General features: G+C 42.5%; 4 protein-coding genes, 1 long non-coding RNA gene, 1 other non-coding gene and 1 pseudogene across 8 annotated transcripts; 5 read left to right on the forward strand and 2 right to left on the reverse strand.

Annotated features, from left to right (window-relative positions):
• Positions 1–205: 205 nt before the first annotated feature.
• LOC126175173 (D-glucuronyl C5-epimerase B) lies at positions 206–132,021 on the reverse strand. The gene is made up of 9 exons (XM_049921763.1): positions 131,827–132,021; positions 121,701–121,868; positions 121,446–121,598; positions 104,967–105,138; positions 95,992–96,219; positions 84,677–84,849; positions 68,541–68,675; positions 34,716–34,903; positions 206–1,022 (listed from the first exon to the last, which is right to left on the reverse strand). Exons 2-9 carry the CDS (start codon positions 121,854–121,856, stop codon positions 488–490), a joined length of 1,740 nt encoding a protein of 579 aa, XP_049777720.1. The 5' UTR covers positions 121,857–121,868; positions 131,827–132,021; the 3' UTR covers positions 206–487.
• On the forward strand, positions 114,397–114,514 carry LOC126177798 (5S ribosomal RNA; annotated as a pseudogene).
• A 1,101-nt stretch (positions 132,022–133,122) lies between the features above and the next one.
• On the forward strand, positions 133,123–731,989 carry LOC126176736 (uncharacterized). Of its 2 annotated transcripts, none has more exons than XM_049923905.1 (4): positions 133,123–133,393; positions 417,211–417,326; positions 696,870–697,043; positions 728,980–731,989. In XM_049923905.1, exons 2-4 carry the CDS (start codon positions 417,212–417,214, stop codon positions 730,197–730,199), a joined length of 1,509 nt encoding a protein of 502 aa, XP_049779862.1. In that variant the 5' UTR covers positions 133,123–133,393; position 417,211; the 3' UTR covers positions 730,200–731,989. The 2 variants fall into 2 exon arrangements, with proteins under 2 accessions (XP_049779862.1, XP_049779863.1); XM_049923906.1 differs by having other exon boundaries at positions 417,230–417,326.
• Trnal-caa (transfer RNA leucine (anticodon CAA)) lies at positions 194,099–194,173 on the forward strand. The gene has a single exon. It is a non-coding gene; the product is annotated as a tRNA-Leu (tRNA).
• Positions 731,990–751,634: 19,645 nt separating the features above from the next.
• On the forward strand, positions 751,635–752,054 carry LOC126176354 (uncharacterized). The gene has a single exon (XM_049923507.1). The coding sequence runs from the start codon at positions 751,635–751,637 to the stop codon at positions 752,052–752,054; it is 420 nt and encodes a 139-aa protein (XP_049779464.1).
• A 12,137-nt stretch (positions 752,055–764,191) lies between these two features.
• LOC126175174 (uncharacterized) lies at positions 764,192–767,151 on the forward strand. Its single transcript, XR_007535533.1, has 2 exons — positions 764,192–764,820; positions 766,940–767,151. It is a non-coding gene; the product is annotated as an uncharacterized LOC126175174 (long non-coding RNA).
• A 51,631-nt stretch (positions 767,152–818,782) lies between these two features.
• On the reverse strand, positions 818,783–956,476 carry LOC126175175 (uncharacterized). 2 transcript variants are annotated; one of them, XM_049921765.1, is made up of 6 exons: positions 956,337–956,476; positions 877,152–877,285; positions 851,927–852,146; positions 843,451–843,632; positions 824,894–825,065; positions 818,783–819,297 (listed from the first exon to the last, which is right to left on the reverse strand). In XM_049921765.1, exons 1-6 carry the CDS (start codon positions 956,425–956,427, stop codon positions 819,023–819,025), a joined length of 1,074 nt encoding a protein of 357 aa, XP_049777722.1. In that variant the 5' UTR covers positions 956,428–956,476; the 3' UTR covers positions 818,783–819,022. The 2 variants fall into 2 exon arrangements, with proteins under 2 accessions (XP_049777722.1, XP_049777723.1); XM_049921766.1 differs by lacking the exon at positions 956,337–956,476 and adding an exon at positions 859,626–859,659 and having other exon boundaries at positions 877,152–877,287.
• Positions 956,477–1,153,433: the final 196,957 nt, after the last annotated feature.

Raw genomic sequence — 1,153,433 nt, forward strand, 5'->3', positions numbered from 1 at the left:
ATGCTACAATTAGGTTACCAATATCATTGGTAAAAAAAGTAAATATTACTTATTGATGAAATAATGACACTTACTAAGAACCTACTATGGGATCAACATTGGTGTGGTAAGGCACACATCTGTAATTTTTTTTTAATTTTTTTTTTTTTTTAGAGCTGACTGGGAAAATTAGTCTTGAATAACTTCACACCAAAAAAGACTGCCACACAATAAAAGATTTCTTTTTTCCAAATGATAATGAAGCTTCCGATTTATCATCCTAATGTATAAATCTATTAAAACTAACAGAAAATAAAGTCATTTACCATGTAATGTTACCAAGAACAAATCATACTGTAAACTTTCTTACCATAATGCAGTGTTATGTCTCTTACAGTCATGCATAGCATCGAAGAGAAGTTTAGCATGACAAACATAAGTACAAACAACAAAATAAAGCTGATTACCAAGTAACATGTTTCACATGCTGTAAAGAAATTGTTCAGCTTCAGTTGTGTGCTGCATGCTTGCCCATCATGTAGCCTGCCCAACGATCTGCTGTTTCTGCCAGAAAGGTATCCGAATCAATGGTAGCAAGCAACAGCAGTTGGTTGACATGAGTGGCATGGTAGTCCCACCGTGCTAGATTAGGTGCTGTTCCCAATGTAAAATGTCGTAAATCATAAACAGACCCAAAACCTGCGTCGAACAGTGGTAGCAATGTCTTGAGTGACCTCATACCACGCTTGAATAGATCTGCTGCCTCAGCAGCTGTGTCAGATGGTGCAATTGTCTGCAAATCATACAGTCCTAGTAACGAATAAATGAATCCATTTAACACAAAAGAGGAGGGCTGTGTAGGATATTCTTCATACCAAGGTAGTTGGTCAAGAAACATTGCTAGCACACCTCCATTCTGACTTGACACACGAAATGGTTTGAGTCCAGCGACAGCAGCTTGGAGATACTGTGGGTCTCCTCCTGAATGGTGGTATGCACGTGCCAGGACAGAAATTGCGTGGCCCTGGCCCATTGCTGAGTACCTGCACAGGACATTAAAAGCATGTAATGTTTATTGCAAAATATATTTCATCAAACAGTTGTTACAAGGGAGCTTTTGGTTACACAAATAAAATATTTCTAAAATGAATCGTGCTAGTTACTAACTACAAGCTGTATTACAGCTTAGTACAAAAGTTTTGAAATTAATTTTCTATTTGAAACTTCAGTACTGGAGCGCTGAAAAATTGCAATTATGTTACAATTAATTTTGACTATTTCTTGGTATCTTGCTTTCCTCAACTATACCAAAAATAATTTGGTATTATTAATAGGTAATCATGTCTTCTGCAGCACATTTTAAACTAATTAGCATTGTGTGCATTATGATATCAAATATTCACCTTGTATCACTAAATTAATACTAAGATTCACTGTGCCAAACCCTAGAGAAAATCTGTTAATTCTGTAAATTTCTGCAGAGTCAGTGACAAGCAAACTGATAAATTCTACATGATATGCTGCAGATATCTCACAGGAAACCAACTGCAGTCACCGCTAACAAAATTTTGCCACTTAACTGCTACTTCAAAGAATTACAATAGATGTCTACAATGCAAGTTTTCATGGCCAATATAAATCCATCATTGGTGACTTTTGTTACATTGCCATTAGACCATGCTCAAAGCCATGTTCATATGTACAGCATTTTGTGTCCTAATGATAAATCTTGACAGCCTCTGATGATGTCTCCAGCATTAGGATATGAAACATGCCTTAGATCATGGTCTAATAACCCTGTACCAAAAATCGCTAAAATTAAAATCACATGGTTGCTTAAGAAACAAGGTGCAATTCCAAAGCTAAGTTTGTTATTTGTACCAGAGATCTAGAAAACTAAACGTATCAATTCCTATCACATTATTACTACCCTTTCCCTAACATGCATCTCCTTAAATATTACTAATGTTGGTGATTCAGTTAGACCACACTGACAATCAATATTATTTTCTCTGGGTGATTCAGTTAGATCACACTAACAATCAACATAATTTTCTCTGGAATGGATGTAAGTTAACAGATATAAAACTAACGTGCAATGATGTCCTAAAGCACCTTGTTACTTTCCAAAATTTTATTTGAGTGTCCTTATGATGAAAACAGGCATCTTCCACTTATAAGGTTGAAAGGACAGTTTTATGTAGTTCAACCATTTAAAATGAGATACTAGAGTCTTCATCAGATCACAATTTTTTCTCCTTGTGATGGTCAAGATCATGTATGCCAAAAGGTATTAATACTGTTTCCACAAAATTCCTCATTTTGATTTATCATTGTTTGTACGTAGCTTCTTGGTCTCATCACCCAAACTCACTGTTTAATTCCTTGACAAGAGGCAGCTATATGTGTCCCTTAAAAATTGTACTTCTGATGTAATTCTGTTAGTGTATATTTTTCATAGATATCTGAGCTGCTTGGCAGCCTGTTCAACTGAACTAACTGTTTAATGCAGCAGTGAGCAACAAATGTCCATCCACTGTATTGAGCCCTTCCAATATATAATTCAATGTAATACACAAAAAGAAATTCAGACAAGTAACATTCAAGGTTTGAGCAAGACTAATAATGTAAATGTAGAGTTACACATCACAACTCCTTAAAAATATTCTACAATTAATATAAATAATATGTTGTGATTCCTGGAACACTTCACACTGTTGGCACATAATTAGATGGTCAATTGCTAACATGTGTAATCCAGATAGCATTATCATTGCCACATCTCTACATGAACCACATGCAGTCAGTTATTGCAAAGGTGAAGGAGACTCATACAGGCTGATACACAATGAACAGTACATATCGTCTTTGAACCTGTATTCCAGTAACACTGATTTCTAGTCTAGCTGTCACATACTTACAGCCACTACGCATCTTATTATTTAAATATTTGTTTATTAAGTTTGTCTGCAACACTCCACTGGTTTGATTCACTGTTCACGGAATTTGTGTTAATGTAACAACTACGATTAAGGGTCTCTCTCAGCCTCGTGTCTGTGTAACCTGTGCTTCCATTTTATATCCTCTCACCTCTCCAAGGAAGGAACTGTAGTTCTGAATGCTAGGAAGTGTGTCAATCAGCAGTAAATTTCAGCTCCTGAAGGTAATCAATAGTCAGCGATTCTGTTTCATAATTTACCACACTTTAAAAGATAAATAAATAAATAAAAATAAAATAAAAATGAAAGAAAGACAGCTAAACCAGTGAAATATGAGAGAGCAGTGTTAAAGAACCACAGGAGGAGAAGATATACTTGGAAAAAAGCTGTGGCTCAACATCTCCTCTACATGATGCTTAGCAATTTGTCCTTTTCATAATACTGGGATAAAGTAATTAGGTACCAAGATAAATCTAATGACTTTTATGGTCCTAACTTTCATTAGTGGTGACCCTAAATTTGAGGAAAGTGGCTACTGCTGCCAAACGCTAGTCTCACATGTAGTGTAAAACCACAGCTCACGATTTGCAGTGTAAATCCCAGAACTGATCTGATTGTTCTCTTATGTTAGCAACTCCCTCTCTTCATTTCTGCAAAAATTGTATAATGTTGCAAGAATATTTTTTTGGGAAAGAATTAATTTTCTCATCTCTGTATTCCCTTGGTACACTGCTTCCATTATTTGTCCAGTAAGGTATCTCTGAATGCTATGACTGAGCCATCATTTATGATTCTGTGAAACTACACCTCTCATCATAGCTAAACCCGATTGCCTGGTATGCTTTATTGCTTCTATTTGATCGCCATGGTCGGATAAACTGTTTGCTATAGGACTTATATATATTGTCTGAAAAACAGCTGAAATTACAAACAAATTAGCAAATGCGTGTGCACTAAGTCCTCCTGTTCTTGGAGGAAATGTTAACACAAGGCAATAAACCAATGATGTACATCAGTACCTCTAGATGCATTCGTTCAGTACTATCCAAGATGAAATCAATATTGAAATTACCACATACATTAGTGCCCGTATCATTTTTATTAAGTACTAGCGAAATGGGCAATGCTTCACATTTGTTAAAGACGTATGAGAATTGCATGTATGTTCTAAACAGGGTATCCCTGGGATCATTCTCAGGAAAAAAATTTCTGCCCCTTGTTACGACTGTGTGCTTTGAAGGCATGGAATAAAAAATTATAATAAATCATATAGCATATGAATGAAAATGCTTCTTTGTTTTAGTTTTTATTGTTTTTAAAAATTTTTATACACAATATAACTACAAAACTTCAGAATATACAACATTTTTCGTTTTTTTTGTTTACTGTTGTGTAACACCACGAATTGGTCTTATGCACTACCAGTTCATGAAAGGACAGCATACAACTGGACACACAAAACATTTGTCTAATTGTTTAAATAGTTAAAATCAACTGTGAAGAGGAAAACAAAACAGCTACATGTGTAAATGTGTTCTGGCACATATATTGCACAACACACAGCTTCCTTCCCCCCCCCCCCCCTCCCCCTTTCCCTGGGTCTCTGCCAGCCACATCCTCCCACCTCCGTCTGTCTGCCCCCTCCTCCCCCTCCCCATTTTTCCTGTCTCTCCATCTCCACTTCCCTCTCTCTCTGTACAACTCCATACTCTCCTCCTGCTCCACACTCTCTCTGTCCATCTCCCCCTTTCACTCTCTGTCCATATCCTCCTCCTCTCTGTCTATGACCTCCTTCCACCTCTGTCCACCTCATCCTCCCCCTTTCTCACCCTCCACCTACTCCCCCTGCTTATCTGTGTCCATCTGTACATGTAGTCCCTATAAGGCATCCCAATACTCCCAGCACAACATGCCTCCTCCCTCTCTATATGTCCAGCTTTTCCTCCCTTCTCCCTGTCCATTCTATTCTCCCCCTCTCTCTCTGTCCATCCTCTCCCCTTCCAACTGTTTCACTATCCATCTCCTCAACCATGCTCATCCCCACTTTTAAAAGGCTTGCCAATACTACCTGCCCAACATCCCCCCTTCCCTGTCCATCCCCTCCTCTCCATTCTTTCTGTCCACCTGCTCTTCCCTCTTCTCTCTCTATCCATATCCTCCCTCTCCCCCGTCTCTGCTCAGCTGTAGCCACAAAAATGTGTAGCCCATGCAAAATAGATATATAAAGCAGGCCAATACCACTCTCACAACATGCCTGTTCTGAAGATTAGCCTGCAAGCGAGGGGCTTGAAAAACTGGTTTTGCCTTCCACGTGTAGGCTGCCCTGCAAATCAGGTCAATAAGTTGCGCCGATACTACTCCAGCGCATCACATCTGTCATGCAAGGCAGTCTATATGGCAGTGGCTGAAAAAAAGAGTCACATATCTTTGCTTCTATTGCAACTAGGAGGTTATTAATCCCACAGTGGTAATACTTATGAAGTTTGCAGTTTGTAAGCAAAATTTGGTCGAAAACAATCCAGACACTTGGGATAAGATCCCGACATACAAATGTAGATAAAGTCTGCTTTACACACACACACACACACACACACACACACACTAGCCTTTTCCCTGTAAGTTTCACCTGCATGCATGTATGTTGCAAACAACACGTATATCTCTTCGTCCAATTCCTCCTCTCCTCTCTCTCTCTGCTCAGCACCTTCTGACGTCCATGTCTGACCATCTCATCCTCAAACCTCTCTATCCATGCCATCCCCTCTTTCTGCCCATCTCTTTCTCTACCCTCTCTCCCTGTCCATTTTCTCCTTCCCTCCTTCTCTGTCTTTATATCTCCTCCTGCCCCTCTCTCTCCCTATTCATACCCTCCTCCCCCCCCCCCCCTCCTCCTCTATCCATCTCAACCTTCCCACCAGGCATGCCCATCAGCATGTGTAGCCCCTGTAAAAGAGAAATGAAGCAGGCTGCCCTGCAAAGCAGGTCGACACTATTCCCACACAACAAGCCTGTCGTGCAGGGCAACCTGTATGGAAAGGGCATGAAAAGCATGCCTAACTGCCATGCTGGTCCTCTCAGGGCAAGGAGTTGTGGGTCAAATTTGGCCCACTTCAGTCCAGGTGGCTGGGACAAGTTCTTACATATAACTACAAACAAACACTCAGCCTATATTGGTGTATAAGGTATGGAGGTATGGAATGGGGTCACTGTGGCAAGGTTTGTAGGTGGAAGTATCTGACAGCTGGTGAATCCTTCTGCCAGGTAATCCTTGCAGTTGAAAACAACAGTGGTGGAGCCTTTATCTGCAGGTAGGATTATCAGTTTTCAGATGGTGGACTACTGTTCTTTCTGTGGAAGTAAGATTAGTTTGCATGTTGAGGGATTTGGGGAATGATGGTGAGGCACGGTTAGAGGTTAAGGAATTCTGGAAAGTTAACAGAGGGTGATTTGAGGGCAGTGAGGCTGGATCATGATTGGATGGAGGAGTGAACTGAGTTAGGCAGGGTTCAACATTGGTCTTTGGTTGAGTCTGATTGGTAGGACTGGTGAAGAAAAAGTGTTTCCACTGTAGGACTGGGAGTAGGAGAGAAGCTCTTTAACAAGTCCTGCTTGACTGAATTTGGGAGTGGGGCAAAAGGTGAGGCCTTTGGAAAGGACTGATATTTCTGTGGGGCTAAGGCTTCTCCCACCAACTCCCAAAATCCCACTGCCTGGCCACAGAGGAGCATTCCCCTCATAACTCAGTACCACCCAGGACTGGAGCAACTGAATTACATTCTCCGCCAATGTTTTGACTACCTCTCGCCGTGCCCAGATATGAGAAATGTCCTGTCCATTATCTTTCCCACCCATCCTACTGTCATATCCCGCCATCCACGGAACCTACACAATATACTCGTCCATCCCTACACAACCCCTGCTCCCAACCCATTATCTAATGGCCCACACCCCTGTAACAGACCTAGATGGAAGACAGGTCCCATACATCCTACCACCACCACCACCACCGCCACCTACTGCAGTCCAGTCACAAACATCACCTATCCCATCAAAGGCAGGGCTACCTGTGAAACCAGTCATGTAAACTACAAGCTAAGCTGCAACCACTGTGCTACTGTGGGCATGACAACCAAACAAGCTGTCTATCCGCATGAATGGGCACCGACAAACTACGGCCAAGAATGAATGGAGCACCCTGTTGCTGAGCACACTTCCAAACATGACATCCTTCATTTCAATGACTGCTTCACCGCCTACGCCACACCAGCTTTCCTGAATTGCGCGGGTGAGAACTTTCCGTGCAATATATCCTATGTTCCCCTAACCGTCCTTGCCTCAACCCTCATTAGTCATTGTCTCTCCCATCCAGCCCCTTCCCGTTCAGATTCCCGCACTACACAACCCTAATTCCACCATTGCACCCAGTCTTCTTACTTCTCTTCTTTTCCACTACACCCCCCCCCCCTCCCATGCCTCGCGTCTAACCTCCCGACTGCACATACCTGTCCTACCCTCTCTCCACCTTGCCCTCCACACTCCGCAGCAGCACATAACTGTCTGCCACCCCTATCCTACTATCCCTCCCTCTCCGCACCCCAGCCTCCTCCTTACCCCCCACCCAGTTGCCACTCCCATCATGCACTGCTGCTCACTGTGTGGACTCAATTTCCTGAGGCTGCAGTCACGTGTGTGGGAGGGAGGGAGAGGGGCTCTCTCTCTCTCTCTCTCTCTCTCTCTCTCTCTCTCTCTGTGTGTGTGTGTGTGTGTGTGTGTGTGTGTGTCACTAACACATACTCTCACAAATTTTTGCATTATGACATATTTGAGGTAAATGAAGAAGTGGTATTAAGAAAATATTTTGACATAGCATCTGTTGAGTGACTGAATAGCAAGTGAGATCTGTGGTTACAAGCACAGTAAAAGCAGAAAGAAAGTAAGTCTTCAAATATTTTCAGTACTCTATCTAGGTAAAAATACTCTGCAAAAACCTGCAATGTACATTGAGATTCTCCTCCGTTACAACCACAAAGGATATATTGCAAAAATGATTCCTTATGTGCTTCCATGTAATCAGTTATTAATGTTACTTAATCTTCACAGTCATTATAGGAGCTCAAGATTATTCACAGATTTTACTAACCACGGGGTTCGTAGAATTTCTATTAAAGTTTCCACAAGACACTTCAAGTGTTTCCGTGAATTTCCCTACTGCCAATTTTTGTGTGTAGCTCATGGGCACCTATGGGCAGCACCCTGGTGTCTGCCACTATTTCTTACTAACCCAGTGATGTGACAGGATATACCACTCTGTTATTTAGTGCACTGAAGCTCTCCTTTACGTGCTAAATGGGCTGTAATGGGCTGAAGGATCTTTGTAACCACGTGGCACTGATTGGACAGCTTTATCGCTAAATTGGATTCATCACAGAGATGAAATTTTATGATTGCATGCTGTTTTTGTTTAGTCACAACCTTTCTTTCTTTCTTTCTTTCTTTTATTTACATTTTCTTTGAATTGAGCCAATAGAGTGATGGCTCTTACAAACATCAGTATGACAATAATTAGACTTAGAAAATATGTTTTCTACTGCAATTGTTGCATCTTATATCTATTTTATACATTTATTACATTACAGCCAATGTGCTACTGGTCCATGTTACAATCCCTGTCTTAAAATTCATTGAATGAAGGTAAGCATTTTTTCTATCTGAAAAGATTTGAATTTTGTATGAAAATCATTCCTCATACGAGAATTTGGTAGTTTGTTAAACTTAATCAAGCCATTGATGTATGGCCTTCAATCTGATGTAATTAATGTTGTTCTTTTTCAGAAATTTTTAAAATTTCACCCAGCTGTTGTGATCATGTAAATCACTGCATTTGATACCGTCTGTTGACTGACTCATTAAAAACGTAACTAATTTAAATATGTACATAGAATATGTTGTTAGGTATTGGTGCTGCACAAACACTTAACAACATGAAATTCTACAGCCTATCCCATGTATAAGTCTTACTGATTTTTTTTTTCTATAATATTATTCTTTTTAGGTGTACCTCAGTTCCACAGTCTCATAGTTCAATCCCGTAACTGAGAAGGGTGAGAGTTGTTTCATAACACACTATTATCAATGTCTGGCTAGGAACTATGTTTGCAAGCTACCTAAGGAGATACGTGGCACTGCTGACCTTTCCGCATACAAAATTCGTATATCAAGACACAAAGGAATTAAAGACATAAGCTGCCTATAGGCATTGATTTACATTAATGGGACACGTTGAAAATTTATGCCGGTCCTTGATTTGAACTCGGGCCTCCTGATTACTAGGCAGATTCTCTGACCACTACACCATCTAGATACATCAGTCACCACAACTGCATGGACTACTGTAGCATGCCTCCTGTCAGACCCAAATTCTCAACTTATACCACACACTACAGATGTAGTGCTCCTGCTCTTAGCCTCACTATTTGCAGCATCTCGCAGATTCCCATAAGAGTTCGAGCTTGGTGTACATCTGCATTGAAGGGATCACTCACCATAATCATCATAATTGTATAAAAATGGTGTCTCTCTCCCCCCCCCCCCCCCCCTCCAAAGATGCCCGAGAAAACAGACACCACATTTAAAATACATGTAGTTTGTCCACCACAAATTTTCAACAACTTACACACTCAAGAATACAGCTCCCAGTTTCTGTTGTTGAGGTGTTGCATACATTATTTACTTTGTTGTGGTGGGGACTGCCTATTTTAAATGCCAGTAATTGAGATTTGGTGACATTCACCTCGAAACCATAACAACTGAAGTATTTCGTAACTTCTGTTACAGCACTAGTAGCGAAAGATTCTGGCTCCTTACATTTCCTACTATAGAATAATATTGAGGTGTCACCTTCACAGATTACTATACGGGAGTTAACGAATTGTGCAGTGTTTTTGAGATGTATGAGGAAGAGAAACGGACCAAAGATTGAGCCCTGAGTAACCTTGTATTGTTGTCTCAGTGATGGATTGAAATTTCGTAATTTTATTATCTACTTTGTATGACAGTTTAGTGCACTGTTTGTGATTCAACCGGTATGTAAATAGAAAGTTCATGGATGGTCCTGAATACAATAGGACTTCAGTCTTTTTTTAGAAGTTATCTCTGTTTTACCATGTTGAATGTTTTTGTCGGATCGAAAAGTATTCGTGCACTCTGCATTCTCTGCTCCAACAGATAGTAAATTTTTTAAAGGAACTGTATAACTTTGTAGTTGTACTTAGCTCTTTTCTGAAGCCACAACCAACAAGCACTTTGCATTTTGTGAAAAAGACACTTAGCTAGGATAGGATAATAAATTTGAATATCTTACTAAAGATGGAAATTATGATTTTGGTCTGTAGATGGAGACATGCTCCTCTTTTAAAACCTAGTTTCACTACACTCATTTTTAGAACAGCTGGATACATGTTTTCTCTAATGCTGCATTTAATCAGGTAGATAAGAGGTTTTGAGATTCCCTTTAAGCACACCTTAGTAATTTCACTTGATATGTCATCCTATCCAGGTGAAAAATTTTTCTTTAGCAAGTGTACTGCCTTATGTGGCTCCTGCTCAGCCACTTCCACAAATTCAAACTCAATACACTGAATGAGGTGACATAGGGTCTCTCCCTGCGTATCTATAATACGTGTTCACTGGTCGACAGAAATGAAGCAGCTATTAAAAATATTACATACAGTATTTGCATTTTTTATAATGTTTCCATCATGTTTTATGCTGCTGAATGGTTCCATGTTCATCTTCTTGGGACTCTCATGGTGTATCTCAATTAGCTCCCAAGATGCTTTGCTTATGTTGTCAGACTGTTCTGTACGTCTGCTGTTAATCTGATTAGATTAGATTAGTACTTGTTACATAGATCATGAATACGGCACTTCATAATGATGTGGAATGTGTCAGGTTAATAAAAGGTGTCTATACAAGATATTACACTACACAAAATATTACATGACACTTAATTTTTTTTTGTGGGGGTGGGGAAATTACCCACTTACTACATCCAAAAATTCATCTAATGAGTACGAGGAGTTGCAATTCAGAATTTTTTTTAATTTTCTTTTAAATGCTACATGGCTATCTGTCAGACTTTTGATGCTATTAGGTAAGTGACCAAAGATTTTTGTGGCAGCATAATTTTACCCCTTCTGAGCCAAAGTTAGATTTAACCTTGAGTAGTGAAGATCATCCTTTCTCCTAGTGTTGTAGCCATGTACACTGCTATTACTTTTGAATTTGTTCGGATTGTTAATAACAAATTTCAATACTGAAAAACAGTTAAGATCCCAAGTTCTTTAACACTTTCGCTGTGGCATCGGTGCAGACGCGCAACTCTCCAGTGCGGCCCGGCAACGTACGAGTGTGGGCCAGTAACACTCTGAAAGGGCAGGTACTGTCATGAGACAGATTCGAAAGCTATGCTTCCACGCTATCATCACTCTGCAATTCTTCTGCAGCCTCTAAATGATAATCTCCGTGGTATGCCTCATCCTCACTACACAGAAAATCACTGTCGTCTAGTACACTAAGTAACTGTTCCTCTGTCAATTTAACACTTTTTCTGCTCCTTTTCACATTGGAAGGTCCAGGTGTCTGTTCATTAGTCTCCATTACAAACAATATATGTTCGATAACTGACCACACAAAGGTGTACACACTTTAATGCTAGCTTAGCCGCTGCAACTAGACTGCGTAATCTGACAGTGAGCACGGACGCTTATAAGCGTCAGCCGCACTGGTTCGTGGCTTGTTGTGGCGCTTATAAGCGTCAGCCTCAGCGAAAGTGTTAAATAAGTGTTTGCAAGATGATCTTGGATGAGCTCCAGCAATTATTCTGATTACATGCTTTTGTGCAATGAACACTCTTTTACTCAATGATGAGTTACCCCAGAATATGATGCCATACAAAAGCAGAGAATGAAAATAGGCGTGTTAAGCTAATTTACTGAGATGTATATCGCCAAAATTTGCAATGACCCTAATAGCATAAGTAGCTTAACTCAAACGTTTCAGCAGATCTTCAGTGCATTTTTTCCAGTTCAACTCCTCATCAATGCATACACCTAGATATTTTGAATATTCTACCTTAGCTATTGATTTCTGATCGAAGTCTATATTTATTAATGGTGTCATTCCATTTACTGTGTGGAACTGTATATACTGTGTTTTGCCGAAGTTTAATGAGAGCCCATTTGCACAGAACCACTTAACGATTTTCTGAAAAACATCGTTTACAATTTCATCAGTTAATTCTTGTCTGTTGGGTGTGATAGCTATACTTGTATCATTAGCAAAAAATACCAGCTTTGCATCTTCATGAATATAGAATGGCAAGTCATTAATATATACTAATAACAGCAGAGGACCCAAGGCCGAACCTTGTGGCACCCCATTCTTGATTGTTCCCCAGTTTGAGAAATCAGCAGTTTTTTGTATATTATGTGAACTGCTTATTTCAGCTTTATGCACTCTTCCAGTTAGGTATGATTGAATTCCATAAGTTAGCAATTTCAATTTTAAAAGTTTTGTTTGTCTGAGTGTGTGTTTCCTCGAAAACCTGCAGAGTAGCAGCTTCATACAGCAAGTTTACATCATGTATACTCTGCTTGAGTCTAAGCAGATTTGGTGGGAGCTTTAGTCTAGGATAATGTCCATACTGACAGCGTATAATTACTGTCTGGTCTCTGACTGGACAGCAATAGTAATAATGACTCAACAGGGTTGAGTAGAACTCATTCCATTTATCATCAGACCCATTCACCAGTGATACTTCCATTCATAAACCAATACAAATAACGGTACACTATTTGGGATTAGTAATTTTTTAGGAATTTGTTACTAATTAGTAATTATTAGAAATTTATGTAGTATTTGTCATTGAACCCACATCATAAAAATGGATGTCTGGTAGTTTCCAAGATTTCTTGAGAATGGATATGGTGACTGTTGAAACATTTACTTATCAGGTTACAAACAAAAAAAAATTAAATTTCGATGGAGTTATTTGGATATTGTGTTCAAATGTCCTCAGAAGAATTTTTGCATTTACAGCAAATCCCTTAAAACTGTATTTATCAAGTCACAGTTTGTCTTGCTGCGAGATGCTTTGTAACGTATTTATTTCCTATCATTATTGAGAGTACAGAGATATGACCATTTTCTTTAGAAAGCTCACACATCTGGAGAAAGTTCAAACGAGTTCCCAAAGCACAAGTATTAAACACTAAATCTTCTTCATACACAAATGACATTTTCATTTAATCTTATCAATGAATTAGAGCCTGTCATTTGCTTAACCAAAAACTAAGCCTGTACTATTTCTTTCAGTTCATATTCTCAAACTGTCAATCTGTACCCGTTATCACATTCTTGGTTCATGTTGAGATTCATCAACTGTGTGATCAAAAAATCTATATTTTTACATTTTGGGAAGTTGACAGCTGGATTTCTCTACATTTACAGCCATTTGCCAGTCATAGCAACAGGTTGATGTCTTGTCAACATCTGGCTGAATATTACAATTGTTACCAGAAAAGATTTCACCACAGTAAAGATTTCCTCATACATAATCATGTCACTGAGAAAAAGTGAGACACTGTAACTAATACTAACTGGCATGTCGTTTATTAATAATACAAACAGTTGTAGCCCTATCACACTTACTCTAGCACAACCTGTTCTCGCTCCAAGTGCCAGTCCAATGGCAGCCGGACACCAAGGGTCAGTGGTGGGCAGCAAAGAGTGAACAGCTGTAATGGCTGATATGTGGCAGTCAGGCAGCTAGGTCAAAGCCTATGTGATCACATTGCCATAGTCAAATGCTTACAGGCAAGGGTGAAGTGGCTTGCGCAAACGCAGAAAGTGGGCAATGACACTGCCTGGTGGATAGCTTATCCTAGCTATGTCTACCCACAAACGAGCTGATGGATGGGTGCTGATGGCTGCCAGTGCCCCATGGGGGATAGTGTAACAGCTCTAGGACACCTACTTCATTTGCATTAGTGGATGGCACAATGCAAAATAGTGTGTTATGTTCTATCTATCAAACACTGCAAACATTGTTGTTAGCCATAAAAATAATAGTAATGTCATGCTGAGACTACCAGAGTTAGTACAACAGAATGGAAATGCAATAATGTGATGCATTTTCTTGAGACTTGTCTAGCACACGTACTGTTACACTTGGGCTTGAGATGAGCTGGATTTCCTGGGGAAAGAAAACCAGCTGGAAATGCTGCTGTAAGAGGGGCTACTGAATCATTTTTTATTTTTTGTATTTATACAAACATTTAATCGCATTTCACAATAAAATTATCTAGACGAAAACTTGCAGTCTGCTGGATCGCAACACTGGTTGATGACTTTTCCACATACGGAAGTAAAGCTACTTACGTTAAGCGAGTTCATTATTCTTAAGCCCAAACTCCATATATACCAGGTGATCAAAAAGTCAGTATAAATTTGAAAACTGAATAAATCACAGAATAATGTAGATAGAGAGGTACAGACTGACGCACATGCTTGGAATGACTTGGGGTTTTATTTAAAAAAAAAAAAAAATTCAAAAAATGTCCGACAGATGGCGCTTCATCTCATCAGAATAGCAATAATTAGCATAACAAAGTAAGACAAAGCAAAGATGGTGTTCTTTACAGGAAATGCTCAATATGTCCACCATCATTCCTCAACAATAGCTGTAGTCGAGGAATAATGTTGTGAACACCACTGTAAAGCATGTCCGGAGTTACGGTGAGGCATTGGCGTCGGATGTTGTCTTTCAGCATCCCTAGAGATGTCGGTCGATCGATACACTTGCGACTTCAGGTAACCCCAAAGCCAATAATCGCACGGACTGAGGTCTGGGTACCTGGGAGGCCAAGCATGAAAGTGGTGGCTGAGCACACGATCATCACCAAATGACGTGCAAGAGATCTTTCACGCGTCTAGCAATATGGGGTGGAGTGCCATCCTGCATAAGCATCGTACGTTCCAGCAGGTGTTTATCAGCCAGGCTGGGGATGATGCGATTCTGTAACAATCGGCGTACCTCTCACCTGTCACGGTAGCAGTTACAAAACCAGAATCACGCATTTCCTCAAAGAAAAAAGGCGCCATAACGGTAGATGTGGTAAATCCAACCCATACCGAGACTTTCTCGTCGTGCAATGGAGTTTCCACGACAGTTCTAGGATTTTCGGTAGCCCAAATTCTGCAGTTGTGGGCGTTGACAGACCCTCAGAGTGTGAAATGAGCTTCATCGGTCCACAACATGTTACTCAACCAATCGCCATTTTCCGCCGTCTTTTGAAACGCCCACACTGCAAATGCCCTCTGCTTCACTAAATCGCCAGGTAACAGTTCACGATACCGATGGATTTTGTGCAGATAGCATCAGAGGGTAAGCCTAAGTGCCAACCAAACAGTAGTGTATGGGATGCCGGTGCGATGTGCGACTGCACGAGCACTGACTTCCCCGTGCATAGATGAACCCGCTAGAGTCTCCATTTCTTCCTGAACTGTCTCAGCAGCATTACGCCTTGTGCTCGGTCGGCCACTACGGGGTCTATCGTCTAAACAACTCGTGACTTCGAACTTCAAAATCATTCTCGCCACAGCTGCATTTGTCAACGGACCTTTATCTGTTCGAATCCCCTTCCTATGGCGATAGGATCGTAATGCTGAACTAGCACATTCCCCATTCTGATAATACAGTTTCACTAAAAGCGCCTTTTCAGGCAACGTCAACATGCTGCGACTGCTGGCGCATCTGATTCTCTCTCTCATTACAGCTCCTTTTATACACGACTGTCATGCGCAGTCACTGACGTTTTGCTGTCCAGCGCCATCTGTCGGACATTTTGTGAACTTTTTTTTTTGTTCTAATAAAACCCCATGTCATTCCAAGCATGTGTGTCAATTTTTACCTCTCTATCTACATTATTCCATGGTTTATTAAGTTTTCAAATTTATACTGACTTTTTGATCCCCCGTTATTATAAAAATGAATGTACATATGTGTGTATGTTCCACAACTCTTCCTAAACCAATAGTCTGATTTCAACCACAGTTGGTACACATCTCCCTTACTGTCAAGGCAACAATCACTGTGGGCTATTATAGTTCAGGAGATATGTCAAATAATGAAATGTGTGAAAAACTACCACAACATGCACGATGTTTAAATTTATTACTTCCGTGTTACTAACTCTATTTGTGATAAATTTCGCAGACAGTACCCTCGTATGCTGCTAAATGCACCCACAACATTATACCACAGTACCATACATAGTTCAGGAGATATGACATCATAAACACTGAGATGCTTGAAAAAATGTCGCATCACGAATGAAGTTTTAATGCATTTATTGTTTATCACAAACACACTCCTACAGTTGCATTAACTTTAGGAATTTTCTGATACCTGGCAGCACCGTTGACATTTTCCAACTGCAAAGTGCAAATGGCTGCAAGTGAAAACAACAGTTGTTTATGGAGCTATGAAGAAGTGTTGCCATAGAGATGTTTACAAAATCACCTTGTTGACATGTGAAGCAGGTGCACCCAGCACCCAGGAAGTTGCACCCAGCACCCAGGAAGTGTCCAGGATACTGTTCTTACACATTTGTAAATTACGCATATTTCTTTGTACGATTGTTTCTTAATTTCAGAGGTGTTTTCATGAATACTCACATTGGAAATGTTTTCAATATTATGCTACAAATGAGTTTCATTTTTGTTTCTGTTTCTACCAGAAAAGTGGCAAAATGAATATCAAGGTAGTGATGGTTTTGTCAGCTACTTATTTTACAAAGCAAAGTAAATTAGATGTTGACAAACCTCAGTCAAACCTGGCAGCAGATTTTTACCTTTTAGGTGGGACATAAATTATACTGAAATTCAACAGTAACAACTAAAATTAGTCTATTGTTCTAAGAAACAATGTTAAATGGTTCCTACAGCATGATCTTGTTACCTCATTTGTAGTCCATCCACATCATTGAATTCTAAAGAAAGAAAATTCTGCTCAGATGAGAACAACAACATAACTCATCATCAACAATTATTATTATTATTATTATTATTATTATTATTATTATATTCCTTTCTCAGACGTTATGTCTGGTTAAAAATGGAAAGTGACGCAGACCTTGATCAAGCGTGACTTCCTTTTAACTGTGTGGTATATGTTACATTGCATTTAGGAACTTTTGGGTAATTGAACATGTATCAATAATTACAGATTTCTGTAGTTGTATATATACATTTGGATGTAGCTGTATTGCATTGATGTACTGGTGGATATTGTGTGGTATGACTCCTGTAGTTGATAGTATAATTGGTACAATGTCAACTTTATCCTGATGCCGCATGTCCTTGACTTCCTCAGCCAGTTGGATGTATTTTTCAATTTTTTCTCCTGTTTTCTTCTGTATATTTGTTGTATTGGGTATGGATATTTCGATTAGTTGTGTTACTTTCTTCTTTTTATTGGTGAGTATGATGTCAGGTTTGTTATGTGGTGTTGTTTTATCTGTTATAATGGTTCTGTTCCAGTATAATTTGTATTCATCATTCTCCAGTACATTTTGTGGTGCATACTTGTATGTGGGAACGTGTTGTTTTATACGTTTATGTTGTAAGGCAAGTTGTTGATGCATTATTTTTGCTACATTGTTGTATCTTCTGAGGTATTCTGTATTTGCTAGTATTGTACATCCGCTTGTGATGTGATCTACTGTTTCTGTTTGTTGTTTGTAAAGTCTGCATTTATCTGTTGTGGAATTGGGATCTTTAATAACATGCTTGCTGTAATGTCTGGTGTTTATTGTTTGATCCTGTATTGCAATCACGAATCCTTCCATCTCACTGTATATATTGCCTTTTCTTAGCCATGTGTTGGATGCATCTTGATCGATGTGTGGCTGTGTTAGATGATATGGGTGCTTGCCATGTAGTGCTTTCTTTTTCCAATTTACTTTCTTTGTATCTGTTGATGTTATGTGATCGAAATGGTTGAAGAAGTGGTTATGAAATTGCAGTGGTGTAGCCGATGTATTTATATGAGTGATTGCTTTGTGTATTTTGCTACTTTCTGCTCGTTCTGGAAAGAATTTTCTTAAATTGTCTACCTGTCCATAATGTAGGTTTTTTTATGTCAATAAATCCCCTTCCTCCTTCCTTTCTGCTTAATGTGAATCTTTCAGTTGCTGAATGTATGTGATGTATTCTATATTTGTGGCATTGTGATCGTGTAAGTGTATTGAGTGCTTCTAGGTCTGTGTTACTCCCATTTCACTAGTCCAAATGCGTAGGTCAATATTGGTATAGCATAAGTATTTATAGCTTTTGTCTTGTTTCTTGCTGTCAATTCTGTTTTCAGTATTTTTGTTAGTCTTTGTCCATATTTTTCTTTTAGTTCTTCTTTAATATTTGTATTATCTATTCCTATTTTTTGTCTGTATCCTAGGTATTTATAGGCATCTGTTTTTTCCATCGCTTCTATGCAGTCGCTGTGGTTATCCAATATGTAATCTTCTTGTTTAGTGTGTTTTCCCTTGACTATGCTATTTTTCTTACATTTGTCTGTTCCAAAAGCCATATTTATATCACTGCTGAATACTTCTGTTATCTTTAGTAATTGGTTGAGTTGTTGATTTGTTGCTGCCAGTAGTTTTAGATCATCCATGTATAGCAAATGTGTGATTCTGTGTTGGTATGTTCCAGTAATATTATATCCATAATTTGTATTATTTAGCATGTTGGGTAGCGGGTTCAGAGCAAGGCATAACCAGGAGGACTTAATGAGTCTCCCTGGTATATTCCACGCTTAATCTGTATTGGTTGTGATGTGATATTATTTGAATTTGTTTGGATATTAAGTGTGGTTTTCCAATTTTTCCATTACTATGTTTAGGAACTGTATCAATTTAGGATCTACTTTGTATATTTCCAATATTTGTACTAACCATGAGTGGGGTACACTATCAAAAGCTTTTTGGTAATCAATGTATGCATAGTGTAGTGACCTTTGTTTAGTTTTAGCTTGATATGTCACCTCTGCATCTATTATCAGTTGCTCTTTACATCCTCGTGCTCCTTTGCAAAAGCCTTTTTGTTCTTCATTTACAATTTTGTTCTGTGTTGTATGTGTCATTAATTTTTGTGTAATGACTGAAGTTAATATTTTGTATATTGTTGGTAGGCATGTTATGGGGCGATAATTAGCTGTGTTTGCTGTGTGTGCTTGATCTTTAGGTTTCAGATAAGTTATTCCATGTGTAAGTGTATCAGGGAATGTGTGTGGGTCTGCAATGTAACTGTTAAATAATTTAGTTAGATCTGAATGTGTTAAGGTGAACTTCTTTAGCCAGAAATTTGCTATTTTATCTTTTCCAGGGGCTTTCCAATTGTGAGTAGAATTAATTGCTTGGGTGACTTCATGTTGCAAAATTATCACTTCAGGCATTTGTGGTATCATCTTGTATGTATCTGTTTCTGCTTGTATCCACCGTGCATGCCTGTTATGTTGTAACAGGTTTGATCATATGTTGCTCCAGAAGTGTTCCATGTCTGTTATGTTTGGTGGATTGTCTATTTTAATGTGTGTGTCATCTATTGTCTGGTAAAATTTCTTTTGGTTTGTGTTGAATGTTTGGTTTTGTTTCCTTCTATTTTCACTTTTTTTGTATCTTCTAAGTCGTTTGGCATTGCTTGTAATTTCTGCTTCTTTTCATCTAATTGCTCTATCGCTTCTTGTTGTGAGATTTTACCTAACATTTTTCGTTTTTTTTTTTTTCTGACATTTCATTTCCTATAAATTGTGTTAGCTGTCCGATGTCTTTTCTCAGTTTTTCTATTCTTATCTGTAGCCTGTGTTGCCATGCTGGTTTTGTGGGTTTCTTCTGTGTGTTGGTTGGTTCTGATCTCTGCCTAGTGTGTATATTTAGTGTAGTGAGTGCTCCTATATAAACCAGTAGTTGTAACTCTTCCATATTTGTGTTTTCATTTATTTTGTTGTGTATGATTGTGTTGATAGTTTTTATTGTTGTTTCGACTTGTGGGTTATTTGGCGGTCTATGCAAGAATGGTCTAATGTCTGTATTTGTGTCTTTGTATTCTATATATGTCAGCTGAAATTTTTCTTCTATATCTAACATGTGTGTTACTTCGAGTTCTATTTGTGCTTGTTCTGGTGGCTGTCTTAAGATTTCATTTTCCTCTGATTGTTTAATTGATGCGTGTTGATCTTTGTTTGTTTGCTCTGGGATGTTTTGAGTCCATTACTGTATTTTCTTCTTCTTCTGATTGCACATTATTTTGTTCCAGTATTTGTTGTACTTGTTGTTTGATGTTTTCTAATTCTGACTGGGGTATCCTGTTATTTTTGATTATTACACGGATCTGATAAGCTAGTCGTTGTTCTGTTAAAAATTTTAATTCTGGGTATCTGATAATAAATGTTGTGTATACTTGTGATCTGTATCCAGTTGTGTTGGTTCCTAGGTTTGTTGCTTGGTAATAACAGAACATGAGGTGTCGATTAACTTCATCTGACCATCTCATCCTCTGTCTTTGTTTTCCTTCTAGGGTGGTTGTAGGAAGCATATCCTGCAAAACACCTCTATTTGGATTTAAATCATTTTCCAGTTGGCTAGCAGCGTCGTTACCATTGTGGGCGGGCATAGGGTTCAAACGTCGTCCCTGACCATGACGGCACTTGTCCGAGGCTTCTTTAGTTCTGTCCTGAACCAACTAATCGCACTAAAAGGGGGGTTAGCCCTATTAGTGGTTTGTTCTTTTCGTCGCCTTTTACGACTGGCAGAACATACCGGAGGCCTATTCTTTTCCCGGACCTCCACGGGGTTTATTATTATTATTTACATTTTATGGCCTTCATTGGACCACTCTAGCCAATTTTATACAAAGAATTTTCCAGTTTTCTGTCAGCCCAGTGCTTCATTGGAAATCACCCTTCCTTTTGTCTGTTTGTTGATTTTCGTTTGCAGTCTGGTTTGTTTGTCTGTGAGTTTCCTGGTTTTGTCAGTTTTGTTTCTTAGGTCTTCCACTGTACTCTGTAGCTCATCCATATCTTCTTTGATTTCTGTAACCCACTTAATGTTGTACTTACTATTCCATAATTTTTGTATTATTCTCCTGATGATCCTGTTCTCTGGTGTTCTGATTAGATGTCCAAAAAATGAAATGCGTTTCTTCCTGATTGTACTCATTACCGGTTCTATTTCCTTGTAGACTGTTTCATTTGTAGCTACTCTCCAGTGTCCATCTTTCTGGTACAATTTGTTGATCCATGTTCTGATGATTCTTCTCTCTATTTTGAGTATTTTGTCTACTTGTGCAGTGTTAGTTGTTTTGAAGATGGTTTCACTTGTGTATATTATTTCTGGTTGAGTGACTGTTTTGTAGTGTTTTAATTTTGTTGCTATTGACAGGCTCTTTTTGATGTAGGTGTTCTTGGTGATATATCATCAACAATAATAAGTTCCAGGGTAAAAAAACTGTATGGGAAGACAGAGACAAATACATCCAACAAACAGATGCAAGTGCTACTCTGAAATGAAGAGGTTAGCACAGGACAGGCATGGTATGCAGAACAAAAATCTCAAAATCAGAAAAAAGGCAGAGATGGATGCATCTGCAGGTGTTTTAAACCTGATGGAAGTCTTCTTGAGCAAAAGACTACATAATTTAGGTAGACTTTTTTTATAATTCTGTAGCACTGAAAAAACTTGTTGTCTACTAATAAAACCTATGTTTATGAAACATTACATAACAACCAAAATAAAATTAGTAATCCAAAATTATTAGTTACTATATAACTAAAGAGACACCCGAAGTTGTGGAAAAGAAATGCCAAGTAGTTTGCAATTTGAGACAGGAAAGAGCCATTACTTTACGCATTGTAATCAAAATTGCAAGTACAGTCAGTTTTACATTTTAGTTTCTTTGCCTTTTTGGATGTGGACCAGCACACTTGGGTATTGGTGAACACTATTTTTGGTGTTTTTGTGATGCTGTTTACACAGCACACATGAGACACAATGAACAAGACACAATGAGTTGTAGTTGGACCAAAGTATGCCTGTCATACAGTTTCCATTGGTGACATTAACCCAGGTCAGTATCAGATTGAGAAGTAGTTTTAGACTCACAATATGTATTATTCATCGAGAAATCTCATACGAAAAAAGAAAAAAACCTGCATGATTTTGTAATCAGTGACTGGACATTTACTGACAAAATCCAGTATGAAATACATCTAATGATCAAACATTCATTTCACATCACATCTGCACAATTTTGTGGCTTCTGTGAAACATCACATCAATAACCTGGCATGTATGAATAACTAACTTTGCAACATGTGTACAGAGGAATAGTGTGCATGTTAACTATTTTAAAAGTACAATTATGTGCGCTTATTTATGGAATATAGTTCAGTGACTTTGATTTGGATTGTGGAATAACTGTTATTCAGACACCCTCCATACATGTTCATGGATGTACCTACTTGTTGCTACACTGCAAATGCTGTGCTGGGACTGGAAGCGCAATGATATGACTGATCATCCCATTTTCACCATTTACAAAATTGCAAAGTTTCTTTGAAACCTAAAACAGTAATGGATTACAACAACTGCATGCTGGGTATCCATTAGTCTCATCAAATGCTTACCTACTTCAACTCTCTAAAAAATGAAATAAAAAATAAAAAATGTTGCAAAAAGTCTGATTTAGAAGTTACAGGAGTACAGGGTGTTCAAAACACTCCATATCCCTCTTGACTTTGTACATTTGAAGAAATAAATAGTTGTTCTATTGGTATCTCTGGTTTGCAGCTGGGGGAAAAAATGTTACCAGCATTGTATTGTTGTTTCAGCAATCCACTGTTTCAGCTAAGAAGTCTTGGCTGATGTGAGCGTACAGTTATACTATTGAGGATGACTGTGAATGAAATGTCTGACAATGACACGAAGCAGCGAGTTGCAGCCTGCCATGTTTTGTTGGCATGATTTCCAAATGCTGTGTCTCACTCAAAGACGTTATTTTCTGATGCCTGTGCTACATATTACTGTCCACACAGGAGGAATGTGCTTTACTGTGCACAACAGTTGGAAATGAAACCTGCCTCTTGTTATTGTATGGGTCAGGATGTTATCATGATATCTGTTCAAACCATGTTTTCTTGAAGGGTGTGTGAATGGAAACTCCTGCCTGGATGTGCAGCATACGTGGTTAATACCTCACGCTGAAGATACGGCAATCTTGGATCATGTGTGGTTACAGCAGCATTGAGTTCCAGCAAACTTTGCTATTTGTGTTCTTGCAATCATTCATCAATAATTTAGAGCCAGTTGGAATGTATTTGGTTTGGTTGGCTGGTTAATTTGGAGGGGGTGGGGGGTGGGGGTAAACAGAGGTCAGTGGTACAGTGATTCAAATTGGCTGCACTTCCAAATCGAAATAAAGTTGGTCCATTGTAACATGAGAGACAATTTAGGTCGAATGGATGAAGATACAGCTACAGTAGTTTGGTTCAAGTCGACAGTTAAGCAGTTAAGCTTTATCATGTAGCCATTGCTATGCATCAGGCGCCCCGTCCGTATTTATACGGGTACCCTTCCTTTTCATGTGCTTCGTCTGGTTTGAATCGACTGCTTATTTTGCTTTGATCTGATAAGTGCCGTTCTCTTTGTTATAGGTGTTTACGTCACTCTAAGCTGAAAATGCATTATTGTACTGTTTGTCTCATTCTGATAATGAGTGTTTACGCCCTGTCACCGCTCGCGGCATGCCTGTCTTTTGTGTGCGCTACCGCCGCTTACAATAAAAAAGAGAGAGAGGAATTGTATCATTAGTGAAACAATGGCAAGAGACTGCTATTTGTTGTTACTTACACTGCTGCGTTCTTTGATAATGATCAACAAGAACCAAATAATAGACTGGATATGATAGAAAATGTTCTGAACTAGAGTTTAGCGAAAATTTTTCTCCATTTGAAAATCTTTACAGACGCCTCTTTAGCACATTACATTCTGCACAGAAATTAGAGTCATCTTAGATTTAAAAAATCTAGTCAGTTGTTGTACTTCATTTCTGACTGTATCACTATTCAGCATAAGAATAATACAAATATAAACATGACATGATACGTATATTCTCCTGCATTTGCTGTTGTCTCACTCTAGTTTCGTAGTTTATTAGGCAGACACAATTTAAATGAGATAGCAGCAAACATGAAAGAATACATGGCGTAATGTTTACATTCATATTATTCTTATCGTGAAGAGAATACTGCATGTGATTCACGATTCATAAAAGTTCCTATTAGCAACGATCTCTTGTCACAGGTAGGAAAAAATTCAGAACATAGAGTTGGCCATACTGACATACATCCCAAACAGTCTTGCCAGTCGGATTTTCGTAGTAGATTTTTAGTCATGACTTCAAATGCAGAGTGTGTTGTTGTTGTTGTTGTTGTTGTTGTCTTCAGTCCGTAGACTGGTTTGATGCAGCTCTCCACGCTTTTCTATCCTGTGCAATGCAGAGTAGCAACACTTATAAAATAAGAATGAAAATAACTTAGAAATTAAACGCTGAAATTTAAAAGAAAATGTTATTAAGTTTGTAATACATCTTATATGAAATGTTTAAAATATCAGTCATGATTCTGAATCACTATCACTCAATTCTTTGTTGCTCATTTCTTCATACAGAGCATCGTCCTCTGTACCATCTAGTGCACTGCATAATGAACATTTTTTAAATGCTTGTTGCACAGTCTGATATGGAACACACTTCCATGCATCATAAATCCACTGGCACACTTGCGACAAACTTTCACGTTTTACACGTACTGTTGGTGTCAATTGTCCGTTGCTTTTGGAAAGCCAGTCTGTGTACATGCGTTTAACCTTGTCTCATCTTCTACCTTTTTTTTTTAAATGTATTTACTGACGCAGAGGTATTGGCGCCAGTCTTTATCATTGTGCCTGCAAATCATGCCTGTGTAGCGCTACATATATCCAACGTCAGAAGTTAGTTGTGGTGGCACCTACCAACATTTTTCAGAACTTCCGCTTACTATGTACTCGATTCCAAGCCGCAGGTTTTTTGGATTACAAAAACCGGAAAAAAAGTACGGCTTGGATTTGAGTGAGTACGGTAAAGAACAAGGAGGGGTGGGGGTAGGGAGTAGCGAGAGCATGGGAGCATGGGGCACTCCAGAGGCACTACCCATGACAGGACATCATGAATGCTGTGGACTCATCCAGATCCCCATATCATACCATGACCATGACAATGGGGACAACACCATGGGAAGAAGACACAAGGAAACAGGGAAAGATGGGGCAAAACCTGGCCTGCACGAAGGCAAGGCCAAATTCCTCCCAAAGTAAAACAAACACTAACTGGTAGACAACAACCGTAAGGAAATTTAGGTACTTAAACCTGGGAGGACAAACCACTTTCAGGAAGAAAACATAGGATGGGTGTAAACATGTGGTGGTTGTCTGCTAACACCTGAGAATGCAAGCATCATCCGCTTACAATCATGACATGGAGTGTGGGAAGGCATATTTTGGGTGAAGGGCCAAAAGGAGGGGAAGTCTAACAAAATTTGGACCACCAAGAGGGAGGTCACGCAACTACAAAAGGGGAAGGAGGCACCTCATTACAAAGTAAAAAACCATGGGATCAACCTGGTATGGCTGGCAAAAGGACGGCAGAGGATGGTAGATTCCCACTGCAAGATGCAGATGGAGGAACGCCATGTGGTAGAAATCTCCTTCATTGCACGAAATTTAATGGACATGGGGCAGCCCCCAAGAGTTGACCAACAATTGAGCAAAAAAGAATTTAACGTAAAGTGGCAAAACCTGTCCCCAAGTAGGTCACAGAAAGGGGGGGGGGGGGGGGGGGGGGGAGGTGCAAATATACAAACAAAACAATGCCAAGGCATGGATGATGAGTAATATATTTTTACGTTTCCTCAGAGAATTTGACGCCAAAATGGGGAGTGCTGCAAGAAAAGTGCTGCTGTTTGTGGATAGATGTGCGGCACATCCACCAGACGTATCCTTTCTGAGAAATGTGAAAGTAATTTTCCTGCCACCCAACTGCACTAGCCATCTGCAACCTTTGGACTTGGGAATAATACACACCCTTAAGGTTAAATACAGGACAGCCCTTGTATAAAAGGCCTTGAATCTGATGGACCAAAGAAACCCAGCAGAGCTCACAACTGAAGCTGCATATTTTACAGGCAATGAATTTAATTATGTATTCGTGGAGGGGAGTCATGGCTGAAACTATTAAAAACTGTTTCACAAAAGTGGATTCTGTGAGAATGAGATGGCAGCTCTGGTGGAAGATGTTGCAAGTGATTTGCAAGAGTTTCAGGTATTAATAGGCAGTGCTTCTGACACTTTTGAGGACTTTGTGGCTGTGGATGACAATGTGGTAACCACAAGAGTACGAAGTATTGAGGAGCTGACTGCAGAGAGAAGCTTGGAGAATAATAGTGGTAGTGAAAGTGACAGTGACAAGGAAGATGACCCTGTGCCCCCAACACTAAGGCAGCTGAAGCCTTTGAAACATTCAGGAGATATATGATGGCCAATAGACTTGAGGACAGAACGAGCAAGAAATGATTGCCATAGAGTCTAGAAGAAATAGAAAACAAACATTCTTGCTTGAATATTTAAAAAAATCATAGGTATGTGATTTTCAGATTGCATAGGTTCCTAGAGTTTAGTGCAAATTTAAGTTCCATTCATAATTTAATTATTAAAGTAATTTTTTTGTAACTAATTATTTTTTAATCTGTACCATTTACTGTATTTTTATGTAATATGTTGAGTATATCATAAACAAAATTTGGCTCATATCCTATAATTGGGTCAACTGAAGAACGGGATACCACCTGTAAGCTTTGGACAATGATGTCATATCTTAAGAATCTGTTATAACTTTTTACAGTGCAAACTGATCCATTTACATTCACCCATCCACCTACTGGCCCCATGTTTTAATTACAAAAAACTAATCATTTGATACATTGATCATTTGCAATGAATATCATATTACGGTGTTGTGAAAATTTAAAATGTCATCTATGGCACTATTTGTCAAAGCTGACTAGTGGTACCCCGATCTTCAGTAATGCCCTATAATTATTATTCGGAAGCCTTCCTCTTTATAGTGTTTTCTCCTACACAGTGTTCAGAAATTGTGGTCCCTTGAAAAACGTTATATAGAGGTTTCACTGTATGTTAAACTGCTTGACGAAGGGCTGTACTTTTAGTTCACAGCTCCCTTGACCAGATATTATTGTTCAGACTACTCTCAATATCATCACACTGGGACTTTGGCAGTCTGCAGTGTTGATCAAACCAACAGACAGATTGCAGTCACGATTGTAAGGTCAACACATACAAAAGCTGAAGTGGAATATATTATAAACATTACATTTTGCTTCTTAGAACATAATAATGGCATTCACAGGTCTATTGTGTCCAATTAGTTCATGGTTTCTGAATAGTGGAAGCCAATACAATGCCACTGCAATGCCTCAGAATCGAGGGAATATTTTGGATCAAGGTGTGTAGTCTGTTACAACAATGTGAACAAGATTTGAGTCATCCCACAATGTGCAACACTGCATGGCCCAGTACTCACCGTCTGTGGAAGACTCAGTGAGTAAGTATGATTCTTCCATAGCCACTGGTTCCACAAACTCAGCACTGCCAAGTCCCTGCAGTCAGTTATTGCAGGTACACTGTTCCACACAAGTTTGTTTAGTAGGCAAATTCTTATTCCCTCAAATACCAGCATCAATTTTACCTGATTATATTTCCCATATCCTTCCCACAACACTTATGTGTAAACTAATACTATTACACCAGATCATTAAAATAATCACTGTGCAGTTAATATACTTTTACATAATAATGTAATAATTGGTCATCACAATTTACTACTCCATCATTGTTCTCAAACAATGGCAATGTTCATATTTGATTGTATCATCATTTGACAAAGTAATAGGCTATTTTCCAATGTTAAAAATATGGTTCATATTATTGTTATCCTGATTCATTATAACATTTAAATACCATTTAAAGTCAATATTCTCACAGTATATCTATTATTTTTACATAATTAAAACTTAAAAATCATTAAATATCAAGTTCTGTTATGGGATCAAACCGTTCTGTTACCGGCTGATGCTCTGGAGACGTCACAGACTAAGAGTATGACAAAACTATAGAAGTATTAAAGGAACATTAGCTAAAGTTATAAGGTTTTTATGTACTTTTACTGCAAACAGTTTAGCTATTAATGATGGAAAATCCAATTACAACTTTTAAGTAACAACAGAAACGAATTTTGTAAATGGTGATGGAAGCCTTGCGAAAGTTGATGCGTTATGCTCCTCCCCTTTTACAGCGGCGATGTGTGCAACAAGGGACATTCTTTTCCCTGTTTCCTGCAACATCATTGAACTCGCTCAAAACTAAGGAACTGTAGAACTTTTGCATAACTAGGTTGTCTATCAACAGTCTTGAGCTGCAACTCAAAACATAACAACATTATTCTTGGCCAAACTTAGTGCCGATTTTCTTTATAGAAGATACTCAGCAGATATTATGCATTCAGCAAGAGTTTGGGGACGCAACAGATATGCATCTGACTGCACATTAAGGGGCCACATGTTTGATTCCTGGAAGGGTAATACTTTTTATAAGTTTTACATTAAATACGAAAACAGCATTAGCAAGAATTGAGTGTAGCAGTTGTTTCAATTGTGGGATTTATTGTACATAGCTTCACATTAGTCTCAGTCTGAGAAATGGATGAAACGAGGATAAATGCATTTACTTTGCGAACAAACAATTCACTTTTTTTGGAAAGCAGTTCTAACAGTGAAGATATCACAATAAGCCCACAGTACATCAAGATGTAGGATGATGGGTTTATATGGAAAGATATACAACATGCAGGTGACACGAACAAAAGGGTTGTGTTGTTGGTAGTGAAAAGCATTTGAAGCAGACTTACTTCATCATTATGTACGACGATGAAACTGCAAAAGTTTAAACAATAAGGAATCTAATGGACAGTGCAAAGATAAAAACATTGTTTCTAATAATGTAGAAAGTGTGTGGTCAGATAAACTAGAAATATTTTTCCGAATGCGACCTGTGAACAGCGATTGCAAATGAAAGTGCATGTAAACAGCAAGGAAAACACAATAACATTCTGTTTCTGATTTATGTGGTGAAGTTTTGTAATTGTGATTTGGTTTTCATATCAGAGGACTGTAAAAAGTAAGTTAAAAGATTTTTTGGGTTAACTCAAACCAGCAATCAACAGATATTACCTCATAAAATTCAACAGTATATCACTCTAAAACTGTCCTACTAAATAATTCAGATGTAGGTGGGTAAAACAACAACTTTCACCAGGAGTTTAATTTCACTGAACGATACCATCCTTCGTTACAACAGTGGGAAAGCTAATCTTGGATGTAAGTTAATGTTAACTTCACAGTGTAACACACTTTTAATTGAGGTAGTGAAATTGCGCTTTGATGTGGTGGCAATTTGCTGGTACAGTGCAACCACATTTTACCCATCTTCTCATTCTCTGGAACACTACAAAAACTTTCCAGGGGTTTTTATAGATGTATTTGTACAGTATGAATACAGTATAACACATTTTCTGAAATGTAAATTTCAAACCCAGACATCACTGAAAATTAGCATTACAACATTAGGAGGCGCGAGCTCACCAGTGATGTTACAGGCATCACATGACTCAAATGGAGCGTTTTAGCGGGCTTTCAAATTAATTGAATTTCATTTTCATAAAAGAACAGGGAAATTGAAGAGGAAAAAAGCATGCTACGAACATAAAATGGCATATTTAATCATTTAAGACAATTTCAGGAAAACAGCTGAATTCCTTACTATACCAAACTTTTCCCCTAACCAGAAAGTATTATAACACAGGGAAGATTTGGACTCCCTCTGAAATAAATACTTCACTTCATAAAACTGCAAAATCTGGTGAGAAAATGCTTATTCAAAAGATCATACTATGTTATGAAACTTACTGTAACTATGAAATCCAAAACGCTATAATATTGTTGAATAGTTGTCACAGTCTCTCATAAAAAAATTGTTATGCTGAAAATTCTTTATAAATCCAATGAGTATGTTAGCATTGTGGGTTTTATCTTCTCCTTCCTAGGTTAGGGCTTTCTAGGTGCTACACTCCAATTTCAATTTTTCATCTTTCATTGTTCCTTCTAATATGCCTCCTGCATTTTGTTTCTCTCACTCACCTCCCCCCCCCCCCCCCCCCCACCACCACCACCTTCCTCCTCCTCCATCCCCTTCCAGGACCACTGTTTTCTTTTCCTTACATTTGTGGAAAATTTTCATTTAAAAAAAATTCTGCTGCACATCTGTCTCTCTATCTATTCCTCCTCCTCCTCCTCCTCCTCCTCATCCTTCTTCTTCTTCTTGTAAAGGAAACACTAACGCTTGATTTACTCACATGGAACAAATGTGGAAGCGTAACACTTCTGAATTCCTAGAGCTGACACAAGTGATGTCCTATAACAGCATGGTAAAGGATGGAGATAAACAAGACAGAGTTAAACTGAGTAATATGGTCCATGTGACCTGGCAAGGACATGGCAATAAATTTTAATAATAAAATATCCAGGGGTGGCTCATCCTAAAGGGCCAGCGGGGCCCAGCCCCACCAAAAATTTTGTGATGTATTTTTTTCAGTTCTATATCAAACAGTTCAAGTAAGACAACTTTCACATAGTATGACTGACAGAAACTCTATGTAATCAGGTCCAGTTCTTTCTGTTGTAAGTGCACACAAAGTGTAACATTCTGCAGTGGCGAACCAGTTTTTCTTTCCCCATCCAAAGCCGAGAGCCAAGGGCAGCTGGCCCATAGCCCCATACTCCCTCCACACTCCTGGCTCGCAATCACAGTGATGTGACCATTAACTTTCCCTTCTCCACTTCCTTCCCACCACAGCATAACTGTGGGCCAGCAAGCAAGGATCCCAGTGGATATGCATACGTGTACCCCTCAATCCCCGCACCCAAGCCACGACCGCCCTTACTCCCATCCACACCTCCAGATCTGAAAACTGCAGTCGCAGTGACATGACCAAGCTGCTTCCCTTTCTCCACACTGGCCCTCACTCTAGTGCAGCTTAGGGCCAACTCGAGTAGACCTGGTGGACAGATCACCTCACCCGTACCCCTCCTTCCCCTGCACTGCCCAGCCGCATTCCCACTCTCCTCCCTTTGGCCAACTGTTCACAAGTCTTCACAATGTTTGGGGCCAGCCACCTCTGGCCTGCAGCCCCTAACTGTAGTTTCTGTCATGTGCCTTACTGCATTCCTTTCCCCACCTACTGTCCTTCTTTAAAGAGAAATGTGAAAACAGCGAACAATGTGACCTCTCATTCATGTCTCATATTCTAGAGCTGTGTGGTTAAATTTGACCCTTCATACAGTGATTTTAAAATGAATAAAGTAGATTGATTGTTTAAAACACCCTTTCATTTATTCGGTACGGAAGAGAAGCTGGAAATTGAGTGGTAGGCACACATCAACCAAAAGTAATAATCATCATCTTGTGGTGTTGCAGTTCTTCTTGTTGTGTCCGTGATTTCTACGAAAATAGGACGAGGAATTTCCCTTATACAAGACAGCTTTTTTCTGTTTTGTTGCACCTACACATGTTTCAGCACTTTTTGTGCTATCTTCAATGGGTTACTTTTTATTTTCTAACTTACATGATGCAATTGGACATTTATTTTGGTAGCTATTCTGCTACACAGTCTACAACTTCTCATGGTTTTGATATTGTGGTGCTTTCTCATATGTTGTTGGCAAACTGAATAGGCTGATTTTGTGACCTATGCTTGCTCAACACTGCACTTTCTCTGATTTTTCAAAACATAGGGCAGAGTTTTCGTCACCATTACGTGTGGTATTCATTTGAAATGAATACTCTGCCTATGTTTTGCAGAATCAGAGAAAGTGCAGTGTCAGGCAACCATAGGTCATGAAATCAGCCTACTCACTTCGCCAACAACATATGAAAAAGCACTACAATATCAAAAGTATGAGAAGTTGTAGACTGTGTAGCAAAATAGCTACCAAAATAAATGTCCAATAGCAAACAAAAAATAACCCACTTAAGATATCACAAAAAGTGCTGAAACACATATGAGTGAAACAAAACAGAAAAAAGGCTTCTTGCACAAGGTGGAATTCCTTGTCCCATCAACGAAAAGATTTCTTGATGTCTCAACTCGATGGAAAGGAGAAGAGAACTTTTTGCAACACATGGTTGTGAAAAAAGTCTTGGTTAACAGTAAGTGAAGAGAAATAAAAAATATTTCATTTCTACTGTGTTATTTGGTACTGAAGGATTGTGGGAAACAGTCAGTGGCAATGATGTAAAACATTTAAGTGAATGACTTAAGGAAATGAAGAAAGTGCACTACATTTAGAAAATGCTTGTAAATACAAAATGATTGGCAAAATTAACATTGCTGCTCAGTCTGACTTGGTTTATAAAATGTTAATCCAGAAACATAACATATTAGTTATGAAGCACAGACACACATTAAACAGAATAGTAGAGGGCTTAATGTTTTGTGGAATTCGTGAATTGGCACTAAGGGCTCACAATGAAAAATGGAAGTCAACAAACTATGGCAAATGCCTAGATTTGTTGCCTCGTCTAAGAAATCTTGGAAGTGTGTTAGATGGCCACTTAGGCAGTTCTAGTACCTTCTGTATGTAAATATATGTCACACATGACACACAACGAACTTTTAGACTGTATATATCAAGAGCTGGTTAAAGAGATTAATGCTGCCACTTTTGTTTCTGAGCAGGCAGAAGAAACAAGAGACATTAAGTGCAGAAGATAGTTCATCGTTATATTATGGTATATTAAGCAGAAGAAAACTGTTAAAAGATTCTTTTGAATACGTTAATGACAGGACATCATGTGGGCTTAGTGAGGTTCTAAAAAAGTCTAGAATCTTTCAGTGTTCAAGAAAAATCATCGCTCAGGTACACATGGTGCCCTAGTAATGAGTGGCACTTGTGGTGTACAGAATCTGATAATTTCCCATATGTCACGTACATTCATTGTTATATACACCAAATCAATTTGGTTATTCCGAATACCTATAGTAAAGATCAAGGAAAAAGATTCTTGGGATGATATTACAATAAGAGAAGCATTTGCTATACAAAATTTACCTCACAATCCATATTTTTTGTTTCTTCTAAATTTTTTCAATGAGATTATGAAACATGTTGGTATTTTGCATAACACAGTTCAGATGCACAGTGCAAATGCCATTACTATATTCAAAGCATTATGCCACTTTGAGTCAGTAGTTTCTGAAATACGAGAGAATAGTTAAAGGTATCAGGTTTCTGAAGATGAATGTTTTTCTCCTTCAAGAAAATGTTCCAAATATAGCACTGAACTTGATCTGACAACAGATGCCAAAGAAGTGTGTGACACTGTGACCAACCATCTGAAAGGAAGATTCCAAAACTCTCATGTATTCATAGCTTCGAAATTATTGATCCAAAACAGTTTGTTTCTTGCACAGAACATTTCCAAGCCACTTTAGTCAATACTTCTTCATTAAATTACAGACCCTTTATTTGCAATGATAAATTGAAAAATGAACTGTCAGTAATTTATCACAAAGATACGCTTAAAGATATTACGTCAATTTGTGAACTGTTCACCTTTCTTGTGGAACATTCCTTTGAAGAATCATTTACTGAAGTGCACAAAACACTGCAAATTGCCTAACTGCACCTGTTTCAAAGGCAGAAACAGATAACAGTTTCTGTACTTAAAAAACAAAAAAATAAAACGTCCCTCACAAACAGTATGTATCAGGAAGGGCTGAACTTACTGGCTGTTTATTCCATTCATAAGGAGGAAATAAGTAAAATTCCAAACTTCAACAACAGAGTAATTGAGTCAAAAGAACAGGCATGCACAACTACTACACAAGTAACCTTACGGAATAGAAACCTCATTAGTTAACGTGTGACTTGGGTAAAATACGTGTGATACCACTCCTACTCAAGGTTTTTCCAAGAGTTTGTGCCCTCGATCATAAGGCAAAAGCCTTACCAATATTTGCTCTCCAGAGCATTCTCAATGGGGAAAAATTACTTGCTTCCTCTCACAGTTACACCATTTTTCTTCTTATACCACAACCAGACTACAGAAACACAACTAGAGTAAGTATAAACATCAGTCCAGAAACTTTGCAGTCCACAGCAGAGGGTTCTATGAAAAAACTTTCTGAGTGGTTCACAAAAAACAAACTAATTACAAATACTGAAAAAGCTGTGTGTGTAGATTTTCATTTAATTCCTCCGACTAACCAAATGTCTATTCCAGCACAATTAAAAAATGATCCCCTAGAAAATGTAAGTGTCACAAAAATTTTGGTCCTATAGGTTCAGCAAGACATACACATACAAATAAATTGTCTAGAAAACTATCATCTGTGTGCTATGACCTAAGAACTTTAAAGGCTACCACAAACAAAACAACAGAAATGTAGTATCATATCCCAAAATCATCCAGAATATTTGTGAAGTGTACAAAAATCACAGTTCAAATAAACACTTACCAGCCTGGTTCAAGATCTAACATTCCAGACGACAGCCTCCTGCGTACAGCATTAGGCCAACCACCCGTATTTGAGTCTTGGTGGTTAACAAGCCACCGGGCAGCATCATAAAACTGAGCAATGTGTTGACTGGATGAGAGAGTTATATTATCCACACACCCAGTTCCATGAAATGTCAAAGCTACAACCTACAACAGAACAAACACGAAACTACTACTACAACTTGCACACTTCAGTAGCATGACATTACCACTTCCTTTGTGTTATTAACCACCAACAAAACAGCAATCTATGGATTTGATATAAAAGAAACAAGAGTGCTCATTGTTAATGAACAATTTGTCATAGCCTGTACATGTGGAACTGTTTTTTGACTTTGGAATCAAAAACAATCAATTCAAAAAAAGTGGACGAGTTGTTTACTACAGACCAGTCCGTGAGATGTAAAATAAAATCTACGTATAAAGCCACAAATTTATGTAATTACTGAACACGTCTATCATTAGTGGTTGTTACCTTCAAACTAAACTCCTTTGGGTCTATAGGTCTGCCTTAATTCCCTCCAATGCTCAAAACATTTCTGCATCTACAAGGGGTACAATTTTGCTTTGGACATTTTTCCCCAACATTTGAGGCTTTAATGACACAAATTGGTTACACATGAATCATTCAAAGTATTTTCCATCGCTGGCCACTACTTTGTCCCACCTTTTGGGCGGTGTACGAATCCCGTGTCGAAAAAATTTTTCATCTTTTGAAGCGATCCACGAATCGATCCAATTTGTGAAATCTTCACGAGATTGAAAGTGCTGGTCTGCCAGGCCCTGCACAACTATTCACAAACACACAAACGCCGTTCAACGTCTCTTGGTTTCAGCTCACACAAGACCTAAGTTCCTTCTTTCTGAATCATGCCCATAGCCTTGAGATGTTTTGAAATGGCTTGCTGTGTCACCCCCACTACTCGTGACAATTCTTCTTGAGTTTCACGCGAGTCTTTACTCAACGTCTCCAATTCTGCATCTTCGAAAGCACTCTCTCTTCCACCACTATACCGGTCCACGGCGTTAAAATAACCGTTATTGAAGTGTTGAAACCACTCACAGCTTGTTCTTTCACTAATAGCATCCTTACCATATGTACTTGAGAGCATTTGATGAGACTCAGCAGCTGTTTTCTTCATACTGAAACAAAACAGTAACATGTCCCGCAAATGATGAGAATTAGGCTCATGAACTGACATTTTCAATCAAGAACAACTTTATGATGAATACACAAATTTATTAATGTTTGAATGAGGTTATGTTGACCGAGGTCCAAGCTAACTGCCCTACGTTGTCACCACCTATCGGCAAACGACGGAAGCAAAGTTGTACACCTTGTACCATTCTACAGCAAAGAACTGAAGAAACTGGTACACCCAACTAAAATCATATGTCTGAAGTACTGCTGGAGGGAATTCACACCATGACTCCTGCAAGGCTGTCCATAAATCTGTAAGAGTATGAGGGGATGGAGATCTATTCTGAACAGTACGTTGCAAGGCGATATGCTCAATAATGTTCATTTCTGGGGAGTTTCGCAACCAGTGGAAGTGTTTAAGCTCAGAAGTGTGTTCCTGGGGCCACTCTGTAGCAAATCTGAACATTTGCAGTGTTGCATTGTACTGCTGGAACTGCGCCAGTCTGTTGGAATGCACAATGGACATGAATGGATCAGGTGATCAGACAGAATGCTTACGTACGTGTCATCTGTGAGAGTCGTACTAGACATACCAGGGGTCCCATATCACTCCAAACTGCATGCCCCCCCCACACCATTACAGAGCCTCCACCAGCTTGGAAAGTCCCCTGCTGACATGCAGGGTCATGGATTCATGAGGTGGTTGTCTCCATACCTGTACACATCCATCCACTCAATACAATTTGGAACAAGACTCGTCTGACCAGGCAACATGTTTCCAGTCATCAACAGTCCAATGTCGATGTAGATGGGCCCAGGTGAGGTGTAAAGTTTTGGGTCATGCAGTCATCAAAGATACACGACTGGGCCTTCGGCTCTGAAAGCTCAAAAGTCCAACATTTGATGTTTTATGGGATTCCTGATATTCACAGTGCACTCGTGAAATGGCCATACGGGAAAATGCCCACTTCATCACTGCTCTGTCGCATTGCTCGTGCGCCAACTATAATACCACGTTCAAACTTACTTAAATCTTGATAACTTGCCATCGTAGCAGCAGTAACTGATCAACAATTGCGTCAGACACTTGGCGTCTTATATAAGCGTTGCCAACCGCAGTGCTGTATTGTGCCTGTTTACGTATCATTGTATTTGAATATGCATGCCTATACCAATTTCTTTGGCACTTCAGTGTAAAAGGTTGTGCAAGAGCTCTGCCTTTTTACCTTTCAGCAGAGAGCAAGAAAACCGTGCAATAAACTCTTTGTCCACTGAAAACTGAGCTGATCCATTCTAAACAAACTTGTCACAGCCAAAGCACACAGTCCAAAAAGTCCGAGTCAGAAAGTAACTGCATGTCTATAAACTTCGGCAAATAGTTCCTCAGTAATTTAAGCATTTAACTGAGTGGAGGTCATCATCATCATCATCATCATCATTTATGCAATGCTGCTAAAATAGTAGGTGATCATCATCATCATTATTTATGCAATGCTGCTAAAAATAGTAGGTGAAACAAGTTCATAGCTTTGGCTATTCCCCGTATTCAGTTAAGTTCTTTTGTTTGCTTTCTGAACTACAACTGAACCAATCAGTTTCAAAATTCCCATCTTCCAAACTCAGAATACACTGCAAGGTGAGCAGCAGTTACAGATAGAATGTGCAACTTGTCACCAATACAGTGCTGTATAAAAAGTATTTGGAAAGGCTTCAGAAAAATAGATTTATTTGAAATATTGCTACTATCCCTTAAAATTCTTCAAAGTACAGCCCTTGAGCATCAACTAACTTTTGCCAGCAGCTTTTCCATGACTAAAGATACCCTGGTAGGTAGATTCTGGAAGATTTGGGTATACATGCAAGCTTCTTTGATGGCACTTAGGGTCCCAAGGTGGTGTCCTCTAAGGGAGGACTTTACTTTTGGGAATAGTAAATAGTCTGCTGGTGATCAGTTGGGACTATAAAGGGATTGGAGAATCATCACAATGTCACTATTGTCAGGTAGTCTCTGACCTTGAAGTAGGTGTGATTGGGTGCATTGTCATGATGCAAATTCCAATACAGGGTGATAATTAGCCTCGCCTGGTAGACCTTCCTCTTCAGTCTTCTTAGTATTTCAAAGCAAAAAGCACCATTCACTGTCTACCCCCCAGGTACAAATTTGTAGTGGACAACTCTCTAGGCACTGAAGAAAATTATTAGCTTGTTTTTCACTCTGGATTTGCTCATTCAATAATTTTTGGACAAGGTGATGCTACAGTGTCACTTGGAACCTTGCTGCTTTATTTCCAGGTCATAATCGAATTCCCACATTTCATCTTCCATGATTATGTTATCCACGAAGCCAAATAGAGGAGGAGATTGGTGTTTAACGTCCCGTCGACAACGAGGTCATTAGAGACGGAGCGCAAGCTCGGGTGAGGGAAGGATGGGGAAGGAAATCGGCCGTGCCCTTTGAAAGAAACCATCCCGGCATTTGCCTGAAGCGATTTAGGGAAATCACGGAAAACCTAAATCAGGATGGCCGGAGACGGGATTGAACCGTCGTCCTCCCGAATGCAAGTCCAGTGTGCTAACCACTGCGCCACCTCGCTCGGTCACAAGCCAAGGTCTTCTACAAAGCACTGCAGATGGTCTTCACAGGCAGACACTTGCCTCTGCTTTTGGTCATTCTTCAAGATCTTTGGAATGAGTTTAGAGCAGATCTCTTGCATCACCAAATTTTCAGTCATATCGCCAAATTTTCAGTCATAATGATATGCACTGTTATCACTGCAACAGCATCTGTGACTACACACATATTTAACTAATAGTCTCAATTTAGCACTTTATGCATATGCTGCATGTTGTCATTGGTTCTTGACGTCAGTGCCATCAAATGTGGGGCACGTCCTCCAACTCTGTGGGCCATCTTTGAAGAGCTTGTGCCATTGGAAAACTGCAGTTTGTGACATGTTTTTATCCTTGAACACTTTGTGAATCATGGCCAATGTGCCCTTACTACACAAAATTTTATGGTGTACCTCTGTTCATTCATTCACTGCATTTTGCACCTGCAATGAGTCATTGAACAGGGCACAACTAAAAACACAATCTCACTTGAACAAATGCTTGCAGGCGATTGGCACTTGGCAAGTGTTGATGGTCACACCCCCCACCCACCACTGAGTAAGTGCAGTGCGAGTGCACTGTGACAAAAGGTCACATCAGGAGAAAGTTGTTCCCAATACTTTTTATACGGACTGTGTCAATAGACCCATAAAACAAAAAAATCTCTGGAAAGAAATTTACCTGTACCACTTACTACAAAGTTTTTTCCCCCCTTGGAAACATCCACTTATTGTTAGTAATGGGACTGAGCAGACTGAATATGACGAGGATGCAGGAGGGGAGACAGCGACACATAAAACCAATCTTGAGGTCACATTACATACTGGTTTTACAGAACAAAAAATATGGGTTTTGCGGCTTGGTGTCATGCTGCTTCCTCTCACAGCCTGAGAATACTGATTTTGATAACAACAATATCTTCACCTACTTCCTGCAGACTAAAACTTGACTTCAAAGCAGGTAACGATTTTTGCTCGCTTTTCAGTTCCAGCGTACTAACTTATATAACTGCTATTCAGTCAGTCATTCGTGTAAACGAACTGTGCTGAATGTGTACATAGTAGGCAATATGTATCTAATCACCACACATCTAGTTGTCAGGCTATACTCCTCACTGCTACTTTGGGCCAGACTACTGACTGCTTTTGTGACTTCATAAGTTCTCCTCTGACTGCAAGCTTATAATTTTCATAATCTACATCAATGTACCAATGTGAAATAATGTTGCAAATACAATGTCCAATAAAAAGTGAAGCATTCAGAACACATAGTCAGATGTTAATGCAACTTTGTAAATGCACACACCATCAATAAGTATGTAAATGATTATCACTGCAACTCTCTGTGACAAGTAGAATGGCCGCTGAGTGCTTTAGTACTCTTAACATTTAGTTTTGTTAATATGCCTTGTGGAGTATATAAAAGACATAAGCCATGTCAGATTTTCAGTGGTCACTGTGGAAGACATGGAAGATGCCAAGTACTCGAGGAGCCTCACTGTGAATCTCTATTTGACTGGCTGGTGGAACTGTGATACTTCAATTTGTAAGGCATTCATTCATATGTCACAGTGGCCCAATGTTGGACTGCATGAAAACTTTAGGGCAGACATACTTGTCAACAATATTCTAGTCGATCAAGTCTGATGACCATGAGGGAGGATAACTGTACTGAGCACCAAGCACATTGTAATCCATTCACATTTGTCACATCTACATCTGCCACCTGAGAACAAGTAATAGATTCCCTATAACATTCAGTGTCATCCCATATCACTGGGCTGAGACTAGCAGCACCTGGGCTACCAAATATTGTTCAATGTGTAGGATGCCTTCAACACCACTACACAAACAGCTGAGTACTTTGGAGTGGTAACATGACCAGGAAGCATGGACTGCTGGCAAATGGCATCACATTGCGTTCAGTGATGAACCACAGTTCTGCACTAACCCGAATGACCATTGTCGGTGAGTATGGTGGCAACACTGGGAGAGGTCACATGCTTTCCATCTTTTGGAGAAACACAGTGAAGTTATACTTGGTGTCATGGTGTGGGGAATCATCGGGTATGCCTTCAGGTCACAGTTGGTAGTGATTGAGGGAGCTCTGATGGGGAAAATGGTGCATCATGGACATCCTGTGTCATCACAGTTGCGTCTTATGGGGCACTACTGAGGTGCTATTTTTCAACAGGACAATGCTCTTGCACACACGACACATGTCTGTGTGAACTATCTATCTGATGTAGATGTACTCCCACGGCCAGCAAGATCCCCAGATCTTTGCCCAATAGGACATGAGAAGGATCAGTTAAAACAGCTGTGTCAGTTATAACAGTTGTGCACCAACCTGCCTCACAGGAGAATACAACAGTTTTAGGCACCCATCCCAACCAAATCAATGCACACATCCAGGCTACAGGAGAAGCAATGCCATACTGAGAAGTGGGTTCATACCGCCAAGTTCTTTGTAAGTTTGACGCAATTTTGTAATCACTGGCATAACATCACGTAACCTCTAAATCCCTTAAGTTTAATTTCAATTTCCTCTGCCCTTCTGGGTGCTCCACATTTTGTCAGGAAGTATAACAGCAATACACATCGCATATCACAATTTAAAGCAATGCACAGGATGTTACAAAAATGAAAGGTTTGTTACAAAATGATCTCACACACACACACACACACACACACACACACACACACACACGCTCAAATCAAAAAACAGCGAGAACAGTTTTCTGACTGGTCTGATGCAGGCCAGACAATTTTCTTTCCTCTTCCAGTCATTTCATCTCACAATAGTACACCAAATCTGAAATGTACTCAATTATTCATCACACGTAGCACATATTTTCTAATCCTTTGCCTTTCCACGAAATTTGTTGTGTCTACAGCTCCTAGTATTATGGAAGCTATTCCTTCACATCTCGGAATACAGTCTACTGTCCTGTTCCTTCTTTTAAAAAGCGTTTTCTACAAATTCCTTTCCCTGCTAATTCTGGGAACTTTGTTGTTCCTTACTTTATCAGTCAACTTAATTTTCAAAATCCTTCCACAACAGAACACCTCAAATACCTTCACTGTCTACTTTTCGGGTTTTCCAACAATCCTTGACTCACTTCCAAACAATGTTGTGCTCTAGACAAAATGATCACAAAAAATCTTTCTTACATGCTTCATTCTAGCAGAGTTCTCTGGCACTAAATCCTCTCTTTGCCTGCACTTGTCTGCTTCTTATGTCCTCCTTCCTTCATCCATCACACATTGCATTATTTCCAAAGTACGAGAATTCCTTCACTGTTTATTATGTGGCTGCAATTTTGATGTTAAGTTTGTTGCTAACCTCACTGCTGCTGCTCCTTAACACTTTTTTCTTTATTCAGTTTCTTTTCATTTCATATCTTCTGCTAACAAGACTGTTAATTTCATTCAACAAATTGCTGTAATTCTTCTTGTACAGTTAAAAGCTAACATCACATTATGTGTGTGTTAATTCATCCTTTTACTGATTTTTAAGATCCTTTTGTGACCAGCAGTTAACTGTTTGTGGTGTATTACCTACATCACATATCTATTAGAGCCGTAACTCGATCTGCTGGCTGTCATATTCTGAAAAGCTGAGAATTGAAAAAACTCCAGTAATGAACAGTAAAAATTTAATGCTCAAATGAAAAATTGGTGCAACCTCACAACCCTTTCACTAATGCACTATGCAATGAACACCTATACTAAGCATATTACTACCCATGCAAAATATGTATTCTACATCACGTTTTTCTGAGACGTTTCAGGTCTAACAAGGGCACCTTATAGTCTGACCCCCTTCCATTTTCTTCGTACTCACTTATTTTTAATTATTAATGGCACAAAAAATTTGTATATTTATTGTGAACTAAAATTTGATACAAAAATGCTATCCAGCAAATAGCAAATAAAATACTTCTCTTTTTGTACCAAAAAAATATAATTCAGTATTTGTTAATTAATATTTCCACTCAACAATAAATAAATAACTTAAATAAAGGAAACAAAAGTTTCTGCTAATAAGAATCACACCAGTGACTTCATGATTGTACATCACGTACTCAGCTATTGGTTATGTTAATGGGCATGAGATGTTTTATACTTAACAGCAATCAGAAATATTCTAATCTTCAAACACAATTTTTTCAATGTACTCCTTTAGGAAAGGTATGTAAGTATGAAGAAAATGAAATATTGCAACCATGTAATGTTTTCTTGTAAGATTATACCTTATTAGGTCTATGTACTGAACAATCTAATATCTATGACAATATGTCTTTCTTGGTCAAAACTAGGCTTCGATGCACAAATACTGAAGCGTATGTAGGTAATGGGGCATTGGCAACTACCTTAAAGAAATTATTTTATTCTCATATTAATCCCATTCCCAAATGCAATGCACCGATTCAGATATTGAAAATGTAAAAAATAGCTACTAAGTTAACCAGTGTTATGAAAGGAAATGAATTGAGTCAAAGCTAATAGTATCAAATTAGCAGTGCACAGTAAGAGTACAGGACAACATAAGCAATTGCCCTGAAATTGATGTGGATGGAGCTTGTAATGAGACTCTCAGTCAATTAACATGTCTTTTTAATTGAAGGTGCAGCCAGACAAAATAAGAGAAGAACAACATATAATGAAAAGATGATAAGGTGACCCAACTACATAGGCAGAAATTACACTGTCAACAAAGGCAAAGGATTGTGATTAGTGACAGCAGTTGGGAAAGTTATCTAATACTAGTTGTTTGACGGTCAGCAACAAAAACAACAGAAAGGATAGGACGGACGAACTACATATTTTAAATAAACTTTTCTTTTATTCAATTAGAAGCTAAATAAAGGTTTAATAAACATCTACTTATAAAATTTATGTACACCACCACGTAGGTCACACAGCGAATTTCTAATTACTTGTTTAACATGATGTTAGTGACACACTGTAAATTTCATATAAAATAAATTATTTAGCTGTGCATTGCAAAACACTTTGGTGTAACAACAGACATTTTTTAAAGAGTTTTTATTTTATTTCAAGGAGTAAGAAGAAAAAAAGATGAGGGTTTAGCATCCCAGTGACGAGAACTAAGAGACTAAGCATGAGCTTACTGATCATGGTTAGAGAAGGTACTTAAGTCACGTCAACTTCAAAGCAACCATTCTGGAATTCACATTAATCAATTTAAGAAAACCACAGCAGACCTTATACAAGATGGCTGTATGGCAATTTGAAAGCCACTCTCTCTAGAGCGAGACGAGTGGCTGACGTAGGATATGGATGATGCTTTTGCTCTAACATCACCACCATCCTTAACTTAGTAGATAATGTATGAAAAGCAATGTAGGATTTGTTTAGGCCAAATCAGCACTTCGAAGTTGCCACAATGGTCTGTAAATGTGTAAAATTCAAACTAGATATCCTACAGTGTAGCTTACAGGTCAGTGACTGGCATTATAACATCCATACTTCTCATACTGATGTCCAGGGTCCATTCTGGTGATGATCTTTTTCACATTGTCTTGCAAGTCATCATGTTGAAAAAGGCACAAAGTACCAATTTTAGCAAAGCCTCTCACACATGATGAGAGGAAATACTATAAAACCTGTAGTACTTTGCTTCACTATGTTATGTGTTACTGTAATGACAGCAATGATGTATGTAGAAGCTTCAATGGCCATTTACATCAAAAGCATGTCTAACCGAATCTTATTAAAAACTTCCATAAAGTAACTTCTCGGTGTGTAGTATGCAGTTGTCATCTTGTGCATGATGTCATATGGTGAACTTACTTCTGATAACAATCTTCACTAGAACCCTTTTCCATGATCCAAGATCACTACACGTGGTACAATATTCTTCAACAATAAACCTAGCAAATTCAAAGATTCAGCCTTGGTGACAGTGCAAGAAGTAAGACAGTAAGTGCACATCACTATCTGTTTCTTGCTGTTTCTCAACTTTGGAAATCTCTCCGAGAAGTAAATTCCGATTCAGTGAAACACAGCAACTGCAGGAAGAACTGGAACCAGATGTTCTGGGGATAAATGAAGCACACTCTTCTGTCACACCATTGGCATTCCCTAAAGCTGTTTAAATAATGTCTGACAAATTAGTACAGAATGGCCACTGGTATCTGATTCTGATATAATCATGCATCTACCACATCCCAGCCACCTGATGTCAGAATGACGTAGAAATACTTCAGTATAACATGGGATGGTATGCAACCATTTCTGTCCCATTTAGTTGTAATTATTTTTAAACAATATTACATTTATTAATTTTAATTCTCTTTTGAAAGTTTCTTCCACTTCAGTAATACAGGATTTTTCCTTTGTTTGGCAGCAGTGTTTGTCAGAGCAGTGATGACTCAGATATCACCAGTGTTGTAATGTTACTCTAATGGATTATGCAAAAGCAGTCAGCATTTTTGCATATCCATTTTTGTATATTATTCATACATCTTATTTCTGAAGCTTTAGTACCTATTTTATCAATCATCCTCATGTATCCTTCAGGCTTCTAAACCAGCATAAAGAATGGTCATTAGTCACAACTCTGAATGAGCTGCCATATAAAAAGGATCAAAATTTACTGGTTGTCCAAATAACTGCATGACATGCTTCCTCAGTTGTAGAGTAATTTTCCTTGGACTTGAGAGAGCATTCTCTAGGTGCATGCAATCCCTCTTTCAGTGACATTCTGGATTTGCACTAGCATCAACGTGTTATTCTGCCTGAGCAGTCTCACCAAAAAGCATTATGACTGGTGAATATGGTAGTGCTATGTTAAGAGTACAGGAAGCTGTATCTTGGATCTCAATACATGAAAATTTGGCATCTCCATTTAACAGTTCTTGTACTGGCTATGACTTGCAATTTAAATACTTTATGTGGCAGCACATTGTAAGGAAGGTTCTCACACCACGAATGGGCCAAGGAATTGGAAAATCCATCATGTAGCTTACTTTTATGGACCAGGGCAGATGGTGTGTTAACTAAGCGCTCCAAGATTTTTATTCCATGTATGATTAAGATGTTTTTTGTATTCAAGCGAAGACCTGTGTCATGGACACACTTCAGCATGGTTGTCAAGCAGCTACATGCTCTTCAAATGTCTTTGAGAAAAGAACAATGTTATCACACAGGAAACATACTTCATCCTTTTAAGATGTTGAATCATACTGTCCATGTGTGTTCAAAGGTGGCAGGAGCATACATCCATTAGCAACTTTGAACTCAAAGAAGCCACAAGATGTTATTAAAACAGTGTTTTCTCAGTCAGCTTCATCACTTTCAATCAGTCAGTAGCCAGTCTGCTTAATCCTATGGAGAAATACTTCATTCCCTTCAGACAGTCTCCAGTTCTTACCAGTGGTTACGCTCCCTTTCTGATTCTGCTCAGCCACTACAATCCATTCACCATAAGAATAAACCTGATGTAAACACTGCATTATGTATTCTTGTGCATTTGCTGGAACCTCATTGGTTTTCTGTTTCATGTGGGACTGAAGCAAAGCTGTCTTGAGTACTGTCAAGTACGATAATAAGGGTACATTTTGTGCTCTGCTTTACTCGCACATTGACTTAGCTATAATACGGGACAACAGCTTTACCGGCACATTTAACTATAACAGCACTGGCCGTTCAGCTGGTATGGCTAGCCTGCAGTGATGTGGCCAGCCGCAGTTCACACGTAAAAAGAGATGAGCAGAGGAGCAATACAGCTTCGATGTCATTTAATTCTTAAGCAGAATGAAATAATACACTGCAAATCGCCCACAATACGCTCCTTAGACGACTACATGAAAATAGCAACACATTATCATTTTTAGTTAATGTACTACTGAAATTAAAACAAGAATGATGAGAATTCCTGGCTTAACCACAGGGTAATTTTTCTGCATAAGCTGTGGGTAACATAAGAAAGTATTGAAGGATTTACCGTCAGTTGTCTGGTTTTTTTACATTACGTTACATTTATCGTTTTCCATGGATCCCTTGGAGAGGAGTCTCTGGGATGTGGATAGAGTCAAGCCCCCCCCCCCCCCCCCCCCCCCTTCTGATAGCATACATGGCTATTGTAAAATTCTAATGCACACAGAACTATGAGCTATAATCCTTGTGAAGATATTCATCGATGGAGTAGGAGGAGTTGGCCAACAGGAAGTTCTTTAATTCACTCTGAAACTGATCTTTATCACTTTACAAGACCTCTGATATGCTCTGGTAAGTTATTGAATATATGAGTACCCATGTATTTGACTCCTTTTTGTACTGATGTCCTTATACAGATTGTTAATAGGAACAACAAGGGACCTAAAACAGAGCCCTGGGACATCCCTTGTCTGATGGTTTCATATTTTGTCCTTATACAGATTGTTTTTGGTTCTGGTATTATAACCATGTTTTGCACTATTTTGTGTAAAAAGAGACACAAAAGGACATCAATGAGTATACATACTGAGAAGTAGTAGTTAGAATACCAAGTTTCTTAAAGAGGTCTCTGCCTGACGATCTAGGAGTGACACCAGATATAATTCTAATGACTTGTTTCTGAATTTTGAAAATTCTCTCTTTGTGAGAGGAGTTTCCCCAAACGATGATTCCATAACGCATTGGTGAATGGAAGTAGGTCGAATAAACTAACTTCTTCATTTTTAAATCACCTATTTCTGCTATCATACGTGCTGCAAATGTAGCTGAACTAAGGCATTTTATTAAGTCTAGAGCACAAGTTTTCAATTTAGGTTGTCGTCAATTTGTAGCCCTAAAACTTTGACACTGTCTACAGCTTTGATTTCATTGTTTGAATACATTATACTTATAGGGTCAGGTATTCTTTGTGAGGTACTAAACTGTATGTACTGGGTCTTGTCAAAATTCAGTGACAATCCATTTTCTGTGAACCACTGTAATGGATCTGGGAGATGTGTTATTTTCTACCGGATTTGTTGATACCAAATTGTAAATGTTTTCTTATATTTTTGTCAGAATATTTTTTATTGTAATTTGCCTTATTATATGCTAATTTACTTATATTTTTGAGAGCGAAAGCATATTGATTACTATTAGTAAATGTGTCTAAGAATAGCAAAGACACTGATTACAAGTGGAAGCTTGTGTGTTGTGTAAAATGTCTTTGACGCTGGAGTCGTCTTTGACTGTACTCAGTTGGCAGTGAACTCTTGGTGTGTGTTGACGGTAGAACAATGTGCAGGTCGCCGTCATAAATAATTTTGAATTATGTTACTATTTTTTTATATTAACTTTAAGAAGAAACTACATTCGAAGAAATGGTACTTGAAGCACCAAAAATGAGGCGAACACATTGAACCAGGTCATTTCTGCGGCCGACAAAACTGCAATTGTGGAATCATACTTCCACTAGACAACTGAAGCCAAGACCAATATCGCCTTGTAAACATCTAACGGAAAAGGTACTGTCATGAAATATGCCAAATTTAAGTAAATAAAAATAGTGAGCATATTTCAACTTTGTGTCTCAGCCAGGATACCATATTTCAATTGGGGACTGTAGCCGGGATATTGCGTTCACGAGATCTTCAATAGTGCTACGAGGAAGAAAAGTTTTGTGTGTTAATACCAGTTTTTTCAGAATGTGTGTTACAGTATTTGTGTTCATCGGGAAGTAAAAGTTTTGGAGAAGAAATGTTTCGGCAAGAAATATAATTTTCGACAGAAGAAGTAATTTCAAGAATTTTGGTCAACAATCACATGGATGGAAAATGTGGATTTGCAACAGTAGAAGAGTCTTCCAGATAAGTCACAAAACCCTCATATTTTGTTAAAACAAAATTTAATAGACTTCGAAAATCAGGACAGGTCAAATGAAATAGAAAGAACCGATCAATTTGATTTAAAAAGTTTTCTTGTAAATTTCACGAAAGAAATTAAACAATCAGTTGACGACAATAAGACTTACTGGGATGAAAAAATTGATAACATTTTGTTGCAAGTCCAAGCAGTCAATACCCAAGTGGGTGATCTTACGAACAGAGTTGGCAGTGTTGAGGAAAAAATTGAATCTGTGGAAGCAAAAGTAAATGAAATTGATGCTAAATTGAGCGATGAAATTAATACTGTAAAAAATGAGTTACTGGCAGAGAGAGAAAGAAATTTAATTGATTTTAATGAGATAAAAGGGGAAATTAAAAATTTGGATGAGAACACAAAAGTTTTAGTAAAAAATGTACAAGAAACTGACAATCGTTTGGTTACTCTAGAAAAAAAAGTAGAGTGCAACGATTTAGAAAACAAAAAATCTGTCAAAGAACTTAGCGAAAAAATTGAAAGTTTTGACATTGAATTTCAAAGCAAAAATCACAATGTCAACACATGCAATCTTGTATCTAATATTCCAGTGAAGCACTTTTCGGTAGATGGACCCTTAGATCCCGTTGATTTTATACAGTATTGTAAGGATTGTTTTTTACCTCACTCACCAGATGATATGAAAATTAAATTTGTGAAAAAATTCTTGGAAGGGGAAGCTTTGACTTGGGCAAACCAGATTGTAACTTTGGGGATGTCCTTTTCAGAATTTGAATCAAAATTTCTGGAAAATTTTTGGGATGATCTTAAACAAACTAGAATCAAAAGTGAATTTTTGAATGGGAGAAACTATAGAGAATCAGATGGGAGCATGAAACAATTTTGCAAAAGTGAACTTCAAAAACTTATTCATTTAACAAAACCTTTGGATGACTTGATCAAAATTGATACCTTAAAGAGAAGATTGCCATCAGCAATGCAGTTGAGTTTAGTTCATTGTCCTGATAGTTATGTTGAGCAGTTTCTCAATTATATTGAAAAGTTGGATAGGGTAACAACAAGAACACACAGTGGGTTTACTCAGAAAGGTAACGGTCAAAATTGAGGAAATGACAACTTTCAAAAAAGGGAACAAAACAATTATCATGGTGTCAGTCAAAATTCAGGGGGATATAACAATTTTCAAAAGAAGGACCATAATTTTTATCCAAAACAAGAACAACATTTTTGCAGAAATAATCAACAAAATAGAGAACACTTTAGGGATCAAAATCACAGAAATTTTGATAGAGATCAGTACAATAGAAACTACCAACAGTCAGGTAATGTTTGGCCTAGGAATGGGAACAGAAATGTTGATCAGAGACATTGGCAGAACCACAATCAGCAGTTCAAACAGGAACCAGTTGTAATTCAGGAAATAAAAAACGAGTAGACACCCCCTTGAAGGTTTGCAAGGTTGAGGCAGAAGGTGAGCATGATGAAAGGACCAATGGATGTGACTATCATAAACCCAAACATAACAGTTCCAAACCTAATCTATCACATGAGGTCATTAGTTGTTACTTATTGAAGAAATTTCAAGAGGAAAATAATGATGATATTGATAAAGATAAAATTTTCAGTACACAAGAACATACAGTAGATAAAAGTAATTGTGATTCATTTAATTTGACAGAGTTTTACACTTGGGCAGAAAAGAACAACACTTTGTCAGATGATGTAATTTGTAGTAGTTCAGAGACGTGTGTGAATGAAAGAGAGAATGCATGCTGTGAGAATGAAAATATTGGTGAAAGGGATCTGGTAACTTTAGAAAGGGGAAATTATATTTTGGGGAATAATTTGAATGTGTATGACCTGAATATGTATAATGATAATGATGTTGATGATAAAGTTGATTATGATAGTAATGGTATTGATGATGATGTTGAGGAAAGGTGTTTCATTAGTTTAAATAGGGAGTTGGGTATACACATGGTTGAAAATGGATTAAATAGTGAGAATATTATAGAAATTCCCAGGGATGTTACCAGGATGAATAAGGCTCACAAGCTGGGTGTATGTGAAAGTGTGAATTTTGATGTTGTTGGTAAAGAATCTGACTACACAAATAAAAATGACACATGTATAACTTCTAGTCTAAGTGAAACTTTTACAGATACTAATGACACACACATATTTCTTATGAATCTATGGTTGAACAGTGAAACTATTTCTTTTGACAAGAACTTTAGAAAGATGCTTATTAATGTATGTGAAACTGTATGTCCTGAGTGGTGGAAAAAGATGAGATATTTTATTTTTGAAAAGCTGAAAGATAAGTACTTCAATAGTATACAATGTGATTTGGATGAAAATTCTTGGCTGTTTGAGATAATAGAGAGTACTAATGACAATTTTGTATCTTGTGCAAATTTTATAACTGTGACAAATAATACATGTAATGATATACCATATGATTCTGGTAAGTATAGGTTTGGAGAAATTGAAAGTGATTTATTACATGAGGATACAGGTTCTGAGAAAAGTGATCAACTTTGCAGTCCTTATATAAAAGTTCAAATTGGGTCATGGATTGGTAAATGTTTAATTGATACAGGAAGTGAGATCTTGGGAATATCTGAAAGGTTAAGCAAGAAATTGAAAGCGGGGAAAAATTATGTTGAAATGCCAGTTGTTGGGGCAAAGATAAAAGGTGCTACTGGGAAGAGCAGTAAATTGGTAAAAAGCCAGGCTTTAGTGACATTTTTAATTGAAGGCAAGTTGTTCACGCATGGATGTTTTGTAATTCAGGAATTTAATGAGGATTTTCTTTTGGGTATGAATTGGATAGTGAAAGTAAATACAGCATTTGATTGGGTTGGAAGAAAACTTTTGATGGAAACTAGTGAAAGGGAATACATTCAGACAAATTTTGTGAACACACTTGGTGATCAGAGTAATGGAAATTTTGACAGTATCAATTTATTAAAAGAAAATAGATTGGAGAACATTGAAACTCATAGATTTGATACTGATGAAGTTGAATTTAGGAATTTAGTAAATTTGAAAATTTCAGAAACACAAAATTTATCTGGGGAGCAAAAACAACAGTTAGAAAATCTGCTGTGGTAATACAGCGATGTTTTCAGTGACATACCTGGTAGGGTAAAGGGTTATCAGTGTGAGCTTCAGGTAAAACCTCATGAACCATTTTTCATAAAACCATACAGTATTGCAATATCAAAAAGACCTGCTGTTGAGAAAGAGCTGAAAAAGATGGAAGGATGTAATATAATAGAAAGGAGTATCAGTGCATATAATAATCCTCTAGTAGTAGTTTCGAAAAAAGATGGTGGAGTAAGATTGGTTTTGGACTCTAGACACTTAAACAAAATTTTGTTCAGACAGACAGACCATCCCGAAAATATTGATGAGTTACTCTATAAATTTACAGATATAAAATATATGTCAAGTTTGGATCTAACTTCGGGTTTTCATCAGGTACCACTTTCGGTTAATTCTAGGAAATATAGTGCTTTCTTTTACAATGGTAAGAGTTACCAATATTGTGTTGTGCCATTTGGGTTAAATTCTTCTGTTTCCGAATTTATAAGAGCTTTGGATCATGTACTGGGGCAAGAACTTGCATCTAAACTGATAATTTATGTAGATGACATTTTGGTTACAGGGCAAAATTGGGAGGAACATTTTTAGATTTTGAAGTCAGTTTGTGAAAAACTTAGAAAAGGGGGGATGACATTGAAATTAGAGAAATGTAAATTTGCAGTTTCTGAATTAAAATTTTTGGGTCATGTTGTCACAGACAAGGGAATTTTGGGAGATCCAGAAAAAATTAAAGCAATTTCAGAAATTTCTATTCCTAAGACTAAAAAACAATTAAAGTCGTTCTTTGGGTTATGCGGTTATTACCGAAAACATATAAGTGATCAGAGTCTGAAGGCACCATATTTAAGTCAGTTACTTAAGAAAAACACTGTTTGGGTTTGGGATAAAAGTTGTCAGGAAGAGTTCGATAAAATTAAGCAAGAGTTGAGGAAGCAACACTTATTACACAGACCTGATTTTAATTTACCATTTTGTTTGAACACTGATAGCAGTAATTATGGGCTTGGAGCAGAGTTATTTCAAGAAAGAGTAGAGAATGGAGTTAAGATACATTGTACCATAGCATTTGCAAACAGAATGTTGCTCAAGCATGAGAAAAATTATACAGTCACAGAGAAGGAACTTTTGGCAATTCATTGGGCTTTTACAAAATTTAGAATTTACCTTATTGGACATAAAACCATAGTATTTTCGCATCACAAAGCTTTGAGTTACTTACAAGAGTGCAAATTATACCACAGTAGATTGACCAGATGGGCAATATTTCTGCAACAGTTTGACTTTGAAATCAAACACATAAAAGGTTCTGAGAATGTAGTAGCTGATTCACTTTCAAGATTACCAATTGGGGGAGAAAAGGAGATTTTTGAACAAGAGGAGGAAAAGTAATTTAAAATTAGATACTTGAAAGGGGTGGAAAATGAGAAAACAATTAGAACTATGTGTAACAAAATTAGAAAAAATCAAAATTTAGATCAAAGTTGGAAATTAATCAAAGAATGTTTAGGCAAGAAGGGGTATGAGAAACTTGATAAATTTTACAAATTACATAATGGGATTTTATTTCAGAGAACAGATGTAGATTCTGATAATTGGACACTGTGTTGGCCAGAGGCAGATGCTGATACGCTGATCATTTACATACATGAAAGTTTTGGTAACTGTGGGATACAGAAGTGCATTCAAAAGATACAAGAAAATGTTTATTTTTAGAATATTGGAAAGAAGGTAAGAAAAGAATTGGCAACCTGTGACAAATGTCAGAGAGTTAAAGTGAGTAATCAAAGATGTGGTGGAGAGATGCAAAACATTATTCCAGAAAAACCTTTAGATCTTATCGCAGTGGACTTGTATGGAATGTTACCAAAGAGTAAAGGTGGTCACTGTTACATATTTGTTATGGTAGATGTATTTTCAAAATTAGTTAAACTACATCCAGTGAAAAAAGCTACTAGCCATGAAATTATAACAAAAATTGAAAGAGATTATTTCGCACAGGTGGGTAAACCAAAAGCTATATTATCAGATAATGGTTCACTGTTCACCTCTAAAATTTGGAAAAAGTTTATTGAAAGATCAAAATTGAAGCATATACTTATATCTGTTTATTCTCTGTCCACCAATCCTGCAGAAAGATATATGAGGGGAATTGGGAGACTTTGTAGAACCTATTGTAGCCATAAACATCCAACCTGGTTTGAGCACATTCGAAATTTTGAAGATATTATGAATAGCCTACAACATAGTTCCACAGGATTTTCACCGTATGAGATTATGTTTAATATTAGACCTCCAAATCTTATATCAGAACTTACTGAATTTCCTAAATGTACACCTTTAGCTATGCAAGAGAGAGAAGATATTGTCAGGGAAACTACGAGGAAACAAGGGGAAAAGAGGAATAAAAGACATAACAATAGGGTAAAATTAACCACTTTCAAAATTGGGGATCTTGTTCTGGTCAAATCTCATGAAAAATCAAAAATGTTAACTCATCATCATCATCATCATCATCATCATCATCATCATCATCATCATTTAAGACTGATTATGCCTTTCAGCATTCAGTCTGGAGCATAGCCCCCCTTATAGAGTTCCTCCATGATCCCCTATTCAGTGCTAACATTGGTGCCTCTTCTGATGTTAAACCTATTACTTCAAAATCATTCTTAACCAAATCCAGGTACCTTCTCCTCGGTCTGCCCTGACTCCTCCTACCCTCTACTGCTGAATCCATGAGTCTCTTGCGTAACCTTGCTTCTCCCATGCGTGTAACATGACCCCACCATCTAAGCCTGTTCGCCCTGACTGCTACATCTATAGAGTTCATTCCCAGTTTTTCTTTCATTTCCTCATTGTGGACACCCTCCTGCCATTGTTCCCATCTTCTAGTACCTGCAATCATCCAAGCTACTTTCATATCCGTAACCTCAACCTTGTTGATAAGGTAACCTGAATCCCCCCAACTTCCGCTCCCATACAACAAAGTTGGTCGAAAGACTGAACGGTGCACAGATAACTCAGTCTTGGTACTGACTTCCTTCTTGCAGAAGAGAGTAGATCGTAGCTGAGCGCTCACTGCATTAGCTTTGCTACACCTTGCTTCCAGTTCTTTCACTATGTTGCCATCCTGTGAGAATATGCATCCTAAGTACTTGAAACCGTCCACCTGTTCTAACTCTGTTCCTCCTATTTGGCACTCAATCCGTTTATATTTCTTTCCCACTGTCATTACTTTCGTTTTGGAGATGCTAATCTTCATACCATAGTCCTTACATTTCTGATCTACCGTATTTACTCGAATCTAAGCCACACTCGAATCTAAGCCGCACCTGAAAAATGAGACTGAAAATCAAGGAAAAAAAATTTTCCAGAATCTCAGCCGCATCTGAAATCTGAGACTCGAAATTCAAGGGGAGAGAAAAGTTTTAGGCCGCATCTCCAAATCGAAACAAAGTTGGTCCATTATAATAGAAGACACAATTTAGGTCGAGTGAATGACGATACATCTACAGTAGTTTGGTTCGAGTCGTAACCTTAGCAGTTAAGCTTTACCAGGTAGCCATTGCTATGCGTCAGGCGCTCCGCCCGTATTTATACAGGTACCCTTCCTTTTTCACGTGCTTGGTCTGGTTTGAATCGATTGCTTATTTTTCTTTGATCTGAAAAGCGCTGTTTTCTTTGTTATAGGTGTTTACGTCACTCTAAGCTGAAAATGCATTACTGTACTGTGTCATACATTGTTTGTCGCATTATGATAGTGCGTGTTTATGGCCTGTCGCCGCTCGCGGCATGGCTTGCTTTAGTGCGCACTACCGCCGCTTACAATTTAAAAAAAAGAGAGAGTAATCGTCTCATTAGCAAAACAATGGTAAGAGACTGCTATTTGTTGTTACCTACACTGCTGCCTACTTTGATAATGATCAACAAGAACCAAATTATATACTGCGTATGATAGAAGATGTTCTGAACGAGATTTTAGCTAAATTTTTTCCCCGTTTGAAAATCTTTGCAGATGCCTCTTTAGTACATTACATTCTGCACAGAAATTAGAGTCATCTTAGATTTAAAGATCTAGTCAATTGCTGTGCTTCATTTCTGACTGTATCACTATTAGGCATAAGAATAATAGGAATATAAACATGACATGATATGTATATTCTTCCGCGTTTGCTGTTGTCTCACTCTAGTTTCGTAGTTTATTAGGCAGACAGGATTTAAATGAGATGGCAGTAAACACGAAACAATACATGGCAAAATGTTTATATTCGTATTATTCTTAAGGTGAAGAGAATACTGCATGTGATTCACAATTCATAGAAGTTCCTATTAGCAACCATCACTTCTCACAGGTAGGAAAAAATTCAGAACGTAGAGTTGGCCATAGTGACAAACATTCCAAACAGTCTTGCCAGTCGGATTTTCGTAGTACATTGAAATCATGGAGGTCCATGATTGAAATGCTGCTACATTCGAAGATGAACAATACGGAATTTGTATTTACTTCGTTGGATAATGCATGAAAATGCAGTGGTCGAAACTCGGGGCGGAGAAAAAAAAGCTCGTCTTCCACCTTTTTTTTTTTAAAATTTATTTACTGACGCAGAGGATTTGGTGCCAGGATTTATCTTTGTGCCTACAAAGCATGCCTGTGTAGCGCTACATATATTCGACAGCAGAAGTTAGTTGTGGCAGCACCCAGCAACATTTTTCAGAACTTCCGCTTGCTTTGCACTCGATTCTAAGCTGCAGGCGGTTTTTTGGAATACAAAAACCGGAAAAAAAGTGCGGCTTAGATTCGAGTAAATACGGTAGCTCTGAAATATTACTTTGCAAACTTTCAATCGAATCTGCCATCACAACTAAGTCATCCGCATATGCAAGACTGCTTATTTTGTGTTCACATATCTTAATCTCATCCAGCCAGTCTATTGTTTTCAACATATGATCCATAAATAATATGAACAACAGTGGAGACAGGTTGCAGCCTTGTCTTACCCCTGAAACTACTCTGAACCATGAACTCAATTTACCGTCAACTCTAACTGCTGCCTGACTATCCATGTAAAGACCTTTAATTGCTTGCTAAAGTTTGCCTCCTACTCCATAATCTTGTAGAACAGACAATAACTTCCTCCTAGGAACCCGGTCATATGCCTTTTCTAGATCTATAAAGCATAGATACAATTCTCTGTTCCACTCATAACACTTCTCCATTATTTGCCGTAAGCTAAAGATCTGGTCCCGACAACCTCTAAGAGGCCTAAACCCACACTGATTTTCATCCAATTGGTCCTCAACTAATACTCGCACTTTCCTTTCAACAATACCTGCGAAGATTTTACCCACAACGCTGATTAAAGAGATACCTCTGTAGTTGTTACAATCTTTTCTGTTTCCATGTTTAAAGATTGGTGTGATTACTGCTTTTGTCCAGTCTGATGGAACCTGTCCCCATCTCCCAGGCCATTTCAATTATCCTGTGTAGCCATTTAAGACCTGACATTCCACTGTATTTGATGAGTTCCGACTTAATTTCATCCACCCCAGCCGCTTTATTGCACTGCAATCTATTGACCATTTTTTCCACTTCCTCAAGTGTGATCCTATTTCCATCATCATTCCTATCCCATTCTACCTCGAAATCTGAAACATTACTGATCGCATTTTCACCTACATTGAGCAACTCTTCAAAATATTCCCTCCATCTGCCCAAGGCATCCACAGGATTCACCAGCAGTTTTCCTGACCTGACCAAAATACTTGTCATTTCCTTCTTACCTCCCTTTCGAAGACTGCTAATTATACTCCAGAATGGTTTTCCAGCAGCTTGACCCATAGTCTCCAACCTGTTTCCAAAGTCTTCCCACGATTTCTTCTTCGATGCTGCAATTATCTGTTTGGCTTTGTTTCTTTCTTCAACATAACTTTCTCTGTCTACCTGGGTTCTGGTATGTAGCCATTTTTGATACGCCTTCTTTTTCCTTTTACAGGCTGCCTTGACTGTATCATTCCAACAAGCTGTTTGCTTAATCCTACTTTTACACACTACTGTTCCAAGACATTCTTTAGCCACTTCTAGTACTGTGTCCCTGTACCTTGTCCATTCCTTTTCCAATGACTGTAACTGACTACATTCAACTAACTGGTACCTTTCTGAGATTGCTGTTATGTACTTGTGCCTGATTTCCTTATCCTGAAGTTTCTCCACTCTTATCCTCCTACATATGGACCTGACCTCCTGCACTTTCGGCCTCACAATCCCAATTTCACTGCAGATTAAATAATGATCAGTGTCATCAAAGAATCCCCTCAATACACGTGTGTCCCTCACAGCCTTCCTGAATTCCTGATCTGTTATTATATAGTCAATGACAGATCTGGTTCCCCTGCCTTCCCAAGTATACCGGTGAATGTTCTTATGTTTAAAAAAGGAGTTTGTGATTACTAAGCCCATACTGGCACAGAAATCCAAGAGTTGTTTCCCGTTCCTGTTGGCCTCCATATCCTCTCCAAATTTACCCATAACCTTTTCATACCCTTCTGTTCGATTTCCAATCCTGGCATTAAAATCACCCATGAGCAGAACACTGTCCTTGTCCTTTACTCTAACAACTACATCACTGAGTGCTTCATAAAAACTATCCATCTTATCTTGATCTGTCCCTTCACAATGGGAATATACTGACACAATCCTAATTTTCTTGCTAGACACTGTCAAATCTATACACATCAGTCATTCGTTTACATACCTTATTGCAACTACGCTGGGTTCCATTTCTTTCCTGATGTAAAGCCCTACACCCCATTGTGCTATTCCTGCTTTGACTCCTGACAGGTAGACCTTGTATTCTCCCACTTCCTCTTCTTTCTCACCCCTTACCCGAATGTCACTAACAGCTAAAACGTCCAGCCTCATCTTACTTGCAGCCTCTGCCAGCTCTACCTTCTTCCCAGAGTAGCCCCCATTGATATTAATAGCTCCCCATCTCATTACCATTTGTTTGCCAAGTCGTATCTTAGGAGTCCCTGGTTTGTCAGTTAGAGGTGGGACTCCGTCACCTCCAAAGGTCAGAGGCATTTTGCTCTGATTATTGCCAGCATCATATTTAAAGTACCAGGGAAGCAGGTTGCTAGCCTTACTTGCCCCGAGTCCCATTGGGTTTTACCCCTAACGGCTGAGGGACTAACCGGTGGATTTGGTAGTCTTTGCCGTATGAGCACAAAGGTGACCACGACTCAGAATATGTCCGAGATGCCCAGCCTTATTCCAAAGTAACTGGTATCCCGACTGTCGGGACCACTTACTTGGCCACTCATACGTTGCCCGTGGTTCATGAACTAGGACATGACTCCATGACTAACTTCAGAAATTAAAAAATTCTTTGATATCTATATTGGGCCTTTTGAAGTCATAGAAAATCCACACCCTAATGCTTATCGTTTGGTGTACCCTAAATCAAAGAAATTATTTGGTCTCAGGAATGTTGTCTCTTTGAAACTGTATAAACAGAAATCATAATTTCAAAAATTTAAATAACCTATTATCATCTAAAACAAAAGTCCTCCACTGGAATATGCTTGTTAGAACAAAACTACCTGTACAACCAAGTATGTATATTTGCATGTATAAATTAATAATTTGAAGTCACATGTTAATTGAAACTGATGAAAAAACACTGTTGTAACAAAGAATGAGAGAAAGATTTATTTTTACTTTTTTACAAAAAAAAAGAAAAAAAAAAGAGTCTCCCTAGTGAGGATTTCTGAATTTTTCTGATTTTTGGAAGCTAAGTCTTCCCTGTGGGTGAAGGCATGCATGTGAGGATATGCATGCAAAGGTATAAGTTTCAAAACCAATTTTAGATAAAGCCTCATGATATATGAGCAATTTATTGTTGTTTATACTGATGTTGTGGGGAGCGAAAGTACTCTTCACATGAATGTGACTTGTAGTAATATTGTAGTAGAGAGGCAAGTGTACATAAATAATTGAAAAAAAAAAATTAGATAATACTGATGTATCTTTAGCTGTACCAAAAGAAAAAAATCATAAGGAAAAAAATACAAAACAAAAAAACATGAGTAAAAAAATTTAAAAAGAAAATCATAAGCAAAAAAAAAATACAAAAAACATAAGTAAAAAAATAAATTCAAAAAGAAAATCAGAAGTAAAAATATATATATAAAAGGCAAATATATAGAAAAAAAAACACTACACTATATATGTCCAGTATCATTTTTATTGTACAATATGTAAGCAAAATGAAATTAACATTAATATAAAAAAAAATTAATCTTATTCTAGGAAATGAGTTTTACCTTTCTATTATTTTTAATGTGTATGCTGTATGTTAGAATATTTCTCATGTATATTTTATACCATGTATATTTGTCATGTCAAATAATTTCTTTACTTGAATTTTTTGTGTATGAGATTGATGGGGAAGTATCATTGCAACAACAGCCAGTAACAAGTCCACAGATTCAAAGAGTCCAAATTTGGAAGACGTTATCAGACTGCATCATTAATGTACTACTTGTGCAATAAAGTTCCATTACTGAGTGTGGTCGGGATTTTGTTGTATATGTTCATAACAACAAAAGCGCTGGGGAGTAGTTGTAATGGATCTGGGAGATGTGTTATTTTCTACCGGATTTGTCGATACTAAATTGTAAATGTTTTCTTATATTTTTGTCAGAATATTTTTTTATTGTAATTTGCCTTATTATGTGCTAATTTACTTATATTTTTGAGAGTGAAAGTATATTGATTACTATTAGTAAATGTGTCTAAGAATAGCAAAGAGACTGATTACAAGTGGAAGCTTGTGTGTTGTGTAAAATGTCTTTGACGCTGGAGTCGTCTTTGACTGTACTCAGTCGGCAGTGAACTCTTGGTGTGTGTTGACGGTAGAACAATGTGCAGGTCGCCGTCATAAATAATTTTGAATTATGTTACTATTTTTTTATATTAACTTTAAGAAGAAATTACATTCGAAGAAATGGTATTTGAAGCACCAAAAATGAGGCGAACACATTGAACCAGGTCATTTCTGCAGCCAACAAAACTGCAATTGTGGAATCATACTTCCACTAGACAACTGAAGCCAAGACCAATATCGCCTTGTAAACATCTAACGGAAAAGGTACTGTCACGAAATATGCCAAATTTAAGTAAATAAAAATAGTGAGCATATTTCAACTTTGTGTCTCAGCCGGGATACCATATTTCACCACCCACTGATACTTACAAATATTTAATTAGCTGATTGCTCAGTGAGATCACAGGTACTGTTTTTCATACCAGTACTTGTATCATCTGCAAATAAGACAAAATTTGCATTTTGTGACACTGCCTATGGAAGGTCATTAACATATAATAGGGACAACAAGAACCTAAAATAGAGCCCTGGGGCATCCCTTGTCTGATGGTTTCATATTTTGAATGACTATTGTTATGTGATAAGCCTGATGCAGGCACACACTGTTTTCTATTAAAAAGGTAGGATGAGAACCATGAGACTGCTACTCCTGTTATCCCATAATATTTTAACTTTTGTGTAAGGATGTCATGCTGAACACAATCAAAAGCTTTAGCGAGATCACAGAATATTCCAAGTGGTACTATATTTTGATTTATTGATTCTAATATACCATCTGTAAAAGTGAATATAGCTTGATCAGTTGACAATCCTTCCCGAAGTCGAAACTGATTGCGAATGAGAATATGTTTCTGTACTAAGTGTTCATAAAGTCTATTGTACATAACCCTTTCAAACACTTTTGAAAATACTGCCAATAATGAAATGTGACAGAAGTTTTCCACTGATGATTGTCTCCTTTTTTGTGTAATGGTTTGACAATAGCATATTTAAGCCTATCTGGAAAAGTACCACTGTGGAGGGATTCATTACATAAGTAACTCAGTATGTCACAAAGTTCTGAGGAGCAACATTTAATTATGGTAGTGCTGATTTCATTGTAACCACTGGTACATTTGTTTTTAAGAGAGCTAATAATATTAGAAATCTCTTTCGGTTAGGTATGATATAGTTGAATTTTGTCACACTTCTGCGGAAATGAATTTTTATATATTTTAAGGTGTCTTCTGAGGAACTATGCAAATCTAAGTTGTCTGCTACTGAAAGGAAAACGTTGAAAGTGGCTGCAATTTTGAAGGTATCTCTAGTCAACTCACTATTTACATTTAACATAATTTCCTCATTTGCCTGATTAGTTTTTTCTCTTTCACTTTTTACTATGTTCCATATAGTTTTTATCTTGTTATTAGAGGCATTTATTTTTTCTCGAAAATAAACACGTTTTGAAGTTCTGATTACTTTGTTCAGAATTTTACAATATAATTTGTAATGTGATTCAGCTCTGTAGTCATTGTTTTCCCTTGACATTAAGTAAGTCTTCTTTTTGTTTTGCAGGACACTTTTATTCCAGTTGTAATCCAAGGTTTTGAAACATTTAATCTATTTGCTTTGATTACTTTCTTAGGGCAGCAGTTTTCAATGTGACCTATGACCGTATTAGAGAAACAATTATATTTTTCATTTATCCCGAGTGAATTGTATACATCTTTCCAGTCTGTATTCCTCAAACAGATTTTTATACCTTCAATTCCTGTTTCATATATTATTCATAGTTTCCCACTTCCTGTTATTAGTTGAATCAGACCCCACTATATTAAATGTAAGCAACTGGGCATCATGATCTGAAAGGCCATTAAATATTGGGTTTATACTATGATTTTCTAGTGTGGTAGTATCTTTGAAAATGTTATCAATAGTAGTGCTGCTGGTACCCATACCCTGTTTGGGAACTGTACAAAGGGAATGAGATTATAAGAAGTGGTAAGAGACTATAGTATGGATCTTGAGTAGCTATCCTCCAGAAAATTTACCGTATTTACTCGAATCTAAGCCGCACTTTTTTTCCGGATTTTGTACCCTTAGAATCGAGTGCAAAGCAAGTGGAAATTCTGAAAAATGTTGGTGGGTGCCGCCACAACTAACTTATGCCGTTGAATATATGTAGTGCTACATAGGCATGCTTTGTAGGCACAAAGATAAATACTTGCACCAAATCCTCTGCGTCAGTAAATAAATTAAAAAAAAAAAGGTGGAAGACGAGCTTTTTTTCTCCGCCCCGAGTTTCGACCACTGCATTTTCATACATTATCCAACGAAGTAAATACAAATTCCGTATTGTTCATCTTCGAATGTAGCAGCATTTCAATTAACTACGAAAATCCGACTGGCAAGACTGTTTGGGATGTTTGTCAATATGGCCAACTCGACGTTCTGAATTTTTTCCTACCTGTGAGAAGAGATGGATGCTAATAGGGACTTCTATGAATTGTGAATCACATGCACTATTCTCTTAACCATAAGAATAATATGAGTTTAAACATTTTGCCATGTATTGTTATGTGTTTGGTGCTATCTCATTTAAATCCTGTCTGCCTAATAAACTACGAAACTAGAGTGAGACACAGCAAACGCGGAAGAATATACATATCATGTCATGTTTATATTCGTATTATTCTTATGCCTAATAGTGATACAGTCAGAAATGAAGCACAGTAATTGACTAGATTTTTAAATCTAAGATGACTCTAATTTCTGTGCAGAATGTAATGTACTAAAAAGGCACCTGCAAAGATTTTCAAACGGAGAAAATTTTTCACTAAACTCTCGTTCAGAACATCATCTATCATACGCAGTGTATTATTTGGTTCTTGTTGATCATTATCAAAGAAAGCAGCAGTGTAAGTAACAACAAATAGCAGTCTCTTGCCATTGTTTCGCTAATGAGATGATTCCTCTCTCTTTTTTTATTTTAAATTGTAAGTGGCAGTAGTGCGTACAAAAGCAAGCCATGCCGCGAGCCGCGACAGGCCATAAACACGCACTATCAGAATGCGACAAACAATGCATGACACAGTACAGTAATTCATTTTCAGCTTAGAGTGATGTAAACACCTATAACAAAGAAAACGGCGCTTATCAGATCAAAGAAAAGTAAGCAATCAATTCAAACCAGACGAAGCAAGTGAAAAAGGAAGGTTACCCGTACAAATACGGACAGAGCGCCTGACGCGTAGCAATGGCTACCTGGTAAAGCTTAACTGCTAAGGTTACGACTCGAACAAAACAACTGTAGCTGTATCGTCATTCATTCGACTTAAATTGTGTCTCATATTACAATGGACCAACTTTGTTTCGATTTGGAGATGCGGCCTAAAACTTTTCTCTCCCCTTGAATGTCGAGTATCAAATTTCAGGTGCGTCTTAGATTTGGGAAAATTTTTTTTCCTTGATTTTGAGTCTCATTTTTCAGATGCGGCTTAGATTCGAGTGTGACTTAGATTTGGGTAAATACGGTAAATTAAAATCTCCACTTAGTACGAGTGCATTATTTTTAGAAGTTAAGAAATTTAATACTGCATCAAGCTGTTTAGTGAATAGCTGCAAATTACCAGTTGGAGCCATGTATATTGTGACTATGATTATTTTTCTTTTGTGTGTCTCTACTTGTGTGGCACATGCTTCAAAATGCTAATCACTACAATATTTAAGAATGTCAATGTTTTTATAATTGTGACCCTTTCTAATGTAAGTGGCAAATCTTCCTTTCTCCATCTCTCTTCTACAATATTCTGAAGCTAAGGTATACCCTTCCATAGTAAGCATTTCAATTTCACTAGCTAAATGATGGTAATCTCTTAGCTCCTTCCTTATCCAAAACAAAGAAATACATTTCAGTTCTGGAAGTGTCACTTGCTATGTTGTTAACGAGCCTATCAACAACAGAATCCACGAAGCCAACCGGGTGCAGCATTTTCTCTTCTTCTTTTATGACGAGCTGTTCTATATCCTGCCAGTGAGCGGCAGTGACGTGTGAAAAAAACTCTGTGTGTTAGTTCCAGTATGTCTGGCAGCTTAACAGTCTTGTTACTTCCTGGGCCAGTTCCGGATCAGTTCTGTTGCATTCATATTGTAATGGTGCAGTAGCAACTGTAAAACTGCAGCGTTTGTACGATGTATTCGATGCTGTGAAAATGATTGTTTTTCATGTTTCTAAGATACGTATCTACCTCTGTGGTCGATAGGCATAGTCCAAATAAAGAGGATTTGGTTTTTTTCATTTTTGCTTTAAAAAATTAAACTGTTATGTTTTCTTAATTTCAACAACTTTTATGAACAGTCTTTCATAAAACATCGATAATTAAGAATTTGTACTGGAAAGGGAAACAGGAATTTCACGTCCAATATGTAATTAGAAACAAGAAGTCGTGCATTATTCTTAAAAAGGATTAGTTTTATAATTACAAGATGTAGAGTATTTGAAATTGGATAAGGAAAAAAAAAATGATACTGTGGAGGTTTGAACGACAGCATGAACAACTGCATTTGGTTCATATTTAATTACGCTACCGACTGCGCTACAGTTTCAACATGAGTCTGTTTATCAACTGCAATATATACACCACTGAGAAAACTTCAAAGCCGATTAACTTCGTTAATTGATGAAAAACATTAAGAATGGCCTATTTCTCAGCACTTTTTAACTGTGTTCCACATGCATGTTTCACTACGGAAAAGAAAGCAGCCTCAGTCATTTTCATACTGCACATTATCAGCGCGACAACCAGAGCACAACGCTGCAGAGGCTGTGACTGTACACAATTTTTGAAATAAAAACCATGTACCTAAAGCGTGATTCAGAAAAACATTGATAGCTGTTAGTACATTTGAATATCTTTAAGTTTCATTTAATGTAACTTAGTAATAAGGTATCTAATATATAAGTAGGATCTACTTCCAAGAGCGTAACACCATCAGTATATGTGTGCTGCGGCTTCTGACATATCATCCCGTTTGTGTTTGTTTACTTCAGGTTTATTCTTATGCTGAACAGATTATAGTAATTGATGCAGAAATGCCATTTTCCACCTTTCTTCTTCACAAAGATCACAGGATAGAAAAATAATTTTTTAATAGTTTGATGATTTCACCTCACAGCATCTCTTTCACTTCCTCCTGAATTATTCATCATTCAGCTGCAAACACCCTATATATGAGCACTGACATATGAGAGATGATACCCAGCACTGATTTAGTGTACCACACGGGGTCATCTCATTTGCCTTGTCTCATTTCCGGACTTGAATTTAACTGAAAATTGTTTTAGAACAGTTGACATTCAACAACATCATTCTTTAAGTGAGCCCACACAATTGGCGGCTGGACAGTAGATTCCTCCAGTGAGCATTTCATAATCACAGAATAACATGATTCTGCATCAATGGCACTAACCTGACCATTCATGGACTAGTTTGACTGTCCCTGTGTAAATAAAATTAGGGGCAGGTTGGGCTGTTAGTGGAAATTGGTGATGCAGAACTAATCATGTCCACTTGAAATGGTTATCACGGTTGCTGTTATGTAGGTTCCTGTTGTGTTGTTGAGCACCATTTTGCTCTTGGATCAAGCATCAAAGTTAAATGGTGACACTGGGGTGAGTGGTACACCGGGTCTCTGCTTCTGTAGTAGAAGTTATATGCTCGGAAGACTATTGCTATCACTTCTTAGCTTAATACTTGTGCTTCCTTAATGCCACCCATATTGAACACAATAGTGGCTAAGTAACTTCATTATACCTGCACTAACATGTAAACCAACATTAAATGTTCTAAGCGGACCCTGAAGTGCATGCTACAGTCAGACAAGGCAGAATGATGCTATTCATTGGAACAATCATTTGGTACACTGCCCCTTGTCACAATGCATCCTCCACCATCTGCCTTCTTATGTGTATGCCACTATAACATTACACATTGAAAGCACATTCATTAAGTACAAAAATATGGACTGAGCTGACATGCTTGCCTCAGGAGTGTATGCTGAAATTAAGACACACACAAGGTGTTCTACCAGATTCCAATATTTCATAAATAATGAAGTCCAGAAACTTCCAGAAATCACAAACATGAAATGATACATGACTGCAGGAGTGCAGGAATCAAAGTAGTGACCTGAGCATGACCAGCCAGCAAATATAATCACTACACCATGGTGGATGACAAACGACATATGGTAATACTGTCTTAACAAACATTTTTTATGACCACACTACAATGAATGTGTAGTTCAGAAACTTAAATTTTCGTTCATTTTTTCCTATCAAAAATAAAATATTCAACTCAAATAACCTCTTCAGTTTAACTGAATCTACACCTGTGACTGAAAATTTCGTAGCCCTGAAGTTCATCACAAATCTTCAGATATAAATGATTTCTTCATGACTTCATAGCTGCCCTAATGATCTTAGTTCCAAGTTTAAACTGAAGAATTGTGTGCAAGTACATCCGGTAAATACCATAAAGAAGACAACGACACACCAAGAGTACATACAATAATGAACCAAAAGGTTCTGACCAGCTGCTTAATAGGGTGTTGGTTCACCCTTGGAATGCAATACAGCAGTGATTCAGCGGTACAAAAATCTGACAAGTCTTTGACAAGTTTCCCCCACAGGTATGTGCCACTAGATGTCTATGCACAGGTCACCCAACTCCCATAAATTATGGACTGGTGATTTCTGGTCATGGAGCTGGTGCCCAACAGTCTACCAGACTGCCATAGCCACTGGAGAAGACCTCAAGCATGAAGTGATACAGGTGGTCCACAATAATGTTTGTGAAGTCCACAGCTCTCCTGGTATCTTTCTTTATTACCACAGGTTCCCTGGGAGCCCTGGTGAATCTCCCCCATAGCATAATACCTCCACCACCTCTGGTTGGCACCTGTGACTCAGTGCAGTTTTCAAGTAGCAGTTCATCTGGATGATGGTATATCTGGACACAACCATCAAGGTCGTGTAAGAAATCTACACCTATATCGACACTCTGGAATCCACCGTATGGCGTGCTGCCGAGGGTACCCCATACCACTACTAGTCATTTCCTTTCCTGTTCCACTCGTAAATAGAGCAAGGAAAAAACTACTATCTATATGCCTCCATATGTGCCCTAATTTCTCTTATCTTCATGGTCCTCACTTGCAATTTATGTCAGCGGCAGTAGCGTGGTTCTGCAGTCAGCTTTTTCTGTTTCTTAATAATGTGCCTCGAAAAGAATGTTGCCTTCCCTCCAGGGCTTCTGATGTGAGTTCCTGAAGCCTGTCCGTAACAGTTGTATGTTGTTTGAACCTGCCAGTAACAAATCCAATAGCCTGCCTCTATTGTTTCAATGTCTTCCTTTAATCCAATCTTGTACGAATCCCGAACATTAGTGCAGTACTCAAGAATAGGTTACACTAGCATCCTATATGCAGTCTCCTTTACAGACGAACCAAATATTTCTAGAATTATCCCAATAAGCCAAAGTGTGATTCCTCTGCCCAGGTGACACATTTCCACTGATCCATGGTCCAGTCTCTATGGCCCCATACCCATTATGTTGATGACATCATTGGGTCAACATGGGAGCACATACTGGTCATCTGCAGCAGAGGCAACTGTTCAATCATGTGTGCTGAATGGTATGTTCCAAAACATATGTGCCTGCACTAATATTGGATCATCTGAATCCCAGATCTGCTACAGATTGCCACCTATCCTGTTTTACACAGTAGGTAAGTGTCTGACTTCCATGTTCGGTGATGAGGTGGGATCATCCAATACCCTGCCACCTACTTTTGGTTTCACTGTCCTTCAACCTTTCCATGGACACTCCTCACAGCAGAACAACTGCTGACCAGGTCTGGAGTTTCCTTGATACTTGTTCACAAGTACCAGGCATAAAATTAAGCCCTTTATCAATGTGACTTACGCCACTGCATTTCCCCATTTGCAGGCCATATCGTCACTAGTATGGATCTCTACTTCACTTTTCTTATCGATTCATGTGGCCACAATGCCACCAGGTGGCATTAGATCTCGCTAAGGGCAGTGGTAGTAATGTTTTGGCTGTACAGTGTATACTGTACCTAAAAAAGCTATTCAAAGTATTATGTAAAAAACAGGTACAGACAGTCAAGTTGTAGCAGTTCCACACAAATACAAAAGATGCTTGGGTTACCTTTATTTTGGATCTGAACAGCTTTCTTTTGGGCTTCTTCTGATATGCCAGACCTTTCTGTAGGTCAATGATGAGATCACGTGTCAGAAGGCGCCATTCAGATTGATGACCAATACCATGGTACGTGTGCTGATCCTAGAAAACACACACAGTTTTTTAATATGGAAGACCTGAAAGAAAGGTCTGTGTCTTTGATTTCAATTATGGTAAAATGCAGAGATCAATTATTCTAAATGAGATTTACTATTCTGACAGCTTAAAAGGGATGCAACAGCAGTTATTTGGAATCCTTCCATTCCACATTACACGTTATTATTTTTCTTACTGGAGGATAGCGCAGCAAAAGTTGTTGTGTTGAACTCTTGAGCTAGAAGAAAGGGCTACCATGGTATGAACAATTTAAAAGTACAATAACAGAAACATTGGTAGGATACAGAGAAGTAGAACGTTACATTTGCTCAGTGTTGTGTTTAGTCCCCCTGTGTCAGTACTGCAATGTGTTAAATAAATACTAACAATATAATCTGTTTTGGGTATCAGTTAATACAACTTCTATTTTTATTGTGACAGCTACAGCTTCCAATTGCAGTGTTCGTTTACCTGAGGCACGAAACTAAAATAACTGTAAACACTTAAGATAAAATAAAAATTATGCAATAGACTGAGTTTTTGCACTCAGATTACTGCTTTACATAAGTAAGGCTCACAGGGGGATCCTCCATATTGTAAATCATGGATTTTGATGTGCTTCAAATATGTTGTAGAGGCACTTACCCTGAGTATCTGACTATCTGGTTTTTTAGCAAAGGGTCTTGGTTTTTAAGAAAACCGATTTTGAATTTCATTGTGTGATTTGTATACCTATAACATAAGATGTATTCTGAGGAAGTCAGAGTAGCGCAGTGGGAAAGGTTAACGGCTACTGCTCTGGAGGTATCGTGTTCAAATCCTGCTTGTGCAATTTTTTTCCCCCCAAAATAGACATAGTTTTCAATTTTATTTCAAAGAATATCAGCAAACAGTGTAAGGTGTGCGAAATTATAAGATTATAAAGATATATTAAGTTGTTAATTTTTTCTGTCATACAATATTATAAAATCTTATTTTTCATCGTCCACATTGCTCGATGTGCCAGATCAATATTGTGGATGATACTTATCAAAGAAACAACCGAAGTACAAATTTTCGCAGCATCACGCGCATTTTATGAAAGCAACCGTCTTGCAGGCGTATGGTTTCATCATGAGCGATACTGGGAAACAATTCTTTTGCATTCAAAAGGATTTCTCTTTCAATTGCTAATTTCGATATGAACCATGCGTATCTAATCATGCTTTCAAAATTAGGTGCCCTGAGTTGATGTAGGATTAGTGAATGTAATTTTATAGAATCTTCCCTAGAAGCGATCTCCCTATTGTCTTCCATCAAGTCGGGACCAATCTGAACAATTGTCGTGAAAATTTTCACCTATTGGTAAAAATAAACATCGCAGGGCTGCTAATAAGGAGTGCACTTTGGTGGGACCACTTTTAGGGTGCAGGTACTCGCCTTCCTTTCATCAGTGAATATCGTATAAGTTGAATCAGTTTGCCCTCCCCACAAATCGATAATGCACAAAAAAATTTTCTGTCCCACGTACGGAAGAATTACAGAATGCAAAAATTCTTCATATACCAGTTTCGTGAACTTCCCGCATTTCACACAGGACAAGACCACATTTCTGTATTTCCCAGTTAATTTGTCTACTCGTTTTTGAACGTTAGGATGAAATTGGTCTGCATACGTAAAAAAACATAAGGGAGCAGGATTCGAACGCGGTACCTCCTGCGCGGTAGTTGTGCACCTTAACCAATGCGCTACACTGACTTGCTCAGGTTACACGTAATGTTACAGGGATACAAATCATGCAAAGAACTTCAAAATCATTTATCTCAAAGCCGGCCGGAGTGGCCAAGTGGTTCTAGGCGCTACAGTCTGGAACCGCGCGACCGCTGCGGTCGCACATTCGAATCCTGCCTCGGGCATGGATGTGTGTGATGTCCTTTGGTTAGTTAGGTTTAAGTAGTTCTAAGTTCTAGGGGACTGATGACCTCAGAAGTTAAGTCCCATAGTGCTCAGAGCCATTTGAACCATTTATCTCAAAACCCAAGGCCCGTTGCTAAAAAACCAGATAGCCTGCTACTCACGGCAAATACCTCTACAACATATTTGAAGCGCATCAAAATCCGTGATTTACAGTGTGGAGGGTCCCTTTGTCAGATCCAGATTACTACGTTCCACGAGCAATGTGCTACAAATTGCACTGTGAGTTCATCCTTATCGATTGGTACATAACTGACTTTTTTCTCATTCCCCAATACATTTTCCGGCTGTGGGTTAGTCCATGAGACATGCAAGGATAGTACAATTGGTAATTTGCTGCCAGTAAAAGGCAGTGACCTTCCAAGTCTCCATATGATTAATTCATCACGAAGTTTCAGCACTATAAGTCATCTTCAGTTTCCCTGTAACAAATATGCTAGAACTCACCGGTGGGTGTCCATGAGAGAGATTCATTGTGATATAGTTTATCAGTTTTTATGAGACAAGGAATCATTTACAAAGTTGTGGAAAGTCCATGTTGTTCAGTACTTATTTAGGTTTTTTTACTTTTTTGCGAAAAAAACATGGTGTGAGCAGCAAAGAGGATTACTGAATGAGTACAGTAGTGAGAGCAGGGTTAAGAGAAATTCAAGAGAGTACTGCATAACAAAAATACTACCTTAAATACACACTTCTGTGTGGAGAAACACTTTCCAACAACAGCAAGTGAGCTGCACATGTTGAACACTAAAGCTGAATATCTTCGTAATGTGAGAAAAGTGACCCTTTTGGTGTGTTATGCAAAAACTGAGTTCAGATACAAAATATTCAGAGAACCTGTACATATGGAAAACGATGTAATAATAGTTATCGAGGGAAGAAAGGTATTTTGAGTGAACAATTTACTACACTGTTGAGATGTGCTGTGATTAAAATTATTTCACACAGTTTGAATGGCAGAACGAAAAATATTTGAGCCATCATGAAATGGATACGATTGTCACAGAGGCAATATGCTAGAGTGGAATGGGTTGTAAAAGTGAATTAAAACAGCACCAGGTTGTGCAAAGATAGTTGTAACGTGCCAAACTGTAAGAAAGATCAGTTCATGTAAACTGCTGGCCTTTTTTCCTCAAGGCAAAAAGGTAATTCCAGTTTACCAGCACATCTGCAAATCAGATCAAATTCACCCCATGATAAATCCACCATCACAAATTCGAACTATGGAATGGTAGAAGAGCTCCAATGAGTGGCTTTGAAAATAAAATTTAGTACTTCTATGTAACGCTAAGCCTTAATATAATTTATAAAGGAAAGTCCGTTGGAAACAGGCAACAGCACTTTACAGCACAAGACTTCCTTTTAGAGAGTTTATTGCTCTAAATGGGCAAATAAATCATAATTCTGCATTTGCCCATGGAATACAGCCAATTCAACCCTATTCAAATCACAACAGCGATCACTGTCAATGAAAACAGCTGACTGCAAGAGTAGTGAGATGTCAGGTACATGTGAAAACAAGTAAGGTTTTTATTTCTTGATTCATCATTCAGAAAAAAAAAAAAAAAAAAAAAAAAAAAAAAAAAAAAAAATCCGGCAAATTACTGCATTTTTGGCTGCAAATGCACTACGCATTTCACACTTGATTTGCTAACAACTGTTTGCATGTACAAGAGTCAAAATGATGTTTCACATTTTACTACTGCTTGAAAAGTAGATTTCTCACTGGCTTCAATGATGAACAATGAATCCTCCAGTGAAGCTGAAGGACATAGTACCACACATCACTCAAGAATAAACACTTACTATACATGACTACAGCAGCAGCACGCTGGTTTGAATACTACAACTGACTAAAAACTCATATAGATGTTTGTCAGTAAGTCTTTGATTTACAAATTAGTAGCTCTAAAAATATGGTGATTCTTCGTAACTAAGAATATGTGATGTACTAACTAAATATCAACTTATATAGTGGTTTTCCTCGTCACATAGAAGGTCAACAGTGTATGTCTTCTGTAGCTCTAGAAGGTTGACAGATGTTTAAAAAAAGCAGGTCACTTTCTAATAAATATTTACATCTAGATCAACCTCTTTGCAACCAACATATCATATTCATATACAAAATTAAATCCTGGTGAAGTGTGATACAGCAATTTTCATCATATGACAAAATCAATGAAATAGATAATGTTTACAAGAGGGAATTTAGAGCAGTTCGATTTACAAATTTCAGAAAATATGTGGAACTTGACATCTAAGGGGTGGGAGGGGAGAGAGTGAGAAGTAAGGTTGATTCTGATCAAAGGTTCTGAGATGCAATCCCTGAAGAGCGGACATGGTACACTGTTGGTGGAGACTTTCTACCAAATAACCACAGTAGGTCATCATAACAGGGATGTAGCCTTCATCTTTAGGGATGATGGTCAATTTGAGCCTGTTCTAACAAGGGAACCTCCCCATCGCACCCCCCTCAGATTTAGTTACAAGTTGGCACAGTGGATAGGCCTTGAAAAACTGAACACAGATCAATCAAGAAAACGGAAAGAAGTTTTGTGGAACTATGAAAAAAATAAGCAAAATATACAAACTAAGTAGTCCATGTGCAAGATAGGCAACATCAAGGATAGTGTAAGTGCAGGAGCGCCATTGTCCCGTGGTTAGTGTGAGCAGCTGCGGAATGAGAGGTCCTTGGTTCAAGTCTTCCCTCGAGTGGAAAGTTTACTTTCTTTATTTTCGCAAAGTTATGATCTGTCCGTTCGTTCATTGACGTCTCTGTTCACTGTAATAAGTTTAGTGTCTGTGTTTTGCGACCACACCGCAAAACCGTAAGATTAGTAGACGAAAGGATGTGCCTTTCCAGTGGGAACCAAAAACATTTGATCGCAAGGTCATAGATCAACCGATTCCTCCACAGGAAAACACATCTGATATATTTTATACGACACTGGTGACGGCATGTGCGTCACATGACACGAATATGTTGTAGTCCCACCTAACTTGTACACTTGGTGAATGGGTAAAAAGATTCTTCTACCTTGCCCGATTTAGGTTTTCTTGTGGATGTGATAATCACTCCCAATAAAGTGATGACGGACAGATAATAATTGTCTGAAAATAAAAAATTAAACTTTTCATTCGTGGGAAGACTTGAACCGAGGACCTCTCATTCCGCAGCTGCTCACACTAACCATGGGACCACGGTGCTCCTGTGCTTACATTGTCCTTGATGTTGCCTATCTTGCGCATGGACTACTCAGTTTGTATATTCTGCTTATTCTTTTTGTTATATCCTAGCCAGTAATGCCAACCGAGCCCGCTGCCAAAAGGTTGGCAGCATCAAAGTCTGGACGCCGTCCGCATAAGCAGCGCCAGCGATACAGGAAATCGCCGCAAGTCTGCGCGCGCCACCGCTGGCTTCTGGCTTCTTAAGCGCTGGAGTCGCGAGCGCTAGGACAGTTCTGTATTCACCGCTCAGTTGTATACTCGCCACTGATTTGTGTACTTGCTGGTCAGTTGTGTGTTCATCGCAGCAGAGTTGTTGGTTGTCGTCAGCCGACGCTGATCTAGCCGCTCCGACTCGAACTAGACAGATTTCTGTAGACACGGAGTTCACTATTGTGTTTCTGTATCTTAGTTAATAAAGATAAGTACCGACTTTTATGTAATCAGAGTGTTTGGGTTTTCATCTTCTGTTCACTGTTCCAGCGGACCGGTCGGCCCGCTATTAAAAGTGTGGCGGTGACTTCGTAAGCCGTTTCTACAGCGAAGTGTTTGTCGCTACGAACGCTGCCACAAAACTTTTCATAGTTCCACACAACTTCTTCCTGTTTTCTCAATTGATCTGTGTTCAGTTTTTCAAGGCCTATCCACTGTGCCAACTTACAACTAAATCTGACAGGGGTGCGATGGGGAGGTTCCCTTGTAAGGACTTGGATGGCTGTTTCAGGCATTAACTAGTTCTTTTGTTACTAACATGGGCAAGTCAACTATAAACATTATTATTTGTCTCCGTTATTCTTGTCTGATGTATTTCTTCATTAATTCATTCAACATCCATGAAAGTTTTTTTTTCCCATGCTTGGATGAACAAAGAATTCTGTAATAATGAATGGGCATGTGAGCTGCCAAAGGTGCCAGAGCTCTGTAGTAAAAGTATTTAATGACACAATTCAAACTGTCAAAATTAGCTGACACTTAGAAGAAAAGCACCACCGGAAACAATTTGTACACAAGAACAAATTATGATGTCGGTAATTCATAATATAATCACATTTAAAGCCTGAATCACAATATGAGTTTTGTGAGTGTATAAGTAAATAGCTAGCACATTCTCAAATACTTACATAACTCTACACAAAAAAGTAGTTTTCAAGTCAAAGACTTCTGGAGGGGAAAAAAAACGCTACTCTACTGGCTTGATGTTCCAAATAGGGCTGTGTGATATACTCAGAATGTTCCTATTCCATAAAATTCTTTCGAGCTGTGGTCTTTGTCGAATTGTAAAATGATGAATCGATGTTTTGGGCACAGTTGTAAGTGGCAGTTATCAGGTACGTTCCATTCATAAAGGTTTGCCTACAAAAGGCTATGGTTCAGTTATGAGTTCTGGCTCAGTGCACAATTTTATTGAATGATGAAACTCACAGTCCTGGAAGCCAGGGTGTGTATTGGTGTACAGTAGGGATGTGAAGTCACATAACTAGCTATTTAATACATTCAAAACAGTATTCATGGTATAGAAAGAGCTATCAATAAGAAACAATTTGTACCTTCTACTTAACATATCTCTCTTGTCTATCAGTCATTTTGTTTATATTTTTCATTACATTAGCAATCATCCATAAAAATTTGAAGGTATTCTTTCCATGCCAATTCTGAGTCCAGTGTACACGAAGATCTTCATCTAATCTGATCACTTTAAATTAGCAATTAAAAATTTGAGATTTTGAATCTCCTCTCCTCCCCCTCCCCCCTACCACCACCACCACCACCTAAACCCTCTGTGGATGGCAAATGTACAGATACAGTAGTAGTCTTATTGTCACACCAGCTTAGGACTGTACGGGTACGTTTTCTCTCTTTTCTGTCATGTTATGTACTGCTGTATCAGTACGATTGCTTCCTTTTATGATGGAATGGACTGCCATCTGTTGCAGCAACATCTGCAACCACTTGCATTTTTAGGAAGTCTTGCATACATTTGATCTATGGGAACTAAATCTAGTACTTGCATTTGTAATTTCTTATTTGGTGAGAATGATGCACTCTAAAGGTTTGAGTGGTGATGAAATTAGAAAAATACTGCTAAATGAAGGCTCAGCTGTGGAATCTGGTAGTGATTTCAAAGGCCATGAAGACTGTAAGGTACTACTAACCAGAAAGTGAAGATTCATTGAGTAAGATTGAAATTATTCATCAACTGGGCCCTTCACAAGGGAGAAAGATGCAAAAGGTTGGAAAGAGGGAGTACCAATGGCTGACAGACGGCATGTTTATGCCTCAGAATTATGCTTTTTCTAATGATAATTCTGATGTGAATCCTCATTGTGGACTAAGTGAGGATCCAAGTGAAAGTGAATGTTTTTTGCTTACATTTGACAGGCAACTGATAGGATATACTGCCAATGAAACTAACAGTTTCTACAAAGTATTTTTTGCAGTCTGCGTGCTGATGGCACACATACAAAAGAACAGAATGAAAGACTACTGTTCTACTGACCCATTGACGGAAACACCTTTCTTTTCAAAAGTAATGCCTAATCACAGATTTCTGACAGTTCTTTGAATTGTACATTTTAGTAATGCATGCATTTTGGGAGACACAGAGAACGAATAGGCTTTATAAATTACAGCATACTGTGAATTTTTTGACAGCAAAATTGAAGTCAATATTAAATGCATTCAGAGATTTATGCATTGACGAGTCTTTGATGTTGTGAAAAGGTAGCCATGTTTTTAAATAGTATATACCAAACAAAAGGCACAGGTTTGGGATAAAACTGTTTATATTGTGCAAAGTTGAAACTACATTTATTTTAGATATTACAGGGTACACAGGAAGAGGAACAGAAATTGAAGACACTTGTGGCCTTTGTGTTTCTTGCACTGTTGAAATCTTATCTCAACAAAGGACGGACACACACACACACACACACACACACACACACACACACACACACACACACACACACACACACACACAAAATTGTTGAAACAGAGACGAACAACAGAGAAACACGCTAGAAAATCAAGAGACACAGTATTGTTGTATAATGTAGCCAAAAGATGGGGACAATACATAAAACTGACAGGCGAGATCAGTTCTACTAAACATATGCAAAGTCAATAAATGGTACAACATGTTTTTCTTTCACCTCCTGGTCTTGTCTGGACTAAATGCCCCTATTCTTTATAAAATGAAAACTCATAAAAAATCTCAGCCTCGTGGATCTCATGGGATAGTTGCTTGGAAAATACAGCATTCCCAGGAAGTCTGCCAAGGGAGGAAAACCAAAATTGTATGAGACCTTACTATGTCTCACACAGAGGCACTTTACTTCCCCAGTACCACAGATTGCAGCACAAGGATCTTGGACCCAAAGATTATGCCATGTATGCAGTCATACGACACAAAGAGACAAGAGAAGACAGAACACTAGGTTTAAGTGTGTAGAAAGCAATATCCCTTTATGTGTAATTCTATTTTTTAAAGTGTACCACACCCTGAAAAAAAATCTGAATAATTTTATACTTCCATATAACACTTATCGTGTAATTAAATACAATAAAATGAGTTGATGAGGAAAAAGCAAGCCAATAACTTATCTATTTTGAAATGCTATGTAATTCAACTTCCCAAAATAACTCAGTCCAGAGAAGCAAGCAAGTGCTTAGCCTTCAAAGGGTTAACAACTGAAAGTCAGGTTGAAATTGGTATGCTCTGTTCTGGCACATATACTAAAACAAGCAGAGTCAAAGTTAATAGCTAGTGAGCCGATATAAATTTATAAGATAAGAGAAAAAAAATTTCAGGCTGGTAATGCAAGATATTTGTCTCAGCTATATTGTCTTACCAAAGGCATCTTCAGTGACAGGTGGAAAAGTTTGTATGTTTCAGTGAAGTCTAAGGCTACATCAATGGTAATACAGTTATCAGAAGAGTTATCACAGCCAAGCAGCCTCTGATGGAGGAAACAGACTAAGTGTCCCTTTCAATACAAAGCCTCTGTAAAGGCACAGCAAAGACAACATCTCTAGCAAAGAGCAAGGGAAATTTATTGCAAAAATGCCCACAATCAACTATTTGAAAGGACCTGTAGCCAAATGAAAAAAATTGCAAAACAAACTGGTTTAAGAATTAGAACATAAGAAGTTTATATCAACTGAGATTTGCCTGGGCACTCAATGCAAAAAATGAAATATGCAGAATTGGTATTATGGAGATAAGATGGTGTAGTGAGAGGATGGTATGAGAAATTACTCATATCTGGAGCTTGGAAATTACTTGCATCAAATTGAAGTCTTTGGGGAGAATGCAAAGAGAACAATTAGAAAGGTAAAAACAGCAAAGCATCATGGGAAGACAGAATAAGGGTATGGATATTTAATGCAAGATAACAAAATCTGTAGACAAAAATCTATAATCTTCTTTTAGACAATACTGATGTGTGTGAAATGCCAGAAGTATGGCTATCATCTACAATTATCCCCAAAAACAAAAATGGCAAACATAAATTAACAAGTTGAGGGATATCTCAGTTCAGTGTGCTTTATGATGTTTTTTTTCCTTTCCTTCCACTAATCTAGTTAAAATTAAGGCATTTTTTATGAAGTGGATATTGGAGTCATCAGGCAGTGTTACAGTTGGGGACATCAACTACAGACTAGTCACATACTATAAGGTACATTTGGGTAAAGTATTGAGAAGTTTTGAAAAACCCATTATGGGAACATTTACTTGTTTTCCCATGGCATATGACCGAGCGAGGTGGCGCAGTGGTTAGACACTGGACTCGCATTCGGGAGGACGACGGTTCAATCCCGCGTCCGACCATCCTGATTTAGGTTTTCCGTGATTTCCCTAAATCGCTCCAGGCAAATGCCGGGATGGTTCCTTTCAAAGGGCACGGCTGACTTCCTTCCCCGTCCTTCCCTAATCCGATGAGACCGATGACCTCGCTGTCTGGTCTCCTTCCCCAAAACAACCCAATCCATGGCATATGGCGTTACAGCTGAGCCTGCAGAATAGCTCGAGGGGAAAATGGAATAGCAAGAAATGTAGTTGTCATTGTCAAAGTAGCCACAAGAAGAACAAGACCAAACATAAAATAACAGGCAGAGGCATACAGCAAATTTAACATATGTGCAGATTGCAGGATTCCACTCTTGAAGGTAATTCTGTCTCATAATTAATTCTGTGATTGAATTTTTCTTTTGATATTGGCACATGCAGATAAAAATCACAGTCTTATCAGAGTCATAAATGGTTATGGAAGGGACAGAAGAATCTACCCTACAATGCCAGCAAAGACAGCCTTGAAAATCAATGTAAGAGCGTGTTTTTCAGTTAAGTCTATGGATACCATTCAACAGAGTAGAAGGATTTGGCCACTAGAAAATTCCTTAATTTGTTGTTAAATCCTCAACACACATAATTGCTCAGGCAGATAGCTTAATACCATGTCTTGGTAAGTGTGTTTGTGGTTCTTTCAGTACTTAAGCGAAGTCCAAGGTCAGCGCTAGCACAACGAGTTGTTCATGTGATATTCATTGGACTGGTGCCTGTAAACATGTGTCATATTAGTGCTCTTTGAAGAGAGCTGTGACGGTGACATGGCTCTGTTGTTGTTCCGGCGTAATGATTTGCGAAGATGGAAAGGGGGGGGGGGGAAATAATAATAATAATAATAGAGATTTGAGCAGTGGTTAAGTACTTCATAAAGAAAGGTATGAAAGCAAAGGGCATTCATGCCCATTTCCAGAATACACTGGGAGACTCTCCTCCTTCATATTCAATTGTTGCCAAGTGGACAAATGAACTTAAATTTGGTCAGGACAGCTTAGATGATGAGCCATGCAGCGGTCGGCCAAGATGTGACACTACTCCAGAAATCATTGCAAAAGTGCACAAAATGGTCATGGAGGATCACTGATTGAAAGTGCGTGAAATTGCTCATGCATGCCAGATTTCACCTGAAAGGCTATATCACATTTTAACTGATGAATTAGAAAGGAATTCGAGTAACTAACATAAAAAAACTTAACTTCGACAATTAACAAAGTCTCAATCTCATAATGTGTTACAAACACAAAGAGGAAGAAAATATTTTCATACCCAGCAGTATGTGAACCTAACACTTTTGGCACTGCAGTTTGTTGCCTTTCTCATTTTTGGGAAGAGATGGAAGTCTGACGGAGTCATATCAGATGAACAGGGAGGATGTGGCAACAATTCATATCTTAGTTCGCATAATTTTGTTACGGCGACGGCACGTGTGTGTGGGCGTGCACTGTCTTGATGGAAGATGACTTTCCTCCTTGCTAAACCTGGCGTTTTTTTGTGTAGCTTTTGTTGCAATTTGTCCAGGAGGTTAGCATAGTATTCTCCAGTAATTGTTTGCCCAGTGGGGAGATAATCTACCAACAGAATCCCCTTCACATCCCCGAACACTGATGCCACAACCTTTCCCGCAGAAGGAATTGTCTTTGCTTTCTTTGGTGGCAGAGAATCAGAATGTTTCCACTGCTTTAGCTGTTGTTTTGTCTCTGGGGTATAGTGGTGCACCAAAGTTTCATCTGTCGTCACAAACTGGCCCAAAAAATCTTGTTCATTTCAACTAAAATGGGCCACACATTGTTCCTATATGTCCATTCTCATGCATTTTTGATCCACCATTGAGAGTCACGGCACCCACCTTGCAGATAATTTTCTCCATTTCTAATTCTTCACTTAAAATGTGACATAGCCTTTCAGATGACATCTGGCAAGCCTGAGCAATTTCATGCACTTTCTATCAGCGATCGTCCATGACCATTTTGTGCACTTTTCCAATGATTTCTGGAGTAGTGACACATCCTGGTTGACCACTGCACGGCTCACTATCTAAGCTCTCCGAACCAAATTTAAATTCATTTGTCCACTTGACAACAGTTGATTATGAAGGAGCAGAGTCCCTCAGTGTATTCTGGAAATCGGCATGAATGCCCTTCGCTTCCACACCTTTCTTTATGAAGTTTCTAACCACTGCTCGAATCTCTATTTTTTTTCCATCTTTGCAAATCAGTACACAGGAACAACAACAGAGCCATGTCACTGCCACAGCTCTCTTCCAAGAGCATTGACATGGCATGTGTTTACAGGCAATGAATATCACATGAGAAACTTGTTGCACTAGCGCTGATGTCTTGTGATGATTCCGAAGACTTTTCAAACCACCCACGTAAAATGACATAATGTGGCATTTTTGACAGTATCCAGAACACAGTCAATATCCTATCACCATCATTCATTCATGGAAGCATGTGATCAGTGACATTTGAACAGTATTACATACTCTAACCAAACTTTTCAGTACTGTGAAGAATGGTGTGCCTTTGTCGCCTGTTGGCTGCTTCGGGTTCATGCCATTGTGGCATTGCTGTGTGCATGTGCAGATCTGAGGCAGATTGCTTTCAATTGGTTGGCATGAGGAGAACTGACAATGGCACCTAGATTTGCTAGAACTGTTCGGTATCTCTTTCAAAATGCTTACAGAATAATGTTGGGGCTCTCCTTATAAAACGATCACCAAAATGGTGGAAAGATACAAAAAATAGGGCCTCTGGGCATCTCCAACAGCCATACTACTTGAAGTGGCACTCCCTTAGCCTACATCTGGCACTTGTGTCACCACTAGGAGGCACAGTGAGCATGGCACCATTCGCTTCCTCTCTATCATGGGCCAGCAAGTACACTGTGCCACATCCATCTGTCTATGCAGTGTCACACAGCCTCGGCAAGCCAGTTCCAGTTGCCACCTCTATCAGGACTATGCCCCTTCACCACGACAATGAGCAGCCATCGGTCAGTGATGAGCCTCTGCCTCTACAACTTGGCCTATGTGGACTCGAGTGCAAGGAATTGGTATCAGCTGGTTTATTGAATGTAGTCTTTGTAATTAATGGAAAGCCACTCCCTTGAGGTCTACCTGTACTTTGAATCTGTTGTAATTTTGCTCAGTGGTGACAGCAGTCATCACTGGAAATGTAACTTCTAGATTTATCAGTTTACCAGACACTCTCAAGACAATTCGTGAAATTTTAGGTGACCTTTATGTTCTTTTGGTTAATTAGTAACACTAGTGGACTTAATGTGAAGCAGACTTATATATTTGTTAAAATAAAGTTGATATTGTTTTATGTCTGCCTGGAAACTTTGTTTGTTTGTAGAGTCTGTATTATACTGCTGAAAAATGGCACAATGATACTAGTGCACAAGAGTTAACATGTGAGGACACAGGATGTCCATGGTGTACTGTTTGGCCATCAGAGTGTCTCAACCATTACCATCCACAACCCGATTTCACACCCAATGGCTCCCTAATACTGTAACACCAGGAGTAACACTGCCATGCTACATCAAAATATTGGAAAAAAGGGACCTCTACCCAGATTGCTGCCATACTTGGCGATAATTATCAAGCACAGTAGTGAACAAGTGCGATTCGTCGCTGAACACAATGTGAAGCCATTCGGCAGCAGCCCACATTTTCTGGTCACAGGACAAGTCTAAATGCAGCTGATAGTGTAGTGGTAATAATGACAGCCTACGAATGGGATGTTAATTTCCTAGTCTGGCTATTGTTAGTCTCCAACTAATGGTGTGAAATGACACCATTGTTTATTCTCGGATGGCGTGTGCAGATGCTTAGGGATTATGAAGTGCTCTGTGCACAACACGGTAACATGCCTGCCTAGCCTCACATTCTCATGCAGTCCAATACTGGGCCACAGTCACATCCAAATGCCCCAATAATGATGATATTGTATGATTTGACCAGCCGGGCAAATGGAAACCCACAATGAATATCCTTTTGAAACACTGTCAAGTGGCAATAGAGTTGTCTTACGCAAATGCACAGCATTTCTGTGCTCTTCACATTGATCACTCAATATTCAGCACTGTTCTTGCCACTTACACATTATACAACACTTGACATGAAAAACACTCAAGTCCCCTGATGGCCATCCCACCTGTCAGAGAGAATTTCAAGTCTAATCACTTACATACCTGCCCATGGTGTGTACATGTACAAAGTTACATCAACAACTGACTATGTCGTCTAGGCATTTCGCTTGTTTTGTCATTCTGTGTCTTTACAAACATTGTAATTTGCTAGAAATTTCCTTGTATCTATAAATGGGAGCACCTTTTGCTGATGCAGGCTGTTCAGCTCCGCATGTACTTCGTGTATGCTCAATACACACAATTTCAGTTTGAAGTGTTAGTTCTCATAAATGACGCTTTATTCCAGATTCTATGTGACAATAATTTAACTTCTAAACATGGATATCACAATTCACACAATCAATATACTTTCTTCCTCCACCTTCTCCATCTTATTTCCACAGCTGGATAAGGGTCTCAGCTAAACTTTCCATTGCATTACAGTCTTCAACCATGCACACATTATTACTTCTGGATTTTTTTTATTTTTATTTATTTATTTTTTTGCTTTTTGTTTTTTACTTCATCTGCTAACCTTCCATGATCTCATTATTTTAGTTTATTTTTATCATTTGGAATATAACAAATAACAACCCTGGTCCTCCTACCATCCTTTAGCTGTGACATTTGAAAAAAAACAACGATCAGTACATTTCATACAAACAACATTTACTTTTATGTCTTTCTTGTAGAAGCATTTCCACTCTTCATAACATTAACATTTTATCACTATTTTCTATGCTACACAAATGTTACTTGTTTAACATACGGTGGTAGTTCACTCAAACACATTCTGACAGTTGTAGAAACACCAACTGGTGATATTTTACCATTTAAATACTATGTCATGTTAATACGTACAGGGTGCTGCACTTAAACTCAGACAAATAAAACTTTTTTAAAACCAAATTTATTAAAACAAAATACAAATTCTTTTACATGTAAGTAGTGGTACCTTTCAAGAGTAACATTACTCGATGTAACTCCCTTCAGCTGCAATGACTGCCTCCAATCTTGTCCTGAAGCGATCAAATGCACACTTTGAAACAGCGCTGTCCATTTCGGAAAATGTTGCTTCGATAGTGGTGTGTAGAAGTACGACAATAGGGTGCCTCGTCTTATTTGTAGCTCTTTCGACTGCGCTCCAAGCGAAGTAGAAAGGGTTAAAATTCGGGCTATTTGGGGGCCAGAACATGTCAGTGTTATCCAAGAGCCAGTTTTGGACTAAATGGCTTGTATGAGGTCCTTCTCTGCCATACGATGTATTGTATGTTTGCCGATATTCAATGCTGATGCCAATTTCCTCAGCAATTGCCCACGGTTCTCAGAAAGCAGCACCTGAGCCTTTTCGATGGCTGCCATGTTCGTGACACACTTTTCCTTGAATGAGGTTTCCTCACTGGGTTAGCAGAACATTCCCCAGACTTCTCTGAAGCATTATACCTTGGCCACTATATCAAACAGTTGATCTCAGGCACCTGAAGATTCAAACTATTTCACGCCCAGCATGAAGACTTTCAATAGCCGCTGATCTTTGGTTGTGCTTGCAGTTGTCTGTAACATCTCGACCATTTTGAGGTTCTGACTGTTTACCAGATGCCTATGGCTTTCAAGAACATGAATCACGGCCTCTAACAGAACTACAATATGGCGGGTAATCCAAACTGAAATCTGTCCAGATTTAAGCACCGCACCCTGTATGTACAGAAAGTAGATTTGTTTCTTTCTGCTAAGCACAACAACAACTCAAATTAGTATACATTATTTGTATAATTATTTTATTAACTGTTATATTGTGCAGCCAAAACAGAAGCAAACAAATATCTCCAAGCTAAAAATTTATTACCTGGGCAGATATGAGGAGGTCAGAGCTGATGTAGTGCAGATAGAACCACTCATGCTTCTCACGATTCTGCAGTGTCACTGTGAAACTACCATTGCCCTCGAGTTTGAAGTTAAGGCTCAGTACCAAATCCATAACATGATCAAGCTGTATTGTGACACCATCTACAATGTTTTCTACAACAAAGAGTAGAATTTATTCATAAAAAATAGTCATAAATAGTTTATTTCCTATAACCTAAAAATCACAGTACAATAACTGGTTAACGATTTAAGTGTGCCAACATAGAACTATGTGGTTGATGTACTATTGTGAAAATTAGATCTGTAAAAGTTAAACAAATTTTGTCTTCTCTGTTCTTTTCTAATAAAATTGTGCAGTGGGTGCTATCTTTCCTAGGATGCAATGTATTGTACAGGTGGTACACTATGAGAAATGTCATGCTAAATAACAATATATTTCCAAGTATTATTTTCAGAAATATTACTTAGTACTTATTACACAAGTTTTTTAGTTAATTTTCTCACTAAAATTACAGTAGAAAGCAGTGGCGAATTTTCTGACATATGCAATTAATTTTTAGTGTTTTCAGGTGCCAAATTACGACATCAACTTTTTTTTTTTTTAAATGGAATTATGTACTTTTTTCTGTAGCATTGAAAAGGGGGTTTGAAGAAGACTCCAAGATATTTTAAGTGTGAAACTTGATTAAATAGTTACAAAATAGTACTGCAAATACCATCCCATCATCAGGAAAAGTGGTGCCACAAATATCTGCCCTAACATATAAAATGCAAGCAAATGCCAAACACTTACCTCTGGTATGGTTTGTGTGTTTACCTATGCATTTGAAGCCAATTAGTCTGTGCTCTGCTGTTAGAGCAGTGCTCTGTGTGTGTGTGTGTGTGTGTGTGTGTGTGTGTGTGTGTGTGTTCGCTGAAAGGTGTCTAGATTGTGTTACAGAACACCAAAGTTTTAGCAGTGGTAACATACAATCCACACAACACTCCAACACTACTAGGAACGTTGAACGTGCGACTGGGATCAAATAAAGAAGTGTTTTACTAATACCAAGTTTCAATACATTTAATCCTTTCCACATAATCCCACATGACTCAAAATCCATTACAGTTCTTCAAATGGTGTCTGCAAAAACTGAAAATTGAGGTGGTATTTCTATACATGATTTTGTTCACTGATGAAACATCATTATAAACTGTTGGAAAATCAGTCTTCACTCTGTGTACTACTAATCAGTTGAAAATCGACACTTACTGAAGAAAGAAGAATATTAAACCATTCTCAGTTTGCCAACCTATGATGCAGGCTTTTGAAGAATTGCATCATTGATCTTTGTGGGAATTTAAGAGTCCCATAAATAAAACCAATATCCACGGATCTTAAAGGTATACTGCTTCAACTATTGGAAGACATCCCACTGAATGTATGGCAACCAGTGTAGTACCAACATGACTTGTGTCCCACCAATTTCACACAGATAATTACAGACATTGTTAACAGAATACTGAGAGATCCTCTGATCAGTCATTATGTGATTATGGAAACACAGAATGGGCTTTGCACACACCAGACCTAATATCTCAGGAGTTTTATCTGTGAGGAAAATTAGAACAATCTACATCTACATCTATATGGATATTCTGCAAATGGCACTTCAGTGCCTGACACAGGGTTTATTCTCAATTATTCCACTCTCTAACAGTGTGCAGAAAAAATGAGCACCTACATCTTTCTGTGTGAGCTCTGATTTCCCTTATTTTATTATGCTGATCATTTTCTCCCTATATAGGATGCTGTCAACAGAGTATTTTCGGATTTGGAGGAGAAAGTTGGTGATTGAAATTTCGTAAAATGATTCTGCCGCTACGAGGAACATCGTTATTTTCATGATGTCCGCCCCAAATCCTTATTGTGCATGTGACACACTCTCTCCTATTTCTCGATAACACAAAATGTGCTGCCCTTCTTTGAACTTTCTTGATGTAATCCGTAATCCTAGCTGGTAAGGATTCCACACATTACAGCAGTACTCCAAAAGAGGACACACAAGAATAGTGTAGGCAGTCTCTTTACTAGATCTGTTACATGTTCTAAGTGTTCTGCCAATAAAATCCACTCTTTGGTTCACTTTCCCAACAACATTTCCTATGTTCTTTACAATTTAAGTTGTTTGTAATTGTAATTCCCAGGTATTTAGTTGAATTTATGGCCAGTATATTTGACTGATTTATAGTGCAACTGAAGTTGAAGCATTCATTTTAGCACTCATGTGGCTGACCTCACACTTTTCATTATTTAGGGTCAGCTGTCAATATTCACACCATACAGGTATCTTGTCTAAATCATTTTGCAATCGATTTTAATTTTCTGATGACTTTACTAGATGATAAATGACAGCTCATCTGCAAACAACTGAAGACAACTGCTCAGATTGTCTCCTAAATCATTCATATATATAAGGAACAGCAGAAGGCCTATAATACTACCCTGTGGAATGCCAGAAATCACTACTGTTGCACTCGATGACCTTCCATCAGTTACTATAAACTGTGACCTCTCTAACAGGAAATCATGAACACAGTTGCATAACTGGGACAATATTCGAAGTGAACAGTCAACAGACACACATTGAACACGGATTCAGAATTCATAATTCTTGAGGCACACAACTATCTCTTTACGCACACGAAGTGCTGAGTGCTAATAACAAGGGTTTCAAATCGATTGCATATGTCTAGATTTGCAGAAGGCTTTTGACACAGTGCCTCACAAGTGGCTCATAATCAAATTGTACAACAGTTGAATATGAAGGAGCAGACTCCCACCGTGTATTCTGAAAAGCAGCATGAATTTCCTTTGCTTTCATACGTTTCTTTACGAAGTACTTAATCACTGCTCGAATCTCGATTTTTTCCATCTTCGCAAATCACTATGCGGGGACAACAACATAGCTATGTCACCACCACAGCTCTCTTTGAAGAGTACTGACGTGGCACATGTTTACAGTCAACATGTCCAATGAATAACACGTGAACAACTCTTTGTGCTGTCACTGACCTTCTGCGGTGATTCTGAGAACTTTTCAAACCACCCTCTTAATTCATAATGTTCAAACACAGCATACATTCTAAAATCCTGCTACATATTGACATTAATGATATGGGCCAACATTTAGTGGATTACTCCTATTAGCTTTCTTGAATATTGGTGTGATCTCTGCAACTTTCCATTCTTTGGGTATGGATCTTTAATCGAACGAGCAGTTGTATGTGATTGTTAAGTATGGAGCTATTGCATTAGCTTTCTCTGAAAGGAACCTAATTGGTATACAGTCTGGACTGGAAGAGTTGCTTTCATTAAGTGATATAAGTTACTTCACTATGTCGAGGATCTCTACTTCTAAGTTACTCATATTGGGAGCTGTTCTTGATTCAAATTCTGGGGTGTTTACTTTGTCTTTGGTGAAGGAATTTCAGAATACTATGTTCAGTAAAACCGCTGTAGCAGCAATGTCATCAATAATATTTCCATTGCTGTCAAGCAGAGAAGGCATTGACTGTGTCTTGCCACTAGCATACTTCACATATGACCAGAAGCTCTTTGGATTTTCTGCAAGGTTTCAAGACAAAGTTTCATTGTGGAAATTATTATAAGCATCACAGTCCACTAAGTTTCGATCTTCTGCAAAATATCGCCATTCTTGGAGACCATGCATTCGTTCAAATTTGGCATGTTTTTCTGTTGTTTCTACAACAGTGTTCTGACCCATTTTGTAAAACACGAGAGAGTTATTTGGTATAAATCTCTCTATTGCTGTTGATACTATTTCTTTGAATTTAAGCCACATCTGGTTTATACTTACACCGTTAATTTGGAAGGAGTGCAAATTGTCTCTAAGGAAGGTTTCAGGTGAATTTTCATCTGCTTGTTTGAATACATATATTTTTTGTGTATTTTAGGAGGATTTTGAAGTTATAGTATTCAGTCTCGCTTTGACAACCTTATGTTCACCCTGTATCTGTTTTGATGCTCATTATTAGCACAGGATTACTTGCTTCTAAGAGGTCGAGTGTGTTTTCACAACTGTTAAACATTCAAGTGGGCTCTTTAACTAAATTCCCGAAATAATTTTTATAGAATACATTTCACACAATTTCAGATGATGTTTTACACATACCTCGAGATTTAAACATGTATTTTCACCAACACATCAAGTGTGAATCGAAGTCACCACCAACTGCAATTGCCCGAGTTGGGCATGTGTTTGAAATTGGACTCAAGTTTTCTTTGAACCTTTCAGTAATTTTATCACCTGAGTTGGGATGTCAGTAAAAGGATCCAATTATTATTTTATTCTAGTGCCAAGAATCACCTCTACCCACACTAACTCAGAGGAACTACCTACTTCAATTTTACTACAAGATAAATTACTTCTACATGCAGCAAACACACCACTGCCAATTGTATTTACCCTATCCTTTCCGAGCACTGTTAGGCCCTTCGCAAAAATTTCAGCTGAACTTATCTCCAGCTTTAGCCAGCTTTCAATGCATATAACAATTTGATCATAAGTGCTTTCTATTAGCACTTGAAGCTCTTGTAGCTTCCCACCATAGCTATGAAAATTTAGAATTGTTAGGAATCTGCAGCCTACACAGTCGCAGAACCATCTGAGCCTCTGATTCAGCTCTGCACCAGAGGTCTGCAATCGTTCCTACTGACTATGCTCCAAATGGTGAGCTCTGCTTTCATCTCAGCTCTGATAGCCCTCTAAACCAGGGAGAATCTCTTCCGATCCAAAGCAACACTCATCACTGTTAGCAATGTGAGCCACCACCTGTTGTTGGCTGCACCCTGTGCTCTTCGTGGTATCTGAAAGATCTGTTCCACATCTGGATTGATTCCAGCTGGTGTGCACACAGAATGCACATTGGCTTTCTTCCCCTCCTTGGCAGCCATGTCCCTAAGTTGCCCCCTAATGTGCCCAACACTGGAGCTCCCAACTACCAATAATCCCACCCTTTATGACTGTGCAGATCTTGCGGGCTGAGAGGTTTCCTCTGAAACAGGACAAGCAACAGTATCTGACTGAGCAACAGTGTCAGCCACAGACAGCACCTGGAATCTGTTTGTCAGACTAACCGAGGAGACCTCATATTCGGCCTCTTTGGGAAGTCTTTCGCAGGCTGCCATACCTCGAGGCGACCTCCCATGTGACAACAGTATGGGGCCAACCTCAATGTGAGCAGTAACTGGGCTGGCCACCAGTGTGAATCGATTGGCAGACTCGTGGGTTGTGCTTGATGTCCGTTGGATCCCAATGGAATGCCCACAACAGTGACACCCGTGTACCTCAGCCTCAAGCTGTGTAACCAAATCCAAAACAGCTTCGAGCTGAGAGCAAAGTGTTACTAACTCAGCTCACATCAACACACAGCAATCACAGTCCCTATCTGTATTAAAGTACATGGAAAACTACACAGACAAACAAAGGACTATCAAAATGTGCTGCGGACCTCTACTGTAGACCCTGCCAAAAATGCTAGAACTGTGTCTAGTAAACATTAAATTAACAATCAGAAATTCAAAAATAATCTGCAAAAGTATGCAGATGAAACTACGTAATTCACTCTAAGTTAGGAACTCATAAAATGACACAAAATTGGTTACTTACCTGTCATTGCTCTGCCTCGGCTGTCAGCGGCAGCAGCTGACTGACTGACTACTGTCAAATGGCAATTACTAGTTTTCAAAACAAATGAACACATGACTATCGACACATGGGTTGAAACACAATTGCGCACACTGTTGAAAATGCAAGAACTGTGTCTAATAAACTAGATTAACACCCAGAGATTCAATAACTAAACTACCAAAGCACACAGGTGAAAATGCAACAAAGACCTGTGCTGTGATAAATCCTACATGAAATTGAATTAGCAGTGTCGTCTGCCCTGTGATGCTGAAGGTTAACATCCTGAGCCCTGATAAGAGAGTCTACAGGTGTTTTTTACAACAGGGCCGACAGTTGTGGGAGCTCTTCTCCTGATGGCAGGGCAGCAATCTGAGGTGCTTTTATCTTGTTTCTACTTGATGAAGTTCCATTTGTCTTACATTGTTCCCAGTCCTCTCCAAAGGCTCTATCTAATACCACGGAAAAATTATGAACGTCCATAAAACACATCTATGTCATAATTTGGCAGCTATGAATGTTAAAAATGATTGGCGTAGGTCACAAAATTTACAACATTCGGCTTTATAACTTGATGAAACCTGCCCACTGATGTATTTGGAGCAAATAAATCTAATTTTGGTGACCAGTCTTAGCCACCCCAACCTTGTGCAGTTTTACTGCTGTGGTGGGTTATGGCCTTTTCTCTATTTTGGGTATGATTATTCATTCACTATGCTATCCATAGTAGTGCCCAAGCAATCATATTTCCTTATTAATTATTGGATCTACTCTTGCACTGGCCCAAATAGATTTTGTGTTGACAGCCCCATGCTTGCTCACTGTTTGTTAACTATAATTCAGCTGAATCTTACTATACAGGGAGTAAATACCCAACCATGATATTACTGCACTCAGCCTTCAATGGCTGTTATCAGGAACACACCATGACATGAAAGTAAACAAGTGTAGTGGTGAGTAAGGAAAACACATTACAATGTCCATGCTTTCAGGTCAGTTCTGCACGTAGCAGCGAGTGATTCAGTGGTCCTCGCATGATATTGTCAGTGGTGCAGTGCAGTGTTATCCGCAATCGTCAATACCCCTGAAAGTGGGAGACATTGGAAGATGAACAATTTTGCCAGGAAGAAAAAAAAAGAGATTCAGGTAACAATAACTCAATAGAAAGCAATCTTGTTGGAGGCAAAAATGGTAGGGAAGTGACAAAGACGTGTAAAATAATTTTTTAAAGATTTTAACAAAGTGAAGAAACCAGAGAAAAAGTGGAAACTCCTAGAAAATAAAGGCATTCTAGAAAAGTTGTTTCTCTAGACAACTTTGATAAAGCACTTATTCTAAGAAAATTTTTAGAGTATTATGAGCATAAGAAGGAAATACCAACATTGAGTAGACTGCTTATGTTTTCAAAAAACTGAGAAATTTTCATGGGGGAAGGGGAAACATTTCAGAAAATTTTAAAAGAGATAGGATTTCATTTCAAAAACTGTAAAAATATGAGAACCATGCTATCTGAACTTTTGAAATTGTTGCAAAACATGGGGAATTACTTGAGAACAATCACAAATTATGAAAAGGGACCGTGTAAACCAGCAGAGTTCATGGATGAAATGTGGATGCATATGCATTATACTATGAAAAAGTGTTGGCAGTTTGAAGAAATTCCGGGTGATGACCATGATATGAATGGGGATGCTTATCACAGTTGGTTAGAAGAGAAACTGATTCATCACATCCCAGCTGGTAGTATTGTTGGTCTTAATAATGCACTGTTATCATACTGTTCAGACAAATAAAGCCACCACTACTGCAACTCTCAAAAAGTACTTAACTGAATACCTCATTCCAAACAAAATCAGTTTTGAAATGGATTAACAAGAAATGAGCTTTTACAAATTATGCATTATAATAAGCCAAAGTGTGTTTCTAAGACAGATGCAGTTTTAAAGCCTAAGGGATATACTGTTCTGAGGCTCCCACCACATCACTGGAATTTGAACCCTATAGAGATAATCGCACATAAAATGAAACAAGAAATTCCAGGGGAAAAAAATTCCTTTCATTAATTTAACTACCCTAAAAAAAATAACTGCAGACTCTTTATCTAAGATTACCCAATATGATTGGCTAAAAGCTTGCAGAAATGTAAAAGGATCTGAAAATGATTATTGGCACAGAAATGGGTTAATGGAAGAACTAACAGAGAATATAATAATCAGTGTTGGTCTGGAGAGGGAAGGCGAATTTGTGGCATGACAATGACAGTGGTATAGAAACTGAGACACCAGATGAAACTGGAAAGGATTCCACTGATAAAGATACAGCAGATGAAGTGTTTGGCACCTACCGTATTTACTCGAATCTAAGCCGCACTTTTTTTCCGGTTTTTGTAATCCAAAAAACCGCCTGCGGCTTAGAATCGAGTGCAAAGCAAGCGGAAGTTCTGAAAAATGTTGGTAGGTGCCGCCACAACTAACTTCTGCCGTCGAATATATGTAGCGCTACAAGGGCATGCATGTAGGCACAGAGATAAATACTGACGCCAAAATCTCTGCGTCAGTAAATAAATTTAAAAAAAGGGTGGAAGACGAGCTTTTTTTCTCCGCCCCGGGTTTTGAGCACTGCATTTTCGTACATTATCCAACGAAGTAAATACAAATTCCGTATTGTTCATCTTCGAATGTAGCAGAATTTCAATGTACTACGAAAATCCGACTGGCAAGACTGTTTGGGATGTTTGTCAATATGGCCAACTCTACGTGTTGAATTTTTTACTACCTGTGAGAAGAGGTGGTTGCTAATAGGAACCTGACGAAATGTGAATCACATGCAGTATTCTCTTCACCATAAGAATAATATGAATGTAAACATTATGCCACGTATTCTTTCGTGTTTGCTGCTATTTCATTTAAATCCTATCTGCCTAATAAACTACGAAACTAGAGTGAGACAACAGCAAACGCGGAAGAATATACGTATCGTGTCATGTTTACATTCGTATTTTTCTTATGCCTAATAGTGATACAGTCAGAAATTAAGCACGGCAACTGATTAGATTTTTAAATCTAAGATGACTAATTCCTGTGCAGAATTTGACGTACTAGAGAAGCGGCCGCAAAGATTTTCAAACGGAGAAAAATTTTCGCCTAACTCTCGTTCAGAACATATTCTATCATATGCAGTCTATTATTTGTTTCTTGTTGATCATTATCAAAGAAAGCAGTGTAAGTAACAACAAATAGCAGTCTCTTGCCATTGTTTCGCTAGTGAGACGATTCCTCTCTTTTCTTTTTTTTTAATTGTAAGCGGCGGTAGCGCGCACAAAAGCAAGCCATGCCGCGCACGGCGACAGGCCGTAAACACGCACTATCAGAATGAGACAAACAATGCATGATAATGCATTTTCAGCTCAGAGTGACGTTAACACCTATAACAAAGAAAACGGCACTTATCAGATCAAAGCAAAATAAGCAATCGATTCAAACCAGACGAAGCACGTGAAAAGGAAGGGTACCCGTATAAATACTGACGGAGCACCTGATGTATAGCAATGGCTACCTGGTAAAACTTAACTGTTAAGCTTACGACTCGAACCAAACTCCTGTAGCTGTATCGTCATTCATTTGACCTAAATTGTGTCTCGTATTACAATGGACTAACTTTGTTTTGATTTGGAGGTGCGGCCTAAAACTTTTCTCTCCCCTTGAATTTCGAGTCTCAAATTTCAGGTGCGGCTTAGATTCGGGAAAATTTTTTTCCTCGATTTCGAGTCTCATTTTTCGGGTGCGGCTTAGATTCGAGTGCGTCTTAGATTCGAGTAAATACGGTACTCCTTGTGCGATGGACTATTCACTCCATAACTCTAAGCACTAACATTGGTGCAGTTTTCATTGCATAACTGTAGTTGCACCACTCTTCCTTTCCTCTGCAACCTCGATTCCGCACTGACTCATGATAAGCTGACTGAAGTCCCCTACTCACAGGTGCAATAATACTGGGGGCAACAAACAGAATGCTATGGCGTTTAGTTTTGGGATTTCAAAATGGCTCTGAGCACTATGGGACTTAACTTCTAAGGTCATCAGTCCCCTAGAACTTAGAACTACTTAAACCTAACTAACCTAAGGACATCACACACATCCATGCCCGAGGCAGGATTTGAACCTGTGACCGTAGCGGTTGCGCGGTTCCTTTGGCATTTCACGTACAGAGATATAGATGGGGAATTCAATTGAGCTATTCTGCAGATTCAATTAATTTCAATCTCAGTTTTAATATGTGGTCATCCAGAAAGTAATTCACCACATTTTTTTCCTTCAACAATTCTTTATTTAACATAATAAGAATTACACACATGAAAGAATAGTGTTTTATCTACACACCCTATTTTCCATGTAATTTCCATCCCATTCTATGGCCTTCCTCCAGCCCAAAACAATAGCGTGTATGCCCTGTCGGTACCAAACCTACTCCTGGTGGTGGAGCCAGTGCTTCACTGTGTGAATCACTTCATCATCGTCCTCAAAATGTCTTCCATGAATGGCATCATTTAGTGGCGTTTGTCCTCACGAATGACATCAGCAGCTCACTGCAACATGTCAGGTTTGACAGTCATGGATGGTCTCCCCAACTGCTGCAAATCGTGGAGCTCCACCGAACCGCCTTCTAATGACATCATCCGTGCCTAGCAACTAACTGTACTTCTGTCCACAGCGGTTGCTCCATAGACTTTGTACAAGCGTTTGTGAATACTCCCCACAGTTTATTTCTCTGCAGTGAGAAATTCATACAGATGCCATTTTGAAACTGTCCTGCAGGTATGTTACGTCGGAAGTGACAGCAACTTGGCACACTCACTCAGGAGACTTCAAATAATACATACGTAACATTTCGCACCCATAGCAATTTTTTCAGCTGAGAGAGAGAGAGAGAAAAAAAAAATGCTGTGTATTACTTTCTGAGCAACCGTTGTACTTAAATATCCTGTAACATAATACTTGGACTTTTTTCAAATTTTTCTGTAATACTAGCAGTTCCCCACACTAATACAGATCAGAAGTTAATAAAGTACATAAAAGTTTCAGCTGAAACATTGTGCGACTTTGTCTGAGAGGAACTTACTACCCAGATAAAACATGTAAAGTTTTTCTAAACTGACAGTACTAAAGTATGAAAGTTAAGAGATGTTTCAATGGCACAGGAAATTCAGTCATCAAATAAAGGAAAGAAAAGCACAGAGTTCCTTATTTCATATTGCCAGCAGTTATCTTTCCTTTTACAGTGTCTTACCCTCTAACTGTGAACATTATCCACCTTTCTCAATGTTCAAAGCGCAGCTCATGACAAGTAGTCATATGCTTATTTCATGCAATGCATAGAACTGAAATAAAAAGTTAGGGATGGATTTCATTTATTTTATCCTGAACCTAGTAATATTGCAGCAACAGTAAAATTCACTGGTGTTATCTATGTCAAAATATTTGGATCCATGTAAGTACTGATGCTACATTCACTTCTCAATGTTCACTCTTTAAGAAATAAAGCACTTACAAGCTTCTGAAAAGAACATCAAATGTAAATATTAAAAGCAGTTCATATCTGGGCTAACCTTGGCTCTTAAAACAGACAATATAGTTCCCTGTGCCATTTTTTATATAATTAAGCTCAGCGTCTTTAGGAACTCTCCAACTTCCTCTCTCTTTATCTCCATCCTCCACAACCACTTGATGAGGTTCTGGCTCGGTCATGTTTTTACTATAATGTGCTAAGCCAAACTGTGCTATCTGTGTGGGATAGAAGTAACCCTGAGGTTGCCACTGAGTTGACACTGGTACTCCTAGAAGAAAAGAAGCAACAACATATATTTTATTCAGTTGTGTTTACAAAATAATGTCTCAATTATTATTTGCAACTCTGAATCAAGCCCCCCAACAAAAATGGAATAATACGGTGAATAATTCAGACACAAATGGACATTATTTGAAAGGTATATGATGCATAGTTAAGATCATTCAGTAAATGGTAGTTAGCACATATGCAAGGTTAACATAATTCTAATGAAACTTTACTACTTTCCACAAAATGTGACTGAGTAGCTATGCTTTCTTGTGAAGAACATACACAGGTGCACAATTGTTCTGTCAAAAATTTACATAATTTTAAATCACCTACTTTTCTTGATTATTAACAGAATGGGTTGTGAGGAATGGAGGAAGCAAGCTCTGTACATCCCAATGACTGTTGCAGAGAGAGAGAAAAGATAAAGGGAGAATAAGTTAGGTGTATCTTCCTCATGTAATGCTAGCACTACATGTGTATTTGCTGCTTTGTACCAAGTATCTACAAAAACAAAAGTGACACATAAAAGTAAGAAATATTTTACGGTTTGGTGAAAGTAAAGACACAAAGTTAACAGAACAGAGCCACACTGGGCTGATCCTGTGCCCCCTGACAGAGCTGCCAAATCTGAGCTCATCCCCTCTCACCAGTTCTAATAACCACAGCAGAAAAGCGAGTTATAAATTAATTTTCATGTATTTCCTAAAAGTAATGCCACAAAATGAAAATGGATAAGTACTTGTAATTGTGCTAATCCATTTCAAGTTGAAAATGCTTGTATGTGCTCAATGCATAGTACTGGTTCAGATTGTGAAAGAGATTTGAAAAATTAACTGTTGAATATTCCTTCCAAACACAGTACGAATACTGATCCTGTTCCAAATCAAAATCTACTATCCTTCAGTGCTGATTTTGAGCATTGTAATGAGCCTATTGATGAGAGAAATATCCAGGCACAAGATCAAAGCTACTGTACAGAAGTAGAAGAAATTTTACAGGTAAATATATTACCAACTAATGAAGAAATTACTACTAGGCAAAATGTTAACTGTGGAAACAAACACTGCCTGAATGCAACAATGCATGCTTACACCAATAATTAGAATTTACAGAACAGAAATAAAAGAGATTAGGCAAAAGAATGCAGAGTCATCTCTCTCAATGTAGCGCTGAGTTTTTGAAATCAAAAGGCCTTCAAACAGTGATTCAAGCCTCTTTCTCAGATTGTTGACAACAAGTGGTTACGAAATGATGGTGTACAAACTGGTCATCTGAAGTTATTGCGAAAGCTGCAACTTTACGTTGTCTATCTTATCAAGTGTTATCTTTTATCAGGGATGTATTTAAATATCCTCTTACTAGTGAAGTCACTATTAAAAGAATCAGGCAATTTTCTTGTTTAGGTTTTATTGATTTAGGCCTCAGTGTTTTGAAAAATCAAAGTTATTAACTAAATGAAAAAAAAAAATATAATTATTGAGAATAGAATAATAAAACCCGTCAATACAGTTAAGAAAATAAAATGACATTATAGGGGGTTTCTCCGTACTACAGGTCTTTGTAGTCTAAACCTGTGTGAGCCTCTTACACCAGAAGAAAAGCAGCACACTCCAAGATGATGAAAGAGACTGACGTCATTTGGAGGCTTTGGACCTGCATTTCACTGACCATAGCAAAAATAGGACAACTAATATAAAGCCTAATAATAACAACAAAAATAACTACAATACACTAAAACATGGAAAACCTGGGTTACATTCATAGCTACATATGAGTTAAACATGTGTGCACCATATGCCAATAAGCTTTCAAAGCAGTGCAGTGCAGCGAGAGTTCACAGTGACACCACAGCTCACAGCCCACCTGCGCATGACCCCTACCATGTGTTCTAGTAGCCATGGTGTGAACCAAGAGCACTGTTCTCACATAAACCACATTAAGCCATCTGCTCAGTAACAATCATTTCTTTATGACACTAGTTGGACAAAATTACACTGTGACAACAGTGTTTTAGTAAAGTTGTGGATCTATGGAAATGCTTCTTCTCACAGACAGAAGAAGGGAACACGAGGGGTAGAACTCCCATACCTCTCTGGGTTAATTTTTAAACTGTCTTTCTTACTTGTAATTTTTTTCTGGTAAATTTTATGCACCCTATCCTTGCCTTCGCCATTCGTGGGGTCCCCTCTCACTATCCAATCAGTGTGGCCCATCCAAGCAATTCCACCTCTCATTATGAAGAAAGAAGTAACCAGTTAACATGACAGTCACTTATGTAATTGCTGCTATAATGCTACACATATTACTGTTATCATCTTGTCATTAGATCACTAATGTTGGCTGTAGGCAGACACAGAATCCTAGCTGTACAAAGTCTTCAGACTTTTACCACTTCAGAACTAGGGAGCCCAGTGATCAGGTAAAGTATGACAAATAGTCAGGAAGTTATGCAAAATAAAGTTGTTTAACACATACTTTGCATTACATTTGAAGTATCATGAAAAGTTCCACATTATGGCGCAACATATCAAAAACTGTGGGCAGGTGGATTATGGGGAAAGTTGAATTTGGGTACCAACCAACACAAATATTTGCTGAAGTGTAACACATGAACATCTGCTCTAGGTTCAAGGTAATTCCCCCCTTACTTAAAATGAAGTCACTGAAAGGAATTACACGGCAACAGAACAGTGCAAATCACAGATAGATAAGGTGTTGCCGATTCAATAATGTTCGTAAAGCCTGCATGAGTGCATAACAGGACAGCTTGTAGCACAATGGCGATATTCTGAGTCATGCTGGGTGTTGAGTGTGTACAGATTTCCCCATCCTCCTTGTAGAAGCCGATGTGCAATAGGATGTGTAAGCTCACTCCCAAAGCTTTACAAGATCTGAGTGTCTCTCTAATTGTTGGCAATCAGACAATGACTATAGAGATTTACTTCAGCCATGACCGCATAAAAAACTGAACTGTAGCCTAACTGTACTTGGTGTAGCTGTAATTGTATCTACCAAATTAATCATTTCGATGATACTGACAATACAGAAGATCAATCATGGGGAAAAAACGCACCACCACCAGGGACAAGTCAACATTCCTATTCCAGTGAAATATTTCTCTTAATGTGCTATAACACACTTTATAATTCAATTTCAAATATTTACGATGCACAGTTTTTTCATTATGTACTCAATCAACTGAGTCTGACCCACTTCTGCATAATGCTCTTGGTACCAACTCACATCGTCACCAACCCGTCTGCCAGAAAAGGTGGGAAACTGCAGAAGGTTCTAGAAGCTAAGGCTTGCCAACGAGCACCTGCTGCTAGGTAGTTTACTGGCAAGGATATCTATAACTGTGTCCTTACAAACATCATGATAACTATGATGTGTTGTGTTGTGTTCAAATATATACCGAAATAAAGTACCCTGAGAAGGCAGTACAATTAATAGCTTAAGAGAAAACTGAGGATTCTTTTCTCCTTATAATTTTGAGTGCCACCAAAATACAGAAGCTACAAGGCTAAAATTAACAGTACTGTATTTCAGTTAGAAACCTGGAGTCATGATGTAAAAACAGTAATGCACTACAAATTAGCATTCCTTTTGGCTTAATTTATAAGATTAGAATTTCAGCACCATATTTATTAAACAACATAATAAAGCTGTTCCAGTTTTCATGTTTTTAATTATAATAGTGTGAACTGGCACTTTCAGAACCAAAAGACTGCAACAGTCCCACTTGTAAAATTATTGTTTGTATGATACTCATTAATGTCACTGTATCAACCTTCCTTACCTACAGAAAAAATTGTATTAACTTAGATTCCCAACTGTGAGGGCTAGTTAGATGTTTGTACAACAAGGAGACTTTTTCATTTTCCAGTAGAAGGCTTGCGGCTAGAAAGTTGAATGTCACACACAAAGTCCATATGGAAAGACAATTTTTTCCTTGTTTCTCTGGTGCAATCAGTGAGTGCAGTCCATGAGATGCAATCAGTGCAATCAGTATGTGCTAAACAGTGTGAATCTATAATTATATAAGCTATAACCACGTGCCTCAGAAGCCTGTTTTTGGTAAATAACAAGTCGTGAAAATGACGATGTGATTTTTTTAATGGAAATTTAAGAAACTGACTGATTTGAAGACATTTTTATAAATAGACAGAAACTGTTTAGCAGAATTTGTTCATGCTCTTGTTTGCTTCCTGCTTGAGATATTGCATGGTAAGCAGAGTATTAAATGTTTCCTCTTTCAGGGCAGCCAATTATACTTTTGAACTAACTGACCAATACTTATTTTAGCAGAGATGAAACTGCAACACTATCAGACTTTCAACTCGGAAATGTACCAGTTGCTGCTTGTCTGTATGATAAAGACTGACTACATTTCACATAATGAATAAAACTTCCGCATTGGCTGTTAAAATACTTTTATTAAAAAAAGTCACTACCAGTTTTATATCAGTAGAGATGCATCTTCTGGTGACAATTTTTTTCAAAAGTCATGGTGTGGCAATGTGGTTGCTTACAGCCAAGCCCCACCATTCATCTAGATAAAACCAACAGCATACTAAAAGTGGTTGCTATGATTAAACTGACTGGCATAGCACAGCACCATGCTGTACACAGTATACAAGTGTACACAACACCAGCATAAAATGTACTGATCGGTACATCAGTACAGTTTATGCCAGCATTGTGCACACTTCTGCGATATCTGTGGCATGATGCTGCACAGTCCCACTCAATTTAAGCACAGACAACTGCTTTTAGTGTGTTATTGGTTTTATCTAGACAATGAACAATGGGACGTGGCTGTAAGCAACCACTTTGCTTGACAATGATTTTTGAAAAGGCCGTCACATGAAGCTGTATCTCTACTGATGCAAATCTGGTAGTGACTTTTTATTAAAAGTAGTATTTTAATAGCCAGTGTGGAAGATTTTATTCACCTTGTGGAATTCGCACTGCCTTTCCCCAACCTGTAAAACAATATGTTGAATGTACACTCCTGGAAATTGAAATAAGAACACCGTGAATTCATTGTACCAGGAAGGGGAAACTTTATTGACACATTCCTGGGGTCAGATACATCACATGATCACACTGACAGAACCACAGGCACATAGACACAGGCAACAGAGCATGCACAATGTCGGCACTAGTACAGTGTATATCCACCTTTCGCAGCAATGCAGGCTGCTATTCTCCCATGGAGACGATCGTAGAGATGCTGGATGTAGTCCTGTGGAACGGCTTGCCATGCCATTTCCACCTGGCGCCTCAGTTGGACCAGCGTTCGTGCTGGACGTGCAGACCGCGTGAGACGACGCTTCATCCAGTCCCAAACATGCTCAATGGGGGCCAGGGTAGTTGACTTACACCTTCTAGAGCACGTTGGGTGGCACGGGATACATGCGGACATGCATTGTCCTGTTGGAACAGCAAGTTCCCTTGCCGGTCTAGGAATGGTAGAACGATGGGTTCGATGACGGTTTGGATGTACCGTGCACTATTCAGTGTCCCCTCGACGATCACCAGTGGTGTACGGCCAGTGTAGGAGATCGCTCCCCACACCATGATGCCGGGTGTTGGCCCTGTGTGCCTCGGTCGTATGCAGTCCTGATTGTGGCGCTCACCTGCACGGCACCAAACACGCATACGACCATCATTGGCACCAAGGCAGAAGCGACTCTCATCGCTGAAGACGACATGTCTCCATTCGTCCCTCCATTCACGCCTGTCGCGACACCACTGGAGGCAGGCTGCACGATGTTGGGGCGTGAGCGGAAGACGGCCTAACGGTGTGCGGGACCGTAGCCCAGCTTCATGGAGACGGTTGCGAATGGTCCTCGCCGATACCCCAGGAGCAACAGTGTCCCTAATTTGCTGGGAAGTGGCGGTGCGGTCCCCTACGGCACTGCGTAGGATCCTACGGTCTTGGCGTGCATCCGTGCGTCGCTGCGGTCCGGTCTCAGGTCGACGGGCACGTGCACCTTCCGCCGACCACTGGCGACAACATCGATGTACTGTGGAGACCTCACGCCCCACGTGTTGAGCAATTCGGCGGTACGTCCACCCGGCCTCCCGCATGCCCACTATACGCCCTCGCTCAAAGTCCGTCAACTGCACAAAGGGTTCAGGTCCACGCTGTCGCGGCGTGCTACCAGTGTTAAAGACTGCGATGGAGCTCCGTATGCCACGGCAAACTGGCTGACACTGACGGCGGCGGTGCACAAATGCTGCGCAGCTAGCGCCATTCGACAGCCAACACCGCGGTTCCTGGTGTGTCCGCTGTGCCGTGCGTGTGATCATTGCTTGTACAGCCCTCTCGCAGTGTCCGGAGCAAGTATGGTTGGTCTGACACACCGGTGTCAATGTGTTCTTTTTTCCATTTCCAGGAGTGTATTTCAATTTTATCAAACCCAACTTTATATTAGTAATCAAAAATTATACCTTACTGTGCACAGTATGCTGATGGTGACCCTACACCCAATGACTCAATTCTGTTTACCTAGGTCGTTGAAGTTTTTATACCATTTGATGGTGCCTATCTTGCTTACTAGATTTTCATGTTTTGTATACTAGTTTAGGAAGAAAAATGTGTCTGAAGATTATCAGTGATAATCATATAGATCTAAACAGGTCATAAAACAATGGAAAAAAGTTTTTAGATCAAAGACTGTTCTGAATTGTACAAAGTTTAAACACTGTGTCACTGGGTACTTAAGGGAGAGGGTAAGGAGTCATTCCAATCCCGGGAACGGAAAGACTTACCTTAGGGGGAAAAAGGGACAGGTACACACTTGCGCGCGCATGCACGCACACACGCACGCATGCAAACACACACACACACACACACACACACACACACACACACACACACACATATGTAAAGGCAAAGAGTTTGGGAAGAGATGTCAGTTGAGGCGGAAGTACAGAGGCAAAGATGTTGTTGAGTGACAAGTGATGAACGAGGGGCGGCCTGGCCTCAACCACGGCTAATTTCAAGTTGCCGCCTCTCGTATATATATATATATATATATATATATATATATATATATATATATATATATATATATATGTGTGTGTATGTTTGTGTGTCTATCGACCTGCCAGCGCTTTTGTTTGGTAAGTCTCATCATCTTTCTTTTTATATATATAATAGAAGGAAACATTCCATGAAGGAAAAATATACCTAAAAACAAAGATGATGTGACTTACCAAATGAAAGTGGTGGCAGGTCGACAGACACACAAACGAACACAAACATACACACAAAATTCAAGCTTTCACAACAAACTGTTGCCTCATCAGGAAAGAGGGAAGGAGAGGGAAAGACGAAAGGATGTGGGTTTTAAGGGAGAGGGTAAGGAGTCATTCCAGTCCCGGGAGCGGAAAGACTTACCTTAGGGTGAAAAAAGGACGGGTATACACTCGCACACACGCACACATATCCATCCACACATATACAGACACAAGCAGACATATACAGAGGCAAAGAGTTTGGGCAGAGATGTCAGTCGAGGCAGAAGTGCAGAGGCAAAGATGTTGTTGAATGACAGGTGAGGTATGAGTGGCGGCAACTCGAAAATAGCGGAGATTGAGGCCTGGTGGATAACGGGAAGAGAGGATATATTGAAGAGCAAGTTCCCATCTCCGGAGTTCGGATAGGTTGGTGTTAGTGGGAAGTATCCAGATAACCCGGACGTTGTAACACTGTGCCAAGATGTGCTGGCCGTGCACCAAGGCATGTTTAGCCACAGGGTGATCCTCATTACCAACAAACACTGTCTGCCTGTGCCCGTTCATGAGAATGGACAGTTTGTTGCTGGTCATTCCCACATAGAATGCGTCACAGTGTAGGCAGGTCAGTTGGTAGATCACGTGGGTGCTTTCACACATGGCTCTGCCTTTGATCGTGTACACCTTCCGGGTTACAGGACTGGAGTAGGTGGTGGTGGGAGGGTGCATGGGACAGGTTTTACACCAGGGGCAGTTACAAGGGTAGGAGCCAGAGGGTAGGGAAGGTGGTTTGGGGATTTCATAGGGATGAACTAAGAGGTTACGAAGGTTAGGTGGACGGCGGAAAGACACTCTTGGTGGAGCGGGGAGGATTTCATGAAGGAACGGTTGGCTCGTCAGGAAAGAGGGAAGGAGAGGGAAAGACGAAAGGTTGTGGGTTTTAAGGGAGAGGGTAAGGAGTCATTCCAATCCTGGGAGCAGAAAGACTTACCTCAGGGGGAAAAAAGGACAGGTATACACTCGCACACACACACATATCCATCCGCACATACACAGACACAAGCAGACATTTGTAAAGGCAAATAGTTTGGGCAGAGATCATTTGCACATTTGATCTCTGCCCAAACTCTTTGCCTTTACAAATGTCTGCTTGTGTCTGTGTATGTGCGGACGGATATGTGTGTGTGTGCGAGTTTCTTAAATTTCCATTAAAAAAATCACATCGTCATTTCCACGACGTGTGCAGTTGGATATGGGTGTGTGTGAGAGTGTATACCTGTCCTTTTTTTCCCCCCAAGGTAAGTCTTTCCGCTCCCGGGATTGGAATGACTCCTTACCCTCTCCCTTAAAACCCACATCCTTTCGTCTTTCCCTCTCCTTCCATCTTTCCTGATGAAGCAACCATTGGTTGCGAAAGCTTGAATTGTGTGTATGTTTGTGTTTGTTTGTGTGTCTATCAACACCTGTACAACTTGCAAGTATACGAGATCAACATACCTTCCACAGCACTGACACATTTGACCCTCTCCCGAACTTCGACATTGTAGTTCTCAAAATACATGAACACTCCTTTTGGATCATATTTTCCTTTAGGTTTGTAAATCTTGGAATAACTATGAGACCATTCAAATCTTTCATACCCATCATAGGTAGCAAGTTTCCCAAAAACCTAGAAATACAAGAGAAACTGTAAATTTTTAAGACAGTTGTATTAAGCATGTGAACACTTCATAAATATTTATATCTCAGGAAACAACTAAGCATATCCCTGGCAATGGTACATAAGCCAAGCCATGGTTTTCACACCATAAATAGTGTCATGTTGTGACCACAGTAAAGTCCAAATCTGAGAGCAGGGTTGTTATCATCAGTGAAGTACAAGTCTTAGCACTGAAAGCACGTTTATTACAGACACCGACAGGACAGAACTGAACTCCTGGACAGAGTGTGCTTTTATTTATACAAACCTTGAATATCTAGAATATGCAGATGGTACAAACATAAATTTTGAAACTTTCTGGAAATGATAAATATTAAATAACAAATATTTGCTGGTAATGGGATTTTAACTGGTGACCCACAGCACACCAGCCAGTGACACTAAGTGCTACTCCACAAGATAGGCAGCACAGCTCATGACATTGCTCCTTCTCCAGGAGAAACAGCTATCTGCAATTTCAGCAGTTGTTACTGGAGCTGACTACAGCAGCTTGGATCTTGATCACTGCATTCTAGTCAAGTTACCACAGCATAATTTCATGACCAATGAGCAGATCAGCAGTTTCCTTGGACGAGAAGACCTAATTATCTATCAGCACCTGATGACTGTAGTAGGGCTTCATATAGAGGACATAGCTGACCCTTGATGAACTTCATATGTGACATCCACCAAGCAACAATGGATACATTATGGTCGAAAGTAGCACTTTAGTCACTTTTCTGCAAGTCCCACTTTTCACACAGTCACGAAAAGCTGCACCAGATCTGCTGGTCTGCACGTCACTGGCTGGTCCAAAACATTATAATGCTCTCAGCCCTTCCCCTGGGCACCCAAGATCCACATGCAAACCAGCTGTCTTACATCTTCTGTTCCTGTGATGAGGTGTTTTATGTAGTCAACCTAAATATCCTCCAGTTGTAACAGGAATGGTGTATCCATTGTCACTTCGGCCTTATGACCATGATGTAGAATGAACGGTGTGAAGCCAGTAGTGTCTTGCTTTGCTGTACTGTATGAGAATATCACAATGGGTAGTATGATGTTCCAATCTCTCTGTGCAGTAACAACGTACACTGAAAGCATATCTGTCATTGTCTTTTAAAGTGCTCAGTGAGGCCATTAGTCTGTATATGATAGGTAGCTGTCATCCTGTGGGTGATGTTGCCAATGTGAAATTACCTGTCATTAGTCTCATGTAAAATTTTTTCATGATCAAATATATCATACGAGTGCCCCACACTACAAAATAATGTCTTCTACATGTAACCTTACTATTTCTAGAGGTATAGTAGTCATCATAGTTTTAGTGACAGCATAACAGGTGAAGAAGTTAGTGCAGACTATTATCCTTCGATTCCTGTTGGTTGACTTCGTGATCTTCCCCAAGAGGTTGATTCCAATGTGGAGGAACGACATTGCTTCCTGCAGAACTGGTGACAGGTTCCCTGGAGATAATTTTGACAAATACTTCTGTCACTGCCATTACTCAGAGTGGCACACAGAGTGTTTAATGGGCCAGTGACACATGCGTCTGATTACTAATACATCCGGAGATTCATGAATTCCAGATGAGCATGGCAGAAATACTTCAAGAATGCTGGCCACAGATGAGCAGGGATGACAAGCAACGATTTCCATCCCGTTGGATCATCGTTCCTCTTATACAAAGTTTTGTGTATTAATTGGTATTCCCTTTTCTCGGTTCCTCCTCCTTCAAGGCTCCTATCATTTTCAGCAATGCTAGATCTTCTCTCTGTTCAGCTGCAATGTCATTTAGTGCAGCGATGACCAAAATTTTGTCAACACTAGCATGTCCCGCCAAAGGACTCTTCGAAAATCAGTTGACATCCTTGTGTTTACATCCATTTTTATATACCACTGTGACATCACACTCATGAAGCCTCAGCACCTGCCTTACCAGTTGACCCAATGGATCCTTTAGGCTAGTCAGCCAGTATAGAGAATAGTGGTCAGTTACGAGGAGAACGGTTTGCCAAATAAAAATGACCAGAACTTGCTGATGAACAAACAACTGCATGACACTTTTTTGTTTGTTGAGCAGTTCATCTCAGACTCAAAATATTCAGGAACTATAAGTTGCTACCCTACCAACACCTTCATGAATCTGTACAAGAACTGCACTTATCCCACACCAGACAGTGTGAGCGTGAAGTTCTGTCTTGGTACTCTTGCCATATAATGCTAAGACTGGCAATGTTGCACCTCCTTAAGAAATAATAAAGATCTTTCTTGCACCTCATTCCTGGGAAATATGGGGTCCCCGTGCAGTAATTCTTGCAAGGGATGTGCCTTGATATAGACATCCTTTATGAATCACTAGTAGTATGAGCACATTCCAAGGAAACTTCTCATGTCAAAATGTGCCGAGGAGTAGGAAAATCTACGACTTCTTATTTTCTCTGGATCGGGATGGTCTCACCTGCCATTCATTAGGTGCCTTAAGATTTATATTTCCTGGGCAAAGTGGTTCTTTATTGGTTTCAGGCAGAGGCTTGCAATCTGAAAACACTTCAACACAGTTGTCAGGTGGTTTAGAGATATTCTTCAAATGTCTTCAAAAAATAATATCATCCAGACAGCACACAATGCCATCCATTTAAGGTGTTGAAGCAGATTGTCCTTTATATGTTATGGCTAGAGGGTTACACAGTCCAAACAACTTAACTTTGAACTCACAGAGGCTATCAGGTATTAAAGTCATCTTTTCCTGGTAAGCTTCACAACTTCAACTTGCCATTCTGCATAGCCAGATTTGACTAATACTTTGCCCCTTTCCAACGGTCCAGGGAATCATTAATGTGTGGCAATAAGTAGATATCTTTTTTCATTATTCTGTTCACTCATCAGTAGTCGACATCCTTCCCCTTCATAAAAACCACAGGAGGAGGACCAAGGACACTCTGAAGGTTCAATGATGTCATCTTACAGCACTTCTCTCTTCCCTGTGAATTATGTGTCATTCAGTCGGTGACACTCTACATTAGCGCTGGCTAATTTGTGGATGATCCCCAATGTTGACACAGCGTTTTACCACAGACTGCTTGTTCTGGCTTTTCTCCAGTCCAGATTTGGAAGTATCTGAAAATTGGTGAAGAATAGCTAACACTCATTGACATTGTTTCTCATTCAGAACAGATTCTATTGGCAGTTTGACAGTAGCTTTCTCTACTGCTTGGTCCGCAGCTGTAGTGGAGAACAATCTTTTCAATGGTATTGGACTGCCCATCCTGAACTGGTTCACCTTCTGTACACATATACTTTTGGGGTGACTTGTGGCTGCTTATGACTATTATTGACCTAAATTTCTCCTTTACCACCCACAGTGCTTACGATGATTGTTGGTATGCAGATACCTTTTGTGAGCCCAATAAGCTTTTCGCAACTGACAAAAGATTCACAATTTAACTGTGCCTCTAGACTGATTAATGCAACTCATCCAATTGATGACAGCAGTCTAACAATGTCTTCAGCAGCAAACAAGTGCCAAGAGCTATCTTTGTTATGTGTGCTTGTTGGAATAGCTTCATCACTCTGGGGTTCTGATCTTCCACAGTCTCTGACTGCTGTGATGTCTGCAAGAAGTCTCATCCCCGAATAATGTAATGATCACAATCTGTTAAAATGACAAATTTGAAGAGATGTGTTCTGTTACTGATAGTCATTTTTGCAATGCATGTTCCTGCTGGGTGGACGTATTTCCCATATGTGACCTTAAGCAGTACTGTTTTTACATCACAAAATATAGTCTTCTTTAGACAGTGACAATAAGTTTTTAACTTTACTGAAAAAGAAACTCCAGAGTCGAGTAGTGCCTGGATAAGCTGGCCATCGATGACATTTCCTGTCGTCTTGGTAACTGTCATCCAAGGAGGATTTTCATCTTTGTTGAGCTCACCTCCATAGATGTTAATCTCAGGTACCCTGAATTCAGTGGCTATGTGAGTGGCTGATACCCCAGTACAACAATGGGGAATGGCTACAGAGTGCTGGGGAGCAATCTCGTCCATGGTGTGGTGATGACCATTGTTCCACAAGTCGACTAAGAAATCTGTAATTGACTGTTGTGATGGTTGACATCTTGGGGTATTATAGTCACTTTACACTCACCATCTTTCTCTACAGTAGTGTAGTGTGCAAGGTATCCACAGTTAAAACAAACCAGTGTGTAATCCTCTGTTCTCCAAACGTCTCTTCTTCTGTGAGGCATTATACTTTTCGGAGCAGCTGATTCTACTTGCACTGGCTAGATATTGAGTAGACATTTGACAGCTGCGGCATAAGTCCAAATTGGCCGAGTCCATTCTTCAAGGTGTCTTTGACTAATGGCGTAGATTGGTGCCAAAGATCATTACACCTCTCCAGGAATGTTCTCTATTACCTTCTGACATACAGGATTGATATTCATTGTGCTGTCTCTTGAGTACTTTGTCCAACATTCCTGGGTGCCATAAACTGTTTTATTTCTTCTCTTACTACCTGGTGAATGAAAAAGACTAGATCATGGGGGTGTACTGGCAGCCGTCCCTTTGACAATTTCTGAAAAAATTACTGCAAATTTCCTTTGAATGTAAGGCTGTTCCTTTAGTATCCCATGGTGATTCGGATTCCCTGCATAGCCTGAGTATTGATAAGAGTGAGTACGTCAGAGATACTTAGGGTCCATGTGACAGCCACTGCTTGCACCTGTACAAAGTGTGGCCACCGCAGAAAGGAGCACCGCCCTCTGACGAGTGTTTGCCAATATACCACAGCCTGGCAGTTGCGGCCAATCTCTTGCCAGTCACTGAAGCCTTACATATGTACCACTGGATAGCAAAGTATTCTGACCATGTTTTGTGATTTGGATTGTGGTACACGCTTAGACAACTCGGATACTCTAGGGACTTGTCTTGGTTATTAATTCACCTCGTGACCTCCACATGTTAGTCACCTCCAAAGCTGCTTTTTTCAGTCTGCCAGTTTCTTTGTGACCACCAGCATGAGTAATCACAAACATGCGTTTCTACTTACACAGAACAGGATAGAAAATTGGTGATGAGAATTTTTTCACCATTCAGCTATACCAGTATGGCTTGGTTCATGAGTTTCTCGAGTTGTGGCAGCAGCAGTTGTTGCTACAGAACACCAGCAACAGCTAGACAGGCAGTCGGCATTTCACCAACAACACCACACACAGCTGTTACAGCTACTGCTACACTAATAGCAGTCATCAGCTGTGTCTGGCTCACCTCCCCACCTGACCTTCACTTGTGCTGATGAGACAAATGAAGATTGGGAGATCTATTTCTGTCATTTCAGTGTGAGTCAAATTATGGACACTGGGCATCAGTGTGCACTCTTACTGTCTTCCAGTAGGAAACTGTATGAAGTGGTGCGAAAACTCTGGCCAATCCCAGATCCTAGTAGTTTGACTTTTTCTGATTTTTGTAGTTTGTGGACTGACTATTATGGTCACCAAACTCACATTGTTGTGGCTATGCTCAGGTTTAAGGAAACCACTCCTGCACAGTGTGGGCTGCTAACTTACGAAGCTTGGCAGACAAGTGTGACTTTTCCTGTAAACAGTGTGGTACATCCAATGCGGACTCCTTTATCTACAATGTTATTAGCCATCTCACTCTGGATTGAAACATTAGTGCAAAACATTTAGAGGTGTCTGATCCTGTCTTGAGTGGTGTGTTAAAAAAATACCAAGGCTCAAGAAGTAACTGCGTCAGTGCAAGAACTATTTCACAATTATTCAGGTGTCAGTGTTGTTAGCAGTCTTAGTAGACATTACACTCCAAGATCAACGGATGACTTCCAATCATCATCCAATTTACTGAGAACCCATTTGTCTGGTGACACACGTTTTAGTAGTTAGTGCAGTAATTAACTATTCTCCACCCTCACCATACATAAACGAGCACAAATGGAGGTGCTTCGTTCAACGCCCGTGTGTCCCAAAGCAAGCAGGCACTCATACAACATTTTCCTCCCCATTATTGTCAAAGGACCCCAAAAATGTTTGTGCTATCAGATCATGTCCAGATTGTAGTCTACAGCATCAATGATATCACTGCCCTTTCCGCAACATCTGTTTTTTATGCTGCAAACTGGGCACCTCGCAGGTGTCTGCCTTGGCCAGTATGTGCCAACAACTTCAGCCATTAAAAGGCTGCAAGCTATCTTGTCGATATCTGTGACAGCAGCGACTGAGATGCAGTGATTAATGTTGCAACTGGACTTTTGTGGCATGAAAGTAGTTGTATCTGGTGACTCAGTTGAATCTTTTTAGACATTTTGTAAGCTCCCAAACAGTTTCTCCAGAAAACACTGATGGATGGTTACTGCTGAGTTACTGCTGGCTTGGAATTCATTGCTCTCCTGAAAGTACAGACCTATGGAACAATGTACTGCTAGTATACCACCTTCCATTAGCATAGGTGAAGGCTTTAATTGCATCTAATTGGAGCCACAGTGTTGGAGATGTTAAGAAATACCAGGCGTCTCCATCAAACAATCCACATTGTTACCACAACCAAGTCCAAATACAAAAGCAGAGTCATCAGTGAAGTACAACACTTAGCACTGTAAGCACATTTATTACTGACACAAACATACAGATATAACAGAACCCCTAAATGGAGGGACAAACACTAAATATTCCAGAATGTGTAAAGGTTACAAACAAAAAAAAAATTTGAGAACTTTCCAGGAATGGTAAACACTAAATAAAAAATATATAGCGGTGATGAAATTTGAGCTGGCAACCTGCAGCATGCCAGCCATCAATGCTAACCATTACTCCACAAAGCATGCAGCACAGCTCACGGCAATATTATTTGGGTTCTTTCAGGGCTAGAGTTGACAGTCATTTCAGTGCACAACAACAAAGACGGGGGGGGGGGGGGGGGGGGGGGGGGGAGAACAAAGGCTGAAGCTCACATTGGATTATGGTAGGGAAGGAAATTGGCTAATTCATCTGAATATTTGCAAGTTAAGAAAACTATACAATCAAAACTGTAAATGCTACAATATTTGTTCAGTTGGAGTAAGAGATATGCAACTATAGTCAACACAGTGTAAGAAGACCACTAACAGATGGCAGTGTTGTTGCCAGCTTTCAACTCCAAGGCTCAGATGACTACAGACAAAAACAACAGCCGCCTATAGAGCTGTGACATCACTGAAGCATTGCCATAGAGGCTTTTACAAAATCACATTAAGCAATTGGCTCCAGCACGCACACAAAGCTGTCATGCCCAGCCTACTGCAGTTGTCAGGGATCAATTCACACCACTCGACTATAGCTGTTGAAAGAAATCTATTACAAATGTGGGTGTGCCTTCTCTGTTCGACTGTGTATACAAATCCTTTTTCACAGCCTTCACTCACGCAAAGATCTACGAGTTCAAACTGTGGAAATCAAATGATATTTTATCATCCCTTCACAAGCCACAAGATGCAAAGTTCAGCATCAAGGAACCTGCTAACTTCTTACATCAAAGTACACATGTATTGTTATTGGCAAATTTAACGGTATCCTGACCAAAGAGATATACATACATAATGATCAGAATGGTGAGCAATCCAAAATTCAGCAGTGTTAACACCTCAATCAAAACACAATATGCACTGCAGAGAAAACACATAGTGTCACCCCAAATGAAGCTTAATTTCAAGGACATTAATTGTTCAAAGTTTAGAGATACTCTTGATGCTACAGTTTTCATCCTTGAACCAAGGCCAGCAGCTGCTAGGAGAGCAGCTGGTACCTCTTTATAATGACAGGGAACAGTTACAGCATGTTGCGGAGTGATCTTGCTAGGGGTATTGCAACGGGTATGAACCCACAGACACTACAATTGGCTGTAGTCGACTGGTGTGAACAGGAATGTTGTGATGGTTAATGTCTTGCCCAGTAACAGTCATCAAACACTAATCACCTTTTTCTACAGTAGAATACAATGTGCCCTGAGTGGTGTGCAGAGAGCAATCATAGATTTTCTTATTTCCCGGCACATTCATTCATGGTGTGAGAAGTTCTCACAATGTGCTCATACTACTTGCAATTCATAAAGGGCTTCTGTACAAAGGCACATCCTTTGCAAGAATTACTGCTGGGAGATCTCAAATTTTTCTGGTGCAACAAGTTCAGGTCACTTATTTGGCAAACCAGTCTCCATTGTAACAGACCACCATTTTCTATGCTAGCTGACTAGTGCGACAGATCCCTTGGGTCAACTGATGAGACAGCACCGAGACTTCATGAGTATGATGTCACAATGCATACAAAAACTGATGTAAACACAAAGACACTGACTGCTTTTCAAGGAATTCTTTGGCAGAACATAACAGCATGGACAAAATCTCTGTCACTGCTGTAATAAATGACGCTGGCATTGAACAGAGGGAAGATCAAGCACTGCAAAAATCTATAGAAGCCTTGAAGGAGGAGCGTCCAACCAAAGGAGAATTCCAATTAATAAACATAACACTGTATGAGAGGAATTATGATCCAATGGGGTTAAAAAGGTTGCTCATCATCTAAGCTCATTTACAACCAGCAATCTTTAATATTTCTGCAATTCTTCAACATCTGGAAATTTGGGATTTGTGAAGATTCCAGACAGTCAGACACAGGTATCATTGCCTTGTTTCTACCAATCCCTTAAACATTGTGTGAGTCACTAAATGATGCCAGTGGTGAAAGGATGTGTTGCAGTTACTTCCAAGCATCTGATAATTCAACCTGAAGCAGTGACATTCCACTAGACTGAACTGATCTCTTGTGGAGTTTCACAAAGTCAATCAGCAGGGATCTAGAGATAATAGTCTACACCCACTATCTCACCAGAAGCTCAGAGCAGTGCGAAGTTCCTTGTAAAGGACATAATTTTGAAGCATGGAGCACTTCGTATGATATTTCTGACCATGTACAGCTTTTCCATTTGAGACTAGTATCAGAGGTAATTTCACATTTCAGTGTCACCCACAGAATGACAGCAACCTATCACACAAAGACTAATGGCCTTAATGAATGCCGTAATGGGACATTGGCAGATATGCTTTCAATGTACATTGTTGTTGAACAGAAAGACTCAAATACAATATTGCCACATCATGACATTTGCATGTAAAACAATGAACTAAGACACTACATGCTTCACCCTATGCTTATTGCTCCACAGTAGTGAGGCAAATGCCAACGGCTTTGCCATAATGGTAACACCGGTTCCAATCAGATCACCAAAGTTAAGCGCTGTCGGGCTGGGCTAGCACTTGGATGGGTGACCATCCGGTCTGCCGAGTGCTGTTGGCAAGTGGGGTGCACTCAGCCCTTGTGAGGCAAACCGAGGAGGTACTTGACTGAGAAGTAGTGGCTCCGGTCTCGGAAACTGACATACGGCTGGGAGAGCAGTGTGCTGACCGCATACTCCTCCATATCAGCATCCAGTGACACCTCTGGGCTGAGGATGACACGGCAGCCAGTTGGTACCATTGGACCTTCATGCCCTGTTTGGGAGGAGTTTAGTTTAAGTGAGGCAAATACAACAATGGATATACTGTACCCATTTTAAACAGACAATACACAGGACGACTATGTGAAACACCTCATCACCAAGGCTGAAGAAGCAAGGCAGCCAGCTTGTATAAAGAGTGATACCCAGAAGACAGACAGAGATCATTGTAATGTCAAGCAAAGGTCAGCGATATACAGTTCAGGAGACTTGATATGAAATTTTACTTATTTGTGGAAAACTGGACTATCAGAAATGTTACTTTGGGCCACATTCATCGCTTGCTGGGCATCACACAATAAAGGTTTGCGCCCTTCAGCAAGAAGATAAAAGTGCACAGTTGTTGTCTATGTCCTCCATTGACGGAGGCACAAGCTGATGATGGGAGCTTCTTGTTCAAGGAAGTGAGTCTGCTTGAAAACAACAAATCTTCGACAGGATAAAAAGCGAGGGATTGTGCTTTCCTCCACAGAAACGATTGTTGTAGTCACCTGCTCAACCATCACATCGATGTTACCATGTGGAGGAGAATCAATGGTGACAGCAGAGGTGAAAGTTTCCCAGTCCGCCTTGTTTAACGCCCATGGGTCTGATGCTGGAGCAGTGACAGGGAGATGGGAAAGTGATCACTACCACACAGGTCGTCATGTGCTCTCCAGTGGACTGATGGAACAAGTCCTGGGCTGCAAAGTGATAAATCAATGGCCGAGTAACTGCCATGAGCCACACTGAAGTGTGTGGCGACCTCAGTGTTTATGAGGCAGAGGTTGAACTGAGACAGTGAAGTTTCGACATCTCTGCCCTGGCCATTAAGCATGGTGCCACCCCGCAAGGGGTTACGAGTGTTAAAATCTCCCAAAAATAGGAAGGATTTAGGGAGTTGAGCAATCAGTGCAGCCAATGCGTTTAGGGGTACTGTTCCATCTGGAGGAAGATACATGCTGCAGACAGTTATTTCCCACATTGTCCTTATCCTGACACCACAGTTTCAAGAGGGGTTTGAAGGGGCACCATTTCACTACAGACAGAGTTTAGGACATATAACACAAACTCCACCTGACACTCGATCATAGTCGCTACGGTTCCTGTAATATCCCTTACAGCCACATAGGGCAGGGGTCCGCATCGCCGGGAACCTGGTTGCGCGGGGGAGGGGAGGGGGAGAGGGGACAGTGCAGAAAGCAGATGTAAATCTTAACAGTTGCCGTAACTCAGCCAGGTGGTGGAAAAAACAGCCTCAATTCCACTGGAGGATGACGTCATCGTGAGACTGGGAAGGCATGGAACATTCAATGAGGTAGTTTACACCTCACAGCCACCTGCTGCCACCGACTTTTTGCCTGAGCAGTCTATATCCATTGTATTTGAGGGTCCGGGGAGATCTAGGTCCTCAGCAGATGCCAGAATCTCCACCTCATCCTCAGACACAGAGCTTGTAGGTAGCAGTGGTGTGGGTGCTACCACAATTTCCTTGTTCTTGGGGGTCTTCTTTTTCGATTTCTCGCACTGTTCATTGGTTTCTCTAGCTGGGACGGCGTCTTTGATTCAGTCTCCGGGACTAAGGAGGAAAGTGAATCCCTAAGACCAGTTACTTGTGGTTACTTCAGCCACTGGTGGGTGTCCGCTTTGCCACTGGTAGGAACCTGGGAAGGGAGTGGCCCAAGGGACCCCTTCCTAGCGAGAGGAGCCGAAGAAGACTTATGCTTCTCCAGCTTAAAATTGGGGACTGATGTCCCCTATTTTTTTTTTTTTTTGGGGGGGGGGGGGGTGTCTGCTCCCGAAGTAGGTGGTGCAGGAGCAACAGGGAGGGAAGGGCCGCCGCCACCCCCCCCACCATCAGGGGGACGTGTGTAGTTTATGGCTCTTCCGAGAGCTGACTCGAATTGGTGAAACATATGGGGCTGTAACAGTAGTTATAGAAGCGGCGTAAGATATTGTCATGCACATGGGATGGAGCCTTTCAAATTTCCTTTTAGCCTGAGTGTAGGACAGTCAGTCCAGGGTCCTGTATTCCATTATTTTCCTTTCCTTATGTAGACTCCTACAGTCAAGAAACTGTAGAGGCAAGGCAAGATGACAGCAAAATTAAATATACAGAAACGATAAAGCCAGTACTAAATATAATAATGAAAATTCTAATGGAATTTATGAAAAAGCACAAAAATTTCTACAGAAATATGAATGAAAAATTCAACAGACATGCTAAGACAATGAACAAAATGGGAGAAAATACTGCAACTGAAATAAGGCAGTCAAGGGATGGACAAGAGAAGAAATTTGATGAATTAAAAACAGAGGTGTTATTGGATCTAAAAGTAGTAAGGAACAATACTGAAGAAGAAGCAATGAACGTGAAGCAACATTTAAGGACAGGAAGATGAAAATTACAGAAAAACAGCATGAAACTATATTGCAGGACGTATTACAGGTAGAAAAAAAGCAGCCAGTGTGAGCCAAATTATATAGAATGTGCAACAGTCAATTCGAGAACATGCAGAGCAAGCAGGAAGTAATGAACTGCAGTCCACAATGATTTCTATTGAGAAGCAGACAGCAGTAAGTGCTAGAAACAAAATGTCCATCGAATTTCTACCTAACTGCAAAGCTAAAATTTCTGTTCAAAAGAAAGTGCATTGTTAGAATGACAGCTTGAAAGAAATCCACTTCTCATTGGACAGGGTGACTTGGTGAGGTGGATAGTGCAGGGAGTCTGACACAATATACACAGCCAGCAGACATGAAAGATACCAGAAACAGAAGAAATGGCAGCAGACCAAGAACCTGTATTACACGCACTAGCTGAATGTGAAGCAGACAGCTTCCTAAAAGGCAAGGATGTGGGAATGGTGAAACACATAAAACTAATGTTCATACAGCATAGATACATAAAAAGATAGCTGGATAAGAAGAGAAATGTTTTTGACACAGGTAGACAGAAGAAGATAATGGAGTAGAAAGAAATTATAGGTGATGGGATATCACTATGGCTTCAGACTTAAGAGAATAAGTGGATGAGAAGAGGGAGTCGCGTGCCCGAGTGTTACTGTCAAGCAGATCTGCCTAGAACGGGGAGCAAACCAGCAAGCAAATGAGACAGCAGGAATCTCCTGCTAGTGTTAAGATCCAAAATCTGAAGGCAACAGCAGCAGCTACTGGTGCAAAAACCATGTCAGTCATGAAAAACAGAAGGTTAAATGAAAAACAGGGAAGTTTACTAGAGGAATGAAAAAGAAAAAAGAAAGAAAAAAGAAAAAGAAAAAAAAAAAAAGAAAAAAGGACTGGAACTAACCCAATTATTACAAGAGAACTATATATCCAAACAATGAAATTAATAATAGATTCTGGAAGTTCCTGTGTACCATAACAAGTAATGTTTACAATAAAGTACTGAAGGAAGGAATGGAAATATAGTTTTCCAGCTAGTGGATTTAAAGTTAATGGCACTTTGCAAATGCAAGAAATCTATTAACTGCCAAGTGCCGTTGGAGTTAAATCAGTGGATGTGTGTGTCACATCACAGGGAATTAAATACTTCATGTGTTATATGGTCATTTACATCATTTGCAGTTGTTAGGGAGAAGTGTATTGCTTGCACGAATTGTTGTGTCGTACTTATATTAGGAATCTATGAGAGAAACTAAGTGATGTTAAGAAGAATTACGATGAAATATTCAGGAGAAATGAGAGAAAATGAAGCTACACTATGTGATCAAAAGCATCCAGACAACCCTAAAAACATACATTTTTCATATTCGGTGCATTGCACTGCCACCTACTGCCAGGTACTACATATCAGCCCCAGTAGTCATTAGACATCGTGAGAGAGCAGAATGGGGCGCTCTGTGGAACTCTGACTTCGAATGTGGTCAGGTGATTGGGTGACACTTGATGTCATACGTCTGTACACGAGATTTCCACACTTCTAAACATCCCTAGGTCCACTGTTTCTGATGTGATAGTGAAGTGGAAACGTGAAGGGACACGTGTAGCACAAAAGCGCACAGGCCGACCTCGTCAGTTGACTGACCGAGACCACAGACAGTTGAAGAGGATCATAATGTGTACTAGGCAGACATCTATCTACACCATCACACAAGCGTTCCAAACTGCAACACAATCCACTGCAAGTACTATGACAGATAGGCGGCAGGTGAGAAAACTTGGATTTCACAGACAAGTGGCTGCTCATAAGCCACACATCATGCCAGTATATGTGAAACAATGCCTCGCTTGGTGTAAGGAGCGTAAACACTGTACAATTGAACAGTGGAAAAACATTGTGTGGAGTGATGAATCACAGTACACAATGTGGCAATCCGATGGCAGGATGTGGGTAGGGTAAATGCCCGGTGAACGTGTGTAGAGCCAACAGTAAAATTCAGAGGCGGTGGTGTTATGGTGTGGTCGTGTTTTTCATGGAGGGGGCTTGTACCCCTTCTTGTTTTGCATGGCACTATCAGCAAAGAATGTTTTGGAATGCCAACTTCATGCGAGGCCTCACTGACCAACATTGATACCACTCCTCAGTGCAGCACTCCATGAAGAATGAGGTGCCAGTCCCCAAGAAACCTCCCAACACCTGACTGAACGTATGCCTGTGATAGTGGAAGCTGTCATCAAGGCTAAGGGCAGGCCAACACCATATTGAATTCCAGAAGGGCCAGGTGTCTGGGTACTTTTGATCACATTGTGTATGGTGTATGAAAAAGAAAGGAGGTGACTTTAAGGGAAGAAGGTAGATAAATAGCAAATGTGTTTTTTGGAAGATGACGTTGGAAAATAAGTACTGTGTTTTTCTCTTAGATAAGCAATAGCTGTATATGCAGCAATGAGTACTAATGGACACAATGGAATTCTGATGTACAAAGAAGAATAAAAAGATACTGAACTTTCCGAGATATGATTTAATATGAGATAAACAATATCAGGAGAAAGAAAAAAGTCTGACAGAATTATTAGCAGAAGTATAAGAAGTTTCGCCAAATAACCACAATATATATATATAAAAGATATTGAAAAGAAAGTAAAATGAAACACCTTATGCTCTTATTGCACATCTTCATCAAATACCAGCAACAAAAAAAAAAAATAAATAAATAAATAAATATGAAACTAAGCATACTAGCTGCAGGAGTGGACGAAGGCTATGAAGAAAATATAATTTAAAAAAATTAGTGGAGGAGATATTCCAAAGGACATTAACGAATGAAATTAACCACATTATCAAGTGTTAAAATAATATATGTGTGGCTGTCAGGAAAGAACAGTGTTTAGTTTTTGGATTAGGTCTGTATATGTGGAAGACAATGCTATGCATTTATAATAATTATGTTAATGAACAACATTAAAGAAGTGTTAAATAGTATATTTGTAGTACTTCAAAATGTTTATACTTTCAGATCATTAATGTGAATTTCTGGTGTACTTTCATTAAATTTTGGGGTAAATCATGCCTTACTTTTCAAAATTTTGGTAATCTTTCATTAATTTTTCAGGATTTTTTCTTTTATTTCCAAACATCCTTGTTGATTGAAGATTCTGGAAACTATTAGTAAGGAGATGTAACAATACAGAGACTGAGACTGTATCCAAAAGATCACATCCACCCTTACTTGCCTTTACTCTGGCAAAGTAGCATTAAAGATGTAGTGATGACCCTTACTAAAAGCAGGGAATAGTTTTTCACCTGCCGATAGTTTTGGCGCTTATTAGTTAGTATGACTTTGGTCATTATCTCAAGCAGGTTGCACGAGTGAGTGCAAACTGCATATAAAATGGCATGATTTGAAGACCGGATTTAGTTATGTAACTGATGAAAGTATATTTAATTAAAAGGTGACTATAAAATATCAAACAGTAATGGCAAACTTACATAGAACTGCACTAAGTGGGTGAGTGTGACTGTAGAGAATAAGGAAATACTGGTTGTAACTAATAAACAACCAAGTCAGTGTTTAAATAAACAATTTTGTCACCATTCCAAGGTATTAATCATATTTTATTACTTTGGTGTGAACTTTTGAATCAAAGTATTGGAAGATTGAGTGTCAGCAGGCACACGGTTGGCAACTTTAATAGCTGGAATATTTACTTTGGGTGTATGTCTGCCCTCCTGTGGTGTCATCGAGCTGTTAGTCTGTTATCTACAAATTTAGACAGCAGATAACTTATCTCTTTCCAACCAGTAGAGTTGGTGGCTTACAATGGTATTTTGTTATTTAATATATGTAATATAATAGCATTGCTAATGGTATGAAATACATAGTTTACCATTACTTTAAAAAGAGATAATAAAAACAAACCAAAATATTTATTGCTTATGGTATTGATGAAAGCCTATAAAAAATTTATAAGTATATGACGTACTACAGAATATGAGAATAGTACACAATAAATATGTTTAATGAAACAACTGTTCTTCTAGCACTTTCCTATGGTAGCAAAAACTTAGGTGTCAATAAAAAACATGCAAAATCCAAGACAGGCTGTAGGAATGAAATATATGGAAACTGCAACTGGAGTAACTGGAAATAAAATGAGTATTAAAGCACCTCATACAAATAAATTGAACAGCTCTCAGCGTCCCAAATCAGCTTTAGAATATATGTCACATAGCAGAATTCACATATAAAGATCTGAACAGAAATGAGAACAGATAACTCATAAAGTGAAGAAAATGATTATTATTTCTTGAGTTATGAGATTAAGGCACAGTGCATTATAAAAACATACCTCATAATATTTATTGAGAAATGAAAATGGTACATATACTTCTCCCCCTTCTTTCCTGCAGCTCACTGTATATTCACCGTTAATACTGCAGTCAATTTCTTCAAAGCCCTGTATGTCGGTACCATGATCCAGCAAATCACCTGCACCTAGACCCTGGAACAGTGACAACATGTTCAGAAGTTACAAAATCACTACACAAACCCACAAGACAAAACACTTAATAAGACACCAAACACAGTAACAAAAGGCACTTACTGGAACACTATTTGAAGGTTTCTTGTTGTTCCAATCAACAGAATGAGATTTTCTGGCATATACAGCTTCCCCACACTTCATCCACAAAGGTAGTATCATACATATCACAATAATACATAGGAGGAACAGCATAAGTTTCAGGTTCACCCGTATCATAACGATTAAGTCCTGTAAGAAAAAATGAACAACATATGGTCTTCCATCAAACAATTATCCACATTATGCCCAAGATGGCTAAGACAGTGCCTCTCTGCAATCAATTTTGTATATTTATTACTTTCACAAGCAAAGTGTGCTTAAATTTGCTTTACTTGTGGCAACCACAACAGGTATCCACGAGTGAAAATCAGACAATAACACACAAAATTTTATTACCAGAAAGTTTAAGAGCAACAAAACCAAAATCACAGATGAACTTATATCTTTTACCTACTATTCTACACAATCACCAATCCTCTCAACACATTTCTCCTATCATGGTACCAATTTCAATATGCCCTCTTCACAGAAGTCCATTTTGTTGGAGTACAGCCATCCGCAGACTGCTGATTTCACTTCCACATCCATCGCAAAGCACTGGCCGATGAAATATCTTCACGGGACCAAACAGATGAATGTCCAACAGTGCACAGACCGGACTGTATAGTGGATGCTAGAGCATCTCCCGCTCAAATTTGGGGATTTTCTCATGAACAGGAACAGCAACATGGGGGTGAGCATTGGCATGAAGAAGTTTGACACCATCAGCATTAATGTTGCTAAGCACTTTCCTACCAGACTAAGTCACTTTTTTTCCATATTAGAGAACCAGCACATTTCCACTCCATAGAGGACCACTTGGTTTCGGGCATGTAGTGGTACACTTACAACTCATCATCAGTGACGATTCCTTTCAGAAAGTCATGCCCTTCTGTGGGGGGGGGGGGGGGGGCGAGGGGGGGGGGATAACTTGATCCAAACTTGTGATCATTCACTGGCCCTTGTGTTTACAAAATTTCAATTTGTCATGAACAATATTGTACATTGTGTCATAGAAAATGTTGAACTGCTGTAATATGGTTCACAGTTGTACACACCAGTCATTCAAAATTGCTGCCTCAATTGCTCTGCTACTCTGCAGGGTTGCAGCTGTTGCCAGCCGCCTGGAGCGTGTTGAATCACTAAGATTCACACAGGCCTCTTGGAAGAATGAACACAAGCTGGAGACTTTGTTACAGTACATACGGTCATCCCTATACACGCCATGCATGTCTCTGTGAATTTTGCACAGTTCATGTCCTTTGTCCCACATATATCTAACTACATTTCGCTCCTCTTCGCAAGATGACAACCGTAACATGTGTGCCATGCTTGTTTTGCAGTGCAAGCTTCTCTCACTACAGCTGCACATGAAAACAAAATACCCTCTGTAGTGCAAAACTTCCATTATATTTGTGCTAAAATTGCAACATTCCAGCTAGAATATCAAGACAGAAAAAAATGGTTGTATATTACTTTGTGTTCATCCGGCGTATATATATTTTTCCTCGGCATACAAAATCAATTTTACATAAGTTTCACCAAATATTAATGTTCTTTTAACAACATGGCTCCTATATTAGACAGGTTTGTTACATGTACAGGCTGCAGTATATATATATATATATATATATATATATATATATATATATGGTTATAATAGAAGGAAACATTCCACGTGGGAAAAATATACCTAAAAACAAAGATGATGTGACTTACCAAATGAAAGTGCTGGCAGGTCGACAGACACACAAACGAACACAAACATACACACAAAATTCAAGCTTTCGCAACAAACTGTTGCCTCATCAGGAAAGAGGGAAGGAGAGGGAAAGACGAAAGGATGTGGGTTTTAAGGGAGAGGGTAAGGAATCATTCCAGCCCGGGAGCGCAAAGACTTACCTTAGGGGGAAAAAAAGGACAGGTATGCAGATGGATATATGTGTGTGTGTGTGTGTGTGTGTGTGTGTGTGTGTGTGTGTGTGTGTGTGCGCGCGAGTGTATATCTGTCCTTTTTTCCCCCTAAGGTAAGTCTTTCCACTCCCGGGATTGGAATGACTCCTTACCCTCTCCCTTAAACCCCCCTTCCTTTCGTCTTTCCCTCTCCTTCCCTCTTTCCTGATGAGGCAACCGTTTGTTGCAAAAGCTTGAATTTTGCGTATATGTTTGTGTGTCTATCGACCTGCCAGCACTTTCGTATATATATATAAAAACAAAGATGTCATTATAATAGAAGGAAACATTCCACGAAGGAAAAATATATCTAAAAACAAAGATGATGTGACTTACCAAATGAAAGTGCTGGCAGGTCGACAGACACACAAACGAACACAAACATACACACAAAATTCAAGCTTTCGCAACAAACTGTTGCCTCATCAGGAAAGAGGGAAGGAGAGGGAAAGACGAAAGGATGTGGGTTTTAAGGGAGAGGGTAAGGAGTCATTCCAGTCCCGGGAGCGGAAAGACTTACCTTAGGGGGAAAAAAGGACGGGTATACACTCGCACACACACACATATCCATCCACACATATACAGACACAAGCAGACATATTTAAAGACAAAGAGTTTTTGTCTTTAAATATGTCTGCTTGTGTCTGTATATGTGTGGATGGATATGTGTGTGTGTGCGAGTGTATACCCGTCCTTTTTTCCCCCTAAGGTAAGTCTTTCCGCTCCCGGGACTGGAATGACTCCTTACCCTCTCCCTTAAAACCCACATCCTTTCGTCTTTCCCTCTCCTTCCCTCTTTCCTGATGAGGCAACAGTTTGTTGCGAAAGCTTGAATTTTGTGTGTATGTTTGTGTTCGTTTGTGTGTCTGTCGACCTGCCAGCACTTTCATTTGGTAAGTCACATCATCTTTGTTTTTAGATATAAAAACAAAGATGATGAGACTCACCAAAAAAAAAGCGCTGGCAGGTCGATAGACACACAAACAAACACAAACATACACACAAAATTCAAGCTTTCGCAACAAACGGTTGCTTCATCAGGAAAGAGGGAAGGAGAGGGAAAGACGAAAGGATGTGGGTTTTAAGGGAGAGGGTAAGAAGTCATTCCAGTCCCGGGAGCGGAAAGACTTACCTTAGGGGGAAAAAAGGACAGGTATACACTCATGCACACACACACACACACACACACACACACACACACACACACACACACACACATATATCCATCCACACATACAAAAGCAGACATTTGTAAAGACATAATGAAGTCTGTCCCACTTCCTTTTCTTTATGAGTGAAAGCTCTTAATTAGGAAGGGTTAAGGAAACCAATCAGGAGACATCAAAGCGTGCAACCCAGATATTCATGCCATGTAGCTGTTACTGCTCAGTTGGCAACAATCTTCCCGCATTTGTTTATACAAAACAATACAGATTAGCTGTCACCAACCTACAATGTAGGCACAATATGGCAAGTCAAAATCTGCTATCCCTTGCACTAAACGTGTTATGGGTGACAAAAAGACAGACTGATTGTTTAACAACAATACTGAGACAAGCGCCTACTGGCACATCATAAGCCTGCAAACTGGTTGTGATGCTCCCATAATCTGTGATTTAAAAGCTGTCAGACCTGGGTGAAGACTGCTATAGATACTGGGTGAAGACTGCTGTAGATATAACTCTGCTGAGGTTCAGCACTGTTCACACATCTCTCCAAACTCTTTATGCTTTAGAAGGTGAGTGAACCATGAAGTCAGAGAGCCTGTCAAAATAGCAAGTTCCAGGAACACAGTAATTTTGAGTCTAGTAAATGAATACTGGGAGTGCAGAGTTAGGGAACTCAGTATGCACACACGTCTCCCCATTTTGTGTGTCTCCCCATTTTCCTATACCCTCCCATAGCTATTTTTTCATCCCTGTTCCGTTAATCTCCTTTTCTCCACATATTCTCTTCTACTGCTTCCAACTAAACATCCCTTGATCTGCTGCCTTCGAGCCTTAATTCATGCATCTTCCTTGGTGTTCTACCACATGGCACTCTCTTTACATGTCCGTACTACTAAAGTCTTGCTGCTTCTATCTTTATTTGTAAAGGTGGCCAGTTCTTATTCTGTCCAACCTCATTAGTACCACACTGCTTTTGTGAAATTCAGTGTCACATGCCTATATCTCTCTCTCTTTTTTTTTTTTTTTTTCCTTCACTGTCCAGCTTTCAGAACCATAGGTCAGGATAGACCACAGTATTATTTCCTTGGTCTTCTGCAAAATATCATCAACCCACACTATGCTCCTGACACTTCTCATAAACATGCTACTGCTTATCTCCCTCCCATCAAATTCCTAATAATTTCTTCCACTTGTTTCCAGCATGCTTCCAAGACACTTAAAGTTATGAATTTCTTTCAACTGTTCCCCTGCCATCATGTTTCCTGAGGTAGCCTTCTCCCACTTTGTGCATGCAATAATTAACTCATTCCTCACCACATTAAATTTAATATTATATAATCCAACCACCTATGCCAACATATCTAATTACTGTGATGAAGTCTCCCTACGTTGTCAGCCAAGTCAGGGTGTCACCCTGCGGCAACATTTTGACAAGTTTCCTATTTGTCATCTTTAGACAAAGTTCGATCAAAAATGATGAATAGGAAATTTGTCAAAACATTGTTGCAGAACGATGCCTTGACTCAGCTGAAAAACCAAGAAGACTTCTTCACTGTCATTAGACGTGTTGGCATAGGAGGGTGGTTTATACAATATGAAATTTAATGCAATGAAGAGTGAGTTAATTATTGTGGGCAGGAAGAGGGCTGCAGTATTCCATGTAGAAATATTTGGTATCAGAGTGTGCCACAAAGGAGAATTTGCACAGATGCTACAAGGATTGTAATATACACTCCTGGAAATGGAAAAAAGAACACATTGACACCGGTGTGTCAGACCCACCATACTTGCTCCGGACACTGCGAGAAGGCTGTACAAGCAATGATCACACGCACGGCACAGCGGACACACCAGGAACCGCGGTGTTGGCCGTCGAATGGCGCTAGCTGCGCAGCATTTGTGCACCGCCGCCGTCAGTGTCAGCCAGTTTGCCGTGGCATACGGAGCTCCATCGCAGTCTTTACCACTGCTAGCATGCCGCGACAGCGTGGACGTGAACCGTATGTGCAGTTGACGGACTTTGAGCGAGGGCGTATAGTGGACAAGCGAGAGGCCGGGTGGACATACCGCCGAATTGCTGAACACGTGGGGCGTGAGGTCTCCACAGTACATCGATGTTGTCGCCAGTGGTCGGCGGAAGGTGCACGTGCCCGTCGACCTGGGACCGGACCGCAGCGACGCACGGATGCACACCAAGACCGTAGGATCCTACGCAGTGCCAGCAAATTAGGGACACTGTTACTCCTGGGGTATCGGCAAGGACCATTCGCAACCGTCTCCATGAAGCTGGGCTACGGTCCCGCACACCGTTAGGCCGTCTTCCGCTCACGCCCCAACATCGTGCAGCCCGCCTCCAGTGGTGTCGCGACAGGCATGAATGGAGGGACGAATGGAGACGTAAAGTCTTCAGCGATGAGAGTCGCTTCTGCCTTGGTGCCAATGATAGTAGTATGCGTGTTTGGCGCCGTGCAGGCGAGCGCCACAATCAGGACTGCATACGACCGAGGCACACAGGGCCAACACTCGGCATCATGGTGTGGGGAGCGATCTCCTACACTGGCCGTACACCACTGGTGATCGTCGAGGGGACACTGAATAGTGCACGGTACATCCAAACCGTCATCGAACCCATTGTTCTACCATTCCTAGACCGGCAAGGGAACTTGCTGTTCCAACAGGACAATGCATGTCCGCATGTATCCCGTGCCACCCAACGTGCTCTAGAAGGTGTAAGTCAACTACCCTGGCCCCCATTGAGCATGTTTGGGACTGGATGAAGCGTCGTCTCACGCGGTCTGCACGTCCAGCACGAACGCTGGTCCAACTGAGGCGCCAGGTGGAAATGGCATGGCAAGCCGTTCCACAGGACTACATCCAGCATCTCTACGATCGTCTCCATGGGAGAATAGCAGCCTGCATTGCTGCGAAAGGTGGATATACACTGTACTAGTGCCGACATTGTGCATGCTCTGTTGCCTGTGTCTATGTGCCTGTGGTTCTGTCAGTGTGATCATGTGATGTATCTGACCCCAGGAATGTGTCAATAAAGTTTCCCCTTCCTGGTACAATGAATTCCCGGTGTTCTTATTTCAATTTCCAGGAGTGTATATACTTATTTGGACTGCCTAGCTGCTCTGAAGTCTCTCTCAGGCCCTACATTGAAATAAAAAATTGTTCTGGAATGCTACGAAGCCCTTGTGAGACTAGGGGAAAGCCACAGAGTAAGGCTGCTGTGGGTCCCTGATCACTCAGGAATTAGTGGGAATGAACAAGCTGATAGAATGGACAGGACAGGCATGACAACTTGATTTATTGGAGCAGAGCCTGTCCTAATCATCACTAGGGCAATGGTAAAGTCACAACTATATAGCTGGAACAAGAGGCAGCACACAGAATATTTGACTACAAACCAGAAACAAAAACATCACAAACCAATTAATCTAAAGGGCCATGTTTCAGGAAAAGTTCTGTAATTCTGAACTTCAACAGGGAAGAGACTGAACTCATGATAGGACTCATGACTGGCCACGGGAACTTTAAGAAACACCTACACACGATGGATATACAAGAAGACTAAATCTAGAATATGCACTGAGGAGGATGGAACCACACCCCATTTAATCTTCTAATGCGAAACCCTAGAGGACAAAAGACACAGAATATTTGGATCAGTGAAACCTGAAGATATCTGTCTAGTAAGGAATTAGTCAAGTGTCTACTTCTTCTGTTTTTGTATCATTAGTGATCCTATTCATATACCCACCACATTAATGATGCTTCAGGGTTCAACATGGTATCACACTGTTTATGATTCACTTTCTTTTCAATTGTTTAGCATTATGTTGGTGTAAGTTGTTCTCGAAATCTCTCCAATAACATCTAGAATTCTTGTTCAAATCAAAAGCTATTATTGCAGCAACTGTAACCTAACACAGAGCACTCTTTCTTCCGTGAGATCTAATATTTATTACTCTTTCACCTACCCTCTAGTAAGCAAGGGGGAGACAATGGATTTTTTTTGACTCAGTGGAGATGTGTTATACTGCACAGGGGCAGACTTACTATACTTACTGACAGCCCTAATTTTACCATTTACACGTGAGACAAATTTACACGTGAGACAAATAAGGATATTTTCAACATGACAATACTTCTTTACAATCACAGTAAGAACCTCTCATACACTTTGTTTTGCATTAATGTCAGTTACTGTAATCCACACGACACATCAAGTGATACTTCCACTCATAATCTCATATGATGCCCTTTTGCTGCAGAATATTTTTGGACTGAAAATGATTGCATGTGTTATCTTTAATATCGGATCTCTCCCTGTGTTCTCTAAACAATTTTGATAAGAGTGATCCATTACACAACTCTGACAAAAATGAATATATAGAAGAACCATGAAATACAGTAATTGTATTATTCTCAATATTGGGAAACTTTCATCTTTGTCGCTGATAAGACATTCGAACACCTATAAGATTCCTCACATATTGTGAGCAGAATAGGCTAACTACAGTTAGAATAAGTGGACAATTTCTTACAACATAGTGTAAGAAAACAATAGTATTTACTGCTTCCACCTATGTGATCAAATGTGTATCTAGAAATTAATTAAAAATTTCCCACATACCTACACACAGAAGTCAACACAAGATTTTTCCAAGGTAAAACTTGCTGCAACCCCCCTCCTCTACCCCCCCCCCCCCCCCCCACACACACACACACACACAATCCAGTCATGAATGTTGCTTGATACCTCATACGATTGTACTTTTGATAGCAAGTGTACATGTGGTACTGAGACAGATTCTTTTCCAAGATCTAGAAATACTGCAGCTACCTGACTGCCTTGATCGAAAGGATTCAGCATGCCACACGAGAAAAATGTGCGCCGGGTTTGACATAATAGATGTTTTCGGAATCCATCCTGGTTGACATGGAGGAGGTCATTCTGTACAAGATATCTCTTTATGTATGAGCTCAGAATATGTTCTAAGACTGTACAATAAATGGATGTCAAAGATATTTGGCTGCAGTTTTGTGGAACACTTCTGTTACCCTTCTTGTAGATGGGTGTAATCTGTGCTTTCTTCCAACCACTGGGCACAGTTTTTCATCAAGGGGTCTACGATATATTATTATTAACAGAAGGGCTAACTCAGCCACAAATTGGGTGTACAATCTGATAGTGATTCCGTTGGGCCCTGGTGCTTTGATCAATTTCAATTATTTCAGCTGTTTCTCGACACAACAGAGTTAAGCATTCCTGCTTTTGTTTTTCTGCCCTCAATTTCTCTTCCTGTTTTGTCCATAACCTGACACTAACTTCGGTGCCACAAACAGCCCTTACATACAAACAGAATTCATTTAGGTTTTGCGAAAGATCTTTCAACAATATTTTTCTACACTAGTCACTAACGTCTTCAGGCAGTGCTCTCTCTTGACGGATAAATGTGTTTCATTCAACACCTCTCTTTATGTAGGCATATGCTTTATCTATACCTGTTACACAGTAGCCACCGTTTCTTTACAATGACTATACCAAGGAGGGTTCCATCATGAAATGTTCTACTGGGCAAATACCTATCCAGTGCATTGTCAACTTTCTTTTACACTTGAGCCATAGTTTCTCTACCACTCCTGTCCACAAGTCCTTCATTGGGATGTGAGACTTTCTTCTGTATCTAGTTTGCAGAATATATAATTCTTTTTACTTGTTTTAGTTGTCCTTTGTAATATGGTATTCATTGTTGGTATAACTGCCTCACCACTTCTTAATATTTACATAGCTTGTGCTTAAGTATTACATAAATGTTGTCAAACAGTACTCTGATGCAAACCATGTTCAAAATAAGGAATGTCATAGCAGTGCAAAAATTTGTTTCTTTAATGACATCATCTTGATGTTATATGAAAGTCTACTGCCGTTTTTATGCTTATCACCCCAGCTGCATTGCAGATTAGTTTTTCCACCACAATCATGATTTCAGGGGTGGGGTGCAATACACAAGTTAAGCCCAAACACTTTATAAGGAAATATTAATTGCAGCTTTGAGAAGTTTTATGTTCCTTCTGCAGCAAGAAAGGAGTAAATGCTTGGGTCGGTGGAAAGACATAGTTCGGGGGGGGGGGGGGGGGGCTTGGTGACTTAAGTCACACACATCTTAAGTTCTCATGGACTCACTTGTTGCAATGATAGGGCTATTCAACAACAATCTTCAGACTAAATGTACGCCTACAATGACTCAAGTTTTACTTTGCAAAAATCTGGTTATGGCCTGTGTGTGTAGATGTCTGGGATACTTTATTTAATTTCTAAGACACATATTCGGTCACTCTGGTGGATGCTGTAATAGAGGACAATACTAACTATTGTTTTCTTACATTATGTTCTAAGAAATTCCCCACTTATTGTAACTATAGTACAGCCCCTTCTGGTCACAGCATGCGAAGAATCTAATTCAATTATTAATCAGATAATTATCCAAAACAAGAGATTGGTGTGATGATTCTAATGGTTCTTAACCTCGATTTTATAGCCTAAAGTCAATGTTGTATGTCAAAGTATTAAAACACCTTCGATCAAGAATTGAATTTTTCCACTGCTACACAGTTATAAAATCAGAAAATGCCTATCATGATGGGACAAAACATTCAGCTTCAGATAATGTCATTCGTCAGTTGCTATCCGTAACTGTAAGTCTTACATTACAGGAGGATAGTTTGTTCAGATACTTCTACATCATATATCTATATGTGGTTTCATAAAATTTGAACTTGGAATCAGAAAAACAAGCTTCAAAATTTTCGAAGTAATTTCCCTCGAACCGATTAAAAATATCCACCTATTCCTGCAATCAACCAACATGTCATTATGTTTCTCATACGACAGTATACTTACCGGCAACGTTCCGTGAAAATAGCATTATAACTGTATAGTAACACTAAAAGTTGGTACATACGTCAAGCTACTGCACCTGTTAGATACGGTTGAGTTTTCCAGCTCCCATTTGGGATGCGGACTAACTCCTACATTTTAAAATTGAAGCTGCCAGTCAACCACACTTCATGACGCTCAACAACAGTTTACATTGTTATCATTTCTTGTACTGCAACACCACGCCTCTCAGTATCATATTTTGACACATCGTACTACGCAACCAATCACAACATCCCTGCAGGTCAGGTTAAAAACAAATCCAGAACCAAAGATCTTCCGACACCGGATATTGTTCCAATGGTCTTCGTGCGAAGAGTATCTAGACAACAGAGATATACAATGTTTGTACATATAAAATACTACAGTAACATTGCGTATCAATAAATGTATTCCAGCTCATAAAACCGTATCTATTGGAGAAGGCAACATATTACCCACTATATTCACACGAATTTTAATTGATTGACGCAGCTCACAGTTGAAGGGCAGGGAGGCCTCAGTACAGAAATAGAAATACTACTCTAGATACCTATATAGGACACTAAAATTGAATAATGTAGCTGTTACAGAGTAAGTTAATATGCAGGAAATTTTCACCGGTCAACTGGGGATCCCCGCTTAAAAATTTAGATACACCGCAAAGTATTTGACAATTGTTTGTCTATACTATTTCTAAAATGTTTTCAGTATTATTCGTATTACCGAAAAATTTTGAACTTTACTTCAGAAAAAACGTAGTTCTCTAAAGGAAGGGAAATGATTTCCATTACTGTGAGAGATCTTGACACCGTACGGCAACTTCATCCACCGTAAATAAACAAGATAAACAATGTGTGTACTTAAAACATTGTTCGGACGCTCTATCTCAATTGAGGTGGCTTACTCGTAGCAAAATGGTATTGTCCATTATGAAATTTCTCGTTGTAAATGAAAATCAACACAGGAATGAAACGGCGACATGTTACGAAGGAAGTGAGATCTCATAGCAAGGACGAGGGAATCCCCACAACACTTTCTTGAACAAAGTCTCCCTCGGATCGCCCCTCCACTGCCAGTGCGTGTGCGGAGCGCACTCTCGCGGCAGCTAACCCCTCCTTTCCCAACCCCGCCCGAACACGTCTTAGCGGAGATGCGCCCCGAGAATCGATCGTCCGGCAGATGGCAGTCAACTCGCCGCAAACCAACGCAAGCAGGGTTGCCTGCTTCGCTGAGGGGGGGGTCTCTTCTAGTATGAAGGCAACCTAGTTCTCGGGAAGATTTCAATGATGGATTAAGTGAAGGGGGCAACTGTGTGTGTGGTGTGGTACGGGTGCTTTTTTTTTAATTCGAGGGACTGGTTTTTTGTGGGAGTGAGTGTATTTTTTCTAGTGTTTGGTGTGCTTTTTTTTTCCTTGTTTCGCCTCTCTGTCCGCCGTGATCACGTTGGCGAGGTAGCACTCACCATGCGGAACGAAAGTACTATCGCGTCATGAGACGCAAATTTCGGCGGTAGGCGTGCGCGGGACTCGAACAAGGAGCCTGAGTGGAGAGTGTGCTGTTTAGGCTAGGGGGTGCAGCATCCTCGGCCTATCCCCAGCGGAGGAGATGCCGTGATGGCAAGGGAGGTAAGCAAAGCATCAGCATGTTACTTTGTGTGTTGTTAGATAACTAGGCGGTCAGACGCCGGCCGGGACACCCCTCGTGGTGGCCTCGCTCGCCGCCTGACAGCTCCCAATGTGGGGCACCTATTCGGGTCGAAACTCACTCTAGCCGCCCCTTATTTTTCTCTGTCATGATGCTTTCAATTCCTAACACAACTTACAGTTCGTAAAACCTTACCGCGTCTGTGTATCCGACGTACTCCGGCTTTCTAAGATTGACCCCGGAGATTTTAGGTTCCAGTGCTATGCCTCTTAAAATTAATAATAGGAGCTGCGGATTCAAGTTTCCTGTGCGACTAGCCACTGATATTTGATAATAGTGTAAGACGATATTTGTCATTTACTTGATTCAGCAGCATTTTGTAATCGTGCCTCCTGCAGACAAATAGATCCTTACGATGTATAAGCGCTGTACTACAGAGCTCTTTATGATTTTTTTCGTTGTATTTAATGTCTGTTATAATTACTTATTCAAGTCCGCCTTATTATTATGAGTACAAAGACACAGTCGGGCACTTAGTTGTATACACTACGGAAAGAGAACGAAAGCGTGATGTCATCGTGTACAATCTCTCAAGAAGCTCTAAAGAAGTTCTTATACTTGCATAACCTTCTAAAAATTCTGTATGTAAGCCGTCTGAAATTGGGGGGAGTCGTTTTAAACTTTGTGAGCGGTTTTACTTTGAGCGTGTTTCTTGTAGGATGTCTTATTCTAGCTCACTGGAACGATTTTCTCAGTAATATGGCCACCGGTAGCATTTTTAATGCCTTTTCCGAAACGTGTTTTGTCTTGATAACTTAGGAACAGTCATATCTGGAAGCTGTGCAGTGCTTCAGCTAGGAAAAAAAGTGGACAGAGCAGATGCAAGCCATTCCTCGAATAATTCCTTAAAAACTGCAAACTGTAATCCATAGTGAGCTGCTATATTCGGCCAGTAAGGCTGTCGATCGCATGAGTAGAGAAATAGGTAGCTCTTGCAGATATTAACATTTTGACACATTAATATCTCTAAAGACAAAAGGAGTGATTTTTTTTATATAAAAACGGAAACTGTAAGATAGCATATTTTCATTCATCGAGACGATGTTTATGTATGTATGGGCGTCAATACACAGCCATGGTTACAGCTATCTCTCATAAGCTTAGCGTATCTACATGCAATTCAGTGAAAGTTATCAATTAGAAAAGAAATTTTATATTGCACTAAATTTTGTGATTTCTTTTGCAGTACAACGTACTTAATGGAGATACTTTGTTAAAACGTTTAAATGGCGTAAATGCGTCTAGGTATGGAATGTTACATTGCTGTGTGGCTGAGGAAGGTGTGATCGCACCAAACTGTAATTCTTCACGTACTTATCTGTGACCGCATAGTAAACAGATATTTGCTGTAGATCAGGTCATCAATCTCGATAATTATTTGAGTTTGAAGGCGAAAGAAAAGAGTCTTTGCTATCCGATTTTTGTCCGGAGACTGCACGTCGTGAATTAGATAGACTCAGTGACGTCGGAAAGCGGGCGATTCTTGGAGAAGCTACGTCGTCAGTATAGTTGTCACTCAGCAAAAACAAAGCAATTTTAGTACGAGAACTATGTTATTAAAGCAAAATTAGACTTTATTTTATGCAGCGCATTTACTCGGCGTTGTTGTCAGAAAGAGTGGGTTTTACTGTTTTTGTGTCCACGTAACATTTGTTACTTGTTTCGGACCTCAAATAGAAGACAGATTATAAACTGTCTTTGCAAACGAAGCATTGGTTCGTAGTAGATAATGTGCTGAGCAGAAATACGTGGCATTATATAAATCATAGCGCAGTAAAATTTACAAGTTTCAAAATTGTAGCCAGCATAGTGTACCGTAGCGCTGGTAAGAGAGTAACAAGCGCGCATCGGGTTACGCACGCTACGGTAGTAAGCACCACGTTTATTTACTTGTTATTCACTCGTTTTTATGATACTTTATTTCCGGTTTCTGAGATACTATATGATGCTGCCTATTTTATTTCGAACAACGCTTCCACAATTTCTCATTTTAGTAGCGATTTTCTTTTATCTTTTGCGTCCATCCACGGAGCGCGTTTGACCTAATCTAGCATCAATTTTCTTTAATCCTTTACAATATCTCGTCATCCGTTCGTGCCTTTTTATTACCGTGGTAGTTGAACGTTTGTATTTTATAGAGGAGACTTCTGAGCAGATTTGCGTTTGTTAATTATGCTTCTGAAATTTTGTTCTCCCTCTCGCTCGAATGGTTTATTTATGAATGACAGTTTCTGTTAGGTTCCTGTTAGCTCGTTAGTTCTATTTCAACTACGTTCACTCGGAGTTTTTCGAACTTTCGTGTTACGATATGTGCCTGACAATCGTTTTCTTTGAGATGGCGGTGTTCCTACTATTGCCAGGAATGTGTTAAGTGTTCGCGCGGTTGCTGTTTTGACAATGAATGGTATCTTCGTGTAGCACTCCCCCTGTACATGCTCGACCTCTATATGTTGTTGCCATTAGTATTGTTGACAAAGAATGTTTGTTCGTCTCTTGTAGCGTGTGCGTTATACGTATAATTATATTCTTTTACGTCGTTATTCGAATAGTTGGTAGACGTTATAGAATCTGCAATGATTCTTGTTTCCTTCTTTTATCAATTGACAATGTGAAGACGAGCACTGGCTGGTCGAAATAGGTTACCGCATTGTTAAACGCTCTTGTGATCGTAGCGTATTGAAAAATTAAAATAAATAAATAAATGTGTAGTGTAGGCGCTTGCGAGAGTAGTACCACGCGGTGAAGTAGTTTGCGAAATTCAGTGAGCACAGTATACTCTGGCGATAGGAGGGCAGCACGCAGGAAAGCGCGTGGGCGGAGTGCGTATGCAGTGCCGGCGTGTGTGCGTGCGCGCGCGCGCGGCCTGACCCGCAGCGGCGGGGGCGGACGCCGTTTTGGGCGGGGTGGTCCGGTCGCAGAAGCCAAGTTCCCGCGCCGTTCGAGTCGAGCCATTTTGGAGAGAGGAAAAAAATTTTTTTCGGGTTTTTCGGGAGCGGAGCGTAAGGCGTGCGGCGGCGGCAGCAACGGGATCGATGGTGTGGGCCCGTCCGCGCGGCGTGGCGCGCCGAGTAGGTGTGGTGTGCCGCGCCGCGCCGCGCGCCGTGTGGGCAGGTGCGCTGCAGTAGTCGCAGCGGCGGGCGGCCCCCGCCCTGGCGCCACCGCCGCTGGGAGGGGCACATGGCGCTCGCCTCGCCATTCATTCAGCGCCCAGATACATGTCGGCCGTTACGTGTTTATGATTCGCTACGGCAGCCGGGCCACGCGCCTCCGCGCGCGGACACCTCGCTCCGCTCCACATGTCTCGTCCGCTGACGGAGCCGGAGCCGCAGTCTCTTCTCCTCGCACCGAACCGACACTGTTGAATCAAACTACCAATTTTTTTTAATCGAAATCAACACACACACAATCGGTCCAATAAGTTTTGTTCGCAGATGATGCTGTAATTTACCGTCTAGTAAGGTCATCCGAAGACCAGTATCAGTTGCAAAGCGATTTAGAAGATTGCTGTATGGTGTGGCAGGTGGCAGTTGACGCTAAATAACGAAAAGTGTGAGGTGATCCACATGAGTTACAGAACAAATCCGTTGGAATTCGATTACTCGATATATAGTACAATTCGCAAGGCTGTCAATTCATCTAAGTAAGAAGTAAGAGTGATTTCAGGTGTGCCGCAGGGGAGTGTCGTGGGACCGTTGCCGTTCACAATATACATAAATGACCTTGTGGATGACATCGGAAGTTCACTGAGGCTTTTTGCGGATGATGCTGTGGTATATCGAGAGGTTGTAACAATGGAAAATTGTACTGTAACGCAGGAGAATCTGCAGCGAATTGACGCATGGTGCAGGGAATGGCAATTGAATCTCAATGTAGACAAGTGTAATGTGCTGAGAATACATAGAAAGATAGATCCCTTATCATTTAGCTACAAAATAGCAGGTCAGCATCTGGAAGCAGTTAATTCCATAAATTATCTGGGAGTACGCATTAGGAGTGATTTAAAATGGAATGATCATATAAAGTTGATCGTTGGTAAAGCAGATGTCAGACTGAGATTCATTGGAGGACTCCTAAGGAAATGCAATCCGAAAACAAAGGATGTAGGTTACAGTACTCTTGTTCGCCCACTGCTTGAATACTGCTCAGCAATGTGGGATCCGTACCAGATAGGGTTGATAGAAGAGATAGAGAAGATCCAACGGAGAGCAGCGCGCTTCGTTACAGGATCATTTAGTAATCGCGAAAGCGTTACGCAGATGATAGATAAACTGCAGTGGAAGACTCTGCAGGAGAGACGCTCAGTAGCTCGGTACGGGCTTTTGTTGAAGTTTCGAGAACATAACTTCAGCGAAGAGTCCAGCAGTATATTGCTCCCTCCTACGTATATCTCGCGAAGAGACCATGAGCATAAAATCAGAGAGATTAGAGCCCACACAGAAGCATACCGACAATCCTTCTTTCCACGAACAATACGAGACTGGAACAGAAGGGAGAACCGATAGAGGTACTCAAGGTACCCTCCGCCACGCACCGTTATGTGGCTTGCGGAGTATGGATGTAGATGTAGATGTACCTGGGCGTTAAAATTACGAACAACTTCAGTTGGAAAGACCACAGATAATATTGTGGGGAAGGCGAGCCAAAGGTTGCGTTTCATTGGCAGGACACTTAGAAGATGCAACAAGTCCACTAAAGAGACAGTTTACACTACACTCGTTCGTCCTCTGTTAGAATATTGCTGCGCGGTATTGGATCCTTACCAGGTGGGATTGACGGAGGACATCGAAAGGGTGCAAAAAAGGGCAGCTCGTTTTGTATTATCACGTAATAGGGGATAGAGTGTGGCAGATATGATACGCGAGTTGGGATGGAAGTCATGAAAGCAAAGACGGTTTTCGTCGCGGCGAGATCTATTTACGAAATTTCAGTGACCAACTTTCTCTTCCGAATGCGAAAATATTTTGTTGAGCCCAACCTACATAGGTAGGAATCATCATCAAAATAAAATAAGAGAAATCAGAGCTCGAACAGAAAGGTTTAGGTGTTCATTTTTCCTGCGCGCTGTTCGGGAGTGGAATGGTAGAGAGAGAGTATGATTGTGGTTCGATGAACCCTCTACCAAGCACTTAAATGTGAATTGCAGAGTAATCATGTAGATGTAGATGCATTTTTTGCACGGGAAAAATCTGCTACTATTAATCGAAGAAACATGCAACTACAGTTCATCTACGGCTGCATCTACATGACTGCTCTGCAATTCACAGTTACGTGCCTGACAGAGACTCCATCGAACCATCTTCAAGCTATTTCTCTGGCGTACCATTCTCGAAAAGCGCGCGGGAAAAATCAACACGTAAATCTTCCCCTGCGAGCTCTAACTTCATTACGATGATCATTTCGCCCTATGCAGGTGGTCTCCAACAAAACATCTTCACACTCTGAGTAGAAATTTGGTGATTGAAAGTTCATGAGAAGATCCTGCCGCAACGTAAGACACCTTTGTTTTAATTATTGCGATCCCAATTCGCGTACTATATCCGTGGTACTCTATCCAAAAAATGTTCAAATGTGTGTGAAATTTTATGGGGCTTAACTAAGGTCATAAGTCCCTAAGCTTACACACTACTTAACCTAAATTATCCTAAGGACAAACACACACACCCATGCCCGAGGGAGGACTCGAACCTCGGCCGGGACCAGCCGCACAGTCCATGACTGCAGCGCCTTAGACCGCTTTTTTTTATCTCATTTTGTTCGCTTTTGTTCGTTGCATGCATCTGTTTGGGGCGGACGTTGTAAGACATCCGTTTAAGTTCATTGTTGATCGATTAACTCAGTTTTTTTTTTTTTATTACGGACGGCATCTAACCCTCTGACCGAACACGCTGAGCTACCGTGCCGGCTAGACCGCTCGGCTAATCCCGCGCGGCGTTACTCTATCCCCTATGTCGCGATAGTACAAAACGAGCGGTAAAAAACTAACACTTAAATATTTCCAGTTTGATGTAGAAAACAGCCAGATTTGCTTAATACTGTTCTTTTTATTTAATCGATGACCGGTTTGGGGCATCAGAATCCATTCTCAAATAATCCAAACAGAAAAAATGGTGCATCCCGTGATACCACACAAACCATGTTAATATTGTATTGCGTGCTGCAATAATTTTTATTTTATTGCTATACGAACCAGATTTCGCCCTCGACCATTTTCAGATTCCAAAAACTGAAGTAAACAATAGAAATATAAATCACAAAAACAAGAAACAGGACACCATGAATCTTTCTTTGCCTTATTTATATGTCAAGTGATATCAGACTGATATGAAATACAAGTCCTTGTCGAAAAAAGCATATCTGGTCGTACAGGCCAGATCTGTCATTAGTAAATACATTGCAGATTTTCATTTCTGAACTCTATAGTAGGGACCGATGGCCTTTGTAGTCTGGTCCCTTCAACCCCCATAAACCAACCAACCAACTCTCTAGCACAGCCGTTATATGAAACAGCTAACAAGTGAACATCTATGGGCCACACTATTTTGTGTGAACAACTTCTGATATGAACATAATGAAAAGATCTTCCAAAGATCGTTTGGGAGACATCACAGTCTGCTCATGCGATCTGTGGTGTATCAGGGAACTATGTAGCTGAACTGTTTATTTTGCTTGATAATATAATTATTTTTGCCTTCATAGGTACATGACAGTGTTTACACTATATGGAATGGATGTCCAGTATTGAAGTTCACATGTAAATATTGTGAAGTGTCTTATCGTAATATATTTGTAACAAACATGGAATTTCTACCTTGTAATACAGTTAATTATATAAAACATGGTGCACTATATAAGGGAGTAGTTATTTTACGATAAGACACTTCACGATGTTTCCTTGTGAACTTTTATAGTGGACCTCCGTGTCATATAATGCAAACTTTATTATGTACCAACGTATGCCAAGATAATTAATCATCACGCAAAATAAACAGTTAAGCTATCTTTCCCCTTACACAACCGATTGCATGCCCCTTATACAACACAGATTGCATTGTTCGGACTGTGATATCTCTCAGGCGATCTGTGAAACATCTATGTCCATATCAGTTGCTCAGATACAGTAGTGTGGCGCATACTTGTTTACTGGTGAGCAGCTTTATTTAACAGCAGTGTTGTAGGGTCCAGAAATGAAAGTCTGCAATACAAATGAGCATTTGGGCGTTTTAGAGGCGTTTTCATTTTTACTAATGGCAGATCTGGCCTATGCGACCGGATTTGCTTTTTCGATAAGGGCTTGTATTTCATACCAATCTGATGTCTTTTGTCACGTAAATAAAGTAAAGAATCTTGGTATTTATACACTATTTTCTATGGTTGCTTTGCTATTATTATTTGTACTTCTATTGTTTATTCCAGTTTCTGTTCTTGAAAATGGCCTAAGGCCGAAATCTGGATCGTATAACAATAAAATAAAAATTATTACAGTCAAATGCTGGCAGTGTATTCAAAAATTTGTCATGAATGTGGCTCCAGCCAAAACAAAAATTACCATTTTTTTTGTTTGGATAATTTAAGAATGGGTTCTCATACCATAAACCAGCCCTTAGTTAAATAAGGACAACTAAATTTCGCAACTTTAGCTGTTTTCTACATCAGACTTGTTAACCACAAACTGCTATCCTGCAATCAACCCAGCTTGCTGTAAATGCTTAAATCTTTCTGTAGAAGCACTGATTTCTCCTATCTTATTACGATGATAAATTTTCTCTATGCATGCGGGCGCTAACAAAATATTTTCACGCTCTGAGTAGAAATTTGGTGATTGAAATTTCATGAGATGATCCTGCCTCATCGACAAACGCCTTTGTTTTAATTAATGTCAGCCCAATTCGCGTATCATATTCGTGTAAATCTCTCCCCTATTTAACAATAATACAACACGAGACGCCCTTTTTTGAACTTTTTGGACGTTCTCCGTCAATCCTATCTGGTAAGGTTCCCATACAGCATAGCAGTACTCAACAAGAGGGCGAGCTCTCGATAAGTCAAAAGCTTATATTGTATATTTGTCTGAGCTGTTTATCGTCCACGTTTCATTTCCGTGCTGGATTACATTTTATAGAAATACTTCTATATCTACATCAACACATTTAATCTACAATCCACAATTAAGTGCCTGCCAGAGGGTTCATCGAACCACCTTCAAGCTGTTTCTTTACCGTTTCACTCTCGAACAGCGCGCGGGAAAAACGTGCTAGCTCTGATATTCTTATTTTATTATGATGATCATTTCCCCTTATGTAGGTGGGTCCAAGAAAATACAAGGTGTCTCAAAAGGTATGGTAAAACTTTAATGTGTCACAGCATCCAAACTAATTAAGATATTCACACCATGTCTGGCTTACGTGACACCCTGTCTCCCAAAGTTTTTATGTCATTCAGTCAATGTCAACATGTGCGCATTTGGTGTCCACGCACGACACCGTCTGTGTTCAAGCTCTATCCATACACGGCGGTCTATCCACATAGGGCGCAACATATTCACATCAGCTGTGACAATGGCAGCGACGATTCGCTTCTTTAAATCGTTAATGTGGTTAACGGGCCTTTGGTAGAATCTGTCTTTGGCTTATCCTCGTAGAAGTCCACCGGTGTAATGTCAGGCGGCCTATGAGACCAAAGAATTGGATCACCCTTGCAAATCCGTTCTGTGTTAGCTTCATTTATTCCAAGTCATCCAGTGTGATGCTGCATATCAATGCTTCCTGTCTGCATAAAATTCCTGTATCACCGGCATATCGAAATCCGCTAGGGTGGTTGCTTCCTATATCATGTTTCGAAGTTCCTTTGAAGCTGCGTCTCCGGTTTGGTCTGAATAAACTAGTCCATACTCTCAACCTTTTCTTGAACCGTTGTCATAATGCTTCAATCACGACAAGCTGGAACACACGCAAGTGTGTTTCTCACATGAGCCAAATATGGTGTGAATATCTTAATTGTGGGCTGTAAAAATTCGTTATAGCGCACCTTTTGAGACATCCCGTATTTTCACATTCAGAGAAGAAAGCAAGATGATTGAAATTTCACAACGAGATCCTACCGCGACGAAAAATGCAGTTGTTTTAATGATTGCCACTCCAATTTGCGTATCATATCCGTTGCACTCTCTCTGCCCTTCTTTGAACTTTTTCGATGTCCTCAGTCAATCCTATCTAGTGCGGATCCCACACCGGGCAACAAAACTCCAAAAGAAAACGGACAAGTCTAGTTTTTCATTTTCTGAGTGTTCTGCCAGTAAACTGCAGTCACTGATTTGCGCTCCCCACAACAATATCTATGTGATCATTACAAAGACCGAGCACTAGAACCGCCGAATTTTCGAGCAACCTAAACAACTGTCGGGACACATGTCCCATCTCTAATCGATGCGTTTACAGTTTGTTCTTATCCTTTTTTATTTTAGGGAATGAATTTTCCTGTAACAGATAGTCACTCTTACTGTCAGTTATTTAGTTTTAGTTCTAAATATTAGTTAAAGTCATACGTTCACTACCAGCACGAGTTTCATTCTTACGAAGATGTGGGAAAGCATTCAGTATACGCTGAGAATCTTAATTGGCAGTCATCCCGTATTTCTGCCCACACTTATTGGGTTTTGAAATGAGTGAACCGACATCTAAACTTGAACAGGAACACTGCTTATCGACACAGGTATACGGATCATGAGTACTTTTGGCAGTTTCTTATGACTGTATCATATACGTGTAACATGAGAGCAAGTTTTAACTTTTTTAGCCACTCGGACCGTGTCGACAGTAAATCAAACACGAGATACATCATAAATTTCCTGAAGCAGTTACGTGACACCAGAAAAGACAAACATTTACGCTTATGGAGAAGGACCAAAATTCTCCTGAAGAACATTTTGCTTTCCACTGCTCCTAGGAGTTCCAATATTAGTAGCCACTTACGTCCGTCAGGAGATTCAGTCTCTGTACCGACAAACAAATTACAGAGAAAGCATTTTTACCTGATTTATGGCACCTTGTAGCATCTGAATAGCTCAGTTTTGCACCATTTCGCTGTACCTACACTCTGTGCATTATTGTTATCTTGAAAAATGCCAACCGTAGCAGTCCTGGCTGCACAACCACAAATCATTGTGACAGAACCGTCTCTACTAACTTTTCTGTTATCGTGATGATGTGGTTGCCCTTTGAATGAGGCGGCTCCTACAGATCAGTGAAATGAGCATCATTCGTGAAAAAACACAATCGCAACAAAAACTGGTTAAACAAAAATATAAGTCTCAGAAACGTTTCGTTTCTTACTATTTCCACTACTGTGTATACATGGAAACTCATTGGCATCTTCATAGCTCCTCTCTGATTCATACGAGTTCCCAGTTGTAATTAATTTCGCATCATAATCAGATTCAGCTGAAATACGTCCACATGCTCTCCCTCCTATTCAGCTTCTTCAGTATCATTTATCAAGGCTGACATCTGCTCATTCGCTAGAACGTGACTACGAGTGACGTCACAGCGCCTGTTTGTGCTAGTCATATGAAGTTTTATTCTATCAGAGACGCCGCACTTAGTTTTAGATTTGCATTGCAGCAGCGGGCCAAATAAAGGAAGCCAACAACGTGTGGCAGTCGGCACCGCTTAGTTTATTCAGTGGGACAAAAATGTCACGTCGGCTCGTCTAGGTATTTCTCGTTTTTTCTCTAAAACTGTGCAACTGACGGCGTTGATTTGTAATTCGAAATATTAAGTCGTAACACTCACCCACCTCCTAAAACAATTAGGGGAGGGAGAGTAGTTAAAATTTTGCTATGGGACAAAAATGCCCCCTCAGCGCTTCTAGTGTTAAATTTAATTCGACATTGACAAATTTCTCTTTCTCAAAAACGCATTTCTTGCTATTGCCAATCTGCATTTTATACCCTCTCTATTTCGGCTATCGTCAGTTATTTTAGTGCCTCAATAGCAAAATTCATCTCTATCATTAGTGTCTTCTTTCTTAATCTAATCCCGTCAGCATCAACTGATTTAATTCAACTACATTCCATTATCCTTGTTTTACTATATTTGATCATCTTGTAACCGCTTTCCAAGACAATGTCCATTCCTTTCAGCAATTCCTCCAAGTTCTTAGTAGTCTCTAACAGAATTACAAATGTTATCGGCAAACCTCAAAGCTTTTGCTTTTTCTCCAAATGTTTCCCTGGTTTTCTTTACTGCTTGCTCAATGTACAGGCTGAATAAAATTGAGTAAAATCAAGGTAGGCTACAACCTGGTCCCACTTCCTTCTTAACTACTGCTTCCCTTTCATGCCTTTCACCTCTTATAACTGCAGTATGGCTGCAGATAACTCTTCGCTTACTGAATTTTGTCCCTGCTACCTTCACAATTTGAATCTTTTAAGGGATGTCTTAGGGTCAGTATTGCAGTGAGTGTTGCTACATTTCTCTGAAACCCAAAGCTCGAATTATCGCCGAAATATCGGCGGTCGCTGAAAGTGTTACCTGGCTGAATTCCCGGAAGTTATTTGAATGATGGACTTAGTCTCAGGACAAAGTCGAAATAAAAGTATTCGCTACAAAAATAAAGTTAAAAATTAGTACTGTAGTTTCAATAACATTCGTATTTCTTTCCAAAAGTAAGCTGAACGTAACAACAACAACAGTTTTATTTATTTTAACGTTTTGTTAACCACGCCTTTTTGTGGCTCCGCTCAAACAAGATTCCTATAAATTACACAGTGGTCTTCTGTCTGGTTTTTCATACCCAAACGAAGAGTAGGCAATGAACAAAAGGATTGTCAAATTGACCAGCGTGAAGTCTAGTTTTGCAAAATAAAAAAAATTGCTTGAAATTAATAGGGATATTTAAGAAAAAATTAATTACAAATTTGAGGGAAATTTTTTTGTCCCATTTTCATAGCCAAACGAAGAGTGGGAGATGGACAAAAGGGGTCTCAAACTGACCAGCATTAAGTCTAGTTTTGAAAAAAAAAGTATTTAATTGCTTTCAAGTAATCGCGACAATCAAAAAATTAATTAGTGATTTTAAGGAAAGTTACACAGTGAATTTTTGTCCATATTTTCGTAGCCAAAGGAAGAGTGAGAAATGGAGAAATAGGGTATCAAATTGGCCAGTGACTTAATTAGTAATTGGAGAGAAAAATGAAATATTTCACAAACAGCTGCGTAAACGAAATGCCAAAGGTTTTATCTCTTCAAGCTCATAAAAAGTGATATTGATGTGATATTTATCAAAAAAGGTTCCTTCGAATGAGGTACTAAAGTTGCGTCCTTTCAAAAGCAAAAGACTCTAGGACGGCAAATGGGATGTCGAAGAGTTCATTTGTTCAAGGCGTGGCTATTTTGCGTAACTGGAGTGATATTTCATTATTAAATGGCTTTCTTCGAATCATGTACTAGTTTAGAACATTTCGAGAACTGCACACATTAGGAAGACAAATGAGGTTTCAAAAAGTGTATGTTTTCGAGACCTAGCTAAAAATGCGCGCAAAAAGCTGCAATGATGTGATAGTTGACTTTCAGACTTGTTTCCTTCGAGTCAAGTACTAAATTTGGGGCATTATGAGAACTGAAGACGCTAGGATAGCAAATGAGGTGTCAGTATCACGTTCTCTAAACAAAATTTGAAAATAAAAAAAATTGAAAAACTGGTCAGATGTTTTGTGAAATTATGTGTGTAAAAGTAAGAAATAAAATAGATTGCAGAAATATTTGACGTGCCTTTGAATGATGCTCGAACTCATGTACAGCAAATGACATGCGTCAAATGCTTGTGTAACCTGTTTTATTTCTTACTTGTAGGCGAATCATTTCGCAAAACATTTGAACGATTTTTCATTTTTTAAAGTAACAAGGACAGCAAGCAACAGCTTTAGACTTTCTTTGCTATATTCTCCATCACGACATTTCCAGTCGCGAAGACACTTAAAGAAAAATCCTGTTTCATCAGTAGCGAACACGTGTTGTGTGTCGTAATTTACCAGCAATAATCCTTGTTCATTTTTCTGTGCCGAACGAACTAAGTCATCAGTGCTCGCACTCTCTTCACTAATCTTCATAAATACGGCGTTATGCCTTTTTAAAGTTGGTGAGCCAGCCCTCACCAGCGACGAACCCTTCGGTGCCCAGACTAATATATAATCTCCGACAGTTAAGTTTTGTGCTCTAGATCGAGTAAGCCATTTCAATAAATTTTCGTCAAGGCGGTGATACTCACCTAACTGAGCTTTCAGCAGTCCGATGTTCCTGCTTCAGAACTGTCGCTAGTGTGGATGACGAAATCCCGAGCCGGCCGCAGTGGCCGAGCGGTTCTAAGCACTTCAGTTCGGAACCGCGTGACCGCTACGGTCGCAGGTTCGAATCCTGCCTCGGGCATGGATGTGTGTGATGTCCTTAGGTTTAAGTATTTCTAAGTCTAGGGGACTGATGACCTCAGATGTTAAGTCCCATAGTGCTCAGAACCATTTGAACCATTTTTGAAATCCCGAAATTTTTTGGCACATGTTTTTTGACTTTTCCATTTCACAGCCCACGGGCTCAATAACCTGTTTCTTTTCCGCGAAAGTCGAAAACTTGCGCTTCTGTAAAGTCAATTTTACATATGATTTGTCGAGGTCCGAGTAAGCGAGATTGTACTGTATTCTTTTTAGGGCATCAGACGCCGTTTTCTTGCGGCAAGATAATATTAATTTCCATTTCAGAAGCCTTTCGACTTGTTTAAAGGTTTTTTTCTGGGATATTGCAGTATTTTTTTACTTATAGATTTGAAAATTTCATACCATTGTTTTTACTCATCCATCCCGCCAAAAACTTGCTTCTATAAGTAGAAAATAAATAAATATTATAATAAAAATAATATATAGTAAATTTTTGTTGCTGAGAATGGCCACATTAACAAATTTGAAATATGGAACTATGTAGACTGTAATTTCTTGTACAATGGAACATTGTTTATTCGGGCTAGGTGGTATTGTAGGTAATTCGAATAATCGAAAAAGTGCATAAAACGAAAAAGTCATGAAAATAGAAAGACATAGGTTAAATGTTAGATAAACAAACGTTATTCTCATTTTCACCTAAAGACACAAATCATACATTAATTTCACATTAATGTTGACCATGTTGAGGAAGGAAAAAGAAAAACAGTGAGCCTTATACCTCGAGATATCAGTAAATTTCTTTGGAATCGCATTCGTATGTCATTTATGTACAGCATGGTCAAGTTAAGTTTTTCACCAACAGAAGTTCGGCCGGAGATTTTACTCTTGGCGTTCCGTATCAACCACTATTTTGTCTGACTTCGTTGTTGCCTGTGTGTGTGTGTGTGTGTGTGTGTGTGTGTGTGTGTGTGTGTGTGTGTGTGTGTCATAACGTCTTCAGATACATCGCCAGTTTTCTTAGCTAATTCACCACCTCTAACGTCACTGTGTACTGACGAACAAATGGCGATAATTTCATCATCAGAAATCAAATGTAGCTAGTGTCATTGTCATTTGGCAGCCAATCATTTACGTTTATAACACCTATGTCTGAGCATCGTGTAATATTTGCAAATGCGTCTACATCAAATTCAGTAGAAATGTTTTTGAACAGTTCTTCTTTATTCATTCTAGCAGAGCATCTGTCCGTGGGTACTATCACTCTCTTTCTGTGTGAGGTAATTTTATATTCGCAACAAACAAGGCAGAGTAATACAGTATTGTAGAACTCAAGATCAGCTTGTTAAATGACAAGTTACCAGTATACGTCTAAAACAGTTCACTTTATCTCTGTTTTAACGATTGGCTATGAACTGCTAAAAGTACACGAGAAATTCGATGGTATATATTTATACTTTATGCATTGTTTTTCGACCCAGAGTAGCGTTCTTGTGCATTAGGTTTTTGTCAAGAAGGGGGTAGGAATCCTCGAACAGCTCCCTCCCTATTCTCCTCGGCGTGCTTTATATTCTTTGCGAACTTAAAATCTGTTCTCAGGAGAGTAGTATTTTGAGGAAGTAGAATCGATTCAACGGAATATGACGGCGACTCTGAACATCATTCTGGTTAAGAGCTTTTGTAAAGATGTTCGAAAAAAATCTCGGTGATCGTTGCTGTAGTGTGTGGGTCGCGAAAGCATGTACTGTATCCTGAAAGCTAATACGGAATTAAATATTGCTCGGTCTGTTGTCTCCGTGTCGTACCGAACGAACACCATTGTTGCACTATTACACTAACAAAATGGCCAGAAATAGTCTGAAAAGCTTGTAAGGGTGTTGGAAGGTAGGTTGTGCTGAGAAATGATCGTTGAGAAAAAAATCGATACGTTGCGCCGTTCCCGAGTTAATTAGCATTGCAGTTAGCCAATAAGGGCATCGCGCGCACAGATGCAAGTGACCCGCCAGAGACGGTGTCACCAAGCGTGTTCTTCCTTTGGTCTACTAAAACCGAGCAAGAGAGTGATACAAAAATTAGACATATGAAGGTAGTAAGGATCGAACACGAGCCAAAGGCTGAGCAGTCGCGTGCGCAATCACCTACGCTATGAAAGAAAACTGCCACTAATTGTATCTGGTGGCAGCTTGAATTTTCGCGCGCAATAGTCTGACTGGCTAACTTCAATGCTAATTAACTCGGAGACGGCACAACGTATCGAATTCTTTCCTTAACAGTTATTCCTCAGCACAACCTACCCTTAACACCCTTACAAGCTTTTCAAGCTGTTTCTGACCACTGTATAGGGGGAAGTAAAATGAAAACGAGACATACGGAGTACTCAGGCGTGTACCTCTTCATCCGAAACAAATCCTCGGCACGAATGTCTTTCTCCAGGGTTCCAAAAACATGGAAATCCCATGAGGAGAGGTCGGGACTGTATGAAGGATGTGTGAGGGCTTTCCAGCTAAACTTCTGTAGCGTACTTCAAACAACCTTTGCAACATGTAGGTCCGGCCACTACGCTCTGCAGAAATTTCCCTGGGAAGCCCTTACACATCATCTATAAAGTCTCCATCTCTCCCCAGGCGATTTCCATATCTTTGGAGCTTTGAAGAAAGACGTTCGTGGCCATCGAATTTCTTCGGACGAACAGGTGCACGCTTGGGTATAATCATGGCTCCGTAGGTAACCGCAAAAGTTCTCCCGCGAAGACGTTGACCGTCTTGTCTCACGGTGGGTAAATGTTTTAGGAGCTCGGATGATTAGTTATGAAACAGAAAGTTTACTTCCTTTTTTCCATCTGTCTCGTTTTCATTTGACTGTCCTGTAGTTTCTTGTACAAGGTGGTATCCAACATTTCCCGAAAGGTCGTTGTTGTGATCTTCAGTCCGAGGACTAGTTTGACGCAGGTCTTGATGCTGATCTGTTCCGTGCAAACCTGCATAGCTACTGCGACCTACATGCTTACTGTACTCGTCGCTTGGTCTATCTCTGCAATTTTTATCTCACATATTTCCTTCCATTATCAAACTGACAGTTCGTTTGATGTCTAAGGGTGTATCCTGTCAAGCGATCCCTTCTTTTAGTCAAGTTGTGCCATAAATTTCTTTTCTTTCCAATTCGATTCAGTTCTCCTCATTAGTTATTCGGCCCACCCCCTTAATTCACAACATCCTTCTGTAGTGGAACATTTCGAAAGCTTGTATTTGTTTTTGTCTGAATAGTTGATCGTCCACGTTTCACTTCCGCACTATGCTATTATCTCGTACAAATACTTGCAAAGCCTTAAATATATATTCGATGTTGACAAGTTTCTCTTCTTCGGAAGCATTTTTCTTGCTTTGCCAATCTGCATTTTATATTATCTCTGTTTCCGCTATCTATAATCATTTTTCTGCCCAAATAGCAAAACTCATCGACTACTTTTAGTGTCTCATCCCCTAGTATAATTGCCTCTATATCATATGGTTTGATTATACTACATTCCATTATCCTTATTTTGCTTTTGTTGATAATCTTATTACCACTTTTCAAGACAGTATCCATACCTGTCAGCTGTTCCTCCAAGTTCTTAAGAGTCTCTGACAGCATTACAATGTCATCGGTGAACCTCAAAGGAATTGTTTCTTTTCCATGAACTACAATTGTCTTTCCAAATTTTTCCTTAGTTTCCTTTACTGTTCGTTCAATGTACAAACTGAATAATGCAGGCGTAGGGTACGACTATGTCTCACTCCCGTCTCAACTCTTCTCCGTCCTACTTTTATAACTGCAGTCTGGTTTCCTTAGAAGACGCAGGTAGCCTTTCGCTTCCTGTGTTTTGTCCCTGCTATCTTCACTATGCCAAAGAGCGTATTCGAGTCAACTTCATCAAAAGCTTTCTTTAGATGTATAAATGCTCTAAAGGTAGGTTTGCCTTTCTTAAGTCTGTCAGGGTCAGTATCGTCTTGCGTGTTCCTATATTTCCCTGGAATTCAATCTGATCTTCACCGAGGTCCGCTTGTACCAGTTTTTTTCATTCTTGTGTGAATAATTAGCCAGCAAGGATTTATTAAACTAATGGATCGATATTATTTATACTTGTCAGCTCTGCCTTCTGGAATAGGAATTATTACATTTTTCTAGAAGTCTAAAACTGCTTGGATTGTCTTATACGGGGCGAATCGGAGGAAAGGTACAGGGTTTTAGGAGTGATAGTGTAAGTGATTCTGAACAAAAAACTTCATATGGACATACGCCCTATTGCTAATGGTTTCCGAGATAGAACGTATGTAATAATACTTGTTACTTATTTTCCGTGTTATTCAAACATCGTTATTGTTCACAGCGTACGACGGTAGTGTAGAGGAAGCTGAGACGAACAGTTTGATACAGGACAGTTGTGTTCCATCAGGTCGGGAAACTACTTCAGATTGGGCTACAAAGAGTACCTAAGCTCCAGCGCATGCGAGTCGCGCCAGGTTTTCCGTATCGTCGCACTGTCTTTGGGCAGACTGTAAGTCCCAGAGAAACACGAATAGGTCTTTTTTTTTTTAAATTAAATGTAATTTTGTACTGTGACATGTTTTCGCTGGAGGGTGCGGGTTTCGAGTGATTCAAGAAATCGTACGAAAGTGAAATTAGTTGTTTGCGATTTCAGTCTTTCTCAGCGTATATCACTGATGAATTCTTCTCGGGTTATCAGCCGAGTGGTGGCGTCGTCTTGTCGCAACGTTTCAATGAGTTTCGTACCCATCATCTTCGCCAGCAGATGATGGGTACGAAACTCATTGAAACGTTGAGACAAGACGACGCCACCACTCGGCTGATAACCCGAGAAGAATTCATCAAATTACTTGTGTTCTATCTCGGCAGAACGTCAGAACATTGCATTTGGTCATATGAAGTTTTTAAATTCAGAATCACTAATGCTATCACCCCTCAATGCGTGTACCTTTCCTCCTGACTCGCCCTGTATATGTTGCACACCAGTTCGAATAGTTTTATCAAATTTGGCTCTGCCGAGGATCCCAATAATTCTTAGGGAATGTCATCTACTCCAGGTGCCTGGTTTCGACGTGCTATAATATGTTAAAAAATTATGTCTTGCTTAGATCTTGTTCTAAACAATCACCTTCAGAGTAGTTCCCTTTGGAGCAGATATACGAATTCCAATATTTCTGCCACTTTTGAAAGGCATTCTAGAAGTCTTCCTTTGTTAGAGTGCTTAAGACCTTTTGCGATTCAGCTTGAACTCCTCCACTGTATCAAATCATCGCTCCTTCAAACTGATTGTCGTTTTGGGGAAGAGGAAGAAGTCAAACGGAACAAGGTTTGGTGAGTATGGTGGGCGGTGAACAACTGCTATCTTGCTTTTAGTCCAAGATTCTTAACTCTAGGGAAAAAAAGACGCACCATGAAGGAATTATCCGAATGGGACGGAAATCGGTAGATGTGATGTACATGTACAAACAAACGATTACAATTTCAGAAAATTTGATGATTAATTGATGAGAAAGAGCTTCATAAACTGAGCATGTTAATAACGCATTGCTCGACCTCTAGCCCTTATGCAAGCAGTTATCCCGCCTGACATTGATTGTTAGAGTTGTTGGATTTGCTCTTGAGGGATATCGCGCCGAATTCTGTCCAACTGACGAGTTAGATCGACAACATTCCGACTTGGTTGGAGGGCCGTGATCATAATGCTCCAAAAATTTTCAACTGGGGAGAGATCCAGTGACCTTGTTGGCCAAGGCAGGGTTTAGCAAGCATGCAGTGGAAACACTCGCTCTGTGCAGGGAGGGCATTAGCTTGGTGAAATGTAAGCCCAGGATGGCTTGCCATGAAGGATAACAAAACAGGCGTAGGATGTCGTAGACTTACCGCTGTGCTGTAAAGGTGCTGCGGATAACAACCAAACGGTTGTTGGCTCCCCAGACAATCACTCATGGTTGTCTGGCTGTATGGAGCACAACAGTCAGGTTGGTATTCCACTGGTGCCCGGGGCATCTCCAGACACGTCTTCGCTGGACGTCGAGCGTCAATTCGAATTGGGACTCATCACTGGTGACAATTCTATTCTAGTCAATGAGATTCCGGAGAGAAGGCGTGTCTGGAGACGTCCTGGACAGCGGCGGGAAACCAATCTGACCAGTCGCCCGCCATATGGCCCGACAACCAGGAATGATGGTCTGATGTGTTATTTCTTTTCATCGCAGGACCCCTTGGTTCTCATTCGCGGCACCCTTTTAGTACATCCCGTTTGTTGTTCATCCTAGGATTACATTTCAGCAAGATAATGCCCGCCCGCACACGCTGGGAGTTTATACTGCTTATCTTCGTGCATGCCAAACCCTACCTTGGCCAGCAAGGTAGTCGGATGTCTTCCCAACTGAGAACGTTTGGAGTATTAAGGGTAGGGTGCTCGAACCAGCTCGGTATATTGACGGTCTACCGCGCCAATTGGACAGAATTTGCCGGTTTCCCTCAGGAGGACATCCAGCGACTCTATCAATCAATTCGGAGCCGAATAACTGCTTGCATAAGGGCCAGAGATGGACCAACGTATCGTTGACTTTGCTGAATTTGTTAAGCCTTGTCTCTTGAACAAATCACCCAATTTTTCTGAAAGTGTAATCATATATTTGTCTGTACATGTACAATACATCTACGGATTTCCGTCTCATTTGGATAATGCCTTCATTTCGTTTGTAAGCCACCTCTGTGGACGTTTTCTTTTCATCTCCTCTCCTAAGTTCAGAACATGGTGATAGGATACTTCATTGATCGTCTGAGCAGGAGGTACGAACTCTTTACGAACAATAAAAAAGAGAACGAATCAACAATGACTTCATGTCTGTCATGACTTGTTGAGCTTTTTTGGGTCGAGCTAAAGAAGAGCTCTTCCATTGAGACGATTGCTGCTTCGTTTCGGGCTCATAGGCGTAAACACAAATTTTGTCACCAGTGACAACCTTTGAAAGAACTTCGAATCATCTCGAAGCAGTTCCCTTGCAGACCTCCATGCGATGTTTGTTCTGATCGTCTTAAAACAGTCGTTGAACAAACTTTGTTGCAATCGCTCTTATGTTCAATTCTTCTGACAGAAAACGTTCATATGTACCACCAGCAGAAAAATTCGCCTATACGGTACAAAATAAGCAGGTTTGTTCCTGTTTATTTAAAAGACACTGAGTGAAAAATGGATACCAGATACCGCAGTCTACCTTCCTCAGCACCTTTAAAAATTTAGACAAAAGTTTTGGCACGCGAACATATTCACGATTTTTTTTTTTTTAAATGCGACTCACCTGTGTCTCCCACAAGTTCTCCTAACGGTAACTCACTCAAACTCACTTGTCCACCGCTGTAAGTCGCTCATACCGATCCACTCCCAGTTGCCCTTTCTCACTCACTGATTCAGCCCAACTCATTTGCCATTATCGCTTTGTATCTCTCTGTCATTATCTTCTGTCCCACAGCCACAGTCCACTTCGTTCTGTCCTACCGTTACGGTCTCGTCTCACTGTCACTGTCTCCCTCTTGATCCCTCTTAATGCTAATATCTCATTCCTTCAGTCCTACTGCTGCTGTCTCTTCTCTGTATCACTATCTCTCTCTTCCTCGCTGTCGTTGTCATAGACTCTGTCTCTCATTATCACTGGTTCTCATTCGCTTCCACCTTCTCTTTCTCTTTATTCCTCTCCTCTGGCGCTGTCTCCTTCACCCTTTTCCTAACACTGTTCTGTCACTGTTAAGTATGTTCCACTGCCACTGAGTTCCTCCCTTTCTCTCACAGTCCCATTGTCTACTTCGCTTTTTCTATAACACACCCACTGTCTACTACCTTCTGCTATTTATTAGTTCTTTTTGTCAATGCCACTGCCTTCTTCTCTCTCAGCATAAAAACGCGAATATGATCGTATGCTAAAATTTTTGGGAAATTTTTTAAAGTTTCTAAGGAAGGTAGAATGAAGAAGCTGGTACCCCACACGTCGGTCAGCGTATTTTAAATAAACGTGAACATATTCGTATTTCTTTGCTCCGATAGGACCATTTTTACGATGATTCCCTTCTTTTCCACGCTGTAACAGGGTATGTAACTCATTCAGAAATGTTTAGGTCAGTAATATTTAGATATTTTACGTAGATGAAATTGAATTAACGCAAAACTAATTTTACTCATCAGACCGTATTTTACGACCAAAAAAATGTTGCATGTGTTTCAGTACTACTACATGGGGTTCCCGGATGATAACGGAGATACTTTACAGCATATTTCTCCGTGTTAAGTCGCTTTAAAAACTACATTTTCGTCTCACACCGCATTTCACTATACAAGTAGGGTAACTTCGTGCCTCTGTGTCTCGGAAGCGGATAAAGATATGACGAAAATTTCAAGGTTGTTCGAGATCGGGATCTTAGGATTATAATTTCAGCCATTTTCTGTGCATTGCCATCTTGGAATCCTCGGTTGGGTTTTTTGGTCCGTCGGTGACGGGTTTACGAGGAACCGGCCACGAACTACTGGTGCCTCCAAAAGTTCCATCAAGGCCACCGTAGACAACATCAAATGCAAGAAGAACCATCCGGTTTGCTCGATTTGCCTAAGCAGGAGGAAGTGCGTAATATCCATCCTTTGACCTTTCATTGTAGGATAGTGATACTAAGACGATTCTTTGTTGGGTATACAAATGGACCCTAGCCCAAGGGCTACCGAAAAAACTTGACCCTGCATTGTTATGGCTAATAGGTACGAGCACCGGAAAATCCTGTTTCTATGCGAGGTCATTTTCGAACATATTAGGTACGCATGCTATTGTACGGATGCCGATAACTTATTTCCAAGGTGTTGCAGTGGTCTTTGATGGCCTTTATTACGATCCTGAGGACTCATATCCCTCACTTTCTGAACAGTCTGTGGTGACTCGAACGTTCGTCAATTTCAGTCGGCGCGTTTCCGCAAGTTTAAAGCAAAACTTAATCAGACACTGTGTTCTTTCAAGTTAGCCATCGCTAAACCGCAAGCTCACGAAACACAACAATGGAAAAACGTCAACAAACAGCTAAACATCTCAGCTCGGAGCCGCTTGCCACACTGATTCAGAAGGATGTAGGGAGAGACATCCAGCGATATTCCAGTTTACTTGAAACCATTAGCGTGAAAAACTGCAATTTCGGGAACTTTTGTGTGCCACGTCGTACTAGTACTACTTCTTTTATATCGTTGTCAATAATTTGTTCTGAGTGCAAGAGATAGTGTTTTTATTCACTGTCACTATTTTCCGGCCTTCGGCATCGTTTTGCGCGTCAGTTTTTGCCAGAAGATGGACTATATTTTCGAGCACCCAGCTTATCCGCCCAATTTGCCCCCAAATCTCAAATCTGCCCTCATGAGGGTGGGGGAGCTGTCTTTTGAGGATGTTGAATCGCTTCAGCCGAATGTGAAATAGATTCTGAACCTTATTCACCTGTCAGAAGATTTTTCAAGGTATTCCGGAAGAGTGTCAAGGGAAGGGATGCATGATGAAAACTAATATTACGATAAACTTTTTTTAACGTCATGTCTCAAGGTAATCGCCCCCACTTATTGAACCCACTCTTTATATAAAGACTACAGAAAAGTAATTTTACAAAGCACACACTTTCACACTGCACAAAGACATTCTAAACGGTATTTGATTTAAATATACCAGTACATACAATAATGCTGCTGAAAATTTTCTGGCTCTGCACAGAAAAAATAATCAGAGTTGTGACGCTAAACGTTCAGTCAACATACCTCATACATTCCCAGAGTAATGTAGTACTTACATCATTGTTTCAGCTTTTCTAGTCCATTAAAAAATATGTCATGCGATAGATGATCAAACCGGCTATCTCTTCAACGTCGTCGTGATCTCTCATCTTATTAAACAGACAGTGCTCCAAAGGAGCCACACTAGCTGAACTGAAATAAGCGACCAACTGGAAACGAACGGCTTTCGATCTGGTATCCACGACTAGGGGCGTGTATGACCGTACATTATTCTGCAACAGGAGGATCCCTTTGGTTAACGTCCCGCACTGTTTCTTCTTCATCGCCTTCTTCAGACAGTCGAGGCAGGAAGATAGGGTTTAACGTCCCATCGATGACGAGGTCATTAGAGACGGAGCGCAAGCTTGAATTGTGGAAGGGTAGGAAGGAAATAGGGCGTATCCTTTCAGAGGAACCATCCGTTTATTCTCATGAACCTCCGTCCTTCCGAATACTGACCCATGGTATTTCCATCCCTCGGTCGTTACTGGTCGAGGACGCTGGCATAATCCTCTTCGATAGTATTACAGCTCTCAGGCAGTTAGTCCAGCAACACAATACAACATTCACTCCATAAAATGGACGCCGTGACATTCTCGTCCGATATTTGGTTGCGGAACGTCTCCGTCCAAGAGGAGCCATTGTGCCACCATTTCTTGGACGCTCTTCGGTTTCGGGATCATAAATGAGGATCCATGTTTCATTCTCAGATACTAACGTAGCGACCAAATTCTCTGTTGCATCAAAATTGGCCGAAACAGATAACTTAACTTGTGCCTTCTCCTTTTCGCTACTGAAACGCTTCGACACTTCGCTGAAAGCTTCCTTATATGTAGAATATTGTAAGTTACGAAACCAATGCGCTCACAGAAGATGTCTAGTATTATGAGTCAGTTTTTGGCGGATTTTCACTGGTCCTTAAGAATCGTCTTACGCACAGCATCGCATGCCGACGATGGGGGCAGCCCACTGCGGAGTTCGTATTTATAAGTAAATTCCCCGATTGAAACGAAATACCCAGTGACGTAGAAAGAACACTTCTCGACTAGTTTTTGAGACCTCTCAGTGCGAATGTCCTTTGCACTCTTGCCCTGCAGAATCAAGAACTTTGTGACGCCCCGTAACTCCACGGAAATGAAACTAGCTTTTGGCTCTGCCATCTCATGCTCTACCTGAAATGAAAAACAATTACAAGAATACGAAACATGTAATATTTGCACAGTTAGTTAACAAGATATCTAGCTTTCATATGTTACCAAATTGATTTTTAAATTTTAAGTAGAAGGGACCAAAGTCAGAAAGACTCTCTCCCTTGGGTAAAACAAATCTTTGATCTTACGTGTTGCTATTCTTTGTATATATTCAATATTCCTTGTTAATCCTGTTTGGTATGGTCCTCACAAACTTCATCAATAATTATTTGCACGAGGTTTCTGTCAGTTGTCTGCTTTATCGCTTGATAGTGTTTCCCAGTATCCTGCTTATGATTCGAAGTCTGCTACCTGCTTTACCTACAACTGAGCCAATGTGATCATATCCCGACAAATCGTTGCATTCTTTTATTTATGAGTGCGTTAAGGATTCCTTAATATTATATTCATAAGATGCAATGTGTTTGTGTTTTGTGAAGTGCACATTGTACATTTCCAAACATGCGATGTGACTTGTAAACGTTCGTACCACTCTGAAACCTTATCAAGATCTGACTGAGTATTGTGCATTCATCTACGAAAATCGGAGGCTACTATTGCTATTATCTGACAGAAGATTAATCCTACAACATGAACAGCGAGATCTCAATCCATGTTAACTGATTCTTCCGTCGCTTCTTGGTAGAACGATATTGTGTATGTTCTACAAGCTCAATTTGTTTAACTAACCGGTTTTCGGCTTACAAGGCCATCGTCAGACTTTAACTTACTGTTGTCGTCAGAGAAATTACAATAAATGTTAACAACATTACAAAAGATGTTACTCAATTTGACGCACGAACACACAGTAAATGTCAACTTTCACACTGCAGCGGTGGGGCAATTAAACAGGTAAAAATTGAGCAGTAAATAAGTGTAAAGAGCAAACCAGGAAAAACCAGTGCCTATATAACAGTTTAAATTAACAAACTCAGTGAATGAACTTGGTACTTGGTGAGTATACTAAAGAATGGTAATGCATATGCAAATTGATACATAAACAGAGTAAAAGATAGCACTCACAAATGCAACAGCAGTATATGTGGAGTACATAGGCAATTCCAATAAAATAAATAAATACAGGAAAATGTAGGAACAGAAAGGAACAGACGGAGTGGGAAGCATCTGGGACCTTGAGGATTAAATGAAGACTAGAAGAGGGGAAGTATTGAGATCAATGCAGCTCAGTACTCCCCCTCTTCTAAACTGCACTATCAAAGATGACATTTACTGTGTGGGTAACATCTTTTGCAATGTTGTTTACAAATAAGGTAGCTTCTTTGACGACAATAGTCAGTTATATATATCCGTCATCTGATGGTAATAAAAAAGAATTTTTAGAGCCAAATGGCGAGAGTATCATTCAAACATTGTATTTTTCGTTTAGATCTCAACAAACCTCCATGGGATATGCTGAAATTACTTTTCGATTACTCTCCACTGAATGTAACATGAAGCTCTCTTCCTACCAAGAAATCAATCCAGTCAAAAACTTCCTTTGATTCCTCATGTGCTCGCACTTTTAGTAATAAGCATCGGTTTGGTACCGATTCAAATGCTTTTCGGAAGTGAAGATGTACAACATCCATCTGACTGCTTTGATCAATGGCTTTCGTGGAGGACTGATAAAAGTATGGGTTGGGCTTCGCATGACCAATTGTTTCGGAATCCATGCTGGTTGGCATGCTACATTACGTTTAAGTTCTGAGTACGTTCTAAGATTCCATAATAGATGAATGTCACAGATACTGGACAGTAGTTTAGCGGAGCACTTCTACTACCCTTCTTGTAGAGAATTGTGACTTGGGCTTTCTTCAACCGTTGCGCATAGTTATCAAAGGTATCTACAGTACTTTATGGTTAAAGTGGGGCGAACTCAGCTGCAAATTTCACTGCAAGTATTTTTTGATGACAATTCACAGCTACAGTGAGCCGACTCTCAACGAGCCATACATGGCTGTGGATACCGCTGAGATTATTCGGTCTCTGGTGAAACAGGCTACACCCGAGCAGATAACATACCCAATGGAACTGGAGATCGACTGTACTGCATTGCAGCACCCATTGATTTATCACAGAGCAAGGCATGAAGTCAGCAGGAGCTAAGGGTTGTACTCTCTTTGAAGGTAGGGATGTACTCGTAGCTACGATTCCGCATTATTTTCCACACGGTACTGTCTTCTACACCCCTTTTGCGTGCAGCAAGCAAAGTGCTAATTGAAGCGAGTGATCACTGCTGCTTCCAAGTTGGTTGCCCTCCTCGTTGTTTATGCTGTGTTGCCACTTTTCCCTTAATGTTAGATCAGTCATCGAAACTTGATATTCGTAATGTGTCTCCTGCGTGAATACATGGCTCCCTACTACATTTAACTTTCCCTGCAGTTTGTTTGTTTGCCCGTACACGAAAATAATGTCCGCTAATTCCGTGACATGGTGCAATGCCATTTCTGAAGGCTGATAAGACTCTATTAGTCGACAACATTGTTACTGTACCTGCGAGTGACGGCGCTTCGATCGACTCGGTGCTTGCCTGTGCGCTAGATGTCTATCAGAATGTGCTTTGCTGTTCTAACGACCAGACAACTTGCTCGTCAAGCTATTCGGACTGCCGCAGTGTATACGACAGTCGAAGAAAATGGACATGGTTTTCGCTTACTGTGACGTCATCGCGTGTTTCCAATAACGGCCACGGGAGGCCAAGTGCAGATATCCAAGGTGGACAGTACACTTTTACTTGTAAACACAGACTGCAGTCTTACAGGTCTTTACATAAGGGCCGACCATATTAGCGTATACAGCCACAGCGTATGTGTATATGGAGTGAGCATGGCCTACTGCGCATGTTCTCAACACCAAACTAAGCCAGTTGCGTGATTTTGGGACGACGCTGCTTGTCCACAATTTGCGGTAATAGCGAAACTTTAATATTAAGCGTATTCGCTTCATTTTTATACGTTTCTGAATGTTTGAGTTTTAGTAACAACTATGGTGCAGAAGTATGTGAGAGGAGAATCAGTTACTTTTCGTAGACAATGTACAAAAAATCTATAATTGTAAGTGTAGTATTGATATGAGGCACTTTATATGTTAGAGAATATCGAGACGCGGTATGCTGAAGTCTTGCAACGTAGAGATAATTTCTGCGATTTTATCACCATCTGTTTGTGAGACAAGTGCTAGATAAATTTCCAAGTGTGTTTGAGTAGACTGTCCGTCAGTATATACACATTGGTGCAATGTTCATATTCAGATAAAATTTATGCACGTCAGTCTGATTAATTTCCTCCAGTTTATGCAGGTTCTAAAACCCCTGCGCGTATCTGAGTATTTCTGCATGAGACATTTTCCTATCCAGCGTCATTGTAACGTAGTTAACTACAACAGATTCGACAATATGAATCGTGCAATAGAAAACCTAAAAGGAAATATTGTTGGCTGTCACTTCTTTTATTACTCCAAAATTCGAGCACTGATCTTGCATTTTTTTTGTGCGTAGTGTACGGCAAAAAAAAAAAAATGGTATAGATATTTTACGTGTCTATAAAACGCAGAAGGGTAAATAAAGAAAAATTGAAAATAATATTGGACAAGCAGGTAGGGCAGATCGCTTACGGTGTTAGATGCGTTGGGTTTTCGTCACACTTTGACGCCGCTACAGTGACATTGTAATGTAATTGATTAGAACAAAGATTCGACAATATGAGTAACTGGAATAGAAAACGTAAAAAAATTGTTGGCTGCCATTTCTTATCCCCGTCACCGAAAAAACGTAAATTAATTCGAATCTGCTTTATTATAATGTGGCGAAAAAATACAGTAACAATGCTCTTCACGTCTTCAAGCCAACTTCTTTCGGTTCCAGGTATCAAATTGTTAAGTTGTCCGTAAAACGCAATAAAGTTTCACGGTATGTCTTAAGCTAATCTCTCTGTAGCAGTGAAGTAATGACACTCAAAATACGCTAAGCGCTGTAAGGGCCAAAATCCGCGTTCCAAAATCACGTGACCTGAGCTGCAGGAGATGTTCCGGACAGAATTCTCCATCTGTGCATCCGAATGCCCAGTCCAAAGATATTTACACTCTTTGCACGCCGTACATCATCTGTAGTTCAGTCTCCTGTCCCTACCGCCCACAATAAACATCTACATGTTAGTCAGTTTTGCAACCATACAATGTTGGTAACTGCACTGTAGCGCCAAAAAACAACAACAGCGCGTTGCTTCACCTTTGGAACACAATCTAGCAGCGATTCTGCGGGACATAGATCCAGCAGGGCCATGATTGGTTTCCGGAGGTTTCTGGCACCTGATGTCTTCGCACTGGTTACGCAATTCCTTTAAAATGCGGGCAGTTGGTCTGTGGGCGGGGAGCTGGCACCCGATTGCGTCCCACACAAGTTTCATCGGACTCAGATCAGGCAAATTTGATGACCAAAAATTAACGTGCGGTCATTGTACCTGCATCAGCATTGCACTCTGTCGCCAGACCTGCCACAGATCACCGTCCATCCTGTTTTACAGATCGGGCAAGCCTCCGACCTCCACGTTCTGTGATGAGGTGTGGAAGTCCAGCACTTTCTCCCCCACTCGTGGTTCACCGTCCTTCGACCACTCTCCATAGATGCTCACGACAGAATACGCAAATGGCCTACCAGCTTCGTCCTTTTCGACCTGCTCGTTCCCAGACACCGGGCTGTAACAACTCGCCTTTGTCAAAGTCGCAAATGGCAGGGGATTTCCCCAACTCCGGCACTTATCATCGCCAGATTGATTGCCCATTCGTCACTGTTCCGATTATATACTTTCCTCACTATATCGCGTGTCTGCAACGTCACCAGGCGGCATTCTGTCTCGGGATGGGCAGTAGTCATAATAATTTTTGAAAACATTGTTGGAGAAAGTCAGTGATCGAAACAGAATATTTGAAATTAATTATAAAACAGTGTAGATCACAAAGGCACGTTTATTGCAATGTGTTGGGTTTGGTTCAACACATGGTTATCTTCAGACTTTCAAAACTGTAATGTGGTACAGGATGTAAATTAGAGGTATACATAAAAAGAGCTTAAAATTGTCTACAAAATTATAAAACATAGATCTACCCGTATTGATGGACAATCTGAATGACGATAATGAACTGCTGGGGAGGACAGAGCAGCTATTTGTTAAGTACTGGATGCTCCGCCTACAGCTAGCAGCATGATATCAATGGTAGCCAATCAGGTATAAGTCGAAAGAATTATGTACAAAAATAGTGGTTATTAGTAAATAGAACATCGGAATTGCGTAGAATAATTTTATAACAAAGAAGAAACAGGTTGTTAATACAGCTAATATCAAATAAATATACTAAGAACTTCAAGAAGGAAACAAATAAACTTCGCATTTGTTTCGTATAGGTTGCCAACAAGGATCATACTGGAAACTTTAATTACGGTGTTGTTGGTTTCTATGGAGATGCTGGACGTCGTTCTAAAAGTGTAGCAGCGGAACGATTTCCAGAGATGGCGGCTAGTATCGATAGGCGATGACCAACAGACAATATTCCATAGATGTACGAAGTATGGTTACTATGGAGGTGGAAGACACTGTTTACGAGCGGTTTCCATGGAAGCGGCCACAAACATCGATAAATTAAGCTTGGTAGAGAACGCGCCATGGATTTAGTCCCTAGATGTAAATAAGCGGTACTTGTTAATGTATGTATTGACCTGTAGTAAATCGTTGTTGATCGTTAATGCTAGAAGATAATAACAAAAAGTGTGAGAGGCTAGCAGTATTTAAGAAAAATATGTGCCCATATTTGAGAAAGGCAGATAAACAACTTTTTTATATACGGGCACATGTACAGGATGACGTAAAATAATTTTAGGCATCATTCAGTTTCCCGTTTTAGGCAGGTAGTTCGCACCCTTAATCCACTGTAAGGCGTGACACGGAGCATACATGATACTTTCTTTGGTATATCTATTTTGTGACTGTTATAGGATATATGCTCTCCACTTTCCTATGTCTTGTATAGCTTTCTTAATCGTATGGTAACTTCATCCTTTTTTAATGTCGTCCAGCATTCCATGTCTTCTTCTTTCTCTCCTTCTCTTACCTGCAATCTTTTCTTCAACGACAGTTGCAGACATTTTCTGTGCAGAATGTGCCCAGGTCGAGATGTTTTCATCATCTTTAAAAGCACTCCTCCATTCATCATACTGTCAGCCCATTCCATTTTTGACTAAAATCTTCTCGATTTTCAAGCCAGGTCAATTCGAATAAAATTTTAGAGCTTTCGGCAGCTATCTCCGCCATCATCGTCAGGAGCAAAACCAGTCGCTGCTGGGGCAGGCACGGTTTCTCGCTCATATAGCCACTTCAGCGGCCTCTGCCACTGATCAGACAGGGCCGAAACGACGTGTGCGCGGAAGGTGAGTTAGGTAACTCATAGCACCTCCGCGCATGCGTCGTCTCGGCATTTACTAATTGCTGCCAGAGACCGCAATCGTGACTATAAATGGAAAACCGTGCCAGTTCTGGCAGTCAAAGGTTTTACACCTGACGACGATGGAGGGAATATACATTGACACCTCAAGAATTTTACTCAAATTGGCGTGACTTGAAAACCGGGAAGATTGTATTCAGACATGCTGGTGTGAAAGACGCTGAGGACACATCTCATTTTTAATATTTTTCTTTACATCTTTAGTTGGATATCAAAACTATCCAATTACGCACCCGTTTTGTTGTTCACTGCCCATGATTCGCTTCCGTACAATACTACACTCAGGTAAAAGTTTTGGCGAATCTCTATCTTAATTCTAACAGATTTTTTTTTTTACTTTTTTGCTAACAGCAAACATTTCACCTTTTCAAAACCTCTTTCACTCATAGGTGTTCTTATTATTTGCCAAAGGTTTTCCTTCCAGTGACATTTTTATGGAGCCTACAAGATTGCTCGTTCACATCTCTCCTACATTTATGCTAATTGCATACTCCTTGCTGCTTTTAATATCCTCTCCATCATAAACTGTGTTCATCCTCTGATTTAGCCAACAGTGACTGATCATCTTCATGCTTAGTTGTGTTTACCCTTTCTCTTCCTCCCATTATTTTTCTTTCTTCTTCTGATGCTTTGTTTATTAGCGCCTCAAAGCAAACACGACAGTGTAACAGCATACGTAATGTAACAGTATACCTCCTTGCGACATTCACGCGTCATATGCATCAAGAACGAGTGTCGATGAATCAGTGGGTGAGACGGAATCTTCGAAATTAGCCCATTGCGGTAATTATGCAAGGTGTACACTATTATTTATTTATTAGCAATTGTCTTTTATGTTGTTACCTACATACAAGAACACACCAAATATTGTATGTAAATTGACACACACACACACACACACACACACACACACACACACACATAAACACCTAGCATTGTAACAAAAAAATAAATCAATTAGTATAACTGAGAATTACGGCGTTAACAAAAAAAAATCTACATAAAATATTTCCTTACAAAAGAAGATAATAAATCTACATACTACCCTTTGTCCATCTGGCGCACAGGTATGTGCTCATCCGGAATAAAGAAGGCACGTATTAATGGTCTGCCGTACTATACCCCATTTTAGAATAGAATTATTTTCATCTAGAGTTAATATGTAAAAAGGAGGAGTTGCAACATACATAAAAGTTGGATGTGAAGTCAAAAATAATGAAACGGTTTTCGTGAATATCAAAACGTAGACACATGTGCTCGTGAGTTGTTACTGCAGAATACTTCTCGTTAACTGTAACAGGCTACAGATTACCCCTACGAAATTTTCCGCTATTTATGAGAAATCTAGACACGTTATTGGGCTGTCTTCCAGACCAGAAAACACAGTTAGTAGTTTGTGGTGATTTCAGTCTAGATTTCTTAAAAGATGTGGATGTGAAAAATGAACATATACCATCACAAGTATTTAGCTGCAACAATATAATTTGATTAGTTAAATTTGCAACTAGTACGCAGCGAGGTAGTGGGACCCTAATTGATACAATTTTTATAGGCAGTACTTAGGCTGAAACAATTAATGTTTACCCAGTTAATGGTCTATCTGATCGTGGTGCACAATTCATGGAAATAAACAGTATAGCACATTAGAGCTCAGAGGCAGGTTCATAGGAAGCAGTAATGTTTCTTAACAAGAACAGGTTACAATGTTTACAAGTTAAAAGAGGTGATATGTAATCAGGTACGTGCTAATGGCAAATTCAGTTTATTCCACAATACATTTGTGTAAATATTGAAAGGCGCTTTTCTAAAAAGTTACCCAGAAAATCCATTACAAAAACAAATAAATCTGGAAAAATAAGGGAGTTAAAATAAGTAAGAGGAAGGGGTAAATTTACACATGGTGAACCAGAACACCACCGACAAATTTTCAGAGATAGTTCAGGGATACATTCTGGTATAACGGATCCACAGGGTCTGGCGGTTCATTATACAGTAGTAATGTAATTATAATTTATAAGGTTTGTTACAGAAATCATCCTTGCTTCTACGAAAATACGTTCACAACATTGAAGAAGCTGTAATATTGAATAATCAAAATATACAACACCCAACACAGAGTAAATCCAGTAACCTCCAGACGATACTGTGCTGTGGTTACTGTTGTTGCGGGAACAGCTCACCATGGCGTCATTATGCTGCTCTTCCATTGCATCCAATGAACCCATACACAAAGTGTACATTGGGCAGCTATCCGTCAGTAAACCTACCGATGGTACAGCTTTGTATCACTATTAACCCACAACAAACCCTGCCAGAAAACGGAACCCTAGGCGGGACCAAGCAGTACAGAATGCAAACTTGAGAGCAACGAGTTAAAATGGGTTGCTGTTGGCGGCAGCAGCAGGTTCTGTGAGTGAACGGAAACAAGACACACAGTGCATACCGTCTACATTTTTACTGTTCAGAGCAATTCAAATACAAAGTTGCTTGGCGACAAGAAACCAAAATAAATGCAATAACGAACTGCAGGCGACTGCGGTTCTTATATCAAAATACTCAGAAGATATTCCTAAACAACCTCAGGAAGTTTGAGCTTGGAATTCTGGTTCACCTGTATAAAGGCCAGAATAAGTCAAGATATGATGTTACTTGCATACTACCAAAGATATTGTTATATTTTATGGAAGTCATTAAACTTTCCAGAAGTGTGCACATCCTGACTGAAATTAATAATCCAAATAATAAAATTATAATTATAAGGGATATTGTCAAATGGCAGACAAGGCAGCCAGTCAGTGAACGAGACACCACAACAATAGAGCTAAATGACAATGCTATGAGTGCTAACTCAAAAACTGGAAGTATTTTTAACAACTGCTTTTAAAGTGTAGCAACAACACAGGATTAAATGGTTCATTTGAAGAAGCAAGAGCATGCATTAAAGATGTCATTCCCTAATACTTAAAGCACCAACATCCTTCTTCAAAATTTATAGAATTATAAGAATTCTAAAAAATTTAAGCTCATATGGTGTTAATGTAATTCCAAGTATGATTCTGAACAGTTATTCTAACTTAACAAGTAATGCTCTCAGTGGGATTTGCAATGCATCACAAGGACAGGGAATTTTTGCAGACAGATTAAAATGTGCAATTGTTACCTCTTTATAAGGAAGGTGACAAGAAGGACTTAAATAATTATTTCCCAATATCCTTACTGCCATTCTTTTCTAAAGATATAGAAAAATAATATTCTCAAGAATAGTCCCACATTTAAGTAGAAATAATTTGCTTAGCATATCACAGTTTGGATTTCCAGAGTTAGTTTCATACTCTGTGGATTAGTTACATGCTTAATTGTAACAATGTGGAATGATTCATTTTTCATTCATGTTACACATTCATATATAAATATGGTCACATGCTGATCATGTACAACTTTTTTTAGTATTGTTTTGTGTTAATAATTCTTACCTATCACTTTTTACACATTACAAAATTAGAAATTCGTCTTTGGGATGGAGGGAGTTGTCAGAGAGAAACTTTTTCAGTTTGGTTTCAAATTTCATTTTGATGTCTGTCAGACTGGGGAAGTGGCCAAAAATTTTGGTGGCAACATTATGCACTGCTTTTGTGCTTAAAACAACTTCAATCTGGAGTAATGAATGTCACCTTTTCTTTTGGTATTGTAATTAGTCCTATGTATGTCAGTGTTCCTTAAATGCAGTGAAGTATTTACAACAAACTTCATGAGAGAATTATCATACAAGAAGCCAATAATCAAAATGTCCAACTTCTTAAACAAATGTCTACAAGATGATTTTGTTTGAGCACCACATATTATTCTTAAAGCATATTTTTAGGCGATGAACACTTTCTTTTTTGAAATTGAGTTCTACCAGAAAGTTATTTCATATGACATTATTGAATGAAAATACAATTTCCTTATTTGTCTTTCCCAAACATTTGAAATGATTCACAGTGTAAATATGAGTGATTTAGGAGCTCCAAAATGTGTTTCTTCCAGGTTAAATTCTCTTCAATACGGAAACCTAAAATTTTTAACATTTCCACCATAGTCATTTTTCTTTACCATGTGTTACACCTAACATAGTCTAGTACTTACAATTGTGCAGAACTGAATATCTTGTGCGTTTTGAAATTAAAAGTGAGAATATTTGCAGAGAACCACTCAATAATACTTTTAAGAAATTTATTTACCGTTTTTCTGTTGCTGTTAGTATTTTTTAGATTGATTTCAATACTAGAATCATTCGCAAATAGAACTAATTCAGTTTGTATATTAGACAGAAGGTCTTTAACGTATCACACCCGCTGACACAAACCGAAAACGGAAAGTTTTTGAGTCTGTCACTGAAAAATACATGTAAAGTGCACCAACATGCATGAAAAATATAATGAAATTGACTGCCAACAATACTTATTTAAAATTTAAAGAGAACTTATACTATTTCGATAAAAGTCCTTTAGAATTAATTCTTCAATTCGAGTTGTCTCCAGTTTTTCATTTTAGAGTTGTGGTTCTGTTCTTGCTGGGATTTGATATATGGGAAACAACAGTGGACCTAAGATTGAGCCTTATGGAAACCTATAAGTTATTTCTCCACATTCAGAAGAATGTCTGCTGTTTACATTGGATGAATTATTAAGTGTAACTTTCTGCATTCTTTTAATTAAATATGACATTGGCTTGTTATAGCATCAATTACATAAAACCTCAGTTTATCCAGGAGGAACTTGTGATATAAGCAGTCTAAATTCAGAAGGGTGTCTCAACTGAGAATGTTAATTATGTGTTCACTCACCGAATATTACAAGCCTTGAATAATAAAATATTGCCATTGGGTATTTTTGTGATCCTTCCAAGGCTTCTGATTGGGCAGATCACTCTTAGAGAAACACAAGTTTTATGGGCCTGAAGGGTATACACACACCTTGTTTAAATTATACTTAACAAACAGAATGAAAAAAGTTGTGCTGAGTAATTGAAACAAGGTCAAAGGGAGATAAATTTTAATGACTGATCAGAAATCACAAAGGAATCTCACAAGATTCTAGTTTGGGTCCACTCCTATCCCTTATGTATCGAAATGACCTTCCACTTAAAGTTCAACAAGTATGATTGGTACTTTTTGCAGGTAAACTAGTTTAACCTTAAACCCCATTAGAGAGAAAACAATGAAAGAAATTGTTAATTACTTTTTCAAAGATTCAGTAAACAGTTATCTGAAAATGGGCTCTTCCTAAACTTTGATAAAACATTCATTCATTCCTGTACCAAAACACAGTCAAACCAACAACTGATGTAACAAATGAACAGGAGTCAGTAAACAGGCCAGACAGCTCCAAATCTCTGGGTGTTTGTATTGATTTTGAACTGTAAGAAGCCTATTACTGTGCTCCTGAAGCAATTAAGTTCACCTCCATTTTCTCATCATATAACTGCTAGTCTCAGAAACAAATGTATCAATCTCCTGACATATTTTCCATATTGCCAATCAGTAATGTCTTATGAAACAATTTTCTGGGGTAACTCATCGCTTAGAAAAAAAGTATTGATTGCACGAAAGGGAGCAGTAAGAATAATATGTGGTGTTTACCTGCTGGTGTCATGAAGGTACCTCTTGGAGGAGTTATACATTTCAAATGTGTGATCACAATACATTCATCAAAGAAATTCGTCCTAAATAATCCATCATAATCCATACCCACAATACTAGAGGAAAAAATGACCTTTATTATCCATTACTAAAGCTGTCAGTGCCTCAGAAAGGACTTCATTTTGCAGCAACAAAAATTTTGATCACTTTCTCAGTAACATAAAAGTCTGACAGGTAATAAAGCAAGTTTTAAATTTATCCTAAAATCATTTCTCCTGGACAACTCCTTGTGTTCTGTGGATGAATCTTTTTATATACTGATAGCCTGCAAGAAAAATGGTGTAAGTGTAGCTGCATAAGTAGGACTAAAAATGGTGTGTTCATTAATGTTAACACTAATCACATATTCTCCTACATATCCTGTAAATTGACTTGTTCCTCATCATTTAGACAAAATAATAGTTCAAATGATGTATGGAACATGTAACTAACTGACTAGCTAACAACTAATTTGCCACATGACATATTTTGCAGTTAATAATTGTAGTCTATTCTATATAATACTACATACATTACACTGCTCCACTGTTCTTGGTATCAGAAACAAACCCATATTTCCTCATTTTGTCTGGTTCTATGGCGCAACTCAGGATTCATAAAGGCTGTGCTGCTGGTCACCCAAGGTGTAGAGATTGGGGGGCAGCTGTCAGGAATGCCTCTCTGGGAAATGATTTCCATGTGTGCATGAAAGCTTTAATTTCCATCGATACTGTACTGAGATACCTATCTACAAAGTTTCTTTTCACATATTGATTATTTATTCTGATTCTGGAGGTTGTCGATCTTGATAATTTTCCTTTTAGTAACATATAAGCTGTTTGTTCGCTCCTGTAATAAATTTATTTTCTATACAATAATTTCTTTGTGTTTCAAGAACTTTCCCGCTACGTTCCTCTAATAAAGACCTTATTTTGACAGATTCTATAATTAGTAGATCGTTTGCGTAGGCGAAGCAGCCTCTAGTGCTTGTCATGTTGTGGAGCTGGTTCGGTAGTGGCTGCATGCCAACATCTCAGAATGTTGGCGCACGAACAGAGCCGTGTGGGTAGTCTTTGGTGATGCTTTTCACAGTTTCCCTTCCGGAGCATTTCAGTTTCATCTGCCTGTCAGTGATATAACCTTGTAGGCTGTTATACACACACCTGAGACAGTGCATCTGCTTCAGTCTTTTGAACAAGGCAGGCCACCATAAATTATCGAATGCCTGAGCTATTCCATTCATTATGCCTATAGCGTACTTGTCGTTTGAGATGTTCACAAATTGCACTGCATGTTTTACCACATATCAGTGGATTACCCCGGCCGTAAACCATACTGCAGTTGGCAGCACAGAAGCTTTACCTGTGCATCGGTTGGAGTGTTTACCAAATAAATCGGCCTATTAGATTTTGGGTCTCTTGTATATTTGTGTTTCCTATTTTTAAAAATATAATCTTATTCGAAAATTTTCCAGATTCTGAGCACTCGTCTCTGCAAAAGAAATTCGTTTAGTAACACTGTCAGACATGGAACAATTTGGCATATTAACTGATGCAAGACTTCTGGCAAAATTCTATCTGGCCTAGCCGCTTTCTTTTTCTTTCACTTCACTATTATCAGCCTCGCGTTTTCCACGTTTTCTTCAACAATACCTTATTGAACATATTACATAACGAGAATTACACACACGGAAGAATGGTGTTTTATCTACACACCCTATTTTTCCACGTAATCTCCATCCTGTTATATGGGCTTCCACCAGTGCGAAACAAGGGCGTGTATGCCCTGTCGGTATCAATCCTTGTCCTGGTGGCGGAGCCAGTGCTTCACTGCGGGAATCACCTCCTCATCGCACTCAAAATGTCTTCCGCGAAAGAGTCTGTCTTCGCGAATGTCATCATCAGCTCGCTGCAACATGTCTGGTATGACAGCCGTGGATGGTCTCCCCGACCGCTGCAAATCGTGGAGCTCCACTGAACCGCCTTTCGATGACCTCACCATCCATGCTCCGCGACTAACTGTACTTCTGCCGACAGCAGATGCTCCATAAGCTTTGAACAAGCGTTTGTGAATGTTCCCCGCAGTTTCTTTCTCTGCAGTGAGAAATTCAATGACCGCATGTTGCTTGTAACGTACGTCACTTACAGACGCCATTTTGAAACTGTCCTGCAGCTACGCTATCTGTCGGAAATGACGGAAACTTGGCGCGCTCACTCAGGAGACATCAAATAGTAACGTTTCGCATTCGTAGCATTGTCTTCGGTTGAGAAAAAAATGCGATGCATTTTATTTTCTGGGCAACCCTCGTACTACTGGTTCTTTGTGTCTTCCATCGTTATATCGTTCGGTAGCGGAGTTCTCGCTAGGAACTGCATTGATGTCTTCCAGTCTGTCGTCATCGTGTTATCGGATGGTCTCACAGTGAGCGATGGAACCTTGTTTGCTGCAAGTTTGTGTGGGAAACCCCGTTCCCTCCTTGCCTCTCATTTTTCTGCTCTTGTTTGATGTAATAGTTCGTTATATTGCTGCTTGAGTATTCGACAGTATTCGCCCTTCATTGTCGCTCTGTTTCCCCTAAGAATCTCATGTAGTATCTTACCGCATGTCTTGATGTGTGTCTTTGAGACTGTAAGGAGGGATTCGAAGAATTTTAAATCCTTTTGACTTTCTGTCAAATGTTGCGATAGAAAAAATGGCTCTGAGCACTATGGGACTTAACATCTATGGTCATCAGTCCCATAGAACTTAGAACTACTTAAACCTAACTAACCTAAGGACATCACACAACACCCAGTCATCACGAGGCAGAGAAAATCCCTGACCCCGCCGGGAATCGAACCCGGGCGCGGGAAGCGAGAACGCTACCGCACGACCACGAGCTGCGGACAAATGTTGCGATAGCTTTGCCTTGCGCCGTCTGCGATGTCCGGACCAAATCATTGTCTTTGGTGTCAACATGAATTCCGCTTCCTTACAGTGGTTGGAGTTCCGTTTCCTTGTATTGGTTGCTACTTGAATTCTGCCTGTAAAAGTTCCCAGTTCGCTTTAAATAGACTTTATACTCGCTGGGGCTGGGTGTTAGCGTCGAAGTCATTATCTGCGTATGTAATTGCGGAATAGATGAAATTATAACCACCTGTTGTAATTCTGTCACATATCTGCCAGTTTGCCATGCAGCCAGTGAATTCAAAGTTTGCAAGGGTGATATTTTTATTTGTTGCCGCCACTGCTTGACTTTGGAAAGTAGATGTGTTATGAGCCCTGCCCTGAGACAACATGCATGGTGAAAGTAAGTGGAAACATACCAAAGAAGTTCAAGGTGAGGATTGTAGTGCGACATGGAGACTGCCTCTTCTGTAACCTGGTACTGGAGAGAGCCCTGAGAGAGGTAGCAAGCCTAGAGGCAGGAATACAGCTGGGAACTGGGAACACCGTGGCCTATGCAGATAACGTAGTTTTAATAGCAGATAAAGAGCAATACCTGGTTCAGATGACAAGAACATTAATGGAAGAGGAAATGAGAGCAGATCTGAAGTTGAATATGGATAAGACAAAATACCTCGTAGTTAGCAGAGAAAATGCTGACAGACCCCTGAAGATGGAGGAAAAAGTCTTTGAAAAGATAAAATACTTTAAATATCTTGGATATACTCAATAAAAGGAACGAGATAAACCAGGAAATTACCGCACGAATACAAGCAGGAAACGGGTCAAGGTTTGCTCTGGGAAAGCTGTTAAAGTCCCGGCTTCTATCGCGATCCTCAAAGACCAGGATCTACAATAGAATAATACAACATGTAGTCTTATATGGAGCAGAGACCTGGACCATCACCCAAAAGAAGAAAAGAAAACTCATGACATTTGAGAATGCTACACTGACAGATTTTTGGGCCAGTGAAGGATGGAGATGAATGAAGGAAAAGAAAGAACTGTGAATTGCAGAAGCTATACAAGCCGATGGACATCACGGCAGTGATCAAAGAAAGAAGACTGAAGTGGTATGGACATGTAATGCGTCGAGAAGACCAGATCATCAGGCAGGTAGTGGAGGAAGATATTAGAGGCAAAAGACCAGACCACGGGGAAGACCACGGCTCTGGGGCTGTCTGAAGAAGAATACATGGACCGAGGACGCTGGAGGAGGCTGATTGGTGAGGCCAAATATCGACTGCGGTTTGCGTGGCCAACGCAGTAAGTAAGTAACTTTTCCACTGCCCGACAACGACCTCTTTGTGTTTCACAAACGTAAGTAATAGGCAACTTTAGTAAGTCAGGCGTGACGCCATAGCAACCAACTTTCACTCCCGGCTGCAGTGTGTTGCTTGGATTCAAGAACCTAGGCCCCATCTGCTGCTCTTGCCGGAATGATGCCCTGTGTTGACAGCAAGCCACCAACAGCCTCGACCCTCCATCCATCAAACTGTCTCGCTGCTCTGATCCACATTTCCGGGTTCGCCTCTCCAGGCAGCGGTTCCTGTAATCCAAATTGCTGGTAGTGTTCTCCTTTGGAACGGTGGTCTGATCATTTAATATTAAAACACTACGACCAAGGTGTGGACGGGACCAAGGAATTGAAATATCAGACGCGATTTAACACATAAATAATTTATTCATAACATACAATACATAACACCAACTACGTAAATCCTGCTTCAATGCTTACAATTGCCCAAAATGGGAGGGCCACCACTTTCGAATTGGAAAGGCTTTAATTTAAGAAATAAAAACGCCTAATATAATTTTTTAAAAATAATAATAATAATACAACACAAGTAAGCGCTAAGTGAACGCACTCTTAAATCTTTAATTCTTAATCACGAAGTATGGGTTTACCACATTTAAATTCTCATTGCAATATAAAAACATAAATACATGAATTCACAACACAGCATGGCTTCAAATATCTATCTGGACAACCTATGGTCCGAAAACTTTCGTATTACATTCCAACCAATCACATTAATAACTTATAAACACGGTTGGTAAAATACAAACGTTTGCACTATAATGAATTTTAATAATCCACAATCACTCAAGAAACAACATCAGAAGTTCGATACGGAGCATGTAAGCCATTTTATACAATCTTTCGGACCAAAATAGGCACGAGGGCCACCATAACAGAATTGCGCTAGTTGCTTTTAGGATAGGTGCTCCCATTAGCTTAATCACTGAGCCGATATTTACTTACGCGATAGGTAAGATAATGCAAAAAGAAGGTATTTCTAAAGTTTTTTTTCCCTTTTAACAAAGGGGTTTTAGTAAGGTGGAAATTACACTTTGAGGAGACGCAATAGCAATCTAGCAGGCACGCCTTCACGAGGACGCCATGCCACTACACACGTACTAAACTAGCCGCGTGTCCGCTGTTTAAGCCAAACATTAATAACACAGTTCCATATTCCTGACACCCAAATAGTCGGGATCAAAACAAAACCGAAAATACCAAGAGCGCAAGATCCAGCATAGCTTCAGAACAGATCTTACTTCATGCGGTTGCCTTCACAAATATAGATATCGAAATGAAAACAAGAACGTGTAACAACATTCCCCAATCAGCACAATGTTCTTCGTTAGGTCCCGGTAGCGCTAGACAACGCTGACATGCCAATGTTAACAAACCTCTAAGGCAACACCCTCCAACTGACAAGCCGAAACCAATGTGACCCCTTATCAGCTCCGTGACAGGACTCGAACCCCCAACTACTGTCAGTGCAACTCACTTAGAATAAATACAGCGCAAATAGTATAGCGGACACACTCCCAGGGATTAACAGAACACTAGACTGAACTAGAATTAACCTTAATAGTAGAACACTAGATATTGGGAGACAAGGAACTAACTCCCCACCCGAAATTCTGCAACCACAGGGTGGGAGGATGAACTATCAAAACATAGAAGTGCAAACGTACACAAATAACTACCAAAATACACCACTACACCGGTTAGCAACGAAGCGTGGAGGAATCTGCACTGTCAGAATTGCACCAGTGAACAGAAAAGAGGATTGCCACGGCGGTGGCCACAAGGCGGGAAAGACGACCGGATGAACTCAATCCCAAAGGACGATCAACTTGAAACATTCACACTCAACTTCTTTTCTCCTTTCTCTCGGCGCACTTCGTCGTTTGTCCGGGACTGCTGTGCACAATTCTGAGCCGTCCCCAGTCGTCCCGGCAGACACCGACCCAGCCGAACTGCTCCCGGACTCAAACACTCGCCGAACCGCGGCTCCACCGCCCCATGATGGTTACTGTTTGTTTGCCTTCGTCGACGCAGGCGATGATTAGACTGCCATCCGCCTCCCGCGGATAACCAGTGAAGAGCGGACAGAGGGGCCTCAACCAGGCCGGCGTTCCTCCACGTGTAGAAGTGCGGGTTCGATAACACCCGTACGAGAAGACAGGATGTCGACGTTACCAGAGCAGACACGAAGGACACTGCGCAACAACCTTCCGCGCGACTGCTACGGTCGCAGGTTCGAATCCTGCCTCGGGCATGTATGTGTGTGATGTCCTTAGGTTAGTTAGGTTTAAGTAGTTCTAAGTTCTAGGGGACTGATGACTACAGATGTTAAGTCCCATAGTGCTCAGAGCCATTTGAACCATTTTTGAGCGACTACCTCCTCCAGCGTGACGCGCTCGCCTATAAATAGTACAGGCCAAAGAGAATGCTGCAGTAAACACGTGAGTCGGTCGTGCTACCAACCTACGGTTTCTAAGTACACCAAAGCCAGAACTCGCAATCGATAGCGGGTACACTACGGGCGGGAGTTCAAACGAAAGAGCTTCATAAAAGACCAACCCTGAACAACCACGGAAAAACGAAATAGAAGCGAAGCAATAAAAGACAGCAACGAGATGCTAGAGCCCGATCGCACCCAAACACTGTCGATTACCAAAAATATTGGCTCCACACGACGCTCAGGAAACGAGCCGTGGAAAGATGGAAGTACACATGGCTCATCCTTCGCTGGCCGTTCCGAACCGCCTTCCGTTCCACTGTGGCTGGCAAACCCATGAGACGGTGGCTACCTCATCCTCTGTTTACACAGAGCCGCGCTGACACCGGCGACTACCTGGGCCCGCCACCCCAATACACAAGCAAGCTTTGCAGGTACACCATGCGTGGCCCCGGCGCCACGCCGACAACTTGTCCGCTGCTGTCCTTGGCCCCCAGGCATTGGCTCTAAGATGATGATGTCCCTTCAGTTCCAGTCAGAAGACTGCCTTCCGTTGTTTCACTCGGCCACGTCTTGCCTTAGCATGGCACTACGTCCATGATCCATGCCCCTGGAAGGCACACAAGACCCACCGTGGCGCCACATTCCAAGTGAGACAGGAATTGTGCCACGAATTGCTAATGCACCACACAATGTGGTTATAACTCATGACTGTATTGATGAATATTGATAGGTTACGTATAATCTTACCAAGCCATTCATTATTTCCTTTCTCTTTCTGTTTTCGTCGCAGTGTACAGTACTGTCCCAATGTTAAGCATGTCCGGGAACAATGGAAAATATGAAAAGAAATTATGAGCAATCACTGTAAATTAAAGTCAAGAGTCACTCACAAATAGGAGTTGTGTGTGAAGGAAAAGAGTACTCCCTGCATCTAATAAGTGCACGATTCCGAATGAAGAGCATTGCATTAGACCTATGAGTTTCGGTTGTGTTGGCACTTTTGTAGCGAGCGGAATGTAATATCTTCGAAAATTTTGCGACATAACATAATAAATAGAGCGTTTGGTCTCTCATCGCAGTTCAGTCTGCTCTGACTGTTCCGAGAAGTATCATTTCAAGGCTCCGCCAGCGTTCTGGGACACAGCAAATATTTGTTGTAAGACAACTCAGGGTCGACCAAGAATATTCCTCAATAAGACAGTCACTGAAGACCCCTACAGCGTGTGCCCAAACAATCTAGTCATCGTCGTCTGCACAACGTGACCTGTATCTGGTCTGAAGTACAAGACGAAATTCATCGATGTTTCCAAGAGAATTAGCTGCAGAGCTCACATCTATCTCAGGAGTGATATTTTTCGATAAACTATGTATCGGAGATGAGATCACGTGGTACACAAGCCAGGCGGCATGCACTTTGTGTGCAACTCATGGCTTTTCCCCCCCTTAAGTTTCGAGGCTTTCCACGCAAATTCTGAAGAATTCCCTTGGGCCTTGGTAACACAAACCACAACCAGTCCTGTGAATTACCCAAGCTCGCATTGCCTTTTAAAGTCTCCACTCTCTAAAAGGGTTCTCATCATAGAATCTGGCACATAGGACATTCCGCTAACCATTTCCAAAGCGTCCGCCGCTCGTGGTCTCGTGGTAGCGTTCTCGCTTCCCGAGCACGGGGTCCCGGGTTCGATTCCCGGCGGGGTCAGGGATTTTCACCTGCCTCGAGATGACTGGGTGTTTGTGTTGTCCTCATCATTTCATCATCATCCAGGAAAGTGGCGAAATTGGACTGAGCAAAGATTGGGTAATTGTACGGGCGCTGATAACCACGCAGTTGAGCGCCCCACAAACCAAACATCATCATCACAACCATTTCCAAAACATGTTTTCTGCACTCCTGGTCCACCACAGCGTCTGACCTATCGAGAGAATCGTACTTAACTACACCATAAAATCAATCTCCGATCACCTGAATGGTTCTGAACTATGAACTATCTCTTCTCCTTTATTCAGTTCTCAATGCAAAGAAACGTACAATGAATTATTTAGGTTAGCACATAGTAAATGTCTGATGGTATAATGTCAACGTCTACACCCCTTACAGTTCCGTCACCGGCCAGCGACTTTTTCCGTGTTCTTGTCATCGATTACTTTTTCTGTGGCCTGATTCCATATCATGTGATTTTCTCATCAAAAACTTACCTCTGTAAGAGCAGCAATATACTCAACTTCTCTAAAACACACAGTTCTACAAGATCTTTCGTTTTTATGGCACCGTTTCTCAGTTCACACAAACTACTCGAGCAGATCACACCACTATTATTTCATATAAATACCTCTCTATTGTCAGTACTCCCTTGACGTATTTAGTGCCTTTCTGGCACCGCCAACAAAAAACTACACTGGTGCTCTCATACTCACAGCGTTCCTTGGCGTGTATTCTCAACACCTGCTACCTCAAATTAACACAGAAGTCATTTATGAAAGTCTGTTATGCTTCCTACGAAGCCACATATCGTAACTTTGTTCTTCAGTTACGGCTACACAGCAAGAAATCCAATCAGGAATTGCTTTCGGTGACTACGAAGCATTCATCCATACAATACAAATACAACTACAAGCTAGCCATATAAAATCACAATGATTAGCAGCAAGGACAATTTTTGTCTCGATTAACATACTTTCTAACAAAAAACATCGTGAAAGGGAAGTAATACATACTAACTGCTACTTCAAACGACACATATTGCAATATGAAAGAAACTATACTCACAAGATTTACATACATTGATTTATTCTTTAAAGATTTTAAAATTGCATGTATGATGTAATCCACATGACTTCTTCATGCGCCATATCTCGATCTCATCTGCATCTTTATGTGTAACTCTCCTCACACGAAAAGGAACAGCATAATTATCAAACAATTTGTTGCACAGAAATCTGAGTTGCTTCGATAGCTTCTGGAAACCCACTAACACTTTATCTCTTGCTTTCAGTCCCAACTGACGCATTTATCCCTCGTGTCTGTGTCTTCCTCCATATGCTTCTGTTTTGATGTGGTTAATTATGAGTTGAACGATCTCCATGTGCCTATGTCTTCCGGTAGGTAGAAATTTCACAAATTCTCGTATGCAGAGTGGTGGTGCTGTGTTTTTCAAGAGTGTTTTGAGAGTCTTTCCAGTTGATCCGTGGGGCAACTCATCCATTACTGCTGGAAGATCACTTAAAATGATTACACAATTACGGTGCTGCCCTTTGAAATACACTCAATTTTCCTAATTCCACCACAGTGCTTTCAATCATGTTCAAATCTGGATGGTAGCATGAACTGAAGACTGATTTTATTCCTCGCCGCTTAAGGATGGTTTACTAAGACCCAAAACTGCAGTCCGTTGCCAGAGATAACTTTCTCAACGTGTTCTGCTTCCTTCAGGAAGTGATCTGTGAATTACATCACAACGATTTTTGCTGTCACGCTTTGCAAACGGTTAACAGTAACAAATTTAGAAATGAGTTCTACGGTAACAAATACACGTTGAAATCCCCACATGGTGAGCAGCAGTGCTTCGAATAATAGGAAACAAGGATGCCTTGTCTGAGGTAGAGGTTGGTTTCACCTTCTAGCTCACTTTACAAGCAGTGGGTATTCTCCTAATGTGCCTCTCCATATCATTAAAATGGTCTGGCTCCTGTAGTTACGTGAAACATTTCCATGGCCCAAAATGGCTATTAAGTCCGGTGTTCGTCGTTTCGGATAGACACTTCGCAGCTTGTATTTTCAAAGGTACATTTTCATCATATCAAACGTGCACAGCACTGTTTCTCCCTGGTCTTCTAGTTTTGATTTTATTAATCTCAAGGCACTGTCTTTATACTGTTTCCTTGCAAGGGTTGAAAGGCTGAAGCTATGTAACTCCCGAAAGCTACTCATGGTATATTCATAACATTATACTCATTCTCCTTCAGTATTTTGTCTAATCCTCAAGTGAGCCCTATCGGAGCATGGAAAAGTGTATTAGCCGTTACATTACATGGTCCCGGTACATAAATGATCTCAAATTTAAATTCCTGCGGGTAAAGTGCCCAGTGTGTTATTATTTTAGTGTTAAATTTATGGACATTGGAAATTGCAAGGCTCTGTGATCTGAGTACACCTTAGTTGCACGAACAAAAATATAGTTCAAGAGTGTGGTGAAGCCTCATACTATATTTATGCTTCATGTTTGATACCTGAGTAATTCTGCACCGTTAAGAACTTGCATTCCAAATGAGATTGTTTGTGGTACATGCATTCCATCTTGTTCATGCACCTGAAAGAGTGTCATGCCTAACCGTTTTGGGAACTGTCTGATGAGAGATAGAATTCTTTTTTCAGGTAAGGTGAACCAATATCGGAGCTGATATCAGTGCTCTTTTGATTTCCTCTAACTCTGCTTCTCCTCACTCCTATTCCAAGCTATTCTTTTTCCTGTCAGATTACATAAGGGAAGGGTAATTAAATTTTCCATCATAATAAATATTTTACAAAAATTTATGAGGCAGAGAAATACTTGCATTTTGTTTTGTGCAGAGTACAGGAAATTCTCTAATCGAATACAGTTCGTCTAGGTCTGGACGAAAGCACATGGACAAGACTGTCCAAATAGTTTACTTCCTGCCAACCAAATTCTGATGCACTTAGATTCACGATACTACCATATGTGTGATATGTCCACAGCAAGATATCTAATGTTCGGTTGTGTTCTGCCCATTATTTTCTTGGAAATAAGCACATTGTCAACGAAGAGTGTGACCTTATGCAGTGAAATGGACATTGCAGTATCTACTCCTCTAATAATGCTAATGAGGACGTGTTTAAATCGCAGGGCACCTTCTTAAACTGAGTTCAAAAGCTGTGTATTTCTGACAGGAGGAGTGCAGTCCTTTATACGACTAATATGCTGTTTGACTGACTGAAGTTAACACCTCAACTTCGTTGAACCATTGGTGTAACTGGTTGGTCCTTTCCAGCTTCAGTGATAGGGAGTATTTGTCTCGAATCTAGGACTAGTCTTATTGAGTCCTCCTTGTTTGGAGCACAAAGCAGTGGGCTGTTGTACTAACTCACTTTGTTCTAATACTGACTGACTCTCAGCCTTAACTTTTTCTCTGTATGTGAATGGTATGAATAGAGTAGCACGGAAAACTTACTATCTTGCTTTACTCGAAATTTGTACATGAAGTTTTTAATTGTTCACAGTGAATTAGAAAACACACTCATGTTTGCTTGCAATATCTCACGTAACTCTTCTCTCTCAGCTTGCGCTACTATATGATGTACTCTTTCTTTGATAATTTCATTCAAATATTTCACTTCACAATTTTTCTTTTGTGAACTTATGGCATTGTCCAACTCACTCACCTTCGAATTCACTACTGTACTAAGTGATTCATTCACCAAATCATCTTTATCGACACATTTCTCGAAAACTAGCGTCACTGCTTGCTCATCCACGTTGGATCTTGCACATCTGACATTCTGTCAAAAATAGTACAACCTAGTAACGATTCAAAAATTTCATCAATGGCTAACGCTGGGACAATTTAAAAAATTGTGCTAAAAGAATGCATTTAGCGTACAAAGACTAATCACATTTGCCATATCACTTCCACGCCTCTGCCATGAACTGCTTCTTGGACCTTGGTCTTCTGCAACGGTAGTACTGGCCAAGATTTGTTAGCACTGCAGCAGTTATACACATCTTCTCTGATGGCTGACACCTGGCACCCAGGATCAAGGATACACTGAATAATGATAATAGCTATATTCAGATGAATTATGAGACACTTAATTGCCTTTGTTTCCTCAGTTTCCTCAAACAGTGTGTCTATAATACCTTCATAGTATTTGTACAACATTCCTGTTTCTCCCTTGTTCCTATGAGTTCCACATTGTTCTCTTTTCCTTTAGCCACAGCCGTGGGTTTTGAACTCCTCTCCCATCACATTCGTTATGTCGAGGATCGGATGATCGTATTTCTATGATCCATCAAAGAGGCACATTGTTCATTGGTGATATATTTTCATTAAACCGCCATCAGTCGTCATTGTAGGGATGCGGACCTCACGAACTACATCCACAGTTTCTGTTCCATCTCCCATTCTTTCATTTTTGAAAGTAATTTGACTGTCAATTTTTCCGTTCACGGCTCTCAGCATTTTATGGACTACCTCCTCCTGACTATCTGACGTGATCTTGGCTGTCTGAATTTGGATCGTAGCCCAGCTATTGCAATAAGTTCTCAAATGATTTTACATCTTGCATACTTTTTCCTGTACGTTTTCTTATTGTCATCGATGGGGTAACTTTGTAAGTCAAATCTGCACCAGTTCTAGGAGATCATAGGCGTTATCTAGGTATTAACTGCACTTCCTCCTTGAAATACGAAACGGTATTATGGAGACAAGTGTTGTTATAATTTTTCACCATAAGAATTTTAAGCCTGAGTTATCTTGTATGCTCTTTGATCCAGATTCATTGACGAAATGTCTCCTACATTCATCGAACTTCCTGCAGCCGTTAATTGAAACCTGTTCCCTCGTGGCCGCTTCTTCTCTATAATGACTACCTTTTCAATAAGGGTCCCCACAAGAGTGGTAACATGTGTCCAAACTGATCCAACCACATCCACGGTCGTTGTTCATTTGTTGCGTCCAAGAATAGATATTAATTATATAAGGATACAAAGTGCCGCCTACACTTACCATTCTTAGGCTTTCGTTCCGACCCGTTTGTGCCACAAATCTTGGAGTTCGGTGACCATTGTACAGACTATCTTATAGATTGTATAATTCTTCTGAGTTTGCCCGTATCCATTTATTGCTTTCATCAACATATTTGTTTCCAGGAGCACTATCTACACAAATTTTTCCCTCACCTAAATGAGCTAGCTGCAACTGTGCTACCATCTCACGACTAAGCTGTTGATCTCAAGCTGCGTCTGCCTAAAATGCAGCAGTGATCGTATGCAGGTTGTGTGTAGTCCGATTCGCCTTCACTCTGTGAAGAAATTCGCTTCACACGAATGGCGAGTGCATCTACACACATAAAAAAAGTTTTGCATCACCTCGGTTCCGAGAGTTCCGTAACGTACACAACATTGGAATAGAGATCAACATAAACATCATTTACGCTCTTTTTATTGCTCATGAAAACCACACATTGTATGTTGTACCACCATGCAGCGAGACCTTCAGAGGAAGTGGTCCAGATTTCTGTACCCACCGGTACCTCTAATACTCAGTAGCACGTCCTCTTGCATTGATGCACGCCTGTATCCGTCGTGGCATACTATCCACCAGTTTATCAAGGCATTGTTGGTCCAGATCGTCCCACACCTTAACGGCGATTCGACGTAGGTCCCTCAGAGTGGTTAGTGAGCCACGTCGGCTATAAACAGACCTTTTCAATCTATCATAGGCTTGTTCGATAGGGTTCATTTCTGGAGAACATGCTGGCCTCTCTAGTCGAGCGATGTCGTTATCCTGAAGGAAGTCATTCACAAGATGTGCACGATGGGGGCGTGAATTGTCGTCCATGTAGACGAATGCCTCGTCAATATGCTGCCGATATTGTTGCACTATAGGTCAGAGGATGGCATTCACGTATCGTACAGCCGTTATGGCGCCTTCCACGTCCACTAGTGGCGTACGTTGGCCCCACATAATGCCATCCCATAACAGCAGGGAACCTCCACCTTGCTGCACTCGCTGGACAGTGTGTCTAAGGCGTTCAACCTGACCGGCTTGCCTCCAAACATGTCTCCGACAATTGTCTGGTTGAAGGCATATGCGACACTCATCGATGAAGAGAACGTAATGCCAATCCCGGGCGGTCCATTCGGCATGTTGTTGGGCCCATGTGTACCGCGCTGCATGGTGTCGTGGTTGCAAAGATGTACCTCGCCATGGACGTTGGGAGTGAAGTTGCGCATGATGCAGCCTATTGCGCACAGTTTGAGTCGTAACACGACGTCCCGTGGCTGCACGAAAAGCATTATTCAACATGGTGGCGTTGCTGTCAGGGTTCCTCCGAGCCATAATCCGTAGGTAGCGATCATCCACTGCAGTAATAACCCTTGGGCAGCCTGAGCGAGGCATGTCATCGACAGATATTGTCTCTCTGTATCTCCTCCATGTCCGAACAACATCGCTTTGGTTCACTCCGAGACACCTGGACACTTCCCTTGTTGAGTTCCCTTCCTGGCATATAATAACAATGCGGACGCGATAGAACCGCGGTATTGACTGTCTAGGCATGGTTGAACTACAGACAACACGAGCCGTGTACCTCCTTTCTGGTGGAATGTCTGGAACTGATCGGCTGTCGGATCCCCTCCGTCTAATAGGCGCTGCTCATGCATGGTTGTTTTCATCTCTGGGCGGGTTTAGTGACATCTCTGAACAGTCAAAGGGACTGTGTCTGTGATACAATACCCACAGTGAACGTTTATCTTCAGGAGTTCTGGGAGCCGCGTTGATGCAAAAAATTTTTTGATGTGTGTAGTTTCTCCACTACTTTACTCTGAAGAAATCCTGGCTACCATCTCTCTGATTTGACCGCGGACTGGCTGGTGTTATACTGTATTAATGCCCCGTTAAGTCATATTCAATCGCTGTCAAACAGCTTTCAAGTTGCTGATTTAATTCCTGCTGATCTTCCTGATCTTCCTTGCTGTTTCATCTTTCCACTGATCAATTACACTGCTCTCCTGTCTTATTTCAGTCACTTAATGTCGAACAGAGTTAGTTGTCTCCATCTACATGATTACTCTGCAATTCACAATTAAGTGCCTAGGAAATGGTTCATCGAACCACTTTAAAACTTTTTCTCTCCCAGTCTATTCTCGAGCAGCGCCTGGGAAGAACGAACACTTAAATCTTTCCCTGCGATGTCTGATTTATTTTACTGTGATGTTCATTCCTCCCTATGTAGGTGTGCGCCAACAAAATATTTTCACACTGTGAGTAGAAGGTGACTGAAATGTCATGAGAAGACTTTTGGCTGCCATAGATCTAACCTACTTCTTAGTTCATCAGCCTTTTTGTTTAACTCCAACTGACCGTCGTTTTACTCGTCAAATCTCTATCAAAAATATCAAACTTTTATTCGTTTCCTGTTGAGTCTTGGCGAAACCTTCAAACTTCTGCAATAGCAGCGCGAGTACATGAGCTTGTGGGTGTGATGAACCAGCCTTTATTTTCTCTACCCTAATGAGAGCTAGTGACGCCATACCGAGAGTATCCCCTCGTTCTCCATATGTGTTTACACACTCCGGATCCACTGAGGGTCTTGCGCAGCAGAGCCTGGCTACAATGACATTCTCCTAGGAAGCGAGCAGTCTACCTGCTATGCCATTTCCCTTTAATTACTCCCCTCCAGTTGACTTAAGGTCGCTTGTGCCTGTCCTAGCAGACTAGCGAAACTGCACGCTTTCCTCAAACACGGTATTTTGTTCACTGTCCATAACGACTAAACTTTTTGCCCTGGGCCTGGTAGTGGCACCCGTTCGTCCTGACTATTGTCTTCAATTCTACTTATTCGAGTACACTAACCCTCACGAACACTGATTAAAATGAAGTTTTATACAGCTGTCAATTACCGAATGAAAGCCTAATAAATCCTTTAAAAATAGTTGACATGGATGTGTACAGACAAATAGATTTTCCTCAAAAGATACAACATAAATTCAATGCTAACAAGGTGGAAACGGCCTGTCAACGTTGATTCAATGCAAAAAAAAGTTGTCTGAACTCTGAAAGAGAAGAACAGTTGACGAACATTCTAAAATTTGTGCATGTGCTGGTGAGTGCCATGCACTTCTGTGTATATCACATTCACTGCCTATCAAGCTTGTTTTTCTTAACAATCAGTGCACTTCAATAGGCCTGTCAAACATTAATGATTTTGGGTAACATATAACTTGAATCTAAGCAATCATGAGGTTACACTAAAATTTTCTTCATTGCATGTCTCTCAGTACGAATCTTCGTCTCTTTCAAGACACCTCTGCATGGATCTTTCAGGGTTAGGTGTATGTGACTAGATGAAAATCATGTGTGGTATGAAAATCATTTGAAAATGTGAAAGGATTCTTTGATCATGACTCATGACAATTTATTCAAAATAACTACTATCATTGCTGATGACAAACACTTCAAAACACATCTATAACACAAAATATTTCAGGTACAAACAGAGTTACACAATCTATTCCACTTCAGAAATGTTTATTAAACTGAAGGTCCCACATACGATTCAGAGGAGACATTAATTCTACTGTGAATGGATCAGCCTCATGTCCGAGACATTAAATTACAAATCCTGGGACAAGACCCACTTAATCCCCAATCATTCATGCAGTGATGAAGCGGGCGAAGTTTAATTCTACAGCCCACTCCCATTAATGCAAGCAAAAATTGAACAAGGGAGGTGGTGAGTGGTATCATATCAGAGACGCGTGATCACAAAAATTTGGTTAAAAATTGAAAAATGTGTGTTGGTGCTCATTGAGTACATAATTTCATGCCCTACAAAATGATTTGCGACTTCGTTGAAAGTTATAACATCACGAACATATGGGCATCTAGCAGACAAAAGTAACAATATCAGGCACAATTGTTCATCAGTCAAAATAATAACGAAGTCTTTGCCATACGATTCATGAGGTAATGCCTAATCAAGTTAGCAGAAAGAGAGATCACATCGTCTAATGCCCGTCTAATGTTTCGGACAAAGTTTACATTTGGTGGTAGTTCATAAGGGAGAAAGCACACACCATCAAGCTATACTTAATACGCGAAATTAAATAAATGAATAAAAAAAGGACCACGAAACGTTTCCCTAACATAAGGAAGCTGAAATAAAATTATATTAAGCACATCTACAATTTAAACTGTGATATTCAGATACCTGCTTCCTCAGATGGGCAAGCCTGCTGAGGAGAGCGCATATCCACTTTCCAATTCGCCACAAGAGTGGCGAAAAAGACCGCATGACAGAACGTGTTCCTCTTTCGAACTGATGGAAGGAAGGAGATCTCATTACGTGTTGCCAGCCACACACCAGTGACAGCATGACCTAATGTTTATCTTTGACACTGCTCACTGCTTTTTGCGGTCACCGGTTTTCTTTTCCTCCGGGTGAAGTTGGTAAGCCCTACTCGCTACTAGGGTCAACTCTGCTTGTCCGTGGAAACATCTGACAATGAAATGCACTCACACGCGCATTCACTCATTGATAATCACTTATAGAATAAGTTGGTAGTGGAAGGGATTTATATAAATGAAGTAAATTAACAGATTGGCTCATCCCTTCTCCAGCGACTGGTTATTCGCGTTGAAGATTAATGTGAATCGTGAATTCAGCACTGTGAGCACGCTATATGCGTTCTAGATACGAGATTTATCAATTGAGTCTGATTGATCCGTTTAAATAAATCTAACATGCTGACGCAGCGTACTCTCTGTTGTTAGTTATTACGCCATCTTGACCCATTAAATGTATATCTATTCAACGTAAGTTCCCGTTTTTTTATTATTCTCGATAGTTTTTTCAATAAAACTCGCCTTATGTGTCGACACATCTTCCCGTAAACATTTATGGATAATTTTGTTTAATTCAGTATATTATAAAATCTTCCTATTATATAACATCTTCCCATTATCATTCACAGAGAACTGTCACCTTCTTTTTTTTATAGTTAACTTGTTCAATTTCAGATTTTGTATTCTCATTTTTTTATTCTTCTTAGCTGCTACAACTTTCGCTATTTGCATAAGCACCTTTGCTAGATAATTTCCTCCTTCCTCTATGTTCGTAAATTTTCGTTTTCTAAGATGCCGAAATCGTTGTTTAAGTTAATCGGTTGTACCTTCCTGCTTTCACTCTGTATGTGTGGCTTCCTGCCTGATGAACTTATTGCTTTGTAACTGTATTCTGTTTCTGGAATGCATGTTACGATTCTATGATTACTTGAAATTGTGGAGTGATTAAGGCTGTTACACTCTGTACAATTCGTTTGTCATAATTTTTAGTGTCATTTGGCCATTGGCAAGTTCTTTCCTATTTGTTATATTCTGGAAGGTTGTGTTAAAGACAAATATGTTGTTCTTATCGATTAATTTCACTACAATATGACCTGTGTAATTTCTAATATATCTAAATTTTCCCACTGAAGAACTGTTTCCTTAGTTTTTGTCCCACTTTCGCATTCAAATTCCCCATTATCACCAAGTAATAGGATCTGCTGTCATTGATCAGTTCCAGGAACTCGACGTAGAGTTCTTCTACCTACTCATCGAAATATGACTACATTGGTACATAGAGTTGAATAGTGCAATAGAATATCTGTCATTTATTTTTAAGACAAGTCTTACTATTCTGTCCGAGTTTTCATCCACGTTTATTATACTTTATTTTTCTTGCTTGCAATTAAGCTAACACCTGAGTTTCCTCCCTGTTCTGTCCCCGTAGGAAAAAAAAAACATTTGTTTTGGTTTAAATTGTATTTTGACTCAATTTTTTCGCCGCGCTTCTGATTCACTACTCCTGGTTGGTGCAGTATACCATTTGATTTAGTATAGCTCCTCTTACAAATCCACTAACCTATCTTCGGAGCCCAGAAATGTGCAGTTTATAGGCCCTAAACAAATAGTAATACACGCACTTAGATTTCTAAGGCTCGAATTATAGTCTTCGCGTAACAAAGTGTGGATGCAGGAGTAGTTCAATGTACTCCAAGGCCTGATGTCATTGACTAAGTCCTCACGGTCCACTCCCAATATTCTTTCACCAGGTTCATCAGTAGGGCATCAGAATACCCTAACCATCGTACACTAGTCTACTAAGGTCCGAAGCTTTTGGCAGGACACGTAAACAACGCTACGCTTCCGCATACCAGTGCCCGCATGAGGCCTGGTCTGGTTGCTTCCAAAGCTCACGTCCTGTAATCAACACGTCAATTCGTGTGCTAATCATGTATCAATAGCGACCTAAGGTCTACAGTCAGTATCGTTGTTTTGTCATTTTCTTATTTGTTTAAGCCGTCGCAAATCATCTCTCTTCACTTTTTTCTTCAACGATGTGTGTGTTACGTATCTTTTTGTTCCATAATGGAGTAACCTACAAAATTATACTTAAAACCCCCCAAAAGCGGCAATGGGCCACTTTACAGAGAGCATGCCACGCCTCTTACGAGCATGTGTCGTTGGTACAGGTAATCATAACCTCCATAAGCTGTTTAGTTTTAGAAACAGCTTTCCCGTTTTATTACTTCTCTTGAAAATATGTGTCATCGGTTTCTGTAAACTGTTGATTAAAGATTTTTGGGCATTTATCTGGCGTTCTTGCACAGAATAAACAAACTCAAACTCGAGAAGAATCCAATGTATCATTTCTTTGAATTGTTTGGCTCTCTCTTACGTTATTTCAGCTTAAAAATTACCTCGGATTAACTAATGATATTGAAGTATCAGTCAAACGGCAGTTCAGAGAGATTCCTATTTCGCGGATCAAAATATTTTCTTAATATCCTAAATGAATATCTTAGTGTATTACAAGCCTTCCACACAGCTAGATTGGGTTATATCATCTTAAATTGTTCCGCGTTGTTATTCCATGGCACCAATGATTGTGACCAGTTCCTGTAACGGTTTGGTTGTGGCATGATAAAATAATTAGTGGCCTTTCCCTGTCTACACCGTTGGCATAACATGGGGTTATGTCGATAGCCATCTGCACTAAGTGTTGATCATCTGGGGGACTTCTTACATCTGCTAGCAATTTCCCCATTATGCTGCATCCCTGTAATCAGTCCATTCGTTCGCGAACAATCTGCGAAGTCTATCAATGTTATCTACAGCTACAAGCCAGAAGCCACCTAACGGTGCGTGGCGGGAGTGTACCCTGTACGACTACTAGTAATTTCCTTTCCTGTTCCAATAGCAAAAATGGCGAGGGGGTCGAACCGCACAATAACCCTGGATTTCATGTGGGACGGCGGTGGGGTGGGTGCACTGCTTTGGCCTGTTGTGCGGTTGTGAACCACTGAGAGCTACAGCGGGATGAAGTCTTTCCGTCGTTGCTATGTCCTTGGTTTATTACAATACAATACAAGTATCGATATCAATAGTCCTTTGTTTCGTGTATGACAATCTCTGGCGCAAATATAAGCATTCGAATTCTGTAGAGAGAAATACGCTTACGTATGACAGAATAATGCTGTGCAAAGGGGTGTGGCGCCGCATCTTGGTACACTTACGGTCAAATAACGCGCCTTATAACCTTTCATATATATATATATATATATATATATATATATATATATATATATATATATATATAACTATTCAGGAAGATGTGCGCTACAAGATGGACATATTTTTGAAAAATCGATTTTTTTAAATTTTTACGCCCTACCCACCCCTTAATCCGACTTGGTACGGATCCCAAACAGTCGAGAAGCATTCAAGAATAGGTCGCACCAGCGTCCTATATGCGGTTTCCTTGACAGATGAACCACACGTGCTCGTAGATACTTTATGGAAGTAAATGCTTCCAGTGGTTGTTCTGCTGTTTTGTAATCATACAATAAAGCATCTTTCAATCTATGTATTCGCAGTACGTTACATTTGCCACTCCCTGCACCTAGCGTCGATCCTCTGCAGGTCTTCCTGCATTTCGCTACAATTTTGTACCGTCGTTGCTTCTCTGTATACAACAGAATCATACGCGAAAAGCCTCTTGTAACTCCCTACATTATCGACCAGGTTGTTCGTATTACAAATAAGAATTTCTGCAGCCAAGATCGAGTATTAAAATATTCTGTCTTCCTCAACGACCGGTTTTGTCATAAGTCTGGGTGTCATCTTCGGACCTACAATTTAACAGGAGAAAAACATTACTATTGCAGTCTGCATGATTGTACAACCAATATACAAGTGGAAAAAGTAATAATCAGTTCACAATATAAACACTGATGAAAAAAGTCGCAACATCAAGAAAGACTTGGGTGACATAAACGAAAGCTGATAGGCGTCTTTCTCCATCTGAAAGATGATGCCTACTCAAATTTTGCGGCAGTCGCGTAAGAGTGGTGCTAGTAGCGCAAATAAGGTTTGCTTTAAACATAGGCGCTGTAACGTTCGCGATCCTTTGTTACCTGTAAGAATGGATGTGGTGAGTTGACGTCAGTCAAGAATACCTTTAAAGGGACCTGGTCGTGAGCGAATTTCCTATGGTTGATCACACTAACGTTGGTACACTTTTCTCAAAAACTATTTCTTGAAATCAAAATAAATTTAAAATATGCATAAGCTGTCACGTCTTCTACATGGAATATTGCTCATATGATAGTAGCGTTGGTCTCACAATAAAAATTCCAAAAAAAGGTATGTGACAAAAAATAGAATTAAAAAAAATCTAGTTGTTTGTCAAACCTTCAATGTGACTTCCATGACTCTAGACATTTTAATGAAAATGCCATAATTAATCTCTGTACCAAGTTTCATTGACGAAGATTTATTAGTTACAGAGAAAATTGGAACTAAAGCTAAAAATTTCACACTTTCTGGAAAATGCATTTAAAGTTTTTCTTAGAGTCTTTTTAATCTTCGTTCAAAGTAAAAGACTCGCCATGTACAGATCTCTCATCGTTGCGGATTTCTGTATCCTCCAGCTTACGTCTGGAGGCCCTCTTTTGTTTTAAATTTGTAGGACACTTTTCTCAGCCTCCCGCACTCTCAGCTGGTCAACTGACACAAGCGCATTCTTCATGTTCACCCCAGGCTCTGCGCCCACATCACCAAAAACTTTCAGCCTGCTGGCTTACTGGGGATTGGAATACAGCACTGCATCCGTGACACTAATTGTTAGTGCCCTGAGGCTCACAGACAATGTTTTAGGCAAGCGTTCCCACACACCATTACTGAAACTTGTGTGCCGGCCGGTGTGGCCAAGCGGTTAAAGGCGCTACAGTCTGGAACCGCGTGGCCGCTACGGTCGCAGGTTCGAATCCTGCCTCGGGCATGGATGCGTGTAATGTCCTTAGGTTAGTTAGGTTTAAGTAGTTCTAAGTTCTAGGGGACTGATGACCTTAGAAGTTAAGTCCCATAGTGCTCAGAGCCTTTTTTTTGAAACTTGTGTTGTGATTTTGAGCTCTTCCATGGACGCATTTCGCATGCATGTTTTTGTAACCTAGGTTTTAAAATATTTGCTACTGTCAGTGGTAGGGGATGGTTATGTCTATATTCATCACCAGTTGCACAAAGTCTCTGATATTTACACCATGACTCTGTGCCCCTGGTCCAAAACGGAATGACAGGGGTCCTCTGTTACCTTTAAACTTATTGTTACTATTAAACTTCCTTATTCTGCCCATATTTACGAAATGCACGGATAAAGTGTAACTATAAACACAATAATATTACTTCCATAAAATCAATTACTTTTTCAAATCATTACGACGAGTAAATCTAAAACAGATCGCTGAACTGACGTTCAACTCTTACCTACGCTCGCTTGAATGATGTAAAGACAAGGAAAGTCTTCTGCAGCAGGAATAGACACAGTTAAATTGACAGCACACAGAAGGGTGTGTGTGCCGTTCACAAAATGCTCTTCTTTCCCATTAATATGGCCCAAACTAATAAAAACCATACATATTCTGTTTCAGGATTAGATGAGACGTAACACAACAACAAAAAATTCTTCTTTTCGACAGATTTTCACTTCTTGGTTCCCTCTTGAGGCGACAATTATCAACACCCCACCGAGTTTGAACGAGCTCGTGCAGTAGGGCTATGAGAAGCGGGATGTTCCTTCTATGATACTGCAGAGAGATTTGGTAGGAATGCAGCCACTATACATGAGAATGTACGGTCGCAAGAAAAACGGGCTCCGAACGGCCATGTGGCACTACTGATCGTTCGACGTACGGCCACGTCGCATCGTACTGCGTCTGCAGCACATGTCTGAGCAGCAGTTGGCACCACAGTGACACAACAAACTCCAGAATGAGATTTTCACTCTGCAGCGGAGTGTGCGCTGATATGAAACTTCCTGGCAGATTAAAACTGTGTGCCCGACCGAGACTCGAACTCGGGACCTTTGCCTTTCGCGGGCAAGTGCTCTACCAACTGAGCTACCGAAGCACGACTCACGCCCGGTCTCACAGCTTTACTTCTGCCAGTATCTCGTCTCCTACCTTCCAAACTTTACAGAAGCTCTCCTGCGAACCAGGTTCGCAGGAGAGCTTCTGTAAAGTTTGGAAGGTAGGAGACGAGATACTGGCAGAAGTAAAGCTGTGAGACCGGGCGTGAGTCGTGCTTCGGTAGCTCAGTTGGTAGAGCACTTGCCCGCAAAAGGCAAAGGTCCCGAGTTCGAGTCTCGGTCGGGCACACAGTTTTAATCTGCCAGGAAGTTTCGACACAACAAACTGTTACAGACGGGTTACTTGAAGGACAACTCCGAGCCAGACGCCCTGTAGCGTGTACTCCGCTCTTACCCCAACCACCGCCATTTGCGACTTCAGTGGTGTCAAGCGAGAGCTTATTGGAAGGCGGAGTGGAGATCTGTAGTGTTTTCTGGTGGAAGCTGGTCCTACCTCGGTGCCAGTGATGGCCAGATGTTTAGGAGGAGGCCAGTTGAGTACCTGCAGCCAGACTGTCTGTGTGCGAGACACGGTGGACCCACACCTGGAGTTATGTTCTAGGGTGCTATTTCGTATGACAGCAGGAGCACTCTCATGATTATCCCTCGCACCCTGACTCCAAATGTGTGCGTCAGTCTGGTGATTTGACCTGTTGTGCGACTCTGCACCCAGGGGCAGGAACGCTCGCCCACATACCGCTGTTGTAGCCCAACAAGCTCTGCAGAGTGTCGACACGCTGCCTTGGCCTTCTCAATCAGCAGGTCTGTCCCCAGTCGAACACCTAAGGGACATCATCGGACAACTCCAGCCTCATCCACAGCCATTAACCGTCCCTGTGTTGACCGACTAAGAGCAACAACCATGGAACTCCATACCACAAACTGACATCTAGCACTTGTACAACACAATGCATGCACGTTTGCATACTTGCATTCAACGTTCTGGAGGTTATATTGGTTATTAATGTACCAACATTTCACATTTGCAATGACCTATATCACGCTTACACTAACCTGCGAACTTGCAATTTTAATCATTTAAATATTTTACCTAGGGAAATATATTTACGAAATTTCGTTCTTCCATGGAGCCGTTATAGGCACGGCCTGTCAGAAGACACTTGAGCAAGCATTCAGTGGTAGCATTGCCGCGCAGTTACACACTGTGCTAACAGGTGGTGTAAGTCAGCCGTTACAACGATTATTAAATATTCTTTGAAATACTACAGTGTATCCACTAGACGCATTGATACAGGAATGGTTATTTTATAATGAGAAAATTATCTATTGGTCTAAGTGAAAACAACGGTAAGCATTTATATAATATCCCAACATAAGCAAAGACTGTCAGTTCACCTGAATCACCAATACAATTATATCACTACGTACTACATTTATAGCAGATGAATGCAGATGAATTATCCCCCACGTAGATCTTCTATGACTTGATTCCATTCCCCATCCACTCCTTTTCCTCGAACACATCCACGTCCTCTACACCTCCCGCAGACTTGACCCCCCCATCTCCTGGCTACTCCTCTCTTCTCCAACCCCCGCCCACTGCTGCGCCTTCACTGTTGTGTCCCCCCTAACCTCCACCTCTACACCCTTCATCTCTTTTCCCAAGGTGCCCCCCCCCCCCCCCAGGGGGTCCACAACTCTTTTGTGGATACGTGCGTGGCGAGCACGGGCCCCGAGCTATTGCAGCCTTCTTTCTCTCCAAGGCTGCATTTCCTTCCCCTTCCCCTCCTTTCCCCTCCTTGCTCCTTTCCCGTCGCCCTCTCCTCTCCCTCTCTTGGTGTCCTTGCTTATGTTGGCCCCCCCTATCTTCCTGGTTCTGTTGGTTTTACAATTTGGCTTTGTTGCGTAATCATCTCCTCCTTTTGGCATTCCTTGGTCCCCCTCTGGGGTTTGACCTCCATTAAAAAATTTCTCCTCTGTAGTGTGAGCCAATTGGGGAAGAACACCTTACCTAGTGTCTCCAACGTGCACCCTCCTAGTACATTCCACCTTTTCTTTCACATTGTTGTCTGATGCTAGGGTGCATAGCCAGCACAGTAGCCAGCCCGTGTGGTGGGGTCGCTATGTACCCTTTTGGTTGAGCCCCCTGAACACACAGGGATCACACTTCTGATACCTGAGCTGTGACTTCCTCATGCATGCCTTGGAGTGGTTGCTCGTCATCATGGAGCACCAGAACTCCCAGCAATGGCCGCCGTGCCAGACGGCCCTTGCCGTGGCTGGGTGGCGCCCGTGAGGAGAGCCCCTGATTGGAGTGGGTGGTATCAGGGCGGACGCTATGCAAATGAAATGCATACGGGCCCAGAACTCTGGCCATTCTTCTGCGGCCGTCTATCTGCATGGAACTGATTCCTCAAGTGCTGCTTCTCTTGCTCCTTCGGCCTTCCCTTCCATGGCTACCCCCTGGGAAGAGGATCAGGCCCGTCGGCTAGGGGTGAAACCTTTCCCCCTTTATCTAGTTTGCACCAGGACTGATGGAGATACTTTCACCAATACCAAACCTTTATTCTTTGTGGAACACATTGAAGACAAGTTTGGCGAAGTTGACTACCTGAGCAAGATGCGGTCGGGTTCGTTGCTGATCAAAACTGCTTCAGCTGCCCAATCTGCGGCCCTTCATGCCTGTACCCATATTGGCACAATTCCTGTGTCCATTACCCCCCCCCCCCCCCCCGCCCCACCAGTCTCTAAATATGGTACAAGGTGTGATTTTTCACAGGGACCTCATCCTTCAAACTGATGAGGAACTTCGGGACAATCTCGGACGGCGGGGTGTTCAGTTTGTTCGACGTGTTCAGAAGGGTTCTAAACACAATCGCATTGATACTGGTACCTTTATCCTGGCCTTTGGAGGGGATACCCTCCCTGAGAAAGTTAAGATTATGGTTTATCGATGTGATGTGAAGCCGTACATCGCACCTCCTATGAGGTGTTTTAAGTGCTTGCGTTTTGGACACATGTCTTCCCGCTGTTCCCAGGCCCCTCTCTGTGGTAACTGTGGACGTCCACTCCATGAGAGGAGTCCCTGTGTTCCCCCTCCTGTGTGTGTAAATTGTCATGGTAGTTGTTGTGGGTTGGCAGGAGAGCCAACACCGGTCTGAGAGGAAGCCGAAAGGCACGCGTTTTAGCTCACGCAGGCTGGCGTGAGGTCTGGAACAGGACAAGGAAATTAGACTGTCGCAAAAAAGGAAGTAGCTGTTGGAATACTTAACTTTAATCCGTAAATGGTGAACGTCGCTCTTGACTGCGCATGTTTTACAGCATCAATAGTAACTGGTAATGGCGCCTTGCTAGGTCGTAGCAAATGACGTAGCTGAAGGCTATGCTAACTATCGTATCGGCAAATGAGAGCGTATTTTGTCAGTGAACCATCGCTAGCAAAGTCGGTTGTACAACTGGGCGAGTGCTAGGAAGTCTCTCTAGACCTGCCGTGTGGCGGCGCTCGGTCTGCAATCACTGATAGCGGCGACACGCGGGTCCGACGTATACTAACGGACCGCGGCCGATTTAAAGACTACCACCTAGCAAGTGTGGTGTCTGGCAGTGACACCACACTAGTCATTCTCCACGTTCACCAGATTGCCCAGTATATAAGAAGATACAGGAGTATAAGTCCCTCGATCGTTTAACCTACACAGAGGCCCGTAAGAAATATACACGTCTTCACCCTGTGTCCATGACATCTAGTTACACCTTGGTTACATCTTCACCCCTTCCTCCCCCTTCCTTACCCCCATCCCGGACCCCTCTCCTCCCCCCTCCCCTGCGGCTCCCACACCTTCTCCTCTGGGCGCTGCTCCCCCTCCCCAGCCGGAGAAGTGTCCCACTCCTTCGGCGTCTGCCGGTCAAGGGCGCCTCTCCCGGGATGCCCCTTCCCGGCACCTTCCAGGCCAAAGGTCTGCTGCCGCGCGACGACCGCGAGAGCCGCGGTCTGTCGGCCCCCAGGTCGCCCGGTCTCTTTCTGTTCCTGATCTTGCTGCAGCTGGGTCCTTTATGCCACACAGCCCTCCTCGATCTCAGCCTGAAAAGAAGAAGAAACTTAAGTCCCGGGACAAAGAGCCTCTGGTGTCACCGGAGGTCCCTTCCCCGACTTCACAACCGGATTCTGACCTGTCGTTCATGGATGTCGCCCCCTCCTTGTCGGTGACGTGTGGGGATCCGGCGGTATGACTGGCTTAAGCGTGTTCAGCCCCCATTTAAATCATCGTTCTGTGGTTCTCCAATGGAATTGTAATGGATACTATCGTCACCTTCCGAAACTGAAATCCCTTCTTTCGTCTTACTCTGCAGCTTGTGTGGTTCTCCAGGAATCTCATTTCACTGATGCTCACTCACCGACCCTCCGTGGGTTCCGTGTTTTCTGTCGAAATCGGGTCGGACCCCTGTGGGCTTTTGGTGGCGTTTGTACGTTGGTCCGTACAGACATTGCTAGCACGTGGATTCCTCTTCAAACTACACTGGAAGCAGTTGCTGTTAGGGTCCACCTAGACTCTGCGGTCACAGTTTGCAATCTTTATCTCCCTCCTGACAGGACTCTTACACCTGCTGCCTTAACTGCCCTTCTTCAGCAACTTCCTCCTCCCTTCCTCCTCCTTGGGGATTTTAATGCTCATCATCCCTTGTGGGGCAGTGCCTTTCCATCTAGGCGAGGTCTTCTCATTGACCAGTTAATTGCAGACCACGACTTGTGCCTTCTTAATCATTGCTCCCCTACTCGTTTCAGTGCCGGTCATGGTACCTTTTCTGGCATTGATCTTTCTCTTTCTTCTCCCTCTCTCCTCCCTTCATTACACTGGTCGCCACACGACGAACTTTGTGATAGTGACCATTTCCCATTGATTATCTCGCTTCCTTCCCGCTCCCCGATGGACAGGTTACCTCGTTGGTCTTTCCAACGCGCCGATTGGCCTCTATACACTGCACAGGTCGTGTTTTCTCCCTCTTTGTCGGGTTGTATTGATGACGTCCTACGTGACGTGTCTGACGCGATTGTTCGCGCTGCTAACCTTGATGTCCCGCGCTCATCTGGACCATTTCGTCGCCGGCAAGTCCCATGGTGGAGTATGGCCATTGCCATTGCCATCCGTGATCGCCGTCGAGCTTTGCAACACTTTAAGAGGCACCCATTCATAGCCAGCCTTACTACCTTTAAACGCCTCCGCGCTAAAGCCCGTTATTTAATCAAACAGATCAAGCGGATATGTTGGGAACGATTAGTTTCTTCCCTTGGTTCTACTGTCCCTATGTCACGGGTATGGGCTACACTTCGCTCTCTCCAAGGTTGCCATCGGCAGTCCACCCTCCCAGGCCTTCACCTCCCATATGGCCTTTGTACAGACGCATTAGTTCTTGCAGAACATCTTGCGACCCATTTTGCAGTGGCATCAGCATCAGCCTCCTATCCAGCTGCTTTCCTTCATCAGAAACAGCGGGCTGAAGCTTCCACCTTATGTTTTACCCCCCGTGAGTCAGAATCTTACAACGAACTTTTTACTGAATGGGAATTTCTTTCTGCTCTATCTTCTTCTCATGATACGGCCCCTGGCCGAGATTCCATTCATAACCAACTGCTTCAACATCTCAGTGCTCCACAACGACAACATCTTCTTCGGGTGTTTAGCCGTATCTGGCTCCAGGGTGACTTCCCTTCTCAGTGGTGGGATAGCATCGTGGTTCCTGTCCTTAAGCCTGGTAAGAACCCCCTGTCTGTTGCCAGCTATCGGCCAATTAGTTGGACCAATGTTGTTTGTAAGTTACTTGAATGGATGGTAGCCCATCGGCTCCATTGGGTCCTCGAATCTCGGGATCTATTGTCCCCTTACCAGTCTGGCTTTCGAGAGGGACGGTCTCCAATCGATCATTTACTTCGCTTGGAATCCGCAGTTCGGCAGGCTTTTTCCCAGCGCCGCCATTTGGTTGCAGTGTTTTTTGACCTTCGCAAGGCCTATGACACGGCCTGGCGCCATCACATCTTACTTACCCTTCATCAGTGGGGTCTTCGGGGCCCATTCCCGATTTTTATCCGCCAGTTTCTGTTCCATCAGTCATTCAGAGTTCGAGTTGGTACTGTTTTTAGTTCTCCACGGACCCAGGAGACGGGCATTCCTCAGGGTTCTGTCTTGAGTGTCCTTCTTTTCCTCATTGCTATCGATGGACTTGTGGCCTCTGTCGGTCCGTTGGTCGCCCCTGCCCTGTATGTGGATGATTTCTGCATTTGTGTTAGTTCCTCCTCGATGGTATCTGCAGAACGGCAGCTCCAGGGAGCTATACGGCGTGGCTCTGCATGGACCCTCTCACACGGGTTTCAATTCTCTCCTTCAAAATCGCGGGTGATCCACTTCTGTCGCTGTACTACGATCCACCCTGATCCAGAGCTCTATCTCGATGCACAACGATTGCCTGTGGTCCCACAGTTTCGTTTTCTGGGTCTTCTTTTCGACAACAAGCTCACTTGGCTGCCCCATATCAGACTTCTGAAGGTAGGATGTTTTCATAAACTCAATGTCCTTTGCTTCCTTGCCCACTCCTCTTGGGGTGCGGACCGTTCCCTCCTTCTCTGTCTTTATTGTGCTCTAGTTCTGTCTCGCTTGGACTATGGTTGTCAAGTTTATGGTTCAACTGCTCCTTCCACACTGCACGTGCTGGATCCAGTCCACCATCGTGGTATCCGTTTGGCCACCGGTGCCTTTCCTACTAGCCCTGTTGATAGTCTCCTGGTTGAAGCTGGGATCCCCCCCCCCCCCCACCCCACCCTTTTTGTTCGGCGGTCCCAGCTTCTGGTGTCTTATGCACTCGCTATCCGTTCCTCTCCCACTCATCCTTCCTATTCTATCCTGTTCCCAGACCATGGACGTCGCCCACCCGACTCCCGCCCTCGGGCGGGTTTACCGGTTGGGCTCTGCCTTGCGTCTCTTTGCCATGATTTTCAGCTTCCTTCTTTGTCCTGTCTTCCTCGCTCCCTCCCCTCCACCCCCACTTGGTTAGTTCCTCGGCCTCGAATTCGGATGGATCTCCGCCGAGGTCTGAAAGATTCCATCCCCCCCAGTGGTGTTCCGTTCCTTTTTCCGCCAAATTTTATGGGAGTTTCGGGATGCTGTTGTTTTTTTACACTGATGGCTCTAAATCTGCTGATCATGTGATGTATGCCTTCACGTCCTCTGTTGGAACGGAAAATCATCTGCTGCCACCTACATGTCGGGTGTTTACTGCGGAATTGATGGCAATTTCCCAGGCCCTTACCTTTATTAAACAGTCCCAACACAACCGCGTTTTGTTATGTACAGACTCGATGAGTGGCCTTCTTGCTATTGACCGGTGTTTTTCGCGCCATCCCTTGGTCTCTGCCATCCATGACCATCTCGCTGATATTCACCGTGCTGCTTGTTCCATTGACTTTCTTTGGGTCCCTGGCTATGTGGGTATCCCGGGTAATGAGCTCGCTGATCGTTTGGCTGGGGGAGCAGTCACTTACCCCCCGTTTTCTGTAACCCCTCCTGCAGCGGATTTACGGCTTCACATCAAATCCCACTTCGCACAGTCATGGGCCACTTCTTGGGAGGCTACTCCCCTGTCTAATAAACTTCGTGCGATTAAGTTGACACCAGGCCCATGGCGTTCTTCCTTTCGCCTCTCCCGAAAGGACTCGACCAGACTGTGTCGTCTCCGCATCGGACATACCAGGCTGACCCATGGTTTTCTTTTGCGTGATGAGCCACCCCCACTTTGTGGTTGTGGAGCCTTCCAGTCAGTAGCCCACATTTTGGTTGAATGCCCCCTTCTTTTGGCTCTGCGTGCTAAGTAGAGACTCCCCCACACTTTATCTTTGATGTTGGCTGACGATTCCCGGATGGTCTCTCTGGTTCTAGGTTTCCTCCGGGAAAGTGGTTTTTATTCTCAGTTTTAATGTTTTTAATCCCTCTCTGGTGTTGGGGCAGGGCGGTGAGTGTCCCACTGTAAGCCGTGTTCGGAGATTCCCGATTCACCTCCCTGACCGAGATCCTCTTTTCTTCCCCTTTTAGTCTGTTTTACCCTTTTTTTTAAAGGATTGGTTAGTCTCCTTTTCCCATACGTACTTCTACATTCTAGCGGTTGCACCTTTTAAGTCACAGGTGGTCTTGCCTATGCTGCATCAGCATAGCGTTGGGTTCGTTCTCTTGCTGACTTCCCTCATTTTGTTTTTACCATTGACAACATGACTGCCCTTTTACGTGTTTAGCCTTTTCTCTTTTATTGTTCTGACTTTCCTGAGATGTCACATTAGCGGAATGGACCACATTTGAAACAAGGGACTGATGACCTTGCTGTTTGGTCCCTTAAACTTCAAACAACCAACCAACCCAAGGTGGCTTCCGTCAACTCCCCCTCCCAGATGATGCCCTCTCTCCCTCCATTTATCCCTCCTATCAATCTGATCCTCACCTCCTCCTCCCTAACTCTGTCCTTTTCCCGGGCCCCCTCTTCCCCCCCCAGTCCCTCCTGTTTTTCCCTGCCTACCCTCTCTTTGACTCCATTCTCTTCCTCGAGTCCTTTTTCTTTCCCCTCCTCTGCCTTCCCCACTCCTTTTCCTATCTACCCTGCTCCCCTTTTTTATGTGTTTTCTCCATTTATTGGCTCCCCCTCTTGATTTTCCTCCCCCCCCTTTCTGTCCCCTTATCTGTCCGCCCCCCTCCCAATCTGCTTTAGGCTGTGATGCATTATCTTCGTGTCTACTCGATAGTGCAGTGTTTAAGTGAGTATTAAGTGCTGTGCATCCCCTTTTTTATGTGTTGCAAACAGAAACCATACTCTCGCTAGGTAGTTTTTTATTTCATGCGAACAGAAACCAGACTGTCGCCTTGTTCATTAAATTGTACCTGTCTACTTACGGTGTGTGTTCATTAGCATCGTCAACCCCGTGTTTCTCTTTTTTAACTTCCACAACGTTCCGCCATTTTGCAATTATTAAAAAGGTCACCGTTTTATCTCCTGTTTTTTATTGTTTTGTTATCTTCTCATTATGTTTTTTAACTCTTCTGTAGGCTGTAGAGTGGCATAAACGAAAAAAATTATCTTGTTGATGGTGACTATACATACAGTCCTACTTCCAGCATTTACAAAATCATCCACAAAACTATACCAACGACATTCTCATGCAGACGTTTAAGTGTAATGTCAGCAACAGTTGGCTAAGGATATACTTGCAGGCCAGCATGCCTTGGAAATACAGCTCCAACATTCAAACATTCTTGGGAAAATAATATAGACAGTAAAAATAAAAAATATATAATATGCTGAAAAACTGTAAACTGCAATATGAAGCACCTATGGGTAAATATTACACCTCTTTTATGACAAATGGCGTATCAAATTTAACAAGAACATGCTTAACAAGTAGTATAAATGTAATGTGATCTCGTTATGGTTGTGCGATTCACACACAGTAGTACTATTTACAGAAGATATGTAAAAATTATTGTGATCAGGTTGTTACGCTTTTCCACTTATATATTGGTTGTACAGTTACGCAGATTGTCATAGTAATGGAATATTGATATTGTAGATCCTAAGATGACAGCTAGATGCTGTCGAAACCGGTCATTGAGGAAACAAAACTATTTCAATACGCAATCTTGACTGCAAAAATTCTTATAGTTGCAAAAATTCTTATTTGTTACCAAAGATCAGATCACGTACAGCCAACATGTGCAACTTATGTAAATATATGTACTGAAAGGTAATGGCCCTGTAAGACTGTCTTGTGCCACGCCCGAAGTTACTTTTTTGTCTGCAGACTTCTCTCCGTTCAGAATAGGGTGTCATGTTCTGTTTACTAGAAACTCTTCAGTCCAGTCACACAGTTGTTCTGATAATCCGTAAGCTACTGTTTGGCTCATCTGGTGGCAGTGCGGAACTGTCTCGAACGTCTTCGGAACCCGAGGAACACAACATCTACGTGAATGTGTTTGGCTGCTGCTTTCTGGATCTCTGGACGAACAGAGCGAGCCGGGTTTCACACGATCGTTGTTTTCGCAATCCGTGTTGATTCCTACGGAGGACACTTTCGATCTCCAGAAATGTCATTATTTTCGAGCTTAAAACGTGTTCCAAAATTCTACAATCAACCGACGCCACATATAGACCTATAGTTTTGTACGTCTTTTCGACGACCTTTGCTGAAAACGGGAATGATATCTGCTTGTTCTCAATCATTAGGAACGCTTCGCTCCTATAGAGACCAACGATGCACTGCTGCCCGAAGATGGGAAGTTCTTTTGCGTACAATGTGTAGAATCGAACTGGTATCCCGCCAGATTGAGTGGCCTTTCCGCTGTTGAGCGATTTCAGTTACTTTTTTATCTCTTGGTCACTTATTTCGATATCTGTCAATTTGTCGTTCGTGCGACGATTTTCAAGGAGGAACTACAGTGCGACCTTCTTTTGTGAAATAGTTTTGCGAAAAGACTTTTAGTGGTTCGGACATTTATTAGTCACTGGTATTACGGCCACAGAGTGTCTGGACAGAAGACAGTGACCAATTCAATGATTTAACAAATGAGCAAATCTTCTTAGGATTTTCTGTAAAATCTGTAGACAGAATTTTACTTTCGAGTTCGTTGAACACTTCACGCATAGACCGCCTTACGCTGGTTTTAGCTTCATTTAGCTTTTACTTGTCTGTAAGGCTTTGGCGGCGTTTCAGTTTGCTCCTGACTTGTCAGAATGGTTTGATGAACATGGAAATAATATCATCTGAAACCTACTGGCAGATTAAAACTGTGTGCCGGACCGCGACTCGAACTCGGGACCTTGGTCATTCGTGGGCAAGCGTTCTACCGACTGAGCTACCCAGGGACAACTCAATCCGTGTCGTCACAGCTGTACTTTCGCCAGAATGTCGTCTCCTACCTTCCAAACTTCACAGCAGCTCTCCTGCGATACTGCAGAACTAGCGCTCCTGGAAGAAAGAATGTTGCGGAGACATAGCTTGCCAGAGCCTGAGGGATGTTTCCAGAATGAAATTTTCACTCTGCAGCGGAGAGCTTCTGTGAAGTTTGGAAGGTAGGAGACGGGGTACTGGTGCAAGTAAGGCTGTGAGGATCGGGCGTGAGTCGTGCTTGGGTAGTTCAGTCAGTAGAACATTTGCCCGCGAAAGCCATAGGTCCCGAGTTCGAGTCGCGGTCCGGCACATAGTTTTAATCCGCCAGGAAGTTTCATATCAGCGCACACTCCACTGCAGAGCGAAAATTTCATTCTGATAATATCATCTGTCTGTCCCCCTCCGCCGGCCGTGGTGGCCAAGCGGTTAAAGGCGCTACAGTCTGGAACCGCGCGGCCGCTACGGTCGCAGGTTCGACTCCTGCCTCGGGCATGGATGTGTGTGATGTCCTTAGGTTAGTTAGGTTTAAGTAGTTCTAAGTTCTAGGGGACTGATGACCTTAGAAGTTAAGTCCCATAGTGCTCAGAGCCATTTGAACCATTTTTTTTGTCCCCTTCCCCTTTCCACGTCACCTACCTGACCTCAATCCTACTGCTGTGAGAGCATCTATGTCACCACTAAACCTCAGGGCGATGCTCTGAGGTCTCTCACTGTCGTTGAATCCAAGCTATGACATGACGCCATCTTCATCTGAGCTAAACGAAATTCTCCTCGCTTCTAGGTACGCGTCTCTAATTTAGTTGCTCAAGAATTTACTTCCTCGTGATACCACTTGACGACATTTCTCCCTAAACTTTTAAATCTCTTTGATTCAGCGCTTGCTCTGAAACTTATCGATTTCATGAGTGTTATTGGCAACTACGGTTCAACTAACTTATAACCGGCTGCTTTAATCCGTCTCTATGTAACTACAGTACAGAAGTCATGGGATACCTAATAATGTCATGTCGGACCTTCTTTTGCCCGGGATAGTGCAGCAACACAACGTGGCATGGACTCCACAAGTCGTTGAAAGTCCCCTGCCGAAATACTGAGCCAGGCTACCTCCACAGCCTTCCATAATTGCGAAAGTGTTGCCGGTGCATGATTTTGTGCACAAACTGGCCTGTCGATTTTGTCCCCTAAATCTACGATGGGATACATGACGGGCGATCTGGGTGGCGAAATCGTTCGCTCGAATTGTCCAGAATGTTCTTCAAACCCATCGTCAACAATTATGGCCCGGTGATATGGCGCATTGTCAGCCATAAAAACTCCATCGTTGTTTGCGAACATGGAGGTCATAGATGGCTACAAAGAGCCTCCAAGTAGCCGTAAATTACCAAATCCAGTCCATGATCGGTTCAGTTTGACCAGAAGACCCAGTACATTCCATGTAAACACTGCCCATACCAGAATGAAGACATCACCAGCTTGCACGGTGCCTTGTTGACAACTTTGGTCCATGGCTTCGTGGAATCTGCGCCACTCTCTAACCCTACCGTCAACTCTTACCAACTGAAGTCGGGGCTAACCGGACCAGGCCACGGTTTTCCAGTCGTCTAGGGTGCAACCGATATGGTCACAAGCCCATTGTAGAGGCTCAGTGGGCGATGTGCTGTTAGCAAAGGCACTCGGGTCCAACATCTGCTGTCGTAGCCCATTAACGCCACATTTCGCCGCACTGTCTTAATGGGATACGTTCCCTGCACTTATTTCATGCAGTGTTGCTTGTCTGTCGGCTCTGACAACTCTACGCAAATGCCGCTGCTCTCGGCCTTTATGTGAAGGCCATGGCCACTGCGCTTCCCGTAGTGAGATGTAATGACAGAAATTTGATATTCTCAGCACACTATTTACACAGTGGATCTCAGAATACTGAATTCTCTAGCGATTTCCGAACTGGAAAGTCCGATACGTCTATCTCCAACCACCAATCCGCGTTCATAGTCTGTTAATGCCCGTCGTGCGACCATAATCGCGTCGGAAATCTTTTCACACGAATCGCCTTGCCTGTGTACGGTGGCAGTATTTCTACTCCTGTAAAGAATAAAAAATCTGCACATCAGATTTCAGTGCCACCTCTTGCCCTCCTCCCCGCCTCCCCACTCCCTTCGTCCCCCTCCTAGATGTCATGCCACCGTACAAACCATAGGCGATAAAAAGCTTCAGTACAGCGCAGGCCGATGTTTTGGACCTTCTACCGAAACTATTCATGGTTCCCAGTACATCAATGTCTACATCTACATCTACATCCATACTCCGCAAGCCACCTGACGGTGTGTGGCGGAGGGTACCTTGAGTACCTCTATCGGTTCTCCCTTCTATTCCAGTCTCGTATTGTTCGTGGAAAGAAGCATTGTCGGTGTGCTTCTCTGTGGGCTCTAATCTCTCTGATTTTATCCTCATGGTCTCTTCGCGAGATATACGTAGGAGGGAGCAATATACTGCTTGACTCTTCGGTGAAGGTATGTTCTCGAAACTTCAACCAAAGCCTGTACCGAGCTACTGAGCGTCTCTCCTGCAGAGTCTTCCATTGGAGTTTATCTATCATCTTCGTAACGCTTTCGCGATTACTAAATGATCCTGTAACGAAGCGCGCTGCTCTCCGTTGGATCTTCTCTATCTCTTCTATCAACCCTATCTGGTACGGACCCACACTGCTGAGCAGTATTCAAGCAGTGGGCAAACAAGCGTACTGTAACCTACTTCCTTTGTTTTCGGATTGCATTTCCTTAGGATTCTTCCCATGAATCTCAGTCTGGCATCTGCTTTACTGACGATCAACTTTATATGATCATTCCATTTTAAATCACTCCTAATGCGTACTCCCAGATAATTTATGGAATTAACTGCTTCCAGTTGCTGACCTGCTATTTTGTAGCTAAATGATAAGGGATCTATCTTTCTATGTATTCGCAGCACATTACACTTGTCTGCATTGAGATTCAATTGCCATCCCCTGCACCACGCGTCAATTCGCTGCAGATCCTCCTGTATTTCAGTACAATTTTCCATTGTTACAACCTCTCGATACACCACAGCATCATCTGCAAAAAGCCTCAGTGAACTTCCGATGTCATCCACAAGGTCATTTATGTATATTGTGAATAGCAACGGTCCTATGACACTCCCCTGCGGCACACCTGAAATCAATCTCACTTCGGAAGACTTCTCTCCATTGAGAATGACATGCTGCGTTCTGTTATCTAGGAACTCGTGATCGTAGACAGGCTAGAAGCCGGTGTACTGAAACATCTAAACCGGTAATCACAGCTCATAGTGCTATCCTTAGTGCATACACTGAGGTGAATAAAGTCACATACAAAGATGGCGGCAGTGTCGCGTACTCAGGATATAAAAGGGCAGTGCATTGGTGGAGCTGTTAGTTGCACAAGTGAAGTGTTGATAGCCTGCTTTTAATCGTCTGCGATGTTTGTTGCAGCTACACCTGCCTCTTGGGTGATGACAAATGGGGTTCACTTCAGAGATCCCAGTGATTTTACACTTCGTCAGGGATCGGCGAGTCCCGAGTGGTTAAATGTATACGACAAAATGGTGCTATACAAATCTGGCACTGAGGCAACTATAGTACGCCACAGCCATAGTTGACAGTGGTGAACAACGGCTGCAGAAATGTGTCCGGCGAATAGATGTACAACTGTCGAGCAACTGACCGTCCGGATGAACCAAGGGGATACCAACCATCTCTCCTCAACGACAGTTCAGCGAACGTCGTTACGTACGGGCTTCCGCACCCATGCTGCCTGTCGTTCACTGACGACGAAGACAGGGATTCGCACGCCAATACCACAGCTGGACGTCCACTGAGAGGCGATAGGTGGCCTTTTCAGATGAACCACGTTCTATGCTCCATCGGCTTGAAACGTCTGAAAGCAAACATTGTGCAACAATCGTCGGAAGGGACCGGGCCAGACGAGAGAGCGTTACGGTCTCGGGATGATTTCGTGGCATTCCCTGGGAGATTTCGTCATTCTGGAAGGCACAATGGACCAACACAATTATGCATCTATCCTTGGGGATCATGTTCACCTCTACATGCTGCTAGCATGAGTTTCTTAGAAGTAGATATCTTAGGGGTTGCGAAGCAACTCAAATCGCTTGATACGGGCAAGTCTTCAGGTCCAGATTGTATACCGATTAGGTTCCTTTCAGAGTACGCTGATACAATAGCTACCTACTTATCACTCATATACAACCGCTCGCTCACCGATAGATCTGTACCTACAGATTGGAAAATTGCGCAGGTCGCACCAGTGTTTAAGAAGGGTAGTAGGAGTAATCCATCGAACTACAGACCTATATCATTGACATCGGTTTGCAGTAGGGTTTTGGAGCATATACTGTATTCAAACATTATGAATCACCTCGAAGGGAACGATCTATTGATACGCAATCAGCATGGTTTCAGAAAACATCGTTCTTGTGCAACGCAGCTAGCTCTTTATTCGCACGAAGTAATGGCCGCTATCGACAGGGGATCTAGATTTCCGGAAAGCTTTTGACACCGTTCCTCACAAGCGACTTCTAATCAAGTTGCGGGCCTGTGGGGTATCGTCTCAGTTGTGCGACTGGATTCGTGATTTCCTGTCAGGAAGGTCGCAGTTCGTAGTAATAGACGGCAAATCATCGAGTAAAACTGAAGTGATATCAGGAGTTCCCCAGGGAAGCGTTCTGGGACCTCTGCTGTTCCTGATCTATATAAATGACCTGGGTGACAATGTGAGCAGTTCTCTTAGGTTGTTCGCAGATGATGCTGTAATTTACCGTCTGGTAAGGTCATCCGAAGACCAGTATCAGTTGCAAAGCGATTTAGAAAAGATTGCTGTATGGTGTGGCAGGTGGCAGTTGACGCTAAATAACGAAAAGTGTGACGTGATCCACATGAGTTCAAAAAGAAATCCGTTGGACTTCGATTACTCGATAAATAGTACAATTCTCAAGGCTGTCAATTCAACTAAGTACCTGGGTGTAAAAATTACGAACAACTTCAGTTGGAAAGACCACATAGATAATATTGTGGGGTAGGCGAGCCAAAGGTTGCGTTTCATTGGCAGGATACTTAGAAGATGCAACAAGTCCACTAAAGAGACAGCTTACACTACACTCGTTCGTCCTCTGTTAGAATATTGCTGCGCGGTGTGGGATCCTTACCAGGTGGGACTGACGGAGGACATTGAAAGGGTGCAAAAAAGGGCAGCTCGTTTTGTATTATCACGTAATGGGGGATAGAGTGTGGCAGATATGATACGCGAGTTGGGATGGAAGTCATTAAAGCAAAGACGTTTTTCGTCGCGGAGAGATCTATTTACGAAATTTCAGTGACCAACTTTCTCTTCCGAATGCGAAAATATTTTGTTGAGCCCAACCTACATAGGTAGGAATGATCATCAAAATAAAATAAGAGAAATCAGAGCTCGAACAGAAAGGTTTAGGTGTTCGTTTTTCCCGCGCGCTCTTCAGGAGTGGAATGGTAGAGAGATAGTATGATTGTGGTTCGATGAACCCTCTGCCAAGCACTTAAATGTGAATTGCAGAGTAGTCATGTAGATGTAGATGTAGACATGAAGTATGTTTTTCGTCGTCACGATGGCATCTACCAGCAGCCGTATGCAACGTGTCACACAGCTCACGGTGTACGTTCGTGGTTTGAAGAGCGCCTAAATGACTTCATTGTACTGCCCCGGCCACCAAACTCCCAGGATTTAAACCCAATCGAGAATCTATGGGACCACCTCGATCGGACTGTTCGTTCCATGGATCCTCAACCGAGAAACCTAGCGCAGCTGGCCACAGCACAAGAGTCCTTACGGATGCCGAACCCTATCGGTACCTTCTAGAACCTCACTGATTCTCTTCCTGTACGTCTTGCAGCAGTACGCGCTGCAAATTTGGTTATTCAGTCTTTTGACAGGTGGTCACATTAATGTAACAGGACACTGTAAAGAAAAAATAATAACAGTGGAGTAAATGAGAAACGTGTTCAAGTTAGAAAGATAGTAAAGCGCGGATGCAGTCTTTGTTCTTTGCTGCACAAGTTGTCGAAACCGAAGCAAACAAAACAAAAGTTCAGAAATGGGATTAAAATTCGAGGTAACCGTGAAGCAAACAAAATAAAGGTCAAAGGGGGTCAAACATAAGATTTGATTATATTTCGATCATTTGCGGAAGTGATGAAGAATTATATGACCTGCTGAATCGAATGAGTAATCTACCAAGCACAGAATATGGATTGAGAATGAACCAAACATAGACGGAAGTGTTGAAGAGCAGCAGAAATTAGTGACGAATTGTCTCTTAGATTTTCTCAGTGATTAGTAGTCATGTCGTTGAAATTGGACATTCTGCTGGTGGTCCGCGTCTTCCCAACACGACATTTCGACGCCGTAATGCGGCCACCGGCAAAACATCCGATTTCGAGGAGGTTACAGTGACAAACGAGCTGACGAGGTAAGGGAATTGTGCTGCGTTGGAGACAAAATAACACGTTACAGACGAAGCTAAGAGAACGTAAGAAGCAGACCATCACAAGGAAACAGCATTTACCGCCAAAAGAAATCAAGTAATGTCAAACACAGGCCTCGATTTTAGGAAGAAATTTTTGAGAACGCACGTCTGTCGCATGTCACATGAGTCCCTTACTCAGAGAAAACAGCAAAAGAGGAAAATCGAAGTACTTGAGATTTCACGCTACTACAGAAGGGTGCTAAAAATTAACTGGACTTTAAAGCTGGAAAAGAGGAGATTTTCTGCAGAATAATCGATGCTAGAAATGTGTGGAAAACACTCTCCATAAAAAAGGGGCAGGAAAAAATTGTTAAGCGATGGATGTTGGCTGTAGATGATACCCTATGATTCGTACAAGACAGAAATCGCAGCGAGTGGCATCAAACCAGTAAGAAGTCCAAGCTCCTCGTCCTCCTTCAAAAACTGCTTTTTCCATCACTGGAAATGATTTGTTAATGTGAAATACCAAGCGCTACCATAGTTCTAGTGTCCACATTAAACTGCAGTCTACCCATCCACTAGTTGGGTAGATCATTTCAAAGGTCACAGGAGGGCACGTGCAGCTCATCGCCAATAGGACCACCTTTAATAAAGTGTTGTTGTGTTTGGAACAATCGTGCGTTTGATTTTGTCTTATCCTACTAACGTATATTTTTCCTATTTGTGGTGCACACCGTTTCATTCTTTGTAAACAGTATATTCTTCGTAGCCCTTTTATTTCTTTCCAGTAGTTTCGTTAATTCTAAAAATAAACGAATAAATTTTCCATCACATTGCGTTAGTGCGACAGCCTTTCGAAATCCGACAAAAATCTGCCTCGGTCATTAAAGATTCGTTTAGTTAGTGTTATGAAAATTATCAAGGGTTTCGTTTCCTTGAAATTGAAAAAAAAAATGTTCCTGGCTCGTCCAAATTAACACGAAAAATAAGAATAACAATCTGTGTATGAAGTTACAACTGTTAGCTTCGGATGTTGTATAAGAACATCACAACATTAATATGTGAACATCGAAAATTGAAGCTCCGGCTTTTAACATTAATTAATCAAGGAGGCCAAAGAACTTGCATAATTCGAAAGGTACTTTGGCATGGATGTGCACAAAAAGTAATAATGTGTGTACGTAGCCAATAAGAGAGGTAAAAGGAAATACACATGCACACATGATAAAAATTTTATTCTGACTCTCACACTGCTACCAGCTTCTGTCCCACGTAACGATCAGGTTCTATGGCAAAAATGACACACGAAACGAAAATAACAACGTTTCTTGAAATCACATTTTAGGGACGTTCATGTTTATATGTTGCAGATGATTCATCTGCTGTAACGCCTGCAAACCGGGCAGCTACAAAGCCACAACTGCTAGATCATCGATGTTGTCGGAAGTGGAAAACAATACATCGTAGTAAGATAGCCTTCGGTGGCAACACAGGTATAGGTATCTCTTTATTTTTTGCCTAAGAGTGTACGGAACTAATTTTGTGTTCATTTGCTGCCGTTACTACGAAGTATCAACTAAGTTCACAATTTTCAATTTCTTCATTTTGAACTGCTACGATTTCCTTATTATACGGAAACTATATTTGCCTTACGCTATGCCTTGAAGAAAGAAACATATTTCGTAAGTGAACTTAAAATGCGACCGCCAGCATGTAACCAGATGGAGGAAACGCAGATGCCAACCAAAAACGCGAGGAACAGGAAGTAATCATTTATTTACGTAAAAAAAAAGAAGACGTGAACTATTTTATAATCTACAAATTCACACATAAAAACAAAACAGCCTCAATCTAGATTCTACTGAAGATACCTTAAAGCAAAAGGCGAAACGTGTCTGGGAGAAATAAAATACATTGAAGCAAGAAAATGCTGTTTTTATTTACTAACGCGGTTTGATGAATTTACAGTACAGGTATTGGGCATGCATTTGCAAAAGTACTATGTATTCAAACCAGATAGATGTGTGGCTCCACACTTCAAGAAGAAAGAAACACGATAGGCCGATCGCTGCGTTCCTCTTGTTGGTCGGTTGCGTGTACCTGCCAACAATGAGCCTTCACCAGCCCAGAGGAGTTCCCTTAAAAAGAAACAGAAGAGAACCGAAGCAGACCTGCGCCTGAAATCTGAACGTCCTCCTTATTTTCAAGGGCATTAACTAAAAAAGAAAGCATCAGGAAGGCGAGAAAGCTGTGAACGGAACTGTATCGTTTCGTGCTTGGGTAGCTCAGCCGGGAGGGGACTTGTCTGCGAAAGGCAAAGGTCACGAGTCCCAGTCTCGGTCCGGCACACAGTTTTAATCTGCCAGGAAGTTTCATACTATCGCACACTCCGCTGCAGAGTGAAAATTTCATTCCGTATCGTTTACAGTCATACCCCGAAGCAGCAAACGCGATCGTGTGTCGATGAAACCTAGAATAAGACACAAACATCAAACGACAGTGATACGTCTTTTACTTTTCACATAGGGGAGGCAGCTCTGACATCATGCTTGATAACAGAAGCCAGTAGTAAGAAAAATCAAGACACTTTCATACGACTTGTTGACCTATACAAAACGGAAAACGAATATTGACGTCCCGTGGTAAAGATAGTACCTCACGACGGAACCACAAATTAACGACAGTCGCACTCAGACGCAGCCACGAATGAGAAACGTCGACGAATACAGGCCCTCTAGAGGTTCAGTACGCCACCGCTGCTGGTAGTCTACTGCTGCCTCACTCTTTGATAGCAGAGGCTGACAGCAACATCTTCGTAGCTCAGTTACAGGCAACGAGCTAGTATCATTAGTCAGACTTTGCACCAAAGTTTATAGTTCAATGCTATGTGACTGTCATTCAAAGTTCAAAGTAATAAACAGTTATAACCGTGTTCTGCGACAGTATTAAATATGTATTGTAATATATGTGGACATGGATTGCTCAGAGGTTAAGTATTCTGTATTACCGAGTTTTACTAGACTGAACTAACATGCTGCATACACTATGTGATCAAAAGTATCCGGACACCCCCCAGAACATACGTTTTTCATATTAGGTGCATTGTGCTGCCACCTACTGCCAGGTACTCCACTTCACCAACCTCAGAAGTCATTAGACATCGTGAGAGAGCAGAATGTGGCGCTCCGCGGAACTCACGCGCTTCGAACGTGGTCAGGTGATTGGGTGTCACTTGTGTCATACGTCTGTACGCGAGATTTCCACACACCTAAACATCCCTAGGTCCACTGTTTCCGATGTGATAGTGAAGTGGAAACGTGAAGGTACATTTACAGCACAAAAGCGTATAGGCCGACCTCGTCTGTTCACTGACAGAAGACCGCCGACAGTTGAAGAGGGTCGTCATGTGTATAGTGCGCGCAAAATGTCGTGGCCACTAGATGCGCAATCGGCTGTGGAAGCGTGGGAAGAGTGGCACTGACCCCTCCCCCCCCCCTCCTCCGGTCACTGAGAGTGCTGTAGGGGATATGCCGAATGTTGGAGGGTTGGTAAACGCCTGTCGGCCTCCCGTTCTGAACAAACGAATGAGCTCTCCAAGCTCTTTGGACGAAAACTGGTAACAGCGCATCGGCCACCGTATCCTGTGCTATCTATAATACGCATACATATATCCAGACCATCACACAAGAATTCCAAACTGCATCAGGATTCACTGCAAGTACTGTGACAGCTAGGCGGGAGGTGAGAAAACTTGGATTTCTTGGTCGAGCGGCTGCTCATAAGCCACACATCACGCCGGTAAATGCCAAACGACGTTTCGCTTGGTGTAAGGAGCGTAAACTTTGGACGATTGAACAGTGGAAAAACGTTGTGACGAATAGCGAGTGACGAATCCGATGGCAGGGTGTGGGTATGGCGAATGCCCAGTGAACGTCATTTGCCAACGCGTGTAGTGGCAACAGTAAAATTCGGAGGCGGTGGTGTTATGGTGTGGTGTTTTTCATGGAGGAGGATTGCACCCATTGTTTTTTTTGCGTGGCTCTGTCACAGCACAGGCCTACATTGATGTTTTAAGCACCTTCTTGCTTCCCACTGTTGAAGAGCAATTCGGGGATGGCGACTGCATCTTTCAACACGATCGAGCACCTGTTCATAATGCACGGCCTGTGGCGCCGGAGTAGTTACACGACAATAAGATCTCTGTAATGGACTGGCCTGCACAGAGTCCAGATCTGAATCCTATAGCACACCTTTTGGATAATTTGGAACGCCGACTTCGTGCCGGGCCCCACCGACCGACATCGATACCTCTCATCAGTGCAGCACTCGGTGAAGAATGGTCTGCCATTCCCCAAGAAACCTTCCAGCACCTGATTGAAAGTATGCCTGCGAGAGTGGAAGCTGTCATCAAGGCTAAGAGTGAACCAACACCATATTGAATTCCGCCATAGAGGGAGCCACGAACTTTTAAGTCATTTTCAGTCTGGTGTCCGGATATTTTGAACACCTAGTGTATCTGTAGCTTCCTCTCGACCTCCTACAGAAGTAAAACTATTGACTGTCATCTAGGCTTGCTACGAAATACGTAGACAGCCCAGCCATATTAATGTGACAAACCTCTTATGGTCGACGTCAATGTGGAATGAACACTCACAAACGGAAGGTGGCAGCACCGGCAGTGAAGGGTATATAAAGCATGTCGCGGCGACGCCGAAAACAGTACAGTCGTTATCTTAAAGCGTAAACGGAGCGATTTATCTGACGTACAAAAGGGGACGATTATCGGCTTTCGGGCCAAGGGTGGAAGCATTTCGAAATGGCTAAGTTTGTAAACGGTGTTTCTTTCTTCTTGAAGTGTGGAGCCACACTGGTTTGAATACACAGTACTTTTGCAAATGCATGCCCAATACCGGTATTATCATGCAGCTGGGAATACACAAAGTGTCAGTACAGAAGCATGAGCAACCCGTTAATTTCAGCTTCTTATCTAAATTATGTCGAGACTTCATTTTATCAGAGGACTTGGGAAGATGATTTGAGAACGTTAAACTTCGATTTAGATAAACTGAAGATACTTATGATGTGAGCGGAATTCAACACTATTACTCGCCAACTGCGGATTGTTTTTAAAGAATGCTTGTCGGCTAGGACGGTAAGAACTAGATAAATCTGGTTTTGACGCGTTTTTTTAAGTGCAATATTATATAAACTTGGTTGAATCTACCTGTCAGTTTACTTTCACAGTATTTATGGCTACGGCTTTGGAAGACACTGAAGAGATCATCAGCATATTAAAATTTTCTTTAGCCACTGTCTTGTACCCCTTGAACGTACATGTTTTAAAAAAGGGCGATGTTCTGTCTGCCCCTCTCCCCGGCTATTCTTGTTTCTTGATCCCAGTTAACTAGATTAGTATTGACTTGCTGCGGTTCAAATCGTTCTCAGCTAATCGTAGTACCTGTTCTATCTATCTTCGCATTTTTATTCACCACTCGCCTTCACTAAGCCTACGTCAGTATGAGTGGTTTGTCTCGAACGTTATTAGCGCTATTCGTGTTACGTAAGAAGGCACGAGGCCTCAATTTGCTGTTGCCTTTGTAGATTTCCAACAGTATTTCAGAGGGAATATTTACAAAAGAAAGTGTTATCACCAGCGATATGTTGATCTTGTTAATCTTTTGATTTCAAAGAAAAATTGGTTTTTGTCCTTCGTGGAGTATTTCTCAGTACACAGAGCGAAATACTATTTCGCAGAATATGAACTTCATAGTGAAACAAAACGATCATATCGCATTACAGGCTAGGTGACCCCTTCTGGGGCCATTCGGCTGCCTGGTGCAAGTTTTTCTATTTGATACCTCCTCGCTGACTTGCGCGTTGATGAAGATGAGGTAGAATGATTAGGATAACACAAACATTCCTATTCAAAATAAGGAATTGAAAGAGTCAAAAGTTGTAAACGAAAATCAGCGAATTAAAAATTTACTGTCTGTCTGCTGATGTCGATAACAACCAAGTACAGACACTTATGTAATTATTTAATTTATCTGTTCAGATTGCGCTAGATCAGGTTGGCTTTAGGAAAGGTAAAGGCACAGAGAGGCTAATCTGACGTTGCGGTTAATAAGGGAAGTAAGACTTAAGAAAATTCAAGACACGTTCATAGGATTTGTCGACCTGGAAAAAGTGTTCAACAACGTAAAATGGTGCAAGATGTTCGAAATTCTGAAGAAAGTAGGGGTAAGCTATAGGGAGAGACGGGTCATATACAATATGTACAACAGCCAAGAGGGAATAATAAGAGGGGACGACCAAGAACGAAGTGCTCATATTAAAAAGGATGTGCCCCCTACTGTTCAATCTTACATCTAGGAAGCAACGATGGAAATAAAAGAAAGGTTCTGGAGTGGAATTAAAATTCAAGGTGTAAGGATATCATGATACGATTCGCTGATGACATTGCTATCTCGAGTGAAAGTGAAGAAGAATTACATGATTTGTGGAACAGAATGAACAGGCTAATGAGTACAGAGTACGGATTGAGAGTAAATCGAAGAAAGATGAAGTAAATTAGAAGTAGTAGAAATGAGAACAGCGAGAAACTTAACATCAGGATTGATGATCTCGAAGTAGATGAAGTTAAGGAATTCTGCTACCTAGGCAGTAAAATAGCCAATGACGGACGGAGGAAGGAGGACATCAAAAGCAGACTAGCAATGGCAAAAAGGGAATTCCTGGTCAAGAGAAGTCTACTAATATCAAATGTCGGCCTTAATTTGCGGAAGAAATTTCTGAGAATGTACGTCTGGAGTACAGCATTGTATGGTAGTGAAATATGGACTGTGGGAAAATCGGAACAGAAGAGAATCGGTGCATTTGAGATGTGTTGCTACAGACGAATTGTTGAAAATTAGGTGGGCTGTTAAGGTAAGAAAAGAGGAGGTTCTGCGCAGAATCGGAGAGGAAAGGAACATGTGGAAAACACTGATTAGGAGAAGGGACATCTGTTAAGACATGAGGGAATGACTTCCATGGTACTAGAGGGAGCTGTAGAGGTCAAAAACTGTAGAGGAAGACAGAGATTGGAATACATCCAGCAAATAATTGAGGACGTAGGTTGCAAGTACTATTCTGAGACGAAGAGGTAGCACAGGTGAGGAATTCGTGGCGGGCCGCATCAAACAAGTCGGAATACTGATGACAAAAAGAAAAAAAAAACAGGTAGCAATATTTACAACAGTTGCACAAAGTGTTACCTCCGGCCGCCCCTGTAGCCAGCACACACACACCGCACCCTGCGCAATGTACAGTCTGCTATTCCCCCTTTTCTGTCGGCTGCTATGGATGTCACTATTCTGCTACCGCTTTCGCTTTTACGAGTGTAAACACATACATGAACATCCCAGATACGAATGTGTGAATTTCGCTTGTTATTTTGTCGTGTCATCAATTATTAAAAATAATGCCGCGTGAAATTCATTCCTCTGCGTTCTCGTTCTGATTCGAGGAAGAAGAAAGGCGCTGCATTAACTAACCACGTGTTTCTACGAACTGTCATTTCATTTACTCCTGCTAATATTTTCGCACGACAGACAATTTTGGAGACAGCAGAATAATAATATGAATATCACTGTAAAATGAAACATGGATTAAAGTATGCAAATAATACCATATGAAAATAGAACTCTAACATACACGTAAACGGATTCTGAGAGAAGCTTTTCCTGATGTGTTAGGAACTTATTCCTATTCTAACAACCACCCTATTGTTCAAACAACATCACAGACAGCGAGAATTCTTGCCAGCAGATCATTTTCGTTGCGGCGAGATGTTTCATGAAATTTCAGTCCCCAACGTTTTCTTCTGAATGCGAAAATATTTTGATGACAGCCGCCTGTGTAGGGAGAAATGATCGTTGTAATAGCATTAGGGAAATCAGAGCTCGCACGGGAAGATTTACGTTTCCTTTTTTTCCCGTGCCACCCACAAGAAGAAAGTATGTGGTTTGGAGTTCCATCACGCTGCAATCGTATACGTACGCGAATATGTTCAATGTGTTAGTGGACTTCCTGTGCCCATTCCACATGATGTACATCTACACGTTGTCGGTTTGCCTACCCTACAATATTAGCAAATGTGCACGTAATAAATAAATTCATTACATTGTACGAGTAATTATTTGTAGGCGCTCGTACTCCACTGGCAGAATTCTCTCTCTACAAGCTTGATTCCATTTTTTAAGACTCAGCTTGTTTCCTGAACAATATACCTCATTCTAAATAGATACATTTGCATCATTCTGCACTATAATGCATTTGGAGTCGCAATTGCGACTCCTGTATTCGCTTTTCTTTCCTTAACTAAAGGAAAAAAAATCAATTTACATAGCTGTCTTTGGCTATTTGAAATACTGCAGAGTCACTACCCTTGTTCACTTAACTTACAGACATATTTGAAGGATTTCGCTGAAGTGCAGTATTCAATGTTTGGTGCTTGGAACATTTTGGAAAGTAGTGTGTTATATGGTGCTATACATTGATTATTTCCAGTTCGTCGCTGCCTCATATTCGTATTTTTGCTGTGAAACCACCGTTTTCTACTGATCGTCTTATGTGTTTGGGATTGCCATCAAATCCGGTTTTTAGTGTTGTCCAAGTATGGTTTTGGGTATTTTTTTGTACATTTTCCGTCACTCATACATGGCGAATTGGGGTTTAATGACCCTCAGAGTCCTTGAATCATGTTTTTCACTACTATGTCGTACAGTTTCGGATCTTCTTGTGGGTTGGGAAATTCAGCTTGGATGATTCTGTCGGTATCCGTGGGATGAATTCTGTTGTGTAGCCATATGAGATTGTGTGTGTGAGGCAGTCCTCGTTTTTGCCGTTCGATTGTGTAAATCCAGCATCTAACGGTTCCAAAGATGTATTTTGTTATGACTTCAATAAATCTCTTCTTTTTTTTTCGAAAAACTCGGGGTATTACGTCGTGTCGATGTACGAGGACTTGTATCTTTGTTCTTTGATTTCTGGCCACGACGAGTTGCATGTGAACATTATAAAGAGGTCAGGTCGCCCATATTTTCTTATGTAGGTCATGGCATCTTGCGTGTATTTGCGCATGTCTCTCGAACTTCCTATATATGATGAGGGTAAGATCACCATTGTTCCAATGTCGTCAATGTTCCCTCATTTATTATTGCCTCTTGAAGGTGGATGTATTCGTCCGTGATTAGTTTCCTGTGATTCAGTCTTATGTAAGGCATCCGTTCCGGGAACTGTTCGAATAAACGGCGATTGTTGAGAATGTGACTGTATGTTTCATTGTCTCTGATCATTATGAGGAAAGCATAGAACTCGTTGGAAGTGACTTTTTTGTGTGTTTCTACGCCTGTTTCAGGTTGAATTTGTTTCACATTAAAATTATATCCGTCCTGTCTGTGCAGAAATATTGATGGATATTGGAGGGCTCCATATGAACGGGATGTCTGTGCAATCCGTTGTAGTCCCTCTCTTCTTCGTTGTACAGTTATGTCACGGTTTGTGTTTTCATAGTCCACAATTATGATGGCGATTTCGTCTATCTGAGGTGCATTAAATCGGCGTTTTCGTGTTCCCATGCGGTCTTTTGTCGGCTTGAATTATAACTTTATAGTCATCAGAAATCATTTGGTCAAGTGCTGTGTTGAAAATGTGAATCAGTTGATTGTATTCATGTAAGATGCTCTGTACATCTCGGACTACTTCTCGTCTCAGTCCACCGGTATTTGTGCATCGCTGATCAGTTTCTGTTTCTTCATTTCCGATAAAATATACTCGCAGAAATTTATGGTCTTCGTTGAATAGTGGTAGTAATGATCCCATATTGTGATAGATATGTCCTTGGAAGGATAAAAACATAACCAATTTCATCTCTGTTAGAGTGTATCGAAGTGACACCGAAAGAAGTCATTTGGAAGCAGGCGTTCTACGCTTTTATATTTTGAAAAAAGTGTTTTGATTCTGGAGTTTCCCCTGTCATGTAATGTAAAAATTCCTGCGGAGGTGCTTCTAGTGGTGGTAATCGATTTTTTCCATTCATGCAGCAGAATCCTGGTGTTTCTGTACTGATGTATTTCGCTTTGCATAATTGGCAGATGTTATCCTTTTTTCCGATGACGACGTGTTTCTATGTGTTACATTCTTTCGTCGTATGGTAGTGGAATGCGACATTTGTTAGATTGTTCTGTTTACTTGTCCTCGTCCGCTCTTCTCGTAGGTGATATTTTTGTGGCTAACTTGAGATCGCAGTCTTTTATTATAAGATCGTGTCGCAGTTCTTGATTCTTCAGTCCGTTCATTTCAGTGTTCTTCGGCTTCCCTGTTTCTCACGATGCTTATTGTAGTTCATTGGGAACTCAACCCTCCGTCGCTCGCGCGGATGACACTCGTCATGACTTTCCCGCTCAATTTTGTCTGACAGAGCAGTATTGAGATCACGCCATTTTCGGTACCTTTCTGTTAACTCTCCAGCAGTTGGCTCCAGTCATTGTTGGCTTTCAGTTACGAAAGATACATTGTTTATGAAACATAATTATAGTCTGGAGGACACCAGTCATCCGCGCGAGCTCTGCTGCCACAATCTGAAACAAAGTACTTCTGTATTACTTTATTGCTTTCCTAGATTCAATCGATCTTTCATGTGCATTAATTTGGACTTATTGAAACAGACCTCAGTTACCTTCCGTGTTACATAGTATTCACTTTATTTTTAGACTGTAGAAGAAATGTCAAAAGCAGAAAAACCTCGGACAGAGTTTAGTAGAGACCCTAATGTATGGTTGGAATGATTCAATGAGCTGAGTGATGAAGATGCTCATAGTGATGACCGAGAGACTGAGGACTGTGTTCATGATTCAGGAACAGAACAAGAAGTGCCAGAGCATGATGAATATGAGTCACAGGAAGAAGTTACTCAAGAGGATGCATTTCTTTTAGCGAAAGATGGAATAACCAAACGGAGGAAAAATAAATATCCTACCATTGTTAGAAGCAGTTCTTGTAATATTATTACGCATTTGTCTGGACCAAAAAATCAAGCTCGTATAAAAAAGACAGAAATAGAAATTCTGAATTTGTTCTTGGATGAAAACATAATAAGCATTATCGCAACATGCACTAATGTATACATCAGTGAAATTCATGGTAAGTTCTCTAGGGAAAGGGATGCTAAAGAAACAGATGCGATAGAGATCAGAGCTTTCATTGGTTTGTTATATCTGTGTGGATCTTTGAGATCTTCTAGGAAGCATATATCGAAATTGTGGGGTAACTCAAAGGGAAACGGACTTGAATCATGTTATTTATGCATAAGTTAATACCGATTCAGGTTTCTGCTGAGATGTCTCAGGTTTGATAATATCCGTGATAGAGGTGGTCGCAGAGAGACTGACAAGTTGGCTCCTTGAAAAAAGAGACAGCATTGGTCGTATATTTTTCTATTGCAAAATCGATTTTCTGTCACTGAGTGACCATCTTCAGTGCTATAGCACTGAAGATGGTCACTCAGTGACAGAAAATCGATTTTGCAATAGAAAAATATACGACCAATGCTGTCTCTTTTTTCAAGTATACCTGTTACCTGGTCGTAGTGCACAAGACAACATGGAGTCGCCAATCAATAAGTTGGCTCCTATCAGACAGGTACTTGAACTATTCACGAACAATTGCCAAAAATATTTTTCACCTAATGAATATCTTACTGTTGACGAACAGCTTTTGGCGTTTAAAGGAAACTACCCATTCCATTCAGGCAATATATCGCTAGCAAACCAACAAAGTATGGGTCAAAAGTGTTTACTTTGGTTGACATAAAAACAGCTTACATTTTGAATTTAGAACCGTACGTCGGTAAGCAACCAGAGGGACCATGTAATGCCAGTAATTCAGCTGAAGATATTGTTCTTCGAATGGTCGAACTCAAACGTTAGAATATATTATAATGTGTACGAATATTAAATGTATTATATTTAGATGTAATAAAAAATCATAAAATCAGTCGTAAAGACCGTTCAAAGTATACAAATAGACCGCTTGCTTTGTGGATGACACCTGTCATCCGCGCGAGTAGCAATGTCACGAATTTTCGCGCGAGTAACGGAGGGTTAAACATGCTTCGCGCTCTTCTTCTGTTTGGTTTTTTCGTTGTTCTTTTTTGCTTTCCCCTTTTTGCTTCAAAACTGGCAAGATTTTCTCCTTTTTTTTACGGCTGGGAATTGTCTAAAATACCAATAAAATCAAATTTTTATTAACAAATACTCTAAGTCCACTTTTCACACTTCATTTTCGATTTACGAGGGTTGGAACTTTAATAGTGGCAACTATTTATTTACAGCTCGTATAAAATAGATACGTGTTTCAAAGTTTTACTGACCTTCACAGTAGTCACCAGCATTGTGTATAACCCGTTGCCAGCGATGTTGGAAGTCGTAGGATACTCTTAGCAGTGCCAGTTGTGTTGACAGTTCGAGCGGCGCGGTATAGCGCCCGGCGAATTTGTAGCAGTTCTGAAGCGAATGCCGTGAAGTGTTTCCTTCAGTTTATAAATTGAGTTGAACTCAAGAGGCCTTAAGTCAGAGGAGTGCAGTAGATGGTATAGCACTTTGCAGTCCCATCAGTCAAACAAATCAGTAACAACTTGCACTGTACGTGCTTGAGCATTGTCCTGCAAATTGATGGTCAGGCCCTGCAGAAAGTGTCTTCACTTCTGTCTCTAATCTGGTCGTAGATTGTGTTCCAAAAATAAACAGTATAGAGACAGAGGTGATGACACTTCATTTCTATATATACCGCTACCAATGGGTAGCCCCCACAAGTGGCGAATTCAAGAACATACCAAAAAGGCTACGAATGGTCCACAATGTTCCAGAACATTCGAGAGTGTTCTGGAATTCTCTCTAATGTTCTGGAATTTTCTAGAAATTTCTAGAGTGCGAAACTTCCCTGGCCTCATATCTTCAAAAGCACATCCTTCAGGTAAAAAAGGGAACTTTCTTCATGGATGGGGGGTAGAGGACTACCTCACCATACCACCCTTAAAAGAAAGAAGGATCCTCTATTGTAAGATAGCGGAACAAACACTGGTAGCACTTACTTCTGTAAAATACTGCGAGTATGTGTACGGAACGATTTGAAGTGGAATGATCATATAAAATTAATTGTTGGTAAGGCGGGTGCCAGGTTGAGATTCATTGGGAGAGTCCTTAGAAAATGTAGTCCATCAACAAAGGAGGTGGCTTACAAAACACTCGTTCGACCTATACTTGAGTATTGCTCGTCAGTGTGGGATCCGCGCCAGGTCGGGTTGACAGAGGAGATAGAGAAGATCCAAAGAAGAGAGGCGCATTTCATCACAGGGTTATTTGGTAAGCGTGATGGCGTTACGGAGATGTTTAGCAAACTCAAGTGGCAGACTCTGCAAGAGAGGCGCTCTGTATCGCGGTGTAGCTTGTTGTCCAGGTTTCGAGAGGGTGCGTTTATGGATGGGGTATCGAATATATTGCTTCCCCCTACTTATACCTCCCGAGGAGATCACGAATGTAAAATCAGAGAGATTCGAGCGCGCACGGAGGCTTTCCGGCAGTCGTTCTTCCCGCGAACCATACGCGACTGGAACAGGAAAGGTAGGTAATGACAGTGGCACGTAAAGTGCCCTCCGTCACACACCGTTGGGTGGCTTGCGGATTATAAATTTAGGTGTAGATGTAATCGTACTGGAACTCGTTTCTGAGTTTTAACGACACGCTTTGTACACTTACTTTTGTAGTATAATATATTGATGATTAGCACGTTTCCTACCGTCCCGTCGTAACTGTGAAGAAGATACTGGAAGGTGAACCAATTGCAGCTAAAGCACTTTCAACAATAGTTCTCCTTTCTTTCTCTAAAATCTTCACCATTTTCTTTCAGACTGTTATTATCTATTTAAAAATTCTGATCTACAGGTAATTACTGTAATTCATGTTCAAAATTGCCATTTTTAGTTATACAAGGATTGGAGAAAAATATGGAAACACTGCGAGAAATACATGTTTGAACATAAATGCAGATGCTAGCCACGCCTACTATTTGCGCTGTTGTAGAGCATGACACCTGTGCAATGTCCTCCATACGTTGCAAGTGTCAATCGCGGCCAGAACACAGTTCTCAGTAGTCGTAAGTGCGTTCTGTCGGAGCTGAGTGATTGCGATCGTGGGCAAATTGTTGGTGTTCGTATGGTGGATGCTTCCGTAACCAAGGTGGCTGAAACGTTTGGAGTTCAAAGAGGCACCGTATCGAAGGTTTATACGGCACATAATGAAAGCACAAAAGCATTACCCGCTAACTCACAACTCGATCGAAATTATGTTTTGATTGATCGTGACAGACGGTCATTAATGAGGACTGTGACAAAAAAGAGGGGACGACAGCTGCAAAAGTCACTGCAGAAATCAAGGTCGCACTCTCAGACCCTGTCAGCACCAAAACAACACGAAGGGAGCACCAGCAGCAGGGAACTATAGGGCGACAGGAATTCCAAAACTATTCCTCAGTGATGCAGATACAAGTAACAGGAAAACGTGGTGCCAAACCCACGAAACCCGGGCTATGAACGATGGAAGAAAATTATTACTCGGATGAATCTTGTTTCAAGCTGTTTCCAACTTGCTGTCACGTTGACGTTCGAAGAGTGAAACTTGGCGGGAGTTTGACGACGTTTGAGCACTCACACTATGGTATTCCACGGACGCTATTGTTACTCATCAACGTCGCTTTACTGCCAAGGATCAAATGACCATTTTGGCTGATCAGGCCCACCCCACGGTACAATGTTTGTTCCCCGATGACCTTATTGACGCAGCCCGTTACGTTGAGGCCTGGTATAGTGAGCACGCGGATGAATTGTCGCATCTATCCTGACCAACACTGTTATCAGATCTCAGTATTACTGACTCTTTGTGATCTACTTGGGAGAGAAAGGTGTGGGATAGCTGTTCACCTCTGTCCTAATTACAACGGCTTGCCACTGTTTTGCAGGAAGAATGGTGTAAGACACTTACACAGGACCTGTATATAACCATTCCGAGAGGACTGGAAGCTATCTCTCATGCCAACGGTTTTCCTGCACCGTTTTAGGCATAGTAATGTGTTTTGCTGTAGATTTTTCCATGTTTTTGTCCATTCCTTGTACATCCTTACATCCCTGGCGTTTTTTCTGAGACCAAACTAACACTCCTGCTGTGTACTATAGCCGAACAAACTCACTTACATGGTCGGATAATACACTACTGGCCATTAAAATTGCTACACCACAAAGATGAAGTGCTACAGACGCGAAATTTAACCGACAGGAAGAAGATGCTGTGATATGCAAATGATTAGCTTTTCAGAGCATTCACACAAGGTTGGCGCCGGTGGCGACACCTACAACAAGCTGACATGAGGAAAGTTTCCAACCGATTTCTCATACACAAACAGCAGTTGACCGGCGTTGCCTGGTGAAACGTTGTTGTGATGCCTCGTGTAAGGAGGAGAAATGCGTACCATCACGTTTCCGACTTTGATAAAGGTCGGATTGTAGCCTATCGCGATTGCGGTTTATCGTTCGCGACATTGCTGCTCGCGTTGGTCGAGATCCAATGACTGTTACCAAAATAAGGAATCGGTGGGTTCAGGAGGGTAATACGGAATGCAGTGCTGGATCCCAACGGCCTCGTATCACTAGCAGTCGAGATGACAGGCATCTTATCCGCATGGCTGTAACGGATCGTGCAGCCACGTCTCAATCCCGGAGTCAACAGATAGGGACGTTTGTAAGACAACAACCATCTGCACGAAGAGTTCGATGACGTTTGCAGCAGCATGGACCATCAGCTCGGAGACCATGGCTGCGGTTACCCTTGACGCTGCATCACAGACACAGCGATGGTGTACTCAATGACGAACCTGGGTACACGAATGGCAAAACGTCATTTTTTCGGATGAATCCAGATTCTGTTTACAGCATCATGATGGTCGTATCCGTGTTTGGCGACATCGCGGTGAACGCACATTGGAAGCGTGTATTCGTCATCGCCATAATGGCGTATCACTCGGCGTGATGGTATGGGGTGCCATTGGTTACACGTCTCGGTCACCTCTTGTTCGCATTGACGGCACTTTGAACAGTGGACGTTCCATTTCAGATGTGTTACGACCAGTGGCTCTACCCTTCATTCCATCCCTGCGAAACCCTACATTTCAGTAGGATAATGTACGACCGCATGTTGCAGGTCCTGTACGGGTCTTTCTGGATACAGAAAATGTTAGACTGCTGCCCTGGCCAGCACATTCTTCAGATCACTCACCAATTAGTCAATGGTGGCCGAGCAACTGGCTCATCACAATACGCCAGTCACTACTCTTGATGAACTGTGGTATCGTATTGAAGCTGCATGGGCAGCTGTACCTGTACACGACATCCAAGCTCTGTTTGACTCAATGCCCAGGCGTATCAAGGCCGTTATTACGGCCAGAGGTGGTTGTTCTGGGTACTGATTTCTCAGGATCTATGCAGCCAAATTGCGTGAAAATGTAATCACGTGTCAGTTCTAGTATAATATATTTATCCAATAAATACCCGTTTATCATTTGCATTTCTTCTTGGTGTAGCAATTTTACTGGCCACTATTGTAGGTTCCCGTATCGCCATAGGCAATAGTCGATGGCGGCAGTATTAGGTGTCACACTTTAGGCCTTAGATACATCCCTCATATGATGACACCCACCATCACTTACCGCAACGGTGCCCTATGCAAGCCTGGCGCATCGTCTCATGTTTTCATTGTACCCTTGCTCTGTCATTAATATCCATCAACGTGTACCTTGGCTCATGAGTCCAAGCGACCTTTCTTTTCAAGAAACGGCCCTTTGCCACGATTTAGTTTGAACACATGAAAGTCACCAACTGCAATAATACAAAGAACAACTTGGAGTGTTAGTACAGATATAAGGCCGAAGCCGTTCATAAGTCAGTTAACTGCAAGTCATTAATAGTGCGGTTACTGTCAGTCCATATAGTATGAATGTAGTTCAGGTAACACAGGAGCTGTAGTCAGACGGGTAGATTGTGTGAACAGCTTGATGTGCGATGAGAAGAAAATTAAGTATTCCGGGATTTTTATTTCTTTATTGATCATTTCATTCTCCCCACATGGTGGGGGTGCTGGCAGTAGCCAAATTCTTGATTTTCAGCCAGATTGTGTTAAAATATCAGTACCAGAAATATAATTTTAGGATTTATTCTGAAACAAAGATAACGATAGTGTGACTGATACCAAGAGATGAGAACGATGATGAGTGTGACACATCTAGTAGATCCCGCGAGTTCCATGCCAGTAGTTGGGCTGGCGGTCTAGTGGCAGAGTGCGTACTTGGAAACCGAGAGGTCACGGGATCGCATTCCGGTCGGACCACGGAAATTTTCGGCCTGCCTTTAATCTAGCTCTCGCCTCTCAACAGTGTGATTAGTCGCCAGAAACGACACGCAGTTTGGATTCCAAGTTACACTGTTGGCCCGTGCCCCGGTTGGATAACTGGGATAGACTGGGACACGCAAGTCACCGAAGTGGCGTCAAAATATACTCTAAGACAAAAAAACGACGCATTGCGAAGGAATTGTCCGAATGGGACGGAAATCGTAGATGTGATGTACATGTACAGACAGACAAATGATTATAAATTCAGAAACACTGATTGATTTATTTAAGAGTTAGAGCTTCATAAATTGAACAATTCAATAATGTTTGGGAAACCTGAGGTGGACCAACGCGTTACTGACTCGCTTGATTTCTGAAGATCATTCTCTTGAATAAATCATCCAATGTTTCTGAACCTGTAATCATTTGCTTGTCTGTGCATATACATCACATCTATCGATTTTCGCCCCGTTCAGCTAATTCCTTCGTGTTGCGTAGTTTTTTTTCCGTTTCTTCTCATCTTAGAGTGTATACACGTATACATACATCTTCTAACTGTAATACTTGCCTTACTGAGTTATATCTTAACATAAGGTTAGAACTCTTAATAAGAAGATTATGACAGCATTTTAAATTTTTTATTTCCTTCAATAATCACATGAAACATTGAAAATTAAATTTTTGTAGCTCCTGAAAGCCGTTAGATGTTTAACCAGCAACTGGGACCGGGTTTCCGTGCATCAGTTTACTCGTTTAGTAATATAGATTGCTTCCACTAACGCTGTGTCGGAAGGAAGGAAGGAAGGAAGGATGGATAGAGGGATCAAGGGAAATAGGAAAATAAAGGTAAATGAGTCACTATGTTGGAAGCGGTGGATGATCTGGCTCGTTAGTGGGATGTCAACTGAAGACCAGAGTAGGAAAGAGCGAGAATGGGTCAGGAGGTTAGGAGAGGTGTTGGAGCCTTGAAGAAGGGAATGAGTGTGTGGTATAGGGCTATAGCTTGTAGGACTGGAAGACGCCGCTGCTGATTTCTGGTTCAGGAAAAAGGAAACTGTCGAAACTGGCGTGGAAATGGATGTGGAAGGTGTGGAGGTGGAAGGAGTGTGAGACGCATTGGTATAGCACCTGAAAGCAGCCCAGAATAGAAGTGGGTTGGGTAGGAAACTGTATTTTGATCTTCGAGGCGGGGGGATGTGTAGAATATGTGAGGATGTTCTAGGGATTTAAATACAGGAGGAAATTCTGTTATCTGTCGGAGAACATATGTAGCAGGGGGAAGGCGGATATAGTATGCGAAGTGAAGTGCATGGCGTTCTAAGACTTGTAAGTTGTGTTGAAATTATGGGGGTGTGGAAACTCATGCTGCGGTGACAAAGGTGGATTAGGCTTTTGCAGCAATCTACATGAACAGCCTGTTGGGAGTTTTCGTAATTTTTAGCTATTGTAGGATTTTTGTTGTGTGGTTAGTAGGCTAGGGATGGTCAATGACAGTGGTCAACCAAAGACGGCCCACAGGCCGCTTGCGGCTCGAATCAAGTATTCGAGCGGCCCGAGGTTCTTAGCCGTATTTTGTAATAATATCCATCTACCAACTAACAGCTAAATTAGAAAATGTCAACTAGCGTTAAGAACTTCTTATGAGTGTCCTTTTCCTGCTCGATAACGAACGGAAATACTTACAGAGACAGTAGTATTTAATGCTTAATTCCATTTGACATTGGTGAATTTGTCCTCGGGCTAAGTGATTTTGACCACTGACCTCAGCGGCAGAATAAGTTGTTCTAAGGATGTGAGGGGGGAAACGTTTCATTGTTTGTATTCGGTGACGACTTATCATGGGCGTGACCGCGTCGCACGGATCAGTTGCTTTGGTACAAATTTCAAACAGGACAGTTCAAAATGTGCGCTAACCACGACATCAAGTACTAACATGGTCTCATTTAGATTGTTGTTGTTGTTGTTGTGGTCTTCAGTCCTGAGACTGGTTTGATGCAGCTCTCCATGCTACCCTATCCTGTGCAAGCTTCTTCATCACATCAACCTACATCCTTCTGAATCTGCTTAGTGTATTCATCTCTTGGTTTCCCTCTACGATTTTTTCCCTCCACGCTGCCCTCCAATGCTAAATTTGTGATCCCTTGATGCCTCAGAACATGTCCTACTAACCGGTCCCTTCTTTTTGTCAAGTTGTGCCACAAACTTCTCCCCAATTCTATTCAATACTTCATCATTAGTTATGTGATCTACCCATCTAATCATCAGCATTCTTCTGTAGCACCACATTTCGAAAGCTTCTATTCTCTTCTTGTCCAAACTATTTATCGTCAATGTTTCACTTCCATACATGAAAATGGTTCAAATGGCTCTGAGCACTATGGGACTCAACTGCTGTGGTCATAAGTCCCCTAGAACTTAGAACTACTTAAACCTAACTAACCTAAGGACAGCACACAACACCCAGCCATCACGAGGCAGAGAAAATCGCTGACCCCGCCGGGAATCGAACCCGGGAACCCGGGCGTGGGAAGCGAGAACGCTACCGCACGACCACGAGATGCGGGCACTTCCATACATGACTACACTCCATACAAATACAGTCAGAAACGACTTCCTGACACTTAAATCTATACTCGATGTTAACAAATTTCTCTTCTTCAGAAACGCTTTCCTTGCCATCGCTAGTCTACATTTTATATCTTCTCTACTTCGACCATCATCAGTTATCTTGCTCCCCAAACAGCAAAACTCCTTTACTACTTTAAGTGTCTCATTTCCTAATCTAATACCCTCAACATCACCTGACTTAATTCGACTACATTCCATTATCCTGGTTTTGCTTTTGTTGATGTTCATCTTATATCCTCCTTTCAAGACACTGTACATTCCGTTCAACTGCTCTTCCAAGTCCATTGCTGTCTCTGCCAGAATTACAATGTCATGGGCGAACCTCAAAGTTTTTATTTCTTCTTCTCCATGGATTTTAATACCTACTTCGAATTTTTCTTTTGTTTGCTTTACTGCTTGCTCAATATACAGATTGATTACATAGGGGAGAGGCAACAACTGTCTCACTCCCTTCCCAACCACTGCTTCCCTTTCATGCCCCTGGACTCTTATAACTGCCATCTGGTTTCTGGTTTGTAAATAGCCTTTCGTTCCCTGTATTTTACCCCTGCCACCTTTAGAATTTGAAACAGAGTATTCCAGTCAACATTGTCAAAAGCTTTCTCTAAGTCTACAGATGCTAGAAACGTAGGTTTGTCTTTCCTTAATCTTTCTTCTAAGATAAGTCGTAAGGTCAGTATTGCCTCACTTGTTCCAATATTTCTACGGAATCCACACTGATCTTCCCCGAGGTCGGCTTCTACCAGTTTTTCCATTCGTCTGTAAAGAATTCGTGTTAGTATTTTGCAGCTGAGACTTATTAAACTGGTAGTTCGGTAATTTTTACATCTGTCAACACCTGATTTCTTTGGGATTGGAATTATTATATTCTTCTTGAAGTCTGAGGGTATTTCACCTGTCTCATACATCTTGCTCAACAGATGGTAGATATTAGGCGTTGTTCAAGCAACTTATATGTTGGGCAGTTCCTCCCGGTTGTGCCGCAGGTCTTTTTGCCCCTTCGTGTACATGGTATGCATACAGCGGATTTTCTGCATTCCTTTCTTATATGGTTCTCCTCTCCGCACCTGGAGCAAGCCGGCTTCCTACTACAATATTTATGTACATGATCAATGTCCCCACAATTGTGGCAACGGGGTACGATTAAGTAGTCTTTCACGTTTATGGCGTGAAAACCTATGTACACCCTGCCCATAGCTGTTAGTTTCCTCCATAATCCCCCTGTAACTTCGGCAACATGGTGAACAACGTCTCTGTCCCTAGGTCCCGTCCTAAATCTGAGTTTGAAGTCTTTTAGAAAAGTTTCCATGCTTATGTCAGAGTCCTCAAGGTTTTGCCGATATAGGGTCTCACATAGGCCCTCATCTGTCATTGATTTGGGGACGTCATATAAGATGACAAGTGGATTTCTCTTTCTGGGGGGTTCACATTTAACTGACTTACATAGCTTTTGGTTTCCTAGCAGCTTGTTCTTGTCATCCTCTGAGGCTACGTCTACAATAACTACATTTTTTGTCACTTTAACCTTGTTAATTCTAATCTTTTCCCTGACGGGATTTACGGTGGTGGCAAAAACTTCCTGCACCTTCTTAATGTCCTGGCCGGGTAATGGTCTTAAAAAGACTGCAGTGTCTGGTCGTTTAGAGACCTTTGCAATAGTCTCTTTGGTTGTTTGGGCCTTTGGTGCAGCCTGTGCTGCGACGCCGGACCATGTCTTGCCTGGTTGTTTCCTAAGCCGTTCATTCTCCCTTTCGAGCTCCTCAATTCTCCCTTCAAGCTTTGCATTGGCTATCGCCCATGCTGCTAATTCGTTTTTAATAGCCTGCACTGCGGCCTGACTAATTTTTCCGTTTTTAACGTTTTGATCCAGAAACTGAGTGATCCTCATATGTCTATCTAAATTGCTCTCTTCCATCGTCTGACCCAGGCCGTCCTGTGGAGAGGGGTCAGATAGCATCGAAGCCCTTGTGGGCGCACTTAGGTCGCTTGTCTCTTCAGTGGCCATCATTATTAGACAAGCCAAAAAAAGGGGTTGGAAGCCCGTCTCTTACCCCGGACCCGCTCCTCTGGCATGGGGGGGGGGGGACTAAGATGCAGCTCGCCCACCAACCTCGTCCCTAGGTCAAGGGCATCCCTAAGCCGCCGAGTTCAGTACACCGTTGCCAGTGTCCAGGTCTCCTTCAGTGGCCTCGTCACCGACGATTTCTCCCAGTGTTCATCGGCAAGTGCACCCCGCACTCCGGAGAAGCGGATGCACTTCTCGTCCTTTGCCGCCTACTAGCCCGAGCTCCCACCTGCAGGCCAAGGGACCCGCTCCTACTCAGGTGGCGGGCCGGTCGCCCAGTCGTTCGACGGTCTGGACCCAGCTAACCTGGCCCAGGCGATGTCACCAGGACTGGCTCTCCCAAGGCCGTCAGTAGTTCTAATGGAATGTTGTCTACTCCTGGGGCCTTGTTTCGACTTAGGTCTTTCAGTGCTCTGTCAAACTCTTCACGCAGTATCGTATCTCCCATTTCATCTTCATCTACATCCTCTTCCATTTCCATAATATTGTCCTCAAGTACATTGCCCTTGTATAGACCCTCTATATACTCCCATCTTTCTGTTCCCTTCTTTGCTTATGACTGATTTTCCATCTGAGCTCTTGATATTCATACAAGTGGTTCTCTTTTCTCCAAAGGTCACTTTAATTTTCCTGTAGGCAACATCTATCTTACCCCTAGTGATATATGCCTCTACATACTTACATTTGTCTTCTAGCCATCCCTGCTTAGCCATTTTGCACTTCATGTCAAGCTCATTTTTGAGACGTTTGTATTCCTTTTTGGCTGCTTCATTTACTGCAATTTTATATTTCCTCCTTTCATCAATTAAATTCAGTATTTCTTCTTTCACCCAAGGATACTACTAGCCCTCGTCTTTTTACCTACTTGATCCTCTCCTGCCTTCACTACTTCATCCCTCAGAGCTACCCATTCTTCTTCTACTGTACTTCTTCCCTCCATTACTGTCAACTGTTCCCTTATGCTCTCCCTGAAACTCTGTACAACCTCTGGTTTATCCCTCCATTACTGTCAACTGTTCCCTTATGCTCTCCCTGAAACTCTGTACAACCTCTGGTTTAGTCAGTTTATCCAGGTCCCATCTCCTTAAATTCCCACCTTTTTGCAGTTTCTTCAGTTTTAATCTACAGTTCATAACCAATAGATGGTGGTCAGAGTCCACAGCTGCCCCTGGAAATGTCTTACAATTTAAAACTTCGTTCCTAAATCTCTGTCTTCCATTATATGATCTATCTGATACCTTCTAGTATCTCCAGGATTCTTCCATGTATACAACCTTCTTTCATGATTTTTGAGCCAAGTGTTAGCTATGATTAAGTTATGCTCTGTGCAAAACTCTACCAGGCGGCTTCCTCTTTCATTTCTTAGCCCCAATCCATATTCACCTACTATGTTTCCTTCTCTCCCTTTTCCTACTCTCGAATTCCAGTCACCCATGACTATTAAATTTTCGTCTCCCTTCACTACCTGAATAATTTCTTTTATCTCATCATACATTTCATCAATTTCTTCATCATCTCATTTAGATTAAAGTTATATATTGAGTGCACAATGCACAGTGTGATGAACAATTTTTTATCTTGATAGACAATAATGATGCAACATATATTTTTCACTTATGTGTGTTACTTATGGCCAACGGCCTTGCCGCAGTGGTAACACCGGTTCCCGTCATATCACAGAAGTTAAAGGCTTTTGGGCTGGGCTAGCACTTGGATGGGTGACCATCCGGTCTGCCGAGCGCTGTTTGCAGGCGGGGTTCACTCAGCCCTTTTGAGGCAAACTGAGGAGCTACTTGATTGAGAAGTAGCGGTTCGGGTCTCGGAAACTGACATTCGAGCCGGGAGAGCGGTGTGTTGACCACATGCCCTTCCATATCCGCATCCGATAATTATGCCTGTGGGCTGAGGATGACACGGGGCCGGTCAGTACCCTTGGGGTTTCATGGGCTGTTCAGGGTGGAGTTAAGTTTTAGTTTTTATGTTATTTATGTAGGATAATTTTATATGAAAGTATATGTACACGGAAGATGACATCCACTGCTTTTAAATGCTTAAAAATGGATACTAAATAAAATAAAAGTGACATGGATTTGTAAATGTGCATTATAGAGACGGTCGGCTTCAAACGTGGTGCATATTTGTAGCAAGGAATGTGCAATTAAGTTAAGACTATTGTAATGTAACGCCAAAAGAAGAAAAGAATGGTATTCATAACATTTAGTAAACATATGCGATCGTGTCTCATATTCCATAATACATTTAAATATAGGTCCATTTACTGCTGTTAATGAATTAATCTTCTGCTCACGCAAACAACACTTTGTCAAGCAATTGCAGCGTCACAACTCTGGCGTCACTGAGAGTGGCAGCAGTCTGAAAGAGAACTGTCTATGCTAAGTGTTCCAAATGGTGCCGACTTTCAACGATAAGTAGTTGGGGATCAGTTGCTGAATGGTAACACCGGTTTCCGTCAGATCACCGAAGTTAAGCGCTGTCGGGCCTGGCAAGCACATTGATGGGTGACCTTCCAGGTCTGCCGAGCGCTGTTGGCAAGCGGGGTGCACTCAACCCTTGTGAGACCATTTGAGAAGCTAAATGATTGAGAAGTAGCTGCGGTCACGAAAGCTGACGACGACGGAAGAGCGGTGTGTCGGTTATATACTCCTGCATGTCTGCATCCAATGACGCTTATCGGCGGAGGATGACATGGCGGTCGGTCGGTTCCGTTGGGCCTCCCGAGGGCTATTCGGACGAAAATTTACTTTAGAGTGAGTGGTCATCGTATCCCGCCGTTACTGGAGGAAATGTATTGCGGGCTCATAACATATTAATTTACTAAGATTACCAATTAATAATAAGGTCGGTACACATACGGTCGTAGATACTGCCCCACAATACCAGTTTTGGCGCCTTAGCAAAAAAGTTTAGCGACCACTGGTCTCGGGTATTGGTGACATGAAGTGCCCCGGTTGCGACGGCGCCATTTAAGGGAAAATGGTCCGCAGCTCGTGGTCGTGCGGTAGCGTTCTCGCTTTCCGCGCACGGATTCCCGGGTTCGATTCCCGGCGGGGTCAGGGATTTTCTCTGCCTCGTGATGACTGGGTGTTGTGTGATGTCCTTAGGTTAAGTCCCATAGTGCTCATAGCCATTTTTTTAAGGGAAAATGGCGCCACATGGCACACGTAGCACAAGTGGTGTGGCCTATTCTTTCGTGACAATAGGCGTGCCATCAGTTTTTAAAAGTTGCATGTCCATCTTTAGCGAAATATCGATATCGCTACGTGAAACCATAGTTTCCCTTGCTTCACTCACCTAATGATGATCTTGTACTAATTTCAGTCTTCGTGTCTATGTGATACAGCACACTACACAAGCACTTTCACGCCACCGCAGTATTTGTCAAACCGTTCTGGATCCATTTTCCGTGTTGAATTTACACCTAATGTGTTTGGTGCTGTACGCCAACTAATGGTTCAAATGGCTCTGAGCACTATGGGACTTAACATCTATGGTCATCAGTCCCCTAGAACTTAGAACTACTTAAACCTAACTAATCTAAGGACATCACACAACACCCAGTCATCACGAGGCAGAGAAAATCCCTGACCCCGCCGGTAATCGAACCCGGGAACCCGGGCGTGGAAAGCGAGAATGCTACCGCACGACCACGAGCTGCGGACAGCCATCTAATGGATCCGCATAGACGGACAGTAGGTTCCTGTATTGTTCGCTGCTAATAGAGGATTGCAGACTTACAAGGGTGCCCGATTTCCTGACATGGAAACAATCCCATACGAGAAACTTTTCCGAACCTCAGCCTGTTATCAAGACGGCCGAATCACCTTACGGTAATTTCAACGTACTCGGGCCACGAGCAGACATATCTGCTGTCGCCAACGCTACTGTCTAAACTGTCAGCATTCGCTCGTTTACCACACTGACAATGAGATTCCTGATATCTGCCGCTTGAACTTTGCTACTCGTGTTGCGCGTGTTCACAGGGCACTATCCTCTTGTCGTTCCCCACGCCACTTTGACGGTGGGCATCTTGTGACACGACGAAAGTCCTTGCCACCGGCGAGTACAACCGTGTACCGCGACTCATCCATGCTTCGATGTCGGATTCCTGCATCGAAGTTAATCACTGTGCTCTGTGACGTGCTGTGAGCAGAATTTCATTTGTGGAGGGCAATGGCTTTGTATCCAATAAGCGATGAGATTGTTGTGGACATTACGCCAGTTAACCGGTTGCTGTTGTCCAGCATTGAACTAACGTGTAATTTTCTGCACAGTGGCTCGTCTATCCTCTCTTACAACTCTCGATAGTCGATAGCGACCCATATCGGCAATTTATTGCCCTCAGCAGTTGAGTATGGCGGCAGCGGTTTCCTCTGAATCGAGATACTCGCAGTACACTCTCGACACGGTGGCACGTTAGAAACCCGGTACTCCACAGTCTCGGGAGCTCTTATATGGAGCTTCTTGCCCAACTAGCGCTCGACTTTCAAATCAATGTATAGTAAAAGATCTGACGACATCTTAATTACGAGACGTGCTGCCAAATTATTCCTCTTTCTCTCTCTCTCTCTCTCTCGCTTTGTCCGCCGCTCGTTTTCTGGCGGTCGCGTTCTCCCTTCCCGAGCACGGGGTCCCGGGTTCGATTCCCGGCGGGGTCAGGGATTTTCGCCTGCCTCGCTCGAGATGACAGCGTGTTTGTGTTGTCCTTCTCATTTCAACCTCATTCATGAAAGAGGCGAGATTGGGCTGAGCAAAGGTTGGGAATTTGTTGTATGAGCGCTGATAACCGCGCATTTGAGCGCTCCACAAACAAACCAAACATCATCATCGTCATCTCTCTCTCTCTCTCTCTTTCCGGCAAAGGAACTCTGTCTAATTCATGTGATCACGAACAAGTGTATAACGAACCCAGTGCTTGTTGCGACCGTGCAATATAGATAGGTCAGACTGGACTGTTACTTTTGTTACGTGAACGTCCGTACTCCATGCTTACAACGTAAGTATGGAAATGGCCATTGACAACTGTGGACCGACGAGAGCGGCAGCACCGCTTTGATTACGTCCTAGAAAGACATGCGGATTGAAGCCACGTATAGCTCATCGTTATCAATGGCACCGCTGGCGATAATGAGGGCAGCACTGACAAGGGAACCGCACCTAGTAGTCATCATCTATTTCTTTCAAATTTATGGTATATGCAAGGTTTGCCAGAAATGAAAGTTACGAAAGTGGGACCTCCAGATAGTTAAGCGTTTAGACAAAATAGCAGTTTCGGTGAGGATTGGGCGAGGCATGAGCCAGTTATGGTAACGTAGTTTCAATGCCGCGATTGGCGCAGCTGAGAGTACAGAATGGTGATCTGAAGGTTGTGGGTTCGAATCCCCATGATAATTTTTTTTTATTTTCAATATTTACGTTGGTTACACTGCAAATAAATCGAAATAATGCTCCATATTTTGTGTTTATTAACATTTTCATTTTTTTTATTTGGTCATCAGTCTAATGACTGGTTTGATGCGGCCCGCCACGAATTCCTTTCCTGTGCTAACCTCTTCATCTCAGAGTAGCACTTGCAACCTACGTCCTCAATTATTTGCTTGACGTATTCCAATCTCTGTCTTCCTCTACAGTTTTTGCCCTCTACAGCTCCCTCTAGTACCATGGAAGTCATTCCCTCATGTGTTAGCAGATGTCCTATCATCCTGTCCCTTCTCCTTATCAGTGTTTTCCACATGTTCCTTTCCTCTCCGATTCTGCGTAGAACCTCCTCATTCATTACCTTATCAGTCCACCTAATTTTCAACATTCATCTATAGCACCACATCTCAAATGCTTCGATTCTCTTCTGTTCCGGTTTTCCCACAGTCCATGTTTCACTACCATACAATCCTGTACTCCAGACGTACATCCTCAGAAATGTCTTCCTCAAATTAAGGCCGGTATTTGATATTAGTAGACTTCTCTTGGCCAGAAATGCCTTTTTTGCCATAGCGAGTCTGCTTTTGATGTCCTCCCTGCTCCGTCCGTCATTGGTTATTTTACTGCCTAGATAACAGAATTCCTTAACTTCATTGACTTCGTGACCATCAATCCTGATGTTAAGTTTCTCGCTGTTCTCATTTCTACTACTTCTCATTACCTTCGTCTTTCTCCGATTTACTCTCAAGCCATACTGTGTACTCATTAGACTGTTCATTCCGTTCAGCAGATCATTTAATTCTTCTTCACTTTCACTCAGGATAGCAATGTCATCAGCGAATCGTATCATTGATATCCTTTCACCTTGTATTTTAATTCCACTCCTGAACCTTTCTTTTATTTCCATCATTGCTTCCTCGATGTACAGATTGAAGAGTAGAGGCGAAAGGCTACAGCCTTGTCTTACACCCTTCTTAATACGAGCGTTTTTGATCGTCCACTCTTATTATTCCCTCTTGGTTGTTGTACATATTGTCTATGACCCGTCTCTCCTTATAGCTTACCCCTACTTTTTTCAGAATCTCGAACAGCTTGCACCATTTTATATTGTCGAACGCTTTTTCTAGGTCGACAAATCCTATGAAAGTGTCTTGATTTTTCTTTAGCCTTGCTTACATTATTAGCCGTAACGTCAGAATTGCCTCTCTCGTCCCTTTACTTTTCCTAAAGCCAAACTGATCGTCACCTATCGCATTCTCAATTTTCTTTTCCATTCTTCTGTATATTATTCTTGTAAGTAGCTTCGATACATGAGCTGTTAAGCTGATTGTGCGATAATTCTCGCACTTGTCAGCTCTTGCCGTCTTCGGAATTGTGTGGATGATGCGTTTCCGAAAGTCAGATGGTATATCGCCAGACTCATACATTCTACACACCAACGTGGATAGTCGTTTTGTTGCCACTTCCCCCAATGATTTTAGAAATTCTGATGGAATGTTATCCATCCCTTCTGCCTTATTTGACCGTAAGTCCTCCAAAGCTCTTTTAAATTCCGATTCTAATACTGGATCCCCTATCTCTTCCATATCTTCTAAATCGACTCCTGTTTCTTCTTCTATCACATCAGACAAATCTTCACCCTCATAGAGGCTTTCAATGTATTCTTTCCACCTATCTGCTCTCTCCTCTGCATTTAACAGTGGAATTCTCGTTGCACCCTTAATGTTACCACCGTTGCTTTTAATGTCACCAAAGGTTGTTTTGACTTTCCTGTATGCTGAGTCTGTCCTTCCGACAATCATATCTTTTTCGATGTCTTCATATTTTTCCTGCAGCCATTTCGTCTTAGCTTCCCTGCACTTCCTATTTATTTCATTCCTCAGCGACTTGTATTTCTGTATTCCTGATTTTCCCGGAACATGTTTGTACTTCCTCCTTTCATCAATCAACTGAAGTATTTCTTCTGTTACCCATGGTTTCTTCGCAGCTACCTTCTTTGTACCTATGTTTTCCTTCCCAACTTCTGTGATGGCCCTTTTTAGAGATGTCCATTCCTCTTCAACTGTAATGCCTACTGCGCTATTCCTTATTGCTGTATCTATAGCGTTAGAGAACTTCAAACGTATCTCATTCCTTAGTACTTCCGTATCCCACTTATTTGCGTATTGATTCTTTCTGACTAATGTCTTGAACTTCAGCCTACTCTTCATCATTACTATATTGTGATCTGAGTCTATATCTGCTCCTGGGTACGCCTTACAATCCAGTATCTGATTTCGGAATCTATGTCTGACCATGATGTAATCTAATTGAAATCTTCCCGTATCTCCTGGCCTTTTCCAAGTATACCTCCTTCTCTTGTGATTCTTGAACAGGGTATTCGCTATTACTAGCTGAAACTTGTTACAGAACTCAATTAGTCTTTCTCCTCTTTCATTCCTTGTCCCAAGCCCATATTCTCCTGTAACCTTTTCTTCTACTCCTTCCCCTACAACTGCATTCCAGTCGCCCATGACTATTAGATTTTCGTCCCCCTTTACATACTGCATTACCCTTTCAATATCCTCATACACTTTCTCTATCTGTTCATCTTCAGCTTGCGACGCCGGCATGTATACCTGAACTATCGTTGTCGGTGTTGGTCTGCTGTCGACTCTGATTAGAACAACCCGGTCACCGAACTGTTCACAGTAACACACCCTCTGCCCTACCTTCCTATTCATAACGAATCCTACACCTGTTATACCATTTTCTGCTGCTGTTGATATTACCCGATACTCATCTGACCAGAAATCCTTGTCTTCCTTCCACTTCACTTCACTGACCCCTACTATATCTAGATTGAGCCTTTGCATTTCCCTTTTCAGATTTTCTAGTTTCCCTACCACGTTCAAGCTTCTGACATTCCACGCCCCGACTCGTAGAACGTTATCCTTTCGTTGATGATTCAATCTTTTTCTCATGGTAACCTGCCCCTTGGCAGTCCCCTCCCGGAGATCCGAATGGGGGACTATTCCGGAATCTTTTGCCAATGGAGAGATCATCATGACACTTCTTCAAATACAGGCCACATGTCCTGTGGATACACGTTACGTGTCTTTAATGCAGTGGTTTCCATTTCCTTCTGCATCCTCATGTCGTTGATCATTGCTGATTCTTCCGCTTTTAGGGGCAATTTCCCACCCCTAGGACAAGAGAGTGCCCTGAACTTCTATCCGCTCCTCCGCCCTCTTTAACAAGGCCGTTGGCAGAATGAGGCTGACTTCTTATGCCGGAAGTCTTCGGCCGCCAATGCTGATTATTTATCAAAATTTAGGCAGTGGCGGGGATCGAACCCGGGACCGAAGACGTTTTGATTATGAATCAAAGACGCTACCCCTAGACCACGGGTACGACGCAACATTTTCATAAAAGGCATTAAAAGAAAATAGAAATAAAAATTTGGAATTGCAAATAAATTTCCAGGAGGGGAGTGTAAGGCGTACACTAGAATTTCGTATAAGTTGTAAAACTGAATACTTTTATTGTTTTTCAGTTGATGATTTACACACGCTGCGGTTATATTCGTCGTAAAAGAGGAGAAGCAGTAATTTTGCGCACGTTATAAACGCAGTATTTTTGCAGTGATATGGTTGTAAGGTTTCATCGCATAAAATACAATATTTTGAGCATTATCTCAGTTTATTTGCAGTGTAAGTAACGTAAAAGGTGAAAATTAAAAAAAAAAGCGTCCACATGGGGACTCGATCCCACGACCCTTGGATTTCTGCTTTGTACCCTTTCCGCTGCGCCATCCGCTGCCTGTAAACTACGCCAACATAAGTGGCTTATGCTTCTCCCGACCCACGCCAAAACCGTTTGTTTTTTTCCCTTAAACGCTTGGCCATCAGTAACTCCCACTTCTGTCACTTACATTTCTGGCTAAGCTCTCGATACACGAAAAATTTTAACGAAATCGGTGATGACGAGTAGGTGCGGTCCGCTTGAGGTTGTTATGCCTGGGAGGGAAGCAAATGGAGCTGTTCGCGTACTTGCAGGACATGAGGAAATTATGCAGGAGTAAAATTTTTTATTGTCTCTGTAATTTTCTTCTTGCATAAGTAGTGCAAAAGAATAAGCAATCATTATTCCCTGTGAATTTCTCACTTCAACAATTCTAAAATGCCACGCTGTCCTAGACACAGTATTGGTCGGAAGGGGGTGCCTATCACAGGCCAGAGGGCCATGAGGTGGCACTTACTCCAATCCCCGCCAACTCTCTTTCCGCTGGAAAACAATACTCTCATCCAGTCTCTCCGCACAGGCAGGTGTATCTGTTTGAAGATATCCATTTGTCTTGAAATCTCAAAACTATTTCACCGTTAGCTGCTATTGTCCTTGCGACTCAAAATTCCACATTCCTCTGGGGTCTAAAAGCTTCCTTTAGAGTTGTACCTACAAATCGCAATTTCATTTCCTCTTACCAGCAAAGGAAAAAATTATGAAAATATGAATATAAAAAGTAACAAGTGGAAAAATGATTGTATCGGGATGCTAAAAAAGGGGAATATGCTGCTGTTTAAAATAGACTGAATAGTGGGGTACCAACTGCCTCATTCTACATCCATGATCAGCTTTAAAAATTTTACCAAAACATATCCGTGCTTAACGTGCAACTCACCCTTCAGTCCCAGAAGCTCTCCTAAATGTTACCGCTCACACTCACTAGTCCATCGCTGTAAGTCGCTCATACAAATACACTCCCACTTGCCCATTCTCACTTACTCATTCAGCCCAACTCATTGTCATTATATCTTTGGATCTGTCTACGTGCCAGAGTCGTCTCCCATCTTACAGCCACACTTTCCTTCGTTCTGTCCTGCTACTACGATCTCTTCTCACTGTCACCATGTCCCTCCTCTCACTGTCACCATGTCCCTCTTCCCCTCTCTTACTGCTACTATCTAATTCATTAGTTCCACTTCTACCGCCACTACCTCTCTCTTACTCGTTACTATTGTCATACAATCTGTCTCCCATCATCACTGGCCTTCGAGCACTTTCTTTTTCTCCTTCTCTTTATTCCTCTCGCGGTGACACTGTCCCCATCACTCTTTTACTAGCACTGTTCTGTCACAGTCAACTATGTTCCATTTCGACTGTATCCCTCTCTTTATCTCACACTCCCAGTGTCTTCATAACTCTTTCTCTATCACAACCGCTGTCTGCTGTCTTCCAGTATTTATTACTTTTGCGTCTCTTTCCCACTGCCTCTGTCTCTTTCTCTCTCAGCATAAGAAAGCGCCAATACACTCGCATGCCAAAGTTTTTGGGAAAATTTTTAAAGGCGCTGAAGAAGGCAGAATAAGGCATCTGGTACCCCACTTCTCAGTCAGTCTTTTCAACACGAGCATATTCGCCTTCTATGTGCTCCAATAGCAGCATTTTTCCGGTCGTTACCCTCGTTTCCTGCCACAGAACGGCATCTCATTTATATGAAAACGGTCAGTGAAATCTTGATAATTTATTTAGGTGAAACTGAAATAACGCAAAACTAATTTTGCATCTCAGGCCGGATTTTAGGTGCACAAAAATTTTGCTTGTACCCCAGTACCGCAACAAGAGGTTCCGAGAACCCTTTTGATGATAACGTAGACACTATATAGCATGTATCTCCGTGATGCGTCACTTTATGAAGTACGTTTTCGGCTCACACCGGATTTTACATGCGTATTCTACGAGTACAAGAAGGATAACTGTGAACCTCTTTGTCTCGGAAACGGATAAAGATATCAGTCAAATTTTTAACTTTCTTCGAGATTGGTATCTGAGGAATATATCGTAAAAATTTCAGCCATTTGCTGTGGGTAGAAGTCTTGGAATCTGCGGCTCAGTTTTGGTGTCCAAAAACCATGTTTTTGCGTTGTTTCTCAATAACGCTTAAAGATGTTTGAAAACGGAAAAACGGCACTTCTGCATAATTCCTTGAGAGTATAAAGCTAAAATTTTAGCAATTTTCTGCAGTTGGTTATGTAGATATCCGTCACTGACGGGGGGACATGGTGAAGAACGCGTTTTTCGTCTTTTCTGAGGAACCGTTCCTGTGTATTTGAATATTGTCTGCCTGATAGCAAAATAAAGTGGACAAACCTCTTATAAACTACACTCTCCAAATTACGTACACTGAACAGCGGTGGTATTAGTACGCTTGCTTATTAATAAACACATTCCCTCAGTAGTAACAGGTTTTATACTGTAAGAAATTGTGATTCGTTTCTTTCACCCTTTCGACTTCCACGAACCCCCCTCCCTCCCAACCTCCCCCACCTTTGCCCCCACACCCCATCTCCTGGAATTCAGATTCTACGCACTCTCATGCTTTTCCATATTGTAATTTTAGAAGTGAAGCGTTGTCAACTACTGCTTCAGGAAAATGGTTAGGTGGACCTCCACTGCACTACAGAACTGTTTGTGATCGTGTTTCCAAGTTACTGCTATGTTAGTGACAATTTGTGAACAGTGACCAAGAGAGCCACGGAAATGGAAACACCTCAACGCATCACAACGAGACTGCCACGCCAGAAGAACAAAGATGACCACAGCATTTACGAAAAGACTATGTAACATCAGTATGACCTTACTATAAAGTTGTTTTTGTAACGCCATTTAGCCTGAAGATGAGGTATAACCCTCGAAACATGTCTCTAAATAAATAAGTAATAGAATAGTTGACAAAGTTTGTGACTGGTAGCGGTAATTTAAAAAAAAAACCTTTACATATTTCTTGAGACAGTCACGGTCTAAAAAAAGTCAAAATGGCTTAAAAAGCAGAAATCTACTCATGCCAGTATTGCTGGTCCCTGTTTTGACCAGAACCGAAGTGGAATCTTCCTACACGTCGGACAGAGGCTTGTCGAATCTGAAAGCCAAATAAAAGAAGTTTGGAAACTAGACGGCTGAAAGGTGTTTGATTTGACATCCTTATTATCTCTGTGGTCGAGTGTCGTTTCTGTCATCTTAACCTGAAGCGGGGAATTTCCTGTGAACAGAGCATATTCTGCACTGCACTGAGGCGGCTAAAATAGGCCTGAATTTAGTACGTTTATACGAGGTAACTATCTCTTTGGGCGCCGGCCGAAGTGGCCGTGCGGTTAAAGGCGCTGCAGTCTGGAACCGCAAGACCGCTACGGTCGCAGGTTCGAATCCTGCCTCGGGCATGGATGTTTGTGATGTCCTTAGGTTAGTTAGGTTTAACTAGTTCTAAGTTCTAGGGGACTAATGACCTCAGCAGTTGAGTCCCATAGTGCTCAGAGCCATTTTTTTTTTATCTCTTTGGGGTTAGGGAAGGGGTGGTAGTGCGGTGGGAACGGGTGGGGGGGGGGGGAGGAAGGTATTCATCTTCTCACTGGTTTGATGCGACCTACCACGAGTTCTTCTCTTGTGCTAGCTACTTCATCTCAGAGTAGCACTTGCACCCTATGTCCTTAATTATTTGTTAGATATGTACTGATCCCTGTGTTCCCCCACAGTTTTAGCCCTCTCCAGCTCCCTCTAATACCACGAAAGTTATTCTCTAATATCTTAATGCTATCTTATTATCCCGCATCTTGTTCTTGTCATTGTTTCCATATGGTCTGTTACGACCCAGGGAGCTGTGGCCACTTTATCTGCACAAACAGAATTAAATAGAAGGCAAAATTTGAAAGGCTCTACAAGTATACTGGATATACTGTTCCCTGAAAAACAATTTCATTACTTCCAATAGGTGTTGATACACCACCTTCGTAAGCTGTATGAAACAAAAGTCACACAGCATGCACATCAATAGCTAGCATGGTCACAAATGTAGTTATGGAATGATAGTATAATCCGTTCGACGCGCAAGTCCCCGAAATGGCGTCAAATCGAAAGACTTGCACCCGGTGAACGGTCTGTCCAACGGGAGGCCCAAGTCACACAACGTTTTATTTAGTATGAACAGTAGTAACAGCAAACAGTAAAAAATCTATAGATAACAAGCAATAGCAAGTCAAACCTAGGACTTGGATTCACAAATTACGCATGCTCAAGGCTGCTTGTAGTTCAGCCTCGTGTGTAAAGGCGTGCGCAGGAAAATTTGAAACTGATTGTCAAAGGGTGTTGCGTATGAAGATCTTAAGGTATCATAGATAAATAATTCCAAAGGACATCTTTCGTTGTAAGCTTATAGTATCTATGGTATTCTAAAATCCTCTGATTGTATATCCTGTGACAGACAGTTCCAAATTTTCCTGCACACACTCATACACAAGTAGCGGAACACTTATTCCGCGGTTTATCTTTCCGTTGTTTGAGGTTAACAGTGACTTTTTGTTGTTGTTTGTTATTACTGTTGTTCTCGGACCTAATATTATTCCATGCATATTACTGTTTAGGTCGTCTAGATTGGTAACCATCTAGTACATATCTGGGCGTAGAATGTGTTTTTGTTTTATATAATTCACTCTAATGTAAATAATGACACGGTTTTTGAGAAAACGTTATATGAAGTGCAGTTTTATTCCCTTTTGACTATCATTTACTTTCGTTTGTTGTTTTGGTTACAGATGCAGTTCAGAATGAGAAAAGCTGAAAAGTAGTCAGTAGTGCTTACTAAAGTACAACTGTGTTTTAAAATAACAACTTGATAGGAACGATTTCATCCCCTAAATATATCGATACTGTGATTACCCCCGGTAGAAGTCAACTAAAGAATTCATTTGTACCTTTATAGATTATCACTGGGCCAGTTCAAAATATCCATATTCTATATGTATTATTTCTGCTGTATGCTAATAATGTTCCAACAATTTTTTTTCCAATACGAACTGTTTACCTCTATTCGTCAATACGGTAGAAAAGATGAGTCGAGTAACAGCGAGCGGTTGCAGGTTTTACTTTCAGTAAACGTGCAGGCGTGGTATCCGCAGTGCGCGCCTGGTCGTACGAGCGACGCAGCCCAGCGAGCAGGTTAGCGCGGCGGGTTGCGTGCACGGCAGGGGCGCGCCCGGCCTTGGCTGGCGCAGCTCGGCGCGTGGCAGCTCGGTGCGGCTCCCCCTGCCCTGCTTTCCGCACTGGACTGTCCCGACCGACCCAGCCCGGCCGCCACCGCCACCCGGCAGACGCCCCGCTGCCGCCGCCACCGCCGCTCCGCCCCCGGCGCCCGCCCGCGTCTCCGCTGCATCAATTACGACGCCGCCGGCGTTGTATGTCGGTCAGCGCGTGCGTTGCTCGAAATCGATCACTCACCGTGCCGATGACACGGCTGCTCGCTTTGCATTGCGCCAACACTTGGTGTCGTTCCGGGGTGCCACCTCTTCCGGTTACATCGCCTTCCTCTATAAGTATCCGACACAGTATCGCACAGCTTATCAATATGATTCAGTGCGATCTCTCGGGTTTTTGATTAATGTTGTACTTGGAACACCTTGAAGCAAACGTACTAGAATCTTCTAAGGGCTACTTGTTTTTGTCGATACATCGGACGACACTTTTGAGGTATGAGTAGATGGAACGAAACAGCTCGAAGAGCTCCTGGAACATTTAAATTTCACCCTTTCTGATATAGAACGTACTACTGAACTTCAAAAGGATAGCCACCTAACAATCTTGGACATGTTAGTTAAAAGAAGAGCTGACAGATCCCTGGGTCACTTAGTATATAGAAAATCCTTGCACTCAGACCTCAATTTCCACGCTTTGAGCCTTCACAGATATGTTTCGTGCTAAGACTCCGATCCATAAAATTCGAACGCTGAGCCGTTTCAAAGAATTAAAACAACCACGAATAGTGTATCGAAGAAATGGCTACTCAGATCTACAAATTGAGCGGGTGTTGCACTGAGCGTCAACCACGCATGAGAGAAAGAAAAGCATTATGCTGGCCCGATCTCCTACAGAAAGATGTTATCCAGTGTATTTCATTCATGTCAACAAGGGAAAAAGTCTTCTTTGCTATAACAAGGTGGTTCAAATGGCTCTGAGCATTATGGGACTTAACTTCTGAGGTCATCAGTCCCCTAGAACTTAGAACTACTTAAACCTAACTAACCTAAGGACATCACACACATCCATGCCCGAGGCAGGATTAGAACCTGTGACCGTAGCGGTCGCGCGGTTCCAGACTGCAGCGCCTAGAACCTCTCGGCCACTCCGTCCGGCTTCATCAAGGTGGTCTAGATATCCGAAAGGCGGGTATGTATCACATTGCATGTGGATGTGGCATGTTTTACCGGGAAGAATATTAGCTCAATAGAGGAGAGCGACACCAACGACATAACTGAACGAAACAACGAAGTAAATTCGCTGTCACCGAGCACTACGTGCGATGCAAACGCCATGTTGCTGAGATAGCGTAGTTAAGGAGTAGGTGCAATCAAGTTAAAGACGTCGAGAACATGATAAACTGCAAAGTTTCCACTTAAGTAATGCTCGAGATCTCGCATCAGTTTATTAAGATATCACCGGCCACAGTATCCACCAGATCTGGGATATACTGAGGCAACGTGTGTTTCACGGAATATTAGTGCAGGGTCTGAGCACCAGAGGACATAGAAGGTGCCGAGACTCTAAATCTGTTATAAATAGCGAAGCGACATCAACAATACCACACAGTCTTGTTGGAGTCCAGTCTGTAAATACACGTAACAGCACAGCTTACAGCATCTGAATAAGACAATGGGGACGGTCTTCGAAATATGGAACCAATAACATAGCCGAACACCAGAAGGCACACCATGAATATGAATTCAGTCAGTTTTATGGTGCATACTGCTGTTCATACTACCACTCCGTAACTACATTTATAACCCTGCTACCCATTACTGTGCACGACGTATGACTTTTGTTTTGTACAACTTGTGAACGTGGAGTAGCAAGATCTATTGGAAGTAATGACACTATTTTTGATGGAACACTGCATGCAGTGCAGTTGTAGAGCCTTTGGTATTTTGACTTATCCTTAATTTTGGCGTGATATTGTGTTTCTGCACACAAATGGACCACAGCTCCCTGGGTCACAACAGCTGTAGAAGGTTACAACTTTAGGGAAACACAGAGATCGGAATGTGTCCAACAATAATTGAGGATTTTGGGTGCAAGGGCTACTGAGATCAGTAGGTTGACACAAGAGAGGAATTAGTGTGGCGGGCCGTATCAGACCAGCCAGAAGACTGAATCCCCCGCCCCCAACAAAAAAGGCACTATACTTATATACACGTAGTTAAATTCAGGTCCATTTCACCCATCTCACTGCAGGGCAGACCACTTTTTTCCCTTACATCCTTGTTCCATTCGTAAATAGTGCACAGGATGAACGAATCTTGGTAAGCCGCTGGATGTGCTTGGATGTATCTGATTGTTGTGTTATGATCATTATACGGGATTTGTGTGGCAGAAAGTAATATGTTACCGGACTCTGATTCGAACATATGATCTCGAAATATTGAGAGTACTATTAAAGCTGCAAGAGCGTACTTTCGTGGAAGATTCACCGTGTAAATTGCTTCCCCCCTATGTAATCTCACGAGAAGACGATGAAAATAAAATGGCACTTTCGGGCTCACGCAGCGGCTTGCCAACAATAGTTCTTCGGTGCAACATTCGCAACTGGAAGAGGAAAGGGAGACAAGTGACAGTGGTACACAAAGCACCCTTTGCAACACACCATAAGGTGGCTTACGACATATAGATTTAGATGTAGTAACTGCTTTGCTTACTACTTGTTTAATGTAGCAGTTTCACGTTCTCCCTCTCGACTTACGCTCCTGAGTGATTTAAGGTTATTCCTGTTTCCAGTGACTGTTCGCCAATTGTGAAATCGAATAATAATAGCTGTTTACGCCTGTTTATACTTGATAGGGTACATTTAGTTTGGTTGAGTCTTAACTTCCATTCCCTGTACCAAACGCAGATCTTTTGCTGTTCTTACCGAATTTTGTAACAATTTTCTGGCATTGCAACTTTACTATATAATACAGCAATACGTCTCCCCGTTGAGAGTGATGTGTGGAGATCTGTGTGAATTGAGTTTCATAAGGTCTCTGTTTGCTGAAGCAATGTTGATTGCTATAGAGGAAATCTCGCTTCACAGCAATACCGAGAGTCAGCCTCGCTGGAGAAGGTAATATTATCATAAATAGGTGGTATTCTTAATCCCGAGATCGCCAACCATACAAGGAGTTTCAAAACGAATATTCGGGTTTTAAGGTTTTGTAGCATATATTACACTCACATTACAATTATAAATAATACTCGAAATGAAAGAGAAACACAAACAGTTATTCTTACAATTATTCAGTGTGAGCACCGATTACACATCGACTCGATAGGCTAGTTCAGCTGGTATCGGAGACACATACCTATGATCGCGTCAGGTCGTGTGTGAACGTGGAGGTCATGCATCAAGTGCTGTGTCAACCGGCCCCTTGCGCTCGATCCACCGGTCGGATACAACGTCGTTTAACCAGTCACGTACTGAGTGATGCCAGTGAGGCGGCGCACCATGAAGATACGTTGTTCAGCTTCTTCCCATTGAGGCACGAGCCGTAGCTGTAACACATCAAGATAAGAACCATCAGTTACAGTTGATTCACCGAAAAAGAAATGCCCATAAACTTTCCGCGAGGATATTTCTTGAGGTTAAGCGTGAAAGACTCGCACTCGTTCAAAACGTTTTTCAGTCCCTTTTTGTCATTCCATACTCTTACCATTGCGCACAGGTATACAAGCAAAACTGTTTGAGTTGCTTTTTCATTTCGTGTATTACTTACGATTGTAAGTTGAACGTAATAAATGCTACAACGCCTTAAAACCGGTATGTTCATTTTTAAACACCCTGTATATTGAAAACTTGTGGTTGACAGAGCGTTACTTTTCCGTATTCAATCAACAGAAGGCAGCTTGTAGTCTGCCACCGTGAGAACATCCCATTGCAAACAGTTACTAGCAGCCTTTGCGTCGGTGAGTGGGAAGAGCCCAGACCCATGCATCGAAAGTGCTTATAATTCGAGATGCATAATAGGTAAGATATATATATATATATATATATATATATATATATATATATATATATATACACTCCTGGAAATTGAAATAAGAACACCGTGAATTCATTGTCCCAAGAAGGGGAAACTTTATTGACACATTCCTGGGGTCAGATACATCACATGATCACACTGACAGAACCACAGGCACATAGAGACAGGCAACAGAGCATGCACAATGTCGGCACTAGTACAGTGTATATCCACCTTTCGCAGCAATGCAGGCTGCTATTCTCCCATGGAGACGATCGTAGAGATGCTGGATGTAGTCCTGTGGAACGGCTTGCCATGCCATTTCCACCTGGCGCCTCAGTTGGACCAGCGTTCGTGCTGGACGTGCAGACCGCGTGAGACGACGCTTCATCCAGTCCCAAACATGCTCAATGGGGGACAGATCCGGAGATCTTGCTGGCCAGGGTAGTTGACTTACACCTTCTAGAGCACGTTGGGTGGCACGGGATACATGCGGACGTGCATTGTCCTGTTGGAACAGCAAGATCCCTTGCCGGTCTAGGAATGGTAGAACGATGGGTTCGATGACGGTTTGGATGTACCGTGCACTATTCAGTGTCCCCTCGACGATCACCAGTGGTGTACGGCCGGTGTAGGAGATCGCTCCCCACACCATGATGCCGGGTGTTGGCCCTGTGTGCCTCGGTCGTATGCAGTCCTGATTGTGGCGCTCACCTGCACGGCGCCAAACACGCATACGACCATCATTGGCACCAAGGCAGAAGCGACTCTCATCGCTGAAGACGACACGTCTCCATTCGTCCCTCCATTCACGCCTGTCGCGACACCACTGGAGGCGGGCTGCACGATGTTGGGGCGTGAGCGGAAGACGGCCTAACGGTGTACGGGACCGTAGCCCAGCTTCATGGAGACGGTTGCGAATGGTCCTCGCCGATACCCCAGGAGCAACAGTGTCCCTAATTTGCTGGGAAGTGGCGGTGCGGTCCCCTATGGCACTGCGTAGGATCCTACGGTCTTGGCGTGCATCCGTGCGTCGCTGCGGTCCGGTCCCAGGTCGACGGGCACGTGCACCTTCCGCCGACCACTGGCGACAACATCGATGTACTGTGGAGACCTCACGCCCCACGTGTTGAGCAATTCGGCGGTACGTCCACCCGGCCTCCCGCATGCCCACTATACGCCCTCGCTCAAAGTCCGTCAACTGCACATACGGTTCACGTCCACGATGTCGCGGCATGCTACCAGTGTTAAAGACTGCGATGGAGCTCCGTATGGCACGGCAAACTGGCTGACACTGACGGCAGCGGTGCACAAATGCTGCGCAGCTAGCGCCATTCGACGGCCAACACCGCGGTTCCTGGTGTGTCCGCTGTGCCGTGCGTGTGATCATTGCTTGTACAGCCCTCTCGCAGTGTCCGGAGCAAGTATGGTGGGTCTGACACACCGGTGTCAATGTGTTCTTTTTTCCATTTCCAGGAGATTTGCGTCAACGTCGTCCTGAAAATGTTTCCTGTTAAGAGATGATAGGGTGCATGCAGCGCGTGTTTTTCGCTGAGGAACATGTCCTCTGTAAACTCTAAGTTGTGTTAGGATTAAAGTGAATTGGTAGTGATTGGCACTGTAGGCAACTTGAGGGTATTCGAAGATGGTTTTTCTCTCAAACCCGCAAATTTTAGAAAATCTTGCGGCCATTTAACTCCTATTAGCCGATTTGGACAAAGCTGTTTTCAAGAGGTCCTATGAAACACCACGAATTATTTCTAAGAAGCACATCGAACTGATCCACAATGTACGTTACATTAAGTAACCATCAGTTTAAACATTACGTGAATTAGTTAAGGGAAATTGACATTATTCACCTGTATGTGGTTACACTGTACGTCAACAGTCATTACTGATGTTCATTGTCGACCCGAATACGCGACACCTTTCAATACAAATGTGACCTTGCAACCGAACATGAAAAATCTAATTCTGATTAATTGTTTTTCGATTTTAGGCCTTCAGTGTGCCTTATTAATAGTTGTAGTAGTTTCTGTTGCTTACATTTGAGGTTCTGAAAGCATCATGGGCTGAGAATTTTTTCAGGTAATTTCGCGTCTTTTAGTTTTACGTTATAGGAAGGTGCAACTGAAGGGACGTGCACATCACATTACCTTTGCTTCACTTTGTCGACACTGACGAGGTACGGGGAGTCTTTGAATATGTTGCCGGTAGAAGCCTTGATGTGAAACGTCCCGAATTGGTGGATGTTGTGGTGCAACCAGTACACGTGCTGTAGCATCTTCTGAGGGCACAGTAAACTGGCGCCTACATGTTTATTTTTAATTTATTCGTTTTTTTTAAATTTATGTATCAGGTTCCGTGGGACCATGTAAACCAAAGCTCGTTGGTTGTGGAACGAGTCTGTGCAAAAAAAGTCGGTTAGAAAATTTAAAATCAAGAGAAGAAAAAGAAGGAATAAAAAACGATAAAAAGTTGTACAAGAGTGTATGAATAAATAGGACATTACAGAGAAAAGTTCTCAATAACTGCGACATAATCTTCTGCAGAATAAGTGTGTGACCAAAAACACCTTTCAACTTAAATATGAAGACTTGATATTCATCACCCCTTTTTTCAGTTCAGTTGGAAGTCTATTGAAAATGAAACTTGTTGAATGGCGCACAATTTTCTGTTAAAAGCCCAAATCGTTTTTCCGTCTACTGTTCACTGAACGAATGTTGCAATTTCTTCTGAATGAGTCAGTATTGTCAACAGTAATGATGAAATATATGCACAGGAATGGCAGAGTTACAACTTCAACTCTCGTCTACAGCCTTCAGAAGTTCTAGGCACTAGCTCTACAATGACTCGTTGCTCGTATGGGATTTGCACAATTTTATCAGATCTAATGTTATTAGAAAATTTTTCGAATGTAGAGTCGCGTCACGTTGTATAATAACTGTCATCACATAGACAAAACCAACTTTTCGGTCACGCTTGCAGTGGCTCCATAGAGTTTCTCCATTAGTAGACACAGAAGACACTGCAATCGTGGCCGAAATGCAGATTTCATTGTTTTACAGACTGTTAACTACTCTGGCTGCGGAAGCCTACGCACTTTCAAGTGAAGCCTGTTTTACAGGTGCCACTGCCGGAACTGTCACGTCTGAAAGAATGAGAATCCATATGCCACTGCTGTTAGAGTTCCGAAAATCTTTAGGCTCGGTTGATCTTTTATCATCATCTAGAATGTATACCTCTAGCAGCAAACAATTATCTGGAACAACGTACTACTCGTATCAGTTTCCGCACACCACATGGAACAGCTGGACGAAGTGGAGGTTGATGTGCGCAGAAGAGACCTCTAGTTCCACTGTAGCAGAACCCTAGCACATTTCACTGCTGATGCGCGGACGCGTTCAATTATCGACTTTGGGCATTACAGCATTGGTTTAGGAGTATGCGTAATGTAACCACAGCCGAGAAGGCGTAAGTTGATACCTGACAGGTGCACTGGATTCGGCGCGACAGCGAACTCAGCCAGTCGCGTAATACGATTTTGTAAACGTCTCTATGGCAACGCTTTAGTGTTGTCGTAACTATATAGACGACTGCTGTTTTCGTCTGCAGGCGTTAGATCTGCGCATCTGGGAGGTGGCATTAACGCTACCAACCGTTAGGGATCTTCTTACGCCGTCTCCACTAGAGCACGTTCGCATGATTTAACGACCTTGACTTTCTTCATTGGTGGCACGGCAAAGATTTCTTTAACGTTATTTCAGATGCTACCAAAATTGAACTGAATAGCCACGACTTAAAACAATCTCCTCACTTCTAACACTTCTTTATAAACGTTTATAAAGGGTGATTCAAAATTCCTATTACAAGCTCCTAGGGGATGTAGGTGAAGTTTTGATGAGGAATACATGTATGGAAATGTAACGTTTGGATGTAAAATTACAGGATCGGATCACTTTAGGGTCCCACTTCACGGTACACACACAGTGGAGACAATGTCTAACCTATGCGCTGCATGAGTACACGGCACGAGCAATGCTTCGAATACTAGTCCTCGGGTTTTCGTCTGTTGGGCTGGTGCATACGTTGTATCGTTTTTCCATAGGTTTGTTAAACACAACATATAACAGAGAATTTAGTCATCAGTAATATAATCTCCTTCGCTATTTACAACAGTCTGCCGAAGCTGGGATAACTTTTCTATTTCGCGACTGTAAACATCACGTGATTTTGAGGCGAAGAGGTCATCGAGCCATGTTCGGAGCGCATCTTCGTCCGGAAAGGAAGTTCCTTGAAGGTTGTTCGAAAATGATCGGAAAAGGTGAAAATTGGCGACGCAAGATCAAATGAAGGTGGGTGTGGAATGACTTCTCAACCCAACTTCTATAGCGTGTTTTTTTGTCAATCTAGCAGAACGCAGGTAGGCTTTATTGTGGAGTAGCGTAACATAATGCGTCTTCCTGGTCGTTGCGCCAGAAAGATACCTCAGTTGTCGACAAAACAAGTCAGCAGTGATGGTTACATCTCGGGAAAGCGACTAGTATTACATCACACCATCGCTGTTCCACCAGGTGTGGGCGTCCCCTCTGCAACTCCCAGAACCTTGTAATAGAAATTTTGAATCATCCTGTATACGCTGATCAGCCAGAATGTTATGGCCATCGGCCTACTATCGATGTAAACCCATCCAGGCCATAGCAGCATCACCGCGCGGTTCTAGGCGCTACAGTCTGGAACCGAGGGACCGCTGCGGTCGCAGGTTCGAATCATGCCTCGGGCATGGATGTGTGTGATGTCCTTAGGTTAGTTAGGTTTAATTAGTTCTAAGTTCTAGGCGACTGATGACCTCAGAAGTTAAGTCGCATAGTGCTCAGAGCCATTTTTGAACCATAGCAGCATCTCCTGATGAGGGATGACTGCTAGTCAGACGCACACACGGTGTATGTAGTATCGGTGAGCATATTGTCCGTGTATACAATCAGGAAAGCACATGACCTATCTGAGTTTGACCGAGGACAGGTTGCAGAGCATTTCGGAACTGCACGATTTGTCGGGTGATCGAAGAGTGCTGTGGTGGGTGTCTTCAACACGTTCCGAAACGAAGGTGAAATCACGTCCACACGTTTGTGGGGTTGGAGAGAAACTCTTCATTACAGATGTCGGACTTCTTAGGCTGGGCAGACTGGTAAAACAGGACAGGTGACGAGCTGTGGCGGAACTTCAGAGTACAAGTGTGTCTCAACATACCAGTGCACCGAACACTCCTAATGTTGGGCCTTCGCAACCGACGACCCACGCATGTGCCAAAGTTAGCACTCAGACATCGGCAACTACGAGTATGACTGGAATGGGCACGTGACCATCAGCACTGGATGTTGGGGCATTGGCAGAGCTTTGAACAGCCTGGTGAATCCTGATACCCTCTTCATCACACCGGTTGGAGGACGCGGATCCGTCGTCTTCCAGGGAACAGCTCTTTGACATAGGTACGGAGAGGAACGGAGACAAGCTGGCAGCGGCTCCATTATGCTCTGCTAAATATCCCCGTGGGCATCCGTAGGTCCAGTGGAGCTCGTGCGAGGCACCGTGACGGCTAAGGAGTAATGTACACTGGTTGCAGACCACACACACCGCTTCGTGACGATCATATTTCCCGACGGCAGCGGCATTTTTCAGCAAGATAATGCACCATGTCACAAGGCCAGGAGCGTGATGTAGTTGTTCGAGTAACACAGTGGCGAATTCCAATTGATGTGCTGGCCCCCGAAGACGCCAGATTTGAACCCTATCGAACACATCTGGGATGTAACTGAGCGTGGTGTCAGAGCTCAAGACCCCCCCCCCCCCCCCTTCGGAATTTACGGGAATTAGGTGACTTGTGTGTGCATATGTGATGCCAACCCCCTACAGCGACCTACCGACGCCTAAGTAGTTCAATGCTACGACGCTTCGCCGCTGTTAACCGTGCCAAAGATGGACATACCGGATATTAAGTAGCTTGTCATAATGTTCTGGATGGTCAGTGTATATAGGGTGAACTGCAACTCCACCCGCAAATTTACAGAGATTGTTGTGGATAAGATCTGAATATTTTATATATCCACGGCTGCCCCCGTCGGAGGTTCGATTCCTTCCTCGGGCATGGGTGTGTGTGTGTTGTCCTTCGCGTAAGTTAATTTCAGTTAGATTAAGTAGTGTGTAAGCCTAGGAACCGACGATCTCGGCAGTTTGGTCCCATAGGAACTTACCACAATTTTCCAAAATTTTTAGTATAACCCAAGTATCTAGCGGCTCATTACACAGTTGTTTTATTTCGTTTAGATTCTTGCCCCAGTTAATTGTATCTTTGTATCTCCACCGGAGTAAAGTAGTGCACAACATTGCAAATGTCGGCAGTATGCGCTTTGTATCCTGTTTCGGTCCGCTCACGGTACCGGCTGTTGACAGCAGTAATTCGATCTTTAACTTGTTGCCCTCAAATTTCCATTCAGTACTTCTCGGTTCTGGCTGGGGTCTGTTTTCGGTCAGAGGTAGTTGTGCGTTAACAGTGATACACAGCAGTACTATGGGGAGGTCTATTGATAAAGAGCTGGCCGATATGCATCTCGAGTATGGATTCATTGAATGTAATGGAAAAGCACCAGAACAACGCTGCACACAGGGGTGCCAAACGCGCATCACAGCACCTTTGCATCTAAGGGTCGCTGTATTACTCTGTGTGGTGTATTGTACGGTTTGGCTACTACATACTGCAGTCTTCTTCACTGTTGTGAAGGTAATCTCACAGAAACGACGGTGACTGCAATAACAAACCGATTAAAAAATAATTTCTTCATTACTCGATAACAAACCGCCGGACGCTGCGGGTCCCTTTTACAAAAATACTCAAAAGGTATCCCTGCACGATACCACAGTTCCTCAAAAGTAGTGAGTGACTGGCGTATTGTGACGAACCAGTTGCTCGGCCACTACTGACTAGAAGTTTTCAGTTGGTGAGAGATTTGGAGAATGTGCTGGCCAGGGCAGCAGTCGAATATTTTCTGTATCCAGAAAGGCCCGTGCAGGACCTGTAACATGTGGTCGTGCATTATCCTGCTGAAATGGGTTTCGCAGGGATCGAATGAAAGGTAGAGCCACGGGTCGTAACACATCTGAAATGTCCACTGTTCAAAGTGCCGTCAATGCGAACAATAGGTGACCGAGACGTGTAAACAGAGGCACTCCATACCATCACTCCGGCTGATACGCCAGTATGGCGATGACGAATACAAGCTTCCAATGTGCGCTCACCGCGATGTCGTCAAACACGGATGCGACCATCATGATGCTGTAAACAGAACCTGTATTCAACCGAAAAAATGACGTTTTGCCATTCGTGCACCCAGGTTCGTCGTTGAGTACACCATCGCAGGCGCTCCTGTCTGTGATGCAGCGTCAGGCGTAACCGCAGCCATGGTCTCCGAGCTGATAGTCCATGCTGCTGCAAACGTCGTCGAAATGTTCGTGCAGATGGGTGTTGTCTTGCAAACGTCCCCATCTGTTGACTCAGGGATCGAGACGTGGCTGCACGATCCGTTACAGCCATGCGGATAAGATGCCTTTCATCTCGACTGCTAGTGATACGAGGCCGTTAGGATCCAGCACAGCGTTCCGTATTACCCTCCTGAACCCACCGGTTCCATATTCTGCTAACAGTCATTGAATATCGACCAACGCGAGCACCAATGTCGGGATACGATATACCGCAATCGCGATAGCCACAATCCGACCTTTATCAAAGTCGGAAACGTTATGGTACGCATTTCTCCCCCTTACACGAGGCATCACAACGACGTTTCACCAGGCAACGCCGGTCAACTGCTATTTGTGTATGAGAAATCGGTTGGAAACTTTCCTCATCTAATCAGGTTGTAGGTTTCGCCACCGGTGCCAATCTTGTGTGAATGCTCTGAAAAGCTAATCATTTGCATATCACAGCATCTTCTTCCTGTCGATTAAATTTCGCGTCTGTTGCACGTCGTCTTCGTGGTGTAGCAATTTGAATGGCTAGTAGTGTATTTATTTTTCGCTTTGTAACAAACACTCACTCATAATTTCAAATTACAAAAAATTAAAAAAATTTTTATAGACTAATTAAGTATTTGACTTTGATTTAGCAATAAAGAGAAACTTTATGAATTATATCTAAAAATAACAGATACTGTCTGACTCTAAAGTTTAATTATGGAATAACTGTTTTAACCATTCAATACAATTTTGAAATGATAAAAAAGGAACATAACTCGCAGCTAATACTCAGCAGCATGACAGTTAAAGCTCACTGAAGGATTGGGAACCGAAACCTGTCTCGGGCAGTATGCATTAAAAAATTCATTACCCACAAACACTGAACACAGTACACTGAACCCAAAATAAGAACACTTTCAAAGAGTGTCATGCTTTGCACAATACTAAATCAGAAGTTTTTCCGGAGGTGGTGAAGTGAAGAAATTGTTCATCGCTATCGTCAGTTGTACCAGGTGCACATTTCAAGCACTAAATAGCTTATGAGTGGCTCTTCTCAATATTTGCAATATCCCGTGGACGTTACGTTGCCTTTTCCATGCTCGAATGTAAGACTCCTCGAATGTACTCCATTGGCGCGCGCTCCTGCTTTTCCTTTCATTCTCTTCTGCCTCAGTACCACAGAGGGTCTTACCTTCGTCGTTTCCCTGTGTATTCGAACATTTTTGCTTATCTATCTCTACACAGGGTCTCTCTCCTAAGATTTTCTCCGGTTTTCCGGCAAATATCTACCATTTCATGTTTGCAATATGTAGTTTTAGCCAACCCAAACAAACATCATTCATCATGTCTTTCATGTGACTCCCTGCGTCGACGGAAAGCGTCGGTTTGTTTCCCGTAAAAAAAAAAGGAAAAAAAAATTGTAAAGTGGAATTTTACGAGTTCATTCGATAGAGTGATCCCTAAATTGTCTAGTGCCATGTTCGTTTTAGCGATGCGTATTAACAGGTGCAATAAAACACGAAGAATAACCAGTGCTCCAGCATCGGTTGTGCAGCGCTACTACATGGAGCCGACCGGGGATGCCGAGCGGTTCTAGGCGCAACAATCTGGAACCGCGCGACCGCTACGGTCGCAGGTTCGAATCCTGCTTCGGACATGGATGTGTGTGACGTCCTTAGGTTTGTTGGGTTTAAGTAGTTCTAAGTTCTAGGGGGCTGATGACCTCAGCAGTTAAGTCCCATAGTACTCAGAGCCATTTGAACCACTTTTTTGAGCTACTGCATGGAGGTGGCAGTAAGCGCGGATATGTATGGTGCTGCCGCTGCTAGCTCTGCTCGAGCTCTAATGTCTCTTTTAATACGCATCAATAAAAGGAATATCGCACGAGACTAATTTGGTTTTCTGTCGAATGGGCGTCTAAGATTCCACTTTAAAAATAATTTGGTTTATAGCCGAAAACAAACCGTCGCTTACCATGGTCGCTTGGCGTCACATGAACGATGTGAGGGCGAGCAGTACTTGTTTGGGCTGATTCGAACTACACACTGAAAAAGCGAAACCGCAGATGTATTCTGAAACACCAGAGGAAAAGCGCATGGTGACTCTTACGAGAGACTGTCGGTGTTCAAAAATGGCTCTGAGCACTATGGGACTTAACATTTATGGTCATCAGTCCCCTAGAACTTAGAACTACTTAAACCTAACGACACCACACAACACCCAGTCATCACGAGGCAGAGAAAATCCCTGACCCCGCCGTGAATTGAACCCGGGAAGTCCGCAGCTCGTGGTCGTGCGGTAGCGTTCTCGCTTCCCGCGCCCGGGTTCCCGGGTTCGATTCCCGGCGGGGTCAGGGATTTTCTCTGCCTCGTGATGACTGGGTGTTGTGTGCTGTCCTTAGGATAGTTAGGTTTAAGTAGTTCTAAGTTCTATGGGACTGATGACCATAGATGTTAAGTCCCATAGTGCTCAGAGCCATTTGAACCCGGGAACCCGGGCGCGGGAAGCGAGAACGCTACCGCACGACCACGATCTGCGGACAGACTGCCGGTGTATAGACCAACAGTATCCCAATTTATAATATAAAATGGCAGAATATCTGTATAGCAATTCAATAAAATACAAAACAGCATCATTCATTTGCAAGAATCATCAGTATAAAAAAATTAGCCTACATCGATAAAAATATTACTTATGCATTAGTGTACGTAACATGTGACCGTAATTTTATTTTTCAGAGGCCCAGAAAGACTCTATAGGCATATAAATCAATAAATCACATTGAGCCAAGGTACCTTTTATTTCCCCACTCTCTATGTGATCCTAGGCTGTTAATATACGCTCATAAGCATAAAGGAAAATATACGGGAAACCGGCTCTCAAAAATCGAAATTACTTATTGTCATTTCAAGCGCACTTATTTGTAAAATGAAATTTGATAAATACAAATGCGATGATAATTTTTCGAGATATTGACAGATTTCCGACACATTGCACTTAAAGTCCCATGTCCTCTTCCGTGTCATTATAAGATTTAAGGGTTATTAAAAGCAACAAGCAACACAGCCTTCGCTCCAGCGATCCCGAAAGCTGATACAAAAGTGAAATAGCATTTGTTCTAACGAAAATCACAAGCATATAAACTCTTTACCTGTGGCAGTTAGCCGCGCGGGGTTAGCCGAGCGGTCTGGGGCGCAGCAAGTATGGAGTGTGCGGCTGGTCCCGGCGGAGGTTTGAGTCCTCCCTCGGGCATGTGTGTGTGTGTGTTTGTCCTTAGGATAATTTAGGTTAAGTAGTGTGTAGCCTTAGGGACTGATGACCTTAGTAGTTAAGTCCCATAAGCTTTCACATACATTTGAACTTTTGTGGCAGTTATAAACACAATAAAACCTAAGGTAAGGGGCCATGCTATTAATGACGCCTTAATTTTTTGGGAATGAAAATATGGTCCAAGTAGGCTGTATTCTTTTTATTATCTTACACGGTAAACCCACAATCAGAAGGAAAGTTTTCACACTGTGATTTGAAATAATGTAGCAAGGATGGTATTTGTGCACAGTGGAACATGAAAACTGAGTGTGTTAGACACTGTTTTATGTTTGAATGATTGGGAGTCAAGAAAATTCCAAGTACTTGAGGAACTAGGAGCCAATCCAAGGGCAAACACATGACGGATGTTACGTAATACATATTTTTCAAGAGTCCATAAGGCAGATATATTGTTGGTGCACTCAGCTGCACACACGAACTCAGGAAGCAAAGAGTCGTGAGTGAGAAAAGGAGACAGAATGCCTATGATTCAGATGTTGCTGAATAAGAGACTGTGGAATATTAACTGTAAAAATAATGAATAAAATTTGTAAGTTAGAGGGAAATAATACCACAGTATTCCTGCTTTACGTACCAGCATTTTTAGATCCAAGCATCAGAAGTATTTTACTTTTGTAACACAAATTTTTGAATAAATATCAGCAGGTATCTGCACCCTGTATGTATCTATATCTGCGTTAGATCAAAATGTTCAAATGTGTGTGGATTCCTAAGGGACCAAACAGCTGAGGTCATTGGTCCCTAGACTTACACACTACTTAAAGAACAACACACACACCCATGCCCGAGGGAGGACTCGAACCGACGGCAGGAGGGGCCGCGCAGTCCGTAACATGGCGCCTCAAACCGCGCGGCCGCTACACGCGGCTGCGTTAGATCGAAAGAGTGAATGCACACAGTGTCATTTCCTAGCTTGATCTGAAACAATGTGTAAGTACGACTGAAGTAAGCTTCTGCCACCTGATAAAAATATTAATGTCAGTCCACAAGATGTGACGCATGGCAATTCATACCCCACAAGCACCACAGAAGGGGGCAAAACACCGCAGCGTGCATGGCCAACTTGCATCCGAATCACGGTAACTTCGTCTCGTCCGATAATCCAATACGACTTAACACACAACTGGACATTTGGCTTCATTGGCTCCTCACCCAGCCATTCCTCCTCCTCCCACACAGGGAACACCACACTGTGTCACAATGTTTTTCCTGCAGTCCTCCTTCGCTGCCTGGTCTGTTTGTTTGTTTTGTGGAATCTCCAAAAGCTCGACAACTTTATAGACCGTGTTAGGCCATTTTGAAATTGAACGATAAAATACAGCCCTTCTGCTACCACCAGTGTCAGCTGAAACAGTTGTATTATTTAACAAAACGTGATTTAGAATGTTTTGCTGATCACTGGTATCTCCTGCGAGCTATTTCCTTGTATTGCTTGTCAGGTAATAAGAGTCTCCTAGGAAATTATTTTTTCCCGTTTTATTTAAAAATTTGAGTTACAACTTTATAAAAATTAATGAAGCTTTTATACCTGATGCATCATTTCAATGCAGTTCTGTACCAAATATTATTTACTCGCTGGGAAGGCGAATCATGAAGACATGATCAGGGAAAATGACGTAACAGCGATAATATGCCCATCAAGGGATATTACAGTACAATTGTTGTTCTAAACTAAAATACTGAGAAGAATAGACTTTTAAAACTTATCAGTCTAAAATAATTTGTGGCATTGTTGCTCTAAGGCGATTATTCTTTGGTGGGAATGATGTAAGTTCAATTTCTGATGTTAAACAGGAGTCATCGATACCTTTCCACTTGTAGGTTATTTATAAGCAAATTTCTACAAGTTAACCAAAAATGCGTAAAATATTCTTCCTGGTTAAATTATTACATCCTCTTGCTCAAATAAAATCGTCACTATCCCCTATAAGAGAGTCTTACGACACCATTTTTTCTCTATTTCTGAACATACAATCATCCTTTTGCTCGAAGAAGAGAGAATTTGATGTATTGGTGGTTGTCTGTGCGTGGACAGCACTTCTATAGGGTTGTCGAATCACCCCTGTGGTCAGTTTAGGTTCCTCACAGCGTAGAATGTTCAGGCAGATCCCTAGACTCTGCATTCCTGAGCAAGTTGCGATTCGGCAGTAGCTTTTGTAGACCACCATATAAAACTTGCAGAATGTCTCACAGAAATCTCTGTGCATTCTTTGTTTTGGTGGGACTTAGTGATTAGAACAGGTTGCAAGGATAGAGATTCCAGTGATTTTGTACTAAATGTCTTATCCGAAAAATACCTTAAGCAATTTATAAGTGTAACTTCATGATTGTCTTGGTGAGAGACAGAACAGATTATTTCACTTCAGTTAACGCAAACGATGTAATCAGATGCTCTAAGGCCGTATGGCATTCCAGCCAATCCAGGCCAGAGTCATACTGATAAGTGGGCACATACTACCAAGTTCTTTGTAAATTTGCTTTCATTTTTTAATCATTGGAATAACATCACATACCCTCTCAAACAGTGAAGAGTCATTTCGTTTCTTCCACTACTTCTGCGTTTTTCATTTTTTCTTGCCGGGCAGTGTATAAAATGAATCGTGAAAATTTTAGGAAAGAGTTTGGGGAAAACGCATAAACTAATCACATAGAGCTATAAACCAAAATTATTGCCTCTAATTTATTAACTGAATATAGTTCATTTTCCTTAAAATTTAGCCAGCTATGCCCAACACAAACAATCGTTTTTATGTTGTTAATTTCTTTTGTAGTCCTCAGTGTAATCTTATTTGTGAAAGGCTGCTGTAAAGGGGAATGGATAAAATTTGCGACAACTGAAGTATTATGATATCTTTTAATGCTGTCTTTTGTGGCACTTATTTCGACGATGCTTATTAATTGCGCTCTTTACTGAATATCTTCATATCTATCGTAGGTGCGATGCAGTCAATCCGTTGCATGTACTTTACATAGAGTCCACAAGTCACTAAGTGACCGGTGATCATTCTGGAAATAACTGCTACAACAAACAGGATTACAAATTATTATAAATCTTCCCATTAGTGTCTACAACTTTCTGGAAGCACTTTTACGCTGTTACAGGTGTGCGTCACGAACCGTGAAAACAAAAAAACTCAGATTCGCATTCTAGTTTCTATAACAATTACACTCAGATCTTCTATCATTTTAATATAATATAATTTTCAACTTCAGTTTAGTCACCATAGGTGAACACGAAGTTTCTTATAGTAATGATTCACGGTACTACAACAAACGTAGGAGCTAGCAAGATAAATATGAGATATATTTTTTTTTCCTGTGGCTGCATGGGGTGAAGTGAGGCGGTGGCGGCAGTATTTTCTGATAGGTTTGATGTGGCCTGTCACGACATCCTCTCCTGCGTTAAATTCTTCACCTCACTTGTTCCCAAGTCCTCAGTTATTTGTTCTGTTCTTTCCTCCAGTTTTTGTGCTTTGCGACCCCTTCTTTCACCACAGAGGTTGTCCATTGACGTCTTAGCTCTTATGCTATTATCTTTCTTTTTATAGACAGTGTTTGCCACGTACTCCTTTCCTCGCTGGTTCTGCGGAGGGTTTCCTTTTTTTCATCTTATGAATTTGCACAATTTTCAGGATCCCTCTGCAACACGTCTGAAACATGTCGACTCTTTTCTTTCCTGGTTTACCATAGTCCACGATCTACTACCGCACAATGTTGTGTTCCAGACGTACATTCTCAGAAATTTCTTCTTGAAATTGAGGCCTATGTTTTACACCTACAGACTTCTTTCGGCGAGGAGTGTCCTCTTTATGCTGGTGTGCATATGTTCTTGCTGCGCCCGTCATGCGTTATTTTGCTTTAATAGCAGCAGGAGTCCTTCACTTCCATGTTAAGTATCTGGAAAGATAATCAAAATTTGCGCTCAAAGAAGAGCCACTTTGACAAAAGCTAACCTCACTTCTCATTTGCTTAACGTTGCCTACCATTTATTCTTACCCTGTTATCTCAGTATAAACACTGGAGTCAAATTCGTTGGAACTCTTTCTTCATCTTACAGTTTCTGAGGGTCCTTACAGTTTCCCTCCATTCACTGTTATTCTGAATATAGTGTCAACAACTGTGATAGGAGAAGTTCTGAAATCGTAGACTCGCGCTTCATAACAAATAAATGTAACAATTTCGACAAAACAACATCCACAATAACAAACGAATTAATAGTGTGTGTGGTTGATTGCAACAGTCGCAAATGCTAAGCAGCGATGAGGCGTGCTGTCTACGAGGCGGTTCGTGGAATCTGTCAGCAGTCGCAGGCTTTCCTGAGAAGAGATTTTTGCCATTCCCATGTGCGTCTTGACACTGAAATTAGGATCCAGACCCAGAAACCATGTTGGCCAGCACTAGGTCATGTCGATTCTGTCGGGCATTGTCACCGTTGAAGAGAAAGTTTCGACCGACTGTGTTCCCTGAAAAGTCTCACCCGTAGTCGAAGTTCCTCTCGTCAGTCCCTCTTAGCGTTAACAGTATTCGTCCAAGCGAAAATATGAAACTCCGTACGACAATCCAACTAGACGTTTCTCCAAATTAGTACCCCACCATCAAACTTGAATTCTGCTTTGATTTTCATGGGATCTGCCGGCTACTCTTCTGCTGTAGAAAAGTGTGCGACAAAAACCACTCTCCAAACAAAGGTGAAAGTCATCTGTGGAAAGCTGACTTCCCAATAAACTGGTACGCAAACCGAGCGAGGTGGCGCAGTAGTTAGCACACTCGTCCGGCCACCCAGACTTGGGTTTTCCGTGATTTCCGTAAACTGCTCCAGGCAAATGCCGGGACGGTTCCTTTGACAGGGCATGGTCGATTTCCTTACCCATCTGTGAAACAAACCGAGCATGCGCTCCTCCTCTAATGGCCTCGATGTCGACGGGAATTTAAACACTTACCTTCCTTCCTTTCGTCTGCACTTCGCACGACGTCTGGAATATACACTGAGACTGAGGTGACAAAAGTGCGATATGCACGTATACGGATAATGGTAGTATCGCGTACACAAGGTATAAAAGGACAGTACTTTGGCAGAGCTGTAATTTGTACTCCTTCATGTCAAAAGGTATCTCAAGTGGTGATGATCGCACGACGATAGTTACCAGACTTTGAACGGGGAATGGTTACTGGAACTAGACGCATGGGACATTCGGTTTCGGAAATCGTTAGGGAATTCAATATTCCCTAGCGTCAAGAGTGTGGCAATAATACCAACTTTCAGGCATTATGTCTCACCACGGACAACGTAGTGGCCAACGGCCTTCACTGAGCGACTGAGAGCAGCGGCGTTTGCGTAGAGTTGCCAGTGCTAATACACAAGCAGCACTGCGTGAATAACTTCACAAATCAATGTGGGACGTAGGACGAACGTATCCGTTAGGACGGTGCCGCGAAATTTGGCGTTAACTGTCTATGGCAGCAGACGACCGACGCGAGGGCCTTTGTTAACAATACGAAATCACCTGTAGCGCCCTTCCTGGGCTCATAATCATGTCGATCGGATGCTAGAAAACTGGAAAACCGTAGCCCAGTCAGATGAGTCCCGATTTCAGTCGGTAAGAGTTGATGGTAGGGTTCGAGTGTGGCGCAGACCCCAAGTTGTGAACAAGGCATTCTGCAAGCTGGTGGTGGCTCCATAATGGTGTGGTCTGTATTCACATGGTGTAGACTGGGACCTCTGGTTCAACTGAACCTATCATTGACTGCAAATGGTTATGTTCGGCCGCTTGGAGACCATTTGTAGCCACTCATGAACTTCTTCTTCCCAAACAAATGGTCCAAATGGCTCTGAGCACTATGGGACTTAACAGCTGTGGTCATCAGTCCCCTAGAACTTAGAACTACTTAAACCTAACTAACCTAAGGACATTACACACACCCATGCCCGAGGCAGGATTCGAACCTGCGACCGTAGCAGTCGCGCGGTTCCGGACTGCGCGCCTAGAACCGCGAGACCACCGCGGCCGGCTCTTCTTCCCAAACAACGATGGATTTTTTGTGGTTGACAGTTGTTCACTATCAGTTTGAAGAATATACTGAACAATTCGAGTGTATGATTTGGCCACCCAGAGCGCTCAACATGAATCCCATCTATGAATTCTGGGACATAACAGAGAGGTCAGTCTGTGCACAAAATCCTGCACCGGCAACACTTTCACAATTACGGATAGCTAAAGAGGCAGCAAAGCTCAATATTTCTACAGTGAACTTCCAACGACTTGTTGAGTCTATGCGCGTCGAGTTGCTGCACTACGTCGAGCAAAAGGAAGTCCGACACCTCAATCTAAAGAACTGCTCTGAGCCCCCGATGCATGGTCTTTCGGGATACAGCAGCTCCTGAGGCAGTTTTTTTTTTTATCATGTGCACGACATGTCTACTGTTCCAAAATACATCAACAAGGACGTCACGCTGCGTATCCGAGGTGCTGACAGTAAGCACCTGGATGTTATTATTCGTGCCTCACATTTTTACCCACGTCGTCACATTGTCAAAGTACGGTCAAGCTCTACTCCACGGACGATGTTCACATTTCAGCACCTTTCTCTTGCGGGCAAGCATTTCTCCTTCATAAGTGCAATCGCGTTTGAGCAGACGGCGCGTTTCCCAGACGCTGGCGTGAAGCCACTGTCACACCCGCGCCTAAGCCAGGCAAGGACAAACACTTTCCTTCTAGCTACCGCCCCATTTCTCTCACTAGCTATGTTTGCAAGGTGATGGAACGTATGAATTATGGGCGGTTCGTATGGTGGCTCGAATCTCGCTATCTATTCAACATTGCACGATGTGGATGTCGAGCGCGTCGTGCTCCAGTTGACCATCCCGTCACTTTGTCAACCCATGTCACGAACGGTGTTTTTGCGGAAATACTAGACTACGACCGTGTTTTTTGATTTGGAGAAAGCCTACGACACCTGCTGGAGTACTGGTATGCTCCGTACTCTATATACGTGGGGCTTTTGAGACCACCTGCCCCGTTTCCTTCGGAAATTTTAAAAGAGCGAGTTTTCAAGATACCTGTGGGTTCGGCCTTGTCGGACACCTTGATCCAGGAGAACGGGGTGCCTCGAGGCTCCGTCATGAGCATCATCTTCCTTGCTAAAATCATTAACTGTATTATGACCTCTCTCCCGCCAGTCATCTCCGCCTCTCTTTTCGTCGGCGACTTTGCGATCTATTACAGTTCTCCACGGACTTGTCGCCTTAAGAGGCGTCCTCAGCGATGTCACGATCGTCTTTACTCGTGAAGTATCGGCAGTGGCTTTCGCTTTTACACTGATAAAACTGTTTGTATGAATTTCTGGCGGCGCAATCGGTTTCGCTCTCAGTCTTTACATCTTGGATCTCTTGTTCTTCCATTCTATGAAACTACGAAATTCCTAGAGCTCAAGCTTGATAGGAAACTTTGTTTGTCTTCTTACGTGTCTTGCTTGCCCGCACGCTGTACCCGGTGTCTCAATGTCCTACGTGTTCTAAGCTGTACTTCCAGGAGAGCGGAACGGGCTGCCCTCCTCCGTTTGTGCCGACTATGGGTGCTTCATTTATGCATCTGCACGTATCAGTTTGGCCATTAGCGCCTTTTACACTAGGCAGGCTGAGAATCTCTGTGCAGAAGCTGCCGAACTACCTTTGTCATACCGGCGTGATGTCCTCATCAGCGGCTACGCATGCCGTTTGTCTGCCATGCCCGGCCACCCATTCTATGCCCTCTTTCTCAGTGACTCCCTTGACTATCAGTATGGGGCGCACTTCTCTTCTCTGTTATCTCCCATATATCCCTTTCGGCTACTGCTCCAGCAGCTTAACTTCACGCTACCTGCCACGTTTCCGATGGCTGTGAACCTTGATCACCTTGGTTTCGTGCGGTGGCACGTGTTCATCTTGGACTTCATTCGCTTCCTAAGGCAAAGTTTCTCGACATTTGCACGGGATAGTACCTTCATGTACACCGATGGCTCTAAGACTGACGTGGTGTCGGGCGTGAGTTCGTCATTGGCACCGACCATTTTTGGTGTCGGCTTCCAGAACACTGCTCAGTGTTTACAGCAGAGCTCATCGCCTTTTATCAGGCCACCCAATACATCCGGTGACACAGCCTTTTCAACTGCGTCATCTGCTCCGACTCTCTCAGTGTCCTTCGAAGCCTCTGTGCCGTACACAGTCCGTCCTTTAGTACAGAGGGCCCAAGAAAGCTTCCATTTGTTCGCTGTTGAGGGAGCCGCTGCGATGTTCACGTGGCTTCGTGGTCACGTCGGTCTTTCGGGAAATGAGGCTGTTGATGCTGTGTCGGCAGGATGTGTCACTTAGCCATCACCAGAGGTCTCTCTTCACGGGAACAAGCTCCGCGGAATCAAACTTCTATTAGCGGCTTAGCCGACTTCATTTCGGCCCTCTCGTCGTGAGGAGATCATTTTAGATAGGTTGTGTGTTGGGCGTTTTAGCAATCGCCATTTGTTAAGTCATGATCCCCCACCACTTTGTGCTCATTGTCGTCAACTTTTGGCTGTTCGCTATTTCCTCACTGAATGCCCTTTTTTTAACCACTTACGTTCTTATATATGTTTGCCATCTGAGTTATCGGCTGTTTTTGCGAACGATGCGCGTGCTGTCGACCATGTTTTTCTTTTTATCCAATGTAGCAATGCAGTGAAGAACATTTAACCTTTGGTTCGGGACCTCCGCTATCTCTCCCGCGTATTTTGTAGACCTTTCTCCACTAGGAAGTCTCCTTGTTCTTAGCTCGCTTTCCTTTCGTTACTTAAGCTTGACGTATAGTCGTGTATAAGTTCTTTTATTTCTTGATGATCTAAGGTTATGACATGAGCGCTTATGAACTTAGTTGTTTTCGCATCCTAAAAGAAACAAACCAACAAGTTGTACTCCACAGTACTGGTACAGGTTTACCCAAATTAGATTTATTTGATTCTTAATTTGTGATTATTCTGCCACGGTTGAGTTTTAAGTGGTTTGCATCGCAAAACGCACACCAAAAAAAGTTTTGCATCACCTTGGTTCCGAGAGTTCCGGAACCTGTACTGAAAATTGGATTAGAGATCAACATAAACATCACTTCCGCCCTTTTTACTGCTCATGAAAACTACACGTTGCATGTTGTACCACCATGTAGTGAGACCTTCAGAGGTGGTGGTCCAGTTTGCTGTACATACCGGTACCTCTAATACCCAGTAGCACGTCCTCTTGCATTGATGCACGTCTATATTCGTCGTGACATACTATACACAAGTTCATCAAGACATTGTTGGTCCAGATTGTCCCATTCCTAACGGCAATTCGGCGTAGATCCCTCAGAGTGGTTGGTGGGTCATGTTGTCCATAAACGGCCCTTTCCAATCTATCTCAGGCATTTCGATAGGGTGCTGGCCGCTCTAGTCGAACGATGTCATTACCCTGAAGAAAGTCATTCACAAGATGTGCTGGACAGTGTGTCTAAGGCGTTCAGCCTGACCGGGTTGCCTCCAAACACGTCTCCGACGATTGCCTGGTTGAAGGCATATGCGACACTCGTCGGTGAAGAGAACGTGATACCAGTCCTGAGCGGTTCATTTGGCATATTGTTGGGCACATCTGTACCGCGCTCCATGGTGTCGTGCTTGCAAAGATGGACGTCGCCATGGACGTCGGGAGTGAAGCTGCACATCATGCAGCCTATTGCGCACAGTTTGAGTCCTGTGGCTGCACGAATAGCATTTTGCAACTTGGTGGCGTTGCTGTCAGGGCTCCTCCGGGCCACAATCCGTAGGTAGCGGTCGTCCACTGCAGTAGTAGCCCTTGGGTGGCCTGAGTGAGGCATGTTATCGACAGTTCCTATCTCTCTGTGTCTCCTCCATATCCGAACAACATCGCTTTCGTTCACTGCGAGACGCCTGGACACTTACCTTATTGAGAACCTTTTGTGGCAGAAAGTAACAATACGGACACGATCGAACCGTGGTATTGACCGCCTAGGTTTGGTTGAACTACAGACAACATGAGCCATGTACTTCTTTCCTGGTGGAATGACTGGAACTGATCGGCTTTCGGACGCCCTCCGTCTAATAGGCTTTGCTCATGCATGGTTGTTTACATCTTTGGGCGTGTTTAGTGACATATCTGAACAGTCAAAGGGACTTTGTCGGTGATACGGTACCCACAGTCAAAGTCTATTTTCAGGAGTTCCGGAAACTGGGGTAATGCAAACCTTTTCTTGGTCCCGGCCGAGGTTCGAGTCCTCCCTCGGGCATGGGCGTGTGTGTCCTTAGGATAATTTAGGTTAAGTAGTGTGTAAGCTTAGGGACTGATGACCTTAGTAGTTAAGTCCCATAAGATAAAAAAAAACCTTTCTTTGATATGTGTAATATGCCACACATTCAAGTAGGGGAGAGCCGGGCAAAGTGGCCAGGGTAAGGTATTCATATTTTTTAAGCTATCAATAGACAAAAATGAATATAAATCAGTGATTATAGTCTGCATCTACTGAAGTATAATATCGAATAGTTTAATTAATATTTCAAAAATTCAATTTTCTCAACGTGTCAAAAGACCATTTAGTTTGAAACTCAAAAATAAAGGATAAAAACAGTTTTAACAAAGAATTTAATACATTTTATTGTAAAACATGATCCGAATTAAATTATTTACACTTTTCACAAATAAAAGCTGATTTGTGCTCCTCAGCTCTTGTACAGAGTTCGTGACCCCAGAGAGACCACAATTGATACTTAATGCGCTGCTTTGGCTTTGAATTTGAAAATATTTCTTCGCAGTACATGCACTCTGGGTGCAACATCGTTGCCATCGAGAAGAGTTGTTCTAGGGCTAGGTTTCCTGCTCTTAGATCCTGTTTTTACTGCCTTTCTTCTCTTCGGTGCGTTCAGTTTTTCCTTCTATTAACTTTCTTTTTCTCCGCTTTTCTTATCAGCCGCTTCTAGATCATTCTTATAAGTACTTGCTGTAAATATCGCTGCAGAGCCCTTCTTTCGGACGCTGCTTTCAGGTATCCTTACAAAATGGCTAAAAGCCACCGCCAAGAACGCCACTTTTCCGGCATTTCTTTTTTGACGCCATTACGCAAAAGCTGAATACCGTCTAATAGCATGACCGAAATTTCAGTAGCTAAAGTAGGATTACGGACTCAACATATGGCCCTTTCAACACAATTTAATTAAAAAGTCATAATTTATATTCTCTCTCCACGACAAATACAAAGACTGACGAATTACTTTACATCATGGTAAATAAAATTCACAAAAATTATTATAACTCTGGGGAGCGACTCAGCAAACAGGTTATACTTCATGGCATAATGAGGCCTCCAGGAAGAATAAAGCGTTCCCGGCGCCCTGCCAGCACCTTATAGCTGCCAGGCAACTTTGCACGGATGTCCCTTACTCTTCACAACTTCTTTCTCACTTCGTCAAATATTTGGTCTGTGACAGCGAGTGCTGTGTCATCTACATAGGTGAAGCATTTTACCTCAGAAATGACAGTTTAGTCGTCTTACACGAGATCTATTTGCTGTTAAGGACAAAACAGAACCACTTATGATGCAACATCTACATCTACATCTACATCCATACTCCGCAAGCCACCTGACGGTGTGTGGCGGAGGGTACCTTCAGTACCTCTATCGGTTCTCCCTTCTATTCCAGTCTCGTATTGTTCGTGGAAAGAAGGATTGTCGGTATGCCTCTGTGTGGGCTCTAATCTCTCTGATTTTATCCTCATGATCTCTTCGCGAGATATACGTAGGAGGGAGCAATATACTGCTTGACTCTTCGGTGAAGGTATGTTCTCGAAACTTTGACAAAAGCCCGTACCGAGCTACTGAGCGTCTCTCCTGCAAAGTCTTCCACTGGAGTTTATCTATCATCTCCGTAACGCTTTCGCGATTACTAAATGATCCTGTAACGAAGCGCGCTGCTCTCCGTTGGATCCTCTCCATGTCTTGTATCAACCCTATCTGGTACGGATCCCACACTGCTGAGCAGTATTCAAGCAGTGGGCGAACAAGCGTACTGTAACCTACTTCCTTTGTTTTCGGATTGCATTTCCTTAGGATTCTTCCAATGAATCTCAGTCTGGCATCTGCTTTACCGACGATCAACATTATATGATCATTCCATTTTAAATCACTCCTAATGCGTACTCCCAGATAATTTATGGTATTAACTGCTTCCAGTTGCTGACCTGCTATTTTGTAGCGAAATGATAAAGGATCTATCTTTCTGTGTATTCACAGCACATTACACTTGTATACATTGAGATTCAATTGCCATTCCCTGCACCATGCGTCAATTCGCTGCAGATCCTCCTGCATTTCAGTACAATTTTCCATTGTTCTCGATACACCACAGCATCATCTGCAAAAAGCCTCAGTGAACTTCCGATGTCATCCACCAGGTCATTTATGTATATTGTGAATAGCAACGGTCCTATGACACTTCCCTGCGGCACACCTGAAATCACTCTTACTTCGGAAGACTTCTCTCCATTGAGAATAATATGCTGCGTCCTGTTGTCTAGGAACTCCTCAATCCAATCACACAATTGGTCTGATAGTCCATATGCTCTTACTTTGTTCATTAAACGACTGTGGGGAACTGTATCGAACGCCTTGCGGAAGTCAAGAAACACGGCATCTACCTGTGAACCCGTGTCTATGGCCCCCTGAGTCTCGTGGGCGAATAGCGCGAGCTGGGTTTCACATGACCGTCTTTTTCGAAACCCATGCTGATTCCTACAGAGTAGATTTCTAGTCTCCAGAAAAGTCATTATACTCGAATACAATACGTGTTCCAAAATTCTACAACTGATCGATGTTAGAGATATAGGTCTATAGTTCTTCACATCTGTTCGACGTCCCTTCTTGAAAACGGGGATGACCTGTGCCCTTTTCCAATCCTTTGGAACGCTACGCTCTTCTAGAGACCTACGGTACACTGCTGCCAGAAGGGGGGCAAGTTCCTTCGCGTACTGTGTGTAAAATTGAACTGGTATCCCATCAGGTCCAGAGGCCTTTCCTCTTTTGGGCGATTTTAATTGTTTCTCTATCCCTCTGTCGTCTATTTCGATATCTACCATTTTGTCATCTGTGCGACAATCTAGAGAAGGAACTACAGTGCAATCTTCCTCTGTGAAACAACTTTGGAAAAAGACATTTAGTATTTCGGCCTTTAGTCTGTCATTCTCTGTTTCAGTACCATTTTGGTCACAGAGTGTCTGGACATTTTGTTTTGATCCACCTACCGCTTTGACATATGACCAAAATTTCTTAGGATTTTCTGCCAAGTCAGTACACAGAACTTTACTTTCGAATTCATTGAACGCCTCTCGCATAGCCCTCCTCACACTACATTTCGCTTCGCGTAATTTTTGTTTGTCTGCAAGGCTTTGGCTATGTTTATGTTTGCTGTGAAGTTCCCTTTGCTTCCGCAGCAGTTTTCTAACTCGTTTGTTGTACCACGGTGGCTCTTTTCCATCTCTTACGATCTTGCTTGGCACATACTCATCTAACGCATGATGTACGACGGTTTTGAACTTTGTCCACTGATCCTCAACACTATCTGTACTTGAGACAAAACTTTTGTGTTGAGCGAACAGGTACTCTGAAATCTGCTTTTTGTCACTTTTTATAAACAGAAAAATCTTCCTACCCTTTTTAATATTCCTATTTACGGCTGAAATCATCGATGCCGTAACCGCTTTATGATCGCTGATTCCCTGTTCTGCGTTAACTTTTTCAAATAGTTCGGGTCTGTTTGTCACCAGAAAGTCTAATATGTTATCGCCACGCGTCGGTTCTCTGTTTAACTGCTCAAGGTAGTTTTCAGATAAAGCACTTAAAAAAATTTCACTGGATTCTTTGTCCCTGCCACCCGTTATGAACGTTTGAGTCTCCCAGTCTATATCCGGCAAATTAAAATCTCCACCCAGAACTATAACGTGGTGGGGAAATCTACTCGAAATATTTTCCAAATTATCCTTCAGGTGCTCAGCCACAACAGCTGCTGAGCCAGGGGGCCTATAGAGACATCCAATTACCATGTCTGAGCCTGCTTTAACCGTGACCTTCACCCAAATCATTTCACATTTCGGATCTCCGTCAATTTCCTTCGATACTATTGCACTTCTTATCGCTATAAACACGCCTCCCCCTTCACTGTTCAGCCTGTCTCTGCGGTATACATTCCAATCTGAGTTTAGGATTTCATTACTGTTTACGTCTGGTTTCAGCCAACTTTCTGTCCCTAGTACTATATGGGCGTTGTGACCGTTTATTAATGAGAGCAGTTCTGGGACCTTTCTATAGACGCTCCTGCAGTTTACTATTAGCACATTAATATTGTTATTCCCTGTTGCATTTTGCCTACTCCTACCTTGCCGCGTCTCAGGAGGCGTCTTGTCGGGCCTAGGGAGGGGATTCTCTAACCTAAAAAACCACCATGTGCACTCCACACGTACTCCGCTACCCTTGTAGCCGCTTCCGGCGTGTAGTGCACGCCTGACCTATTCAGGGTGACCCTACATTTCTCCACCCGATAGCGAAGGTCGAGAAATTTGCACCCCAGATCTCCGCAGAATCGTCTGAGCCTCTGGTTTAAGCCTTCCACTCGACTCCAAACCAGAGGACCGCGATCGGTTCTGGGAACGATACTACAAATAGTTAGCTCTGATTCCACCCCGCGAGCGAGGCTTTCCGCCTTCACCAATTCCGCCAACCGCCTGTACGAACTGAGGATGACCTCTGAACCCAGACGGCAGGAGTCATTGGTGCCGACATGAGCAACAACTTGCAGATCATGTGCTGATCATGTGCTGAGTTTGTTAAGCGGTACTCTCCGGTGGTAACGTGTAGATCCGTATACAACTTCCTACAGCGTTACACTCCATTGTTAAACAAATGTCCTGCTTGTAATTACGTAACCCTGTTCTCAATATTATAAGAACGACGGGATATTGCAAAATCGTGTGGGACTCACACGAAGTAGGATTATCATTGAATAGTGAAAGTATACAAAGAAGAACAGTACGAATGAGCAAAGGTTTGTTTGACTTGCAGGAGAACGTTACCGAGATGCCGAAAAACCTGAACTGCCAGAAGCTTGGATATAAGCAAGGGCTTACCTACAAAGTTTGAGGAAGCCTCAAGTGAATAATTTAGGAATATACTACAACCTCGCTACGTATGGTGAATACAATACATGACTGATTAGAGCGTGCCCAGAGGCCTTTATGCGGTCGTTTTTCTCGCGTTCCGTACGGGAATGGAACAGTAAGTGCTACAATTTGAAGTACCCTCTGACATGTACTTCACAGTGGTTTGCAGAGTGTAGTTGTAGACGATCTAAGTGTTGCAGTTTGAGCAGAATTCTTGAAACTGCTTTAAAGGAGTCTGATAATCAAGAGTAACAGACATTCTTGGTTGACTGTAAGACAGGTATTATCACTCTATGTGAATGCCAACGCGTTTCGTTTAGCACGAACAAGGACGATTTCGGTTGCTCCTACTCAAAACAGCAATTGTCGAGTGATCATTTACTGTGCTACTAAGAACATTAAACATTCTCAAATAGCGACTTTTTAGGATCCATTCCTTTGCTGTCTTTCTGTCAGACACCTTTTTATCTGGAGCAGGTAGGTGCCTCACGTTGAAATCTGTCACATACTAAGATCTACGTTTCCTTGACCGTGCAAAAAAATTAAGCTTACAAGACAACATTCAAAAGAAATATGTCCCATATTTCGATACTCGCAAACTCACTCATCAAAACCTGTAAATCAATTATCTACATACATTTTGGACCTGGTGGTCCATCGGTAAAGCGGATGCTGGTAACCGAGAGGTCTCGGTATCGAATCTCAGTCAGACCACGGTTATTTCAGTCTTCGTTTTAGCCTAGCCTTCACCTCTCCACGGTGTGATGAGTCTCCAGAAACAACACGTGGTTCGGAGCCCACATTAAACTCTAGGTCCCCTTTCCATGGTTTGATAAGGCAAGTCGTCGAAGTGGCGTCCAATAAAAAGACTTGCACCCGGTATTGAGCCACAGGAAATTTTTATTGTTATCTATATACATAACTAACTGTGCATGGAACGCCCAGAGCGCGAATCCTAGTCATACAGATCCGGTTTTTTTACGTTTCCAACACACTGATCATCATGTCTTTAGGACTCACAAATCGCGGGCCAGGAATATGTAGAACTAACATCAATATTTGTAAAAAGAAAAGAAATTCCACCAGGTAGTAAATAGATTTATTTGTTTGGAAAATGACGTTAAAGTATAGCAGCTTCGTTGTTAACGCGGAAAAAATCATCTGTGATTGTTCGGTGAGCCTAAACACGCCTAGTCAGGCCTTTGTAATGTCACAAACATGAAGGAATACAAGCGTTAGGTTTTCGGTTGGACATGGCTCCGACTAGGCGTGTTTACACACCTTTATAATCAAAAAAGTTGTTTTTATTGAAAATAGAGTTTTCTATGCTTTGAAATCGATTTGCAAAAGAAGTACGTACAGTAACTACATGGAGCATTTTTTTACTGTTGCCACCTTAGAGTGTGTGTTTAATAACGTATAATGATGTAAACATAGATTCGAAGATGGTAACACAGAATTGCTGAAATAATCGATATGAATCAATGATTGTAACGACCTTCGCAGCTGGAAATTTATTCAGTGTTAAAAACGGTTATACAATGTTTTGACTATATATAGGCTTTATTTGCCATGGAAGATCCGTAGTTTAATTTTAATTTTCATAACACATGCTTGTCAGCATAGACAAATTTAAGTAAACAAATAATCCTCTTCCTTTTACTGAGGATGTGATTTTTAGTGTTTCTGTTTCCTACACTTACTCATCCATGTCATGAAGAAGTTCAGTCACTGGAGTTACTGACTGTGGGTAGTACAGTCATACTTCTTATTCATTAGGAGCAGTCAACGGAGCTTATTGACATGCGCGGTTAGCACTTACTTTTGGTGCTATTTAAAGTGTACCTTGTCATTGTGCTTATTTGTTCATTAGCTTCTCTCCATAGATAGAACTAGTCTTTCGGGAAAATTTTGGATATTTGTGGTAAGTCCCTATGGGACCAAACTGCTGAGGTCATCGGTCCCTAGGCTAACACACTACTTAATCTAACTTAAACTAACTTACGCTAAGGACAACACACACATCCATGCCCGGGGGTGGACTCGAACCTCCGACGGGGAAAGCCGCGAGAACCGTGGCAAGGTGCCCAAACCGTGCGGCTTCCGGGAAAGCCATTATTTGTAGAAGCGAGTACACTCACTCCGGATATACAAGGGGTGATCAAAAAGTTTCCGTAGAAGGCCATACAGTCGAGAATCGGTGTGCCGATAAGGCAGAACTGCCGTGAGCATTGAGACAATCAATGCCACGAACGCACACAGATACCCGTTTGTTAAAACACCGTGTCCCACTGCGGGAAGAAGTGCTAACGCCTGCTGCACGTCCTTGTCCGACAGGAATCGTCGACCATTTAAGGCCTTTTGAAAGAGACGGAATGCGTGATAATCGCATGCGGAGTGATCGGGACTATAGGGCGGATGCTCGAGTATCTTCCACTTGAATTGCCATAACTTCTGTGTTGCGACGTTTGTGATATCAAGGAAGTGTCTTGTGTCGAACTGCGACCAGCACGGAACTCGGCTCACGATTCCGCAACGCTGGTTATCGACAGAAGTGCTGCCCAATGCACGTTCTTCACTCACCGATGGATATCTACAGTGTTCGTGCTTCAGCATCCAAGAAAAGTAACAGTACATTGGTCCTTTTAGACGCATTTAGTATTAACGTCACCATAGTTCACTTTACCGCACAACGTCGAAAAGACACGAATGCCACACTAATACCTGCCTGTCGTTGCTTATATATCCGAATCGGAGTCACACTACATTATACACTACTGCCCGTTAAAATTGCTACACCAAGAAGAAATGCAGATGATAAACGGGTATTCATTGGACAAATATATTATACTAGAAGTGACATGTGATTACATTTTCACGCAATTTGGGTACATAGATCCTGAGACATCAGTACTCAGAACAACCACCTCTGGCCATAATAACGACCTTATTACGTCTGGGCATTGAGTCGAACAGAGCTTGGATGGCGTGTACAGGTACAGCTGCCCATTCAGCTTCAACATGATACCACAGTTCATCAAGAGTAGTGACTGGCGTATTGTGACGAGCCAGTTGCTCGGCCGCCATTAACCAGACGTTTCCAATTGGTGAGAGATCTGGAGAATCTGCTGGCCAGGGCAGCAGTTGAACATTTTCTGTATCCAGAAAGGCCCGTACAGGACCTGCAACTTGCGGTCGTGCATTATCCTGCTGAAATGTAGGGTTTCGCAGGGATCTAATGAAGGGTACAGCCACGGATCGTAACACACATGAAATGTAACGTCCACTGTTCAAAGTGCCGTCAGTGCGAACAAGAGGTGACCGAGACGTGTAACCAATGGCACCCCATACCATCACGCCGGGTGATACGCCATTATGGCGATGACGAATACACGCTTCCAATGTGCATTCACCGCGATGTCGCCAAACACGGATGCGACCATCATGATGCTGTAAACAGAACCTGGATTCATCAGAAAAAATGACGTTTTGCCATTCGTGCACCCAGGTTCGTCGTTGAGTACACCGTCGCAGGCGCTCCTGTATGTGATGCAGTGTCAAGGGTAACGGCAGCCTAGGTCTCCGAGCTGATAGGCCATGCTGCTGCAAACGTCGTCGAACTGTTAGTGCAGATGGTTGTTGTCTTGCAAACGTCCCCATATGTTGACTCAGGGATCGAGACGTGGTGAAACGTCCCCTTAGAAATGTTTATGAATTACTGTGCTGGTAAACCCCTTACGTTATAGATTTTCAAACAGCTGAGCAAAACTGAACGTACTCAGACATTTCGCTCTTTACCTATTCTGATCAACACTAAACTGACACACAATATTTTTAGCGCAACGTAATCTGACTTTCAATCATCTTTACAAGTGAATGGCCCTGACTAACATTAATCTATACGTTTCACAAATCACTTACCTCACAAAAATCTTCATTCCTCGAACTACTGCAATACAGCGAGCGCCACTACTGCTAGCTAAATAAAAGATTCTAACTACTGAAGGCACTAACTACTGATAGGCATAGTTAGCAAATGAAAGATTTTGGTAGAGAATAAACAATGTATTTACCTTAATAGTGTTCAAAAGTCATAGTATATATAGCAGTTCATGGCATCCAGTCTTACAAATTTACTGTCTCTGATGTACACACGTCCAGATAGTCTACTCTCAATATTCCGTCTCTCTCCCCACATTCACCACTGCTGGCGGCTCTCCTCTAACTGCCAACCTTGCAACTGCCCAACGCTACGCGCTAACAGCCAACTGCCCAACACTACAATAGCGAATATTACTACAGTGCCTACTAGCCACAGACTGCACACAGCACAGCCAGTGATTTTCATACAGAGCGCTACGTGGCGTTACCAATAGAAAAACCTAAACAGCCTACTTACAGTGGCTGCACGATCTATTACAGCCATGCGGATAAGATGCCTGTCATCTCGACTGCTAGTGATACGAGGCCGTTAGGATCCAGCACGGCGTTCCGTATTACCCTCCTGAATCCACCGATTCCATATTCTTCTAACAGTCATTGGATCTCGACCACCGCGAGCAGCAATGTCGCGATACGATAAACCGCAATCGCGATAGGCTACAATCCGACCTTTATCAAAGTCGGAAACGTGATGATACGCATTTCTCCTCCTTACACGAGGCATCACAACAACGTTTCACCATGCAACGCCGGTCAACTGCTGTGTGTGTATGAGAAATCGATTGGAAACTTTCCTCATGTCAGCACGTTGTAGGTGTCGCCAACCTCGCCAACCTTGTGTGAATGCTCTGAAAAGCTAATCATTTGCATATCACAGCATCTTCTTCCTGTCGGTTAAATTTCGCGTCGGTAGCACGTCATCTTCGTGGTGTAGCAATTTTAATGGCCAGTAGTGTATATACGCTGCTGCAACGCCCTCAAACTAAAATTTTTGGACCGCCCCTTCGTCGCGACTGCTTGTTCTGCGCCAACTTCTTCAGCTCGGAGTAGCTCTTATGCCCTACGTCCTCAATTATTAGTTGTATGTAGTTCAATCTCTGTCTTCTCCTACAGTTTTCACCCTCTACAGCTCCGTCTAGTATCATGGAAGTTATTCCCTGGTGTCTTAATACTTGTCGTACCATTATGTCCTTTCTCGTCTTTGTTTTCCAGATAGTAGTTTCCTCGCCAACTCGGCAGAGAATCTCCTTATTCCTAACAGTCCACCTAATTTTCAGCATTATTCTGTAGCACCACATGTCAAACGGTTCGATTCTTTACTTCTAGGGTTTTTCCACAATCCGTGATTCACTTCCATAAAATTTTTGCTCTAAACGTACAGCCTATGAAATTTCTTCCTCGAACTAAGGGCGATGTTTGATGCTAATAGACTTTGTTTGGTCAGGAATCCCTCATTGGCCGGTCGGTGTGGCCGAACGGTTCTAGGCGCTACAGTCTGGAACCGCGCGACCGCTACGGTCGCAGGTTCGAATCCTGCCTTGGACATGGATGTGTGTGATGTCCTTAGGTTAGTTAGGTTTAAGTAGTTCTAAGTTATAGGGTACTGATGACCTCAGATGTTAAGTCCCATAGTGCTCAGAGCCATTTGAACCATTTGAATCCCTCTTTGCCTGCACTAGTCTGATTTTTATGTCCGTCTTTCTTTCCCTGTCGTGTATACTTTGCATCTAAGGTAATAGTATTCCTTCGCTTTGTCTACGTCGTGGCTCGTAATTTTCATATTTCACCCTGAATTTTAATGCCACATTCAAACCTTTCTTTTGTTTCCTTCAGTGCTTCTTCGACAAAGAGATTTAACAGCCGGGGAGAAAAACTGCATCCCTATCGAAGATCCTGTCTTACACTTCATTCTTGATATTCCATTCTCTTTGTTCCATCTTCGTTGTCACACCTTTTTTTCTGAGAATGTCGAACGCTTTCTCTAGGTCGACAAATCCTACGTTTATCCTTACTTCCTTTGTCAAGTGCAACGGCAGAGTGATCTCTTTGGTGCCTTTTCCTTTCTTAAAACGCTAATTCCTCCAATGCTTTTCACTTCCATGTCTGACATCACTCTGAGTAAAAAAATGAAGTAACTTATTGTTTGCGATATGGGATTGTCCGTGGCATACTTTACCGTGCGAAACTAAACGATTTCCTTGCGATCACTGAAACACGTGTATGCTGCAACGGTGGTTCTCTGCAGTTTTCAGTAATTTGGCAGATGTTCAGGGCTCGTTGGTGAGTTCCTTCCCTTCCTGGCATAAGGCCAATGTGTTTCTGCGGTATCCGCGGCAGTACGTGTGCCTTAAGGCTTTCTAGATCAATGTAGAACACTATTTTCGTATGGTGAGATAGTATGAGTGGTGTTTCATAGTTTTGGTAGATGTTACCGGATTGATCATTATGAATTGGAACATAAATTGGTACCTGCAAAGTGATGTTGCCTTGTCTTAGGATTCAGTTTAAAGTATGGCAACTTCTGTGGATACATACTCAGCAGACACTTCTGACTGCAATAAATCCATAATTTTTTCAATCTTTTCTTTTTTTCGCTGTTGACTCTTTGAATATGTTTTGGTGGATAAGGCTGTAGGTCCCAAGTTTGTGGCTTCAATCCGCAGTGAGTCTTAGGATATTTTTCTTTCACTTAGTGCTTGGTTTACATTTGGCATTTCATTGTATAGTATGTAGACAATTCCTAGTTGCTCCGTGCGTTGTAGCCAACGTTAAAACTGTAGGTCCACCTTAGCGGAATGGGCAATTCAGTGCAGACGTCAGTGGATGCCAGGAACATGCTCAGTAGGACCACATATAGTTAAGTATTGTGATGTAAAAAATCAGTACCGTTTTCAGATAATTTTATCATGTTTAGGAGTTCTAATATTATTAACCTTGTTGAAAACACAAGTTTTGCGGCAATTTTCTCGTTTTACGTCATTTTTCTTAACAGTTTTGTATATCTGTCACTGCTTTTCAATTCTCTCTTTGCTCTTTCTCTGCTGAAGACAAGGCTTGCTCTCATGTCTACATATGCATCTGCATGATTAATCTGCAATACACAATTAGATGTCTGACCACCTTCTAGCTATTTCTCTACCCTTCCACTGTCGAATAGAGCGCGGGAAAAACGAACACTTAAATCTTTCTGTGCGAGCTCTGATTTCTCTTATTTTATTATGATGACCATTCCTCATGATCATTATGATGAGCATGTGGGCGCCAAAATAATATTTTCCCATTCGGAGGAAAAGGTTGGTGATTGAAATTTCGTGAGAAGATCCTGCCGCAACGAAAATCATCTTTGTTTTACTGACTGTCACCTGTATTCTCGTATCATGTCCGTGACGTTTCCTATTTCACAATAATGAAAGCTAACTGCCCTTGTTTGAACTTTTTCGATGTCCTTTGTCAATACTTTTTGATGCGCATCCCACACCGCGCAGCAAGAGGACGGGCGAGCGTAGTGTAGGCATTCTTTTTAGTAGACCTGTTGCATTTTCTAAGGGTTCTGCTAATAAACTGTTGTCTTTGGTATGCCTTCTGCACAACATTATCTATGTGATAGTTCCAGTTTGAGTTGTTCGTAATCGTAATTCCTAGGTGCCGGCCGGAGTAGTGGGCGAGCGGTATCGATCAATCCCTAAAGAAGAAAAAAGGTCTAATGAATTTATGTGCGGATATGCTTGCTTTCCATGCTAAAGACCATTCATTCAATCATACATTGTTATAGAGACTGCGGTCTAATACGCGCTGTACCATACAGCCACAGTTACAGTATGTGTCGAAAATGGTTTTATGTTCCTCAACGCAGGCGTGTACATGCCGTAGCATGTTCTGTCTCACCGGTTCACATCGACAAGGCTGCATCCGAACAGGACTAAGGCAGCATGAGTACGCTGCTCCAATGTCTCCATATCTGGAATGAGATTTGCATACACAATACTTTTGAGACGGCCCCGTAAACAGAAATCGCGCAGGTTGAGATCCGGTGAACGAACAGGCCATGCAACAGGATCCCCTCGTCCGATCCACCGACCAGGGATAACACGATTGAGATACGTCCGGACGTTAACGGCGAAGAGGGATGGAACACCATCATGTAGCAGTCACATAACCCTTCGAATCATCAGTGCCACTTCTCCCAGCAGGGGAGACAACGTCACCCACAAAAAATGTCGGTAGTTCCTACCTGTTAGGCGCCGTGGAAAGAAGACTGGTCCCCAAATACGGTCGCCAATTATCCCAACTCTCACATTCCGGGTATCAGCATACCATGGGATACTGCATACTATACCACAGATGACAGTCATGAAAGTTGAAGTCACCACTCCATGAAAGGTGGCCTCACCTGTGAATAGGATGGAAACCACTGACACAACGGCTCCCGATGTGGAAAGCCTGTCGCTGAACGCGCAGTAAGTGATAAGGGTAGTAACAGTTGTCAAGGAGAATGTTCCACACGGCCCTGTACTGGGGGCCCAACTGCCTGGTACTGACACGGCGGTCGCCTTCCACAGTGTTAATCACATTTTCCTCCAAGTCTGGTGTCGAACTTACGGGTACGTCCATCATGATTTCCTATTTCCTGAAACGACCCTGTCTCAGACAAACGGAGAAACATTGTTGCGAACATTGAGTGCTGTGGTTCTTATCGGCCCGGATAGGTCTCCTGATACAACCTTACTGTCCGCCGCCGTTGTCATTTGCCTTTCTGTAAATAAGCACCGCGTCAGCAAGCTCTAGATTCGAATACGGAACCATTGTGTACAACGCTGCATAGCATCCACTACAAGGTGAGTCAGCAGAACACTTGAATCGGACACAACATTATTAGTTACTATGGCAGGAAACGGTGCTAGGGCATGACGTATGAGTAACTGTACCACCGTCTAGGGGAAAATCATGCTGTTGTAACTGTGGCTGCATGATACAGCGCATATTAGACGGCAGTCACTGTAACAAGGTATGGTTGAATAAATGGTCTCTAGCATGGAAACCATACATTTCCGGACATAAGTTCGTTAGACCTGTTTTGTTTCGTATCCTCTCATCGATCAATTCCTAGAGTTTGTACACGATGGAAAAAAATACCCTATTTAATTGCTAGCGGTAAGTATGCAGTTATTGTATCAGCATACTTTGGTGTACAATCTGTTTTGCAACACCGAGGATATCTATCTCTAACTACTCATATTTTTACAAAAAATGTTTCCTGACTCCACGGCAGAATATTTAATTCACTGATTACAGATTCACTTGAAATATAAATACATCTGCTGCCTTGGGCTAACTTCTGCACACTGCCTATACCTGTAAATCGCTCTTGAATGGGAATGTTGATGGTAGCGCCAGCGACATGGCTCCTCTCCCGCCCCTATCAGTCCGTGTACCCTTTGATGTCCTTATTAACAAAGACTGATGTCATTTGGGTAGATATTTTTGTACTAGGTAATTATAAAAGTAATCATACTGATTAATTAATTTAGAGGGTTACTAGTATACGTTGCATGTTTCCACTCAATTCTGCTCTATGCCATAACCTTCTACGCCATTTCAGCTCAGGTGAAAAAAGTTTTTTCTGTAGAAGCGTGCAATAAGAATATTGTGTAACGTTAATCACCATAAATCTTGCAGAAAGCTCTTCAATGATCTAGCGATGCTCCCACTAGCATGATAATGCTCATATGGTATGGGAATGCAGGCTTTCTCGACAAATTTCGTCGATGAATTGTTCGCGGGTTTCAACCGAGTGGCGCCGTCGTTTCCTAGCAGTGTTTCGACGAGTTTCCTAGTGGCCTACCTGGCTGCGGTAATAGTGTGGGACAAAACAGTATACTGCCATACAAAAGTGCGCAGCAAAGTTTGCTGTTGCTGCTACCTGTTAAATGTAAACTCCACTCGTTACACTTCCTGGAAACTCTCCTTTCTCATGGGATCGGCGGAACACGAAGTGTGATTGAATGAAATAATGGGTGCATGAGTGCGGTAAAATTTTCAGGTTCGGAGATTTATTTTTCAGTTTATTCTTCGAAAAAATTTCAGGACAGTAAGAAAGGAAAATTAGACCTCAGCGAAGAGGGAGATCCAACTAGACAGCGAATGGGGTTTTTCACGATTCTGAAGACGAACATGAGGCTGCTGACTTGTGGTCAGAAGGACTGTCACTTGCGAAAGTTATCATTAGTTTCTGTCCCCTTGCACTTTTATTGCTCTCCCTAAATTTTCTTTTACTGCCATCACTTCTTCGACGTAGTATAAGATGAACGCAGCGAGGAAGAATTGTGCCACTGTAGAGAATAGCCACCCTAGTGCTGACGAACAGCTCTTCATTGAACGGTTCGCAGTAATAAAACCGCCTAGCAGCGCCCACGGGAAAACAACCTATGACGATACTCCTAAGGCATCCATACACAGCATCTGTAGCCTAGGCCAGGTTTGGTTTGCCCACGTTACACTAGGAAACTATGGTACTTGTGCATGCAAGATTTCTCTCATTGCGACTTACGTGACGTTCCACACCTTTACTTAGTTACCTAAATGAAGTCAATTACTTCTGGCTGCCTTTAATATTACCGGTCGCGGCACCGATAACTAAGTAACTGGGTCTCCAGCCTCACTGTATAATGTTGACACTTTAACACAATGGTAGTTTAAGTGATGCAATGGACCCTTCTGACGACTCATTTCCCGAAGACAAATTCAATTGAAAGGTTCGGCGAATCATAGGGATATCAACGCTGGAAATAACAATGAATGGAATTAATTGAGCATCTATTCATTCCGCCACACTCAAATGTAACACAACACACAGGGATGCAGTGACAGCACAAAATACGTGAACAAACAAACTACTGGGCATGCTGAAAGGTAATGCCTGCGAATTTTGTATTGTGTTCTCAATATCTGTTGAGGTATTACATCTCATGTATATTACTCGGTCGACTTTCCGCTTCACTGACCCAAAATGCAACCCTTTGTCGCTTCGGGGCTCCGAATCTTAGCGTGTAACGTGGCGTTGTGTAACGTAACTATGCCGGTGTTTGAGAAACGGCTTGGTGTAATCGAGTTTCGAATTCGGAGTTCGTCCACACAAGGAGCACCACATCCTTCAGCATGACAATGCCAGACCACACACGGGCACTGTTACATCTGCAACAATCCGACGCCTTGCGTTCACTGTCATCGACCATCCTTCATACAATCCCGACTTGGCCCCATCCGATTTTCATCTGTTATCAGAACTTACAGAACACTTTCGGAGTCTTCTCTTCGATGACAAAAAACTGGTCTCTCGTTGGGAGAAATGTGTTCTTCGGCAAGGTGTCTATGTTGAGAAATAAATATGTAGACATAAAGAATAAAGGTGTAGAATGTTAACAAAGTTTGTTTTACTTGAAAAGCTTCAACAGTTTTAAGATAAAAGAATTCGGAGACATTACTTTTCACTACGCCCTCATACCGATAAGGACAAGTGTCTATAAAGTGAGAGTGAAAATCTTTTATTAAATTTAAGTTCAAAGTAGCACTATTAGGGGAACGCCCTGTAATTCCTGGCTTAACTTAAGTAGTTATCAAAACTTTGTTAGTCTCATTCAAACCCTAAGAAACTCGTAGGTTTTCCTCGAAACTAGCTACAGGTACAGAAAACTACAGGTCCTCCAGCCCTTCACCGAAAAGATCACGTCTCCCCTTCTGCACTGTACCTTGATTTACGTTGACGGTGTCTCCCCGCTATCCGCAACTCCACGCAGAACTCGGTGCCACTTTCTTCGTCTACCGTAGCCGCTGTTTATTTAAAATCTCTCGTCGCACTCTTCGCCACCCTTGGGCGTTCAATCTCAGAGTGACGCTCACAGGTGTCGCCTCTTTTCCCGCTCCCGTATCCCGGCGCACGCGTCTGGCCTCCTCCCTCTTGTGACTGGTTGTTTCATAAACAACGTACTGACATGCGCTCATTGGATGTTCGATCCTCTACACCCCACCGTCTAGCTTGCTCGAGCCAGGCCAATTTCTCGGTGTAACTGTGGTATGAAAACCTCAGCTGTTACCGTTAACGCGGAAGTTACACTTCGCCGTTCCCGTCGCACATCAGTTCTCTTCTCCTTTTTCTGTTGACTGGGCTGCCCCTGTTTTTCTGCCTCATTCCGTGGATGTACTGGACCAACTGCTGTCTCATGTCTTGGGTGGTCGTCGTCCGTTCTATGTTCGCAAAACACACTGCGCTCCAAAATTGAAGGATCATTGTGGCGGATAATTTTGAAATTTGGCTCAAAAGTGCCTACAACCTTTCTCCGTAATGCTGCAAAAGCGTGCCGCCCTGTGACGTCACCCTCTGGCACGGCGACGCTTCAACAGCAAGGTGGTGATACATGCGAAGATAGGCCACAGCTCAGAAGTTCATATGAGTTTTAAGGCGGGTTAATGATGTCACATTGGCACCAGATTTTACAAAGTTTTTTCCACCGCCACAGTGGACGTGTCGCACGATGAGAAAGTCGTCACAGCCCCTCCTACCTACATTTTATCCCTTCTTTTGAAGTCTCTGCGATGGAGGTCAGAAACGCAACATCCACTGATGAAATCAGGCGGTTTTCGCATGGTATGGGCGGCCCCGGAAAACATTTCAGACTCACCGCCGCTCAGAATCGACTCGAAAAGACCTCAGGGGGGGGGGGTGTCCTAAATGGCAGCAGTGAAACGACCCCTTTCTGGAGTGCGCTGATTGCCACGTATTTCGCTGTCGAAAACGACAGTTCGCAGAGCGATGAGCGTCAGGATGATGTTATTACATCTTTTGACACCGCTGAAACCGTCTGATGTTTCAGCCCTTCTGTAAGGACACTGCAGAGCTGCATCCACGTTGAGTGTGATCGTATCAAAAAATGGTTCAAATGGTTCTGAGGACTATGGGACTCAACATCTAAGGTCATCAGTCCCCTAGAACTCAGGACTACTTAAACCTAACCAACCTAAGGACATCACACACATCCATGCCCGAGGCAGGATTCTAACCTGCGACCGTAGCAGTCACGTGGTTCCGGAATGAAGTGCCTAGAACCGCACGGCCACTACGGCGTGATCGTATCCCTTTAGAGTGCACCGCGAACGCAATTTTTGTCCTGGGGCACAGGTTGGAACCACTAGGGACCAATGAAAAACATTAGACTTAATTTGAACGTGATCCAAAGTGGTAAAAGGTGCTTATACTTTTCCAGCCCTCCTGTTTTCCGCTCTTCTGTGGCGTCATCACCTGGGAGTGCAACAATAACATATGTGTAAATAAAACGGCAAAGGATCACTCTCGTAAGACCCCCCAGTTCGGCAACACCATCTGTGCCACCCACGCAACTTTATTAAACACGTTACAAATGTACGTGTCATAAATTTCGACTCTAAATCAGCCTGGCGGCTGCTTTAGCACCTGAGGGCTAGGCAAACCTTTCGACACCCCTGGGTGAGGTTTGCCTACTCTCAGGCGCTAGAGCATTCCGCCAGGGTTATATTGCTTGTAATACCTTTTGAATATTTACTCTTGTTGACTTTCGTTAATTACGCTTGTACTTATAGCTCTGTTCGGCACGGGCATAAGTCTCATCAAGTTTACGTCATTGTCACAAGCCTTGTGTAGGACTTCGCGTCACACCTTTAAGTCAGTTCGTAACGTCATTCTGGCTACGCCCCCATCGGATCTGGAATGATGATTAAGTAACAAAGTTGTTTAACATTATCAAGTTACGAAAAGTGAGGTATTAAAAAATCAAATTTAAAAAAGTTTCGGTGAAGTAAGTTCTTAAAACTTTTTAACTTCTTATTTTTCATCTTCTATAGATTAATAATGTATAAAAAACGTGTCTCCATCTTTACGTTCCTTTAATCTTAATAAAAAATCCGCTGCAGCTAGATTGTTTTATTCACGAAAAAGTTGACGCTCGATCCTCTGTTTAAAGGAGAAACAGAAATGCGATCTTCCTTACTGAGACATTTTGGAAACAGGAATTTACCATTTCGGCCTTCTCTCTATAATCCCTCTATTTGATGTCGTTATGGTTACAGGCTGTCTGGACAAATTGTTTTGATAGGTTTACTGATTTGATATACGACCGAATCTCCATTGAGTTTTTAGTCACATCGGGGAGGTAGAATTTTACTTTAGACTTATCTGAACGCTTCACTGTCGAATCTTGTCTAACTTCAGTTTTTGTTTGTCTATGAGGTTCTGATTACTTTTAAATCTGCGCAGATGCTTTCTTTGCTTTCGAAGGAGCTTTGAAACTAGGTTGACGAAAAATGATTGGTCTTCCCCAACCCTGACAACTCTAATCAACACGTAACTGCCTCAAGCGTATTGTCCATTACTCTTCAACTTCGTCCATTTATACTGAACATTTTCAGTTTCCGTGGACATTGTATCATCTGAATCGGATTTTTACACTTTTTAAGCAGTTATAAATACCTGACAAAAACACGTGAAACATCCAGAAGGATGTGAGAAAACTAAATGGAAACTTTGGTAACTGGGCAGACATGTGATGTCATTTCATTGATTACAAAATCGATTCAAATTTACAAAGAACTTGGCAGTTTGAGTTCACTTATTAGTATGACATTGAACCACTGTGGCCTGGGTGTATGCACGGATTCGGTTGGGAATTGTGTCAGAAAGCCATTGTACCATCTGACGCCATCTGGCCTACAAGTGCTGTATCTGGTCCTTGATATACTGAATAGTAGCACTGGGATGGACTTGAAGCCAGAGCTGATCCCACAACTGCTCTACTGGGGAAAGTCTGAGGATCTTGATCTCCACGGAAGTCCCACAACGTCACGCAGACGGTTTATAGAGAGATGTGCCTTGTGTGGACAAGTATTGTCCCATTGAAAAATGGCACGACGATACTATGGCAAGAGAGGTAACACACAAGGTTACAGGATATCCGTGACGTACTGTTGTGCCGTCGGAGATCCCTCAACCACTACCGGCCGTGACCTGAAGTCATACGTGATGGCTGAGACGCCATGACGTCAGCAGTTTTCAAAACATTGAAAGAAGGAGAGCTCTCCTCAGGTTGCCAGCATATTTGCTGACGACTGTCATGTAGGGAACCACAGTTTGTCGGCGAACACATTGCGACTTCATTGATCAGCAGTCCATGATTCCCGGTCAGGCATCGCTCCAAACTCAGTTGTTTGCGTAGTGGCATTAACAGCAGACTACTCTTAGGGCGGTAATTCACTTGCCAGGCTGCTACTAGTTTCCGACCAATTGTGGGGCGTGAGGCAGAACGTTCTCGGGCCACAGGAGCAGATGTGAATAGATTACGATGTGCCTGGTAGAGAATACGGCGATCCTCCTGCGTGATGGTTAGATGTAATGAAATGGAATCTTGACAACGAGTGTGGCTACCCTCACGTTACCATGTGCAGTACAACATCGGGACACTGTCACATACGTTTGCCCCAAAAATTTGGATACTGCGTTGTAAGGAAACCAGTCGCATCGAGACCCACAACGAAACCCCTTAAAACATTGCCAGGTGCTGATAATGCTGTCTCATAAGCTACGCAGCATCTCCGTGTGCTTCAGTGTTCTGTCAACATCTCATGCTATCCAAGCTTCTTATATATTCTTCAGGCGTGGCAACAGCATTAAAAGGAACTACATTAGTGTAGACTCATGGTCTTTCTACCTGTCACAGAGAATCGCAAGACTAATCGATCATTTCCTCACCGATGATGTTTACGTGACAAAAGTCAGGGATGATCGACTTCCGACCGTGTCTTCTGAGGGTTTCCCCTTTTTTTGTCTGTGCGTGTCTATTGCTAGCCGTATTCAGTGATTCTACAGGATGTTTCAGTAAGAGCGAGCAAAAATATAACAGGACATAGAGAATGCTCCAGTGAACAATTTAAGGTGGGAAACCGGTGGTTGGAGGAATCAGCTTAGGGAGGTATGGAAGTAAACTTGTCTACATGTTTGTCTAGCATTATTTTCCAGCTTATTTACAACTAATGTGCGTACTATTTTACACGTACTGTGCCTTTTATTTACATGTGCATTCTTTATTTCCTGCTATGAAGCAAGGAGGACTAGCCTGATTACTTGGAAGCTATGATGCAGGTTTTGTTTACTTTACTTGACTATAAGATGATTCTGTTTTATCGTATTTACAACGTCCCATGACAGAACGTGCTCTGAATCAACAACAGGCCCATTCATTACTCAGTGCTATCGCAGAGATGTGCAGTACAATATGATGGAGCTGTACCGATACAGTTTCGCAGAACTCACTGACATGCGCCTTGTGTATCGGTAAGTGCTCTCGCTGCGTTGAAAGGCTGTACATGGATGATTTCCTAACAGGTATAATCGGCCACAATGTGTGTTTATTTCTCTCGGTTGACGAACGGGAAATAGGTCAATTGGAAAGAAGAAACGAGGGACTTGGCAACATGAGAACTACTCGCATGTCCAATTTTGAAGAGGAGTTGCTGGAACATTTGCAGTGGACACCACGACAAGTACTCGCCGTATTGCACGTGAAATGGACGCTGAACATACTAGCGTTTAGCAAGTACTCCACGAACAGGAATTACACCCATATCATCCACAAGGAGTCCACGCAATGCTCGTTACTGACTTTGCACCAAGGGTCGCATTGTGTCTGTGGTTGCTCCATCAATTGATTGATCGTCCAGACTTCCTCCAAATGGTGCTGTTTACTGTCGGGGCCTCATTTGATCGTGATAGTATTCTGAACAGCAGGAATAGTCTTGTATAAGAAGATGGAAACCCTCACGCTGTAGTAGAGTCACACAATCAGGCACGTTTTGCTGTGAATAGCTGGGGTGCCATTATAGGCGACAATCTCATTGGACCATCTCTTCTAAGTGGCCGTCTGAATGGCCAACTATAGCTTCGAGCAAAGAGTTCTACCTGAGTTGTCGGAGAGCGTACCGTTGGCTGTTCGTGAGAGGATGTGGATAGAACGTGACGGTGCATCGCCTCACTTCAGTGTGGATGTCCGCAACCATCTCAGTGCTGCATTTCCTGGTCGCTGGATTGGAAGGGGAAGTCCTCTTCCATGGCCTGTGGGGCCACCTGACCTGAATCCCCTTCATTATTTCCTATGGGGATATCTGAAGTCACTTGTGTATGGACCCAAGTCAATACGGAGATGGAATTAGTTGCCAGACTTGCAGCTGCTCGTGATGTGATTCGAAACACACTAGGGATACTTGTCAGGGTGCGTCAGAAACTTGTTCGCCGATGTCATGCTTGCTTTGAGTTTGATGGCCGTCAGTTTCAGCACATTTTGTAAGATACAATACAAACGGTACGTTCATTGTGTCAGTGTTGGTATTTGCAGTTAACTGTTGTTGTTGTTGTGGTCTTCAGTCCAAAGACTGATTTAATGCAGCTCTCCATGCTACTCTATCCTGTGCAAGCCTCTTCATCTCTGAGTAACTACTGCGACCTACATCCTTCTGAATCTGCTTAGTGTATTCATCACTTGGCCTCCGTCTACGGTCTTTACCTTCCACGCTTCCCTCCAATACTAAACTGGTGTCCCATGATGCCTCAGAGCGTGTCCTACCAACCGGTCCCTTCTTCTAGTCAAGTTGTGCCACAAATTCCTCTTCCCCCCAATTATTTTTAGTACCTCCTCATTAGTTACATAATCTACCCATCTAATCTTCAGCATATTTCTGTAGCACCACATTTCAAAAGCTCCTATTCTCTTCTTGACTAAACTGTTTATCGTCCATGTTTCACTTCCTTGCATGACTACAATCCATACACATACTTTCAGAAAAGACTTCCTGATAACTAAATCTATACTCATTGTTAACAAATTTCTCTTCTTCGGAAACGCTTTCCTTGCCATCGCCAGTCTACATTTTAAATCCTCTCTACGTCGACCATCATCAGTTATTTTGCTGCCCAAATAGCAAAACTCATCTTCTAGTTTAAGTGTCTCATTTCCTAATGTAATTCGCTCAGCATCACCTGATATAATTAGACTGCATTCCATTATTCTAGTTTTGCTTTTGTTAATGTTCATCTTATATCATAATTTCAAGATACTGTTGTACCAATTCCTTTGCTGTCGTAACAGTATTACAATGTCATTGACAAATCTCAAAGTTTTTGATCATTATCCCTGGACTTTAATTCCTACTCCAAACATTTCTTTTGTTTCCTTAACAGCTTGCTCAATAAACAGATTGAATACAGCCTTGTCCGGTCTCCGTACCAATTGTAAATAGCCTTTCGCTCCCTATATTTTATCCCTGCCACATTCAGAATCTGATAGGGAGTGTTCCAATCAACATTGTGAAAAGCTTTCTCTAAGTCTACAAACGCTAGAAACGTAGGTTTGCCTTTCCTTAACCTATCTGTTAAGATAAGTCGTAGAGTTAGTATTGCCTTGAGTGTTCCTACATTTCTACGGAATCCAAACTGATGTACCTTGAGGTGGTCTTCTGGCAGTTCTTCCACTCGTCTATAAAGAATTCGAGTTACTATTTTGCAGCCGTAACTTATTAAACTGATAGTTCGGTAATTTTAGTACCTGTCAGCAGCTTCCAGTTAACTATAACAGATACAAATAAAAAAGTACACAGTAATGTGATTTTATTGATACACTACTGGCCATTAAAATTGCTACAGCAAGAAGAAATGCAGATGATAAACGGGTATTCATTGGACAAATATATTATACTAGAAGTGACATGTGATTACATTTTCACGCAATTTTGGTGCATAGATCCTGAGAAATCAGTACCCAGAACAACCACCTCTGGCCGTAATTACGGCCTTGATACGCTTGGACATTGAGTCATACAGAGCTTGGATGGCGTGTACAGGTACAGCTGCCCATGCAGCTTCAGCACGATATTACAGTTCATCACTGGCGTATTGTGACGAGCCAGTTCCTCGGCCACCATTGACCAGACGTTTCCAATTGGTGAGAGATCTGGAGAATGTGCTGGCCAGGGCAGCAGTCGAACATTTTCTGTATCCAGAAAGGCCCGTACAGGACCTGCAACATGCGGTCGTGCATTATCCTGCTGCGAGGTAGGGTTTCGCAGGGATCGAATGAAGGATGGAGCCATGGGTCGTAACACATTGGAAATGTAACGTCCACTGTTCAAAGTGCCGTCAATGCGAACAAGAGGTGACCGAGGCGTGTAACCAATGGCACCCCATACTATGACGCCGGGAGATACGCCAGTATGGCGATGACGAATACACGCTTCCAATGGGTGTTCATCGCGATGTCGCGAAGCACGGATGCGACCATCATGATGCTGTAAACAGAACCTGGATTCATCCGAAAAAATGACGTTTTGCCATTCGTGCAGCCAGGTTCGTCGTCGAGTACACCACGCAGGTGCTCCTGTCTGTGATGCAGCGTCAAGGGTAACCGCAGCCATGGTCTCCGACCTGACAGTCCATGCTGCTGCAAACGTCGTCGAAATGTTCGTGCAGATGGTTGTTGTCTTGCAAACGTCCCCATCTGTTGACTCAGGGATCGAGACGTGGCTGCACGATCCGTTACAGCCATGCGGATAAGATGCCTGTCATCTCGACTGCTAGTGATACGAGGCCGTTGGGATGCAGCACGGCGTTCCGTATTACCCTCCTGAACCCACCGATTCCTTATTCTGCTAACAGTCATTGGATCTCGACCAACGCGAGCACCAGTGTCGGGATATGATAAACTGCAATCACGATAGGCTACAATCCGACCTTTATCAAAGTCGGAAACGTGATGGTACGCATTTCTCCTCCATACACGTGGTATGACAACAACGTTCCACCAGGCAATGCCGGTCAACTGCTGTGTGTGTATGAGAAATCGGTTGGAAACTTTCCTCATGTCAGCACGTTGTAGGTGTCGCCACCGGCGCCAACCTTGTGTGAATACTCTGAAAAGCTAATCGTTTGCATATCATAGCATCTTCTTCCTGTCGGTTAAATTTCGCGTCTGTAGCACGTCATCTTTGTGGTGTAGCAATTTTAATGGGCAGTAGTGTATTATGTCCTTAAGCATGCTTTTCTGACCTAAGGTTCCATACCTCAAATTGTGTAGTGGAGCATCCTGTATGTCATGTTAAATTTTTGCTCGCTCTTACGGAAAAACCCTTTATAACGGCCTTATTATCACTAAGTTCCTATTGTACGGTAACTGAATCGAATATTTAGGACCTTTCTGTAGGAGGTAATTTACGATGTTACTTTCTTGAGTCGGTTCTCTGATTATCTGGTCAAGATAATTTAAGAACAAGACCTGATCCACGGAAGAGGACAGGTGTTGGTACGTCAGTTACGGGCGTCGTTTGCTGGAGGAGGAATGTGGGTGACCGCATGCCTGCGGGTATTCCCCGCCGCGGGGCCGGGTTGCGCGGAACGCCTGGCCGCGTCGGCTAGCGACTTGTGAAGCAGGCAGGCAGGCAGGCAGCGCGAGGGTATTTTAAAAACTGGGGCGTGCCGCGCTGCGGCGCCTCCCCCCAGGTGCGCGGCGCGGCGTACGCGCTGGGCTGAAGCGTGCCGTAAAACGCGCCCTTTGATCGCTGGCTCGCGGCCGGCCGCGCGCCCGACTGGAAGGCGGCCCCGGCCCGCACGTGGCGCCGGCGCCTCGCCTCACCTCAGCATGGCTCGGCTCGCTGCCCGCGCCGCGCTCTAGTCTCGCCACGGAGCTCCCGCAGGCCGCAGCCGCGGCTAGCCACCCTCCGAGATTAAGGTCAGTCGGCCGCTCCCCGTCGCTACCTTCCCAGCTCTTTGCGATGATTGTTCACCGTGTGGTAGCGCGTACTGTACTCTGTCACACTCCGCAATCCTAGTCTCGTCACTGATTTCCTATTTCGGTTTGCAGACTACAAAAAATATACTGAGCGGTTCAGGAGGAATCTCTTTTACTAAACGGCTACCCCACTGCACAGTCCCTGTTGCATGCCGCCTGTCCAACGGCTTCCAGGGGCTACAAAAATTTGATTTTCAGTATACCACTATGTTCCAAAACGCCACGCATAATAAGGAGATTTTTCCGGGGTTCATATCTTAGGTTCTATTGGTGATAGAAAGCTAGGCATCGAGTGTTTTGGAGAGCCCTCGCGCTAGGGACATTTGTGTACCCAACGGAAGGACTGTCTTACTGTAACCACATTACATCTACATCTACATCTACATCTACATCTATACTCTGCAAGCTACCCAACGGTGTGTGGCGGAGGGCACCTTACGTGCCACTATCATTACCTCCCTTTCCTGATCCAGCCGCGCATGGTTCGCGGAAAGAACGACTGCCGGAAAGCCTCCGTGCGCGCTCGAATCTCTCTAATTTTACATTCGTGATCTCCTCGGGAGGTATAAGTAGGGGGAAGCAATATATTCGATACCTCATCCAGATACGCACCCTCTCGAAACCTGGACAGCAAGCTACACCGCGATACAGACCGCCTCTCTTGCAGAGTCTGCCACTTGAGTTTGCTAAACATCTCCGTAACGGTATCACGCTTACCAAATAACCCTGTGACGAAACGCGCCGCTCTTCTTTGGATCTTCTCTATCTCCTCTGTCAACCCGACCTGGTACGGATCCCACACTGATGAGCAATACTCAAGTATAGGTCGAAAATGGTTCAAATGGCTCTGAGCACTATGGGACTTAACATCTGAGGTCATCAGTCCCCTAGAACTTAGAACTACTTAAACCTAACTAACCTAAGGACATCACACACATCCATGCCCGAGGCAGGATTCGAACCTGCGACCGTAGCAGTCGCGCGGTTCCGGACTGAAGCGCCCAGCACCGCTCGGCCACAGCGGCCGGCAGGTACCGGTCGAGCGAGTGTTTTGTAAGCCACCTCCTTTGTTGATGGACTACATTTTCTAAGGACTCTCCCAATGAATCTCAACCTGGCACCCGACTTACCAACAATTAATTTTATTTTATTACATTTGTCTATGTTAAGGGTCAGTTGCCACTCCCGACACCATGTGCCTATCCGCTGCAGATCTTCCTGCATTTCGCTGCAATTTTCTAATGCTGCAACCTCTCTGTATACTACAGCATCATCCGCGAAAAGCCGCATGGGACTTCCGACACTATCTACTAGGTCGTTTATATATATTGTGAAAAGCAATGGTCCTATAACACTACCCTGTGGAACGCCAGAGGTTACTTTAACGTCTGTAGACGTCTCTCCATTGAGAACAACATGCTGTGTTCTGTTTGCTAAAAAGTCTTCAATCCATCCACACAGCTGCTCTGATATTCCATAGGCTCTTATTTTGTTTATCAGGCGACAGTGCGGAACTGTATCGAACGCCTTCCGGAAGTCAAGGAAAATGGCATCTACCTGGGAGCCTGTATCTAATATTTTCTGGGTCTCACGAACAAATAAAGCGACTTGGGTCTCATACGATCGCTGTTTCCGGAATCCATGTTGATTCCTACAGAGTAGATTCTGGGTTTCCAGAAATGACATGATACGCGAGCAAGTCGAAGTTTGAATATTACATACGTCCACCATCTAAGCAAATGGAGCAAATAGGTTAGTTCTTTTTGCATTACCTGTTGTCTACGGTGCGCCTTAAGGGGCTTATGGAGGCACCATTTAGTTCATGGGTGGTTCCTTAGAAAATCCGAAAAAAGCGTTTTTCACAATTTTTTCTCCTTCAGCAGAAGATATCTAAATAACTAACTGCAGCAAATTGCTCAAATTTTAACGGTATATTCTATAGGCATTTATCTAGAAGTATCATCTTCTCGTTTTCAAAAATTTTCATCCGTAATCGAGAAACGCCCCAAAAACATGGTGTTTAGGTACCAAACCCGAGCCGCGGTTTCCAAGACGGCTAGCCACAGAAAATGGCTGAAATTTTTACGATTCCAAGGATACCGAGCTCGAACAACCTCCAAAATTTTCATGCTATCTTTACCCGATTCCGAGATACAGAGGTTCGATGTTACCCCTCATGTACACCTACAATACCCAAGGAAAATCCGATGTGTAGTGGAAACATAGTTTATAAAGTTACGAAGCATGGAGAAATATCCTGAAAACTGTCTCCGTTATCACCAGAATGGTTCTGGGAACCCCATGTTGTAGTATTGAAGAACATGCAACATTTTTGTGCACGTAAAATCCGCTATGACGTGTAAAATATTACGTTATTTCAGTTACACGCAAGTAAACTATGAAAATTTTACTGACGCTTAACGTTCTTTTCATATGAGGAATATTCCGTTCTGTAGTAGAGAAAAGAAGGGAAACAGCCGAAAAAAATGTTCCTATGGGCGCATAAAAAAGTCGAATATGCGCCTGTTTAAAAGACTGGCTGAATGGTAGACTACCAGCTGCCTCATTCTACGTTTCTCACCGCCTTCAGGAACTATCCGAAAAATTTTGGCGTGCGAACTTACCGAGACGAAGGAGATCACTGTTGTGAGACAGTGACAGTTAGACAAAGAGATAAAAAATGGCTCTGAGCACTATGGGACTTAACTTCTGAGGTCATCAGTCCCCTAGAACTTAGAACTACTTAAAGCTAACTAACCTAAAAACATCACACACATCCATGCCCGAGGCAGGATTCGAACCTGCGACCGTAGCGGTCGCGCGGTTCCAGACGGTAGCGCCTAGGACCACTCGGCCACCCCGGCCGGCTCAACACATTTTTCAGACAGTATCAGCATACAGGTGATCCTAGGAGGAATGGTCAATATTCAGGGATACGACGGACACGATCAGTCGAAGCAAAAAAAAAAAAATTGTAGTAAAGATGGGCTCTGGAATGCATACTTTAAGAACTGTGAGCACTTCTTCATATTCAGTATTGTGAAACATTTCTCTTCTACTGACCAATCGCTCTGCTTTCCTTATTTAGAGAGCACGTAGTATTGACCAAAGCGAGAAAAACTGCCTTGTAAACTTGGTCTCTAAAATTCATGTCTGAATTGATATGAGCACTTCTACATCTACATGATTACTCTACAATTCACAATCCTGTTCCTGACAGACGGTTCATCGAATCACCATCACTCTGTTAATTTACCGTTCCACACTCGAACAACGCTCTGAAAAAACGAAAACTTGCATATTTCCGTGCGAGCGCTGATTTATTTTATTATGATGATCATTCCTCCCTATCTACCTATCTAGGTGGGCGCCAATTAAATATTGTCGCATTCGGAGGGGAAAATTGGCGATTGAAATGTCATGAGAAGATCCTGCTGTAACGAGAAACGGCTTTGTTTTAATGATTGCCACCCCAGTTCACGTATCGTGCCCATGGCACTCTCACCCATATTTCGCGATAATACAAAACGAGCTGCCTTTCTTTGTACTTTTTCGATGTCCACCATCAATCCTATCTGATGCGGATCCTGTACCACGCAGTAATACTCCTGAAGAGGACGGACAAGTGTAGTGTAGGCAATCTCTTCAGTAGACCTGTTGCATTTTCTGAGTGTTCTACCAATAAATAACAGTCTTTGGTTCGCTTTTCCCCACAACATTACCTCTGTGATCGTTCCATTTTAAGTTATTTGTAATTTCAATCCCTGAGTATATAGCTGAATCACAGCCTTTAGATTAAAGTGATTTATAGCGTAGCCAACATTTAGTGGATTTCTTTTAGTACGCATGTGGATGACTTCACACTCTTCATTACTTAGAGTCATTTACCACTTTTCGCACAATACAGATACCTTCTCTAAATCATTTGGTTCTTGGTTTTTATCACCTTATGACTTTACAAGACAGTATATGGCAGCATGATGTGAAACATCTCTCTTTACTGCTAGTTTTCCATATTTCGGGAGGAGGTAATATGGACCAAAACAAGAAAAAAGTATCTAGTAAACGTGGACTGTAGAGTGCGTACCTCAAGAGAGACGAGTACTTGTTCAATATAATGTGTGCGTTATTGAGCTCATATGAGGTCACAATCACTGAGATGCATGAAAAACTACATTTTCCCACAAACTAAGAGCAAATTACCCGGACTATACTCATACACTTCAAAAACCTTAAACATATTCTCAAACATTTCCAAGATAATCTCGCTTCAGTGCTAAATGTCAAATACTTAACTCATTTGTAAATAAACAGAGCTTTGAATATGTTTCATACATGGAGTTTCATTTTTTCAAGAATGCGGGGATTCGGGGTTTACTGGTAGGCTGGTTCAAATGGCTCTGGGCACTATGGGACTTAACTTCTGAGGTCATCAATCCCCTAGAACGTAGAACTACTTAAACCTAATTAACCTAAGGGCATCACACACATCCATGCCCGAGGCAGGATTCGAACCTGCGACCGTAGTGGTCACGCGGTTCCAGACTAAAGCGCCTAGAACCGCTCGGCCACACTGTTTACTGGTAGTTAATAATTTAGGATAAGATACTATAGACTAATTCGAATTAAATATTCTAATTTGTATTGGTTACAGAGATACAGCTGATAACACAGATAAATTTTTGGTTTCGTATTTTGGTGCTCCAGTTGCTGTGAACCTGTTTATAGATTGGCATTTTTCTTTTGAAGCTAAAGCTAAGAAGGTGTTTATGAGTTTATATAATTCAGTTTGTCAACAGTAACTATGATATGTTGCAAACTTCTGCTGTGTCGTTTAAGAATGCCGAACGTATTTATAAGTGCTGAGTGTGCCTGTATATTCGTGTACGGGTTTTCTAATGGAAACGCTACTACTGTTTGCAGGGAATACAGTAGACGATTTCCTTACCGCAGAGAACCAGATTCAAAAGTGTCAATTCGTTTTTTCACTAACCTAACACGCACCAGAAAGATGAATCGGCAGAAATGCCCACCAACGGCCTTTAATATAAACACCATCAGCTTTTTGCCTGTGGGTTTGCTGGAAAGGCGAAGTCTGTAAAGAAGTGCCAAACGCAAGAGAAAGAAGATCGTTTGGCTTATAAATACTGCCGCTCTATAAAAGAACATCTAGACGACATCATAAAGTTACATGTGATGTTGTCGATAGAACTGGAAAGTGCATTGACTCTGGAGGTGGAATTCATGAACGTCAACATTGAAGTTAATCATTCGCCTTTGCTTACCACTTTTTGTGAGTGTTTGCGTAACGTTATAACAGCTGCATATCTATAACCAATCAAACTTTTACACCTGTTACGCGGAATAATTTATTCGATTTAGTCTAGACTACGTTTTCGTAACTCCCCTGAAATAACCTGTGTTTAGTTTCATCAACGACATCGTTTGCATTACGCCTAAATAAAAAAAACACTAAAGCGCGAAAGAAACTAGTATAGGCATGTGTATTCAAATATAGAGATATGTCAACAGGCAGAATGCGGCGCTGCGGTCGGCAACGCCTACATAACAAGTGTCTGGCGCAGTTGCTAAATCGATTACTGCTGCTACAAAGACAGGTTATTAAGATAATCAAAATATCCACGGGTGTACTGCCGGTCTACAGTGTCCAACGGGCACAATATTTCGGCGATCATACATGTCGCCATCATCAGGTGAACTGACGGACTGAGCTCCTGTGAACGTGCCGATACGGAGATCCGTACGCTATGGCTGCTCAGGGGGAACTGGATTCGGCCGCGGCGGCGGTCGATTTAAATACCCTCCGCCCGCGGTGCGCTCACTCCGCCGTCCGCGCCCCGCGCCACGGTCGCGCGGTAGAACAGATTGCGACGGCGTCTGAGATGACGTCGGTGTGATGGCTCTGTCTGCCGTGGTCGTCACAACTATACATTTGCTCGATTTACTCTTGATTAACCCAATCGCTGGTTCCCAAGCCTTGCTAAGATTATAGCCACAGTCACGGTTTATGAGGTCGTCATTGGTGCGAATTTCGATGGCCTCTCTAACAACGCTGTCCCAGTATCTCGACGTCTGTACCAAATATTGTACCTGTTGGACACTGTAGACCGGCAGTACACCCGTGGATATTTTGATTAGCAAATTCACCGGGAGAAACTCAAGAATCACAGGTTATTAAGATGTTAGTGAGCTTGAGCGTGGTGTTATAGTCGGCGCACGAGCGATGACACGGCATCGCCGAGGTAGCGATGAAGTGTGGATATTCCTGTACGACCATTTCACAAGTTGTTGTTGTGGTCTTCAGTCTTGAGGCTGGTTTGATGCAGCTCTCTCCATGCTACTCTATCCTGTGCAAGCTTCTTCATCTCCCAATACGTAATGCAGCCTACATCCTTCTGAATCTGTTTAGTGTATTCATCTCTTTGTCTCCCTCTACGATTTTTACCCTCCACGCTGCCCTCCAATACTAAATTGGTCATCCCTTGATGTCTCAGAACATGTCCTACCATCCGATCCCTTCTTCTTGTCAAGTTGTGCCACAAACTCCTCTTCTTCCCAATCCTATTCAATACCTCCTCATTAGTTATGTGATCTACCCATTTAATCTTCAGCATTCTTCTGTAGCACCACATTTCAAAAGCTTCTGTTCTCTTCTTGTGCAAACTATTTATCGTCCATGTTTCACTTCCATACATGGCTACACTCCATACAAATACTATCAGAAACGATTTCCTGACACTTAAATCTATACTCGATGTTAACAAATTTCTCTTCTTCAGAAACGCTTTCCTTGCCATTGCCAGTCTACATTTTATATCCTCTCTACTTCGACCATCATCAGTTATTTTGGTCCCCAAACAGCAAAACTCCTTTACTACTTTAAGTGTCTCAAAAATGGTTCAAATGGCTCTGAGCACTATGGGACTTAACTGCTAAGGTCATCAGTCCCCTAGAACTTAGAACTACTTAAACCTAACTAACCTAAGGACATCACACACATCCATGCCCGAGGCAGGAGTCGAACCTGCGACCGTAGCGGCGGCGCGGTTCCAGACCGTAGCGCCTTTAACCGCTTGGCCACAACGGCCGGCTAAGTGTCTCATTTCCTAATCTAATTCCCTCAGCATCACCCGACTTCATTCGACTACATTCCATTAGCTTCGTTCTGCTTTTGTTGATGTTCATCTTATATCCTCCCTTCAAGTCACTGTCCATTCCGTTCAACTGCTCTTCCAAGTCCTTTGCTGTCTCTGACAGAATTACAATGTCATCGGCGAACCTCAAAGGTTTTATTTCTTCCCCATCGATTTTAATACTTACTCCGAATTTTTCTTTTCTTCCCTTTACTGTTTGCTCAATGTTATTGTTGTGGTCTTCAGTCCTGAGACTGGTTTCATGCTTGCTCAATATACAGATTGAATACCATCGGGGAGAGGCTACAACCCTGTCTCACTCCCTTCCCAACCACTGCTTCCCTTTCATGTCTCTCGACTCTTATAACTGCCTTCTGGTTTCTGTACAAATTGTAAATAGCCTTTCGCTCCCTGTAGTTTACCCCTGCCACTTTCAGAATTTGAAACAGAGTATTCCAGTCAACATTGTCAAAGTCTACAAATGCTAGAAATGTAGGTTTGCTTTTCTTAATCTAGCTTCTAAGATAAGTCGTAGGGTCAGTATTGCCTCACGTGTTCCCATATTTCTACGGAATCCGAACTGATCGCCGTCCGGAGTGGCCGTGCGGTTCTAGGCGCTACAGTCTGGAACCGAGCGACTGCTACGGTCGCAGGTTCGAATCCTGCCTCGGGCATGGATGTGTGTGATGTCCTTAGGTTAGTTAGGTTTAATTAGTTCTAAGTTCTAGGCGACTGATGACCTCAGAAGTTAAGTCGCATAGTGCTCAGAGCCAATTGAACCAAACTTATCTTCCCCGAGGTCGGCTTCTACCAGTTTTTCCATTCGTCTGCAAAGAATTTGCATTAGTGTCTTGCAGCTGTGACTTATTAAACTGATAGTTCGGTAATTTTCACATCTGTCAACAGCTGCTTTCTTTGGGATTGGAATTATTATATTCTTCTTGAAGTCTGAGGATATGTCGCCTGTCTCATACATCTTGCTCACCAGATGCTGGAGTTTTGTCAGGACTGGCTCTCCCAAGACTGTCAGTAGTTCTAATGGAATGTTGTCTTCTCCTGGGGCCTTGTTTCGACTTTGGTCTTTCAGTGCTCTATCAAATTCTTCACGCAGTGTCATATCTCCCATTTCATCTTCATCTACATCCTCTTCCCTTTCTATAACATTGCCCTCACGTACATTGCCCTTGTATAGCCCCGTCTATATACTCCTTCCACCTTTCTGCTTTCCCTTCTTTGCTTAGAACTGGGTTTCCATCTGAGCTCTTGATATTCATACAAGTGGTTCTCTTTTCTCCAAAGGTCTCTTTAATTTTCCTGTACGCAGTATCTGTCTTACCCCTAGTGAGATAAGCCTTTACATCCTTACATTTGTCCTCTAGCCATCTCTGCTTAGCCATTTTGCACTTCCTGTCGATCTTATTTTTGAGATGTTTATATTCCTTTTTGCCTGCTTCATTTACTGCACTTTTATATTTTCTCCTTTCATCAATTAAATCCAGTATTTCTTCTGTCACCCAAGGATTTCTACTAGACCTCGTCTTTTTACCTACTTGATCCTCTGCTGCCTTCACTACTTCATCCCTCAAAGCTACCCATTCTTCTTCTACTGTATTTCTTTCCCCCATTCTCGTCAATTGTTCCGTTATGCTCTCCCTGAAACTCTGTACAACCTCTGGCTCTTTCAGTTTATCCAGGTCCCATCTCCTTAAATTCCCACCTTTTTGCAGTTTCTTCAGTTTTAATCTACAGGTCATAACCAATAGATTGTGGTCAGAGTCCACATCTGCCCCTGGAAATGTCTTACAATTTAAAACCTGGTTCCTAAATCTCTGAAACCTGTCAGTATCTCCAGGCTTCTTCCATGTATACAGCCTTCTTTTATGATTCTTGAACCAAGTGTTAGCTGTGATTAAGTTGTGCTCTGTGCACAATTCTACCAGGCGGCTTCCTCTTTCATTTCTTTGCCCCAATCCATATTCACCTACTATGTTTCCTTCTCTTCCTTTTGCTACTATCGAACTCCAGTCACCCATGACTATTAAATTTTCGTCTGCTTTCACTATCTGAATAATTTCTTTTATCTCATCATACATTTCTTCAATTTCTTCGTCACCTGCAGAGCTAGTTGGCATATAGACTTGTACTACTGTCGTAGGCGTGGGCTTCGTGTCTATCTTGGCCACAATAATGCGTTCACTATGTTGCTTGTAGTAACTTACCCGAACTCCAGTTTTTTTTATTCAATATTAAACCTACTCCTGCATTACCCCTATTTGATTTTGTATTTATAACCCTGTATTCACCTGACCAAAAGTCTTGTTCCTCTTGCCACAGAACTTCACTAATTCCCACTATATCTCAATTTAACCTATCCATTTCCCTTTTTAAATTTTCTTATCTACCTGCCCGATTAAGGGATCTGACAATTTACGCTCCGATCCGTAGAACGCCAGTTTTCTTTCTCTTGATAACGACGTCCTCCTGAGTAGTGCCCGCCCGGAGATCCGAATGGGGGACTATTTTACCTCCGGAATATTTTACCCAAGAGGACGCCAGAATCATTTATCCGTACAGTAAAGCTGCATGCCCTCGGGAAAAATTACGGCTGTAGTTTCCCCTTGCTTTCAGCCGTTCGCAGTACCAGCACAGCAAGGCCGTTTTGGTTAGTGTTGCAAGGCCAGATCAGTCAATCATCCAGACTGTTGCCCCTGCAACTACTGAAAAGGCTGCTGCCCCTCTTCAGGAACCATACGTTTGTCTGGCCTCTCAACAGATACCCCTCCGTTGTGGTTGCACCTACGGTACGGCTATCTGTATCGCTGAGGCACAAAAGCCTCCCTACCAACGGCATGGTCTATGGTTCATGGGGGGGGGGGGGGGGATTTTCACAAGTGTACCGTGAATATCAGGAATCCCGTAAAACGTCAAATCTCCGACATCTCTGCGGCCGCAAAAAGATCCTGCAAGAACTGGACCAACGACGACTGCAGAGAATCGTTCAGCGTGACAGAAGTGCAACCCTTCCGCTAATTGCTGCAGATTTCAATGCTGGGCCACCAACAAGTGTCAGCCTGCGACCCATTCAACGAAACATCATCGATACTGGCTTTCGGAACCGAAGGCCCACTCGTGTACCCTTGATGACCGCACGACACAAAACTTGACGCCTCGCCGGGTTCCTTCAGCACCGACACTAGACTGTTGATGATTGGAAACATGTTGCCTGGTCGGATGAGTTTCGTTTCAAAATGTATCGAGCAGATGGACGTGTACGGTTATGGAGACAACCTCATGAATCCATTGACCCTGCGTGTCAGCGGGGTACTATCCAAGCTGGTGGAGGCTCTGTAATGGTGTAGGGCGTGTGCAGTTGGAGTGATGTGGGACCCTGATACGTCTAGATACAACTCTGACAGGTGACACATACGTAAGCATCCTGTCTGATCACCTGCATCCATGTATGTCCATTGTGCATTCAGACGAACTTGTGCAATTCCAACGGGATAATGCGACACGCCACACGTCCACAATTACTACAGAGTGGCTCCAGGAACACTCTTCTGGCCACCGCACTCCACTGACATGAACACTATTGAGCATATCTGGGATGCCTTGCAACGTGCTGTTCAGAAGAGATATCCACCCCTCGTACTCTTACGGATTTATGGAGAGCGCTGTAGGACTCATGGTGTCATTTCCTTCCAGTACTACACTCCTGGAAATGGAAAAAAGAACACATTGACTCCGGTGTGTCAGACCCACCATACTTGCTCCGGACACTGCGAGAGGGCTGTACGAGCAATGATCACACGCACGGCACAGCGGACACACCAGGAACCGCGGTGTTGGCCGTCGAATGGCGCTAGCTGCGCAGCATTTGTGCACCGCCGCCGTCAGTGTCAGCCAGTTTGCCGTGGCATACGGAGCTCCATCGCAGTCTTTAACACTGGTAGCATGCCGCGACAGCGTGGACGTGAACCGTATGTGCAGTTGACGGACTTTGAGCGAGGGCGTATAGTGGGCATGCGGGAGGCCGGGTGGACGTACCGCCGAATTGCTCAACACGTGGGGCGTGAGGTCTCCACAGTACATCGATGTTGTCGCCAGTGGTTGGCGGAAGGTGCACGTGCCCGTCGACCTGGGACCGGACCGCAGCGACGCACGGATGCACGCCAAGACCGTAGGATCCTACGCAGTGCCGTAGGGGACCGCACCGCCACTTCCCAGCAAATTAGGGACACTGTTGCTCCTGGGGTATCGGCGAGGACCATTCGCAACCGTCTCCATGAAGCTGGGCTACGGTCCCGCACACCGTTAGGCCGTCTTCCGCTCACGCCCCAACATCGTGCAGCCCGCCTCCAGTGGTGTCGCGACAGGCGTGAATGGAGGGACGAATGGAGACGTGTCGTCTTCAGCGATGAGAGTCGCTTCTGCCTTGGTGCCAATGATGGTCGTATGCGTGTTTGGCGCCGTGCAGGTGAGCGCCACAATCAGGACTGCATACGACCGAGGCACACAGGGCCAACACCCGGCATCATGGTGTGGGGAGCGATCTCCTACACTGGCCGTACACCACTGGTGATCGTCGAGGGGACACTGAATAGTGCACGGTACATCCAAACCGTCATCGAACCCATCGTTCTACCATTCCTAGACCGGCAAGGGAACTTGTTGTTCCAACAGGACAATGCACGTCCGCATGTATCTCGTGCCACCCAACGTGCTCTAGAAGGTGTAAGTCAACTACCCTGGCCAGCAAGATCTCCGGATCTGTCCCCCATTGAGCATGTTTGGGACTGGATAAAGCGTCGTCTCACGCGGTCTGCACGTCCAGCACGAACGCTGGTCCAACTGAGGCGCCAGGTGGAAATGGCATGGCAAGCCGTTCCACAGGACTACATCCAGCATCTCTACGATCGTCTCCATGGGAGAATAGCAGCCTGGATTGCTGCGAAAGGTGGATATACACTGTACTAGTGCCGACATTGTGCATGCTCTGTTGCCTGTGTCTATGAGCCTGTGGTTCTGTCAGTGTGATCATGTGATGTATCTGACCCCAGGAATGTGTCAATAAAGTTTCCCCTTCCTGGGACAATGAATTCACGGTGTTCTTATTTCAATTTCCAGGAGTGTATTTCAGAAATTAATCGAGTCCATGCCATGGCTTTTTGCGGCAGTTCCGCGAGCTCACGTGTGTCCTACACGATATTAGGCAGGCATACCAGTTTCTTTGGCTCTTAAGTGTATACCCATCTCACAATTAACCGATATTTCCATCAGAGTGGAAATTTTTAAAAAAACCAGCAGTGAAGTATTCTTTTATAATTAGAAATATTGTTTACGTTTAGAATATTCTGTTATGTATGTTACTCGCGTTTTAACAGCGGAAGACGACGCATGCCCCAATGCCACCGTCAGACATCCCTGAAATAGTTCAATAAAGTTTCTGGAGAACTGCCGGATGTCTGCAAATTGCTGCCACGATATTTCGGCGCGGAGTCTCCTGGCCATCTTCAGGTGGACAGTTATACAAAGGGACTGAGCTGACGTATTTAAGATCCCACCGGCCCTTGCGTGGTGTGTCTAGTTGGCGTTGTGCATGGGCCCTCCGTAGTGAAAACTGGCTTCATCGATATCACATCGATTGTCTTCGTGTGATAAACGACGCCGGCTACCCAGCGCACGAAGTTTTTCTATGACGGGATTCCATGCATAATTTAATTCTAAATCGCCGTCTCGATTAATAAGGGACTCAGACAATCGTATCTCCACTGATTCATTGATGATGGAGCTCCAAAAGTTTGACGTGTGGGTCACAATGTTCTTTCGGCAATAGCGTACTTATTGGCTTGGAGGAGGCGAGTATGCCGCTAATTTTCTACGATGCGTTCCTGTACTGTGCGCTTCGTTTGCCCTATGTAAAATTTGCCGCATTCACTGGGAATTCTGTAAATAACTGCCTTCCGCATCTCTAAGTCATCTTTGACAGATCCCAGTAGAGTCGGTATTTCAGGAGGAGGACAAACAAGTGCTTGAACTTTATGCCTTTTTCATATTCTGCCTATTTTGGCTGGAATATTTCCAATATGTATTATAAATAAGTAGATGTTTTGAAGGCCACATCTTCTCGTTTGTCCTGGCCTTTTTTGCGTCTTTAGCGCTCTCTTTACTTGCTGGGAACAATATCTATTATTCTGGAACGCAGTTTGCAGGTGGTCCAGATTCATTTGCAGATTATCGGCATCCGAGATGTTATGAGGCCAGTGGATTAAAGTCTTTAGAACACTCATGGTTTGTGCCGGATGTTGGCAACTAGTAGTTTGCAGATCCAGGTCTGTAGGACTGGCCTTTCGAAACACCGAATGCCCAAGTGTGCTATCGCTCTTACGTCGCATCAAGACGTCTAAAAACTGCAAGTAACCATCTTTCTTCATGTCCATAGTAAATTTTATGTTTTCATGTACGGAATTCAGATGTTGAAGGAACTCTCGGACAGTGTCCAAATCATGACGCCAAATTATTATAGTGTCATCAAAGTATCTCAAAAACACTGTAAGCAATATAGGAGCAGCCACCTATGATTTAGCCAAATACTCGACGTCTTTACTGAAACCTATTGTGGGCAAGTGTCCACATCATACAATTAATTCTAGTGATTTTATCAGCAGACTTCAGTCACTTAAGCACGAAAGGAACGACTTGTTGATCAGTTTAGATGCCGTTTTTCTTTTTAAAAATGTGCCTCTGGTGGACTCACTACATCTCATCGGCAGTGGGTTTGGGACTGACTTTACAGACTTGGTCGAGCACACTCTCTTGTCGACATACTTTATATTTGACAATGAGTTTTTTTTTAAATCTGACGGAGTCGTCCTTTGTCTACCCTGGTGGTCCATCTTTTTATGGAAGATTTTGAAGGGCGATCGCTCGCCTCAGCTACTTTAAGACCAACGCTTTTCTGGTAGTATGTTAGTGACACGTTTATAGTCTGGCTTCATGGTTTGGACAGTCTCCGAGAATTCTTTCAACATCTGAACTTCGTACATGAAAACATAAAATTTACTATGAAGATGGAGAAAGATTGTTGCTTGCCGTTTTTAGACGTCTTGGGGCGATGTAAGAGCCATGGCACACTTGGGCTTTCGGTGTTTCGAAAGTCCGCTCATACAGACATGTATATGCAAGCTACTAGTTGCCACCATCCAGCACAAACCACGAGCATTCTAAAGACTTTAATCCACTGGCCTCATACCATCTCGGATGCCGATAATCTGCTAATGGAACTGGACCACCTGCAAACCGTGTTCCATAATAATGGATATTAGTCCCAGAAACTACACAGAGCGCTACAGACGTAGAAACTAACGGGACAAAGAAGAGGATGTGGCCTTCAAAACGCCTGCTTATTTGCTATTGGAAATATTTCAGCCAAGTTAGGCAGAAAATTAAGAACACATAAAGCAGTTTTTCGTCCTCCTCCTAAACTCTTGGCGCCACTGGGCTCTGTCAAAGACGACTTAGAGTTTCGGAAGGCGGGTTTTTGCAGTATTCCGTGCGAATGCGGCAAATCTCACATAGGGAAAACGAAGCGCACTGTGCAGGAACGCATCGTAGAACATCAGCGGCGGACTCGCCTTCTCCAAGCCAGTAAGTCCGCTATCGCCGAACATTGTATTTCCACTAGTCACTTGATGAAATACAACCAAACGAAGATTGTAGCCCATACGTCAAACTTTTGGAGCTCCATCATCAATGAACCAATGTAAATAACACTGTCTGAGTCCCTTATTAATCGAGACGCCGGTTTAGAGTTAAATTCTGCATGGAATCCCGTCATAGAAAAACTTCGTGCGCTGGGTAGCCGGCGTCGTTTATCATACTAACACAATCGATCTGATATCGATGAAGCCAGTTTCTCCACGGAGGGCACGTAGTGCAGGGCACACACAAACAGCGCATGCGCAAGGGCCGGTGGGATCTTAAATACGTCAGCTCAGTCGCTTTGTATAAGTGTCCACCTGAAGATGGTCAGAAGACTCCGCGCCGAAATATCGTGGCAGCAATTTGAAGACGTCTGGCAGTTTTTATGAAACAGTCTGTAACCAGGGAAAGTTTTAATTCTCACATCTCTGAAATGTTATTGTAACTGGTCCGCGCTGGATTTATTTATTATTTTTCTGTTTTTAATTGGCTTTCATTACGTTCCCGTACAGCCATCTCAACAATGGAAAGATGATACGACGATGAGTTTCGACAGTAGGGTCAATCCGTACACTAGTGTGCCACATCCTCCCGGCACGTGATTTTACAAACCCCCAGTCAGTCTTAGTTTGATCGGTACCTAATTATATCATAGGTACTATTTTTCGTAAAGAATACTTCTTGCACAGCAGAGCAAACCAGACCACAGCCTGTTTGGAGTAACGCAAGTGGGATATATGTGGTAGCAGATTGTGATTTCGTAGAGTAATTTGTGGAGTACGGAATTTTCCACATTGCACATTAAAAGGCAAATATCCAATTCACGGTCCATTTGTTGGTTAGAGAAGTATAGTGACTTTCGTAAAAAAGAATTACTCCACCACTAAGTAACTGATATTGCTTGGCATAAACAGTCTGACATAAAAGCTTAATCTCGATATCGACAACATCTTTCGAAATTTCTGTGACACATTCTCAAAAATGGTTCAAATGGCTCTGAGCACTATGGGACTCAACTGCTGTGGTCATAAGTCCCCTAGAACTTAGAACTACTTAAACCTAACTAACCTAAGGACATCACACACATCCATGCCCGAGGCAGGATTCGAACCTGCGACCGTAACGGTCGTGCGGTTCCAGACTTTAGCGCCTTTAACCGCGCGGCCACTCCGGCCGGCTACACATTCTCAGTGAGTATGCAACTTTTTTAAGGGGTGACGAACAATCATAGGGCTTTTTGGCTTTTAAATTATCAGTAGTTCCCACCTTTGTCTAGGGGTGCCGACACGGTAGCTCAGCGTGTTCGGTCAGAGGGCTGCTCGCACTCTGTAACAAAACTGAGTAACGGAATCAACGACCAATTTGAACGGATGTCTTGTGACGTCCGCCCAGACCAAACGCAACGAACAATACCGAACAAAATGCAAGAAAAAAGGGGGAGGGGGGGGGGAGAAGCTTCTTTGATTCATCATCAAAACGTTTTCGGTCACGGGTTCGAATCCCGCCGCTGCTTTAATTTTGATTAGTAACCAGCGTTGGCGGCCGAAGACTTCCGGCATTATAAGTCACCCTCATTCTGCCAACGGCCTTGTCAGTGAGGGCAGAGGAGTGGTCAGAGGTTCAGGCACTGTTTTGTCCTAGGGGTGGGAAACTGCCTCTAAAGGTAGAAGAATCAGCAATGATCAACGGCATGAGGATGCAGAACGCAATGGAAACCACTACATTAAAGACAAGTAATGTGTATCCACAGGACATGTTGCCTGTCATTGAAGAAGTGTCATGATGATCTCTCTATTGACAAAAGATTCTGGAATAGTCCTCCATTCGAGTCTCCGGGAGGGGACTGTCAAGGGATAGGTTACCATGAGAAAAATATTGAGTAATCAACGGAAGGATAACGTTCTACGAGTCGGGGCGTGGAATTTCAGAAGCTTGAACGTAGTAGGATAATTAGAAAATCAGAAAAGGGAAATGCAAAGGATCTAGAAATAGTAGGGGTTAGTGAAGTGAAGTGGAAAGAAGACGAGGATTTCTCGTCAGATGAGTATAGGGTAATATCAAGAGCAGCAGAAAATGGTATAACTGGTGTAGGATTCGTTATGAATAGGAAGGTAGGGCATAGAGTGTGTTACTGCGAACAGTTTACTGACAGGGTTGTTCGTGTCAGAATCGACAGCAAACCGACATCGACAACTATATTTCAGGTATACATGCCGACGTCGCAAGCTGAAGATGAAGAGACAGAGAAAGTGTATGAGGATATTCAAAGGGAAATACAGCATGTAAAGGGGGATGAAAATCTAATAGTCATGGGGGACTGGAATGCAGTTGTAGGGGAAGGAGTAGAAGAAAAGGTTACAAGAGAATATGGGCTGGGGACAAGGAATGAGAGAGGAGAAAAACTAACTGAATTTTGTAACAAGTTTCAGCGAAAAATAGCGAATACTCTGTTCAAGAATCACAAGAGGAAGATACGTACTTGGGAAAGGCCGGGTGATAGGGGAAGATTTCAGTTAGAGTACATCATGGTCAGACAGATATTCCGGAATCAGATACTGGATTGTAAGGCGTGCCCAGGAGCAGTCATAGACTCAGATCACAATGTAGTAATGATGAAGAGTAGGCTGAAGTTTGACATTAGTCAGGAAGAATCAATACGCAAAGAAGTGGGATACGGAAGTACTAAGGAATGACGAGATACGGTTGAAGTTCTCTAACGCTATAGATACAGCAATAAGGAATAGCGCAGTAGGCAGTACAGTTGAAAAGGAATGTACATCTCTAAAAAGGGCCATCACAGAAGTTGGGAAGGAAAACATAGGTACAAAGAAGGTAGCTGCGAAGAAACCATGGGTAACAGAAGAAATACTTCAGTTGATTGATGAAAGGAGGAAGCACAAACATGTTCCGGGAAAATCAGGAATACAGAAATACAAGTCGCTGAGGAATGAAATAAATTGGAAGTGCAGGGAAGCTAAGACGAAATGGCTGCAGGAAAAATGTGAAGACATCGAAAAAGAAATGATTGTCGGAAGGACAGATTCAACATACAGCAAAGTGAAGACAGCCTTCGATGACGTTAAAAGCGTGATAACATTAAGGGTGCAACGGGAATTCCACTGTTAAACGCAGAGGAGAGAGCGGATAGTTGGAAAGAATACATTGGAAGCCTCTATGAGGGGCAAGAATTGTCTGATGTGATAGAAGAAGAAACAGGAGTCGATTTAGAAGAGATAGGGGATTCAGTATTAGAATCAGAATTTAAAAGAGCTTTGGAGGACTTTAGATCAAATAAGGCAGAAGGTATAGATAACATTCCATCAGAATTTCTGAACTAATTGGGGGAAGTGGCCTTAAACGACTATTCACGTTGGTGTGTAGAATGTATGAGTCTGGCGACATACCATCTGACTTTCGCAAATGCAATTCCGAAGACGGCAAGAGCTGACAAGTGCGAGAAATATCGCACAACCAGCTTAACAGCTTATGCAGCCAAGTTGCTTACAAGAATAATATACAAAAGAATGGAAAAGAAAATTGAGGATGAGCTAGATGACGATCAGTTTGACTTTAGGAGAGATAAAGGCACGAGAGAGGCAATTCTGACGTTGCGGTTGATAATGGAAGCAAGACTAAAAAAAAAAAAAATCAAGACACGTTCATAGGACTTGTCGACCTGGAAAAAGCGTTCGGCAATGTAAAATGGTGCAAGATGTTCGAAATTCTGAAAAAAGTAGGGGTAAGCCAAGAGGGAGTAATAAGAGTGGATGAAGTGCTCGTATTAAAAATGGTGTAAAACAAGGATGTAGTCTTTTGCCACTACTGTTCAATATGTACATCGAGGAAGCAATGATGGAAATAAAAGAAAGGTTCAGAAGTAGAATTAAAATTCAAAGTGAAAGGATATCAATGATAAGATTCGCTGATGACATTGCTAGCCTGAGTGAAAATGAAGATGAATTACATGATCTGCTGAGCGGAATGAACAGTCTAACGAGTACAGAGTATGGACTGAGAGTAAATCGAAGAAAGGCGAAGGTAATTAGAAGTCGTAGAAATGAGAAAGCGAGAAACTTAACATCAGGATTGATGGTCACGAAGTAGATGAAGTTAAGCAATTTTGTTACCTAAGCAGTAAAATAACCAGTGACGGACGGAGCAAGGAGGACATCAAAAGCAGACTAACAATGGCAAAAAGGGCATTCCTGGCCAAGAGAAGTCTACTAATATCAAATATCGGCCTTAATTTGCGGAATAAATTTCCGAGAATGTACGTCTGGAGAACAGCATTGTATGGTAGTGAAACATGGACTGTGGGAAAACCGGAACAGAAGAGAATCGAAGGATTTGAGATGTCGTGCTACAGACGAATGTTAAAAATGAGGTGGACTGATAAAGCAAGGAATGAGGAGGTTCTGCGCCGAATGAAAGAGGAAAGGAGTATGTGGAAAACACTGATAATGAGAAGGGACAGGATGACAGGACATCTGTTAAGACATGAGGGAAAGACTTCCATGGTACTGGAGGGAGCTGTAGAGGCAAAAACTGTAGAGGAAGACAGAGATTGGAATACATCCAGCAAATAATTGAGGACCTCTGAGATGAAGGCGTTAGCAAAGGAGAGGAATTCGTAGCGGGCCGCATCAAACCAGTCAGAAGACTGATGACCAAAAAAAAAAAAGAGTAGGTGTCACTTTCTTCTTCCCTCGCGTATATTTGTCCCCGTCTTGCGAAGTACGACTGCTTGGGTCAACTATTGAGCGTAAGTAATAGTGGACGCGGTGAGAATGGCTGCATTGTTTGGATTATTGTCGAGAGAATGCCAGCATATAGTCCTTCATCCGAATAGCGCCTGTGAGGATCGAAGAGAATATCCGCGACCATCGGACCGTCGAATCACTTTCAACAAGCAACATGGCTTCAGTCTGTTATTGCCTATCGTACAAGGTAGTTTGCCTCTGGACTGTTAAGGAACGGATCTCAAATCTGGGTCCAGCAGTCTTGATTTAAATGCTTTATGCTTTCTCCAAAATCATTTCAAGTCAATTCCGGGTGTGATTTCTTTGAACAGGCCACAGACGATTTCCTTATCCATCGTCGTCAAGTATCAGGTTGTGCCCGTATCTAACGAGCACATGACGTCGATCGTCATTTGGGCTGTAAACTGCATTCCTTTCATGAGGTATTAGTGAGTGGTCTGCGCTGTAGCTGAGGTTATTGGTGCATATTCTACTTACCATGAACCACATGCCAAACTTCTAGTCCCTACATTGGTCCAAAGATTTCTAGTATCAGGACTCAGCCTAATACCTTCGGAACGAACGTCAACTCAAGAGTTCTTGTTAGCGGCCTCTGTATCGGAAACTCAAAGATTTCCTGCTTTAACATGAAATTAGTAAAACTAAGGCAAAACCCTTAGAGGTGAGTAAACAAAACAAAGTTCTCACATAAAATGAGCGACTGGAGACCGTCAGATATTTCATCTGCCTGGGGTGTAAAATTATATTAAGATCAAAGAATGATATTACAAGCCGTATCCACCAAGAAAAACCTGGTTTTACAACTGAGGAAACATTTTCATATCCAGCTACATAGACAGACCTCGCAGAAAAGACCTCATAAAATTTGTTTTAGTATACTGCTGTACGGAAGTGAAACGTGGACACTTAGGGAAGTAGGAATAAAAAAAAAGATTGCGTTCTAGACGTAGTATTACCGCAGAATGCTACGGATTGCCTACCTAGTCAAGGTATCATATGAAGAGGAACTGTGTAGATTGGTGAAAGAGAAACCGTGGCTCTTCAAGCTTATCCAAGGGACACGTGTGTTGGCAGTCTACTGGGACACGATTCTGTCATTAAAAGCATCATTCAAGGGATAGTAGAAAGGCAGAACACAAGAGGGAGACCGAGACTGAAATACATCACCCAGAGCGTGGATGATACCAGCTGCACCACCTATACCGTTCTCAAGAGGAAAGCTGAAGACAGAAGAGCATAGCGAACCGTTGCTACCTGACCTAATGGTTGCGGACAGAAGGAGAAGGAGAAATAGAAGAAGAAGAACAAGAAGCATAGTGACCAGCTGCTGAAATCTAAGGTACCTGCACAGTGAAGTAAAGACACTGTATACAACTCATAAGGAAGGTTGTTGACCTTTTGTTACCAGAGAAGATTATTAACCGAATGTCATTGTGCACAATGATGATGATGATGATGGTGTTGATGGTGGCACATTGGTTCCACTGTTTTTGTCTGTTTTAGGTGCTTTGTTCCCTGGTCGCTACGTAACACCTTGTTTGCAGTCCACATATTTATTTTGTAAATGTTGTTCCTAAAAATCATAGTGAAAAACTAGTACTTACAATGATCATCATCAGCCATTTGATATCTACTGTTGGATAAATATCACAGCCAGACTTCTCTACCCATTACGGCTTTCAGCTACACATGTTACCGATGCTCGCGCCCTGTTTTCTGATGTAGCCCACCCACCTTCCATTAGGTCACTTCGGTATCTTCTTGCCTTTTGGTATCCAGCAAGCGTCTTCACTGGTCCATCTACGTTCCATTCTCTTACTTTAATGCCCCGCGCACTTGTACTTCATTTTCATTATAGTGACTATTACATTTTTTTTACTCCAGTTTGTTCCCTGGCCCATGTACTTGTTTTCATATCTCTTCTAGTAATTCCCAATATGGGTCACTCAGTTGATCGTTGAGTAAATGCCATTGAGTAAATCTCAGTGTTTGATTGGTTTTAGGATTAGAAATCACTTACTCACTGCCATATGCCACAACTACGTATACACACTGATTGGAAACTTTTCTGTTCAGCCATATCGGAATCCTCGATTTTAAAATTCGATTCAGTTTACCAATAGCCCTTGAGGCAATCGTTGCAATTCTGTTTGTATATTTTTCGGTCTTAAATAGAATAATTTAACTGGGGCTAAGACTTGACAGCTAGCTAGCACTATCGTTACAAATATTTTAGCATACAACCACTAATATTTGGAACATAGTCCACAGACAGGCGGTTAGGTAGTCAGACTAACACCATCTGGCTGTCTTAAGTCAATACTGCATAAAATGCACTTCACATGTGTACAGCTGTTACAGCTCTGACAGACTGCACTAAGCCATCAGCCGTTCCTTAATAGTCCAAAGATTTTACAAAGGGCATGGAGGGACACCACACGAATGATTGTGCGCAAAATCTTTTACATTTATCGCACTAGTGCCAACCTTAAACAAGATAAAGAAAGGGAAGAAACTCGAACTGCTTGATGATCTCGAAATAGCAATACACCGGGTTGAGTTTGATAAGGTACTTAATGTGCAAACTGGCGAGAATGGTGTTTTCTTTTTAGTTCTTTTTTAAGGTTGACGTAGTGTGCTAAATGTTAATGATCTGGCTCAGATAACCATTAGTATGGTATCTCTCTATGCCCTTCGTAACTTATTTGGCATGTTATAGAACGACAGATGTCTCTGTACAGTCTGTCAAACCTGTATAAATGTTTACGAATTAGTGATGCACGGAAAAGCAGCTGATACGACCTGAGTTTACCGCCTTACGAAAGGAGCGTTTTGAAGAGCGTATGGTAAAATGAATAAGCGAAACAGGGAACCTGGTGTTGCCATTTTTAAAGCAAGACGAAGACTAAATGTCCTGCCGGCCGGAGTGGCCAAGCGGTTCTAGGCGCTACAGTTTGGAACCGCGCGACCGCTACGGTCGCAGGTTCGAATCTTGCCTCGGGCATGGATGTTTGTGATGTCCTTAGGTTAGTTAGGTTTAAGTAGTTCTAAGTTCTAGGGGACTGATGACCTAAGCAGTTAAGTCCCATAGTGCTCAGAGCCATTTGAACCATTTTTTGAACTAAATGTCCGATAATTAATATATTTTTTTTTACTTTTAGTGCTTTTGAAATGCATTTTATATACGATTAACATAGACAACCGTATGATGGGAGCTTGAGTCCCGAAACGTGCTGCTGTGGATTATGACCCCAACATTAGTGTTCGCATGCAAAAAAAAATTATAACGATTACCTTAATAACCGCTATCTCTGGTCCTTAAGATGGACCGTATTAGAATAACTAGCACTATTTAATTTTCTGTGTGTTCATTATAATCTACTTTAGTCATTTTACAACTGATTTTCGATAGCTGCCCGTACAGCGCAATGCACAGCGCACTATATGGCGGAACAGGATGGCGAAACATACCAAAACGTTCTAGGAGTCCAGGTGGTAGTGATCGTGCGGATCAACGACGGAGGCTGGTGCACCGGCCAGCATGGGTGTGGTTTTTTGGCGGTTTCTCACGCTAGTTTAGTCAAAGCCTGGAATGGTTCTCATTTTCCGCCTCGGACAACACGCTACACACACAGTTAAAACACGATCGCACACAGAACAAATTTCTGCAATCGCATACAAGTGGAGCACGCGGCTTCCCTCCTCCACGTAACTGACTGCTACGGTGACAGGAAGGGCGTCCGGCTGCAAAGTTGAATAAAAATAAAACTGCCAAAACTGGAGTACATCGGAGCCCGTATCGAAGAGGGGAAACTATAACGAAAAGAAGAGAAGGTAATTGGTTTTCTAACCTACTTTCAAACTTAATAGAAGCAATTTTACCATTCTGAGTTGAAGTTTACCGCTACTAGATGCAAACAATACAAATTTATCAATGAAATTAAGATGGTTCAGATTTGTCCGATTGACAAATAGCCCTTCGTTTTCCCTCTTTTAGGATCTGAAAATTTTCTGTAGCACTGCTAAGAACAGTTTTGACGGTAAGGAAGCTTCTCGGTTGATTACTCGTTCAGCTGACTTTCCCACTATTCTGCTGAAGTTTACTCAGTCAAAGGTATGTTCAAGCGCTGGCTGGTTTCTCAATTGCTGTTAACACAGATTTAGTTGAAACCGAGTAAAAAGCCTTCTCAGGTCTATGAAACACAAATAAAGTGACAATTCATACTCACTGATCCATTTCATCGTTTCGTTCATCACTTGCAAAAGTACATTTACGGAATATTAGCTGAGAAATGCAACTCCTCAACCCTTTTACAATACTGAAACCAATCTATAGTTGCAAGAAAGGAGAAATTTACAACTATTGTAAGTTAAAAGATGTTTACCAAAACTATAAGGAACCGTAAAGAACAAAAAGAAATTGAATGTTATTGAGGAAGAGAAATAAGGTGGCGTCAGAAGTGCATACAGCACAACGGTAAATCTAATACGCCTCTGATGTTGTTGTGGTCTTCAGTCCGAAGACTCGTTTGATGCAGCTCTCCACGCTACTCTATCCTGAGCAAGACTCTTAATCTCCAAGTAACTACTGGAACCTACGTCCTTCTGAATGTGCTTACTATATTCATAACTTGGTCTCCCTCGACGAGTTTTACTCCCCCAAACTTCCATCCAATACTAAACTGATGTTTTCTTGATGTTTCAGAATATGTCCTGTCAACCGATCCGTTCTTTTAGTCAAGTCCTTAACCTATCTTCTAAGACACGTCTTTCGGTGAACATTGCCTCGCGTATTTCTACATTTATCCGGAATCCAAATTGATCTTCCCCGAGGTCGTCCTCTACTAGTTTTTCCATACTTCTTCTACAATGAATTCTTGTTAGTATTTTGCAGTCATTCCTTATCAAACTGATAGTTTGGTAATATTCACACCTGCGAGCTACTGTTTTCTTTGGAGTTGGAATAATTACATTTTTCTTGACGTCTGAGGGTATTTCGCATATCTGATGGATCTTGCATACGAGATGGAATAGTTTTGTCATGGCTCGGTCTTCCAAGGCTATCGGTAGTTCTGAAGGAATGCATTCTGCTCCAGTGTCTTTTCTTCGACTTAGTTGTGATAGCGCTCTGTCAAACTGTTGTCTCAGTATCATACCTCCCATCTCATCTTCGTCCTCCTCTGGGGGCCAAACCGCACAGTAACCCTAAGTTCGGTCGGTGTGGGGCGGCGGTGGGGTGAGTGGACTGCTGTAGCCTGTTGTGGGGTTGTGTACCACTGAGGGCTACATCGGAGACGAAGCCTCTCTGTCGTTTCTAGGTCCCCAGTTCCCTACAATACAATACAATACAGTGCTTTGGTACTACATCCTGTTACAAAAATACGGGCTTGTATACAGGAGGGCGCGCTATGTCGTCGCCTCCTTACGTTGTATGTTTCATTTGGACGCTACGGACTAAAAAGAAACTGTCATCCTGTTTTATAATGTAAATTTGATATTTCTTTACTTTTAATAATGTTATCAATAAATTGTCGAAAGCCTGAATAAGCACTTTTGGCACAGCAAACCGCTGCGAGATGTGCAGGAAGAGAGTCGGTGAGGACCTGGATGGTACCGACAGGGATGAGGAACCATACCGACTCCAGTGCTGTGGCCAGCTGCGCTAGGTTTCTCGGTTGAGGCTCCATGGCGCCAACAACCCGATCGGGGCGGTTCCACACATTCCCGAGTGGGTTTAAATCCGGGGAGTCTGGTGGCCAGGAGTTTACGGTAGACGGATCGTGGTGCTTTTCGAAACACGCACTTACACTGCGAACAGTGTGACACGCTGCATTGTCCTGCTGGTAAATGTCACTGTGCTGAGGAAAAACAGAATGCATTTAGCCGCTGACATGGTCCTCAAGGATAGATGCCTCGGGCATGGATGTGTGTGATGTCCTTAGGTTAGTTACGTTTAATTAGTTCTAAGTTCTAGGCGACTGATGATCTCAGAAGTTAAGTCGCATAGTGCTCAGAGCCATTTGAACCATTTTTTTGAATCCATAGCCGTCCCAGTCTGTAGTCGGTAGGTTAACGTCACCTTCAATTACCATTGCACAATATGGGTATTTCCGCACTGCTTATCGTAGACTTTGTTTGAACGACTTTAAAACTGTCATAGTGGCATCGAGTGGGCCGAAAAAAGTCTAATAACTGACTTCATTTTACGTAGATCCGTTATAAATGAGCAGATAATTTAACTGTCACAATCAAATTCGACTTCAGTAGAGACACTTATCTGAACATTTCGTCTCCAAAGCCGTCTAAGCAGTTTTTCCGATACACGTTCCATGACTCACTGAATATCTCAGAGCTTTCTGCTTAGAGTTCAGCCACCTCTCGGACACGACATAACTTGAGCGTGAGGAAGTTCCTGGAGGGCAGTAAATTCGTGAACTTTGTTACGAATACTTCGACAATTTAGAAGTAAAATTTGGACAGTGGAAGTGCCTTTGCTCTGAACGCGGTCTGATTTCGTTATCTGCATTTGGTCTGGCGACTGTTCATAAGAGTACTACCGCGTAGCCTAAAAAACCTGCAAGTGCACTCCACAAGTACTCTGCTACCCCAGTAGCTGCTTCCTTTGCGTAGTACACCCGTGACTTATCAAGCGGAGTCCTACAATTCCCATACGATTATGCAGGTCCAGAAATCTGCAGAAAAGACCGTCATAGAGTGGGAAAAGTGTTTGGTTGAAATCCTCCACTCGACTGCATACCGGAGGACTCCGCGTCATAGAGTGGGAAAAGTGTTTGGTTGAAATCCTCCACTCGACTGCATACCGGAGGACTCCGATCAACTCTGGGAACAATGCTGGAAACTGCGAGCCCCGCTTGCATCCCACGCGTGGGGCCAGCAGTCTTCATCACTTCCGCCAGCCGTCCGTATGAACTGAGGTTGGCCTAAAAAAAAAAAGGAAAGGCGTTGTTGGTGCTCGCGTGTGCCACAACTCGCATGACAACTGCAGCCTGCCCTCTCGATAGGCGCATGGTGAGGGTCCCCTGGCAGACGTACCGAATGCACATTGGCTTTCTTTCCGGCCCTGAACGCTGTTTACCTAAGGGGCTATATAACGAGCCTAACGTTGGAGCTCCCGGTAACTAGCAAACCTCTGCCACCGTGTGCCTTTTCGGACCCTGTTGAAGGAAGAGTCACCACTCACAGGGCGCGTTGGCCCAACCGATGCGAATGCGTTACCACCCGCCATTCACCAACGGCGATGCCATCTTACAGTAAGAAAACTGCCTATGTCAAAATAATAGAATCGTGTTACGGGGGCCGGCCGGGGTGGCCGAGCGGTTCTAGGCGCTACAGTCCGGAACCGCGCGCCCGCTACGGTCGCAGGTTCGAATCCTGCCTCGGGCGTCGCTGTGTGTGATGTCCTTAGGTTAGTTAGGTTTAAGTAGTTCTAAGTTCTATGGGACTGATGACCTCAGAAGTTAAGTCCCATAGTGCTCAGAGCCATTTGAACCATTTTGTTACGGGGTTTTGAGGAGCATGGTAATAGTGAATCAAGTTGAGAAGTTGGTGGTCTACTTCGTCACTTCGTCTTATCTCGACTTCATGCAACTCGCCTGGGACGTTACTGGACGCCAGCTCCACGCCCACAAACAACTGGCCCGCAATTTACAGGAATTGTATGACCTATGCTTGGACATCATGGGCCACAAACATCTGGAAAACTAAGAAGGACTTTTTGAATCCGTTCCACATGAAGTGTTGCTTTATTGAGTTCTAAAGGTATTAAGTAGGTGGGTTAAATGTCTTGGTTCAATAGCGTATTAGAAATAACAAATATGAAACCCGTGTTTTACCCATTTTTCTTTCTGTTATGTTTTTCATAACTGACTGCCACTATGCCACGCACCAGAAACATATTCCTTATTCTTCATACCATGCTAAATGAGAAGTTACACTAGACTTTCGTTTTAGTACTTTGTTTTTCATGGTTACATTTTTTATGTTCATACATGAATTTGATTACTGAATACCTAATACTTGAAAACATTTAATTTCAAAGTCAGTCCACAATTATTCTACACTCCTGGAAATGGAAAAAAGAACACATTGACACCGGTGTGTCAGACCCACCATACTTGCTCTGGACACTGCGAGAGGGCTGTACAAGCAATGATCACACGCACGGCACAGCGGACACACCAGGAACCGCGGTGTTGGCCGTCGAATGGCGCTAGCTGCGCAGCATTTGTGCACCGCCGCCGTCAGTGTCAGCCAGTTTGCCGTGGCATACGGAGCTCCATCGCAGTCTTTAACACTGGTAGCATGCCGCGACAGCGTGGACGTGAACCGTATGTGCAGTTGACGGACTTTGAGCGAGGGCGTATAGTGGGCATGCGGGAGGCCGGGTGGACGTACCGCCGAATTGCTCAACACGTGGGGCGTGAGGTCTCCACAGTACATCGATGTTGTCGCCAGTGGTCGGCGGAAGGTGCACGTGCCCGTCGACCTGGGACCGGACCGCAGCGACGCACGGATGCACGCCAAGACCGTAGGATCCTACGCAGTGCCGTAGGGGACCGCACCGCCACTTCCCAGCAAATTAGGGACACTGTTGCTCCTGGGCTATCGGCGAGGACCATTCGCAACCGTCTCCATGAAGCTGGGCTACGGTCCCGCACACCGTTAGGCCGTCTTCCGCTCACGCCCCAACATCGTGCAGCCCACCTCGCGACAGGCGTGAATGGAGGGACGAATGGAGACGTGTCGTCTTCAGCGATGAGAGTCGCTTCTGCCTTGGTGCCAATGATGGTCGTATGCGTGTTTGGCGCCGTGCAGGTGAGCGCCACAATCAGGACTGCATACGACCGAGGCACACAGGGCCAACACCCGGCATCATGGTGTGGGGAGCGATCTCCTACACTGGCCGTACACCACTGGTGATCGTCGAGGGGACACTGAATAGTGCACGGTACATCCAAACCGTCATCGAACCCATCGTTCTACCATTCCTAGACCGGCAAGTGAACTTGCTGTTCGAACAGGACAATGCATGTCCGCATGTATCCCGTGCCACCCAACGTGCTCTAGAAGGTGTAAGTCAACTACCCTGGCCAGCAAGATCTCCGGATCTGTCCCCCATTGAGCATGTTTGGGACTGGATGAAGCGTCGTCTCACGCGGTCTGCACGTCCAGCACGAACGCTGGTCCAACTGAGGCGCCAGGTGGAAATGACATGGCAAGCCGTTCCACAGGACTACATCCAGCATCTCTACGATCGTCTCCATGGGAGAATAGCAGCCTGCATTGCTGCGGAAGGTGGATATACACTGTACTAGTGCCGACATTGTGCACGCTCTGTTGCCTGTGTCTATGTGCCTGTGGTTCTGTCAGTGTGATCATGTGATGTATCTGACCCCAGGAATGTGTCAATAAAGTTTCCCCTTCCTGGGACAATGAATTCACGGTGTTCTTATTTCAATTTCCAGGAGTGTATTTACACATTAGCGTACTTGCAGGAAAAAGATGTTTACGGAATATATGAAAGATCTGTTTATAAACCCATACCCCAATTTAATCTACTTAAAGACAGGATGGTAAAATTGTATCAACTGGACTGGACAGTGCGCATATTGTTATTCGAAACATCTTGCGAAGGAAAAGCAGTGTATCGAATAGATTAAGGCGGAACACTATTAAATAAATTATGCGAATAAGTGCAGTTAATTTGGAAAACTTTACCGAGAAGGACAGTTATAAAATGGCACTCGAACAATAACAGACTGTTACTAATGTGTAAGAAAGACTCGCCTTACACGGAGTATATGGAAAATTTTGTACACCAGTGGAGGGTACAAAATATCTGTATTCACTGTAAATGCTAGTGGAGGGTGATCACAAGATTGTGGATTTTCCGAAAATGATGGACTCAACAGCAATCTTATGGACCTGCATATAATGAAAGATTTCGCTCATATTTTTAACAAATTGGAGATATGCGACTGCCTAACATCGAAGCATGACTAGGAGACTACCAGGGAAACAGCAATGTGATCGTAAACGACGGCAAGACAGTTGACATTGTCTCTTTAACGTGGATGAGCTCCAATTGCAAAGATATATAATAAATTTGTACGTCAAATGACAAACCCTAGAGTGACCAAAGTTTTTGGTAATCACTTTATTGGTTTTTGGGAAATGTCCTGATATGCGCCTATGCGAAACATTTAAATCTTTCTCGGCTAAGGAACCTTGTAATAGCAGATTCTGAGCCACCATTCGTAACTACAGAATGGTCGGTGTGTTCGACTATGTGGAAGACTCAAAGGGTACTGAACGACAACAAACAGTATATACACACACATAAAAAAAGTATTGCATCACCTCGATTCCGAGAGTTCCGGAACCTGTACAGAAAATTGGAATAGAGATCAACACAAACATCATTTGCGCCCTTTTTCATTGCTCATGAAAGCCACACGCTGCATGTTGTACCATCATGCAGTGAGACCTTCAGAGGTGGTAGTCCAGATTGCTGTATATACCGGTACCTCTAATACCCAGTAGCACGTCCTCTAGCATTGATGCATGCCTGTATCCGTCGTGGCATACTATCCACAAGTTCATCAAAGCCCTTCTTGTCCACATTGTCCCACTCTTCAACGGCGATTCGGCTTAGATCCCTCAGAGTGGTTGGTGGGTCACGCCGTCCATAAACAGCCCTTTTCATTCTATCCCAGGCATGTTCGATAAGGTTCATATCTGGAGAACATGCTGGCCATTCTAGTCGAGCGATGTCGTTATCCTGAAGGAAGTCATTCACAAGATGTGCACAATGGGGGCGCGAATTGTCGTCCATGAAGACGAATGCCTCGCCAATATGCTGCCGATATGGTTGCACTACCGGTCGAAGAATGGTATTCACGTATCGTACAGACGTTACGGCGCCTTCCATGACCAGCAGCGGCGCACGTCGGTCCCACCTAAATGCCACCCCAAAAACATCAGAGAACCTCCACCTTGCTGCACTCGCTGGATGGTGTCTTGATTGCAAAGATTCACCTCGCCATGGACGTCGGGAGTGAAGTTGCGTATCATGTAGCCTATTGCGCACAGTTTGAGTCGTAACACGACGTCCTGTGGCTGCACGAAAAGCATTATTCAACATGGTCAATAATTCAAGAACAGTCTTAATCGCATTTTTTATTGTTATAATACCGCCAACCGGTTGTCCAAAAATTCAACATGGTGGCGTTGCTGTCAGGGTTCTTCTGAGCCATAATCCGTAGGTAGCGGTTATCTACTGCAATAGTAGCCCTTGGGCGGCCTGAGCGAGGTATGCCATCGACAGTTCCATATCCGAACAACATCGCTTTGGGCACTTCCCTTGTTGAGAGCCCTTCCTGGCACAAAGTAACAATGCGGACGCAATCGAATCGCGGTATTGATCGTCTAAGCATGGTTGGACTACAGACAACACGAGCCGTGTACCTCCTTCCTGGTGGAATGATTGGAAATGATCGGCTGTCGGACCCCCTCCGTCTAATTGGCGTTGCTCATGCATGGTTGTTTACATCTTTGAGGGGATCTAGTGACATTTCTGAACATGCAAAGGGACTGTGTTTTTGATACAATATCCATAGCCAACGTCTACCTTCAGGAGTTCTGGGAACTAGGGTGATGCAAAACTTTTTTTGATGTGTGTATAATGTGTGCCCCTGTATGCTGCGCCATTCGTTTCCACGCAGTGTCAGCTAACGAATAACTTGGACAAAAAATGCTGTGCGGTATTTAAGTGTTCTGTAGTACGTCTGGTGGGACTATAACAATATCTAAAAGTTGACTGGTGTGCAAGTAAACGTTCCAGACAATCTTAGCCAAGAAAAAATTATGGGCTATGTTTCGTTTCCCTTAAATTTTAATTATTTGCCAATAAACTATGTAGAGGTTGTTAATAGAGGTCCAAATCAATATCAGCAATATACATAAGCTTTACGGTAATCCTGGAGAAACATATTCTTCTCAATCAAGGGCGCTGTTCTCCACAGTACCGTTAAATGTAGATATTGGCGAACTAGAGTTGATACCCACAAATAATGTTCTTTCACAGGTCTTAAAAAAAAACACCCAATGTACTGAACAAACTTAAATATACCCTTTCAGAGAAATTACTTCCTTTAGAGCAGTTAATGTGCTAAGTGCATGAAAATGGAAACCGAAAATGTAAGAGATCGAAGTTGAAAAACGAAAACTGGAGAATACTGCGAACACAGCTACCACAAATGAGGAATATGCTGGGCATATACTCAAATGATGAGAGGTGGGAATAATTAATGCATCCAGGAACATTGTCAAAGATGTTCGTTTTCGTGGTCCAAGTGTTATGCTGTTTGGGGGGGAGGGGGCATAACGTTGCATTGGCGTACTGAGCTTCAAATATTTTAACACGATGCACTCACCGATCAGCGTTATTATGACACTTTACTCGTTCCCGATGTGCATCGTTTCAGAGGTACATTCGATTCTGACTTCATTTTTATGGATGACAGTGCGCGACAGACTGAAACAGCGCAGGTGGAGGGGCTCATGAAACAAGAGGATATTCGGTGAATGGACTAGACTGCCCGTTCCTCTGACTTAAATCCCAACGAACACGTGTGAGATGCATTGAGAAGATACATTGCAGCACGCCCACATGCACCAACGATAATCCAACAGATGTCAACTGCGCTTCTGGGGGAATGGAACGCCCTACCACAAGAAGTTCTTACCAACCTTGTGGCCAGCATAGTAGTATGTTGCAAAGCATGCGTTGCCATATGTGGTGATCACACACACTTTTAAGAACCATATTCCGCCTTTTTCAATATCCAGGGAACCATCATAAACGTGGTGATTTCAGCGTCATTATTGTCTTCGAATAAAAGTGTTATTTTTGCTCTTCTCATTTCGTATTTCTCTCAGTTAACTTCTGAACTAGTCTGTTGCAGTTTTCTCTGTGTATGGTCCAAGTTTCATGGAGCTTTGTCACTTGGTGGCGAAAGTTACTTTGTTCCTTAAGTTTTTCACTTCAGTGTATTTGTTTAGCCTAAGGAATCACCAGACATTGTCACACGACCGTCAACACGTAATAGCATCAAGTAAATAGTACAATAATACTAATGCTGCTGCTACTGCTACTACTACTAATGCAGATAATGATAAAAGCTTAATAATAAAAATATAACTGGTGTTTTAGATGGAAGGATGCTAAGGCAGGATGGAAGAGCTTCAAAGTGGAACTAAGACGTGAGGAACAATAAACGCATAAAGGAATATCAACTGGGTCCTGAACCTTACCTGGCTAAATAATTTTCTCAGCTGATCACGTTACTAAGAGTAAGAGACGGTTGTTTATACAGGTGCTCTGAAAGGGCACATAAAGGTGGGCCATAATACGATTCTCGTCCACTTCTGCCATTCTTGAAATTGCAACACTTAACTGCAGTGGGATATCCTCTTGGCAAAGCATCTAGTATCGACGATAATGGTTTTCGGCTACGCAAAGACACCCGCTACTGTACTTAAGTAGTAAGTAAGCACCTTAATGTAAGGCGATCAGTGCATTTCCATTCCACTGTATAAATAAACTCTCTGATGCCTACCGGATTGAACTCTTTATCCTGTGGAAGTCGTTCAGACGCTGGCAAGAACTTTGATCTATTAATTAGTAATAAAACTCTTTTTATTGTTGTTGTTGTTGTTGCTGTTGTTGTGGCTCTGAGCACTATGGGACTTAACATCTTAGGTCATCAGTCCCCTAGAACTTAGAACTACTTAAACCTAACTAACCTAAGGACATCACACGCATCCATGCCCGAGGCAGGATTCGAACCTGCGACCGTAGCAGCCCCGCGGTTCCGGACTGCAGCGCTAGAACCGTACGGCCACCGCGTCCAGCTGCTGTTGTAGTATTCAGACTGGTTTCACTCAGCTTCCCACGCTAGTCTGTCCTATGCCAGCCTCTTTCATCTCCGAATAACTACTGCAGCAACAGTTTGAACCTGTTTACTGCGCTCAGTGCTCAAGCAGTGGTCTCCTTCACAGTTCCTCCCATAACCAAACTGCCGTTCCTTGAAGTCTCAGGATATGCTGTCAACCTGTCCCTTATTTTAGTCGTGCTGTATCATAAAGTTCTTTTTCCTGCATTTGATTCACTACCTTTTCATTAAATAATAGATCTTCTCATCTAACTTCCGCCATTCTTTTATAGCAGCATATTTCTGATGTTACTGTTGCCTTCGTGTTAGTGTTGTTCACTTTCGTACAGGGTTGAACCCTAGGCAAATAGCTTCAAAACACACTTTCTAACATTGAATTTTTTAATCGATGCTAATAAATTTCTGTTTCACGGAAACGCTTTTCTTGCTATCGCCTGTCTGCATTTCACAGCATTTCTATATCGGCCGTCGTCATGCAGTTTTCAATTCACTACTTTTGATACCTCATTTCCTAATCTAGTTCTATTAACATGATCTAACTTAATTCGACACCATTCCATTACACTGATTTTACTTTTGCTATGTTTGTCTAGTAACTTCTTTTTAATACATTATTTATTTCATTCAACGGCTCTTCCAAGTTCCTCGCCGTTTCAAATAGAAGTAGACTATCGTCAACAAACTTCACACTTTATTTCTTCTCCCTGAACTGTAATCCCGTAAAAAATTGCTTCCTCACTGTGGATTTTAAATAACATCGGTGATAGGCGACAATCATACCTCCATCCCTTGTAACCTACTGCCATCCTTTAACGTCCTTCGACTCTTGGAATTGCTGTCAGGTTTCTGTACAAGTTGTAGAAATCCTTTCGCTCCCCATATTTTATCACTGTTACCAACATAATTTCGAAGAGTATTCCAATCACTATTGTCAAATCTTTTTCTAAATCTGAAAATGTTATAAAAATAGGTTTGTCTTTCTACAATATATTATATGGGGTTGAGTATAGCCTTCCCTATTTCTACATTTCTCTGGAACCCAAACTAATTTTATCTGAATTCGGCTCCTACCAGTTTTTCCGTTCTTTTTAAAAATATTCCTATTAGTATTTACAAATGTGACTTATTAAACGCTTGGTTTGGTAAGTATCACTACTGTCTGTTGTGATCTCTTTGGAACAGCAATTAATTCATTCTTCTTGAAATCTGTAGATATTTCACATGTCTCGTATAACTTGTTCACCAAGTGGAATAGTTCTCACACGGGCGCCTCTCCCAAGGCTCTCAATAACTTTGAGGTAATGTCGAGTGTTCTCTGTCAAATTTTTCTCTCAATATCCTATTTGACATCTCATCTTCATCTACTTCCTCTACTGGTTTTATAATATTGTCTTCCAGTTTGTTCCATTGTTTCCGCATTGCGGACTTGACATCTGGCATCTTAACATTCGTTCAGGTGTTTCTCCTTCCTGCGAGGCCACTTTATTTTTCCTGTAAGCGGCAACTATCTCTCCCTTGGTCACACATGCTTCGGCAGGTTTTTATTTCTCGTATAGACAATCATGCTTTACCATTTTGCACTTCATATCACTGGCATTTTTTTTTACGTCTCTACTCCCTTTTGCCTGCTTGATTCGCTGCATTTTTATGTTTTCACCTTTCAGCACTTAAATTCAACATATCGTGTGTTTTGTTAAGATTTCAACTGAGCCCTGTCTCCCTACCTATTTGACGTTCCGCTGCCTTCTCTATTTCATTTCTCAAAGCTTCTCATTCATCTGTTGTATTCTTTTCATTTGTGTGAGTCAGTTATTCCCTAAAGCTACCTTTTAAACTCTCAACAGTCTCTAGTTCTTTCAATTTATCCAGGTCTCATCTCCTCAATTTCTTACCTGATCAGTTACGCAGCTAGTGCGTCTGTAGTTTCACAGAATAAACATAAACAATCGGAGCAGTAGAATAAAGAAACAATTGAATCATACTTGTGAAAGTGTTAATAGTCCCATACAAAACTTTCACGCATAACACAGAAAAAATGTCATCATTGGGGTTTGACACCAGCACCCTATTGCTCCATAGTTCTGCTGTTACTTTTAATTAATGTTTAAACTCATTCTGCTGGACGACAGCTCATACTGCGAACTAAATCTGAGTTTTGGTTGATACTCTTATCAACATACAACATTTGATACCAATCTGAGTGTCTGACATCTGGAGTTTTGGCTGTAAGATCAAAGATCAGTGCTAAGCTTTAAATAGACGCTAATTGCGGCCAGCAATGATAAGAGTGCCCCTACATTCACAGTTTCTTTTTTCCTTTTAAAAAGATTCGCAATGTAAAATATATTTTAAAAAAATCATAAAATATGAAATGTAAGGAGATAAACAATACAGCAATCAATAAAAACAGTCCCTACTATAATAAAACATTAAAAGTAAAATAAAAAATCTTGGTTGATAAGTTTCCATTCACCATTTGTAAACGTTGTATATCACTAAAAACTATAGATCTGATGAATCTTGAAATAAGGTAGGTGTTGTTCCTTATAATAGTATTATACACAAATAACCAAAATTATTTATATTGAAAAGACACCAAGCATCCAAATGGATTTGTGGTGTAGCGTGGCTATGTCAGTTGATGTTCTTTGGTGGTTTCGTATCCCAATAGTGACCATGCGTGTGACGAAGTTCTCGGCAGCGCCACATCGCGCTTCCTTCACGCCATGTCGCAGTTCGTCAACACGCCAAGGCCGTGATAACTACGCCTCGTATGTAACGCGTAGTCTCTAGAGGCTGCATCATTGGGCCACGATTTTAGAAGACCACAAAAACGCAACACTAATTCATGAAACCGTTTCGTGGTGTGAATTTTACCATGCTGTGGCATTTAAATCAAGTACTTATGCACCAATCCTGCTGGCGCTGTATGGCTTTAAATGTTGAGAACACTTTACGTCCGTAGCTCCCTTGTGCATTTGCATCTTAACGCAGTAAGTCGAGTTCGATTAGAACTGGGGTAGTCAATCTTTTTTTCCCACCACCCACTTCTGTATCTCTGCTAGTAGCAGATTTTTCTAACTGCCCACCACTTCCAGAATAAGGATGATATATAAAGTAAGAAAGTAAAATTTATCAGTCGGATTTACAACAAGATAAAACATATAACATAATTACTTACCAAATACTTTGACAAAATTTTATGAAAACCCAATGGAAATTTTTCTACCAGGAAAGCTGGAGCGCGCATTATTTGGCTACAGGGACCAGGTTGACTGCCATTGGTTTAGAACATGATCGTATTTTGGCTCTTATCATGTTAAAGTGAATTTTAAGTCAATGATTTAAAACCTAGGTAACACTGGGTTATATTAGACTAAACCATATCACATTTTCTCATGGAGGAGTGAGAGAGGAGAGAAGGAGTGCGAAATGTTGCGCTCTACACAATGCGTTTGCTATCTTACAGATTTTAATTATGTATTGTAATTTTTTGACCATGTGATGACCTCATGATGTACCGTGGCACTCCCGCAGGCGAAACTAGCGTAATCGCAGGAAGTCCCCACTTCACGTTAGTATTTGTGATATAACGACCAGTCACTGAAGGAAAGCATCAAGACGCATTACAGCTCACCATTCTGCAGTATACTGTTTCCAGTTCTACGGACGAACCTTTAGCGCCACGTACGAGCCAACACCGACTCAAAGCAAGGCTTCGACGCTTGTTGGGACGTCACGTCAGCTAGGCACATCGAACGCCAGGTCTGTTGCAGGCAGAAACGGCTTGGCGTGCTTATCACTATAAATCTCTTATTTTTTGACAAAATGTTTGGTATTGTTTTGGATTCTGCAGTTTTATTTAGATGAAAGATTTTCTTACTATCATAAAGCTACAAATGAAGATCATAGTTCTGTATTACTGAATCCTGTCGAAACAAACGTAGATCAATATGAGAAGACGCTTTGCCCATTTCAAGCTTCGGAAATTTTACATTCAAGTAACTATATTTACTTGATCCATTTTGTTATCGAAACTTACCCCAACCCCCTTATAATGAACTCGTTTCTTCTATTTATTTATTTATTTTCGTTTGATATCGTCACTGGAAATGTGAACTAATTTACATGTGTAAATGTCCAACTGTTGCCAGTCATTAGATTACAGTCGTTTTCTACGAAAGGAATTCTAAATAGGAAACAAAATAGCTTCATACATCGAAAATACTACTGAGGTTAAACTTTTTTAAACATGCACATTAGAAAAGATAAATATTCCCCTCTTGCAACTGAAAGGAGAAACTTTATAAGATAAAAAAATTTATTTGATAAAACAAGTATCTCTCTTTTGCCTCTTCATCTGTCCCCCACCCCCTCCCCCAACGTGTACAATCGCAAGATAATTTATTAACATTCAGTGCTCCTCACCCCATAGTCAACCAAGATACCTAAAGAAGAGCAGCAATACGTTCACAGTTTCTTGTAGAAGCAACCCAGTACAAACGCAACTTCCTCAGATTTACAAATAAGGTAAAGAAGCACGAATTCTGTTGCTGCTGGACGATGAAGTTGTTTTTGTATGTCAATCCTTAAAACAGGTGGAAATTTTAAGTTCAGGAGTACACTATTTGTTAAGATGTGTAAAGAATTGCACAATTAATTGATTGCAGAAATCTCTCAGAACAATGTTTGTTGGTCAACTACCGCCAATAGTTTCACATTTTCCTGTGTCAGGGAGGGAGACACTTCCATTATGAGTATGCCTGCAACTGACCTGGCGTTCGCCGTGCCTAGCTGACGTGACGTCACGAACAAGTGCCGAGGTCTTCCTTTGAGTCGGTGTTGTACGAGCGCTCCGGATCGCAAGCGGAAGTGACGCCACAGCAGCACCAATCGCACTCGTAGAGCGATGACCCAGGCAGGCACTGTAATTGAGCAAGGCTTCGCCTTAGACCTGACACAGACTCTGCCCGCTGCCCCAGTCTGGCCATCCAGGTTTAGGTTGACTGATTTCCTTCAGTCGGTGAGGCAAATACAGGGACGATTCCTTTGCAAAAGGACACGGCCGATTCCCTTCCCTAATCCGAGCCTGTGCCCCATCTCTAGTGACCTCGTTACCGATTGAACATTAAATTCTAACTTTGCTCTTCCCCCCCCCCCCCTCCGCCCCTCTCCACTGCATCGCGACACCGTACATGGTGCAGTGGTTGGATAAACATATGGAAATACCGCGAGAAATCCATACTTTGATATAAATGCAGATGCTAGCCAAGACTGCAGGTTGCGCTGTTGTATTTGACCACGAGAGGGACATATGCAATGTCCTAAACACATTGCAAATGATAGTCGTGGTCGTAACTGTCTTCTGTGTAGTTATACAGCGAATGTGGACAGAAATCATCAAAGTCACAAGGCGGACGAGAGTTTGTGTTGTGTGATCGTGACAGACGGCTATACAACACTGTCTTCATCCATTTTTCCCCTACTTCGTCATATGGCGGTGGTGACAACAGAGAAAAATCCTACGTCCTGGTTTTCCCCTCATTTTTTAATATTACTATTGCTTGCATTCGATTTTATTTCAAAAATTAGATTGTTTGCAGACCTATATACACCGCCTGACAAAAAGGGGAGGAGGAGACGAAGTCAAACTTTACGGGTTAAGAGGGTATGTGATGTTTCAGTGATTACAAAGACTTGGCAGTACGGCCAGTGTGGCCGAGCGGTTCTAGGCGTTTCAGTCTGGAACCGCACGACCGCTATGGCCGCAGGTTCGAATCCTGCTTCGGTCATGGATGTGTGTGATGTCCCTAAGTTAGTTAGCTTTAGGTAGTTCTAAGTTCTAGGGGACTGATGACCTCAGATGTTAAGTCCTAAAGTGCTCAGAGCTATTTGAACCATTTAAATTTGGCAGTAGAGCCCATTTATCAGTACTACGTTGCACCCTCTTTGTCCTGGATGCATGCGTTGATTCAGTTGTGAAGGGTGTCACATAGTCGTTGTATCCTCTCCTCAGGCAAGAAGACCTACATCTGTTCTAAATGGTCCTTTATCTCCTGTATACTACCACTAGCACAGAGCTTATGTCAGAGTTGAACCAGCACTTGTTCTTTTGGGGGCAGATCTGGGGATCTTGCCGGCCACGGGAGCACCTCAGTATCATGCAGACTTCATAGGCACCCGTGCTATGGGTGGACGAGCGTTGTCCTGTTGAAAAATGGCATAACGAAACTGTCCCGTGAACGGCCACACTGAGGTTGCAGGCTGTCCATGCTGTATGGTTGTGTCGTTAAGAGTTCTCGTAGCACTACAAACCGTGACTTCAGGTCATCCCCAATGGCTTCTCACGTTATGGCGTCAGTAGTAACATCACAGTACTTCTCCAAAGAATGGGGCCTCTACGCAGGTAGTCACCATACTAGGCAACGATGGTCATCCGGGGTAGAACGAAACTACAGTTCGTCGCCGAACACAATGCGGTGTCATTAAATAGTAGTCGATGCTTCTCAGAAAAGTTACTGCTACAAAAGTAGCCGTTAGTGATGTGGTGTTGACGGCAGCCTACGCATGGGACGGTCATTCCCTAGGCCGGTTTCCGCTAGTCTCTGGCCAATTGTGCGGGATAACTCAGAACGCTGGAAGGAGTCCATTATTTGTTCTCTGATGGCATGGACAGATGAGAAGGGATTACGATGTGCTTTACACAAAGTAAGGGGGACCTCCCGTGTGACGATTAGACATGGTCGACTGGAGCCTTGATGAGTGTCCCTGCCGCCACGTTCCCACACACTGCAACGTCGAGGCACTATTATATCCGTTTGCCCCTCAAATCTGGCTTCCGCACAATACGACAAGCCGGCCAAATGGAGGCCATCAAGGAGACCCTTTCAAACTTGGTCAGATGCTGAGAATGCTGTCTCACTTGCTATGCAGCATCTCCATGTACTTCGCAGTGATCACCTAACGCCTGATGCTGTTTACACTTCGTATACAACGTGAGTCACCAACTATTGCCAACTAGAATAACTCCGAAAGTATAGTAGCTGAAACGTTTGTGGGACGAATGTTGCATGGGACAACGGGGGCCATAATAAGACGTTGATTTTATGTTGCTAGGTGGGATCGAGTCAGAGATATGAAGATCAATTTTGTTTTTTAAATGGGATGCTATAGTTTGCTACTTATTTTCTGATAGCGGCTATCGAGACGAATCCAATGATGTGTAACAGTAAGATCTTTGAAGGTCAACGAAGATCAAAAAGGTGCCATGAACGTCCATTTTCAGAAGGCGTTCGAAGTGATGACCATTGGTAGCAATGCAGTGCTGCAATCTTCTCATCCTGGATTGAGTGGTATTCCTTATCACATCAGCTCTTCTCGAAGCACATAAACTGACAGTTCTCTCTCTTATATAGTGTAAATAATAAATATTCGCCGGATACAGCGTATCAATCTAACGAGACATTGACATGTAATCACCATTCGATGGTTTAGCAGTACAACACTAATAGGACTGGTAATACCAGTATCGTCGAATCAAGCGAATGTGAATGATGTATTCCTTCGAAGAACAAATCGATATGCTCCTCATTTACGGAGAATGCTAGCGAAATTCAGTGAGCGCTAGAGACTTAAGCACTGAAAGATATCTTCAACGTACTCACCCTACACGTCGTACATTTAAATATGTGCACGATAAATTGAGAACAACTGGATCTTTAACGCATCGGAAACATATCCAGCAAAGGAAAGTTACTAACGAGAAAGCGGAAATTGGTACTCCTGCCACTGTGGTTCGAGATCCTTGTGCTAGCTCGCGTCAAATCGCAAGTGAATCTTGCACGAACCAGAGTAGAGTTGATTGTGTTCTGCATCGCCATAAATACCATCCTTACCATATCAGTCTCCACGAAGAATTAACTGGTACGGATTGTATTCGTCACATTGAATTCTACCGATGGGCTCAACTTCAGATTCAGAGGGATGACACATTTATTAATTTGATTTTATTTACTGACAAGGCTACATTCACGAACCATGGAAATGTTAATTTGCATAACATGCGTTATTGGGCAACTGAAAATCCATGTTGGCTGCGCCAAGTTGCACACCAAAAACCGTAAAATGTATGGTGTGGGATTCTGGAGGACAGAATTATAGCCCCTAATTCATCGAAGGAAATCTTAATGGTAGGAAGTACACCACATTACTGCAAGAAACGTTAGGTCTGTTAGTGGAAGAAATACCTTTAGGAACAAGGAACAGAATGTCGTATCAACACGATGGGTGTCCGGCACATTTTCCGCTGATGGCTAGAAATAAGTTGCAGAGACAATTCCCAAATCGTTGGACTGTACGCGTAGGGGATATTTCTTGGCCGGCTCGTTCGCCATACTTGACGCCTCTGGATTTTTTCTTGTAGGGATTCGTAAAAGACATTGTTTATAAAGACGTTCCGACTACACCTGAAGATATGCGCGAGAGAATTGTCAGAGCATGTCCTTCGATAAGTGCCAATGTATAAGGAATACCACTCAATCAATGATATGAAGATTGCAGCACTGCATTGATACCAATAGTCATCACTTCGAACACCTGTAAATGGATGTTCATGCCACCTTTGTGACCTTCGTTGACCTTCAACGACCATACTGTTACACATCATTGGATTCGTCTATAGCACCCCATTTAAAAAAAAAAAAAAAATTTGACCTTGATATCTCTGACGCCATCCCACCTAGCAACAAAAAACCAACGTCATATTATGGCCCCCTTGTCCCATGCAACTTTTGTCCCACCAACGTTTCAATTCCTATCGTACTTTCGGAGTTATTCTCGGTGGCAATAGTTAGTGAGTCACTCTGTGTACTCTACCAGGGCTGGAAAAACGCTAAGCACGAACAACAATAATGTTCTCTTGTGGCCATTTTGCTTTTCACAGAGAATTGCAACTCTTACAATTCACTCTTATACCGATAGTGTGTAGTTGTTTAGAGTTGGATTGTAATCCCACCACGTCTTTTGAATGAATTAGTTCACGGGGTAGGATTATGCCAAAAATGTTCAAATGTTTGTAGGACTTATCTGCTAAGGTCATCAGTCCCTAAGCTTACACAATACGTAGCCTAAGGATGAACACATACACCCATGCCCGAAGGAGGACTCGAACCTCCGCCGAGACCAAACACACAGTCCACGACTGCAGCGCCAGAGACCGCTCGGCTAATCCCACGCGGCAGGATTATGCCATTTTGTTGTTATTTTGCTAGTTTCAGCCAATTTAATTTTTATCACCAGTAGTGCGTTAACATGAAAACATGCGCATGGCCAGAAATCATCATTCAGGCGACCGCAAACTACCCATCTGCATTTAGGGGCCATAAATGAAGCAAATACAATAAGGACGACTAATAGCGTTGCACACGTTCACGAAATGCATAATTTTCTTCGTTGTCGTGAATACTGCGTTCGTTCCGCAATTACACAGATGAACAGTAGGACACATATTTCTTCACAACTGTTTGGTTTTAAACTGAAACGCATTCTGGTTTCAGGACTACATGTCACATTCCCAAACGACTATCAAGGTACGTTTCACGTTCTTAAAATTCAAAGATGTATTGGCATCATGAAAAAATTGCAGCTAACATTTTCGTAAACTAACCTGCAACTGATTTATGGTTATGGTCCTAGACGGCAGTGTGGAGTATCCTGAAGATGTGGTGATGGACCTTTAATAGGACACTTCTAGTCGTTCTCTAAGGAGTTAAATACAGTCCTGGCTGCCCAGTAATTACTGACACTGTAAACCACGTGTAAAGAAAGCCAAAATTTTGACATAAGTTTCGAGGCGCAGCCTTCTCCTTCATCTTAGATTGACAAAATTTAGTAAGAAAATAGCTTCGTTCATTTCCGACGGGTGCCATTCCTTTTTTAGTCACCAGTCTTCTGGCTATTTCGATTAGCCCGCCACGAATTCTTGCTCTTGCGCTAACCTCTGTATTTCAGCGTAACATTTGCACCCTTCGTCCTCAGTTACTTGTTGGATGTATCCCAAAAAATGGTTCAAATGGCTCTGAGCACTATGGGACTTAACATCTATGTCATCAGTCCCCTAGAACTTAGAACTACTTAAACCTAACGAACCTAAAGTGTCGATATATCGATAAAACGTCGGAATAAAATTCGACGTACCGGCCTATAAAAGTACCGGCTACACATTGTAAATATACTGCCGGTTTTACAGGTGTATATTAAATATTGATTTGTTATTAGGTATTCTGTACAAGCTAGCTGCCTATTTATCCCCCTTAGAGCAAGATCTGAAAGGAAAAATATACACGTTCACGCTTGGCGATAACCACTTTGCTAACAATAGTAACTGAATGGATGTGGCACAAGAAAAGATTTCCAATTGGTCCATCGTTCGGTTTCGTCACATATCGGATTTATCCGGAACACTTCATATCGACTAACTCCCTTCTGATTTCTACAAACGCCAGCGACCTAGCAGTTGTAGTATCAAAATTGCGTGGTGAAGTTAAACGCTGCAACTACCGCTGGTAGCGCCGGGCGTCGATTATGTCAGCATTCCCTCTCACGTGTCTGCACACAGGAAAGACCAGTCTTATCACTTACATTTTAGTTCATCATTTTCAGCAACTGTATTTGAAGAATGTCGACGTGAAGAAATAGCTCACTAGTTGGTAAAAAATTGTTTTTTGTCGCTACTGGTGTACTATTTCTTTACATCGGAAATCTTGTTATTGCATTCACACTGCCACCCCCAGTGCAATCGAACTTCTTCTTGGTGCCTCCTATAAATGCTTCGCACAATCTGGTAGAAGGATTGCACGTAATGAAAGCTCAAAAAGTAGTGACACAGCTTCGCATAGTGAAAGTGAAAAGAAGTTCTACTACAATTTCAAAAGAATAGTTACAAATATTTACCGGAAATTGAGAAAAAATATAATATAAAATAAAAATATCGGCACTCGATACTGCCATTTAGACATAGATATATCGGGGAAAATGATGTAGCCGGTATGTACACTCCTGGAAATTGAAATAAGAACACCGTGAATTCATTGTCCCAGGAAGGGGAAATTTTATTGACACATTCCTGGGGTCAGATACATCACATGATCACACTGACAGAACCACAGGCTCATAGACACAGGCAACAGAGCATGCACAATGTTGGCACTACTACAATGTATATCCACCTTTCGCAGCAATGCAGGCTGCTATTCTCCCATGGAGACGATCGTAGAGATGCTGGATGTAATCCTGTGGAACGGCTTGCCATGCCATTTCCACCTGGCGCCTCAGTTGGACCAGCGTTCGTGCTGGACGTGCAGACCGCGTGAGACGACGCTTCATCCAGTCCCAAACATGCTCAATGGGGGACGGATCCGGAGATCTTGCTGGCCAGGGTAGTTGACTTACACCTTCTAGAGCACGTTGGGTGGCACGGGATACATGCGGACGTGCATTGTCCTGTTGGAACAGCAAGTTCCCTTGCCGGTCTAGGAATGGTAGAACGATGGGTTCGATGACGGTTTGGATGTACCGTGCACTATTCAGTGTCCCCTCGACGATCACCAGTGGTGTACGGCCAGTGTAGGAGATCGCTCCCCACACCATGATGCCGGGTGTTGGCCCTGTGTGCCTCGGTCGTATGCAGTCCTGATTGTGGCGCTCACCTGCACGGCGCCAAACACGCATACGACCATCATTGGCACCAAGGCAGAAGCGACTCTCATCGCTGAAGACGACACGTCTCCATTCGTCCCTCCATTCACGCCTGTCGCGACACCACTGGAGGCGGGCTGCACGATGTTGGGGCGTGAGCGGAAGACGGCCTAACGGTGTGCGGGACCGTAGCCCAGCTTCATGGTGACGGTTGCGAATGGTCCTCGCCGATACCCCAGGAGCAACAGTGTCCCTAATTTGCTGGGAAGTGGCGGTGCGGTCCCCTACGGCACTGCGTAGGATCCTACGGTCATGGCGTGCATCCGTGCGTCGCTGCGGTCCGGTCCCAGGTCGACGGGCACGTGCACCTTCCGCCGACCACTGGCGACAACATCGATGTACTGTGGAGACCTCACGCCCCACGTGTTGAGCAATTTGGCGGTACGTCCACCCGGCCTCCCGCATGCCCACTATACGCCCTCGCTCAAAGTCCGTCAACTGCACATACGGTTCACGTCCACGCTGTCGCGGCATGCTACCAGTGTTAAAGACTGCGATGGAGCTCCGTATGCCACGGCAAACTGGCTGACACTGACGGCGGCGGTGCACAAATGCTGCGCAGCTAGCGCCATTCGACGGCCAACACCGCGGTTCCTGGTGTGTCCGCTGTGCCGTGCGTGTGATCATTGCTTGTACAGCCCTCTCGCAGTGTCCGGAGCAAGTATGGTGGGTCTGACACACCGGTGTCAATGTGTTCTTTTTTCCATTTCCAGGAGTCTATATCGGTATTCTAAGGAAAAAAACGATGCAATGATATATCAGTATTTCATCAACACCTCTGATAAATACATGTCTTATCCTCTTGTCAGTGTTTTGCACGTTTCTTTCTTCGCCCATTCTGCGGAGAACCACCCCATTTCTTATAAGTGCGCTTCTTTTTCGACATCCTTCTAAAGCACAAGATCTCAAATTTACGATTCTCTTCTTTTCTGGTTTTCCCATAGTCCGTATTCACTAACATACAATGCTGTGGTCCAAAACACAGTCTCAGAAATTTCTACCTTCGGTTAAGGCTGATGTTTGATACTAGCATACTTCTCTTGGCCAGAAATTCCTCCTTTCCCTGTGCTAGTCTGCTTTTAATGCCCTCCTTGCTCTTCTTTTATGTCCTCCTTGCTTCCAAAATTGCAAAATTTCTTTACTTGGTCTACTTCGTGATTCCCAATTTTGATGTTTAGCACCATTCTCTTTTTTTTCTTGCTCCTCATTTCATTCGTCTTTCTTATATTTACTTGCAGTCCGTATTCTGTACTCATTAGACAGTTCTCTCCATTCAACACGTCTCTTACACTACTTCTTCACTTTCACTGAGGACAGCAATGTCATCAGCAGATGTTAGCACTGATATCCTTTCGCTCTGAATTTATCTCCACCATTGCTTCCATGATATGTAGATTGAAGTGCAAGCCCGAAATATTATATCCCTGCCTCACGCTCTTTTTAATCAGAGTACTTCCTTTCTGTCTTGCATTCTTAAAAAATGGTTCAAATGGCTCTGAGCACTATGGGACTTAACATCTGAGGTCATCAGTCCCCTAGAACGTAGAACTACTTAAACCTAACTAACCTAAGGACATCACACACATCCATGCCCGAGGCAGGATTCGAACGTGCGACCGTAGCGGTCACTCAGTTCCAGACTGAAGCACCTAGAACCGCACGGCCACGCCGGCCGGCTCTGTTCCAACAGTTCGAAGAGCATAATCTCAGACACAGGCCAACCATCCACTTCAAAGTTGAGCTAGTGACTTCAGGCACATAAAAAGAGCAGAGTTATCTGCACAAGGCAAATTGCCTCACTGAAACAACTCTTATTAAACGCAAAACTTCGAAGGTTACCACTTCAAAGCTGACTGTTCCTAGACCAACATAGACAAAACTTATGGAAGAAATGTCACCTGCTCCTTCTATTGATAACATCGTGAATTTTAAGAGGAAGGCAGAAACTTTACCCAAATGGCTAAACTCTGCTGAAGATATAGAACCTGTAAAGAAAAGGAGGGATAACAAAATAAAGGAAACAGAAAAAGGCACAAAAATGTCACCAAAAGCAAATACTGATGAAGAGGAAAACAGACTGAAGAAACTAACAAGGCAAATTACTGCAACTAGCTCACTATCTTCATCAGATGTAGACGTCATAAAACATTATGAAAACAGCTTTTCTGAGTGGGAACGTGTTGGATGTTTTGAAATCTATAAAACAACTAATAAAAATGATTATTAGATTCAGTGTGTTTTCCATTCGCGATGGTCACACGAATGTTGTTCAGTATTTGGTAATAAGTGTAATTGCTTTGGTGAGAAAAGGATAGGATAATGCTTCAACAAAACCAACATCTCATTAGAAAGCCAGTGTTCAGTCAAGATTTATAATAAACTCATAATATTGTTTTGGACTAAAATATTTAATAGTATAATTCTCTATTCATTACAACATATACCAAATAAGACATATAATTTTAATTGACTTTACTCTTCTTGTATAGCAGTACACTGGTCTATCTCACCCACACACCTGTATATTTTAATTTTATCACATCTCTTGCATTATAATTGGCAGTGCCTCAGTAACACATTATAGTTAAGTTTATATAACGGTCTATACGAACATGCTGCCAGAAGTCACAAAAAGGTGAAAGACACACAAATGTTATGCTGAAATAAAATGGACCAACTCTCCCAGACGTCAAACATAAATGTGGTAGTAATAGGACCTCCTACCAGTGAAAGTAGTTACTGTTATTGAGGTGGCTTGCTTGTACGTAGTAATCAGTCTGGAATCGCGCGACCGCTACGATCGCGGGTTCGAATCCTGCCTCGGGCATGGATGTGTGTGATGTCCTTAGGTTAGTTAGGTTTAAGTAGTTCTAAGTTCTAGGGGACTGATGACCTTAAATGTTAAGTCACATAGAGCTCAGAGCCATTTGAACAATTTTGACCCAGCACGTAGCAAATATTACAGTCTCGTCGTGGGACTGAATAGATTTAGGAAAGCTATAGTAGAGATTATGGTAGCACCGCATCAATTTACAATAATTTATTAAGAGAAAGTATACTACGTAGCATCATTGTGAACATGATGCTTGACAATGTATTTAAATGTTCATTTGCACTCAGCAATCTTTGACCATTGATCTAACCCTGAATCCAGTGACCGAAGGCTATTGTACAGGGCTATTACAAATGATTGAAGCGATTTCATAAATTCACTGTAGCTTCATTCATTGACATATGGTCACGACACACTACAGATACGTAGAAAAACTCATAAAGTTTTGTTCGGCTGAAACCGCACTTCAGGTTTCTGCCGCCAGAGCACTCGAGAGCGCAGTGAGGCAAAATGGCGACAGGAGCCGAGAAAGCGTATGTCGTGCTTGAAACGCACTCACATCAGTCAGTCATAACAGTGCAACGACACTTCAGGACGAAGTTCAACAAAGATCCACCAACTTCTAACTCCATTTGGCGATGGTATGCTCAGTTTAAAGCTTCTGGATGCCTCTGTAAGGGGAAATCAACGGGTCAGCCTGCAGTGAGCGAAGAAACGGTTGAACGCGTACGGGCAAGTTTCACGCGTAGCCCGCGGAAGTCGACGAATAAATTGGCTCATGCCACAACTGGAGACCGACAGCGTCGACTTCATCTTTCAACAGGATGGTGCACCACCGCACTTCCATCATGATGTTCGGCATTTCTTAAACAGGAGATTGGAAAACCGACGGATCGGTCGTGGTGGAGATCATAATCAGCAATTCATGTCATGGCATCCACGCTCTCCCGACTTAACCCCATGCGATTTCTTTCTGTGGGTTTATGTGAAAGATTCAGTGTTTAAACCTCCTCTACCAAGAAACGTGCCAGAACTGCGAGCTCGCATCAACGATGCTTTCAACTCATTGATGGGGACATGCTGCGCCGAGTGTGGGAGAAACTTGATTATCGGCTTGATGTCTGCCGAATTACTAAAGGGGCACATATCGAACATTTGTGAATGCCTAAAAAAACTTCTTGAGTTTTTGTATGTGTGTGCAAAGCATTGTGAAAATATCTCAAATAATAAAGTTATTGTAGAGCTGTGAAATCGCTTCAATCATTTGTAATAACCCTGTAATTAGTGGATTGTCTGGTTGGGCTCTCCTGGACGGTGAATGTATACACAGTCCTGATGCAGTCTTGCGATACTGTTGACACTCCGAATACTGACGCGGGTATTGGGCGTTATACTAAGAGAGAGAAGCCGAGTGTCTTCTTATGTCGACGTCGGAACTATTTGTGTGACGTAAGGCGGAAGCATGACATAGCACTGTGTCGTCTGATCATAACTACATCGTGCCTCTCTTGAGGCCGGCCTTGTCGAGTGTCGTCCTGTCTGTGTGTGGCTGTGTACTGTATGTTCTGGCGGTCACAGCACGTACTTGCCACATATAGAATATTATTGTCGTAAAACTCGCACCCAGACTCCTCATCAAACGAGACACCATTTGATTTTCAAACAAAAATACCGAACGAGCTACGGCGGGGTCAAAACTCTCGACGTAAACGAAATATGAACAAGTACTGAGTAATTTTTGTATCCGAACGGAAGTTAATTATTTCTGGATTCCGTGAACATCTGGTTCTAACTCCTCTCGATGGTTCTCCAGAACCACATCAAGAACTTGAATGTAACTGTAAATGAGCACCTCTGCAGAATAGAAAATATTGTCGTCCGCGCACCTCCACGCCCTCCAGATATTTTTACAGAATGTGAGCTTCTGCTACCTTGTTAGTTTCGGAAACTTGGTTCCTAAATACAGGGTGTTTATAATTAAACTGTCACTACTTCATCCAGTGTAGACGGAAAACTATTTACCGCATGAGTATCCAACTTCATAGGAATGATGTTCAGACGGTGCGCTGAAGGATTTGCATCGTTAGTTGTGTTAGTGCCATGATTTGCCGTTAGGTACCGGTGGTGGTACGGTGACGTAGGACTGAAACACAAGCATCAGTCAACATTACAGTGGCAGGCAGCCAACATGGGTCTGGACAAGGTGAGCAGGGCTTTACTCGTAAAGCTGTTTTGTCGCAACAAGAACAACAGTGCTGCTGCTCTTCGCCAATGTCGTCGTAGTAAAGGAATACGGAGAAGACCTCTTTCCACACTGAGTTGAAGAACACATGATTCGGAAGTTGGAATCAACTTGCGATTTGGAAATTCCTTCTGGGAGAGATCGAAAAATTTGTACCCATGTTATTTCTGCTGTAGACTTACATGTACGATAGGGTTTATCAGAGGGGAACACGCTGGAGTTTGAAGATAAGCGAAGCTGTAAGTAGGCTGTTTAGGTTCTTATATTGGTAACGCCGCCGCCACGTAGCGCTCTCTGTATGAAAATCACTGGCTGTGCTGTGTGCAGTCTGTGGCTAGTTTGCATTGTTGTCTGCCATTGTAGTGTTGGGCAGCTGGATGTGAACAGCGCGTAGCGTTGCGCAGTTGGAGGTGAGCCGCCAGCAGTGGTGGATGTGGGGAGAGAAATGGCGGAGACTTGAAATTTGTAAGACTGGATGGCATATATATTATGATTATTAAGGTAAATACATTGTTTGTTCTCTATTAAAATCTTTCATTTGCTAACTATGCCTATCAGTAGTTAGTGCCTTCAGTAGTTTGAATCTTTTATTTAGCTGGCAGTAGTGGCGCTCGCTGTATTGCAGTAGCTTGAGTAACGAAGATTTTGGTGAGGTAAGTGATTTGTGAAAGGGATTTCTGAAAGTCAGATTGCGTTGCGCTAAAAAATATTGTGTGTCAGTTTAAGCACAGTCGTGTATAAATTGTTGAAAGGGGACGTTTCAAAGCGAAGGAAGTAGCCAACATCCCAACTGAGATATTTCGGGCAGCAGTAGAACAATCTCTACTGCGGATCGAGGTTGTCGTGCATGCCGATAGTCGTCACATTGTACGCAACTAACAAATGTTACCCTCTCATGTGGGAATTAAAATGTATTTCTTTTAATGATTTATTCGTCATCTCTTTCCACATGTCCTTACCAATGTTTTCACGAAGTTTCATTATCTTACGACCATTCGTCTTTCATGGGGTCCTCTCAAGTAGCGAAAGTTAAATTATAACCATTGTACATAGCCATTTTCCGAATACTGCACGTGTAAAAAAATCATCAAGAGAAAATAAATAGTTTCTGGATTGGTTTGGTGATTCTTCCTAGGCTTAAAATTGAATTATGAACAATTACACAAATTATTTCATTCCACTCTCGCGCTCATCACTTCGTGCAACAGCTCATATAGCTCTCGTGTAGCCATTCTAGTTTTATGTTTAGTTATTATTTTTGGTAGTTACGATCGCAATGCATATCACCAAATCTTCTCTCGGGAGTTGTACCTAGCTCCGTTTATCCAAGATACGACGGAGGTACATTGCAGTTGGTCTCATCTGCAACCAGTACGTAGCTTTGCACTCACACTTGATCTCACTGCTATTTGCAAATATTCGTAATGTCTACTAGGCTGATTTTTTCGTGGTAGTAAAGGCATAGCGGTCGGCCAGTTATTCAGAGTTACATCATGTAGGAAACCATGAATCACTTCCTGCGGAGTGACATTAATTGTAATTCTCACATCGCCACAATTCTCAAAAGAGCCACCAAGCTCACACGCATCAGCGGCATGGCCTCTGCTTAATACTGCACAATTGTCGCCACATTAATGCCAGACAATGGAGACAACTTATGTAGATATAGTACACATCATAGCCGCGGTAAGCGAATCTGTAAATCACGAGTGACAGAAAAAACTGCAAGATTACAAGAACTGAAACCAGGATGTTGAGGCTGTTATAGTGCGTTTAACGATGTGGAGCTGTTGGAATACAAGAAACGCAAGACGAGCTTTCATAGGTCAGCACTGCAAGTATCTCATATTTGTGTGTGTGTGTGTGTGTGTGTGTGTGTGTGTGTGTGTGTGTGCATTTTCCTATGAGCGTGTAATTGTTCCACGCAGACGTATGGAACAGAATATAGCGGTTTTTTTTTGTTAGTATCTGTTGTGTGTTCTGATAGGCTTTAAAGGTTGTTGATGATATGACAGTTCACGGTGGCACCCGTGGTATAGGTGTAGCGTCTTTGATTAGTAATCAATGCGTCCCTGGTCCCGCATTCGCACCCCGACTCTGCTTAAATTTTGTATTAATATAATCAGCAACGATAATCAAAGACTTACAGCATAAGAAGTCACTCTTATTCCGCTAACGGCGTTGTCAAAGAGGGCGGGGGAGCGGACAGAGGTTCAGTGCACTCTTTGGGGTGGGAAACTCCCCCTAAGGCAGAAAATCAGCAATGAGCAACGGCTTGTGAATGCAGAAGGCAATGGAAACAACTGCATTTAGGTCAAATAATGTGTATCCACAGAAGATGTGGCAAGTAATCGAGTAAGTATCATGATGTTCTGTCCATTGGAAAAAGATTCCAGACAAGTTCCCCATTCGGATCTCCGAGAGGGGGACTGCCAAAGAGTAGGTGACCATGAGAAAAAGATCGAATAATCAACGAAAGGATAACGTTTTACGAGTCGAGGCGCGGAATGTTAGAAGTTTGAACGTGGTAGGTAAGCTATAAAATCTGAAAAGGAAAATGTTACCGCTCAGTCTAGGTGTAGTGGGGTCAGTAAAGTGAAATGAAAAGAAGACAAGGCTTTCTGGTCAGATGAGTATAGGATAATGTCAACAGCAGCCGAAAATGGTACAATGAGAGTAGGATTCGTTAAGAATACTTGAGCGATAGGGTTGTTCTCATCAGAAACGACAGCAAACCAACACCGATAACAATGTTCAGGTATACATGCCGAACTCGCAAGCAGAAGATAAAGAAATAGAGAAAGTATATGAAGATATTGTACAGGTAATTTGGTGCGTAAAGGGAGATTAAACCTAATACTCATGAGGGATTGGAATGCTGTTGTAGGGGAAGGAACAGAAGAAAGGGTTATAGGAGAGTATGGGCTTGGTAACAGAAATGAGAGAGAAGAAAGACTAATTCAGTTATGCAATAAATTTCAGCTAGTAATAGTGAATACTCTTTTCAAAAATCACAAGATGAGGATGTATACTTTGAAAAGGCCAGGAGGTACGGGAAGATTTCAGTTAGATTACATCTTGGACAGGCAGAGATTCAAAAATCATATAGTGCATTGTAAGGTGTACCCAGAGGCAGATACAGACTCAGATCACGATTTAGTAATAATTAAGAATAGGTTGGAGTTTAAGAGACAAGTCACGAAGAATCAATGTGTAAAGAAGTGGGATACGAAAATACTTAAGAATGAAGAGATAAGCTTGAAGATCTATGATGCTATAGATACAACGATCATGAACAGCTCAATAGGCAGTTCAGTTGAAGAGGAATGGACATCTCTGAAAAGGGCAATCACAGAAGTTGGAAAGAAAAATATAGGTACAAGGCAGGTAACTGCGAGAAACCCATGGGTAACAGAAGAAATACTTCACATGATTAAAGAACGTAAGAAGTGCAAAAACGTTCAGGGCCATTTTGGACACATAAATACAAGTAACTTAGAAATGAAATAAATAGGAAGTGCAGAGAAGCTAAGGCGAAATGGCTGCATGAAAAATGTGAAGAAATCGAAAAAGAAATCATTGTTGGAAGAACTGACTTAGCATACAGGAAAATCAAAACAACGCTCGGCGAAATTAAAAACAAGGTTGGTATCACTATGAGTGCGATAGGAATTCCGCTGTTAAATGCAGAGGAGAGAGCGAATAGGAGGAAAGAGTACATCGAAGGCCTCTATGAGCGGGAGGATTTGTCTAATGAGGTGATTGAATAAAAAACAGAGGTTGATAGAGAAACGACGTGGGATCCATTATTAGAGTCAAACTTTAAAAGATCTTTGGGAGACTTAAGATAAAATAAAGCAGAATGGAGAGATAACATTCCATAAGAAATTCTAACATCATTACGGGAAGTGGCGACAAACAGGCTATTCACTTTGGTGTGTAGACTGTGTGAAACTGGCGATGTAACATTCTGGAAACTGGAAGAGCCGACAAGTGCAGTAATTATCGCATTACCAGCTTAACAGCTCAGGCATCCAAGTTGCTGATAGGAATAAAATACAGAAGAATGGAAAAGAAAACTAAGGATCTGTTAGATGATGATCAGTATGGCTTTAGGAAAGATAAAGGCACGAGAGAGGCAGGTCTTGCGCTGCTGTTGCTAATGGGTTCATAGGGTTTGTCGACCTGTTCAACAGTATAAAATGGTGCAAGATGTTTGAAAATTTGAGGAAAGTAGGGTTAAGCTGTGGGTAAAGACGGGTAATGTACACTGAGGTGATAAATGTCATGGGGTGGCGGTATGCAGATAACCAGATAGCAGTAGTATCGCGCGCACAAGGTATAAAACTGTAGTGCGTTGGCGTAGTTGTCATCTGTACTCAGTTGATTCAGGTGAAATGGCTTCCGATGTCATTGCGGTCGCACGATGGAAATTAACAGACTTTGAACGCGGAATGGTAGTTGGAGATTGACGCGTGCGACTTTCCATTTCGGTAATCGTTAATGGATTCAGTATTCCGAGATCCACAGTGTCAAGAGGGTGCCGAGAATACCACATTTCAGGCATTACCTCTCACCACGGACAGCCGGCCAGTGTGGCCGAGCGGTTCTAGGCGTTTCAGTCTGGAACCGCGCGACCGCTACGGTCGCAGGTTCGAATCCTGCCTCGGGCATGGATGTGTGTGATGTCCTTAGGTTTAAGTAGTTCAAAGTTCTAGGGGACTGATGACCTTAGATGTTAAGTCCCATAGTGCTCAGAGCCATTTGAACCATTTCACCACGGACAACTCAATGGCGGACGGCATCCACTTAACGACCGAAAGCAGCGTCGTTTGCATAGAGTTGTCAGCGTTAACAGGCATGCAACATTAAGCGACGTAACCGCAAAAATCAAAGTGGGGCATTCAACGAACGTATTGCTTACGGCGGAGAGGCAAAAGATTGCGTCAATGGGCTACGGCAGCAGACTATCGACGCGAGTGCCTTTGCTACATAGCCTGCAAAGTCTCCCCTGTTCTCTTGACTATATCGGTTGGACCATAGAAGACTGGAAAACCGTGGCCTGGTTAGGTGACTCCCGATCTCTGTTGGTAAAAGCTGATGGTAGGATTAGAGTGTGGCGCAGACCCCATGAAGCCCATGGACCCAAGTTGTCAAAAAGCTGGTGGTGCCACCATATTGGTGTGGGTTATGTTCGTATGGAATGGACTGGGTCCTCTGGTTCGCCTGAACCAATAATTGACTGAAAATGGTTGTGCTAGGCTACTTGGAGATCATTGCAGTCATTCTAGGTAGGAATTTTTATGGATGACATTGCGCCATCTCATCAGGCCACAGTTGTTTGCGACTGATATGAAGAACATTCTCGACATTCGAGCGAATGATTTGCCCACCCAAATGGCCCAACATGAATCATTTATGGGACATAATCGAGAGAACAGTTGGTGCAGAAAGTCCTGATCGGAAACACTGTCTCGAGTACGGATAGAAATATAGGCAGCATGGCTCAGTATTTGTGCAGGGGACTTCCAACGACTTGTTGAGTCCAAGCATCGTCGAGTTACTGCCGTACGCCGGGCAGAAGGAGGTCGGACATGATACTAGGAGGTATCCCATGTCTCTTGTGATCTCAGTGTGTCATTTACGGCTAGCATAAGGACAAATTAGTGTGAGCAGCTTCGCTCTTCTATCGGTAGAAAAAGATGCACTTGTCTTTTCAAAAAGACAGAACGAGGAATTGTTTTTCGACAGTGTGACAACGCAGTTTAGCCATAACAAATTTTTTATTTTCCTTTTTCTATAATTGTTATTTAAGTTACATTGTATTACATCTTGTTACAGGAAAAATTGATTTACACTACTGGCCATTAAAATTGCTACACCACGAAGATGACATGCTACAGACGCGAAATTTAACTGACAGGAAGAAGATGCTGTGATCTGCAAATGGTTAGCTTTTTAGAGCATTCACATAAGGTTGGCGCCGGTGGCGACACCTACAACGTGCTGACATGAGGAAAGTTTCCAACCGATTTCTCATACACAAACAGCAGTTGACCGGCGTTGCCTGGTGAAACGTTGTTGTGATGCCTGGTGTAAGGAGGAGAAATGCGTACCATCACGTTTCCGACTTTTCGTAAAGGTCGGATTGTAGCGTATCGCGATTGCCGTTTATCGTATCGCGACATTGCTGCTCGCTTTGGTCGAGATCCAATGACTGTTAGCAGAGTACGGAATCGGTGGGTTCAGGAGAGTAATACGGAACGCCGTGCTGGATCCCGACGGCCTCGTATCAGTAGCAGTCGAGATGACAGGCATCTTACCCGCATGGCTCGCACGGATCGTGCAGCCACGTCTCGATCCCTGAGTCAACAGATGGGGACGTTTGCAAGACAACAACCATCTGCACGAACAGTTCGACGACGTTTGCAGCACCATGGACTATCAGCTCGGAGACCATGGCTGCGGTTACCCTTGACGCTGCATCACAGACAGGAGCGCATGCGATGGTGTACTTGACGACGAACCTGGGTGCACGAATGGCAAAACGTCATTTTTTTGGATGAATCCAGGTTCTGTTTACAGCATCATGATGGTCGCATCCGTGTTTGACGACATCGCGGTGAACGCACATTGGAAGCGTGTATTCGTCATCGCCATACTGGCGTATCACCCGGCGTGATGGTATGGGGTGCCATTGGTTATACGATCATACAATGTAAGCTTCCACGGCCGGTATTGTCTGGCAGTTCGCCGCTTTACCTCCGAGGATGTCTCCCGCAGTTGGAGACGAAACGTCAGGAGAGTGTTTTATACTTCGACCACGGCCTATCAGCCCGGAAGTTTTTAAGTGAAGATTGGTTACACGTCTCGGTCACCTCTTGTTCGCATTGACGGCACTTTGAATAGTGGACGTTACATTTCAGATGTGTTACGACCCGTGGCTCTACCCTTCATTCGATCCCTGCTAAACCCTACATTTCAGCAGGATAATGCACGACCGCATGTTGCAGGTCCTGTACGGGCCTTTCTGGATACAGAAAATGTTCGACTGCTGCCCTGGCCAGCACATTCTCCAGATCTCTCACCAATTGAAAACGTCTGGTCAATGGTGGCCGAGCAACTGGCTCGCCACAATTCGTCAGTTACTACTCTTGATGGACTGTGGTATCGTGTTGAATTTGCATCGGCAGCTGTACCTGCATACGCCATCCAAGCTCTGTATGACTCAACGCCTAGGCGTATCAAGACCGTTATTACGGCCAGAGGTGGGTACTGATTTCTCAGGATCTATGCACCCAAATTGCGTGAAAATGTTATCACATGTCAGTTCTAGTATAATATATTTGTCCAATGAATACACGTTTATCATCTGCATTTGTTCTTGATGTAGCAATGTTATTGGCCAGTAGTGTAAATGCACTATTCGTGACATTAACATTTAGTCAACAGTCCCTTATAGTCCGGATCTGGTAGGCCTGTGATAGTTCAAGTCACAATCCCTGCGTACGCTATTTATTCTGGTGAGCTTATGATACGGCAGTGACGGAGACAGTCGGCAAGCGAGATAACGCACAGTTAGGAGAGCCTGGTACAGTGAGAATCTGCTGGTATAAAGACGACTAACGAGTGGTGGCGCCTCCTCGCGACCCGGCAGTGGTTCTCAAATTGCAGCGCGGACGCGCAGCTGCCGCGGGCGTTTGCTCGAGGCGCCGGCCGACCCCGGCTCAACGCGAGCACAAACATGACCCCGCCGCCGCCTTCCGCTGACCCTGACGGCGAACAGAACAGAACAGAAGAGAAGCATGACTCAGTTGCTACTGTTCCTGCACTGCTTCGGGGCTCTCGCCTGAATCGGATGCAGCCTCACACACGATCTAGGGGCTGCCACTATGCATTTAGCACGGAAAGCCACACAAGGACGAAAGAAAGAATCGTGGTTAAGCTTCGGTATTTAATAACATTAGAAAAGCATTTGATCTGCATTTGAATACTGATATATTGAAAATAAGTCATCTGCATTTGAGTACTGACGTTTTTGTTGTTGTTGTGGTCTTCAGTCCAGAGACTGGTTTGATGCAGCTCTCCATGCTACTCTACCCTGTGCAAGGTTCTTCATCTCCCAGTACCTACTGCAACCTACATCCTTCTGAATCTGTTTAGGGTATTCATCTCTTGGTCTCCCTCTACGATTTTTACCCTCCACGCTGCCCTCCAATACTAAATTGGTGATCCCTTGATGCCTCAGAATATGCCCTACCAACCGATCCCTTCTTCTAGTCAAGTTGTGCCACAAATTTCTCTTCTCTCCAATTCTATTCAGTACCTCCTGATATAAAAATGTAAAATGTCAGAATTAAACCATACTAGTCATTTTGCTATTTTTACATCTGTGTTGCGACCCGTAATCGTTTTCAGACCAGTTCAGCTCACTGTATCATAGATCTGGTTGAGCAACGTGGTCGGCCGGGGTGGCCGGGCGGTTCTAGGCCCTACAGTCTGGAAACTATGACTGCCACGGTCGCAGGTTCGAATCCTGCCTCGGGCATCGATGTGTATGATGTCCTCAGGTTAGTTAGGTTTAAGTAGTTCTAAGTTCTAGGGGACTGATGACCTCAGAAGTTAAGTCCCGTAGTGCTCAGAGCCATTTGAACCATTTTCAGCAACGTGTCTTACAAAAGGAACGTTCATTTTCTTGGTAAAAACGTTGGCAGCTCAGAAAAATATTCCACGATGACTGTCATCTATTAATTGTTTACGAAGCCAACAAAATATGTGGTTTGGTTCAGTAGCCGTGTGACTGTATGGAAGAGCGAGGGGGAGGAACGGAAGTAAACACGTAGTTTTCCGAAATTTGTTGCCGCAGCCGTTTGGGATGTGCGTACTGTGATTCTGTGTTTTTGTGCAAAAGTATTTAAAGCTGCCCATATTCATCCGGAGTTGGATCTATTTTATGGGCATACAGAATGAGGGAAAGGAAAGTTACACAAGGATGTTGAGACTATAAAAATGTATCTACATTAAGCCTAATGAAGAGCGAAGTGGCAGGCCCAGAATGCAGACCGATGACACAGTGAACATCAGGAGAAAAACCGACACCTGATGTTTCACGCATCACTATTTACTCGATTTTCACGAAAAGCTCGGATATCGCAAACTGAGTTCAAGATTTAAACTGGTGTTTGACTCAAAGGATCGGACAGATTTTAGGAGTTGGGTTGTAACTAAAAAAAAGCTTTGGCGATCTGCAACGACCCACCCTCCTCCCTGCCCATTTAGCAGGCAATGAAAGCACGCAATAAAGTACTGATCGTCGCGATACAGTACTGCCTATCTGTCTGGTTAAACATAATGGAAATTATATAGTGTTAGAAGATGGTTCCAGTAATTCCCACGTTTAGTGCTGTGAAGACACAGGCAGCATAGAACTGGAGTGATGCAGCCCGCGACGAATTCCTCTCTTATGCCAACCTCCTCAACTCAGAGCAGAGCTTGCACCTTGAGTCCGTACTTATTTGTTGGATACATTCCAATCGCTTTCTTCCCCTACAGTTTTACCCTCTACAACTCTCTCTAGTACAGTGGTTCCCAAGCTTTCTGAGATCATTATCCCTGAGCGTAATTAGACAGTAGCTAATACCCCGCCCTCTCCCTCCTCTTGTCGTCTTTTGACCCCTCCCTTTTCCACATTATTATCAATCTTAACTCCTAACTAAACTGTAGAATGACTTTTCCTGGAACACTTTAATTTTTATATATGAAGATGGGATCTGCAGTTTCGGACATGTCCGAAAGAACAGATACCATCTTCATATATAAATATATAGTTAAGGCTCACCGGCCATTGACCACCTTCTCCTGTGCGGATGCACAAACAGTGCCCGAACTCTTAAGGGAATCGGAAAAAAGCCGCGAGTGATGAGTATAATGGGCAGGGGCACTATGAATAAAGTGCGGGACAATAAGTTGAGAATGTGGGTCTCTCGGGAGGCGTGTCAGAGATAAGTCCCTGCGGTCGCACTATCCTTTGTGTCCTCGGTGGCTCAACTGGATAGAGCGTCTACCATGTAATTAGGAAATCCCGGGTTCGTGTCCCGGTCGGGGCACACATTTTCAACTGTCCCCGTTGACTTACATCAACGCCTGTATGCAGCTAGGGATATTCATTTCATTGTAACTTTTATTTTTAAAACGATGAAAGATGAATGATCTTTAGTTTGTGTGTGTGTGTGTGTGTGTGTGTGTGTGTGTGTAAGAATTAATGACGAAGGAATTCGTGATGCAGCGCAAGTGTCATTCACAACTCCTTCTTAGATAATAAAGCTAACTATCTGCAGTGAGGGAAGACACTTGTTACAAAACATACTTCCCGTCCATAACTCGTCTCCTCTGTGGCACTTGCTTGACCCACACACTGCTGCCCAAACTAAAAACAAACAAATTGAAACTATGTGAACTATAGTTATTGTGCATAAATCAGTTGATTGCTGCTTTCCTTACTTGGGGGGGTGAACTGGCAGAAACTGGAAGACTTACAGCTGTTAATGCTTTGTGTCTGACCACACCCACCAATAATAATACTTATAGTATAATAGTAATGATAATACTGTGTACAGCGCTATAGTAGCCCTTATGTAGTTACTACTGTGCCGTGCTGTCAATTAACTCATTTATGTGCCTCAAAGCGAGTAATGAAGCAATTGTTAGACTACTGCAGTTACTAACTAAATTTTGAGAAGACATTTTCTAGGGATATTTAGCATTTGTTACGTATATGTCTCACTTTTATCGTCAGCGGTGTACGAGACAAAGCACAACGTTCACTGAAGAGCCAAAGAAACTGGTACACCTGCCTAATATCGTGCAGGGCCCCAGCGAGCCCGCATAAGTGCCGCAACACGACGTGGCCTGGACTCGACTAATGTTTGAAGTAATGCTGGAGGGAACTGACAAATGAAACCTGCAGGGCTGTCCATAAATCCTTAAGGGCACGAAGGGACAGAGAGCTCTTCTGAACAGCACGTTGCAAGACATCCCAGATATGCTCAATAATGTTCATGTCTGGAGAGTTTGGTGACCAGCGGAAGTGTTTAAACTCAGAAGAGTGTTCCTGGAGCCTCTCTGTAGCAATTATGTCGCATTGTCCTGCTGGAATTGTTGAAGTTCGTCGGAATGCACAATGGACATGAATGGCTGCAGGTCGTCAGACAGGATGCTTACGTGTCACGTGTCAGAGTCGTATCTAGACGTATCAGGGGTCCCATATCCCTCCAACTGCACACGTCCCACACCATTACAGAGCCTCCACCAGCTTGGACAGTCTGCTGCTGACATGCAGGGTTCACGGATTCACGAGGTAGTCTCCATACTCGTACACGTCCATTAACTCGAAAGAATTTGAAACGGGACTCGTGTGACCTGGCAACGTGTTTCCAGTCATCAACAGTCCATTGTCGGGGTTGACGGGCCCAGGCGAGGCGTAAAGCTTTGTGTCATGCAATAATCAAGGGTAACGAGTGGGCCTTCGGCTCCGAAAACCCATACTGATGATGTTTCGTTGAATGGTTCGCATGCTGACACTTGTTGCTGGCCCAGCATTGAAATCTGCAGCAATGTCGGAGATTTGATGTTTTACCAGTTTCCTGATATTTATGGTACACTTGTGAAATGGTCATACGGTAAAGTCCCCACTTCATCACTACCTCGGAGATGCTGTGTCCCATCGCTCGTGCACCTACTGTAACATCACGTTCAAACTCACTTAAATCGCTATAACCTGCCATTGTAGCAGCAGTAACAGATCAAACAACTGCGCCAGACACTTGTTGTGTTATTACATAGGCGTTGCCGACCGCAGCGCCTTATTCTGCTTGTTTACATATGTCTGTATTTGAATTCGCATGCCTATACCAGTTTCTTTGGCACTTCGATGTACTCGTATGTGTGTAGTGGGTAGGCTATGTGAGGGACATTTAACATCCACCGCATTAATGAGAAAAAGTAATTATCGATAATTTATGCAGTTAGTATTAGAATCTTACAAAATTGTGATAATAGTAATGATCTTTTGAAAATAATTTAGTTTTGTGACTGAAAAAGAATGTTTTTGCTTCCATGGGGATCCACACCCTCTAAGTGTTTTATAAAAGAATACATTGTTCATTGTAGACTGTATTGTGCTTCGTTAAAATCAATGAGCACGATATGTAATACATGACATACAAAATGTGCTTGATAATGTCTCACTGCCGAAATTAGCTAATAGCTCGGGTTTAATGAAGCACAACACAGCCTAAAATGGATGATGTATTCTTTTATGAAAAAGAATCGAATCGTTAGTTTTCCCCCCTCAAAAAATTTCATTTTACCTGTCAGGGAGAAATTACCCCCAGGTTGGGAATCACTGCTCTAGTTCCACGGAATTACTTCCTTTATTCCGTGACGGCTTAACATACGGAAAACACTGACAAGAAGAGACGGGATGACAGCGCCTATTTTTCTTTCTTCGCCTTTTCTGTGGGGTGAACCACTTTACTTCTTATTTTGTAAGTCTACCTAATTTTCAGTATTTTTCTGTAGCACCACATCTCAAGCGCTTCAATTCTCAAGTTCTTCGGTATATCTGTCATTGCTTCTACGATATATAGATTGAAAACTAGAGGAGAAAAACTGCATCCCTGTTGTACATCCTGTTTAATGTAAGAGCTTCATTCTTTGTCTTCCATTCTTATATTTCCTTCTTGGTTCCTATACATATCGCATTTTACCCGACTTTTCCTACAGCTTACATCAATTCTTCTGACAATTACGAACATCTTGTACCATTTTACATTGTCAAATGGTTTTTCTAGCTCGGCAAATCCTATGTATGTGTGCTGATTTTTCTGAAGTCTCGCTTTCATTATCAAGATTCGGATCACGTATCCAGGACGTCCTGATTACTAGTCAAAGGCGCTACTCCTAGACCAGTATGATACTCTGTATTTCACAAGCAACCTATTTTCATAAATGAGTTTTGACGAATTTCGGGATGTATTGGAGTTGAAGGTTGATGTTTCCTTTTGATCCAGACGTTAGTGATTGAGGCTACATCGCACTAGACTGAGTAATGGCTTGTTGAAGTCAAGCTTTTTCCGATACTGTTTGGGGTAATTTAATTCGACTCCAGGAGAAAAGCATGTAGTGAATGTCTGACGCTGCATATGTGGGCCCAATTTTTTTTTTTTTTTTACCTACGAGTGACGCGCCAGGAAGGAAATTTAACGAAACAGTTGAATCTGTTGTGGAACAACTTAAGTGTGCGCTGCCTACGACACAGATTTTGACTTCAGAGTCGAACTGAGTGGCAGAACATCTAGTCTATTCTTAGGTCTTTTTGGGTATTGGTGTGAATTGAGCATCTTTCAAGTCTTTAGGTTCGGATCTTTCCGTGAGCGAGCGGTTGTATTTAATTGCTAAATATGGAGCTATTGTATCAGCATACTCTGAGAGGAACCTGTCTGGTATACAATCTGGACCTGACGCCTTGGGTTTATTAAGTGATTTAAGCTGCTTTGCTACACCGAGGATGTCTACTTCTATGTTTCTCATCTTGGCAGTTGTTCTTGATTGGAGTTCAGGAATATTTACTTCGCCTTCTTTGGTGAAGGACTTTCGGAAAACCGTGTTTAATAAATCTGCTTTAGTGGCATTGTCATCAGTGACTTCACCGTTGTTATTGCGCATTGAAGGTATTGATTGCGTCTTGCCACTGGCATACTTTATGTACGACCAGAATATCTTTGGGTTTTCTGCCAGGTTTCGACACAGAGTTTCGTTGTGGAAATTATTAAAAGCATCTCGCATTGAAATAGGCGCTATATTTCGAACTTCTGCAAAACTTTGCCAGTCTTGGGGATATTGCGTTCTTTTAAATTTGGCTTGCTTTTACGCTGCTTCTGCAACAGCGATCTGACCGGTTTTGTGTACCATGGGGGATCAGTACAATCACTTATTAATTTATGTGGTATATGTCTCAGTTGCTGTCGATACTATCTCTTTGAAATCATTCCACAACTTTTGTACGCTTACATGGTCAGATGGGAAGAAGTGAAGACTGTCTTTTAAAAATGCGTTAAGAGCATTTTTATCAGATTTTTTAAATAGATATACTTTGTGTTTCCTTTTGATGGTTGTAGGAGTGACGGTATTCAGCCTAGCAGCTACTGCCTTGTGGTCGCTAATCCCTGTATTCGTCACAATACTCACTATTTGTCCAGGATTATTTGTTGCTATGAGCTCAAGAAGGCTTTCGCAACCATTTACGATTCGAGCGGGCTCTTGAACTAATTGTCAAAATAAATTTCTGAGAAAGCATTCAGTACAATTTCGGATGACTTTTTATGCCTGCCGCCGGTTTTAAAAGTATAATTTTTCCACCGTATCGAGCGTAGATTGAAGTCACCTCCGACTATAATTGTATGAATGGGGAACCTATTTGAAATGAGACTCAAGTTTTCTTTCATCAGTTCAGTAACCAAATCTTCTGAGTCGGGGGGGGGGGGGGGCGGGGGGGGGTCGGTAAAACGATCAAAAAAATGGTTTAAATGGCTCTGAGCACTATGGGACTTAACTTCTAAGGTCATCAGTCCGCTAGAACTTAGAACTACTTAAACCGAACTAACCTAAGGACATCACACACATCCATGCCCGAGGCAGGATTCGAACCTGCGACCGTAGCGGTCACGCGGTTCCAGACTGTAGCGCCTAGAACCGCTCGGCCACTCTGGCCACTTATGCTCGTATAATCGTTAACAGTCGACAGTGCTTTACGGAAGTCTAGGAATATGGAATCCGCCTGTTGCCCTTTGTCAATGGTTCGCAGGGTCTCAGGTGATTCCACTCTGATTCCACCGCCCTCCCAAGCCCACAATGTTCCAGTCTCAAACGCTGTGTGGGAAGAATGACTTTGTGCAAACTTTCGTATGAAGTCCAGCTTTACTGATTTTCTCAGTGTAGTCATTACTTGAGACGTATGTGGGAGCAAGAAATATATTGCCAGACTGTTCTCGGAACGGACTCTGAGTATTAACAGTAAACAATACCTTGATGCATAACGCCTTTCCAGTAGCGTCTGCCATTTGATTTCATACAGCACCCTCCTTAACGTTCTTGCGCACACTAAACAGTACAGTGACGAAACGCACTGCTCTCCATTGAATCTCTCTCTCCCTCCCCCCCCCCCCCGCCTCTCTCTCTCTCTCTCTCTCTCTCTCTCTCTCTCTCTCTCTCTCTCTCTCTCTCTCCTCCCCCCTCTCTCTCCCTCTCTTTCTTTCCCTGTGTCTCCTCCCCTGCTATCATCGACAACGGCCGAGAAAGCCTACGTGCAACGCAGCTAGCTCTTTATTCGCACGAAGTAATGGCCGCTATCGACAGGGGATCTCAAGTTGATTCCGTATTTCTAGATTTCCGGAAAGCTTTTGACACCGTTCCTCACAAGCGACTTCTAATCAAGCTGCGGGCCTATGGGGTATCGTCTCAGTTGTGCGACTGGATTCGTGATTTCCTGTCAGGAAGGTCGCAGTTCGTAGTAATAGACGGCAAATCATCGAGTAAAACTGAAGTGATATCAGGTGTGCCACAGGGAAGCGTCCTGGGACCTCTGCTGTTCCTGATATATATAAATGATCTGGGTGACAATCTGAGCAGTTCTCTTAGGTTGTTCGCAGATGATGCTGTAATTTACCGTCTAGTAAGGTCATCCGAAGACCAGTATCACTTGCAAAGCGATTTGGAAAAGATTACTGTATGGTGTGGCAGGTGGCAGTTGACGCTAAATAACGAAAAGTGTGAGGTGATCCACATGAGTTCCAAAAGAAATCCGTTGGAATTCGATTACTCGATAAATAGTACAATTCTCAAGGCTGTCAATTCAACTAAGTACCTGGGTGTTAAAATTACGAACAGCTTCAGTTGGAAAGACCATGTAGATAATATTGTGGGGAAGGCGAGCCAAAGGTTGCGTTTCATTGGCAGGATACTTAGAAGATGCAACAAGTCCACTAAAGAGACAGCTTACACTACACTCATTCGTCCTCTGTTAGAATATTGCTGCGCGGTGTGGGATCCTTACCAGGTGGGATTGACGGAGGACATCGAAGGGGTGCAAAAAAGAGCAGCTCGTTTTGTATTATCACGTAGTAGGGGAGAGAGTGTGGCAGATATGATACGCGAATTGGGATGGAAGTCATTACAGCAAAGACGTTTTTCGTCGCGGAGAGATCTATTTACGCCGGCCGCGGTGGTCTAGCGGTTCTGGCGCTGCAGTCCGGAACCGCGGGACTGCTACGGTCGCAGGTTCAAATCCTGCCTCGGGCATGGGTGTGTGTGATGTCCTTAGGTTTCTCTTCCGAATGCGAAAATATTTTGTTGAGCCCAACCTACATAGGTAGGAATGATCATCAAAATAAAATAAGAGAAATCAGAGCTCGAACAGAAAGGTTTAGGTGTTCGTTTTTCCCGCGCGCTGTTCGAGAGTGGAATGGTAGAGAGATAGTATGATTGTGGTTCGACGAACCCTCTGCCAAGCACTTAAATGTGAATTGCAGAGTAGTCATGTAGATGTATACACAGTTCTTGACGATAACTGATATCGTATGCATGATATGATTTAATTTGATACTTAGGCTTCTCCATGTACTCACAAAGCTACTTTAAGTGGAATGGCGATTTCTGCGAACAGCTGGGAGGTTTTGCCATGGGTAGTCCACTTTGATCGGGGTTTGACAATTTCTTCATGGAGCATTTCGAAAGAGAGAACTTAGATTTAGCACGTTGTACATCGAAGTATGGTACAAGCACCTCGACAACAGCTTCATCGTTTGGAGGCACGGTAGGAAACAGCTTTTAAGATATTTGAACAGTCATTTCACTTACTATGAAGGCAGAAAAGGAGCAACAGCTGCCCTATTTAGACGTGCAGGCTAAGAGGAGTGATGAGATGCTAGACCTGTGTGTATAGAAAAATCGGCACTTCTGGATCGATACCCGCTCATAATGTCAAATCATCATCCGAGCCAGACAAAATATTAATACGCTCATTTCGCCCGCGAGACAAAAATGTGCGCAACAGCATCTCGGACGTGACGTGCAACCCGTGGAAACCTTCTGAAGAACAAAGGGTACTTTTATACATGTGCAGAGGTAAAGCCCCGTAATTTCCCATCTGCCCAATACAAAGTTCTTCCTGATTATAAGTGCACCCAGTCTAATGCGCAGCAACATGTAACACACACTGATGAGCCATAACATTATGATCACTTACGTAGTAGCCAGTGTGTCCGCCTCTGGCGCGGTGGGCAGCGGCGGTGCGTCGTGGCATGGAAGCAACGAGGCCGTGGTTGGTTGCTGGAGGGAGCTGGCACCACATTTGCACACAGAAGTCACCTAATTCCCGTAAATTCCACGGAGGGAGGCGATGAGCTCTGACGCCATGTTCAGTCACATCCCAGATGTGTTGATTTGGTCTCAGATATAGCGATTTTGGAAAGGGGGGCGTGGGGGTGGGCAGCACATCAATTGGAACTCCCCACTGTGTTGCTCGAACCATTCCTTCACAATCCTGGCCTTGTGACATAGCTCATTATCTTGTTGAAAAATGCCACCGCCGTCGGGAAAAATGATCGTCATGATGAAGGGGTGTCTGCAACCAGTGTGCGTTACTTCTTGGCCAAGTGTTGCTTTGCACGAGCTCCCCTGGAACCATGGACGCCAACGCGAATGTTCCCCAGCGCATAATGGAGCCGTCGTTAGCTTATCTCCGTCCCTCAGTACACGTGTCAAGGAGCTGTGTCCCTGGAAGAAGACAGATTAGCCGGCCGCGGTGGTCTAGCGGTTCTGGCGCTGCAGTTCGGAACCGCGGGACTGCTACGGTCGCAGGTTCGAATCCTGCCTCGGGCATGGGTGTGTGTGATGTCCTTAGGTTAGTTAGGTTTAAGTAGTTCTAAGTTCTAGGGGACTTATGACCTAAGATGTTGAGTCCCATAGTGCTCAGAGCCATTTTTTTTTGAAGACAGATTTTCGCCCTCCCGTCGGCATGACGAAGAAGGTATCGGGATTCACCAGACCCATGCGACGGTCCACCACTGCACCAACGTCCAGTGGCGATGGTCACGTGCCCATTTCAGTCGTAGTTGCGATGTAGATGCTTAGTTAACATTGGCGCATACATTGGTCGTCGGCTACGGAAGCCCACCGTTAGGAGTGTTAGGTGCACTGTGTGTTCAGACACATTCGTACACTGTCCAGCATTTAAGTCTGATGTTACAATTTGGTTCCGCCATAGTTTGCCGCCTGTCCTGTTCTACCAGTGCGCCCAGCCTAAGAGTTTGACACCTGTAATGAGTCGTGGCCGTCCATTTGTTAGAGGCCGTATTACGATCTTCAGTTGTTAGAGGGCGTATTACGCTCTTCACTTGTAGGCAACTGCTGTCCACCAGTGTAGTAGTGCATTGTCTCTGTTTACTAATGGAGCGATACACCTGGAGTGCGTACACTGATATGGTTGGTGCGTACTACGTAGCGCACCACAATGGACGAGCTGCACAGCGGGTTTATCAACAACAACATCCTAATCGCCGTATCCTGCATCATACGACCTTTGCTGCTGTATACCAACATCTGCGTGAGACCGGGTCATTTAGCACATTACCTGGTCAGGGACGCCGTCGCACGGAAAGAACGCTGCAATTTGAGGAAGCACATGGAGCATATAGAGCGGGATCCTTCAATCAGCACTCGTGCAGTTGCATGGCGACGAATCAGATGAAAGTAAGAACAGTCCTTCAAGAGCAATTGTTACGTCCATTTCACTTACAGCGTGTCCACAATCTGGAACCAGTTGATTATCCATCAAGAGCACAGTTTTCGCAGTGGTACATGGAACAGTGTGAAATGCATCCTACATTTATATCCTCTGTGTTGTTTACCAATGAAGCAACATTCTGGGGTGATGGAGTCTTCAACATGCAGAATTCGCACGTTTGCAGTGAGGCTAACCCACATGCCACAGTTACTAGCGCTCATCAAGTCCGGTTCTTCGTTAATGTGTGGGCTGGTGTTGTTGGGGACTGTTTAATTGGGCTGTATCTGCTACCTAGGCCATTAAATGGCAGGCACTATTACAATTTTCTTGCCAGAGTGTGGTGTGCGTACTGTAAGACCTTCGGTACACACACCATCAGATTATTTGACTTGTCGCTCTAACGAAGTAGGTGAGTGTCAGCAATATGTCTCGTGGTCTTATCGCGGCGTGTTTATCTCCTGCCGTTAGGTCATACGATAGAAAGGCCACTTGCACGCTTAGAGCAGCAGATTGACCGTGACCAACTTTAAACAGAACTTGATTAATTGTCACACACATTTATTCAAATAATAAAAAGCAAAGACATTACGTAACTTGATTCTGGATGCTATTTACAATTGACAATCTGAAGTACCTTTGGTCTGGGTACATTAATCTTATTCTCACATATCTCTGATACTTGACAAAGTGTCTATACATTCATCTTCATGGCTATGTACAGGAATATGGTAATCTTATTAGGCGCAGACTGAAACTTGACCATAGACTGGTACAGACTAATGCAGACTGGTATGGACTGGTGCAGACAAATGCAGACTGACTGATTGGAGTTCTGTACACTCGTTATTATACCTCGCGCGTTCAGGTATCACTACGCGAGTGTGATCCGCGAGAAGAGAAGGTTCTACATTAGCAGCAATCTCATTGGCTGCGTTACATATTAATACGCGGATCGGCGGAAGCAGAATTTGGTCCATCTCTAAGGCAGCGCCATCTCGTAGTGCGGAGACGGACGAGCGTTGCGCCTGCGCGGTTGTGCTTAGCGGGGCGCCCTCTAGTGGGAAAGTTGTGTACGAGCTGACTACGCGGAACTATGTACACAACACAGAGCATTGCCAAAATTGCTGGAATACGTCCCACTCCCTACAAGACAACACATGTGGTTCCAACATGATGGGGCGCCAGCATATTTCAGTCGTCGTGTGCGTCGATTCCTGGACCGACGGTTACCAGAAATGTGTATTGGCCTGTACCATGGCCTGCATGATCCCCAGATATGTCCCCTCTGGACTTTTTTGTGTGGGGAGAGATGCGCAACCTTGTTGACGCAACTCCTGTTGCATCAGAAGAGGATCTGGTTGCCCGGATAGTAGCAGCAGCAGGAACAATTCAGAATACTCCTGGGGTTTTTGCCTGTGTCAGACAGAACATGATCCGACGGTGTAACCTTTGTTTACGTGTCAATGGAAGCATTTTTGAATATCTACTGTAATTGAAATAGGGTTGCGTTAATGTGTTGTCTTTTGGTCATAAAAAAATGGAAAAGTGTTTGTTGGTTTAATTAATTTGCCACAAGAGAAATCTTCCTCTACCAGTTTAAATACTCCTCATAGGAAAAAATGACATTAGGGAAAAATATTTGTTTTATGTCCCCTACAACCTCCCAGAGTTTGTCGGTTTCAGTACTTTTCACCCTGTATAGTATTATTAAGTCTACGATAAGTGTATTTTTGCCTTTTATTTCATTCTCTTGAAAGCCCAGCTTAACGTTATATTTATTTTTCCTTCAACAAGTAAAACTCAGCCTATACAGTATTTTTTTCTTTCTTTAATATTATCCTGAATTACCACTGTATACGATAGATGCTATTTGACGGTAAAGTGTTTGAAATAGTCTTCACTGAAACTATGGAAATTTGTAATATCTTTCCCTTTAAACAATTTCTATACTAATAATGAAACTGTAAAACCGTACTGTGTGTGCCTGTTTGTCTGTTTGGACACGCTAATCACCAAAATTATTAGAAGAACTTTCATGGGGTTTTCACGGATAACCTGAGCGAGGCTTGGGGCAACGTATAGGCTTTGTTTCATCAAAATGCAATCACGAAAAAAAAGATATCATAATTTAAAGTTTTATAAATGCTAAACTGATTTTGCTGAAAATTTGGTATGGAGGTAGCCTGAACGCTGAGAAAGTACACAGGCTACTTTAGAAAGTGTCTAGTGTAAGATATTTATTCATTTGGAGGATATTACGCGAATTATGGAAAAATATTTACTCTTTGAAAAAGCTACTTACGCTTTGACTTTTGAACTTTATCTTTTTGGAAATGCTTCTATTGGTTGATATGTGGTAAGATTCAAAGTAATCAATACAATGATTATAAAAGCTTTATCTTTACTTCCACGCTATTTGTTCCATAATGTACCTGTTGTATAGCCTATAGCTACTAATCGTACTATCCATTACTTGAGAACGTGAGAACTCAGTGACTTGCAACACACTTTACACATAATTTCAAATCTTTTCGAACCTTTTTCTCGATGAGAATCCCCACGAAATGATGAAAAAAAATTATTGCTTACTACATTCTCGCTGTTCACCCAGTAAAATTGTTGCATCAAGCACGAGGTTTTGAAGTTTACTTTTATTGCTTCTTTGCTACCAGGTCTATTCGTAACACATTTAGCAGACAGTGTCGACATAAGCTGCTGAATGTTTCTACAAAAGCATATCAATGCCTTTATCAACTTGTTAGCCAGTCCACACGAAATGGATATATTTTAGGCCTTGTAGCTACAAACAGGCGTGACCTTATCGGCAGTGTCAGTATAGAGACAGGAATTAATGATCGATATATCGTCATAGCGCCGATGGTTACTTCACTTAATAAATCCGTCAAGATGCCAGGACAGTATGAATGCATGGTCTCGTGGTGATATGAATTAATAAAATTTTCTCGGGATTCCAGTCGTGTCAGGTGGTTAAGATCCCACGAGATTTCGGGCGAGTTCTCCTTGGTCTTTGTCAGCTGGTACATGACTGCCGTGGCCTCAGCCGTTATATAGCCGCGTTGCTGGCTGTGACGTCACTGGTGCCCTCTTCCTCGCCAAATGTGATAATGTTTACGCCGCACGTCTATCGCGCCTGCTTCAAACTCGCGATGGCCGGGTCGCAGGCTGTAATGAGCTTCAAACCGCCGTCAGATATTTTTATTTCTTCCGCTTCTATTATGAACGCAATCCCAAAATCCCTTCGTCCTCATAATGACAGAGGTTCAATTCGGTTGATAGAAATCGTTGGTATTGATGACCCAATAGTGTTCATAATGTGGCGAAGCGGAAAACCTGTTTCGTGGATTTTACCAACTTACAGACTGGCAGAACGTCTGGCCAGTCCCCTTACGAGGCACATGGATCTGTCGTGTGCATCACATCAAGAACACCGACATTTTTACCGACCGAACACACATCTACGTCTTGGGGAAGGTGATACAATGGCCAGCTTTGATGTGGTCTCCTCATTTACTATTGTTCCTCTCAATGACTGCTTACATCTCCTCTCCCAGTTATTCGATAGTAAAATTGTGCGAGTGTTTAAGCACACGTTGACATCTTCGTATTTACTATACAGCGGCAGTATTTCGACCATTTGGATGGTAAGGCGATGGGAAGTGCGTTAGCTCCATCCATAGCCACCTTTTTTTTATAAAGAAATTTGAAGACATCGCTTTGGATACGGCTCCAAATAAGCCAAATTGCTATCATCGTTACATCGACGTCACTTTTGTCATTTGGCCCCACAGACGTGAAAAACTGGGAGAATTCTTACAACACATGAACGGCACTCACGAGCATATTATGTTTAGGATAGAAACAGAGGCGGTGGACTGCCCTTCCTTGACGTCCTCGTTTGCCGGGAAGCCAATGTATACCTCAGGAAACCTACACACATCGGTGTCTGCACGCTCTTAGCCACCACTATCCTGCACAAAAACGTGACCTTCAGAACAACCTCACCCACCGTGCTAAAGTCGTCTCACACGCTGAAAATCTGTGGCTAGAACTAACCCACCTCCGAAAAGTCTTCCGGGAAAACGGCTACAGTCACCACCAGGTAACACAGGCTGTTTCTGGCGAGACACGCAACAAAACACAGGAGAAAAGAACCAGAAAGTTTCGCTTTTGCCTTTCTGTGGCTCAGTGTCGGGAAAGATTAGCCGTCCCCTGAAGAGACACAACAGCTCATCATCGTTCAGGCCCCCAGCAAAAATACAACTAATGAGGCTTTTGAAGGGCGATTTAGGACTCAGAACGCCTGGAGTATACAAAATACCATTTCAGTGCGGCTGGAACTATGTCGGTCCAAACGTACACACTGTAAATCAAAGCCGGACGGAACACGAGAGGCGCCTACGCCTACGTTGTCCTCAAAAGTCAGCCGTGGCAGAACACGCTTTAGAATGGCGACACCGAATTCTATTCGACGAGACATCTGTCATTACGAGGAGGAAGGGATTTTGGGATAACGTCATAAAAGAAGCGACAAAAATAAAAATATCTGAACAGGCCAACAACATGGCTGGCGGTCTGCAGCTCGGCACAGCCTGGGCGTCGTGCCGAACCCGAGAAAACTCTGGTCACATGTAAGGCCAGCAGGCGAGTCGAAGGTTTCTATACAGTAACCCGTCGACCAGTCTCGATTGCCAGTAGAAGACAGCAAAAGTGTAGGCGACCTTTTAAATTTCGCAGTTAAAAATCATTCTCCCAGGATCGTACAGACATACCATCCTTCGACTGATAGAAATGGGCATCCGTGACGTAAAGAAGCAACCGATAGAGCTGAAAACAAATAAGTCGCCTGATCTAGATGGAATCCCAGTTCGGTTTAACAAACAGGACTCTACGTCATCGTCCCCTTACTTAGTTTCCATTTATCGCGAATCTCTCTACCAGTGCAAAGCGCCAAGTAATTGGGAAAGAAGCGAAGGTGACTTCCGTATTTATGGAACGTACAAACTAACAGCCTTGCTTTTTAAAGTATCCTATGTTCTTCCTCGGAGTTCAGTCTGTCCCCATACCAAATTTCATCGAAATTGGATAGGCGGTTCAGTTGTGAAAATGTAACAGAGTTACTTTTGGACGTACACTATGTAATGGAAAGTATCCGGACACATGGCTGAAAATGACTTACAAGTTCGTGGCGCCCTCCATCGGTAATGCTGGAATCCAATATGGTGTTGCTCCACCCTTAGCCTTGATGGCAGCTTCGACTCTCGCAGGCAAACGTTCAACCAGGTGCTGGAAGGTTTCTTGGGGAGTGGCAGCCCATTCTTGACGGAGTGTTTCATTGAGGAAAGGTATTGCTGTCGGTCGGTGAGGACTGGCACGACGTCGGCGTTTCAAAACACACCAAAGGCGTCTATAGGACTGAGGTCAGGACTCTGTGTTTACCCCCCTCACACCAAGCGAGGCGTCGTTTGGCATTTGCCAGTGTGATGTGTGGCTTACGATTAGCCGCTCGACCATGAAATCAAAGTTTTCTCAACTCCTGCCTAACTTTCATAGCATTTGCAGTGGATCCTGATGCCGTTTGGAATTCCTGTCTGATTGTCTGGATAGATGTCTGCCTGTTACACATTACGACCCTCTTCAACTGTCGGCGGTCGCTGCTATCACATTGGAAACAGTGGATATAGGGATGTTTAGGAGTGTGGAAATCTCGCTTACAGACGTATGACACAAATTACACCCCATCACCAGACCACGTTCGAAGTCCGTGAGTTTCGCGGAGCACCCCATTCTGCTCTCTCAGGATGTCTAACGACTACTGAGGTCGCTGATATACAGTACCTGGCAGTAGGCGGCAGCACAATGCCCATAATACACTCCTGGAAATTGAAATAAGAACACAGTGAATTCATTGTCCCAGGAAGGGGAAACTTTATTGACACATTCCTGGGGTCAGATACATCACATGATCACACTGACAGAACCACAGGCACATAGACACAGGCAACAGAGCATGCACAATGTCGGCACTAGTACAGTGTATATCCACCTTTCGCAGCAATGCAGGCTGCTATTCTCCCATGGAGACGATCGTAGAGATGCTGGATGTAGTCCTGTGGAACGGCTTGCCATGCCATTTCCACCTGGCGCCTCAGTTGGACCAGCGTTCGTGCTGGACGTGCAGACCGCGTGAGACGACGCTTCATCCAGTCCCAAACATGCTCAATGGGGGACAGATCCGGAGATCTTGCTGGCCAGGGTAGTTGACTTACACCTTCTAGAGCACGTTAGGTGGCACGGGATACATGCGGACGTGCATTGTCCTGTTGGAACAGCAAGTTCCCTTGCCGGTCTAGCAATGGTAGAACGATGGGTTCGATGACGGTTTGGATGTACCGTGCACTATTCAGTGTCCCCTCGACGATCACCAGTGGTGTACGGCCAGTGTAGGAGATCGCTCCCCACACCATAATGCCGGGTGTTGGCCCTGTGTGCCTCGGTCGTATGCAGTCCTGATTGTGGCGCTCACCTGCACGGCGCCAAACACGCATACGACCATCATTGGCACCAAGGCAGAAGCGACTCTCATCGCTGAAGACGACACGTCTCCATTCGTCCCTCCATTCACGCCTGTCGCGACACCACTGGAGGCGGGCTGCACGATGTTGGGGCGTGAGCGGAAGACGGCCTAACGGTGTGCGGGACCGTAGGCCAGCTTCATGGAGACGGTTGCGAATGGTCCTCGCCGATACCCCAGGAGCAACAGTGTCCCTAATTTGCTGGGAAGTGGCGGTGCGGTCCCCTACGGCACTGCGTAGGATCCTACGGTCTTGGCGTGCATCCGTGCGTCTCTGCGGTCCGGTCCCAGGTCGACGGGCACGTGCACCTTCCGCCGACCACTGGCGACAACATCGATGTACTGTGGAGACCTCACGCCCCACGTGTTGAGCAATTCGGCGGTACGTCCACCCGGCCTCCCGCATGCCCACTATACGCCCTCGCTCAAAGTCCGTCAACTGCACATACGGTTCACGTCCACGCTGTCGCGGCATGCTACCAGTGTTAAAGACTGCGATGGAGCTCCGTATGCCACGGCAAACTGGCTGACACTGACGGCGGCGGTGCACAAATGCTGCGCAGCTAGCGCCATTCGACGGCCAACACCGCGGTTCGTGGTGTGTCCGCTGTGCCGTGCGTGTGATCATTGCTTGTACAGCCCTCTCGCAGTGTCCGGAGCAAGTATGGTGGGTCTGACACACCGGTGTCAATGTGTTATTTTTTCCATTTCCAGGGGTGTATGAAAAGCGTAAGTTTTTGGAGGGTGTCCGGATACTTTTGATCACATAGCGTATTATAATACAACAACTACTAGTAATTTCCTTTCATGTTCTACTCGCAAATAGAGTGGGAGGAGGGGGGGGGGGCGAAACGACTGTCTAAAACCATCCATACGAGCCTTAATTGCTCTTATCTTACCTTCCTGGCCCTAACCCTAAATGTAAACTAGTTCTATAGTTTTCTTCAAATGCTGATTCCCTAAATTTCCACCATAGTGCCCTGCAAAAACAGCGTCATCTTACCTCTAGGGGATCCCATTTGAGGTCCCAAAGTGTCTCTGTAATACTTGCGTGTTGATCGTACTTACCGGTAACAAATCTAGCAGCTCACTTCTGAACTGATTTTATGTCTTCCTTTAATCCGATCTGGTGCGACCCCAGACACATTAACGAAACTGAGGAATGGGTCGCATTAGCGTTGATTTGAATAACGAAGACAGCTGCGACAGTTAGAATTCTTTACTGTAGCAAAAAAGTCGACACCTAAAATTGTGAGATATGGAATGGAACGCACGTTTTTTACATCAGTGAACATAAACCATGTTAAAAAATTATTAAACTTGTTGCGTAATGTGCGCTTTGTATGATATATTGGCTGCTTCAATACCACGATGTGGAGATGAGCGCTCCCGAACATGCTAGTCGGTATGCACCACGCTGTAGCAACGCATTGTGATTGCAGCGTCGTCTTGTATCTGCAAGTGCAGCTCACCGACACTCATCGTAACAAAACCACTGATATGCGAGCGGAGCCACAATTATCATCTAGTAGGTAATAATATTTGAAGCAAATAAAAAAAAATTATCTTTAGATATATTACTTTTGTTTTGACGCTCTTGTGACCCCCTTCTTTTATTGCTTATCATAAGGCATTGAGATTAAATCAGTCTAGGCACAATACAAAATATATATCTTAAATGTTTTCTTGTTACGAAGGGCAGGTTTATTCAGAGTTTTTAATGCATACAACCGCTGCTATGATCGAATGCTAATGTAACCCAAACCACTAGAAAATCAGACCGGCATCAAAAATAGCTATTGCCACCATCACATTCACCCTGACATTTAAATACGTAAACGAAGCTCATCAGCTTCAGGCGTTGGCGGATAACTATCGCCTCATCCCCACTACGTGTGAAATATCCCCTTAGAAAAATTTATGAATTACTGTGCTGATAAACCTCTTACGTTATTTAATTTTCAAACAGCTGAGCAGAGCTAAACGTACTCAGACATTTCTTTCTTTACTTATTCTGATCAACACTAAACTGACACGCAATATGTTTTAGCGCAACACAATCTGACTTTCAGTAATCCCTACCAAAGAATGGCCCTGACTAACAGTAACCTATACCTTTCATGAATCACTTACCTCACAAAAATCTTCGTTACTCGACCTACTGCAATGCAGCGAGCGCCAATACTGACAGCTAAATAAAAGATTCTAACTACTGAAGGCTCCAACTACTGATAGGCATACTTAGCAAATGAAAGATTTTGATAGAGAACAAACAATGTATTTACCTTAATAGTGTTCAAAAGTCATTATATATATATATATATATATATATATATATATATATATATATATATCAGTTCATGACAGTCTTACAAATTTACTCTTTTTGATGGACACACGTCCAGATCATCCGCTCTCAAAACTCTGCCATCTCTCTCCCCACATCCACGACTGCTGGCGGCTCACCTCCAACTGCATAACGCTACGCGCTGTTCACATCCAACTGCCCAACACTACAATATTCCATCAATGTCAACCAGCCACAGACTACACACAGCACAGCCAGTGATTTTCATACAGAGCGTGACGTTACCAACATAAAAACCTAACAGCCTACTTACACGTGGTACAGCAGTGGTAGCGAACATGGTCCCTACCGCCCAATAGTGGGCGTTCTAGCTTTCATAGGGGGCGGTAGACGACAGGGGTCTTAAAAACATTTTCATTAGGTTTTCATAAAAATGTGAATCTGCTTCATAATTTTTATAAAGTAAAGTTACTTCCATAATTTATAAATCACCATTACTGTGGAGCCGGTGGGTCTTTAGAAAATTTTAGTACTAACAGAGATATAAAAGTGGGTGGTAGGTAAATTAGGTTGACTATCCTTATGTTACCCCGCCCGGTTTGCCGAGAGGTCTAACACACGGCTTTCCGTAGCGGGAAGGAGCTCCTGGTCCCCGGCATGAATATGCCGGCGGACTTACGTCGAGATCCGGTGAGCCGGACAGTCCGTGCATGTTTTTAGGCAGTTTTACATCTTCCTCGGCGAATGCGGGCTGGTTCCCCTTATTCTGCCTCAGCTACACTATGTCGGCGATTGCTGCGCAAACAAGTTTTTCACGCACACGTACACCACCATTACTCTACCACCCAAACATAGGTGTTACACTCGTCTGGTGTGAGACGTTCCCTGGGGGGTCCACCGGGGACTGAACCGTACAATAACCCTGGGTTCGGTGTGAGGCGGCGAAGGGGTGAAGTAGACTGCGGTAGTCATCGTGCGGTTGTGGACCACTGCTGCTGCGGCGGGGACGGAACCTCTCCGTCGTTTCTAGGTCCCCAGTTAACATACAACATACATCCTAGTGTTACTGTATACATGGTGATTCTTATTAATGTTTAAAAAGAAACCAAAGCGACATAGGTGAGGCTGAGTCAAGTAATTTAGTATGTGACACATGGGGTGGCAGATTTCGAGAAATACCTCAAAAGTGGATGACAGGTATTGAGCTTGTGACGTCACAACATGAGGTACTAAGCAGCGGCTGAGCCTTATCGGTCTGTCGCACCTGATAATCCCAACCCAAGTCATGTATTCAGTTCGGTGTGGCTCTGAGCGAACGTCCATGACTTCAAGGCGTGGGGCTCAGGGTTCGAACCATGCGTGTGGCACGCAGTATTTTTTCGCATTGCGTTAACAATTACCTGTTTACAATGCGGTAAGATTTAGTATTTTATTTACCGGTCTCGCGGTCTCCACTGGTTTATTGCAAAGTACAGGAGAACAAAAACCTAGCCTTTTGCGTAACAAGTAAATAAGTACAAGCGTCCGAACTGCGTCACTACCAGAAAGCGACTTACGTTTTCTTCACTAAATATAGCTCGTAAACAGAAAAAGGAGTGACAAAATGAGAGAAACACATAAACAGTGAGGACGGTATTTTTGTAGCTTCTACGTTTACGAAAGATCACGTTTACGAAAGGTTTTCCAAAAAAGGAGTAGCCTAGCGGAGAGAGGGTGGGATCGACATGCCCAATCGCTACACGTGTGTCGAGGTACGACATCTGGTGACGTCACATGTTCAATATTTATCATCTCCTTTCGGGGTATTTTCCGACATTTGCGGCCCATGTGTATGGAATTACTTGTCGCAACTTTATCTACGTCACTGCAGGGGTTTTTGAACGTCAGTAAGAATCACCCTGTGTACTGGACACTCGACAGTTTTCCCTTAAGTGAATAATATCACTGAACCAAGTTTAAATTTATGGTCCCCTTTTGGTAAAATACCTTTAGGGTAACAAATCTGTATAATAAATGTCATATTCCGGAATTTACTAAGTAGTGCCTGGTAACGAAATACGCTGCATATGATTCACACCTTATGAAACCGCATTTAAACAATCAGTACCACGCACAGCCACGCACAACCACTTTTTCTTACATGATGGTTCCGTACAGGGTCACTAGTACAGTAAAATGGGAACAAATCACAGCTTATGCCCATTCCAAATAATCATCACACCAAAACACCATTTAACAGAAGGTGATTTGTTGGTGTACAGCCATCACCTAATAATTCCTTAATGCAAGATCTCCCAGACGTTAGTGTACCACTGATGGTAACCAAGGACACTGCAAATAGTATGAGTACAAGTAAACGAAAAACATGCCGAAATAAGTAAAATTATTCTCTTACGTTCTTTATTTTTAAAGCAAAATGATGGTGAGAAAACTGACTGATAAAAGTAGTATTTGTATAATGTTAAAGAAAGTGGATTTACTGCAGAATGTTTGTTCCTGACTGTACGCAGGACACAGGAAGGTCGACCTGTAATTTCCCAAAGCTCCATTCTTTAGTCGTCGCTAAGCCGCCGGGAATGATTCGCCTTCTTTTGGCGTTGGCTGCCAAATGGCTCTGAGCACTATGGGACTTAACATCTATGGTCATCAGTCCCCTAGAACTTGGAACTACTTAAACCTAATGAACCTAAGGACATCACACAACACCCAGTCATCACGAGGCAGAGAAAATACCTGACCCCGCCGGGAATCGAACCCGGGAACCCGGGCGTGGGAAGCGAGAACGCTACCGCACGACCACGAGCTGCGGACCGTTGGCTGCAATTTGAACGAATCTTGTCGGTGGTTATTAGAAAGTTTTCGTGTCGCTTTGCAAGCGATCACAACTTACTCGCTGTACCAACGTCTTGCGCTGCAGTAGTCATTACGCAGTGAAGCGCTTGTTGTTGTTATTTGTCGCTTTGTTCAAAAAATGGTTCAAATGGCTCTGAGCACTATGGGACTTAACATCTAAGGTCATCAGTCCCCTAGAACTTAGAACTACGTAAACCTAATTAACCTAAGGACATCACACACATCCATGCCCGAGGCAGGATTCGAACCTGCGACCGTAGCGGTCGCGCGGTTCCAGACTGAAGGGCCTAGAACCGCTCGGCCACAACGGCCGGCCTCGCTTTGTTGAGCGTAGCGTTAAATGATATCGTAATACGAGGAAAGCTTGCGTTTGGAACAGGAGTGCGCGTATTACAAAGGGCTGATTCTCGACTACTACAATTGTGATGTGAAGTTTAACGTGACAGTGTGACTTACAAGTAATTGTGTTTCAAGTTAAACATTAAATGATTTTTAACTTACGAAGCTCCTATCTCCAAGGATATAGTTTAACAAATACAAAGCAACACTTAAGCGCAATTATGATCAAAGCTGCTTACAACTTGGCTTTACAGTAAAGACCGGTACGGAAATGAGTGATAACCAAATTCCTCGAAGCGCTATATGCTTAGAAAACTTTCAGATCAAACCATGAAGCCTTCTTTATTAAAAAAGTAATTAATTTGATAAATAATACCTTGTGTAAGGGACCTTTATTCGTGATGTATATATATGCATATAAGTATTCGTTATACTCAGTGTAATTAGTACGATGCAATAAAAGAGGGAGCTTACGGATATACAAGGGAAGGACAGAGCCACTCCGCAAAGTAAAACACATTAATTCTAATAAAATTGGTTCACTGAGAATCGTAAGCATGTAAACAGAGATTCGTTATACTCAGTGTAATAGAAATGATCTTTAACTGTAACACCCCAAGTCGCGAACACTTGCTGGACAGCACACCACAAAGGATAGCTTCAAATTACCGGACGTATTATGTGAAAATAATAACCTAAAAGGACCGCGCTTGAATATAACGTGGGAAGCTCGCTGAAGATGATTAGATAAAAAATAATAAGCGGAAATTTGGACCACAAGGGGACGGTGTGGTTAACCATCACTCATGATGTGGAGAGGGAAATTAACAAATGCTCAATTGTTGTGATTGGTTCCTGGTTGATTCAAGCTTTTCACATTCTTTGCTCCTTTTAATAATGCCATGTGTGTTCATTGATTATGGGATTAATTTCGCAAGAGGTAATATCCATGTAATATACAGTATGTGATCAAAAGTATCCGGACACCTGGCTGAAAATGACTTACAAGTACGTGAAGCCCACCATCGGTAATGCTGGAACTCAGTTTGGTGTTGGCCGACCCTAAGCCTTGATGATAGCTTCCACTCTCTCAGGCGTACGTTCAGTCAGGTGCTGGAAGGTTTCCTAGGGGAATGGCAGCCCATTCTTCACGGAGTGCTCCACAGAGGAGAGGTATCGATGTCGGTTGGTGAGGCCTGGCACGAAGTCGGCGTTCCAAAACAGCCTAAAGGTTTTCTGTATGATTCAGGTCAGGACTCTGTGCAGACCAGTCCATTACAGGGATGTTACTGCCATGTCATCACTCCACCACAGGCCGTGCATTATGAACAGGTGCTCGATCGTGTTGAAAGATGCAATCGTCATCCACCACAAATTGTTCTTCAACAGTGGGAAGCAAGAAGGTGCTTAAAACAGCAATGTAGGCCTGTACTGCGATAGTGCCACGCAAAACAACAAGGGGTGCAAGCCCCCTCCATGAAAAAACCAACCACACTGTAAGACCACCACTTCCGAATTTTACTGTTGGCACTACACACGCTGACAAATGACGTTCACCGGGCATTCGCCACACCCACGCCCTGCCATCAGATCACCACATTGTGTACCGTGATTCGTCATTCCACACAACGTTTTTCCACTGTTCAATCGTCCAATGTTTACGCTCCTTACACACCAAGCGAGGCGACGTTTGGCATTTACTTGTGTGATGTGTGGCTTACGAGCAGCCGCTTGTAAATCTCGCGTACAGGCCTATGACACAAGTGACACCCAATCATCTGACCATGTTCGAAGTCCGTGAGTTCCGCGGAGCGCTCCATTTTGCTCTCTCACGATGTCTAATGACTGAGGTCGCTGATCTGGAGTACCTGGTAGGAGGTAGCAGCACAGTGCACCTCATATGAAAAAAAACTTATGTTTTTGGGAGTGTCCGGATACTTTTGAGCACATAGAATATTGGATCGTAGTACGAGACATTGATCCATAGAGAAATGACTGGTACAAAATGGACTTACAGTATCCCAAGCGTTCTACTGATTGTCTTTATTACCAAATGAACTAGTGCTTAGTCTTTCATTTAATGTTGGTTCGGTACGACTCTTGCACGCTCGGTGTGCGACGATATTGTTTCTAGACTATAAGAGCAACAGAAGTAAAGCATTTTATCATGATTGTCTAAGTAACATCGTTCATCACACAATATCCATTCAATATGGTGAAAGAGGTAGCTCTTTCAGCAGAGTAATTGAATGTTTCGAAGAGTAAAAGTCAATCTTTGCGATCCCAAGGTTTCGTTTAAGTAAGTACTTCTTCTTCACAACCATTAACAGACATCGGCTTCGAAAACTAACTGACCTCTTTTAATGCATCAAATGACGTTCAGTCCTGTCTTCAAGAAAAAATTAAGTTGCCGTAGTTTTTCCTACCATATTCACAAGTGAATTAAAATTTACTTATAATTAGTGGTAAACCTGAGTTCTCATGCCGAACAAAAATTAAAGGACGACGAGTAGATTCTTTGACGGATTTGGATGGTTTGGATCACTGTCTCCCACAGTTCACTGACTTAAGGGGGGTAGGACGTCAAACGGGACGACTTGGAGCAGGAGAGGCACCAGAGGACATTTTAATTTCCACTGTCTATACTTTTACGAATAAATTCGTAAAACTTTGTCAAAATGGCCAGAAAGGATTCAGGATTTACACTCATAGCAGTGGAAGTTCAAAGATATAAGAAAATATTTTTTTTTTACATTTGAAATTTGACCTTTTTTCACTTACCATTGGCTGCACTTGTTGCTATAGGTACACTTTTCTTCATAAGTAAGGGAGATTCTTCGATAAATTTTGCACAGCATACAAACCATACTTACAGGTGTATGAAACTCTAGAATTTTCCAAATCTATTGAAAACTGTGGTAAAAATTGAGATAATTAACTATATAATTTGAGTTTCTTCTGAACATGTAGTTTAAAATGTAACAGCACCTTCATTTTTTCATAAATTAAATAATTTCTAGAGTTTCATACACCTGTAAGTATGGTTTGTATGCTGTGCAAAATTCATCGACGAATCTCTCTTACTTATGATGAAACGTGTACCTACAGCAACAAGCGCAGCCAATAGTAAGTGAAAAGATGATGAATTTTCACATGTAAAACAAAATTAATTTTGCTATTTTTTGAACTTCCACTGCTATGATTGTGAATCTTGAATCCTTCCTGGTCATGCTGACAAAGTTTTATGAATTTATTCGTGAAGGTATACACAGGTGAAATCAAAATGTCCTATGGTCTCTCCTGCTCCAAGACGGCCCGTTTGACGTCCTACCTCCCTTAATGCACCACATGAAATAAATCTTCAGAATAATCAGGGACGATGCAATCAGTACATACTGTCTTAATTGAAATTCCCTTGCAAAAAATCTCATGCCGATGGAAGGATGAAATACGTCCGCGTTAAACGTACAATCATATAAGTACTAAGTACTTTCTTTTTAGCTGGTATTAAACATAAAATAATAACAGGAATAAATAAGTAGAAAACTAGAACAAAGTAGTTAATATGAGATATTATTTGCCCCTCCCACGTAGCTACCACATCTCCTCAATAATGGTGTGCTGTGGTCTCACTAACTTGAGCCATAAGGGCTATTGGCTGACAATTCCATTTCTGAGTAAATATATGCGAAAGTGTGGAAGGTGCGTTAGTATCCATGACGGGATACAGCACATCTCCCCAATGCTGCACACTATTCAGACCTGGTGACAGTAACCTGTCCTTGGGGTGTACCCCCCATCTTCAACAAAATCGTTCTTCAGGGCAGCTGTGATGACACTGGTCACATTGTTTCCCAACACGAATTCCGGACCAAATGTTCCTTTGAGAACTGACATGTGGCTGCAGTACCTCATCTCTGCCTATGACCACTGACAGAAATACTCTGATCATCAACGGGGTAGCGAAGCTTTGTAGACATGTCTTACATAAAACTGCCTTGAAGCAATTCCTCGCTGCCGCCAAACTAGACCTTCTTCGCTGTTTTCCTGCGAGTGTGTCATTTATCACCCACGACCAGAATTGATGTAGAGCTGTGTAGCAGAATTGTGTGCCTTCATTCACTGGTGTGCTCCGTTATCGCACTTGAACACGGCTGACTCACACTTCCTCTCGTACTCCAAGCGCAAAAAAAACTCTGCGATAAATCAGAGTTAATAACGCAGCTAATTCAGTCGCAGTTTGAAAAAAAACCTGACAGAGGATTTGTTAAATCTAAGTCTCTCGTTTCATGCTACTACTTCTCAATACTTTTTAATTGGTAGCGGTATAATGTTCTTCTTGTAGGGCAAATATATCTTTAAATTTAAAAATTTTACATTTTCGTAATAAGTCTCGCCTGCAGTCAATAAGTAACTGACAAATCGTTTAATACGACACATTACCTCCAACAACTGGCTAAAATTAAATCTTAGATGATCCATCACAGAACTGGACTTGGGACCACAGGTGGTCATAAATTTCTTGAAGTAAGGAATACCAACAGCCGTATATTTTGGAAAATATATTAATTACGCCACTAGTTTCGACACTACATTAGTGTCATCTTTAGATCGCTAGGCAAACTAAATAGTAACATTCAACCATCGGTCCATAATGACAGGTATCATATACACTCCTGGAAATTGAAATAAGAACACCGTGAATTCATTGTCCCAGGAAGGGGAAACTTTATTGACACATTCCTGGGGTCAGATACATCACATGATCACACTGACAGAACCACAGGCACATAGAAACAGGCAACAGAGCATGCACAATGTCGGCACTAGTACAGTGTATATCCACCTTTCGCAGCAATGCAGGCTGCTATTCTCCCATGGAGACGATCGTAGAGATGCTGGATGTAGTCCTGTGGAACGGCTTGCCATGCCATTTCCACCTGGCGCCTCAGTTGGACCAGCGTTCGTGCTGGACATGCAGACCGCGTGAGACGACGCTTCATCCAGTCCCAAACATGCTCAATGGGGGACAGATCCGGAGATCTTGCTGGCCAGGGTAGTTGACTTACACCTTCTAGAACACGTTGGGTGGCACGGGATACATGCGGACATGCATTGTCCTGTTGGAACAGCAAGTTCCCTTGCCGGTCTAGGAATGGTAGAACGATGGGTTCGATGACGGTTTGGATGTACCGTGCACTATTCAGTGTCCCCTCGACGATCACCAGTGGTGTACGGCCAGTGTAGGAGATCGCTCCCCACACCATGATGCCGGGTGTTGGCCCTGTGTGCCTCGGTCGTATGCAGTCCTGATTGTGGCGCTCACCTGCACGGCGCCAAACACGCATACGACCATCATTGGCACCAAGGCAGAAGCGACTCTCATCGCTGAAGACGGCACGTCTCCATTCGTCCCTCCATTTACGCCTGTCGCGACACCACTGGAGGCGGGCTGCACGATGTTGGGGCGTGAGCGGAAGACGGCCTAACGGTGTGCGGGACCGTAGCCCAGCTTCATGGAGACGGTTGCGAATGGTCCTCGACGATACCCCAGGAGCAACAGTGTCCCTAATTTGCTGGGAAGTGGCGGTGCGGTCCCCTACGGCACTGCGTAGGATCCTACGGTCTTGGCGTGCATCCGTGCGTCGCTGCGGTCCAGTCCCAGGTCGACGGGCACGTGCACCTTCCGCCGACCACTGGCGACAACATCGATGTACTGTGGAGACCTCACGGCCCACGTGTTGAGCAATTCGGCGGTACGTCCACCCGGCCTCCCGCATGCCCACTATACGCCCTCGCTCAAAGTCCGTCAACTGCACATACGGTTCACGTCCACGCTGTCGCGGCATGCTACCAGTGTTAAAGACTGCGATGGAGCTCCGTATGCCACGGCAAACTGGCTGACACTGACGGCGGCGGTGCACAAATGCTGCGCAGCTAGCGCCATTCGACGGCCAACACCGCGGTTCCTGGTGTGTTCGCTGTGCCGTGCGTGTGATCATTGCTTGTACAGCCCTCTCGCAGTGTCCGGAGCAAGTATGGTGGGTCTGACACACCGGTGTCAATGTGTTCTTTTTTCCATTTCCAGGAGTGTATATTTACTGGTCTCATGAACTTTTGGTTACACGATGTGTGCTCTTCAACTATCTTCAACTGCCAAGTTGCAGTAGTTGTTAGTTGCACAATCACAAATGAGGACTATGGTTATGGAGATGCGAATCTGTATGGGACTAGAGAAATTATTTTATATGTCAGTCCGATATAGAAACGTGGTACATTAGCAATTCGTTTTTATTTTAGTAATTATTTGCTTTTTAGACTCATGTGTATGTGGAATTTTTCAATCTATTTCAATTACTTTGATCAGATTACAACAGAGACATGTGGTAAATTTCAGGTTTACTCCAGTTCACTTGACTCACTGTATTGCTTCCTCCTAACTACAACTCGAGAAAAGACCGTGAAGAAAAAAATTAGATATATTTGAGCACACACACAGGCTTACCAGCAATAATTCTCCCTGCGAAACATTGAGTACTGGAACAGGAAAAGGGAGAAATGGCAGTGGCACACAAAGCACCCTCCGCCACTCATCAGATAAAAGCGCGAATTAACAGTGTCGTCCAGGTCTCAGCTATGTGTAAAATATCAAGTATCTAGCTTACAATCGTTTGCAAAATTTGTACGGAACAGACAGACAAGAAAGTAATATCAATCTCGTCTTCCACAACACCCCTCCCCCCACCCCCACGCTCCTTCCTCCCCTCCATTCTCCCCCCCCCCCCCCCCCCCACTTTCAGCCTGCTACCGTCGCATATTGCCTGGAACGCATTTGGATACTACCCACACAATACGCTGGTCCTACAGAGCAGCTAAGATGTCAGGCGTTACGACCGTTCTTCACCCAACCACACAGAGCGACAAGAAAGCGAGTCAATATTGCGGTTTCATCCAGTTCTGAACTGTATTTAAAATTTCAAGGGTCTAGCTCATCGGCAAGATAGTTTAAAATCAGCTGAAAAAATGGTTACAATGGCTCTGAGCACTATGGGATTTAAAATCTGAGTTCATCAGTCCCCTAGAACTTAGAACTACTTAAACCTAACTATCCTAAGTACATCACACACATCCATGCCCGAGGCAGGATTCGAACCTGCGACCGTAGCGAATCAGCTGTAAAATTTGTGTGGAAGAGACAGTCAAGAAAGCGACCTAATAAAAACATGGTAAGAAGAATGTCAAGTGGACGGGTATTTCTGGACTTCTGTCTACAAGGGAGAGAATTTTTGTATCCCACCTTTCTATGGCCGATGAAAGATTGATAACCTACATCAACATAGAATCAAAACAAGTCAACACTTAGAAGCGATTCAAGTTGCCCAAATTCAAATAATCTCTGTCTTCGAACTGAAAAATCGTAGCTGCCCTTTTTTGGGATGAAAAGGATCTTCTTTTGTTACTTTCATGGAACGCGAGTCAACGATTTGCAAAATATCGTCCAGGATAGCCGCCGTCCACAACAACAAACGTCAAGACACCGATGCCTGTAACAAAGGATAAAATTTAGTATATGGCCGGAAACTCTTCGGTCACCCACCCTACAGCCCAACTCCATATCAATACTCTTTTACCTCATCTGGCACTTGAAACTTTCATTTGGTGGACAGCTATTTGAGGATGACGAGAAACTCAAAAGTGCTGTTGTCATCTGGTTCTAATTCCCTGTATTTTGATTCATGTAAAAATACGACAGTTTCATGTTGGACCAGGATAAGATTTTAACTTGTGCAAAGTTGTTGAGGCTTTCATGGCCACTTGTTGACGTACTACCCTTTTGGCTCTCGTGTCTGCATCTTCGCCCAAGATTTGTTTAATGATTTTTCTGATGTTCTGCCAGCAGTGGCGGACTGCAGCAGAGCCCATGGCTTGCGCTAACGCCCGCGGAAGGCTTTTTCCTGGTCATTGTCGCAGTAGATGTACCATTGTATCTTGCCGCCGTAGTTCGTTGCAGCACGGGAATCCAGTATTCGCTTATCTTGAGTCTTTCTCCTTCTTGTTAAACTGTTCTCATGTTTATGAATTTCAATGGCTGCCATGAGCAAACGGGCGTGGTAGATCTTCGCCACAACGAGAATCTGTGTGTGAGCGAATTTTATTGGGTGACCGGTCTCACACAGCGTGTTCTCCGTTGTGGTAGATTTTTGCACCTGTCCCAATCTGGAATACTATTTATGTCCTATGGTCCTGGTATTGATGGATCGTCACGTCATCCTAACATAGACTTATCCTCTCGTAAACAGTATGCAGTATACACCAGTCACTGTGAGTGGATGGCTTCCGGCCTTTGCTGACCTGAGATACTCTCTGATCTCCTTGATCAGTTTGAACATAGTCTTGATCAAATATTTGCACTGCATTCCACTATAGTTTGTTCACTTTTTAACGAACCCTGATGCGGTGGAAGAAAGGGGAGGGGGGGGGGTGCAGAAGGTTGGACGACGACTGTCGCAAAGATGAGGAACGGTACAGGGGAATAGTTTTCGCCATATTCCTCAGGGCTGATAACACATGTATGGCTTTTGGTTCAAATGGTTCAAATGGCTCTGAGCACTACGGGACTTAACAGCTATGGTCATCAGTCCCCTAGAACTTATAACTACTTAAACCTAACTAACACAACACCCAGTCATCACGAGGCAGAGAAAATCCCTGACCCCGCCGGGAATCGAACCCGGGAACCCGGGCGCGGGAAGCGAGAACGCTACCGCACGACCACGTATGGCTTTTGCACCATGCCGTCATGCACTATGTATGGCAGAAATGTGACAGAAACAAGTGATAAGGTTTCATATTAGCACTTTTTACAGAGTCGTTCATGTTCATTGTGGTACTTATTTGTAGCAAATAGCATGAAATTCAACTAACGCAGTTCTGACACAAATATTCAGTAAGTAACAAGGGAACGACATTTAAAATATTTATTAGGCTTTTACATCACAAGTAATATAAATTAGCAGCAATTTGTATGAAAATGCTGTGAGAAGATGCGGTCATTTGGATGCACGTTTTGATAACTTTTCTTATGTCTTGATCACACTTTTATTTTTCCAACAACCTTGTGTAAAGTCGAAATACGTAAGGTTGTTAGAAAAATAAAATTGTGGTCCGGACATATCAAAATTTATCAAAAATAAATATAAACCAGTTGTGCAGGAGAATAATAAACTCACAATGGATTGTAGTAAAACAGAGTTCTAAAAATTCAGATAAGTTCATTCGTCCCCAGAATCCAAAATCTCGACGATTTTTGCCTGTTATCGATATCGATATTGACAAGATATCGATTCCGGATATTCAAAGACTTTCAAGAATGTTTTAAGCTTGTATTTTGTGTAATTTTGCATTTGCTATTGCAATTTTTCATTTATTTTATTAATTCTGGAGTTATACTAACATGCTGTGCTTACTGGCAATTGCACGAATGTCACAGATTATGACACTCGCAAACTCACTCAGAATGCATTGACCTACAATCATCCAATTTGGCAAGAAGCAAGGTTTCACAGTACAGGTAAAGGAAAAAACTTCGCAAACTGTTAATCATTCCTCCAAGGGACCGTAGACCTTAGTTTGTGACATACATTTTAAAATCATACGTCTACCTACCCCTGAGAAAACGGAGTCTTCGGACAGACAGAAAACAAATGAAAAAATTCACAATTTTCTAATCTTTTCCCCTTAGTTGTACTGAGAAACGTTGCCAAATTTCATTATACTAGATCGACTGGAAGTACCCTAACAGTTTTGATCAATGAGCTTACGAGGGTAAAAAGGCGACGTAAGTGGCAGTATCTTTTGATCGAACTGACTTAGAAGCTTAAATTTGTTCACACAACCTGTTTTGCTGCGTTATAGCAGCATCATCAAGTGATATTACATAAAGAGGAAAGCATCCTTGTAATCAATATAATTAAAAAATTAAGAACAGTCGGTAACAGTAAACCTAAATGAAAAGTACTTACATTAGTGTTACATACATTAGCATGCCGAAATGCCCCACACATTCATAGTCACAAACTCTAACCACACGAGGAGCGCAAGTGGACAACAAATAATAAAAAATGGTTCAAATGGCTCTGAGCACTATGCGACATAACTTCTGAGATCATCAGTCGCCGAGAACTTAGAACTAATTAAACCTAACTAACCTAAGGACATCACACACATCCATGCCCGAGGCAGCATTCGAACCTGCGACCGTAGCGGTCGCTCGGCTCCAGACTGTAGCGCCCAGAACCGCACGGCCACTCCGGCCGGCCAACAAATAATAACTGGCAAACAAATAATAACCGGCAGAGCATTGGCGCCAATAGTGCAGGGGATGTGTCACTATGGAAAGAAGAACCGTAGTTAATGTAATAAATAAGATTAAATGTAATACACGAAGCATAAAATATCATCAGTAGACCGTCTGTCTGAGAAGCTTAACCAATTAACTAGCCTCGTTACTACAAAGGTAAAAAAAAAGAGAAGCGAGAAATTAATTAAGCTATTGGGCGTACATGTGCGTCCAAGTGGAAATGGATTGCAGCTGAAGGACTAAAAGTATTAAAAAACCTTATTAGATTATAACCATATTTAAGACACTCACCAATGGCAAAGTAATCGAAACTGAGAATCAACATATCGGATAGTAGGAGACACCATTCATAATGGCAAACTTAGGCAACCAGAAGAACAGATTAATAAACCGGTTGACAAAATTTGAATGTCCAAATGTGCCAATATTAAAAATTTACGTACCTTGTAATTTGTTGAGGATAAAGCACTGGAGGCGGTTTACAAAACTGGCGGGGATCGCCATATGTCCGGAGGGTAATGGACAAAGGAAAACCACAACACGTGATAGGCGCGGCAGGATTTTGAACTCCAACTCCTCAACGTTTGCAGTCCAAAATCCCGCTGCATCTATCGCGTGTACAGTATTCCTTTGGCTGCTTTTTCCTCCAAAACTGCTTGGATCAAGTCTCTAGCCGCGGACAGTAAGAGAGACTCGTCAGTTGTCTGAGGTTTTCCTTCCTTTGTAATTCTAAAACTAGGCGAATATGAGGCTTTCACCAAGTTAGTATCAGTGTTAATTAAATTTGCCATGCCTTTGGATTCCTTTTTACAAAACGCAGATTTCCTTTGAAAAAAGCCAATAGGTTTACCAACTAACAATTTTATGCTTTGGAAGTTAATAAAAGGAGTCGGTTCGATTCACCCCGAATAATCAATCAGACAAAAGTTCGAGAAGTACTAAGTTCATCACACCTACAAAAACCCGAGTATTCCAATAAAATCTGAACCATGGAGCGATTATCATGCGTGTGGGGATTCGTTAGACTCAATGTAATTAGTACGATACAACAAAAGAGGGCGCCTACGGATGGACAGGGAAGGACAGAGCCCGGTTTACTAATAGCAGTAAGCATGTATTCGTTACATTCAGTGAGTTCCGCGCTCTCTAATGGAAATGATCTTTAACTCTTAACACCCCGACGTGAAGACACGTGGTGGACAGCGCTACACAAAGCATGTGTTCAAGCTGTCCGTCGTATAATGCGGAAAAAGTAAACCAAAAGGACTGCGCTTGCATATAACGTGGAAATCTCGTTGAATGCGATTAGCTGAAAGAATAATAATCGGAAATTTGGATCAGAAGGCGATAGCACGTTGGATCAGCAGTCACGATGCACAAAAAAAGATATTGGCTTCAACGGATCAAATTCGTTCACGTTGCACGTCACAACTAATTAACACTCCGCAAAGTCACTGGCGTTGAACAATCATACCGAAATACGAAATATTAAACTTAGTAACAACTAACATAATAAACCCACGGGGTCGGTAACGAACGAAGAACAATGCACATTTGTATGATCGCACGTAAAATGTGAAATCAATTTGACTGAAAGCCTGAGCTTCACTGAAAACATAAATAATTAGTAGCAGGGCATTAAAGCGTTGATTTATTCAAGTCTACCCTCATCCTAACCTGCACAAAGCAGGAACGGACATACCCACACCAGGACGTCGGCCACTATGGCTGACTTAAAAAACCGGTCTCCGACCGGCCGCTGAAAACGGAAAATGGTTCTCTCTAAGGAAGCGAATGGCGCCATTCAGCTAGCCAGTAGAGTGGCGCGAAAAAGCGGCGAGACCTCGGATTTGCAGCATTTTGCACTAGAGGATATCTGCGGAACGAAAATATTTAGATTGGTATTGTTACATCTGAAAAACACTCGACCACTCATCCATATGGTATAGACAGACATTCCAGGCTTGGTAAGGGACAAGGAAAGGGGTTGTTTATCTCTAATAAAATAAAGCAAAGCCGCTCCATTGTATCCTTTTCCCAACTGCCGTACAACCCCAACTGGACAGCAGAGGCAACAGAAACTTAAGACTTTAGTAGTCTGCGAAATTATGAGAGGGAGCTGAGGGTACGCTCGTTTCAGAATAACGACGACAAATCTTCAAAGATCTTCATTGTTCTGGAACTAGTTTCGGCAGTATATCATCGTCTGCTAGGCATGCAGTTTTGAAAATGGTGTACACCACATGCACAATTTTGTGTTAAGAGTACCGTGTAACAAGTCTGTCGGAGATGTATCCTGGGATATATGATGTCATGACGTATTTTAGGGCTACCTATTGTTATAGCGATAAGTAGATTTATAAGATAATTTAAAACTTCAGTACACAATATTAATGTTCCACAGTAATATTTATTCAATAGCTTGTTATCAAACGACTTTCGGCTTCTTAGGCCATCGTCATATAATTTGATACTAAACAGATAGTCCAAAAACTCCAGCAAGGATTAATAGCTGCACATAAATGGTTGTACAAAGATACCTGACACTATATGACAGCATCGATACAAAACCTAAGAAGACTCTTATCAAATAACTTCTGTACTACAGTATATTCAGATATTAAAACCAGATGAATGTAGAAGCCAAATATGGTTCAAATGGCTCTGAGCACTACGGTACTTAACATCTGAGGTCATCAGTCACCTAGAACTTAGAACTACTTAAACCTAACTAACCTAAGGACATCACACACATCCATGCCCGAGGCAGGATTCGAACCTGCGACCGTAGCAGTCGCGCGGTTCCGGACTGAAGAACCTAGAACAGCTCGGCCACCGCGGCTGGCGGCCAAATATGCTTGTACAAGTGAGTACTACCTCTACTATGTCAAATGGACAAAGTGATGAATTCGATGAACAGGACGAAAAATAGCGGAAGGGAAAAGAAGTCTATGGAACGTGGGTGTGGAACAGTTCTAACAAGCTTATTATCTTAAGGTGACAGAAATAATATCTAGCTCCTGCGACGTTAGTAAGGGGGAGTAACTGGACGGCCTTCGGTCATTGAGGACCATATCAGGATTCCTTGATTAGTTTTTATTTATTTACCTATTGTTCCGTGGGACCACATTAAGGTGAAGTCTCCATGGTCATGGAACGAGTCAATATATGAAATTATAACACGAGTGTAGAAACAGATAAAATGAAATATAAGAAACATATTCAGGCGACACGTCATTAGTTTAAATAAAGAAATCAAGAATGTAACACTGGAATTTGCTTAATTTTTTAGCTCTTCCAGGAGCTCCTCGACAGAATAGAAGGAGTGAGCCATGAGGAAACTCTTCAGTTTAGACTTAAAAGAGTTTGGGCTACTGCTAAGATTTTTGAGTTCTTGTGGTAGCTTATTGAAAATGGATGCAGCAGAATACTGCACTCCATTCTGCACAAGAGTCAAGGAAGTGCATTCCACATGCAGATTTGATTTCTGCCTAGTATTAACTGAGTGAAAGCTGCTAACTCTTGGGAATAAGCTAATATTGCTAACAGCAAACGACATTAAAGAAAATATATACTGTGAGGGCAATGTCAGAATTCCCAGACTATTGAATAGGGGTCGACAAGAGGTTCTCGAACTTACACCACATATAGCTCGAACAGCCCGTTTTTGAGCCAAAAATACCCTTTTTGAATCAGAAGAATTAGCCCAAAAAATAATACCATATGACATAAGCGTATGAAAATATGCGAAGTAGACTACTTTTCGTGTTGAAATGTCACTTATTTCAGATACTGTTCTAATGGTAAATAAAGCGGCATTTAGTTTCTGAACAAGATCCTGAACATGGGCTTTCCACAATAGCTTACTATCTATCCGTACGCCTAGGAACTTGAACTGTTCCGTCTCGCTTATAACATGCCCATTCTGTCTGATCAAAATATTAGTTCTTGTTGAATTGTGAGTTAGAAACTGTAAAAACTGAGTCTTACTGTGATTTAGCATCAAATTATTTTCCACAAGCCACGAACTTATTTCATGAACTACATTATTTGATAATGTTTCAATATTACACACAAGATCCTTCACTACCAAGCTGGTGTCATCAGCAAACAGAAATATTTTTGAATCACCTGTAATAATAGAAGGCATATCATTTATATAAATAAGAAACAGCAGTGGCCCCAGCACCGATCCTTGGGGAACGCCCCATTTAACAGTGCCCCATTGTGACTGAACATCATTACCACTCTCAATATTGCGGAGAATTACCTTCTGCTTTCTGTTCTTAAAGTAAGAGGCGAACCAATTGTAAGCTACTCCCCTTACTCCATAATGTTCCAACTTCTGCAGTAATATTTTGTGGTCAACACAGTCAAAAGCCTTCGTTAAATAAAAAAAAAACACCTAACGTTCGCAACCTTTTATTTAATCCGTCTAAAACCTCACAGAGAAAAGAGACTATAGCATTTTCAGTTGTTAAGCCACTTCTAAAACCAAACTGTACATTTGACAGCAAATTATGTGAATTTAAATGCTGCAGTAACCTTGTATATACAAACCTCTCGATAACTTTAGCAAACACCGATGGCATAGAAATAGGTCTATAATTATCAACATTATCCCTGTCTCCCTTTTTATAAAGTGGCTTCACTGCCGAGTACTTTAATCGGTCAGGAAACCGACCACTCCTAAAGGAAAACTTACAGATATGGTTAAGTACTGGGCTAACATACATGGAACAATACTTCAGTATTCTGCTAGATACCCCGTCATATCCATGAGAGTTCTTGGTCTTTAGTGATTTAATTATTAACTCAATCTCCCTCTTGTCAGTATCATGGAGGAGCATTTCAGGTAACAGTCTCGGAACACTTTTTTCTACGAGCGCTATATGATTCCCTGTTGGGACTAGGTTTCTATTTAGTTCACCTGCTATATTCAGAAAGTGATTATTAAATACTGTACATATATGCGACTTATCAGTCACACGGACATTCCCACTACGCACTGATTCTATGTCCTCGACCTGTCTCTGCAGACCAGCCACTTCCTTTACGACTGACCATATGGTTTTAATTTTATCCTGAGACTTAGCTATTCTATCTGCATACCACATACTTTTTGCTTCCTAATAACTTTTTTAAGCACCTTACAATACTGTTTGTAATGGGCTACTGCATTTAGATTGTGACTGTTTCTAACGTTTTGATATAATTGCCACTTTGTTCTACAAGATATTCTTATACCTTTAGTCAGCCACCCAGGCTGCCTGTTTGTGCTAGTACCCTGTTTTGAACGTTCTAACGGAAAGCAACTTTCAAAGAGCACGAGAAAAGTCTTGAGGAAAGCATTATATTTATCGTCTACTGTATCAGCACTATAAACATCTTGCCACTCTTGTTTCTTGATAAGGTTTACAAAAGTCTCTACAGCAACTGGATCAGCTTTCCTAAAAAGTTGGTAACTTTATTTAACCTGTGTTGCAGCACAAAAATCTTTTAGACTTAAAATTTGTGCATCATGATCTGAAAGGCCATCCACCATTTTGCTAACAGAGTGCCCTTCTAGTAATGACGAATGAACAAAAATATTGTCTATGGTTGTTCTACTGTTCCCTTGCACTCTCGTTGGAAAGAATACGGTTTGCATAAGATTATATGAATTAAGGAGGTCTACCAGCATCCTTTTCCTTGCACAATCACTTATACAATTTATATTGAAGTCACCACATATAACTAACTTTTTGTATTTCCTATAAAGTGAACCAAGAACCTCCTCTAGCTTTAGCAAAAATGTTGTGAAATCGGAGTCTGGGGATCTATAAATAACAACAGTAAGAAGTTCAGCTCCACTAAATTTAACCACACCCACACAACATTCAAACACCTTTTCAGTGCAGTACTTTGAAACATCAATTGACTCAAATGGGATACCGTTTTTCACATACATGGCTACTCCCCCACACCGCAAAGAGCTCCTAGAAAAGCTGCCAGCCAACCTGTATCCTGGTAAAGGAAGCCTCTGAATTATCTCCTTATTTAAGAAGTGTTCAGATATACCAATAATTTCTGAGTCAACATCTATAAGTAGTTCACTAACTTTATCTCTAATGCCTTGTATGTTTTGATGAAATATACTAATTCCCTCATTTATCGGATACCTAAGCTTTGTCGAAAGTGGTGTCTCTGTTAGAGAGACTTCCCTTAAGCAGGAATACCTGTCAGCTGACTTCAATCTAAAAAAGGTACAGCTCTAACACCCACAACTACCGGAATTTTCCCATGAGTGATCCCACCACCCCCACCTATGCTGTCACCTATAAGCTTTACCAACCTCCCCTTTCCATACATGTTGAGGTGCAGGCCATGTCTAGTGAAACCCGTCCTGCTGATAGACTCCACCGACACCACTGAAATGTGACTCATGCCTTCTGTCATTAGCGCAACCCCAAGTCTCGTGTTATTACGCCTGACAGCTGTATTAAGATTATTAAAATTATTAAAATTATTATTATTATTAAAATTATAATCATATGGTAGAGATAAATTTAAAAAAATTTTGAAGTCCTCTAGAAGATGGCGTACTGCCGATACTGTTGAACAAAGAAATTTTGGCAGCTTTGTGGTGTCAATATACAGAGTAAGTCAGAAGGAAAGGTATCATACTCTGTGGGGTGATAGTATTATGATCTTGAACGAAAAACGTCATGTGGACATATACCCTTTTACGGACGGTTACCTAGATAAAAAACGTTTAATCACGTTTGAACGTTTTTTTTTTTTTTTTTCAATAACTCAGGAACCACAACATCCAGCGAAATCGTGCCTCAACACAGAATCACACTACATTAAATTTTCTACAAAAAAGGTCCTATTCATTTTTTTCTCTAGGGCTTATAGTTTGCACGAAGAGAGAGCGAGAATACTGAAAATCTCGCGCGACGCACATGCGCTGTAGCTTACGTAATTTTTGTAGGCCAATTTGAGGTAGTTTCCCGACTTTATAGACCAGAAGTGTCCTGTATCAAATTCTTCGTCTGAGCTCTTTCTACTCTACTACGATAGATGTGAAAAATAAATAATACAGGAAATAAGTAACAATGTACAATAAATGGGTTCTACCTCGGAAACAATTCGGAATAGGGCGCACGTCCATTTGAAGTTTTTTGCTCAGAATCACTATCACCCTTCGAAGCACGTACCTCTCCTCCTTACTGACTCTGCATCAAAATGTTTTTTTTTTATGATAGCTGTGGAAAACAATTTAAAGAATATTTTGTACGTAACCTTGTTGAGAAAAGGACAGAATACTATTCCCCATTTGTCTTGCTCTGTCTTTTACTATGATGTGCCTTAAGAGCGTGAGAGTGTGTGGCATATTTCTAGTATATTCGTAATTCATATTGATTGATGATGCAGTATGTATAAATAACGTCGAATTTTTGTTTGATAAAACGCTTTAAAAATGCAGTCCCATTTAAAAGGGGCCGCTTCTAACACACCAGTGCCGATTGTTACAGGTATACTTGGTCCCGGTTTACGAAGGTTTTTAATATTCCTGAGTCGTTTTCGGGCACACATACATGATAGTAGCATTCTTTCGCCGCGAGATGTTAACTGCGGCCTGTATCAGCGACGGCAATAGATGTCCCGCCGGCACGAAAGCTTATTCAAGCTTTGTTTCTCGGCGCTTATTCTAGCGTCGCTAAAATTCCGTGCATCTGGCTCGAAGCTTCGACAGCAGGAGGAATGCCGTGCGTGACACATTTTCTCATCAAGACCAACTCGTTTAATGACACGATGACGCCACTATTATGAAGGAGATGTGACCGTGCTCGTTCAGCTCCCGTTGAGATACTAAGTCAGCTACATTCTTGATGGTCATGTAACTATATAGCAACTTTAGCAGCAGAGTTACCTACCCGTTAATTCCGTTAGTTTTCGTAGCTGCGTGACTTCGATTCGTGGAAAGAAAAATGGAAGGAAGATTACAGTTTAACGTCCCGTCGACAGCGCTGTCATTAGAGACGGAGCACAAACTTGAATTTTCTTATGGATGTACGGAAAGAAATCGGGCTTTCCCTTTTCGAAGGAACCATCCCGGCGTTTTCTTCGAGCGATTTAGGTAAATCTCGGAAAACCTAAATCTGGACGACCAGACGTGGATTTGAACCATCGTCCTCCCGAGTCCAGTTTGCTATCCCTGCGCCGCCTAGCCCGGACACGTACCTGTGACTGGGATCACAATGGCACCGATATCGGTGGATTCCACCGACGATCGACATCGGCCGAAGACGCGACCGATCTTTTATAATAAGCACACCATTACGTGCACGGTCACACAATAGCCGATATCATCGTCAGAACGTACACACTTCGGACGACAATCGGTGAAATTCAAATCAGTTTATTTTCTTCCGTCAAATTGACCAACGTTCTTACACACACAATTTGGGGTATGAGGAACTGATTAATTTATTCCAAGAAAGAAGAGTTTGTGGCATCCTGACGATGGAAATATGATAATCGACATATAGTTCGGACTCTATGGAATAATATCACACGTTAATTGGAAACCACAAGTAAGCAAAATCTTTATTGGAAATTTTAGACGTAAATTACGACATCGAAAAATTTGCTCAGTGGAGAAGGGTGGCGTATCTTACGCTTATAATACTGTAGTGGATCTTTTTTTTTTTTTTGGGTATGTAGCTGTCTAGAAATTACTATTCACTGTTTACTGGCATTTTATGCCAGCAGGGTGGTAATTCTGTTTATGTGTTTTACAAATGTGGTGTACGGTATGTATTTCCACTTTTCAGTGCTTCAGGTGTTTAGAGTATCTTATGCTAAACATTATGCTTGTCTTTCACTCTTACGATAAATGAAATCATTGAACTGGCGTGCATCTGCACAAGTTTAAGTAAATACAGTGAAAGCGAGTGTTCGTAACTTGCTTTACAAGGTCACCACAAATTATCTCGTATGTAACTGAACTTTTCTTCCGTGATAACACATATTCGTAAAACTTGTCTCGTTACTCCGATAGCACAGAACAGAATGCACAGTGCTCGCCTCTTATTTTCGAGACAGATCTAGCTCATTCACATGCATTCGGAATCTTTGTGATAGAAAAAAGCAGCAATGCAGCACTCGGCTCTAATAACAGAGGTGTCGCGGTATGTATCCCTTCGTAAGAAGTTAAAATCTAACCTACTCTACACATACAATAGATTCTAACCTAACCTAACCACCTTGTCCCCGCAAAAACTGAAGAAAGAGAGCGGACGTACTGTGACGATGCTATTGGACGATGTTATTGGGCGACCTCTGGCGACGGCGTCCGACGACCATTGTCTGTGCCACTGTGCACGTATTCTAAGCGAGTAAGTATCAAGGTACAAATATACGTAGGGTTGGGCGTTCAATCCTCGATCGGTCCTAGTACTGTTTCTGTCGCATATCACAACTTTCATGTCTGGATATGATTTTTCTAGATGTGAAAAAGTACCAAGTTGCTGTAGGGTACTTAAACTGAAGGTCAACCTAAAACTGCCTGGCGAAGTCAGTTTACTGTGTGAGATGCTGTGGAACACCACCTCCAATACTCTAAGTAACTGATTTTGGTGTTATGGATTAACAATAGCTATACCTTCTTGCCCCCGCCTCAAGTCATGGACCTTGCCGTGGTGGATTCAATTGCTTTCCTCTGTTACAAAAAGGTACGGCCAAACTTTCAGGAAACATTCCTCACACACAAAGAAAGACAATATGTAATGTGGACATGTGTCCGGAACGCTTACTTTCCATGTTAGAGCTCATTTTATTACTTCTCTTCAAATCACATTAATCATGGAATCGAAACACACAGCAACAGAACGTACCAGCGTGACTTCAAACACTTTGTTACAGGAAATGTTCAAAATGTCCTCCGTTAGCGAGGATACATGCATCCACCCTCCGTCGCATGGAATCCCTGATGCGCTGATGCAGCCCTGGAGAATGGCGTATTGTATCACAACCGTCCACAATACGAGCACGAAGAGTCTCTACATTTGGTAACGGGGTTGCGTAGACAAGAGCTTTCAAATACCCCATTAAATGAAAGTAAAGAGGGTTGACGTCAGGAGAGCGTGGAGGCCATGGAATTGGTCCGCCTCTACCAATCCATCGGTCACCGAATCTGTTGTTGAGAAGCGTACGAACACTTCGACTGAACTGTGCAAGAGCTCCATCGTGCATGAACCACATGTTGTGTCGTACTTGTAAAGGCACATGTTCTAGCAGCACAGGTAGAGTATCCCGTATGAAATCATGATAACGTGCTCCATTGAGCGTAGGTGGAAGAACATGGGGGCCAATCAAGACATCACCAACAATTCCTGCCCAAACGCTCACAGAAAATCTGTGTTTATGATGTTTTTGCACAATTGCATGCGGATTCTCGTCAGCCCACACATGTTGATTGTGAAAATTTACAGTTCGATCACGTTGGAATGAAGCCTCATCCGTAAAGAGAACATTTGCACTGAAATGAGGATTGACACATTGTTGGATGAACCATTCGCAGAAGTGTACCCGTGGAGTCCAATCAGCTGCTGATAGTGCCTGCACATGCTGTACATGGTACGGAAACAACTGGTTCTCCCGTAGCACTCTCCATACAGTGACGTGGTCAACGTTACCTTGTACATCAGCAACTTCTCTGACAGTGACATTAGGGTTATCGTCAACTGCACGAAGAATTGCCTCGTCCATTGCAGGTGTCATCGTCGTTCTAGGTCTTCCCCAGTCGCGAGTCATAGGCTGGAATGTTCCGTGCTCCCTAAGACGCCGATCATTTGCTTCGAACGTCTTCCAGTCGGGACACCTTCGTTCTGGAAATCTGTCTCGATACAAATGTACCGCGCCACGGCTATTGCCTCGTGCTAATCCATACATCAAATGGGCATATGCCAACTCTGCATTTGTAAACATTGCACTGACTGCAAAACCACGTTCGTGATGAACACTAACCTGTTGATGCTACGTACTGATGTGCTAGATGCTAGTACTGTAGAGCAATGAGTCACAAGTCAACACAAGCACCGAAGTCAATATTACCTTCCTTCAATTGGGCCAACTGGCGGTGAATCGAGGAAGTACAGTACATACTGACGAAACTAAAATGAGCTCTAACATGGAAATTAAGCGTTTCCGGGCACATGTCCACATAACATCTTTTCTTTATTTGTTTGTGAGGAACGTTTCCTGAAAGTTTGGCCGTACCTTTTCGTAACACCCTGTATACACGGAGGTGACCAGTCACGGGATAGCAATAATTACACATTTACAGGTGGTGCTAGTATCGCGTACACAAGGTATAAAAGGGCAGTGCATTGGCGGAGCTGTCTTTTGTACTCACGTGAATCACGTGAAAAAGACACAACGGATGTAACAGACTTTGAACGCCGAATGGTAGTTGGAGCTAGACGCACAGTATACTCCATTTCGGAAATCGTTAACGAATTCAATATTCCGAGGTCCACAGTGTCTGGAGTGTGCCTTTAATACCAAATATGAGTCATTAGATAAAGCTGACACTGGACCTATGTAACTGTGCAACGTAGACCAGCCTTTTAATAAATGTTCGTTGATATCAGTGTCATTTCACAGTCAGGTCGTGAACTGTATAGTCGGTCCTTGTTGGGTCAAAGACGTACCCCTACTGCGCAGTTAAATGAAGAGGTGAATCGAGTAAAATGTTCCAAAAAAACACTGATAGGGAATGTATGTGAAGTACATATTTTTATTGGTTAAAGCATGTCACATAGCGAAAGACGCAAGAAGGAAGGACAGAAACGTGAACTCTTACCGCTTGCGTTAAAGGCGAAGGCCGGAATTGTAGCTGAAAGCATTTCTGATAATTCCTACAAACCGTCCCTGTCTGGCCAGTGTTCAGTCCATAATGAGTCAAAAGAACACTACACTGAAATTTTCCTGTCAGCAGCAGCATTCTCGCAAGTGTTCACTCGATTCAACGACTGACTGGAGCACGTGATGATTGTTTGCTAGCGTCTTGTGTCCTCCGTTTATCCCAATAGTGTATCTGTGAACCCTACGTAAGCGGTATGTGCGAATCCGTAGAATGTTCCTTAGGAAGACTGGGAATTATTTTTTGAAACTCAGTTAACTGGTTTCCGATGAAGAATCGTTTGTGCATTTTTTCTTATTTGCTTTATATAACAGATGTTTGAATCGTTTGTGCATTTTTTCTTATTTGCTTTATATAACAGATTTTTCGTATTTCTTTTTAGAGCACTTGAGTTCATCAGTCTTTCGGTTAACCATAGTGCACTTCTCTTTCCACATTCGAAGTACGCGGTCATTCTAAAATGAGGTGAACGTGACTGAAGAAATACTGTTCGACTTTTTATCATGTCATCAGATGACTTGAACAGGTTACATAGCAGCTCAAACGAGCTATTATGTGACGTATTCAAATGGTTCAAATAGCTCTGAGCACTATGGGACTTAACATCTGAGGTCATCAGTCACCTAGAACTTAGAACTACTTAAACCTAACTAACCTAAGGACAGCACACACATCCATGCCCGAAGCAGGATTCGAACCTGCGACCGTAGCGGTCCCGCGGTTCCAGACTGAAGCGCCTAGAATCGCTCGGCCACACCGGCCGGCTATGTGACGTATTCAAATCATCTTATGACTCCATGGTAATAAGCAGAAATGGTAGTGATGCTACTTACGTGGCCTGGGGCCGAAATAAGTAATAAAAAAATTACAATGCAATGACTGTGTTTCCCTAATGCAGTATGCGTAGTCTGTGTAAGATGCTGAGAAGGTTGCAATAGAGATGATCACACGACTGGACTTTGTCCGTCGTATTGGAATGTACAATTCAGGACTACGACAAAAGATTCATTTGTTTCCTAATATAACAGTATTCTCACAGGGTTTGCATTGCGCTACGAGTGGAGTGTCTTGACAAAATGGCGACAAAGCGAGGAGAGAGTTTTTGTGTGTTGGAATATGCGAGATGTTTATTCGTTATAACAGCGCAGCGTGCATTCAGAACGAATTATCGAAAAGAATAGCCATGTAAACGCAGAATTGTGCGTTGATATCGACAATATTAGGGACACTGCTTGTCGCTATCAAAACAAAAGCACCGGTCGACTAAGTGTGTCAGATGTAACCGTGGAGAGGGCGAGGGAAAGTTTCGTACGCAGCCCAAAAATAATCAACAGTCCGCGCAAGCCACGAACCTGGAATACCGCAGCAGACAATGTTGACGATTTTGCGACGGCGGTTACGTTTCAAACCATACCGCCGGCAACTTGTGCAACAATTAAATATGGAAGATTATGCCCAGCGCCTCCAATTTTTTCTTCACAATGCAGGAAGCACTTGAAGATGAACGTTTCGGCTTCAAGCTGATATCCAGAGATGAAACAACCTTTTGTTTTTCTGGAAAGTTTAATCACCACAATGTAAGAGTGTGAGGCATTGAAAATATGTACTCATAAATTGTGGCGCACGAACGAGATTCACCGAAGGTTAGCGTTTTCCGTGCAGTGTCACAGACGATGCTGTGTGAGTCGTTTTTCTTCTATAAGAAGGCTGTGACTGGTACCTCTTACCCTGATAATTACGTTGCAGTTGAAGCTGTTGCCACAACTGGCTAATGATTCTGATAATTTTATATTCCAACGAGACAGTGCACTCCTCCTCATTGGGGCCTCCATGTTCATTGCTATCTAAAGGAAGAACTTCAGCATCTTTTGATTGGTCGTAGCGGTGAAGTTGATGTGGATTTGTTTCGTTCGGCCCCCGTCCCCCCCCTCCCCCTCCCCAGGTCTCTTGACCTAACGTCTTTTTTGTCTTTTTTCCTTGGAAACTACATTAAGGACCGTGCTCCTGTACCCCACCGCCAAGAACACTGGAGCACCTCAGGTTAGGCATCAAAGCTGTTCTGATGACCGCTGACAGGATGTTTCTCCGCAAGGTATGGAACGAATTTCACTCCTACGTGTATGTGAGTCCTGTCAGCGCAGGGGCACTCATAGAACATTGGTAGAATGCAAAATGCAAACTTGGCGAGTTTACCGTTGTATTCATGCCTCAGTCATATTTGCACATGTAATACTTTGGAAAATGTAGAGCTTTGGAAACGAATGAATCACTTATCAATGATCAGATATCAATGATACATAACAACAGGTCTGCGCGTGAAGTTTGCTGGTCTTCCTACTGACGTGTGACAATGATGAACGTGTCTTGGTGCTTCTTCGTAGTTATCGGGGGTAATCCATTGCAGCGGATACTGGCGCTAAGAAACGCGAGTTTCTGTCTGAGTGCTGTGACGCCAAACATATGTCGGACATACCTGGAGTTGGTGTTCTCAAGCAGAAGTCGCCACTGCAAAAGATACGCATCCGGATGTTCTCCGTCAGTTGTGGATCGTGACGCAACAACAGACTCGGTGTGTGTAACATGTACTAAATATACGACCGCCACTTCACTGCACTTCTGGCCCACGACTGCTGGCCGGCGCGAGCCACTTCTGTGCTCTGCACTCGCTATACACTTACGCGAACACGCATGCGCATTGTCTCTCCTGAGAGCCCGCTAGCAACGGCCTTGTCGTAAAAAGAAAAAAAAACAACCTCAGTAGGAACGACTGGGCAGTCTCGCTAACGACCACGGAAGCTACTGAGTAACGACTGTTTAGCTACTGAGAAACGATCCAGTTTCTTGCAGGCATATTAATTACAGTAAATATTCTTTGTTTTGTGATCTGTTTGTGGCTTCTCTTATTAGTAAAATATTATGAACTGTTGCTGGGTCATATTTTAAGATAAACTGCATTTACAAGATGCTTTCATCAATAAAAGCTAATTATGTTGATGTCGACTTGGTCCCAAGCTGTGAAACCGGGTTCTACTTTTGACATATAAAAAAGCCGAAAAACGATCAAACTGAGTATATCCTAAGTATGAAAGTACAATTAAAACAAAATACTACAAATATAATATATAAAAATGAGTGTTTCCTCATTTTCTATGCATTCCTAGCCCATTCAATTCGACTGAAATGAAATTTTATTGAGTTGCTTGGCGAATGCCTGCGAAGGTTTCTGTGGAGTTTAACAAGCACCTCACACCCACAGGGAGGGGCGTAAAAAGGCGGTGATAAGAAGGTTAACATCTGGTGAACTTTCAGTCAGTCGTACATGACTCATTATCTTTATAATTATTTGCAGAAAAAGTGTGGTGGAAGCGATGTACTCCAACCACCCCTAGGGGTGAGAAATAATATTCTATAACGAACGACATAGCATCATATCGATGGTTTTCTCGCTCGCTAGATTTATCGGTGACAGTTATGATGACGTTTCTCCTCTAGAGTAGAAGGTAGCGGGGGGAGGGGGGGAGGGTGGAGAGGGGTCAAAGGCACTGCCATATCAGCAGTATCTCTGTAACCTCTGAAGGAACTTCTCAGAAAATATCACTTATCACTTGCTGTCTGCAAAAATTCTCTGTGATAGCAAGGAAGTGCTAGAAACCCTGCGATGGAAATGGGTGACGTGAAAGCATAACTCAGGAATGCCTCGTACAGTTCCGACCAAATTTTGTGTACACATTTATTTATATAAAATATTTGTATTTTCTTCCTGCATAAGTTGAGTAGAATACTTTAAAAGTAAGACGCTTCACCTGTGATATTTGGGTTGTTCAAAGTATCAATCACATCGTGAGAAAGAGTGATTTCGTCAGCGTGTTTCGGAGTCAAAGATCACGCCACACTGCTCAATACCACAGATACATTAAATGTTCTCTCTAGAGTCAATAGCGGTGATTCAGATGTCATTGACAATCATTTTCCTCAAAACAGTAATCAGTTACTGACAGAGTTACAAATTTCCTCAGAAATCAGATGAAACGGCAGGTCGAAATTCGCTAGAGATACGAATGAAATATCTGTACAATTTTGTGTGTGTGTGTGTGTGTGTGTGTGTGTGTGTGTGTGAGAGAGAGAGAGAGAGAGAGAGAGGGAGAGAGAGACATATGTATAAGCGAAGGAAGTTGCGGGCAAAAAAATTCAAATATGTCGATTAAATGTGGAAAATCCGTGTTTTTTCACATGGTCAATTATAACTGGTGTTCAAAATGTCTCTCCGCAGTGCCATATGATTGTTCGCCTGCCTGGGTTTTTCAACGAAACTATAAATGCTCAACGACACTGCAGTGATATTCTGTACCCATTCATAGGAGAACTTGTGTTAAGTGAAATACGGAACGGTTGTTTTCAACGAGATGGTTCAACCGCGCATACAGCTCGCGTTTCAACGTCACTGCTTGCTGATGTTTTTGGTGATCGCATAATTTCACAGGGACTTTGATCCCAACGATCGCCTGACGTAACACCACCTGACTTTTTCTTTTGGAGTGCAGCGAAAGCAACTGTCTATAAAAACCGTCCAAAATCCATCGATGAATTGAAAACTGCAATATCCACTTTCACAGCTTCTGTTACGGAAGAAACGTGTTTGGAAACATGGTTAGACGAATTGAATTGTATATTCAAACAGGAGGGACACTTTCAACATTTAACGTGAAAATTTGTAAGTAAAAATGAATATTCAATAAATTAATAACTTGTATTTCACTGAGTTTCATTTCGGTATATTCACTGCGGCATAAGGCACGCGCGGCTAACAATCATACGGCACTGCGGAGAGATTTTTTGAACACCCCATATGTTGCTTGCTCACGAATGTGAAATTTAGTCGTTTTTTTAGAAAACGGAAAGACCAAAAATACTATATATTCTAATGCGCTTGAACAGACTTTTTAAAATGTGATGTAATGCACAAAAAACATTTCTTTCATTTATTGTGTACCTACTTAGAAAGAAAAAGTTTGTTACGACAAAAGTTCTAGAACTACTGGATGTATTTGGAAATGGATCAGCAGCAAAGGAACTAAACACAACAGTAATAATAACCTGAGATGTATCTGGTAAATTAAATTGAGTTTTGAAAGTGAAGATTTTAACTTGTCTGAAATGGCAAGTTTACAGTCAGTGTTTTATCAGTTTTGACTTAATGCAGAAATCGTTTAAAAAATAGGATTTCTCAGCCAGCAGTTTAGAGGTGCATTTCGGGAGTTGCTAGGAGAGACTGAACGACAAACGACTCGATCAGGGAACAGACTGGGGAGAAACAAGTAATTGTGAATGTACTGAAAATGATATGGAAAAGATCATGTTGGCGGGCGAACAGATGTTATATGGAGCAACGAAGTTCTTTGCTGAATTGCGAGAGATAAGTATGACGGGTGTGATGAACTAATAGGATGAGGTCAGATGGCAGAAAACACTGAGGGCCAGCATGGATGCTTACCGCCGAGCATCGTAATCCTCGGAAAACTCTCGAGGAGATCTTTATTCAGCAGATGATGACAAACGGGGCGGCTGCTGCAGCTCATGATGATAATGACAGTGATGATGATGATAATGACAGTGATGACGATGATGATGATGATGACGACGTAAGTGGCTTGATTGAATGCGGTGCTGCTTTGTGGACGATGAATTAGTGCGGAGTTAAAATTAATATTAGGTAAATCTGTTACACATTCTAAACATCACAATAATTTGTTGTTATTTCATATCTTTATCTTCCCTATTTATTATATACGTTGCATACACGGTGTTAACAAAAAAGTATTTGATATTTTGAGAGGTGGTAGTAGAGACTAAAATAAGACAAAGGTCTAATAAACATGGGCTCTAAATTCACACCTCAAGAGCTTTTAGTGCTTGGTCACTTATGCCGCTATCAAAAACATCGCTTTTACTGCAATCTCTTTGCTATTACGAACGACCTATGGAATGTAGTGAACAAATGAAGACAGATTCCGCTTTTATTGCACATAGATTCAGCGTGCAGTACACAACTATTAATATTGTTACTGTAAATCATGTTTGGCAAGTTTGTAAAATGTTTTTACATTGTAGTTTTATCTTGGCGTCTACCAGCATAATAGAAGCCTATTATTCCACACGGGAATAGGGCGGACATGACCTTCTGTTATGTCCTGGCAAAAGGAAGCAACCGTCGAAGCCATCCCCTGCATATTGAAAAATATCCAGACTAAAAGGGCCTTACATTCCTATCAAACGACCTGCCTGTCCTGCTAGAGGATGCACCATTCCAACAACTGTTGCAGGTGTGGTTCATGAATGATGGATCACCAGTACGTTTTCTCCGTAATGTCCGACAACACCTCATGCACGCACACATTTAACGGACAATGGATTGCTCTGGGAGGTCCAGTACGTTGGCAAGTTGGTCTCCCGATTGCAAAGAGCTTAAAGGAGAAGATATGTGTTTCACAGGAGCGAAGATGAAGACGTGCTCACGGCTTTATTAGGTATGCATTTTGGAGCCCATGTTTACTGTACAGTTTTTCCTTATTTTGATCCATACTACTACCTCTCAAAATATTGAAACTTTATATTGTTTAACACCCTGTACGCATCATTCGTCCAGTAAAACTTCTTTGTGTGCGTGCACTACCAACACATGGCGTGGGATGTCTGTTCAAACGTTCATACTTTGCCTAGAGAGAATGATCATTTATCTCGCAGACGCACTAATAGTCAGTTCAGTTTAAGAAAAAAATGCGCGTCTCTGCGTGAGACTGCACTGAACAAGAAACTTGAGGTGAATTTTTAGTTACGCATTTAGCATAAGAGTTTCTTATTCCGTAAGGACCGTCGGACTTTACAAGGGCCTGTCTTCTATAAACAAGCACATACAAGCTTCGGCTTTTCTTAGAGTTACGTTTAGGATCGAAACATTCGTTTACCATTCACTAATGCTCAATGTGCTCTTCACGACAAGCATCCAGACGCTTATACTAGTTCGACCTATGTCTGGAGCTACAGCATTCACTGCTGGTTCCTTGCGGCATCCCAGTTCGCCGAAGTTGTTGGAAGGTGAGACACATAGCTGTCATCTCTCAGAGATCCTCACCTCAAACCGGACTGTGACAGGCGACTTGGTGTAATGCGAGAACCGTACGCGCCTCACTGCCGACCCATCGTGGAGGCAATTCATCTGCGTTCCAGTGCGTTGTTCCTGCATCCTATTCAAAAATGACATTTTCGGCATTTTCTCGCAATTGCACAGTGAACGAGCACATAAACATATGAATAACAATAAGAATAATAAAATATATCATTTCACATAACACTTTCAACTATGTTTTATCCTTCGTTTTATTTTCTGGAAGACGTTTTACCCAACGCTATGGAATGTATAATACTCACACAATGTCCCCTTTATAGGCTCAACATCTCACTCGATAGAGAAGAAAGCTGACTCAGTTTCTGTACCTAGCAAATAAGAAGTCGCGGTACGTAAACTGGAAATCGGGCAACATCGCTGTGGTTGTGACATCAGCTGATAATGTGTGCAATGTTATGTAACAATGTGTGTATATTTTTGAAAGTATTTTCGTGCAGAAGGAAACAATGATCTTAATTGAACATTTTGCAATTAAAATTAAAACATTCTAGATCGCTTAATAATTTTTTCCAAAATGCGGGGCCACAGTCATAATACATTTCTTTTAAGTCAGTACCGCCATTAGACTGTTGTTTATTTGCAGCGTTACATTTACACTTACACAATAATGATTTCGGCTCCAAAGTGCCATTATCAAGTGCTTTAAGTGTTATGCAGTGCAAGTGTTATGCAGTGCCTAAGATGGCATACTCATGTATTTGAAGCCGAAATCATGATTGTGTAAGTGTAAATGTAACGCTGCAAATAAACAACAGTCTAAGGGCGGTACTGACTTTAAAGAAATTCTAGAACGCAGTAGAACATTTATTAAAAAACGGCAACTTGTTTCGGTCAAATAGCGACCATCTTCAGACCATAAGCGCTGAAAAGTAAGTGCAATACAGATTAAAGGAATAACAGCTGATATAAGATAGATGAAATAAGATCAAAATTTAAATAAGTTATAGCCATGATGGCATGTGGTGGCGGTGAACGGAACAGGTATCGTGAATGCACGAACGATAACTGCTGATCAGGGTAGAGTGGCCCAGCGGCTCTAGGCGCTTCAGTCTGGAACCGCGCGACCGCTACGGACGTAGGTTCGAATCCTGCTTCGGGCATGCACGTGTGTGATGTCCTTAGGTCTGGATAGTCTGAGCTATGAATGACCTACGATCAGATACGACAGAAGGTATAGATAACATTCTTTCGGAATTTCTTAAATCATTGGGCGAAGTGGCAATAAAGGTACAATTCAACTTTCTGGGTAAAGCCTGCGACTCTGTACATATACCATCTGACTTTCGGAAAAATATCATCCAGCACTCCCGAAGATAGCGAGGGCAGATAAGTGCGAGAACTGTCGCACAACAGGCTTAATGGCCCCTGCTTCGAAGTTGTTCAAAAGAATAATACATAGTAGAATGAATAAAAGCAAACTGAGGATCTGTTAGATGACCATCAATTTAGCTTTCGGCAAGGTAAAGGCACCGAAGAGACAATTCTGACATTGCAATTGATTGTGGAAGCAAGATTCAAGAAAAATCAAAGACACTTACATAGGGTTTGTCTACGCGGAAAAAGCATTCTACAATGTAAGATGGTGCAAATTCTGAGTAAAATAAGCGTAAGGTTTACGGCAAGACGGATAGTAACCAATACGTACAAGAGGGAAAAATAAGAATGCAAGAACCAGCCGCTGTGGCCCAGCGGCTCTAGGCGCTTCAGTCTGGAACCGCGCGTCCGCTACTGACGTAGGTTCGAATCCTGCCTCGGGCATGCACGTGTGTGATGTCCTTAGGTTAGTTAGCTTTAAGTAGTTGTAAGTCCTAGGGGACTGATGACCTCAGGTGTTAAGTTCCATAGTGCTCAGAGCTATTTGAACCATTTTGGAGGGTCTATGGGTTAAGCACTGGACACTCCGCCTACCACTTACCGCATTACGTCAATAACAGCCAATCGTACACACAGTACAAAAAAAGCGTTATTGAAATTATGTACACATAAAATAGTTGTACATAAATTAACAAAACACTTATATAACATCACATAAATAGTTGAAACAGTTAGTTGAAATACATTTAAATAAACACAGAAGAATGTACAGGAGAGTAATGAATTGTAATCGGCTGTGAGTACGTAGATTGCCCTCCATGGGCATTTGGAGGTAACTCGTAGAACATAATTACAGCAAAGATAGAGCTATGAGGCGCCGTTGGTTTCCACGAAGATGGCGTGACGGTATCGATTTGCACCATCCAGTGCTGGCGGAGGACGAAAATGACACGTCATATTACTTTAACATTTAGACCTGTCATTTTATGACTTGTGACATTTCGGCCATTTTTACGTCTCCCTGGTGCTTTTACGGCAATCTACCGATCTACAATGCTAATTTCCGCATAGTATCCTGCTTATACCTAATATTAAAACCACTTCTGTCTCCGGCCATCATAGCATTTCTAATTGCTACGTAATATACTGTTTTGTACCTAATATTGTACTCTTCTGTCCCAAGTCTACCATGATAGTTACTTCACAGCGTTCTTCAGAGGCCTTTTGTACGTGAACAGTTTCTCTTGTCTGCACGACATCGGAAACTACGACTGAAATGGGCACGTGACCGCCAGCACAGGACGTTGGCGCAGTGACAGACCGTTGGATGGTCTGATGAATCCCGACACCTTCTTCATCATGCCGATGGGAGGGCGCGAAGCCGTCGTCTTCCAGAGGAACAGTTTCTTGACACCGTGGCTGCCAACTACTGTCGCATCTCTGACATCGTCTTCCGCCAGCCCTGGATAGTGAATTTCGATACCTTCACGCCATTTCCATGGAAACTTAAGCCGTCACATAGCTCCGTCTTCGTTGTGATTACGTTCTACGAGTTACCTTAAAATGCTCGTAGAGGGAAATCTAGGGTACTCACACCCGATTACAACTGATTATTCTCCTGTACATCCTCCTGTGTTTATTTAAATGTATTTTGATGGTTGGTTGATTCGGGTGATGGAACCAAACAGCGAGGTCATCGGTCCCATCGGATTAGGGAAGGATGAGGAAGGAAGTAGGCCGTGCCCTTTCAAAAGCATCACCCCGGAATTTGCCTGAAGCGATTTAAAATGGTTCAAATGGCTCTACGCACTATGGTACTTCACAGCTGAGGTCATCAGTCCCCTAGACTTAGAACTACTTAAATCTAACTAAGCTAAGAACATCACACACATCCATGCCCTAGGCAGGATTCGAACCTGCGACCGTAGCAGCAGCGCGGTTTCGGACTGAAGCGCCAAGAAGCGCTTGGCCACAGCGGTCGGCGAAGCGATTTAGGGAAATCACGGAAAACCTAAAACAGGATGACTGGGCGCGGGTTTGAACCATCGTCCTCCCGAATGTCAGTCCAGTGTGCTTACCACTGCGCCACCTCGATCGGTAAATGTATTTCGATTAACTGCTTTATATAGCAACTATTTATGTACCCGCTAGGTTAGCCGAGCGTGCTAAGGCGCTGCTTCCTGGACTCGGGTAGGCGGCCCCGGATCGAATCCGCCCGGCGGATTAACGACGAGGGCCGGTGTGCCGGCTAGCCTGGATGTGGTTTTTAGGCGGTTTTCCACATCCCCCTAGGTGAATACCGGGATGGTCCTCACGTTCCGCCTCAGTTACGCGGCTCGCAGACATCTGAACACTTTGCACTATTCCATGGATTACGCTAGTCGCAGACAGTTGGGGTACACTAATTCCTTGCCGGGGGGTTACGGGGTGGCGGCAGGAAGGGCAAGCGGCCACCCCTTCAACTAACATTGCCACATCCGTTCAACAATGCCGACCCTGCGTATCCGCGGGAAACACGGCACAAGCAAAAGAAAGAAAGAAAGATGGTAACTATTTATGTGAAGTCATATAACTTTTTTTACTAACTCTTGTACAATTGTTTTACGTGTACAGTATTTTAATAACGCTTTTTACGTATTTAACGCCCGATTGGCTGTTATTGGCGTAATGCGATAAGCTGTCGGCGGAGCATCTAGTACTTTCCCCTAGCCCCTCTAGTCTAATCAGCAGTTGACATTCGTGCACTGACACGATACCTGTTGCGTTCACTGCCACCAGCTACCATCGTGGGTATAATTTATTTTAATGTTGGTCATACACTGATCAACCAGAACATTATGACCTGTCTGTCCACCTCTCGCACGGATAACAGTGGCGACGTGTCGTGGCATGGAAGCAATGAAACCTTGGTTGGTCGCTGGAGGGAGCTGACACCACATTTGCACAGAGAAGTCACGTAATTCCCGTGAATTCCGCGGAGGGAGGCGATCAGCTCTGACGCCGTGTTCATTCACATCCCAGATGTGTTCGTTTGGGCTCAGATCTGGCTATTTGGGAGGGGGGTGGGCAGCACAACAATTGAAACTCTCCACTGTGCTCATCGAACCATTCCATCAAACACTCCTAGCCTTGTGACATGGCGCATTATCTTGTCGAAAAATGCTACTGCCTTCGGGAAACATGTTATCATGAAGGGATGTACGTGGTCTGCAATCAGTGTACGATACTTCTTGGCCGTCAATGAGCTCCACTGCACCCATGCATGCCCAAGTGAATGTTCCGCCTGGTATATTGGAGCCGCCGCCAGCTTGTCTCTGTCCCGCAAAACAGGTGTCGAGGATCTGTTCCTCTGGAAGACAACGGATTTGCACCTTCTCATCAGCACGGTGAAGAATGTATCGGGGATTCATCTGACGATGTGACTGGACCAACATCCAGTGCCAATGGCCCTGTGCCCATTTCAATCGCAGTTGCCGATGTTGTGGAGTTATCATTGGCCCATGCATGGATCGTCGGCTGCGGAGGTCCATTGTTAGGAGAGTTCAGACACACTTGTACTCTAATATTAGTTCCGACACAGTTCGCTACCTGTCCCGTTTTCCCAGTCGGCCCAGCCTACGACGTCTGACATCTGTGATGATGGGTGGCCGCCCAACCCCTCGATGTCTGGACGTGGTTTGACCTTGGTGTGGCCATATGTTGAATAAGTTCAACCACAGGACTCCTCGAGCATCGATCAAGCTGTGACGTTTCCGAAATGCTCGTACCGAGCCTCAGGGCCATCACAATCAGCTCTCGGTCAAACTCAGATAGGGTGCGCGCGCTACCCATTCTGCACACGGACAGCACGCTCGCTGATACTACATGCACCGTACGTGTGTCTAAGTAGCAGTCATTCCTATCCAGGTGACGCTGCCGTCGCCTGGTTTCATATCTACAGTAGGTCTGCGGCCATAATGTTCTGACTGATCAGTGTATTTTAGGCACCTTACACCAACTGTAATTACTGGATTTTCCTCAAATCTATATTGTACTTACATTTCACTGTAGTCTGAAAGTGGGCGCTATTTGACCGAAAAACCGGCTGCCATTTTTTGACAATGTTCTATTGAGTTCAACAGTCTTTTTAATTTTAATTTTGAAATTTGTGTACAGTGTATGCATCCACTGGGAGAGAAAAATGACTTAATTACTGGATTTTCCTCAAATCTATATTGTACTTACATTTCACTGTAGTCTGAAAGTGGGCGCTATTTGACCGAAAAACCGGCTGCAGTTTTTTTTCAATATCAAATAATTTCCTCGTTAAACAATATTATACGTTAGGAATAAATCCAATGAGGCAGTTTTGTACTGTTTTAAACAGACTCGCTTTGTACTCGGGAGGGTGGAAGCTCCAGTGTTCATCCAGCCATTCTGATATAGGTTTACAAGGTTTCCCTAAATTACTACAGATAAATACCGTGAATGTTCTTAGTATAAGGTCACGACCTACTGCCTGTTCCATCCTTGTCAAACTAGACCTGTGACTATGTACATATCTGTATATGCGAATTACGTTATTTTTGTTGTCCTTAAATTGTAATACCAAAGCATGTCCAATATTCTTGTAAAAGTGATCTACTAGCATCTGGGAGACACTTACCTGCAATCACTTGGACCAGCGACTTATAACTGGCGTCAATTTAATTTTAGTTCCGATATGTAAGCTATATTTCACCCCAAGTTTCTACCTACATCATGTAGACCGTATAGTTTTGTAATTTCGGATAAATCTTTTTAAAACACACTTAACTTATACTTCGCGAGATTAAAGCTGCAATAATAGCCTTCGCCTATACGTCATTTACGTTCACGTTAAACCGTACTTGTCACAGAATTCTCTTTCTGCCAGTTTATGAAAATACAACAAAGAAACCTCCTACATTGCGATAACATTGCCAGTTAATTATCAAATAATAATTTATGTTACAATCGTATCCTTTTAGGAAACCGATTAGCTGGTACAGTATTCATTATTCTCGAATAATTTGCTGACACTTACTTCACTAAATACTATAGAGGTAAGAATCATTAAACACGAAATACTGAGCCTGAATTGTTTCGATTATACACATACATATCCTCGTGAACAATAAATTCATTGTGTTGAAGAATGGATTCAAACTGCAATGATCTTATCCTAGGAAATTTTCCTGCTTTCAATTGCCAAACAAATTAAGCGCCGAAAAAACAGGAGGACTGTCAGCCATGTCCAATTTTCTTGAAATGAAATACAGGGAATCGTATTTATTTCTCGTGGTGTCAGTGATGCCAATACTACATTCATTGTTCATGCTCGAAATAAGTGTGCATGTTCAGTGCTTCATTGGAAGTGAAGAAACGCACTTCCATCTTTACCCAATCTTGCAGGGTGATAACAACATAGGAAAATGTCCAATTACAGGATGACAACAACACAGGAAAATGTCCAGTTGCTTGGCTAAAAACTGCATCAAAAGCTCAATATTTGCAATAGTATAGCAGGTATTATCGTGTGAATCCACTGGTTCCAAAAATTGTCAGCTGTTCCGTAGCCTGGATTACCAAAGAATGATCCTGCATGCCTACGAAGTTGTCATCTTCATAAAATGTGCACAAGTTGAAGAATAATATGAAAATGCTGCAAGCCCACAAACCTTACGAGATAGGTCAAAATTAACAGCTGGAAATTTTTCTATATTACCGCCATCCTACGAGATTACGGTCTACCATCTGCCTTGCTCCCGGTAATGTTTTTAAACTACGTACTACTATTGTCTTGGTATTTACAACGCATGTTATTACGTGACTACAGATAATATGCTTTGCAATGAATATTCATCGCTTTTTCACATTTTGAACGATCCGAAGATGGTTTCAGGTAGTAACCGAAACCAATAATCGTACAATAATTGTGATAGGAAAATTGCAGTCTAGGCATTAAAAGTTTCTTTACTTTAAAGAAATTTTTATTTAATAGACCATATTAGACCGCCGCCTCCTGGCTGATAATGTCAGGCTTCACTAAGGATCGCTTTTAATTGCACTTCCTTGCAGTACTATCTCTGCAACGTTTGTCGAAAAATTTTCCGTTGCAATCTGAGTATCATTCGCATTCGTCTAAACCTCAGTATCTCTCTCTCTCTCTCTCTAAAACACACACACACACACACAATTTTCTCACCCTGTACTTTCCTCCGCTTGTATATTGTCCTCTCTTTTTCCGTTACTCTGTCTTTTTTATTTTTTTCATGTCAATTGTAAATCAAAGTGCACAGTCGGCCCCAATTTCAGTACGAAACTAGTGATATACAGTATGTCGATTTTGTTGCAGGAAGCACGAGGCAAGAGGCCCTTCAAGATATGGGACAGCTGGAGAAACATCCGGAAAGGACTGGTGGTCAGCAGCTTCGAGGAGCTCATCGTCAGAGGTCAGTGCCCGCCTGAGCAAACGCAGGGATCGCGCATAGCTGAGCCAAGCACTTCGGTGGCTCGCATTCAAACGCGATCCTCCGACAAGATATTATTTCCAGGCCTGGCAGGCTTACGAGATGCGAGGGCTGTTCCCTGAAATCACGACAGTAAAAAATCGTCCTTCTTCGGTGTTCAGGAAAGAGCCTGCTGAACGTTATAGTATACTTTGTAGTTGAGAACGGCTCGCGAAAATGTTTCGAACCTTTCTTTACGAGAATAATTATGTCAAAGTGCAAAATATGAAGGTGTAAGGCTTTGAGAAAACAATATATTGTCTTCGGATAACAAACTAAGTGATTAGCGATTCGAAACATCTTTTCATATGCCATCCGCGTCATTGTAGGAAATTGATTTTGTTGTCCGATAAATATGTTCCAAGTGAAAACACCATTTTATCATCTTCAATCTCATGGGAATGATTTTGCCACACGACCGTGGTGTAATCCAGGGCAGAAAGAAGGTCAACATCAGTCAAATGTCTTATGATTTTTTTACTGCAATGCAAATCTAGATTTCAACTGACAGTGCGGCTATCACCAGTGCTATAAAGACAAATAATACAATAATTAAACACAGAAACAGCACATTAATCAAACGCCAAGTCACAATTGTACATAATTACAATTCCACAATTACATACCTTTATACGTAATCATGTAGACTGAATCTGATGATGTTGTTGTGGTCTACAGTCCTGAGACTGGTTTGATGCAGCTCTCCATGCTACTCTATCCTGTGCAAGCTTCTTCATCTCCCAGTACCTACTGCAACCTACATCCTTCTGAATCTGCTTAGTGTATTCATCTCTTGGTCTCCCCCTACGATTTTTACCCTCCACGCTGCCCTCCAATACTAAATTGGTGATCCCTTGATGCCTCAGAATATGTCCTACCAACCGATCCCTTCTTCTGGTCAAGTTGTGCCACAAACTTCTCTTCTCCCCAATCCTATTCAATACTTCCTCATTAGTTATGTGATCTACCCATCTAATCTTCAGCATTCTTCTGTAGCACCACATTTCGAAAGCTTCTATTCTCTTCTTGTCCAAACTATTTACCGTCCATGTTTCACTTCCATACATGGCTACACTCCATACAAATACTTTCAGAAATGACTTCCTGACACTTAAATCTATACTTGATGTTAACAAATTTCTCTTCTTCAGAAATGCTTTCCTTGCCATTGCCAGTCTACATTTTATATCCTCTCTACTTCGACCATCATCAGTTATTTTGCTCCCCAAATAGCAAAACTCCTTTACTACTTTAAGTGTCTCATTTCCTAATCTAATTCCCTCAGCATCACCCGACTTAATTCGACTACATTCCATTATCCTCGTTTTGCTTTTGTTGATGTTCATCTTATATCCTCCTTTCAAGACGCTATCCATTCCATTCAACTGCTCTTCCAAGTCCTTTGCTGTCTCTGACAGAATTACAATGTCATCGGCAAACCTCAAGGTTTTTATTTCTTCTCCATGGATTTTAATACCTACTCCGAATTTTTCTTTTGTTTCCTTTACTGCTTGCTCAATATACAGATTGAATAACATCGGGGAGAGGCTACAACCCTGTCTTACTCCCTTCCCAACCACTGCTTCCCTTTCATGTCCCTCGACTCTTATAACTGCCATCTGGTTTCCGTACAAATTGTAAATAGCCTTTCGCTCCCTGTATTTTACCCCTGCCACCTTTAGAATTTGAAAGAGAGTATTCCAGTCAACATTGTCAAAAGCTTTCTCTAAGTCTACAAATGCTAGAAACGTAGGTTGGCTTTCCTTAATCTTTCTTCTAAGATAAGTTGTAAGGTCAGTATTGCCTCGCGTGTTCCAGTATTTCTACGGAATCCAAACTGATCTTCCCCGAGGTCGGCTTCTACTAGTTTTTCCATTCGTCTGTAAAGAATTCGTGTTAGTATTTTGCAGCTGTGGCTTATTAAACTGATTGTTCGGTAATTTTCATATCTGTCAACACCTGCTTTCTTTGGGATTGGAATTATTATATTCTTCTTGAAGTCTGAGGGTATTTCGCCTGTTTCATACATCTTGCTCACCAGATGGTAGAGTTTTGTCAGGACTGGCTCTCCCAAGGCCGTCAGTAGTTCCAATGGAATGTTGTCTACTCCGGGGGCCTTGTTTCGACTCAGGTCTTTCAGTGCTCTGTCAAACTCTTCACGCAGTATCGTATCTCCCATTTCATCTTCTTCTACATCCTCTTCCATTTCCATAATATTGTCCTCAAGTACATCGCCCTTGTACAGACCCTCTATATACTCCTTCCACCTTTCTGCTTTCCCTTCTTTGCTTAGAACTGGGTTCCCATCTGAGCTCTTGATGTTCATACAAGTGGTTCTCTTATCTCCAAAGGTCTCTTTAATTTTCCTGTAGGCAGTATCTATCTTACCCCTAGTGAGATAAGCCTCTACATCCTTACATTTGTCCTCTAGCCATCCCTGCTTAGCCATTTTGCACTTCCTGTCGATCTCATTTTTGAGACGTTTGTATTTCTTTTTGCCTGCTTCATTAACGGCATTTTTATATTTCCTCCTTTCATCAAGTAAATTCAATATTTCTTCTGTTACCTAAGGATTTCTAAGAGCCCTGGTCTTTTTACCTACTTGATCCTCTGCTGCCTTCACTACTTCATCCCTCAAAGCTACCCATTCTTCTTCTACTGTATTTCTTTCCCCCATTCCTGTCAATTGTTCCCTTATGCTCTCCCTAAAACTCTGTACAACCTCTGGTTCTTTCAGTTTATCCAGGTCCCATCTCCTTAAATTCACACCTTTTTGCAGTTTCTTCAGTTTTAATCTACAGGTCACAACCAATAGATTGTGGTCAGAGTCCACATCTGCCCCTGGAAATGTCTTACAATTTAAAACCTGGTTCCTAAATCTCTGTCTTACCATTATAAAATCTATCTGATACCTTTTAGTATCTCCAGGGTTCTTCCATGTATACAATCTTCTATCATGATTCTTAAACCAAGTGTTAGCTATAATTAAGTTGTGCTCTGTGCAAAATTCTACCAGGCGGCTTCCTCTTTCATTTCTTAGCCCCAATCCATATTCACCTTCTACGTTTCCTTCTCTCCCTTTTCCTACACTCGAATTCCAGTCACCCATGACTATTAAATTTTCGTCTCCCTTCACTATCTGAATAATTTCTTTTATATCATCATACATTTCTTCAATTTCTTCGTCATCTGCAGAGCTAGTTGGCATATAAACTTGTACTACTGTAGTAGGTGTGGGCTTCGTGTCTATCTTGGCCACAATAATGCGTTCACTATGCTGTTTGTAGTAGCTTACCCGCATTCCTATTTTCCTATTCATTATTAAACCTACTCCTGCATTACCCCTATTTGACTTTGTGTTTATAACCCTGTAGTCACCTGACCAGAAGTCTTGTTCCTCCTGCCACCGAACTTCACTAATTCCCACTATATCTAACTTTAACCTATTCATTTCCCTTTTTAAATTTTCTAACCTACCTGCCCGATTAAGGGATCTGACATTCCACGCTCCGATCCGTAGGACGCCAGTTTTCTTTCTCCTGATAATGACATCCTCTTGAGTAGTTCCCGCCCGGAGATCCGAATGGGAGACTATTTTACCTCCGGAATATTTTACCCAAGAGGTCGCCATCATCATTTAATCATACAGTAAAGCTGCATGCCCTCGGGAAAAATTACGGCCGTAGTTTCCCCTTGCTTTCAGCCGTTGGACACATATTCCAATGTAACGCAGCTATGTACAATCATTCGTCCTTACGAGCTCGCTGTTCACAAATCTATACAGCTAACCTCGGTTTACGTCATACTGGATAGCCAACGCTCTCATTTATTGCCCTTATGTAAAATAGTGGATTAAGCCAAAAAAATGTTATACATAAAAATACGGGGAATTCAAATAGTAATTAAAATAAAATACAGTTTTGTCTGGAGGCACATACTTCAAAATATTACTATAGCAAGTGTTACATTACGTCATACTAAATAGCTAACGCCCTCTTGTTTTTGTGCCCCTATGTAAAAGAAAGGATTAAGCTAATGTTTTGTACATAAAAATACGGGGAATTCAAGTAGTAATTATAGTACAATGCAATTTTATCTGGAGGCATATAAATACAAAAAAAATCACTATGCCAAGCGTTACATTATGTCATACTAGACAGCCTACGACCTCTGTTTTTAGCGCCAACATGTAAAAGAATGAGTTAACATACAAAATTATATACATAAAAATACAGTGAATTCATATAACAATTATAATGAAATACAGTTTTGACTGGAGCCAAGTAAATTTAATAATCATTATGACAAATGTTACCTTAAACCCTTCTGTCCTAGAACACCATTTTAGTTTGAACCCTTATGTTTTATGCTTCTTGAACAACCGCGATTACAAATTGCACTCTATATTGTACACAGTTCGGAATGTTTTCATATACTTTTATCATCGAAAAGAGAAAACTGTTATTTATAATTACACTAACATACGCTTTTTTTATAACGTTCAACACAAAACACCTACGGATTCTGCACTGTAGATAACTGTGTGTCTGGTTAATTATTATACGTTACGTAAAATAGAGTTAGCTGAATTTAAATAATTTTGATACAAGGAGCGCTCAGTAAGTAATGGAACACTTTTTTCCTCGGCCAGTTTTGATTGAAAAAATATGGAATTTGTTGCGGAACATCGTGGAATATTCCCACTTCAGCCTCTATCATTCCATGAAGTTCCAATAAGTGGCGGTGCTACACGTAGCTTTCGAAATAGTGTCTGTAATGGAGGTGCTTTCCAACCAGAGAGCTGTCATTGAATTTCCTTTGGCCGGAAACCAGAACATCTCAGAATGTCTACGGAGACATGGCAGTAGACAAAAGCACGTTGAGTCGTTGAGCGAGGCGTCTGTCATCATCACAACAAAATCGCGCAGAACTGTCCGATCTCACGCGTGTAGGCCGGTCGCACACAGCTGTGACTCCTGCAATGTTGGAACGTGCGAACACACTCGAGGTCACAATCGAACACCTCGTTGCTCAACTGTACGTCTCTGTCGGTATTGCTGACACACTCGTCCACCAGTTGGGATACTCAAAGGTGTGTACCCGCAGGATTCCTCGCCGTCCTACGGAAGACCATAAAGGGCAACGACGGACCATTTGTTTCCGCATTCCGCGGAAAGTGGTACGTGGATGTTGGTGAGGTTGTTATTGATGCAGCAAGAAGACATTGGCTCCGACGTCGACCAGTAGAGCAGTACCATCTGGGCATAGAGACTCTCCCAGCCACGTGGTATAGTGCCGTCGCACTGAACGAAGAATATTTTGGAAAATAGGGTTTTTTAGCCAAAAGTGTGGGGAATAGTATGGTGTATTAGATTCCTGAAAAAAACCATTCTGCTTTTTGAAAAAAGTGTTGCATTACTTATTCAACGCCCCTCGTATTTATGGGATTCTGACTGTAATTAAGTATCCATTGTCCATTACACGATACACGTAAATTAATATGGTACATTTCTAAATCACTCCTGTACAAAGCTTCATCGCATTCACAAATTTCACTGCCCTAGGCACTTTTCGTAGATTCCTTACGCCAGATAGAGCAGTATGCATGTTTCGTTGGTAGGTCGTCTGATTCTTCGGGGAAACCAGGCGTGTTCAAACTGAATATCGCTTAATAAATAGTAAAATATACTGAAGTGAGTGTGACAGTAGTAATAGTATGTGTAAAAATGTCTGATGTCGATCAGCAAAAGTGGGATACAGAGACAATGTACTTAACTTTTTACGTATGTAACATTGATTTTGTCCACGGATGAATTGTATCACTGTTACCCATTTCGGAACACGAGAATATTCATGACACTACCTTCAAAATTTATTGCATGACATCTTGTAAAAAATCATGAAAAATTATTATTTTAGGTTATAATTTTTTTCTGCCAGATTATAGTCTTAGCCGAAACTACTGGCACAAATCAAATAATTATATAAAACCGCATCGTTAATTGGTTTTCATGAAGCGGTTCAGTAATCAAATAAAATATGAGGAGCCCAATTCGCGATTTTTTTCACTTTTAATGTATTTAAAGAACCTGAAACTTGCCCGTATCAAAATAATGGTTAATACAAGTACTAACCAATCTGTGGTATCATGTTTGCTTTGACTGGATGTTGGTTCTACAGGTGTCTGAGGCAAATTTGGAACATTGAGAGAGGTGTTTGTACTTTGGTGAGGTTGTGTATTTTACCGGGACACTATTGCGCCACATCACTGCACTCGGAGCATATTTTGACGGATGGAGTTGTTGTGGATATTGGCTGTAGATGACACTTTCAAGATCCGCTGGTATACTTTAGCAAGTGCATCCTCAATAACTAGCTGGTAGGCAAATCTTACAAGCTCACACCCAGCGTAGGGTCAGAAGGCTCGATCATTCTGTATCAGAGGCGTCTTCAATTAGATATGTAAATTAACCAGTTACGAACAAATGTGATTAACGAGACCATGCTACTGTTCACAGGTGTTATTAGTTTTCTACGTCTTTTGTCCGTTCTAGGAGGAGAGGAAGGAACTTGGTTATACCGTAACAGTGTCCTTCCAGGTTCTGGATGAGGAACATCGAAGAAATCGAAGGAAGTCAATTGGCGTATCCTCGAAGTGGTTTGGAGAGCTAGGCAAAAATCAAGATAACTGGACAGGAATTTTTATTGTCTCGTCCAAAATAAGAGGTCTCTGTTCTTTAGCCTTTGACCCACTTCTCTTTATTGTTTTCTTTCCTTTTTAAACCAGGTCATCGTGGGTACTGCTTGTGCCATCTCGAGATCCTATTCTACAGAAGTCCACAATTTGAATATTCGTCGTTTGAATTTTGTTTTTCCTTTTTGACAATCTAACTCATAGTGATTTTTATACAGCGTGGCGGAAATGAAACTGCGTAATATATTTCATGCAACTTCAGACAGGAAACCCAGTTTACATCACTCCACTTGGGGTGGATGATGAAAGCAGGTTTGCCTACCGTAAGGTTCGTGATCGTATGGGCCAGTTTTATTCTGACTAAACTGTGTATGCGGGAAGACATTTGTAGGACTGCCTAACTGCTGAAATAACTTGCCCGACATCGTACCCCAGAAACGACGCAACAACAACCAGCCAAGATCTATTGTACGAGGCATGTCCAGAAAGTACGTGTAATGTATCCTTAATAGGCTGTTTTTTTGGGAGGGGGAATGGCAACACTCAGTAGTAGAGAGGGGGGGGGGATCCCCCGACCAGAGCGAGCATCACCTGACAGTACGCCTAGAAGCAGCCCGATCTACACTCTTGCAGTACGTGAATTCACGTCATAGTGTCGAACTGCGTGAAAGATGCCGGTAAGAAATCCCGCCAAGTACCTGCCACGTGCTGTGATCCGCTTCCTACTCGCGGAAGGAATAACACCTACACAAATTTTTTCGCGAATCAAAACAGTTTACTGCGAAGGTGTTATGAATTGAACTAGTCTGTTTAAGTAGCGTATGGAGTTCGGTTGAGCCTGAACAAATTCTCATGACGAACGGAGGACTGGGATACATTCCATTTTGACTCATCAGTTTGTGCAAAAAACCGCGGAAACTGTTCATTAAGAACGATTATTGACAGTGAATGAAATTTCTGTGATGTTACCGCAGCTCTCCAGAACTCTCTTATACGAGACGTTCACAGAAACGCTGGGGTACTGGAAGCTGTGCTCAAGATGAGTCCACAAACAGCTGACAGAGCAGCACAAGAAAAATCGAGTCACTAGCGCCCACGAGTATCTTGAACGACATGGATTGGAAGATAAGGATTTTCCGAGCTCTATTGTGACTGGAAATGAAACGTGGGTGGCTCGATACACTCCTGAGACAAAAAGGCAGTAGTCACAGAGGCGTCACACCAATGCACCATCTACCAAATAGTTCAAAAACACAATTTCTTGCAAAAAAAATCATGGTCTCATTGTTTTTTCACCCAAAAGGCATCATTTTGGCCGAATTTATGCCTCGTATGTCTCTGACTTGCGCCTTCAGATTATAGTCTTTTCACCTCCCTGAAGGCACACATGAGTAGAATTAAATTTTCAACCGACGAGCTGGGGCAGAAAGACATTCCGAAGTGGGGCAAGGAGCTGAAGGGAGAGTTCTTAGAGGAGGTCAAAAAGAGGTTTTTGCTATGGTTCACCACTGCATTGAATGGGATGGCAATTATGTGGAAGAATAGTCAACAAGTGTATCAACAACAACCTGTATTTTTTTCTTCAAATAACCATTGTTTCAAAAAATATAACGATCTAGGAGATTTACTTTCTGAACGTGCCACGTATCATTCACTCAATTATACCACTTTGTGCGCTCATTAATTTAGCATCTAGTACAGCGGGTAAGTACTCTTCAGCTATGCGTCGAATAAGTCGTCAACTCTGATCTGCTTCAAGACAAGCGGAAACGGACACATTTACTGTGCTTATAAACGGTCGTAGGTTAAGATTAAACACAGCCTCATCCTGTTGTTCGTACCATATTAAATAGGGAGTTTCCATAATGTGTAAGATAAATCCTGGAACTGTAAATCCCTTTCGGCATGGTCTCAACTGGAGCACATATCGCTGCGAGCTCTGCCAAAGGCCATCATTCCATTGCAGAAACGAACGAAACCTATAATTTTATTGATAACAACTGTCTAACACATGAAGTGGCATAAAGTGTACATTCAGAACGAGAGATATGTATGGTTTGGAGTTTCTGATCGAAATTGGTGTTCGGTAAAAAGGAAGGCATACTATATCTCAATTTTCGTTGATTGTGAGGATATCAGGGACGGAGCACAAGCTCGGATTAGGCAAGGATAACATCCTTCCCAAAAGAAACAATCGTGGCAACCGTTCTAACTGATTTAAGAAAACCACGGAAAAACTAAACTTGAATTGTCAGACGGGGATGTGAACCGTATATTTTTACAATTGCAAGTCTAATTCGCTAAGCACTGCGCCATTTCATTCTCTTGGTGTAAGGTCAGACGTGTTACTTTGTGGACGTGCTTTTCTGTATCCGTGTAAGTGCCGGCCGGAGTGGCCGAGCGGTCCGCAGGTTCGAATCCTGCCTCGGGTGTGGATGTGTGTGATGTCGTTAGGTTAGTTAGGTTTAAGTAGTTCTACGTTCTAGGAGACTGATGACCTCAGAAGTTAAGTCCCATAGTGCTCAGAGCCATTTGAACCATCCGTGTAAGTAAATACTAACTTTATTTAGGCAGAAACTTGTTTGAGGAGAAGCAAAAAATAAAATCTGCTATTGTTAGTTAGCATGAAATGTTTATGATGTAATAATCTTACTCCGAGATAGGAATAAGACAGCGGGGAGACGATTCTCATTCCAAATTGTCTGGAGAGCGTCGCTCAGGATCAGATTCACGTTCTCTTTTGTTGCTGGCATTAGCTGTTTCCACCCCAACGATTAATTGTTCATAAAGTTCTACCGTGTTCCTAAACATTAACCGAGGTACGTGGCGCACATATTGGGGCTCTCTGATCGCTGTTTAGGGAGGAGCTGCATTCAGATCCCCATCCCGTCGTTTTGTCTTACGTTTCTCCAAATTTCGTCAGATTATTGCTGAGATGGTTCCTTCTGCGTGGCCATGAAAGATTCCCTCTCTCATGCTTGAGCGACTCAGAAAATGGCTCTGAGCACTATGGGACTTAACATCTGAGGTCATCAGTCCCCTAGAACTTACAACTACTTAAACCTAACTAACCTAAGGACATCACAAACATCCATGCCCGAGGCATGATTCGAAACTGCGACCGTAGCGGTCGCGCGTTTCCAGACTGAAGCGCTTAGAACCGCTCGGCCACTGCGTCCGGCTGAGTGACTCAAATAGTGCTCCGTCTGTTATTACATGTTTTCTTACATTGTATTACATTGTATATAAAGCACCACCTCGGATGCTGTTGAGAAACGGTTTGCTTTCCACTGTCGGTTACATTCACTGAAGAGCCGCTAGTAACACGTGCCTTAGGCCATGCCTAGTGCTTTGGTACACTTGAAGGTCCTAGGCAGCTGTCATCTGAGGATGTTCGACGAGCATAACCGGAAGCGGAAAGCTAAGCTTTTCCTAACAACATATATCGTAAAATCATTAACTGCTGTGGGAGCTCAATGCATAACAAGCACAACATTATTTCATTTCCATAACTGCCAACCACTGAGTACGGTAGCGCAGTTATCAAAAAAGTGAAGTCCTTTCGAAAAGAACAGCGTTTAAGTTGATGTCCGTAAGTCACTATTAAGATTTTCCGTGGTTTTCTAAATCACTTGATGGGGCAGGCTTGGGTTGTCTCTTTCAGAAGAGCACGATAACTTCCTCCCACTGTCCTTTTACAAGCTGTGCCTATGCTCAGTCCTGATAAATTCAGCGTCGTAAAGCTGACCTTATATCTTCCAAGGAAGAACGTCTGGGCTGAATTTAATTTACCAAGAAACAGTAAACATAATTCGCAAAGCAATATTTTCCACCAAGGGATAAATACTGCACAGTAAATAACTCAAAATATTTAAGAGATGCCTAAAACAAACTTCTTTAAAGAGATTGTTAAACAATACATTCTATGAAGTGAAGGATTGGAGAGTAGGCATTTGGCATACATTGGAAGACGAATAAGAAGTATACCAAGTGGGCTGTCAATGGGTATTCGCATTCAGGAGGGAGCCGTGCTATGGTGGTCGGTGCAGTTGTGCAAAGCCACTGTGCCAGGGTGGCGTAGTGGTTAGCGCATATACCCAGTCATCAGGAGACCCGGGTTCGATTTTCAGCCGTTGTATGAATTTCCATTCGTCAATTGTGTTTGCATGTGTACATCATAGATGTTTGACATTTGAAAAGATTCAAATGGTTCAAATGACTCTGAGCACTATGGGACTTAACATCTGAGGTCATCAGTCCCATAGACTTAGAACTACTTAAACCTAACTAACCTAAGGACATCACACCCATCCATGTCCGAGGCAGGATTTGAACCTGCGACCGTAGCGCGTTCCAGACTGAAGCGCCTAGAACCGCTCGGTCGCACCGTCCGGCTTTGAAAAGGTGTCTGGAACTATTTAGTTTCATTTAAGACAAATAATTAATAGTAATACACCTGTCCTTTCACTTTTTTGACCTTATGCTAAAGTTTTGCAATGTATAGTACTGTCGTATTCTTTTTCTCACCTCAATGTCTCGTTCATAAGGAGGAATGCTGAAGAGTTTTTCAGGCAAGCAAACTGGAAATAACGGTACGCCAAATGAAAACCAAATTATCTTCGTAACGCTCTTGATGTCAGTTGATAGCGTGTGTAGTGTGCGTAGGGATTGATTTTCAGAAATGAATGGCATGCTTCACTAGCTTCAAAACAACTTTTTATGCCAGAATATACAGGGTGTTACAAAAAGGTACGGCCAAACTTTCAGGAAACATTCCTCACACACAAATAAAGAAAATATTTTATGTGGACGTGTGTCCGGAAACGCTTAATTTCCATGTTAGAGTTCATTTTAGTTTCGTCCACCTACGCTCAATGGATCACGTTATCATGATTTCATACGGGATATTCTACCTGTGCTGCTAGAACATGTGCCTTTACAAGTACAACACAACATGTGGTTCATGCACGATGGAGCTCCTGCACAATTCAGTCGAAGTGTTCGTACGCTTCTCAACAACAGATTCGGTGACCGATGGATTGGTAGAGGCGGACCAATTCCATGGCCTCCACGCTCTCCTGACCTCAACCCTCTTGACTTTCATTTATGGGGGCATTTGAAAGCTCTTGTCTACGCAACCCCGGTGCCAAATGTAGAGACTCTTCGTGCTCGTATTGTGGACGGCTGTGATACAATACGCCATTCTCCAGGGCTGCATCAGCGCATCAGGGATTCCATGCGACGGAGGGTGGATGCATGTATCCTCGCTGACGGAGGACATTTTGAACATTTCCTGTAACAAAGTGTTTGATGTCACGCTGGTACGTTCTGTTGCTGTGTGTTTCGATTCCATGATTAATGTGATTTGAAGAGAAGTAATAAAATGAGCTCTAACATGGAAAGTAAGCGTTTCCGAACACATGTCCACATAAAATATTTTCTTTCTTTGTGTGTGAGGAATGCTTCCTGAAAGTTTGGCCGTACCTTTTTGTAACACCCTGTATAAACAAGACAGTATTGTGCACTAAGAATACACCGAACGTGGTTGTACTGTTTTAAACAGACTAGCCTCGTATCCAGGCAGTCGGACGCTCTAATCCCCAATTCGGCGATCCTGATTTAGGTGTTTCGTGGTTTTCCAAATTTACTTCAGGCAATTCGCAGTACGATTCATAAAACACGGCCACGGCTGATTACTTGTCACACCCTTGTCAGACTAGACCTGTAACCATATGTGAAGTACTCTGTATGCGAATTGATTCTAAAACTGGAATACTATGACATGTCCAAAATGGTTTGAAAAGTGATACTACAACTACTACCAACACCATTACCAACACGACCACAACCACCGGCACCACTACTTCCCTACCCATCCCCCTCCCTCCCTGATATCTCTTCAATGACAAGGTACCTGCAGAGTTTGCAGAGGAGAAGGACTGCTGAAAAACGGAATCAATAGGCGGTAGAATTGCATCAACTCGCTGCAAAATAATTGCAGTTATCTACGTACACGTTCAGTTCTGGCTAAGTTGTTAATTGTGGATGTTTTATTTATTTTTTGTTAAATGGTAAACACATCGTTTCTCAGGAACTTATGAAGTCACCGTTGAATAGTAAGCTCCCTCGATCGCTCCCTGACTTTAAACTTTTTGTCAAAAACTGATATTTATTCCCATACTTTAAATTTAAAAAAAAAATATCTTAAATTACAGGCAGAATCGTAGTTTTAGCCTGAAACAAATTAGAAAATGGTGATAGACCCAACTTAAAAAAACTTATCAGCTGAAAACCGTATTTAATTGTGGAAATTACAGTTAAATCCAGAACTGCGATTAGATGCAGTTTCTGCAAGAAATTAGAATATACGTGAGCATCATTTCTGTTTTATTGCACTGATTGTCTATTTCACCCAAGGCTAAATAAATTGTATATTTTTATTTGTTAGGGTATCTAATTAAAGATCATAATAGCTGTGAAAATTTCATAACTTTTAAAGACGTTCCAAAAAAATGAAAATGCGTTTTACATAAATAAACTTTTCATTGAAAATATTACTAGAGGTTTACCTATGTATAGTAATTCTGTCTGGCCTTGAAATAAACTTTCGGAACAAGGAAGCCTATACGAAGAGCTCTTGAGAAAATGGTCTTTTCATCATGGAAACTACCTGGACAGTACGTTAACAGACTCCATTATTGTTATTTAACACATTGCTAGACATTTTTGACATATTTTGTTTTCTTCCTCGAGAGTGAAGATCGGGCTGCCTCAAGGCTTACTTTATGACTTTTACAGAATTAATGGTTGCATTAAATGAATAATATTGCTTAATTCTCTTATTTACATTTTTTTCTTTTCTTGTTCTTGTTCTTGGACTTGTTCTTGTTCGTACATGCATTAGCCTATGCAGCCTGTTACGAACGTTGTTTAGTATTCACGGAGTTGGTTCTTCCATCTCTTCTCCTATGCAGCCCGTTACGAACGTTGTTTATTATTCACGGTGCTGGTTCTTCCATCTCTTCTCTAGCCTTCCAGCTGCCCTTTCATATTTGGTTCACATGTATTAAATTTTAGGGAACTGACAGTTATCTGATCCTAAGTAGTTTACCCATTTTGTTTAGTAATACTGGTTGTTTTCGCTTATATTACAATTTGTATTTGTAAGTCGGCCCTTATTTTGTATTAATTTTCCTTTGTGTTCTTGAATAAGTTGCCATTTATCTTAAAAATCTCAACTTTTATTCTTTTTCGTTGGTTACATTCCACGCTTCATTGTCATACAACAAAGTGGGAATAGCCACAGTTTTATAGAATTTGCCATAATCTCTCTTTTCACTTTACTTTCTTTTATTTTTTGCAAAATATGATCCTGACAAAATTATACCCTCGTATTTTAGTGCCTAACATCCGTTTCATCGTGAAATATGGAATACATCCTAAGGAATTAAGTGATTTTTACCTTTACATTGATTTCTTGTCAATTACTATTTTACAGCTAATAAGTTCTATGCGTTCATATGCCATGACTTTGGAGTTGTTCATTGAGATACTAAGATTATGTATGTATTTCAGTTACCTGGTGTAATTCATGAGCGGCTGTTTGTAAGGATTTCTCACTATCACCTGCTATTACCAGATTCGCCAGCGAAGAAAAAAGTCATTACAAAATTCTCATAAGCGATTTTTGCGTGTAATTGCTAATTTTTTTACATTCATCGCCGTAACAAGTCATCCACATACAAATTAAAAAGTATTGAGAACATGCTGCACCCTTGCCGTACATCTGACTTCTTCAACTCATGCAATGGCTATTTCTTAGCTTCTCTGCATGCTTCTACACTCATGCTCATAAATTAAGGATAATTGCATAATGTGGTGCCACACAACGTGGCACTACACAGAACTGGCGCTAATAGCATAGGCACATAGGGAACACACGTCACAGGTCTGTAAGTCCACGGTATTGGTGATAAGTTGAGAAAACCGTCCCGAAACACATGTGCTACAAAACGCCACTGTTTCTTGCGCATGTACCCTGACATCAATATGGGATATGATCACCATGCACAAGTACACAGGCCGCAGAACGGGTTGGCACACTCTGGATCAGATGGTCGAACAGCTGCTGGGGTATAGCCATTTTTGCACCAGTGCCTGTCGGAGCTCCTGAAGTGTCCTTGGGGTTTGAAGACGTGCAGAGATACGTCGACCGAGAGCATCTCAGACGTGCTCGAAGGGGTTTAGGTTTGGAGAACAGGCAGGCCATTCCATTCGCCTGATATCTTCTGTTTCAAGGTATTCCTCCACGATGGCAGCTCGGTGGGGCCGTGCGTTATCATCCATCAGGAGGAAGGTGGGACCCATTGTACCACTGAAAAGGTGGGGATTCTGGTGCAAAAGGACGTCCCGATACGCCTGACCTGTTACAGTTCCTCTGTCATAGACATCCAGGGGTGTACGTGCACCAACCATAATCCCACCCCACAGCATCAAACCACGACCTCCATACAGATCCCTTTCAAGGACATTAAGGGGATGGTATCTGGTTCCTGGTTCACGCCAGATGAAAATCCGGCTAGAATCACTGTTCAGACTACACCTGGACTCGTCCTCAAACATAAACTGGGACCACTGTTCCAATGACCATGTACTGTGTTCTTTGTACCAGGCTTTACGGGCTCTCCTGTGACCAGGGGTCAGGGGAGTGCACCTTGCAGGTCTCCGAGTGAATAAACCATGTCTGTTCAGTCGTCTGTAGACTGTGTGTCTGGAGACAACGTTCCAGTGGCTGCAGTAAGGTCCCGAGCAAGGCTACCTGCAGTACTCTGTGGCCGTCTGCGGGCACTGATGGTGAGATGTCGGTCTGCTTGTGGTGTTGTACACTGTGAAAGTCCTGTACTGTAGTGCTTGGACATGTTTCCTGTCTGTTGGAATCGTTCCCATAATCTTGAGATTACACTTTGTGGCACACGGAGGGCCCGTGCTATGACCTGCTGTGTTTGACCAGCTTCCAGTCATCCTAGTATTCTACCCCTCATAATGTCATCAATATGTGTTCTTTGAGCCATTTTCAATACACAGTCACTGTAAACGTCTGCACACTTACTCGCTGCACCGTGCTCTGACATGCACCAACACACGTCTGCGTATGCGGACTGCTGCCAGCGCCACCGTGAGACGACCGCAGGTCAAACGCACTGCATGGTCATACCCCGAGGTGATTTAAACCTGCGAACCTCCCACCAGAGCGTTGTTTCACCATGTATCAGCATTATCCTTAATTTATGAGCATGAGTGTATGTACTTCTCTCAGATGTAGCAGCAGACCTGTTTGTTCCACATTATGCAACTTATTTAGGATTAACCTTAAAAAATATTTCACTAGTGTGTGTAAATATAAGGGGAATTTCTGTTTGATACTACAGGTACTTTTCGAGTGCTTGGCTAACGGCAGATATGTTATGTGTCCATAACTTTTCTCGAAAACCTAGTTTACTCTTCTAGCCAGATAGTTTGACCCTGGGTAGTGGAAGTCCTCACTCCACTTACACATTATTCTTGTTTTGACATTTGTTTAACACATTTGGAAATTTGTGGTAAGGTCTTATGGGACCAAACCGCTGAAGTCATCGTTCCCTAAGCTTACGCGCTACTTAATCTAAATCTAAGGACAACACACACCCATGCCCGAGGGAGTACTCGAACATCTGACGGGGGAAGCCGCCCGGGCCGTGACAAGACGCCTCAGACCTATAGCATGTTTAAAAATCTTTTATTTTTTATTTCAGACTATGGATACAGGGTATTATTATAGGTCCAAAGAAACTGATCGAGTAGAGAAACCAATAAATAATACCAATAGAAGTGGGTCCAGAAATCAATGGTTTCTACGATAAGACGTAAGCACAAATGTAGTCATATCAGTGTTACAATACTTTCAATGTCTAAGGCTATTTTCATTTAGAAACACGGATAGTGAGATGTAAATTACAAAGTGATAACTCTCCTCGTTTCAATTTATCATAATTCCGTGTACCTAAGTACAGTGCTGATAAATAGCGTTCGCCAGTATGTTCGCCAGTGTCAGGTCACCTTGGTACCCCAACTTAAAACCCATTGGTCTTTTTATGAGGGGCGTATTTAAAAGCGTTGGTATATTCCAGCACTGTTGGTAGTGTCGATAAACTACGGGAACAAATTGCATATGGTTGTCAGTCCATTCGGAACATGTCTGGGATTTTTGAACATGTACGGGCTTTGATCAGGAGCTCTGCTGAAGCCAGTCTTCACATGAACCAAGGCTTTGTGGGAAAACAGTAATGAGAAAAAAAGTAAATTCCGTTTAATGAGAATGGTGATTGACTCATTATGAAGTTCCGTTTATTCGTGACACAATTATAACCGTTTCCTGCCCACAAAGGCCATTTTGAGATGCAACAATACGGGAAAAAAGATTATGCTATGATCTTAAAACAAGTAAAAGTATTTTTAATAGATCGACTTGTGAGTTAAGCGATGTGACATTATATATGGATCATACCTATGGGCGGCATTTGGTGAATACACGCCCATGCGTTTAACTAAACACAATACCAGAACATCAAGGAATTACACACATCAAAAAAAGTTTTGCATCACCTCGGTTTCGAGAGTTCCGTAACCTGTACAGAAAATTGGAATAGAGATCAACTTAAACGTCATTTCCGCCTTTTTTTATTGCTCATGAAACCCAAACAATGCATGTAGTACCACCAATACAGCGAGACCTTCAGAGGTGGTCGTCCAGATTGCTGGACACACCGGTACCTCTAATACCCAGCAGCACGTCCTCTTGCATTGATGCATGACTGTATTCGTCGTGGCATACTATCCACAAGTTCATCAAGGCACTGTTGGTCCAGATTGTCCCACTTCTGAACTTGCCTCCAAACACGTTTTACGATTATGTGGTTGAAGGCATATGCGACACTCATCGGTGAAGAGAAAGTGATGCCAATCCTGAGCGGTCCATTTGGCATGTTGTTGAGCCCATCTGTACCGCGCTGCATGGTGTCGTGGTTGCAAAGATGGATCTCGCCATGGACGTCGGGAGTGAAGTTGCGCATCATGCAGCCTATTGCGCTATTGCGCACAGTTTGAGTCTTAACACGACGTCCTGTGGTTGCACAAAAAGCATTATTCAACATGATGGCGTTGCTGTCAGGGTTCCTCAGAGCCATAATCCGTGCATAGCGGTCATCAACTGCAGTAGTAGCCCTCGGGCGGCCTGAGCGAAGCATGTCAGCCGGCCGGAGTGGCCGAGCGGTTCTAGGCGCTAGTCTGGAACCGCGGGACTGCTACGGTCGCAGGTTCGAATCCTGCGTCGGGCATGGATGTGTGTGATGTCCTTAGGTTTAAGTAGTTCTAAGTTCTAGGGGACTGATGACCACGGCTGTTAAGTCCCATAGCGCTCAGAGCCATTTGAACCATTTGAGGCATGTCATCGACAGTTCCTGTCTCTCTGTATCTCCTCCATGTCCGAACAACATCGCTGTGGTTCACTCCGAGACGCCTGGACGCTTCCCTTGTTTAGTGCCCTTCCTGGCACAAAGTAACGATGCGGACGCGATCGAGCCGCGGTATTGACCGTCTAGACATGTTGAACTACAGACAACCTCCTTCCTGGTGGAATGAGGAACTGATTGCCTGTAGGACCCCCTCCGTCTAGTAGGCGCTGCTCATGCATGGTTGCTTACATCTTTGGGCGGGTTTAGTGACATCTCTGAACATCAAAGGGACTGTGTCTGTGATATAATATCCACAGTCAACATCTGTCTTCAGTTCTGTGAACCGGGATGATGCAAAACCTTTTTTGATGTGTGTAATATTATTTCCCTCCTTTAGTATATATAAACTTATGCTGTTTTATTGCTGGCGTAGATATTCTCTTAAAATCTCACACTGGATTTGCATCCGGGAGAAAGACGGTTCAAATCCCTGTCTGGCTATTCAAATTCAAGTTTTCCGTGATTTCCTAAATCGCTCCAGGCAAATACCGGGATGGTTCCTTCGAAAAGGGCACGATCGATTTCCTTCCCCATCCTTGAAATATTCCGAGGCTGTGCACCGTCTCTAGTGAGCGCGCTTTCGACGGGACGCAAACTCAAATGTTCCTCTCTTCCTTCGTTCCTAAATCTCAGGTCAAAGGACCTGTCTGTCTGGCCGATACAGCTTTTTTTCGCTGTGACGGCATGATATATTATAGAGTTCGAACTTCCCATAGTTATTTTTGTATGGTAAGTTATGAGACACTCTTATTTTTATATTATAGTAGCGAAGCAAGCAAAGCTTTGCATTTACTAAATATGTATGGGAATAGTATAAACGCCCTACTCTCCTTCTCCCCCGTCTTTCTGTCATTTCCTCCTCCCCCTCTCTTTCCGTCCTCTTCCTCCCTCTCTTTGTCCATCTCGTCCTCCTCCGCCTCCTCCTCTTCCTGTCTCATCTCCTTGTCCCCCCCCCTCCCCTCCAATGTCTCTCTCCTTCGCCTTCTCACCCCTCTCTCTGTCCGGTTTCTTCTTCGCCCCCTCCCTATCCATTTCCTCTTCCCCACTCTTTCTTTGACCTTGAGCCTTGAAGTTTGGAAGGTAGGAGTCGAGGTACTGGCAGAAGTGAAGCTGTGGGGACGGGGCGTGAGTCGTGCTTGGGTAGCTCATGTGGTAGAGCACTTGTCCGCGAAAAGCAGAGGTCCCGAGTTCGAGTCTCGTTTTGGCACACAGCTTTAATCTGCCAGGAAGTTTCACCTTGAGCCATGTTTATTGTTTCTGGAAACTAAACTTCGATTGTGAAATGAATTCACTTAAGATGAATCGTTAAATCGGTTGATATCATTAATATAAGGCGTGCAGAAAAACCTCTCGAACTGCTGTATCTGCGAGGATAGTAGCTTCAATGACAGTATTCATCAAAGTCTTAATCTGTGAACGGGTATTAGTGCAAAGTTACGACTGATTCCGATTGCATTGTACAGTAGTATTCTGATGGTAAATCGATAACCGCTAAATACAACAGCCGCGCGGGGTAGGCGCGCGTTGTAGGGCGTCTTCCCATGGTTCGCGGGGCTCTCCCCGTCGGAGGTTCGAGTCCCCCCTCGGGCATGGGTGTGTGTCCTTAGCGTAAGTTAGTTTAGGTTAGATTAAGTAGCGTGTGAGCTTAGGGACCGATGACCTCAGCAGTTTGATCCCATAGTACTTACCACAAATTTACAATTTCCATAAATACAGCATTTCTCGTACCTCTTAAAACTGATTGCAATGAAAAAAATAAAACGGTGCACTGCTGTGTATACAGGTTTTGTTTAAAACTACGCAAGGAGAAAGAATATGTGTGGATGAATCAATTTTGTTAATGGTCTAAATGCACTGATGTGTACGTTAAAACTGACTGCGAAAAAGAACACGAAACCACAAATTTCATAGCAGACCACTTTCTGTTTCGCAGTCAGTTTTACCTGAAAATCTGTACACTGTTGTGTAAAAAAATATATATAGCCATATCCGTTTGAATGTCAATAGAGGGAATGTGTTTGTTGCAGGAAGCTAATGCAAGTAGTTTACGAGTTATCGTGTTATGAAAATTGCAAACATAGAACTACTTAGATCAGTGGTCCCATCCTCGGGCTAATTACCCCCTCATGGGTAAAAATAAAGTTTTCTGGGGGGTGAAAACTTAACGATTCGATTCCTTTTCATAAAACAATACATTGTCCATTGTAGGCTGTATTGCGCTTTATTAAACCCGTGCTATTAGCTAGTTTCGGCAGTGAGCCTCAAGCACATTTGCTATGTCATGTGTTACATATCTTGCTCTTCACACAATGAGCACCGAGCGAGGTGGCGCAGTGGCTAAAACATTGGACTCGCATTCGGGAGGATGACGGTTCAGTCCCGCGTCTGGCCATCCTGATTTAGGTTTTCCGTGATTTCCGTAAATCGCTCCAGGCAAATGCCGGGATGGTTCCTTTGAAAGGGCACGGCCGACTTCCTTCCCCGTCCTTCCCTAGTTCGATGAGACCGACGACCTAGCTGTCTGGTCTCCTCCCCCAAACAACCCAACCTCAACGCAACACAATGAGCACGTAGGTACGAGGAAGGTAACCGTGAAGTGACCATGGCTAACAGAAGTAGCACTTCAGTTGATCGTCGAAAGAGGTACGTACAAAAATACTCAGGGAAATTCAGGAATATACAAATACAGCGTCCGGCAATAAAACCTCCCGCATTTGACGTAGCCGACGTGCGAGTTGTAGTGAGGATACTGATGTGGAGTGCGTTTTGTTTGAAAGCGGTGTACGTACCATATTCTGTGGGCGCCATGGTGCGGCTTGGTGAGCGTCGTGCATCTGTTGTGGAGGAGTTTATTCGTTATGTTGGTCCTGTGATCAGTACTCACCAAGCGCTTCGGAGGCGATTCGAACTTGGCCGACATGATCGTATTCCGGACAGAAAAACTATTCAGCTATGGGTGTCAAACTTTAGAAATAAAGCCGGAAAATGTGGCGCGTGTGAGGTGTTTCTGTGCAACAATCACTAATGTGTTCAGCACTTAAACATGCAGCTGCACTGGGAATATGTGATAAGAGTGTAAGAAAAACTCTTCATGGAGCACTTCATATGCACCTCTTCAAAATGATGGTTATTCAGGAATTAAGTGAAAGAGATTTTGAAACTATCATAGCGGCGTGTAAGTAAATTTTTCAAAACACTCCACCTGACGTCTTGTTTATTTCTTGGGATGAGGCTGATTTCCACTTATCAGGAACTGGGCTGCAGAAAACCATCGTGAAATTCGTCAGCGACCATTACACACCCCTCACATGACGTTATTGTTACGTGCTAGAGACCTTCCTTCAGTCTAGTCTAAATCAGTATACCGCACATCATGAAGATCAAGAAGTATGGTTCCTCTCGGTGTTCTATGGAAATGTCGCACGAGTTGGTTACTGGTCATCTAGTCTCTTTGCGAGAATACATTGGTCGGCCCTCAAGTTCGCCTGATTTATCGCCTTGTGATTTTTTTCTTTGGGGACACTTAAAGGCTCTAGTGTACAAACATCGTCCCATAACACTGCAAGCACTTTAAGAGGCCATCACCCAAGAAGTAGCAGCCATTCCAAGAGAAATGATGCGAAGAAGTATAGAGAACCTTCGGGATAGACTTCGTCAATGTGTCGACAACGGAGGACGTCATTTAGCAGATATTTTTATAACCAAATATTCCAAAACGGCAAAATATTATTTTTTATAAATAAAAGTAATTTTTCTCTATCACAGCTAGTTTTTCTTTGACAACCTATTAAAATAAATGGGTTTTTATTCCGGACCCTGTACATGTCATTTTGGAGTGAAATAAATCGGAAGGGCAAGGAAGCTAAGGCGAAATGGCCGCATGTAAAATGTGAAGAAGTCGACAAAAAATGATTATCGGAAGGACTGAATCAGCATATAGAAAAATCAAGACAAGCTCTGGTAACCTTAAAAGTAAGGACGGTAACATTAAGAGTTAAATGGGAATTTCACTGCTAAACGGTGAGAGTACGTCGAAGACCTCCGTGAAGAGGACGACTTGTCTGATGACGTGATAGCAGAAACAGGAGTCGACAGGAAAGAGATAGAGGAGCCAGTGTTAGAGTCAGGTATTAAAGGAGCTTTGGACGAGTTAAGATCCATTAGGCAGAAGCGACAGATAACGTTCAGTTGAAATTTCTAAAATCGTTGGGGTAAGTAGCAACGAAACGGCTATTCACGTTGTTGTGTAGAATATATGACCCTGGCGATATACCATCGGACTTTTGGAATAAAATCATCCACATAATTACGAAAATAGCAATAGCTGACAAGTGATAGAATTATCGCACAACCAGCCGGACAACTAATGCATCCAAGTTGCTTACAAGAAAAATGTACAGAAGAATAGAAAAGAAAACTGAATATCTGTCAGATTACGATCAGTTTGGCTTTATGAAAGGTAAAGGGACCAGAGAGGCAGCTCTAACGCTGAGGTTGACAATGGAGGCAAGACTAAAGAAAATTGAAGTCACGTTCATGGGATTTCTCGACCTGGATAAAGCGTTAGACAGTGTAAAATGGTCCAAGATGTTCGAAATTCTGAGAAAAATAGGGGTAAGCTATCGTGAAAGGCGGGTAGTATACAGTATGTACAAGAATCAAGAGGGAACGATAACACTGGGAAGTCAAGACTGAAGTGCCCGTATAAAAAATGGTGTAAGGCAGGGATGCAGACTTTCCTCCTACTATTCAATCTATACAGCGAAGAAGCAAAGAAGAAAATACAAGAAAAGTTCAAGAGCGGGTTTTAAAATTCGAGGTGAAAGGGTATCAATGATATTATTCGCTGATGAAATTGTTATCATCGGTGAAAATGAAGAGGAATTACAGGATGTGTTGAATGGAATGAACAGTCCAATGAGTACAGAATATGGATTGAGAGTAAGTGGAGGGAAGACGAAAGTAGCGAAAAGTAGCAGAAATTAGAACAGCGAGAAACTTAACATCACAACTGGGGATCACGAAGTAGATGAAGTAAAGGAATTCTAATACTTATGGGGCAAAGTAATCGATGTTGGACAGAGCAAGCTGGACATTAAAAGAAGACTAGCACTGGCAAAAAGGGTATCCTGGCCAAGAGGAGTCCGCTAGTATCAAACATAGGCATTAATTTGAGGAAATAACTTCTGAGAATTTACGTTCGAAGCACAACATTGTACTGTATGATACTGAAACCTAGACTGTGGAAAATCGGAACGGAAGAGAATCTAAGCAATCGAGATGCTGTGCTATAGAAGAATGTTGGAAATTAGGTGGACTTATAAAGTAAGGAACGAGGTGGGTCTCCGCAGAATCGGCGAGGAAACGGAATTTATGGGAAACACTGACAAGAAAAAGGGACAGGGTGAAAGGGTCACCTGTTAAAACGTCAGGGAATAACTTCCATGGCACTGGAGGCAGCTGTAGAGGGCAAAAACTGTAGGGGAAGATGGAGATTGGAACACATCCATCAAATAATTGCCTACGTAGGCTACAAGTCTACTCTGAGAGAAAAGGTTAGCGCGGGGTAGGAATTCGTGGCGAGCTGCATCAAACGAGTCAGAAGACTGATAACAAAAAAATTGTGATGAGGGTAAAATGATATTGTTGAAAAAACTTCAAATACAAACTGATAGACAACTCTGAAAACTCTGTGTGTGTGTGTGTGTGTGTGTGTGTATTTTATATTAAACGAACTTAAGTGTAAACATGTTGCCATAGTTGTTGCTGTAGAAAATGTAGTATAATTTCAAATCAACTGACTGGTTCCACATTGTAGCGAGACATCGCAGTTGTGATTCAAGGAAAATACCATCATTAAAATCTTTGTGTGGCCATATCTCGTAGTTGCTTTACAATTATTGAAAATATTTTAAATCCAGCTTTGCAACTATAGGAAAACGCGTATTTTATCACTAAACGCGTTTTATTTTATTGAAATAAAACATCAGTGACGCGTAATGAAACATTTAGAATGTGGTTTGCTTTCTGAATAGATAAGCAAGTGTTGACGTTACTTACGGTATGTTTTGGATTTATGATATAGCTGAAGAAATCATGTAATGGAAAAAAGCGCTCTCTCTCTCTCTCTCTCTCTCTCTCCCCTTCATTTTCTGCTCAACTAATTTCCTCCATCTCATCTTATTACCAACTCAGTCTCCATTCCAACACCTTGTTTCACTATTCACTCATATTTGCTCCCTCCCCTCCCACCTAATTACCACTTACATCTTCAACACCACCGCCGGCCGCGGTGGTCTAGCGGTTTTAGGCGCGCAGTCCGGAACCGCGCGGCTCCTACGATCGCAGGTTCGAATCCTGCCTCGGGCATGGATGTGTGTGATGTCCTTAGGTTAGTTAGGTTTAAGTAGTTCTAAGTTCTAGGGGACTGATGACCACAGATGTTAAGTCCCATAGTGCTCAGAGCCATTTGAACCATTTTGAACACTCGCCTGGTGTGAGACGTTCCCTAGGAGGGAGGAGGGAGGGGGTCTTCCACCGGGGGCCGAACCGCACAATAACCCTGAAAGAGTGGTTCGGAGTGGGGTGACGGAGGGGTGAAGTGGACTGCGGTAGTTGTCGAGGGGTCGTGGACCACTGCGGCTGCGGCGGGGACGGCGCCTCGCCGTCGTTTCTAGGCCCCCCGTTAACATACAAAACAATACCTTAACCAAAGTGGTTTTCAAATGACTGATAACACATAATATGACGATTCAGTTGATCGCGATTCGTAAAAGATGATTAGTCAGAGAAAAGTATCTTTGAAATAAAATTGTCACAGGCCGCTTGTTGTTGATACATCCAATTGCGAAAGTACTAACGGTTTTGAGTCGTCGCCACGTTGTTCTTGTTGCAACAATAAGTTATGTCGATGGAATTTGTGTTCATGAAGCATGTGCAGAACACTTATTTGCGAAATTCCTGAATCTCGCGCGATTTATCGAGAACTAATGTATTTCTAACTTTGAAAAACCAGTTTCTCAATGAAGGTTTCAGAATAACTGCCATTCTAATGTTCTGGAGTCCTAATCTGATATGTATTTCTTGAGATATTATGATTTTTCGAAGATTTTTAACCCATTTTGATTTTTGTCGATTACAGCGCTACCTGTCACCCTCTGAAGATGTTAAATACAAAACTTACGCATTTTTCCCGGAGAATTGGAACCCCAATAAAAAGAGAGTTAACCCCTTCCGCCCCCCCCCCCAACCCGCCCTTTTGGGGTGAGGCAGGGCGGGGGTCGAGTTTGATGTTACTGGATGTTCCCCTTCGAGACGAACAACTTTTATCATAACCTTTTTTTAAAATCTGATTTGCGTTTCCCAAAAACAGTTTGAAATGCCTTACCCTGTATATTGAGGAGGTGGTACTCCATACCCTGGAAATATTTAAGAAATATCATGATTCACTGCTAAGAGCCACTTTTTAGCCAGATATCATAAAATCAGTGGCTCACTGTATGCCGGGAAGGTAGTTCATGCGATATCTACGAAGAAGCAGTTACGCCAAACGACGAAAAAACATATCGAAAAACAAGAAAAAGTGATGAAGTGCAAGAATGCAAATCCAAAAGCACCGCGTTCTATGTCCGGTGAGTTCTAGGATGTTAATCTGTCCCTCACCACTTCTTTTACCTCAGAAAATGATCATTGATGTGAAAAATTTCGAGGTGCACCGTTGTTCGAAATCCATACTGCAGGTCCCTTCTATAAATGGCCGGGTGAGTCAATTCAAAGCTCGGAAGAAGGTGATGGCGTACCACCTCCAACAGGCCCATGCCTGGTAAACTACTGAGGTGTTCGAAACAATCTTCGGATTGATGACCGCTGGATGAAATGTTTTCAGTGGATAAGAGATCTGGTGAACGTCCTGGCCATGTGAACAGTCTAACACGTTATGTATCGAGATAGGTATCGACAAAATGCTGTCTTGTGTTACTTTGTTGAAACATAACATCACGAACATCTCGAACCTAAAGTACTACCATCATCCTTAACACGTCAGAAATGTAACGCCTGCTGTACAAATTACCGGATATGCGAATCAGTGGTGATCGCTCTGTATATCCAAAGACACATCATAAGCCAGGCGCTTGACCTGTATAACAGTGATAAATGCAATGAGCAAAGTCTGTTCTCCTCGGAGCCCGCACACATGGACTCGTCCATCGGGACACTGCACAGAAAACCGACACGCATTTTAAATGATGATGTAATATCACTCGTGTCCATTTTAGTGTTTAGGCACACCAAAGTCTACACACCTCACTCTGCTGTCGCGTCAAGAGAAGCCTCAACAATGTTCACCGTTCTGACAGCTCGTGGTGTTTCAGACGTCATCTGACGTCTACTTATCTTGCTGACAGCAAGTTCATTTCCTGACTCAAGGTACACTACTTGGCTGTACGCTCCTGCACAGCTGAGCGAACAACACGTCTCTCCTCTCGGGCGCAATCGCACAGGGCAACCTAAATCCTGCATCGCGCTTGGTGTGGCCCCCTTGAACCTGTAGATTCCATATTCGCATGATAGTTTTGGTTTCTCGACTAAGGCGAGCAGCAATGTCGCGGAACGATAACGCAATCTTCTCACAAATGACCAACAGTCAAAAATGATTTCTGAATAAGAAACCCTCTGCGTAATCTTCCCTCACGTACAGAATGTTACTCGTATCTAATTTGTGCTGCAGGAATGAGATGCTAGTCATTTGTTTATCGAAGAATATAAGTTTTCTTCATGCCTTCACGTTTGTTTCATGTCGCCGTGATGGTGTTGCAATTTTAATGGTCAGCTGTTTACATAATTGCTGGAGAACTCATTACTCTGAATAGTTGAAGCGATGAGTTTCGTGGCGAGATATCAGTGAATTTGTCTGCTCACCCTATACGAAGCCAACCTATTCATCTTGAGCCGGCCGCTGTGACGAGCGGTTCTAGGCGCTTCAGTCCGGAACCGAGCGACTACTACCGTCGCAGGTTCGAATCCTGCCTCGGGCATGGATGTGTGTGATGTCCTTAGATTAGTTAGGTTTAAGAAGTTCTAAGTTCTAGGGGACTGATAACCTCAGATGTTAAGTCCCATAGTGCTCGGAGCCATTTCAACCATTTTATTCATTTTGAACAGGGTTCTTAAGTACTCATAACAGTCCACCAACCTTCTCCAGCAAACTTCCTCATGCTGTCAATCTCGTTAGGACTGACTAACTTCTGAGCACAATTCGTCCAACCCAAATGTCTGTTGAAAAAAATCGAGTCAGGTGACCTCCAATATGAAAAGCAAAAGTGTGGCTTTCGTATTTCCCCATATGTTTCTTTCAGTGACATTCCATTAAAATTAACATGTTTCGAAGCTTCTGCTAGATCAAATGCGGGCTGCGAACCAAACATAGATTTTACAACCTTGTTGAGGTCTTCACAGCTTTGTCTGCCTGTTCCTCACTTTTAATTTAGAAACTTCACTGAAGTTCTGCTGCACATCTTGATAGACTAGCAGTGCTAGAACAAAAACGGCATGTCCACTGCGTAAGGGACTGTTCTCAGAATAAATTTTGCACCTTGTAGTAAAGTGTGCAGTATTCGGTACTTTAAGGCAAACTAAAAGTGAGTTTCAGATGGCTGTTCTGACCCAGATATCATTTTTAAAGAGTAAGAGCTACGCAGTCTATGTGGGAGTGCTTCTGTCTCCGGACGATAAGAAAACGTTACTGGTGTATGTGAAGCTGTGGTGGTAGATCGTAACAGGATAGCTCACTCGGCAAGACCATTGCCCACAAAAAGTAGTGTTGTAGACTGGAGTCCCAGTTCAGTATACAGCTGCAATTTTTGAGGAAGTTTCAAAACAGAGCACGCTTCGCTGCAGAGTGAAAGATGATTTGCTAGCTAGTCCGATTTGTCATATGTCCGTCCACCATGCGGCTCCACGGAGTCAAATGATTTACTACTCCAGTTATCAGGAACGCCCACTTTACCTCTCTGGCCAATAGCTTTTGATTGGTTACGAGCAATTATCCATTGTCGTTTACGACCCCCCATCTGGCGAGATATGAGAAATGTTTTCTCCTTTCCGACTGAAGGAGCTACCAAGAAGGATTTCGTAAATAGCTACATGATGAAATCTTGGGTCACCTGATCGTTAACTTCATGAGAATCTATGATTCTCAGTCCTTAATTCCAAGAAGCTTGATGCCTTCTTCTTTGTCAAGTACGTAATTAGCCCAATAGGTGTTCAGATATTTCCTTTCGTACGTTATTCAGTTAACCAGATTCCAGCACTTCAAATACGCATCCAATGTATTTTACAATCTAGATTTTACTGTATTTAGAGGAATGCTTTTTAAATAGTATGCATGCGCTAGATGTATAAACAAGTCTATCATTTAGGTGTTGGTCTATATAGAACACAAAAAATGACACATTTAAACTTACTTCAATGCTTGAGACAGGTCTAAAACCCATGACCACATAACTGTGCCACAGCTTTACACTGAGACCACGGAGGCCAGTAACCACTGAGTTTGCGCCTGTCTCGCCATAAGACCATATATTTTACAGTATTAACTTCATTGTTTATATGATAGGAAAGAGATATATTAACCTTTATTTTTCTTGTTTTATTGCTTATGTGTATTTCTCAGTAGTTTCTTCCTTGTTTTCTATTGTGTTGCTCCTAGGCTTACTACGGTATAATTCTTCCTGTTCTTTCCGGAAGAATCATTATCTACTGTAAGAAACACCTCATTAACTTGACACTCTGTGTCCTGTTCCGATGCGATTTATGTTCATCCAATGAAGCCGTAAGAGTTCAAATCCCAAGGGTCAAAAATGTCGCACTTCAGACGAATGACTCGTAGTCCACATTTCACGCCATTGCATCAATCGCAGGTGTGGATTTCTGGAGCGAATTCGCTTTGTTGTTAATCATTATTTTAGAATATTCTTTCATGAGGGCTTATTGTCTTCGAAACAGAGAAAGGGCTATGTGATTGTGTGCTGGAAGCTAGTATAATTGGAATGGTTCTTATGCAGCCAGAGAAGGAATATATTCCACTGCGGAGCCACTTTATGAATCACGTAAAGTGGATAGTGATCCTGATCTAGCTCATGAACGGATGCGAAAATGATTAAAGAATTGCTTTAAGAAAAGGCATGGTATTTCGTAGCCTAATGTTTGTGTAAGCATTTCTGATGAAGATTAGGAGGCTTGCCGCAAGTTCTGAAAATCAGAGAATTAGGGGATCTCAGGGAATTTCAAACATATCAGGGAAATTTGGAAAAAACACTGGAAAAATCACGTTTTTATCTCTGTAGATGAAATGCTTTCTTTACTGAGATGTCATGCATCGTCACTGGTTGGGCGCAGCTGAGTATGTGCACCGCTTCCCTACTCCCTCATTCTTGCTGCTCCTCCCCTTCCTACCACCCCCCCCCCCCAGCTTGCAGTCAGTGCTGCCACCATTTCTTGCGACTAGCCTAGCAGAGAGGCAGGGAGGCGTGAGGTGTGGTTTGTTCGGACCTGATTCTCAGAGATTCTTGACACAGTGGCCGGAACGGCGGTCATGTGTCCGTGAGCTGTGTCTGAGTGATTGTATGAATACGTGTGTGCTCTCGTTTCCTGGCAAAGGCTGTGGCCGAAAATATAGTTGTGAGAGTGTGAGTGTCTGGGTTGCGACCTATTCTCATTAGTATTGAGCCTCAGAGTATTTGCGCAAGTTATCTATTGCATGGATTGATCACCCCGGTCTCATTTCATCAACATGGTTTTATAATGAAATGAACACTCTCAGCTGCTTACAGGCGTTGACATACGTCAACGGGGACAGTTGAAAATGTGTGACCGGACCGGGTCTCGAACCCGAGATCTCCTGCTTACATGGCAGACGCTCTATCCATCTGAGCCACCGAGGACACTGGGGATAGCGCGATTGCAGGGATTTATCTCTGGCACGCCTCCCGCGAAACCCACATTCTCAACGTATTGTCCCGCACTACATTCTCAGTGCCCCCGCCCATTATACTCATTACTCGCGGCGCGCTGCCGATTCCCGTAAGAGTTCGGGCACTGTTTGTGCATTCACACAGATGAAAAAGACGGTCAAGCGGCCGATGAGCCTTAACTATATATATACTACGATGGTATCTGTTCTTTCGGACATATAGTTAAGGCTCACCGGCCGCTTGACCATCTTCTTCTTCTGTGCGAATGCACCAACACTGCCCGAACTCTTACGGGAATCGGCAACGCGCCGCGAGTAGTGAGTATAATGGGCGGGGGCACTACGAATGTAGTGCGGGACAATACGTTGAGAATGTGGGTTTCGCGGGAGGCGTGCCAGAGATAAATCCCTGCAATCGCGCTATCCTCAGTGTCCTCGGTGGCTCAGATGGATAGAGCGTCTGCCATGTAAGCAGGAGATCCCGGGTTCGAGTTCCGGTTTGGGGCACACATTTTCATCTGACGTATGTCAACGCCTGTAAGGAGCTAAGGGTGTTCATTTCATTGTAATTTCATTCTAACGAGCTGCATGGTCAACGATGGTATCTTTACCATCAACATGGTGTCTCTGACACACGAATAGCTGGCCACATGAGTGAATTTCCGCAACGGGCCAAAACCGCAGGCCGTTTCTGCGGATATCCCTAGCGGATCGGGCCTGCCTATCTGAAACCCGTCGTTTTCCACTAATGTGCAGGTCGTGCCAATCGAATCTAGTCTCAGCGATCTGTCCAGAGGCCCGGTCTGTCTGTGTGTGGCGTAATGCGGCGGATTTTCGTGGATTATCCATGGACCCAGGACTGCGGTGCTCCTCGTCACGGGGATCGATTTCAGGAATTATGACTGTCTCACGTTTTATAGACATTTTATTGTTGTAGTACATTTTAGCGCTTCGAAAGTAGCTTATATATTAGAATGTATGGGCGATAAGAAAAAGAAAATTGTGACAGTCGCTGGCGGTTTGTACGCTATGTACTCATATAGTTCTCGAAAGAAAAATCACACACTACGTGTAAAATAATAGCCATAATACAATGGATAATAACCAATAACGAACATAGTAGAACCAACATTTTATTGGCGGTCACCTGTAGTGTTGGTTTACACAACTCTTTCCTACCTTAAACACTTCATTCAAGAAGCCAACTTTTTTTCTGAAGTTATTTCTGAAAACAGTGAAGGTATTTGAAATCTGTCCTGAGACTCCAAGGAAATGCGTATTTTTGTCACCAAATAAGTTGAAGTAAAATAACGAGAGTGGTCTTAATGAAACACATGTACCATTTGGCTTGTTTTCTCCATCTAAAAACAGTTAATTACAGGAGATATTTATGGTAGTAATTAAGATTTTTGCTCGCACGGGGGAAAAATACAGAAGTACTTACATATTTTTGAGATCTCAAAATTTGTTAGAGAAAAATGCTAACACTTGTCTGGACATCGGGGAAATATCAGGGAATTTCACTTGGGGAAACTCGTGGCAACCCTGACAAGGGTTTAGCGTTCCTTCAACGAGACGGTCGTTAGAGACCGAACATAAGCTCAGAGTGGAAAAGGATGAGTCAGGGAGTAGACCGTGGTTTATTCAAAGGATCCATCTCAGCATTCATATGAAAAGAGCTTGGAAGTCCACGAGTAATCAGAATGAGGATGTTGAAGACCGGACGGGAATTTGAACCGCACACCTTCCGAAAGCAACTTCAGTGTGATTGCCACTTCGCCGCCTCGAAATTAGACTGGGCGCCATTTCGGCGGATTATGTACGAATTGTTAATGTTCATGTCTGTGATATTTGTACGTAAAGTCTTGTTGATTTGCTTGCCGGCGTTGTTGGAGGTGAACAGTGGGATCTACAGCGCATTTAACAGACCAACCATCTCGACTAGCACGAGGAACGAGATGAGGGAAAGGATTAAGAGTGTAACCCCGCTATCCTTCCGACGGATCACCACAAGCAGTGTTACTTGGTGCCACAGCAGGGGACACTAGGGTGAGATTTAGAATTTAAGCAAAAGCTCTGGAACTGAATCTGATGATCAAGAACTTAAAGCAACTACCCATTCTCCACTCATTGGTTCAACAGTAGATAAGAATCGGGATACGAACTGGTAGAGTGATACCGCACAAATGTGCAGTTGTGACCTGCGCGGCGGAGGCATATTATAAAGATAAAACTTCATGAATAAAAAAACGTATAGAATGCATTAGTGTTATTCAGAGTCGCAATGCTCTGCCTATGAATCTAATATTTTCGTTTGAAGTTGGACCTCGTAATTTACATTCCAGTGATTAAGAACTTAGCAGCTGATCTTTAGCACACGTTAATACATTATAGCCTATCATATTCTTGATACGGTCCGTAAGTTACAGTTTTGTTTCGTAATTATTGAAAATGGTAAGAAGAGTAAATACTTAAACTCCGTCATATCATTTTTGGATATCGTTTTTCTACTTCTGGCCATAGATGAATGTTTCCATTTCCTCCAACATGTCCAGTTTCCTGTTCTTTTCTGAAGTAAGCCTTATTTTAAGGACGTTGTCTATTGGCACACGGGGACCAGTTGACTCTACTTGTTTCCCTATAGCTGTGCTCGGGGAAAATGACGATCAGCAAGCCGCTATATGAATTACGATTTCACTAATTTTACCGTGAGTCAGTCTGTGATACATATGTAGGAGGAAGTAACATTGTTTGACTACTCTTTGAACGAACTCTGAATTTCTACGTCAAACGACACCATGATGCAAAACGTCTCTCCTGTAACATGTGAATGTCGTGTGACTAGAGCCTCCCGTCGGGTAGACCGTTCGTCCGGTGCAAGACTTTCGATTTGACGCCACTTCGGCGACTTGCGCTTCGATGGGGATGAAATGATGATGATTAGGACAACACAACACCCAGTCCCTGAGCGGAGAAAATCTCCGACCCAGCCGGGAATCGAACCCGGGCCATTAGGACTGGCATTCTGTCGAGCTGACCACTCAGATACCGGGGGCGGACTCCTGTAACATATGGCACTGCCATTGGATGAGGATTTCCGGGTCTCACTCTAGCGCTAACTAGACATATACGTGACGAAATGTGCTGTTTATGCACTGTAAAACGAAGAAGAAGAAAAAGAAAAGAAACCGTCGCACTACGAAGAAATTATCTGGTGAGTCGGAAATCGGTAGATGTGATGTACATTAACAGGTACAGACAAACAAATGATAACAATTTGACACAAATTGGATGATTTATTCAAGAGAAAGAGCTTCACAACAGCGCACTGACCCACCTCTGGCTCTCACTCAAGCAGTTATTGGGCTTTACATTGACTGATAGAGTTATTGGATGTCCTCCCGAGGGATATCGTGCCAAATTCTGCCCAATTGGCGCGTTAGATCGTCAAAAACCCGAGCTGGTTGGAGGACCCAGCCCATAATGCTGGCGACGGTAGGGTTTGGCAAGTCCGAAGACAACCAGTACAAAATCTCGTCCCGATTTCACTGCTTCAACCAATCAAGAATGTATGGTTGTGGAGCTCATTCCTCGAATATATATCTTGAGACAGCGATAATGAAGACTGTCAAGTTCAGAAAGAGCGCTTTTTGAACCATTTCAATAAAGAAGACTTCCTTAGTCTAGAACTGATCTTATTTTGTAAGCCCAGAATGGCTTGCTATGAGGGGCAACAAAACGGGGCGTAGAATATTGTCGACGTACAGCTGTGCTGTAAGGGTGACTCGGGTCACAATTAAAGCGTCCTACTATGAAAAGAAATGGCACTTCAGACCATCACTTCTGGTTGTCGGCCGCATGGCGGGCGTCAGTCACTTTGGTAACGGAGATCAGTTCGAATCGAGACTCACAACTGAAGACTATTCTATTCCAGTCAACGAGATTCCAGGTCGAATGTGCCCGGTAGCACTGCAGCGGTGTTGTTGGTGTACAGAGGTCAATGGTAGACAGCGCAAGGGAAGCCGTGATCTCAGCCCCTTTTATGAAATCCGCTTATTAATGGTTCTTGTGGTCAGTGAAGCTCTAGTTGCATGTCGGATCGATGATGATGATGATGATGATGATGATGATGAATCCGGGGCTCTGAGAGCCTCTCTGACGATTGCTCGGCCCTCACGGTCTGTCGTCTCTTTCCGCTTCCCTCTTGACGGTGTGTTCGGCCACGGTTCACCCATTCCTGCCATTATCGTCGAATAGTGGCATGGCTCTTATTCAAATGTCGAGCTATTCGCCGATTACTCAAACCGGCTTCTTTGAATCCAACTGAACATCCTCTCTCAGATACCGATGTTTGCGGATATTGCCCACTCGCCTGTCTGCGAGGCACGATTACTGTCCAACTGAGTACACGGAATGAAATTCGCAAGGACTTTATGTCCTGGTATCGTGTCCCTGTTTACTGTCCTTTCCAGCTACGCCCGCCGGCCGCGGTGGTCTAGCGGTTCTGGCGCTGCAGTCCGGAACCGCGGGACTGCTACGGTCGCAGGTTCGAATCCTGCCTCGGGCATGGGTGTGTGTGATGTCCTTAGGTTAGTTAGGTTTAAGTAGTTCTAAGTTCTAGGGGACTTATGACCTAAGATGTTGAGTCCCATAGTGCTCAGAGCCATTTGAACCAGCTACGCCGTAAAACTGCGCTGCTACGTCACACATTCATCCATACAATTTTGTATTTTCTTTCGATGCCTGTGTGAATATCAATTTGTATCCAATTTTCTTAATTCTATAGAGCGTCATATTTTTCCTTTTTTTGTCTTAGATTATTTTTGATTTTCTTAATCTTTTCGGATAATCCTCCGTGGTAAGGATATTCCACTGACATGCGAGGCTCAGGAGTCGGTGGAATGTTGGTTTTCTTTGAGTACTATATTTCTCTAAGATTCTTCCAGTGAATCTATTTGTCATATGTCTTTCAAACACCTAACTTCACATGCTCGTTCCATTTCACATCGCTCTATCCGCTTCTTCTAGATATTTTACAACTATCACTGTTTCTGCGATTGATCATCAGCAGTGTAATAAAGCAATAATAGGTCTTTCCATTTGCTTATGATGAATGTCAATTCCCAGTCACTGTACTAAGAGTCTTTCCCGTAAATGGCTGCAATTCGATTGCACTGCTTTTTCCATATATACGAAAGCTTTATCAAGAACAGCCTCAGGTAGCTTCCGATGTTTTCTAACAACCATTTATACAGGACGTGTCAGAAATACTAATGTGGCTGTTTCCTCACACTGAATTAAGGAAATGACTCTAAACAAACATATGTCTGCAAAACATTTTTTTTTTTAGTTGTTGCCGGCTGCTGTGGTAGAGCGGTTCTAGGCGCTTCAGTCCGGTACCAAGCGGAGTTCTAAGTCTAGGTGACTGATGACCTCAGATGTAAAGTACCTTAGTACTTAGAGCCATTTGAACCATTTTTTAGTTTTTAATGAAAGAAAACTTACCACGTTCTCAAGACCTAAACTAACAACAAACGTTCAAAATGTTCTCAAATTTATTCTAGACATGCTTCCATCCGTCGTATCATAGAAAGTTGCAACCCTTCATACAGACCGTACCATATTGAATGATTTTGTAGGTCGCCATGACGACACCTTGTTAAAGTCTGTCTTTTTTGCAATCTGACTGTCTGCTACATACTCTTAATTATTTTACGTGGCCTGCAAGTAGTAATCCAAAGGAAAGTGGTCAGTGGCATGTACACTTCACGTAAGTTGTGGTCCCTCGCCTATCTATCTGTCATGTACAATACGGTCTGAAAAGTGCTGCAGCCCTGTCAGGTATTTGGTCTCAAAAAGTGTTCTGAATAAGGTTCGTGTCAGTAGAATCTGTAAGATGTGCTGCACGAACATAAACAGCACTTGCCCGCGAAAGGCAAACGTCCCTAGTTCGAGTCTCGGTCCGGCATACAGCGGCATACAGTTTTAATCTGCCAGGAAGTTTCATATCAGCGCACACTCCCCTGCAGAGTGAAAATCTCATTCTGGAAACATCCCCCAGGCTGTGGCTAAACCATGTCTCCGCAATATCCTTTTTTCCAGGAGTGCTAGTTCTGCAAGGTTCGCAGAAGAGCTTCTGTGAAGTTTGGAAGGTAGGACGCGAGGTACAGGCAGAAATGAAGCTCTGAACACGGGTCGTGAGTCGTGCTTGCGTAGCTCACATTGTAGAGCACTTGCCCGCAAAAGACAAAGGTCCTAAGTTCGAGTCTCGGTCCGGCACACAAATCTGCCAGCAAGTTTCATAAACAGGGTCTCTCTCCTAAGAGTCGTTAGGCCCAATTTCTCTGGTATTTCTGCTGGTATCTGCAATTTCGTTCATGCAATGTGTAGGTGCAATCGGCCAGCAAAAACTGCTCATCACGTGTTTCATGCCGTCGGTTTGTTTCTCATTACAAACAACATTATTTTTAAAGAGGAATTTTAGGGCCCAGTCCATAGAGCGGTCCCAAATTACAGTACGGTATTTGGTTTAGCGATATGTATTAACAGAGACAGTAAAACAGCAAGAATAAACGAGAACTCCAGCAGCGACTGAGTAACGCTGCTGCATGGCGTTAGCAACAGGGCGGTTCAGGGCGGCAGCTGAATCACTGCTGAAGTATAGGTCATTCAATGTGGTTTAATGTCCCTGTCTACCGAAAACAGCACGATCCTAATTTGGGACCACTCCATCCAATAGGCACGCAAAATTTCGCTTTAATTATCATCTTGTTTGTAACGGGAAACAAACCGACGCTTTCCGTCAACACTCGGCGTTACATGGAGCACGTGATGATTAGTATTTGTTTGGGCCGACTTCATCTGCACATTGCGAAAACGAAACTGCAAACATCTCCCGAAACACCAGAGAAAATGCGCCTGACAGCCTGTATATCTCGACACCAGTCTGTTTCATACAGTTACAACCCAAGAATTAAAGATAAGCTGATGCCGGTATCTTGACTGAATTCTGCCAGGACGATTATCGTCCACCCACTAATTTTGGATGTGAAAATTAGCTATTTCTTCCTCTAATATCCCGTCACTCAGGGTGTTTTGGCGGCATTATTTTTTCGGTTCATACTTCCGCAACCGCAATTACCGCAGGCCAATGACTCGCAACAAACACGTCACGTGACAATGGCCGTCAGCTCTCTGTCGAAAATAAATATTTGGCATGGCAGCCGAATCAAACTGTTCGAACTTCGTTACTGAAGTCATAGTTACTCCGACTTTCTAGTGCAACTGTTACCTTGATTCCTAGATCTCGTTTTATTTTGGAATGTTGTTGGATCGTGTATTGTCGTATAAGGCGATTCTTGCTTTCGTTCATCAGGAATGATTTAGGCTCGTGGTATTTGCAGTCTTGACGTTCACTTCCTTTTGTGCTTTCGGCTACCGATTTGACTTTCATCTCGGTTCCACACACCAAGTCATTAGCAGCAGTATCTGCCTAGGTAGTAACAGGATACGTTTCACGCTGTTTCTGAATGTTGCCTCATCTGCAAGTGAGGCTGAAGATACGAGCGACAGATTGTAGATTTTTGCAACAATCAAAAAGTATACTTTCTCCCTCGGTCGATGGTCAAATTGTGAAAGAACCTGTACGTGTTGAATATAATACGGATGTACAAACTACTCGCGAATTACTACTTATTGTATCAGATGTTACAGCGACATAATTGTGACTGATTCGTGGATCTACTTCGACAATCTACAGAAAGCATTCTTGCTGGTTAAGAATACGACTGCAACCTGACTTGCTTCAAACCATCGTTTGTTGTACCACGGATCATATCTCATGTGTGAGAAACGCCACGTAAGCAACAGCAAAATTTGTTCTATCTGTCTCCTTCGGAAACGCGTTTTGATACAGCCGTGCAGCCTTGCATCAGCACGGAGTGACTTTCTAATCGTTGTTAAACAAAACTTTTCTTTTACCAGGTAACTGACTGCTAGTACGCACGTGAAACTTTCAGGCAGACTAACGGGCACAAATTTAAACATATCTCCATAGAAATGCGACGCAATCAAGAATTGAATTAGTGCACCAGCAGATGTATCAATATTATCACTCTCTTACCTAAGATATTAATACGATTTGTTGACCATTGTGGGATTTTACCTCAAAATGCGTTGGATGTAAAGTTTCATTAGTAACCCAGAAGTGATTTATTTATTTGGATTTTTTTCTTATTTTTGTTAGAGAAATCCGTCCCCAATATGTGTAAAATTATTTCTGATAAACTCAACATACAAGGGGCGTTAAAAAAGTTTCCTTTCGAAGGTCGTACAGTCGAGAATCAGACCAAATCGCCCTGGGCACTGAGGCAACCGTCCCACCGACGCACCAGGTTGAAGACAGCCAGTTGTTGAAACGCCCTGTCTTGTTGCGTGATGAAGTCCGTAACTGCCTGCTGCACATCCTCGTCTGACAGGAAGCCGACCCTTCAAGGTATTTACGGAACAGACAGCATTGTATTCACATGGGGAGAGACCAGGACTGTAGGTCGGGTGCTCGAGTTTCTCCCACTTGAGTTTGCGTAACTTCTGCATCACGACATTCGCGATCTGGGGACGTGTGTTGTCATGGAGCAGCAGCACCCCATGTCACAGTTTTCCCGGACCGCGGTTTTCTGCAGACATACTACCCCATACACATTCTTCATTCTCCGATGGGTGTCTACCAGTTTTAGTCCTTTGGCAGTTAAGCAAGGAATACCAGCACTTTGATCATGTTTGACCGATTTGATAATAACGTTGCCATAGTTCATGTATCCTCATTTAACACGTGCACTTTGGAGAGACACGAATACCATACTAATCCCTGGCCTAAATGTTGGTGCTTATATACTCGCATCGGAGTCACAATGCGTGTACGCTGCAACAACACCCTGAAATGGAAACTTTTTGATCGCCCTTTATCAATTGTGAACAGTAATAGATCTTTCTCAATTTTCACAGCTAACGATTTCTTCCCATTAAGTGGTATTTACAAGAAAATCTCCAGTCCAGGCATGAAGTTGTCTGCTATTATACAACCTCATATGTAGTTCACTAGGGACAGTGCGGATCAGTGTAGAACACATGTCAGAATTGAAGGAGTACGGCATTAACCTTGTAACTGCTATTCGCTACACTCTGGTTTTCTTGGACGAACTGAATTCACTGAGTTTTTTTCATGATCACTGTTTGTGGATCCTAAGGAAAATTCTGTAGTCAACACAGACGCCTACTGCTGCGGCAACACCGCAACGACAGACCAGCGATGCGGGTTGCAGACTCTGCTGCGAAGTCTGGCTGACGCAAGAGTGTTTACAAGCAAGTACCACAGTTGACAACAAACACCTACGTGCGGACGACGTCCATCAGAGGGCATCAACCAGCAAGCAGAAGAAGGGGGCGCGACGAAAACGAACTACTTCCTGGGGATCACGTGTGTTCAAATAGTCCTAGAAATATTCTTCCGCCTGGGGCTAGATAAGCCAGCGCAGGGCCGTTCAGCGGGCAGTTTTCCACTCGCTTAGTGCGGAGAAGATCGTCCGGTCCAGAGGTGTGCCCCCTCAACCCTCCTCTCTTCCGCAACGATTGTGATACGTCGCTTCCGTCGTGTCAGGCTAGCTACCAGCCGACGTCGGCGTGGAAAAGTTGTACGCGTATAGAGTCTAAGCTAACTCTGATTACAGGAATTTGTTGTTATTTGCTTGATCCACAAGAAGGGATCCTTATTGGTTTCTGGTTTTGAAGAGTGTGGCACTGTTGGTGGTTTATTGTAGTTTCCTTAATAAAAGAAAAAGTGGCAAAACTAGTTGGATCTTGCCCTGTAGATTTAGCATAAAACGTTTTTCAAAATCCTACAACCGAGTTTCATTAACTACATATGCCTATAATTATGTGCAGCTGTCAGAAAACTGTTCTTGGAAATGGGAATGACCTAGGTTTTTTTTAAAAGCCGTTAGGAACACCTCGTTGACATAAACAGAAAGTATAAAAAGTGCACACATCCATCTGACCACAGGCTACCGCGTCTTAACTGTAACGTGAAAAGTAACAGTCTTCGCTGCTAACTAATGCATCTGACCATCACTGCCAAGGAAAACAGTGTTAATAAAACATGGGGATATTCGTTGTTACATACGAAACCAAGTCAACACTATTAGCGGTTGTGATATCTATAGTTTCGGCTGCCCTGGTGATCAAGATGAAATAAAGTTTCGCCTATGAGAGATTCTATAAAACGACTGCTGACGGCGGCTTAAGTTGTCAGTATCATATTAGGTAAGCTGAGTAATTCCAGCACTGTAAATCCATCAATATTCACTGCAGCTTTGCTTTGTACGTTCAACCACTAATGTGGAATGTTATTGAATTCGTGAAGTATTCTTCAGAGCCACAAGCTGTACCGTCTTGCGTACGACTGAAAAAAAATCTCAAATTCTCAGTAATTTTCGTAATGAATACTAACGAGAATGCAGAGGACATGACCTGTCTTGAGTAATGAGCACACATCAGTACTTTCAGATGTAAAAAAGCATAAAATTTCAGATCGTTTGCACAATCGATTTAAACCAAGATTAAAGCGTCCTTGTGTTTTCTTCAATAATTCCAAATACAGAACGATATATCATTCTCATTTAAGTATAGGGAAAACCTAAGACCCATAACTTCTCTGCTTCAGATTAAAGTTAAGTCTTACCGACACACAGAATTTCTCACTATCCTAACATTGTCGATTCATTTTTCCTGTCCACATACAAAATGCTTTCAAGATGTCGTCCAGAAGCCAAGGAAGAAACCAGAGAAAATACGGAAAACTTCTATGAATTACGATTACCATGCATTCATTCTCTCACTAACAATCCTTTCAGTATATCTACCGTGAGTAGTAGATAGCCCTGTGAAGATTTTCAGGTTTCCACTTAGAATTTTCGCTGTTGCGGGTGTTGCTCCCTGTTCGTGCTTTCCACAATAATGTTGCCTTCGTTTGTTTCATGATACTACTCAAAGAGCGCGACTCCACTGATTGGTAAAATATCCCAGTCAAATGGTCCTTTTCCGGTAAACAAATTACTGAAGGTTTTTCTCAACAATTCTGTATGTTTATTGGAGTGCTGAATACGAATTTCATATTTGCTGGCTTGTAGAAGGTCGGCTTCACAACGAAAAACGTGAAAAACCTGAATTTTCACACTTTTTTCAGTTTTTCGCTTATAACTTGAACACTATGTGTTCCTCGACAATGACAATTTTCCGTGGTAATGGGAGCCATCCCATTATTCGTCGACTTCCACCACCACTGTTCTGGATCTAAGTGGTTACCGACCTACTGCAGCATCTGATGGAAAGCTCTGAGGGGGTGGTGTTGAGCTGCAGATTCAATGGTAGGTATGGAAGCCCTGTCTGCTGATGACTTCTATGCTATTATGACTGTCATAATAATCATTGAATTACATTTTTATCGGTTGAAGAACAACAAGAACTCAATCTTCAGCCTGGACCGTCCACAGCCTGGACCTTCTAGCGCCCAAGGAACTTTGCCTGGACCACCAATAGCCAAAACGGATACGAATGAAAAAATAGCGTACATGACATCAGTTTAGGTATTTCTTCATGTATCCATAGTTCACTATACAACATAACGTCTTTTGTGACCATGTTCTAACACAAAATACCTTCCTTATTTTCCAGATGAAGAACTTACTCGAAATGACGACCCAATCCCGGGCTCAACATCCTCTCATTTCATAATTCATTTATATTACTTCTTACAAGTCCGTATTCATCTTTCTACTCATACTGTAGATATAATTTGCTAATGTTTTGATCAAATTTGCTTGCTTAATCATTTCATCCAAAACAACCTCTTTCAAGTGTAATATACAGAACTCATAGCGCTGATGAGAGATGGATTTGATTGTAGGACGCATAAGACATTTTTCGTAACCTTCGCTTTTCTCACGCCCCCGTATGAGAAAACTGAATGTTACAAACGAATGTTATAGGAAATTTAGTGTATTTTCACGTGATGTAGAGGTTTTGTTGATAATATATATTGTCGCAGAAGAAGCTGAGGTGGTTATGACACTGAACTGTTCCATTGATGGTCGTGAGTTCAAAACTCACCTGGACTGTACAATTTTAATTTCTATATTCGGTTCGAGTGCATTCTAGAAGTATCCACCATTGTCAAGAAATATTGTACTGGACTGTTCTGTACCTGTATATACAGGGTGTTACAAAAATGTACGGCCAAACTTTCAGGAAACATTCCTCACACACAAAGAAAGAAAATATGTTACGTGGACATGTGTCCGGAAACGCCTACTTTCCATGTTAGAGCTCATTTTATTACTTCTCTTCAAATCATATTAATCATGGAATCGAAACTCACAGCAACAGAACGTACCAGCGTGACTTCAAACACTTTGTTACAGGAAATGTTCAAAATGTCCTCCGTTAGCGAGGATACATGCATCCACCCTCCGTCGCATGGAATCCCTGATGCGCAGATGCAGCCCCGGAGAATGGCGTATTGTATCACAGCCGTCTACAATACGAGCACGAAGAGTCTCTACATTTGGTACCGGGGTTGCGTAGACAAGAGCTTTCAAATGCCCCCATAAATGAAAGTCAAGAGGGTTGAGGTCAGGAGAGCGTGGAGGCCATGGAATTGGTCCGCCTCTACCAATCCATCGGTCACCGAATCTGTTGTTGAGAATCGTACGAACACTTCGACTGAAATGTGCAGGAGCTCCATTGTGCATGAACCACATGTTGTGTCGTAATTGTAAAGGCACATGTTCTAGCAGCACAGGTAGTGTATACCGTGTGAAATCATGATAACGTGCTCAATTGAGCGTAGGTGGAAGAACATGGGGCCCAATCAAGACATCACCAACAATGCCTGCCCAAACGTTCACAGAAAATCTGTGTTGATGATGTGATTGGACAATTGCGTGCGGATTCTCGTCAGCCCACACATGTTGATTGTGAAAATTTACAATTTGATCACGTTGGAATGAAGCCTCATCCGTAAAGAGAACATTTGCACTGAAATGAGGATTGACACATTGCTAGATGAACCATTCGCAGAAGTGTACCCGTGGAGGCCAATCAGCTGCTGATAGTGCCTGCACACTCTGTACATGGTACGGAAGCAACTGGTTCTCCCGTAGCACTCTCCATACAGTGTCGTGGTCAAAGTTACCTTATACAGCAGCAACTTCCCTGACGCTGACATTAGGGTTATCGTCAACTGCACGAAGAATTGCCTCGTCCATTGCAGGTGTCATCGTCGTTCTAGGTCTTCCCCAGTCGCGAGTCATAGGCTAGAATGTTCCGTGCTCCATAAGACGCCGATCAATTGCTTCGAACGTCTTCCAGTCGGGACACCTTCGTTCTGGAAATCTGTCTCGATACAAACGTGCTGCGCCACGGCTATTGCCCCGTGCTAATCCATACATCAAATGGGCGTCTGCCAACTCCGCATTTGTAAACATTGCACTGACTGCAAAACCACGTTCGTGATGAACACTAACCTGCTGATGCTACGTACTGATGTGGTTGATGCTAGTACTGTAGAGCAATGAGTCGCATGTCAACACAAGCACCGAAGTCAATATTACCTTCCTTCAATTGGGCCAACTGGCGGTGAATCGAGGAAGTACAGTAAATACTGACGAAACTAAAATGAGCTCTAACATGGAAATTAAGCATTTCCGGACACATGTCCACATAACATCTTTTCTTTATTTGTGTGTGAGGAATGTTTCCTGAAAGTTTGGCCGTACCTTTTTGTAACACCCTGTATACTGCATGTGTTCTGGCCGGAGGCAGTTCGCTCTGCGCTCTTGTATGTGCAAGTGCTGAATAAACCTTCGTTAAGTGAAGTTAGTGGCAACGGCCTCGCCGCAGTGGATACATCGGTTTCCGTCAGATCACCGAAGTTAAGCGCTGTCGGTCGTGGTCGGCGGTCGGATGGGTGACCATCCAGGCTGCCATGCGCTATTGCCATTTTTCGGGGTGCACTCAGCCTCGTGATGCCAATTGAGGAGCTAATCGAGCGAATAGTAGCAGATTCGGTCAAGAATACCATCATTACGACCGGGAGAGCGGTGTGCTGACTCCACGCCCCTCCTATCCGCATCCTACTCTGAGGATGACACGACGGTCGGATGGTCCCGATGGGCCTCTTGTGGTCTGTAGACGGAGTGGAGTGGTTTTTTAAGTGAAGTTAGTGTTCGCCAGTCATCTATTTACACCTTCTTCTACGTGACAATATATATATATATATATATATATATATATATATATACAGGGTGTTTCAAAAATGACCGGGACATTTGAAACGGCAATAAAAACTAAACGAGCAGCGATAGAAATACACCGTTTGTTGCAATATGCTAGGGACAACAGTACATTTTCAGGCACACAAACTTTCGAAATTACAGTAGTTACAATTTTCAACAACAGACGGCGCTGCAAGTGATGTGAAAGATATAGAAGACAACGCAGTCTGTGGGTGCGCCATTATGTACGTCGTCTTTCTGCTGTAAGCGTGTGCTGTTCACAACGTGCAAGTGTGCTGTAGACAACATGGTTTATTCTTTAGAACAGAGGATTTTTCTGGTGTTGGAATTCCACCGCCTAGAACACAGTGTTGTTGCAACAAGACGATGTTTTCAACGGAGGTTTAATGTAACCAAAGGACCGAAAAGCGATACAATAAAGGATCTGTTTGAAAAATTTCAACGGACTGGGAACGTGACGGATGAACGTGCTGGAAAGGTAGGGTGACCACGTACGGCAACCACAGAGGGCAACGCGCAGCTAGTGCAGCAGGTGATCCAACAGCGGCCTCGGGTTTCCGTTCGCCGTGTTGCAGCTGCGGTCCAAATGACGTCAACGTCCATGTATTGTCTCATGCGCCAGAGTTTACACCTCTATCCATACAAAATTCAAACGCGGCAACCCCTCAGCGCCGCTACCATTGCTGCACGAGAGACATTCGCTAACGATATAGTGCACAGGATTGATGACGGCGATATGCATGTGGGCAGCATTTGGTTTACTGACGAAGCTTATTTTTACCTGGACGGCTTCGTCAATAAACAGAACTGGCGCATATGGGGAACCGAAAAGCCCCATGTTGCAGTCCCATCGTCCCTGCATCCTCAAAAAGTACTGGTCTGGGCCGCCATTTCTTCCAAAGGAGTCATTGGCCCATTTTTCAGATCCGAAACGATTGCTGCATCACGCTATCTGGACATTCTTCGTGAATATGTGGCGGTACAAACTGCCTTAGACGACACTGCAAACACCTCGTGGTTTATGCAAGATGGTGCCCGGCCACATCGCACGGCCGACGTCTTTAATTTCCTGAATGAATATTTCGATGATCGTGTGATTGCTTTGGGCTATCCGAAACATACAGGAGGCGGCGTGGATTGGCCTCCCTATTCGCCAGACATGAACCCCTGTGACTTCTGTCTGTGGGGACACTTGAAAGACCAGGTGTACCGCCAGAATCCAGAAACAATTGAACAGCTGAAGCAGTACATCTCATCTGCATGTGAAGCCATTCCGCCAGACACGTTGTCAAAGGTTTCGGGTAATTTCATTCAGAGACTACGCCATATTATTGCTACGCATGGTGGATATGTGGAAAATATCGTACTATAGAGTTTCCCAGACCGCAGCGCCATCTGTTGTTGAAAATTGTAACTACTGTAATTTCGAAAGTTTGTCTGCCTGAAAATGTACTGTTGTCCCAAGAATATTGCAATAAACGGTGTATTTCTATCACTGCTCGTTTAGTTTTTATTGCCGTTTCAAATATACCGGTCATTTTTGAAACACCCTGTATATATATAATCGAGTTGTGCGGGGTGGGAACGGGCGTTTTGACGTTTTCGCGGAAGAGTCCAAAACCACTGCTTTTCAGCGTCCTCTAGTCATAAAATCGTAACTGGCTAGTGTATTGTGTAGAAAACTTTGTCTGATTCTGTATCGTAGGGAGAGGTCATCTTCAAGAAACGCATAGTATTAGAAATATAAGGGAAAAATTGAAAAAAGTGCGAAAATTAATGTTTTCCACGTTTTTCGTTGTGAAGCCGACCTCCTACAAAGCAGAAAACATGATGTTCGGTTTCATCTCCCCTATAAACATATTGAGACATTGAGGAAAAAATTTCCGTAATTTTGTTACGGAAATGGCTGTTTTGAATATCTTCCTCGGCACTCAGCGCTTTACAAATAAACGGAAAAGGTAAATGTTAACTGGTTTCTTATCCTCCCACTTACTCTTACTTAAGTTTACATTGCTTCCACTTCAGTATATTATTTACAATGCTCGATCGAAGACATCTGTTCTTAAATCATTCCCATTCGTGATGAAATATACTTGAAAAAAGAAGAAAAAATTACTTGTAACCAAAAGCATTCTTTATCTGGGCTTCAGACAGCAGTTCCAACGAGTTCGGGAGGAGGAGGAGATTAGTGTTTAACGTCCCGTCGACAACGAGGTCATTAGAGACGGAGCACAAGCTCAGGTGAGGGAAGGATGGGGAAGGAAATCGGCCGTGCCCTTTCAAAGGAACCATCCCGGCATTTGCCTGAAGCGATTTAGGGAAATCACGGAAAACCTAAATCAGGATGGCCGGAGACGGGATTGAACCGTCGTCCTCCCGAATGCGAGTCCAGTGTGCTAACCACTGCGCCACCTCGCTCGGTACTCCAACGAGTTCGTAACCCTTTTATACGTACGTGAGATAGTCTGCATTGTCTCAAATTCTTCCGTAGTTCTCCTCAAAAGGCGATTCTCTGTCACAGTTAAGCATAGCATAATTTGCAAAAATAACAACTCCACAGAAAGAAAGTCAATCGCTTTATAACTAACCACTGATTAATGTATTGAGCATTAAGGTACGCTCGGGCTAGTATATTTAAATTTGCTTGAGCGCTGCCGTGTATTAAATGAGCCTCCCGACGTAATGTTTGTTGTGTGTCATACAAGTAATAAGGCAATGTTACAACAACTCATAAACTTTGAAGACGCAAGTGAAACAGAAACGCAAAAGCGACAGTGGTCGTAACTGGTCGTATCAGTCTTTGTAAACATAGCATTTCATGGCACCTGTTGATATTCTTTTTGTTTTCCTTTGGAATCCGATTCCTGAGTATTGCGCATTGATAACCACTCCATAATAGCTACCTTTTGCTGTGTTCTTCGTCCCATTACTTTCTCTTGACAAGTAACATGATGAATGACTCCGCCAAATTACTTCATGATTCATAATTGTTGGCCGTTGCCTGGCGTTGTTCTCGTACACGAATGTAGACGACTAATCAGTTGACACAGTGCCAAACATAAAACAGGTGAATAGTTGTTGTATCGTATGATCAGATCTCTGATGAAGATTGCTCGTAATTGGTTCCGACCACTATTCATGTAACACTCTACACTTCCTTTAAAACACTTTTTAACCATTATCGAATAATTATTGACAAATGTACGTTATTGTGATATACTATTATTTATCATTTTATTTTAAATTCATCTTAAATCCTTTATACAAACCAAACTGTAGTAGTTTCCACAATACCTTCTCGCTGCAGTTGACTTACACTGTCTAGCCCCAGTCAATTCACTAATAGGGAAATGCTGATTCCGAGCAAGCCTTGATACTACCAAGCAGTATTTAGGACATCAGTTTTAAATTTCAAGTTCTGTAGCTAGGTATTTATTTAATCATTGAGTGCAGTCTTTCACGGCCAATATTTGCGTTATTGCTTACATTTCTTTGTGGGCATAGGGCTGTGGTCGATATCATAATTCTCTGTCTAACGCTTTGTCTTCCAATGCTGGAGACATCGGAAGTTTTAACGATTCAGCAAGCAGTTGCAGTCTCAAACAAGCTCAGCAGGCCGAAAGGTTTATACACTCCTGGAAATGGAAAAAAGAACACATTGACACCGGTGTGTCAGACCCACCATACTTGCTCCGGACACTGCGAGAGGGCTGTACAAGCAATGATCACACGCACGGCACAGCGGACACACCAGGAACCGCGGTGTTGGCCGTCGAATGGCGCTAGCTGCGCAGCATTTGTGCACCGCCGCCGTCAGTGTCAGCCAGTTTGCCGTGGCATACGGAGCTCCATCGCAGTCTTTAACACTGGTAGCACGCCGCGACAGCGTGGACGTGAACCGTATGTGCAGTTGACGGACTTTGAGCGAGGGCGTACAGTGGGTATGCGGGAGGCCGGGTGGACGTACCGCCGAATTGCTCAACACGTGGGGCGTGAGGTCTCCACAGTACATCGATGTTGTCGCCAGTGGTTGGCGGAAGGTGCACGTGCCCGTCGACCTGGGACCGGACCGCAGCGACGCACGGATGCACGCCAAGACCGTAGGATCCTACGCAGTGCCGTAGGGGACCGCACCGCCACTTCCCAGCAAATTAGGGACACTGTTGCTCCTGGGGTATCGGCGAGGACCATTCGCAACCGTCTCCATGAAGCTGGGCTACGGTCCCGCACACCGTTAGGCCGTCTTCCGCTCACGCCCCAACATCGTGCAGCCCGCCTCCAGTGGTGTCGCGACAGGCGTGAATGGAGGGACGAATGGAGACGTGTCGTGTTCAGCGATGAGAGTCGCTTCTGCCTTGGTGCCAATGATGGTCGTATGTGTGTTTGGCGCCGTGCAGGTGAGCGCCACAATCAAGACTGCATACGACCGAGGCACACAGGGCCAACACCCGGCATCATGGTGTGAGGAGCGATCTCCTACACTGGCCGTACACCACTGGTGATCGTCGAGGGGACACTGAATAGTGCACGGTACATCCAAACCGTCATCGAACCCATCGTTCTACCATTCCTAGACCGGCAAGGGAACTTGCTGTTCCAACAGTACAATGCACGTCCGCATGTATCCCGTGCCACCCAACGTGCTCTAGAAGGTGTAAGTCAACTACCCTGGCCAGCAAGATCTCCGGATCTGTCCCCCATTGAGCATGTTTGGGACTGGATGAAGCGTCGTCTCACGCGGTCTGCACGTCCAGCACGAACGCTGGTCCAACTGAGGTGCCAGGTGGAAATGGCATGGCAAGCCGTTCCACAGGACTACATCCAGCATCTCTACGATCGTCTCCATGGGAGAATAGCAGCCTGCATTGCTGCGAAAGGTGGATATACACTGTACTAGTGCCGACATTGTGCATGCTCTGTTGCCTGTGTCTATGTGCCTGTGGTTCTGTCAGTGTGATCATGTGATGTATCTGACCCCAGGAATGTGTCAATAAAGTTTCCCCTTCCTGGGACAATGAATTCACGGTGTTCTTATTTCAATTTCCAGGAGTGTATATATCCACGAAACGGACGGTTCGTGACATCATCAGGCTTCCGCGATCCTAGACAGCGGTCTGATGACGTCACAAACCGACCGCTGCGTGGATACGTATAAACAGTTCTGCCTGATGAGCTTGTTTCAGGCTGCAACTGTTTTTTTGAGTCGTTAAACCATCTGATGACGTCTCCAGCACTGGAAGACGAAACGTTAGGACCACGGCCTTATGACCATAAAACAAATATCAGCAATATTATTTATTTGATGTGTTAATTCGTTAGCCGGCCGCGGTAGCCGAGCGGTTCTAGGCGCTTCAGTCCGGAACCGCGCTGCTGCTACCGTTGCAGGTTCGAATCCTGCCTCGGGCATGGATGTGTGTGATGTCCTTAGGTTAGTCTGGTTTACGTAGTTCTAAGTTCTAGGGGACTGATGACCTCAGATGTTAAGTCCCATAGTGTTCAGAGCCATTTGAACCATTTTGTTAATTCGTTGTATGTGTATTTGTATATTGTTCCCTATTTTTTTAATTGGTCTATCGACAATGGCTCGTCGATACCTTTACAGCCTTTGTAATATATGTGAGAAGTGATTTAATAAACTTTATAGTAAAAAGTAATGTTCTTAATAATGCTGTCTGCCAATAACATGGCAAATATGAACCATTAGCAATAATTCGCTATCCGTTTTGTTATGTGCCATGATCTTTGACCAACGTAATCTACATACATTAAAATGTAAATGTTCGTTTGTTCAGAATCTTACATCTCTAAACGTTCTTCACCAATTTACTTCAATTTTTTACGATAATCTAATGAACATTTTGACGGAAATTTGCATGGAAAGTTATTGCCAAAAATCTCGAAAACGTGTAATTGGTTTCCTTCAAATTTTTGCACGGTAGTCTAATGAACATTCGGATGGACAGAGACTATATTTTTTAAATAAAGCAAAACCTTTTCAGTTAAAATCGACTATGAGAAAGGAAATGCTGTACTCTGTTATGAAAATGTGCAATTTCGGTTTCTTTGCCTTACTCGGTTTCAGTTACGATAGGTTCGCACGTAAACTATTTCAAAAATTGTTTTTCCCATATATTCTTAAATGGCGGATGATTCAAAAAGAAAAATAGATTTCAGTTGCTTATTACAGACGAACTATAAAACATCGAAACAAATTGAAACTTTTTCTGTCCAGTGAAATATGCAAAGGTTTGACGTGGCTGCGCTGTTATTTGTTTGTAGCAACATGGCAAATACGCAACAAGAGAAATGGCTTGATGTGTTGAAATTACGCCAAGTCAATCTATTGTTTAAGTGCAACATGCATTCCACCATCTATTCAGCAAGAAGCCGCCTCTGCATACAAAATTCTTGTAATTTGTTTGCATATGAATGTGGCAGCATTTTTCCAAAAGATTTATATCACTGAAGCCTCCAAAAATTAGGATTTATAGTGTCTTGCAACTTCGGGCTATAAGTGGTTACTTGTAATGTTTCCCCACTACTGGCTGCATTTTGAAACCACACCACGATTCAGAACTTTTTGGACAAAGAGGATGTTGTGCAGAGTTGTCTGTAAAGGGTTGATGAAAAGTCTCTAACCGCACTGCTCTTTTCATTGTCTCTACTGGATGCCGCATTTCTCCTAATTGCCAGATCATAGTAACATTACATTAAATGTCTACTGGTAAGTAGACGATGTCCTGAGACTGGATTACCATCAGGCAGTTTCTATCGTTTCGTGTTCTTTAGTTTTCGCAGCCTTGCACCCCATGTCCACAACATTCAAATTTCGAAATATCTGAGTCTCCATACACTTTGGAGACTTTTACCTTCATAAAACATTTTTAATCTACCTCCTCAAGGTAATTAACGTATCTACTGTTCTATAGTGTTTGAAACTTTTGGAACACTTCCTCTTCCATTTCAACTCTAAAACCATCGTGATTTTTAGAGCACTTATAAACAAAACCCTTCTTATAGTATCTGCAACTGTAGAAGTGCTTTGAGAAGCGTTCCCAGTCAATGATCTTTCCATTATCTGGAAGCACCCGCTTTCAGTGGTGATTCTATATAGGATTATAGTACGTCTCCCCCCCCCCCTCCTCCTCCCTATTTCTCCCGCAGGGACCGTGAGAACAGGGTTAGATTAATTACAGCGCAGAGAGAGCTATTTAAACAGTTATTCTTCCCGCGCTCCATAATGCGTGAGGTAATCATGTCTGCCCCCCCCCCTCCCTTTTCACCTCTCGTCCCACATTGTTATAATATGGTCCCATTCTTAAACTACACCCATTTTTTGGAAATGGATCAATCAAAGTGGTTCTAGGTCAGCAAATATTATGCCAATTATGGAAAGTTCAAATGGGCATGACAGCTGTAGATCACTACAAAACACATAATTTCGAAGCAGGTCGACATAAATGAACCTATCAGTTGTTGCTCTGATGTCCGACAGTAAAGTACTGGCCAGTTCACAGCATTTCCTATGCAATATGAGAACGAGTATGAAACATACTAGCTATAAATTGTTAAAAAGTAACATTCACGTACGCAATGAAACCAATTGTTGTTTTATGCTGCTGACGAACGGTGTGCCTCCCAATAACTATGACCTTGTTACTTGTCGTTGCTAACAGATGGCAGCCCAGCTATCAGACTCATAAGCAACCACCTTCAGCAGAAATACATAAATGTATTCGCAATTGCGAATATGGAAAACCAGTAGCTGTATAATGGAATGACGACAATGAAAATTTGTGCCGGGCTCGGACTCGAACCCGGATTTCCCGCTTATCCCGAGCGGTCGCCTTACCATTTGGCTATCCGTGCACGACTCACAGCCAGACCCAAACTTCTATATGTCGTCAACCATGCGTCCACAATATGTACTCGTACATCCATTATGTATATTCCCTTACAGGCGAGACATTTTACTTGAAAGTCGCTTGCCAGGTGCCGACGGATGAATACGATATTGCAGTGCCTGTGTTATTACGAATTACGATACAATGTTCCTTTGGACATGCTTGCGCATCCAGAGGAACAGGTACTGCGGCTACTGCAGCCGTCATGAAATACATGAAATAGATTCGCATTTGCGGAAGTGGATAGCCATCAGCTGTATAATGGAATGACGATATACAAAAGTAGTGCTGGGCAGTGACTCGAACCCAGATTTGCCGCATATCGCAAGCGGCCGCCTTACCATTGCGCTATCCAAGCGCGACTTGCGGCCAGACCCAAACGCACAAATTATTTGAATGTCATTAATTACATACCAACTTTTATATGAGAAATATTTTCTGTATACCTTCGTTTCGCATATATTCCCTCTAAACCTTTCGAGGTGTGTTTTACCCCTTAAAAGTGAAATTGGGCACAAACAAAAAAATACGTATTGCGCTATTTTTCCCCTTCTACGCACCCCCCCTCCCCCACCCCTAAGTTTCATCAAGATTGTGTACTGACACTTGGGAATGTTCCCTTGTAAGCACACGGTGAGCATGTCGAGATGCATGGAAAGTACTGCCTCCCGCTAAATGTGAAGCCCTGCTGATGGTTTAAGCATGGCTTCATGCAGCCACATAACCTTCTTCATGAAATTCTCAGTCGCACATTGCAGGGGCAACAAACACTCTCCTCCAGCGTTTTCGATGCGAAGTGTTTGATCATCCACCAAACAGCCCGGAATTGGCTCCCTTTCATTTTTATCTATTTTATCACATGAACTGTTAGCTAAGAGGACAAAATTTTGCTCAGACCAGCATAGGCAGTTCGCTGCAATCACAGGCGGCTGCCTTCTGTGACGAGGGTATTGGTATGACAAATGTCTAAATCAGAGCGGCGACTTTGTAGCGAAGCAGCTGAAAGGTGTAGCTAAAACTGCACATAAGACATTTTTTATTTTTACTGTGGTTTCCATTTCTCGACCGATCGAAGGTCGAAAACAAAAAATGTAGCCAAGGTATTACTGATCTAGGTGCCAAATCTGATCCAGTGGAAAACGCTAACTGTCATTTCATGTCATCTTGGAAACTACTGGAAAGGCTTAATAATGCTTTAAGATAGATCCTGCGAACATGAGCCTGTCCCCATATAGTTGGTCATGGGCTCTTGCTCAATTAAGTTGTTGCGGGTCACATAAGCAGGCCAAAAAAAGGACAAATAAACATGGAGACCAGTGAACTCAAGTCTTTGCATCACCGTTAAATAGACTGAAAAAGTTGAATTTAGATGAAATGAGGTTGACGAAAGAAATTAAACCTTTCCAGATCAAACCTAAATCATTGCTTCCGTATGTACTCCCGTTTTGAAATTGCTCATACACAGCTAACAAAAGCCTAATACGTGTCTTGGAAGATGTCTTCCAGTCGTTTTAGAGAGGTCGCGGCGGGGAGTGTCCGCCACCCGATACTATCCCCATCAAAGTCCAGGTGCAATGCAGCCTGCGATCTCACTAAGTGACGCAATGATATCATTATCGGAAAAATTTGTAGTCTGGGCCGGATCAATTCCTTTCGCCTCGGTACTAACAAAACAGTTCAGATAAGGCTCACCAGTCCGACCTTCACCCGCGAAGCGAGCATAAACAAGTCATCATTTCTATGCCGCCGTCATTTCTGTAGCAGTTGGGTTACCTTCAGATAAGCTGCAGATTCATACTACCGTACCGGAAACAGGCTTGACTTCCAGTGTCCAAATGACGCTCAGATGTCACCCTGCCGTTTCACCGGAAAGTGCAGCTAACAAAGAGAACTGTGACAATCGAAACTCAGCGTGGTGAAAGAAGCAGAGGTTGAAAATACCGCTTCAGTTGTAATTTACTTTCTTTTCACACGACCGATTTCGGACTGTTATAAGCCCATCCTCAGGTGTCGTACTGGAAATAGCAAAAGGCGGGAGATAATTTTCACACGCCGCAAAACACATAAAAGACTAAAACAAATTTTTTGTAAAAAGTTTTAAAAACTTTTAAAAAACATTTCGAAACCGCCGGTCGGGCTAGGTGCTGTGAATCCCATGTCAATGCGAAAGCGGCACCAGGCAGCGCTACGGACGACTGCCTGGGTAGGGAATATACTGTATACAAAAGTTAGCACGACACCTACGCTGTGCTGAGGTCCCCGAGCGCCGCGTGTGCCAGGCACGGTGTGGTTCCTATGAGCGCAGAACAGGGAGTAGCGGATGCGAACGAGGAGGTAAAAATACGCTCCTTTACTACGCATAATACACTTTTAACTTATATCGTGTATTTTTATGTAATTTTTTTGTTATTTCTTCATTTTAAATGTAAACCACTAAATTCAAATTGTGAACTGCCGGGCTAGTGGCCCCGTGTTCTCTCCGCCAATGGATGGCAGCACTTTTGCCACTCTGGTTTACCAATGTGCCTCCTCGTTCGCATCCGCTACTCCCTGTTAGATTAAGTAGTTTGTAAGCCTAGGGACCGATGACCTCAGCAGTTTGGTCCCATAGTCCTTACCACAAATTTCCAGATTTCTAATTATTCCGATTACATCGACAACCACGGCATCAAATGGTTCAAATGGCTCTAAGCACTATGGGACTTAACTTCTGAGGTCATCAGTCCCCTAGAACTTAGAACTACTTAAACCTAACTAACCTAAGGACATCTCACACATCCATGCCCGAGGCAGGATTCGAGACCTGCGACCGTAGCGGTCCCGCGGTTCCAGACTGTAGCGCCTAGAACCGTTCGGCCATTCCGGCAAGCAACCAAGGCATCGTGTAATTAGGGATGGCTTCACCCTTCTTACGAGACAATAATGCACAGAAACGATTCCATATTTACATCAGCTCCTAGCAGGAATCTTAAGACAATTTCTTTCCATAAGTTATGTCGTTCCGTTAACTCTGTACCCTGCAGATCTAAAGTGAAAAACTTGCAGACTTTCACACATGTTAATCCGTTTTTTCTGCTTCTGCTATTCGTATTGACTTAACTGTGGCACTGAATGATTTGATAAATGGATTTCGTTATGTATCGACTTGTATTCCTACATTTGCACAGCTTCGTGATAATACTTTTTTTGACGTTACTGCAGTATGACTGTGGGCTAGACGTAGAAACACAGCTGCGAAGCCGAAAGTGCGTTTTATCCTTCTAATTTGTGATAATTTGGGATGGTTTTATAAATAAAAACTTTTTTCGTGGCTTCATCATGGTAAGTTGAAATTCGTTTTGTATTAGTGCAGCGCATATTAAACAGCGTTGTTTCGATAGTGTATTGAACGCAACAGTTATACATAAGAGAAATTTTCAACAGCGGTATAATATCCCACATTGATGAATTCTTCTCGGGTTATTATCCGAGTGGTGACGTCGTCTTGTCGCAAAGTTTCTATAATTTTCGTACCCATCATCTTCTGGCGAAGAAGATGGTGACGTCGTCTTGTCGCAACGGTGCGGTGAGTTTCGTACCCATCATCTTCTGGTGAAGAAGATGATGTCTACGAAATTCATCGAAACGTTGCGACAAGATGACACCACCACTCGGCTGATAACCCGAGAAGAATTCATCATTGGAATACTCCGAGAAAGACTGCAATCGCATGTATTTTCCACATTATCTAAAACAGACTGACAATGCTGGCATAGTTTTTAGACTTCATTCCTGTAGACAACACCGCGGTAGTCCTTCGTCTCCCTGCATGTGATTCTGTATAAGGGAATTTTCTCTGAATCTACAAACTTACGTTTACCTTTCTTCATCCTTTCTTCTAACATAAGTCGAAGGTTAAGTATGGCCTTACATGTTCCTGTATTTCTTCGAAACCCAAACGGATCTTCCCTGAGATTGACCTCTATTAGTTTTGCTATTCTTCTTTAAGTAATTCGTGGCAGTATTTTACAGCAATGACTGATTAAACTTATAGTTCGGTAGTATTCAAATCTGTCAGCACCTGCGTCCTTTGAAATAGGAATTATTACGAAGGCGTGCTGAAAAGTATTGCTTCCGAAATGTTTAAGCGAGAATTCTTAGATATTTTTAAATAACAGAAACTTTGTTAACATTCTACATCCTTACTATTCATGTCTACATATTTATTTCTCAAAATGGTCACCCTGACGACGAACACATCTATTCCGACAGACATTAATTTCTCGATTTCGTCACTATGGAATGTTTGCATTGTTGACGGAGCTACAACCTCACCTGTGCTTCCACCGTTCCATCGCTATCAAATTGAAGTCCTCTAAGATGTGCTTTGCGTTTTGGAAACAGATGAAAATCGGAAGGGGCCAAGTATGGACAATGATCGACGGCAGTGAACTCAAGGCGTCGGATTGTTGCAGATATCGCAGCGTTCGTGTGTGGTCTGTCATTGTCATACGAAGGAGAGAGTGCTCCATGTGTGGACGAACTCTTCTAGTTCGTGGTTTCAGTTTTCTGCTGTTAGAAACTTGATTAAAGCGCAGTGTTTGGTTCAAATGGCTCTGAGCACTATGGGACTAAACATCTGAGGTCATCAGCCCCCTAGAACGTAGAACTACTTAAACCTAACTAACCTAAGGACATCACACACATGCATGCCCGAGGCAGGATTCGAACCTGCGACCGAAGCAGCAGCGCGGTTCCGGACTGAAGCGCCTAGAACCGATCGGCCACAGGTGCCGGCAAAGCACAGTGTTTCTCACGCTCTTACACATGAGGACTATTCGAAAAGTAAGGAACAATCGGTCGTGAAAAGGAAACTACAGTGAAAATCCAGTGAATCTTTGCACAGATGTGTTGAGCAGTATCTCTAGTGTCCCTGTAGGCAGCGTCACGTCGTCCTTCCCAGTTCTGAGCCCACAGTGAGTGCGAAAGAGGCTTACAAAGTAGTGCCTCCCGCCAAGTATGAGTGCCTGCCGAGAGATTTCGCCTGATTTCAGGCAGTCTCACGTAATGTAACTGCCATGCAGTTCCTTCTTTGTGACAGCTCTCGGCCAGACACTGCAGGAGCAACGAGGACGCTCCTGCAGCGTTTTCAATGGGAAATTTCTGATCATCCACCATACAGCCCATACTTGGCCCCTCTGATTTTTATCTGTGTTCAAATGAGCTGCCGGCTACGAAGGCAACGAGGTGCAGTCCATCGTATAAAATTCTCGGAAAGCACAGCCGGCTGCCTTTCTTGACGAGGGTATAGGAGAGTTGGTACGACCCTACGACAGATGGCAAAGACGGAGCAGCGACTGTGTAGAAAAGTAGCTATAAGGTGCAACTGTTACAAATAAAACATTTCTGGTTTTCACTGTGGTTTCCAATCGTTGCATTTCCCGTCCACTCGGCAGGACGACGGTTGAATCCCCCGTCCGGCCATCCGATTTAGGTTTTCCGTGATTTCCCTAATCCGCTTCAGGCAACCACCGGGATGGTTCCTTTGACAGGGCACGGCCGACTTCCTTCCCCATCGCTCCTTAATCAAATGAGATCGATGACCTCGTTGTTCGGTCCCTTCCTCCAAATCAATCCAGTCGAATCCATTTCCCGTTTAGCCATTCCTGGGTAGCACTCTCGATTTTAGTTGTCTGTATTACCTTTGACTGCATCATTTTTAAGGGATAGTGAACGTATACAAATAAGGACGGCACAAATGTTTGATTCACGGTAGAGCATCACGGAAATATTAACAAAGCTGAATTGGCAGACTCCTGAAGGCCGACTCAAATTATCTCGCGAAAGCCTAGTTAGCCTACTAAGTTTCCAGCACCAGTATTACGTGAAAAATCTGGAGGTATTCTTTAGCCCCCCAGTCCTGTTCCCGTGCGGATCGTGAAGACAAGGTGAGGCGCACTGGGGTATTTAAGTAGACGTTCTTCCCGCGCTCCACACGCGAATGGAACGGGAAAAAACGGTAAGCGCCCTCTGCACTTCACCTCATACAGGTTTGCATACCATGTATGTAGATTTAGAACTCTTAAGCGAGGATTTTATTGACGTTATTTTGCATTTCAATGCTTCTCGTTGTTATTTGCGTCTATGTGACTGACGAACGTGGCAGCAGCATTCAATATTTGCTCACGCCACTGCATATTTGCTGTGGCCGCCGTTTCGCTAGCAATCTACTCGGATGTCCTTTGCCAAAACAACACAACGTTCATATGTGAAACAATCATATGTACAGTATTAGGCCTGGTTTCTTCAAGCATTGTTACAGTGTTCGTAATATTTTCAGTTTTGTATTACATAGCTTTTGTTCTGTAACTTGTTCACGGCGAAGCCTCTGTGCCGCTTGTATTTTTAATGATTGCGAGAGGGTTGCAAGATGGAGGTATAACACGGGGAGTTGTCATGACGTGACGAACTTGAAGCTGAAATCAGCCATGTCAGTTGCCCCAATTATTAGCGTCTGATGGAAGTGTTTTTATTAAAAAAAAATACTAGCATGCGACATTTACCTGTGCACTATCTGTTCTGACTATAGATTTCAGTGTAAAGGAATCGCATTTCATTCATAACTGGGCTCCTTCAAGCTATGTATCCCTTTACAAGCAAATACATGAATTTTGGTTGCGCTAATTAGTTTTACCATAGTGGTCTCATTTCTTTCAAATTGAAAAATAGTCTGGGTTGCAACGTTATTTAATTTCAATAATGCGCTTCACATTTTTGAGACTTCTTGGGATCGTCTACAAAACAAGGAAACCAGTAATTAAGAACAAACAGAGGGACGGGCACGGCCCTATCATGTACGACTACGAGAATAAATAAATTACAACATGAATTAAAACTTACGCAAAAGTAATTGGATATAAAAACCGTCCGTCAGAGTTATAAACAATGAGATTTGGTCCTGTTTACAAGAAAAATTGCGACAGTAAGCCACACCGTGTATGAAGGAGACGGAATAATTCCAAAAAAGTTTAAAAAAAACCTATGTTAAGCATACCAGCAGAAACCACCATAGCAACACAGCGTAGCACTACGCTTACAAAAGTAGACACTCGGTAACAACTGTGCACAGCGCAATATGTCCTCTTAGCTCTCACACAAGTATGGCTATGACAGACAAGAAAGCACACAATGTGCTAGTGTGGCAAGGAGCAGGTGTCACGCAAAACTAGCCATAAGGCGCGTGCATGAATATAAAACTATCAAAAACAAATAGACTAGAATGCATACGTGCAAAACCTAAGAAGTTATAAAAATTATGTAAAACCAAATATATATTAAGGTACCCATATACGAGCAAGAGAAAAAGGTACAGTGATGGTAGCAATATACATGCGAGGAAAAGTATGTAATAAAGGCGCAGTAAATCGGTTAAAATTGAATATGCACATGTATTCATTAATCAGTCCAACTCTAAAAGCTCTCTGGATGGACACTATGAGATGGAAAGATTGTAAACCGACAAAACATAGCAAAATATGTTTGCAGTGTTCTCGGTAAGAGAACATAGATCAAATGTCAGTTTCGTTAGTCAGTATGTAGGAAAATTCTGGTTTACGAGAGCAGCGTTGTCGCATTACATACTTATCTTCTTGTTTATTAGAAAAGTACAGCAAAAACAACGTTAGATGCGACCTATTACTAGATTAAATATGAATTTGACACCAGAGAACGGTCTGAAAATTCCTTCCTGTGACTCTTTTACTCACGAAAGTACTGTAACATTTACTATTTAAAACAACTGTTGCGGGTGCACTTGACGGAAATAAAGAACAAAGAGCAATGATAAACAGTAGTCTGCTAACGTTTCGTAACATTCAGTATGGCTTCAAAGCAATGCAGGATTGACAGCGTAAGTCTGTATCGCCATCTCCCCTCATACCTCGATGGACTGGCGTTAGGTATCTTTTTGCAATTATTTCTTTTCCATAATTTATAATCATCCGCGCGTGAATGTTAATCATGAACATTCGTGGCACCAATTTCCGAGATCCTCATGACATTACTATCCACTTGTAATGGAACCGGCTCTGAAGAGATTTAAACTCTCGAATGTTAACTTGAACGGATTTGAATATCTAACTTAAATGATGATGATGTAACGTTTAATCACTTAAAAGCTGAAAACTTTGTTTTGACACCAAAGTTACTATAAAAGCCTTATCCGCAGGTAGTAAAAAAAACCTCAAAAACGTAAATTATAGAAATCCCATGAACGACTATGTAAAGGTAAGGCAAACAAATTGTAATACTGCCAAAAGGTAGTTATAAAAGTAATCTCTCTTACGATCTAGGATTGCTGCAATACGCAGAGTTCCAGAACGCCAACAGAAATTCCTGCCGTCATAAAGAAGTCAGATTTAAAATTCCCGCTATGTTTGTACTGTGCGACAACGAAAAACAAGCTACTGTATCTGAGTGGCTGGAGCTAGCAACGTAATGACGGACGCTAGCTCGCGCACGTCTTACCAAATACAACATTTAAATACCTAACATTATTAACAAGATCAGTGAATACATACATGCTGAAGCACATCCTCCAAGAGACAGGTAATGGTAAATATAACATGAAACAGAAGCAAAAGAAGGAAAAGTTGGCAAAAAATGGTGATGGGAAAATGACGTAGCAAACATTGAAACTAGATTTTTTTAAATCTAGTCACTATAAAACAACATTTATTCGAAGAAATACATATTGGATGAAGTCATTAAAATTACATTAGAAATTATTTTGGCTGATTTCTGAATCTTAACGGATGGAGAACTTTATGGCGATGCAAAATCCAGGAATTGTTCATCTGTGCGCGAGAGATCACGTCGTGCGTTATTTTCATCAATCAGATGGTGGCCGCGGCGAAACTGTAGCAGGTTCGTCAATGTTCAAATCCTCTTGACGTTTGCATAATCGGTGTGTCGATGACAATATTCCTCTGTCGACTCCCTCGTGTTCTGGTAGGAAGCAACTAGTATTCTTGTTCACTGACGTTCGAACATGCACGAGGGTAACATTTATGCCACGTAATACAGTTCACAGTTTTTAAAGCATGCAAATTCACTCCAACTCGCGGAGTATAAAATTAGTTTGTTTTTGCCATACAAGCCACACTTGTGAACTTACAATCTAGTAGATAATATTCACATAAAGGAAACTGTTTAGCTGTTTTTATAACCTATCTTATTAACTTAACGCGCGTGAACTCGTATTAGGTTGCAAATGAAAAAATATAAAACACTTCAGTTCCTGCAACTCACATCACAGTATCCAATTCACTCTAGCCAAGAAATAGTAACGGCTTACTCGTGTATGCATTTTCGATGGAATGTGTCAACATTTCAAGGGCATCGCACTATTTGAACTAGTCTGACAATTTCTACAAATTGTTTTCAGGGCAATATTAAGTCTACAGCGTTTGTCAGGAAGGTAATGCGTCGCGTTTCACTTTTTTTTAACTGATCGGGTGGATTCAGCAACTTAAAATTCTCCGAAGTATGCCCTTCTGCATCAATACATTTTTGCCATCGCGATTTCCACGCGTCACAAGCTTTCTGGAACTCCTCAACCTGGGTGATCTTCAAGAAAGCTGCCGAAGTAACTTGAACGTTGTCCACCGTATTTTTTGTCCACCGTATTTGCAATTTAAGCGTTCGGCAGTATTTGACATATATTTTATTGTGACATTGTAATGTAATAAACTTAAAATTTTTATTTGTTTTGTGACTATTAGTGTAATGTAATAAAATAAAATATGAGCCGTGACTTACAAAAAATGAAACACACATTAATGCAATGGCTCAGCATAAAAGAGAAATAACTAATGTAGCAATATTATTAACAGTGTAATATGTTGTTTAATTTAGCCCGACGTCTATAAACACTCAGTAAACTAGCTCAGTTCTCAGGGTAGTTACGTAACCGTCTTTAATTAATTGTCCTTTTCTTATTTATCCAACACTAGGCTCGTGAGAAGTCGTGTGCTTATTGCACCAGAGAATATTTGCCAAGTCTGTTCGATGTACACTACTGTAGTACGTAACTTAATGTTGTGGTTTCGTCTCGATTCCCCAATATAAGATAACAAGAGTAGCATCCACAAATGAAATCCTATAATGGAACTGGAATCGTGTGACCAGACCTTTTCTGCCTGGGATGTTATCTCGTTATATAAAGAAAATGTGTAAATAAAATTGTTAAATTATTAGTAGCTGCCTCCGGTCTCGTGGAATCTGAAACGATGTTAATTGTCCTAACCGACGGCACGTCTCGTAGATGAGCTAAAAGAAAAATGTTAAAGATTTCTCTAAGATGGCGCCTAACATTGAAAATTCTTTTTTAGGTTTTTAAGTACAACTTACATTATCAGCTGGTACAGCAAGATGAGCCTTACACAAGTACGTCCTCTTAGGTCCGAATCCAAGCAAATAGTGGTTAGCACACTGGACTCGCATTCGGGAGGACGACGGTTCAATCCCGTCTCCAGCCATCCTGATTTAGGTTTTCCGTGATTTCCCTAAATCGTTTCAGGCAAATGCCGGGATGGTTCCTTTCAAAGGGCACGGCCAATTTCCTTCCCCATCCTTCCTTAACCCGAGCTAGCGCTCCGTCTCTAATGACCTCGTTGTCGACGGGACGTTAAACAACAGTAACCCATCCAAGCAAATGATATAAGCGAATGACAAAGGAAAGATAGTTCATGCATAGAAGCGCAAGAGTCCATGGAATAACATGTCCATTGTAGTTCTATCTCTTCTTCTTTGGCGTAGTTGTCGATTATTTATAAAATCTATCGTAACATTTAGTTTACATTTTTTAAAACCCAAATCCACCCAGGAGAAACAGTACAACATGACGCCGAACCGTTACTCCCTCCGCGTCCAAGCAAAATTTCTCACTCACTCACTGTTCGACTCTTGACTATCGATATTTCAGTTGCGCTCTTCCTTTCGTATAACAGCTGCATTTACTATAGTTATTACAAGAAAATATTACACGCCAAAGAAATATTGCTCACCCAAAATTAAATACGTTAGTAACAGATACGAAGCGTAACCTAATAAAAGTAATGCAGAGTTTAGGCCATCTCGGCCGCCTTTGTGGTAGTGTAATCACAGGCGGACTCGGGTTCGATTCCCGTTACAGACAGCGGTTTTCCTTCGTAGGAGTACTAGAACAGAGTGCACTGAGCCTCGTGATACTAATTGAGGAGATACTTGTCCGAGTAGTAACGGCTCCAGGTCACGAAAACTGACAACGGTCGGGTCCAGGGAGCTGCGTGCTGGCCCCACGCTCCCCACACCCCGCCGCCACAACCATACCGAACACAATGACGTTGCTGGCAGATGGTGACACGGCAGTCGTCGGTACCTATGGGTCCGTCAAGGCCTGTGGATGGGGTTCACATTTACAGTTATCCCTCGTACTGTAGAGCAAAATACATTAACCAGTAAAAATGTGTGTGTTGCAGGGATGTAAAAAGAGAAAAAAAGTAATACCACCAAGAATCAGCAATGTTTTCACACACAGAACTCGTTAATTAATCTGTTGTTTTTTTACTGTACTTCAATTTTTTACCATCCGTCGATATTTTTGTATCACTGATGAAACTGGTCAGTAAAGACAGGATTTCAATTTTTTATCACTTTGGAAATCAGGCTATGCCCTGACTGATTCACTAACTCATTATCGTCCACCCCAAACCGCTAAGGACAGAAAATTAAAACTTGGAGAGGCTGTTGAACGTATACTGTAGGCATCGTCTAAGAAGGGATTTTTCAATACAGCACCCCTAAAGGTGTGAAATAGAAGATGAGAGGCTTTTCGAAGAGATGTTGCTCTTAAGGCAATTTTGAAGCTATAACTAGGAAATTTGATGTTTGGTTTCTCGATCAGAAATAAGAAAATACACATTTCGGCATTTTTGTAAATTCTGCTCTCAAAGAGGGTGAAGTAGTGGGCGAAAGTTCTTTTTAAATAAATCGTTATTAAAGAACTACTAAACATTGTTAAAGATACATCTATGAAAATTTGTATTTGGCTTCTCGGTTAAAAATAAAAAAGTTACGTGTTTTAGTGTTTTGGGAATTCAACTCCTAAGGGGTTGAAATAAGGGATGCAAATTTTTATGAAAATATTTAGTTATAATAAAACATTTTAAAGCTAAATCTATGAAAACTGATTGGAAGTAAAGAAATCTTTGCTAAAGATTGTAGGATGAAAGTTTCTCTGGAAATATCACTAGCGAAACTCAAATGGCAGGATGAACAAAAACCTCCGACTCTAGAATAGCTTTCTGATCAGAAATACATTCGGAAAAGACCATGCTTCAATGGCCTTAATTGGAGTGAAAAGTTTAGAATGTGTTACAAATTGTGAATTACAACAAAGGAAGCTTTTTAACAGTCAATAAGACAAATTGGCTTTGTCAGAATTGCATAGAAAAAGAAACGGATCTTTAATAAATTATTCAGTAGGACTAAATGTGTTTATAAAATTACCTTTGTTGTAATCACTACGTAAACTCGGGCGAAGCAGCGCGAGGTAAATTAGTATTCAATATAGGTCGGACGCTTTCTAGTATTCCACATAGCTCGTTCCATTTAAGATTTTTGCAACTTCCCATCACACCACGCATCCGAACTCTTACCTTCGGCTCCGTGTTTAGCTCTAAAACGACTCACTGGCTAACGGAAGTCCGTTTCCCAAAGAACTTGACAGCCTGGTCAGCATGGTGCCCATACAGATCGAAGATGTAGTGCATCGGTGGATAAAATCCAAAAGTATTTTACAACATGCTTTGTACGTGTACTGTGAGGGTTGAGAAAGATTAGCCGTGGTTCAGTAGCGGAGCTGGAAAATTTCCTACTAAGCCCAATGACAAGTTCCTCATAGATGTAAGCTGTGGGAAAGCCTTATTTACAAACAAAATCTGAACGAATCAAAAAGGAATGTCAGGAGAGCAGTGCTAGAAAAGTTGAGTGAAGTCGAAAGTAAAATTTGTCGACCGATCTGACAGCAATTACTAATGAGCTTTGTGTTAAGTTAAGTCAATAAATTGAGCAAAATCATCTATTTAGACCCTCAGTAATCATACTGGTAACGGAATGGAAGATGACTGACACAAGCTCGCGATACCGAATTTCGCTTTCCCAAATTGTTTCATTGAGGACTGTAGTACGTTCCGTCTTTCGATTATCGTCCCAAAGCTGCAACGATAAACAGTGAGATACGTATTCCCCAGATATAAAATTTATTTAAGTTACTTAACAAAGGGTACGCATCTAGATCTGATGGGGTACCTGTATGTTCATAAAAGGATTATGAGAAAGAACTATTCACCTTTTGACAGCGATTTAACTTCGCTCGCGGAAACAAAGAAAGTTGTCAAGCGAATGAAAAAATTAATATATAATAAAAGCACTGTTCATTTCAGTTTTCAAGAAGAGTCGCCATGTATTACTTATAGGCCTGTGTTGCTGAGGCCGATCTATTGCAGAATTGCGGAACACTTTCATCACCCCATTCGTTTAATTGTTTTCATTGGCATTAGTAGGCCCCAAATTTCTTATTAGTTTTTATTTGAATGAACAGTCCCTTATTCAGGATAGGAGTATAGGGGGAAAGAGGCAGGAAACCTTCACCGCCGCTCATGGCAAGGCCCTAGTTGAGGTGGTTTGCCGTTGCCTTCCTCCGAACTGTTACAAAGTGTTAATAGTGTATCCGTGTCGGGTAGATGACTAAAATGAGTGTTTGTACATTGTGGTGTCAGGTTTGTGTTGTTATCGATGAAAGGAGGGGAGAGGGTGACACCCCGTGCCGGCACGTAGCCTACGCCTCGCAAATAACACCAAGGCAGCCGCCGGGCTTTACGTCCCCATCCGACGGACGGATCACCTTAAAAAATGTCACATGCCCTCATTTCAGGAGACACTGCGGTGAGATTTGTAATTTAATCCAGGACATTGGCGCAAAGATTAGTGCTCAAGAATGTTACACCACAACCCCTCCTCTCCTCGCCGGCCAAGCACTGCCATTGAAAATGTCGTCCACCACCAGGATTCGAACCGGCTTACGTCCGAGTCGGAAGCCTCGCCTACAGAGGTAACTTTTGCTTAGTCAATATTAAAACGTCATCCCCTTCTAGGCCTATGCGATTATGAATCTCAGTTGCTATAACTTTCGGTTTCTTCTTATTTTCTCTTCAGTTGGGAAGTGAACAACGGGAAACCACCAGGATACGCGAACGGAGCTCCCCTGAATGTCAGATTCCTTTAATTGTTCTTCACACAAATAAGTCGTCATCTTTTTGACGAATATTAGTCTAAAATGTCACATGCCCTCATTTCAGGAGACACTGCGGTGAGATTTGTAATTTAATCCAGGACATTGGCGCAAAGACTAGTGCTCAAGAATGTTACACCACAACCCCTCCTCCCCTTGCGGGCCAAGCACTGCCATTGAAAATTTCGTCCACCACCAGGATTCGAACCGGCTTACGTCCGAGTCGGAAGCCTCGCCTACAGAGGTAACTTTTGCTTAGTCAATATTAAAACGTCATCCCCTTCTAGGCCTATGCGATTATGAATCTCAGTTGCTATAACTTTCGGTTTCTTCTTATTTTCTCTTCAGTTGGGAAGTGAACAACGGGAAACCACCAGGATACGCGAATGGAGCTCCCCTGAATGTCAGATTCCTTTAATTGTTCTTCACACAAATAAGTCGTCATCTTTTCGACGAATATTAGTCTAACATCAGCGGAGAACGTGAATGAATTTTCCATTCGCTTGCACACTGTCGTTTCTAATTACCGAAGTCTTCTAGGAAAAACTGTCTGTCTTCGGAGTGCAGCCAAAAACGGTCAACAGAGGTAGAAAGTTTCATCGGTCACGTCTCTAAAATCGAAATTTTCCTAAAATAAATTTTCAAGTTTTTAAGTTACAATAGATTTATTTCCAACAAATTTACCTTCGCCTCTGGTAGAGTCTTTATCTCCAAAAGGAACATAATTACGATTGTCGGTATGCATTTTCAAATTCCCACATGAATGTAGTAGCGTCAGTGAAGCCGTGTGGCTTGCGTATCCATTTTCCAACTCTGTATTTCTGCCGAAGTCTATGTCAATAAAAAGCGATTATTAGGGTGTGGGCGTCCAAATCTATTAATCCATATTGGTACGAAAGGACGATATGGTTAAAATATTTTTTATTATGTTAATTAATATTAATTAGTTTACTATTTTGACAGATTAATGTGTTGAATTTAGAATTCATTTATGTAGTCACTCTTTGATAGAGAAAATCAGTGGAAAACGAAACTCATTTATGATTTCAGCGTCGTTTTGACGTCTTTTAGGCGCTCAGAGAGATCGCCAGTAATACGTAACATCGCCATCGATTTAATAAAGCAAATTTAGTTCATTGGTAGGATATTGCGGAAAAGCAGTCAGTATGCAAGGGAGACTGCTTACAAATCAACTGTGCGACCCATCGTAGAATATTGCTCAAATGGGATTCGTACCTTATAGGACCAACAGGAGATCCTTAACATATACAAAGAAACTTGGGACGAATTGACACAAGTTTGTATGATTCACGGGAGAACGTCATGAAAATATTCAAAAACCTGAAATGGCAAACTTTCAATGTAGATATCAATTTCCCACTAAAACCTACATATAAAATTTCCAGAGACAGTATTTAGTGAAGAAATTAGAGATATTCGCAGCCCGCTATGTATCGTTCCCGTAGTAATCGTGAATTCAAAACTGTACTAGTCACAACACAGACTTCTCAGTAATCTTTATTCTTGCACTCCCTTAGCGACTGGAACGTGAAAGATTCTAGTTTGATCCGGCCCACTATGAATTCCTTTCTTGTGCTGTTCTGCTACTTCTCATTACTTACGTCTTTCTTCAGTTTAGGTTTACAGAATTTGTATACAAATGTGATGGCTGCGCACGTTGTTTAGATGCTTTATCGTTGCACCTTCAGTTTATGTGGATTACCTGGCTCCGGGGTCAGTGACATGGGGGTCACACTGTCAAAACCTAAATATCTTGTAGGCCACACATGTTTGCACCTTAATATTTTACAAACGTTGAATAAATAATAGCTAAAATTCAACTTCTTTAATTTTTACTATGACTTTAATGGAGCTTAGGTTAAAATGAGAAGCGTAATTGAGTGAAAAACAATTGTAATGTCTTTAAAACAGAATCTTATTTAAAAAGAAAAATTAGGGCTAGCACTTCATTTAATACTGGGACAATAGGTCCTAGACATAAGAAATGAAAGATTAGTGTACGCATGTATGTAGTTGGGTGAGAGACGCTTACGTGTGTACACAGCCAAGTCTGGCTTGATCGACGTATGCGGTGTGGCCAAATTTTGTCGTTCGCAATGAACAGTTTCCAAAACAGTGAAAATTCGTTTTGGTTAATCTATTTCTCGCACGTGTGATAGTTATAGGTAACTGTCACATCATATGACGGTGGATCGAAATCACATCTGCCAGAAATAGCTTAAGGAGAAAAAAATTCACTATTTTTGACTATTCATTGTGGACGACAAAATTTGGCCACGTACAACATTGATGCATGAAACAGGTGGTCGACAAAATAAGGTTCACACGGGAGCACCGAGTGTTACCACTAGTTAGCAAAGATTGTGAAACAAGAGTCCGTCAACGTAACGCTTTTTACCTGCCAGTTAATGCGGGTGAACAGTTTCGGGTTAATGATGGTGTAATCACCTACTTAAGCAGCGGTTGGCTAGATTTTCTGCCTTGGAAGTATACTAACGAATCCAACGAAAACGAGAGAGTTGGTTGCTTAAACTACTGCTATGTGCTGCAGAAAAAAATTGTACTATAACAATTTAGTTCTGTTTATACTGCAGACGTAACCACAATTACAGAAGTATTTATGATTAGAACAAAATATTGAGCAAAGCATTAATTCTAACTTACTTAAGAAGCTTTGGAGCAATTAGATTATCAGAAGTGGAAGTCTGCTAAAAGCCGTGCTTCTGATATTGAGGAATTAATAATAAAACGAGAGAGAGAGAAAAAAATCATTTACCTAATGTTGTTAAAGGGGTACTCAACTATCTGGCACTACGGGGTAGTAGATGGTGTGATAAAATGCAGCAACAAAAAGTGAAATCCGCTACTTAAATAGTTACGTTTCTAGAAAAGAGGCACACCAAAATGGTAACAGCGGAAGCAAATATCGCGGCAGGGAAAGGGTTGATCATGTTCGCTTCAGACCAGTGCACCACTAAAAAAGCCTGACGTGATGGAAGTCACGGGACTTCTCCAAATTTCCGGACCTCCTTTTGCCAGCCATAGTGAAGTGACTCGACGTGGCGTGGACTGAATAAGTCGTTGAATGTCCCCTGCAGAAATACTGAGCCTTCTGCCTATATAAACATCCACAGTTGCGAAACTGTTGCAGTGCAGGATTTTGTGCACGAACTGATCTCTCGATTGCGACCCATAAATGTTCGATGGAATTCATATCGGGTGGTCTGGGTGGCCAAATCATTCGCTATAATTGATAGGAATGTTCTTCAAAGCAGTCGTGAACAAGTGTTTGTCATTATGAAGTCCATGAATGGCTGCAAATGGTCTCCAAGTAGCCGAACACAACCATTTCCATTCAATGTTCGGTTAAGTTATACCCGAAGACCCAGTCCATTCCATGTAAACACAGCCCACACCATTATGGAGCTGCCACCAGCTTGCACAGTGCCTTGTGGAGTCCATCGCTTCGTGGGGTCCGCACCACACTCGAACCCTACTATCAGCTCTTACCAGCTGAAATCGGGACTCATCTGACCCTGCCACGGGCTTCCGGTCGTGTAGGGTGAAACCGATATGGTCACGAGCGCAGAATAGGTGCTGCAGGCGATGTCGTGCTATTAGCAGTGGCACTCGCGTCGGTCATATGCTGCCAAAGACCATTAACGCCTTGCTTGTCTGTTAGCACTGACAACTGTACGCAAACGCCGCTGCTCTCAGTCGTTAAGTGAAGGCCGTCAGCGACTGCGTTGTCCGTGGTGAAAGGTAATACCTGAAAACTGGTAATCTCGCACACTCTTGACATTGCGGATCTTGGAATACTAAAATCCCTAAGGATTTCTGAAATGGAATGTTCCAAGCGTCTAGCTCCAACTACCATTACGTGTTCAAAGTCTTATGATGCCCGTCGTGTGGCTATAATCACCTCGGAAAGCTTTTCACACGTATCACCTCACTACAAATGATACGTAACTCCACTAATGACTGCCCTTTTATACCTTGGTATTTGGAGTACTACCGCCATCTGTATATGTGCATATCGCTATCCCATGACTTCTGTGAACTCGGTGTAGTAAAGCCAGAAGAATCTTCTGAGCCTTTGTAGGAATTTCCCATATAAACGACATACTGGAATGTTCTAAATACGTTATACACCAAAATAAGATGCGGCAAAACTTCGCAAAAACGAGGATTTCCTTGTCAACAAATATTAAAATACCACTAAGTCAGAAAATTTTCTAAATTAACAGTTTCAGCGCACGCCGCTTGCAAGAAGCGAACACAAATCTGACGTATCAAATACTGTCATTTGTGAATTTATAAATGTATAAAATATCTATATAATTACCTCAACAAACAATTATAGTGGTTGTATTTTCTCCAGCAGATAGTTTCGATGTGCTGTATGAAATATATTTTCGTGTACGAAGAACTGATACAATCTCAGGTAGTTTTGTTCTATTTGTCATGACGAAAACAAAGATGGTTCTGCAAGTCGCAAATGGGTCACGTATTTCCAAACCACTGATTTATGGCTTCACTCTTCAAGGTACTAGTAGTAAGGTAGTGTTATTCCCATGAACGCCATCAAGTTTCAAAGGCCGTAAAGTGGTGTATAATATTTCTGTGGGATAACGTCTGCATCATCTAAAATTGCCACTCGAGTAACAGAAGAAATCTTTTCCAGCCAATTCGGATGCAACTATGTATGCGTTCCGATAGTCAGAGTAAACAAAATTTTTGCCGTATTTGCCAACTGGCCACCATTTTCATGTTGAATGCTGTTGTTTAGTCCTGTTTACAACACATTAGTGCTTGCCACGCGGTTTTTCCATAAACACAGCTACTTGTCATGTAGCGAACAGAACTTTCTAATCCATCAATCTAGACATTCAGACGAATCGTGAAGAATACTGACGTATCTCTTTTTTTAACTGATTGGAATTCGCAATGTCTTGCTTTGTGTTAGATGGGAACCTGTTAAATTCCTTTGCAACTGAGTACACAACTCCACTTGGAACCTGAGACGAGAAGCCAAGGTTTAAATGAAAATTACTATTGCGTCCAGCATTTTGATTGTGTTTATCATAGCTCAGCTGACATTGATAGTTATTGACACAGGAGAAACCGTTAAGGAGTAAATTTACTGGAAAGTGAAAGCAGGAATCCCATCGTCTCTAAAAAGAGATCTACAAAACCCTTCCCTACACAACACAGTACTAATGCTGCAAATATTCTGTGTTTTACTTTGCACTGCATAAATGGCTACCTAATATAATTGTTCACTGAATTTATCCACTGATCTGTTCCGTCCTATACATGTCACATTGTCTTCTGCTTTTGTTCCATATTTTGATTAGCATTTGTTTCAGTTCCTCATTATCGAATCTATAGTCGTGCTCTTCAGTCCGAAGGTTGGTTTCATGCAGCTCTCCGCGCAAGTGTACCCTGCGTAAGTCGTTTTATCTCTGCATAACTACTGCTCCCTACTTCTAGTTGAACCTATTTATTGGACTCCGGCTTTGGTCTCCTTCATTAATTTATACAATTTGTATTCACCCTCCTTCCTCCACACACACACACACACACACACACACACACACACACACACAAAATTCGCCCCATAACCAAAGTGACGATTCCTTGATTCCGCAGGATACGTCATATCAACCGAGCACATATTTTACTCAGGTTGTGCCATAAATTTCTTTTTTTACTACTTCTTTTCAGTTATCCGGTCTATCCCTGTAATCTTCAGCAATCTTTTGCAGCAACAAATTTCAAAATATTCTATTCTCTTCTTGTCTGATCAGTTTATGTCCACGTTTTACTTCTGTACAAGACTACACCCTTCACAAGTACCTTCAGAAGAAACTTTCTAACACTTAAATTTAGTCGTATGTTCGATTTTAACAAATTTCTCTTTTCCAGAAACGCTTTCCTTGCTATTTCCAGCGTGCTTTGTATATCGTCTCTATTGCAGCCATCGTCATATTTGGCCGGCCAAATACCGAAACCTGTCTACTACTTTCTTTGTCTCATTTCCTAATCTTGTGCCCTCAGCATCATCTAATTTACTTTGACCACATTTCATTATTCTAGTTTCACTTTTGTTGGTGTTTATCTTATAACCTCTTTCCAATACACTACCCATTCCGTTCAACTGTTCTTCCTAGTATTGCTGCCACTGAAGGAGTTACACTGTCATCACGAAACCTCAATTTTTCTTATTCTCCCTGTACTTTAATTCTTTTACCATACTTCTCCTTGGTTTGCTTTACTGCACTGCGGACAGACTACAATCCTGACTCACTCCCTTCTCATCTACTGCTTCTCTTCCGCATCCTGTCGTATCTGCTATCTGATTTCTGTACATTTTGCTAAAAACCTTTCGTTCTTTGTAATTTATCCGTGATACCTTCATAATCTTGGTGAGTGTATTCCAGTCAACATTTCTTGAAGCGTGTAAGTTATTTGGTTGATTTGGGGGAAGGGACCAAACAGCGAGGTCATCGGTTCCATCGGATTAGGGAAGAATCGGAAACGAAGTCGGCCGTGCCCTTTCAAAGGGGCCCACCCGGCATTTGCCTGAAACGATTTAGGAAAGTTACGGAAAATCTGAATCAGGGTGGCAGGACGAGGATTTGAATCTTCGTCCTCCCGAATGCGAGTCCAGTGTACTAACCATAGCACCACCCCGCTCGGTGATATAAATAACTGCTATAAACGTACTTTTTCCTTTGTTCAGTCTTTTTTCAAAGATAAATTGTAAGGTCAGTACTTCCTCACGTGTTCACTCATTTCTCCAGAATGCAAACTGATCTTCTTCGGTGTCGGCCTCTACTAATTTTTTCCATTCTTCTGTAAATAACTCGTGTGAGTACAGTTCATCCATGACATTTGTAGCTTGTAATATTCGTACTTCTGAGCAATCACTTTTCTGTGGAACTAAGGTTACTACATTCTTCGTCAGGTCGGAGTGAGGATCGCAATAATTTTGAGGGAATGTAATCTAGAAGCATTGTTTCGGCTTATGTCTTTCTGTGCTTTGTCATTGTTTCGCAATATGATACCATCATTTTTATTTACTTCCTCTTACATTACTACAATAATGTCAAGTTCATTTCCCTTCTACAGCCCTTTTGGATATTCTTTCCACCTTTCCTTTCAGCTTTATCTTCATTTCTTGGTGGTGGCTTGTCGCCTGAGCCCTTGATTTTCACACAATTGCTCCTCTTTTCTCCAAAAGTGTCTTCAGCGTTCCTGTATCATTGCTGTTCTTCTATACACATTGTCCAGTTTGGTTTCCTCTGGATATGCATTTCCAAAAACTTCTTTTGAGTCCATTCAGTATATTTCATTATCTTGTATTCTTATATCTTTCAAATTATTGTAATTTATTGCAAACATTTGGAAGTGGAAACCTTTTTTCGTGTTGACACAGAGTAAATTTCTCTTGGATTCTCTTCAGTTGACCTGAATACATACATTCAGCTAAGTGTAAACAACCGGTTTTGTCACTGTGATGTTGTATCTTTTCCTCAGAGGAAATAGATCTCCTCTCGTTAAAATATTATTCTACATTCTGTTTCGGCTCTTCTACACCTATATTTTTTTCTTCTTCATCAGATGTAGTCTCCATGTCTCCATTTCTGCATTTCGTCTTCCACGTTCTCTGTCTGCTTCTCTTCTCGCATATCACTACACGCCTCACCCAATGAATCTTGAGTGTTTCAAGTGCGTGTTTCTTCTGTTCCTTTCAGGTTCTAGTTACTGACAAAAGTTCTCTCTTTGATATTTCTTCTCTACAGACGTCTCAAGCGATTTCTCGTCATTTGCTTTGTGATTCAGTGTTGCTGTAGTCTATTCTGTACTTTTGGTTCGTTTCTTTTCTTGTTTGTATGTCGTGCATTCATGCTTCCACGATCTGAGGTGTTCCTTAACTATGAGAGAATCTTCCTTCCGTCAAAACGTTCGTTTTTTTCTTCTTTTTCACACTGAGCAATTATTTGTTGTACTCCTTTTTGTTATCTGTACTGTAATAGCAGTTCACAGCAACGTATAACGTATATACTGCCTAATTTCCATTTCCTGGAATATCAAGCAGCAACCTTAGCTGCTCGCGCGTTCTGGTTCAAATGGCCCTAAGCACTATGGCACTTAACATATGAGGTCATCAGTCCCGTACAACTTAGAACTACTTAAACCTAACTAACCTAAGGACACCACACACATCCATGTCGAAGGCAGGATTCGAACCTGCGACCGTAGCAGCCGCGTGGTTCCGGACTGAAGCGCCTAGAACCGCTCGGCCACATCGGCCGGCGCGCGTTCTGGTATTGGATTACGTAATTTGATTTAATGCAGCAGTTGCTTGGCACGCAAACGTACATTATCAGAACAAATTTTTCATCTTAAATCGATTACGATTTCTTGGGCCACAATTAAATAAATTTATGTGTCTTATTACTTTGGTTACAAGGTCTAATTGGAAACTGGTAGGTATTACATAACGCGAAAGAGGAGCTGATGCACGTTTTGTGTTTATCGTGCCATCCGCGACGAGTCACTACAAGCAAATCACGAGCTCGAATTGAAAATGCATGGGGAAAGAATTCTTCTCTGCAATTCAAAGGAACTATAATAGCATTTGCCTTATGCAGTTCAGGAAATCCCCGGAAAAAATAAATCTCGATGGCCAGACGGAGAACTGAACCGCGATCCCCTCTGAACCACCAGGCGAGATACGACCTTGGGGATCAACCTGGCATCACGTGACGGCATCACAGGGGCGGAAGCAGCGTGTGACATGAACCCCACCTCTGCGACGCTGGGCCGAGTGTTGCACAATACCCTTTGTGACTGGATTCAGAACTACTTTGCAGGTAGAACTCAGCTCGTCGTTCTTAGCGCAACATAATCTACAGAAGTAAACGTAATATCCCGAGTACTCCAAAAAAGTGTGATAGGCTCGTTACTGTTTTCGTACATATTATAAATTGAAGTCCTCCGCCGGGTTTTTCTGTCCCCATATGAAGGTTAATATTTCGAATTACTGTAATGGTTTTCGTATGGTTTTCACAAATAGACAGATTCACTAGGAAGATTTGTGTGTAAAAAAGTTCCCGTTCGAAAGCCGTACATTTCAGAATCGGTATGCCATTCAGGCAAACTCGCCATGAGCATTGAGCCAATCATCCCACCGATTCGCCGGGTTGAAGATACCCGTTTGGTGAAACATCGTGTCCTGCTCTATGCAGAAGTTAGTACCTGCCTGCTGCACTTCCTCGTCTGACAAGATTCTTCGACTCTTCAGGGCCTTTTTTAACGAACCGAAGTACTGATAATAGCATGGTGAAAGATCAGGACTAAAGAGCGAATGCTCGAGTGTCTCCCACCTGTAATGGGTAAGGCTGGACTGCCACATCGACCGGCGTCTTATGTCGAACGTAACTTGGCGGACCATTCCACAACGGTGGTTTTCGCGTGCCCATATACACTCTTCATTCTCTGACGTATGTCTACTATTGTTTGTCTTTCGGCAGCCAAGAGAAGAGTAACAGCACGTTGGTCCCGCTTGGACGCATTTGGTAATTAAATCGTCATAGTTTTCCGCATTTATCGCAAGCACGTCCGGAAGCCGCGAACCCGACAGTGATCCATTGCATACATGTCGGTGCTTATATACTCGCATAGGAGTCGCACTGGTTTGCTTATACGCTACACGCTACAGCAGCGCCTTCAAATGGAAAATTTTTAATCATCTCTATATGTTAATGATGAGTATGTAATATATGAATTGTTATGTATTCCGTATTTACGCTCTAAGACAGAAAAAGACGCACTGTAAAGGAATTCTCCGAATGGGACGGAAATCGGTAGATGTGATGTACATGTAAAGACGAACAAATTATTTCAAAAAACTGGGTGATTTGTTCAAGAGAGAGAGAGAGAGAGAGAGAGAGAGAGAGAGAGAGAGAATCATCACAAATTGAGGAAGTCAATAACGCGTTGGTCCACCTCTGGCCCTCATGTAAGCAGTTATTCGGCTTGGAATCGATTGATAGAGTTGTTGGATGTACTGCTGAGGGATATCGTCCAACTGGCAGGTCAGATTGTCAAAACCTCGAGCTGGTTGGAGGCTCTGGCCATAGGGCACCAAGCTTTCTCAACTGGGAGAGATCTGGCGACGTTGTTGGCCAAGGTAGGGTTGGGCAAGCACAAAGATATGCAGTAGAAACTCTCACCATGTGCGGACGTGCATTATCTTGCTGAAATGTAAGCCCAGGATGATTAGCCATGAAGGGCAACAAAACGTGGCGTGGAATACCTTGACCTACCGCTGTGCCGTAAGAGTGCCGCGGATGACAACAAAAGGGCCCTTTCTATGGAAAGAAATGACAGCCAAACCATTACTCCTGGTTGTCTGGTCATATGGCGACCGATAGTCAGGTTGGTATTCCACCGCTGTCCGAGGCGTCTAAAGGGCACGTCTTCGTTGGTCGTATGGGCTAATTTCGAGGCGGACTCATTAATGAAGACAATTCTACTCCAGTCAATGAGATTCCAAGCCGAAATCGCGTCTGAAGAGGCCGCGGGCAGCGGTGAGATACCAACCTGACTGTCTCCCGTTAGAAGCCACAACGTCGAGGAGTGGCAGCCTGGGGTGCCCTTTCATTTCTCTGGTTGTCATGCGCGGCACTCTAACAGCACATCGCCAAGTCGACGATATTCTCATTGCCCTTCATGGCAAGCCATCTTGGTCTACATTTCAGCAAGATACTGTCCGCCCACACATGGCTAGAGTTTCCATTGTTTGTCTTCGTGCTTTCCAAACTCTACCTTGGCCGGATCTCTCGTTGTCTGAGAACCTTTGGAGCATTATGGGTTGGGGTTCTTTGGGAAAGGAGACCAGACAGCGAGGTCATCGGTCTCATCAGATTAGGGAAGGTCGGGGAAGGAAGTCGGCCGTGCCCTTTCAAAGGAACCATCCCGGCATTTGCCTGGAGCGATGTAGGGAAATCACGGAAAACCTAAATCAGGATGGCCGGACGCGGGATTGAACCGTCGTCCTGCCGAATGCGAGTCCAGTGTCTAACCACTGCGCGACCTCGCTCGGTCGGAACATTTTGGGTAGGCCCTCCAGCCAGCTCTGGATTTTGACGCTCTAACTCGCCAGCTGGACAGAAATTGTCGCGGTTTTCCTCAGCAGGACATCCAATAACAGTATCAATCAATACGAAGCTGAGTAGCAGCTTGCATAAGACCCAGAGTTGGACAACACCTTATTGACTTAGTTTGTGAAGCTCTTTCTCTTGACTAATGCATCTAATTCTCTTGAAATTGTAATCATGCACCTGCCCCGCCTAATACGGATAATTGCTTCGTGGTGCGCCTTTTCTTCCTCTCTCTCTCTCTCTTTATTTTTTTTTTTTTTAAATGATCGAGTTCTACTATCGGTTCCTGCACCAATCGTCGATTCTATCCAGGTCTTCCTGCATTACGCTACAGTTTTCTCGCGTTATAACCTTCCTATAGACAAGAAACAGAATCTAAAACGAAAATAACGGCCACACGTAGCCTGCATCCTTATGCGCTACACCTATTCTATTATTTAAAGTAGTTGTCACTTGACAGGTAACGGGCTGCAGGGCTCCCGCCACCAATAAACCAATGGCAGCCGGCGCTGTCGGCTGCCACTGCGTTGCCACTTCGCTCTGCTGAGCTGACTAAGGCACTGTCCCAGCCAGTCCTCAGCGAGCCGTTGTAGACGTGCGGGTGAGAGATTTGAGTGACTTGTAGCTTCGCGTGTTTACGATGTCTGATGAAAGCAGTCGCAAGAGAGGGAGGCCGAGGCTGCACACTCCTCGGAAACCTCCAAAAAGTGGCGGACATGGCGTCGTTATACGCAGTCAGGCGCGTGAATACGTGTGTTCCTTAAGGGAGTATTTTGAGAGAGAGAGAGAGGGATGCAGGAGGGCCTCTCGTTCCTTTGGATAAGGTGGTGGAGCGAACTGCAGCTGCTCTGCAAGTTAGCGAACGATCAGTAATAAGAATCTGCAAGGAGAAATTCACGAAAGAAGGCTCAAGTGAATCATCTAAATTGGAGACACCTGGGAAAAAGAGGCGACTAGAGAAGAGGGTCACAAAACTTGACTCTTTTCAGGAAGATGCCATTCGTCGTCAAATTTGCGCATTTTATTCGAGGAAGGACTATCCAACACTCAAAAAACTACATGCTACCCTCACAGCGGCTGATCTATTTCAGGGTAGTAAATCGTCTTTGTTACGTGTCGTGAAAATGTTGGGATTCCGCTATAAATCCATCTCTGGCAGAAAGTTACTAATGGAACGCCAAGATATTGCAGCCTGGCGATGCCACTTTCTTAGAGAATTAGTGGGGACAAATTTTGATGATATCGTTTGGCTTGATGAAACGTGGGTGAGTGCAGGACACAGTTTGAAAAAAGGCTGAACAGACGGTACCATCAGTGGTAGTATGGCAGCTCCGATCGGCAGAGGAAAAAGGATAATTGCCGGAAATTCAAAAGGTTTCATTCCAAATTGTCTGCTGCTATTCAGTTCTAATAAGACCTCCGACTACCACGAAGAGATGAATCACAATACCTTTGTGAAATGGTTGGAAGACGGTGTGCTCCAGAATTTAACAAAAAAACTCTGTCACTGTTATGGATAACGCTCCTTATCACTCAGTACCCCCCATGAACCATAGACCTTGCCGTTGGTGGGGAGGCTTGCGTGCCTCAGGGATACAGATAGCCGTACCGTAGGTACAACCACAACGGAGGGGTATCTGTTGAGAGGCCAGACAAACGTGTGGTTCCTGAAGAGGGGCAGCAGCCTTTTCAGTAGTTGCAAGGGCAACAGTCTGGATGATTGACTGATCTGGCCTTGTAACAATAACCAAAACGGCATTGCTGTGCTGGTACTGCGAACGGCTGAAAGCAAGGGGAAACTACGGCCGTAATTTTTCCCGAGGGCATGCAGCTTTACTGTATGATTAAATGATGATGGCGTCCTCTTGGGTAAAATATTCCGGAGGTGAAATAGTCCCCCATTCGGATCTCCGGGCGGGGACTACTCAAGAGGATGTCGTTATCAGGAGAAAGAAAACTGGCGTTCTAAGGATCGGAGCGTGGAATGTCAGATCCCTTAACCGGGCAGGTAGGTTAGAAAATTTAAAAAGGGAAATGGATAGGTTAAAGTTAGATATAGTGGGAATTAGTGAAGTTCGGTGGCAGGAGGAACACGACTTCTGGTCAGGTGACTACAGGGTTATAAACACAAAGTCAAATAGGGGTAATGCAGGAGTAGGTTTAATAATGAATAGGAAAATAGGAATGCGGGTAAGCTACTACAAACAGCATAGTGAACGCATTATTGTGGCCAAGATAGATACGAAGCCCACACCTACTACAGTAGTACAAGTTTATATGCCAACTAGCTCTGCAGATGACGAAGAAATTGAAGAAATGTATGATGAAATAAAAGAAATTATTCAGATTGTGAAGGGAGACGAAAATTTAATAGTCATGGGTGACTGGAATTCGAGTGTAGGAAAAGGGAGAGAAGGAAACGTAGTAGGTGAATATGGATTGGGGCTAAGAAATGAAAGAGGAAGCCGCCTGGTAGAATTTTGCACAGAGCACAACTTAATCATAGCTAACACTTGGTTTAAGAATCATGATAGGAGGTTGTACACATGGAAGAACCCTGGAGATAGTAAAAGGTATCAGATAGATTATATAATGGTAAGACAGAGATTTAGGAACCAGGTTTTAAATTGTAAGACATTTCCAGGGGCAGATGTGGACTCTGACCACAATCTATTGGTCATGACCTGTAGATTAAAACTGAAGAAACTGCAAAAAAGTGGGAATTTAACGAGATGGGACCTGGATAAACTGAAAGAACCAGAGGTTGTACAGAGTTTCAGGGAGAGCATAAGGGAACAATTGACAGGAATGGGGGAAAGAAATACAGTAGAAGAAGAATGGGTAGCTTTGAGGGATGAAGTAGTGAAGGCAGCAGAGGATCAAGTAGGTAAAAAGACGAGGGCTAGTAGAAATCCTTGGGTAACAGAAGAAATATTGAATTTAATGGATCAAAGGAGAAAATATAAAAATGCAGTAAATGAAGCAGGCAAAAAGGAATACAAACGTCTCAAAAATGAGATCGACAGGAAGTGCAAAATGGCTAAGCAGGGATGGCTAGAGGACAAATGTAAGGATGTAGAGGCTTATCTCACTAGGGGTAAGATAGATACTGCCTACAGGAAAATTAAAGAGACCTTTGGAGATAAGAGAACCACTTGTATGAATATCAAGAGCTCAGATGGAAAGCCAGTTCTAAGCAAAGAAGGGAAAGCAGAAAGGTGGAAGGAGTATATAGAGGGTCTATACAAGGGCGATGTACTTGAGTACAATGTTATGGAAATGGAAGAGGATGTGGATGAAGATGAAATGGGACATACGATACTGCGTGAAGAGTTTGACAGAGCGCTGAAAGACCTGAGCCGAAACAAGGCCCCCGGAGTAGACAACATTCCATTGGAACTACTGACGGCCTTGGGAGAGCCAGTCCTGACAAAACTCTACCATCTGGTGAGCAAGATGTATGAAACAGGCGAAATACCCTCAGACTTCAAGAAGAATATAATAATTCCAATCCCAAAGAAAACAGGTGTTGATAAATGTGAAAATTACCGAACAATCAGTTTAATAAGCCACAGCTGCAAAATCCTAACACGTATTCTTTACAGACGAATGGAAAAACTAGTAGAAGCCGACCTCGGGGAAGATCAGTTTGGATTCCGTAGAAATACTGGAACACGTGAGGCAATACTGACCTTACGACTTATCTTAGAAGAAAGATTAAGGAAAGGCAAACCTACGTTTCTAGCATTTGTAGACTTAGAGAAAGCTTTTGACAATGTTGACTGGAATACTCTCTTTCAAATTCTAAGGGTGGCAGGGGTAAAATACAGGGAGCGAAAGGCTATTTACAATTTGTACAGAAACCAGATGGCAGTTATAAGAGTCGAGGGACATGAAAGGGAAGCAGTTGTTGGGAAGGGAGTAAGACAGGGTTGTAGCCTCTCCCCGATGTTATTCAATCTGTATATTGAGCAAGCAGTAAAGGAAACAAAAGAAAAATTCGGAGTAGGTATTAAAATCCATGGAGAAGAAATAAAAACTTTGAGATTCGCCGATGACATTGTAATTCTGTCAGAGACAGCAAAGGACTTGGAAGAGCAGTTGAATGGAATGGATAGTGTCTTGAAAGGAGGATATAAGATGAACATCAACAAAAGCAAAACGAGGATAATGGAATGTAGTCGAATTAAGTCGGGTGATGCTGAGGGAATTAGATTAGGTAATGAGACACTTAAAGTAGTAAAGGAGTTTTGCTACTTGGGGAGCAAAATAACTGATGATGGTCGAAGTAGAGAGGATATAAAATGTAGACTGGCAATGGCAAGGAAAGCGTTTCTGAAGAAGAGAAATTTGTTAACATCGAGTATAGATTTAAGTGTCAGGAAGTCATTTCTGAAAGTATTTGTATGGAGTGTAGCCATGTATGGAAGTGAAACATGGACGATAACTAGTATGGACAAGAAGAGAATAGAAGCTTTCGAAATGTGGTGCTACAGAAGAATGCTGAAGATTAGATGGGTAGATCACATAACTAATGAGGAAGTATTGAATAGGATTGGGGAGAAGAGAAGTTTGTGGCACAACTTGACCAGAAGAAGGGATCGGCTGGTAGGACATGTTCTGAGGCATCAAGGTATCACCAATTTAGTATTGGAGGGCAGTGTGGAGGGTAAAAATCGTAGGGGGAGACCAAGAGATGAATACACTAAGCAGATTCAGAAGGATGTAGGTTGCAGTAGGTACTGGGAGATGAAGAAGCTTGCACAGGATAGAGTAGCATGGAGAGCTGCATCAAACCAGTCTCAGGACTGAAGACCACAACAACAACAACAACATCACTCAGTAATACAAGATAAAGCACTCACTAAGCCAACGAGGAAAAACGACATTGTTAGCTGGTTACAGAAACATAAGGTACAATTCGACAGTAATTTGACAAGGGTAGAATTATTAGAACTTGTATCACAACACAAGGCAAAGAACCCGATTTACATTGTGGATTAAGTAGCAAAAAAATACGGGCATAAAGTGCTCAGATTGCCTCCTTACCATTGCCATTTCAAGGAAATAGAACTGATTTGGACTCAGGTTAAATGGCATATTGCTGCAGAAACTAAGAAATTCACATTAACCGAAGTGGAACGCCTTTTGAAAGAGGCAGTTGAAATTGTGACATCGGAAGACTGGCAGAAAGGAGTGATACAGGACGCATGGAACAATGAAGGTATCTTACAAGAAAGTGTCGAAGACTTGATTATATCTGTCAATACAAGCAGCGACACGGATAGTTCCACTGACTCTGACTCTGAATTAAGCGGTGTTTTCGCATTGTCTGATTAGTGTGTAGTGTACTTACTGCCATTAAAAATGGTGTTTGTGAATTTATTTTGGTTAATTCTTATTCTTGTTGTGAGACTAAGAAATACTGTTTGGCCAGCTCTCGTCATCTCCTTACGGTAAGTTAGACTGAATTTTAATTCTATTTCATTTTGTATATACACCAAGATGTTACTCAATGTGTGTAATAGTTTTCGAGATTTGCAGTCTAAAGAAGAAAACTTTTCTGGATGCGAAAATTTCTCACACTTCAATAGTTAATGTAACACCGGTCCTAATTAAAATTAAGAAAAGATATTTGATATGCTTATAGATACCACTGAGACCGATACTGTATGTAAATTTCAAAATATTTACATAATATTTATAGGAGATAGAGATTTTAAACGTCATACTTGTTTTGAGTTCAGTACTGATAGGGTTGCTTAAAAACGCTGTTTTCAGAAATTTATACACAGGAAACGTAATGCACTACGAAAACTTTTAAGGATTCTTTACCGAGTGCATTATTTTGGTAATGAATGGAAAAAAATATTTTGCTGTGACATCAATAGTGTTTCAGTAATGACGTGATAAGTTAGCTGTTTGCGAAATCGAGAATTTAAATGGTTTCAAACAAATTAACGTAATTCTTGTCCTAATTAAAATTAAGAATAGATATTTGACAGGTTGAGAGACGTTGTAGAGATATACATTATATGTTGGTTTGAAATTTTTTACTTACTTTTTGTAGAAGATACAGGCTTTAAAACGATTTTCTATCGCCGGGGGTAGCGATGCGCTGAGGCGGCTGGCTCCAGCCAGTGCTTCACGTGATAACGCCGCAACTCCGCAGCGCAAACGTCAAGTGACAACTTCTTTAAATCAGACTGTAGGTCGTCTATACTAAGCGACTCACCGGAACGCCACGCTGGGTAGCCGCGCGGTCTAAGGTGTCTTGTCACGGTCCGCGCGGCTTCACCCCCCCCCTTTCTCCTTCGGAGGTTAGAGTCCTCCCTCGGGCATGGGTGTGTGTGTCGTCCTTAGCGTAAGTTAGTTTTAAGTTAGATTAAGTAGTGCTTAAGCTTAGGGACCGATGACCTCCGCAGTTTGGTCCCATAAGACCTTACCACAATTTTTTTTCACGGGGAACCCGGGACCATCTTGTAGGTCGCCTACCTCACCTTAAATGAATAACATATTTTCCAATGTTGTTTACAAATAGCGTAACTTCTTTGACTATGATAGTCAATTATAGTCTGATGATGGCCTTGTAACCCTTCGCAAATTCTGATCCAACCTTCTACCTCTGATAATCTTCAGAATTCTCATCTACAGCTGATCACCTCCTATTCCACAAACCTAAGAATATATAAAGCTGAACGGTCAAATGGTTTCTCTGAAGCCTATCGTTGCCGCAAAATTGCCACAAAACGCCCGCGTGCCCTCACTGTAAGGAGACTCACTACTGCAAACAATGCCCTGATATTCAGTTGCCTCACATATGCAACATCTGCGGCCAATCAAATGTTACGTATTTCCACAAATGCAAATCAAAACCACAGACACACTTAAAGGACTGACGTCCACCTACGTCTGGTTGATAATCCCGCCGCTCCGGGAAATTTCCTGTGTCCGCAACCCACAGCACAAGGCTTAAATCGCTTACAAACATCTACCCTCTCCAGGGAATTCATATCCTACGCCTCATTTCTCTCGCTGTCAGCTCCATTTTTGACCTTAAAGTCTGCGCAACATATGGTTCAAATAAGGTTCATTTCCTGTCAAGTACAAAGAAATGCTAATGTACTCCTTACCTCTCTTCATGTCTTCCTCGACGCTCGACCCACATCTATAGCCTCATTCGGCACTAAAGCTTCGCATTCTTCGACTTCCTTTCTTCCTGTGCCTGTCCGTGCTATTAAGGCATCGTTTACTGCCACTCACTAACTTCATCTCACTTCATTTGGGACTGGTAGTACCCCTACTTTTATACCACCATTGCACCATAATCGTTTTCAAATCGCATGCGCATCAATCGAATAACAGCACCAGAAGCCACAAGAATGAAGCAGTATCTGCACCCAGGGATATTGTACACCGTACGTTTTCATTACTGAGTTACAAGTCTTCAGTGATATTCGAAGTACTGTTTCGTTACTGTCTGGAACGTTTCGTTGCGTGTTTTCTTCCCCTTTCGCAGTTGGTGCTCAGTTCGAGCGAAGACAGCAGTATTCGTAATTCTCCAGTTCCTATTTTTTACATGCTGCTGTTACTACCGAATGGCAAATCGCCGGCTTCTCGACAGCTTAGTAAACTAGTTGAACAGAGTTACCGTCAGCTGCCGGGACAATGCAAAGCCCTGTCGACGTACGGCAGAATTGGCGTGTCTGCTTGGAGTGGCATACCTGAGGCAATGGCATAGCAATTCAGTTTGTAATCAGTTTGATATGACAATGAGTTCTACTCTTGCAACATTAGCTGTTATAATTAACGCTGCTACAATCACGGTGACTGTTTATAAGTATCTAGAAGAGAAAAATGTGTTTAGAAAGGAGAGACACTGAAATGACGCATTTGCGAGCACAGCTATACCCACAACATGATTGGTTAAGAAAAACAGTATTGATGTCTAATGACTACGATGCACACTCTAACGGATGTGTGTGTGTGTGTCGATAATACCGGATACATTCGGTACAAAATTAGTCGTTATATACACAGTCTCTACTACAACGTCGCCGTCTCTATCAACAACAGCACAGTCAGTAACTGTTCTGTCCTCGCGAAGTTTACCGGTAACGCTGAATTAATAATACAGTGATACTGCGGACTTGGAACATGCACGGCTCTTCTTATGCCCTACGACGGACTTAGCTTTTGCGTCTTGTTTTGATTTGACTTCTGAATATTCCGGATGTTTTCCTAGTCTACCATAACTCAGTGTTAACCAGAAATCATAGTATTCGCTGTTTAACTATACCACCCGGTGTGTGTCTAACAAATTTGCTACTCGGGTTAGTAGGAGCGCTGATACAGAAATTAGGAACTACTTCGTCTTAATGTCAGTACGCGGAATCTTATCTGCTGTTTTTCATCCTATAATGATTTCAGTTTACTCTCGCACTGTCTTGTACATCGAGTCGCATTTCTTCTATCTTTCGCAGCTTCTTAAATTTTTTGCTGAACTGTTTCCTCTTTGGTCTCACTTGCTCACATAAAATTTATTCTGCTGCCCCCTACCATGGCTATCCTTTCCTCATTTGCCACTTCTGTTCGTGACGGATGCAGACTCTATTCCCGACATTCGCACCAACACCGAATGTAGAATTATATGTGAATCACTCTGTATCAAACTATTTCACGATTGTGACGTCCTTCAGTTTCTATAACACGTGTGTGAGTGCGTCCTATCAGCCGGCCGCGGTGGCCGAGCGATTCTAGGCGCTTCAGTCCCGAACCGCGCGACTGCTACGGTCGCAGGTTCGAAACCAGCCTAGGGCATGGATGTGTGTTTTGTCCTTAGGTTAGTTATGTTTGAGTAGTTCTAAGTTATGTGGGACTGATGATCTCAGAAGTTAAGTCCCATAGTGCTCAGAGCTATTTTAGTGCGGCTATGGGTTAAGCACTGGACACTCCGCCCATTTGAGCGTCCTACCAGAAACTAGGAAGTATCCTTTCTCAGTGTTCGCTCCTCTGATTAATCTAATAAGAGAATTATCCTAACGGGTGGCTTATCTGTGAACACGTGATCTACATTAATGTGAGAAAACACAATGACCACAGCACACAGCGTGACTGAATGTTATCTGGAAGCATAACGGGTATGTGGCGGGATTAGGAGGGTAAATAAGCAGAGGCGCCTGGGGACTCATTCTAGCAACAATACGGCAGCAAATGAGGAAATTTATTGACATAAGCAATTTCGACAGAGGGCAGGTTGATGAGCTCTTCTCGGGTGATCAGCCGAGTGGGGGCGTCGTCTTGTCGCAACGTTTCGATGAAGTTTCGTACCTATAATCCTCGTATGAGGATGATGGGTACGAAACTCATCGAAACGTTGCGACAAGACGACGCCTCCACTCGGCTGATCACCCGAGAAGAGTTCATCAATGGAATACGCCGAGAAAGCCTGAAATTGCAGAGGGCAGTTTGTTAAGACACTGCCCCTGGGAACGTGCATCTCGGAAACATCGAATCTAGTTATTTGTTCTCGTGCTACTGTCGTGAGCATCTATGGAAATTGCTTGAAGAACGGTGAAACCACGAGTAGGCGACAAGGTTTCAGACGTCCACGCCTCGCTCCGAACGTGGCTTGCCTGTTCCGCAAAACACACAGGCTACTATCTGTGGCAATTGTGACGACACAGTATAATACTGGTGGAGGCACAAGTGTTTCAGAGCTCTCGCTGTTGAACATGGGACTTCTTACGTGTCCCTATGTTGATTCAATGTCACCGCCAATTTCGAGAGCATTTGGCACGGAATCGTTGAGGTTAAACAGTGGATCAATGGAAATGTGCCGCCTGATCGGATGAATCACAGTTCTTATTACACCAGGTCGATGTTTGCGTCCGGATGCACCACCATCAAGGTGAATGGCTGCTCGAAACGCGCACCACTCCTCGGACGTAGTCTGGCGGGGGCGATACTATGTTATGAGGGACATTCATGTGGGTGGAGACTCGTGCTACAGTGATTGAGAAGTGTGATAGTAAACTCACGTTGATGTATTGATCAACAAATTCGCCTGATCTAAACACGCTCGCGCCCGCCAACCACTGGTTTATAATTTAAGGGAATTGTGTATCGTGTGCATTGATGCCTGGCGACATAACTCTGGAAACCTACCAAGGATTTGCAGAAACCATACCACGCAGAATGTTTTTTGGCGTATCGATGTATTTCGTTAGTTTCTGAACCGTCGAAACGCTATCATTTTATCTACTGATAATCTGATTAATTACAGTCTGTGGGTCTCTGTACATAAATTTTCGTTCTCTGTTGTGTTCCAGCACAACATTATAACTGAAGTTCCCTTGTTCAACCTTCACATTTCTGTTGCAGATACACTCCTCTGCAGAAATTCGTAGAAAGCGCTCTTCTCGTACTGAAAACTGACTTCTGTTGTTGAATGTCTCTCAGTATGTGTAATGTTTGCGTATTTGCCTCAGATAGACAAGAGATTCTTTTCCAGAACCCATTGCTCCATCGGCGCTGCTGATGCTGATTAGGTGCTTAAGACCAAACAGCTAAGATCATTAGCCTCCCCTAGTATAAAGGCAGTATATCCAATGTGACTGCGAGTAGAGCAAATTCTGTTGCAAGTGTGATAAGGTGCACTAAACTTTTGCGTAGCGTATATCTGAGGCACAGCATGGGAACAAGCCCAGTATTCACCTAATGAGATGTAGGAAACCGCCTAAAAGCCACATCTAAGCTGGCCGCCACACTGACGCCTCATCGTTAATCCGCCGGGCGGATTCGATCAAGGGCCGGTATACTTTCCCGTCCCGGAAGCGGTCGCGCTAACGCGCGCAGCTATCCGGGAGGATTTCATCGGGACCAAGGCTCGTTTACCGACCACAAATCGTGGTACACATTTTCTGCACAACTTCCATAAAATCTTGTGGATCCGTTCTCTCGTATTATCTCCTCACTGTTCTCACCTCACCTCCTCCACAGCAGTGATTTCACCTGTCCTATTAGTTCTGATACAACCTTCACAGCTGTAAGTCCGTACTGACTTTTATCTTTAATGTCAACTATTCATTTGGAATTTTTCACCTTGTTGGATATCAGATATTGAGTCCTGTGCGGCTCGTGTTGGTGCTGTTGGTAGGTTGGCATCATGTAATAGGGATAGTGGCGTCTCGTTTTCTTCTTGTGTTCACTGGCACCCCTAAATTTGCTAGCATTGTCTGTCCACGAGTGGCAGCAGCAGTATTTATCGATATCTAATACCGTGGTACTATCTTTGGAAGGACGTCAAGTGTTTTCCGGGTCGGGTGTGTCGGTAGTTCGGTTGGGATGGAGCAGCAGTGAGGTCCGAAAGAGCAAGGACATGCTGGGACTGCTGGCAACACGCAGGCACTGCGGGATCGAGGGGCTGTAGTTGCGACGGCGACAACCTCGTTCTCCACCGGACCCAGGACATTTAAGTTAAGTAAACATAAACCAAGTAGTGAAACCTCCACTATTTTGAGATCACGCCGTTTGTTCTCGCGTTGCTGCTCGCAGGGTCACTGAGACAAAGAGCAACGAGTGGAGTGTTTGGAGTTAGCGAAATTAATTAGCCATCCTCTACCTTTTATTGTTAATCATTGAATTTCTTCTGTTAATTGATTAAGTTCAACCAGCGGTATTTTTCTGCCTAGTGGCCGCTAACACCCCAGTTTCCTGCCCTGGAGGTTAGCGTATTTTCATGGCAGTGTACCCTTCCTTGCCTTGCCGCTGCTGTCTGGTAAGGCGTGTAGTTCGACAGCCTCCTTGATTGTGTTTCGGATATTTGTTTCTGTTGGATTACTTTGGCCGTAGCGGGTCCTTTTGCTTCTGGATGTTCTAAACACCGGATTCAGAAGACGCAGTGCTGTCCGCTGGTTCCGCCTTGCCTGAGTTATTCCATCGTTGTGTTGGTTATCAGACGTTAGATAGATGTTGCAAGAGTGTTGGCCGGCGTTTAAACTGTCACTGGTTTGAGTTGCCATCCGGTTAAGTGAATACAACTCTTGGCTGCTTGTCTCATCGTTTACGAAGTTGAGCGACTTTCCCACGTCGATCCTTGGAGTACTGTCTAAGGCCCACTTCTCTCTTGATTTGATCAGATTGTGGTGATTGTCAATAAGACCTTCAGCCATGAATGCAATTTATCTTAAGAATTTTAATAAGATTGTCTCTTAATATGATAGTCCCTTTTTTATAATATTTTAGTAAGAATTTGCTATTGTTTTTGAGTAATTACTATTACCCCTTAACCCACGGATTCAGCCAACAAATAATTTGAATTTCTTTTCAGTAAGACCTTCAGCCGTGAATGAAATTTGTCTTAAGAATTTTTAATTAGGTACTGTCGTTTTTATAATATTTTAGTAAGAATTTGCTATCTAGGCCTTCAGCCATAAAATTGTTTTTTGAGTTGTTACCTTTGGGGCCTTCAGCCGACAAATAATTTGAATTTCTGGTCAATTAGGCCTCCAGCCGTGAATGCAATTTGTATAAGAATTTTTAATTAGATATTGTCTTAACAGTCAAATTTGATAAGTTTTCCTTATTGTCAACCTTATAAGCAATTGGTTCCAAATAAAGAGTACGTGATTTTTTGAAAAAAATACTGAGCATCCAACGGTAACTGAGTAAGGCCCTGTCCACATCGAAATCTGCCTTTCCACGTCTCAGGTATCTTCATAACTTTTGTGCACCTACTAACACAGGTGGTAACTTATGACATAACTCACAGTAAATTGATGACCAGAGACACAGAGCTGTACTTTTATTAATCATACAGAAATATTTGGAAATTTTCATGAATATAGCACTAACTTGTTAGTGCCCTATCTGAACTCAGCCCGTTCGAATCCTGCCGTTGGTTGGACGTTTTTTCAAGACGAAAATGTCGCTAGCTGGGTATAAAGGGGAGGCATGGTACAGCACATGATCGCACTAATGTGGTTCACTGAGATCGCGGGAATTAGAAATTTCCCGTTAACCCACGGATCGCGGCTTATATCTTGGTTTGCGCAGTGATATGAAACTGCGCACTACTTTTGCAGGTGACTGCTAACGTCCAACATAGTTCCTGTTAACCTGACGAGTACTGTTGCAGGCCAATCTAATTGCTCACGAGCTTACTCCACCTGGTGAGTAGGCTGCCCCGTGCAACAAGAGTTGCTGGAGGGAAGGCTAGCCTGCAGTGGAGATGCAGCCTGCGACTCGGGTTCGCGACATCGTAATAGAACGTGGGCGTGTAGAAAAGTAATGCCTCCGAATTTTTTATGTGAAAACACTTTTGAAATAAAACGTTATTAACAGGTTACATCTTTTTTCTTTATGGCTACATAGTTATTTCTTAACAATCACCCTGGCGGCGGACACATTTCTTCCATAAGTGACTAGTTTGTTAACACCGTCAGTGTAGAATGATTGACTTTGTTGATGGAGCCACAACCTCACCTGTACACGCACCGCTTCGTTACTATTAAAGTAAAGTCCTAGAAGGCGTTCTTCAAGTTTTGGAAATAATGAAAATCGGATGGGGCCAACTCGAGACTGTGTGGAGAAAGATCGATGACAGTGGACCCAAGGCGTTAAGATTGTCGCAGATTCAGCAGCGCTAGTGTGTTGTCTGACATTGTCATTTGAATGGAGAGGGTGCTCCATGTGTGGATGAATTCTTCGAATTCTAGACTCGAGTACTGCACACTGTTTCCCACGCAGCGACATAGTTACATTATGCACCGTTATGTTACAAGTTACAGTTCAAAGCCCTCTAGCGGCAGAGAGCTGCAGTGATGTGGACTTGTAGAATAACGGTGTAGAATGTTAGTAACATTTCTTTTATTTAAAAAAGCTTTAAGAGTTTTCATATAAAAAATTAGGAGCATTACTTTTCAGCACTCACTCGTAGCTAAGTGACATGCCTTCTGTTTTATGGCTCAAGAACTGTATTTAACGTCGGTCCTTTCCCCAGGGAGAGTTGTGCAGATGCTTGGAATACTCCTTGGTGGCGGGTGACTACCATCAGTTGCCTTGCCTTGACTACCAGACGTATTCCATAGTATTAAAATTCTGAGACCTGGCTAGTCAGTCCTAGCAACGAATACCTTCTCATACGAGAAATTCTTCCACCAGTGTAGATCCATGGGGGTGATCCTTATAGCCTATGAAGAGGACGGCAGAAACAACTTACCTCCGAAAGGCGCACACGTGGTTGCAGAACCTCTTCTCTGTACCACTGGGCGCTATCAGAAACGAAGGAGTCTAGTCCCATTGAACCGTGACGCTTTCGCACACGAGAACCACACCACCATAAAACTGGTCTCTTTCCACGATGTGTCCGTGGCTGTGCCAACTGTCTTGTTTCTTCTAGAAAAATGAGCGTTAGCGAGCTTCGTTCTGCAAATTGGGTAGGCAACCATCTGTGAACAGCACATTTCTCAGTCCAGTCTCGACGTTGCGCCCCCCCCCCCCCCCTCCACACACACACACACACAGCATATTAATTTTTGTCTGAGAACATTGATATCATTATCCCAGAAATAAAATAGTCACAACCCTCCTGTTCAGACGAAGGTTTTCGTGAGCCGTGGTAATACCAAACTGAAATTGTCCCAGTTATTCCCAAATGGAACATCTCCTTTCCCACTCGCAGCCTCCTAGGACGTATGGCTCAACAGAAGCGTGACTCTTTACTGGGTTGGATATTAGACTGACCTGTCTGTGTCTTGGATGATGGTTTTTGCCAGAAAATGCAACTGACCGGTCAAATGCACATTTGTTGTTTACAGATGTAACGAAGTTTAGAAAACACATGAGACGTTAAAATATTATGGCCAGTCGGGAAACCCATTTTCGAAAGCGACGCACTGCCAGATACTCTATTTGACCATGTATCATGGATGTCGTCTATCTACATCTACATCCATACTCAGCAAGCCACCTGACGGTGTGTGGCGGATGGTACTTTGAGTACCTTTATCGGTTCTCCCTTCTATCCCAGTTTCGTATTGTTCATGGAAAGAAAGATTGTCGGTATGCCTCTGTGTGGGCTCTAATCTCTGATTTTATCCTCTCGGTCTCTTCGCGAGATATACGTAGGAGGGAACAGTATACTGTTTGACTCCTCGGTGAAGGTATGTTCTCGAAACTTCAACAAAAGCCCGCACCGAGCTACTGAGCGTCTCTCCTGCAGAGTCTTCCACTGGAGTTTATTTATCATCTCCGTAACGCTTTCGTGATTACTAAATGATCCTGTAACGAAGCGCGCTGCTCTCTGTTGGATCTTCTCTATCTCTTCTATCAACCCTATCTGGTACAGATCCCACACTGGTAAGTAATATTCAAGCAGTGAGCGAACAAGTGTACTGTAACCTACTTCCTTTGTTTTTGGATTGCATTTCCTTAGGATTCTTCCAATGAATCTCAGTCTGGCATCTGCTTTACCGACGATCAACTTTATATGATCATTCCATTTTAAATCGCTCCTAATGCCTACTCCCAGATAATTTATGAATTAACTGCTTCCAGTTGCTGACCTGCTATACTGTAGCTAAATGATAAAGGATCTTTCTTTCTGTGCATTCGCAGCACATTACACTTGTCTACATTGAGATTCAATTGCCATTCCCTGCATCATGCGTCAATTCGTTTCGGATCCTCCTGCATTTCAGTACAATTTTCCATTGTTACAACCTCTCGATATACCACAGCATCATCCGCAAAAAGCTTCAATGCACTTCCGATGTTATCCACAAGGTCATTTATGTATATTGTGAACAGCAACGGTCCTACGACACTCCTGAAATCACTCTTACTTCGGAAGACTTCTCGCTATTGAGAATGACATGCTGCTTTCTGTTATCTAGGAACTCTTCAATCCAATCACACAATTGGTCCGATAGTCCATATGCTCTTACTTCGTTCATTAAACGACTGTGGGGAACTGTATCGAACGCCTTGCGGAAGTCAAGAAACACGGCATCTACCTGGGAACCCGTGTCTATGGCCCTCTGAGTCCCGTGGACGAATAGCGCGAGCTGGGTTTCACACGATCGTCTTTTTCGAAACCCATGCTGATTCCTACAGAGTAGATTTCAAGTCTCCAGAAAAGTCATTATACTCGAACATAATACGTGTTCCAAAATTCTACAACTGATCGACGTTAGAGGTATAGGTCTATAGTTCTGCACAACCGTTCGACGTCTCTTCTTGAAAACGGGGATGACCTGTGCCCTTTTCCAATCCTTTGGAACGCTATGCTCTGCTAGAGACCTACGGTACACCTCAGCAAGAAGGGGGGGCAAGTTCCTTCGCGTACTCTGTGTAAAATCGAACTGGTATCCCATCAGGTCCAGCGGCCTTTCCTCTTTTGAGGGATTTTAATTGTTTCTCTATCCCTCTGTATGTTTACCTCCTTACCTCCTAAAGTCTCAAAGTTTCCGCTTATGCATGATCAAGGGAGATGACACAGATATTTGCTGTGTAAATCTTCTAGCGGGGTTTACTTTCCCATTCACACCTTTGCACGTATAAGTATGGTAGCATGTTTAACCCTCGGCCTGCCGTTTCCTGACATTTTGTCGTAACACTTCTAATGTAGGTCGTGTTTTTCGTACGTCCTTACCGCGTCGTTCCTCTGAAGCAGCACATATTCGCACCTCGTAAATTCTAATACAAAATCCACTTCATTCAGTACTTAATCTTCAGAAAGCTGTATCCCAATGTCCTGTCTGCTCACTTCGTCCTGTGACACAGAAAGCGAACTTCCATTACAATGCTTTGTAATACTGCGGATCGTTTTACCTCAGCACGAATGAGACACTTATACTGGTAAACCTGCTGTACGAAACAGTTGATATTTACCTGCTAATTTCGCTAAGTTTTACAAATTTTTACTTTGACTGTTTTACGTAAAGTATGGATACATATGATATTGTTAAGTACCATAACGAGCCTTCTAGTGTCACAGTCTAATTTAAAAAAAAACATATTGTAATAAAATTACCAAATACAGTGAAACTCTTCTTTCTTCAAGTAATTTGCGGCAGTTGTAATAAAAGGTCGTGAGATCACCGAAGTTAAGCGCTGTCGGGCGTGGTCGGCACTTGGATGGGTGACCATCCAGGCTGCCATGCGCTGTTGCCATTTTTCGGGGTGCACTCAGCCTCGTGATGCCAATTGAGGAGCTACTCGACCGAATAGTAGCGGCTTCGGTCAAGAATACAATCATAACGACAGGGAGAGCGGTGTGCTGACCCCACACCCCTCCTATCCGCATCCTCCACTGAGGATGACACGGCGGTCGGATGGTCCCGGTAGGCCACTCGCGGCCTGAAGACGGGGTGCTTTTTTTTTATAATAAAAGGTCGTCACTCCAAATCGGGCACACGCTTACATAAAGCGTTTGGTTGTCGGACAAACTCTTACATAAACCATTCGGTTATTCCGCGTTTCTCTAAAAGCACAAATTTCAGACATGACTCAGACTACTCTTTCCACAACTGAACAGTGCGATTATAAAGAAATAACCTTATCTTACTTTACAGACACGCATCCAGCAAGGTATTGTCCTGGTAAGAAATGGCACCACGATTCTGTCACATGAGAGGTAACACATGAGGCGCAGGACGTCCGGGAAATACCATTGCGCTTTCATAGTTCCCTCGATCACTACCATGGAGCCAGGAGTAGCACAGCTGTGATGCTCCAATACTTTGGAAGAATGGGGCCTCTTCCCAGGTCGCCCCCATCCCGGGTACTACAGAACGACTTTCAGTGTGACGCCATTCATCAGCAGTAGCCGCGCGGTTTGAAGCGTCATGTACGGACTGCGCGGCCCCTCCCACCAGAGGCTCGAGTCCTTCCTCGGGCATGGGTGTGTGTGTTGTTCTTAGCATAAGTTAGTTTAAGTACTGTGTAAGTCTAGAGACCGATGACCTCAGCGGTTTGGTCCCTTATGAATTCATACACATTTGAACATCAGCAGTACATGCTATCCGGTCACAGTACCAGTCCAAACACAGCCGTTTATGCCGTGGTGTCAACAGTTGGCAACGCATGGAGCAGTAATTCCCTGGTCCGGCTGCTGCTAGTGCCCGACTTGATACCTGGTACTTACTGGAATTAAGGAAAACGTGGAAGGGAGGACCCACCAATATAACTTTCTTTTCACACAACCTGTTCATTTAACAATATATAACCATAAAATTTTCTTTAACAAAATGAACAAATTTACAAGATTCTTTTGACCTTAAACCTAAAGTTGAATAAGCTTTCACATAAGAAACATGAAGTGCTGTATTACCAAACAGCAATCAAAGCGACGATGATTACAAGACGGCCGGACCTGCAGCCCGCCCGTTATCGGGTAAAACAGCGGTGTTTACTTCCGCGCTGGACACAGTCTGTCTTATTAAATGCCCTTCTGCAACACATGAAAACTATATAAGCACCATTGATGATAAGAGTGATTCAGTTACTCAAAATAGATAACGTAACTTTTAAGTTGAAGGCTGTATGTCGAAAAGTTCGGGGTTAAGATGCGCACCTGTGCTTAAAGGTTAAACAGATTAGCAAACAATATGACAATGATAAGGCTTACTTCAAATTAACCAAACTCTTAATTTCAATTTTATTTTGACTAAATCCCTGGTGACAGTTGGCTGTTAATATTTTCAAAGTTAAACTGATTGTCAGTTATTAAAACTGCTCTGAAGGAACGTCTTAAAATATTACTTGTGAACACTTATTACAAGAAGACTCACTAGGCGGAACCACAAGATCCAGCTAAAATACACCAATAATGACCCGGTCTTCCAAACACAGCAACGAACAGCTTAGTACAACAGTTGTCCAGATTATAACTAACGATTGAGGAATTTTATTACAATCAAAGGATTGAACCGGTTAACATCTAAATATAACCACAAGGTCCCTCTTTTGTTTAACGGCAACCTATGCCTTAATACAATTGCTCCGGCTGTATTTACGACGAAGAGCTCATTCATTAGAACATTAATGATCGGCTACAAGCCGTGCGGCCTGGGGCGTTTTGTCACTGTTCGCGCGGCGCTCCCCGTCGGAGGTTCGAGTCCTTCCTCGGGCATGGGTGTGTGTGTTGTCCTTTGCATAAGTTAGTTTAACGTAGATTAAGTAGTGCGTAAGCCTAGGGACCGATGACATCAGCAGTTTGGTCCCATAGTCCTTACCACAAATTTCCATTTGATTGGATACAGACCAGAAAGGAAAATCAATATAATAGTGGGACAAATTTTCAAACGACAACTGGTCTCTTAGTACAATACTACGGTTTATATTTACGATCAAAGAGCCGACCGGGTAAAACTCTGAGGGTCGGGTACAAACCAGAAAATAATAAGAAGGGAAGGTAGACAATGGTACAAATCACCACGAGGATTGTAGAATGTTACTGGCCTTTATCAACAAGCAGTTCCATGGATCCACGGTGCGTCGCAGCGGTTACTGAGTGATTTCGATGAAAGCCAGGTAGAGGAGGGCAGCCAGGCCACGAGCGGTCGTCCGACGCGAATGTTTCCAACCAACCGACGGAATGTCTGCCTCCTGCTTGTAGTCAATGGTGATCCCGGTGAAGTACTCCGGTATCTTCGCTCTGCACTGGCCCTCCTTGCGCAGCTAGTGGCTTCGGCCGCTCGGTCCTCGTGACCATCTCTTGTCGCCACGCTACCTCCAATCCCCAAACTTCTTCCCTCTCTCTCTCTCTCTCTCTCTCTCTCGGGCCAGCGAACCTCGTATATATATCGGCAAGTAAAAACCCTCTAAGGGCATAACCCACAGATACCACCTCTTCCACGTAGATATTGGCAATGGGGCCGTAAGAGGGATGATACTACACCTGAGCCAGTGGCGCCGGACAGAACGGTCTACTAACACAGTGGCACCACGGCTCACGACTATTGCTATGGGATGCCTCAGAATGTTGCAGGAGTCTATTACTTGTTCTCGGATGGTAGGCGCAAATGTCAAGGGGTTACGATGTGCTTGATGTACAATAACGCGATCCTCCCTTGTGCGCGTCAGACGTGGTCGACTGCAAACTTGAGGACGAGCATGCATATCCTCCCGTTCCCGTGCAGTCCAACGTCGGGACACTGTCACGTCCAAATGCCCCTCGATGGAGCACCTTTCAAACTGACAGGTGGTGATAGTGCGGTCTCACAACAGTACGTAGCATCTCCGTGTTCTTCATAATGGTCATTTAACATCTGACGCTGTTCACGCCCCTTATACAATCTACCGGGCCTGACAACAGCACTAAATACGAACAGTACTAACGCAATCTCGTGACCGTTTAAACCCTCACGCAGAAATTCAACTGTTTTAATTTACACATAAGCTGACAGTGTGTAGGTGTACTAAGCTACATTGACATCCAACCATGTCTTCTGGGTGCTTCAGTTATTGTCAGACAGTGTATAAATGAGTCAAAAAATGTCTAAAACGCTACTTGAAATTTCCAGAAGACTTCGGGTTCTACACTGTAGCACCAAGTAAACTGGTATAGGCATGCTTATTCAAATACAGAGATACGTAAACAGGCAGAATACGGCGCTGCGGTCGACAACGCCTGTATGAGACAAGTGTCTGGTGTAGTTGTTACATTGGTTACTGCTGCTACAATAGCAGGTTATCAAGATTTAGGTGAGTTTGAACGTGGTGTTACAGTCGACGCACGAGCGATAGGACACGGCATCTCTGACGTAGAGATGAACTGGGGATTTTCCTGTTGGACCATTTCACGAGTGTACCGTGAATATCAGGAATCCGGCAAAACATCAAATCTCCGACATCGCTGCGACAGAAAAAAAAACCCTGCAAGAATAGAACCAACGACTACTGGAGAGAATCGTTCAACGTGACAGATGTGCAACCTGTCCGCAAACTGCTGCAGATACCAATGTTGGGCCATCAGCAATTGTCAACGTGCGAACCATTCAACGAAACGTCATCGATATGGGATTCTAGAGCCGAATTCCCACTCGCGTACCCTTGATGACTGCACGACACGAAGCTTTACGCCTCGCCTGGGCCCGTCAACACCGACATTGGTCTGTTGATGACCGGAAACATGTTCCCTTTTCGGACGAGTCTCGTTTCAAACTGTATCGAGCGGATGGACGTGTACGGGTATTGAGAAAACCTCATGAATCCTTGGACCCTGCATGTCAGCAGGAGACTTTTCAAGCTGGTGGAGGCCCTGTAATGGTGTAGGGCGTATGCAGTTGGAGTGATATGGGACCGCTGATACCTCTAGATACGCCTCTGACAGGTGACACGTACGTAAGCATCCTGTATAATCTTCCACTGTGCATTCCAAATTGGTCGATTCCAGCAGGACAATACGACACCTCACACTCCCAGATTTGCTACAGAGTGGCTCCAGTAACACTCTTCTGAGTTAAAACGCTTCCGCCGGTTACCAAACTCCCCCGGCATGAACATCATTGAGCATATCTGGGATGCCTTGCAACGTGGTGTTCAGAAGAGATCTCCAAGGAAGCATCAGATACGACAATTATCTTCTTCACATACAAATTTTTGAAATATAACCCACAATATATTTGCAATAACAAATGTGTCCATGCATTTACAGAACGAAATGTACTATACCTGAAGACGATAAAATGCCATGACGAGTGTTGTGGCTCTGTTCGTGATGTCCAGATAGCCTTTCATCAACGAACACCCACAGAAGCACTTTTCGTCATCATATGGTTGTTGCTGGGGTTGGACAAAAATATGGAGACTACGCAAGAATCTTATGCTTGGAGGTAAATGCATAAGCTAGCTAAGACTACAAGTGGCGTTGTTGTAACTGACCACGAGCAGCATCTGTGTAATGCACTTAATAACTTGTAAATATCAGTGATGATCAAAACAGTGTTCTGTGTAGCTGTGAGTCCGTTATGTCGGAGCTAAGTGAATTTGAACGTGGGAAAATTTGTGGTTCTCATATGGTGGGTTCTTCCGTAACCAGGGTATCCGAAGTGCTTGGTGTTACACCGTAACGAAGATTTACACCGCATACAGAGAAAGCAGAATAATCCGCTGAGTCACAACGCGGACGAAAGGTGTGGTGCATAACCGTGACGAACGGACAAGTCTTGTTTCACAGTGTTCCCATTCCCGACTTCTGGGCGAGTTTACGTTTGGTGTATGCTACCTCAAGCCTACGATACAGACTGTCAAGAGTGAAATATAGCGGGATTCGGCGCTGATTTGGGCAGCCAAATTGTAGTAATCCAGGGGCCCCATAGTCACTCTGCCACATCGCATCACCGCTGAAGTTTGTGATCTTTTGGCTATCAGGTCAATTCCATGTATTTGTTCCACTATGCTGATGCTGTGCTCCAAGACGAAAGGGCCCCTGTTCACACAGCTCGAATCGTCCAGGGCTGGCTTTATAAGGATGAGGATGAGGATGAACTGTCGCATATCCCTTGGCCACCAAACTGAACAGATACCAATATTATTGAGCCTTTTTGGTCTACTATGTAGAGAAGAGTTCGTGATCCGTATCTACTTCCATCATTGATATCTTAACTTGCCATCATTCTGAAGGAAGAATGGTATAACGTTCACTTCAAAACCACACAGGACCTGCATTTGTCTATTCTGGTACGACTGGAAGTTATTTTGAATGCCAGCGGTTTCCCTACACCGTATTAAACATGGTAATTTATTGCGCTGTCTGTGTTTACATATTTTTGACCAGCCACTGTATTTCCAGTACCATCTCCGTTATTGTGGCATGGAACCTTAAATGCAGATCTTCCATACTTCGACATACAATTACCATGTGAGACTGTTCCATTCAACTGCGAACAGCAAACTGGGGAGTTCTCGCTTGTTGACCGTACACTAGCCTCAATCCGAGTTGATACGCACACAGCCCGCATCTTCCGCCTTTTCCTTTCGTACATTCATGTCTCCTGCTACCGAATACTTGATCCTTACTTTACCCACTCACGGTTTCGTAAAATTTCATTTTGACTGTATCTGTACAGGGTGTATCATAATTAATGGCGTAATCGCATACAGTTGAAAGTACACGGTACTAGAAGCAAAAAAAATCTCAGTAAACATAGGGTCGAAAATGCATACCTTAAAGAGCTACGAGCAGTTTTTCATCTTCGATACTGTTCTTTCAACTGCATGCGTTTACGCCATCGTGCGATACACCCTCTACATTGACGAGTCATCCACAGGGTGGTCAGAACAGTCTCAAAAGCTTGTAAGGCTGTTGCAGGGTAGGTTATGCTGAGAAATAATTGTTAAGAAAAAATTCTATACGTTGCGCCATTTCCGAGTTAATTAGCATTGAAGTTAGCCAATCAAGCCGTTGTGCACGCGAATTCAAGCTGCCTACCACATACAATTAATGTACACTCCTGGAAATGGAAAAAAGAACACATTGACACCGGTGTGTCAGACCCACCATACTTGCTCCGGGCACTGCGAGAGGGCTGTACAAGCAATGATCACACGCACGGCACAGCGGACACACCAGGAACCGCGGTGTTGGCCGTCGAATGGCGCTAGCTGCGCAGCATTTGTGCACCGCCGCCGTCAGTGTCAGCCAGTTTGCCGTGGCATACGGAGCTCCATCGCAGTCTTTAACACTGGTAGCATGCCGCGACAGCGTGGACGTGAACCGTATGTGCAGTTGACGGACTTTGAGCGAGGGCGTATAGTGGGCATGCGGGAGGCCGGGTGGACGTACCGCCGAATTGCTCAACACGTGGGGCGTGAGGTCTCCACAGTACATCGATGTTGTCGCCAGTGGTCGGCGGAAGGTGCACGTGCCCGTCGACCTGGGACCGGACCGCAGCGACGCACGGATGCACGCCAAGACCGTAGGATCCTACGCAGTGCCGTAGGGGACCGCACCGCCACTTCCCAGCAAATTAGGGACACTGTTGCTCCTGGGGTATCGGCGAGGACCATTCGCAACCGTCTCCATGAAGCTGGGCTACGGTCCCGCACACCGTTAGGCCGTCTTCCGCTCACGCCCCAACATCGTGCAGCCCGCCTCCAGTGGTGTCGCGACAGGCGTGAATGGAGGGACGAATGGAGACGTGTCGTCTTCAGCGATGAGAGTCGCTTCTGCCTTGGTGCCAATGATGGTCGTATGCGTGTTTGGCGCCGTGCAGGTGAGCGCCACAATCAGGACTGCATACGACCGAGGCACACAGGGCCAACACCCGGCATCATGGTGTGGGGAGCGATCTCCTACACTGGCCGTACACCACTGGTGATCGTCGAGGGGACACTGAACAGTGCACGGTACATCCAAACCGTCATCGAACCCATCGTTCTACCATTCCTAGACCGGCAAGGGAACTTGCTGTTCCAACAGGACAATGCACGTCCGCATGTATCCCGTGCCACCCAACGTGCTCTAGAAGGTGTAAGTCAACTACCCTGGCCAGCAAGATCTCCGGATCTGTCCCCCATTGATCATGTTTGGGACTGGATGAAGCGTCGTCTCACGCGGTCTGCACGTCCAGCACGAACGCTGGTCCAACTGAGGCGCCAGGTGGAAATGGCATGGCAAGCCGTTCCACAGGACTACATCCAGCATCTCTACGATCGTCTCCATGGGAGAATACCAGCCTGCATTACTGCGAAAGGTGGATATACACTGTACTAGTGCCGACATTGTGCATGCTCTGTTGCCTGTGTCTATGTGCCTGTGGTTCTGTCAGTGTGATCATGTGATGTATCTGATCCCAGGAATGTGTCAATAAAGTTTCCCCTTCCTGGGACAATGAATTCACGGTGTTCTTATTTCAATTTCCAGGAGTGTAGTTGTTCTCATTGCGCACTGTAATGCCCAGCCACTGACTCGCGTTCGACTTCTTACCTTCCCACGTTCAACTTTTATATCGCTCTTTTGGTCGGGCCGGCCGGTATGGCCGAGCGTTTCTAGGCGCTTCAGTCTGGAACCGCGTGACCGCTACGGTCGCAGGTTCGAATCCTGCCTCGGGCATGGATGTGTGTGATGTCCGTAGGTTAGTTAGGTTTAAGTAGTTCTAAGTTCTAGGGGCTAATGACCTCAGCTGTTCAGTGCCATAGTGCTCAGAACCATTTTTTTCTTTTGGTCGGTGTTGGGAAACCAAGCGAAGAACAATTTGGCGACATCATCTATTGCGGGCCGCTTGAAACTGCCGCACGAAATGGCCTGATTCGCTATCGTCAATGTTAATTAATTCGGAAATGGCGTAACGTATCGAATCTCTTTCTTGACAATTGTTTCTCAGCACAACCTACCATGCAACACCCTTACAGGTTGTTCAGCCTGTTTCTGGCCACCATGTATATCCTAGCTTGATACAAAAACCTATATTGTCAGAACTTTGAGTAAACATTTCAATATTTAAAATAAATAGCCATTTATAAAATTTAATTACATAAAAATGGAAACAACTTTGTTTTACATATCTACATCTACATTATACTGCGCAAGCCACCTATTGGTGTGTGGCGGAGGGTACTTTCCGTACGACTATCTGATCCCTCCAACCCTGTTCCACTCGCGAATAGTGCGTGGAAAGAATGGTTGTCGGTAAGCCTCTGTATTGGCTGTAATTTCTCGAATTTTCTTCTTGTAGTCAATACACGAGATGTATGTGGGGAGGGAGTGGGGGGAGTAATATGTTGTTTGACTCCTCCTGAAAAGCGCTGTCCCGAAATTTCAATAGCAAATCTCTCCGGGATGCACGACATCTCTCTTGTAGTGTCTGCCAGTGGGGTTTGTTTAGCATCTCCGTAACGCTCTCTCGCCAGCTAAACGATCCCGTGACGAAACGCGCCGCTCTTCATTGGATCTTCTCTATCTCCTCTATCAGCGCTACCTGATAGGGATCCCAGATAGACGAACAGTACTCAAGAATCGGGCGAACAAGCGCCTTATAAGCCACTTCGATCGTCGATGAGTTACATTTCCTTAAGATTCTTCCGATGAACCTGAGTCTTGTGACTGCTTTTGTCACTATATGTTCTATATGGTCATTGCACTTAAGGTCGCTGTGGATAGTTACGCCTAGATATTTTATGCCAGACGCTGTCTCCATCGTCGATGAGTTACATTTCCTTAAGATTCTTCCGATGAATCTGAGTCTTGTGACTGCTTTTCCCACTATCTGTTTTATATGTTCATTGCACTTAAGGTCACTCTGGATAGTTGCGCCTAGATATTTTATGGCAGATGCTGATTCCAGCTGTGCATTTCTTTTCCCATGAATACGCAATATGTTACATTTACTTACGTTCAGGGTCAACTGGCAGAGTCTGCACCATTCATCAATTCTCTGCAGGTCGTTCTGCAAATTCTTACTATCTTCTGGCGTTGCTACTTTGGTATAAACAACTGCATCATCTGCGAATAACCTTAAAGAGCATCCAACGCTTTCTAATTGATCATTTATATATATTGTGAACATCAACGGCCCTATCACACATACGAACTGAGATTGTGATTCTGAGCTTTGGTATTACAGGTTCATGTTTCTTCATACGCTCAGAATAGCCGACAGGATCTATTCTGTTGCTCACATTTGTAAATGCTTCTTAACGCGAAATTGCAGCTGTTACTCATGGCCGATCTCACTCTGATGTTAGCAAATCACTGAACGTTTTCACCACTGCAACAGCGTCTGAGCTACTTCAAGACATCTGTGAATGTGCTCTTTAAAAATCGTCCATACGAAGTCTTACTGACGGGACGTAAAATTTCACCAAGACACTACACACTGTTCAGAACAGAAATACAGATTTTACTCCAATATACTGTTTCTTTCCGTATAAAAACAGCACATGTCGGTTTATGGAGAAATTTTCACCATCGCTTGCTGTGATAACTCGTATATTGTCGCTTTCTTTTCCCCAGTCTAACTTCACCCTTTATATGTACACCACTCGGTCAAAAGTGTCGGGACACAGCTACATAATTCGGGATTGAGCCCTAGGCGTCACGAAACGCGGACTTGCCAGCATAAAAGGAGGCGGCTGATATAATGTGAGTAGAGCAGCAGTAACACCAGAATTGTCATTCGAACGTGGATTACACATTGGACGTCACATGAGTAATAAATCGGTCAGCGTCATTTCAACCACGTTAAAGTTGTCATGGACACGTCGACCGTTCTAAAGATGTACAAGTCGACAGCGGGTGATGTGACGGCGGATTGGAAACCCGAAGGAACAACTGCAGCTGAAGTAAGACCAGGCAGACGCCATTTCTGACCAACAGGGGCCGTCAAACATTGTGGAGTTGTTTTTAAAAGATCGCCTGAACTCAGCCGAAGGTAAGGGCTACCAGCAAGCCAGCTGATACAATAACTATGCGCAGGGAGCTGAAAAGAAAGGCGTGCAATGGTCGAGCAGCTTGAGGCTAAGTAAACAGCGACGCCGCTGTACAGTCGGTGATTGCAGACAAGTGATATAAAGTGATGAGTTACGCTACATCCTGTGGCAGTCCGATGGAAGGGTTTGTGTTTAACGATTGTCTGAAGAACTTTACCTGCCATCGTGTGTAGTTCCAACAGCGAAGTACGGAGGAAGTGGTCTTACGGTATAGGGGCGTTTTTTGTGGTTAGGACGTGGTTCTCTTATTGAGCTTAAGGGAATGCTAAATGCGAAAGGATACGGACAAATTTTACAGTATTATTAGTAATACGTTCGGTGCCGGAGCTGTTCAGAGACGATGACTGTATCAACATGACCCTGCACCCTGCATCTGTGAGGTAATGTTTTGTGGTCAGTAACATTCCAGAGATGTACTGGCCTACCCAGAGTCCCGAGCTGAACCCAGTGGAACACTTCGGGATGAGTTAGAACATGGGCTTCGCTCTAAACCCCAGCGTCCAACGTCACTAAAGTCTCTGGTTCTGGATCTTGATGAAGAGTGGGTTACCATTTATCCGCAGGCAACTCATTGAGCGTATCCCTAGCAGTGTTCCAGACGTCATAAAGGCGAAGAATGGACGCTCCCCGTACTAACGTCCGCTAATACGTGACCGTATACTTTTGATCGTGTAACGTAAGAGTTATCTGTGTGTCACGCGACCCAAAGTGAGAAGGTGTCCAGTATTATTTTCATCCTCTGTAAACGCTGTGAACACATTCTGGAGTTGAGTATGTTGTTTTCTGAAGCGCATTCTAGGCTTGAATATGATGATTTAATCTGCCACGAGCTTACAGCGAGCGCTCCGCTACGTAATGAACAACTCTGGAAACAATCCCTGGGTTGAGGCTGAGTCATTTCTTTACAATGCTCTTTCTCACAAGGATGCTAATCCAGCTAAGCATGCAACAGAGCTTTGCGGAGCTTGGAACATGGGAGATAGATACTGGGAAGATTGAAGTCGCGAAGATGGATCGTTAAGTCTTATCTCTAGGGCCGGCTAAAGATAATATTCCAGATTCGATTCCCGGCCCGGCACACAGTTTTAATCTGCCAGGAAATGTCATGATGTTTCCTGTTGCACAAAACTGATTGTTTCCTACGCGGTCCTGTCACGTTAATGTGACCATCGTCTACGTTCGACGTCAACATGCAGTAACCACTCACAGACGTCTAGGGGCATCACTAGCAGTGGAGATTACACAAAATGTGCCGGAGGGAACTCGGAAGACAGGGCAGCGTTGTTGTAATGCGGAAAGGGAGTAATTTATTTGACGTCCAAAAACGCCTGATAATTCGCTTTCGGGCCAACGGTAGAAGCATTTCTGAAACGATTAACTTTATGAACTGTTCGTGTACCACCATGGTTTAAGTACGAGTAAGGCGTGCGTGACATAATGGCATTATCCAAAACCTGGGCCATGCAACTTCGATACACCACAGGTCATAAATGACAGTTTTTTTTTTCAAAGAAAATTCTGCATTGGATGTATGAATGATTTTTATTAAATCTGCGACCGGTTTCGAACCACTTATTGGTGCATCCTCAGGCAATCTGTACAAAAAATAAATATAATAAGAGCTCATATAAACTATTTGATCTCCCAATTCTGAGGTGTAAATTATTTAAATAGCCAGCTTTTGAATGAAACAAGAAAGTACTCGCATACGCTATTTATTACATAGTAACGTTGAACATTGCCCTGTAGCCACTCCCCACCATTCACGTCCAATATACCGTCATCTAGTGAAAGCGGTAGCTAAAATTTAAAAATCTTTTATAAAACAATTTGAAAATGATGGGAGCGGCAATGACCTAGAAAATAAAAATAAAATACGATGTTGATAAAACTCCCCTAAACACGAACGACAAAGAGCAGAACATTAGCATGAACAGACATTGGAATTAGGGCCATGTAAACATATCAGAACATATCGTGCAAGTTGAGAGGAGCCACACGGCAGAGGACACGGCCTGACTGAATGGCCGAAACCCGGAAAGCGCACACGCAGTGGCGCGAGAGTCGCCAGAGGCTGGATGACGTGTACAAGGTTTGAAGAGTGGAGAGTGCCGTCCATTTGATAACCAATTCCTTATGTCTATGTTTTAAAAATAGTCTTATACCATACTAGGTGTCCAATATAAAAAATGGGCAGTTAGTTACAACCATAATAATAATAAATGTGGTGGCTCTGACAGTGCTGACCGTTGCGATGTGTACGAGCGAACAGACGTGCAAATGTTGAGTAACTGGTCGCCCAGAGGAACCAAGGGTCTACCAACAGTGTCTCCCCAACGACCCTTCAGCAAACGTTGCCCCATGTGGGCAACTGGCCACTGGTTCACGCACTCATGCTCGCTGCTGTTCTTCGACGACAAAGGCTGGAATTTGCACGCCAGTGCCGCAACTGGACGACCTCTAAGTGACAACATGTGGATTTTTCAGATGAATCACGTTTTATGCTCCGTGGGACAGATGGCCTTTGGTGTGTACAGTGTCAAACGTCTGAAACCAAATACCTTGCAACGGTCGTCGGAAGGGTACAGGTCGGAGGGCATTCCCCGGGTGATCTCGTCATTCTAGAAGATGCAACGGATCAGCACAATAGTGCATCCGTCCTTGCGGACCTTGTCCACTCGTACATGCACTTGGTTTTCCTCGGCACGATGGCATCTACCAGCAGGACAACACAACATGTCACACAGCTCGCAGTGTACTCGTGTGTTCCGAAGAGCACCATGATGAATGTACTAATTTCCCCTGGCCAAGGAACTCCCGTGCCTTAAACCTAGTCGAGAATCTGTGGGACCACCTCGATTGGGCTGTTCGCGCCATAGGTCCTCGACCGAGAAACCTAGCGCAGCTGGCCACAGCAGTGGAATCGCCACGGCTCCACATCCCTACAGATACATTCCAGAGCGTCATTGACCCCCTTCTTACACTGCTCGCAGCGGTCTGCGCTGCAAATGTTGTTATTCGGGCTTTTCACAGGTGGTCACAATGTGACTGGTCAGTGTAATAGTCAGTCACACAAATCGCATGCAGTAATCTTTTGAATATGTCGCTTTCATGAAAATCTGCTACGGAAATTTCATCCATCACAGAAAATGCACCTTTGTTGATTATAATGTAAATTATGAAGCACAACTTTGGACATTATCATAGACAGAGACAGAAATAATCTCTGGCTTATACAAGGATTGTGAAGAAATATCTTTGCATCCTGTGGTTTCTTTCGGTTATCTAATAGATGATCCTACTGGAAGACTGTTATACAAGGATATCTTAGCAGTTTTCGACTAATAATATCGTTCAATAACACAAGATATGTTCTGTAGGTCATCCACAACTGAGATATATGATTAATTAATTTAAAGAGTTCAGTTGTATTAGTTTGTTCAAAGCATGACCGGTTTCGGAAAGTTAAAATCCCATCTTCAAGTGTTTAAAGTTTTTGTATTTAGATATATTTAGACATGCGTAACATGCGGGCGGATCAGTAAGTGATAGGGTTCCAAATCCCTGCGTCTTAGGCGGAAACCGTCCGCCGTCGAGTAGCCAGCCGTACACTATGAACGCGTTTCACGACTGAGTGGAGGGTGACGCCGGAGGTCTGGAGGCGCTGTGCCGTGTGCACAGAACCGGACGGCGGACAGTTTCTGCCTAAGATGCTGTGATTTGGAGCCGTTTTACTGACTGGTGCAACAGCATTTTATGCAAGTCTAAATACAAAAATTTTATGCACACTAAGTGGCATTTTAACATCCCGAAACCGGTCGTTATTTGAATAAATCGTTAATACAACTGTAGCAGAACTCTTTAAATTAATTGATCAATCATGATTGAACGGATTACAGTTGCTATTCAGTGAAGTAGTTGAGCGACAAAAAATGTTCCAAATTGCTCTAAACACTATGGGACTTAACATTTGATGTCATCAGTCCCCTAGACTTAGAACTACTTCAACCTAACTAACATAAGGACGTCACACGCATCCATGCCTGAGGCAATATTCGATCCTGCGACCGTAGCAGTCACGCGGTTCCGGACTGAAGCGTCTAGAACCGCTCGGCTACCACGGCCGGCCAAACTGGTGTCATTCACAGCATTTCAGTTCAGTAAAAGATTGTAATTTGAAAAAAGAAACTCCAGGTAAGTTCCAGTACGATTCACGCACCAAGGTATTAAAACAATTGACGTAAATGGCCATATCTTTTGATTTCACTGACGTCGAAGCTTACGTTTATTACACTGCCAAGAGACCTTATACCTTAGTGTGTGACATAAACTTCAATTTGATATATCTAGCTGCTCCTAAGAGAAATGGTTTTTAAAATTCGGACAGACAGGCAGAGAGACGGATAGATGGACAACAAGTGATCCTATAAGGGTTCCGTTTTTACCGAGGCACTAAACCCTAAAAGGGAACAGTGTGTATAATGTAAATGTCGTAATCGGGAAGTCTCTGGTTGGAATCTTGTTAGTCGCTACTTTTCATCCGTTTACTTGAATTCTCTAGTAATGATGAAGTGGAAGTCAATCAACAAATAAATATTAAACCATATTTTTTTGTAAAATAATGACTATTTTAATTAGTAATTGCATGAAAGTAATTAAAATTTGACCCAGAAAAGTATATTATTAAACGTAAAAATTGTCTATGTTCATAACAGTGTTCAGTATTTAGAAACAGCAAAGTATTTTATTTTGTATCAGCTGTTACCCACAGCTGCACTTGCATATGAGCAGTTTTTTATGATGGGTGATGGCGAGTCAGTGAGCAGCTGTACGTGCAGTAACATCAGTTGCCCTCACGTGTCTGCGTGTTCGGGAGAGCACGGTTCATGACGTGCGCCACCCTGTCCCACCTCCCCAGCTCTCCCAACGCACGATGCGTAGACATGCGCAGCTTCGCTGCCGAGCAGAGCGCACAGAGGGACGTGGGCACGAGTGGACATCTATGTATCATGCTACTGAAGTAGCTGAGCATTCTAGAACGCGTACGTTAAGCAACAGATAGTTCGGAGATATGGTTTAAACACACTTAAGATTGTATAAGAATTATAGTCGTTATTAAGAATCGTTTCATGTAGCACATATCAACCAATAAAAGCAATTTCACAACTATGATAGAGATCAAGAGTCAAAGAGTAAATAGCTTTTCCAAAGACCAAATATTTTTCACTAATTCGCGTAACATTCTTCAAAAGCAGCTTGTGTTCTTCCTCAGGGATCAAGCTATCTCCATATCAAATTTCAGCGAAATCGGTTCAGAGGCTTACTCGTGAAAACGTGATAGTGTTACGAGGTTCATTCAGGTTCTAAGGCCTCCGATTTTTTTTCTAATTAACTACTCACCCGAAATCGATGAAACTGGCGTTACATCTTGACGTAATCGCCCTGCAGACGTACACATTTTTCACAACGCTGACGCCATGACGCCATGGCAGCGGCGAAGGCTTCTTTAGGAGTCTGTTTTGACCATTGGAAAATCGCTGAGGCAATAGCAGCACGGCTGGTGAATGTGCGGCCACGGAGTGTGTCTTTCATTGTTGGAAAAAGCCAAAAGTCACTAGGAGCCAGGTCAGGTGAGTAGGGAGCATGAGGAATCACTTCAAAGTTGTTATCACGAAGAAACTGTTGCGTAACGTTAGCTCGATGTGCGGGTGCGTTGTCTTGGTGAAACAGCACATGCGCAGCCCTTCCCGGACGTTTTTGTTGCAGTGCAGGAAGGAATTTGTTCTTCAAAACATTTTCGTAGGATGCACGTGTTACCGTAGTGTCCTTTGGAACACAATGGGTAAGGATTACGCCCTCGCTGTCCCAGAACACGGACACCATCATTTTTTCAACACTGGCGGTTACCCGAAATTTTTTTGGTGGCGGTGAATCTGTGTGCTTCCACTGAGCTGACTGGCGCTTTGTTTCTGGATTGAAAAATGGCATCCACGTCTCATCCATTGTCACAACCGACGAAAAGAAAGTCCCATTCATGCTGTCGTTGCGCATCAACATTGCTTGGCAACATGCCACACGGGCAGCCTTGAGGTCGTCCGTCAGCATTCGTGGCACCCACCCGGATGACACTTTTCGCATTTTCAGGTCGTCATTCAGGATTGTGGGCACAGAACCCACAGAAATGCCAACTCTGGAGGCGATCTGTTCAACAGTCATTCGGCGATCCCCCAAAACAATTCTCTCCACTTTCTCGATCATGTCGTCAGACCAGCTTGTGCGAGCCCGAGGTTGTTTCGGTTTGTTGTCACACAATGTTCTGCCTTCATTAAACTGTCGCACCCACGAACGCACTTTCGACACATCCATAACTCCATCACCACATGTCTCCCTCAACTGTCGATGAATTTCAGTTGGTTTCACACCACGCAAATTCAGAAAACGAATGATTGCACGCTGTTCAAGTAAGGAAAACGTCGCCATTTTAAGTATTTAAAACAGTTCTTATTCTCGCCGCTGGCAGTAAAATTCCATCTGCTGTACGGTGCTGCCATCTCTGGGACGTATTGACAATGAACGCGGCCTCATTTTAAAACAATGCGCATGTTTCTATCTCTTTCCAGTCCGGAGAAAAAAAGTCGGAGGCCTTAGAACTTGAATGCACCTCGTACTTTAACATTTATAATATTAGTAAGGATAAACTTTCAATTGCAATATCTTTTTTTCGCGCGACCTGATTTTGATGACATAAAGCCTGTACGGTGCCTAAGACATGCTCAAGTTACCTATGAAAACCCCATGAAAGAGATTAGCGTCTTCAAACAGACAGACAGACACGATATTTTTAGTTTTATTATTAGTATAGATTTGATGTTTCGAATTTTTATATCAGATTTTAATTCATTGCGAATAATCGATTTGCATGCAATTAGTGATTAAAAATAAAATAAAATAAAAAACTAAAATTGAAATATATTTTTATTTTTAATTGTTAACTGCATGAAAACAAAATTCGATTCGGAAATGCGAAAAGTTGTACTGTTAAATGAAAAAGTAATTTATGTGGATAAATACTGTTCAATCTCTAGAAATGACAAAGTATGTCATTTTATATTTGATGTTCCTAATTTTTTTACCAATTTAGATTTATTGCGAATACTCTCATTTCACACAATTAATTACAAAAATAAAATGTTATTTGTATTAAAATATTGTGATTCAGTATCTGTTAATGAGCATTTCCGTTTGATAAACAAATAGTTAAAATAGGAGTAGAAAAAGTTGAGACTCGATTCAACGACTTCGCAATTCCAATAGTTAAGCTCTGTGCTCTTGACTAACGGCATACCTGTAATACTGCTTGAAATGTTTTGTAGTTAAATACTCTCGGATAACATTAAATATTCAAAGTCGTTGTTTTCGAGGTTTATTGATTGTTGTGTGTTTTTGCTGTAGAAAATGGATATTTGGGCACTCCAAGTGTGAAGAAAATTGGTTCAAATGACTATGAGCACTATGGGACTCAACTTCTGAGATCATCAGTCCCCTAGAACTTAGAACTACTTAAATCTAACTAACCTAAGGCCATCAAACACATCCATGCCCGTGGCATGATTCGAACCTGCTACCGTAGCGGTCGTGCAGTTCCAGACTGTAGCGCCTAGAACCGCTCGGCCACACAGGCCGGCGAAGAAAATTGAAGAAGGGCGGTGCGTGTGGTATCCCTTTTATCAGATGCTTGTGTTCTGTCACTTTCGCACCACCCGCCCCTTAGGTCCAGAGAACTTTGGCATGTCTCGGCTACGCACACATGGCAACCTGCGATGACTTTTTGGAAGCGACTGTGACTATTACTTAACCCTGGCAACACGACGGTCATATCACATTGGTCGTGCGCAGATTACAGACACAGCCAGCCGAGATGTGTCATCGAGACATTTCGAACTGGCTTCGTGCGTAAGTGGGAAAATAGCGAACATCAACGTATAAGGGCTTGTTGGAAAGTAAATCCCTAATTTTTATGTGAAAACTCTTAAAGCTTTTTAAATAAAACAACCTTTATTAACACTCTGAATCTTTATGCTTCATGTCTACATAATTCTTTCTCAACACAGTGACCCTGGCGAAGAACACATTTCTGCCAACAAGAGACCAGTTGGTTGATGGTGTCACTGCAGAATGTTTCACTTTGTTCCCTGAGTCACAACCTCACCTCTGCTTGCATCTCTTCATCAATATCAAAATGAGGTCCTAGAAGGTGTCCTTTAACCTTTGGAAACAGATGAAAATCGGATGGGACCAAGTCGGGATTGTGTGGAAGATGACCGATGACAGCAAACCCAAGGTGTCAGATTGTTGCTGACGTCGCAGTGCTCGTGTGTGGTCTGGCATGGTCATGCTAAAAGAGAGGGTGCTCCGTGTGTAGACGGACTCTTCGAATTTATGTTTTCAGTTTCATCATGCAGCGACATAGTTACCTTACACATCTCTTGTGTTACACGCTGCAATTCGGAGCCCTCTAGCGGCAGAAGGTTGTAATTTGCGTTAGTGAAGCGAGAAAGTCGACCGAGTAATTAAAAAAAATAGCTCTGAGCACTATGGGACTTAACATCTGTGGTCATCAGTCCCCTAGAACTTAGAACTACTTAAACCTAACTAACCTAAGGACATCACACACATCCATGCCCGAGGCAGGGTTCGAACCTGCGACCGTAACAGTCACGCGGTTCCGGACGACCGAGTAATAAGCGTGACATGCAATCTCTCAACCGATGTTGAGAACAAATAAAAATTCCGAGTAATCACCTTCCAGCAAGCTCTCCTATATACTCATATTTACTGTTTTTGTCCTGGATGTCTTGGAAATATTTTGTGTGCCGCAGTTCTCGATCTATTCTCGTAATTTAAAACAGCTTTGACAATGATGTCATCCGTTTCGAATTCCGTCTTATCTTATGTTGTCTTATATTGTATTGTATGTTTCTACGACGGAGAGGCTCCGCCCCCGCCGCAGCCGCAGTGGTCCCCAACCCCACGACGACTACCGCAGTCCATTTTACCCCTCCGCGGCTCTACACCGAATCACTCTTTCAGGGTTATTGTGCGATTCGGCCTCCGGTGGATCCCCCCCCCCCCCTCCTCCAAGGAAACGTCTCACACCAGACGAATGTAACCCCTACGTTTGCATGGTAGAGTAATGGTGGTGTACGCGTACGTGGAGAACTTGTTTACGCAGCAATCGCCGACATACTGTTGCTGAGGCGGAATAAGGGGAACCAGCCTGCATTCTCCGAGGCAGATGGAAAACCGCCTAAAAACCACCCACAGACTGGCCGGCTCACCGGACCTCGACACAAGTCCGCTGGGCGGATTCGTGCCGGGGACCAGGCGCTCCTTCCTGCCCGGAAAGCCATGCGTTAGACCTCACGGCTAACCGGGCAGGCTTATCTTATGTTACTATTCAGTATACATCACATCTGTGTCATCGCTCAAACAAAGACTTTACTCCTGCGTGGAATAAGGCTTAAAACTAACAAATAAATTACTGTATCCAGCATGACAGCCACACCAATATCTGCAACTGTTGTTAACTGCTAATTTTATTTCTAAGTGTAAAATAGTGTTCGATATTTCTGCAGGCTCACTGAAAAAGCAGTCGTTAATCGAAGGATGAAAAATACTCCTGCTAACATCGGCCCCGTGGCCTATTCCTGCCCTCTCCACTCCGCAACGCCGCATCAAAATCCTCGCTCCACACCAAAATCTTCTCATAATTTTATATTTGAGTTTTTGTTTTTGTACATATATATGTGTGTATTATGAAGTTTCCGTTGTTTTTTTTAATTCTAAGTAAAATAGAAAAGAATTAAGAAGTGTAAGGGGCAGGCATAAGTACAGTACCTTTGAAGCTCACTAAAACATGGCAGGTTATGAAGAAAAATATTTTGAAGGTAACAGAAGCGTCTTTGTAAAAGAGGTGTAGCGTCAATGATTCAGCAAATATGGACAAGGGTGATATTATCTCGTGGTTTACCGCAAGCAGTTTGAACCGCAACACAACACAGTGTATTCAGTCTGTAATACGGAACTGTTTTAGAGGCAACATTTTGTTCTTACACGTGATTACTATAGCTGAACATTTTAAATTCGCAGTACTGAAGGTAAATGAAGAGTTCTCTTGGAAGTATGACATTCAGGATCGTATAAAGAAACTAACTGCTGCTGGCTATCTTTACTAAAGGAACAATTTTCACTGTTCGCCATGCTGAAACGTGAAAGGTGGTTTTGGCTGTAAGTTTTCAGTGTTTTATACAATATGGCACCACATTTTCAGTCAACTCATTGTCTTCACAATGAATACCCGTAGTCCAGAACAAGGCTTTTGGGCATTAATTCTTGGAATTCGTGCAAGGCACTGCGCAAGCGTCTACGAATTCTAACTCTAGCATCCCAGTGAACACACTCCCTTAAGGGATTAGTGGTTAACAGCAAACACAAAAGCAAACAAGGTGCCATTCACGCCCCACACTACACTCATTAGTGCACCTGTGAATGCTTCCACCTATCATGGCGTCCGCCGCTCGTGGTCTCGCGGTAGCGTTCTCGCTTCCCGAGCACGGGGTCCCGGGTTCGATTCCCGGCGGGGTCAGGGATCTTCACCTGCCTCGAGATGACTGGGTGTTTGTGTTGTCCTCATCATTTCATCATCATCCAGGAAAGTAGCGAAATTGGACTGAGCAAAGGTTGGGAAATTGTACGGGCGCTGATAACCACGCAGTTGAGCGCCCCACAAACCAAACATCATCACCTATCATGGTAAAGTGGTTCAGTGGCAGATGATTGACATCTATGACGATGATCGAGGATAATGCTGTCCTTAAACTAACCCAAGGCTGACAATACAGCTCAGTGTTCAGCCTGTTTCCGGAAGGAGATCTGAGCTAGAAGGTGGGAAAGTTGAGTCAAAAATTCTACAGTAACGACGCAGATTCTATAAGCAACAACTATTTACATCATCAAATGTTCAAATGTGTATGAAATCTTATGGGACTTAACTGCTACTTAACCTAAATTGTCCTAAGGAGAAACACACACACATACCCATGCCCGACGGAGGACTCGAACCTCCGCCGGGATCTTTACATCATCGACAGCTCCGCGAACGCCTTCCGTTTTATGTAACAGGAGATAAAAAGTGTCCGTTTGAGGGTACTGATGCAACATATATGCAATTTTCCGCGACTCCGATGTGGGTATATGAGAATTGGCATATAGTCCAGGGATTAGTGTGGCATTCGTGTCTTTCCGACGTGCGTGTGGTAAATGCGGAAACTAACTATGGCGACGTTATTACCAAATACATCCAAACAGGACAAATGTGCTGTTATTTTTTTCTTGGCCGAAGGTCAAACACCTGTAGACATACATAAGAGAACAAAGAATGTGTGCGCGGCAGCATGTCTGTCTAGAAACGCCGTTGTCTAACAGCGCACCAAGTTCATGATAATTTACGTCCCCGTATCGCAAATATCGTAACGCAGAAGTTACTACAACTCGAGTGAGAGACACCTGATCACCAGCCCTATAGCCCTGGTCTCTACCTACGTCATTATCACGCCTCGTGTCCCTTAAAAAAGGCCAGGTATCGACGGTTCTTGTCGGACGAGGATGTGCAGCAGGCAGTTTCGGACTTCCTCGCACAGAAGGATATGGTGCTTCACCAAATGGGTATCTTCACCCAGGCGCGTCGGTGGAATGATTGCCTCAGTGCTCACTGCGATTTCTCCTGATTGGCGTTACAGGTACTGGACTGTACCTGTACAGCCTTCGAACGGAAAGTTTTTGATCACCCCGTATTGATAACACTGGTTTAAACATTACACAGAAAGAGCAAAAATTGATAAGAAATTCAAAATTTTCAAATTTTAAGTTGAAGCACTTCCTCGAAGTATGCTCCTTTAATTCAGTCGCTTTACTTTACGAGCGGAAAAATGCTTCTGTCGGAACACGAGAAAATGCGATTATGTTTCTCTTTAAAGGGCTCTGACAGAAAAGTGGGAACCTGTTGCCCCAAACCTCATTCCGCCTTCCGCACGAAAAACTTCAGCACGCGAACATATTTGCACTCTTTTAACAAAGAACATTCTACATTCTTTTACCCAGTCTCTCTTTGTAGTAAAACCTTCAATTCATCCCCTCCCGCACCCCCCCCCCCCCCCCCGGCCCCTCGCTGTTATTGTCTGTTTATGTTCAAATGGCTCTGAGCACTATGGGACTTAACATCTGATATCAGTCCCCTAGAACTTAGCTCCTTAAACCTAACTAACCAAAGGACACTACAAACATCCATTCCCGAGGCAGGATTCGAACCTGCGACCGTAGCGGACTGAAGCGCCTAGAACCGCTCTGCTCTGTGTATGTGTCTCTCCCAGTGTGTCCTTTTTCCCCCCTTGACTCACTGTCTGTGTCTTGACTCACTGTCTGTGTCTCCTCTTTAACTTATACTGTCTCCTTTTGCCTTCCTCTCACACTGCCACTGTCTCCACCACACCTCAGCAGCTCAAAAACTCTGGGGTGTCCAAATTATTTTTTTTCCGTACACCAACGTGCTCAAAATTTTAGTCCTAAATGCGCCCACCCTACGTGTTAAAGTTCGCCCGTCTGGCAGGGTCTAGACCCTCCCAAGCCTATGTGTTGTCTCCACCCATACGTAATTTGCATTTCAACTGTCTCCTCTCTCTTTTGTTCCCGCTGCTTCTTTCTCCTTTACTGCTACTGTCTGTCACTGACCATCATTACCTTGTCCGTCTTTGACTCCCACCGCTATGGTTTCCATCCATTTATCTTTCTGTTTCATTGCCACTTCCTCTCCCGTCGTTCACCTCTCTTACGCCGTCAGTGTCTCTCTACTACTCTCACAAAAACGGTGAATACGTCTGCATGGCCGGCCGCAGTGTGCGAGCGGTTCTAGGTGCTTCAGTCCGGAACCGCGCGACTGCTACAGTCGTAGGTTAGAATCCTGCCTCGGGCATGGATGTGTGTGATGTCCATAAGTTAGTTAGGTTTAAGTAGTTCTAAGTTCGAGGGGACTGATGACTACAGTAGTTAAGTCCCATAGTGCTCAGAGTCAAATGAACCACTTTTTCGTTGGCATGCCAAAATTTTTGGTCAGGAGGGCGGAAAGATAATTGAGACAGCTGCTTCGCCACTTTTGTGTCAGTCTTTTAAAGAGGAACCTATTCGCCTTTTTCGTGTTTCGAAAGAAACATTTTTCCGATGGTTCGCTTTTCCCTGCTAGAGAAGGGTGTGCTGCTTATGTAAAACGAAAGCTGTATGTCAGAAACGTTTTCAAAGTTTATGTATCTACTTTAACACACATAAACATCAAATAAGTACGTATAATGTAAGATTAACACAAGACCGTTTGCTTTACATTTTTCCTGGGTACTTTGCTCATTGATAGTAAATAATTGAAAACGTTCATCTTATGATTTGTACATTAAAAGAGTAAAAAAGGTAACAGAAATATTTAAATGACTTTACGGTCTTTCCAGTCTTACATAATTTTGACTGTCATATTAAGTTGTTTCGAGGCATATTGAGACCTATTTTGTCTCATTTTCTTGTCACTGCAGTACAACTTTGGCATGCTTGCATACGCCTGAAGTGCACATTACACAGAGACACCGAGTCATAAAGTGTCATTGCTTAAAATATTTCTGACTAAAAACACAGTCAAAAATCCCTAGAACTTTTGTCTTGTGTTCATTACGTCAATTAAAACTACGTTTATGCCCCAGACCGGACATTACGTGTATATTTTACGTGCCTAAGTACGTTAAATTTGAACCTCTGGATCTAGATAACGGTTAATGATATCGAAAAAAGATTCAAGGTTCCCTGAGATAATTATCTTAAGAAAATATGATAAAATGTCAACAATTAGCCAAGAACAGAAATTATAGAAGGGTCTATCCCTACAACTGGTTCTTTTCGAAGCCAAAAATCATGGTTTTTCGGAATTTGCTCAGGAGCCACCCATGAAAAAATGGTGCTTTTAGTAGCCGCCTAAGGTCCACATTAGACCACATCTAATGCAAAACAATCAACCAATTAGCTCACTTTACCTGGTCTACAGGAAGTGTGTAATGTTTAAATTTTGGCCCTGTGCTGTAGGATAGCTACAGTATGACCGTTCTTCCGATAGTTATACAAATGGTCGCTAGGTCAAAGACTACCGAAAAGACTTGATCGTTTATCTCTATGCTGACTGGAACCTGAGATATGACCCCCTGAAAAATCGCATTTTTGCTGGCGACTTTCTGGAATATATTGATACAGTGTACTTCCTCCCAGTAGTTAACAGAATTTGTACTGCAACGTATTATTTACTGTAGGTTCGGCAGTAATATTTGTGCTTTTTATTATTTATGTAGTCTTCTTTGTTTTGCTCTTAAATTTTCTCGTTCGCTTTCTGTGTATTATGTAGTCACTCGTTCCATGAGAGTACTGTCGGTGACACCATTCCAAGAAGCCTAACGAATGAAATTAATTTTCGATTATAAAGCATAAACGAATCTGAAATTCTTCATTAGCGTGTGTGTGTGTGTGTGTTGGGGTTTATGGGCGCTCAACATCGAGGTCATCAGCGCCCTGACACACATTAAAAGGAACGAATGTGGAGAGACCTAATAAAACTGAAAAACACATTCAAAGAAAGCAGGAAAAGAGAGAAATTACTACATAAGAAAGTAAAAGCGAAGGGAAGGGAAAACATAGCAACAAGAATGACACAGGAAAGTGTCATTGGCTGGCCACTTACATAAAAGATGGGCGAGCTTGTCACACAGTGAACAAATTAATATCCTCTTCCTAAAATCTTTGTAAAAACATTTGACAAGGCACAGAACTTTAAAACTTTAACCACATTCGTCCGAGTGTTGCCTAAAAGAGTTGGCAGGTCCGCCGGCAAATCAGCCGAGGCCCGCTGGTCAGAAAATAAAACACAATCCAGTAAAATGTGGCTCACAGTGACCAGGACGCCGCAAGCACCACACAATGGAGGGTCTTCTCGCCGGAGCAGGAAGCCATGCGTCAAAGGGCTGTGGCCTATTCGAAGCCGAGTGAGGAGAACCTCGTCTCGTCGACGGGGCTGAAAGGAAGTACACCACACACGCGTTGTGGGCTTGACTAGACGGAGCTTATTGTCAGTCACTTCCAGCCACTCATCCTCCCACCGACACATGACTCGGGAGCTCAACAGCGAGGTGAGTGCGTGCAACGGGATAGCACACTGAGATACGTGTGGATCAAGACACGCCTCCTTGGCTGCGAGATCTGCCCTTTCATTCCCAGCAATGCCGACATGCCCCGGAACCCAGCAGAAAGCTACAACCTTCCCCAGTCGCTGTAGCCGGAGGAGAGCATCCTGGATGGTCTGGACTGCTTTATCCGCCGGATACAAATGGTGCAATGATTGAAGGGCACTGAGTGAATCGGAACAGACAAGAAATTTAAGCGAGGAAGAAAGTCTCATCGGCTCCAGTGCCCGCAAGATCGCAGACAATTCTGCATCAAAGACAGTAAAAGTCGGAGGCAGGCGGACCTTGAGGACACGATCCGGAAAAACAACTGAGCAACCCACGGAATCCCCTTGTTTCGACCCATCCGTAAAAACAGCTACATAGTCGTGATGCTCAGATAAAATAGCAGAAAATGCTGCAGTAAAAACGGTGGCAGGAGTGCAATCTCTCTTGTACTGCAATAAATCTAAAATCACACGTGGCCTCATTAGTAACCAGGGTGGCAGGCGGTTAAAACCCAGGATTTGGGGTTGGACAGACTCCACACCGAGGGACTCAAGCACACAGTGCACTCTGATCCCAAACGGCAACGTAGCCCGGGGACGGCGGGAAAAAAGGCGATCCAGAGGAGGAAGGGCAACAAGATGGTGAGCAGGCGAGCTGGGAGCTGCAAGAAACTTACAAGCTTGGCGCACCAGCAGGAGCTGCCGCCGGATGGTAAGTGGCGGTTCGCCAGCCTCAGCACAGAGGCTGGGGACGGGACTGGTCCGATAAGCACCCGTAGCCAGTCGAATCCCAGCATGGTGAACAGCGTCAAGGATCCGCAAATAAGACGGCCTCGCTGATCCATATACTGTGCAGCCATAGTCCAGCCGTGAGCGCACGAAAGCTCGATAAAACTGAAGGAGACGCGCCCTGTCCGCTCCCCAAGACCTGTGGCTGAGGCACTTGAGGATGTTCAGTGCCTTCAGCGTTCTGACTTTCAAGTCACGTAGGTGTGGCAACCATGACAACCTGGAGTCAAAAATGAGGCCCAGAAACCGCACTGTGTCTCCAAACTGTAGGACAGTATCCCCCATATGCAAGGCAGGCAACGTAAAAAGACGACGAGAACGATTAAAATGAACACAAACACACTTATCGGCAGAAAACCTAAAACCCGTCTTTGCAGCCCACTCCTCTAACCGCCGCACCGTTAGTTGCAATTGACGGCTCGCGGATGCAACACTAGAGGAGGAACAGAAAACAGCAAAGTCGTCCACAAACAAGGAGCACTGTACTGGACTCCTCACTGTAGACGTTATACTATTGATCGCTATGGCAAAGAGGGTAACGCTTAAAACACTGCCCTGGGGGACACCGTTCTCTTGCTCAAAGCGATCAGACAGTGTGTTACCAACGCGGGTCCGAAAAAACCGCTGAGACAGGAAAGACCGAATGAAAATAGGGAGGCGGCCACGAAAGCCCCATTGATGCAGTTGTGCAAGAATACAGTGTCTCCAAGTAGTATCATATGCCTTACTGATATCAAAGAAGATACCGATACAGTGATGCTGACGGAGGAAAGCCTGCTGAATAGCCGCCTCGAGGAGGGTCAGGTTGTCGACTGTGGATCGAAATTTTCGGAATCCACACTGAAAGCGGCTAAGGAGCTGTCTGGTCTCTAGCAGCCAGACCAGACGACGGTTAACCATGCGTTCCAGAGTCTTTCCGACACAGCTTGTCAAGGCGATACTACGATAACTACTGGGACATGTGCGGTCCTTTCCTGGTTTGAGGAGAGGGATGAGGATTGCCTCCCTCCACGAGGTTGGGAACACTCCTGTGTGCCATATGAGATTAAAACATTCAAGGAGGATTTCCTTTGACGCCGCTGGCAGATGTCTAAGCATGGAGTAGCGGATGCGGTCGTAACCTGGTGCAGTGTCAGAAGTCTCAGTAAGAGCCGACTCAAGTTCCCACATGGAGAAAGGGGAGTTGTAGGCCTCAGAACCGTTCGACCGAAAGTTCAAATTCGCTCTTTCGACAGTCGCACGGTAGCGACGAAACGCTGGATCCTGGGTGGCAGTGGCAGTACTTTGTGCATAATGCTCTGCCAGCGACTGAGCTATGGCGCTGGGTGTCGTTTGGAGGCATCCCTGGTTCAGGACTGCAGCTATTGGTAAACGGCTGCGTTTACCGGAAATCCTCCGGATGGCTTCCCATACCTTTGTGGAACAAGTGGAACGGTTGATGGAGTCCAGAAACTCCTGCCATGACCTTTTCTTGCTCTCTTTAATGACACGGCGTGCCCTGGCTCTCGCGATACGAAAGGCGGTAAGATTGACCGCTGTTGGGCGGCATTTAAATCGGCGAAGAGCCGCACGCCTGTCACGGATGGCTGAACGGCACTCTTCTGTCCACCAAGGCACAAGGCGCCGCTTACGAGTGCCAGAAGACTGTGGTATGGACAGGTCAGCAGCATGGTGGATCACAAGCGTGATGTGATCCACCCATTCCTGTACGCTGTTGTGGCGGTCAAAGACAGCCAACCGAGTGAACAGTGGCCAGTTAGCCCTGCCAATCATCCACGATGGTGGCCGCTGCTCCAGCAATACACCATCCAGGAGATGAATGCGGATAGGGAAGTGATCGCTGGAATGTAGATCGTCAATGACCTCCCAGTGAACGGAGTCAGTGAGGGTTGGAGAGCAGAAAGATAGGTCAATGGCTGAGAATGACCCTGTAGCACTAGAGAAATGAGTCGGAGTACCTGTGTTGAGGATGCACAACACTTGAGATGTTAGGAGGCTCTCCAAAATTCGACCTCGAGCGCAAATAGAAGCGGAGCCCCACAGGACATGATGGGCATTGAAGTCTCCCAGGAGGACAAACGGGCGGGGGAGTTGGTCGATAAGGTTTGTGAGAGCCTCTAAGTTCACTGCATCCAGAGGGGGTAAATAAAGGGAGCAAACAGTAAGCCTCCGACCGGAATAAATTGCAACTGCAACTGCAACTGCAACTGCTTGCAGGTCAGTATCCAGGGGGAGAGCAGAGGAGTGGTGGTCATTATCGACAAACACGGCGACTCCGCCTTTGGCCCTGTCTCCAGTCAGGTCATCTTTGCGATACAACCTATAGCCCCTGAGTACAGGAGCATCAGATTGGTTTAGATGTGTTTCCTGTAAGCACAAGCACAGGGGGCGTTGCCGTGCTAGGAGGTGCAGTTCCTCCACATGTGCCCGGAATCCATTCATGTTCCACTGAATAATGGGAGCCATCTATCGGGGCGGGAGTACCTTCAGTCGCACTTTCTGTCGGGGAGGAGAACCCACAACAGGTGGAGGCTCAGTTTTGGGGCGAGACGATTGCCCCAGTCTGGCATCTACCTCCATCGCCTCAGAAGAGGAGTCGAGAGAGACGTCAGAGAGAAGGACATCCACATCAGCAGACTGTACAACTTCAGTCTCCTTTAGCGGGCGAGTCTTCACCTTTGGCTTGTGCTTCGATGTTCTGGCCTGAGGTGGCATTGGAGCCAAAACCTCAGAAGCAGTAGGGGGTGTAGAAGCACTAGGCATGGCACAAGACTGGACCTGGGAAGGGGCAGGAAGTTCCATGACGTCAGCTACCACGGCCTGGTCAGAAGGCCGGGGAGGAGCAGCAGGCTTCACAGGAACAGCAGCAGCACATGTACATTGACAAACACAGGTGCTAGTGCTGACAGTAGCAACCTCTGTTTGTGTAGCGGCATCAGTTTTCAAGACTGGCTGTTTCAGAACGGAAGAAAAGGAAGCAGCGAACGTGGGCGGCTGCAGGGACTGGTAAATTTTCTTTGCCTCACCGTACGGGATGCGTTTGGTGGTTTTAAGTTCCTGGATCTTCCGTTCCTCAAGGAAAACTCTACATTCCCTACTCCACACAGGGTGATCCCCAGAGCAGTTGACACACTTGGGAGGAGAGGAGCAATCAACTCCCTCATGAGCGGCTTTACCACATTTCCCGCAAGTGGCTTCCCCTTTACAGCCGAGAGTAGTGTGGCCAAAGTGCTGGCATTTAAAACACCGCATGGGATTGGGGTAATAAGGCCGTACACTGAGACGTAGGAAACCTGCCTTCACATGCTCTGGCAATTTGGTGCTGTTAAACGTAAGAATAAATGAGTCAGTTTTTATGAGAGCACCATCCACCCGTTTCATAACGTGTTGCACGTCGACAATTCCTTCCCGGGACCATTCAGACTTCAGTTCGTCTTGGGGGATGTCGACAAGATCTCTGCAAGTCACAACACCCTTGCTGTAGTTCAAGGTGTTGTGAAATTCAGTCTCTATCGCAAACTCCCCAAGAAATTGTGCCTTCTGAAGGTTCTGGACTTGCTGGAAGCTAGATGTTTCAACCAGCAAGGTGCCATTGCGCAAGCGCTTTACAGACTTTAACGTGCCAGCAATACCCTCTAAGCCCTTCTGTATATAAAATGGCGAAACTTTTTCAAAACTCCCATCTTTTCTTTTAATTATGAGAAACACATTCTGAGAAGCAGAATGCGTTCTGTTACTAGTACCTGAATTAGGAGGACTGGCTACACGAGCCCTCTTGTTAGATTGGGTGTTAGAACCTACCAGCGGCCCACCCTTTCCGCTGGGAGGAAAAGAAAAGTTCGAGGGTTCCATCTCGATCCCACGAGCAGCTAGGGAACTAAACGTCCGCTCAGACAGAGCCCCGCATGCCTGAGTAAGCCCTATACAACTGGGGTGTGGCAGGTGCCCCAGAGGTTGCCCGCTTGCGACTGTTCCACCTCAACAGCCATGCATCTCATAGGCGCGGAGCACACCGGAAGATTGAGGGGTTTTTTATAGAGGTTTGTTCCATCCTCGCGATCCGGGCGGTCAAGCCAAGATCCCCATTCCCTGAGACACACAACATTCCACCGCCGCGCCGCACGATGGTCGCTGAAGTGTACTCAGAGCTTACGGTGACGGGGGACAGGGGGCGCTTACCAGTCCCCAGCTCAGGAACCCCGGGGTCGCCAAGCCCGTACCCAGCAAATGAATGCTGAGCCCCTGGGGGCTTCTTCATTAGCATTGCAAGGATCCAACTCTTGTTACATTTTAATGACAGAACACTTCTGAAGCCTAGTTTGCATTGGAGGGTATGGAAGCGAACACGAGCGAACTAGCACTCGCAGACAGTTCGCCACCGCCCGATACTGTCCGATTCACCTGTGAACAAGCACTTTTTCTGAACCAGTGGTCCTAAAAAAGCGACCCGCGGGCCGCTAGCGGCCCCAATCAAAAATCTGTCCGACCCGCTCTTCTCAACCGTATTTTATAATAGTATTCATGTAGCAGCTAATGGCCGACTCCATAAACGCCATCTAATGTTATGAGATTCTTAAGAGTGCAGTTTTCGTTCTTAGTAACAAACAAAACTACTTACAGATACAGTAATATTATGAGATACGCTTAGCTGTAATTGTCGTGAGTGAATTCGGCCGCTTACCTCAGGGGAAGAGGGCTAAGAAGCGCGGCCACTGCAGGCCTAGAAGACGTATGGGGAGGAATGTTTCATTGTTTGTATTCCAGTGCAGACGACTCACGGACGTGCGTGACTCGTAACGATCAGTTGCTGTGGAATGAATTTCGAACGAAAGTTACATGGATTCGCAAAGGCACATTATAGAGGCCGTCATCTCGATGTGATGCGCATATTTGTAGCAAGAAATATGAAATTAAATTACGGTTGTTGTAATGCAATACAGTGAGTAGAAGAAAAATGACATTCAACGAATATTGCATAATTAATTTAAATATAAGTACAACTTGCCGTTGTTACTCAGTTAATCAGCCGAACACAACTCTTCGTTAGGCAGTTACAGTGTAACAATTCTGGGATCGCTGAGGGAGGCAGCAATCTGAAGTAGAGAACAATCAACACTAAATTTTCCGAACAGTTATAACTTTTGACGAGCAGAACTTTAGCGTCGGCGACCAACTTACCAAGCTCTTACTACAGCAAGACCATTGGGGGCTCCTGACATGCTAATTTGTGTAGGTTACCAGTTAATAATACGATCGGTGCCTCCCCACAATATCCATAATAGCTCTTGAGCAAAGAAGTTTGACAACCCTCCTTTAGACGGAACACGTGAACACTACTTTTGTTTCTTTGCACTAACAATCAGCATGCAGGCTACACCACCATATAGACAGAGGCTTGCTACAAAACTCTGATAGCATTGTTTTGTATGGCAGCGCGCTGTTCTTGACGAAATAAGCAAAATGACGTAAGAAAAGAAACTTTTTGGTGAATTTGTACGAAAGGGTGAAATGCGTGGCTGTAGAGCACTTAGCACTGAATGGCAGCCACAGTTTTCCTACAAATTACTCTCAATCTTCTCAGATATGTCGGTTGATACTTTTCGATAGGTTCTCATTACAAGTGAGTAGGAAATTTAAAAGTAGAAGACTAATTACGAACTACTTTCCGACGATCATCAGCAACTGGAACATTTACGTTAGTTCAGATTGTTCAAATGGCTCTGAGCACTGTGGGACTTAACTTCTGATGTCATCAGTCCCCTAGAACTTAGAACTACTTAAACCCAACTAACCTAAGGACATCACACACATCCATGCCCGAGGCAGGATTCGAACCTGCGACCGGAGCGTTCCAGACTGAAGTGCCTAGAACCGCTCGGCCACACCGGCCGGCATTTACGTTAGTGATTATTTCGTCTTTCAATAGCAGTAGTGTCTCAGATAGTTTCTAATGTTGCAGCGACGTATTCGAAGCGCTCCAAGGATTTTTTTGTTACCGCAACCACCCTTCTTTCTGCGAAAATAACATCTCAACAGTGAAGAAACCTGTAATATGCAGTAACCAAACCGTAGACCACGCAACACACAGCACAGAGCAACGCATCAACCTTCAGCCGAAACACCATACTGAGATATGGCTGCCGTCGCTGCCGGAACCAATAAGCAAGCGCGTTGTGCCGCTATTCTATTAAATTCAGTGAGCCCAAACACGAGGTGCGTATCGGCCAACTCTTCGTCTGTAAACCAATCCACAGCATTGCTGTGTATCACTGTTAACGCACAACTACCACTGCCACAAAATAAAATTCAAGATATAGCCGAGTAGTACTGATTGCAAACTTCAGGACAACGAGTTAAAGGGGGCATTGCTGTTGACAGTAGCAATTACTGCAGGCGAACGGAAACAAAGCACGCAGCACATACCATTGGTATTTACACTGATCTGCACTATCCGATACAGACACAAAACTAACAGGGACAAGAAACCAAACGAAATGCAACAATTCTGTAACGAGCGGACGGAGACTGTGGATCCCTTCTATCAAAATACTCCGAACGTATCCGTAAACTACCTGTGAAAGTTTGTCAACAAAATTCTGGTTCACCCTGTACACTTTGTTTCAGGGCAGATAATGTGATTGCCCGCATCTCGTGGTCGTGCGGTAGCGTTCTCGCTTCCGACGCCCGGGTTCCCGGGTTCGATTCCCGGCGGGGTCAGGGATTTTCTCTGCCTCGTGATGGCTGGGTGTTGTGTGCTGTCCTTAGGTTAGTTAGGTTTAAGTAGTTCTAAGTTCTGGGGGACTGATGACCATAGATGTTAAGTCCCATAGTGCTCAGAGCCATTTTTTTGATAATGTGATTCCGGGTAAATCATTTTCATTTATCGTTAAAAAATCTCTAGCGTAAGTGGTACATAAGTCATGTAGGTCAGGTTTTTCTCATATTTTAAAATTTAATCAAAATGATTTATACATATTCACAGTTGTTTACTTTACTAGATACTGTAGTTCTCCATCTTAGTAAAAATAAATATAAAGGTTGTGCTTATTCACTCAGTACCCACCTGATGGAGGCATATAATCTATATAAATAGAAATGTAAAAGTTCTTTTGTTCAAAATCGCGATTCTCCGAAAGTCTCAGATTTTGACACAAAATTGAATTCCGGTGTATTTATATACCTAGTGGAGCGTCGCATGTATAAATACGTATGTAATAAATAAAAGGAAATTTATATAAAAAATGAAAATGTTCAATGCTTCAGAATCTCCGAAAATTGTCCACCGTTTGCTTCAAAATTCTGAGGCAACGTTATATACGAATGCGCGCTTGTTTACCAAAAATTTCTGGAAGATACTGATCGATTTACGTCAAAATTTGCACAATACTCTAACGAACGTAGGCTATATATTTTAATATATACGGTATATAAATATATATGTAATATATATTAAGGGGAAAATCTCAAAACATACTCCATGATTTACTTCAAATTTTTTACGTTACTGTAACAGAAGTTTTTATATACTAGGGTTGGAACTTCAATAGTGGCAACTATTTATTTACAGCGCGTACAAAATAGATACGCGTTTCAAAGTTTTACTGACCTTCAAAGTAGTCACCATCATTGTGTATAACCCGTTGCCAGCGATGTGGAAGTCGTAGGATACTCTTAGCAGTGCCATTTGTGTTGACAGTTCGAGCGGCGCGGTCTATTGGCCGACGAATTTGTAGCAGTTCTGAAGTGAATGGTGTGAAGTGTTTCCTTCAGTTTAGAAATCGAGTTGAACTCACGAGGGCTTAAGTCAGGGGAGTGCAGTAGGTGGTATAGCACTTAGCAGCCCCATCCAGTCAAACAAATCAGTAACAGCTTGCACTGTACGTGCTTGAACATGGTCCTGCAAAATGATGGTCAGGTCCTGAAGAAACTGTCATCACTTCTGTCTCTGTTTTGTTCATTTTTGGAATACAACCTACGACCAGCTTAGAGACAGAAGTGACGACACTTTCTGCAGGACTTGACCATCATTTTGCAGGACAATGCTGAAGCATATACAGTGATTTGTATGACTGGATGGGGCTGCTAAGTGCTATACTACCTACTGCACTCCCCTGACTTAAGCCCTCGTGAGTTCAACTCGATTTCTAAACTGAAGGAAACACTTCACACCGTTCACTTCAGAACTGCTACAAATTCGTCGGCCAATAGACCGCGCCGCTCGACTGTCAACACAACTGGCACTGCTAAGAGTATCCTACGACTTCCACATCGCTGGCAACGGGTTATACACAATGATGGTGACTTCTTTGAAGGTCAGTAAAACTTGGAAACACGTATCTACACTCTTGGAAATTGAAATAAGAACACCGTGAATTCATTGTCCCAGGAAGGGGAAACTTTATTGACACATTCCTGGGGTCAGATACATCACATGATCACACTGACAGAACCACAGGCACATAGACACAGGCAACAGAGCATGCACAATGTCGGCACTAGTACAGTGTATATCCACCTTTCGCAGCAATGCAGGCTGCTATTCTCCCATGGAGACGATCGCTGAGATGCTGGATGTAGTCCTGTGGAACAGCTTGCCATGCCATTTCCACCTGGCGCCTCAGTTGGACCAGCGTTCGTGCTGGACGTGCAGACCGCGTGAGACGACGCTTCATCCAGTCCGAAACATGCTCAATGGGGGACAGATCCGGAGATCTTGCTGGCCAGGGTAGTTGACTTACACCTTCTAGAGCACGTTGGGTGGCACGGGGTACATGCGGACGTGCATTGTCCTGTTGGAACAGCAAGTTCCCTTGCCGGTCTAGGAATGGTAGAACGATGGGTTCGATGACGGTTTGGATGTACCGTGCACTATTCAGTGTCCCCTCGACGATCACCAGTGGTGTACGGCCAGTGTAGGAGATCGCTCCCCACACCATGATGCCGGGTGTTGGCCCTGTGTGCCTCGGTCGTATGCAGTCCTGATTGTGGCGCTCACCTGCACGGCGCCAAACACGCATACGACCATCATTGGCACCAAGACAGAAGCGGCTCTCATCGCTGAAGACGACACGTCTCCATTCGTCCCTCCATTCACGCCTGTCGCGACACCACTGGAGGCGGGCTGCACGATGTTGGGGCGTGAGCGGAAGACGGCCTAACGGTGTGCGGGACCGTAGCCCAGCTTCATGGAGACGGTTGCGAATAGTCCTCGCCGATACCCCAGGAGCAACAGTGTCCCTAATTTGCTGGGAAGTGGCGGTGCGGTCCCCTACGGCACTGCGTAGGATCCTACGGTCTTGGCGTGCATCCGTGCGTCGCTGCGGTCCGGTCCCAGGTCGACGGGCACGTGCACCTTCCGCCAACCACTGGCGACAACATCGATGTACTGTGGAGACCTCACGCCCCACGTGTTGAGCAATTCGGCGGTACGTCCACCCGGCCTCCCGCATGCCCACTATACGCCCTCGCTCAAAGTCCGTCAACTGCACATACGGTTCACGTCCACGCTGTCGCGGCATGCTACCAGTGTTAAGACTGCGATGGAGCTCCGTATGCCACGGCAAACTGGCTGACACTGACGGCGGCGGTGCACAAATGCTGCGCAGCTAGCGCCATTCGACGGCCAACACCGCGGTTCCTGGTGTGTCCGCTGTGCCGTGCGTGTGATCATTGCTTGTACAGCCCTCTCGCAGTGTCCGGAGCAAGTATGGTGGGTCTGACACACCGGTGTCAATGTGTTCTTTTTTCCATTTCCAGGAGTGTATTTAGTACGAGCTGTAAATAAATATTTGCCACTATTAAAGTTCCTACTCTCGTTTATACTGATGAGCCAAAACATTATGACCAGCTGCTTAATAGTTTCTTTATCCGACCCTCGAACGAATATATCACTGACTCTGCGTATCAGGGATCCGACAATTTGTTGGAGGTTTGTGGAGTTACGTGGCATTAGATGCCTACGCAGGGCATACGAAATATTCGCGTAAATAAAGGGGCCGTTGATTTGCGTAAGCGCTTTTGGATCCCGATAGCGACCCAGATGGGTTTATAGGATTTACATCAGGCGAATTTGGTCGCCGAGACATCAACGTCAGTTCAGTATAATGCTCCTCAAACCTGTGTAGTGAGGTTCTGGCTCCGAGACATGGACAATTATAGTAATGAAAGATGGCATTGCCGTCGGGGAAGGCATGAAGTATGAGGAGCTGCAAGTAGTTCGCAGCTGTCACCGTGTCTTCTATTACTGCCAAAGGTCCCTTGCAAGCGCAGGAGAAGATCTCTCACAGCATAATGCTGCTTTCACCAGCCTGTGTCCGTGGCGCGCTGCACGTTTCGGGCCGCTCTTCACCTCGATGATGGCGTTTGTGGAGACGATAATCGAACTAGTGTAGCAAAAATGTTTCCATTGATTGAGAGTCGAATCCCGCTGGTCCCATGCCCATTGCAATCTTAACTGACGATGTAGTTGGGTCAACATTTGAACACACAGGGATGGTCTGCTACAGCTCCGCGTTCAACTTTGTACGATGAACGGTGTGGTGCGAAACAGTTGTGCGTGTACCAGCATTGTGCTCGTCGGCAGAGATGTAAGATCACCATCTATTCTACTTTACAAAGCAGACAAGCCTCAGAGTCCTACATTCTGTGAAGAGTCGTGGACGTCCAACCATTTAGCACATAGTGGCCGTTTCACTGCCCTACCTCTTTCCGTAGATGCTGATGACAGTAGCACGTGAACATTCGACCAGATTCGCCGTTTTCGAGATGCTCGTTCACAGGTTCTGCGTAATAATAAGCTACCTTTTGTCAAAGTCACTTATCTCAATGGATTTCTCCATTTGCAGCCCATATGTTGGTTAGGGTATCTGCACCGCTTACACACTTGTGTTACCGTATCACGTGCCCATAGACGCACCAGGCGTCACCCAGAGTGGCGGTGGGCAGTGGTCGCAAAGTCTTGGCTTATCAGTGAATCACCTAAAACTTGTACTGCAAATATTACGGAAATGGAAAATGCTATTGATGTGTGGTTTTCATAGTATGAATTGGTAGTCAGGGGCTTGTATTTTTAGCTAATGCACAGATTGTAACAATACTTTGAAAGAGTATGTTTTGTGCAAATACACACTTTTTTAAATGAAAGAACGCTTATTGACATTCACAAACAAAAAAATAGGGTAAATCATAATGTCAGTGGTGTTTGTTGCAGGGGTGTAATGCAAGTCACTTACGAGATACCGTATTGTGCAAAGTTTCCACACTGATACTTTTTTGTGACATTCAATCTGCATAGTTGCTGGGTACGTTGTTGTTATGTTTGCTTACAGAGTGCTTGTGTGTTCCTTGGGAGCGTTGCGACTTGATAGCGAGAGTGTGCCAGTCCAAGCAGTAGGTCGAGAGTGGAAATATGGGATTTACCAATGCAGAAGAAGCCGACATCATCATGGTGTATGGAGAGTGTAGGAAGAATGAAGGTCATTCTTGTATGGTTTATGCGGCACGAGATCACAGTAGACGCCAACCATCTCTGCAATTATTTGTCAACCCCTTCAGCCAGTTATGTGAAAGTGGTAGTATGACACCTAGACAATGTAACAGAAGAAAACAAGTGACGACAGAAGATAGGGAAATTAATGTTATTGCGGCTGTTGCAGTTGATGCGCACGATAGTTCCCGCGCAATTGCGCGAGGAAGTGGCATGAGTCAGGCAAAGGTCGTACCCAATTCTCCATCGACTTAGGTTTCATCCCTATAACATCTCTCACCAAGAGCTGCATGAAAAATATTATGAGAATCGTTTTAATTTCTGTACATGGATACTCCAGATGTATAATGCATTTGGTTTAGTGATTAAGCCACGTTTAGCAATCAGGCCCAGGTAAGCAGCCGAAACATGCACTATTGATAGGGTGACAATTCCCGTTGGTTTCGCCAGATGGAACGTCAGCGTCTGTGGAATGTAAATGTGTGCTGTGGGTAGTGGAACATCAGCTCATAGGCTCATTTTTCATAGACGGAACACTGAACGCGCACAAGAATCGCAACCTCCTAACAGCCATCTTCCGCGGATGCTAGAAGACGTTCCTCTGCAGACTAGGAGTAGTAATCTGTGGTACCATCATGATGGCTGTCGAGCCCATAGTGCACTAAGTACTAAAGCACGTCTTCACGATTTTTTTCCAAATCGTTGGATTGGATGCAGAGGACCTGTACCTTGGCCGTCCGGTTCCCCGGATTTGTCGCCTGTAGTCATTTTTCATGGGAAAAACTGAAAGACGCTGTCTCCAAGGGCATACAAACTATGTCCGGTGATACGCAACGACGTATTACTGCAGCCTGCTCGGACATCTCCGGTGGAATGCTAGCACGTGTACAGCAGTCGTCGTTCCATACCAGAATGGATGCATGTATTGTAACTACCGGTTGTCATTTTGAACACAAGTCAACTATCTCGTAACTGGTCGGAATCCACATAACTAGTATATTCACTTGTGTTGTTCTTTAGTGTGTGCTACCACAGGTCTGTACATGTGTCCGTGTGGTAACTTTTCAAAACACGATATCTCGTAAACAACTCGCACTAGAATATTGCAGCAAACACCTCTGACATCCTAATTTACCATACTTTCAGTTTTTAGTGTCAGCAGACATTTTTCCATTTCGAAAAGTGTATGTTTAGACAAAAAATACACTTCCTAATTATTATGACAATTTGTTTATTGGCTAATAGTACGAGCGTTGACTGCCAATCCATTCCTAGAAAATCGAACATCAATGGCAAATTCCGTATCCGCAATACTTGTGGAGCAAATTTTCGGTGATTCACCCTATATATTCAACGTCGAGGTGAAGACTACCAATGGTTTTTCAACAAGCAAAAATAAAACGGTCATTAAAGGAGTTGATAACAAAGACATTTTGGAAGGACCTGCTGTAGTCGTTGAATGTAGACTTAATTTTAGTCTTGTAAACAATTAAACATTCAGTCATGGTCAAGGCTCGTTTACCGTTGCTGTTGTTAGACGTACTTCTATCTCTAGCATTATACATGTGAAATGTTTTTAGAAAACAGGAAAGTTGTATTTGTAGCTTATCGGCTTATGTCCGGAATACATAATCAGAATTTGCAATAGCAATAAACAAGTCTCAAGGACTGAGAGAGAGAGAGAGAGAGAGAGAGAGAGAGAGAGGGAGAGGGAGGGAGGGGGGGAGAGGAGATGGACAGAGGGTTGGGAGGAAATTGAGATAGAAAGCGAAATGGAGAAGATCGACATAGAGGGGGGGTGGCAGGAGATGGAAAGAAAGAGAGGGAGGAGAAGATGCACAAAGAGAGGAGGGAGGAGGTTATGGACAGAGAGAGAGGGAAGGAGGACGGATGGACAAAGACGAGGAGAGGGGAAGGGGATGGACAGAGACAGGACAGGGGGGAGGACGAGGAGATTGAGGCGTCTCTCCAATTCTCATTCGTATTACAAACGTTTGCTTTCTCTTTCCTTTCTTTTCCATTTATCGAGACAGCTACACATTGCTGGCCGGGCGGTTCTAGGCGCTACAGTCTGGAGCCGCGCGACCGCTGCGGTCGCAGGTTCGAATCCTGTCTCGGGCATGGATGTGTGTGATGTCCTTAGGTTAGCTAGGTTTAAGTAGTTCTAAGTTCTAGGGGACTGATGACCTCAGCAGTTAAGTCGTGAACCAACACATGGCCGAAAACAGATACTGAATTTATAATCTTTCTCGGGTCCCCAGTTGGACCTTAGAATTCTTCGGCAATTTTCTACGAACCATATTTCTTTCCATTAGCATTTGTGCTGTGGAGCTCTTTGATCCCAGAAGCATCTGTGAGTCTATATTCTTCCACCAGTTGTATTATGGTGTCATCTTGTCTTTTAATCGCATATATAACTCATTTTAACAACAGAAGAATACAAAACAGCGGACGATGCTTCTATACTGCTAGCGCGGAAGCGGAGAGGAGGCGAACTTCCTTTGACGGTTCGCTGAAAGACCGACACCCAGCGAAACGCGAGCGAACACCAACGAACGCGAAATGAACACAACCGAATGGAGTCCTCTCGCGCTCACCTACAATTTACACCACAGGGCATTCCCGTTCGCTGATGCTAGTTCTTATATTATTCCGGTGTAAACCAGGTTTTATACTTTTCGCCATTGAAGCTGTGGGGAAATAATGTAGAGAAAAACCACGAATGTCCGTTACTGCAGCGGCTATACTGCTAGCTCATCCACGCCTACGTCTGTTCTCTAAACGTCACCTTATGTTGTGTGGCGGAGGGAAGTTGGTGTATCTCAGTCACTTCTCCTCTTCTCTGTTCCAGTGTCGATACGTCCGCGGAAAGTATGACTACTGGTAAACCTCCAAGTGGGGTCGAATCTCTCTAATTTTAACTTCATGGTATTTTCGCGAGATGTACGTAGGAGGAAGCGTTATACAGGTTGACTTTTCTAGCAGTGTGCGCATTCGGTATTTTAACAGAAAACAACACTGTGCTTCACAACACCTCTCTTGTAACCTCTGCCACTGGAGTCGGCTGAACATCTCCGCGACGCTCTTCGATTACTAAATGGAACAGTGACGAAACACACTACTCTACCTCGGATCTTCTCTATCAGTCATATCTGGTGCGGATCCCATACTGACGACTAACATTCTAGTATTGGTCGAACGAGTGTTTGGTAAGCTACCTTCCTTGTGGGCGGCCTCATGAGGTTTGCTCCAATGAGTCTGTCTGGTATCTGATTGCCTTCGATTAGTTTATCGCTCAGTTCACGTTCCCCAGATAATTAATGGATGTGGCTGTTTCCAGTGTTCTGAAATCGTATAATTATACAATAATGGGTCTTCCTGCGAACTCATGCGCTATACTTTACATTTGTTTATGCTGAGGAACAGCTACCAAACCCGGAGCTACAGAAAAGCAGAAAAACCTACAGATCATCGAAGTTTGGTGCAGGGCTCTCGACGTAAACCAATGTAACGGGCTGCACTTTTATAGACAGCCTCGTCGTCATTAGAGTCCGCAGCTCGTGGTCTCGCGGTAGCGTTCTCGCTTCTCGCGCACGGGGTCCCGGGTTAGATTCCCGGCGGGGTCAGGGATTTTCCCTGCCTCGAGATGACTAGATGTTGTTGTGTTGTCTTCATCATCATTCATCCCCATTACGGTCGGAGGAAGGCAATGGCAAACCACCTCCGTTAGGACCTTGCCTAGTCGGCGGTGCGGGTCTCCCGCATCGTCCTCTACGCTTCTCGGAGGAGGAGGAGGAGGAGGAGGAGATTAGTGTTTAACGTCCCGTCGACAACGAGGTCATTAGAGACGGAGCGCAAGCTCGGATTAGGGAAGGACGGGGAAGGAAATCGGCCGTGCCCTTTCAAAGGAACCATCCCGGCATTTGCCTGAAAGGATGTAGGGAAATCACGGAAAACCTAAATCAGGATGGCCGGAGACGGGATTGAACCGTCGTCCTCCCGAATGCGAGTCCAGTGTGCTAATCACTGCGCTTCTCGGAGTATGGGACCTCGTCATCAAATGGTTCAATGGACCCTTAGAACTACTTAAACCTAACTAACCTAAGGACATCACACACATCCATGCCCGAGGCAGGATTCTAACCTGCGACCGTAGCGGTCGCGTGGTTCCAGACTGAAGCGGCTAGAACCGCTCGGCCACCGCGACCGGCGGACCTCATCATCTTCATCGTCATTAGAACAATGCTCTGAAAGTTCTTCACACGTTCCCTTTCACCATGTAATATTACAATGAAGTTGCAAGAGGCCATGTATTTTATGATGTTACTTCCTGTTTGGTGTCGGATAAGTGAAGCATAATGCACAGTGATAGCGAACCAATTAGAAGAAGGAAGTGTTGGGAATACTTAACAAAACATCTGGGTAGATTACCGATTGGAGCGATGAAAAGTTGAGTTGTCTGGAGTTGCTACAGGGTTTTGATTAAATTTATTTTGGAGGTCAGTATTCTAATAAGGACCATTGAAATAATTATGTTTTTACTTATCAGTCGAGGGATGATTAGCACCTGTTCAAGCAGCAATAATTGCGTTGTCCTTCGTTCAGGAATCTCTAAACGTTTCGTTTCCAGCTTAAATGCAACAAATATGAAACTCTTGGTGATGAGAGGGCTACTTACATTAATAGACTGTGATGCCAATGACGTTTTCTTTTAAAAAAACTGGGAGACATATTGTATCAGTAGCATAATCTATCTGCATCAAGTGAGATGGCGCATGTAAGATTACGATAGGACGATATGGCGTAACATTCCATATGTTTAAAAAAGTGATTGGCGGTACAAAACGTGTGAGAAGGCCTTGTCGAGAACGCTGACGCGTTTCATACAAATAAAAACTTGCACACAGCGAGCAAATCCGTATAAGCACATGGAGTCTGTATTAGCTCCCTTGAAGTTTAGTTTCTTAGCCATGGTCTCGAGTATTGAATTTCCTTAATATTCAGACAGTGTGATGCTGCATGTTTCTAGTCGTCGTAATCCACGTCCAAACTGCATCCAAGCTAGGAACCATAACTATCACGGACAATTTCTACACTCCTGGAAATTGAAATAAGAATACCGTGAATTCATTGTCCCAGGAAGGGGAAACTTTATTGACACATTCCTGGGGTCAGATACATCACATGATCACACTGACAGAACCACAGGCACATAGACACAGGCAACAGAGCATGCACAATGTCGGCACTAGTACAGTGTATATCCACCTTTCGCAGCAATGCAGGCTGCTATTCTCCCATGGAGACGGTCGTAGAGATGCTGGATGTAGTCCTGTGGAACGGCTTGACATGCCATTTCCACCTGGCGCCTCAGTTGGACCAGCGTTCGTGCTGGACGTGCAGACCGCGTGAGACGACGCTTTATCCAGTCCCAAACATGCTCAAAGGGGGACAGATCCGGGGATCTTGCTGGCCAGGGTAGTTGACTTACACCTTCTAGAGCACGTTGGGTGGCACGGGATTCATGCGGACGTGCATTGTCCTGTTGGAACAGCAAGTTCCCTTGCCGGTCTAGGAATGGTAGAACGATGGGTTCGATGACGGTTTGGATGTACCGTGCACTATTCAGTGTCCCCTCGACGATGACCAGTGGTGTACGGCCAGTGTAGGAGATCGCTCCCCACACCATGATGCCGGGTGTTGGCCCTGTGTGCCTCGGTCGTATGCAGTCCTGATTGTGGCGCTCACCTGCACGGCGCCAAACACGCATACGACCATCATTGGCATCAAGGCAGAAGCGACTCTCATCGCTGAAGACGACACGTCTCCATTCGTCCCTCCATTCACGCCTGTCGCGACACCACTGGAGGCGGGCTGCACGATGTTGGGGCGTGAGCGGAAGACGGCCTAACGGTGTGCGGGACCGTAGCCCAGCTTCATGGAGACGGTTGCGAATGGTCCTCGCCGATACCCCAGGAGCAACAGTGTCCCTAATTTGCTGGGAAGTGGCGGTGCGGTCTCCTACGGCACTGCGTAGGATCCTACGGTCTTGGCGTGCATCCGTGCGTCGCTGCGGTCCGGTCGCAGGTCGACGGGCACGTGCACCTTCCGCCGACCACTGGCGACAACATCGATGTACTGTGGAGACCTCACGCCCCACGTGTTGAGCAATTCGGCGGTACGTCCACCCGGCCTCCCGCATGCCCACTATACGCCCTCGCTCAAAGTCCGTCAACTGCACATACGGTTCACGTCCACGCTGTCGCGGCATGCTACCAGTGTTAAAGACTGCGATGGAGCTCCGTATGCCACGGCAAACTGGCTGACACTGACGGCGGCGGTGCACAAATGCTGCGCAGCTAGCGCCATTCGACGGCCAACACCGCGGTTCCTGGTGTGTCCGCTGTGCCGTGCGTGTGATCATTGCTTGTACAGCCCTCTCGCAGTGTCCGGAGCAAGTATGGTGGGTCTGACACACCGGTGTCAATGTGTTCTTTTTTCCATTTCCAGGAGTGTAGTACAATGTTTGAGAAAATGGATCAGTTTTCTGCAACTACGAAGCTTAAACTCTCCACCGGGCCATCCAGAATTAGAATTTCCTCTGTTCCTTTTATCGTTTCAGTTAGATTCGCTGAAAGTTTTAACAACAAGGCTCCGATTGATCTCCTTCCTTTCCCGTCGATGGCAGTATTCCGTCTGCATTACCCTCAATGTCAGAAAGACGGGATATTACATTACGTCTTATTCCAAGATCCCAATGAAGAGTGGTCTCTTAAGTGTGAGAATAAGGATGTACATTTTATTTAAAGGCAATACAATTAATTCAGTTACCGTTGTGTAATATCGTGATATTACAGTACTAATGATAATGATAAGAAAATGAGTTGAACTATCTGAAATAGTCCTTTGAAGATACTCCTCAGTTGAGCAGGAGTTGCCGTGCAGAAAGTTCTTTAATCCAGTCTAACACAGCTCCACAGTAACCATAACATTTTTGCATACTCCGGCAAGTTGGCGAATACAATATCTCTCTCTCTCTCTCTCTCTCTCTCTCTCTCTCTCTCTCTCTCTCCCTGTTTGTATGTTTGTGTGTGTATGTGTGTGTGTGTGTGTGTGTGTGTGTGTGCGTGTGCGTGTGCGTGTGTGTGCCTTTCCTTTCTGTAATAACGTTAAGCTGTCGAAGTCTTCTTCGAGCTTGTTTTTATTCCCAGTATTAAGAAGTTGTTTCCAATGAAAACTAATTAATTATTATTATGAAAATGAGATAATATAGAAAATTACAGATATATAATTTTTGATGTAGTCCCCACGACGTGTAATGCACACATTCCACTGCTTCGGAGGCCAATGGATATCTCTTTAAAAAATTATTTCGGTTATCAATATAACCACTCGGCAGCAAGGCCTTCGGAGTCGAAGGCCCTCTCATGTATCCTTGATGACTGCACGACACAAAGCTTTACGCCTCACCTGGGCCCGTCAACACTGACATTGTACTGTTGATGACTGGAAATATGTTGCCTGGTCGGAGCGGATGGACGTTTACGGGTATGGAGACAACCTCATGAATCCATGGACGCTGCATGTCAGCAGGGGCCTGTACAAGCTGGTGGAGGCTCTGTAATGGTGTGGGATGTCTTTAGTTGGAGTTATGTGGGACTGCTGATACGTCTAGATATGACTTTGACAGGCGATACATACGTAAGCATTCTGTCTGATCATCTGCATCCATGTCCATGTCTATTGTGCATTCCGACGTCCTGGTAAATTCCAGCAGACAATACGACACCCCACACATCCAGAATTGCTACAGGAACACTCTTCTGTGTTTAAACACTTCCGCTGGCCACCAGACTCCCCAAACATGAGCATTTAACTTCGCCAGTCAGAAAACTTATCACAGATTGCTGCTCCAGCTCGGTGAGGAGGCGACATTTGGACTGCCACAGCTTCCTTTTCTAGGAATAAGCCAGTGTCAGTCGAAGCTTACTAGGAAGTGATGTGAAAACGACACGTACATGTTCAACACATTTTTCGACTACTATCGAGTGCTATATCTGTTGATTCATTCGTGGTACAAAATTCGTTCTGTAAATGCCTTCTATGTATGTTTACAGAAAATTACGTGCCCCATATCTAAATGACTGTAATCATCATATGGCATCGAAACTTGGTAGACATGCTAAAGCGTTAATGCGGAATCGATTTACGCTGGAAAAAAATTAGTTACAATTTTGGCCACAGGTGCAAATTTGGCGCTGTGCACTATATGACGGTATGCAGTTACACTGAGCATTGAGAGGGTGTAGCCGACTAAAAGGTCCGAGGAGAGGCCTGATGTCACGATAATGAAATTCGAAAACACGGGTGAGCTTGGTGTGGCACCTGCAACAGGAAGGCGTCCTATCCCGGTCGAGTTTATCGACGAGGTTGCTGTTGTTGTACCTGACCATGTAACACATACCCCAGGTACTGCTAGATATCGTGTAGTGTCACGAAATCTGTCCATCTCGTGGTCAAGAGTACGGAAAATTTTGCAGTCTATATTACACTGGTTCCCGTACAAGATCCATACGGCGCAGCAACTGAAACCTCATGATCCGCAGCAATGTTCTGACTTTGCTCTTCGGTTTCTAGCATGTATCGAAGTTGACGAACTGTAGTCGAGCGGTATTTTATGGAGTAGCGAGGTTTACGCTACAGTGTGGAGTGAATACAAAGAACCGTCGAATTTGGAGTACTGTTAAACCGCATGTATTGCACGAAGAACCATTGCACTCAAGCCGGGGTGGCCGAGCGGTTCTAGGCGCTACAGTCTCGAACCGCGCGACCGCTACGGTCGCAGGTTCGAATCCTGCCTCGGGCATGGATATGTGTGATGTCCTTAGGTTAATTAGTTTTAAGTCGTTCTAAGTTCTAGGGGACTGATGACCTTAGAAGTTAAGTCCCATAGTGATCAGAGCCATTTGAACCATTGCACGCCGCGCGGTATTAGCCGAGCGCTCTAAAGCGCTGCAGTCATGGACTGTGCGGCTGGTCCCGGCGGAGGTTCGAGTCCTCCCTCGGGCATGGGTGTGTGTGTTTGTCATTAGGATAATTTAGGTTAAGTAGTGTGTAAGCTTAGGGACTGATGACCCTAGCAGTTAAGTCCTATAAGATTTCACACACATTTGAACATTTGAACCATTGCACTCAACGCATGTAATTGTTTGGTGGTGGATTCAAAATCACCTTTACTCTCGGTCCGTCCTTCTTTGCAGAGAATATACATCAGAAAGCCTATCAGGTGTACCGTAACGTCTGCACGTTATCGAGACCTCCTTGTGCAGCATGTGAGTCCTGATTTGGAAGGGCGCACCCGCGTGGAAACCACTGTTTTCAAGCAAGATGCGGCAACTCCTCATGTCGCTCGCCCAGCAAAAGATCTGCTTAATGCAAAGTTACACGGACGTGTTATATCCAGAGGTTTTCCGGATGCATGGTCTGCATGTGTTGCCGCGCGGGATTAGCCGAGCGGTCTGGGGCGCTGCAGTCATGGACTGTGCGGCTGGTCCCGGCGGAGGTTCGACTCCTCCCTCGGGCATGGGTGTGTGTGTTTGTCCTTAGGATAATTTAGGTTAAGTAGTGTGTAAGCTTAGGGACTGACGACCTTAGCAGTTAAGTCCCATAAGATTTCACACACATTTGAACATTTTGGTCTGCATGTGAATCATCTGATCTGAATCCATGTGACTTTTGACTCTGCGTATATCTAAAAGAACGCGTTCACCAGGACACGTTCGGTTTACGTAAACAAAGTCCAGTACACAGGAACACAGTGTTCAGATTCCAGCGGCTCTGCTGTGAGTCACTGTTAATGACGTCCTTTTATCCACTGTGGATCACGTCGTTTTACGGACACAGCATGTCGTCAAAGTCTCCGGTGGTCATGCTGAACAAATTGTGTAAGTACCGGTTACTAATAAAATAAACCGTCTCACTTGTTTGACCTTTTCTGCCCACGTCTCACTCCTAATCGAATACATATTGGAAACATTTCTGTACGTCTTTCTTTCGTTCACAGCGCCAGACCTGCACCTAGTGGCCAAAGTGGAAATACTTTTTTTTCCAGCGTAAATCGGTTCAGCATTAACGCATTAGAATATCTACCTAATTGCCGTCGATAATGATAGCCTACGTACTGGTCCTCCGTCGTGAGCAACTGCACTTTAATTATGACCACACTGAACTTTACACCACGTAGTCCAGCTAACAGTCCTCGAGCGCATTTTTCTGGTGTTTTAGCAGATACTTGCAATTTCTTTTTTGAAATGTGTAACTGCACAGTCAGCCGAAACCACTACTGCTTATCGCGTTTTCCATGTGACGACCAGTCTTGACGGAAAACATCGATGTGTTTCTCGTTACGAACAAAATTAATTTAAAAAGCGGAATTATGCGTACCCATTCGATAGAGCGATCTCAAATTATTCTGGTGCGGTATTCAGGTTTGTAGATATCTACTAACAGTACTCAAGCAGCGACTGAGGACTACCGTCGACGGCACTTTCTACTAACGTCATGCAGCTTCGCTGCTCAGTCGCTTCTCGAGTAATTGTTATTTTTCGTGTTTTATAGCCGCTGTTAACATATGTGGATAAAATGAATATCACAGTAGAATAATCCTGGATTGCTCTATCGAACGGGTACTTAAAATTACGCTTTAAAAATGATTCTGTTTGTAAGGGGAGACAAACTGACGCTTTCCGTCGACACTGATCGTTGCATGAAAGACTTGATGAGCAGTATTTGTTTGGACTGACTCCAGCTACACAATGCAAAAACTAACTCTCAAATATCTATCTAAACGAAAGAGAAAACGCGCCTAACGACTCTTAGGAGGGACACTCTTTATACAATTGTAGTGAATATATGAAGCTTCTTGTATCAGCATGTCAAACTCACACCTAAGAGAGAAGGAGAAGGGGATGGGGGTGGGGGGAGGTGGGGCAAGAGATAGATAGATAGAGAGAGAGAGAGAGAGACAGATACCGACCCCTTATATGTATATAACATCGAATATTACAGAAGATATTTCTACTGAAGTAATGAGAAAGTCCCAGAATCTTTTACTAACGCAAAGATGTATAAATAAATTAGAATATAGCAGGACGCGACCCTTCTCCTTTTGACTTAGTAACTCCATGCCTCTATCCGCTACAATACAGTGAACTTATACAACTTCTGATATTTGTTTTAGGATTTCATCCTGCACTTCCATCTTACGATCTCCTGAAGACTTTTTATTATCGATAAATGGCATCTAGTTATAACAAATCGTACCAGAAGCGACAATTTGTGACAACATATATCCATAGTGTATAAGTAGACGACGAAATCTAATACGGTGTCTCCAAAATTCTTTGTCGACTACTATTTCACTTTCGTTGTTGCTTCGAGTTTAATGGAGGACACGTCACTTCTCGGTAAGGTTCCAGTGACATGCAACAAGAGACTGGCAACTGTTGGTTAGTTGTCGAAATATAAAGATAAATCCTACCAACTTGCTAATGTATAGCACAACTTTTAGCGACTTTTTTTGCACTTTCAAGGGTTTCGTGATAGCAACAAAGGATATTATTGAATGAAATATGTACTCTGAACTGAAGCAGTCACACGACGTTTTGGAACAGGCTTCATATAACCTACAGCATGAATGATGAGTACGACAAATGTTAAACGTACGTTACGCTGAGAACATAATTTCAGATTAATCTGTCACGTCAGCGGATTGTTTTAAGTATTAGTGTGTGTGCCTTAGCTACCGATAGAGCACTGTTCAATGATAAGATCAACACATTTCCCCATGCTTGTGCGCTATTTCTCCAGTGTCAGCCTGTCAGCTGAGTATGTTTTCAGTGAAACTCTTTGGGGCACGCGACGGAAGATAATGCATATGTTTATTAGTTGCTGTAGTCTCAGGTCCATGCGCAGAGGGTCTAGGGAAGACTGCTCTCTGTCCCCTTCTTAAACACTCGTCTTTTGTCTGTTTCTGATCGTGGTAAACACAGTATGCGGGCAGAAGCATTGTCAGGTAGTCTCTGTCTGATATACCGACTCAACTTGCAGCGTATTTGGAGAAGAGTGTGGACTTACTTTTTAATGACTTACTTTTAAATTCCCAATCACTATAATAGTCTGGTAATGACTAAACAGGGAGCTTGTAACTGAAGTAGCGTACTTGATAATTTTCTTAGTTCTCCTTTGGGCCTGATAAAAGGTTATAAAAGTGCTTGATATACCTGAAATGTTCTGTAAAAGTTAAGCTTGGTATTGAGTTTCCTGAAGCTGATTCCATTCTTCGTAAAATTCTGCGCAGTGCCATTACATTTGCTACTGTTTCCTTGCTTTGCTGAAGCCAAGTTGATCTTCAAGGTATTGTTTGGTATTTGTGTTTATTCCTTCTACTATGATTTTAGCAAAACTTTTTATCCATTTGATGTTAATATCAACGTTCTGTAGCTTGAGCAGCCTTTAGCATTTACATTCTTAGGTACGGTGCCTGATTTGTTTTTCTTGAATTCCGCTGATAATGTACCATTTTATAGCACTCATCACATTTATTCACGCAATTGTTCCTTCCCCTCGTCTTCAGTACTCTTATCGGTCAGCTGGTGCTCTGTCCGTAGCTTTTCTGGTGCTCTGTCCGTAGATTTTTAATTGGTTCAAATGGCTCTGAGCACTGTGGGACTCAACTTCTAAGGTCATCAGTCCCCTAGAACTTAGAACTACTTATACCTAACTAACCGAAGAACATCACACACATCCATTTGTACTGCTATCCGGGTATCTTTGAGTTGTATTGACTAAACTTATACTGAACGGTTAGAACAACAGTGGCATCAGAGGAGGTGAGCGAGTTACGTATTGTAGACATTTCTGTTCAATCTTTCGGGAAGTGAAATTAGTTGGTACTCATTTACTGGATTCTATGATTCCTTCTAGATCAAACGGCCCGAAAAAGGTCCTAGAACAGCTTTTGGAATTTTTGATGATGAATAAATCCGGTCCAGTTGTACTTCACAAATCCTTCATTTGGATAAAATCGTACACATAACCCGGGTTTCAGGATCTAAATCCTATATTCAGGCGCTACAAAAAACAAGGAAAACTAAGAGGGATTCTTCATAAAATTAAGATAAAAGAGGCCTACACAAGGGTGATCATTGGGTCATACCTTGATAGAGTACGACAAAGTCGTACCAGTCATGTAAACAATCCAGCAAATTTATCCGAGTAGCATGCGGGATAATGTGCGGGTGAGGCCTGAAAAGGTTCTCTGAGTCAACAAGTACTCCACCCGGTAAACGGGGCCTAACAGAAAAACATGAATGTAATAGCACTGAAGCACATAATGCCAGCCTAATGTAATCTATGTACCAATTGCAACGACTAGATATGTGGCATGAGCTTAAGAAATTAAATTAAGTCATATAAGCCTTATAATGTCAATTTGTGATCCTCAAAAGTAGCTTACCATATAAGAGCTCAGCCCGCCGCATATCGTGGACGTCCAGCAAGTCCGGTCAACGGAACGCTGCACGAATTGCTGAGAGACATCTGAGTACATGCAAACATGATAGCGTGAACGCCGCCGAACTAATATCGAGGGCGGGAGGAACCATTGAAGAAACAATAGCTAACAACGGGGCAGCTCCCGCGCGTTTCCTCCCAAACGGGACCCACTCCTAATAGCGCTAAAACCACTTGATTTATGCATGGCATTAGCTCAGATAGACCTAGTACAGAGCAAATAAAAGCAAGACACGCAGAGTATAACGCAATTGTCAAGAAATAAAAAGTATAAATATGTGTAATGAAATTGTCAAGAAATAAAATTAATAAAAATGTAGAGCAAAATACAGGGCTATTACAAATGATTGAAGCGATTTCATAAATTCACTGTAGCTCCATTCATTGACATATGGTCACGACATACTACAGATAGGTAGAAAAACTCATAAGTTTTGTTCGGCTGAAGCCGCACTTCAGGTTTCTGCCGCCGGAGCGCTCGAGAGCGCAGTGAGACAAAATGGCGACAGGAGGCGAGAAAGCGTATGTCGTGCTTGAAATGCACTCACATCAGTCAGTCATAACAGTGCAACGACACTTCAGGGCGAAGTTCAACAAAGATCCACCAACTGCTAACTCCATTCGGCGATGGTATGCGCAGTTTAAAGCTTCTGGATGCCTCTGTAAGGGGAAATCAACGGGTCGGCCTGCAGTGAGCGAAGAAACGGTTGAACGCGTGCGGGCAAGTTTCACGCGTAGCCCGCGGAAAATTGGCTCATGCCACAACTGGAGACCGACAGCGCCGACTTCATCTTTCAACAGGATGGTGCTCCACCGCACTTCGATCATGATGTTCCGCATTTCTTAAACAGGAGATTGGAAAACCGATGGATCGGTCGTGGTGGAGATCATGATCATGGCCTCCACGCTCTCCCGACTTAACCCCATGCGATTTCTTTCTGTGGGGTTATGTGAAAGATTCAGTGTTTAAACCTCCTCTACCAAGAAACGTGCCAGAACTGCGAGCTCGCATCAACGATGCTTTCGAACTCATTGATGGGGACATGTTGCGCCGAGTGTGGGAGGAACTTGATTATCGGCTTGATGTCTGCCGAATCACTAAAGGAGCACATATCGAACATTTGTGAATGCCTAAAAAAACTTTTTGAGTTTTTGTATGTGTGTGCAAAGCATTGTGAAAATATCTCAAATAATGAAGTTATTGTAGAGCTGTGAAATCGCTTCAATCATTTGTAATAACCCTGTATAAATAATACAACCATAGTATGAAATATGAAAGGGGCCAAAGCGACATACCGTACATTAAACATAATAGTGGAAGACATACAGAGTAGGCCTACGTCATATAAAGAATGTAAGGCTATGGATGCAGATAGTTCGACACAACGTATAGTGCAACCTACATAATCAGGGCGCGTAAAATCCCCAATAACGGAGAAGCCAGCGTGACTAGTTCAAATGGCTCTAAGCACTATGGGACTTATCATCTGTGGGCATCAGCCCCCTAGACTTAGAACTACTTAAACACAACTAATCTAAGGACATCACACACATGCATGCCCGAGGCAGGATTCGAACCTGCGACCGTAGCAGCAGCGCGGTTCCGGACTGAAGCGCCTAGTGGCACAGTGGCACAGTGGCCGCCAGTATGACTAGTAAACTCCATAAATACTATATAGCAGCAGAGTTACAGATTAGGTACTAAGCCGAGGAAGAATATATAACGTAAAACTCATTGAAAGAGAACTCCAGCCAAGTTTTGAAAACATTATACATGAATCCGGTGGCGGCCACTGGCATATACTTGCTCCGGACACTGCGAGAGGGCTGTACAAGCAATGATCACACGCACGGCACAGCGGACACACCAGGAACCGCGGTGTTGGCCGTCGAATGGCGCTAGCTGCGCAGCATTTGTGCACCGCCGCCGTCAGTGTCAGCCAGTTTGCCGTGGCATACGGAGCTCCATCGCAGTCTTTAACACTGGTAGCATGCCGCGACAGCGTGGACGTGAACCGTATGTGCAGTTGACGGACTTTGAGCGAGGGCGTATAGTGGGCATGCGGGAGGCCGGGTGGACGTACCGCCGAATTGCTCAACACGTGGGGCGTGAGGTCTCCACAGTACATCGATGTTGTCGCCAGTGGTCGGCGGAAGGTGCACGTGCCCGTCGACCTGGGACCGGACCGCAGCGACGCACGGATGCACGCCAAGACCGTAGGATCCTACGCAGTGCCGTAGGGGACCGCACCGCCACTTCCCAGCAAATTAGGGACACTGTTGCTCCTGGGGTATCGGCGAGGACCATTCGCAACCGTCTCCATGAAGCTGGGCTACGGTCCCGCACACCGTTAGGCCGTCTTCCGCTCACGCCCCAACATCGTGCAGCCCGCCTCCAGTGGTGTCGCGACAGGCGTGAATGGAGGGACGAATGGAGACGTGTCGTTTTCAGCGATGAGAGTCGCTTCTGCCTTGGTGCCAATGATGGTCGTATGCGTGTTTGGCGCCGTGCAGGTGAGCGCCACAATCAGGACTGCATACGACCGAGGCACACAGGGCCAACACCCGGCATCATGGTGTGGGGAGCGATCTCCTACACTGGCCGTACACCACTGGTGATCGTCGAGGGGATACTGAATAGTGCACGGTACATCCAAACCGTCATCGAACCCATCGTTCTACCATTCCTAGACCGGCAAGGGAACTTGCTGTTCCAACAGGACAATGCACGTCCGCATGTATCCCGTGCCACCCAACGTGCTCTAGAAGGTGTAAGTCAACTACCCTGGCCAGCAAGATCTCCGGATCTGTCCCCCATTGAGCATGTTTGGGACTGGATGAAGCGTCGTCTCACGCGGTCTGCACGTCCAGCACGAACGCTGGTCCAACTGAGGCGCCAGGTGGAAATGGCATGGCAAGCCGTTCCACAGGACTACATCCAGCATCTCTACGATCGTCTCCATGGGAGAATAGCAGCCTGCATTGCTGCGAAAGGTGGATATACACTGTACTAGTGCCGACATTGTGCATGCTCTGTTGCCTGTGTCTATGTGCCTGTGGTTCTGTCAGTGTGATCATGTGATGTATCTGACCCCAGGAATGTGTCAATAAAGTTTCCCCTTCCTGGGACAATGAATTCACGGTGTTCTTATTTCACTTTCCAGGAGTGTATGTGTGCACAGGAGCTACGCTACGGTTCGCGCAGCAGTTGCCAGTCTTTCTTGGCTTCCACGATATGCGGCGTGCTACACACTTACTGGCAAGCTACTTCTCAGGGTCATGAATTGACATTCTGCGGTTTTTTTTATACCTTCATCATGCCATATGTATAGTCGTTCGCAGCTGAGGTTACATTAAGCTGTCAATGTGTAGTTATCAGCTGTTACATTCATGTTTTTTTCGGTTAGGCTCCGTTTACCCAGTGTGGTACTGGTTGCCTTACGGAACCTGGTAGGGCTTTCTCGTACCCAATCAAGATATACCTAATGATCATATTTGTATGGGACCTTTTAATGTAATTTATTTTATGAAGTCTCCCTCCTAGTTTCCTTCTTTTTTTTGCGCCTGGGTCGTGTGTATTATTTTATTCAAATGAAGGATTTGTGAGGTGCAACTGGAGCAGGTTTATTCATCATGAAAAATTTTAAACCGGGTGAGATGGCGCAGTGCTTAGCATACCCGATGTCCATTTGGGAGGACGACGGTTCAAACTAGCGTCCGGTCATCCTGATTTAGGTTTTTCGTGATTTCCCTAAATCGCTTCATGCCAATACCGGGATGGTTCCTTTGAAAGAGCACGGTCGACCTCCTTCCCTAATCCGATGGGACCGATGACCTCGCTGTTTGGTGCCTTCCCCCCCCCCTCCCTCCCCCCCCAAAAAATCAACCAACCAGCAGCAGTTGTGGATGTCCCGCAAAGAATATACTATGCCAGCTTCTGAAATGTTGTTGACAGCGTCCACGTTGTTTGTACTAATAATTTGCCGTCGTAGGCAAGATAACTAATGTACGCATGCTCCCGGCAGCTAGCTCCGGAAGTACCGGGAATGAAGAAATGCCGTCACCAGAAGTTAGTTGGCAAGGCTAGCGGGGGAGGGGGTGGGGTTGGGTGCACGTTTTGCTCGTCAGACGAAGTTTTCGGTTACTCTCAGTTCTGGTCGATATTTGCTGTGCATTTGGGGGCATGCGGCGCTGTCGACTGTGTTCCGTTCGTAGTGGACAGGAACTTTACATTCGGCAGGCACCTTGGTGCCTTTTGAAAGGGGGTGGTTATGTTTAGACACAAGGTAATCACTCTTTATTCCTTTTGCTTTTGTAATCGTCTGACGCACATAATACTAAGACTGCGATGGGCACAAACTACCCTCATTCTGATGTACACTCGCTTACAACTCTTAAAGCCAGTTATATGTGGCGAAATCGGCTTCGCAGGCCACTCTACAGTGTGTAGCAAAATGTACCTCGTTTACTAATACCATAGCAACCGTTTCCTTATCATTCGTGAAGGTAAACGGGAAGACCAAACTTTGGTAAGCTTCCATACGAGCTTGGTTTCTCTGATTCACTTTCACGGTCGTTCCGCGAAATGTATCTGGGACAAAGTAGATCTACTATCCCCGGCTGAGAAGAATTGGCGCGATAACTACACGGCAGTCAGTCAGTTTTGCATTGTAGTCTAGAGGCCATTGTAAAAACATTGTCGTTAGCGTCATAAATATATCAAATCATTGCACCTTTTGGATGCACTAAAATTCCTGGAGTAGTAGTGGTCAAATTCTTGGTATATGTAGCCATGGGTATAAGTGTCTATAGTGTCTATGGGGTGTAAGTTAAAGTTTATTAATTCTGATACTCTACATGCCACTGCGTTTGGGCACGATAAACGTTTTGTCTTATTCAATTAAAATATATTAATCACAGACTGTACTGAGAGAAGGGCGAGGAGTTGGGGGAGGGTTCTCGTCTATTTCTTTCTTACAATAAGGATTTCATGTCTGCCTGGATGGTTCATACGAATTTTCTCTGATGCGTAAACAAAAAGCCGGTAATACAACCTGTGCCAAAGATAAAATTCGTGTTTATTGTGTAAGCAGGCAATACATCCCTTTATCAGTGAGACACAGAAGGCAGAACGCCTCCAATGATAACTTTTAAATGAAGAAACTACGACGTCTGTAGTGACGAAGAAATACACTTTTATAGTTCCAAACAAATACCGTGATTAAAATTTTCACATCAGTTATTTGTTTATAATTTTTTGTTAGTTCGACTGCATATTGACTACGATAGTCAGGAAGCAACAGCTAGTTAAGTTGTATTCAGCAGTGAAAATAATTTTTTTCCTGCTGTTGTTGTTGTGGTCTTCAGTCCTGAGACTGGTTTGATACAGCTATCCATGCTACTCTATCCTGTGCAAGCTTCTTCATCTCCCAGTACGTACTGCAACCAACATCCTTCTGAATCTGCTTAGTGTATTCATCTCTTGGTCTCCCTCTACGATTTTTACCCTCCACGCTGCCCTCCAATACTAAATTGGTGATCCCTTGATGCCTCAACACATGTCCAACCAACCGATCCCTTCTTCTGGTCAAGTTGTGCCACAAACTTCTCTTCTCCCCAATCCTGTTCAATACTTCCTCATTAGTTATGTGATCTACCCATCTAATCTTCAGCATTCTTCTGTAGCACCACATTTCAAAAGCTTCTATTCTCTTCTTGTCCAAACTATTTATCGTCCATGTTTCACTTCCATACATGGCTACACTCCATACAAATACTTTCAGAAATGACTTCCTGACACTTAAATCTATACTCGATGTTAACAAATTTCTCTTCTTTAGAAACGCTTTCCTTGCCATTGCCAGTCTACATTTTATATCCTCTCTACTTCGACGATCATCAGTTATTTTGCTCCCCAAATAGCAAAACTCCATTACTAATTTAAGTGTCTCATTTCCTAATCTAATTCCCTCAGCATCACCCGACTTAATTCGACTACATTCCATTATCCTCGTTTTGCTTTTGTTGATGTTCATCTTATACCCTCCTTTCAAGACACTATCCATTCCATTCAACTGCTCTTCCAAGTCCTTTGCTGTCTCTGACAGAATTACAATGTCATCGGCGAACCTCAAAGTTTTTATTTCTTCTCCAAGGATTTTAATATCTACTCCGAACTTTTCTTCTGTTTCCTTTACTGCTTGCTCAATATACAGATTGAATAACATCGGGGATAGGCTACAACCCTGTCTCACTCCCTTCCCAACCACTGCTTCCCTTTCATGTCCCTCGATTCTTATAACTGCCATCTGGTTTCTGTACAAATTGTAAATAGCCCTTCGCTCCCGGTATTTTACCCCTGCCACCTTCAGAATTTGAAAGAGCGTATTCCAGTCAACATTGTCAAAAGCTTTCTCTAAGTCTACAAATGCTGGAAACGTAGGTTTGCCTTTCCTTAATCTAGCTTCTAAGATAAGTCGTAGGGTCAGTATTGCCCCACGTGTTCCAACATTTCTGCGGAATCGAAACTGATCTTCCCCGAGGTCGGCTTCTACTAGTTTTTCCATTCGTCCGTAAAGAATCCGCGTTAGTATTTTGCAGCCATGACTTATTAAACTGATAGTTCGGTAATTTTCACATTTGTCAACACCTGCTTTCTTTGGGATTCGAATTATTATATTCTTCTTGAAATCTGAGGGTATTTCGCCTGTTTCATACATCTTGCTCACCAGATGGTAGAGCTTCGTCCGGACTGGCTCTCCCAAGGCTGTCAGTAGTTATAATGGAATGCTGTCTACTCCCGGGGCCTTGTTTCGACTCAGGTCTTTCAGTGCTCTGTCAAACTCTCCACGCAGTAGTATATCTCCCATTTCATCTTCATCTACATCCTCTTCCATTTCCATAATATTGTCCTCAAGTACATCGCCCTTGTATAGACCCTCTATATACTCCTTCCACCTTTCTGCTTTCCCTTCTTTGCTTAGAACTGGGTTTCCATCTGAGCTTTTGATATTCATACAAGTGGTTCTCTTTTCTCTGAAAGAAAGAAGTGCTAGTTCTGCAGGGTTAGCAGGAGAGCTTCTGTAAAGTTTGGAAGGTAGGAGACGAGATACTGGCAGAAGTAAAGCTGTGAGGACGGGGCGTGAGTCGTGCTTGGGTAGCTCAGTTGGTAGAGCACTTACCCGCGAAAGGCAAAGGTCTCGAGTTCGAGTCTCGGTCCGGCACACAGTTTTAATCTGCCAGGAAGTTTCAACGTTCACGTTGTACACAGCTGTCACGCCGTCTTCGATTACCACCACGGCTCCCTTGGAAGCCCAAGTGAATGTCCCTCGTAGTATAATATTGCACCTATTAGACTGCTTTCGTAGCGAAGAGTGTACTTCGAGTAGCTGTTCGCCTGGATGACGACGTATCCGTACACGACCATCGACATTGTGTAAGACGAAATGTGATTATCCGACCAGGTGACACGTTTCCACCGCGATCTAATCTCGACGTTCCCGTGCCCATCGCAACCGGAAATAACGATGTTGCTAGGTCAACATTGGAACAAGTGGGGGTTGTATGCTGCGGATCCGCATGTTCAGTAATGTGCGATGTTCGGTGAGCTCCGAAACGCTTCTACCTGTACCACTATTGTACTCTGTCGACAGATAGCCCTATCGTTCTTTACAGAGTGGGCAAACTTAACCTCTGCACAGTCTATGATAGGACGTGGACGCCCCTGTACCTTGTTGCGTACTGTCAATTTCACTGTCCTTCAAATACTCAGAAGGGTTCTCGCAATAGTAATATGTGAATAGCCATCCAGCTTCACCGTTTCTGTCGTGCTTGTTGCTGGGCGCCAGGCCATGACAGTCGGTCCTTTGTCTCAGTCGCTTGTGTCAATGGATTATCCCATTTTCAGTCCGTAGTAGTGCTCCTTACCATGTCAGGTAGCTGTAACACAAGGCTGCCACGGCATGTCGATGAGCAGACCCGCGAGACTCGGCGTGTCTCAGCTTTCCTCGGCCTCTCGGATGTATCCAGTACAGCTTGACGTTTCATTTAGTATTGCGGTGTGGCTTTTTTTCTGTCGGCACGACGCTCTTCAGCTCGGCAGAATCGTGGTGGCAACGCTGTTTATCCTCGCTATTTGGTGTGGTACGACAGACGTTCACGGGTCCAGTGGCTGTTTGCATAAAAAGAGGAAGTGTAGCGATCTATCCCAAAAAGCCTTTAAAATGGGAGTGAGAAGAGAGAGGGATGAGAACTCTCAATAAGGAATACGCAGTCGCATAATCGACTAGTACCGCGTATGTACTATAAAAATACATTACATCATGCAGGAAACCTTAAGAGAGTTAGTTGAAATGAAAGAGCAAAAAACCGCAATGATCGACAGACTGGATTCATTGATCTATACATCGCGAAGCGCTTTTTGCTAAATTTGGAGACATGGAGTACGAGAATGAATTGATGGTACAAACAGTAACATTTCTGAAGCCGCATGCATTATCCCACTGTCAGTTCCAACAGTTATCGATGTAACTGAACGAAGTGTATGGAGACTTTAATATATTACTGCAAAGTAAGTTGCTTAAGTCAAGGGGCATGCCTGGAACGATTCTTCGATTTGAAATCCGCTGTTGTTGGATGTATGAAGGAAAAAGAAGTGCAGGAACAAAAATGAGAACAGCCGGAATGGATTACAGACCTCGTATTTGAAGTGGCCTTGACTACACGCTGCCCACAGCAAGACATTGCAAGATTTGGTAGGGATGCACTTAAAAAGAAAGTCGCGCTGTAGAAGCGACAAACTCTGGCAAATAAAATACGGTTTGCTTCCCTTACTTCCGTAAGCTCACTGGCGTTAAAGATAATGCGAGGTCTGAGAATTCATTGTAGCCTTGAAAGGATTACAAGGATACCATAGTTTTCTAAATATTTTGAAGAGACTGCAATCTTATATCAGTTTTCGAGGTGTTTTCGAGACCGTTTTCTGTTTTAGTTTAAAGCGTCCCTGTGCATGTGCAGGTGTAACTGATTGCTCTGCATTGTAATTCCCGTTTAAAAACAAATCCTGTCACATTAAAACTGTACAGGACACCTACAGTGTTTTCCTCAGGTAGAGTTTCCACGTCTCCATAGTAAATGTGTTACAGACTTCTTTTTCGGTTGTAAAACCAAATCACCCACAATTACGTGGCAACATAAGTACGAAAATCTGTGAAACTATCTGTGTCTGTCTGATTGCTGACAGTTTGTACCAGATACACATTAAGTCTTCAGCGCGACAAAAATAATTAAGTACTACTGAAAAAGTGCTTTGTTTGTGACCTATGTTTCTGATAATAATTAAATATGAAACCAAGTCGTGTTCGTTGCGTCTAAATACGGTCCATTCGCAGTTCTCCCCCCCCCCCCCCCCCCCCCCCGACTCCTCTTGAGGCTCAGATAGAGTGGCGTGGCAGTGGAGTGAGTGGTGTGCAACCAGACTTAGCGCTATGGCACTAAAGCAAGGGCCGGGCTCATGAGAGGAAATGCTGGCCGCATCTGCTGTTACACAACCGCGCAGCAGACTCGCAGTGGGCAGTGTTCGTGTTTTGCGTCAATATCAGTACTTTTGGTGGATCACTTAGAACTGCATCTACCATTTATTGACGTCTGGAACTTGTCGTACAAGATGTACATTCATACCATAGTCTCCTGTGCAGGCCTCCCGCGGTTTGGCATAATTGGAGCATCTAATGTACTGAGTGAAAACAATTTTTATTACCGATTAGGAGGACCCACGTGTTATTTACCTCGTAAGAGGCTATGATGACGATTGAGAATGGTTGACTGGGCAGTAGATACTGGGTCTTTGGCTGTCGTCTGTGGACAGCGTCCGGGTGTTGAGTGATGAACCAAGGGGTAGAGATGCTTACCCAACTAAACACTCAACAGAAGGTGGTGGCCGCCGGTACAAGGACGCCAGGCTGGGGACGGTGCTGTAGCAAAGGAATAGTGTCAGCAAACTCGAGGAGTGTTTACCCTTATGAGACTACAGCGGCAGCATCTTGAGGTGTGGGCTGACCAAGCCGATAAGCGTAGATACTGCGAGCTGCTGGCTGGTCGCTGCCAAGTCAAATGCACGAGGCGCCCAAGCGTGGAATGCGAACCAAGGACTCTCGGAAGACGCCCTGAAATTTGTTGCTGTCAGCCAGCCGTAGGCCCCCAGCTGGGAGGCACCAGTTCAGCTCCCAGCGTCATCGCGATCAGTAGCGGTTCATAAACGAGCAGCTAGTTGTAGATGAGACTGGATGACAGCTAGTGGTCAGTACTTCTTGTTGTGGGCAGTGGTTGATGACGTACCACTGGGCTGGAAGGTCAGCATTTATAGTGACGTGCCTTGTATCTGTTCTAGTCATGTATGAGTCCCAACAATAGGTGACAGGGCCCACTATGGTAACCTGTGCTCGCCAAAGAGCCAGAGTAGAAGCTTCCGCCGTGCCGGCTCCAGCTTTTTTTTTTTTTTTTCAGCAAAAAGCGGAATTTCTTAAGCTCCCTACCTGCTCTTCTGGCTCTAGGTTCATGATGCCGATTGGGTTCAAATGGTTCAAATGGCTCTGAGCACTATGGGACTTAACATCTGAGGTCATCAGTCCCCTAGAACTTAGAACTACTTAAACCTAACTAACCTAAGGGCATCACACACATCCATGCTCGAGGCAGGATTCGAACCTGCGACTGTAGTAGTCGCGCGGTTCCGGACTGAAGACCCTAGAACCGCTCGGCCACCGCAGCCGGCGCGCCGATTGGGAAAGCCACTGTTGCAACAATACTTTCTTAAATATGTAAACCATTTTTGTACAGTTAAACAGAGACCATACCTGTATAAAAAAGTGACATCCTTCCTTAAGATTGAGTCACTTTTTGTACCCTCTTTTTTGTCACCTTTACGTAGCATTCTTTTTCCCCTTGATGAGGGAAAGAAAGTACCGAGCGTACAAAATTCTACGCTTGCCACTTAGTAGTATGTCATATAGCAGAAATCTGATTTCATGAATTATTTGGGTCTTCTATCGTTTCTAGTGAAGAAACAATAAAAGAATCTTAGGTTACTTTTTATCAAATACCTTAAGAGCATCCTGTAGACGAATCCGTAAGAACCATACTGTGCAATGTAGTTACTTTATTGTCAGTAGTCAGTAGATAGTAAACTATTTGAAATTTAAATTACAACTAAGGTGTAGGCTAACTCCAGTGCCACTCAACCCAATAACAATAGTCGTTAGGCCGTTTCACCATCGTAAATTACTTGACATGGACAAGAAGATCTTAAAGAGAGCCACTGTTATTAAATTCAACAAAACGTGTTCAACATATGACATTACCCCAAATTGTAATAGGTATTATTTTAGTAAGAGCAATGCTCATTCTCCTGTATGTATACTTCAGCTAATGTAAATAGCTGTTAGCAAGTAAATTTGTGCATTGTACTAAGGAAGATCACTTTAATGGGAAACCTTACTTAGCCCACCTTCTGTTGGCTAAGGAGCTTGACTGTTCCACTTCTGACCGCGCATGCAAGCATGTTACGCATAGCACTAAATTTCTAGGTGATGACATTACAGTCACTCACGAACAAATGCTTGAGAGACTTGGCTTACGCTCTTCCGCTCACACGACCGAAACGTCACCTACTTGCTCCTTTCACTTTCATAGAAAAGTTGATAATTGCACCAACGTTTGCGGTAATAAAGAGGAGAATGCATTATTAAATACATGCAGTTAAATTTAAGGGATTACAGATTAGCATCTTACTCATATAGAGTCAACATGGAAAAAGGAGGAGTTGACACTTATATAAAAATGGGCACAGGGTCAAAAATATTGAAACAAATAGTTTTTGTGTAGATCAGATCCTTGAAGCATATGCTTGTGAGTTGCTACTGCAATATACTTCTATAGTAATTGTAACAATCGACAGATCCTCTCAAGGTAACTTTCACTTTCATGAAAAATCTTGAGGCATTATTGAGCTACCTGTCAGACAAAAAGAAGAGTTAGTGGTTTGTGGTGATTTTAATGTAGCTTTCTTAAAAGATACGGATAGGAAAAATGAGATAGAATCTCTATTTGGTTGTTTCAGTCTAGCATCTGTTGTAAGTTTTCCAACTCGTGTGCAGCAGGATGGTAGGTCACTTATCGATAACATTTTCATAGACAGTGCTCAGGCAGAAGCAATTAATGTGTATCAATTTGTTAATGGGCTATCTGATCTTGATGCATAGTTAATGGAAATAACACATATAGCGCCTTACAGATTCAGGTAAGTTCATACAGGTGAGGGAGGCTTATTAATGCGAACAGGATACAGAGCTTTAAGTGCAGCGTAGAAGAGGTGGAATGGGATGAAGTAAACACAGAAAGGCCGGCCGAAGTGGCCGTGCGGTTAAAGGGGCTGCAGTCTGGAACCGCAAGACCGCTACGGTCGCAGGTTCGAATCCTGCCTCGGGCATGGATGTTTGTGATGTCCTTAGGTTAGTTAGGTTTAACTAGTTCAAAGTTCTAGGGGACTAATGACCTCACCAGTTGAGTCCCATAGTGCTCAGAGCCAGCCAAACACAGAAAATTGTGCTGATACCAAATTCAATTTATTCCATAGTAAATTTGTCTCAATGTTTGAGAGCTGCTTTCCTGAAACGTTATCCAAAAAAGCCATTACAAAGTCAAGTAAGCCATGGATTACTAAGGTAATTAAGATATCGTGTAGGAGGAAGAGAGAAATATATGAATAGGCCAGAAAAAAGTCAGGATCTGACGTTACTTGCTTACTACAAAAGATACTGTAATATTTTAAGGAAAGTCATAAAGAAGTCGAGAAACTTATGTGTTCTGACAGAAATTAATAATTCGGATAATACGATTAAAACTATATGGAATATTGTCAAACGGGAGACGGGGCAGCCTGACAGTGCACAGCATACCATAGCAATAAAGCTAAATGATGACGTTGTGAGTGATAATTCACACGTTGCAAGTATTTTTAACAATCACTTTCTGAATGTAGCAGCAAAAATAGGGTTAAAAGATTCAGTTGAAGAAGCACAAAAATATGTTAAAAATATCATTCCCCAGGACTTTAGGCCTTTAGAAATAGCACCAACATCCCCCACTGAATTTAAGGGAATTATAAATATACTGAAAAACAAGAGGTGTTGATGGAGTCTCTAACACAATTTTGAAGTGTTGTTCTAATTTAATAATTGGAGTCCTCAGCGATATATGTAATGCTTTGCTGTCACAGGGAATTTTTCCAGACATATTGAAGTACGCAATTGTCAAACCCCTTGATAAGAAGGGCGACAAGAGTGACTTAAATAATTATAGACCAATCTTATTGCTGACTTCATTGTCTAAAATAGAAAAAGTTATGTATTCAAGAGTAGTCTCACATTTAAGTGAAAATAGTTTACTCAGCATGCCACAGTTCGGATTCCGGAAGGGCTACTCGACTGAGAATGCTATCTACACATTTACCCATCAAGCAGTACAAGCCCTAAATAACAAATTATCGCTAGTTGGTATTTTTTGTGATGTCTCCAACGTATCTGACTGTGTGGATCATATCACACTCTTAGAAAAACTCAGGTTTTATGGAACTGAAGGCTATATACATAGCTGGTTTGAATCATACTTAATGAACAGAAAGCAAAAAGTTGTGCTGAATAGCACAAATAATGTTAGGAGGGTGGTAAATTCTAGTGAATGGGGAGTTATCACATGGGAGTCCCACATGGTTCAATTTTAGGTCCTCTGCTGTTCCTTATTCATGTGAATGACCTCCCACTTAACGTTCAGCAAGTGGAACTAGTACTTTTTGCAGTTGACACGACTGTTATAATAAATCCCACTCCAGAAAAAGCAGCTGAAGATATTGTTAAGGATGTCTTTCAAAGAATTTATTAAGTGGTTCTCAGAAAATGGACTCTCCCTTAATTTTGAAAAAAACTTACTATATCCAATTTTGTACACCGAATAGAGTCATACCGACAATTAATGTAGCATATGAACAAGGCTCATGTAACAAGGTAGATTTCTCCAAATTTTTGGGTGTTCACATTGATGACAACTTGAACTGGAAGAAGCATTTACTGAGCTTCTCAAACAACTAAGTTCAGCTTCTTTCCCTCTTCGTATAATCGCTAGTCTTGGTAATAAACAGACCAACCTCCTAACGTACTTTGCATATTTCCACTCAATAATGTCTTATAGAATAGTTTTCTGGGGTAACTCACCACTTAGACATAAATTATTGATTGCACAAAAGAGAGCAGTGAGAATAATTAGTGGTGTTCACCCAAGGACGTCATGTAGGTACCTTTTCAAGGAACTAGGTATTTTAACTGCACTATCAGAGTACATATATTCGCTAATGAAATTCGGTACAAATAATCCATCTCAATTCGCGAAAAACAGTGATGTTCATACGTTCAACACTAGAGGGAAAGATGACCTTTCCTATCCGTTATTGAAGCTGTCAGTTGCTCAGAAAGGAGTACATTATTCAGCAACAAAAATCTTTGCTCTTTTGGCCAACAACATAAAGTGTCTGGCAAGTAGCAGATCAAGTTTTAAATCTAGCTTAAAATCATTTCTTTTGGACAACTCCTTCTACTCCATGGACGAGTTTCTGTTCCATAAATGGTAAAAAAAAATTGTACCTGTAGATGTAGTTGCATGTGTAGAACTAAAAATTTCAGTAATATTAATATTAGCAATATATATATATATATATATATATATATATATATATATATATAATTTAACTTGTTCCACATCATATCGATAAATCGGGAAAATGATCTACGGAACATGACATAACCAAAAAAAAACCTTCTTGTAAAACATACCCTAACTTCGACCATAAAGAAGCAACGAACTAACAAAAGCAGCAGAGCCGTACAAATAAATCAATCAATCAACCACGACCTAGACCAGCTACTAAAAGAAGTAATATCTGAGCCAGAAGCGCAGAGGTGTAGTATTTGAGGTACGGTTCAGCTGTTAATCTGCAGTGTTACCGACAACTGGGAGACAACAGAGTCCTTGTCATACGTGCTGACAAAGGACTTACTTCGGTGTAATATACATAAAGCCAAAAATGTTCAAAAAGCGCATGATTTTACTAATAACACCAAAAATTTTGCCACTTTGACATGACTTCCAAATTTACCAGTTAAACAAAAACTGCATTCAAAATCGTACGTAAATACCTGACCTCATTTACTAAAGAGCCTTATTACGTGTGAACCGTAAAATGCGCTCATTAGGAAGCACACTAAAAACCTATAAACTTGGTGATCCTCTTAGATTGATAATCAATGCCGTAAATTCTCCTTGCTAGTAGCTTGCGAAAGAACTCAACTTCTTTCGTAACAAACACTATTATTATCATCCGGTTTCATATACCATCAGAAACCAAGAATAGTTAATTTCTTACTTTAAGAAAATTCCAGTTGGTACTAAATGTTATATGGGAGTTGGGATGTGGTCATCATGTATACTAACATCCTGATTAAGGAAGTTACTCCTATTATAAAAAGTAACCTTAAGCAATATAGCACCTGGATGTTCAGGTCATCAACTAGTTTCTAATGCTCCTCAAGCTCATTCTCAATAATAATGTGACATTGCTTACATACGTCGAGGTAGCCTTGCTACAGTATCACCATTAGTCAGCACAGTTACTAATATTTTCGCCGAACATGCAAAGAGTTAATATTTTAACAAACACCCCACCCATAAGGACAATATCGTATGTTACTGTCATGATGGAAATGGCGTTTTTCTCTTATACAGCGGTACAAAATGGTAGGCTATCCATTTTAGTAGGATCTGCATGGTGTACATCCTGAAATACATTTCACAGTACAGAACCACAATAACCTGCAGCTAACATAGTTAGACCTTACTGTCTCCCTGTGTGGTACTTGTTTGCTATCTATATGAAAGAGGCACCCACAGATGTCATTATACAAAATTATCTAACCGCCTCTATAGTTATAAATTGCTGCTTTGCGTATCAAGTTGCAAAGAATATATACTGTGCCTTCAAGCACATGGAACGATGAAAAAGAACTTCGGACCATTAAATTTATTTTGCGCACTAATGGTTTTCCTGTTCAGGTCGTCGAGTCTCCCAACTGGCAACTGAAACATAAGAAGTGCATGAATTTTAATGGAAATTACTTTACATCTGCTGCTCAGTGTAACTTCCAGAACTATTATAATGTCCGTATCTGGGGACCATATCCGAACAATTAGGTAAGTAACTGAAGACGGCTGGCATTATACCAACTTTCCACATTCCCTATCAGATTAGCTTTCAATTCATGCACAATGAAACTCGCAACAAACAGGCGTAGGCACGATCAGGTATTTACAGTATGAAATCACGTATGGTGACTGTGACTTTCGACATGTCGGTGAAATACGACGTGCTTTTTCCACTGGATTCAAGGAGAACCACCAGATTGAAGGAGATGCGTTCAACCATTCGCTCTCTGATGTAAGTAAAAATTTAACGTCCTACACTTTCAACTCAAAGGAGGAACCCTTGCTCTTTCTTCTAGAAGAGAAAGAAGTCCTCTGCAATCTTAATCACTGCCCAGACTGCACGTTAAATGAGCAAAATACGCTGAAACACAGGCACGTTCTTGATAATTACGGCCTCCTACATCAGCGCATTGCTGAACCTATGCCCATATCTCTCAGGCTCGACAATCAGGTGTACGGTACACACACTACAATACGACGATGGTACATCCGTTAGTGCACAAACCTTTATATCAACAATGACCTGTGATGTTGATTGGTTATTACTGGTGTTTTAAAATATTGATAATGGCTGGGGGGCTGCGACTATAGTGTATCTTCGTGAGGAGGAAGTGAAAATTCAGCCAAATCAGTTGCAATAATACAAGGTTTATTAAATTCTCCTTGACCCAGGTTTCGACCTCTTTAAAAATATCTTCTTCAGCAGGTACAATGATTAACAGCTAAAATAGTTACTATTATATTCATGTTAAAATAAAGGTGTTAGGCAAAAATAGAAACAAATAACTGACTTGCAAAGAATTTTTACACCTTCTGGTTACATGATGATGTGCAAGTAAGTTAAATTTGTAGCCATAAGCCACAAATGAAGATAAATTCGCGTTCATAATAAGACGACGGAACACCAAGCTGACTGTCATTAGAAAATGTTTCACAAATGCAGAGAATGAACTGACGTCGCACCGATTTCGCATGAGCAGAGGAAAATGTAAGACGCGAGAAGGCATACTACTATGCACGGAGTAAGTGCGAAAAAGTGCGGGTACGAATAGCACTGAAATATCTAGAAACGACTAATTTATTCAATTATTGGTGTACAGGGTGATTATAATTAAAGTTAAACTTTCCAACAGCTGCAGAAATAACACCACTGGTCAGATTTACGTCAAATTGCAACGGAATATTATCGGAAAAGGGGGAAAACGTATGGCAGAAGAAAAATAAATAGTTACAAAATGTAGCAACAGATGTCGCTGTAAGCATCATAATTTAATAGTGGTCGACTACAAATGACAAATGAATCATACAACAATGCGTAAGGTGTACTTTTGACGTTAAACAAATTGTACTACTCTGTGTGCGTGGTTGTACAGGTGTGATACTGTTAATTACGTAAGCGCATCCACCACGGCAAGGTCAAACCACATCGGAAGGGAAAAAAGTCGAGTTTTAACTGTCCTGATGCCAAAAACCGCAAAACGTGTTCAGAATGCTGTCCACCGTTTTCTGCAATAAGTTGAAATCAAGAAACAGCATGTTCCACAACTGATCGAAGTGTTTCCGGGGTCACGTTCAGAATGTGTTGCGCAATGCGTGCCTTCAATGCAGCTAAGTTTGCAGTCGGAACACTGAATACTACATCTTTCAGATATCCCCACAGCCAGAAGTGATACGGATTAAGATCAAGTGATCGGGATGGCCAGGATGCAGGGAAATGGCGGCTGATAATTCCAGCATTTCCGAAATGGTGCTTCAGCAGCTGCTTAACTGGATTTGCAATGTGCGGAGGTGCGCCATCTTTCATAAAAATGATCATATCCACGCTGTTGGAAAGCTGGAATGACATGGTTGCGCAAAAGTGACGTGGTTGTGCAAAAGACACTCATAGCGCTTACCAGCGATGGTACAGGTAACAGGACTGGAAGCACCCGTCTCTTCGAAAAAATATGGCCCTATGATAAATGATGCCGCAAATCGACATCACACAGTGACCTTTTCAGGATGAAGTGTTATTGGTTGATTTGCGTGTGGATTTTCCGTTGCCCATATTCGACAATTTTGTGTATTGACATATCCTGTCAGATGGAAGTGGGCTTCGTGTGTCCATAAAATCTTCTACGGCCAATCATTGTCCACTTCCATGCTAGCAAGAAATTCTAAAGCAAAGGTCTCTCTTGCTGGCAGGTCAACAGCAAGCAGCTCGTGCACAGGGGTAATTTTGAATGGACAGCAAAGAAGGTTTTTACACACCGTGCTCACTGGTATGTCCGATGTTCGGGCAGTTCTGCAAACCACCACTCGTCTCCACCTGCATTGCTGTGGCCACTGCTTCCGCTGACGTCGAATCAATTCGTCTCCTCCCTCTACCAGTTTGCACACCAAAAGAACCCGTTTTTTCGAATTTCCAACTCATTTTCTCCAGACCCAAGGGAGTCATCGGTCCAACGCCTTGTTTCAAACCCTTTAGTGTTCGGAAATTCTGCAGAGCGACGTGTGCACAGTCATCATTCTTGTAATACAGCTTTACAAGCAGAGCGCGATCCTGCATTGAGACAGTCAAGGCGAAAGTCGCTGACGCGAAAGGAGGAAAAGCCGCGTACCCGGCGTGTTCATACCAACTTCAATGGGTCGCGGGCGTGACAGGTGTTTTCATTTACGTATTCTGACACATACAGCGCCATCTATTGGTCACACTATTTTTTCCCCTTCTCCGATAATATTCCGTTGCAATTTGATGTCATTCTGACAGTGGTGTTATTTCTACAGCGTTTTGAAAGTTTAATTATAATCACCCTGTATAAAAGAGGGACTTAGCACCCGTATGGTAGTATAAAGAAAACATACGACGTATTTTTGTTTCTGAGTGTCACAACTACATATCTCGAAAAAAACGCGTCGTACGGAGAAAATGTTCTTGGTGAAAAGTTGATATTAGCAATTGGTGGTACAACTGGACACCTCCTAAGAACCCCTCCTGTGTGGGCGGCTTCATCTTCGTATTTCCAAATGAGAACCCCCCCCCCCCCCAAATTTTGTTACATATCCGGAGTCTAAGCAAACAAAGCGTACGGTGTACGCAAACCATTGTTTCCCACTCGTGATAGATGGCCCAATAATCCACTAATATCAAGGGTGCCTGTTTTTGCAATTAAGAAACGACGCATTTGATTGCACATTTAATTTACGGTGTAATTGTAAACCTTTGGGTTCTAACAGTTGCTATTGAAGTTTAAACGTTACTTGAGTGTTGCAAATTCGATTATACATCAGAAATAATATGTCTAGACATTGTCATTCCTGGGAAGGTAGTTTTCTGGTCCCAACGGGGTTGATTGTGGTGAGTCTCCAAACCATCGGGATGCTTCATTTTGGTGGCCTCCCATGAATCCCGCTACCAGGGTGACTGATTTAGATGTGTTACTCCATTCACCCGCTGTAACTTTTGCGCTGGCCGCTACGCGGCTACCGGCAGAATACACACCACAACAGTTGTAATAAGGTAAAATGTCTATGAAGTGATTATGACAGGCGCACCTGCCATGGATATTCGTCGAAATCCAGCTCCCCAGTGTAAGAGGCAAGAGGGCTCACCGAAATCAAGCACCTCAATGGTGAAAGCAAGGGACTCATTTATGCCAACCATCCCAGCGGGAACAGAAATTATTACCTACGTCGTTGTTCCTGGATCATGACAAACGTAGTTTCTAATGAGACACTGAAGCGGATAACTATACTGTAACTGAAACTTCCTGGCCGAGACTCGAACTCGGGACCTTTGCCTTTCGCGGGGAAGTGCTCTACCATCTGAGCTACCGAAGCACAACTCACGCCCGGTACTCACAGCTTTACTTCTGCCAGTACCTCGTCTCCTACCTTCCAAACTTTACAGAAGCTCTCCTGCGAACCACGCAGAACTAGCACTCCTGAAAGAAAGGATATTGCGGAGACATGGCTTAGCCACAGCCTGGGGGATGTTTCCAGAATGAGATTTTTACTCTGCAGCGGAGTGTGCGCAGGAGAGCTTCTGTAAAGTTTGGAAGGTAGGAGACGAGGTACTGGCAGAAGTAAAGCTGTGAGTACCGGGCGTGAGTCGTGCTTCGGTAGCTCAGATGGTAGAGCACTTGCCCGCGAAAGGCAAAGGTCCCGAGTTCGAGTCTCGGTCGGGCACACAGTTTTAATCTGCCAGCAAGTTTCATATCACCGCACACTCCGCTGCAGAGTGAAAATCTCATTCTGGGAACTATACTGTACTCTACAATGGTATTTCCAACACTAAAGTAAGTTTCGGACATAAATATCAACCGATAGAACACAAGGGTTTACATTTACATCGAAATGAAATGCGGGATCAAGTGCGTCGGTTCTTAATTGCTAAAACAGTCGCACTTTATTACGACGCTATCTACTACGAATAGAAAACAATGGTCTGAAGAATCATTTTCTGGGGTAGAAGCCGAATATGCAACAAAATTGAGGTTACCATTTGCAAATACATAGCTGACCCATGCATGAGGGGTGGTTAGGAGGTGGGCAGTTGTAGCACAGACGGATGTCCCCTTCACTAACATTAACTTTTCACTCAGGACATTTTTTTTCGTACGATGCGTCATTTGTGAGCTATTTAGTTGTCTCAAGTTATAACAAACACACTGTGTATGTTAAATCTTTGGAATGTTTGAATTTATATACTTCGATTTGTATCTGACTATCGGCACCGTTGCTTACCCTAGTTTACCGAGCGAGGTGGCGCAGTGGTTAGCACACTGGACTCGCATTCGGGAGGACGACGGTTCAATCCCGTCTCCGGCCATCCTGATTTAGGTTTTCCGTGATTTCCCTAAATCGCTTCAGGCAAATGCCGGGATGGTTCCTAGGAAGGGCACGGCCGATTTCATTCCCCATCCTTCCCTCACCCGAGCTTGCGCTCCGTCTCTAATGACCTCGTTGTCGACGGGACGTTAAACACTAATCTCCTCCTCCTCCTTACCCTAGTTTTAACTGTACACGTTTGTATCGTACCCAATGCGATTTTACGTTAAGTACATATATTTCGATGTTGTTTGTTTGATACCGCTGGTCCCGGCGGAGGTTCGAGTCCTCCCTCGGGCATGGGTGGGAGTGTTTGTCCTTAGGATTTCACACACATTCGAACATTTTTTTTTTTGTTTGATACCGGTTCTACTTTCGACTATATACTTCCAGCTCACACCAGGTTTTACACCGTTTGGGCACATGCTTCACACGCTTGTTAACAGAGAAGTGGCTTCTGTTTTTGACACTCTTGGTTGTTAGTCGACCTTTGTTACAGTTTGTTGTTCTTGAGAGCACTACAGATAAGTCTATTATACATCGTACGACCTCACCACTGCGTCACGGTATTTTATTGACTGAATATGGCATCTTTCATTTCAGGGCTCTGAGCACTATGGCTCTGAGCACTATGGGACTTAACATCTGAGGTCATCATTCCCCTAGAGCTTAGAACTACTTAAACCTAACTAACCTAAGGACATCACACACATCCATGCCCGAGGCAGGATTCGAACCTGCGACCGTAGCAGTCCCGCGTTTCATTTCAGTATTACCCATTGTTATTGCCTAATATGGGGTATCATCATAGCATAATTTCTTTTGCAGGTGTTATTATATGTATAGGATAACGCCATGGTTCAGTCTCATCTTTATTGTCTGGGTCTTCTATTAGTGTAAGCGGACGGTCTAGTTAGACCTGCACCTTTGTAATCCGCACCTTTTTCTTTCCATCCCCATCCACACTAGTTTGTATGCCGAACGGCTGCGCCGCCCGCCCAGCTGGTAAGTCAAAGGCCTCGCCATTTCTTTCCTTGTGTGTGTACTGATGAGACAGGGGCTCCTATCGCTGATCCGGCGCTTAAATCTGAATGCTGAAATTACTGAACTTGATCTCAGGCGTGTCCCTCTCTTTAGCGCAGCATTTTCTATTGCAGTTCCTAATGTCACACAACCGTGAGTTAGATCTTTTGCAACGAACTGTCAATCTCCCCCCTGCCTATGGCTGAATAGACAGTAATAAGGTGTTTTTCTTGTAATGTTAACGCGTTATTCTACCATGCCCTCCCCTTCTTGCTTCAGTGTGTGGCACCCGGTGGTGGATAATGTCGGCAATAAAACCATTTACAGTTAAAAAACACCTTGTGCACATAGGTATGTGTAACGTGCTGTATTTACTAACCATAATGACAACATGCGAAATGCTCATTTAATAAAATAAAATACTTGACAGGTGGGCAGAATACTTCCAAGAGTTACTGAACCCAGAAGTAGAAGGGTTAGAACGAGAGGAATTGGTGGAACTAACTTACTGTGGACCAGGGGTTTTAACACCAGTGGAAGACAGAGTTGGAGACTATGAGAGTGGCTTTAGAAGAAATAGGTCAACAACTGACCAGATGTTCGCATTGCGCATACTACTTGAAAAATGTTACGAACATCAAATTAACATACACCAGCTTTATATCGACTTTAAACAATCCTATGATAGCATCTGAAGAGTGGCATTGCGGAATGTAATGCAAGAGGCTGGAATACCTAGGAAGCTCATTAAACTTTCTATGATGACCCTCAGCGAAACCAACTGTAAAGTAAAAATACAGGGCGAAATCTCCAGAGAAGTGGAAGTGAAGAAGGGACTTACACAGGGTGACAATATCTCCTCATTGCTATTCAACCTTTGCCTAGAATAAGTAATAAGTTAGAATTAAATAAAGGAGGAACCTTCTTTATTCGTTCATTGCAGTACCTAGCCTACGCCGACGATGTGGCATTACTCCCACGAAACACTGCTGTGCTAGGCGAAGCCTATCAACAACTGGAGAAAGGTGCAAGGTAACATGGCCTGACAGTCAATGTCGGAAAGGCCAAGTGTATGGCAATGACCAACCAACAAAACCTACCAAATCTCTGGATAGCCGACAGGGAGTTTGAAAGGGTGAGAGACTTCAAGTACCTTGGGTCGACTATCACTGAGACAAACGACATTGTCAATGAGGTGAAAGCCAGAATATCAGCATTTAACAGATGCTACTTTGCCGCATTACCCATGCTTAGGAGTTCGCCGCTATCACGAAAATCCAAAATCTTCATTTACAAAACAATTATAAGACAAGTTGTTATGCGTGGTGCCGAAACGTGGACCATGATTATAAATGAGGAAAGGATCCTTAGCATTTGGGATAGAAAGGTGCTACGTAAAATATATGGCCCAATATAGGGTCAAAAAGGTTGGCACATTCATACGAATGCAGAACTACAACACCTTTTTGAAGAACCTGACATTGACACTACCATTAAAATAAGAAAACTGCGGTGGGCAGGGCACGTGGTCAGAATGGAAGAAGACAGAGCATGTAAGACGATTTTTTATGGCAAGGCTGGAGGCAGACGGCGGAGGGGACGCCCCAGAAAGAGGTAGGTGGATGGAGTTGAAGAAGACATGAAAAAGCTTGGTGTCAGCGGATGGAGACGGAAAGCCATGGTCCGGATAGAATGGCAGGATATTGTGATGCAGGCCAAGGCCCTTCAAGGGCTGTAGAGCCGAGGAGTAAAGTAGTAAGTAATGACAACATGTCATGTGATACTAACTCATAGTTGGACGAGTTTTATAACAAAAAATATTTTATGACTGGAAGATGACAGTTACAGCTGTCGAAGCCCGTAGTCGACAATAAAGACTAGTATATGCGATCTTGGCTATTGATAATGTATTCCAGAGGAAACATGTTGCCTGGTCGAATCTCTTGTAACCCCAGGTCGATGACAGTCCAGACACGTGTCGTCCCTCGAACGCCTGCTCGAAATAGGCACCGCGCCCCGGACACTGGCCGATGGGGCAGTATTATGCTGTAGAGGGCATTCACCTTGGTTGCCATGGGATCTGTGGTAGTAATCTAAGGCACCGTGACAGCTGCGTACTACGTGAAGATTATTGCGGCCTGCCTGCGTTCCTCACACTTGATGTCGTCCCCCACAGCGGTGGCGTCTTCCCGCAGGATAGCTGTCCCTGTCACGAGACCAGATTCGTGCTGCAGTGGTTTGAGGAGCATGTTAATGAACCCCAGTTGATGTCTTGAACGCACAGTTGCCTGATCTAAACACGAAGGAACACATCTGGTACTCTATCGGACGACAGCTACGCATCCACAAATCGCTGACAGTAAGGGATGGTCAAGATGAACGTTAATATAACCGACAAACTGCAGGGAAGGGTTCCAGACTGCAAATGGAAAAAGGTCCTATGAACATGTGTTCGGGAATGGACGGTGTGCGTGCAACGACAACAAAGCGTCCCGGAACACAGTATAGAGCTGCATCGCATCCATGCCACAACAGTCTTCGAATTCACAGTGGCCTTCATGGAATGCGGTTGTCATGCAGGGTACACATGATCGTACTTTGGCTTAAACCATGTTGGCGGGCCACTTGCCTGGGGTTTGTGCTAGGTTTCGTCTCTGTATCCCGTAGAACCGGGTCCTCCAAATCTGGTGTACGCACAGCCCACCGCCTCCCTGCACGTTCTTCTGTATGAAAAGGACTCAAGGTCACACAAAACTCCCAAAAAGGGCTAGAAATGTAGGGTTATGCCGTTAGCGTCTGTGAGGATACTTGTTTTAGTAGAAATGTGCTGCCTCTCGACCGTTACCATCTGCTTGGCTGTACACAAACACCAACTCTGCTTCTTCCCGATATGAATGCCGTACCATTTTCCTGCTTCCAGCACGCTGCGTCAATCACACGGCCTGCCGAAAAAAAAAAATGGGATTTCACTGCTAAGGTCATCAGTCCCTAAGCTTACACACTACTTAACCTAAATTATCCTAAGGACAAACACACACACCCATGCCCGAGGGAGGACTCGAACCTCCGCCCGGACCAGCCGCACAGTCCATGACTGCAGCGCCTTAGACCGCTCGGCGGCCTGCAACACATAAGGGACAAACGGCACGTGGTAAGAGAAACGTTCATTCGTCAGTGCCATCTACCGTGGCAAAGATGCGTTTCCGGACACAAGTTCGTAGGACCTTTTTTCCCTCGATTTCCGCTACTGCGGTTTGTCGGTTTTATTAACCAAGTTTGGTTCAAACTGGTCCAGTGGTTAGGAGATGTGGAACGAACACACAGTCACCTTTCTAATATGTATGAATTTCTGTTTTTAGAGTTATTGCGCGGAAGTACCTGATTAACCATTGACTTTACTGCTCTTATCTTCATTGTATTAACGTAATAACAGAATCTATAACATTACTATGCATTATCTTTTAAAAATCGTTATTTATTGATCTCGTCTCCACTGTATCTTCTGAAAGTCATTCTACTATAACGTGAAGCACATAGTACTTCTGGTCTTGGTTTTTTAGATAATTTATTGTAGTCCTCCGTGAGTTTGATACCTCTCTCAGCTGTATCATTTACAATTTTCAGTTTAATATTTGTAGAACGTTGACAACATCTTCCTTTTCATTTAGCTAAGAAAGATTTATGTTGAAGATCTCATCAGTCGGGCCAAACCCGAGGCACAATGTGTTTAACCCCATTACTGTTAATTTCTGTATGAACATTTTTTGTATTTTCTCCTTCTGGATCTCCCTTACCGCACTGACTGTTTTCATCATTTTTTATTCAGATGACAAACTGAGACCAAACCGCACCAAAATGACAGCGTCAGGAAACCGGTACTACAAATGATTCTCCTGTTTTTGTAAAATCACAAGAGAGATCATTAGCAACAACCTTAGATTTTATAAAGTATTGAAAGGTATCTGAAATTCAAATACATTGCTTTGGCTCCTGAACGATCAAAGAACTTTGTCGTCAATAATGTCAAGGAAAATATGAATATTACAAACTGCATATTCTTGCTAGAGTGGTAATTTAAATTCATCACAGAACGTAATCAGTTTTAAGCAATAAACAGCTTTCATTTTCCAGCTTTAATGATGGATAGACCCTTGGAGCTCGGAAGGATATTCCAGGGGACGATGCTTCACCTATAACGGGACAACTCTTCTTTGTTGGGTATACTGCAATCTCTGTCCTTCGCTTTCCCTTGTCTTATAACCATTCTAATCGGAGCACTTCTTCCTTTGTCTTACTTTCTTATTTTTCGCTTATACATCGAAGCGCCAAAGAAACATGTAGGCATGCGTATTCCGATACAGAGATATGTAAACAGATAGAATACGGTGTTGCGGTCGGCAACGCCTATGTAAGACAACAAGTGTCTGGCGCAAGGTTGTTAGATCGGTTACTGCTGCTACAATGGCAGGTTATCAAGATTTAAGTAAGTTTGAACGTTGTGTTATAGTCGGCGTACGAGAGATGAGACACAGCATCTCCGAGGTAGCGATGAAGTGGTGATTTTCGTGTACGGACATTTCACGAGTGTACCGTGAATATCAGGAATCCGGTAACACATCAAATCTACGACCGAAAAAAGATCCTGCAAGAACGGAACCAACGACGGCTGAAGGAAATCGTTCAGCGTGACAGAAGTGAAATCATTCCGCAAATTGCTGTAGATTTCAATGCTGGGTCATCAAAAAGTGTCAGCATACGAACCTTTCACCGAAATATTATCTATGAGGACTTTTGGAGCCGAAGGCCCACTCATGTACCCTTGATGACTGCACGACGCAAGGCTTTACGCCTCGTCTGGGCCCGTCAACATCGACATTGGACTGTTGATGACTGGAAGCTTGTTGTTTCAAATTGTGTCGGGTGGATTGACGTCTGAGGGTATGGAGACAACCTCATGAGTCCATGGACCCTGCATGTCAGCAAGGGACTGTTCAAGCTGGTGGAGGCTCTTTAATGGTGTGAGGCGTGTGCAGTTGGAGTGATATGGGACCCCTGATACGTCTAGATACGACTCCGACTGGTGACACGTTTGTAAGCATCCTGTCTGATCGTCTGCATCCACTTACGTCCCATTGTGCATTCCAGCGTTTGCCATACTGTATTAGCAGTGGACGATAAATGAACCTACTGCCCGACTATGTGGATATTAGTTGGCGTATAACACGCAATGCATTGGCTGTGAATTCAGCACGGATAATGGATCAATATGGTCTAAAAATACTGCGCAGACATGAAGGGTGAAGGGGCTTGTTAGTTCATCCTTTCACCTAGACACCAAGATTGATATTGGTGCAGGAACATTATTAGATGGTCGAAGTAAAGAATACCACGGAGTCGAATACTGATATTGATATTTCGCGGAAGATGTACATGTCTCACGGGTTGGCAGCGCAACGATTGTCACAACATGAATAGGCCACGCCACCTATGCTGGATGTGTCTAGTGGCGTCATTCTGCTGTGAAAAGCCTCCGTCGCAATCGTTAAATACGTTAAACTATCCGTCGACTGCAAACCAAAATGCCCTCCCCCCCCCCCCCCCATCTAAAAATTGTCCGGCAAAAGTCATACAACAGATAAAAATTACTAAAACTCCTTGCAGGCTGTTCATGTAGATTATTACAAAAGCCTTATCCAACTCTCCCTCAGCATCGCTAACGCAGCATGAATCTTCACATCCCATTATGTCATGCCATGCATTTCACCCTCCCCTGCTGCACATAACCACCACCAGGTAACAAAAATGCCCGCTATTCTTAAATTCCTCGAACATCTTCACATATGCTACTCACCCGCAAACTCGAAGATCAAACCCGATGTTCTACCCAATCCTCTCGAACCCAGGCTGCTTTCAGCGTCTCACCCTCACTGCATGTCCATACTCCGTGTATCCATTCCTTCGGTAATTTCAACATCTTCCCTCCTCGTGACCAGAACTCACCCCTCACGCCTACAGCCCTATTCTACATTTCGTTCCCTTACTTCTAGGCTCCAACACATCTCCCAGCCTCCTGACCCATACATGCTCCTTCCTGCTCTGGTCTTCACTTGACAACCCGCTAACCAGCTCAATATTATCCTCACCACTCCCAGATATAGGGAAGACGATTTATCTGTATTTTCCTAATGCCTCTCACCCTCTATCCTGCCTTCTTTCCTCCCGACACAGAATTTGCTGGGAGCTATCTACAGGATGACGAAAAAGCCAGTAAACATTTGATAATTCAACACTCCACGGAATAATGTAGATAGAGATGTAAAAACTGACTCACATGCTCGGAATGACATGGGGTTTTATTGAAACCAAAAACAAATCCTCAAAATGACCAACAAATGACACTCTTCATATCAAAAGCAATAACTGGCATACCAATTGAATTTTCGCAAAGACTATGTCCTTTACAACAAATGCTTAGCTTATCGGCCGTCATCCATCAACAATACCTGTAGTTAAGGGACAATGATTTGAACAGCATTGTACAACATATCAGAAGGTATGGTGAGAAATCGCCGTTGGATGTTGTCTTGTAGCATCCCTAAGGAAGTCGGACGATCGCGACAGACGTGCTACTCCAGGTGGCCCCACAACCAATAACACTGAGGTCTGGGAACGTGCGAGGCCAAGCATGACGGATGACGGACGTGGAGGCTCAGCACGCGATCCTCACCAAACGATGTGCCCAAGAGATCTTTCAGATGTGTAGGAATATGAAGTGGAGTGCCATCCTGCATAAATATTGTATCTTCCAACAGGTGTTTATCATCCAGGCTAGGAATTATCCTCTTTTTGTGTGTGTGCCTCTGCATGCGTATATATATATTGTGTGTGTGTGTGTGTGTGTGTGTGTGTGTGTGTGTGTGTGGATGGTTGTGACGATGTGCTACGAACTTAGTGGATAGACTGCTTTTGTGGATGACCAAGGCGTAACTTTGTCTTTATTGTAATATTCATAATGGCTTTGGGCTTTTTGTTTCTTTGGCCCTTGTAGCTTGTAGGTGAAAGGTGAGGTGTATAGATGGTTTGCGACTTCGGTAATCGCCCGAGGTGTCTGGACCCACTGCCAACGCTCACGAGCTATTGATCCCACCTGACTCCCTCTCTCAGTATGGCTCATATTATACTGAATACTTATGCGACGTCACTGATGTGTTGCTGTCCAGCGCCTTCTGTTGGCTAGGTTTTGCACTCGTTTCCGGTTTCAATAAAACACCATGTTGTTTCAGGCGTGTGTGTAAAATTTTATCTCTCTGCATACACTAATCCGTACAGTATTGGAATTAAAAATGTTAACGGACTTGTGAGTTATCCATTATGTTACTAAATGACTATACCGATGCACGATCACCGAATCACAATTGCAGGCTGCTTATGTAATTGCTTCCAAAGCCAACAAAAATTTGGTTTTCAATCTTTCATGACCGAATTTAAAAATGCTCTCGCCGTGTGGAGTGGCCGCGCGGTTTGAGGTGCCATGTCACGGATTGCGCGGCCCCTCCCGCCGGAGGTTCGAGTCCTCCCGCGAGCATGGGTGTGTGTGTTGTTCTCAGCATAAGTTAATTTAAGTAGTGTGTAAGACTAGGGACCGATGACGTCAGCAGTTTTGTCCCGTAGGAATTCACACACATTTGAACATTTTTTAAAAATGCTCTCATAATCTTTTGATTAATTTACACGCCACCAAAGTTCTATAAATCCCTGCAAATCCTCGAACGCCTTGCACTCCGTCTCGCATTCCTCATGGGTTTATCTTCCGCCAACTGGATCCTCTACGATCTCATCAAATTCCCATCCCTCTTCACCTACATCCAACACTTACGCATCTACTATACTGTCCGCAAGCTGGTTTCCAATAACCTCATTGCCTCCCCTCTGATCACCAACCCTGGTACGCAGTCACACCTTTACAAACCCATCCATCTGTCCCTAAACCTCCACACCCTTCATATCCTATTCCAATGCAACTTCAACCTATTGCCTTCCCAGACAATGAGATCCGACGCGATGTACATCGTTCCTACCAACTTCAATTCTTCTCCACCTCTCCCACCACATTAGGGCTCTTATCTCCTTTTTCTCTCCATCCATCCCCATCCCATTCCTCTCGCAACCACTGCCCTACCCACTCGTCACACTACTCCCTACCCTTGTCTTTCCCACCGGCTGTATTTCCCACTATCGGCCTCACCTCCTACATCTCATCTCCATAGCATTCCCATTTAACAGACGTCTGTCTTCCTCCCACACCCCTCAACCCTATGGAATATACACTCTCCTCCAACAATAGTTCTCATCCTTGTGCAGGTCCTTCAGATTTTACGTGAAAGTGCAGTGCTTCAGTGTTTTTATCCGAAGAATTTCACCTTCCTGCGACGTGTTTTAAAATTTTTAAATTTTCTTTGTTTTTAACTGTTCGTCTTTGATTTTTTGTATTGTTTGTATTTCACATTGTAAATTTCTGGAAAACCCCTGGCTGAAGAGCGGAGAATTGTACCGCTGTCCCCCCCGCCCCTCCTGATTAAGACGTTAACACCCTCCCCATCCCCAAAAAGAGATGAATTTAAGAGAGTTTATCGCTTACCACAATTTCGCTGTTCATGCAGGGAAACTTCAGCATCGGACATAACATGACATTAATTTATTAATTCGTTACTGCTAACTCTACTCCCAAGACATTTTGCGTACAGTATCCACATGTAGAACCACTACGCTTTTGTTGAATTTAAATCTTTGGCAATATTTTCCTCTACCCATTTTGCCGGCCGCTGTGGCCGAGTGGTTCTAGGCGCTTCAGTCTCGAACCGCGCTACCACTATGGTCGCAGGTTCGAATCCTGCCTCGGGCATGGATGTGTGTGATGTCCTTAGGTTAGTTAGGTCTAAGTAGTTCTAAGTTCTAGAGGACTGATGACCTCAGATGTTAAGTCCCATAGTGCTCAGAGCCATTTGAACCTCTTCCTATGTCACCATATCTTCACTCGCGCACTCACACACACACACACACACACACAAAGGCGAAAGATAAACACACAGTGACAGTTGGCAACACTACACAACGTAAACACATACATGTTGATTAAAAAATGTTAAGTGCAAGTGTTCGTAACAAATGTGGGTGAAGGAACGCCGAAAATCGCCCAGCTGGAGCATGGAGACTAATGAACACATCTCCAGTTCCACACATACAGGCTAACAGCGCTGTAAATCGTAACACCCAATAGTAATTTCACCTCATGGAATTTGTGCCACAGAAGTTGATTCTAATCTGAAAAACAAGGGAAAAACATGACAAAATGTCTCATAGTAGCATACTGTTACTAACACATAACACATTTATTTTACATATAGAAATAAACGTGTATCACAGGCCACTGGAGTTGCTTTACAAATAAAAGAAGAGAAACGCGTGTGCCAACAGCCTTTCATAGTTGCACAGACGGAACATACTTCCATGAATTTTGAAGCAACTAAGGAACGACGGAAAATAGAAAAATTACGCTTCAGAAAATAGCGAGAACTGACGGGCAAGTGCGGGGCGCCGGTATATACGGACACTGTCGCACCAGTGGAGCGGTACAGGAGGTCGGCTGCGCCAGCGCCATCCACGGAAGCGAGCTGCGGCATCTTTTATATCGATACTCGGACTGAGCGGGTGTTTGAAATCACTGTTGGAAAAATCAGAGAAGAGAAACTCGACCTCACTCTGAGGCTTACCGACGGATGTTCTTCATGTGAACTATTAGCAGAAGGAGAGAACAGGGAAGGAGGCATGACAGCACCGTCCAAAGTACGATCCGGCACACATCCAGTGTGGCTTGTGGGATAAATGTAGAACATCGTGGAAAAAGCCAAGGACGGTAGCGGTGGGCCCTTGACGTATTGGGGAGCAAGTACGTAGACATTCAGTTATTGATATCTTCTTTGGTGACGGGAAGAATACTGTTACAGCTCAGAGCTACAGAGATGAGGTCTCTTCAACGACTTTTCATATATTCCAGTCTTCCTTTTTGGTGGACGATAAGCACCATCCGCATCAAACGGTTCAGATGGATAATTTCCCGTAGATTAAGTTGTTGTTGTCGTTGTTGTTGTTGTTGTTGTTGCTGTTGCTGCTGCTGATGTCAGTTGTGGTGGTTGTGTTGGTGGTGTTTGTGGTGGTCGTCTTCAGTCTGCAGACTACTTTGACTCAGCTTTCCACGCCAGTCTGTTACATGCGAGCATCTTCATCTCTGAGTGGCTACTGCCACCTACATCCAATGGAACCTGCTTATTATATTCGTCTCTCAGTCTCCCTTCATAACTTTTCCCCCACACTTCTCTCTGGTGATTACTTGATGTCTCAAGACATGTCATACCCAACGATCCCTTCTTTCAGTCAAGTCGTGCCACAAATTTCTTTTCTTCTCAGTTCTGTTCAGTTTCTCCTAACTAGTTAGTGATCCACCCCACTAATCTTCTGCATTCATCTGTAGAACCACAATGCAATAGCTTTCTTTTTTCTTCTTGTCTAAACTGCTTATCGTTCAAATTTCACTTCCCTACATGGCTACTCTCTTGACAAATACCTTCAGAAAAGTTTTCCTAACACTTTAACGTTTATTTGATGCTAAAAATCTCTCTTTTTCAGAAACGCTTTTCTTGCTATTGGCAGCTTAAATTTTATATCCTCCCTACTTCGGCCATAGTCATTTATTTTTCTGCTCAAATAGCAAATCTTGTCCATTATGTCGCTCAGCAGCAACTGATTTAATTCGACTACATTCCATTACTCTTGTTTCGCTTTTGTTGCTGTATCCTTCTTCCGAGACAACGTCCATTCCATTCAACTGCTCTTCCAAGTCCTTTGCTGTCTCCCACAGAATTAAAGTGTCCCTCTGATTTTTAATTCCTACTCTAAATATTTCTTTTGTTTCCTGTACTGCTTGCTCAATGTACAGACAGAATAACATCGGGGATAGGCTTCAACCTTATCTCACGCTCTTCAACAACCACCGATTTCATCTTATGCCCCTCGACTTTTATAACTGCTTTCTGGTTACTGTAAACTTGTAAATAACTTTCGCTTCCTGTATTTTACACCTGATAATTTTAGAATTTCAAGGACAGTGTTCCAGTAAACACTATCAAAACTTTCTCTAGGATTACAAATGTCAAAAACGTAGGTTTACCTAACCTTAACCTATCTTCTAAGATAAGTCTTAGGGTCAGTATTACCTTGCTTGTTCCTACATTGCCGATCAGCAACGCCAGTACTGGAGGAGCAGTCGGAAATGCAAAAGTTGTCTGCATACAGAAAATGTCAGACAGACGGTCCCACAGCTGCTGCAAGACCGTTAATGACCACTAAAACTAGAGGGACACTCAATACGGAGTCCTGCGGGACCCCATTCTCTTGGGTATGGGGTGAACTATGACAGGCATTAACTTGGACCCGAAAAGTTCGGAGCGACACGAAGTTCTGGAAAAAAATCTGGAGCGGGCCCCAGAAACCCCACTCATGTAATGTGGCAAGGATATGGTGTCGCCAGGTCGTGTCGTAGGCTTTTCTTAAACCGCTACCAGGTGTTGGTGTAGGGAAAAGGCTGTTCGGATGGCAAACTCAAAGGACACCAGGTTATCGGCGGTAGAGCCACCCTGGAGGAAACTGCCCTGGCACGGAGCCAGTAGGCCCCAGGAGTCCCGGAGCCAACACAACTGCCGACTCACCATACATTCTAGCAGCTTACAAAGAAGATTGGTGAGGCTGATGGGCCGATAGCTATCCACATCAAGCGTATTTTTACCAGGTTTGAGCACTGGAGCAATAGTGCTCTCCCGCCACTGCGCTGGGAAATGCCATCACTCCAGATGCATTTGAAAATGACGAGGAAATTTCGCTGGTAGTCCGATGAGAGATGTTTAATTATCTGAGCTTGGATGAGATCTGGCTCAGTGCTGTGTTGGGACAATGTGCAAGGCCGAGGAGGAGTTGACACTCAGTAAATGGATCATTATACAGTTCACCGAGGCGTGTAGTGAATGAGAGGAATTTCTCTTCCACTCGCCATTTGAGGGTACGAAAGTCGGGGAGAGGTGGGGGGGGGGGGGAGGTTATTCTCCCATGCAGAGGGCTGAGGTTAGTGCTCAGCAAAGGCTCATCAATTGCATTTACATCGGTAGATAACATTCCATTGATGTTAATGCCAGGGACACTTGTTGGGGTCTGGTACCCAAGAACGCATCTGATCGTTGTCCACACTTGTGAAGGTGACGTATGGTACCCAATGGTTGAGACGTAACTCTCCCAACACTCCTGTTTACGTCTTTTTTATGAGCTGGCGAACACGACAACGGAGTCGTTTAAAAGCTATTAGATGCTCATGTGATGGGTACCGTTTATGTCGCTGTAGGGCCTGCCTACGCTCTTTAATGGTCTCAGCGATTTCCGGTGACCACCAATGTACTGTCTTTTGCCGGGGTACCCTGAGGAACAAGAGATCGCGTTTTCCGCCGCAGAGACAATCGTCGCTCGCTCGACCACCACATCGATGTTATCGTGTGGGGAAGATTCAACAGTGACGGCAGAGGTAAAAGCTTCCTAGTCTGCCTTGTTTAATGCCCATCTGGGTAGGCGTGCTGGGGTATGACACTAGGGGAGTGAGAGGAAGTTGGAGAAGTCGTCGTGGGCTCTCCAGTGGGCAGATAGGAGAAGTCCTGGTCAGCAAAGTGATAAATCAATGGCCGAGTAAGTAGCATGAGCCACACTTAAATGTGCGGGAGCCCCAGTATTTAAGAGGCAGCTGTCGAGTTGAGACATCTCTACCTTGGCCAGTAATCATGGTGCCACCCCACAAGCAGGTATGGGCGTTAAAATCTCCCAAAAGTAGGAAAGGTTTGGGGAGTTGAGTAATCAGTGCAGCCAAAGTGTTCAGAGGTACTGCACCATCTGGAGGAAGATATACATTGCAGACCGTTATTTCTTGCATTGTCCTCATGCTGACAGCATTGAGAGGAGTTTGAAGGGACACAGATTCACTATCTACTGGGTTCAGGACATAGACGTATAGTCCATTTTATATATTGTAGCCGCTACCGTTTTTGTAATATCCCCTATAGCCGTGAAGGGCAGTGGCCCACATTGCCAGGACCCAGGTTTCCTGAAGAGCAATGCAGAAAGCAGGTGTACAGCTTAACAGTTGTCATAGCTCAGCTAGGTGTTGAAAAAAACCGCCGCAGTTATGGAGGATAACGTTGTCTTGAGGCTGGGAAGGCATGAAGCGATCAAGTAGGCAGTTTACACCTCAGGGTCACCTACTGTCACCTATTCAGTACCTGTGCGATCTAGATCCATCGTGCCTGAGGGTTCATTGAGATCTAGGTCCTGAGGGGATACCAGAATCTCCTCCTCATTCTCAGATGCAGATCTTGTGTAGCATTTGTGTGGGTGCCACCACAGTTCCTTTGTTCTTGGGGGTCTTCTTCTTCTTAGATTTCTCTAGCTGCTCCTTGGGTTTCTCTGGCTGGGAGAGCTTCACTGATTCTCTGAGGAGGATCTTGAATCCCTACGACCAGCTGCCTGTGGGTGCTTCAGCCACTAGTGGGTTTCCTATTTCCCGCTGGTAAGAACCTGGGAAGGGAGTGATCCAAGGGACCCCGTCCTAGCGAGAGCAGCTGAAGACGATTGATGCTTCTCGAGCTGAGAAGTGGGGGATTATGTGCCCGATCGTTGGGGGTGTGGGGGGGGGGGGGGGGAATTGCTCTCAAAGTAGGTGGTGTGGGAGCAGCAGGGATAGGAGTGCCCTCCCCCCTACCCCACCATCCATGGGCAGAAATAGTCTTGCAGACCTGAGGGCCAACTACAAATGGTGGATCTCATGGGGCTGTCACGCACACAGAATGTACCCTTTCAAATTTTCTCTTAGCCTCAGTGTAGGTCAGTCAGTCAGTCCAGGATCTTTTATTCCATGATTTTCCTTTCTTTATGTAGAATCCTACAGTCCAGCTAGCAAGGGGAATGTTGCTCGCCACAGCTGTCACAGATGGGAGGCGCGGCACATAGAGTATTGGGATGTGATGGACGTCCACAATCGCGACGTGTGACGCTGGAAGTACAGCAGGAATACATATGCCCGAACTTCCAGCTCTTAAAGCACCACATCGAGGGGGGAATATATGCCATCACCTTGACATTCTCGGGGAATATATCACCGTCAAAGGTGAAAATGAAAGCACCGGTGACCACCTGATTGTCCTTCGGACCCGTATGGACAGCGCCGGTCGCGGTGGCCGAGCGGTTCTAGGCGCTTCAGTCCGGCACCGCGCGACTGCTACGCTCGCAGGTTCGAATCCTGCCTCGGGCATGGATGTGTGTGATGTCCTTAGGTTAGTTAGGTTTAAGTAGTTCTCAGTTCTAGGAGACTGATGACCTCAGATGCTAAGTCCCATAGTGCTCAGAGCCATTTGAACCCTATGGACACGCCGGACGAAATGAACACCTAGTCGCTCTAAGTTGACGCACAGCTCGTCATCTGACTGAAAAAAAAAATATCGCTGTGGAATATAATACCCTGGATCATATTTAAGCTCTTATGGGGTGTCATAGAAACAGAAACATCCCCCAGCTTGTCACAGGCGAGTAATGCCCGTGACTGTGCAGGGGATGCTGTTTTTACCAGGACTGACCCACATAGCATTTTGGACAATCCCCCCACCTCCCCAAACTTGTCCTCTAAATGCTCCACAAAAAACTGAGGCGTCATCGACAGGAAGGATTCCCCATCAGCTCTCGTATGTGCTTAGTACTGGGGCGTATAAGGTTCGCTTCCACGTTTAACCTGAATAATGTCGGGAGTAAACTATAAAAATGTCTCACTTCCATCTCAACTACTGCTTCTCTTTCACGTCTTTCAACATTATTGACTGCTGTCTGGTTTCTGTACTAGTTTTGCCGGCCGGTGTGGCCGAGCGGTTCTAGGCGCTTCAGTCTGGAACCGCGCGACCGCTACGGTCGCAGGTTCGAATCCTGCCTCGGGCATGGATGTGTGTAATGTCCTTAGGTTAGTTAGGTTTAAGTAGTTCTAAGTTCTAGGGGACTGATGACCTCAGAAGTTAAGTCCCATAGTGCTCAGAGCCATTTTGTACTAGTTTTAGACAACTTTTCGCTCCTTCAATAACTGTACTTTTAACTGGCTGTAAAGGAATCCAAAGACAAATTCGTAAAGTAAATTGAAGTTCAGGAAGAGGAAACAAAAAATTTGTGGTTTGATGATTTTGTAATTCTGTCACGGATGGCAAAGGAATGGAGGAGCGGTTGAAAGGAAGGAAGTTTATTTTTATTTATTTATTTCATTAACAGTACAGAGTAACCCACCGCCTTGAAATGTAAGGTGGGTCGGGTGCTTCTGAACCTAATAGCAAAAACTTCTCATTGTTACAATCTTATTGGTATACAAATGTTAATAATTTTTTAATAATCTAAAGAACGTAGTATATAAAGATTTCTCTGAGGTTACAGCGAATTGAATGCTTAACAATTGTTAAAATGGTTCCGTATAATTTGTTACTACCTAGATGATGATAATATAATTTATATAATGCAAATGTCAAAGAAAAATAAAAAAAGAAAATGTAACACAATGAGGGTGGTGAAAATAATTTGTAGTATGTAGAGGGAAGGAAGATTAGTGTTTAAGATTCGGTCGACAATGAGGTCATTAGAGACAGAGCACAATCTCGGATTGTGCCAAAGCTGGAGAAGGAAATCGGCCGTACCCTTTCAGAAGAACCATCCCGCCATTTGCATAGAGAGATTCAGAGAAATCACAGAAAACCTAAATCTGGATGGTCGGACGCGGATCTGATCCGTCGTCCCTCCCGAATGCGAGTCCAAGAGCAGTTGAATGGAATGAATAGCTTCTTGAAAATAGACTGTAAGATGAATATCAGCACAAGTCGGAATGTAGTCGAATTAATTCTAACGATGTTGTGGGAAGTAATAGACAAGGTTCGCTATTTCGGCAGAAAAATAAGACAGTGGGCGAATTAGAGAGGAAAAATGGCCGGTTAGATAGAGTATAAAATGCAGGCTGGAAATAGCAAGAAAAGCGTTCCTGAAAAATATAAGTATTTTTATATCGGATATAAATTTAGGTGTTAGGAATTCTTTTATGAAGGTATTTGCTTGGGCTGCAACCCGGAATGGCAGTGAAACGCGGACGATAAGCAGTACATAAAAGAAGACAAAAGAGGCTTCTGAAACGTGTTGCTACGGGACAATGCTTAAGATTAGACGGAATAGATCGAATAACTAATGAAGAGATTCTGAATTGAGTTAGGGGGAAAATAAATTCACGGCGCATTCACTAACTACAAGGAGGAATCTGTTGTCTGGACGGATGCTGATGCATCACGCACTAGTGAATTTCGTAATGGTGGAAAGTAAGAGTGACATGTATGTCCGATGGAACTTTGCATCGAACTGTACAGACACTGTAATATACAGACACTGCCGTATTGCATTCAATGCCAAAACAAGGCAATCTGAGGAGCAAAACAATGTCTCTCCCTATTCTGGAATCATACAATTTGTGTGAGAGCACTATAGGATATACACACCAGGACATAAGGGAGTTTTGGTCAGTCCTGGAGGCGTGGTCGGATGTCCGAGGCTGTTAAGGCGACCGCTCGAGTAAAGCGGGAGATCCGTGTTCGAGTCCCGGCCGACGCTAATTTTCATGTTACTAGAAAATTGTATAGCCGCTTTACAATCGTATTCGCAGTTTGTGACTGTCAGTCGTCAATAGTATCTGTTCCTTCGGACGTGAAAGCATGTTCGAAGGAACTTTCCAGAGAACTATACAGGTACTGTAAAATTTCGACACTAACCTAATGTTCTTATATTTGAATTTCATTTCTGACATTCGGGGCTCTAAATGGAATCTCATCGTGTGAGAAATATTGGCAGGAAAAGCAGCCGAATTTGTGAAGAAAAACTGCCAAACGCCACTTCGTATTTTACGATGAATATTACTCCACTCGTAACGTTAGGAACCTCCTGCGCGTGTTCCTGCTTCTTCTAAGGAATGTTTGGCAAGGTCCCCTGTATCGGTAATTGTTGTGTAGCAGTAATGTGTAAGCGAGGCGGTGTTGAATGCTGTCATAAAACAGAAACCGATGGCGGTACTAAAGTGAATTAGTGAAGCAGCCAACATTAGAGAAAGAGCCGGCGAAATGGAGAAAAACGTGAAAAAAAAAAAGAATTCGTGGAACTGCATGTAGCGCAAGCTTTAAACTATTTTAAGAAAAAATTAGATGATCTAAGTAAATCAGGAGATGTCTACAAATCGTAGAAAAGTATACATCCAAAAATTTGTTCTTCAGAAACTGCTAAATGGAGAGAAAAAAAGAAAAGGCTGTTATGTTCCAAACTACAGGAAATGTATTTTGTGTATTCTGTAAACAGTAAATTATTCAGTGACAGCATTGATTTAGACAATACGCGTACTCCATTTTCAACCTGTGGATTCTCTGACTGGAACCCCATGTGGGTCTGGGGGTTAGAATAGGCACATGGTATTCCTGCCTGCTGTAAGAGGCGACTAAAAGAGTCTCAAACGCTTCGGCCTTTCTGTCTGCCGGCCGTGGTGGCCGTGCGGTTCTGGCGCTGCAGTCCGGAACCGCGGGACTGCTACGGTCGCAGGTTCGAATCCTGCCTCGGGCATGGGTGTGTGTGATGTTCTTAGGTTAGTTAGATTTAAGTAGTTCTAAGTTCTAGGGGACTTATGACCTAAGATGTTGAGTCCCATAGTGCTCAGAGCCATTTGAACCATTTGAACCTTTCTGTCATGGTGCCCTGTAGGGTTTGACTCCATTCTTCAAAATTTTTCCAAACAGCGAGCCAATTGTGGAAGGGCACCTTATGTGGTGCAGTGGTGCATCGTGTCCATTGTGCGCTAAGACCTTAGCATACTTTATCGTCGTGGATCGGCAATTCCGCTTATTCTCCAGCTGTTGGGTGAGAACACCTTCCTGGGTACGTTTCGTCCACCCAATGTGCTGCGTCGTTTTCTGCGCCATCGATGATAATGGACTTGTTTGCACCTGATATCCAACACGGTAGTCAGTCCGTTGTGGTGGGGCCGCCATGTACCCTCTTGGTTGTAGCCCCCTGACTACGCAGGGATCGCTCTGCTGATGCCTGCGCCGTTAACTCCCCACGAATGCCAAGTAGTTGATGCTTGTCTACCTGGGTCATTGGGACTCCTGGCAAAAGCAAAGTCTTTGCTGAGGCTGGGTGGCGCCCGTGGGGAGAACCCCTGGTCAGAGTGGGTGGCGTCGGGACGAATGACACGCAATGAAGCGGGCATCATCATCTCTTGCTGGTGGTCAAGCGCTAGCAGTCTTTAAGCGTTCGAGGTCTCAATTTAATGCAAGGAAGTAGGACCTCATATCGTTCCCCTCCCTGGCCACACTATGGAAGGAATATCATCTTTTCAGTTTCGGAGATTTCTCTAAATTTATAAATGCTATAAACATAAATTTGCCTCGCGTGCTCTTACATTTCTCCAAAACCCGAACAGATCTTTCCCGAGGTCTGCTTGAACCAGACTTACAGTAGTCCTGTAAGTAAAACGTGCCAATATTTTGAAACTATAGCTTGTTAAACTGTGTGTTCGGTAACATTCACACCTGTCAGCACCTGCGTTCTTAGTAACTAACATTATTACGTCCATCTAGAAGTCCGAGAGTATTTTGTCTCATATCTTGCATACCAGTTGAAATTCAAAAAATGGCTCTGAGCACTATGGGACTTAACTTCGAAGGTCATCAGTCCCCTAGAACTCAGAACTACTTAAACCTAACTAACCTAAGGACATCACACACATCCACGCCCGAGGCAGGATTCGAACCTGCGACCGTAGCGGTCGCGCGGCTCCAGACTGTAGCGCCTAGAACCGCTCGGCCACTCTGGCCGGCTACAATTTGAAATTCGTTTATCACAGTCATTTCTCCCAAGTATCTCAAGTATCTGAAGAATTTTGAGAGAATGTCATCTGCTCCAGTAAACTTGTTTAGAATTATGTCTTTCAGTGGTCTCTTAAATTCTGGTTTTAGTAGTACATCGCCCAACTTATCTTTGTTCCCCACAGAAGAATGTTGTTGACAATAAGTGCTTCGGCGCGTGGTAGATGTTAAATATTTGGCGTTAGGAGGACTTGCTTTTCGTGGCGATAGCAAAATTTTTGGATCCCTAAATATGGCAACTATTTGGGTTCCCTTGAACTAAATGCTTATTTTGTGGAAACAATACATCTAAGAGCATGACTCTAAAGGTCGTCACCATTCTCCATATTTGTCCAAGACTTGAGTAAAATAGATGGCGAAATTCAAACATCAGAATACTAAGAACTAGTTGTAGACTGAAAGGTAGACACGGCACATGAAGACCAGCTAACTGTTGTAGTAAGGTATTGTTTCGAGGACAGAGTTCACGGAAGAGTTTGGTGTTTTGTTCCAAAACACAGTCATACAGGAGAAAGTATTGGGAAGGTTAACTTGTATCTCTTTGGAAAACACAATTTTACGACAGAAAATTGTCGTTCGCAATCCTATTACAATTTCAGAAACATGAGTGGAAAATATTTATGTTTAGTTGTAAAGACGATGAGATTCACTATCATTTTTTGCGCCCTGTGTTGCGCACTCGTTAAATCTCGTGGCCCAAATCATTGTAGAGGAATCCTTAGAATCAGCTGTTTTTTTTTCAAGTAATGACTTTTTTATAGCTTCTACTCATCGTTGGCACGTTCTTGTGAAGATTAATTAGCGACCTAAGACATTGTCCGATACTAGACGGCCGTATCTTGTGGAAGCAGTATGACCGACAGAATTTCCATTCCGTTTACGTGTCACCTGAAGATGTTGTTAAGAAGGAAGAAGAAGCGGCAGAGACAAGAAATGAGCAGAACGGGGGCAGCTTTATTGGTTGTTTTTCTGAGTTGACCTTTTGTCTTAAATAGACAAAACTAACAAATATTGGCAAAAGTCTGGACTAGACTTAATTAACAGGTGTCAAGCGTTTCAAACATTGATCCCATTTTTAAGCCGTATTAGGGAAAATTTTAATGAACATGAAAACCAAACTAGGAGCTTAAATGAGCATGTTTATCAAGAATTTAGCGAAGAATGGAAATACAAAATAAGATGGTTCCCTCTTTGAGAAAAATCAGAACTGAGTGGTCGTGATACATTTCGTGTGCCATTCATTACAGCTGATGATAAACTACAAGTAGAACCGAAAAAGCGAGAGGAAAACTATTACTAACTAGTCTTTTCCAATCTTTAACAAACTATTTAGTAAAGCTGGAAGCTAAAAACTTTTAACAGAAAAGTCAAAACTTTGTGAAAAATACCGAGGTGATGACTACGAAGAAAGTTTTCGTTCCATAATTCTTCATTTTAGAAAATAGTTCTGATTTTTCCTAAAAGAAAAGCCTGTTACAATTCACGATTCGAATTATATGAATTAATGTTTGAAAATGATGGTTCAAATGGCTCTGAGCACTATAGGACATAACATGTGAGGTCATCAGTCCCCTAGACTCAGATCTTCTTAAACCTAACTAACCTAAGGATATCACATACATCCAAGCCCGAGGCAGGATTCGACCCTGCGACCGTAGCAGTCGCGCCGTTGCGGACTGAAGCGCCTAGAACCGCTCGGCCACCTCGGCCGGCAAGATAAATTACTTACTTATATTTTCGTTAATGTCTTAAGTAAACTATTTAGCTGCAAAAAAAAAGAATCTCTGCTTACAAAATCGACTAACCTCTGCTGAAATTTAAAATTTTTCATGCTTTTACGCCTGGAGAGTGCCACAAGCCCCTACCTGACATCCGCCAAAATGGTATTGGCTATTCCATATCGGTCGGGTTGAGAAGCTCGATTTGGATCTACTCTGTCCGAACGACTATTAGAGAAAACGCAAAATTTATTAATTCTTCCCTTAACAGGCAAAAGATTAGATAACCTAGTCAACCCATAAGTCCAGGTATCTCTTAAGTACCCAGCGAAAGGAGACAACATATTTCTCAGCAAAATATACGGAAGCAAACAATTTGGTGAGACCCGGCGTTATGTGTAGAGATGGTAAAAAAAAAAAAATTATGCACCCATGAGGTTCTTCTGAAAATATACTTCTCTCTAGGATTCAAAGATTTTCTTGCAGGCCAATGTATTTTGAAATTAATCCCAGGCCCTGCTACTCCATTCACAATTCAGATTATTGATTTAAATTGTATATGAAATCTATAGCGTAAGAACCACTAAAAAATTCTATAGTATTGAATTTTAGTTGCAAAATAAAAGTCGAAAAGGCTTTTTTATCATCATAATAGGATTGAGCACGCCAAAATTCAAGAAAATAACTCATTTTCATTTTTTTGAAAGTGTTCTCATCGTTGGCTCGAGTTGTTATTTGTACCGTATGAATTCCAGTTTCGTACTACCTCAGTGGGTTCTGCGCTACTTTTGAAACAGGCACACAAGAGGTTTCTGGACTAACATTAAGTAAATGGCTCTGAGCACTATGGGACTTAACATCTGAGGTCATAAGTCCCCTAGAACTTAGAACTACTTAAACCTAACTAACCTAAGGACATCACACACATCGATGCCCGCGGCAGGATTCGAAACTGCGACCGTAGCGGTCGCGCGGTTCCAGACTGAAGTGTCTAGAACCGCTCGGCCACTCGGGCCGGTATAACATTAAGAAATGCACGAATATAAATAATTGCTATTGAAAATGCTAGGTACGACGAAATAGGGAAATAGCCGGATGTTCTCCGTGTGACTAGAGTGAAGAACGATTCTTGGAAAGTCACCATCATTAGCAGTAAAAATAGACAAAAAAATAATTTCATTTCATTCATCATCAACTCTGCGTACCAGGTATAATCTCGAATCCGAGTTGAAATTAAACGAATCGAAATGCATTTCACAAAGCAGATAACACATATCTTAAATATGTGTCTCATTCAGTTTTTCTGGTCCTAATTGCTAATTCGTTAATGTTTATTCGCTGTGCACATTGTCAGCCATATTACTTACCTTTCATATGTGCTCATATCCTATAATACGAGGCTTGTTGCCCGCCGGTGTGGCCGTGCGGTTCTAGGCGCTGCGCTACGCTCGCAGGTTCGAATCCTGCCTCTGGCAAGGATGTGTGTGATGTCATTAGGTAGTTAGGTTTAAGTAGTTCTAAGTTCTAGGGGACTGATGAATTCAGAAGTTAAGTTCCATAGTGCTCAGAGCCATTTGAACCATTTGAACGTGTCTACAGAGTGACACAAAAGTCCGGTAACATGTGAAAATGCACTAATTCACAGTGTTGGAAGAGAGGTAAAACTTGACGCACATGCCTGAAACGACAAGGGTTTTGTTTGAAACCAAAAACGAGTCCAGAAACCGGCCAACAGTAACAAGTTTTGTAACAAGTCAGTGACATCGCATGACAATCGTGTATAAAATGAGCTGTGGAGAGCGAGGGGGTCAGATGCGCCAGCAGTCGCGGCGTATTGACTTAACCAGAAAATGCACTGTTAGTGAAGCTCTACTGTCAAAATGGAGACCGTGTAAAGGTCCTGTCGCTGTGATGAAAATAATGTCGAAATTCGAAGCCACGGGTTGTTTACACGATCGGCACCGTAATGGGTGACCAGTCACAAGTGCTATTTATTGCTGCTCAGACTTTCAGGAGATATGGAGACTTATCGGGCTCATCTCCGCTTGGTGGAGTCAACGCTCATGAAGTCTTACTTAGCACCGGCATTCCACGCACTAGTGTCTGGAGAGAACTATGACGTACCCTCCAATCCTATCCGTTCAAAATCCTGCGTCATCATGAACTTCAGCGCGCGGCGCCTCCCCCCCCCCCCCCCCCCATCCTCCCCAATTTTATGACGCCAATTTCTCACCATACCTACTGGTTTGTTGTACGGTATTGTTCTCCACATTGTCCCTCGACTACAGGCATTGTTGAGAAATAACGGTCGACATGTTGAGCGTTTGTTACGAATAACATGATCTTTGCTAAAAATCATTATGGTGCTAATTATTGTTTTGTCTAATTTGGAGCACCATTTGTTGATCAGTTTGTGCAATTTGTTGTGGTTTCAACAAAACCCCATGTGATTCCAAGCATGTATGTCAATTTTTACCACTCTACCTACATTACTCCGTGAGGTATTAAAATTTCAAAACTTAACTGACTTTTGGATTCACCCTGTACTTCGTTACTTCGTGACTAGCTATGTTCTTCAAGACAAGCGTATAATCCCTTCACGCATCTGCCTAGGACTTCCACAGGCGTTGAAACTGGATAGAAGTTTTATCAGTTGCGCGATATGAGGGGCCTTTGCAATAGTGCATAATGAATATCTAACCGATTTGCCGGCCGGAGTGGCCGTGCGGTTCTAGGCGCTACAGTCTGGAGCCGGGCGACCGCTCCGGTCGCAGGTTCGAATCCTGTCTCGGTCATGGATGTGTGTGACGTCCTTAGGTCAGTTAGGTTTAATTAGTTCTAAGTTCTAGGTGACTGATGACCTCAGAAGTTAAGTCGCCTAGTGCTCAGAGCCATTTGAACCATCTAACCGATTTAATGTATCCCTCAAGCGAATGAAGACAAAACACTCCTAACACATCGATATCGAATCTGTCGGTAATGAGCCATGGGATACCAGGTGTTCCTTTAATCAAACTAGTCATCGAACTACCAATAACAACCTCTCAAAAGTTGTCAACTTATTTATATCCAGTCTATATTTTTAATTGGTTTTTGTTATTTATTCTCAGGTTCCGATAAAACATCTGGGGCGAAATTACTCGATCATGGAAAGATTCAGTACATATACACTGCTGCCATTAAAATTGCCACACCATGAAGATGTGCTACAGACGCGAAATTTAACCGACAGGAAGAAGATGCTGTGATAGATTTTCAGAGCATTCACTCAAGGTTGGCGCCAGTGGCGACACCTACAACCTCCTGACATTAGGAAAGATTCCAACCGATTTCTCATAAACAAACAGCAGTTAACCGGCGTTGCCTGGTGAAACTTCGTTGTGATGCCTCGTGTAAGAAGGAGAAATGCGTACCATCACGTTTCCGACTTCGATAAAGGCCGGATTGTAGCCTATCGCGATTGCGGTTTATCGTATCGCGATATTGCTGTTCGTGTTGGTCGAGATCCAATGACTGTTAGCAGAATATGGAATCGGTGGGTTCAGGAGGGAATACTGAACGCCGTGCTGGATCCCAGTGGCCTCGTATCACTAGCAGTCGAGATGACAGGCATCTTAATCGCATAGCTGTAACGGATCGTGCAGACACGTCTCGATCCCAGAGTCAACAGATGGGGACGTTTCCAAGACAACAACCACCTGCACAAACAGTCCGGCTACGTTTGCAGCAGCATGGACTATCAGCTCGGAGACCATGGCTGCGGTTACCCTTGACGCTGCATCACAGACAGGAGCGCCTGCGATGGTGTACTCAACGACGAACCTGGGTGCACGAAAGGCAAAATGTCATTTTTTCGGATGAATCTAGGTTCTGTTTACAGCTTCATGATGGTCGCATCCGTGTTTGGCGACATCGCGGTGAACACACATTGGAAGCATGTATTCGTCATCGCCATACTGGCGTATCATCCGGCGTGATGGTATGGGGTGCCATTGGTTACACGTCTCGGTCACCTCTTGTTCGCATTGACGGCACTTTGAACAGTAGACGTAACATTTCAGATGTGTTACGACCCGTGGCTCTACCCTTCATTCGATCAGTGCGAAACCCTACATTTCAGCAGGATAATGCACGACCGCATGTTGCAGGTCCTGTACGGGCCTTTCTGGATACAGAAAATGTTCGACTGCTTCCCTGGCCAGGACATTCTCCAGATCTCTCACCAATTGAAAACGTCTGGTCAATGGTGGCCGAGCATCTGCCTCGTCACAATACGCCAGTCACTACTCTTGATGAACTGTGGTATCGTGTTGAAGCTGCGTGGGCAGCTGTACCTGTACACGCCATCCAAGCTCTGTTTGACTCAATGCCCAGGCGTATCAAGGCCGTTATTACGGCCAGAGGTGGTTGTTCTGGGTACTGATTTCTCAGAATCTATGCACCCAAATTGCGTGAAAATGTAATCACATGTCAGTACTAGTATAATATATTTGTCCAAGGAACACCTGTTTATCATCTGAATTTCTTCTTGGTGTAGCAATTTTAATGGGCAGTAGTGTATAATGCACAAATTACTGATACAGGAAATAACTGAACGACGGAAACAAGAGATTCCTATAGTATGAACAAATAAGTATCACAGTTCGGTGAAAGGCTCCAAACTGCTGGAAAAGTGGTTGACAGAGGAAGTGAACCACGCGAATTGTCGGGTGTCAGTGTAGTTTCGTGCAAGTTCACACCATCAGCAAGTATATAAATTATTACAATTTCAGTTCACTGTGACAGGTAGATCGGCCACCAGACTGCGTTATTACATTTTTTGGATGTGAGGCCCGCCAGTTACGCAAAACACCATTTTTCTCTGTTCAAATGGTTCAAATGGCTCTGAGCACTATGGGACTCAACTGCTGTGGTCATCAGTCCCCTAGAACTTAGAACTAATTAAACCTAACTAACCTAAGGACATCACACACATCCATGCCCGAGGCAGGATTCGAACCTGCGACCGTAGCAGCAGCGCGGCTCCGGACTGGAGCGCCTAGAACCGCACGACCACCGCGGCCGGCATTTTTCTCTGTAGCCAAACATGTTTCGGCACCACTGTGCCATCATCAGTGGGTTTTCGTTTTTATTTATTCTACAATGTGAACATTTTGTTAAATGATTATAAAATTGTGTGCATTTTTAGTTCAAACAACATATCGTTTCTCTTTGTAAATACCTTTACATTTGGTGAACATGAATTTTCTGGATCTCTTTTGTGTTAATTATTACAGGTAGCTTGTCATCTGCACGCAAACGATGCTGATGAGAAAAGTTTTTTGCTGGGAGTTAACCTATCTTATAGAATGTAATTTAGTTTTTCGCCATGTTTTCGCGTCTATTTTCGTATTTACTTACGTTTTCGTGTGACAAGCACTTCCTTTCTCCACATCATGCTGAGATGTGATGCATACGTAACTATAACAAGTATTTTCCACAAATAACGTAGTAAAACACTTTTTACTACACTAGAACACAGTGTGATTGTGGTTTGTTGTTTGTCCCCGCCCAGTCAGTATTCATTTGTTCACCAGAGTGTTCGACACCAAATTTGAATTTTATTTGCATTTTGTGTGTGTATGTGTGTGTGTTTGTGTGTGTGTGTGTGTGTGTTCGCGTGCGTGCGTGCGCGTGAGTGCGTGTGCGTGTGTAGACTTTATCTGTTTATGCTGTTTTTATTTGCAAAGTTCCTTTAATGTGTTAAATAGTATGCCCTTGCAGAGTTTAGTGTATTCGTTTAAGACCTGTTTTCCTTCTGCTATTGCCTTCTGTATATGGAAGTTTTCCTCAATTGTCAGTTTGCTCTATAGGCTGTGGCTGGGTTTTAGTATGCTTAAGTCTGTCTCTATTGTAGTTGAGTGGCGGTAAGGTGGTCAGCAAATGTGCTATGGGAGCTGTTGCTTTTTAAAGCTCTGAGATGTTCCGAATATCTTGTTTTGAAGTTTCTGCAGCCGGCTGCGGTGACCGAGCGGTTCTAGGCGCTTCAGTCCGGAACCACGCGACTGCTACGGTCGCAGGTTTGAATCCTGCCTCGGGCATGGATGTAAGTGATGTCCTTAGGTTAGTTAGGTTTAAGTAGTTCTAAGTTCTAGGGGACTGATGACCTCAGATGTTGAGTCCCATAGTGCTCAGAGCCATTTGAACCATTTTTTGAAGTTTCTGCATGCTTGTCCTATGTACATTGACAGGCAAGTGTTGCATGTGAGTTCTTATATTCCTGATCTGTTAAATGTATCCATGGGTATTTCTTGTGTTCTGATCTTTTTCTGTGTTGTGTTTTCCCTCCTGTATCCTATTTGGAGTCCCTGTAAAAGATGGATGCTTTATTATAGGACATCACACACATCCATGCCCGAGGCAGGATTCGAACCTGCGACCATAGCAGGAGCGCGGTTCCATGCTGAAGCGCCTAGAGCCGCTCGGCCGCAGCGGCCGGCTCTGTCCCCCAAAGACTCCAGTTTCGCTTATTGACGAACTAATCCAAATGAAAGCGGGCTTCGTCGCTAAGCCAAACAAAGCAAGCGCATACTAATTTCCATCATGCTCCGCGGCCAACCCTGCAGTTTGGACGTCCTAACGTAAACCGCGCAGAAGTTATGACAATTTTATTTCGTATAGTCCAATAATTATCAGACTGTACATCGAGGATGTAGATCTACTGCGTGCCTGTTGTCAATGAAAGTCAGTCGATTAACAAAATCTAAAACTAATAGTATTTTTATATATGTGTGATGTCTGTTCCTTCGGACATGTCCGAAAGAACAGATCCCACACATCAATATATACACCTTGACGCCTTTAAGGTCTCTTCTGTGCGGACACACACACACACACACACACTCTCTCTCTCTCTCTCTCTCTCTCTTTCTCTCTCTCCCTCTCTCTCCCCTGAATTCTTGCGGAAATCAGCGTATAGCTGCGAGAAATGAATATGATAGACAGGGGACGCTATGTAATTAGTGTGCGACAAGTTGGGAATTTCGATTGGAGGGGAAGCGTGCTCGGATAGCCCAAGCTGTTAAGGCGACCTCTCGCATAAAGTGGGAAACGCGGGTTCGAGTTCCAGCCCGGCTAAAATTTTCACTTGTCACCAATGAATTCATTTCGATGTCCAATTACGGCTGATGCCGGAACTTCTATTTCATCGTGTAATACACTGAAGCGCCAAAAAACCTGGTATAGGTATGCATATTCAAAAACAAATGTCAAATGTGGGTGAATTTCTAAGGGACCAAACTGCTGAAGTCATCGGTCCCTTTACTTACACACACACACACACACACACACACACACACACACACACACACACACGCCCGAGGGAGGACTCGAACCTCCGACAGGAGGGGCCGCGCAGTCAGTGTCATGATGCCTCTAACCGCGCGGCCACTTCGCGCGGCCAATTCAAAAACAGAGATATGTAGACAGGCAGAATACGGCACTGCGGTCAGCAACGCCTATGTAAAACAACAAGTGTCTGGTTCAGTTGTTATACCGGTTACTGCTGCTCCAATGGCACGTTATCAAGATGTGAGTGAGTTTGAACGCTGTGTTATAGTCGGCGCACGAGTGATGGGACACAGTATCTCCCAGGTAGCGATGAAGTGGGGATTTTCCCGTGCGACCATTTCACGAGTGTACCGTCAACATCAGGAATCCGGAAATGATCCAGCGAGAACAGGACCAACGACGACTGAAGAGAGTCGTTCAACGTGACTGAAGTGCGACCCTTCCGCAAATTGCTCCAGATTTCAATTCTAGGCCATCAGCAACTGTCAGCGTGCAAAACATTCAATGAAACATAATCGATATGGGCTTTCGGAAGCGAAGTCCCCTCTGTGTACCCTTGATAACTGCATGACACAAAGCTTTACGCCTCGCCTGGGCCCGTCAACACCGACATTGGACTGTTGATGATTATGAACATGTTGCCTGGTCGGACGAGTCTCGTTTCAAATTGTATCGATCGGATGGACGTGTATGGATATGGAGACAACCCCATGAATCCATGGATCCTGCATGTCAGCAGGGGACTGTTCAAGCTGGTGAAGGCTTTGTAAAGGTGTGGGGTGTGTGTAGTTGGAGTGATATGGGACCCCTAATACGTGTAGATAACTCTGACAGGTGACACGTATGTAAGTATCCTGTCTGATCACCTGCATCCACTCATGTCCATTGCGCATTCCGAAGGACCTGGGCAATTCTAGCAGGACAGTGCGAAACCCTACGCGTCCAGAATTGCTACACAGTAGCTCCAGGAACATTCTTGAGTTTAACCACTTCCGCTAGCCTCCGAACTCCGCAGACGTGAACATTATTGAGCATATCTGGGATGCCTTACAACATGCTGTTCAAAAGAGATCTCCACCCCCTCGTACTCTTACGGATTTATGGACAGCCCTACAAGATTCAGGGTGTCAGTTCCCTCCAGCACTACATCAGACATTAGTCGAGTCCATGCCCCGTCGTGTTGCAGTACTTCTGGATGCTCTCGGGGGGGGCTACACGATATTAGGCAGGTGTACCAGTTTCCTTGGCTCTTCAGTGTAGCTTTTTGATCAGTTGTACCAGTTGGTTCTGGTGACAGATTTCGGCTTTTGGAACTGAAACCGATCGATAGAATGAAAATATGTATTAGACTGCGCCTTGTTCATAAAATACGTGAAATAATGTAAAAGTATGCCAAACAGCGGAGGAGAATTGGAGATTAGTCATTCGAGTGAGGAAATCTATTGACATTAATGCACACACAGTTTCACGAATTTCATTAGCATCAGCAAAGATATATCTGAGACGAAAATGCGTTCTATGTTACACGTTCGGAAGAGAAGACACGTCGACAATCAGTATACATGTGTAAGAACTGATGTTTCATTTACGTCACTCCTTGTTTTCTAAGATTTCATACAAAGATCGTTTTTGCGTATGTAATGAAGGGAAATATGTCACTAGATACTCAGAGGCACGCTAAGATTCATTCTTTGAGGAAAAAAATAGGAAAGAGCAAGAGTTGTTGCGCTGGACTTACGCATCGAAAGATCTAAACAATGTTGGGCCCTTCTACCGTTGCGCGGAGCTTGTACAGGCTCACGTGTAGCCATTTGAGCGTCGTCAGTATATGTGCGATCCAAACTCCAGCAACAAAATCTTGGAGAATTTTGAAGGACAGAGACCTGTAAGTAGCCCTGTGTCTCATTTCAGAATAATAATGTAGCCATGGTTTTTCGGTTTGTTACCGCAGTTACCTTTTGCTTGTGTGAAAATACCTTCAGAACAGTGAAAAAAAGCCTGTGATATTAATTACCAGAACGTACAACACTAAGTGCAAAGTAATTCAACAACCCATAGACGTATGTAGAAGTACGGTGATGTGGCCAGTGTCTGTCGCTACAGCAGTTGTGCCGCCCTTCCATTGCACTCAGTGAACCTGTACACAAGGTGCAATGGACCAACTATTCAGCAGTAAAGCTATCCATTCCTGTGTGTATCGCTGTTGCCGTACGACTACCAGTACTGGAAAATCAAACCCGACATAGAACTGAGCAGCATTGAATACCAGCTTTTTAGAGAAAATTTTTGTAGCCAAGATCGCTTACAAATATGTTTTTATTGGTTTGTTTCGACAGGTGGAAGTGTTATCATATCGTTAAAAACTCTTTTAGTTGTACGTCCTGCCACATCGTGCGCTCATTACTCATGACACGTTAACATTTTAGTGAAGATTATATTGCATATACCACACAGGTGTGTCAAAAATAAAATGACAAACAAGTTTGTCACAAGTAAAAATACACACAGCTAAACTTCACATTGTGGATCTTGGCATGTCTACATATGTAGCATTCCTTTGATGTTTGTCAGTTGTTAAAATCCACAATACGTAGTAAAAGTCGCATTTATGCCAATGTTTACGTATACACGACGAGTGAAGCATATCGTGGAAACAACTCACTGACAAGCATCAATGGATATAAAACAAAATTTACGATCAGAGTATACAAGACGAAAGTGGAACACAGTATACACAGTAGTAGTATGCTACATAAATCCTACTGGTGAGATAATAATAAATGATGATTCGCTGTTGGTACACATTTGGGATATTCCAAATTCAGTCCATATTAATGACTATGTATCTAAATTAACAATAAAATGATCTTTATGTGTACTGTGAGAATTGTTTCAAACGCTGCAGATAAAGAAATGAATATTTGTGCTGGTCTATAGCAAGTACCATCTACACAGAAGAGACGAACACTTTACAAGAACCATATTTGTGTATTGCACCTGTATTCAGACACATCCACATGAAAAATACATAGTGACATACATTTTAGAAGCTGAGCGTTCCATATTTTGCTGAGTAGCACATGGGAATATGAAGTTAACAGAGCTTTTAGTCTTCCTCTGGCATTTTAAGTACCGAGAGCATTAGCTTAGCAGCGCAGGGGGATGGATGTTGACACTGCTGAACTCTTACAGTATTTGCTATATCGTTGGATGCTAACAAAGGTTGGGAGCTGCTTGGCAAGCGATGACCAAGAACCCGAAGATTACTTGCAAGTACATTTATGTGGTAAGTGTTCTTAGGACACTGCAAGAATAAATGGTTTGGATCGACTTCCTCTTCGCAACCACACAGAGGGGTGGCGCTTAGGTTTGCCGATAGAGGCATTCGTTGAAATTTCAGCTGTGCTATAACAGTCGTGAAGCTCCTTGAGGTTCGTGCTGTATTATACCACGGTACTGTTGGTATCGTAGGACGGATTAGTGCGTAGTAAATGCCTTTGATTTTAGGTGTCCTCTACCATACCTCTTGATAGAGGAATACCGCTTTCTGACCGTTGGTACCATATCTGTGAGAGGGAGTTTATCATAGCCAATGACTCCATACAGAGATGCCTGTTTTCTAGGACGTATACTTGTGCGTTTCCAGGTATCCCAGAATGACCATTCATCCATACTATCACGATGTTTTGACAATTCCTCTGCACCCGAAACACAATGTCGACACTTGCTGTAACTATGGGGTTGATACCAATATTATGATTGTTTCTGATCAGTTGCAGAGCTGTGGTACTATCAGATACTGTGATTACTGTGTGTGCTGTGGTCCTCTGTGCGAATATCAGGGTTTCGAAAATATCAATCAACTCGGCTGCCATAATGTGATTCAGCGTGTTCAGGCCTTGTTTGTTTCGTGGCACCCAATAAGCACAACCAGCATCTCTACTAGATTAGGACACATCCGTATATACCACGCATGCATCGTGAAAGTGAAACAGGAATTCCAATGATGATGCATTATATGGGTCCTTGTTTTGAAATTTAAACTGGTCCTGGCATCGATCTGCAGAGGCGACGTTTCGTATGGCCTGTTATAATGCTGTAAAGAGGACTTATCCACACCTTGTTCCTTAACGCCTGCATTTCTGTATATTCAGCAGAGAAGGGTGCAAGTTGCTTATTTATGTCAATTCCCGGATCTTCCCGTCAAGGGGCCCATATTCGTCGAAGTAGAACGGCAGGAGGAATTTCTTGCAGATGAATATTCGTCGCAGCTTTAACGGTGTTTCATTTGCTTCAATAAGCAACGCGTTGGTTGGGGTTGACATGAACGTCTCAGCAACTATAAGCAAGGCTTTGTACTGCATAGTATCAAGCTTTTGGAGCGTGAAGTTTGACGCTGATCCGTAGCATATGTGGCCGTAATCAAAGTTTATCTTTAGTAGGGACTAAGAATAAAGTAGACGTTTCTGTTGCCAGCAGCAAGTAACACAAGTAAATGGAAGAAGCTTGTTTCCGAAACAGTCGCAGTTCATACGTTTGTGCAAATATTTTCAGTACAGTACAGTTACAAAAGCAAATGGAAGTAAGAAATCAAATTGAAAGCAAGTAGTCCGTATTGAGGCACCGGAGACCATGGGTCACTTGTAGCAAAATTCTCAGAAAATATCGGTGAACAGCTTCCGAACTTTTGTTAGCAAAGTCGCGGTTCACCTTGTATAATAGATTCCCAGGCGGGCGGGTTTTCTACGGGAGCTGCTGCATATTCTAGAAAACAACTATGATTTCACCATTCTAAAGGGTTGCACGTAGGTTAGTAAGAGGTCGTGCCGAAAAGTAATGCCTCCTAATTTTTTTGTGAAAATTCTTAATGTTTTTTAAATGTTTATCTTCTTCGTGTCTAAATAATTATTTCTTGTCAGAATCATCCTGGCGACGAACACATTTTTCCCAACGGTAGGCCAGTTTGTTGATACGGTGACTACAGAATTTTTTACTTTGTTGATGCAGCCACAATCTCACCTCTGCTTGCACCGCTACTTCAATGTCAAACTGAAATCAGCGAAGGTGTTTCTTAAGTTTTGGTGGCAAATGTAAATCTGATGGGACCATGTCGGGACTGTGTTTAGGATGGTCGATCACAGTGAATCAAGGCGTCGGTCTATCGCAGATGTCACAGCGCTCATTTGTGGTGTGGCGCTCTCACGCTGAGCTACTCCAAGCGCGAACGAACTTTCCGAATTCGAAAGTCGATTTCAGCACGCTTTTTCTCACCACACCGGCATAGTTACGTTACACATCACCATGTTACACGTTACAATTCGGAGCCTTCTATCGGTAGAGGGCTGCAAATATGCAGACATGAAGAATAAAGGTGTAGAATGTTAATAACGTGTTTTATTTAAAAAGCGTTAAGGGTTTACACATAAGAAATTCAGAAGTATTACTTTTCAGCACGCCTTTGTAGATTGGTAGAAAATGAACTATGAATTGGAGCACTTGCAGTTAGGGGTGCAACGTTAACGAAGTGATCATCAGATAAATTCGTACACCTAAATTTTCTTAACCATATAATTCGACATAAGTAGCTCTCATAATCGAGACCCTACTGCACAGTTAGAAGATCCGCAGTCGAGTGGCAGTGTTTAACCTTCTGGGCGATAATAAGCACGCGTTGGTGCGACCTAAAAAGGTGCAGAGAGCGTGCAGCGTTGACTAAATAGCAAAAAACTAGAGTTCATCAGAGAACCGTCAAAGAATAATGAGCCTGGAATGCTCTCTTCCAGCTGTGCTACAGGGAGGTGGTTCTGTAGTGATGTAGGTCGAAGTTTCACGGTAGTGCATCGATGGATCGATCGAGGAGGCGCAGGAGTTCAAGGACTGGACTCGCATTGGCGTAGAGGAGGTTTTAAAGCCCACCTCATCACGTATATTTGGGCCTTCTCTGCTCTTCAGTGATAATTTAAATCGAATGTTTCATTCATCATCCTTGTACGTTCATGTTCAATGGAACATTCCTGTCTTTTCCATTCCTTTTTAGTTAAACGTTCCTGTTCCTTGCGTTCTTTTTCACCCCTTTGCTATAATCGGGACTTCAAAAGATCGTTAACCTCCTCCTACAGTAGTAAAGTAAAGTAGTATGGCGTGGTTGGCTGGGAGACCCCAACGGACAGGGTCAGCCGCCTGATTGGAAAGGTTTTTCCTAACCGCCCCGCGTAATGGGACGTTTACTTCGCTAAGTACTAGATTTGTGTGGCAAGTGTATCTGACTGAATTTACCAGATATAGACTGGGACACTTAGATGCTTAGGACGGGTGGTAGGAACAGAGCATGGAGTGACATTATAGTGAGTGCACTATCAGAAAATTACCTTGAGCAGTTAAACAGAGAACCGACTCGTGGAGATTACATCTTGGACCTACTGATAACAAACATACCCGAACTTTCCGACTCTGTAAGCGCAGAACAGGGAATCAGTGATCATAAGGCCGTTGCAACATCCCTCAATATGGAAGTAAATAGAAATATGAAAAAAGGGAGGAAGGTTTATCTGTTTAGCAAGAGTAATAGGAGGCAGATTTCAGACTACCTAACAGATCAAAACGAAAATTTCTGTTCCGACACTGACAATGTTGAGTGTTTATGGAAAAAGTTCAGGGCAATCGTAAAATGCGTTTTAGACAGGTACGTGCCGAGTAAAACTGTGAGAGAGGGGAAACACCCACCGTGGCTCAACAACAAAGTTAGGAAACTACTGCGAAAGCAAAGAGAGCTTCACTGCAAGTTTAAACGCAACCAAAACCTCTCAGACAAACAGAAGCTAAACGATGTCAAAGTTAGCGTAAGGAGGGCTATGCGTGAAGCGTTCAGTGAATTCGAAAGTAAAATTCTATGTACCGACTCGACAGAAAATCCTAGGAAGTTCTGGTCTTACGTTAAATCAGTAAGTGGATCGAAACAGCATATCCATACACTCTGGGATATTGATGGCATTGAAACAGAGGATGACACGCGTAAAGCTGATATTCTAAACACCTTTTTCCAAAGCTGTTTCACAGAGGAAGACCGCACTGCAGTTCCTTCTCTAAATCCTCGCACGAACGCAAGAATGGCTGACATCGAAATAAGTGTCCAAGGAATGAAAAAGAAACTGAAATCACTCAACAGAGGAAAAACCTCTGGACCTGACGGGATACCAATTCGATTCTACACAGAGTACGCGAAAGAACTTGCCCCCCTTCTAACAGCCGTGTGCCGCAAGTCTCTAGAGGAACGGAAGGTTCCAAATGATTGGAAAAGAGCACAGGCAGTCCCAGTTTTCAAGAAGGATCGTCGAGCAGATGCGCAAAACTATAGGCCTATATCTCTGACATCGATCTGTTGTAGGATTTTAGAACATGTTTTTTGCTCGCGTATCATTTCATTTCTGGAAACCCAGAATCTACTCTGTAGGAATCAACATGGATTCCGGAAACAGCGATCGTGTGAGACCCAATTCGCTTTATTTGTTCATGAGACCCAGAAAATATTAGATACAGGCTCTCACGTAGATGCCATTTTCCTTGACTTCCGGAAGGCGTTCGATACAGTTCCGCACTGTCGCCTGATAAACAAAGTAAGAGCCTACGGAATATCAGACCAGCTATGTGGCTGGATTGAGGAGTTTTTAGCAAACAGAACACAGCACGTTGTTCTCAATGGAGAGATGTCTACAGACGTTAAAGTAACCTCTGGCGTACCACAGGGGAGTGTTATGGGACCATTGCTTTTCACAATATATATAAATGATCTAGTAGATAGTTGTCGGAAGTTCCAAGTGGCTTTTCGCGGATGATGCTGTAGTATACAGAGAAGATGCAGCATTAGAAAATTGCAGCGAAATGCAGTAAGATCTGCAGCGGATAGGCACTTGGTGCAAGGAGTGGCAACTCACCCTTAACATAGACAAATGCAATGTATTGTGAATACATAGACAGAAGGATCCTTTGTTGTATGATTATATGATAACGGAACAATCACTGGTAGCAGTTACTTCTGTAAAATATCTGGGAGTATGCGTACAGAACGATTTGAAGTGGAATGATCATATAAAATTAATTGTTGGTAAGGCGGGTGCCAGGTTGAGATTCATTGGGAAAGTCCTTAGAAAATGTAGTCCATCAACAATGGGGGTGACTTATACGAGGTGCATTCAAGTTCTAAGGCCTCCGATTTTTTTTCTCCGGACTGGAAAGAGATAGAAACATGCGCATTGTTTTAAAATGAGGCCGCGTTCATTGTCAATACGTCCCAGAGATGGCAGCACCGTACGGCAGATGGAATTTTACCGCCAGCGGTGAGAATGAGAACTGTTTTAAATACTTAAAATGGCGACGTTTTCCTTACTTGAACAGCGTGCAATCATTCGTTTTCTGAATTGACGTGGTGTGAAACCAATTAAAATTCATCCACAGTTGAAGGAGACGTGTGGTGATGGAGTTATGGATGTGTCGAAAGTGCGTTCGTGGGTGCGACAGTTTAATGAAGGCAGAACATTGTGTGACAACAAACCGAAACAACCTCAGGCTCGCACAAGCCGGTCTGACGACATGATCGAGAAAGTGGAGAGAATTGTTTTGGGGGATCGCCGAATGACTGTTGAACAGATCGCCTCCAGAGTTGGTATTTCTGTGGATTCTGTGCACACAATCCTGCATGACGACCTGAAAATGCGAAAAGCGTCATCCGGGTGGGTGCCACGAATGCTGACCGACGACCACATGGCTGCCCGTGTGGCATGTTGCCAAGCAATGTTGACGCGCAACAACAGCATGAATGTGACTTTCTTTTCGTCGGTTGTGACAATGGATGAGACGTGGATGCCATTTTTCAATCCAGAAACAAAGCGCCAGTCAGCTCAATGGAAGCACACAGATTCACCGCCACCAAAAAAATTTCGGGTTACCGCCAGTGCTGAAAAAATGATGGTGTCCATGTTCTGGGACAGCGAGGGCGTAATCCTTACCCATTGCATTCCAAAGGGCACTACGGTAACAGCTGCATCCTACGAAAATGTTTTGAAGAACAAATTCCTTCCTGCACTGCAACAAAAACGTCCAGGAAGGGCTCCGCGTGTGCTCCAAGACAACGCACCCGCACATCGAGCTAACGTTACGCAACAGCTTCTTCGTGATAACAACTTTGAAGTGATTCCTCATGCTCCTTACTCACATGACCTGGCTCCTAGTGACTTTTGGCTTTTTCCAACAATGAAAGACACTCTCCGTGGCCGCACATTCACCAGCCGTGTTGCTATTGCCTCAGCGATTTTCCAGTGGTCAAAACAGACTCCTAAAGAAGCCTTCGCCGCTGCCATGGAATCATGGCGTCAGCGTTGTGAAAAATGTGTACGTCTGCAGGGCGATTACGTGGAGAAGTAACGCCAGTTTCATCGATTTCGGGTGAGTAGTTAATTAGAAAAAAAATCGGAGGCCTTAGAACTTGAATGCACCTCGTAAAACACTCGTTCAACCAATACTTAAGTATTGCTCATCAGTATGGGATCCGTACCAGATCGGGTTGACGGAGGAGATAGAGAAGATCCAAAGAAGAGCGGCGCGTTTCGTCACAGGGTTATTTGGTAAGCGTGATAGCGTTACGGAAAAGTTTAGCAAACTTAAGTGGCAGACTCTGCAAGAGAGGCGCTCTGCATTGCGGTGTAGCTTGCTGTCCAGGTTTCGAGAGGGTGCGTTTCTGGATGAGGTATCGAATATATTGCTTCCCCCTACTTATACCTCCCGAGGAGATCACGAATGTAAAATTAGAGTGATTCGAGAGTGCACGGAGGCTTTCCGGCAGTCGTTCTTCCCGCGAACCATACGCGACTGGAACAGGAAAGGGAGGTATTGACAGTGGCACGTAAAGTGCCCTACGCCACACACCGTTGGGTGGCTTGCGGAGTATAAATGTACACTCCTGGAAATTGAAATAAGAACACCGTGAATTCATTGTCCCAGGAAGGGGAAACTTTATTGACACATTCCTGGGGTCAGATACATCACATGATCACACTGACAGAACCACAGGCACATAGACACAGGCAACAGAGCATGCACAATGTCGGCACTAGTACAGTGTATATCCACCTTTCGCAGCAATGCAGGCTGCTATTCTCCCATGGAGACGATCGTAGAGATGCTGGATGTAGTCCTGTGGAACGGCTTGCCATGCCATTTCCACCTGGCGCCTCAGTTGGACCAGCGTTCGTGCTGGACGTGCAGACCGCGTGAGATGACGCTTCATACAGTCCCAAACATGCTCAATGGGGGACAGATCCGGAGATCTTGCTGGCCAGGGTAGTTGACTTACACCTTCTAGAGCACGTTGGGTGGCACGGGATACATGCGGACGTGCATTGTCCTGTTGGAACAGCAAGTTCCCTTGCCGGTCTAGGAATGGTAGAACGATGGGTTCGATGACGGTTTGGATGTACCGTGCACTATTCAGTGTCCCCTCGACGATCACCAGTGGTGTACGGCCAGTGTAGGAGATCGCTCCCCACACCATGATGCCGGGTGTTGGCCCTGTGTGCCTCGGTCGTATGCAGTCCTGATTGTGGCGCTCACTTGCACGGCGCCAAACACGCATACGACCATCATTGGCACCAAGGTAGAAGCGACTCTCATCGCTGAAGACGACACGTCTCCATTCGTCCCTCCATTCACGCCTGTCGCCGATACCCCAGGAGCAACAGTGTCCCTAATTTGCTGGGAAGTGGCGGTGCGGTCCCCTACGGCACTGCGTAGGATCCTACGGTCTTGGCGTGCATCCGTGCGTCGCTGCGGTCCGGTCCCAGGTCGACGGGCACGTGCACCTTCCGCCGACCACTGGCGACAAAATCGATGTACTGTGGAGACCTCACGCCCCACGTGTTGAGCAATTCGGCGGTACGTCCACCCGGCCTCCCGCATGCCCACTATACGCCCTCGCTCAAGTCCGTCAACTGCACATACGGTTCACGTCCACGCTGTCGCGGCATGCTACCAGTGTTAAAGACTGCGATGGAGCTCCGTATGCCACGGCAAACTGGCTGACACTGACGGCGGCGGTGCACAAATGCTGCGCAGCTAGCGCCATTCGACGGCCAACACCGCGGTTCCTGGTGTGTCCGCTGTGCCGTGCGTGTGATCATTGCTTGTACAGCCCTCTCGCAGTGTCCGGAGCAAGTATGGTGGGTCTGACACACCGGTGTCAATGTGTTCTTTTTTCCATTTCCAGGAGTGTAGATGTAGATTACTGTAATTTGTGTGTGTGTGTTTTCTGGTGGCATGTGTGCGGATGATGATGATGATGATGATGATGATGATGATGAAAGAAGTGAGAGGGTGAATTCCAGTGCCGACATTTGGGCTATTACTCTCTGATACCACCAACGGGGCCGCCACGCTTAACTTTTCCGTCGGACGGTCGGATTACCACCACACCATCACTCCGTGAGACACCACGGAGAGGTCTGAATTGTAATCCAGGACATTGGCCAAAATCCGGTGATCAGCAACTTTACGTCACCAGCCCTCGTCCCCTTTGCCGGAAAGGCAAATAAAAAAATTTCCACCAGCGCGTGACATACCTGAGCAGATACCCCTCTAAGTACCGGCCACAACCGGCATCTCTAAATTTCGCTGAATCTGACCGAACGACTGTATTCAACGAGGCAAAGCCGTTGGTTCTCTACGGTACTCATTTTTGTATGTGTATCAGTGAAATCACAACTTACAAATTCAAATTTTGTAAGTGATGTTTTTAGTTATGGATCTTTCACTTCAGTTTGTTCAAAATAGCATAAGAAGTTTAATGTTACTGTTACTTTTTTCTTTGTACAGACTAAACGCAAGCATCTTACTGCCTCGCTGCCGATTATGGTGATATTTTTTAGATCACGCCTTTTTTCTTTCCTGACAAGGTAGTTACACCTACTGAACTGACAAGGGAATGGTTCAGTCCGACAAATCGAATCCTACCCTGAACTTTTTCACGCAAGAAGAATGCAGCGAAAGAAATGTGCTGTCAGAATTATAGCCGCTGAGGCGCACTGCAAGTATTTTTAACAAAGACGTTGAAAATTCCCAAGTTTATAGTCCGCCAGGCACATGGAAAAATCTTCATTCCTGCCGTAGCTGTAGCAGATAGTGCATTGTGCAACTCTGCTGGCATATATCCTTGATTGAAAGCACCTTGGTAAACAGATAACACGGCACGGCGCAGTTGTAATTTGTGAAGCGAATTTCTGTTTCCGTTCATAGTTTGACACAATATTTCACGGTTACTGTTCGCTCGAATATATAACTTATTTAATATCGATAATAATACCTTTGCGGTATCGCGATTAAGAATGGAGATGAAACTGAATTAACTTTCTATGTGATTTTTCGAATATGCTTACTAGTAACATCTGTCTTTGTGCAGGTCGCAGAGTTTCACAGTAATCTGGCATTCAGTTAATATTTTCAATCTTCCAAACAAGAAATGGGCTGAACGTGGTATGCAATAGAAATCACTTCTTCTAAAGCCCAACATGTGTGTTATTTATTAGTTAATTTCTCGGACGTCCACTTGAATGTTGACATTTTGTTAGAAATCGTGAAAGCATTAAAACAAATTCCCTAAATTTTGGTTCAGATGTCGATTATTACGCTATTTAAAGTCTAGAACAAAAATAGTGTCCCTTCCAAGCGCAAAGAAAACGTGCAGTAAAAGTTTTCAGTGACAAAGAAGAGGCTGTATTATTTTTTTAGCTAATCGAAGGAGGGAGAAAACACTTCAAACTTAAGCAGTATGCAAAACCGCTTTCATTTTGTAAAAATATGAACATGAACTGTAAGCATGGAAGAAATATTTACAGGAAGTACAAAATATGTACCAAAATGAAACTTACGAAGTGTGAAACTAAAACTGTTCGATTTAGAAGGAAGGAAGGAAGAAAGGCAGGAAGGAAGAGTGAGGTTAGCGTCCCGTCGACATCGAGGGCATTAGAGGCGGAGCACAAACTGGGATTGTGTCGAGGCTAGGAAAGGAAATCGGCCGGACCCTTTCAAAGGAACCATTACGGCATTTGCATGGGTCGATTTAGGGAAATCACGGCAAACCTGAAAGTCGATAGCGGGACGCGAGTTCGAACCGTCGTCCTCCCATATGCGGGTCCCGTGTGCTAACCACTGCGCGACCTCGCTCGATAAAAGATTTCGAACTGCTGATAACAGTCAGTTTACCGTTAGTGAACGAGATCTACGAAAGTGGATGCCCCGAATTGCAAGAGAGATAAACATTACTGATTTCCAGGTTCCTTTGACCTGGTTAACAAGAGTCAGGAAGAAAGTATACGGAAAAGGAAGTCGCAAAATTACCACTTTACGTCAGGTAAACGTTTGGAGTAGATGTCATTAATAGGTAATACTATCGAGAAATTCGTGGCTGATATGAAGACGAAGCTTCACGTGGTCCCATAAAAAGCTGTGTATAAAGCAAATCAGTCAGGTTTTTCGTGCGAAAACTGCGTACAAATCCCATTTGTCACTTTGAGAAATAAATAAATGAATAAATAAATAAAAGAAAACTGACAGCCGCTTGTGTAGTCGATGAATGTTATGCCACGTTCGTATGCAACTACTCCATCGATAAGTAACAGTGGTCTTCAGAAATCTCAAGGAAAATTAGAATCAAAAATTTAAAATAATGGTTGTAATCGACATAACAAAATGGGAGAGCATAATTTTCAATGTACGGTCACGACCATTTCTGACTCCATTCCAGTTCTGTCTAAACGAAATTAGTGAAGTGCCTCAGTGCATTAATTTTTCCTTTAATAATGTGCTTCGTGTGAGGGATACGTTTGTTTTCATCATCCAATAGACACTTCGCATTTTTTGTGATGATTACAGGGATAAACAAGGAATTGTTTCATTGTTGTAAAATATGTATTACTCAAAAATTAACAAAAGAACTTTCCTATAGGAATTTCCATAAAATATTTAATGTCAAAAATGTTTAAGCCCCGATTGATGGATGTCGTCTATAATGTAACATCATACACTGAACTGATTTTCTTTCTTCTGCGAGTCACTTGTGTGCAACAACTGTATCTGCAGCATCTTAGTTGTTCACATGAACTACAAGTTATTCAAAAAATTAATGATCTGAGACATCTTTGGTGTGGTTTAAATGCTTTGGACTTCACGCTACATTCGCTTGTCACGGCCGAGTCTACTTATTCGCAGATTCCCCGCGTTAGGCAGGAAAGGTTGTACAAACCGCTGTTATAAGCGATTCTACGTGCGGCAAAAGTGAGTAACTAACATTTAAAGAACTTGTAGTGCGCATTATCAGCTAAAATTTTGATAGTGCATTTCTTATAGTGTATTCTTCCTGTGCGTAAAATTTCAGGGTAGGTTCGAGGCACCCACGCTAAGTAATGATTCTCACTAACAAAATTCAGTTCTCCAGTTAATTCAGTTTTACCCACCAATAGAATCAACACACATATATAAAGAAAAAATTTTTTTACCTTGCTTCAATGCACTAAAGTTGTGGTTTCTGGCCTCTGAAATGTCACCGTTTGTTGTCTCGTCTATACTGCTTACTCACAGCAAATGACATCTGGTGGTGCTCATTATAACAGTGGTTGTTGACTGTTCGGTTTTCCAGCAGCAAAAACGTTAAAGTCGGTAGTACTTCTGTGTGCATATGACTAACTACATACAAAAGTAAATAATTGTTGTAATGGTCAACTAAGTAATAGATAACCTAGACAGTAGTTCGTTCTTTACATCAAATAGTTTTTCAGGATTATTTATTACTAGGCTCGTGTATAGAAACCAAGTTAAACTGTCTACCTGTGTGGTCACGAAACTGTCACGGCTTACTCTTCTGACTTCCACAAAGTAGTTAGAAAGGTGTCTGAATGAGCAGGACAAATGTCTTTTTTGCACTATATCTGCTTTTCAGTGAGAGCTGTTTACAACTGAAGTTTCTTTTTTTTTCAGCTTAGCATTTGCAGTGCCACAAACCCAGAAATATATTTCTTAACCTTTTTCAACTTAGGCACTCCTGACAACATAAAATTATAGGGACATAAAATTCCACACTCGTGACTTCGGCTCAGTAGGGAAGAGAGTTGTACCTGGAGGGTAGTGTTTCTAAGAATAAATCCTCGTTCCTGGCCAGTGTTTCAGTCTAGTGACTGGTTTTAGAATCTGTTAAAGGAATGTGCACTGGAGAGTTCCATAAGCAGCCTCCAGCATTTTCTACTGTCTTAGTTGTTGTGAGACATGAAGTTTTGTTTTATCTGAAGTTCGTAAATATACTGACGGAAAAATATCGCAACACCAAAAAATAGAGTAATGAACTTTCTAAAATGTATTCGTCTAGATAACATATTTAAATTATTTGTGTCATTAATATTTCAAGATCATAGGTTAGTGTAAGTGCGACATAAGCCACTGAAAATGTGTAATGGTTCAATTCACTTGACGCCTTCCTGAGAGACAATCTCCACTCATTCCAAATTAATAATATAAGTGTAGACCAGACGTGGCTTAAATTCAAAGAAATAGTATCGGCATCAATTGAGAGATTTATACCAAATAAATTAACAAACGACTGAGCTGATCCTCCTTGGTACACAAAAAGAGTTAGAACGCTGTTGCAGAAACAACGAAACAAACATGTCAAATTTAAACAGACGCAAAATCCCAAAGATTGGCGATCTTTTACAGAATCTCGAAATTTAGCGCGGATTTCAATGTAAGATGCCTATAACAATTTTCACAATGAAACGTTGTCTCGAAACCTGGCAGAAAATCCAAAGATATGCTGGTCGTATGTGAAGTATGTTAGCGGCAAGAAACAGTCAATGCCTTCTCTGCGCAATAGCAATGGAGATACTATCGAAGACAGTGCTGCCAAAGCAGAGTTGCTAAACACAGTCTTCCGAAATGCCTTCACAAAAGAAGACGAATTAAATATTCCAGAATTCGAATCAAGAACATCTGCCAACCTGAGTAACGTAGAAGTAAATATTCTCGGAGTAATGAAGCAACTTAAAGCACTTAATAAATAGCAAGTCTCCTGGTCCAGACCGTATACCAATTAGGTACCTTTCGGAATATGCTGATGCATTAGCTTCATACTTCACAATCATATACAACCGTTCGCTCGACGAAAGATCCATACCCAAAGACTTCAAAGTTGTTCAGGTCACACCAATATTCAAGAAAGCTAGTAGGAGCAATCCAATAATTACAGGCCCATTTGGCTAACGTCCATATGTAGCAGGATTTAAGAACATATATTGTGTACGAACATAATCAATTACCTCGAAGAAAACGGTCTATTGACACACAGTAACATGGGTTTAGAAAACATCGTTCCTGTGAAACACAACTAGCTCTTTATTCACATGAACTGCTGAGTGCTATTGACAAGGGATTTCAGATCGATTCCGTATTTCTGGATTTCCGAAGAGACAATCTGAGCAGCCGTCTTCGGTTGTTTGCAGACGACGCTGTCGTTTATCGACTAATAAAGTCATCAGAAGATCAAACTGCAAAACGATTTAGAAAAAATATCTGAATGGTGCGAAAAGTGGCATTTGATCCTGAATAACGAAAAGTGTGAGGTCATCCACATGAGAGCTAAAAGGAACACAAACTTCGGCTACACGATAAATCAGTCTAATCTAAAAGCCGTAAATTCAACTAAATACCTCGGTATTACAATTACGAACAACTTAAATTAGAAAGAATACAGAAAATGTTGTAGGGAAGGCAAACCAAAGACTGCGTTTTATTGGCAGGACACTTAGAAAATATAACAGACCCACTAAGGACACTGCCTACACTACACTTGTCCGTCCTCTTTTAGAATAGGGATCCTTACCAGATAGGACTGACGGAGTACATCGAAAAAGTTCAAAGAAAGACAGCACGTTTTGTATTATAGCGAAATATGGGAGAGAGTGTCACAGAAATGATACAGGATTTGGGTTGGAAATCGTTAAGAAAAGGCGTTTTTCGTTGCGAGGGAATCTTCTCACGAAATTCCAGTCACCAGCTTCCTCCTCCGAATGCGGAAACATTTTGTTGACACGGACCTACATAGGGAGGGACGATCACCACGATAAAATAAGGGAAATCAGAGCTCGTACGGGAAGATACAGATGTTCATTCTTTCCGCGCGCTGTACGAGATTGGAATAATAGATAATTGTGAAGGTGGTTCGATGAACCCTCTGCAAGGCACCTAAAAATGTGATTTGCAGAGTATCCATGTAGATGTAGATGAATGGTTCAAATAGTTCGAAGCACTATGAGACTTAACATCGGAGGTCATCAGTCCCCTAGAACTTAGAACTACTTAAACCTAGCTAACCTAAGGACATTACACTCATCCATGCCCGAGGCAGGATTCGAAACTGCGACCGTAGCAGTCACGCGGTTCCAGACTGCAGCGCCTTGAACCGCTCGGCCACAGCGGCCGGCAAAATGTGTAATGCTGGTACATTAATAACCGGTGTAACCGCCAGAATGTTGTGCATGCCTTGTGTAGTATAAGTGCTGGATGTCACTTTGTGGTATAGAGTCTATGCCTGTTGCACTTGGTCGGTCAGTACAGGGACGGATAATGCTATTTGTGAATGACGCTGGAGTTTTCGTCCGAAGATGTCTCATAGGATTGGGAATAGATCTGGTGATCGGACAGCCCAAGGCAACATGTCGACATTCTGTAGAGCATTTTGAATTACAACAGCGGTATGTGAACGAGCCTTATCCTGGAATGCTGTTCATGAATGGCAGAAAAACAGGTCGAATCACCAGACTGACATATAAATTCGCAGTTGGGATGCGTAGGAAGACGACGAGAGAGGTCCTCTTCTTTTCATCATCATTCATGCAAGTGGAAGATTGGACTGAGAAAAGGCTGGGAATTTGTACAGGTGCTGATAACCGCACAGTTGAGCGCCCCACAATCCAGTCATCATAATCATCATCATCATCATCTGAAACGGGTATAACAATGGGAGAAATATGTTGACAACGTTGGTGACTGTGTAGAAAAGTAGGTAAAAGGTGAAAGTTCGTTTGTGATTTTTTTTGTTTTGTTACCTGTTAAACTCTTTGGCAATAAAATTACTGTGCATTATATTCCGATCTTACCTTGTAATTTACGCTATTCATTTGTATCAGATAAATCGAGATAGTGGCATGTGTAGTTGTTATTTACTATAACATACACACATTACTAACTAGTAACTGGACGGTATGCTTATTTCGAAAGAAATGTGATTTCTCGAAATTGTGCTGAGTTGCACAAGAACTGTACAGTTAATTTATACTTACAATAGTAGAGTGGTTGAAACATTGTAACTCATGCATGTTACTCGGTCGATCTTTCCCATTACGCTGACGCAAAGTGCAGCCTTCTGATAATGGAGGGTTCCGAACTGTGGAAGGTAACATTTCTGTAACTATACCGGTAACTATAAGTAACTACACTACTGGCCATTAAAATTGCTACACCGAGAAGAAATGCAGATGATAAACGGATATTCATTAGACAAATATATTATACTAGAACTGACGTATGATTACATTTTCACGCAATCAGTATTCAGAACAACCACCTCTGGCCGTAATAACGGCCTTGATACGCCTGGGCATTGAGTCAAACAGAGCCTGGATGGCGTGTACAGGTACAGCTGCCCATACAGCTTCAACACGATACCACAGTTCATCAAGAGTAGTGACTGGCGTATTGTGACGAGCCAGTTGCTCGGCCACCATTGACCAGACGTTTTCTGTTGGTGAGAGATCTGATGTGCTGGCCTGGCTGGGCAGCAATCGAACATTTTGTATATCCAGAAAGGCCCGTACAGGACCTGCAACGTGCGGTCCCGCATTATTCTGCTGAAATGTAGGGTTTCGCAGGGATCGAATGAAGGGTAGAGCCACGGGTCGTAACACATCTGAAATGTAACGTCCACTGTTCAAAGTGCCGTCAATGCGAACAAGAGGTGACCGAGACGTGTAATCTATGGCACCCCATACCATCACGCCGGATGATACGCCAGTATGGCGATGACGAATACACACTTCCAATGTGCGTTCACCACGATGTCGCCAAACACGGAAGTTACCATCATGAAGCTGTAAACAGAACATGGATTCATCCGAAAAAATGACGTTTTGCCATTCGTGCACCCAGGTTCGTCGTTGAGTACTCCATCGCAGGCGCTCCCGTCTATGATGCAGCGTCAAGGGCAACCGCAGCCATGGTCTCCGACCTGATAGTCCATGCTACTGCAAACGTCGTCGAACTGTTCGTGCAGATGGTTGTTGTCTTGCAGACGTCCCCATCTGTCGACTCAGGGATCGAGACGTGGCTGCACGATGCGTTACAGCTATGCGAATAAGATGCCTGTCATCTCGACTGCTAGTGATACGAGGTCGTTGGGATCCAGCACGGCGTTCCGTATTACCCTCCTGAACTCATCGACTTCATAATTTGCTAACAGTCATTGGATCTCGACCAACGCGAGCAGCAGTGTCGCGATACGATAAACCGCAATCCCGATAGGCTACAATCCGACCTTTATCAAAGTCGGAAACGTGATGGTACGCATTTTTCCTCCTTACACGAGGCATCACAACAACGTTTCACCAGGCAACGCCGGTCAACTGCTGTTTGTGTATGAGAAATCGGTTGGAAACTTTCCTTATGTCAGCACGTTGTAGGTCTAGCCACCGGCGCCAACCTTGTGTGAATGCTCTGAAAAGCTAATCATTTGCATATCACAGCATCTTCTTCCTGTCGGTTAAATTTCGCGTCTGTGGCGCGTCATCTTCATGGTGTAGGAGTTTTAATGGCCAGTAGTGTATACGTAACTATACCGGTGCGTGAGCAACAGACCCTCAGAAAACTTGATAGCACGAACTCTATGTCTTCGTCCACACATGGAGCAGCCTATCCTGCGTGACAGTGCCAGAGGTGCACACACGAGCGCTGTGCCATGAGCAACGATACGACGTTTGAGTTAGCTGTCACGGCTCATCCTCCACACAGTCCCGATTTGACCCCATGCAATCTTCACCTGTTTCAAAAACTTAAATAAATGCTTCGAGGTGTTCACTTTGATAGTACTGATACGGTACAAGCTGAGGTGCCGGTATCAACAAACTGGTCCCTCGTCGGGAGAATGTGTTCGTCGCCAGGGTGACTATATTGAGAAATAAATATGTAGACATGAAGAGTAAAGATATAGAATGTTAGTAAAGTTTGTTTTGTTTTAAAAGTTGTAATAGTTTTCACACAGTAAATTTGGAGGCAGTACGTTTCAGCACGCCATCATAGAAAAGTAATATCAAACATTATGTATCAAATCCGCACGGAGTTGTACTGACTTGAGTCTCATCTGGCCATGCGCTAACCAGCGGGTTCCCTATTCTAGAACGATACAAACAGTGTTGTTTACGGATAATATTTTTTACGAAGTGCGAATTTGGTTGTAAGTGTAGAAAGTTTTCTCACTTGGTGCACCTAAAACTTAAGAGAGATATTGAGGGTGTTACATATCGAAGGCCACTAATAGAATTCCACGCCGATAATAATTTTTATAAATTATATTGAAACTTAGTTTCATTAGTTATTTTCATTTCGGTTCATTCGAATTAACTAGGATTTTCATACATGAATTGTTAAGTTATCTTCTTAATGTATAAAAATTCAGACTGCATATTTTTGCGCTCGTTAAACTTGAAAAGCAGTCGGCCGATTGACTTGAAATTTTGACGACACTGCATTCAAATATGCGCGTGTTTTTGCACACCTTTTTAAAAATATAATTCCTTTTTTAAAATATAAGTAATGTATAGATAAATATGTAATATAGAAATGGGAAATGATGTCATCAAAAATTTCTAATAGTTGTTGAGCGATTTACTTCGAATCGTTACTGATTCTTCAATAAACATTCAGACGGACATTGTTTGGACACACATAGACTAAACATTTTAACATATATACATAAAATATGTATAATAGTGAAACGTTAGCAAACAGAAACGTTACATTTATGGCTTATCGCCTTATGATTTAAATACAACTACAGACCATAAATTTACAAAAAGAATAAACAATGCTCAAGGTCAAGGCGAGGGGGCAATAGGAGATGGACAGAGGGCGGGAGGAAGTGGAAATACAGGGCGGAAATGAGGAGATGGACAAGAGAGGGGCCGGAAGTGATGGAGCGAGAAGGGAGAGGAGAAGAGGGACAGAGAGAGGGGAGAGAAGGGAGGAGAAGATGAGAGGAGGGAGATGGTGATGGGTAAAGACAGGGGGAGAAGGGGATTACGACATATATCCTCTTGCCATCCATATTTAGCAGTTTTCCATTTAACAAGATTGAACCATAGCACCGCGTGGCCGAGTAAGCTACTATTGTATAAACTGCTGTCTTTAGTACTACATAATCAGAATCGACAATTTAAATAAATACAATGAAGCACAGGATATTCACTCTATTCAACGTACGATCTGCCTTAGACACAAAAGAGAGCAGCTTGTCAGATGGCAATAAATAAAAACATTTCCGGGCCGGTTTCTAATTTGTTCCAAGATATCCGAGATTCTGGTGTATGAAACAAAATTCAAATGGCATTTTGCAGCATTACACCGGCCACTTCAAGAATCTATGATCTGTTCACGACGAATGTGCAGACACGACAATGAGTCTAATGCAGTGGATGTGTTTAAACAACATCCCTCTTCCAAAATAGCGTCTTTCAGTTTTGCATGGAAATCTTGTCGATCATTTACAGTTATCTCATCACTGTCGCGTTCTCGGCGGATTGGATATTCCATACTTTTTCGGTCATGGATCCAGTACACTGCAAATTATTTATTCCAATATCTTCCCTCCATTGTCATGGTCAATCGGCGATTGACTTTTGAGAGTGGAAGCGTGGGTATTTTATGCTTGTGATGCCGAAAACAAATGATTAACAGATATTCCTTTGGTGTTCAATATGTTGGATCACAGGCGGTCGCTGCCTAGCTTCTGACTGATTTTAATTCGCAAAACAATTCTCACTGAACTTGTGCATTTTAAACATTAAGTTTTATATCATACAACGATATGTACGATATCGAATGACACTTCACCTTAGCATTAAATCTTGTCGAAATTACTGCAGATACGATGAACATGGAACTCTGAGTTATGGTTCTCAAAATTATGGTTATTAACATCTGAACGTACCATATCATTCAAAATTAAAAGAAAAATGGAAAAATAAATTCTCATTCTGGAAACACCCCGAGGCTGTGGCTGAGCCATGTCTCCGCATTATCCCTTCTTTCAAGAGTGCTAGTTCTGCAAGGTTCACAGGAGAGCTTCTGTGAAGTGTGGAAAGTAGGTGACGAGGTACTGGTAGAAGTGAAGCTGTGAGGGCGGGTCGTGAATCGTGCTTGGATTGCTCAGTTGGTAGAGCACTTGCCCGCGAAAGGCAAAGGTCTCGAGTTCGAGTCTCGGTCTGGCACACAGTTTTAATCTGCCAGGAAGTTTAAACACACAATTGTTTAAAAATGATTAAAAGAGCAGCAGCTAGAACAGATGTGTTTTTCACCAACAGGTGCCGCTGTTGCTGTCCTGTATCCACAGTGCGCCATCATTCAAACAAATTTGCCAGCTGGTGAAAATGGAAAATGATGCAGACAAACTGTGGGACGTTCCGTGGACAGACGAGACGCACTTTTCACTTGATGGACGTGTATATGAACGCATGTGTGAACTGTATTTCGCCACTATGAGAGCTATTGAATGAAGTGGGACTTGTCGGTGAAAAACGTAACTACTGTATTTTGGCACTAATGCATTTCATTATTAAAACTACTCCGTATCTTTCAGTACATTTATGTGAAAATCGCATTTTGTTGGTGACAATACCTTTCGAATTACTGATCTTTTTTTTTTTTCAACTTTTTGCCGTTGTCAATCACACAGTGATTGAAGGTATCCGAGGTCCATTTAATTTTTGATCAATGCTCAGAAATTTGCGGAGTAAATCATAGATTTATACCAACTGAAATAGAAAGAACTTCTGTGAACTTAATCATAAAATGATCATCTTAGATAATCTAAGGAGTTAGTTAAAATATAACATTAGAGGATGCTTGATGTGAGCTCGAAGATTACAAACGGTCAGGGAAAGGAAAGAACTGTGGCTGTTCAGCTTATTGTGTATGGTGTTCTCGGTCATCCTCGCCAGACTAGAACTAACGAAGTTTACATTATTTATGAGCTGCACAACTCATCGATTTTTGTCTATTAAAAAATAAGAGGAGCGTAGAATTTGCTTTTGGTTTAGGTACAAAGGAATCAAGTTTTAAAGGTGGTATGGCTTTTGGTGTTGGTGCTCACTTTCCCTGTTAAGTGTAAAGCTGACGTATCACCGAAGAAACGTCACTTATTGGTATCCGATAAAAATACGAAGATATACCAAAGATGCAAACTGGTAAAATGATGAACAGACGGTTTACTTCCGTCCTTCCACCTCATTCACACCTACAAATGCCATATCTGACCTATTCTTACCTTTGTCGACATTGCTTGGGTTTCCGACCCTTTCTTTACTTTATTGCTCGACTGATTTGACTCCGTTCCCTTTGTTTTACTTTTGTTGTCGTTCATCTGATACGCTCTTTTAAGATAACACCAATTTCGTTTCCCTGACCATTCAAGTGCTTTGCAGTCTCTGAGAGCGCAGTTGTCATTGGCAAACATTAGATTTTAATTTTGCCTTCTCCAAATTTTAATTCCCTTTCCAAAAATTCTTTAGCTTTCTTCACTGTTAATTCAACGTAAATACTGAATAACTTCTGGGATGGGCAGCAACCCTGTCTCAACTACTGCCTCCCTTTCAAGCGTTTCAACTGGAATCTTGTTCCGCACGAGTTGTGTATAACCTTTCGCCCCCTGTATTTTATCCCTGCTACCTTCAAGATCAGGTAAATATCGGGTTGGTACGTAGCACCCATGTTCCGCCTCGAAAACACGCTACGCAGTCATTTCGAACACGTTCTCACGCTTTAACGTGACAACATTAGAGGCAGACTGTTGGGGTACAAAAATTTCGTTCCGGGAGGAAATGGTGTCGCCAGGATTGAGGAAGGGTACCGTAGCACCCACTACTACTAACAGTATCATAACATGAAGAGCCCTTTGAGACACGGCAGAACGTAGAGAAAGAAGAAGACTCCGGACAACATTGTCAAAGGCTCTCTGTAACTCTACAAATGATACGAACGGTGGCTTGCCTTTCTTCATTCTACTGAGGTGAGTCATTGACTCAGTGTAGCCTGGCATTTTCCTAAATTTTCTCCTAAATCCAGACTGTTGTTTCCCGAGATCCGTATTATCATTCCTTCCAATATTCTATAAACAATTTGTGTTGGTATTCTCAATCATGACTTACTAAACTGAAGATCCGAGAATGTTTAGGCGTGTGAACACTTCCATCCTTTTCAGTTGAGATTATTCATTCTCCTTGAAAGCAGACTATTTCATCTTTCTCATATATCCTGCAAACTCGGGTGAATAATTTTCTCATGGTTGGTTCTTCCAAGGATCTAAGGAATTCTGATGGCATGTCAATTACTCCAGGTGCCTTGACTTGCGTCCACCAATCCTCAGACAACTTCTTTTCGCAGTATCATGGCCCCATCTCATCTTCGTATTTTCTCTTCTGTTTCCTTAATATCAGCTTCACGTTTCTTTCCTTTGGGAATACCTTATTTGTTTAAAGCTGCCTTGCCAGTTGGATCTTGATACTAACACAGTTGCTTCTCTTTCCTACAAAGTTTTCCTTACTTCTATAGGTGACATCTATCTTCCCCACAGCCATCCCTTCCCTTAAGGTTCTGCATTTCCTTCAAAGCCATTCCTTCTTTGTAATTTTGCACTTCCTGTCACACTCATCGTTCAGACGTTTGTAGTCCGTTTCACCTGCATCATTTGTTGCATTTTTATATTTTCTCCTTTTGTCAGTTAAATTCAATACCTCTTGTGCTATCTAAATATTTCTACTGGAAGTTGCTTCTTTGCCTGTTTGATACTCTGCTGTCTGCACTATTTCACCTCTCAAAGCTGTCCAGTCTTCTATAGTATTCTTTTCCCCATTTTGAGTCAATCATTGCCTGTTGCTCCCTTCGAATCTATGCACGACCTTAGAAGTCTAACATTTGCTTCACATTTTATGGAAGCCACTTCCGCCACTTCACTGTACATTACTATTCATTGATTTCACACAATAATGATTTCGGCTTGATATTGCCATTCTCAAGTTCAAGCTGAAATTAAAAATGATTAAAATGTACAGAGTATGCAGTGCAGGCGAACATTATTAAAATGTCACAAAATGTCCGACGTGTCTAAATGACATGTTATCGTCGAAATAACATACATCTGGTCTTATAAACCAGTCTTCGTATTACAGGGTGTATGTACATATCAATGATACATAATATGGCTGACACTGTGCACAGCGAATAACATTACAATTCGTTAATGTTTATTCACTGTGCACATTGTCACCCATATTATTTACCTTTCATATGTGCTCATAGCCTATAATACTAGGCTTGTTCAGAAAGTAAATGGACGGTGACCATAACGGGCTGTGGTTTTGGTTAAAAAAATGGCTCTGAGCACTATGTGACTTAACTTCTGAGGTCATCAGTCCAGAACTACATAAACCTAACTAACCTAAGGACAACACACACATCCATGCCCGAGGCAGGATTCGAACCTGCGACCGTAGCGGTCTCGCGGTTCCAGTCTGCAGCGCCTAGAACCGCTCGGCTACTTTGGCCGGCGGCTGTGGTTTTCTGAGGGCTGGTAACACTGGGTGGAAGAGGTGGATCCCCTGACCAGAGCGAGCATAGCAGGAACAGGTTAGTATGTAAACTCACGCTCTAATGCCCTGTTGCGTGAAAGATGTCGGTAAAATATCCCTTCAAATGCGAGCCACGTTCTGTGATCCGCTTCCTACTAGCGAAAGGAAAACACCTACTGAATATTTTACGCGTTCAAAACGGTTTACCGAGCGAGGGGGCGCAGCGGTTAGCACACTGGGCTCTCATTCGGGAGGACGGCGGCTCAAACCCGCGTCCGGCCATTCTGGATTTTCCGTAATTTCCCTAAATCGCTTACGGCAAATTCTTTTGAAAGGTCATGGCCGACTTCCTTCCCCATCCTTTCCTAATGTGATGGGACAGATGACCTTGCTGTTTGGTCCCGTTCCCCAATTCAACCAACAAAACGGTTTATGGCGGTAGTTTTATGAACAGAATGAATATGTAGGGAGTTCAGTACAGGCAGAAGAGAACAGTGGAAGACCTTCCATTTTGACTCATGTGTTGGTGCAAGAAAATTAAGGAAACTGTTCGTCAAAATCGCCGATTGACAGTGGATGGAATTTCAGCGACTTTTCCACAACTTTCCAGAACACTCTTATACGAGATACTTACAAAACACTGGGATACCGGAAACTGCGCGCAAGGTCGGTCCAAAAATAGCTGACACAACAGCAAAAGTAAACTCGGGTCAGTAGCGCCTGCGAATTTCTTGATCGACTTTAATTGGAAGGTGAGGTTTTTCTGAGCTCTGTTGTGACTGTAGATGACACATGGGTGGTTCATTGCACGCCTGAGACAAAAAGGCAGTCGTCACAGTGGCGTCACACCAAACCCTGAGCTGCCAAATAATTTCAAAACCACAATTTCGGGCGAAAAAGACTTATCTCAGTGTTCTGGATACTAAAAGGTATTTTTTGTCGAATTTTTGCCTCAGAGGTAAACAATAAAAATACAACGGCATTGTGAGACCCTAAGAAGCTCAAAATGAGTGTTCAGAACAAACGGATGGGAATGCTTATGAGAGCAGCGTGCTTGTAGCACGACAAGGTCCATCCTCATACAGCCTTAACCACCATGTCGCCCTTGGACTCATTGGGTTGGGGTGTTTTGAACCACTTCGTATCCCCCCGACCTGGCGCCTTCAAATGCGAACATTTTTAGGTTAGGCTTTACCGTGACTGTTACAGACATTAAATGAAACAACAAGTTCACTGTTACCAGTCACCGTTTTATTTATTTCCACGACACGTTTCTAAGGTTTAAACCTCCATCATCGGGTGGATTTACATTAGTAAGTATTACATTTGTGTGTGTGTTGTGTTACGATTTTTGAAGGAACTTGTGGCACTGCCTTCAGTGGTCACAGGTCAGCTGATTCCAGACGCCATATTTGTTTACAAATGTGGCAGTATACATGTGATGTGTTCCGACAGAAAAAGGAACCTGTGGCCACTGAAGGCAGTGCCACAAGTTCCTCCAAAAATCGTAACACAACACACACACAAATGTAATACTTACTAATATAAATCCACCCGATGATGGAGGTTTAAACCTTCGAAACGCGTCGTGGAAATAAATAAAACGGTGACTGGTAACAGTGAACTTGTTGTTTCATTTATAATTGGCGCCTTCAGATTATCTTTTCACCTCCACGAAAGCACAATTGAGTGGAATAAAATTTCCAACCTACGAGTAGGCGAAGAAAGATGTTCAGAAATGGGAGAATGAGCTGGTGGGAGAGTTCTTCTAGGAGTTAACGTTGTGATGGTCTGATCTGTGTGGCACATTGTCCGCATTTCCGAGACAACGGAAATTTATAGCAGAAGTAATGGCTATCTTTAAAACTGCTGTTACACGCATTCTCGTTCATCAAGCTGATGTGATGAAGCAAATTTTTAGAGCTTATTCCTATTTACTGTTTTTGGAATGCAAATTTGAAAGCTTCAGAGAATAAAATGTTTTCCATAAAATCATTGATTCTACTACTATAATTCAGCGTGTCACGTATCAGAAACTGATAACTGTAGCTTATTTGCTACTTTTGAGGTATCCGCACTACGTGTTGATACAGCCTCTGTCCCTTTTCAGAACATAATGAACAGCTATTTTAGGTTGACGTGTAGCCCTTCGAATTGACTTACTTAGGCTGTTGCGACCTTAGGAGGACATCCTGAGTCTGTTGAGTAGAAACACAAAGCCCTCCTCCATGTAGTTTACACAGGTTGCCAGTGATCCGAAACAGACAGTGTTGTGAGGTTATTTCCAATCGTGTAGTGCATGTACACACGACAAAACTCCCTTTCCACTATACTGGTAGAAGAGTCTTCAGCACACTATAAACTATCATCTGTGCTGTCTCGTGGATGTCGATAATACGTTGTAATTGACACTGCAGGCTTACCAAACCCACCAGTGTGAAAAACTGATTTTTTCCCTCCTGGTGGATCACAGTCATGTAGAACTTTTTGAAAGAAATTTCCGTCGTTTGACTCTAAATTAATATTCACTCAATCATGATTTCGGCTTTTTAGCCTTTCTCAAGTTTAACTTAAAATGATTAAAACGATCCTACAGTGCAGGGCATAATATGAGGAACAAAAAGTCATTACATATTTAAGAACATCTCCAACATGCCACAAAATGTCCGATATGCCTAAACGGCATGTCACTGTAGAAATAGCATACACTGCAGAAAAAAATAGTACACTCTTGTAGCAGTTTCCAATTTACTGAAGATTTGTTGTTGCAACAGTACATACGGAGTACATGAAATGATTAAATGTACAGGTCAATATAATGAGCGGTATTGAGGTACCAGGTATCAACCCGTGCTGAAACACCCACTTTAGTACGTGCTGTAGCTTCCACAGTCTGTAATGCAGACGCTGACTCTGGCACCCAGTACAGATGGCGAATACTGTCCTGGATCGCACCCCACACCATAAGACCTGGGTGGAGCCTGTGTGTCTTGGACGAATTCAATTAGCGCTCACCAGATCTACGTCGTACGCGTAAACGACCATCACTGGCGTGCAGGCAGAATCTGCTTTCATCGCTGAAGACCACGGCGCGCCATTCCATCTTTCAAGCGATCCTCTGACAGTATCAATCGAGCCGCACATGTCGGTGCTGTGGCGTGAGTAGGAAATGGGCTGGAGGTATGCGTGCCCGTAGACCCACTGGCTCGCAAGAGTTCGTGTTGATGCGTCTGGGCTACTGTGGTAGCTGTACAATCTACCACTACTGCCGGTATAACCCGACGATCCCGGCGGGCGTCCGTGCAGAGTGGACGTCCAGAACCTCGTCTACGGGTGTGAGAATGTCCACGGCACCACTGATATCAGCACCGTTGCACACCTGGCGCAGCACGTCCAATTTATATGGCAGTTCTCGGAAAGGGCCATTCCGCCACTCGGGAAAGCCACAGTTTGGCCCCTCTCAAACTCGTTCAGTTGGTTGTCGAAAGCACGAGTGAGTCTCCGTGGCACGGTTGCCTTCTTGCTTCACGCATCTGCACCGCACTGAACCTTCTGGCTTCGAGGTTTCCCTATTAAAACGTAGACAAATGGGGCTCTGGTAGCTATGCCATTACGCTACCTGTTGCTATATGACGCCGAAACAATTGTACGTACATCTACTGTCCGCGAAGGTGGCGTATGCCGTAAGCGGATCAAAATTGACGTTTTTCGAATTTGGCCGACAACGCTAGATGTCGTCCGAAGGAGGTGTGAGCTCGCTGTAAGGCAGCTCCCTGTCGAAGTGACTGGTAGTGACTCGTTGAATCAGAGTTCGGTTCCTCCATCTGGCCAATACTTTTTTTCCGCCTTGGTAGGTAGCAATGGCTTTCTGTGGTAGCTGCTCTTAGTTTTCATGAGTACAACACTGGTGCATATTGTATGTAGTCTATAACAGATCTACTGCAGTACAAACTAATAAAAACTGATCACAAAACTCTCAGAATTTCAAACAAATTTCATCCTAATTGTTTTAATGGTACTTGTTTTATAGGAGTGAGAGAATATTATTTTGAGGAGTGAGTGATTTTAGATCAGACTTCTAGCAAAACTTTTTCTTTACGAAGCTCATATTTCAAATACAGAAGAGCTTAGCTCATAGAATAATTAAATTCTTAGGCACGAATGAAACTTAATGACGTACTTATTTTTCAAATTACGAACTCAAATGTGAGCGCGAAGCTCAACAGCATTCCTTTTGTCTTTTAATTCGGGGACAGTAGAATTCACTCACTCAGTTTCGGAAACAGTCATCTTCAAATTAAGATGCTGAAGAGAAAGTTTTGTCTGTATGCACGAAACTTTTCACAGATGTAGCAGACGGGAAGGGTAAGCAGACACGGCAGGAAACTTCATTAAGATGAAATTGAGGTGGAGAGAAAAATGTATAACGACGAATTCAAATTTTGGTCTCGATAAAAATTACAAATATGCAGGGAAAATTAAATTCAACTATTTAGTGTCATGTGTCCGAATAAGAGCTGTAAATTCTGTCAGACAATATTTATTAAAATAGTGTTGCACATGTGAATGATCCGAAAGAGATAAGCAGGTACGAAATTGCACGACATACCAATTGAGAGGACGAGTAGAATATGGTTTTCGAATGGAAATTATAGTTCATTTCTCCCTAATTTTCAAGGAAAATAGAACTCCTTAACTTCGGTGGTCTGCGGATGTGAAACTACAGACGCCAGATGACGGAATGCACTACGCTTTGCCTTACTGCAATTATAATTTAATTCGAGAAAATTACTTTTTGTTTTTGCTTTGATATTGTTTTTAATTTACCCAATAAATACTATTATTACTGAAAATTATTTTAGATAGAGAGGAAAGCTACTTACGTGAGACAGCTGGATTCTGACTGAAGAAAGTGCTCTGTTCTGTTGAGAAGTATGAGATCTTAGATCTATCAGCGCCTGAGGCATACAGCAGTGACAATAAGACCATTACGGACTTCGACACTGTCTAGAATAATTGATTTTAAAGGAGTTGTAATTAAATTTTTTTGAGTGTATGTTCTTTTAGGGCTTTAATATCTGAAGGTGAGTACCTGTTGCAACAATATTCATATGATTATGTTCTTAGCAAACCGCTTTCATTCAATGTAATGAATGGCCCTTCAAATCGAGCAGCGGAACTGTGAGACTTGGCTTCTAGCGCAAGATGGCTTTATTAGGACATGCTGTCTCATTAGGATAACTTTAGCTTGCCACATTAATGGGTAGAGTCAGACTAATATTTTTACTAAGTGATTTGACAACTTTGGAAGTTATTGAAGCAATCCGGTTAACCTGTTGTGCTAATACTTAATGGGTATCACATCACATTTTTGTGGTAGACAAAGTTAGAGAAAACTGTGTCCACATCATCTGTGTATCACCTGTTGTGTGGTAGTCATGAGACCGTTTAAAATGCGTTGTCTCCAATGACAGTGGGCAAATAATTCAGTCATGCAGCAACATTTTTTATTACGAGGTTATTTGGAGCGCTCTACGTGAGAACAGTAACAATGGTAAATACTATAAACGACCTCTGGAAGACAGGGATTTTCCCATAATTCAGGCATATGCTTAGAGACAATGACTGCAATACGCCAGGAATTTGGCATACAAGAGAGAAACAACGGAATAAATGTGAGTCAAAATGGTATCCGGCCAGCTGACAAAATCGGCAAGCCACATCAAGAGCCACCAGGTCTAGTCAAATCAGCACTTTCTGAATCCGTTAAACAGCTATCATCATCTCCATACAGGGAAAGTTTGAAGCAATTCAAAGAGCTGTAGCGGAATCGAAGTAGACAGAAGCGAAAGTTTTGTTCTTGAAAAAGAAAAAGAGGATAACACGGAAACAATCTTCCCGTTATTCGGAGTCTAATACAAATTTGAGGACAGTGCATCAGATATTCAATCTGAAGTAGAACAATAACAAGAAGAAGACACCGAATGTACGTTCTGGAGTGGTCTTTCTCTGAACACCAACATTGAGAAATGGGTCCCCGATGGACGTTAACTTGAAAGAGAGCTTTTGTTTGGCCTGACTGCACTTCTTTTGCGCAATAAACGCAGGAAGCTTTGGAGAGGCGGTAGTGAAGATATTTTAGGATGAAACTGTTCGTATATTGGTTCACATACTGGTCGATATTAAGTGTTCCCTCTGACTGTCTCATTTTACTCCATTTCTATTTCTATTGAAATTTAGGTATTTGTGCTTTTTTCAATTTTGCATGTGTTAAGTGTCATGGATCAACAAAAAATTTAAAGTACAATGATTTCACGGAGATTTCCAATTAAACATGCAATTATACAAAATGACGTAATATCGAGTGAAGCAATGTGAGACGGGGAAAGTTTCACATCATGGATAAGGCTAGTATGAGGTGTGCCTCGTGCGACGAGGCATGGAGGCGGTCAGCCTATGGAAATATGTCTCATTATCCGCGATATTCTCTCATGCGTCCAACACTAGGTGCCACAGTGAGGTGTGTGTGGGCCGATGTCTGTCAGTAAGTTCACGTGACGCTTCATTTGCGTCCACAAATTTTCAATACGACTACGTCCGACGCTCGTTTTCATTCTGTTGCGAAAACCATTGCTAAACGATTCGACTCGAGTGAAGCGGTAAGTGGTCCTGCTGGAACAGGATCACTTCTTTGGGATAGCGCGTCCTCACGCTCCGCACCATAGTATGTTTTCTGATGTGCAGATACTGATCTGCAGCGAGATGACCACGAATTCGATGAAGTATCCTAGCCCCATCTTGTGACATCCACGTCCAGCACGAGACTTGCGTGGCCAACACGTAAATGTTGCTCCACATCTTGGCATGTAGATCATCACCCGACCCTCATTCATTTAGCTAAATATTGACTCGTCTGAAAAGATGACATGGTTCCAGTCACGGTCTACATTTAATTCAGTGAAAGTAAGCCTATAAATATTTATCTTTTGGATTTGCAGCTTTTGTATTTTTTCCGTGTTTGCAGTTATAATTATTGGACACAGGTTTCGCCTTTCATGCAAAAACACATTTTTCTCTTGTTACCCAAACATTTTTCGGCACCTCTGTGTCATCAGTGGGTTTTACTTTTGAAAACGTGATGATACATTATACGGTCGTGCATAACCATACAACGTAAAAACACTTTTTCACTTAAAAAAAAAGCACTGATGGTGGCACAGAGGTGCTGAAACATGTGCATCTTCATACTTTCGCGGCGCAAAGATTGTTCTATAAAATTTCGCTCGTGCAGCCGCATAAATTCGACTTCTTCTAATATTTCGGCTGAATACCGTCCAGCCATCTTCAAAATGACTTCGAGATGACTGATGCTCCAGCACTTGCTCTGTCCCGTCTTTCTGGGACTCAGTAGTGAAAGAAGCAGTTGAAATTCGGTTGGCGACTGATTTAATTAATGGAGATAGCGGCTTCAGCTTGGACAAATCTTGGAATCCGACAATTTTTGTAATAAAGTCACGAAGACGTAGCGACATTGCAGCTCGCAGTGACACATTGATATCACCATGTGGATCGACCGCGCAGCCATAGATCTAATTCCATGCATATGTGATACCTCTTTGCCGCCGATCAACTTCTCTGGCGCCTTGTATATCTGTGGCCGCATGCGAAGTGGTTCGTTCCGAGTGTCACTCTGAAGACGGCTGGAAGGTATTCAGCCGAAATATTAGCAGACAAAGTCGAATTTATGCGGCTGCACGCCCGAAATTATATGAAACGTGCCGAAACATGTTTGGGTAACAACAGAAAAAACTTGTAAATAATAGATTTCAGCTATCAGTCGTCCTTTTTAAATTTTATTGGCAGATCTAGATTTCAGCTAGAAACTAGCCATTCTCAATGCTCTATCATTTTTGATCAGTGCATGTAATGCCTGTTGGTCGGGCTTCATCCACAGTTCATCAAAATCATTGATCAAAAATGATAGTGCATTGAGAATGGCTAGTTTCTAGCTGAAATCTAGTTCTGCCAATAAAATTTAAAAAGGACGACTGATCCGCTGAAATCTATTATTTACAAGTCAATATAACAGTCGATGCGTGCAACAGCCTTCTGAATTGAAGGTAACCTGAAGAGAAAAAACTATTTTTGCATGAAAGACAGAACCTGTATCCTATAATAAGCCTATAAAGTTTGTGATCTTTAGAGAGGTCCTCTTTAATATTCCCGTAAGCGGTTGCGAACGGTTTGCGGGCATCCAGGAAAATTTATCACATTCTTGAGTTGGACGGCGTTTAAAAACGGACACTCCATACAGCTGTCAACTAGCACATTGTCTTGCTGAGGCGTCGACACCTCTCGTAAGCCCGACCCTTGAATGCAGCCAGGTACCGCTGTCGCCCCTCCACTTTATAGACATTCGGGCACAGCGAGGTCGAACGCCGCACCTGGCTGCCGCCTCCACGCGCGCTGAAATCACCGTACTGGGAGAGTGCCAAAAAGCTGTCGCTCGTGGCATACCTATTTCAGACATCTGTCATATACCTGTCTGTGGTGCAGTGTTCGGCAGATCTCTGCTTGCAACATTCAAGGTCCCGGGCTCGATTCCCGGCGGGTCAGGGATTTTCACCTGCCCCGAGATGACTGGGTGTTGTTATGTCGTCTTCATCATCATCATTCATCCCCATTTCGGTAGGAGGAAGGCAACGGCAAACCACCTCCACTAGGACCCTGCCTAGTACGGCGGAGCGGGTCTCCCTTCTCCTCTGTCAAGACGCATAGGACTTCATTTCCATTTCCATATACAGGGTGGTTCATTGATCGTGACCGGGCCAAATATCTCACGAAATAAGCGTCAAACGAAAAAACTGCAAAGGACGAAACTTGTATAGCTTGAAGGGAGAAACCAGATGGCGCTATGGTTGGCCCGTTAGATGGCGCTGCCATAGATAAACGGATTTCAACTGCGTTTTTTTTTTAAATAGGAACCTCCATTTTATTACATATTCGTGTAGTACGTAAAGAAATATGAATGTTTTAGTTGGACCATTTTTTTCGCTTTGTGATAGTGGCGCTGTAATAGTCACAAACATATGGCTCAGAATTTTAGACTAACAGTTGGTAACAGGTAGGTTTCTCAAATTAAAATACAGAACGTAGGTACGTTTGAACATTTTATTTCGGTTGTTCTAATGTGATACATGTACCTTTGTGAACTTATTATTTCTGAGAAAGCATGCTGTTACAGCGTGATTACCTGTAAATAAATACCACATTAATGCAATAAATGCTCAAAATTATGTCCGTCAACCTCAGTGCATTTCGCAATACGTGTAACGACATTCCTCTCAACAGCGAGTAGTTCGCCCTCCGTAATGTTCGCACATGCATTGACAATGCGCTGACACATGTTGTCAGGCATTATCGGTGGATTACGATAGCAAATATCCTTCAGCTTTCCCCACAGAAAGAAATCCGGAGACATCAGATCCGGTCAACGTGCGGGCCATGGTATGGTGCTTCGACGACCAATCCACCCGTCATGAAATATGCTATTCATTACCGCTTCATCCGCACGCGAGCTATGTGCCGGACATCCATCATGTTGGAAGTACATCGCCATTCTGTCATGCAGTGAAACATCTTGTAGTAAGATCGGTAGAACATTACGTAGGAAATCAGCATACATTGCACCATTTAGATTGCCATAAATAAAATGGGGGCCAATTACCCTTCCTCCCATAATGCCGCACCATACATTAACCCACCAAGGCCGCTGATGTTCCACTTGTCGCAGCCATCGTGGATTTTCCGTTGCCCAATAGTGCATATTATGCCGGTTTACGTTAACGCTGTTAGTGAATGACGCTTCGTCGCTAAATAGAACGCCTGCAAAAAATCTGTCATCGTCCCGTAATTTCTCTTGTGCCCAGTGTCAGAACTGTACACGTCGCCATGCAATTCCTGGTGCATAGAAATATGGTACGGGTACAATCGATGTTGATGTAGCATTCTCAACACCGACGTTTTTGAAGTTCCCGATTCTCGCGCAATTTGTCTGCTACTGATGTGCGGATTAGCCGCGACAGCAGCTCAAACACCTACTTGGGCGTCATCATTTGTTGCAGGTCGTGGTTGACGTTTCACATGTGGCTGAACACTTCCTGTTTCCTTAAATAACGTAACTATCCGGCGAACGGTCCGGACACTTGGATGATCTCGTCCAGGATACCGAGCAACATACATAGCACACGCTCGTTGGGCATTTTGATCACAATCGCCATACATCAACACGATATCGACCTTTTCCGCAAATGGTAAACGGTCCATTTTAACACAGGTAATGTATCACGGATCAAATACCGTCCTCTCTGGCGGAATGTTACGTGATACCACGTACATATACGTTTGTGGGTATTACAGCGCCATCTACCAAAAAGAGAAAAAAGGGGTCCAACTAAAACATTCATATTTCTTTACGTACTACACGAATATGTAATAAAAAATGGGGGTTCCTATTTTTAAAAACACAGTCGATATCCGTTTGACCTATAGCAGCGCCATCTAGCGGATTAACCATCGCGCCATCTGATTTCCCCCTTCAAGCTAGACAAGTTTTGTTCTTTGTAGTTTTTTCGTTTGACGCTTATTTCGTGAGATATTTGGCCCGGTCACTATCATTAGACCACCCTGTATATATTTATCGGAAGTGAACGCTAATTACTTCAGTGTAATTCCGGATCCTGAAATGCTGCCACGCGGTTATCACATAGCTGTAAAATTGTGCTCTTTTTTGTTTATTCGGCGCAAAAGCATCGCCGCATGTCATACAGATAACATATGCATTTAGGGTGTTACAAAACGATACTGACAAACCTCGAGGGGCGTAGAGGGTGTCTTGCGGAAAAAATTGAGGATGGGAAAGGATATACACGTGTCCGGAAACATCGTCCAACGCTGCTACAGTGCTTAGACGCTATAGGCGCCGGCGCCTGCCCGTTAGGCCACCCCTTCACGTGCAAACGTATCGTTGTAGACTGACAGACAGTGGGCGGAATGTTTCGCAATGTTGTTCGTTATTCACTGATGGCAACTGATCGCCATCCGCCAGAAGAAAAGATGAAGCTAGCTGCTTCGTAGACAGGCCTTATCTCCCATGATTGCGATGTTCTGTTGTCTCAGCGATTGACGGTTTCGGACACTGGTTTCCATCCGCAGTTTGTCTCAAAGAACCCTCTAAAATCTCCAATGTTTTACGGTATACAGTGAAAAAATAAACTGCAGATGAAAACCCATGTCCGAAACCGTCTTCCGTTGAAGCAACAGAGCATCGCGTTCTTAGAAGACAAGGGCTATCTTTGGAGCAGCTTGCTACATTTTCGCACGACCGCTGTGATCGAGTGGTTCTAGGAGCTTCAGTCCGGAACCACGCGGCTGCTTCGAATCCTGCCTCGGGCATGGATGTGTGTGATGTCCTTAGGTTTGGTTAGGTTGACGTAGTTCTAAGTCTAGGGGATTGATGACCTCAGATGTTAAGTCCCATAGTGCTTAGAGCCATCTGAACCATTTGCTATATCTTCTGCAGTGGGTTGGGGATTTTCACTGCTCGGGGGCTGGGTGTTTGTGTTGTCCTCATCATTTCATCATCATCATCATCATCATCATCATTCGTGACAGTGGCTAGATTGGATTGGGTAAAAAAACAAGACTGTAAAAATTTGGGACCTTGTACGGGCGCTGACGACCGCGCAGTTGAGCGCCCCACAAACCAAACATCATCATCATCGTCATCTTCTCCAGTGATGATGGTGACATTCAGTCGCGATCGCTGAATAAAAAACACTGCGAGACGTTTCGCCTACAATCCTTCAACGTACAAAGTAACGTTTGCTGCCGAAGGGATGACCTATTGCCAGGCGCCGGCGCCTGTAACGTCGATGCTGTGTAGCGTCGTTGGATGACATGTCGGACATGTGTTCCTATCCTCAATTTGTTCCTCAAGAAACGCTCTACAACCCCTCGACGTTACTCAGTCTTGTTTTGTAACACTGTATACAAAAAAATATGCGATAATTATACGCATTCGAAGATGGTCTACAAGTAACATCGTTACAATAGGAAGGGAATAAATACATTGCTAAAAGTATGTCACATGTGGTGCTGCCATCATTGTGTGCTATACCACTGGTGCGAGCAGTGCACAACCGAATGACCCCTAGTTTGTCGAGGTATGCAAACAGTTTTGTTTTGTCGACTGTACCTTGACATCCGACCAGTCCTTTCGACATAATGCATCCGCTCATATGGTGCCCCACATCACTGGTACATGGATGAGCGGAACACTTCCCGCACACAGTAACAGTTTCCACATACGCATCTGCCTACATAAGGACTTACAAGGGCTAACCTCAGTTAGCAGGCTTCTATCAGGAGACTCAATGAAATGTTAGTCTTAGCATGCTTTGTTGGTTGGTTGGTTGTTTGGGGAAGGAGACCAGACAGCGAGGTCATCGGTCTCATCAGAGTAGGGAAGGACGGGGAAGGAAGTCGGCCGTGCCCTTTCAAAGGAACCATCCCGGCATTTGCCTGGAGTGATTTAGGGAAACCACGGAAAACCTAAATCAGGATGGCCGGACGCGGGATTGAACCGTCGTCCTCCCGAACGCGAGTCCAGTGTCTAACCACTAGCATGCTTTGTCGCAGCCACTTGTCAAGAAACAGTTATGGTATCACTTAAAAATTTTATTTAGTGTAGTTTGACAGCTTTTAGTTTTAATGAAATGGAACTACATAGCTTCAGAGACCTTTTCAAGTCTCAAAGAGCTATGATGTTCATATACAGACTGAAGCGACGAATGAAAATTTGTACCAAAGCCTGGATTCAAACCAAGTTACCCTGTTCACTAATCAGATGCGTTAACCACTACGCCACTCTGACACAGAGGCTTTGCACAACTACACGGACTTCTCTAGCATGGATTTTTCCTCAGTCCAATTTCTCATTCATGCCTCAGTCCACTTGGTATTCCCCTTAAACTCTACTAGCTTTGCAGACGCTCTCCGTGGAACAGCACCTCAGCATCGAACAAAACGGGGTATCCTGCCTGAAACCTAGACATAGGTGTTTTAATAAAATGGATCTATATGGTTCCACAAAGCTTTCCAAAGCCTGGTTTCATTCCCGGCCTTGGCACAAATTTTATTTTCATTCGTCACTTCATTATTTTGTTGATGTAATATCATCATATGTCTATACTTTCTTATTTTTATAGAGCTGTTGATAATTTCTGGTTTTTCTGTCTAAATAGGTATAGCCCACAAACAAATTACTTGAGCATTGAAACAAATTTCATAGTAAAAACTAATACGCGTTGTGAACTGTACCAGTTTGTTCATATTATAGACGATAAAAATTTAGTATGACAGGAGGAGGTTTCTACTTAGTGTGATCCATGTTCAACAGGGCTTACTTCGCTAACTTCGTGAAATTAGTGCCGGATTGATTGCGTGACGTAGCACACACTACTGATGCCTCGATCTATATGCAGTAAAAGAGATACTACCTGCTTCAAAATGGTTCAAATGGCTCTGAGCACTATGGGACTTAACATCTGTGGTCATTAGTCCCCTAGAACTTAGAACTACTTAAACCTAACTAACCTAAAGACATCACACACATCCATGCCCGAGGCAGGATTCGAACCTGCGACCGGAGCGGTCACGCGGTTCCAGACTGAAGCGCCTAGACCGCTACCTGCTTCGAGTAGGCACATTTGTATCCTATGTCGCAAGGTAGAATCCTAGAACGTTTCAAAACGGGGAATGACACAGACTGGAGTCCGCTGCAGACCTTTCCAGCATAGAAAAAACTTAATTGGTCTCTGGGAATCGAACAAGGGACGTCCGCGTCGGTAGCCAACAATTCTAACAACTAGTCGAAGGGGGCCGTCTAACAGCATCCACGCCTCAGACCCATGGGAAGGTGTTTGTTTATGCATTTATTTCACCCAGCAAGATTAAAGCCTTCTCCTAAATCTTATAATAAAAATTAAAATGATAATAATAACAATAATAATAATAGCTGATGTCTTTCCTAAGAGCCGTCAGGCGCATCTTCTCTGGTGTCTCGGCAGATATTTGTAATTTCATTTTCGCATTGCAGTGCTGGAGTCAGTGCAAACTATTATTGGTTGGCCCGTCTTTCTTGCGACGTCCAGTGTCCTGGACTGTTTAGGGGAGGAGACCAGACAGCGAGGTCATCGGTCTCATCGGATTAGGGAAGGACGGGGATGGAAGTCGGCCTTGCCCTTTCAAAGGAACCATCCCGACATTTGCTTGGAGCGATTTAGAGAAATCACGGAAAACCTAAATCAGGATGGCCAGACGCGGGATTGGACCGTCGTCCTTCCGAATGCGAGTCCACTGTGCGTCCAGTGTCAACAGGAAGCGTCGGTTACAAACATAACTATTTTTACATCAGAATTACACGTGTCCATTCTACAAAGCGCTCATAAATTAGTCTAGGTCGATATTCGTTTTATCGATATGTATTAACAGTGACAGTAAAACACGAATAATAAATAGCAATCCAGCAGCGACTCAGCAGCAGTCAGCCTGGACTAAGGCACACTGACTAGCAGTTAACTCAAACTTGCAAATTTATCTATCACTTGTTTCGTAAACACATGACCATAAAATCTCAAATTGTCTCTACAGTATAAGCCTTCATAATTCCGTGTCTCGATATTTTTCAACATATGAAGTACCTCATATGAATATGATAATTAAAATTGTACATTTGTTGTACATACCTGTGAAAAGTAACTGGTCTTCCTTTCACATATTTCTATTTACATCCGTAGCAACGAAAATACTGCACCAGAGCTGTTACTAAAGCTCAAACGTGCAAAAACGAAAACAAAATAGGACGAATACATGTAATGTGCAAGTTTCGCTAATATCGCAAGTTGTAGACAAGCAGTGACGTCACAAAATCATGTGACTAGCCCGGTCTGATGTTGAGAACATGTGCAGTAGACTAAGCTCACTCCATAGATATACGTACTCTATGCTTTAACGCACCTTCATCACAGTCTCAATTTTTAAGGATACGTATATAGTCGCCACATGTCGGAACTTCATGAAACTATAGTGGCTGAAGCGGGAACATTCTACGATGTCCCACAAAAGAATTCGCATTTTTTTTCAACAAAATGTGGCCGAGAAAAAAGTGTTGAATTAATTATTGGATGTCCTCAAATGATATTTACATTGCCGTGCAGCAGAATGAGACGTTCTCAAGACGGCTATTGTATAACCGAAAACGGCAACTATGTTGGAAAAATTTTTGCAATCAAGACACTCAAATAAGAAATTAACTAGGCACTGGTTTTTGTGCGAAGACCTTCTTGTGATTAGGTGAATTCCACGTTAACGAGTGCAGTCACGATAGCATCTTCTTAACCTGGACTACTGTTAGAGCAACTACATCCTAAAAGGTCGATAACTGACATGTAAAAAAGGCTATAATGACAATACATAAGAGGAATGGGCGATATGGAGGCGGTCAGATCTTCATAGGATTATCAAAGTGCGCGAACGAATATGCGATTGCTTTGTGCAGTGAAGTAGACCGCCGAGATCACAACCTATTCCTTTCTGAGAAAATATTTTCTTCTTCCTCTACTGACGAGAAATTAACATATTCCGTAGCACTGCGTCTTTTGCATTACTTACTATTATTAGTCCTTAAAAGTGTATCTGGACAGTGTTGTTTACAGTGGCTTTTAACCTCTTGTCTCTCCAGTTACCTATTTTCCCAGTTTTTGGAGGCCGCGTTGATCGATATACTTGAGTTGTATCTCCTGATAAGGAGAGGGTTCTTTGCACGTGGAGCATAGAAAAACTGTAGCACAGTTATAGATAATATTTTAAATGATTGCTCGCTAATTAAGGGGCTGACTGAAGAAATACTAGTAATGGCTTTTTACTTCATGTCGAATAAACAGTGACACAAATTACGGCACAGTCATGCCGAAAGTAGCAAACAAAAGAATGAAGAGATATGGATTCACTTGCAATCTAGAGATATCAAACCAAACTTGAAAGGAACACTACAGAAAATTTGAATGGTAAATATAATACATGTATGCATACGTACATCACTTTCTTTGATAACTGTTTCCCATTGAAGTACTGCAAGTAGAAATTTAGTACTAGTAAGACTATTCCATTGATTATATCAGAATACTATGCAGAAGGAAACGGGTGCCTGTATGCTCACTAACCTTAATTGCCTCGAAAGTCGTTTCCATTTCCGTCCAGAAGTTTAACCGATAGGCGCTTGAAAAATTTTTAAATAATCAAGCGGGCATTGTTCAAGCTCATTTTCAACTATAGTACAGTGTCACATTACATTTTCATGATGATCCGATTGCAGATAAGAATCTCCATAAAATAGGTCGACAACCCAAAAAGACCTCAATAAGCGTAATTTGGTACTTCCAAGTACGTCGAACGTTTGAAGGATGGTTTTCCAAGAAAATAGTGTCCCATGTAAATATAGGGTGTATCAAATAGGTTCATCCGATTTTTAAAAAAAATCGTAACTATTACGTTATTTCGGATATGTGTGTGAATAACGTACTGTCGGAAAGAACAAACTCTCAAGTTTCACATGGTTCCCGCTAGGTAGTGCGCCCACTTCAGATCTAGTGAAAATGATATCGGGACAACAAAAAGCGTTTTGTGCTCTACGTTTTGTGCAGTGCGGGTCAGTAATAACTGTTCGGCCTGCCGGCCGTTGTGGCCGAGCGGTTCTAGGCGCTTCAGTCTGGAACCGCGTGACCGCTACGGTCGCAGGTTCGAATCCTGCCTCGGCATGGATTTATGTGATGTCCTTAGGTTAGGTAGGTTTAAGTAGTTATAAGTTCTAGGGGACTGATGACCTCAGATGTTAAGTCCCATAGTACTCAGAGCCATTTGAACCATTTGTTCGGCCTGACTTTTGTACTAGGTATGGTGTGGATCCTCCTACCGCACAGGCCGGCCGGTGTGGCCGTGCGGTTAAAGGCGCTTCAGTCTGGAACCGCGTTACCGCTCCGGTCGCAGGTTCGAATCCTGCATCGGGCATGGATGTGTGTGATGTCCTTAGGTTAGTTAGGTTTAAGTAGTTCTAAGTTCTAGGGGACTCATGATCACAGATGTTAAGTCCCATAGTGCTCAGAGCCATCTGAACCATCATCCTACCGCACAGTGCATTAGATGATGGCATTAAAAATTCCGAGAAACGGTTATATGTGTGAAGGCAAATCGCTGGCCGTCCCCGAGTGTCTGTCAAAGACGTCGAACGCATCCGCCGTAGTTTCACAAGGAGTCCGCAGAAATCCGTTCGCCGTGCAGCCCGACAGCTCAGCATGCGCCCGATGTCCGGCGGGCGTGTGTTGCGTCGACGTCTACACATGAAACCATACAAAATTCAGCTACTGCAAGTTCTTCGTGAAGGTGACAAACAACAACATGTGGAGTTCTGTAATATCGTTCTTGGCAAGACGGAGAATGACAATTTTCTTCCACGCTTAGTGTTTAGTGACGAAGCAACATTCCATTTAAATGGAAAGGTGAACCGTCATAATGTCAGAATATGGGTTACGGAACAACCAAGTGAAGTTGTACAACATGAGAGAGAGGGACTTTCCAAAACTTTGTGTGTTTTGTGCAATTTCACGGAAAAAGGCGTATGGTCCATTGTTCTTTGACGTGAACACTGTTAAAGGAAGCACATATCTCGATATGCTTGAGAACAATCGGAGACTGATTCGAACGACTTCGTTTACCAACAGAATGGGGCACCGGCACACTGCATCTGGAAGTGCTAGAATTTTTAAATCAAAGGATTTCAGAACAATGGATGGGTCGCACTGGAGCCAAATGATTGAGCCTTAGATTACTGGCCTCCAGGGTCACCGGACCTGATCTATGTGATTATTTCTTGTGGGGGTTTACCAACAACAATGAATGAACTGAGACTCACATAATAGGAGTTGTTGAGACTGTAAAAATGGCTCTGAGCACTATGGGACTTAACATCTGTGGTCATCAGTCCCCTAGAACTTAGAACCACTTAAACCTAACTAACCTAAGGACAGCACCCAACACCCAGTCATCACGAGGCGTGGAGACTGTAACTCAAGACATGCACGCTGCAGCATTGATATATGCCGTGCATCTCAAGGAGGCATACTGAACACCTATTAGAAGGTGTAAAAAATGTTTTTGAGTTTCCCGTTCATAAAAAACGAAATTCATTGTATATGTTTATTAGTTTTAGAAATATAGACATGCTAAGTTGTTTAATTCTTTTTGATACATCCTGTATATGACACAGACGAGTAAGTAACTAAACCAATTCGTAAATGACATGCGATTTACATGGTCCTGCTTAAACATCAAGTAGGCTTGAGAAGATCAGCACCCCATATATTAATGGTGCGCCAAGACACTGTGAAATGTATCCTTTCCGCGCTATTCGTTTCTATATAGATTAAAATACCAGTTACAAGGCGACCGCGCCTACTCGTCATCACCTGCTTCGACCATATTTATTGTATACGCAGGGCTTGGCCAGAAATGAAAGTGACAGAAGTGAGAGCTTCAGATGCCAACCGTTTCGAAAGAAAAAAGCATTTTTGTCACGGGTCAGGCAACGCATAAGCCATTTACGTTGGCGTAGATTCCAGGCAGAACGGTAATCTGAGGGTCGTAGAAATGAGTCACCATGCAGAGAATATTTTTTATTTTCTATTTTCAATGTTTAAGTTACGTACAATACAAATAAACCGAAATAATGCTCTGTATCTTGTATTTAGTAACGTTATCATAAATGGCAGGAAATGGAAAATCAAGGAAAAATTTGGATGGCAATTAAATTTCCAGATAGGCATTGTAAGGTGTACACCACAACCTCGTGTATAAAATTAGATTCTTTTATCATTTTACAGTTGGTGATTTACACGTGCTGGAGTGATATTCATCGTAATAACAGGGGAACTCGTTATTGGCGTGGAGCTGCTGAGGGCTGCTTGAAGGTCACAATAATCTAATGGAATACGAAATCCTGTATGCTATTATTACACTCTCTTCTTGGAAAATTATTTTCCGAGTTATCATGGACTCTGTATGTACAATCCTTTCTTGGTAGTTATTTACAATCCCAAATTACCTTTTGCCTTTCCTTTTCATGCCTTTTATGAAGATATTAATAAAAATAACATATTGAGCATTATTTCAGTTTATTTGCAGTGTAAATAACGTAGAAATTAAAAATTTTAAAAAAAGTCAGCAAACGGACTCGACCCCACGACCCTCGGATTTCCGTTCTCTATGCTCTCCGCTGCGCCTACCGCTGCCTCGGTACTACCGTAACATATATGGCTTGCGTCTCGTTCGACCTGCGCCAAAAATGCTGGTTTTTTTCTAAATACTTGGCCGTCAGGAGCTCCGACTTCAGTCACTTTCATTTCTGGTCAAGCCCTGCATATTCCATGAACTAGGACGACATGGGTGATGGCGAGTAGGCACGGTCACTCGCTAGTAAAACTACTTTATATAAAAGGAGAAAGAGATAGACAAATTCATACAATTTTTTTCTGCTAGCAGTGTTTCGTAGATTTATCGCAAAGGCAATTAATAAGCGAATAGTAAAATATTACAGTACATGTAATTTGTTTTAAGATTCACAATTTGGCTTCAGGCAAGTACCATAAGGGAAAATCGAGTTTATTATTTACTTTATGTGAGGCACTTGTAGAGTCAAATGATACGCCGAAGACAGTAACTATCTTCTTTGTTTAAGGAAGAAGCATTCGACTGTTTGGACTGTACTATACTTTTCAATAACTTGTGGAATCTCTCGGAATTGGGGAAGTCACTCAATAATTATAAACATCACTACCAATAAATAGGAAACAGACGGTAGACCTCCAGGGCAAGAAGTTATAAAATATATTTGAATCAGACTTGGGTGCTGCAAAAAAAAAAAAAAAAAAAAAAAAAAAAGAGAGGTTCCCCAGGGTTCCGTTCTAGGTCCACAATTTTCTTAATACGTATGAGTGCTCTATCACTAACATCGAAAAATGAACCACAAAATTTCCTTTTTTCCAAATGGAGTAAGTTATAACTAAGGAAAGTTGAATAACTTTCATCGAAGTATCACCTTCAGGATATTATGCAGAAACTAGGGGCTCTTATCGTGACATTAAGAATAGCTATCACTGTCGCAGTTATTAAACGCGAAAGCTTGTTGACTTTACTTACTTTGACTCTGTTACCTTCTATGGTAACTCTGCTGTATGTATTCAGAAAGATTATTCTTAGCCCACAAAAGACGACTCACTCAAACGATCTCCCGTTTAGAACACGAGATGTGTCAGTTTGAGAACTTCATGAAGGTCATTGTTCATCTGTATCGGAATTCCAACTCCGGCATACCTCAACGTATACTCCTTTAAGGCATTTTTCATTAATCATAGTCCGCAGCTCGTGGTCGTGCGGTAGCGTTCTCGCTTCCCACGCCCGGGTTCCCGGGTTCGATTCCCGGGGGGGTCAGGGATTTTCTCTGCCTCGTGATGACTGGGTGTTGTGTGATGTCCTTAGGTTAGTTAGGTTTAAGTAGTTCTAGGTTCTAGGGGACTGATGACCATAGATGTTAAGTCCCATAGTGCTCAGAGCCATTTGAGCCATTAATCATATGGACGCTTTCAAGAGAAAATGCAACATTCAGGCAGTGAACATTCGACAGTAAAATGATTTGTGCTTGTATTACACTTCTTTAACCATGGTCCGGAAAGTATTGTATTCTGCAGGTTCTAGTTTCTGTAGACTTTCAATATAACTGAGAAATCAGAGTTACTGCCCTCAGATTTTCAAACTTAGTTGAAAGGCTTCCTTGCTGTACTTCACTATCCTAGGATTTTTGTTTGAAAATTGTTATCAGCAGTCTGTAAATAATTTAATGACTTATTCTACGATCGAGTTGTTTGGCACAAGGTGTCACAGAAATTGGAAATTTGTGGTAAGGTCTTATGGTACCAAACTGCTGAGGTCATCGATCTCTAAGCCTATACACTATTTAATTTAACTTAAACTAACTTACGCTGTGGAGAACACACACACACACACACACACACACCCATGCCCGAGGGAGGACTCGAATCTCCGACGAGGGGAGCCGCACGGACCGCGACAATAAGCCTCAGACCGCGCGGCTACCCCACGCAGCAGGTGTCAGACACCTGAAAAAAAAACTATATAAAAATGTAGTAGTGCGCTCTCTCTAACGACTGTGGTGTATTTGGGAAATTAAACTGCTGTAGACTCTACGTGATTTCTCTGAGGACAAAATTTGTTTCCATTATCCCAATGTCCTATAATAAAGTTCTCGTGCTCCCTGCAATCATTAGTGACGTAGTCGTTCGGTCAACAGTGGAAGATGCTCTGTTCGTCCGATGTGGAAGGTCATATGTAACAACGATATTATAAATATTATGAATTCTGAAAGCTACATCACAGAGTGCTGCCCGTTCTGTTCTGTGAAACAGATGAACCTCGCATTTTCACCTTTTTAGACGGCACTATCGCCATTATACCAGTTCCAGCCGGAATGATGACAGCCTGAGCCTCGTGCCTCCACGACACTTGATTCTTGCCTGTGGCCCATCCCAGTCTGCAATTCTTAAAAGCCTGTTAAATCTGCAGCCCTGCCCTTCCACCGAAGAAGTGTATATGCGTCAGGGGTTCATTTCGTACCCTTCACACGTGTCTTTTTACGGGAGAGGGTTGGTCAGTGACCATAAAGTTCTAGCTTAGTGGTCGCCGGTCTTTTTTTCCAACGGGCCAGTTAACTCACAAAATTGTGAGCGTGGGCCATATCAACATACGCGCTCACTCTGGGAAAAAAAGACGAAAAGCTAAGATCAGCATTGCGAGATAATCATGGGTTAGTGGCATACAATGCGTAAAAAACAGGGAGAACCAACATCATTAATTATTAAAAATGTTATCAAAGACGCGACGTTAGCAAAAAGATAATTATTTCAGACGTAGGGTCCACATATCCGAATCTCACAAACTAAACAGCAAAAAACTTAAGTGAGATTTGTGAAGCTGACGTTTGGATTTCTAGATATCATCAGTGTTTGGTTTGGTATTGCTGCGTCCAATCAAGAGTACTAGTTTCAAATATACATAAGTCAATTTCATTCGATATGCTGACTTCAGATATTTCATTTTCTAAAACGTTTGCTCACACACTTAGATTGTTCGCAACACTGATTCCATAACAGCAGCAAATTTCTTCAGATTGGGAAACTTATCATAGCTAAACAGCTGTAAGATTCAACAAGTTTTTCTCACTCTGCTCCTCTTACAACAAGGTATTTTCTTCCAAATAACTTAGCTCTCGCTGTACTTGAACTGGCGTATTATCAAGGTTACAGTCGAACTTATTCTGGAACAGAAGAACGTCACTCTAAAGTCTGTCAAGATCTGAAAATCTCTCCAAAATTTTTTTTTCCTAAAATGAAAGTTGACACCTTCGGGGCTAATAGCACAAAACTCTTTGAAATAGTGAAAAGTTTTCTCCTCCATTTGTGTTTCAAAGAATGACAGCTTTCTCCGAAATCCTTTGATGATTTTATAAAGATCAAAAACGAGGTTATCCTTTCCCTAAAATTTCAAGTGCAGTTCATTCACGTAAGATGTGATGTCGATTAAAAATGACAGCTTGGACAGCCAGGCAAGATCTGGCAACTTTGGATGGGCTCTATCTTCTCAGTGAGAGAAACGGAGACTATAAAGACGAAATAGAACTTTACCGCAACTGCTCTATGATAATCCACTCACAGAATTCAGAATATATTTCTTCGCGAAAATCCTGGGACTGACGGTGATTGAGTGCTTGTCCCCGAATGAATTTCATACGGGATGACACGGGATAAATGCCCCGCACTATTTGTGGTAGTCATTCGGCAGTCTTGACGCAACATGATATGAGACCACGTCCGTAGATCCTTGTATACGAAGATATTTGAGTCCGTATGCTGGGACGCCGGCGGCGGTCGAAATTCAGAGATGGCAATCTTGTCTTGCTGCAGTAAGAACAAACGTTCTCGTGACGGGTGGCATGTTGTTGCTCGACAAATTCCGAAGAGTGCCTGAGTGGTTCCCCATACACGAATTCTGCTGCAGAAGCTCCGATGTCAGGCTTAACGGCTGCGTGTAGTGTTACCACCAGTAGAGGACGTACGTCTGGTGGACTACAGGTTTTATCAAGGAAATTCAAGTACCGTCGACTGACCGGATAAACTGACGTCGCGGGTCGGATGCAATCCACGAACCGTAGTTTGGAAACCCTGCTCTAGCAGAACAGTGTTTACTACTTCTAAGGAAAATTTTGTTGCAGAATGGCCAATGGCGATTTTCTGGCAATAACAGAAGTCGTTTAACATATTAACGACGCGGCCGACGTGGAAGCCGTGCTGGTTCTGCGTCGCTTAGACTGTGCCCATCAGTCGACCGCAAATAATCGAATTGTAGCCCATTTCCCTCGGCCTCGAGTAAGTGAACGGAAAAGCTCTAGACGAACTAGTGGTGGATAACGTAAGTTGCACGGCACATGCATCTGCAAACGAGGAAATGAACCATAACTCGAGAATCAGTTCAGGATGGCATACGCGACGGATTCGATCCAAGTACGGTTCGCATCTCAAACGTCAAGTTAGCCTACTCCGCATTAAACTATGAGCATTTCCATTGTAGCATGTGCATAAAAGAACGAAACTAGTAAAATGAAATTGGTCATCCGCTTAGCAATAACATCTAAAAAAACCGCATTCTCCATAACAGAAAATACACGTGCACATACAAAGAATAAAATAATTAAAACTGTTTAAAAAATAATTTTCAGAAATAATTTCGTGCACAGTTTTTCTTTACTACTACAAGTACTTATGCACCATATTTTTTTCAACGAAATCTTTCCATTTTAAGAATTAAATGAGAAGCGTCATAATCAGGGAGTGAGTAAAGACGTACTTTAAGAGTAATTATGCGTTTTCACAACATAAAATAAAAAATGTAGAGTAAACATTAGAAAATTTCGAAACAAACCAGAATCTGAAGAGAGTCTTGGCGCAACTAGTTAATCTGAATAATACCTCAAAAACCGATGTATAAATGTCCTGAAAGCATTAGAAGTATCTTTATGCAGTAGGGATGACATCTTCTTACAGGTCTTAATTTATCTACAGTCGATTTCGGTGTAAACACATCTTTTGCCATCACTGCAAAAAATTCAGTATCAAACTAGTTACTTTTAAAATGGGGATCATACATTAACTTCATTAAATTAAAACAGTTCCAGTTTTTATTTGTTCATATGTGGGGCAAAGTGTTATACCTTCCCAACAGACAAGAATTATGGACAGTGTCTGTACTGCATCATATGTATAGTTATTACACTAAAAACAGACAGCCTAAGACACAGATGTTTTAAAAGGTAAGAACCGTGAAGGCACACAAAATGGTTTAATGAGCTATAATGGGTATAGAACTATATTGGGCTACATCAGCCTTAGGAGGAGCGTTGTAGTCCTCTTGCGTCACTGATACAAAACAGTTTAGATGGAGTGACGCATAACGTGTCACTTACACGAGGCGGCATCTGAATTGCTTTAATTTATTGGAGTTAACGCATAATTAGTTTAAAAGCAGCTGTAGATAGTTTGATACTGCATTCTGTACAATTATGAAAAATATATGTTTATCGTATTCAGGATCCTGAAAATGGTGTAATGTAACACCAAAATCGACAGCAGATAAAATGAAACCTATAAATACAGCTGAAAGTGTCGTCTTTACAATACAAAGCTACGACAATGGTTGTCATCCCACGATCTTTCGAAGATGGCTGTGCAGAGATGAGGAGCCTCTCTCTGTGTCTAGTTAAAGAACAAAAAACAAATTCTAACAATAAAAAAAACTGCTGCGCCGTTATTGTCACGTTCTTGATTCCCTTTCGACTTTTTCTTCGTATCGGCGATTTTGAAGACTGAAGGCCAATTTTATTCGCTTGTATGACGTACCTGTTTCGCCTCAGACTTGTCCACGACAAGAATTTTCCGAGTCCATCATTCTGGTAGAAACAGATAGATATTTCGTATGAGCTTGTCCACGAACCATTAAGACACAACTTGTTCACTGGACGCACACTGACTCAGACAGGGCAACGATAGTGAAGGAAAGGGCGATTTGTGTCTCGAATGAAACATTTCGACATTCTCTTTAATGGATTTCGAGGAATCACGGAAAATGGAAAAATGATTAGCGAGGGAGGGATTTGAACCTAGTGGATCCAGTCCGTAGACAATTGCGTCGCCTCAGTGACAAACTGCTGTTTTCTGAGTCTACATTATTCTATCTGATCAAATGTATCCGTACACCTGTTAGGGGACGTTATTACGGTATGTGTCCCGCCTAATCATCGTCTCGAACTGATCCTCTACCGTACGCACTACACAGTGTTGTAAAATGTAGTCACATTATTCCATCATTCCGCAGTTAGTGTTTTTCTTAAGTGCAATAAGGGGTGCACAGCCATACCTTGAAAAACACCTCGTACTACATCACATGCTCCATACTTCACTGATGGCACTACACGCGATGGGATGTAGCGTTCACTTGGCATTCGCCAAACCCAAATCCTTCCAACGGATTGTCGCGGTGTATGGCGTGATTCGTCACTCCATACCGCTTGTTTCCGGTCATCCATTGTCCGTTGGTGTCGCTCGTTAAGTCACCTGAAGCTCCGCTTAGCACTGACAAGAGAAAGATGGCTCATTAGGAGCTGCTCGATCATTGAACCCCATTCTCTTCGACTCTCTATGCACAATCATTATGCTAACTGGACTACTGGTTGCACTTAGTGACATCCGTGAGGCTTCGCATAGCGATGTATTGATTACTACAGATCACGATGACTCTTTCTTACCGGAAGGTGACTATCAAGTTCACGTTCGACGCGCAATACACAAGACCAAAAGCACACGAAATCGAACGTTTCATGCGCGAAGTGGTAAAACTAGATCCCCGGGAGCTGATGGGAATCCACCTATCAATAGTGGCCAGCGTCGTATACGTAAAACCCACAGACGAGGCAGCGTGCGACAGACTTATCCGTCGATCCACCGAAAGTTACCGTTTTGCGAACGCCGACGAGAACGTGGGTGTGGTATCTGCTGATCATGCCGGTCTCTGAGTGAGAACGGTACGCGTATTCGAACTTCCGTTCGAAGTTCCTGCGGACGTGGTTATCGCAGCTCTTCGCCCTTACGGCACGGTCCTTAATCATGCTGCGGAGAAATGGACCAGCTTCGAGATGTATCCCGTACTCAACTGAGTGCGCCAAAAAAGAATTGAAGTATGTGACAGTAGGTGGCTGCCGGGCCATCGTTATATACGATGGTCGACCGAAAATCTGTTCTGGCTGCGGGTCCGAACTGACTGTCTTCAGCAACTTCTAGTACATCTACCTCGGGACACCCTTCAACCGACACAGCAGATGACGTCGCTGCCTGTTACGTACGTGGAAGCGCTACGGAACGACGAGGGCGACGCATATGACAAGCCGTTGTCCGTGGAATCTCTGAGTATCGTCCCCGTTCCCACGTCACTGACGTCGCAAATGGCTTTGTCACACCAACAGCCAGACGCTCCATAACAGCTGCGCAGCCATAGTCCTACCACGCTCCAGTCGAACCCATCATCAGATATGGAAGCGGATCCGAAAGAGGATCGCACTGAACAGCATCCCTCAGCAGACGTGGAAGCTCCACCACGAAAACAGCGGTCGAAGAAACGCAAAAAGAGACGGCTGTCCACAGAAGACGAGCAAAACAACCGAGGCGACGACCAAGACAATGGGAACGATCAAGATTTGTTTCCACTGCCAGGCCAGGACGACATCACATCCACAGCGTCAATGCTACAAATCGTGGAGAAGCCGCCACATCAACGAGACACGATGGATGCAGATACGCTACAGGATGAGGTTCCACCTGCAGGTGAAAGCCCGTCAAGAGCGAGAGTCCTCACCGATGCATTAGTAGATTGGGTGCAAGAAATGGAAGCAACTGATGAGATGCAGGAGGACGACTTTCAACCGTTTTTCTCCCACCGACAACGAGTCGGGAGAGAACCTTGTCCATGGCGGCCAGTGAGGCCGTGTCGTGTGGTCCCGGTCCAGGAAGAACGCCCCGTCGACGGCCGATCAGTAGATGCGTGAACTCCCAGCAGTGCACAACCGATAAGATGTCACACGTCTACCGTATTGGCACAGTTAACATCAATGGTATTATCATCTCAGTAAAGATACAAATGCTGCAAGATATGCTGCGGGCAGCGGACGTCGACATAGTTTTTCTGCAGGAGGTACGAAACGATGTCCCAGTTGAGTTTTACGGTTATGACGTCTATCGTTTAACAGGTTATGACGGTAGCGGTGGCACAGTCAAACTGTTACGAGAAGGAATAGTGGCGGAAGATGTGGAATACTTACCACCGATCCGTGGTGTTGCCCTGACTGTAGCGGATGTACGTTTGGTGAATGTTTACGCACGGTCTGGTTCGACCAAGAGACACAATCTTTTACACAGAGGAAGTCAGGATAATTAATCTTCGTTGACCCATTATGGATGGTGGGACGACGGCTGGCATGAACTTCTTGATGCAATAATTTACCAACAGCCGTATGATCTGTAGAAGTTCTATGTGGTACCAGTTTCGGCATTACATTGATGCCATCTTCAGGCCCCACTCGTCATAGTCGTAAAATCGCTATACACGGAAGGAGCCACATAACTGGATCTGTGAATCAATCGTCCTGCAACAGCTCTTGGTGGCCAGGCGACACAGGAGAATTAAGTTGTCGGCGGCGACTTCAACTGCGTTCTGCAGCTCGAGGACCAACCACCACACTTCTTTCCTTGCCCGGCATTACAGACGCTGGTCCGGGATCTTGCACTGATTGACACGTGGGAAATGCTGCACGGCGACAGCTGCGGATATACCTACTTTACAAGTCACTCAGCTAGCCGAATCGACAGGGTGTACGTGTCACGTGGACTACGATTGACGCCGAGGTGTGGCCTGCGGTCTTTACAGACCACCAGGCTCTGCCACGACAGAAGACATGGCGCAGTAGGGGCCCATGGAAGCTCAACGTTACCCTCCTGCAAGGTCAAAACTGTTTACGGGAGGTTGAAGTCACATGGCGACAATGCCAACGGCGTCAACGTTCGTACGATTCAACGCTTAAATGGTGGCTCTGCTGCGTCAAACCGGCTTTACGCAGAACGTTCACGCGATATGGCCAAGATAAGTCACATTGCCAACGGGCGACTTCCGGATTTTATTTCATAGCCCTACGCGAGTTGGTGAAACAACCACCGTCTGCCGTTCGTCAGCAGGCTATCCAACGTATCAAAGCACAACTGTTGCGTCTAAGGCAGTGAAGATGGAAGGAGTTAAAATTCGTGCGAGGATGCTCGACCGATTACGCAACGAAACGGCCGTCATTCCACTACATACTGAGAGAATGAAGGCAGCGCCGACGTACACTTGTATGGGATGTCGAAATGGCCGATGGATCGCGGGCCACTTTACAGAAGGATATTGCACGTGCTCTTGCTCACCACTACTGCAGTTTCTACGCGGAGGACCAGCTGGACAGAGCAAGACTGACAGACGTGCTTCGCGAAATGCCAGCGGACGGGCACTGAAGTGGGCGGCCTTATGGCTGAAATCACAGTAGATGATCTGGACGCTGCCCTAAAGTGTGGTGCGTTAAACAAATCCCCTGGACCGGATGAGCTCCCTCTTGAAATCTACCGCACGTTTGCTCCTCTGATGGGACCGACGTGGGTACAGATGTATAGTGAACTCTTAACACCTACCATACGTGTCCCTACCGAGTTCACAGAGGATATCATGATACCGGTTCCAAAACCAAGTGGTCGTCATAGACCACAAGACCACCGGCCTTTGACATTATTGAATGGAGACTACAAAATCTTCGCACGTATCCTCCGCGCTCGCCTTCAAGCGGCAATAAAGGACATTTATATCAAACGTGTCTAGGTGGGAAGATCAATATACACACAGCGCTAGGGGGCATACAGGGATGTCATAGCATTGATGTCGGCATGTCGATTACGAAGAGCCCTCGTGGCAGTGAATTTCAATCATGCTTTCGACGGAGTGGACCATGTGTTCCTCCGAGGGTTCATGGAACGGATGGGAATCCCCCTCCAGTTTGTGGTCACGATCTTGAGGTTGATTAATGGCGCGAACTCGAGAGTCTTGGTGAATGGTGTTAGATCCGAACCTTTCACCATCCAGCACTCAGTGAGGCAAGGTTGCCCCCTTTCGGCCATCTTATTTGCAGTCGCTCTTGAACCTGCACTACACGGCCTCCGACGACGACTTGGAGGTGTCCAACTACAGTAGTATGGAGCGGTAGCGGGTAGTGTCATCAACCTACGAAAGACCCGATGTATGGAAGTGGGCAGAGGGATGCCACCAGGGACAGCAATGCCCAAGGTCCTGTAGCAAATAAAAAAAATTAAAATAATAATAATATAATAATAATAGTAATAATAGTAATAATTTGTAATAATAATAATAATAATAATACTTGTTTGTTTGGTTGAGTAAGTAATTGAGAGATTAAAATTTACGCCGTGAATTTATCGAACTTCGAACGTCCGAAGATGTACGGAACGTAGCCAGGGCTCATTATATATTTTCTGTAGACAGTCTAATATCTGACCTGAGCTTCAATCATGAAAATGGAGAGACTAAAATTACTAAAACAGAGAAAAGCATACGATTAAATAAAACATATATTCATTTTAACATATACATTACGATATGAATGACACTTACGTAAAATTATAAGTAAATGATTGCAGACCATTTACAAATGAGAGCGACTTATTAATTTTGCGCCTCTTTTCTGCAAATAAAAATATTATGTCCTTCTAGGACAACGAATGACATAAGAGTGTGCTGATGCCTGCTGGCTGTGACAAGAGAGCGGTGTTAATTGCTTTATTTTGCATTCTCTTGTCTTAAAAAATCGATACATATAATCTAAGTTAACTAAATTAAATATCGTCTGTGCCCGAGTGCAAATGGTTCCTTAAAGTCCCCACACTCAAGTGTTTGGGAGTGGTATTCCATGGAAACATACGACGTCGGATAATTTTCGACGGCTACTGCGACAGATTCGCGCATTGGTACGTCAACATGCACTGCGCGCGATAGATATGTTCCACGCGCACATTATGTCAACGTCTACTTGGCGCCGAAAATAAGTCACTTGGCACACAACTGTCGTTGCCCACCACGATCGCGTCAAGACTATAGTCGGCCTTCGGACATTTCGTAAGTGCTGACCTCCTCTCCAAATCCGCTACGATACCTTGACGCTAGCACCTAGAGGAGGAGGCATCGGACTCGTAACGTGAAGAACGGGAAGCGTGCGCTATTTCTTAGTACGATGCACCGCTATTAAAAAACCGACCGTCACCTTAAGGGGCGCTGTGATCAACGAAGTGGCTCCCCATTCACTCTGTCCGCCAGTCATTGTAGGCCATATCACAGCACCGCTCACACACCTGCAGGACTTCTTCGTCGATTACAGTTACGTTCAGGACAGTTTGCCGGAGACCAGGCTGCCCACAACGAAAGACAAATATCGAAGCTTCCTTCAGCAACAGTCTCGCAATGTGGCCGAACAGAAGTACCCAGCGATACAGTGGCAGGAAATGCGGAGAGCGGTCCATCTTCCCTCTCTCCCTACAAAGGTACGCGTACTGTAGTATGTAGTGATGAACAGCAAATTCCCGATCCGTCAACGACTGCACTCTATTCATCTGGTCGACACGCCGATATTCCCCCACTGCGCGATCGTCGAGTCCGACAAGCACCGTTTGGTTTGTTGCACGGCAATCGACTGTTGGTTTCTAACTAGGAAAATGCTCTCTCTTTTACTGCGTACGGCGCACAAGGCGATCAAAGCTGACGACCTACTGTTCCCGGACAAAGTATACTTTCCCACCGCCAGGACAAACGCCGTAAACTGGATAAAGTGGATGGTGACGTACACTACTGGCCATTAAAATTGCTACACCACAAAGATGATGTGCTACAGACGCGAAAATTAATCGACAGGAAGAAGATGCTGTGATATGCAAATGATTAGCTTTTCAGAGTATTCACACAAGGTTCGCGCCGGTGGCGACACCTACAACGTGCTGACGTGAGGAAAGTTTTCAACCGATTTCTCATAAACAAACAGTAGTTGACCGGCGTTGCCTGGTGAAACGTTGTTGTGATGCCTCGTGTAAGGAGGAGAAATGCATACCATCACGTTTCCGACTTTGATAAAGATCGGATTGTAGCCCATCGCGACTGCGGTTTATCGTATCGCAGCATTGCTGCTCGCGTTGGCCGAGATCCAATGACTGTTAGCAGAATATGGAATCGGTGGGTTCAGGAGAGTAATACGGAACGCCGTGATGAATTCCAACGGCCTCGTATCACTAGCAGTCGAGATGACAGGCATCTTATCGGCATGGTTGTAACGGATCGTGCAGCCACGTCTCGATCCCTGAATCAACAGATGGGGACGTTTGCAAGACAACAACCATCTGCACGAACAGTTAGACGACGTTTGCAGCAGCATGCACTATCAGCTCGGAGACCATGGCTGCGGTTACCCTTGACGCTGCATCACAGACAGGAGTGCCTGCGATGGTCTACTCAACCACGAACCTGGGTGCACGAATGGCGAAACGTCATTTTTTCAGATGAATCCAGGTTCTGTTTACAGCACCATGATGGTCGCATCCGAGTTTGGCGACATCGCGGTGAACGCACATTGGAAGCGTGTATTCGTCATCGCCATACTGGCGTATCACCCGGAGTGATGGTATGGGGTGCTATTGGTTACACGTCTCGGTCACCTCTTGTTCGTATTGACGGCACTTTGAACAGCGGACGTTACATTTCAGATGTGTTAAGACCCGAGGATCTACCCTTCATTCGATCCCTGCGAAACCCTACATTTCAGCAAGATAATGCACGATCGCATATTGCAGGTCCTGTACGGGCCTTTCTGGATACAGAAAATATTCGACTGCTGCCCTGGCCAGCACATTCTCCAGATCTCTCACCAATTGAAAACGTCTGATCAATGGTGGCCGAACAACTGGCTCGTCACAATACGCCAGTCACTACTCTTGATGAACTGTGGTATCTTGTTGAAGCTGCATGGGCAGCTGTACCTGTTCACGCCATCCAAGCTCTGTTGGACTCAATGCCCAGGCGTATCAAGGTCGTTATTACGGCCAGAGGTGGTTGTTCTGGGTACTGATTTCTCAGGATCTATGCACCCAATTTGCGTGAAAATGTAATCACATGTCAGTTCTAGTATAATATATTTTGTCCAATGAATACCCGTTTATCATCTGCATTTCTTCTTGGTGTAGCAGTTTTAATGGCCAGTCGTGTATTATTTGTGTCGCACCGATGACAAGAACGTCATAGACTTCTGGTACGTACTGCAAGAGCAACATGATATCTTGCGGCGACACGTGAAATATAGAACATATTTTTCCAGTTACTTGGGTTCGTTATTCAAGGACCCTCCGGCTACTTGGGGTGTTCCGGGTATGAGAAGTGTAGTGAGGAGATAGCTCAACGTCCAGGAACTAACGTTTAAGTCTGATGTATTCGGGGGACTATACATAGTTTTTAAGTTAACGAAAAGCCGACCTGGATACACGCCAACAGGGCTGTTGCAGGGTCCTGTTTCCTTTTTCTTTCTTTTTCTAGTGAACTCTATAAATCAAGACGGCATTAGGAGCCGTCTTTTTTTTACGTTTGGATGTGTTGAATGACACCTTTAGTTTCTGTATATTGTGTTTAGCACCTAAGAAAGACAATAAAACACCTCAAATGAATCCCCTTCATGCCTTAGTCCACATTCCCAGAAAAGGAAGGGTGGAGACATGGTGGCTAGGCCTCAGGTTGCGACCCCTGCCCGCCCGGCCTCCACCAGCCCGTGACCTGATCCCACTGAGGAAAAAAAAAGTGACTAGTGTTGCTGCCTCTGGATAACGGGGTCCCGAGTTCGATTCCCAGCCGGGACGGGGTTTTCATCATTAGGGAAAGTGGCGAGACTGGACAGTGAAAAGATTGGGAATTTGTACGGGCGCTGATAACCACGCAGTTGATCGCCCCAAAAACCGAATATCATCATCATCTGAAACTTCCTGACAGATTAAAACTGTGTGCCGGACCGAGACTCGAACTCGGGACCTTTGCCTTTCGCGGGCAAGTGCTCTGCCGACTGAGTTACCTAAGCACGACTCACGCCCCGTCCTCACAGCTTTAATTCCGCCAGTACCTCGTCTCCTACCTTCCAAACTTCACAGAAGCTCTCCTGCGAAACTTGCAGAACTAGCACTCCTTGAAGAAAGGATATTGCGGAGACATGGCTTAGCCACAGCCTGGGGGATGCTTCTAGAATGAAAGTCCCTAGTTCGAGTCTCGGTCCGGCACACAGCTTTAATCTTCCAGGAAGTTTCATATCAGCGTACACTCCGCTGTAGAGTGAACATTTCATTCCAGAATCATCATCATCTGTCCGTCAGTACATGAGGTCTGCCAAGTCATGGTTTAGCCGTGGATGTTCCTTCGCGTTTCCAATTCAGTCACATCACCGACAGTAGGCTTGCGCTACTTGAAAGTGGTTGAAATGTCCCGGATCGATTTGTTACTCAGGTCATGTGGCTATGGCCTCCCGTCGGGTAGACCGTTCGCCTGGTGCAAGTCTTTCGATTTGACGCCACTTCGGCGACTTGCGCGTCGATGGGGATTAAATGATGGTTATTAGGACAACACAACACCCAGTCCCTGAGCGGAGAAAACCTCCGACCCAGCCGGGAATCGAACCCGGGCACTTAGGATTGACATACTGTCGCGCTGACCACTCAGCTACTCAGGTGACATCCAACAAGTAGTCCACTTTCTAAGTCACTGACCTCTGCTGATCACACATTCTGCTATTACTGCTTCTCTACTGACAACACAGTTCTCCCCGCCTCCTATACTGCAGCGCCAAAGAAACTGGTGTAAGCATGCGCATTCAAATACAGTTATATGTAAACAGGCAGAATACGGCGCTGCGGTCGGCAACGCCTATGTAAGACAACAAGTGTCTGGCGCAGTTGTTAGATCGGTTACTGCTGCTACAATGGCAGGTTATCAAGATTTAAGTGAGCCCGAACGTGGTGTTATAATTGGCGCATGAGCGACTCAACACAGCATCTCCGAGGTAGCGATCAAGTGGAGGTTTTCCCGCACGACCATTTCACGAGTGTACCATGAAAATCAGAAATCCGGTAAAACATCAGATCTCCGACGTAGCTGCGGCCGGAAAATGATCCTGCAAGAACGGGACCAACGACGGCTGAAGAGAATCGTTCAACGTGACAGAAGTGCAATCCTTCCGCAAATCGCTGCAGATTTCAATGCTGGGCCATCAACAAGTGTCAGCGTGCGAACCATTCAACGAAATATCATCTATATAGTCTTTCGCAGCCGAAGAGCCACTCGTGTACGCTTGATGACTGCACGACACAAAGCCATACGCCTCGCCTGGCCGGTCAACACCGACATTTAGACTGTCGATGAATGGAAAGATGTTGCCTCGTCGGACGTGTCTCGTTTCAAATTATATCGAGCGGATGGACGTGTACGAGTATGGAGACAGCCTCAGGCACGGACCCTGCATGTCAGCAGTGGACCGTTCAAGCTGGTGGAGACGCTGTATTGGTGTGCAGCGTGCGCAGTTGGAGTGATATGGGACCCCTGATACGTCTAGATACGACTCTGGCAGGTGACAAGTACGTAAGCATCCTGTCCGATCACCTGCATCCGTTCATGTCCATTGTACTTTCCGACGGACTTGGGCAATTCCAGCAGGACAATGCGACACTCAACACGTCAAAATTGCTACAGAGTGGCTCCAGGGACACTCTTCTGAGTTTAAGCACTACGCTGTCACGAAACTGTACATTATTGAGCATATCTGGGATGCCTTGCAACGTACTGTTCAGAAGAGACCTCTACCCCCTCGTATTCTTACCGATTTATGGACAGCCCTGCAGGATTCAAGGTGTGAGTTCCCTCCAGCACTAGTTCAGACATTAGTCGAGTCCATGCCACGTCGTGGTGCAGCACTTCTGCGTGCTCACGGGTGCCCTACAAGATATTAGGCACGTGTTCCAGATTTTTTGGCTTTTCAGTGTATTATACTGGAGGAGTGGTGGTGGTGGGGGGATGGGGAGGCCTCTCGTGTCATCTAGTGGTCAGATGCGCATTATATAAAGGTGTCCGAATATTTTTGATCAGATACTGTATTAGCAAGACCACAGCATATAAGGTCTTCTTGTTTATGTATTAAATTTTAAAAAATCCCTGCAAGCCTTCACTATGACAGCGAGGAAATCAGTTGAGGCGTTTTCACATCGATGGAAAACCCCTCGATGTGTAGGCTACTATATGAAATACGTAGCTCAGAAATCTTTTTACTCTACTGAAATAGCAGGTAAAATTTTTCTTAATTCTGTCGAGTTTTCAGCTAACTTAGGAACAAAGTAGATGAAATTATTATGGTATGTAATCCTATACATCGGACTGTTTCTTTGAAGATTCAGGGGTGCCCTGGGGGGAGGAGATGAGAACATGTATCTCCATTGACATTTGACCAACTTGCCTAGAGACCAGTGAAAGTGCCGTTCCGGCAGATTGTCTTGTCGTGGACAAGTGCCGTAACAACATCCATATTCATGTTACTTAGCTTTACAGACCCTTTCAACATTTCCCACTGGGACTTAACACCTAGAATAGAGTTGCATTTTTAATTGATTTATGATTCCAACTTAATATCTGCGGACTACCTACTTCCTAACCGCCGAATGAATTCGGTATGGTCCAGATTATGAAATAGACGAGATCACAAGTGAGCTCTGACGATTCCTTTTTTATTCGCGTAGGTTTTATCTTCCGAGTCCTAAGCACTGCACCCGACGACGGCTGCGTCCCCACTGTCTGTTGTACCGGAGAATACCGTACATAGCCGTCTCTCTCTGAGATCTGTGTTATCAGTTTTTCCCCTGGCAGAAGTACCAGACGGACGCTCCTACACCTCTTTTCTGTCTTAGGTGAGTACCATTGCCTTCGCTATTTGTGTCAATATGTGTGTCTGCGTATCCCTTTTTATGTGCTTCCATGTCAACCACACACAAATGCTAAAGTTCGGCGCAAAAGTATGATGGCGATGATTACTTCTCGTTGTTGTGTGTTGGCAATTACTTAGTGCCTGTAGCATAATATTTTTAGTTGTAGAAATGTATCCTGTTGTTGTTATAAACAGTTTTTGTCTGGTGTTAAACACTTAGTAATTCTATGTTATTTTAAAGAGACCTTGACCTGTGTGCAGTACCTGGGGCGGGGCAAAGACTTGCACGTAAACTTTTATTTCAAACTTAATAGTGTTAGCGTCTGTTCACGTTAGATTTTATGCATACTAATGCCGTGCACACGGCCTGTTGTTCTTAACGGTCAAATGTGTTGCTCAAAAACTATCCGGTCGCATGTGCTGCTCAAAAACTATCCTTCTGTTGCCCGTTAGACATACCGTTGTTTTTTTTCCGAGACAGTAAGCTTTCTGTGTTGAACAGCATTTCGCCTGTCATTCATACAATCGAGTCGTAGATTAGTTTCCTCACAGATACGGAATTGAAATTCAGCGATAACGAGACTAATTAACCATTTTCTGGGCCGTGATTCATAATGACGATGATTATCATTTGTTGGTTTGGTCGCACGATAGCATTGCGGCTCAGTTGCAAATAGGATCTCACAGTGTGGGTGATTCATTTTAAATGAAAAGAAAGTTGCGTAAGTTTAGCTGATACGGAATGTAATCGAGGCCATTGACTGACTATAAGCTAGTACTGGACAATAATGAAAGGAATCGGTCATGGGCTTGTCTGAGGGACCATCGCTGAATTCGCTTTGCGTTGTGGACAAAGGAGAACCCAATGCATTCATCACTGTTCCACGTCGACCTAGGACCTTATTAGAACAAGTACAGTTTTGGGAATGACTCGATGTAGTTTTTGCTCGAGTTCTCAGTAGCCGTAAACCTTTCAAATGTTTATGACACTTGCGTTCACGCAGTTTGTCTCGCGCTGGTCTTTTTATTTCTTCGGACACACCTTAGAGGAGAGGCGCACACAGACAACTTACTAACACTGGAAGATTCAGTGCCTTGTATCACGCATCAAATGCCAATCATATCATCATAACTGGCATAAAACAAAAATGTTTCCCAACTAATTCACCATTAGTACTACAAGCCTCTGGAACTACCTTCCAGATAGTGAACCTGTGTTCTAGCACGAATCTGCAAATTAGTAAACGTATAACTTCACGACAAAGTTTCCGAAAGAGGCATTTCTCGCAGTCCCTCAACGAAAGAAACCATAGCTTCTCCATTCATTAATTTTCTTATCTCATATCCCACCTCTTCTTTACATTTTTGTCTTTCTCTTCCAAACTTTTTCTTCGCATTTTCCAGTTTGACGCTTTGTCCCTTTTATTTTTATATCTTCGTATTTCACCTGTTCCTTCTACTCCATTTATGTCCACTAATAGACCAGTACACAGTTCAAATCAATGTTTATGTTATTATTATATACTTACTCGATTTTGACCACTCAAGTGTGTGTTTAAGCTTATTAGTTGGTATGGCTGTTTTTGTCTTGCTTCCTTCCCATAACACTTTACTGACTGAACTGTACTGGTTCTTGCGTTCTTCTGGCCGTTATTATAACTATACTTGTTATTCTTTAATTGCGTGGGTTACAGCATAGAGTTTACTGTACGCTAGAATATGGAGTCAAATTATGTTTTGGAAAAGACATGCAAAATTACTCTGACAGTTAAAGAGTAATATTTTGGTCTGAAACGAGATAGAGGCTTTGTTAATGACAATTACAGAGGCAGTACTGAAGTCCATTGGAAGCAGTGCTATTACCGTATTGCACAGCTGCTTTGCAAGCAAACGTTTGCGGGCGATCGGACAGATATTCAGCTTTACACGCTACGAGATGAACACTGCCAAACTCTCCTTGAGTCCAGTTGCAGAGAGATTTTTCTGGAAGTCCTCTGTGAACGACTCTTATGCCAAATATAATGACAAAGAAGATTCCAAAATTGACAAGCTTTCACAGTTTCTTTGTTTGTAATATCACCTTTCTCTAAATCCTATTTTTTTTCACTGTATGTATCTTGCCTGTTTCTGGAAAGCAGGACAGCTACGCCAGTGAAGAGAGTAACTTTCTATATCGTTTTCGTTCGCAACAAATGCTATTTGACTGTTATATTCGACTGATAAGTGGGTTGAAACTGTGTGGTCAGTTGTTGTTGTTGTGGTCTTCAGTCCTGAGACTGGTTTGATGCAGCTCTCCATGCTACTCTATCCTGTGCAAGCTTCTTCATCTCCCAGTACCTACTGCAACCTACATCTTTCTGAATCTGCTTAGTGTATTGATCTCTTGGTCTCCCTCTACGATTTTTACCCTCCACGCTGCCCTCCAATGCTAAATTTGTGATCCCTCGATGCCTCAGAACATGTCCTACCAACCGATCCCTTCTTCTAGTCAAGTTGTGCCACAAACTTCTCTTCTCCCCAATCCTATTCAACACCTCCTCATTAGTTACGCGATCTACCCACCTTATCTTCAGCATTCTTCTGTAGCACCACATTTCGAAAGCTTCTATTCTCTTCTTGTCCAAACTATTTATCGTCCATGTCTCACTTCCATACATGGATACACTCCATACAAATACTTTCAGAAACGACTTCCTGACACCTAAATCTATATTCGATGTTAACAAATTTCTCTTCTTGAGAAACGCTTTCCTTGCCATTGCCAGTCTACATTTTATATCCTCTCTACTTCGACCATCATCGGTTATTTTACTCCCTAAATAGCAAAACTCATTTACTACTTTAAGTGTCTCATTTCCTAATCTAATTCCCTCAGCATCACCCGACTTAATTCGACTACATTCCATTATCCTCGTTTTGCTTTTGTTGATGTTCATCTTATATCCTCCTTTCAAGACACTGTCCATTCCGTTCAACTGCTCTTCCAAGTCCTTTGCTGTCTCTGACAGAATTACAATGTCATCGGCGAACCTCAAAGTTTTTACTTCTTCTCCGTGAATTTTAATACCTACTCCGAATTTTTCTTTTGTTTCCTTTACTGCTTGCTCAATATACAGATTGAATAACATCGGGGAGAGGCTACAACCCTGTCTCACTCCTTTCCCAACCACTGCTTCCCTTTCATGCCCCTCGACTCTTATAACTGCCATCTGGTTTCTGTACAGATTGTGAATAGCCTTTCGCTCCCTGTATTTTACCCCTGCCACCTTCAGAATTTGAAAGAGAGTATTCCAGTCAACATTGTCAAAAGCTTTCTCTAAGTCTACAAATGCTAGAAACGTAGGTTTGCCTTTTCTTAATCTTTCTTCCAAGATAAGTCGTAAGGTCAGTATTGCCTCACGTGTTCCAACATTTCTACGGAATCCAAACTGATCTTCCCCGAGGTCGGCTTCTACCAGTTTTTCCATTCGTCTGTAAAGAATTTGCGTTAGTATTTTGCAGCTGTGACTTATTAAACTGATAGTTCGGTAACTTTCACATCTGTCAACACCTGCTTTCTTTGGGATTGGAATTATTATATTCTTCTTAAAGTCTGAGGGTATTTCGCCTGTCTCATACATCGTGCTCACCAGATGGTAGAGTTTTGTCATGACTGGCTCTCCCGAGGCCATCAGTAGTTCTAATGGAATGTTGTCTACTCCCGGGGCCTTGTTTCGACTCAGGTCTTTCAGTGCTCTGTCAAACTCTTCACGCAGTATCTTATCTCCCATTTCATCTTCATCTACATCCTCTTCCATTTCCATAATATTGTCCTCAAGTACATCGCCCTTGTATAGACCCTCTATATACTCCTTCCATCTTTCTGCTTTCCCTTCTTTGCTTAGAACTGGGTTTCCATCTGAGCTCTTGATATTCATACAAGTGGTTCTCTTTTCTCCAAAGGTCTCTTTAATTTTCCTGTAGGCAGTATCTATCTTACCCCTAGTGAGACAAGCCTCTACATCCTTACATTTGTCCTCTAGCCATCCCTGCTTAGCCATTTTGCACTTCCTGTCGATCTCATTTTTGAGACGTTTGTATTCCTTTTTGTCTGCTTCATTTACTGCATTTTTATATTTTCTCCTTTCATCAATTAAATTCAATATTTCTTCTGTTACCCAAGGATTTCTATTAGCCCGCGTCTTTTTACCTACTTGATTGTCTGCTGCCTTCACCACTTCATCCCTCAGAGATACCCATTCTTCTTCTACTGTATTTCTTTCCCCCATTCCTGTCAATTGTTCCCTAATGCTCTCCCTGAAACTCTCTACAACCTCTGGTTCTTTCAGTTTATCCAGGTCCCATCTCCTTAAATTCCCACCTTTTTGCAGTTTCTTCAGTTTCAATCTGCAGTTCATAACCAATAGATTGTGGTCAGAATCTACATCTGCCCCAGGAAATGTCTTACAATTTAAAACCTGGTTCCTAAATCTCTGTCTTACCATTATATAATCTATCTGAAACCTGTCAGTATTTCCAGGCTTCTTCCATGTATACAGCCTCCTTTCATGATTCTTGAACCAAGTGTTAGCTATGATTAAGTTATGCTCTGTGCAAAATTCTACAAGGCGGCTTCCTCTTTCATTCCTTCCCCCCAATCCATATTCACCTACTATGTTTCCTTCTCTCCCTTTTCCTACTGACGAATTCCAGTCACCCATGACTATTAAATTTTCGTCTCCCTTCACTACCTGAATAATTTCTTTTATCTCTTCATACATTTCATCTATTTCTTCATCCTCTGCAGAGCTAGTTGGCATATAAACTTGTACTACTGTAGTAGGCATGGGCTTTGTGTCTATCTTGGCCACAATAATGCGTTCACTATGCTGTTTGTAGTAGCTAACCCGCACTCCTATTTTTTTATTCATTATTAAACCTACTCCTGCATTACCCCTATTTGATTTTGTATTTATAACCCTGTAATCACCTGACCAAAAGTCTTGTTCCTCCTGCCACCGAACTTCACTAATTCCCACTATATCTAACTTTAACCTATCCATCTCCCTTTTTAAATTTTCTAACCTACCTGCCCGATTAAGTGATCTGACATTCCACGCTCCGATCCGTAGAACGCCAGTTTTCTTTCTCCTGATAACGACGTCCTCTTGAGTAGTCCCCGCCCGGAGATCCGAATGGGGGACTATTTTACCTCCGGAATATTTTACCCAAGAGGACGCCATCATCATTTAATCATACAGTAGAGCTGCATGTCCTCGGGAAAAATTACGGCTGTAGTTTCCCCTTGCTTTCAGCCGTTCGCAGTACCAGCACAGCAAGGCCGTTTTGGTTAATGTTACAAGGCCAGATCAGTCAATCATCCAGACTGTTGCCCCTGCATCTGAAAAACTTGTATTACTATTATTACTATTATTATTATTATTATTATTATTATTATTATTATTATTACTGGTCCTGTTGTTTCCTCAAGTCTCCTGTACACTGCTATTACTATGTTTTTTTTAATATAGCTATTAACAGTCCTACGATTACATTTAGTTTCATTCTCACTTTTATTGTTTGTGTTAGCTAATACCCAGCATTATATTTCGTTTTAGAAATACTGTATTTTTGAAGGATAGCTGGTTATATCTAAGACGAAGCCTATAGCAGTAATCTTGCCAGATAAAGTAAATACGATGAATATGACGACTCATAGCTTAACACTTTCAGATCCTCTGGCTACAATTGTGTACACTAACTATGTCTTAGCTGCAACGGAAGTATTTTTCCCCCATTCGAAATCTGAGGTCCACATTTGTGAATTTTCAACATTTTCATCACGCGCAAATGCTGCCTTCTGTTGGGCATTACTATGAAAGCATCAGCAACTCGTTGCAGCAGTGCGCAGCAGTTCGTGACCACCAGAATACACGGATGTGTCTCATTGGATACTGCTGTTGCTATATTGCATGGTAATTACTGAATGACCGTTTTATTTAATTTGCTGCATCACCAATGAGGATATTCCCTCCTCCAGAAAAAATTCAGGTCTAAAAGGGGTAAGTGCATAGGTTTTTCTCAAATTGACCTCACATAGTGAAGAGAACAATGATTTTCCTAAAACTAAGCTGGTGAAGAAATAATTCCTCGAAGACTTCTTGACACTGTCTTTCTCTCTACATATATGTTGCATGATTTTCTCAACGCATGCATTTGCAGTGTTACTATTAGGAAACCTCTTACACGTTTGCGTTATAATGCTTGATTGTGGCCGCTAACAGTTACTTGAATGCTAAATGTAATGATGTGATAATGGTAATAAGTATGTTTGTGTTTGTATGCACATGGTACATTTAAAAATTCAGTAAATGGGCTAGTTTCTAAATGACACACATTGCCTCGAGTGAAACGTCGAACACCCTAACATGAAACGGATTCCTCAGTTGTGGCGAATAAAGCATAGTCAGTGCGAAGCCTCTTGTCCTATAACCGTCTAAGCAACGCATAAACACCAACTTCCATTATAGATTTCGGAAAACGGAGACGGGGACGCAAGGGACGACAATGCTAATTTACGAAACGTGTCCAGTTAGACGAAAACTATTTTGGGATCGGTTTAAATGCTTTGTCAATGGAAAGAAAACTCTTTTTGACTCTCAACTTTTGAGTCAGTAGTTATAAGTTCAATGACAAACAACATCTGCAGAGTGCAACATACGCTTGCTCTAAAACGGTAACTGTCGCCGAGAAATATAATGGAGGGCAAAGACTCGCATAGACTGTGATAATGCATTTACAAATTTTTTGGTAAGCGTAAACTACAGTGTTTATCGACTTGTGGTGCCTAAATTGACTGCAGAGCACAAGACAACACAGAGTGAAACTGTGGATTGTTTCTTTCATCCGTATAACTTCGTCTACCTCTATACACAGCACCCACGATTATGATGCAAGACGGAAGGATGCTGTTGAATGTCCCGCCACCCAAAAGTTTACTGCACTCTTTACAGCCTCTGGTATAAGACATAATGTCATTGTTGTGTTTCAGAGTTCATAAAAATTTTAACATGTTTTGCACCAAAGAAAACATTATATCGCTGGAAAGTCATTCAGCTGGCATTTAGACGAGACAACTAACATGCTCGCAAAGCAATATTTATTAGTGATAGTATTATTAGAATTTGCAGGATACAATTTCTGTCTTAAATGAAAATCACATTATTACTTCCGTCTGTTTTACGTATGCTGTTTCATTTGCACACCCATAAAAATCGAGTTGAATAAATGGACCCAAAGACTGTAGACAAAAAATCATTATGTCACATATCCGTTGGTGAATTTTTTAAAGGATTTGTTCAAACTTTGCGCTGCATCACCAATGAACTGACTGCTGTCAATATGTCTGGAGTAATCACTTCACACCCAGCTATAATTCCCTCTCTCCTGTTCTCCACAGTCTTTGAAACCTTCTTGTAGACCACTTGCTTTACACGACCCTAGAGGAGGAAATCTAAAGATGACAAACCGGTCGATCTTGCTGGATACTCCTGAATAGAACAGCGTCTTCCTTCCCAATGGTTCGGAAATAGGTGGGTCAATTGACCTCTTGTTACTGAAGAATAGTAGCTGGGACGTCCATCACGCTGGAACCACATCATTTGACAAGTAAACAAGGGCATATTTTCTAATGAGAAAGGTAAAGTATTTATCAAAAGGTCTGTGTATTTTACCTCGTTCAGCATCACATGCTGTCCGGTTAAGCCACACTACACGTTCAGAATCCGATGTCGGTTGAAAGCCTAACGGAGCCTTTGTAGTTTCTCCATTGACCAGTAGTGCATGTTTTTCAAATTTACATTCCCCTGACTTGTAATTGTGGCCTTATTTTTCCCTTTTTTGTTAGAGAACCCATTTACAGTATTGCAAATAATGTTCGAAGTCACTGTCATGTTCAGAGGTGGCGCAGAGAACGAAAATATGGAAACACCAAAATCGTAACCATTGTAGTTCAGAACCGCTTCCAGTCGTCTCGGAACTGATAAATAACTGATCCTGAATGGTTATCAAAGGCATCTTACTCCACTCTTCCAGCAAAATAGTAGCAAGTTGAGGTAAAAATGCATAGTAAAAGAAGTAAAGGTGGATAGTGATCAGGTGCCGTTCTCGCCAAAGTGAACACAAAGGATCAAGCATTTTGGGCTCTGATGGCTGTGGAAGTCAAGGGAGATCCGACAATTCATTCGTGTTCTCACAACCAGTCCAGGACAATGCGAGGTGAATGAAGAGGGCCCTGTCGTCTCGGAACTTATCATCACCGTTGCGGAACAAATATTGTACCGTAAGATGGAAGTGATCAGCCAAGACGGTCACATAATCCTTGGCAGTAATGCGAGTTCGCAGAATAAACATGGGGTCTATGGAATACCACGATATGGCTGCGCAATTCATCACTGACCCCCGACATGTTCCACTCTTGGCAGCAAGCAGTCTGCATCATAGGCTTGGAAAGGTGTGTATAAAACGTAAACTAGGCCAGAAGCTGGAAACACTGTGAAACAAGTTTCATTCGACCAAATGATTTTCTCCCTTTGATGCACAGTCCAAGTTTCATGGCTTCAGCACCACATTTTCCTATTACGGGCATTTCCAGCAGTGATGAGTGTTTTTGGAACTGCAGCTCACTGTGCTTATAGAGATTCCCACTGTTGTTTTGGTGCTTACAGAGGTCGCGAGTACGACATGTAGTTCTTCGATGACTTTTGCAGATGTCGTCGTCTTATTTTTCGTCGCAGTCCTCTTCAAAAACCGCCCGACATTCTCAGCCGACACAAATTTTCGCCCACGTCTTGCCTTGGCAGATGTTTTTCAGCTTTCTTTTTTTTTCCTTTATTGTTATTTTTCACCTCACACAAAGGTGGGCTGGCAGCGGATATATCTACTCCGCTCTTCAGCCACAAGCATTACAATAAGAGAGACAATGAAGACAGAAAGGGTAACAGATTGGTGGTTAAAAAACAGTAGATAAAAAAATTTAAAACACGAAGCCGTTCACACTCGACGAAAAAACACGAATAAACTGTCGGCACTGCACACAAACACTAATGACTTAGACGGTACAAGTGAACGAAGGAGCTTGGCGGCGAAAAACACTAAATCATAAACACGATGGCACACACACGAGAAACTGATGGCGATGATCTCCGGCGCGCGAATGTCCACTTAGCGTGTGCGAGTCCGGGGACCTGCCAAGAGGGGAAGAAGGTGGGGGGGGGAGGGAGAGGGGAGAGCAAAGATGCCAATGGCAGAGGGGATGGTGGGAGGAATGAAGGTATGGGGGTAGGGGAAGCCCAGGGGAGGAGGGGGGCGGGGAAAGGGAGGAGGGAGGGAAGGGGGAGAGAAGGGAGAGAGGCTGCCCATAGGAACAAACACAGGAAGAGGGAGGGGAGTATCAAAGTTTGTAGGAGGGGTAGATGGAGGGGAGGAGGGCATCATCAGGGAGGGGGAGCTGGCGGAAGCCACCTTGGGAGAGGGTAAGGAGAGTGGAGAGATGGAGAGCAGGTCGGACGTGGAAATACAGGTGAGGCAGCAGGTGGGGGTGGGAGAGGATGGGAGAAACAAGCGGGTGAGGAGGATCGAGTTTACGGGAGGTGTAGAGGATCCGTATCTGTTTGAGGAAAAGGAGGAGGTAGGGGAACGGAATAAGGTCGTATAGGATCCGCATGGGGGAGGGGAGATGGATGCAATAAGCGAGGCGAAGAGCATGGCGTTCAAGGATCTGAAGGGATTTGTAAAAGGTAGGAGGAGCGGAGATCCAGGCAAGGTGGGTGTAGCAGAGGATAGGGTGGATGAGGGATTTATAGGTATGGAGGATGGTGGAGGGGTCCAGACCCCATGTACAGCCAGAAAGGAGCATTCCTTGGCTTGGATTGTCCGGAGGTGGGTGGTCCAGGAGAGGCGACGGTCAAGGGTGACGCAAAGGTACTTAAGGGTGGGGGTGAGGGCGATAGGACGGCCATAGACAGTGACATAGAAGTCGAGGAGGCGGAAGGAAGGGGTGGTTTTGCCTACAATGATCGCCTGGGTTTTAGAAGGATTGACCGTAAGCAACCACTGGTTGCACCATGTGGTGAATCGGTTAAGATGGGACTGGAGAAGGTGTTGGGAGCGCTGCAGGGTGGGGGCGAGAGCAAGGAAGGCGGTGTCATCAGCGTACTGGAGAAGGTGGATGGGGGGTGAAGGTGGCGGCATGTCCGCCGTATACAAAAGGCACAGAAGAGGGGAGAGGACGGAACCTTGGGGCACACCGGCGGAGGGGAAGAAGGTGTAGGAATCCATGTTATGGATGGTGACGTAGGAAGGGCGTTGGGAAAGAAAGGACCCGATCAGACGGACGTAGTTAATAGGAAGGACGAAGGTTTGGAGCTTGAAGAGGAGACCGGAATGCCACACATGGTCATAGGCACGTTCGAGGTCAAGGGAGAGGAAGATAGCGGAGCGACGGGAATTAAGCTGTTCGGAGAGGAGATGAGTGAGGTGAAGGAGAAGGTCATCGGTAGAGAAGGATGGCCGAAAGCCATACTGGGTAACGGGAAGGAGGCGCTGCTGGCGGAGATGCTGGTGGATGGGGCGGGTAAGGATGGATTCCAGTTTCAGCTTTCCCTTTATGCGGTATAAATCTTCGATGCCTGCGTCTTGTAGCACCAAACACATCAATTACTTGGGTTACGGAAGCATCCGCCACACGAGTACCAACAATTTGCCCGCGTTAGAATTCACTCAGCTCCGACATAAAGCACCCAAAAATACGCAGAACACTGTTGTGCCCACAACTGACCTTTGCAACGTACTGAGGACATCGCACAAGCACCGTTCGAGGTCAAATACAACAGCGCCACCTGCAGGTTTGGCTGCCATCTGAATTTATGTTCAAGAATGTATTTCTCGTGGTGATTCCATATTTTTGTCGAACACCTGTAGCTCTTCATGTAGAGAAATGTGGTACAGTTGCTGCTAATGTCTACGATGAATATGTAGAACGGTTTTCTGTCTGGTACCAACCTCACTCATTGTACTTAACGATAACTGGCATGCGAATTTATTGCATCAGCTACAAGAGCGTCTGCTTTTGGAGCATCGCTAGTAAGTCTTCCCTCGTATACATTTTCTTGGGGCAAAACTTACAGTTTCGCGGAGCTTTTCATAGTATTAAGGTAGATGGGACGAGTTGGACAGCGTCTACCTGGTGCGGGCTTTGAAAAAAATTAATGGTGGCCCTCAACTACGTACCCTCAGAGTTGAAATATTAAAAGTTTTGGCTGGTTTCGTTGTCTAGAGGCTGGGATATGTAGTTGCCGAATTACAAGCCAAATACTTCTGAGTCTACAGTATACAATATGAATATACACATGAATCGAATGGTCGAAGGTTCCTGTCATTCGGCAATTGCGAATTTTGAATGTAACATAGAAATTTATAAATGAATGATTGCAATTAAATAAAATCTGCAGGTACTATTTTAACGACTTTAAATGATGAGTATGATAGCAGAAGTACCTTTAAGAATGCCATTTTTTACTGCAAAACACTTATTGGTGTCGATGGTCCAGCAATTAAATGAAATATAAGTTGAATAACATGGAAACAATAGATTCCTATTTCAAGTAATTAGCTATGAACAACAACATAGCTCGCAAGATATTCACTTCTAAATGCATACTAAGTCTTCACTGCAGAAGCCACGGAAATCTCACAAGTGCACAAGCGGGCACTACGAAATATTTCTATCTCCCGCGACCACGCGCAAACTGCTCAACACTCTCCAAGTATTTCATGCGACCGTCCATCGCGCCTTGCCATCCAGCACTCCCCCATGACCCGTGCGACCCGATGCTCCTCCCCCACAGCCATACAGTCTCTCCATTGACTTCAGTAGTCGCCTACAGTTGTAACGAGCGCTGTAATTGGCTAGATCGCTCCCGTCATGTCTCCAAGCCAACGCACACTCACAAACATATTGAAACACATACAAAGTACTGGATTTACATTTAAATAACTTGAAATTCAATCAAATGGTTCAAATGGCTCTGAGCACTATGCGACTTAACTTCTGAGGTCATCAGTCGCCTAGAACTTAGAACTAATTAAACCTAACTAACCTTCGGACATCACACAACCTGCGACCGTAGCGGTCACGCGGTTCCAGACTGAAGCGCCTTTAACCGCACGACCACAACGGCCGGCTTGAAATTCAATCAATATTCCTACGGCTGAACCATAAACACGGTATCACACACATTATTAAATACATAAACAGATTAAATAAACATATATCAAAGGAATAAAACAAAAGTAGGCCAGTACCTAATGCCTCTGTGCTTCTAAAACACAGTAAATATTGGACCAATTTCATCATGAATAGTATATATCAGATATAAACAAAGACATAGACGAATAAATATATTTATAAGCATGCTGTTATCGTTTACTCGTGTAACTGTGGAGTACCTATGGCCTGACGCAATCAATAGTAATCGGCCACTTTGACCTCCAATAACTCATGTACTACTCAAGTTACATGCCTGTAATTCATACCAATTTAGGTTTACACTAATAGTTTTCTAAAGACACGTCGATCGACAAAATCGGATTAACCATTAAGATTTTGGAAATTCGTTGTTGGGTGTTACTTGTATAACTTAGTCAGATACTAAACTTTAACTCCGGCTATTATTAATTTCTACATGAACTGTGAAATATCAGCCTTCTGTGAAATGTCAGCCTTTATGGTTTCACACAGTCCGCCATCTTTGGCACTCCCGGCATACAAATCTCCTTCATCTGCACAAAGCACTGTTCTCGACACAGCGACAACATGGAATTCCCAGCCACGCGGTTGGCCCGGACCATTCGCTGGGGCTGCCCTTCTTGCTCCAGCTAACGTTCGGCACCACGCGGTTGCTGACGAGCCCCGGCTTGCCGATCGGCCCGTGCAGCCACGCCAACTCCGAACTTGGAATATTTTCAGGGCGCCACAACTCACCCATTACTTCATATGGGAACCGCTCTGCATGCAGTTCTGCTGCTGTTGGTGCACTTTCGTGACATTTTTCATATATTAACAGTGTGTCGATTAATTGTTCATTAGTAAATGGCACTGTACTCATGAATTGGCTTATGCATTTACTAACGATTCGACTGTGTGAATTTTTTACCCCGGACAACACACTGTTAATGAACTGCTGTATTCCTGACAATAAACCTGATCTAGCCCTACGTAGACTGTACTTCAATTAACTTTTCCGAAGAGCAGCACACGAATGACGAAATCTCTTGTCTCCACGAAACAGGTGTCTGCCGAGAGTTACGGAAACATCACGTATCTGTTGCCTCGGCGGTGCAAGTTCCCTTGGAGTGTGGCGTATACTTTGGGGGTGGCTGGTCGTTCAACGACAGCAGCAACAGTACCAAAATCCTTATGCTCATTGTATTTTTTATACGTAATTCCTTTCAAATCTTCAAAAGAATTATGTCTTTGAACTGATCGATATCTGCTGTTCTATCAGCAAAAAGGCACAATTCAATTTAAAAAATTTTGTTGCTCAAGTTTCAAGAATACATGACTAAGTACCTTGTGGTTTCTAGAAGACGACTGCACGATGACTACAAAAAGAATGACACACATCAGCGTGTAGAGAATCTCTCTCTAAGTTTCGATTCGTAATACGCGCCGTGGCACAGTTGCCTCAGGGCCTGTCGGAATACGTAGACAAATCGTCTTTTCCGTATTGTCGCATCGAATTAATTCGCGCACGCAGATAGGCCACGCAGCGACCAGATTTCCAAAGCAGGCTGGTACTGTGCCTTCACGAACTATTTGTGTTAACTACCACGAGACTGCTACGGTCGCAGGTTCGAATCCTGCCTCGGGCATGGGTGTGTGTGATGTCCTTAGGTTAGTTAGGTTTAACTAGTTCTAAGTTCTAGGGGACTTATGACCTAAGATGTTGAGTCCCATAGCGCTCAGAGCCATTTTTTGTGTTAACTACCTCAATGAACTGCATGCACTTATTGACGTTTCCCGTGTCACAAGCTGCGACCATATTAAGCACTTGTAACGTGAGTTAAGTACTTCGAGAGATGCCGGTATCTTATCTGTATGTCTTGGACGTAACATCCATTTTATTTCGTGAACCGTTCAAAATATGGAAACGAGAACTTCAGCAAATATTAGAACTTCAGCAGAGAGGCATGTAATTTTTTGTATGTGTAATCCTCCTGACTCTTGTAATAATCTAAATATAACTGCAACTGTGTTTGTTTTATATGGTTGATATACTTTTTAACGACGTCCTATAGCAGTTAAAAATATGAATACTGTGATGAAACTCTTATTAATGTTGGCATCAATAATTTATCCGAGAAATGAGCCAAAACTGAAAAGGCGATCGGAATCGGATACTGCTGTGTAAATACCGCCAAGCGAGACTCTCATTTCAGTCTCCGTTGTTGTATCAAGCCTTTCGATAATAGCTGTTCTCTTGAACATGAGGTCCGCCCCCATAGCTGAGTGGTCACCGTGACGGATTGCCGTCCTACGGGCCCGGGTTCGATTCCCGGCTGGGTCGGGAATTTCTGTTGTCTTCAGCATCGTTTCATCCCCATCCGGCGCGCAGGTGGCCCAATGTGGCGTCGAATGTAATAAGACCTGCACGAAGGCGGCCGGACCTGCCTCGTAATGGGCCTCCCGGCCAATGACGCCAAACGCTCATTTCCAATTTTCTTGAACATGAGTATGTAAACGCATTTGAAATGGTTTCCCTAAGCGCTAGTAGGTACCGTATACAGCCGTTGCACAAAAATATGGAAACACCGCTCCAAATGTATGAATGCAGAGTCTCGCGGCGATAACATTGAATAAAATGTGCTCGGGTTTCCAACCGCGTCAATTGGCTAAAACTACACGAGCTTTCGGCCAAGCACTCCTGAGCCACCTACGCAAGGTTTTCAGGAATAATGGCTACAGCACCCATCAAGTGAAAGAAGTGATTTCTGGGAAATATCAGAATAAGACCACCGACGAAGAGCAGGAAAATAAACTTGCTCTGCTGCCATTCTGTGGCTCTGTGTCGGGCAGGATAAGCCGCCTGTTGAAAAGACACAAGATCAAATCAATCTTCAGGCCTCTAACGAAAATCCGTCAATTACTGAGACCAGTTTAAGACGCTGTAGGTCTCAGAACACCTTGTGGGTGTGGCCAGAAGTACATCGGACGAACAGTGCGCACTGTGGAACAACGCAGGAAAGAACATGAGAGGTATTATAGCCTACGCTATCCAGAGAAATCTGCGTTAGCTGAGCATGCGTTAGAAAACGGCCACCACATAAAATTTGGCGATACCTCTGTCGTGGCTCGCACTAACGGCTTCTGGGACAGTTTAATAAAGGAAGCTATTGAAATAAAAATTACCACAAACACCCTGAATAGAGACGGTGGCTTACAGCTCAGCGCAACGTGGGATCCAGCGATTGCGCGGTTGCAGAGGGCACATCGAACGCCGACTCAAAACATGCCCATATATGGCAATGTCACGGGCACCAGTGACGTCACAGTCGGCAGCTAGCGTATATAAGGGCGCACCAACAACCCACTGGCAGTCATAACACTTGACAATGGCCAAGGAGTGCTTGGCCGAAAGCTTAATCATAACACCTGACAATGGCCAAGGAGTGCTTGGCCGAAATCTCGTGTAGTTTTAACCAATTGACGCGGTTGGAAACCCGAGAACATTTTATTTACCGCTACAAATGCTTGCGTGAACATAAATACAGGTTGCGCTGATTTATTTGATCACGTACTGCTCCTGTGCAATGTCCAAAATACGTTGCAACTATCAGTCGCGGTCAGAACAGTGTTCTGTGTAGTTGTGTGTGCATTACGTCGTAACTAAGTGAATTCGAACGAGGGTGAATTGTTGGTGTTGGTATGGTGTGTGCTTCCGTAACCAATGTAGCGGAAGCGTTTGGTGTTTCGAGAGACAACGTATCTCACATTATTAACGCACACAGGGAAAGCGGGGATACGTCATCCAAGTCACAACGCGGAAGAAATTTTGTGGTAAGAGTGATTGTGACAGACGGTCACTGAAGAGGATTTTGACTAAAAACGAGGGGACTACAGCTGCGAAAGGCGTAGAAGAACTGAATGTCGCACACGTGTCAGCACCAAAAAGACCCGAAGGGAACTCCATAAGCAGAGAACTGCAGGGCGTGCTGGAACTCCAAAACCTCTCATCAGTAATGCAGTTGCCCGTAACAGGAAAGCGTGGTCCCGAAGCCATAAAACCTGGACTGGGGAACAATGCCAGCAAGCCATTTGGTCGGAGGAGTCTTCTTTCACGATGTTTCCAACTTCTGGCCGAGTATAAGTCCCAAGAGTGAAACACGGTGATTCTGTGATGAATTGGGCACCCACATTGTGGTATTCTGTTGGCCTCATGGCTACTCTGCAAGGTCTCTTTTGGCTGATGAGGTTAATCCCATCGTACAACGTTTATTGCCCAATGAGATGACAGAGCCGCTATTCACACAGCTCGCATCGTCCAGGACTGGTTTTTCGAGCACGAGAGCTAACTGTCGCATCTGCCCTGGCCACCACAGTCTCCAGATCTCATGTTATGTATGAACCTTTGTGGTCTTCTTTGGAGAGAAGAGTGCTTGATCGCTATCAACCTCCATCATCATTACATGAAGTTCACAGTATTTTGCAGTAAGAATGGTATAAGAATCCCTTGAAGACCATACAGGAACGACTGGAAGCTGTTCTATCTCAATTGCGTAAGCCTGTCTTCTTGCTACATATAAGGAAGGAGCCTGCCACGAGAGCAGTAGCCAGACTGACTGGTATCGAAACAGCGAGCAACAAAATCTGCGCTCGACATCTGGCAAAGACATCTAGAAGAGTCGTCAATAAATCGTGGAAGAAAACTGGTAACTGCAAACCCAGACATCAAAAATTCAGTTACGGTGATTTGTTTTCATCTTCTGTTTTCTCTGTTTTGTGATACCATTTATAGAACTTAATTACTGAATTTCAGGTCCACCTGTTTGTTACACAAAAAATTGTTTTTTGTAGAAACCCAAACATGTTCCAGCACGTTTGTGACATTGTCAGTGGGTACTCTTTATTCGTAAACATGTTTAAGTAATAATTATTCTGACGGAAATGGGCCTAAAATATTTTTCTCTGTTGTTGTCATTACTTTAATTTTTTCTACGTTGGTGGGTTATGTTCGGCCGTCTGTACATTATTGTATATTGCTAACTTCTCGTATGGTATTAAATGATGTTACTGAAAGTTTGGTTGACAAGTTAACAAGTAACTTTGTCTACAAATGTAATTCTGTTGTGCGAAAATATTTTGAGGCTATATTTCTCGATTATTTACATTTAGTTTCTCATCTGGATTTTCAGCTGTTGTTGAAATGCACACACTAGCACAGCAATTTTTTCAGTCGCAAGTAACACTTTTTCACTCTGCAAGAAAACGATGTTTATTTTTGTGCGTCGTGTCCAATCCGTGTTCATGTTTGCTCGTTCTCATATCACACAGTAACATCAGTTAATTTCAGATAACAAGCTACCAGAATACAGGGTGTATTTGATAACTGAAGACATTATCCTAAACAACATTACATCAGTATTTACTTCATTTGCAGAATAATAATTACAGATTTTACGAGTAGTATGTTGTTAGGTTGTTTAGTACCTCCAGTTACGCATGGCACGAGTAAGCGATTAATATTTATTTTCCCCTGGGTGGCATATCAGATATAGAAGTGTGGACGTGTGGATGCTAAACGGATAGTCTATACAGAAAGGCTTAGTCCAATTCACGGCGCAGGTACACCCATGCAGAAAGCATCTGGTAGTAAATTAACGGGTGATCAAAAAGTCAGTATAAATTTGAAAACTTAATAAACCACGGAATAATGTAGATAGAGAGGTAATAAACTGACACACGTGCTTGGAATGACATGGGGTTTTATTAGAACCAAAAAAAAAGTTTACAAAATGTCCGACAGATGGCGCTGGACAGCAAAACGTCAGTGACTGCGCATGACAGTCGATGACAGTCGTGTATAAAAGGAGCTGCAATGAGAGAGAGAATCAGATGCGCCAGCAGTCGCAGCATGTTGACGTTACCTGAAAAGGCGCTTTTAGTGAAGTTGTATTATCAGAATGGGGAATGTGCCAGTTCAGCGTTACGATCCTATCGCCATAGGAAGGGGTTTCGAACGGGTAAAGGTCCGTTGACAAATGCAGCTGTGGCGAGAATGATTTCGAAGTTTGAAGCCACGCGTTGTTTAGACGATAGACCCCGTAGTGGCCGACCGAGCATAAGGCGTAGTACTGCTGAGACAGTTCAGAAAGAAATGGAGACTGTAGCGGGTTCGTCTATGCACGGGGAAGTCAGCGCTCGTGCAGTCGCACGTCGCACCGGCATTCCATACACTCCTGTTTGGTTGGCACTTAGGCGTACTCTCCGATGCTATCCGTACAAAATCCATCGGCATCATGAACTGTTACCTAGCGATTTAGTGAAGCGGAGGGTATTTGCGGTGTGGGCGTTTCAAAAGATGGCGGAAGATGACGATTGGTTGAGTAACGTGTTGTGGACCGACGAAGCTCATTTCACGCTCCGATAGTCTATCAACGCCTTCAGATGCACAATTTGGGCTACCGAAAATCCTAGAACTGTCGGGAAAACTTCATTGCACGACGAGAAAGTCACAGAATGGGTTGGATTTACCACATCTACCGTTATCGGGCTTTTTTTCTTCGAGGAAATGCGTGATTCTGGTTTTGTAACAGCTACCGTGACGGGTGAGAGGTACGCCGATATGTTACAGAATCGCATCATCTCTTGCGCGCGTCGTTTCCCGATGATCGTGTGCTCAGCCGCCACTTTCGTCATGCTTGGCCTCCCAGATCCCCAGACCTCAGTCCGTGCGATTATTGGCTTTGGGGTTACCTGAAGTCGCAAGTGTATCGTGATCGACCGACATCTCTAGGGATGCTGAAAGACAACATCCGACGCCAATGCCTCACCATAACTCCGGACATGCCTTGCAGTGCTGTTCACAACATTATTCCTCGGCTACAGCTATTGTTGACGAATGATGGTGGACATATTGAGCATTTCCTGTAAAGAACATCATCTTTGGTTTGTCTTACTTTGTTATGCTGATTGTTACTATTCTGATCAGATGAAGCGCCATCTGTCAGATATTTCTTGAACTTTTGTATTTTTTTGGTTCTAATAAAACACCATGTCATTCCAAGCATGTGTGTCAATTTGTACCTCTCTATCTACATTATTGCGTGGTTTATTCATTTTTCAAATGTATACTGACTTTTTGATCACCCGGTATGTGATGTGTTTGCAGGAAGACTGTTAGACACTCAGAAAAAATGGGAACAGAAGAAATGGGTACATATTAATGTAGCAACGATCACAATATCCGTACCTATATCCCTAACAACCTGTATAGTAAGTTGGCCGCTGTGGCCGAGCGGTTATAGGCGCTTCAGTCCGGAACCCCGCTGCTGGTATGGTCGCAGGATCGAATCCTGCCTCGGGCATGGATTTGTGTAATATCCTTAGATTAGTTAGGTTCAAGTAGTTCTAAGTCTAGGGGACTAGTGACCTCAGATGTTAAGTTCCATAGAGCTTAGAGCCATTTTTGAACCTATATAGTAATGTGAATATAGTAATGTAAATGCTTCAAATGGCTCTGAGCACTATAGGACTTAACTTCTAAGGTCATCAGTCCCCTAGAACTTAGAACTACTTAAACCTAACGAACCTAAGGACATCACAAACATCCATGCCCGAGGCAGGATTCGAACCTGCGATTGTACCGGTCGCGCGGTTCCAGACTGTAGCGCCTAGAACCGCTCGGCCACCCCGGCCGGCATAATAACGTATAAAGAGTCCTACATAACCCACCAAAGCAGAAAAAACTGAGGCAATAACAACAGACAAAAACTGTTTTTAGGCCTAATTTCGGTATAATAATTTTTACTTACATGTTTACATTTTGCAAAACTAAAAAAGGAGTAGTCACTGATGATGACGCAAAGGTACTGAAACATTTTTGGTTTATATACACACCAGTTTTTTGCATAACAGGCAGAAATCCAGTAATTTTGCCTACCAACATGTCTACTGCAAGAGCTCCAGAACCAAATGACGAATAATTTACGGAACTTTTTAAACACGCTATGTCTTTACGCATGCATGTAAGTAGTTTACATTTAGTAGGTTTCAGTGATGACTTCGCAGTCGTCCTGTGCCTGTGATAGATAGCAAGTGTGATGTGGGTGGGCGCTGGTGCGGCGTAACAGGTTGCGGTATTGTCCCCAGGAAGGGAGAAGCTCGGCCTGCCGGTAGGTGAGCCGGTACGCCTCGTGCTTGAAGCAGACGGGACGCAGGTGGAGGACGGCGAGTACTTCCGCACGCTACCCAACAACACCGTGCTGCTGCTGCTCCGGCAGGGCGAGCGCTGGTACCCCAGCGGGGTCGACGTCATCCGTGCTGGTGAGGACGCGCGCTCCGCCGCTAGCTGTCACTGCCACCGCACTCCACCAGAAGAATGGCACCCTCCACAACTGCGCGACGCGCTCTGCCACCGCAAAGTAATGCACCACACTGCCCCCCAACCCACCACTTACTGTCCGGCCAGCTACCGAGCCCTAAGCACTGGAGAGCTGCGTTACTGCGGACCGGCTGTACGAACTGCCAGTGCTAGCTGATAGTGGATTTATCAAACATAAACGCAGGATGCAACGAAACTACCGACAAAATTTCGGAGGTTACATCAGGAATATCTTATGAGTACGAGGGCTGATCAACGCAGACTGAGAATGGTATTTTTACGCATGTTTATTACTCCATTCAATGTTTACACGACCTTTTTAAAAGCACCCCGCTCATACTCGAAGACACTTTTTACAGCGTCTCTCCCAATCCTGGAACACATGACGTAGTCCGTTCTTTCTCAGTTCCTTGAGAATCACCTCACTTTTCTTGGGCACTGCTTCAAAGTTCTCTATCGAATGCCAGGAAGCTTTGCCTTTAAAGATGGTAACAAAAAAAGAATGAAAAAATTCACTCGGTGCCGGTGCAAGGTCTGGGCTATAAGGCGGATGCAGTTCACAATTAATGTTGAACTGAGCCAGAAACTGCATGACTTGATTTGCGACGTTAGCTGCGCACTGTCGTGATGAAGTCGTCACAATCCGAGTAAGTTCTAAGCGTTAGCCCGTCCGGTTGGCCGTGCGGTCTAACGCACGGCTTTCCGGGCGGGAAGGAGCGCCTGGTCCCCGGCACGAATCCGCCCGGCGGATTTGTGTCGAGGTCCGGTGAACTGGCCAGTCTGTGGATGGTTTTTAGGCGGTTTTCCATCTGCCTCGGCGAATGCGGGCTGGTTCCTCTTATTCCGCCTCAGTTACACTATGTCGGCGATTGCTGCGCAAATAAGTTCTCCATGTATGCGTACACTACCATTATTCTACCACGCAAACATAGGGGTTACACTCGTCTGGTGTGTGAGACGTTCCCTGGGGGATCCACCGGGGGCCGCACCGCACAATAACCCTGGGTTCGGTGTGGGGCGGCGGAGGGGAGAAGTGCACTGCGGTAGTCGTCGTGGGGTTGTGGACCACTGCGGCTGCGGCGGGGACGGAGCCTCTCCGTCGTTTCTGGGTCCCCGGTTAACATACAGTACAAGTTCTAAGCGTTTCCATGTAAAGTTTTCCTCAAATTAGCCAATACTGACGTTTAGTATACTGCTGTAACAGCAGTCTGAAAGAGAACTGCGTACTGATAAATCATTCCATGACAGAAAATATGATCACCAACACTTCCCCTCCAAATTGAATAACTCCCGCCTTTTTTGATGTTGGAGAACTAGGCGATTTCCGCACTGTGGTGGCTCGTATTCCTTCAGGGTCACAATGACGCCTGCATGACTTACCACAGGTGATATTCGATTCCAGAAACGCATCCCCTCCGTCAGCAAAGATACGCAACACCTCACGACTTATCTCCATTCGTACAGCCTTTAGTTCGGGAGTCAACTGACGTGGCACCCAGCGGTCACGAACAGGGGTCATAAGGAGATGATCGTGCGCAACCGCAAAGACACTCTCACTTCAAATTCTCAACACTTCACTGAGGTTACATAATGCTATCTGCCAATCCTCACGGGCAATCACAGCAACAGGGGCCCACTTTCCTTAATACAGACAAGTCCGCCTTCTTTGAAGTCATTGAACCACTTAAATACTGTTGCACTATATAGTGCATCTTTACCGTACGCTTGCTGCAGATTTTCGTAAGTTTCAGTGGCTCTATGATTCAAACGAACACGGAATTTTATTGCGCCGTACTGCTCCTCTCGCGTCACCTCCAGTATTTAGTATGCGAAATGCAAAGAGCATTACTACCAACCTACCAATACGAGAGTACTCCCGCGTATGGATACTATACATAAAAATCCGCTCTTTTCAACTTTCATTGTACAGATGGGAAACTATTACAGAAGCTACAGGAAGAAGCAGTCTAAGTCTCTATTGACCAGCTTTCGTATTTTGGTGCATCAGATTCTTGGTCTCCAGCGCTCGTTACAGAGTAACTGTAGTTCGCTTGACTACTTACCCCGTATATCTTTGCATATGTACTGCACTGAAAATATCTACAAACAGTGCAAATGTCGACGGTAAAACTGTGTGAAACTGTGAAACAGGGTAAAGGAAAACAGTTCGAAATATGAGACTGACAGGACGTGCAAACTGACTAAAGAGGACTGACTAGAGCTCAAAGGCAAGGGAGTAGATGTCTGCGTAGCTAGAACAAATATATACGCCACCTAAAGGAAAATTAAAGAGAACTTTGAGAAGAATAGAAGCAGCTGTATGAGTATCAAGAGCTCAAGTGGCAAGCGATTGCTAAAAAAAGAAGGGAAAGTTGGAAGGAATACGTGAAAGGGTTATACAAAGGAATGAAACGGGAAGCCTGTATTAGGGAAAGAGAAGAGGAATTAAGAAGACGAGATGCAATATATAAGGGGAGTTCAAAAAGGAACGAGCCGTAGGCTTAATTACAGAAACCAGTACCTGTATGTTAGAAGTATTGACCCTGGCTGTTGAGACACTTGTCCCACTGTGACACAAGGCGGTGAATTGCTGTCTCAGAAAATTCCCGGGCCTGCGATGTTAACCAGTTCCGCACGTACAGCTGGACGTCGTCTTCCGAGGTGAATCGTTTACCCCTATGCTGACGTTCTTCTTTGACCAAGATGGCCCGCTTCTGATTCACATTCTGCAGTACGGGACAACAGTGAATGCCCAGCGTTACTCGCAAAGCTTAAGTACCCTTCGCCAAGCGATCAAATCAATTCGGCCTGGCAATCTCACCCGTGCGATCATTCTGCTCCACAACAACGCAAAGCCTCATACGGCCAACACAGTCGCGGCACTCCTGCAGAAATTCAAATGAGAGATTCTCGGCCACACTCCATGCACTCGGGACCGCTCTCCCTATGATTACGCTTCTTTTGGTCCCCTTAAAAAGGCTCTGAGGGGCAAACGATTCACCTCGGACGACGACATCCAGCTGTACGTGCAGAAATGGTTAACATCGCAGCCCCGGTAATTTTATGAGACAGCCATTCACCGGCTTGTGTCACAGTGTGACAAGTGTCTCAACATCCAGTGTCAATACTTCTAACATACAGGTACTGGTTTCTGTAATTATGCCTCCGGATCGTTTCTTTTTGAACGCCCCCTTATATGATAATACGGACGAGGTACTCTCAGAATTACTGAGAATCTTGGGAGAGCGAGCCACGATAAATCTGTTCCACGTTGTATGCAAGGTACAGTACATCACACAGGCGAAATACCCTCTGACTTCAAAGCGAAAAATTTTATGTTATGGGCAACGGCAGCTGAAGTAATCCATATTTGACAAATAAACTGCTTCCAGCAGTACATAAAACGTTATTTACAGGAAAACGACCGGTTTCGTGATATCAGATCACATCCTCAGGTGTAGATACGTCAGTAAAACATTATGCCCATAATATTGTAAGGAGGGGGACTCAACCTTCTTAAAATAATTTGATTTGTAGCACCCTGCCTGTTGCGGGTAACAGCCTTTTATTTTAAGATGCATGAGTCCCCTTACTTCCCATATTATGGGCTTAATGCTTCACTGACTTATCTACACAGGTTGGATAAAAAATAGTGGCAACACTGTCGCAACATGTGTAGCATGGCACGCCTGTTGTCTATAGCTGATAGCAGGCGTTCAGCTGATGTAGTGCAGTGAATGGCGATGGCTGTGTCTGTGTCAGTTGCTGTGCGTACTGTCTGAGAGTGGAGAAGGCCAGCTCAAGCACCCTAACAGTATGTTTAGAAAACAAACAACGTGCGTTGATCAAGACTAAAGTGGCACACTATCATCCTTGATGACAATGCACGATGGCACTTGGCGAACCCCGTGCAGGAGCTTCTGCATATGGGAGTGGCAGATACTGGACCGTCCACGATATTCACCCGATATGAGTCAGTACGATTACGACCTGTTCGCCAAAATGAAGGACTCTCTTCGTAGCATGCTCTACAACACAAGAGAAGACATCATCCGTTCCATATGGCTTGTCCTTGCGAGACATCGACAGAGATGGATACGCTGACGGTGTACGACGCCTTCCATCTCTGCAACGGAAAGTGATGGAGATGCGGGTCCATTACATTGAGGGCATGTAACACGGTGAACATATGTCAATGAAGTCCGGTATGAATTGCAACCGTGTTGCCACCACTTTTTATCCAACCCATGTACATCTGAGGATATGATTTGATGTCGCGAAACTAGTCGTGTTCGTATAAATAAAAGTTCATATAGTATATAGCTGTAAACTGTCTATTTTTCAAATAATCCAAAAGAATGTAATAATTCCTATCCCAATAAAGGCACTTGCTGACAGCTGATAACGTTATCGAACCATCGGCTTAATAACTCGTGGTTGCAAAATACTGACACGATTTATTTACAGAAGAATGGCGACGTTGATGGAAACCCACCTCGAGGTTCCAGATAAATGTTGGCAACACTGACCCTACAACTTATCGTGAAATACAGGTTAAAGAAATTGAAATGTACGTTTGTAACCTTTCTACATACAGAGAAAGCTTTTGGAAATGTTGACTGGAATATACTCTTTCAAATTATGAGGCAGCAGGGATAAAACGGGGAGCGAAAGGTTATTTGTAACTTGTGCAGAGACTAGACGGCAGTTATGAGAGTCGAAAGACATAACAGGGAAGCAGTGGTTGGAAGAGAGTCAGGCATTGAGCAAGAAGTAAAGGAAACCAAAGAGAAATTTTGAAACTGAGTTTAACTTCAGGAGAAGAAATAAAAAGATTGAGCTCTACCGATGACATTTTAATTGTGTCAGAGACGGCAAAAGTCTGACAAGAGCAGTTGAATGGAATGAAAAGTGCCTTTGAAAGACGTAATATGATGAAAGTTAAAAAAGAAAAAAAACAAGAATAATGGGGTGTAGTCGGACTACATCCGGGGTGATGCCGAGGGAATTACGACAGGAAATTGTACACTAAAAGTAGTAGACGAGGTTTGCTATTGGAGCAGCAAAATAATTGATAATAGGCACTGCAGAGAGCAAGTAATGTACAGGCTGACGACAGCAAGAAAAAAATTGTGAAAAATGGGGATTTCTTAATATTTAAAATAAATTTAAGTGTTTAGAAGAGTTTTCTGAAGTTATTTATGTGGAGAGTAGATTGGTGCGGAAGTCAAAGGTGTACGATAATCACTTGAGTCAAGAAGAGAACAGAAGCTTTTGAAATGTGATGATACAGAAAAATGCTGAAGATCAGGCGGTTAGATCAAGTAATTAATGAGGAGGTGCAGAATCGAAATGGGTAAAAAAGAAATTTATGGCACAACTTAACTAAAAGAAGGGATCTTTATTGATGGCACATATCTTGAGACAGCAAGGCATTGTCAATTTAGTAATGGCGGGAAGTGTGGGGGCTGAAAATGGCAGATGGGGGCCAAGGTATGAGCACAGTGAACAGGTTCAAATGGATATTGGTTACAGAAGTTATTGGGAGATGAAGAGGCTTGCAGAAGGTGGACTACCGGGAAGAGCTGCGCCAAACGAATCTTCGGACGGAAGACTTCAACATCGACAACATGTGTTTTGTGTCACGTTTGGAAAGAAACTTGTTGCATTGACTCACATCACTTCTTGTTGACATCACCAATAGCCACTTTACTTTTCACCTTCAAGCTTGCATTTAGTACTGCTGTTTTTTCGGTCTCGGGTTTGTTCCTCGGGCAGTTTTAGTTGTACGTTAAGTGTGATACACAGTAGTATGGGCGTTTTCGCAGAAACCGAAGTAACTGTAGTAACAAATCGAATCAATCATAATTACATTATTACCACACTACGTGATCAAAAGTATCCGAACACCCCAAAAATATACATTTTTCATATTAAGTGCATTGTACTGCCACCTACTGCCAGGTACTGCTTAAAAGCGACCTCAGTAGTCATTAGACAGCGTGAGAGAGCAGAATAGGGCGCTCCGCGGAACTCACGCACTTCGAACTTCGTCAGGTGGCTGGGTGTCACTTGTGTCATACGTCTGTACGCGAGATTCACACACTCCTAAACATCCCTAGGTTCACTGTTTCCGATGCGGTAGTGAAGTGGAAACGTGAAGGGACATGTACATCACAAAAGCTTACAGGCCCACCTCGTCTGTTGACTGACAGAGACCGCCGACAGTTGAAAAGGGTCGTAATGTGTAATACGCATACATCTATCCAGACCATCACACAGTCGGCCAGAGTGGCCGAGCGGTTCTAGGCGCTTCAGTCCGGAATCGCGCGACCGCTACGTCGCAGGTTTGAATCCTACCTCGGGCATGGATGTGAGTGTTGTCCTTAATTAGGTTTAAGTAGTTCTAAGTTCTAGGGGACTGATGACCTCAATAGTTAAGTTCCATAGAGCTCAGAGCCATTTGAACCATCACACAGAAATTCCAAAGTGCGTCAGAATCCACTGCAAGTACTATGACAGTTGGGCGGAAGGTAAGAAAACTCGGATTTCATGGTCGAGCGGCTGCTCATAAGTCACACATCACGCTGGTACGAGGTGCATTCAAGTTCTAAGGCCTCCGATTTTTTTTCTAATTAACTACTCACCCGAAAACGATGAAACTGGCGTTACTTCTCGACGTAATCGCCCTGCAGACGTACACATTTTTCACAACGCTGACGCCATGATTCCATGGCAGCGGCGAAGGCTTCTTTAGGAGTCTGTTTTGACCACTGGAAAATCGCTGAGGCAATAGCAGCACGGCTGGTGAATGTGCGGCCACGGAGAGTGTCTTTCATTGTTGGAAAAAGCCAAAAGTCACTAGGAGCCAGGTCATGTGAGTAAGGAGCATAAGGAATCACTTCAAAGTTGTTATCACGAAGAAACTGTTGCGTAACGTTAGCTCGATGTGCGGGTGCGTTGTCTTGGAGCACACGCGGAGCCCTTCCTGGACGTTTTTGTTGCAGTGCAGGAAGGAATTCGTTCTTCAAAACATTTTCGTAGGATGCACCTGTTACCGTAGTGCCCTTTGGAACACAATGGGTAAGGATTACGCCCTCGCTGTCCCAGAACACGGACACCATCATTTTTTCAGCACTGGCGGTTACCCGGAATTTTTTTTGGTGGCGGTGAATCTGTGTGCTTCCGTTGAGCTGAGTGGCGCTTTGTTTCTGGATTGAAAAATGGCATCTACGTCATTGTCACAACCGACGAAAAGAAAGTCCCATTCATGCTGTCGTTGCGTGTCAACACTGCTCGGCAATATGCCACACGGGCAGCCATGTGGTCGTCCGTCAGCATTCGTGGCACCCACCTGGATGACACTTTTCGCATTTTCAGGTCGTCATGCAGGATTGTGTGCACAGAACCCACAGAAATGCCAACTCTGGAGGCGATCTGTTCAACAGTCATTCGGCGATCCCCCTAAACAATTCTCTCCACTTTCTCGATCATGTCGTCAGACCGGCTTGTGCGAGCCCGAGGTTGTTTCGGTTGGTTGTCACACGATGTTCTGCCTTCATTAAACTGTCGCACCCACGAACGCACTTTCGACACATCCATAACTCCATCACCACATGTCTCCTTCAACTGAAGATGAATTTCAATTGGTTTCACACCACGCAAATTCAGAAAACGAATGATTGCACGCTGTTCAAGTAAGGAAAACGTCGCCATTTTAAGTATTTAAAACAGTTCTCATTCTCGCCGCTGGCGGTAAAATTCCATCCGCCGTACGGTGCTGCCATCTTTGGGACGTATTGACAATGAACGCGGCCTCATTTTAAAATAATGCACATGTTTCTATCTCTTTCCAGTCTGGAGAAAAAAAAATCGGAGGCCTTAGAACTTGAAGGCACCTTGTAGATGCCAAAGGACGCCTCGCTTGGTGTAAGGAGCACAAACATTGGACGACTGAACGGTGGAAAAACATTGTGTGAAGTGACGAATCACGGTACACAATGTGGCGATCCAACGGTAGGGTGTGGATATGGTGAATGCCCGGTGAACGTCATCTGCCAGCGTGTGTAGTGCCACCAGTAAAATGCGGAGTCGGTGGTGTTATGGTGTGGTTGTGTTTTTCATGGAGGGGGCTTACACACCTTGTTGTTTTGCTTGACACTATCACAGCACAGACTTACATTGTAGTTTCAAGCACCTTCTTGTTTCCCACTGGTTGAAGAGCAATTCAGGGATGGCGATTGCATCTTTCAACACGATCGAGCACTTGTTCATAATGCATCCTTGTAATGGACTGGCCTGCACAGACTCCTGACCTGAATTCTATAGAACATCTCTGGGATGTTTTGGAACGCAGACTTCCTGCCAGGCCTCACCGACCGACATCAATACCTCTCCTTAGTGCAGCACTCCGTGAAGAATGGACTGCCATTCCCTAACAAACCTGACTGATCGTAAGCCTGCCAGAGTGGAAGTTGTCATCAAGGCTAAGGTTGGGCCCACATCATACTGAATTCCAGCATTACCGATGGCAGGTGCCACGAACTTGTAAGTCATTTTCAGCCAGGTGTCCGGATACTTTTGATCACATAGTGTATATAATGAGCCACGTGTCCTTTGTACCAATGTTCTCTAAAAGTATCCGTGAACAACCTCCGAGATGTTATAAGTGTTCGGATTCATCCTGTCTACTCCCCGTAATTAGCTTACCGTGTTAGCGGTAAGTAGGGATCAACTTCATATTACTTTGCAGCCCAACATCCGGTTATATTACCAGTTTGTAGAAGACGAACTTATAGATTCTGCGTGTAAACGTCTACCCACCGAGTTGCTCTTCATGGAAAACAGTAGTGTCTCGTTCATCCAAGTGTAATTCTGAGAAAATCCTTAATACTCTTGATACGTCTAGCCCCATGAAACGTGGCCACGTCACTTTATTACGTTCCTCTTTCCCAGAGCTGTAAAATGTTTTTGAAGAGGAAATATTTAATTTTAAAAATTTATGATTTTCCATCAACATTTTGAGAGATAAAAATGTGAACAGACTTAAATATACAGTAAAATATTCCCCATTTATATAGGCTGCCTGTGGTGTGCGTACTGTAAGACCTTCAGTACACACACCATGATTATTTGACTTGTCGCTCTAACAAAGCAGACGAGTGTCAGCAATATGTCTCGTGGTCTTATCGTGACGTGTTTATCTTCTGCCATTAGGTCAGACGATAGAAATGCCACTGGCACCCTTAGAGTAGCAGACTGACGGTGACCAACTTTAAACAGAACTTGATTAATTTTCACACACATTTATTAAAATAATAACAAGCATAAAAATTACTTAACTTGGAACTTGGTTCTGGATGCTATTTACAATTGACAATCTGAAGTTCCTTTGGTATTGGTATGTTAATCGTGTTCTCACATATATCTCTGATACTTGACAAAAGTGTCTATATATTTATCTTCATGGCTATATACAGGAATATGGTAATCTTATTAGGCGCAGACTGAAACTTGACTATAGACTGGTACAGACTAATGCAGACTGGTGCAGACAAATGCAGACTGACTAATCGGAGGTCTGTACACTCGTTATAATACCTCGCGCATTCATGTATCACTGCGCAAGTGTGATCCGCAAGGAGAAAAGGTTCTACATTAGCAGCAATCTCATTGGCTGCATTACATATCAATACGCGGATCGGCGGAGGTAGAATTTGGTCCGTCTCTATGGCAGCGCCATCTCGTAGTGCGGAGATGGACGAGTGCTGCGCCTGCGCTGTTGTGCTTAGCGGGGCCCGCTCTAGTGGGAAAGTTGTGTACGCACTGACTATGCGGAACTATGTACAGTCGTGGACAAAACGAGCGAGACCCCTCGCCTTTTTGTTATGCAGATCCGCACAGCTTTAAAGTCTGCTACACAGAATAACAGGTAAGGCGAATAAGTGCTACCATGCACAGGCGTGAAATTGACAAACAATCCGAACTTTGTCAGACTGTTTTCAGTCATGTGTAAGACTACATTAATGCTGATTAGTGTGTTAAACACAACACGTAAACATAAGAAGTAAATGAAGGAAGAAACGATAATTAGTATAAACTGTACCAATAAAAATGGATTTCAGCTTAACGAGATAACATAACTCTTTTAGTAAGACAAAGTACCCGAGATCGTTACGAATTAGCAAAATATTATGCACATTCGGCCGCGAAACGGTCTGTGTCAACGTTCAGACTAGTTATACTGGATTACCGTTGCTGACCTACCATGAAAGTGTGCAAATTTAGCAATGCGTGAAGATTCATAACGAAATTCAGTTAAAAATCATTCAGTGCCACACTTAAGCCAATTCAGTTATTGACAGATGCGGAAAAAGTAGGCAGTAATAAGTATGAAATTCTACAAGAGTTTCGTATTGACATTCACAGGGCGCGGGTACAGAATAAAGATAGCAAGAAAACGAATTGAGGGCGCGAGGATTTCTTAAAATTGCTTTACTGATAGTCTGTCTGTCTCCATCGAGATTAGAACCGAAAACAAACCAGAACTCCCTTGCAGTAGCAAACACCTCTCGCTGCGCTGGCAGACAACACAGGCAAACAGTCCTCTATTATTATCCCAGACATGAATAAGCCGTCAATTTCCCAATGAAAATGACAAAATGATCTGTAGTTTCTGTTGCATAGAGCTTTCTGGACTCAAAAACATGAATTTTCTACCATTATGTCACAGCGTATGTGACAATCATTCAGGATATTTATCGAAATAACAAAATACTGTTAATAACGATTAAATTTAGTAGGATAATTTGCATTACCCCGGGAAATAAACGGCTACGTAGCTGAGGAACGTATTCTACAATGTTTCAAGTTCTCCATTAGACTCGCCACAGCCAGAAAATGTTCATTAGCCGAAGGGTTTCTTAAGCTGGCTAGCAATGGGAATGCTCGCACTTATAAATCGCGGTGGCATTAATACTGGGATGTGAATTATCACGTGTTTCTTCTTTCATTTATATCTTATATTTGCGTGTTGCGTTTAACACAATAATCAGCATTAATATAGTCTTACACATGATTGAAAACAATCTGACGGAGTTCGGATGTTTGTCAATTTCACGCCTGTGCATAGTATGTTGGTAGCACTTCGTCGCCTTGCCTGTTATGCTGTGTTGCAGACTTTCAAGCTGTGCGGATCAGTATAACGAAAAGGCGAGGGGTCTCGCTCGTTTTGTCCTCGACTGTACATAACACTGCCTGACAAAAAGTGAAGAACCCAAGGACATGTCGGATGTAAATGTAACTTTGTACCCGCACACAACATTGTCTGTGACAGGCAGAAAGACCACCTGATTGCATTAGTATTTCTCAAGTTTAGCGTTGTTACAAGACCTGCCAGGCTACGTAAGGGGCTTGAACAGTGTCAGATGTTGAGTGATCATAGTGAAGGACACGGATGTACCAAATACTCATGTGATACAGGTCTATCGGCTCCTGACAGCAGCCTCACTGTGGGGTCCCCATTTGGCCGGCTGGTCGAATGGTGCAGTATACAGATTTGTGGTTCATTCGGACGTGACAGTGGCATGATTTTGGCCACATGGGAATGTGAGAGCAGGAATACTCGTCATCAAGGTTCCGGTCGATCACGATGGACGATTGCTGTATTGTGCACTAAGCACATCGTAACCCTTTTCACATCTGTGCCTCCCATCCAGTAACAGCTAATGAAGTCGCTTCAACATTTTGTGCCATACCGCACTATTCATCAGCGACTAGCGCAGATAGACTAGGGAATTGCCTCCCATGTGTAGACTGTCATTAGCACCACCACACAAACGGATGCGTTTGGAATGGTGCCGTGACCGGGAACCATAGATTTCTTACAGATGATGTCGCATTGTGTTCAGCGATGAATCGCGTTTCTGCGCTACCCTGGGTGGCCATTGTCGGCGAGTATGGCGGCGACCTGGAGAGAGGTCCCATTCTTCCAGTGTTTTGGAGAGACACAGCGGTACGGTGTGGGGAGGCATCGGCTATGACGTCAGGTCACGGCTGGTAGTGACTGAGAGCGCTCTGGTGGTACATCCGTACGTCACGTACATGCTTTCTCGTGTGCTACTCTTCTCATATGTCCGCAGCTCGTGGTCGTGCGGTGGCGTTCTCGCTCCCCGCGCCCGGATTCCCGGGTTCGATTCCCGGCGGGGTCAGGGATTTTCTCTGCCTCGTGATGACTGGGTGTTGTGCGATGTCCTTAGGTTAGTTAGGTTTAAGTAGTTCTCAGTTCTAGAGGGCTGATGACCATAGGTGTTAAGTCCCATAGCGCTCAGAGCCACTCTTCTCATGTGAAAATATCGTCGTGCCATTACCGATGATAGCGAACCGAGGGCGTCGGCTTGTTGTAGATGTCGCAGCACTCGTGTGTGGTTTGCACTGTTATCCCAAAGGAGAGGGTACTCCATGAGTGGACGAACTCTTCGAAATCGAAACTGGATGACAGCACGCTGGTTCTTACGCAACGACATAGTTACCTTACACAGCGCGAAGTTACGCGCTATAATTCTCAGCCCTCTAAGAGAGATGGCTGCCAATGTAGACATGAAGAATAGAGATGCAGAATGTTAATAACTTTTGTTTTATTTAAAAAGTTGTAAGAGTTTTCACATTAAAAAATTCGGAAGCATTACTGTTCAGCGCGCCGTCGTAGTTATAACCCTTTGTAATCTATATATTCATTTCGAATTGCCCTTTATATTTTCAGATACAAAATTAGTGAAATATTGTTCATGCTTTTCCATTGTTATGCAGGGAACTGATTATCATCTGAGTGATGGAAACTGGTAGTCGATGAAAGCTTTTCATTCAACTAGCAGCTTATCGTGATGGCCACGACGTTCCTCAAATTTTAATAATCAACGATACTCAGGCTATGCGCAGCGTTAATGGGCTTCGGAACATAGGGTGACATTATAATTCCAATCTAAAATAAATGGGCTTGTGTTTTGACGGAACTAGTAGCTGAGTTATTAAAAAAAGCTTTGCCCAGTGAATGCTTATACTAGCGTAAGAAAATACGAGTATCAAAGAATGATTGTACGTGGAAAGTTAAAGTCCTGGAATCGATCGCGGATTCTTGCCTTCCGCGGGTAGCGCCTTATCGACTGTATGTACCGAACATACCTCACAGCGTCAGCTTGTCGCGGGCTCCTTCCCTTTCGTCCCATTCTTGAAGAGGCGCTCTCACGGTACTGCGAGACTACATTCTATTCGTCGTAAGTTTAACACGTAAGTAAACATTGCGCTACATATTCATCCGCGTTTGTTGTCCCCTCATTGCAGTTTCCTTCCTGCGGCACTTCAGTTACGCCCCATCGAACACAGTCGCGTACGATGTAGATGTAGATTATTACGATAGTTTCGTGCTGCAGCCTCGGAGTACTGTTCACAAAATCGTGTCATTTTTCTAACACAAACGACTGTCGTCTTCTTGTCTTGCGAGGAGAAGATAGTTTACCAACGTACACTACTGGCCATTAAAACTGATACACCATGAAGATGACGAGCTACCGACGCGAAATTTAACCGACAGGAAGAAGATGCTGTGAGATGCAAGTGATTAGCTTTTCAGAGCATTCACACAAGGTTGGCGCCGGTGGGGACACCTACAACGTGCTGACATGAGGGAAGTTTCCAACCGATTTCTCATACACAAACAGTAGTTGACCGGCGTTGCCTGGTGAAACGTTGTTGTGATGCCTCGTGTAAGGAGAAGAAATGCGTACCATCATGTTTCCGACTTTCATAAAGGTCGGATTGTAGCCTATCGCGATTGCGGTTCATCGTATCGCGACATTGCTGATCTCTTTGGTCGAGATCCAATGACTGTTAGCAGAATATGGAATCGGTGGGTTGAGGAGGGTAATACGGAACGCCGTGCTGGGTCCCATCGGCCTGGTATCACTAGCAGTCGAGATGACAGGCATCTTATCCGCATGACTGTAACGGATCGTGCAGCGACGTCTCGATCCCTGAGTCAACAGATGGGGAAGTTTGCAAGACAACAACCATCTGCACGAACAGTTCGACGACGTTTGCAGCAACATGGACTATCAGCTCGGAGACCATGGCTGCCTGACGCTGCATCACAGACAGGAGCGCCTGCGATGGTGTACTCAACGACGAACGTGGGTGCATGAATGGCAAAACGTCATTTTTTCGGATGAATCCAGGTTCTGTTTACAGCATCATGATGGTCGCATCCGTGTTTGGCGTCATCGCGGTGAACGCACATTGGAAGCGTGTATTCGTTATCGCCATACTGGCGTATCATCCATCGTGATGGTATGGGGTGCCATTGGTTACACGTCTGGGTCACCTCTTGTTCGCATTGACGGCACTTTGAACAGCGGACGTTACATTTTAGATGTGTTAAGACCCGTGGCTCTACCCTTCATTCAACGCCTGCGAAATCCTACATTTCAGCAGTATAATGCACGACCGCATGTTACAGGTCCTGTACGGGCCTTTCGTGATACATAAAATGTTCGACTGCTGCCCGGGCCAGCACATTCTCCAGATCTCTCAACAATTGAAAACGTCTGGTCAATGGTGGCCGAGCAATTGGCTCGTCACAATATGCCACTCTCTACTCTTTATGAACTGTGGTATCGTGTTGAAGCTGCATGGGTAGCTGTACCTGTACACGCCATCCAAGCTCTGTTTGACTCAATGCCCAGGCGTATCAAGGCCGTTATTACGGCCAGAGCTAGTTGTTCTGGGTATTGATTTCTCAGTACCCAGACTGCTACTGTGAAGCTTGCTGATTCACCTGTACACTTTCATGTAGAGGTGTTCGAGTGGTCAACAAAATCCGTTCCCACACCATTAGGGATCCTCGTCTATATCGATCTCTTTTCACAATGTTTGAATCCCGAAATCGTGTTCCACGTGCCCTCCAGATGCGAATCCGTCGAGAATCACGCTCCATACCAAATCGGGATTCATCTGTAAAAGGAGCGTTGAGCGTTCGAGCGTCCAGGTGGCATGTTGACGGCTCCACTCTAAACGTTCCCTTCTAGGAAGACACGCCAGAGGTAAACAGACAGCAGGTCTCCAACAATAAAGGCCACTCTGCTGAAGCCTTCTGTACACCGTCTGTCTCAGGTCAGATGCCATTTTCAGTGTATTAGTAAGGCGGTAGCATCATGCCCTTACAGCCAAATAGCGGTCCACACTTTCTGATGTCACACGTGTTCGGCCCTGTCCTAGTCTCTGGGACACATTTTCGGTCTCTATAAACTGTTGCCTCATTCGGTAAAGAACAGAATGATTCACATTAAGCCGTCGGGCACATCACTTTGCAATTCTCCTGCTTCCATTCTTCCTATGGCCCTCCACAGCAGTGAGCCTGGCAAGCGTCTTCTCTGTGCCATAGTGCACCGTCTGTGACTGCGTCCACAGCGACTGTGGATGTGAGGCTAACCTGCAACCACTACCCCGCTTGATAGGTGCCCTGAAGTCATTGCTGGCGTGGTTGTCCGTTGATCGGAATGCGATCTTCTGTGTAGAACACAATCGTAACGACAACTGTTGACAGTTTGTATGATTATATCGCGAATTAGACACATGACAAGGAAATAGCAGTTTGTTGCTTTATTTTGCATAAGTTATACATTTAGCATAGAGACCGGCAGAAGCGGTGAAAATTTTAAATGATTTTGCTTGTCATTCACCCTAGAATAATAAATAACTGATACATTAAGTAGGGCACACTTCCATTGTCGCCACAACGGGTGTTGCAGATACACTGCAACCTACGAGTAATGCTGAGCGTGTTGAGCGGACGATGGTTTACATTAGAACTGAACTTAACGAAGTATATCAATTATGCGGCCGGCAAGACAATTCATAAAGGGAATTCATTCGCCCCTTGTTTTAATGATGTTATTAAGTTCCTTTCTAAGAGTATTATCCCAGGTATAATTGTGCCGAAAATTAGGTACCTTTCTCGCCTCTCATTTCATTAGGAACGATACAGGAAATCAATCTTAAAATCTGAAGACTTATCAGATTACTCTTAAATTAATAATGATATGCTTTACTCCAATGTCCTGAAGATTGAGTGTTAAATCTCAGTCTCCCTTCCTTATCTTTACAAACTTCTGGGGTTTTTGATTGTGTAAGAGAGTTAGTTCATGGGGCGGTGCCGTCCAGTCTACAGTTATTACTATGATACGATATCGCTTTGACATTTGGAGTAGACCGTTAACGTTAATACATAAATCAATCGCAGTATTCGCAGTCTTGGCTGCATTTAATTTTGAACAGATATCCGACTTAGGTTCAACAGCGGATACCCTCTTATTTGGGCGGTTTGGAGTTCGTTCTGGCGCTTCCCAAAATGCTTCCTAACACTATTTTAATACGAAAAATAAGGTGTGGATGCATAGTTTATGTGACGAAGGGCCATTACACATCCTTAATACGTGTAAGACGCCTCGTCGAGAATTTTAATTCAAGAAACCATCTGTTTTACGGTAACCTTAGATTTTTAATCAAAATTTAAATTGTTTACATTGATGACATCGTTACTGGGATGCAGTGATCACAACAGTCTCAATCGTAAATTATTTTATATTAACTTCTGTTTCAATGTCTTGTGCACCAAAGTTGCTGTTGTGATCTTCAGTCTGAAGACTCGTTTGGTTCATCACTCCACGCCAGTCTGTCCCGTGCAAGCCTCTTCATCTCCAAATTACTACGGCAACCAACAACCATTTGTATTTGCTTAGTGTATTCATCCATCAGTGTCCCTATGTGATTCTTACTCCTCCCCCCATCAATACTTCCCCCCACTATCACATTGACGGTTCCTTGAGGCCTCAGGATGTGTCGTAACAACCGATCCCTTCTTTTAGCCAAGTTGTGTCACAACTTGTTTTCTCCCAGTTAGATTCAGCTGCTCCGCTTTAGTTATTCAGTCGACCTACCTAACTTTCCACATTCTCTGGTATATCATATTTCAAAATATGCTAGTCTTTTCTTGTCTGTCTTGCGTATCGCCCGGGTTTCACTTACGGACGAAGCTACATTCAATAGAAATGCCTTGAGAAATCATTTACTAACACTTGAATTTTCATGCTATTGACAGTCTGCAGTTTATACCGTCTCTGTTTGTCATCGTCAGTTATTTTGTGGTCCAAATAGCAGATCTCATTGACTTCTCTTAATTTCGCTTTTCTTAATCTTTTTGTGTCGATATCACCTGATTCAGTTCGATTATATTCTGTTATCCTTGTTGTACTTTTGTTGATATTAATCTTTCAATATGTTTTCAAGACGCTATCCATCCCAGGCAACATTAATAGAGCTTTTCGCAAGTGGCTGTCTACATCTGTTAAATAATTTGGAAGAACCATATGTGTGCCACCAGCTGGAAAATTTTTTGTTTGCATTCATGTTTTAAGGTGGAGTTATCACCTTATGTGCACAATTATAGTTGTGCCAAGGCACAGCGTGTTTATATGGACTGTGTTAAGACAGACTGCTATGAAAATTACGTATGTTCTACATTTGTATTGTTCATATATGAAGGAAATGTGTGGTTTATCCATTGATTTCCAAGGTTTTCTCCATTAAGATGACTGTAACAATCGAAACCGGTAGAGAATAAACATAAAATTGCACAGCTGATGTTACAAATATTCTTTTTCCAAACTATCCATTCCGTTCGACTGCTCTTGCAAGACGTTTGGCGTTTCTGACAGTATTACTATGGCATTGTTAACCTCAAAGTTCTTTTTTCTTCTAGCTGAACTATAAGTCCCTTTCCTAGTTTCTCACTGGTTTTGTTTTCTGTGTGCTCAAAGTACAGATTGGAAAGAGAGGGGAGAGACGACAACCGTAATTCAGTCACTTCACAACTAGTTTCAACTGCAGTCCTCTATCTTCAGAAGTTCAAAATGTGTATTCCGTCAACAATGTCAAAAGCCTTCTCTAAATCTATAAACGTTATAAACTAGCTGTACCTTTGTTCAGTGTATTTTCTAAGGTGAGTCATACGACCAGTATTGTCTCATGTTTTCCCACACTCATCTGGAACCCAAAATGGTCTTCCCTGAGGTCGACTTCTAATACTTTTTTGAACATTCCCTAATAAATTGGTATTTTGCAGTCGTGACCCATTAAACTGACTGATAGGTATACACTCTTCCTGCAGTCTGACACTATTTCGCCTGTCTGATGGATTTTGCATACAATGTGGAATTGTGAGCCATCATCTGTACATACACTGACGGAAAAAACTGCAACGCCAAAAATAATTAATGTAGAAAAATGAAATTTCTGGAATACATTTGTCTAGGTAATATATGTAACTAATTAACATTGTAAGATCGTAGGTTAATTTAAGCGCGAGATAAGCCATTACAAATGTGAAATGCTGGTACATTAATAACAGGTGTAACTGCCAGAATATCGAATGCAAGCATGCATTGTGTTACATAGGTGCCTGATGTCAGTTTGTAGGAGGCCTGTTGGCTTGGTCTGTCAATATAGGAACAATTAAAGCTGATTGTTGATAATGCTGGAGTTGTCGTCCGATGATGTCCCATATATGCTCTATTGAAGACAGATCTGGTGATCGAGCAGGCCAAGCAAACATGTCGACACTCTGTAGAGCATCTCAAGTTACAACAGCGGACGTAGGCGAGCGTTATCTAGTTGGAAAACATCCCCTGGAACGCAGTCCATGAACAGCAGAAAAACTGGTCGAATCACCAGACTGAAGTACAAATGCAGTCAGGCTCCGTAGGATAAACACGAGAGAGCTCCTGATGTCATACGAAATCGCAACCCCAGACGATAACTCCAGGTGTAGGTCCACTATGCCTAGCACGCTGACAGATAGGTTACCGGCTCTCAGTTGACCTCCTCCTAACCAACACACGGCCATCACTGACACCTAGGCAGAACCTGGGATGCACGTTGCAGTGTGTGTGGGTCGGGACTGTCCTTGAAGTAACCGATTCATGACATTTCGTTGTGACACTGTGGTGCCAACTGCTGCTCAGATTGCTGCTGCAGATGCAGTACGGTGCGCCAGAGCCATACACCGAACACGATTGTCTTCCCTCTCGGTAGTGCCACGTGGCCGTCCGGAACCCGGTCTTGTCGCTACCGTACATTCTGGTGACCACCGCTGCCAGCAATCATGTATAGTGGCTACATTCCAGCCTCGTCTTCCTGCAATATCGCAGCAGGAACATCCAGTCCTATTACACGCTGTTGTTCAAACTCAGTGAGCTGTTGTTAATGGCGTCTCTGTAGCCTTAAAGGTGTTTTTGGCCAACTTCAACTCAACACGTCCAATCTCGAAAGCAACTAACGCTCATGACCGTTACAGCGTGCATTTAAAGAAAACCTGGTACGCAACCTCACAGTGGAGCTATTAGCGCCACTCTTCCGCGAATGGCGCGAAATTTGAATAAACATCTTGTTTCAGATGTAGAAACACGCCTAACAGCTTTCATTTATCTCGCACAACTCCTTCTTTGTGTTGCAATTTTTGTTGTCTGTATCATTCAAATTAAAATCCCCTGTATTGATTGATAAGTAGACTGATTGATGATGAAGATTTGTTTATATATTTTATTTGGACTGGGTTTTTTTTTCCAACGTCCGATCAGTCGCGAAATTAAAACCGTAGTGAAAATCCAGTGATGCTTTGCACATATGTGTTGTGCAGTGCCTCTAGTTTGCCCATCTATCACGTCACGTCTCACTTTTCAGTATTGAGCGAACAGTGATCATCTAAATATGCTTAGAAGATTGTGTCTCCCGCCAAGTGTGAGGTGCTTGCTGAGAGGTTTCGCCTGATTTCATGCAACCCAGGTAACATAACTGCTGCGCGTTTGATTCTTCATAACAATCTTCAGCCACACACTGCAAGGCGCAACGAAGACACTCCTGCAGCGTTTTCGATGGGAAGTGTTTGACTGCTGACCATACAGCCCGGACTTGGCTCCCTCTACTTTTCACATGAACCGCTGGCAATGAGATACTTAGCGCTATCCATGCGAAGCCAGTGCAGATCAATATTCCCAAGAAAACCCTAGGCTACAAACAGCAAATCAGTATGACAGTTCACATGACTTGCTATTTGTAGCCAAGCATTTTATATTTGATGATATTGCACATGGCATTGTAACCGATCTTATGTAAATAAAAAATACTTTGCTATTGAAACAGAATATTTGAATATACTGCTATAACCCGAAGTGGGTAAATTCATCGCATGAGTAATGTCCGCAAGCTGTTCTCGCCTAACAATCAGTGCAAGTTCCATTCCTTCAGTTTATAACTATGCGTGCCCCGTGAAACTAAAATGTGACAAACAGAGCGAATTTTACAATTGACATCGTGACTATGGTGGTCGACATTTCGAACAACTTCTGTACAGAAACTCATTTGCACTGCCATACAAGTATTCTCATAGTTGATTGGGGTAATGAACGGAACGAATCACTCTGTAACGAGCGGAGACCAGAGATTCCCCATACATAAAACACTCGAAAAACACCATCGCTGATCAACCTTGGAAAGCCTTTTGGTAGGTTTGAGACTCTGTGTATTTTTCTTGCATGCAGGGAATGTTGTACAGACTGGTTAAAATAAAACTTACCCAAAAAATGTTTTCATCGTTTCGTGACAACGTAATCTAAAGAGCAAAGAGTGAAGCACCAGTTGTCCGCAGCTCGTGGTCGTGCGGTAGCGTTCTCGCATCCCGTGCCCGGTTTCCCGGGTTCGATTCCCGGCGGGGTCAGGGATTTTCTCTGCCTCGTGATGACTGGGTGTTGTGTGATGTCCTTAGGTTAGTTAGGTTTAAGTAGTTCTCAGTTCTAGGGGACTGATGACCATAGATATTAAGTCCCGTAGTGCTCAGAGCCATTTGAACCATTTTTTTTTTTTTTTTTGAAGCACCAGTTCTTCATTTCTTTAGATGAGACATTTTAGAGTATTTCGGGATAAGTAAACTCAGAGAAGAAGAGGCATTAAGCATCAGAAAATCCTCGTTAATATTTTCCGGCCCTGTTTTGTTTTGGCCACCTTGTGTGTACGCTTTTCAGCTCGGCTTGTGCGTAGTCCGGCGCGGGGGTTTAGCCACATGACCGACTATCCTCTTGGTCCTTAAGTGAGGTGCATTAGTTTGACGGGTGCATTTTACCTCCTGTTCATTGTTCCATGTATGCATTTTTGTTCAAATTTAAAACTGCATGAATTAATCAAGTTCAATATTTTTTCGCCAAAACCGCGATGTTATTTTCATCTGACAGTATAGAAATATACAGAAACAAATAACGGATATTTAGTGCAGTTCAAAATGCTCGGTAGCAGTATAGCAGCATCAATTTCTTGTCTATTCCGTTGTGTAATAGTAACAACCTTCTTTGGAAAACTACAAAAGAAGTTCATCGTTGTGAAACGAGAGCGCTGTTAAACTTTGAGACTTAGGAAAATTTATGCATGAATAGTCGCTATGTAAGTGACGACGCACGTTAAAACTTTTTTTTTTCCTCATGAAGATGCATGATATCACCTACTGTAAGATGAAGAGTGCAGTGATTTTATTCTGTTCCACATTGCTTGGTTAAGTCGAGTAACTGTTCTGTAGTGATTAAATGTAAGAGTAGCCCCACTCCTAATGGAAATGCAAAAAATTATGTATATGTTTGTAATTTTGTATTTGACCTTCAGATAAATTGGCATGACCTGAAACTGGAGTTCCTTATAGCGTTACCCATACTGCTGCATGAAACTGATTTAATGTCTAAAAATTATATGTGTATTTTCTGTTTATCTGATGAAGGGCGGGCGCACACCATTAATGCGTGGCAGACATCTCGTTGGGAATTTTTTATTCAAGAAACAATCTGTTTTACTGTATCCCTAGATTTCTTGTCAGAACAAAAAATTGTTAAATTTATCTCACTAGTAGTTGTCCGCAACCATAATCGCCTAGTAATCAGCACAAGCTGCATTAAAACAACCAGCACGGTTTAGTACATTATATGACAAGTAGGAAACAGTTAGAGTGATAAATATTTATTTTAGTTCATATGACAGGACGCGACAGTCGGAACTGACGTACAAAAGTATTGACGTATAGGCCTATAGGTTTCCTGTACTCCAGTAATGGTACATGGAAAATGAAGAAAGACGTTGCATAAATTAAATGTTATTCACATATTGTGCAGGTTTTGCACTGTATTTGATCAACAACACACAAGAGTATCACCTGTGGACTAACTGCTTTTACTTTAGAATCTTGGCTAGACTGCTGAAGCAAAAACGCGATATTGGTATCACGCACAGAGACGCTCATGAAGGTGTACATGTTACACTATGTTTGCCGCTTCTTCCACTTGTCACAATGGTTCAAGGAGTGTTGCTGGGAATGAAGGCTAAGTCTGATTCGGATGCTATCCGGTCTAGTCATCACACTCGAGGGGGAAAATCTGTTAGCTGTCCCGGATGGGGCAGTTGTTAAACACCTCGATTGACCACGTTAGGTAACACTAGGTTTTTGTGCGGCCGCTCTTCTCCTGGAAAAGTACATCTCCCTGACGTAATGGGCAGTACATGGTGAATGATGATCTGGTGTTTTCCAAGAAACAGTGCACGGTCCATCCAGAAACGAACGGTCATTGTAACGTATGACGCCACGCTCTACTCAATCCCGTGTTTGCCCTTACGTCGTTGCATAATGCGCCTTCGGTGCGATCTCTTGATCGACAGGGCATTTGCAAACGACCACCAGTGACGCAAAGTCAGAAACGGCCGTTATCACTACAAGCAACTAAGCGCCATTGAATCCTCCATTTGCCTCTTTCGCGACACAAATGCAAGCAGACTACACGGCATTGCGACGTTATAGGAAGTCTGTCGGCCGGCACACTCCTAGTTGTAGCTCGGGTGTCGGCAGACAGTTCCCGTTGGTCCTAGCTGAGTGACACTCTAGGAACAACATAGGACCTAATTTGTGTTGCATTGGACGTGCAGTGAGCAGTAAGTGGTCCCCTCATGTGGCAATCCATGCGTGAATATGTAAAGTAAACTGCTCGGAGCCATAACGATGGGCAAATCTACCTTCTTTGGACTGCTGGCGTCAACACTGATAAACTTCTGCCACATGACGTCCAGCTTAGTGGCCAACGACCATACAGCTTCTGACTGGTTCACAGTACGTCCGCCTTGATATTCAGTTAATGGCACGAAGTGTACTCATCGATGCTGCCCCGGGATGTCTATAATGTTTACAAACGCAGTATGATGGTCGAAACAAAGACTACCGCTTCAGCAAATCAGGTACTACAGTTATGGGCTCTTGTCTCTTATGTCCTGTAATGTCTCAGTGGCTGCATAGTGAAGTGTCAAACTACGAATCCAGAGGTTTGCTTGGTCCTAACATTTTTTACTCTCGCTTGTCGCTTCGTTCATCTCTGGGAACGATTTCTCAGTGTGAAAAACATCAAGTTGCACAGTAGATCTGCGTCCACATTTAGCTATGGATCCCCTTATAACTGGTATGATACGTCAATTCAAAGGTCGGAGATAGACACGGGCATCCTAAATCTCCTAAATCCAATAGGACAGCATTACTGTGTTCAAACTAACCTTCGAGATGAGAACAATGCTACTCTTCTTTGTAATCTCTACACCGTCCACAGCACGGATCTTTGAACTATTTCTTTCACTGTCCTTTTCCATTGACTTATGTAAATGTAGCGTTTCCAGCTGGTGTCGGTTAAACTGTCCATTCTTCATTTTCCACTAGTGTACTTGCCCGTGTCACCAAAGCGCCAAGTGTTTTATCATTAAGCTTTGCAGCCATTCATCGCGTTACCGCCTACCGTCGAAATTTAGTCTGTGTTGTTGCTTGTTCCAAGGGTCATAATCACCATAATTCGTAACGACATGTATCAGTTCAGCATCATCAAACAGAGTAATAGAAAGGTCAGTTAACGAGTAAGTTACAACTTGATATGATGTACCATCTGTCTGAAAGCCTGGACCGAAGCTGTCGCTATTATGTGACCCTGTAGGTAACAAATGCTGAAATTCGATACGAGATAACTCATATTCATTGAAACAAAAGAGCTTTTGAAGGATGATAGCCTCTTGCCTGCTCTATTTATTATTATCGTGGACATTATACAGGGTGATTCAAAAAGAATACCACAACTTTAAAAATGTGTATTTAATGAAAGAAACATAATATAACCTTCTGTTATACATCATTACAAAGAGCATTTCAAAAGGTTTTTTTTTCACTCAAATAAAGTTCAGAGATGTTCAATATGGCCCCCTCCAGACACTCGAGCAATATCAACCCGATACTCCAACTCGTTCCACACTCTCTGTAGCATGTCAGGCGTAACAGTTTGGATAGCTGCTGTTATTTCTCGTTTCAAATCATCAATGGTGGCTGGGAGAGGTGGCTGAAACACCATATCCTTAACATACCCCCATAAGAAAATTTCGCAGGGGTAAGATCAGGGCTTTTTGGAGGCCAGTGATGAAGTGCTCTGTCACGGGCTGCCTGGCGGCCGATCCATCGCCTCGGGTAGTTGACGTTCAGGTAGTTACGGACAGATAAGTGCCAATGTGGTGGCGCTCCATCCTGCTGAAATATGAATTGTTGTACTTCTTGTTCGAGCTGAGGGAACAGCCAATTCTCTAACATCTCCAGATACTGTAGTCCAGTTACAGTAGCACCTTCGAAGAAAAAGGGACCAAAAACTTTATTGGCTGAAATGGCACAGAAAACGTTCACCTTAGGCGAGTCACGTTCATACTGAGTTGTTCCCCGCGGATTCTCAGTGCCCCATATACAGACATTGTGACGGTTGACTTTCCCGTTAGTGTGGAAAGTTGCTTCATCACTAAACACAATCTTTGAAACGAAAGATTCATCTGTTTCCATTTGAGCAAGGATAAAATCACAGAAATCGATTCTCTTAATCTTATCAGCTGCAGACAGTGCTTGAACCAATTTCAGACGATAAGGTTTCATAACTAACCTTTTTCGTAGGACTCTCCATACAGTTGATTGTGGAATTTGCAGCTCTCTGCTAGCTCTGCGAGTCGATTTTCCTGGGCTGCGAACAAATGCTTGCTGGATGCGTGCTACATTTTCATCACTCGTTCTCGGCCGTCCAGAACTTTTCCCTTTGCACAAACACCCATTCTCTGTAAACTGTTTATACCAACGTTTAATACACCACCTATCAGGAGGTTTAACACCATACTTCGTTCGAAATGCACGCTGAACAACTGTCGTCGATTCACTTCTGCCGTACTCAATAACACAAAAAGCTTTCTGTTGAGCGGTCGCCATCTTAGCATCAACTGACGCTGACGCCTAGTCAACAGCGCCTCAAGCGAACAAATGTACACGTAAATGAAACTTTATAGCTCCCTTAATTCGCCGACAGATAGTGCTTAGCTCTGCCTTTTGTCGTTGCAGAGTTTTAAATTCCTAAAGTTGTGGTATTCTTTTTGAATCACCCTGTATGATTCACATCAACAGTTGGAAACGCACCTTACTTCATGCGTTATGAAATAAGGGGTAATAGGGATCTGAAGAGCAGAGGCATGTCGAAAATGAGCGTCACTTCTGCAGGCCACATAGGTGAATCTGTGATAGGGTACACAGATAATCTAGGCTTGCAAAAGGTAACTAAAGCCGCTGTTAACCCGTGACATGGACCACCTCTTAACATATGCGATGACGGGTTGTCTTCGAGTATTTGCACTGTTTGCAGCGTATGTTGACTGCACATCACAAAATGTAAAGAATGAGTTTTACTTTACGAAATCTCGACCTTTGTAACGAGTATATGCTCACCTCAGTTGGCATCGGCGATGAACTGTTAACGAGCCAAGGCCAACTGCGGGTCAATGTACAGCGAACATCCTATGCCGCCCACGAAAAAGAAATCATGGTGACACCACCCTCCGTGAAAGCGGTGCTCGCAGTCTTCTGGAATAATTATCTCATACAGGTTAGAGCATTTCCACCCTCTAGCGCAAACTGCAAATAACTGCTTCGTGAGACGACTGAACGGAAGCGAACGGATGGAGTCATTACCAAATACGGTTTGCCTCTGAAGGGCAAGCGCGTCCTCTGAGTAGCAACAACAATTCAGAGTGTGAAGCCCTCAAGCATCCTTCGTTGTGACACAATCGTGCCCAAAGTGATTTAAATTGTTCGATCATTTCTAACATAATTTTTTGATTGTACGACTTCCTGAAGATATAAATATGCAAAGGAAGATTGCCGTCTGGTTTCAGCACGATCCAAAGAACACACGTTGCTCTTCCGTGGCGTGTAACATGAGGGAACATGTGTCTTTCGAGCGTATAATTTCCTGTCGATGCGGATATGCAGAGGGAGATTGCTGTGTGGTTCGCACGACAAAACAAAGAAAGTCTGTTGCTCTTCAGTGGCGAGTAACACAGTGTAACAAGTGCTTCATCGCACTGGGAAATACAGCGTAATAATTAAAGTATTAATCAGATCATTTCTTTTATTTATTTAATGTCTTTATCAATTTGTAACTTGCTTATTAACTTGACCAACCGGAAGACAACGCTAGAACTGTACGAATAAAAGAAAGGAAGCGTCCATTTGACGTCTAGGTTATTAGAGGACACTTTGACAATTAGGACGCTAGGTAGTCTGAAGGAACAGGGCTCTGATTTGCCTTCAGCATTGCCTAGTCAGCTACCAAGCGATTCCCACACTGACAACGAGCGAACGCCGGGGACGGTTCCTTTGATAAGGCGATGGCTGAATTTAGTGCCATTTTTTCTTTAATAAGTGTATCATACACCCAACGGGTTGGATTTTACTCATCTTTCGCACGATTGTGGTACGTGCTTTGAGGCAACAAATGCTGTCCTAGTATGATGCGCTTCTCAAGCGTATTCGAGAAATCGAGCTTCAGAGGTTAATGAGCCTCTTGAATACCATGCGAGAGCGCTAGCTGCGGAGTGCACAAATAACTGGAAGACTACCCGTGCTGTTTTTGAATCGTGTCGATTTCTTTTACTGTACTTTCTAATCTAGCACGAGACATTTCTGTCTGCATTCTTAGAGAATGCAAGAAAGCACTAGAAGCTCTGAAGGAGACAGCTGAAAAGGCTGGTCTACAAATAACTTTTGAAAGAAACGGGATACATGAACAAAAAAGGTTAACTCACCAAGAATTTTAAAATTCAAAAATATCTGCTTGAAAATTTGAACATAAAAAGTGAAAAAGAAGCATTTAAAATCATAACTGAAAAGATGAAAAGAGCATATGCGAAAGTGAGAAATCTGTACTATAAAAAATATTTTGCTAAGGAAGTTAAATTAAGACATTATGATACGGACGTAAAACCAGAAGTCCTCTATTGGTAGGAAGTACTACTTTTACATGAATCCAAAATAGCATTAGAAGGTTTGTAAAATAAAGAAAGAAGGCTCTTATGAAAAGTATTAGGTCCAATCGAGAACAATTTTTAAGACAAAAGAAGTAAATATACTCATTCTGCTCTAAAATAAGGTATGAGATCAGGAAAAAAACGGGTTACACTCCGTGGGCATGTAGATAGAATGAAGGAAGACAGATTAACAAGAGGGATCTACACTTTGTTCCAAAACAGGAGAACAAAGAAAATGGCTAGGGAGACAAAACAAAGAAGAACTTAGAAGAAATGTAGGTTGAAAAGGAGACCTTATTAAACAGAGGCAAATTCAGACTAGAAGTCATGAAATTCGAAGGTATTCTGGGAGATAAAACAAACAGAAAAACAAGTATAGCTACTGATCAGATTGGAGGAAAAGAGGGCAATCTGAGGAAATGAGAGAGTTTTGGAGAAGGATGAAGGATAAGAGAAATCTATAGTCTAATTACCTTGACGTGGTTCTTAGTGGGTCTCAAACAAAATATTTTTTTAAAAAATGATGATAATCATTGTGATGCATTTGTGGCAAGTACAGTCAAGATATAACTAGGAATCATGGTTAAATGACCGTATATTTATCAAAGCGTATACATTCATACGAGTATCACAGTGAATGCATACCGGGCTGTACCTGTTTCGAATGACGTAGGTTGTATTTGCGATACGTGCATGAATGTATCGATAAATGAAAGTTCATTTCTTCGTGATTCCTTATTATATCTCTAGGTATACCTTCCCGCGGCTGTACCAAAACAATTGTAATTATTATTATTGTTCCTTGCGGAAAAAATATGATTCGTTGTAGCGATGATTAATGGAGGATCAGAAAGATAAAAGACGATATGCCTTCTTAGCCGATTACGTTAACGCCACTGCTCAGTGGCCAGCCCTGTCCGTAAGGTGTTCAGTAGGCTCGTAAAGTTTTGAACCTGATTTTCCCAAAACGCCTGAGAAGAGCGTTGTACAAGAGCAGCGTTTGTTACAGCTAAGTATGTATTGCAATCGTGCGAAAGATGAGCCAGATCTGTGAGTGGTGAATATTTAGCAAGGTGGGTAATGGAGTGACTGACACTAACCATAGGAGGTTAGTAAATGATTCAGCAACCAATGATAGGTTCCAGGGCAGGTATACGATTCTTCCGTGTAATTCGAAAAATGTCTACTGCAGATATACAGACGTCTCTTACGTGTTTCGTAGTTTCGGAAGCTTGCTTGTTGTGATATTTTGAAACGCAGATGTAGATAACGGAAGATCCGTATGCTTTTTTTTAGTTAAACTAACGACATGAAGTCGCTCAGGTGACCTACAACCGTTATACGATTCACTAAGAAGCCCTTAACACTGCTACATGTTGCTAAATAACAAGAATTAACTTTATGTACCGTGTGAGGAACAGTCAAATGCAAACGAGACAGATGGAAACGTTTTATTCTCTCAAAATTAGTCACCATAACTGTAAAACATTTACCCCACTGAGAGACAATATGGTCACTGCCTTTATGGAAAAATGTTTGTGGTTGCCTATGAAACCATGATTGTACGCGACATACAGCTCTTCGTCCGAAGCAAATCCACGGCCACGAACGTCTTTCTTCAGAGCTCCCAAAATATTTAAATCGCCTGGTGAGACACCGAGACTGCGTGGCGGATGCGCAAGGGCTTCTTAGTGAAATGTCTGCAGCGTCGTGTGAACAACCTTGTCTTCATTTTGACAGGCATTATCCTGCAATAGAATGACGCCGTCCGTCAACCCGCTGCTCGTTCATTTACTGGAACATAGCGCTACAATTATCGCACAGCGATAGGTGGGTCCAAACGCCTAGGAATGTTGATGGAAGGCATCACAGTGTCGCAGGATAACGCCCGCCCACATGTTGTCAAGGTTTCTTCGACTAGGCTGGAACAGTTTCGCTGGGAAGCCCTTACACATTCTTCATACGCCGATCTCTCCCCATGCGGTTTCCATATTTTTGGAGCCCCGAAGAAAGACCCTCTTGGCCGTCGATTTGCTTCGGACGGAGAGGTGCACGCCTTGATACATTCAAGTTTCCATAGGCAACCGAAAACGTTTTTCCATGCAGGCGTTGACGGTTTTGTCTCACAGTGAGATAACTGTACTTGCAGTTACAGCGATTACTGTTGAAATAATAATCAGTCTACTTATTTTTTTCCATTTGTTTCGGTTTCATTTGACTGCCCCTTATAAAAATTATACTGACGCGTCTCGGGATTAGCTCGTCATAAGAATAACAGAAAGAACTTGATAAGAAAAGTATGGTGTCAAGTGGTAACACTACTAAGACAATACCTTGTATCAAGTTTGATCCTGATATTCTGATGATGGACCACGCCCCAAATGCATCACACCATTTCGGCCTTGAACGTACTGAGCAACCTTTCTGCTTCTGAGCTTAATACAGGTTGAAATGGAACAGCAGTCAGATAATTATGTTATGCCGTTTCTGTGCCAAAAATTAACGAGACGTGCGTGATGTGATCTGTGGTCCATTTTCGGGGACATCAGTGTTTAATGTTCCCTATATCACAAATATCGTCTCCAGTGTATGGATTGCAGCTGCTGATGTTGTTGATGACACACGAGCAACATTTGGGATATTAGAGACAGAACTCACAACAAGGATCCACATGGTCTATTTGCATGAAGCTCGAAAGTAGAAGTTCACATGGTCTCACCACTGACTGGGAACTGGCCATGGAGAAAAATGTCGCACCATATTTGACTTGTATCGCGGTCATGTTTGGTGGTCCGAACTAAATGTATATGACACATTCCCAGTGCCTTTATCTTAGAAATTCCTGAACGGATCTTGAAAACGTGATCCTAGAGTGTAGTGTAATCACACTCTGTCACTTTGACTCTTTTGTGGTCAGTGTGCCCCTGGACATGGCCAGTCTCAGAATACGAGAAGCAAATTGTATACAAAGTTTTTTTTAATGACTCAGGGCTCTATCGTCAGTACTATTTGCTATGAATTCCAAAATTCCAGTTCATACTTTCATGTATTAAGGGGGGTAGGACGTCAAACGGGACGATTTGGAGCAAGAGAGACACCACAGGAATTTTTAATTTGCACTGTCTATACTTTTAAAAATAAATTCATAAAACTTCGTCAGAATGACCAGAAAGGATTCAGGATTTACACTTATAGTGGTGGAAGTTCAAAAATATAAGAATTTTTTTTTTTTTTTTACGTTTGTTGTGTTGGTTTGTTTGGGGAAGGAGGCCAGACAGCGAGGTCATCGGTCGCATCGGATTAGGGAAGACGTGGAAGGAAGTCGGCCGTGCCCTTTCAGAGGAACCATCCCGCCATTTGCCTGGAGTGATTTAGGGAAATCACGGAAAACCTAAATCAGGATGGCCGGACGCGGGATTGAACCGTCGTCCTCCCGAATGCGAGTCCAGTGTCTAACCAATGCGCCACCTCGCTCGGTTTTACATTTGTATTTCACCTTTTGTTCACTTACCATTGGCTGCATTTGTTGCTCTAGGTACACTTTTCTTCATAAGTAAGGGAGATTCTTCGATGAATTTTGCGCAGCATACAAACCATACTTACAAGTGTATGAAACTCTAGAATTTTCCAAATGTATTTAAAAAAACTGTGGTAAAAATTGAGATAATTAACTATAAAATTTGAGTTTTTTCTAAACATGAAATTTAAAATGTAACAACACGTTCATTTTTTCATAAATTATATAATTTCTAGAGTGTCATACACCTGTAAGTATGGTTTGTATGCTGTGCAAAATTCATCGAAGAATCTCTCTTACTTATGAAGAAACGTGTACCTACGGCAACAAACGCAGCCAATAGTAAGCGAAAAAATTAATTTTGTTATGTTTTTGAACTTCCACTGCGATGAGTGTGAATCCTGAATCCTTCCTGGTCACGCTGACAAAGTTTTATGAATTTATTCGTAAAAGTATAGACAGTGGAAATTAAAATGTCCTGTGGTGTCTCTCCTGTTCCAAGACGGCCCGTTTGACGTCCTAGCCCTCTTAATATTTTTGGTATTCTGATGATGAGCTGCGTCCGAAACGCGTAAATAAAAGTTTTGAGGTAAGTGGATTCGTGCTGTTTAGCGAGCTGGAGCAGTGTTAAGAGCTTGCTCATTGAATAGGAAGGAAGGAGTAGGAAACCGAGATGTAGGGTAGTGGCCGGCGCTAAGCGTGACTGGGAGCACGAAAAGTGCGCGCGGCGAGTTGTCGATATCTGGCGCCTCGGGCGCGCGGCCGCGGCTGCGGGCAGCGCGTGCGTGCTGCCGCCACGCCCTCGGTGTGCGCTCGCCCGGGCCCGCCCCGCGTGGCGTCCGCCCACTCACGCATTCTCCGTCCGTCTCCGACAGCTATCACCGCCATCCCGAAGATCGTATGCGAGACAATCCACGCGTTGGAGTTGCACGATGAGACCCCGTCGTGGAAGATCATGGACAACAAGGGGCGCATCACGGTGGTCCTCCACTGGGACCAGAGGCAGCAGCAGCAGCAGACGCACAAGCAGCCGGGGGCCGAGCCGGGGGCGGCGGCGGCGGCGGCGGGGGCGGGCGCAGCCGGCGGCGCTCCCAAGTTCTCGCCCAGCAAGAAGGTCGAGCAGCAGGTGCGGCCGTCGCTGGTGATCCAGACGAGCCTCGAGAAGCTGGGCATCCACGGGGCGCAGGTGCAGCCGCAGCCGCAGGCCGGCAAGAAGGAGACGCTCATCAACGACGTGTACGCGCCGTCGCCGCGCTTCAACTCGAGCCCGCAGATCACCGTCATCAACCACGACGAGGTGAGCAAGGGCGGCGCGGCCGTCACGTTCCACCCGCACCACCTGCACCACCACCCGGCGCACCGGCTGCCCAAGCAGCCCGGCTCGTTCGACGCCGCCACCGTGCACGTGCACACGCCCGAGTGCGTGAACCACGCGGGCCGCGCCGCCAGCCCCGGCGACGGCAATGGCCCGGGCGACGTGGCCGAGTGCGACTTCCATTGCTGCGCGCTGCACGAGGAGGGCCGCAAGATCGCCGTGCACAAGTCGGTGGCCACGTCGCCCATCCAGGACGCGCAGCAGCAGACGTCCCCGCAGCCGTCGTCGCTGGCCGGCGCCGGCTCGGCGAGGGCGCAGCCCAAGCAGCAGCACGTGCGCTTCCTGGACGTGGAGGGGGCGGCGGCGGCGGCGGCGGGGGTGGCGGGCGCGCGCGGGCCCGCCGACGAGAGCTCCGAGTCCGAGACCGAGAACACCGTCATGGAGGACGAGGCCGTCACCTCGGAGAAGTTCCTGCTGCTCATAGACCAGCTGTCCGTCGACCAGAAGCGCCACCTCACCATCAAGGACATCGGCATCATCCTCGAGAGGCTCAGCTCCAAGATCCTGGACGTCGAGCGGCTGGACCGCGAGTCGGAGAGCGACGACTGCTACAACTGGACCATCAAGGCCACCATCCGGGGCGACGTGCTGCGCGAGTTGGGCGTCATCTACAACGGCAACTACTACGCCATCTCGGAGCACCCCGGCTACAAGGAGGAGTCCGAGGAGAACCGCGAGGACCCCGAGGAAGAGGAAGAGGAGGAGGAGGATAGGCTTTAACCGTAGCTGAACTCACTGTAGTACGATAGCAGTTGACGATCAGTTATGTTTAACTACTCGAGGAAAAAAAAAAACTTGTAGGAATGAAATTTAAAAAGAAAACAAAAAAACTTAAAAAAAGAAACTGTTGACATTCCCGAGTTGTTTAATTCGTTTTTTGTTTTTACACAATAATGACGTTCGTCGTCGTTAACGTTGATGGTGCTGACCCCTCCAAAAAGAGTTTCTTCCGTTTTTAGTTCGACAGGAGCAATAGTTTCCTCCGCGCGCCACTCGTGCACACGGTGCCTGTTCGGTCACATTCTGGCTGACCTCTCTCCTCATTCCGGAAACCCTCCCCCCTCCCCTCCCCCTTTCCCGTACCCACAACTCCTTCCTACCTTCCCTCCACATCCGCCTCTCGTGCTCCATCGAGGGCGCGCGGTTGAAAAGCGGTTAAACTTCGACTACAGTCGTGGATTCTTTTGACCCGTTGTTGCAATTCTGTTGTTGAGAGTAGGGCGACTGATGTTTATGTCTGTGAAAACAATCAATAATTATTATTATCAACATTATTACTAAAGCACGAACGCTGCCCAGTGTGGTGGGTTTTCTACGAGTGTGTTCATGTACATGTGTCGTGTCGTTATAAATGCCATATGTCATGTGACTCGTTTCGATCCCCGCCCGTATCGTGTTGTCATTTTAATACTGCGCCTTGATGGCTCGGAACAAATCTGTTGAAGATGTTAATGAGAGAATGTTGAGAGTGATTAAATTAAAAAAGACTACAGTTCATGCCGCAGCCATCAACATTTAAAATCCACAAGAGTATTAGGGTAATTAAAAATTGGACACGTTTTTTGTGGGAGGTTAATTGATATCTGCAGGAAGTCGAGCGAAGTATGAAGTTTAACTCACTATTAGATGAAAATGTGTACAGTTCAGATAATAAAGGCTAAGAGAGAAACGAACTCTTGCATGTGCAGATATATCCAAATGTCTTCCTTTACTTCCAAAAAGTAAATGCTGTTATTCGATAATCAGACTATTATTCGGTAATCAGTTTTTTGCAACGACCAATTTTGCTTTGTTCCCTCAAAAGTCACTTACAGGAATTGTACACAGAAGCTGTCGTGTTTTCTTTTGTGCTTTTGGATATATCGGTACATGACCTATTAGGTAGGTTTAAAATTTAATTTCATCTTTCTCAATAATCGTTGTTTTATTTTTTACTTTTTATCAATCAGAAGAATCGCACAATATTCTAGATTATTCGAGTGTTCTTGTTCCATAGTTCGTTGGATAAAATTGGGTAGAGAAACGTACTTCATATATAATATAGAAAAGCGTGTTAATCTACATGCTGAAAATGAAAACAATATATTGCTGTAAAGTTGTTAAGGGTGCAGGAAGAATAATGAAAACATAGTAGAAGCTGTTGAAATTCTGTAAAATAATTTAATATTTCTTTCTCAATGTTTCAATTTTTCTCGTTATGTTAGCACAGTGAGATTCGGTTGTGAAAAATATCCAAGCAAAGCAGTCAGCGGTATTGTGAAATCCAAAAGTATATTTACGTCATGGAGTGCATTGTTATGGGAAACGAGAAAATTTGTAGGCCTATATTAGATAAATTATGATATAGAAATATATATTTAAAGTATGTCTAAAATGAATGACTCAATCATTAAAAGAAGTTCTAAACTTACAAGCATGGAAGAAACGTAGCAACGTTTTGGTGAATTTTTCAGGTTCGTTTTTCACATGTTTTTATTTGAATGTATGTTTTGCCAAAGATGCTAATTGTCACTGCCAATGAAGACAAAATATGAACGTTGAATATTGTCCAGTGGTGGAGTAATCCTTTCTTCAATTTTTCCTCTCATTCCCTATGCCTTCGTTCCTGTATCCTTCATCTACTAGATTAGCAAAACGCTTGTTTGTTCACAAAGTATATTCTAAGCACGTTATATGTTACGCATCCGCTGAGCAAGTTTGGTGAGCCAGGATGATTTTGTACATTACTATACATTTGTTGGTATGCACTTTTAAGTCACACGTTTTGCATGAAGTGAAAAAGCCGTAGGGAATAAGACTTTTAGAAAAAGAAGACATATCGACAAATTGTCGCTTTGAAATTTCTGTTTATCATGAATGGCTCGCTTAACAGCTCTATTGATTCAATGAAAAACACTTCAGTTATTTCGTGGTATTTTTTTTTTTTTAGTAAGAATCATACAAGAACGTTTTATTTTGAGTGGAGACACAAATACACGCCAATGTCATGGACAGTTTGTAAATAGTCTGGAAATTTACTTTTTAATTGTATAGTAATAGTTTTTTGTTTAGTTCAGTGTAAACCGCAACTTAAAGCAAACGTCGTAATGAAAGCAAAATAATTATCAAAGTCATCACCGCAAGGAATCTTCCAAAATACTTTAAGAAATTTTACGTTTGTTTTAGTAAAAGATATATTCATGAATCATTATCATGTTAATCAAGCACCTAGTAACTGTATTCTGTTTATAACTCACGAAGTCATAATTTCACCGTCAGGCACTGCTCGTAACTAACCACTGCCATCACGAACAACGTATCACGCAGTCTGTGAAATCAGTAACTTCTCCAGTGTTGATCAATGCACATTTACAGTTATGTATACAGTAACGTGTCCTCGTTGTAGGTAATGTCGGGGCTTTAAAATATTTTGTTGCAGAAGTCAGTTTTTATCTAGTCTTTTAATCTACTAATTCTGTACACGGAAGTGGAATTCAAAAGCCTTGAATTCAGACAGGTTCTTGCTGCTATGTTGGCAGGTAATGAGTATTGTTGAATACAACACGATGGAATTTACAGAAAAGTCTTTCCCTGAGTTTTCATTGTACGAAGTAGATAATGCAGCAGCCTCTAAACGACGCATTCCTTCAAAATCACCGAAGATCACTAAAAAAGAAACGTGCCGATTTTCCTAGTGCTGGATACGGGAATATAAAATTTCAGTGTTTAGAATTTCAATTCTTATTTGCTTCTATTGCTCCTTCTGTTCTAAGAAGTAGATAATACATTATTGCACAGCGTCACAGTTGAAAAGTTAACAACAGACTTATTTTGTCAGAGTTGTGCCCTTCACAAAAAGACAGAAATCTCATTAATACTTTTAATTTATAATTCTAGTCTTTCCTTTCGTATATTTTTACTGGCCACTTTCTTGTCCTTCCTTTTCAGCAGAATATATCCGTTGACGATTTTTACCGTATTTCCATGTATAATTAGCCTCTCCAGTGTGCTATGTTCCTTCCGTCAGGATGTATATTACTACGTGATTGTCCTTCGCAACGTTAGATGAGAAGTAACTGTTTTTGACTGTTCAATTTAATGAAGAGCATGGTCTATTAAATGGGATCAACTATCCCATGTGCTGTAGCTATTACTACAAGACGTTGCAAGCGACGGGCAGTATAAGTTGCAAATGAAATAAAGTGCCTTAATAAATATTGTGTATTACATTTTACGACGTGACAGTATTACGCTTGCAACAAAGTGACAGCCATAACGGTTTACAGAAACTGACTTCGAGTCTATGAAGGCGTTGCGATACGGTAATAGGCACAGTGACTCTGTTTTTTTGTGAAGTGCAGTTTGTGTGTGGCGTGACCGGAAATCTGCACAATACTGTTATCATCATTGTTCATTTTGGCTGTCATACTTTCATATTAACATGAGCTTCTAATGCCTTCACTGCCATACAGAAGTATGTCAGTGTCTCCTAGTGATTAGTAAATTAATTATTGTTAAGCGCAAATAATTACACCTATACACGGCTCACTGTAGTGACATCAGTAATATATGAATTATCTGCTCTTCGTTCATATTTGCTTGCATACACAAAGTCTGACAGAGTATTCTTTTACGTTCAAATTGAATGGCATGTGATATTTTCAGGTACCGGTGCTTAGAACTGGAAAACACGTGATAACAAATATAGTTTTACTTGTTGTGGAATGACAATTACAATAGAGCACAACATCACGTCTCAGTCATTATGTTCTACACAATTTCCGATATGTAACTGAGTTGTTATTCCATTCTGAAGGACCGGGGTGTATTTTGATTATCCTCCTGTTCCAATTGTTAATACTACGTTTTCTTCAGCCAGATAACTAATGGACAAATTATACTACCTAGCATTCTGCTCCCATGTAGTACAAAGTTTTCTAAGGAGACCTGTGGATACCTGAAGCAGGAGGATGATTAAAAGAGGTTAATACGGTTCACCATGCATTAATAGTTCTGCTTAAATGTGACTTAGTAACTTCCAAATACATAGAGTGACTACAAAACTGTGGCGTGGTGGGTAAGACACGAGGGATTTGTTTAAGTTTTTGAAAAATCCTGTTTTGACCCAATAGCTGAAGGTCACTGTATTGACACTTCCAGTTTCTGTCAAACAACAGACCAACGTCAAGTATGAAAAAGGCGCCAAGTTTTTTATACCTGAGGATTGTTTGTTGTTGGACCGGAGCTACTAGTTTCAATGAAGCGTAGCTGTGGCTATGAAATAAGATCTTTCAAAAATATTTAAAAGCTGTAACACATTACTACCTTAAATAATTCATTGAAGTATATTTAATATAAGTTGAAAAATGAAGGTTAGGCATAGGTGACAAGAATGGTTTTTTCTAAAGAAATAGCCAAACTGCATACCATTTTCAGTGTGGTACTGGATGTGTGTATTGCAAATAGGACAAAAATATGCTATCCGCAATAGAAGCTAGAGTTAGATATCCTACTTTCTTAGTCATTCCGTAGTTAAAGCGCTTGTTTCATGCGTGTCTTAGACACCACCACAGGGTTCACTGACTGGACACGCTGTAACAACTTGTTCGAGGCTGCGGAGCTAATGTCTGCTGCTATAGTTACGGAATTTCCGTTTCCTGCTATTAGTACATCTATAAGCTTGTTCTACCATGATTAGTTAGCACACAGTTAGTTTGATAAAAGAAGGCACAAGAGCAAGAAGAATAAATATTTAAATACAGAATAACCCGTGAGTATCCGACTTCGAAGTAAACCTCCAAAATACATTAACACTGTTTTATCGACAAAACCGCTGGATGAAGTACATGTTCTGTTTTTGAATTACGATCTGATTTAAATTGGCGTCTGGCGTTTACGGGGCAAAGTTTCTTCGACATTATTTCGACAAGTACTTAATTACCTTAAAGTCTCTGTCTCCTAAAAACTATGTAAAAAACCTGAATGTCGCGTATTATATAGATGTTTACATTGTCGGTAATCATGTCCAGAATCTGTTTTTACTTTCTATTAGGGCCAGAGCTATGCTAGTTTATTTTGAAAGGATTGACATTTTCCAGTCCGGGAAACAGCTTCAACCTTATAACGTCACATCTTAAAAACTATTGACGGTATTGAAATACCTTTTGTTTATTACTAAAATACCTCTCTCGAGGGAATCTTTCCAAAGTTGATTGGTGCATTAGATTTGTATGTATAAGCTTTGGATAACGGTGTTTTTATATAGTTTCTCATTGTTTCAGTCGCAGGAAAGTAATTAGTTAGACAAACTTCAACAAAAATCGCGTAAAAATTATGGTTTTTCGTTATGATGTAGATCCCTATGTTAGGTTTCTAGATGATACTCTGATTTAAATTAGTTGGCGTGTGGCGTTTAAGTACTAAGTTTCGGTGTTATCCCGAGAAGCACTGACATTGAAGTCTCCGTCTTCTACAAATACCACGTAAAAAAAAGCTGAAATTCGAGTGTAACAAAGATGTTCATAGTATTAGTAATCATACCCAGAATCTGTTTTTAATTTTGAGTAGGGTCAGAGTTATGCCTATAATTTTTTGAAATGATTGAAATTTTCACTCTGGGAAACATTTTCAGCCTTATAACGTCACATCTAAAAAATTGCTGGAGGTAGTTAGCGAAATACCTCTCTCGAGAAAATCTTTCCAAGCAAAATATTTGATCAAGGGGATATCCGCAAATGAGGGACATATTTATAAAATAAAAATCTGCTTCAGTTGCCAGTAATTGTCTCAGTTTATCCCACGATCGGTTTCGACGCTTAAAGCCTCATCTTCAGGTGCCACCAAGTAGTTATTCCGTGTCGTGCTGTCCAGGTGGGTGCTGTGGTTTTTGATCCCACACGTCCATGCGTTTGTTTGATATGGATGTGATACTCCATGACTGACTGCCCGACCGCCACACATTTATGTTCTCGTAATTATTTGGTGGCACCTGAAGATGAAGCTTTAAGCTTCGAAACCGGTCGTGGAATAAACTGAGATAATTACGACCAACTAAAGCGGATTTTTGTACTACAAATCTGTCAAAAGTTAATTAGTGCATTGCGTTTGTCTATATAAGTTTTCGGAAACGGAGTTTCTTTTGTATATGTCACTCTTTAATTCGTAGAAAGTAATAAGTTAGAAAATCTTCTACAAAAATTCTGTAAAAATTCTTATTTTCATTTATGATACAGATACCTATAGTGTCGCCCCTAAGGACATTTTTCGACTACTTTCGTAGCATATTGTAAGGCTTCTGAAACTAAACATTGCCCCAATCTCCTTCTGCAAGAGCTCGCAAGGAACTGGCATATACAGTGGTTCGCGCAATGTAGTAGGAGCCGAATATGATTTTTTGGTGGCGTGAGCATTCCAGCCGCCAGCTGTCCAATGCCAACTAGTTTAAATCCGACTATAAACAACTTCGAGGAAAACAATTGCCAGCCACTTTTCGGACCTTTGTTCGTAAGATGCGTTTCAGGCTCTCCTTAAGAGATTTGTCTGAAGGTAGGGTATTACTTGGTACGATCGTATTGAAACCGTGCGGATTTCTTTAATTTGGTGCATGCAAGTCTGTTCGCGGATCACTAGCACGAGCTGGGCTGATCCGCTGTCGCGCAGCCACTAGCCAGGCTGTCTGCGCGGGACTGCTGCCCGTCGGGCGCGCTCGGTCGCGTTCGGCCAACGTCGGGCCAGCACGTGGGGGCCAGGGGTGTCCGCGTGGGTGGCGTAGCGGGAGTCGCGGTCCCTGCCGGACGGACAGGGGTGTCCCGGAGCGGGCGCTATTGATCTCGCGCGCGGCGCGGCGCGGCTTGGCGCGGCCCGCCATTGATCGTGGGCGGCGGCTGCCACCGCCACCGCCGCCTCCTCCTCTGCGCGGCACACGTGCTGACCTACATCCGCTCCCCGCCTCCCGCCACCTTCAAACGGGCGCCGCTGCCGCCGCCCAGCGGCCATCGGCGACTGCTCTGCCGGCCTGCGGGCACTGAGGTTCGGGCTGCCGCGCTGGCCTTCTCGTCCCGCGAGTCACGCCACATATCAGCTCGCCGGTAGAGAAGTTGCTTCTCGGCCACCTTACAGCTCGCAAAGCACCAACGCGAAATAATTTTCACAATAGAAGATAAGACGAACACCGTATTGGTCACTTTCTATATTATTCCGAATTACCGGTTCGGCTCTTGCCAGAGGTCACCTACAGATCCAAATCTGATTAGTGAGAATCGCAGCTCATCAGGACGAGGCCTCAGTTAAAAATAAAGGCCCCGCTTGATGACCACCTGCGTTTCGCAACAATTAGATTTGGATCATACAACTTTATTTGCGCGTTATTATACTGTTCTTTTAATTCTGTCCCTTAAAGGGATAATAGGCCTCCAGAACTGCTTTTTATAGTTTATTTACTGCCTACCTAGATACAATCAATAACTTGCTTCAGCTGCCCCTACCTATGGGTTTTATGCAACCCACAACACATTCAAAAACCACATGCGAATACTCTTATTCTCTCGCTTGCTACGGGCAAACTATTAGACCTATAGAAGAAAATGAACAGGAAATTTAATGTCTTTTGCTGGAGGCCATGGTTGTCGAGTTATCCAAGGAAAAGGCGTTTAAGTTCACCTTTGTAGGTTTCCTTGAAAAATTCAAAAACTACAGCCTCAAGTGTAAATATTTCCCAGTACAATATTTAACTTCAGTATATTTCTTACGAAAAGGTCATGTTCTTTTTTTTTTTTTTTTTTTTTTTTTTTTTTTTTTTTTTTTGTAAGACTAATAGTTTGCGCATGGTGAGCGACAGAACATAAAAAAATTGTGATTGGTGTTTGAAGGCGTTGCAGACTGCATAAAATCCGTAGGTAGAGGCACTGAACCATCCTTTTTGTAGTGCACGTGTGTGTGTGGGTGTGTGTGGTGCGTGCGCATGTGTGTATAATTTTTGGTTGTATGTATAATTTTTACTTATAATTCAATGTCTTTTTCAGTTACGATACACTTTTTTGTCATATCTTTGCTTGGCTATTACAATAGGACTTATGAATCAGAGATATGGTTTAATATGTATATTCCAGAAAATCGACACTACTGTAGATATAGTCACTAATCTTTCCATTCTTCATAGAGCGGAAAAGTAAGCGACATGGGCACCTTATGGGAAACAGAAATCTACACGCATTTGACAAAAATCCAAATAATGTTTTAAAGGAACAAACAGAAATTAGAAATTAAAAAAAAGTACTGAGAATGTTGATAAAATACTTACCATTGATCTATAACTCGAAACAAAAGGCAGTCCAAAATTTTAGATGTGATATAAATCGATTTCCATCACAGATGTAAATTTTGTAACAAAGCAAATCTCTCACACATAAAGGACAGGCCTCTCAGTGTCGATTAATAACGTACAGAAAACAGTGAATAGATTGTCTTTTGTTTAGTATGTATCCATCCTCGCAGGTACACGACTGAATGTTGATAGTAATTTTTCTAAATATTAATGTCTCCACATTCCAGCATATCCATAAGCCTCGACGTAACGGAGGATTGTTCGTCCCATTCTTTAAATTACTGCTAAAGGCGGATGAGTAGACGATTTGGACCTTACATGTTTGAATGGCGTTATTCACCGTCTCCGTCTTCGGAAAGAAGGAGACAAAAGTAAGGAATCCGGAGATGAATTATTATTATTATTATTACCTGGGGCCAAAGCAATCGAAGGCTGCAATTACTCAGTCTTAATAAAAGTATTTATTTCGAAATTTCTGATTGGTTGATAGAAGACGGAAAATAAAGAGATATTGCAGCCAGAAGATAACGTCTGGCAAGACTAAACCTAATGCCTCACCCTGCTGACAACCTGCGATTCGCAGTAATTGGATTTGGATCTGAAGATGACCACTAGCAACAGTCGAAAAACCGGTAATCTGAATCAATGTAAAAGTGACCCCGATGGTTTTCGTTTTTTCAACCTATTAAAAGTAGTCACTCTGTCCCTGGACTTTATATTCAGCTATAACCATTTTCACTCATTATTCATTTTCGTCTTAAAAAAAGTCGTCAGTCTTACTTTTACGCTGTCCCACTCTTTCTCTATCATCACCACCTACTTCTTCTTCTTTTTCTGTTGGGTTCCCAGGTTTAAGGTAGCTCAGCCTATTATTGCTTGACGACCTTCTCCTCTTGACTGCTCAAAGACCTTCATAATGAAATGTCGTAACGCAGGAACGCTGGATTTCCTTGCGAATGATTGACCCCAGCATTCGCGAAATTTGTTCTTTAATTATGTTTGTATTAGAAGTTTCTTAGTGTAGCAACCATCTACATCGTGTTTTCATTTTTCTTGTTGTTATTATGATCTTCAATTCAGTCCGTAAACTGCACTATTCTATCCTGTGCAACCCTCTACACATCTGCATTAATTTTGCAGCCTATATCCATTTGATCCTGATTGCAATCAAGCCTTTGTCTCCCTCTACAATTCCCTCCCTCCTATCCCCCCTCCCCCGCACACACACTTCCCTCTATTACCAAAATCATGAATCTCTCATGCCTCGGGATGTGTACTATCAACCGAGCCCTTCTTTTAATCAAGTGCAAGAGTTTTCGTTTCACACAATGTAATTATAGATGTAAAATAGTTAACGGCTTGATTCTTACATTACCAAAAATGGTACTTGAAGTCGGATTTATTTTGGCATGTCTTGACGCCAGCCTTTATCATTCTCCATGTGACCATAGCTTGCAGGTCGTCTGCAGAATTTTTTCGGCATATTCACGTCGAAAGCAGACAGAAGATGCAACTTCAACCTGTGTTCACGTGGAGCACAAAAAAGTGAAAACCGTTAGAATCGTGCGGCATATGCTCTGTCAGTCATCCCACTACTTTTATGTCTTCCCCTCATACTGTGTCCAAGATAACGGAAAGATATCAATCACTACACTGTCGTTGTAGTTCTCCTTCGTGTTTGATCGCTGTACGTGAAAGTATGAACCTATGTTTCGGCTACTGTAGCAAGTAACATTCAGTGGGTTGTATTAATGCTATTGGATCGGTACTGTGTCAGCTCTGATACGCGAAAGTTTTACCTTCCTCGCATTGCCTGTTGCAAAACTCGTTATTTGGGTACGGAGAGTTAACGGTCTTTATTAACAACTTTTTTAAAATTGTAATATACATGACTGAATAATGTCGAATAAGCTGCTACCGCCCAATAACATCTCGAGTAAAAAGATGCTACCGATTTAGGACCACCAAGCCTCCTCGACTTTATAACGCTCTTATTAAGTGAAAATAGACGCTGGCGGAACACTAATATATTGGAGGTGAAGTGGCACTAATATTTCGTCAGTGACAGCTTCGCTGGCGAAATGATTCAAAGACCATTTCTTATTAGATGAAAATAAACCAATAATAATGTGTCAGATAATGAATGCAAACTGTCGTAAATATGTGTGGTTTTTTTTTTGTCAATTCTATTAGTTTCTTAAAGATCATCAGTTGTCACTAGAGTTTGATCTTGTCACCTAACGAGAAGTTGGCTTCGTGTATTTATTTTTCCGCCATTTTCAATAATTTGTGTTACATATCCTGATCATATTGTAGTCTTCAACCTGAACTTTCTATTAATTAATACCGTGCGGCAATCCCGCATCTAGCGCATCTTTACGGAGCTGTCTTTCTTTCATATTTCTACATTGCTTTTTAACATTTGACCTCTTGGCGGAAATTACCGGCTTCTCAAGCTCTTATCAGTCAGTAGCATCAGAATTATTATCTCCGCTTTCATACCTGTGTTTTTCACGTTATTAGTATCGGATTCTTGGACGGACATTTTGTAACGTGCACTGAACTGTGATTTTTCTACCGCCTGCTTTGTGTCGTACTGCATAGACCTTTCTGCTTTCTGTGTCGATAATTTGCTTCGAAGCCTTTGGTGTATTATTCGCAGCTTTGACACTAAGCAATCTAGTATTCCGCTTCGCAACTGCTGCCTGTTACCTCTTCTTTTGTTCATGTGCCATCCCCTTTGTTCCGTACAGTAATTATTCTTCACCTGCCTCGCAGATTATCAGACGCTAAATGTCCTTTGATGTCATAAGATTACTATTCTTCCCCTTTGCACCTCTGCTTTGTCCTGAACATTATAAATTTATTTGTGTACAGTAGTCCATAACGTTCAAAATCATCTGTCGCAGCAACTAACGAAGGTGACCATCACCTAAATATTGCACAGAAGTGCCACGCGTCAAGGTGAAAATTTGGTATCACTATCTTTAACGTATCGAAAAATATTTGAGGAGAAAAACGTAGATGCTTCACCAAATTTGTCATTCTTCATTGGGTAAGTGAATAAATATATTCATAGAGCCCATAGCAGACGTCTTTTTTTAAGAATGAAATTACGTTAAATCCAACATATTACTTACCTTCGAGCAGGTGTCATAGTCGCTCAAAGTTCCTTAAATGACATTTTCTGTCTCCACCTGTAATTATTTTTTTCCACTACTGGAAAACTTCAACTGTTACTCCTTTCTCATGCGGTATTTTACGTGCGTGTGCACAATCCTCCAAGCTATTGAGCCAAAAGCATGCGGCGGGCAAACATAAAGCTTGCGACTAGTAGTATAACGAACGTACGCATGACAGGTTGTAAGTTTTACATTTGCCCTCAATATGCTGGTGGCTAGACAGCTTGATAGCCTGCCCTCGTGCACGATGTCTAGCGTTTGAAAATGGCGTAACAGCCGAATTTGGCGAATAGTGGCAAATGAATAATAATTCATTTCCCTAAATCACTCCAGGCAAATGCCGGGATGGCTCCTCTGAAAGGGCACGGCCGACTTCCTTCCCCGTCCTTCCCTAATCCGATGAGACCGATGACCACGCTGTCTGGTCTCCTTCCCCCAACCAACCAAATGAATAATAATTACAAGGAGTAAGCTAGAAGACTCAACTATTACGCAAAAAAAATAAAGTTGCGTTCTTTTTGCATGTTCATGTGTGCAGTCCTGGTACACATCGACATTTCTGCGCCACAGTATCGTAGCGCGTAGGAGCCAAAACAAAATAACAAAAAAAAAAGTCTCAGCCCGTTAGTAAATGGAATATCGCGTGGTGATGAGTTCGGCAGCAGCGAAACTGTTGCGACTCTGTCATCTCAATCCAGACAGCCAAAGAAGTGATTTGAATTGTCCTGACAAAGCTCTGCGATCTCCTTTGATGCCGAAAGTGGATTACTGAGCGATATTGTAATTACCATTAAGCTGCGCCATTTTGTTATGGCTAGCCTAGCACAGTGCTACATTACTATGGTGCGAAAATATCACTATGTTCCAGGATTGCAGGCACACACACACACACACACACATAAATATATATATTTAAAAAACTGTCTAACTTTATTTCAACGAGGTGATGATTAAAAACTGTATGACTACTACTCTACTCATACAGTCGAAGGCGTAACTTGTCATCTTCCACTTCGTACAGTGTTTCACGTGAATGTGCTCCTTCAGTAATTGGCCGACCGAGGCGTAAGACACAGACTGGTCTCGTGACAGAGAGGCTAGCGGCTCGATTCCTTTTCCATCCATCCACATTTAGGTGAGACTTCCGTAAATCACTTATGCCGAATGCTGGGGTGGTTCCTCTGAAAGGGCACGGTCGATTTCTTTCCCCAGTCTTCACCAACCCGAGCTTGTGCTCTTTTCTAACGACCTCAACGTCGACCGGACGTCACACCCTCATCTTCCTTCGTTACTTCAGTAATTGGCAACAATTACTCTCTCGTGGGTCCTCAGTGACGGCGAACCCCTTCCGGGAGCTACTGACGCGCCAGATGCAACCCGGCGCTGCGAGGTGCGACCGCACAGTGCCATACACGAAGCGACACTGTCCCTCGATGCCCGCATAGTATATGTTTACCGCTCCGCCAACTGTTAATTAGAACCGTGCGTCAAATTAATAACACAGCAGGGAAAAGGCCACCTCGGAGGGCCGCGGACGGCTACGGGGCCTCGAGATCGAATATCGGCGAAGCCATTTGCGATGGGCGTGGCGGAGCGGAGGAGGGCAGTGCCTCCATATTAACTAGCAGCCGCCGGCCAACTCGCTCCTCTGCCATGCTACCTGCCGCTCACAATCCATTCACTGTTCCCCGGAATTTCCGTAATTGTCGTATTTCTCCGTCACTACAGTAAACAGTCTCTTCAGATCCGATTGTCTAAACGCGCCGCAAGCTCTACCCGCAAGCTTGTTCATGTTTCTTTGGATTCTTCTCGGATAGTCAGTCGATCAGCTGCTTCGTTCTGAAGTAACGTTTCGAGAAGTAGCCTGCTCATCATTTTAGGCACCCACAGGAAAACTGATGGAAACGTTGCATCAAGAAAACACTGTTAGCCGACTAACTATCGGAGAAGACTTAACCGCTAAAATTCAGAGAGAACCTGTTCTAACGACAGCGACTTGAGTCGGCAGGACTCAACAGGACCAGCCATACCTCTGAGGATGTCCAACGTAGTATTGGACGAAACGTTAGGAATAGAAGTATTCCATGGACCACGGCCATATAACCCGGAAGAATTATCAACAACAGAACCTGTTCTCATACATTAAGAGCGTAGGGTTCCAATTCGAATAAAATCTTATTGGGTGTTGAGCCACGTCATAAGGAAACACCCACACAACTTCGACTGAAGTTCCGCCGATGTTAAATAGATGAATCGTCCTGAAGAGAACTGCTGCAAAGACGGTAGAAACGTCGCCCTTATAGTTTTATTGTTTCATTTTGACGCAACTTAACACCGAAAAATATTTTACTCAATTTTTCGTGTATGATCGTACTATTTCTTTCATATTAGACGTCAGGATAAAAGCCTTGCGAAGCTTCCTTTCTCATATTGTCTGAGGTTTATTACTTATTTTGCCCAACCGGTAGTCAGTCATCCTTTCAGTTTGTTGTTTCTGGAATTTCCACGTGTGGAGCATATTTTTCGTTTGGTTCTTACGTCCTTTGGCATTCTTGATGTTGGTCGCCACGACTTCCTCTCTTGTGTCAACTTCTTCATCTCTTAGTACTTAAATCCAACGTTCTCAGTCATTTGTTGGCCATATTCCAATCTGTATTTTCCCCTACTCTTTGTCCCCTTTACAGCTCTCTCAAGTACCATAGAAGTTATTCCTTATCGTCTTAGCACATGTCCTATCATTCTGCATCTTCTTCTAGCCACTGCTTTCCACATATTTCTTTTCTCTGTGAGTAATCTCACATCTCAGGTGCTTTGATTCTTTTCTGTTCCGATTTTTCCACTGTCCATGATTCGCCACCATGCGGTGCTGAGCTCCAACGTACATTCTTAGAAATGTCTTACTCAAATAAAGGCACTTGTTTGATACCAGTAGCTAGGAAACCCTCTTTTGCCTGTGCTAGTGTGCTTCGTACGTCCTACTTGTTCCTTCCGTCATGGGTTACGTTGATTAGAACGTAGCAGAATTTCTTCACTGCGTCGTACTATGTGGTCGCCAATTTTGATGATGTGTCTAGTCAATCTCACTTCTGTTACTCTATTCAACATCACCGGTAATTCTTCCTTATAGTTTCTGATATTAGTAATGTCATCGACGACTTATTATTGATATCCGTTCACCTTCACTTTTAATTCCACCTCTGAACTCATTGTTTCGTCGATATACAGATCGATTAGTTGAGCAGAAAAACTGCATCTTTGCCATATACCCTTTTTGATTACTTGTGTAATAATTGATTAATTGGTTTCATATAAGGTGCAACTTTCATAAATTTTTGTCTTTTTCTTATGTCGACCGACTTTATTTTTTTATCTCGACTTTATTTTTTTATCTAAGTTGTGGATTCATTGTCCATACGTCGCTATAATATGCCAAAACTAGTATAGCTACAATTGCAGAATTTCAGTTAAGCCTATCTGATTATTTTGTTACTCATTGTTCTGTGTATAGCGGTATACATCAGTGTCATTTATGTATACTGTTATCGGTATTCATGGTTGATATTACGATCTAACTAGGTACCACATAGCACCTGTTCTAGAAGTTATTCATTGACACCAGCTTTCGAGCGGTCTGGAAAAATTCATATTTTTCGTCTTGTTTTCTGAAATTTTTCATGTGTTGTTGTCAATCACGTGTCTTAAGCAGTTTGCTGGCCGTTGTTAGTCACCACCATTTTTTTTTGGTGCTACCATTGGATTGTCTGTAAACAAAAATGTATTCATGCAATATTTTTTGATGGAATTAATCTCATTGCACGGATAATTTTATATATAAGCTAGACTAATCTTACACCTTCGTTTTTCCTGGGCTTGCCTTTTAATTGCTATTTTATTATAAGTTGTATACTTAAGTATACTTAGGTATAGTTAAGTGTACCTTCCCTAGTTTCCTATGAAGTATTTCGAAGTATTTCTGTTTTTTCGATGAACGGTCATCCGACGATATATAAACCCCCTTATAAATACTTGGATTTTTTCTCTTAGTTCTTCAAAGTTACGCGTGTTTGCTGCGATATTGCTATCACAAGAGCTACCTTTACCAAAACAGTTTTGCTCTTGTAAGAGACGACATCGACAATGATTGGGAAGTTTCACTTATATAGAGAATATTATTAATTAGTTTTATGAATGCTGTCTGCCGTAAATGAATACTGGTGACAGGAGCAAGTTTCAAATGAATAGAAAACGGTACAAGTAAAATCACGATGTAAGAAAGGAATCTGAAACCTACCCGGGAATAATAGACGTTTCAGTAGTGTAAGCATTTATTCAAATTCATTTGCACAAGTTTCAAGAGTTACCTGTCAATGTTAAGATTGCGACGTAAGTACAAAATTAAACATTACAGAAACTAGAGATTCAGCAGCGTGATTCCTCTTCCAATACAGCTGACGATAAATTGCTTACACAAATATTCATCCGATTAATTTTACTTTTTACCAGTTCATAAAATCTGAGAAAATGTCAGCATACACACTTCCTTAAACTCACAAGCACAGACGTTCGTCTTGTGCTTCATATAGCGCTTTTTTGCCAATTCCGGGCACAGAAATTGTATCGAGACATTAATCATATTCCTCCGTCTGATTTTTTTTTTTTTAATTCGTGTCAGTGGTCACATTTTCAATGCTTATGTAAAAATTCAACTTGTTTGCTATACGTATTGTATCAGACCCCACAGCTCTTTCGTATTGCTGTTATATACATGACAGTAAAACGTTTTACCTCCATTAATTGATGGACGTTGTTTAGTTAATGAAAAATGACAGAGGACTACCACATCAACGGAATTCTTCTTGCTAAACGTATTTCTCGGTGTCGTATTTTTCAGAGATTGCCATCTTAGTTCTCAATATATATATGTTTAGAGTGCTTCCTATGCATTGCATTACTTATATCGGCTGGTTATATTTCCGAAGGTCTTACGTAAATGTTTTTTTCTTGGGTTTAGTTTCCCTTTGTATTGTAAAACGGCTGACGGCGCTTCAAACCCCCCTCTGGCCATTCATTTTTTCTTTCTTACCCTAGATCGCTTAAGACAAATGCCGGGACGATTCCTTTGAAAAAGGCACTGCCGATTTTCTTTCCTATCCTATGTCAATCACAGCTTGTGCTCCGTGTCTAATGTCGTCGACGGAGCACTAAACTCTAGTCTTCCTTCTTCCTGTTTTCTTCGTCTGTCTCGCTCCAACACTCCCAGATATCTCTGATTGTCTTGCTTCTTTCTTTCCGGCCATCCACCAATCAACAACGGGAAGATGCTGCCATTCATTTCTTAAGTATACCAGAGTTTTTCGGCAGGCAGTGAAAGCTGCTTCCTTCTAATCACCTGTCTACTTCTTTCGTCGTTTTCCTTGTCTTCGCAAAGTCGGCACGATAATCTATATTTAATAATGACGGTGGTAGAGGGTGACCTCATGCCCTTCCTCATCACCCTCTCACCCCACCCTTCGAGACGGAATTTGTGTACCCCCTCTGTCTGCGCCGGGGGGTCGAGCCTCCTTCCTACAAAGAGAGCAAACCCTATTCTTGTCTCCTGCGGGTTACTAAGAACGCCGTGCTGATCTTGGAATGTCTGGCCAAAAACGACCGGCCCAACGGATGGTACTGCTTGCGGAACCGTCAGCCACACGCAGGTGGAAGGGTTTGGTCGAACCACATCGCACAGTGCATGACATCGATTCTCCCACTGAAAGAGTACCTGTACTGGGCCGTGAATTGGGCAGGTTGAGAGTACAAACTGACGTTCCATAGACCAGCAAGTAGAGTTTTCCTACAATGATCAGCTGATGGCTAGACACCTGTTACGACTTTTTACTAATTTAGCCGTCTAGATCGCTTAATCTGTTACCGTTTCGGGTACCGCTATCATCATGTCAAAACTTAGAATTAGTAAAACTAAGTTCAGTGTCAATTACAAAAAAATTATACGCCAGAGGTGGGCGTCAACTGCGATTTACACTGAACTTTTACGAGTCGTAATTTCTGATCTGATGTTGGGAGTAGCCGAAATGTTATAATAAGTGAAAATGTATTTAGTAATCTAAAAGGTTTTCTCGCAAAGAAATCATAATGATCGTCAGTTCGTTTAGGAAATTAACTTTGTTTATTACTACTGAGATCAGTTCCAGCCGGCGGACTAATTGGACGGTCTGATTGATGCGAATGGTCCGCGAGGCCCGTTGTCCCTTCGGACAATCTCCTCCCCCCCCCCCTCCCTCCGTCAGCAATACATCGGACGTCTAGTCCTCAGATGGCGAAATCTCACATGTAGGTTAGGTTTTATTTTTCTTCTACTCTACACGGCAGCGTGTGCTGTTCTTTATTGCTACTGGTCGGTGGTGATCACACACCGTCAGACGCGTCTAGCGACTGGCCGTCCTACCTGTCCAATTATTATTTTTTAAAAGGCACCACTTTAACAGTAACAACTGGTAGCATTCGACCATTTTGTGTCCTACACACAACTCAACAACGCGTGCCGAGAATCAATGCTCCCATCATCATGTTGTCAAATTGTCAAAGTCAGCTCGTGAGGTTACCAAGGATACAAAGACATTCGACTGTGGGTCCTCGTCTTACAATAAAATCGCCGACTCCTATCCATAGCCGTCCCACATCACACAGCACTACCAACCATGCCGCGTCCTCCTACTCACGTGTGGGCGCTAAGAATGTCAAGACGGTTCTCCAGCGGTCGAGGAGTTGTGAACTGAGATGTCAGAGGAACTACTGTATAAGAGCGGGTTTTGACTCCACCATATTGCTATTCTATTCGTCACCCATCTTTCCTCATTTCAAAGATGCTACCTGCGTGTTGTCGTCTACGATCGTTTCTCGTCTGCAGATTTATAAATATGCAACTGCTTTAAAATAATTCTATAAAGCCGTTAAGAAAACAGGTTCCGTTTTCTTGCTCTTCCGTGTTAAAAATATTGTCATATTGCTTTCATGAATGGCACTCTTTAATTCTTCTACCGAATGGAGTTCACGGCCCTTCTTTTCTTCTCTAAGTCATCTTCTACTCCCTTAAGGGGATGGCGTGTTTCGTACGCATGGTTCGAAAAAGCTGATTTATCGTAGTAAGTTAGTCCGAAGGCATCTTTATGTTGTTTGGATGAGGTCGACAATATTCTTCCTATTCGTACCGTACTTTGCATCACAGGACTCGAAGTGTATTTTACAAACTCTTGATCTTTTGACCTCGTTTGCCCCTTACCGACATCATGTTTCAGTTTATAGGATTATAGATTACTTGCCCGGAACGCTATTTTGATAGCATCAGGAGGTTTAAAAAGCGTCAGCTTAACACTGTTGGAGCTGACAGCTGATCAGGTGCACGGTGCTGTGTGAGATGGGACGGCTAAGGACAGAAGCCGACGATTTTAGTGTAAGACGAGGACCCACAGTCCAATGTCTTTCTACTCTATTTTATGAACGCGGCAAATGTGTTGTTAGATGTTTTGGTGCTCTAGCCTCACGAGATGAGTACGACAATCTGATGATGGGAGCGTTGTCTCTCGGAATGCGTTGTTGAGTTGTGAGTAGGCTGTAAAGCGATTGAATGCTACCAGTTATTACAGTTAAAATACAGGGCGATTCCGTTATGATGTCACAAACTTTCAGGCATAATGGAGAAGAGTAAGTATGTCGATTTGAGGTAAGGGGCCCTGGACCGGAAACGTAGGCAACTGTGGTTGTTTCGGCCAAACAAGAATAATGTCCAGTAAACATGGACTCTAAAGTGCGTACTTTAAGAGCTGTGAGCACTTGTTCCCTTCGATACTGTAAAACAAATCTCTTTTTACTGAACAAGTGGCCAGTAGTCTGAAATAATAATCAGTCTTGGTCGCAAATTTTTTTATTAAAAATTAAAACTCACGTTTCAGTGCTAACCGGTTTCGATCACACCTATATGATCATCAGACCATGCTTCATTAGGTAGTGAGGACACCTCAGGCGACTGTTCCGTAGACAGCGAGCGGAACGCTGACAAATGCCGGAAGACACATCCGCCATTGGCAGAACTGTCGCCGGAGGTGAGTTCCAACTCTTGTCAGTGTTCCGCTCGCCGCCACTGCTCACCACCTAATGAGACAGATCTGACGATGACATAGCTATAATGGAAATCGTTTAACGCTGACACGTGATTTTTAATTTTTAATAAAAAAAATTTGCAATCAAGACTGATTATTATTTCAAATCATCCAATCATGTCGCTGCTTTTTGCAGTAACGTATTTTAAAATTCTTAAGTGCCTATAGTTCTTAATGTTTGCGTTTTAGAACCGATGTTTACTGGACATTATTTTCTTGTTTTAGTTCATACTACCACCTCTGAAACTTTGCCTACCCTACAATCTTAGGAACAACAGTACCGTTATATGTACTCCAAATCGAAGCCGTTTAACATTGGCACGTGATTTTTAATTTTTAATTTAAAAAATTGCGATCAAGACTGATTATTATTTCAGATTATCCAAGCACATGGCTGCTTTTTCCAGTAACGTATTTAAAAATTCTTATGTGCCTATAGTTCTTAACGTTTGCGTTTTAGAACCGATGTTTACTGGACATTATTTTCTTGTTTTAGTTCATACTACTACCTCTGAAAGTTGCCTACCCTACAATCTTAGCAACAACAGTACCGTTATATGTACTCCAAATCGAAGCCATTTAACATTGGCACGTGATTTTTAATTTTTAATTTAAAAAATTGCGATCAAGTCTGATTACTATTTGAAATTATCCAATCATATCGCTGCTTTTTCCAGTAACGTATTTTAAAATTCTTATGTGCCTATAGTTCTTAATGTTTGCGTTTTAGAACCGATGTTCACTGGACATTATTTGCCGGCCGAAGTGGCCGTGCGGTTAAAGGCGCTGCAGTCTGGAACCGCAAGACCGCTACGGACGCAGGTTCGAATCCTGCCTCGGGCATGGATGTTTGTGATGTCCTTAGGTTAGTTAAGTTTAACTAGTTCTAAGTTCTAGGGGCTAATAACCTCAGCAGTTGAGTCCCATAGTGCTCAGAGCCATTTGAGCCATTTGAGCCATTTGGACATTATTTTTTTGTTCTAGTTCATACTACCACCTCTGAAAATTGCCTACCCTACAATCTTAGCAACAACAGTACCGTTATATGTACTGCAGTGTCAGAGGTATCAGAACGATTTTCGCTTCTAACTTTCTGTTCGTTCGTTTCTGAACCAGGTTCCCTTATTTCGAATTGTTACGATCGCCCTTCTCCATCATCTATGAAAGTTTGTAACGCCATCAAGGAGTCACTGTGTAACAACTGCCCCCACGCTTCCTTAATATGAATGATATTAAATAGTACGTCTTTAGTTTAGAGGTCCGCCACGCGATCGACTAGGCTCAAGGATCAGGACTGTCCCGAGATCAGCACAGCACCGGACAGTGTTCGTGCGGTACCACGAGTGCCCAGTGGTTTTGGGAAGCGCCTCTGTAGCCCGAGCTGGGGCGCATCCCGGCAGCGCTGCAGTAGCCGCTCCGGCGTCTGCTCTCCCAGAGAGCAGGAGTGCTGTCCCGTCCGGTCTGGTCCGGAGCTGCCGGCGACCCGGGCGGGGCTGCAGAGGACATAAGCGAGGCGATGCGGTCCAGGGCGCAGCGCCGAGGACCGATCTGCAGCAGCAGCAACGGTGGCAGCGGCACGGGTGGCGGAAGTGTGGCCGCGGGAAGCGGGTCAGGGGGTCATGCAAGCAGTGAGGCGGAGCCGCCAAGACGGCCTCCCGCCGCCACCGCCTCCCTCTACCTGCCGCCGCCGCCGCCGCCGCCGCCGCCGCCGGTCGATACTGCGGCCGTTGACCCGCGGCGCGGCGCGGCGCGGCGCTGCTGCAAACAACGGCCGCCCCTCGCTCCTCCAGCCGGCGCTGGCCGTCGGCCCTACCGCAATCCGCAGGAGCCGCCGCAGCACGCCGGCGCCGCGGCGCTCGCCCCTAATTCTCCTTGTGTACACGCTCCCCTCCCGCCGGCTCCCTACTACTCATCTCCGACCGGCCGCTCGCGATAAGTCTTTTCACGCCTCTACGTCCAGCCCATATTATACGCGACTGATCAACAGTGGCCTAGCCTTAGATAGCAACCGATGATTACACTGTGCGCTACTGTCCTTGTGTACACGCTCCCCTCTTGCCGGCTCCGTACTAGTCATCTCTGACCGACCACCCGCAACGATTCTTTTCACACCTCTACATCAGGGCCCGTGTTATACCCGAATGATCAACGGTCGCGTAGTCCTAGATAGCAACCGACGACTACACTGTCCGCTACTGTCCTTGTGTAAACACTCTCCTCCCACTAGCTCCCTTGCTAATCACCTCTCACAGGCCACTCGCGACATGTCTTTTCACACCTCTATGTCCAGCCCATATTATAGCCTTAGATAGCAACCGACGATTACACTGTCCGCTACTGTCCTTGTGTAAACACTCTCTTCCCGCTAGCTCCCTACTAGTCATCTCCGACCGGCCGCCCGCGATAAGTCTTTTCACGCCCATGTTATACGCGACTGATCAACAGTGGCCTAGCCTTAGATAGCAACCGATCATTACACCGTCCGCTACTGTCCTTGTGTACACGCTCCCCTCTTGCCAGCTCCGTACTAGTCATCTCTGACCGACCACCCGCAACGAGTCTTTTCAACATCTACATCAAGCCCGTGTTTACCCGAATGATCAACGGTCGCGTAGTCCTAGACAGCGACTGGGGACTACACTGTCCGCTGCCGAGGCGTGCAACAAGAATACGACAGTGGGTTGGGTGACCACTGTGACGTGCTCTACAAGGTGTAAATTGTTTACAACGCACCACGGTCATGTAGGAGAAGTCGAGACAAACAATTTATTATACGACACTTATGATCTATCAACCTGGGAAACAACCTCAATCCACAAAAGCCACGTCACATTTTTTATATCCTCGCATCCTCTGACCTCACCGACTTAGCTGTGCACTTACAAATTGTAAAATGACGTTTGTGTAAATGCTACTTCACAGTTTTGTGACCAATCCTAAACCTTTCTTTTACTGTCCTCATTGCTTTTTAGATGTAATAGGTTGACCAAAGGGGCCTCAAGACTGCATCGCTGTCTTACACCCTTTTCAATCGGAGAACTTCGTTATTGGTCCTTCATTCTTATTTTTCCCCTCTTGGTTCTTGTACATGTTATATATTGCCATCTTTCCCTACAGTTTACATGTATTTTCCTGAGAATTTTGGACATCTTGCACTATTTTACGTTGTTCAACGCTTTTTATTGTAAAATGACTTTTGTGTAAATGTTACTTCACAGCTTTGTGACCGAGCGAGGTTGCACGATAATTGGCACTCTGGTCTCGCATTCGCCAAGACAAACGGCTTAGATCTACGTACGGCCATCCAGATTTTCGTATTCTGTGACGCCGCTGAATCGCTCCAGGCAAATGCCTGCATGGTCCCTTCGAAAGAGCACGGTCGATTGCCTTCCCCATCCTTGAAACATTCCGACCTTGTGTTCCTTCTCTAAGAGCCCCGATGTCGACGGGGTAATAGACCCTAATCTTCCTTCCTTGCTTTCCAAGTTTCGTGAATTTTAAGAGTGTAAAAGTCACAATTAAATCGTTTTGTTTCCCTGGCCTTCTTACTATGAAACTACTGTGCTTGTAAGGGTTGAGTTGAGATCAAGCTGTAAGATAATAAGCTTTTGAGATTTGCGAACGGCTTTTCCTTTCATACCCTAACGACAAAGACTAACTTAATAATGTTATCTGAAGGCTATATAAATTGTGCGCGGCGCGCATGCCCATTATTTAGGTGGATTTTGTGGGTCAGTTTGAGGTTATTTTCAGGCTTGATGGACCACAAGTCTCTCGTATCAAATTGCTCGTCTCGACTTGCCCTACACCTCTGTGGTATGTTGTAAACAGTTACCGTCTATACCCGGCATAAAATAATAGTATGCGCCATACGAAAATCATTTCCACGAATATAGTTACCTCACTGTAACCGTCCTCAGTTATTTCCTGGGTGTATTCCAACCTCTGTCTTCCGCTACAGTTTTTACCGTCTACAGCTCCCTCTAGTACGTTTGAAGTTATTCCCTGATGTCTTAACAGGTGTCCTATCATCCTGTTCCTTCTTCTTGTCGGGATTTTCCATGTATTCCTTTCTTCGTTGATTCTCCGGAGAACCTCCTCATTCCTGACCTTGTAAGTGCACGTAATCTTCAACATCTTTCTGTAGAGCGACATCTCAAACGCGTTGAATCTCTTCTTTCCAGGTTTCCCCAGAGTCCGTAATTCACTACCACACAGTGACTTGCTCCGAACGTACACTCTCAAAAATTTCTTCCTCAAATTAAGGCCAGTGTTTAAAGTAAGTATGCTTCTTTTGCCACGGATGCCCTCTTTGTCTGTGCTAGTCTGCTTTAAATGTCCTCATTGTTTCTTCCGTCACGTGTTATTTTTCTTCCAACATAACAGAACTATGGTTACCTGACATTTTCAGCAGGAGACCCAAATCTTATTACGAAAAAATACATTCTTCTTGTTACAGATGTTTTGTTTGCCCAGGTCACAGTAACTAAATATATGATCTATTAGTTTCAGCAAATTCTAATTGACATCTGCAGATCAACTACATACACAGAATGATACAATGTTGATCGATGTAGATGATTTGAAGATGGCAATTTGCCGAAACTAGTAGTCCATGTAAATAATTACTTCGATCAGGACAAATAGAACATCTCTGACAAGAAGATTATATTTTTCGTAACAGAATTAATTCACACTGTCTCCTTCGTGGTCCCCAATTTTGACGTCAGTTTTATCGCTAATCTCATTTGTGCTACTCCTAATTGCTTTAGCATTCGTTCGCTTTACAATATATCGATAGTATCTTCTCATTAACTTCTCCATTCCATTTAACAGGTCCTACAAATCTTCCTGACTCTCACTGAGGATAGGAGCAGCATCCAAGTATATCATTGATGTCCTTTCTCCCTGAATTTTAATCCCAATCCTAAACCTTTCTTTTACTGTCCTCATTGCTTTTTAGATGTAATAGATTGACCAACGGGGCCGCAAGACTGCATCGCTGTCTTACACCCTTTTCAACCGAAGAACTTCGTTGTTTGTCCTTCATTCTTATTTTTCCCCTCTTGGTTCTTGTACATGTTATATATTGCCCGTCTTTCCCTACAGTTTACATCTATTTTCCTGAGAATTTTGGACATCTTGCACTATTTTACGTTGTTCAACGCTTTTTATGTGCCGACAGATCATTTGAAAGCATCCTTATTTTTCCTCTCGTATAATACTAGTACAATTCTCCACTTATGTGAGCACGGTATTAATAGCTGCTGCATCAATCATCTACCAATGTCAGTGTAGTCTGCCTGTAAAGTGAAGAGCGAGTAGGTGAGCCCCCACTCTATCGAACTTCGTCACTAGGACTACCTACAGGTTGTGGTCATTTACATCTCCTGGCGGCACAGTGATGTCCTTCTCTGATGACATGCTGGACAGAATGAGACCAGTACGATGCACTAATGGGCGGAGAGAAATGTAAACCTCCAATGAGGTACTGTACTTGACGTATCAACTGGCCAACAGCCAGGCCTTATAGTGGTTTCTTTGTACCTACTAGTCCATTCACACGCCAGGTATAGTGTGGTCTCCGACTGTGATTCGACAGTTGTTCATTCATTGGGTAATATCTACATCTACATCCACTCTCAGCAAGTCACTATAAAGTGAACTTACACGTTAGAGAAGCATCATGAGTAAATAAATAAATGGCAATACTTCTTCAGTAAAACATTTTCCAGCATATGACTGTGAGGTCATATTGTTTACAAACCAAAGTGTCAGAGGTGCTCTTGCAACTGACCTTTGCCAGTGTGTTGTATTTACATTCAATATGTCATCTTGATGAAAGCCATTTTCAACAGCGGCCGAAACGTTGGTTTTATAAAGAAAACACGACGATGTGGTCACATACCCAGGAAGGTGTTGCAGAAGAAAGTTTACCTGTCATTTACCCACAAAACTTCCCAAATGTGATGACTTCGAGTGTTTTATCTCCCACACCTGTTTCTTTTCTGCATTATAGGCCCTAACTGCGCTCATGTGCCTAGCAGACTGTGTTATTACTTTTTTCCCCCATTGTTTTGAGTCTTAAGTGTTTTAATGCTTCCCTGCAGCTCTTGTAGATATAGTAAATAGGCTACTCGACAAAGTATGCTTAGCGTATTGCAGACGATACTCCTTGCATTCCCGAACAGAGAGCGCTAAGAACGATCTACGGACTACTTCAGAGTGAACAATCTACTGGTCATTTTTATAATTATTTACCTATAGTCACCTTTCGAAGACTTAAATCCGCATCTGCCGGTATTTTACAGCTCTTCGAACAAGGCGCCATCCTGTACGATCTTACCTGCTTTATTCTGGAATTTGCCCTGACTGTAAACAGCAATATTGTTTCGTCAGGTTACAGTAACAGTAACTCTCAAAATAAAACTTAGTGAGGTGGCGCAGTGGCATGCACAATGGAATAGTGGTCGGTCTACATATAGCCATCAAGCAGTCTGCCAACTGGATTCACCGAGATCTTCCTCTTTTTCTGTCTTCTGGTGATCTTTTCATCTCTATCTAACTATTGCACCCAACATCTTGTACGGCCTGTTTTGCTATTTTAGCCTTTTTCTGACCCTACAGTTTCTGCCCACTTCCAGTGACAAGTTAATTATTCCTGAATTCTGTCCCTCTTTTTGATGCATGTGTTCCATAGAGTTTTTTCCACACCTACACTTTTTAGTATTGCTTCTTTTTGTCCTTTACATCTGCTGCTGAACGTCAGTCCCTAACCTTCCTTTCTTTTTCGCAAAGTCCCGAAGCCTGCACACAGAAACAGGCAATAAGTCTGCACATAGAAACAGGGTTTTCCACCAGATGTAAAATATCGGATACCGTCAATCAAGGCGAAGAAAATATTCTACACAACTGTCTGAAAGTAAATAATTGTAAAAATGATTAGTAGCTTGTTTATTTTGATATGTTACTAATTTATCTACTGTCCGTCTGACCTAGAGCTCCCCCTCCAATGATCTAGTCGTTGCTATTTCCTTTCGAGTTAAGATCCTTTATAGAAAGAGAACCGTTGCTCTTATAATCGTTTCAGTTGAAGTATCGCCCAACAATTCGTAAATTCCCTCGCTCGTCAGGAGTAACACTAAGTATTGCAGCTCCCCGCAACGGATGATAGGCCTATATTAACAGGATAGCTTCCGTTTTTTGCCCAAGTTTTAGATGGAAATTTCCAATATTGGTGGTGTTGCTGCTTTTATCTTAATATAATTATTTTTAAGCTTCTCGATTTTGTTGATTTTCGTTAATGGTTTACTCATTTGTTGCTGGTATTCTTTTTTCATTTTTGTACATTAATTTTCTAGGTAATTGCCCACATTATCCACCACACTAGCAATAATATCCTCTGCCATTTTTGTCGATACATTCACCACCTAGTTTGTTTATTGATCGCCATTGATTTCCTTGTGTCTCATTTGTATTCTAGGTGTCACACGAAGTTAGAGACCCAATTTAAATTTCATCGCAATTACTGACAGGTTATGATGTGCCCAGGACGTGTCTGCTACTCCTGCTGCAGTTCAGTTCTCGTTAGGTCACTGCAGTCATTGATCGATATCATGCTGGTGTTATTGACCAATGGTATCAGGACTAGAGAGTACTTGCGGAGGTGTGCAGCAACAGTAGTATAAGCAGTCAGATTTTGTCCTCTAGCTTTCTAACCTGTAAGTTAACACTCGACTAATTTATAGCCATTTACTGTAGCTGCTCTGCAAACCTCTTTTAATGTTAGCTATCGCTCTTATCACTGACTGGTGGCGTAGTCGGCTAGCGGTAGGAAGACTCTTTTGTGCTTAGAGCAGCTCTTTTAAAATTGAGAGACCACTGTCTCCTCATCATTTCCAGTACTGGACCGCGGCCGCATCTGTACCAACATAACCGCATTCCTGCCACCGCATTTCTTCACCTCGCATGGTACACCGACACATTTAACAGACTCGTTCTTCCCAACACTTTCTTACCAGCTACGGCTTCTTTACAGATCGACATTCCAGCACCAGCCCCCCGTCCCCTACCCAACAAACTATTATCACATAGCAATGTGTGCGTGTTTCTTTTTTACCATATCTGCCCCCCCCCCCCCTCAATCCACCCCGTCCGCTTCAAACAGTTCTAAACGCCCACTCTTCCGCGTCACCCAACCAGACATCAACAACTCCAACTTCTTCCTCCGATCACAATCTGTACTAGAGCTAATCACCGTGTGTACGAAGTCCAGAAGCAGTATCGTCAACTAAACCGCAACGCCAGCACATCCAACGTCGTCTGGGTTATAGCGAAATAATATCGATTTGAATTACTGCTTATTTTATTGTTTCTCGTTGTTTTCCCCCACCAGTCTGATTGGCGTTATCGGTCTGAAACGACTTCCTTTCCATTGCTAACCTCTTCATTCTTCATCTCATTGCTGCATTTACACCAAACGTTCACGCTTGTATCTTGGATATACTCCAGTCTGTGTCTTCTCCTACAAATTTCTTTTTCTGCGGCTCGTTCAAGTACCATGTCTTGACACATGCACTACCTTCCTGCCCCTACTTCTCGCCAATAATTCCGACATATTTCTTTCCTGCGCCGATTCTACGGGACCCTCCTCATTTCTTATTAGTTTATTTTACTAGTTTTAATACATTAAAATCTTCTTTAAATAATCCGTTACCATTGAGGAGCATACTGATTACTGTCAGTTTCTTCTCCTCCCTTCAAGGGGAAGGGCGGGGGGAGGGAGGGGGACGGCGAAAAAACAAGTCAGCAGCGCGAGCCAGCTTTAATTCCGACGAGAAACACTGCACGATAATTCACGTCTGAACAGGCCGGAACTCTGCGGATATCTTGAACAGGAAGTAAGTCTGTCGATGAAAGCAGGTGGAGTAAGTTGTCGTAAACTGGTTCGCAGCTAGTGGTGGACCAATAGCAGCTACGGACGTCTGAATCGAGCGAGTGGACGGTGTGTCAGGCAAAAAAGAAAGCAAAGGGTCCAAAGGAAGAGAAGAGGAAGAAGAAGGAATGAAAGCCTTGGGCAAACGTTTCGGGACACGTTCCCCTCTTAACGAGCCGGCGCGAAATTTAATTCAGCGAGTGGCGTGTGAGGAGCGGTGAGCGGTGCCGGTGCCCTCCAACACGTGGCAGAGTCCCGCGCACGTGCGGGCCCGCCTGGGCCGGCCTGGGCCACGGGGCACCGCGGCCTCGCCCGCTGCCCGCCGCCTGCTGCCTGCTACGGGCTGCCCACGCGTGCGCTGCCGCACGCCCCTCCGTGCCCCACCCCGTCACTCTGTCCCCACCGTAGCTCTCAGTCGGCGTCGGCGGGGAATCTCGGCACAGCTCGGCAGTCCTCGGCAGCAGTCGGAAGCGCGCGCTGCGGCCCGGGCCCGGACGAACTGGTCCAGCACACGCCCACGGGGCGCACACCGCCCACGCGCGATCTCACGATCCTCCCCCTCCTCCAATTAACGGCCACTAGGTTTCACCTTCACTCGCCAGCGTGCGTGCCGCCGTCCACGCACTCTGCTCACCGTGAATGTCACGGCCTCTCTTTACACGAATCAACGTTAATGTAGAGCAGCGATGTTTCAGCCATTGCTTTCAAACTGCCGACCCTTTTACTCTGACCCAGGTTCTATCCTTTATTACCGTCCCATCGCCATGTCATTTATCAACCGATGCAACATAAGGCAGTTACAAGTCTTTTCCCATCCATCTCGGTCTTGCGCAAGGGCAAATGTGTGACTTCCGTCCAGGTCTTGCTACTATCCTTCATTTCTTTCTCCGTTCCAAATACTTGTTGTGGGCAGTGGTTCACAGCTATCATGAGTGATATTTTCAAACCGCCAAAAGCTGCTTTAACAGTATTTCTCGATTATTAATGACTAGTTTCAATCATGCGTAATCATGGATCGACATTCGTGTTGCGCGGAAATTTTTTCGAGAGGGGGAAAGAATCTGAAATTGCCATTTTTGTACATAATTGTTTCAGTGGGTTCGAGAACGTGTCGTAAGCTAAAAACTAAATTTGACAAAAACAGCACAAAACTCGTTGTATGTCAAACGACTGGCAAGGAACAACGCTATGTCTTTTTTTTTTTTAAATACCGAAATGGCAAGCATATTTCATTAGTTTATGCTAAGTACAAGTAAAATTGCACTCTTATGGTAATCAAATTTGGAGCACTGATGAAAGGTTTTCGTGTTTCCAGTACGGCGGGGGTGCTGACATACTGCAAAGTTTCGAAAAGTGTAAGAACTCATCATCTGCTGACCAGAGGAGCGGAAGTATGATACTTGTCGCTACTTCGCAGTATCTCAACACTGCTCCCCCTGATGGAAACCCTAGAGCTTTTCACCAGAAACGTATTCCAGGAGAGTGTGTATCCCCATAAATCCGAACTTATTCACTAGAAAAAAAAATTATTCATTTTCCAATAATGTTATGTTTTCACCAAAAGTTAAAAATGTGAAATAGAAAACAAATCAGGACTGAGAAAATCCTGTCGCATTCCAACTAAAATAATCAGAAAAACAATGGCAAATTAATACTTCTCGAAGTGGATGAACAGTGCACACCCCAGCTCTCTCACGGACGGGGCGCTGTAACAAGTATGCAGGTGTATAGCCAGTGCCCAGTAGAGCATAGCAGTTGAGGATCGAGCTATAATTTAGTTTTACCACACTCCTCACACATTATCACTGCGACAATGGATATTCACAGTGGAATGTGTATGAAAACACGTTTCGTCTGATTAAACTAATGGCCACTTTAATCTTGATTTTTCATTTTCGTCGTAGGAATCTAATGCTGTACACCTTTCTTCATACTGTTACCTCGGCACACCTGATGATTCGTTTTCTCTCACTTTTTGAAGGCAAATCCCATAGACTGAATTATTATTATTATTATTATTATTATTATTCAGTGTAACCTTGCAGTCCAGTTGCATGACACTATGAAGCCTTCGCAAAGTTGGTATATTTCTTTGTATTGTCCATAACATCGCAGAAACTGTTGCATAAAATAAATTTATCCTTATTGTCCATGGGATATATTTATTTTTGCACTTCGCTGCTGGCTCTCTAGTGACGATATTTGACACCCATTTCGTTCGACATCTTGTCCTTCCTTCCAAAATTTACACGCCATCGACCAACTTAACATTTTGCTTGCACTATCCATCAACTTTTCTGCCAGCTTTCTCACTCTTTTCATCTTATCGTCTTTAATAAGTTGAGTCACATTAACAACAAGAAGCAGCTGTCCACGAACGTATTTTCCACTACTGCTTTCCTTACTTCCCTTGCGAGGTAATAATGGGGATTACTTTTAAGTAGAATCTTGCCTTGCAACTTGTCACATGTCTAAGTTAGCTGCGGTAGGATCTACGGTTCGCCTTATCGAGTAATAACAACCACTGTGGTTCAACAAATTCTGTGAAAGGTTTTCCTGCTTCCTACAGAAATTATTTGGAAACTGCGATCACGTTACTTGCAACAAGTGTGATTGATTGAATATGACTGCGGTGTACAGCGTTAGGGCGACATGAAGACTGCGAATTTACAGCATTGCCAAGTTAACAAGAGCCACAAGCGGCCCGTGAACCGCATTATGCCCACCCCTGTTCTATGCTCTGCACTCTTATACTCCACTTGTATGTCCGATGTCAACGAAATGCCTTTCCGTACTATATTTATAATACTATGTCGCTCTGATGATGATACATGTGATTGATCTCAAATCTTAAAAAAAATATATTGATATAGCAGCTTTCAGTGGTCTGAAGATGCCACTTCTCAATCTTTTCCGATTGATCTGCTCCTATTTCCTCGTCCTCTCGCTTTCAGGATTCCATTCGAACACGCGTTCGGAGATGTTGTCTTCCGTGTTTCTCAGAATGTACCTAGCCTAGCGCCATTTAGACACACCCTCACTTTGATGTCCATGGATCTGTCCTAAGGGATTTTCCGAAGGGCTTCATTTGACTTAAGATCAGGTGGATAACTGTGTGCTGGACGTTTTCCAATTCGGTCATAGTTCTGCAAAGTGTCTCATGCTTTGTTCTCTCTGTGTTCGACATCTTTGTTGGCACTTCCATCCACTCAGATAGCGGTTCCAAGACAACAGAAAAGATTGGACTGTCTGTGTTGTCTTTGGTCTCGTCTCCTCGTGTGTGTAGTGTATTCTCATTTCTACTGTCTCCCTGGGTGTCTTTAAATCAGTTGACTGTGCTTCCCTTGTTTTGGAGCCTTGCCGTCAAGCCTCGAAGAACAATCAACAAGGACAGCATATAGCTATGGTTCATTCCTGCATTTGTCTGAAAATATTCTGAAAATTTGATTCGTTCTTAACGTGGATCTGCAATCTTGATACTTAATTTTTACGGAAATACTCGAGCTTCCAACGCTGTCCAGAGTTAGCTTCGTTCGAAACTGTCAGAAGCTGCCTCGGAATATCCAGATCGCACTTCCCTCGGTCACCGGATTGTACTGATCATTTCACTAAAATATTGAGTGTGGCGATATAGTCCGAGCAAGATAGGTTGGCTCCTATCCGGCTTTCTTACTCTTTTTTTTTTTTTGCTATAGTGTGTTACACTCTATTTAGATTATTCTTGAGGAAATCTTGCTGGGAACGGGAGTAGATCTCTCTTTACTACACCAAATACGTATTACCGTTAAGTATTGCCGGGTGACAAATCAGGCTGACGATCCCACGGTTCTACACAATATTTCATATTTCGACCAGTAACATAGTCGTCTTCGTCAATACGGAGAATGGGCGTACCAACAGAATATATCTGCCACCTCAGCTGGCCAATATTCACGCAGGCTCTTTGAATGATTCTCACACATCTCCTGATCAGTTTAAACGCTCACTATACTACCATTATCCAGCCTACACCATCGCCCATGCGTAGTTCGGGGCATAACACAAAGCCCATAATTTATAAACCTTACCAAGATAACTGACTCACTCTTCGAAATACTGTTCAAAAAATTAGATTCGTCATCCGGCTAGTCGATCAAGAATGAGACTGACAGTTGTGATGCTCTTAATAACATCCACGAAATTTGTTTCCAACTATCCCTTTACCTTTGCTAGAACGCCCCTTCAATTATGTTTCCTAAAAAGCGATTATCCCCTAGGCCATGGTCCACAAAAATACTTTTTCCCCATCTGTTCAACTTACCAGGTTTTTTCAAGCACCTCCTTGCCATTTTTTAAAAATCCATCGATCATGTCTCCGTGAGGCTTCTCTAGACCCGCATTTCCATTACTTATCTTTCCTACTTTCTCACTGTGTAGTATTCACTGCCACATACGTGTTCCAAATAAACGTTTATCAAACAAATATTTTATCGATGAGCCTCGTGAAATTAAGGCGACCAAGTCTATTGTTGGTTTACAACCCATCTCACAGGCATCGTCATCAGTACGAACTGGTGAACATCAGTTTCATTTTTTGTGTTCACTGTCCACTGTATGTACTGGTTTTATCACTGCAGCAGTTCAATCTGCATTACGTTTATAACGCTTGACTCAGTTATTACTTGCAATACCAAATGTGTGACCTTATTTCTAAATTGCGGTGAGATTTTTCGTGCAATTTATTTGCTGTCTGGCCAGTGAAAACTTTCTCCCAGAAAAAAAAAAAAATCGTCGGAGTAGTAGTACAACAGTGGAAAAAGGAAACAAAAATTCCAACTTTCACATTCACAGAAGTTAGCTTCTTGCTTCCTACTTATATCACCCAGCACGTATAATAATTCTAACGAAAAGTTTCGTTTAGTGCAGTTTACCATTTTTCTGTAACGTTCTGTCTACCATTTTCCTCTGGTAACCTTATCATGTGGTTAAAGTTGTATATTTACCGTGCAAAAAATGCGATCTGTCAGTTTGGGTCCAGCCATCCTGATTTATGCATTACGTTCTTCCCCTAATTTATTATCTTTCTGTTCCTTAGCCCTGTCAAGCGTGTTATGTTGGCTATTCGGACATTTGAAAGCAGAAAGGCGATAAATATTTCTGTCTCGATTTCACAAAAGTAGTGAGTGTACTGCTTAAGCTGGGCGAAAATGTGTCTGTATTTGGTGTCTTGGGTTTTTTAATGGAGAAGAAGGAATCTTTTAATAATACACCTGACAAGCATTAAGTATCTACACCGTTTTTTATGCATAAAGATGCGCATTTTACTGGCTAATGTTGTCGATTGTACTGCTGCAGTGAGATACTATCATCTTCGCCGTGCCGCTTACCCAACAACGGAAGTTGAACACCGAAAAACGGGTCTGCGCAAAACAGTTGATTTGAGCGGCGCTACTCGCAAGATGTGATGGTTTTTTACACATAAATACTGAGGACAGTCCGCGAAGGCGGGAAGGTCAAAGGGCGCACACAAACCGTGGGCGGAGTAGCCACGCCCTTCCAGCGGCCACCCAAGACGCCGCAACAGCCAACTGCTTCTCTGCAGCTATCTTCAAGAACGCCAACACAAGTCTCAGCTTCCATTCGGTTCGCATTATCTTTCCGTATGATTCAGATATGGTCTGCAGCAGTCAGAAAGTAGGCCCTTAATTCGCAGTTATTTTATATTCACGAATTACCCTTTTTTGTAAATTAGTGCAGAGCCATCACGAGAATCTCTTTGAAAGACAAGGTAAATCAATGAATCTTTGGTATCAAAATTAAGCTAACTATTCACCCACCAATTTGTGGTCATAAAGCTCTCAGATTTCTTCTGTTTTTGGGCAGTCATTATTTTTCTTACACTATGGTCTGCATACTATCTTTTTGTTGAGTAATCCATACCCATTTCGTTTTTTAGTATTTCTACAAGATAGTAAATGATCTGTTGTATGGTGCTTTCTAAAAGGTTTCATAAAAAGCATTGCTAGATTAGAAATTTCACCTGTCAGTATCTTAATTTTTTTTCAGTGTTACATAAATTGATCTAAATGGACACACACACACACACACACACACACACACACACACACACACACACACACACACACGTGCGTGTGCACATGCACATGTACAGCCTTATAAAATCTTCACATGGTTAGATGGCTTCATTTTATAAATTATCTTGACAAGGAGAGTCAATTACCAGCTATTGTTAAGTGTTTCAATTTGTAGTCATCACCATAGGTACAAGCCCACAACAGCAACATCTGTTACTGGTGAAATAATTCGCTATGGATGAAACAGAAAATAATCAAGATACATAATTATTTCAACCCGTTACTGGACTGATCTTTCAAACATGGTGAGATCCAGTGTTTTACTCTTACAAAATAGTTCATACATTTGCTCTGTTTCCTCCCAGACATTCCAAACAGAAAGGATTTGTTTGTTACTATAACAGATAAAGCAACAGTATGCCTTTTAACTTCATCCCTGAGACTAATTACTGTTTATATGGATGTCTGTATTACATTCAAGGACCTGAACTGCCATCTACCCACACAGCACATTGTGACCATTCTGAAGATTATGAAGCAGTCGACTCTGAATATATTGTAGTGGACAATGGCTTGAGATTATTCACATAAATCTAAGAAAATGAAATAAAGGCAACCTAACTTAAATGCCTGTTGCTTCTGTTTGTTATATGGTTGCTAATATTCCACAGAATTATCTGTTTATTCTGTGGCTTTCTTTGTTTAAATTTTAAGAAATGTTTTCCTTAGTAAGCTCTAGTGCAGAATCTGACTATATAATTATATTTTCATGAGCCTGTGTGCTTCTCAGTTTGGTATTTACTTTTTTATTTTCTTTCTTACTTCCTATGTGAAATAACTTTGTTCACAGACATTGTCCATATCTATTATTGAGTTGAAGACTAATTTGTTTCCATGAAGTTTCATTTTAAAGAGAGCTTCATTGTCACTCTATTGACAGAGTATGTAGAGACAATGAAGGACCAGTGCAGCTACATAACTGTAAAATTCAGCAACCCAGCATAATCAAACCCAGTGATTATTACAATTAAGATATCCAGTTTTAACCACAAAATTTTGTTGAACTAGAGCCCAGAGTTTTCTTTTCCTCTGTTCCTTAATAATATTCTTCAAGAATATAATTTAATTGGAGCATCCACTATTTCTCATGTTATTTTCACTATGTAAGTAGTGTCTGCTACTGCTAAAGCCGAAATAAAGAAATACTAGCAATACAGATATTCACCTGAAGCAGATGTAATTATACAGCTTCCATACTTTGTTTCTCTATGAGCAATAGATGGTTATAACAAAAATGAGGAATGCAAACTGAAAAAAATCCCCTCAGACATATTATGGGACACAAAGGAAATATTAGAGCAAGATATAATTAGTTTTTTTCTTTCAGAAATGGTTATTTTAAAATATCCTACAGCAGCAATTCTGAAACAACGCTTCTGAACACATATGCTAGCATAAATGATAAGTCAGCAGAACATTGTCCTTTTTTTTTTTCTACAAATTGAAACTATCTTTCATCCAACTCAATTTCTTCATTACTCTCTCTCTCTCTCTCTCTGTGCATAAAAATAATCATAAAAGTGCTGAAAAATTACTAAAAGGAATTCCTAAAATTAACATTTTTTTACTATTCATCCTAATACTTCTGCAAAAGGAAATACATAGAAAAGGGGCCTTATTAGAATTTGCTATAACTCATACAGTTTATCGTTATTTTATCACTTCAAATTATTTTATTTCATTGCACTACAATACTGAAGATGATAGAACTAATTTGGATTTTGAATAACAGAAATGGCATTTTACTTGCAGCAGTGACCTGTATTAGATCCATCTACAGTGAATTCACAGGTATTGGAATTGTGATCAAGACCTCAGGAAATCAGAGTCTTCATACTACATATGCATAGACTTTGTGAATGGTGACTTACAGATTTTAAAAGTTACAAAGTATCTTAAGCTTCTACTGTTTCATTAGCAGTGTCTTACAGTGATCACTAAATAAATGTTGCTTTAAAAACTTCTTAGCAGTGGATTCCACTCACGCATATAATTAGTTTTTGTTTTTGTAGTTTAACTCATATGATTACAATCTTTATAATTTTCTTATTTTTCATTAATAATAACCATGTAGCAATGCCATAGTGCCATTTCATACATGACATTGGCCAGACTACTCAGCTGCTTGTGCAAAATAATAGTGTTGCAGGTATATTAAGAACTAAACATCTAGAACATAACAGGAAATCTTTGTGTAACAACCATGATTACTGGTCAAGAAAAAGGAATATCTCCTTTTTTAAAATTTTCTTTCACTGAACAGTGGCTATCACTTTTCTTAATTGAGATAAACATATTATGCATATGACATGATTTTTTTCAAGCTTTCAGTATTTTGAAGACAGCCAGTATACGTTGTTGCCACTGATAAGGGATTAAATTGATTACAAAAAGTATAGTACAGTACTTAAATTTCAATATAATTTTAATGAGAAATAGCTTTTGACACTGCCCTTTGTACAACCAAACTACCTCGGAGACTATCATATTGTAAGTGCTTGCATACTAATTTAGTCTGTGTCATCACTGCAAATGCATGAAATGTTCATCAGGGGACAGTTATGAGTATTTGATGAATTACAATTCTGCTACTCTAATCTGTTCATTGAAATTTATTTTGCGTTATTATACATTCAGATTTAGTTACTGGAAGTTCTTATGTTATGAATATTCTGGCGATTATTTGGTGCCCATCTGAATCTGAAGTTCAAAATTAGCACGTGCAGTATACATGAAGAAGTATCTTCAAGTAGTGTGCTCCCGAAAGCTTCATAACATGCTTCAGTGTCTACTGTTATGAAATATCTCATTCATCGTAAGTTGATGTGTCTAACTTTTTGCTTCTCAAGAAAAATATTTGTGTTTGATTCCCTACACCCATTACCTAAAGTACCCATCACACCACTTATGGTCAATTTCTCAACAAGCTCATAACCTAGCCAAAGCAACATCACCATATTAAAATGAAATGGAACTGATTTTAAAGGTAGAACTACAATGAAGATGAGAATGTCCACAGAATAATGAATATACACGCACAAAGGATACACTTAGTTCATGGGGCATTTATAGACTGCTTTTTTAAACAACCTAAAATTTTGCTGTAATTTCCTAATTGAGTGCCAATTTCAAGTAAGCATGGGAAGTCTGATCTGATGTGAAATGGTGTTAGAAATTTTTGCTGATGAAATAGGAAGTATGTGCCTCATATTTGTGCTAAAGTAATGGTCTCTGCAACACAAAACTGATTCACTGATCAGTAACATTAAAATACCTACTATGTCCATATTTTATATAGTAATTTATTGTGCTGTTACTTTTGCATGGTTTGTTTCCATCCCATATGATTTTGGGTACAAAGTGTCAGTTACATAGCCGAAATGCTTAGTATAATATTTTTGTTTGGTGCATACTGTGTTAATGATATTTGAAATTAGCAACAACATTTCAGAATTATAATTTGCAAAATTAACTTCTGTTAGCAAACAGGTTTAAAATGAATGTGCACACACAGAGCACAATCAATCACAGGTACCTAATAATACCTACAGAAATACTGCAGCAGTGTGTAACAAGATGCATCACTCGAAGTATATGTACAATAAGAAATAATTCTTAGCTTCCATAACTCAGATACAAAAACTTTCCCCAATTATTTCTACATGCAAAAAAATATCTGCTTTGATGAACTTTGTTCATCAGTGTTACAAGGTTCTGGTGAAAAAAACCTGAAATAAATATGAATACATTTTAATTTAAATTCTTACTGTCAGGGTATTCAGTTTTGATAGCTTTAATATGTCAAAAGTGTTTATTATTGTTGTTCCTCTTTTTTCAGCAACAATTACTCACCATTTCATCTGTTGTAAGTGGCTGTTCCCTATAATAGCCTACTGACTACATAAATAAATATACCATTATAAGTTTTCCTCTGCCTGGCTGTCCCCCTCTCTCTCATACTTCAAAACAAAAATGGTAGATGACTGTCTCTAGCTACAATGGAAAGCAGGTTCTTAGAGTAACAGCAATTAGATTCCAGTACCATTCACAAAAAATTGATGTTGAAACACTAATATTCTATAATGGCAACATTTATCTTGCAGCTAAGCTTATCAACTCTTTACAGAAACATCCTGATGCTAGATTACAGTACTTGGTGGAAGACTGTGATACAGGCTTCTTCAGAAATGCCTGAGTGAACTCATCCATAAAAATGAAGTAAGAGTGTTGACAAACATACATACACTGCTCTTACACCACAATAAAGCTTGTAACATTTGCAACAAAATCACAAATACAGCAAAAGTTAAGTGAATCTGTGTATTACAGTGAAGAGACTATCCACACATAGTTCACAATTTTCAAAAATTTCCTCTTTAAACAGTATGAAAGGGCAACAAAGCAATATGATAAAGTTGTAGGATTGTACTGCATAAAAACGTGAATAAAATATCTGAGATTTCATTTACATAAGACTTACTTAAATGTATGACATCTTGTTCAGTACTCCGATATACTGCTAGGAAGTCAATGTACCTTCTTTAAATTAGATATTTATATTCACTAAGAGTTCACTAAAGAGCAAGCTTGATAAACATTTTCTATTTTGCCAGTATGTGTTATATATCAAACAAATTCATTTCTTATCATACTGCTATACAAAATTATTTTGAACATATGCTACTGTATGTTAAAAGAAGCCAATTTTGGCAGAAAATTTGGTGCTGACTAGACAATTGGTTTTGACAGCAATAAAACATGTTCTTGACCTGGAAATCTCTCTGTTATAATCGTACAGTAGCTGTGTGGCACTAAGAGACTTAAGTTCATGGTTACTACAGAAATACTGTGAACCAGTTTATTTGCTAGAGAAGGCAACTCCTTGGATTTTTCAATAATAATAATATCATTTCATTCTTTCCTGAAAAAATCTTGACTCATAGCAAAGTGCCACAAGTTTTGTTTCATACTATATTTCCATACACAAAACACTCACATACATCTTCCTCAGAACAGAAGTACAATGCGCTACTTCACTCAAATGGAATGTCTTATGGCAATACAATACATGTCAGAAATGAAGAACATATGTTGTGTATACTATGAATACTAACATATTCATAAAACAATATATTTTTTTAAAGAAGAGGAGATACACAGAAGCCTGCATGGAATTATTTTTGAGGCAACACTTATTTATTTTTCTGCCTATCTCTATGTTTTTCTGTTGCTAAACGCTTTTGAGTTCTCTTTGAGAAGTAAACATTAACACTGAATCACAGTTCACTTTACTGATGTATTCACATGTGGGACAGATCACACTGAAATAAAAATATATTTGTTTTACAGCTCAAGTATTCACAGCACCTTTGCAAAAAAGCTGAGTGATTAACAGCAAAAGCATTCACACTGTTCCTTATATAGCTGTGTTTTAATAACACTGTAGCTTAGAAACCTCTGACCTTCATGCAGCAACGTTGTATGCTGAAATGCCAAAAACTACATGAAATACATTGATCCATTAACAGGAGTGTCAGTTCTGTAACTGAGATAAGACAAAAACATTTTACTTGTAGAAGTTCTTGTTTAAGACAGAAACCTATCATCAGATACACAGCAGTTTCCCTACAAGCAATTTTTTTAAATGCTAGTTCATTTCACTGACTTGTTTGAAACATTATTATCAAAAAATATTACCTCAGCCATAACCTTTCAACAATTTTAAAAGTTTCTTAACCATATGAAAGTACAACAGAATCACTCAGCAGCTGTTGCACAGGTTGGCAAAACATATCTAATTGTTCACTGGGCGGCCTTAATACTCACCATGTACTCAAGTACAGCAAGATCCTCTTACAAAATTCAGATGTCAAGATACCATTAGCGATTCTACAATTATTAAATAATGTTGTCTGTGTTTTAGTAGATCAACTCGATACCTAGGCTACAAAACTGACAGAGTAGGAAACTGCCACTTACAACAGGCTGGTAGGCAAGAATTGTAGAAGCTGCTTGGAGACTGTGTGACTGAAGTGATTGATCTCTAAGACTGTGTGTGTGCTTGTGTATTTATGTGTGCATTCTCTGTCATGTGCACTTGTACATGTTCCTGTGTATTATATGTAGGATTAAAAAATGGAGTTAAATGCATTTATGCAGAGACTGGTATTACTACATGTTGAAAATATTCTATGTGTGGATTGTAGACTGAGAGATATGAATAGCATCTGTTCTTGTTATAACTGACAATCAGGAAAAATCTGATGCTTATTGTTGCAATCTGCTGCACTAAAAATCATCCTTTAAGTGTACTATAGGTTAGTGAGGTATGTTATGAAGATAATTTGGATTGTTGTTAGTTTGACTGACTGTGTGGGAAAAATACTGTAAGGAAAATGAAGTATTAGAATAGAGTTCACAGTAATAACTGCTAGACAGTAATAAAGAAAGACACTGTTTCCAGTTATATGAATTTTACACTTGGCCATGTTTGCTGGATTAATATTATTACTATTATTATTATTGTTATTATTATTATTACATAAGAGGTTGAAACTTTGTTATCCATCTTAGATTGGTGACACTTGTTTGTATCACTGTGAGCAATTTATGTCTGAAGCTGTCTTTAAAAGATGAGATTTATTTCAGGCTTACTTATTAACATAAAGCCATAGCAAAAGTTCTTCAATTTCTGGCAAAAATATAACAATACCTTTTCAACACATTTGTATGGCATGTAGCTTCTTACATAACACAAACATGGATTTCATTACTTGCACAGAGATTTATTTGGTAAAGAAATGCAACAAAGCTGCAGGTACTTCTTGGAGTTTCTGTGGTGAGCAACATTAAAGTAAACTATTGATGAGTTCACAGTCCTTTGAAGAACTGTTGCATAGCACATATATGAACACTGAGATTTGTACCATAATGGGCCTTTTACCATATTGGGCCTTTTCTATTTCTGTTTTCCCTCAAATGTCACCTTTGTTCTAGACATCATTCATGACATTCATTAGCCAGTACCTGCATTTTCAACTTCTGTAAACCATGTCATTCTGCACACAACAATAATATTGTTGTATTTTCTTTACTGCAGATCAGTTCTCTCTTACATCTCAGTACCCAACTTTAAAAATTTCTGAATGAGAAAAATACACTGATTGTACCAATTCATTCAATTGTTTTTATTCTTTTATCTGTTAGACAGATAACTGATGGCATTGCAGTGCATAAAACTGAATCATTGTAAAGGTTGAATTAAGTTTCCTCCTTGCAGTCTACTTTTCAGTACATGAATCACACTGAGCACACATTTTGGTTGGGAATTTACGGATGGGCGAACATGAAATTATTTCACAAGATTATGAGCAGTTTTCATATTTTATGTATTTTCTTTCCTTTTTATTGTAAAAACACATTTACTGTTTACTTAAAATTATCAACCAGCTTGTAATTTGCAAGTATATTTTATAGAAGGAAATTTCTTCATATTAATAATTTTCTTCTGAGCTCATTTTGTACAGCATATTACTATAGCTCTCTAACTGTTGCATAATGTATGTGACTACTGGGTCTAAACAGCTAGTCAGCTAGTTATGAGAAGATTGCAAATCAGCTTTTTTCTTCTCAAATATTCAGAAATTGGCGGCAGCCTTGCTAATCAATACGTAATTATTATTCAGTAATTAGGTTTTGGAGCAAACATACTGTACTGTAGATAGAAAATGATAGTTATGGGTCATGATTAATGACCTCTAATGTCTGACATGTTGAAATAAATGAAATTTTATAAAGACAGCTGGTAAGAAACTGAAGGGGGAGATGTCATTTGGGTGAAAGGGATAGATAGCAGTACTGAAGTGAACTGAATTTGCTTAGCTTAAATAAATAAACTTACTGCATTTGGCATTGTATTTATTACAGGTAAACAAAACAGAAAATATAAATACTGAATGTAAGTTCAGCACTCATGGATGTTCATATATAACCAATGGTTTGGCACTTCCAAACATCAGCATACCACACAATGCCAAATGACATGTCTTTGTAGTATGTATGAAACTGGTAATATAGAAATGCTTGTTATTCAATTTATTTTCATTTCAAGTCCATAATGTGTTTTTATGAGCAATTTTCAATGTAATGCTGGATCTTTGTCTACAAAATGTAGCATTTTGTATTCAAAAGATGTCAGTTTTCGTATTGTTTCATGCAAAGGCTCTTACAAAAGAATCTCATAGTTAATTAGTTCCATAGGTACTGGCATAATAAAGTGAAACACCCACTGTGCTGGAAGAAGGTACAATGCAAAGAGAAAGCTTCAGTGAAATTGATTCCACATATTCTGTTTTGTGAAATTAGAATTCTTATTTACTTCTAATTTTGTATGTCACCAGTTGTGGAAATAGTGATGGCAGTGAGTGGCTTTTCCAGGCATTGGCATCCAATGCTCTTGTCATGGATATAAACATAAACTATAGTGTAAAATCATCTAAGACAGAAACCAACTTCATAAGTTCTGGGGTTGTGATCACCTTTTTTTCTGGTGTGATTTGTAAATGAAAAGTACCAGAAGAAACAGACAAAGACTAATCTACTTTGCAAATGAAAAGCTCACTTGAATCTTCACTGCCCAATTGTTGTTTACAAAGAAAAAGATGTTAATTAAAACATAAAAACATTGGTAAGTAAATAAAAGACCATATTAATTATAAAATAAATAACTAAAACCAATTATTTATCCTAGTGTGTCTTATTTCATAGCCTTTTGCCTTTTGCTCCAGTGGCCAAGATGATAGTCTTCTTGTGGCTTCATTAACAGGTACGTGTAATTAAAAATAAAGGTAGGTTTTCTGAAGGTATTTGTGTTCTTTAATCACCAGAAGCTTCCATATCAGCCACACTACACAACTGGTTAAGAAAGTGCTAACAGAAGATAAAAATAACCATAGTATGATGTCAGCAGGGCCATGTGGCAATTCTTTGTACCTCATTCCCTCTAGCCACTAAGGATGCAAGGTGGAATAAATTGGAGAACTGACTATGTTTCCAAATTATCAGAAACTATTTGAAAATCTGACTCTACTGAATACACATAACTATGCCATTCAGGTTTTTAACAAAAAAAAACCTTCAAAACTAATGATATATAAACACATTATGGTTAATATTGTGTGAGGTCAGCTCCAAAGTGGATGATAGGTTCAGAACATTGAGATTAATTGATGAGTTACATCATGATAGATTGTATACATACACTTTTGTGAGGGAATTATGAAATGGTTATATATACACTATTACACAGGAAATTACTTTTACTTCTATATAATAATTTTATCTGTTTGATGCCTAGGGAAAAAAATATGGAAAAAAAACTTTTAAAGTCTTAACTTTCTCAAAATGAAACACTGTGAAGTTATTTGGATTATAGTGGTGAAATCTAATCTTCAGTAACAACAACACTGAAAAGCAGAATTGTGTTGCAGTGAGGGTATATTATGTCAGGTTCAAAATTTAATATGTTTTTGAGCCCTTGGTTTGCATCCATTAGAAGTGCAAATAATAATAAACCACCAGCAACTGATGCAATTTAAGTATCATAACTGAAACATCCACATTCATCCACCATTATTTATAAGCAATTCCCATCCTCATCACATATCTGTAAAACCTAGAAAACTGCCCATTCCTCACACTGATTGCTCCATTTCATCCCTGAGCATTCTGTAAAGTTTCTTAAATGTGTAATGAAATGAAGACTCACATAGTTCCAGAAAAAGATTGCTGTATAAACTCTTAACAGTGTCCACTCTGCCTAGAGTGTAGCACTATCTAATCTCTACACTTAGCTAAACAAGTCTGTATAAATGGTACGCTGAAACTGTCAGTCAGAAATATTGCACTATATGCCAGTGAAAAAGTTGTATTTAAAGCTACAGCTTTTAAATTGTATAACAGGATCACTTCCTAGAATGTGCAGATCCAATTGAAATAATAATGTTCACTTCAAAAATGAGACCAAGCATCAACCAAAGCTCCACAGTTAGTTAAAATTTGGGATAAAGTGACTCCTTGATATATTTAAGCTTACTAATCAATATAATTGGCAAAAAACATTGCTCTTTCTTGTAACAGCTGTGCAAATTACTACATAGTGGCGAGTTGTGATAAAATTTTACTGGCCTGTCATATTTGATAATCAGAGCAGCGGATAGTGCCAAAAGATAGAAGCCAGGCATAAATATAGAGATTTATTAATGATTCACCTGACACCAGAGAAAGAGGAAATGTGAAAACCTCTATGGGCAGTGTTTGTTTGATGAATTCTTCCACTGATTACACAGAGATTAAAAAATTAGGATACCTCACTCTACCCTCATCAAATGACTGAAGTAAAACTTTGATGTGTAATAACAGGAGAAGAAACACTAGTTGTTGTTTAAAGTTGCAAATGACTTCACTTCTTGGTCTGTTGAAAATCAAATAGTTCTACGATTAAAAAGGTAGTTGCATTAACACTTTAGTAGGCCTGTTATAGTAAAGTATGTTATAGTATAGTATGTCAAAATTAATTTCCCTTCAAATTACAACATCCATCATACCTTTCCTCTATGAGGACAATATAACTTAACTTCTCAGTTTTCAAGCCACTTCAATTTGAATAAAACACATGAGCTTTTAGTGACTATTTCCACCAGCACTGTCAGGTGTAAAAGCCACAGACTGCCGGGCCTAGTATATAGTTTTCTGCTTACACTGGCACCAGTAAGGGAGGGTTGAAACGAAGCATGTATGGAAGGTGACTTGGGTAGCTCATAGCAGCCCCAGCTCGCCTCAGGCCCAAATGACACCATGTGCCTTGAATGGGAGCAATACATTTGAAACTGCCACTTCTGCCTCCCTACAAGTGTCAAGCATCTGTTTGAAAAAAAGCAAAGATGGATGAAACTGCAACTGCCACCTCCCTACAAGTGTAAATAATCCATTTGAAAGAAAGCAAAGATGGATGCTTGATGCTAGTAGGGAGGTGGGAGTGGCAGTTTCAAATAAGGTGACAGCCCCCTCATGACACCTGTCATCACCAGGTCACAAGGCGGGCTGAAGTTGCTACAAGCTGCCCAACTCACCTCCCATGCACATGTCGTTTTGGCCTTGGCTGTTTAGTGCCAAAGGCTGAAATTCTGCTTGTATAAACAGAAAACCGTACCAGCCCCAGCAGTCAGTGGTTTTTAGTCCTGATGAGTATAGTGGAGATAGCCATCGAACTGACGTGGCTTGAAAACTGAGAAGACATTATTCAGACATGCCACCACAAAATATTCCAAGGACACATCTTAACTTGACATAATTTCATTGTAAGTTAGAGACACTTCGTCTGAGTACCCACTTTTTCATAGCAATTATTAAAATATTCTCTTTTTGGCATAAAAATACCTTGTGCATGATGGAATACTTGGAAATACTACGTAACAACAGGTGTTTTGGCTTTTTATTTATGAAGTGTTGGAAGTTATCTTGAGTGGTTCTTGCTTTTTAATGTTTACCTCATCACAGATATGCTACCCTATTTCACTGTAATGCAAGTCTTGGAACACAATTATGCTTTATATATTTTTTAAACCATCGTTTTATTGTTCACAGCACTGTTAACTGCAAGTATTTCAAATAAAATGTCTTATTTTCCTTTTATCCTTATTTTGAGTTTATGTTATCTGTTAGTTTTCAACATGAGTAAGATAATTTAATAACCAAGACTGTGTTAAAGGCTGCTGTATCCCATCTAAATAACAGGTAATACATGCAAAAACAACCACAGTTATGAGTTTCATTATTAGTCCCACTGAACAGACCGTCTGTAACTTTGCACAGACACAAGAATACTGTTAAATCATCATCTAATGTCACACATGTTCTATTGATTTTGCAACTGTGAAAGAAAATCCTAAGTACAAATATGCATGTTTCATAGTTAATAATTTAGTATACTGAAAGTAAGTACAATAACACTGTTTTTGTACTTTTTGGCGGCCAGGGTAACACTTTCACACACGCAATCGCACATACTTTAGCTGCATTAAGGAATAAAATTATATTGAATGACAATAGTACCAAAGAAACTCTAAATCTGCTGATATATTTATGAGAAATTAACTAGAATGAGATGTACCCTCAGAATCATAATGAAGTCAACTTAGTTTATCATACAGGTAATCAATGTTATTATTATATTCTCCACTTCTTATGTGATTGGACACACATGCCTGGAGATTCACTGAGTATGAGAATGCATAATTTCTGCACCAGTAAGCCATTATTATTTATCTAAAATATATTTAGCTCTATATGATGAAAGTCCTCAGCCGAAATATTTATCTGATAAAAAAATATCAAACTACAATCTTTGCCTTTCATGGGTGGCATTCTACTGTCATGAATGACAAAAATCTCTGTTTAAGTTACAATTCAGAGAACAGTTTTAATCTGCCAGGTTACTTTGTAGCAGCAAAAAGCAGACCTCCCCCCCCCCCCCCCCCCAGATATAACCAAAACCTTCAACACAGTAAAGCATATGTTCATTAAACAGGCTGTCACTTTTGGAGAAGAATTTAATCATGCAGCAATCAATTGGAACAAGTGCAATTTTCTAAATGGTGGGCATGACAAGACATCCTGTGAAATAATACTAAATGCTTTCTCTGAAAACCATTTGGACCAAATAGTTCAGAGGCCATCATATATATTAGGTCTTGTAGCAACAGACCTGACCTCTTCAAGGACATCCATATCTAAACTGATATCAGTGACTATGATGCCATTGTACACCAATGAACAAAGGACAAATAAAACTAGTAGGCAGACTGTAAAGATTCTGTAAGCCAGGCAGTCATATCACATGTCAGATAGGAACCCAGAACATTTAGCTGGCAAGGAGTATGTAGGGGAACTGTGGTTCACATCTAAAGGAACAGTTGACTAAGCACTGCATATTATGCATCTATGCCCATGATGGGAGGGACTTTCTATTTTACAGACACTGTAAAGAAACTTCTGAAGAAAAAGTTACTACTGTGTAATAGGTGTGAAACGAAACAAACATTATGTGGCCAGAACTCTCCAAACAGCTGTATTTAAACCAATTTTATTAAGGCACTACTGGTTTCATGGCTTGTAGCTATGTAATCAGGTGCATATAAACATTAAAATATATACAGAACATGGCAAAGAGTGTAGATGGGTCAATCTTCTTAGTTAAAACCATAATGTTCTTACAACAGATAGTCGAATAAAAAGTTGGGCAAGCATGTTTATATGCAGAGGTTTTCACCATCCAGCTTTTTGTTCATTAACTATCCACCCTGTGAACATTATGGTTCTAACCGAGGAGGTAGGCCCTTTTACATTGTCTGTAATGTTTTGTACCACATTTTATTGTTTATATTCACCTGATGATGTGGCTACAAGGTATGAAACTAGCCACAAAATGTACCACCACAGCTGTGTATGCTCAGACTACAGAATTATTTGTGGTTCAACAAACAGCTATAGACAGAGATGCTGAATGAAACTTTGGCTGTAAAGAGACTGCATGAAGTCTTCAGTGACTACCACAGCAGAATCTTATTGAAAGATCTCTCATAAACCCCAAACAAATGCTGGCCATGTGGAAAAGCTGTCTGCGGCACCAAAGTTAGTGTCCAAACACTCAAGGATGATGCAGTAACCAAAATTGTGGGTTGCAAACCAAAAACGTAAATACTGAATTCTGTTTTCAATGTTCTTTTATGATGGGAAATACTTAACTACTGCCCAAGTTTAATTCCCTCGCCTTTGCAAAGATGAATGATACAGATACTGCCATCAATAGCCACGAGATACAGTTGAAATTGATAAAATGAAACAAGGCTTGAGAATCTGGTGTAATCCCTGTTAGATTCTATACAGAATTTTCAGATGAGTTAGTTCCAGTTTTAACCACAAGATACTGCGGATCACTCAGATGGGAATTTGTGTCCAGTAGCTGGAAGAAAGCATAGGCCCTACCCACATACGAGAGTGGTAGCAGAAGGGATCCAACCCATTGGTATCCATCTGTTGTAGAAGCCTAGAGCAGATTCTGAGCTCAAACGTAAACATAAACAGAATTACACCCTCTATGCCAGCCAACATGGATTCTGAAAACATCTGTTACACAAAACATCCTGAAGGCCGTGGAATCAAAACAGTCATGTGAATGCAGTATTTCTCGACTTCTGAAAAGCTTCTGATACAGTACCACACCAACATTTATTAACAAAACTGTGATTATATGGGGTATCAAGCAAAATTTGTGACTGGTATGAGCATGTCATGGCAGGAAGTATGCAGCATGTCATCTTGAATGGTGAGCCTTCCGCAAATATAAAAGTAATTTTAGATGTGCCCCAGAGACGTGTATTGGGACCCTTACTGTTCCTGTTTAATATTGATGACTTAGCAGACAACAGATTAATAGTGACATGAGATTTTTTTAGGATGGTGGAGTTATTTATAATGAAGTATTAACAGGGAAAAAAGATGATTATAGTATACGTGACTCACAATTGGAAACAGTCAACTCAGACATATACGTGCATGTATCAGTTTGTATGGATACAAAATGGAAGCTCAAACATGGGTAAAGCAGGTGGCAGGCTTTGGTTCATAAGCAAGACACTGGGAAAATTCAGTCAACCTACAAAGGAGAGTGCTTATAAAAGACGTGTGTCCCACCTTAGAACATTGGTCATGTATTTGGGCCCACAGCAAATAAGATTAACAGAGTACACTGAATGTATACAAAGTAGGGCAGTACAAGTGATCACTGGTTTGTTTGACTCATGAGAGAGTAACGTGGAAATTCTGAAAAATGAATTGGCAGATGCCTGAAGATAGACACCAGTTACGTGGTGAAAACCTATTTACAAAGGTTCAAGAACCTGTGTTAAGGATACAGGGTACTTTCCGGCTCAATATTATGTAAAAATCAACACCTATTTCTTCCAGGCACTGTTTATAAAGTATATGTATTACAGATTTTTTGTGGCTACCAGGTAAGGCAGTACACTTTCTAAACAAATTAGGAGTATTTTGAATATTTTTGAACCTGCTTAGGGCTATTAAAAAATTACAAAGAAATTGATGCAATTTTTTTTTTCCAAAATGCTTCCTCAAATTGAAGAAGTACCATTCAATCCAATGTTATACATTTGAAAGAAACCAAATTTTTACCAGATGTACATGACATGATGGCTGCGGTACTATACCTATTTAATTATAGACCTATGTATATTACAAGGATAAAAAAATATCACATCTTACATTTTAATTTTTATAATTTTTTTCCTAGTAAAAATGTTACTTCTTCTATAATTTAGTTGATTATGCAATAAAGCTTAGGTCTACTACATAAGTATGGGCTACTGCATGTTACAGAAAAAAATTAGAGCAATACTTTATAAACTTTAGGAAATATTTGTACCTGACGTCTGAAAAATACAACTTGTGGGAAATTATGAACGAAGATATGAGTCCAATTAAACTGTGCCTCACAACATTCCTGAAGCACAGTCTTCATCTTGCAGCATATCTTTATCTTCAAGCTTCCTCTTGGCTTTCCTTTTAGCACTTCTTGCTTCTTTCATAACTTGATGAGAGAATCTTTCAGCTTCATGCACCCATTGTCTGTCACATGCAAGCAGTTGATCTTCTGCATTAGAGCCACATTTTATGCCTAAATTTCTCAGGACTTCCAACCTTCCCATCAATCCATCATTGAAACATATCACTGCATTTAGTACACCAAATCTTAATGTATTAAGTCCTACAAAAATATTCTTGGGTAATCTTTCCCATATGCAATGGTTGAAACTTTTATTTGTATTCTGAGTGCCCCTATGAAGACATTTTCTAGGCAAAACAGGGTCACTCAGGTCTCTAAAAATTGGTTTTGTTTCATTCACAGCAAGCTCAGGAAGTGAATGCTTATGATGGTATATTTGGCCACTTTCATTTGCTTTATGGTAACCACACCAAGAATCTGCTTCTTCAGGGAAAAGTCCATGAACAGGGTGGTCATCTGTGGACAACTTATGAAAGTAGGTGGCCCATACAGCTTTTCTCATTGCTGTGACATCATTGAGAGGTGCAGTTCATCTAATGGGCAGTCCATAATTACTCTGAAGGTGGTCTATTTCAGTTTCTGTCAATCTGCCTTGGCCAGACAGAGATTTTCCATCAGATAGCAACTTTCCTTTCATTTCTCTTCGTAACTTCCCCAATCTAGCACCCATCATCTTTTGCACATGTCCACAACACTCCCGTTTTTTTTACGAAGGTATCACCAAAAACTTTGAACTCATTAATTTTATTGAAAGCTTTAGAGTCCCCATCACCAAGGTACTTCGTATATCTAACATTATAAACGGACACCAACCTCTGAAATATTTTTAGAGCTCCATCACACTCCATACCTCCACTGTAACCATCATAATTCTTAGAACACTGATGTTCAATATGTCCTTCAGTGTTATCATGGCAGGTGTGGCAGTAGTTAGATAAGCGCTCAACGTCAAAAACGTTTCCATTCTCCAGAGAAGTGGCACTTACAACACCATTCAAGGAACGATGTCCTCGATGTTGCCATGTGCCATCAAGTGCAACAGCAATGTCCCTGGTTCCACTAATGTTTACAGTTTCTTCTACTGCATATTTCATAGATGCTTTAGACACAACCACCAAGGTGTCTAAAAGTAGTTTTATGTACTTTCTGAACCTACTGGGAGGAGGAGGAGGAAGGTCCATCAAACCACAAAATGTTTGAGCAGCCTTTCTCCCTTTTCCTATTGCACGCACTGGATACACTAACTTCAAGTTCACATCATATTAATTATACACAATGTTCAAAGTAATTTTCGATGTCAATTTATTGAAGGATCTAAACAGAACTACTAATTTTGACGTTAAACCCTTCCCGCTAATTTGTTCAGTTATTTCCAGAAAGCGTACACCATCACATTGTTTATATTTTGCCACTTTATTTATCAAAGAACATAAGATGCTCATATCAACAAAAACAAATCCACTAAAAACAGTGTCATTGTTAACACAAAAATTTGAATCACCAGGAGGCGTGCCATGTGGGAGTTTCTTCCGTGAAGAACTGATACGTACGCTATTTCAACAGTGTGGCTTGCTTTGTTTGTGAACTGGTTACCATGGAATTTCCTTTTATTGAATTTCTTGATGTGTGGCATAGTTTGTATTTATTGTACACTAAAGGATTTGTACTTCCACAAATATATGTAGCACTTGCGCAACAAACATTCAGTAACACGTGAACAAACTGCTTCAGTGAAACAAACATGAATACTAGCAAAAATAATCATTTACAGTCACTAGAAACCTGCACTGCTACCAACATATTCAATGTATCATACATATAATTGCAGGAAACAGAAAGTTCACAGTTCTTTTTGAAATAATACTGATTTCTGTAACAGAAAAAAGGGGGCATGGCAGCATATATGACTGTAACTTTAAAATTTGGTATATATAGGTCATTTTTCATTTCAAACCTATAATGCTGAAGATTAGATGGGTAGATCACATAACTAATGATGAGGTATTGAATAGGATTGGGGAGAAGAGAAGTTTGTGGCACAACTTGACTAGAAGAAGGGATCGGTTGGTAGGACATGTTCTGAGGCATCAAGGGATCACCAATTTAGTATTGGAGGGCAGCAAGGAGGGTAAAAATCGTAGAGGGAGACCAAGAGATGAATACACTAAGCAGGTTCAAAAGGATGTAGGTTGCAGTAGGTACTGGGAGATGAAGAAGCTTGCACAGGATAGAGTAGCATGGAGAGCTGCATCAAACCAGTCTCAGGACTGAAGACCACAACAACAACAATGTATATATCAATGTAATCACGAAAGACTATAGAATTTAATAAAGTCATAAAAAAATTTCGATTTTTCCACCATTTATAAGTACCCTGTATCCTTAAGGGGAGACCCCAGAGATATACTTCAGCTCCCCTCATATTCCTCCTGTTGGGACTGTGAAGACAAGATTAGACCAGTTACAGTGCACACACAGCATTTATGTAGTTATTTTTCCCACGTTCCATATATGATTGGAATGGAAAGAAATCTACATCGTACATTGCTAAGTACCCTCTTCTGTACACTTCATAGTGCTTTGTAGAATGTTGTTGTAAATGGAGAAGCACTACTGTAGTGTGAACAATTCAATCTCAACAGACTACTTTAGATGTGCAGTAGATCATAACCCATCTGAGCAAAAGTTTCTAGACACCTATTAATGGACATTAATATGGGTTGTGCCCACCCTTCATTTTTATGATGGATTGAACTGTGGGGACAATTTCAATGAGGTGATTGATTGTCTATGGGGAAATGGCAGCCCATCCTCCCTCAAGAGCTGGAACCACAAAAGGTAGTGAATTATTTATTTATCCGACACAATTATGGCCTATTATTTGTGAAGCTAAAACAGGCCATAGCACTCACCTTTTTGTGGATAATAATACATGTACATATTAATTATTTATTCCTAGTCTATATTTTTAAATACTTATATTACCACTACAAAACTATAATGAAACCTCTTAACCTGTTATCCAGCTACAACGAGGTGCATTCAAGTTCTAAGGCCTCCGATTTTTTTTCTAATTATCTACTCACCCAAAATCGATGAAACTGGCGTTACTTCTCGACGTAATTGCCCTGCAGACGTACACATTTTTCACAATGCTGACGCCATGATTCTATGGCAGTGGCGAAGGCTTCTTTAGGAGTCTGTTTTGACCACTGGAAAATCGCTGAGGCAATAGCAGCACGGCTGGTGAATGTGCGGCCACGGAGAGTGTCTTTCATTGTTGGAAAAAGCCAAAAGTCACTAGGAGCCAGGTCAGGTGAGTAGGGAGCATGAGGAATCATTTCAAAGTTTCCAGAATGAGATTTTCACTCTGCAGTGGAATGTGCGCTGATATGAAACTTCCTGGCAGATTAAAACTGTGTGCCCGACCGAGACTCGAACACGGGACCTTTGCCTTTCGCAGGCAAGTGCTCTACCGTCTGAGCTACCGAAGCACGACTCACGCCCGGTGCTCACAGCTTTACTTCTGCCAGTATCTCGTCTCCTACCTTCCAAATTTTACAGAAGCTCTCCTGTGAACCGTACAGAACTAGCACTCCTGAAAGAAAGGATATAGCGGAGACATAGCTTAGCCACAGCCTGGGGGATGTTTCCAGAATGAGATTTTCACTCTGCAGCGGAGTGTGCGCTGATATGAAACTTCCTGGCAGATTATAACTGTGTGCCCGACCGAGACTCGAACTCGGGACCTCTGCCTTTCGCAGGCAAGTGCTCTACCATCTGAGCTACCGAAGCACGCATATCCTTTCTTTCAGGAGTGCTAGTTCTGTAAGGTTCGCAGGAGAGCTTCTGTAAAGTCTGGAAGGTAGGAGACGAGATACTGGCAAAAGTAAAGCTGTGAGTACCCGGTGTGAGTCGTGCTTCGGTAGCTCAGATGGTAGAGCACTTGCCCGCGAAAGGCAAAGGTCCTGAGTTCGAGTCTCGGTCGGGCACACAGTTTTAATCTGCCAGGAAGTTTCATATCAGTGCACACTCCGCTGCAGAGTGAAAATATCATTCTGGAAACATCCCCCAGGCTGTGGCTAAGCCATGTCTCCGCTATATCCTTTCTTTCAGGACTGCTAGTTCTGTAAGGTTCGCAGGAGAGCTTCTGTAAAGTTTGGAAGGTAGGAGACGAGATACCTGCAGAAGTAAAGCTGTGAGTACCGGGCGTGAGTCGTGCTTCGGTAGCTCAGACGGTAGAGCACTTGCCTGCGAAAGGCAAAGGTCCCGAGTTCGAGTCTCGGTCGGGCACACAGTTTTAATCTGCTAGGAAGTTTCACTTCAAAGTTGTTATCACGAAGAAACTGTTGCGTAACGTTAGCTCGATGTGCGGGTGCGTTGTCTTGGTGAAACAGCACAGGCGCAGCCCTTCCTGGACGTTTTTGTTGCAGTGCAGGAAGGAATTTGTTCTTCAAAACATTTTCGTAGGATGCACCTGTTACCGTAGTGCCCTTTGGAATGCAATGTGTAAGGAATACACCCTCGCTGTCCCAGAACATGGACACCATCATTTTTTCAGCACTGGCAGTTACCCGAAATTTTTTTGGTGGCCGTGCATCTGTGTGCTTCCATTGAGCTGACTGGTGCTTTGTTTGTGGACTGAAAAATGGCATCCACGTCTGATCCATTGTCACAACCGACAAAAAGAAAGTCCCATTCATGCTGTCGTTGTGCTTCAACATTGCCTGGCAACATGCCATGTGGTCGTCCGTCAGCATTCGTGGCACCCACCTGGATGACACTTTTCGCATTTTCAGGTCGTCATGCAGGATTGTGTGCACAGAACCCACAGAAATGCCAACTCTGGAGGCAATCTGTTCAACAGTCATTCGGCGATCCCCCAAAACAATTCTCTCCACTTTCTCGATCATGTCATTAGACCGGCTTGTGCGAGCCCGAGGTTGTTTCAGTTTGTTATCACACGATGTTCTGCCTTCATTAAATTGTCGCACCCACAAACGCACTTTCGACACATCCATAACTCTATCACCACATGTCTCCTCCAACTGTCGATGAATTTCAATTGGTTTCACACCATGCAAATTCAGAAAACGAATGATTGCACGCTGTTCAAGTAAGGAAAATGTCGCCATTTTAAGTATTTAAAACAGTTCTCATTCTCGCCGCTGGCGGTAAAATTCCATCTGCCATATGGTGCTGCCATCTCTTGGACATATTGACAATGAACGCGGCCTCATTTTAAAACAATGCGCATGTTTCTATCCCTTTCCAGTCCGGAGAAAAAAAATCGGAGGCCTTAGAACTTGAATGCACCTCGTAATATTAGTGTCAGTACTACTGATTATGTTCTATTTCTGTTCATTTTAGTAGGGTGATTCTAAAATGTAGAGGGTTTTTTCTTCTATTGGACATGCCCTCAGATTACCCTGGTCAACAGACCTCAGCATTCTTCCATAGTGCAGGGATCCTTCCTTGCATGAGACACTCACTGAACAGTTTACACAAGTGGCTATCTAATTGTCATATAGGGCTAGTACTATTTTGACAGGGATCCCATCTGGTTTTGGAGATTTTTTCTTTTCATTCTTAAAACTATTTGTCTGATTTCTTCCTGTGTGAAGGTGCTTTTTATTTCTGCAGTCTTCCCGTAACAGTATTTAACCTATGCTGATCTTCTGTCTCTTCTTCTTTGTCATCAAGATGCACTGTTTTAATTACCAGGACAACTTTCTATTACCATTTCATCATTTCTTTTGAAGAAGGGCAAAGTCTGATGGTCACTACTTTTGCACAGTCTATTTTGTTTTGTATTTCCCTGAGACTGGTTTCTAAGATAGTATTCACAAACTGTTTCCATCATTCAGGTTTTGTTTTCCACAACTGTTCCTTAAAATTTTGCTTAACATGTTTATACTTGCAGCCATCAGATTCTTTAGTCTTATGTCATGCTGCTCTGGTATAGCTTCCTGCCTCTTAATGTTTCACATCTTAATTCTAATAACATCTTGGTCCAGACGCAAGGAACTCCTCTAGAAGGACCTCTCCTGATAGGTATCAGTGCTTCCATTGCTCCAGGTATGACCACTATCAGTTCTTGCACTTTAATGTCTATATCATCACTCCACGATGGACTTGCCCAACACCAAAACACACTTCTCAGTTAGCCTTCTTGACACTCTATTTGGGAATGTGCACATGTCTTCTCTGGTGTCTTGGGTTTCCCTTCTAGTGGTGATGCAGTGTGTAATTTTGTGATCATTTGATGTCATTGCACCCTCAACCTCCCAGTTTGTCATACAGCGCATCACTGCCATATTTGCTACAGTGACACATTTATTTGACATTGCTCTGATCCTCCCTTTGTAGGTTCACAATTGCAATGAGTATTAAATGTCTGTAGGTTGAGTTCCATGACAGTTCTTCAAGTTACCTGTCATGGTCGTCATTCGGGTTGCTACACCACAATACCTACTTCACATTTGCTTCATTGGAGTACAAATGAAGCTTAATTTGCCCTAAGTGAATAATATCCTATTCAACCCTAGCAGATACTCTTCAACCTCATCACTAAACTGAAAATACAATGAAGTTGGACCTTGTGCTCTGAAGTAAAATTGATGTTCTAATTCTTCCCCACAGTATTTCATTGGGTTCATGACAGGACTCTGGACAAGCCAGTCTATTTCATGAATGTTATTGTCCACAAAGCATTGCATGTTTGTCTCCGAACTTTTTCCCCACTGTATGTTTCATCACTTTATGTTGCTTGGCCACGAAATATCATTAAAAAATTACTTGTGTCCTAAAGTTTTGCACACCAGTGTGTTAAGAACATAATTAGATTATACGTATGGTTTAAGTTAATTTTTGAAGATACATTTCCAAAAGTAATCGCTTCTACTGAAACAGATAAGGAAAGTAAATGGTTACTGTGGGTATTATAAAGTTTTCCCAGACTTAAAAATTTCAGTTCTTTGCAAAAGCACTACACTAATCCACAGTTCCTAAATTACTATCACAGGTGTTAAAAAAATATACAGGAGGGTAGTGCTTGCCACAGAAAAAGCCATTCAAAGACAAAGTACTATTTGATGCACAAAATAAAAGCAAAGAAGTGTGGGATGTCATAAAACAAGGAATTGCAAAAGGAAGACACAGGTATAACAACATACAATTCAAAGGTGAGGGTACAACAACAAAAAATCCTCAAAAATTGGCAAATTTTGTAAATGACTATTTCTCTGGTATCGTGGAGCAGTAGAAAAGTGTTTCCAAAACATGTGTAGCATCCACAATGACTTATGAAGCAAGTGCAATGATCTTGTTTCTAACAGAGACTGATAAAATCAGCAGATATACAGGGTGAGGCAGAAAGGACAGGCATTTTTAAAACAGCTAGTATTCAGGCTCAGGTGGTCAGAGTGGTGGGCGGGGGGGAGGGGGGGGGAATGTGGTAGTATGATCAGTAGCTCCTGCCATTTTGTTCAGTCAAGGTCATGGAGCCATGGACTGTGCAACATTGTGTGTAGTCTGTTGGGTTTAGTTCTGTCCTTGACACACTGGTTTGCAAAACTGCAGGACAAGAGTAACTTTTGCAGGATGTGTCACTGCGAGGTAACACAAGCTGATGAAACTTAAATCTTACATAGAAATAATCACTACCATATAGTACAGAAGGTAACTGAAAGAAACACACAATGTAATGGATAGAAAGAGACATCTTTATTTCTAGACAGTAATTACACTGACTTTACTGTGATTTATGATAGTCCCCTGGACATTACAAAAGCTCTAACTTGGTTCGTAATAGTGTGTGTGATTATCATGGATGGCAATGCCTGCTGTGCAATGTGCTCCCAAGCTGGCCACAATGTCAGTATGAGATCTTGTCATAGGGCAGCCCATTCCTCCACCGGTGCAGGTGACAATTGATGGATGGTCATTAGTACATGGGAACATGCTGTAATGTCTTCCCAATGCATCCCACATGGGCTTAATGGCATTTATGTCAGGGAATGGGCAGGCCAGTTCATTCACCAAATATCTCGATTCCAAGAACTCCTCCACCTGTGCTGTTTGATTTGGTCATGCATTGTCATCCTTAGAAATGAAGTTAGGCTGAATGCACCACTGAAAAGATGCACATAGGGTAGGAATGAAATGAAATGATCGTACAGCATTGTTGGCCGGGAGACCCCATGCAGGGTGTTCGGCCGCCGAAATTGCAACTCCTTTCTAGCTGATGCCACTTCGGTGACTTGTGAGTCAATGATGATGAAATGATGATGAAAGACACACAACACCCAGTCATCACGAGGCAGAGAAAATCCCTGAGCCCACCGGGAATCAAACCTGGGACCCCGTATGCCGGAAGCAAGAATGCTACCACAAGATCATGAGCTGCGGACATGGGGTAGGAGACAGTGTCACAGTGACATTACCTGATGAGTGCGCCATGACCAAAAACTTGAAGGGCAGCATGCCCATGAAACATTATCCCTCCTCACTCCAACTCCACTCAACACCTGGACCACCAAAACAATCATCCTCAGCAAATGTTTTGGTGGCCCATGTGTCATTCTGTGAAGATGCATAATGTTGCATGGGCACACTGCCCTCCAAATCTTTTAATGCGCTGCATTCACAGGTCAGTGTTATTGTGACACTTTCCTGTGTGTGTTCTTCCAGAGGTGTAACAGGCCCAACTTCATTTTTATGGAAGAAAATCCGCAGCTATACTGAACATTGCAGGAAGAGGAGGAGGTGCTCTTGGAACTGGAGAAATCTGCCAAGTGGACTGCCTGCCCATTCCCCCCCCCCCCTCCCTCCCCCATCCCTTTCCCCATTTCAATCCAATTGAGCACATGTGGGATGTGAATGACCATCCAGCTGTTGTCAGCTGTGCTGGTGGTGGAATGGAATACCTTGCATGGAATGGAATAAACACACAAAGATACTGGCAAAAAGAATGTCATCAGTATGTTATGTTCTTAGGGTTTCGTCATCATTTTGTTATAGCCAATGTCTTGCGGTGACATATTATTCCTGTGTACATTCTTAGGCATGGTGTTATTTTCTAGAGATCAAAGGCACAAAACATAGAAACAGTTTTTAAACTGCAGAAAAGGGCCATCAGAGTAATAACTAGAAGTAGTAGTCATGCTCATTGTAAAGAGCTATATAAAAAATTGGGTATACCTTCTGCACAAAGTGAGTATGTCTACCAACCCATGGTGCATTATCAGAAAAACATTAGTAAGTGTTTCGCTAATAGTTCTATACATAGTCATGATACGAGATCCAGTTTGGACTCAAGTTTATGTAGGAAAAAACAAACAAAAAACACCAAACAGAATTTTTTTTACATGGTATAAAACTGTATACTAAATTACCCAAGGAAATTACTAAAACACATCTCTTCAAGGCAGGTAAAGCCTCATCATAAGTACTATAGTGCATACTATCAATTAATGATTACTTGGAGGACTCAGAGTAGTTATAATAAAATCGGAAAAGTACAACAACTTGTTTCCATACACAGTCATGGTTTACTGCTTTTACGATCAAGTCATGTGTCCAAGATCTAAAATGCATGGTAGTAATGTCTTGTCATTCTCCTGCGTTCAACATCTCACTCACTGTCATGGAACATACTCAGTTTTTTAGGTGGATGCAGGGAAGTACAGCAAAATAAACGGGGAGCATAGTTGAATGTTTATGGCCCTGGTGTCAGTTTTCCAAACAGACTGGAGTTAGTGCAAGGGGCTTAGCAGCATATTCATGGCCCACAAGTCATCCACAGGTGTCCTTAGTGTACACAGTGATGAAGAGCAAAACTATATTTTATAAGCTATCAGAAACAAATTGTGTGGAAATCAAAGAGTGATGTATACTAAGGGCCAATTGAATTAGGCAGTGCAGCTATTAAAATAATGACCTCATGTTCAGAAGGCTGGAGTCCATTCTGTCCAGCCACCCTGAGTTGGGTTTTCCTAAACCACTTCAGTCATAAGCTGGAATGATTCCTTCATCAAGACCATGGCTAACACACTTGCCCTATCATTAAAGAACATGCTTATGTTTTCTGTTGATGCCTATATTTTGGGCTATTGATTTTTATTGTATTACCATGACAAGTCCTATATTATTGTGAGAAGATTCTTGGATGAATGAAAATAAATAAATGGGAGGGACATAGCAATAAAACTAAGGATCAGTTGTTACAGAAACTTTTGTCAATGATCCCTTCTACAAACTGTTACTTAATAACCTAACTCACTCATGTTTTCTATTTTGATGTGTAATATATTTCCTGTGTTAAGTGAGACTCATTAGCCAGAATATTAATTACTGTCATTTGACACTACAAATACTTCTATGTTTATAGTTCTAAAGGTTGTTATATATAATAGAGGGAAACATTCCACGTGGGAAAAATATATTTAAAAAGAAAGATGATGAGACTTACCAAACAAAAGCGCTGGCAGGTCGATAGACACACAAACAAACACAAACATACACACAAAATTCTAGCTTTCGCAACAAACGGTTGCCTCATCAGGAAAGAAGTTACCCTCTCCCTTAAAACCCATATCCTTTTGTCTTTCCCTCTCCTTCCCTCTTTCATGACGAGGCAGCCGTTGGTTGCGAAAGCTAGAATTTTGTGTGTATGTTTGTGTTTGTTTGTGTGTCTATCGACCTGCCAGCGCTTTTGTTTGGTAAGTCTCATCATCTTTCTTTATATATAAATATATATATATATTTAAAAAGAAAGAATATGAGACTTACCAAACAAAAGCGCTGGCAGGTCGATAGACACACAAACAAACACAAACATACACACAAAATTCTAGCTTTCGCAACCAACGGCTGCCTCGTCAGGAAAGAGGGAAGGAGAGGGAAAGACAAAAGGATATGGGTTTTAAGGGAGAGGGTGAGGAGTCATTCCAATCCCGGGAGCGGAAAGACTTACCTTAGGGGGAAAAAAGGACAGGTATACACTCGCACACACACACATATCCAGCAAATGTCTGCTTGTGTCTGTGTATATGCGGATGGATATGTGTGTGTGTGCAAGTGTATACCTGTCCTTTTTTCCCCCTAAGGTAAGTCTTTCCGCTCCCGGGATTGGAATGACTCCTTACCCTCTCCCTTAAAACCCACATCCTTTCGTCTTTCCCTCTCATTCCCTCTTTCCTGACGAAGCAACCGTTTGTTGCGAAAGCTTGAATTTTGTGTGTATGTTTGTGTTTGTTTGTGTGTCTATCGACCTGCCAGCGCTTTTGTTTGGTAAGTCTCATCATCTTTGTATTTAGATATATTTTTCCCACGTGGAATGTTTCCCTCATGATGTGACTTACCAAATGAAAGCGCTGGCACGTCGATAGACACACAAACAAACACAAACATGTACACAAAATTCGAGCTTTCGCAACCAACGGTTACCTCGTCAGGAAAGAGGGAAGCAGAGGGAAAGACGAAAGGATTTGGGTTTTAAGGGAGAGGGTAAGGAGTCATTACAATCCCGGGAGCGGAAAGACATACCTTAGGGGGAAAAAAGAACGAGTATACACTCGCACACACACACATATCCTTTTGTCTTTCCCTCTCCTTCCCTCTTCCCTGACGAGGCAACCGTTGGTTGTGAAAGCTAGAATTTTGTGTGTATGTTTGTGTTTGTTTGTGTGTCTATCGACGTGCCAGCGCTTTCGTTTGGTAAGTCACATCATCTTTCTTTTTAGATATATTTTTTTCCCCACGTGGATTGTTTCCTTCCATATATATATATATATATATATAATTTGACTCACCAAACGAAACCACTGGCACGTCGATAGACACACAAACAAACACAAACATACATACAAAATTCGAGCTTTCGCAACCAACTTTTGCCTCGCCAGGAAAGAGGGAAGGAGAGGGAAAGACGAAAGGATTTGGATTTTAAGGGAGAGGGTAAGGAGTCATTCCAATCCCGGGAGTGGAAAGACTTACCTTAGGGGGAAAAAAGGACGGGTATACACTCGCACACACACACGTATCCATCCACACATATACAGGCACAAGCAGCACAATCAGCTGCCTCTGTATATGTCTGCTTGTGCCTGTATATGTGTGGATGGATATGTGTGTGTGTGCGAGTGTATACCCAGCCTTTTTTCCCCCTAAGGTAAGTCTTTCCACTCCCGGGATTGGAATGACTCCTTATCCTCTCCCTTAAAACCCAAATCCTTTCGTCTTTCCCTCTCCTTCCCTCTTTCCTGACGAGGCAACCGTTGGTTGCGAAAGCTTGAATTTTGTGTGTATGTTTGTGTTTGTTTGTGTGTCTATCGACGTGCCAGCGCTTTCGTTTGGTAAGTCAAATCATCTTTGTTTTTAGATATATTTTTTCCCATGTGGAATGTTTCCTTCTATATATATATATATATATATATATATATATATATATATATATATATATGTGTGTGTGTGTGTGTGTGTGTGTGTGTGTGTGTGTGTGTATATGAGGATGGATATGTGTGTGTGCGAGTGTATACCTGTCCTTTTTTCCCCCTAAGGTAAGTCTTTCCGCTCCCGGGATTGGAATGACTCCTTACTCTCTCCCGTAAAACCCACATCCTTTCGTCTTTCCCTCTCCTTCCCTCTTTCCAGACGAAGCAACCATTTGTTGCGATAGCTTGAATTTTGTGTGTATGTTTGTGTTTGTTTGTGTGTCTATTGACCTGCCAGCATTTTTGTTTGGTAAGTCTCATCATCTTTCTTATATATAAAAATCTCCTTCATCAAAGACACCAACCACTTTCTCGAATGCCTGGAATCCTTACACAATCTGTTACCCCTGGAAACCATCCTTGTAACCATTGATGCCACTTCCTTATACACAAATATCCCGCACGTCCAGGGCCTTGCTGCGATAGAGCACTTCCTTTCACGCCAATCACCTGCCACCCTACTTAAGACCTCTTTCCTCATTACCTTAGCCAACTTCATCCTGACTCACAACTTCTTCACTTTCGAAGGCCAGACATACCAACAATTAAGGGGAACAGCCATGGGTACCAGGATGGCCCCCCTCATACGCCAACCTATTTATGAGTCACTTAGAGGAAGCCTTCTTGGTTACCCAGGCCTGCCAACCCAAAGTTTGGTACAGATTTATTGATGACATCTTCATGATCTGTAATCACAGTGAAGAAGAACTCCAGAATTTCCTCTCCAACCTCAACTCCTTTGGTTCCATCAGATTCACCTGGTCCTACTCAAAATCCCATGCCACTTCCCTTGATGTTGACCTCCACCTGTCCAATGGCCAGCTTCACACGTCCGTCCACATCCAACCCACCAACAAGCAACAGTACCTCCATTATGACAGCTGCCACCCATTCCACATCAAACGGTCCCTTCCCTACTGCCTAGGTCTTCGTGGCAAACAAATCTGCTCAAGTCCGGAATCCCTGAACCATTACACCAACAACCTGACAACAGCTTTCGCATCCCACAACTACCCTCTCGAACTGGTACAGAAGCAAATAACCAGAGCCACTTCCTCATCCTCTCAAACCTAGAACCTCCCACAGAAGAACCACAAAAGTGCCCCACTTGTGACAGGATACTTTCCAGGACTGTATCAGACTCTGAATGTGGCTCTCCAGCAGGGATACGACTTCCTCAAATCCTGCCCTGAAATGAGATCCATCCTTCATGAAATCCTCCCCACTCCACCAAGAGTGTCTTCCGCCGTCCACCTAACCTTCGTAACCTCTTAGTTCATCCCTATGAAATCCCCAAACCACCTTCCCTACCCTCTGTCTCCTACCCTTGTAACTGCCCCCGGTGTAAAACCTGTCCCATGCACCCTCCCACCACCACCTACTCCAGTCCTGTAACCCGGAAGGTGTACACGATCAAAGGCAGAGCCACATGTGAAAGCATCCACGTGATTTACCAACTGACCTGCCTACACTGTGACGCATTCTATGTGGGAATGACAAGCAACAAACTGTCCATTCGCATGAATGGACACAGGCAGACAGTGTTTGTTGGTAATGAAGATCACCCTGTGGCTAAACATGCCTTGGTGCACCGCCAGCACATCTGGGCACAGTGTTACACCATCCGGGTTATCTGGATACTTCCCACTAACACCAACCTAACCAAACTCCGGAGATGGGAACTTGCTCTTCAATATATCCTCTCTTCCCATTATCCACCAGGCCTCAATCTCCGCTAATTTCAAGTTGCCGCCACTCATACCTCACCTGTCATTCAACAACATCTTTGCCTCTGCACTTCCGCCTCGACTGACATCTCTGCCCAAACTCTTTGCCTCTGTATATGTCTGCCTGTGTCTGTATATGTGTGGATCGATATGTGTGTGTGTGCGACTGTATACCCATCCTTTTTTCCCCCTAAGGTAAGTCTTTCCGCTCCCGGGATTGGAATGACTCCTTACCCTCTCCATTAAAACCCACATGCTTTCGTCTTTCCCTCTCCTTCCCTCTTTCCTGACGAAGCAACCGTTGGTTGCGAAAGCTAGAATTTTGTGTACATGTTTGTGTTTGTTTGTGTGTCTATCGACCTGCCAGCACTTTCTTTTGGTAAGTCACATCACCTTTGTTTTTAGATATATTTTCAACCGGTTGCTTCGTCAGGAAAGAGGGAAGGAGAGGGAAAGATGAAAGGATGTGGTTTTTAAGGGAGAGGGTAAGGAGTCATTCCAATCCCAGGAGCAGAAAGACTTACCTTAGGGGGAAAAAGGGACAGGTATACACTCACACACACACATATCCATCCTCACATATACAGACACAAGCAGACATATGTAAAGCAAAGAGTTTGGGCAGAGATGTCAGTCGAGGCTGAAGTACAGAGGCAAAGATGTTGTTGAATGACAGGTGAGGTATGAGCGGCGGCAACTTGAAATTAGCAGGGGTTGAGGCCTGGTGGGTAACGGGAAGAGACGATATATTGAAGGGCAAGTTCCCATCTCCGGAGTTCGGATAGGTTGGTGTTAGTGGGAAGTATCCAGATAATCCGGATGGTGTAACACTGTGCCAAGATGTGATGGCCATGCACCAAGGCATGTTTAGCCGCAGGGTGATCCTCATTACCGACAAACACTGTCTGCCTGTGTCCGTTCATGGGAATGGACAGTTTGTTGCTGGTCATTCCCACATAGAAAGCTTCATAGTGTAGGCAAGTCAGTTGGTAAACCATGTGGGTGGTTTCACATGTGGCTCTGCCTTTGATCGTGTACACCTTCCAGGTTACAGGATTGGAGTAGGTGGTGGTGGGAGGGTGCATGGGACAGGTTTTACACCGGGGGCAGTTACAAGGGTAGAAGCCAGAGGGTAGGGAAGGTGGTTTGGGCATTTCATAGGGATGAACCAAGAGGTTATGAAGGTTAGGTGGATATCGGAAAGACATTCTTGGTGGAGTGGGGCGGATTTCATGAAGGATGGACACTCTTGGTGGAGTGGGGAGGATTTCATGAAGGATGCCCTGAAAGGGCAGGATTTGAGGAAGTCGTATCCCTGCTGGAGAGCCACATTCAGAGTCTGATCCAGTCCCGGAAAGTATCCTGTCACAAGTGGGGCACTTTTGGGATTCTTCTGTGGGAGGTTCTGGGTTTGAGGGGATGAGGAAGTGGCTCTGGTTATTTGTTTCTGTACCAGGTCAGGAGGGTAGTTGCGGGATGCGAAAGCTGTTTTCGGGTTGTTGGTGTAATGGTTCAAGGATTCAGGACTGGAGCAGATTCATTTGCCATGAAGACCTAGGCTGCAGGGAAGGGATCGTTTGATATGGAATGGGTGGCAGCTGTCATAATGGAGGTACTGTTGCTTGTTGGTGGGTTTGATGTGGACGGATGTGTGAAGCTGGCCATTGGACAGATGGAGGTCAACATCAAGGAAAGTGGCATGGGATTTGGAGTAGGACCAGGTGAATCCGATGGAACCAAAGGAGTTGAGGTTGGAGAGGAAATTCTGGAGTTCTTCTTCACTGTGAGTCCAGATCATGAAGATGTCATCAATAAATCTTTACCAAACTTTGGGTTGGCAGGCCTGGGTAACCAAGAAGGCTTCCTCTAAGTGACTCATAAATAGGTTGGCGTATGAGGGGGGCCATCCTGGTACCCATGGCTGTTCCCCTTAATTGTTGGTATGTCTGGCCTTCGAAAGTGAAGAAGTTGTGAGTCAGGATGAAGTTGGCTAAGGTAATGAGGAAAGAGCTTTTTGGTAGGGTGGCATGTGATCGGCGTGAAAGGAAGTGCTCCATTGCAGCGAGGCCCTGGACGTGCAGAATATTTGTGTATAAGGAAGTGGCATGAATGGTTACAAGGATGATTTCCAGGGGTAACAGATTGGGTAAGGATTCCAGGCATTCGAGAAAGTGGTTGGTGTCGTTGATGAAGAATGGGAGACTGCATGTTATGGGTTGAAGGTGTTGATCTACGTAGGCAGAGATACGTTCTGTGGGGGCTTGGTAACCAGCTACAATGGGGCGTCCGGGATGACTGGGTTTGTGAATTTTAGGAAGTAGGTAGAAGGTAGGGGTGCGGGGTGTCGGTGAGGTCAGGAGGTTGATGGAGTCGGGTGAAAGGTTTTGTAGTGGGCCTAAGGTTCTGAGAATTCCTTGAAGCTCCGCCTGGACATCAGGAATGGGATTACCTTGGCAAACTTTGTGTGTAGTGTTTCAGACTGCCCGCATCTCGTGGTCGTGCGGTAGCATTCTCGCTTCCCACGCCCGGGTTCCCGGGTTCGATTCCCGGCGGGGTCAGGGATTTTCTCTGCCTCGTGATGGCTGGGTGTTGTGTGCTGTCCTTAGGTTAGTTAGGTTTAAGTAGTTCTAAGTTCTAGGGGACTTATGACCACAGCAGTTGAGTCCCATAGTGCTCAGAGCCATTTGTTTCAGACAACAGACAAGGCTTGTGTCTGTATATGTGCAGATGGATATGTGTGTGTGGCGCGAGTGTATACCTGTCCCTTTCTCCCCCCAAGGTAAGTCTTTCCACTCCCGGGACTGGAATGACTCCTTACCCTCTCCCTTAAAACCCAGATCTTTTCGTCTTTCCCTCTCCTTCCCTCTTTCCTGGTGAAGCAACCGTGGGTTGTGAAAGCTTGAGAGTGTCTGTTTGTGTTTGTTATTGTCTCTATCAATGTACCAATGCTTTCATTTGGTAAGTTACAGAATCTTTGTTTTTAGATATATTTTTCCCACGTGGAATGCTGTTTTTGATGGCTGTCTTCCTACACATTTTAGTGTTTACTGGTGTGTCATTGGAGAATAATACACAGGCAGACACTAATCATTCCATATGCATGATCAGCTCTTCGTGATTATTTCTGTGCACAATAACCCTCCAGCTAAAGGATGAAGTCTCACTAATACTGTATCTAATAGTTTTTATTCCTGCTGCCTTCTTTTTGAGTCATCAGTCTTTTGACTGGTTTGATACAGCTTGCAATGAATTCCTTTTCTGCCCCAACCTTTTTGTCTCAGAGTAGCACTTGCACAATACTTCCTCAGTTATTTGTTGGATGTATCCCAATCTCTGTCTTCCTCTTCATACTTTACCGTCTTGTACCAAGGATGTTATCCGCCAATGTCTTAACACACGTCTTTCCTTCTGCATGTGTGCTCTTCTTCAACAATCCTGTGGACGATCTCTTCATTCCTTGTCAGTCAACTTTATTTTCAACTTCCTTTTATAGCATCACATCTCAAATGCATCAATTTTCTTCTTGTCCAGTTTTCCCATACAATGCTCTGCTTTTGTCTTTATATAACCATTTTTGCGGCATACATGTAAAAAATTTTGCAATGTAATGCTCACTGAAATATGTAATGGGACTAAGCTTTGTATATTTACAACAGCTGCCTTCTACTAGATCTAGCAATGTACAAGGCCAGCTTACTGCTTACAAGTATATTTCACACATGTGTATTTCACAAGGCGTATCCATCATGTGAACATTATTTCTTTTGCCTGTACTTTATTAAGTAAAGGTTCCTTTGCACTGAAATGAGTAGTATGAAATGTTAACATGATAAAATATCAATGATAAAAACAGTAATGAAAAAACACCACCAATTGTGATCTTCTGTGGCTTATTAAAGGCATTCAACAGTGTCAGTCATGATGTTATATTAGATAAGTTAAGTTTTTGTGAAATACATAGTTCAGCAAATGCCTGGTTTGTTCTTATTTAAGAAACAGAATGCAGAAAGTTACCTTAAGCTGTTTGAGTAATACAAAGAGGAAGGTCATATCATCTGCATGGGGAGAAATTACAATTGGAGTCCCAAGGAGATTGATTATGGGCCAACTACAGTTCTTGCTTTATGTTAATAATCTGCCACTTTATCTGAACTGGCAGATAGAATTATTCCTGTTTGCAAATGATACAAGCATTATTGTGAAGCTGAGAAAGTAGTAAATTATGTTTTTGGAAAAGTTACTGCATAGTTTTGCACAAATGGGCTAGCTTTAAATTTTGAAAACAACGCAGTTCACCCAGTTTCATGCTGTCAATAATATTCCTCCTCCTATTAACCTAGTATACTAACAAGATATAATAAACAAAGATAGGAAGTTGTAAGCTCTTGGGTTGCATATTTATGAAAACTTAAAGTGGAAAAAATCATATAGTAGACATGCTAAAATGTTTAGGTTTGGGTATTTTTTACCGCGGAAATAACTGCCAGCTTTGAGGATGCAGTAAATTAACATACTTTGCATATTTTCATTCATTAGTGTCTTATGGGGGTAATACTCTGGGGTAACTCCTTGCTTAGGCAAACTGTATTCATTGCAAGAAAGAAAGTTGTAGGAATGTTCCTTACTTTAACACGCGAAGTTACAAACACATAAAGATCAGGTCTGCACATGGCTGGAGAAACATAAACGGACTCAAGTTCTAAATGGACTCAGGTTCAAAATGTAAATCAGGCATTCACTCGAGATACATATGCAGTAGCCAGGCATGGTGTGGTAAAAGGGGCAGAGTCACAGAAATCGTTGCCTCTCCCAGTGTTCACCACATGATATCCTCACATACAATACCCGCTGTAAGACTTGTAAAGCAAAATTTAGTCTGCACAAGAGCGTGATGCAAAAACACAATATCCTTGGCAACTGCATGCCAGACCTAAAGACAGTGCAGGCATCTTGCAGCATCATAAAAACACTACTGTCAGGTGTGTCACCACATGGCTAGTTCCTCATGGTGTGGGCATGGAGCAGCAACAAAAGTGGATGCTATGAAGGATAAACAAAGACTGGTAAAACTCTGTTGGCAGAAGCCTCGCTAGGGGCACCTATTGTTCCACACCAGTAGTCAGTAACAGTAGCAGTGAAGTGTCCTGTCACACAGCAAGGTTGACAGCCGTGAATGGAAATACTGCTTGAGGGGTGAAACTCGCTACCTTAGCAGACAGCCATAAAGAGTTATGAGTGTACGGAACCACTAAGACAGCTGTGCAGTGAAAGGTCACTACACAGCTCCACCCCCCCCCCCCCCCCACCCCCCATTCTTGCCATGAGAATGGAGCAGTGGTGTTCAATGAGATGACAATGGCGAAGGCTGATACTGATGTCAGGTTGTGTTTTGGCAGTGGTACAGTCATAAGGCATTGATCATGTGTGTGTCAGCTCTGTGGTGGGAGTGGGTGCAGCACATCAAGATGTCAGGCACACAAAGGGCACAGCAGCTGGATGTCAGTGGTACCGGCCACTGCGTGACAATGCGCGGTAGCCTGCAGGATGGGGGTGCCATGCAAGTATGGTCTGAACCTGTGTTCAGTGCTGCACACACAGGTGTGAGCAGGTGCAGGGAGCAGTTGCCAGGGCAGGACTGTGAAGGCAAGGGTGCAGCAGCCTTGCCGGGTGGCTGCAAGATAGTGTTGACAGGTGGTCGCATTTTACACCTGAAAGCACACACACTGGGCAGTGTTAAATGAAATGTCAGGTTGGGATTGCAGTGCTGAGAGCCTTTAAAATAACGCTGCTGTGAAAGCATCGGAGGCTGCAATGCAGTGTTGGGGATGTAACCGGCAGTTGACGACAGCAGAAGAGAAATTACTGGCACGGTTGTAGGCTGCAGGAGAGGTAGAGAAGCAGGGACATGAGCATCCTGTGCATCTGTCTTGGTGACAGCTGGTGAGTTGGGTGCAATGCCAGCATATTAGGTTGAGTTTTCTGCAGTGCTTTTGGCTGTAGTGCTGTGGGCAGGTATCTCATGGGTTTCGGTGGTGGGGGTGGTTGGCACAGTTTCATTGGTGGTGTTGAAATTGTCACCATTGTCCACATTTTGGAATTGTCAGAGGGCCTGGTATCACCAGCAGCAGATTGCATCTGCAGGTTGTTGGTGGAGATTGTAGTCAAGCTTGGCGGTGTGTGGTCCGGCAGCATATAGGCGGGCTTCTGCCTATTAATTGATATGCTGGTCGGTGTGCCATGCAGATGGAGTCCCGTTTCATGACCCGATGAGGGTCAGAGTATTGCAGTTGCAGAGGGGGCAGCGAGCATTGATGCACAGCATAACATGGGTGCACCAACACAAGATCATTGTGAATGAAAGTTCTCCATTCATTGTTGTGCTGTGAAGGGTGGGTCACAGGTGGCCGTGGAGTCCTGCAAACTCCAGATAGTCACCTGGGACAGCCAGCAGCTGGCTGTAAACAAGATCAGTGGCTGACACCTCAAGGTCGGCCTTGTGAGTAATATAGAGACTGAGAAGTACCAGCAACATGGCAGTGGTCCACCTGTTGTTGTGTCAGGTGAGGGTGGCATTCAAGGTATGTTGTAACTGTTCCACCATGCCATTGGCAGCTTGGTGGAGGCTCAATGTCAGGTACAAGTCAGCCCCACACAGATCTGTCAGTGCATGAAAAAGGCCAATGTAAATGGACACCTGCAGTCCTTAGTGATGTGGTGTGGGCAGCAGAGAAGGGAAATCCCTGTGGAGATGAAGATGGCTGTTACCATGGCAGCAACAACATCGGGTATTGACATTGTCTCGGGCCAGTGCGTGAACCTGTCCACCATTGTAAGAAGGTAGTGGCAGTTGTAAGATGAAGGTAGGGGGCCGACAATGTCCACATGAACATGGGAGAAAGTGATATATGATGTCTGGGAAAGCTGTGACGGAGGCACGTATGTGGTGACTGACCTTGGCGCACTGACTGGCGAGGCACATGTGGACCCAGGTCCTGCAGTTCCTTCCTAATACCTGGCCACACAAAGCACTGCATTGCTAGAGTGGCAGACATGTGCACACTGGGGTGCACCAGGTTGTGTAATTGACCGAATGTGGCCTTGCGGTTGACAGCACGTAGGAAGAGGCATGGTGAGCCAATGAATACATAGCACCAGACACTGCTGTCGGAGCCAGCATGTGTTGAAGATGGAAGCTGGAGGCCTTAAATGTATCTAACTTCGGCACAGAAAGAGGTGAAATATGCAGTTATAAAAATCTTTGCCAGTCCACCCATGGAAATAAAATGCGTGATGGATAACAAAAGGGTTTCCAAATTACATTAAAGAGCTTTCTCATTAACAACTCCTTCTATACCACAGAGAAATTACTGAGTAGAGATAATTAGTCATCAAAAACTGTAAAGTGGCTGTATGTATCCATATAAGTATTATTTTTTACTTATATGGTTATAATAGAAGGAAACATTCCACGAAGGAAAAATATATCTAAAAACAAAGATGATGTGACTTACCAAATGAAAGTGCTGGCAGGTCGACAGACACACAAACGAACACAAACATACACACAAAATTCAAGCTTTCGCAACAAACTGTTGCCTCATCAGGAAAGAGGGAAGGAGAGGGAAAGACGAAAGGATGTGGGTTTTAAGGGAGAGGGTAAGGAGTCATTCCAGTCCCGGGAGCGGAAAGACTTACCTTAGGGGGAAAAAAGGACGGGTACACACTCGCACACACACACATATCCATCCACACATATACAGACACAAATACAGACACAAGCCTGCTTGTGTCTGTATATGTGTGGATGGATATGTGTGTGTGTACGAGTGTGTACCCGTCCTTTTTTCCCCCTAAGGTAAGTCTTTCCGCTCCCGGGACTGGAATGACTCCTTACCCTCTCCCTTAAAACCCACATCCTTTCATCTTTCCCTCTCCTTCCCTCTTTCCTGATGAGGCAACAGTTTGTTGCGAAAGCTTGAATTTTGTGTGTATGTTTGTGTTCGTTTGTGTGTCTGTCGACCTGCCAGCACTTTCATTTGGTAAGTCACATCATCTTTGTTTTTAGATTTATTTTTTACTTATATGTATATAAATGTTCTGTACTTTTTCTGCTGAGACAATCCACATTATAAAGTTTGCCATGAATTTGGTCTGTGGAAAATGTAACTAACTTCAATTACAGCAATGGTTCTCAATCCAAGATGTAGCAGTTTCTGCTTCTTTGAATATAATCTTTGATCATGATGTTCTACTGTCATAATGGAGGTAAGTAATTTAGAAATTTCATATACAGGGTGATCAGAAACAGTCTGAAAGCTTGTAAAGGTGCTACAGGATAGCTTTTGTTGGGAAATAACTGCTAAGAAAACATTTGATATGTTGCACCATTTCTGAATTAATTAGCATTGAAGTTAGTCAGTCAGGACATTGCACACACAAATTCAAGTGGACCACCAGAGACAGTGTTACTAAATGTGTTCTTTGTTTGTTTTTCTGAAGCTGAACGAGAGAACAACACAAAAATTGGACTTTGGACAGTAGTAAGGATCAAACCTGAGCCCAAGGCTGAGCAGTTTCATGTGCAATCATCTGTGCTATAAGAACAATTGACGCTAATTGTACCATGGGTGGCTGCTTGAATCTGCACATGGAAAAGCCTGATTGTCTAACTTCAATGTTAATCAACTCAGAAATGATGCAACATATTGAATTTTTTCTTAACATTTGTTCTTAGCACAACCTACCCTGCATCATCCTTACAAGCTTTTCAGACTATTTTTGACCATCCTGCATAAGTCCATATTACACAACGTATAATGCATGTAGATGGCAGTTACCACATCAGTTACAATACTTCCATGTATTAAAATTCCTCTTTACAGAGCCCATTCCTAAACTCTGTAAGGTTCAACATTATTCATAGCTCGTCAATCACTCAAACATTTTCTTAGTTGCTTGAACATGTCTGCAGCCTCACCTGAAGCCTGACTTTGTTAGTATATCTTTCCTGCTTTTCCTGACTCCACAGGGGCTCCCCTGCATACCTCTACACACTTGCAGCATAAAAAGAAAGGATATGGTTGAAAACTGTAGAGCTCCAATGAGGTGTAAATTCTAAAAATAAAGTTTCACTTTGGAGTGGAGTATGCCATGATGAGAAATTTTCTGTAGTATAAACCTAAACATCACTATGCAAACTCAGAAAAATGGATTGGATTAAGGCAAGGGAGCACTTCCATAGTCATACTGTCAGTAACATCCCATCTGGCCAAGATAGAATTAATCCTATGCCTGTAATTTTTATTGTTTTCAGTAACTCATTGTTAGCATAATTTATTGCGAAAGACAGAGTACAACGTATATATAATTCCTTCTGCCACATGATACAGCTTGATGAAACATGTACCATACATAGACAGAATGTAACTAAAGGAAATACACAATGAAACAAACAGAATGACATTTTTATTTAAAGACAATAATCACAATGAAGTGACCATGATTCATGATGGTCCCTGGACGTTACAAAAGATGAGATATGGTTCTTAATGAGGTGTGTGATCACCATGGATGGTGATGCATGCTCTACAATGTGCTCCCATTGTAATCTTTCTCCCCACACATCACCATTAAATTTCTCTGCCTCCGTATGAGTTTTGAAAGGTTTGTGGGTGTAAGATATACAAAAGAAAAACTTTTGACTTACCTTCATTTACTCTTGTTGTTGGCTCCAAGGCTTGCATCTAGGGGTATATTCTTGTGGCTGAAAATTTGATTTAATGTTGTGGGTTCCTGATGACTTAATAACTGATGAAGATTAGCCTATATATTTCTTGAATTTTATTCTTTGTCAATTATTAAACATCACACCGGTTTTACAATTTCCACGTAATATTCCAAATTACATTGTTAGTGTCAATCATTAAAAAAATATGTTTGTCTGCATCAGAGCCATACCCACTACTCCTAACATTCTGAGGTACTCACAATTTTCCAAAGAGTTTACAAAGCAAAAGAGTTTACAAACTTTCTTGACAAAAGAAGAATCTTTGCTAAAATATAACAGTATTTTGTAAATGAGTCCAGAAATAAATTTTATAATTATTGCCTGATTGTGAAATTAATAATAGGAATTGTATACTACTGGCCATTAAAATTGCTACACCACAAAGATGATGTGCTACACATGCGAAATTTAACTGACAGGAAGAAGATGCTGTGATATGCAAATGATTAGCTTTTCAGAGCATTCACACAAGGTTGGCACTGGTGGCGACACCTACAACAAGCTGACATGAGGAAAGTTTCCAACCAATTTGTCATACACAAACAGCAGTTGACCGGCGTTGCCTGGTGAAACGTTGTTGTGATGCCTCGTGTAAGAAGGAGAAATGCGTACCATCACATTTCAGACTTTGATGAAGGTCGGATTGTAGCCTATCGCGATTGCAGTTTATCGTATCGCGACATTGCTGCTCACGTTGGTCGAGATCCAATGACTGTTAGCAGAATATGGAATTGTTGGGTTCAGGAGGGTAATACAAAATGCCGTGCTGGATCCCAACGGCCTCGTATCACTAGCAGTTGAGATGACAGGCATCTTATCCACATGGCTGTAACGGATCACGCAGCCACGTCTCGATTCCTGAGTCAACAGATGAGGACGTTTGCAAGACAACAAACATCTGCACAAACAGTTCAATGACATTTGCAGCAGCATGGACTATCAGCTCGGAGACCATGGCTGCGGTTACCCTTGATGCTGCATCACAGGCAGGAGCACCTGCGATGGTGTACTCAATGACGAACCTGGGTGCACGAATGGCAAAACGTCATTTTTTCAGATGAATCCAGGTTCTGTTTACAGCATCATGATACTCGCATCTGTGTTTGGCGACATCGCAGTGAACGCACATTGCAGGTGTGTATTCGTCATCACCATACTGGTGTATCACCTGGCGTGATGGTATAGGGTGCCATTGGTTACACGTCTCGGTCAATTCTTGTTCGCATTGACAGCACTTTGAACAGTGGATGTTACATTTCAGATGTGTTACGATCCGTGGCTCTACCCTTCATTCAATCCCTGTGAAACCCTACATTTCAGCAGGATAATGCACGACCGTATGTTGCAGGTCCTATACGACTGCTGCCCTGGCCAGCACATTCTCCAGATCTCTCACCAATTGAAAACGTCTGGCCAATCGTGGCCGAGCAACTGGCTCGTCACAATACACCAGTCACTACTCTTGATGAACTGTGGTATCGTGTTGAAGCTGCATGGGCAGCGGTACCTGTACGCACCATCCAAGCTCTTGTTTGACTCAATGCCCAGGCGTATCAAGGCCGTTACTACTTCCAGAGGTGGTGGTTCTTGGTACTGATTTCTCAGGATCTATGCACCTAAACCGCGTGAAAATGTAATCACATGTCAGTTCTAGTATAATATATTTGTCCAATGAATACCTGTTTATCATCTGCATTTCTTTTTGGTGTAGCAATTTTAATGGCCAGTAGTGTAAGTAGCCTATGCCAGATATATCGTAATTTCAAATATTTTTAAAAGAAGAGTAATTTTAACTGTACGCACAGAATACTAAAACTGATTTCTTTTTACATATTTTAGTCCAAAACATAACACATTGTATACAAAAACATAAGAAGTTCATTCAGTTAAACAGCTGATATGTTGTTCACCTATACAAGAATCAATAGTACACATGGTATCGGTTATTTCTATAAAAAAAAAAAAAGGTAATGTTAAAGGAGTGTGTCCTATTACGCCATGCTGGTCTCAAGATTGGTAAGATGTTCAACAATGCTGGATATACCCTCATGAAGTCGTAAGTGGGAACATGTAATGCACCCAGGAACATTGTCAAACATGATCATTTTGGTGGTCCAGCTGTTATGGTGCGGGAGGTATAATGCTGCAGGGATGTACTGGTCTCCAAAATTTTGAATAAGGTACACTCGCTATTCCATCTTATTGTGACACTATTCTCCTTCCCTCTGTGTGTATTTTCAGGAGTGCATTTTTATGCATGACAATGTACAGTGGCATTGAACAGTGCAGATGGAGGAGCTTTTGGAATGAGAGGATATTTGGTGAATCAACCGGTTTCCATTTCCCCGACTTAAATCAAATCAAGCATGTCTGAGATGCATTGGCAAGACATATTGTACCCAACATGTCCACATGCACCAATGTTCATCCAGCAGCTGTCAGATGTGCTTGTGGTGGAATGGAAACCCTACACGAGAACTCCTTACCAACCTCATGACGAGCATGGGAGCACATCACATAACTGTCATCCTTGGTAATCACATGTCCTACCTTTGTGATGTCCAGGGCACCACCATGAATCTTGGTGGCTTTAATTATTGTCTTTGAATAAAAATATCATTTATGTTCATCTCATTGTGTATTTTTTTCAGTCACCTTCTGTACTATACTGTATCAGTTCTTTCTATATATAATCCAAGTTTCATCAAGCTATATCACTTGGCGATGACACATATCATGAAAGTTACTTTCATCCTTAAGTTTTGCACACCAGTGTAGTTGAAACAATAGCTTGCACAACTAAATACTGTAAAATCTGTAGACTTAAAACAAAAGTCATGCAATATATTCCATCATGAATAAGGAAACTTGTACAGGGTTATTACAAATGATTGAAGCGATTGCACAGCTCTACAATAACTTTATTATTTGAGATATTTTCACAATGCTTTGCACACACATACAAAAACTCAAAAAGTTTTTTTAGGCATTCACAAATGTTCGATATGTGCCCCTTTAGTGATTCGGCAGACATCAAGCCGATAATCAAGTTCCTCCCGCACTCGGCACAGCATGTCCCCATCAATGAGTTCGAAACGGTAAGACTTCTGCTTTAGCCTTTTCCGTAAGATTTTCCAAACCGTCGGCTGTGGTACGTTTAACTCCCTGATTGCTTTATTCGTCGACTTCCGCGGGCTACGCGTGAAACTTGCCCACATGCGTTCAACCGTTTCTTTGCTCACTGCAGGCCGACCCGTTGATTTCCCCTTACAGAGGCATCCAGAAGCTTTAAACTGCGCATACCATCCCCGAATGGAGTTAGCAGTTGGTGGATCTTTGTTGAACTTCATCCTCAAGTGTCATTGCACTGTTATGACTGACTGATGTGAGTGCATTTCAAGCACGACATACGCTTTCTCGGCTCCTGTCGCCATTTTGTCTCACTGCGCTCTCGAGCGCTCTGGCGGCAAAAACTTGAAGTGCGGCTTCAGCCGAACAAAACTTTATGAGTTTTTCTACGTATCCGTAGTGTGTCGTGACCATATGTCAATGAATGGAGCTACAGTGAATTTATGAAATCGCTTCAATCATTTGTAATAGCCCTGTATATTGCAGAAAGGATCAAATTCTAAATATCAGTAAAGGAAATTGGAAGGACAAGTGGAATATCAGTAGACACACTATGTTTATCGGAACATCACATGGAAATCACTGAAATTGACAAGATTCCTCTATAGCAATAATATCATACTAGTGTAAACAGAAGCAAGAAAATGACGAGTAACTATGTGTAAGAAAATTTTCTAGAGGCCCTACAATCTATAGTTTAATGTATATTGTGTCCTTGGATGCTATGCTGTAGTGCTGGATCTGAAAACACAAGATTGTGGTAATACTGGGACTTTAGAAGGTAGCAGCAGGGATTGTCTTCAGTGTCATTGGGCAGCTGGAGAAAGTTCTGAAGATTCTTTATTTGTGCAGGCTTCTATCTGATCATACTGTGCATGGACACTTTAGAGTTTTCACACTCCAGCTTTGGATTGTTTCCCACAGTAAGGTCCACTGATGATTGAAGGTCACAGATATAGGAAACTTGTTCTTATTTACAACTACCTTTATGTAATTTCCACAAAGTAAAGGAAAATAGTAAATGGTTTATCTGACAGTGGCGGTTAGCGTAAGACCCCAAGAAATGGCACCTCATAGATAAGATTATTAAAAACCTAATGATTTACTGCTGAAGCATTTTTAAAAATGTCCCAAAGTTGGACATGCTCCAAAAATAAAGTGGAGCTTCTATAATACTAGGTACAAAAGGCTGGTTAAAATCTGAAATTAACAGCAGTGAGACTTTTGCATAAATGTGAGTGTATGTTGAAGGGATGTCATACTAGGAAATGGAAGTGGTGTGTTTTTCCTAGCAGACAATGAAGTCAAATCCACTGAGATAGATATTCAAGCTGTATGTGAGATTATCTGGGCAAGGCTCGGTATCATGGGTGGCCATCAACATATAACTGCTTCTCTATATTAGCCACCTAGTCACTTATCTGGCGAGCATTCCTTGCTTAACAAATGTCCAGGTAAGATATTACAATATTATTCCTCCTGAACCTCTCGGTGTGGTGTTATGTTTACCTGACTTCCTGGATTGGCTTCAGGTAATGTGGAATGCTTGTCAAGCTGCCACAGAGAAATTATTCTCCCAGAACGATTGACCTCTGGTGATGTGGAGGTTGGTGTGGAGATAATTATTCTCGCCGCATTTCAGGCCAACATGTTGTCACCCTGTAGTATGGTTGGTGGCCCAGGCCTGTGACAAGGTGATTGTAGGATTGACCGTACTTTGCGCAGAAGGAACTTGCACGCTGCCAGATTCTGTCCCACAAAAGCAGAATTTCAATGTCTTTTTGCAGCAGCTGAGCTAAATACAGCATCAGGAGGCACAGAATAACTTTCAGCATCCAATTCTGCACCCTCTGCAGTGTCGAGATGTGTGAATCGCCATTCTTTCTCAAACCACAGCTGCATACTATAGCACTGGGTTTGGGTTGATTTGGGGGGGGAGGTGGGGGGGGACCAAACTGCAAGGTCATTGGTCTCATAGGATTAGGGAAGGATGGGGAAGGAAGTCGGCCATGCCCTTTCAAAGGAACCATCCCGCATTTGCCTGAGGCAATTTAGGAAAATCACGGGAAATCTAGATGGCTGGACGTGGGATTGAACAGTCATCCTCCTGAATGCAAGTACAGTGTGCTGACCACTGCACCACCTCGCTCAGTGCTATAGCACTGATCTGACTAGTGTTAGATAGAGCATAATGCCATGGCGCAGAGGCAGCAACAGCTGTGGATTAAGAAGGGGATACAGGACATGGAGATGCCCAGTGCTCTGCTTCTGATGTTATATGTATGTGGGATCCAGGTGAGCATTCCGTCAAGGATCTCCCTGAAGTATTTTGCAGTCTTTGTCCATGGAATGGAGCCTCCCACAATGTTGACAAGTGTCAAATCTGGTGGCAGATTCCTTCAGGTGAAGGCTACTGCCTGGCTCTTGCCGGCCGGAGTGGCCAAGTGGTTAAAGGCGCTACAGTCTGGAACCGCACGACTGCTACGGTCGCAGGTTCAAATCCTGCCTCGGGCATGGATGTGTGTGATGTCCTTAGGTTAGTTAGGTTTAAGTAGTTCTAAGTTCTAGGGGACTTATGACCACAGCAGTTGAGTCCCATAGTGCTCAGAACCATTTGAACGATTTTTGCCTGGCTCTTGGCTGCATTGAACTTAGTTGCCACTTCATCGCTTCTTCTCCAATTGCATCATACCTGATTTGCAGGTAGCATCTCATTGCCTGTACATTTATGCTGCAAGTGAACAGCAATGTATAATCATCATAAAGGGCCTACTCTACGTGCACCAACTGTGGTGACAGCAGAGTACAGGGAGCACAGCAAAGTGCTAAGCATAAACCCATGCGATACCCACTCATGTATCCGGTATTGAGTGGATGACCCATCATCTGCCCTCACATGGAAGGTCCTCTCAGCAAGGCAGGACTGAAGGAGGACCATGTGTGATGTCAGCATCCTGTGCACAAAGAGTTTGTACATGAGGCCATTATGCCATACAGGATCGAAAGCCCTGGAGACATCGAGGAGCACTACCCCAAGGTACTTCCTTGTTACCAGTGCCCTCATCACTGGTTCCACCAGTCACAACCGCTAGTGAGAGGTGGAGAGGTCTCTCCAAAACCCAGACTATTTGTCTCGTATGATACTCTCTTGCACGACATGTAGCATCAGCTTTCTAGTGTACAGTCTCTTGAAACCCTGAGAGGGACAGGAGTAGGCCGACAGGCCAGTACCTGGCTACCTGGTGTGGTTCCTTGACAGATTTCAAGATAGTTACCACTTCCGCATGTTTCCATGCAGAGGGGTAGACATCCGACCAAAGTATCTGATTGAAAGCATCAGCTAATGGCTGATGGAACCACAGTGGAAGATTCTTCAGCAGGTGATTGTTGAAGCAGTCACTGCCTCCTGCTCTCCTAGCATTCAGAGAACGAAGTTGAGATGCAACTTCTTCCTTTGTGATTTGGCTGTATGTCATATTCTTCTACCCTGGCAGCCAGAAAGGTGGACAGTTGCTCTTCAGTCTGGCAGCTGTGTTTCCCATTGATGACATCGGCCACCATCATGAAGTTTTCTATGAATGCATCAGCTAGTAGTACACGTCTTAGCATCTGGCTCACAGATAAAGTCATGGCCAACCTGCAGCAACGGAATGCACTGTGACACAGGAAGCTTTTTGTGACTCTCCAGGTACTGCCATTGCCAGAGTTTAGGGTGGACACAGGGTCTGCCCAAACTTGGTTCCTGTGCTCCTCTACAGCTGTCTTATTCTCCTGCCTCATGCAGTAAACCCAGTGTTTCATGTCTGGTTGGCGAGTGAGCTGTCATTTATGGAACAGCCATTTCTTCTCAGTGGTTGTCACTAGTATGAGGGGCAGCAGTTGGTGTGAGAAGTCTCATGGTCATTGTGGTGACCTCAGAGTGGCTGTATCTTTAACTATTCTGCAGTTGAAGAAGTCTAGCACTATGTCAGGCTCCACTTCCCCTGGGTCAGGTGCATTGTCCAGTAGGTCTATCACTTCTGTTTGGTAGCACTCACTGTTCATGCTTCGGCAACTTGGATGGCTGGCAGGTAGCATAGCTCTAGTCACATCCATGTGGAAGATCACATGGGCAAGGTCAGATGACAGGATGTTTCTTGTCATAGCAGTAGTGAATTTCCCAATGCCCTTCAGGAAGGGGGGGAGGGGGAGGGGTGTTGAACACATCTGACAGGCCTCTGTTGTCTGGAAAGATATGGAGCATTCAAAAGGATACAGGGTTACAGGACCATTCCAGTGTGCTGAGCTCATTGTAACTGGTAAGGGGCGAATTCCATTCCATGTTCTTTGCACTAAAATCACTGGCAATGAAAAGTCGCCCCCATACACAGCAGAGAGTTGAAGCCCACTTACTGGAGCAGTCCCTTTGGCTGTCAACAGAATGTGATGAAGGAAATCTTTTCAGTGGTAGTGTTGGCAGCCACCCTGTGGCTTCCAGTGTGGCAAGCACTGACAGTATGTGTTGATGGTGCCACTGTGTGGTTTTGATGTAGACTAATGTGCTGCCTCTTGTTGTTAACCTGTCAGTAAAGTAGGAATTACATTGACCCTGCGTTTAAGGAAGGTTTCCTTTATTGTAGGAGCTTACAAAATTTTCCTTGCTGTGCCCAGAGATTAAATGTATAGATTGTTAAACCATGTACATAGCTGTTATTCATGGTGCATCTAGTTTCTTGCAGCACTGGCCTAGGGGACTGCCATGAGTGTGTCAACAAGGATTGTAAGTTGATGCATAAGTTGGTTCAGTGACTGCAAGAGTGATTTGAGCTCATTTGTGTTCTGTCTCGGGACAGCAGCAGCTGTGGCACCTATCTCCAGTGCTTGGGTGGCAAGTTGTGACTGGGTGACTGCTACTGGCTGAGAAACACGCTTCATGGTCTTTGGAGATTCTTTTAAATGTCTTGGAGCTTAAAGCAACAGTCAGTTCAGAATGGTGGAAGACAACTCTAACTAGGCTGAAAGCCTAAACTTCCATAGTCAAGATATGGAACTCACTGTCAGATTTTGGCTGGACTGTCCCACCATATCCACTATACAGAACAGAACCTGATGTAGCACCTTCAGGTGACAAATATTTTCCAAGCTCATAAGCTATTGTCAAAGCTGTAAGACAGTGGCTAGCCTCAGTTGGCTCAAGTCTTTATGAGTTCAGCATGCTGGCTATTATTCACCATTAGCAAAGATGGTGGTGAATATGTGGGAAAACAGCGGGATGTAGCTGAAATACTACTACTTTTAACTGTGTTACTGTACTGGTAAATCTGCTGTAGTTTCCATTAAAATCAGTTTTTTAATGATCCTGGTATTCATTCATCAGGTGCCTGCAATAAGAATACTTTATTAAGTGGATAGCAACAGTTTTGCAGAGGCATCTTCAAACTCCCTGGATTTCTTTCTCTTATTTCCTACCTCAGTGCACTTCTTCTTTAATGGTATTTGTTTTTAATAATAAAATTCAGTTTCCCCTGAACTGTGATCTATGCACCACAAGACAAGACAAACAAGTAAATTTCATGCTGACCTAGCTTCCTAATCTAAAATTCAGAGTGAAGTTCTGTATTTTGATGCGAAGGTGTTTGACTGGCACCCATCTGAAGTAAAGCAAGAAGTTAAAATTCCCAATAAATTGAAAAAAAATTAAGAATACTGGTACTTTATTTGACACACCACCTACAAAGTCAACCTACAAGTCCCCTTAGTCAACCATAGTGCCAGTAGTGCTAGTGTTTGTTTTCAATACAGTCCAGAGACAGGTAGTGCTATTTTCATTGTTTTCTACAAGAAGTGGCTAGCAACCACAGTTTAGTGAATATACAGTCGCCTTTAGTGAATTAGCAGTCTAGTTAAAGGTTGATTTACTCTCTTCAGTAAATTGATTCCTTAGGATGGAAAGGATGTGTGACTGCTGTGTACGGACGCAGGAGGAGCTGGCCACTGTTCGTGAACAGCTGAGCGTGTTGATGGCCGCGGTCAGCCGTCTTCAGGCTGCTGCCTTGGAGTGTAGTGGCAGTGGGGCGTCTGGTGCGTCGCAAGATACACCCCAGGTGTTACATGCTTCACCCACTGTCCCTGCTGTCGGGACATCTTCGCGGGTGCTGGGCGCAGTTGGGCCACCCTCTCCCCAAGGGGACTGGCAGGTTCAGCGGCGTTCGCGGCGCACGAGGCGGAGGGTCAATGTGGAGGCTGGCTGTGTGGCATCGCCCGCTCTGCCTGTGAGTGGACATGTGGCTGCTTCTTCAGCAAGGTCTGAGCAGGCACACGGGGTGAGGTGTTTATTAGTTATTGGGAGCTCCAACGTTAGGCAGGTGATGGAGCCCCTTAGGGAAATAGCGGGAAGGTTGGGGAAGAAGGCCAGTGTTCACTCTGTCTGCTTGCCGGGGGGTCTCATCCGAGATGTGGAGGAGGCCATACCGGCGGCGATAGAGAGCACTGGGTGCACCTGACTGCAAATTGTTGCTCATGTCGGCACCAATGACTCCTGCCGTCTGGATTCAGAGGTTATCCTCAGTTCGTACAGGCGGTTCGGCGAAATTGGTGAAGGTGGAAAGCCTCGCTCGCGGGGTGAAATCAGAGCTAACTATTTGTAGTATCGTTCCCAGAACCAAACGCGGTCCTCTGGTTTGAAGCCGAGTGGAAGGCTTAAACCAGAGGCTCAGACGATTCTACGGAGATCTGGGGTGCAAATTTCTCGACCTCCGCTATCGGGTGGAGAAATGTAGGGTCCCCCTGAATAGGTCAGGCGTGCACTACACGCCGGAAGCGGCTACAAGGGTAGCGGAGTATGTGTGGAATGCACATGGGGGTTTTTTGGGTTAGAGAATCCCCTCCCTAGGCCCGACAAGATGCCTCCTGAGACGCGGCAAGGTAGGAGTAGGCAAAATGCAACAGAGAATAACAATATTAATGTGCTAATAGTAAACTGCAGGAGCATCTACAGAAAGGTCCCAGGACTGCTCTCATTAATAAACGGTCACAACGCCCATATAGTACTAGGGACAGAAAGTTGGCTGAAACCAGATGTAAACAGTAATGAAATCCTAAACTCAGATTGGAATGTATACTGCAGAGACAGGCTGGACAGTGAAGGGGGAGGCGTGTTTATAGCGATAAGAAGTGCAATAGTATCGAAGGAAATTGATGGAGATCCGAAATGTGAAATGATTTGGGTGAAGGTCATGGTTAAAGCAGCTCAGACATGGTAATTGGATGTCTCTATAGGTCCCCTGGCTCAGCAGCTGTTGTGGCTGAGCACCTGAAGGACAATTTGGAAAATATTTTGAGTAGATTTCCCCACCATGTTATAGTTCTGGGTGGAGATTTTAATTTGCCGGATATAGACTGGGAGACTCAGACGTTCATAACGGGTGGCAGGGACAAAGAATCCAGTGAAATTTTTTTAAGTGCTATATCTGAAAACTACCTTGAGCAGTTAAACAGAGAACCGACTCATGGAGATAACATATTAGACCTTCTGGTGACAAACAGACCCGAACTATTTGAAAAAGTTAACGCAGAACAGGGAATCAGCGATCATAAAGCGGTTACGGCATCGATTTCAGAGTACCTGTTGGCTCAACTCAAAAGTTTTGTCTCAAGTACAGATAGTGTTGTGGATCAGTGGACAAAGTTCAAAACCGTCGTACATAATGCGTTAGATGAGTATGTGCCAAGCAAGATCGTAAGAGATGGAAAAGAGCCACCGTGGTACAACAACCGAGTTAGAAAACTGCTGCGGAAGCAAAGGGAACTTCACAGCAAACATAAACATAGCCAAAGCCTTGCAGACAAACAGAAATTACGCGAAGCGAAATGTAGTGTGAGGAGGGCTATGCGAGAGGCGTTCAATGAATTCGAAAGTAAAGTTCTATGTACTGACTTGGCAGAAAATCCTAAGAAATTTTGGTCTTATGTCAAAGCGGTAGGTGGATCAAAACAAAATGTCCAGACACTCTGTGACCAAAATGGTACTGAAACAGAGGATGACAGACTAAAGGCCGAAATACTAAATTTCTTTCTCCAAAGTTGTTTCACAGAGGAAGATTGCACTGTAGTTCCTTCTCTAGCTTGTCGCACAGATGACAAAATGGTAGATATCGAAATAGACAACAGAGGGATAGAGAAACAATTAAAATCGCTCAAAAGAGGAAAGGCCTCTGGACCTGATGGGATACCAGTTCAATTTTACTCAGAGTACGCGAAGGAACTTGCCCCCCCTTCTTGCAGCGGTGTACCGTAGGTCTCTAGAAGAGCGTAGTGTTCCAAAGGATTAGAAAAGGGCACAGGTCATCCCCGTTTTCAAGAAGGGATGTCGAACAGATGTGCAGAACTATAGACCTATATCTCTAACGTCGATCAGTTGTAGAATTTTGGAACACGTATTGTGTTAGAGTATAATGACTTTTCTGGAGACTGGAAATCTACTCTGTAGGAATCAGCATGGGTTTCGAAAAAGACGGTCATGTGAAACCCAGCTCGCGCTATTCGTCCATGAGACTCAGAGGGCCATAGACACGGGTTCACAGGTAGATGCCATGTTTCTTGACTTCCGCAAGGCATTCAATACAGTTCCCCACAGTCGTTTAATGAACAAAGTAAGAGCATATGGACTATCAGACCAATTGTGTGATTGGATTGAGGAGTTCCTAGATAACAGGATGCAGCATGTCATTCTCAATGGAGAGAAGTCTTCCGAAGTAAGAGTGATTTCAGGTGTGCCACAGGGGAGTGTCATAGGACCGTTGCTATTCACAATATACATAAATGACCTGGTGGATGACATTGGAAGTTCACTGAGGCTTTTTGCAGATGATGATGTGGTGTATCGAGAGGTTGTAACAATGGAAAATTGTACTGAAATGCAGGAGGATCTGCAGCAAATTGACGCATGGTGCAGGGAATGGGAATTGAATCTCAATGTAGAAAAGTGTAATGTGCTGCGAATACACAGAAAGATAGATCCTTCATCATTTAGCTACAAAATAGCAGGTCAGCAACTGGAAGCAGTTAATACCATAAATTATCTGGGAGTACGCATTAGGAGTGATTTAAAATGGAATGATCATATAATGTTGATCGTCGGTAAAGCAGATGCCAGACTGAGATTCATTGGAAGAATCCTAAGGAAATGCAATCCGAAAACAAAGGAAGTAGGTTACAGTACACTTGTTCGCCCACTGCTTGAATACTGCTCAGTAGTGTGGGATGTGTACCAGATAGGGTTGACAGAAGATATAGAGAAGATCCAACGGAGAGCAGCGCACTTCGTTACAGGATCATTTAGTAATCGCGAAAGCGTTACAGAGATGATAGATAAACTCCAGTGGAAGACTCTGCAGGAGAGACGCTCAGTAGCTCGGTACGGGCTTTTGTCAAAGTTTCGAGAACATACCTTCACCGAAGAGTCAAGCAGTATATTGCTCCCTCCTACGTATATCTCGCGAAGAGACCATGAGGATAAAATCAGAGAGATTAGAGCCCACACAGAGGCATACCGACAATCCTTCTTTCCATGAACAATACGAGACTGGAATAGATGGGAGAACCTTAGAGGTACTCAAGGTACCCTCCGCCACACACTGTCAGGTGGCTTGCGGAGTATGGAGTAAGATGTAGATGTAGAAATTATTTCATTGTATAGATTCATAGACTGAAGATTACTGGTACCAGCACTATTAGTAACAGTGCAATGTCTTATTTTGCCAGATATAAATTGGTAAAGTATGCACTCTGTGATAAAATGGGCATCAGGAATATTGTTCCTATCAGACATCACTCAGAAAACTAGAATTTTTGCTGAAAAGTGAAGGACAATGAATTGTTGGTGTGACACTTCTTTCAGCTTTCTTTTATTAAAATAAAATGTATTCTTAAATGATTTACTTTATAAAACAATAGAAAAGGTTAGATTGCTACTTGTCACATAGAAGATGTGTTGAGTGGAAGACAGGCACAATTAAAAAGACTATTAGGTATGTTCAGCTATCAGATACAGAAACTCACACACATGCACGGCGACCATCATCTGTGGGCTGAGCATGCCACCCAACATGATGTTCTTAAATTCAATAACTGCTTTACACCCTGTGCAATGAGGATTATTCCCAACTGTACCACCTTTTCTCAAGTGCACAGGAGAGAAATCCCCCCAAAACATATCTTTTGGTCATGTAACACCTTTGGCCTCAACCTTTGCTAGTCCATGTCCTCCATCTCCCCTCTAGTGTCTTTCCTACTCCTGCTCAATCCTCACATAAGCCTTTTATACTCAGAGTGAACCTGCATAGTCCTTCCTCTTCTCTGCTTCTCTCTTCTCCCCCTTTTGCCATTACAGCAAAACCTCGCATTGCTGCACCAACCCCACCAGATCACTGCACATGCCTACAGGCAGTACTAGCATCATCCTCCATCCATACCCTCCTTTCCTTCACCCTCTCCATCCTATGCCTCATCTCTAGCCCCTACTACCTATCCCAGCAGAATCCTCCCACCTCAGATGTAGTCGCAGTCAGGCCTTAGTGCCTGGAGATGACAGTGGCCGTGTGTGTGAGCTGTGCGTGTGTGAAATTGTGTGAGTGTCTTTGTCTAGTGAAAGGCTAAGTCCAACAGCTGAATATATCTAACAGTATTTTTCAATGTGCCTGACTGCCATCCAACACTTACTCTATGTGGTGAGTAGCAGCTTAACTTTCTCTACTGGTGTTATTCAATCTTAGATTTTCCATTGTTTGAAACTCTGTAACACCTATACATAAAAAAAAAAACAATAACATTCTGTAGTAAAATAATTTATTAAATACTAGATTAATGGGATCACAGCTCAGACAAACTTCTCAAAGAAGTTTTCAAAATATTTACAAAATTCACTCTTTACATAAATAATGAACACAACAAGCATAAGTCCAATGTCACTATATAAAGTAAAAGTTTTAGGCAGCTTCTGGATATACAGTGACACTTAGGAATATTATCACAAGGAATCTGCCTTTTTTCATGCAAAATTATGCTGGTGAAATGCTGAAGCTATTTTATAGCTTTGTTGGTAATGCTCTTATTGCCTTCAAAATCCACAGGAGGATTAACTATATGATATTTAATGGTGCTCCTGTTGTTGTTATGTTTGCAGTTTTGTTGCACTGCCACTGAATTTGTTACTATTTGTTCACTTATTTCATTTTTTTTCCTTCGCCTCCAATATATGCACATGAACCATGCAGCTGTTGGCACAAGAACCATGATTACGGGAATCAGAAAGAGAAGATGGACAGACCCATCAACTCCTTGCCCAAGAACAGGATCTGAAAAAAAAATCAGTATTTAATAAAGTTAGTCATACAATAACTGCTCAACCTTAAGGTTTACATTTGACAAGTTCTATTTTTCCTAACAACTTTATGTGAAAAGCTTATTTATGAGGTCTTCATATACTGATAACTATGACTATTCACATTCTGTTCAGTGCTGCAGCCCTGTCATGTTGTCCATTGGTCATATTGGCATTAACTGTGTAATCAGGAGGTCAAAACTCTCCAAAAATAATCTACAATTGATTCAAAAAAATTTTCACTCTTATTTTCAGTTTACAAGAAGTTGTTTATCTAGTGTTACATTTCAGGTCTTCATCTTTATTCCATTGTTTGATTAGTATAGACATTTATAATATGAAGGATATCTTTTATATCGAGCTATACTAATGTCTATATGATACACACGATCAGATCAAATGACAGTCATAAAAGTTATGGAACTCTCTTATGTGTAAGACCTTTTCTTCAAAACTGTAGGTTTCTTGAAGTGTCAGAATCTCAACTTACACTGCAAAAACTGTTTGCTGTTTGGAGGGTACTTCCAGTTTTAAAATGGACATATGGTTAATTGAAGTGAGAATGTGTTTTATTACTTTTAAAAGCCCAATTCTGTAGCTCATTTTAAGTTTCAATTTGCATTTATGCTTGTTGGGGGTGTATTCCAGTGCAAAAGTGCATAATTGGTAACACCCATGAGTATTGGGAGTATGTTGGTCAGCATGAACTGCAGCTGTGACATTTCATCATCAGCTGATGTGGCTCAAGCTTTATTATATACCACTACATACCTGTGTGTTTACAAAGGCAATATATACCATTGAAGCATTTGATTGTGACCCGCTTATTGGTGCCAGACACATGGGACCCACTGTGTCATACAGGCACTGTTTTTCTCATTTACTACTATGTCAAGGAACTACTGCGAGTACCTTCACTCAGGGAAGACTGCCACTGCCAGAGTCAATTACTGCGGGAAACAATTGTGGCTGACAAGGGTCATTGTTGATTGTCATGGATTGTAGTACTGGATAAATGAGCAACAATACGATAAACTGAGTTCTTCTGGGTGGGCACCACAGCCTTGCTAAATTCAAAGAAAGAAATCATTTCCAGCAGGTTGTTTAGTAAAAGTGAATTATTTGTGTAGTCCTTTGGGTCAGTGTTGTACTTTGCCTCATGTTCAAGGCCACTGCAGAATAAACAGTCAGAAACAACACAATGCAACAGTCCAACCACATATGTAGACATCGTGTGGGTCCGTGATGTTATATTCACTTGGCTCACCTGGCTGACGACTGGAATGAACTCATAAATAGACTTGGATCCTCTGTAGCTATGACAAGATGGTTACGGCTTTAAGGTGTTTAATTATTTCATGGATTTCCAACACTCTTCCAAAGCCAATTTTCTGCTGTTCAATGGACAATCATTGATCTGATGTCAACAAACTGAATTGCATTATGGAACCATTATGCTTGATAAGTGTGCTCTTGTGTGCTGGCTACTCTTCTGTTTACAACAAACTGTCCTCCACTGTTATTTTGATAATGTGTGTTGACCGTATGATGAGTGAAGATCAAAATTATTGAAACATAATACAAACTATTAATGTAACAGCTTTTGGGTATTTTAATATGTCTCTTTTTTTAATTATTTACAGATTGTTGAGAACTGCCTGCTGGAAGGTTCCTTTAGACAGTTGGCTAGGCTGTTGAAGGAAACTAACATTGCACAATACTCAGTTTTTGAACCTAATGGAAGTTCTAAACCAGAAGCTTGGTTCAGACAATTCTATGATACTAATCTCTTGACCTTTGCTACTGGATGGAGAATATTAGAGCCCCCCCTCAACAGATCAGGTGTGGACAACACCAAGGAAGTTACTACATGCATAGCAGAGTATGTGTGGTGTGCACATGGGGACTTTCTTAGGTCAGAGGAATTCTTGTGTATAGTCAAAGATGAATTGGTTGCCAAATTCGAAGATGGATCAGCCACATTCCTGTCAGAGGAGAATATTCATCTTTATAAACCATAAAGAGAAAATTATAAGGTGATATCAGTAAACTGCAGGAAGTCCCTGTTGAGATCCCATGGTTAGTATTGCTTGTTCAAGGTAATACTGTCCACGTATTATTAGGAACAAAGTTAATTGAAACCAAAAGTTAACAATAATGAAAACCTAAATTTGGACTGGATTATATACTGCTAACCACTAGAATTGCAGCACCAGAAATGTTACCAAATAACAAAATTTTACTTCATGTGTGTATATGGCATGGACAGCATGTGTGTATATGGCATGGACAGAAGAGTGCTTGATTAAATTTACAAGAGATTTTCGGCTATAAAGGGTGCAAAATTTAGTACATACAAATACCATTTCTGCTTTAATCCAGCTGGATATTGCATCAAATTGATCTTGGGTGATAGATGTGGGTAAGTCACTGCTGCTTCAACTCTATGCTACAGATGATCAGTCATAGTGACTGGTGAGTGGTGGAATACCAGTCTCTTGACAACCCACAACCTGATATTTTCACTGTACAAGAGATCTGGAGAACATACTGGCCAGGGTATCCATGAAACACCCTTAGAGAGGAGATGGCAGGATCGTACAACATGCAGCTTTATTCTGTCTTGTTTAAAGATAATGTCAAGGAGACCTTGAAGATAAAATACTACCACTGGCCTAAACATATAATGGCTACTGTTCAAAATACCAGCCATGGGAACCATGTAGTGTACGCAGTGCGACCCCATATCATCACACAAGTTTCTCAGCCCTTATGACAATAAGAAATGCAATCAAGTATTGTTTGTTTGCATCAGAGCTACCAAACACAGGAAAATCCATCATGATTCTGTATGCAGAACTGGGATTCTTCTGAAAAGATGAGGTGATGCCACTTCTCTGTTCAATGTTGGCACTGAGTGCACCACTGTCTACATCTACATCTACATACTCCACAAGCCATTGTACCAAGTGTGGTGGAGGGAACCCTGAATTACTGCCCATCATTTCCTTTCCTGTTCCACTTGCAATTAGAGCAAGGGAGAAATGATTGCCTATATACCTTCATATGAGCCCTATCTTATCTTATCTTCATGGTCCTTACACAAAGCATACATTGACTGCAGTAGAATTGTTCTCCAGTCACCTTCAAATGACAGTTCTCTAAATTTTCCCAATAGCATTCTTCAAAAATTATGTCGGCTTCCCTCGATTCTCATTTGAGTTCCCAAAGCATCTCTGTAATGCTTGCATGTTCTTAGAATCTATCACTAACAATTCTAGCAGCTCATCTCTTAATTTATTTAATGCCTTCCTTTAACCAACCTGGTGCTGATCCTAAACACTAAAGTAATACTCAAGAATAGACAGCACAAGTATCCTACATGCAGCCTCCTTTACAGATGAACCACACTGAACCAAAGTCAACCATTTGCTTCCCTACTAGCATCCTTACGCATTTCATTTCATATTACCTGGAACGTTAAGCCCAGATATTTAAATGATTTGACTGTGTCAAGCAGCACACGATTAATGCTGTATTTGAATATTATGAGTCTGTTTTTCCTACCCATCTGCATTAATTTACATGTTTCTACATTTAGAGCTAGTAGCCATTCATCACATGATCTAAAGGCTGTGCACCTCTCTTTGCTGCTATTTCAAGGGAAGCTACAACAATGATCACTATGCTGGCAATACAGACATAGTCTCCCTGTCCATATGGATACTTGTCTTGCTGGAAACAAGCACATTTCTTGCCTCAAGGCATGTGATGTGGCTCTAAGATCCCACATGACCTAGTGAACAATAAGTCTGTCCTTGTGGGCACTAGTTGTGCAGTGCCACTGAATCCTGCACTGTGTAGCTTATGGCTCACTGGAACCCTAGCACAAGTCTTGGGATCCTCATCAAACTGAGCATCAATACTGCAAATTGATAAACCACAGTCTACATAGGCTGCAATTCTGCTGCTGTCAAAGTCTGAAATGTGTTGGTACACATTTCTTCTTCTTACGCAAGGTATAATATATTCTTCTCCCAAACAACCAACACCCAAATGTGATTTCTAAGTGAGAAATCCACTGCATTAACTTTCCTTGTATGGTGGAAGTGTGTTTATTTCTGCAAAAAATTCTATAGTATCTAGATTCTTCACAGAAATCATTCACAAGTGGAACAGGGATTTTGGGGGGATGGAAAGGGGGGGGGGGGGAGAAGGATGTAGTGTTGCCACAAGTACACTCTGCCACACACCGTTAAGGTGGCTTGTGGAGTACAGACTTAGATATAGATGAAAATAATTTACACTTCTGTTTGTAGACAAGATACATATAACATTAATTTCTTGTCAATGTTTGTTTGCCTCTAATACTAATACAGCATCTTTTACGTGATAGTTAGATGTGCAGAAAATGAATGTCACCATTCACCTGACAGATGAAGTAATCCACGATTCTACCAGAATATTTAGATGCAGAAATCATTGTGCATGAAATGAAGTTTATTCAAATATACATCTACATTACTGTGCTAACAGAATATACTCTTATCTTGTCTGTCATTTATGTCATTGTACCTTGTAATTGTACCTTGTGATTCATTTGATTAATCATGATATTTTTAAATCAAAATTTATGATTCAAGCCCCAATTCCCTCCCTTATATTTTAGTCACTTTGAGCAATTTCAGTCTGTTTCGATGATTAGTTCAAATGAAAAATATAAACTATACCATGATTTGCATTTCAGATTAAACTTATAGCCTTTCAGTAAATGGCTGGCATAGTCAGTTTACAGAACAGTCTGTGTTACAGGCTTACCATCACTAGTATGATAATGGTCTATCCAGACCAACATTCACCTGGCTTCCTTGGAAAGCAGTCCATCCATTTATCCATCCATCCATTCCAATGCCCTATATCCAGCCAATGATAGTATGCTTCCGTTTCACAGAGAACAAAACCTGTATACAGGCTATTATTATGCTGGGGTCACCATTCCCAATGGCAAATCCACTGCCAGCACCCCCCACCCCCAACCCCTTCTCAGCATCTTGTGGTAAGTAGGTAGTCAAATATGTTTTTCAGTTTGCACATCATGTAACTGAGGCAGAACCTGGGAACCAGAGTGTATTTACTGAAGTGAATGTGGAAAACTGCCTGAAAACCACCCACAGACTAGCCGGCACGCCAGTTCCTATCATTAATCATTGAGGCTGAGCTGATCTGGAGCCAGCATGCCTCCCTGTGAGCTGGAAGAGTGTGCAGGCAGGTCTTTGGAAACAGGGCAGGTCTTTGGAAACAGTATCTAAACTATAAACTTAATGAATTAATTGTTCTGTTTAGCCAGATACAGTAATAGCTGTTTTTTCCAAATGTGGAGCAGGCCATGACATGCCAGTGGGTCCCATTATTACTAAATACAATATTTCAGATTATGTGAGTTTACTTTGTATCTGCAACAGAGTAAAGCTATCGTGAGATGAATGTCATCATAGTAGATGTTAGAATTTTATTCACTAGATAAAGTTATTGTAAAAATAAATTTTTTATAGATATAAAATATAACATACTATTAGAAGTCCTTGGAAGCACTGTCAAATGAACTTCTCTATAGACAAAACCTCTTGAGTTAGTTACCACACAAGCATAATCACGAGAATCCTTTTGTTGAGCAGCAGGAAGATTAAGTTTACCAATGTAAGTATCTTCTGATATAGCTAATTGCCCACTGGAGTTAAGTGCCTGAAAGTGATAGAAACATAAGATTTTTGTGAACATTTGCAATTGCAAGAAACTTTTGAAGCTTAATAGCAATAAAGAATACATCTATGCAGACAAGAATAATATCTTCCAATGATTTCTCTATTACAACACATTCAGAGGAAAGCTCACTATGTTCCAAACATCCCTTAAGGAACATGTGATTCTGGGCGTGCTAACGGCAAGCACCTTTGAGATCTCACAGTTCTGGAAGGTTAAAGTTTGAGAAGTTGATGTCCCTCTCTGTTGGTTGCCCTATAATATCTATAAAGTGTGTACATTCCATAGCAGAACTCTGAAACATGATAATGGAACATCTAGCATTACAAAGAGAGGGGAATCTTGTCTTAAATTATTGGTTCACAAAGGTTGTAGAAATGCAAGAAAAAAAGAATCAACATCAAGCAGTCATAACTGTGGTGTCACCGCCAGACACCACACTTGCTAGGTGGTAGCTTTTAAATCGGCCGCGGTCCGCTAGTATACGACGGACCCGCGTGTCGCCACTGTCAGTAATTGCAGACCGAGCGCCACCACACGGCAGGTCTAGAGAGACGTACTAGCACTCGCCCCAGTTGTACAGCCGACGTTGCTAGCCATGGTTCACTGAGAATTACGCTCTCATTTGCCGAGACAATAGTTAGAATAGCCTTCAGCTACATTTGCTACGACCTAGCAAGGCGCCATTACCAGTATAGATATTGAGATTCTATTAATGTATCATCAAGAGTGATGTTCTACAAATGTGGATTAAAGTTAAGTATTCCAGAAGCTACGTACTTTTCTTTACAGCATTCATTACGTATCCTGTTTCAGACCTCACGCCAGCCTGCGTGAGTTTAAGCGCGTGCCTTTCAGCTTCCTCTCATTGTGTCTAGGCTGTCTTGTCTAGACACAACAATAACTGTAATTGCAACAGGCTTGGTCATCCATGTGAGGCAGTTGAACCCAATGAAAGAACACAAGAATTCAGTTCTTTTCAACAGATGTCAGCATAAACCAGACAGACCAAAATAAAGGAAAATCTAGAATTGTCAGAACACATTTTCAACTAGAATAGAGAAAAAGAGACATTTGAAAAGCTGTCACCTTCATTCACAGAAGTGTGAAATAACTGAAAAGAAACAGGAATGAGATGAATGTGGAAGCAAGTGAAACTGAAGAAGATGTAGTTTCGTAGACCTTCAACATGAGTTTGCTTTTGGATTCCCTAAAAACATGGTATACCCATATGAACCAAATCCTCTAAAACCACAAAAAAAAGAATAAATTCCCAGGCTACAGGCATAATTAAAATTGTGCTGAACAGTCCAAAGAATCCTGTAATTCAGTAACAGACTTGTAAACATATGAGACTGCAGTTATGATCAAGCACTAGTTTGGAAAATAAATGTTTTGAACTTAGTAAAGCAATCAGACAGGGTACTAATAACAATTAGCATAAGTAACTGAAAGTAACTGTATGTAGGGATTTCAGTATTGATTTCATTTCAGGTAGTTCTGATTGAGAGTGCCTTGAATTACAGACGTCCAGCTTTGGCTTGATGCCCACAGTAACATTCCCAGTAAGAACAGGATGTAGTGCAACAACAGCTGATAATTTATTTCTAAATCCAACTTTTTTCATGACATACATGTGAGATCCATAATGAATGGGTTATCTGACCATACAGTTAAAATGACAACAGTAAAACATATACTCATCAATCATTTTCAGCTCAAGAGAGAAAATTAAAATTTCACAGAATCATAAGTGCTGACTCAGTGACACTGTTCCGGTACATTTTACAGAATGAAAACTGGGAACAAGATTACACAGGAATACAATACATGAGAAATTTAGTTACTCCCCAAAAATCTTCTTGCAATAATACAAAACCAGTTTTCTTTTACAATTACAATGGAAGCTGAGAGGAAGGGTGATAAATATTGGAGATTAGTACTTTAAGAGAAATGGAGACCACTCAAAATACACACACACACACACACACACACACACATTCTCTCTCTCTCTCTCTCTCTCTCTCTCTCTCTCTCCTGCACAGCTACATTGTGCTGGCTGAACACACAATGCTGAGAATGCAATTTGTGAACTGGGGTGAGGGATTGTATCAGGTAGGTTGGGTAGAGAGGGAAAGAGGTGAGAAAGGGGGGGGGGGGGGGTTGGGAAGGGGTAGCTGGTGGCATGGGACATGGAGTGGGTAAGCAGATGTGCAGGATAGTATGCGGAGGGAAGGGTAGCAGTTTCTAGGGCTAGGAATGGAACAAATGCGCATCAAGGCTGGTGAGTTGATGGAGCACGCAACGAGTGACATGGAGGCATGGATTAGAAGGGGGTGACTAGACAGAAGAAGTGGGAATTGTTTGGTAGAGGGTGCAATGGGTTAGCATAGATTAAGGCCAGGAGGATTATAAGAGTGAAGGATGTGTTGCACAGATAGCTCCCATCTGTGTAATGCAGAAAAGCTAGTGATGCAGGAAAGGATCCAGATGGAATGGGTTTTGAAGCAGCCATTGAACTCAAGCAATTTGTGCTCATTAGGATGTGGTCTACTCTCTACTTGGCCACTGTTTGGCAGTAGCCACTCATTCTGGTAGACAGCTGCTTTGTGGCCATCTCCGCATAAAATGCTGTGCAGAAACTGCAGCAGAATTTGTATGTGACATGGTTGCTTTCAGGTGTGACCCTGCCTCTGATGGGAAAGAATAAGCCAGGATCAAAAAATCTTGTACTAGGAAGAGAAAACATTACTTAATGCAGATTGCTGCCATTTGGCTATTGTGGACATGAAACTGAAGCTGGCCATCAGTAATTCTAGGTGCCCTTACTCAGAACTATGCAAGATCAACACTGGTGCAATTACTTACCAGTCATTCCAATAAGCTTATCCATCTCTAAATGCTTAATGAAGTTGAAAACATTTCCTGTTGGGGCCAATTGACTGTCAGAACTGCTGCATTGTATGTCTCAATGTCTATTACTGAAATACAACACTCAAAGAGCTGTTTCTTGCAGGATTCACTGAAGTCTTATGACCTAGAACTCTGTTCTATTTTGTGTGTATGTTGTCATTCCCTGTGCCTTCACTTATGTGACATTGTCTTGTATGCATCTAGGTGTATCTGTTCAGTTTGTGTAATTTCCAAATGACTATCTGTTATGCATAGCATACCTGTAGACATTTCTTTAAATGTTTCAAGTTGTCTAATGGTATGAAATGCTCACTTCCTTGTTTAATTCCTTGTTTTGATTGAGAAGCCCCTTGTACTATAAAAAGACCTCATGAATTTATTGAAAATCTCAGGGATTGGGCAGTTAACACATGTAAATGGAAATCAGTCATGCAAGTAACCTTTTGCCACAAAGATTTAGTGTTACCACTATGGCCAGTCCGAGAACATTTTTCCACAAGCAACTTATCATTTGGCACCTCCTGTCCCTCCTTCTCCCCTCGTACATTTTCACTCATGTCAGTTTTTGCTACTAATTGTGATACACACCATATACAGGTCTTGCACTCAGCTTGGAGCCCAAATGACTTTTATTAATTGTGATACATCTTGTATTAAAATCTTACAGGTGGGGCACCTCTGGCACCCCTCATAGCTTGGTGCCCCAAAGGGCGGATTGTGTTGTTGGGCTTAAACCAGTCCTGGTTACATATCAATCAGACATATGTGTGATTGCTTCACTCTGTTAAATGATTCCTGAAGTTCTCCATACACATGTTCAATGGAACACTTGCTCTTCAAATTTATCAGAAGAGCATTCTCAGTAACTCTAGATGTCATCCTTGGAGCAGTCCAGTTTTTCAACCTTATAATAATTTATTCACATGTTCTCCTGCAGTCAGTCTGGAAGAACAATTTTCGAGCACAGTCTCCAATAGCTGAGAGAGCTATGTGCAATGTATTCAAAATTTCAGCAAAAGCAATTGTCTATCTAGCCACAGAGTTTCATACACTCTGAAATACTTTTTCAACAAATAAAGTTAGAGCTAAGACCTGTTCACAACAATTGATTTGATCTGGACTGAGTCTAGCCTGATCCAGTGTCAAAAATTGTATATATATCATTATAAATTAATGTTTCTAATAACTTCCTGAATATACTGAGCAAGGTGATGAAATAGTAACTTGGTGGACTACTGCTAGCTTTCTCTTGTTTTAGAAATGCTAGTGTTTGAGTAACTTTAAACTGTCATAGGATTCTTCCAGCACTGACACTAAGAATTTAAAACTGTGTTAGCCATCTTCTAGCTTGCAGACTCTGATTTTTGGTAAACATAGGATGGAGTCTAATATTTTCTACAGCTTTCCTCAGTTTGGCTTTTTTCATTGCTGTACAAATCACATTTGCAGTGAAGGGATGGCTGAAATTGTAATCTGCCTTTAGTTCTTTGTCAATATGTACTTGTTCTTGCTTAACTGTACTTTAAAAATGTGAACTGATCAAGACTGTCTACTGTTGGTGTCATCCAGCATGAATTTGACACAGATTTACAATGGATAGCACCAACATCAGATAATTATAATCATCTACTAAGTATCGTAACTGGATGTTGAGAGACATATACTTCTTGTTGGAATCAAGATACAGAAAATCTTAGCAAGGAATGTCAAGGAAAAGAGAATGTAGGCATAGGAAAACACAGACAGTAGGCAATAAATGGCTGTGGAAAGTTAGAGGAAGGAAATGACAGAAAATCTAAACTTCACCCAAAGCAGTCAGAAGCTTGGTCTACTTTACAACAACTGAGGAAAGCAGAACTGAATAACCCAAGAATTTAAAGTTACTCTCTTTGAAGTAGCTCATCACTGCAGAAAAAGTAAATACAGACCACAAATACGCAAGATGTTCTACACTGAATGGCAGACAGAATATCAAAATGGAGAGCTATAGTACATTCAGGGGGGATTTCATTCTCACTCAAAAACCACGTTCCATAGTTTCCATCACAAAGATGTAGATTAGCAAAGAGAGATTGCTCTCAGTAACTACTTCTAAAAGCCACTTTAGAATTAAAAATTAACAACCACCAATGATAATCTCGTTATGATATTTAATACTTCCCCAGTATACAGACAATTCTACAACATTTCAGGAGAACTAATGGATGTCAGTAACTTCTACAGATAATTCTACAACATTTCAGGAGAACTAATGGATATCAGTAACTTCCTACCATGATACTTCAGTGCAGAGTTTTATGCCCATCTTCAAGTGTATACTATGTATGACTGAGGATAGACAGAAGACTCTGTGGCTGATATGTCTTGACAGGAAGCTACTATCATCCAAAAGTTTTTAATAACAATGATACTCTTCTCTATTATATTTGTTCCTGAAAAGTCCTACAATGATTATTGTATGTAAGTAGTGTAAAACCTCACTACTTCAATAAACGCAGTCCCTTTTCTAGTTCTACTATTCAGATACTGTTTATATGCCACCACTGCTTGCACAATATTTACACAAGTAAAATCAGTATTTATTAAGAGGCAACAACTATCCACATACAGTAATATTGATGGCCAATCTGCAATAAGCTGTATTACCAATTGTCTATTCATTTGAAAATGCTATCCTTCAACCTAAATAGTCAGATAAGCTAGTACGTTTTTAATCAATATTTTCAATCTACTGCGATTGACCGTTTGGCAGAGATATTTGCTCCATGAAACACATTGCCCTTCTGAATCTTAGGCAAGGATCCAGAGTATACATGATGGAAATTATTTTTATAATTTGTACTGTTGCGTATGTCACAGTTAAGCTGAAGTTGCTGTTCATAATTGCCTCAAATACCATTTAACTGTAAATGTACTTGAAAGTGAGTGTAGACATTTCATGATCTTTGAAGAAGTGTTCTTAAGATGTTAGCGTTAGTGCTTGGCTGCCACAGGGCTGCAGCCTTTGCAGCACCTCTTCTTTTTTTGTGCTGCATGTCTATCCTCCTGCTATTTTTCCCCTCCCTTGGGGAACATGTTTTGGGTATCCTTGGGAATGAGTTCTGAAATGTCAGTAGCCCAGCATCGGAACAGTCCTTTGTCTCCTTTTTCCTTCTTACTTCATTCTCCATCTCCTTTTGCCCCACTTTGACATTGAAGGTCTCTCTCTGTTTCTTCCTTCTCCTTGTGCACTCCTGAAGGCCAGTCCATGTGCTTGACACATAGCTGTGACTGGGTAACGCGTGATTCCCAGCCCCAGGTCAACAGGCAGGGTTTGTACATACCCCCTGGGACAGAACAGGCCCAGGGAGGGGCCTGAGTTGTTACTTTCCCGACAGCCAATTGGCCCATCTGTTAGGAGTTCAGAAGGTGTGATCTGAAAATGAACAATCATGTAAGGTGGGTGAGCCCTCCTCTGAGTGGGGCCGGTTGGAAGGAACATGCTACTGTAGACACTGCAATCAGGGGGATTTTTTCACAGTGAACCAGTCACCATCTCAGTTTAAATCTACTAAACGTAAATGACATTAAAGATTCAAAGACCCTCCCAGCTGCACCTCGGTTTTCTTGGTATCACGTACTAATGAAGAAGGTTAGTCCTTCACTATGATTAATCTGTTCATTATTCAGAAAGGTGTTGATGCAATTGCAGGCCCTGTGAAATCCTGCTCTTGCTTACATAATAGGTCTTTGCTTCAGGAGATCAATTGTGATTTTCAAGCCCAACAACTGCTTACAGCTTTCCTCCTTCATGGCTAATCTGTTCATGACAAGGCCCATCATATGCTAAATTCTTTGCATGATGTTATTTACACTCAGCTGCTTGATGGTCTGCCCAATGGAGAAATTCAAAATTATTTCTCCGATCAGGGTGTCACTGCAGTCCATCAGGTAATGAAAAAGATTAATGCAAACTTGGTGGCTACACACACTTTTTTTTCCTCACATTTGATCAAGTAGTGCTTCCATCAGAGATAAAGGCAGGCAATGAAGTCATCACAGTCTGACTGTACATTCAAAACATGATGCATTTTTACCAGTGTTAACGTTATAACTACACTCACATGTCATGTCAAAAAATGGCCAAATGTGTTACTTTTTGTAGAGATGCTCATGAAGGCTTTGGCATTTGAGGTCTCTCGAAATAGACCTCCAGACAGATAACTGACAGAGGAAGAACCAGCATATCAATACATTAACTAAAAATCTCAGTAATTTTCTACTTTGTTCTGAGAAATATTTCTCACTGTGTTAACCTACATGCTAACTACTATATGCTACTTTCATCTGATAGTATCGTCTGATATTATCATTTGGGACAATACAGTTAAGGCCAAATAGGAATTCATTTTACAGAAATATGCAGTAAGAATATTATGTGAAGTTGATAACTGATGCAGAAACCTCTTCAGGGACACTGGTATTCTTATGTGATAGTACAGTTACACTCTTATAGTTCACTACCTGACACAAGAAGTGAAGCACCCAGCAGGGGAGGAGGGAATGAAACAAAACTTCATGGGTTTAGAGGGTATGTAATATTATTTATTTATTTATTGTCCTCTGAATCAATACTGTACATGACATGCACATGGTGATGCACGAACATACATTTGATGTTGGACATTATGATAATTTGCTGGCATGAAGTAATATGCCGAATGTTTACACAAACATGAGTTTACACACACATTTTCTGAGAAGTTATTAACACACAAATTACATACTCAGTTACACATTTGTATTTTAGTGCTGTATTCCTCTCACACATATACATAACAGTACCTGGTTGGATATTCTTTCTGCACTTAATTTGCTTAGTAGCAGGTGATATAGATGCAAGTTTTTTGCACATATTTGCATTAATGTTTTACTCTTTACAAAATTCTTTGCTGCAATTTGCTTCATGTTTTTTTCCACCCATGTGCAGCAGATATTCATTTGCACTGTAGAAACAATGATCCAGTAGGAATGATTTTAATTTTTTTATTAAATACAGTCAGGGACTTGCTGTTTTTCATTTCTGATGGTGGGCTGTTGTATATTTTAATGCCTTTATTGAAGGGAGAGTTTTTAAAGGCCACATATTATCAGTATGACAATACACCTCCTCTGGCCTGGATGCACGCACTAATTTGGTTGGGAGGGTTGTCATAAGGCCATTGTTTCCTCTCTTGAGGCTAGCTGGCCCACCATTGTTGTAACCGTCCTTGATATCCCAGGTACTGCCACTAGAATGGAGTTAACATCAAAACTAATCCGAAACTTGTTCTACTGGGGACAGATCTGGTGACTTGACTGTCCACAGGAATGCTTCAATATCACACAGAGTGTTCATAGAGACATGTGCTATGTGTGGATGAGCACTGCTCTTTGAAAAATGACACAATGTACTACCACATGAGGACATGGGATGTCTGTGATGTGCCATAGGCTATCAGAGGTCCCTCAATCACTACCAGGCATGACCTGTAGTCATACCCAATAGTTCCCCGCATCATGATGCCATGGGTAACATGGCTGTGCCTCTCCAAAACATTTGAAAGAATGGGGCCTCTCCACAGGTCACCATCACCCACCACTGATTGTTATACAAAGTAGTGCAAACCATGATTCATTGCTGAAAATAATCTGACATAATTAATCAGCAATCCATACTCATTGTAATAACACCAGTCCAAATGCAGTTATTTGTGTTGTGGTGTTAATGGCAGTTTATGCATGGGACAGCAATTCCCAAGTTTGGCTGCTGGTTACTTGTTCTCAGGTGGAACACATGTGAAGGGGTTACAATGCGCTTGCTGCACAATTTGGTGATCCTCCCTTGTCGTGGTCAGATGTAGTCAACTGGAAACCTTTCGATGAGTATGCCTGCCCTCACATTCCCATACAGTGCAACAGCAGGTGTGTGGCACATCCAAATGCCCCACAGATCTGGATATTGCACGATTTCAAGAGCTGGACAAATGTAGGTGCACAATAAGGCCCCTTTCAAACTCTGTCAGGTGTGATTAACGCTGTCTGGCACAAATATGCAGCATCTACATGTCATTCAGTGATCATTTAACATCTGACACTGTTTCCTCCCACTATATATCCTACCAGGCTAAGTAACAATACTAAACATGAACAACACTAAAGCATTGTGGTGGTCCGCCGATCATTTACATACCCACTGATTATGTGAACAAATATGAAGTTGCATTGGTATTTGTATATTTATAAAGTTACTTGACATTTGAGCGTATCTTGTGAGTGCTTTGCCAGGTAGTTGACAGTAAGAGTGAATTTAGATTGAAAAGTGAGTTTCACACATGTAGTTCACCAGGAGACATTAGGGAGGATATCAGAAATCCGCAGATGTAAGCAAAAGAGTATCTTATTAGCACATAACATATAAGAATATTTACTCACTAAGAGGTGGCAGAACACACGTAGAAAAAATATTAGTTTCCAAGCTTTCGGACTCAGTGGCTCATTCTGGTAGAAGGGTTGAAGTGGAAGGGAGAGGGTGATGGAAAGGGAATGGTGAGATATAGGAAAAGGAGTAGAGTTCAGAAAAGTCAGCCAGAATCCAGAGTAAGGGAGGCTTACTGGTCGGGATGAGAAGTAAAAAATTGATTATTTTCGTTGATTTACATAAGAATATTTGTGTTCGGGATGTAAATTTAAATTAAAACTAATTTCCCATGTTAAACAGTTTCACTGATGTCAAGTACTACATGAAGTAGTAGATAAAAACAGCAGGGTTTTCTTCTTCTTCTTCTTCTTCTTCTTCTTCCTCACAGTACTGGTTCCTGCTTTGCTACTAATCTATGTAATAACTTAATTTCTAGGGCATTACATATAGTAATGTAGAAGTAATCCCCATAATCAACAATGTGAGTAGATTATCACTGGTTGTAAGTATACTTTACAAAAATAATCTGTCATGGGTTCTTCTAAATGTTAATGTAATGTTGTATTTTATCACAACCTTTAGGTTGTCCTTCACAATAGGATTTATGGAACACAATGTGTAAATAAATGATTAATATGCTTGCTCACCATCACTGATTGTACTCTTTGTTCTTTTGCTTTAACAGGCAATGGAAAACTGTCACTGATTAACCTACACTTTACAAATGTGGACCACAAAATCAGGCTGTGTTTTATGTCACAAGAAACTGCCAAAACAAATGCACAGTAAAACATAATGTTATGAATATAATAGAGGGAAACATTCCACGTGGGAAAAATATATCTAAAAAGAAAGATGATGAGACTTACCAAACAAAAGCGCTGGCAGGTCGATAGACACACAAACAAACACAAACATACACACAAAATTCAAGCTTTCGCAACAAACGGTTGCTTCATCAGGAAAGAGGGAAGGAGAGGGAAAGACGAAAGGATGTGGGTTTTAAGGGAGAGGATAAGGAGTCATTCCAATCCCGGGAATGGAAAGACTTACCTTAGGGGGAAAAAAGGACAGGTAAACACTCGCAAACACACACATATCCATCCGCATATACACAGACACAAGCAGACATTTGTAAAGGCAAAGAGTTTGGCCTTTACAAATGTCGGCTTGTGTCTGTGTATATGCGGATGGATATGTGTGTGTTTGCGAGTGTATACCTGTCCTTCTTTCCCCCTAAGGTAAGTCTTTCCGTTCCCGGGATTGGAATGACTCCTTACCCTCTCCCTTAAAACCCACATCCTTTCGTCTTTCCCCCTCCTTCCCTCTTTCCTGACGAAGCATCCTTCCCTCTTTCCTGACGAAGCAACCGTTTGTTGTGAAAGCTAGAATTTTGTATGTATGTTTATGTTTGTTTGTGTGTCTATCGACCTGCCAGCGCTTTTGTTTGGTAAGTCTCATCATCTTTCTTTTTAGATGTAAAACATAATGTGTTACTTAGGGCAGGAGAGTTCCTCTGTGGAAAATGAGGGCCACATTACTAGTGTTATTTTCATTTTAATGTAACTGAATAAGACAACCTGTTTATTAATGGAATAATAGTACTATTAACATAAAAAAAGCTGAGTAGTGCTGCAAAACTTCAAAATCAGAACAATTCCAGCAGAAAAATTCACACTTGGAAGGACACAGCGCAAAGTTGACCTCATATTTTAAGGAGAAAAAGCACACTTGCCACATTTGAACCCCAGCAATTGATCCCTTGCAAAAATTTGGGCCGTAATTCCCATAATACACTGTTATGACTTCAAAAGTAGGGCTTCTAAACTTTCATGCACACCAGTTGTTTGTCATTTCCTCCACCCCACTGCAGCCACCTAATGCTTGAGCACATAACACTGTACAGTGGAATAAATGAGGTTTGTGAAATACTGTTTTGCCATTGTAACATACTTAGTTCATTGTATCAAAGGGCATAGTTTGTAACCTGTAGCTGGTGCCAGAGATCTCTTTGCTTTGAATATTTTTTTGTCACAATTCAGAAATGTAAACTAAATGAATGAAAGGAATGAGTGTGTTTTCAAATAAGTAGTGTAGCGCTAGTTAATTATTAACATCACTGTTGATTTCTCTGGATTTCAAATCTGATACTATTAAAGTGACATATACCTGAAGAAATATGAATACTTCATTGAAAGTCACATGATTAAATTGTAAATAAAAAATCATTCACCTAGTTTCATCATAAATTTTCAGTTGCTTAGGTTTTTCATTTTGATTTTGAGGCATATATAGGATGTTTAAGAATTACACTGACCAACTTTGTTGGGATGTAGTAGATGTCTTCAGGAACAAAATGTGGATAGGAAGCCATGTCCAGAAATGTCATCCAATGATGCTACAGAGTATTGAAGTTATAAGAAAAAAATGGGCTGTGAGCACTATGGGACTCAACTGCTGAGGTCATAAGTCCCCAAGAACTTAGAACTACTTAAACCTAACTAACCTAAGGACATCACACACATCCATGCCCGAGGCAGGATTCGAACCTGCGACCGTTGCGGTCGCGCGGTTCCAGACTGTAGCGCCTAGAACCGCTCGGCCACTCTGGCTGGCGAAGTTATAAGAGCCAGTGCCTACCACAAGGCCTTCCCTCAAGCAGCAGGCATGAGTCTGTTCACAGAACATCTAACAATGTACTTGGTAGCAGTATGGACAGTAGATGGCACTGAACATGGCCTGATAAACCAACATCACAGAGACCACCAACAGTGGTAGTGACATAGTGGAATGACAAACACATCCAATAGAAACATAGTGCTCAGTTGTAGTTTGACACATGCTGGTGTGCCCCAACATAGAGACATGTACCCCTGCTGAGCAGTGTGACACTTTTCACATACAACATGGTGAAAGGTAATGGGCAGGCAGCATTACCCAACAATATCCCAATAGGGGTTTCCTGCTGCACTCTACATTTGTGCCCGTCCTCCAGCGTGTGGGTGAAATAGGCAGTTTCACAGGGCTTCAACATGACCGAGATCACATGTGAAGCATTCGCATGCTACAATTTGCAGAGGACATACTAGAGAGGTTCAACGCAGACCCATCCTTGAACACCCACACTGTGGCATATGCAACAAAAAGCTCCCATTCAGCAGTTTGGCAAATGCTGCATGAGAACGGAAGGCATTCATTTCATCTTCAGAAGACATAGGCACTGATGGCCCATAATTTTGCTCTGTATGTCGAATTCAGGCAGTGGTTCTAGCAGTACTGCACCAGATAGCCGTATTACACTGAGTATGTGTTGTTCATGAATGAGGCTTCCTTCACCAATGAGGGTCCATTCAACACTCACAATGGCCATGTGTGGGTGGAGGCGAACCCCCATGCCACCTACAACTAAGGTTATCAGGAAAAGTTCAACATCAATGTATGGGCTATCATGGGCCACGATTACCTGATTGATCCCTACATGCTTCCCCCTCAAGTCACAGATGACAGCTATACAACATTCATCTGGGAAGTGAGGCCGGAATTACTGGAGTCCATCAATATATGTTTTTCCAGCACAATAGGGCATCCACATAGTTCAGTCAAGCTTCCAGAACCCAGATTGGACCAATGTTTTGGGACTGCTGGGGTGGTCGAGGTGGCCCTGTAACATGGCTACTTCTGTCACCTGACCTCAAATCATTCAACTTATACCTATGGGTCCATCTGAAGAATATGCTGTACAAATCCCTGGTGAAGTCAGCAGAAGACCTAGTAATCTGATTATTTCCATTATAAATGGTTTTGTGAAGGTCTGCCACTGAAAACATGGGTTTGTTTATAAATAACGTTTCTGCTACCAATCAAGAATTTCTTTTATTCACATGTTACACCACACGTTTCAGGAAATGATTCTCATTTTCAGGTGTGTTTTCTCTTTGTAATATGCCATTTTTACATAATGTTTTCGAGGTGCGAGGTTCTACTTTGTTTTGTTGACTTTAGTGAAATATATAAAAAGTACACAATTTTTAGTACTTACAGTTTTCTCATGATCCGTTTGTGCAGTTTCACTTATGTTAAACATCATACACAACTTTCAGTGCGCAGTATATATCGAGAATACCTTACATAAGCTAACAGTTACAAAGATGTTTTAGATTCAGTTGACAGATATAATGTTACAAGTCCTCCACAGAGCATGATATGCTTTTGTACAAAGGGTATTTATCATATCGATATACATATAACTTGCATTTATCTGTTTTACAATGGTGCTTATTTCTATAAGTTACTGTTTTTATTTAAGCAGCAATGTAGGAAAAGACAGATTGCTACTTACCATAAAGGAGACATGTTAAGCTGCAGACAGGTGTAATTAAAAGTCTCTTACATAACTTTCGACCACAGCCTTCATCAACAAATGAGAAACACTCATCATTGCCCAATTGCATCTTAACGTATCTTCTTGCCGGTAAGTAGCAATTTATCTTTTCCTACATTGCTGATATTCCTACCTGCAGTTTCCATTGTCTGTTTTTATTTAAGCATATTCTCAAAGCATCTGAAGAAAATCACTGATTCACTTTCAAGTTTTTCATTAAAGATTTTGTCTACATATTTTCTGTAATGTGAAGGTATTTCTGGTTCCTCTAACAAATCCATTTCATGCACATTATTTAATCAGTGGAATACTTTAAAATTTTATTCTAGTTTTTCAAATGGGTGTCCTGTATTATGTATGTGTGTGGCTGTTGCTGATATTCTGTGTAGGCTTTAAAGTGCTCTGTGTACCTGGCGCTGAAATTTTGGCCCGTTTGTCCTAGGCAGAACATACAACATTCCTGGCATGTTATTTTGTATATTCCAGAGTCTAGTTTCAGTCATGATTACGCTTTACATTATTTATTAGTTTTGTTGTAGTTTATTTGATGTAGAAAACCCAACTTTGTGTTTTGAAAATATTTGCAAGCTTCTGTAATATACTGCAAATGTATGGGATAATAGATATACATTTGTTTTTGTCTTTTTTCTCAGTGGTGCATTTTCTGTTTGGGTCTTTCCTTACTTTGTCTAGGACTGTGTCAACCATGGGAGCAGTATAATCATTGGCAACTGCAATCTGTTTCACTATGTTTATTTCTTGTTGCATTTCTTCTTGGTTCAAAGGTATTTTAGTTGCCTGCTTATGGATGTCCAGGTTGACATGAGGTTGCAGGGATTGTGGTGTTGGTTATTGTATTTTCCTTATAAATTTTGAATGTATGTTGTTTCTTTAATATTTAAGACCAGGTAGTTGATACGTTTGTCTTGTTCATGTTCCACTGTAAATGTCATTATCTCATGTAGATTACTGAATCAATTTACACTACTGGCCATTAAAATTGCTACACCACGAAGATGATGTGCTAAAGACATGAAATTTAACCGGCAGGAAGAAGATGCTGTGATGTGCAAATGATTAGCTTTTCAGCTTTTCAGAGCATTCACACAAGGTTGGAGCCGGTGTCGGCACCTACAATGTGCTAAGATGAAGAAAGTTTCCAACTGATTTCTCATACACAAACATCAGTTGACTGGCGTTGCCTGGTGAAACGTTGTTGTGATGCCTCATGTAAGGAGGAGAAATGCGTACCATCATGTTTCCGACTTTGATAAAGGTCGGATTGTAGCCTATCGCGATTGCGGTTTATCGTATCGCGACTGCTGCTCGCGTTGGTCGAGATCCAATGACTGTTAGCAGAATATGGAATCGGTGGGTTCAGGAGGGTAATACGGAATGCCGTGCTGGATCCCAATGGCCTCGTATCACTAGCAGTCGAGATGACAGTCATCTTATCCACATGGCTGTAACGGATTGTGCAGCCACGTCTCGATCCCTGAGTCAACAGATGGGGACGTTTGCAAGACAACAACCATCTGCACAAACAGATCGATGGCATTTGCAGCAGCATGGACTATCAGCTTGGTGGCCATGGCTGGGGTTACCCTTGACGCTACATCACAGACAGGAGCGCCTGCGATGGTGTACTCAACGACGAACCTGGGTGCACGAATGGCAAAACGTTATTTTTTCGGATGAATCTAGGTTCTGTTTACAGCATCATGATGGTCGCATCCGTGTTTGGCAACATCACAGTGAACACACATTGGAAGCATGTATTCGTCATCGCCGCACTGGCGTATCACCCAGCGTGATGGTATGGGGTGCCATTGGTTACACGTCTCGGTCACCTCTTGTTCGCATTGACGGCACTTTGAACAGTGGATGTTACATTTCAGATGTGTTACGACCCATGGCTCTACCCTTCATTCAATCCCTGTGAAACCCTACATTTCAGCAGGATAATGCACGACCGCATGTTGCAGGTCCTGTACGGGCCTTTCTGGATACAGAAAATGTTCGACTGCTGCCCTGGCCAGCACATTCTCCAGATCTTTCACCAATTGAAAACGTCTAGTCAATGGTGTCCGAGCAACTGGCTCGTCACAATACGCCAGTCACTACTGTTGATGAACTGTGGTATCGTGTTGAAGCTGCATGGGCAGCTGTACCTGTACACAGCATCCATGCTCTGTTTGACTCAATGCCCAGGCCTGTCAAGGTTGTTATTATGGGCAGAGGCGGTTGTTCTGGGTACTGATTTCTCAGGATCTATGCACCCAAATTGCATGAAAATATAATCACATGTCAGTTATAGTATAATATATTTGTCCAATGAATACCCGTTTATCATCTGCATTTCTTCTTGGTGTAGCAATTTCAATGGCCAGTAGTGTAGAATATCTGTCTTTGGCATCCCTTTCCACCAATAGTAGTGTGTCCTCTAGATATCTCGTATAAAACTCAATTTTCTTTAGTCCGGGTTCTTGGCTGCTAAATAGCTTTTGTTCCAAGTGATTTATGTGTGCCTCAGCATTGGTAGCTGATATACATGATGCCAATGCTAGGCCATCTGGTTGGTTGTAAATGTTGCCATTAAGGGTGAAGTATTTGTAACTTAGAATTAGCTGGGGAAGTTCCATAAATTCAATGATCTCTGTCTGTGCAAGTTTCTTAGGTTTGATAAGGTTCTTTTGGATCACTGCTACAGCTTCTTGTATGGTTGAGTTTGAGTAAAGGTTGGTAATGTCAAGTGATAAGAGCTTACCAATTTAGGAGACTTTTACCTTTTAGTTCTGCAGCTAGTATCATGCTGTTTTTTTATAGACTATGTTGTTTTATATGTATAATTTTTCCATGTTATTCAGTTTCTGTGACAGGTTCTATGCCGCGCTGTTTATATAGTTTACCAAGGGATGTATCGTATTACCTTCTTTGTGTATCTTTTGCTGTGCTATTAGGTGTGGTGCCTTTGGATTCACACATGTAAGGTAATCCAATATGTCACGTGGTAAACTCTATAAATAGCCCAGCACACAAACAGTCACAGAACCTGAAAATCATTAGAAATTATACATATGAAACAACATAGCCTATAAAAAAAAACAGTATGATACTAGTTGAAGAACTAAAAGGTAAAAAAAAAAAGGTTCCTGTCCTCTCAGAATGTCAGCCATTATTCATGTAATGTGACTGATTGTCGCATGCTTCAGCAGAGTAGATGGCAATGGCTCCTGCATAAATCAACATTTGCCTTTGTGATTTTGACCCTGTCTTTATTTGTCTTGTATACTATACCACAAACATTGGAAATTGTATAGAGAGTTTCAGGAGACAATACTCTGTGACAGAAGCCCATGAATGATGCTGTCAGCCACCATGGCACTGGCCCATCGCATTCATATGAGACAAGGCCTGTATATGCAGCAGGTAATTATTTATTCATTTGCAGCTTGAACAGTTATAAACATCAGTCTCATATTCCTTTTTTTTTTAGACTAGGCTATTCCAGCTAGCATACCCACCAGTGGGCAGCCAGGTGTGCACGTGTACAATGGGCAGGGGTGAGTAGTAAGATGGTGCATGTGCAGTCAGGCAACCAAGTTGTAGGGTACATGATTGTTCTATGCTAGGAGCTCACAGACAGGAGGGCTAGAACATGTGCAGAACACATGTAACAGGACCACCTGGCAGTCAGTCTACCTAAACTGTGCCTGCTCATGAGCGAGTTGATGAGGTACCAGTACCCGCACCCCACGAGGCAGCATTGGAACAGCCTTCTTTAGACCAAAAAAATCATAGTGACACCACTGTTGATATTACCCTTGGCCATTTAAATGTATTACAGAAAACAGGGTATCACTACAATTTCTTAAATTAATGCATTACCTACTGCCTTCTAAAAAATTGTGGTTATGTGCCACAAAAATCTGGAAAAAATTAGTCAGTCTCTGGCAGTCACTATAATGAAGGATGATACCTTTGAGACAGTTTCAATTAATATAGCCTCAATATAGATAAATCCTCTATGGATACTTCCTCTTGCTCTTGACCATTAACTTTCTTTCTCTGTACTGAGAAACTTGAACAATGAACCACATGACTGGTTTTCCTCAATGTTTGAGTAACACTTCCCTTCAGAGTAACAAATAATAACAATCCAAATATTCAGCAAAAGTTCAGATTGGTCAAGAAAAGTGACAGAAAACCTGTTACGGCCTGTCCAGAGGAACCCTCCTTGTATTTGCCTTACAGTATGTTATCTAGCAAAACAATGGAGTCCTAAACTTGTACAATTCGCAATGCATTTGAGTCCCTGTGAAATATAAATCTACTACCTAACCACTGTACTAGGTTGCCCTGTTACTATTAGAGTAAACCAAAGGCATGCGCTTAACTAGAAACTTCTGCTAGTTTACAGGAGACATGGTTAATGATGAATGATATTAGTTTATTTTTGGAAGGGTGTGAAAGAAGAGGCACTTTTAATTTGACATTTCAGCAGGCAGTGCTTTTTGCTGGAATGTCACATAAAGCCTGTAAATAAAACTCATTTAAATTCAATATTTTCCATGTAGTATACACACAAAATGAGCATCAACAAAAATGACATAATTAATGCTGGAAATACGTACTTCATATACATTGTCTCCATAGCGTATAGTTTGTGAAGCTGAGCTGCTATCATATTTCCGGACCCAATGGAACTGTGCAAAAACATTACTTAGTGCTTTGCAACTGAAAATAATTTGTGAGCCTTCCAGAACTGTTACATTCTCTGGAAACACCTCCAAAATTTGTGGGCATTCTGCAGTTTCTGAAATAATAACCGAAATTTTCACTGGCATTGTTGCATAACATTATAGAAAAGTTTTCATTGATCGTTTTTATAAAGGAGTCCACAAAGAGAAACACAACACTTCAATTAAAGTAAATCATACAACTACGCCACACTGTGGTCTGATCTGAGATTATGCTTTTGCAATATGTTGTAGTTTGTTATGGTTATTTTTTGTGATAAATATGTAGTATGTGGAAAAGTGATGAAGCATGTTGAAATAAACTAATAAACTTTGGTTACTATATTTCTCATTGTTATTATCAGTCTAATTGCTCATTAATGTACAATATTGCCTGGAAGTTAGATAATTTTACTTATATTTTTCATTAAATACAAGTAATAAATCCTATACTAATTAGTTTGTGAGATAAATGTTAAATACACATATAAAAATGTAAATGCAGTGTATTCCAGAAGAACCTGAAAAATTAGTAACCAGGCAAAATAGATTGTACAAGACCATAAGCAGTTTCCATCACTTTAAACTGTCTTCATACCTTCTTTCCTTATGGGAAATGGTATCCTGTCAACATCCAAATAAATATAAACATAACATCCATCTCAGTTTAAGAAGATAAGGAATCACCCATGGCCTAGCAAAAGTGAGTATTTTACTGATGACTATATTTAAGAATACTAAATTGATAGAATAAAAATAGCCTAACTGCATCTCTCCAACAGTGGAGATGTTGAGTCACAGATAGGCACAGCAAAAAGACTGTCACAAATTAGCTTTTGGCCAGTATGGCCTTTGTCAAAAATAAATCGCCCCCCCCCCCCCCCCCCCCACACACACACACACACACATAAGCAAATGCAACTCATGACTGCAGTCTCTGACAACTGAAGCCACACTGCAGTCACTGCAGTCATCTGTGTGTGAGTTTCGTATGTGTGTGTGTGTGTGTGTGTGTGTGTGTGTGTGTGTGTGTGTGTGTTGGCATGCATGTGTACCTGTGACTGGCATCTATTTTTGATGAAGGTCATACTGACTGAAAGCTAATTTGTGACAGTCTTTTCATTGTGCCTATCTGTGACTTAGCATCTCTGCTATTTGGTGAGTGGCAACTTTCCTTTTCATAATATTGTTACATTCCATCCTGGATTTTCCATCGTTTGATTTCCAACTGCATCTCTTTCATTCCGTTACTACCTACACTTTATTTTGCACCTAGTGTTCTGAGCATACTTTCCTTCTTTTTATCCCCAGATACATTGCAGAGAAAGAAACATTTTCATTGTGGAAAGCTTGAATGACCATCAAAATTTCTCCTTCAATTACTCTTATTCTTCCAGCCTTGAATTTGTCCACATCCCTTCCCCTTCCATGCCCGACCTATAGATATACATGAACACAAGAAAGGTATGCCCCTCCCTCCCTTTCAACATATAAAATATGCATAAAAACAATTCCCCAAATACTTTTACAGTAATTGCCGATTACTTTGTTACACTCACATTCTTTAAAGAGTTTCTAATTTCTTTCCACTATCAGAGGAAGAATTGCTGGAGAAAGGGGAAAAATAAAAAAAACAATAATGTTAATTACTATTTCTTGAGTTACATCAGTAACTTCCAAGATGTTACTAGTTACTTCTATATTAGCTACCTGCATCCATAGCCTGCAATTGCTAACATGCTTCTGTGTGGTAGCACTCAACTCTGAGATAATCTAGTTCCAAAACTGGTTGTGGATGAAATTTTCAATGCAAGTATTTGGCTGGCAAGGGGGCAGGGGTGGGGGTAGGGGGAGAGGTGGTGATGTAAAGTTCCTGATCACCAGTCTTTCCATCAGCTTTCTGGATTTAATTCCAAGCCTCTCCACCAATTTTCATGAAAGACGGCAAATGACACTGTTGGAGCCATCAACTGGATCAGGTCATTAAGGTCAGCAGTCCCCTTAGTGCTATTCAAGAGGCTATGTGTTGGCACCAGGTTTCTCCCTCTCCCTTCTACCATCATCATCATCAAAAACAAACAACACAAACACAACACTACACTATACATGCACCTATTACACTCATCAACACTCCACATACAACACATCTCCTACACATCCACAATAAAAGGGCCATTTTTGTGGAGGAAGAACATCCTTTCTGACAGCAGATGACCACACCCTGTTTGATATCCAGCCAATGATGCCACTTAACATTTACATTTTTACTATGTTAGCTGTGCAAACGCCGCGTGGGATTAGCCGAGCGGTGTAAGGCGCTGCAGTCATGGACTTTGCAGCTGGTCCCAGCTGAGGTTCGAATCCTGCCTCGGGCATGGGTGTGTGTGTTTGTCCTTAGGATAATTTGGGTTAAGTAGTATGTAAGCTTAGGGACTGATGACCTTAGCAGTTAAGTCCCATAAGATTTCAAACACATTTGAACATTTTTGAGCTGTGCAAACCTAATATGCCTATCTCATGCAAGGAATGTATTCCATTCCTTTTTATTCTTAGTCTGTACTAGATTGCACCCATCAACGCTCCTGTTGAACATCAGTCGATTCTATTGATATTGTATCAGCTGTCTCTGGTAGTTGCTAAAACCAGTTTCAAATTCCTTGTTGACTCAGGTGCTATAATCCCACTTGTGTGTCTCTTTGATTTTTCTGAATATTACATCTGCAATCCTATTAAGCACTTGTACGGCAGATAAATCACAACAGAACTCATGAAGTGCCTGTTTGTCATGTTTTCACTTATTATTTCAATGTATTTTCTTAATGGGTGCTGTACTTAACACTGTTCTCTGATGCGGTTCAAGAAGCATTGTCACATATGATCCTTTATGAGCAGTTCATCTTCTTGTAGTTGTGTCATATGTGTCGAGACTGAGCCTCTTTATTTGCTGTCTTTATCTAATGTTTGGAAAGAACTCTTACAATGGTCAACCTACCTTTATTATGAGCTAATGAGGCTGCCAAAATTGCAGTGTACATTGATGAGCCAGACATTATGACCTGTCTACCATGAGAATAAATGCTACCTGGCAGTGTTAACAGCTCATGAAATAGTTACAAAAAGTATGTAAGCAGAGGGGAGACAAATTGGAAAACATTCTAGTGATAAGATGGGCCACAAATCAGGATATCCACTGGCATAAGCAACACTGACAAAGGGAACCTTGTTATGGCCCACATCCTGGGAATGAGCATTTTGGAAATAGAGAAGCTGGTTGGTTGGTTTCATGCTACTGTCATGGGAATCTATGGAAAGTGGCTGTAAAACAGGGAAACCACAAGTAAGGGTCGCCTATGCCTATTCACAGGAGGTGGATGTCAAAAGCGTGCTGTTCTGTAAAATAATAAAGGTAGCAATTGATGGTATATCTAATGACAGAGTACAATCTAGTTCAGGTGAAAGTGTTTCAGAGCACACTGTTGAACATCGAGGTCCACAGCAAATGACCCTATGTGTGTTCCCATTTTGATCCAACAACATCATAAGTAACAGCTGCAATTGGAACATGATCATTGAGATTGGACCATGGGTCAATAGAAATATGTCACCTGGTCGGGTGAACCACCATTTTGTTATACTAGAGTGATCATGCCCGTATATGCTGTTATCCAGGCAAACAGCTGCTTGAAATGTGCTCCTCATCATTACAAGCCAATGGGGGCAACCTTGTGCTATTGGGAACACTCACCTGGACTTCTGTGGGACCTGTGGTAGTAATCAAAGGCTCCATGACAGTTGTAATCTACGGGAATATTTTTGCAGACCACCTAAGTCTCTTCATGACTAATGTCTCTACCGACAGTGCTGTCATCTTCCAAAAGGATAACTATCCATGTTAGGAGGTCAGAATCATGCTACAGTGCTTTGAGGAGAATGATACTGAACACAAATTGATGTCTTTGACACCAAATTTGTCTTATCTGAAGCTGATAGAATACATTTGGATGTCATTGGGTACCAACTCCTAGACCACAAACCAGTGGCCCACAATTTACAGGAATTGTATGAACTGTGTATAGACACCTGGTGCCACATCTCCAACAACCTACGAAGGGTTCATCAAATCCAAGCTATATAGAATTGCTGCTGTATTGTGCTCTAAAAGTGAAACAAAACACTGTTAAGCATAATGTTATAGTTCATCCTAATACACCTTTAACTGAAATTCTGTTTTATCTCTGTTTTTAAAACACGTTTTTGTTCTATTCAGATATAATTTTTTGCTTCCTCAGTCTCAGACCCAGAAGATAATTGATATAACTACTGGCATCACTTCTTTTGGTGTGGTTCATAAATCTGTCAAATGCAAAGAAGACAGTGACATCACTGTAATTTATTTGGCGAGCCATTACTGATACTGTAACAGAGCTGTTTTATGTTTTTATAGACATAGCAGTAAGCAAGTGCTTGTTTCCCAGGGGTAATTAGTTTCTCCTCCTATTTCATTCACATAGAGTTTGGTACACTACCATTCAGGGATTAACACCTCAAGATATAGAATAATAGCAGTTGTCATAACAGTAAGCTCAGTTATGTTTCCGATTTTGTAACTGTAAAGTTTATACATATTCAAGAGATACAGTTCAACATAGTTGGCAAATTATTATGTTGTTTTGTATAATTTGTCCAATGAGCTAAGAACAATGTTGTATCCACCTTTACTTGCAGCTAAGGGAGTTCAGCTGGCCGCAGTGGCTGAGCGGTTCTAGGCACTTCAGTCCGGAACTACGCAGCTGTTACGGTCACAGGTTCGAATCCTGCCTCAGGCGTGGATGTGTGTGATGTCCTTAGGTAGGTTAGGTTTAAGTATTTCTAAGTTTAGGGGACTGATGACCTCAGATGTTAAGTCTCATAGTGCTTAGAGCCATTTGAACAATTTTTTTGCTAGGGGCAGGTCATTAGCAAGTACCAGCAAGCATTCAGCATCATTTCTTTCTTGCTGTTCTGCTAGTCAAATAATTATTCACTGTTTGGCAACCTTTCTCCATCAGTTTTTACCTGGACTAGTGACTTTGAGATTTAGTATTTATTACTTCGTAAAAACTGATATTTTATTTCACATGTCCAGCAGAGACCCTACTAATTTCCTTGATCTACTTTTCTTGGTTCAATGCTTTGTCATTTTAACAATGTGGTGAGGAAGTACTGACTCATTGTTTTGTTGACAGGGGGAAGATAACTAACAAGGCTTCAGTGAACTTCATAACATCACTACCCTACCTCAAAAGGCCAACACCATTTGGAATGTGTTTGTCAGTTTGTTTATGGTTGTGTTAAATACAGTGGCACAATTGTGATAAAACTAAGTAGTATGTATAAGCTACATTTCATAACTCATTGTAATATAGTGTGAATGTATGTCTAGTGTATCTGGTACTGTGTTTTCTCAAATTCATATATTTTCTCTCTCCTGGCACTGAGGACAAATTTGGTAACATGTAATTTGTATGATGAAATAAGAAATGAAATAGTACACAAACAATAATAGTAAGAAAACATACAGCAAAATTCTCTCAGCTTAGGGATTTGATATACAATAAAATATGACTGTCATCAAGCTAAGTATATTGGTAGTTTCTTCTCATCCCATTCAATATATCTCTCCTGATCTGGGATTCTGGGTGACTTTTCTGCAGCTCTCCCCATTTCCTAAATCTTACCAGTCCTTTTCCCTCATCTGTCTTCCTTTCCCTTCAACCCTTCTGCCAGAAGTAGGAGCCACTCACTGACTATGAAAGATTGTGCATTTTCGTATCTTTTATATGTGTTTTCTCGTGCTGCCAGTTGGTGAGTAGACTTTTTACCTATTCATATTATATTATAAGAACATTAAACATACACTCCTGGAAATTGAAATAAGAACACCGTGAATTCATTGTCCCAGGAAGGGGAAACTTTATTGACACATTCCTGGGGTCAGATACATCACATGATCACACTGACAGAACCACAGGCACATAGACACAGGCAACAGAGCATGCACAATGTCGGCACTAGTACAGTGTATATCCACCTTTCGCAGCAATGCAGGCTGCTATTCTCCCATGGAGACGATCGTAGAGATGCTGGATGTAGTCCTGTGGAACGGCTTGCCATGCCATTTCCACCTGGCGCCTCAGTTGGACCAGCGTTCGTGCTGGACGTGCAGACCGCGTGAGACGACGCTTCATCCAGTCCCAAACATGCTCAATGGGGGACAGATCCGGAGATCTTGCTGGCCAGGGTAGTTGACTTACACCTTCTAGAGCACGTTGGGTGGCACGGGATACATGCGGACGTGCATTGTCCTGTTGGAACAGCAAGTTCCCTTGCCGGTCTAGGAATGGTAGAACGATGGGTTCGATGACGGTTTGGATGTACCGTGCACTATTCAGTGTCCCCTCGACGATCACCAGTGGTGTACGGCCAGTTTAGGAGATCGCTCCCCACACCATGATGCCAGGTGTCGGCCCTGTGTGCCTCGGTCGTATGCAGTCCTGATTGTGGAGCTCACCTGCATGGCGCCAAACACGCATACGACCATCATTGGCACCAAGGCAGAAGCGACTCTCATCGCTGAAGACGACACGTCTCCATTCGTCCCTCCATTCACGCCTGTCGCGACACCACTGGAGGCGGGCTGCACGATGTTGGGGCGTGAGCGGAAGACGGCCTAACGGTGTGCGGGACCGTAGCCCAGCTTCATGGAGACGGTTGCGAATGGTCCTCGCCGATACCCCAGGAGCAACAGTGTCCCTAATTTGCTGGGAAGTGGCGGTGCGGTCCCCTACGGCACTGCGTAGGATCATACGGTCTTGGCGTGCATCCGTGCGTCGCTGCGGTCCGGTCCCAGGTCGACGGGCACGTGCAACTTCCGCCAACCACTGGCGACAACATCGATGTACTGTGGAGACCTCACACCCCACGTGTTGAGCAATTCGGCGGTACGTCCACCTGGCCTCCCGCATGCCCACTATACGCCCTCGCTCAAAGTCCGTCAACTGCACATACGGTTCATGTCCACGCTGTCGCGGCATGCTACCCAGTGTTAAAGACTGCGATGGAGCTCCGTATGCCACGGCAAACTGGCTGACACTGACGGCGGCGGTGCACAAATGCTGCGCAGCTAGCGCCATTCGACGGCCAACACCGCGGTTCCTGGTGTGTCCGCTGTGCCGTGCGTGTGATCATTGCTTGTACAGCCCTCTCGCAGTGTCCGGAGCAAGTATGGTGGGTCTGACACACCGGTGTCAATGTGTTCTTTTTTCCATTTCCAGGAGTGTATTTTGAGTCAGGTATGACATTTTATGACATTTGTGGATCTCAAAGGCATAGCAAAATATTTGTAATGAGATTTTGAGGCCATTCTAATGACGATAATCACCTTATCTGTGCTTGTTACACACAATGAAAGCACCATTCTTATGAATTAGAGTACATCAGACTTATTGAATGGAAAGGGTCCTTCCATTCAGATATTGTTATTGGCTATGTCTCTGTGGCTTTGGTTATCATTTCCTTGTTAGAAAAGCATTCACTTCTCTAATTCCACAGCTACTGTAACAGTTACCTACTTCTTTCAGTGAGTCAAATACAATGTCACTATTTTCCTAATGTACACATCCAGTCACTATTCACTGTCCATGCCATCTTTTTGCATTGTTATTTGAAGTACAATGATGTATCTTATGTACTGTGTGTGCTCTTATTAAACAAATATCTCTGCACAGGAGCTCTACAGATACATCTAGGTGATTACTCTGATATTCACAATAAAGTGCCTGACAGAGGATTCAGTGACAAATTAACTGTCCTAAATTTTGTTTTATTTTATCTCAGTGCTTGAATCTACTCTTCTAGAACTCACCAATTGCCTATGGTGTGTGTATACTCTTCCTCACCCTAACCCCACTCCCACACCAGTTTTTGCTATGACTACCATAATTTTCTCTTTTTTTTTTTTTGTTATGGTTTTAGGGCAAAACTGCTAAGGTCATTAGCACCCGACATAATTTTCTCTGTTTCTGTTTCTCAAGCATGACATGGAAGGGAATAAATATAATAAAATTGTGAGTAAGTGTTCTCTTCTCTCTCCATATTTTGAAAAAGGAATGTAACCACATGAATATGCGACAAATACGTTACTGTTTGCTTTAAATATTGCTCTAGTATTGTTCACTTTGCAGAGTAAAGAGTGAGTTTATTGTTATTGTTATTCATTATTTATTGTAAGTATAGAATAAAAAAACTGCATTTCACATTAGTTAAAGTGCTTTTATACATGTTCATGTTTCTATATATTAACTTTGTAAATACTTTCTGATCCAGTACATACCAATAACTTCCAAAATATATGAAACAATTGTTTTTCTGTCAGCAGTTTTGTTTCCATAAGGATAAACACACTGGTACATCCCACTGTTTGCTACTGAGACATTATTCATTAACAGATTGCCACGGCACAATTTCTTTCCACAAAGGTGTAGAGGTTTATTAATGTCCCCTTCCTCAATATGCTGTGGGCATGGGTACTGGCCATATCTCTCACCACACTCCTGGAAAGAAAAGGAACCTTAAATTTAGACATAAAGGCACAAACAATAATTCTTATCTTAGTCAATAGAATATTTCAAAATACTAAAGAAAAAAATTATAAATCTCTGAAATCAACGGCCTTTAAGCATCTACCAAGAAAACAGAAGACAGGGACTTCACCCAATAACTCCCAGGAGAGTTTCAAATAGATCATGTGGCCATTTCAAGAAAGTCCTGTAGATAAGTCCAGAATGTGAGAGTGTTATGAGGGGAGAGCTTTGACTCATACCACTACCTCTCAAAAATAAAGTTCTGATTTCTACCTAGGAATACAAGAAAGCCTCAAATTCCCAAACTTACCAAGTCTGACTTGGAAAAATTGAAACCCTGCAATATGCATACAGAGAGAATGCAAACACTAGATCATGAATGCAACAACTGGGACCAGCTAAGGGACAAATTAGTAAAAGCCAAAAGCCGCAACAGAAATCACCCCACTAAGGAAACAGAGGAAACATGAGTGGTGGACAAATACCTGTGACCAAGTAATCGCAAAGAGACAGGCAGCTTGACTAAGATGGAGCTCACAGAAGTCTGAAACAAATACTTAGAAGTTCATAAAACAGCGCCGGCTAAATGCCAAAACCATCATGCAGGTTAAACGTCAGTACACTCAGAACCAACTGACTCAATTATATGAAGATTTCAAGAAGAATACCATTAGAAACTTTTACCAGACTTTCAAGCGAAATCTTAGAAGCTATGTCCCACCCAGCTTACACTTCAGAGGACCAGATGGAAGCATAGCCTATAATGACAAAGACAAAGGCCGCATATTGGCCAAATATTTTCAGAATTTTCTCAACTGTGAGTCCCCTAACACCTCCTTTATCTATCAAGACAGTCCCAGACAACCAAACTCTCACCCTCCAACAGAAGAAGAAGTGTAAAACATCATTCAGTCCCTGAAGAATAACAAAGCACCAGGAGAAGACACTATAGTTGCAGAACTGTGGAAGCAAGCTGGAGACAAAGCAATCAGCAAGTTGACTGACATCCTACAGAACATTTGGGATACTGAGAAGTTACCAGGTGACCAGACATCTGTTCTGATCCACCCCTTAAACAAGAAGGGTGACCTGTCTGACATCAGCAAGTATAGAGGGATCTCATTGATACCAGTCACCTGTAGGATATTATCTAAGGCATTACTGAACAGAGCCGAACCTCAATTGGACTCAGAACTTGGAGATTATCAGGGTGGTTTTAGAAAAGGATGTTCTTGTGCTGAACAGATCCTTAACTTTAAGTCAGTATTAAGTCAAATTAAACTAGTGAATAAACGGTATGTAGTTACTTTTGTTGACTTCAAGAAAGCATACGATTCAATTGACAGACATACATTTACAAGAATTTTGCAGGAAATGGGCCTGGACCAGAAAATCCACAGCCTTATCCAAAACATCCTGAGTAACACTAGATCATGAGTAAAGTTAAGGGGAACACTTTCAGAAAGCTTTGAGATAAAGAAAGTAGTTAGACAGGGAGATGGTCTTTCACCTCTTCTCTTCAACTGTGCACTGGACAAGGTTATCAGAGAGTGGCAAAAAGAAATGGAAGTACAAAATATACTGAGCAGTATTTATCTGGGACACAAATGTAAGGGACTAGTACACAACTGGCCATTAAAATTGCTGCACCAAGAAGAAATGCAGATGATAAACGGGTATCCATTGGACAAACATATTATACTAAAACTGATCTGTAATTACATTTTCACGCAATTTGGGTACATAGATCCTGAGAAATCAGTACCCAGAACAACCACCTCTGGCTGTAATAATCGCTTTGATATGCCTGGGCATTGAGTCAAACAGAGCTTGGATGGCGTGTACAGGTACATCTGCCCATGCAGCTTCAACACGATACCGCAGTTCATCAAGAGTAGTGACTGGCGTATTGTGACGAGCCAGTTGCTCGGCCACCATTGACCAGACGTTTTCAGTTGGTGAAAGATCTGTAGAATGTTCTGGCCAGGGCAGCAGTCGAATATTTTCTGTATCCAGAAAGGCCCGTACAGGACCTACAACATGTGGTCGTGCATTATCCTGCTGAAATGCAGGGTTTCGCAGGGATCGAATGAAGGTTAGAGCCACAGGTCGTAACACATCTGAAATGTAACGTCCATTGTTCAAAGTGTCGTCAATGTGAACAAGAGGTGACCAAGACGTGTAACCAATGGCACCCCATACCATCAAGCCGGGTGATACACCAGTATGGCGATGATGAATACGCGCTTCCAATGTGCGTTCACTGCGATGTCGCCGAACACGGATACGACCATCATGACGCTGTAAACAGAACCTGGATTCAACCGAAAAAATGATGTTTTGCCATTCATGCACCCAGGTTCATCGCTGAGTACACCATCGCAGGCACTCCTGTCAGTGTTGTAGTGTCAAGGGTAACTGCAGTCATGGTCACCGAGCTGACTGTCCATGCTGCTGCAAATGTCTTCAAACTGTTCGTGCAGATGGTTGTTGTCTTGCAAATGTCCCCATCTGTTGACTCAGGGATCGAGACATGGCTGCATGATCCATTACAGCCATGCGGATAAGATACCTCTCATCTCGAATGCTAGCGATAAGAGGCCATTGGGATTCAGCACGGCATTTTGTATTATCCTCCTGAACCCACCGATTCCATATTCTGCTAACAGTCATTGGATCTCGACCAACGCGAGCAGCAATGTCGCGATACAATAAACCACAATCGTGATAGGCTACAATCTGACCTTTATCAAAGTCGGAAACGTGATGGTACGCATTTCTCCTCCTTACACAAGGCATCACAACAACGTTTCACCAGGCAATGCCGGTCAACTGCTGTTTGCGTATGAGAAATTGGTTGGAAACTTTCTTCATGTCAGCACTTTGTAGGTGTCACCACCGGCGCCAACCTTGTGTGAATGCTCTGAAAAGCTAATCATTTGCACATCACAGCATCTTCTTCCTGTTGGTTAAATTTCGCGTCTGTAGCACATCATCTTCAGGGTGTAGCAATTTTAATGGCCAGTAGTGTAGTAGACTGTTTAGCTTTCGCAGATGATCTGGCACTTACAGCAAGCTCAGTGAAAGTAGCAGTAAAGCAGCTCAATATGCTCAAACTCCAGGCTGCCAAGGTACGACTTCAATTGTCACTAGAAAAGACAAAACACCTCACCAACATCAGTGATACTCCCAGTGAACTACAGTTGAAACAAGGTCAAACTGAGAAAGCTGACAGATTCAAGTATCTAGGAGAATGGTTGGAACCTAATCTATCAGAAGGAACAACACTAACAACTCAGATTAATAAGTTACAATTAGCATATCGATTAACCAAGAACATCTATAATAAGAAATGCCTATCTCGCAATTCCAAACTAAAACACTACCAAACAGTTATCTTCCCTGAAGTCCTATATGTCTCAGAATGCTTGAATCTGAACAGGAAAGGCTTGACCGATAAACTAGAGATTCAGGAGAGGAATATGCTGAGAGAAATTCTGGGACCGGTCAAAACAGATGGTGAGTACAGAAGACAATCAAACCAGGCACTACACAATCATACTGGGAAGATCACAGATGTAGCCAGGAAGAGACGTCTCACTTTCTATGGACATATCACAAGGATGGACCAAACAAGACTAACCAACCGACTTCTCAACTACTGGAAGAGCACGAATGATAGAAGTCAAGAAAGACATCCAGGAACTGAAAATAACTGAAAGTGACATTAGAAACCAAGCACTTCTCAGGAGGATACTAAAAGAAATGAGGTTTCAGGACAGATCACCCCATAAAAAGACTGGTGGCCTTTGGACAAAGGAGAGAAGTGAGAAAAACAGCCAGAGAATGAGGGTTTATTGGGGAAACATCAAGTCCCTCTCCAGGCTGAAAAGTTGAATATTGTGGTCCTTAGCTGGCCCATTCAAAAGAAGAAGAAATCTCTTTGAGGCAAAAGAGTATCGTGTATTTAGTCAGACCCAAAATGGATATTGCTGGAGCAGACACAAATGAAAAGCGAAAGTTAATCCTCAAGGTTCCTGAACGTCTTCAGCAGATAGTCACAGAAAGCCCTCTTAACATATTACTTACAACTGTATAAAGCTAAATAGTTTTTCTACTTTAAATGTGCCTTATCAGAAGTACGGTACTTGGAATTATGATACATAAAGGTAAGGACTGTCTTCTTTTAACAGAACTAAATAAAGATAGATCCCTGTCATTTAAATCTTAGACATGGGAAGGAGCTATTGTCATTGTTTTAGTTTTGTCAAAAGTTATGTGTCATATTGCATTGAGAATTCACTCCTACATACTTTGTCAGTGTCAGAGAGTCAGGTAAGCATCAGTTTGTTGAAAATGCATTATGGAACTTAATTTCATGAGGTTCTTCTTCAGAAACTATTGCTACCTTTACAAGTCAGTCAGATAGGTCCATATTTAAAATAAACTTATGCCTGTGAGACATGTTGCTCTCTTATTCAAACTGTAACTCTGTCATCATTGAGAATCAGACAGCTAAAGAAGACAAAGAAGTTAACTGTTATTTATAAATACTATAGATCAATTGATCAGTGGATGATTGAACTTCTTAGGAAAATAATATTATGATAGTAAAGGTTATTCAGTGTGTTCTCAGTAAGTATTCTAGAAGGAGTAATTTTTTGGGCGAGTGATCACTTCTTAAGAGTAATCGAGAACATAGGGTGGAGTGAGCTGTGGATCACTACTCATACCAGCAGCAACAGTGTCCACTACATGGTATCCGAAACATTCCTAAGTTCTTTCTGAAGATTTGCAGAAGCAGTAAAAAAGTCTAGCTAGCAACATTCATTAGGTCTCAGGATTGCAACATTCTCATAATTTACAGGGTTCTTTGCACTGAGGCCAAGATTAATCTCCAAATGTTTGATTAGTTTGATGATGCTCTTAGCTGCACATTTGTTGACATGTACTGTAGAGAGGAGAGTGGCACAGTTTATATGATCTGCAAAGTGCCTGCTATAGTAATAAACACAAATAAGTATGTCCAGAATAGCCAGTTCATAGTTTATATTTTCAATATGAAATCAATGTACATAGCTATGCTGATGCCAAACAATTAACAAATACAACAAAAGTAGAGCCAAGTTAGCACACAGATAAACCATAACAGAATGAAGAAGAGAACCCTCTGCTTTGTAATTATAATAGATACGTTGATAGTCTGAATCGTGAAGTGGTGCAGTCTCTTGGCTGCATGTGCAGAGCTAGATGTGATGCTGCAGTTGCTATTTTACTGCTGCCTGAAGGCTGGGCTCATGCCACCAGGTGCTGGCATGGGCAGGTTGAATCATAACATGATAGCCAGCACCTTGTACCTTGTTATATTCACTGCCACCATGGTGCTGGTTGGTACAGCACCTGTGGACCAATCAATGGCACTGGTTGTTGCTGAAGCTCGTCTACACCCAGCCCACGATGCTGGTGCAGAGGGCTCGAAAAAATGTTGGAGGAGGTGAAGTAGGCAAGATTGTGCCTGGTGGAGGAGGTGGAGACAGACAGAGAAGAGGTCTCCAAGAATGGAGACAAGGGCTGGACCTGGACCGCTGGAGGGAGGAAGGCCTGGGAGTTTAGTGCAGGGATTGCAGAGGCTGGTTTCTCACCCTTGGGTGGACTTGGTTTCAGTACTGAGTCGCCAGCCATTCTTCACCTGCAGTGTGAGTATTGTCTAACCCTGCTGGCTGTGAATGACTGCCTGGTGCAGCACTCACTGTGACTAAAAGTGAAAATCTAGATGGGGGTACCTGGCGTGCATCTCAGTGACAGAGAAGCCCAAGGAAGGTGCAGGGCAGGAACCAGCAGGTTCAGGACAGTATGCACCTGGTGCCTGTGCAGCAGTTATGCCTCTCATTGACTGCTGTGGCCCTGTAAGAGCTGAGAATGTGTTGGAGTTGTTCTTCCTCAGGAGCGGTGCTGATATACTTACTTATTTGCATCTTGAAAGTCCTTATGAGGTGTATTGCCTGCCTGTTTGACTGAGGGTGAAAGGAGAGCACCCTGACATAATGGATACCATGTTATGCACAAAAATCTTGAAAAGTCTATGAGGTAAATAATGTGTTGTTGTCCATCTCCAGGATGTAAAGAAGCCTTAATGGCAAAAATACAGGGGAGGACCCACATCATATTCTGCTGTCATAGGGCAGCAGTTTACGATGTATGGAAACTGGCAATAGGCTTCTATGACTACCAACCAATAAGTGTCCAAGAAGGGCCCACAAAATCCGAGTAGACATGCTCTCATGGCTGTGAACACTCTGGTCATGGAGAGTAATATTGCTGTGGAGTGGCCTGGTTTCCTGCACGCTTAGAACCAGAACAATTAAATGTTGATTCTCACAATCAATCTTGGGGCAGTAAACAAGTTGGTGAGCCAGCATCTTCATTCTTAACACCCACCCAATTGCCGCATTGCAGGAGGCGAAGAGTGTCTCACTGGATAGATGCTGGAATGACCACTGTTGCCACAGTGCATTCAGTAGAAAGCAAAATGATGCCACCAACAAGAGTTAACCTATGGCACAATACAAAGTAATTGTGGCTGGGACACAAAGCTCTAGCTGAAAGCTGATCTGGCCAACCCTACTGAATATACTGAAGGAAATCAGGACTGGAATTGACAGCATGGGCACTGCAGGACTCATAATGGGGAACAAATCCAATGTCTTTCTAGCTTCCTCATCAAGCTAGAAACAAAGTCCTTCGTCCTGATGGAAGCGAGGGTCAGGTCTAACCAGAATATGTTGGCATTAGAGGGCCAAGCCGTGTTGCAGAAGTGAACCTTGGACTGACAACGACTGACGAACAGGGCCCATCTTATGTGACACTTGTGCCATGGTATTACAGAGAGAAACTAATAGTGTGTGATCAGTAAGTATGTGAAACTTGACACTATATAGAAACATGTGAAGCTTCCTCAGAGAATAAATAAAAGCGAAGGTCTCCTCCTGTATTTGAGAATAACTCTTTTGTGCTACATTAAGCATTTTTGAGGAAAAGCAATGGGCTGTTCTGAACCATCTGTGTTACACTGAGACAGCATGAACACTCCATGCCATACTGAGATGCATCCAGAGCCATTACAAGCTGGTAACCAGGTTTGTATCTAGTCAGGAACATAATGGAATTCAGATCATCTTTCAATTTTCAGAACACTTTTTGACAGGCAGGCATCTAGAAAAACAATGTGCCTCTCTTGTGCTTTGGTTGAGAGGATGTGCTACTGTAGCTGCATGCAGGAGGAACTTATGATAATACATAACTTTGCCTAAGAAGTCTAGAGCTCCTTCACATTAACAGGACAAGAGAGTACCTCAATAGCTGCAGTATGACCATTGCTCAGCTGTACCCCTTGATGGGAAATGACATGCCCCAGGTATTCAACAGAAGGCTGAAAGAAATACAACTTACCCAAATTACGCTTGAGACCATCACCCTGCAATGTCTGAAACAGAAGCAACCACAGGTCATTGGCTGGATGATAAGGATTTGATGACAACTAATGCTATCATCCTATCTTGTTCTTCTTTTACTTAATCACTAAATGCCAGCAGCACAGGCCAAACTCAAAAGAAACAAGACCACACCGTGAGTTTGAGGGTGATACAGTCTGTGTAATCTGTGGCCCTGTCTATCCACTGTGCAAAAAGCACAGAACATCCCCTGCAGAGGTCACCCAGTTCTCGATAAAGTATGAAGTCAGCCATTAAATTATCAAATCAGTGAACATGAATCCAAATGCTCTGAAAGCAGACAAATTTTCCAAACAGGCACCATCCACCAAAACGACCAACAATAGGTGCACCACCACCTTTTATGTCATGTCTACCATAAACTGTCTAATAACAGGAATTTGTTGCCAGTTATAACTGACAAAATAGCATAAAGCAGCAGACAGTCAAGGCAAACTGAGGTGCACGTAAGTGTTAAGAGTTCAGAAGTGTTTTGCCACACTTATATCCACTTGCAATTGAAGGAAGGTGTCGTTGACACACACACATTGATAAACAATTAGTTAGAAAGAGTTGCAAGATTGCCGCACACACGGCTAATGGCAGTAATATCCTTGACTGATTGAGGGAGGGCAGGGGGGTTGTCAAGGGCTGAACATGACGTCATCAGTCGCAGGATTCAAAAGTTACTTGCATTAAGGTAGAGAGTCCACTAAAAGTGGGCAGATCCTGTCAGAGGGGTCAAACTATAAAAGGAGGAAGTTAAAACACACTCAGTAGAAGGCATAAAAGAGTAGGCAAAATCTATAAACTGAAAAACAGAGGGATAAAAGAGTAGTCATGGGTTCCAGACATAGAAAATGTGAAGAGATGCCCCAACCAAAACCACCCTGCCCCTGCTCCAGAAGTAAAGCAAAATCTGATAACTAAAAATAAAAACTACTTTCATGTAGGAAACTGAGGACCAGTTCAACCATCCATTAATCATCTGCTAATATTAAAGACAAGGAATCTGGAAGGCTACACTTAGTTTGAATGGCCAAAAGAAGAGGACAGTCCACCAATACAAGGGATGCCGTCAGTCTGACAGTTCATTCCCTGGGATGCCCACATGACTTGGGACCTAGAGGAAGGCAACAGAGCAGGCGGCATGGCCAAGGGTTGAGAGAGTAGCATCGGTCTACAGCCTGCAAGCTGCTCACTGAGTCGGAACATATTGAAACACTGTGGAGGGAGGCCTGAGTAAAAAAATGCAGTGCCCTGTTAATGGCTAGCAGCTCTGTTATGAACACACTACATGATCCCAGCAGTAAATGGTGTTCCATGTGAGTAGGAGATGTAAAAGCGTGTCGCACCTTATCTATTGTTTTAGAACAATCAGTGAACTCTTCAAGAATGGAACGTACAAGATGCCAGAATATCACAGGGGTGACAGAGACCTTAGAACTGTGAAATAGGTCAGTCCTAATCTGTGGTCAAGGCACCATCAAAGGAGTAGGGGGTGTGGGAGGAAATAAGTGGGTTTCCAGTGAATGGAGGAGATCCCAAGGAAGGGAAGTAATATGCATTCCAACTGGCAATCCCACCCTGAGGTTGGGTATCAGGAGGGAGACATCCCTCATTTGCAAAGACAACAGGTCACGTGGGATGGTCAGGGAATCATTAAATGCTGGTCGCATAAAAAACCAAGAGTTGGCTCCATCATATTTGTAGAGGGGGAATCTCAGCTTCTGCGAGAAGTCTGTCGACAGGACTAGTGCAGAAGACACTGATAGCCAGACACACATCAGATTGATGAACAGGATGAAGTAGTTTGAGAGAGGAAGGGGCTGCCGAGCCATAAACCTGACAGCACACAGCGCACAGTAAAGATGAAGAAGAGTAGCACAGTCTGCACCCTAAGATGTGTGGGCCATGAGACAGAGAGCATTAAGTTTCCATATGCAGGTGGTCTTCAGGTAGCAAATATGAGACAGCCACATCAGCTTTTTATCAAGATGATGATGATGATGATGATGTTTGGTTTGTGGGGCGCTCAACAGCGTGGTTATCAGCGCCCGTACAATGTCTCAACCTTTTGCTCAGTCCAATTTCGCCACTTTCCTGGATGATGATGAAATGATGAGGACAACACAAACACCCAGTCATCTCGAGGCAGGTGAAAATCCCTGACCCCGCCGGGAATCGAACCCGGGACCCCGTGCTCGGGAAGCGAGAACGCTACCGCGAGACCACGAGCGGCGGACATTTTTTTTTTTTTTTATCAAAAATAAGGTCCAAGAAATGGGACTGTACTACAACATCTGGGCACTGGTTGTCTAAATAAAGTTCTGGATCAGGGTGTACAATAGGTCGATGGCAAAAATGCATAAGCCACATTCTGGAGGGAGAAAACTGGAAACCATGGAAGAGGACCCATGCAGAAGTCCTTCAGATGATGCCTTGGAGTTGGCATTCAGCAGATGCTACTGAGTGAGAGCTGCACCAGATGCAAATATTGTCGATATACGATGCCGTAGTAAACAGACGCCCAACAGAGGTGACAAGCCCATAGCCAGCAATGAGGAAAAGTGTGACACTAACACAGTACCCTGTGGGATATCATTCTCCTGGATCCAAGGGATGCTGAGAGAGGTGCCAACTTGAGCCCGGAAGAGTGGGTGGGGTAAAAACTCATGGATAAAAATTGGAAGGGGGCCATGAAAGCCCAGTCTTGGGTGTAACTAAAATGTGATGGCAACAAGCCATGTCATACGCCTTATGTAGGTCAAAGAAGGCCACAAAAAGGTGCTGGCAGTTAGTAAAAACCTGTTGGACTGCTGTTTCCAATCTGAGTAAATGGTCAGTTGTAGATCACCCTTCCTGGAAGTCATGCTCATATGGGGACAAAAGGCCCTGAGTTTCAAGTAACCAATATAATTATAAGCTAACCATACTCTTGAGTGGTTTGTAAAGTATGCTGGTAAGGCTAATCAGGTGGCAGCTGTCAAGAGATATTGGGTTTTTTCCGGGATTAAGGACAGGGATGACTACGCTGTCTCACCATTGCGAGTGGAAGGTATCTGTAAGCCACATGTGATTGAAGACCCTGAGGAGATGCTGCCTCTGAGTAACGTTTAAGTGTTGGATCATCTGGTTGTGGATGGAATCCGGGTCTGTGTCATGTAAAGAGGTAAGAGCCTGCAAGAATTCCCATTCAGTGAAGGGTTCATTAGAGGATTCAGTTTGGTGGGGGTTGAAACAGCACTTCTTTGGCCAGGGAGGGGGAGCAGCACATGGAGGGGAGGGCATAGGAACCACAGGAGACGGGGAGATGGGAGGTGGATGGGGCTGGGATAAGGAAGAGGTAGGAAAGGAAAATGATGTACCAGAGGCAGAAGTAGAAAAAATCATTGCTGGTTGGACTAGGTCATATTTTTGGTGAGCCTAAGCATAAGATAGATGATCCAGTGACTTTTACTCTTGGATCTTCTTTTCTTTCTTGTAAATTGGGCAAGTTGGACCATAACAACATGAGCCGGCATCTCACATCTTATGTTCACTCCCACTGAGGCACCAGTGTATTAGATGTGGTAACATACAGTTACCACATCTGCCTTAGGTCAGAAATTAATGCTTGAGTGACAGAATACATGAAGAAAGATATCACAATCCTGCAGGTTAAATGAAACTCTGAGAGCCATACATGAACACTCATTAGTCTATAAGTGACAGTCTGTGAAACAGTGAAGTTTACCCATGGGGAAAAAACTGCTAACCGTGGACCATGAACACATGGAAAAGAACAGATACATCCTCCTGGATTTTGAGAAGATGTTTATTCAATACTGTCAACTCTCAGTGAAGTTAAGGGTATGCAGAATACACCCATCCCCTTCCAAGTTTCACAAACTTTTAATATGCACAGTCCAAGACAATATTCTGAATGTGTGCTTTAGAAACAGAGCTAACATTTGTTGTGCCTTAAGAAAATATCATGGTACAGTTTTACTTTCAGTACACATAATGTACCTCCTGTCTATATCCACATCTATATCTACACTCTGAAAAACCACCCTAAGGTGCATGGCAGAGGTTTCGTCTCATACCAGTCATCAGAGTTTCTTCCTGTTCCATTCACATATGGAGCACGGGAAGAATGCTTGTTTAAATGCCTCTGTGCATGCAGTAATTATGCCGATCTTATCCTCATGATCCCTATGCGAGCAATAGAAAGTGTACTCCTACAGTAATCATTTAAAGCTGGTTCTTGAAACTTTGTTAATAGACTTTCTCAGTATAGTTTACATCTGTCATCAGGAGTAGTTCAGTTCCTTCAGTATCTCTGTGACACTCTCCCACAAATTAAACAAACCTGTGACCATGCATGCTGTCCTCCTCTGTGTTATGTTCAATATCTCCTGATAGTCCTATTTGGTATGGGTCCCATGAGTGATTTGTAAGCAATCTCTTTTGTAGACTGATTGCACTTTCCCAGTATTATATCAGCTTGAGACTATGTGATCATTCCATTTCATATCCCTACATGATGTGGACATTCTTAATTTTCTTTCTTCAACTAGGTGGAGGTGGCAAAAGAAAATTTCAACACATGGTACCACACAAAGGGGCAAGTATGTCAGTGTGAGGTTAGTGTTCTTTGATCTTTTTACCCACAAAGTAATTGAAGGAAGAATGGTTTTCTTTAATGGAACACTGTCATTTTTTTAATGAGAGGTATCAGAAAGAGTTTGAAAATAATGATAGTAATAACACACTTGTTCATTTATGTAGCCACACTACTTTCAAAAATAGTCAAGAAATATGTGAGATATGAAGTGGCAGAACTAATTATGAACTTGAGATTGAGCAAATCTATCTAGAAATGTATTTATTTGTTGTAATAGTTATCTAGTATTTCTTCTGTCATCACACAATAAATAAATAAAACAGCACACTTTCACATCTATTGCCACAGGCAAGAAAAAGGGGTCAGACTGATACTATGGCTCATCACTGTGTATCACATTATAAACTTCTCAGTGGAGTCCTACTGCATAGCCGTAGCACATTTAAAGGAAAACAAGAAACAGGACATATAGACTTTGACAATTACCATGCTTTCCTTGTGATATGTTTCTCCCCCACACCCTTGCCACTTGTTGCAATGTATCTGCTTAGATGCTGAGTCCTTGTAAGAATAAACTACCTGTCTAATCTCTTCTTTCATGGCCCGTAGTTACCTCAACAGTCTAGTTCACAGACAGACACCATATGTACCCTCAGCTAGCTTTGGAAAGAAAATGACAAAAGAGTCCATGTGTTAACTAACTTTTCTAAGAGCTATGATTTCTCTGAAATAATGCCACACTATTTGATATATTTCCTTCCAGCTCCCTCTGCTCCCAGTTTCCATAACAACCTGGTCAGAACCTAAGTTTGCTCCGACAGCATTTTCCGTAACTAATGGTTTTAAACCCTCTGAGTTCCAACACTCAAAAACTTAACAGACAGCCTCCTATTGTTACCAACACTTGCTCTATTAATGGCAACAACTATTTAATCAAAGAGATGGGAACCTGAAAAACAACATGTCATGTACCAGTTTTTGTGCAACACTACCAAACATTTAGTGTTGGTATGACAAACTTCAGATTGGCTAATAACAACAGATGGATATACACAAGAGTGTATATACTTCCAAAACACGGTATCCTGCTGCATAGCACTCTCTAGTTGGTGTCTGTTTTATCATACAATACCATCTTCCCTCCCATACACATACAAACATAGAAATCATGGACTTAAGAGGTGAAGCACCTTGCATGCTTCTACAGTACAGATAGCCATACAACAAGTGCAATCACAATGAAGGAACATATTTGGAGAGACCATAAAAAATGTATAATTCCTGAAAAGGGGCAACAGCCTTTTCAGTGTTTGCAGACGTAACATCCCAGATGGCTTACTGATCTGGCCTTGCAACATTAGTCAACATGACCCCTCTATGTTGATACTGAAAACAGCTGAACACAAGAGGAAATGACAGCTGTTATATTTCCTGAGGACATGCAGCTCTGCTGTATGGTTAATGATAACGGCATCTTCTTGAATAAAATATTCTTGAGATAAAATAGCCCCCATTCCAATCTCTGGAGGGAGGGGGGGGGGGGGGGTGCTACTCAGGAGGATGTTATCAGTAGAAACAAAACTGGTGTTCTCAGTTTCTAAAGCAGCAGTTTTACATTTCTACATGTTTCACCTGTGGACACTTTTGAGTAAAATTTCTCTACTTGTATTAGAAAAACAAACCTGTATTTAAGCAATTATCAGTGTGACTCCCATTGTTCAATTCTGTAGTGAAATGCCATAATTTGGTATGTATAAGGAAATTTAGGATTACTTAGCCAAGAAATCCACAAGATATACTTAATGCCAAATTACCTAAATTAGAAAATGAATGCAGTCTACAAACACAAAACAAAACTTACTTATTCTTTTTCCAAACCTGTTTCACAGAGGAACACTGCACTGTAGTTCCTTCTCTATATTGTTGCACAGATGACAAAATTGTAGATATTGAAATAGATGACATAGGGATAGAACAACAATTAAAATCGCTCAAAAGAGGAAAGGCCTGGACCTGATGGGATACCAGTTCGGTTTTACACAGAGTATGCGAAGGAACTTGCCCCCCTTCTTGCAGCGGTGTACCGTAGGTCTCTAGAAGAGCGTAGAAGTTCCAAAAGATTGGAAAAGGGCACAGGTCATCTCTGTTTTCAAGAAGGGATGTTGAACAGGTGTGCAGAACTATAGACCTATATCTCTAACGTCGGTAAGTTGTAGAATTTTGGAACATGTATTATGTTTGTGTATAACGACTTTTCTGGAGACTAGAAATCTACTCTGTAGGAATCAGCAGTTCCCGACAGTCATTCAATGAACAAAGTAAGAGCATATAGACTATCAGACCAATTGTGTGATTGGATTGAAGAGTTCCTAGATAACAGAACACAGCATGTCATTCTCAATGGAGAGAAGTCTTCTGAAGTAAGAGTGATTTCAGGTGTGCCACAGGGGAGGGTCCTAGGACTGTTGCTATTCACAATATATATAAATGCCCTTGTGTATAACATCAGAAGTTCACTGATGCTTTTTGCGAATGATGCTGTAGTATACCAAGAGGTTTAACAATGGAAAATTGTACTGAAATGCAGGAGGATCTGCAACGAATTGACGCATGGTGCAGGGAATGGCAATTGAATCTCAATGTAGACAAGCGTAACGTGTTGCGAATACACAGAAAGAAAGATCCTTCATCATTTAGCTACTATATAGCAGGTCAGCAACCAGAAGCAGTTGATTCCATAAATTATCTGGGAGTAGGCATTACGAGTGATTTAAAATGGAATGATCATATAAAATTAAACGTCGGTAAAGCAGATGCCAGACTGAGATTCATTGGAAGAATCGTAGGGAAATGCCGTCCGAACACGAAGGAAGTAGGTTACAGTACACTTGTTCACCCACTGCTTGAATACTGCTCACCGGTGTGGGATCTGTACCAGATTGGGTTGATAGAAGAGATAGAGAAGATCCAACAGAGAGCAGTGCACTTTGTGATCGGATCATTTAGTAATTGTGAAAGCATTACGGAGATGATAGATAAACTCCAGTGGAAGACTCTGCAAGAAAGACACTCAGTAGCTCAGTAAGGGCTTTTGTTGTAGTTTCGAGAACATACCTTCACCGAGGAGTCAAGCAGTATATCTCGCGAAGAGACCATGAGTATAAAATCAGATAGATTAGAGCCCACACAAAGGCATACCAACAATCTTTCTTTCCACGAACAATATGAGACTGGAATAGAAGGGAGAACCGATAGAGGTACTCAAGGTACTCTCTGCCACACGCCATCAGGTGGCTTGCAGAGTATTGATGTAGATGTAGATGTAGATGTAGATTCTGGGCTGAACTATAAATCTTAATGCATTATTATAAGCATAGGAAAATGAATAGTCCACAAAAAGGATGAGAAACGGAAATGCACAATCTCAAATCGTTAAAGCCAACTAGAAACACACTTAAAATACAGTGCTTTACCTGTAAAATGTAAACTTTCACAGCCGGAATTGTCACCATTAATAAAATATTCTGGGCTATTATGCTGTGGTCTAAGGGATTTCATTTCAAAAGCCGATGTTTCATCCTTATCTGCAGATGACAGATACATTGTGGCGGCATGGCAGAGAGGAACTGGATCGTTTTCATAAACATCTGAACAGGATCAATCCAAAGATTAAATTGTCTTGATGTACTAGTTTTCAAGAAAAAAGATGGTAGCTTGTGCCACACAGTTTACCAAAAACCCACACACACAGACCATTGCCTACACTGGGATTCAAACCACCACCCACAAAAAAAGCGAGGTATTATAAAAACATTGGCGGACAGAGCAAGGAAAATCTGTGAACAAGAGCTGCTTGATGCAGAAATATAACATCTCACCACTGCGGTGCTCAAGAGTGGTTATTCGTTCACTGAGGTGAAAAGAGCGTTAAGACCACTGCTTAGAAATCATAGTGATGCTCAAGTGCCAGTGAAATCAAAAGTTTTCCTGCCATTCATTAAGGATGTGACTGACTGCATAGGAAAAATCTTGAGAAAGTGGAGCATCACAGTAATTTACACACCCATACGGAAGATACAAGATCATTTACAATCAGTCAAGGATGCTCGCCAACTGTTGGAAAAAGCTGGAATTTATAGGATTCTGTGTAGTTGTGGGCAGGTGTATGTGGGTACTACAAAAACAACTGTCAAAAAATGACTTGAAGGGTATAAGGGCACTTGCAGAAGAGGGGAGACTTACAGATCAGCTGTTGTGGAACATGCTTTACAGTCAGGAGACCACCACATTCATTTTGACAGGACTCAAGTACTGGCAGCCACAAACGGATACCATGAAAGGCTGTACAGAGTGGCCATAGAGATTGTGGAATACCCTAGGAATATTAATAGGAAGGAGGAGGGCGTGAAATTGAATGAAATTTGGATTCTGGTACTGAAGAAGATGTGTAACAGTCTTCTGTAGTAACAGCGGATAATGGCATTTGACAACAGCCAGTTGCACTTGCATATTCTAAATGTGACATCACGCCACTGTGTGGAAGCTTGGGTTTTGAAGTTAAATCCCTTAGACCATGGCATAATAGCTCAGAATATTTTATTAATTATGAGTGTTTTACCTGTTATATGTGTGCAGATACTAGCCTTGGTAACGAGGTGTACATAAAAATTTCAAACATAATTAGGCAAAAGCAAACTAATCCTGTGCACGTATTTGAGCTCCTATGTGACAAGGTACATCAAGTTTACTCACTGGGTGTGAAAGTGTGAATGATGGGCTGTTTGAGTGAGTCTGACAAAGTAACCAGCACATGAGTATGGGAGTTTCAACATACCTGAAATATATCCAGCAACTGAAGGAACTACAAGTCAGGGTGAAAATATACCTTCACCTCCAAAAATAAAGTGAACTAATGTGGTACGGAGTACTGATGAGAATATTGGACAATATTTATGTGGGTTACTATAACTGTGTTTACAATTGTTATAAGAAACTAATAAATCAGTACAGCTGAATTCTTTCAAAAGCTCAATTCAAGGTAATTTCAGATTGTGAGATGCATAAAAGACAAGATTACTTCAAGGGACACAAAATCTGAAAATGAAAGTTTTAAAAAGAGTCCCTAAGCACCAAGCATCCATAATCCGGTGTTGACACATTCCAGTATGGATTCTAGAGTTTGTTAGCACAGTTTCTCTGGACAGTTTTAGAGCTTCTTTGGATTTTGTGCATTCAAAGAAGACTAGAACATTTCATCCAGGCATATCACTGTGGTCATGGCTTGCAAAGACATTGAAAAAGACCATATTATTACACAGGCAGCAGAAACATTTGTGGCAGATGTGGACATGTGCATTAAAAATGAAAACATAAGGTGTTTGTGCTAATGATCAGAGCCAATTTTTCTATGAACTATGGTCTTCATCAACACTGTCACACCGAGGGAAAACCAACAGCTGCTAGTGTACAGTCTGTTCATAGGGCAGCAAACAAACGTGACTGTGCCTAGGAATGGTGTTTTAGCAAACAAACATTACACTTAGTAAAATTTTACATAAAATAATCATCTCATGGGTAATCATACGCATTACATAATTTTTAATGTAATTGTCTTAATCACAATTTTTTTTAACATGATTACCAATTTTGGCTATGCAGTAGCCATCTTCGGAATCTCTCATTCCGCTGCATTGCAACAAATCATAAACTTGTGTTATTTCTCATAATGGTAACTTGTTGCAATGCAGCCAAATACAGTTTTGTGTTATTTCTCATAACAACTTGTTGCAATGCAGCCAAATACAGCTTCTGAAGATGGGTATTGCAGAGCCAAAATTGGTGATCTTGTTCAAAAAACCTTTGTGATCAAGACAATTTTTTATTTAAGCTTTACAGTTGTTTGCAGGAAATATACGGACATTGTTCTACAGGTTACAACGAAACTGGCAGCAGTGTCTCCACAGAATGTTCATATTGAAGTGAGTAAAAATGAAAAATTACTAGAGAGCATATGAAAAAGCTTTTTTATATTCAGTTGTTGGTGAAAATGTTGGTGACAGATGTCTATTACTTTGTATTCTTGGTCAAGACACAAAGACTGCAATCTTATTGAAGAACTGTAATCACAACAAAGACTTTTTCCCAACAAGGTACCATGTTAAAGACAGTGCCACTGAAGACAATCAAATACTGCCAATCTCTTGAAGTACATTTGTTTTTAGGTGGTACAAATTCTATTCCAGATATCTTGTTGATTTTGTGTACTTGTAAACTGACACAGTACAGGTAATGTTACATGACTGCATTTCATCATCCAGCTTCACTCTGTGACCAGTAACCATGTTTCTGCATTGACATACAGATCTATGTTAACCCATGCTTTGCAAAGGTCTGGTTACAAAGTTGATGTTCATGTTGCATCCTTTGATAATGTGATGACTGTGGCTTTTTATACTGGACTTCTGCAGTGTAGATACATCAAAACTGATGTAGCATTTCCATATGTTGCCCTTTTCAAACGTGCATACTGTTCCATTCCAACACGTTTTAACCATTTCATCGAAACTCGACAATTACACTTCAATGACAAATAAAAGAAGAATGTAGAACAACATAGCAACTTCTATTTTGGAAATATAATTTTGTAAGTACTTTGTATGTCAACATTATGTCAGTTGATCATTCAAATGATGTTATCAAAAACAAAATGTTAGTTTGAGGCACTTGACACACCATACTGTTGCTCCACTAAACAGCCCTATATCACTATGATTTATTGCAGCAGCCTCACGTGAAGCAAGAAATTGGTGCAGTGAACAAAGATTATGAGAAAATAATTAAACTTTTCATAAATAATAGTAGTCATGCAATCCATAGTTTGTATCTAAAAGTCTGCAAAACAAATAGTAGAAAATGAAGTGCCTAGTGAAACAGTAAATAAACTGCAAGAATTAAATTAATGAACAATAATATTAAACTGTTGTTAATAATGAAACTGCCAATACTTGTCAGATTAAGTGTTAAGGCTGAGTGCGCTCTCTCATGATTCCTAACCTCCCCCCCCCCCCCCCCACCACCACCACCACCACCACCTACCCTCCTGACACTGCACCTAGCAGCCCACTATCCTGCCCCTAGACATCCCTGAGTATTCTCACAGCCAGAACCACATCTTTCCCTACCCTTGCTATGCCACCCCCTACTATCACACACCTCCTTACCCACCCTAGAAAAATCTCAGACACAATCACAGTCATGTCTTAGTATCCAGAGACGATAATGGTCATGTGTGTGTGAGTCATGTTTGTGTGAGTGTGTGTGAGTTTTGCTGTCTACATCTGATGAAGGGCTTAGACTGATAGTTGAATAACATCTAGCACTCTTTTTCACTGTGCCTGTATGTCACTTGATGCCTCCTCTATGTGGTGAGTTGTGATCTATCTCATCAAACCGTAATTAATCTATCCGAAATTTTTCATTGTTTGCACTTACAGGCTCTAAGAAATCCTCTCTGAATTGCAGTATTGTTGGACAAAATACAATGTGAAATACTGTGTCAGAATGAACACTGGCTTAAGAAAGAGGACTACATCTTATATATCTCAGATGGCTGGCTATACACCCAAAACTGGTTGCTATAGGTCTCACATGAAGAAAGGTGGTAGTGTAGCTATATTAGTTAAAGGGCAATGTCCCTTAAAACCAGAGTGACAGATAGTAAACATTTAAATGTAGAAAGAAATTTGATGCTTCTCCTATCCAGGTCCCTGTTTGCAAAGTGATTGAAATGTCTGTATACTGTTCACCCAAAAAATACTTTAAGGAGTGCATGATTGATCTATTAATCTCATTACTTAAATGTGAGATGAATAGAATATTAAGAGCCCTAGCCATAATCCAGTCCCACAAACTGTTCTTGCATTGTTACTTGGCTCATGGAATCCCCCCAAATGACCTTACCCATCTCTGGCTGCCACCCTTCCTTCCACAGTGACTTCCATCTGTTCAGATTCCACCAATCCTTAGCCCTCACCAACATTGTCCTAGGGTACAGCTATGGGCACCTGCGTAGCACCCTCCTATGCTCATCTATTCATGGACCATCTAGAGGAATCCTTCCTGAAAACCCAGACTCCCAAACCCATCTTCTGGTCCAGATTCTTTGATGACATCTTCGTGATCTTGATCAAGGGTGAAGATACCCTATCCGCATTCCTCCAGAACCTCAACACCTTCTTCCCCATTTGTTACACATGTCCTACTCAACCCAACAAGCAACCTTCCTCATGTCGACTTCCACCTCGAAGATGGCTATATTAATACCTCTGCCCATATCAAACCTACCAACCACCAGTAATACCTCCACTTCGATAGCTGACAGCCATTCCATATCAGGAATCTCTTCCACACTGCCTAGCCACCTGTGGCCATCACATCTGTAGTGACGAATGGTCCCTCTTGAAATATACCAAGGGTCGGTCTCGCTGAAGCTTTTACAGATCGTAATCCCCCCCAACCTTGAACAAAAACAGATCTCCCATGCCTTATCTTTCCAGTCACCCAACTCCCACAAAACACTCTCTGTCCAGCCACGGAGGAGCACTCCCCTTATGACTCAGTACCACGCAGGACTGGAGTAACTGACTTACATTCTCTGTCAGTGTTTCTCCTACCTCTTGTCATGCCCTGAAATGAGAAATGTCCTACCCACTATCCTTCCCACCCCTCCCACAGTGGCATTCTTCTGCCCATCAAACCTACATAACAGCCTCAGCCATAGCTACACAACATCTGATCCCAGCCCCTTGCCTCATGGCTTATATCCCTGTAATACACATAGATGCAGGACCTGTCCCATACATTCTCCCACCACCACTTTCTCCAGTCCGGTCACAAACATCACCTATCCCATCAATGGCAGGGCTACCTGTAAAACCAGTCATGTGATCTACAAGCTAAGCTGCAACCCTGTGCTGCATGCTGCATTCTACATGGGGATAACAACCAATAAGCTGTCTGTCTGCATGAATGGCCACCAACAAACTGTGGCCAAGAAACAGCTGGATCACCCTGTTGCCAAGCATGTCGCCCAACATAACGTTCTTCATTTCAATGACTGCTTCACAGCCTGTGCCATCTGGATCCTTCCCACCAACACCAGCTTTTCTGAATTGCGCAGGTGGGAACTCTCCCTGCAATATATCCTATGTTGCTGTAAATCTCCCATCCTCAACCTTAGTTAGTCATTGTCCTTACCCATCTAGCCCATTCCCTGTTCCCACTGCAGCACTACACAGCCCTGTATTCCACCAATGCACCGAGTCCTTTTACTTCTCTCCTTTTCTGCTACCCCCTTATCTTTTGCCCGCCCACGTTGTTATCTCCCAACTGCACCTAGCTGCCCTAGTCTCCACCTAGTACTTGCATGCTCCCAGCAGCACCTCACCTACCCCTACCCTACTATCATTCCAACTCCCCAACTCAGCCTCCTCCTTACCCCCACCCAGTTGCCTCTTCCATAATGCACTGCTGCTCGCAGTCTGGCTCCAGCTGCAAGAGAGTGTGGTCATGTGTGTGCCTGTGTCTATTTTTTATGAAATTCTTGTTGAGCAAAACCTAACTTTCTGACAGTCTTTTTGTTGTGCCGGGCAGCAGTCAAACATTTTCTGTATCCAGAAAGGCCCGTAGAGGACCTGCAACATGTGATTGTGCATTATCCTGCTGAAATGTAGGGTTTCGCAGGGTTTGAATGAAGGGTAGAGCCACGGGTCGTAACACATCTGAAATGTAACGTCCACTATTCAAAGTGCCGTCAATGCGAACAAGAGGTGACCAAGACGGGTAACCAATGGCACCTCATACCATCACGCCGGGTGATACGCCAGTATGGTGATGACGAATACACGCTTCCAATGTGCGTTCACTGCGATGTCACCAAACACGGATGCGACCATCATGATGCTGTAAACAGAACCTGGATTCATCCAAAAAAAATGACGTTTTGCAATTTGTGCACCCAGGTTTGTTGTTGAGTACACCATCACAGGTGCTCCTGTCTGTGATGCAGCGTCAAGGGTAACCGCAGCCAAGGTCTCTGAGCTGATAGTCCATGCTGCTGCAAACATTGTCAAACAGTTCGTGCAGATGGTTGTTGTCTTGCAAATGTCCCCATCTGTTGACTCATGGATCGAGACATGGCTGCACGATCTGTTACAGCCCTGCGGATAAGATGCCTGTCATCTTGACTGCTAGTGATACGAGACCATTGGGATCCAGCACAGCGTTCCGTATTACCCTCCTGAACCCACCGATTCCATATTCTGCTAACAGTCATTGGATCTCGACCAACACGAGCACAATCGTGATAGGCTACAATCAACCTTTATCAAAGTCGGAAATGTGATGGTATGCGTTTCTCCTCCTTACATGAGGCATTACAACAACGATTCACCAGCCAATGCCGGCCAAATGCTGTTTGTGTATGAGAAATCGGTTGGAAAGTTTCCTCATGTCAGCACGTTGTAGGTGTGGCCACCGGTGCCAACCTTGTGTGAATGCACTGAAAAGCTAATCATTTGCATATCACAGCATCTTCTTCCTGTCGGTTAAATTTCGCGTCTGTAGCATGTCATCTTCATGATGTAGCAATTTTAATGGCCAGTAGTGTATAAATAATATTAAAAAATAGCTAGGTGGTACAATCCTAATGTGTATAAATTAAAAATACTGCTAAGCCATACTATAAAAAATCATGTAACAATAGTAATGTTTAACGGTATATCTCTTTTCGACAGTAGGACTGCTGAGGTGCATTATGGACATGCAAGCTGACTAAATAGTGTCCAATCAAAAGATCTGCACCAGGCTATTGAGCCATATGGAGTTATTATCATTATGTCGATATAGCTGTGGATGATGCTTCATGCAGCTTGAAAGCTGTCTACAACACCTACCCATTTAGATGATGGTAAGACAGTCTAGCATAGAACCATTATAATTTTGGTAGCTGAGCCTATAAGGGACGTCTCAGCCAACCATTACATAAAACATCCACATAAGTAATTAATGCAGGTGAAGATCTGCAAGAGAATCTACTAACATGCATTTCAGATGTACTGGGTGATCAAAAAGTCAGTATAAATTTAAAACTGAATAAATCATGGAATAATGTAGATAGAGAGGTACAAATTGACACACTTGCTTGGAAAGACATGGGGTTTTATTAGAACCAAAAAAATACAGAAGTTCAAAAAATGTGACAGATGGCACTTCATCTGATCAGAATAGCAAAAATTAGCATAACAAAGTAAGACAAAGCTAAGATGATGTTCTTTACAGGAAATGCTCAATATGTCCACCATCATTCCTCAACAATAGCTGTAGTTGAGGAATAATGTTGTGAACAGCACTGTAAAGCATGTCCGGAGTTATGGTGAGGCATTGGCGTCGGATGTTGTCTTCCAGCATCCCTAGAGATATTGGTCAATCACGATACACTTGTGACTTCAGGTAACCCCAAAGCCAATAATCGCATGGACTAAGGTCTGGGGACCTGGGACGCCAAGCATGACGAAAGTGGCGGCAGAGCAGACGATCATCACCAAACGACGTGCGCAAGAGATCTTTCAAGCATCTAGCAATATGGGGCTGAGCGCCATCCTGCATAAACATCATACATTCCAGCAGGTGTTTAACAACCAGGCTGGGAATGATGTGATTCTGTAACATATCGGCGTACCTCTCACCCATCATGGTAGCAGTTACAAAACCAGAATCAAGCATTTCCTCGAAGAAAAAAGGCCCGATGACGGTAGATGTGGTAAATCCAACCCATACCGTGACTCTCTCGTCATGCAATGGAGCTTCCAAGACAGTTTTACGATTTTCGGTAGCCCAAATTCTGCAGTTGTGGGCGTTGACAGACCCTCGGAGCGTGAAATGAGCGTCATCGGTCCACAACACGTTACTCAACCAGTCGTCACCTTTCGCCATCTTTTGAAACGCCCACACCACAAATGCCCTCCGCTTCACTATATTGCCAGGTAACAGTTCATGATGCCGATGGATTTTGTACGGATAGCGTCAGAGGGTACGCCTAAGTGCCAACAAAACAGTAGTGTACGGAATGCCGGTGCGACGTGTGACTGCACGAGCGCTGACTTCCCCGTGCATAGACGAACCCGCTACAGTCTCCATTTCTTCCTGAACTGTCTCAGCAGCATTACGCCTTGTGCTCAGTCGGCCACTATGGGGTCTATCGTCGAAACAACCCGTGGGTTCAAACTTCGAAATCATTCTTGCCACAGCTGCATTTGTCAACGGACCTTTACCCGTTCAAATCCCCTTCCTACGGCGATAGGATCGTAACGCTGAACTAGCACATTCCCCATTCTGATAACACAGCTTCACTAAAAGTGCCTTTTCAGGTAACATCAACATGCTGCGACTGCTGGTGTATCTGATTCTCTCTCTCATTGCAGCTCCTTTTATACACGATTGTCATGCGCAGTCACTGACATTTTGCTGTCCAGCGCCATCTGTCAGACTTTTTTGAACTTTTGTATTCTTTTGGTTCTAATAAAACCCCATGTCATTCCAAGCATGTGTGTCAATTTGTACCTCTCTATCTACATTATTCCATGGTTTATTAAGTTTTCAAATTTATACTGACTTTTTGATCACCCAGTATGTGCACACAGACAAATACACATGGTCAAAAGCCAAGGTACTATGTTCAGTTACTTTTTTGCATGCCTATCTGCTACTTGATGTATGAGTTGTTGCTTAATTGTTTCCATGCATTGATTTCAGTTACTGGCAGATCTAAAGAAATAAAGTTTTATATTTATATAGTCAACATAACTTTTTCCCATTTACCTGGAATATCCACGTAGCTTTGTGCTTCTTGAATCCACTACTAAGACCATTTTTCCAATGTGGATGGCATTTCAGCTCTACGGTATCACCCACTTTCGCCATCTTACGCTCAAATTTAGGATGCATCTGCGACTCTATACATTAAAGAATAAATAATCATATTACCAGTGGATCCAAAATTATAGAGTAATACTGTTTTTCACATTATATAAAGGTGTCAGAATTTCTGTTTCTGTCATTCACTCCTACTCCTAGTTTTATTTCAGAAACAACAGTGTCTCTAAGACATTGTACAAATTTTCTTTCAGGTACTTATGAAATAATGATATCACTTGACATTCATTACTTGCTATACTGAAAGTCAGGACAATGTTTGCCACTAAGAAAAGTGGTTCTCATATCCTGAAATGAGATAGGCATCTTATACTGTATTTTTTGATAATACAGAATATTACACAAAGGAAAACTGCACTATATGTTCTCTATGAACCAATTACGACATCAACAACATTATTTGAAAAAATAAAAACGTTTCAGTGTCTCACAACATGAAAAAAACATAAAATGCTTTGTTCAAAGCACTGTTCAATAATGTTTAGGTCCTCTTATACTGTATTTTTTGATAATACAGAATATTACACAAAGGAAAACTACACTATATGTTCTCTATGAACCAATTACGACATCAACAACATCATTTGAAAAAATAAAAACATTTCAATGTCCCACAACATTTTATTTGAAAAAATAAAAACGTTTCAATGTCCCACAACATCAAAAAACATAAAATGGTTTGTTCAAAGCACTGTTCAATAATGTTTAGGTCCTCCACAAACTCTCAGGCACTCTTGAAGGTAATGGGGCTTGCTCATTAGCAACTCATTGCAGGCCTCTTGATCAATATTGTCCCACTTCTCAATGGAGGATTCCTGAGAGCTTCAATCATTAATGCAGGATGCTGATGACTAGAAATTGCTCTTTTGAGAAAGCTCCATGCTTTTTCTGCACAATTCATACCTGTTAAGCATGCTGACCAATCAATTCTTCAGATCCCATGTCCTATCAGACACCAACACATTGTGCTTGCACTATGAGGTCATGTGTTATTCTATAGAGTGAACCCCTCCCCTACAGTCTCTGCAAAACCATTCCCTATGTCTCAGAGAAAGTTGTTTGCATACAATGCAGCAGTCGTGTTCCCTTCAATTTGGACCAAGTGATGTGCAGAGGCCATATATGATACCTGCGCAGAATATGATTAAGCCACTGGATTGTTGGTGATGTTACACAGTCATTGAGGGATGATTGCATTCCCTCCTTAGCTTCCACATGTGTACAGCATTGTCATCAGCGTGCAAGCCTATTCAAGCTTTGTTTGTGAACAGCATTTTGGTCCCATGGTCTTGTATCCAATGTTCATGTGCTCTAGCCCATCTTACACAATGTGATGTTGACAGAGAGGTGGGGTCTTGAGAGGTCTTCAGCTGTACAAACCCCTGAAGTCTGTTGCGCACAGTTTGGGTACTCACAGTAACCGCTGTGGCTTCTCGAACTTTGTGGCACAGAGTATTTGCTCTCTTTGTAGAGTGTCACCATGCAGATATCATTACATACCAGTCCTGAGTTGCCATAGTTTTGTATGGACAGCCTTCACAATGTCAATCAGCTACTGAATGCATTTTCTGGAACTTTTTCCACAGTCTGGAGATGACACTTTGATTAACATGAACGATATTCACAACATCACTTTGTCTCTCGTTTTGTCCCATCAATGTGATGATTTTGATATGGTCTGCAATGGAGAGCCTTTTCCAAGGCATTGTGTTGCACTATGCGGTACATGGACAACTGTGCATTCACCTTTCAGTTTAGTAAAAATGAGTCTGTTGTGTTTTCAAATGAACCAGATGCTGATAACAGTTACTTCTCCATGATCTGCTAAAAATACTGTCTACCGTATAAACTGCTTAGTCTCATTGTATTTATTTTATTGTCTTCCAATTTAATCAAACTTATAACATGCAGTAATTCAAAATACTCTCTTGTGGGTTATCACGACCACAATATTTCTGTGATAAATCCGATCATCTTCTTCATGCACTGTGATATTTGCTATTATGTGTGCTCGCTGCCTGGATTCCCAATTAGACTGAACTATTGTTGATCTTGCACCATTATTGACTGCTGAGTTCAATTCCTGATCCCCTTACGCCCTTTGATGTTCTTTTGTTCTTCAGACACACAATCACATTCTAAGACATCCAAATTCTGTCACAGCTTCCCAGCTCTGGTGGTTGTGATAGCCAATGGGATCTTAACAAATTGCGTGCCACACCCCAAGCCCTTGTGTAAATTGAAACCTCTAGCCCTATGAGTTATCGAATGATATAGAAATAAAGAGGGGTGTGAGACAAGGTTGCGTTCTCTCACCCTTATTGTTTAATATGTATTCAGAAGACATATTCCAGGCAGCTCTATCAGATGAAATAGCTGGCATTAAAGTGAATGGGCTAAACATTAACAATGTTAGGTTTGCTGATGACACTGCACTACTAGCTGGAAACCTCAAAGATCTACAATTACTTCTTGACAAAGTCGCAGAAAAAAGTGAAGAATTTGGCTTGACTCTTAACGTAAGCAAGACTAAGTTCATGGTGATATCTAAAACACACCAACAAGAAAATCTTACAATCAATAGGGAAAGAGTCGATCAAGTACGTAAATTTAAATATCTCGGAACAATTGTAAATGAGGAGATTGAAAGCTCAGAAGAAATTAAATCGAGAATAGGACAGGCCAGAAGTATCTTTAATAAGATGAAAAATGCATTCTGTTCGAGAGACATTTGTTTAAACACAAAAATGAGGTTGCTAAGATGCTATGTATTCTCAAAATTACTATACGGAATGGAAGTGTGGACATTGAAAAAGAAGGACATGAACAGTTTAGAAGCTTTTGAAATGTGGGCATATAGAAGAATACTTAGAATTAGTTGGGTGTCGAGGATTACTAATCAAGATGTCCTAAGAAGAATGGGAAAGGAAAAAGAATTAATTAAAACTATTAAAGTAAGGAAGCTACAATATTTAGGCCATGTTATTAGGGGAGTAAATTACAAAATATTGCAAATAATACTAGAAGGGAAAATTTGTGGGAAGAGAACGAGGGGTAGAAGACGGACATCCTGGATTGACAATTTAAAAAATTGGTACAACTGCTCAACGTCAGAACTCCTTAGATCAGCCAAATCAAGATCAGAAATTGCCATGATGACAGCCAACCTTCTTAGAGGAGACGGCACATGAAGAAGAAGAAGCCCTATTTATTAGGTCTCCTGACATCCTTCTTTTGATACACTCCTTCACTGTGCTATTCAAGAAATTTAGCATTCAGACCATAAAACTGGTCTCATCATATTTTATTTCATTATTATATTTGAGGCAGTGTGCAGGGATAGCTGATTTTCTTGGCTGTTTTAGTCAGTTGTGTTGCTGAAGTTCCTTGCATCTCTCTTTGACATTTCTGATTGTCTGCCCCACATAAGACAAGCAATACCTACAACTTTTGGAGATCTAGATCATATTTAACATTACAAAGAGGACTTTTTGTCTTAGTTGATGGTTGTGAGCTGCACTTGATGCCATGTTTCTGTAGGAGTCTAGTAATCTTTCTGGAAATTGGGCCAGCATAAGGTGGATAAGGATTCTTGGGTTCTCTTCCTCTGTCTATGTCTCCACCTCTCTCTCAGGCGTTCATGATTTTTGATTGCAATGCCCATCCAGTATGACAATCAGAGTACCCATTCCTTCTGGACATTATTCAGAGGTGTTGTGATTCTTCAGTGAGGCTCCCCTTGCCTAAAAGTGTTCAAGCTCTATGGACTAGGGTCTTTAGCATCGAATTTATTTGTGATGGATAGCGATAACTTAAGATGTGGCCAACGATGTCAGTGAGCATAGGTTTTTTACACTGCGTTACAGAAAAAATGAAGCACTCATAATGGGAGAAGGAAAAAAATGAAACTTCATGGGTTCAGAGGACATGTGATGTTATTTCAGTGATTACAAAGTCAAGTCAAATTTATAAAGAACTAGGCAGTATGAGCCTACTTATCACTACTATGTTGCACTTCCTCTGGCCTAGATTCATGCACTGGTTTGGTAGGGATGGGCATCAGAAAGCCATCTTATTCTTTCAGGAGGCAGGCTGGCCAACAACTGTTGTAACTGGTTTCTGATGTCCAAGACACTGGCTCTGGGATGGAGCTGATGTTCAAGCTGGTCCAATACATGTTCTATAGAGGATACACCTAGTAATCTTGTTGGCCATGGGAGTAACTCAACATCATGCTCACAATTTACACAAACAAGTGTCATGTGTGGAAGAGCATTGTACTGTTGAAAAATGGCTTCACAATAGTGCTACATGAGTAGCAACACATGAGGATGCAGGATGTCTGTGACATACTGTTGTGCCATCAGAGTTGCATCAGTCACTACCACTGTGACCTGGAGTCAAACCCCATGCCTCCTATACCATGTCATTAGGAGTAACACTGCAGTGCCTCTCCAAAACAACAGAACAGTGGGATGTCTTCCCAGGTTGGTGCCATGGTCACCTGTGACTTGCGATAGTGTTCAGACACAATTCATCACTCAACACAATTTGATGCCATTTATCAGCAGTCCATACTTCCTTATCAAGGAACCTCTCCAAACACAGCCGTTTGCGTTGCAGTGTTAACAGCAGCCTGCGCATAGGATGGTAATTCCCCAGACCAGCTGCTGCTAGCCTCCAACCCATGATGTGGGATGACACAGAAGAATTTGCTTGGTGTTTATTACTAGGTCTTGGAGGGCAGCCAGCGATGTGAATGGGTTACAATGTGCTTGGTGCACAATATATTGATTCTCTGTTGTGGCAGTCAGAAGCTGTCAACTGGAACCTTGATGACGAGTGTGCTTATGCCCATGTTCCCATGTAGTCCAACATCTGGCTACTGTCACATTAAAATTTCTCAAAAAATCTAGCTATTGCGTGACTTGACCAGCCATCCAAATGGAGAATTACAATGATGCCCCTTTCAATCTATGTCAGGTGTTGCTAACACTATCTCAAATCAGTAAGTGACTCCTTTGCATATTTCACAGTGATCACTCAAGATTTGACAATATCCGTGCCCTTTCTGGGCCTTAGCACGCCTTATAATAACATTAAACACAAACAACACAAATACAGTCTGGTAGCCTGTAATTGTAACTCTAATCATTTATATACCCATCAATGTTGTGTGTATGCATATAGAGATACACTAACATCTGAGGATGTCATCTGGGTGTTTCATCTTTTTTGTCAGGCTGTGTATACATACTGCAACACAGGGATTTGACCATTTTTCTCTTAAATAACATGTCAAGGAAAGGTTCCATCCTCAATTTTATATTGTGAGGGATAGAGTTCAAACGTTCCAGGAAATCATTATGGTTTCTTTGCTCCATGCAGACACACCACAAATGTGTCATCCACTTACTAATGTTAAAACATTGGTTTCATCTTTCATTCCTTCAATTAAGATGAAAAGTCTTCTTTGCAGTTTTAAAGACAACCCTGGTTATTGAAAGCCAAGTGATTATCACAGTCCATGCAAATGTGATTCTCCTAACTTGGTGCGAACTATCAGAGTAGTCAAGCAGAGATTCAAAGTGCACCATTGATACACCTGACTAAAATAACCAAGCAATACCTTACATGCAGCCAGGAAATGAAATATGATGGAGCCAGTATTGTAAGTTTCTCGAACAGCATAATTAAGTAGTCAGCTGAAACAAAGATATCAAAAAACCAAATAAACAGGGATAAAGATTTCAACCTAAAAAGAGCTTGGTGTCCAGCATCCAGCACTCAGTTATTATGGATATGAATATTGACAATGAATGGGATAAACTAACATGTTCATTCATAAATTATAGGCAGTACAAAATGATAGAAGTGCTGGAAGGAGAGTATTTCACAAGTGCCGTTTGCATCTAATAAAGCAAATTTTCTTTGTACACTGTATTCTACCAGAAACTTATTAAGTATTACAACAGTCAACTACTTTATATTTATGGGTAGTGTACTACCAACTAATCTATGTGCAAAACAGTGCATGTATTCACATGGAACACTTTGTAAAATTTGTTTCTGCATGCTTCTTTTCAGGTGTAGCCCAATTATGTGATGACAACAGTGCTGCTAAGAATTTCTGCACAGTACATATTTTTCTGCCTATATTCCCTGTGCCTTACCTCTCTCTAGTTTTCTTCAAGATTATGGATAATCACAATAACATTAGTTCTGAAGCATATCCCACTACATGATTCAGCTCTCCCAAGAAAGGCTAAAAATAAGCTACTATGTAAATGAATCTACCACTGCTACAAATTTTGTGAGCACTGTATATTGGAGTTTAACACTGTTTTTCAATGGCTAAGACCATTACAGCATAAGTACTGGCCATGGTAAATTGTTGGAATCAAAGAGAGTGCATAATTCAAGTTAATAGTAAAGTAGAAGACTATGGTGAATTACACCATCTTTAGATGAACTGTGGTGCTGTGAAGATAATTTCTTCAGTTATTTTTATGTGTATTGCAGCATTTGGAACATTATAAAAGCCCGTTTCAGTGAAAATATTGACTAACTGTTGTTGTGCACCACTAATTGTCTAGCCAAAATCTAGAAAAGGAAAAAAGGTGAAATCTGAGAAGTTTAATAAATGATCTGCCAGAATGATACCAAATAATCACTAATACACTGACTAGTCTCTGAATGGAATAACTGCCATAGAATTGTCAGCTCTGGAAGTTTGTGCAAGTATTTATATAGCAATTGAACTATACACAATATAGATGTGCTTGTACATATTAATCAAGGATTTATTTGCTTATAAGTATATGGAATAAATTAATCTGTGTTTTATTCAGACTTGTGCCTAATTCCTTCCACATTGCCACCTTTCCCAGTACTTCCTCTTTTTTTGTATGGATTTGTACATTATACAAGACACATTAATTTTGCACACCCCAAATCAACTAATCCTTTGGTTCATCCAAAATTACTTACATTTGTCTGCACTATAGAAATATACAACCTGTCAGTGGGCTCAGGTTCAAGTGGGGGCACAGGGTGAGGTAGGAGGAGTGGGGAACATGGAAAAGAAGTAGACAGACTTAGATTTTTACCTGTATCAATTTCTAAATGTCAAACCTAAATTATAGAGAATGAAGCAGCACAAAAACTAAGAATTTTAAAAAATGTCACAAAATTCTAGACATTACAGTGAGCACGGGTCATGAATCCTGCTTGGGTAGCCCAGTTGGTAGGACATTTGCCCACAAAGGCAATGGTCACAAGTTTGAGTCTCAGTGTGGCATACAGTTTTAATCTTCCACGAAATTTCAAGTAAGAAAGTTACTTAAGTAATGACTCCAATATCTAAACAGCATGAAAACTAAGAACTTTGAAAAGTCACAACATTCTAGCCATTACAATCTATGTATGACACTGTATACCATAAAACATGTGATGCATAAAGGAAGAACTTCAAAAAAAGTTCTACACTACTGGGTGGACGACAGATGAGAAAAATCATTTGAAGATTTGTTTGGCTAGATTAGTACAAAACCAGTCAAACAGGGAAATCGTGACTTTCAAAGTTAGTGACACTGTCAGTTGGTTTCTTTGTTCCTTAATTAAAAACATCAGCTGTGGCAATGAATTTACTTACTTCAAACTTTATTTGTAAGTATCAATCTAAATAATGTTGTTTTAATTTAAGTACCTGTTAAGCAAATCTGCACGCCCATTTCATCAACCAAAAGTTCGGTTTTAAGGTATACTATAATCTGACGTGTGTTTTGACCGACTGAAAATTAGGGTTGTGTTTCCAGAATTTGTGGGATTGATAGAAGTAGTAAGTGTTTCTTCAGAAGAAGACCAAGAATTTAAAAGAAAAATATCGATACCTTTTTCGATATATCAAGAGCGGGTAATGATATTTTTATAATATCTATTCATCGGAATCCCAATATTTCTATAAATATCAAGTCCTAGTGTGAATAAGGACATGTAGAAACCTGTTTTGTATCTAGGAGAATAAGAAACAAAATCTGTCTGGTTGAAAAAAAGTTTTATTCTGTACAGTAGCTAAAAATATTGTATGAATTGTGTTTTTATTATTCTGTTTTACTAATAAAAGTTAATTATGTTATTGTAACATTAAATTGTCAAGTCATCCTCTCCCCCCCTCCCGCCAAAAGTAACGAAGAGCTTTAAAACATCTCTTTCACCAAAAGGGGACAGCCGCACGGACCGTGACAAGGCGCCTGAGACCAGGCGGCTGTTGGGCATAGATTGGGTAGTAAATAACTAAAAAATTAAAATGTAATGCCTAAAGCTGAAGTCTGACTGATAAAGAGCGAAAATGTAGTTGGCGATAATCTCTTTCTCCTTTCATCATTTTGTGAGTGGTGTCAGCAAGAAAAAGTTTCGCAAACGTTTTAAATGACATGTAACATTTGTTGAAAGTCACTAAGTGCTCTCGTTCTCATAAACGGTTCTAGACAAATTTTCTCTGGGCATTTGTCGCAAGACAAATAGACAATGTATAACTGTTAAAGCTAATTTTTTACACAGCTAAATGTCTGTGACGTATCTCCTCAGCTATGTGCCATACCAGTACAATGATATAATTTTGAAGGTACATTCACAAGTATATGTATATACTGTCTGCGAACTGCGTTGCGAGTAGAGTCGACAGTAAAGTAGTAATAAATTAAAATTACATGTATGACGCTGTGGCCGCGAGGAGCTACGGGCCCTGCCCATGCGCACTCGCCACTCCCTGTTTGACCGAGTCTAAATTGGTTCAGATGGCTCTAAGCACTATGGGACTTAACATCTGAGGTCAGCAGTTCCCTAGACTTAGAACTACTTAAATCTAACTAACCTATGGACATCACACACATCCATGCCCGAGGCAGGATTCGAACCTACGACCGCAGGCAGCAGTGCGGTTCCGGACTGAAGCGCCTAGAACCGCTCGGCCACAGCTGACCGAGCCTATACAACCTCTATGCCGTGAGGTGGGCCTCGGGGGCTCACGTGAGCTTATCAGTATGAATGCCAAAGCACCTAAGATGAGAGGTCAGTTTAAGATTCACAAATGTAATCATCCGATCCGCCCGACCGTAGATAGTACTGGTAGTGCCTACCACAAGTTAGTTAGATTTCTGCATCGGAAAGTAAAAGATAATTTTGTGTTTGCAATGAATTAATGCGTTAAAAATTCTACGTAGTTAGCAAATCGGTTGGAACGCGTAACGTGCTCTGAAAACTCCAAGTTCGTGTCTTTCAATATAACAAGTCTATACACCAATGTTCTAGTGGACCAAACCCTCTGGATTTTAGAAGGTAACTTGCATCAATATAAGAAAAAGTCGGAAAATGAAATAGATGAGTTAATGAATCTTCTGCGTATTTGATAAGTGGCAACGGCCTTGCCGCAGTGGATACACTGGTTCCCGTGAGATCACTGAGGTTAAGCGCTGTCGGGCGTGGTCGGCACTTGTGTGGGTGACCATCCAGGCCGCCATGCGCTGTTGCCATTTTTCGGGGTGCACTCAGCCTCGTGACGCCAAATCAGGAGCTACTCGACCCAACAGTAGCGGCTTCGGTCAAGAATACCATCATAACGACCAGGGAGTGGTTTGCTGACCCCACGCCCCTCCTATTTTATTTATTTATTTATTTATTGTTCCGTGGGACCAAATTAAGGAGAAGTCTGCATGGTCATGGAACGAGTCAATACATGAAATTATAACACGATATTAGAAACAGATACAATGAAATATAAAAAAAAACATATTCAGGTGACAAGTCGTAAGTTTAAATGAAGACAATCAACAATGTAACACTGGAATTTGCTTAATTTTTTAGCTCTTCCAGGAGCTCCTCAACAGAATAGAAGGAGTGAGCCATGAGGAAACTCTTCAGTTTAGACTTAAAAGAGTTTGGGCTACTGCTAAGATTTTTGAGTTCTTGTGGTAGCTTATTGAAAATGGATGCAGCAGAATACTGCACTCCTTTCTGCACAAGAGTCAAGGAAGTGCATTCTACATGCAGATTTGATTTCTGCCTAGTATTAACTGAGTGAAAGCTGCTAATTCTTGGGAACAGGCTAATATTGCTAACAACAAACGACATTAAAGAAAATATATACTGTGAGGGCAATGTCAGAATTCCCGGATTTTTGAATAGGGGTCGACAAGAGGTTCTCGAACTTACACCACATATAGCTCGAAGAGCCCGTTTTTGAGCCAAAATGACCCTTTTTGAATCAGAAGAATTACCCCAAAAAATAATACCATACGACATAAGCGTATGAAAATATGCGAAGTAGACTACTTTTCGTGTTGAAGTGTCACTTATTTCAGATGCTGTTTTAATGGTAAATAAAGCAGCATTTAGTTTCTGAACAAGATCCTGGACATGGGCTTTCCACAACAGCTTACTATCTATCTGAACGCCTAGGAATTTGAACTGTTCCGTCTCGCTTATAATATGCCCATTCTGTCTGATCAAAATATCGGTTCTTGTTGAATTGTGAGTTAGAAACTGTAAAAACTGAGTCTTACTGTGATTTAGCATCAAATTATTTTCCACAAGCCACAAACTTATTTCATAAACTACATTATTTGTTACTGTTTCAATATTACACACAAGATCCTTCACTACCAAGCTGGTGTCATCAGCAAATATAAATATTTTTGAATCACCTGTAATACTAGAAGGCATATCATTTATATAAATAAGAAACAGCAGTGGCCCCAGCACCGACCCTTGGGGAACGCCCCATTTAATAGTGCCCCATTGGGACTGAACATCACTACCACTCTCAATATTGCGGAGAATTACCTTCTGCTTTCTGTTCTTAAAGTAAGAGGCGAACCAATTGTAAGCTACTCCCCTTATTCCATAATGGTCCTGCTTCTGCAGTAATATTTTGTGGTCAACACAGTCAAAAGCCTTCGTTAAATCAAAGAAAACACCTAGCGTTCGCAACCTTTTATTTAGTCCGTCCAAAACCTCACACAGAAAAGAGAATATAGCATTTTCAGTTGTTAAACCATTTCTAAATCCAAACTGAACATTTGACAGCAAATTATGTGAATTTAAATGCTCCAGTAGCCTTGTATATACAACCTTCTCGATAACTTTAGCAAACACCGATGGCATAGAAATAGGTCTAAAATTGTCCAACATTATCAATGTCTCCCTTTTTATAAAGTGGCTTCACTACCGAGTACTTTAATCGGTCAGGAAACCGACCACTCCTAAAGAAAAAGTTACAGATATGGCTGAGAACTGGGCTAACATACATAGAACAATACTTCAGTATTCTGCTAGATACCCCGTCATATCCATGAGGGTTCTTGGTCTTTAGTGATTTAATTATTAACTCAATCTCCCTCTTGTCAGTATCATGGAGGAGCATTTCAGGTAACAGTCTCGGAACACTTTTTTCTAAGAGCGCTATATGATTCCCTGTTGGGACTAGGTTTCTATTTAGTTCACCTGCTATATTCAGAAAGTGATTATTAAATACTGTACATATATGCGACTTATCAGTAACACGGGCATTCCCACTACGCACTGATTCTATATCCTCGACCTGTCTCTGCAGACCAGCAACTTCCTTTACGACTGACCATATGGTTTTAATTTTATCCTGAGACTTAGCTATTCTATCTGCATACCACATACTTTTTGCCTTCCTAATAACATTTTTAAGCACCTTACAATACTGTTTGTAATGGGCTGCTGCATTTAGATTTTGACTGTTTCTAACGTTTTGATATTATTGCCACTTTGTTCTACAAGATATTCTTATCCCTCTAGTCAGCCACCCAGGCTGCCTGTTTGTGCTAGTACCCTGTTTTAAACGTTCTAACGGAAAGCAACTTTCAAAGAGCATGAGAAAAGTCTTGAGAAAAGCATTATATTTATCGTCTACTGTATCAGCGCTATAAACATCTTGCCACTCTTGTTCCTTTATATGGTTTACAAAGGTCTCTACAGCAACTGGATCAGCTTTCCTGAACAGCTGATGACTATATTTAACACGTGTTGCAGCATAAAAATCTTTTGAAGTTAAAATTTGCGCATCATGATCTGAAAGGCCATTCACCTTTTTCCTAACAGAGTGCCCTTCTAGTAATGAGGAATGAACAAATATGTTGTCTATGGTTGTTCTACTGTTCCCTTGCACTCTCGTTGGAAAGAATACGGTTTGCATAAGATTATATGAATTAAAGAGGTCTACCAGCATCCTCTTCCTTGCACAATCACTTATACAATTAATATTGAAGTCACCACATATAACTAACTTTTTGTATTTCCTATAAAGTGAACCAAGAACCTCCTCTAGCTTTAGCAAAAATGTTGTGAAATCGGAGTCTGGGGATCTATAAATAACAACAGTTACAAGTTTAGCTCCGTTAAATTTAACCACACCTGCACAACATTCAAACACCTTTTCAGTGCAGTACTCTGAAACATCAATTGACTCAAATGCGATGCCGTTTTTCACATACATGGCTACTCCCCCACACCGCAAAGAGCTCCTAGAAAAGCTGCCAGCCAACCTGTATCCTGGTAAAGGAAGCCTCTGAATTATCTCCTTATTTAAGAAGTGTTCAGATATACCAATAATTTCAGAGTCAACATCTATAAGCAGTTCACTAACTTTATCTCTAATACCTTGTATATTTTGATGAAATATACTAATTCCCTCGTTACTCGGATACCTAAGCTTTGTCAAAAGTGAATCCCTTGTTAGAGAGACTTCCCTTAAGCAGGAATACCTATCAGCTGACTTCAATCTAAAAAAGGTGCAGCTCTAACACCCACTACTGCAGGAATTTTCCCATGAGTGATCCCACAAACCCCACCTATGCTGTCACCTATAAGCTTTGCCAACCTCCCCTTCCCAAACCTGTTGAGGTGCAAGCCGTGTCTAGTGAAACCCGTCCTGCTGATAGACTCCACCGACACCACTGAAATGTGACCCATGCTTTCTGTCATCAGCGCACCCCCAAGTCTCATGTTATTACGCCTGACGGCTGTATTAAGATGAGGCCGATCGTGACGCTGAAACAGTTCCACGAAATGCACATTCGTGTTGCCAGTCTGAGTGGCTATCTTTTCCAGGTCACCATCTACACTCCTGGAAATTGAAATAAGAACACCGTGAATTCATTGTCCCAGGAAGGGGAAACTTTATTGACACATTCCTGGGGTCAGATACATCACATGATCACACTGACAGAACCACAGGCACATAGACACAGGCAACAGAGCATGCACAATGTCGGCACTAGTACAGTGTATATCCACCTTTCGCAGCAATGCAGGCTGCTATTCTCCCATGGAGACGATCGTAGAGATGCTGGATGTAGTCCTGTGGAACGGCTTGCCATGCCATTTCCACCTGGCGCCTCAGTTGGACCAGCGTTCGTGCTGGACGTGCAGACCGCGTGAGACGACGCTTCATCCAGTCCCAAACATGCTCAATGGGGGACAGATCCGGAGATCTTGCTGGCCAGGGTAGTTGACTTACACCTTCTAGAGCACGTTGGGTGGCACGGGATACATGCGGACGTGCATTGTCCTGTTGGAACAGCAAGTTCCCTTGCCGGTCTAGGAATGGTAGAACGATGGGTTTGATGACGGTTTGGATGTACCGTGCACTATTCAGTGTCCCCTCGACGATCACCAGTGGTGTACGGCCAGTGTAGGAGATCGCTCCCCACACCATGATGCCGGGTGTTGGCCCTGTGTGCCTCGGTCGTATGCAGTCCTGATTGTGGCGCTCACCTGCACGGCGCCAAACACGCATACGACCATCATTGGCACCAAGGCAGAAGCGACTCTCATCGCTGAAGACGACACGTCTCCATTCGTCCCTCCATTCACGCCTGTCGCGACACCACTGGAGGCGGGCTGCACGATGTTGGGGCGTGAGCGGAAGACGGCCTAACGGTGTGCGGGACCGTAGCCCAGCTTCATGGAGACGGTTGCGAATGGTCCTCGCCGATACCCCAGGAGCAACAGTGTCCCTAATTTGCTGGGAAGTGGCGTTGCGGTTCCCTACGGCACTGCGTAGGATCCTACGGTCTTGGCGTGCATCCGTGCGTCGCTGCGGTCCGGTCCCAGGTCGACGGGCACATGCACCTTCCGCCGACCACTGGCGACAACATCGATGTACTGTGGAGACCTCACGCCCCACGTGTTGAGCAATTCGGCGGTACGTCCACCCGGCCTCCCGCATGCCCACTATACGCCCTCGCTCAAAGTCCGTCAACTGCACATACGGTTCACGTCCACGCTGTCGCGGCATGCTACCAGTGTTAAAGACTGCGATGGAGCTCCGTATGCCACGGCAAACTGGCTGACGCTGACGGCGGCGGTGCACAAATGCTGCGCAGCTAGCGCCATTCGACGGCCAACACTGCGGTTCCTGGTGTGTCCGCTGTGCCGTGCGTGTGATCATTGCTTGTACAGCCCTCTCGCAGTGTCCGGAGCAAGTATGGTGGGTCTGACACACCGGTGTCAATGTGTTCTTTTTTCCATTTCCAGGAGTGTATGTTATACTCCCCATCCCTGTCAATACTATTACCAACCCCACCCACAATCACTACCTGATCCTCTTTAGTAAAATCCCTACATAACCCCCCTATGTTAACAGTCACCTGAGCCAACCCTGCATTAGGCTTCACAATGCTGGTGACCTGGTACTCACTCCCCAGCACTTCCTGCAACTGCTGGCCTACACTTCTGCCATGAGAACTACCTAACAGCAGAACCTTCTTCTTCCTCTTCGACTTTGCAACTATTCTAGGCACAGTAACTACTGAGGTCTGCTGCATACTTCCTACATCTACAGCTACTAGAGATTCCTCTCCACTAGACTCTGGCAGTTGGTCATATCTATTGTAAACACCAATAGTAAAACTATCTGAAAATCTTCTTCTCCTAGCAGATCTCTTGCCAACAGCCAGCTCCCATTCCCCAACCCCCTTCTCCCTCCTCATCCTATCTAGCTCCTCCTGTGCGTTTTTCAACTGCACCTGAAGGGCACAGATCTTACGCTCCTGCTCCTCTATCAATTTACTCTTGCTACATAACCTGCAGTTCCAGGAGAGGATCTCACCAGAATGCCCACTGGCTTCCCCACTGCATTCCCCCCAGTGAAAATACTTCGAACAAGTCTCACACCGCAATCCACTACTCACGAACCTACGGCAAAGCCCACACTTCTCACTCATGGTAAAATTTTACTTTTTCTAACTTCCGCTACTACAATAATAAGATGTTAAAAACCTGACTACAATAATCACAAGCTTACTCTAAAAGGGAAGTAACTACTATTATTAACAGTATTAATAAACAACAAATGTGAGTATAACAAAAGACTAATACAGAAAGAAAATCAAACGTCTAATGACACAGTAACGAAGCTGTAAACAGTTCCCAAAAGGTTCTTCTGAAATTATTTCACCAGAAAACACCAAGAACACCGGTCGAAGACTACTAAAGTTCCTAAATATACCACTATACACAAACAATTAATTAGTACTTAGCTTTCGATGCGCCGCTACAGCTGCAACTGGTCAGCGCGGAATGTAAACACAGGCAAGAGGTTAAGTTGCTCGATACGAAACACTCAACAAATATCAGGTCACAACACAAGAAAGGCAGAGGTGAATGAAGAAACCACTAATACGTCACTTATATAGTAAATATTATCACAAAAACCGTTAAAATAACCTAAAAATATACGAAAACTTAGAGAGCGATCTCACACGCAGTCACTCGCTTATGACGTCACACCAAACACAACTGCATCCTCCACTGAGGATGACACGGCGGTCGGATGGTCCCGGTAGCCCACTCGTGGCTGAAGACGGAGTGCTTTTTTTTTTTTTTTTTTTTTTTTTACAATTTGATAAGTATAACCTCCTTAATGATCAACTTCAGTTAAAAAAACAAGAACTTTTTTGAATGTTTTATGCCATTATTTAGAATATCATGACCAGTTAATGATTGGTTGGCAGGAGCCGAGCAGTATTTCTGTGGCGGTGTGACACAGATGGTCGGTGTTTGATGTACTTTATTTTAGACATCCCTTAAGGTATCGGCTAGCATGCATGCATTTGAGCACGTGACATTTTGGTATATGATTCCCATCAGGTGGTCTTTCCACATACGATGCTTACATAATGTGGCACACATGGTTTTTAAATAATTAAGATGCCAGCCAGCATCTATACCATAGACAATAGTCATATTCATAGAAGTGGTTATTAGCCCGTAAGGGGCGAAATGGAGCCTCAGGTGACAAGATGAAGTTTAGCTGGTCCGTCTCGAGCTTTTGGGATTTAATTCCTTTACATTTACTTGTAGCTGCAATTCAGAGACGACTTCATCCTTGTCCATTTATGGCATGCACATGGGCTTATTAGTAGCTATCTTCCATTTCTTTTTATTCTTCCCTGTGAAGAACATACCCTTTTCCCATGTCAAGTGTCCATAAAATTTTCCTATGTGCCTTTTTCGGGTCAAGCACGTTTTATCATATCATATCTATTTAACAATAGCCTTTAATATAAGAGGCGATAATTCTCTTTTGTAGAGCGTAGTGAAATTCACCTCTGTCGGTCGATAGAGTATAAGGGCGATGAAAGGGCGTTGCATGTCCGTTCACGCAATTACCATATTTTTTACACGTAAAACATAATTTGACCTATGCTGGTCCTCTGCTATTACATGGCGATGAAGTGGCGCTGCTCGTTCACTCACGCGTTATTTTTAGTAATAAGACAAAAATTAATGTTGATAATATTCTTCATTCAGTGCGCGTCAGCAATAAGAAGTATACGTACATCAACTGATAAAAACACCTACTCGACCATCTGTGTACAGGTTAACCGAGATTATTGCATTATGGCGTTTACATACTACAGTTTCGCTGTTTTATGTCCTATGTCATCTTTCATTAATAACGATGGGCGCGTTATGCAGCATTCGTTGTGAACGGGCCGATATTTCTAATCGTGTAAGTCGGGGTAGTGTGTTCGAACTTACATAAATCCATGCACAGTTTTTTACATGTTAGTCATAACCTGGTGCAGAGGCTTTATGTTTAAGAGTCTCAACCTTCCTATAAGTTATTTGTTTTAAGATATAACTGCGTCGGTCTTTTGTCTTTGGCAGTCATGGTCTCAGACATGCGCAATGTTCCCCGCCATGTTGATTTGCAGCGCGTTATCTAGTCCTACTTACAAGGGAACCTCCCCATCGCACCCCCCTCATATTTAGTTATAAATTGGCACAGTGGATAGGCCTTGAAAAACTGAACACAGATCAATCGAGAAAAAAGGAAGAAGTTGTGTGGAACTATGAAAAAAATAGCAAAATATACAAACTGAGTAGTCCATGTACAACATAGACAACATCAAGGACAGCATGATTTCAGAAGCGCCATGGTCCCGTGGTTAGCGTCAGCAGCTGCGGATAGAGAAGTCCTAGGTTCAAGTCTTCCCTCGAGTAAAAATTTTACTTTCTTTATTTTCGCAAAGTTATGATCTGTCCGTTCGTTTATTGACGTCTCTGTTCACTGTAAAAAGTTTAGTGTCTGTGTTTTGCGACCGCACCGCAAAACCGTGCGATTAGTAGACGAAAGGACGTGCATCTCCAATGGGAACCGAAAACATTTGATCGCAAAGTCATAGGTCAACCGATTCCTCCACAGTGGAGTGCGTCACATGACAGGAATAAGTTGTAGACCCACCTAACTTGTACACTTGGCGAATGGGTAGAAAGATTCTTCTAACTTGCCCGACTTAGGTTTTCTTGTGGATGAGATAATCACTCTCAAAAAAGCGATGAAAACATAAGAGTTTGTCACATAAACTGCAACAAATGAATGCAACAGTTCACAGTCGCACAGTTTTCCCTGTGCTCTGTCAAAACATATGTTTTTAACGTTTTCAAATTTTTCCGTGTGTAGACCGTCAAATCTTGCACATGTCCAAGCAAATCTGAACATGTCCTGGAATTTTGGAGAGCGAAGTTGATTATGTGTGAGTGCCTGAACTTTGATAATTAACACACGACCACGTAAACAATACTGCTCTGTGTACCTGTGCAGCTTCGCAAAATCATAGAATCTTTTTATAAAGTATTTCACTTGCCGAAAACGAAACAAATCTAACGGTTGCACAAGAGGTGTACACCCTGGAGGAATGGTAATCACGTCTTCTCCCACACTAAAATTGTACAATGTCTGATCCTTCTGTCCTGTATAGCTGTCAAGGAGATAATAATTGTCTGAAAATAAAAAATTAAATTTTTCACTCGAAGGAGTACTTGACCCAACGACCTCTCGTTCCGCAGCTACTCACGCTAACCACTCCTGAGCTTACACGGTCCTTGATGTTGCATATCTTGCCCATGGACTACTCAGTTTGTATATTTTGTTAATTTTTTTCATAGTTCCACACAACTTCTTCCTGTTTTCTCGATTGATCTATGTTCAGTTTTTCAAGGCCTGTCCACTGTGCCAACTTATAACTAAATCTGAGGGGGGTGCGATGGGGAGGTTCCCTTATTAGTTTCATGTGAGCTCCCGAGGCCCACCGCACGGCATCCATGAAGACGAGGCGCACGCCAGAGCTTAAGTCAAGTCTTGGTGTTGACTTAGTACGTATGTACCGCATTTTTAAAACGTGACTACGCCCATCCAGGCTGTTCTAGTTTTATTTCTAGCCCATGCCCTCTTAGATAAATTATATGGTTCAAATGGCTCTGAGCACTATGGGACTTAATATCTGAGGTCATCTGTCGCCTAGAACTTAGAACTACTTAAACCTAACTAACCTAAGGACATCACACACATCCACGCCCGAGGCAGGATTCGAACCTGCGACCGTAGCAGAAGCGCGGTTCCAGACTGAAGCGCCTAGAACCGCTCGGCCACACCGGCCGGCTTAGACAAATTATAGTTTCAGGTATATCTTCTGAAGCAGGCTCAATTATTTGGGCTGAAACCTAGGTGTAAAGGTTGGTTTCATTACCGCAATCGAGGCTGATAGTTTCTTATGTATTAGATTATCACGATTGCTGACTGGGCTGCAATGTTGAAAGTACAAAAACTCTGTCATTTTGTAGTAGGATCGTACAGGTGACACTAAGTCCGGTGATTTCTGATGGATTCTTTTTTTTTCCAGAAAAGACGTGCTCGCGTTTTCCACTTTAATCAAGTCACGGCAGGCGTTCATGCATCGTTGTTTTTGTTCGGATGTCAAGGTGTGCGGGACAAAGTTCGCAAACACTTTTCTCTTCTTCAAAATACACTACTGGCCATTAAAATTGCTACACCAGGAAGAAATGCAGATGATAAACGGATATTCATTGGAAAAAGATATTATACTAGAACTGACATGTGATTACATTTTCACGCAATTTGAGTGCATAGATCCTGAGAAATCAGTACCCAGAATAGCCACCTCTGGCAGTAATAACGGCCTTGATACGCCTGGGCATTGAATCAAACATAGCTTGGATGGCGTGTACATGCAGCTTCAACACGATACCACAGTTCATCAAGAGTAGTGACTGGCGTATTGTGACGAGCCAACTGCTCGGCCACCATTGACCAGACGTTTCCAATTGGTGAGAGATCTGGAGAATGTGCTGGCCAGGACAGCAGTCGAACATTTTCTGCATCCATAAATACCCGTACAGGACCTGCAACATGCGGTCGTGCATTATCCTGCTGAAATGTAGGGTTTCGCAGGGATCGAATGAAGGGTAGAGCCACGGGTCCTAACACATCTAAAATGTAACGTCCACTGTTCAAAGTGCCGTCAATACGAACAAGAGATGACCAAGACGTGTAACCAATGGCACACCATACCACCACGCCGGGTGATACGCCAGTACGTCGATGACGAATACACGCTTCCTATGTGCGTTCACCGCGATGTCGCCAAACACGGATGCGACCATCATGATGCTGTAAACAGAACCTGGATTCATCCGAAAAAATGACGTTTTGCCATTCGTGCACCCAGATTCGTCGTTGAGTACACCATCTCAAGCGCTCCTGTCTGAGATACAGCGTCAAGGGTGACAGCAGCCATGCTCTCCGAGCTGATAGTCCATGCTGCCTGCAAACGTCGTCGAACTGTTCGTGCAGATGGTTGTTGTCTTGCAAACGTCCCCATCTGTTGACTCAGGGATCGAGACGTGGCTGCACGATCCGTTACAGCCATGCGGATAAGATGCCTGTCATCTCGACTGCTAGTGATACGAGGCCGTTGGGATCCAGCACGGCGTTCCGTATTACCCTCCTGTACCCACCGATTCCATATTCAGCTAACAGTCATTGGATCTCGACCAACGCGAGCAGCAAATGTTGCGATACGATAAGCCGCAATCTCGATAGGCTACAATCCGACCTTTATCAAAGTCGGAAACGTGATGGTTCGCATTTCTCCTCCTTACACGAGGGATCACAACAAAGTTTCACCAGGTAACGCCGGTGAACTGCTGTTTGTGTATGAGAAATCTGTTGGAAACTTTCCTCATGTCAGCATGTTGTAGGTGTCGCCACCGGGGCCAACCTTGTGTGAATGCTCTGAAAAGCTAATCATATGCATATCACAGCATCTTCTTCCTGTCGGTCAAATTTCGCGTCTGTAGCACATCATCTTCGTAGTGTAGCAATTTTAATGGCCAATAGTGTATTTGGGAGAATATCTTGAACAGTTAATTTAGAGAAGTTGCTCCGTCATCACAATAACGGTGATGATGATGATGATGATGATGTTGGTGGTTTGTGAGGCGGTCAACTACGCGGTCATCAGCGCCCATACAAAGTCCTAATTTTTACACAGTCCAAGTTTTACACAATCCAATGTAGCCATTGTCACGAATGATGATGATGAAATGATGAGGACAACACAAAGACCCAGACCATGGGCAAAGAAAATTCCCAACCCGGCCGGGAATCGAATCCGAGACATCGTAATCTAGAGGTAGCAACGCTACACAATAACGGTGACTCTGCGACCGCACGTTCCCATTTAACACTGCCTGCTCCCAACTGACTGGTCGAAAGTACATCCCTTGTTTATCAGTAACCAGCTTAGCGCCCGCTGCATCGCTCGCGTAGACTGTATGGCCCGCAGAGATTTTTTATTGCTTATATTAAATATAATTTTTATGTTCACAAATTATAACATCTTCTAAGCTTTTTAGGCTACTTAAGGCCACATAAGCATGGTACTTCTGACCAAAAAGTGATTCTGGTAGCTGGAGTCTAAAGTTTTTGTTAATCATGCCTTTTGCGTTCTTTTGGAGATATTTCCACAGCAGCTTTTATTCCGTTACAAATATTTCTTTGTGTCTAATTTCCTTATATCGAATCGAGAAGTGAAATACCAGTTTTCATTAATTTAACTTTAAAAATTTTTTTAATGCAATAAAATATTTTCTTAAAAATTTTCAACCCCATATTGCTCTCCCTTAGGTGTTGAACTTTCACAAACACTAAAACACGTAGGTTTTTATTTCTAACCGAGAAGTCAAATACCAAGTGTCATAAATGTAGACTTAAAATATTTTATTACTTCTTTAGTAGTTATTTAAAAAAAAACTTCCATCCACTGTGGTTGAATTTCCATAGATGCTGAAAGATGTATTTTTTATCTTCTGACTGAGAAACCAAATGCCACTTTTCGTAGTACTACCTCCAAAATTGCCTTAATAGCGACATTTTTTTTTTTAAAAAAAAGAAAAACATTCATCCCCTTAGGGTTGGAATTTCGAAAAATCCCTTCTTAAACGACGCCTACAGTATTAAGATCCACACTTTCCCCAGATTTCAAGTTTCTATCCTTAGCGGTTTGGACGGGGCGATGTAGAGTCAGTCAGACAGACAGACATTGCCTTTTATAAATAACGATTAGTTCAAGCTGTCACGATAGTTACTGCACTGATGTCGCTTATAAGCCAGGAATAAAATTAATCTCGGATATTTTTGGACGGACGGCGTACGTTAAAACTCCACGGAATAGGTTCCATTGCACTAGAGGGAGCTGTAAAAACTGCAGGGCAAGACAGAGACAGGAATATATCTAACAATTATTGAGGACGTTGGAGGTAAGTTCTGTTCTGATTTTAAGAAGTTGGCCTCATGAAACAAGTCAAAAGACAGAAGTGTTTCCGCCATCCTCCGCAAAAAAGTTTGTAATTATGTTGTTAAGGAGTGAAAAGAACGGGGAGGCGTGTCTGCACAGAGCCTATGGCTCTCGAATAATAGTAAGGGGGGAGGGGAGCAGCGCCAAACTTAGGTCTCGATCCTACAGACGGATCACTACCAATTATGTCATATGTCCTCATCCTATGAAGCTCCGTGGAGGTATTTGGTATTTAATACAGAACGTTGGTGAATGATCTGGAGATGAAAAATTGTACGCTGCCACTTCCCCTCACCATGCTGTTCACATCTGCTTACGAAAATTTCCTTCACCATCAATATTCGAATAGGCTAACGCTAAATCGAGCGCCGTTGCACTAGCATGTGTCGGCGATCACGGCTAGAAACACGTGTAATCGGTAATCATCAGTAAACTTGGTAACAAGTAAAGCAGTACGAGGAACGGGTTGCACTATATGTGACGAACAGCAATAATGGCACACAGCGGTGACTAGCGTAAAATTATCCCACAATGTTCAGTAGAAGGATAGTCCGCCCCCAGTAGCTTAGTGGTCAGTGCGACAGAATGTCAATACTAAGCGCCTGGGTTCGATTACCAGCTGGGTCGGAGATTTTCTCCGTTCAGGGACTGGGTGTTGTGTTGTCCTAATCATCATCATTTCATCCCCATCGAGGCCCAAATCGCCGAAGTGGCGTCAAATCGAAAGACTTGCACCCGGCGAACGGTCTACCCAACGAGAGGCCTTAGTCACACGACCTTTACACTAGAAGGATAGACTACATGCTTTATTTAGGAAAAAAATGTTGCGAACAACTAAGACTCAAGAGTGAAGAAAGATACGAAATGACGTAGAGAATAGCAATATGTGACACAAGGGGACGAAAAATGGTTCAAATGGCTCTGAGCACTATGGGACTTGACTTCTGAGGTCATCAGTCCCCTAGAACTTAGAACTTCTTAAACCGAACTAACCTAAGGACATCACACACATCCATGCCCGAAGCAAGATTCGAACCTGCGACCGTGGCGGTCACGCGTTTCCAGACTGAAGCGCCTAGAACCGATCGGCCACAAGGGCCGGCCACAGGGGACGTTTCTAGAAACAAAACATTTAAAAGTGTAAGAGTACCAGGAAGCAAAAGAAAACTGTCGTAAACTGGTCTGCGGGTCTGCGGAAATGAGACAGAGGGGTAGTGGAAGCATGGATGAATAGTGGTTCAAAAAAGGTTCAAATGTGTGTGAAATCTTATGGGACTTAACTGCTACGGTCATCATTCCCTAAGCTTACACACTACTTAACCTAAATTATTCTAAGGACAAACACACACACACATGTTCGAGCGAGGACTCGAACCTCCGCCGGGACCAGCCGCACAGTCCATGACTGCAGCGCCTTAGACTAGTGGTTGTTGAGAAAGGAGGAACAAAGTATTGAGAACTGGAAAAGTGATCTCACGAAGGCTCTACTGCTAAAAAAGGGCAAGAAGTTGTGGGAGTGCCGCGTTTGTTCATCTGAAATATAAAAATATTGTTGACACTGATTACCGAGCGTAGGAAATGGGCCATTTGTGAAGGAGGAAAATAGAATAGCTCTGGCATTTGTAGCCCTCTCACTGTTACGGAAGCAGTTTTCCTGCTTTCATGTTGACATTTAATAGCACGCGTTTTCGTCGAGATGTGGACATAGATGCGGATAATGACGGGATGATCATTTGAAAACCAATTAAAGAGCCGGCCATTGTGGCCGAGCGGTTCTATGCGCTGCAGTCTGGAACCGCGCGACCGCTACGGTCGCAGGTTCGAATCCTGCCTCGGGCATGGATGTGTGTGATGCCCTTAGGTTGGTTAGGTTTAAATAATTCTAAGTTCTTGGGGACTGATGACCTCAGATGTTAAGTCCCATAGTGCTCAGAGCCATTTGAGCCAATTAAAGAATCATCATGTCTGTCACAATAGTGTTCATCGTAAAGCAGAAAAGAACACATTTTGTTTCAAAGCCGTGTCCGTAAAAAACTTGATTATAACTACATCATAATTTTGCAGCACAAGTGAATTTTTATCTACACAAGAAAGTAAGGTTAAACCTCTCGACTGGTAATAACGTGGCGCTGCGGAGTATTCCAAACGGCGAGCTAGTGTTCTGGAGACACAGTTAAGAAGAGGAGCGATAATTAACAGTTTACACTACACATGTTTTACGGGGGTTATAATTAAACTTTCGCTACTTAGGTCAGTGTATACGCAAAACTATTTACCGTATGGCTCTCCAACTTTAAAGGAATGTGTTCGGATTGTGCTCTGCAGGGTTTGCCTTGTGAGTGCTGTTTGTGTCATGACTTGTCGTTAGGCGCCGGCGTTGGTACGGCGACATACGTTTGAAACACTGGAATGGGTGTGCGTTACAGTTGTGGACGGTTAACAAGGGTCTGGACAATGTGAGAAGGCTTAACTCGTAGAGCTGTTTTATCAAAACAACAGTAATAATGATGCTGCTCTTCGCGAGTATCGACGCATTAAAGGAATACGGAGAGGTTGTCGTTCCGCACCGAGATTGAAGAACACGATTCGGAAGTCCGAATTAACTGGCGAATAGGGAATTGCACCTGGAAGAGGACGACGGCTAACTGCACCACATATTATTACTGCTGCCACTGCTGAGATGTGCGATCTTCAAGCAGTGCACGAGCTGTGTCTCGACAACTGAACATTCCACTGTCCACCGTTGTTTCGAGCAGCAGTAGAGCAATCTCTAGTGCGATTCCAGGCTGTCGTGGATGCACATGGTCGTCACACTGAGGTGCGTTTGTAACTTGGAAGGTAAGCATTGTACGCAATTAACAACTGTTACCCTCTCACGTGGAAATTAAAATGTGTTTATTTCAATGGCTTGTTCGATAGTTCTCTTCCGCATGTCCTTACAAATGTCTCCACAAAGTTTCATTGTCCTACAACCACCAGTTTTTCATGAGAAACCTCGCAAGTGGCGAAAGTTTTATTCATAATCACCTTGAACTTATTTTTGCCACCAGTGAAAACTTTTAAGGTGGCTTGCGGAGAGTGGATGTAGTTGTAGACAACCCGGGTGATAAGAGACTTGGAGTCTATAAGAAAAAATACCAAGATGACGTACGTGTTCACAAAAGTGCTTTCACATCGGTAAAACTCGAGGATTTGATGTATGAACTGCTGAAACATCCACCATATTTAAAAGATTTGACATCCTCTGACTTGCACCTGTTTCAACATCGAAAGCAAAGTTTTGAGGTCAATAAATCGATTAAAACAGCCGTGAAGGGGCATTTTACAGGCCGTGAAGGGGCATTTTACAGACCATCCCGAATCAATTGGTTCAAATGGCTCTGAGCAGTTCAAATGGCTCTGAGCACTATGGGACTTAACTTCTGAGGTCACCAGTCCCCTAGAACTTAGAACTACTTAAACCTAACTAACCTAAAGACATCACACACACCCATGCCCGAGGCAGGATTCGAACCTGCGACCGTAGCGGTCGCGTGGTTCCAGACTGTAGCGCCTAGAACCGCTCGACCACCCCGGCCGGCATCCTGAATCACTTCAGGGTTTTAATCCATTACCTGCAATGACTGAAAAAAATCGCTATGTCGAAATAAGTGGATTTTTAGGGTTACGTATCTCAATCTGAAAAACGGAAGCCTTAAAGGATCATTTTGTTGTCCGTTTGTCTGTCCGTCCGTCCGACTGTTAAGAACCCATTCTCTCAGGAATGGACAGATGTATCTAACTATGGTATAAAAAAGTTAAGCTTCTAAATTAATGCAACCAAAAGATACGGCCGATTATGTCACATATTTTGATACTCGCAAACTCACTCAGCACAAACTATAGAGTGCTTCCCATCGACCTAGAATCAAGAAATTTGGCAGGGTTTTACAGTACATGTACAGGAGGAAATAATTGGTGTTGCTAATTACAACAGTGACATGTTACTATAACCTCAAAATTAATGAAATAAATGATAAATGACAATATAAAATGCGAAATTACACAAAAACATCAATCCTAAAGTTAAGTCTTGGTATGCCCGGTGACCAATATCTTGCCCTTATCGATATCGAGTGGAGCCAAAAATTGTCGAGATTCTCGGTTCTTGGGATGGTGGTGGTAAGTTCCTATGGGACCAAACTGCTGAGGTCATCGGTTCCTAGGCTTACACACTACATGAACTAACTTACGCTAAGGACAACAAAAACACACACACACACACACACACACACACACACACACACGCACGCACGCACGCATGCGCGCGCGTGCCTGAGGGAGGATTCGAACCTTGGAGGGAGCCGCGCGAACCGTGACAAGGCGCCTTGGACCACGCGCCTATACCGCGCCACTACTGGGATGGATCAACTGTCTAAACTCATAATTCATTTTGTATGGAACCCTCAGAGCGCAGTCCTACTCGCACTTGACTAGTCTTTCTCTTGGAAGGGCCTTGGATCCCATAAAAACAATACAGAAGGTACAGAAATTATTTTTACTAAAGACACACTTTCACCGTCAGACCGAGAACTTTTCACCCTGGCCTCTTATTCACGCAATGATAGTTGCAATCCAGACTTAGTACAGTAATCTGTTTGTGGTGCTGGGGATGAATTTACTTCAGAATGTCGCCTGTCAGCGCTAATGAGATCCCAGCGGGCAGCGCGCATCTTTCTCCGTTATATTACCATCGGGGGCCCAATGAGTGTACTTCATCCCCGGCTCCGGGAACTAAAGGCCGTGGCGCCTGGTGTTCAGACAGCTGGTGACATGATCCGCATCTTGTTTTTGCTTGTTGGCGCTCGTCGCGTAGTTTTTCTACTGGGTTTTATCGTCGCCCGAATACTCTGGTACATCAGCTTCGCCGAACGGTCGATGTCCGCTGGCGTATCAACAGACAGTCGTCGCAACTGCGAGCTCGCATACAAGAAGCACTCATCGGAGACTAAGAGCATTGCGATAACGCCACTTCAGAACTCGAGCAGCTGTGAGCGCGGACGGATTCCCATAGAAGCTACGGCGTAACGGCGCCGATAAAGGGGTACTAAGATACAGAGTTGCTATCTTGCACGGTAGCAACGAGGTTGTAAACTTACTGTTCGACTGATGACGCAGCATACTGGAACCCTGTTATCTCACGTTTGTCTGTCGCTGGAACTGAAATGGACGACTTGCTACAATTAGCTGATACTTGGTCTGAACGTTTAAGTTGCCAGTGAAATGTCATAAACTCGTCAACAGCAATATTTTTAGGTGTCCTCTCAGTAAATTTGTTGGCTGGAAAGCATACAGTTAACTCCAAGGAAGATGACTTACTCATTCATAATAGTTTCGAGAGCTTTTTTTTCCCTCCCGTAGCTCAGTCGTCACTTGGCATGGATGTGACAGAAAAGGAAACATGAACTCTGCAATGGTCGTGGCTGTACGGCAGGTAATTTCCTCTTTCCACATCCTGATAATCAGTGGTGCTGCAGTGAATGAAATCATTACATTGCTCGGCTCACTTGACAAGAAATTAAACACTTTAGTATCAGTCTAACAGTCACACCATTAACTCAGTCTCAAGATTTCTTATTCGAGCACGAATTGGAACAAGAGTGTTTGCCATAGTGGCAGCTATGGCTCCTGGAGAGTTTTCTCACACGCAGCGTGAAGGAGTGAAGGAAGGATAGATTTCAACGTCTATCGACGTCTGCGTCAGTGAAAGTGAACCCATATCTCAGTTCAACAAAAGGAGGAACCAACCGAAACCTTGTTGAAGGAACAGTCCTGGCATTCGCTTTAAATGATTTGTCGAAACCAAAGTTAAAAAGACAAAGTAAGCTAATTATTCTCCTGTGACAACCTCTTCAACGCAGAGCAACATTCGCACCCTACCGTAGGTGCAACCACAACGGAAGGGTATCTGTTGAGATGCCAGACAAATGTGTGGCTCCTGAAGAGGGGCAGCATCCTTTTCATTAGTTGCAGGGGCAACAGTCTGGATAATTGACTGATCTGGCCTTTTAACCAAAACGGCCTTGCTGTGTCGGTACTGCGATCGGCTGAAAGCAAGGGGAAACTGCAGCCGTAATTTTTCCCGAGGGCATGCAGCTTTACTGTATGGTTAGGCATTAAGGGATCACCAATTTGGTATTGCTAGGCAGCGTGGAGGGTAAAAATCGTAGAGGGAGACCAAGAGGTGAATACACTGAACAGATTCAGAAGGATATAGGTTGCAGTAGGTACTGGGAGATGAAGAATCCTGCACAGCATAGAGTAGTATGGAGAGCTGCATCAAACCAGTCTCTGGACTGAAGACAACAACAACAACAACAACAACAACAGCAACCCTTAGTTGAACAAATTCTAATCTCTCTCTTCCTCCACAGTTTTTACCCTCTACAGCACCTTCAAGTACCGTGAAACTTACTCCTTTATGTCCTAACACATGGCTTATTACCCCGTCCTTTCTTCTCGTCAATGTATTACACATGTTCCGCTCCTCATACACGGAGGTGAAGAAAGTAGTGGAATACCTCGCAACATCGTGTCGGACATCCTTCCCCCTACGGAGTGCACCAACTCGAAGTGGCATGGTCTCAACAAGTCGTTGGTAGTCCCCTGCAGAAATAATGAGCCACAATGTCTCTATAGCAGTCCATAACTGCGAAAGTGTCACCGGTGCAGGATTTTCAGCACCAACTGCCCTCTCGATTATGTCTCATAGCTGTTCGATGGGATTCATGTTGGGCGATATGGGTGGCCAAATCGTTCGCTCGAATTGTCCAGAATATTCTTCAAACCAATCGCGAACAATTGTCTCGGTAACATGCCGCATTGTCATCCATAAAAATATCGTCGTTGTTTGGCAACATGAAGTCCATGAATGGATGCGAATGATCTCCAAGTAGCCGAACATAACCATTTCCGGTCAATGATCGGTTCAGTTGGAACAGAGGACCCAGCCCATTCCGTGTAAAGACAGTGCGCACAATCATGGAGAAAACAGTGCTTTGTTGAAAAATTGGCTCCATGGGTACGTGCGGTCTGCGTCACATTCGAACCCGACCAACTCTTACCAGTGAAATCGGGGTCCGTCTGACCAGATAACGGTTTTCCAGTCGTCGATAGTCCAACCGATATGGTTACGAACCCAGGATAGACGCTGCAGTCGACTGTTGCCATAGCCCATTAACGCCACATTTCGCCGCACTGTCCTAACGGATACGTTCGTCGTACGTCCCTTGTGGATTTCTGCTGTTATTTCACGCAGCGTTGCTTGTCTGTTAGCACTGACAGCCCTACGCAGACGTCGCTGCTGTTGGTCGTTAAGTGAAGGCCGTCGGTCACTGCGTTGTCCGTGGTGAGAGGTAATGCCTGAAATTTAGTATTCCCATCACACTCTTGACACTGTGGATCTCGGAATACTGAATTGAATTCCCCAACGATTTCCGAAATGGAAGGTCCATGCGTCTAGCTCAAACTACCATTCCCCGCTCAGTGTCTGTTAATTCCCGTCGTGCCGCCACAGTCAGGTCGGAAACCTTTTCACATGAATTACCTGAGTGCAAATGCCAGTTCCGCCAACGCACTGCCCTTTTATACCTTGTGTACGCAATACTATCGCCATCTGTATATGTGTATATGTAAACGACCCTCCGTCTAATGTATAACAAATGGAATCAGTTCTTTTTCGGATGACACTAGTATTGTAATAAATAAAAGCTTACATACAGCAACAGGCGCAAAATTTTTAGGTGTCAAGACTGATGAGAATTTAAGCTGGGCAAAGCACTTTTTGGAACTCCCAAAACAACTTAGTTCGGCCACACTTTCACTTCGAATCACTACAAATCTGGGGAGAGACAAATCAAAAAGTAACATATTTTGCGTATTTTCGTTCCAAAATGTCATGTGGAATAATGTTGTAGGTTAACTGATCCTTCAGAACGGAACTCTTCATTACTCAAAAACGTGGTGCAAGAATAATATGTGGTGCTCATCCACGATCATCTTGTAGACATCTGTTCAAGGGCATTTTGACTACTGCTTCACAGTCTATTTACTTCCTCATTAACTTAAAGGGAATTACGATGTTTATAATTACGAGGGGATGCTGAAAAGTAATGATTCGAATTTTTTATATGAAAATTCTTTAAGCATATTGAACAAAACTACGTTATAGACATTCTACATCTTTATTCGTCATGTCTACATATTTGTTTCTCAATATAATCATCCTGGCGACGAACACATTTCACTTGATGAGAAACCAGTTTGTTGGCTGCGTGACTGTAGAATGTTTGACTTCGTTGACGGAGCCACAACCGCATCTCTGTTTGCACCGCTTGATTACTAATAAAGTGAAGTCATCGAAGGTGTTCGTTAAGTTTTAGAAACAGATGAAAATTGGATTGGGCCAAGTATGGAGGATGATCGATGGCGGTGTACCCAGGGTGTCGGATTGTGGCAGATGTCGCAGCATTCGCGTGTGTTCCGACATTATTACGCTGACAGAGAGGGTGCTCCATGTGTGGACGAACTCTTCGAATTCGAAACTCGATTACAGCTCGCTGTTTCTCACGCACCGACAGTTACTTTGTTGGTTGGTTGTTTTTGGGGAAGGAGACCAGACAGCGAGGTCATCGGTCTCATCGGATTAGGGAAGAACGGGGAAGGAAGTCGGCCGTGCCCTTTGAAAGGAACCATCCCGGCATTTGCCTGGAGCGATTTAGGGAAATCACGGAAAACCTAAATCAGGATGGCCGGACGCGGGATTGAACCGTCGTCCTCCCGAATGCGAGTCCAGTGTCTAACCACTGCGCCACCTCGCTCGGTGACAGTTATTTTACACACCGCCATGTTACAAGCTAGAATTCGGAGTCCTCTAAAGGGAGAGGGCTGCAAATATGTAGACATAAAAATATATAGCGTGACAATAACGTTTGTTTTATTTAAAAAGCTTTAAGAGTTTTCCCTTAAAAACTTCGGGGGCTTTAACTTTCAGCACGCCCTCGTGCAATACAGTAAGAAAAAATGACAATCAGTGCTCCATATTAAGGATGACTTTAGCAAAGAGAGGGTACACAGAGCCGTCATTAAAATTTTAGATCAATTGCATAAAAGTCTGACACACTGCAAAGATAAGTTAGAAAACAAAGTGAAAAAGTTTCTCCTTCACAACGTCTTCTATTTCGTACGAGAATTTCTATTTTTATAACATGTAAAAGCTGGCGGACAGAAACTACTAACGTAAATCTGTATTTAAAAATGCTTGTAAATGATCAACATGTACCTATACTTACATATGAACTTCTGATGTGAATGTAAAATGACTCGTTCCACATCATTACGATTAACCGTACAAGTAGTCCATTGAACATGAAACTAATTAACTAACAGATTTTGACGAGGATCCCCACATTTGTTGCCTCGTAACTCCATGTAATACCCAACATGCTTCCATAGCGCCACATCTCAAATACTTCGTTACTGTTCTTCTGTGATGCTCCCACTTCCGTACGATTCTGTGCTCCAAACGAACATTCTCAGAAATTTCTTCCTGAGGTGAAGTCCTGTGTTTAATACAAGTAGACTTCTTTTGGCGCAGAATGCTCTGTTAGCCTGTGCTAGTCGACGTTTTATAACCACCATACATCGACATCCGTAATTTTGTATGAAGGGTAGCAGAATTTCTTTGCTTCGTCTACTTCGTGATTATCAATTTTGATATTAAGTTTCTCGCTGTTCTCATTTCTGCCACCTCTCATAACTTTTGTCTTTTTACGGTTGATTCGCAGTCTATATTGTCCAGTCATTAGATTGTTCATTCCATTCAATAGATCCTGCAATTCTTTTTCATTTCCACTGATGATGTCAGTCTCATCAGTGAATCTTAAATTGATTTTCTTTACTCAGAATTTTAATCGCACTTACGAACCCTTCCGTCATTGTTTCTTCGATGTATCAATTGACCAGTAAGGGGTCGAAGTCAACATCCCTGTCTTACATGCTTTCTAGTCCGACTACTTAGTTCTTGGTCTTCAATTCTTATTTTTAATAGGAGCTAGGCACATGGAGTTAAGGAAACAGAGAGTGTGAAACCTGATCTTCTTACATAGTCTATTCTTTTAGAATTACACAAAGCAGATTGCCCAGCTTAACGCCACCATATGAAGGACGGATCATCAACAGCACCTCGTGCGTCACTCCATGGGACATTACGAAGAGGTTTGTAATTTAACGCAGGATTCTGCTGCACAATACGCTGATCAGTGGTATCACATAACCGCACTAGCGTTCGTTAGCGACCTCGGCCACGCACCCGGAGTAACGAGGTCAAGAATAAAAACAAACCATTCTAAAACAGAAACTCGAAGGATTGTCTTATGGGTGCAGAATAAACTCTGCGTGAAAACCAGAATTATGCAACAGCTTCGTAAATTTAACGGAAATTTACGTAGTATCCGATGCTCGAGGAATGGAAGTGGCCTTTCTTAGGTATGGTGGTCGAATGGAAATTAGATGGTCAACTCGGCCGCTCTTTGTATAGGACACTGTCGATACGGGTCTATATCTCACTGGGTATAGCTTTCATCGTAAAACACAAAACAGAGCTAACGCCCTAATGCAGAGAACAAGGACTATTTTAGACAAAGCCTACTTCAACTCAGAAGTTAATCACCTGATCACAGTGTTAAGAAGGAACAGGTATTTAGCCTGTGATATTAGTTCATCTCTGTTGAGGAAACCAAGACGCGATGCCGCTCAACCAAGGGAGGAGAACAAACACATACCGCGGCTGCCATTTTTCTGCGCAACAACAATTATTATACGTAGACTGTTAAACAGACAAGGAATCAAACCTCTTTTCTGGCCACATTGGAATATGAAAGAAATGTTGCGACTTACAATATTCATTGCTAGTGTGGCAACAGTTACATGGGGCAACCTATAAGCACACTTGTCGACCACTTTGCTGAAAACGTCACCTTAAGTACATAAGCTTCCAAACATCAGCAGTGGTAGAGCACAGTCTAGTGAATAAACCCAAGACAGTGTTTGAACAGACGAGAATTCTGGCACACGTTTCAAACTACTGAGAGGCTGTGATTAAGGAAGCCGTAGAAGTGTGCAACTTCAATACGGACACAAGATATACACTGTACAATGCACACAAGGGTGCGCTTGACACAAAATTTGTAGAAGGCTTCATAATAGTTTACCAACTGGTGCGAGTAGTGGCGCTGCAAGCGTAATCTATGGACGTACAGGGCGCCGCCTCAGAATTCATCTCGGTGATGTCATCTTGAGAGCATACAACTGGGAGCCTTGAGAGTTACACGACGGTCAGACCCAGCCTATGCCCTAACGACGATGATGGAGGTACTTATCGAAAGCTTGAGATTTTGTCCCAATCCGCGACAAAAAAAAGGTCAACCAAGAGCTTTTTAAACGACTCTGTCGCGAGAGGCTTCGTAGCCACATCCTAAATCCGATTACAATTACCACGAAATAACTACAGCAGTCGAGGTTTTACTTTGCAACAAAAACATTCGTCGGTGCATAGCAATGAACAAAAACAGCATTGCTGATAATCTATCGGAGTAATTCCAGATATATGAAGTACTGACTGGGCCAAAACCACAGGTAATGGCAGAGTTGGTTGAGCGTTCCAGTGTCCAAGTACGGGTTGCAAATAACTGATTTCGCTTGCTAGTGAGAGTTCTAGATTTTTTACCGACGCCACAACTGCACTTACAGCTTTTTCGTTACATGCAGAACCTCCCACAAAAAAATATTTTTATTTTGCCGGATTGTAGGAGCTAGCTCCAAATTAGAGATGGGAAAAACTGGCCGGTTAAAACCGAAACCGGTATTTTAATTCTGAATAACCGGTGTATTTCGGTATCTGTTTGGTCTCGATTGTAACAGGTTTTTTTATTTCTTTACCAGTAAACTGGCTTAACAATTTGTCATACCACAACCGCACAAATTTTTGGATTTTAAATAAAACAGTTTTTAAAAACGAGTAACGGTTTTTTGTAAAATTTTCATTGTTTGAAATACTGAGCTGTTCTAGAAACTGGGAAACGCTATCAGTACTACCTGAATAACAACGCCTACAATAAGAAACAAGCAAACAAAATTGATTAAGAATCGGTACAGCATTTCAGAGACAATAGTGTACCTTTTGCCGTATGGCGTGGGCTATTAGAAGGTAGGCATTTACTTGCAATATCCAAGATCTGTCTCCTGTCTACAGGTAGTTACTCGCTGTCATCCTTGGACATCAGTTGTATTGCAGAATGTTACAATTTCTTATTTGGAAGTATTTTACACAGTGGTGTTGCAATGAAGCACAATGTTCCACTTCCTTAGAAGATTAAAAACGGAAGGAAACACAACAAACCTGTGACATAATATAAGGAGGAAACATTCACACATTCCTAAGAAGAGAGGATAAATTTTATTGCTGTACTTATAATTTTATGATGAACGTGCTATGAACTAGGGACAGTAACCAGACCATTAATTTTGTGGTTTCCGCAGGGTGAAAAAAAGATGCCATTCAAAAGTGATGAAGCAAGTCATCAACTTGTGACCCATCGTTCACTGTCCCCCCGCCCATCCCTTTCATCTTTGCTGGAGAAAATGAGACCGATTTCTGCCGCAGCCTCAACCCCATATCGATAGTGATCCCATACTCCTTACCTGCATCAGAATTTTTCAGTCTTCGTTCCAAGTCAACTGTTACTGCTGGAAGTAATAGCAAGAAAAAAAATCGAAAATGGATATTTCAGAAAAGGGTTATTTTGAGTGGTTTTAACAGTCAGGTTAAACTGGAGACGAAAAGAACCGGTGTAACGAAAAACTGGTTGTTTCAGCAATAACCGCTACCCTACTCCAAACACACAGATCCCAGACATTCTCAGGAAAAGCAGGCCACTGGTAATGGGCGTCATTGAAGCTACCAAGGCAATCGAAAGTCTCGGGAAGAAGGTTAAATTTATGTGGATCAAGGGAACACCAACATTACATATTACGTAATTGTCGACGTTTTGGAGAGAACCGTCACTTACATCGGCTCATTTAAAAACATCGAACTACCGTCGTCATATCTGAAGATAACCAAGACGCTAATGGGAAAACGAATATCAATTATCGAAATGCAGTAAAGGCACAAATTATTGACAAATACAATGGAAAATTCACTGGAAGCCCTGGTTCCAGAGACTAAAGCGAATAAAAATTTTTAATTTCTATAATCCGCATGAGATTTAATCACGGATCATTCTCCAGCCATCTTCACAGAATAATCGCTGGAAGCCCTAGTTCCGGAGACTAAAGCGAATAAAAATTTTTAATTTCTATAATCCGCATGAGGTTTAATCACGGATCATTCTCCAGCCATCTTCACAGAATAAATGTACGAAAAAATCCTTACTGTAAATGTGATGGAGTAACATTAAGAGATATAAACCGTATTTTCTTCGACATTAAGTTAAGCTTTGTGCAATCCTAAGTTTCCATCATTTTCTTCGCATGTTGGCTGTATACAGAAAACAACTACTCAGATGTCATTAACCACAAACCACTAAAACTCTCCTTCATCAAAATAATTCACCAAAACACTGAGAGATGGCTGTATGGTGTGCAGGCCAAAAGCCAAACAATCAACACGACCTTATGGAGAAATTGGAAATCTGTGTTAAGGTCTTATGGGACCAAACTGCTGAGGTCATCGGTCCCCAACCTTACGCGCTACTTAATCTAACTTTAACTTACGCTAAGGACAACACACACACCCATTCCCGAGGGAGAACTCGAACCTGCGACGGAGGTAGCCGTGCGAACCGTGATAAGACGCCCGAGACCGTACGGCTACCCCGTGCGGCCCTTATGGAGAATAACCAATGCTTCTCATCGATTAGTCGTTGTTGTGGGCTCCAAAGCACGAAAAGAACAATAGGAGTTAATGTATTTTGGACGTTAATGACATTAGAGACGGAGAGCAAGCTGACAGTGGGGAAGGAAACGGCCGTGTCCCTTTCAAAGTAATCATCTTTGCCTTACTTGATTTAGATAAACAACGGAAAAACAGTCTTGACAGATGGAGCAGGAATGTTAATCCACTGCCTTAACGACTGCTCGGTGCACGCTCTTAGAAGCCCAGGTGACATGTGACGATATCTCATAAATATTCGTGAAGCGAAATGCCTCGTCAAAAGGAAGGTCGTGGAGGAAACTCTACAAGGTGTCTTCAAAAAGCAACGAGAATTTTGAAATCCCTCGTGCCCGTATAAGTCCAATTCACGCGATTTTTTGTTGTTATGTTGGTTAACGTGTCTGAAAGGCATCTGTACAGTGTTAGCCACATTGGATAGTCAGTCTGTTGTCAGTTGTCAAAAAAGTTACATGTGTTTTGGTAGCATCGGCGACTGTTTATCTCCTTGTCTGCATATGCAGTTCCTGTCTTTATGGTCAGGCTAAACGCAGGAACTATTGTACGGATTTTGATAAGGTTTTCACTACCAGATAGGTATTTTATATACTGTCCAGTAAAATTAATCGGAACACCTGTTAGAAGCTTAAACAACCACCTTTTGCAGCACGGGCCGCTGCGAGATGTGAAGGTAGAGAGTCAATGAAGCTCTGGAAGGTATCGACAGGGATGTGGAGCCATGCCGACTTCAGTGTCATGGCCAGCAGCTCTAAGTTTCTCGGTTCAAAGGTTCCGTGGCGCGAACAGACTGCTCCAGATGGTCCCACAAATTCTCGACTGGGTTTAAATCCTAGGCGTTTGGTGGCCAGGGAAGTACTGTAAACTCATGCTGGTGCTCTTCGAACCACGGACGTAACTGCGAGCGGTGTGGCTCGTTTGTATTGTCCTGCTGGTAGATGCCGAGGAAAGAACAAACTGCATATATGAAAGTTGCTGGCAGATTAAAACTGTGTGCCGGACCGAGACTCGAACTCGGGACTTGGTAGAGCACTTGCCCGCGAAACGCAGAAGTCCCGAGTTCGAGTCTCGGTGCGGCACACAGTTTTAATCTGCCAGGAAGTTTCATATCAGCGCACACTTCGCTGCAAGGTGAAAATCTCATTCTGGAAACTGCGTATATGGGGGGTCCCTAAGGACAGATGAATACTTGTGTTGATCCACTGTGCCTTCCAGAATGACGAGATCACCCACGGAGACACCAGGAAAACATTCCCCAAATCTAAGCCTCCCTCCTTCGGCCTGGACCCTTCCAATGATTCGTGCAGGGTTTTTGCTTTCATACGTTTCGCGCCGTTCACGCCAAAGGCTATATGACAGGTAAGCGTCAGATGGAGCTAAAAACGTGATTCGCTTTAAAAGGTCTCCTGTTTTCAGTCAGTCGACGTCCAGTTGCGGTAGTGGCGTGCCAATTCCAGCCTTCTTTCGCAGACAGCACCGGTGTATGAACCAGTTGCCTGCTGTTGAATCCCAAACCCAACAACTTTCACTGAAGACTCGTTGAGGAGACACTGTCTGTATCCCCGTGGTTCACCTGGACAGTCAGTTACTAACAATTTTACATCTATTCGCCAGTATACGTCTCCACAACCGTTCTTCACCCCAGTCACCTACGGCTCATGTGCACCGCATTTACCTGGACACTGGTTTCAGACGGCACCGTTTTGCCATGAGTGGTATACAGTGAAGAGCCAAATAAACTGGTACACCTGCCTAATATCGTGTAGAGTCACCGAGACCACGCTGAAGTGCCGTAATATAGCGTGGCACTGACTCGCCTAAAGTCTGACGTAGCGTTGGAGAACTGACACCATGAAACCTGCGGAGCTGTCCATAAATCCGTAAGAGTAAGACGGGGTGGAGATCTCTTCCGAACAGCACGTTACAAGGCATCCAAAAGAAAAGAAAAAAAAAATGTTCAAATGGCTCTGAGCACTATGGGACTTAACATCTGAGGTCATCAGTCCCCTAGAACTTAGAACTACTTAAACCTAATTAACCTAAGGACATCACAGACAACCATGCCCGAGGCAGGATTCGAACCTGCGACCGTAGCAGTCGCGCGGTTCCGGACTGAAGCGCCTAGAACCGCTCGGCCACCGTGACCGGCGAAGGCATCCCAGATATGCTCAATAATGTTCATGTCTGGGGGGTTTGGTGGCCAGAGGAAATGTTTACACTCAGAAAAGTGTTCCTGGGGCCACTCCATAGCAATTCTGGACGTTTGGCGTGTCGCTTTGTCCTGCTGGAATTGCCCAAGTCCGTCGTAATGCACAATGGACATGAATCAGACGCGATACTTACGTGTCACTTGTCACAGTCGTATCTAGACGTGTCAGGGATCCCATATCACTCTAACTGCACACGCCCCACACCATTACAGAGCCTCCATCAGCTTGAACAGTTCCCTGCCGACATGTAGGGTCCATGGATTCATGAGGCTGTCTCCATAACCGTACTGTCCATCCGCTCGATACAATTTGAAAGGTGACTCGTCCGACCACGGAACATGTTTCCAGTCATCAACAGTCCAGTGTCGGTGTTGACGGGCCCAGGCGAAGCATAAAGCTTTGTGTCGTGCAGTCATCAAGGTACATGAGCGGGTCTTCGGCTCCGAAAGCCCATATCGATGGTGTTTCGTTGAATGGTTCGCGCCCTGACACTTGATGGCCCAGCAAGGAAATCTGCAGCAATTTGCAGAAGTGTTGCACTTGTGTCACGTTGAACGATTCTCCTCAGTCGTCGTTGGTCCCGAACTTGCAGGATCTTTTTCCGGCGCAGCGACACCGGAGATTTGATGTTTTACCAGATTCCTGATATTCACAGTACCCTCTTGAAATGGTCGTACGGGAAAATCCTTGCATCGCTACCTCGGAGATGCTGTGTCCCAAAGTTCGCTCGCCGACTATAACACCACGCTCAATCTCACTTAAATCTTGATAACCTGCCATTGTAGCCGCAGTAATCGAGCTAACAACTTCGCCAGACAGTTGTTGTCTTATATAGGCATTGCCGACGACAGCGCCGTATTCTGCATGGTTACAATCTCTGTATTTGAATACGCATGCATATACCAGTTTCTTTAGTGCTTGCGTGTAGCTTAACAGGGTGGCACGCGATCAGTTTACAAATTTCTCCGTTTGGAATGCATCCACCCTTGGCCCGAAAGCCACTGGTCATGCCTTTTGGACTCCAAATAAATGGCTCCGTTTCAGCATTACGACCATGATTGAACTCTTGTCCGAGTCCTCCCCGACACGCTTAATATATCCTCCACTGCTAGTGTTGCCTGCAGCTGTTTATTAATGTCGATGTCGATCATAGGCGGTGGTCACATTAATGTGACTAGACTGTGTAATATTTCGTGCAAATTGGCTGAACTATGATGATTTAAAGTGCACCACCATTGTGAAAACACTGACATTGCCATACAGAGGTTAATTGTAGGACTCCTTGGAATCATCCACGATATAGGAGTAAGATCGTCCGACTGCAGCGTCATGCCGGCGCGAGCTAGTGCTACCGGGAGCCTAGCGCGGGATACCGCTGACTTCCTAAACGACCGGCGATGCAGCAAGTACCAGATACGAAGCTGACAAGAACAGATTGTTTGGTACTGAATTAAAGTTTAAGGGATGTGAAGAGTAATTCTGGAAGAGGTCACACAGGAAATATAGCTCGCGCTGGACTGATGTTGGAATCAGGTAGCCGGCAAAAGGCCGTACCTCGTGCTGAACTCCGTAGCGGCACGGTAGCTCAGCGTGTTCGGTCAGAGAGCGGGCTGGTCTCTGTTACAAAAAAACTGAGTGAAGGGATCAACAACGAACTTTAACGGATGTCATGTGACGTCTGCTACGACCAAAAACAACGGCCAATATCGAACTAAATGCAAAAACACTCCGTTGTGGTCGGGAGGGCGTACTTTTCTGTTGCTTAGTCAGACGACCTGGAAGTGACTGAACCTACGCTGAACTCGTGCGAATCGCGTGGTGCGGTACATCGTAGATCCCGTCATTGCCACGGGATATTAGCCCAATGCAAAATAAATATGGAACAGATAACATTCGCGCCTCCTGAGAACTTTCCTGGCTTGCGCGGGGCCGGCCGGTGTGGCCGTGCGGTTCTAGGCGCTACAGTCTGGAACCGAGTGACCGCTACGGTCGCAGGTTCGAATCCTGCCTCGGGCATGGATGTGTGTGATGTCCTTAGGTTAGTTAGGTTTAAGTAGTTCCAAGTTCTAGGGGACTAATGACCTCAGAAGTTGAGTCCCATAGTGCTCAGAGCCATTTGAACCATTTTGGCTTGCGCGGCTTAGATCGTTTAAGTGATACGAAAGTCACGCTCTATTACCTAACGTTGTTCTTTGAATTTTAATCACAACTCCGCGCAGTGATCCGTAAAGAAAATTATCAGTATGCCAGACAAGTCGTTCCGGCATAGATACTTAGTGTTGTCCATACGGAGCGTGGGCTGGTCACTAGTTTTGTGTAAAAATGTAACAGGCAATTTGTATTAAATCTGGCTAACAGAACACAGTCCTAACACTCCCTAATGTTTGGCAAAATTATATTTGTATCGGCACGAATAAGGTTTCGTCTTCCTACGCCTTCTTCGAGTGGTGGTGTTGTCACATGAAGACAGGTTAGGAAACCGAAAGCCGGTTCATGATGATACAAATATAATTTTGCAGAATATTACGAGTGTTTCCTACTTAATATTACCCTGTTCTGCCAAGTACCGATGGAAAATTCAGTTAATGTGAAAAGCTGTTATAGAAAGAATCAGTATGTCTACATGCGACACACCTTCCGAAAGACGAAAACCGAATTTCGGAGACCGTTTTTCGGTGTCGTGTTTAGATGTTACGGTCTGAATCGGATTTGCTAGCTCAGTTAAATACAGCGTCTCGAAAACAGCAGTTCCAGTTTCTAATTTAGTCAGCACAATCACTATTTTTCTTCATTTAAATAAAGGTAAACAGTTTCACGCTCAGACTAATATTTCTGCTTCTCCTTCACTGCACAGTGGGTCACTGCGTCCACACTACTCGAAAATTTTGAAAACAAGATGTAACATGACCATCGAAGCACGTTACAAAGACGATTGTGCGTTTACATGAGAGCGAAAATTGATTATGGAAGTGGAAAACTGGTGGCTAGAAACGGCTTTGCAGATTCGATTTTGGAGTGTTTGCAGAACCAACTAGAAACAGTACCGGTACTGTTGAATCGGGTTAGGAAATCCGTTTTTTGGAGCCCCATGTAAATATACTGTATGAGAGGCGGCAGTTTTGTATGCGATATTGTTCACAGAGAACATATTTCCTGAATACATGTATGAAAGAGGTTCTCTGGATTCCAAAGTTTAGGCTGTGGTCAAGTATTCAGTGTATGTGTGTGTGAGGGAGAAAGAGACTCGGTTTTTGAGTTTCGTTGGAAGCAGACGTGTGTATTGATAAGGAGGCCTGTTGCTGAAATTTGGAAGATGTTAAGAAGATAATTTGCTGTGGGCGCTACCTTAATAGATAGTTGGACGTTGCGTATGGGGAACTTTTTCAGTATGGGTTCGTAAATTTTCGTACCTCACACTGTTTGACTATTTAGTACTTATGTTTCATTGTCCGCCCCCGGTAGCTGAGTGGTCAGCGCGACAGATTGTCAACCCTAAGGGCCCGGGTTCGATTCTCCGCTCAGGGACTGGGTGTTGTGTTATCCTAATCATCATCATTTCATCTCCAAAGACGCGCAAGTCGCCGAAGTGGCGTCACATCGAAAGACTTGCTCCAGGCGAGCGCTCTACCCGACGGGAAGCCCTCGTCACACATTATGTTATTAATGTTTCATTATCTTGGAAATGCATGAACTCAGGAAAGGAATACATCACTCTTTACCACATTTCATTTTCTAATGTTGGATGTAAATATTGTTTGAAGAGTCCGCCTCCGTAGCGTAGCAGTAGCGTTACCGCCTACAACGCAGGGGGCCCGGGTTCGATTCCCGCAAGGGGACGGGATGTTGTGTGTCCTTCATCATCATTGACACACAAGTCGCCGATGCGGCATCACCTAAAAGGACTTGCAATACGGCGGCCGAACTCCCCCGAATGGGGCCTCCCGGCCAACAATGCCATATGTTCATTTCCTTTTTTTCCATTGTTTGAAGAGTTAAATTCTATGTATGTTTGAAGTTTATCCCAAAGTATTAATTAGAAGAATTTTATTTTGGATGTTCAAATTATAGTAGCAATGACCAGTAATTTAGTCTTGTTGATACCTTTTAATTTCGATGATTGGAACATAAATCTAAAGTGCACTTGGCTTGCAAATTATTTGACATTAATTATCCACATCCCACTTGCTATCCAGAAGACCGCATTGGAGCCTGCGAGATCCGATTGTTAACTTCACGTGGTGCAAGATCTTGCATATCACATGGCAAGGTTAATTAAGTAATAGCAAGCAGCGTTATTTATTACTGGTAGGCAGCTGCAAGACAACCAGTTTGTCCATTTGCTCACAAGGAACCCAAATTGTTTATTAGGGCAAGAACTGAACATCGTCTATTTAGATTATATTCACATTCTGATGGATTATTCACATGTGATAGCTAAGATGCGTTTTGTCCAAGAGGATTGCCTACAGGGTACGTAATAATGCACGTTGCTACTTAGAAGACAGTAGTTTTATATGCAATCCAAGTAATGGTTACACATTGCGACTAGTGAGAGTAAAACTATATTACGTATCAGTCACATTAAAGTCTAGAGATTTCTTTGAAATCCAAGTTAAAAGTGTCTTTTCAAAAGTTATACAGATAAGAAGTTAAAAAACATAACACACTGAATACTAGTCTCTTTAGAAATGTCGCACTTATAAAGCTGGAAAGTTGCATCTGAGTAAAGGCATAAAACTTTCAAATGTTTACAAATCGCAGAAAGTTTTAGAAGTGTTAATATTCCTTTTGGTGGGAAACACAAGCATGAAAATAGTGAAGGAAATGATTCTAAACGATCGGTGGTTAACAATCAGAAAAGTCACTGATGATAATGTGATATTAATTGGTTCGTACTTTGTAATTTTTTCGGATGGTTTGGGCATGAAATACTCGACAATAAATGTTATTTCACAACTGTTAAATTTCGAACAAAAACAGCGCAAAAATCAAGTTGCTCGGCAGTCTTTGGATGAGGTAAACAACGACGCAGAACTACTGCAGCGTGCTATAACAGATTATGAAGCATGGGTTTCCTGATAAGCCGTCGAAATTACGACTACGTCGTCCGCAATGGAAGCACTCTGGATCGTTAAGGCTGAAAATCTCGATAAGTGCGATCAAATGTGAAGATTATACTCACTGTTCTCTTCGATTTTAACTTGATACTGGACCATGAGTTCTTGTCACAACGTTGATCAATAAACAGTATTGGTTACAAGTTAAATGCTGATTGCTTGAAGTAATCTGAAGAAAAGAAAGCTGACCGGTATTATCCGAAACAATCTATCGCCAATGCATCGCGATATTGCACTTGCTCACACTTCATTAGTACTGAATTTTTGGCCAAGAGCCATAATGATGGCCCAGTCATCAAATTTGCCAGATGCGTTTCCATTTGACTTTAGTCTGTTCCCAAGAATAAAGAAAACGTTAAAGGGCAGTCGTTTTACCGAGCGAGGTGGCGCTGTGGTTAGCACACTGGACTCGCATTGGGAGGAAGACGGTTCAATTCCGCGTACGGCCATCCTGATTTGGGTTTTCCATGATTTCCCTAAATCGCTTCGGGCAAATGCCGGGATGGTACCTTTGAAAGGGCACAGCCGACTTCCTTCCTCTTCCTTCCCTAACCGATGACCTCGCTGTTTAAATTAAACAACCAACAGTCGTTTTACAAGCACAAATGAGTTTAAAAATGGATCGCAAGAAGATGTAAAATCTATCCCAAACAAGCGAGATTCAGAAGTGTTCCCTGAAGGGGCAAAGCTTTGGTATAAGCATGTAATACCTAATTGGGACTATTTCGGAGAGGAAAACATCGACCTAGACAAATAAAATTCTTTCAAAAAATAAGTAAATAGATAAAAATAAAAATTCCGTTATTTTTTGAACACATCTCGTATGTGATGTATTCCGTAGAAACATCTCGCTGGATCATACTCTTGTTGCTTCATGAAATCTAGGGTATACTGCGACCATGACATCAACTTCCTTAAGATAGTGAGGGACTGCCGTCATCTGCACCAGCCAAGGTTATGGCTGATACCCAGTGGCCTTGCAAAGCATGGAATCAGCCTGATACATTAAAAACCGTGACGAATGCTAACCACGGCTACTACGGCCTCTTCCCCTGTATTCCTAGTTCGCAAGTAATCATGCAGTGTTGTGTGCCAGAGCATATTCCTCATTTCTTGTTTCTTCCGCGGACGGTACTCAGGAAGAACGAATGTCTGTACGACGGAGGTTCGAGTCCTCCCTCGGGCATGTGTGTGTGTGTGTGTGTGTGTGTGTGTGTGTGTGTGTGTGTGTGTGTGTGTGTTTGTCCTTAGGATAATTTAGGTTAAGTAGTGTGTAAGCTTAGGAACTGATGACCTTAGCAATTAAGTCCCATAAGATTTCATAGACGTTTGAACATTTTTTTGAATGTCGGTATCTACAATACTGTTTGCGAAAATCGCGACCTCAAGAATAAGACGTGATTATAACAAAATTCAGTCCACATAAATGGTCAGAATTACAGAAACTGTACACGCACTTTGATCGTGATAATTCGGTACGGCCTGAAGTCCTCCGTAAAGCAGTGAGAATCTCTACACGTCGCAACAGGGAATCAAACAGGATCCCCACAATCTGCTGGGGAACAGATTGCTATGCGGTTTGAAGGTGCGTCCGTAAAGCATCGACGACGGTTGCAGGAGGACCAGAATGAACATGCTGCCGACTGGCCTCACCGCAGACATGTTCGTTGGGCAGCATGTCAGTCGAACGTGCAGGGCAGGCAACTGGTGGTACCCTCTGTTCTTCGAGTCAGGCTAGCACATTCGTCACCACATGAAGCAGGTCATTGTCTTATTGCCCAGGCCTCTAAAACCTGCCTGATGGAGCAGTTGCTGTTCAGATTTCCCTCTACACGTACGAGACGAGATCACATGTTATAGGCAATGGGACACAGTACCTTCACACCTGGCGTTTGTCAGCTACACGATCCTGAACACTGCTGTATGCCCGGCTGCTTTCACCACGGTAGCGTCCAACACGGGCACGGCCATCAGTGTGGGACAAGTTGAAGCGGTACTCATCCGAAAACACAAGATTTTGCCACTCACATTCCATTCACAGCGTTCATGTGCTCATTTAGCGTGAGGCGTTGGTGGGTTTTGATGAATGGAAGCAGACGCAACGGTGCGTGTGTCACCAGCCCAGCCTTCAGCAGGCAGCATCGAACCGTCGACGTAGACACGCTTATACACGTTGCAGTGCTGCACCGTCGAGCTAACACTGTGGGCGAAGCTGTTCTGTACGTTACGGCCATGCAAACAAGATGGCGGTCATCCCGCACTGCGATCACATTGTGTGCTCCAGTAGCTGCTCGTCGCTGTTGACGACGCTCTTTTATCCATTGGTTTCACACATGCATCATTGTCGTAGCAGCGTGTTACGCACGATCCGCAATGTCGCGGTAAGACAAACCAGTTCTCTGGAGTTCTATCACTACTTTCTGTTCGAACTCAATTTCAGCCTGATATTGCGTCTTTTGACGTCGACAAGACATACCGGTACTGTCTTGCAGGTTTCCACTTAATCTGAGGGCTCAGCACCGACTCGACGTGGTGCAATATCGACCTGTCCAGTAATACAATAGAGGACTTTGTGGGCCTACCTAGCGGTTCTAGGCGCTCAGTCCGGAACGGCGCTACTGCTACGGTCGCAGGTTCGAATCCTGCCTCGGGCATGGATGTGTGTGATGTCCTTAGGTTAGTTAGGTTTAAGTAGTTCTAAGTTCTAGGGGACTGATGACCAAAGATGTTAAGTCCCATAGTGCTCAGAGCCATTTGAACCAATCTGTGGGCCTACGTGTACACCACCTCTCTGCAGTCTTAATCATCTATTATGGTTGCATGGCTCTACACGTCTGCTGACTTTGGAGTGATTCAGACCGTTCCTTCTGGGTGCTGCAATTTTCACAAGCTGTGGTGTATATCTGAATTTCTCTAATTTTTGCCGTCGTGAGCAATGTTCGAGACGTATGTTTAGAGGAAGCAATACTTGATTCCCGAAAAGTGTCTGACACGGTGCCCCGTTGCAGACTGTTGACGAAGATAAGAGCATACCGAATATGTTCAAAGATATGTGAGTGACTAAAAGACTTCTTAAGTACAACAGAACCCAGTACGTTGTCCTCGACGACGAATGTTCATCAGACGAGGATATCGTCAGGAATGCCCCAAGGAAGTGTGATAGGATTCCTATTATTCTCCAAATACATAAATGATCCAGCGGACAGGGTGAGCAACAATCTGCGGCTGTTTATTGATGATGCTGTGGTGTAAGGGAAAGTGTCTCGTCGAGTGACTGTAGTAGGATACAAGCTGACAAAATTTCTACTTGGTGTGATAAATGGCAGCTAGCTCTAAATGTAGAAAAATATAAGTTAATGCCGATGAGTAGGAAAACAATCCCGTAATGTTATACATACTAGTCATTAGTAGGGTGTGCTGCTTGACACAGTCACATCGATTAAACATCGAGGCATACCGCTGCAAAGTGAAATGAAATGGAATTAACATGTAAGGATTGTAGCAGGGAAGGTGAATGGTCGACTTCGGTTTATTGGGAGAATTTTAGGAAAGTGTCGCTCATCTGTAAGGCCTTGTACACACTAGTATCCTAAGGCGAGCGATTTTTATGTCTAGACAGTGCCTATAGACAGTCGATTGTACACGGCAATTGAGAGAAATTTCTTGTCTGTAGACACGCTTTTGCAACAAAAGCGCGGGACTTTTGACTCCCATCTGAACTGGGAGACATTCGACAATTCCTAGACAATGTTGCGCCACACTTCGTAGTGTGGACATGTTGGTAGCCATGGCCTGCATTTACTGTCACTGCGCCGTGGAAAACGCTTTGCAACGTTTTATTTATTTATTTATTTTCTTATTGTTAAACACCACGTATCACGATATGTACAATGGAGAAAGTGTTGTACCTGACAAGATTTTCATGTGGCATCGTGCTAGTGGGAAGTTAGTAATCACTACAAATACAAAGGAAAACGTCCTCACTGAGTAACTCCACCGCTCATCCCGGACGACTACTTATAGAAACTACAAATTTGGAAAGCGTGTTGATATTACACTGTAGATGTCGATTATGAAGGGATTTTTTTGAATTCTATCCCTAAGGGGATGATATAACAGATGAAAGGTTTTTTGAAAGTATGTTGCTATTAATGAAATTTTGAAGCTAAAACAACAAAAACTGATATTTGCTGTCTTGGTCAGAAATTAAGACATACGTGTTCCAGCGTTTTGGAAATTTAACCCCTTCTGGAGGGGGGGGGGGCGTGTGAAATAGTTGAAGTAAGTTATAAAAATTACTGAAACATTTTTAAGTTACACAATGAAATTTGATATTTGACTCTCGGTACAAATTAAACAATTCGTGTTTTACTGTTTCTGGAAATTCATCCTCTAAGGGGATAAAATAGAAGATGAAAGTTTTTATGAAAACATTTCATTACGAAAGCGGTTTGGGAAATATCTGAAAATATGTATGTTAGAAATGAAAAAAATCGTGTTTCAGCGTTTTTTTGGAAATTCAACCCCTTAAGGGGAAGAGGGGATAAAAAATTTTGAAAATACTTTGTTATATTAAAGCAGATTTAAGGCTGTATCTATGAAAGTAGGTGCTTGACTTCTAAAGAAATGTGTTAAGGTGTGAAACTCCAACTACCAGAGTCGCTTTTCGGTCAGAAGTGCATTCGGAAAAGACCATGCTTCTAAGGCCTTAATTAGCGTCAAATGTTTAGATGTTGCAAATTGTGAACAACATAAAAATTCCATTAAAGAGAAACAAATAAAATCTGTGCAGGCCATAGAGCTCGTTCAGAAGACAAACATCGCAACAAGAATAACTTGGTTATCGAAGAGTTGGCCAAAAGATATCTATCAGTGAGTGACGGTGAAAAAAAAATGCTGTCTTCTACTTTCAATGCTGAAAGTAAATTATAGCCGAAACGAGGCCCGCTCCACAAACAGTTCCCCTTTCAACCACCGTCTGCTTTTTGTCCATTATTATCGCTGCACAAGCTACGAATTCCAAGAAGGTTCGCTATATTGGCAAATTTCGAGGAAAAAGACAGTCAAGTGCGTACACGACACAAAATATCTACGCTGCCTATAACATTTTCTAGCTACATCTTTGTAGACAGTCCCTCTACAATGTCTGTAGACAATCGCTCGTTTTGTATGCAAGTGTGTACTTACCTTAAAGGAGACCGCGTATAGAACTCTAGTGCGACTCGTTCTTGAGTACTGCTCGAGTATTTGTGGTCCCCGTCAGATCAGATTAAAGGAAGACATCGAAGCAATTCAAGACGGGCTGCTACATTTGTTACCGGTTCGAACAACATGCAAGTATTGTGGAGATGCTTCAGGAATTCAAATGAGAATTCCTGGGAGGAGGGCTGCGCTCTTTTTGAGGAACACAATTGCGAAAATTTAGAGACCTGGCCTTTGAAGGTGGCTGCAGAGCGAATCTACTGCCACCAACGTAAATTTTCGTAAGGACCACGATGATAAAAGAAGTTATGGCTCGTGCGGAGGTATATAGAAAGTAATTTTTTCCTTGCTTCATTTACGACCGGAACTAGAAACGAAATGACTAGTAAAGACAAAAGGTATCCTCCGTCATGCACACTGCAGTGGCTTATGGAGTATGTATGTAGATGTAGATCCGCATCAGAATGGTTGGACGAAACTTTGAACCACAGTAGGAATGTTACGAGGTCTCGCTGACTGCTGCACCTGCCAGTCCGTCTTCGTTGTTCCAGATAAATAAACTTTTCTCACGGTACAAAAGATAAAAAAAGGCAATGGATGTCGACATTATATTACGTTTTTCCTATCGGGGGAAGCAACAACTCGCAATATAACATGACTGGTACATAGTGTAGAAACATAAGGCTTCAATGAAGTGTTGGCGTGCGTGTCTCCATGACGTGGGCTCCTCAACAGTAAGAGATAATAAGGTACCTCAAGATGAAATGCTACCGGGAAGCGTCGTCGCTGTGAGGTCGTGCAGTAGTTAGCCCACTGGGCCTGTACGCGAAAGGAGCGGGGTTGAAATGTCATCCTGACAGTTTTCATGGTTTGACTAATTACTTGCGGCCAATGCCGGCTTAGTTTCTTTCAAAAGTCGCGACCGATTTCTTTCCCCGTCCTTTAAAGACCGAGCTAATGCTCTAACTGCAATGACCCCGTCGTTAACGGGGGCTTAATTCTAATTTCGTTCCTTTATTTTCATAGAATTATCGGGATAAATGATATTGAAGCATAAAATGCGTGCAGCATTCTAAATTACGAACGAAGGCCGTTTCTTAATCTGTGATAGTTTCAAGTACCACTGGGTTATTTCGGGCGTAGTCACTCAACACTTGGTGTATTAGTTTTATTCAGTAGTGGACTCCGATTAAAAGAGTACAACAGTACGAAAATATCAGCGAGCCCCACTGCAAAGCTCTAGGATTACTTGACCGTGCTGTTTGTATTACAATTAATGCCATCTAGCTCTTCTACATAATCAGCCATTTTTTTATAGTTTCTGGGTCTGTAATTATCCTTCAATGGCTACCTTGCGTGTCTGCATAATTGATTTTTCCTCCATACATATTTTCTCCATCTTGACATTTGACATGCATAAGTTTTTTCTTAAAGAATTTTTCAAAGTTCAGAAACAACCGCAAAATAATTGAGGATACACCGTGTGGAGCTACCTAAAGTGGACTGTCCAGGTGAAATTAGCTGCAGCAAAACCAGATGCCAGGCTGAGAGTCAATGGAAGAATCAGAAGGAAATGTAGTTCACCAGTTACAGGATTCATGCTAGACATAGAGAAGATGTCAAGAAGAGTGGAAAATTTTGCCATGGGACGAAATGGATCAGACAAGGTATAACTGAAAACAAAAGAATCACAGGAAGAAATGTAAGAATCTCAATGCAAATACTGGAGGGAAACAATCGAATAAACTGAACAATGAAATGAGAAGGATACTAAAGAGCGTGAATACTAGATAGAAGCAAAATGTAAACATAGAGTAATAGGAAGCATAGGCGGAGATTAAATAAATCTATACGGAGGACAGAAATTTGCCAAAGAGAAAATAGAAGTAAATCAACTATATAGAGACTTCAGGTAGGTAAGCTATGAAAAGGCTTATTATACTAAAGAACTATATGACTCCAAAATGAATTTTCACTCTGCAACGGAGCGTGCGCTGATTTGAAACTACCTAGGCGATTAAAGCTCGGACCTGGGAACTTTGCCTTTCATGGGCAAGTTGCCTACCGACTGAACTATGCAAGCACGACTTACAACCCGTCCTCAGTGCTTTACTTCCGCCAGTATCTCATCTCCTACCCTCCTTCCTGTATCATATGCAGGAGAACTTCGTTGAAGTTCGAAGTTAGGAGATGAGGTGCTGGTGGAAGTAGAGTTGTGAGGGCGGGTCGTGAATCGCGCTCGGATAGCGCAATTGGCAGAACACTTGCCCGCGAAAGGCTCAATTCCCAGGTTAGAGTCCAGGTCCGGCACACAGTTTTAATTTGGCAGGCAGTTTCAACTATAAGACTTTCAAAATTATTTTAATCAGTGCAGTGAATTCAAGAGAGAACTTTAGGAAACCACAGCAACTATCAGGAAAGGAAAGACTATGAACAATGTGTGTGTGTGTGTGTGTGTGTGTGTGTGAGTGTGAAATCCTAAGGTACTAAACTGATGAGGTCATCGGTCCATAGACTTACACACTATTTAAACTAACTTACGGTAGGGACAGCACACACACCCATGCGCGAGGAAGGACTCGAAATCTCCGGCGTGGGGAGCCGCGCAATTCGTGGCATGGCGCCTCAAACCGCGCGGCGACTATGAACAGTGACAGGATCCCAAATGAGGTGCTGAAGGTAGTTTGAGAAGGTGTAGTTCAGAGACTAAAATTACTGTAAACAAAATATACAGCATAGGAGGAACGTCGAGAGGATTCACTTGGAATATTCATGGCCCCACACGAGAGTAACAAAAGGCAGAGTAGAACAAGACTCCAAAACTATTAGCCTTACATCTCACACTACCAACCACTGATCGTATAACATTGGGGGAAATAGACAACACATGTCAGAGGATAAGTTTGGATTCAGGAGAAGACAGGAAGATGAGACGCCATTGGATGTGTGAGATTACCGATGGAAGTCAATAGGAAGATGTATGTTTCATGGTTTGGAAAACGCTCTGCTCGAATAAGATAGGCTACTGAAAAATCCAAAAATGTACTGAAAGAAACAAAAATAGACTAGAAGGACTGGAACTAATGAGGAACTGCATCTAGCAAGTATGACGGAGAACAGTGGCGAAACAGTATGAGAAAGAAACAGATAAATTGCTATTAATTGCTAAAAGAGGTGTAATACAAATTGTTAGATAGCTCCGCTCTGTTTTTATCTTTATCGTGACACACTTTTGAAAGATACTTTGAACACTACTGGCAGAATATAGGTAGGGGGTGAGAGAGAGAATGTTACTAAAATTTCAAAAAAATTAAGAGATTTTAAAAGAAAATGAAGAAGATATGCAACCGACGGAGGTAATAACAGGACTCAAGGGACAGGATAACATGTATAAAGCAAATCTTCATTAAAAAAAAGGGTATGAGAAAGAGGTTCACAAAATATTTCATTCAGCGTGTGGTCATTTATGATTGAGAAATTTGGACATAAACCTTTAAATCTGACTGGAGAAGAAATGAGATAACTACACGGGTTCATAGAGTAAGGAATGGTTAAGTGATTGAAAGCGTGAAAGAACCAAGATCTCTGCTCCAGTATACAGAAAGAGTAACCTGACTTGGTTAGATTTCAAGAATTTGCCTCTCAAAAAAACACAAAAGGTAGAAACAGAGCTCCAACACTACTGGACTGAGAGTAGTTGAAGCTTTTCAACAGTCCGCATAGACTTTCAATTCAAAGCCGCAATGCTTATTTGTAGAAAAAATGGCGACATTTTGTTGGTGCGTCCCTTGTTAATGCGCAATGTGCATTTCGGCAATCCTACAAAGAGCCACCTCGTCGAAAGCATATTTGTGAGTCGCTTCGAAAATTCGTGGAGAGTGGCTGTATCTGAAAATGGAAGAGCAGCGGTCGTCCAGGCACATCGAATGTAAATGTCGAGAGTATCCGTGCAACTTACGAAAGGAACCCAAGGAAATCCACAACTCGACCAAGCAGTGAGCTTAAAATCCTTTAATCAAAGGTACGGGAGTTCTGAAACACAGTCTACATCAGTATCCATACGTCCATCAGTATCCATACAAACTGCAGTTATTGCAAGCGTTGAGTTCGTATGATCACACCAAAAATAGGCATTTCGCACAGCAATTCTAGAGGACATAGATGATGAAAATTTTTCTTAACAAATATTTCTTTTCGGATGATTCCACTTCTCACGTTTCTGCTAAAATTAATCACCATAATATTATATTTTGGCTGATTGAAATTTCTATGCAGGTTATTCAATGTGAAGGAGACTCACCAAATGTTCTAGTTCTGTGCCATTTATGGAAACAAAATTCATGGTCCCTTATCTTTCATTGAAACATTGCCACAGGATTATCTTATCTAGAGATGCTGGAGACTGACTATTTTCCCCAATTTCGAAGCGATTTATATAACTTCACCTTCATGCAAGACAGCGGACGCCTCACTACACCAACCAAGTCCTAAGTTATCCTTGTACCATTGTTTCAATATGTATTGCAAGGCGAGTGGCAGAAGATCAGTTTCGTCGTGGGCTGCGTCCCGGCCCTTACCCCCTACGACGTATACCTATAGCGTACATAAAAGACCGTGTTTTTGTTCCAACTATGCATGTTACTCTTCAAGGTCTATGGCATCAAATTGTTGAAGCTGTGAGATCGAAAATTAGAGACTAGTTGATTCATGCGAGGCAAGAAATGAACTACTGTTTGACCCTATCCAGGAAAGTAGGAGTTGTGTTTCTAACCTTTGCAATTTGAGAGAAATGTTTGAACTGCTTCATCTGTTTGGATAATCATGTAAAACTGAAATAGTCATTTAACACACGTATATACCATTAACTCAATTTTCCGTCGGTGCCGGCCGGGGTGGCCGAGCGGTTCTAGGCGCTTCAGTCTGGAACCGCGCGACCGCTGATAATACACTCCAAGACAAAGAAAACAACGCACCACGAAGCAATTATCAGAAATGGAAATAAATGGGTAGATGTGATGTACATGTAGAGACAAACAAATTATTACAGTTTTAGAAAAAGTGGATAGCTTATTCAAGAGAAACAGCTTCACAAATTAAACAATTCAATAACGGTCTAGTCCACCTCTGGTCCATATGCAAGCAGTTATTCGGCATGGTATTTATTGACAGAGTTGTCGGATGTCCTGCTGAGGGACATCATGTCAAATTCTGTCCAATTGATTTGTTAGATCGTCAGAAACCCGAGCTGGTTGGAGGACCCTGCCCACAATGTTCCAAACGTTCTCATCTGGGGAGAGATCTGGCGACCTTGCACGCCAGGCCAAGGTGGGTTTGTCAAGAACCACAAGAAGCAGTAGAAACTCTCGCCGTTTGTAGGTGGGCATTGTCTTGCGGAAATGTAAGCCCAGGATAGCTTGTCATGAAAGGCAACCAAACGGGCATAGAATATCGTCGACGTACCGCTGTGCTGGAAGGGCGCCGCAGGTGACACTCAAAGAGGTCCTGCTGTAAAAAGCAATAGCACCCCAGATAATCACTTCTGTTTGTCGGGCCATATGGGGGGCGACAGATTGGTAACACACCGCTGTCCAGGGCAACTCCAGACATGTCTTCACTGGTCATCGGAGCTCAGTTCAAAACGATGTAAGGTGGCTATAACTTCGCACCTTACAAGCACTCATCCACATACTTTGCTGTGATCTACAAACACAATTAGGTATCATGTGATAGGTTGTACGTCGTATATAAGAATATATGAAGGAGACTGACATTGTCAAGTACGTCTTGTAAATAATTGTTAACGCTTATTGCATGAAAGGTGACGGAGTGTCTTTATTATAAAAACGGCATAATGAATGATTGCCTATACTTGTAGAGGTTGGGACGCCAGTGGAAATGAAACGGCTGGCGGAGCTGAAGCCCTGGGTGGAAGGCCCACACAGGTGTGTTGGTCCTGCTTAAACACAGGAAATAGCAAGACGGACGTCGTAGCACCTAAGCGCTGGAGCACAATAGAGTCGCGACCGACCAGTATTGTAGACGAACCTGAAGGATTATGCTTCGAAAACACTGAAAATCTTGGCGCAGGTGAGAGGAACGAAGAAGCGGCACCTCGGAAACCACGCAGACTGGGTTATTTCTAAGGATTTTTACTCAGAAGCGTACCATTGTACGAGTGTAGGGTTTTCCTCGCAAACTTTTCGCGCTGGACGACAAAAGACTAATATATGGTTGGTCGGTGGTCGAAAGAATCTGTAGAGAGGGAGAATATTCCGTGGTTTCGGGAATATGATTCGTTTTCGGAATTATGAGGGTGGAGAGCCAAGCCTTGCTGGGAAGCCAGCGCTGGGGAGAAGTGGTCTTCCTTTTTGAGCTCCCGTGTGTGACGCTCGCTCAATATCAGCTTCTTGTTGGTACGGACAGACTTGCTGTCTTTCCTCTCACGAGATTTTATAGTTAGAACGGTTAGGCACTGTACTGTTGTGAACTTATACGATTCTGGACTTCCCCTCCGGGTTGGAAGTCATCAAAAAAAAAAAAAAATGCTCTGAGCACTATGGGACTTAATATCTGAGGTCATCATTTCCTAGAACTTAGAACTACTTAAACGTAACTAACCTAAGGACATCACACACATCCATGCCCGAGGCAGGATTCCAACCTGCGACCGTAGCGGACGCGCGGTTCCAAACTGTAGCGCCTAGAACCGCTCGGCCACACCGGTCGGCTGGAAGTCGTCGTTGAGTACGCAGCGTTCAGTGATTGAGAGTACTTCTTCTGCCTATGCTTGCGTTGAGACGTTATCTGAACTCCGTCCTTGTGGTTGGGCGTTCGCGTTTCTCGTATATAGAACACAGAGAGGAGCAGACAGTATTAGAATATATTAGTCAGAGGACCGCCTTCTGCCTTCCTAGTGTTTGACAGAGTTTTTATTTGTGGCTGGAGTTCTTCCGTCGTCGCAGACGAGTACGAGAATCATCACTTCGACGCACCGGACACTGTACATAATGTGATATCGCAAACTGCTTCACCTTATTAGGGCTATAAAAGCTAAACAGCTCTGATCACGTTAGTCTATTTCCACTGAGGTTCCACAGCACCGCAGATCATGTTTGAAAGTAGTGTCTTCTAGTGTTTGGTACGTTGATGTTGTCAGTCATTTCGCGTTATTGATATTATATCGCGCAGTCATAATAAAGGGAAGAGTTGGGCAACTGATTAGTAATTTTACTTAGGGAATGTAAACTTTATAATATATAAGCAGGAACAACGTTTATCATTTCGTAGGATTAGTTGCCTTCATTATTCATTTCTGTTTAGATTGTAATTTATAGAATTAAGAGCTCCTAAGATCTGCTTCAGGGAGTAGTCAGGCAGGGCCAAATCTTCTTTTTAGCGTTTATTGTTCTCCATTGCGCACATTCATTTTACACCCGCCTGGAGTATACACCCACCTGGAGTAGCATCATGGAACGAGACTCATCACTGAAGACAATTCTAGTCTACGGGATCCCAGACCGAAGACGTGTCTGGAGACGCCTCCAGACAGTGGTGGGCCCGACAGCCAGGAATAATGTTCGGGATGCCATTTGTTTTCAGAGCAGGACCCCTTTGGTTGTCATCCGCGTAATCCTAACAGAATAGCTGTACGTCGACGAAATTTTATGCCTCGTTTTGTTGCCCTTCGTGGCAAGCCATCCCGGGCGTACATTTGGCGAGATTATGCCCGCGCGCACATGGCAAGTGTTTCTAATGCTTTTCTTCGTGCTCGAGGAACCCTACCTAGGCCAATATAGTCGCTGGAACTCTCCACAATTGAGAACGTTTGGAGCATTGTGGGCAGGGCACTCGAACTGGTCTCGTGATTTTGACTATCTAACGCGCCATTTGGGCAGAATTTGGCACGATTTCCCTCAGGAGGACATCCTACAGCCTAACAATCAATGCGCCGAATAACTGTTTGCATATGGACCAGAGGTAAAACAACGCGTTATTGATTTGCTCACTTTGTGGAGCTCTTTCTCTTGAATACATCATTCAGTTTTTCTGAAATTCTAATCATTTGTTCGTACATATAGATCCCATCTACTCATTACCGTTCCAGTCGGATAATTCATTTATGGTGCTTTTTTTTTTTTTTTGTCTTAAGAGTTTATTAAGAAAGAAGACAAACACATTAGGAAGTCAAATTCTTGTCGGGTTTCCAGCCGGATCAAACTGTCATCTGAGCACAATATTTCAGCGGTCCGCCTGGCCGCCATCATCAGGTGAGAAAAGCTCCGCTGCTCTCGCCCATAACTGATTCCACTCTCAATTGACAGCACCTTTATATGCATCGGAAGTACAACAGCGCATGCGCTAGACACTGTGCGCACGCGCTCAATCATTCCTGCTGCCCCCTGGCGCAAAAAGAGAAGCAGCACCTCTGGTGACGAATACTGTTGAAAACGATATATCGTTACAAACAGACGGCCGATTGAGATTCCGTTGTTTCTTCATATCTGATAAAACAGGATTCCACGTTTTACTTAGCGGGTATCCATTATCACGATTAATGATATTGTCTGCTAGTCTGATTTCGACAGATTCTTTTAAAACACAATCCCAGTACCGCGAAGCAAAGGCAACTACTTGCGTCTCATTGTATAGCATCCTGTGTTCCTCTGTAAGGCAATGCTCAGACACAACATATTTATCTTGTTGTAATAATCGCGTATGGCGATGATGTTAAATACACCTGTCGTTGACGGTACGAATAATTTGGCCAATGTAAATTTTCCCGCACTCACACGGTATTTTGTAAACGCCAGACTTCCTCAAACGTAAATCATCTTTAACAGAGCCAAGAAGTGATCGAATCTTAGCTGGCGGACGAAAAACACATCTGATCTAATATTTCTTCAATAATCTACCTATCTTGGCGGACACTTTCCCAGAATACGGAAGAAAAGCCACCGACCTAAAGGTGTCTTCAGAAGGTTCTGGTAGAGGTCCAAACTCAAAAGCACGTCGAATTTGTCGGTCCGTATAGCCGTTATTACTGAACACCTCCTGTGAACAGGTATTGTGCTAAATTCTTTGCATCCGAGACAGCATATGCTCGTTTAACCAAGGTCCGAAGGACTCCTGTACGTTGAAAAGGTGGATGGCAACTGGTAGCATGTAAATACCTGTCGGTATGAGTCGGTTTCCTGTAAACACTGTGTACAAGAGTTCCGTCTTCTTTTCTATAAACTAGTACTCCAAAAGAGGTAACTTTCCCTCCTTATCAATTTCCATCGTGAATTTGATGTTCGGATGAAGACAATTAAAATGGTACAATAACCGGTGCAAAGAGTCTATTCCATGTGGCCAACATATCTCGGTCACACATTAGGAAGTGTTTTAAAGACTGTCGTGATGAAGTCTTCGTTGTTACAGCGTACAGCGTGGGGAATAGTGTGGCCGGCTGTGTCTTTTGTTGTGTCTTGACAATATCAAATTTACATCCGCTTTGAAAAATGATCCTGAAATGATCGGGTGAACCACTGATCCCAAACTCCTTTGCGCATACATTTTATTGGAACGAAACACTAATACGCCTGCCTACTGCTTAGCTGCGCCCATCTCGGCTGCTTCCAAGTAAAGTTATTCGCGCGTATCAGAACGCTTTGCTCGTATGCTGTACAGCGTCTAGTGGTCATTGTAGTTTCCTAGCACCTGCGTAACACCTGTCTGTGAATACTAATGCTGAATTCGAATAAAGGCGATGAGGTGTTCTACAAAATTGGCGACCTTGACGTCTGTAGAATGTTAATTAATAAAGGTTCCGGTACAGACTGTCAAAGAGTCACCTTCGATTTTAAGTAACAAAGACTGGATGAGAATCATTGGAGGATGAAACGAGCAGGCCACTGTACTGTTACAGTTATCTAAAAGATGTATCTTCCTTCTGTTGAGAAGCAAATGCTGTCCATAGCATAAGCAAACTTAGTATTAAGAGTTTAAAATTACAGTATCTCCGTCTGAACAAAATCAGGAAGAACTATACTTTCTTAAGAATTTTATTGTACCTCGATCGCGCGAATACGAATCATTCTCTTCTCCTTGACATCATTAGAGGGAGCTATCTGGTCCCATTATTCAGGTTTTCGTTGCAATCAAACAAAGTGTCATAATATTTCTAGGCTCCTGCTTTGCGCATATACCGCCACTACATCATCCGTCTGTTACACGACGGCAATAAACTTACCCACAACAAGACCTAACAAGTCAGCAGCTTAACCAAAATTATCTCAGTACGTGTCCATAGAGAGCGCCGTCGTGTGTGTCGCTTCTAGAGAACGTCTAGCTAATCTACAAAAGTAGCTAAGTTAGTTTTAAATAGTTTTCACTTTCAGGTGGTTTTCTTTCACAAACAGTTATACGTTGTATATTTTTAATTTTGTATTTGCAGTTTAAGAGTTACCAGCCTTATACTTTTACGTAGTTGTATTCAAACAATTAGGATGTAGATATGGTTAAATTGCGAGCTTCTCTCAAGGGTTGTTATTTTGAAGACTTGCTATGCTATTACTCAGCGTATTCAAAGATGTGTAGCTGTGTATAAAAGTTAGTTTCATTTGTAATGTAATTATTATTGTAAAGCTTACTACCATTTAAGAATATTTTTCACCAGACGCATTTCGCTTTTATTTACAAAGCACCTTTGGTGATCAATCTGGAAATGCGGCAAGCATAATGTTTCTACATTTTACTATCGATAGCTTAAAAACAGTTCTTCCTTATAAACTTGGCATACAATTTAGTTACAGCGTTTTCTCCTCTTGTTTATTTGTTCTGAATCCAGTGCTAGATGTTAGTGGAAGTTGGAAAAAAAAATCCTGCTTGGACTTTCACCTGTCGTGATTCTTTGGCTTTTACTAACCGCTTTCTTTGCTTGCTTTCGCGTTGTTTGCACTTGTCACTGGCTCAAACCCAAACAACATCGACAGAAAAGACAACGAAATTTAAATACATAGACATTAGAAAAGCTATATACACTTAGGGGTAGAATGAAGAAATTTTGAGAATACAGGAGAAACAAGTACGCTAAAGCTAACTAATGGTTCTATTTGTTTTGTTACTTGTTTGATTTCTTAATAATTATTCAATGTTTATAAAATAAGGTAATATAATACAAATCAAAACAGGAACCAGCTCAAGTAAAATGCCACAAATACATCAAGTATTTACAGGGGCATAGCTATTTCACCTCCTCTTTAATATACATGTTGTAAACAATAACTGTCAAGAACATATGACAGTGGTGTAGAGGAAGTCGAGACGAAAAATTTAATACGGGACAGTGAGATTTACAATAATCTATCGCTCTCTTCGCGCAAATTATTAGTCTCCGAGAAATAATGAATAGGACGATTCTTGTATGATATTTAATGTAGTTTAATTTTATACTGAGACAAGTTTTAGCTATAGGCCGCGGTTTTTGAATTATTCAAGAAAAACAAATTAACTCCCATCCTAACTCTCACTTTCCACCGTTCAGAATTTTTAGTATGTTGTTCATGGCACTAACGCCATACAAAATCATATGACAGCACAAATTATTTCCGATATTCGATAATTTTTGGCCTTCATTAACAAGGGTATTACCACCCCTTAGATGGAAATTTCGTTGCTGTCGTGGTCCTCAGTCCGAACATTGGTGCAGTGCCCCATGCTTCTCTATCCTGTGCAAGCCTCGTTCTATCCGAGTAAATACTGCCACCTACATCGTTTTGAACCTTCTTACTGTATTAATCTCTTGGTCTCCTTCTACATGATTACCCCTCACACTTCCCTCCAACACTAAATTTGTGATCCCTTAATGCCTCAGCCGATCCCTTCCTATAGTCAACCTGTGCCGCAAATTTCTTTTTTTCCCCGTTTCTATTCAGTATTTCCTCATTAGTTACGCAATCTACCGATATAATCTTCTGCATTCTTATATACCATCACATTTCAAAGCTTCTATTCTCTTCTTATCTGAACTGTTTATCGTACACATTTCACTCCCCTCCCATGCTAGGCTACACTCCAGGCAAATATTTTCAGAAAATACTTCGTACTGACATCTATATTCGATGTAAAAAAATTTTTTTCTCTTCTTCAAAAACGATTTTCTTGCCATGTTCAGTCTATATTTCACATCCTCTACTTCGGCCATTATCAGTTATTTTACAGCCCAGATATCAAAACCCATCTGTTACTTTTAGTGCCACGTTTCCTAATCTAATTCCCTCAGCATAGCCTGATTAATTAGCCGGCCGGAGTGGCGTGCGGTTCTAGGCGCTACAGTCTGGAACCGAGCGACCGCTACGGTCGCAGGTTCGAATCCTGCCTCGGGCATGGATGTGTGCGATGTCCTTAGGTTTAATTAGTTCTAAGTTCTAGGCGACTGATGACCTCAGAAGTTAAGTCGCATAGTGCTCAGAGCCATTTTTGAACCTGATTAATTCGACTGCGTTCCATTACTCTTGTTTTGCTTTCGGTGATGTCCATCTTATATCCTTGTTTCAGGACACTGTTTATTTCATTCCAACTGTTCTTTAAAGTCCTTTGCTTTCTCGGACAGAATTAACAATGAATAACATCGGCAAACCTCAAAGTTTTTATTCCTTCTCTTTGAACTTTAATTCCTTCTCCAAATTTTTCTTTGATTTTCTTTACTGCTTGCTCAATGGACTGATTGAATAACACCGAGGATAGACTGCTGTCCGACTCACTTCCTTCTAATGCACTACTTCCCTACTACTCTTATAACTGCCGTCTGGTTTCTGTACAAGTTGTAAACAGCCTTCCGCTCCCTGCATTTAACCGCTGCTACTTCCGGAATTTCAAAGAGTGTCTTCCAGTCAACATTGTCAAAAGCTTTTTCTAAATCTACAAATGCTATAAACGTAGATCTGCCTTCCCTTAACCTGTCTTCTAAGAAGTCGTAGGGTTAGTACTACTTCGCGGTCACCGGACATAACACCACGGGAATTCTTCCTTTGGGTTTATGTCAAGGACGATGTTCAAATGATGTCCGTGATATCCTTCGAACAACGAAGTTTATTTAATATGTGTGTGTGTGTGTGGGGGGGGGGGGGGGGGGGGGGGGGTGGCTGGCTGGGTGAGAGCGCGCGCGCAAAACCCTGCCTTACCCATGTTTGTAATCAGAGAAATATTTCTGGGACACCGTGTAAAATAAATCTGTAATCTTCCGATGTCTCCAGGTCTCTTCCACGCATACAACCTTCGTTCATGATTCTTCATGGAAGTGTTAGCCTTGATTAAATTACCCTCTCTGCAAAATTCTACCAGCCGTATTCCTCTATCATTCCTTTCCACAATCAATATTCACATACTATTTTCCCTTCTCTCATTTTTCCTGTTATCATATTTCAGCCCTATTACTATTAAATTTTCATCTCTCTTAACTAAACGAATAATTTTTTTACATCGTGACACATTTGTTCAATCTGTCCATCACTTGTGGAGCTAATTGGCATATTATCTTTTACTGCAGTGTTGCGTGTTGGCTTCGTGTTTATCATGAGTACGATAATGGATTCACTATTCTGTGCATTCCTATTTTCTTACACATTATTAGGCCTACTCCTGCATCACCCCTATTAAATTTCGTATTTATAACTCTGTACTCACCTGATGTGAGGTCTTGTTCCTGCCACCGAATTCGCTAATTGCTATTATATCTAACTTCCCTTTTTAAATATTCTAACCTACCTGAACTATTAAGGGTTCTAACGCTACACGCTCTGACCCGTAGAATGTCAGCTTTGTTTCTCCTGATTACGACATTTTCCTGACAAGGCCCCGCCCAAAGATCCTAATCGGAGACTATTTTACCTCCGGAATATTTTACCCAAGAGGTGCCATCGTCATTCGGCTATACAGTAGAGCTACAAGAGCGAGGTTAATGAGAGAAAGAAGACTTCTGCAAACGTTCTGAAAAAACTAATTACAATTACAATTCGATCTATATTTAATCTTTACAAGCACTGTAGTTTCGTAGTAAGAAGACCCAGACAAATAAAACGGTTTAGTTGTTAACTTGGTGCAGTTAAAATAACAATGGCGTGAAGAAAAATTTGCATAAACGTCAATTTTACAGTTTTTAATTGCACAACTTACCCGGTGGTGTGTTAGCCCAGTCAGTGAAGACCAAAAAAGGTCGAATACGGGAAGTAATTCGCGGAGATGCAAATTTTAATACGTAACAACATACTAAAAATCCTGACCGGTGGGGTATGAGTGTGGCGGTGGTGGAGCAAGGGAAGGTCAGTTTTGTACGTTTCCTGTAGCGAGAACTTATTCCAAAACAAAATTAAGAGTACATCAAATTTCCTACAAGAAAAGGTAGTATTAATTTTTTCTCTAGGACTAATAGTCTGTGCAAAGACGGGGTGAGAATACTGAAAACCTCGCGCGAGGCGCATGTGCTGTAGCTCAGATGGTTTTCGTGGGCCAGTTTGAGGTAGTTTCCCGACTTGATAGACCAAAGTGTCCTACATCAAACTGTTCGTATTTCACGGAATAATGTAGATAGAGAGATAAAAATTGACACATACGTTTGACATGACATGGGATTTTATTGAAACAAAGTGCGCGATACGATGAAAAGATGGCGCTTCATATGAATACAAAAACAATAATAGCGTAACAACTGATTTCTAGTAAAGACGGTGTTCTTCAAAACAAATGCTCAACATGTCGGTCGTCAGTCATAAAAAATACCTGTAGTCGAGGGACAAGTTGTGAACAGCAGCACTATACAGCACATCGAGGTAGGTATAGTGAAAAATATTGCCGTCGGGTGTTGACTTTAGCATTCCCGGACGATCGTGGTAGACTTGTGACTTCAAGTAGTGCCACAGCCAATAATCACAACAATTTGGGTCTGGGAACCCGAAAGGCCAAGCAAGACGGACGTGGCGGCTCAGCATGCGATCCTCACGAAAAGATGTGTGCAAGAAATATTTCACACGTGTAGCAATACGAGATGGAGCGCCATCCTGCATTGAATCTAGGGTCGATCTGACTCCCTTTCTCACTGCAGCTCATTCTATACATGATTCCCGTGCGGCGTCACTGACATGTTACTGTCCCCGTGGGCCAGCTTTTGCACTCGTTTTCTGTTTGAATACAACCTCTCTGCCTACCTTATTCCGTAAATTAGTGCATTTTTAAATGTTACGGGACTTTTGGGTCGCCGTGTATATGGATGTGGGACTCGAGAACTGAAATTTAGAGACAAGTTTCAAAGCCATCGGTACTGTTAATACTTTTATTCTGCAGTTTAATATTTGATGCTATTATTAGCATGGTTATAAATGCTATTATTTGAGATGTATAAAAGTTCTAAAAATTTTATGACATTTCTTACTCGTGAAATATGCCTACTTATGCTGCTTTAGGCTATACAACAGAATCAGATACTTGTATCATTAAAATTTGTGCGTGTTCTGCACTTTATTCTTATCCTGTACGTTGATTCAAAGAGAAACAATGTTAAGTAATGCTGCATGTTATAGTAATTGAAGATATTTTCGGTATGAAATCGTCACTGTGTGTGTGTCATTCGATACGAGGGAAAGCCAAAACAACTCTTTAAAACTCAAATGAAACTTAATTTTCCCGATGTACCACTATTCAGCATAACTTTCGTAAGTTCTCTATTGTCTCCAGGGCGGTCTATTAATAGATCTACTCTGCGGACGAACAAAGTGCATAAATAACTGTAGGGCTTTGACCTTTTGTGCAGATAATCGTTTAGGTGTCGTGTAAATGGGTTGCAAGTCATGATTCACGGGATGCTTGCCTCTTATTGCTAGATTTAACATCCTGATCTCCTCTTGCGGACTGAAGGAAAATTTATAGTATACGTTCCCAAGTGATTTGCGCCCATGTTGCAACCATTTTATCTACAGTTTACTCTCAAAATGTTTCTGTGAGCATAACTTCGATGAATAAGTTCACTGAAATTAACAAAACCGTTTTGCTCGAGTTTCCTAGCAACTAATCTGATCAAATTAGCCCTGTCTCAAGGCGTATCAATCTTTGCAGTTGTATTAATTTTTACTTTATTTTATTTTATTTTTTACTTTTTCGATAGCTGTGTGAATGGAATCAGCCTCAAGGTTCAAGAGAGTTATGATTAATAGCATCCACCTTATTACTACAGTGTTTTTCTTCATGAAATATATTCATAAGCAGGACAGAGAAAGTAATATTTCTGTTCTGGCCACTGCAGGAGTCGCTAATCGTATTGACTTCAACGACTTCTTCAGATAATGATAGCATGTGCTTGCAAATACATGAAGCTACTTCATACTCTCCGTGGCCAGCAATAGCTTCATTCCAAATATAGCACTGAGCGGATTTGTGCTTATTGGGTACAGATAACACAGTTAAACAGAGCGTTTACGGCGACAGTTTATGGAAAGCTGTTGCACTGAATAAAAGGAGATGTTTATTGGTTAAGTTATTTTTTGTTTCAAGAGTAATTTATTTTTCATATCGTATCTACAGTTACATTAGCCAAAGTTGACGCTGGCTGTTCTGACAGTAAAAACCATGAAGGTTCTTCATCAATGTACGCACTGGTTATTGTTGTGTGAACGACTTTTTTATGATACAACATTGGTTTTCCGGAAGCCATGTTCTCTCGTTGACTTTAAAGCTAGACTTTGGTTATTCTTATATATAAAACTTTGTAAATTTCTTAGCCGACTGCACAATGTATCTCACTTTCGTGAAAACTGACCTTAGTTCTAGATCTACAGGGTGGTGAGAACCAACTTGAAAAGTTTGTGTGTATTGCAGGATGGGCTGCGCTGAGAAATAACTGTTAAGAAAAAAATCCGATTCGTTGAGCCGTTCCAATGCTCCAGTTCTGCAAGGTTCGCAGGAGAGCTTCTGTAAACTTTGGAAGGTAGGAAACGAGGTTCTGGCAGAAGTACAGCTGTGAGGACGGGGCGTGAGTCGTGCTTGGGTAGCTCAGATGGTAGAACACTTTCCCGCGAAATGCAAAGGTCCCGAGTTCGAGTCTCGGTCCGGCACACAGTTTTAATCTGCCAGGAAGTTTCATATCAGCGCACGCTCCGCTGCAGAGTGAAAATCTCATTCTTGATTCCGGATTTGTTTCCTATTCAGATCTCCGGGATGGGTCTGTCAACGGCAGGTGACCATGACAAAAAGAGTGAATAGCCAACTAAAGGATAGAGTTCTACGAGTCGGGGCGTGGAATGTGAGAAGTTTGAGTGTGGTAGGGGAAATAGGAAATCTGAAAAGGGAAATGCAAACGCTCCATCTAGATATTGTGAGGGTCACTGAAGTGAAGTGGAAAAAAACACAAATAATTCTCATCAGATGAATATAAGGTAAGATCAACAGCAGATGTAATCGTAGTTGGATTCGTCATCAGTAGGGAGGTAGGACAGAGAGTTACTTAGGACAGTACAGCGATACAGTTGCTCTCATTAGAACCGACAGCAAACCAAAGTCGACAGTCGACAGGGTTGTTCAGATATACATGCCAATGTCAGAAGCAGAAGATGGACAGAGAGAGAGAGAGGAAATATATGTAGAGATTACGGATAATTCAGTGTGTAAAAGAAGATGACAATCACATGTCAGTTCTAGTATAATATATTTGTCCAATGAATACCCGTTTATCGTCTGCATTTCTTATTGGTGTAGCAATTTTAATGGCCAGTAGTGTAATAAACATCGGCGGGGGGGGGGGGGGCTGGAAAGCGGTGGAGGGGGAAGGAATGGAAGGCACAGGTACGGGAGGATACAGGATCATTCGTAGGAATGAGAGAATAGAAATACCAGTCGTGTTTTGCAACGAATGTCAGCGATTAACAGCTAATTCATCGTTGAAAAACCACAAGAGAGAGATGTATATTTGGAAAAGGCTCACAGATACGGGAAAATTCCAGCTAAACTAACATCATGGTCAGACAGAGACTCCGCATTCAGATATTGGATTTTAAGGCATTCCCAGGAGCAGATATAGACTCGGATAACGATTTTTAATGATAAAGGGCAGGTTGAAGTTTAAGACACTCCTCCGGAAGGATCAAGATGAAAGGTTCTGAGGAATGAAGAGATACCCTCGAGGTTCTCTGAAGATGTAGATGCTGCCATAATGAATACCGCAGTAGTTGAAGAGGAATGGACATTTCTAAACAGGGCAATCCTAGATGTCGAACAGACAAACATAGGTATAAAGGAGCTAACTACGAAGAAACCTTGGGTAATAAAACAGTAATTTAAATGATCGACGGAAAGAGGAAGTACAAAAATCTTTAGGAATATAGAGGGTAGACATATAAGTCACTTAGGATGAAATAAATAGGAAGTTAGGGAAGTCACGGCGAAAAAAGGCTGCAGGAAAAATGTGAAGAAATCGAAAAAGGACTGATTCAGCATACAGAAAAATTAAAACAATTTTCGATGAAATTAAAAGCAAAAATATCAACATTGGTAGTGCGATGGGCATTCCGCTGTTATACGCAGAGAAGAGAACGGGTAGATGGAAAGAGTACACTGAAGGCTTTTGCGAGGGGAAGGTAATTGTCTGATGATAGAACAAATTGGAGTCGCAACTGAAGAGAGAAGGGATCAGTATTATAGTCAGAATTTGAAAGAGCTTTGGCAGACTTAGATCAAATAAGGCAGAAGAGATAGATAACATTCCCTCGGAATTTGTAAATTCTTTGGAGGACGCGGCAATCAAGCGACTATCAAGTTACGTGTGTAATCTGTGAGCCTAGATTAAAGACATTACATAAATTTCAGAACAGTATCATCCACACAATCCTGAATATAGCAACAGCAGATTAAGTGCGAGAACTGCCGCACGATCAACAAGACAGACAAGACATCTCCCCTCAATGTACTGTTTCCGTCTATCCCGTCTCTCGTCTGCACTTAACAGCGGGATTCCTAAAGCATTCTTAATGCTGATACCTTTGCTTTTAATTTCATAGAAAGTTGTTTTGAGTTTGCTATATGCTACATCAGCCCTTCCGACGACTATATCTTCTTCGATTTCCTCACATTTATCCTGCAACCTTTCCGCCACGGATTCCCTTACTTTCTATTTATTTCATCCTAAGTGGCTTTCAATATTTTCCTAAACTTTTTGTACCTCCATCTTTCGTCGATGAACGGCTCATGCATACAAGTTGCTGACAAGAATAATATACAGAAGAATGAAAAAGAAAAAAATTGAGTATTTGTTAGATGACGACGAGGAGAAGAGGTTGGCACATGAGAGGATTCCGTGACGAGCCGTATCGAAGCAAATCTCCACAAGAAAATTTAAAAACGCATGCAACTTTCAACGTCGTCATCTCTAGGACACGTTTCGCGAACTCCGTATTATAAAAATATAGGGGAAACCGAGGCACACTGACACTGGTTCCATTTCGGTATTTTTAAATTATTTTCGTTAGAATCATCCTATTTAAAATTATTTAGTCCTGTAATATGATTACTGAAGTATAACTTGGTATACGTACTTTTAACCCAACATTACATTTAAAAACGCTAAATAAGTTTATATAGGCACAAGTCGAGGGTCTAAATGTAGGGTGTGTATGGGGCAAGTTTACGCGCTTATGGGGCCTCGTTTATGCATTTCATAGAACACAAAATGAGTAAACAGAATACACTACTAAAATTTTGAAAATATGTTTTATTGGGAGTAAATAAAATTGCAGACTTACTTACACCAATTAGCATGGTAAAATACAAATGTTTTAGCGGCAGTAAACTTTTTTTCCCGAGCTTCCACCTACACATCAGAACATGTTTTGCATCACCTCGGTTCCGAGAGTTCCGGAACCTGTACAGAAACCTGGAATAGAGATCAACATAAACATCATTTCCGCCCTTTTTATTGCTCATGAAAACCACACATTGCATGTTGTAGCACCATAAAACGAGACCTTCAGAGGCGCTGGTCCAGATTGCTGCAAACACCGGTACCTCTAGTGCCCAGTAGCACGGCTTCTTGCATTGATGCATGCCTACTCAGAGCGGTTGGTGGATCACGTCGTCCATAAACAGCCTTTTTCAATCTATCCCAGGCATGTTCGGTAGGGTTCATGTCTGCAGAACATGCTGGCCACTCTGGTTGAGCGATGTCGTTATCCTGAAGGAAGTCATTCACAAGATGTGCACGATGGGGGCACGAATTGTCGTCCACGAAGACGAATGCCTCGGCAATATGCTGCCGATGTGGTTGCACTATCGGTCGGAGGATGGCACTCACGTATCGTACAGCCGTTAAGGCACCTTCCATGACCACCAGAGGCGTACGCCGGCCCCACACAGTGCCACCCCAAAACAGCAGGGAACCTCCACCTTGCTGCACTCGCTGGACAGTGTGTCTAAGGCGTTCAGCCTGACCGGGTTGCCTCCAAACACGTCTCCGACGATTGTCTGGTTGAACGCATATGCGACACACATCGGTGAAAAGAACGTGATGCCAATCCTGAGCGGTCCTCTCGGCATGTTGTGGGGCCCATCTGTACGGCACTGCATGATGTGATTGTAAAAATGGACCTCGCCATAGACGTCGGGAGTGAAGTTGCACATCATACAGCCTATTGCGTATAGCTGGAGTCGTAACACGATGTCCTGTGGCTGCACGAAAAGCATATTCAACATGGTGGTGTTGCTGTCAGGGTTCGTTCGGACCATAATCCCTAGGTAGCGGTCACCCACTGCAGCAGTAGCCATTGGGCGGCCTGAGAAAGGCACGTCATCTACAGTTCCTGTCTGTCTGTACCTCCTCCATGTCCGAACAACATCGCTTTGGTTCACTCAGAGACGCCTGCACACTTCCCTTGTTGAGAGCCCTTCCTGGCACAAAGTAACAATGCGGACGCGATCGAACAGCGGTATTGACCATCTAGGCATGGTTGAACTACAGCCAACACGCGCCATGTACCTCCTTCCTGGTGGAATGACTGGAACTGATCGGCTGTTGGATGCCCTCCGTGTAATAGGCGCTGCTCATGCATGGTTATTTACATCTTTGGGCGGGTTTAGTGACATCTCTGAACAGTCAAAGGGACTTTGTCTGTGATACAATATCCACAGGCAACGTCTGTCTTCAGGAGTTCTGGGAACCGGGGTGACGCAAAACTTTTTTTTGATGTGTGTATGACCTGTATAGAAATCTGAATGTTATGGAAGAATTATTCATCTTCACTGTCCGTGTTGTAACTTAAGGCCACAATAAATGTGTTTCCTGTGGCACAATCGTTGTTAGGCCACCTTTTACACCAAAGGCACAGGACCAATTTTCTGTTTCTTTTAGACTGGTTGTATAGCTTCAAGCAGTAAATAAGAAGACAATTTCCATTCTCTTCACAAGACTGCTGCTGGTTGTAAGAGAAAGGAACAAGAATTGGGAAGAACATTCGTCGAGACGTGAGTGCTTCCTAATAGATGCTTTGGAAAGACCAGTATGTGAGAGGAGATTGAAAGGAAGGAAAAGATACAAGATGATAGACGACATAGGGTAAATCGGAAATTGCGCGGACCTGACCTAAAGAGGTTGGTAGAAAAATCTGCCTTTTGGCAGAACACTGATATGAAACACTGATACACTACGTGATCAAAAGTATCCGGACACCTGAGTGAAGATGACTTACAAGTTCGTGGCGCTCTCCATCGGTAATGCTGGAATTCAATATAGTGTTGGCCCACCCTTAGCCTTGATGACAGCTTCCACTCTCGCAGGATGACAGCTTCCACTCTCGCAGGCATGCGTTCAATCAGGTGCTCAAACGTTTCTTGGGGAATGGCAGCCCATTCTTCACGGAATGCTGCACTGACGAGAGCTATCTATGTCAGCCTGGCACGAAGTCGGCGTTCCAAAACATCCGGAAGGTGTTCTATAGGATTCAGGTCAGGACTCTGTGCAATCCAGTTCATTACAGAGATGTTATTGCCGTGTAATCACTCCGCCACAGGCCGTGCATTATTAACAGGTGCTCGATCGTGTTGAAAGATGCTATCGACGTCGCCGAATTGCTCTTCAATAGTGGGAATCAAGGTGCTTAAAACATCAAAGTAGGCCTTAACACTACCGCCTCCAGATGACGTTCACCGGGCATTCGCCATACCCACACCCTGCCATCAGATCGTCACATTGTGTATCGTTATTCGTCACTCAACACAACGTTTTTCCACTGTTCAATCGTCTAATGTTTACTCTCCTTACACTAAGCGAGGCGTCGTTTGGCATTTAACGGCGTGATGTGTGGCTTATGAGCAGCCGCTCGACCATGAAATCCAAGTTTTCTCACCTCCCGCCTAAGTGTCATAGTACTTGCAGTGGATCCTGATGCAGTTTGGAATTCCTGTGTGATGGTCTGGATAGATATCTGCCTATTACACATTACAAACTTCTTCAAGTGTCGGCGGTGTCTGTCAGTCAACAGACGAGGTCGACCTGTACGCGTCTCCCTTCAACTTTCCACTTCACTATCACATCGGAAACAGTGGACCTAGGGATGTTTAGGAGTGTGGAAATCTCGGGTACAGACGTATGATACAAGTGACACCCAATCACCTGACCACGTTCGAAGTCCGTGAGTTCCGCGGAGCGCCCCATTCTGCGCTCTCACGATGTCTAATGACTACTGAGGTCTCTGATATGGAGTACCTGGCAGTAAGTGGCAGCACAATGCACCTAATATGAAAAACATATGACTTTGGGGGTGTCTGTATACTTTTGATCACATAGTGTATATGTTGTCCTTATCAGTTCTTGTTCTCAAAGCATCGTTCTTTCTCTTTGAGATTCATTACCTTCAAATAACTTTCTTATGTATTTCTACCTCTCATTCTGCTGTGCCTTCATTTCTGACTGCGTTACCAACTTCTGTTGCCTTACGGTTTCCTCGATGAGGGGGTGGGAGATGTATCAGTTAGGACGCCAACGCAAGACAGTGCGTAAACGTGTCACAACACGTGCGTATATGTGCCCCGTCGCCATGTTTGAATTAGTTTCGAAAGCACAGTAGTAACTTTCAAGGTTTCAAATTATACAAATGTACCTTGTAAAGTAGGATAATCGCCTGCAAACGAACATGTGTTTATCTATTTTCAGTTCTAAAACAGGTGTTCCCTAGGAGCTTCTCTATTTATCTTGCACGAAAACACCAATACGCTCTTCACGGTTCACTCATCTAGTGCCGTGAAGTTTGTGAGAGCCAGCAGATGGCTGTACTGATCTTCCATTCTCGGTAGAACGTTTCCCGAGAAAATAGTGTTCTCCGCAGACGTGCCCCGAGCGCAAAAGTATCCCTGTCTCCCCTGTGTATGTATGTTCCAACTCGCCTCCTAAACCACTGCATCGATTTCTGCTGCACATGGTACACATATTACTTACTGCCTGGAAAGAACCACTGTGAGAGTAAGAACCAACTACCTCCCATAAGGTTTGAGTTGGGAGGAAAAAAGAAACATAGCTCACGACGCGCCAGTACCGTGAATGTATCAACCCAGTAGTTGAGAATGAGAGCAGTCAGGGACTTAACGCTTCATTTCAAACCCTTGTTAAACTATTTTTGGCTGACAGTCCACAAAATGATGAAAGGAAAATGTTTATCGCTTGTTACATTTTCGGTGTTCGTGCAGTGAAATTGCTGCATCGGGCGTGACGTTTTAATTTATTACTTCATTCCCTACTTAGTCTACTCGAAACATTTCGCAGAAAGTATCCATATATACAACTGAATGTATCGGCAAAATAATATCATTGCACGACACATAGTTCAGCATTTGTGACGTCATAAACACTTAGCTGCGTGAAAACAAAACTGCAGGGCGAAATTCGCTAGAAATACAGGTGAAATATGTGTTCATGTGAGAAATATGTTAAATATACATGAAATTCATGTGGCATGTGCGGACGTCGGTGCACCCGAGAGTAAAAACTTCCTACGAAACTCCTGGATAGATTCCAACCAAATATGCTCCCCATATTACTTACTGTCTGGAAGGATATATTGTAGGGTAAGAACCACCAACATCCTATTGGGGTGGTGATCTATATAAAAGTGTATGTGTGTGTGTGGGGGGGGGGGGAGGAGATGAACAGAGAGGGAAAGGAGGAGAATGACAGAGAGCGGGGAGGAGAACAGAGAGGAAGAGCTGGACAGACAGAGGTGAGAGGAGGAGATGGACAGAATTAGGGGGGAGAGGAGATGAGCGGAGTGATTTGGGGGGGGGGGGCAGATAACAGAGACAGAGAGGGGTGAGGCGGCAGTGGACAGAGAGAGGGACATGAGGAGATAGACTAATGGAAGACTGGAATAAATACTCAGGTAGTCCTTTATAATGTAGTTTTTCACGGCCGGTATTGTCTTCACTTAAAACTTCCGGGTTGATAGGTCGTGGTCGATGTATAGAACTCTCCCCTGACGGAGACGAAACGTCAGGGGAGAGTTTTATACATCGACCACGGCCTATCAGACAGGAAGTTTTAAGTGAAAAGTCTTCTATAATCAAATTGGCAGTTGATGACAAAGAGCTCCCTATAGCAACTCCATCCGTCTGTTCGCAGCACTGATGACTGAATAAGAAGTATGTGGGGGCAACCCATGTAGAATTAGGTTAGTTAATTCAGCACCAAACTATGCTCAATAAACAGTGCGAATCAGGGGAAAGCGAATGATAAGAGAGACCACATCAATACTGAAATATCAATCATTCAAATGCAGTCCGTCTAAACGACATAAGCATCCGTGGAGTTCTTAATGTGACGTACACCCCAATATAGTAGTGAAATCAACGGAGAGCGAGGTTTCGGATGACAAATATTTACTGTCAGTATGCCTAAGAGGAACGCCTTCTTTGAGTATATAGAGGGGACAGGGCGTTTCGAGTTAAAAACCATTTTTATCGGGTCAGCACTGACTGCGATACGCTGGATCAGATGGACTCTTATTTTGGCAGTGTTCTGTAAATTTCCACACCCTCCTTCACTACAGGAGAGTGTCGAAACCGCGCCCGCGACCAGAAGGCACAATTTTCCGTGAACAGCCTGACAACCAAATAAACCTAATTTACACAGTGATTGCCAAAGCCACAATATTTCCCGTCCCAGTCAGCAATGCTAGATCAGCGGTTTAGCACAACCACATCTAGAAATGTGTGAGAATTCTGTAAGACATAAATCTAAGATTTATTCCACGTGGAGCCAAGTGTCCCCTAGTTGTGCACTTTTGCGGACGTCTATGCAGCCTAGCAACTGCATTCTTTTGGTAACGTCAGTGCTGCCGAGCAACAATATCGTCTTGGTGAAATACTTCGACAAACTTTTCTACTCGTCACAATCAGCCAGTAAATGTCTAGTCTTGACGCAACGTGTCAACGTCTCCCCCAATCCGCCCCAGCAGGTGAGGTTGCTAACTTGCACCTGTGCGCTGGCGCTCGACTCGAAAGTAATCCTGACAGGGTTGGGGGAGAGTGGGGGGGGGAGGTGACGTAAATTTCCTGATTAACAGACTTTGTGTCATGTCTACGTTATGAAGTGAGGGCTGTACATGGTGATATGTCCGTCGAACGGTGACGTTAAACCTGTCGGCACTTTTGATGCTATTCGAGAGAAGCAGGCCATGGGCCAACTTCGGGTTTCAGCCTCTCCCTCCTCTCATCATCGCACAACAGAAACGTGGAACCACACTAGACACACCCATTACTGTCACCAACTCATCAGAAACACACAACTCTAACATTTCGCAACGTTACGTGTGCCATTCTGCACAAAGAAAAATATTGTTTCTCAATTATGCGGCTGAACCTACCTCTCTGAGCCCCTCAGTCAACAATGATACACGATAATCATTCACCAAGTTCCACATCCAACATGTCCCTGTTACGTTTGAGAATCACGGGCCAGAAATGTGTGAAAAATATCAAGGCGATACTGTTGCTCGAAAATGATTCCTCGGGAATTTGTCACGTGCCCCGCTTTCCGTGGGATGACTCGATTTTTAGGGGTGTCACGACTCGCCCCGCTTAAGCTTCCCAGTGAACTGAACGGACGCTACAGCGCTTGCTCGATAGGTACGTTTCGAAAAGACTCAGCCCCTTGGCTCCCACTGTTATACCATTACCGTTACGCCGCTGTTTTCTGAATAGTGTTTCAAATTTTCCAGTGCTCTCGTCTATGGCTGGCCTGGACTTCTCTTTGCGTTCCAACTGGTAGGCTACTGAATCTCTATTCCACTCTCCTGTAGTGAGAAACAAAGCACTGGGCGTAGGTGACTTTTAGCTGTGTACACAACACACCACAACGTTCTCTGCCATTAAGTCAGTGAAAGTACGACTTGTAAGTACTTTGTAGAATATTATCTATTTCGAAACAAAGCAAACAGAAACAGCAGCTGTTATTCTATTGCGCGTGTGTTCAGTCAAAGTGACCGTAAAAGAGCGATGTTAGGCAGCGAGGAAAACTCCCATGCGCGCTTAGCCTAACTGTTGATTATGCATGTTAAAAGATGATTATTAATATTTAAATACCTTACTGAGTTTTTGCTGAAGCGTAACGGAAATTCTTTATTGCTAGCATAACGTTGGAACGTTTAAGCCCTGACATTCCGAAAACTGGATCTAGAAACAGTATTCATCGGTGTAGGTTGTGATGTAATCAAATGCGAAACTTATTCATTATATGAATGCAAGGTTTGTAGAAAACTATACACACTCAAATTTATTGTTTCGTTAGTAATTGTTTATATATAACGAGAATTTTTAAAGTTTAGTTAAGAGTATGTGAATTTAAGGCTATCAAGCCTTGCTAAATGTTTATCAGTTCATCTCTTTGACAATGATGTAACCTGTCTGCTTCAAATGTTATCTTTGTACTTTGCCTGTACACACTTGGCAGTGTGTTGTGGAGTGATGGAGGCAAGTTCTGTTATAATGCGCTAGAAAGTAGACATTGCAGTTGGAACTGATAGCTCATGGATGCGAATGAAGTCATATTTTGTTATTCCGATGTTTGAAGAGTTAAAATACAAACATGTAAAAGTGCCGCTATATATTTAATTTGTAGTTTGTGGTTCATCACAGTTTCAAAGTGATAGGACCAGTGGATGTTCTTCTTACGAAATATAATTGCAGATGTTATCAAGCCTGTCTAATAAGCCAACTTCAGGACTATCAGCTAAGTAAAAAACTTGTGTTTTATTAAAGTTAATATAACTTCTGCGAAACTCTATTCGGAATAATGACAGACGTCCGCTCCATGGATAAGGTCACTGCATAGACCAGAGTTGCCCAACCCGCTGAGCAAAACAAGAATCAGTGTGGCCCAGTCCCACGGTCGTTAAAAAAAAAAATAAAAAAAAAATTCCACCACATTCCGATTATGTAAAGTTGTGATAAAGTGAAGCACAGTCCTAAGGACGGGATTAAATACGCAGCCATAGATCTGTCGCAAGAATTTTAAAATCGATTTCTGAATTTTCGACAAAATAATCAAAATTTTTGTATTTATGCGATAGCTTTACAAAAAGATCTTCAGGTGTAATGCATAGAGTTGGAGTCTGCCATCCAACTAAAATTTGATCGTGTATGTCTGTTGGCCTTTTACAAGTTATACCTCCCCAGAGACAAATATCCCTTGCTGCACAGTGATGGGGTAAACACTCAGATGACAAATGTCAAGGGATAGCTATGTGCACATATACAGATGGCGGTAGTATCGCGTACACAAAGTATAAAATGGCGGTGCATTGACGGAGCTGTCATTTGCATTCAGGCGACTCACGTGAAAAGATTTCCAACGTGGTTATGGCTGCGCGACGGATTTTGACGCGTAACAGTAGTTGGAGCTAGATGCAGGAGAGGACATTCTACTTCGGAAATCGTCAGAGAATTCAGTATTCCGAGATCCACAGTGTCAAGAGAGTGGTAAGAATACCAAAATTCAGTCATTACCTCTCACCACAGTCAACGCAGTGGCCAATGGCCTTCACTTAATGACCATGGGCAGTGGCGTCTGAGGAGAGTTGTCAGTGCTAACAGACAAGCAACACTGCGGGAGATAACAGCAGAAATCAATCTGGGTCGTAGGACGAATGTATCTGTTACGACAGGGGGGAGGCGAAATTTGGCGTTAATGGGCTGTGGAAGCAGAGGACCGACGCGAGTGCATTTGCTAAGAGCACGACATCGCTTCCAGCCAGTGCTTTTTTTTTTCTAAAAAAAATGTTTGAGGGTACTCCGACATGGGATATAATGCAGCGATCATTAGTTACAACTTAAGAATGGGATACCACCCGTCTGCTTTTAGCCATGACGTCAACAACATGTCGATCTAAAAAAAAAAATCGGACTCTTCAGTTGAATTTAATACAGCTCAAATGAAGCAGGCGATACCGAGAAACACACATACAAGAGCGAACACTTCAGTTTACATCACTTCAAATGAAGCATGCGATTTGAGCGTACGCATATCCGTTTAGCACTACCATCGCCCACTATTAGCGGCCAAGGGCACTAGATACTTGTCGAACTGGCTACCAGCGATTCAGTTGTCGAGAACGGTTGCCGCAGCTTCGAAATGCTTGAAACAGTCAATGACATCGATTTTCCCAACAAAAACTGCACTGGTATTGTTTGTATTGCAATTACCAACACTAAAAACTGAAATAAAAAATTTACATCCGTGAAATAAATCTTTGGCACACTTCCAAGTTCTCAGCATCGTAAAAAAATTACTTTGTCTACGAAAAAGTTTAGGGGTACGCATCCCCCAGCGTTCCTCCAGAAAACCAGCACTGCTTCCAGCGCCTCTTCTGGGCTTGTGACCATATGGTTCGCGTCCTAGACGACTGGAAAAACCATGACCTGGCCAGATGAGTTCCGATTTCAGTTGATAAGAACTAATGGAAGGGTTCGAGTACGGCGCTGACCCCACGGAGCCTCGGACGCAGGATATCAGCAAGGTACTGTGCAAGCTAGTTGTGGCTCCGTCATGTTGTGGGCTGTGTTGACATGGATGTGTAGTGTTGGCAGAAGAGCCAACACCGCGTTACTAGAGGAGGCCGAAATGCACGCGTTTCGCTCACGCAGGCTGGTGTGAGGAGGGAAGAACTATACTGACGTGAGGTCTGGAACATGACAAGGAATGAGAATTCAGAAAACGAACTTAATTAGTTTCATACATAACTTTAATTCATTAATGATGAACGTCGCTCTTGACGGTACATGATTCACAATATTATCTGTTCAGATTATAGTAACTGAATGTGGCGCCTTGCTAGGTCGTAGCAAATGACACAGCTGAAGGCTATGCTAAACTGTCGTCTCTGCAAATGAGAGCGTATGTAGACAGTGAACCATCGCTAGCAAAGTCGGCTGTACAACTGGGGCGAGTGCTAGGGAGTCTCTCTAGACTAGACCTGCCGTGTGGCGGCGCTCGGTCTGCAATCACTGATAGTGGTGACACGCGGGTCCGACGTATACTAACGGAACGCGGCCGATTTAAAGGCTACCACCTAGGAAGTGTGGTGTCTGGCGGTGACACCACAGAATGGACTGGGTTACCTGGTTCAAGTGAACCAATTATCCACTGGAATGAAAGCTGCTTGAAGATCATTTGCCGGCCAGTGTGGCCGAGCAGTTCTAGGCGCTTCAGTCTGGAACCGCGCGACCACTACGGTCGCAGGTACAAATCCTACCTCGGGCATGGATGTGTGTGATGTCCTTACGTTAGTTAGGTTTAAGTAGTTCTAGGGGACTGATGACCTCAGATGTTGAGTCCCATAGTACTCAGAGCCATTTGAACCAGCCAAGACCATTTGCAGCCATTCATGGACTTCGTGTCCCCAAATAAACGATGTCATTCACGGACCGGAGTTGTTTACGGTTGGTTTAAAAAACGTTCGGGACAATTCGAGCGAATGAACTGGCCACCCAGATCACCCAAGATGAATCCCATCGCACATTTATGGGACATAATTGGCAGCTCAGTTCATGCACAAAATCCTGCACCCTCGACACTTTCGCAATTACGGACGGTTATCGAGGCAGCACGGTCAGTATTTCTGCATTGGACTTCCAACGACTTGAGTCCATGCCAAGTAGAGGTGCTGTACTACGCCAAGCAAAAGGAGGTGCGACACGATATTAGGAGGTATCCCGTGACTTTTGTAATCCGAGTGTATTACGTACTTCGTGCTCCGTTCTAATCATCGGGTAAGGATCTGAATCCCGTTCGCAGTGTCTTCCCACAGCACCGTCTCGTCCTGTGTTGCAACTGAAGGCTCAAGGAGGTGCCCTCGGCGGAGACCCACCTGGCAGACCGGCGGAAGGCGAAGAGACGCAGCAGCAGAGGCAGGCGGTCGCGGCCGCGAGCGCGAGGACGGGCGCCGGCAGCAGGCGCATCCTGCGCGGCGCGACGCTGTGGCGAGCGCCCTCTGAGCAGAGCCGTGCTGCCCTGGCAGGCCGCTGGACTTGACTGCGGCCGCCGCGTGCCGCGCCGGGCCGGGCCGCCGCGCTTATCGCGCCTGCGCACTGGGCGAAACCTTATCTCGCGCGCCCGCCGCGGCCGGCTCCTTCGGCTGATACGCACTTCTCGAAACCGATGCGCGGCGCTGACAGATAAAGCACCCGCGCGCTCGCACGTGGGGCCGGATGTCGCCGCCGATCAACCTTCAGCTCTGCAACAGAAACAAAGATACGGCGGGCGTTCCCAGAAAGGTCCCTGAATAACAGTGGATGGCGTTCAAGTGTAACTTCGACGCTGGCGGCAGCGGACCGATTTTACACACGTATCCGAGGAGGAATGGTCAACATTCGGGGATATGACAGCAACGAACACGCGAAGCAAAACAGTCTAGTAATCGTGAGCTCTAAAATGCATACCTTCAAGGGTTCAGCTTCCTCAGTCAGCCTATACAATAAGCTATTTTTACGATTTTTTTATAGATCATAATTAAGCAGTCGACACAAATCTTTTGCACAATATTTATTGATTCTTGGACAATATTATCATATTTTTTAAAGAAATTCAATCATTAAGGACCTCCCTCCCAACCATTCGTGAAGTTAAATTTGCTCTGCCCAAAATGAAGTGTGTCCATGAAGCGAGCACTACAGTCTGCAAATCTTGTCTGGAATCAGACAACAAACAATTTTCTTAATATACAGGGTGTACATTAAGTCCGGGAACACTTTCAATGATTTAGTGCACAAGAAACAGACACTGTACAGATATCATACATATGTCATTTCGAAGAGAAACCCCGAAAGTTTTTTTTTTTTCTTTTTTCATGTATACCACCACAGCGTCGTTTGCTAATTTGCCGATAGCGCTAGTCGCAAACATGGCCAGTTCAGGTGCGGAGCGAGCTTCCTGTGTGTTGGAGTTCGACAAAAACAAGTGTGCTACAGCTGTTCAGTCGGCCGGAGTGGCCCTGGGGTTCTAGGCGCATCTGTCTGGAACCGCGCGACCGCTACAGTCGCAGATTCGAATCCTGCCTCGGACATGGATGTGTGTGGTGTCTTTAGGTTAGTTAGGTGTAAATAGTTCTAAGTTCTAGGGGACTGATGACCTCAGAAGTTAAGTCCCATAGTGCTCAGAGCCATTTGAACCATTTGAACAGCAGTTCAACGGATGTTTAGAACCAGGTACGGTAAGAAGCTACCAACAAGGAAGGCCATTTACCACTGGCACAACAAATTCGTTACGACGGGCTGCTTGTGCCCGGCAAAGAGAAGCGGACGTCCCAGTGTGAGTGAAGTGAATATGGAGACATTCATAAGCAGTCCATAGAAATCGCTGTGTCGTGCATCCTCTGATCTCGAAATGACTCCAATGTTGGTAAAAAAACTTTCAAAGTTCCTCATCAAAATGCAATATGTATGACATCTCTACAGTGTTTAGTTATTGCGCAATAAATAATTGAAAGTGTTCCTGGACTTTATTTACACCCTGTATTGGACATTGCGCACGGAGGTAAGGGCACATTTTTCTGTAACTTGACAAAATAATAAAATGTCGGATGTTTGAAACAAAGCTTTAGTTTTGTCGTTTGTTTTTACTCACCCTTTCATGCAGTAACTAATGAATAAATTGAAATAACAAACTTAGCCTGTTACTCCTTGCAGACATGCCCGAGGAGTAATTCAGCCAAATTTCACAAAGATGTCTCTATTAGTTTGCCCGGAATCCATTCCGTCAGCTTGAAGTACACGGTATCTGTTCTCAGCTAGCAAACATATGCTCTAAAATGCGTCCCTTCGAAACTACGAGCACTTTGTTTTTAGTAGGAGAAATGTGTCCCACAGCAGTAAAAATGAAAAAATGCTCACATCTTTGAAGACATGCAGTGTAGAGCCCTTGTTCGCTAACCCTTTTTGAGTCGAATAACCGTTCCTGTCGTATTCTTCAGTCTTCGTTGCGATGCTCGATAGCTGCGATGAATTTTTGAATGATTTCGTGATCCCGTCAGCTGCCATTCTCTTTATTTGATGTACGATTGTACAATTTCGGCCTTAGACCATTTTTAGGTGTCTAAAGCGGAAACATTACACATTGGAAGCGTTAGTATCACTTTTGATTTTAACATAGGAACAAGTCATATCTCAAGGTGTACTAGACGCATTGTAATAGGAGCAAGGACGTAACAGCATAATGTATCATCAAAGGCTCTTCCATAAAGTCAGTTATAATGCGTCTAGTATACCTTGAGATATGACTTGTTCCTATGTTAAAATCAAAAGTGGTACTAATGCACCCATTCCAGATACTTGAAATTGACCCAAATTGTACAATAGCACACCAAGTAAAGAGAATGGTCGCTGAAGTCATCGCTCAATCACTCAAAAGATTCATCGCAGTTGCAGACCACATCGCAATGAAGTCTGAAGAATATGGCAGGAACGACCATCCGAAGCAAAAAAGACTAGTAAACTAAAATGCATGCCTTGAGAGCTATGAGCCCTTGTTCACTTTCCCTAGTGTGATACTCATCTCTCCAAGTGAACAAGTGCTCACAGCTCTGAAGGTATGCGCTCTAGAGCCTATGTTACTAGACCAGACTAGATACAGTGTATTTCAAGCTGATAGAATGGACTGAGGTACATTAATAAAGATATCATGGTGAAATTTGGCTGAGCTACTCCTCGGGCATGTCCACAAGGAGTAATATGCTCTCTTTTAATTTTAATTTATTCATTAGTTATTGCAAAAAAGTGACCAGAAATATTCGACAAAACTACATGTTTATTTCAAACGTTCGCCATTTTATTATTTTGTCAAATTTGAAAGAAAAAAATGCGACGACTCCGTGAGCAATATCCTATCTACTAAGAAAATTGTTTGTTCTTTTGATTTCAGATAAGATATGCAGACTTAAGGATTTTCGTCATGAACACACCACATTTGGCCAGAGCAAATTTAACTCCTCGTAAGGGAAGGCTTCATGATCACTGAATTTCTTTAACCAATCAGAAAATGTTGCCCAAGAAACATCAAATAATGTATAAAAATATATGAAGATACTAACTGCACTCGAAAGAACAGATACCATTAATGAACGTGCAGCTTCTCTAGAATAAATGATAATTAATTGAAACCCTCATTTGCCGACAGGTGTTGTTGATATACCTTGAAGGGGTAATGAGTGGATGGGCAAATATCTATTAGGTACATCACGTATGTAGATTGTGGACAGTTGATAATGTAGGTCTCGCGGGGAGTGGGGGGGGGGGGGGGGGTGCAAGGGATAAGACCCTGCAGTCGCGCTATTCATCTGTCCTCGGTGGCTCAGATGGATGCCGGCAAGGTAGCTCAGCGTGTTCGGTCAGAGAGTTACGAGCCCTCTGTAACAAAAAACTGAGTTAATCGATCAACAACGAACATAAACGGGTGTCTTACGACGTCCGCCCCAAGCAGATGCAACGAACAAAATGAGATTAAAAAAAAAATTGATAGAGTGTCTGCCATGTAAGCAGGAGACCATGGGTCCGAGTCCCAGTGGGGGCACACATTTTAAGCTGTCCCCATCGAGGCATATCAACAACACCTGTCGGTGGATTAGGATTTCAATTAATTATAATGTATATAAAGATTTAGGTTCATTGCTTCATTAACTTTCCAAGGAAAAAAATCTTAAAAATAGCTGACGAGAGTGGACCCTTAAGGGATGCATTTTAGAACACATGATCACTAGACTTTTTTGGTCCGAATTTTGGTGCCTTTTAAATCCCTTAATATCGACCGTTCCTCCTAGGACACCCTGTATTCCCGGTTACGATTGCTGCTTCGAACACATTTACTCTGCCTCATTTAACCATGTTCTAACCGGGAAGAAAATGCCTGCTAGAGTCAGATACTCGATCACACTCTTTGAAATTTTGAAGGAAACAGGGATAAAAATACAGGAACCGAAGAGTTACTACAACTTGTACAAAAACCAGACTGTAGTTACACACTGTCCAGTCACATTAATGTGACCACCTGTCAAAAGCCTGAATAATCATATTTTGCAGCGCGGAACGCTGCGAGACTTGCAGGAGGAGTGTCAGTAAGGCTCTGGAAGGTACCGACCAGAAGGTGGAGTCATGCCGACTCCAGTTCCACGGCCATCTGCGCAGGGTTTCTTGGCTGAGCATCCATGTCGCTAAAAGCCCGATCGAGGTGGTCCCACAGATTCTCAGTTGGGCTTAAAGTCGGGGTGTTTGGTGGCCACGGGAATACGGTACATTCATTCTGGTGCTCTTCGAAACACGCATGTAGAGTGCGAGCTATGTGGCAACTTGCATTGTCTTGCTGGTAGATGACGTCATTCCGAGGGAAAACAAACTGCATGTAGCAGCGGACATGGTCCCCGAGGGCCGGCCGCTGTGGCCGAGCGGTTCTAGGCGCTTCAGTCCGGAACCACGCGTCTGCTACGGTCGCAGGTTCGAATCCTGCCTTGGGCATGGATGTGTGTGATGTCCATAGGTTAGTTAGGTTTAAGTAGTTCTGAGTCTAGGGCACTGATGACCTCAGATCTTAAGTCCCATAGGGCTTAGAGCCATTTGAACCATTTGGTCCCGAACGATAGATGCATACTTGTGTCGATCCTTTGTGCCTTCCAGAATGACGAGATCACCCAGGAAAATGCCATGAAATCTTTCCCCAGACCATACTCCTCCCTCCTGCGGCCTGTACCAAAAAAAAAAAGTTCAAATGTGTTTGTAATCTTATGGGACTTAACTGCTAAGGTCATCAGTCCCTAAGCTTACACACTACTTAACCTAAATTATCGTAATGACAAACACACACACCCATGCCCGAGGCAGGACTCGAACCTCCGCCGGGACCAGCCGCACAGTCCATGACTGCAGCGCATGAGACCGCTCGGCTACTCCCGCGCGGCTGGCCTGGACCCTTCCGACGATTGTTGCAAGAGGTCTGTTTTCAGACCTTAAACGCCGTATACGCCAAGGATCGATCATGTGTCCGATGGAGCATAAAACGTGATTCATCTGAAAAGGCCAGATGTCGCCACTCAGTGGACGTCCAGCTGGGGTACTGACGTTCAAATTCCAGCCCTCGTTGCTGATGAACAGCAGCCAGCGTAGGTGTATGAACCAGGCTTTATATGTCATCCACTGCTGGTGCTACCACTTGCCATGTGTGATTGGTTATTGTATGTTGACGTCGAACGTAGGCGGTGGTCCCATTGATGTAACTCGACCGCGTAATAGTCGAAGAGCCTGCAAGGGAAGCCATAGCTAAAGAGGAAATGACACAGGGTTGTAGCCTATCGCAGAGTTATTCAACGTCTATATTGAACAAGCTGGGTAAGAAACCAATACGAAATTTGCAAAGGGAATTAAAGTTCTTGCGGAAGAAATACAAACTTTGCAGTTTGCCGATGACATTGAAATACTGACAGAGACGGCTGAGGACACGGAAGAGCAGTTGAACGAAATGGACAGATTCTCGACAAAAGACTGTGAGACACACACCAATCAAAGTAAAACAATGGTCTTGATAGTAGAAGTAAATCAGGCGATGCTGAGGAAATTAGATTAGGAAATGAGAAACTAAGTAGTAGATGAGTTTCTTTTTAGGGCAGCAAAGTAACTGATGGTGCCGAAGTCGGGAGGATATAAAACGCAGGCCGCCGATAGCAAGAGAAGCATTTCTAGAAAAGATGCATTTGTTAACATAGTATAAAAATTTAACTCAAAAATGGCTATGTGTACAATGGGACTCAACATCTGAGGTCATCAGTCTGCTAGAACTTAGAACTACTTAAACCTAACTAACCTAAGGACATCACACACATCCATGCCCGAGGCAGGATTCGAACCTGCGCCTGTAGCAGTCGTGCGGGTCTGGACTGAAGCGCCTAGAACCGCTCGGCCACCGCGGCCGGCTATAAATTTAACTGCTGGGAAGCCTTTTCTGAAGGCATTTCTGAGAGTTAAGACGTGTATTAAAGTGAAACGTGGACGATAAGCGACTGAGACAACAAGAAAAAAATATGAAATTTTGTGCTATAGAAGAATACTGAAGAATAGATGGGTACATCGAATAGCAGATGAGGACACACTGAATCGAATCGGGGAAAAAATAAATTTATGACGTAACTTGAATAAAAGACGGCATCGATTGATAGGACAAATCCTGAGGCACAAAGATATCGTCAGTGTGGTAAAGGAAGGAAGTGTAAGGGGTAAAAATTGTAGAGGGAGACGAGGACGTGAATACAGTAAGCAGGATAAATTAAATATAGATTGCCGTAGTAATGCAAACCACTCTTCGGACTGAAGACAACAACTACTCACAGTAATAGGCATTCATATTTATTTATTTGAGATTCCGTGGGGCCATCCGAGCCAGAGCTACTAGCTCATGGAAGGAGGCAGTACACAGTTTTCAAATTAAGATCAGAAAATTTATAAACAAAAGAATTAAAGAATTAATAAAACACGAAAATAATTGCGAGAGACTAGGCGAATGAATAATACATTGCAGATAAATGTTAAAGACTACTGCGGCGACATCCTACGTGTAATAAAAGGTGTGCGCCTTAAGGAAATTTTTCAATTTGGATTTGAATACTTCGGATTTATCAGTTCTACAGGCAGCCTGCTGAAAATAAAACCTGCCGGATACTGCACACATTTCTGAACAGTGTTTACGGAAGTATTGCCCAAGAGCATGTTGTTTTTCAGTCTATCGTTCACTGAATGAATGTTGCAGTTTCTTTTGAATGAGTCAGTATTGTCAACAACAAAACCCTTGATAGAATATATGTACAGGGATGGCAGAGAATTCCGAGACACGTGAACAACGGCCTACACGAAGCTCGCAAACTGATGCTGCAGATCAGTCTGGCAACCCTTTTCTGACCTACAAATATTCCCGGCGAGTGCCCAAAATTGCAATTTTAAGTAATCAAGTATGATGAACTACAGAGTTCAATTCTAGGTCAATTATTATTGCTAATAAACGTCAATGGTATTCCACCTTCACCTATTTGCCCTTTTATCAGATTGCATAAATATAAGAGTAGTCTTACAGAAAGGGACAATATTTGAAAACACCAGCAAGTGGTTCGAGGCACAGTCATGTTGTTGAATTTTGTGAAGTCAGTACATAAAATGCAGAACTTCTTATAGAACGCGCCAAAATTTAGAGCCATAATATGTCCGAATAAAGAATATGTTTAGTTTTTTGCACTGGTACAGATCACAATATGCATCCTTATGTATATTTAATGAAGTTATTTAGTCACCCGTGAAAGATTTATAATCAAGAAACTGGTTACTCTGCATGTTTCCTTTTGTGTATGGAATCATTTTTGTGGTAAAGGGCACTTACAGTGGAAACGTATTGAGAATAAAGAAGTTACTTGTAAGTACTACGTCTCATGCCAGACGCTGTACGTTCAGCAGACACCTCTGTAACAAAAAATTGTCGAAACAAGGTCCCGGGAGTAGACAACATTGCATTAGAACTACTGACAGCCTTGGGAGAGCCAGTCCCGACAAAACTCTATCTGGTGAGCAAAATGTATGAGACAGGCGAAATACCCTCAGACTTCAAGAAGAATATAATAATTCCAATCCCAAAGAAAGAAGGTGTTGACAGATGTGAAAATTACCGAACTATCAGTTTAATAAGTCACGGCTGCAAAATACTAACGCAAATTCTTTACAGACGAATGGAAAAACTAGTAGAAGCCGACCTCGGGGAAGATCAGTTTGGATTCCGTAGAAATATCGGAACACGTGAGGCAATACTGACCCTACGACTTATCTTAGAAGCTATATTAAGGAAAGGCAAACCTACGTTTCTAGCATTTGTAGACTTAGAGAAAGCTTTTGACAGTGTTGACTGGAATACTCTCTTTCAAATTCTGAAGGTGGCAGAGGTGAAATAGAGGGAGCGAAAGGCTACTTACAATTTGTACAGAAACCAGATGGCAGTTATAAGAGTCGAGGGACATGAAAGATAAGCAGTGGTTGGGAAGGTAGTGAGGTGTAGCCCCTCCCCGATGTTATTCAATCTGTATATTGAGCAAGCAGTAAAGGAAACAAAAGAAAAATTCGGAATAGGTATTAAAATCCATGGAGAAGAAATAAAAACTTTAAGGTTCGCCGATGACATTGTAATTCTGTCAGAGAGAGCAAAGGACTTGGAAGAGCAGTTGAACGGCATGGACAGTGTCTTGAAAGGAGGAGATAAGATGAACATCAACAAAAGCAAAACAAGGATAATGGAATGTAGTCGAATGAAGTCGGGTGATGCTGAAGGAATTGGATTAGGAAATGAGACACTTAAAGTAGTAAAGGAGTTTTGCTATTTGGGGGGCAAAATAGCTGATGATGGTCGAAGTAGAGAGGACATAAAATGTAGACTGGCAATGGCAAGGAAAGCGTTTCTGCAGAAGAGAAATTTGTTAACACCGAGTATAGATTTAAGGGCCAGGAAGTCGTTTCTGAAAGTATTTGCATGGAGTGTAGCCATGTATGGAAGTGAAACATCAGCGATAAATAGTTTGGACAAGAAGAGAATAGAAGCTTTCGAAATGTGGTGCTACAGAAGAATGCTAAAGATTAGATGGGTAGATCACATAACTAATGAGGAGGTATTGAACAGAATTGGGGAGAAGAGAAATTTGTGGCACAACTTGACAAGAAGAAGGGATCAGTTGGTAGGACATGTTCTGAGGCATCAAGGGATTACCAATTTAGTATTCGAGGGCAGCGTGGAGGGAAAAAATCGGAGAGGGAGACCAAGTGATGAATACACTAAGCAGATTCAGAAGGATGTAGGCTGCAGTAGGTACTGGGAGATGAAGAAGCTTGCACAGGATAGAGTAGCATGGACAGCTGCACCAAACCAGTCTCAGGACTGAAGACCACAACAACAACAACAACGCGTTAACGTAGTTTTAAGCTACTAATGTTTCTAAAGAAAAACCATAGCAGAAACCATCTTCACACAGACTTCAAATGTTAACGTTAGTACAGAAACTTGTCGCACACATGGGTATTCAGTTATTCCACAATCATCACGACTATGTAAGCATTTTATGGAAAATATAACAGAGTTTGTAGAGATCACCTAGTAAGGATACAAGTATGAAGCCGAGACTAAACTAGTATACATGCTCAAGCTTTTCATAACACGATGACTCACCGACCAACGGGAGTTCCCTTACGAAGCCATCACTTCGCTCCGCCCAGTGGCGGCAGGGTCACCAGGAATGCGTTCTCCGAAGAGCCCATACGTTTTACATTGCTCAAACTGTAGATTCGGCATCGTAGCGAGCTTCGGTACTCGTATTCGCGTTTCCTAGAAGGCAGAAGGGGCTGTTGGAAATCTCTGTGCGCTGGTGGAAAACGGCTCGAAAGCAACGGGAACCGCCATCGAATTCCACCACAGGCAGAAGCTGCAGCCAAATGCCAGCAATGCAATAGAGAGTAACAAAATACGGAATCACTCCTTGACGACGTGAAATGTCGCTTCGCCAATCGGAAGAGGATATCCGGACGGATGGCCTTTAGTTGAAAGACGCCTGACGAGAGATGGGGACGAAGTGACGATGTGGCGTGATGAGAGAATATTTCGGCACCCCGTTGCAGGATGTGGAAGTGAAGAATGGAAATTGTGACCTCGGACTGACTACATTAAGAGCCGCGGACAGCGCGGAATGGCGGAACGGTGTGTATCCGGGGCGCTGAGAGAGATGCAAACAAGCCGACGGACGAGGAAGGATGCGCTACACAAGCGCAGCGGTAGCGGCCCAGTTCTTTTCTCTGACCCAAGTAATATGCACTTTGGCCACCTTGCGGCATGTGACGGAAGGCACTCAATGAGGCTCAATGCCTCTTTTGTAGCGTTTTCCACTGGAATTTGTTGAACAGCTACGTAGCTATCGAGCGCCAACTAGGCTATCCCTTGACAAAGAGCTCCCTTCTTAATTGGATCTTGTCTGTTCTTTCTATAAATCCAACCTAGTAAGGGTCGCAACATTCAAGAATCGGTGGAACAAGTGTTTTGTAAGCCACTTTTCTTGTGGATGAGTTACATTTCCTTGAGATTCTTCCAGTGGCGGCTCGTGCAAAATTTTGCCAATATGCTACAATACGGTGGCCTAAAGCCTTTTGACTTACAGGGTGGTAGTAGTAATATTAACTAAACTGAATATATCAATTTTAAATATATAAACTGAACTGTTTAAAAACACATAAATTTTGTAATTAATCGTTTAATATTGCGAGGAATAAAATAAAATGAAATAAAATTATGGTAGCAGCGGGTACCGAACACGAGCCAGCGAATTGCCAGTGTGTATGACCGCAATGTATCTTTGATCATGCTTGAATGCATGCATTTTCGTTTCATGGACGACGAATTTACTGATGCTGTTGCAGCTTATTTGACTCAAAGCACTTAATTTGAACACAATTAGCAGTTGTTTAAAAGTTCACAACGTGTATGCTTATTGATCCATTTACAGGGAAGCCCATTCCATTGGCGTCCAGCGTGGAGCCTACGTAACTAAAATCATTACGTTTCATTGACGACCAACGTGGTACATAGCTAAATCCATCAGTACATCTCAAGTTAAAGAGTGAGGTGCAGAATTTTCTGTCTTCATCTCCTACACCAATGTTCCAATCACTGAAGAATACCTTTACACGAATTCTTAAAACGAGCGTATTTTGTTATACTAATCTCACATGAGCATAGTAGTATTACAACATTTCATCACTTTAAGTCATCCAGTTACACAGCACAGCAATAAATTAATTTGATGTGCTAAGTGAAAGATCCAATTGTATCATGTATCACTATCTATTCAGACTCCCTGATGTATTATTGTTATTCAGTTTAAAAAGTTCAGTTTTTCTCCTTCTGTCCTTCATGTAAGGATACCTTTTATTATTACATAAGCTAGTACAAATAATAATAATAGTATTCACATGCACTTAAGTGTTTATTTTATAGTAGTCCAACAGAGATCGTGTTACTAATGATATGTCCAGACTTTATCTCTGTTTCAATTTGTAATTGCGTTGGGAAGAGACTGCTTTGGTGGCGTGTCGATTTAGGCGCCATCCATGAGCCATTACAACAAGCAGATTTGCATTCTCTAAAAGTCGAACCTTGTAGTATAAATTCCTTGTCACGATGTCCAATCAACTTTTTTTGTGTAATAAAAATAGTGTGTCTCAGTGCACTTCATATTATCACAGTCCGCCGTCACCAAGCGTATCTGCTCCCCAACAAAGACTCTGAACCAGACTACCAACAAATCACACAGCGGACAGATTGTATTTTGGCCAACAGTAGTGGATTTCTTATGACATGTTTTCCTTTGTGATGTCCTGCAGTGGTCAATGTGATGCATCCCGACTCTAAACAGTTTCTTTTCGGAGGAATTAAGTGCATTAATTTCTTTTCAATCACATTTCTCCCTCAATTTTGAATGGGATACGTTACAGCAAGTACATAAGTTAACGTGACTTCTTCTGATATCGCAGAAACTCCTCTCCGAGCGACCCATGTAATACGGTTCTTGAGATGTATCATAACGACGAAGAAGAATAAAATAATGATGTTGACGATGATAAGGTCTGACAGAGACGACGCTCATGTTGCTCTTCTGGAGGGACTGTAAAAGCCAAGCTTAATCTGGAAGACGCTATTACAACCGATGCAGAAATACTGGTAACGCCCAGACCATCATTTTACGTGCAGAATAAAGTTGTAATACAGAAATACGTTCTGACTGGCACGTAGTTTCTTATTACCGTGATCCACAGGCTCCAAAGGTATTGCAAAGGACAAAACCATTTCTTCTTCCACCTGTTGTTGTTGCGGTCTACAGTTTGAAGACTGATTCTATGCAGCTCACCACGCTAGTGTATACTGCATTCGCACTGACGTCACCTCAACCCCTGAAAAGCACACTGGACGCTTAGAAGTGCTGTAGATAGTGTAGAACTGGTACCAGGAAGTCATGTGTCCCTCCACCGCTGACTTAAGTCTTGATAGTAAGGTGGTGTGTACTGTACCAGTTGGTTATATGGTATCATCGCAGTAAGATGGTTCGACGTGGAGACAACGGAATGGCACAAAGGAGCACCATGAATGAAATTGTACGATTTGTTGCTACACTTTAAGACAAAAAAAAGAGAGACACTACGAAGGAATTATCCGAATGCGACGTAAATCGGTAGATGTGATGTACGTGAACAAAGAAAAGATTACAATTTTATAGAAATTGGATGATTCGTTCAACAGAGAGTGTTTTACAAACTGAGCAAGTCAATGACGCACGGGTCCACCTAGGGCCGCTGCGGAAGCAGTTATTTGGCTTGGCACTGACTGACAGAGTTGGATGTCCTCCTGAGGTATACCGTGCCACACTCCTTCCTTACGGTGCGTTAGACCATCAAAATACCGATATGGTTGGAGGGCCCTGCCCATAATGCTCCAAACTGTTTCAGTTGGGGAGGCGTCCGGCGACCTTGCTGGCCAAGGCAGAGTTTGTCCACCACAAGGACAAGCAATAGAAACTCTCCCCGTGCATAGGCGGCCATTATCTTTCTGAAATGTAAGTCCAGGATGCCCTGCCACGAAGGGCAACAGAACGGGGCGTAGAACATCTCCGACGTACCGCTGTGCTATAAGCGTACTGCGGGTGACAACCAAAGGCGTCCTGCTATGAAAAGTGATGGCACCAGAGACCATCGCTCCTGGTTGTCGGTCCATATGGCGGGCGACAATCAGGTTGGCATTCAACCACCGTCCGGAGTGTCTCCAGACTCATCTTCGGCCTGGAATCCTAGTAACTGGAGTAGAATTGTCATCAGTGATGAGTCCCGCTCCGAACTGAGGACCATAACCAACGAAGATATGTCCGGAGACGCCCCGTACAGCGGTGGGATACTGACCTCACTGTCGCCGTCATACGGCCTGACAACCACGGGTGATGGTCTGGGTTACCACTTGCTTTGATAGCAGGACTCCTTTGGTTGTCATCCGCGATACCCTTACAGCACAGTAGTACGTCGGCGATGTTCTACGACCCATTTTCTTGCCTTTCGTGGCAGGCCATCCTGAGCTTGCAGTTCAGCAAGCTAATTCCCGTTCGCACATGGTGAGAGTTTCTACTGCTTGTCTTCGTGCTAGCCAAACCCTGCCTTGGTCATCAAGGTCGCCGAATCTCTCGCCAATTGACACCGTTTGGAAGATTACGGGCAGCGCCCTCAAACCATACCGGGATTTTGACGATCTAACGCGTCAATTGGAAGTAATATGGCACTATATACCTCAGGACATCCAACTCTATTAATCAGTGCCAAGTCGAACAACAGCTTCCTTAAGGGCCAGAGGTTGACCCATACGTCATTGACGTGCTCAGTTTGTGAAGCATTTTCTCTTGAATAATAAATCATCCAATTTTTCTGAAACTGTTATAATTTGTTTGTCTGTTCATGTACATCATATCTACCAATATCCGTTCCATTCGGATAATTCCCTGGAGGTGCTTTGCCTTTCTGGCTTGGAGTTTATACGTGTACAAAGACGGATGGTGCAACATTTGTGCAATCAATTGTGTACCACTCGCAGCCAAGTGACACAGCCTAAAAACAGTTGTCGTCAAATATTCTGTCGCACAGGCACCAGAAACGAGAGTTATGCCATGCCAATGACAATCGATTTCCAGCCAGGTAGGGCCGGCCAGAGTGGCCGAGCGGTTCTAGGCGCTACAGTCTGGAACCGCGCGACCGCTACGGTCGCAGGTTCGAATCCTGCCTCGGGCATGAATGTGTGTGATGTCCTTAGGTTAGTTAGGTTTAAGTAGTTCTAAGTTCTAGGGGACTGATGACCTCAGAAGTTAAGTCCCATAGTGCTCAGAACCATTTGAACCAATCAGGTAGGAATTGCTGCTCTCGGTTAATGCAGATCCATCTCAAACAGTTTCTTAGCCGACATTCCGAAGGGAACTACAGGAATGGACAGTTAAAGAGTTGGGTACCTCGCAAAAGACAACAGTGACGCATATTGCTGCACGTCTTTGCTGGGTCAAACAACACAGAAACCACAGATTGGAAACTTGTAGTGTGTTCCGTCGAATCGTATATTTGTCCCTTTTCAAATGACGCAAGGCGTCCGGTGCACCGACGGTTCAACGATGCGTTTCATTCGCAGTCTGTGGAGGGTGTAGTTCAGGCCGGAAGTGGTTCTGTTAAGTTTTACCTTTTCTTTTTGCATACCGTAAATTAGGCTTGCTCATTCAAGTTACTGTGAACATTAACCACCATGTCTATTCCAACATTATCTGTGTTCAAGTGTTGCCCTTATTTCTACATCCCCATGACGAGTGCTGTGAGCAGTCCCGTCTTCTAAAATGACAGCAACGGCTTTCACGAGGCTGCATGAATAGGTTGCTATGCTGCCTGTCTTAGACAGTATAAGCGTGATGGCTCCGGGAAGAGACAAATTTTGTGCCCGATTTGATTATTACACATTAGTTAGCAATGACTTTAACGCACATATTACGAAAGGCCATAAGGCTTGGGTCAGTATACTGGGGCGTCACAGTAGTGGAAAACGTGACGCAACGGATATGCTCTCTTTACACTGTGTGCTTAAATTATCAGCAACATCAGTACATGAGTACGTCATACGAGGCAACGTCTTCTCACTATGTTTTTTTCCATCTCACCGAAGTTCTTCCCTGTGTGATAACCCTAGCTTCGAATTCACTCTGTTTCGACTCTCTTCTCTCTTCCTTAGAAACAGTACAAAAGAAAACGGTTATTAACACTTAAATTCTGCAAATTATGCATAGCGCTAGCTAATAGGGGATCACAGGAAAACTGCAATGGACATATCTTTCATTCGATTCAGGAAAGGCATTCAAAGGAGCCTTTTTTCCGTCCTGCTTTTCGGATTTTGAAATGTGGCAGTTATTTAAATTTCCTATGATGTCCCTGGATATCACCACCTATTTCGGTTTTTCCGCTAGCCTATTGTGATGCCTAGAACATTTATCCTCCAGGCAGTTTGTACCAGTTCTCAAATCTCGCCCGAAGAGTGCTAACAGGCGATATATCGGAAGTTTCTGAAATTTCCGTGATACCACCCGAAGTTTCGCCAGGGAGCATCAGCAACATTTAGCATGTCATAAAAGCCTTAATCAGCAAACTTGCTATACTTATTACAATACAACATAATGAGAAGGTCCAACATAGCTCCTTCCCCGTTTTTTTTTTAGAAGTGATACGCTGCAACGTAAGAAGTCGTTGCAGGCCGAAGATGTGGGGCGGACGCCGTTACGTTCCAATGGGATGAAACTATTGTTTGTTCACACTTCGACTTTTGATGAAGAGCTAGCGAGCGTATCTGTTTCGGAAAGGATTGTTTTTCTGTCAATCGGTTACTTAACGTCTGGCAGTTGTGTCGGTAAACAGATTGTGGTGAAATTGATAAACAGTCGCCAATGACGTCAAGATTTCTCCGAGAGCGTTGGTCGCGAAGTAAACATCTGTCCAATGGTGGACACCCTTCACAAACTACAGTTTTCGAAATTAGCACACGCCTTCAAAGCTTCGTACTTGAAACACTGCTAATGTATTGGACTCTTATCAGTAGATAAGCGTTCTATTTCCGCTCTGGACGGTCTGATTTGGTTATCAGAAGTTCTCACAAAGCAATCAATGACGATGCAGTTTTTTATTTGTACCAGGTAGGGCCGGCCAGAGTGGCCGAGCGGTTCTAGGCGCTACAGTCTGGAACCGCGCGACCGCTACGGTCGCAGATTCGAATCCTGCCTCGGGAATGAATGTGTGTGATGTCCTTAGGTTAGTTAGGTTTAAGTAGTTCTAAGTTCTAGGGGATTGATGACCTCAGAAGTTAAGTCCCATAGTGCTCAGATCCATTTGAATAATAGTCAAGAAATATCCTCGAATACGACTTGATCACAATATCAGACAACCTCTCTTTTTCGAACCTCATTTTGCAATCGAACGGAGTCTTACAGGGTGACCCAATGAGCCCTTTGATGTACATTCTTGCCAATGAAGAGGTACTGCGAATTGGAGAAAATGAAGATGTATACATATATGTATACGCTGACGACATAGCCGTAGGATCAACAGATATAAAGAAGCTGCAGTAAATCATTGAGAATATAGATAAATGCAGTGAACACAAACTACACATAAACATAACAAAGACCGAAATGGTGATTTTCAGAAAAGGACGCAAAAGACCCAAGAATGCGGATCAACATCAGAGGACAAAAAATAAAAAATCTCATCAGACTAAATACCTAGGGGTGACATTGCAACCAACAACCAAATGCTTCACAAAAGTACAATAGAACGTGCATCCCAAGCAATAACAGCCATACAGGACATCAAAAACATCCACCTACTCAATTTAGAAACGGCCGTGAAATTATTCAACGCAAAAATCTTGCCAATCCTGGACTACGGGATAGAGGTTATATGGAGCCACCTGACAGAAAAAAATCTGGAAACACTAGAAAAGCTAAAATCGACTTATCTAAAAAGGGCACTAGGTCTCTCAAAGACAACAAAATCTAGACTAGTGTATCTGCTAGCGAGAGAGACATTCCTAATTGAAGACGTCAAACTGCGATATTAACACCAAGGCTTCCAGAAATCAACTGAAGATCATGGAGGACAAGCGAGAAAAAGTATGACCGGTGTTCTATGGCACCGAAGCAATGACGAACCGCTCATGGACAGCACCAAACTTCGAACTGCGACATGTCGTAAGTAGATTATCTATTCACAGCTTTCATCATCTAATTTGCAAAAACAAAAATTATCACGGCCCAAACACAACATGTGTGTGTGAACTATGTAACGAAGTCTGTGAACGATATCACCTAGAACTGTGGAGTAAAAGAATGAAATCTATAAATGGATATGCAACAATGTAAAATGTTAAGCAAAGTAACAATATATGGCTATTTGGCTGCAATTTTATTAAATAAAATATGAGTATGTGGATTATGTCATGCAGAAATGTCACGTCTTTGCAATAGAACAATCGGAAAGTTACTGACAGATTAAAACTTTGTGTCTAGGGGGACTTAAACCAGCTAGGACTCACGGCCTTTCGTCAGTAAGATATGTAGGAGACGTTTAGAAAGCAGAATTGAAACTGTGAGGGCGCGCTGAAATCTTGCCTGAAGAGGTCAGTAGGTAAAGGCATTACGCGCGGCAGGTGACGTTCCCCGTGAGAGTTCTTGTTTAGTACACAGTTTTAATCTGTCTGAAAAATTTTAAAAAAAAGTTCACACTACGCTGCAGAGCGAGAGAATCATTCAGAAGCCTACCTATAATAAATAATAACAGATATTGGTGACTGCTTCTTCTTCCACAGGTTGTTCAAGTGGTGAAACCTTCAAATAGGCATGTCAACACACGTTCATTGCCTGACAAAAAACGTGAAGCACCCAGAATCGAAAGAGGAAACGAAATGAAACTCCATGGATGGAAAGGATATGTGATGTTATTGGAGTGATCATAAAATCGAGTCAAATTTACAAAGAACTTGGCAGTATGAGCCCATTTATCAACATGACTTTGGGAACTGTGCCTGCAATTGTATCCTCTCCTGAGGTAAGCTAGGCCACAGTTGTAATAGGTCCTTGACCTTATGGTTGCTGGCGCTAGAATGTATTTCACTTCCGGACTGGTCCCATACATGTTCAAATGGGAGCAGATTTTAGGATCTCGCCAGCAACGGAAGAACTATACAACACGCAGACGTTTCATAGAGACACATGTCATGTATGAAAAACCATCGTACTGTTGAAAAGTGGCAGCATGAGAGGCAACAATGATATCCGTGACATCGTTGTGGCGTCATAGTTCCATCTGTCACTGCTGCCAACAGTGCCGAAGTCAGACCCAGCAGCTCCCCACCCCCTGACACCATCAGTAACACAGTTGTGCCTCTCCAAAACATTGGAAGGGACTCCATACTCACCAATGATGGTAGGTATCCTGGCTAGTGCAGGAACACGATTCATTGCTGAACACAATTTAACGCCTTTCATCAGCAGGGCACACTTCCCGGTCACATCACCACTCCAAACACAGCTGTTTGAGTTGTGGTATTAACGACAGCCTACACCTGGAGCAGCTATTCCCGACTCCAACTGCTGTTAGTCTCCGACCAATGGTGTGGGATGACACAAAAAGTTAGAGGAAGTCCATTACCAGTTGTCATATGGCAGCCACAGATGTGAAGGGGTTGCGATGTGCTTGGTGCACAATACGACGATCTTCCTTTGTGGTGGTCACACTTAGTCAACCGGAATCCTGACGATGAGTCCATCTGGCCTCACGTTCTCAAGCATAAAAGCAACTTGAGAGCTTCTGCTCCGCCAAGCATTCAGAGCTTTAATTTAAGACGAACCCCTTCGGAGTCAACGACCAGTTCTTTTAAATTTCCCTCGCTTAACGAAATGTATCCTGTGACTCTCGTCAGTTGTAAAATAAGCAGTTTTCATCTGCAACGAAAAGACTCGTCCACAAATACACTCTTTCATGAAGTACGTTATTTGAAAATGAAAAACAACACTTGGACCAGTGTCTGAGTGGGCGAGTCCAGTGTGTTACCAGCGCTCGAATCGCAGACTACTGGGGTCTGGGATGCAGATCGACTAGTCTGAAGCGGTATACGATTTGATTGGAAATTACAATTCCTGAGCCAGCTCTAAGTTCTGCTTTATCGCTAGTTTAAGTCCTGCATTTAAAGCTGTAAATCCGTGTTATGGAGTGGTTTCCCTTGTCGATCCTGAATTCGCCTATGACGTACATTTCCTGTATCTCGGAACCGTGATCAACGTCTCGAAATACACAGTTCACGAAACATGTTAATTAAAATTATTACTACTAAATTCATTCGCTGATTGCGAATTCTTTGACATTAGCTGTATTAGGTATAGATAAACTATCTATCGTGCCGGCCTGGGACTCGAAAAAAAATGGTTCAAATGGCTCTGAGCACTATGGGACTTAACATCTGTGGTCATCAGTCCCCTAGAACTTAGAACTACTTAAACCTAACTAACCTAAGGACATCACACACATCCATGCCCGAGGCAGGATTCGAACCTGCGACCGTAGCAGTCGCGCGGTTCCGGACTGCGTGCCTAGAACCGCTAGACCACCGCGGCCGGCTGGGACTCGAAACCTGATTTCCCGCTTATCGCGAGCGGTCGCCTTGAACACTTTATTATCGGTGTACGCTACCTGGAAAGATCCAAACCTCCATAAGCCACATTGTCTGCAAGCCGGCCGTTGTGACCGAGCAGTTCTAGGCGCTACAGTCTGGAACCGCGCTGCTGCTATGGTCGCAGTTTCGAATCGTGCCTCGGGCATGGATGTGTGTGATGTCCTAAGGTTAGTTAGGTTTAAGTAGTTCTAAGTCTAGGGGACTGATGACCTCAGATGAAGTCCCATAGTGCTTAGAGCCTTTTGAACTATTTTGTGTACACCCTCGAAAGCTCGCAACATTACTTGGATTCCCACAATAGGGAGAATGAGACAACAACGTGTTCAACGTTATTACTATCGTCGCTTCGTCCATCTAGGCACGTATTACAAAGTTTATTTTACAATGTGTAAGATTACGTCTTACCTAATTCTTATTCTGCAAAATCGCTTTAAAGATAGTCACCTGGGGAGAGAGAATACGTCACCCCTTTCCTTTCACAGTCGGTGTTTATGTCAGCTGAGGCTTCCGGGCTGAGAGGCCGTGGTCGATATATAAAGAAAACTATTCCCTGACGTTGGCTCTGAGTTCGGGAGACAAAACGGCATTTTACCCCCGAAGATGTGTTCCGCAGTCGGAGACAAAACGCCAGTGTATAGTTTTTTCTATGTACATCGACCATGGCGTGTCAGGCAGGGAGACTTAAATGAAGGAAATGTCACAGTATTAAAAGTCAAAAATTTCTGAATACTGTGAGTCGCATGCGTCCTTCCCAGGTGACGAACCTTTTCAGCTAATAAACTTTTATCCAGTGACGCTAAGCAAACACATTCGTGGAATAGCCTTTAGCTGCGATAATAATATTATACACTATCTGAATAAAAGTAACCGGAAAGCTGTTAGCAATGTGTTCATCCTTTACGTTCAGCACGGCTTGGACTTCAGTGAGGTACCTGAATGTCTGTCGAGGAATGCAGCCCATTCTTCCTCGACAGCCGAAGACAGAAAAGGTAGTGATGTTGGACCGTGGGGTCAGGAGCAAAGTTGGCGTTCAGACTCGTGGCAAAGGTGACCTTCTCCAGGAATTTGCCAAACCAAAACCCTTCTGCCGGACTGCCACAGGGTATAGCTTCACTGATCATTCCAAATCATTCGTTTCTTTCACTTCCCCGCAGCGTCGCTCTTTACTGCACCTCAAGCGTCGTTTAGGAGCGACTATAGGAGTGTGTGGTTTATGAGGAGCTGCTTCACCGTTGTACGGCGTTCTTTTTAACTCCACACGCACATCCATGGCGCTAGATAGGCTGCTGATAGCACTTTGGACCTCAAGAGTGATTCCTTCTGCTGATTTAATGCGAAATTTTACAGCCACTTGAAAGAAGCGCAAAGATGAGCTCTTGTGCTTGAGTGAATGGTCATAGTAATAATAATAATAATAATAATAATAATAATAATAACGTGAAGTGGTTTTCCTGCTTATGGATTTGTATGTAATGATTCCTAATATTATTTCAGTAAAAATATTTGCGGAATTATGTCAACTACATTGAATGAACAGAGATAAACTATTTCTTTTATCTTTATGTATGAATAAGGTAAGTATTCGTGTAATTAACATCCATAAATCTCTTACGTAATGCTAATCTTTATTCTTCGAAGTTGTAATTACTTTATATATGAAAAAAGCGACATTAGATTATTTCCTTCTTCTCTTGCTGGCAGCGGTTCAAATGACTCTGAGCACTATGGGACTTAACGTCTGACGTCATCAGTCCCCTAGACTTAGAATTACTTAAACCTAACTAACCTAAGGACATCACACACATCCATGCCCGAGGCAGGATTCGATCCTGCGACCGTAGCGGTCGCGCAGTTCCAGACTGAAGCACCTAGAACCGCTCGGCCACACCGGCCGGCGCTGGCAGTGGCACTGTCGGGTGTGTCTTCATTGTATCATTTTTTTTTTTTTTCAATAATAACTAAACCATGATGTTTCGCACCTCTCAGCCCTCTTGTTTTAATCACATAATGCAAGTAATTTCTAGCCATTTAAATTAAGCTGGAAGTGACTTGCTTCCTGATGTAACGACCAAGCACAATATGATCCCAATCGTTAATTATTTTATTATTAAAAAGTCGAGCCAGCATGTTAATTCGAAGTCCGATTAATTTTTTACAAAATAATCTCTTGAGTATGAACATTAACTGTGTACACGGTCATTCGTAACCAAACACAACGTTGACCAGAGTGAGCAGTCTGGCCTGAATTTAATTTTTATTCAAGCTACAAATGCTAACCTGTTTTTATTTGAAGTAAAAATAATCAGTATTTACAACCATTTCAGTTGCAAAAGACAACAACGGGGTACCCTCTTTCTTGCCGCCTTTGAAGTGGATCCTTTCGTTTGAGACTTTATGATACACTTGAACAGGAAACTTAAGGAAATAATGCGAAAGGAACCATTTAAGACCGTCCGCAATGCTCTACTGCCTCTGCCCGTCAGTACCTGAGGTCAGCCTGGTCTTTGTTTAACTGTAGTTGTTCCTTCGCGTTCCCACCTCACAGTCAAGTCCCCAACAATTGACTTTGCAGCTTTAGAAGGGTTGAAATGTCCTTGATAGATTCGTTACTCTGATGCCGTCCAATGTCCAGCTCACGTTAGAGATCACTGAGCTCTTCAGTCGAACCCATTCTGCTGTTGCTGTTTCTCCACTGGCACTACTATACTACACGCCCCTTTTTACACTAGCGGGTCCGCTTCTCGTGACATCCAGTGGTCAGTTCCGCATTACGTCGGGGTGTTCGGATGCTTTTGATCAGATAGCGTATGATTAAGAATTTGTCGCTTACATTTTTTTTGTCAAATAAAAGAACATTCCTAGAGAGTAATATACCGCTCTGTGATAGGTTGGTTGTTGTAGACGTGTGCGTTTGTATGTCCTAGCGCTAGGCAGCATATTTACACAGTGAAAAAGCAGTTAAAAATGGTTCAAATGGCTCTGAGCACTATGGGACTAAACATCTGAGGTCATCAGTCCCCTAGAACTTAGAACTACTTAAACCAAACTAACCTAAGGACATCACACACATCCATGCCCGAGGCAGGATTCAAACCGGCGACCGTAGCAGTCGCGCGGTTTCGGACTGAAGCGCCTAGAACCGCTCGGTCAGAACGGCCGGCAAAAAGCAGTTATCGTCCTTCAAATAGACAAGATGATTGCATAGCAGTTTTTATTTACTAATATAAATACGCCGGATCACGATCTACATGAACTTCTCTGCTTCCTAAGTCTTAGCACCAGCAGAGAGTAGAGCCTAACCGGATATTTCTTGACAAGAAGGAGGCGACGTCAACGAGACAAGAGGCAAAACTTTAACTCATTTCCACGGAAGCTCGACTGCCTTCATCCACAGCCCCCACCAGCGTAAAACCACGAGTTTCCTTCTCATGTCTTCCTTCAAACGCATTAGAATATCGTGATGAAACTTTTCGCTGAACGTGAGATGAGGAGAGATGAGCTCTTTACGAACAATCCTGTCAATACACGTTACCGAAAAACGATCAACAAAGAATTAGTGTTACTTTTGTCGAGCTGTTTTGGACGACTGGTTACAAATCATTTTATTTCTAATCAAATTATGAAGTAATTCAGGTTCTACAGCGCGAACTATCTACAATATGGACAAGGCACTTTCGTGACATACACTGACGGAAAAAAATCACAACACCAAGAAGGAGTTATGCGACATAAGCGAAAGTTGACAGACGTGTTTCTACATCTGAAAGGTGTCTATTCAAATTTCACGCCGGTTGCAAGAATAACTCTAGTAGACCACTATGAGGCTGCAAATCAGGTTTGCTTCAAATACATGCTGCAACGGTCGTGAGCTTCAGTTACCTTTTAAATTGGACGTGGTAGGTTTTTGTTAGTCAAGAATGTCTTTAAGGCGCTGCAGTCCGGAACCGCGGGACTGCTACGGTCGCAGGTTCGAATCCTGCCTCGGGCATGGGTGTGTGTGATGTCCTTAGGTTAGTTAGGTTTAAGTAGTTCTAAGTTCTAGGGGACTTATGACCTAAGATGTTGAGTCCCATAGTGCTCAGAGCCATTTTGAATGTCTTTAAGGCGACAAAGACTCCATTGTCAACATCTGACTGAGTTTGAACGAGGGCGTGCAATAGGGCTCAGATACGCTGGTTGTTTCTTCTGCGACGTTGGAGAAAGACTTGGTAGGAATGTAGCCACTGTACATGATTTCTGGCAGCGGTGGACACATGAGTGTACGGTTCCAAGAAGACTGGGCTCCGGCTGGCCACGTGGTCCACAGTTACAAATCGGTTACTTCGAGGACAGCTCCAAGCCAGGCGCCCTGTAGCGTGCATTCGACTGATACCAAAGCTCCACCTTTGCCACTTCAGTGGTGTCAAGCGAGCGCTCATTGGAGGGGAGGGTGGAGGTCTGTTGTGCTTTTCGATGACAGTTGGTTCTGACTCGGTGCCAGTGACGGCCGTGTGTTGGATATCAGGAGGCCAGTTGATGGCCTCCAACCAACCTGTCTGCGTCCAAGACCCACTGGACCTACACCTGGAGTTATGGTCTGGAGTGCTATTTCAAATAACAGCAGGAAAACTCTCGTGTTTATCCCACGCATTCTGACTGCAAATTAGTACGTCAGTCTGGTGATTCGACCTGTTGCGCTGCCACTCATGAACAGCATTCCAGGGGGTGTTTTCCAACAGGATAACGCTCGCCCACATGCCACTGTTGTAACCCAACATCCTCTACAGAGTGTAGACTTGTTGCATTGGTGTCCTCTATAACCAAATCTATCTCCAATAGAGGACATACATGACGTTATTGGACGACAACAGCGTCATCCACAAACAGCATTCACAGTTTCTGTATTGATCGACCAAATGCAACAGCCATGGAACTCCATCACGCAAACTGACAGCCGGCACCTCTAAAACACTATGCATGCACATTCGCATTCAACATACCGATTATTAATGTACCAGCATTTCATATTTTCAGTACCTTATCTGGCACTTACATTATTAACCTGTGATCTTGCAATATTAATCATTTAAATATGTTACCTAGACAAATGTATTACAGAAATTTCATTACACTACATGAAGTATTTTTTGTGTCATTTTTTTTTCGCCAGTGTATTTAAACACATGCGACGTGTGTGTCTCAATTGTACTGTCGTAGACGCACGGCACAAAGTATGTGTGTAGTGGGTGGACTTTGTGAAGAATACATTCGTATCCTAAGCTGTAACCTCCACAACAATGTGTCACGCATTAATTAAAAAATTATTGGGTACGTTTATAATCAATATTACGGTCTTACGAAAAAGTAGTAATAGTAATGGTCTTTTAAAATAATTTAGTTTCGTGACCTAAACATAATTCAATATTTTTGTTTTAACTCCTGAACAATATAGATTTTATCTCCTAGGGTGTTAATTACCCCAGACTGGGAATCGCTCGTCTAGAAGCAGTTGTGTCATTGCCCTGCAGACTTCCATGTTGCTTCTTATCGTCTTGAAACAGTCGTTGCACAAGCTTCCATGCAATCCTTCATATGTTCAATTCTTCTCAAGGTGTTGCGAAGGTTTTGGTTGTTGTGTCTACAGTCCCTACTTTCTAAACATTTTCTTTATTGATTCCAGGTGACGGCCGAATGGAATGCTCGTCATCATCAGTCGATGTTGACCCGCTTTTGAAACTCTTGTCCAGTCGTGAGTCTGTATCTGTCCTTGTCTCTAAAAGCTTGCCTCAACATTTGCTGGTCTTCTGCATCGGATTCCTCAAGTTTAAAACGTAACTTTGTACATCGTGCTCTTTCAGGTCAGGCATTGCAAAACCAGAAACTCTCTGAATCACGAAATGGAAAGAGGCTCATCTACAACTAACCAAACCTCTCAGCTAGCGGCCAGTTACCACACTGAGGCATGTGTGGGGAGACACCTGCCAGCTTCTCCGTCTCCTCGGAATCACTAGCGGACAAAATAAAAATTTCACCAACATTCGGACATCACCTCGTACTTTGAGGAATGTTACACACAAGCAAGACGACGATTTGTGTGAAGTGTTTCAGATAATGCGACGTTTCTACCCTGTGAAACAGAGCCCAAAAGGGATGCTTGTCCTGTTGCGTTGTAGATGTCAGCACATTCTGTTAATATCTACACTGAGGTGACGAAAGTCATGGGATAGTGATATGTGCACATACGGATGGCGGCTGTATCATGTATACAAGGTATAAAAGGGCAGTCCATTAGCGGAGATGTCATTTATACTCAGGTGTTTCACGTGAAAAGGTTTCTGACGAGATTATTTCCGCATGGCAGGAATTAGATTTTGAACGCGGAATGGTGGTTGGAGATATAGAAGCATGGGACATTCCATTTAGGAATATTTAGGGAATTCAGTATTCCGAGATCCACAGTGTGCCGAGAATAACCAATTTCAGGCATTACCTCTGACCACGGACAACGCAGTGGCCAACGGCTTTCACTTAACAACCGATAGCAGCAGCGTCTGAGTAATCAGTACTAACCGATAAGCAACAGTGCGTGAAATAACTGCAGAAATCTTATTTATGGATTCTTCCGTTTCTTCTTGATAGGACAATTCCATATTTAAGGTTGAATAATTAGAACTAAAACAGTGTATTTGCTGTTCAACCTTAAACTGCAGAAATCAATGTGGGACATAAGACGAACGTTCCCGTTAGGACAGTGTGGCGAAATACGGCGTTCATGGGCTGAGTGGCAGCAGACGACCGACGCGAGTGTCTTTGGTAACAGCACGACATCGCCTGTAGCTGCTCTCCAGTGCTCGTGACAGTATCGGTTGGACGCTAGACGACTGGAAAACCGTGGCCTGATCAGATGAGCCCCGATTTCATTTGGTAAGAGCTGTTGGTAGGGTTCGAGTGTGGCGCGAACTTACGATGGCTTGAACCCCAGTTGTCAATAAGACATCTGGGCAAGCTGTTGGTGGTTACATAATGGCGTGGGCAATGTTTATATGGAATGGACTGGGTCATCTGGTCCAACTGATCCAGCTGGAACCATTTGCAGCCATTCATGGATTTCATGTTCCCAAACAACGATGGAATTTTAATGGAAGGTAATGCGCCATTTCACCAGGTCACAATTGTTCGCGGTTGGTTCGAAGAACATTCTGGACAAGTCGAGCGCATGATTTGACTAACCAGATCGCTCGACATGAGTCCCATCGAACATTTATGGCGCACAATCGAGAGGTCAGCTCGTGCACAAAATCCTGTACCGTCAACGCTTTCGTGATTATGGACTGATACAGAGGCAGCATAGCTCAATATTTCTGGAGGATACTTCCAACGACCTGTTCAGTTCATACCACGTCGAGCTGCTACACTACGCCGGACAAAAGAAGGTATGACACTATATTAGGAGGTACCTCATTACTTTTGTCACCTCAGTGTAAAGCCTATGTAGAGGGTTTGATGGTAATTTCCAGAGACTGACCTTTTGTGTTTCAGTTCTCTTCTTCTTACAAGAATAGAAGTGTAATGCACAACGGTATTTAAATTTGTCTATTATCGATATGACACTTTAAAACTTATGTTGCTTACACTTAGCCCAGCTGAGAAAGGTATATGAATTATGACCTTCTACTAGTCAGAAAGGTGTGTGAGTTATGACCTCCTACTAGTCAATGTGCAAACTCAGTCCTGTGTCCAGGTGCAGCTCGTGATGAACCAACACGCAATCCTTATCACTTCAGTTGACTGTGAACGTCAGAGTTTTCGTGCTTGGAGGGCCGACGCTCAAGAATCACAGAAGCAGCTATCTTTATAGGGGGAAGGGGGACTAAATCGTGAGCTGCTATAGTTACACTGTATCAAACGTGGGGGCCTGGACAGAGCAACGAAGGGGACGAAGATATAGGGGACAAATTGAAAAAATTCAAAAGCGTCGTTCACGACGCCTTACACAAGCATATTTCAGCAAGGTTTTAAGGGATGGGAAAGATCCACCGCGGTTTTTTAGCCGTGTTAGGAAGCTGCCACAACAAAGAGTGCTTCATCAAAGGTTCAAGGGAAGTCAAAACTTAGCTGACAAACAAAAGTCGAACGAAGCGAAAATGAGCGTTAAGCAGAGAAATGAGAGGCGCGTTCAATGGCTTTAAAAGCGAACTTTCGTCAGCCGATCTGACTAAAATCCTAAGAGATTTTCTTCTTACGTAAAATCAGTAAGCGGAGCGAAATCATCTATTCAGTCACTCAGTGAGCATAATGGCACCGAACCGGAAAATAGAGAGAAGGGTGAAATACTGAACTCGGTCTTCCAAAGCTGTTTCACCGCGGAAGAACGTAACACAGCCCTTTCACGATCCTTTCAATCATCGTACGAACTTCGAAATGACAAGAACTGAGATAAACGATCGCGAAATAGAAAATCAGCTACAGTCTTTTAGTAGTGGAGAGGCATCAGGACCAAATGAGATACCTACAACAATGTTAATTATATTCCGTCTTGATTGCAAAAATGTTTATTCACATGACGGGTTTCAGTTCCTCTAGAACCATCTTCAGATCTGCAATTTCGGTTACAGGAGTAACCCGTCATTACACAACAACCTTCACATGCTGCGTCACATAATGTGAAGGTTGTTGTGTGTGGACGGGTTACTCCTGTAACCGAAACTGCAGATCTGAAGATGGTTCTAGAGGAACTGAAACCGGTCATGTGAATAAACATTTTTGCAATAAAAAAATGGTTCAAGTGGCTCTGAGCACTATGCGACTTAACGTCTGAGGTCATCAGTCCCCTAGAACTTAGAACTAATTAAATCTAACTAACCTAAGGACATCACACACATCCATGCCCGAGGCAGGATTCGAACCTGCGACCGTAGCGGTCGCTCGGCTCCAGACTGTAGCGCCCAGAACCGCACGGCCACTCCGGCCGGCTTTTGCAATCAAGACGGATTATAATTAACACTGTATAACCACTGATTGCGGTTTTCCATCAGACATTATGTCTGTTTTTGCTTACTTGCAACTATTTACAAATATGATGCGGAATAACTTACTCCCTATCCTTCTAGCACCAGTTTATCGTACTGCTCTGGAGCAACGAACGGTACCTAGCGACTGGAGAAAAGCACAGGTCATTCCCGTTTTTAAGAAAGGCCGCAGGCCAGATGCACATAGTTATAGCCGTATATCGTTGATGTCGATCTGTATTAGAACTGTGGGTTTTATCCAAATGAATTATGACGTTTTTGGATAATGAAAGTCTATAAAAATCAACATGGATTCCGCAAACAAAAGTCTTGTGAAACTCAGACCAGTCTCCTCCTCCACGAGATCCACAGCGCTGTACTCATCGACGCTCTTGTTGATAGCGTCTTCCTCGACCTCACGAAGGCATGTGACACTGTTCCGCACTGCATTTAGTGACAAAAATACGAGCGTGCCGAGTATCAGACCACGTTAACGACTGGATTCAAGAGCTCCTTGGAACATGAACTGCCGGCCGGAGTGGCCGTGCGGTTCTAGGTGCTACAGTCTGGAACCGAGCGACCGCTACAGTCGCAGGTTCGAATCCTGCCTCGGGCATGGATGTGTGTGATGTCCTTAGGTTAGTTAGGATTAAGTAGTTCTAAGTTCTAGGTGACTGATGACCTCAGCAGTTAAGTCGCATAGTGCTCAGAGCCATTTTTGAACATGAACTTAATGCGTCGGCCTTAATGGAACAAAAGGTAATTTCGGGGGTACCCCTAGGAAGTGTGATAGGAATGTTACTGTTTGCAGTGTATGTAAGTGACCTATTAGTATGTAAGTGACCCATTAGAATGCGTCGCCACCTTTTTAATGCTGCTCGCAGATGATGCGCTTGTCTGTACGAAGCTAGCAACGCCAGAAAAAACGATTTGAAGAAGGAGCTATGGAGTATTAATGAATTGTGCAAAGACTAATAGTTGACCCTGAACGTAAATAAATGTAACATACTGCGTGTATGAGTATATAGAAAAAATAATTTACTACTTTGCAACTACACTATTGACAGTAAATTACTGGAAACAGTAAACACTCAAAAATATCTAGGAATATGTATCCGCACGACCTTAAGTGGGTGACCAGGTACAGAAAATAGTAGAAAAAGTAGATGCCAAACTGAGATTCAGAGGAAGAATCTTAAGGAAATGTAATTCATCCACTAAAGAAGTGACAAGGCACTTGTTCGATTGATTCTTGAATATGTTTTATCAATCTGGGGCCTTTACCAGTTAGGAATGAGAGTAGAGAGAGAGAGAAAATCCAATGAAGTGCGGCGCGTTTCGACACGGGGTCGTTTAGTCAACGCGAGTGCGTAACAGAGATGCTCAACAAGCTCCAGTTTCAGATGCTACAAAAGAGACGTTATGCAGCAGGGACAGGTACTATTGAGATTTCGAGAGTCGAACGACATATTTACTTCGTCCAACATACGTCTCGCGAAATGACAACGAGAAAATTCGAGAAATTAGAGCTAATAAATAGGTTTCCCGACAGTCATTCTCCCCATGCGCCATTCGCGAATGGAACAAGGAAGGGAGGATCAGTTATTGGCACCAGAAGTACCCTTCACACACCGCCAGGTGGCTTGCGGAGTACTGTTGTAGATGTACAACTACAGGAAAGCGAAAGACGAGGCAAACGGAGCAAAATCTACAGATGTAAAGGTGATTTCTGGAGAATCGCAAGGAAGTGTTATTCGATTCACACTGTTTATAATATACAGGGCGAACTAGAACTCCATCGCCAAACTTTCAGAGATTATACAGGAATACCATCGAGTATTTTGGTATGAGGGACCCACGGTCTCCAGCGGCTCATTACAGAGTTACTGCATTTCGTCTTATTTCTTGCTTCAGTTAGCTGTGTGTTTATATTGCACTGGAGTGTACAATACTGCAGTTGTCCACTGTTTTTTCCATTCGCTCACGGTACCTGCTGTTGACAAGAGCTGCAATCGATGTCAGGAACCACACGGAAGTACAGTTTGGACGCCAATGGATTGGTCTTGGAGATCCTGTTCCATGGCCAGCTCGGGCCAGCAGACATGACACTAATGAACTTGTTCTTCTTGGGGCAAGTGAAAGTCTAGTCTACGACACTAACCCTTGATGTGTGTTTTGCGCTTTGATTATAGCATAGAGGTTTTTTCACTGTCGTGAAGGTATTTTCACAAAAAAAGGTGGGCTGCGGTAACAAACCGAAACCGAATAAATCATAGATTATTACTCTGAAACAATCCGCCGGAGATTGTGGGTCCCTTACACCAAAATACTCAGAAGGGATTCTGAAGAATCTGTGAAATTTTGTTGATGATGTTCTGGTTCACTTTGCATATAAATGTTTTAGTGTATAACTCCGGAAAATCCATGAGGTTGTTCGTATACGATGCGGTTGTCTAAAGAAAATGGCTCTGAGCGCTATGGGACTTAACATCTGTGGTCATCAGTCCCCTAGAACTTAGAGCTACTTAAACCTAACTAACCTAAGGACATCACACACATCCATGCCCGAGGCAGGATTCGAACCTGCGACCGTAGCAGTCGCGCAGATCCGGACTGCGCGCCTAGAACCGCTAGACCACCGCGGCCGGCTGTCTAAAGAAGATTCATATAAATAGTTTGTTCAGACTTTCATAGTGATGCTATCCACAGTTGTCTGCTGGCAGTGTGGCTGTCCCGTATTTCGTGACAATCATAAATAATACACTTCGGCTCAAACACAGAGTTCAGGAAAGTGCATGCATACTTCACACGTCCACGGGAGTTCGTTTATTATTGGATAAGTGATTTCAACACGGACATACAAAGACTTCATATTTGGTACTTTCCGGACTCCCGACTGAAGTTTCATTTCAAGAAGTTGTCGGTAAAATTTATATCATTGCGATAGAAGACCGTTGCGCTAAGATTCCACAGACCATTGAGATGAGAGGCATATCATACTAATGACAATATAGCATCCCGAATGAAGCAGCGCATATGAAGAAGCCGGATGCGCGAAGCTGTTGCATTTATTGATTCCATGCTAAACACATTTGAAGGGCTACGTTTCAAAATCGTGTTTGGAATAGCTGAAGCGTAATCTGAAGCTCTTCCGGCGTCGTTATGTAACTGTGAACGATTGGTGGTACCATTATAAGGTAGAAGGAACAAAACTACACTTAAAACAAGGAGCTGACTATGAAGGAGATACATCTAAAAACGATGTAAGCGCTTTGGCAGTGAGTATTGTTATTATTGTTTGCAAAACGGTCAAATAGCAACACATTATATGGCTTTCTTTGTCCGTGACAGAGTGACTAAGAGGCAGAAATTACGAAAATGATAACACAAAAGTGCGCATAGACCTGAGTAATATGGTGCGAGCGCACATCATCCGCTGAGATGGCAAAAGAACGCGAAATATTTTCCCGTCCTTTTCATTTCCGATTTGGCATTACACAGAGATCTATAATTACTTGCACAGACTAGGATAATGCCTGCTGAGGAACACATAATGACCAGCTTGTAAAAAAAAATTGTACTCGTGTTTCGGTCTCAGGTCAGACAAATGGAATCACCTGATGATGACTTGGCGATAAGTCGAAACCTCTAATAATACAAAATTCGTGACGTGAGAATGAAATACATGATAAAAATTATTTCTGTTATGATGAATTAAAAAAAATATTTAGAATGCTGCCATAAAAACTGACTCAATATCAATCATTTTGAGAAACAAATCTTTGATCTCACATTAAAATATTATTTAGCTTGGTTTTTATGCAACATTTACTTATATATTCGGCACGCTGCCTTGCGGTGTATGGCGGCAGGTATTTTGTGTACCACTTTAACTTCCCCTCTTTCCTGTACCAGTCGTCAGTGGTTCGCGGGAAGAACGATTGCCGGTAAACCTCCATGTGGGCTGTAATCTCTCTAATTTTATCTTTATGGTGTTTTCTCGAGATATGAGTAGGAGGAAATATATGTGTTGACTCTTCTAGGAACATACGCTCTCGATACTTGAACAGTAAACCAAACCGTGATGCAAATCGCCTCTCTTACAGTGTCTGCCATTTGAGTTGGTTGATCATGTCTGTGATGCTTTCGTGCTTACTAAATGAGCCTTAACGAAACACGCTACTCTCCTTCCGATCTTATCTATTTTATCTATCAATCTTACCTGGTGTGGACCCCATACTAACTAGCAATACTGGGGTACTGGCCGAACGATGGTTTTCTAAGCTACATCCTTTGTTGTACACTACTTTTCCTGGGGATTCTCCAATGAATCTCGGTCTGGTATCTGCCTATCCTACTATTAGTTTTATATGGTCGTGTTACTTCAAACCTCCGTACACACACACACACACACACACACACACACACACACACACACACACACACACACACTTCGTTATTTTATGGAAGTAAATGTTTCCAGTGATTGTTCTGTCTATGTCTTCACAATACGTTACATTAGTTTATGTCGAGGGTCAATTGCCACACACTGCACCAAGGATCGATCCTCCGCAGTTCTTCCTGTATTTCGTTACAATTTCGTAGCGTTGAGACTTCACTGTATGTAACAGCCTCACCCGCAAAATGCCTCATGGAACTTCCGATGTTGTCTCCATTGTCATTCATACATATTGTGAAAAGTAATGGACCTATAACACTCCCTTCGGGTACGTAGTAAGAGGTCACTTTTACTTTTCTGATGAGCATGATATGCTGTATTCTGTCTGCTAGAAACTCTTCAACCCAGTGACACAATGGTTCATTGGGCGGCAGTGCAGAGCGGAACTGTATCGAATGCCTTACAGAAGTCATGGAAACTGCATCTAGTGGGTGCCGGTATCTTCCGCCTTGCATGTCTCATGGACGAACACGACCGTTGTTTTCGAAACGCATGTTGGTTGCTACAGAAGCGATTTTCGGTCTCCAGAAGTGTCACGATAATCGGAACTACCGTATGTTCCAGGAGGGAACAAGTCTTGCACACTGCACGTACACGCGTAGCTTAAGGGCTCGACTATTTTCTGTCGGCATTGTTATTAAAATTACACTATCACTTTTTTCCATTTTCTATAATAACGCAATATTTAATAACAATACAAATGTTATGAGTAAAAATTACTCCTTTTTTAGAAGAACATTTATTTAAAAATTAATAATTTCAGCACGGCTGCAATGACTAATTGACGTGTCGGTCTGAGGCGCCTTGCCACTCTTCGTGCAGCTACCCATGTCGGAGGTTCGAGTCCTCCCTCGGGCACGGGTGTGTGTGTGTTATCCTAAGTGGTTGTTAGTTTAACTTAGATTAAGTGGTGTGCAAGCCTTGGCACCGATGATCTCAGCAGTTTGGAGCCATGGGAGCTTACCACAAAATGTGTCGGTGTTTCACTCGGTTGTTGTTGTTGTCTTCAGTCCAGAGACTGGTTTGATGCAGCTCTCCATGCTACTCTATCCTGTGCAAGCTTCTTCATCTCCCAGTACCTACTGCAACCTACATCCTTCTGAATCTGCTTAGTGTACTCATCTCTTGGTCTCCCTCTACGATTTTTACCCTCCACGCTGCCCTCCAGTACTAAATTGGTGATCCCTTGATTCCTCAGAACATGTCCTACCAACCGGCTCCTTCTTCTAGTCAAGTTGTGCCACAAATTTCTCTTCTCCCCAATTCTGTTCAATACCTCCTCATTAGTTATGTGATCTACCCATCTAATCTTCAGCATTCTTCTATAGCACCACATTTCGAAAGCTTCTCTTCTTGTCCAAACTATTTATCGTCCATGTTTCACTTCCATACATGGCTACACTCCATACAAATATTTTCAAAAACGACTTCCTGACACTTAAAACTATACTCGATATTAACAAATTTCTCTTCTTCAGAAACGCTTTCCTTACCACTGGCGGTCTACGTTTTATATCCTCTCTACTTCGACCATCATCAGTTATTTTACTCCCCAAATAGCAAAACTCATCTATTGTCTCATTTCCTAATCTAATTCCCTCAGCATCACCCGACTTAATTCGACTACATTCCATTATCCCCGTTTTGCTTTTGTTATGTTCATCTTATATCCTCCTTTCAAGACACTGTCCATTCCGTTCAGCTGCTCTTCCAACTCCTTTGCTGTCTCTGACAGAATTACAATGTCATCGGCGAACCTCAAAGTTTTTATTTCTTCTCCATGGATTTTAATACCTACTCCGAATTTTTCTTTGTTTCCTTTACTTGCTCAATATACAGATTGAATAACATCGGGGATAGGCTAGAGCCCTGTCACACTCCCTTCCCAACCACTGCTTCCCTTTCATGTCCCTTGACTCTTATAACCGCCATCTGGTTTCTGCACAAATTGCAAATAGCCTTTCGCTCCCTGTATTTTATCCCTGCCACATTCAGCATTTGAAAGAGAGTATTCCAGTCAACATTGTCAAAAGCTTTCTCTAAGTCTGCAAATGCAAGAAACGTAAGTTTGCCTTTCCTTAATCTATTTTCGAAGATAAGTCGTATGGTCAGTATTGCCTCACATGTTCCAGCATTTCTACAGAATCCAAACTGATCTTCCCCGAGTTCAGAATGCTCAAATGTGTGTGAAATCTTTTGGGACTTAACTGCTAAGGTCACCAGTCCCTAAGCTTACACACTACTTAACCTAAATTATCCTAACGACGAACACACACACCCATGCCCGAGGGAGGACTCGAACCTCCGCCGGGACCAGCCACACAGGCCATGACTGGAGCGCCTTAGATCCCCGAGTTCGACTTCTAGCAGTTTTTCCATTCGTCTGTAAAGAATTCGTGTTAGTATTTTGCAACTGTGACTTAATAAACTGATAGTTTGGTAATTTTCACATCTGTCAACACCTGCTTTCTTTGGGATTGGAATTATTATATTCTTCTTGAAGTCTGAAGGTGTTTCTTCTGTCTCATACATCTTTCTCACCAGATGGCAAAGTTTTGTCAGGGCTGGCTCACCCAAGGCTGTCAGTAGTCCTAATGGAATGTTGTCTACTCCCGGGGCCTTGTTTCGACTTAGGTCTTTCAGTGCTCTGTCAAACTCTTCACGCCGTCTCATATCTCCCATTTCATCTTCATCTACATCCTCTTCCATTTCCATAATACTGTCCTCAAGTTCGTCGCCCTTGTATAGACCCTCTATATACTCCTTCCTCCTTTCTGCTTTCCCTCCTTTGCTTAGAACTGGGTTTCCATCTGAGCTCTTGATATTTATACAAGTGGATCTCTTTTCTCCAAAGGTCTCTTTAATTTCCTGTAAGTAGTATCTATCTTACCCCTAGTGAGGTATTCCTCTACATCCTTACATTTGTCCTCTAGCCATCCCTGCTTGCCCATTTTGCACTTCCTGTTGTTCTCGGTTTTGAGACGTTTATATTCCTTTTTGCCTGCTTCATTTACTGCATTTTTATATTTTCACCTTTCATCAGTTAAATTCAATATTTATTCTGTTACGCAAGGATTTCTACTAGCTCTCATCTTTTTACCTACTTGAGCCTCTGCTGCCTTCACTATTTCATCCCTCACAGCTACCCATCCTTTTTCTACTGTTTTTCTTTCCCCCATTCCTTTCAACCGTTCCCTTATGCTCTCCCTGAAACTCTCTACAACCCCTGGTTCTGTCAGTTTATCCAGGTCCCATCTCCTTAAATTCCCACCTTTTTGTAGTTTCTTCATTTTTTATCTACAGTTCATAACCAATATATTGTGGTCAGAGTCCACATCTGCCCCTGGAAATGTCTTACAGTTTAAAACCTGGTTCCTAAATCTCTGTCTTACCATTATATAATCTAATTATATATCTTCCTTTTCCTACTATCGAATTCCAGTCACCCATGACTATTAAATTTTCGCCTCCCTTCACTATCTGAATAATTTCTTTTATCTCATCATACATTTCATCAATCTCTTCGTCATCTGCAGAGCTAGTTTGCATATAAACTTGTTCTACTATGGTAGGCGTGGGCTTCGTGTCTATCTTGGCCACAATAATGCGTTCACTATACTGATTGTAGTAGCTTACCAGAACTCCCCTTTTTTTATTCATTATTAAACCTACTCCTGCATTACCTCTATCTGATTTTGTATTTATAACCATGTATTCACCTGACCATAAGTCTTGTTCCTCCTGCCACCGAACTTCACTAATTTCCAATATATCTAACTTTAACCGATCCACTCTCCTTTTTAAATTTTCTAACCTACCTGCCCGATTAAGGGATCTGACATTCCACACTCCGATCCGTAGAACGCCAGTTTTCTTCCTCCTGATAACGACGTCCTCTTGAGTAGTCCCCGCCCGGAGATCCGAATGGGGGACTATTTTACCTCCGGAATATTTTACCCATCATCATTTAACCATACAGTAAAGCTGCATGCCCTCGGGAAAAATTACGGCTGTAGTTTCCCCTTGCTTTCAGCCGTTCGCAGTACCAGCACAGCAAAGCCGTTTTGGTTATTGTTACAAGGCCAGATCAGTCAATCAGCCAGGCTGTTGCCCCTGCAACTACTGAAAAGGCTGCTGCCCCTCTTCAGGAACCACATGTTTGTCTGGCCTCTCAACAGATACCCCTCCGTTGTGGTTGCACCTACGGTACGGCTATCTGTATCGTTGAGGCACGCAAGCCTCCCCACCAACGGCAAGGTCCATGGTTCATTGGAGGGGGGGGGGGGGTTACTCGGCTATTAGAAGAAAATTAAAGACACTGTTACAACCGTGATGAAATAAATACCGAAAAATACCCATTAGGTCTAAAATACCGGTATCGCTTTTTCCCATCCCTAATTCGGAATCTGTATTAATCTCATTAGATATTATCGTATCTGAATGGTTCAAATGGGTCTGAGCACTATGCGACTTAACTTCTGAGGTCATCAGTCACCTAGAACTTAGAACTAATTAAACCTAACTAACCTAAGGACATCACACACTTCCATGCCCGAGGCAGGATTCGAACCTGCGACCGTAGCGGTCGCTCGGCTCCAGACTGTAGCGCCTAGAACCGCACGGCCACTCCGGCCGGCTATTATCGTATCTATTATGGCTATAAAGACGTCTCGACCACCAGCGTTCAACCTATATTTGTGATATACATACAGTTTGGAACCGCGCGACCGCTACGGTCGCAGGTTCGAATCCTGCCTCGGGCATGGATGTGTGTGATGTCCTTAGGTTAGTTAGGTTTAAGTAGTTCTAAGTTCTAGGGGACTGATGACCTCAGATGTTGAGTCCCATAGTGCTCAGAGCCATTTTGTGATATACATTCCAGTCAGAATTTAGAATTTCGTTGCTGTTGACACAGTTCAGCAAGCTTTCTGTCCCCGGTATTATGTGCGCATCGGTACCGTTTATAAGCAAGACTAATTGCAGGATCTTACCATAGGTGCTCCTGACCTATTAAGGACGGGAGGGTAGGTTCGTACAATTCTCTAACTGATAGCGAAACTCGAGAAATCCACATCCGAGATCGTCGCAGAGTCGCATGAGCCCTTGGTTCAAGCTTTCCACTCGGCTCTAAATCAGAGGAGCATGATCGGTTCTGGGAATGGCGCTGCACAGTAGCTTCCATCCCAGGAGAGATGGCGCTGTCTCCACCAAATCAACCAAGGGTGGCCTCTGAACCCAGGTGGCAGGCGTCGTTCGTGCCTGCATGAGCCACGATTTGCAGTCGGGAGCGCTCGCTGCGCTCAGTCACTGACAGCAGAGCCTACTCCACAGGCCCGAACGTACCCCCCCCCCCTCCCCCAATCACACAGAGTAGGCACTGGCCTTCTTTCCCCACCTGCCCACTATTTCCCTGAGGGGCTCCATCATTTCGCGTAACACTGGAGCTCCCAGTGACACGCAAACCTACTCTCTGCACATGTCCGGACCTCTCAGGAAAATCGGGCACAGTTCCAGCAGGCCAGACACCTCATGCAGGCTCAGACGTATTTTCAGCAATAGGCAATACCTCAGACCTGTTTCTAAGGCGCGAGGAGACAGCCGTGTGACGGGTACACAAATTCGTCTTCTGCCCAGAGATTCGCGACCCTGTCACTGTTCGCCAGTCGACTGGTCAGGACGTGCAAATCGGAAGGAACAGCGGCATCAGGGGTCTCAGGCGACGATTTAGGCTCCAGAGGTGCCAAAACAATTGTCTCAGATGCCCCGAAGCCACCGCAGCCCAGGGTAACAGCCTGAAACCTGTCGACCATGGCCAACACAGTTTCCAGCTGTTCACAGACAGTGGGATGTTCCCCCTGGCTCCGTACACAGCAGATGCAGTCCCTGCTGTTGTTGTTGTGATCTTCAGTCCGTAGCCTGGCTTGATGCAGCTTTCCATACTACTCTATCCTGTGCGAGCCTGTTCATCTGCGAGCAGTTACTGCAACATTCATTCTTTTAAACCTGCTTACTGTATTCATCTCCACGTTTTTTTACCCCACACAGTCCCCTGCAATACTAAATTCTAAGAAAGATAGCCTCGTCCTCAAAAAACAGTTACAATTGCGTAACAAATTTTTTTTCAATGACTTCATTCCACTACACGCGAAATTTTGATTCCTTTATGTTTTACTATGTTTTCCTGCCTCTAGTTCCGACACATCTTTCTCTTCAAATCTTATATATATATATATATATATATATATATATATATATATATATATATATATATATATATATATACTACTAAAGTACCCTTCATACACATTTTAGACTTTACAGCTCTTTGTGTAAATATTCTACAATATTCTGTTCTTTACGTAATGGGCATTTGTGTAAAGCCTAAAAGATGGCTCTTAGTTGTACTTCATTTACTTGGGTACTTTTTTATTTCAAAAATACGTTTAGCTGCCGTCCTTTGAATTTTTTTTATATAATAAACTTGTATCCTGTTTTCGCAGTCTGAAGTGGTTCATTGCATGGCAAAGGCTGGAAAATTATTACATAATTTAATTTGTGACTTTGATTATTGCCTTCTCGCATTGTAACTTTACGTAAGTAACCTTTCTATGTTACGACATTTTTCATCTTTGTTAATGTTTCTGTCAAACTTACTTCTCTATGTATTATTTTATAGGGTTGTTAAAATTTCATTCTGATTAAGACATCCTTAGAGATGTCGAAATCTACGTCAACGTGTTAAAAATTATTTGCAACCGGTTGGCTGCATCATTTCTCCGTTGAAACTTATGTACGGTTGCTGAAAGACAGCCATGTTCAAAACTGTAAAGTGGATGATACCTTGATGCCTCAGAATGTGTCCTATCAATTGACTCTTCTTTTGGTCAAGTTGCGCCTTAAATTTCTTGTCTCTTCAATTCTATTCAGTACCTCCTCATTAGTTACGTGATCTACCCATTTAATCTTCAACACTCTTCTGTAGCAACGCATTTCTAAAGCTTCTATTCTCTTTTTGTCTAAACTGTTTATCGTCCCTGTTTCACTTTCATACATGGCTACACTCCAGATGAATACCTTCAGAAAAGGCTTCCAAACACTTAAATTTATATTCGATGTTAACAAATCTCTCTTCTTCAGAAATGCTTTTCTTGTCATTGCAGGTCTACATTTTATATCCTATCTACTTCGGACAGGCAGCCCCTATCCATCTTTAATTAATTTTTCTCTGAACCAAAGGTAATGTAATACCAACCTAAGAAGTTGAATTCACTCAGCACAAGCGATCGAGAAATACGAAAACTCTTACAGTAAGATAAATAGCACTACTAAGAACAGCTAAATAAACAGCTACTGTTCACCGCTAATCATAAGCGCGCAAGAATACCAGTAAATTAAATTACGTACACAATCCGTGTACAAAAGGTAAGCTGCCGCCGCTGCTGGGCTTCTCTCTGCTCTGAGATTCGAGCTGTACTGAATATTTACTGTTTGCAACGGTGCGCGACCAGCTACTCTTCAGTGTAGTGTCTGCTGGCGTATACTAATCGTCATCTTGCTGCTCTACACCTACATCTACGTCTGTACCTCGCAAGACGCCTTACTACGTGTAACGGAAGGTACTTCTCGTACCATCGTCTCTTACCCCCTTGTCCGCAGCTCGTGGTCTCGCCGTCGTGTTCTTGCTTCCCGGCTGGGTCAGGGATATTCACCTGGCTCGAGATGACTAGGTGTTTGTGTTGTCCTCCTCATTTTATCAACATTCATGAAAGTGCCGAGACTGGACTGAGCAAAGGTTGGGAATTTGTACGGGGGCTGATAAACGCGCAGTTTAGCGCCCCACAAACCAATCATCATCGTCATCATCATCATCTTACCCCCTTCTCTGATCCATTCGTGAATGGCGCTTGGGGAGAACGATGGTCGGTAAACCTCTCCCATTTTCTCGATGTTGTCATTTCGCGAGACGTATGTGAGAGGATGTAATGTATTCCCCACACTCATTCGGACTTTCATTGGCAAATAGCCCCATACTGCACAGTGCCTCTCTTGTGTCGTCTGCTAATGGCGTTAAACATCTCCGTAATGCCCTTGCAGCGACTAAACTATCCCATGACGAAACGTGTCTTTCTTCATTGGATCTTCTCTGTTTTCTTCTTCCAAGCTGGTAAGCGCCTTGGTCATCAACAATACTCAAGAATCGGTCTCGTAAGTGTCTTGTAAGCCAAATCTTTCCTGGATACATTGCATCTTTTTTATATTTTTCCAAAGAATCTCAGTCCACCATCTGATTTTTCTACGGTTACTTTTATGTGATCATCCCATTTCAAGTCACTTGAAGAGGTCACTCTCCAGCATTGTGATGTTATTACTGTTTTCAGTTATTTATCACCAATAGCGTAATCGTAAACAGCGAAGAAATCTTGGGTTACAGAACTAATTCGTAAACTGACCGAAGAAACAAAGAAGTACGAAATGCTCAGAGAAAGTCAGAAACACAGAAATATAAGTCACTTAAAATGAAAGGGAAGCGCATGGAAGTCAAGGCGAAATGGCTGCAGGGAAACTGTGAAGAGATCGAAAAAGAAATCGTATAGAAAGGTCAAAATAGCCTTCTATGACATTAAAAGCAATGGCGTCAACATTAAAAGCGTAATGGAAATTCCACTGATGAACGCAGAGGACAGGTCAGTTCGGCGGAAGCGTCTTCGAGGGGGAGGAACTGCCCTGATGATGTGATAGAAGAAGCAATGGGAGTCAATACGGAAGACACGGTGACCCATTATTAGAGTCGTAGTTTAATAGAGATTTGGAAGACTTACGAAGTGACAAGGCAGAAGGGTCAGACAACATCTTTAGGAATTTCTAAAATCATTGTGGTAAGGGAGAACCTAAGAACTATTCAAATTGGTATGTAGAATTTATGAGACAGGTGACATACCATCAGAATTTCGGAAAAATATTACACACACAATCTCGAGGATCGCAAGGGCAGATAAGTGCAGAACTACCACACAATCGGGTTAACAGCTCATGCATTCGTTTCTAAAAAGAAATATGTGAATTTTAGAATGACTGAAACACTTCAGAAAAATTTAGACACGTTCATATTACTTAGAAAAAAGCGCCCGACAACGTAAAGTGGAGAGAGATGCTCCAACTTCTGAGAAAAATAAGACTAAGTTATACGGAAAGACGGATGATACACAATATGCACAAGAACAAAGGACGAACAATAAGAATGGAGCACAAAGAGAAGTGCTCCGATTAAAAAGAATGCAATCCCTCGGCCCTAATTTTGAATCCATACAACGAAGAAGCAATGATGGAAATAAAAGAAGGATTCACGAGTGTAATTAAAATTCAGGATGAAAGGATATCGACGACAAAATTCGCTGATAACACTGCTGTCCTTACTGTGGACATAGAAGAATTATACGACCTGCTGAACGGAATGAACAGTGTCATGGGTTCAGAGTATGGACTGAGAGTAAACCGAAGCAAGACGAAAGTAATGAAGAGTAACAGGAACGGGATTAGCGATAAACTTATAAGAATTCGTAATCACGAAGTAGACCAAGTTGAGGAATTCAACTAGCTTTGAAGGAAAATATCAGGTGGCGAATGAAGCAAAGAAGACATAAAAACAGACTAATACACAGACAAAGAGGGCATTCCTAGTAACAAGAAGTCTACTAACATCGAACGGTGCTCTTAATTTGAGGAAGAATTTTCTGAGAATGTACGTTTGGAGATCAGCACACTACGGTAGCGAACCATTGATTATATATATAGAAATGGAACAGAAGAGAATCGAAGTGCGTGGAAGTCAAGGCGAAATGGCTGCAGGAAAACTGTGGAGAAATGGAAAAAGAAGTGGCATGTGGTGCTACCGAAGAATTTTGAAAATCATATGGCCTGGTGGACAAGGAATGAGGAGGTTCTCCGCAGAATGAAATAGACGAAAAATACTGACAAGTAGCAGGCAAGAGAAGTGTCAAGACATCAGGGAATAACTTCTCTGGTATCGGAGGAAGCTGAAGAGAATAAAAGCTGTAGGGCAATATGCCCAACAAATAATTGAGGACGTAAGGTGCAAATTCTACTCAGAAATAGTGAGGTTTACACGAAAGAGGATTTCCTGGTGGGCCGCCTCAAAGCAGTCAGACGACGAGAGAGAGAGAGACAGATTTACATTTTTTATGTTCAGGGTCAACGACTAATTCCTGCACCGTTCATCGATCCTCCGCCGATCTTTCCGCATTTGGTGCACTCTACTGGCAACAACACTGTTGGCGAAGAGGGTCATAGTGTTTCCGACGTTATCCACTAGATCATTAACGAGCGAAGGGCGTTCAATAAGTAATGCAATACATTTGTGGAAAACTCCGTACGCGCAGGCCTCTGAAGGCCCAGCAGTATCGACCGTCAGCCATGATATCCTCAGGTGATATGCATCACTTGATACGGATATGGTCCTCAGCTCGTGGTCGTGCGGTAGCGTTCTCGCTTCCCACGCACGGGTTCCCGGGTTCGATTCCCGCCGGGGTCAGTGATTTTCTCTGCCTCGTGATGACTGGGTGTTGTGTGATGTCTTTAGGTTAGTTAGCTTTAAGTAGTTCTAAGTTCTAGGGGACTGATGACCATAGAAGTTAAGTCCCATAGTGCTCAGAGCCATTTGAACCATTTTTGATACGGATATGGAGGGACACTTGGTCAGCACACCGCCCTCCCGGCCGTTGTCAGTTTTCGTGGTCACCTTTCAATCAAGTAGCCCCTTTATTGATCTCACAAGGGCTGCGTGCACCACGCTAGCCAACAGCGCTCGGCGGACCCGGATCGTCACCCATCCGGTGGTCTGACGGGAACCGACGTTACCACTGCTTTTTGTGAAAACAGGTAAGTTTTAAACCGGATTCCGTTGCACCATATTATTCCCCATTCTTTCGGTTACAAAACCCTATTTTTCAACACAATCTCCGCTCAATGGGTCGGCCTTACCCCAGCTTATTGGGAAGGCTTGTATGTCCACATGGTTCCACTCTAATGGTTGACTTCTGAGACAACGTCTTACTGCATCAATTATCTCATCATACACAGTTGTACAGCGAGGTGTTCAACTGTTATCCGTCGATCACCTCGAATGAGTGTGTCTGCACATTCTCACACTGCAGGAGCCACAGCTGTGTGCAGCTGGCCGGTATGTGGGAGATCGGACAGATTTGTGCGATATTGTTCCGATGATGACAGATGCCTCGCCCGACTCACTATGCTTTTGTTTACTGCCAGGTCTAAAAAGTGGTTCAAATGGCTCTGAGCACTATGGGACTTAACTTCTGAGGTCATCAGTCCCCTGGAACTTAGAACTACTTAAACCTAACTAACCTAAGGACATCACACACATCCATGCCCGAGGCAAGATTCGAACCTGTGACCGTAGCGGTCGCGCGGTTCCAGACTGTAGCGCCTAGAACCGCTCGGCCATCCCGGCCGGCTTACTGCCAGGTCTCCGTAGGCATTCTGCAAGCGCTTATGAATATGCACAATGCTTTGTTTTTCCGCCAAAAGAAACTCAATGACAGCTCTCTGCTTGGAACGGACCCCAATACAGACACAATTTCGAAGGTTATACACTGAAGCGCCAAAGAAACTGGTATAGGCATGCGTATTCAAATACAGAGATATGTAAACAGGTAGAACACGGCGCCGCGATCGGCAACGCCTATATTCGACAGCAAGTGTCTGGCGCACTTGTTAGATCGGCTACAATGGCAGGTTATCAAGATTTAAGTGAGTTTGAACGTTGTGTAATAGTCGGCGCACGAGCGATGAAGTGGAGATTTTCCCGTACGACCGTTTCACGAGTGTACCGTGAACACCAGGGCTCCGGTAAAACATCAGATCTCCGACGTCGCTGCTATCAGTAAAAGATACTGCAAGAACGGGACCAACGAGGGCTGAAGAGAATCGTTCAACGGGTCTCCGAACGTATGGAGACGGAGAGTTCGGAGATTACGTTATAGGACCCACTGGATAGTTTATAGAGAGCATGCTGAATTCATTTCTGATCGCCACACGCTACTTGTGTTTCGGAGAACGACGTTTCAAATATCCTTCCGGTTATCCAAATTTTGATTTTCCGTGTTGCCTAAATCGGTTAAGGCAAGAACCATAATGGTTCCGTTGAAAATGACAGTGCTGAGTTCCTTCTCGAGTCTTCTCTAATCCGAGCTTGCGTTCCATCTGTAATGACCACGTTGTCGACGGGACGTCAATCCATAATCTTCCTTCTGTCTTTCAGAAAGGTACTACAGGCAGACACTGCGTTTCTGCCGTATGGCGTCCAGCTTCTGCAGTGGTATAAATGTTTAAAGCAGGTTCAAATGGCTCTGAGCACTATGCGACTTAACTTCTGAGGTTATCAGTCGCCTAGAACTTAGAACTAATTAAACCTAACTAACCTAAGGACATCACACACATCCATGCCCGAGGGAGGATTCGAACCTGCGACCGTAGCGGTCACGCGGTTCCAGACTGAAGCGCCTTTAACCGCACGGCCACACCGGCCGGCTTTAAAGCAGGATAAATTTTTAATATCATACGTTTTTAAATCGGAGTGTAAAATAATTTCCCTTAGCCGTCCCTGTGGAAAACTATACTGCACTGTACAGTTAGAACTCCGTTTTGCACAGATAATATCTATAGCTACTGTTACTTAAGTATAGCACAATAATATCCTTACGCAAATGTAAGTGTTGTTCTACACCCGATACGGTAACAGTACAGTGTTTTCTCGTTAGACTGCGTTTAAGTACGAGTATTGCCGAATATATGCATGAAGATGAGAGCGCTATACGCATTCTAACACCACTGGTTACTTTCACTACCTTACACTCCCACTTCACTCGCATTCATTGTGGGTTCCTATCCCCTGTTTTGCACACGCGCCACCCTACCAAGTCTATGGCGACAGACTCCTTAAGGATACCACTGTGGCTGTATTAAGTCGTTATTTGGTTTTCCTACTAACATTACAGTGCCATAGTGGACGCAGGATCAAAGCTGCAGCTATAAAGCTTTTATGTGGTGAGTTGTCTACCTGTCAAGAATCGCCTCTATAGATAACGTAAAAATGGTGAAGAAACGTTCTGTTATCTTCTCTGAGTATCGTGTCGTGTAGTGCGTGCTCCGAAACGTGCCTTTGCCTGTCCGTATGCATCGCCGAAAAGCAGACGTGTAGACATAACATTGAGCCGCTGCTTTTCGCAGTTTCTCGCCCTGTGTGTGTCGTGATATCAGACAGAGAGTGGGCAGTTCTGGGGAACGTGGCGCCTCGGCAGATACGACGATAGCTTTGAGTCGCCGAAAAGCAGAATTCTAAAGTGACAAGGCCACGGGAGTCGTTAAGCGGACGTCGCTGCTCCTCAGTCTCTCGGACGTTATCCTCTTCAGTCTGTCGACTGCTGTTGTAACGGTTTCTGATACCGCAAGCGAAGGCTCACACCAAGAACGCATCGAAGCTCTATTTTGCAGTAGCTAGTTAAATCCAGTTTTGACGTGAATCTTTGAGCCACACGGCGTATTATTTGATCCACAAAGTTATGGGAATACAGCAAAAACTAAAATTTGTTTACTGCTAATATTTCGGCTGTCAAACGTTCAGCCGTCTTCAGAACGAGGCGGAAAGACTGACAGTACCGCGCTCCCTTTGTATATACGGGGTGGTTAGAAACAGTCTAAATAGCTTTCAAGGATGTTGCAAGGAAGGCTGTGCTGAGAAAAATCGTTAGGAAAAAAATTCGATATGTTGTCTAGTTTTCGAGTAAATTACCACTGAAGTTAGCCAATCAGGCAGCTGCGCGCGCAGTTTCAAGCGGCCCGCCACATACAATTAGTGTCAGTTGTTCTCGAACCGTACGTGATTGCTGCACGAGACTGCTCAGCTTTATTACCGTCTCAGTCCAATTTTTGTATCGCTCTCTTGTTCTGTTTTAGCAAACCAAATGAACACTAACTGGCGTCACCGTCTCTGACGGGTCACTTGAATCTGTGAGCGCAACTGCCTAATTGGCTAAATTCAATGCTAATTAACTCGGAAATAGCGCAACGTATCGAATTTTTCTCTAAACAACTATTTCTGAGCACAATCTGTCCTGCATCACCCCTACAAGCTTCCCAGACTGTTTCTGACCACCCTGCATCTGTTCAAAAGTGTTTGGACATCCTTTACTGGACATTAATAGGAGATGTGTCCAACTTCTGCCTCTATGGCGACTTGACTTCTGTTGGAGACACTTTCAACGAGGCGTCCGGATACATGTGGACGAATTGATGCCCATTATTCCAGAAGATCCTGCCGGCCGAAGTGGCCGTGCGGTTAAAGGCGCTGCAGTCTGGAACCGCAAGACCGCTACGGTCGCAGGTTCGAATCCTGCCTCGGGCATGGATGTTTGTGATGTCCTTAGGTTAGTTAGGTTTAACTAGTTCTAAGTTCTAGGGGACTAATGACCTCAGCAGTTGCGTCCCATAGTGCTCAGAGCCATTTTTTTGAACCAGAAGATCCGAAACCGGAGAACGCTGGGGTCTGGACCGACGTCAAGGCTACAACTCATCTCAAAGGTGTTCCATTGCGATCAGTTCGGGACTCTGGGCAGTCTAGTCCATTTCAAGGATATTATTGTCCACAAACTATTGCCTCTCAGATGCTGTTTTATGACAGTGGTCCCTGTTCTGTTACGTTGATATAATGATAGTCTCCGAAATGTTACTCTACTGAACGCACTACATAATGCTGTAAAATGTGTGCTGTTTGAGGCTTTCCCGGCGCTGCATGTGCTTGATAGGTTCCAGAGAATTACGTCAAATATTGTGCGGTTTTTACAATATTATCCGGCGTAATTTCCGGGAACCTATCAAGCAGCTGTAAAATGTGTTTAAATCCTTCCGCATTTAGCGTTGTTTAAGCACAATAAGGGAGACGACACACTAACCACGAGAAGCACCCCCATATCGTAACACCACTTTCTCTGCTGGCACTGCACGTGATGGCAGATAACGTTCTTTAGTTTCAGTGTTAGAAGCTGTGGAGGTTATCCTTATATTGAAGATACCAGTATTTATTTTCTGCACAAGATCATAATTGCGATAGTCTCAGAGAGGTTTACATCTATCTTCGGTCTAAAAAATTTTGAATTACTGGTTATCTGTTCGTCTTTTGACAATAAACGTTTGCATCGAAAAGTGTTCCGTGCCAGTGACTATATGTGCCGCTACTGCGTTTTCTTACAATCTTTCATTGCCGGCATTTAAATCCTGAGTGATTTTTGTTACATGAACACTAAGCTGTGGTCTAAGGCATACGCCTGTGTGTAACGTTTAGTCATCTGATGCTAGAGACATAATCAGAGTATATAAAGACGCCCTTAGTATTTTCAAACTTAAACAAATTAAGCAAGCCGAACTGTTAGCATTAGGAGAGGAACCGCCAGGAACATAAATACGACGAATTTTCTTGAAATGCCTTCTGTTATACACTTTCGGGGCAATGACTCTTCCATTCATCACGTGGTCTTTCAGTGTGATTCCTTTCACCTTTCTGGGAAATCGCATTTCGCCCCTTAAACCCTGCTGTTATCTTTAGCAGGGACGTAAGTAGTCTGGGATACCCAAAAGAAAGGAAAACGAGGAAAAATTAAAATAAATAGAGAAAGTGGAAAAACAGAAATTACGATATGTATCGATGAATGGCTAAAAATAACCCTGATGAACAGCTATGTTTCAGAAATAGTCCTTTGAATACGAGACAGTACCCCACAAACAACTGACAGGTATACAGTCAAGTGTTTGAATTCTCCTGGGGCACCACCCAAGGACATAGCAAGCACTTTGATTCGTGTAAGGAATGGGGTAGGGTCAACTTGTGTAAACTTAAACAGACTCATGAACATGTCAAAGGTCTTTCCTGGAGGAACTCTCGAATTACCACACAGGCACACTAGAATTAGTTTTCCATATACATAGTACTGTATCCCAGCGTGTAGCGATTTACGTAGCCTATTCATGTGCTTTTCTTGCGGGAATTGTATTACTAGCCTTTTCCCTGTGGTTTCCCTTTCGTACACGTTGATAAAAAACTGCATACATCTCCTCTCCCCTTCACCATGGCCCCCTTTTCATCACCCCTCTTTCTTTTCCACCTGCCAAAGACTTTCCACGTGCCTCCTGCGTCTGCTCCTCCTCCTCCTCCTCCTCCTCCTTTGTGTGTATCTCATCTTCTCCTCTCCCTCTCTCTGATAATCTCCTCTGCCCCCTCTCTACATCTGTGTCCTCTTCCTCAACACTCTCTGTCCAACTTCTCCTCCCATCTATTTCCGTCCAAGTCCTCTCTGTGTCCATTTTATTGCCCCCCCCCCCCCCAAATCTCTGTTCACACTCTTCCCTCTTCTCTCTGTTCATCTCTTCCTCCCTTCATTCTCTGTCCACCTCATCCTCCACCTTCTCTCACCAACCATCTCCTTCCCCTTCACTACTTAGCCTTGACCATCTGCTGTACCCCTGAAAAGCATACCGATACTACGTGCACAACACACCTTCTCCCATCTTTCTCCACCTGGCTCCCCCTGTTGCCTCTCCCTATCCATGTTCGCTTACCTGTTCGCCCTATCCGCAGGTGTAGCCTCTGTAAACCATTTTGGTAAAGAAGGATGATGCTACTCTTAACACAAGTGCCATACTGATCGCCAGTAGCAACGGATGCAATCTAAGATCAATGAGGGTACTTGTTGTCCACTGTATACAATATCAGAACGGCAATTGACTAGGGATTTAATATACTTAATGTTGCAAATAAGATTAAATGATTTTTTGTTAATTTAATATTTCCATTTGTAATCATTACGGAACTTAAGAGCACAAAAAATTGCAATGAACGACCTTCGAACTAGTAACCTCAAGATTAAAAACCTATTTACATGAAATGATGCTATTTTCAGATAAATATCATAAGCGGTTCTGAGGTTTCATGTGTTGACCCATGCTGAAACGCCCAGATTATTTCGTGTTGTAGCCTCCACGTGCGGCGATGCAGGCTGATTCTGCCATCCAGTGTATCATAAAGATGTCGAATACTGTTCTGAGATACGTTATGCAAGCCTGCTCGACCTGTTCACGAAGTTCTGTAAGAGTTGATAATTGACGAGTCGCACGAGTCCCTTCTCGTCCCATCATATCCCACACATGCTCATCATATACCACACGTGCTCGACTGGAGCCAAGTCCAGAGATCGTTCTGGTCAGGGAACCTGCTGCACGTCTTTCAAAGCACGTTGAGTTTCAAGGGCAGTGTGTGGGCGAGCATTATCATGTTGGAGCAATACATCACCTTCCTGTTGCAAGAACGACGAAAGGGGTTTAATGCTTTTGGCCTGCGTTGAGATATTTGGGAACCTATTTGGCTCATGTCCAAACTATCATGAATATCATGCCCCACAAATAATCTGGATATATGCCATTGGTCTCCACATCTTTTTAGCATTTATCCTCCGAAAATCCAGGATCATGGAATGGTCTGCATCCACGCAGCAACCCAATTCTTGATGGTGCAGCAGGAAAGGTAGTTACGACCAAATGTACCGGATATATCATCACAAAAACGTTTGGTCATGTTTCCTTTTTAAAAAATATACTTAATCACAGCGTGCCTCTTTCATTGTGAATTCTCTATTTTCTTGTGACATGTTCACACTTGCACGGATAAATAAAAACCAATGTTACTGCTACGCAATTGCTGTCACATATAACGTAACGAACAAGGTTTAAAGCCAAAACACCAGAATTAATCTACTTCAGTTTTAAATAGGAAAACCAGGGACTTATCAACATTCCCTCATAGACACACTCAAATGTTCAGAGAACCAAATATTGCACCAAAAGGAAAACTGCCTGACACAGAATGGGAGTACAGTGTATGAAGTAACACCCTCTATAGATCTGGCACAAATTTTAATTCGTTTCTTCAGCTTCCATCATTAATACCATCTAGTTCAGTTGTTCCCAACATAAGGGGGACGAAACTTTTCTGAGGAGTAAAAAGAATAGGGTTCGATTGCTTTTCCGTCACAAAACTAAATTATTTTTAAAAGATCATTACTACTTTCACTATTTCATGAGACAGCTATACTGACTACATAAGTTACCATTAACTACATTTTTTTCAAATACTAGTATTAAAGCTTGACACAATTTGGTGGAGATTAAAGCTTGTGAAACAAACGTAAGGACATCGTCTTCCTTACATGGGCAACCCACTACACATGTGCTTCGTAATTTGTACAGTGTATCTATCACAGTAAAATTGAGACATATACGTCACACAAACAGTGAGCCACAGTTCCGTTAGGACTGTGGCTATGGAAAATAAAAGGCATGGATTATGTTCACAAAATCACTGTACTTATTCAAAACGTTCTCCCCCGAATCAAAACACAGTTGAAATGGTTTTAAAGGTGTTTTGAAACGGTCACTGCAGTCCCTTTTTTGAAATTGCATTTAATACTGCAGTACAATTTTCTTGGATGTCCTTAACTGTGTTGTTATGGTGAGTTTTCATTGCCAACTTCAATTTGACGAACAACCAGAAGTCGACTGGAGCCAAATCCGGCGAATACGGCGGATGATCCAGGACCGCGAGCTGTTCGCTGGGGCCAAAAGCTCGCGCACGATCTTCGTTTTGTGGGCTGAGGCGTCGTCATGGAGGAGAAACCACGAACCTAGCCCTCGGTATTGGGGTTGAATTTGACGACGACGAACGACAGAGAACTCATAAAATCTGATGTTGCTTCGCTGCTCCAACGCTGTTCTCCGACGAGTACCAGACACTTACTGTTACAATGGTGGTCAGGACGTCTGCTGCTACACTTTTTTTGTAGGTTGAAGTACAGCGTCACCGGTGGCGAAGGGACTTGAAGTCCCACACCACCCTCCGACGGTGGAAGTTCAAGGTGGCGGGCAATAGGTAACGCAACTACATAGGTACTGATATTGGTGATCGTATGGTGGTCGCAAATACCGAGTGGTCGAATCAAGACTTACACTTTATTAGTTGCCGTAACACCTGTTACATGGTTGTTGTTGAAAGTTTAAGGATCGTAAAGCCGCAACTCGTCAGGAGATAGGATTACAGTTTGGAATTTGAAATAAGCAATTCACACGGAAGTGGGAGATACTTTTTTGTTTAAATATCTCATGAAACTCACTTTCCCGATTTGTAGGTAGTTCCCATATTGAGCCATAAAATATTTCATTATTCACTTCTCAACAGATAAACGAACTAATTTACAGCACAACAGTAATACTGTAATGGCTACTATACAGCTTTAGGGGCTACACATTACTATTACAACAATTATTATTTGCAGTGGTCAGACATTTTTTTAAAGCATTGGCATCCTGAAGTCTTACAATTTCTACCAGCTAAGAAGCAGAGAGTCCAACACTCAAGTCATTTACAAACAATAAGTATAGTGCACACATTTTCACTTAGTTGATATTAAATGAGGATCCACAGGATATGGATGAAGTAAGAGTCCCTAGGAGAGGAGTGTTACAGCGGAGGCATGTTTTGTAAAGAGTTTCTATTCTCAACGTCGATAGTTAGCTCTCTTTTCTAATAAGGAGTTGCAGGTATCACTCACGATGCACTGAGAAATTGATTCATTATTCTACACAGAGACGTTTTTAGGAACAACCAGTACCAATTGACTCAGTAGTTAGCTGGATAATAAAACACTTACAAAAACAAAATATCATTTATCTTTTGTAATTTAAAAAAAGTATTAATAGAAATTTTTTTTAAATTCTAAAATTTAGTAAAGCGCTACGTAAAATTTGGTTACATTTAAGGGTAATGGTCTCAGAACGATTGGGAACCACTGATGTAGTTCGTGTCTACTCTTTAGACAAAATAATGCGATTAGTTCTACTACTACAACCTCTAAAACCAAATTCTGAACGAAAGGCTATACACAGTAATTGGTTCCAAGATGCAAATGTTTGTGAAAGTCGAATCACCAACAAAGAATAGCCAAAATGAGTAGCTATTTGCATTATGAGTATCAACAGTAAGTGATTACGACATAAGAAAGATGTTGTACACGGGGGCCCTAAAACTCTTCCATCATGTGAACTGAAAGATCAATGTAAACTCCAATTCAGTCAGAAAAAGCCACTAAATGAAATGAAAACGCGAAATCAAGCGGCGGTTTACCTCGTTGTCGCGAAAAACTGAAATATCAGCTTGTGAGCGGCTAACCGATTGATCAGTGGATTGTTTTCTCGTTCCATCGCGTTTTTTCGTTCTAACGAAACAACCGAATGAAAGCAGTCTGAGGCCACGTCAGCTATAGTGTGGCATTTTGACTCACTCTCTTGGTCTGAGTGGTTTCACTTCATGTGAGGCAACCGACGACACAGGTCTGACCGTTACGGCAGTTATATGTATGTTTTGAGTCGGTCTCCGTGTTTAAATGACACCATTTACCCAGTTTCTCAGCCTTTTCGTTCGTTCATGAACCATGACTACAGTTGCCAAGTTTTTTCGAGGCAAATAAAGAGATGTGAATAACAACTATATTTCTAATAATGGAGTACGTATTTTTAAAATTCATATATTTATTAACTTTAATACGAATTTTCTGCACTTCTGGCAGTAAATATGGATTTTGATTGGTTTTAAAAGGTTGATAGCTAGAGCTACATCATAAATTTACATTGAAATGAATGATCAATTACTCTTCCCGCTGGTTTACACCTATCACCAATAATTTTATTTCGATAAATGACCTGAAAAAAGCATATAAGATATTTTTTTAACTGTGTGGCGATATAACCACTTACTTTTTAAGAACATACTGTCACCTTCCGGAAATAATGGTTCAAATGGCTCTCAGCACTATGGGACTTAACTTCTGTGGTCATCAGTCCCCTAGAACTTAGAACTACTTAAACCTAACTAACCTAAGGGCATCACACACAACGATGCCCGAGGCAGGATTCGCACCTGCGACCAGCGGTCGCGCGGTTCCAGATTGTGGCGCCTAGAACCGCTCGGCCACCAAGGCAGGCTCCTGAAGTAATCTTCCATTCCTACGTCACTCAGTGTTTCGGCATTTTGATGCAGATAGAAAGTTCGCTAGTATTAAGTAATCGCCTATGCATAAACGTGGGCGAAAAACTGAATTAAAAGCTACTTATTGCCACTCAGCAGAGTAGATACCGCAACGACAATAACACTGGCGGCAGGCGATAACAGAGAACCGACAACAATAATAATTCAACAATGTCAAAACGATCGAATTTTTCCGCTCAGTACTGATTGCGCCGGACCGCGTCGACTGTTTTCAATCGGTTGCTCCCACAGACGGGTTTCACTCAAAAGAACGAATAATAATTCAGCCAATACTTAAATCTATAACCAAATGAGTCGATTATTCTCCAAGAACTGAATGGATCTATTGTTTTCATTCGGTTGTACTCACCACTAGAACGGAGCAGAATAATCAGTCCAAGGCATTTCGGTGCTTGGTAGCAAGAAGTGTTCGAAACTAATGGACAGATGATCGTTGAACATAGCGGCGACTTGCTGGTGGACAACACACTGTGACCAAAGCACGTGATGAATGTCATATTGTTTGCATGGCCGTGAAAGATTATACAGCTGCATACGCAGTATTAAGTCGGCGCTGGCGCAGTGCAACACTTGTGAGCGCTGAAACGTCCCTATGTCTCGTCCTCGAAGTTGCTGTGGCTTTGCGCGAAGCCCCACTTGTGTCCACGCTCAGATTCCACGCACTGTTTACTGAGTACACATTGTGCGTTTGGGTCGCGCCGGGATGGAATATGCTGGGTCATCAGCTCCATCCACCGTCCACATTATTCACACTGTGCGCTGTGCAGAGATGCGTGGCACTATAGTAGAGAGGTGGGGGGGGGACCCACTTTTCCCATCTTGAATTCCCTACCGAAAAACTAAAGCGTCAACTTTTTAATTTCGTATGATTCCCCTTAAGTTCCGTAACATTTCTCAATCGATTTAGAAGTTAGTATTCGGTTAAAAAAATCTCATTTTATTGCATAAGATATTTCATCTCCTTAGCCATTTGTCAGGCACGTTCACTTGACATAGAAATCTTGCATTGAAAAAAAAGTGATATTGAGTAACTTACCGTTCGGTACATTTTAAATCAAAGACGGCCAAGAGTCCAACAGGCGTACAGCTCTCTTGATGTGTGCTGAGATCTATCGCCTAGCTGCACATTTCCCGTATTACCTAGCTGCACATTTCCCGTATTACCACACTACGTTGTCTATTTCGGGTAGAGAGAGAAACCCAACGGTCCGCATTTATACAGGATCACGAGAAACAATCTGAAAAGCTTATATGGGTGTTTCAAGGTAGGTTGTACCGTTTCCGAGTTCATTAGCATTGAAGTTGGCGAATCAGGCTTTTGCACGTACAAATTCAAACGGTCTGCCAGATACTATTAGTGTCAGTGGATCTCATAGAGTAAATGATAGCGCACGAGGCTGCTCAGATTTTGGCTCGGGTTCGATACTTAGTAGCGTCCCACGTCCAATGTTTGTGCTGCTCTCTTATTCAGTTTCAGTGAACCAAACGAAGAAGGTGTTTGGCGACACGGTCTCTGTTTGGCTAGCTTTAGTGCTAATTACCTCGGAAGCAGTGCAGCGTATCGAATTTTTTCTGTACAGTTACTTCTCAGCAAAAACTACCTCCAACACCCTTACAAGCTTTTCAGACTATTTCTAGCCGGCCGGTGTGGCCGTGCGGTTGTAGGCGCTTCAGTCTGGAACCGCGTCACCGCTACGGCCGCAGGTTCGAATCCTGCCTCGTGCATGGATGTGTGTGATGTCCTTAGGTTAGTTAGGTTTAAGTACTTCAAAGTTCTAGGGGACTGATGACCTCAGATGTTAAGTCCCATAGTCCTCAGAGCCATTTGAACCATTTAGACTATTTCTGACTACTTTGTATATGCGGCAAGGCACTTAAGCAAGGAAAAGGTTTGCATGCAGCTTGATTTCATATTTCTCATCAACATAGATCACAAAATATTTGTCTGGTTATTATGTAATTAATTTTGGCGTGCTGAAGACATAATAAAATTTTTGTCTGGTACAAAATGTTGGCATACCGACAGATGCAGGCAATTTCGTAGATTTTTGTCACTCCACGTAACTGTGATTCATTTAGTTTCGTAATCGAAAAAAGCCTTTCATGCACTTATGCACATCGAGATACTGCTATCTCCTTATGCAGAAGTGGAAACTTTTCCCGAGGAAATCAACGTGGAACTTCTGGACAGTTTTAACACAGAAGGATATGCCTTTAAAACGAGAATTACACGGCGGATCGACCTTTCCCATGTGCATACGCACAGGGGTGTTTTCAACTGAAACGGCCAATAGTCTCGAAACAGATGTAGTACTGACGGTGTTCGCAAAACGTTTAGGAAATTATTCAGATAATTCTTTTAATGCCACAATGAATTATTTTCAGAATTCGTCCTTTCTTTAACGCCAGTGAGCTTAGGGAAATGGTCATTGTTCTTTGTCGGAATTTGTCCCTTCAACAACACGATTGTCTTTTGAAATGCATCCCTATCAACTGGAAAACAAGTTGTTGTCACCTTGCAACGACTTACTGTAGGCAGTACATGGTTTGCAGTCCGCTCGGGATGTTCTAATTTTCGTTTTTGTTATTCTTTTTCCTTCATAAAATCAACAATAGCGGGTTTTAAATCGAAAAATAGTTGCACGCACCCCTTTTGATTTAAGCAATGTACTTTGTAGTACAGTAGAAAATGGTGAACCTGACAATTTAATAATGTGTACCAGATCAGAAAATTTAATATATAATATGTACCATCAATTTCATCAGGTACTACATGCCTGGAAATTTAGCACAAAATGTCTCATGACATACAGAATAATGAATCCTGCACGAATTGTTGAGCCAAGTCGGCTCATTTCGTATTTTACATCTTTGCCTACTGGCGCGATCTGTTTCTGTCTAGCCGCTAGTTGGTGCTTCTGTCGCTTGTTGAGTCTTTCTCTGGTTGTAGTTCCTTGGAATGGCTTGTTGACCACATGGACAGGCAGTCGGCCGCAGTCATGATAAGAAGCACATGTGGCGTATGGTGAGCTTAATCCATCCCATCCTCTGTTATGCCAGTCCCGCCTGGATATCTGCCCCCCTTGAAATTCTATAATTCCCTCCAGATCCTCGAGTGCCACGCACTCTGCCTCACTTTCCTTATACACCTCATGTCCCCCTCACGGATCCTCTACCACCTGATTCCTTTCATCCATCTGATCCTATTCCTCAAACATATCCGCGTCCTCTACACTACCCGCCGCCTTGATCCCCTCGTCCCCTGGTTGTTTCTCTCCTCTCCAACCCCCACCCTCTACCGCGCCTTCACTGTTGTTTCCTCCCTACCCTCCACCTCTACACCCTTCATCTTCATTCCCAAGGTGGCTTCCGTCCACTCCACCTCCCGAATAATGCCCTCTCTCCTTCCATTCATCCGTCCTATCAACTCTGATACTCACCTCCCTCTCCCTTCCTCTGTCCTTTTCCCGGGCTCCGTCTCCTTCCCCCTTCCATCCTGTTTTTTCCCCGTCAACCTTCTCTCAGCCCATTTTGCATTCCCCTCCTCTGCCTTTCCCCACTTCCTCTCGCGTGTGCCCCCCCCCCCCATGAGTCCCCTCCCTCCATCAGTTCCCCCCCACCACTTCGTTTTTCCTCTCCTCCCCCCTTTTTTCCCCTCATCTGTCCAGGTCTCCCCCCCCCCCCCCCCATTTGCCCTTGGCTGTGGTATGTCATCTTCGTGCCAACCTTTTAGCACAGTGTTTCAAGTGAGTGTTGTGCATCTTTTCCGAAGTGTTGCAAACGGAAATCATACTGTTGCTGGGTGTGATTTTAGTATCTCTTGCGACCAGAAACCGGACTGTCGCCGTGTTTTTTTAATTGTCTGTCTACTATTTCACCTGTCTGCTTCCTGTGTATTTTATTAGCATCGCCAATCCTTTGTTTTCTGTTTTAACTTTCACAATTTTCCGCCATTTTACCATTTTAAAAAAATGGTTCAAATGGCTCTGAGCACTATGGGACTTAACATCTGAGGGCATCAGTCCCCTAGAACTTAGAACTACTTAAACCTAACTAACCTAAGGACATCACACACATCCATGCCCGAGGCAGGATTCGAACCTGCGACGCGTAGCGGTCGCGCGGTTCCAGATTGAAGCTCCTAGAACTGCTCGACCACTTACCTTTTAAGTCACCATTTTTATCGCCTGCTTTTATTATTTATTAGCTTCTTCTTATGTTTTAAAATGTTGTAGGCTGAAGAGCGGCGTACTAAGCTGCTGCCAGTCTGCCCCCCCCCCCCCCCCGCCCCCGCCTTCGGGAGGAATCGAAACTCAATAAAGGAAAAAAAAATATATGGTGAGCTGTTCACGGAGCTTAGGGGCGCACGATTGTCTAAGCGTCCGGTGGTCGGTAGAGTTGTGTTGGGCCTAATTTCGACGCAGCCGGTTTACTCTGGATTAAGAAGGCATAGTACTCGATGTGGGTGTTGGAGTGCTGTTCATTTTCTGGTGCTGTCTGTGCTGCCCTTTGGGCGTAAGGTACTCTTTTACTTGATTGACACATGTGATCCAGTGTTAAAGTTGCTCCCGCTACGCTGGATTGCTTGTGGTTCTCCATCACTCTTTCTCAAGTGTTAAATTTCCCTTTTGCTACCTCTGTTTGAAATAATGAGTGGCATATTTGTGTGTTTTTCTTTTCATTGCGATTTGTCCAGTTTCTGCTTATCGTGCCATTCGAGTCTCAAATTAATTATCATATGTTCTTGGCTGCCACGTGCGTTAGTGAATACTGAGGTCAAGACTGAATCTTATTTCTACTGACTGATGTAGCGACTATAAAACTGCCGACGATCGTGGTAAGCAAACGCTAGCAGCCCACTGAATCTTGGCTCATTTGGATAATTAAGTTTCACAAATGTGGTGAGATTTTGCCTCTTTCAAGAAAATTAATATTCATTGTTTTTGCATATAATTACTATTGCAGTTGTTTGTTAGCCTTCAAAATTTGCTTGTTACCTTTTAAGTCACTTAAATCAATGTGTTTGAACACTCTCTTAATTCGTGGTTGTTACATTAACTTGTTATATTCTATTACGAGATTAACTGGGTAATACTTTTAGTAATTCTTATCGTAATTTTCTTGTTGTTATACGTAAGTTCTGGTCGGGGCTCGGGGCCACGCTCACAATGAGTTTCTTTTCTTGGTCTGACCATTTTCTACGATTATTATTCATGAATTATATGTTTGCTTGTCTGCTCTTGCCTTTACGAGCTGTCCACGGGTATTATGTTACCCTCCTTTTCGTCGGACGTAGTCTGTCCATGTCGGTTGGGTATGTGCGCGCGGGCGGCGCGCTGCTTCACGTCTCACCGTAGCCTCTTCTTGGTTTGCTACGACATCCCTCGAAAGTTGATTTTGTCTCGTAGTAGTCGGGCGTTAATTTATTCAATAGTGCCAGTTATTCTAGACCATCTTATCCTGACCTGGCCTGCCGTACCTGCCCTTTCCATGTTTTCCCTGTTTGAAGTTTGGTTTTAACTTAGTAGTTTTAATATTGGTGAAATGCTCGATTTGTTAAATGGTGTTTTATTACTATCCCACGTCAGTATCTTGATTGTGCCCAAGTGGCTTCTCTGATTTGTTAAATATTGGATATTTGCGTTGATACCAGACTGGGGTAATTTTGTGTTACCACACTTCTTGTAAGTTATATTCATTAAATTGAAGCACCCCCTTTAGCCAGCCAAATGTTAGAACTGTGTCTTTAGCATCATTGCTGTCATTGTTTTCCGAGCACTAACTGCATGTTTGAGTTCTATTTGATTGTGCTACTTGCTTCCTAGTCCTTCCTAATTTGGTGTATTTTATTCGTTTCAATTATCTAATCATCTATTGGTTCAATTGAAGAAATTTTGGAGTAATTGCCTAAATCATTTGTATTTTATTAGTGTTTTTGGTATTTGCGCAAAAAAAGATTGTTGGACTTTTATGAAGTAACAAATAACTGGGCAAATGGCCTGCACCTTTCCCACGCCCGTTTAGTTCTTTCCTTATCCCGGGTCGTCCACTGACATTTCATTTGTTTGTCAGGCTTTCTAATCTTTTGCTCTTTCAACGTAAACTATATCTTAAAATACTTTCTGCATGATTATGCAATATCTCTCCTGAGCAAATTTGTGTTACCCGTCTATTATGCGACTGCATAACAGATATTAAGAATTCTCATCCTTCTCTTCTGTGACTGCCATTCAGTTTCAAAGGCTTCTCAAGTAAGAACGCTAGACTGCTTTCTGTGCAAACAGCCACTGGACCTGCGAACTTCCTTTATAACATGGACAAATAACGAAGGATAAACAGCGCCGACAATATGAATCTGTCGAACTGAAGGAAGTCGTGACGGCAGAAAAATGCCGCACTCCAGTGCTAAATGAAATGTCGTGCTCTACAAGGTATTTCCGAGAAGGGCCGAGCGAAGCCGAGGTGTACAAAAAACCACATAGACTTTTAAAAGAATGTTTAACGGAATGTTGGCAATTTGACGAGAGTTTTATTTCTTGAAAAATTGGCTTCTTCGATACCTCATTTTATGCAAAACAGGACCCATAAATTGTCTACCGTGCTTGCCTAATATCGAGATCGCTCCAAGAATATATCTGTCATTTTATAACAGACAGCTGTTGAAAAAGGACATCTTCAAAACCGAACTCGATCAAAAGTAGGCTTCGAACCTACACGTTAGAGGATCAATGTTTTGGCTTCGCTCAGTATTTAATTTGATACTCAGACAAGTTACAAAACTGATGTGAATAACTTTATTAGTATGACATATAGCAGCAGACCAGTTACCCAATACGAATATTTATTTTTTTCAATTTGGTGTTTTGGAAAGGCACTGTACACTGAAGGGCCAAATAATCTGATACACCTGCCTAATATCGTGTAGGCCCCCGCGAGCACGCAGAAGCACCGCAGCACGTCGTGGAATGGATTCAACTGTCTGTAGTGCTGGAGGAATGGATTCAACTGTCTGTAGTGCTGGAGGAACTTGACACCATGAATCCTACAGGGCTGTCCAGAAATCCGTAAGGGTATGAGGGAGTGGAGATCTATTCTGAACAGCATGATGCGAAGCATATCACATACGCTCAATAACGTTCATGTCGGGGGAGTTTGGTGGCCAATGGAAGTGTTTACTCAGCATAGTGTTCCTGGAGCCGCTCTGTAGCAATTCTGGACGTGTGGAGTGTCGCATGGTTCTGCTGGAATTGCCTAAGTCTGTCCGGATGCACAGTGGACATGAATGAAGGCAGGTGATCAGACAGAATGATTACGTACGTCTCACCTGTCAGAGTCGTATCTAGATGTATCAGGGGTCCCACATCACTCCACCTCCGCATGCCCCACACCATTACAGACCCTCCACCAACTTAAACAGTCCCCTGCTGACATGCAGGGTCCATGAATTTATGATATTGTCTCCATACCCGTACACGTCCATCCGCTCGATAGAATTTAAAACGAGGCTCGTCCAACCAGGCCACATGTTTCCAGTCATCAACAGTCCAATGTCAGTGTTGACGAGCCCACGCTAGGCGTAAAGCGTTGTCGTGTAGTCATCAAGTGTAAACAAGTGGGCCTTCGGCTCCGAAAGCCCACATTTATGATGCTTCGTAGAATGGTTCGCATGCTGACACTTGATGGCCCAGCATTGAAATCTGCAGCAATTTGAGGAAGGGTTGCACTTATGTCACGTTGAACGTGTTTCTCTTCAGTCGTCTTTGTTCGGTTCTTGCGGGATCTTTTTCCGGCCGCAGCGATGTCGGAGATTTCTTGTTTTACCGAATTCCTGATATTCACGATACACTCGTGAAATGGTCGTGCGAGAAAATCCCCACTTCATCGCTACGCTGTGTCACATCGCTCGTGCGCCGACTGTAACTCCACGTTCAAACTCACTTAAATCTTGGTAACTTGCCATTTTAGCAGTAGCAACTGATCTAACAATTGCGTCAGGCACTCCTTTATATAGGCGCTGCCGACCGCAGCTTCGTATTCTGCTTGTTTACATCTCTCTGTATTTGAATACGCATGCCCATACCAATTTCTTTGGCGCTTCGGTATATTTGAATTACATAAAGATTAAAAATTTTCTAATTTTTCATTTGCGTAAAAAATGTTTGTTTATAGTTAACTATACGATATTTCAAAATAGAAAAACTCTTTTGGATTAACATCAGTCTAAACTTCCTTTTTTTAAAAAAAAAAGTTATAAATCGTGTTTGATAGAGTACCTTAAGGATTTTAATTTCTTTCGTTGTTTTAAATCACGCCCTTTCAGTAAGCAACACATTGTATAGTAAAATGGTATACAAATAAGTAATAAACACTAAACGCTGCATTATACGAGTAGATATTTAATCTGAAAATTGCTCTAAAATACTGTTTACGCTGGTTGGTTATCACAAGGTTTCCAAAGATTCAGCCTAAGGGATCTATACATTAGTCCTCTTATTCAAGAGGTGTCAGCTAAGAGGTGGCACCAGGCTCCCATGATCCATTCTCTCTTCATTATCAACAACATAAACAAAGCATAGCTATCTACAAGAACTGATCACACCACAGTCATCTGAATGTAATATCTGCTCCGAACCTACAACAGCCGTACTGCGTGAGATGTGACAAAGTTCACAAGTAAAGTAGTATATTCTATCGAGGGCATCTAAATGCATCCCTCAGATTCTCCCCCCTAATGATGTCATCCAACGCTAACTTCATTGTTTTTAAACCTCGTGTCCAATCTAGGGCGATCTTAGACTGTGGCCTGTTCTAGACAAGTGTTCCAGTGTTCATGTGCAGTGAATGGAAAATAATAATTACGAACTGCTATCAACATAACGTGGTCAGCCCGAAATTTCTACCGCTGAGTTTGCTAGTTTCTATTGACGCCTAAACATCTTAAGAGTAAAGCATGTAACACGTCCACATGATGTGCCACAATCGAAATAGATTCTAACTGAAAGTCCGTGCTTTGGAATTAGAAGTTTGTACTGCAATTCTTACTAACGATGTAACGCCATTTGGCTGATTCACAGACATACACTATTCATTTCCATGTTGTGATAATTGCGAAGCGCTCTCCGTACTGACAAGCGAAACTGACAAAGCAGCTGCGTACTGACTCCATCAGTACACCTACTGTGTTATCTTTACGACCGCGACCCCGAAAATATACGTAGATACATCGTCTCACCCTTGTTTGCCCTCGGGATTACTTCCCCGCTTCAATTTTCGCATCACTGCAAAGACGAGTGATACAAATATTGGTTCAGCGGCATCGAGAAATAACTGATATCGGTAAAACTGAACACTGACCCAGGGCACGCTATAATATGTCAGATGCTATACAGAATTTGCGGCTCAGTTTTAGCATAAATACCACAGTTCCCTAGAACGAAAACGTGCGCATTAGTTGGAAGAAAGCACAGCTTACACCCGTCTGCAAGAATGGTGAGAGAACCGATTCGCAAAATTGCCGTATAATATCACTGTCATCCGTCTGTTCTCATTATGAGCCCAAATTTAATGGAGTATCTCGAACTAAAAGGCCAGCGACATGAATTACGAAAATGTCGGTCATCCGAAACTCATCTCGTTCTTACCTCGAGTGACCTTCTGAAAGGTATGGACCACGACAACGGTGTGGATGCTCCATTTTTTTGACACCAGAAAACATTTGGTTGAGTACCGCACCAAAATTTGTGAACGGATTTGTTGGTAGGGAGTACCCATCATGTTATCTTGGATGGAGTCATCAACCGAGCTAGAAGTACTTTCCCACAGAGTTGTATTGGGACTTTTGTTGTTCATGTTGTATATTAATGACCTGACAAACAATATTAATAGTAACCTAAGATATCTGGCGCACGATTCAGTTACCTATAATGCAGCACTTTTTGAAAAAGAAAAGCTGGGCAAATACCAAGGCAGATCTTGATAAGATTTCAAAGTGATAGAAAGATTTGCAACTTGCTTTAATTCTTCAGAAATGTAAAATTGTGTGCATCACACAACGCAATTGCAATGAGACCTGTAACTACAAAGTCAATGAGTTACAACTGTATTCCGTCAACGCAAAAAACTACGTCGATGTAACAATTTGTACTGGTATTAAATGTAACGATTAAAAAAGCTCAAACGTAGATAAATCAAACGGCAGACTTAGTTTCATTGGCAGGATAATGGGAAAATGAAGTTAGTCTACAAAGATTACTTGCAGAATACACGTGCGACTCGTGCCAGAATATTACTCAAGTACGTTTGACCCGTATCAAATAGGACTCACTAGGATACAGAGGGTATACAAAAGAAGAGCAGCACGAAAAGTCACATGATGGTTTGATCCGCGGGAATGCGTAATATAAATTCAGGAAAAACTGAAGTGGCAGCTGTTCGAAGCTACAAGCGAACTATTCTGCAAACTTAAAAAAAAGTATAAAGTGAGGAATCTACGGTTATACTAGTCTCCTGCGTTTGGCTCCTGTAGACACATCGAAGACAGGATTAAACTAATCCCAGCGTGCATAGAGGTACCCATATGTGAATGGGACGAGAAGATACCCTACGTCTACATGGCTACTCTGCAATTCACAAATTAAATGCCTGGAAGAGGGATTCACAAAACCCTCTTAATAATAATTCGGTTAGAAAAAACGAAAATTTAAATCTTTCCGAGTGGGCTCTGATTTCTCTTGTTTTTATTATAATGATCGTTTCTCCCTCCGTAGGTCGGCGTCAACGAAATATTTCCGCATTTGAAGGAGCAAGTTGGTGATAGAAATTTCGTGGGAAGATCCCGCCGCAACGAGAAACGCCGTTTTTGTCCACCCAAAATCCTGTATCATGTCCGTGATATTCTCTCCCCTATTTCTCGATAACACAAAACGTGCTGCCCTTCTTTGAACTTTCTCGATGTACTCAGTGAATCCAATATGGCAAGGTTACCACACTGCGCAGCAGTACTCCAAAAGAACACGGACAAGCGTAGTGAATGCAGTCTAGTATATCTGTTGCATCTTCTAAGCGTTCTGCCAATAAAACGCAGTCTTTGGTTCACCTTCCCCCCACAACATTTTCTATGTGTTCTTTCCAATTTAAGTTAATCATTATCGTAATTCCTAGGTATTTAGTTGAAGTTACGGCCTTGAGATTTGATTGCTTTATTGTGCAACCGAAATTTAAAGGATTCCTCTTAGCAGTCATGTGTATGACCTCACGTTTTTTATTATTTAGGGCCAATTGCCAATTTTCGCACGATACATATATCTTATGTAAATCGTTTTGCAATTCGCTTTGATCTTCTAAATGACTGTACTAGACGGTCAACGACATCATCACCTGCAGACAACCTAAGACGGCTGCTCAGATTGTCTCCTAAATCGTTTATGCAGATAGGGAACAACACTGCCTTGGGGTACGCCAGAAATCGCTTCTGTTTTAATCGATGACTTTCCGTCAATTACTACGAACTGTGACGTCTCTGACAGGAAATCACGAAACTAGTCGCATATCTGAGGTCATATCCCATAACCACGCAATTTGATTACATAACAAGCCGTTTGTGAGGAACGGTGTCGAAAGCCTTCTGGAAATTCAGAATCAATCTGAAATTCATTGTCGATAGCGGTCAAAGAGCTAGTTGTGTTTCACAAGAACGATGTTTTCTAAATTCGTGTTGACTACGTGTCAATAGACCGTTCTCTTCGAGGTAATGCATAATGTTCGAACACACTATATGTTTCAAAACTCTGTTGCATATCGACGTTAATGCCATGGCCCTGTAATTTAGTGGATTACTCCTATTGCATTTCCTGGATATTGGTGTGAGCTACGTGACTTTGGAGTCTTTGGGTACGGGTCATTCGTCGAACGAGCAGTCATTTGATAAGTGTAGAGGTACTGCATCAGCATACTCTGGAAGGAACCTAACTCGTTACAGTCTGGACCGGAAGACTCGCTTTTATTAAGTGAATTAAGTTGCTTCACTACTACGAGGATATCTATTTCAATGTTAACTCATGCTGGTAGCTCTTCTTGATTAGAATTCTGAAATATTCATTTAGTCTTCTTTGGTGAAGGAATTTCGGAAGGCTTTAGCAGGACTGTCATCGATAGTATTTCCGTTGCTATAGCGCAGAGACGGCGTTGTGTCTTGCCGCTAGCATACGTTACATAAGACATAATCTCTTTGGATTTTATGCCAAGTTTCGAGACAAAGTTTCGTTGTGGAAACTGTTATAGGCATCTCGCATTGAAGTTCGCGTTAAATTTCGGGCTTCTATAAAAGATGTCCAGTCTTGGGGATATTGCGGTCGTTTAAATTTGGTATGCTTTTTTCGTTGCTTCTGCAACAGTGTTCTGAGCTATTTCGTGTACCACGGAGGATCAGCTCCGTCGTAGTATAAATCTATCAATTTGTTTAAATTCAATCCACGTCCGTCTACATTTACATTGTCGATTTGGACGGAGTGGAGATTGTCCTTTAGGATGACGTCAAGCGAATTTTTATCTGCTAAATATATTTTTCGTTTATTTTTGGAGGATTTTGAAGTTAAGATATTCAGTCTCGCTACGACAAACCTGTGTTCACTAATCCATTTATCCATTTGGATGCCCGTTATTAGCTCAGTCTTATTTGTTGCTAAGAGGTTAAGTGTGTTTCCACAACCGTTTGCTATTCGAGTGGGCTCATGAACTAATTGCTCCAAATAATTGTCAGAGAATGCGTGTAACACAATTTTGGATGATGTTTAATGTATACCTCCGTAGTTAAACATGCATTAACGTCAATATATCGAAGGTAAACTGAAGTCACCACCAGCTACAATTGTTTGAGTCTGGCACGTGTTTGATATAAGAGTTAAGTTTTCTTTGAACTTATTACTTGGTACAGTGGAAAGTACCCTTTGGCTTGCTCTTAACAGTGGTTTGTAAGGTACAGACGTAGATGTTGAGAGATCCCATACTATGCACAAATGGTTCACGTGGCTCTGAGCACTATGGGACTTAAAATCTGAGATCATAAGTCCCCTAGACTTAGAACTACTTAAACCTAACTAACCTAAGAACATCACACACACCCATGCCCGAGGCAGGATTCGAACCTGCGATCGTAGTGGTCGCGCGGTTCCAGTCTGAAGCGCCTAGAACCGCTCGGCGACACCGGCCGGCAAATGAAAAGAACTATGAGAACGAACACCCTTTGTGCACTGCCTGTTATGCAACGTATGTAGCTGGAAGCTCACAGCAATTTTAACTGGAAGTGCCACTAAAAAAAAGAGCTCCTCACCACGCCGTGAACGTCTAAGGTACGTCTGCCGGCCGCCGTGTCATCCTCAGTCTTGTGGCGTCATGCAGAGGCAGTATGGAGGTCCAAGTGGTCAGCACGCCACTCTCCCGGCCGTTTTGCATATTTTCCAGGCAGGGAGGCCGCTACTACTCGGTCAAGTAGCTCCTCAGTTGGCATCACGATGCTGCGTGCACTCCCAACCAAGGGAAAAAATCACTGGCAGTAGCGGGAATCGATCCCGGCAGTAGCGGGAATCGATCCCGGGTCCTCCACATGTCAGCCGTCTACACCGGCCGCTCAGCTACAGTAGTAACGCCACTAACGTTGTCTTAGAGCTAGTAAATCCTGTAACTATCTAACGCTACGTTGTTGCTTTTTCGGAATTACTGCACTCGTTTTACATATTACTTACAGCTAATTTCTCCCTGAATTTTTGATGGCACTCCTGGTTTTGTAATCTTTTTATCATTTTTCTACCAACACGCCTAAATAATTTCCATTGCATCACAAAATTTTAAAACAGTAGCAGTTTTGATCGCCGTACGTTGCACGTAAAATTCTAATATTTATTAGTGAGATGTGCCATTACTGACAATCAGCAAAAAATCTTTCACTTTCAGAATTCTCTGGTTACACTTATATATATTATGTTCTTTATATTATTTTAAAAAAGCATTAACAACTGTATATCAATAAGATTGTAACAATGAAAAGTCTTTGCTGTTAGATCCAGAAGCATCCGACCCACCTTACATGTCAAGGCGGTGGGATACTATGTACTGTTAATGAAATAAATACATAAATATACTTAAATTTCGATTTTCTGTAGATTTAAGTTTTTTCTGTTAGTAATTAAGGAACAATAAGCTGTAGAGAATACAAGGGCACAAAAGAAAATATAAGGGGCGAGGCAAAAGTTTCCGTTTGAGTGCGTTGCTGCAACGTATATGCAAAGTAGTGCGACTCTCATGTCGGTATATAAGCACCGACATGTGGGTAAGGGATTTGTGTGGCATTCGTGTCTTTCCGACGTATGTACGGTAAATGCGGAAACGTGAACTATGTCAACGTTATTTCCAAATGCGTTCAAACGGGACCAACGTGTTGCTTTTATTTCCTTGGCTGCCGAAGGACAAGCACTGGTAGCCATCCATCGGAGAATGAAGTGTGTATAGGAAAGCTTGTCCGTCCGTTACAGAACTCAAGTGGGAGATTTTTTTGAATGATGCTGCCATCATCTGACTCTAATAATATTTATTTTGTTGTTATACAACCCAGATTTTGGTTTTAGGCCATTTTAAAGTACAAATACTTAAATATGTCAAAAGACATCAAACTGATATAAAACATAAGTCCTTGTCAGAAAAGCATATTTGTTCATAAACCAGATCTAAAATAAGTTGTAGACCTTCATCTCTGCACCCTACAGCACAGCTGTTATCAATCACTGCTAACCAATAAACAGATATGCGCCACACTATCGTATCTGTTGTTCAGACACAACAATGTGTTGCATAATTGTTTATTGGTTAGCAGTTTCACATAACAGCTGCGCTGTTATCCAGACATGGTAGTGTGTGTCAGGGTGGGGGGGATTAGTGTATTCCGGTATTTGCCTTTAACGATTTTGGAAAATCACGGAATACCAAAGTCATGATGGCCAGACGCCAGTTTGAACCGTTGTACTCCCGAATGTGAGTCCAATGCGCTAACCATTGAACTACCCGGCTCGGAACAATAGTTTGGCCCATACCTATATATTGGTTAGCCGTTTCATATAACAGCTGTGCTGTAGGGTGCAGAAATTAAAGCCTGTAACTTATTTAGGAATTTTAGAGATGTTTTCACTTTTACTAATGTGGATCTGTGCTATAAGACCAGATATGTTTTTCCGACAAGACTTACATTTGATAGCAGCCTGATATCTTTTGACATATGAATAAGTTTTTGTACTTGAAAATGGCGTAAGGGCGAAATCTGGATTGTATAACAATAAAAGTTATTACAACCAAATGGCGGCAGCATCATTCAAAATATTGTCCAGGACTGTAAATAACATAAACAAAAAAAATTATCGAGTGCGAGACACTCAATCACCCGCCCTTAGTCCTGATTTCCCCCATCCCCGCCCTCCTACACTATGTGATCAAAATTATCTGGACACCTAGCTGAAAATGACTTAGAAGTTCGCGACGCTCTTCATCGGTAATGCTGGAATTCAATATGGTGTTGGCCTACCCTTAGCCTTGACGAGAGCTTCCACTCAGGCATACGTTCAATCAGGTGCTGGAAGGTTTATTGGGGAACGGCAGCTCAGTCTTCACGGAGTGCTGCACTGAGGAGACATGTTCTGTAGGATTCAGGTCAGGACTCTGTGCAGGCCAGTCTATTACAGGGATGTTATTGCCGTGTAACCGCCACAGGCCGTGCATTATGAACAGGTGCTCGATCGTGTTGAAAGATGCAATCGCCATCCCCGAATTGCTCTTACACAGCGGGAAGCAAGACGGTGCTTAAAACATCAATGTAGGCCTGTGCTGTGATAGTGCCAAGTAAAACAACAAAGGGTGCAAGCCCCCTCCATGAAAAACACGACTACACCACAACAGCACCGCCTCCGAATTTTACTGTTGACAATACACACGCTGGCAGACGACATTCACCGGGCATTCGCCATATCCACATCCTGCCATCGGGTCGCCACTTTGTGTACCGTGATTCGTCACTCCACACAACTTTTTTCCACTGCTCACTCGTCCAATGTTTACGCTGCTTACACCAAACGAGGCATCGTTTGGCATTTACCGGCGAGATGTGTGGCTTATTAGCAGCCGCTCGACCATGAAAGCCACGTTTTCTCACCTCCCGCCTATCAAAGTACTTGCAGTGGTTCCTGATGCAGTTTGGAATTGTCATGGTCTGGATAGATGTCTGCATTTTACCCTTTACGACCCTTTCCAACTGTCTGCCGTCTGTCAGTAAACAGACGAGGTCGGTCTGTACGCTTTTGTGCTGTACGTGTCCCATCACGTTTCCACTTGACTATCACATCGGAAACAGTGGACCTAGAGATGTTTAGGAGAGTGGAAATCTCGCGTACAGCCGTATGACGCAAGTGACACCCAATCACCTGACCACATCCGAAGTCCGTGAGTTCCGCGGAGCGCCCCATTCTGCTCTCTAATGATGTCTGACTTCTGAGGTCTCTGATACGGGGTGCATGGCAATAGGTGGCAGCACAATGCACCTAATATGAAAAACGCATGTTTTCGGATACTTTTGTTCACATAGTGTATGTAATTCTCATGCATTCGGTCCCTTAAAAACCTTGAAGGATCGACGAATCCTGTCAGACTAGGATATGCAGCAAGTAGTACGGACTTCTTTACGCAGAAAGACACGGTGTTTTTCCAAACGGGTATCTTCAACCTGGTGCCTCAGTGAGTTCAAATGGCTCTGAGCACTATGGGACTCAACATCTTAGGTCATAAGTCCCCTAGACCTTAGAACTACTTAAACCTAACTAACCTAAGGACATCACACACACCCATGCCCGAGGCAGGATTCGAACCTGCGACCGTAGCAGTCCCGCGATTCCGGACTGCAGCGCCAGAACCGCTAGACCACCGCGGCCGGCTCAGTGAGTTGATTGACTCATTGCACACGGCATTTTGCCTGACTGGTATGACAATTTTGGAGTGCACTGTCTCCGAACGGTAACTTTTTGATCGACCCTTGTACAGTGATGGAAACGGAAAGTGTTCAGTCATAGGTGTGTCTCAGTGGCACTTTTCAGGTGAGGGTATCAGCACAGCATGCTCACACGATCTGCATGTCCTGCTTCTCGCTATCTTTTGGACACTGAGAAAGGTCGAAGTAACGGCATGGAAGATCATACCGACAGATCGCACAGTTGTATGCAGTGCTATGACTGCAGAACTGGCAGCGAGATGGACTCACAAAACAGTGTGTGGCATGAAGAGTAGGCACGGGTGCTTCCAGGTGGACAAGCACCGGAAGATCGTAGGACTGATCGAGAGGCTCTGACGAACAGACGGGTGATAATACCTGACATATGGACAGTTAACGGTGGAGTGTCTCCGCGGACAGTCGGGAACAGACTATTGGAACTTGTGCTGGGATCTCGAGTCCTCATCTATAGCATATTACTGACACCATATCACAGAAGACAGAGACCTGTATTGAATCGGGCTAGAATCATCCGCAACACTGATTGACATTCTGTGGTGTTTAGCATAGAGCTTCAATTCTCTTTGTGGCTGTTAGATCGACGCTAATTGTCCTTCGATGACCTGGTGAACAGCGATTCTTGAGATCCATACCTTCGAAGTTCTTGAATCATGGCGATAGAAGCTGTTGGATGTGACAACAGGTCTTACTGATGGGACTCTACACTGAACTCGCGAGCGCTTAAAGGTTAAGTTTCAAAACGCTGTAAAAACAAAACCGCTGCTCAGAATTACGTCAAATTTGAACAGAATATTGTCGAAGAAGGGGGAAATCTTATGTAAACCAAAAGAGTTACAGAAACTATGCCACTAAAAGGCGCTGTAAGCGTCATAACGTAAATGTTTTCTGCTACAAATGACAGATAAATCGCAACTGACGGCTATGCTGTAGTTGTTGATTAAACCAACAGTACTGTGCAATGTACATGTCCGCAAAAGTTTGGCATTCAACAGCTGTGGCCCTTTTAGTTAGGTCGTACCAGAGCAAGGCCGTACATCATCTCAGAGCAAAAAGCGGTTTTTTATTATCCTGAGACCAAAACCCGCATAAAAAGCAAAACGACATTGATTTTTAATTTTCCGTGTAAAAGGCAAAAAGCCATCGGTCTTAGTCCTGGGACGAAAACCCGCATAAAAAGCAAAATAACATCGGTTTCTGTTGTTCAATGTGCTCTGCACCTTTTTCTACCACGAGTTAAAAACGAGAAACAGCATGTTCCACAGGAGATTGTAGTGTCTCAGGGGTCACTTTCAGGATGCGTCCCTCAATGCGTGCCTTTAATTCAGCTACGTTCTCCACACCGATTAAGATCAGGTAATCTTGACGGCGAGACTGCAGAGAAATGCCGGCTTGTAATTCTAGCCATTTCCGAAATGACTGCAGTAGGCGCTGCACTGGCTGTACAACCTGTGGAGGACCATGATCTTGCATAATAATGATCCTACCCACACATCCACGCTGTTGAAGGGTTGGAATGACGTTGGTGTCCAAAGACATAGTGTTTACCAGTGACGGTTCGGATAAAAATTTCGCAGAACTCACCTCCTCGAAAAATTACGGACCTACGGTAAACGATGCCATCAACTCACACCAGTTATCTTTGCAGAATGAAGTGTTACAGGCTGATGTGCTGCGGATTTTCCGTTGCCCATATTCTGCAATTCTGATTATTGATAAATCCTTAGAAACGTAAATGAGCTTCGTCCGTCAACTTCCATGCGAACAAGAAATTCCAGAGAGAACGTCTGCCTTGATGGCAGGTCAGCAAGAAGCAGCTGCTGAACGTGGTTGATTTTGTATGGATGGCGATGTAGGGTGTTTCGTAGAATTTTATGCACCATGCGACAGGCACATCAAGATTCGAGGAATTCCCCGTGCACTGTGTGTTTGCTCGACCCCTCCTGCAGTCCTGTGGCTACACATTCCTCTGATGTCGGATTAGCTGTTTTCCTCCCTCTGCCACATTGTGCTTCAATAGAAACCGTCTTATCGAATTTCATAACCTTTTTCTCTGACGCTACAAGACATCGGACCAACGCTTTATTTCATACCCTTGAATGTTCGGAACTTCTGCAGGGCTACTGGAGCACAGTCATCGTTATTGAAAATACACTGAAGAGCCAAAGAAACTGGTACACCTGACTAATATCGTGTAGGGCCCTCGCGAGCACGCAGAAGTGCCGCAACTCGACGTGGAATGAATTCGACTAATATCTGAAATAGCTCTGGAGGGAACTGACAACATAAATCCTGCATGCTGTCCACAAATCCGTAACGAGTACGAGGAGGTGGAGATCTATTCTGAACAACACGTTGAAAGGCATCACAGATATGGTCAATAATGTTCATGTCTGGGGAGCCTGGTAGCCAGCGGAAGTGTTTAAACTCAGAAGAGTGTTCGTGGATCCACTGTGTAGCAATTTTGGGCATGTGGGGTGTCACGTTGTCTTGTTGGAATTGCCCAAGACCGTCTAAATGCACAATGGACACGAATGTATGCAGGTGATCAGACCGGATGCTTACGTGCGTGTCATCCGTCAGAGTCGTCTCTAGACGTATCAGGGATTCCGTATAACTCCAACTGCACACGCCCTACACCATTGCAGAGCCTCCACCAGCTTGAACAGTTCCCTGCTGACATCCATGGTCCGTGGATTCATGAGGTTGTCTCCATACCCATACACGCCAATCCAATCGATACAATTTGAAACGAGACCCGTCCGACCAGGCAACATGTCTCCAGTCATCAACAGTCCAATGTCTGTGTTGACGGGCCGAGGCGAAGCGTAAAGCATCAAGGGTACGCCAGTGGCCCTTGGGCTCCAAAAGCAGATATCGATGATGTTACGTTGAATAGTTCGCATGTTAACACTTGTTGTGGCCCAGCACAGAAATCTGTAGTAATCGGTGGGAGGGCTGCACTTCTGCCACGCTGAATGATTCTCTTCAGTCAGTTGATCCCGTTCTTGCAGGATCTTTTTCCGGCCTCAGTGATTTTGGAGATTTGGTGTTTTACCGGAGACCTGATTTTCACTGAACACTCGTGAAATGGTCGTACGGGAAAATCGGATATGCTGTGTCGCATCGCTCGCGCACCGACTATAACACCAGTCCAAACTCATCTAAATCTTGGTAACCTGCCATTGTAGCAACAGTAACGGATCTAACAGCTACTCCAGACAGTCTTACATAGGCGTTGCCGACCGCAGCGCCGTATTCTGCTTGTTCACATATCTCTGTATTAGAATAAGCATGCCTATACCAGCTTCTTTGACGCTTCAGTGTAGCTTTATCGGCAGCGCGCGATTCTGGATTGAGTCACTCACGCCAACGGAAACTGAGACGCAAAGCGAGGAACGGCCGTGTCTTTTATTTTGCATATCCTCCCGCTTGCAACGCCATCTAGTGGTAAAATTTTCGTTAATTTTTTTGTTTCCATAACGTTTCCCTCTTCTTCGATAATATTGTGTCCAAACTGATGTTATTCCGAACAGTGGTTATGATTATTGTGAAACTGTATCTTTAATTTTAACCAATCTGTATTTGGGAGGAATGGAATACCCTGTTGCTTCATGATCAGAGTACTAAGTGGCATATTCCAGCAGAATAATACAAGACCCTAGACTGCGGTTCACACTAAAAGACTTCTCGAGAAATGAGCGGAACCTTCAGTGGTCTGCCCGGTCCCCTGATTTTGAGAATGTGGACTGGAATTCTATGACATCTACATCTACATCCATACTCCGCAAGCCACCTGACGGTGTGTGGCGGAGGGTACCTTGAGTACCTCTATCGGTTCTCCCTTCTATTCCAGTCTCGTATTGTTCGTGGAAAGAAGGATTGTCGGTAAGCTTCTGTGTGGGCTCTAATCTCTCTGATTTTATCCTCATGGTCTCTTCGCGAGATATACGTAGGAGAGAGCAATATACTGCTTGACTCTTCGGTGAAGGTATGTTCTTTCTGATTTTATCCTCATGGTCTCTTCGCGAGATATACGTAGGCGGGAGCAATATACTGCTTGACTCTTCGGTGAAGGTATGTTCTCGAAACTTCAACAAAAGCCCGTACCGAGCTACTGAGCGTCTCTCCTGCAGAGTCTTCCACTGGAGTTTATCTATCATCTCTGTAACGCTTTCGCGATTACTAAATGATCCTGTAACGAAGCGCGCTGCTCTCCGTTGGATCTTCTCTATCTCTTCTATCAACCCTATCTGGTACGGATCCAACACTGCTGAGCAGTATTCAAGCAGTGGGCGAACAAGCGTACTGTAACCTACTTCCTTTGTTTTCGGATTGCATTTCCTTAGGATTCTTCCAACGAATCTCAGTCTGGCATCTGCTTTACCAACGATTAACTTTATATTATCATTCAATTTTAAATCACTCCTAATCCGTACTCCCAGACAATTTATGGGAGTAACTGCTTCCAGTTGCTGACCTGCTATATTGTTGCTAAATGATAAGGTATCTATTTTTCTATGTGTTCGCAGCACATTACACTTGTCTACATTGAGATTCAATTGCCATTCCCTGCACCATGCGTCAATTCGCTGCAGATCCTCCTGCATTTCAGTACAATTTTCCAATGTTACAACCTCTCGATATACCACCATCATCCGCAAAAAGCCTCAGTGAACTTCCGATGTCATCCACAAGGTCATTTATGTATATTGTGAATAGCAACGGTTCTACGACACTCACCTGCGGCACACCTGAAATCACTCTTACTTCGGAAGACTTCTCTCCATTGAGAATGACATGCTGCGTTCTGTTATCTAGGAACTCTTCAATCCAATCACACAATTGGTCTGATAGTCCATATGCTCTTACTTTGTTCATTAAACGACTGTGGGGAACTGTATCGAACGCCTTGCGGAAGTCAAGAAACACGGCATCTACCTGTGACTGGAATTCTTGAGGTAGCAAGGATAAATTCAGGGCGCGAAAGGCTATTTACAACTTGTGTAGAAACGAGACGGCAGTTATAAGAAATCTGGGAAGAGATGGGAAGACGTATACTTTCATATTAGCCTCCAGGCAACAGTCTTTATGAACTGACACAACATGTGTTTCAGGCATGCCAAGAAATTCATGAAGATGATAATCAGAGGTTGTTTGCTTCCATCTCACAACGAATACAAGAGTGTAATGATACCTGTGGGGTCACGCGTCGTACTGGTGGTGGTGGTGGTGGTGGTGGTGGTGATCATTTCCAAATGGAATGAAATTTAATATCCATTGTGTGATGAATATCTTCAAGTTTCGTAAATATTGGACTGGTACTTTATGATGTAACACTTTCGCGATACAGGAAGATAATCTGCACTGTGGCTGATGGGGGTAGCTGTGAGCTGGTCTGCTATCTTCTTTGCACGCCACTGTACGGTGCGTGGCGGAGAGCGCCCTGTAGCACTATTTGTCATATCCTTTCCTGTTCCATATGCAAATAGATCGAGGGAAAAGTGACCTGGTAAAAACTTTCTAAGGCAAAGATCGCATCAATATTTCTTTATTTACAAACATCCGGTTTCGACAGACTTTGCCGTCATATTCAGTTCTGTAACATAGCACATATATTTGGGATATATCTCATATCATGATTTTGACGTTAAATTTGAAACAAAAATTTTTGTTATGCATTACGAGAAACGGAAATGGAACTGTACATGTATATTCCTTTAAAAATTGATGTTATAAAATGTCTTCATTTTGAGTTGGACTTAACGCCAAGTTCTCATGTAGATAAGATGTAGCACGGTAATGTAAAGGTTTGTTATAAATAAAACATTTAAAATCAAGCAGCACCTTGTGTACACATGCTCATGCCCATATACGTGGCTCTCACAGCTATTTTTTAAGTCACAAAAACACAGTATAAAATGAAATACACATACTACATCTATTAACGTTAGCTGGACTTTTTCTAATCACTGGAGATCCATCTTAGACGGCGTATGTGGTACGACTGGAAGGTAGTATTCCAAAGATAACGCGCATGCAACATGTTACAGCCACTAAATGGCTCTTAAATCCTCACCAGTAGATCAAAGCGTAAATTATCCCTCTTTTGATTTAAAATTACTTCCTTCTGAGAGTGGATTTTAATTATAGTAATAATTAGAAAATTGTACTATGCATGTAACTGAAACATTTTCTTAATTCTCACAGTCCCCTTCACACTTTGTCATTACTGCTTGCGTGATAGGTAAGTTTAGGTATTTAATCTGGTACAGTTTACTTCGGTGTTTTTCTGAAGGGTGCACATGCCACAAACGCGACAGACGTGCAGGCACCCGGACATGGCCATGTGCACAAGGTGCTTCTTGATTTTAATTTTTTTTATTTATCACCAATCTTTATGTTGTACTATATTTTATCTACATGACAACTTCGCGTTAGGTCCAACTCAAAATGAATAAATTTTATAACATAAACTTTTGAAGGTGTGTAAATGTACAGTTACATTTCCGTTCCTTGTAATGCCTAACTAAAACTTTTATTTCAAATATTACGTCGTGTTCATGATATGAGATATATTCCGTGTACTGTATATGCACTATGTTCCAGACCTGAAGATGACAGCAAACTCTGTCTACACAAGTTGTTTGTAAATAAAGAAATATTTGTGCGATCTTGGCATTATAAAGTTTTTACCAAGTAAGACAGATCGCTCCTTCTAATTTCTCAGCATTAGAAAGGTCACGGAAAAACAACTATCCATAGGCCTCCGTATGAGACCGTATGAGCGCTAATTTCTTGTATCTTATACCTATCGTTCTCACGCAAAATGTAAGTTGGTGGCAGTAGAATCGTTCTGCAGTCAGCTTCAGATGCCGGATCTCTATATTTTCTCACAAGAATAGGTCGCACTATCGTCTTATGCGGTCTCCTTTATAGATGAACCACACTTTCTCAAAATTCTCCCAATAAAACGGAGTCGACCATTTCTCTTCCCTACCACAATCCTCACATGATCAGTCCATTTCATATCGCTTTGCAACGTTACGCACAAATATTTAAACGATATCCTAGCCAACGCTTACTTCGGCATCTCGCTAGGCGGCAGCGGAGTCATGCGTGCTATGAAGCTACTAAGCGCCGTACGCTGACCAGCTCATGGTCTTGTCACCCGCAGCGAATGAAAGTGTTAGTGTCTTGTGGGACAGCGGGCGAGCTGTTCGCATGTGGAGTTGATGCCACATTGTAGGCACAGTGTTAGCTTGGAAGGAAGCTCGATGACATCATTTACACTGTATGTTGGCGGTGTCACTCGGAAGTATAGTGGAGTTTTAAGTTACGTCTTGTGTCTAAATCGGGCATTGCTGTAAAAGTGTTACGCTTGGTGGGCCAGTTAGTTTTCCGTCGAGATAACGAGCTGTTTACGCACTGTTGAATGTGCTGTCTGGATTATCTGAAGGTCAACAGGCGCACCAAGTAACGCATGCGTCATTTGCTAAATTGGCCGTGTTGCTTGCGGATTTTCGTAGTGTGAAAAGAAGGAAGAAAGCAAACCAATAAACGGCGAACTTTACAGTTTACTATGCAAAACTCGACTGCTTCCGCTATTAATGTACCCCACTGGTTAACTTTGTTTAATACTTTGATGGTGTTACGGAACGTTAGAGATCCGTATGTTGTCACAGTTCACCGATCTCTTCAGTACTTGATTTTGGCTGAGTACCGTTAAGCATTTTGATTGCGCGTTTTGATTGTTATTGGTGAAGGGTTTTTAAAATTTTATGTATCAGGACCCTTTATTCTTACTAATTTCTTAAAAATATTTTGTTTTAAAAAGGTAAAATATTTGTTAGTTTTGCTCCTGGTTAGATTAGCAGTATCTTTTTAGAGAGATTTTGGAAAACCTGTGATTCATTTCACTCTAGGTGCTTTTGAGTTTTTTTTTTCTTTTTACCTCTCGCATTTGGGCTAGGTGCGGTAAAATTTTGTTTATTTAATTTGAAATTTTTGTCGAATGAGAGCCCTCTGAAATAAGATCTGTTACAGCTCCCAGAAAATGTTTCAATGTCCTTTTGCAAAGTGTTCCTTTATTTTAAAGTGTAAAATGTTTTAACTGCTTATTCTATTTTAAGACATTTATTGTAATTGCTTTTATGTATGTGTTTCAGACCATTGAGAAGTGTGATCCCCTGAGTATAATAACTGATATCTGTTTGAGAAGATAACGCTTCTGGAACGTCGCTAGCGGCTGTTACTCTGTAAAAGCTGTCGAAAAATGTTGCACCCACAAAGGAATTGGTATTTCATTTAATTTTAAACGGTACACGTTTTAAAGAAATAATGTTATTCATTTTCTATAGCCTTTATTGTTAATAATATTTTCGACTTGGCCGTTTTCCTTGGAGTTATTTGATAAAATAAAATTATGAAAAATTGTACATGTTTATTTCTGAGCATGTGCGCTTGGTACCTTCCACTATCGAAATGAGCGTTTTACCATGAGACAATTTTAAGATAGCTCAGCTGAATCGATTCAAATCGAAGGACTAAGATTTACACTGGTTTCTTTCCTCTCGCTGCCAGGCTATCCTGTTTTTGTTAGAAGACAGCAAAGAGTTTATCGCGTCGTCTGATTTTATATACGAAAGCAGGCGTAACAAGTGGAGTTAACGTTTGCTTGTGGAAACATTGTCTCTGCAATATTCAGTACCCACACTAGACACTGCTGACCTCGGAAACCATTATTCTTGTGCAATCTTCGATATACTGTGACTCATGTGTCTTGCGCCGCATCCGATGTTCAGAGTTGGTTAACTTGCTATTTACTGCCATGTTTACGATACGCCTATCATCGTTCAGTACGGGTTGTAAACTGATTGGTCAAAAGTGAGGGGAAGGATTGTCTCGCTCGAAGACGTGCAGCGTGTGATGCCCGAATGTTGCGCCTACATGTGGCGTATGCTGCTTGTATAGCCACTGTAGCTAAGCAATCTGCTACAGAACTATCTGACTAAGGGATCCAACATTCCACGTTCCGAAGCTTACACCATCAAATTTGTTTCTCCTGATAATGACATCCTTCTGATCAATACCCGCTCAAAGATCCGAAAGGAGCACTATTTTATCTTCCAAATATTTTGCCCTAAAGGATGCCATCACCATTAAGTCATACAGCAGAGCTGCATGTACTCGGCAAATACAATGGTCGTGGTTCCCACTTGCTTTCAGACGTTCGAAGTACCAACCTAGCGAGGTCACGTGTTTAGCTAGCAGAACAGTCAGTCGTCTAGACCGTGGCGCCTGTAACTACTCCATAGGCAGCCGCGCTCTTGAGGACCCATATTTTAGTCAGCTATCCCCACAGACAAACCTCTGTTGCGGTTGCAACTATCGATGAGGCACGCAAGCCATCCCCTGCGGCAAGGTGCATGATTCTGAAAAACTAAGAATGCGCGTGTTGCAGTATATCTTGCAATCCTATTATTTGCATAAATGTAGTTTCAAGCAGAAAAAATTGTCATTCTTTGGGTGTTCAGGTACACCCGTGTGTTCACGTCACATTTTCATTTATTTATATAGAATCGACAGGTGTGCGGCCGAGTCTGAGAGATCTTTAGTAGGTGATGCAGCACATGGTGCCGTCATCAGTATCTGATGCTCTTTAATATCCTCAATATTTAACACGAATTAACTTGTAAGAGTCGGATGACTGTAATTTTTCTGTCATCAGTCTAATGACTGGTTTGATGCGGCACGCAGCAAATTCCTCTCCTCTGCAAACCTCACCTCAGAGTAGCCCTTGCACTCAACATCTGAAATACTCGTTGGATATATCCAGTTTTCATCTTCTCCAACTCTGCCGAGTGCCATGAAAGTTATTCCATGTCTTAGCATAAAGGTCAGCAAACTTTCTTCACAGCGGGCCGAATAACTGACGAACTAATGAGCACGGGCCATATCATCATTCCGTTCAATACTTGCAAGGCAGAACCAAAGTTCTGGGAAAAATATGAAAAACTAGGCTCAAAAATCCGAGTTACTCATGGGTGAGTAGTATGCAATGCAAAAAAATGGCAACAAACACATTTATTTACTAAAGAAGCCTTTAAAGAATGCGACGTTAGCTTAAAATAGCCACGTGTCCGAATCTGACAAACTAAGCTGCAAGAGGCATTAATGAGATTTGTGAAACTGGCGTTGCCTTTCAAGATATCATCAATGTTTGAATTTTCATTGCTGCATCAAATCATGAGAATTACTTTCAAATGTTCGTCAGTCAATCTCACTCAAATTACTAGCCTCACGTACTTAATTTTTGAGAATTTTTTCTCACAGGCGTAACACTGATGCCATACCAGTGGCAAATTTCTTCAGTTTCGGAAACTCATTGTCACAAAAGCAGCGGTAAAATTCGAGACGTTCTCCTTCTCTGCGCTTCCCTCTTTAAGTCAGGTCTAAGAGCCGAATTGGCACATCATCAACGTTACAATTAAATAGATTCTGGAAAAGAAGAACACACACTCAATTCCGTCAACATTTGAAATTCCCTCCAAAAAATGCTTCTGTAAGTCATGAATATTTTTTTCGGAAAATCAAGATTAACATCTTCAGGTATTGTAGCACAAAAACTCTTTGAAATAGCGAAAATGAGAAGTTTTCTCCTTCCAATTGTGCTTCAAACAATGACAGCTTTCTTCGAAATCCTTTGATCATTCTGTAGAGATCACAGACGAGGTTATCCTCTTCCTGAAGTTTCAAGGTCAGTTCATTCATGTGGGATGTGATGTCGACCAAAAATGACATCTTTGATATCGAGGAAAGTCGCTGTGGATCAGTTCTATCTTTTCTCGTGAGAAAAATATCTATTTGGTTTTAGAGCTTGTAAGAGCCAAACTCGTCTTTATCGCAGCTAAGCAATCTTACTGCTAAGTGATAAGGCAAGTCACAGAACTCAGAATCAATTTCTTCAAGAAAAGCTTAGAGCTGACGGTGACTGAGTGCGAACCCCCGAATACACAAGTAATATCTGAGTCTTTCCCGCAAGGTGCTTGCAAGGGAGCATCCGAAATATGCAAATCTTGCGACTCAAACCTGACCTGACTCACCAGACAGTTCCTCACTCCAGCCGTTTCTTCCTCCACAAACTGTGACATCTCGGAGCTGATTCCATTGGAGGTTATAGTATAGTAAAATTTTTTGCACTTCCATGAAAGTGTCACTTCCAGTTTCTGTTTCATGCAAACGGTTACCAATTCTTCCGCTATCTGAAAGTCTAAGCTGACATCACGAATCAACACGAGAATTTGTGACGTACTCCAGAGACCAATAGACTCATTCAGCGCCAGAGAACACCGAAAAGTTTCTAGCTTTCTCGCGTATCTGTAACACTACGATCATACCACTGTATTCTACTTTCCACACAGCTGAACTTTACGAAAGTCTGACACCTTCCAAGCAAATCGGCTTTCTTAGGACACAAGTAATTTTCAGCTTCCATCATACCGGGTGGTCGTAATTAAACTTTCCCTATTTAACACGTTATAACATGGAAACTAATTACCGTACGAGTACCAAACTTAGTAGCATTAATGTCAAGGACATGGGGAAGAGGAATAATACAGAATCAATTCAGTTAAGGTTCTAGGCACTTCAGTCAGGAATTGCGCGATCGCTACGGTCGCAGGTTCGAATCCTGCCTCGTGCATGGATGTGTGTGATGTCCTTAGGTTAGTCAGGTTTAAGTACTTCAAAGTTCTAGGGGACTGATGACCTCAGATGTTAAGTCCCATACTGCTCAGAGCCATTTTGAATTCAGTTAAAACACTTTTAATGTTCTGCTATGTACATCATACAATTACATACCGGTACTATTACTGCTACAAAAAGGACTCAATATGGTGCCCTGCAAAGTCCAGAAGAGTCTGAAAGCGCAGGATTGCATTCTGCACAGCAGAACGAAGCATGCTTGTAGGTATGCTGGCTACCTCTCTCGATATGCTGCGCTTCACATCAGCGCATGTGTGAGTGTTCCCCTGGTAAACACCGTCCTTCAGGTACCCCTGCGAGCAGAAATCACACAGAGAGAAGTCAAGTAATCGTGCCGACCAAACATTTGAAAACGATAAGCGGCTAATTCGATCGTTTCCAAATGTGTTTCGGGGAAGCGGGTGAACACGAGATAGGTGCAGTGGGGCTCCATCTTCCATGAAAACCATTGAATTCAATGCGTTTCTCTACTATTGGGCGGGTGTGACATGCTGACGAAGCATATCGCAGTAACGGTGGCCAGTCACATTGCACGTCTTTGGTCCCTGAGCGCCAGCCCGCTCAAAAAAGAATGGGCAAATGATGAATGTTGCCGTGAAGCCACACCTTACAGAGGAACTGCATGCACACTGGCTCGAGGTGAAGACCCCCACACTCGCCAATTCTGTGTGTTCACCTCATCCGTCAGAGAAAAATGAGCTTGGTCTGTCAAGTGGAAGGTCTAGGGTCACCCTTGCGAGAAAGTGGGGAGCGAAGTCAACACGTCATGTGGTGCAAGCTGCTGTACGTAATGGGTCTTCTACGGATACCATTTGAGACTGGTTCGAAGCATATTCTGGATAGTAGACCACGGAATGTTCAACTGTCGTGACACAGCACGCCCACTGCCTGACGATAGGTAATTGCGCACAGCTTTGCCTACCTTAGCAACAGCGATTTCATCATCCATTTGTGGTGTAACCGGTCGCTGGCCTCTTCGCGAAGCGACGCCCAGTTCACCAGTTGATTCGAACTTCATCATGCTCCACACAACAGGTGGAGAAAGAGGACCTTACCGTAATCCTTTCAGCCGGGGATATTCTCGAAGTGGAGCTGCAGCATTACTGTTTTGGTAATAGAGCTTCACCAATAATGCCCTGCTCCTTTTGTCCAAGCTCATGTTGACACATCAGCAAGTGCACTGCGACTGGTCAGGTGAGTGTTCCAAAAACCGGAAGCGTTGGCAACTATCACAATTTCGTCAAATTTCATACCGTGTCCCTCGTTTAAGCAATGTTCTGCTACCGCCGACTTTTCCGGCTGTTGTAGCCTCGTATGACGGCGATATTCCACGCACCTGTCACGAACTGCGCGAATCAAAAGGCCAATGTAAGCCTTCCCACAATGACACGGAATTTTGTATATACCAGGCTTCCTAAGACCCAAATCGTCTTTCACAGAGCTGAGTAGTGTAGTCGTTTTGGGTCACTATGAAACAAAACATCTGTTGTGTCCTGCATACTCGTCTAATATACAGGGTGTTACAAAAAGGTACGGCCAAACTTTCATGAAATAAAGAAAATATGTTATGTGGACATGTGTCCAGAAACGCTTACTTTCCATGTTAGAGCTTATTTTATTACTTCTCTTCAAATCACATTAATCATGGAATGGAAACACACAGCAACAGAACGTACCAGTGTGACTTAGCGAGGATACATGCATCCACCCTCCGTCGCATGGAAACCCTGATGCGCTGATGCAGCCCTGGAGAATGGCGTATTGTATCACAGCCGTCCACAAAACGAGCACGAAGAGTCTCTACATTTGGTACCAGGGTTGCGTAGACAAGAGCTTTCAAATGCCTCCATAAATGAAAGTCAAGAGGGTTGAGGTCAGGAGAGCGTGGAGGCCATGAAATTGGTCCGCCTCTACCAATCCATCGGTCACCGAATCTGTTATTGAGAAGCGTACGAACACTTCGACTGAAATGTGCAGGAGCTCCATCGTGCATAAAACATATGTTGTGTCGTACTTGTAAAGACACATGTTCTAGCAGCACAGGTAGAGTATCCCGTACGAAATCATGATAACGTGCTCCATTGAGCGTAGGTGGAAGAACATGGGGCCCAATCAAGACATCACCAACAATGCCTGCCCAAACGTTCACAGAAAATCTGTGTTGATGACGTGATTGCACAATTGCGTGCAGATTTTCGTCAGCCCACAAAAGGTTGATTGTGAAAATTTACAATATGATCACGTTGGAATGAAGCCTCATCCGTATAGAGAACATTTGCACTGAAACGAGGATTGACACATTGTTGGATGAACCATTCGCAGAAGTGTACCCGTGGAGGCCAATCAGCTGGTGATAGTGCCTGCACACGCTGTACATGGTACGGAAACAACTGGTTCTCCCGTAGCACTCTCCATACAGTGACGTGGTCAACGTTATCTTGTACAGCAGCAACTTCTCTGACGCTGACATTAGGGTTATCGTCAACTGCACGAAGAATTGCCTCGTCCATTGCAGGTGTCCTCGTCGTTCTAGGTTTCCCCAGTCGCGAGTCATAGGCTGGAATGTTCCGTGCTCCCTAAGACGCCGATCAACTGCTTCGAACGTCTTCCTGTCGGGACACCTTCGTTCTGGAAATTTGTCTCGATACAAACGTACCGCGCCACGGCTATTGACCCGTGCTAATCCATACATCAAATGGGCATCTGCCAAATGGTTCAAATGGCTCTGAGCACTATGGGACTTAACTACTGAGGTCATCAGTCCCCTATAACTTAGAACTACTTAAACCTAACTAACCTAATGACATCACACACATCCATGCCCAAGGCAGGATTCGAACCTGCGACCGTAGCGGTCACGCGGTTCCAAACTGACGCGCTTAGAACCGCACGGCCACACCGGCCGGCGACATCTGCCAACTCCGCATTTGTAAACATTGCACTGGCTGCAAAACCACGTTCATGATTAACACTAATCTGTTGATGCGCCGGCCGCGGTGGTCTCGCGGTTAAGGCGCTCAGTCCGGAACCGCGCGACTGCTACGGTCGCAGGTTCGAATCCTGCCCCGGCCATGGATGTGTGTGATGTCCTTGGGTTAGTTAGGTTTAAGTAGTTCTAAGTTCTAGGGGACTGATGACCACAGATGTTAAGTCCCATAGTTCTCAGAGCCATTTGAACCATTTCTGTTGATGCTACGTACTGATGTGCTTGATGCTAGTACTGGAGAGTAATGAGTCGCATGTCAACACAAGCACCGAAGTCAACATTACCTTCCTTCAATTGGGTCAACTGGCGGTGAATCGAGGAAGTACAGTACATAGCGACGAAACTAAAATGAGCTCTAACATGGAAATTAAGCGTTTCCGGACACATGTCCACATAACATATTTTCTTTATTTGTGTGTGAGGAATGTTTCCTGAAAGTTTGGCCGTACCTTTTTGTAACACCCTGTATATTAGACGAGTATGCAGGACACAACAGATGTTTTGTTTCATAGTGACCCAAAACGACTACACTACTCGGCTATGTGAAAGACGATTTGGGTCTTAGGAAGCCTGGTGTATACAAAATTCCGTGTCAATGTGGGAAGGCTTACATTGGCCTTTTGATTCGCACAGTTCGTGACAGGTGCGTGGAATATCGCCGTCATACGAGGGCTACAAAATTCGGAAAAGTCGGCGGTAGCAGAACATTGCTTAAACGAGGGACACGGTATGAAATTTGACGAAATTGTGATAGTTGCCAACGCTTCCGGTTTTTGGAACAGTGTTTATAAAGAGAGAATTGAAACTGGGTTAGTGGATAACGTCATTAATAGAGACAATGGGTTTCCTCTCAGCAGGACGTGCAACCCTGTACTATCCCGCATCAAATCAGAACGTTCTTCATTGCAGCCAGTCCGAGTGTTCGAAAATCGCCTGTGAGTGCGATACATCGTTGCCGCCGGTTTTCTACTAAGTGTGGCGCCACCTGGCCAGTCTTGGAGGGCAGCAACTGTGATGGGCGGCGCATGCGCCGTTTACAATGCAGAGGCCAATATAGGACGTCGATTTGCAGCCTTGACATCAGTTCTCAGCGGGACTCAGCAGCAGAAGCAGCGTTGTCCTAAAGAGGGCGAACAATTGGATCGCCGAAGTATTTAATCGAGTTGATTTTAGTATTCGGCAGCAAATCCGAAGAGGCTTTCAAGGCCTATTACGCCGAGAAAGCCTACGGTGCAGGTGTACTACGTTATCTTTTCGTTTGTGCCCTGAAACACTTTTAATGGGTAAAAGACACCCCGAAAGGTAATTTGGTATTTGAGGTTTAGAGGAAATATCTTCGAAACGATGATCTGTAAAAAATATTTTTTTCTATAAAAGTTGATATGTAATTAATGATCTTGAAAAACTGTAATCAATAATTTGAAATTTTTCCAAATAATTTGCCACATTAATTAATTGTGAAAAATGAAAACATTTGTTGAAATATAAATTAAAGAAGCTTTCAAGCCACATATATCCCTGTGTAATAAAGCCGGATCCTCAAATACCATTGGTAAAAAATCAGCGGTACACAATGTGCCGTCTGAGTATTTCCAACATACCTATCTAAGCATTCATTACTATTCTAATTATTTATTTTACTTATATTTGTTTTATGTTTTAGTTATTTTACGCTTATATTCATAATCTTTTGTTTTTTAGCTTACATTTTCACATACGTGCGTTTTGTTTACAGAACTCATTATTATATTATAAAATAATTTCAGTAACAATCTGTAAAGAAATGTTTGGAACAAAACTTTTTTTTTACATTATGCACATAAATATACGAAATTCCTTCACGTAATAAACACGAAGGACAAGACAATATGAAACAAACAAAATTCAGCAGGATTTCAAATTGTCACGGGCGATTCTCTAAATATCTTGATTGGGCATTAGGCATATTTCAGTATAATGGTTCAAATGGCTCTGAGCACTATGGGACTTAACATCTGTGGTCATCAGTCCCCTAGAACTTAGAACTACTTAAACCTAACTAACCTAAGGACATCACACACATCCATGCCCGAGGCAGGATTCCAACCTGCGACCGTAGCAGTCGCGTCAGTATAATGGTAAGCCTTGGCGAAGAGAACTGATTATGCATTAGTAACTGCAGCTTGGCGGTATTGTTTCTCAGATGGAGACTGACATCAGAATAATTCAGTAGCATTAGATCTGAAAATGTTCTGACAAACTTTTTCCGATATCGAAAGCCGTATACTTTTCACGGCTGTACCTGTGCCATCAACCTCTTTGGAGTCACCAGAAGTTTCTTGTCCTCAGGTACGACGCTCAAACAGTTTTTTCGCACTGACCACTAAATGGGTACACGTATCAGGTTAAAATTTACCTCATCCACTAAGGTCTCTAGGCCCTTGGCGGTGTAATAACTGTAAGCTTCTATCTCAATTCAGAGAAAAGACACGGCCGTTTAGGTAACGTATTTTGATACTCGCAAACTCACTCATTAACACCTGTGGGGTACTTCCCATTGTCCTAAAATCGTGAAATTTTTCAAGAAGCAAAGTTTCACAGTGCAAAGAGAAAATCCGAAAACTGTAAATTTGTAATTATATCAAACGAAAAAAAATTGACAATTGTTATCAGACTGTTTGTCTGTCCGTCCGTCCGTCTGTCCGTCTGTTAGATTCCTTTTTCTCAGGAAAGGGTCGACTTAAGTGGAAATTTAAGTCACATACTAAGGTTTAAGACCCCTTGGCGATATAATAAACGTTTGCTTCTAAGTCAATGCAATCAAAAGGTAGGGCCATTTATGTCACATATTTTTATACTCGCAAACTCACTCATCAAAACATGCAGTGTATTTCCCACTGACCTAGAATAATGAAATTTGCCGAGAAGGAAGATTTCAGAGTACAAGTAAAGGGAGAAAATCCTAAAATTGTTAATTTGTAGTCATATCACATCATTTGTTATCCGATGTCAAACTTGTAATTAAAACAATCAAAAGTCCAGTTCTCAGGTTCACTGGGTCGTAATGGTAAAAGTCAAAATTCAGGCAAGGAATGACTTTATTGCTCATATGACGCATTTAGGAATTTATCCATCATCATATATCCAGGAACGATAGTCTGCGAAAGTTTGTTTCACATACAACTTGAAACGCCATATTTACGTGCAGTAATCGCTCCCGTACAATCACGATGGACAAATTCCGAAACACGTCATATGAACAATAGTGTAATTTCTTGCCTGTTTTTGACTTTTACCATTGTGACCTAGTCAGCCTGAAAGGAGGACTACTGGTTATTGTAAGAATGGTCGCGTACCTCCTGCATGACTTCGTCATATTTATGTTATTGAAATCAAAACATCGTCGAAAATCTTTAAATCCCGCGGTCTGATACCTTACCAGTATCAGTTTCGATAACTGGCAACGATGGTCGAGATTCCCGATTCCCAGAATCGATGAATTGTGTATATACTTACTCGCAGGTGGACAGTTTTTTTAGTTTTTCGAATAAGGGGCATATTATTTAAAAACAATTTTATTAAAGAATAAATATATTGAGAAGTAGAACTTCTTATTCGACATTACAGCCCTTGGTGGGCCCTGGCCTCCTCAACATCTTCCTCCATATTCCCTGTTCTCAGCTTTTTTCTTCCATCCACGAATCCCCATCTTGGCAAGGTCAGCCAGCACATTGTCCATCCATCTAGCTCTTGGTCTGCCCTTCCTTCTGGTGGAATACAGTCTGGCATTCATTATTCACTTGGGCATCCTGTCTTCCGTCATACTCTCTATATGTCCCAACCAACGTATTCTTTGAGATTTGATAAATTTCACTATCGCTTGTATAAGTTCTTGTATTTCATGGTTGTACGAGATGCATTCAAGTTCTAAGGCCTCCGATTTTTTCTCCAGACTGGAAAGAGATAGAAACATGCGCATTGTTTTAAAATGAGGCCACGTTCATTGTCAATACGTCCCAGAGATGGCAGCACCGTACGGCAGATGGAATTTTACCGCCAGCGGCGAGAATGAGAACTGTTTTAAATACTTAAAATGGCGACGTTTTCCTTACTTGAACAGCGTGCAATCATTCGTTTTCTGAATTTGCGTGGTGTGAAACCTATTGAAATTCATCGTCAGTTGAAGGAGACATGTGGTAATGGAGTTATGGATGTGTCGAAACTGCGTTCGCGGGTGCGACAGTTTAATGAAGGCAGAACATCGTGTGACAACAAACCGGAACAACCTCGGGCTCGCACAAGCCGGTCTGACGATATGATCGAGAAAGTGGAGAGAATTGTTTTGGGGGATCGCCGAATGACTGTTGAACAGATCGCCTCCAGAGTTGGCATTTCTGTGGGTTCTGTGCACACAATCCTGCGTGACGACCTGAAAATGCGAAGAGTGTCTTCCAGGTGGGTGCCACGAATGCTGACGGACGACCACATGGCTGCCCGTGTGGCATGTTGCGAAGCAATGTTGACGCGCAACGACAGCATGAATGGGACTTTCTTTTCGTCGGTTGTGACAATGGATGAGACGTGGATGCCATTTTTCAATCCAGAAACAAAGCGCCAGTCAGCCCAATGGAAGCACACAGATTCACCGCCACCAAAAAAATTTCGGGTAACCACCAGTGCTGAAAACATGATGGTGTCCATGTTCTGGGACAGCGAGGGCGTAATCCTTACCCATTGCGTTCCAAAGGGCACTACGGTAACAGGTACATCCTACGAAAATGTTTTGAAGAACAAATTCCTTCTTGCACTGCAACAAAAACGTCCGGGAAGGGCTGCGCGTGTGCTGTTTCACCAAAACAACGCACCCGCACATCGAGCTAACGTTACGCAACAGTTTCTTCGTGATAACAACTTTGAAGTGATTCCTCATGCTTCCTAATCACCTGACCTGGCTCCTAGCGACTTTTGGCTTTTTCCAACAATGAAAGACACTCTCCGTGGCCGCATATTCACCAGCCGTGCTGCTATTGCCTCAGCGATTTTCCAGTGGTCAAAACATACTCCTAAAGAAGCCTTCGCCGCTGCCATGGAATCATGGCGTCAGCGTTGTGAAAAATGTGTACGTCCACAGGGCGATTACGTCGAGAAGTAACGCCAGTTTCATCGATTTCGGGTGAGTACTTAATTAGAAAAAAAATCGGAGGCCTTAGAAGTTGAATGCACCTCGTATCTCACTCTCCAACCTTCTGCCTCTCTCACGGGCGCTTAGATTTTTCGTTAGATTTTCCTTTCAAATTCCCTTAGGCTATTATTGTCTGCTTCTGTCACTGCCCATGTTTCTGATCCATACGTAGCAACAGGTCGCACAAGGGAACAGTATACTCTCGATTTAGTTGCTCTTGTAATTAGAGAATTCTTGAGTATCTTTAGGTTTACATAACAGGCTTTGTTTCCTGCTTGTATCCTTCCTCTGATACACTGTCTCATACCATTATCATTGGTTAGGAGGACACATAATAATGTAAGCATCAAACAGCTTTGAAGCATTTATCAAAGATCTTCAGGTCCTGCGGTGTTCTTCTAGCTTCAGAATGGGGCACAACCATATATTCTGTCTTGCTTTCATTTACAGAAAATCCAATTCTTGTTGCTTCTGTATCCATTTGTCCATATGTTTCTTTAAGCGATGGCAATATCATCTGCAAATGCGCATATCTGGCTGGACTTCATAATTGTTGCTCTTAACTACTTTTTGTGTGATACTATACAGTGCTAAGTTAAACAGGACTGCAGATAGGCCATCACTCTGTTTCACTCCATCCTCAAAGTCAAACTGCCTGATCATTCTGTTATTCACTTTTACTTTTGTACCCTTCATTGTTAGCTCGATTAACGTTCTCAGTTTATCACAGATGCCCAACACAATGCTGGTCTATAAATACTATCGAAAGCTCGTTTAAAGTCAACGAACAGGAAATGGAGACCTATATCATATTCATAAAATTGCTCCATTATTTGTCTAACAACAAACTGGTCAGATGTACCTCTGTTTGGCCGGAATTCACATTGGTATTCTCGAAGTATCTTCCACGCGCACTTCTTTATTCTTTCGTTCAGCATTCCAGAGAACGTCTTATATACTGTATTTAGTAGGGTTATGCCTCTATAGTTTTCACAGTTGAGTTTTTCTCCTATCTTAGATCTTAGGCATATTATTCCAGTAATCTACTCTTCCGGCTTGCTTTCATTTACCTCTCGGAGCCAGATCTGAGTTTTTGTTGAGCATATCTTCAAAGTATACCTCTTACCTCTGCAATATTTCTTGTTTATCTCTTATTACCTCGCCGTTTCCGTTTTTGCATGCATTTTGTTTGAGTTGAAAACTTTTTCTCATCTTTCCCGTGGCATGATATAATTTCTTCTATCTCTTTAAGCTTTGATATCAGCCATTGCTTTTTCTTGCATATTCTTTTGGCATTGGATCTTAATTATTTGTACACCTCCACGTTTCTTTCGATAACAGGCAACGATGGTCGAGATTCCCGTTTCCCGGAAAGGATGAATTGTGTATATAGGAGGGCTAAATGAAAAGTAATGCCTCCATCTTCGTTAATTGAGTTTGGATGGGAATATTTTAATAAATCAAACACAGAAATAATCCTTAGAATGTGATCTTTAATTACCAGTATTCACTTTTGCACATAATCACCAGCCGGTTGGATACATTTCTGTCAACGATGAACAAGTTTTCTGAAGCCGTCTCGGAAGAAGTCGACAGAAGAGGACAATAGCGGGCGCGTTTACTTAATAACGATAATAATCATATTTATTTTAAAATGCATTGTGCAGTACAATCACAAACCCTTAACAAATCCTCAAAATGTCATTTTTCCCTCTACTAACTCCGTTGTATTACAACAGTCTTATTTACATTTTTATTCATTGCTACAAGAAAGTATTTTCACACATTTAAAGGTGACCATCTGCATAATGCACATTCATGAATCCCGTTATTTACTTGTGTAATTTTTACCATAAGCATCTGACCGGTACGAAATGTGCACGACAGTGGTTTGTCATCATGGTTTGTCATCACTGGAAGACAAATAAGAAAATTCACTCTCACACATCCCCTCCCACACAGAGGCCAGTCTGTTAACTACATACGTTTACAAACAGCATAGACTGGCTGAGGCGCCACAATATTCTACGTTGACTAAATACCACCATGCAATCTATCTTCCCTCTGCACTCCACACGCCACGGACAATTTTTCACGTCTATTAAAAAAGAATTACGTCATATACGATATAACCACCGATAGTTAAACCAGACAACCGATAGTGACGATAGTGCAGATGCTATCGATTAATCGATGGTTTATTGATGTTTCAGTAACACTAGTAAAGAAGAGGCTACGGAATAAGCCAGTACCTGCGGCATACCGATGCTGCCAACTGTTGAAGAGCAGCGAAGGCAGAGGCATTACTTTTCAGTTAACCCTCGCACTTCGTGCGGAACCCCCAGTACGCGAATTGTACTCGCACTTGGCCAGTTTTTTAGTGTTTCGAATAAAAGGTGTATTGTATAAAAACAAATCCATTAAAGAATAAATATACTGAGAAGTAGAAGTTAGTATGCCTAATTCTTTGAACAGCCGCCTGCAGGACACTTATGTGAAAGTAATTATTTCTAAAACACACCGTCGCATCTTTTCGGAGTTACCGTCCTTCGCTTTGTATGTAACAGTGCATCCTTACTAAAGATATGACGATTTGCTTCCTAACTGAGACTGTTCAGGAACGCTTCGTAGGCAATGGCAGCCGCTTCCGGTGGCTTCGGACAGGGCCTACAGATGGCTTCCTTAGCCTTTGGAAAGAGAGAGAAACAACGTGGAGCCCGATCTGCGCCGTAACACGGACGTCTTAAGTGTCTGCATTTGGGACTCATCAAGACAAGCTAGCTGAATACTGTAAGGGGCACAAAAATGGCCGCCATTCCAGCCCTTCTGAAGGTCGCACACAGCAGCAAAATTGCATCGGCTACTGAAACTGCTCAACACGTAAGATGTAGTGTAAATGCAATTACCTAAACTCAGTGCTGCAGATCATCTTTAGAAACGGGAAAAAAAGCAACAACAATAAAAAAATTACAAAAGTGTGACATTACGAACGCTACGCTTGAAGACAACAACATGTTATGAACTCGCTCAAACAAGGCGCCGCGAAGTGCAATTTGTCAACAGTGGAGTGAAACTAACGTAAAACATAAGGATGTGGTTGGGGACAAATTTCGTGTTGTCACGTGACATCTGCATATTCATAGGCTACTACATTAAAACAGTGTAAAAGAGGTTCCTCCAGCATAAATTAAAATAAAACTACTGAATAAAAAAATCAGGAATTAAAAGACTCGTTAATGTACAGGATGTTTATAATTAAACTTACGCTATCTGTGAGGGTCCCATGAAAAACGAGTGATCGTAGGCCGGTGAAACTTTGTGGCAATATTTGTAGGAACGAGCGGTAGAGAAATAATGAATAAACCACTAATTTCCACAAGAGTGGGCAACTTTTGTTAATTATGTACCAAGTTTACGTTCCAAGTTACAGACGTTGCTCAATGTGACGATCATCTGTATCCACGACAGCCTGTGACTACACTAAAGAGTGATCCACTACTGCCCAAAACGTCTCAGGTGGACCACGGAATGTTCGGCTGACGTGAGGTAGCTCGGGCACGGCTGGAAGATCGCACATTGTGTCCAGCATTCTCGACCATGGCAAGAGTAACTTCTTCAACAATTTTTGACGCAACTGGCCGTCGGCCTCTCCCAGAAGCAATTCCAAGATCGCGAGTTAATTAGAAATTGCGAATCATGTTCTTCAACCGTTGTGCGAAAAGAGAACCTCTGTATTCCTTTAAAGCCTCTATACTCGCGAAGAGCAGCAGCACTGCTCATAGCAGCTTTATGAGTGAAGCCCTGCTCGCCTTGTTCGTACTCCTATTGACTGTGTGTGCAACTATAATGTGCGTTGATGGTTGTGTTTCAACCCTATGTCGCCGCACCAGAACCGGCGCCCAACGGCAAGTCATGACACACTATTAACAACGCAAATCTCGCAGCGCACAGTCTGAACATCATTCCTATAAAGTTGGGTACCCACACGATAAATAGTTTTCCGTCTGCACTGGCTCAAGTGCCAAGGTTTAGTTATAACCACCTGGTAATACATTTCAGTATGTGCGATCCGAATAAAAGATTACGAACAAATGTGATAAACGACCTCACAGTATACTGCGCGTCGTAGGTTTTCGTTCTTGTTCATATATTTTAAGACAGTGCAAAATTATCAAACATAACATACAGGAGGTGGAGAAAAATATGGAAACATCTAAAACACAGGACATTATCATGCCTATTACGGGTCTAGGAAAGTTGGGGCCGGCCGAAGTGACCGAGCGGTTCTAGGCTCAGAGCCATTTGAAGCTTTTTTTTTCTTTTTATTTTAACGTTTGGGATTCAAAACAGCTTACAGCTGTCTTGGAGTAGATAAATACGGATCCTGTATGGTTTTCAAGAGAATCTTAAACCATTCTTCTTGCAAAATAGTAGCAAGTTCAGGTAACAATGATGGAGGTGGATAGCGGTCAGTCACTCTTCTCTCCAAAGCAGATCACAAAGGCACAGTAATATTTAGATCTCATGACTGTGGCGATCAGGATGGATGCGGCAATTCATCATGGTGTTCAGAAAACGAGTCCTGGAGGATACGAGCTCTGTGAACAGGTCCATTTCGTCTTGAAGCACAGTATCACCGTTGGGAACAAACTATATATTATGGGATGGACCTGATCAGCTAAAATGGTCACATAATCCTTTAGCAGTAATGCGACCTTGCACAATAACCATGGGATACCACGATATGGCTACCCAAATCGTTACCGAATCCCAGCCATGTTTCACTCTTGGGACGTAAACTCAGCCAGTAGTTGCAGGTAGTGTGAAAAAAGGCTCATCTGACAAAATAACTTTCTTTTGGCAGCACTTTTCACAGTTACGAGTGTTTGGTGAGTGATGAGTGGTTTTGGAATTCCAGGTCTCTCTGCGTTTCCCTACTTGTTGAGCTTCCTTCGTGATGTTTTGGTGCTGAAACCGTTAGGAGTGTTCAAAAATGTTCAAATGTGTGTGAAATCTTATGGGACTTAACTGCTAAGGTCATCAGTCCCTAAGCTTACACACTATTTAACCTAAATTATCCTAAGGACAAACACACACATCCATGCCCGAGGGAGGACTCGAACCTCCGCAGGGACCAGCCGCGTTAGGAGTGACTTTTCAGCTGTCGCCCACTTATTTCTCTCATCAATTCTCTTCAACTACCGTCTGTCACGAGCACTCAACACAAACTATCGGCCGCCTTGTTACTTGGATAATGTTTTTCCCTTTTCCTGTAGACGTTATAAGCCTTCGATACGGTGCCTATGGAAACACCAAACACTTCGGCTACCTTAGTTGCTGAAGCATCCACCATACGAGCACCAACAGTTTACCCAGTTCGAATCCACTTAGTCCCGAGATAATGAACTCAGTTCACATAACACTGTCCTCACTACAATTGACACTTGCAACGTACTGACGACATTGCACAGTTGCCGTTCTTGATCAATTACAACAGCGCAGCATGCAGCCTTGGCTAGAATTTATGGTCAAACTTGCAGAAGCAAATATGGGTAGAGGTCTGCCCTTTTACTTTAGGTGATGAGAAGACGAGTGCGGTAGTGCTTTCACACTTCAGTGAAGTGTCTGGAATCCGACCAAAGCTTTCAGGTGGATATTTTAGTGTACATATTGCAGAGTGGCTGGATCATCCCAATTTATTGCAGCGATCGGCCAGCTGCAGCTATCTGCCATATTATTACAGTTCTTTCCACTGCTTTTTCCCTTTTTACTGTAACTTTTTCTATGAAAATGGTGTGTGTGTGTGTGTGTGTGTGTGTGTGTGTGTGTGTGTGTGTGTGCATATTTTATTGGCTTATTTATCTTTTTATTTGTAGTTCAAGTTTTAATACAATGTGAATTATATACACACTCGTCTGAAAACCATAGTACGAATACCTAAGACCTTGCTGTCATGTGATCACATCACCCGTCATGACATTATCATTGCCATTAACGTTATCATTACTGTTGCCTTCGTTCCATAATGTAGCTATTACACGTAAATACTTTTTTGTAGTTGTGGGTACAACTTTGCTCCTCAAAGTGTCATTTGAATTGGATCTCTTTTTCTGAACGTATTTTTCTCTTTGATATAAAAATGAAAATTCGTTATTGGTAACAGATGAAGATGCAAAAGTTGAATTCGTCATATCAAAACAATTCCCAACTGGATCGCCATTCCGTTGCCTTACGTTGAATTCGAAAGTAAAGTTCTATGTACTGACTTGGCAGAAAATCATAAGAAATTTTGGTCTTATGTCAAAGCGGTAGGTGGATCAAAACAAAATGTCCAGACACTCTGTGACCAAAATGGTACTGAAACGGAGGATGACAGACTAAAGGGCGAAATACTAAATGTCTTTTTCCAAAACTGTTTCACAGAGAAAGACTGCACTGTAGTTCCTTCTCTAGATTGTCGCACAGATGACAAAATGGTAGATATCGAAATAGATGACAGAGGGATAGAAAAACAATTAAAACCGCTCAAAAGAGGAAAGGCCGCTGGACGTGCTGGGATTCCACTTCGATTTTGCACAGAGTACGCGAAGGAACTTGCCCCCCTTCTTGCAGCGGTGTCCCGTAGGTCTCTAGAAGAGCGTAGCGTTCCAAAGGATTGGAAAAGGGCACAGGTCATCCCCGTTTTCAAGAAGGGACGTCGAACAGATGTGCACAACTATAGACCTATATATCTAACGTCGATCAGTTGTAGAATTTTGGAACACGTATTATGTTCGAGTATAATGACTTTTCTGGAGTCTAGAAATCTACTCTGTAGGAATCAGCATGGGTTTCGAAAAAGACGATCGTGTGAAACCCTGCTCGCGCTATTCGTCCACGAGACTCAGAGGGCCATAGGCACGGGTTCCCAGGTAGATGCCGTGTTTCTTGACTTCCGCAAGGCGGTCGATACAGTTCCCAACAGTCGTTTAATAAACAAAGTAAGATCATATAGACTATCAGACCAATTGTGTGATTGGATTGATGAGTTCAAAATGGCTCTGAGCACTATGGGACTTAACATCTATGGTCATCAGTCCCCTAGAACTTAGAACTACTTAAACCTAACTAACCTAAGGACATCACACAACACCCAGTCATCACGATTGAAGAGTTCCTAGATAACAGAACGCAGCACGTCATTCTCAATGGAGAGAAGTCTTCCGAAGTAAGAGTGATGTCAGGTGTGCCGCAGGAGGGGGGGGGGGGGGGGAGTGTCGTAGGACCGTTGCTATTCACAATATACATAAATGACCTTGTGGATAACATCGGAAGTTCACAGAGGCTTTTTGAGGATGATGCTGTGGTATATCGAGAGGTTGTAACAATGGAAAATTGTATTGAAATGCAGGAGGATCTGCAACGAATTGACGCATGGCGCAGGGAATGGCAATTGAATCTCAATGTAGATATGTGTAATGTGCTGCGAATACATAGTAAGAAAGATCCTTTATCATTTAGCTACAATATAGCAGGTCAGCAATTGGAAGCAGTTAATTCCATAAATTATCTGGTAGTGGGCATTAGGAGTGATTTAAAATGGAACGATCATGTAAAGTTGATAAAGCAGATGCCAGACTGAGATTCAGCGGAAGAATCCTAAGGAAATGCAAACCGAAAACAAAGGAAGTAGGTTACAGTACACTTGTTCGCCCACTGCTTGAATATTGCTCACCAGTGTGGGATCCGTACCAGATAGAGTTGATGGAAGAGATAGAGAAGATCCAACGCAGAGCGGCGCGCTTCGTTACATGATCATTTAGTAATCGCGAAGCCGGCCGGAGTGGCCGTGCGGTTCTAGGCGCTGCAGTCTGGAGCCGAGCGACCGCAACGGTCGCAGGTTCGAATCCTGCCTCGGGCATGGATGTGTGTGATGTCCTTAGGTTAGTTAGGTTTAATTAGTTCTAAGTACTAGGCGACTGATGACGTCAGAAGTTAAGTAGCATAGTGCTCAGAGCCATTTGAAAGTAATCTTCCTCCAGTGGAAGACTCTGCAGGAAAGACGTTCAGTAGCTCGGTACGGGCTTTTGTTGAAGTTTCTAGAACATACCTTCACCGAGGAGTCAAGCAGTATATTGCTCCCTCCTACGTATATCTCGCGAAGAGACCATGAGGATAAAATCAGAGAGATTAGAGCCCACACAGATGCATACCGACAGTCTTTCTTTCCACGAACAATACGAGACTGGAATAGAAGGGAGAACCGACAGAGGTACTCAAAGTACCCTCCGCCACACACCATCAGGTGGCTTGCGGAGTGTAGATATAGATGTACGTAGCCAGACCAGGCAATATTCTGCAGTAAGGCGACCTCCTGTTGCGTGGCGGCAGCAGCTGTTTTGGAACCACTTGTCGTGGCCCTGTTAACAACCCCGTGTAACGCCGGGGGTTGTCGAAAGAGCAAGTGATTTGCCGGACGGCGGAAGACGTAGCGCGTGGAACGAAGTAATTGGAGGAGTCGGACACGAACTAAATGCGGGAAAGAAAACGTGGCACGTGACAAAATTCATTCGGTACTCCTTTTCAGTTATGACTTGCTCGGCACGAATAAGATATTTAAGGAATACGAAAAGTACCTAGTGTAGACTTGCGGGGAAAAAAGGCACGCGAGAGTAATGAAACGTTTCCGTTACTCCGAGTCAGCAGAGGGTAACGAATTGGAGGAATATCAAAGTTACCGACTTGGTCCGAGACGGGCGGGGAACAAAACGTGAGTAACGAGATGTCTCCGGCAGTAACGAAACGTTACCTTGAGTCTCGTGGAATGCTCGTTACACAGTACTGGATACACAAAGATATGCAACAGCCTTATTTACTGGCGAGAGGCACAACGAGTCACATAAATGATTTCAACCCAGTTAAATTTTCAAATAACTTGCGAGAATGTAGACGGGTAACGTCGTCGACAACAGCCGATTTTTCGACAGGTGACCGCCCTGTCAGTCGCAAGTCAAAACTGCAACAAGAAAGCGCGGTGCAAAGGAATTTAAGTTATCGATGGTGAAAATTACTGAATGGTGAGGCATATTAATTCTGTCTCTCTCTTTTTGACAACGGAGAGAGCTGGATTACACGCAAAATTTAAGCTAAAACTGGCACCTTCGGCTGAAATTAACACGTAGATGCAAAGCCGTACAGGTATCAACGCTAACAGCTGCTAGTAGTTCGACAAACTATCACTGAAGTAACCAAGTCTGTAATGGCTAGCCCTTATGAAGTAGAAGCTAAGTTGCTTGGTCGTCGGCTCGGAATCAAATGGGCTGAATCTGGAGCGACGCTCGTAGAGCTGCACAGCTCACGTCTATTTCGTGGTCAGTCATAAATTTTGATGTGTAATTTATTGCTAGTCTCATTTCTGGTACTCCTTATTACTTTCCTCTTTCTTCGATTTACTCTCAATGCGCACTGTGCACTCATTTCATTTCACCGCAGATAACAATGTCATCAGGATATCATATCACTGATATTCTTCCACCATGAATTTTAATCACATCCTTCAACCTTTATTTTATTTGCGCCATTACTTCTCCGATGTACATACTACTCGACAGTACACCCGTATCTTACAGCGTTTTCAATCCGAGCACTTCGGAGTTGATCTTCCGTTGCTATTATTATTCCTCTTCATTTTCATACATAATAGTACACGGTGTAACGGGTATAAGTGTAAATATTTCTATATGCGGTACCTTAATATGTACACACATCAGTATGTTGGTTGTTTCTTCTCTGCTTCTACCAGTCTTCCCGCAAAAACGTCACATAATTTACCACCTGAAGTTTTCTGCACTGTCGGAAATTCATCACTGAACGGACTGCACCTGTCAGAATAGACTAACCGTTTTGCGTCCTTGCGTCTACATTTCAGTACATGACCTGCTACCCAATGCAAACTAAACAGTAATGCCTTACTCCTGCCACATGTACTTGGAAGTACTGACCAACCTAAAAACATACGACTTGTAGTAGCTATAACTATTACTCTACAAATGACATAAATACTGAGGTACTGTTGTTAATTACACTGGGGTCATCTCTCACCAATAGAAACATCTGCGCTTACACCCGTCACTTCCTGTTTATTACCTGTCTTTTGATAAAGCTCACGCCTGTTTTTCTCAGGATTTCCGAGATTTTGCATCAGTTGACATTTTCTCTAAATCCATAGTGCGTGCTCGTCAGACTGTTCATTCCATTCAACGGATGCTGCACTCCACTTTCACTGGCTGCTTTCGGATACGTAATCGAGTAGATTCGTGTGCAGTTTGTCTTACGCCAGCCAAGCGAATCATCGCGTGCAGACGACAAGCCGCGCCTGTGGTTTGTGTGTGTGTGTGCGTGTTTGTGTGTGTGTGTGTGTGTGAAGTGCCCCTGGGCTCCCCAGCTGCGGCCGGCGCGAGGGTGCTGTCTGCGAGTAGTTTACAGAGCCCCGCGGCGCGCCGGGGAAACAGACAGATCGCGCGCCGGAGAGTTATCGGCCGGGTTCGCATGTTTAATTTGATTTCCAGTTAGGTGTATTTATGCCGTTGCGGACAGATTTAGGACGCGCGAACGGCTTTAGGGCGCCAACAAACCCTGTGTATTTACGGATGTCTACATATGTCGCCGTTACCCGCCAGAGGTAAACCAGCAGGCCGGATCAGAACTCGCCGCGAGGAAGAGCAGCTAGTCGGATGACCTCTGCGCGCATTGCTTGCGCCATGCCGCAGGGTGAATATCTCTCGGCGCCTCTGTCTGCAGGTATGAGCGTAGATGAGAGCGATTTCAGTTGCTACTTCTCCAGAAGTGTGAAATACTCTTGTCCTATTCCATTGACGCGTTTACGTCAAAGTGAAACGTAAATGTCACACGGATGAGGCTTCAGGCCGGATCCGACGAGCCGACTGCAACAGAAGATCTCTCCAGCCGTTGTTGCCACTGGATGAATTCTACTGATAATACTGCGTCTTCATTCAAACGGTTTCTCATTTGACTTCACGGGCTTAGCGGACCCAGTTCCAGACCTCCACATGAAGGCAGCGAAACTAATCTTTTATGTTGTTTTTATTTCATTTTGATTGTCAATGTTCTCGGTCTTTGGTCTGGGCGGACGTCACATGACACCCCTTCAGGTTCATCGTTGATTCCATCAATGTCTGAGCTTTCTTATTAGAGAGGACAGAAGCCCCTCTGACGGAACACGCTGAGCCACCGTACCGGCCATTGAGCTACAGGGATGGTTTTAACTGCATAGTCATAATTACATAGTACGAGGTGCATGCAAGTTCTAAGGCCTCCGATTTTTTTTCTCCGAAGTGAAAAGAGATAGAAACATGCGCATTGTTTTAAAATGAGGCCGTGTTCATTGTCAATACGTCCCAGAGATGGCAGCACCGTGCGGCAGATGGAATTTTACTGCCAGCGGCGAGAATGAGAACTGTTTTAAATACTTAAAATTGCGACGTTTTCCTTACTTGAACAGCGTGCAATCATTCGTTTTCTCCATTTGCGTGGTGTGAAACCAATTGAAATTCATCGACAGTTGAAGGAGACATGTGGTGATGGAGTTATGGATGTGTCGAAAGTGCGTTCGTGGGAGCGAAAGTTTAATGAAGGCAGAACATCGTGTGACAACAAACCGAAACAACCTCAGGCTCGCACAAGCCGGCCTGACGACGTGATCGAGAAAGTGGAGAGAATTGTTTTGGGGGATCGCCGAATGACTGTTGAACAGATCGACTCCAGAGTTGGCATTTCTGTGGGTTCTGTGCACACAATCCTGCATGACGACCTGAAAATGCGAAAAGTGTCATCCAGGTGGGTGCCACGAATGCTGACGGACGACCACATGGCTGCCCGTGTGGCATGTTGCCAAGCAATGTTGACGCGCAACATGTGACAATGGATGAGACGTGGATGCCATTTTTCAATCCAGAAACAAAGCGCCAGTCAGCTCAATGGAAGCACACAGATTCACCGCCACCAAAAAATTTCGGGTAACCGCCAGTGCTTAAAAAATGGTGGTGTCCATGTTCTGGGACAGCGAGGGCGTAATCCTTACCCATTGCGTTCCAAAGGGCACTACGGTAACAGGTACATCCTACGAAAATGTTTTGAAGAACAAATTCCTTCCTGCACTGCAACAAAAACGTCCGGGAAGGGCTGCGCGTGTGCTGTTTCACCAAGACAACGCACCCGCACATCGAGCTAACGTTACGCAACAGTTTCTTCGTGATAACAACTTTGAAGTGATTCCTCATGCTCCCTACTCACCTGACCTGCCTCCTAGTGACTTTTGGCTTTTTCCAACAATGAAAGACACTCTCCGTGGCCGCACATTCACCAGCCGTGCTGCTATTGCCTCAGCGATTTTCCAGTGGTCGAAACAGACTCCTAAAGAAGCCTTCGCCGCTGCCATGGAATCATGGCGTCAGCGTTGTGAAAAATGTGTACGTCTGCAGGGCGATTACGTCGAGAAGTAACGCCAGTTTCATCGATTTCGGGTGAGTAGTTAATTAGAAAAAAAATCGGAGGTCTTAGAAGTTGAATGCACCTCGTATAATTGTACTATCAAACTTGACATATACCTGAATGGGGGACCATCCCATTGCAGGTAAGTCTGGTGGTGGGGCTCCAAGCTGTCACCTGTTAGCTCCATTTAGCTACATGGCATATGTAAATTTCAGTTTTTCAGATGAAGGCTTTTCGACCTATATATTTCTTACGTTGAAGCGATGTACTAAGCAATGGTCTACACAAATGATCATCTCTCTACACATATAAAATTAAGTTGACTCCTCCCTTCCGTCTGTATGTGCAGGCTAATTTCAAGAACTGCTGTAGGAATTTTGTTTCGGTTTTGACTAATAGACACAGATTCTTGAGGAAAGTTTTTGCTTATAATTTACATATATTTGAAACAAACTGTCTGAATTGTGATGAATTAAAGTTAAGACGTGAAAATGACACCACTGCACTCTACCGAACAGTGCATGCAGTATCATGAGAATGCAGAAAGTGTACTGAAATTAGCATTTGGTGTGGTGGTCTAGAATTAAAGATCCACCAACCATAGAAACCAACGAAAACCAAAATTCAAATACATCGCCCCTTCCAGTACAACAGCCCACAACAATGCCAAAATTTACCCAGGCCTAGGAACCACCCACAGCTAACTCCACAACTCCACCTCATCCAGACGAGAGAGCAGATAATTGAAACAAACACACACACACACACATACACACACACGCACACACACACACACCACCACCACCACCACCATAATCAACACACGACCGTGAACCTCTTAAGGAGCTACAACTAGCTCTAAGAAACCGCACATTGGAAATAGAAATTGTAAACTGTAATTAAGACTCTACACTTCAATCACTTCAATCTGTATCACTCACCATCAACTAGGTATAAGTTTACCCCAACTTACTCCGCTTCTATCGCTCTCCCTCGTGTCCACACTAACATTTTATGTATTGCGTAACGTTATTATATTTGAATTAAAGAAAATGTATATCACATTAAAATCAACACGATCTTTAAGTACTATTATTTTACTATGATTATAGAAAACGCATAGCTTGTTAAAAAGAACAATCTCAATGTAACAATTAATACAAATTGTAATATCAAAATGAAAGACTCAGTTGTATTATGAAAATGAAATGTGTACTGAATTGCATGCAAAATAAATGTAATTAAAAATAAAATGTAAAACACAACAGCCGGCCGGAGTGGCCGAGCGGTTCTAGGCGCTACAGTCTTGAACCGCGCGACCGCTACGGTCGCAGGTTCGAACCCTGCCATCCGGCATGGATGTGTGTGATGTCCTTAGGTTAGTTAGGTTTAAGTAGTTCTAAGTTCTAAGGGACTGATGACCTTAGAAGTTAAGTCCCATAGTGCCGACAGGCATTTTTTTTTAAACACAAAAGCTGAAAAAGAGGTACAAGCCCTCGAACAGCACGCCCTTCTCCATAAGAAAAAAAATTAAAGTGTCTGGTTAGGAAACGAAAGGTTGTAGGATAGAATCATGACTGGGTCATTTCTTTCCACTCTGCCTTTTTAACCTAGCATGCACCTCTCAATGATATGATAATTCGCTATAAACGAAATGTAGCTCGGATTCCACGTTGCACTGTAGTTCTCCTTTTCAAGTCTGTAAAACTGCTTAGGGACATGCAAGTCACCTAAGTGACATCGCACTGATCGCAACCGTTTCATAACTGCACAGAGAGAAAAAAAAAGAATGGAATCAAAAACCTGTGGTTTTCAGTATTTTTACATAAAATAAAATGCAGCCTGCGCTGCAGCTTTGCTTCGTTTATATAAAGAATGTTTTACAGCAGTGCAGCATATGACTCAACTCTCTGTTGTCTGCTTTCCTTACGTCAACCATGGATGCGAACACGGTTCTCTGTGTGGTGCGGTAAAATATATTATTAGTTGTTCGCACACTTTCAAATACGAATCTCTCCACTGCCTAGAAAGAGATTTAGGGCTTTTACAGATCAGGCGCACGGTCTTTTTGAATGAGATTCAGAAATTTCTTGCGGATGAGTAAAGAAGCTTTCGAAATACTTCTACAGATCGTTGAGAGACGCATTTCGAATGCCAATTTCTGCTTCCCTCACATTAGCAATCACAATTCACACTCTTAGTTCATCTCAAAGTCTTCGACCAATCGGCAGTATTTCATCATTTTTATTTATGTGAGACAATTTGAAATAATCAAATATTTTAAACCAATAGTTTCTCTGTAATCGTCTGAGAGCAAATGCACAGCAAAAAAATCTCGTAGGTATGGATACGAGTCTTTACGTGGCGTCACGAAGAAGTCTCCCATAAAGAGTCCACGACGAAGGATTGCCGCAATGAGTTTGAACAATGCATGAAGTGTGTACTAATTATCTCAAGATATTTACTGTAGCACGACCTACGTAAGTACGTGATGTGTGTTTACTTTTATCAGCGTCACTTCAGTCAGTCTCCGATATATATTGAATCACTCACTCACACTCACACATACACCTGTGACTAGCATTCAATGTTTACTTTGTCATTAAACGTACTACTTACGTCACGATGAGCTCCCATCATTACCAAGAAATGCCACTCCAAACCCCAATTCTATATGGAACACATAACACGAAGTCTCTACACAACATTCCTGCCGTGCGCTGCTTGTATCGCGTAAGTTTACGAAAGTAATGATAATTCACCTACTTAAAATTTTTCTTTACATTTTATTCGTGACCCGCAAAAAAAGTCAAGTCGTCGGGCCGCAGATACGTAACGCTACTCGCACTAGTAACTATATTAAAATATTTTATATTTTTTATTGTTGTTATTATTAAAACATGGGTATCTGTAGCAAGTAAGGGTTAATGGAAATTGTATTTGGGGGAAGGAGAGTCTGTGGCAAACTGTGAGATTTCCTAGAACCAAACTTTGGACCCGCGATTGCATTGAGGGATGGTCCAGCGTTTAATCTGCACCAGATGTTATTGTTTTACAACCAGTACTCCGTCAGAGCGTGGTCAGCTAGGCTGCGTACACAACTGGCAGTTGTCCTTGACATTTGAGTGCGAGAGGCTCTATATTCCCATCGCCATAACACTCCCTTTTTTTTTTTATCGTCTGAGGAGGGCCTCCCGTCGGGTAGACCGTTCACCGGGTACAAGTCTTTCGATTTGACGCCACTTCGGCGACTTGCGCGTCGATGAACACCCGTATGAGTAATACAGGGTGATCCAAAACCAGGTGGAAGGACATCGACTATAGGTAGACGTAACAGACAAAACATAACCCGCGCAGAAGATTATGATGACAATGATGACACAAAGAGTTGATGCGTCGAAAGTATAATTCTACTTTCAGTGAACTATGGTATGATGATGAGCTATCTTTTTTGGTAATTGATACCTTTATACAAAAGAAGAAGGATCATTATGGAGAACTCACGATCTGAAGCTAGTTGTAAGTGGGATATTTCTGATGCAGTGCTAGCAAGTGTGCATCAATACCTGCATGGCAGACTGCATGTTTGTGTTGAGCACTGGCAGTCAGCAATTTGAAAACCACCTTTGAAAACAATTCTCTGTTTTGTATTCTAGAACATTTGTTACTTCACTTTTTCCCTTAATTTAGTGCTGACACATGGCGCAGACAACTGCCGCTATTTACAGTTTTCAAACTGCGATTGCTTGTGGGCTATTTGTACTAAAAAAAATAAAAAAGCACTATTGAAATTCTAATTTATGCCAGTTTCATTTTGTTGATTTCAGTAGCCATTGTTCCATTGCGAAAATGTGACTTTCTAAAAGAAATATACGTAGTAGTGATTATTACATTGTGTATGTATGCTGTAACTGCAGACCAATGCATACACTTCATTTCTGGTGACGATGATGTTGGATTTGGGGCGCTTAAAAGCACAGTGACTAACGTCTTTTCTGGGTCATTGTACGCAAATGTCATGGAGGGGGGAGGGGTTACATAGTCTACTTCCACAAGCTAAGCTTTTTATAACGTATTGAAATCCACCCATCAATTGTAAAAAAAGCGCCCTTATGATACACTAAACTATGACTTTTAAAATTTGTATATAAAAATGCTAAACTGCCTGTTCGAGCTATTCATCCAGAACTCACTGGATCCTCTCCCAAACACTTTAGGGACTAGGCCTGTCATTTCACAGAAGATGTGTTACACTGTTCTTATTGTCAGCTGAGAATAGAGGACAGCCTCCAGCCAAACTGATGCTTGGTCTAATGTCACCACATAAAACTCATGTAGTTTAAATATGCTGAATTGAAAGTGGTATACTACAAGCTTCACATATTGGTGTATCTTGCCAGGGAAGGAAACTGTACGTTAATGGACAGTATAGCTCCTGGTGAGCATCACTTTATTCCATCAGTATGGTTGGTATGATGCGTGCCATGTCTAGGTTGTCGATTTCATTGACGACAGTTTGTTGTTTGTCACTTCCAACCATTCGTTGTTTCACTGACTCATGGCTCTTCTGTAATACAATGAGATAATGGGATGATGCGCGACGGCACGCCTAAATACTCCATTTGCACAAGGTTATTTGGCTGTTTTGTGAGCTGTGTCATCCCTCCTTGTCCCGTCTGTCCAGGTATGCAGCAAAAAACCTCTCCATGCCTTGGTTTTGGACCTGCATAAAGCTGGAAGTATTTCTTGTAAAACTTGTAGGGCACTGACCGAGTCAGCCACTTCCTCCTGTGCTGCCTTCGTACCTCCTCCGGTGCTTTAGGACTCGGTACATCTCCGCATCATTATTCACTTAATTTCTGTGCAAATGGCACCTCCGATTTCGAAAATGTTCGGGATGCAAGCTTCAGGTGATTCATACTGTATAAACGACGTGTGCGCTGAGATATACACTATCTGACCAAAAATATCCGAACACTTGTGGGGCCACTTTCAGTGAGGTGTCTGCATGGCTGTGGAGGAATGACAGCCCATTCTTCCTCGACAGCTGAAACCAGAGAAGATAGTGATGTTGGACCTTGAGGTCTGGTACGAATTCGACGTTCTAAGTCATTCCAAAGATGTTCCATTGGGTTCAGGTCGGGACTCTGGGCAGAGCAGTCCATTTCAGGAATGTTATTGTCCACAAACCACTGTCTCGCGAATGCTGCTTTGAGAGGGTGTACTGTCATGCTGATTCAGTCATCGTCTCCGAACTGTTCCTCTGCTGTAAGCACTGCATAACGCTTTAAAATATGTTCATTTCCTTCGTATTTAACGTTTTCTTAAGCGAAATAGGGAGACCACACAAAAAAGCGAGCCCCATAGTGTAACACCACGTACTCCCTAGTTCACTATTAGCACTACACATGATGGCAGGTAAGGTTCTCCAGGCCTTAGCTGAGCCCAAACCTTTCCGTCGGATTACCACATGTATAGTATGACTCATCACCCCAAATCACTCGTTTACAGTTATCCACCGTCCAGTGGCGTTGCTCTTTACATCATCGCAAGTGTCGCTTAGCAGTGACTACACAAAAGTGTGGGTCGCTGCTCGGCATTGTACACCCGTTTTCTTAACTCCCTACACTCGTACACACATTCATAGTGCTAACTGGACGGCTGGTAGCACTTTCGAACTAGCGTGATTCCCAGCCACATCACCAACAGTCGACTTGGTATGGTGTAACAATGTAAGCAAAACTCTAATTTGGGTGCGATGAATTGATATTGTGGTGAGCGGCATATACCTATTGCGAGGATCGGACGTTCCGTGCTACGAACGCATCTCTGTGGCTTACCAAACCAAAGATTTGTTATATAGACTCTTTGTGAAGGAAATGGAGAGATCGGACGTGTGAGAGGAGGAGAGAGATTGTATTGCTGTGAGACACCATCACGGTATATACACTACTGGCCATTAAAATTGCTACACCACGAAGATGACACGCTACAGACGCGAAATTTAACCGACAGGAATAAGATGATGTGATATGCAATTGATTAGCTTTTCAGAGCATTCACACAAGGTTGGCGCCGGTGGCGACACCTACAACATGCTGACATGAGGAAAGTTTCCAACCGATTTCTCATACAAAAACAGCAGTTGACCGGCGTTGCCTGGTGAAACGTTGGTGTGATGCCTCGTGTAAGGAGGAGAAACGCGTACCATCACGTTTCCGACTGTGATAAAGGACGGATTGTAGCCTATCGCGATTGCGGTTTATCGTATCGCGACATTGCTGCTCGCGTTGGTCGAGATCCAAGGACTGTTAGCAGAATATGGAACCGGTGGGTTCAGGAGGGTAATACGGAACGCCGTGCTGGATCCCAACGGCCTCGTATCACTAGCAGTCGAGATGACAGGCATCTTATCGGCGTGGCTGTAACGGCTCTACCCTTCATTCGATCCCTGCGAAACCCTACATTTCAGCAGGATAATGCACGACCGCATGTTGCAGGTCCTGTACGGGCCTTTCTGGATACAAAAAATGTTCCACTGCTGCCCTGGTCAGCACATTCTCCAGATCTCTCACCAATTGAAAATGTCTGGTCAATGGTGGCCCAGCAACTGGCTCGTCAAAATACGCCAGTCACTACTCCTGATGAACTATGGTATCGTGTTGAAGCTGCATGGGCAGCTGTACCTGTATATGCCATCCAAGCTCTGTTTGACTCAATGCCCAGGCGTATCAAGGCCGTTATTACGGCCAGAGGTGGTTGTTCTGGGTACTGATTTCTCACACTGTGCACACTGATCTGTATTTGCATGCAGACAGCTGCCACCACCCTTCACAGAGGAATGGGGTACTTAAAACTCTAGTACATAGGGCGCGCACTATCTCTGACGCAGAGAGTCTACCCCAGGAATTGGAACATCTGAGAACTGTATTTCGAAAAAAGGAAAAAATGGGTACTCAGAGTGGCAGATTCAACGTGCTCTCCGCCCAACCACTGCAGCACAACCTGTTGAGATGGATGAAGTCACGAGGGAGGAGGTAGGCACTGCATTTATTCCATACACAGGCGCACTCTCGGGGAAAATCGCCCGCATTCTGAAGAAACACCGGGTCGGAACTGTGTTTTGTCCTCCAAATAAAACTCGCGCACTGGTGGGGAGCGCCAAAGATGACCTCGGTTTGAGGAAGGCCGGCGTGTACCAGATTCCGTGTCAATGTGGCAAGTCGTATATTGGTCAGACGATGCGTACCGTCGAGGAGCGATGCCGTGAACACCAGAGGCACACTCGACTGATGTATCCGAGCAAGTCGGCGGTCGCTGAACATTGTTTGTCGGAAAATCACGCCATGGAGTATGACCGCACGAGGATTCTGGTACAGACGTCGAGATACTGGGACAGCGTTGTTAGAGAGGCCATCGAAATTCGCACCAATGACGACCTCATAAACCGGGACTGTGGCTATAATCTTAGCAAGGCTTGGGAACCAGCGATCGGGTTAATCAAGAGTAAATCGAGCAGACGTATAGTTGTGACGACCACGGCGGACAGAGCCATCACACCGACGTCATCTCAGACGCCGTCGCAATCTGTTCCACCGCGCGACCGTGGCGCTGGGCGCGGACGGCGGAGGGAGCGCGCCGCGGGCGGAGGGTATTTAAATCGGCCGCCGCCGCGACCGAACCCAGTTCCCTCTGAGCAGCCATAGCGTACGGATCTCCGTGCCGGCACGTTCACAGGAGCTCAGTCCGTCAGTTCACCTGATGATGGCGACATGTTTGATCGCCGAAATATTGTGCCCGTTGGACACTATAGACCGGCAGCATACCCGTGGATATTTTGATTATCAAATACGCCGGGAGAAACTCAAGAATCATATCCTTGAAGTATCTGCAACTCAGGTGACAGCTAATAACTAATCTATGTTCGAAGTCACTGAGTTCTCCTAACCGAACAATTCTGCTGTTACTGCTTCAGCCGGCCGATGTGGCCGAGCGGTTGTAGGCGCTTCAGTCTGGAACCGCGTGACCGCTACGGTCGCAGGTTCGAATCCTGCCTCGGGCATGGATGTGTGTGATGTCCTTAGGTTAGTTAGGTTTAAGTAGTTCTAAGTTCTAGGGGACTGATGACCACAGTTGTTAAGTCCCATAGTGCTCAGAGCCATTTTTTTGTTACTGCTTCTCTGCCCACAACACTATACTTCCAGCCTCCTTTTATACTGGTAGGTCCACATCTCGTGACACCTTGTGGTCAATTCCGCATTACACAGGGTAGGACGCGGAATTCCACCTTATGCAAGACACCTTTTCAGTTTCGTTTTACCCAGGCATGTTTCAGCACTTGTTGTCCTATCTTCAGTGGGTTCCTTTATTTTCTTACTTACATGAAGCTATTGGGTAGTGAACAGCTGAACTACATGGCTCAGCAGCCAGTGTACTTCAAGAGTTTATCTGAAACTATTTTGATCAGAATATAACATCTGTTGAAAACTGCACTATCCGATCAAATGTATCCGGGCTCGCTGTGTAATAATCATCTTGTGTTGCAATTCTGCTGATGTCCGTGCGCGGAATTCCGCCTTATGGAAGACACCTTTTCAGTTTCGTTTTACCCAGACATGTTTCACCACTTGTTGTCCTATCTTCAGTGGGTTCCTTTATTTTTTTACTTACATGAAGATATTGGGTATTTGTGTTGGTAGCTAATCTAGTACACTGTCTACAACTTGTCATGGTTTTGATGTTGTAGTGTTTTCTCATATGTTTTGGCGTGATGAATACGCTGATTTCTGTAACTTATGGTCGTCTGACAATGCTCTTTCTACGAATGTTCAAACATTGACAGAGTTTTCGCCGCCAGTCAACAACTCTGCCCATGTTTGAACATTCGTAGGAAGTGCGTTGTCAGACGACCATAAGTCACAGAAATCAGCGTATTCATCTCGCCAAAACATATGGGAAAACACTACAACATCAAAGCCATGACAAGTTGTAGGCAGTGTAGCAGATTAGCTACCAATGTAAATACCCAATAGCTCCATGTAAGTAAGAAAATAAAATAACCCACTGAAGATAGCACAAAAAGTGCTGAAACATGTCTGGGTAAAACAAATCCGAAAAGGTGTCTTCCATAAGGCGGAATTCCGCGCACGGACATAAGCAGCATTGCAACACAAGATGATTATTACACAGCGAGCCCGGATACATTTGATCGGACAGTGCAGTTATCAACAGATGTTATATTCTGATCAAAATAGTTTCAGATAAACTCTTGAAGTACACTGGCTGCTGAGCCATGTAGTTGAGCTGTTCACTATAATAATTCTTCTAACGAAAAACTGCAGTGCTGAATAACGCAACAATGGGAAAGTTGTGTGGATTGTCTGGCAATCCCACTTGCTCACAATTCTAAACTAAAATTATGAATTATAGTGCACAGTAAATTTAGTTTATAAGCGCATGAATAAATATCGGAAATACCTAAAATTATAACGAAGCGTAACGCCGACTCTGCCGACATAAATTCCCGTGGCAGACAGAGAAGGCCCTCATTACGGCGCCAAGACGGGTACCGACATCGACAGAAGAGCAAATTGTCCGCCAGTGAGCTGTTTATCCTCGTGTGAGTGGAGTTCAGTCTTTTGTTTAAACACCTACAACGCAGGCGAGTGCAAGTCAAGGACAGCAAGAATTCACAGAAATCAAATCGCTCTGTAGCTTCCACTGAAACAGGATATTAGATGCCAGCGCTAGAAAGATAAAACAGAACAACAAAAGTGGCTGTCCGTCTCTTCGTTCTCAACCATTTTGTTCTTTTCAGACTAGTACCTTGTTGAAGTTTCTAAGGACATTCGACACAGACGGCGAATATAGCACAATCAGATTCAGTTCCAGTTTGCTTAACACTAGGACGACCGGCATTAGCGAACTACCTAGAAGGACCGCTACCGATCATTTTGACCTGTGAAGTTTTACTTCTTTGTTTGCAGTTTTACTTCTTAAGTTACTACAGTACGGTGTCTTTATAGGTCAGTAGTGTACTATGCTTATCGTACAAATGCGTTATGCTTAAAAATTTCTATAGAAAGTATGTTTAACTAAATAAAAAAGGTCAAAGCAGGGAATGCATTGTAAATACAAAATCAATTTAAACTATACTTACAAATGCAAATGAACATTTAATTAAGCAATAATATGTTTTATCTGTTTGACTTGTGCTCTGTCAAAACCCCAAACAGGTCATAAACATATATTTAGTACGAAAAATAAAGAACAATGGACAAAAATTGCTCTAGAAATAAAAATTAAATAACTTTCTTTCTCTCTATAACATCTTTTCAATCAAAGCAATCATCTTTGTCAAAAACCTTTGCACATATTTATTGAACACTTCCAGCAAATGTACCAGATATGAATTTCTTGCACTGCACACACAGATTTTTGGTTTTGTTCGAACTTTCACAAACTCCTTACCGGTACCATACGTATTTCAGTGGTCACAGTAAATGTATGAACAAGTACTTTCCTTGACTGTACGTACACAGAGTAGAGTTCTCCCAATTTGAAATGAAACATTCGCCAGCTAACTTCTCTCCTGTTGTCTCTCTGTAAAGGATCCAGTCGTCGATTCCACAAAGGTCTAGGACACTGAAAAACATGCTCACAGGCCATCTATGGCAACCAAACTTGGCAGTGTACAGACGAGACATCTGGTCCAAAACATCAGCTCCAAACTTGGTGGAATTGTAAAAGCTCACAGTTTCAGGGAGTTTCTTCTGTGTGTGTTTGTCCACTGCAAATAACTGCTACATTGTGCTCAGCAGAAGAACATTTTTCTTGGTCTTCCCTTTATAGGAAGCAGTTGTTGTGTTACCAGATTTGTATAAAATATTATCATACAAAGATCCACCAGTAGGCTTCGCTGATAGCGGAACTTCTCTTCGGGTTTTCTTGAGTGTACCCACAATGGTTGTGTTCTCCCACTCCAGCTGCTCTGCAAGATGTATGGCTGTTAAGAAATTGTCATGTCACATTTCTTCCTTTTGAAGTGTAAGGTTGCATGAGATGTGTAACAACACACTCTGCAACAGGTGTGTTAGTGGTTCTTTCACTTTGTTTAGCCCCGTAAGAAAATCGATTCACCATATATCTACCACTGGCTCTGCTGCAAGCCAGAACTTTGAGCCAAATTTACCTGGTTTATTACTCATGTATTGTATAACGTGGCACCGAGCTTTGCATGTAGAGCTGCTCATGTACAGTTATAGATGCACCTGGTTTATAGTTCTGGATACAATTAGGTACAAATGAATTCCACATTAGTGTTGTCGTAGCGGCCCCTTATCAGTCGCCATGGGTAGCCCACTCTCACCGGTGGTAGCGAAATTGTACATGGAGAACTTAGAGGAGGAAACCCTGTCGTCATCCGAATGGAAACCTACTTGCTTTTTCCGTTACGTGGACGACACGTTCGTCATCTGGCCACATGGGATGGATAAACTCCTTGACTTCCTTACACATCTAAACTCCATACACCCCAACATCAAATTCACTATGGAGACTGAAACGGAGGGTAAATTACCTTTCCTTGACGTCTTGGTCAAGAGAAGGGCTGACGGCACCCTAGGTCATGGGGTGTATCGGAAGACAACGCACACTGATCTGTATTTGCACGCAGACACAGCTGCCACCACCCTTCACAGAGGAATGGGGTACTTAAAACTCTAGTACATAGGGCGCGCACTATCTCTGACGCAGAGAGTCTACCCCAGGAATTGGAACATCTGAGAACTGTATTTCGAAAAAACGGGTACTCAGAGTGGCAGATTCAACGTGCTCTCCGCCCAACCACTACAGCACAACCTGTGGAGATGGATGAAATCACGAGGGTGGAGGTAGGCACTGCGTTTATTCCATATACAGGCGCACTCTCGGGGAAAATCGCCCGCATTTTGAAGAAACACCGGGTCGGAACTGTGTTTTGTCCTCCGAATAAAACTCGTGCACTGGTGGAGAGCGCCAAAGATGACCTCGGTTTGAGGAAGGCCGGCGTGTACCAGATTCTGTGTCAATGTGGCAAGTCGTATATTGGTCAGACGATGCGTACCGTCGAGGATCGATGCCGTGAACACCAGAGGCACACTCGACTGATGTATCCGAGCAAGTCGGCGGTTGCTGAACATTGTTTGTCGGAAAATCACGCCATGGAGTATGACCGCACGAGGATTCTGGTACAGACGTCGAGATACTGGGACAGCGTTGTTAGAGAGGCCATCGAAATTCGCACCAATGACGACCTCATAAACCGTGACTGTGGCTATAATCTTAGCAAGACTTGGGAACCAGCGATTGGGTTAATCAAGAGTAAATCGAGCAAACGTATAGTTGTGACGACCACGGCGGACAGAGCCATCACACCGACGTCATCTCAGACGCCGTCGCAATCTGTTCCACCGCGTGACCGTGGCGCGGACGGCGGAGGGAGCGCGCCGCGGGCGGAGGGTATTTAAATCGGCCGCCGCCGCAACCGAACCCAGTTCCCTCTGAGCACCCATAGCGTACGGATCTCCGTGCCGGCACGTTCACAGGAGCTCAGTCCGTCAGTTCATCTGATGATGGCGCCATGTATGATCGCCGAAATATTGTGCCCGTTGGACACTGTAGACCGACAGTACACCCGTGGATATTTTGATTATCAAATACCCCGGGAGAAACTCAAGAATCACATCAACAGACTTTCCGCATAAACACGGCACTACTTCATGAAAAGCCATGTGATAGAGATCAACCAATTGGAACTAATGTGACTACGTGTAGCACTTCACCGAATCGGTGTTATAAGCACGCCAGCAGAGTCAGACTGGCAGTGTGTATCTACACCATTGACAGCTCCGGCCAATACCTACGCTTGCTCAAGCCTTTTAGACACTCGCTGTGGCCTTCAGTAGAAAGTTGTATTTTGTTGGGTGTAACGCCACTTTGTAATTGTGTAGAGTAGTATTTGCGTTATTATTTCTTTTCATTATCTTGTATTCTTATCTGGCTTTTTCCACCACAAGAATTATTGTGCTTCTTGTTGTTCTTGCGTTTGGAAATTAGTGTATGCCAAGAAAGCGATATAGATAAATAAAGTGTCTTCATACTTGATCGTTAGTTCTTTCCTGCCAACCGTGGGTCACAACAGTTGTGGCTGCAGCGAAGCTATCAGTCTTCCATCACGAGTATGCTTGTCAACAAATCTTAAAAATACCATAGTGCCGGCTCCCACACTTGAGATCACAGAAATTTCAGAGGGAAATGCTTTCGTCCATACACTCCACTTGCATACATTAAAGCTATGGCAGCTTCTAATTGGGCAATATAAAGTACCCATATGTCATCCTAGATAAGTTCTCGGGCTCTAATTTCTGTAAAGATTGTTCTGTCTATCAACACTCGCCGTACACTCAAGCAACTGCCTGCGACTATAAGTTTCTTAGCGTTACACGTTGGTACAGAAGTTTCTGCCAACACGATATGACGCGCTAATCTTCCAGGTGCGTACCCTGGTGCAATCAGAGTCCTCACTGTTCCGTCGACTGAGTTTCTGCACATCGAAGATGGAAGATGGATGCGATTTTTTTTTTTTCCTCGGCTGCGAGTAGAAATTTGTGGTGCCACTGGAATCGAATATGTAAGAACTGGGTCATTGGCATGTCGTTGTACCTATTCTGAATATTCATCTACTGACTCTGGTGATTCGCCTTGTTCTGTTTCATGGGGCTGATGTTCCGTGTCGCCTTCATAATTTTTGTCATCTTTATGATCCATCTCATCACATTCAAAAATACCTTCTCCTTCAGAATCTTCCTCTGGTACACTGTTCACATAATTCAGTAATTCTTCATCTAAACGAAAACATACTTAAGGATGTCCACTCTGAGATCACAAAAATAAAATAAGGAAAGTAAGCTGAAGAAAAATCCATTGTTGCACTTTATACATGAAACGTAAAAAATATCTCACTGGTCAGAATGACCGGCTGCGGTCCTTTGAGGTAAAAATGTTTATAATTTGTTCAGTTTTTGTAATAGACTTCTGTCTAAACCTCCAAAGTACAGTAAAAGTCGTGAAATGCAAGGCCTATAAATTAAAACGTAGACTGTTTATTAAATGTTAATCAACGCTCACCTGTCAGATTGACCGATACGGTCCTTCTGGTGTTAATGCTTTCCAATGAGGTCTGTAAGACTTTCCAGTTTAATATACCGCTTGTTACAAATTTTTGAGTGCATCCATGACAGGAGTACAGCCTGACAAAACCATAACGTGGGGTTGCTAACATAAACCACTTTTTTGTTACCCTACCGTCACCTAAACATTTTTGACAATAACACATTAATACTGACAAGAAGAAACTAAAAATACACTTACGTAATAGGCTGGGGAATTACTACCAATATTTGAAATGAAACTGTATTTCTGAGTTAATGATATGATTCAGTTCTCTTCCAGATCGCTGTCACGTTTCTACAATTTTACCTTTTGGCAGACAGTAACCGGCAGTGTTTAATAGAGCTTTTTAACAGGGAGTTGTAACTCTTAGGAGTTGCATTGAAAGGAAGAGTCAATAGAAATGCCTGAAAATTTCGATTCTGTATCCTTCTTTTGTGTGTGTGTGTGTGTGTGTGTGTGTGTGTGTCGGGGGGGGGGGGGGGGGGGAAATCGATTATTACGAAATAGTGGGAAATTTTTTTGAAGGGAAATAGCTGTTGGTATCAGAGGTACTTGTTGCGGTTTTGTTCAGAATTTAAAGTAGACACAACTTGCAGTCTTTTTCTATAGCCGCCTCAAGTTGTCAATGTTACTATTTCGTAGAAATTGATACAGTGAACTGCGTCACATATTAAAATATAGTTGAAGGAAGTTCGTGGGGACTTTGTATCAGCACTCAATAGCGTTTCTTACGAGGTAAAAAAAATAAATTTGATCCTATGCAATTTGCACGCTTCACTCGACGCGGCGGCCAACTGATGTTTCTCCAGAACACATGATCTGTAACATTCGTCAATCGTGATAGAAGTCTGTTATGTTAAGAGTCAGGAGATATTCCTTGAGTTCTCAGGCATCTAACATCAGCCGGCGCATAACGTACAGAATGAGGTTATTTCATATTATTTTATCGGCAGTTGATGTACATACTATGTAGCCAACACCGTATTACATAACTCCTAATACATCTAATGCTTAAGAGATTATGTAAGTACATAATAAGAATACAGTGACTGCTAACAGGTCATAATAAAACATAATTCAGGAAAACGATTTAGCTGCAAAAGTACACCAATTTGCAAATTCCGCTCTACCACTATGTAGGGAAACTTATACTCGCCTTGTGATTACCAGTCAATCAGCACTTCACCCGCTGTATACAAAGCTCTCTATCAAGTGAATGAATACTTATCCACGTTTACTGTCAGGTTTCCGTAGACATTGTGTAAGCGCATATGAATATCTGCGATGCTTTGGTTTTCCGCCAAAAGAAATTCAATGGCAGCTCTCTTTTTGGAACGCACCTCCGTTAGAGCCGCCATTTTAAAGGCTACGTATAGCGCCGCCACCTATCTTATGTCTCATAAGAAACACTGTATTTTTGCAACCGGAATTGGCCTATGAAAATAATGTATTGCACTACTAACTGAACATCCCTCGTGAATAGCATAGCACTAATACTGCATTACTTAGGCCACTAATTGTATGGACAGTCTAATGCGTATAGAATATGGGTTGAGAGAAAACAGAGAAAAGACAAAAAAAATGGTTCAAATGGCTCTGAGCACTATGGGGCTTAACATCTATGGTCATCAGTCCCCTAGAACTTAGAACTACTTAAACCTAACTAACCTAAGGACATCACACACATCCATGCCCGAGGCAGGATTCGAACCTGCGACCGTAGCAGTCGCGCGGCTCCGGACTGAGCGCCTAGAACCGCTAGACCACCGCGGCCGGCGAGAAAAGACAAAGGTAGAAAGGCGTAGAAGAGGGAGAAAATCAACATCAAAATTGGTGGTCACGAAGTAGACCTAGGCAGCAAAATAACCAATGATGGACGGAACAAGGACAAAAAAAAGCACATTAACACTGACAAAAACGGCGTTCCTGGCCAAGAGAAATCTGCTACAATCAAACGTAACTCTTAAATGATAATTAATTGAAACCCTCAGCTGCCGACAGGTGTTGTTGATATACCTCGTTGGGGACAGCTGAAAATACGCGCCCCGACCGGGACTCGAACCCGGGATCGTCTGCCACGTACACCTGGAAGCAATGTCAATGTGGGACTGGTCTTGGTGCTGTAGCATCTCCACAAAACTCACACTTGTTTGTGATACTGATACACCTATCCCGTCCAGTTCATCCCTAAAGGTATAATATCTGTCTTTAACCAGGCTGTTCCCCAACTGCACGTACCATGATTTGATCCTGTTTGTGAAAATCCTCCAGAAACGTTAACTGGCACGAAGATTTGTGACACACAGTCCAAGCTATGATACAGGATTATCTCATGGAAACAAATACTCATATGGGCAGATAGCGATATTTGCAAGAATAAATTGTTCCATTTTTTGATAAAAGGATACTGGTGATATTACTAGGAAACTGGTATTTGCATTTTCTTAGTCCTTTGCACAAAGTAAGTTGCTGATTGCGATACCATTCACATTTTCGCGGTGTGGGTGTTCTCTGGTGGAATTGTATGGGCAGGATAAGTCACAGGTAGCTCGAAAACAGTTGATTTTTTTTTTAAGATATCAGTCTTCTGTGGTCCGTCGCGGCCCTTCTCGAATTACTCTTACGTGCCAACCTTTTCATCTTAGATCAGCACTTGCAACATACGTCCTCAGTTATTTGTTGGATGTATTCCAAACTCAATCTCAGTGTTCCACCACAGTGTTTACCATTTACAGCTCCCTCTAGTACCATGGAACTTATTCCCTGACGTCTTAACACGTGTCGTATCATCATGTCCCGTCTTTTTGTCATTGTTTTCCGTATGTTCCTTCCTTCGACGACTCTGCGAAGAATATCCGTATCTTATGAGTTCACCTTCCTTTCATTCTTCTGTAGCGTCACATCTCAAACGCTTCGATTCTCCTCTGTTCCGGTTTTCCAACAGTCCATGTTTCACTACCATAAAATGATGTGTTCCAAACGTATAGTCTCAGAAATTTGATCTTCAAAATAAGGTCTATGTTTGATACTAATAGACTTCTCTTGGCCGGAATTGCCTTTTTCCTTGTGCTAGTCTAATTTCTGTGTGTTCCTTCCTCCGTCCGTCATGAGTTATTTTCCTGCTTAGCTATCAGAATACTCTGACTTCGTGATACCCAATTCTGATGTTAAGTTTCTCGCTGTTCTCATTTCTGCTACTTTCCATTGCTTTCCTCTTTCTTCATTTTACTCTAAATCCATATTCTGTACTGATTAGACTGTTCATTCCATTCAGTATATCCTGTAATTCTTCTTCACTTTCACTGAGAATAGCAATGTCATCCGCGTATCCTATCACTGATATCCTTTCACATTGAATTTTAATTACACTCGTGAAACTTTCTTTTTTTTCCGTCATCGCTTCTTCGATGTATCGATTGAACAGTAGGGGCGAAAGACTACATGCTTATATTACATACATACATCCGAGCACTTCGTTCTTGGTCTTCTAGTCTTGTTCTTGTACATATTATATATTGCCTGTCTTTCCATATAGTTTACCTCTATTTTTCTCAGAACTTCGAACAATTTGCACCGTTTTACATTTCCGTACGCTTTTTACAGGTCATCCTATGAACGTATCTTGATTTTTCTTTAGTCTTGCTTCCATTATCACGGCAACGTCAGAACTGTCTCACTGATGCCTTTATCTTTCCTAAAGCTAAACTGATCGTCATCTAACATATCCTCAATTATATTTTCCATTCTTCTGTACATTATTCTTGTCATCATCTTTAATGCATGACCTGTTAAGCTGATTGAGCGATAATTCTCGCCCTTGCCGGCTCTTGCTATCTTCTGAACCGTGTGGATGAAGTTTTTCCGAAATTCAGACGGTATGTCATCAGTCTCAACATTCAACACATTTACATGAATGGTAGTTTTGTTGCCATTTCCCCCAATTATTCTAGAAATTCAGATGGAATGTTAGCTATCCATTCTGCTTTATTTGATCTTAAGTACGGCAAGCTCTTTTAAATTCTGACTCTAATACTGGATCATCTATCTCCTCCCTTTCGACTCCTGTTTCTTCTATTACCTCATCAGTTAAGCCCTTCCCGTCATAGCAATCTTCAATGTACTCTTTCCAACTATCCTCTCCCTCCTCTACACTGCATTTAACACTGAAATTCCCATTATCCTCTTAATGTTTGAGCCCTTGCTTTTAATTTCACCGAAGGTTGTTTTTGACTTTCCGATATACTGAGTCAGTTCTTCTGACAATCATTTCTTTTTTTTATTTCTTCACATTTTTCAAGAGGCCATTTCGCCTTAGCTTCCCTGCACTTCTTATTTATTTCATTCTTTATTCCTTTGTATTTCTGAACTTTCCTGAACATTTCTGTACTTCTTTCTTTCATCAATGAGCTGAAGTATTTTTTTTCTGTTATGCATGGTTCTTCACAGTTACCTTCCTTGTACCTATGCTTTTCTTTTTAGCTTCAGTGATTGCCCATTTTAGAGACGTTCATTCCTCTTCAACTGAAACGCCCACTGAGCTATTCATTATCACACATCTATAGCCTCAGGGAACTTCAAGCATATCTCTTCATTCCCCAGTATTTCCGTACCCCTCTTCTTTGCACATTGTTTGTCCTTTCTTAAACTTCAGCCTACTCTTCATTATTACTGAATTATGATCTGAGCGTATACCTGCTCCTGGGTACACCTTACAGTCCAGTATCTAATTTCGGAATATATGCCTGACCATGACAAAATCTAACTGAAATCTTCCTGCATCTCCCGGCCCTCCTACCTCCTCCTCTTGTGATTCTTGAAAATAGTAATTGCTATTATTATCTTAAATCCATTGCAGACCTCAATTAGTCTTCCCCCTTTCTCATTCCTACTACCAAGTCCGTAACCCTTTCTTTCACTCATACAACCGCATTCCAATGTCCCATGACTATTAGGTTTTCATCTCTCTTTAGGTACTGAATTACTCGTTCAGTATCCTGATGTACTTTGTCTGACCCTTCATCTTCAGTTTGCGACGTCGACATGTGTATCTGAACTATTATTGTCGGTGTTGGCTTGCTGTCGATTCTGATGAGAACAAGCCTATTACTGAACTGTTCTCATAACTCACTCTCTGCCGTACCTTCATATTCATAACGAATTTTACTCCCATTATACCATTTCTTGCTCCTGTTGATATTACCCTATATTCATTTGACCAGAAATCGGTGTCTTCTTTCCATTTTACTTCACTGGCCCTCATTATACCTAGATTGAGCCTACGCATTTCCCTTTTCAGATTTTCTAGCTTCCCTACCGCGTTTAAGTTTCTGACATTCCTCGCCCCCAACTCGTAGAACGCTTTCCTTCCGTTATTCGATCGTTTTCTCATAAGCACCTCCTCCTCCGCAGTCCTTTCCCAGAGATCTGAATAGGGCTCTAGTCCAGAAGCTTTAGTCAATGGAGAGATCATCATGACACTCTTTCAGTTATAGGTCGCATGTCCTGTGGATACACAAGACATGTCTTTTGTGCATTGATTTCCACTGCCTTCTGCACCTCATACGGTTGATCATTGCTGATTCTTCCGCCTTTTTGGGGCAGTTTCCCAGCCCAAGGGCAAGAGAGTGCTCTGAACTCTGCCCTCGCCTCCGCCCTCTTTGACATGGTCGTTGCAGAATGAGGGTGACTCCTTGTGCCGGAAGTCTTCGGCCACCATTTCTGATTATTTGTGTTCAATAGTTAAGCATTGATAAGGTTCGAACCCGGGACCGAGGACATTTTGATCTAGTGAAAGACTCCACCCCAGACAACTGGTGCACCCTTATTTATGTCCAAATAGTTTGCTACTGTATATTCATGTGCACATCAGGTGCATTCCAGGCCAGTGGTGTCTGCACTGTGTCATAGTCACCAGGCTTCTCTGGTGGCAAAGTGACTGGAGGACCTGCCCAGAGGAAAGAATAGACATCTGGAGTGTGAACCCTTCTGTCGACATATGACTAACTTCATCTAGTGTTGGCAGATGCCCAGTAGTTCGGTGGCTGGGAGAACCTCAGTTTGACCGTTGACCCACTGGTGCTGTGGCTCGAGAGTCCTGTCAGGATGATGGGTGTGTAATGGCAGCCCCATGTCAGAAGCCCATGTTACACTGGATCAAGATTCAATGACTCACCAATTAGATACACAGCCCATAGGGGAGCTAGTATTTATATGCATCAGAGCAGTGTTCTTGTTGATTGGTCACTACAGGTGTCACGTGCTCACTTGTCACAATACTGCTGCTGCATCCCATGTTACGATAGCTTCGTTGGTCTTTGACCAGACTGTACTGCTGCAGGTCCTAGGCAGGCCATGCAGAGTAATGTTGTGATAGCAGGTTTGAAAAGTCATATTATTGTAGCAAAGAGCCCTTGCCTTGCCTTAATTTTTATACTTTTTCCCTCTTAGAAGAATTTGGTCTTCCCAATTCTTTGCTGTTGTTGAACCTGAAACTAGTCAGCCTCTTTTCAGACATAGTCTATAGAGTTCTTTGGCTCACACTATTTACATGAGTTCACTTGCAACTTTCAACACTTGAACTATGGGGACCAACACTACTGGTATAGGCCTGCAGGCTGAAAGTCGGTAGGGATAGGATCTATGAGACTCTGCACTTGAGGGAGTGATAGTGGGTAGAACCTATTATCAACAAGATTAACAGTTCTGAAACGACGAGTCTGTGCTGATATTCGTATTGTACTGCCTTATATGCCTAAATAATTGCTCCATCGAAATCCTCTCATTCTGGGCAGCAAGGATTTGGCACAGAGAGGCAAGAGGTGTTGAGCTCTGGGTAGTGTTTGGGTGTATCAGGTTTCCTCTAGGGAGAATTCCCAGAGGAAGGTCAGGTAGGTAGTATACTGAATAGGTGGTGTTTACTAATGTGCATATAGAATAGCGGCAGGTAGCCGAAGAGGGGGACCAGATATGTCACAATGGATGCCACTGATTATTAGACCTTGTCCTTGAAGCTCTGACCTTGCGAGTTACTTAAACGTCCCTGTTCACAGCATATGCAGATGATAATTATCAGGTGTGCCACCGAGAAGAGCCAAGAAGTATTCAGATATTCTCATAACCACTTCCTGGGACACTCATACATGGGGTTCTCCATGTGGAACAGGCTGGGCTCGCACGAGCATGGCACTTCATGTATCATTGTAGAATGAAGGCTTTCACGACCGGTTGACATGGCTGTTGATATACTTTCCGGGATGTGAGGTCGTGGTCCAAGAACTTTTCTGCTCCTTACGTTTCGTCCAGCGCAGTCCTGGACGAAACGTAAGGAGCAGAAAAGTTCTTGGACCACGACCTCACATCCCGGAAAGTATATCAACAGCCACTTCATGTATCAGTTTTATAGTATATACTGTGACTCGCTTGGTCCAGCTATTGAAGCAATTCCAAGGTGGAAAGTAGTGTGTGGGTCTTCCTGTCTGACGCTACTCCTTTCTCAGGCAGTCTCTGCTGCCCCTTTGCTTGTAAGTGCTAATCTACAGTTACAGCCAGGCACCTCATTGTCAACCTACTTTCCTTTAAAAGACTGTTTTAGAAAGAAAAGTACTTCTACACCAACCACTGTTACTACGACAGGTACATACTTCACAGAATAGTCAATATCAATATATTGCACTACATAATATTGATGTTTCCTACTACACCAAATTAAAAACGGGAGGTTTCTATCATCACTGTACATACTGTAAATGACCTACCTCGTGATCTTAGGCATGCAAGTAAGTTGGAGTAAGTGTGGGGTAAGTCGTTCATTTCTCCAGGTCTTATCTTCCTTCTCTACAGCTCCCCTCCCCCCTTTCAAACTAGCCACCTAGTAATGTGTAATGAATGTCTTTGTCATTCTTTTCGGAGCTAGGGGTTGGTCAACATTACCCTCTGTCAGATGTGGTACATGAGCAGCTTGGCCTTCACTTTTGTGCGCCATCTTACCACTCTATAATTTTTGTATTTACTTTCTGAACCTGGTACCACATGTCCCTCAATCTTTTAACAAAATTACGTACAGCTGTCACAGCTTCACGTAGGTGGGGGGTGTTCTACAATGTTCAAAAGAGGAAGGTATCTTCTGTCCATAAGCAACCTCACACATTGATAACCTTGTATTCTGATGGATGTTTGAGTTATTAGCTACTATCACATATGATTTTGGAGCATCTGAGTCATTGTAGTGACAATTCACATAATAAAAGTTTCCTTTTGGTTCTACCTACTCACTCTCTCCACCTATTTGGTTGCAGATACAACACACCAATCCGGAACTTCCGTATCCGTAAAAGTCGACCTAACTGTTTCATTAGCTCAGACATAAAATTAGTACCCTGATCAGCAAGCATAATTGCTGGTGTTCCAAACTTGAAGACCAAGTGATTATCCATTGTCTGAGCTACTGTCTCCACTTTCTGATTTGGCATAGCAGTCATAGATAAATACCGTGAAAAGTTATCAATTATAGTCAAAATGTATCAATTCCCTGCACGTATATGTGCAGAGGATCCAAGAATATCCATATCAATCATTCTGAAAGGTTTGGATTTTTTCAGGTACTGCTCGACACCCTGCTTCCGTGCTTTCCACCAGTAATTTTCCATGATGTGTCGTTCAGTTGTTCATTAAATACGACAATATGCCATCTTAGGCACTGTATAACATTGAAACATTTAATAATGGCATTGTAAAGCCGAAATCATGATCGTGTAAATGTAACACTGCAAATAAAAAACAGTCTATTGGCTGTACTGACTTTAAAGAAATATATTATGACTGTGGCCCCACGTTATGAAAAAATTATATAATATGAATTGTTTCTGATAAACCAGGAAAGCAAGGACAAGACGAGTGGTCAGAAAGTCTGTTAATCACACAAAGGCTCCTTCGCAATCTGGAGTTCATTGAAGCTAATTCCCTTCTTTAACAGATGAGTAGGCGTTCTACTAATTCCACCAAATTTTGGCACAAACTTCCAGTAATAAGAAGTCTTACCTAAAAATTACTCCAGCTCCTTCATATGACTAGGAGTAGGAAATTCCCACATGGCCTGCACAAGCCAGGATCAGTTCACACCACCATAGCAAATAACGTGGTCCAAACAGTGAACTTCCTTTAATACTTTTCCCAACTCTCAGCTGCGCCACTTATAATCGACCTAAGACATCCTGTAAACATACGATGTACTCTTGGATGTCCCAAAAATACTAAAATGTCGTCTAAGTGTACTATACATTGCATCAGTTTCAGGCTTCGTACTACTGTCTAATGAGCATTAGAATGTTGCCGGTATATTTTTCAATCCAAATAGCATTCAGCAGTATTGGCAGTGAGTGAATGGAACTGTAAATGTCGTCTTGGATCGATCGTCTGGCGCTAACTCCGACTGATGGTACCTACACTACTTGCCATTAAAATTGCTACACCAAGAAGAAATGCAGATGATAAACGAGTATTCATTAGACAAATATATTATACTAGAACAGACACGTGATTACATTTTCACGCAATTTGGGTGCATAGATCCTGAGAAATCAGTACCCAGAACAACCACCTCTGGCCGTAATAACGGCCTTGATACGCCTGGGCATTGAGTCAAACAGAGCTTGGATGGCGTGTACAGGTACAGCTGCCTATGCAGCTTCAACACGGTACTGCCCATGCAGCTTCAACACGATACCACTGTTCATCAAGAGTAGTGATTGGCGTATTGTGACGAGCCAGTTGCTCGGCCACCACTGACCAGACGTTTTCAATTGGTGAGAGATCTGGAGAATGTGCTGGCCACGGCAGCAGTGGAATATTTTCTGTATCCAGAAAGGCCCATACAGGACCTGCAACATGCGGTTGTGCATTATCCTGCTGAAATGTAGGGCTTCACTGGGATCGAATGAAGGGTAGAGCCACGGGTCGTAACACATCTGAAATGTAACGTCCATTGTTCAAAGTGCCATCAATGCGAACAAGAGGTGACCGAGACGTGTAACCAATGGCACCCCATACCATCACGTCGGGTGATACGCCAGTATGGCGATGACGAATACACGATTCCAATGTGAGTTCACCGCGCTGTCGCCAAATACGGATGCGACCATCATGATGCTGTAAACAGAACCTGGATTCATCCGAAAAATGACGTTTTGCCATTCGTGCACCCAGGTTCGTCGTTGAGTACACGATCGCAGGCGCTTCTGTCTGTGATGCAGCGTCAAGAGTAACCGCAGCCATGGTCTCCGAGCTGATAGTCCATGCTGCTGCAAACTGTTCGTGCAGATGGTTGTTGTCTTGCAAACGTCCCCATCTGCTGACTCAGGGATCGAGACGTGGCTGCACGATCCGTTACAGCCATGCGGATAAAATGCCTGTCATCTCGACTGCTAGTGATACGAGGCCGTTGGGATCCAGCACGGCGTTCCGTATTACCCTCCTGAACCCACCGATTTCATATTCTGCTAACAGTCATTGGATCTCGACCAACGCGAGCAGCAATGTCGCGATACGATAAACCGCAATCGCAATAGGCTACAATCCGTCCTTTATCACAGTCGGAAACGTGATGGTACGCATTTCTCCTCCCTACACGAGGCATCACACCAACGTTTCACCAGGCAACGCCGGTCAACTGCTGTTTGTGTATGAGAAATCGGTTGGAAACTTTCCTCATGTCAGCACGTTGTAGGTGTCGCCACCGGCGCCAACCTTGTGTAAATGCTCTGAAAAGCTAATCATTTGTATATCACAGCACCTTCTTCCTGTCGGTTAAATTTCGCGTCTGTAGCGTGTCATCTTCGTGGTGTAGCAATTTTAATGGCCAGTAGTGTATTTTGTTTATCTATAGTCATAAAATATCAATATTGCCCCAGGTTTTCTGAAGTTTCTGTGGTGTTTGGCATTGGGACTGCATCTGTTTCCGTAGACTAATTTAAATACCATTAGTCATATGAGAATCTAATCACTGATTGGAGGTGATGTGGGACTTGGTGGAGTTTCCAGTACACTGGCAGTTCATTCCTAGTGGGAATCTTATGCTGCATTATCGGTACAGCTGACAATGGCCTTGGAGGGTTAAAAAATTTGGTATATTTGACTAACAGCTTTTCCACCACATATAGGTTGGCTATCAGTGCACCTTATGATAGCTCCAGTTCCATTGAATAAAGATTATGCAAGACGATAGGCACTAACTGGCCTCTGTCACCCTCTTGGACAAATGAAAATTGCAGCATAGAAAACACTGTGCCTTGTCCAGTTCCTCATTTTCTGACAAAGCTTTGAATTACACACAAGCATTACCTGGCAAATCTGCTGTTATGTCTATCCAGACTAGCTTCCCTGTACTATGCAGTATTTTGTTGTGTATGTGGATGAAGTTTAGGCAGCTTCCTGACGTGTGGGGCATACCTTGTGGGAATTAAGTTTTTCTGCAGTAAAGCACAAACCAGAGCGCCCTGTCAGGCTCTATAACACGCCATTCCATTTCGACTGTGATGTGATGTTTAGTCAGAAAACCCGGTCCAAGTGTGACATTGTAGCTATTGCGAACTCGAGGAAGTAATTCCACTCATGCCTCGAAGCGTTTTATTCCCCCACCTACACCACTTACTCTACTGTGAAACGGGTTCAACTTTCTCACACCAAGTACACCTTGTCTTGCTACAGATACTGGCAGTCCCATTTCCAGTAAAAGTTTACGCTACCTTTCTACTGATTAAACAATGATCTGGCACCGAATCAACAAATGGCTAACCTGTGCTCATATTTCCGGGGAACAGTGCATAATGGCCACACTTTCCCCTTTCTCATTTAATTCTGAGGTGTGAGCTCTAGCCCGCTACTACCTCCCCTGTGTCTATGGAAGCTTGCACTCACATTCTTGTTCTGAATGTCTAATTCGCTTATACCTCCCTCACTTAGGTTTCCTAAAATTTCGTCGAATGTGATCAGGCTGACTACATCGGCAGCACATGATCTCTGCACAGAAAATCATTTCTGTAATTCTGGTCACACCATCTGTTTCCGCCAAAGCAGTCGCAATCGCCAGAGATTTGTTTAAAGACTGGAAATTCTGCTTACACTTTATGGGAAATTTTAGCTGGCAAACCCCACAAGAATGCATCTACATAGTATCCTTTGCTTTGCCTCTTGAAGAATGACCTTGGTGGCGTTCTCATTATTCATCAGCTCGTATCAATATTTAATTTCCTAATACGAACAACAGAACTTTCCAAGGATTCTCCTTGTCTTTGACTTATACTACTGAGCTGTTGGTAATGATGAAGGCATTTTTCTCCTACACCGTTCCAATAGTCCTTTCTGCAGGCCTGTAAATATCTCATAGTACATCACATACGCCCTAGCATCCCCTTTAACTTTAACCAAGATATCCTCAACAACTGATCGCCACTCCATCCCTCAACTTTGTAGCTCTACATAAATTATCTGAAAATACCAAAATATCTTCCCTTGATGTGCCTGTAAAGAGAGTTACTAATGCATACTTTGAAGAGTATAGACAAGGATATGTATATTTTTCATTAATTATTATGACGCTAAAATGGAGAAAAGTATTGTCAAATAAACTTTATTATGTTATGTTGAGTTTAATGCCGACATATACCTTTTTAACAGAGATGCAATTCCACCAGAAGCCCTGACATCCTCTTCAGTCTCAGATAAACCAAATGCTGAAGTTAAAAAGACCTCACAGGAAGAGCGAATACACGCCATGCCTGTATATGAAACATCCCCAATGAGGAATACTCGCACAAAATCGCAGTCTGCAGAAGTTCACGTCATCTCCCCAACTACAAATGGGCTCTCATTAAACTTTGACAAAACACAGTATATACAGTTCCACACAGTAAATGGAATGACACCATTAATAAATATAGACTCCGATCAGAAATCGGTAGCTAAGGTAGAATATTCAAAATTTCTAGGTGTATGCATTGATGAGAGGTTGAACTGGAAAAAACACACTGAGGATCTGCTGAAACGAATGAGTTCAGCTACGTATGCTATTAGGGTCATTGCAAATTTTGGCGATATACATCTGAGTAAATTAGCTTACCATGCCTATTTTCTTTCTCTGCTTTCGTATGGCATAATTTTCTGGGGTATCTCATCATTGAGTAAAAGAGTGTTCATTGCACAAAAGCGTGTAATCAGAATAATTGCTGGAGCTCATCCAGAGATCTCCACTGTAGCCTCGCAATATACATATTCACTTATGAAATTTGTTATTAACAATCCGAACGAATTCAAAAGTAATAGCAGTGTACATGGCTACAACACTAGGAGAAAGGATGATCTTCACTGCTCAGAAGGGGGTAAATTATGCTGCCACGAAAGTCATTGGTCACTTACCTAATAGCATCAAAAGTCTGACAGATAGCCATATAGCATTTAAAAGGAAATTAAAAGAATTTCTTAATGGCAACTCCTTCTACTCATTAGATGAATTTTTGGATATAGTAAGTGGGTTATTTCCCCAACCCAGAAAAGAAAATTAAACATATTAAGTGTCATGTAATATTCTGTGAAATGTAATATCTTGTATAGACACCTTTTATTAACCTGATGCATTCCACATCATTACGAAGTGTCGTATTCATGATCTATGGAACAAGTGCTAATCTAATCTAATCTACGCCCAATGCTGATCCTGAATAAAGGCCATCTTCTAAAAAACCACGAGGAAAAACGGGGGAACAAACATCACATCTCATGACAAGAGCACATGTTCCCCGTGCAGTTTGCACTACAAATATGCTACATACAATCTCTCTGGAGAATAGTGTATACAATGTTGTTTCTGGCTACAGTGGTACCAGAACAAATGTGTGGGTCTAGGGGACGATTATGACGAAAACGTATGTGCAGATTAAGGTTATCGTTTGAAAAAAAAAAAAATAAAAAAAGACATCTGGTTTCTTTTTTCGTATTGGGTTTAGTAACTGATTTACTTGATTTGCTTTTTACGTTTTGTACATATTTTCCTTTTTTTCTTATATGGTATCTTGCGCTTTGGGCGAAATAAATTTCTGTAGATTTTGATGGTTTTGTGTATTTTACATTCACAGTATTTGGTCTCACGGAATTAGGATACCACTACCACGGCTTTAGGAAACATCCTACGCATTTAGGAGCCGTTGCCACAGAAATAATTTCCTCATCCTTTTTACTATATTCGTAAAGCGTACAAATACTCAGTCAAAAAAAGTGTTCTAAAACGTTTAATATGTCGTACTTCGTTTCCCACACACGTACCAAGATGCTAACTGGAGAAAATAGTCACCCTCTTAAAAGAAGACGCTGCTCGCTTTGGGGCGCTGTGCATTCCGTAGAAAAAGTACCAGGAGGTCAAGACACTCGGTTTCGAAACCGACAGAATGCTTTCGTTGAATGCAGGTACATGTCAACCAGTTTCCGAGCGAACATTGTGAAGGACACTGTGCAATGGACATGTAAAGTTGAGTACCTAGGAAAAGTTCATTGCTCACAGCGGCAAATAAAGCTACACGTCTTCAATAGGCCAAACTCAGAATGCTGACAGTTGTTTATCTGAAGTGTCTAGTCTGGTCTGACGTGTAGTGATTTTTGCCTCGTTTCAAATAGGGCAAGTCGTCGAATGGACGAACAGCCCAGTAATGCATTTGACCGCAATATATGAAGGGTGCAATTCAAGCCCAATATATGAAGGGTGCAATTCAAGCCGGAGATGGTTCTGTCATTTTTGCAGTTGCTTTCCTTACCACAACTTGGGCCTACTCACACAGGTTTCCGTAAACAAGAATGAGGAATATTAAATTCAACAGTATGTAGTATCGCATGAATGATATGCACTAAATAGCAGCGACAACATATTTTGTGACTCGAAGCACCTATCCAGGGTTAGCGTACCTGAGCGATTTCATAAATTCACTGTAGCTACATTAACTGATATACTCTCACAAAACCCAACACTAATTTAGAAAAATTCAAAAAGTTTTGTACTGGTGCAGCCACACTGCAGATGTCTGCCATGAGAGCGTAGCAGTGAGCAGTTAGGCAAGACGGCGATGCTTGAAATGCGCTCACATCAGTCTGCCATAACAGTGGAACGACAATTCAAACGAAGTTCAAGAAGGATCTACCAGCTACCAACTCCATTCGGCGATGATATGCGACGTTTAAAGCTTCAGGATGCCCCCGCATTGGGGGGATCAGCAGGTTGGTATGCAGTGAGTGAAAAAACGATTGGTCGCTTGATCGCGTGCGGGTGAGTTTCGCAGGGAGCCCACACAAGTCGACGGAAAGAGCAAGTAGAGAGCTGAACATAGAACAACCGCTGCAGGACACTTGTATCTGGGCATGGCTCATGCCACAACGGGAGACCAAGGCTGTTGATTTCACATACCAACACGCTGGTGCTCCAACCCTCTTTCCTCATGATGTTCGCGAGTTCCTAAACAGGAAATTGAGAAACCGATGAATCGATCGGGCTGGAGTTAATGACCAGAAATTCATGCCATGGTCTCCACCCTCCCCGACATCTCCCCAAGTGATTTTTTTATGTAGGGTTATGCAAAAAAACACACATTGAATTTTTCTATGTGTGTGCAAAGCACTGTGACAATACGTCTGCTAATATAGCTGCAGCGAGTCTACGAATTCGCTTCAACCACTTATAATAACCTTGTGCTATCGGTTTAGTAGTTTAAAACTGGGGCATTAGCATCTTTAAAAAATGTTTATGTCGCCCTAAAAATATATTTTCTACGCTATTAGAATCGTTGTACCTGTCAGCTTTTTGCGCCACTTTGTGTACTTAGCCCTATGGAAGCAAAACACCAATTACAGATTGTACTAGAAATATTCGTAACGATAGTTTCAGCCTGATCACCCGCTTCAAATTACTGACCTCAAACGATGTGAGAGGGACGCGTATGTTGTGCTCGTTCGAGTCAACGAAGCAGTGAAGCGCGCTTTCCGTTACGAAGTGGACTGTCACATTTGCCTACGTGTCTGGCCAATCATCGTTAAGTGTTAACTTGACGAGATGATGGCTGACAGCTGTATTTGTCCCCTCTACTGGTACGTGTCACACGCTCCGATGCGAGCACGCCTTTTCACGCGCTTTTATTTGCTGCCAGCTGCTTTCTTTTTTTTTCCTGCCTTCTGCGTGTAGTTGCCCTGTTGGCCCAGCGCCACCGGTCTCAGAGGAGTGTTTGCTCTGGCGCGATAAGCGCCGTGTTTGGGACACGACCTCAAATATTTAGCCTCAGCTCCAAGAAGAACGAGCCTGTTACGCACATCACCTCGGTGAAACTGCCACTAAATGAAACCTAATGTGACAAATAGTACACGTCTTTTACAAAAACAACAGTCCGTAAGTATTGCTACAGAGTTCATTCTTGTTTCTCCAACTACCGTTGTATCTGTTTACTCGGAACGTGTTCTATGTTTATAAACGAATGACTCGATTAATGCCTGTTATCCGCGATGGGACGAAGGATGTGCAATCTGGGTCACGAATTCAGGGGTATGGCCGTTACCAGGTACTCTCTAAGGGGAAAAAAAACCGACGCACCAGGAATAATTACCCGTATTGGACGGAAACTGGTAGATGTCATGCACATGTACAGGCTCACAATTTCAAAAAAATGGATTATTTATTCAAGTGGAAGTGTTTCACAAGTTGAGCAAGTCAATAACCCAATGGTCCACCTCTGAACCTTATGCGAATAATTATTTGGCTTGGCATTGATTGATAGAGTTGATGGATGTCCTTGTGAGGGATATCATGCCAAATTATTTCCAAATGACGCGTTATATCGTGAAAATCCCTAGATAGTTGGAGGGTCCTGTCCATAATGCTCCAAACGTTCTCAATCCGGGTAGTTGCTGGCCGAAGCCGGGTTTGGCAAGCACGAAGACAAACAGTAGACACTCTCACCATGTGCGTACGGGTACTATTTTGCTGAAATGTAAGACCAGGATAGCCTGCGCGGGGTCAGGGATTTTCTCTGCCTCGTGATGATTGGGTGTTGTGTGATGTCCTTAGGTTAGTTAGGTTTAAGTAGTTCTAAGTTTTAGGGGACTGATGACCATAGATATTAAGTCCCATAGTGCTCAGAGCCATTTGAACCAAGCCATTTGATAGCCTGCGATGAATGGCAACAAAACGGGGCTAAGTATAACGTCGACGTACCGCTGTGCTGAAAGGGTACCATGGGTGAAACCAAACTGGTCCTGCTATGAACAAAAATGACAGCCCAGGCCGTTACTTCTGGTTGTCGGGCTGCATTGCGGGGGACAATCAGGTTGGCGTCCCATCAAAGTCCGGGACACCTCCAGACACGCCTTCGCTGGTCATTTGAGCGCATTCCGAAGCGAGACTCATCACTGAACGCAATTTTACTCCAATGAAACTCCAATCCGAATCTGCCCGACACCAATGCAAACACATTTGTTGCTGCACAGAGGTCAATGGTACTCGGCGCAAGAGGCGCCGTGAACTCTGCCCCCTTTATGCGACCCGCCTATTAATGGACCCTCTAGTCACTAAAGTAACTGAATTACCAGTTACACATCGTATGGACGAGAATAGATCGAGGGCTCTGAGTGACTGACGATTGCACGGTCCTCTCGTTCTCTCGTCTCTCATCCTTCTTGTGTTCATCCTTCTTGTGTTTGGCCGTGGTTCGTCCATTCCTGCCAACATCGTCGAATAGTGGCATCGCTCCTATTCAAATGTCGTGCGATTCGCCAACTGGTCCAACAGGCTTCTCTGAGCTCAACTTGACGTCCTCTCTCAAATGCTGGCATCTGCGTATATTGTTCACACTCCTGTCTGCGAGGTATAGTTACTGTCTAAGTAAAGGGAATGAAATTTGCAGAGACTTTATACCTTGGTATCGACACGTTCACTGTTTACTATCCTTGACAACTGCGCGTGAAATTACGATACAACGTCACACATTTATCCATCAGCCGATTATAGTTTTGCATTTTCTGTTGATACCTATGTGAATATCAATTTGTGACCAATTTGAATAACACCCTCGTGGTGCGTTTTTTTCCCCCTTCAAGTTTATAACACCGGGAAACTACTTCTCCTGGGACCATGCGAATAGAATTCTTAAATACACTATCTGATCACAAGCATCCGGACATCCCTATGTAATGCGGAATTGACTAATAGATGTCACAAGAAACGAGCCTTGTGTAAATGGTTCAGCAGGAATAGTTGACAATCTCCTTATAAGGTACCCATTTCTGTAGGAAGTGCTAAGAGACGATTGTGGTGGTGCAAAGAGCGACGTCACTGGACAATGGATAATTGTAAAAAGTACTTTCCAGTGGTTACTAGGTGATTGTCTGGGGAACGTTACCTGCTATCAAGTGTAGCACCAAAAGTGAAGTACAGTGGGGGTGGTGTTACGATGTAGGGATGTTTTTCGAGTTTAGGATGTGGTCGCCTTATTGCGCTTAAGATACCGTTAGTGTAGAAGGATACGAACACATTTTACAGCATTGTGCACTGTATACAGTAGAGGAGCAGTTCGGAGACTATGGTTGTTTGAGTCAGCATGACAATGCAACCTGTCGTAAAAGCAGTATCTGTGAGGCAATGGTTTGTGGACAATAACATTCCTGAAATGAACTTACCTACGCAGAGTCCCGACCTGAACCCAATGGAATACTTTTTGTGGTGAGTCAGAAAGTCGACTTGGCTTGAGTCCCCACCGACCAACATCCCTATCTTCCCTTATTTCGGCTCTTGAGGATTAATGCGCAGCCATTCGCCCACATACATTGAGACAGCTCACTGAAAGTGTCTCCAGCTTTCCGGCCAAATATTCTTTTAATCTAGGGAACAGGCGATAGTCACTGGGCGCCAAGTCAGGACTATAGGGTGGGTGGGTGATTATGTTCCACTGAAATTGTTGCAGGATAGCAACGGTTTGCCGAGCGATGTGTGGGTGAGCGTTGTCATTGAGAATGTGTACGCCCTTGCTCAACATTCCTCTTCTTCGGTTCTGAATTGCCCGTTTGAGTTTTTTCAGAGTCTCAAAGTACCAGTCAGCTTTAATTGTGGTCCCAGCGAGCTCCGACGACGAGGTGAAAGAAGAGGTTCATAACTTTCTGAACAGCATGGCGGCGAGCTGGTATGACATTGACATACAAAAACTGTCACAACGTCTACAAAAATGTATCGACAGAAATGGTGATTATGTCGAAAAATAGCTAAAAGTTCAAGCTGTAAACTGATGTAAACCATTGCAGAAATAAACAGGTATGTTCTTATAAAAAAATAGGAGACCTTAATTTGGGATTACCCTCGCACAAAGGAAAGGGAAAAAAACTGAAGATCTGCTACACGGTAATCAGTTTGGCTTTAGGAAAGGTAAAGGCAAAGAGAGGCAGTTCTGACGTTGCACTTGATAATGGAGGCTGAAGAAAAATCAAGGCACACTAATAGGATTCATAGAGCTAGGAAAAAGGGTTCGACGATGTAAAATTGTGCAAGATCTTCGAAATTCTGAGGAAAATGAAAGTAAGCTGTGTGGAAAGACCGGTAAAATATAATATGTACAAGAACCAAGAGGGGACAGTGAGGCTAGAAGACGAAGGACGAAACGTTGATTAAAAAGGACTAAGACAGGGATACAGTCTTTCGCCCGACTGTTCAATCTATATATGGAACAACCAATGACGGACATAAAAGCAAGATTCAAGAGTGGGGTTAAAATTCATGGTGAAAAGGTGTCAATGATAAGATTCGCTGATGACACTGCGGTCCTCAGAGAGTGCGAAGAAAAATTACAGGATCTGTTGATCCGAGTGAAGACTCTGATGAATACAGAATATGGATTAAGAGGAGACACAGAAAAAGACAAAAGTCATGAAATGCAGCAGAAATGAGAACAGCGAGTAAATGTTCTGTAATGGGATTGGATTCCGGGGCATCAGCCAAAACTATTGCTTTGGAGGCAGAGGTAGAAAAAAGTACTATTGGAGACTGAAAGAAAAATCGAGAAGAAATTGAAGGTGATGTGCTTCCCAAGTTAGTGGAAGTGGAATATAATTAAGGAAGGCAGTGTTGAAAGATAAGCATAAAGAAGTTAAGATTTATTTTTGTGGCATGAACATTTGAGAGAAACAGTTTTGCTCATTACTGGGCCGATATTGCAGGAAAAAGCAATGCAATTTCAACAGCAAATAAAGGAGAAAATTTATAATTCAGTGCCAGAGCTGGATGGTTCGATCGCTGGAGAAAATGATTCGGTATTCGCAGGATAACCTTTATTGGAGAGGCCTTATCCGCTGAAAACGAGGATGTGCCATTTGTTCTCAAAAATGTACCGCGTTGTGAGGATATCAATGCAGAAGACGTCACAGAAGGAGTGGCAAATGATTAAGTTTATGAACTGACAGCGATACTATGGGAATGGTGACGCTGGGGTAAGTAACACAAGAGGAGGAGGCGAACTTAGATTACAGGAGAAATCTCACCCCACAATCGGAAGACAGTGGTGGCGCTGCAGTACATTAGTGAATAGGAGGAAGTAATGCCAGCTGAAAACATCTGTCTGCGTTAAGTGGAGGGATATTACAGCACAGAAAACTGCGAAAGGAGAGAGTCATCTATGAAAAGCTTCTTAAAATGTCAAACCTGAAAGTTTCATCTTTTTTCTTAGACTTGGCTTTCATATGTGTGTAATCATACATTCGTACTTTGCATTGCAGATCGATTTAGGTTTCCTGTAATAATTTTTGAAGGGTGCAGTATGTGCGTAACAAACACATAGTACGTAATCTTAATAAAATCTGGTTTTGGTACAAAAAGGGTGTTTTGAATGGTACGGCTGGGTTCAGAAGGCAGATTTTACAGAACTACGGCATACCTGGCTTTTTTGTTATTTTGTACCTCCATATTAGGCTGGATAGTAGTCATATGTAAATAGTAAACGGCCAATAGGACGACCTAAGTAGCGATGACTTGACACCCACACATTCTCAAGATCTCAGGTCTGGAGCCTCATCAAGCATAAGACCAGATAAAATGATAACAGAGGGCTAAACGAACGGATCCCGTCAGTGTGCGGGATAAACGCCAAAGCTATGGGCGCACGGGACGAGGCAGCTTACGTTGACGTGCATTCAGACGGGATAGCCAAAGTCATGAGACATAGCGCGGCTCGAGATGCTTAACATGATTTAGCGCTGTCCGGCGGCAGTTGTCTGGTTTGCTTGGCTCGTAAACCATACAGTTTGATCACGAAATTAGACGCGCGTAGAATTCCTACGTTATCTCTATTAAAACGAACATTTCCTCTCTTGACCATGTCATGTTATTCTCTTTGCAGTACACACGAATAAAAACTTCAATATCCGTGAACGTGTGACAAGACAAATTGAAAGACACATGTCCACTCGGTAAAGATGTCAGCTTATAAAAGTTCACCAAACCGAGCAAATTCACTCCTAACAGAGAGCGTACTTATATTTATATAACATAAAATGTTACAGAAATTATTTCTATTAATTTCTTAAGAAAGTTCCACAACATTTTAGAAAATGCGAAAGGGAAAAAAGTATGCATACAGCAGGTCGCGAACCCTTCACCGGTCTACCCTCGGTTCAGCTACACGCCGCCTCAACCAATTACGTTATACTTAAACTTTGTTACTAACTACTTCGTATTTCATGTTACTGTCTTTTAAATGCTTTAATCAACAAAAATTCATTAACTGACATTTAATTATAAAGACTCCCAACAGGAATGACACGATTTCCTGAACCTTCAATGGGTCGTTACCATAAAACGGTTGCCTTAAAACGGCTTACTCTCATGACACTCGAGCTATAACGCGTAACTAACTAGATACGAAAGTTGTTCAGGCTCCTCAATGTGAAATAGCAGGATGTGACATACAGTAAGAGACCGTGTAGAGTGCCACGTCAACCTTAGTTAACTCGTCCCGTGTGCCGACGGCTTAAAGGAGAAGAAGATAAATTGTGTGTGTGTGTGTGTGTGCATGTGTGTGTGGGTGTCAAGCTTACTATTAAAATTTTGACTTGTTCCACTTTTCTGAAGATCATCTCCAAATGGTTCAAATGGCTCTCAGCACTATGGGACTTAACATCTGAGGTCATCAGTCCCCTACAATGGGTCGTTACCATAAAACGGTTGCCTTAAAACGGCTTACTCTCATGACACTCGAGCTATAACGCGTAACTAACTAGATACGAAAGTTCAGGCTCCTCAATGTGAAATAGCAGGAAGTGACATACAGTAAGAGACCGTGTAGAGTGCCACGTCAACCTTAGTTAACTCGTCCCGTGTGCCGACGGCTTAAAGGAGAAGAAGATAAATTGTGTGTGTGTGTGTGTGTGTGTGTGTGTGTGCGTGCATGTGTGTGTGGGTGTGGGTGTCAAGCTTACTATTAAAATTTTGACTTGTTCCACTTTTCTGAAGATCATCTCCAAATGGTTCAAATGGCTCTCAGCACTATGGGACTTAACATCTGAGGTCATCAGTCCCCTAGAAACTTAGAACTACTTAAACCTAACTAAGGACGTCACACACAGCCATGCCCGAGCCAGGATTTGAACCTGCGAACGTAGCGGGCGCGCGGTTCCAGACCGAAGCGCCTAGAACCGCTCGGCCACCGAGGCCGGCAAGATCATCTCACTTAAGGTCTATGAACGGAACATTAGCGTATCTCTTGTACTGTAAGCATCCGTTACTCTTTTTCGTTTTATGCATGTTTTCAGCCCTGAGAATCTCCTCACTCTGGGTCTATTGAACGAAGAGCTTGTCTGTCTGTCTAACAATGTATTGAGTTTGGCCTTGACTGTTTCTGTCGATCTGCGAGTTGCCATTACTATGAAAGAGCTGTCGGGGGTGCAATTTGTCCTCCGCTTGGGTCGGCATTACCCATGCAACCGTGGTGCGACACGCAGCAGCCACAGTGCGTGCAGTGACTGCCTCGCAGGTGGAGGTACACGGAATGCCAATGACGAACTGACATCCTCCGGTGAGCTGCTCTCGCAGCAGCTAGGCGAGATAGCCGTGTTTGCACTGGTTCCGACAACTGAGATTATTGTTCCGTCTTTCATGAGTATAATCCTTTGTACTAATCTGTCCCGTACGCTACGCTGTCTCTGCTACTCCTTCTCCAGGTAGGGAGATAACGGCGTTATCTCGTGTTTACATGTCATGTCAACCGGGCCACACAGGAAAGCAAGCAGCGCGACATTTCCAATCTGAATCCAACATCCTGCTGTCCGCACTTGCAGTGTTAACTCCGCTAGTCACAAAAGCGTGTTCTCCGAGAGGAAATTACGTAAATGTGACACGTGTTTCTCCACAAAAGGAAAATTAAGTGCCGGCCGGTGTGGCCGTGCGGTTAAAGGCGCTTCAGTCTGGAACCGCGTGATCGCTCCGGTCGCAGGCTCGAATCCTGCCTCGGCCATGGATGTGTGTGATGTCCTTAGGTTAGTTAGGTTTAAGTAGTTCTAAGTTCTAGGGGACTGATGACCACAGATGTTAAGTCCCATAGTGCTCAGAGCCATTTGAACCATTTGAAAATTAAGTACTACTGCCACCATTCAGTTACTGTAGCACTGCAGAGCAGACAGACGTACCAACATGATCGGAAGTATGTTCACACAGAGAAGTCATTTGAAACCATTTTATTGCACCACAGAAATAGAGTGCAGAAATATAGCGCTACAGTTGAAACTACAGTCATGTTACAAGGAGTGTTCAGTAAGTAGCGCAACACTTTTTTCTCGGCTAATTTCGGTTGAAAAATTGCGGAATTTCTTGTGGGACATCGAGGAAAATTCCCGCTTCATCCCTTATATAAGGTGTACAACTTTGCTTCCGCCGTTTTTTTCCCCAACATTTGAGGCTTTAATGAAACAAATTGGTTACACATGTATCATTCAAAGTATTTTCCATCGCTGGCCACTACTTTCTCCCATCGTTTGGGCAGTGTACAAATCCCGCGTCGAAAAAATTGTTCATCTTTTGAAAGGATCCACGAATCGATCCAATTTGTGACTTCTTCATGAGATCGGAAGCGTTGGTCGGGCAGGCCATGCGTCATTGATCTAAACAGGTGATAGTCAGAGGGAGCATTGTCTGGAGAATATGGCGGTTGGGGTAGGACTTCCCATTTTAACGTTTCCAAGTACGTTTTTTGCAACGTGGGGTCGAGCGTTGTCGTGCTGCAAAATCACTTTTTTTGTTCGTCTCGCTGTATTGCGGCCGTTTGTCTTTTAACGCTCTGCTCAGACGCATTAATTGCGTTCGATAATGAGCATCTCTGATTGTTTCACTTCGTTTTAATACCTCATAGTACACAACGCCGAGCTGGTCCCACCAAATGCAGAGCATGATCTTGGAGCCGGTATGGCCGTCCACGTGGAAGCATGGCCGGGATATCCCCATGATTTTTTGCGTTTACAGTTACCGTAATAAACCCATTTTTCATCCCCGGTCACAATGCGATGCAGAAATCCATTCCGTTTTTGCCTCTGAAGCAACTGTTCACAAACATACAAACGCCGTTCAACGTCTCTTGGTTCCAGCTCACATGGGACCCAAGTTCCTTCTTTCCGAATCATGCCCATAGCCTCGAGACGTTTTGAAATGGCTTACTGTGTCACTCACACTAATCGTGCCATTTCTTCTTGAGTTTGACGCGAGTCTTCATTCAACAACGTCTCCAATTCTGCATCTTCGAAAACATTCTCTCTTCCACAACTACGCCGGTCTACGACGATAAAATCACCGTTCTTGAAGCGTTGAAACCACTCACGACACGTTCTTTCACTAATAGCATCCTTACCATACGTACTTGAGAGCATTCGATGGGACTCAGCCGCTGTTTTCTTCATATGGAAACAAAACAGTAACAACTCCCGCAAATGACGACAATTAGGCTCGTAAACTGACATTTTCAATCACGAACAACTTTATGATGCAGACACAAATCGACTAACGTTTGAATGAGGTTTTGTTGACCGCGGTCCGAGCTGACTGCCTGACGTCTGCGATCTGTCTCTTTCGACGGCTACTTACCGTTTCTGTTTCTTTCGACCGCTACCTACCGTTGTCGACAACTATCGGCAAACGGCGGAAGCAAAGTTGTAGACCTTGCAATTTCACGAATTTGCGACACGTGACGGCGCCTTCAAAATGGCGCCTGTAACGGAATTGCGTTCAAAACAGACGGCTGTCATAGAGGTTCTTTTGGCGGAAAACCTGAGTATCGCAGATATTCATAGGCGCTTGCAGAATATCTACGGAGACCTGGGAGTGAACAAAAGCACGGTGAGTCGTTGCGTGAGGCATCTGTCATCATCGCAACAAGGTCTCGCAAATCTGTCCGGTCTCTCGGTGCCTGCCGGCCGGCCTCACACAGCTGTGTTACCCTCTGGAAATTGAAGAAACGACTTCAGTGTGTTCGTCGCCACAAAAATTCAAACGAGCTGCTCCTTCTCCACGACAACTCGCACAAGTCTGCGCACGTGAATGGAGCTCACAAACCTTCAGGGAACTGTTCTCCCTCAACCACCCTACAGCCCTGATCTCGCACTTTCCGACTTGCATCAGTTTGGTCCAATTAAGGATACACACCGCAGGAAGCAGTGCACGAATGACGCGAAGATTATTGATACAGCAAGACGTTGGCTCCGACGTCGAACGTTAGAGTGGTACCACACGGACATACAGATCATCCCAGTAAAGTGACGTTAAGGCAGTCGCACTGAATGGAGATTGTGTTGAGAAATAGGGTTTTTTATCCAAAAGAGTGGGATAAATATGATGTATTGGAATCCTGAATAAAAACAAACTGATTTCAGAAAAAAAATGTGTTGCCTCGCTTGTTGAACGCTCCTCGGAAGAAGTTTCTGCGTAAGCATAGTGAACTTCATCACCGAATTAAACAAAGCTAAAGCCTTGTTGACTGCTAAAAGTTGAGTGAAGCAAGCATGAACATAAGGGAGTAATACGGTTTGTGTCCTCATCACTAAGGGAACTGTAACTAAAAGATATTTTATGCACTGGTGCTCCACAGCTCGCAAGTATTTGAATAAACTCGTACGAGGTGCATTCAAGTTCTAAGGCCTCCGATTTTTTTTCTAATTAACTACTCACCCGAAATCGATGAAACCGGCGTTACTTTTCGACGTAATCGCCCTGCAGACGTACACATTTTTCACAACGCTGACGCCATGATTCCATGGCAGCGGCGAAGGCTTCTTTAGGAGTCTGTTTTGACCACTGGAAAATCGCTGAGGCAATAGCAGCACGGCTTGTGAATGTGCGGCCACGGAGAGTGTCTTTCATTGTTGGAAAAAGCCAAAAGTCACTAGGAGCCAGGTCAGGTGAGTAGGGAGTATGAGGAGTCACTTCAAAGTTGTTATCACGAAGAAACTGTTGCGTAACGTTAGCTCGATGGGCGGGTGCGTTGTCTTGGTGAAACAGCACACGCGCAGCCCTTCAGGGACGTTTTTGTTGCAGTGCAAGAAGGAATTTGTTCTTCAAAACATTTTCGTAGGATGCACCTGTTACCATAGTGCCCTTTGGAACGCAATGGGTAAGGATTACGCCCTCGCTGTCCCAGAACATGGACACCATCATTTTTTCAGCACTGGCGGTTACCCGAATTTTTTTTGGTGGCGGTGAATCTGTGTGCTTCCATTGAGCTGACTGGTACTTTGTTTCTGGATTGAAAAATGGCATCCACGTCTCATCCATTGTCACAACCGACGAAAAGAAAGTCCCATTCATGCTGTCGTTGTGCGTCAACATTGCTTGGCAACACACCACACGGGCAGCCATGTGGTCGTCCGTCAGCATTCGTGGCACCCACCTGGATGACACTTTTCGCATTTTCAGGTCATCATGCAGGATTGTGTGCACAGAACCCACAGAAATGCCAACTCTGGAGGCGATCTATTCAACAGTCATTCGGCGATCCCCCAAAACAATTCTCTCCACTTTCTCGATCATGTCGTCAGACCAGCTTGTGCGAGCCCGAGGTTGTTTCGGTTTGTTGTCACACGGTGTTCTGCCTTCATTAAACTGTTGCACCCATGAACGCACTTTCGACACATCCATAACTCCATCACCACATGTCTCCTTCAACTGTCGATGAATTTCAATTGGTTTCACACCACGCAAATTCAGAAAACGAATGATTGCACACTGTTCAAGTAAGAAGAACATCGCAATTTTAAGTATTTAAAACAGTTCTCATTCTCGCCGCTGGCGGTAAAATTCCATCTGCCATACGGTGCTGCCATCTCTGGGACGTATTGACAATGAACGCGGCCTCATTTTAAAACAATGCGCATGTTTCTATCTCTTTCCAGTCTGGAGAAAAAATCGGAGGCCTTAGAACTTGAATGCACCTCGTACATCAGAACCGTCAAGACCTGTTGATAAAAAGCCTTTATTAACTACCAGTTTGGATAATGTTATCATCTTCAGGTATCAAAAATTAGAGCAGTCTGTAAGGCAACGTTTATACTGTGACGTCATAACAAATTATTGTATGTCTATTTAGAGTATTTTGACGGCAGTGAAGCAGGATGGTTTTTATTTAATTTGGCGCCACAGTATGAACGTTGCAATACACACTATTGTAAATAATTATATGATACTTGGAGACGATCAGATGATCGAAGCACGTCGCTGATAAAGCTTCTTTTATCAGCAGCTCATGACAATTGTGGCATGTATACTATAGAGCGATATACAGTGTTCATTCCACAAAGAAGGACAGTAGTTTATTGTGAAAGCATACAAAAATTAATAAACTATACCAGTTCATTTTAGTACTGAACATATAATGAACTTTCACAAACAAACATGTTGTGAAACTTGGATGTATACAACACACAAAAATTAATCAAAGAAAAGATCAGCAAACAGTGTCACATATGTTGGAAATCTATGGTTAACGACAAACCATGATTGGCTTTGATTTTCTAAATTTCACTTGTAGAGAGTTATATAGAAGCGTGTCTGTTGCAGCCTCATATTATGGGTTACTACTCGGAGTTCTGTAAAACGGACAGAAAATACAATGTGAAGTAATAAAATCAATGAAATCGTATACTCACCTACGGAAACCTCCACTTGTGTGTAACTTACGTTGAATATACCCCCTGAACTGCGAAATCGTCGAGTGTATAATAGTAGGAATAGCAGCAACATTTTTATTCATCTGTGGACTACTTTTACGAGTATACTGTACATGTCATAGCATTACAATCTAAGAAACAGAAAAAAACTATTTATTTACTGACTTACTGGTCAAATTTGAAAAGAATGGGACAGGGACTCAGTCATGATAGGAACTATCTTGGCATTTTCCAGAAGTAAATAATGGAGAACATATAAAACCTAAATCGGGACGGTCGATTGGAGATCAGATCCACCATCCTTCCAAAAAGAACACCAACCTGTTCAAAACACTGTACCGCTCATCTGGTTTATCACTAGTGTTCAATACTGTTTAACAAATAAGTTATTTAGTAACGTAATAAGCTGGTGCTATACTGTTCATCCATTTCTCTCAACCAATCACCCTACAAACTATACACACATAATTTCATAACGTAACTCAAAAGAAACTAAGCTTGAACCAGGACCACAGCGACAATGTTTGGTTTCCATTTTCTGTATTGCAACATCCTATTTACTTACCTGAAAAACTTAGTCAGCATCCCTTCTTAACGACTGGTATTCCAAGTTTTGTTTTGTGAATGTTATGCTGCAGTGTTGGAAGTATGGGGTGCAAAAACAGAGCTCTTAAGAAACGCATCGGAAATTTCCTAACGTTTTATCACCATCAAACAGTTTCTGTCCTTTCGGGAGATCATAAGCTAATTGATCGCTACAGGAGGCTTCAATTCAAAATCTGTCCCGGAATACTGCCTAAAGGTCGATTTATAAAACCAGAAAACGATTAAGATCAATATTTAAACGAAAATTGCGAAAACATATGCAACATTTAGATATTTTTTTAAATAGTTTGAGGCGTGTACTTAATAAGCTAAACACACCATTCAGCGTCACAAATAAACAATCTGAAATCCTCAGGGCACTAAGATCTTACCTTGTGTACCTTGCACAACTGTATTCATCATGCCACGTGGTCCAGGTAAACTGCAGGGTGTCCCGAAACATTAATCCCATTTCACAAGACTATATCTTGTATAAGAAGATAAAAACTTGGGGTATATTTTACCTTGCGGATAGGACTACAAGGTCTTTATTTTCAAAAGAAGCAGCCAGTTTTACAAGTGTATAACTTTTACATGCAGTAACGTCTAGGACCAAAGTTTTCATTTAGCCTTCACAAAGATAAACAAAAACTGAACGAAGCCAAAATTAGCGTAGAAGTCTATGCATGAAGCGTTCAACGAATACGAAAGTAAAACTCTAGCCACCAACTTGTCAGAAAATCCTAAGAAGTTCTGGTCTTTTGCTAAATCAGTAAACGGATCGAAGCAATCTGCCCAGACACACAGTGACCATAATGGCACTGAAACAGAGAATGACACAGCAAAGATCGAAAAACTTTTCAAAAACTGTTTCACAGAGGAAGCTCACACTGCTGTAGTTCTTCCTTTAAATTGTAGCATGAACTAAAAATGACAAATATCTAAATAAGTCAGCAAATGATAAAAAAGCAAATGAAATCGCTCAACAGAGGAAAAAGGCCACTGGACCTGAGGTATACCAATTCTATTCTACCCAGATTGGGATACCAGTTCGATTCTACCCAGATTGTGAGAAAACTTGTCCCTCTTCTAGCAGCAGTGTACCGTAGGACTTTGGAGGAACGTACCTAATTATTGAAAAAAAGCTCAGGACATTTCCATTTTTAAGAAGGATCGTCGAACAGGCGCACAAAACTACAGGCCTAATTCTTTGTAGGAACCAACATGGCTTCGGAAAACAACGATCGTCTGAAACCCAGCTCGCTCTGTTCGTCCATGAGACGCAGAAAGCACAGGCGACCAGGTGGATGCCGTGTTCCTTGACATCCGAAAGGCACTCGGTAGAGTTACGCACTGCCGCCTAATGCACAAAATACAGGTGGATGAAATATCAAAATTGACCAACTGTCAGAATGTAGTGGAGAGGAGCCTCTTGTAGCTGTAGGTGTAGGAAACATGGAGCACACCTCAGTAGTTAAGGGCCCTAGGACAGCTGCAATTTCAAACAGAGATAAGGCTCTGCTATTAGGTATTTCACATGGCAGAGGTGTACGCCCACAATTGCAGGAGAGCGAGTACCAGGTCACCAGCATTGTGAAGCCAAGTGCAGAGTTGAGTCAGGTGACTGACAACATAGGAAAGTTATGTATGAATTTTACGGCAGAGGATCAGGTAGTGATTGTGGGTGGAGCTGGGAATAGTCTTGATAGGAACTGGGAGTATGATGTAGGTGGTTACCTGGTAAAGGTAGCTTCTCAAACTGGAGGCACTAGTGTGCACTTTGTGCAACTGCTTCAGTCGTGATACACCTCATCTTAATGCTGCTATTAGGCGTGTTAACACGGGGCGGCAGAAGGCGCTGATGGCGGAGTGCATGGCTCACATGGCAGTGGTGCCAGTTGGGTCTATCAGTAGATCGGATTTCACTAGGCATGGCCTGCACTTCATTAGGTATGAGAGGTGGAGGCTGGCAAAGCTTATCAGTGTAGTGGGCTGTGGTGGGATCACTCATGGGAATATTCCTATAATAGTTGGTGTTAGAGCTCCATCTTTTTTAGATTCAAGTCGGCTGATAGGTATTCTTCCTTAAAGGAAACCTGTCTAACAAAGGAGCCACCTCCAAAGAAGGTCAAGTATCCCAGTAGTGAAGGAATTAGCATATTTCATCAAAATATAAGATGTATTAGAGATAAAGTTAGACTGAACTACTTACAGTTGTTGACTCTTACATTATTGGTATATCAGAGTACTACTTAAATAATGTGGTAATTCGAAAGCTTGTTTTACCAGGATACAGATTAGCTGGCTGTTTTTCAACGAGTTCTTTGTGGAGTGGAGAAGTAGCCATGTACGTACAAAATAGTATTCTATTTGAGTCCGTGTCAAAGCACTGCACTAAACAGATATTTGAATTTGTGTAGGGACAGTTGAATTCAGTGAAACTAAACTTTTAATTATACTTATCTATAGATCCCCTAACTTAGACTTCAGAGCATTTCTGCTCACGCTAAAGAAGGTTCTTGGTTACCGTATAGAAAGTATAAAAATTATTTGTTTGTGGTGCCTTCAGTATTAAATTTGTATGTGACTGTGCGAGAAAAACGATGCTGGATATCTCCTAAATTCATATGATCTGATGGGTACTGAATCTTTTCAAACCAGGGTGCAGGGGAACAGCAGCACAACCATAGACAATATTTTTATTCATTCTTCGTTACTAGATGGGCATTCTGTTGGCGAAAGGGTAAATGGCCTTTCAGACCATGATACACAAATTTTACACTAACAGGTTTTTGTACTTTAACAGACGTTATATATCATTACAAACTATATAGAAAAGCTAAGCCAACAGAAATAGAGAGTTTTTTAAACCTCGTTAATGAAAAAGAGTAGCAAGATATTAATAGTGCTAATAACTTAGATGACAAATATAATGCTTTCCTCAACGCATTTCTCATGCTCTTTGGAAGTTACTTTCCGTCAGAACGTTCAAATCAGGGTAGCAGCAGTAAAAAGCAGCCTGAGTGACTGACTAGAGGAATAAGGATATCATATACACTGGAGATCCAAAGAAACTGATACACCCGCCTAATATCGTGTAGGGTACACGCGAGCACGCAGAAGTGCCCCAACGCGACGTGGCATGGACTCGACTAATGTCTGAAGTGGTGCTGGAGGGAACTGACTCCATGAATCCTGCAGGGCTGTCCACAAATCCGTAAGAGTATGACAGGGTTGGGATCTCTTCTGCACAGCACGTTTCAAGGCACCACAGATGTTCATGTCTGGGGAGTCTGGTAGCCATCGGAAGTGTTTAAACTCAGAAGAGCGTTCCTGGAGCCACTCTGTAGCAATTCTGGACGTTTAGGGTGTAGCGTTATCCTGCTGGAATTGACCAAGTCCGTCGGAATGCACAATGTACATGGATGGATGGATGGAGGTGATCAGACAGGATTCTTACGTACGTGTCACCTGTCAGAATCGTATCTAGACGTATCAGGTGTTCCACATCACTCCAACTGCACACGCCCCGCACCACTACAGAGCCTTAGCCAGCTTGAACATTCCCCTGCTGACATGCAGGGTCCAGGGATACATGAGGTTTTCTCCATACCTGCTCGATACAATTTCAAACGAGATTCGTCCGGTCGAGCAACATGTTTTTAGTCATCAACAGTAAAATGTCGCTGTTGACGGGCCCAGGCGAGGCGTAAAGGTTTGTGTCGTGACGTCATCAAAGATATACGAGCAGGCCATCGGCTCCGAAAGCCAATTTCGATGATGTTTCGCTGATTGGTTTGCACGCTGACACTTGTTGATGGGCCAGCACTGAAATCTGCAGCAATTTGCAGAAGTGTTGCTCTTCTGTCACGATGGACGATTCTCTTCAGTCGTCGTTGGTCCCGCCCTTGCAGGTTTTTTTTTTCCGGCCGCAGCGATGTCAGAGATTTTGTGTTTTACCGGATTCCTGATATTCACGGTACACTCGTGAAATGGCCGTACGGGAAAATCCCCATTTCACCGCTACCTCGGAGATGCTGTGTCCCATCACTTGTGCGCCGACTATAACACCACGTTCAAACTCACTTAAATCTTGATAACCTTCCATTGTAGCAGGAGAAACCGATCTAACAACTGCGCCAGACACTTGTTGTCTTACACAGGCGTTGCCGACGCACCGCCATATTCTGCCTGTTTACATATCTCTGTATTTGACTATGCATGCCTATACCAGTTTCTTTGGCGTTTTAGTGTTGAAAAAAGATGTATTTATATCCAAATGTTGGAAACAGAATAGAGATAAATTACCCCTTACCGCTGTAAGATGATTAAAAATCTTATTAGGAAGGCAGTCTTATTAGGCAGGTAACCATGTAACTATATTGGGAAATGGAGTTCCGAGACTGATGTCTAAAATACTCCTCCATGATACCGAAAAGGGGGAGACCTAGTCAACAATTAAGTAAATGAAGACTGAGGACTCTCATGGAAATGATGGAGTATCTAGCAAAATACTTAAGTACTGTGCTGCACACGTTAGCCCTGTACGTAGCCATATTTGGAATTTTTCCTTTAGGAATGGTACGTTTTCTGAACTATTTAAGTACTCAGTAGTAAAACCGTTTTATAAAAAGGGAGGAAGCGATAACGTAGACAATTTTACACCTATTTCTATGCCATCAGTGTTTGAAAAGGCTGTATATGTAAGGCTAACTGATCTTTTCATTTCACATAATTTGCTTTCAGATGTACAGTTTGGTTTCAAATTTGGTTTAACAACTGAAAATGCTATTTCTCTTTTCTCTGTGAGGCATTGGATGGATTAAACCTTTATAGCGCTGGGCATCTGTTTTGATTTAACTAACGAGTTTGATTGTGTTGATCACAAAATATTGCTCCAGAAGTTGGACTATTATGGAATACAGGGAGTCCCAATTGGTTCATCTCTTACTTTAATAACAGATATCAAAAGGTCATTATGCATAGTACTGAGAATGACTATGATGTGGAGATCGAGTGTGGCACAGTATAATGGGAGGTTTCTCAGGGATCAGCGATGGGCCCACTCCTGTTCCTTATTTATATAAATGATATGCCGTCTAGTATTACAGGTGATTTTGAAATATTTCTCTTTGCTGATGACGCTAGCTTGGTAGTAAAGGATGTTGTCTGCAACGTCGACACTGTTTCAAATAGTGAAGTTCAGGACGTAAGTTCATGGCTTGTAGAAAATAAACTAACGCTAAAATCATAGTAAGACTCAGTTTTTACAGTTTATTATACACAATTCAACAAAACCTGACGTTTTAATTACACAGAATGGCCATATGATTAGTGAAACTGAACAGACCAAATTTCTATGTGTTCAGATAAATAGTAAATTGCCGTGGAAACCACATGTTCAGGGTCTTGTTCAAATAATTATGACTGTCATTTGTATTATTAGAACTGTGTCTGAAATAAGTGACAGTTCGACAGGAAAAGTAGTCTGCTTTGCTTATTTTCATCCGTTAATGATGTATGGTATTATATTTTGGAGCAACTCCTCCCATTCTCAAAGGGTATTTTTGGCTTAGAAGTGGGCGGTTTGGGCAATAAGTGGTAACAGCTCGCCAGCCTCTTGCCAACCCCTGTTCATTGTTTGGGTATTCTTACATTAACCTCTCAATACGTATGTGCTTTAATGTTGTTTGTTGTTAATAATATCAGCTTAATCCCAGAATTGATAGCTTTCGCTCAGTTATTACTAGGAGGGAAATCCAGTCTGTATTTGGATCCCACCTGCTTAACTCTTGTGCAGAAAGGCGTGCTGTTTTCTGCTGCATCCATTTTCAATAATCTACCATAAGAATTCAAAAATCTTAGCAGTAATTCACGCGCTTTCAAATCTAAACTGAAGTGTTTCCTCATGAGCACTCCTTCTATTCTGTCGAGGAATTCTTTGAATAATTTGGCTGAATCCTGTGTTAAACTGTTGATTGCCTTTATATAAACATACAGCTTGTCGTCTTTTTAGTATTGATAAATATTTTATTTTATCTTCTAGTAATTTTTTTTTAAATTTTTTGTACTGGCCGTTCCATGACCGTGGAGATTTGCTCCTGAATTTGGTCCTACGTGAATAGACGTGTAGAATAAAATTTATAAAAAAAATCAGAATAACTATATTGAAGAGTTTCTAGGAAACAGAATGTAGAATGACATTCTGAACGGAGACAAGTCTTCAGACGTAAAAGTAACTTCAGGCATGCCCCAAGGAGTGTTACAGGATCATCACTTTCCGCAGTTTACCTATATGCAGACATGATAAAGTCATGGGACAGCCTTATGCAAATATACAGATGGCGGTAGTCTCTCGTACACAATATATAAAAGGGCATTGCATTGGCGGAGCTATCATTTGCACTCAGATGACTCACATGGGATGATATCAGACGTAATTATGGCCGCACGAACGTGGGATGGTAGGAGCTAAACGCATGGGATACTCCATGCCGGAAACCGTTGAGGAATTCAATATTCCGACATCAAACATGCTCAAGAATGTGCCAAGAATACCAGATTCCATTCATTACCTCCTACCCTGGACAACGCAGTGGCCGATGGCATTTGCGTAGAGTTGTCAGTGCTAACAGACAAGCAGCACTGCGAGAAATAACCGCAGAATTCAATGTGAGTCGTACGATGAAAGCACCCGTTAGGACAGTGCGAGGAAATTTGGTATTAATGGACTATGGCAGCTGACAACAGACGCAAGTGCCTTTGCTTACTGGACGACATCGCCTGCAGCGCTTCTCCTGGGCTCGTGACCATATCGGTTGGGCTCTAGATGAGTGGAAAACCGTAGCCTGGTCAGGTGAGTACCGATTTCCGTTGGTAAGAGCTGATGGTAGAGCTCGAGCGTGCCGCAGACCCCACTAATCCCAAGTTGTCAACAAAGCACTTTGCAAGTTTTTACGTGGAATAGACTGGGTCCTCTGGTCCCACTGAACAGGTCATTGACTGGAAATGGTTATGTTTAGCTATTTGTGGATCTTTTGCAGCCGTTCATGGACTCCATGTTCCCAAAGATCGATGGAATTCTTTTGGATGACAGTACGCCATTTCAGAATATTCTGGAGAATTCGAGCGAATGATTTAGCCACCCAGATCACCCGACATGAATCCCATCGAACATTATGGAACATAATCAAGAGGTCAGTTCGTTGACAAAATCCTGCACCGGCAACATTTCTGGACCATGTGTCGATCCCCTTCAGGTCTTCCTGCGTTTCGCTACAATTTTGTAGAGTCGCGACTTCTCTGTACGTATACGAATTCTGTTCAAAAACTTCCGGAACTTGATCCACAAAATTTTTCTGCGCTTACCTTTTAGTTATTGTGCATTTTCTCCTTCGAATACACTCCTTCACAATTGATACACCGCTCCCAACACCGTTTCCACTGGTGCTATGTTGCATTCTGCATGGAATTTGAAACTGAGCTAACATTTAATTAAATGTTTGAAAAAATTTCTTCATTATTATATTCTGCCACAGCATTACTGGATGAAACTGTCGCAGTCGATGAAAATGTGTATACAGCGACGATTACGACGGATGACGAGATTCTGAACATCAAACCTCAAAGCGTTGCATCGCTGTAGACGACTGCGTTAGACAAAGGGGCCAACACTGCAGTTCCTGTGCAATCTACCTCAGAAATGCGAAACATCGTGAAATGCACGCACTGTTGTTTAGATGAGCACTCGAATGAGTAAAACGACGGACGGTATAGAACAACTTGTCCAAAATTTGATGCTGAAGAAGGCACTGCAAAAAAACAATAACAGTCCCCCCCCCCCGCGCCAAAAAGTACTTAATTTAGACTTTCAGTGTACAGTATATAGCTATATATTTTAGCTGTTACATATTTTAGCAGAAAAATGAGTTACTGTACCATAAAAGATGTTACGGTTTAGAAAGTACGGTATTGTTTTCCCTTTTTTCGTATGCGTAGCTTGTCATGGAATAATACTTCGGTCAAATGTTTTTGACTGGATGTCCCAGAAAGTGTTGGAATTGTCTTAATAACCAAATAGAAGCTAGTTTCCAAATTACCGTCGTACAACTGGTAAGTTTAACAATTCTTTTCTTTTTTCGCATACTTCTTTTTACAAAAAGGATTTCAGGCTCCTCAGTTTCGAGTCAAATGTTTTTCACTGGATGTACTAGAAAGTGCTGAAATTTTCTCAATAACCAGACGGAAGCTAGTTTCCAAATTGACCTCGTACAAACGGTAAGTTTAATTTAATGTATTATTTTCTTTTTTCGCATTCATCACGAGAAATATATTTCAGTCTCCGCAATTTCGTATTAAATGATTTTCACTATAATTACGGCTTAGAAAGTGTTAGAATTTTCTTAATAACCAAGAGGAACCTAGATTTTAAATTGCTCTTGTTCAACCAGTGTGTTTAATTCTGTGTTTCAATGCAGAAGAATGATGCTGAGCCTAGCGGTTGATATGAGTCTTAAAGATAACGTGTATGATTAAACCAACCACTGACTGTTTCCTCGCTGTCTTTAAAGGTATCGTTGAGTGCTCTCTGGAGAAAAGTGTGCACTAAACTAAAACCCAGGCGGCCTCTGAACTGCTGTACAGGATCATTTGAGTCACCGCCTCCAGTGGACGACGGCGCGGGAAAATATTTACTGGGAAGCTATCTGCGCCCGTGATTTACGTAGTCGGTGGAACTTACGCGCAATAAGAATAGTCAGTGTTTACGTAATTGCTTGATGGGTACAAATGGACTCGGGATTTATAGTTGTTATGCTAACAAACGAGCGCCGAGAGAATAACGACCTTACACAAGGCGGCAAGGTCTCTTATCTTGGAAATCTCAACGAATTGCTGGAGTTATATACATACTCACACTTGCACTTCCAATGGCCGCCGCACAAGGCGATATCCTATTTAGCCAGCTCTAAATGGGCCAATTTGAGGGCTCTCCTTGATTCTACAGAGTGCATCACAATTGGATAATAGAAGCAAAAACATTCTAGTAAGCAAAGGCCCATTAAGGAGACGTTTCTGAGCTAATTAAGAATGTATGATTACAAGCTGCCATTTTATTTCAGTATGGAAACTCTTAGAGATTGAGAATCGAGATTTGTTGCAAACCATTTAGCATTTCTTAACGTTTCCCCCCCTTTATCCTTTGTTGCAATTTTGACATGGAGTTCATTAAAATGGCGACAGACAAAGAGAAGGCGCAAGATGTCATCTGGCACGCAGAATTCAAATCAGTGATAATGGTACCCCGGAATTAGTGAAGGTCAAATGGGAGATCACCACCGGCACAAAAAAGAATTACTTTTGAATACATTATGGGATACAGTGATCAATGTGTTACAAATATTTACTATCAAAAACAGTCTTGATCACAATTTATTTATTACGGTGACCGGTTTCGACCACTACTGTGATCATCTTCAGACCAATGAGTAAGAACCTCCTTCTACTGGAGAATGACTGAGTAAGAACCTCCTTCCGCTGGAGAATCACTTAGTAGTGATTCTCCGGCATAAGGAGGTTCTTACTCATTGGTCTGAAGATGATCACAGTAGTGGTCGAAACCGATCACCGTAATAAATAAATTGTGATCAAGACTGTTTTTGATAGTAAAAAAAAAAGAATGATGTGATGGTTCAAAAACTTCACAGAAACAGGAAGTGTCAAGGACATTCCTGGAAGTGGTCATCCCTCTCTGGTGCAAACACGTCTCGACAGAGTGCAAGATGCATTTCAACGTCGCTCCCACAACTCAATTCATTGTGCATCGCACGAATTTCAAAAAGCAAGATCAGCACTCCGTAAAGTGTTGCATACGCTGTTACGCCTTTTTGCTTCCTATGTTCTAAAGGGCAACTGGTCCAAGCATTGCAGCCAACCGATCGTCCACTGCGGTATTCATTCGCGTTTTCCATGCTGGCCTCCACAGATGCTGACAATGACTACCTGTTTTCAGATGAGGCACCGTTCCACATTTTTGTTCATGCGAATCGCACAGAACGTTAGGATCTGGGGCTTAGAAAATCCACACAGGACATGTGAACAAATCCGTATTTATCCGAAACTTAATGTTTGGTATACCCCAATGCACAACAGGGTTCCTGGCCTATTTTTCTTTGCAGAGAAAACTATAACGGAAACTGTTCAACTAGGCATGTTTCTGCGGCCATAGATCCGAGAGCTGCAGCCATGCATCATATCCCAGCGAATATGAAGACCCCACGGAGAAAATAGGGTAAGTCCATTTAATTAGGAAACGAGTTTATGGCAAATTCGTATGGTCAGCGTTGATTCTACAAGGCAGTTAAAAAGACTTAAATAACGTGGCCTGTCACCGAGATACAAAGAACGTTCTAAGTCAGTCTTCTCAAGAAAGGAATGCGGAAAGTCCTAGATTTGCTTCAGCTGTTTGCAATGCACCTCTTAGCTCTGCAGACTTGATCGGTTGAGTTTCTTACTCTGTGTTTGTTCCTTGTATAATAGTGTTTAGTTTGAAATGTGATAGTAATGTGTTCCTATTACGATCTCTAAAATGTGTGGATCAACACAAGACGAAGCTGAAAAGCCATATTTTATAACAGTCAGCTAAAGGAGAGAAAGTTATAGCAGAATGAGTAAGGAGTTCGGCAGCGACGGCAAATGCTCATTGTTTGAATGTTTCAGACAAATCAAGCCCCACGAAGAGAACCGCTTATCAACAACTTTAATTTGTTGTTAGGTGAGGAAAATGACAAATCTTCGTATTTAACTAGCTTGATTCCTGTGACATTAATTGCTCCTAGAAGACCTAGGCATGACGATTCCAATGTCAGATGGCTCTTTAACATATATTGCAAGAATCAAACGAAATGAGACCATGAATAAAATTCACGTTTGCAAAAAAGTCTTCATTGCTTTGCAAGTAACTGGAGTTTACTGTTTCAATATTCACCAAATGTCCAACAGTCATGTAATATTTTACACGGAAGATGTAAGGAATAAAAGAGTTATTAACTTTTTGCACAATTATGTGACTGAAGTCCTTGGTCCAAAAGTAAGGGTTCTTGTATATTCTTTGTTTCGCGTTCAGGACAGAATAAGAACCATGCAATTTTCATAACACGTCACTACTTCATTCATACCATTAATAGATTAGGTGGTGTCAAAATAGTATTTCCAATAAGAGGACACTCTTATATGGAATGTTATAAAAACTTTGGTTTGATTAAAAAGGAAGCTATTGCAGAGATACCGAAAGACCTGAGTTTTGAAACCGCAAGAGTGAATCCAAGGCCTTATAAAATCATTCGTGTTCATCAAGTAAATATACGAGATGGACGAACTTCCAATAGGCATGTTACAAACCAAAGAGTTCTTTCAAGCACGACCGCTCAGATAATTTCTGGTTTTGAGGGAAGATAAACCGTTCAGGATTAAATACAATGGACCCTGGACGCCAATACATTTAGAACATTCTTGTAGTGTAGAAGTAGTCGTCAAGCCTGAGTATCAACCTGACAAATTCTTATGGCCTCATCGAACATACGAATATAATGGTAAGTGTTTGGTAAAATTTACATTTTTGAAAGGTAAATCACGATTGTTTTCAAATAACTAAACCTAGGACGATATTTTCAGTGTTCCTGCCGATATCTTATTAAAAATATGCAGACATTCAAGAACATAAAGATTTTTGGTCAAGAAACAAGAAATTTCTCTTCAACCACATTACGAAATAAAGTCCAAGATCAACAAAAAGAAACTTCCAGTGCTAAAGAACACTAAGAATGGACTAAAGTTTGCCAAAAAGTAATGGACTCCATATGTTCTTTTCCTGGTAAAAATACACTTTCTTTGCATGTACTGTTTTTTATCATATAATTTCAGCTGTGTTTTTTTCTAATATACATTGTCTAAGTCATTACATTTGGCATTATAATTGTATTGCTTACACTCGACTTTAGTGTTTAATGTATTTTTTTGTAGTGCTGAAAGTTTAAAATTTTGTCTCCTGAGAAATAAGTGACTTACTCGATTTTTACGTGGTCTCGTGATATGTCTGGACGTGCGGGATGTGCTGAATGTCGCATTTCCAGAGACATGGATGTCTCGTGATGGTCTCATCGTATGACTTCCGCGCTCTCCAGATGTCACGCCAATTTTTTACAACAAACCACGATACTCTATCTCTAATAGTTTCCAGATTACATATTTTTTTAAATGACTGCAGGACGTTATGGACATTCTGTATTGTCCCATTTCAAACAAATTTATTTGATATGTAAGCTGTAGAGGGATGCTGACTCGTTTTTCAGGCTAGCAAGTAGGAAGTTGCGGTGCACAAAATGATTCTGACACCAACTGGTAGCCTGTGCAGTGTTATGAACCAATGTGTTAATAGCGTCTGGGAGTGTAGCATTAGCCTCTTTCATTATCAAATGACTGATCTGTAAAAGCCGCGCGGGCTTAGCCGAGCGGTCTCAGGCGCTGCAGTCATGGACTGTGCGGCTGGTCCCGGCGGAGGTTCGAGTCCTCCCTTGGGCATGGGTGATTATTTATTTATTTATTGTTCCGTGGGACCAAATTAAGGAGAAGTCTCCATGGTCATGGAACGAGTCAATACATGAAATTATAACACGATATTAGAAACAGATAAAATGAAATATAAAAAAACATATTCAGGTGACAAGTCGTAAGTTTAAATGAAGAAAATCAACAATGTAACACTGGAATTTGCTTAATTTTTTAGCTCTTCCAGGAGCTCCTCGACAGAATAGAAGGAGTGAGCCATGAGGAAACTCTTCAGTTTAGACTTAAAAGAGTTTGGGCTACTGCTAAGATTTTTGAGTTCTTGTGGTAGCTTATTGAAAATGGATGCAGCAGAATACTGCACTCCTTTCTGCACAAGAGTCAAGGAAGTGCATTCTACATGCAGATTTGATTTCTGCCTAGTATTAACTGAGTGAAAGCTGCTAACTCTTGGGAATAGGCTAATATTGCTAACAACAAACGACATTAAAGAAAATATATACTGTGAGGGCAATGTCAGAATTCCCAGATTTTTGAATAGTGGTCGACAAGAGGTTCTCGAACTTACACCACATATAGCTCGAACAGCCCGTTTTTGAGCCAAAAATATCCTTTTTGAATCAGAAGAATTACCCCAAAAAATAATACCATACGACATAAGCGTATGAAAATATGCGAAGTAGACTACTTTTCGTGTTGAAGTGTCACTTATTTCAGATATTGTTCTAATGGTAAATAAAGCAGCATTTAGCTTCTGAACAAGATCCTGGACATGGGCTTTCCACAGCAGCTTACTATCTATCCGAACGCCTAGGAATCTGAACTGTTCCGTCTCGCTTATAATATGCCTATTTTGTCTGATCAAAATATCGGTTCTTGTTGAATTGTGAGTTAGAAACTGTAAAAACTGAGTCTTACTGTGATTTAGCATCAAATTATTTTCCGCAAGCCACGAACTTATTTCATGAACTACATTATTTGTTACTGTTTCAATATTACACACTATCAAGCTGGTGTCATCAGCAAACAGAAATATTTTTGAATCACCTGTAATACTAGAAGGCATATCGTTTATATAAATAAGAAACAGCAGTGGCCCCAGCACCGACCCTTGGGGAACGCCCCACTTAACAGTGCCCCATTGGGACTGAACATCACTACCACTCTCAATATTGCGGAGAATTACCCTCTGCTTTCTGTTCTTAAAGTAAGAGGCGAACCAATTTTAAGCTACTCTCCTTACTCCATAATGGCCCAACTTCTGCAGTAATATTTTGTGGTCAACACAGTCAAAAGCCTTCGTTAAATCAAAGAAAACACCTAGCGTTCCGAACCTTCTATTTAATCCGTCCAAAATCTCACAGAGAAAAGAGAATATAGCATTTTCAGTTGTTAAACCATTTCTAAAACCAAAGTGAACATTTGATAGCAAATTATGTGAATTTAAATGCTCCAGTAACCTTGTATATACAACCTTCTCGATAACTTTAGCAAACACCGATGGCATAGAAATAGGTCTAAAATTGTCAACATTATCAATGTCTCCCTTTTTATAAAGTGGCTTCACTACCGAGTACTTTAATCGGTCAGGAAACCGACCACTCCTAAAGGAAAAGTTACAGATATGGCTGAGAACTGGGCTAACATACATAGAACAATACTTCAGTATTGTGCTAGATACCCCGTCATATCCATGAGAGTTCTTGGTCTTTAGTGATTTAATTATTAACTCAATCTCCTTCTTGTCAGTATCATGGAGGAGCATTTCAGGTAACAGTCTCGGAACACTTTTTTCTAAGATCGCTATATGATTCCCTGTTGGGACTAGGTTTCTATTTAGTTCACCTGCTATATTCAGAAAGTGATTATTAAATACTGTACATATATGCGTCTTATCAGTAACACGGACATTCCCACTACGCACTGATTCTATATCCTCGACCTGTCTCTGCAGACCAGCAACTTCCTTTACGACTGACCATATGGTTTTAATGGCTCTGAGCACTATGGGACTCAACATCGTAGGTCATAAGTCCCCTAGAACTTAGAACTACTTAAACCTAACTAACCTAAGGACATCACACACACACATGCCCGAGGGAGGATTCGAACCTGCGACCGTAGCAGTCCCGCGGTTCCGGACTGCAGCGCCAGAACCGCTAGACCACCGCGGCCGGCTATGGTTTTAATTTTATCCTGAGACTTAGCTATTCTATCTGCATACCACATACTTTTTGCCTTCCTAATAACATTTTTAAGCACCTTACAATACTGTTTGTAATGGGCTGCTGCATTTAGATTTTGACTGTTTCTAACGTTTTGATATAACTGCCACTTTGTTCTACAAGATATTCTTATTCCTCTAGTCAGCCACCCGGGCTGCCTGTTTGTGCTAGTACCCTGTTTTAAACGTTCTAACGGAAAGCAACTTTCAAAGAGCATGAGAAAAGTCTTGAGAAAAGCATTATATTTATCGTCTACTGTATGAGCGCTATAAACGTCTTGCCACTCTTGTTCCTTTATAAGGTTTACAAAGGTCTTTATAGCAACTGGATCAGCTTTCCTGAACAGCTGATGACTATATTTAACACGTGTTGCTGCATAAAAATCTTTTAAAGTTAAAATTTGTGCATCATGATCTGAAAGGCCATTCACCTTTTTGCTAACAGAATGCCCTTCTAGTAATGAGGAATGAACAAAAATTTTGTCTATGGTTGTTCTACTGTTCCCTTGCACTCTCGTTGGAAAGAATACGGTTTGCATAAGATTATATGAATTAAAGACGTCTACCAGCATCCGCTTCCTTGCACAATCACTTATACAATTAGTATTGAAGTCACCACATGTAACTAACTTTTTGTATTTCCTATAAAGTGAACCAGGAACCTCCTCTAGCTTTAGCAAAAATGTTGCGAAATCGGAGTCTGGGGATCTATAAATAACAACAGTTTCAAGTTTAGCTCCGTTAAATTTAACCACACCTGCACAACATTCAAACACCTTTTCAGTGCAGTACTCTGAAACATCAATTGACTCAAATGGGATGCCGTTTTTCACATACATGGCTACTCCCCCACACCGCAAAGAGCTCCTCGAAAAGCTGCCAGCCAACCTGTATCCTGGTAAAGGAAGTCTCTGAATTATCTCCCTATTTAAGAAGTGTTCAGATATACCAATAATTTCAGAGTCAACATCTATAAGCAGTTCACTAACTTTATGTCTAATACCTTGCATATTTTGATGAAATATACTAATTCCCTCATTACTCGGATACCTAAGCTTTGTCAAAAGTGATTCCCTTGTTAGAGAGACTTCCCTTAAGCAGGAATATTTATCGAATGTGTATCCTTAGCATAATTTAGGTTACGTAGTGTGTAAGCTTAGGGACTGGTGATCTTAGCAGTTAAGTCCCATAAGATTTCACACACATTTGAACATTTTTTTTATCTGTAAAACAGTATTGTGCTTTAGGGGTAAACAGAATGAAGTAGCACTGTTTTAAACCGACTGGCACTGTATTCGGGAGTGTAGACGTTCCTATCTTCATCCAGTCATCCTGGTTTAGGTTCCGTGTGTTCCCTAAATTATTTCAGGCCACTGCCTGGATGGTTACTACGATAAGGCCACGGCTGACTACCTGCCCCATACTTTTCATACTACACCCGTACGTTTGCGAGTGTCTGTATGTGTGAATTACTTTATTTTCGTTATTGTAAAATTGTAATATCAAAACATGTCCAACATCCTTGTAAAAGAATTCTACAGATGAATAAAACTACTACAAAAACTGCCTGAGGATTTTCCCCTAGCTCGAAGACAGGGAATGTGACGCATGCATGCTCGTGGACACCGACATATTTTACCAGTGTGGACCACGATGGGTAGGTAGTGCAGGGCCTGCACCTTGGTCTCCAAGATCACTGACCTCAGCCCTCTGGTTTTCTCTGTCTGGGAGCATTTAAGAAATGAATTGTGCAGCACTTCCGCTGATACAGCTGAAGAACTGGAGTAGTAAACTGTACAGTCTTCTCAAGCCTTATGTAATGGTTCGGGGGCGTTTGAAAGAACACGGACACGAGTGTAGTATTACATCCAAATGCTAAGAAGAAACGTGGAACACCTCGTTTAACAGATACGAGTGCGCAGAGAATTGTTAAACGGAACGTACTGAAGTGGTGATGCAATTCTTGTTAAGGTAAGCCTTGCGTGAAATTTGAGCTAATTAGATGGGGACTGAAACGAAAAACTTATATTTCAAATAAAGTTTTGCTTATTAGGACAATATTTCATACTGATATCAGTAGCGACTCCTAAACAAACATTCTTAATTATGTCGATCTAGATGGATAACAATCACACCTGTCTGCCATAGTCCCAAATGCTCTTACAACATAATTCTCCCTCCATAGAAACAATGTTAGGAACTGACCGTAATATCAGTTTGAGAACTTCCACTAATGTACCAGCGCGTGCTGAGAAGTAGTGGCTCCGAAATTTTTATGTAATAACTCTTAAAGACTTTTAAATAACACAAACTAGTAACCCATTTGCCAAACCCGCTATATAACAGAAAATCCATTTCGGGGTTTTCATTCCCGAGCGTTCTTTACTTTATGAGCACCGGATTTCGCTTTCATCTGTGTTTCAAAACACGTAACAAGCCTTCTAAAACGAGAAAGGAAAACTGAGTTCAGTGGCAAAGTGCGCTCTTGTGGAGGATCAAACGGCGTTATAGTCACCGCAGCTGTTATGACCACCGCATTGTCAGTGTGTTTCCAGATGCAAAATCAACTAAATTTTCCTTTTACTGTAGTGATCTCTTCTTTCTGCTAATAAAAATGAATCTTTGTGTGGCGGCCGTTGTGGCCGCGCGGTTCTAGGCGCTTCAGTCCGGAACCGCGCTGCTGCTACTGTCGCAGGTTCGAATCCTGCCTCGGGCGTGGATGTGTGTGATGTCCTTAAGTTAGTTAGATTTAAGTAGTTCTAAGTCTAGGGGACTGATGAACTCAGATGTTACGTCCCGTAGTGCTTAGAGCCATTTGAACATAATCTTTGCGCTGCAGTCAACAAGAGAAGTAAGCAGCGAGCGAAGATAATATTTTCCTTCACGCTGTGAAGAAAACCGTTTTTCAAGTTCTCATTTTTTTCAGCAGAGCCTGCCAATACACGATCCTGAAAACTCAGGTGTTCTGCTCTTCTACTGATAGAGCCTTGTATGTGATTTTATTTGCTTGAGATATGTCGAGTGATAGAATGGAAAGCAACTTGATCGAAGCAGAAGAACTTTTACTAATGTTACAAAAATAAAAAATGAGTACCCCAAAGACTGCAATCAAATTGCTTTAGCACTGCATCACAGACTATGTAACTCTGTTTTAAAGGATCTTTCAACACTACATTTATTTTCTGGCGGTTGGGCTGTGGTGGTCAGAACACGAATAAAGAGTACTGGGAATAATGTGTAACTGGGTACTTTTCGAAGCTCCTAAATATGTTAAAACTGTTGAGACGTGGATCCCCGTTATCTGGCACTTATTCATTCTACCAAACAGAATGTTCGGTAAACTGGAAAGAGAGTTTAGCAACAGAGATCTGATTGAGATCTCAGAAAAGTACACAAATCTGATACGCTACGGTAATCCATTTGGAACAAAGCTGTGCAGTCAAGAACTGGAGATACTACGCTGACGGTATCCTCAAACAGCCAGGCCAATGGCATTTTAAATTCCAGAAGCCAAAAAAAGTTACTATTAGGCGTAGCAAGAACAAGAACGTGACTATAGTTCAAGGTGACGTATTTTACAACAAGCAACAAGTGAACTTAAAAGCGTACGCAAAAAGGGAAATCATTTCAGGCAGAACAGTTACATTGAAGACACTGAGAAAGGAGTTCAAACGATGGCACCAAAACTGAAGGGTATGAGGCGACTTTTATGTTTCCACTTTGGTAAAACTGGGATGCAACCGAAAATTTGCAATTCTACAAAAAGCTCCTAGCTGCTGAAATTGCTGTGAAAGAAGACTGTATGGATGACGATGCAGAAAAATGACTGTCGCAGATATTTTGAACGGAATAGGATGAAGTGAATTTCACATAACCGAGGATTTACTGCATGCCCACTTCACTTCCTCAGACTGGTCAGTGTTATTGGCCAACACGAGAAATTTAAGTTTTTCCTACTGCTTCTAGAGTGTACAAGATTACTTTACTTTACTGATGAATTTCTACAAAGTGAATGTTCGATAAACTCCTTTTGAAGTCATCAGATTTGACTTCATCATATTTTGATGCTACAGTATTGTTTAATTTTTCGACTAGTACTTGTGAATTCCTAGCAGTTTACCTATAGAAAGATATTAAGCTAGCAGGAACATTTCGCTAAAATAATAATAACAATAATTTTTAGGAAGTTTGGTATCATTATCAGCTCACCTCCGCCCTTTCCAAATCTTTGTCATAAAATCAGCAGGTTTTGCAAGCTGATAGAGACAGTAAATGGCTATCCATTGTTTGCAAAACCTGCTAAATGCTTAATGAAGTGCAAAATCCGCTATGTGTTCAAGAAATATTTTAACAGCCGATTACCCATGTTCATTTAATTATGGGCAACTATATAGATTTCTTAAGCTATTTTTTCTGAATTTTTATAAAAACAGATCATCTCTCTACAAGTTTCCTATAGTTTGTGGGGGGTTTTCTTCAATACCGAAAATGTTCTTGTTCATACAGCGGGTTTTGAATAACGGCTACTAAAATGTTATTAAATTCTACATCTTTATTCTTCACGTCTACAAATTTGCAGCCCTCTGCTGCTAGAACGCTCCGAACTGTAGTGTGTAACATGGCTTGTAACGTAACTACGTCGGTGCGTGAGAAACGTGCTGTAATCGAACTTCGAAGTCGAAGAATTCGTCCACACATGGAGCATCCTATCCTTCTGAGGTTAGTAGCTTCGTCAACAAAGTCAAACGTTCTATAGTGACTGTATCATCAAATTGGCCTCTGCTGGGTGAAAGGTGTTCGTCGCCAGGGTGACTGTTGAGAATTAAATACATATACATGATGAATAAAGAGGTAGAATTGTAATAACGTTTGTTTTATTTAATAACCTGTAAGAGTTTTCGCATAAAAAATTCGTACTCATTACTTTTCAGCGCGCACTTGTAAAACTAGAAATGTATCGTTTTAGTTATTTCAATTTCTAGAACTACAAATATCAATAAATATTTTCAGATTTTATATTTGTAAATCAACTGGTTACACTAGGAAATTCGCCAATGGATTAGACAGAATTAATCACCAAACTATTTAGGCTCCTTTTAAACTGCACTCATTTGTAGAGAAAACGTTTTATGGCAACGTATTGAAAGCCTGTGGTCCTGGATAATGGACGATATCCTGGGCCAGCATAATTAACTCAAAAAAATCATCACACCGTTAATTACCGTCGTGACGTAAATGCTTTTCTGCTTTCTTCGGGGTCCTATAACGAACAACAGCTACATCCGTCAATAGAAAAAATTCGTGATCTGCTGTACGAAACGGTGTTATTTCAACATGAACATTTAAATAATTCACACGCAAGTGTGGACCGACTGAATCATCGAAAAGAATGATGTACTGGTTGAACGAAGACCAGAATGATCTAAAACGCGATGGGAAATAAGTACGACTTTCTAAACTGTTTTCTACAACCAGAAAAAAATAACGTCGTCTCAGTTATGTTATATTACGTGACATGACTTCACATATTGATAACGATATAGGTGCAAGCGCATCCCTCACGTGGCCTAGGAACCACGAATCAAGACCATTAGGCACATCCAGTGATCCCATAAATAAAAAATGTAAATTTAAATGTCGTATACCATTGTTGGTTGGGATATCTCAACGAGTGGGTTCAGCCGCCTGTCATAAGGGGCGTTCTTCAAAAATTTTCACCCGTTGTGATTTCTGCTAACCACTATTGATCTGTTTGAGTTTGATCCGTTTAATGGTTAGCGCTTGTTCCACACGTGTAAACAGTGGCTGCTTGCCATTATAAGTGCTACTTGAAGTTTTGCCTTACAGTTACTTGTTTATGCAACAAGCTGCCTGGTACCTTAAATATGGCGGCCTTCAAATCAGTGCTATTTTCCTGTGAGCCGGCAGGGTATTTGTCCTTACTCTAGTGTTTAATGAAATTAGGTATTTAGTGCCTTTAAATTGTTCATAAGCTCTGTGGTAAATCTGATTTATTAAGCGGTTGTTTTTATTACCTTGGGATATTTTCTTGGATATATTGTTTAATCTTTTAATTGTTGTAAGGAAATTTGTTGAACTAATCGTATGCTATCCAACTGTGTTTTAGAATTTGGAAATTTATGGTAAGGTCTTATGGGACCAAACTGCTGAGGTCATCGGTCCCTAAGCTTATGCACTACTTAATCTAACTTAAAACTAACTTACGCTAAGGACAACACACACACCCAGGCCCGAGGGAGGACTCGAACCTCCGACGGATGGAGAGATCGTTCTGAAATTGAAATGGCGTGGAAGAGAGCCTTACTCGTAAACGCTAGCAACTAAGTACCACCTTCTGGAGGTAATTTCCTGTTTCTCATAGCTTGGTGCAAACAAGTCTCTGGCTGTGTAGCCTGGGTGACTTATTCACTGGTTCACTTTTTCAAGAAACTTTCTGAGGTGATTTCACCCTATTCAGTTGTTTTCTGGTAGACGTTTATTTCGCCAACATTTTACCGTTTTACGGTATTAAGCGGTGCTGCTCTGTGCAATTTTGAGTAATGTTACTGTTAGATTATTATGGCAGATTTGAAGGTTTTATGGGCGAATTACATTTTATTAACTTGGTTCTCTTAGCTAATTTTTCACCTGAATGGTGTTTGTTAACAGTTTTACGAGCTGCGGATACGCTGTTTGGCGCGGCGCTTGGCCACTGGGACCTGTTACTCTGTTACTGTTACGCGCCGCCATGATGTTTTTCGGGAGTGTTTGTGGCTGCCCACATTACCTTGGTGGAGCTGTTTGCGCAAACAGCATATTTCCCAAGTTTTTTTAGCCTACGCCCTGTTTTACAAGCTCTTATGTTAATATTTTCCACCAACTATGTTACGGTTCTCCTGAAATGGGTAATATTATCCGAGTTATGATTAACCTTCAGATTTTCTAAATCAGGCTGTTTCAGCCTGTAATATTGCACTAACATTTGGGAACTTCGAGCTTACTTTCTCTAAGGTTAATGTCGTTGTTGTTGTTGTGGTCTTCAGTCCTGAGACTGGTTTGATGCAGCTCTCCATGCTACTCTATCCTGTGCAAGCTTCTTCATCTCCCAGTATCTACTGCAACCTACATCCTTCTGAATCTGCTTAGTGTATTCATCTCTTGGTCTCCCTCTACGATTTTTACCCTCCACACTGCCCTCCAGTGCTAAATTTGTGATCCCTTGATGCCTCAAAACATGTCCTACCAACCGATCCCTTCTTCTAGTCAAGTTGTGCCACAAACTTCTCTTCTCCCCAATCCTATTCAATACCTCCTCATTAGTTACGTGATCTACCCACCTTATCTTCAGCATTCTTCTGTAGCACCACATTTCGAAAGCTTCTATTCTCTTCTTGTCCAAACTAGTTATCGTCCATGTTTCACTTCCATACATGGCTACACTCCATACAAATACTTTCAGAAACGACTTCCTGACACTTAAATCTATACTCGATGTTAACAAATTCCTCTTCTTGAGAAACGCTTTCCTTGCCATTGCCAGTCTACATTTTATATCCTCTCTACTTCGACCATCATCGGTTATTTTACTCCCTAAATAGCAAAACTCCTTTACTACTTTAAGTGTCTCATTTCCTAATCTAATTCCCTCAGCATCACCCGACTTAATTTGACTACATTCCATTATCCTCGTTTTGCTTTTGTTGATGTTCATCTTATATCCTCCTTTCAAGACACTGTCCATTCCGTTCAACTGCTCTTCCAAGTCCTTTGCTGTCTCTGACAGAATTACAATGTCATCGGCGAACCTCAAAGTTTTTACTTCTTCTCCCTGAACTTTAATACCTACTCCGAATTTTTCTTTTGTTTCCTTTACTGCTTGCTCAATATACAGATTGAATAACATTGGAGAGAGGCTACAACCCTGTCTTACTCCTTTCCCAACCACTGCTTCCCTTTCATGCCCCTCGACTCTTATAACTGCCGTCTGGTTTCTGTACAAACTGTAAATAGCCTTTCGCTCCCTGTATTTTACCCCTGCCACCTTCAGAATTTGAAACAGAGTATTCCAGTTAACATTGTCAAAAGCTTTCTCTAAGTCTACAAATGCTAGAAATGTAGGTTTGCCTTTTCTTAATCTTTCTTCTAAGATAAGTCGTAAGGTCAGTATTGCCTCACGTGTTCCAACATTTCTACGGAATCCGAACTGATCTTCCCCGAGGTCAGCTTCTACTAGTTTTTCCATTCGTCTGTAAAGAATTCGCGTTAGTATTTTGCAGCTGTGACTTATTAAACTGATAGTTCGGTAATTTTCACATCTGTCAACACCTGCTTTCTTTGGGATTGGAATTATTATATTCTTCTTGAAGTCTGAGGGTATTTCGCCTGTCTCATACATCGTGCTCACCAGATGGTAGAGTTTTTTCATGACTGGCTCTCCCGAGGACATCAGTAGTTCAAATGGTATGTTGTCTACTCCCGGGGCCTTGTTTCGACTCAGGTCTTTCAGTGCTCTGTCAAACTCTTCACGCAGTATCTTATCTCCCATTTCGTCTTCATCTACATCCTCTTCCATTTCCATAATATTGTCCTCAAGTACATCGCCCTTGTATAAACCCTCTATATACTCCTTCCACCTTTCTGCCTTCCCTTCTTTGCTTAGAACTGGGTTGCCATCTGAGCTCTTGATATTCATACAAGTGGTTCTCTTCTCTCCAAAGGTCTCTTTAATTTTCCTGTAGGCAGTATCTATCTTACCCCTAGTGAGACAAGCCTCTACATCCTTACATTTGTCCTCTAGCCATCCCTGCTTAGCCATTTTGCACTTCCTGTCGATATCATTTTTGAGACGTCTGTATTCCTTTTTGCCTGCTTCATTTACTGCATTTTTATATTTTCTCCTTTCATCAATTAAATTCAATATTTCTTCTGTTACCCAAGGATTTCTATTAGCCCTCGTCTTTTTACCTACTTGATCCTCTGCTGCCTTCACTACTTCATCCCTCAGAGCTACCCATTCTTCTTCTACTGTATTTCTTTCCCCCATTCCTGTCAATTGTTCCCTTATGCTCTCCCTGAAACTCTCTACAACCTCTGGTTCTTTCAGTTTATCCAGGTCCCATCTCCTTAAATTCCGACCTTTTTGCAGTTTCTTCAGTTTCAATCTGCAGTTCATAACCAATAGATTGTGGTCAGAATCCACATCTGCCCCAGGAAATGTCTTACAATTTAAAACCTGGTTCCTAAATCTCTGTCTTACCATTATATAATCTATCTGATACCTACTAGTATCTCCAGGATTCTTCCAGGTATACAACCTTCTTTTATGATTCTTGAACCAAGTATTGGCTATGATTAAGTTATGCTCTGTGCAAAATTCTACAAGGCGGCTTCCTCTTTCATTCCTTCCCCCCAATCCATATTCACCTACTATGTTTCCTTCTCTCCCTTTTCCTACTGACGAATTCCAGTCACCCATGACTATTAAATTTTCGTCTCCCTTCACTACCTGAATAATTTCTTTTATCTCGTCATACATTTCATCTATTTCTTCATCATCTGCAGAGGTAGTTGGCATATAAACTTGTACTACTGTAGTAGGCATGGGCTTTGTGTCTATCTTGGCCACAATAATGCGTTCACTATGCTGTTTGTAGTAGCTAACCCGCACTCCTATTTTTTTATTCATTATTAAACCTACTCCTGCATTACCCCTATTTGATTTTGTATTTATAACCCTGTAATCACCTGACCAAAAGTCTTGTTCCTCCTGCCACCGAACTTCACTAATTCCCACTATATCTAACTTTAACCTATCCATTTCCCTTTTTAAATTTTCTAACCTACCTGCCCGATTAAGGGATCTGACATTCCACGCTCCGATCCATAGAACGCCAGTTTTCTTTCTCCTGATAACGACGTCCTCCTGAGTAGTCCCCGCCCGGAGATCCGAATGGGGGACTATTTTACCTCCGGAATATTTTACCCAAGAGGACGCCATCATCATTTAATCATACAGTAGAGCTGCATGTCCTCGGGAAAAATTACGGCCGTAGTTTCCCCTTGCTTTCAGCCGTTCGCAGTACCAGCACAGCAAGGCCGTTTTGGTTAATGTTACAAGGCCAGATCAGTCAATCATCCAGACTGTTGCCCCTGCAACTACTGAAAAGGCTGCTGCCCCTCTTCAGGAACCACATGTTTGTCTGGCCTCTCAACAGATATCCCTCCGTTGTGGTTGTACCTACGGTACGGCCATCTGTATCGCTGAGGCACGCAAGCCTCCCCACCAACGGCAAGGTCCATGGTTCATGGGGGTGGGTTAATGTCTGAGATGTTTTTTTTTTTTTTTTTAATGTCTGAGATGTTTTTTTTCTAATTCAAAAATGGATCTGAGCACTGTGGGACTTAACATCTATGGTCATCAGTCCCCTAGAACTTAGAACTACTTAAACCTAACTAACCTAAGGACAGCACACAACACCCAGCCATCACGAGGCAGTGAAAAGCCCTGACCCCGCCGGGAATCGAACCCGGGAACCCGGGCGTGGGAAGCGAGAACGCTACCGCACGACCACGAGATGCGGGCTTTTTTTCTAATTATTTTGCCATCGCTCCCGTATTTCATTCATTCCATGCATGTAAAAGAAACTCTTGCTGAATCGTAACTGTTGGCACTTCACTTTCATGGTTGGTCTGTCCTGAAGACTAAGTGTTTGGACTTATCAGTAAATAATTGCACTTCCTTTCAAAGGATAGTCTGATTAAGACTGAAATTAAAGCTTTAAAAGCCCTTTGAACTGCCATAAGTGACGATTTGTTCTTAAGGTTTTAAGAGAGTAATTCTTTTAAGCATTCCAAGACCAAATTGCTTTAATTAAGAAATGTCTTACATTATTATCTTACAATTTTATATTTCTTGCTTGTGGATTGGGGTCTTTGACCAGCGGCTTAAAACAATATCCACAAGCAAGAAATCAGTAATAAATACAAAATTGTAAGATAATAATGTATATATATATATTCAAATATGTGAAAGTTGTGTCATATATATATATTTGTAGAGTATAGGTGAGTGTAATAGATGCACGTGTACTATTGTGTTATGTTTGTGTTGTATGATGATGGTGATGATGATGATGATGATGAGAGACGGGAGAGCGCGAAACCAAGTGTTGCCGCATGTACTCCTCTCGAGTAGCACCCAGTGGGCTGTCGAGCTTAACGTCCCCATCAGATGGACGGATCGCCATCAACGGCGTCACATGCCCTCACATTACGAGGCACTGTAATTTAATCCAGGGCATTGGCGCAAAGGCTGGTTATCAGGAACTTTACACCATCCCCTCTCCCGCCTCTACTGGTCAAATACTGGCAGTGAAAATTTCATCCACCACAAGGTTTCGAAACGGCTTGTCTCCACGTCTAGCGCCTCGGCTTTGAGAGGAGTGACTTTCCCAATTGTATTTGACTCAGTCCTAAACCAACACTTGTTAACTTTAGTACGGTCACCTCGAACATCTACTTGCAACGCTTCATCAGTATCAAAGCATAGCCCTCGAAGGTGTTTTTTATGTGCTTGAAAGAGATGAGAATCGGATGGGGTCTAGTCGGGACTGTATGGAGGATGATCGGTGACAGTGAACTCAAGACGTCGACTTGTTGCAGATGTGTGTTCTGGCGTTGTCATGCTGGAGCAGAGGGTGCTCCATGTGTGCACAAACTCTTGAAATTCGTGCTTTCAGATTTCTGAGGGTCTGTCATGTAGCGAGGTAGTTACGTTACACACCGTCACGTAACACGCTACAATTCAGAATCCTCTAGCGGAAGGAGATGGTGCTCCACGCGTGGACGAAATCTTCTAATTCGTGCTTTCAGTTTTTTGAATATCTCCCACGCACCGACATAGTTGCGTTACACACTGCCACTCTACACACTACAATTCTGAGCTCTCTAGCAACAGAAGGTTGCGATACGCGTCAGAAAAATGGGAAGATCGACCGAGTGATATGCATGACGTGCAATACCTTAGCCGATTTAAGAACAGGATAAAAAAATCGGAGGCATTACTTTTCAGCACGACCCAGTTATTACCTAGCAGACAATATTAATTGAAACCCTAGACTTTCTTGCATTTGATTCTATTGTCTGTAATTAAACACTGTTACAAAAAAATCCACAAAACAACTAGATTCTGATAAAAGTTGTGCAAAGACTGGCAGTTTACTTTGAATGTTCACAAGTGTAAAGCTGTGCCATTCACAAAACGCAAGTTCATATTGTCCTTTAACTGTTGTATCAGTGAGTTACAGCCGGAATCAGATAAATGAAACAAATACTTGCGTGTAACAAATGGTGGGAATTTAAAATGAAAAGATCTCAGTTTCCCAGTCGTCGCTAAAGTCTTAAGTTCATTGGTAGAATACTAGAAAATATCACCAAACGTCGAAGGAGATTGCTTACAAAACACTCGTGCGAAGCATTCTAGCGTATTGTTGAAGTGTGTGGAATCAGTACCACATGGACTGAGAAGGCATACTGAACGTATATGTACACTGAAGCGCCAAGGAAACTGATATCGGTATGCTTATTCAAATACAGAGATACGTAAACAGGCAGAATACGGCGCTGCGGTCGGACACGCCTATATAAGACAACAAGTGTCTGGCGCAGTTGTTAGATCGAATACTGCTGCTACAATGGCAAGTTATCAAGAATTAACTGAGTTTGGACGTGGTGTTACAGTCGGCACACGAGCGGTGGGACACAGCAGCTCCGGGGTAGCAATGAAATGGGGATTTTCTTGAACAACCACTACGACTGCCGTGAATATCAGAAAACCGGTAAAACATCAAATCTCCGACATAGCTACGCCCGGAAAAAGATCCTGCAAGAACGAGACCAACGACGACTGAAGGTAATCGTTCAACGTGATAGAAGTGCAACCCTTCCGCAAATTGTTGCAGATTTCAATGCCGGGCCATAGAAAAGTGTCAGCGTGCGAAACATTCAACGGAACATCATCGATATGGTCTTTCGGAGCCGAGGTTCAAATGGCTCTGAGCACTAAGCGACTTAACTTCTTAGGTCATCAGTCGCCTAGAACTTAGAACTAAATAAACCTAACTAACCTAAGGACATCACACACATCCATGCCCGAGGCAGGATTCGAACCTGCGACCGTAGCGGTCGCTCGGTTCCAGACTGTAGCGCCTAGAACCGCACGGCCACTCTGGCCGGCTCGGAGCCGAGGCCCTACTCGTGTAACCTTGATGGCTGCACGACACAAAGCTTTACGGCTCGCCTGGGCCCGTCAACACCGACATTGGACTGTTGATGACTGGAAACATGTTGTCTGGTCAGACGAGTCTCGTTTCAAATTACGGTTCAAATGACTCTGAGCACTCTGGGACTTAACGTCTGAGGTCATCAGTCCCCCTAGACTTAGAACTACTTAAACCTAACTAACCTAAGGACATCACACACATCCATGCCCGAGGCAGGATTCGAACCTGCGACCGTAGTAGCAGCGCAGTTCCGGACTGAAGCGCCTAGAACCGCTCAGCCGCAATGGCTGGCTTTTCAAATTATGTCGAGTGGATGGATGTGTACGAGTATGGAGAATACCTCATGAATCCACGGACCCTGAATGTAAGCACGGATCTGTTCAAGCTGGCGGAGGCTCTGTAATCGCTGATACGTCTAGATAGGACTCTGACAGGTGACACGTACGTAAGCATCCGGTCTGATCACCTGCATACATTCGTGTCCATTGTGCATTTCGACGATCTTGGGCAATTTCTGCAAGACAACGTGACACCTCGCATGCCCAGAATTGCTACACAGTGGATCCACGAACACTCTTCCGCGTGTAAACACTTCCGCTGCCCACCAAACTCCCCAGGCATGACCATTATTGAGGATATCTGAGATGCCTTGCATCGTGATGTTCAGAAGAGATCTCCACTCCCTCGTACTGTTACGGATTTGTGTGCAGCCCTGCAGGATTCATGGTGTCAGTTCCCTCCGGCACTACTTCAGACCTTAGTCGAGTCAATGTCACGACGTATTGCGGCACTTCTGCGTGCTCGCGGGGGCCCTACACGATATCAGTCAGGTGTACCAGTTTCTTTGGCTCTTGAGTGCAGAAGGGGAGCACAACTGGTCACAGGGAAACCTATAAGAGAGCGAATTACAGCGCGTATGGAGGAAATTTATCATTCTTCCCGCGATCCATTCGCGAATGGAACAGGTAGCAACCCCGATAATTGGTAAAATGCAGTTCATATTAGTTTACACGTATATATTCATAGTGCATAGCGCCCGTGATCAGTCTGAATGATTTATTTTTACCTGGACTTTATTGTTGCCTTCGATAATTGTCCGGGAAGTGCGACTATGAGTACGTATACTACTGAATATTAAAGGAGAAAATGCTTATAGATATATCACTGCAGTTTCTAGACTACTATCGTGCCAATGATCTTTAGTTTCAATTATAAGTACATCGCCAATTAAAATCTGATTAAACGTACGTGATATTTATGAAACTCACAGATATTATTCCCTTCTCTATTCCAATTTGTTTGCGACTCATTTCGCTGTCAAATGTAGTGTTTGTGATATTTGTAATACAAGCACTATTTACCCGTGTAAAATTGGCAATATTCTATTTTCACCGGACTCAATTCGTTTTTCAAACCGATAGCAACAGTAGTAAGTAAGCACAAGGGTCGCATAGCACGAGCGATCATGTATGTACATCAAGCAATTCTTTTTTTAATTTTCATTTTGTATCGGAAGCTAAAACTGTGCTTACACAATTATTGCAAAGATAACTAATGTACCAATTAAAAAAACTATTTTCGATATGCAAGTATAGAATATGCGCTTGTGCATAACGAACATTCCAAGGAAGTCGAAGGACCGATTTGCTACTTACACTTTTTGAAGCGATCCAAGTTGGGGGTGATTCGGAAAAACGAATCTACATCCGCGTCCATACACTGCTAATCACAGTGAGGTGCACGACAAAGTGAACGTCCCATTGTACCAGTTATTAGAATTTCCTCCTGTGTCATTCAGGTATGGAGCGCGGAAAGAATAATTGAGTGCCTCTGTGTACGCAGTAATTATTCTGATCTTATCCTCACGATTCCTGTGTGGGTGATACGTATGGGGTTGTAGTGTATTCCTAGAGCCATCATTTAAAGCTGGTTCTTAAAAGTTTGTTAACAGACATTCTCGCCATAGTTTACGTGTATCTTCAAGATTTTTCCAGTTCAATTTCTTCAGTATCCCTGCGACACCCTCCCAAGCATCAAACAAACCTGTGCCCATTCATGCTGCCCTTCTTTGTATACGTTCAGTATCCCCTGTTAGTGCTACTTGGTACGTGTCCCACACACTTGAGCAACATTCTGAAAGCGGTTGCATGAGTGATTTGTGAGCAATCTCGTTTGTAGACTTGTTGCACTTCCCCAGTATTCTACCCATAAACCGAATACTGCCGCCAGCTTTACCCAAGACTGAATCTGTGTGATAATTCCACTTCATATTCCTTCAAAGTGTTACACCCATGTGGTTTTTATACGAGTTAGCTGATTACAACAGTGGCTCATTGATATTACAGTCATAAGATACTATGTTTTTTTCGTTTTGTGAAGTGCACAATTTTACATTTTTGAACATGATCGATGTTTTCGCAATCCATGTTGGTTATTATTGAGGAAGTCATTCTGTTCAAGATACCTCTTTATGTTTGAGCTCACAATATGTTCTATCATTTTACAACAAATCGATGTCAAGGATACTGGACGGTAGTTTTGTGGATCACTTATACTACCGTTCTTGTAGATATGTGTAGTCTGTGTTTTTTTTTTTTTTCTTCAAAGAACTGATCGCGGTTTTTTATTCGGGGGATCGACGATAGACTATAGTTGGAACTAACTCAGCTGCAAATTCAGTATAGAATGTGGCAGGGATTCCACTGGGACCTCGAGCTTTGTTCAATTTTAAAAATCTCAGCTGTTGCTCAACAACACCACTGACTTATTTCAGTTATCTTTCCGGTGGTACGAGGATTAAATTTGGGCAATTCTACTGGGTTTTCCTTTGTTTCATAGTGCTTACATTTTCCATTCTTGTCGTACTACGCGCCATCTCTGTCGAAGCTCTTACTTCGCGCTTCCCATTCTGTACGCGTCCTCGGTCATATTTAATAATTCAGAAATAATCAAGGAGAAACTTAAACCTTTTTTGTGCTCAAAAACACTTGGTATTACGTAGGCTTCATGTGATATTCTGACTTTGTAAAAAGTCGTTTAACAAACGAAAATTGTAATATTATTACACCTACTGCTCCCCCCCCCCCCCCCCAATGAACCATGGACCTTGCCGTTGGTGGGGAGGCTTGCGTGCCTCAACGATACTGATAGCTGTACCGTAGGTGCAACCACAACGGAGGGGTATCTGTTGAGAAGCCAGAAAAACGTGTGGTTCCTGAAGAGGGGCAGCAGCCTTTTCAGTAGTTGCAGGGGCAACAGTCTGGATGATTGACTGATCTGACCTTGTAACACTAACCAAAATGGCCTTGCTGTTCTGGTACTGCGAACGGCTGAAAGCAAGGGGAAACTACAGCCGTAATTTTTCCCGAGGGCATGCAGCTTTACTGTATGATTAAATGATGATGGCGTCCTCTTGGGTAAAATATTCCGGAGGTAAAATAGTCCTCCATTCGGATCTCCGGGCGGGGACTACCAAAGAGGACGTCGTTATCAGGAGAAAGAAAACTGGAGTTCTACGGATCGGAGCGTGGAATGTCAGATCCCTTATCGGGCAGGTAGGTTAGAAAATTTAAAAAGGGAAATCGACAGGTTAAAGTTAGATATAGTGGGAATTAGTGAAGTTCGCTGGCAGGAGAAACAAGACTTTTGGTAGGGTGAATACAGGGTTATAAATTCTAAATCAAATAGGGGTAATGCAGGAGTAGGTTTAATAATGAATAAAAAAATAGGACTGCGGGTAAGCTACTACATACAGCATAGTGAACGCATTATTGTGGCCAAGATAGACACGAAGCCCACGCCTGCTACAGTAGTACAAGTTTATATGCCAACTAGCTCTGCAGATGATGAAGAAATTGATGAAATGTATGATGAGATAAAAGAAATTATTCAGGTAGTGAAGAGAGACGAAAATTTAATAGTCATGGGTGACTGGAATTCGAGAGTAGGAAGAGGAAGAGAAGAAAACATAGTAGGTGAATATGGATTAGGGCTAAGAAATGAAAGAGGAAGCCGCCTGGTAGAATTTTGCGCAGAGCATAACTTAATCATAGCTAACACTTGGTTCAAGAATCATGAAAGAAGGTTGTATACATGGAAGAACCCTTGAGATACTAGAAGATATCAGATAGATTATATAATGGTAAGACAGAGATTTAGGAACCAGGTTTTAAATTGTAAGACATTTCCAGGGGCAGATGTGGACTCTGACCACAATCTATTGGTTATGAACTGTAGATTAAAACTGAAGAAACTGCAAAAAGGTGGGAATTTAAGGAGATGGGACCTGGATAAACTGAAAGAACCAGAGGTTGTACAGGGTTTCAGGGAGAGCATAAGGGAACAATTGACAAGAATGGGGGAAAGAAATACAGTAGAAGAAGAATGGGTAGCTTTGAGGGATGAAATAGTGAAGGCAGCACAGGATCAAATAGGTAAAAAGACGAGGGCTAGTAGCAACCCTTGGGTAACAGAAGAAATATTGAATTTAATTGATGAAAGGAGAAAATATAAAAATGCAGTAAATGAAGCAGGCAAAAAAGAATACAAACGACTCAAAAATGAGATCGACAGGAAGTGCAAAATGGCTAAGCAGGGATGGCTAGAGGACAAATGTAAGGATGTAGAGGCTTATCTCACTAGGGGTAAGATAGATACTGCCTACAGGAAAATTAAAGAGACCTTTGGAGAAATGAGGACCACATGCAGGAATATCAAGAGCTTTGATGGAAATCGTTCTAAGCAAAGAAGGGAAAGCAGAAAGGTGGAAGGAGTATATAGAGGGTCTATACAAGGGCGATGTACTTGAAGACAATATTATGGAAATGGAAGAGGATGTAGATGAAGATGAAACGGAAGATATGATACTGCGTGAAGAGTTTGACAGAGCACTGAAAGACCTGAGTCGAAACAAGGCCCCCGGAGTAGACAACATTCCATTAGAACTACTGACAGCCTTGGGAGAGCCAGTCCTGACAAAACTCTACCATCAGGTGAGCAAGATGTATGAGACAGGTGAAATACCCTCAGACTTCAAGAAAAATATAATAATTCCAATCCCAAAGAAAGCAGGTGCTGACAGATGTGAAAATTACCGAACTATCAGTTTAATAAGTCACAGCTGCAAAATACTAACACGAATTCTTTACAGACGAATGGAAAAACTGATAGAAGCTGACCTCGGGGAAGATCAGTTCGGATTCCGTAGAAATGTTGGAACACGTGAGGCAATACTGACCCAACGACTTATCTTAGAAGAAAGATTAAGGAAAGACAAACCTACGTTTCTAGCATTTGTAGACTTAGAGAAAGCTTTTGACAATGTTGATTGGAATACTCTCTTTTAGAGATGGGCAAACTGAAACACGTAACTGTTTCGAAACAATTGAAACGGTACAATGTAATGTTTCGATACGCTGTTTCGAAACAGTGAAACAGTTTGTGTTTTGTAATCGAATAGACCTACACATTTTATCATCTTGAATGGCTACTGTATAAGTATGTCCATATAAACACAAATGATGTGCGAGAGCGCTAATCATATCGCAGAAAGTATGAAACTTTCACTTAGGTGTCTTGGCAGTTTCGTATTTCCTGCAGCAAGTGCACTGCTTTCGTGTCGTGTGACTTCATACTTTTCAATTGGCTGAGGACAGAGTTTGTATGTTTGACATAATAGATTTTGACAAACTCGTTTCCCTGTATTCTAGCTCTTAATTTTGATAGGTTACATGAGTGAAAATCCGTATGTGCTCTTGAAAAGGCATATCATGAGATGTAATTTATTGAGATAGCGTTCTGGGAAGAGAGGCACTGAATTAACATTCATGAGTGTGCCACTCACACTTTTCTTAGTCAAATTTTCCGTTTTTTGTCTCATAGAGCAGGCCTGCAAAGTGACTGATGCACGCAGATAAAAAAATTATCATAACAGACTGGAGCATATAACGCAATGGTAAAGTATGGCAGTTTTTCATCAAACATTCACAAGTCAGCTGAATACAGCTCTTAATATGTACACTTGATATAACTGGAAAACATGTTAAAATATTTCAAGGTAACTGAAATGCAGAGATCGGTATGTTGCCTTGTAGTATAAAATCCAGATTAAAATTTAAAACAATTCATACAGTGCAATGCCCTTGTGATACCTACATCATGGCAGATCTGGCGCTACACCACTTACAATTCTTGCTAAAGAAGTTTGTCTGATGTACAGTCATATGGAGATCACTCAAGTACTCACAGCAAGCAGATATATTTTCATTTTATTGTAAACTTCGTCAGGAAATCAGAGATGAAGTTAAGTTGCTGTTGGAATGCAATTTTTATCACAGTATCCGAAGGACAAAAACAAAAGTATCAAAGTACCATTGTTGAACTGCCTGAGAATTATTTATGATACACAAGTATTAAGACGCCTATATTGCGTAATAACCAAACATAGTGTATTTATAAAAATAAACACACAAACATGTACATACATAAATCAGATGATTGTTCTCAAACACACAAATAAACGTACTGAGAACAAAAACGTGTCTCCTGTGTGCAACAAATTTCAGAAGTATGTTCCTGTAAGGTAGCTACATGCAGGATTTAGTGGACTAAACAAAATACAGTCGGATACAAATTCAGTGCACATTCTCAAGAGAAAAACAATATCAATTGAAATTTTACTGTTTAATTTCTGAGTAGATCTACTGTACCTATTCTCAGTTTTAGTTTAGAAATATAATTTTTGATACTTTTCCACTTGAAGGACGGGATCGTCTGTCTTTTATTGTTTGCTCTTGCTTTTAAAATATGCGCTCATATAGAACAGAGGTGGCCATAACACAAAGACATCGTTTCATTATTTCAAACAGCGGAGGAAACAACACATGTTTATTGTTCTTTCCACGACAGCAATGGATAATGTGATCTGACATCTTCATATATTTATCAAGCGATACTTGCAGCACGTGGATTGTCTACATTTTGGATCAACTCTCCTACAGCTTGGTCAAAATCTTGCCAAATGTTGCCAGTGCTAGAGTTGAATGACCTCACCTTAAATGGTTTTGCCGGTGGTGGATTGTCTGTAGAACACCTTGTGGGTTTCTGTCGTATTAAACAGCACTTGTTAATTATGGCATCTTTTGTTTCTTTTAATCGATGCCCAGTTTTTATGAACCCATGCTCCGTGAAGCGAGGATCCAGTAATGTTGCTCCGCAAGCAATTGCTTTATCTGCAAACTTTTGAACGAGGAGGGTACAGATTCCATTATCAAGTTTAGCAGTTACTATATTAATGGCTTCATTGCTGTAATCTGAGTTTTTCAGTCTCAGACATTGACTTTGTAAACCTATGCTTAATAAGACAACTTTTGACAATGTTGCATTTCTTTTGTTGCAAATTTCTGTTGTGACTTGCTTAAAGGGAAATTGTATTTGACAAGATTTTTCAATAACTGATCAGTCTTCATTGGACAGTTTTGTCTGTGAATCCAAACTGAGGATGGTGAGGGTGCAAAGGCTATATGATACATGGAATTCCATCTTGTAGGGAAATCTTGTTTTGGCGTTAAAATACGGAAGCCCATTTGCTTCTGAATATTGTGTAATTTCTCAAATACTTGAGGACTTCTTTTGAAAAATTTCACTATTGACTTCACTTTTGTCCTTGTCTGTGTAATTGGTTCAAGGCTTACTTTCACAATTAAATTCAGTGTATGTGCAAAGCAAGGTATATGCCACCATTTGCATCATCACTGCCTTCACCATATTAGGTGTATTATCTGTAGTACAAGCTATAATTTTATTGGTAATACCCTCAGTTGAAGTCACATTTTGTAATTCAATGGAAATGTTTTCAGCTGTATGCTTGTTATGGAATTTAAAACTAGATAACAAATATGACATCAGATTGAAGTTTTCATCAATGAAGTGAGCAGTCATTGCAATATAATTCTCATTTTTCACAGATGTCTATCAAGCAGTCGTAATGCAGATGGAGGATGCAGCTTACACTGCAGATCTTTCTCATATTAGTGTGTTGTCGAACACTTGAGAGATTAGCTTTTGGTGACGGTTTTTCTACAGGGATGTACACAGTTTTCATTTAATAAATAAGTCATTTTTCTAATCTCTACACTCTCAACTACATTAAACGGAAGATATTCTTTAACAACAAGTCATAAAATCTATTATGGTTCACTTGGATGAAGGCACTGATCTTGGAGCAAATCCAGTAATCTTTGTTTGTCTACCACATCTACCCAGAACTGAACCAGCAGATTCCTGAACAGTTGCTGTAGTCGTTGAACTGACTTCGTCACTGCCCAGATTCATAAAAACTGGTTTCGAACGAGTTTCACTTAAATTAACTGTTGGATGCTTATGTCGCAAATGTCTGTTTAAGCAAGAGGTTGAACTACTTTTAAACGACAACACTGCCGAGTACAAGCTACACTTAATTTCCTCAGGATTCGTCTTCATAAAATAATCCCACACCGTGCTTCTTAACGCCATAGCTGAAGACAGAAGAACCACCACGAGTGGATCTGGAGGTAAACTGCAGAAACAACGGATACGCCACTGGGATTCCCACATTCCATTAGTATGGGTAAGATACCCATCCTGCTAATTTCCATGCACACAAAAGGAATCTTTGTGAATAATAGACTCACAAATAACACCAAGTAATTCGAATAAATAACAAAATATAACAGAAAAAAATTTTGTCTTTCAAGATGTTTCGAACCATTACTATAAATTCACCATGCTTCCTAGACCTTCCCGTTCACCATTATACTATCAGTGACACGTCAAAAAGATTGCGTGCAATCATACCTACATCAATTTTATGTATGTGTCTAATAACTGTCACTCTACGCTTTTTTTATTCAAAATGTTGTAGGCTTATTTGCGTTTCTTAATATGATTACTGTACATGAACAGAGAAGCGTATGTTTTAAAAAATGTCTAATTTAACTGAATGATTTTCACACATTTATTATTTTGAATGTGAATAGTGTGCGTTATTTTATTGTTTGGTTAATGTTTATAAAGCAGATGTTACGCCATTTCGGAATATGGCAGTCAGCTAGAAACGAAGCTGTACTTTCGGAAACCTTAAGCTTCATGCTATTGCTTGCCAAAAAGATTTCGACAGTCTTGAAAGTGTTTCATGAAGTGGTATGTTAAATGTGTTTCAGTACCTGAGCCGAGCCCGAATCTCGTCCGACACAGAGCGGAATGAAACATCACTGTTTCGATACAGTTAGTCCGTTCGAAGCACAGACGGACTGAAACAGCGTTAGTTTGAAACAACGATACAGTTTCTGTGTCTGGCTTGAGATCGCATCTGGTTCGGTTATCCGAGACGGGGGCGGAATGAAACACCACTGTTTCGAAACAGTGAACCATAGCTGTTCCGAAACACTGAAACAGTTCCACGTATCGATACACTGTATCGAAACATAGAAACAGTGGCCAAGTCTACTCTCTTTCAAATTCTGAAGGTGGCAGGGGTAAAATACAGGGAGCGAAAGGCTACTTACAATTTGTACAGAAAGCAGATGGCAGTTATAAGAGTTGAGGGACATGAAAGGGAAGCAGTGGTTGGGAAGGGAGTGAGACAGGGTTGTAGCCTATCCCCGATGTTATTCAATCTGTATATTGAGCAAGCAGTAAAGGAAACAGAAGAAAAGTTCGGAGTAGGTATTAAAATACTTGGAGAAGAAATAAAAACTTTGAGGTTCGCCGATGGCATTGTAATTCTTTCAGAGACAGCAAAGGACTTGGAAGAGCAGTTGAACGGAATGGACAGTGTCTTGAAAGGATGGTATAAGATGAACATCAACAAAAGCAAAACGAGGATAATGGAATGTTGTCGAATTAAGTCGGGTGATGCTGAGGGAGTTAGATTAGGAAATGAGATACTTAAAGTAGTAAAGGAGTTTTGCTATTTGGGGAGCAAAATAACTGATGATGGTCGAAGTAGAGAGGATATAAAATGTAGACTGGCAATGGCAAGGAAAGCGTTTCTGAAGAAGAAAAATTTGTTAACATCGAGTATAGATTTAAATGTCAGGAAGTCGTTTCTGAAAGTATTTGTATGGAGTGAAGCCATGTATGGTAGTGAAACGTGGACGATAAATATTTTGGACAAGAAGAGAATAGAAGCTTTCGAAATGTGGTGCTACAGAAGAATGCTGAAGATTAGATGGGTAGATCACGTAACTAATGAGGAGATATTGAATGGAATTGGGGAGAAGAGGAGTTTGTGGCACAACTTGACCAGAAGAAGGGATCGGTTGGTAGGACATGTTCTGAGACATCGAGGGATCATCATTTAGTATTGGAGAGCAGCGTGGAGGGTAAAAATCGAAGAGGGAGACCAAGAGATGAATACACTGTGCAGATTCAGAAGGATGTAGGCTGCAATAGGTACTGGGAGATGAAGAAGCTTGCACAGGATAGAGCAGCATGGAGAGCTGCATCAAACCAGTCTCAGGACTGAAGACCACAACAACAGCAACACCTATTGATAAGCGTTTGAATTTTCTGTATGAAATAGAAGTCACAGGAAGTGCTATGCATCTTCGCTGTAAAAACTGCATCTGTGTACATACACGGCCAATGACGTTATGTGTGTTAAGTGTACAAATAATTCACAGCTGACTTTAGATTTTGTAATAGGATCAAATCGTATGCTCTTTTTTATTTTGAAGCTCAATAAAATTTAAAAAAATGAAAAACACTGTTATATTCGGTGATTACTTCAGTTTTAAATCATAACTAATAACACAAAAATCATGATGTTTTTTTTTAAATAATTAGCATCGTCCGAGTGTCGGGAAAGAAACGCCATGTCATTGATAGTTTTTCGTGAAGCGATTATTAGTTTCCCATCGAACACCAGTGTCCCGTGTAACACAGTTTCAGAATCCCTGCCCTAGACAACATTCATGCTGTTAATGATTTATGTTGTTGACCAATAGTTACCTTGTATCTTAGTTCTGTATATTATTTGCCTTACGCTTATCAGTCGCTAATAATAAGGTGAAAAGACTTCCATCGAGTATCTCTAGTATCTTTGAGTAGCAATAAATGTCTGTCTCACGTAAATGTTAGCAGGGAGGATGTGAAATCCGTAAAGTTATATAGTAATTCAACTTAAAGAAACAATTCGTATAATGTTTTAAATACCTTTTCACCCTGTTTCTGGTCGGTAGATGTCGGAAATCTTAAATTCGTGCCGTAGCAGTTTATATATTTTCTGTTAAAATTGATTGCGAGAAACAAAGAAAAATATCACATTTTCATAACTTTATAATAATCTATTTTTAAACGAGTTTTTAATGTATTTCACCACATCATATAATCATATATGATATAATACCTAGCGTTTTTTTAATACACAAAAAAGTTGCTCCAAGATTATTTCTGAGTTATTAAATATATAAAACTCATCTCGTGGCCGACGTCGCGCCGAGAGTACAAATATCCATGTGACGCTATTGGCATTGATCTAGCCACAGTTCACAATTAATAATCTGCTAAATGCACACACATAAAATACTAAATGGTTCAGTTGACAGTTAATAATTAGTGTTACGGTGGTAGTCTTTGTGTTTTTCTGCGGGAAATGTTGTCTTTTAATTGCTTAATTGCAGTGTACTTTCATTTTTATGTTTTGTCTTCGAAAGTCTTCCGGTATTAATTATTTTTGTGATATAGTACAGGACTCAATTACAAGTCGCTGTAATTACTGCCACACCTTAATTATCTTGTATTCCAAATATATATTTTACATCTTTCAGCCACAAAGAGCACATGTACTGGGATGTAATATGCGAAGGATTATCTGATATTTCTGAACGATAGCTAATCATTTACTCCTAGCTCTTCTCTGCAGGATCTTGTCATGCCGTCCTCGAAAACATCGTCTTGGAAAGTAGGGGACAAACAATACACATTTATGCGAGGGAAGTAATAATTTCTGCCAGGTACTAATAAATGCAGTAATAATTATACTATAATACCTACTGATATTGTTTATGAGTATGGACATGCTACTTTTTCCCATAATTTTATTTTTAAAAAGATACGAAAAACAATACAATTTTGATAGGTCTCTATTACACCTGCAGTTGAAGGAAGCTTACAAAACCACTTTATTCGATATATTACCTTCAGAACATCACAGTTTATTATATAGCTTAAGAGAACATTGATATCAATAGTACTGCCTGAACCAGGCCGTTCTCCATACGCCAGTTACAGCAGTGACTATTGGCTGTCGTTAATAGCCTCAAAAAATATACCTGTTGGCTCTTTGTTCAACGGTTAACACCATCTCACAGTCATCCGCCTTTTGATACGTAATGGCGTTCGGTAACAAGGGCACGACTGATTTAACGTTGCGCGGGTTCAGGAACACGGGTGATGCACAGGGCCCCTATCAGCAACCTGTAGCCATATATTTTTCAAAGTATTATTTTATTTCCATATAGCATTTGAAGGTAACACTGTAAAATTTTATTTCACTATTTAATTACTAACAGATTCAACGTAGACTACATTAAATTACACAGCTCCGTTCATATACCAAATAATACTGTTCACGAATAGTTGGTCTCCCCATTACAAAATTGAAATAAAATATTCCTTTACACTGACACTTAAAAGGTGACCAGAGTTTTTCATTATGTGAGTACGAATAAGGCAACCACTCTTCCATGCTTTTACCACTAACCCTTTGCAGTCCAAGACTAAACATACACTATGTGATCAAAAGTATCCGGACACTTAGCTGAAAATGACTTGCAAGTTCGTGGCGCCCTCCATCGGTAATGCTGGAATTCAATATAGTGTTGGCCCACCCTTAGCCTTGATGACAGCTTCCACTCTCGCACAGGCATACGTTCAATCTAGTGCTGGAAGATTTCTTGGGGGATGGCAGCCCATTCTTCACAGAGAGGTATCGATGTCGGTCGGTGAGGACTGTCACGAAGTCGGAGTTCCAAAACATCCCAAAGGTATTCTATAGGATTCAGGTCAGGACTCTGTGCAGGCCTGTCCATTACAGACATGTTATTGTCGTGTAACCATTCCGCCACAGGCCGTGCATTATGAACAGGTGCTCGATCGTATTGAAAGATGCAGTCGCCATCCTCAAACTGCTCTTCAACAGTGGGAAGCAAGAAAGTTCTTAAAACATCAATGTAGGCCTGTGCTGTGATAGTGCCACGCAAAACAACAAGGGGTGCAAGCCCCCTCCACGAAAAACGACCACACCATAGCACCACTGCCTACGAATTTTACTGTTGGCACTACACATGCTGGCAGATGACGTTCACTGGGAATTCGCCATACCCCCATCCTGCCATCGGATCGCCACATTGTGTACCGTTATTCGTCACTCCACACAACGTTTTTCCACTGTTCAATCGTCCAATGTTTACTCTCCTTACCAAGCGAGGCGTCGTTTGGCATTCACCGTCGTGATGGGTGGCTTATGAGCAGCCACTCGATCATAAAATCAAAGTTTTCTCACCTCCTGCCTAACCGTCATAGTACTTGCAGTGGATCCTGATGCAGTTTGGAATTCCTGTGTGGTGGTCTGGATAGACGTCTGCCTATTACGCATTACGACCCTCTTCAACTGTTGGCAGTCGCTGTCAGTCAACAGACGAGGTCGGCATGTACGGTTTTGTGCTGTACGTGTCACTTCACGTTTCCTCTTCACTATCACATCGGAAACAGTGACCTAGGGATGTTCAGGAGAGTGGAAATCTCGCGTTCAGACGTATAAAACAAACACCCAATCACCTGACCACGTTCGAAGTCCGTGAGTTCCACAGAACGCCCCATTCTGCTCTCTCACGGTGTCAAATGACTGCTGAGATCGTTGATATGGAGTAAATGTCAGTATGTGGAAGCACAAAGTACCTAATATGAAAAACGTATGTTTTTGAGGGTGTCCGGATACTTTTGATCACATAGTGTAGGAAGAAAAATAATTTCTTCCAAAATCTATATTTATTGTCACATAAAGCAGTAATACGTTGAAAAAATAATAACATTTGAATTACATAATAAAATATTTTGGGTGGTTTCAAACTGAAACCACTGGGACATTCAGATGATTTGAATGGCTACATTTTTTTGTGAAATTCAGTGAAACAGGTTTTTGTTTTTGTCATACACAAACCAATATTGCATGTTTTATACATTGATATTGTGCGATGTGGTACTTCAGCAGTACTACAGTGTGCACATCGTCAGGATGGTCCTCTTTGTAGCATATGGGACGCATTATCATAGCGCTTTTCTGTTGCAACGAATGGCTTGAATCTGTTCTGCTTGATCTGGGACCTCTTGCGGTTAAGAGACGATGAAGATGCTACAACTACACCATCAATTACAGAGACTCTGAACTTCTTCAAGGATATTTGCTCGTTATTGCAATGTTCATTACAAATGATGCAGGAATTTACAACAGTGACATCAAGAAAGTGCCATAAAATTCTGTGCCACAACTTTTTGTTCTTTCAATCAATCTCATAAACCGATTTTAATATGTCGGATTTGCCCTCAAGCCCAATATAGGCATTTGTAATCGTTTACAATATCTGGGCATGAAACTTCTACACGGGTACCATCTTTACATTTTCGAGAAGCTGTGCTTACATTTTCAATATTGTGGAAATTTGAAAGAAACTGTACTGGTTTGCGATCTTTCCAGATCACTGCTGTAATGCCTTGGCAGCTGCATCGTAACTGGAGTTCTCCCAAGGACATGTGCTTTTCGTTTTCAAAGTTTTTAGGGAGCCCTACTCTCCCTTTTCTCACTGTTCCACAGGCATATATTCCTGTTTCCTCAAATCAAGCATGAGGGCACAGAAGTAAAATAATTATCAAAATAAAACTTGTGATATTTTCCTGCAAGTTGTGAGCTACGATGTTTCACAACTCGAGAATCTAAGCACTTTTCTGTCTCCTGTCAAAGTTTCCCAGTATAGATCTGAAATTTGGAAACGTAGTCAATTGCATTTGCCAGTACCCAAACTTTGTATCCACGTTTTATAGTTTCCTGAGGCATATACTGCTGTAGGCTTGACCTACCTTTGAATAGAACCACATATTCATCCACAGCAAGGTGTTCTGTTGGCAAATAAGTTTTAGAGTAAGTCTTCCTTTGATAGTCCAACAGTCGGCGAATCTTGAACAGTTTATCATAACCTTTTTCTCCCTTTTTTTGGCTGCTGATCATCATCATTCACGTGTATATGGCCTAGGAACCATAATAATCTATTCTGAGGCATGAGAGCTGAAATGTACGAATCACGGAGAGCTGGGTCAGAAGACCAATAATCCCTATATGAAGGACATTTTTTTATCCCCATTAATAAATGGATGGCAATAAATTTCTTCATTTCCTCAGTATCAGTTGGTTTGAAAGTGGCGGATCCTCAAAGTTTCTGAGTCGCATATAAATTTGTATGAAACACAAGATGCTCTAGTAAATCATTACAAAATAAGCAGCCAAATATTTCAATGGGTCTTGTTTTGTCAGAAAAAATATTTGAACCATATTTATGTGAAAATTCAATAGTTTCTTTTGCAAGTATGTCTTGCACCCACTCTATATGCTCTATCACAAACATCATTGGCGTTGTTGACGTCGCTAATGCAAACAGTCACTCTCAACAGAAACACTTTCACCCACACTGCCTGCACGTTTGTTCTCATCAGATACAGTAAGCTGTGGTTGTTGATCAATTTAATCTGATTCACTTTCAATGTTCGAAGCAGTTCAGAGTCGACTCTATACCACGTGGAACTTCTACTAGTACGTCCATTAGCATATCAATGTTGAGGTCACAAGCTCTAAATCGCCAGTTGCATCTTGACAGTGGTCTACTAGCCATACTGACGATCTATAAAGAATAAAAAACCTGCCCTTAGATTTACCTATGAAGGTCGTTATATCCCGATGGTTTCAGAATGAAACAACCTGTACTTTTGGAAGAAACGAAACTGATTATTATAATTATTAATAAAATTTCATAAATTAAGCATGAGAACGAATCCCTACATGGTATTCCAAAACTCTGCTGCAGAAACGTCACAAATTTCGTATATAATTGGTATGCCACTGTATTCAGCGCTGAAAACGCGGTCGACCTCTAAAACCACGTTGCTGCTCCAACTAGTTGTTGGCGCACACGCTAGATGACACTAGCAGTCAGCACGCAATGTCCAGATAAAACCAGTGTGCTGGATAAACAAGCAAAGTAAAAATATGGTTTCAGACTGAAACCGCTGGGCCGGAAAGGGCTAACTCAAGATGACTGGTATGCAGAACTGACAGTTGCCCATCGGTATAGACACTGACTACAGGCTGTTTCGAAATTTATTATACATTCTTATAGCTCATGTTGCAAGAGGAATCTGTCATATAAACATAGCATTTAGATCTCTAGATCAGGGGTGTCCAACTTGCGTGCCACATGCGACCCAAAACAAATATCAGTGCAGCACAAGAAGTGCATGTGTCACAGAATGGATTTAAAAAAACCTGTAAAATTCCGTTTATGTAAAGCTGTGATGAGCTAAAACATCTTGTGAACATCCTGAGAATTGCAACCACTTCTGTCGAACCTCATGTTGATACATTAGTTTCCCAAATTCAAAGGCAGATGTCACATTAATCCTATGATTTGCAATCACTTTATATAAAATTACTAATTAAGTCATATATATCATATGCCAAACTAATCACATATTGCTTTCTAGAATCCAGAATCATAAATTAACAAATTCTAAATTACTTAAATGTGTTAACTTTATACTTCAGACCGTTACCCCACAGACCAAAACCGCTCGTCCGCTTTCGTGGCCCAGGTAAGCGAAAAGATCAGACACCCCTATTCTAGATTTCGCTACACAATGAAACGTTACGACACGCTGGTTGGTTGTACCAATCTGGTTATCGTTGGAAGCTGAAAACGTGTCGGCGTGAAATTCGGTGGATGAAAAACAACATCCTGACATATCTGAATGGGTTAAACTTTGAAGAATGCATGCAAACTTGCTAAAATTGCGTTGAAAATTGATACAAACACATATTGTATAGGCACAAAAAAATGGCTCTGAGCACTGTGGAACTTAACATCTGAGGTCATCAGTCCCCTAGAACTTAGAACTACTTAAACCTAACTAACCTAAGGACATCACACACATCCATGCCCGAGGCAGGATTGGAACCTGCGACCGTAGCGATAGCGCATTTCCAGACTGAAGTGCCTAGAACCGCTCGGCCACAACAGCCGGCCTGTATACGCACACAGAGACAGAATTTTAAAAAAAGGTAAATGGACGTTAAAGATGATCGCAAAATACAATTTTATGTGAATAATCCATTATTTCCGTTTCCTAAAAATATAATGCATAAAGATGCTCAAATAATCCCAACAATTCAAAAATGCAAATGGTTACTTATCTTCCAAAAGCTAGGGTCTGCTGCTGTGAGGATCCTGAAAGCCCGGGGCACATAACATGTGTTCTGTGCGCACATCGCTTCTGAATACTTTTTTTTATGGATAACTGACTCTACTGTACCGAGGACATGCAGTTCAAAATTTAATTGTTACTTTCACAGATCAAGTCACGGGTTTGTTATTTACAAAGCAAAGCGCCAGAACAACTGTGTACAACGCAAAACGTGAAAATTTGAAGAGCAATCACCTAGCTGCTTATAAAAGACCAATGAAGCCCCATCCCCGATTCTTTAAAGAATAATATTCCCATGTATAAAACGTCATGTTTCCCGAAATATGTCTCTTACTATGACATAATTTTGCATGTGTATTCAGTAGTACACGTGGATAGGTCTGCAAAACATATGCTGCAAATAGAGTCAGTAATAAAGAAGTAACAAATTGAAACGTCATGCCAGTTGCTGTTGTTTTATTGCATGAACAGCGGATTGTAGTAAGCAATGAACTTTTTTCCTTTCATCGTAAGGATTTGAAATTTTGTGCAAGGTTTGTTGGAAGTCTCTGTGTTATTCTGAGATACTTGATGAATTCAGTATGGGTAATCTGCGCTCCGTGATGAGTGCTACCGCCAGACAGTTCGATCAATAACTGAATAAAATATCGAAAATCACATTTTTGTCGTCACTGGGAGCTGTCAACTGGGTAACCTGCAACTAGGACCTGGACCTGGGTTAGCCGTTAAAATGTAAATACTTGCAGCCGGAAAGGCATACCGAAAAGCAACAAGACTCAACAGCGACGCTAATTTGAGGGCGCTTAAAAGAATCCTGATTAAGATTGACTCTCAAGGCAGCCACAAAAAGTGTAAAAATATCGCCGGAATTTTGCTGTGTCGCGTTATTTGATTAGCGACGCTAACCAGATTGTTAAAAGTCATTACAGTGTAACATACCACTACAGCAACTAAAAAAATAAATATTTTTACAAAATACTGGCATCAGAAAAGAAATTTCAGACGAATGGTTCTAAGAGGTTAAGAATGCCATCTCCCAAACAAATCTTGCAGGCACATTCGACGGATTCAAAAAGGGTGACAGGAACTGACCTTAGGACGAAGACAGCATGCTGGGAAATAATACTGACAAGGGAATGAGCACACCTGTCATGTAGAAATATACCGTGATTCTTTTTACCACTTACAGTTAACGCCGTTTGAAATACGCAAGCCAAAATTTCAACTGCCGATACACACTGGAAGTTTAAAAATATGGCTCCTGCGACTAACAGGTGGATACTTCCGGACATAGGCATCCGCAGTGGTAGGAGGATAAGGCACTAAAATTTTTATTTAAACGAGTCTGTCAGTTTCAAGACTCGTGCCACAAGAACTAAATACTAGTTGTATGTTAAGTCTGGGAACACTTCAGTTATTTATTGCACAAGAACCAAACATTGTACAGATACCATTTTGAAGAGACACAGCGTAGTTCGGTAACTTGCCGGTAGTCAGCACTAGTCTCTTCGTAAGCGCTCCACATCAACACCTACTCAAAAGGAAGGCCTAGGCGCTTGTTGGTGACGTCACGTCATCTAGGCACGGCGAACGCGCCAGGTCTGTTGCAGGCAGAAACGCCAGGGCGTGCTTATCACTATAAATCTCTTATTTTTGGACAAAATGCTTGTTATTGTTTTGGATCCTGCATTTTTATTTAAATGAAAGATTTTCTTACTACCGTAAAGTCACAAATGAAGATCATAGTTCTGTATTACTGAATCCTGTCGAAACAAACGTAGATCAATATGAGAAGATGCTTTGCCCCATTGCAAGCTTCGGAAATTTTACATTCAAGTAACTATATTTACTTGATCCATTTTGTTATCGAAACTTACCCCAACCCCCTTACAATTAACTCGTTACTTTAATTTATTTATTTATTTTCGTTTGACACCGTCACTGGAAATGTGAACTAATTTACACGTGTAAATGTCCAACGATTGCCAGTCATTAGATTACAGTCGTTTTCTACGAAAGGAATTCTAAACAGGAAACAAAACAGCTTCATACATCGAAAATACTGCTGAGCTTAAACTTTTTTGAACATGCACGTTAGAAAAGATCTTGCAACTGAAAGGAGAAACTTTATAAGACAAAAAAATTTTATTTGATAAAACAAGTATCTCTCTTTTGCCTCTTCTTCTGTCCCCCAGCCCCTCCCCCAACGTGTACAATCGAAAGATATTTCATTAACATTCAGTGCTCCTCACCCCATAGTCAACCAAGATACCTAAGGAAGAGCACCAATATGTTCACAGTTTCTTGTAAAAGCAACCCAGTAAAAACGTAACTTCCTCAGATTTACAAATAAGGTAAAGAAGCATGAATTCTGTTCTTCTGGACCATGGAGTTGTTTTTGTATGTCAATCCTTAAAACAGGTGGAAATTTAAGTTCAGGAGTACACTAATTGTTAAGAAGTGTAATGAATTGCACCATTAACTGATTGCAGAAATCTCTCAGAACAATGTGTGTTGGTCAACTACCGCCAATAGTTTCACATTTTCCTGTGTCAGAGAGGGAGACACCACCATTATGAGTATGCCTGCAACAGACCTGGCGTTCGCCGTGCCTAGCTGACGTGACGTCACGAACAAGCGCCGAGGCCTTCCTTGGAGTCGGTGTTGTCCACATTCACTTCACTCACACTGGGACATCCGCTTCTCTTTGCCGGGCACAAGCAACTCGTCGTAATGAATTAGTTGTGCCAGTGGTAAATGGCTTTCCTTGTTGGTGGCTTCTTACTGCACTTGGTTCTAAACATCCATTGAACAGCTGTAAGCTGTAGCATACTTCTTTTTGTCGAACTCCAACACACAGAAAGCTCGCTCCGCACCTAAACTCGCCAAGTTTGCGACTAGCGCTGACTATCGGCAATTTACCAAACTACGCTGCGGTATACACGAAAAAAAAAAAAAAACACTTTCAGAGTTTCTCTTCAAAGTGACATATGATATATGTACAATATTTGGTTCTTGTGCAATAAATAATTGAAAGTGTTCCCGGACTTTATGTACACCTTGTATTGTAGGTGACTCAAAAAAACTTATTATCCCAAAACAGGAGAACAAACCTCCAGGTGTCACTCAGATTGGTACCAAACGTTGTTATGTCGATAGAGTATCAACCAAAACTTCGATTTAGTTTGTACTATGTGCTGTCGTCCAGCAGAAGGGGAGTAAACTTTAATTAAAAGTAACACCAGAGCTTATAACTAAATCGCACAACTTCCGCGAGGGAGTCGGTAGAGCGTTCGGACGGTATCAAACTCCAGTTATGGCAATCATATATTTTTCTACTGTATTTAGTGTCAAAGTGTTATATGGGATAAATAATACTTCCGCACGTGTGATGCAGTTGTTTGTTTATTCTGCTGTCTCGATTGTTTATGTTTATTCTGTGAAACTACATGTGCACTAGCTGCTTCACCACGGGTGATGTCTGCTCTGTTGCAGATGCCCGACAGAACATTACACCTTTCTATACAGATGTACTCTATAGGTCTGATACTCCCAACTATCGAAACGAAAGCTTTTTCATGTCAAGAAAATGGTTCAAATGGCTCTCAGGTCATCAGTCCCCTAGACTTAGAACTACTTAAACCTAACTAACCGAAGGACATCACACACATCCATGCCAATGGCAGGAATCGAACCTGCGACAGTACCAGCCACGTGGTTCCGGACTGAAGCGCCTAGAACCGCTCGGCCACCACGGCCGGCATGTCAAGAAAATGTTCTTTCATATAACAGTTTCACGCGTCAACAATTAAAGAAATTGTCATCAGTGGGGTTTAAACGCAGGACCTGAGGTACGACCTCACGCTCTACCAACTCATCCAAGCGAGATCTAGAAAGCGATCTTTGAAAGATACGCTTTTCCTGTCCTCCGTCGTTCTGGTGTTACCTTTAATTGCCGCTCACGCATGTTCTACTGGAAGACAGTACATAGCGCGAACTTCAAATGTGTGTGGAATCTTATGGGACTTAACTGCTAAGGTCATCAGTCCCTAAGCTTACACACTACGTAACCTTAAATTATCCTAAGGACAAACACACACACCCAAGCCCGCGGGAGGACTCGAACCTCCGCCGGGACCAGCCGCACAGTCCATGACTGCAGCGCCTAAGACCGCTCGGCTAATCCCACGCGGCATAGCGCGAACTAAATCCTTGTTTTAGTTGGTACTCTATCGCCATACAACGGTTGGTACCGATCTGGTGTGCGTTGACATAGTTCTTGATTTTATGTGTGACTCTGAGCAACCATACGATGAGCAATAGTTGTAACAAGAAATTGAAGTAGGCCTTAATGAATGAAGTTACTATCCTGTAGGTCACGGCTTCCCAGGCCTTTCGTCTGACGGAACACTTACATTGCTCGTTCTCTCCGGCTAATAAAAGCACAGAGACACTTGTGCGCAAAGTGCATTTGTATGACTTGTTCGAAAACACGGTGCAATTCGTGCATGTAACTTCCTCACTCTGACCACTGTGAGAATTGTTATAGTATGAGATTTTAAGTTTTCATTTTGACGCTTTTCGGTAGCACATTTCAAAATTTAAGAATAAATTTTAGTTTGTCTTTTGATCCTTGTTTAGTACTTTTTACATACCTTTTGCCGGTGGCATGCTTATAGTTTAGCCCGATTTATGTAAATGCAAATTAGAGTAAAAAGTTACAAACGTTGATTTTGTTAAATACCACGTTTGTTAATGTTTAAGTTCAAAGTTTATAAAAAAATTGAAAATAAAACATGCTTTAGTTTTTATTATTGTTTAAAATAGCTTGGTCCAGTGGATCCACGACTACAGGTAAGTTACTACTTTTCGCGGCTACAGTTAAGGGTTAATCGATATTCAAATAGCAACGAGAGACAAAAATACCGTCGCAAGTACGCTAGAAACGTATTACCAAGGTTACTAAATAATAAGGTTGGGCAGTAAGCGCTCTGCTCTGCCATTGGCTGGCCT

The sequence above is a fragment of the Schistocerca cancellata genome, chromosome 3 (genome assembly GCF_023864275.1).
Source record: "Schistocerca cancellata isolate TAMUIC-IGC-003103 chromosome 3, iqSchCanc2.1, whole genome shotgun sequence".
NCBI classification, from domain to species: domain Eukaryota; kingdom Metazoa; phylum Arthropoda; class Insecta; order Orthoptera; family Acrididae; genus Schistocerca; species Schistocerca cancellata.

Coding starts and splice junctions, on each gene's coding strand:
- LOC126175173 (XM_049921763.1), bottom strand. CDS start 121,856: ATGATACGGGTGAACCTGAAACTTATGCTGTTCCTCCTATGTATTATT. Junction 84,850..95,991: donor TGTCTGTTTTAAGAGCCAAG/GTTAGCCCAGAT, acceptor TCTTTGTTGTAG/AAAACATTGTAGATGGTGTC. Junction 1,023..34,715: donor TTAGATCTTGAACCAGGCTG/GTAAGTGTTTAT, acceptor TGTCCTGTGCAG/GTACTCAGCAATGGGCCAGG.
- LOC126176736 (XM_049923905.1), top strand. CDS start 417,212: ATGTCGATTTTGTTGCAGGAAGCACGAGGCAAGAGGCCCTTCAAGATA. Junction 417,327..696,869: donor CGAGGAGCTCATCGTCAGAG/GTCAGTGCCCGC, acceptor TATTGTCCCCAG/GAAGGGAGAAGCTCGGCCTG. Junction 697,044..728,979: donor GGTCGACGTCATCCGTGCTG/GTGAGGACGCGC, acceptor CGTCTCCGACAG/CTATCACCGCCATCCCGAAG.
- LOC126176354 (XM_049923507.1), top strand. CDS start 751,635: ATGCGGTCCAGGGCGCAGCGCCGAGGACCGATCTGCAGCAGCAGCAAC.
- LOC126175175 (XM_049921765.1), bottom strand. CDS start 956,427: ATGCGCCTGCTGCCGGCGCCCGTCCTCGCGCTCGCGGCCGCGACCGCC. Junction 877,286..956,336: donor GCCTTCCGCCGGTCTGCCAG/GTGGGTCTCCGC, acceptor TTTAATGTATAG/AGTCGCAGATGCATCCTAAA. Junction 843,633..851,926: donor ATATATTTTGGAAGTTATTG/GTATGTACTGGA, acceptor TTATTATTTCAG/AAACTGCAGAATGCCCACAA.